This window comes from Bombus vancouverensis, unplaced genomic scaffold (assembly GCF_051014615.1).
Source record: "Bombus vancouverensis nearcticus unplaced genomic scaffold, iyBomVanc1_principal scaffold0018, whole genome shotgun sequence".
In the NCBI taxonomy this organism is placed as follows: Eukaryota; Metazoa; Arthropoda; class Insecta; order Hymenoptera; family Apidae; genus Bombus; species Bombus vancouverensis.
In genome coordinates, this window is record NW_027468910.1 from 224,441 (window position 1) to 1,377,873 (window position 1,153,433).

Sequence of the window (1,153,433 nt, forward strand, 5' to 3'; positions counted from 1 at the left end):
GGGATGACGTTATAACGTATTATGTAAAATGGGATGACGTTATAACGTATTACGTTATGTGGGACGACGTTATAACGTATTACGTTATATGGTATGACGTTATAACGTAATACATTATATGGGATGACGTTATAACGTATTACGTTATATGGGATGACGTTATAACGAAATAGGATATATGGTATGACGTTATAACGTATTACGTTATATTGTGTGAAATTATAACGTATTGCGTTATATGGTATGACGATATAACGTATTACGTTATATGGGATGACGTTATAACGTATTACGTTATATGGGAAGACGTTATAACGAAATAGGTTATATGGTATGACGTTATAACGTATTACGTTATATGGTATGAAATTATAACGTATTGCGTTATATGATATGACGTTATAACGTAAATAGGTTATATGGTATGACGTTATACCGTATTACGTTATATGGTATGACGTTATAACGTAAATAGGTTATATGGGATGACGTTATAACGTATTACGTTATATGGGATGACGTATTAACGTATTTCGTTATATGGGATGACGTTATAATGTATTATGTAAAATGGGATGACGTTATAACGTATTACGTTATAGAGGATGACGTTATAACGTATTACGTAATATGGGATGACGTTATAACGTATTACGTTATATGGGACGACGTTATAACGTATTGCGTTATAGAGGATGACGTTATAACGTATTACGTAATACGGGATGACGTTATAACGTATTACGTTATATTGTGTGAAATTATAACGTATTGCGTTATATGGGATGACGTTATAACGTATTACGTTATATGGGATGACGTTATAACGTATTACGTTATATGGGATGACGTTATAACGTATTACGTTATATGGGATGACGTTATAACGTAATAGGTTATATGGTATGACGTTATAACGTAATAGGCTATATGGTATGACGTTATACCGAATTAGGTTATATGGGATGACGTTATAACGTATTACGTTATATGGGATGACGTATTAACGTATTTCGTTATATGGGATGACGTTATAATGTATTATGTAAAATGGGATGTCGTTATAACGTATTACGTTATGTTGGACGACGTTATAACGTATTGCGTTATATGGTACGACGTTATAACGTAATACATTATATGGGATGACGTTATAACGAAATAGGATATACGGTATGACGTTATAACGTAATAGGTTATATGGTATGACGTTATACCGTGTTACGTTATATGGGATGACGTTATAACGTAATAGGCTATATGGTATGACGTTATACCGAATTAGGTTATATGGGATGACGTTATAACGTATTTCGTTATATGGGATGACGTTATAACGTATTACGTAATATGGGATATCGTTATAACGTATTACGTTATGTGGGACGACGTTATAACGAAATAGGTTATATGGTATGACGTTATAACGCAATAGGTTATATGGTATGACGTTATACCGAATTACGTTATATGGGATGACGTTATAACGTAATACGTTACATGGTATGACGTTATAACGTAAATAGGTTATATGGTATGACGTCATACCGTATTACGTTATATGGTAAGACGTTACAACGTAAATAGGTTATATGGTATGACGTTATAACGTAATAGGCTATATGGTATGACGTTATACCGAATTAGGTTGTATGGGATGACGTTATAACGTATTACGTTATATGGGATGACGTATTAACGTATTTCGTTATATGGGATGACGTTATAATGTATTATGTAAAATGGGACGTCGTTATAACGTATTACGTTATGTGGGACGACGTTATAACGTATTGCGTTATATGGTACGACGTTATAACGTAATACATTATATGGGATGACGTTATAACGAAATAGGATATACGGTATGACGTTATAACGTAATAGGTTATATGGTATGACGTTATACCGAGTTACGTTATATAGGATGACGTTATAACGTAATAGGCTATATGGTATGACGTTATACCGAATTAGGTTATATGGGATGACGTTATAACGTATTTCGTTATATGGGATGACGTTATAACGTATTACGTAATATGGGATGTCGTCATAACGTATTACGTTATGTGGGACGACGTTATAACGAAATAGGTTATATGGTATGACGTTATAACGCAATAGGTTATATGGTATGACGTTATACCGAATTACGTTATATGGGATGACGTTATAACGTAATACGTTATATGGTATGACGTTATAACGTAAATAGGTTATATGGTATGACGTCATACCGTATTACGTTAGATGGTAAGACGTTACAACGTAAATAGGTTATATGGTATGACGTTATGCCGTATTACGTAATATGGGATGACGTTATAACGTATTACGTTATGTGGGACGACGTTATAACGTATTGCGTTATATGGGATGACGTTATACCGTATTACGTTATATGGGATGACGTTATAACGTAATAAGTTATATGATATGACGATATAACGTAAATAGGTTATATGGTATGACGTTATACCGTATTACGTTATATGGGATGACGTTGTAACGTATTACGTAATATGGGTTGACGTTATAACATATTACGTTTTATGGGATGACGTTATAACGTATTACGTTATGTGGGACGACGTTATAACGTATTGCGTTATATGGGATGACGTTATAACGTATTACGTAATATGGGATGTCGTTATAACGTATTACGTTATGTGGGACGACGTTATAACGAAATAGGTTATATGGTATGACGTTATAACGCAATAGGTTATATGGTATGACGTTATACCGAATTACGTTATATGGGATGACGTTATAACGTAATACGTTATATGGTATGACGTTATAACGTAAATAGGTTATATGGTATGACGTCATACCGTATTACGTTATATGGTGAGACGTTACAACGTAAATAGGTTATATGGTATGACGTTATGCCGTATTACGTAATATGGGATGACGTTATAACGTATTACGTTATGTGGGACGACGTTATAACGTATTGCGTTATATGGGATGACGTTATACCGTATTACGTTATATGGGATGACGTTATAACGTAATAAGTTATATGATATGACGATATAACGTAAATAGGTTATATGGTATGACGTTATACCGTATTACGTTATATGGGATGACGTTATAACGTATTACGTAATATGGGTTGACGTTATAACATATTACGTTTTATGGGATGACGTTATAACGTATTACGTTATGTGGGACGACGTTATAACGTATTGCGTTATATGGGATGACGTTATAACGTATTACGTAATATGGGATGTCGTTATAACGTATTACGTTATGTGGGACGACGTTATAACGAAATAGGTTATATCGTATGACGTTATAACGCAATAGGTTATATGGTATGACGTTATACCGAATTACGTTATAAGGGATGACGTTATAACGTATTACGTTATATGGCATGAAATTATAACGTATTGCGTTATATGGTATGACGTTATAACGTATTACGTTATATGGGATGACGTTATAACGAAATAGGTTATATGGTATGACGTTATAACGTATTACGTTATATGGTGTGACGTTATAACGTAAATAGGTTATATGGTATGACGTTATACCGTATTACGTAATATGGGATGACGTTATAACGTATTACGTTTTGTGGGACGACGTTATAACGTATTGCGTTATATGGGATGACGTTATAACGTATTACGTTATATGGGATGACGATATAACGTATTACGTTATATGGGGTGACGTTATAACGTAATAGATTATATGGTATAACGTTATAACGTATTACGTTATATGGTATGCCGTAATAACGTATTACGTTATATGGTATGAAATTATAACGTATTGCGTTATATGGGACGACGTTATAACGCATTACGTTATATGGGATGACGTTATAACGTATTACGTTATATGGTATGAAATTATAACGTATCGCGTTATATGGTATGACGTTATAACGTATTACGTTATATGGGATGACGTTATAACGAAATAGGTTATATGGTATGACGTTATAACGTATTACGTTATATGGTATGAAATTATAACGTATTGCGTTATATGGGAAGACGTTATAACGTATTACGGTATGTGGAACGACGTTATAACGTATTACGTTATATGGTATGACGTTATAACGTAAATAGGTTAGATGGTATAACGTTATAACGTATTACGTTATAGAGGATGACGTTATAACGTATTACGTAATATGGGATGACGTTATAACGTATTACGTTATATGGGACGACGTTATAACGTATTGCGTTATAGAGGATGACGTTATAACGTATTACGTAATTCCGGATGACGTTATAACGTATTACGTTATATGGGACGATGTTATAACGTATCTCGTTATATGGGATGTCGTTATAACGTATTACGTTATATTAGATGACGTTATAACGTATTACGTTATATGGGATGACGTTATAACGAAATAGGTTATATGGTATGACGTTATAACGTAAATAGGTTATATGGTATGACGTTATACCTTATTACGTTATATGGGATGACGTTATAACGTAATACGTTATATGATATGACGTTATAACGTAAATAGGTTATATGGTATGACGTTATACCGTATTACGTTATATGGTATGACGTTATAACGTAAATAGGTTATATGGTATGACGTTATACCGTATTACGTTATATGGGATGACGTTATAACGTATTCCGTTATTTGGGAAGACGTTATAACGTATTACGTTATATGGGAAGACGTTATAACGAAATAGGTTATATGGTATGACGTTATAACGTATTACGTTATATGGTATGAAATTATAACGTATTGCGTTATATGGTATGACGTTATAACGTATTACGTTATATGGGATGACGTTATAACGTATTACGTTATATGGGATGACGTTATAACGTAATAGGTTATATGGTATGACGTTATAACGTAATAGGTTATATGGTATGACGTTATACCGAATTAGGTTATATGGGATGACGTTATAACGTATTACGTTATATGGGATGACGTATTAACGTATTTCGTTATATGGGATGACGTTATAACGTATTATGTAAAATGGGATGACGTTATAACGTATTACGTTATGTGGGACGACGTTATAACGTATTACGTTATATGGTATGACGTTATAACGTAATACATTATATGGGATGACGTTATAACGTATTACGTTATATGGGATGACGTTATAACGAATTAGGATATATGGTATGACGTTATAACGTATTACGTTATATTGTGTGAAATTATAACGTATTGCGTTATATGGGATGACGATATAACGTATTACGTTATATGGGATGACGTTATAACGTATTACGTTATATGGGAAGACGTTATAACGAAATAGGTTATATGGTATGACGTTATAACGTATTACGTTATATGGTATGAAATTATAACGTATTGCGTTATATGGTATGACGTTATAACGTATTACGTTATATGGGATGACGTTATAACGTATTACGTTATATGGGATGACGTATTAACGTATTTCGTTATATGGGATGACGTTATAATGTATTATGTAAAATGGGATGACGTTATAACGTATTACGTTATAGAGGATGACGTTATAACGTATTACGTAATATGGGATGACGTTATAACGTATTACGTTATATGGGACGACGTTATAACGTATTGCGTTATAGAGGATGACGTTATAACGTATTACGTAATACGGGATGACGTTATAACGTATTACGTTATATTGTGTGAAATTATAACGTATTGCGTTATATGGGATGACGTTATAACGTATTACGTTATATGGGATGACGTTATAACGTATTACGTTATATGGAATGACGTTATAACGTATTACGTTATATGGGATGACGTTATAACGTAATAGGTTATATGGTATGACGTTATAACGTAATAGGTTATATGGGATGACGTTATAACGTATTACGTTATATGGGATGACGTATTAACGTATTTCGTTATATGGGATGACGTTATAATGTATTATGTAAAATGGGATGTCGTTATAACGTATTACGTTATGTGGGACGACGTTATAACGTATTGCGTTATATGGTACGACGTTATAACGTAATACATTATATGGGATGACGTTATAACGAAATAGGATATACGGTATGACGTTATAACGTAATAGGTTATATGGTATGACGTTATACCGAGTTACGTTATATGGGATGACGTTATAACGTAATAGGCTATATGGTATGACGTTATACCGAATTAGGTTACATGGGATGACGTTATAACGTATTTCGTTATATGGGATGACGTTATAACGTATTACGTAATATGGGATGTCGTTATAACGTATTACGTTATGTGGGACGACGTTATAACGAAATAGGTTATATGGTATGACGTTATAACGAAATAGGTTATATGGTATGACGTTATAATGTAAATAGGTTATATGGTATGACGTTATACCGTATTACGTTATATGGGATGACGTTATAACGTAATACGTTATATGATATGACGTTATAACGTAAATAGGTTATATGGTATGACGTTATACCGTATTACGTTATATGGTATGACGTTATAACGTAAATAGGTTATATGGTATGACGTTATACCGTATTACGTTATATGGGATGACGTTATAACGTATTCCGTTATACGGGAAGACGTTATAACGTATTACGTTATATGGGAAGACGTTATAACGAAATAGGTTATGTGGTATGACGTTATAACGTATTACGTTATATGGTATGAAATTATAACGTATTGCGTTATATGGTATGACGTTATAACGTAATAGGTTATATGGTATGACGTTATAACGTAATAGGTTATATGGTATGACGTTATACCGAATTAGGTTATATGGGATGACGTTATAACGTATTACGTTATATGGGACGATGTTATAACGTATCGCGTTATATGGGACGACGTTATAACGTATTACGTTATATGGGATGACGTTATAACGTAATAGGTTATATGGTATGACGTTATAACGTAATAGGTTATATGGTATGACGTTATACCGAATTAGGTTATATGGGATGACGTTATAACGTATTACGTTATATGGGATGACGTATTAACGTATTTCGTTATATGGGATGACGTTATAATGTATTATGTAAAATGGGATGACGTTATAACGTATTACGTTATGTGGGACGACGTTATAACGTATTACGTTATATGGTATGACGTTATAACGTAATACATTATATGGGATGACGTTATAACGTATTACGTTATATGGGATGAAGTTATAACGAAATAGGATATATGGTATGACGTTATAACGTATTACGTTATATTGTGTGAAATTATAACGTATTGCGTTATATGGGATGACGATATAACGTATTACGTTATATGGGATGACGTTGTAACGTATTACGTTATATGGGAAGACGTTATAACGAAATAGGTTATATGGTATGACGTTATAACGTATTACGTTATATGGTATGAAATTATAACGTATTGCGTTATATGGTATGACGTTATAACGTATTACGTTATATGGGATGACGTTATAACGTATTACGTTATATGGGATGACGTATTAACGTATTTCGTTATATGGGATGACGTTATAATGTATTATGTAAAATGGGATGACGTTATAACGTATTACGTTATAGAGGATGACGTTATAACGTATTACGTAATATGGGATGACGTTATAACGTATTACGTTATATGGGACAACGTTATAACGTATTGCGTTATAGAGGATGACGTTATAACGTATTACGTAATACGGGATGACGTTATAACGTATTACGTTATATTGTGTGAAATTATAACGTATTGCGTTATATGGGATGACGTTATAACGTATTACGTTATATGGGATGACGTTATAACGTATTACGTTATATGGAATGACGTTATAACGTATTACGTTATATGGGATGACGTTATAACGTAATAGGTTATATGGTATGACGTTATAACGTAATAGGTTATATGGGATGACGTTATAACGTATTACGTTATATGGGATGACGTATTAACGTATTTCGTTATATGGGATGACGTTATAATGTATTATGTAAAATGGGATGTCGTTATAACGTATTACGTTATGTGGGACGACGTTATAACGTATTGCGTTATATGGTACGACGTTATAACGTAATACATTATATGGGATGACGTTATAACGAAATAGGATATACGGTATGACGTTATAATGTAATAGGTTATATGGTATGACGTTATACCGAGTTACGTTATATGGGATGACGTTATAACGTAATAGGCTATATGGTATGACGTTATACCGAATTAGGTTACATGGGATGACGTTATAACGTATTTCGTTATATGGGATGACGTTATAACGTATTACGTAATATGGGATGTCGTTATAACGTATTACGTTATGTGGGACGACGTTATAACGAAATAGGTTATATGGTATGACGTTATAACGAAATAGGTTATATGGTATGACGTTATAATGTAAATAGGTTATATGGTATGACGTTATACCGTATTACGTTATATGGGATGACGTTATAACGTAATACGTTATATGATATGACGTTATAACGTAAATAGGTTATATGGTATGACGTTATACCGTATTACGTTATATGGTATGACGTTATAACGTAAATAGGTTATATGGTATGACGTTATACCGTATTACGTTATATGGGATGACGTTATAACGTATTCCGTTATACGGGAAGACGTTATAACGTATTACGTTATATGGGAAGACGTTATAACGAAATAGGTTATATGGTATGACGTTATAACGTATTACGTTATATGGTATGAAATTATAACGTATTGCGTTATATGGTATGACGTTATAACGTAATAGGTATATGGTATGACGTTATAACGTAATAGGTTATATGGTATGACGTTATACCGAATTAGGTTATATGGGATGACGTTATAACGTATTACGTTATATGGGACGATGTTATAACGTATCGCGTTATATGGGACGACGTTATAACGTATTACGGTATGTGGAACGACGTTATAACGTATTACGTTATATGGTATGACGTTATAACGTAAATAGGTTAGATGGTATAACGTTATAACGTATTACGTTATAGAGGATGACGTTATAACGTATTACGTAATATGGGATGACGTTATAACGTATTACGTTATATGGGACGACGTTATAACGTATTGCGTTATAGAGGATGACGTTATAACGTATTACGTAATACGGGATGACGTTATAACGTACTACGTTATATGGGACGATGTTATAACGTATCGCGTTATATGGGATGTCGTTATAACGTATTACGTTATATGAGATGACGTTATAACGTATTACGTTATATGGGATGACGTTATAACGAAATAGGTTATATGGTATGACGTTATAACGTAAATAGGTTATATGGTATGACGTTATACCGTATTACGTTATATGGGATGACGTTATAACGTAATACGTTATATGATATGACGTTATAACGTAAATAGGTTATATGGTATGACGTTATACCGTATTACGTTATATGGTATGACGTTATAACGTAAATAGGTTATATGGTATGACGTTATACCGTATTACGTTATATGGGATGACGTTATAACGTATTCCGTTATATGGGAAGACGTTATAACGTATTACGTTATATGGGAAGACGTTATAACGAAATAGGTTATATGGTATGACGTTATAACGTATTACGTTATAGGGTATGAAATTATAACGTATTGCGTTATATGGTATGACGTTATAACGTATTACGTTATATGGGATGACGTTATAACGTATTACGTTATATGGGATGACGTTATAACGTAATAGGTTATATGGTATGACGTTATAACGTAATAGGTTATATGGTATGACGTTATACCGAATTAGGTTATATGGGATGACGTTATAACGTATTACGTTATATGGGATGACGTATTAACGTATTTCGTTATATGGGATGACGTTATAATGTATTATGTAAAATGGGATGACGTTATAACGTATTACGTTATGTGGGACGACGTTATAACGTATTACGTTATATGGTATGACGTTATAACGTAATACATTATATGGGATGACGTTATAACGTATTACGTTATATGGGATGACGTTATAACGAAATAGGATATATGGTATGACGTTATAACGTATTACGTTATATTGTGTGAAGTTATAACGTATTGCGTTATATGGGATGACGATATAACGTATTACGTTATATGGGATGACGTTATAACGTATTACGTTATATGGGATGACGTTATAACGTAATAGGTTATATGGTATGACGTTATAACGTAAATAGGTTATATGGTATGACGTTATACCGTATTACGTAATATGGGATGACGTTATAACGTATTACGTTTTGTGGGACGACGTTATAACGTATTGCGTTATATGGGATGACGTTATAACGTATTACGTTATATGGGATGACGATATAACGTATTACGTTATATGGGGTGACTTTATAACGTAATAGATTATATGGTATAACGTTATAACGTGTTACGTTATATGGTATGCCGTAATAACGTATTACGTTATATGGTATGAAATTATAACGTATTGAGTTATATGGGACGACGTTATAACGCATTACGTTATATGGGATGACGTTATAACGTATTACGTTATATGGTATGAAATTATAACGTATCGCGTTATATGGTATGACGTTATAACGTATTACGTTATATGGGATGACGTTATAACGAAATAGGTTATATGGTATGACGTTATAACGTATTACGCTATATGGTATGAAATTATAACGTATTGCGTTATATGGGAAGACGTTATAACGTATTACGGTATGTGGAACGACGTTATAACGTATTACGTTATATGGTATGACGTTATAACGTAAATAGGTTAGATGGTATAACGTTATAACGTATTACGTTATAGAGGATGACGTTATAACGTATTACGTAATATGGGATGACGTTATAACGTATTACGTTATATGGGACGACGTTATAACGTATTGCGTTATAGAGGATGACGTTATAACGTATTACGTAATTCGGAATGACGTTATAACGTATTACGTTATATGGGACGATGTTATAACGTATCTCGTTATATGGGATGTCGTTATAACGTATTACGTTATATTAGATGACGTTATAACGTATTACGTTATATGGGATGACGTTATAACGAAATAAGTTATATGGTATGACGTTATAACGTAAATAGGTTATATGGTATGACGTTATACCGTATTACGTTATATGGGATGACGTTATAACGTATTACGTTATATGGAATGACGTTATAACGTATTACGTTATATGGGATGACGTTATAACGTAATAGGTTATATGGTATGACGTTATAACGTAATAGGTTATATGGGATGACGTTATAACGTATTACGTTATATGGGATGACGTATTAACGTATTTCGTTATATGGGATGACGTTATAATGTATTATGTAAAATGGGATGTCGTTATAACGTATTATGTTATGTGGGACGACGTTATAACGTATTGCGTTATATGGTACGACGTTATAACGTAATACATTATATGGGATGACGTTATAACGAAATAGGATATACGGTATGACGTTATAATGTAATAGGTTATATGGTATGACGTTATACCGTGTTACGTTATATGGGATGACGTTATAACGTAATAGGCTATATGGTATGACGTTATACCGAATTAGGTTACATGGGATGACGTTATAACGTATTTCGTTATATGGGATGACGTTATAACGTATTACGTAATATGGGATGTCGTTATAACGTATTACGTTATGTGGGACGACGTTATAACGAAATAGGTTATATGGTATGACGTTATAACGAAATAGGTTATATGGTATGACGTTATAATGTAAATAGGTTATATGGTATGACGTTATACCGTATTACGTTATATGGGATGACGTTATAACGTAATACGTTATATGATATGACGTTATAACGTAAATAGGTTATATGGTATGACGTTATACCGTATTACGTTATATGGTATGACGTTATAACGTAAATAGGTTATATGGTATGACGTTATACCGTATTACGTTATATGGGATGACGTTATAACGTATTCCGTTATACGGGAAGACGTTATAACGTATTACGTTATATGGGAAGACGTTATAACGAAATAGGTTATATGGTATGACGTTATAACGTATTACGTTATATGGTATGAAATTATAACGTATTGCGTTATATGGTATGACGTTATAACGTAATAGGTATATGGTATGACGTTATAACGTAATAGGTTATATGGTATGACGTTATACCGAATTAGGTTATATGGGATGACGTTATAACGTATTACGTTATATGGGACGATGTTATAACGTATCGCGTTATATGGGACGACGTTATAACGTATTACGGTATGTGGAACGACGTTATAACGTATTACGTTATATGGTATGACGTTATAACGTAAATAGGTTAGATGGTATAACGTTATAACGTATTACGTTATAGAGGATGACGTTATAACGTATTACGTAATATGGGATGACGTTATAACGTATTACGTTATATGGGACGACGTTATAACGTATTGCGTTATAGAGGATGACGTTATAACGTATTACGTAATACGGGATGACGTTATAACGTACTACGTTATATGGGACGATGTTATAACGTATCGCGTTATATGGGATGTCGTTATAACGTATTACGTTATATGAGATGACGTTATAACGTATTACGTTATATGGGATGACGTTATAACGAAATAGGTTATATGGTATGACGTTATAACGTAAATAGGTTATATGGTATGACGTTATACCGTATTACGTTATATGGGATGACGTTATAACGTAATACGTTATATGATATGACGTTATAACGTAAATAGGTTATATGGTATGACGTTATACCGTATTACGTTATATGGTATGACGTTATAACGTAAATAGGTTATATGGTATGACGTTATACCGTATTACGTTATATGGGATGACGTTATAACGTATTCCGTTATAGGGGAAGACGTTATAACGTATTACGTTATATGGGAAGACGTTATAACGAAACAGGTTATATGGTATGACGTTATAACGTATTACGTTATAGGGTATGAAATTATAACGTATTGCGTTATATGGTATGACGTTATAACGTATTACGTTATATGGGATGACGTTATAACGTATTACGTTATATGGGATGACGTTATAACGTAATAGGTTATATGGTATGACGTTATAACGTAATAGGTTATATGGTATGACGTTATACCGAATTAGGTTATATGGGATGACGTTATAACGTATTACGTTATATGGGATGACGTATTAACGTATTTCGTTATATGGGATGACGTTATAACGTAATACATTATATGGGATGACGTTATAACGTATTACGTTATGTGGGATGACGTTATAACGAAATAGGATATATGGTATGACGTTATAACGTATTACGTTATATTGTGTGAAGTTATAACGTATTGCGTTATATGGGATGACGATATAACGTATTACGTTATATGGGATGACGTTATAACGTATTACGTTATATGGGATGACGTTATAACGTAATAGGTTATATGGTATGACGTTATAACGTAAATAGGTTATATGGTATGACGTTATACCGTATTACGTAATATGGGATGACGTTATAACGTATTACGTTTTGTGGGACGACGTTATAACGTATTGCGTTATATGGGATGACGTTATAACGTATTACGTTATATGGGATGACGATATAACGTATTACGTTATATGGGGTGACTTTATAACGTAATAGATTATATGGTATAACGTTATAACGTGTTACGTTATATGGTATGCCGTAATAACGTATTACGTTATATGGTATGAAATTATAACGTATTGCGTTATATGGGAAGACGTTATAACGAAATAGGTTATATGGTATGACGTTATAACGTATTACGTTATATGGTATGAAATTATAACGTATTGCGTTATATGGTATGACGTTATAACGTAATAGGTATATGGTATGACGTTATAACGTAATAGGTTATATGGTATGACGTTATACCGAATTAGGTTATATGGGATGACGTTATAACGTATTACGTTATATGGGACGATGTTATAACGTATCGCGTTATATGGGACGACGTTATAACGTATTACGGTATGTGGAACGACGTTATAACGTATTACGTTATATGGTATGACGTTATAACGTAAATAGGTTAGATGGTATAACGTTATAACGTATTACGTTATAGAGGATGACGTTATAACGTATTACGTAATATGGGATGACGTTATAACGTATTACGTTATATGGGACGACGTTATAACGTATTGCGTTATAGAGGATGACGTTATAACGTATTACGTAATACGGGATGACGTTATAACGTATTACGTTATGTGGGACGACGTTATAACGTATTACGTTATATGGTATGACGTTATAACGTAATACATTATATGGGATGACGTTATAACGTATTACGTTATATGGGATGACGTTATAACGAAATAGGATATATGGTATGACGTTATAACGTATTACGTTATATTGTGTGAAGTTATAACGTATTGCGTTATATGGGATGACGATATAATGTATTACGTTATATGGGATGACGTTATAACGTATTACGTTATATGGGATGACGTTATAACGTAATAGGTTATATGGTATGACGTTATAACGTAAATAGGTTATATGGTATGACGTTATACCGTATTACGTTATATGGGATGACGTTATAACGTAATACGTTATATGATATGACGTTATAACGTAAATAGGTTATATGGTATGACGTTATACCGTATTACGTTATATGGTATGACGTTATAACGTAAATAGGTTATATGGTATGACGTTATACCGTATTACGTTATATGGGATGACGTTATAACCTATTCCGTTATATGGGAAGACGTTATAACGTATTACGTTATATGGGAAGACGTTATAACGAAATAGGTTATATGGTATGACGTTATAACGTATTACGTTATAGGGTATGAAATTATAACGTATTGCGTTATATGGTATGACGTTATAACGTATTACGTTATATGGGATGACGTTATAACGTATTACGTTATATGGGATGACGTTATAACGTAATAGGTTATATGGTATGACGTTATAACGTAATAGGTTATATGGTATGACGTTATACCGAATTAGGTTATATGGGATGACGTTATAACGTATTACGTTATATGGGATGACGTATTAACGTATTTCGTTATATGGGATGACGTTATAATGTATTATGTAAAATGGGATGACGTTATAACGTATTACGTTATGTGGGACGACGTTATAACGTATTACGTTATATGGTATGACGTTATAACGTAATACATTATATGGGATGACGTTATAACGTATTACGTTATATGGGATGACGTTATAACGAAATAGGATATATGGTATGACGTTATAACGTATTACGTTATATTGTGTGAAGTTATAACGTATTGCGTTATATGGGATGACGATATAATGTATTACGTTATATGGGATGACGTTATAACGTATTACGTTATATGGGATGACGTTATAACGTAATAGGTTATATGGTATGACGTTATAACGTAAATAGGTTATATGGTATGACGTTATACCGTATTACGTAATATGGGATGACGTTATAACGTATTACGTTTTGTGGGACGACGTTATAACGTATTGCGTTATATGGGATGACGTTATAACGTATTACGTTATATGGGATGACGATATAACGTATTACGTTATATGGGGTGACTTTATAACGTAATAGATTATATGGTATAACGTTATAACGTGTTACGTTATATGGTATGCCGTAATAACGTATTACGTTATATGGTATGAAATTATAACGTATTGCGTTATATGGGACGACGTTATAACGCATTACGTTATATGGGATGACGTTATAACGTATTACGTTATATGGTATGAAATTATAACGTATCGCGTTATATGGTATGACGTTATAACGTATTACGTTATATGGGATGACGTTATAACGAAATAGGTTATATGGTATGACGTTATAACGTATTACGCTATATGGTATGAAATTATAACGTATTGCGTTATATGGGAAGACGTTATAACGTATTACGGTATGTGGAACGACGTTATAACGTATTACGTTATATGGTATGACGTTATAACGTAAATAGGTTAGATGGTATAACGTTATAACGTATTACGTTATAGAGGATGACGTTATAACGTATTACGTAATATGGGATGACGTTATAACGTATTACGTTATATGGGACGACGTTATAACGTATTGCGTTATAGAGGATGACGTTATAACGTATTACGTAATTCGGAATGACGTTATAACGTATTACGTTATATGGGACGATGTTATAACGTATCTCGTTATATGGGATGTCGTTATAACGTATTACGTTATATTAGATGACGTTATAACGTATTACGTTATATGGGATGACGTTATAACGAAATAAGTTATATGGTATGACGTTATAACGTAAATAGGTTATATGGTATGACGTTATACCGTATTACGTTATATGGGATGACGTTATAACGTATTACGTTATATGGAATGACGTTATAACGTATTACGTTATATGGGATGACGTTATAACGTAATAGGTTATATGGTATGACGTTATAACGTAATAGGTTATATGGGATGACGTTATAACGTATTACGTTATATGGGATGACGTATTAACGTATTTCGTTATATGGGATGACGTTATAATGTATTATGTAAAATGGGATGTCGTTATAACGTATTATGTTATGTGGGACGACGTTATAACGTATTGCGTTATATGGTACGACGTTATAACGTAATACATTATATGGGATGACGTTATAACGAAATAGGATATACGGTATGACGTTATAATGTAATAGGTTATATGGTATGACGTTATACCGAGTTACGTTATATGGGATGACGTTATAACGTAATAGGCTATATGGTATGACGTTATACCGAATTAGGTTACATGGGATGACGTTATAACGTATTTCGTTATATGGGATGACGTTATAACGTATTACGTAATATGGGATGTCGTTATAACGTATTACGTTATGTGGGACGACGTTATAACGAAATAGGTTATATGGTATGACGTTATAACGAAATAGGTTATATGGTATGACGTTATAATGTAAATAGGTTATATGGTATGACGTTATACCGTATTACGTTATATGGGATGACGTTATAACGTAATACGTTATATGATATGACGTTATAACGTAAATAGGTTATATGGTATGACGTTATACCGTATTACGTTATATGGTATGACGTTATAACGTAAATAGGTTATATGGTATGACGTTATACCGTATTACGTTATATGGGATGACGTTATAACGTATTCCGTTATACGGGAAGACGTTATAACGTATTACGTTATATGGGAAGACGTTATAACGAAATAGGTTATATGGTATGACGTTATAACGTATTACGTTATATGGTATGAAATTATAACGTATTGCGTTATATGGTATGACGTTATAACGTAATAGGTATATGGTATGACGTTATAACGTAATAGGTTATATGGTATGACGTTATACCGAATTAGGTTATATGGGATGACGTTATAACGTATTACGTTATATGGGACGATGTTATAACGTATCGCGTTATATGGGACGACGTTATAACGTATTACGGTATGTGGAACGACGTTATAACGTATTACGTTATATGGTATGACGTTATAACGTAAATAGGTTAGATGGTATAACGTTATAACGTATTACGTTATAGAGGATGACGTTATAACGTATTACGTAATATGGGATGACGTTATAACGTATTACGTTATATGGGACGACGTTATAACGTATTGCGTTATAGAGGATGACGTTATAACGTATTACGTAATACGGGATGACGTTATAACGTACTACGTTATATGGGACGATGTTATAACGTATCGCGTTATATGGGATGTCGTTATAACGTATTACGTTATATGAGATGACGTTATAACGTATTACGTTATATGGGATGACGTTATAACGAAATAGGTTATATGGTATGACGTTATAACGTAAATAGGTTATATGGTATGACGTTATACCGTATTACGTTATATGGGATGACGTTATAACGTAATACGTTATATGATATGACGTTATAACGTAAATAGGTTATATGGTATGACGTTATACCGTATTACGTTATATGGTATGACGTTATAACGTAAATAGGTTATATGGTATGACGTTATACCGTATTACGTTATATGGGATGACGTTATAACGTATTCCGTTATATGGGAAGACGTTATAACGTATTACGTTATATGGGAAGACGTTATAACGAAATAGGTTATATGGTATGACGTTATAACGTATTACGTTATAGGGTATGAAATTATAACGTATTGCGTTATATGGTATGACGTTATAACGTATTACGTTATATGGGATGACGTTATAACGTATTACGTTATATGATATGACGTTATAACGTAAATAGGTTATATGGTATGACGTTATACCGTATTACGTTATATGGTATGACGTTATAACGTAAATAGGTTATATGGTATGACGTTATACCGTATTACGTTATATGGGATGACGTTGTAACGTATTACGTTATATGGGAAGACGTTATAACGAAATAGGTTATATGGTATGACGTTATAACGTATTACGTTATGTGGGATGACGTTATAACGAAATAGGATATATGGTATGACGTTATAACGTATTACGTTATATTGTGTGAAGTTATAACGTATTGCGTTATATGGGATGACGATATAACGTATTACGTTATATGGGATGACGTTATAACGTATTACGTTATATGGGATGACGTTATAACGTAATAGGTTATATGGTATGACGTTATAACGTAAATAGGTTATATGGTATGACGTTATACCGTATTACGTAATATGGGATGACGTTATAACGTATTACGTTTTGTGGGACGACGTTATAACGTATTGCGTTATATGGGATGACGTTATAACGTATTACGTTATATGGGATGACGATATAACGTATTACGTTATATGGGGTGACTTTATAACGTAATAGATTATATGGTATAACGTTATAACGTGTTACGTTATATGGTATGCCGTAATAACGTATTACGTTATATGGTATGAAATTATAACGTATTGCGTTATATGGGACGACGTTATAACGCATTACGTTATATGGGATGACGTTATAACGTATTACGTTATATGGTATGAAATTATAACGTATCGCGTTATATGGTATGACGTTATAACGTATTACGTTATATGGGATGACGTTATAACGAAATAGGTTATATGGTATGACGTTATAACGTATTACGCTATATGGTATGAAATTATAACGTATTGCGTTATATGGGAAGACGTTATAACGTATTACGGTATGTGGAACGACGTTATAACGTATTACGTTATATGGTATGACGTTATAACGTAAATAGGTTAGATGGTATAACGTTATAACGTATTACGTTATAGAGGATGACGTTATAACGTATTACGTAATATGGGATGACGTTATAACGTATTACGTTATATGGGACGACGTTATAACGTATTGCGTTATAGAGGATGACGTTATAACGTATTACGTAATTCGGAATGACGTTATAACGTATTACGTTATATGGGACGATGTTATAACGTATCTCGTTATATGGGATGTCGTTATAACGTATTACGTTATATTAGATGACGTTATAACGTATTACGTTATATGGGATGACGTTATAACGAAATAAGTTATATGGTATGACGTTATAACGTAAATAGGTTATATGGTATGACGTTATACCGTATTACGTTATATGGGATGACGTTATAACGTAATACGTTATATGATATGACGTTATAACGTAAATAGGTTATATGGTATGACGTTATACCGTATTACGTTATATGGTATGACGTTATAACGTAAATAGGTTATATGGTATGACGTTATACCGTATTACGTTATATGGGATGACGTTGTAACGTATTACGTTATATGGGAAGACGTTATAACGAAATAGGTTATATGGTATGACGTTATAACGTATTACGTTATATGGTATGAAATTATAACGTATTGCGTTATATGGTATGACGTTATAACGTATTACGTTATATGGGATGACGTTATAACGTATTACGTTATATGGGATGACGTATTAACGTATTTCGTTATATGGGATGACGTTATAATGTATTATGTAAAATGGGATGACGTTATAACGTATTACGTTATAGAGGATGACGTTATAACGTATTACGTAATATGGGATGACGTTATAACGTATTACGTTATATGGGACGACGTTATAACGTATTGCGTTATAGAGGATGACGTTATAACGTATTACGTAATACGGGATGACGTTATAACGTATTACGTTATATTGTGTGAAATTATAACGTATTGCGTTATATGGGATGACGTTATAACGTATTACGTTATATGGGATGACGTTATAACGTATTACGTTATATGGAATGACGTTATAACGTATTACGTTATATGGGATGACGTTATAACGTAATAGGTTATATGGTATGACGTTATAACGTAATAGGTTATATGGGATGACGTTATAACGTATTACGTTATATGGGATGACGTATTAACGTATTTCGTTATATGGGATGACGTTATAATGTATTATGTAAAATGGGATGTCGTTATAACGTATTACGTTATGTGGGACGACGTTATAACGTATTGCGTTATATGGTACGACGTTATAACGTAATACATTATATGGGATGACGTTATAACGAAATAGGATATACGGTATGACGTTATAATGTAATAGGTTATATGGTATGACGTTATACCGAGTTACGTTATATGGGATGACGTTATAACGTAATAGGCTATATGGTATGACGTTATACCGAATTAGGTTACATGGGATGACGTTATAACGTATTTCGTTATATGGGATGACGTTATAACGTATTACGTAATATGGGATGTCGTTATAACGTATTACGTTATGTGGGACGACGTTATAACGAAATAGGTTATATGGTATGACGTTATAACGAAATAGGTTATATGGTATGACGTTATAATGTAAATAGGTTATATGGTATGACGTTATACCGTATTACGTTATATGGGATGACGTTATAACGTAATACGTTATATGATATGACGTTATAACGTAAATAGGTTATATGGTATGACGTTATACCGTATTACGTTATATGGTATGACGTTATAACGTAAATAGGTTATATGGTATGACGTTATACCGTATTACGTTATATGGGATGACGTTATAACGTATTCCGTTATACGGGAAGACGTTATAACGTATTACGTTATATGGGAAGACGTTATAACGAAATAGGTTATATGGTATGACGTTATAACGTATTACGTTATATGGTATGAAATTATAACGTATTGCGTTATATGGTATGACGTTATAACGTAATAGGTTATATGGTATGACGTTATAACGTAATAGGTTATATGGTATGACGTTATACCGAATTAGGTTATATGGGATGACGTTATAACGTATTACGTTATATGGGACGATGTTATAACGTATCGCGTTATATGGGACGACGTTATAACGTATTACGGTATGTGGAACGACGTTATAACGTATTACGTTATATGGTATGACGTTATAACGTAAATAGGTTAGATGGTATAACGTTATAACGTATTACGTTATAGAGGATGACGTTATAACGTATTACGTAATATGGGATGACGTTATAACGTATTACGTTATATGGGACGACGTTATAACGTATTGCGTTATAGAGGATGACGTTATAACGTATTACGTAATACGGGATGACGTTATAACGTACTACGTTATATGGGACGATGTTATAACGTATCGCGTTATATGGGATGTCGTTATAACGTATTACGTTATATGAGATGACGTTATAAAGTATTACGTTATATGGGATGACGTTATAACGAAATAGGTTATATGGTATGACGTTATAACGTAAATAGGTTATATGGTATGACGTTATACCGTATTACGTTATATGGGATGACGTTATAACGTAATACGTTATATGATATGACGTTATAACGTAAATAGGTTATATGGTATGACGTTATACCGTATTACGTTATATGGTATGACGTTATAACGTAAATAGGTTATATGGTATGACGTTATACCGTATTACGTTATATGGGATGACGTTATAACGTATTCCGTTATATGGGAAGACGTTATAACGTATTACGTTATATGGGAAGACGTTATAACGAAATAGGTTATATGGTATGACGTTATAACGTATTACGTTATAGGGTATGAAATTATAACGTATTGCGTTATATGGTATGACGTTATAACGTATTACGTTATATGGGATGACGTTATAACGTATTACGTTATATGGGATGACGTTATAACGTAATAGGTTATATGGTATGACGTTATAATGTAATAGGTTATATGGTATGACGTTATACCGAATTAGGTTATATGGGATGACGTTATAACGTATTACGTTATATGGGATGACGTATTAACGTATTTCGTTATATGGGATGACGTTATAATGTATTATGTAAAATGGGATGACGTTATAACGTATTACGTTATGTGGGACGACGTTATAACGTATTACGTTATATGGTATGACGTTATAACGTAATACATTATATGGGATGACGTTATAACGTATTACGTTATATGGGATGACGTTATAACGAAATAGGATATACTGTATGACGTTATAACGTATTACGTTATATTGTGTGAAGTTATAACGTATTGCGTTATATGGGATGACGATATAACGTATTACGTTATATGGGATGACGTTATAACGTATTACGTTATATGGGATGACGTTATAACGTAATAGGTTATATGGTATGACGTTATAACGTAAATAGGTTATATGGTATGACGTTATACCGTATTACGTAATATGGGATGACGTTATAACGTATTACGTTTTGTGGGACGACGTTATAACGTATTGCGTTATATGGGATGACGTTATAACGTATTACGTTATATGGGATGACGATATAACGTATTACGTTATATGGGGTGACTTTATAACGTAATAGATTATATGGTATAACGTTATAACGTATTACGTTATATGGTATGCCGTAATAACGTATTACGTTATATGGTATGAAGTTATAACGTATTGCGTTATATGGGACGACGTTATAACGCATTACGTTATATGGGATGACGTTATAACGTATTACGTTATATGGTATGAAATTATAACGTATCGCGCTATATGGTATGACGTTATAACGTATTACGTTATATGGGATGACGTTATAACGAAATAGGTTATATGGTATGACGTTATAACGTATTACGTTATATGGTATGAAATTAGAACGTATTGCGTTATATGGGAAGACGTTATAACGTATTACGGTATGTGGAACGACGTTATAACGTATTACGTTATATGGTATGACGTTATAACGTAAATAGGTTAGATGGTATAACGTTATAACGTATTACGTTATAGAGGATGACGTTATAACGTATTACGTAATATGGGATGACGTTATAACGTATTACGTTATATGGGACGACGTTATAACGTATTGCGTTATAGAGGATGGCGTTATAACGTATTACGTAATTCGGGATGACGTTATAACGTATTACGTTATATGGGACGATGTTATAACGTATCTCGTTATATGGGATGTCGTTATAACGTATTACGTTATATTAGATGACGTTATAACGTATTACGTTATATGGGATGACGTTATAACGAAATAGGTTATATGGTATGACGTTATAACGTAAATAGGTTATATGGTATGACGTTATACCGTATTACGTTATATGGGATGACGTTATAACGTAATACGTTATATGATATGACGTTATAACGTAAATAGGTTATATGGTATGACGTTATACCGTATTACGTTATATGGTATGACGTTATAACGTAAATAGGTTATATGGTATGACGTTATACCGTAATACGTTATATGGGATGACGTTATAACGTATTCCGTTATTTGGGAAGACGTTATAACGTATTACGTTATATGGGAAGACGTTATAACGAAATAGGTTATATGGTATGACGTTATAACGTATTACGTTATATGGTATGAAATTATAACGTATTGCGTTATATGGTATGACGTTATAACGTATTACGTTATATGGGATGACGTTATAACGTATTACGTTATATGGGATGACGTTATAACGTATTAGGTTATATGGTATGACGTTATAACGTAATAGGTTATATGGTATGACGTTATACCGAATTAGGTTATATGGGATGACGTTATAACGTATTACGTTATATGGGATGACGTATTAACGTATTTCGTTATATGGGATGACGTTATAACGTATTATGTAAAATGGGATGACGTTATAACGTATTACGTTATGTGGGACGACGTTATAACGTATTACGTTATATGGTATGACGTTATAACGTAATACATTATATGGGATGACGTTATAACGTATTACGTTATATGGGATGACGTTATAACGAAATAGGATATACGGTATGACGTTATAACGTAATAGGTTATATGGTATGACGTTATACCGAGTTACGTTATATGGGATGACGTTATAACGTAATAGGCTATATGGTATGACGTCATACCGTATTACGTTATATGGTAAGACGTTACAACGTAAATAGGTTATATGGTATGACGTTATAACGTAATAGGATATATGGTATGACGTTATACCGAATTAGGTTATATGGTATGACGTTATAACGTAATAGGTTATATGGTATGACGTTATACCGAGTTACGTTATATGGGATGACATTATAACGTAATAGGCTATATGGTATGACGTTATACCGAATTAGGTTATATGGGATGACGTTATAACGTATTTCGTTATATGGGATGACGTTATAACGTATTACGTAATATGGGATGTCGTTATAACGTATTACGTTATGTGGGACGACGTTATAACGAAATAAGTTATATGGTATGACGTTATACCGTAATACGTTATATGGGATGACGTTATAACGTATTCCGTTATTTGGGAAGACGTTATAACGTATTACGTTATATGGGAAGACGTTATAACGAAATAGGTTATATGGTATGACGTTATAACGTATTACGTTATATGGTATGAAATTATAACGTATTGCGTTATATGGTATGACGTTATAACGTATTACGTTATATGGGATGACGTTATAACGTATTACGTTATATGGGATGACGTTATAACGTATTAGGTTATATGGTATGACGTTATAACGTAATAGGTTATATGGTATGACGTTATACCGAATTAGGTTATATGGGATGACGTTATAACGTATTACGTTATATGGGATGACGTATTAACGTATTTCGTTATATGGGATGACGTTATAACGTATTATGTAAAATGGGATGACGTTATAACGTATTACGTTATGTGGGACGACGTTATAACGTATTACGTTATATGGTATGACGTTATAACGTAATACATTATATGGGATGACGTTATAACGTATTACGTTATATGGGATGACGTTATAACGAAATAGGATATACGGTATGACGTTATAACGTAATAGGTTATATGGTATGACGTTATACCGAGTTACGTTATATGGGATGACGTTATAACGTAATAGGCTATATGGTATGACGTCATACCGTATTACGTTATATGGTAAGACGTTACAACGTAAATAGGTTATATGGTATGACGTTATAACGTAATAGGATATATGGTATGACGTTATACCGAATTAGGTTATATGGTATGACGTTATAACGTAATAGGTTATATGGTATGACGTTATACCGAGTTACGTTATATGGGATGACATTATAACGTAATAGGCTATATGGTATGACGTTATACCGAATTAGGTTATATGGGATGACGTTATAACGTATTTCGTTATATGGGATGACGTTATAACGTATTACGTAATATGGGATGTCGTTATAACGTATTACGTTATGTGGGACGACGTTATAACGAAATAAGTTATATGGTATGACGTCATACCGTATTACGTTATATGGTAAGACGTTACAACGTAAATAGGATATACGGTATGACGTTATAACGTAATAGGTTATATGGTATGACGTTATACCGAGTTACGTTATATGGGATGACGTTATAACGTAATAGGCTATATGGTATGACGTTATACCGAATTAGGTTATATGGGATGACGTTATAACGTATTTCGTTATATGGGATGACGTTATAACGTATTACGTAATATGGGATGTCGTCATAACGTATTACGTTATGTGGGACGAAATAGGTTATATGGTATGACGTTATAACGCAATAGGTTATATGTATGACGTTATACCGAATTACGTTATATGGGATGACGTTATAACGTAATACGTTTTATGGTATGACGTTATAACGTAAATAGGTTATATGGTATGACGTCATACCGTATTACGTTATATGGTAAGACGTTACAACGTAAATAGGTTATATGGTATGACGTTATGCCGTATTACGTAATATGGGATGACGTTATAACGTATTACGTTATGTGGGACGACGTTATAACGTATTGCGTTATATGGGATGACGTTATACCGTATTACGTTATATGGGATGACGTTATAACGTAATAAGTTATATGATATGACGATATAACGTAAATAGGTTATATGGTATGACGTTATACCGTATTACGTTATATGGGATGACGTTGTAACGTATTACGTAATATGGGTTGACGTTATAACATATTACGTTTTATGGGATGACGTTATAACGTATTACGTTATGTGGGACGACGTTATAACGTATTGCGTTATATGGGATGACGTTATAACGTATTACGTAATATGGGATGTCGGTATAACGTATTACGTTATGTGGGACGACGTTGTAACGAAATAGGTTATATGGTATGACGTTATAACGCAATAGGTTATATGGTATGACGTTATACCGAATTACGTTATATGGGATGACGTTATAACGTAATACGTTATATGGTATGACGTTATAACGTAAATAGGTTATATGGTATGACGTCATACCGTATTACGTTATATGGTGAGACGTTACAACGTAAATAGGTTATATGGTATGACGTTATGCCGTATTACGTAATATGGGATGACGTTATAACGTATTACGTTATGTGGGACGACGTTATAACGTATTGCGTTATATGGGATGACGTTATACCGTATTACGTTATATGGGATGACGTTATAATGTAATAAGTTATATGATATGACGATATAACGTAAATAGGTTATATGGTATGACGTTATACCGTATTACGTTATATGGGATGACGTTATAACGTATTACGTAATATGGGTTGACGTTATAACATATTACGTTTTATGGGATGACGTTATAACGTATTACGTTATGTGGGACGACGTTATAACGTATTGCGTTATATGGGATGACGTTATAACGTATTACGTAATATGGGATGTCGTTATAACGTATTACGTTATGTGGGAGGACGTTATAACGAAATAGGTTATATCGTATGACGTTATAACGCAATAGGTTATATGGTATGACGTTATACCGAATTACGTTATAAGGGATGACGTTATAACGTATTACGTTATATGGCATGAAATTATAACGTATTGCATTATATGGTATGACGTTATAACGTATTACGTTATATGGGATGACGTTATAACGAAATAGGTTATATGGTATGACGTTATAACGTATTACGTTATATGGTGTGACGTTATAACGTAAATAGATTATATGGTATAACGTTATAACGTATTACGTTATATGGTATGCCGTAATAACGTATTACGTTATATGGTATGAAATTATAACGTATTGCGTTATATGGGACGACGTTATAACGCATTACGTTATATGGGATGACGTTATAACGTATTACGTTATATGGTATGAAATTATAACGTATCGCGTTATATGGTATGACGTTATAACGTATTACGTTATATGGGATGACGTTATAACGAAATAGGTTATATGGTATGACGTTATAACGTATTACGTTATATGGTATGAAATTATAACGTATTGCGTTATATGGGAAGACGTTATAACGTATTACGGTATGTGGAACGACGTTATAACGTATTACGTTATATGGTATGACGTTATAACGTAAATAGGTTAGATGGTATAACGTTATAACGTATTACGTTATAGATGATGACGTTATAACGTATTACGTAATATGGGATGACGTTATAACGTATTACGTTATATGGGACGACGTTATAACGTATTGCGTTATAGAGGATGACGTTATAACGTATTACGTAATACGGGATGACGTTATAACGTATTACGTTATATGGGACGATGTTATAACGTATCGCGTTATATGGGATGTCGTTATAACGAAATAGGTTATATGGTATGACGTTATAACGTAAATAGATTATATGGTATGACGTTATACCGTATTACGTTATATGGGATGACGTTATAACGTAATACGTTATATGATATGACGTTATAACGTATTACGTTATATGGTATGAAATTATAACGTATTGCGTTATATGGTATGACGTTATAACGTATTACGTTATATGGGATGACGTTATAACGTATTACGTGATATGGGATGACGTTATAACGTAATAGGTTATATGGTATGACGTTATACCGTATTACGTTATATGGGATGACGTTATAACGTAATACGTTATATGATATGATGTTATAACGTATTACGTTATATGGTATGAAATTATAACGTATTACGTTATATGGTATGACGTTATAACGTAAATTGGTTAGATGGTATAACGTTATAACGTATTACGTTATAGAGGATGACGTTATAACGTATTACGTTATATGAGATGACGTTATAACGTATTACGTTATATGGGATGACGTTATAACGAAATATTTTACATGGTATGACGTTATAACGTAAATAGGTTATATGGTATGACGTTATACCGTATTACGTTATATGGGATGACGTTATAACGTATTCCGTTATATGGGAAGACGTTATAACGTATTACGTTATATGGGAAGACGTTATAACGAAATAGGTTATATGGTATGACGTTATAACGTATTACGTTATATGGTATGAAATTATAACGTATTGCGTTATATGGTATGAAATTATAACGTATTACGTTATATGGGATGACGTTATAACGTATTACGTTATGTGGGACGACGTTATAACGTATTGCGTTATATGGTATGAAATTATAACGTATTGCGTTATATGGGACGACGTTATAACGCATTACGTTATATGGGATGACGTTATAACGTATTACGTTATATGGTATGAAATTATAACGTATCGCGTTATATGGTATGACGTTATAACGTATTACGCTATATGGGGTGACGTTATAACGTAATAGATTATATGGTATAACGTTATAACGTATTACGTTATATGGTATGCCGTAATAACGTATTACGTTATATGGTATGAAATTATAACGTATTGCGTTATATGGGACGACGTTATAACGCATTACGTTATATGGGATGACGTTATAACGTATTACGTTATATGGTATGAAATTATAACGTATCGCGTTATATGGTATGACGTTATAACGTATTACGTTATATGGGATGACGTTATAACGAAATAGATTATATGGTATGACGTTATAACGTATTACGTTATATGGTATGAAATTATAACGTATTGCGTTATATGGGAAGACGTTATAACGTATTACGTTATGTGGGACGACGTTATAACGTATTGCGTTATATGGTATGACGTTATAACGTAAATAGGTTATATGGTACAACGTTATAACGTATTACGTTATAGAGGATGACGTTATAACGTATTACGTAATATGGGATGACATTATAACGTATTACGTTATATGGGACGACGTTATAACGTATTGCGTTATATGGGACGACGTTATAACGCATTACGTTACATGGGATGACGTTATAACGTATTACGTTATATGGTATGAAATTATAACGTATCGCGTTATATGGTATGACGTTATAACGTATTACGCTATATGGGGTGACGTTATAACGTAATAGATTATATGGTATAACGTTATAACGTATTACGTTATATGGTATGCCGTAATAACGTATTACGTTATATGGTATGAAATTATAACGTATTGCGTTATATGGGACGACGTTATAACGTATTACGTTATATGGGATGACGTATTAACGTATTTCGTTATATGGGATGACGTTATAATGTATTATGTAAAATGGGATGACGTTATAACGTATTACGTTATGTGGGACGACGTTATAACGTATTACGTAATATGGGATGACGTTATAACGTATTACGTTTTGTGGGACGACGTTATAACGTACTGCGTTATATGGGATGACGTTATAACGTATTACGTTATATGGGATGACGATATAACGTATTACGCTATATGGGGTGACGTTATAACGTAATAGATTATATGGTATAACGTTATAACGTATTACGTTATATGGTATGCCGTAATAACGTATTACGTTATATGGTATGAAATTATAACGTATTGCGTTATATGGGACGACGTTATAACGCATTACGTTATATGGGATGACGTTATAACGTATTACGTTATATGGTATGAAATTATAACGTATCGCGTTATATGGTATGACGTTATAACGTATTACGTTATATGGGATGACGTTATAACGAAATAGATTATATGGTATGACGTTATAACGTATTACGTTATATGGTATGAAATTATAACGTATTGCGTTATATGGGAAGACGTTATAACGTATTACGTTATGTGGGACGACGTTATAACGTATTGCGTTATATGGTATGACGTTATAACGTAAATAGGTTATATGGTACAACGTTATAACGTATTACGTTATAGAGGATGACGTTATAACGTATTACGTAATATGGGATGACGTTATAACGTATTACGTTATATGGGACGACGTTATAACGTATTGCGTTATAGAGGATGACGTTATAACGTATTACGTAATACGGGATGACGTTATAACGTATTACGTTATGTGGGACGACGTTATAACGTATTGCGTTATATGGTATGACGTTATAACGTAATACATTATATGGGATGACGTTATAACGAAATAGGATATACGGTATGACGTTATAACGTAATAGGTTATATGGTATGACGTTATACCGAGTTACGTTATATGGGATGAAATTATAACGTATTGCGTTATATGGTATGACGTTATAACGTATTACGTTATATGGGATGACGTTATAACGAAAAAGGTTATATGGTATGACGTTATAACGTATTACGTTATATTGTGTGAAGTTATAACGTATTGCGTTATATGGGATGACGTTATAACGTATTACGTTATATGGGATGACGTTATAACGTATTACGTTATATGGTATGACGTTATAACGTAAATAGGTTATATGGTATGACGTTATAACGTAATAGGCTATATGGTATGACGATATATCGAATTAGGTTATATGGGATGACGTTATAACGTATTACGTTATATGGGATGACGTATTAACGTACTTCGTTATATGGGATGACGTATTAACGTATTTCGTTATATGGGATGACGTTATAATGTATTATGTAAAATGGGATGACGTTATAACGTATTACGTTATGTGGGACGACGTTATAACGTATTGCGTTATATGGTATGACGTTATAACGTAATACATTATATGGGATGACGTTATAACGAAATAGGATATACGGTATGACGTTATAACGTAATAGGTTATATGGTATGACGTTATACCGAGTTACGTTATATGGGATGAAATTATAACGTATTGCGTTATATGGTATGACGTTATAACGTGTTACGTTATATGGGATGACGTTATAACGAAATAGGTTATATGGTATGACGTTATAACGTATTACGTTACATTGTGTGAAATTATAACGTATTGCGTTATATGGGATGACGTTATAACGTATTACGTTATATGGGATGAAATTATAACGTATCGCGTTATATGGTATGACGCTATAACGTATTACGTTATATGGGATGACGTTATAACGAAATAGGTTATATGGTATGACGTTATAACGTATTACGTTATATGGTATGAAATTATAACGTATTGCGTTATATGGGAAGACGTTATAACGTATTACGGTATGTGGAACGACGTTATAACGTATTACGTTATATGGTATGACGTTATAACGTAAATAGGTTATATGGTATAACGTTATAACGTATTACGTTATAGAGGATGACGTTATAACGTATTACGTAATATGGGATGACGTTATAACGTACTACGTTATATGGGACGACGTTATAACGTATCGCGTTATAGAGGATGACGTTATAACGTATTACGTAATACGGGATGACGTTATAACGTATTACGTTATATGGGACGATGTTATAACGTATTGCGTTATATGGGATGTCGTTATAACGTATTACGTTATATGAGATGACGTTATAACGTATTACGTTATATGGGATGACGTTATAACGAAATAGGTTATATGGTATGACGTTATAACGTAAATAGGTTATATGGTATGACGTTATACCGTATTACGTTATATGGGATGACGTTATAACGTAATACGTTATATGATATGACGTTATAACGTAAATAGGTTATATGGTATGACGTTATACCGTATTACGTTATATGGTATGACGTTATAACGTAAATAGGTTATATGGTATGACGTTATACCGTATTACGTTATATGGGATGACGTTATAACGTATTCCGTTATATGGGAAGACGTTATAACGTATTACGTTATATGGGAAGACGTTATAACGAAATAGGTTATATGGTATGACGTTATAACGTATTACGTTATATGGTATGAAATTATAACGTATTGCGTTATATGGTATGACGTTATAACGTATTACGTTATATGGGATGACGTTATAACGAAATAGGTTATATGGTATGACGTTGTAACGTATTACGTTATATTGTGTGAAATTATAACATATTGCGTTATATGGGATGACGATATAACGTATTACGTTATATGGGATGACGTTATAACGTATTACGTTATATGGGATGACGTTATAACGTAATAGGTTATATGGTATGACGTTATAACGTAATAGGCTATATGGTATGACGTTATACCGAATTAGGTTATATGGGATGACGTTATAACGTATTACGTTATATGGGATGACGTATTAACGTGTTTCGTTATATGGGATGACGTTATAATGTATTATGTAAAATGGGATGACGTTATAACGTATTACGTTATGTGGGACGACGTTATAACGTATTGCGTTATATGGTATGACGTTATAACGTAATACATTATATGGGATGACGTTATAACGAAATAGGATATACGGTATGACGTTATAACGTAATAGGTTATATGGTATGACGTTATACCGAGTTACGTTATATGGGATGACGTTATAACTTATTACGTTATATGGGATGAAGTTATAACGTATTTCGTTATATGGGATGACGTTATAACGTATTACGTAATATGGGATGTCGTTATGACGTATTACGTTATGTGGGACGAGGTTATAATGAAATAGGTTATATCGTATGACGTTATAACACAATAGGTTATATGGTATGACGTTATACCGAATTACGTTATATGGGATGACGTTATAACGTATTACGTTATATGGTGTGACGTTATAACGTAAATAGGTTATATGGTATGACGTTATACCGTATTACGTAATATGGGATGACGTTATAACGCATTACGTTTTGTGGGACGACGTTATAACGTACTGCGTTATATGGGATGACGTTATAACGTATTACGTTATATGGGATGACGATATAACGTATTACGCTATATGGGGTGACGTTATAACGTAATAGATTATATGGTATAACGTTATAACGTATTACGTTATATGGTATGCCGTAATAACGTATTACGTTATATGGTATGAAATTATAACGTATTGCGTTATATGGGACGACGTTATAACGCATTACGTTATATGGGATGACGTTATAACGTATTACGTTATATGGTATGAAATTATAACGTATCGCGTTATATGGTATGACGTTATAACGTATTACGTTACATGGGATGACGTTATAACGAAATAGATTATATGGTATGACGTTATAACGTATTACGTTATATGGTATGAAATTATAACGTATTGCGTTATATGGGAAGACGTTATAACGTATTACGTTATGTGGGACGACGTTATAACGTATTGCGTTATATGGTATGACGTTATAACGTAAATAGGTTATATGGTACAACGTTATAACGTATTACGTTATAGAGGATGACGTTATAACGTATTACGTAATATGGGATGACGTTATAACGTATTACGTTATATGGGACGACGTTATAACGTATTGCGTTATAGAGGATGACGTTATAACGTATTACGTAATACGGGATGACGTTATAACGTATTACGTTATATGGGGCGATGTTATAACGTATTGCGTTATATGGGATGTCGTTATAACGTATTACGTTATATGAGATGACGTTATAACGTATTACGTTATTTGGGATGACGTTATAACGAAATAGGTTATATGGTATGACGTTATAACGTAAATAGGTTATATGGTATGACGTTATACCGTATTACGTTATATGGGATGACGTTATAACGTAATACGTTATATGATATGACGTTATAACGTAAATAGGTTATATGGTATGACGTTATACCGTATTACGTTATATGGTATGACGTTATAACGTATTACGTTATATGGTATGACGTTATAACGTAAATAGGTTATATGGTATGACGTTATAACGTATTACGTTATATGGGATGTCGTTATAACGTATTTCGTTATATGGGATGACGTTATAACGTAATAGGTTATATGGTATGACGTTATAACGTAATAGGCTATATGGGATGTCGTTATAACGTATTACGTTATATGAGATGACGTTATAACGTATTACGTTATATGGGATGACGTTATAACGAAATAGGTTATATGGTATGACGTTATAACGTAAATAGGTTATATGGTATGACGTTATAACGTATTACGTTATATTGTGTGAAATTATAACGTATTGCGTTATATGGGATGACGTTATAACGTATTACGTTATATGGGATGACGTTATAACGTAAATAGGTTATATGGTATGACGTTATACCGTATTACGTTATAGGGTATGACGTTATAACGTAAATAGGTTATATGGTATGACGTTATACCGTATTACGTTATATGGGATGACGTTATAACGTATTCCGTTATATGGGAAGACGTTATAGCGTATTACGTTATATGGGAAGACGTTATAACGAAATAGGTTTTATGGTATGACGTTATAACGTATTACGTTATATGGGATGACGTTATAACGAAAAAGGTTATATGGTATGACGTTATAACGTATTACGTTATATTGTGTGAAATTATAACGTATTGCGTTATATGGGATGACGTTATAACGTATTACGTTATATGGGATGACGTTATAACGTAAATAGGTTATATGGTATGACGTTATACCGTATTACGTTATAGGGTATGACGTTATAACGTAAATAGGTTATATGGTATGACGTTATACCGTATTACGTTATATGGGATGACGTTATAACGTATTCCGTTATATGGGAAGACGTTATAGCGTATTACGTTATATGGGAAGACGTTATAACGAAATAGGTTTTATGATATGACGTTATAACGTATTACGTTATATGGGATGACGTTATAACGAAAAAGGTTATATGGTATGACGTTATAACGGATTACGTTATATTGTGTGAAATTATAACGTATTGCGTTATATGGGATGACGTTATAACGTATTACGTTATATGGGATGACGTTATAACGTATTACGTTATATGGGATGTCGTTATAACGTATTACGTTATATGGGATGACGTTATAACGTAATAGGTTATATGGTATGACGTTATAACGTATTACGTTATATGGTATGACGTTATAACGTAAATAGGTTATATGGTATGACGTTATAACGTATTACGTTATATGGGATGTCGTTATAACGTATTACGTTATATGGGATGACGTTATAACGTAATAGGTTATATGGTATGACGTTATAACGTAATAGGCTATATGGGATGTCGTTATAACGTATTACGTTATATGAGATGACGTTATAACGTATTACGTTATATGGGATGACGTTATAACGAAATAGGTTATATGGTATGACGTTATAACGTAAATAGGTTATATGGTATGACGTTATACCGTATTTCGTTATATGGGATGACGTTATAACGTAATACGTTATATGATATGACGTTATAACGTAAATAGGTTATATGGTATGACGTTATACCGTATTACGTTATATGTTATGACGTTATAACGTAAATAGGTTATATGGTATGACGTTATACCGTATTACGTTATATGGGATGACGTTATAACGTATTCCGTTATATGGGAAGACGTTATAGCGTATTACGTTATATGGGAAGACGTTATAACGAAATAGGTTTTATGGTATGACGTTATAACGTATTACGTTATATGGGATGACGTTATAACGAAAAAGGTTATATGGTATGACGTTATAACGGATTACGTTATATTGTGTGAAATTATAACGTATTGCGTTATATGGGATGACGTTATAACGTATTACGTTATATGGGATGACGTTATAACGTATTACGTTATATGGGATGTCGTTATAACGTATTACGTTATATGGGATGACGTTATAACGTAATAGGTTATATGGTATGACGTTATAACGTAATAGGCTATATGGTATGACGATATATCGAATTAGGTTATATGGGATGACGTTATAACGTATTACGTTATATGGGATGACGTATTAACGTATTTCGTTATATGGGATGACGTTATAATGTATTATGTAAAATGGGATGACGTTATAACGTATTACGTTATGTGGGACGACGTTATAACGTATTGCGTTATATGGTATGACGTTATAACGTAATACATTATATGGGATGACGTTATAACGAAATAGGATATACGGTATGACGTTATAACGTAATAGGTTATATGGTATGACGTTATACCGAGTTACGTTATATGGGATGAAATTATAACGTATTGCGTTATATGGTATGACGTTATAACGTATTACGTTATATGGGATGACGTTATAACGAAATAGGTTATATGGTATGACGTTATAACGTATTACGTTATATTGTGTGAAATTATAACGTATTGCGTTATATGGGATGACGTTATAACGTATTACGTTATATGGGATGAAATTATAACGTATCGCGTTATATGGTATGACGCTATAACGTATTACGTTATATGGGATGACGTTATAACGAAATAGGTTATATGGTATGACGTTATAACGTATTACGTTATATGGTATGAAATTATAACGTACTGCGTTATATGGTATGACGTTATAACGTATTACGTTATATGGGATGACGTTATAACGAAATAGGTTATATGGTATGACGTTATAACGTATTACGTTATATTGTGTGAAATTATATCATATTGCGTTATATGGGATGACGATATAACGTATTACGTTATAGAGGATGACGTTATAACGTATTACGTAATATGGGATGTCGTTATAACGTATTACGTTATGTGGGACGAAGTTATAACGAAATAGGTTATATCGTATGACGTTATAACGCAATAGGTTATATGGTATGACGTTATACCGAATTACGTTATATGGGATGACGTTATAACTTATTACGCTATATGGTATGACGTTATAACGTATTACGTTATAGAGGATGACGTTATAACGTATTACGTAATACGGGATGACGTTATAACGTATTACGTTATATGGGACGATGTTATAACGTATCGCGTTATATGGGATGTCGTTATAACGTATTACGTTATATGAGATGACGTTATAACGTATTACGTTATATGGGATGACGTTATAACGAAATAGTTTATATGGTATGACGTTATAACGTAAATAGGTTATATGGTATGACGTTATACCGTATTACGTTATATGGGATGACGTTATAACGTAATACGTTATATGATATGACGTTATAACGTAAATAGGTTATATGGTATGACGTTATAACGTAAATAGGTTATATGGTATGACGTTATACCGTATTACGTTATATGGTATGACGTTATAACGTATTACGTTATATTGTGTGAAATTATAACGTATTGCGTTATATGGGATGACGTTATAACGTATTACGTTATATGGGATGACGTTATAACGTATTACGTTATATGGGATGACGTTATAACGTATTACGTTATATGGTAAGACGTTACAACGTAAATAGGTTATATGGTATGACGTTATAACGTAATAGGCTATATGGTATGACGTTATACCGAATTAGGTTATATGGGATGACGTTATAACGTACTACGTTATATGGGATGACGTATTAACGTATTTCGTTATATGGGATGACGTTATAATGTATTATGTAAAATGGGACGTCGTTAGAACGTATTACGTTATGTGGGACGACGTTATAACGTATTGCGTTATATGGTTCGACGTTATAACGTAATACATTATATGGGATGACGTTATAACGAAATAGGATATACGGTATGACGTTATAACGTAATAGGTTATATGGTATGACGTTATACCGAGTTACGTTATATAGGATGACGTTATAACGTAATAGGCTATATGGTATGACGTTATACCGAATTAGGTTATATGGGATGACGTTATAACGTATTTCGTTATATGGGATGACGTTATAACGTATTACGTTATATTGTGTGAAATTATAACATATTGCGTTATATGGGATGACGATATAACGTATTACGTTATATGGGATGACGTTATAACGTATTACGTTATATGGGATGACGTTATTACGTAATAGGTTATATGGTATGACGTTATAACGTAATAGGCTATATGGTATGACGTTATACCGAATTAGGTTATATGGGATTACGTTATAACGTATTACGTTATATGGGATTACGTATTAACGTATTTCGTTATATGGGATGACGTTATAATGTATTATGTAAAATGGGATGACGTTATAACGTATTACGTTATGTGGGACGACGTTATAACGTATTGCGTTATATGGTATGACGTTATAACGTAATACATTATATGGGATGACGTTATAACGAAATAGGATATACGGTATGACGTTATAACGTAATAGGTTATATCGCATGACGTTATACCGAGTTACGTTATATGGGATGACGTTATAACTTATTACGTTATATGGGATGAAGTTATAACGTATTTCGTTATATGGGATGACGTTATAACGTATTACGTAATATGGGATGTCGTTATAACGTATTACGTTATGTGGGACGAAGTTATAACGAAATAGGTTATATCGCATGACGTTATAAAGCAATAGGTTATATGGTATGACGTTATACCGAATTACGTTATATGGGATGACGTTATAACGTATTACGTTATATGGTGTGACGTTATAACGTAAATAGGTTATATGGTATGACGTTATACCGTATTACGTAATATGGGATGACGTTATAACGCATTACGTTTTGTGGGACGACGTTATAACGTACTGCGTTATATGGGATGACGTTATAACGTATTACGTTATATGGGATGACGATATAACGTATTACGCTATATGGGGTGACGTTATAACGTAATAGATTATATGGTATAACGTTATAACGTATTACGTTATATGGTATGCCGTAATAACGTATTACGTTATATGGTATGAAATTATAACGTATTGCGTTATATGGGACGACGTTATAACGCATTACGTTATATGGGATGACGTTATAACGTATTACGTTATATGGTATGAAATTATAACGTATCGCGTTATATGGTATGACGTTATAACGTATTACGTTATATGGGATGACGTTATAACGAAATAGATTATATGGTATGACGTTATAACGTATTACGTTATATGGTATGAAATTATAACGTATTGCGTTATATGGGAAGACGTTATAACGTATTACGTTATGTGGGACGACGTTATAACGTATTGCGTTATATGGTATGACGTTATAACGTAAATAGGTTATATGGTACAACGTTATAACGTATTACGTTATAGAGGATGACGTTATAACGTATTACGTAATATGGGATGACGTTATAACGTATTACGTTATATGGGACGACGTTATAACGTATTGCGTTATAGAGGATGACGTTATAACGTATTACGTAATACGGGATGACGTTATAACGTATTACGTTATATGGGGCGATGTTATAACGTATTGCGTTATATGGGATGTCGTTATAACGTATTACGTTATATGAGATGACGTTATAACGTATTACGTTATTTGGGATGACGTTATAACGAAATAGGTTATATGGTATGACGTTATAACGTAAATAGGTTATATGGTATGACGTTATACCGTATTACGTTATATGGGATGACGTTATAACGTAATACGTTATATGATATGACGTTATAACGTAAATAGGTTATATGGTATGACGTTATACCGTATTACGTTATATGGTATGACGTTATAACGTAAATAGGTTATATGGTATGACGTTATACCGTATTACGTTATATGGGATGACGTTATAACGTATTCCGTTATATGGGAAGACGTTATAGCGTATTACGTTATATGGGAAGACGTTATAACGAAATAGGTTATATGGTATGACGTTATAACGTATTACGTTATATGGGATGACGTTATAACGAAAAAGGTTATATGGTATGACGTTATAACGTATTACGTTATATTGTGTGAAATTATAACGTATTGCGTTATATGGGATGACGTTATAACGTATTACGTTATATGGGATGACGTTATAACGTAAATAGGTTATATGGTATGACGTTATACCGTATTACGTTATATGGTATGACGTTATAACGTAAATAGGTTATATGGTATGACGTTATACCGTATTACGTTATATGGGATGACGTTATAACGTATTCCGTTATATGGGAAGACGTTATAGCGTATTACGTTATATGGGAAGACGTTATAACGAAATAGGTTTTATGATATGACGTTATAACGTATTACGTTATATGGGATGACGTTATAACGAAAAAGGTTATATGGTATGACGTTATAACGGATTACGTTATATTGTGTGAAATTATAACGTATTGCGTTATATGGGATGACGTTATAACGTATTACGTTATATGGGATGACGTTATAACGTATTACGTTATATGGGATGTCGTTATAACGTATTACGTTATATGGGATGACGTTATAACGTAATAGGTTATATGGTATGACGTTATAACGTATTACGTTATATGGTATGACGTTATAACGTAAATAGGTTATATGGTATGACGTTATAACGTATTACGTTATATGGGATGTCGTTATAACGTATTACGTTATATGGGATGACGTTATAACGTAATAGGTTATATGGTATGACGTTATAACGTAATAGGCTATATGGGATGTCGTTATAACGTATTACGTTATATGAGATGACGTTATAACGTATTACGTTATATGGGATGACGTTATAACGAAATAGGTTATATGGTATGACGTTATAACGTAAATAGGTTATATGGTATGACGTTATACCGTATTTCGTTATATGGGATGACGTTATAACGTAATACGTTATATGATATGACGTTATAACGTAAATAGGTTATATGGTATGACGTTATACCGTATTACGTTATATGGTATGACGTTATAACGTAAATAGGTTATATGGTATGACGTTATACCGTATTACGTTATATGGGATGACGTTATAACGTATTCCGTTATATGGGAAGACGTTATAGCGTATTACGTTATATGGGAAGACGTTATAACGAAATAGGTTTTATGGTATGACGTTATAACGTATTACGTTATATGGGATGACGTTATAACGAAAAAGGTTATATGGTATGACGTTATAACGGATTACGTTATATTGTGTGAAATTATAACGTATTGCGTTATATGGGATGACGTTATAACGTATTACGTTATATGGGATGACGTTATAACGTATTACGTTATATGGGATGTCGTTATAACGTATTACGTTATATGGGATGACGTTATAACGTAATAGGTTATATGGTATGACGTTATAACGTAATAGGCTATATGGTATGACGATATATCGAATTAGGTTATATGGGATGACGTTATAACGTATTACGTTATATGGGATGACGTATTAACGTATTTCGTTATATGGGATGACGTTATAATGTATTATGTAAAATGGGATGACGTTATAACGTATTACGTTATGTGGGACGACGTTATAACGTATTGCGTTATATGGTATGACGTTATAACGTAATACATTATATGGGATGACGTTATAACGAAATAGGATATACGGTATGACGTTATAACGTAATAGGTTATATGGTATGACGTTATACCGAGTTACGTTATATGGGATGAAATTATAACGTATTGCGTTATATGGTATGACGTTATAACGTATTACGTTATATGGGATGACGTTATAACGAAATAGGTTATATGGTATGACGTTATAACGTATTACGTTATATTGTGTGAAATTATAACGTATTGCGTTATATGGGATGACGTTATAACGTATTACGTTATATGGGATGAAATTATAACGTATCGCGTTATATGGTATGACGCTATAACGTATTACGTTATATGGGATGACGTTATAACGAAATAGGTTATATGGTATGACGTTATAACGTATTACGTTATATGGTATGAAATTATAACGTACTGCGTTATATGGTATGACGTTATAACGTATTACGTTATATGGGATGACGTTATAACGAAATAGGTTATATGGTATGACGTTATAACGTATTACGTTATATTGTGTGAAATTATATCATATTGCGTTATATGGGATGACGATATAACGTATTACGTTATAGAGGATGACGTTATAACGTATTACGTAATATGGGATGTCGTTATAACGTATTACGTTATGTGGGACGAAGTTATAACGAAATAGGTTATATCGTATGACGTTATAACGCAATAGGTTATATGGTATGACGTTATACCGAATTACGTTATATGGGATGACGTTATAACTTATTACGCTATATGGTATGACGTTATAACGTATTACGTTATAGAGGATGACGTTATAACGTATTACGTAATACGGGATGACGTTATAACGTATTACGTTATATGGGACGATGTTATAACGTATCGCGTTATATGGGATGTCGTTATAACGTATTACGTTATATGAGATGACGTTATAACGTATTACGTTATATGGGATGACGTTATAACGAAATAGTTTATATGGTATGACGTTATAACGTAAATAGGTTATATGGTATGACGTTATACCGTATTACGTTATATGGGATGACGTTATAACGTAATACGTTATATGATATGACGTTATAACGTAAATAGGTTATATGGTATGACGTTATAACGTAAATAGGTTATATGGTATGACGTTATACCGTATTACGTTATATGGTATGACGTTATAACGTATTACGTTATATTGTGTGAAATTATAACGTATTGCGTTATGTGGGATGACGTTATAACGTATTACGTTATATGGGATGACGTTATAACGTATTACGTTATATGGGATGACGTTATAACGTATTACGTTATATGGTAAGACGTTACAACGTAAATAGGTTATATGGTATGACGTTATAACGTAATAGGCTATATGGTATGACGTTATACCGAATTAGGTTATATGGGATGACGTTATAACGTACTACGTTATATGGGATGACGTATTAACGTATTTCGTTATATGGGATGACGTTATAATGTATTATGTAAAATGGGACGTCGTTAGAACGTATTACGTTATGTGGGACGACGTTATAACGTATTGCGTTATATGGTTCGACGTTATAACGTAATACATTATATGGGATGACGTTATAACGAAATAGGATATACGGTATGACGTTATAACGTAATAGGTTATATGGTATGACGTTATACCGAGTTACGTTATATAGGATGACGTTATAACGTAATAGGCTATATGGTATGACGTTATACCGAATTAGGTTATATGGGATGACGTTATAACGTATTTCGTTATATGGGATGACGTTATAACGTATTACGTTATATTGTGTGAAATTATAACATATTGCGTTATATGGGATGACGATATAACGTATTACGTTATATGGGATGACGTTATAACGTATTACGTTATATGGGATGACGTTATAACGTAATAGGTTATATGGTATGACGTTATAACGTAATAGGCTATATGGTATGACGTTATACCGAATTAGGTTATATGGGATGACGTTATAACGTATTACGTTATATGGGATTACGTATTAACGTATTTCGTTATATGGGATGACGTTATAATGTATTATGTAAAATGGGATGACGTTATAACGTATTACGTTATGTGGGACGACGTTATAACGTATTGCGTTATATGGTATGACGTTATAACGTAATACATTATATGGGATGACGTTATAACGAAATAGGATATACGGTATGACGTTATAACGTAATAGGTTATATCGCATGACGTTATACCGAGTTACGTTATATGGGATGACGTTATAACTTATTACGTTATATGGGATGAAGTTATAACGTATTTCGTTATATGGGATGACGTTATAACGTATTACGTAATATGGGATGTCGTTATAACGTATTACGTTATGTGGGACGAAGTTATAACGAAATAGGTTATATCGTATGACGTTATAAAGCAATAGGTTATATGGTATGACGTTATACCGAATTACGTTATATGGGATGACGTTATAACGTATTACGTTATATGGTGTGACGTTATAACGTAAATAGGTTATATGGTATGACGTTATACCGTATTACGTAATATGGGATGACGTTATAACGTATTACGTTTTGTGGGACGATGTTATAACGTATTGCGTTATATGGGATGACGTTATAACGTATTACGTTATATGGGGTGACGATATAACGTATTACGTTATATGGGGTGACGTTATAACGTAATAGATTGTATGGTATAACGTTATAACGTATTACGTTATATGGTATGCCGTAATAACGTATTACGTTATATGGTATGAAATTATAACGTATTGCGTTATATGGGACGACGTTATAACGCATTACGTTATATGGGATGACGTTATAACGTATTACGTTATATGGTATGAAATTATAACGTATCGCGTTATATGGTATGACGTTATAACGTATTACGTTATATGGGATGACGTTATAACGAAATAGATTATATGGTATGACGTTATAACGTATTACGTTATATGGTGTGAAATTATAACGTATTGCGTTATATGGGAAGGCGTTATAACGTATTACGGTATGTGGAACGACGTTATAACGTATTACGTTATATGGTATGACGTTATAACGTAAATAGGTTATATGGTACAACGTTATAACGTATTACGTTATAGAGGATGACGTTATAACGTATTACGTAATATGGGATGACGTTATAACGTATTACGTTATATGGGACGAGGTTATAACGTATTGCGTTATAGAGGATGACGTTATAACGTATTACGTAATACGGGATGACGTTATAACGTATTACGTTATATGGGGCGATGTTATAACGTATTGCGTTATATGGGATGTCGTTATAACGTATTACGTAATATGAGATGACGTTATAACGTATTACGTTATATGGGATGACGTTATAACGAAATAGGTTATATGGTATGACGTTATAACGTAAATAGGTTAGATGGTATGACGTTATACCGTATTACGTTATATGGGATGACGTTATAACGTAATACGTTATATGATATGACGTTATAACGTAAATAGGTTATATGGTATGACGTTATACCGTATTACGTTATATGGTATGAAGTTATAACGTAAATAGGTTATATGGTATGACGTTATACCGTATTACGTTATATGGGATGACGTTATAACGTATTCCGTTATATGGGAAGACGTTATAGCGTATTACGTTATATGGGAAGACGTTATAACGAAATAGGTTTTATGGTATGACGTTATAACGTATTACGTTATATGGGATGACGTTATAACGAAAAAGGTTATATGGTATGACGTTATAACGTATTACGTTATATTGTGTGAAATTATAACGTATTGCGTTATATGGGATGACGTTATAACGTATTACGTTATATCGGATGACGTTAATACGTATTACGTTATATGGGATGTCGTTATAACGTATTACGTTATATGGGATGACGTTATAACGTAATAGGTTATATGGTATGACGTTATAACGTAATAGGCTATATGGTATGACGATATATCGAATTAGGTTATATGGGATGACGTTATAACGTATTACGTTATATGGGATGACGTATTAACGTATTTCGTTATATGGGATGACGTTATAATGTATTATGTAAAATGGGATGACGTTATAACGTAATAGGTTATATGGTATGACGTTATAACGTAATAGGCTATATGGTATGACGATATATCGAATTAGGTTATATGGGATGACGTTATAACGTATTACGTTATATGGGATGACGTATTAACGTATTTCGTTATATGGGATGACGTTATAATGTATTATGTAAAATGGGATGACGTTATAACGTATTACGTTATGTGGGACGACGTTATAACGTATTGCGTTATATGGTATGACGTTATAACGTAATACATTATATGGGATGACGTTATAACGAAATAGGATATACGGTATGACGTTATAACGTAATAGGTTATATGGTATGACGTTATACCGAGTTACGTTATATGGGATGAAATTATAACGTATTGCGTTATATGGTATGACGTTATAACGTATTACGTTATATGGGATGACGTTATAACGTATTACGTTATATGGTGTGACGTTATAACGTATTACGTTATATGGGATGACGTTATAACGAAATAGATTATATGGTATGACGTTATAACGTATTACGTTATATGGTGTGAAATTATAACGTATTGCGTTATATGGGAAGACGTTATAACGTATTACGGAATGTGGAACGACGTTATAACGTATTACGTTATATGGTATGACGTTATAACGTAAATAGGTTATATGGTACAACGTTATAACGTATTACGTTATAGAGGATGACGTTATAACGTATTACGTAATATGGGATGACGTTATAACGTATTACGTTATATGGGACGAGGTTATAACGTATTGCGTTATAGAGGATGACGTTATAACGTATTACGTAATACGGGATGACGTTATAACGTATTACGTTATATGGGGCGATGTTATAACGTATTGCGTTATATGGGATGTCGTTATAACGTATTACGTTATATGAGATGACGTTATAACGTATTACGTTATATGGGATGACGTTATAACGAAATAGGTTATATGGTATGACGTTATAACGTAAATAGGTTAGATGGTATGACGTTATACCGTATTACGTTATATGGGATGACGTTATAACGTAATACGTTATATGATATGACGTTATAACGTAAATAGGTTATATGGTATGACGTTATACCGTATTACGTTATATGGTATGACGTTATAACGTAAATAGGTTATATGGTATGACGTTATACCGTATTACGTTATATGGGATGACGTTATAACGTATTACGTTATATGGTATGACGTTATAACGTATTACGTTATATGGGATGACGTTATAACGAAATAGATTATATGGTATGACGTTATAACGTATTACGTTATATGGTGTGAAATTATAACGTATTGCGTTATATGGGAAGACGTTATAACGTATTACGGAATGTGGAACGACGTTATAACGTATTACGTTATATGGTATGACGTTATAACGTAAATAGGTTATATGGTACAACGTTATAACGTATTACGTTATAGAGGATGACGTTATAACGTATTACGTAATATGGGATGACGTTATAACGTATTACGTTATATGGGACGAGGTTATAACGTATTGCGTTATAGAGGATGACGTTATAACGTATTACGTTATATGGTATGAAATTATAACGTACTGCGTTATATGAGAAGACGTTATAACGTATTACGGTATGTGGAACGACGTTATAACGTATTACGTTATATGGTATGACGTTATAACGTAAATAGGTTATATGGTATAACGTTATAACGTATTACGTTATAGAGGATGACGTTATAACGTATTACGTAATATGGGATGACGTTATAACGTATTACGTTATATGGGAAGACGTTATAACGAAATAGGTTATATGGTATGACGTTATAACGTATTACGTTATATGGTATGAAATTATAACGTACTGCGTTATATGGTATGACGTTATAACGTATTACGTTATATGGGATGACGTTATAACGAAATAGGTTATATGGTATGACGTTATAACGTATTACGTTATATTGTGTGAAATTATATCATATTGCGTTATATGGGATGACGATATAACGTATTACGTTATATGGGATGACGTTATAACGTATTACGTTATATGGGATGACGTTATAACGTAATAGGTTATATGGTATGACGTTATAACGTAATAGGCTATATGGTATGACGTTATACCGAATTAGGTTATATGGGATGACGTTATAACGTATTACGTTATATGGGATGACGTATTAACGTATTTCGTTATATGGGATGACGTTATAATGTATTATGTAAAATGGGATGACGTTATAACGTATTACGTTATGTGGGACGACGTTATAACGTATTGCGTTATATGGTATGACGTTATAACGTAATACATTATATGGGATGACGTTATAACGAAATAGGATATACGGTATGACGTTATAACGTAATAGGTTATATGGTATGACGTTATACCGAGTTACGTTATATGGGATGACGTTATAACTTATTACGCTATATGGGATGAAGTTATAACGTATTTCGTTATATGGGATGACGTTATAACGTATTACGTAATATGGGATGTCGTTATAACGTATTACGTTATGTGGGACGAAGTTATAACGAAATAGGTTATATCGTATGACGTTATAACGCAATAGGTTATATGGTATGACGTTATACCGAATTACGTTATATGGGATGACGTTATAACTTATTACGCTATATGGTATGACGTTATAACGTATTACGTTATAGAGGATGACGTTATAACGTATTACGTAATACGGGATGACGTTATAACGTATTACGTTATATGGGACGATGTTATAACGTATCGCGTTATATGGGATGTCGTTACAACGTATTACGTTATATGAGATGACGTTATAACGTATTACGTTATATGGGATGACGTTATAACGAAATAGTTTATATGGTATGACGTTATAACGTAAATAGGTTATATGGTATGACGTTATACCGTATTACGTTATATGGGATGACGTTATAACGTAATACGTTATATGATATGACGTTATAACGTAAATAGGTTATATGGTATGACGTTATACCGTATTACGTAATATGGGATGACGTTATAACGTATTACGTTATATGAGATGACGTTATAACGTATTACGTTATATGGGATGACGTTATAACGAAATAGGTTATATGGTATGACGTTATAACGTAAATAGGTTATATGGTATGACGTTATACCGTATTACGTTATATGGGATGACGTTATAACGTAATACGTTATATGATATGACGTTATAACGTAAATAGGTTATATGGTATGACGTTATACCGTATTACGTTATATGGTATGACATTATATCGTAAATAGGTTATATGGTATGACGTTATACCGTATTACGTTATATGGGATGACGTTATAACGTATTCCGTTATATGGGAAGACGTTATAGCGTATTACGTTATATGGGAAGACGTTATAACGAAATAGGTTTTATGGTATGACGTTATAACGTATTACGTTATATGGGATGACGTTATAACGAAAAAGGTTATATGGTATGACGTTATAACGGATTACGTTATGTTGTGTGAAATTATAACGTATTGCGTTATATGGGATGACGTTATAACGTATTACGTTATATGGGATGACGTTATAACGTATTACGTTATATGGGATGTCGTTATAACGTATTACGTTATATGGGATGACGTTATAACGTAATAGGTTATATGGTATGACGTTATAACGTAATAGGCTATATGGTATGACGATATATCGAATTAGGTTATATGGGATGACGTTATAACGTATTACGTTATATGGGATGACGTATTAACGTATTTCGTTATATGGGATGACGTTATAATGTATTATGTAAAATGGGATGACGTTATAACGTATTACGTTATGTGGGACGACGTTATAACGTATTTCGTTATATGGTATGACGTTATAACGTAATACATTATATGGGATGACGTTATAACGAAATAGGATATACGGTATGACGTTATAACGTAATAGGTTATATGGTATGACGTTATACCGAGTTACGTTATATGGTATGAAATTATAACGTATTGCGTTATATGGGAAGACGTTATAACGTATTACGGTATGTGGAACGACGTTATAACGTATTCCGTTATATGGGAAGACGTTATAACGTATTACGTTATATGGGAAGACGTTATAACGAAATAGGTTATATGGTATGACGTTATAACGTATTACGTTATATGGTATGAAATTATAACGTATTGCGTTATATGGTATGACTTTATAACGTATTACGTTATATGGGATGACGTTATAACGTATTACGTTATATGGGATGACGTTATAACGTAATAGGTTATATGGTATGACGTTATAACGTAATAGGTTATATGGTATGACGTTATACCGAATAAGGTTATATGGGATGACGTTATAACGTATTACGTTATATGGGATGACGTATTAACGTATTTCGTTATATGGGTTGACGTTATAATGTATTATGTAAAATGGGATGACGTTATAACGAAATAGGTTATATGGTATGACGTTATAACGTATTACGTTATATGGTATGACGTTATAACGTAATACATTATATGGGATGACGTTATAACGAAATAGGATATACGGTATGACGTTATAACGTAATAGGTTATATGGTATGACGTTATACCGAGTTACGTTATATGGGATGACGTTATAACTTATTACGCTATATGGGATGAAGTTATAACGTATTTCGTTATATGGGATGACGTTATAACGTATTACGTAATATGGGATGTCGTTATAACGTATTACGTTATGTGGGACGAAGTTATAACGAAATAGGTTATATCGTATGACGTTATAACGCAATAGGTTATATGGTATGACGTTATACCGAATTACGTTATATGGGATGACGTTATAACTTATTACGCTATATGGTATGACGTTATAACGTATTACGTTATAGAGGATGACGTTATAACGTATTACGTAATACGGGATGACGTTATAACGTATTACGTTATATGGGACGATGTTATAACGTATCGCGTTATATGGGATGTCGTTACAACGTATTACGTTATATGAGATGACGTTATAACGTATTACGTTATATGGGATGACGTTATAACGAAATAGTTTATATGGTATGACGTTATAACGTAAATAGGTTATATGGTATGACGTTATACCGTATTACGTTATATGGGATGACGTTATAACGTAATACGTTATATGATATGACGTTATAACGTAAATAGGTTATATGGTATGACGTTATACCGTATTACGTAATATGGGATGACGTTATAACGTATTACGTTATATGTGATGACGTTATAACGTATTATGTTATATGGGATGACGTTATAACGAAATAGGTTATATGGTATGACGTTATAACGTAAATAGGTTATATGGTATGACGTTATACCGTATTACGTTATATGGGATGACGTTATAACGTAATACGTTATATGATATGACGTTATAACGTAAATAGGTTATATGGTATGACGTTATACCGTATTACGTTATATGGTATGACATTATATCGTAAATAGGTTATATGGTATGACGTTATACCGTATTACGTTATATGGGATGACGTTATAACGTATTCCGTTATATGGGAAGACGTTATAGCGTATTACGTTATATGGGAAGACGTTATAACGAAATAGGTTTTATGGTATGACGTTATAACGTATTACGTTATATGGGATGACGTTATAACGAAAAAGGTTATATGGTATGACGTTATAACGGATTACGTTATGTTGTGTGAAATTATAACGTATTGCGTTATATGGGATGACGTTATAACGTATTACGTTATATGGGATGACGTTATAACGTATTACGTTATATGGGATGTCGTTATAACGTATTACGTTATATGGGATGACGTTATAACGTAATAGGTTATATGGTATGACGTTATAACGTAATAGGCTATATGGTATGACGATATATCGAATTAGGTTATATGGTATGACGTTATAACGTAAATAGGTTAGATGGTATGACGTTATACCGTATTACGTTATATGGGATGACGTTATAACGTAATACGTTATATGATATGACGTTATAACGTAAATAGGTTATATGGTATGACGTTATACCGTATTACGTTATATGGTATGACGTTATAACGTAAATAGGTTATATGGTATGACGTTATACCGTATTACGTTATATGGGATGACGTTATAACGTATTACGTTATATGGTATGACGTTATAACGTATTACGTTATATGGGATGACGTTATAACGAAATAGATTATATGGTATGACGTTATAACGTATTACGTTATATGGTGTGAAATTATAACGTATTGCGTTATATGGGAAGACGTTATAACGTATTACGGAATGTGGAACGACGTTATAACGTATTACGTTATATGGTATGACGTTATAACGTAAATAGGTTATATGGTACAACGTTATAACGTATTACGTTATAGAGGATGACGTTATAACGTATTACGTAATATGGGATGACGTTATAACGTATTACGTTATATGGGACGAGGTTATAACGTATTGCGTTATAGAGGATGACGTTATAACGTATTACGTTATATGGTATGAAATTATAACGTACTGCGTTATATGAGAAGACGTTATAACGTATTACGTTATAGAGGATGACGTTATAACGTATTACGTAATATGGGATGACGTTATAACGTATTACGTTATATGGGAAGACGTTATAACGAAATAGGTTATATGGTATGACGTTATAACGTATTACGTTATATGGTATGAAATTATAACGTACTGCGTTATATGGTATGACGTTATAACGTATTACGTTATATGGGATGACGTTATAACGAAATAGGTTATATGGTATGACGTTATAACGTATTACGTTATATTGTGTGAAATTATATCATATTGCGTTATATGGGATGACGATATAACGTATTACGTTATATGGGATGACGTTATAACGTATTACGTTATATGGGATGACGTTATAACGTAATAGGTTATATGGTATGACGTTATAACGTAATAGGCTATATGGTATGACGTTATACCGAATTAGGTTATATGGGATGACGTTATAACGTATTACGTTATATGGGATGACGTATTAACGTATTTCGTTATATGGGATGACGTTATAATGTATTATGTAAAATGGGATGACGTTATAACGTATTACGTTATGTGGGACGACGTTATAACGTATTGCGTTATATGGTATGACGTTATAACGTAATACATTATATGGGATGACGTTATAACGAAATAGGATATACGGTATGACGTTATAACGTAATAGGTTATATGGTATGACGTTATACCGAGTTACGTTATATGGGATGACGTTATAACTTATTACGCTATATGGGATGAAGTTATAACGTATTTCGTTATATGGGATGACGTTATAACGTATTACGTAATATGGGATGTCGTTATAACGTATTACGTTATGTGGGACGAAGTTATAACGAAATAGGTTATATCGTATGACGTTATAACGCAATAGGTTATATGGTATGACGTTATACCGAATTACGTTATATGGGATGACGTTATAACTTATTACGCTATATGGTATGACGTTATAACGTATTACGTTATAGAGGATGACGTTATAACGTATTACGTAATACGGGATGACGTTATAACGTATTACGTTATATGGGACGATGTTATAACGTATCGCGTTATATGGGATGTCGTTACAACGTATTACGTTATATGAGATGACGTTATAACGTATTACGTTATATGGGATGACGTTATAACGAAATAGTTTATATGGTATGACGTTATAACGTAAATAGGTTATATGGTATGACGTTATACCGTATTACGTTATATGGGATGACGTTATAACGTAATACGTTATATGATATGACGTTATAACGTAAATAGGTTATATGGTATGACGTTATACCGTATTACGTAATATGGGATGACGTTATAACGTATTACGTTATATGAGATGACGTTATAACGTATTACGTTATATGGGATGACGTTATAACGAAATAGGTTATATGGTATGACGTTATAACGTAAATAGGTTATATGGTATGACGTTATACCGTATTACGTTATATGGGATGACGTTATAACGTAATACGTTATATGATATGACGTTATAACGTAAATAGGTTATATGGTATGACGTTATACCGTATTACGTTATATGGTATGACATTATATCGTAAATAGGTTATATGGTATGACGTTATACCGTATTACGTTATATGGGATGACGTTATAACGTATTCCGTTATATGGGAAGACGTTATAGCGTATTACGTTATATGGGAAGACGTTATAACGAAATAGGTTTTATGGTATGACGTTATAACGTATTACGTTATATGGGATGACGTTATAACGAAAAAGGTTATATGGTATGACGTTATAACGGATTACGTTATGTTGTGTGAAATTATAACGTATTGCGTTATATGGGATGACGTTATAACGTATTACGTTATATGGGATGACGTTATAACGTATTACGTTATATGGGATGTCGTTATAACGTATTACGTTATATGGGATGACGTTATAACGTAATAGGTTATATGGTATGACGTTATAACGTAATAGGCTATATGGTATGACGATATATCGAATTAGGTTATATGGGATGACGTTATAACGTATTACGTTATATGGGATGACGTATTAACGTATTTCGTTATATGGGATGACGTTATAATGTATTATGTAAAATGGGATGACGTTATAACGTATTACGTTATGTGGGACGACGTTATAACGTATTGCGTTATATGGTATGACGTTATAACGTAATACATTATATGGGATGACGTTATAACGAAATAGGATATACGGTATGACGTTATAACGTAATAGGTTATATGGTATGACGTTATACCGAGTTACGTTATATGGTATGAAATTATAACGTATTGCGTTATATGGGAAGACGTTATAACGTATTACGGTATGTGGAACGACGTTATAACGTATTACGTTATATGGTATGACGTTATAACGTAAATAGGTTATATGGTATAACGTTATAACGTATTACGTTATAGAGGATGACGTTATAACGTATTACGTAATATGGGATGACGTTATAACGTATTACGTTATATGGGACGACGTTATAACGTATCGCGTTATAGAGGATGACGTTATAACGTATTACGTAATATGGGATGTCGTTATAACGTATTACGTTATGTGGGACGAAGTTATAACGAAATAGGTTATATCGTATGACGTTATAACGCAATAGGTTATATGGTATGACGTTATACCGAATTACGTTATATGGGATGACGTTATAACTTATTACGCTATATGGTATGACGTTATAACGTATTACGTTATAGAGGATGACGTTATAACGTATTACGTAATACGGGATGACGTTATAACGTATTACGTTATATGGGACGATGTTATAACGTATCGCGTTATATGGGATGTCGTTACAACGTATTACGTTATATGAGATGACGTTATAACGTATTACGTTATATGGGATGACGTTATAACGAAATAGTTTATATGGTATGACGTTATAACGTAAATAGGTTATATGGTATGACGTTATACCGTATTACGTTATATGGGATGACGTTATAACGTAATACGTTATATGATATGACGTTATAACGTAAATAGGTTATATGGTATGACGTTATACCGTATTACGTAATATGGGATGACGTTATAACGTATTACGTTATATGTGATGACGTTATAACGTATTATGTTATATGGGATGACGTTATAACGAAATAGGTTATATGGTATGACGTTATAACGTAAATAGGTTATATGGTATGACGTTATACCGTATTACGTTATATGGGATGACGTTATAACGTAATACGTTATATGATATGACGTTATAACGTAAATAGGTTATATGGTATGACGTTATACCGTATTACGTTATATGGTATGACATTATATCGTAAATAGGTTATATGGTATGACGTTATACCGTATTACGTTATATGGGATGACGTTATAACGTATTCCGTTATATGGGAAGACGTTATAGCGTATTACGTTATATGGGAAGACGTTATAACGAAATAGGTTTTATGGTATGACGTTATAACGTATTACGTTATATGGGATGACGTTATAACGAAAAAGGTTATATGGTATGACGTTATAACGGATTACGTTATGTTGTGTGAAATTATAACGTATTGCGTTATATGGGATGACGTTATAACGTATTACGTTATATGGGATGACGTTATAACGTATTACGTTATATGGGATGTCGTTATAACGTATTACGTTATATGGGATGACGTTATAACGTAATAGGTTATATGGTATGACGTTATAACGTAATAGGCTATATGGTATGACGATATATCGAATTAGGTTATATGGTATGACGTTATAACGTAAATAGGTTAGATGGTATGACGTTATACCGTATTACGTTATATGGGATGACGTTATAACGTAATACGTTATATGATATGACGTTATAACGTAAATAGGTTATATGGTATGACGTTATACCGTATTACGTTATATGGTATGACGTTATAACGTAAATAGGTTATATGGTATGACGTTATACCGTATTACGTTATATGGGATGACGTTATAACGTATTACGTTATATGGTATGACGTTATAACGTATTACGTTATATGGGATGACGTTATAACGAAATAGATTATATGGTATGACGTTATAACGTATTACGTTATATGGTGTGAAATTATAACGTATTGCGTTATATGGGAAGACGTTATAACGTATTACGGAATGTGGAACGACGTTATAACGTATTACGTTATATGGTATGACGTTATAACGTAAATAGGTTATATGGTACAACGTTATAACGTATTACGTTATAGAGGATGACGTTATAACGTATTACGTAATATGGGATGACGTTATAACGTATTACGTTATATGGGACGAGGTTATAACGTATTGCGTTATAGAGGATGACGTTATAACGTATTACGTTATATGGTATGAAATTATAACGTACTGCGTTATATGAGAAGACGTTATAACGTATTACGTTATAGAGGATGACGTTATAACGTATTACGTAATATGGGATGACGTTATAACGTATTACGTTATATGGGAAGACGTTATAACGAAATAGGTTATATGGTATGACGTTATAACGTATTACGTTATATGGTATGAAATTATAACGTACTGCGTTATATGGTATGACGTTATAACGTATTACGTTATATGGGATGACGTTATAACGAAATAGGTTATATGGTATGACGTTATAACGTATTACGTTATATTGTGTGAAATTATATCATATTGCGTTATATGGGATGACGATATAACGTATTACGTTATATGGGATGACGTTATAACGTATTACGTTATATGGGATGACGTTATAACGTAATAGGTTATATGGTATGACGTTATAACGTAATAGGCTATATGGTATGACGTTATACCGAATTAGGTTATATGGGATGACGTTATAACGTATTACGTTATATGGGATGACGTATTAACGTATTTCGTTATATGGGATGACGTTATAACGTATTACGTTATATGAGATGACGTTATAACGTATTACGTTATATGGGATGACGTTATAACGAAATAGGTTATATGGTAAGACGTTATAACGTAAATAGGTTATATGGTATGACGTTATACCGTATTACGTTTTATGGGATGACGTTATAACGTAATACGTTATATGATATGACGTTATAACGTAAATAGGTTATATGGTATGACGTTATACCGTATTACGTTATATGGTATGACGTTATAACGTAAATAGGTTATATGGTATGACGTTATACCGTATTACGTTATATGGGATGACGTTATAACGAAATAGGTTATATGGTATGACGTTATAACGTATTACGTTATATGGTATGAAATTATAACGTATTGCGTTATATGGTATGACGTTATAACGTAAATTGGTTAGATGGTATAACGTTATAACGTATTACGTTATAGAGGATGACGTTATAACGTATTACGTTATATGAGATGACGTTATAACGTATTACGTTATATGGGATGACGTTATAACGAAATAGGTTATATGGTATGACGTTATAACGTAAATAGGTTATATGGTATGACGTTATACCGTATTACGTTATATGGGATGACGTTATAACGTATTCCGTTATATGGGAAGACGTTATAACGTATTACGTTATATGGGAAGACGTTATAACGAAATAGGTTATATGGTATGACGTTATAACGTATTACGTTATATGGTATGAAATTATAACGTATTGCGTTATATGGTATGACGTTATAACGTATTACGTTATATGGGATGACGTTATAACGTATTACGTTATATGGGATGACGTTATAACGTAATAGGTTATATGGTATGACGTTATAACGTAATAGGTTATATGGTATGACGTTATACCGAATAAGGTTATATGGGATGACGTTATAACGTATTACGTTATATGGGATGACGTATTAACGTATTTCGTTATATGGGATGACGTTATAATGTATTATGTAAAATGGGATGACGTTATAACGAAATAGGTTATATGGTATGACGTTATAACGTATTACGTTATATGGTATGAAATTATAACGTATTGCGTTATATGGTATGACGTTATAACGTATTACGTTATATGGGACGACGTTATAACGTATTACGTTATATGGTATGACGTTATAACGTAATACATTATATGGGATGACGTTATAACGAAATAGGATATACGGTATGACGTTATAACGTAATAGGTTATGTGGTATGACGTTATACCGAGTTACGTTATATGGGATGACGTTATAACTTATTACGTTATATGGGATGAAGTTATAACGTATTTCGTTATATGGGATGACGTTATAACGTATTACGTAATATGGGATGTCGTTATGACGTATTACGTTATGTGGGACGACGTTATAATGAAATAGGTTATATCGTATGACGTTATAACACAATAGGTTATATGGTATGACGTTATACCGAATTACGTTATATGGGATGACGTTATAACGTATTACGTTATATGGTGTGACGTTATAACGTAAATAGGTTATATGGTATGACGTTATACCGTATTACGTAATATGGGATGACGTTATAACGTATTACGTTTTGTGGGACGACGTTATAACGTACTGCGTTATATGGGATGACGTTATAACGTATTACGTTATATGGGATGACGATATAACGTATTACGCTATATGGGGTGACGTTATGACGTAATAGATTATATGGTATAACGTTATAACGTATTACGTTATATGGTATGCCGTAATAACGTATTACGTTATATGGTATGAAATTATAACGTATTGCGTTATATGGGTCGACGTTATAACGCATTACGTTATATGGGATGACGTTATAACGTATTACGTTATATGGTATGAAATTATAACGTATCGCGTTATATGGTATGACGTTATAACGTATTACGTTATATGGGATGACGTTATAACGAAATAGATTATATGGTATGACGTTATAACGTATTACGTTATATGGTATGAAATTATAACGTATTGCGTTATATGGGAAGACGTTATAACGTATTACGTTATGTGGGATGACGTTATAACGTATTGCGTTATATGGTATGACGTTATAACGTAAATAGGTTATATGGTACAACGTTATAACGTATTACGTTATAGAGGATGACGTTATAACGTATTACGTAATATGGGATGACGTTATAACGTATTACGTTATATGGGACGACGTTATAACGTATTGCGTTATAGAGGATGACGTTATAACGTATTACGTAATACGGGATGACGTTATAACGTATTACGTTATATGGGGCGATGTTATAACGTATTGCGTTATATGGGATGTCGTTATAACGTATTACGTTATATGAGATGACGTTATAACGTATTACGTTATTTGGGATGACGTTATAACGAAATAGGTTATATGGTATGACGTTATAACGTAAATAGGTTATATGGTATGACGTTATACCGTATTACGTTATATGGGATGACGTTATAACGTAATACGTTATATGATATGACGTTATAACGTAAATAGGTTATATGGTATGACGTTATACCGTATTACGTTATATGGTATGACGTTATAACGTAAATAGGTTACATGGTATGACGTTATACCGTATTACGTTATATGGGATGACGTTATAACGTATTCCGTTATATGGGAAGACGTTATAGCGTATTACGTTATATGGGAAGATGTTATAACGAAATAGGTTTTATGGTATGACGTTATAACGTATTACGTTATATGGGATGACGTTATAACGAAAAAGGTTATATGGTATGACGTTATAACGTATTACGTTATATTGTGTGAAATTATAACGTATTGCGTTATATGGGATGACGTTATAACGTATTACGTTATATGGGATGACGTTATAACGTATTACGTTATATGGTATGACGTTATAACGTAAATAGGTTATATGGTATGACGTTATAACGTAATAGGCTATATGGTATGACGATATATCGAATTAGGTTATATGGGATGACGTTATAACGTATTACGTTATATGGGATGACGTATTAACTTATTTCGTTATATGGGATGACGTTATAACGTAATAGGTTATATGGTATGACGTTATAACGTAATAGGCTATATGGTATGACGTTATACCGAATTAGGTTATATGGGATGACGTTATAACGTATTACGTTATATGGGATGACGTATTAACGTATTTCGTTATATGGGATGACGTTATAATGTATTATGTAAAATGGGATGACGTTATAACGTATTACGTTATGTGGGACGACGTTATAACGTATTGCGTTATATGGTATGACGTTATAACGTAATACATTATATGGGATGACGTTATAACGAAATAGGATATACGGTATGACGTTATAACGTAATAGGTTATATGGTATGACGTTATACCGAGTTACGTTATATGGGATGACGTTATAACTTATTACGCTATATGGGATGAAGTTATAACGTATTTCGTTATATGGGATGACGTTATAACGTATTACGTAATATGGGATGTCGTTATAACGTATTACGTTATGTGGGACGAAGTTATAACGAAATAGGTTATATCGTATGACGTTATAACGCAATAGGTTATATGGTATGACGTTATACCGAATTACGTTATATGGGATGACGTTATAACTTATTACGCTATATGGTATGACGTTATAACGTATTACGTTATAGAGGATGACGTTATAACGTATTACGTAATACGGGATGACGTTATAACGTATTACGTTATATGGGACGATGTTATAACGTATCGCGTTATATGGGATGTCGTTACAACGTATTACGTTATATGAGATGACGTTATAACGTATTACGTTATATGGGATGACGTTATAACGAAATAGTTTATATGGTATGACGTTATAACGTAAATAGGTTATATGGTATGACGTTATACCGTATTACGTTATATGGGATGACGTTATAACGTAATACGTTATATGATATGACGTTATAACGTAAATAGGTTATATGGTATGACGTTATACCGTATTACGTAATATGGGATGACGTTATAACGTATTACGTTATATGAGATGACGTTATAACGTATTACGTTATATGGGATGACGTTATAACGAAATAGGTTATATGGTATGACGTTATAACGTAAATAGGTTATATGGTATGACGTTATACCGTATTACGTTATATGGGATGACGTTATAACGTAATACGTTATATGATATGACGTTATAACGTAAATAGGTTATATGGTATGACGTTATACCGTATTACGTTATATGGTATGACATTATATCGTAAATAGGTTATATGGTATGACGTTATACCGTATTACGTTATATGGGATGACGTTATAACGTATTCCGTTATATGGGAAGACGTTATAGCGTATTACGTTATATGGGAAGACGTTATAACGAAATAGGTTTTATGGTATGACGTTATAACGTATTACGTTATATGGGATGACGTTATAACGAAAAAGGTTATATGGTATGACGTTATAACGGATTACGTTATGTTGTGTGAAATTATAACGTATTGCGTTATATGGGATGACGTTATAACGTATTACGTTATATGGGATGACGTTATAACGTATTACGTTATATGGGATGTCGTTATAACGTATTACGTTATATGGGATGACGTTATAACGTAATAGGTTATATGGTATGACGTTATAACGTAATAGGCTATATGGTATGACGATATATCGAATTAGGTTATATGGGATGACGTTATAACGTATTACGTTATATGGGATGACGTATTAACGTATTTCGTTATATGGGATGACGTTATAATGTATTATGTAAAATGGGATGACGTTATAACGTATTACGTTATGTGGGACGACGTTATAACGTATTGCGTTATATGGTATGACGTTATAACGTAATACATTATATGGGATGACGTTATAACGAAATAGGATATACGGTATGACGTTATAACGTAATAGGTTATATGGTATGACGTTATACCGAGTTACGTTATATGGTATGAAATTATAACGTATTGCGTTATATGGGAAGACGTTATAACGTATTACGGTATGTGGAACGACGTTATAACGTATTACGTTATATGGTATGACGTTATAACGTAAATAGGTTATATGGTATAACGTTATAACGTATTACGTTATAGAGGATGACGTTATAACGTATTACGTAATATGGGATGACGTTATAACGTATTACGTTATATGGGACGACGTTATAACGTATCGCGTTATAGAGGATGACGTTATAACGTATTACGTAATACGGGATGACGTTATAACGTATTACGTTATATGGGACGATGTTATAACGTATTGCGTTATATGGGATGTCGTTATAACGTATTACGTTATATGAGATGACGTTATAACGTATTACGTTATATGGGATGACGTTATAACGAAATAGGTTATATGGTAAGACGTTATAACGTAAATAGGTTATATGGTATGACGTTATACCGTATTACGTTTTATGGGATGACGTTATAACGTAATACGTTATATGATATGACGTTATAACGTAAATAGGTTATATGGTATGACGTTATACCGTATTACGTTATATGGTATGACGTTATAACGTAAATAGGTTATATGGTATGACGTTATACCGTATTACGTTATATGGGATGACGTTATAACGAAATAGGTTATATGGTATGACGTTATAACGTATTACGTTATATGGTATGAAATTATAACGTATTGCGTTATATGGTATGACGTTATAACGTAAATTGGTTAGATGGTATAACGTTATAACGTATTACGTTATAGAGGATGACGTTATAACGTATTACGTTATATGAGATGACGTTATAACGTATTACGTTATATGGGATGACGTTATAACGAAATAGGTTATATGGTATGACGTTATAACGTAAATAGGTTATATGGTATGACGTTATACCGTATTACGTTATATGGGATGACGTTATAACGTATTCCGTTATATGGGAAGACGTTATAACGTATTACGTTATATGGGAAGACGTTATAACGAAATAGGTTATATGGTATGACGTTATAACGTATTACGTTATATGGTATGAAATTATAACGTATTGCGTTATATGGTATGACGTTATAACGTATTACGTTATATGGGATGACGTTATAACGTATTACGTTATATGGGATGACGTTATAACGTAATAGGTTATATGGTATGACGTTATAACGTAATAGGTTATATGGTATGACGTTATACCGAATAAGGTTATATGGGATGACGTTATAACGTATTACGTTATATGGGATGACGTATTAACGTATTTCGTTATATGGGATGACGTTATAATGTATTATGTAAAATGGGATGACGTTATAACGAAATAGGTTATATGGTATGACGTTATAACGTATTACGTTATATGGTATGAAATTATAACGTATTGCGTTATATGGTATGACGTTATAACGTATTACGTTATATGGGACGACGTTATAACGTATTACGTTATATGGTATGACGTTATAACGTAATACATTATATGGGATGACGTTATAACGAAATAGGATATACGGTATGACGTTATAACGTAATAGGTTATGTGGTATGACGTTATACCGAGTTACGTTATATGGGATGACGTTATAACTTATTACGTTATATGGGATGAAGTTATAACGTATTTCGTTATATGGGATGACGTTATAACGTATTACGTAATATGGGATGTCGTTATGACGTATTACGTTATGTGGGACGACGTTATAATGAAATAGGTTATATCGTATGACGTTATAACACAATAGGTTATATGGTATGACGTTATACCGAATTACGTTATATGGGATGACGTTATAACGTATTACGTTATATGGTGTGACGTTATAACGTAAATAGGTTATATGGTATGACGTTATACCGTATTACGTAATATGGGATGACGTTATAACGTATTACGTTTTGTGGGACGACGTTATAACGTACTGCGTTATATGGGATGACGTTATAACGTATTACGTTATATGGGATGACGATATAACGTATTACGCTATATGGGGTGACGTTATGACGTAATAGATTATATGGTATAACGTTATAACGTATTACGTTATATGGTATGCCGTAATAACGTATTACGTTATATGGTATGAAATTATAACGTATTGCGTTATATGGGTCGACGTTATAACGCATTACGTTATATGGGATGACGTTATAACGTATTACGTTATATGGTATGAAATTATAACGTATCGCGTTATATGGTATGACGTTATAACGTATTACGTTATATGGGATGACGTTATAACGAAATAGATTATATGGTATGACGTTATAACGTATTACGTTATATGGTATGAAATTATAACGTATTGCGTTATATGGGAAGACGTTATAACGTATTACGTTATGTGGGACGACGTTATAACGTATTGCGTTATATGGTATGACGTTATAACGTAAATAGGTTATATGGTACAACGTTATAACGTATTACGTTATAGAGGATGACGTTATAACGTATTACGTAATATGGGATGACGTTATAACGTATTACGTTATATGGGACGACGTTATAACGTATTGCGTTATAGAGGATGACGTTATAACGTATTACGTAATACGGGATGACGTTATAACGTATTACGTTATATGGGGCGATGTTATAACGTATTGCGTTATATGGGATGTCGTTATAACGTATTACGTTATATGAGATGACGTTATAACGTATTACGTTATTTGGGATGACGTTATAACGAAATAGGTTATATGGTATGACGTTATAACGTAAATAGGTTATATGGTATGACGTTATACCGTATTACGTTATATGGGATGACGTTATAACGTAATACGTTATATGATATGACGTTATAACGTAAATAGGTTATATGGTATGACGTTATACCGTATTACGTTATATGGTATGACGTTATAACGTAAATAGGTTACATGGTATGACGTTATACCGTATTACGTTATATGGGATGACGTTATAACGTATTCCGTTATATGGGAAGACGTTATAGCGTATTACGTTATATGGGAAGATGTTATAACGAAATAGGTTTTATGGTATGACGTTATAACGTATTACGTTATATGGGATGACGTTATAACGAAAAAGGTTATATGGTATGACGTTATAACGTATTACGTTATATTGTGTGAAATTATAACGTATTGCGTTATATGGGATGACGTTATAACGTATTACGTTATATGGGATGACGTTATAACGTATTACGTTATATGGTATGACGTTATAACGTAAATAGGTTATATGGTATGACGTTATAACGTAATAGGCTATATGGTATGACGATATATCGAATTAGGTTATATGGGATGACGTTATAACGTATTACGTTATATGGGATGACGTATTAACTTATTTCGTTATATGGGATGACGTATTAACGTATTTCGTTATATGGGATGACGTTATAATGTATTATGTAAAATGGGATGACGTTATAACGTATTACGTTATGTGGGACGACGTTATAACGTATTGCGTTATATGGTATGACGTTATAACGTAATACATTATATGGGATGACGTTATAACGAAATAGGATATACGGTATGACGTTATAACGTAATAGGTTATATGGTATGACGTTATACCGAGTTACGTTATATGGGATGAAATTATAACGTATTGCGTTATATGGTATGACGTTATAACGTATTACGTTATATGGGATGACGTTATAACGAAATAGGTTATATGGTATGACGTTATAACGTATTACGTTATATTGTGTGAAATTATAACGTATTGCGTTATATGGGATGACGTTATAACGTATTACGTTATATGGGATGAAATTATAACGTATCGCGTTATATGGTATGACGCTATAACGTATTACGTTATATGGGATGACGTTATAACGAAATAGGTTATATGGTATGACGTTATAACGTAATAGGCTATATGGTATGACGTTATACCGAATTAGGTTATATGGGATGACGTTATAACGTATTACGTTATATGGGATGACGTATTAACGTGTTTCAGTATATGGGATGACGTTATAATGTATTATGTAAAATGGGATGACGTTATAACGTATTACGTTATGTGGGACGACGTTATAACGTATTGCGTTATATGGTATGACGTTATAACGTAATACATTATATGGGATGACGTTATAACGAAATAGGATATACGGTATGACGTTATAACGTAATAGGTTATATGGTATGACGTTATACCGAGTTACGTTATATGGGATGACGTTATAACTTATTACGTTATATGGGATGAAGTTATAACGTATTTCGTTATATGGGATGACGTTATAACGTATTACGTAATATGGGATGTCGTTATAACGTATTACGTTATGTGGGACGAAGTTATAACGAAATAGGTTATATCGTATGACGTTATAACGCAATAGGTTATATGGTATGACGTTATACCGAATTACGTTATATGGGATGACGTTATAACGTATTACGTTATATGGTGTGACGTTATAACGTAAATAGGTTATATGGTATGACGTTATACCGTATTACGTAATATGGGATGACGTTATAACGTATTACGTTATATGAGATGACGTTATAACGTATTACGTTATATGGGATGACGTTATAACGAAATAGGTTATATGGTATGACGTTATAACGTAAATAGGTTATATGGTATGACGTTATACCGTATTACGTTATATGGGATGACGTTATAACGTAATACGTTATATGATATGACGTTATAACGTAAATAGGTTATATGGTATGACGTTATACCGTATTACGTTATATGGTATGACGTTATATCGTAAATAGGTTATATGGTATGACGTTATACCGTATTACGTTATATGGGATGACGTTATAACGTATTCCGTTATATGGGAAGACGTTATAGCGCATTACGTTATATGGGAAGACGTTATAACGAAATAGGTTTTATGGTATGACGTTATAACGTATTACGTTATATGGGATGACGTTATAACGAAAAAGGTTATATGGTATGACGTTATAACGGATTACGTTATGTTGTGTGAAATTATAACGTATTGCGTTATATGGGATGACGTTATAACGTATTACGTTATATGGGATGACGTTATAACGTATTACGTTATATGGGATGTCGTTATAACGTATTACGTTATATGGGATGACGTTATAACGTAATAGGTTATATGGTATGACGTTATAACGTAATAGGCTATATGGTATGACGATATATCGAATTAGGTTATATGGGATGACGTTATAACGTATTACGTTATATGGGATGACGTATTAACGTATTTCGTTATATGGGATGACGTTATAATGTATTATGTAAAATGGGATGACGTTATAACGTATTACGTTATGTGGGACGACGTTATAACGTATTGCGTTATATGGTATGACGTTATAACGTAATACATTATATGGGATGACGTTATAACGAAATAGGATATACGGTATGACGTTATAACGTAATAGGTTATATGGTATGACGTTATACCGAGTTACGTTATATGGTATGAAATTATAACGTATTGCGTTATATGGGAAGACGTTATAACGTATTACGGTATGTGGAACGACGTTATAACGTATTACGTTATATGGTATGACGTTATAACGTAAATAGGTTATATGGTATAACGTTATAACGTATTACGTTATAGAGGATGACGTTATAACGTATTACGTAATATGGGATGGCGTTATAACGTATTACGTTATATGGGACGACGTTATAACGTATTGCGTTATAGAGGATGACGTTATAACGTATTACGTAATACTGGATGACGTTATAACGTATTACGTTATATGGGGCGATGTTATAACGTATTGCGTTATATGGGATGTCGTTATAACGTATTACGTTATATGAGATGACGTTATAACGTATTACGTTATATGGGATGACGTTATAACGAAATAGGTTATATGGTATGACGTTATAACGTAAATAGGTTATATGGTATGACGTTATACCGTATTACGTTATATGGGATGACGTTATAACGTAATACGTTATATGATATGACGTTATAACGTAAATAGGTTATATGGTATGACGTTATACCGTATTACGTTATATGGTATGACGTTATAACGTAAATAGGTTATATGGTATGACGTTATACCGTATTACGTTATATGGGATGACGTTATAACGTATTCCGTTATATGGGAGACGTTATAGCGTATTACGTTATATGGGAAGACGTTATAACGAAATAGGTTATATGGTATGACGTTATAACGTAAATAGGTTATATGGTATGACGTTATACCGTATTACGTTATATGGGAAGACGTTATAACGTAATACGTTATATGATATGACGTTATAACGTAAATAGGTTATATGGTATGACGTTATACCGTATTACGTTATATGGTATGACGTTATAACGTAAATAGGTTATATGGTATGACGTTATACCGTATTACGTTATATGGGATGACGTTATAACGTATTCCGTTATATGGGAAGACGTTATAGCGTATTACGTTATATGGGAAGACGTTATAACGAAATAGGTTTTATGGTATGACCTTATAACGTATTACGTTATATGGGATGTCGTTATAACGAAAAAGGTTATATGGTATGACGTTATAACGGATTACGTTATATTGTGTGAAATTATAACGTATTGCGTTATATGGGATGACGTTATAACGTATTACGTTATATGGGATGACGTTATAACGTATTACGTTATATGGGATGTCGTTATAACGTATTACGTTATATGGGATGACGTTATAACGTAATAGGTTATATGGTATGACGTTATAACGTATTACGTTATATGGTATGACGTTATAACGTAAATAGGTTATATGGTATGACGTTATAACGTATTACGTTATATGGGATGTCGTTATAACGTATTACGTTATATGGGATGACGTTATAACGTAATAGGCTATATGGTATGACGTTATAACGTAATAGGCTATATGGGATGTCGTTATAACGTATTACGTTATATGAGATGACGTTATAACGTATTACGTTATATGGGATGACGTTATAACGAAATAGGTTATATGGTATGACGTTATAACGTAAAAAGGTTATATGGTATGACGTTATACCGTATTACGTTATATGGGATGACGTTATAACGTAATACGTTATATGATATGACGTTATAACGTAAATAGGTTATATGGTATGACGTTATACCGTATTACGTTATATGGTATGACGTTATAACGTAAATAGGTTATATGGTATGACGTTATACCGTATTACGTTATATGGGATGACGTTATAACGTATTCCGTTATATGGGAAGACGTTATAGCGTATTACGTTATATGGGAAGACGTTATAAAGAAATAGGTTATATGGTATGACGTTATAACGTAAATAGGTTATATGGTATGACGTTATACCGTATTACGTTATATGGGATGACGTTATAACGTAATACGTTATATGATATGACGGTATAACGTAAATAGGTTATATGGTATGACGTTATACCGTATTACGTTATATGGTATGACGTTATAACGTAAATAGGTTATATGGTATGACGTTATACCGTATTACGTTATATGGGATGACGTTATAACGTATTCCGTTATATGGGAAGACGTTATAGCGTATTACGTTATATGGGAAGACGTTATAACGAAATAGGTTTTATGGTATGACGTTATAACGTATTAAGTTATATGGGATGACGTTATAACGAAAAAGGTTATATGGTATGACGTTATAACGGATTACGTTATATTGTGTGAAATTATAACGTATTGCGTTATATGGGATGACGTTATAACGTATTACGTTATATGGGATGACGTTATAACGTATTACGTTATATGGGATGTCGTTATAACGTATTACGTTATATGGGATGACGTTATAACGTAATAGGTTATATGGTATGACGTTATAACGTATTACGTTATATGGTATGACGTTATAACGTAAATCGGTTATATGGTATGACGTTATAACGTATTACGTTATATGGGATGTCGTTATAACGTATTACGTTATATGGGATGACGTTATAACTTAATAGGTTATATGGTATGACGTTATAACGTAATAGGCTATATGGGATTTCGTTATAACGTATTACGTTATATGAGATGACGTTATAACGTATTACGTTATATGGGATGACGTTATAACGAAATAGGTTATATGGTATGACGTTATAACGTAAATAGGTTATATGGTATGACGTTATACCGTATTACGTTATATGGGATGACGTTATAACGTAATACGTTATATGATATGACGTTATAACGTAAATAGGTTATATGGTATGACGTTATACCGTATTACGTTATATGGTATGACGTTATAACGTAAATAGGTTATATGGTATGACGTTATAACGTAATAGGTTATATGGTATGACGTTATACCGAGTTACGTTATATGGTATGAAATTATAACGTATTGCGTTATATGAGAAGACGTTATAACGTATTACGGAATGTGGAAGACGTTATAACGTATTACGTTATATGGTATGACGTTATATCGTAAATAGGTTATATGGTACAACGTTATAACGTATTACGTTATAGAGGATGACGTTATAACGTATTACGTAATATGGGATGGCGTTATAACGTATTACGTTATATGGGACGACGTTATAACGTATTGCGTTATAGAGGATGACGTTATAACGTATTACGTAATACGGGATGACGTTATAACGTATTACGTTATATGGGGCGATGTTATAACGTATTGCGTTATATGGGATGTCGTTATAACGTATTACGTAATACGGGATGACGTTATAACGTATTACGTTATATGGGGCGATGTTATAACGTATTGCGTTATATGGGATGTCGTTATAACGTATTACGTTATATGAGATGACGTTATAACGTATTACGTTATATGGGATGACGTTATAACGAAATAGGTTATATGGTATGACGTTATAACGTAATAGGCTATATGGTATGACGATATATCGAATTAGGTTATATGGGATGACGTTATAACGTATTACGTTATATGGGATGACGTATTAACGTATTTCGTTATATGGGATGACGTTATAATGTATTATGTAAAATGGGATGACGTTATAACGTATTACGTTATGTGGGACGACGTTATAACGTATTGCGTTATATGGTATGACGTTATAACGTAATACATTATATGGGATGACGTTATAACGAAATAGGATATACGGTATGACGTTATAACGTAATAGGTTATATGGTATGACGTTATACCGAGTTACGTTATATGGTATGAAATTATAACGTATTGCGTTATATGAGAAGACGTTATAACGTATTACGGAATGTTTAAGACGTTATAACGTATTACGTTATATGGTATGACGTTATATCGTAAATAGGTTATATGGTACAACGTTATAACGTATTACGTTATAGAGGATGACGTTATAACGTATTACGTAATATGGGATGGCGTTATAACGTATTACGTTATATGGGACGACGTTATAACGTATTGCGTTATAGAGGATGACGTTATAACGTATTACGTAATACGGGATGACGTTATAACGTATTACGTTATATGGGGCGATGTTATAACGTATTGCGTTATATGGGATGTCGTTATAACGTATTACGTTATATGAGATGACGTTATAACGTATTACGTTATATGGGATGACGTTATAACGAAATAGGTTATATGGTATGACGTTATAACGTAAATAGGTTATATGGTATGACGTTATACCGTATTACGTTATATGGGATGAAGTTATAACGTAATACGTTATATGATATGACGTTATAACGTAAATAGGTTATATGGTATGACGTTATACCGTATTACGTTATATGGTATGACGTTATAACGTAAATAGGTTATATGGTATGACGTTATACCGTATTACGTTATATGGGATGACGTTATAACGTATTCCGTTATATGGGAGACGTTATAGCGTATTACGTTATATGGGAAGACGTTATAACGAAATAGGTTATATGGTATGACGTTATAACGTAAATAGGTTATATGGTATGACGTTATACCGTATTACGTTATATGGGAAGACGTTATAACGTAATACGTTATATGATATGACGTTATAACGTAAATAGGTTATATGGTATGACGTTATACCGTATTACGTTATATGGTATGACGTTATAACGTAAATAGGTTATATGGTATGACCTTATACCGTATTACGTTATATGGGATGACGTTATAACGTATTACGTTATATGGGAAGACGTTATAGCGTATTACGTTATATGGGAAGACGTTATAACGAAATAGGTTTTATGGTATGACGTTATAACGTATTACGTTATACGGGATGTCGTTATAACGAAAAAGGTTATATGGTATGACGTTATAACGGATTACGTTATATTGTGTGAAATTATAACGTATTGCGTTATATGGGATGACGTTATAACGTATTACGTTATATGGGATGACGTTATAACGTATTACGTTATATGGGACGAAGTTATAACGAAATAGGTTATATCGTATGACGTTATAACGTAATAGGTTATATGGTATGACGTTATACCTAATTACGTTATATGGGATGACGTTATAACGTATTACGTTATATGGTGTGACGTTATAACGTAAATAGGTTATATGGTATGACGTTATACCGTATTACGTAATATGGGATGACGTTATAACGTATTACGTTATATGAGATGACGTTATAACGTATTACGTTATATGGGATGACGTTATAACGAAATAGGTTATATGGTATGACGTTATAACGTAAATAGGTTATATGGTATGACGTTATACCGTATTACGTTATATGGGATGACGTTATAACGTAATACGTTATATGATATGACGTTATAACGTAAATAGGTTATATGGTATGACGTTATACCGTATTACGTTATATGGTATGACGTTATATCGTAAATAGGTTATATGGTATGACGTTATACCGTATTACGTTATATGGGATGACGTTATAACGTATTCCGTTATATGGGAAGACGTTATAGCGCATTACGTTATATGGGAAGACGTTATAACGAAATAGGTTTTATGGTATGACGTTATAACGTATTACGTTATATGGGATGACGTTATAACGAAAAAGGTTATATGGTATGACGTTATAACGGATTACGTTATGTTGTGTGAAATTATAACGTATTGCGTTATATGGGATGACGTTATAACGTATTACGTTATATGGGATGACGTTATAACGTATTACGTTATATGGGATGTCGTTATAACGTATTACGTTATATGGGATGACGTTATAACGTAATAGGTTATATGGTATGACGTTATAACGTAATAGGCTATATGGTATGACGATATATCGAATTAGGTTATATGGGATGACGTTATAACGTATTACGTTATATGGGATGACGTATTAACGTATTTCGTTATATGGGATGACGTTATAATGTATTATGTAAAATGGGATGACGTTATAACGTATTACGTTATGTGGGACGACGTTATAACGTATTGCGTTATATGGTATGACGTTATAACGTAATACATTATATGGGATGACGTTATAACGAAATAGGATATACGGTATGACGTTATAACGTAATAGGTTATATGGTATGACGTTATACCGAGTTACGTTATATGGTATGAAATTATAACGTATTGCGTTATATGGGAAGACGTTATAACGTATTACGGTATGTGGAACGACGTTATAACGTATTACGTTATATGGTATGACGTTATAACGTAAATAGGTTATATGGTATAACGTTATAACGTATTACGTTATAGAGGATGACGTTATAACGTATTACGTAATATGGGATGGCGTTATAACGTATTACGTTATATGGGACGACGTTATAACGTATTGCGTTATAGAGGATGACGTTATAACGTATTACGTAATACTGGATGACGTTATAACGTATTACGTTATATGGGGCGATGTTATAACGTATTGCGTTATATGGGATGTCGTTATAACGTATTACGTTATATGAGATGACGTTATAACGTATTACGTTATATGGGATGACGTTATAACGAAATAGGTTATATGGTATGACGTTATAACGTAAATAGGTTATATGGTATGACGTTATACCGTATTACGTTATATGGGATGACGTTATAACGTAATACGTTATATGATATGACGTTATAACGTAAATAGGTTATATGGTATGACGTTATACCGTATTACGTTATATGGTATGACGTTATAACGTAAATAGGTTATATGGTATGACGTTATACCGTATTACGTTATATGGGATGACGTTATAACGTATTCCGTTATATGGGAGACGTTATAGCGTATTACGTTATATGGGAAGACGTTATAACGAAATAGGTTATATGGTATGACGTTATAACGTAAATAGGTTATATGGTATGACGTTATACCGTATTACGTTATATGGGAAGACGTTATAACGTAATACGTTATATGATATGACGTTATAACGTAAATAGGTTATATGGTATGACGTTATACCGTATTACGTTATATGGTATGACGTTATAACGTAAATAGGTTATATGGTATGACGTTATACCGTATTACGTTATATGGGATGACGTTATAACGTATTCCTTTATATGGGAAGACGTTATAGCGTATTACGTTATATGGGAAGACGTTATAACGAAATAGGTTTTATGGTATGACGTTATAACGTATTACGTTATATGGGATGTCGTTATAACGAAAAAGGTTATATGGTATGACGTTATAACGGATTACGTTATATTGTGTGAAATTATAACGTATTGCGTTATATGGGATGACGTTATAACGTATTACGTTATATGGGATGACGTTATAACGTATTACGTTATATGGGATGTCGTTATAACGTATTACGTTATATGGGATGACGTTATAACGTAATAGGTTATATGGTATGACGTTATAACGTATTACGTTATATGGTATGACGTTATAACGTAAATAGGTTATATGGTATGACGTTATAACGTATTACGTTATATGGGATGTCGTTATAACGTATTACGTTATATGGGATGACGTTATAACGTAATAGGCTATATGGTATGACGTTATAACGTAATAGGCTATATGGGATGTCGTTATAACGTATTACGTTATATGAGATGACGTTATAACGTATTACGTTATATGGGATGACGTTATAACGAAATAGGTTATATGGTATGACGTTATAACGTAAAAAGGTTATATGGTATGACGTTATACCGTATTACGTTATATGGGATGACGTTATAACGTAATACGTTATATGATATGACGTTATAACGTAAATAGGTTATATGGTATGACGTTATACCGTATTACGTTATATGGTATGACGTTATAACGTAAATAGGTTATATGGTATGACGTTATACCGTATTACGTTATATGGGATGACGTTATAACGTATTCCGTTATATGGGAAGACGTTATAGCGTATTACGTTATATGGGAAGACGTTATAAAGAAATAGGTTATATGGTATGACGTTATAACGTAAATAGGTTATATGGTATGACGTTATACCGTATTACGTTATATGGGATGACGTTATAACGTAATACGTTATATGATATGACGGTATAACGTAAATAGGTTATATGGTATGACGTTATACCGTATTACGTTATATGGTATGACGTTATAACGTAAATAGGTTATATGGTATGACGTTATACCGTATTACGTTATATGGGATGACGTTATAACGTATTCCGTTATATGGGAAGACGTTATAGCGTATTACGTTATATGGGAAGACGTTATAACGAAATAGGTTTTATGGTATGACGTTATAACGTATTAAGTTATATGGGATGACGTTATAACGAAAAAGGTTATATGGTATGACGTTATAACGGATTACGTTATATTGTGTGAAATTATAACGTATTGCGTTATATGGGATGACGTTATAACGTATTACGTTATATGGGATGACGTTATAACGTATTACGTTATATGGGATGTCGTTATAACGTATTACGTTATATGGGATGACGTTATAACGTAATAGGTTATATGGTATGACGTTATAACGTATTACGTTATATGGTATGACGTTATAACGTAAATCGGTTATATGGTATGACGTTATAACGTATTACGTTATATGGGATGTCGTTATAACGTATTACGTTATATGGGATGACGTTATAACTTAATAGGTTATATGGTATGACGTTATAACGTAATAGGCTATATGGGATTTCGTTATAACGTATTACGTTATATGAGATGACGTTATAACGTATTACGTTATATGGGATGACGTTATAACGAAATAGGTTATATGGTATGACGTTATAACGTAAATAGGTTATATGGTATGACGTTATACCGTATTACGTTATATGGGATGACGTTATAACGTAATACGTTATATGATATGACGTTATAACGTAAATAGGTTATATGGTATGACGTTATACCGTATTACGTTATATGGTATGACGTTATAACGTAAATAGGTTATATGGTATGACGTTATAACGTAATAGGTTATATGGTATGACGTTATACCGAGTTACGTTATATGGTATGAAATTATAACGTATTGCGTTATATGAGAAGACGTTATAACGTATTACGGAATGTGGAAGACGTTATAACGTATTACGTTATATGGTATGACGTTATATCGTAAATAGGTTATATGGTACAACGTTATAACGTATTACGTTATAGAGGATGACGTTATAAAGTATTACGTAATATGGGATGGCGTTATAACGTATTACGTTATATGGGACGACGTTATAACGTATTGCGTTATAGAGGATGACGTTATAACGTATTACGTAATACGGGATGACGTTATAACGTATTACGTTATATGGGGCGATGTTATAACGTATTGCGTTATATGGGATGTCGTTATAACGTATTACGTAATACGGGATGACGTTATAACGTATTACGTTATATGGGGCGATGTTATAACGTATTGCGTTATATGGGATGTCGTTATAACGTATTACGTTATATGAGATGACGTTATAACGTATTACGTTATATGGGATGACGTTATAACGAAATAGGTTATATGGTATGACGTTATAACGTAATAGGCTATATGGTATGACGATATATCGAATTAGGTTATATGGGATGACGTTATAACGTATTACGTTATATGGGATGACGTATTAACGTATTTCGTTATATGGGATGACGTTATAATGTATTATGTAAAATGGGATGACGTTATAACGTATTACGTTATGTGGGACGACGTTATAACGTATTGCGTTATATGGTATGACGTTATAACGTAATACATTATATGGGATGACGTTATAACGAAATAGGATATACGGTATGACGTTATAACGTAATAGGTTATATGGTATGACGTTATACCGAGTTACGTTATATGGTATGAAATTATAACGTATTGCGTTATATGAGAAGACGTTATAACGTATTACGGAATGTTTAAGACGTTATAACGTATTACGTTATATGGTATGACGTTATATCGTAAATAGGTTATATGGTACAACGTTATAACGTATTACGTTATAGAGGATGACGTTATAACGTATTACGTAATATGGGATGGCGTTATAACGTATTACGTTATATGGGACGACGTTATAACGTATTGCGTTATAGAGGATGACGTTATAACGTATTACGTAATACGGGATGACGTTATAACGTATTACGTTATATGGGGCGATGTTATAACGTATTGCGTTATATGGGATGTCGTTATAACGTATTACGTTATATGAGATGACGTTATAACGTATTACGTTATATGGGATGACGTTATAACGAAATAGGTTATATGGTATGACGTTATAACGTAAATAGGTTATATGGTATGACGTTATACCGTATTACGTTATATGGGATGACGTTATAACGTAATACGTTATATGATATGACGTTATAACGTAAATAGGTTATATGGTATGACGTTATACCGTATTACGTTATATGGTATGACGTTATAACGTAAATAGGTTATATGGTATGACGTTATACCGTATTACGTTATATGGGATGACGTTATAACGTATTCCGTTATATGGGAGACGTTATAGCGTATTACGTTATATGGGAAGACGTTATAACGAAATAGGTTATATGGTATGACGTTATAACGTAAATAGGTTATATGGTATGACGTTATACCGTATTACGTTATATGGGAAGACGTTATAACGTAATACGTTATATGATATGACGTTATAACGTAAATAGGTTATATGGTATGACGTTATACCGTATTACGTTATATGGTATGACGTTATAACGTAAATAGGTTATATGGTATGACGTTATACCGTATTACGTTATATGGGATGACGTTATAACGTATTACGTTATATGGGAAGACGTTATAGCGTATTACGTTATATGGGAAGACGTTATAACGAAATAGGTTTTATGGTATGACGTTATAACGTATTACGTTATATGGGATGTCGTTATAACGAAAAAGGTTATATGGTATGACGTTATAACGGATTACGTTATATTGTGTGAAATTATAACGTATTGCGTTATATGGGATGACGTTATAACGTATTACGTTATATGGGATGACGTTATAACGTATTACGTTATATGGGACGAAGTTATAACGAAATAGGTTATATCGTATGACGTTATAACGTAATAGGTTATATGGTATGACGTTATACCGAATTACGTTATATGGGATGACGTTATAACGTATTACGTTATATGGTGTGACGTTATAACGTAAATAGGTTATATGGTATGACGTTATACCGTATTACGTAATATGGGATGACGTTATAACGTATTACGTTATATGAGATGACGTTATAACGTATTACGTTATATGGGATGACGTTATAACGAAATAGGTTATATGGTATGACGTTATAACGTAAATAGGTTATATGGTATGACGTTATACCGTATTACGTTATATGGGATGACGTTATAACGTAATACGTTATATGATATGACGTTATAACGTAAATAGGTTATATGGTATGACGTTATACCGTATTACGTTATATGGTATGACGTTATATCGTAAATAGGTTATATGGTATGACGTTATACCGTATTACGTTATATGGGATGACGGTATAACGTATTCCGTTATATGGGAAGACGTTATAGCGCATTACGTTATATGGGAAGACGTTATAACGAAATAGGTTTTATGGTATGACGTTATAACGTATTACGTTATATGGGATGACGTTATAACGAAAAAGGTTATATGGTATGACGTTATAACGGATTACGTTATGTTGTGTGAAATTATAACGTATTGCGTTATATGGGATGACGTTATAACGTATTACGTTATATGGGATGACGTTATAACGTATTACGTTATATGGGATGTCGTTATAACGTATTACGTTATATGGGATGACGTTATAACGTAATAGGTTATATGGTATGACGTTATAACGTAATAGGCTATATGGTATGACGATATATCGAATTAGGTTATATGGGATGACGTTATAACGTATTACGTTATATGGGATGACGTATTAACGTATTTCGTTATATGGGATGACGTTATAATGTATTATGTAAAATGGGATGACGTTATAACGTATTACGTTATGTGGGACGACGTTATAACGTATTGCGTTATATGGTATGACGTTATAACGTAATACATTATATGGGATGAAGTTATAACGAAATAGGATATACGGTATGACGTTATAACGTAATAGGTTATATGGTATGACGTTATACCGAGTTACGTTATATGGTATGAAATTATAACGTATTGCGTTATATGGGAAGACGTTATAACGTATTACGGTATGTGGAACGACGTTATAACGTATTACGTTATATGGTATGACGTTATAACGTAAATAGGTTATATGGTATAACGTTATGACGTATTACGTTATAGAGGATGACGTTATAACGTATTACGTAATATGGGATGGCGTTATAACGTATTACGTTATATGGGACGACGTTATAACGTATTGCGTTATAGAGGATGACGTTATAACGTATTACGTAATACTGGATGACGTTATAACGTATTACGTTATATGGGGCGATGTTATAACGTATTGCGTTATATGGGATGTCGTTATAACGTATTACGTTATATGAGATGACGTTATAACGTATTACGTTATATGGGATGACGTTATAACGAAATAGGTTATATGGTATGACGTTATAACGTAAATAGGTTATATGGTATGACGTTATACCGTATTACGTTATATGGGATGACGTTATAACGTAATACGTTATATGATATGACGTTATAACGTAAATAGGTTATATGGTATGACGTTATACCGTATTACGTTATATGGTATGACGTTATAACGTAAATAGATTATATGGTATGACGTTATACCGTATTACGTTATATGGGATGACGTTATAACGTATTCCGTTATATGGGAGACGTTATAGCGTATTACGTTATATGGGAAGACGTTATAACGAAATAGGTTATATGGTATGACGTTATAACGTAAATAGGTTATATGGTATGACGTTATACCGTATTACGTTATATGGGAAGACGTTATAACGTAATACGTTATATGATATGACGTTATAACGTAAATAGGTTATATGGTATGACGTTATACCGTATTACGTTATATGGTATGACGTTATAACGTAAATAGGTTATATGGTATGACGTTATACCGTATTACGTTATATGGGATGACGTTATAACGTATTCCGTTATATGGGAAGACGTTATAGCGTATTACGTTATATGGGAAGACGTTATAACGAAATAGGTTTTATGGTATGACGTTATAACGTATTACGTTATATGGGATGTCGTTATAACGAAAAAGGTTATATGGTATGACGTTATAACGGATTACGTTATATTGTGTGAAATTATAACGTATTGCGTTATATGGGATGACGTTATAACGTATTACGTTATATGGGATGACGTTATAACGTATTACGTTATATGGGATGTCGTTATAACGTATTACGTTATATGGGATGACGTTATAACGTAATAGGTTATATGGTATGACGTTATAACGTATTACGTTATATGGTATGACGTTATAACGTAAATAGGTTATATGGTATGACGTTATAACGTATTACGTTATATGGGATGTCGTTATAACGTATTACGTTATATGGGATGACGTTATAACGTAATAGGCTATATGGTATGACGTTATAACGTAATAGGCTATATGGGATGTCGTTATAACGTATTACGTTATATGAGATGACGTTATAACGTATTACGTTATATGGGATGACGTTATAACGAAATAGGTTATATGGTATGACGTTATAACGTAAAAAGGTTATATGGTATGACGTTATACCGTATTACGTTATATGGGATGACGTTATAACGTAATACGTTATATGATATGACGTTATAACGTAAATAGGTTATATGGTATGACGTTATACCGTATTACGTTATATGGTATGACGTTATAACGTAAATAGGTTATATGGTATGACGTTATACCGTATTACGTTATATGGGATGACGTTATAACGTATTCCGTTATATGGGAAGACGTTATAGCGTATTACGTTATATGGGAAGACGTTATAAAGAAATAGGTTATATGGTATGACGTTATAACGTAAATAGGTTATATGGTATGACGTTATACCGTATTACGTTATATGGGATGACGTTATAACGTAATACGTTATATGATATGACGGTATAACGTAAATAGGTTATATGGTATGACGTTATACCGTATTACGTTATATGGTATGACGTTATAACGTAAATAGGTTATATGGTATGACGTTATACCGTATTACGTTATATGGGATGACGTTATAACGTATTCCGTTATATGGGAAGACGTTATAGCGTATTACGTTATATGGGAAGACGTTATAACGAAATAGGTTTTATGGTATGACGTTATAACGTATTAAGTTATATGGGATGACGTTATAACGAAAAAGGTTATATGGTATGACGTTATAACGGATTACGTTATATTGTGTGAAATTATAACGTATTGCGTTATATGGGATGACGTTATAACGTATTACGTTATATGGGATGACGTTATAACGTATTACGTTATATGGGATGTCGTTATAACGTATTACGTTATATGGGATGACGTTATAACGTAATAGGTTATATGGTATGACGTTATAACGTATTACGTTATATGGTATGACGTTATAACGTAAATCGGTTATATGGTATGACGTTATAACGTAAATCGGTTATATGGTATGACGTTATAACGTATTACGTTATATGGGATGTCGTTATAACGTATTACGTTATATGGGATGACGTTATAACTTAATAGGTTATATGGTATGACGTTATAACGTAAATAGGTTATATGGTATGACGTTATACCGTATTACGTTATATGGGATGACGTTATAACGTAATACGTTATATGATATGACGTTATAACGTAAATAGGTTATATGGTATGACGTTATACCGTATTACGTTATATGGTATGACGTTATAACGTAAATAGGTTATATGGTATGACGTTATAACGTAATAGGTTATATGGTATGACGTTATACCGAGTTACGTTATATGGTATGAAATTATAACGTATTGCGTTATATGAGAAGACGTTATAACGTATTACGGAATGTGGAAGACGTTATAACGTATTACGTAATACGGGATGACGTTATAACGTATTACGTTATATGGGGCGATGTTATAACGTATTGCGTTATATGGGATGTCGTTATAACGTATTACGTAATACGGGATGACGTTATAACGTATTACGTTATATGGGGCGATGTTATAACGTATTGCGTTATATGGGATGTCGTTATAACGTATTACGTTATATGAGATGACGTTATAACGTATTACGTTATATGGGATGACGTTATAACGAAATAGGTTATATGGTATGACGTTATAACGTAATAGGCTATATGGTATGACGATATATCGAATTAGGTTATATGGGATGACGTTATAACGTATTACGTTATATGGGATGACGTATTAACGTATTTCGTTATATGGGATGACGTTATAATGTATTATGTAAAATGGGATGACGTTATAACGTATTACGTTATGTGGGACGACGTTATAACGTATTGCGTTATATGGTATGACGTTATAACGTAATACATTATATGGGATGACGTTATAACGAAATAGGATATACGGTATGACGTTATAACGTAATAGGTTATATGGTATGACGTTATACCGAGTTACGTTATATGGTATGAAATTATAACGTATTGCGTTATATGAGAAGACGTTATAACGTATTACGGAATGTTTAAGACGTTATAACGTATTACGTTATATGGTATGACGTTATATCGTAAATAGGTTATATGGTACAACGCTATAACGTATTACGTTATAGAGGATGACGTTATAACGTATTACGTAATATGGGATGGCGTTATAACGTATTACGTTATATGGGACGACGTTATAACGTATTGCGTTATAGAGGATGACGTTATAACGTATTACGTAATACGGGATGACGTTATAACGTATTACGTTATATGGGGCGATGTTATAACGTATTGCGTTATATGGGATGTCGTTATAACGTATTACGTTACATGAGATGACGTTATAACGTATTACGTTATATGGGATGACGTTATAACGAAATAGGTTATATGGTATGACGTTATAACGTAAATAGGTTATATGGTATGACGTTATACCGTATTACGTTATATGGGATGACGTTATAACGTAATACGTTATATGATATGACGTTATAACGTAAATAGGTTATATGGTATGACGTTATACCGTATTACGTTATATGGTATGACGTTATAACGTAAATAGGTTATATGGTATGACGTTATACCGTATTACGTTATATGGGATGACGTTATAACGTATTCCGTTATATGGGAGACGTTATAGCGTATTACGTTATATGGGAAGACGTTATAACGAAATAGGTTATATGGTATGACGTTATAACGTAAATAGGTTATATGGTATGACGTTATACCGTATTACGTTATATGGGAAGACGTTATAACGTAATACGTTATATGATATGACGTTATAACGTAAATAGGTTATATGGTATGACGTTATACCGTATTACGTTATATGGTATGACGTTACAACGTAAATAGGTTATATGGTATGACGTTATACCGTATTACGTTATATGGGATGACGTTATAACGTATTACGTTATATGGGAAGACGTTATAGCGTATTACGTTATATGGGAAGACGTTATAACGAAATAGGTTTTATGGTATGACGTTATAACGTATTACGTTATATGGGATGTCGTTATAACGAAAAAGGTTATATGGTATGACGTTATAACGGATTACGTTATATTGTGTGAAATTATAACGTATTGCGTTATATGGGATGACGTTATAACGTATTACGTTATATGGGATGACGTTATAACGTATTACGTTATATGGGATGTCGTTATAACGTATTACGTTATATGGGATGACGTTATAACGTAATAGGTTATATGGTATGACGTTATAACGTATTACGTTATATGGTATGACGTTATAACGTAAATCGGTTATATGGTATGACGTTATAACGTATTACGTTATATGGGATGTCGTTATAACGTATTACGTTATATGGGATGACGTTATAACTTAATAGGTTACATGGTATGACGTTATAATGTGATAGGCTATATGGGATGTCGTTATAACGTATTACGTTATATGAGATGACGTTATAACGTATTACGTCATATGGGATGACGTTATAACGAAATAGGTTATATGGTATGACGTTATAACGTAAATAGGTTATATGGTATGACGTTATACCGTATTACGTTATATGGGATGACGTTATAACGTAATACGTTATATGATATGACGTCATAACGTAAATAGGTTATATGGTATGACGTTATACCGTATTACGTTATATGGTATGACGTTATAACGTAAATAGGTTATATGGTATGACGTTATAACGTAATAGGCTATATGGTATGACGATATATCGAATTAGGTTATATGGGATGACGTTATAACGTATTACGTTATATGGGATGACGTATTAACGTATTACGTTATATGGGATGACGTTATAACGTAATAGGTTATATGGTATGACGTTATAACGTATTACGTTATATGGTATGACGTTATAACGTAAATCGGTTATATGGTATGACGTTATAACGTTATACGTTATATGGGATGTCGTTATAACGTATTACGTTATATGGGATGACGTTATAACTTAATAGGTTATATGGTATGACGTTATAACGTAATAGGCTATATGGGATGTCGTTATAACGTATTACGTTATATGAGATGACGTTATAACGTATTACGTTATATGGGATGACGTTATAACGAAATAGGTTATATGGTATGACGTTATAACGTAAATAGGTTATATGGTATGACGTTATACCGTATTACGTTATATGGGATGACGTTATAACGTAATACGTTATGTGATATGACGTTATAACGTAAATAGGTTATATGGTATGACGTTATACCGTATTACGTTATATGGTATGACGTTATAACGTAAATAGGTTATATGGTATGACGTTATAACGTAATAGGCTATATGGTATGACGATATATCGAATTAGGTTATATGGGATGACGTTATAACGTATTACGTTATATGGGATGACGTATTAACGTATTTCGTTATATGGGATGACGTATTAACGTATTTCGTTATATGGGATGACGTTATAATGTATTATGTAAAATGGGATGACGCTATAACGTATTACGTTATGTGGGACGACGTTATAACGTATTGCGTTATATGGTATGACGTTATAACGTAATACATTATATGGGATGACGTTATAACGAAATAGGATATACGGTATGACGTTATAACGTAATAGGTTATATGGTATGACGTTATACCGAGTTACGTTATATGGGATGAAATTATAACGTATTGCTTTATATGGTATGACGTTATAACGTATTACGTTATATGGGATGACGTTATAACGAAATAGGTTATATGGTATGACGTTATAACGTATTACGTTATATTGTGTGAAATTATAACGTATTGCGTTATATGGGATGACGTTATAACGTATTACGTTATATGGGATGAAATTATAACGTATCGCGTTATATGGTATGACGCTATAACGTATTACGTTATATGGGATGACGTTATAACGTAATAGGCTATATGGTATGACGTTATACCGAATTAGGTTATATGGGATGACGTTATAACGTATTACGTTATATGGGATGACGTATTAACGTGTTTCGTTATATGGGATGACGTTATAATGTATTATGTAAAATGGGATGACGTTATAACGTATTACGTTATGTGGGACGACGTTATAACGTATTGCGTTATATGGGAAGACGTTATAACGCAATAGGTTATATGGTATGACGTTATACCGAATTACGTTATATGGGATGACGTTATAACGTATTACGTTATATGAGATGACGTTATAACGTATTACGTTATATGGGAAGACGTTATAACGCAATAGGTTATATGGTATGACGTTATACCGAATTACGTTATATGGGATGACGTTATAACGTATTACGTTATATGGTGTGACGTTATAACGTAAATAGGTTATATGGTATGACGTTATACCGTATTACGTAATATGGGATGACGTTATACCGTATTACGTAATATGGGATGACGTTATAACGTATTACGTTATATGAGATGACGTTATAACGTATTACGTTATATGGGAAGACGTTATAACGCAATAGGTTATATGGTATGACGTTATACCGAATTACGTTATATGGGATGACGTTATAACGTATTACGTTATATGGTGTGACGTTATAACGTAAATAGGTTATATGGTATGACGTTATACCGTATTACGTAATATGGGATGACGTTATAACGTATTACGTTATATGAGATGACGTTATAACGTATTACGTTATATGGGAAGACGTTATAACGAAATAGGTTTTATGGTATGACGTTATAACGTATTACGTTATGTGGGATGACGTTATAACGAAAAAGGTTATATGGTATGACGTTATAACGGATTACATTATGTTGTGTGAAATTATAACGTATTGTGTTATATGGGATGACGTTATAACGTATTACGTTATATGGTATGACGTTATAACGTATTACGTTTTATGGGATGTCGTTATAACGTATTACGTTATATGGGATGACGTTATAACGTAATAGGTTATATGGTATGACGTTATAACGTATTACGTTATATGGTATGACGTTATAACGTAAATAGGTTATATGGTATGACGTTATAACGTATTACGTTATATGGGATGTCGTTATAACGTATTACGTTATATGGGATGACGTTATAACTTAATAGGTTATATGGTATGACGTTATAACGTAATAGGCTATATGGGATGTCGTTATAACGTATTACGTTATATGAGATGACGTTATAACGTATTACGTTATATGGGATGACGTTATAACGAAATAGGTTATATGGTATGACGTTATAACGTAAATAGGTTATATGGGATGACGTTATAACGTAATAGGTTATATGGTATGACGTTATAACGTAATAGGCTATATGGTATGACGATATATCGAATTAGGTTATATGGGATGACGTTATAACGTATTACGTTATATGGGATGACGTTATAACGAAAAAGGTTATATGGTATGACGTTATAACGGATTACGTTATATTGTGTGAAATTATAACGTATTGCGTTATATGGGATGACGTTATAACGTATTACGTTATATGGGATGACGTTATAACGTATTACGTTATATGGGATGTCGTTATAACGTATTACGTTATATGGGATGACGTTATAACGTAATAGGTTATATGGTATGACGTTATAACGTAATAGGCTATATGGTATGACGATATATCGAATTAGGTTATATGGGATGACGTTATAACGTATTACGTTATATGGGATGATGTATTAACGTATTTCGTTATATGGGATGACGTTATTATGTATTATGTAAAATGGGATGACGTTATAACGTATTACGTTATGTGGGACGACGTTATAACGTATTGCGTTATATGGTATGACTTTATAACGTAATACATTATATGGGATGACGTTATAACGAAATAGGATATACGGTATGACGTTATAACGTAATAGGTTATATGGTATGACGGTATACCGAGTTACGTTATATGGGATGAAATTATAACGTATTGCGTTATATGGTATGACGTTATAACGTATTACGTTATATGGGATGACGTTATAACGAAATAGGTTATATGGTATGACGTTATAACGTATTACGTTATATTGTGTGAAATTATAACGTATTGCGTTATATGGGATGACGTTATAACGTATTACGTTATATGGGATGAAATTATAACGTATCGCGTTATATGGTATGACGCTATAACGTATTACGTTATATGGGATGACGTTATAACGAAATAGGTTATATGGTATGACGTTATAACGTATTACGTTATATGGTATGAAATTATAACGTACTGCGTTATCTGGGAAGACGTTATAACGTATTACGGTATGTGGAACGACGTTATAACGTATTACGTTATATGGTATGACGTTATAACGTAAATAGGTTATATGGTATAACGTTATAACGTATTACGTTATAGAGGATGACGTTATAACGTATTACGTAATATGGGATGACGTTATAACGTATTACGTTATATGGGAAGACGTTATAACGAAATAGGTTATATGGTATGACGTTATAACGTATTACGTTATATGGTATGAAATTATAACGTACTGCGTTATATGGTATGACGTTATAACGTATTACGTTATATGGGATGACGTTATAACGAAATAGGTTATATGGTATGACGTTATAACGTATTACGTTATATTGTGTGAAATTATATCATATTGCGTTATATGGGATGACGATATAACGTATTACGTTATATGGGATGACGTTATAACGTATTACGTTATATGGGATGACGTTATAACGTAATAGGTTATATGGTATGACGTTATAACGTAATAGGCTATATGGTATGACGTTATACCGAATTAGGTTATATGGGATGACGTTATAACGTATTACGTTATATGGGATGACGTATTAACGTATTTCGTTATATGGGATGACGTTATAATGTATTATGTAAAATGGGATGACGTTATAACGTATTACGTTATGTGGGACGACGTTATAACGTATTGCGTTATATGGTATGACGTTATAACGTAATACATTATATGGGATGACGTTATAACGAAATAGGATATACGGTATGACGTTATAACGTAATAGGTTATATGGTATGACGTTATACCGAGTTACGTTATATGGGATGACGTTATAACTTATTACGCTATATGGGATGAAGTTATAACGTATTTCGTTATATGGGATGACGTTATAACGTATTACGTAATATGGGATGTCGTTATAACGTATTACGTTATGTGGGACGAAGTTATAACGAAATAGGTTATATCGTATGACGTTATAACGCAATAGGTTATATGGTATGACGTTATACCGAATTACGTTATATGGGATGACGATATAACGTATTACGTTATATGGGGTGACGTTATAACGTAATAGATTATATGGTATAACGTTATAACGTATTACGTTATATGGTATGCCGTAATAACGTATTACGTTATATGGTATGAAATTATAACGTATTGCGTTATATGGGACGACGTTATAACGCATTACGTTATATGGGATGACGTTATAACGTATTACGTTATATGGTATGATATTATAACGTATCGCGTTGTATGGTATGACGTTATAACGTATTACGTTATATGGGATGACGTTATAACGAAATAGATTATATGGTATGACGTTATAACGTATTACGTTATATGGTATGAAATTATAACGTATTGCGTCATATGGGAAGACGTTATAACGTATTACGGAATGTGGAACGACGTTATAACGTATTACGTTATATGGTATGACGTTATAACGTAAATAGGTTATATGGTACAACGTTATAACGTATTACGTTATAGAGGATGACGTTATAACGTATTACGTAATATGGGATGACGTTATAACGAAATAGGTTATATGGTATGACGTTATAACGTAAATAGGTTATATGGTATGACGTTATACCGTATTACGTTATATGGGATGACGTTATAACGTAATACGTTATATGATATGACGTTATAACGTAAATAGGTTATATGGTATGACGTTATACCGTATTACGTTATATGGTATGACGTTATAACGTAAATAGGTTATATGGTATGACGTTATACCGTTTTACGTTATATGGGATGACGTTATAACGTATTCCGATATATGGGAAGACGTTATAGCGTATTACGTTATATGGGAAGACGTTATAACGTATTACGTTATGTGGGACGACGTTATAACGTATTGCGTTATATGGTATGACGTTATAACGTAATACATTATATGGGATGACGTTATAACGAAATAGGATATACGGTATGACGTTATAACGTAATAGGTTATATGGTATGACGTTATACCGAGTTACGTTATATGGGATGAAATTATAACGTATTGCGTTATATGGTATGACGTTATACCGTATTACGTTATATGGTATGACGTTATAACGTAAATAGGTTTTATGGTATGACGTTATAACGTATTACGTTATATGGGATGACGTTATAACGAAAAAGGTTATATGGTATGACGTTATAACGTATTACGTTATATTGTGTGAAATTATAACGTATTGCGTTATATGGGATGACGTTATAACGTATTACGTTATATGGGATGACGTTATAACGTATTACGTTATATGGGATGTCGTTATAACGTATTACGTTATATGGGATGACGTTACAACGTAATAGGTTATATGGTATGACGTTATAACGTAATAGGCTATATGGTATGACGATATATCGAATTAGGTTATATGGGATGACGTTATAACGTATTACGTTATATGGGATGACGTATTAACGTATTTCGTTATATGGGATGACGTTATAATGTATAATGTAAAATGGGATGACGTTATAACGTATTACGTTATGTGGGACGACGTTATAACGTATTGCGTTATATGGTATGACGTTATAACGTAATACATTATATGGGATGACGTTATAACGAAATAGGATATACGGTATGACGTTATAACGTAATAGGTTATATGGTATGACGTTATACCGAGTTACGTTATATGGGATGAAATTATAACGTATTGCGTTATATGGTATGACGTTATAACGAAATAGGTTATATGGTATGACGTTATAACGTAAATAGGTTATATGGTATGACGTTATACCGTATTACGTTATATGGGATGACGTTATAACGTAATACGTTGTATGGGATGACGTTATAACGTATTACGTTATATGGGATGACGTTATAACGAAAAAGGTTATATGGTATGACGTTATAACGTATTACGTTATATTGTGTGAAATTATAACGTATTGCGTTATATGGGATGACGTTATAACGTATTACGTTATATGGGATGACGTTATAACGTATTACGTTATATGGGATGTCGTTATAACGTATTACGTTATATGGGATGACGTTATAACTTAATAGGTTATATGGTATGACGTTATAACGTAATAGGCTATATGGGATTTCGTTATAACGTATTACGTTATATGAGATGACGTTATAACGTATTACGTTATATGGGGCGATGTTATAACGTATTGCGTTATATGGGATGTCGTTATAACGTATTACGTTATATGAGATGACGTTATAACGTATTACGTTATATGGGATGACGTTATAACGAAATAGGTTATATGGTATGACGTTATAACGTAATAGGCTATATGGTATGACGATATATCGAATTAGGTTATATGGGATGACGTTATAACGTAAATAGGTTATATGGTATGACGTTATACCGTATTACGTTATATGGGATGACGTTATAACGTAATACGTTATATGATATGACGTTATAACGTAAATAGGTTATATGGTATGACGTTATACCGTATTACGTTATATGGTATGACGTTATAACGTAAATAGGTTATATGGTATGACGTTATAACGTAATAGGTTATATGGTATGACGTTATACCGAGTTACGTTATATGGTATGAAATTATAACGTATTGCGTTATATGAGAAGACGTTATAACGTATTACGGAATGTGGAAGACGTTATAACGTATTACGTTATATGGTATGACGTTATATCGTAAATAGGTTATATGGTACAACGTTATAACGTATTACGTTATAGAGGATGACGTTATAACGTATTACGTAATATGGGATGGCGTTATAACGTATTACGTTATATGGGACGACGTTATAACGTATTGCGTTATAGAGGATGACGTTATAACGTATTACGTAATACGGGATGACGTTATAACGTATTACGTTATATGGGGCGATGTTATAACGTATTGCGTTATATGGGATGTCGTTATAACGTATTACGTAATACGGGATGACGTTATAACGTATTACGTTATATGGGGCGATGTTATAACGTATTGCGTTATATGGGATGTCGTTATAACGTATTACGTTATATGAGATGACGTTATAACGTATTACGTTATATGGGATGACGTTATAACGAAATAGGTTATATGGTATGACGTTATAACGTAATAGGCTATATGGTATGACGATATATCGAATTATGTTATATGGGATGACGTTATAACGTATTACGTTATATGGGATGACGTATTAACGTATTTCGTTATATGGGATGACGTTATAATGTATTATGTAAAATGGGATGACGTTATAACGTATTACGTTATGTGGGACGACGTTATAACGTATTGCGTTATATGGTATGACGTTATAACGTAATACATTATATGGGATGACGTTATAACGAAATAGGATATACGGTATGACGTTATAACGTAATAGGTTATATGGTATGACGTTATACCGAGTTACGTTATATGGTATGAAATTATAACGTATTGCGTTATATGAGAAGACGTTATAACGTATTACGGAATGTTTAAGACGTTATAACGTATTACGTTATATGGTATGACGTTATATCGTAAATAGGTTATATGGTACAACGTTATAACGTATTACGTTATAGAGGATGACGTTATAACGTATTACGTAATATGGGATGGCGTTATAACGTATTACGTTATATGGGACGACGTTATAACGTATTGCGTTATAGAGGATGACGTTATAACGTATTACGTAATACGGGATGACGTTATAACGTATTACGTTATATGGGGCGATGTTATAACGTATTGCGTTATATGGGATGTCGTTATAACGTATTACGTTATATGAGATGACGTTATAACGTATTACGTTATATGGGATGACGTTATAACGAAATAGGTTATATGGTATGACGTTATAACGTAAATAGGTTATATGGTATGACGTTATACCGTATTACGTTATATGGGATGACGTTATAACGTAATACGTTATATGATATGACGTTATAACGTAAATAGGTTATATGGTATGACGTTATACCGTATTACGTTATATGGTATGACGTTATAACGTAAATAGGTTATATGGTATGACGTTATACCGTATTACGTTATATGGGATGACGTTATAACGTATTCCGTTATATGGGAGACGTTATAGCGTATTACGTTATATGGGAAGACGTTATAACGAAATAGGTTATATGGTATGACGTTATAACGTAAATAGGTTATATGGTATGACGTTATACCGTATTACGTTATATGGGAAGACGTTATAACGTAATACGTTATATGATATGACGTTATAACGTAAATAGGTTATATGGTATGACGTTATACCGTATTACGTTATATGGTATGACGTTATAACGTAAATAGGTTATATGGTATGACGTTATACCGTATTACGTTATATGGGATGACGTTATAACGTATTACGTTATATGGGAAGACGTTATAGCGTATTACGTTATATGGGAAGACGTTATAACGAAATAGGTTTTATGGTATGACGTTATAACGTATTGCGTTATATGGGATGTCGTTATAACGAAAAAGGTTATATGGTATGACGTTATAACGGATTACGTTATATTGTGTGAAATTATAACGTATTGCGTTATATGGGATGACGTTATAACGTATTACGTTATATGGGATGACGTTATAACTTAATAGGTTACATGGTATGACGTTATAATGTGATAGGCTATATGGGATGTCGTTATAACGTATTACGTTATATGAGATGACGTTATAACGTATTACGTCATATGGGATGACGTTATAACGAAATAGGTTATATGGTATGACGTTATAACGTAAATAGGTTATATGGTATGACGTTATACCGTATTACGTTATATGGGATGACGTTATAACGTAATACGTTATATGATATGACGTCATAACGTAAATAGGTTATATGGTATGACGTTATACCGTATTACGTTATATGGTATGACGTTATAACGTAAATAGGTTATATGGTATGACGTTATAACGTAATAGGCTATATGGTATGACGATATATCGAATTAGGTTATATGGGATGACGTTATAACGTATTACGTTATATGGGATGACGTATTAACGTATTACGTTATATGGGATGACGTTATAACGTAATAGGTTATATGGTATGACGTTATAACGTATTACGTTATATGGTATGACGTTATAACGTAAATCGGTTATATGGTATGACGTTATAACGTATTACGTTATATGGGATGTCGTTATAACGTATTACGTTATATGGGATGACGTTATAACTTAATAGGTTATATGGTATGACGTTATAACGTAATAGGCTATATGGGATGTCGTTATAACGTATTACGTTATATGAGATGACGTTATAACGTATTACGTTATATGGGATGACGTTATAACGAAATAGGTTATATGGTATGACGTTATAACGTAAATAGGTTATATGGTATGACGTTATACCGTATTACGTTATATGGGATGACGTTATAACGTAATACGTTATGTGATATGACGTTATAACGTAAATAGGTTATATGGTATGACGTTATACCGTATTACGTTATATGGTATGACGTTATAACGTAAATAGGTTATATGGTATGACGTTATAACGTAATAGGCTATATGGTATGACGATATATCGAATTAGGTTATATGGGATGACGTTATAACGTATTACGTTATATGGGATGACGTATTAACGTATTTCGTTATATGGGATGACGTATTAACGTATTTCGTTATATGGGATGACGTTATAATGTATTATGTAAAATGGGATGACGCTATAACGTATTACGTTATGTGGGACGACGTTATAACGTATTGCGTTATATGGTATGACGTTATAACGTAATACATTATATGGGATGACGTTATAACGAAATAGGATATACGGTATGACGTTATAACGTAATAGGTTATATGGTATGACGTTATACCGAGTTACGTTATATGGGATGAAATTATAACGTATTGCGTTATATGGTATGACGTTATAACGTATTACGTTATATGGGATGACGTTATAACGAAATAGGTTATATGGTATGACGTTATAACGTATTACGTTATATTGTGTGAAATTATAACGTATTGCGTTATATGGGATGACGTTATAACGTATTACGTTATATGGGATGAAATTATAACGTATCGCGTTATATGGTATGACGCTATAACGTATTACGTTATATGGGATGACGTTATAACGAAATAGGTTATATGGTATGACGTTATAACGTATTACGTTATATGGTATGAAATTATAACGTATTGCGTTATATGGGAAGACGTTATAACGTATTACGGTATGTGGAACGACGTTATAACGTATTACGTTATATGGTATGACGCTATAACGTAAATAGGTTATATGGTATTACGTTATAACGTATTACGTTATAGAGGATGACGTTATAACGTATTACGTAATATGGGATGACGTTATAACGTACTACGTTATATGGGACGACGTTATAACGTATCGCGTTATAGAGGATGACGTTATAACGTAATAGGTTATATGGTATGACGTTATAACGTAATAGGCTATATGGTATGACGTTATACCGAATTAGGTTATATGGGATGACGTTATAACGTATTACGTTATATGGGATGACGTATTAACGTGTTTCGTTATATGGGATGACGTTATAATGTATTATGTAAAATGGGATGACGTTATAACGTATTACGTTATGTGGGACGACGTTATAACGTATTGCGTTATATGGTATGACGTTATAACGTAATACATTATATGGGATGACGTTATAACGAAATAGGATATACGGTATGACGTTATAACGTAATAGGTTATATGGTATGACTTTATACCGAGTTACGTTATATGGGATGACGTTATAACTTATTACGTTATATGGGATGAAGTTATAACGTATTTCGTTATATGGGATGACGTTATAACGTATTACGTAATATGGGATGTCGTTATAACGTATTACGTTATGTGGGACGAAGTTATAACGAAATAGGTTATATCGTATGACGTTATAACGCAATAGGTTATATGGTATGACGTTATACCGAATTACGTTATATGGGATGACGTTATAACGTATTACGTTATATGGTGTGACGTTATAACGTAAATAGGTAATATGGTATGACGTTATACCGTATTACGTAATATGGGATGACGTTATAACGTATTACGTTATATGAGATGACGTTATAACGTATTACGTTATATGGGAAGACGTTATAACGCAATAGGTTATATGGTATGACGTTATACCGAATTACGTTATATGGGATGACGTTATAACGTATTACGTTATATGGTGTGACGTTATAACGTAAATAGGTTATATGGTATGACGTTATACCGTATTACGTAATATGGGATGACGTTATAACGTATTACGTTATATGAGATGACGTTATAACGTATTACGTTATATGGGAAGACGTTATAACGAAATAGGTTTTATGGTATGACGTTATAACGTATTACGTTATGTGGGATGACGTTATAACGAAAAAGGTTATATGGTATGACGTTATAACGGATTACATTATGTTGTGTGAAATTATAACGTATTGTGTTATATGGGATGACGTTATAACGTATTACGTTATATGGTATGACGTTATAACGTATTACGTTTTATGGGATGTCGTTATAACGTATTACGTTATATGGGATGACGTTATAACGTAATAGGTTATATGGTATGACGTTATAACGTATTACGTTATATGGTATGACGTTATAACGTAAATAGGTTATATGGTATGACGTTATAACGTATTACGTTATATGGGATGTCGTTATAACGTATTACGTTATATGGGATGACGTTATAACTTAATAGGTTATATGGTATGACGTTATAACGTAATAGGCTATATGGGATGTCGTTATAACGTATTACGTTATATGAGATGACGTTATAACGTATTACGTTATATGGGATGACGTTATAACGAAATAGGTTATATGGTATGACGTTATAACGTAAATAGGTTATATGGGATGACGTTATAACGTAATAGGTTATATGGTATGACGTTATAACGTAATAGGCTATATGGTATGACGATATATCGAATTAGGTTATATGGGATGACGTTATAACGTATTACGTTATATGGGATGACGTTATAACGAAAAAGGTTATATGGTATGACGTTATAACGGATTACGTTATATTGTGTGAAATTATAACGTATTGCGTTATATGGGATGACGTTATAACGTATTACGTTATATGGGATGACGTTATAACGTATTACGTTATATGGGATGTCGTTATAACGTATTACGTTATATGGGATGACGTTATAACGTAATAGGTTATATGGTATGACGTTATAACGTAATAGGCTATATGGTATGACGATATATCGAATTAGGTTATATGGGATGACGTTATAACGTATTACGTTATATGGGATGATGTATTAACGTATTTCGTTATATGGGATGACGTTATTATGTATTATGTAAAATGGGATGACGTTATAACGTATTACGTTATGTGGGACGACGTTATAACGTATTGCGTTATATGGTATGACTTTATAACGTAATACATTATATGGGATGACGTTATAACGAAATAGGATATACGGTATGACGTTATAACGTAATAGGTTATATGGTATGACGGTATACCGAGTTACGTTATATGGGATGAAATTATAACGTATTGCGTTATATGGTATGACGTTATAACGTATTACGTTATATGGGATGACGTTATAACGAAATAGGTTATATGGTATGACGTTATAACGTATTACGTTATATTGTGTGAAATTATAACGTATTGCGTTATATGGGATGACGTTATAACGTATTACGTTATATGGGATGAAATTATAACGTATCGCGTTATATGGTATGACGCTATAACGTATTACGTTATATGGGATGACGTTATAACGAAATAGGTTATATGGTATGACGTTATAACGTATTACGTTATATGGTATGAAATTATAACGTACTGCGTTATCTGGGAAGACGTTATAACGTATTACGGTATGTGGAACGACGTTATAACGTATTACGTTATATGGTATGACGTTATAACGTAAATAGGTTATATGGTATAACGTTATAACGTATTACGTTATAGAGGATGACGTTATAACGTATTACGTAATATGGGATGACGTTATAACGTATTACGTTATATGGGAAGACGTTATAACGAAATAGGTTATATGGTATGACGTTATAACGTATTACGTTATATGGTATGAAATTATAACGTACTGCGTTATATGGTATGACGTTATAACGTATTACGTTATATGGGATGACGTTATAACGAAATAGGTTATATGGTATGACGTTATAACGTATTACGTTATATTGTGTGAAATTATATCATATTGCGTTATATGGGATGACGATATAACGTATTACGTTATATGGGATGACGTTATAACGTATTACGTTATATGGGATGACGTTATAACGTAATAGGTTATATGGTATGACGTTATAACGTAATAGGCTATATGGTATGACGTTATACCGAATTAGGTTATATGGGATGACGTTATAACGTATTACGTTATATGGGATGACGTATTAACGTATTTCGTTATATGGGATGACGTTATAATGTATTATGTAAAATGGGATGACGTTATAACGTATTACGTTATGTGGGACGACGTTATAACGTATTGCGTTATATGGTATGACGTTATAACGTAATACATTATATGGGATGACGTTATAACGAAATAGGATATACGGTATGACGTTATAACGTAATAGGTTATATGGTATGACGTTATACCGAGTTACGTTATATGGGATGACGTTATAACTTATTACGCTATATGGGATGAAGTTATAACGTATTTCGTTATATGGGATGACGTTATAACGTATTACGTAATATGGGATGTCGTTATAACGTATTACGTTATGTGGGACGAAGTTATAACGAAATAGGTTATATCGTATGACGTTATAACGCAATAGGTTATATGGTATGACGTTATACCGAATTACGTTATATGGGATGACGATATAACGTATTACGTTATATGGGGTGACGTTATAACGTAATAGATTATATGGTATAACGTTATAACGTATTACGTTATATGGTATGCCGTAATAACGTATTACGTTATATGGTATGAAATTATAACGTATTGCGTTATATGGGACGACGTTATAACGCATTACGTTATATGGGATGACGTTATAACGTATTACGTTATATGGTATGATATTATAACGTATCGCGTTATATGGTATGACGTTATAACGTATTACGTTATATGGGATGACGTTATAACGAAATAGATTATATGGTATGACGTTATAACGTATTACGTTATATGGTATGAAATTATAACGTATTGCGTCATATGGGAAGACGTTATAACGTATTACGGAATGTGGAACGACGTTATAACGTATTACGTTATATGGTATGACGTTATAACGTAAATAGGTTATATGGTACAACGTTATAACGTATTACGTTATAGAGGATGACGTTATAACGTATTACGTAATATGGGATGACGTTATAACGAAATAGGTTATATGGTATGACGTTATAACGTAAATAGGTTATATGGTATGACGTTATACCGTATTACGTTATATGGGATGACGTTATAACGTAATACGTTATATGATATGACGTTATAACGTAAATAGGTTATATGGTATGACGTTATACCGTATTACGTTATATGGTATGACGTTATAACGTAAATAGGTTATATGGTATGACGTTATACCGTTTTACGTTATATGGGATGACGTTATAACGTATTCCGATATATGGGAAGACGTTATAGCGTATTACGTTATATGGGAAGACGTTATAACGTATTACGTTATGTGGGACGACGTTATAACGTATTGCGTTATATGGTATGACGTTATAACGTAATACATTATATGGGATGACGTTATAACGAAATAGGATATACGGTATGACGTTATAACGTAATAGGTTATATGGTATGACGTTATACCGAGTTACGTTATATGGGATGAAATTATAACGTATTGCGTTATATGGTATGACGTTATACCGTATTACGTTATATGGTATGACGTTATAACGTAAATAGGTTTTATGGTATGACGTTATAACGTATTACGTTATATGGGATGACGTTATAACGAAAAAGGTTATATGGTATGACGTTATAACGTATTACGTTATATTGTGTGAAATTATAACGTATTGCGTTATATGGGATGACGTTATAACGTATTACGTTATATGGGATGACGTTATAACGTATTACGTTATATGGGATGTCGTTATAACGTATTACGTTATATGGGATGACGTTACAACGTAATAGGTTATATGGTATGACGTTATAACGTAATAGGCTATATGGTATGACGATATATCGAATTAGGTTATATGGGATGACGTTATAACGTATTACGTTATATGGGATGACGTATTAACGTATTTCGTTATATGGGATGACGTTATAATGTATAATGTAAAATGGGATGACGTTATAACGTATTACGTTATGTGGGACGACGTTATAACGTATTGCGTTATATGGTATGACGTTATAACGTAATACATTATATGGGATGACGTTATAACGAAATAGGATATACGGTATGACGTTATAACGTAATAGGTTATATGGTATGACGTTATACCGAGTTACGTTATATGGGATGAAATTATAACGTATTGCGTTATATGGTATGACGTTATAACGAAATAGGTTATATGGTATGACGTTATAACGTAAATAGGTTATATGGTATGACGTTATACCGTATTACGTTATATGGGATGACGTTATAACGTAATACGTTGTATGGGATGACGTTATAACGTATTACGTTATATGGGATGACGTTATAACGAAAAAGGTTATATGGTATGACGTTATAACGTATTACGTTATATTGTGTGAAATTATAACGTATTGCGTTATATGGGATGACGTTATAACGTATTACGTTATATGGGATGACGTTATAACGTATTACGTTATATGGGATGTCGTTATAACGTATTACGTTATATGGGATGACGTTATAACTTAATAGGTTATATGGTATGACGTTATAACGTAATAGGCTATATGGGATTTCGTTATAACGTATTACGTTATATGAGATGACGTTATAACGTATTACGTTATATGGGATGACGTTATAACGAAATAGGTTATATGGTATGACGTTATAACGTAAATAGGTTATATGGTATGACGTTATACCGTATTACGTTATATGGGATGACGTTATAACGTAATACGTTATATGATATGACGTTATAACGTAAATAGGTTATATGGTATGACGTTATACCGTATTACGTTATATGGTATGACGTTATAACGTAAATAGGTTATATGGTATGACGTTATAACGTAATAGGTTATATGGTATGACGTTATACCGAGTTACGTTATATGGTATGAAATTATAACGTATTGCGTTATATGAGAAGACGTTATAACGTATTACGGAATGTGGAAGACGTTATAACGTATTACGTTATATGGTATGACGTTATATCGTAAATAGGTTATATGGTACAACGTTATAACGTATTACGTTATAGAGGATGACGTTATAACGTATTACGTAATATGGGATGGCGTTATAACGTATTACGTTATATGGGACGACGTTATAACGTATTGCGTTATAGAGGATGACGTTATAACGTATTACGTAATACGGGATGACGTTATAACGTATTACGTTATATGGGGCGATGTTATAACGTATTGCGTTATATGGGATGTCGTTATAACGTATTACGTAATACGGGATGACGTTATAACGTATTACGTTATATGGGGCGATGTTATAACGTATTGCGTTATATGGGATGTCGTTATAACGTATTACGTTATATGAGATGACGTTATAACGTATTACGTTATATGGGATGACGTTATAACGAAATAGGTTATATGGTATGACGTTATAACGTAATAGGCTATATGGTATGACGATATATCGAATTAGGTTATATGGTATGACGTTATACCGAGTTACGTTATATGGTATGAAATTATAACGTATTGCGTTATATGAGAAGACGTTATAACGTATTACGGAATGTGGAAGACGTTATAACGTATTACGTTATATGGTATGACGTTATATCGTAAATAGGTTATATGGTACAACGTTATAACGTATTACGTTATAGAGGATGACGTTATAACGTATTACGTAATATGGGATGGCGTTATAACGTATTACGTTATATGGGACGACGTTATAACGTATTGCGTTATAGAGGATGACGTTATAACGTATTACGTAATACGGGATGACGTTATAACGTATTACGTTATATGGGGCGATGTTATAACGTATTGCGTTTTATGGGATGTCGTTATAACGTATTACGTTATATGAGATGACGTTATAACGTATTACGTTATATGGGATGACGTTATAACGAAATAGGTTATATGGTATGACGTTATAACGTAAATAGGTTATATGGTATGACGTTATACCGTATTACGTTATATGGGATGACGTTATAACGTAATACGTTATATGATATGACGTTATAACGTAAATAGGTTATATGGTATGACGTTATACCGTATTACGTTATATGGTATGACGTTATAACGTAAATAGGTTATATGGTATGACGTTATACCGTATTACGTTATATGGGATGACGTTATAACGTATTCCGTTATATGGGAGACGTTATAGCGTATTACGTTATATGGGAAGACGTTATAACGAAATAGGTTATATGGTATGACGTTATAACGTAAATAGGTTATATGGCATGACGTTATACCGTATTACGTTATATGGGAAGACGTTATAACGTAATACGTTATATGATATGACGTTATAACGTAAATAGGTTATATGGTATGACGTTATACCGTATTACGTTATATGGTATGACGTTATAACGTAAATAGGTTATATGGTATGACGTTATACCGTATTACGTTATATGGGATGACGTTATAACGTATTACGTTATATGGGAAGACGTTATAGCGTATTACGTTATATGGGAAGACGTTATAACGAAATAGGTTTTATGGTATGACGTTATAACGTATTACGTTATATGGGATGTCGTTATAACGAAAAAGGTTATATGGTATGACGTTATAACGGATTACGTTATATTGTGTGAAATTATAACGTATTGCGTTATATGGGATGACGTTATAACGTATTACGTTATATGGGATGACGTTATAACGTATTACGTTATATGGGATGTCGTTATAACGTATTACGTTATATGGGATGACGTTATAACGTAATAGGTTATATGGTATGACGTTATAACGTATTACGTTATATGGTATGACGTTATAACGTAAATAGGTTATATGGTATGACGTTATAACGTATTACGTTATATGGGATGTCGTTATAACGTATTACGTTATATGGGATGACGTTATAACGTAATAGGTTATATGGTATGACGTTATAACGTAATAGGCTATATGGGATGTCGTTATAACGTATTACGTTATATGAGATGACGTTATAACGTATTACGTTATATGGGATGACGTTATAACGAAATAGGTTATATGGTATGACGTTATAACGTAAAAAGGTTATATGGTATGACGTTATACCGTATTACGTTATATGGGATGACGTTATAACGTAATACGTTATATGATATGACGTTATAACGTAAATAGGTTATATGGTATGACGTTATACCGTATTACGTTATATGGTATGACGTTATAACGTAAATAGGTTATATGGTATGACGTTATACCGTATTACGTTATATGGGATGACGTTATAACGTATTCCGTTATATGGGAAGACGTTATAGCGTATTACGTTATATGGGAAGACGTTATAACGAAATAGGTTATATGGTATGACGTTATAACGTAAATAGGTTATATGGTATGACGTTATACCGTATTACGTTATATGGGATGACGTTATAACGTAATACGTTATATGATATGACGTTATAACGTAAATAGGTTATATGGTATGACGTTATACCGTATTACGTTATATGGCATGACGTTATAACGTAAATTGGTTATATGGTATGACGTTATACCGTATTACGTTATATGGGATGACGTTATAACGTATTCCGTTATATGGGAAGACGTTATAGCGTATTACGTTATATGGGAAGACGTTATAACGAAATAGGTTTTATGGTATGACGTTATAACGTATTACGTTATATGGGATGACGTTATAACGAAAAAGGTTATATGGTATGACGTTATAACGGATTACGTTATATTGTGTGAAATTATAACGTATTGCGTTATATGGGATGACGTTATAACGTATTACGTTATATGGGATGACGTTATAACGTATTACGTTATATGGGATGTCGTTATAACGTATTACGTTATATGGGATGACGTTATAACGTAATAGGTTATATGGTACGACGTTATAACGTATTACGTTATATGGTATGACGTTATAACGTAAATCGGTTATATGGTATGACGTTATAACGTATTACGTTATATGGGATGTCGTTATAACGTATTACGTTATATGGGATGACGTTATAACTTAATAGGTTATATGGTATGACGTTATAATGTGATAGGCTATATGGGATGTCGTTATAACGTATTACGTTATATGAGATGACGTTATAACGTATTACGTCATATGGGATGACGTTATAACGAAATAGGTTATATGGTATGACGTTATAACGTAAATAGGTTATATGGTATGACGTTATACCGTATTACGTTATATGGGATGACGTTATAACGTAATACGTTATATGATATGACGTCATAACGTAAATAGGTTATATGGTATGACGTTATACCGTATTACGTTATATGGTATGACGTTATAACGTAAATAGGTTATATGGTATGACGTTATAACGTAATAGGCTATATGGTATGACGATATATCGAATTAGGTTATATGGGATGACGTTATAACGTATTACGTTATATGGGATGACGTATTAACGTATTACGTTATATGGGATGACGTTATAACGTAATAGGTTATATGGTATGACGTTATAACGTATTACGTTATATGGTATGACGTTATAACGTAAATCGGTTATATGGTATGACGTTATAACGTATTACGTTATATGGGATGTCGTTATAACGTATTACGTTATATGGGATGACGTTATAACTTAATAGGTTATATGGTATGACGTTATAACGTAATAGGCTATATGGGATGTCGTTATAACGTATTACGTTATATGAGATGACGTTATAACGTATTACGTTATATGGGATGACGTTATAACGAAATAGGTTATATGGTATGACGTTATAACGTAAATAGGTTATATGGTATGACGTTATACCGTATTACGTTATATGGGATGACGTTATAACGTAATACGTTATGTGATATGACGTTATAACGTAAATAGGTTATATGGTATGACGTTATACCGTATTACGTTATATGGTATGACGTTATAACGTAAATAGGTTATATGGTATGACGTTATAACGTAATAGGCTATATGGTATGACGATATATCGAATTAGGTTATATGGGATGACGTTATAACGTATTACGTTATATGGGATGACGTATTAACGTATTTCGTTATATGGGATGACGTATTAACGTATTTCGTTATATGGGATGACGTTATAATGTATTATGTAAAATGGGATGACGCTATAACGTATTACGTTATGTGGGACGACGTTATAACGTATTGCGTTATATGGTATGACGTTATAACGTAATACATTATATGGGATGACGTTATAACGAAATAGGATATACGGTATGACGTTATAACGTAATAGGTTATATGGTATGACGTTATACCGAGTTACGTTATATGGGATGAAATTATAACGTATTGCGTTATATGGTATGACGTTATAACGTATTACGTTATATGGGATGACGTTATAACGAAATAGGTTATATGGTATGACGTTATAACGTATTACGTTATATTGTGTGAAATTATAACGTATTGCGTTATATGGGATGACGTTATAACGTATTACGTTATATGGGATGAAATTATAACGTATCGCGTTATATGGTATGACGCTATAACGTATTACGTTATATGGGATGACGTTATAACGAAATAGGTTATATGGTATGACGTTATAACGTATTACGTTATATGGTATGAAATTATAACGTATTGCGTTATATGGCAAGACGTTATAACGTATTACGGTATGTGGAACGACGTTATAACGTATTACGTTATATGGTATGACGCTATAACGTAAATAGGTTATATGGTAGAACATTATAACGTATTACGTTATAGAGGATGACGTTATAACGTATTACGTAATATGGGATGACGTTATAACGTACTACGTTATATGGGACGACGTTATAACGTATCGCGTTATAGAGGATGACGTTATAACGTAATAGGTTATATGGTATGACGTTATAACGTAATAGGCTATATGGTATGACGTTATACCGAATTAGGTTATATGGGATGACGTTATAACGTATTACGTTATATGGGATGACGTATTAACGTGTTTCGTTATATGGGATGACGTTATAATGTATTATGTAAAATGGGATGACGTTATAACGTATTACGTTATGTGGGACGACGTTATAACGTATTACGTTATATGGTATGACGTTATAACGTAATACATTATATGGGATGACGTTATAACGAAATAGGATATACGGTATGACGTTATAACGTAATAGGTTATATGGTATGTCTTTATACCGAGTTACGTTATATGGGATGACGTTATAACTTATTACGTTATATGGGATGAAGTTATAACGTATTTCGTTATATGGGATGACGTTATAACGTATTACGTAATATGGGATGTCGTTATAACGTATTACGTTATGTGGGACGAAGTTATAACGAAATAGGTTATATCGTATGACGTTATAACGCAATAGGTTATATGGTATGACGTTATACCGAATTACGTTATATGGGATGACGTTATAACGTATTACGTTATATGGTGTGACGTTATAACGTAAATAGGTAATATGGTATGACGTTATACCGTATTACGTAATATGGGATGACGTTATAACGTATTACGTTATATGAGATGACGTTATAACGTATTACGTTATATGGGAAGACGTTATAACGCAATAGGTTATATGGTATGACGTTATACCGAATTACGTTATATGGGATGACGTTATAACGTATTACGTTATATGGTGTGACGTTATAACGTAAATAGGTTATATGGTATGACGTTATACCGTATTACGTAATATGGGATGACGTTATAACGTATTACGTTATATGAGATGACGTTATAACGTATTACGTTATATGGGAAGACGTTATAACGAAATAGGTTTTATGGTATGACGTTATAACGTATTACGTTATATGGGATGACGTTATAACGAAAAAGGTTATATGGTATGACGTTATAACGGATTACGTTATGTTGTGTGAAATTATAACGTATTGTGTTATATGGGATGACGTTATAACGTATTACGTTATATGGTATGACGTTATAACGTATTACGTTATATGGGATGTCGTTATAACGTATTACGTTATATGGGATGACGTTATAACGTAATAGGTTATATGGTATGACGTTATAACGTAATAGGCTATATGGTATGACGATATATCGAATTAGGTTATATGGGATGACGTTATAACGTATTACGTTATATGGGATGACGTATTAACGTATTTCGTTTTATGGGATGACGTTATAATGTATTATGTAAAATGGGATGACGTTATAACGTATTACGTTATGTGGGACGACGTTATAACGTATTGCGTTATATGGTATGACGTTATAACGTAATACATTATATGGGATGACGTTATAACGAAATAGGATATACGGTATGACGTTATAACGTAATAGGTTATATGGTATGACGTTATACCGAGTTACGTTATATGGTATGAAATTATAACGTATTGCGTTATATGGGAAGACGTTATAACGTATTACGGAATGTGGAAGACGTTATAACGTGTTACGTTATATGGTATGACGTTATATCGTAAATAGGTTATATGGTACAACGTTATAACGTATTACGTTATAGAGGATGACGTTATAACGTATTACGTAATATGGGATGGCGTTATAACGTATTACGTTATATGGGACGACGTTATAACGTATTGCGTTATAGAGGATGACGTTATAACGTATTACGTAATACGGGATGACGTTATAACGTATTACGTTATATGGGGCGATGTTATAACGTATTGCGTTATATGGGATGTCGTTATAACGTATTACGTTATATGAGATGACGTTATAACGTATTACGTTATATGGGATGACGTTATAATGAAATAGGTTATATGGTATGACGTTATAACGTAAATAGGTTATATGGTATGACGTTATACCGTATTACGTTATATGGGATGACGTTATAACGTAATACGTTATATGATATGACGTTATAACGTAAATAGGTTATATGGTATGACGTTATACCGTATTACGTTATATGGTATGACGTTATAACGTAAACAGGTTATATGGTATGACGTTATACCGTATTACGTTGTATGGGATGACGTTATAACGTATTCCGTTATATGGGAAGACGTTATAGCGTATTACGTTATATGGGAAGACGTTATAACGAAATAGGTTATATGGTATGACGTTATAACGTAAATAGGTTATATGGTATGACGTTATACCGTATTACGTTATATGGGATGACGTTATAACGTAATACGTTATATGATATGACGTTATAACGTAAATAGGTTATATGGTATGACGTTATACCGTATTACGTTATATGGTATGACGTTATAACGTAAATAGGTTATATGGTATGACGTTATACCGTATTACGTTATATGGGATGACGTCATAACGTATTCCGTTATATGGGAAGACGTTATAGCGTATTACGTTATATGGGAAGACGTTATAACGAAATAGGTTTTATGGTATGACGTTATAACGTATTACGTTATATGGGATGACGTTATAACGAAAAAGGTTATATGGTATGACGTTATAACGGATTACGTTATATTGTGTGAAATTATAACGTATTGCGTTATATGGGATGACGTTATAACGTAAATAGGTTATATGGTATGACGTTATACCGTATTACGTTATATGGCATGACGTTATAACGTAAATTGGTTATATGGTATGACGTTATACCGTATTACGTTATATGGGATGACGTTATAACGTATTCCGTTATATGGGAAGACGTTATAGCGTATTACGTTATATGGGAAGACGTTATAACGAAATAGGTTTTATGGTATGACGTTATAACGTAATACATTATATGGGATGACGTTATAACGAAATAGGATATACGGTATGACGTTATAACGTAATAGGTTATATGGTATGACGTTATACCGAGTTACGTTATATGGGATGAAATTATAACGTATTGCGTTATATGGTATGACGTTATACCGTATTACGTTATATGGTATGACGTTATAACGTAAATAGGTTTTATGGTATGACGTTATAACGTATTACGTTATATGGGATGACGTTATAACGAAAAAGGTTATATGGTATGACGTTATAACGTATTACGTTATATTGTGTGAAATTATAACGTATTGCGTTATATGGGATGACGTTATAACGTATTACGTTATATGGGATGACGTTATAACGTATTACGTTATATGGGATGTCGTTATAACGTATTACGTTATATGGGATGACGTTACAACGTAATAGGTTATATGGTATGACGTTATAACGTAATAGGCTATATGGTATGACGATATATCGAATTAGGTTATATGGGATGACGTTATAACGTATTACGTTATATGGGATGACGTATTAACGTATTTCGTTATATGGGATGACGTTATAATGTATAATGTAAAATGGGATGACGTTATAACGTATTACGTTATGTGGGACGACGTTATAACGTATTGCGTTATATGGTATGACGTTATAACGTAATACATTATATGGGATGACGTTATAACGAAATAGGATATACGGTATGACGTTATAACGTAATAGGTTATATGGTATGACGTTATACCGAGTTACGTTATATGGGATGAAATTATAACGTATTGCGTTATATGGTATGACGTTATAACGAAATAGGTTATATGGTATGACGTTATAACGTAAATAGGTTATATGGTATGACGTTATACCGTATTACGTTATATGGGATGACGTTATAACGTAATACGTTGTATGGGATGACGTTATAACGTATTACGTTATATGGGATGACGTTATAACGAAAAAGGTTATATGGTATGACGTTATAACGTATTACGTTATATTGTGTGAAATTATAACGTATTGCGTTATATGGGATGACGTTATAACGTATTACGTTATATGGGATGACGTTATAACGTATTACGTTATATGGGATGTCGTTATAACGTATTACGTTATATGGGATGACGTTATAACTTAATAGGTTATATGGTATGACGTTATAACGTAATAGGCTATATGGGATTTCGTTATAACGTATTACGTTATATGAGATGACGTTATAACGTATTACGTTATATGGGATGACGTTATAACGAAATAGGTTATATGGTATGACGTTATAACGTAAATAGGTTATATGGTATGACGTTATACCGTATTACGTTATATGGGATGACGTTATAACGTAATACGTTATATGATATGACGTTATAACGTAAATAGGTTATATGGTATGACGTTATACCGTATTACGTTATATGGTATGACGTTATAACGTAAATAGGTTATATGGTATGACGTTATAACGTAATAGGTTATATGGTATGACGTTATACCGAGTTACGTTATATGGTATGAAATTATAACGTATTGCGTTATATGAGAAGACGTTATAACGTATTACGGAATGTGGAAGACGTTATAACGTATTACGTTATATGGTATGACGTTATATCGTAAATAGGTTATATGGTACAACGTTATAACGTATTACGTTATAGAGGATGACGTTATAACGTATTACGTAATATGGGATGGCGTTATAACGTATTACGTTATATGGGACGACGTTATAACGTATTGCGTTATAGAGGATGACGTTATAACGTATTACGTAATACGGGATGACGTTATAACGTATTACGTTATATGGGGCGATGTTATAACGTATTGCGTTATATGGGATGTCGTTATAACGTATTACGTAATACGGGATGACGTTATAACGTATTACGTTATATGGGGCGATGTTATAACGTATTGCGTTATATGGGATGTCGTTATAACGTATTACGTTATATGAGATGACGTTATAACGTATTACGTTATATGGGATGACGTTATAACGAAATAGGTTATATGGTATGACGTTATAACGTAATAGGCTATATGGTATGACGATATATCGAATTAGGTTATATGGTATGACGTTATACCGAGTTACGTTATATGGTATGAAATTATAACGTATTGCGTTATATGAGAAGACGTTATAACGTATTACGGAATGTGGAAGACGTTATAACGTATTACGTTATATGGTATGACGTTATATCGTAAATAGGTTATATGGTACAACGTTATAACGTATTACGTTATAGAGGATGACGTTATAACGTATTACGTAATATGGGATGGCGTTATAACGTATTACGTTATATGGGACGACGTTATAACGTATTGCGTTATAGAGGATGACGTTATAACGTATTACGTAATACGGGATGACGTTATAACGTATTACGTTATATGGGGCGATGTTATAACGTATTGCGTTTTATGGGATGTCGTTATAACGTATTACGTTATATGAGATGACGTTATAACGTATTACGTTATATGGGATGACGTTATAACGAAATAGGTTATATGGTATGACGTTATAACGTAAATAGGTTATATGGTATGACGTTATACCGTATTACGTTATATGGGATGACGTTATAACGTAATACGTTATATGATATGACGTTATAACGTAAATAGGTTATATGGTATGACGTTATACCGTATTACGTTATATGGTATGACGTTATAACGTAAATAGGTTATATGGTATGACGTTATACCGTATTACGTTATATGGGATGACGTTATAACGTATTCCGTTATATGGGAGACGTTATAGCGTATTACGTTATATGGGAAGACGTTATAACGAAATAGGTTATATGGTATGACGTTATAACGTAAATAGGTTATATGGCATGACGTTATACCGTATTACGTTATATGGGAAGACGTTATAACGTAATACGTTATATGATATGACGTTATAACGTAAATAGGTTATATGGTATGACGTTATACCGTATTACGTTATATGGTATGACGTTATAACGTAAATAGGTTATATGGTATGACGTTATACCGTATTACGTTATATGGGATGACGTTATAACGTATTACGTTATATGGGAAGACGTTATAGCGTATTACGTTATATGGGAAGACGTTATAACGAAATAGGTTTTATGGTATGACGTTATAACGTATTACGTTATATGGGATGTCGTTATAACGAAAAAGGTTATATGGTATGACGTTATAACGGATTACGTTATATTGTGTGAAATTATAACGTATTGCGTTATATGGGATGACGTTATAACGTATTACGTTATATGGGATGACGTTATAACGTATTACGTTATATGGGATGTCGTTATAACGTATTACGTTATATGGGATGACGTTATAACGTAATAGGTTATATGGTATGACGTTATAACGTATTACGTTATATGGTATGACGTTATAACGTAAATAGGTTATATGGTATGACGTTATAACGTATTACGTTATATGGGATGTCGTTATAACGTATTACGTTATATGGGATGACGTTATAACGTAATAGGTTATATGGTATGACGTTATAACGTAATAGGCTATATGGGATGTCGTTATAACGTATTACGTTATATGAGATGACGTTATAACGTATTACGTTATATGGGATGACGTTATAACGAAATAGGTTATATGGTATGACGTTATAACGTAAAAAGGTTATATGGTATGACGTTATACCGTATTACGTTATATGGGATGACGTTATAACGTAATACGTTATATGATATGACGTTATAACGTAAATAGGTTATATGGTATGACGTTATACCGTATTACGTTATATGGTATGACGTTATAACGTAAATAGGTTATATGGTATGACGTTATACCGTATTACGTTATATGGGATGACGTTATAACGTATTCCGTTATATGGGAAGACGTTATAGCGTATTACGTTATATGGGAAGACGTTATAACGAAATAGGTTATATGGTATGACGTTATAACGTAAATAGGTTATATGGTATGACGTTATACCGTATTACGTTATATGGGATGACGTTATAACGTAATACGTTATATGATATGACGTTATAACGTAAATAGGTTATATGGTATGACGTTATACCGTATTACGTTATATGGCATGACGTTATAACGTAAATTGGTTATATGGTATGACGTTATACCGTATTACGTTATATGGGATGACGTTATAACGTATTCCGTTATATGGGAAGACGTTATAGCGTATTACGTTATATGGGAAGACGTTATAACGAAATAGGTTTTATGGTATGACGTTATAACGTATTACGTTATATGGGATGACGTTATAACGAAAAAGGTTATATGGTATGACGTTATAACGGATTACGTTATATTGTGTGAAATTATAACGTATTGCGTTATATGGGATGACGTTATAACGTATTACGTTATATGGGATGACGTTATAACGTATTACGTTATATGGGATGTCGTTATAACGTATTACGTTATATGGGATGACGTTATAACGTAATAGGTTATATGGTACGACGTTATAACGTATTACGTTATATGGTATGACGTTATAACGTAAATCGGTTATATGGTATGACGTTATAACGTATTACGTTATATGGGATGTCGTTATAACGTATTACGTTATATGGGATGACGTTATAACTTAATAGGTTATATGGTATGACGTTATAATGTGATAGGCTATATGGGATGTCGTTATAACGTATTACGTTATATGAGATGACGTTATAACGTATTACGTCATATGGGATGACGTTATAACGAAATAGGTTATATGGTATGACGTTATAACGTAAATAGGTTATATGGTATGACGTTATACCGTATTACGTTATATGGGATGACGTTATAACGTAATACGTTATATGATATGACGTCATAACGTAAATAGGTTATATGGTATGACGTTATACCGTATTACGTTATATGGTATGACGTTATAACGTAAATAGGTTATATGGTATGACGTTATAACGTAATAGGCTATATGGTATGACGATATATCGAATTAGGTTATATGGGATGACGTTATAACGTATTACGTTATATGGGATGACGTATTAACGTATTACGTTATATGGGATGACGTTATAACGTAATAGGTTATATGGTATGACGTTATAACGTATTACGTTATATGGTATGACGTTATAACGTAAATCGGTTATATGGTATGACGTTATAACGTATTACGTTATATGGGATGTCGTTATAACGTATTACGTTATATGGGATGACGTTATAACTTAATAGGTTATATGGTATGACGTTATAACGTAATAGGCTATATGGGATGTCGTTATAACGTATTACGTTATATGAGATGACGTTATAACGTATTACGTTATATGGGATGACGTTATAACGAAATAGGTTATATGGTATGACGTTATAACGTAAATAGGTTATATGGTATGACGTTATACCGTATTACGTTATATGGGATGACGTTATAACGTAATACGTTATGTGATATGACGTTATAACGTAAATAGGTTATATGGTATGACGTTATACCGTATTACGTTATATGGTATGACGTTATAACGTAAATAGGTTATATGGTATGACGTTATAACGTAATAGGCTATATGGTATGACGATATATCGAATTAGGTTATATGGGATGACGTTATAACGTATTACGTTATATGGGATGACGTATTAACGTATTTCGTTATATGGGATGACGTATTAACGTATTTCGTTATATGGGATGACGTTATAATGTATTATGTAAAATGGGATGACGCTATAACGTATTACGTTATGTGGGACGACGTTATAACGTATTGCGTTATATGGTATGACGTTATAACGTAATACATTATATGGGATGACGTTATAACGAAATAGGATATACGGTATGACGTTATAACGTAATAGGTTATATGGTATGACGTTATACCGAGTTACGTTATATGGGATGAAATTATAACGTATTGCGTTATATGGTATGACGTTATAACGTATTACGTTATATGGGATGACGTTATAACGAAATAGGTTATATGGTATGACGTTATAACGTATTACGTTATATTGTGTGAAATTATAACGTATTGCGTTATATGGGATGACGTTATAACGTATTACGTTATATGGGATGAAATTATAACGTATCGCGTTATATGGTATGACGCTATAACGTATTACGTTATATGGGATGACGTTATAACGAAATAGGTTATATGGTATGACGTTATAACGTATTACGTTATATGGTATGAAATTATAACGTATTGCGTTATATGGCAAGACGTTATAACGTATTACGGTATGTGGAACGACGTTATAACGTATTACGTTATATGGTATGACGCTATAACGTAAATAGGTTATATGGTAGAACATTATAACGTATTACGTTATAGAGGATGACGTTATAACGTATTACGTAATATGGGATGACGTTATAACGTACTACGTTATATGGGACGACGTTATAACGTATCGCGTTATAGAGGATGACGTTATAACGTAATAGGTTATATGGTATGACGTTATAACGTAATAGGCTATATGGTATGACGTTATACCGAATTAGGTTATATGGGATGACGTTATAACGTATTACGTTATATGGGATGACGTATTAACGTGTTTCGTTATATGGGATGACGTTATAATGTATTATGTAAAATGGGATGACGTTATAACGTATTACGTTATGTGGGACGACGTTATAACGTATTACGTTATATGGTATGACGTTATAACGTAATACATTATATGGGATGACGTTATAACGAAATAGGATATACGGTATGACGTTATAACGTAATAGGTTATATGGTATGTCTTTATACCGAGTTACGTTATATGGGATGACGTTATAACTTATTACGTTATATGGGATGAAGTTATAACGTATTTCGTTATATGGGATGACGTTATAACGTATTACGTAATATGGGATGTCGTTATAACGTATTACGTTATGTGGGACGAAGTTATAACGAAATAGGTTATATCGTATGACGTTATAACGCAATAGGTTATATGGTATGACGTTATACCGAATTACGTTATATGGGATGACGTTATAACGTATTACGTTATATGGTGTGACGTTATAACGTAAATAGGTAATATGGTATGACGTTATACCGTATTACGTAATATGGGATGACGTTATAACGTATTACGTTATATGAGATGACGTTATAACGTATTACGTTATATGGGAAGACGTTATAACGCAATAGGTTATATGGTATGACGTTATACCGAATTACGTTATATGGGATGACGTTATAACGTATTACGTTATATGGTGTGACGTTATAACGTAAATAGGTTATATGGTATGACGTTATACCGTATTACGTAATATGGGATGACGTTATAACGTATTACGTTATATGAGATGACGTTATAACGTATTACGTTATATGGGAAGACGTTATAACGAAATAGGTTTTATGGTATGACGTTATAACGTATTACGTTATATGGGATGACGTTATAACGAAAAAGGTTATATGGTATGACGTTATAACGGATTACGTTATGTTGTGTGAAATTATAACGTATTGTGTTATATGGGATGACGTTATAACGTATTACGTTATATGGTATGACGTTATAACGTATTACGTTATATGGGATGTCGTTATAACGTATTACGTTATATGGGATGACGTTATAACGTAATAGGTTATATGGTATGACGTTATAACGTAATAGGCTATATGGTATGACGATATATCGAATTAGGTTATATGGGATGACGTTATAACGTATTACGTTATATGGGATGACGTATTAACGTATTTCGTTTTATGGGATGACGTTATAATGTATTATGTAAAATGGGATGACGTTATAACGTATTACGTTATGTGGGACGACGTTATAACGTATTGCGTTATATGGTATGACGTTATAACGTAATACATTATATGGGATGACGTTATAACGAAATAGGATATACGGTATGACGTTATAACGTAATAGGTTATATGGTATGACGTTATACCGAGTTACGTTATATGGTATGAAATTATAACGTATTGCGTTATATGGGAAGACGTTATAACGTATTACGGAATGTGGAAGACGTTATAACGTGTTACGTTATATGGTATGACGTTATATCGTAAATAGGTTATATGGTACAACGTTATAACGTATTACGTTATAGAGGATGACGTTATAACGTATTACGTAATATGGGATGGCGTTATAACGTATTACGTTATATGGGACGACGTTATAACGTATTGCGTTATAGAGGATGACGTTATAACGTATTACGTAATACGGGATGACGTTATAACGTATTACGTTATATGGGGCGATGTTATAACGTATTGCGTTATATGGGATGTCGTTATAACGTATTACGTTATATGAGATGACGTTATAACGTATTACGTTATATGGGATGACGTTATAATGAAATAGGTTATATGGTATGACGTTATAACGTAAATAGGTTATATGGTATGACGTTATACCGTATTACGTTATATGGGATGACGTTATAACGTAATACGTTATATGATATGACGTTATAACGTAAATAGGTTATATGGTATGACGTTATACCGTATTACGTTATATGGTATGACGTTATAACGTAAACAGGTTATATGGTATGACGTTATACCGTATTACGTTGTATGGGATGACGTTATAACGTATTCCGTTATATGGGAAGACGTTATAGCGTATTACGTTATATGGGAAGACGTTATAACGAAATAGGTTATATGGTATGACGTTATAACGTAAATAGGTTATATGGTATGACGTTATACCGTATTACGTTATATGGGATGACGTTATAACGTAATACGTTATATGATATGACGTTATAACGTAAATAGGTTATATGGTATGACGTTATACCGTATTACGTTATATGGTATGACGTTATAACGTAAATAGGTTATATGGTATGACGTTATACCGTATTACGTTATATGGGATGACGTCATAACGTATTCCGTTATATGGGAAGACGTTATAGCGTATTACGTTATATGGGAAGACGTTATAACGAAATAGGTTTTATGGTATGACGTTATAACGTATTACGTTATATGGGATGACGTTATAACGAAAAAGGTTATATGGTATGACGTTATAACGGATTACGTTATATTGTGTGAAATTATAACGTATTGCGTTATATGGGATGACGTTATAACGTATTACGTTATATGGGATGACGTTATAACGTATTACGTTATATGGGATGTCGTTATAACGTATTACGTTATATGGGATGACGTTATAACGTAATAGGTTATATGGTATGACGTTATAACGTATTACGTTATATGGTATGACGTTATAACGTAAATAGGTTATATGGTATGACGTCATAACGTATTACGTTATATGGGATGTCGTTATAACGTATTACGTTATATGGGATGACGTTATAACGTATTACGTTATATGGTGTGACGTTATAACGTAAATAGGTAATATGGTATGACGTTATACCGTATTACGTAATATGGGATGACGTTATAACGTATTACGTTATATGAGATGACGTTATAACGTATTACGTTATATGGGAAGACGTTATAACGCAATAGGTTATATGGTATGACGTTATACCGAATTACGTTATATGGGATGACGTTATAACGTATTACGTTATATGGTGTGACGTTATAACGTAAATAGGTTATATGGTATGACGTTATACCGTATTACGTAATATGGGATGACGTTATAACGTATTACGTTATATGAGATGACGTTATAACGTATTACGTTATATGGGAAGACGTTATAACGAAATAGGTTTTATGGTATGACGTTATAACGTATTACGTTATATGGGATGACGTTATAACGAAAAAGGTTATATGGTATGACGTTATAACGGATTACGTTATGTTGTGTGAAATTATAACGTATTGTGTTATATGGGATGACGTTATAACGTATTACGTTATATGGTATGACGTTATAACGTATTACGTTATATGGGATGTCGTTATAACGTATTACGTTATATGGGATGACGTTATAACGTAATAGGTTATATGGTATGACGTTATAACGTAATAGGCTATATGGTATGACGATATATCGAATTAGGTTATATGGGATGACGTTATAACGTATTACGTTATATGGGATGACGTATTAACGTATTTCGTTTTATGGGATGACGTTATAATGTATTATGTAAAATGGGATGACGTTATAACGTATTACGTTATGTGGGACGACGTTATAACGTATTGCGTTATATGGTATGACGTTATAACGTAATACATTATATGGGATGACGTTATAACGAAATAGGATATACGGTATGACGTTATAACGTAATAGGTTATATGGTATGACGTTATACCGAGTTACGTTATATGGTATGAAATTATAACGTATTGCGTTATATGGGAAGACGTTATAACGTATTACGGAATGTGGAAGACGTTATAACGTGTTACGTTATATGGTATGACGTTATATCGTAAATAGGTTATATGGTACAACGTTATAACGTATTACGTTATAGAGGATGACGTTATAACGTATTACGTAATATGGGATGGCGTTATAACGTATTACGTTATATGGGACGACGTTATAACGTATTGCGTTATAGAGGATGACGTTATAACGTATTACGTAATACGGGATGACGTTATAACGTATTACGTTATATGGGGCGATGTTATAACGTATTGCGTTATATGGGATGTCGTTATAACGTATTACGTTATATGAGATGACGTTATAACGTATTACGTTATATGGGATGACGTTATAATGAAATAGGTTATATGGTATGACGTTATAACGTAAATAGGTTATATGGTATGACGTTATACCGTATTACGTTATATGGGATGACGTTATAACGTAATACGTTATATGATATGACGTTATAACGTAAATAGGTTATATGGTATGACGTTATACCGTATTACGTTATATGGTATGACGTTATAACGTAAACAGGTTATATGGTATGACGTTATACCGTATTACGTTGTATGGGATGACGTTATAACGTATTCCGTTATATGGGAAGACGTTATAGCGTATTACGTTATATGGGAAGACGTTATAACGAAATAGGTTATATGGTATGACGTTATAACGTAAATAGGTTATATGGTATGACGTTATACCGTATTACGTTATATGGGATGACGTTATAACGTAATACGTTATATGATATGACGTTATAACGTAAATAGGTTATATGGTATGACGTTATACCGTATTACGTTATATGGTATGACGTTATAACGTAAATAGGTTATATGGTATGACGTCATACCGTATTACGTTATATGGGATGACGTCATAACGTATTCCGTTATATGGGAAGACGTTATAGCGTATTACGTTATATGGGAAGACGTTATAACGAAATAGGTTTTATGGTATGACGTTATAACGTATTACGTTATATGGGATGACGTTATAACGAAAAAGGTTATATGGTATGACGTTATAACGGATTACGTTATATTGTGTGAAATTATAACGTATTGCGTTATATGGGATGACGTTATAACGTATTACGTTATATGGGATGACGTTATAACGTATTACGTTATATGGGATGTCGTTATAACGTATTACGTTATATGGGATGACGTTATAACGTAATAGGTTATATGGTATGACGTTATAACGTATTACGTTATATGGTATGACGTTATAACGTAAATAGGTTACATGGTATGACGTTATAACGTATTACGTTATATGGGATGTCGTTATAACGTATTACGTTATATGGGATGACGTTATAACGTAATAGGTTATATGGTATGACGTTATAACGTAATAGGCTATATGGGATGTCGTTATAACGTATTACGTTATATGAGATGACGTTATAACGTATTACGTTATATGGGATGACGTTATAACGAAATAGGTTATATGGTATGACGTTATAACGTAAATAGGTTATATGGTATGACGTTATACCGTATTACGTTATATGGGATGACGTTATAACGTAATACGTTATATGATATGACGTTATAACGTAAATAGGTTATATGGTATGACGTTATACCGTATTACGTTATATGGTATGACGTTATAACGTAAATAGGTTATATGGTATGACGTTATACCGTATTACGTTATATGGGATGACGTTATAACGTATTCCGTTATATGGGAAGACGTTATAGCGTATTACGTTATATGGGAAGACGTTATAACGAAATAGGTTATATGGTATGACGTTATAACGTAAATAGGTTATATGGTATGACGTTATACCGTATTACGTTATATGGGATGACGTTATAACGTAATACGTTATATGATATGACGTTATAACGTAAATAGGTTATATGGTATGACGTTATACCGTATTACGTTATATGGTATGACGTTATAACGTAAATAGGTTATATGGTATGACGTTATACCGTATTACGTTATATGGGATGACGTTATAACGTATTCCGTTATATGGGAAGACGTTATAGCGTATTACGTTATATGGGAAGACGTTATAACGAAATAGGTTTTATGGTATGACGTTATAACGTATTACGTTATATGGGATGACGTTATAACGAAAAAGGTTATATGGTATGACGTTATAACGGATTACGTTATATTGTGTGAAATTATAAGGTATTGCGTTATATGGGATGACGTTATAACGTATTACGTTATATGGGATGACGTTATAACGTATTACGTTATATGGGATGTCGTTATAACGTATTACGTTATATGGGATGACGTTATAACGTAATAGGTTATATGGTATGACGTTATAACGTATTACGTTATATGGTATGACGTTATAACGTAAATAGGTTATATGGTATGACGTTATAACGTATTACGTTATATGGGATGTCGTTATAACGTATTACGTTATATGGGATGACGTTATAACTTAATAGGTTATATGGTATGACGTTATAACGTAATAGGCTATATGGGATGTCGTTATAACGTATTACGTTATATGAGATGACGTTATAACGTATTACGTTATATGGGATGACGTTATAACGAAATAGGTTATATGGTATGACGTTATAACGTAAATAGGTTATATGGGATGACGTTATAACGTAATAGGTTATATGGTATGACGTTATAACGTAATAGGCTATATGGTATGACGATATATCGAATTAGGTTATATGGGATGACGTTATAACGTATTACGTTATATGGGATGATGTATTAACGTATTTCGTTATATGGGATGACGTTATTATGTATTATGTAAAATGGGATGACGTTATAACGTATTACGTTATGTGGGACGACGTTATAACGTATTGCGTTATATGGTATGACTTTATAACGTAATACATTATATGGGATGACGTTATAACGAAATAGGATATACGGTATGACGTTATAACGTAATAGGTTATATGGTATGACGTTATACCGAGTTACGTTATATGGGATGAAATTATAACGTATTGCGTTATATGGTATGACGTTATAACGTATTACGTTATATGGGATGACGTTATAACGAAATAGGTTATATGGTATGACGTTATAACGTATTACGTTATATTGTGTGAAATTATAACGTACTGCGTTATATGGGATGACGTTATAACGTATTACGTTATATGGGATGAAATTATAACGTATCGCGTTATATGGTATGACGCTATAACGTATTACGTTATATGGGATGACGTTATAACGAAATAGGTTATATGGTATGACGTTATAACGTATTACGTTATATGGTATGAAATTATAACGTACTGCGTTACCTGGGAAGACGTTATAACGTATTACGGTATGTGGAACGACGTTATAACGTATTACGTTATATGGTATGACGTTATAACGTAAATAGGTTATATGGTATAACGTTATAACGTATTACGTTATAGAGGATGACGTTATAACGTATTACGTAATATGGGATGACGTTATAACGTATTACGTTATATGGGAAGACGTTATAACGAAATAGGTTATATGGTATGACGTTATAACGTATTACGTTATATGGTATGAAATTATAACGTACTGCGTTATATGGTATGACGTTATAACGTATTACGTTATATGGGATGACGTTATAACGAAATAGGTTATATGGTATGACGTTATAACGTATTACGTTATATTGTGTGAAATTATATCATATTGCGTTATATGGGATGACGATATAACGTATTACGTTATATGGGATGACGTTATAACGTATTACGTTATATGGGATGACGTTATAACGTAATAGGTTATATGGTATGACGTTATAACGTAATAGGCTATATGGTATGACGTTATACCGAATTAGGTTATATGGGATGACGTTATAACGTATTACGTTATATGGGATGACGTATTAACGTATTTCGTTATATGGGATGACGTTATAATGTATTATGTAAAATGGGATGACGTTATAACGTATTACGTTATGTGGGACGACGTTATAACGTATTGCGTTATATGGTATGACGATATAACGTAATACATTATATGGGATGACGTTATAACGAAATAGGATATACGGTATGACGTTATAACGTAATAGGTTATATGGTATGACGTTATACCGAGTTACGTTATATGGGATGACGTTATAACTTATTACGCTATATGGGATGAAGTTATAACGTATTTCGTTATATGGGATGACGTTATAACGTATTACGTAATATGGGATGTCGTTATAACGTATTACGTTATGTGGGACGAAGTTATAACGAAATAGGTTATATCGTATGACGTTATAACGCAATAGGTTATATGGTATGACGTTATACCGAATTACGTTATATGGGATGACGATATAACGTATTACGTTATATGGGGTGACGTTATAACGTAATAGATTATATGGTATAACGTTATAACGTATTACGTTATATGGTATGCCGTAATAACGTATTACGTTATATGGTATGAAATTATAACGTATTGCGTTATATGGGACGACGTTATAACGCATTACGTTATATGGGATGACGTTATAACGTATTACGTTATATGGTATGAAATTATAACGTATCGCGTTATATGGTATGACGTTATAACGTATTACGTTATATGGGATGACGTTATAACGAAATAGATTACATGGTATGACGTTATAACGTATTACGTTATATGGTATGAAATTATAACGTATTGCGTCATATGGGAAGACGTTATAACGTATTACGGAATGTGGAACGACGTTATAACGTATTACGTTATGTGGGACGACGTTATAACGTATTGCGTTATATGGTATGACGTTATAACGTATTACGTTATATGGTATGAAATTGTAACGTATTGCGTTATATGGGATGACGTTATAACGTAATACATTATATGGGATGACGTTATAACGAAATAGGATATACGGTATGACGTTATAACGTAATAGGTTATATGGTATGACGTTATACCGAGTTACGTTATATGGGATGAAATTATAACGTATTGCGTTATATGGTATGACGTTATACCGTATTACGTTATATGGTATGACGTTATAACGTAAATAGGTTTTATGGCATGACGTTATAACGTATTACGTTATATGGGATGACGTTATAACGAAAAAGGTTATATGGTATGACGTTATAACGTATTACGTTATATTGTGTGAAATTATAACGTATTGCGTTATATGGGATGACGTTATAACGTATTACGTTATATGGGATGACGTTATAACGTATTACGTTATATGGGATGTCGTTATAACGTATTACGTTATATGGGATGACGTTACAACGTAATAGGTTATATGGTATGACGTTATAACGTAATAGGCTATATGGTATGACGATATATCGAATTAGGTTATATGGGATGACGTTATAACGTATTACGTTATATGGGATGACGTATTAACGTATTTCGTTATATGGGATGACGTTATAATGTATAATGTAAAATGGGATGACGTTATAACGTATTACGTTATGTGGGACGACGTTATAACGTATTGCGTTATATGGTATGACGTTATAACGTAATACATTATATGGGATGACGTTATAACGAAATAGGATATACGGTATGACGTTATAACGTAATAGGTTATATGGTATGACGTTATACCGAGTTACGTTATATGGGATGAAATTATAACGTATTGCGTTATATGGTATGACGTTATAACGAAATAGGTTATATGGTATGACGTTATAACGTATTACGTTATATTGTGTGAAATTATAACGTATTGCGTTATATGGGATGACGTTATAACGTATTACGTTATATGGGATGACGTTATAACGAAATAGGTTATATGGTATGACGCTATAACGTATTACGTTATATGGGATGACGTTATAACGAAATAGGTTATATGGTATGACGTTATAACGTATTACGTTATATGGTATGAAATTATAACGTATTGCGTTATATGGGAAGACGTTATAACGTATTACGGTATGTGGAACGACGTTATAACGTATTACGTTATATGGTATGACGTTATAACGTAAATAGGTTATATGGTATGACGTTATACCGTATTACGTTATATGGGATGACGTTATAACGTATTACGTTATATGGTATGAAATTGTAACGTATTGCGTTATATGGTATGACGTTATAACGTATTACGTTATATGGGATGACGTTATAACGAAATAGGTTATATGGTATGACGTTATAACGTATTACGTTATATTGTGTGAAATTATAACATATTGCGTTATATGGGATGACGATATAACGTATTACGTTATATGGGATGACGTTATAACGTATTACGTTATATGGGATGACGTTATAACGTAATAGGTTATATGGTATGACGTTATAACGTAATAGGCTATATGGTATGACGTTATACCGAATTAGGTTATATGGGATGACGTTATAACGTATTACGTTATATGGGATGACGTATTAACGTATTTCGTTATATGGGATGACGTTATAATGTATTATGTAAAATGGGATGACGTTATAACGTATTACGTTATGTGGGACGACGTTATAACGTATTGCGTTATATGGTATGACGTTATAACGTATTACGTTATATGGTATGAAATTGTAACGTATTGCGTTATATGGTATGACGTTATAACGTATTACGTTATATGGTATGACGTTATAACGTAAATAGGTTATATGGTATGACGTTATACCGTATTACGTTATATGGGATGACGTTATAACGTATTCCGTTATATGGGAAGACGTTATAACGTATTACGTTATATGGGAAGACGTTATAACGAAATAGGTTATATGGTATGACGTTATACCGAGTTACGTTATATGGGATGACGTTATAACTTATTACGTTATATGGGATGAAGTTATAACGTATTTCGTTATATGGGATGACGTTATAACGTATTACGTAATATGGGATATCGTTATAACGTATTACGTTATGTGGGACGAAGTTATAACGAAATAGGTTATATCGTATGACGTTATAACGCAATAGGTTATATGGTATGACGTTATACCGAATTACGTTATATGGGATGACGTTATAACGTATTACGTTATATGGTGTGACGTTATAACGTAAATAGGTTATATGGTATGACGTTATACCGTATTACGTAATATGGGATGACGTTATAACGTATTACGTTTTGTGGGACGACGTTATAACGTATTGCGTTATATGGGATGACGTTATAACGTATTACGTTATATGGGATGACGATATAACGTATTACGTTATATGGGGTGACGTTATAACGTAATAGATTATATGGTATAACGTTATAACGTATTACGTTATATGGTATGCCGTAATAACGTATTACGTTATATGGTATGAAATTATAACGTATTGCGTTATATGAGACGACGTTATAACGCATTACGTTATATGGGATGACGTTATAACGTATTACGTTATATGGTATGAAATTATAACGTATCGCGTTATATGGTATGACGTTATAACGTAAATAGGTTATATGGTATGACGTTATACCGTATTACGTTATATGGGATGACGTTATAACGTATTACGTTATATGGGAAGACGTTATAGCGTATTACGTTATATGGGAAGACGTTATAACGAAATAGGTTTTATGGTATGACGTTATAACGTATTACGTTATATGGGATGTCGTTATAACGAAAAAGGTTATATGGTATGACGTTATAACGGATTACGTTATATTGTGTGAAATTATAACGTATTGCGTTATATGGGATGACGTTATAACGTATTACGTTATATGGGATGACGTTATAACGTATTACGTTATATGGGATGTCGTTATAACGTATTACGTTATATGGGATGACGTTATAACGTAATAGGTTATATGGTATGACGTTATAACGTATTACGTTATATGGTATGACGTTATAACGTAAATAGGTTATATGGTATGACGTTATAACGTATTACGTTATATGGGATGTCGTTATAACGTATTACGTTATATGGGATGACGTTATAACGTAATAGGTTATATGGTATGACGTTATAACGTAATAGGCTATATGGGATGTCGTTATAACGTATTACGTTATATGAGATGACGTTATAACGTATTACGTTATATGGGATGACGTTATAACGAAATAGGTTATATGGTATGACGTTATAACGTAAAAAGGTTATATGGTATGACGTTATACCGTATTACGTTATATGGGATGACGTTATAACGTAATACGTTATATGATATGACGTTATAACGTAAATAGGTTATATGGTATGACGTTATACCGTATTACGTTATATGGTATGACGTTATAACGTAAATAGGTTATATGGTATGACGTTATACCGTATTACGTTATATGGGATGACGTTATAACGTATTCCGTTATATGGGAAGACGTTATAGCGTATTACGTTATATGGGGAGACGTTATAACGAAATAGGTTATATGGTATGACGTTATAACGTAAATAGGTTATATGGTATGACGTTATACCGTATTACGTTATATGGGATGACGTTATAACGTAATACGTTATATGATATGACGTTATAACGTAAATAGGTTATATGGTATGACGTTATACCGTATTACGTTATATGGCATGACGTTATAACGTAAATAGGTTATATGGTATGACGTTATACCGTATTACGTTATATGGGATGACGTTATAACGTATTCCGTTATATGGGAAGACGTTATAGCGTATTACGTTATATGGGAAGACGTTATAACGAAATAGGTTTTATGGTATGACGTTATAACGTATTACGTTATATGGGATGACGTTATAACGAAAAAGGTTATATGGTATGACGTTATAACGGATTACGTTATATTGTGTGAAATTATAACGTATTGCGTTATATGGGATGACGTTATAACGTATTACGTTATATGGGATGACGTTATAACGTATTACGTTATATGGGATGTCGTTATAACGTATTACGTTATATGGGATGACGTTATAACGTAATAGGTTATATGGTATGACGTTATAACGTATTACGTTATATGGTATGACGTTATAACGTAAATCGGTTATATGGTATGACGTTATAACGTATTACGTTATATGGGATGTCGTTATAACGTATTACGTTATATGGGATGACGTTATAACTTAATAGGTTATATGGTATGACGTTATAATGTGATAGGCTATATGGGATGTCGTTATAACGTATTACGTTATATGAGATGACGTTATAACGTATTACGTCATATGGGATGACGTTATAACGAAATAGGTTATATGGTATGACGTTATAACGTAAATAGGTTATATGGTATGACGTTATACCGTATTACGTTATATGGGATGACGTTATAACGTAATACGTTATATGATATGACGTCATAACGTAAATAGGTTATATGGTATGACGTTATACCGTATTACGTTATATGGGATGTCGTTATAACGTATTACGTTATATGGTATGACGTTATAACGTAAATAGGTTATATGGTATGACGTTATAACGTAATAGGCTATATGGTATGACGATATATCGAATTAGGTTATATGGGATGACGTTATAACGTATTACGTTATATGGGATGACGTATTAACGTATTACGTTATATGGGATGACGTTATAACGTAATAGGTTATATGGTATGACGTTATAACGTATTACGTTATATGGTATGACGTTATAACGTATTACGTTATATGGGATGACGTATTAACGTATTTCGTTATATGGGATGACGTATTAACGTATTTCGTTATATGGGATGACGTTATAATGTATTATGTAAAATGGGATGACGCTATAACGTATTACGTTATGTGGGACGACGTTATAACGTATTGCGTTATATGGTATGACGTTATAACGTAATACATTATATGGGATGACGTTATAACGAAATAGGATATACGGTATGACGTTATAACGTAATAGGTTATATGGTATGACGTTATACCGAGTTACGTTATATGGGATGAAATTATAACGTATTGCGTTATATGGTATGACGTTATAACGTATTACGTTATATGGGATGACGTTATAACGAAATAGGTTATATGGTATGACGTTATAACGTATTACGTTATATTGTGTGAAATTATAACGTATTGCGTTATATGGGATGACGTTATAACGTATTACGTTATATGGGATGAAATTATAACGTATCGCGTTATATGGTATGACGCTATAACGTATTACGTTATATGGGATGACGTTATAACGAAATAGGTTATATGGTATGACGTTATAACGTATTACGTTATATGGTATGAAATTATAACGTATTGCGTTATATGGGAAGACGTTATAACGTATTACGGTATGTGGAACGACGCTATAACGTATTACGTTATATGGTATGACGCTATAACGTAAATAGGTTATATGGTAGAACGTTATAACGTATTACGTTATAGAGGATGACGTTATAACGTATTACGTAATATGGGATGACGTTATAACGTACTACGTTATATGGGACGACGTTATAACGTATCGCGTTATAGAGGATGACGTTATAACGTAATAGGTTATATGGTATGACGTTATAACGTAATAGGCTATATGGTATGACGTTATACCGAATTAGGTTATATGGGATGACGTTATAACGTATTACGTTATATGGGATGACGTATTAACGTGTTTCGTTATATGGGATGACGTTATAATGTATTATGTAAAATGGGATGACGTTATAACGTATTACGTTATGTGGGACGACGTTATAACGTATTGCGTTATATGGTATGACGTTATAACGTAATACATTATATGGGATGACGTTATAACGAAATAGGATATACGGTATGACGTTATAACGTAATAGGTTATATGGTATGTCTTTATACCGAGTTACGTTATATGGGATGACGTTATAACTTATTACGTTATATGGGATGAAGTTATAACGTATTTCGTTATATGGGATGACGTTATAACGTATTACGTAATATGGGATGTCGTTATAACGTATTACGTTATGTGGGACGAAGTTATAACGAAATAGGTTATATCGTATGACGTTATAACGCAATAGGTTATATGGTATGACGTTATACCGAATTACGTTATATGGGATGACGTTATAACGTATTACGTTATATGGTGTGACGTTATAACGTAAATAGGTAATATGGTATGACGTTATACCGTATTACGTAATATGGGATGACGTTATAACGTATTACGTTATATGAGATGACGTTATAACGTATTACGTTATATGGGAAGACGTTATAACGCAATAGGTTATATGGTATGACGTTATACCGAATTACGTTATATGGGATGACGTTATAACGTATTACGTTATATGGTGTGACGTTATAACGTAAATAGGTTATATGGTATGACGTTATACCGTATTACGTAATATGGGATGACGTTATAACGTATTACGTTATATGAGATGACGTTATAACGTATTACGTTATATGGGAAGACGTTATAACGAAATAGGTTTTATGGTATGACGTTATAACGTATTACGTTATATGGGATGACGTTATAACGAAAAAGGTTATATGGTATGACGTTATAACGGATTACGTTATGTTGTGTGAAATTATAACGTATTGTGTTATATGGGATGACGTTATAACGTATTACGTTATATGGTATGACGTTATAACGTATTACGTTATATGGGATGTCGTTATAACGTATTACGTTATATGGGATGACGTTATAACGTAATAGGTTATATGGTATGACGTTATAACGTAATAGGCTATATGGTATGACGATATATCGAATTAGGTTATATGGGATGACGTTATAACGTATTACGTTATATGGGATGACGTATTAACGTATTTCGTTTTATGGGATGACGTTATAATGTATTATGTAAAATGGGATGACGTTATAACGTATTACGTTATGTGGGACGACGTTATAACGTATTGCGTTATATGGTATGACGTTATAACGTAATACATTATATGGGATGACGTTATAACGAAATAGGATATACGGTATGACGTTATAACGTAATAGGTTATATGGTATGACGTTATACCGAGTTACGTTATATGGTATGAAATTATAACGTATTGCGTTATATGGGAAGACGTTATAACGTATTACGGAATGTGGAAGACGTTATAACGTGTTACGTTATATGGTATGACGTTATATCGTAAATAGGTTATATGGTACAACGTTATAACGTATTACGTTATAGAGGATGACGTTATAACGTATTACGTAATATGGGATGGCGTTATAACGTATTACGTTATATGGGACGACGTTATAACGTATTGCGTTATAGAGGATGACGTTATAACGTATTACGTAATACGGGATGACGTTATAACGTATTACGTTATATGGGGCGATGTTATAACGTATTGCGTTATATGGGATGTCGTTATAACGTATTACGTTATATGAGATGACGTTATAACGTATTACGTTATATGGGATGACGTTATAATGAAATAGGTTATATGGTATGACGTTATAACGTAAATAGGTTATATGGTATGACGTTATACCGTATTACGTTATATGGGATGACGTTATAACGTAATACGTTATATGATATGACGTTATAACGTAAATAGGTTATATGGTATGACGTTATACCGTATTACGTTATATGGTATGACGTTATAACGTAAACAGGTTATATGGTATGACGTTATACCGTATTACGTTGTATGGGATGACGTTATAACGTATTCCGTTATATGGGAAGACGTTATAGCGTATTACGTTATATGGGAAGACGTTATAACGAAATAGGTTATATGGTATGACGTTATAACGTAAATAGGTTATATGGTATGACGTTATACCGTATTACGTTATATGGGATGACGTTATAACGTAATACGTTATATGATATGACGTTATAACGTAAATAGGTTATATGGTATGACGTTATACCGTATTACGTTATATGGTATGACGTTATAACGTAAATAGGTTATATGGTATGACGTTATACCGTATTACGTTATATGGGATGACGTCATAACGTATTCCGTTATATGGGAAGACGTTATAGCGTATTACGTTATATGGGAAGACGTTATAACGAAATAGGTTTTATGGTATGACGTTATAACGTATTACGTTATATGGGATGACGTTATAACGAAAAAGGTTATATGGTATGACGTTATAACGGATTACGTTATATTGTGTGAAATTATAACGTATTGCGTTATATGGGATGACGTTATAACGTATTACGTTATATGGGATGACGTTATAACGTATTACGTTATATGGGATGTCGTTATAACGTATTACGTTATATGGGATGACGTTATAACGTAATAGGTTATATGGTATGACGTTATAACGTATTACGTTATATGGTATGACGTTATAACGTAAATAGGTTATATGGTATGACGTTATAACGTATTACGTTATATGGGATGTCGTTATAACGTATTACGTTATATGGGATGACGTTATAACGTAATAGGTTATATGGTATGACGTTATAACGTAATAGGCTATATGGGATGTCGTTATAACGTATTACGTTATATGAGATGACGTTATAACGTATTACGTTATATGGGATGACGTTATAACGAAATAGGTTATATGGTATGACGTTATAACGTAAATAGGTTATATGGTATGACGTTATACCGTATTACGTTATATGGGATGACGTTATAACGTAATACGTTATATGATATGACGTTATAACGTAAATAGGTTATATGGTATGACGTTATACCGTATTACGTTATATGGTATGACGTTATAACGTAAATAGGTTATATGGTATGACGTTATACCGTATTACGTTATATGGGATGACGTTATAACGTATTCCGTTATATGGGAAGACGTTATAGCGTATTACGTTATATGGGAAGACGTTATAACGAAATAGGTTATATGGTATGACGTTATAACGTAAATAGGTTATATGGTATGACGTTATACCGTATTACGTTATATGGGATGACGTTATAACGTAATACGTTATATGATATGACGTTATAACGTAAATAGGTTATATGGTATGACGTTATACCGTATTACGTTATATGGTATGACGTTATAACGTAAATAGGTTATATGGTATGACGTTATACCGTATTACGTTATATGGGATGACGTTATAACGTATTCCGTTATATGGGAAGACGTTATAGCGTATTACGTTATATGGGAGGACGTTATAACGAAATAGGTTTTATGGTATGACGTTATAACGTATTACGTTATATGGGATGACGTTATAACGAAAAAGGTTATATGGTATGACGTTATAACGGATTACGTTATATTGTGTGAAATTATAAGGTATTGCGTTATATGGGATGACGTTATAACGTATTACGTTATATGGGATGACGTTATAACGTATTACGTTATATGGGATGTCGTTATAACGTATTACGTTATATGGGATGACGTTATAACGTAATAGGTTATATGGTATGACGTTATAACGTATTACGTTATATGGTATGACGTTATAACGTAAATAGGTTATATGGTATGACGTTATAACGTATTACGTTATATGGGATGTCGTTATAACGTATTACGTTATATGGGATGACGTTATAACTTAATAGGTTATATGGTATGACGTTATAACGTAATAGGCTATATGGGATGTCGTTATAACGTATTACGTTATATGAGATGACGTTATAACGTATTACGTTATATGGGATGACGTTATAACGAAATAGGTTATATGGTATGACGTTATAACGTAAATAGGTTATATGGGATGACGTTATAACGTAATAGGTTATATGGTATGACGTTATAACGTAATAGGCTATATGGTATGACGATATATCGAATTAGGTTATATGGGATGACGTTATAACGTATTACGTTATATGGGATGACGTTATAACGAAAAAGGTTATATGGTATGACGTTATAACGGATTACGTTATATTGTGTGAAATTATAACGTATTGCGTTATATGGGATGACGTTATAACGTATTACGTTATATGGGATGACGTTATAACGTATTACGTTATATGGGATGTCGTTATAACGTATTACGTTATATGGGATGACGTTATAACGTAATAGGTTATATGGTATGACGTTATAACGTAATAGGCTATATGGTATGACGATATATCGAATTAGGTTATATGGGATGACGTTATAACGTATTACGTTATATGGGATGATGTATTAACGTATTTCGTTATATGGGATGACGTTATTATGTATTATGTAAAATGGGATGACGTTATAACGTATTACGTTATGTGGGACGACGTTATAACGTATTGCGTTATATGGTATGACTTTATAACGTAATACATTATATGGGATGACGTTATAACGAAATAGGATATACGGTATGACGTTATAACGTAATAGGTTATATGGTATGACGTTATACCGAGTTACGTTATATGGGATGAAATTATAACGTATTGCGTTATATGGTATGACGTTATAACGTATTACGTTATATGGGATGACGTTATAACGAAATAGGTTATATGGTATGACGTTATAACGTATTACGTTATATTGTGTGAAATTATAACGTATTGCGTTATATGGGATGACGTTATAACGTATTACGTTATATGGGATGAAATTATAACGTATCGCGTTATATGGTATGACGCTATAACGTATTACGTTATATGGGATGACGTTATAACGAAATAGGTTATATGGTATGACGTTATAACGTATTACGTTATATGGTATGAAATTATAACGTACTGCGTTATCTGGGAAGACGTTATAACGTATTACGGTATGTGGAACGACGTTATAACGTATTACGTTATATGGTATGACGTTATAACGTAAATAGGTTTTATGGTATAACGTTATAACGTATTACGTTATAGAGGATGACGTTATAACGTATTACGTAATATGGGATGACGTTATAACGTATTACGTTATATGGGAAGACGTTATAACGAAATAGGTTATATGGTATGACGTTATAACGTATTACGTTATATGGTATGAAATTATAACGTACTGCGTTATATGGTATGACGTTATAACGTATTACGTTATATGGGATGACGTTATAACGAAATAGGTTATATGGTATGACGTTATAACGTATTACGTTATATTGTGTGAAATTATATCATATTGCGTTATATGGGATGACGATATAACGTATTACGTTATATGGGATGACGTTATAACGTATTACGTTATATGGGATGACGTTATAACGTAATAGGTTATATGGTATGACGTTATAACGTAATAGGCTATATGGTATGACGTTATACCGAATTAGGTTATATGGGATTACGTTATAACGTATTACGTTATATGGGATGACGTATTAACGTATTTCGTTATATGGGATGACGTTATAATGTATTATGTAAAATGGGATGACGTTATAACGTATTACGTTATGTGGGACGACGTTATAACGTATTGCGTTATATGGTATGACGATATAACGTAATACATTATATGGGATGACGTTATAACGAAATAGGATATACGGTATGACGTTATAACGTAATAGGTTATATGGTATGACGTTATACCGAGTTACGTTATATGGGATGACGTTATAACTTATTACGCTATATGGGATGAAGTTATAACGTATTTCGTTATATGGGATGACGTTATAACGTATTACGTAATATGGGATGTCGTTATAACGTATTACGTTATGTGGGACGAAGTTATAACGAAATAGGTTATATCGTATGACGTTATAACGCAATAGGTTATATGGTATGACGTTATACCGAATTACGTTATATGGGATGACGATATAACGTATTACGTTATATGGGGTGACGTTATAACGTAATAGATTATATGGTATAACGTTATAACGTATTACGTTATATGGTATGCCGTAATAACGTATTACGTTATATGGTATGAAATTATAACGTATTGCGTTATATGGGACGACGTTATAACGCATTACGTTATATGGGATGACGTTATAACGTATTACGTTATATGGTATGAAATTATAACGTATCGCGTTATATGGTATGACGTTATAACGTATTACGTTATATGGGATGACGTTATAACGAAATAGATTATATGGTATGACGTTATAACGTATTACGTTATATGGTATGAAATTATAACGTATTGCGTCATATGGGAAGACGTTATAACGTATTACGGAATGTGGAACGACGTTATAACGTATTACGTTATATGGTATGACGTTATAACGTAAATAGGTTATATGGTACAACGTTATAACGTATTACGTTATAGAGGATGACGTTATAACGTATTACGTAATATGGGATGACGTTATAACGAAATAGGTTATATGGTATGACGTTATAACGTAAATAGGTTATATGGTATGACGTTATACCGTATTACGTTATATGGGATGACGTTATAACGTAATACGTTATATGATATGACGTTATAACGTAAATAGGTTATATGGTATGACGTTATACCGTATTACGTTATATGGTATGACGTTATAACGTAAATAGGTTATATGGTATGACGTTATACCGTTTTACGTTATATGGGATGACGTTATAACGTATTACGTTATGTGGGACGACGTTATAACGTATTGCGTTATATGGTATGACGTTATAACGTATTACGTTATATGGTATGAAATTGTAACGTATTGCGTTATATGGGATGACGTTATAACGTAATACATTATATGGGATGACGTTATAACGAAATAGGATATACGGTATGACGTTATAACGTAATAGGTTATATGGTATGACGTTATACCGAGTTACGTTATATGGGATGAAATTATAACGTATTGCGTTATATGGTATGACGTTATACCGTATTACGTTATATGGTATGACGTTATAACGTAAATAGGTTTTATGGTATGACGTTATAACGTATTACGTTATATGGGATGACGTTATAACGAAAAAGGTTATATGGTATGACGTTATAACGTATTACGTTATATTGTGTGAAATTATAACGTATTGCGTTATATGGGATGACGTTATAACGTATTACGTTATATGGGATGACGTTATAACGTATTACGTTATATGGGATGTCGTTATAACGTATTACGTTATATGGGATGACGTTACAACGTAATAGGTTATATGGTATGACGTTATAACGTAATAGGCTATATGGTATGACGATATATCGAATTAGGTTATATGGGATGACGTTATAACGTATTACGTTATATGGGATGACGTATTAACGTATTTCGTTATATGGGATGACGTTATAATGTATAATGTAAAATGGGATGACGTTATAACGTATTACGTTATGTGGGACGACGTTATAACGTATTGCGTTATATGGTATGACGTTATAACGTAATACATTATATGGGATGACGTTATAACGAAATAGGATATACGGTATGACGTTATAACGTAATAGGTTATATGGTATGACGTTATACCGAGTTACGTTATATGGGATGAAATTATAACGTATTGCGTTATATGGTATGACGTTATAACGAAATAGGTTATATGGTATGACGTTATAACGTATTACGTTATATTGTGTGAAATTATAACGTATTGCGTTATATGGGATGACGTTATAACGTATTACGTTATATGGGATGACGTTATAACGAAATAGGTTATATGGTATGACGCTATAACGTATTACGTTATATGGGATGACGTTATAACGACATAGGTTATATGGTATGACGTTATAACGTATTACGTTATATGGTATGAAATTATAACGTATTGCGTTATATGGGAAGACGTTATAACGTATTACGGTATGTGGAACGACGTTATAACGTATTACGTTATATGGTATGACGTTATAACGTAAATAGGTTATATGGTATGACGTTATACCGTATTACGTTATATGGGATGACGTTATAACGTAATACGTTATATGATATGACGTTATAACGTAAATAGGTTATATGGTATGACGTTATACCGTATTACGTTATATGGTATGACGTTATAACGTAAATAGGTTATATGGTATGACGTTATACCGTATTACGTTATATGGGATGACGTTATAACGTATTCCGTTATATGGGAAGACGTTATAACGTATTACGTTATATGGGAAGACGTTATAACGAAATAGGTTATATGGTATGACGTTATAACGTATTACGTTATATGGTATGAAATTGTAACGTATTGCGTTATATGGTATGACGTTATAACGTATTACGTTATATGGGATGACGTTATAACGAAATAGGTTATATGGTATGACGTTATAACGTATTACGTTATATTGTGTGAAATTATAACATATTGCGTTATATGGGATGACGATATAACGTATTACGTTATATGGGATGACGTTATAACGTATTACGTTATATGGGATGACGTTATAACGTAATAGGTTATATGGTATGACGTTATAACGTAATAGGCTATATGGTATGACGTTATACCGAATTAGGTTATATGGGATGACGTTATAACGTATTACGTTATATGGGATGACGTATTAACGTATTTCGTTATATGGGATGACGTTATAATGTATTATGTAAAATGGGATGACGTTATAACGTATTACGTTATGTGGGACGACGTTATAACGTATTGCGTTATATGGTATGACGTTATAACGTATTACGTTATATGGTATGAAATTGTAACGTATTGCGTTATATGGTATGACGTTATAACGTATTACGTTATATGGTATGACGTTATAACGTAAATAGGTTATATGGTATGACGTTATACCGTATTACGTTATATGGGATGACGTTATAACGTATTCCGTTATATGGGAAGACGTTATAACGTATTACGTTATATGGGAAGACGTTATAACGAAATAGGTTATATGGTATGACGTTATACCGAGTTACGTTATATGGGATGACGTTATAACTTATTACGTTATATGGGATGAAGTTATAACGTATTTCGTTATATGGGATGACGTTATAACGTATTACGTAATATGGGATATCGTTATAACGTATTACGTTATGTGGGACGAAGTTATAACGAAATAGGTTATATCGTATGACGTTATAACGCAATAGGTTATATGGTATGACGTTATACCGAATTACGTTATATGGGATGACGTTATAACGTATTACGTTATATGGTGTGACGTTATAACGTAAATAGGTTATATGGTATGACGTTATACCGTATTACGTAATATGGGATGACGTTATAACGTATTACGTTTTGTGGGACGACGTTATAACGTATTGCGTTATATGGGATGACGTTATAACGTATTACGTTATATGGGATGACGATATAACGTATTACGTTATATGGGGTGACGTTATAACGTAATAGATTATATGGTATAACGTTATAACGTATTACGTTATATGGTATGCCGTAATAACGTATTACGTTATATGGTATGAAATTATAACGTATTGCGTTATATGAGACGACGTTATAACGCATTACGTTATATGGGATGACGTTATAACGTATTACGTTATATGGTATGAAATTATAACGTATCGCGTTATATGGTATGACGTTATAACGTATTACGTTATATGGGATGACGTTATAACGAAATAGGTTATATGGTATGACGTTATAACGTATTACGTTATATGGTATGAAATTATAACGTATTGCGTTATATGGGAAGACGTTATAACGTATTACGGTATGTGGAACGACGTTATAACGTATTACGTTATATGGTATGACGTTATAACGTAAATAGGTTATATGGTATAACGTTATAACGTATTACGTTATAGAGGATGACGTTATAACGTATTACGTAATATGGGATGACGTTATAACGTATTACGTTATATGGGACGACGTTATAACGTATTGCGTTATAGAGGATGACGTTATAACGTATTACGTAATACGGGATGACGTTATAACGTATTACGTTATATGGGACGATGTTATAACGTATCGCGTTATATGGGATGTCGTTATAACGTATTACGTTATATGAGATGACGTTATAACGTATTACGTTATATGGGATGACGTTATAACGAAATAGTTTATATGGTATGACGTTATAACGTAAATAGGTTATATGGTATGACGTTATACCGTATTACGTTATATGGGATGACGTTATAACGTAATACGTTATATGATATGACGTTATAACGTAAATAGGTTATATGGTATGACGTTATACCGTATTACGTTATATGGTATGACGTTATAACGTAAATAGGTTATATGGTATGACGTTATACCGTATTACGTTATATGGTATGACGTTATAACGTATTACGTTATATTGTGTGAAATTATAACGTATTGCGTTATATGGGATGACGTTATAACGTATTACGTTATATGGGATGACGTTATAACGTATTACGTTATATGGTAAGACGTTACAACGTAAATAGGTTATATGGTATGACGTTATAACGTAATAGGCTATATGGTATGACGTTATACCGAATTAGGTTATATGGGATGACGTTATAACGTACTACGTTATATGGGATGACGTATTAACGTATTTCGTTATATGGGATGACGTTATAATGTATTATGTAAAATGGGACGTCGTTATAACGTATTACGTTATGTGGGACGACGTTATAACGTATTGCGTTATATGGTTCGACGTTATAACGTAATACATTATATGGGATGACGTTATAACGAAATAGGATATACGGTATGACGTTATAACGTAATAGGTTATATGGTATGACGTTATACCGAGTTACGTTATATGGGATGACGTTATAACGTAATAGGCTATATGGTATGACGTTATACCGAATTAGGTTATATGGGATGACGTTATAACGTATTTCGTTATATGGGATGACGTTATAACGTATTACGTTATATTGTGTGAAATTATAACATATTGCGTTATATGGGATGACGATATAACGTATTACGTTATATGGGATGACGTTATAACGTATTACGTTATATGGGATGACGTTATAACGTAATAGGTTATATGGTATGACGTTATAACGTAATAGGCTATATGGTATGACGTTATACCGAATTAGGTTATATGGGATGACGTTATAACGTATTACGTTATATGGGATGACGTATTAACGTATTTCGTTATATGGGATGACGTTATAATGTATTATGTAAAATGGGATGACGTTATAACGTATTACGTTATGTGGGACGACGTTATAACGTATTGCGTTATGTGGTATGACGTTATAACGTAATACATTATATGGGATGACGTTATAACGAAATAGGATATACGGTATGACGTTATAACGTAATAGGTTATATGGTATGACGTTATACCGAGTTACGTTATATGGGATGACGTTATAACTTATTACGTTATATGGGATGAAGTTATAACGTATTTCGTTATATGGGATGACGTTATAACGTATTACGTAATATGGGATGTCGTTATAACGTATTACGTTATGTGGGACGAAGTTATAACGAAATAGGTTATATCGTATGACGTTATAACGCAATAGGTTATATGGTATGACGTTATACCGAATTACGTTATATGGGATGACGTTATAACGTATTACGTTATATGGTGTGACGTTATAACGTAAATAGGTTATATGGTATGACGTTATACCGTATTACGTAATATGGTATGCCGTAATAACGTATTACGTTATATGGTATGAAATTATAACGTATTGCGTTATATGGGACGACGTTATAACGCATTACGTTATATGGGATGACGTTATAACGTATTACGTTATATGGTATGAAATTATAACGTATCGCGTTATATGGTATGACGTTATAACGTATTACGTTATATGGGATGACGTTATAACGAAATAGATTATATGGTATGACGTTATAACGTAAATAGGTTATATGGTACAACGTTATAACGTATTACGTTATAGAGGATGACGTTATAACGTATTACGTAATATGGGATGACGTTATAACGTATTACGTTATATGGGACGAGGTTATAACGTATTGCGTTATAGAGGATGACGTTATAACGTATTACGTAATACGGGATGACGTTATAACGTATTACGTTATATGGGGCGATGTTATAACGTATTGCGTTGTATGGGATGTCGTTATAACGTATTACGTTATATGAGATGACGTTATAACGTATTACGTTATATGGGATGACGTTATAACGAAATAGGTTATATGGTATGACGTTATAACGTAAATAGGTTAGATGGTATGACGTTATACCGTATTACGTTATATGGGATGACGTTATAACGTAATACGTTATATGATATGACGTTATAACGTAAATAGGTTATATGGTATGACGTTATACCGTATTACGTTATATGGTATGACGTTATAACGTAAATAGGTTATATGGTATGACGTTATACCGTATTACGTTATATGGGATGACGTTATAACGTATTCCGGTATATGGGAAGACGTTATAGCGTATTACGTTATATGGGAAGACGTTATAACGAAATAGGTTTTATGGTATGACGTTATAACGTATTACGTTATATGGGATGACGTTATAACGAAAAAGGTTATATGGTATGACGTTATAACGTATTACGTTATATTGTGTGAAATTATAACGTATTGCGTTATATGGGATGACGTTATAACGTATTACGTTATATCGGATGACGTTAATACGTATTACGTTATATGGGATGTCGTTATAACGTATTACGTTATATGGGATGACGTTATAACGTAATAGGTTATATGGTATGACGTTATAACGTAATAGGCTATATGGTATGACGATATATCGAATTAGGTTATATGGGATGACGTTATAACGTATTACGTTATATGGGATGACGTATTAACGTATTTCGTTATATGGGATGACGTTATAATGTATTATGTAAAATGGGATGACGTTATAACGTATTACGTTATGTGGGACGACGTTATAACGTATTGCGTTATATGGTATGACGTTATAACGTAATACATTATATGGGATGACGTTATAACGAAATAGGATATACGGTATGACGTTATAACGTAATAGGTTATATGGTATGACGTTATACCGAGTTACGTTATATGGGATGAAATTATAACGTATTGCGTTATATGGTATGACGTTATAACGTATTACGTTATATGGGATGACGTTATAGCGAAATAGGTTATATGGTATGACGTTATAACGTATTACGTTATATTGTGTGAAATTATAACGTATTGCGTTATATGGGATGACGTTATAACGTATTACGTTATATGGGATGAAATTATAACGTATCGCGTTATATGGTATGACGCTATAACGTATTACGTTATATGGGATGACGTTATAACGAAATAGGTTATATGGTATGACGTTATAACGTATTACGTTATATGGTATGAAATTATAACGTATTGCGTTATATGGGAAGACGTTATAACGTATTACGGTATGTGGAACGACGTTATAACGTATTACGTTATATGGTATGACGTTATAACGTAAATAGGTTATATGGTATAACGTTATAACGTATTACGTTATAGAGGATGACGTTATAACGTATTACGTAATATGGGATGACGTTATAACGTATTACGTTATATGGGACGACGTTATAACGTATCGCGTTATAGAGGATGACGTTATAACGTATTACGTAATACGGGATGACGTTATAACGTATTACGTTATATGGGACGATGTTATAACGTATTGCGTTATATGGGATGTCGTTATAACGTATTACGTTATATGAGATGACGTTATAACGTATTACGTTATATGGGATGACGTTATAACGAAATAGGTTATATGGTATGACGTTATAACGTAAATAGGTTATATGGTATGACGTTATACCGTATTACGTTATATGGGATGACGTTATAACGTAATACGTTATATGATATGACGTTATAACGTAAATAGGTTATATGGTATGACGTTATACCGTATTACGTTATATGGTATGACGTTATAACGTAAATAGGTTATATGGTATGACGTTATACCGTAATGGGCTATATGGTATGACGATATATCGAATTAGGTTATATGGGATGACGTTATAACGTATTACGTTATATGGGATGACGTATTAACGTATTTCGTTATATGGGATGACGTTATAATGCATTATGTAAAATGGGATGACGTTATAACGTAATAGGTTATATGGTATGACGTTATAACGTATTACGTTATATGGTATGAAATTATAACGTATTGCGTTATATGGGAAGACGTTATAACGTATTACGGTATGTGGAACGACGTTATAACGTATTACGTTATATGGGATGACGTTATAACGAAATAGGTTATATGGTATGACGTTATAACGTATTACGTTATATGGTATGAAATTATAACGTATTGCGTTATATGGTATGACGTTATAACGTATTACGTTATATGGGATGACGTTATAACGAAATAGGTTATATGGTATGACGTTATAACGTATTACGTTATATTGTGTGAAATTATAACGTATTGCGTTATATGGGATGACGTTATACCGTATTACGTTATATGGGATGACGTTATAACGAAATAGGTTATATGGTATGACGTTATAACGTATTACGTTATATGGTATGAAATTATAACGTATTACGTTATATGGGATGTCGTTATAACGTATTACGTTATATGGGATGACGTTATAACGTAATAGGTTATATGGTATGACGTTATAACGTAATGGGCTATATGGTATGACGATATATCGAATTAGGTTATATGGGATGACGTTATAACGTATTACGTTATATGGGATGACGTATTAACGTATTTCGTTATATGGGATGACGTTATAATGCATTATGTAAAATGGGATGACGTTATAACGTAATAGGTTATATGGTATGACGTTATAACGTAATAGGCAATATGGTATGGCGATATATCGAATTAGGTTATATGGGATGACGTTATAACGTATTACGTTATATGGGATGACGTATTAACGTATTTCGTTATATGGGATGACGTTATAATGTATTATGTAAAATGGGATGACGTTATAACGTATTACGTTCGTGGGACGACGTTATAACGTATTGCGTAATATGGTATGACGTTATAACGTAATACATTATATGGGATGACGTTATAACGAAATAGGATATACGGTATGACGTTATAACGTAATAGGTTATATGGTATGACGTTATACCGAGTTACGTTATATGGGATGAAATTATAACGTATTGCGTTATATGGTATGACGTTATAACGTATTACGTTATATGGGATGACGTTATAACGAAATAGGTTATATGGTATGACGTTATACCGTATTACGTTATATTGTGTGAAATTATAACGTATTGCGTTATATGGGATGACGTTATAACGTATTACGTTATATGGGATGAAATTATAACGTATCGCGTTATATGGTATGACGCTATAACGTATTACGTTATATGGGATGACGTTATAATGAAATAGGTTATATGGTATGACGTTATACCGTATTACGTTATATTGTGTGAAATTATAACGTATTGCGTTATATGGGATGACGTTATAACGTATTACGTTATATGGGATGAAATTATAACGTATTGCGTTATATGGTATGACGTTATAACGAAATAGGTTATATGGTATGACGTTATAACGTATTACGTTATATTGTGTGAAATTATAACGTATTGCGTTATATGGGATGACGTTATAACGTATTACGTTATATGGGATGAAATTATAACGTATCGCGTTATATGGTATGACGCTATAACGTATTACGTTATATGGGATGACGTTATAACGAAATAGGTTATATGATATGACGTTATAACGTATTACGTTATATGGTATGAAATTATAACGTATTGCGTTATATGGGAAGACGTTATAACGTATTACGGTATGTGGAACGACGTTATAACGTATTACGTTCTATGGTATGACGTTATAACGTAAATAGGTTATATGGTATGACGTTATACCGTATTACGTTATATGGGATGACGTTATAACGTAATACGTTATATGATATGACGTTATAACGTAAATAGGTTATATGGTATGACGTTATACCGTATTACGTTATATGGTATGACGTTATAACGTAAATAGGTTATATGGTATGACGTTATATGGTATGACGTTATAACGTAAATAGGTTATATGGTATGACGTTATACCGTATTACGTTATATGGGATGACGTTATAACGTATTCCGTTATATGGGAAGACGTTATAACGTATTACGTTATATGGGAAGACGTTATAACGAAATAGGTTATATGGTATGACGTTATAACGTAATAGGCTATATGGTATGACGTTATACCGAATTAGGTTATATGGGATGACGTTATAACGTACTACGTTATATGGGATGACGTATTAACGTATTTCGTTATATGGGATGACGTTATAATGTATTATGTAAAATGGGACGTCGTTATAACGTATTACGTTATGTGGGACGACGTTATAACGTATTGCGTTATATGGTTCGACGTTATAACGTAATACATTATATGGGATGACGTTATAACGAAATAGGATATACGGTATGACGTTATAACGTAATAGGTTATATGGTATGACGTTATACCGAGTTACGTTATATGGGATGACGTTATAACGTAATAGGCTATATGGTATGACGTTATACCGAATTAGGTTATATGGGATGACGTTATAACGTATTTCGTTATATGGGATGACGTTATAACGTATTACGTTATATTGTGTGAAATTATAACATATTGCGTTATATGGGATGACGATATAACGTATTACGTTATATGGGATGACGTTATGACGTATTACGTTATATGGGATGACGTTATAACGTAATAGGTTATATGGTATGACGTTATAACGTAATAGGCTATATGGTATGACGTTATACCGAATTAGGTTATATGGGATGACGTTATAACGTATTACGTTATATGGGATGACGTATTAACGTATTTCGTTATATGGGATGACGTTATAATGTATTATGTAAAATGGGATGACGTTATAACGTATTACGTTATGTGGGACGACGTTATAACGTATTGCGTTATGTGGTATGACGTTATAACGTAATACATTATATGGGATGACGTTATAACGAAATAGGATATACGGTATGACGTTATAACGTAATAGGTTATATGGTATGACGTTATACCGAGTTACGTTATATGGGATGACGTTATAACTTATTACGTTATATGGGATGAAGTTATAACGTATTTCGTTATATGGGATGACGTTATAACGTATTACGTAATATGGGATGTCGTGATAACGTATTACGTTATGTGGGACGAAGTTATAACGAAATAGGTTATATCGTATGACGTTATAACGCAATAGGTTATATGGTATGACGTTATACCGAATTACGTTATATGGGATGACGTTATAACGTATTACGTTATATGGTGTGACGTTATAACGTAAATAGGTTATATGGTATGACGTTATACCGTATTACGTAATATGGGATGACGTTATAACGTATTACGTTTTGTGGGACGATGTTATAACGTATTGCGTTATATGGGATGACGTTATAACGTATTACGTTATATGGGGTGACGATATAACGTATTACGTTATATGGGGTGACGTTATAACGTAATAGATTATATGGTATAACGTTATAACGTATTACGTTATATGGTATGCCGTAATAACGTATTACGTTATATGGTATGAAATTATAACGTATTGCGTTATATGGGACGACGTTATAACGCATTACGTTATATGGGATGACGTTATAACGTATTACGTTATATGGTATGAAATTATAACGTATCGCGTTATATGGTATGACGTTATAACGTATTACGTTATATGGGATGACGTTATAACGAAATAGATTATATGGTATGACGTTATAACGTAAATAGGTTATATGGTACAACGTTATAACGTATTACGTTATAGAGGATGACGTTATAACGTATTACGTAATATGGGATGACGTTATGACGTATTACGTTATATGGGACGAGGTTATAACGTATTGCGTTATAGAGGATGACGTTATAACGTATTACGTAATACGGGATGACGTTATAACGTATTACGTTATATGGGGCGATGTTATAACGTATTGCGTTGTATGGGATGTCGTTATAACGTATTACGTTATATGAGATGACGTTATAACGTATTACGTTATATGGGATGACGTTATAACGAAATAGGTTATATGGTATGACGTTATAACGTAAATAGGTTAGATGGTATGACGTTATACCGTATTACGTTATATGGGATGACGTTATAACGTAATACGTTATATGATATGACGTTATAACGTAAATAGGTTATATGGTATGACGTTATACCGTATTACGTTATATGGTATGACGTTATAACGTAAATAGGTTATATGGTATGACGTTATACCGTATTACGTTATATGGGATGACGTTATAACGTATTCCGGTATATGGGAAGACGTTATAGCGTATTACGTTATATGGGAAGACGTTATAACGAAATAGGTTTTATGGTATGACGTTATAACGTATTACGTTATATGGGATGACGTTATAACGAAAAAGGTTATATGGTATGACGTTATAACGTATTACGTTATATTGTGTGAAATTATAACGTATTGCGTTATATGGGATGACGTTATAACGTATTACGTTATATCGGATGACGTTAATACGTATTACGTTATATGGGATGTCGTTATAACGTATTACGTTATATGGGATGACGTTATAACGTAATAGGTTATATGGTATGACGTTATAACGTAATAGGCTATATGGTATGACGATATATCGAATTAGGTTATATGGGATGACGTTATAACGTATTACGTTATATGGGATGACGTATTAACGTATTTCGTTATATGGGATGACGTTATAATGTATTATGTAAAATGGGATGACGTTATAACGTATTACGTTATGTGGGACGACGTTATAACGTATTGCGTTATATGGTATGACGTTATAACGTAATACATTATATGGGATGACGTTATAACGAAATAGGATATACGGTATGACGTTATAACGTAATAGGTTATATGGTATGACGTTATACCGAGTTACGTTATATGGGATGAAATTATAACGTATTGCGTTATATGGTATGACGTTATAACGTATTACGTTATATGGGATGACGTTATAGCGAAATAGGTTATATGGTATGACGTTATAACGTATTACGTTATATTGTGTGAAATTATAACGTATTGCGTTATATGGGATGACGTTATAACGTATTACGTTATATGGGATGAAATTATAACGTATCGCGTTATATGGTATGACGCTATAACGTATTACGTTATATGGGATGACGTTATAACGAAATAGGTTATATGGTATGACGTTATAACGTATTACGTTATATGGTATGAAATTATAACGTATTGCGTTATATGGGAAGACGTTATAACGTATTACGGTATGTGGAACGACGTTATAACGTATTACGTTATATGGTATGACGTTATAACGTAAATAGGTTATATGGTATAACGTTATAACGTATTACGTTATAGAGGATGACGTTATAACGTATTACGTAATATGGGATGACGTTATAACGTATTACGTTATATGGGACGACGTTATAACGTATCGCGTTATAGAGGATGACGTTATAACGTATTACGTAATACGGGATGACGTTATAACGTATTACGTTATATGGGACGATGTTATAACGTATTGCGTTATATGGGATGTCGTTATAACGTATTACGTTATATGAGATGACGTTATAACGTATTACGTTATATGGGATGACGTTATAACGAAATAGGTTATATGGTATGACGTTATAACGTAAATAGGTTATATGGTATGACGTTATACCGTATTACGTTATATGGGATGACGTTATAACGTAATACGTTATATGATATGACGTTATAACGTAAATAGGTTATATGGTATGACGTTATACCGTATTACGTTATATGGTATGACGTTATAACGTAAATAGGTTATATGGTATGACGTTATACCGTATTACGTTATATGGGATGACGTTATAACGAAATAGGTTATATGGTATGACGTTATAACGTATTACGTTATATGGTATGAAATTATAACGTATTGCGTTATATGGTATGACGTTATAACGTATTACGTTATATGGGATGACGTTATAACGAAATAGGTTATATGGTATGACGTTATAACGTATTACGTTATATTGTGTGAAATTATAACGTATTGCGTTATATGGGATGACGTTATACCGTATTACGTTATATGGGATGACGTTATAACGAAATAGGTTATATGGTATGACGTTATAACGTATTACGTTATATGGTATGAAATTATAACGTATTACGTTATATGGGATGTCGTTATAACGTATTACGTTATATGGGATGACGTTATAACGTAATAGGTTATATGGTATGACGTTATAACGTAATGGGCTATATGGTATGACGATATATCGAATTAGGTTATATGGGATGACGTTATAACGTATTACGTTATATGGGATGACGTATTAACGTATTTCGTTATATGGGATGACGTTATAATGCATTATGTAAAATGGGATGACGTTATAACGTAATAGGTTATATGGTATGACGTTATAACGTAATAGGCTATATGGTATGGCGATATATCGAATTAGGTTATATGGGATGACGTTATAACGTATTACGTTATATGGGATGACGTATTAACGTATTTCGTTATATGGGATGACGTTATAATGTATTATGTAAAATGGGATGACGTTATAACGTATTACGTTCGTGGGACGACGTTATAACGTATTGCGTAATATGGTATGACGTTATAACGTAATACATTATATGGGATGACGTTATAACGAAATAGGTTATATGGTATGACGTTATACCGTATTACGTTATATTGTGTGAAATTATAACGTATTGCGTTATATGGGATGACGTTATAACGTATTACGTTATATGGGATGAAATTATAACGTATTGCGTTATATGGTATGACGTTATAACGAAATAGGTTATATGGTATGACGTTATAACGTATTACGTTATATTGTGTGAAATTATAACGTATTGCGTTATATGGGATGACGTTATAACGTATTACGTTATATGGGATGAAATTATAACGTATCGCGTTATATGGTATGACGCTATAACGTATTACGTTATATGGGATGACGTTATAACGAAATAGGTTATATGGTATGACGTTATACCGTATTACGTTATATTGTGTGAAATTATAACGTATTGCGTTATATGGGATGACGTTATAACGTATTACGTTATATGGGATGAAATTATAACGTATTGCGTTATATGGTATGACGTTATAACGAAATAGGTTATATGGTATGACGTTATAACGTATTACGTTATATTGTGTGAAATTATAACGTATTGCGTTATATGGGATGACGTTATAACGTATTACGTTATATGGGATGAAATTATAACGTATCGCGTTATATGGTATGACGCTATAACGTATTACGTTATATGGGATGACGTTATAACGAAATAGGTTATATGGTATGACGTTATAACGTATTACGTTATATGGTATGAAATTATAACGTATTGCGTTATATGGGAAGACGTTATAACGTATTACGGTATGTGGAACGACGTTATAACGTATTACGTTCTATGGTATGACGTTATAACGTAAATAGGTTATATGGTATGACGTTATACCGTATTACGTTATATGGGATGACGTTATAACGTAATACGTTATATGATATGACGTTATAACGTAAATAGGTTATATGGTATGACGTTATACCGTATTACGTTATATGGTATGACGTTATAACGTAAATAGGTTATATGGTATGACGTTATACCGTATTACGTTATATGGGATGACGTTATAACGTATTCCGTTATATGGGAAGACGTTATAACGTATTACGTTATATGGGAAGACGTTATAACGAAATAGGTTATATGGTATGACGTTATAACGTATTACGTTATATGGTATGAAATTGTAACGTATTGCGTTATATGGTATGACGTTATAACGTATTACGTTATATGGGATGACGTTATAACGAAATAGGTTATATGGTATGACGTTATAACGTATTACGTTATATTGTGTGAAATTATAACATATTGCGTTATATGGGATGACGATATAACGTATTACGTTATATGGGATGACGTTATAACGTATTACGTTATATGGGATGACGTTATAACGTAATAGGTTATATGGTATGACGTTATAACGTAATAGGCTATATGGTATGACGTTATACCGAATTAGGTTATATGGGATGACGTTATAACGTATTACGTTATATGGGATGACGTATTAACGTATTTCGTTATATGGGATGACGTTATAATGTATTATGTAAAATGGGATGACGTTATAACGTATTACGTTATGTGGGACGACGTTATAACGTATTGCGTTATATGGTATGACGTTATAACGTATTACGTTATATGGTATGAAATTGTAACGTATTGCGTTATATGGTATGACGTTATAACGTATTACGTTATATGGTATGACGTTATAACGTAAATAGGTTATATGGTATGACGTTATACCGTATTACGTTATATGGGATGACGTTATAACGTATTCCGTTATATGGGAAGACGTTATAACGTATTACGTTATATGGGAAGACGTTATAACGAAATAGGTTATATGGTATGACGTTATACCGAGTTACGTTATATGGGATGACGTTATAACTTATTACGTTATATGGGATGAAGTTATAACGTATTTCGTTATATGGGATGACGTTATAACGTATTACGTAATATGGGATGTCGTTATAACGTATTACGTTATGTGGGACGAAGTTATAACGAAATAGGTTATATCGTATGACGTTATAACGCAATAGGTTATATGGTATGACGTTATACCGAATTACGTTATATGGGATGACGTTATAACGTATTACGTTATATGGTGTGACGTTATAACGTAAATAGGTTATATGGTATGACGTTATACCGTATTACGTAATATGGGATGACGTTATAACGTATTACGTTTTGTGGGACGACGTTATAACGTATTGCGTTATATGGGATGACGTTATAACGTATTACGTTATATGGGATGACGATATAACGTATTACGTTATATGGGGTGACGTTATAACGTAATAGATTATATGGTATAACGTTATAACGTATTACGTTATATGGTATGCCGTAATAACGTATTACGTTATATGGTATGAAATTATAACGTATTGCGTTATATGAGACGACGTTATAACGCATTACGTTATATGGGATGACGTTATAACGTATTACGTTATATGGTATGAAATTATAACGTATCGCGTTATATGGTATGACGTTATAACGTATTACGTTATATGGGATGACGTTATAACGAAATAGGTTATATGGTATGACGTTATAACGTATTACGTTATATGGTATGAAATTATAACGTATTGCGTTATATGGGAAGACGTTATAACGTATTACGGTATGTGGAACGACGTTATAACGTATTACGTTATATGGTATGACGTTATAACGTAAATAGGTTATATGGTATAACGTTATAACGTATTACGTTATAGAGGATGACGTTATAACGTATTACGTAATATGGGATGACGTTATAACGTATTACGTTATATGGGACGACGTTATAACGTATTGCGTTATAGAGGATGACGTTATAACGTATTACGTAATACGGGATGACGTTATAACGTATTACGTTATATGGGACGATGTTATAACGTATCGCGTTATATGGGATGTCGTTATAACGTATTACGTTATATGAGATGACGTTATAACGTATTACGTTATATGGGATGACGTTATAATGAAATAGTTTATATGGTATGACGTTATAACGTAAATAGGTTATATGGTATGACGTTATACCGTATTACGTTATATGGGATGACGTTATAACGTAATACGTTATATGATATGACGTTATAACGTAAATAGGTTATATGGTATGACGTTATACCGTATTACGTTATATGGTAAGACGTTACAACGTAAATAGGTTATATGGTATGACGTTATAACGTAATAGGCTATATGGTATGACGTTATACCGAATTAGGTTATATGGGATGACGTTATAACGTACTACGTTATATGGGATGACGTATTAACGTATTTCGTTATATGGGATGACGTTATAATGTATTATGTAAAATGGGACGTCGTTATAACGTATTACGTTATGTGGGACGACGTTATAACGTATTGCGTTATATGGTTCGACGTTATAACGTAATACATTATATGGGATGACGTTATAACGAAATAGGATATACGGTATGACGTTATAACGTAATAGGTTATATGGTATGACGTTATACCGAGTTACGTTATATGGGATGACGTTATAACGTAATAGGCTATATGGTATGACGTTATACCGAATTAGGTTATATGGGATGACGTTATAACGTATTTCGTTATATGGGATGACGTTATAACGTATTACGTTATATTGTGTGAAATTATAACATATTGCGTTATATGGGATGACGATATAACGTATTACGTTATATGGGATGACGTTATAACGTATTACGTTATATGGGATGACGTTATAACGTAATAGGTTATATGGTATGACGTTATAACGTAATAGGCTATATGGTATGACGTTATACCGAATTAGGTTATATGGGATGACGTTATAACGTATTACGTTATATGGGATGACGTATTAACGTATTTCGTTATATGGTTCGACGTTATAACGTAATACATTATATGGGATGACGTTATAACGAAATAGGATATACGGTATGACGTTATAACGTAATAGGTTATATGGTATGACGTTATACCGTATTACGTAATATGGGATGACGTTATAACGTATTACGTTTTGTGGGACGATGTTATAACGTATTGCGTTATATGGGATGACGTTATAACGTATTACGTTATATGGGGTGACGATATAACGTATTACGTTATATGGGGTGACGTTATAACGTAATAGATTATATGGTATAACGTTATAATGTATTACGTTATATGGTATGCCGTAATAACGTATTACGTTATATGGTATGAAATTATAACGTATTGCGTTATATGGGACGACGTTATAACGCATTACGTTATATGGGATGACGTTATAACGTATTACGTTATATGGTATGAAATTATAACGTATCGCGTTATATGGTATGACGTTATAACGTATTACGTTATATGGGATGACGTTATAACGAAATAGATTATATGGTATGACGTTATAACGTAAATAGGTTATATGGTACAACGTTATAACGTATTACGTTATAGAGGATGACGTTATAACGTATTACGTAATATGGGATGACGTTATAACGTATTACGTTATATGGGACGAGGTTATAACGTATTGCGTTATAGAGGATGACGTTATAACGTATTACGTAATACGGGATGACGTTATAACGTATTACGTTATATGGGGCGATGTTATAATGTATTGCGTTGTATGGGATGTCGTTATAACGTATTACGTTATATGAGATGACGTTATAACGTATTACGTTATATGGGATGACGTTATAACGAAATAGGTTATATGGTATGACGTTATAACGTAAATAGGTTAGATGGTATGACGTTATACCGTATTACGTTATATGGGATGACGATATAACGTAATACGTTATATGATATGACGTTATAACGTAAATAGGTTATATGGTATGACGTTATACCGTATTACGTTATATGGTATGACGTTATAACGTAAATAGGTTATATGGTATGACGTTATACCGTATTACGTTATATGGGATGACGTTATAACGTATTCCGGTATATGGGAAGACGTTATAGCGTATTACGTTATATGGGAAGACGTTATAACGAAATAGGTTTTATGGTATGACGTTATAACGTATTACGTTATATGGGATGACGTTATAACGAAAAAGGTTATATGGTATGACGTTATAACGTATTACGTTATATTGTGTGAAATTATAACGTATTGCGTTATATGGGATGACGTTATAACGTATTACGTTATATCGGATGACGTTAATACGTATTACGTTATATGGGATGTCGTTATAACGTATTACGTTATATGGGATGACGTTATAGCGAAATAGGTTATATGGTATGACGTTATAACGTATTACGTTATATTGTGTGAAATTATAACGTATTGCGTTATATGGGATGACGTTATAACGTATTACGTTATATGGGATGAAATTATAACGTATCGCGTTATATGGTATGACGCTATAACGTATTACGTTATATGGGATGACGTTATAACGAAATAGGTTATATGGTATGACGTTATAACGTATTACGTTATATGGTATGAAATTATAACGTATTGCGTTATATGGGAAGACGTTATAACGTATTACGGTATGTGGAACGACGTTATAACGTATTACGTTATATGGTATGACGTTATAACGTATTACGTTATATGGGATGACGTTATAACGAAAAAGGTTATATGGTATGACGTTATAACGTATTACGTTATATTGTGTGAAATTATAACGTATCGCGTTATATGGTATGACGTTATAACGTATTGCGTTATATGGTATGACGTTATAACGTAATACATTATATGGGATGACGTTATAACGAAATAGGATATACGGTATGACGTTATAACGTAATAGGTTATATGGTATGACGTTATACCGAGTTACGTTATATGGGATGAAATTATAACGTATTGCGTTATATGGTATGACGTTATAACGTATTACGTTATATGGGATGACGTTATAGCGAAATAGGTTATATGGTATGACGTTATAACGTATTACGTTATATTGTGTGAAATTATAACGTATTGCGTTATATGGGATGACGTTATAACGTATTACGTTATATGGGATGAAATTATAACGTATCGCGTTATATGGTATGACGCTATAACGTATTACGTTATATGGGATGACGTTATAACGAAATAGGTTATATGGTATGACGTTATAACGTATTACGTTATATGGTATGAAATTATAACGTATTGCGTTATATGGGAAGACGTTATAACGTATTACGGTATGTGAAACGACGATATAACGTATTACGTTATATGGTATGACGTTATAACGTAAATAGGTTATATGGTATAACGTTATAACGTATTACGTTATAGAGGATGACGTTATAACGTATTACGTAATATGGGATGACGTTATAACGTATTACGTTATATGGGACGACGTCATAACGTATCGCGTTATAGAGGATGACGTTATAACGTATTACGTAATACGGGATGACGTTATAACGTATTACGTTATATGGGACGATGTTATAACGTATTGCGTTATATGGGATGTCGTTATAACGTATTACGTTATATGAGATGACGTTATAACGTATTACGTTATATGGGATGACGTTATAACGAAATAGGTTATATGGTATGACGTTATAACGTAAATAGGTTATATGGTATGACGTTATACCGTATTACGTTATATGGGATGACGTTATAACGTAATACGTTATATGATATGACGTTATAACGTAAATAGGTTATATGGTATGACGTTATACCGTATTACGTTATATGGTATGACGTTATAACGTAAATAGGTTATATGGTATGACGTTATACCGTATTACGTTATATGGGATGACGTTATAACGAAATAGGTTATATGGTATGACGTTATAACGTATTACGTTATATGGTATGAAATTATAACGTATTGCGTTATATGGTATGACGTTATAACGTATTACGTTATATGGGATGACGTTATAACGAAATAGGTTATATGGTATGACGTTATAACGTATTACGTTATATTGTGTGAAATTATAACGTATTGCGTTATATGGGATGACGTTATACCGTATTACGTTATATGGGATGACGTTATAACGAAATAGGTTATATGGTATGACGTTATAACGTATTACGTTATATGGTATGAAATTATAACGTATTACGTTATATGGGATGTCGTTATAACGTATTACGTTATATGGGATGACGTTATAACGTAATAGGTTATATGGTATGACGTTATAACGTAATGGGCTATATGGTATGACGATATATCGAATTAGGTTATATGGGATGACGTTATAACGTATTACGTTATATGGGATGACGTATTAACGTATTTCGTTATATGGGATGACGTTATAATGCATTATGTAAAATGGGATGACGTTATAACGTAATAGGTTATATGGTATGACGTTATAACGTAATAGGCTATATGGTATGGCGATATATCGAATTAGGTTATATGGGATGACGTTATAACGTATTACGTTATATGGGATGACGTATTAACGTATTTCGTTATATGGGATGACGTTATAATGTATTATGTAAAATGGGATGACGTTATAACGTATTACGTTCGTGGGACGACGTTATAACGTATTGCGTAATATGGTATGACGTTATAACGTAATACATTATATGGGATGACGTTATAACGAAATAGGATATACGGTATGACGTTATAACGTAATAGGTTATATGGTATGACGTTATACCGAGTTACGTTATATGGGATGAAATTATAACGTATTGCGTTATATGGTATGACGTTATAACGTATTACGTTATATGGGATGACGTTATAACGTATTCCGGTATATGGGAAGACGTTATAGCGTATTACGTTATATGGGAAGACGTTATAACGAAATAGGTTTTATGGTATGACGTTATAACGTATTACGTTATATGGGATGACGTTATAACGAAAAAGGTTATATGGTATGACGTTATAACGTATTACGTTATATTGTGTGAAATTATAACGTATTGCGTTATATGGGATGACGTTATAACGTATTACGTTATATCGGATGACGTTAATACGTATTACGTTATATGGGATGTCGTTATAACGTATTACGTTATATGGGATGACGTTATAACGTAATAGGTTATATGGTATGACGTTATAACGTAATAGGCTATATGGTATGACGATATATCGAATTAGGTTATATGGGATGACGTTATAACGTATTACGTTATATGGGATGACGTATTAACGTATTTCGTTATATGGGATGACGTTATAATGTATTATGTAAAATGGGATGACGTTATAACGTATTACGTTATGTGGGACGACGTTATAACGTATTGCGTTATATGGTATGACGTTATAACGTAATACATTATATGGGATGACGTTATAACGAAATAGGATATACGGTATGACGTTATAACGTAATAGGTTATATGGTATGACGTTATACCGAGTTACGTTATATGGGATGAAATTATAACGTATTGCGTTATATGGTATGACGTTATAACGTATTACGTTATATGGGATGACGTTATAGCGAAATAGGTTATATGGTATGACGTTATAACGTATTACGTTATATTGTGTGAAATTATAACGTATTGCGTTATATGGGATGACGTTATAACGTATTACGTTATATGGGATGAAATTATAACGTATCGCGTTATATGGTATGACGCTATAACGTATTACGTTATATGGGATGACGTTATAACGAAATAGGTTATATGGTATGACGTTATAACGTATTACGTTATATGGTATGAAATTATAACGTATTGCGTTATATGGGAAGACGTTATAACGTATTACGGTATGTGGAACGACGTTATAACGTATTACGTTATATGGTATGACGTTATAACGTAAATAGGTTATATGGTATAACGTTATAACGTATTACGTTATAGAGGATGACGTTATAACGTATTACGTAATATGGGATGACGTTATAACGTATTACGTTATATGGGACGACGTTATAACGTATTACGTAATACGGGATGACGTTATAACGTATTACGTTATATGGGACGATGTTATAACGTATTGCGTTATATGGGATGTCGTTATAACGTATTACGTTATATGAGATGACGTTATAACGTATTACGTTATATGGGATGACGTTATAACGAAATAGGTTATATGGTATGACGTTATAACGTAAATAGGTTATATGGTATGACGTTATACCGTATTACGTTATATGGGATGACGTTATAACGTAATACGTTATATGATATGACGTTATAACGTAAATAGGTTATATGGTATGACGTTATACCGTATTACGTTATATGGTATGACGTTATAACGTAAATAGGTTATATGGTATGACGTTATACCGTATTACGTTATATGGGATGACGTTATAACGAAATAGGTTATATGGTATGACGTTATAACGTATTACGTTATATGGTATGAAATTATAACGTATTGCGTTATATGGTATGACGTTATAACGTATTACGTTATATGGGATGACGTTATAACGAAATAGGTTATATGGTATGACGTTATAACGTATTACGTTATATTGTGTGAAATTATAACGTATTGCGTTATATGGGATGACGTTATACCGTATTACGTTATATGGGATGACGTTATAACGAAATAGGTTATATGGTATGACGTTATAACGTATTACGTTATATGGTATGAAATTATAACGTATTACGTTATATGGGATGTCGTTATAACGTATTACGTTATATGGGATGACGTTATAACGTAATAGGTTATATGGTATGACGTTATAACGTAATGGGCTATATGGTATGACGATATATCGAATTAGGTTATATGGGATGACGTTATAACGTATTACGTTATATGGGATGACGTATTAACGTATTTCGTTATATGGGATGACGTTATAATGCATTATGTAAAATGGGATGACGTTATAACGTAATAGGTTATATGGTATGACGTTATAACGTAATAGGCTATATGGTATGGCGATATATCGAATTAGGTTATATGGGATGACGTTATAACGTATTACGTTATATGGGATGACGTATTAACGTATTTCGTTATATGGGATGACGTTATAATGTATTATGTAAAATGGGATGACGTTATAACGTATTACGTTCGTGGGACGACGTTATAACGTATTGCGTAATATGGTATGACGTTATAACGTAATACATTATATGGGATGACGTTATAACGAAATAGGATATACGGTATGACGTTATAACGTAATAGGTTATATGGTATGACGTTATACCGAGTTACGTTATATGGGATGAAATTATAACGTATTGCGTTATATGGTATGACGTTATAACGTATTACGTTATATGGGATGACGTTATAACGAAATAGGTTATATGGTATGACGTTATACCGTATTACGTTATATTGTGTGAAATTATAACGTATTGCGTTATATGGGATGACGTTATAACGTATTACGTTATATGGGATGAAATTATAACGTATCGCGTTATATGGTATGACGCTATAACGTATTACGTTATATGGGATGACGTTATAACGAAATAGGTTATATGGTATGACGTTATAACGTATTACGTTATATGGTATGAAATTATAACGTATTGCGTTATATGGGAAGACGTTATAACGTATTACGGTATGTGGAACGACGTTATAACGTATTACGTTCTATGGTATGACGTTATAACGTAAATAGGTTATATGGTATGACGTTATACCGTATTACGTTATATGGGATGACGTTATAACGTAATACGTTATATTATATGACGTTATAACGTAAATAGGTTATATGGTATGACGTTATACTGTATTACGTTATATGGTATGACGTTATAACGTAAATAGGTTATATGGTATGACGTTATACCGTATTACGTTATATGGGATGACGTTATAACGTATTCCGTTATATGGGAAGACGTTATAACGTATTACGTTATATGGGAAGACGTTATAACGAAATAGGTTATATGGTATGACGTTATAACGTATTACGTTATATGGTATGAAATTGTAACGTATTGCGTTATATGGTATGACGTTATAACGTATTACGTTATATGGGATGACGTTATAACGAAATAGGTTATATGGTATGACGTTATAACGTATTACGTTATATTGTGTGAAATTATAACATATTGCGTTATATGGGATGACGATATAACGTATTACGTTATATGGGATGACGTTATAACGTATTACGTTATATGGGATGACGTTATAACGTAATAGGTTATATGGTATGACGTTATAACGTAATAGGCTATATGGTATGACGTTATACCGAATTAGGTTATATGGGATGACGTTATAACGTATTACGTTATATGGGATGACGTATTAACGTATTTCGTTATATGGGATGACGTTATAATGTATTATGTAAAATGGGATGACGTTATAACGTATTACGTTATGTGGGACGACGTTATAACGTATTGCGTTATATGGTATGACGTTATAACGTATTACGTTATATGGTATGAAATTGTAACGTATTGCGTTATATGGTATGACGTTATAACGTATTACGTTATATGGTATGACGTTATAACGTAAATAGGTTGTATGGTATGACGTTATACCGTATTACGTTATATGGGATGACGTTATAACATATTCCGTTATATGGGAAGACGTTATAACGTATTACGTTATATGGGAAGACGTTATAACGAAATAGGTTATATGGTATGACGTTATACCGAGTTACGTTATATGGGATGACGTTATAACTTATTACGTTATATGGGATGAAGTTATAACGTATTTCGTTATATGGGATGACGTTATAACGTATTACGTAATATGGGACGTCGTTATAACGTATTACGTTATGTGGGACGAAGTTATAACGAAATAGGTTATATCGTATGACGTTATAACGCAATAGGTTATATGGTATGACGTTATACCGAATTACGTTATATGGGATGACGTTATAACGTATTACGTTATATGGTGTGACGTTATAACGTAAATAGGTTATATGGTATGACGTTATACCGTATTACGTAATATGGGATGACGTTATAACGTATTACGTTTTGTGGGACGACGTTATAACGTATTGCGTTATATGGGATGACGTTATAACGTATTACGTTATATGGGATGACGATATAACGTATTACGTTATATGGGGTGACGTTATAACGTAATAGATTATATGGTATAACGTTATAACGTATTACGTTATATGGTATGCCGTAATAACGTATTACGTTATATGGTATGAAATTATAACGTATTGCGTTATATGAGACGACGTTATAACGCATTACGTTATATGGGATGACGTTATAACGTATTACGTTATATGGTATGAAATTATAACGTATCGCGTTATATGGTATGACGTTATAACGTATTACGTTATATGGGATGACGTTATAACGAAATAGGTTATATGGTATGACGTTATAACGTATTACGTTATATGGTATGAAATTATAACGTATTGCGTTATATGGGAAGACGTTATAACGTATTACGGTATGTGGAACGACGTTATAACGTATTACGTTATATGGTATGACGTTATAACGTAAATAGGTTATATGGTATAACGTTATAACGTATTACGTTATAGAGGATGACGTTATAACGTATTACGTAATATGGGATGACGTTATAACGTATTACGTTATATGGGACGACGTTATAACGTATTGCGTTATAGAGGATGACGTTATAACGTATTACGTAATACGGGATGACGTTATAACGTATTACGTTATATGGGACGATGTTATAACGTATCGCGTTATATGGGATGTCGTTATAACGTATTACGTTATATGAGATGACGTTATAACGTATTACGTTATATGGGATGACGTTATAACGAAATAGTTTATATGGTATGACGTTATAACGTAAATAGGTTATATGGTATGACGTTATACCGTATTACGTTATATGGGATGACGTTATAACGTAATACGTTATATGATATGACGTTATAACGTAAATAGGTTATATGGTATGACGTTATAACGTAATAGGCTATATGGTATGACGTTATACCGAATTAGGTTATATGGGATGACGTTATAACGTACTACGTTATATGGGATGACGTATTAACGTATTTCGTTATATGGGATGACGTTATAATGTATTATGTAAAATGGGACGTCGTTATAACGTATTACGTTATGTGGGACGACGTTATAACGTATTGCGTTATATGGTTCGACGTTATAACGTAATACATTATATGGGATGACGTTATAACGAAATAGGATATACGGTATGACGTTATAACGTAATAGGTTATATGGTATGACGTTATACCGAGTTACGTTATATGGGATGACGTTATAACGTAATAGGCTATATGGTATGACGTTATACCGAATTAGGTTATATGGGATGACGTTATAACGTATTTCGTTATATGGGATGACGTTATAACGAAATAGGATATACGGTATGACGTTATAACGTAATAGGTTATATGGTATGACGTTATACCGAGTTACGTTATATGGGATGACGTTATAACGTAATAGGCTATATGGTATGACGTTATACCGAATTAGGTTATATGGGATGACGTTATAACGTATTTCGTTATATGGGATGACGTTATAACGTATTACGTTATATTGTGTGAAATTATAACATATTGCGTTATATGGGATGACGATATAACGTATTACGTTATATGGGATGACGTTATAACGTATTACGTTATATGGGATGACGTTATAACGTAATAGGTTATATGGTATGACGTTATAACGTAATAGGCTATATGGTATGACGTTATACCGAATTAGGTTATATGGGATGACGTTATAACGTATTACGTTATATGGGATGACGTATTAACGTATTTCGTTATATGGGATGACGTTATAATGTATTATGTAAAATGGGATGACGTTATAACGTATTACGTTATGTGGGACGACGTTATAACGTATTGCGTTATATGGTATGACGTTATAACGTAATACATTATATGGGATGACGTTATAACGAAATAGGATATACGGTATGACGTTATAACGTAATAGGTTATATGGTATGACGTTATACCGAGTTACGTTATATGGGATGACGTTATAACTTATTACGTTATATGGGATGAAGTTATAACGTATTTCGTTATATGGGATGACGTTATAACGTATTACGTAATATGGGATGTCGTTATAACGTATTACGTTATGTGGGACGAAGTTATAACGAAATAGGTTATATCGTATGACGTTATAACGCAATAGGTTATATGGTATGACGTTATACCGAATTACGTTATATGGGATGACGTTATAACGTATTACGTTATATGGTGTGACGTTATAACGTAAATAGGTTATATGGTATGACGTTATACCGTATTACGTAATATGGGATGACGTTATAACGTATTACGTTTTGTGGGACGATGTTATAACGTATTGCGTTATATGGGATGACGTTATAACGTATTACGTTATATGGGGTGACGATATAACGTATTACGTTATATGGGGTGACGTTATAACGTAATAGATTATATGGTATAACGTTATAACGTATTACGTTATATGGTATGCCGTAATAACGTATTACGTTATATGGTATGAAATTATAACGTATTGCGTTATATGGGACGACGTTATAACGCATTACGTTATATGGGATGACGTTATAACGTATTACGTTATATGGTATGAAATTATAACGTATCGCGTTATATGGTATGACGTTATAACGTATTACGTTATATGGGATGACGTTATAACGAAATAGATTATATGGTATGACGTTATAACGTAAATAGGTTATATGGTACAACGTTATAACGTATTACGTTATAGAGGATGACGTTATAACGTATTACGTAATATGGGATGACGTTATAACGTATTACGTTATATGGGACGAGGTTATAACGTATTGCGTTATAGAGGATGACGTTATAACGTATTACGTAATACGGGATGACGTTATAACGTATTACGTTATATGGGGCGATGTTATAACGTATTGCGTTGTATGGGATGTCGTTATAACGTATTACGTTATATGAGATGACGTTATAACGTATTACGTTATATGGGATGACGTTATAACGAAATAGGTTATATGGTATGACGTTATAACGTAAATAGGTTAGATGGTATGACGTTATACCGTATTACGTTATATGGGATGACGTTATAACGTAATACGTTATATGATATGACGTTATAACGTAAATAGGTTATATGGTATGACGTTATACCGTATTACGTTATATGGTATGACGTTATAACGTAAATAGGTTATATGGTATGACGTTATACCGTATTACGTTATATGGGATGACGTTATAACGTATTCCGTTATATGGGAAGGCGTTATAGCGTATTACGTTATATGGGAAGACGTTATAACGAAATAGGTTTTATGGTATGACGTTATGACGTATTACGTTATATGGGATGACGTTATAACGAAAAAGGTTATATGGTATGACGTTATAACGAATTACGTTATATTGTGTGAAATTATAACGTATTGCGTTATATGGGATGACGTTATAACGTATTACGTTATATCGGATGACGTTAATACGTATTACGTTATATGGGATGTCGTTATAACGTATTACGTTATATGGGATGACGTTATAACGTAATAGGTTATATGGTATGACGTTATAACGTAATAGGCTATATGGTATGACGATATATCGAATTAGGTTATATGGGATGACGTTATAACGTATTACGTTATATGGGATGACGTATTAACGTATTTCGTTATATGGGATGACGTTATAATGTATTATGTAAAATGGGATGACGTTATAACGTATTACGTTATGTGGGACGACGTTATAACGTATTGCGTTATATGGTATGACGTTATAACGTAATACATTATATGGGATGACGTTATAACGAAATAGGATATACGGTATGACGTTATAACGTAATAGGTTATATGGTATGACGTTATACCGAGTTACGTTATATGGGATGAAATTATAACGTATTGCGTTATATGGTATGACGTTATAACGTATTACGTTATATGGGATGACGTTATAGCGAAATAGGTTATATGGTATGACGTTATAACGTATTACGTTATATTGTGTGAAATTATAACGTATTGCGTTATATGGGATGACGTTATAACGTATTACGTTATATGGGATGAAATTATAACGTATCGCGTTATATGGTATGACGCTATAACGTATTACGTTATATGGGATGACGTTATAACGAAATAGGTTATATGGTATGACGCTATAACGCATTACGTTATATGGTATGAAATTATAACGTATTGCGTTATATGGGAAGACGTTATAACGTATTACGGTATGTGGAACGACGTTATAACGTATTACGTTATATGGTATGACGTTATAACGTAAATAGGTTATATGGTATAACATTATAACGTATTGCGTTATATGGGATGACGTTATACCGTATTACGTTATATGGGATGACGTTATAACGAAATAGGTTATATGGTATGACGTTATAACGTATTACGTTATATGGTATGAAATTATAACGTATTACGTTATATGGGATGTCGTTATAACGTATTACGTTATATGGGATGACGTTATAACGTAATAGGTTATATGGTATGACGTTATAACGTAATAGGCTATATGGTATGGCGATATATCGAATTAGGTTATATGGGATGACGTTATAACGTATTACGTTATATGGGATGACGTATTAACGTATTTCGTTATATGGGATGACGTTATAATGTATTATGTAAAATGGGATGACGTTATAACGTATTACGTTCGTGGGACGACGTTATAACGTATTGCGTAATATGGTATGACGTTATAACGTAATTCATTATATGGGATGACGTTATAACGAAATAGGATATACGGTATGACGTTATAACGTAATAGGTTATATGGTATGACGTTATACCGAGTTACGTTATATGGGATGAAATTATAACGTATTGCGTTATATGGTATGACGTTATAACGTATTACGTTATATGGGATGACGTTATAACGAAATAGGTTATATGGTATGACGTTATAACGTATTACGTTATATTGTGTGAAATTATAACGTATTGCGTTATATGGGATGACGTTATAACGTATTACGTTATATGGGATGAAATTATAACGTATCGCGTTATATGGGAAGACGTTATAACGTATTACTGTATGTGGAACGACGTTATAACGTATTACGTTCTATGGTATGACGTTATAACGTAAATAGGTTATATGGTATGACGTTATACCGTATTACGTTATATGGGATGACGTTATAACGTAATACGTTATATGATATGACGTTATAACGTAAATAGGTTATATGGTATGACGTTATACCGTATTACGTTATATGGTATGACGTTATAACGTAAATAGGTTATATGGTATGACGTTATACCGTATTACGTTATATGGGATGACGTTATAACGTATTCCGTTATATGGGAAGACGTTATAACGTATTACGTTATATGGGAAGACGTTATAACGAAATAGGTTATATGGTATGACGTTATAACGTATTACGTTATATGGTATGAAATTGTAACGTATTGCGTTATATGGTATGACGTTATAACGTATTACGTTATATGGGATGACGTTATAACGAAATAGGTTATATGGTATGACGTTATAACGTATTACGTTATATTGTGTGAAATTATAACATATTGCGTTATATGGGATGACGATATAACGTATTACGTTATATGGGATGACGTTATAACGTATTACGTTATATGGGATGACGTTATAACGTAATAGGTTATATGGTATGACGTTATAACGTAATAGGCTATATGGTATGACGTTATACCGAATTAGGTTATATGGGATGACGTTATAACGTATTACGTTATATGGGATGACGTATTAACGTATTTCGTTATATGGGATGACGTTATAATGTATTATGTAAAATGGGATGACGTTATAACGTATTACGTTATGTGGGACGACGTTATAACGTATTGCGTTATATGGTATGACGTTATAACGTATTACGTTATATGGTATGAAATTGTAACGTATTGCGTTATATGGTATGACGTTATAACGTATTACGTTATATGGTATGACGTTATAACGTAAATAGGTTGTATGGTATGACGTTATACCGTATTACGTTATATGGGATGACGTTATAACGTATTCCGTTATATGGGAAGACGTTATAACGTATTACGTTATATGGGAAGACGTTATAACGAAATAGGTTATATGGTATGACGTTATACCGAGTTACGTTATATGGGATGACGTTATAACTTATTACGTTATATGGGATGAAGTTATAACGTATTTCGTTATATGGGATGACGTTATAACGTATTACGTAATATGGGATGTCGTTATAACGTATTACGTTATGTGGGACGAAGTTATAACGAAATAGGTTATATCGTATGACGTTATAACGCAATAGGTTATATGGTATGACGTTATACCGAATTACGTTATATGGGATGACGTTATAACGTATTACGTTATATGGTGTGACGTTATAACGTAAATAGGTTATATGGTATGACGTTATACCGTATTACGTAATATGGGATGACGTTATAACGTATTACGTTTTGTGGGACGACGTTATAACGTATTGCGTTATATGGGATGACGTTATAACGTATTACGTTATATGGGATGACGATATAACGTATTACGTTATATGGGGTGACGTTATAACGTAATAGATTATATGGTATAACGTTATAACGTATTACGTTATATGGTATGCCGTAATAACGTATTACGTTATATGGTATGAAATTATAACGTATTGCGTTATATGAGACGACGTTATAACGCATTACGTTATATGGGATGACGTTATAACGTATTACGTTATATGGTATGAAATTATAACGTATCGCGTTATATGGTATGACGTTATAACGTATTACGTTATATGGGATGACGTTATAACGAAATAGGTTATATGGTATGACGTTATAACGTATTACGTTATATGGTATGAAATTATAACGTATTGCGTTATATGGGAAGACGTTATAACGTATTACGGTATGTGGAACGACGTTATAACGTATTACGTTATATGGTATGACGTTATAACGTAAATAGGTTATATGGTATAACGTTATAACGTATTACGTTATAGAGGATGACGTTATAACGTATTACGTAATATGGGATGACGTTATAACGTATTACGTTATATGGGACGACGTTATAACGTATTGCGTTATAGAGGATGACGTTATAACGTATTACGTAATACGGGATGACGTTATAACGTATTACGTTATATGGGACGATGTTATAACGTATCGCGTTATATGGGATGTCGTTATAACGTATTACGTTATATGAGATGACGTTATAACGTATTACGTTATATGGGATGACGTTATAACGAAATAGTTTATATGGTATGACGTTATAACGTAAATAGGTTATATGGTATGACGTTATACCGTATTACGTTATATGGGATGACGTTATAACGTAATACGTTATATGATATGACGTTATAACGTAAATAGGTTATATGGTATGACGTTATACCGTATTACGTTATATGGTATGACGTTATAACGTAAATAGGTTATATGGTATGACGTTATACCGTATTACGTTATATGGTATGACGTTATAACGTATTACGTTATATTGTGTGAAATTATAACGTATTGCGTTATATGGGATGACGTTATAACGTATTACGTTATATGGGATGACGTTATAACGTATTACGTTATATGGGATGACGTTATAACGTATTACGTTACATGGTAAGACGTTACAACGTAAATAGGTTATATGGTATGACGTTATAACGTAATAGGCTATATGGTATGACGTTATACCGAATTAGGTTATATGGGATGACGTTATAACGTACTACGTTATATGGGATGACGTATTAACGTATTTCGTTATATGGGATGACGTTATAATGTATTATGTAAAATGGGACGTCGTTATAACGTATTACGTTATGTGGGACGACGTTATAACGTATTGCGTTATATGGTTCGACGTTATAACGTAATACATTGTATGGGATGACGTTATAACGAAATAGGATATACGGTATGACGTTATAACGTAATAGGTTATATGGTATGACGTTATACCGAGTTACGTTATATGGGATGACGTTATAACGTAATAGGCTATATGGTATGACGTTATACCGAATTAGGTTATATGGGATGACGTTATAACGTATTTCGTTATATGGGATGACGTTATAACGTATTACGTTATATTGTGTGAAATTATAACATATTGCGTTATATGGGATGACGATATAACGTATTACGTTATATGGGATGACGTTATAACGTATTACGTTATATGGGATGACGTTATAACGTAATAGGTTATATGGTATGACGTTATAACGTAATAGGCTATATGGTATGACGTTATACCGAATTAGGTTATATGGGATGACGTTATAACGTATTACGTTATATGGGATGACGTATTAACGTATTTCGTTATATGGGATGACGTTATAATGTATTATGTAAAATGGGATGACGTTATAACGTATTACGTTATGTGGGACGACGTTATAACGTATTGCGTTATATGGTATGACGTTATAACGTAATACATTATATGGGATGACGTTATAACGAAATAGGATATACGGTATGACGTTATAACGTAATAGGTTATATGGTATGACGTTATACCGAGTTACGTTATATGGGATGACGTTATAACTTATTACGTTATATGGGATGAAGTTATAACGTATTTCGTTATATGGGATGACGTTATAACGTATTACGTAATATGGGATGTCGTTATAACGTATTACGTTATGTGGGACGAAGTTATAACGAAATAGGTTATATCGTATGACGTTATAACGCAATAGGTTATATGGTATGACGTTATACCGAATTACGTTATATGGGATGACGTTATAACGTATTACGTTATATGGTGTGACGTTATAACGTAAATAGGTTATATGGTATGACGTTATACCGTATTACGTAATATGGGATGACGTTATAACGTATTACGTTTTGTGGGACGATGTTATAACGTATTGCGTTATATGGGATGACGTTATAACGTATTACGTTATATGGGGTGACGATATAACGTATTACGTTATATGGGGTGACGTTATAACGTAATAGATTATATGGTATAATGTTATAACGTATTACGTTATATGGTATGCCGTAATAACGTATTACGTTATATGGTATGAAATTATAACGTATTGCGTTATATGGGACGACGTTATAACGCATTACGTTATATGGGATGACGTTGTAACGTATTACGTTATATGGTATGAAATTATAACGTATCGCGTTATATGGTATGACGTTATAACGTATTACGTTATATGGGATGACGTTATAACGAAATAGATTATATGGTATGACGTTATAACGTAAATAGGTTATATGGTACAACGTTATAACGTATTACGTTATAGAGGATGACGTTATAACGTATTACGTTATATGGGATGACGTTATAACGTATTACGTTATATGGGACGAGGTTATAACGTATTGCGTTATAGAGGATGACGTTATAACGTATTACGTAATACGGGATGACGTTATAACGTATTACGTTATATGGGATGACGTTATAACGAAATAGGTTATATGGTATGACGTTATAACGTAAATAGGTTAGATGGTATGACGTTATACCGTATTACGTTATATGGGATGACGTTATAACGTAATACGTTATATGATATGACGTTATAACGTAAATAGGTTATATGGTATGACGTTATACCGTATTACGTTATATGGTATGACGTTATAACGTAAATAGGTTATATGGTATGACGTTATACCGTATTGCGTTGTATGGGATGTCGTTATAACGTATTACGTTATATGAGATGACGTTATAACGTATTACGTTATATGGGATGACGTTATAACGAAATAGGTTATATGGTATGACGTTATAACGTAAATAGGTTAGATGGTATGACGTTATACCGTATTACGTTATATGGGATGACGCTTTAACGTAATACGTTATATGATATGACGTTATAACGTAAATAGGTTATATGGTATGACGTTATACCGTATTACGTTATATGGTATGACGTTATAACGTAAATAGGTTATATGGTATGACGTTATACCGTATTACGTTATATGGGATGACGTTATAACGTATTCCGTTATATGGGAAGACGTTATAGCGTATTACGTTATATGGGAAGACGTTATAACGAAATAGGTTTTATGGTATGACGTTATAACGTATTACGTTATATGGGATGACGTTATAACGAAAAAGGTTATATGGTATGACGTTATAACGAATTACGTTATATTGTGTGAAATTATAACGTATTGCGTTATATGGGATGACGTTATAACGTATTACGTTATATCGGATGACGTTAATACGTATTACGTTATATGGGATGTCGTTATAACGTATTACGTTATATGGGATGACGTTATAACGTAATAGGTTATATGGTATGACGTTATACCGAGTTACGTTATATGGGATGACGTTATAACTTATTACGTTATATGGGATGAAGTTATAACGTATTTCGTTATATGGGATGACGTTATAACGTATTACGTAATATGGGATGTCGTTATAACGTATTACGTTATGTGGGACGAAGTTATAACGAAATAGGTTATATCGTATGACGTTATAACGCAATAGGTTATATGTTATGACGTTATACCGAATTACGTTATATGGGATGACGTTATAACGTATTAAGTTATATGGTATGAAATTATAACGTATCGCGTTATATGGTATAACGTTATAACGTATTACGTTATATGGGATGACGTTATAACGAAATAGGTTATATGGTATGACGTTATAACGTATTACGTTATATGGTATGAAATTATAACGTATTGCGTTATATGGGAAGACGTTATAACGTATTACGGTATGTGGAACGACGTTATAACGTATTACGTTATATGGTATGACGTTATAACGTAAATAGGTTATATGGTATAACGTTATAACGTATTACGTTATAGAGGATGACGTTATAACGTATTACGTAATATGGGAAGACGTTATACCGTATTACGTTATATGGGACGACGTTATAACGTATTGCGTTATAGAGGATGACGTTATAACGTATTACGTAATACGGGATGTCGTTATAACGTATTACGTTATATGGGATGACGTTATAACGAAATAGTTTATATGGTATGACGTTATAACGTAAATAGGTTATATGGTATGACGTTATACCGTATTACGTTATATGGGATGACGTTATAACGTAATACGTTATATGATATGACGTTATAACGTAAATAGGTTATATGGTATGACGTTATACCGTATTACGTTATATGGTATGACGTTATAATGTAAATAGGTTATATGGTATGACGTTATACCGTATTATGTTATATGGTATGACGTTATAACGTATTACGTTATATTGTGTGAAATTATAACGTATTGCGTTATATGGGATGACGTTATAACGCATTACGTTATATGGGATGACGTTATAACGTATTACGTTATATGGGATGACGTTATAACGTATTACGTTATATGGTAAGACGTTACAACGTAAATAGGTTATATGGTATGACGTTATAACGTAATATTCTATATGGTATGACGTTATACCGAATTAGGTTATATGGGATGACGTCATAACGTATTACGTTATATGGGATGACGTATTAACGTATTTCGTTATATGGGATGACGTTATAATGTATTATGTAAAATGGGACGTCGTTATAACGTATTACGTTATGTGGGACGACGTTATAACGTATTGCGTTATATGGTTCGACGTTATAACGTAATACATTATATGGGATGACGTTATAACGAAATAGGATATACGGTATGACGTTATAACGTAATAGGTTATATGGTATGACGTTATACCGAGTTACGTTATATGGGATGACGTTATAACGTAATAGGCTATATGGTATGACGTTATACCGAATTAGGTTATATGGGATGACGTTATAACGTATTTCGTTATATGGGATGACGTTATAACGTATTACGTAATATGGGATGTCGTTATAACGTATTACGTTATGTGGGACGACGTTATAACGAAATAGGTTATATGGTATGACGTTATAACGCAATAGGTTATATGGTATGACGTTATACCGAATTACGTTATATGGGATGACGTTATAACGTAATACGTTATATGGTATGACGTTATAACGTAAATAGGTTATATGGTATGACGTCATACCGTATTACGTTATATGGTAAGACGTTACAACGTAAATAGGTTATATGGTATGACGTTATGCCGTATTACGTAATATGGGATGACGTTATAACTTATTACGTTATATGGGATGAAGTTATAACGTATTTCGTTATATGGGATGACGTTATAACGTATTACGTAATATGGGATGTCGTTATAACGTATTACGTTATGTGGGACGAAGTTATAACGAAATAGGTTATATCGTATGACGTTATAACGCAATAGGTTATATGGTATGACGTTATACCGAATTACGTTATATGGGATGACGTTATAACGTATTACGTTATATGGTGTGACGTTATAACGTAAATAGGTTATATGGTATGACGTTATACCGTATTACGTAATATGGGATGACGTTATAACGTATTACGTTTTGTGGGACGATGTTATAACGTATTGCGTTATATGGGATGACGTTATAACGTATTACGTTATATGGGGTGACGATATAACGTATTACGTTATATGGGGTGACGTTATAACGTAATAGATTATATGGTATAACGTTATAACGTATTACGTTATATGGTATGCCGTAATAACGTATTACGTTATATGGTATGAAATTATAACGTATTGCGTTATATGGGACGACGTTATAACGCATTACGTTATATGGGATGACGTTATAACGTATTACGTTATATGGTATGAAATTATAACGTATCGCGTTATATGGTATGACGTTATAACGTATTACGTTATATGGGATGACGTTATAACGAAATAGATTATATGGTATGACGTTATAACGTAAATAGGTTATATGGTACAACGTTATAACGTATTACGTTATAGAGGATGACGTTATAACGTATTACGTAATATGGGATGACGTTATAACGTATTACGTTATATGGGACGAGGTTATAACGTATTGCGTTATAGAGGATGACGTTATAACGTATTACGTAATACGGGATGACGTTATAACGTATTACGTTATATGGGGCGATGTTATAACGAAATAGGTTATATCGTATGACGTTATAACGCAATAGGTTATATGTTATGACGTTATACCGAATTACGTTATATGGGATGACGTTATAACGTATTAAGTTATATGGTATGAAATTATAACGTATCGCGTTATATGGTATAACGTTATAACGTATTACGTTATATGGGATGACGTTATAACGAAATAGGTTATATGGTATGACGTTATAACGTATTACGTTATATGGTATGAAATTATAACGTATTGCGTTATATGGGAAGACGTTATAACGTATTACGGTATGTGGAACGACGTTATAACGTATTACGTTATATGGTATGACGTTATAACGTAAATAGGTTATATGGTATAACGTTATAACGTATTACGTTATAGAGGATGACGTTATAACGTATTACGTAATATGGGAAGACGTTATACCGTATTACGTTATATGGTATGACGTTATAACGTAAATAGGTTATATGGTATGACGTTATACCGTATTGCGTTGTATGGGATGTCGTTATAACGTATTACGTTATATGAGATGACGTTATAACGTATTACGTTATATGGGATGACGTTATAACGAAATAGGTTATATGGTATGACGTTATAACGTAAATAGGTTAGATGGTATGACGTTATACCGTATTACGTTATATGGGATGACGTTATAACGTAATACGTTATATGATATGACGTTATAACGTAAATAGGTTATATGGTATGACGTTATACCGTATTACGTTATATGGTATGACGTTATAACGTAAATAGGTTATATGGTATGACGTTATACCGTATTACGTTATATGGGATGACGTTATAACGTATTCCGTTATATGGGAAGGCGTTATAGCGTATTACGTTATATGGGAAGACGTTATAACGAAATAGGTTTTATGGTATGACGTTATGACGTATTACGTTATATGGGATGACGTTATAACGAAAAAGGTTATATGGTATGACGTTATAACGAATTACGTTATATTGTGTGAAATTATAACGTATTGCGTTATATGGGATGACGTTATAACGTATTACGTTATATCGGATGACGTTAATACGTATTACGTTATATGGGATGTCGTTATAACGTATTACGTTATATGGGATGACGTTATAACGTAATAGGTTATATGGTATGACGTTATAACGTAATAGGCTATATGGTATGACGATATATCGAATTAGGTTATATGGGATGACGTTATAACGTATTACGTTATATGGGATGACGTATTAACGTATTTCGTTATATGGGATGACGTTATAATGTATTATGTAAAATGGGATGACGTTATAACGTATTACGTTATGTGGGACGACGTTATAACGTATTGCGTTATATGGTATGACGTTATAACGTAATACATTATATGGGATGACGTTATAACGAAATAGGATATACGGTATGACGTTATAACGTAATAGGTTATATGGTATGACGTTATACCGAGTTACGTTATATGGGATGAAATTATAACGTATTGCGTTATATGGTATGACGTTATAACGTATTACGTTATATGGGATGACGTTATAGCGAAATAGGTTATATGGTATGACGTTATAACGTATTACGTTATATTGTGTGAAATTATAACGTATTGCGTTATATGGGATGACGTTATAACGTATTACGTTATATGGGATGAAATTATAACGTATCGCGTTATATGGTATGACGCTATAACGTATTACGTTATATGGGATGACGTTATAACGAAATAGGTTATATGGTATGACGCTATAACGCATTACGTTATATGGTATGAAATTATAACGTATTGCGTTATATGGGAAGACGTTATAACGTATTACGGTATGTGGAACGACGTTATAACGTATTACGTTATATGGTATGACGTTATAACGTAAATAGGTTATATGGTATAACATTATAACGTATTGCGTTATATGGGATGACGTTATACCGTATTACGTTATATGGGATGACGTTATAACGAAATAGGTTATATGGTATGACGTTATAACGTATTACGTTATATGGTATGAAATTATAACGTATTACGTTATATGGGATGTCGTTATAACGTATTACGTTATATGGGATGACGTTATAACGTAATAGGTTATATGGTATGACGTTATAACGTAATAGGCTATATGGTATGGCGATATATCGAATTAGGTTATATGGGATGACGTTATAACGTATTACGTTATATGGGATGACGTATTAACGTATTTCGTTATATGGGATGACGTTATAATGTATTATGTAAAATGGGATGACGTTATAACGTATTACGTTCGTGGGACGACGTTATAACGTATTGCGTAATATGGTATGACGTTATAACGTAATTCATTATATGGGATGACGTTATAACGAAATAGGATATACGGTATGACGTTATAACGTAATAGGTTATATGGTATGACGTTATACCGAGTTACGTTATATGGGATGAAATTATAACGTATTGCGTTATATGGTATGACGTTATAACGTATTACGTTATATGGGATGACGTTATAACGAAATAGGTTATATGGTATGACGTTATAACGTATTACGTTATATTGTGTGAAATTATAACGTATTGCGTTATATGGGATGACGTTATAACGTATTACGTTATATGGGATGAAATTATAACGTATCGCGTTATATGGGAAGACGTTATAACGTATTACTGTATGTGGAACGACGTTATAACGTATTACGTTCTATGGTATGACGTTATAACGTAAATAGGTTATATGGTATGACGTTATACCGTATTACGTTATATGGGATGACGTTATAACGTAATACGTTATATGATATGACGTTATAACGTAAATAGGTTATATGGTATGACGTTATACCGTATTACGTTATATGGTATGACGTTATAACGTAAATAGGTTATATGGTATGACGTTATACCGTATTACGTTATATGGGATGACGTTATAACGTATTCCGTTATATGGGAAGACGTTATAACGTATTACGTTATATGGGAAGACGTTATAACGAAATAGGTTATATGGTATGACGTTATAACGTATTACGTTATATGGTATGAAATTGTAACGTATTGCGTTATATGGTATGACGTTATAACGTATTACGTTATATGGGATGACGTTATAACGAAATAGGTTATATGGTATGACGTTATAACGTATTACGTTATATTGTGTGAAATTATAACATATTGCGTTATATGGGATGACGATATAACGTATTACGTTATATGGGATGACGTTATAACGTATTACGTTATATGGGATGACGTTATAACGTAATAGGTTATATGGTATGACGTTATAACGTAATAGGCTATATGGTATGACGTTATACCGAATTAGGTTATATGGGATGACGTTATAACGTATTACGTTATATGGGATGACGTATTAACGTATTTCGTTATATGGGATGACGTTATAATGTATTATGTAAAATGGGATGACGTTATAACGTATTACGTTATGTGGGACGACGTTATAACGTATTGCGTTATATGGTATGACGTTATAACGTATTACGTTATATGGTATGAAATTGTAACGTATTGCGTTATATGGTATGACGTTATAACGTATTACGTTATATGGTATGACGTTATAACGTAAATAGGTTGTATGGTATGACGTTATACCGTATTACGTTATATGGGATGACGTTATAACGTATTCCGTTATATGGGAAGACGTTATAACGTATTACGTTATATGGGAAGACGTTATAACGAAATAGGTTATATGGTATGACGTTATACCGAGTTACGTTATATGGGATGACGTTATAACTTATTACGTTATATGGGATGAAGTTATAACGTATTTCGTTATATGGGATGACGTTATAACGTATTACGTAATATGGGATGTCGTTATAACGTATTACGTTATGTGGGACGAAGTTATAACGAAATAGGTTATATCGTATGACGTTATAACGCAATAGGTTATATGGTATGACGTTATACCGAATTACGTTATATGGGATGACGTTATAACGTATTACGTTATATGGTGTGACGTTATAACGTAAATAGGTTATATGGTATGACGTTATACCGTATTACGTAATATGGGATGACGTTATAACGTATTACGTTTTGTGGGACGACGTTATAACGTATTGCGTTATATGGGATGACGTTATAACGTATTACGTTATATGGGATGACGATATAACGTATTACGTTATATGGGGTGACGTTATAACGTAATAGATTATATGGTATAACGTTATAACGTATTACGTTATATGGTATGCCGTAATAACGTATTACGTTATATGGTATGAAATTATAACGTATTGCGTTATATGAGACGACGTTATAACGCATTACGTTATATGGGATGACGTTATAACGTATTACGTTATATGGTATGAAATTATAACGTATCGCGTTATATGGTATGACGTTATAACGTATTACGTTATATGGGATGACGTTATAACGAAATAGGTTATATGGTATGACGTTATAACGTATTACGTTATATGGTATGAAATTATAACGTATTGCGTTATATGGGAAGACGTTATAACGTATTACGGTATGTGGAACGACGTTATAACGTATTACGTTATATGGTATGACGTTATAACGTAAATAGGTTATATGGTATAACGTTATAACGTATTACGTTATAGAGGATGACGTTATAACGTATTACGTAATATGGGATGACGTTATAACGTATTACGTTATATGGGACGACGTTATAACGTATTGCGTTATAGAGGATGACGTTATAACGTATTACGTAATACGGGATGACGTTATAACGTATTACGTTATATGGGACGATGTTATAACGTATCGCGTTATATGGGATGTCGTTATAACGTATTACGTTATATGAGATGACGTTATAACGTATTACGTTATATGGGATGACGTTATAACGAAATAGTTTATATGGTATGACGTTATAACGTAAATAGGTTATATGGTATGACGTTATACCGTATTACGTTATATGGGATGACGTTATAACGTAATACGTTATATGATGTGACGTTATAACGTAAATAGGTTATATGGTATGACGTTATACCGTATTACGTTATATGGTATGACGTTATAACGTAAATAGGTTATATGGTATGACGTTATACCGTATTACGTTATATGGTATGACGTTATAACGTATTACGTTATATTGTGTGAAATTATAACGTATTGCGTTATATGGGATGACGTTATAACGTATTACGTTATATGGGATGACGTTATAACGTATTACGTTATATGGGATGACGTTATAACGTATTACGTTACATGGTAAGACGTTACAACGTAAATAGGTTATATGGTATGACGTTATAACGTAATAGGCTATATGGTATGACGTTATACCGAATTAGGTTATATGGGATGACGTTATAACGTACTACGTTATATGGGATGACGTATTAACGTATTTCGTTATATGGGATGACGTTATAATGTATTATGTAAAATGGGACGTCGTTATAACGTATTACGTTATGTGGGACGACGTTATAACGTATTGCGTTATATGGTTCGACGTTATAACGTAATACATTATATGGGATGACGTTATAACGAAATAGGATATACGGTATGACGTTATAACGTAATAGGTTATATGGTATGACGTTATACCGAGTTACGTTATATGGGATGACGTTATAACGTAATAGGCTATATGGTATGACGTTATACCGAATTAGGTTATATGGGATGACGTTATAACGTATTTCGTTATATGGGATGACGTTATAACGTATTACGTTATATTGTGTGAAATTATAACATATTGCGTTATATGGGATGACGATATAACGTATTACGTTATATGGGATGACGTTATAACGTATTACGTTATATGGGATGACGTTATAACGTAATAGGTTATATGGTATGACGTTATAACGTAATAGGCTATATGGTATGACGTTATACCGAATTAGGTTATATGGGATGACGTTATAACGTATTACGTTATATGGGATGACGTATTAACGTATTTCGTTATATGGGATGACGTTATAATGTATTATGTAAAATGGGATGACGTTATAACGTATTACGTTATGTGGGACGACGTTATAACGTATTGCGTTATATGGTATGACGTTATAACGTAATACATTATATGGGATGACGTTATAACGAAATAGGATATACGGTATGACGTTATAACGTAATAGGTTATATGGTATGACGTTATACCGAGTTACGTTATATGGGATGACGTTATAACTTATTACGTTATATGGGATGAAGTTATAACGTATTTCGTTATATGGGATGACGTTATAACGTATTACGTAATATGGGATGTCGTTATAACGTATTACGTTATGTGGGACGAAGTTATAACGAAATAGGTTATATCGTATGACGTTATAACGCAATAGGTTATATGGTATGACGTTATACCGAATTACGTTATATGGGATGACGTTATAACGTATTACGTTATATGGTGTGACGTTATAACGTAAATAGGTTATATGGTATGACGTTATACCGTATTACGTAATATGGGATGACGTTATAACGTATTACGTTTTGTGGGACGATGTTATAACGTATTGCGTTATATGGGATGACGTTATAACGTATTACGTTATATGGGGTGACGATATAACGTATTACGTTATATGGGGTGACGTTATAACGTAATAGATTATATGGTATAATGTTATAACGTATTACGTTATATGGTATGCCGTAATAACGTATTACGTTATATGGTATGAAATTATAACGTATTGCGTTATATGGGACGACGTTATAACGCATTACGTTATATGGGATGACGTTGTAACGTATTACGTTATATGGTATGAAATTATAACGTATCGCGTTATATGGTATGACGTTATAACGTATTACGTTATATGGGATGACGTTATAACGAAATAGATTATATGGTATGACGTTATAACGTAAATAGGTTATATGGTACAACGTTATAACGTATTACGTTATAGAGGATGACGTTATAACGTATTACGTAATATGGGATGACGTTATAACGTATTACGTTATATGGGACGAGGTTATAACGTATTGCGTTATAGAGGATGACGTTATAACGTATTACGTAATACGGGATGACGTTATAACGTATTACGTTATATGGGATGACGTTATAACGAAATAGGTTATATGGTATGACGTTATAACGTAAATAGGTTAGATGGTATGACGTTATACCGTATTACGTTATATGGGATGACGTTATAACGTAATACGTTATATGATATGACGTTATAACGTAAATAGGTTATATGGTATGACGTTATACCGTATTACGTTATATGGTATGACGTTATAACGTAAATAGGTTATATGGTATGACGTTATACCGTGTTGCGTTGTATGGGATGTCGTTATAACGTATTACGTTATATGAGATGACGTTATAACGTATTACGTTATATGGGATGACGTTATAACGAAATAGGTTATATGGTATGACGTTATAACGTAAATAGGTTAGATGGTATGACGTTATACCGTATTACGTTATATGGGATGACGCTTTAACGTAATACGTTATATGATATGACGTTATAACGTAAATAGGTTATATGGTATGACGTTATACCGTATTACGTTATATGGTATGACGTTATAACGTAAATAGGTTATATGGTATGACGTTATACCGTATTACGTTATATGGGATGACGTTATAACGTATTCCGTTATATGGGAAGACGTTATAGCGTATTACGTTATATGGGAAGACGTTATAACGAAATAGGTTTTATGGTATGACGTTATAACGTATTACGTTATATGGGATGACGTTATAACGAAAAAGGTTATATGGTATGACGTTATAACGAATTACGTTATATTGTGTGAAATTATAACGTATTGCGTTATATGGGATGACGTTATAACGTATTACGTTATATCGGATGACGTTAATACGTATTACGTTATATGGGATGTCGTTATAACGTATTACGTTATATGGGATGACGTTATAACGTAATAGGTTATATGGTATGACGTTATACCGAGTTACGTTATATGGGATGACGTTATAACTTATTACGTTATATGGGATGAAGTTATAACGTATTTCGTTATATGGGATGACGTTATAACGTATTACGTAATATGGGATGTCGTTATAACGTATTACGTTATGTGGGACGAAGTTATAACGAAATAGGTTATATCGTATGACGTTATAACGCAATAGGTTATATGTTATGACGTTATACCGAATTACGTTATATGGGATGACGTTATAACGTATTAAGTTATATGGTATGAAATTATAACGTATCGCGTTATATGGTATAACGTTATAACGTATTACGTTATATGGGATGACGTTATAACGAAATAGGTTATATGGTATGACGTTATAACGTATTACGTTATATGGTATGAAATTATAACGTATTGCGTTATATGGGAAGACGTTATAACGTATTACGGTATGTGGAACGACGTTATAACGTATTACGTTATATGGTATGACGTTATAACGTAAATAGGTTATATGGTATAACGTTATAACGTATTACGTTATAGAGGATGACGTTATAACGTATTACGTAATATGGGAAGACGTTATACCGTATTACGTTATATGGGACGACGTTATAACGTATTGCGTTATAGAGGATGACGTTATAACGTATTACGTAATACGGGATGTCGTTATAACGTATTACGTTATATGGGATGACGTTATAACGAAATAGTTTATATGGTATGACGTTATAACGTAAATAGGTTATATGGTATGACGTTATACCGTATTACGTTATATGGGATGACGTTATAACGTAATACGTTATATGATATGACGTTATAACGTAAATAGGTTATATGGTATGACGTTATACCGTATTACGTTATATGGTATGACGTTATAATGTAAATAGGTTATATGGTATGACGTTATACCGTATTATGTTATATGGTATGACGTTATAACGTATTACGTTATATTGTGTGAAATTATAACGTATTGCGTTATATGGGATGACGTTATAACGCATTACGTTATATGGGATGACGTTATAACGTATTACGTTATATGGGATGACGTTATAACGTATTACGTTATATGGTAAGACGTTACAACGTAAATAGGTTATATGGTATGACGTTATAACGTAATATTCTATATGGTATGACGTTATACCGAATTAGGTTATATGGGATGACGTCATAACGTATTACGTTATATGGGATGACGTATTAACGTATTTCGTTATATGGGATGACGTTATAATGTATTATGTAAAATGGGACGTCGTTATAACGTATTACGTTATGTGGGACGACGTTATAACGTATTGCGTTATATGGTTCGACGTTATAACGTAATACATTATATGGGATGACGTTATAACGAAATAGGATATACGGTATGACGTTATAACGTAATAGGTTATATGGTATGACGTTATACCGAGTTACGTTATATGGGATGACGTTATAACGTAATAGGCTATATGGTATGACGTTATACCGAATTAGGTTATATGGGATGACGTTATAACGTATTTCGTTATATGGGATGACGTTATAACGTATTACGTAATATGGGATGTCGTTATAACGTATTACGTTATGTGGGACGACGTTATAACGAAATAGGTTATATGGTATGACGTTATAACGCAATAGGTTATATGGTATGACGTTATACCGAATTACGTTATATGGGATGACGTTATAACGTAATACGTTATATGGTATGACGTTATAACGTAAATAGGTTATATGGTATGACGTCATACCGTATTACGTTATATGGTAAGACGTTACAACGTAAATAGGTTATATGGTATGACGTTATGCCGTATTACGTAATATGGGATGACGTTATAACGTATTACGTTATGTGCGACGACGTTATAACGTATTGCGTTATATGGGATGACGTTATACCGTATTACGTTATATGGGATGACGTTATAACGTAACAAGTTATATGATATGACGATATAACGTAAATAGGTTATATGGTATGACGTTATACCGTATTACGTTATATGGGATGACGTTACAACGTATTACGTAATATGGGTTGACGTTATAACATATTACGTTTTATGGGATGACGTTATAACGTATTACGTTATGTGGGACGACGTTATAACGTATTGCGTTATATGGGATGACGTTATACCGTATTACGTTATATGGGATGACGTTATAACGTAATAAGTTATATGATATGACGATATAACGTAAATAGGTTATATGGTATGACGTTATACCGTATTACGTTATATGGGATGACGTTATAACGTATTACGTAATATGGGTTGACGTTATAACATATTACGTTTTATGGGATGACGTTATAAAGTATTACGTTATGTGGGACGACGTTATAACGTATTGCGTTATATGGGATGACGTTATACCGTATTACGTTATATGGGATGACGTTATAACGTAATAAGTTATATGATATGACGATATAACGTAAATAGGTTATATGGTATGACGTTATACCGTATTACGTTATATGGGATGACGTTACAACGTATTACGTAATATGGGTTGACGTTATAACATATTACGTTATATGGGCTGATGTTGTAACGTAATAGGTTATATGGTATAACGTTGTAACGTATTACGTTATATGGTGTGACGTTATACCGAATTAGGTTATATGGGATGACGTTATAACGTATTACGTTATATGGGATGACGTATTAACGTATTTCGTTATATGGGATGACGTTATAATGTATTATGTAAAATGGGATGACGTTATAACGTATTACGTTATGTGGGACGACGTTATAACGTATTATGTTATATGGTATGACGTTATAACGTAATACATTATATGGGATGACGTTATAACGAAATAGGATATATGGTATGACGTTATAACGTAATAGGTTATATGGTATGACGTTATACCGAGTTACGTTATATGGGATGACGTTATAACTTATTACGTTATATTTGATGACGTTATAACGTACTACGTAATATGGGATGACGCTATAACGTATTACGTTATATGGGATGACGTTATAACGTATTACGTTATATGGGATGACGTTATAACGTATTACGTTATATCGGATGACGATATAACGAAATAGGTTATATGGTATGACGTTATAACATAATAGCTTATATGGTATGACGTTATACCGAATTACGTTATATGGGATGACGTTATAACGTATTACGTTATATGGGATGACGTTGTAACGAAATAGGTTATATGGTATGACGTTATAACGTATTACGTTATATTGTGTGAAATTATAACATATTGCGTTATATGGGATGACGATATAACGTATTACGTTATATGGGATGACGTTATAACGTATTACGTTATATGGGATGACGTTATAACGTAATAGGTTATATGGTATGACGTTATAACGTATTACGTTATAGAGGATGACGTTATAACGTATTACGTAATATGGGATGACGTTATAACGTATTACGTTATATGGGACGCCGTTATAACGTATCGCGTTATAGAGGATGACGTTATAACGTATTACGTAATACGGGATGACGTTATAACGTATTACGTTATATGGGACGATGTTATAACGTATTGCGTTATATGGGATGTCGTTATAACGTATTACGTTATATGAGATGACGTTATAACGTATTACGTTATATGGGATGACGTTATAACGAAATAGGTTATATGGTATGACGTTATAACGTAAATAGGTTATATGGTATGACGTTATACCGTATTACGTTATATGGGATGACGTTATAACGTAATACGTTATATGATATGACGTTATAACGTAAATAGGTTATATGGTATGACGTTATACCGTATTACGTTATATGGTATGACGTTATAACGTAAATAGGTTATATGGTATGACGTTATACCGTATTACGTTATATGGGATGACGTTATAACGAAATAGGTTATATGGTATGACGTTATAACGTATTACGTTATATGGTATGAAATTATAACGTATTGCGTTATATGGTATGACGTTATAACGTATTACGTTATATGGGATGACGTTATAACTAAATAGGTTATATGGTATGACGTTATAACGTATTACGTTATATTGTGTGAAATTATAACATATTGCGTTATATGGGATGACGATATAACGTATTACGTTATATGGGATGACGTTATAACGTATTACGTTATATGGGATGACGTTATAACGTAATAGGTTATATGGTATGACGTTATAACGTAATAGGCTATATGGTATGACGTTATACCGAATTAGGTTATATGGGATGACGTTATAACGTATTACGTTATATGGGATGACGTTATAACGTAATAGGTTATATGGTATGACGTTATAACGTAATAGGCTATATGGTATGACGTTATACCGAATTAGGTTATATGGGATGACGTTATAACGTATTACGTTATATGGGATGACGTATTAACGTATTTCGTTATATGGGATGACGTTATAATGTATTATGTAAAATGGGATGACGCTATAACGTATTACGTTATGTGGGACGACGTTATAACGTATTGCGTTATATGGTGTGACGTTATAACGTAATACATTATATGGGATGACGTTATAACGAAATAGGATATACGGTATGACGTTATAACGTAATAGGTTATATGGTATGACGTTATACCGAGTTACGTTATATGGGATGACGTTATAACTTATTACGTTATATGGGATGAAGTTATAACGTATTTCGTTATATGGGATGACGTTATAACGTATTACGTAATATGGGATGTCGTTATAACGTATTACGTTATGTGGGACGAAGTTATAACGAAATAGGTTATATCGTATGACGTTATAACGCAATAGGTTATATGGTATGACGTTATACCGAATTACGTTATATGGGATGACGTTATAACGTATTACGTTATATGGTGTGACGTTATAACGTAAATAGGTTATATGGTATGACGTTATACCGTATTACGTAATATGGGATGACGTTATAACGTATTACGTTTTGTGGGACGATGTTATAACGTATTGCGTTATATGGGATGACGTTATAACGTATTACGTTATATGGGGTGACGATATAACGTATTACGTTATATGGGGTGACGTTATAACGTAATAGATTATATGGTATAATGTTATAACGTATTACGTTATATGGTATGCCGTAATAACGTATTACGTTATATGGTATGAAATTATAACGTATTGCGTTATATGGGACGACGTTATAACGCATTACGTTATATGGGATGACGTTGTAACGTATTACGTTATATGGTATGAAATTATAACGTATCGCGTTATATGGTATGACGTTATAACGTATTACGTTATATGGGATGACGTTATAACGAAATAGATTATATGGTATGACGTTATAACGTAAATAGGTTATATGGTACAACGTTATAACGTATTACGTTATAGAGGATGACGTTATAACGTATTACGTAATATGGGATGACGTTATAACGTATTACGTTATATGGGACGAGGTTATAACGTATTGCGTTATAGAGGATGACGTTATAACGTATTACGTAATACGGGATGACGTTATAACGTATTACGTTATATGGGATGACGTTATAACGAAATAGGTTATATGGTATGACGTTATAACGTAAATAGGTTAGATGGTATGACGTTATACCGTATTACGTTATATGGGATGACGTTATAACGTAATACGTTATATGATATGACGTTATAACGTAAATAGGTTATATGGTATGACGTTATACCGTATTACGTTATATGGTATGACGTTATAACGTAAATAGGTTATATGGTATGACGTTATACCGTATTGCGTTGTATGGGATGTCGTTATAACGTATTACGTTATATGAGATGACGTTATAACGTATTACGTTATATGGGATGACGTTATAACGAAATAGGTTATATGGTATGACGTTATAACGTAAATAGGTTAGATGGTATGACGTTATACCGTATTACGTTATATGGGATGACGCTTTAACGTAATACGTTATATGATATGACGTTATAACGTAAATAGGTTATATGGTATGACGTTATACCGTATTACGTTATATGGTATGACGTTATAACGTAAATAGGTTATATGGTATGACGTTATACCGTATTACGTTATATGGGATGACGTTATAACGTATTCCGTTATATGGGAAGACGTTATAGCGTATTACGTTATATGGGAAGACGTTATAACGAAATAGGTTTTATGGTATGACGTTATAACGTATTACGTTATATGGGATGACGTTATAACGAAAAAGGTTATATGGTATGACGTTATAACGAATTACGTTATATTGTGTGAAATTATAACGTATTGCGTTATATGGGATGACGTTATAACGTATTACGTTATATCGGATGACGTTAATACGTATTACGTTATATGGGATGTCGTTATAACGTATTACGTTATATGGGATGACGTTATAACGTAATAGGTTATATGGTATGACGTTATACCGAGTTACGTTATATGGGATGACGTTATAACTTATTACGTTATATGGGATGAAGTTATAACGTATTTCGTTATATGGGATGACGTTATAACGTATTACGTAATATGGGATGTCGTTATAACGTATTACGTTATGTGGGACGAAGTTATAACGAAATAGGTTATATCGTATGACGTTATAACGCAATAGGTTATATGGTATGACGTTATACCGAATTACGTTATATGGGATGACGTTATAACGTATTACGTTATATGGTGTGACGTTATAACGTAAATAGGTTATATGGTATGACGTTATACCGTATTACGTAATATGGGATGACGTTATAACGTATTACGTTTTGTGGGACGATGTTATAACGTATTGCGTTATATGGGATGACGTTATAACGTATTACGTTATATGGGGTGACGATATAACGTATTACGTTATATGGGGTGACGTTATAACGTAATAGATTATATGGTATAATGTTATAACGTATTACGTTATATGGTATGCCGTAATAACGTATTACGTTATATGGTATGAAATTATAACGTATTGCGTTATATGGGACGACGTTATAACGCATTACGTTATATGGGATGACGTTATAACGTATTACGTTATATGGTATGAAATTATAACGTATCGCGTTATATGGTATGACGTTATAACGTATTACGTTATATGGGATGACGTTATAACGAAATAGATTATATGGTATGACGTTATAACGTAAATAGGTTATATGGTACAACGTTATAACGTATTACGTTATAGAGGATGACGTTATAACGTATTACGTAATATGGGATGACGTTATAACGTATTACGTTATATGGGACGAGGTTATAACGTATTGCGTTATAGAGGATGACGTTATAACGTATTACGTAATACGGGATGACGTTATAACGTATTACGTTATATGGGATGACGTTATAACGAAATAGGTTATATGGTATGACGTTATAACGTAAATAGGTTAGATGGTATGACGTTATACCGTATTACGTTATATGGGATGACGTTATAACGTAATACGTTATATGATATGACGTTATAACGTAAATAGGTTATATGGTATGACGTTATAACGTAAATAGGTTATATGGTATGACGTTATACCGTATTGCGTTGTATGGGATGTCGTTATAACGTATTACGTTATATGAGATGACGTTATAACGTATTACGTTATATGGGATGACGTTATAACGAAATAGGTTATATGGTATGACGTTATAACGTAAATAGGTTAGATGGTATGACGTTATACCGTATTACGTTATATGGGATGACGTTATAACGTAATACGTTATATGATATGACGTTATAACGTAAATAGGTTATATGGTATGACGTTATACCGTATTACGTTATATGGTATGACGTTATAACGTAAATAGGTTATATGGTATGACGTTATACCGTATTACGTTATATGGGATGACGTTATAACGTATTCCGTTATATGGGAAGACGTTATAGCGTATTACGTTATATGGGAAGACGTTATAACGAAATAGGTTTTATGGTATGACGTTATAACGTATTACGTTATATGGGATGACGTTATAACGAAAAAGGTTATATGGTATGACGTTATAACGAATTACGTTATATTGTGTGAAATTATAACGTATTGCGTTATATGGGATGACGTTATAACGTATTACGTTATATCGGATGACGTTAATACGTATTACGTTATATGGGATGTCGTTATAACGTATTACGTTATATGGGATGACGTTATAACGTAATAGGTTATATGGTATGACGTTATAACGTAATAGGCTATATGGTATGACGATATATCGAATTAGGTTATATGGGATGACGTTATAACGTATTACGTTATATGGGATGACGTATTAACGTATTTCGTTATATGGGATGACGTTATAATGTATTATGTAAAATGGGATGACGTTATAACGTATTACGTTATGTGGGACGACGTTATAACGTATTGCGTTATATGGTATGACGTTATAACGTAATACATTATATGGGATGACGTTATAACGAAATAGGATATACGGTATGACGTTATAACGTAATAGGTTATATGGTATGACGTTATACCGAGTTACGTTATATGGGATGAAATTATAACGTATTGCGTTATATGGTATGACGTTATAACGTATTACGTTATATGGGATGACGTTATAACGAAATAGGTTATATGGTATGACGTTATAACGTATTACGTTATATTGTGTGAAATTATAACGTATTGCGTTATATGGGATGACGTTATAACGTATTACGTTATATGGGATGAAATTATAACGTATCGCGTTATATGGGAAGACGTTATAACGTATTACGGTATGTGGAACCACGTTATAACGTATTACGTTATATGGTATGACGTTATAACGTAAATAGGTTATATGGTATAACGTTATAACGTATTACGTTATAGAGGATGACGTTATAACGTATTACGTAATATGGGATGACGTTATAACGTATTACGTTATATGGGACGCCGTTATAACGTATCGCGTTATAGAGGATGACGTTATAACGTATTACGTAATACGGGATGACGTTATAACGTATTACGTTATATGGGACGATGTTATAACGTATTGCGTTATATGGGATGTCGTTATAACGTATTACGTTATATGAGATGACGTTATAACGTATTACGTTATATGGGATGACGTTATAACGAAATAGGTTATATGGTATGACGTTATAACGTAAATAGGTTATATGGTATGACGTTATACCGTATTACGTTATATGGGATGACGTTATAACGTAATACGTTATATGATATGACGTTATAACGTAAATAGGTTATATGGTATGACGTTATACCGTATTACGTTATATGGTATGACGTTATAACGTAAATAGGTTATATGGTATGACGTTATACCGTATTACGTTATATGGGATGACGTTATAACGAAATAGGTTATATGGTATGACGTTATAACGTATTACGTTATATGGTATGAAATTATAACGTATTGCGTTATATGGTATGACGTTATAACGTATTACGTTATATGGGATGACGTTATAACGAAATAGGTTATATGGTATGACGTTATAACGTATTACGTTATATTGTGTGAAATTATAACATATTGCGTTATATGGGATGACGATATAACGTATTACGTTATATGGGATGACGTTATAACGTATTACGTTATATGGGATGACGTTATAACGTAATAGGTTATATGGTATGACGTTATAACGTAATAGGCTATATGGTATGACGTTATACCGAATTAGGTTATATGGGATGACGTTATAACGTATTACGTTATATGGGATGACGTATTAACGTATTTCGTTATATGGGATGACGTTATAATGTATTATGTAAAATGGGATGACGTTATAACGTATTACGTTATGTGGGACGACGTTATAACGTATTGCGTTATATGGTATGACGTTATAACGTAATACATTATATGGGATGACGTTATAACGAAATAGGATATACGGTATGACGTTATAACGTAATAGGTTATATGGTATGACGTTATACCGAGTTACGTTATATGGGATGACGTTATAACTTATTACGTTATATGGGATGAGGTTATAACGTATTTCGTTATATGGGATGACGTTATAACGTATTACGTAATATGGGATGTCGTTATAACGTGTTACGTTATGTGGGACGAAGTTATAACGAAATAGGTTATATCGTATGACGTTATAACGCAATAGGTTATATGTTATGACGTTATACCGAATTACGTTATATGGGATGACGTTATAACGTATTAAGTTATATGGTATGAAATTATAACGTATCGCGTTATATGGTATAACGTTATAACGTATTACGTTATATGGGATGACGTTATAACGAAATAGGTTATATGGTATGACGTTATAACGTATTACGTTATATGGTATGAAATTATAACGTATTGCGTTATATGGGAAGACGTTATAACGTATTACGGTATGTGGAACGACGTTATAACGTATTACGTTATATGGTATGACGTTATAACGTAAATAGGTTATATGGTATAACGTTATAACGTATTACGTTATAGAGGATGACGTTATAACGTATTACGTAATATGGGAAGACGTTATACCGTATTACGTTATATGGGACGACGTTATAACGTATTGCGTTATAGAGGATGACGTTATAACGTATTACGTAATACGGGATGTCGTTATAACGTATTACGTTATATGGGATGACGTTATAACGAAATAGTTTATATGGTATGACGTTATAACGTAAATAGGTTATATGGTATGACGTTATACCGTATTACGTTATATGGGATGACGTTATAACGTAATACGTTATATGATATGACGTTATAACGTAAATAGGTTATATGGTATGACGTTATACCGTATTACGTTATATGGTATGACGTTATAATGTAAATAGGTTATATGGTATGACGTTATACCGTATTATGTTATATGGTATGACGTTATAACGTATTACGTTATATTGTGTGAAATTATAACGTATTGCGTTATATGGGATGACGTTATAACGCATTACGTTATATGGGATGACGTTATAACGTATTACGTTATATGGGATGACGTTATAACGTATTACGTTATATGGTAAGACGTTACAACGTAAATAGGTTATATGGTATGACGTTATAACGTAATATTCTATATGGTATGACGTTATACCGAATTAGGTTATATGGGATGACGTCATAACGTATTACGTTATATGGGATGACGTATTAACGTATTTCGTTATATGGGATGACGTTATAATGTATTATGTAAAATGGGACGTCGTTATAACGTATTACGTTATGTGGGACGACGTTATAACGTATTGCGTTATATGGTTCGACGTTATAACGTAATACATTATATGGGATGACGTTATAACGAAATAGGATATACGGTATGACGTTATAACGTAATAGGTTATATGGTATGACGTTATACCGAGTTACGTTATATGGGATGACGTTATAACGTAATAGGCTATATGGTATGACGTTATACCGAATTAGGTTATATGGGATGACGTTATAACGTATTTCGTTATATGGGATGACGTTATAACGTATTACGTAATATGGGATGTCGTTATAACGTATTACGTTATGTGGGACGACGTTATAACGAAATAGGTTATATGGTATGACGTTATAACGCAATAGGTTATATGGTATGACGTTATACCGAATTACGTTATATGGGATGACGTTATAACGTAATACGTTATATGGTATGACGTTATAACGTAAATAGGTTATATGGTATGACGTCATACCGTATTACGTTATATGGTAAGACGTTACAACGTAAATAGGTTATATGGTATGACGTTATGCCGTATTACGTAATATGGGATGACGTTATAACGTATTACGTTATGTGCGACGACGTTATAACGTATTGCGTTATATGGGATGACGTTATACCGTATTACGTTATATGGGATGACGTTATAACGTAACAAGTTATATGATATGACGATATAACGTAAATAGGTTATATGGTATGACGTTATACCGTATTACGTTATATGGGATGACGTTACAACGTATTACGTAATATGGGTTGACGTTATAACATATTACGTTTTATGGGATGACGTTATAACGTATTACGTTATGTGGGACGACGTTATAACGTATTGCGTTATATGGGATGACGTTATACCGTATTACGTTATATGGGATGACGTTATAACGTAATAAGTTATATGATATGACGATATAACGTAAATAGGTTATATGGTATGACGTTATACCGTATTACGTTATATGGGATGACGTTATAACGTATTACGTAATATGGGTTGACGTTATAACATATTACGTTTTATGGGATGACGTTATAAAGTATTACGTTATGTGGGACGACGTTATAACGTATTGCGTTATATGGGATGACGTTATACCGTATTACGTTATATGGGATGACGTTATAACGTAATAAGTTATATGATATGACGATATAACGTAAATAGGTTATATGGTATGACGTTATACCGTATTACGTTATATGGGATGACGTTACAACGTATTACGTAATATGGGTTGACGTTATAACATATTACGTTATATGGGCTGATGTTGTAACGTAATAGGTTATATGGTATAACGTTGTAACGTATTACGTTATATGGTGTGACGTTATACCGAATTAGGTTATATGGGATGACGTTATAACGTATTACGTTATATGGGATGACGTATTAACGTATTTCGTTATATGGGATGACGTTATAATGTATTATGTAAAATGGGATGACGTTATAACGTATTACGTTATGTGGGACGACGTTATAACGTATTATGTTATATGGTATGACGTTATAACGTAATACATTATATGGGATGACGTTATAACGAAATAGGATATATGGTATGACGTTATAACGTAATAGGTTATATGGTATGACGTTATACCGAGTTACGTTATATGGGATGACGTTATAACTTATTACGTTATATTTGATGACGTTATAACGTACTACGTAATATGGGATGACGCTATAACGTATTACGTTATATGGGATGACGTTATAACGTATTACGTTATATGGGATGACGTTATAACGTATTACGTTATATCGGATGACGATATAACGAAATAGGTTATATGGTATGACGTTATAACGTAATAGCTTATATGGTATGACGTTATACCGAATTACGTTATATGGGATGACGTTATAACGTATTACGTTATATGGGATGACGTTGTAACGAAATAGGTTATATGGTATGACGTTATAACGTATTACGTTATATTGTGTGAAATTATAACATATTGCGTTATATGGGATGACGATATAACGTATTACGTTATATGGGATGACGTTATAACGTATTACGTTATATGGGATGACGTTATAACGTAATAGGTTATATGGTATGACGTTATAACGTATTACGTTATAGAGGATGACGTTATAACGTATTACGTAATATGGGATGACGTTATAACGTATTACGTTATATGGGACGCCGTTATAACGTATCGCGTTATAGAGGATGACGTTATAACGTATTACGTAATACGGGATGACGTTATAACGTATTACGTTATATGGGACGATGTTATAACGTATTGCGTTATATGGGATGTCGTTATAACGTATTACGTTATATGAGATGACGTTATAACGTATTACGTTATATGGGATGACGTTATAACGAAATAGGTTATATGGTATGACGTTATAACGTAAATAGGTTATATGGTATGACGTTATACCGTATTACGTTATATGGGATGACGTTATAACGTAATACGTTATATGATATGACGTTATAACGTAAATAGGTTATATGGTATGACGTTATACCGTATTACGTTATATGGTATGACGTTATAACGTAAATAGGTTATATGGTATGACGTTATACCGTATTACGTTATATGGGATGACGTTATAACGAAATAGGTTATATGGTATGACGTTATAACGTATTACGTTATATGGTATGAAATTATAACGTATTGCGTTATATGGTATGACGTTATAACGTATTACGTTATATGGGATGACGTTATAACGAAATAGGTTATATGGTATGACGTTATAACGTATTACGTTATATTGTGTGAAATTATAACATATTGCGTTATATGGGATGACGATATAACGTATTACGTTATATGGGATGACGTTATAACGTATTACGTTATATGGGATGACGTTATAACGTAATAGGTTATATGGTATGACGTTATAACGTAATAGGCTATATGGTATGACGTTATACCGAATTAGGTTATATGGGATGACGTTATAACGTATTACGTTATATGGGATGACGTATTAACGTATTTCGTTATATGGGATGACGTTATAATGTATTATGTAAAATGGGATGACGCTATAACGTATTACGTTATGTGGGACGACGTTATAACGTATTGCGTTATATGGTGTGACGTTATAACGTAATACATTATATGGGATGACGTTATAACGAAATAGGATATACGGTATGACGTTATAACGTAATAGGTTATATGGTATGACGTTATACCGAGTTACGTTATATGGGATGACGTTATAACTTATTACGTTATATGGGATGAAGTTATAACGTATTTCGTTATATGGGATGACGTTATAACGTATTACGTAATATGGGATGTCGTTATAACGTATTACGTTATGTGGGACGAAGTTATAACGAAATAGGTTATATCGTATGACGTTATAACGCAATAGGTTATATGGTATGACGTTATACCGAATTACGTTATATGGGATGACGTTATAACGTATTACGTTATATGGTGTCACGTTATAACGTAAATAGGTTATATGGTATGACGTTATACCGTATTACGTAATATGGGATGACGTTATAACGTATTACGTTTTGTGGGACGACGTTATAACGTATTGCGTTATATGGGATGACGTTATAACGTATTACGTTATATGGGATGACGATATAACGTATTACGTTATATGGGGTGACGTTATAACGTAATAGATTATATGGTATAACGTTATAACGTATTACGTTATATGGTATGCCGTAATAACGTATTACGTTATATGGTATGAAATTATAACGTATTGCGTTATATGAGACGACGTTATAACGCATTACGTTATATGGGATGACGTTATAACGTATTAAGTTATATGGTATGAAATTATAACGTATCGCGTTATATGGTATAACGTTATAACGTATTACGTTATATGGGATGACGTTATAACGAAATAGGTTATATGGTATGACGTTATAACGTATTACGTTATATGGTATGAAATTATAACGTATTGCGTTATATGGGAAGACGTTATAACGTATTACGGTATGTGGAACGACGTTATAACGTATTACGTTATATGGTATGACGTTATAACGTAAATAGGTTATATGGTATAACGTTACAACGTATTACGTCATAGAGGATGACGTTATAACGTATTACGTAATATGGGAAGACGTTATACCGTATTACGTTATATGGGACGACGTTATAACGTATTGCGTTATAGAGGATGACGTTATAACGTATTACGTAATACGGGATGACGTTATAACGTATTACGTTATATGGGACGATGTTATAACGTATCGCGTTATATGGGATGTCGTTATAACGTATTACGTTATATGAGATGACGTTATAACGTATTACGTTATATGGGATGACGTTATAACGAAATAGTTTATATGGTATGACGTTATAACGTAAATAGGTTATATGGTATGACGTTATACCGTATTACGTTATATGGGATGACGTTATAACGCAATACGTTATATGATATGACGTTATAACGTAAATAGGTTATATGGTATGACGTTATACCGTATTACGTTATATGGTATGACGTTATAACGTAAATAGGTTATATGGTATGACGTTATACCGTATTACGTTATATGGTATGACGTTATAACGTATTACGTTATATTGTGTGAAATTATAACGTATTGCGTTATATGGGATGACGTTATAACGCATTACGTTATATGGGATGACGTTATAACGTATTACGTTATATGGGATGACGTTATAACGTAATACATTATATGGGATGACGTTATAACGAAATAGGATATACGGTATGACGTTATAACGTAATAGGTTATATGGTATGACGTTATACCGAGTTACGTTATATGGGATGACGTTATAACGTAATAGGCTATATGGTATGACGTTATACCGAATTAGGTTATATGGGATGACGTTATAACGTATTTCGTTATATGGGATGACGTTATAACGTATTACGTAATATGGGATGTCGTTATATGGTATGACGTTATAACGCAATAGGTTATATGGTATGACGTTATACCGAATTACGTTATATGGGATGACGTTATAACGTAATACGTTATATGGTATGACGTTATAACGTAAATAGGTTATATGGTATGACGTCATACCGTATTACGTTATATGGTAAGACGTTACAACGTAAATAGGTTATATGGTATGACGTTATGCCGTATTACGTAATATGGGATGACGTTATAACGTATTACGTTATGTGCGACGACGTTATAACGTATTGCGTTATATGGGATGACGTTATACCGTATTACGTTATATGGGATGACGTTATAACGTAACAAGTTATATGATATGACGATATAACGTAAATAGGTTATATGGTATGACGTTATACCGTATTACGTTATATGGGATGACGTTACAACGTATTACGTAATATGGGTTGACGTTATAACATATTACGTTTTATGGGATGACGTTATAACGTATTACGTTATGTGGGACGACGTTATAACGTATTGCGTTATATGGGATGACGTTATACCGTATTACGTTATATGGGATGACGTTATAACGTAATAAGTTATATGATATGACGATATAACGTAAATAGGTTATATGGTATGACGTTATACCGTATTACGTTATATGGGATGACGTTATAACGTATTACGTAATATGGGTTGACGTTATAACATATTACGTTTTATGGGATGACGTTATAAAGTATTACGTTATGTGGGACGACGTTATAACGTATTGCGTTATATGGGATGACGTTATACCGTATTACGTTATATGGGATGACGTTATAACGTAATAAGTTATATGATACGACGATATAACGTAAATAGGTTATATGGTATGACGTTATACCGTATTACGTTATATGGGATGACGTTACAACGTATTACGTAATATGGGTTGACGTTATAACATATTACGTTATATGGGCTGATGTTGTAACGTAATAGGTTATATGGTATAACGTTGTAACGTATTACGTTATATGGTGTGACGTTATACCGAATTAGGTTATATGGGATGACGTTATAACGTATTACGTTATATGGGATGACGTATTAACGTATTTCGTTATATGGGATGACGTTATAATGTATTATGTAAAATGGGATGACGTTATAACGTATTACGTTATGTGGGACGACGTTATAACGTATTGCGTTATATGGTATGACGTTATAACGTAATACATTATATGGGATGACGTTATAACGAAATAGGATATATGGTATGACGTTATAACGTAATAGGTTATATGGTATGACGTTATACCGAGTTACGTTATATGGGATGACGTTATAACTTATTACGTTATATTTGATGACGTTATAACGTACTACGTTATATGGGATGACGTTATAACGTATTTCGTTATATGGGATGACGTTATAACGTATTACGTAATATGGGATGTCGTTATAACGTATTACGTTATGTGGGACGACGTTATAATGAAATAGGTTATATGGTATGACGTTATAACGCAATAGGCTATATGGTATGACGTTATACCGAATCACGTAATATGGGAAGACGTTATAACGTATCACGTTATATGGTAAGACGTTACAACATGTTACGTTATATGGGCTGATGTTATAACGCAATAGGTTATATGGTATAACGTTGTAACGTATTACGTTATATGGTGTGACGTTATACCGAATTAGGTTGTATGGGATGACGTTATAACGTATTACGTAATATGGGATGACGTTATAACGTATTACGTTATATGGGACGACGTTATAACGTATTGCGTTATATGGGATGTCGTTATAACGTATTACGTTATATGAGATGACGTTATAACGTATTACGTAATATGGGATGACGTTATAACGTATTACGTTATATGGGACGACGTTATAACGTATTGCGTTATATGGGATGTCGTTATAACGTATTACGTTATATGAGATGACGTTATAACGTATTACGTTATATGGGATGACGTTATAACGAAATAGGTTATATGGTATGACGTTATAACGTAAATAGGTTATATGGTATGACGTTATACCGTGTTACGTTATATGGGATGACGTTATAACGTATTCCGTTATATGGGAAGACGTTATAACGTATTACGTTATATGGGAAGACGTTATAACGTATTACGTAAAATGGGATCGCGTTATAACGTATTACGTTATGTGGGACGACGTTATAACGTATTGCGTTATATGGTATGACGTTATAACGTATTAGGTTATATGGTATGACGTTATACGGAGTTACGTTGTTTGGGATGACGTTATAACGTATTAAATAATATGGGATGTCGTTATAACGTATTATGTTATGTGGGACGACGTTATAACGAAATAGGTTATATCGTATGACGTTATAACGCAATAGGTTATATGGTATGACGTTATACCGAATTACGTTATATGGGATGACGTGATAACGTATTTCGTTATATGGGATGACGTTATAACGTATTAGGTTATATGGTATGACGTTATAACGTATTACGTTATGTGGGACGACGCTATAACGTATTGCGTTATTGGGTATGACGTTATAACGTAATACATTATATGGGATGACGTTATAACGAAATAGGATATATGGTATGACGTTATAACGTGATAGGTTATATGGTATGACGTTATACCGAGTTACGTTATATGGGATGACGTTATAACTTATTACGTTATATGGCATGAAGTTATAACGTATTTCGTTATATGGGATGACGTTATAACGTATTACGTAATATGGGATGTCGTTATAACGTATTACGTTATGTGGGACGACGTTATAACGAAATAGGTTATATAGTATGACGTTATAACGCAATAGGTTATATGGTATGACGTTATACCGAATTACGTTATATGGAATGACGTTATAACGTATTACGTTATATGGTGTGACGTTATAACGTAAATAGGTTATATGGTATGACGTTATACCGTATTACGTAATATGGGATGACGTTATAACGTATTACGTTTTGTGGGACGACGTTATAACGTATTGCGTTATATGGGATGACGTTATAACGTATTACGTTATATGGAATGACGTTATAACGTATTACGTTATATGGTGTGACGTTATAACGTAAATAGGTTATATGGTATGACGTTATAACGTATTACGTTATATGGGGTGACGTTATAACGTAATAGATTATATGGTATAAGGTTATAACGTATTACGTTATATGGTATGCCGTAATAACGTATTACATTATATGGTATGAAATTATAACGTATTGCGTAATATGGGACGACGTTATAACGCATTACGTTTTATGGGATGACGTTTTAACGTATTACGTTATATGGAATACCGTTATAACGTATTATGTTATATGGTATGACGCTATAACGTATTACGTTATATGGGATGACGTTATAACGTAATACGTTATTTGGTATGACGTTATAACGTATTTCGTTATATGGGATGACGTAATAACGTAATACGTTATATGGAATGCCGTTATAACGTATTAGGTTATATGGTATGACGCTATAACGTATTACGTTATATGGGATAACGTTATAACGTAATACGTTATTTGGTATGACGTTATAACGTATTTCGTTATATGGGATGACGTTATAACGTAATACGTTATTTGGTATGACGTTATAACGTATTTCGTTATATGGGATGACGTAATAACGTAATACATTATGTGGTATGACGTTATAACGTAAATAGGTTATATGGTATGACGCTATACCGTATTACGTTATATGGGATGACGTTTTAACGTAATACGTTATATGGGATGACGTTATAACTTACTACGTTATATGGGATGACGTTATAACGTATTTCGTTATATGGGATGACGTTATAACGTATTACATAATATGGGATGTCGTTATAACGTATTACGTAATGTGGGACGACGTTATAATGAAATAGGTTATATGGTATGACGTTATAACGCAATAGGCTATATGGTATGACGTTATACCGAATTACGTAATATGGGATGACGTTATAACGTATCACGTTATATGGTAAGACGTTACAACTTAAATAGGTTATATGGTATGACGTTATGCCGTATTACGTAATATGGGATGACGTTATAACGTATTACGTTATGTGGGAGGACGTTATAACGTATTGCGTTATATGGGATGACGTTATACCGTATTACGTTATATGGGATGACGTTATAACGTAATAAGTTATATGATATGACGATATAACGTAAATAGGTTATATGGTATGACGTTATACCGTATTACGTTATATGGGATGACGTTATAACGTATTACGTAATATGGGTTGACGTTATAACATGTTACGTTATATGGGCTGATGTTATAACGCAATAGGTTATATGGTATAACGTTGTAACGTATTACGTTATATGGTGTGACGTTATACCGAATTAGGTTGTATGGGATGACGTTATAACGTATTACGTTATATGGGATGACGTATTAACGTATTTCGTTATATGGGATGACGTTATAATGTATTATGTAAAATGGGATGACGTTATAAAGTATTACGTTATGTGGGACGACGTTATAACGTATTGCGTTATATGGTATGACGTTATAACGTAATACATTATATGGGATGACGTTATAACGAAATAGGATATATGGTATGACGTTATAACGTAATAGGTTATATGGTATGACGTTATACCGAGTTACGTTATATGGGATGACGTTATAACTTATTACGTTATATGGGACGACGTTATAACGTATTACGTAATATGGGATGACGTTATAACGTATTACGTTATGTGGGACGACGTTGTAACGTATTGCGTTATATGGTATGACGTTATACCGAATTACGTTATATGGGATGACGTTATAACGTATTACGTTATATGGTGTGACGTTATAACGTAAATAGGTTATATGGTATGACGTTATACCGTATTACGTAATATGGGATGACGTTATAACGTATTACGTTTTGTGGGACGACGTTATAACGTATTGCGTTATATGGGATGACGTTATAACGTATTACGTTATATGGGATGACGATATAACGTATTACGTTATATGGGGTGACGTTATAACGTAATAGATTATATGGTATAACGTTATAACGTATTACGTTATATGGTATGCCGTAATAACGTATTACATTATGTGGTATGAAATTATAACGTATTGCGTAATATGGGACGACGTTATAACGCATTACGTTTTATGGGATGAGGTTTTAACGTATTACGTTATATGGAATACCGTTATAACGTATTAGGTTATATGGTATGACGCTATAACGTATTACGTTATATGGGATGACGTTATAACGTAATACGTTAATTGGTATGACGTTATAACGTATTTCGTTATATGGGATGACGTAATCACGTAATACGTTATATGGAATACCGTTATAACGTATTAGGTTATATGGTATGACGCTATAACGTATTACGTTTTATGGGATGACGTTATAACGTAATACGTTATTTGGTATGACGTTATAACGTATTTCGTTATATGGGATGACGTTATAACGTAATACGTTATTTGGTATGACGTTATAACGTATTTCGTTATATGGGATGACGTAATAACGTAATACGTTATGTGGTATGACGTTATAACGTAAATAGGTTATATGGTATGACGCTATACCGTATTACGTTATATGGGATGACGTTTTAACGTAATACGTTATATGGGATGACGTTATAACTTACTACGTTATATGGGATGACGTTATAACGTATTTCGTTATATGGGATGACGTTATAACGTATTACATAATATGGGATGTCGTTATAACGTATTACGTTATGTGGGACGACGTTATAATGAAATAGGTTATATGGTATGACGTTATAACGCAATAGGCTATATGGTATGACGTTATACCGAATTACGTAATATGGGATGACGTTATAACGTATCACGTTATATGGTAAGACGTTACAACTTAAATAGGTTATATGGTATGACGTTATGCCGTATTACGTAATATGGGATGACGTTATAACGTATTACGTTATGTGGGAGTACGTTATAACGTATTGCGTTATATGGGATGACGTTATACCGTATTACGTTATATGGGATGACGTTATAACGTAATAAGTTATATGATATGACGATATAACGTAAATAGGTTATATGGTATGACGTTATACCGTATTACGTTATATGGGATGACGTTATAACGTATTACGTAATATGGGTTGACGTTATAACATGTTACGTTATATGGGCTGATGTTATAACGCAATAGGTTATATGGTATAACGTTGTAACGTATTACGTTATATGGTGTGACGTTATACCGAATTAGGTTGTATGGGATGACGTTATAACGTATTACGTTATATGGGATGACGTATTAACGTATTTCGTTATATGGGATGACGTTATAATGTATTATGTAAAATGGGATGACGTTATAAAGTATTACGTTATGTGGGACGACGTTATAACGTATTGCGTTATATGGTATGACGTTATAACGTAATACATTATATGGGATGACGTTATAACGAAATAGGATATATGGTATGACGTTATAACGTAATAGGTTATATGGTATGACGTTATACCGAGTTACGTTATATGGGATGACGTTATAACTTATTACGTTATATGGGACGACGTTATAACGTATTACGTAATATGGGATGACGTTATAACGTATTACGTTATGTGGGACGACGTTGTAACGTATTGCGTTATATGGTATGACGTTATAACGTATTACGTTATATGGGATGACGTTATAACGAAATAGGTTATATGGCATGACGTTATAACGTATTACGTTATATGGTATGAAATTATAACGTATCGCGTTATATGGTGTGACGTTATAATGTATTACGTTATATGGGATGACGTTTTAACGAAATAGGTTATATGGTATGACGTTATAACGTATTACGTTATATGGTATGAAATTATAACGTATTGCGTTATATGGGAAGACGTTATAACGTATTACGGTATGTGGAACGACGTTATAACGTATTACGTTATATGGTACGACGTTATAACGTAAATAGGTTATATGGTATAACGTTATAACGTACTACGTTATAGAGGATGACGTTATAACGTATTACGTAATATGGGATGACGTTATAACGTATTACGTTATATGGGACGACGTTAAAACGTATTGCGTTATAGAGGATGACGTTATAACGTATTACGTAATATGGGATGACGTTATAACGTATTACGTTATACGGGATGACGGTATAACGTATTGCGTTATATGGGATGTCGTTATAACGTATTACGTTATATGAGATGACGTTATATCGTATTACGTTATATGGGATGACGTTATAACGAAATAGGTTATATGGTATGACGTTATAACGTAAATAGGTTATATGGTATAACGTTATACCGTATTACGTTATATGGGATGACGTTATAACGTAATACGTTATATGATATGACGTTATAACGTAAATAGGTTATATGGTATGACGTTATACCGTATTACGTTATATGGGATAACGTTATAACGTATTACGTAATATGGGTTGACGTTATAACATGTTACGTTATATGGGCTGATGTTATAACGCAATAGGTTATATGGTATAACGTTGTAACGTATTACGTTATATGGTGTGACGTTATACCGAATTAGGTTGTATGGGATGACGTTATAACGTATTACGTTAAATGGGATGACGTATTAGCGTATTTCGTTATATGGGATGACGTTATAATGTATTATGTAAAATGGGATGATGTTATAAAGTATTACGTTATGTGGGACGACGTTATAACGTATTGCGTTATATGGTATGACGTTATAACGTAATACATTATATGGGATGACGTTATAACGAAATAGGATATATGGTATGACGTTATAACGTAATAGGTTATATGGTATGACGTTATACCGAGTTACGTTATATGGGATGACGTTATAACTTATTACGATATATGGGACGACGTTATAACGTATTACGTAATATGGGATGACGTTATAACGTATTACGTTTTGTGGGACGACGTTATAACGTATTGCGTTATATGGGATGACGTTATAACGTATTACGTTATATGGGATGACGATATAACGTATTACGTTATATGGGGTGACGTTATAACGTAATAGATTATATGGTATAACGTTATAACGTATTACGTTATATGGTATGCCGTAATAACGTATTACATTATATGGTATGAAATTATAACGTATTGCGTAATATGGGACGACGTTATAACGCATTACGTTTTATGGGATGACGTTTTAACGTATTACGTTATATGGAATACCGTTATAACGTAATAGGTTATATGGTATGACGCTATAACGTATTACGTTATAGAGGATGACGTTATAACGTATTGCGTTATAGAGGATGACGTTATAACGAAATAGGTTATATGGTATGACGTTATAACGTAAATAGGTTATATGGTATAACGTTATAACGTATTACGTTATAGAGGATGACGTTATAACGTATTACGTAATATGGGATGACGTTATAACGTATTACGTTATATGGGATGACGTTATAACGAAATAGGTTATATGGTATGACGTTATAACGTAAATAGGTTATATGGTATGACGTTATACCGTATTACGTTATATGGGATGACGTTATAACGTAATACGTTATATGATATGACGTTACAACGTAAATAGGTTATATGGTATGACGTAATACCGTATTACGTTATATGGTATGACGTTATAACGTAAATAGGTTATATGGTATGACGTTATACCGTATTACGTTATATGGGATGACGTTATAACGAAATAGGTTATATGGTATGACGTTATAACGTAAATAGGTTATATGGTATAACGTTATAACGTATTACGTTATAGAGGATGACGTTATAAAGTATTACGTTATGTGGGACGACGTTATAACGTATTGCGTTATATGGTATGACGTTATAACGTAATACATTATATGGGATGACGTTATAACGAAATAGGATATATGGTATGACGTTATAACGTAATAGGTTATATGGTATGACGTTATACCGAGTTACGTTATATGGGATGACGTTATAACGTATTACGTTATATGGGATGACGATATAACGTATTACGTTATATGGGGTGACGTTATAACGTAATAGATTATATGGTATAACGTTATAACGTATTACGTTATATGGTATGCCGTAATAACGTATTACATTATATGGTATGAAATTATAACGTATTGCGTAATATGGGACGACGTTATAACGCATTACGTTTTATGGGATGACGTTTTAACGTATTACGTTATATGGAATACCGTTATAACGTAATAGGTTATATGGTATGACGCTATAACGTATTACGTTATAGAGGATGACGTTATAACGTATTGCGTTATAGAGGATGACGTTATAACGAAATAGGTTATATGGTATGACGTTATAACGTAAATAGGTTATATGGTATAACGTTATAACGTATTACGTTATAGAGGATGACGTTATAACGTATTACGTAATATGGGATGACGTTATAACGTATTACGTTATATGGGACGACGTTATAACGTATTGCGTTATAGAGGATGACGTTATAACGTATTACGTAATATGGGATGACGTTATAACGTATTACGTTATATGGGACGACGTTATAACGTATTGCGTTATATGGGATGTCGTTATAACGTATTACGTTATATGAGATGACGTTATAACGTATTACGTTATATGGGATGACGTTATAACGAAATAGGTTATATGGTATGACGTTATAACGTAAATAGGTTATATGGTATGACGTTATACCGTATTACGTTATATGGGATGACGTTATAACGTAATACGTTATATGATATGACGTTACAACGTAAATAGGTTATATGGTATGACGTAATACCGTATTACGTTATATGGTATGACGTTATAACGTAAATAGGTTATATGGTATGACGTTATACCGTATTACGTTATATGGGATGACGTTATAACGTATTCCGTTATATGGGAAGACGTTATAACGTATTACGTTATATGGGAAGACGTTATAACGTATTAAGTAATATGGGATGTCGTTATAACGTATTATGTTATGTGGGACGACGTTATAACGAAATAGGTTATATCGTATGACGTTATAACGCAATAGGTTATATGGTATGACGTTATACCGAATTACGTTATATGGGATGACGTGATAACGTATTTCGTTATATGGGATGACGTTATAACGTATTAGGTTATATGGTATGACGTTATAACGTATTACGTTATGTGGGACGACGCTATAACGTATTGCGTTATTGGGTATGACGTTATAACGTAATACATTATATGGGATGACGTTATAACGAAATAGGATATATGGTATGACGTTATAACGTGATAGGTTATATGGTATGACGTTATACCGAGTTACGTTATATGGGATGACGTTATAACTTATTACGTTATATGGCATGAAGTTATGACGTATTTCGTTATATGGGATGACGTTATAACGTATTACGTAATATGGGATGTCGTTATAACGTATTACGTTATGTGGGACGACGTTATAACGAAATAGGTTATATGGTATGACGTTATAACGCAATAGGTTATATGGTATGACGTTATACCGAATTACGTTATATGGGATGACGTTATAACGTATTACGTTATATGGTGTGACGTTATAACGTAAATAGGTTATATGGTATGACGTTATACCGTATTACGTAATATGGGATGACGTTATAACGTATTACGTTTTGTGGGACGACGTTATAACGTATTGCGTTATATGGGATGACGTTATAACGTATTACGTTATATGGGATGACGATATAACGTATTACGTTATATGGGGTGACGTTATAACGTAATAGATTATATGGTATAACGTTATAACGTATTACGTTATATGGTATGCCGTAATAACGTATTACGTTATATGGTATGAAATTATAACGTATTGCGTTATATGAGACGACGTTATAACGCATTACGTTATATGGGATGACGTTATAACGTATTAAGTTATATGGTATGAAATTATAACGTATCGCGTTATATGGTATAACGTTATAACGTATTACGTTATATGGGATGACGTTATAACGAAATAGGTTATATGGTATGACGTTATAACGTATTACGTTATATGGTATGAAATTATAACGTATTGCGTTATATGGGAAGACGTTATAACGTATTACGGTATGTGGAACGACGTTATAACGTATTACGTTATATGGTATGACGTTATAACGTAAATAGGTTATATGGTATAACGTTACAACGTATTACGTCATAGAGGATGACGTTATAACGTATTACGTAATATGGGAAGACGTTATACCGTATTACGTTATATGGGACGACGTTATAACGTATTGCGTTATAGAGGATGACGTTATAACGTATTACGTAATACGGGATGACGTTATAACGTATTACGTTATATGGGACGATGTTATAACGTATCGCGTTATATGGGATGTCGTTATAACGTATTACGTTATATGAGATGACGTTATAACGTATTACGTTATATGGGATGACGTTATAACGAAATAGTTTATATGGTATGACGTTATAACGTAAATAGGTTATATGGTATGACGTTATACCGTATTACGTTATATGGGATGACGTTATAACGCAATACGTTATATGATATGACGTTATAACGTAAATAGGTTATATGGTATGACGTTATACCGTATTACGTTATATGGTATGACGTTATAACGTAAATAGGTTATATGGTATGACGTTATACCGTATTACGTTATATGGTATGACGTTATAACGTATTACGTTATATTGTGTGAAATTATAACGTATTGCGTTATATGGGATGACGTTATAACGCATTACGTTATATGGGATGACGTTATAACGTATTACGTTATATGGGATGACGTTATAACGTATTACGTTATATGGTAAGACGTTACAACGTAAATAGGTTATATGGTATGACGTTATAACGTAATATTCTATATGGTATGACGTTATACCGAATTAGGTTATATGGGATGACGTCATAACGTATTACGTTATATGGGATGACGCATTAACGTATTTCGTTATATGGGATGACGTTATAATGTATTATGTAAAATGGGACGTCGTTATAACGTATTACGTTATGTGGGACGACGTTATAACGTATTGCGTTATATGGTTCGACGTTATAACGTAATACATTATATGGGATGACGTTATAACGAAATAGGATATACGGTATGACGTTATAACGTAATAGGTTATATGGTATGACGTTATACCGGGTTACGTTATATGGGATGACGTTATAACGTAATAGGCTATATGGTATGACGTTATACCGAATTAGGTTATATGGGATGACGTTATAACGTATTTCGTTATATGGAATGACGTTATAACGTATTACGTAATATGGGATGTCGTTATATGGTATGACGTTATAACGCAATAGGTTATATGGTATGACGTTATACCGAATTACGTTATATGGGATGACGTTATAACGTAATACGTTATATGGTATGACGTTATAACGTAAATAGGTTATATGGTATGACGTCATACCGTATTACGTTATATGGTAAGACGTTACAACGTAAATAGGTTATATGGTATGACGTTATGCCGTATTACGTAATATGGGATGACGTTATAACGTATTACGTTATGTGCGACGACGTTATAACGTATTGCGTTATATGGGATGACGTTATACCGTATTACGTTATATGGGATGACGTTATAACGTAACAAGTTATATGATATGACGATATAACGTAAATAGGTTATATGGTATGACGTTATACCGTATTACGTTATATGGGATGACGTTACAACGTATTACGTAATATGGGTTGACGTTATAACATATTACGTTTTATGGGATGACGTTATAACGTATTACGTTATGTGGGACGACGTTATAACGTATTGCGTTATATGGGATGACGTTATACCGTATTACGTTATATGGGATGACGTTATAACGTAATAAGTTATATGATATGACGATATAACGTAAATAGGTTATATGGTATGACGTTATACCGTATTACGTTATATGGGATGACGTTATAACGTATTACGTAATATGGGTTGACGTTATAACATATTACGTTTTATGGGATGACGTTATAAAGTATTACGTTATGTGGGACGACGTTATAACGTATTGCGTTATATGGGATGACGTTATACCGTATTACGTTATATGGGATGACGTTATAACGTAATAAGTTATATGATACGACGATATAACGTAAATAGGTTATATGGTATGACGTTATACCGTATTACGTTATATGGGATGACGTTACAACGTATTACGTAATATGGGTTGACGTTATAACATATTACGTTATATGGGCTGATGTTGTAACGTAATAGGTTATATGGTATAACGTTGTAACGTATTACGTTATATGGTGTGACGTTATACCGAATTAGGTTATATGGGATGACGTTATAACGTATTACGTTATATGGGATGACGTATTAACGTATTTCGTTATATGGGATGATGTTATAATGTATTATGTAAAATGGGATGACGTTATAACGTAATACGTTATTTGGTATGACGTTATAACGTATTTTGTTATATGGGATGACGTAATAACGTAATACGTTATGTGGTATGACGTTATAACGAAATAGGATATACGGTATGACGTTATAACGTAATAGGTTATATGGTATGACGTTATACCGAGTTACGTTATATGGGATGACGTTATAACGTAATAGGCTATATGGTATGACGTTATACCGTATTACGTTATATGGGATGACGTTACAACGTATTACGTAATATGGGTTGACGTTATAACATATTACGTTATATGGGCTGATGTTGTAACGTAATAAGTTATATGATACGACGATATAACGTAAATAGGTTATATGGTATGACGTTATACCGTATTACGTTATATGGGATGACGTTACAACGTATTACGTAATATGGGTTGACGTTATAACATATTACGTTATATGGGCTGATGTTGTAACGTAATAGGTTATATGGTATAACGTTGTAACGTATTACGTTATATGGTGTGACGTTATACCGAATTAGGTTATATGGGATGACGTTATAACGTATTACGTTATATGGGATGACGTATTAACGTATTTCGTTATATGGGATGACGTTATAATGTATTATGTAAAATGGGATGACGTTATAACGTATTACGTTATGTGGGACGACGTTATAACGTATTGCGTTATATGGTATGACGTTATAACGTAATACATTATATGGGATGACGTTATAACGAAATAGGATATATGGTATGACGTTATAACGTAATAGGTTATATGGTATGACGTTATACCGAGTTACGTTATATGGGATGACGTTATAACTTATTACGTTATATTTGATGACGTTATAACGTACTACGTAATATGGGATGACGCTATAACGTATTGCGTTATATGGGATGACGTTATAACGTATTACGTTATATGGGATGACGTTATAACGTATTACGTTATATCGGATGACGATATAACGAAATAGGTTATATGGTATGACGTTATAACGTAATAGCTTATATGGTATGACGTTATACCGAATTACGTTATATGGGATGACGTTATAACGTATTACGTTATATGGGATGACGTTGTAACGTATTTCGTTATATGGGATGACGTTATAACGTCTTACGTAATATGGGATGACGTTATAACGTATTACGGTATGTGGAACGACGTTATAACGTATTACGTTATATGGTATGACGTTATAACGTAAATAGGTTATATGGTATAACGTTATAACGTATTACGTTATAGAGGATGACGTTATAACGTATTACGTAATATGGGATGACGTTATAACGTATTACGTTATATGGGACGACGTTATAACGTATTGCGTTATAGAGGATGACGTTATAACGTATTACGTAATATGGGATGACGTTATAACGTATTACGTTATATGGGACGACGTTATAACGTATTGCGTTATATGGGATGTCGTTATAACGTATTACGTTATATGAGATGACGTTATAACGTATTACGTTCTATGGGATGACGTTATAACGAAATAGGTTATATGGTATGACGTTATAACGTAAATAGGTTATATGGTATGACGTTATACCGTATTACGTTATATGGGATGACGCTATAACGTAATACGTTATATGATATGACGTTACAACGTAAATAGGTTATATGGTATGACGTAATACCGTATTACGTTATATGGTATGACGTTATAACGTAAATAGGTTATATGGTATGACGTTATACCGTATTACGTTATATGGGATGACGTTATAACGTATTCCGTTATATGGGATGACGTTATAACGTATTACGTTATATGGGAAGACGTTATAACGTATTACGTAAAATAGGATCGCGTTATAACGTATTACGTTATGTGGGACGACGTTATAACGTATTGCGTTATATGGTATGACGTTATAACGTAATATATTATATGGGATGACGTAATAACGAAATAGGTTATATGGTATGACGTTATAACGTATTAGGTTATATGGTATGACGTTATACGGAGTTACGTTGTTTGGGATGACGTTATAACGTATTAAGTAATATGGGATGTCGTTATAACGTATTATGTTATGTGGGACGACGTAATAACGAAATAGGTTATATTGTATGACGTTATAACGCAATAGGTTATATGGTATGACGTTATACCGAATTACGTTATATGGGATGACGTGATAACGTATTTCGTTATATGGGATGACGTTATAACGTATTAGGTTATATGGTATGACGTTATAACGTATTACGTTATGTGGGACGACGCTATAACGTATTGCGTTATTGGGTATGACGTTATAACGTAATACATTATATGGGATGACGTTATAACGAAATAAGATATATGGTATGACGTTATAACGTGATAGGTTATATGGTATGACGTTATACCGAGTTACGTTATATGGGATGACGTTATAACTTATTACGTTATATGGCATGAAGTTATAACGTATTTCGTTATATGGGATGACGTTATAACGTATTACGTAATATGGGATGTCGTTATAACGTATTACGTTATATGGGAAGACGTTATAACGTATTACGGTATGTGGAACGACGTTATAACGTATTACGTTATATGGTACGACGTTATAACGTAAATAGGTTATATGGTATGACGTTATACCGTATTACGTAATATGGGATGACGTTATAACGTATTACGTTTTGTGGGACGACGTTATAACGTATTGCGTTATATGGGATGACGTTATAACGTATTACGTTATATGGGATGACGATATACCGTATTACGTTATATGGGATGACGTTATAACGTAATAAGTTATATGATATGACGATATAACGTAAATAGGTTATATGGTATGACGTTATACCGTATTACGTTATATGGGATGACGTTATAACGTATTACGTAATATGGGTTGACGTTATAACATATTACGTTTTATGGGATGACGTTATAAAGTATTACGTTATGTGGGACGACGTTATAACGTATTGCGTTATATGGGATGACGTTATACCGTATTACGTTATATGGGATGACGTTATAACGTAATAAGTTATATGATACGACGATATAACGTAAATAGGTTATATGGTATGACGTTATACCGTATTACGTTATATGGGATGACGTTACAACGTATTACGTAATATGGGTTGACGTTATAACATATTACGTTATATGGGCTGATGTTGTAACGTAATAGGTTATATGGTATAACGTTGTAACGTATTACGTTATATGGTGTGACGTTATACCGAATTAGGTTATATGGGATGACGTTATAACGTATTACGTTATATGGGATGACGTATTAACGTATTTCGTTATATGGGATGACGTTATAATGTATTATGTAAAATGGGATGACGTTATAACGTATTACGTTATGTGGGACGACGTTATAACGTATTGCGTTATATGGTATGACGTTATAACGTAATACATTATATGGGATGACGTTATAACGAAATAGGATATATGGTATGACGTTATAACGTAATAGGTTATATGGTATGACGTTATACCGAGTTACGTTATATGGGATGACGTTATAACGTAATAGGCTATATGGTATGACGTTATACCGAATTAGGTTATATGGGATGACGTTATAACGTATTTCGTTATATGGGATGACGTTATAAAGTATTACGTAATATGGGATGTCGTTATATGGTATGACGTTATAACGCAATAGGTTATATGGTATGACGTTATACCGAATTACGTTATATGGGATGACGTTATAACGTAATACGTTATATGGTATGACGTTATAACGTAAATAGGTTATATGGTATGACGTCATACCGTATTACGTTATATGGTAAGACGTTACAACGTAAATAGGTTATATGGTATGACGTTATGCCGTATTACGTAATATGGGATGACGTTATAACGTATTACGTTATGTGCGACGACGTTATAACGTATTGCGTTATATGGGATGACGTTATACCGTATTACGTTATATGGGATGACGTTATAACGTAACAAGTTATATGATATGACGATATAACGTAAATAGGTTATATGGTATGACGTTATACCGTATTACGTTATATGGGATGACGTTACAACGTATTACGTAATATGGGTTGACGTTATAACATATTACGTTTTATGGGATGACGTTATAACGTATTACGTTATGTGGGACGACGTTATAACGTATTGCGTTATATGGGATGACGTTATACCGTATTACGTTATATGGGATGACGTTATAATGTAATAAGTTATATGATATGACGATATAACGTAAATAGGTTATATGGTATGACGTTATACCGTATTACGTTATATGGGATGACGTTATAACGTATTACGTAATATGGGTTGACGTTATAACATATTACGTTTTATGGGATGACGTTATAAAGTATTACGTTATGTGGGACGACGTTATAACGTATTGCGTTATATGGGATGACGTTATACCGTATTACGTTATATGGGATGACGTTATAACGTAATAAGTTATATGATACGACGATATAACGTAAATAGGTTATATGGTATGACGTTATACCGTATTACGTTATATGGGATGACGTTACAACGTATTACGTAATATGGGTTGACGTTATAACATATTACGTTATATGGGCTGATGTTGTAACGTAATAGGTTATATGGTATAACGTTGTAACGTATTACGTTATATGGTGTGACGTTATACCGAATTAGGTTATATGGGATGACGTTATAACGTATTACGTTATATGGGATGACGTATTAACGTATTTCGTTATATGGGATGACGTTATAATGTATTATGTAAAATGGGATGACGTTATAACGTATTACGTTATGTGGGACGACGTTATAACGTATTGCGTTATATGGTATGACGTTATAACGTAATACATTATATGGGATGACGTTATAACGAAATAGGATATATGGTATGACGTTATAACGTAATAGGTTATATGGTATGACGTTATACCGAGTTACGTTATATGGGATGACGTTATAACTTATTACGTTATATTTGATGACGTTATAACGTACTACGTAATATGGGATGACGCTATAACGTATTGCGTTATATGGGATGACGTTATAACGTATTACGTTATATGGGATGACGTTATAACGTATTACGTTATATCGGATGACGATATAACGAAATAGGTTATATGGTATGACGTTATAACGTAATAGCTTATATGGTATGACGTTATACCGAATTACGTTATATGGGATGACGTTATAACGTATTACGTTATATGGGATGACGTTGTAACGTATTTCGTTATATGGGATGACGTTATAACGTCTTACGTAATATGGGATGACGTTATAACGTATTACGGTATGTGGAACGACGTTATAACGTATTACGTTATATGGTATGACGTTATAACGTAAATAGGTTATATGGTATAACGTTATAACGTATTACGTTATAGAGGATGACGTTATAACGTATTACGTAATATGGGATGACGTTATAACGTATTACGTTATATGGGACGACGTTATAACGTATTGCGTTATAGAGGATGACGTTATAACGTATTACGTAATATGGGATGACGTTATAACGTATTACGTTATATGGGACGACGTTATAACGTATTGCGTTATATGGGATGTCGTTATAACGTATTACGTTATATGAGTTGACGTTATAACGTATTACGTTCTATGGGATGACGTTATAACGAAATAGGTTATATGGTATGACGTTATAACGTAAATAGGTTATATGGTATGACGTTATACCGTATTACGTTATATGGGATGACGCTATAACGTAATACGTTATATGATATGACGTTACAACGTAAATAGGTTATATGGTATGACGTAATACCGTATTACGTTATATGGTATGACGTTATAACGTAAATAGGTTATATGGTATGACGTTATACCGTATTACGTTATATGGGATGACGTTATAACGTATTCCGTTATGTGGGAAGACGTTATAACGTATTACGTTATATGGGAAGACGTTATAACGTATTACGTAAAATAGGATCGCGTTATAACGTATTACGTTATGTGGGACGACGTTATAACGTATTGCGTTATATGGGATGACGTGATAACGTATTTCGTTATATGGGATGACGTTATAACGTATTAGGTTATATGGTATGACGTTATAACGTATTACGTTATGTGGGACGACGCTATAACGTATTGCGTTATTGGGTATGACGTTATAACGTAATACATTATATGGGATGACGTTATAACGAAATAAGATATATGGTATGACGTTATAACGTGATAGGTTATATGGTATGACGTTATACCGAGTTACGTTATATGGGATGACGTTATAACTTATTACGTTATATGGCATGAAGTTATAACGTATTTCGTTATATGGGATGACGTTATAACGTATTACGTAATATGGGATGTCGTTATAACGTATTACGTTATATGGGAAGACGTTATAACGTATTACGGTATGTGGAACGACGTTATAACGTATTACGTTATATGGTACGACGTTATAACGTAAATAGGTTATATGGTATGACGTTATACCGTATTACGTAATATGGGATGACTTTATAACGTATTACGTTTTGTGGGACTACGTTATAACGTATTGCGTTATATGGGATGACGTTATAACGTATTACGTTATATGGGATGACGATATACCGTATTACGTTATATGGGATGACGTTATAACGTAATAAGTTATATGATATGACGATATAACGTAAATAGGTTATATGGTATGACGTTATACCGTATTACGTTATATGGGATGACGTTATAACGTATTACGTAATATGGGTTGACGTTATAACATATTACGTTTTATGGGATGACGTTATAAAGTATTACGTTATGTGGGACGACGTTATAACGTATTGCGTTATATGGGATGACGTTATACCGTATTACGTTATATGGGATGACGTTATAACGTAATAAGTTATATGATACGACGATATAACGTAAATAGGTTATATGGTATGACGTTATACCGTATTACGTTATATGGGATGACGTTACAACGTATTACGTAATATGGGTTGACGTTATAACATATTACGTTATATGGGCTGATGTTGTAACGTAATAGGTTATATGGTATAACGTTGTAACGTATTACGTTATATGGTGTGACGTTATACCGAATTAGGTTATATGGGATGACGTTATAACGTATTACGTTATATGGGATGACGTATTAACGTATTTCGTTATATGGGATGACGTTATAATGTATTATGTAAAATGGGATGACGTTATAACGTATTACGTTATGTGGGACGACGTTATAACGTATTGCGTTATATGGTATGACGTTATAACGTAATACATTATATGGGATGACGTTATAACGAAATAGGATATATGGTATGACGTTATAACGAAATAGGTTATATGGTATGACGTTATAACGTAATAGCTTATATGGTATGACGTTATACCGAATTACGTTATATGGGATGACGTTATAACGTATTACGTTATATGGGATGACGTTGTAACGTATTTCGTTATATGGGATGACGTTATAACGTCTTACGTAATATGGGATGACGTTATAACGTATTACGGTATGTGGAACGACGTTATAACGTATTACGTTATTTTGTATGACGTTATAACGTAAATAGGTTATATGGTATAACGTTATAACGTATTACGTTATAGAGGATGACGTTATAACGTATTACGTAATATGGGATGACGTTATAACGTATTACGTTATATGGGACGACGTTATAACGTATTGCGTTATAGAGGATGACGTTATAACGTATTACGTAATATGGGATGACGTTATAACGTATTACGTTATATGGGACGACGTTATAACGTATTGCGTTATATGGGATGTCGTTATAACGTATTACGTTATATGAGATGACGTTGTAACGTATTACGTTCTATGGGATGACGTTATAACGAAATAGGTTATATGGTATGACGTTATAACGTAAATAGGTTATATGGTATGACGTTATACCGTATTACGTTATATGGTATGACGTTATAACGTAAATAGGTTATATGGTATGACGTTATACCGTATTACGTTATATGGGATGACGTTATAACGTATTCCGTTATATGGGAAGACGTTATAACGTATTACGTTATATGGGAAGACGTTATAACGTATTACGTAAAATAGGATCGCGTTATAACGTATTACGTTATGTGGGACGACGTTATAACGTATTGCGTTATATGGTATGACGTTATAACGTAATATATTATATGGGATGACGTAATAACGAAATAGGTTATATGGTATGACGTTATAACGTATTAGGTTATATGGTATGACGTTATACGGAGTTACGTTGTTTGGGATGACGTTATAACGTATTAAGTAATATGGGATGTCGTTATAACGTATTATGTTATGTGGGACGACGTAATAACGAAATAGGTTATATTGTATGACGTTATAACGCAATAGGTTATATGGTATGACGTTATACCGAATTACGTTATATGGGATGACGTGATAACGTATTTCGTTATATGGGATGACGTTATAACGTATTAGGTTATATGGTATGACGTTATAACGTATTACGTTATGTGGGACGACGCTATAACGTATTGCGTTATTGGGTATGACGTTATAACGTAATACATTATATGGGATGACGTTATAACGAAATAAGATATATGGTATGACGTTATAACGTGATAGGTTATATGGTATGACGTTATACCGAGTTACGTTATATGGGATGACGTTATAACTTATTACGTTATATGGCATGAAGTTATAACGTATTTCGTTATATGGGATGACGTTATAACGTATTACGTAATATGGGATGTCGTTATAACGTATTACGTTATGTGGGACGACGTTATAACGAAATAGGTTGTATGGTATGACGTTATAACGCAATAGGTTATATGGTATGACGTTATACCGAATTACCTTATATGGGATGACGTTATAACGTATTACGTTATATGGTGTGACGTTATAACGTAAATAGGTTATATGGTATGACGTTATACCGTATTACGTAATATGGGATGACGTTATAACGTATTACGTTTTGTGGGACGACGTTATAACGTATTGCGTTATATGGGATGACGTTATAACGTATTACGTTATATGGGATGACGATATAACGTATTACGTTATATGGGGTGACGTTATAACGTAATAGATTATATGGTATAACGTTATAACGTATTACGTTATATGGTATGCCGTAATGACGAATTACGTTATATGGTATGAAATTATAACGTATTGCGTAATATGGGACGACGTTATAACGCATTACGTTTTATGGGATGACGTTTTAACGTATTACGTTATATGGAATACCGTTATAACGTATTAGGTTATATGGTATGACGCTATAACGTATTACGTTATATGGGATGACGTTATAACGTAATACGTTATTTGGTATGACGTTATAACGTATTTCGTTATATGGGATGACGTAATAACGTAATACGTTATGTGGTATGACGTTATAACGTAAATAGGTTATATGGTATGACGTTATACCGTATTACGTTATATGGGATGACGTTATAACGTATTACGTTATATGGTATAACGTTATAGCGCATTACGTTATATGTTATAACGTAATAACGTAATACGTTATGTGGTATGACGTTATAACGTAAATAGGTTATATGGTATGACGTTATACCGTATTACGTTATATGGGATGACGTTATAACGTATTACGTAATATGGGTTGACGTTATAACATATTACGTTATATGGGCTGACGTTATAACGTAATAGGTTATATGGTATAACGTTATAACGTATTACGTTATATGGTGTGGCGTTATAACGTATTACGTTATATGGTATGAAATTATAACGTATTGTGTTATATGGGACGATGTTATAACGCATTACGTTATATGGGATGACGTTATAACGTATTACGTTATATGGAATACCGTTATAACGTATTAGGTTATATGGTATGACGCTATAACGTATTACGTTATATGGGATGACGTTATAACGTAATACGTTATATGGTATGACGTTATAACGTAATAGGTTATATGGTATAACGTTATAACGTATTACGTTATATGGTGTGGCGTTATAACTTATTACGTTATATGGTATGAAATTATAACGTATTGCGTTATATGGGACGACGTTATAACGCATTACGTTATATGGGATGACGTTATAACGTATTACGTTATATGGAATACCGTTATAACGTATTAGGTTATATGGTATGACGCTATAACGTATTACGTAATATGGGTTGACGTTATAACATATTACGTTATATGGGCTGACGTTATAACGTAATAGGTTATATGGTATAACGTTATAACGTATTACGTTATATCGTGTGGCGTTATAACGTATTACGTTATATGGTATGAAATTATAACGTATTGCGTTATGTGGGACGGCTATATAACGCATTACGTTATATGGGATGACGTTATAACGTATTACGTTATATGGAATACCGTTATAACGTATTAGGTTATGTGGTATGACGCTATACCGTATTACGTTATATGGGATGACGTTTTAACGTAATACGTTATATGGGATGACGTTATAACTTACTACGTTATATGGGATGACGTTATAACGTATTTCGTTATATGGGATGACGTTATAACGTATTACGTAATATGGGATGTCGTTATAACGTATTACGTTATATGAGATGACGTTGTAACGTATTACGTTCTATGGGATGACGTTATAACGAAATAGGTTATATGGTATGACGTTATAACGTAAATAGGTTATATGGTATGACGTTATACCGTATTACGTTATATGGGATGACGCTATAACGTAATACGTTATATGATATGACGTTACAACGTAAATAGGTTATATGGTATGACGTAATACCGTATTACGTTATATGGTATGACGTTATAACGTAAATAGGTTATATGGTATGACGTTATACCGTATTACGTTATATGGGATGACGTTATAACGTATTCCGTTATATGGGAAGACGTTATAACGTATTACGTTATATGGGAAGACGTTATAACGTATTACGTAAAATAGGATCGCGTTATAACGTATTACGTTATGTGGGACGACGTTATAACGTATTGCGTTATATGGTATGACGTTATAACGTAATATATTATATGGGATGACGTAATAACGAAATAGGTTATATGGTATGACGTTATAACGTATTAGGTTATATGGTATGACGTTATACGGAGTTACGTTGTTTGGGATGACGTTATAACGTATTAAGTAATATGGGATGTCGTTATAACGTATTATGTTATGTGGGACGACGTAATAACGAAATAGGTTATATTGTATGACGTTATAACGCAATAGGTTATATGGTATGACGTTATACCGAATTACGTTATATGGGATGACGTGATAACGTATTTCGTTATATGGGATGACGTTATAACGTATTAGGTTATATGGTATGACGTTATAACGTATTACGTTATGTGGGACGACGCTATAACGTATTGCGTTATTGGGTATGACGTTATAACGTAATACATTATATGGGATGACGTTATAACGAAATAAGATATATGGTATGACGTTATAACGTGATAGGTTATATGGTATGACGTTATACCGAGTTACGTTATATGGGATGACGTTATAACTTATTACGTTATATGGCATGAAGTTATAACGTATTTCGTTATATGGGATGACGTTATAACGTATTACGTAATATGGGATGTCGTTATAACGTATTACGTTATGTGGGACGACGTTATAACGAAATAGGTTGTATGGTATGACGTTATAACGCAATAGGTTATATGGTATGACGTTATACCGAATTACCTTATATGGGATGACGTTATAACGTATTACGTTATATGGTGTGACGTTATAACGTAAATAGGTTATATGGTATGACGTTATACCGTATTACGTAATATGGGATGACGTTATAACGTATTACGTTTTGTGGGACGACGTTATAACGTATTGCGTTATATGGGATGACGTTATAACGTATTACGTTATATGGGATGACGATATAACGTATTACGTTATATGGGGTGACGTTATAACGTAATAGATTATATGGTATAACGTTATAACGTATTACGTTATATGGTATGCCGTAATGACGAATTACGTTATATGGTATGAAATTATAACGTATTGCGTAATATGGGACGACGTTATAACGCATTACGTTTTATGGGATGACGTTTTAACGTATTACGTTATATGGAATACCGTTATAACGTATTAGGTTATATGGTATGACGCTATAACGTATTACGTTATATGGGATGACGTTATAACGTAATACGTTATTTGGTATGACGTTATAACGTATTTCGTTATATGGGATGACGTAATAACGTAATACGTTATGTGGTATGACGTTATAACGTAAATAGGTTATATGGTATGACGTTATACCGTATTACGTTATATGGGATGACGTTATAACGTATTACGTTATATGGTATAACGTTATAGCGCATTACGTTATATGTTATAACGTAATAACGTAATACGTTATGTGGTATGACGTTATAACGTAAATAGGTTATATGGTATGACGTTATACCGTATTACGTTATATGGGATGACGTTATAACGTATTACGTAATATGGGTTGACGTTATAACATATTACGTTATATGGGCTGACGTTATAACGTAATAGGTTATATGGTATAACGTTATAACGTATTACGTTATATGGTGTGGCGTTATAACGTATTACGTTATATGGTATGAAATTATAACGTATTGTGTTATATGGGACGATGTTATAACGCATTACGTTATATGGGATGACGTTATAACGTATTACGTTATATGGAATACCGTTATAACGTATTAGGTTATATGGTATGACGCTATAACGTATTACGTTATATGGGATGACGTTATAACGTAATACGTTATATGGTATGACGTTATAACGTAATAGGTTATATGGTATAACGTTATAACGTATTACGTTATATGGTGTGGCGTTATAACTTATTACGTTATATGGTATGAAATTATAACGTATTGCGTTATATGGGACGACGTTATAACGCATTACGTTATATGGGATGACGTTATAACGTATTACGTTATATGGAATACCGTTATAACGTATTAGGTTATATGGTATGACGCTATAACGTATTACGTAATATGGGTTGACGTTATAACATATTACGTTATATGGGCTGACGTTATAACGTAATAGGTTATATGGTATAACGTTATAACGTATTACGTTATATCGTGTGGCGTTATAACGTATTACGTTATATGGTATGAAATTATAACGTATTGCGTTATGTGGGACGGCTATATAACGCATTACGTTATATGGGATGACGTTATAACGTATTACGTTATATGGAATACCGTTATAACGTATTAGGTTATGTGGTATGACGCTATACCGTATTACGTTATATGGGATGACGTTTTAACGTAATACGTTATATGGGATGACGTTATAACTTACTACGTTATATGGGATGACGTTATAACGTATTTCGTTATATGGGATGACGTTATAACGTATTACGTAATATGGGATGTCGTTATAACGTATTACGTTATGTGGGACGACGTTATAATGAAATAGGTTATATGGTATGACGTTATAACGCAATAGGCTATATGGTATGACGTTATACCGAATCACGTAATATGGGAAGACGTTATAACGTATCACGTTATATGGTAAGACGTTACAACATGTTACGTTATATGGGCTGATGTTATAACGCAATAGGTTATATGGTATAACGTTGTAACGTATTACGTTATATGGTGTGACGTTATACCGAATTAGGTTGTATGGGATGACGTTATAACGTATTACGTTATATGGGATGACGTATTAACGTATTTCGTTATATGGGATGACGTTATAATGTATTATGTAAAATGGGATGACGTTATAAAGTATTACGTTATGTGGGACGACGTTATAACGTATTGCGTTATATGGTATGACGTTATAACGTAATACATTATATGGGATGACGTTATAACGAAATAGGATATATGGTATGACGTTATAACGTAATAGGTTATATGGTATGGCGTTATACCGAGTTACGTTATATGGGATGTCGTTATAACTTATTACGTTATATGGGACGACGTTATAACGTATTACGTAATATGGGATGACGTTATAACGTATTACGTTATGTGGGACGACGTTGTAACGTATTGCGTTATATGGTATGACGTTATAACGTATGACGTTATATGGGATGACGTTATAACGTAAATAGGTTATATGGTATGACGTTATAACGTATTACGTTATATGGGATGACGATATAACGTATTACGTAATATGGGTTGACGTTATAACATATTACGTTATATGGGCTGACGTTATAACGTAATAGGTTATATGGTATACCGTTATAACGTATTACGTTATATGGTGTGGCGTTATAACGAATTACGTTATATGGTATGAAATTATAACGTATTGCGTTATATGGGACGACGTTATAACGCATTACGTTATATGGGATGACGTTATAACGTATTACGTTATATGGAATACCGTTATAACGTATTAGGTTATATGGGATGACGTTATAACGTATTACGTTATATGGGATGACGTTATAATGTATTATGTAAAATGGGATGACGTTATAAAGTATTACGTTATGTGGGACGACGTTATAACGTATTGCGTTATATGGTATGACGTTATAACGTAATACATTATATGGGATGACGTTATAACGAAATAGGATATATGGTATGACGTTATAACGTAATAGGTTATATGGTATGACGTTATACCGAGTTACGTTATATGGGATGACGTTATAACCTATTACGTTATATTTGATGACGTTATAACGTACTACGTAATATGGGATGACGTTATAACGTATTACGTTATATGGGATGACGTTATAACGTATTACGTTATATGGGATGACGTTATAACGTATTACGTTATATCGGATGACGATATAACGAAATAGGTTATATGGTATGACGTTATAACGTAATAGCTTATATGGTATGACGTTATACCGAATTACGTTATATGGGATGACGTTATAACGTATTACGTTATATGGGATGACGTTGTAACGTATTTCGTTATATGGGATGACGTTATAACGTCTTACGTAATATGGGATGACGTTATAACGTATTACGGTATGTGGAACGACGTTATAACGTATTACGTTATATGGTATGACGTTATAACGTAAATAGGTTATATGGTATAACGTCATAACGTATTACGTTATAGAGGATGACGTTATAACGTATTACGTAATATGGGATGACGTTATAACGTATTACGTTATATGGGTCGACGTTATGACGTATTGCGTTATAGAGGATGACGTTATAACGTATTACGTAATATGGGATGACGTTATAACGTATTACGTTATATGGGACGACGTTATAACGTATTGCGTTATATGGGATGTCGTTATAACGTGTTACGTTATATGAGATGACGTTATAACGTATTACGTAATATGGGATGACGTTATAACGTATTACGTTATATGGGACGACGTTATAACGTATTGCGTTATATGGGATGTCGTTATAACGTATTACGTTATATGAGATGACGTTATAACGTATTACGTTATATGGGATGACGTTATAACGAAATAGGTTATATGGTATGACGTTATAACGTAAATAGGTTATATGGTATGACGTTATACCGTGTTACGTTATATGGGATGACGTTATAACGTATTCCGTTATATGGGAAGACGTTATAACGTATTACGTTATATGGGAAGACGTTATAACGTATTACGTAAAATGGGATCGCGTTATAACGTATTACGTTATGTGGGACGACGTTATAACGTATTGCGTTATATGGTATGACGTTATAACGTATTAGGTTATATGGTATGACGTTATACGGAGTTACGTTGTTTGGGATGACGTTATAACGTATTAAGTAATATGGGATGTCGTTATAACGTATTATGTTATGTGGGACGACGTTATAACGAAATAGGTTATATCGTATGACGTTATAACGCAATAGGTTATATGGTATGACGTTATACCGAATTACGTTATATGGGATGACGTGATAACGTATTTCGTTATATGGGATGACGTTATAACGTATTAGGTTATATGGTATGACGTTATAACGTATTACGTTATGTGGGACGACGCTATAACGTATTGCGTTATTGGGTATGACGTTATAACGTAATACATTATATGGGATGACGTTATAACGAAATAGGATATATGGTATGACGTTATAACGTGATAGGTTATATGGTATGACGTTATACCGAGTTACGTTATATGGGATGACGTTATAACTTATTACGTTATATGGCATGAAGTTATAACGTATTTCGTTATATGGGATGACGTTATAACGTATTACGTAATATGGGATGTCGTTATAACGTATTACGTTATGTGGGACGACGTTATAACGAAATAGGTTATATGGTATGACGTTATAACGCAATAGGTTATATGGTATGACGTTATACCGAATTACGTTATATGGAATGACGTTATAACGTATTACGTTATATGGTGTGACGTTATAACGTAAATAGGTTATATGGTATGACGTTATACCGTATTACGTAATATGGGATGACGTTATAACGTATTACGTTTTGTGGGACGACGTTATAACGTATTGCGTTATATGGGATGACGTTATAACGTATTACGTTATATGGAATGACGTTATAACGTATTACGTTATATGGTGTGACGTTATAACGTAAATAGGTTATATGGTATGACGTTATAACGTATTACGTTATATGGGGTGACGTTATAACGTAATAGATTATATGGTATAAGGTTATAACGTATTACGTTATATGGTATGCCGTAATAACGTATTACATTATATGGTATGAAATTATAACGTATTGCGTAATATGGGACGACGTTATAACGCATTACGTTTTATGGGATGACGTTTTAACGTATTACGTTATATGGAATACCGTTATAACGTATTAGGTTATATGGTATGACGCTATAACGTATTACGTTATATGGGATGACGTTATAACGTAATACGTTATTTGGTATGACGTTATAACGTATTTCGTTATATGGGATGACGTAATAACGTAATACGTTATATGGAATGCCGTTATAACGTATTAGGTTATATGGTATGACGCTATAACGTATTACGTTATATGGGATGACGTTATAACGTAATACGTTATTTGGTATGACGTTATAACGTATTTCGTTATATGGGATGACGTTATAACGTGATACGTTATTTGGTATGACGTTATAACGTATTTCGTTATATGGGATGACGTAATAACGTAATACATTATGTGGTATGACGTTATAACGTAAATAGGTTATATGGTATGACGTTATACCGTATTACGTTATATGGTATGACGTTATAACGTATTACGTTATATTGTGTGAAATTATAACGTATTGCGTTATATGGGATGACGTTATAACGTATTACGTAATATGGGAAGACGTTATACCGTATTACGTTATATGGGACGACGTTATAACGTATTGCGTTATAGAGGATGACGTTATAACGTATTACGTAATACGGGATGACGTTATAACGTATTACGTTATATGGGACGATGTTATAACGTATCGCGTTATATGGGATGTCGTTATAACGTATTACGTTATATGAGATGACGTTATAACGTATTACGTTATATGGGATGACGTTATAACGAAATAGTTTATATGGTATGACGTTATAACGTAAATAGGTTATATGGTATGACGTTATACCGTATTACGTTATATGGGATGACGTTATAACGCAATACGTTATATGATATGACGTTATAACGTAAATAGGTTATATGGTATGACGTTATACCGTATTACGTTATATGGTATGACGTTATAACGTAAATAGGTTATATGGTATGACGTTATAACGTAAATAGGTTATATGGTATGACGTTATACCGTATTACGTTATATGGTATGACGTTATAACGTATTACGTTATATTGTGTGAAATTATAACGTATTGCGTTATATGGGATGACGTTATAACGCATTACGTTATATGGGATGACGTTATAACGTATTACGTTATATGGGATGACGTTATAACGTATTACGTTATATGGTAAGACGTTACAACGTAAATAGGTTATATGGTATGACGTTATAACGTAATATTCTATATGGTATGACGTTATACCGAATTAGGTTATATGGGATGACGTCATAACGTATTACGTTATATGGGATGACGTATTAACGTATTTCGTTATATGGGATGACGTTATAATGTATTATGTAAAATGGGACGTCGTTATAACGTATTACGTTATGTGGGACGACGTTATAACGTATTGCGTTATATGGTTCGACGTTATAACGTAATACATTATATGGGATGACGTTATAACGAAATAGGATATACGGTATGACGTTATAACGTAATAGGTTATATGGTATGACGTTATACCGAGTTACGTTATATGGGATGACGTTATAACGTAATAGGCTATATGGTATGACGTTATACCGAATTAGGTTATATGGGATGACGTTATAACGTATTTCGTTATATGGGATGACGTTATAACGTATTACGTAATATGGGATGTCGTTATATGGTATGACGTTATAACGCAATAGGTTATATGGTATGACGTTATACCGAATTACGTTATATGGGATGACGTTATAACGTAATACGTTATATGGTATGACGTTATAACGTAAATAGGTTATATGGTATGACGTCATACCGTATTACGTTATATGGTAAGACGTTACAACGTAAATAGGTTATATGGTATGACGTTATGCCGTATTACGTAATATGGGATGACGTTATAACGTATTACGTTATGTGCGACGACGTTATAACGTATTGCGTTATATGGGATGACGTTATACCGTATTACGTTATATGGGATGACGTTATAACGTAACAAGTTATATGATATGACGATATAACGTAAATAGGTTATATGGTATGACGTTATACCGTATTACGTTATATGGGATGACGTTACAACGTATTACGTAATATGGGTTGACGTTATAACATATTACGTTTTATGGGATGACGTTATAACGTATTACGTTATGTGGGACGACGTTATAACGTATTGCGTTATATGGGATGACGTTATACCGTATTACGTTATATGGGATGACGTTATAACGTAATAAGTTATATGATATGACGATATAACGTAAATAGGTTATATGGTATGACGTTATACCGTATTACGTTATATGGGATGACGTTATAACGTATTACGTAATATGGGTTGACGTTATAACATATTACGTTTTATGGGATGACGTTATAAAGTATTACGTTATGTGGGACGACGTTATAACGTATTGCGTTATATGGGATGACGTTATACCGTATTACGTTATATGGGATGACGTTATAACGTAATAAGTTATATGATACGACGATATAACGTAAATAGGTTATATGGTATGACGTTATACCGTATTACGTTATATGGGATGACGTTACAACGTATTACGTAATATGGGTTGACGTTATAACATATTACGTTATATGGGCTGATGTTGTAACGTAATAGGTTATATGGTATAACGTTGTAACGTATCACGTTATATGGTGTGACGTTATACCGAATTAGGTTATATGGGATGACGTTATAACGTATTACGTTATATGGGATGACGTATTAACGTATTTCGTTATATGGGATGACGTTATAATGTATTATGTAAAATGGGATGACGTTATAACGTAATACGTTATTTGGTATGACGTTATAACGTATTTCGTTATATGGGATGACGTAATAACGTAATACGTTATGTGGTATGACGTTATAACGAAATAGGATATACGGTATGACGTTATAACGTAATAGGTTATATGGTATGACGTTATACCGAGTTACGTTATATGGGATGACGTTATAACGTAATAGGCTATATGGTATGACGTTATACCGAATTAGGTTATATGGGATGACGTTATAACGTATTTCGTTATATGGGATGACGTTATAACGTATTACGTAATATGGGATGTCGTTATATGGTATGACGTTATAACGCAATAGGTTATATGGTATGACGTTATACCGAATTACGTTATATGGGATGACGTTATAACGTAATACGTTATATGGTATGACGTTATAACGTAAATAGGTTATATGGTATGACGTCATACCGTATTACGTTATATGGTAAGACGTTACAACGTAAATAGGTTATATGGTATGACGTTATGCCGTATTACGTAATATGGGATGACGTTATAACGTATTACGTTATGTGCGACGACGTTATAACGTATTGCGTTATATGGGATGACGTTATACCGTATTACGTTATATGGGATGACGTTATAACGTAACAAGTTATATGATATGACGATCTAACGTAAATAGGTTATATGGTATGACGTTATACCGTATTACGTTATATGGGATGACGTTACAACGTATTACGTAATATGGGTTGACGTTATAACATATTACGTTTTATGGGATGACGTTATAACGTATTACGTTATGTGGGACGACGTTATAACGTATTGCGTTATATGGGATGACGTTATACCGTATTACGTTATATGGGATGACGTTATAATGTAATAAGTTATATGATATGACGATATAACGTAAATAGGTTATATGGTATGACGTTATACCGTATTACGTTATATGGGATGACGTTATAACGTATTACGTAATATGGGTTGACGTTATAACATATTACGTTTTATGGGATGACGTTATAAAGTATTACGTTATGTGGGACGACGTTATAACGTATTGCGTTATATGGGATGACGTTATACCGTATTACGTTATATGGGATGACGTTATAACGTAATAAGTTATATGATACGACGATATAACGTAAATAGGTTATATGGTATGACGTTATACCGTATTACGTTATATGGGATGACGTTACAACGTATTACGTAATATGGGTTGACGTTATAACATATTACGTTATATGGGCTGATGTTGTAACGTAATAGGTTATATGGTATAACGTTGTAACGTATTACGTTATATGGTGTGACGTTATACCGAATTAGGTTATATGGGATGACGTTATAACGTATTACGTTATATGGGATGACGTATTAACGTATTTCGTTATATGGGATGACGTTATAATGTATTATGTAAAATGGGATGACGTTATAACGTATTACGTTATGTGGGACGACGTTATAACGTATTGCGTTATATGGTATGACGTTATAACGTAATACATTATATGGGATGACGTTATAACGAAATAGGATATATGGTATGACGTTATAACGTAATAGGTTATATGGTATGACGTTATACCGAGTTACGTTATATGGGATGACGTTATAACTTATTACGTTATATTTGATGACGTTATAACGTACTACGTAATATGGGATGACGCTATAACGTATTGCGTTATATGGGATGACGTTATAACGTATTACGTTATATGGGATGACGTTATAACGTATTACGTTATATCGGATGACGATATAACGAAATAGGTTATATGGTATGACGTTATAACGTAATAGCTTATATGGTATGACGTTATACCGAATTACGTTATATGGGATGACGTTATAACGTATTACGTTATATGGGATGACGTTGTAACGTATTTCGTTATATGGGATGACGTTATAACGTCTTACGTAATATGGGATGACGTTATAACGTATTACGGTATGTGGAACGACGTTATAACGTATTACGTTATATGGTATGACGTTATAACGTAAATAGGTTATATGGTATAACGTTATAACGTATTACGTTATAGAGGATGACGTTATAACGTATTACGTAATATGGGATGACGTTATAACGTATTACGTTATATGGGACGACGTTATAACGTATTGCGTTATAGAGGATGACGTTATAACGTATTACGTAATATGGGATGACGTTATAACGTATTACGTTATATGGGACGACGTTATAACGTATTGCGTTATATGGGATGTCGTTATAACGTATTACGTTATATGAGATGACGTTATAACGTATTACGTTCTATGGGATGACGTTATAACGAAATAGGTTATATGGTATGACGTTATAACGTAAATAGGTTATATGGTATGACGTTATACCGTATTACGTTATATGGGATGACGCTATAACGTAATACGTTATATGATATGACGTTACAACGTAAATAGGTTATATGGTATGACGTAATACCGTATTACGTTATATGGTATGACGTTATAACGTAAATAGGTTATATGGTATGACGTTATACCGTATTACGTTATATGGGATGACGTTATAACGTATTCCGTTATATGGGAAGACGTTATAACGTATTACGTTATATGGGAAGACGTTATAACGTATTACGTAAAATAGGATCGCGTTATAACGTATTACGTTATGTGGGACGACGTTATAACGTATTGCGTTATATGGTACGACGTTATAACGTAATATATTATATGGGATGACGCAATAACGAAATAGGTTATATGGTATGACGTTATAACGTATTAGGTTATATGGTATGACGTTATACGGAGTTACGTTGTTTGGGATGACGTTATAACGTATTAAGTAATATGGGATGTCGTTATAACGTATTATGTTATGTGGGACGACGTAATAACGAAATAGGTTATATTGTATGACGTTATAACGCAATAGGTTATATGGTATGACGTTATACCGAATTACGTTATATGGGATGACGTGATAACGTATTTCGTTATATGGGATGACGTTATAACGTATTAGGTTATATGGTATGACGTTATAACGTATTACGTTATGTGGGACGACGCTATAACGTATTGCGTTATTGGGTATGACGTTATAACGTAATACATTATATGGGATGACGTTATAACGAAATAAGATATATGGTATGACGTTATAACGTGATAGGTTATATGGTATGACGTTATACCGAGTTACGTTATATGGGATGACGTTATAACTTATTACGTTATATGGCATGAAGTTATAACGTATTTCGTTATATGGGATGACGTTATAACGTATTACGTAATATGGGATGTCGTTATAACGTATTACGTTATATGGGAAGACGTTATAACGTATTACGGTATGTGGAACGACGTTATAACGTATTACGTTATATGGTACGACGTTATAACGTAAATAGGTTATATGGTATGACGTTATACCGTATTACGTAATATGGGATGACGTTATAACGTATTACGTTTTGTGGGACGACGTTATAACGTATTGCGTTATATGGGATGACGTTATAACGTATTACGTTATATGGGATGACGATATACCGTATTACGTTATATGGGATGACGTTATAACGTAATAAGTTATATGATATGACGATATAACGTAAATAGGTTATATGGTATGACGTTATACCGTATTACGTTATATGGGATGACGTTATAACGTATTACGTAATATGGGTTGACGTTATAACATATTACGTTTTATGGGATGACGTTATAAAGTATTACGTTATGTGGGACGACGTTATAACGTATTGCGTTATATGGGATGACGTTATACCGTATTACGTTATATGGGATGACGTTATAACGTAATAAGTTATATGATACGACGATATAACGTAAATAGGTTATATGGTATGACGTTATACCGTATTACGTTATATGGGATGACGTTACAACGTATTACGTAATATGGGTTGACGTTATAACATATTACGTTATATGGGCTGATGTTGTAACGTAATAGGTTATATGGTATAACGTTGTAACGTATTACGTTATATGGTGTGACGTTATACCGAATTAGGTTATATGGGATGACGTTATAACGTATTACGTTATATGGGATGACGTATTAACGTATTTCGTTATATGGGATGACGTTATAATGTATTATGTAAAATGGGATGACGTTATAACGTATTACGTTATGTGGGACGACGTTATAACGTATTGCGTTATATGGTATGACGTTATAACGTAATACATTATATGGGATGACGTTATAACGAAATAGGATATATGGTATGACGTTATAACGTAATAGGTTATATGGTATGACGTTATACCGAGTTACGTTATATGGGATGACGTTATAACTTATTACGTTATATTTGATGACGTTATAACGTACTACGTAATATGGGATGACGCTATAACGTATTGCGTTATATGGGATGACGTTATAACGTATTACGTTATATGGGATGACGTTATAACGTATTACGTTATATCGGATGACGATATAACGAAATAGGTTATATGGTATGACGTTATAACGTAATAGCTTATATGGTATGACGTTATACCGAATTACGTTATATGGGATGACGTTATAACGTATTACGTTATATGGGATGACGTTGTAACGTATTTCGTTATATGGGATGACGTTATAACGTCTTACGTAATATGGGATGACGTTATAACGTATTACGGTATGTGGAACGACGTTATAACGTATTACGTTATATGGTATGACGTTATAACGTAAATAGGTTATATGGTATAACGTTATAACGTATTACGTTATAGAGGATGACGTTATAACGTATTACGTAATATGGGATGACGTTATAACGTATTACGTTATATGGGACGACGTTATAACGTATTGCGTTATAGAGGATGACGTTATAACGTATTACGTAATATGGGATGACGTTATAACGTATTACGTTATATGGGACGACGTTATAACGTATTGCGTTATATGGGATGTCGTTATAACGTATTACGTTATATGAGATGACGTTATAACGTATTACGTTCTATGGGATGACGTTATAACGAAATAGGTTATATGGTATGACGTTATAACGTAAATAGGTTATATGGTATGACGTTATACCGTATTACGTTATATGGGATGACGCTATAACGTAATACGTTATATGATATGACGTTACAACGTAAATAGGTTATATGGTATGACGTAATACCGTATTACGTTATATGGTATGACGTTATAACGTAAATAGGTTATATGGTATGACGTTATACCGTATTACGTTATATGGGATGACGTTATAACGTATTCCGTTATATGGGAAGACGTTATAACGTATTACGTTATATGGGAAGACGTTATAACGTATTACGTAAAATAGGATCGCGTTATAACGTATTACGTTATGTGGGACGACGTTATAACGTATTGCGTTATATGGTATGACGTTATAACGTAATATATTATATGGGATGACGTAATAACGAAATAGGTTATATGGTATGACGTTATAACGTATTAGGTTATATGGTATGACGTTATACGGAGTTACGTTGTTTGGGATGACGTTATAACGTATTAAGTAATATGGGATGTCGTTATAACGTATTATGTTATGTGGGACGACGTAATAACGAAATAGGTTATATTGTATGACGTTATAACGCAATAGGTTATATGGTATGACGTTATACCGAATTACGTTATATGGGATGACGTGATAACGTATTTCGTTATATGGGATGACATTATAACGTATTAGGTTATATGGTATGACGTTATAACGTATTACGTTATGTGGGACGACGCTATAACGTATTGCGTTATTGGGTATGACGTTATAACGTAATACATTATATGGGATGACGTTATAACGAAATAAGATATATGGTATGACGTTATAACGTGATAGGTTATATGGTATGACGTTATACCGAGTTACGTTATATGGGATGACGTTATAACTTATTACGTTATATGGCATGAAGTTATAACGTATTTCGTTATATGGGATGACGTTATAACGTATTACGTAATATGGGATGTCGTTATAACGTATTACGTTATGTGGGACGACGTTATAACGAAATAGGTTGTATGGTATGACGTTATAACGCAATAGGTTATATGGTATGACGTCATACCGAATTACGTTATATGGGATGACGTTATAACGTATTACGTTATATGGTGTGACGTTATAACGTAAATAGGTTATATGGTATGACGTTATACCGTATTACGTAATATGGGATGACGTTATAACGTATTACGTTTTGTGGGACGACGTTATAACGTATTGCGTTATATGGGATGACGTTATAACGTATTACGTTATATGGGATGACGATATAACGTATTACGTTATATGGGGTGACGTTATAACGTAATAGATTATATGGTATAACGTTATAACGTATTACGTTATATGGTATGCCGTAATGACGAATTACGTTATATGGTATGAAATTATAACGTATTGCCTAATATGGGACGACGTTATAACGCATTACGTTTTATGGGATGACGTTTTAACGTATTACGTTATATGGAATACCGTTATAACTTATTAGGTTATATGGTATGACGCTATAACGTATTACGTTATATGGGATGACGTTATAACGTAATACGTTATTTGGTATGACGTTATAACGTATTTCGTTATATGGGATGACGTAATAACGTAATACGTTATGTGGTATGACGTTATAACGTAAATAGGTTATATGGTATGACGTTATACCGTATTACGTTATATGGGATGACGTTATAACGTATTACGTTATATGGTATAACGTTATAGCGCATTACGTTATATGTTATAACGTAATAACGTAATACGTTATGTGGTATGACGTTATAACGTAAATAGGTTATATGGTATGACGTTATACCGTATTACGTTATATGGGATGACGTTATAACGTATTACGTAATATGGGTTGACGTTATAACATATTACGTTATATGGGCTGACGTTATAACGTAATAGGTTATATGGTATAACGTTATAACGTATTACGTTATATGGTGTGGCGTTATAACGTATTACGTTATATGGTATGAAATTATAACGTATTGTGTTATATGGGACGATGTTATAACGCATTACGTTATATGGGATGACGTTATAACGTATTACGTTATATGGAATACCGTTATAACGTATTAGGTTATATGGTATGACGCCATAACGTATTACGTTATATGGGATGACGTTATAACGTAATACGTTATATGGTATGACGTTATAACGTAATAGGTTATATGGTATAACGTTATAACGTATTACGTTATATGGTGTGGCGTTATAACGTATTACGTTATATGGTATGAAATTATAACGTATTGCGTTATATGGGACGACGTTATAACGCATTACGTTATATGGGATGACGTTATAACGTATTACGTTATATGGAATACCGTTATAACGTATTAGGTTATATGGTATGACGCTATAACGTATTACGTAATATGGGTTGACGTTATAACATATTACGTTATATGGGCTGACGTTATAACGTAATAGGTTATATGGTATAACGTTATAACGTATTACGTTATATCGTGTGGCGTTATAACGTATTACGTTATATGGTATGAAATTATAACGTATTGCGTTATGTGGGACGGCTATATAACGCATTACGTTATATGGGATGACGTTATAACGTATTACGTTATATGGAATACCGTTATAACGTATTAGGTTATGTGGTATGACGCTATACCGTATTACGTTATATGGGATGACGTTTTAACGTAATACGTTATATGGGATGACGTTATAACTTACTACGTTATATGGGATGACGTTATAACGTATTTCGTTATATGGGATGACGTTATAACGTATTACGTAATATGGGATGTCGTTATAACGTATTACGTTATGTGGGACGACGTTATAATGAAATAGGTTATATGGTATGACGTTATAACGCAATAGGCTATATGGTATGACGTTATACCGAATCACGTAATATGGGAAGACGTTATAACGTATCACGTTATATGGTAAGACGTTACAACATGTTACGTTATATGGGCTGATGTTATAACGCAATAGGTTATATGGTATAACGTTGTAACGTATTACGTTATATGGTGTGACGTTATACCGAATTAGGTTGTATGGGATGACGTTATAACGTATTACGTTATATGGGATGACGTATTAACGTATTTCGTTATATGGGATGACGTTATAATGTATTATGTAAAATGGGATGACGTTATAAAGTATTACGTTATGTGGGACGACGTTATAACGTATTGCGTTATATGGTATGACGTTATAACGTAATACATTATATGGGATGACGTTATAACGAAATAGGATATATGGTATGACGTTATAACGTAATAGGTTATATGGTATGGCGTTATACCGAGTTACGTTATATGGGATGTCGTTATAACTTATTACGTTATATGGGACGACGTTATAACGTATTACGTAATATGGGATGACGTTATAACGTATTACGTTATGTGGGACGACGTTGTAACGTATTGCGTTATATGGTATGACGTTATAACGTATGACGTTATATGGGATGACGTTATAACGTAAATAGGTTATATGGTATGACGTTATAACGTATTACGTTATATGGGATGACGATATAACGTATTACGTAATATGGGTTGACGTTATAACATATTACGTTATATGGGCTGACGTTATAACGTAATAGGTTATATGGTATACCGTTATAACGTATTACGTTATATGGTGTGGCGTTATAACGAATTACGTTATATGGTATGAAATTATAACGTATTGCGTTATATGGTATGACGTTATAACGTAATACATTATATGGGATGACGTTATAACGAAATAGGATATATGGTATGACGTTATAACGTAATAGGTTATATGGTATGGCGTTATACCGAGTTACGTTATATGGGATGTCGTTATAACTTATTACGTTATATGGGATGACGTTATAACGTAATAAGTTATATGATACGACGATATAACGTAAATAGGTTATATGGTATGACGTTATACCGTATTTCGTTATATGGGATGACGTAATAACGTAATAAGTTATATGATATGACGATATAACGTAAATAGGTTATATGGTATGACGTTATACCGTATTACGTTATATGGGATGACGTTATAACCTATTACGTAATATGGGTTGACGTTATAACATATTACGTTTTATGGGATGACGTTATAAAGTATTACGTTATGTGGGACGACGTTATAACGTATTGCGTTATATGGGATGACGTTATACCGTATTACGTTTTATGGGATGACGTTATAAAGTATTACGTTATGTGGGACGACGTTATAGCGAATTACGTTATATGGGATGACGTTATAACGTATTACGTTATATGGGATGACGTTGTAACGTATTTCGTTATATGGGATGACGTTATAACGTCTTACGTAATATGGGATGACGTTATAACGTATTACGGTATGTGGAACGACGTTATAACGTATTACGTTATATGGTATGACGTTATAACGTAAATAGGTTATATGGTATAACGTTATAACGTATTACGTTATAGTGGATGACGTTATAACGTATTACGTAATATGGGATGACGTTATAACGTATTACGTTATATGGGACGACGTTATAACGTATTGCGTTATAGAGGATGACGTTATAACGTATTACGTAATATGGGATGACGTTATAACGTATTACGTTATATGGGACGACGTTATAACGTATTGCGTTATATGGGATGTCGTTATAACGTATTACGTTATATGAGATGACGTTATAACGTATTACGTTCTATGGGATGACGTTATAACGAAATAGGTTATATGGTATGACGTTATAACGTAAATAGGTTATATGGTATGACGTTATACCGTATTACGTTATATGGGATGACGCTATAACGTAATACGTTATATGATATGACGTTACAACGTAAATAGGTTATATGGTATGACGTAATACCGTATTACGTTATATGGTATGACGTTATAACGTAAATAGGTTATATGGTATGACGTTATACCGTATTACGTTATATGGGATGACGTTATAACGTATTCCGTTATATGGGAAGACGTTATAACGTATTACGTTATATGGGAAGACGTTATAACGTATTACGTAAAATAGGATCGCGTTATAACGTATTACGTTATGTGGGACGACGTTATAACGTATTGCGTTATATGGTATGACGTTATAACGTAATATATTATATGGGATGACGTAATAACGAAATAGGTTATATGGTATGACGTTATAACGTATTAGGTTATATGGTATGACGTTATACGGAGTTACGTTGTTTGGGATGACGTTATAACGTATTAAGTAATATGGGATGTCGTTATAACGTATTATGTTATGTGGGACGACGTAATAACGAAATAGGTTATATTGTATGACGTTATAACGCAATAGGTTATATGGTATGACGTTATACCGAATTACGTTATATGGGATGACGTGATAACGTATTTCGTTATATGGGATGACGTTATAACGTATTAGGTTATATGGTATGACGTTATAACGTATTACGTTATGTGGGACGACGCTATAACGTATTGCGTTATTGGGTATGACGTTATAACGTAATACATTATATGGGATGACGTTATAACGAAATGAGATATATGGTATGACGTTATAACGTGATAGGTTATATGGTATGACGTTATACCGAGTTACGTTATATGGGATGACGTTATAACTTATTACGTTATATGGCATGAAGTTATAACGTATTTCGTTATATGGGATGACGTTATAACGTATTACGTAATATGGGATGTCGTTATAACGTATTACGTTATGTGGGACGACGTTATAACGAAATAGGTTGTATGGTATGACGTTATAACGCAATAGGTTATATGGTATGACGTTATACCGAATTACGTTATATGGGATGACGTTATAACGTATTACGTTATATGGTGTGACGTTATAACGTAAATAGGTTATATGGTATGACGTTATACCGTATTACGTAATATGGGATGACGTTATAACGTATTACGTTTTGTGGGACGACGTTATAACGTATTGCGTTATATGGGATGACGTTATAACGTATTACGTTATATGGGATGACGATATAACGTATTACGTTATATGGGGTGACGTTATAACGTAATAGATTATATGGTATAACGTTATAACGTATTACGTTATATGGTATGCCGTAATGACGAATTACGTTATATGGTATGAAATTATAACGTATTGCGTAATATGGGACGACGTTATAACGCATTACGTTTTATGGGATGACGTTTTAACGTATTACGTTATATGGAATACCGTTATAACGTATTAGGTTATATGGTATGACGCTATAACGTATTACGTTATATGGGATGACGTTATAACGTAATACGTTATTTGGTATGACGTTATAACGTATTTCGTTATATGGGATGACGTAATAACGTAATACGTTATGTGGTATGACGTTATAACGTAAATAGGTTATATGGTATGACGTTATACCGTATTACGTTATATGGGATGACGTTATAACGTATTACGTTATATGGTATAACGTTATAGCGCATTACGTTATATGTTATAACGTAATAACGTAATACGTTATGTGGTATGACGTTATAACGTAAATAGGTTATATGGTATGACGTTATACCGTATTACGTTATATGGGATGACGTTATAACGTATTACGTAATATGGGTTGACGTTATAACATATTACGTTATATGGGCTGACGTTATAACGTAATAGGTTATATGGTATAACGTTATAACGTATTACGTTATATGGTGTGGCGTTATAACGTATTACGTTATATGGTATGAAATTATAACGTATTGTGTTATATGGGACGATGTTATAACGCATTACGTTATATGGGATGACGTTATAACGTATTACGTTATATGGAATACCGTTATAACGTATTAGGTTATATGGTATGACGCTATAACGTATTACGTTATATGGGATGACGTTATAACGTAATACGTTATATGGTATGACGTTATAACGTAATAGGTTATATGGTATAACGTTATAACGTATTACGTTATATGGAATACCGTTATAACGTATTAGGTTATATGGTATGACGCTATAACGTATTACGTTATATGGGATGACGTTATAACGCATTACGTTTTATGGGATGACGTTTTAACGTATTACGTTATATGGAATACCGTTATAACGTATTAGGTTATGTGGTATGACGCTATACCGTATTACGTTATATGGGATGACGTTTTAACGTAATACGTTATATGGGATGACGTTATAACTTACTACGTTATATGGGATGACGTTATAACGTATTTCGTTATATGGGATGACGTTATAACGTATTACGTAATATGGGATGTCGTTATAACGTATTACGTTATGTGGGACGACGTTATAATGAAATAGGTTATATGGTATGACGTTATAACGCAATAGGCTATATGGTATGACGTTATACCGAATCACGTAATATGGGAAGACGTTATAACGTATCACGTTATATGGTAAGACGTTACAACATGTTACGTTATATGGGCTGATGTTATAACGCAATAGGTTATATGGTATAACGTTGTAACGTATTACGTTATATGGTGTGACGTTATACCGAATTAGGTTGTATGGGATGACGTTATAACGTATTACGTTATATGGGATGACGTATTAACGTATTTCGTTATATGGGATGACGTTATAATGTATTATGTAAAATGGGATGACGTTATAAAGTATTACGTTATGTGGGACGACGTTATAACGTATTGCGTTATATGGTATGACGTTATAACGTAATACATTATATGGGATGACGTTATAACGAAATAGGATATATGGTATGACGTTATAACGTAATAGGTTATATGGTATGGCGTTATACCGAGTTACGTTATATGGGATGTCGTTATAACTTATTACGTTATATGGGACGACGTTATAACGTATTACGTAATATGGGATGACGTTATAACGTATTACGTTATGTGGGACGACGTTGTAACGTATTGCGTTATATGGTATGACGTTATAACGTATGACGTTATATGGGATGACGTTATAACGTAAATAGGTTATATGGTATGACGTTATAACGTATTACGTTATATGGGATGACGATATAACGTATTACGTAATATGGGTTGACGTTATAACATATTACGTTATATGGGCTGACGTTATAACGTAATAGGTTATATGGTATACCGTTATAACGTATTACGTTATATGGTGTGGCGTTATAACGAATTACGTTATATGGTATGAAATTATAACGTATTGCGTTATATGGTATGACGTTATAACGTAATACATTATATGGGATGACGTTATAACGAAATAGGATATATGGTATGACGTTATAACGTAATAGGTTATATGGTATGGCGTTATAACGTAATAGGTTATATGGTATGACGTTATACCGAGTTACGTTATATGGGATGACGTTATAACTTATTACGTTATATTTGATGACGTTATAACGTACTACGTAATATGGGATGACGCTATAACGTATTGCGTTATATGGGATGACGTTATAACGTATTACGTTATATGGGATGACGTTATAACGTATTACGTTATATCGGATGACGATATAACGAAATAGGTTATATGGTATGACGTTATAACGTAATAGCTTATATGGTATGACGTTATACCGAATTACGTTATATGGGATGACGTTATAACGTATTACGTTATATGGGATGACGTTGTAACGTATTTCGTTATATGGGATGACGTTATAACGTCTTACGTAATATGGGATGACGTTATAACGTATTACGGTATGTGGAACGACGTTATAACGTATTACGTTATATGGTATGACGTTATAACGTAAATAGGTTATATGGTATAACGTTATAACGTATTACGTTATAGAGGATGACGTTATAACGTATTTCGTAATATGGGATGACGTTATAACGTATTACGTTATATGGGACGACGTTATAACGTATTGCGTTATAGAGGATGACGTTATAACGTATTACGTAATATGGGATGACGTTATAACGTATTACGTTATATGGGACGACGTTATAACGTATTGCGTTATATGGGATGTCGTTATAACGTATTACGTTATATGAGATGACGTTATAACGTATTACGTTCTATGGGATGACGTTATAACGAAATAGGTTATATGGTATGACGTTATAACGTAAATAGGTTATATGGTATGACGTTATACCGTATTACGTTATATGGGATGACGCTATAACGTAATACGTTATATGATATGACGTTACAACGTAAATAGGTTATATGGTATGACGTAATACCGTATTACGTTATATGGTATGACGTTATAACGTAAATAGGTTATATGGTATGACGTTATACCGTATTACGTTATATGGGATGACGTTATAACGTATTCCGTTATATGGGAAGACGTTATAACGTATTACGTTATATGGGAAGACGTTATAACGTATTACGTAAAATAGGATCGCGTTATAACGTATTACGTTATGTGGGACGACGTTATAACGTATTGCGTTATATGGTATGACGTTATAACGTAATATATTATATGGGATGACGTAATAACGAAATAGGTTATATGGTATGACGTTATAACGTATTAGGTTATATGGTATGACGTTATACGGAGTTACGTTGTTTGGGATGACGTTATAACGTATTAAGTAATATGGGATGTCGTTATAACGTATTATGTTATGTGGGACGACGTAATAACGAAATAGGTTATATTGTATGACGTTATAACGCAATAGGTTATATGGTATGACGTTATACCGAATTACGTTATATGGGATGACGTGATAACGTATTTCGTTATATGGGATGACGTTATAACGTATTAGGTTATATGGTATGACGTTATAACGTATTACGTTATGTGGGACGACGCTATAACGTATTGCGTTATTGGGTATGACGTTATAACGTAATACATTATATGGGATGACGTTATAACGAAATAAGATATATGGTATGACGTTATAACGTGATAGGTTATATGGTATGACGTTATACCGAGTTACGTTATATGGGATGACGTTATAACTTATTACGTTATATGGCATGAAGTTATAACGTATTTCGTTATATGGGATGACGTTATAACGTATTACGTAATATGGGATGTCGTTATAACGTATTACGTTATATGGGAAGACGTTATAACGTATTACGGTATGTGGAACGACGTTATAACGTATTACGTTATATGGTACGACGTTATAACGTAAATAGGTTATATGGTATGACGTTATACCGTATTACGTAATATGGGATGACGTTATAACGTATTACGTTTTGTGGGACGACGTTATAACGTATTGCGTTATATGGGATGACGTTATAACGTATTACGTTATATGGGATGACGATATACCGTATTACGTTATATGGGATGACGTTATAACGTAATAAGTTATATGATATGACGATATAACGTAAATAGGTTATATGGTATGACGTTATACCGTATTACGTTATATGGGATGACGTTATAACGTATTACGTAATATGGGTTGACGTTATAACATATTACGTTTTATGGGATGACGTTATAAAGTATTACGTTATGTGGGACGACGTTATAACGTATTGCGTTATATGGGATGACGTTATACCGTATTACGTTATATGGGATGACGTTATAACGTAATAAGTTATATGATACGACGATATAACGTAAATAGGTTATATGGTATGACGTTATACCGTATTACGTTATATGGGATGACGTTACAACGTATTACGTAATATGGGTTGACGTTATAACATATTACGTTATATGGGCTGATGTTGTAACGTAATAGGTTATATGGTATAACGTTGTAACGTATTACGTTATATGGTGTGACGTTATACCGAATTAGGTTATATGGGATGACGTTATAACGTATTACGTTATATGGGATGACGTATTAACGTATTTCGTTATATGGGATGACGTTATAATGTATTATGTAAAATGGGATGACGTTATAACGTATTACGTTATGTGGGACGACGTTATAACGTATTGCGTTATATGGTATGACGTTATAACGTAATACATTATATGGGATGACGTTATAACGAAATAGGATATATGGTATGACGTTATAACGTAATAGGTTATATGGTATGACGTTATACCGAGTTACGTTATATGGGATGACGTTATAACTTATTACGTTATATTTGATGACGTTATAACGTACTACGTAATATGGGATGACGCTATAACGTATTGCGTTATATGGGATGACGTTATAACGTATTACGTTATATGGGATGACGTTATAACGTATTACGTTATATCGGATGACGATATAACGAAATAGGTTATATGGTATGACGTTATAACGTAATAGCTTATATGGTATGACGTTATACCGAATTACGTTATATGGGATGACGTTATAACGTATTACGTTATATGGGATGACGTTGTAACGTATTTCGTTATATGGGATGACGTTATAACGTCTTACGTAATATGGGATGACGTTATAACGTATTACGGTATGTGGAACGACGTTATAACGTATTACGTTATATGGTATGACGTTATAACGTAAATAGGTTATATGGTATAACGTTATAACGTATTGCGTTATAGAGGATGACGTTATAACGTATTACGTAATATGGGATGACGTTATAACGTATTACGTTATATGGGACGACGTTATAACGTATTGCGTTATATGGGATGTCGTTATAACGTATTACGTTATATGAGATGACGTTATAACGTATTACGTTCTATGGGATGACGTTATAACGAAATAGGTTATATGGTATGACGTTATAACGTAAATAGGTTATATGGTATGACGTTATACCGTATTACGTTATATGGGATGACGCTATAACGTAATACGTTATATGATATGACGTTACAACGTAAATAGGTTATATGGTATGACGTAATACCGTATTACGTTATATGGTATGACGTTATAACGTAAATAGGTTATATGGTATGACGTTATACCGTATTACGTTATATGGGATGACGTTATAACGTATTCCGTTATATGGGAAGACGTTATAACGTATTACGTTATATGGGAAGACGTTATAACGTATTACGTAAAATAGGATCGCGTTATAACGTATTACGTTATGTGGGACGACGTTATAACGTATTGCGTTATATGGTATGACGTTATAACGTAATATATTATATGGGATGACGTAATAACGAAATAGGTTATATGGTATGACGTTATAACGTATTAGGTTATATGGTATGACGTTATACGGAGTTACGTTGTTTGGGATGACGTTATAACGTATTAAGTAATATGGGATGTCGTTATAACGTATTATGTTATGTGGGACGACGTAATAACGAAATAGGTTATATTGTATGACGTTATAACGCAATAGGTTATATGGTATGACGTTATACCGAATTACGTTATATGGGATGACGTGATAACGTATTTCGTTATATGGGATGACGTTATAACGTATTAGGTTATATGGTATGACGTTATAACGTATTACGTTATGTGGGACGACGCTATAACGTATTGCGTTATTGGGTATGACGTTATAACGTAATACATTATATGGGATGACGTTATAACGAAATAAGATATATGGTATGACGTTATAACGTAAATAGGTTATATGGTATGACGTTATACCGTATTACGTTATATGGGATGACGCTATAACGTAATACGTTATATGATATGACGTTACAACGTAAATAGGTTATATGGTATGACGTAATACCGTATTACGTTATATGGTATGACGTTATAACGTAAATAGGTTATATGGTATGACGTTATACCGTATTACGTTATATGGGATGACGTTATAACGTATTCCGTTATATGGGAAGACGTTATAACGTATTACGTTATATGGGAAGACGTTATAACGTATTACGTAAAATAGGATCGCGTTATAACGTATTTCGTTATATGGGATGACGTTATAACGTATTACGTAATATGGGATGTCGTTATAACGTATTACGTTATGTGGGACAACGTTATAACGAAATAGGTTGTATGGTATGACGTTATAACGCAATAGGTTATATGGTATGACGTTATACCGAATTACGTTATATGGGATGACGTTATAACGTATTACGTTATATGGTGTGACGTTATAACGTAAATAGGTTATATGGTATGACGTTATACCGTATTACGTAATATGGGATGACGTTATAACGTATTACGTTTTGTGGGACGACGTTATAACGTATTGCGTTATATGGGATGACGTTATAACGTATTACGTTATATGGGATGACGATATAACGTATTACGTTATATGGGGTGACGTTATAACGTAATAGATTATATGGTATAACGTTATAACGTATTACGTTATATGGTATGCCGTAATGACGAATTACGTTATATGGTATGAAATTATAACGTATTGCGTAATATGGGACGACGTTATAACGCATTACGTTTTATGGGATGACGTTTTAACGTATTACGTTATATGGAATACCGTTATAACGTATTAGGTTATATGGTATGACGCTATAACGTATTACGTTATATGGGATGACGTTATAACGTAATACGTTATTTGGTATGACGTTATAACGTATTTCGTTATATGGGATGACGTAATAACGTAATACGTTATGTGGTATGACGTTATAACGTAAATAGGTTATATGGTATGACGTTATACCGTATTACGTTATATGGGATGACGTTATAACGTATTACGTTATATGGTATAACGTTATAGCGCATTACGTTATATGTTATAACGTAATAACGTAATACGTTATGTGGTATGACGTTATAACGTAAATAGGTTATATGGTATGACGTTATACCGTATTACGTTATATGGGATGACGTTATAACGTATTACGTAATATGGGTTGACGTTATAACATATTACGTTATATGGGCTGACGTTATAACGTAATAGGTTATATGGTATAACGTTATAACGTATTACGTTATATGGTGTGGCGTTATAACGTATTACGTTATATGGTATGAAATTATAACGTATTGTGTTATATGGGACGATGTTATAACGCATTACGTTATATGGGATGACGTTATAACGTATTACGTTATATGGAATACCGTTATAACGTATTAGGTTATATGGTATGACGCTATAACGTATTACGTTATATGGGATGACGTTATAACGTAATACGTTATATGGTATGACGTTATAACGTAATAGGTTATATGGTATAACGTTATAACGTATTACGTTATATGGTGTGGCGTTATAACGTATTACGTTATATGGTATGAAATTATAACGTATTGCGTTATATGGGACGACGTTATAACGCATTACGTTATATGGGATGACGTTATAACGTATTACGTTATATGGAATACCGTTATAACGTATTAGGTTATATGGTATGACGCTATAACGTATTACGTAATATGGGTTGACGTTATAACATATTACGTTATATGGGCTGACGTTATAACGTAATAGGTTATATGGTATAACGTTATAACGTATTACGTTATATCGTGTGGCGTTATAACGTATTACGTTATATGGTATGAAATTATAACGTATTGCGTTATATGGGACGACGTTATAACGCATTACGTTATATGGGATGACGTTATAACGTATTACGTTATATGGAATACCGTTATAACGTATTAGGTTATATGGTATGACGCTATAACGTATTACGTAATATGGGTTGACGTTATAACATATTACGTTATATGGGCTGACGTTATAACGTAATAGGTTATATGGTATAACGTTATAACGTATTACGTTATATCGTGTGGCGTTATAACGTATTACGTTATATGGTATGAAATTATAACGTATTGCGTAATATGGGACGACGTTATAACGCATTACGTTTTATGGGATGACGTTTTAACGTATAACGTTATATGGAATACCGTTATAACTTATTAGGTTATATGGTATGACGCTATAACGTATTACGTTATATGGGATGACGTTATAACGTAATACGTTATTTGGTATGACGTTATAACGTATTTCGTTATATGGGATGACGTAATAACGTAATACGTTATGTGGTATGACGTTATAACGTAAATAGGTTATATGGTATGACGTTATACCGTATTACGTTATATGGGATGACGTTATAACGTATTACGTTATATGGTATAACGTTATAGCGCATTACGTTATATGTTATAACGTAATAACGTAATACGTTATGTGGTATGACGTTATAACGTAAATAGGTTATATGGTATGACGTTATACCGTATTACGTTATATGGGATGACGTTATAACGTATTACGTAATATGGGTTGACGTTATAACATATTACGTTATATGGGCTGACGTTATAACGTAATAGGTTATATGGTATAACGTTATAACGTATTACGTTATATGGTGTGGCGTTATAACGTATTACGTTATATGGTATGAAATTATAACGTATTGTGTTATATGGGACGATGTTATAACGCATTACGTTATATGGGATGACGTTATAACGTATTACGTTATATGGAATACCGTTATAACGTATTAGGTTATATGGTATGACGCTATAACGCATTACGTTATATGGGATGACGTTATAACGTAATACGTTATATGGTATGACGTTATAACGTAATAGGTTATATGGTATAACGTTATAACGTATTACGTTATATGGTGTGGCGTTATAACGTATTACGTTATATGGTATGAAATTATAACGTATTGCGTTATATGGGACGACGTTATAACGCATTACGTTATATGGGATGACGTTATAACGTATTACGTTATATGGAATACCGTTATAACGTATTAGGTTATATGGTATGACGCTATAACGTATTACGTAATATGGGTTGACGTTATAACATATTACGTTATATGGGCTGACGTTATAACGTAATAGGTTATATGGTATAACGTTATAACGTATTACGTTATATCGTGTGGCGTTATAACGTATTACGTTATATGGTATGAAATTATAACGTATTGCGTTATGTGGGACGGCTATATAACGCATTACGTTATATGGGATGACGTTATAACGTATTACGTTATATGGAATACCGTTATAACGTATTAGGTTATGTGGTATGACGCTATACCGTATTACGTTATATGGGATGACGTTTTAACGTAATACGTTATATGGGATGACGTTATAACTTACTACGTTATATGGGATGACGTTATAACGTATTTCGTTATATGGGATGACGTTATAACGTATTACGTAATATGGGATGTCGTTATAACGTATTACGTTATGTGGGACGACGTTATAATGAAATAGGTTATATGGTATGACGTTATAACGCAATAGGCTATATGGTATGACGTTATACCGAATCACGTAATATGGGAAGACGTTATAACGTATCACGTTATATGGTAAGACGTTACAACATGTTACGTTATATGGGCTGATGTTATAACGCAATAGGTTATATGGTATAACGTTGTAACGTATTACGTTATATGGTGTGACGTTATACCGAATTAGGTTGTATGGGATGACGTTATAACGTATTACGTTATATGGGATGACGTATTAACGTATTTCGTTATATGGGATGACGTTATAATGTATTATGTAAAATGGGATGACGTTATAAAGTATTACGTTATGTGGGACGACGTTATAACGTATTGCGTTATATGGTATGACGTTATAACGTAATACATTATATGGGATGACGTTATAACGAAATAGGATATATGGTATGACGTTATAACGTAATAGGTTATATGGTATGGCGTTATACCGAGTTACGTTATATGGGATGTCGTTATAACTTATTACGTTATATGGGACGACGTTATAACGTATTACGTAATATGGGATGACGTTATAACGTATTACGTTATGTGGGACGACGTTGTAACGTATTGCGTTATATGGTATGACGTTATAACGTATGACGTTATATGGGATGACGTTATAACGTAAATAGGTTATATGGTATGACGTTATAACGTATTACGTTATATGGGATGACGATATAACGTATTACGTAATATGGGTTGACGTTATAACATATTACGTTATATGGGCTGACGTTATAACGTAATAGGTTATATGGTATACCGTTATAACGTATTACGTTATATGGTGTGGCGTTATAACGAATTACGTTATATGGTATGAAATTATAACGTATTGCGTTATATGGTATGACGTTATAACGTAATACATTATATGGGATGACGTTATAACGAAATAGGATATATGGTATGACGTTATAACGTAATAGGTTATATGGTATGGCGTTATACCGAGTTACGTTATATGGGATGTCGTTATAACTTATTACGTTATATGGGACGACGTTATAACGTATTACGTAATATGGGATGACGTTATAACGTATTACGTTATGTGGGACGACGTTGTAACGTATTGCGTTATATGGTATGACGTTATAACGTATGACGTTATATGGGATGACGTTATAACGTAAATAGGTTATATGGTATGACGTTATAACGTATTACGTTATATGGGATGACGTTATAACGTAATACGTTATTTGGTATGACGTTATAACGTATTGCGTTATATGGGATGACGTTATACCGTATTACGTTATATGGGATGACGTTATAACGTAATAAGTTATATGATACGACGATATAACGTAAATAGGTTATATGGTATGACGTTATACCGTATTTCGTTATATGGGATGACGTAATAACGTAATAAGTTATATGATATGACGATATAACGTAAACAGGTTATATGGTATGACGTTATACCGTATTACGTTATATGGGATGACGTTATAACGTATTACGTAATATGGGTTGACGTTATAACATATTACGTTTTATGGGATGACGTTATAAAGTATTACGTTATGTGGGACGACGTTATAACGTATTGCGTTATATGGGATGACGTTATACCGTATTACGTTTTATGGGATGACGTTATAAAGCATTACGTTATGTGGGACGACGTTATACCGAATTACGTTATATGGGATGACGTTATAACGTATTACGTTATATGGGATGACGTTGTAACGTATTTCGTTATATGGGATGACGTTATAACGTCTTACGTAATATGGGATGACGTTATAACGTATTACGGTATGTGGAACGACGTTATAACGTATTACGTTATATGGTATGACGTTATAACGTAAATAGGTTATATGGTATAACGTTATAACGTATTACGTTATAGAGGATGACGTTATAACGTATTACGTAATATGGGATGACGTTATAACGTATTACGTTATATGGGACGACGTTATAACGTATTGCGTTATAGAGGATGACGTTATAACGTATTACGTAATATGGGATGACGTTATAACGTATTACGTTATATGGGACGACGTTATAACGTATTGCGTTATATGGGATGTCGTTATAACGTATTACGTTATATGAGATGACGTTATAACGTATTACGTTCTATGGGATGACGTTATAACGAAATAGGTTATATGGTATGACGTTATAACGTAAATAGGTTATATGGTATGACGTTATACCGTATTACGTTATATGGGATGACGCTATAACGTAATACGTTATATGATATGACGTTACAACGTAAATAGGTTATATGGTATGACGTAATACCGTATTACGTTATATGGTATGACGTTATAACGTAAATAGGTTATATGGTATGACGTTATACCGTATTACGTTATATGGGATGACGTTATAACGTATTCCGTTATATGGGAAGACGTTATAACGTATTACGTTATATGGGAAGACGTTATAACGTATTACGTAAAATAGGATCGCGTTATAACGTATTACGTTATGTGGGACGACGTTATAACGTATTGCGTTATATGGTATGACGTTATAACGTAATATATTATATGGGATGACGTAATAACGAAATAGGTTATATGGTATGACGTTATAACGTATTAGGTTATATGGTATGACGTTATACGGAGTTACGTTGTGTGGGATGACGTTATAACGTATTAAGTAATATGGGATGTCGTTATAACGTATTATGTTATGTGGGACGACGTAATAACGAAATAGGTTATATTGTATGACGTTATAACGCAATAGGTTATATGGTATGACGTTATACCGAATTACGTTATATGGGATGACGTGATAACGTATTTCGTTATATGGGATGACGTTATAACGTATTAGGTTATATGGTATGACGTTATAACGTATTACGTTATGTGGGACGACGCTATAACGTATTGCGTTATTGGGTATGACGTTATAACGTAATACATTATATGGGATGACGTTATAACGAAATAAGATATATGGTATGACGTTATAACGTGATAGGTTATATGGTATGACGTTATACCGAGTTACGTTATATGGGATGACGTTATAACTTATTACGTTATATGGCATGAAGTTATAACGTATTTCGTTATATGGGATGACGTTATAACGTATTACGTAATATGGGATGTCGTTATAACGTATTACGTTATGTGGGACGACGTTATAACGAAATAGGTTGTATGGTATGACGTTATAACGCAATAGGTTATATGGTATGACGTTATACCGAATTACGTTATATGGGATGACGTTATAACGTATTACGTTATATGGTGTGACGTTATAACGTAAATAGGTTATATGGTATGACGTTATACCGTATTACGTAATATGGGATGACGTTATAACGTATTACGTTTTGTGGGACGACGTTATAACGTATTGCGTTATATGGGATGACGTTATAACGTATTACGTTATATGGGATGACGATATAACGTATTACGTTATATGGGGTGACGTTATAACGTAATAGATTATATGGTATAACGTTATAACGTATTACGTTATATGGTATGCCGTAATGACGAATTACGTTATATGGTATGAAATTATAACGTATTGCGTAATATGGGACGACGTTATAACGCATTACGTTTTATGGGATGACGTTTTAACGTATTACGTTATATGGAATACCGTTATAACGTATTAGGTTATATGGTATGACGCTATAACGTATTACGTTATATGGGATGACGTTATAACGTAATACGTTATTTGGTATGACGTTATAACGTATTTCGTTATATGGGATGACGTAATAACGTAATACGTTATGTGGTATGACGTTATAACGTAAATAGGTTATATGGTATGACGTTATACCGTATTACGTTATATGGGATGACGTTATAACGTATTACGTTATATGGTATAACGTTATAGCGCATTACGTTATATGTTATAACGTAATAACGTAATACGTTATGTGGTATGACGTTATAACGTAAATAGGTTATATGGTATGACGTTATACCGTATTACGTTATATGGGATGACGTTATAACGTATTACGTAATATGGGTTGACGTTATAACATATTACGTTATATGGGCTGACGTTATAACGTAATAGGTTATATGGTATAACGTTATAACGTATTACGTTATATGGTGTGGCGTTATAACGTATTACGTTATATGGTATGAAATTATAACGTATTGTGTTATATGGGACGATGTTATAACGCATTACGTTATATGGGATGACGTTATAACGTATTACGTTATATGGAATACCGTTATAACGTATTAGGTTATATGGTATGACGCTATAACGTATTACGTTATATGGGATGACGTTATAACGTAATACGTTATATGGTATGACGTTATAACGTAATAGGTTATATGGTATAACGTTATAACGTATTACGTTATATGGTGTGGCGTTATAACGTATTACGTTATATGGTATGAAATTATAACGTATTGCGTTATATGGGACGACGTTATAACGCATTACGTTATATGGGATGACGTTATAACGTATTACGTTATATGGAATACCGTTATAACGTATTAGGTTATATGGTATGACGCTATAACGTATTACGTAATATGGGTTGACGTTATAACATATTACGTTATATGGGCTGACGTTATAACGTAATAGGTTATATGGTATAACGTTATAACGTATTACGTTATATCGTGTGGCGTTATAACGTATTACGTTATATGGTATGAAATTATAACGTATTGCGTTATGTGGGACGGCTATATAACGCATTACGATATATGGGATGACGTTATAACGTATTACGTTATATGGAATACCGTTATAACGTATTAGGTTATGTGGTATGACGCTATACCGTATTACGTTATATGGGATGACGTTTTAACGTAATACGTTATATGGGATGACGTTATAACTTACTACGTTATATGGGATGACGTTATAACGTATTTCGTTATATGGGATGACGTTATAACGTATTACGTAATATGGGATGTCGTTATAACGTATTACGTTATGTGGGACGACGTTATAATGAAATAGGTTATATGGTATGACGTTATAACGCAATAGGCTATATGGTATGACGTTATACCGAATCACGTAATATGGGAAGACGTTATAACGTATCACGTTATATGGTAAGACGTTACAACATGTTACGTTATATGGGCTGATGTTATAACGCAATAGGTTATATGGTATAACGTTGTAACGTATTACGTTATATGGTGTGACGTTATACCGAATTAGGTTGTATGGGATGACGTTATAACGTATTACGTTATATGGGATGACGTATTAACGTATTTCGTTATATGGGATGACGTTATAATGTATTATGTAAAATGGGATGACGTTATAAAGTATTACGTTATGTGGGACGACGTTATAACGTATTGCGTTATATGGTATGACGTTATAACGTAATACATTATATGGGATGACGTTATAACGAAATAGGATATATGGTATGACGTTATAACGTAATAGGTTATATGGTATGGCGTTATACCGAGTTACGTTATATGGGATGTCGTTATAACTTATTACGTTATATGGGACGACGTTATAACGTATTACGTAATATGGGATGACGTTATAACGTATTACGTTATGTGGGACGACGTTGTAACGTATTGCGTTATATGGTATGACGTTATAACGTATGACGTTATATGGGATGACGTTATAACGTAAATAGGTTATATGGTATGACGTTATAACGTATTACGTTATATGGGATGACGATATAACGTATTACGTAATATGGGTTGACGTTATAACATATTACGTTATATGGGCTGACGTTATAACGTAATAGGTTATATGGTATACCGTTATAACGTATTACGTTATATGGTGTGGCGTTATAACGAATTACGTTATATGGTATGAAATTATAACGTATTGCGTTATATGGTATGACGTTATAACGTAATACATTATATGGGATGACGTTATAACGAAATAGGATATATGGTATGACGTTATAACGTAATAGGTTATATGGTATGGCGTTATACCGAGTTACGTTATATGGGATGTCGTTATAACTTATTACGTTATATGGGACGACGTTATAACGTATTACGTAATATGGGATGACGTTATAACGTATTACGTTATGTGGGACGACGTTGTAACGTATTGCGTTATATGGTATGACGTTATAACGTATGACGTTATATGGGATGACGTTATAACGTAAATAGGTTATATGGTATGACGTTATAACGTATTACGTTATATGGGATGACGTTATAACGTAATACGTTATTTGGTATGACGTTATAACGTATTGCGTTATATGGGATGACGTTATACCGTATTACGTTATATGGGATGACGTTATAACGTAATAAGTTATATGATACGACGATATAACGTAAATAGGTTATATGGTATGACGTTATACCGTATTTCGTTATATGGGATGACGTAATAACGTAATAAGTTATATGATATGACGATATAACGTAAATAGGTTATATGGTATGACGTTATACCGTATTACGTTATATGGGATGACGTTATAACGTATTACGTAATATGGGTTGACGTTATAACATATTACGTTTTATGGGATGACGTTATAAAGTATTACGTTATGTGGGACGACGTTATAACGTATTGCGTTATATGGGATGACGTTATACCGTATTACGTTATATGGGATGACGTTATAACGTAATAAGTTATATGATACGACGATATAACGTAAATAGGTTATATGGTATGACGTTATACCGTATTACGTTATATGGGATGACGTTACAACGTATTACGTAATATGGGTTGACGTTATAACATATTACGTTATATGGGCTGATGTTGTAACGTAATAGGTTATATGGTATAACGTTGTAACGTATTACGTTATATGGTGTGACGTTATACCGAATTAGGTTATATGGGATGACGTTATAACGTATTACGTTATATGGGATGACGTATTAACGTATTTCGTTATATGGGATGACGTTATAATGTATTATGTAAAATGGGATGACGTTATAACGTATTACGTTATGTGGGACGACGTTATAACGTATTGCGTTATATGGTATGACGTTATAACGTAATACATTATATGGGATGACGTTATAACGAAATAGGATATATGGTATGACGTTATAACGTAATAGGTTATATGGTATGACGTTATACCGAGTTACGTTATATGGGATGACGTTATAACTTATTACGTTATATTTGATGACGTTATAACGTACTACGTAATATGGGATGACGCTATAACGTATTGCGTTATATGGGATGACGTTATAACGTATTACGTTATATGGGATGACGTTATAACGTATTACGTTATATCGGATGACGATATAACGAAATAGGTTATATGGTATGACGTTATAACGTAATAGCTTATATGGTATGACGTTATACCGAATTACGTTATATGGGATGACGTTATAACGTATTACGTTATATGGGATGACGTTGTAACGTATTTCGTTATATGGGATGACGTTATAACGTCTTACGTAATATGGGATGACGTTATAACGTATTACGGTATGTGGAACGACGTTATAACGTATTACGTTATATGGTATGACGTTATAACGTAAATAGGTTATATGGTATAACGTTATAACGTATTACGTTATAGAGGATGACGTTATAACGTATTACGTAATATGGGATGACGTTATAACGTATTACGTTATATGGGACGACGTTATAACGTATTGCGTTATAGAGGATGACGTTATAACGTATTACGTAATATGGGATGACGTTATAACGTATTACGTTATATGGGACGACGTTATAACGTATTGCGTTATATGGGATGTCGTTATAACGTATTACGTTATATGAGATGACGTTATAACGTATTACGTTCTATGGGATGACGTTATAACGAAATAGGTTATATGGTATGACGTTATAACGTAAATAGGTTATATGGTATGACGTTATACCGTATTACGTTATATGGGATGACGCTATAACGTAATACGTTATATGATATGACGTTACAACGTAAATAGGTTATATGGTATGACGTAATACCGTATTACGTTATATGGTATGACGTTATAACGTAAATAGGTTATATGGTATGACGTTATACCGTATTACGTTATATGGGATGACGTTATAACGTATTCCGTTATATGGGAAGACGTTATAACGTATTACGTTATATGGGAAGACGCTATAACGTATTACGTAAAATAGGATCGCGTTATAACGTATTACGTTATGTGGGACGACGTTATAACGTATTGCGTTATATGGTATGACGTTATAACGTAATATATTATATGGGATGACGTAATAACGAAATAGGTTATATGGTATGACGTTATAACGTATTAGGTTATATGGTATGACGTTATACGGAGTTACGTTGTTTGGGATGACGTTATAACGTATTAAGTAATATGGGATGTCGTTATAACGTATTATGTTATGTGGGACGACGTAATAACGAAATAGGTTATATTGTATGACGTTATAACGCAATAGGTTATATGGTATGACGTTATACCGAATTACGTTATATGGGATGACGTGATAACGTATTTCGTTATATGGGATGACGTTATAACGTATTAGGTTATATGGTATGACGTTATAACGTATTACGTTATGTGGGACGACGCTATAACGTATTGCGTTATTGGGTATGACGTTATAACGTAATACATTATATGGGATGACGTTATAACGAAATAAGATATATGGTATGACGTTATAACGTGATAGGTTATATGGTATGACGTTATACCGAGTTACGTTATATGGGATGACGTTATAACTTATTACGTTATATGGCATGAAGTTATAACGTATTTCGTTATATGGGATGACGTTATAACGTATTACGTAATATGGGATGTCGTTATAACGTATTACGTTATGTGGGACGACGTTATAACGAAATAGGTTGTATGGTATGACGTTATAACGCAATAGGTTATATGGTATGACGTTATACCGAATTACGTTATATGGGATGACGTTATAACGTATTACGTTATATGGTGTGACGTTATAACGTAAATAGGTTATATGGTATGACGTTATACCGTATTACGTAATATGGGATGACGTTATAACGTATTACGTTTTGTGGGACGACGTTATAACGTATTGCGTTATATGGGATGACGTTATAACGTATTACGTTATATGGGATGACGATATAACGTATTACGTTATATGGGGTGACGTTATAACGTAATAGATTATATGGTATAACGTTATAACGTATTACGTTATATGGTATGCCGTAATGACGAATTACGTTATATGGTATGAAATTATAACGTATTGCGTAATATGGGACGACGTTATAACGCATTACGTTTTATGGGATGACGTTTTAACGTATTACGTTATATGGAATACCGTTATAACGTATTAGGTTATATGGTATGACGCTATAACGTATTACGTTATATGGGATGACGTTATAACGTAATACGTTATTTGGTATGACGTTATAACGTATTTCGTTATATGGGATGACGTAATAACGTAATACGTTATGTGGTATGACGTTATAACGTAAATAGGTTATATGGTATGACGTTATACCGTATTACGTTATATGGGATGACGTTATAACGTATTACGTTATATGGTATAACGTTATAGCGCATTACGTTATATGTTATAACGTAATAACGTAATACGTTATGTGGTATGACGTTATAACGTAAATAGGTTATATGGTATGACGTTATACCGTATTACGTTATATGGGATGACGTTATAACGTATTACGTAATATGGGTTGACGTTATAACATATTACGTTATATGGGCTGACGTTATAACGTAATAGGTTATATGGTATAACGTTATAACGTATTACGTTATATGGTGTGGCGTTATAACGTATTACGTTATATGGTATGAAATTATAACGTGTTGTGTTATATGGGACGATGTTATAACGCATTACGTTATATGGGATGACGTTATAACGTATTACGTTATATGGAATACCGTTATAACGTATTAGGTTATATGGTATGACGCTATAACGTATTACGTTATATGGGATGACGTTATAACGTAATACGTTATATGGTATGACGTTATAACGTAATAGGTTATATGGTATAACGTTATAACGTATTACGTTATATGGTGTGGCGTTATAACGTATTACGTTATATGGTATGAAATTATAACGTATTGCGTTATATGGGACGACGTTATAACGCATTACGTTATATGGGATGACGTTATAACGTATTACGTTATATGGAATACCGTTATAACGTATTAGGTTATATGGTATGACGCTATAACGTATTACGTAATATGGGTTGACGTTATAACATATTACGTTATATGGGCTGACGTTATAACGTAATAGGTTATATGGTATAACGTTATAACGTATTACGTTATATCGTGTGGCGTTATAACGTATTACGTTATATGGTATGAAATTATAACGTATTGCGTTATGTGGGACGGCTATATAACGCATTACGTTATATGGGATGACGTTATAACGTATTACGTTATATGGAATACCGTTATAACGTATTAGGTTATGTGGTATGACGCTATACCGTATTACGTTATATGGGATGACGTTTTAACGTAATACGTTATATGGGATGACGTTATAACTTACTACGTTATATGGGATGACGTTATAACGTATTTCGTTATATGGGATGACGTTATAACGTATTACGTAATATGGGATGTCGTTATAACGTATTACGTTATGTGGGACGACGTTATAATGAAATAGGTTATATGGTATGACGTTATAACGCAATAGGCTATATGGTATGACGTTATACCGAATCACGTAATATGGGAAGACGTTATAACGTATCACGTTATATGGTAAGACGTTACAACATGTTACGTTATATGGGCTGATGTTATAACGCAATAGGTTATATGGTATAACGTTGTAACGTATTACGTTATATGGTGTGACGTTATACCGAATTAGGTTGTATGGGATGACGTTATAACGTATTACGTTATATGGGATGACGTATTAACGTATTTCGTTATATGGGATGACGTTATAATGTATTATGTAAAATGGGATGACGTTATAAAGTATTACGTTATGTGGGACGACGTTATAACGTATTGCGTTATATGGTATGACGTTATAACGTAATACATTATATGGGATGACGTTATAACGAAATAGGATATATGGTATGACGTTATAACGTAATAGGTTATATGGTATGGCGTTATACCGAGTTACGTTATATGGGATGTCGTTATAACTTATTACGTTATATGGGACGACGTTATAACGTATTACGTAATATGGGATGACGTTATAACGTATTACGTTATGTGGGACGACGTTGTAACGTATTGCGTTATATGGTATGACGTTATAACGTATGACGTTATATGGGATGACGTTATAACGTAAATAGGTTATATGGTATGACGTTATAACGTATTACGTTATATGGGATGACGATATAACGTATTACGTAATATGGGTTGACGTTATAACATATTACGTTATATGGGCTGACGTTATAACGTAATAGGTTATATGGTATACCGTTATAACGTATTACGTTATATGGTGTGGCGTTATAACGAATTACGTTATATGGTATGAAATTATAACGTATTGCGTTATATGGGACGACGTTATAACGCATTACGTTATATGGGATGACGTTATAACGTATTACGTTATATGGAATACCGTTATAACGTATTAGGTTATATGGGATGACGTTATAACGTATTACGTTATATTGGATGACGTTATAATGTATTATGTAAAATGGGATGACGTTATAAAGTATTACGTTATGTGGGACGACGTTATAACGTATTGCGTTATATGGTATGACGTTATAACGTAATACATTATATGGGATGACGTTATAACGAAATAGGATATATGGTATGACGTTATAACGTAATAGGTTATATGGTATGACGTTATACCGAGTTACGTTATATGGGATGACGTTATAACCTATTACGTTATATTTGATGACGTTATAACGTACTACGTAATATGGGATGACGTTATAACGTATTACGTTATATGGGATGACGTTATAACGTATTACGTTATATGGGATGACGTTATAACGTATTACGTTATATCGGATGACGATATAACGAAATAGGTTATATGGTATGACGTTATAACGTAATAGCTTATATGGTATGACGTTATACCGAATTACGTTATATGGGATGACGTTATAACGTATTACGTTATATGGGATGACGTTGTAACGTATTTCGTTATATGGGATGACGTTATAACGTCTTACGTAATATGGGATGACGTTATAACGTATTACGGTATGTGGAACGACGTTATAACGTATTACGTTATATGGTATGACGTTATAACGTAAATAGGTTATATGGTATAACGTTATAACGTATTACGTTATAGAGGATGACGTTATAACGTATTACGTAATATGGGATGACGTTATAACGTATTACGTTATATGGGTCGACGTTATGACGTATTGCGTTATAGAGGATGACGTTATAACGTATTACGTAATATGGGATGACGTTATAACGTATTACGTTATATGGGACGACGTTATAACGTATTGCGTTATATGGGATGTCGTTATAACGTATTACGTTATATGAGATGACGTTATAACGTATTACGTAATATGGGATGACGTTATAACGTATTACGTTATATGGGACGACGTTATAACGTATTGCGTTATATGGGATGTCGTTATAACGTATTACGTTATATGAGATGACGTTATAACGTATTACGTTATATGGGATGACGTTATAACGAAATAGGTTATATGGTATGACGTTATAACGTAAATAGGTTATATGGTATGACGTTATACCGTGTTACGTTATATGGGATGACGTTATAACGTATTCCGTTATATGGGAAGACGTTATAACGTATTACGTTATATGGGAAGACGTTATAACGTATTACGTAAAATGGGATCGCGTTATAACGTATTACGTTATGTGGGACGACGTTATAACGTATTGCGTTATATGGTATGACGTTATAACGTATTAGGTTATATGGTATGACGTTATACGGAGTTACGTTGTTTGGGATGACGTTATAACGTATTAAGTAATATGGGATGTCGTTATAACGTATTATGTTATGTGGGACGACGTTATAACGAAATAGGTTATATCGTATGACGTTATAACGCAATAGGTTATATGGTATGACGTTATACCGAATTACGTTATATGGGATGACGTGATAACGTATTTCGTTATATGGGATGACGTTATAACGTATTAGGTTATATGGTATGACGTTATAACGTATTACGTTATGTGGGAAGACGCTATAACGTATTGCGTTATTGGGTACGACGTTATAACGTAATACATTATATGGGATGACGTTATAACGAAATAGGATATATGGTATGACGTTATAACGTGATAGGTTATATGGTATGACGTTATACCGAGTTACGTTATATGGGATGACGTTATAACTTATTACGTTATATGGCATGAAGTTATAACGTAATTCGTTATATGGGATGACGTTATAACGTATTACGTAATATGGGATGTCGTTATAACGTATTACGTTATGTGGGACGACGTTATAACGAAATAGGTTATATGGTATGACGTTATAACGCAATAGGTTATATGGTATGACGTTATACCGAATTACGTTATATGGAATGACGTTATAACGTATTACGTTATATGGTGTGACGTTATAACGTAAATAGGTTATATGGTATGACGTTATACCGTATTACGTAATATGGGATGACGTTATAACGTATTACGTTTTGTGGGACGACGTTATAACGTATTGCGTTATATGGGATGACGTTATAACGTATTACGTTATATGGAATGACGTTATAACGTATTACGTTATATGGTGTGACGTTATAACGTAAATAGGTTATATGGTATGACGTTATAACGTATTACGTTATATGGGGTGACGTTATAACGTAATAGATTATATGGTATAAGGTTATAACGTATTACGTTATATGGTATGCCGTAATAACGTATTACATTATATGGTATGAAATTATAACGTATTGCGTAATATGGGACGACGTTATAACGCATTACGTTTTATGGGATGACGTTTTAACGTATTACGTTATATGGAATACCGTTATAACGTATTAGGTTATATGGTATGACGCTATAACGTATTACGTTATATGGGATGACGTTATAACGTAATACGTTATTTGGTATGACGTTATAACGTATTTCGTTATATGGGATGACGTAATAACGTAATACGTTATATGGAATGCCGTTATAACGTATTAGGTTATATGGTATGACGCTATAACGTATTACGTTATATGGGATGACGTTATAACGTAATACGTTATTTGGTATGACGTTATAACGTATTTCGTTATATGGGATGACGTTATAACGTAATACGTTATTTGGTATGACGTTATAACGTATTTCGTTATATGGGATGACGTAATAACGTAATACATTATGTGGTATGACGTTATAACGTAAATAGGTTATATGGTATGACGCTATACCGTATTACGTTATATGGGATGACGTTTTAACGTAATACGTTATATGGGATGACGTTATAACTTACTACGTTATATGGGATGACGTTATAACGTATTTCGTTATATGGGATGACGTTATAACGTATTACATAATATGGGATGTCGTTATAACGTATTACGTTATGTGGGACGACGTTATAATGAAATAGGTTATATGGTATGACGTTATAACGCAATAGGCTATATGGTATGACGTTATACCGAATTACGTAATATGGGATGACGTTATAACGTATCACGTTATATGGTAAGACGTTACAACTTAAATAGGTTATATGGTATGACGTTATGCCGTATTACGTAATATGGGATGACGTTATAACGTATTACGTTATGTGGGAGGACGTTATAACGTATTGCGTTATATGGGATGACGTTATACCGTATTACGTTATATGGGATGACGTTATAACGTAATAAGTTATATGATATGACGATATAACGTAAATAGGTTATATGGTATGACGTTATACCGTATTACGTTATATGGGATGACGTTATAACGTATTACGTTTTGTGGGACGACGTTATAACGTATTGCGTTATATGGGATGACGTTATAACGTATTACGTTATATGGGATGACGATATAACGTATTACGTTATATGGGGTGACGTTATAACGTAATAGATTATATGGTATAACGTTATAACGTATTACGTTATATGGTATGCCGTAATAACGTATTACATTATGTGGTATGAAATTATAACGTATTGCGTAATATGGGACGACGTTATAACGCATTACGTTTTATGGGATGAGGTTTTAACGTATTACGTTATATGGAATACCGTTATAACGTATTAGGTTATATGGTATGACGCTATAACGTATTACGTTATATGGGATGACGTTATAACGTAATACGTTATTTGGTATGACGTTATAACGTATTTCGTTATATGGGATGACGTAATCACGTAATACGTTATATGGAATACCGTTATAACGTATTAGGTTATATGGTATGACGCTATAACGTATTACGTTTTATGGGATGACGTTATAACGTAATACGTTATTTGGTATGACGTTATAACGTATTTCGTTATATGGGATGACGTTATAACGTAATACGTTATTTGGTATGACGTTATAACGTATTTCGTTATATGGGATGACGTAATAACGTAATACGTTATGTGGTATGACGTTATAACGTAAATAGGTTATATGGTATGACGCTATACCGTATTACGTTATATGGGATGACGTTTTAACGTAATACGTTATATGGGATGACGTTATAACTTACTACGTTATATGGGATGACGTTATAACGTATTTCGTTATATGGGATGACGTTATAACGTATTACATAATATGGGATGTCGTTATAACGTATTACGTTATGTGGGACGACGTTATAATGAAATAGGTTATATGGTATGACGTTATAACGCAATAGGCTATATGGTATGACGTTATACCGAATTACGTAATATGGGATGACGTTATAACGTATCACGTTATATGGTAAGACGTTACAACTTAAATAGGTTATATGGTATGACGTTATGCCGTATTACGTAATATGGGATGACGTTATAACGTATTACGTTATGTGGGAGTACGTTATAACGTATTGCGTTATATGGGATGACGTTATACCGTATTACGTTATATGGGATGACGTTATAACGTAATAAGTTATATGATATGACGATATAACGTAAATAGGTTATATGGTATGACGTTATACCGTATTACGTTATATGGGATGACGTTATAACGTATTACGTAATATGGGTTGACGTTATAACATGTTACGTTATATGGGCTGATGTTATAACGCAATAGGTTATATGGTATAACGTTGTAACGTATTACGTTATATGGTGTGACGTTATACCGAATTAGGTTGTATGGGATGACGTTATAACGTATTACGTTATATGGGATGACGTATTAACGTATTTCGTTATATGGGATGACGTTATAATGTATTATGTAAAATGGGATGACGTTATAAAGTATTACGTTATGTGGGACGACGTTATAACGTATTGCGTTATATGGTATGACGTTATAACGCAATACATTATATGGGATGACGTTATAACGAAATAGGATATATGGTATGACGTTATAACGTAATAGGTTATATGGTATGACGTTATACCGAGTTACGTTATATGGGATGACGTTATAACTTATTACGTTATATGGGACGACGTTATAACGTATTACGTAATATGGGATGACGTTATAACGTATTACGTTATGTGGGACGACGTTGTAACGTATTGCGTTATATGGTATGACGTTATAACGTATTACGTTATATGGGATGACGTTATAACGTATTACGTAATATGGGTTGACGTTATAACATATTACGTTTTATGGGATGACGTTATAAAGTATTACGTTATGTGGGACGACGTTATAACGTATTGCGTTATATGGGATGACGTTATACCGTATTACGTTATATGGGATGACGTTATAACGTAATAGGTTATATGATACGACGATATAACGTAAATAGGTTATATGGTATGACGTTATACCGTATTACGTTATATGGGATGACGTTACAACGTATTACGTAATATGGGTTGACGTTATAACATATTACGTTATATGGGCTGATGTTGTAACGTAATAGGTTATATGGTATAACGTTGTAACGTATTACGTTATATGGTGTGACGTTATACCGAATTAGGTTATATGGGATGACGTTATAACGTATTACGTTATATGGGATGACGTATTAACGTATTTCGTTATATGGGATGACGTTATAATGTATTATGTAAAATGGGATGACGTTATAACGTATTACGTTATGTGGGACGACGTTATAACGTATTGCGTTATATGGTATGACGTTATAACGTAATACATTATATGGGATGACGTTATAACGAAATAGGATATATGGTATGACGTTATAACGTAATAGGTTATATGGTATGACGTTATACCGAGTTACGTTATATGGGATGACGTTATAACTTATTACGTTATATTTGATGACGTTATAACGTACTACGTAATATGGGATGACGCTATAACGTATTGCGTTATATGGGATGACGTTATAACGTATTACGTTATATGGGATGACGTTATAACGTATTACGTTATATCGGATGACGATATAACGAAATAGGTTATATGGTATGACGTTATAACGTAATAGCTTATATGGTATGACGTTATACCGAATTACGTTATATGGGATGACGTTATAACGTATTACGTTATATGGGATGACGTTGTAACGTATTTCGTTATATGGGATGACGTTATAACGTCTTACGTAATATGGGATGACGTTATAACGTATTACGGTATGTGGAACGACGTTATAACGTATTACGTTATATGGTATGACGTTATAACGTAAATAGGTTATATGGTATAACGTTATAACGTATTACGTTATAGAGGATGACGTTATAACGTATTACGTAATATGGGATGACGTTATAACGTATTACGTTATATGGGACGACGTTATAACGTATTGCGTTATAGAGGATGACGTTATAACGTATTACGTAATATGGGATGACGTTATAACGTATTACGTTATATGGGACGACGTTATAACGTATTGCGTTATATGGGATGTCGTTATAACGTATTACGTTATATGAGATGACGTTATAACGTATTACGTTCTATGGGATGACGTTATAACGAAATAGGTTATATGGTATGACGTTATAACGTAAATAGGTTATATGGTATGACGTTATACCGTATTACGTTATATGGGATGACGCTATAACGTAATACGTTATATGATATGACGTTACAACGTAAATAGGTTATATGGTATGACGTAATACCGTATTACGTTATATGGTATGACGTTATAACGTAAATAGGTTATATGGTATGACGTTATACCGTATTACGTTATATGGGATGACGTTATAACGTATTCCGTTATATGGGAAGACGTTATAACGTATTACGTTATATGGGAAGACGTTATAACGTATTACGTAAAATAGGATCGCGTTATAACGTATTACGTTATGTGGGACGACGTTATAACGTATTGCGTTATATGGTATGACGTTATAACGTAATATATTATATGGGATGACGTAATAACGAAATAGGTTATATGGTATGACGTTATAACGTATTAGGTTATATGGTATGACGTTATACGGAGTTACGTTGTTTGGGATGACGTTATAACGTATTAAGTAATATGGGATGTCGTTATAACGTATTATGTTATGTGGGACGACGTAATAACGAAATAGGTTATATTGTATGACGTTATAACGCAATAGGTTATATGGTATGACGTTATACCGAATTACGTTATATGGGATGACGTGATAACGTATATCGTTATATGGGATGACGTTATAACGTATTAGGTTATATGGTATGACGTTATAACGTATTACGTTATGTGGGACAACGCTATAACGTATTGCGTTATTGGGTATGACGTTATAACGTAATACATTATATGGGATGACGTTATAACGAAATAAGATATATGGTATGACGTTATAACGTGATAGGTTATATGGTATGACGTTATACAGAGTTACGTTATATGGGATGACGTTATAACTTATTACGTTATATGGCATGAAGTTATAACGTATTTCGTTATATGGGATGACGTTATAACGTATTACGTAATATGGGATGTCGTTATAACGTATTACGTTATGTGGGACGACGTTATAACGAAATAGGTTGTATGGTATGACGTTATAACGCAATAGGTTATATGGTATGACGTTATACCGAATTACGTTATATGGGATGACGTTATAACGTATTACGTTATATGGTGTGACGTTATAACGTAAATAGGTTATATGGTATGACGTTATACCGTATTACGTAATATGGGATGACGTTATAACGTATTACGTTTTGTGGGACGACGTTATAACGTATTGCGTTATATGGGATGACGTTATAACGTATTACGTTATATGGGATGACGATATAACGTATTACGTTATATGGGGTGACGTTATAACGTAATAGATTATATGGTATAACGTTATAACGTATTACGTTATATGGTATTGCCGTAATGACGAATTACGTTATATGGTATGAAATTATAACGTATTGCGTAATATGGGACGACGTTATAACGCATTACGTTTTATGGGATGACGTTTTAACGTATTACGTTATATGGAATACCGTTATAACGTATTAGGTTATATGGTATGACGCTATAACGTATTACGTTATATGGGATGACGTTATAACGTAATACGTTATTTGGTATGACGTTATAACGTATTTCGTTATATGGGATGACGTAATAACGTAATACGTTATGTGGTATGACGTTATAACGTAAATAGGTTATATGGTATGACGTTATACCGTATTACGTTATATGGGATGACGTTATAACGTATTACGTTATATGGTATAACGTTATAGCGCATTACGTTATATGTTATAACGTAATAACGTAATACGTTATGTGGTATGACGTTATAACGTAAATAGGTTATATGGTATGACGTTATACCGTATTACGTTATATGGGATGACGTTATAACGTATTACGTAATATGGGTTGACGTTATAACATATTACGTTATATGGGCTGACGTTATAACGTAATAGGTTATATGGTATAACGTTATAACGTATTACGTTATATGGTGTGGCGTTATAACGTATTACGTTATATGGTATGAAATTATAACGTATTGTGTTATATGGGACGATGTTATAACGCATTACGTTATATGGGATGACGTTATAACGTATTACGTTATATGGAATACCGTTATAACGTATTAGGTTATATGGTATGACGCTATAACGTATTACGTTATATGGGATGACGTTATAACGTAATACGTTATATGGTATGACGTTATAACGTAATAGGTTATATGGTATAACGTTATAACGTATTACGTTATATGGTGTGGCGTTATAACGTATTACGTTATATGGTATGAAATTATAACGTATTGCGTTATATGGGACGACGTTATAACGCATTACGTTATATGGGATGACGTTATAACGTATTACGTTATATGGAATACCGTTATAACGTATTAGGTTATATGGTATGACGCTATAACGTATTACGTAATATGGGTTGACGTTATAACATATTACGTTATATGGGCTGACGTTATAACGTAATAGGTTATATGGTATAACGTTATAACGTATTACGTTATATCGTGTGGCGTTATAACGTATTACGTTATATGGTATGAAATTATAACGTATTGCGTTATGTGGGACGGCTATATAACGCATTACGTTATATGGGATGACGTTATAACGTATTACGTTATATGGAATACCGTTATAACGTATTAGGTTATGTGGTATGACGCTATACCGTATTACGTTATATGGGATGACGTTTTAACGTAATACGTTATATGGGATGACGTTATAACTTACTACGTTATATGGGATGACGTTATAACGTATTTCGTTATATGGGATGACGTTATAACGTATTACGTAATATGGGATGTCGTTATAACTTATTACGTTATGTGGGACGACGTTATAATGAAATAGGTTATATGGTATGACGTTATAACGCAATAGGCTATATGGTATGACGTTATACCGAATCACGTAATATGGGAAGACGTTATAACGTATCACGTTATATGGTAAGACGTTACAACATGTTACGTTATATGGGCTGATGTTATAACGCAATAGGTTATATGGTATAACGTTGTAACGTATTACGTTATATGGTGTGACGTTATACCGAATTAGGTTGTATGGGATGACGTTATAACGTATTACGTTATATGGGATGACGTATTAACGTATTTCGTTATATGGGATGACGTTATAATGTATTATGTAAAATGGGATGACGTTATAAAGTATTACGTTATGTGGGTCGACGTTATAACGTATTGCGTTATATGGTATGACGTTATAACGTAATACATTATATGGGATGACGTTATAACGAAATAGGATATATGGTATGACGTTATAACGTAATAGGTTATATGGTATGGCGTTATACCGAGTTACGTTATATGGGATGTCGTTATAACTTATTACGTTATATGGGACGACGTTATAACGTATTACGTAATATGGGATGACGTTATAACGTATTACGTTATGTGGGACGACGTTGTAACGTATTGCGTTGTATGGTATGACGTTATAACGTATGACGTTATATGGGATGACGTTATAACGTAAATAGGTTATATGGTATGACGTTATAACGTATTACGTTATATGGGATGACGATATAACGTATTACGTAATATGGGTTGACGTTATAACATATTACGTTATATGGGCTGACGTTATAACGTAATAGGTTATATGGTATACCGTTATAACGTATTACGTTATATGGTGTGGCGTTATAACGAATTACGTTATATGGTATGAAATTATAACGTATTGCGTTATATGGGACGACGTTATAACGCATTACGTTATATGGGATGACGTTATAACGTATTACGTTATATGGAATACCGTTATAACGTATTAGGTTATATGGGATGACGTTATAACGTATTACGTTATATGGGATGACGTTATAATGTATTATGTAAAATGGGATGACGTTATAAAGTATTACGTTATGTGGGACGACGTTATAACGTATTGCGTTATATGGTATGACGTTATAACGTAATACATTATATGGGATGACGTTATAACGAAATAGGATATATGGTATGACGTTATAACGTAATAGGTTATATGGTATGACGTTATACCGAGTTACGTTATATGGGATGACGTTATAACCTATTACGTTATATTTGATGACGTTATAACGTACTACGTAATATGGGATGACGTTATAACGTATTACGTTATATGGGATGACGTTATAACGTATTACGTTATATGGGATGACGTTATAACGTATTACGTTATATCGGATGACGATATAACGAAATAGGTTATATGGTATGACGTTATAACGTAATAGCTTATATGGTATGACGTTATACCGAATTACGTTATATGGGATGACGTTATAACGTATTACGTTATATGGGATGACGTTGTAACGTATTTCGTTATATGGGATGACGTTATAACGTCTTACGTAATATGGGATGACGTTATAACGTATTACGGTATGTGGAACGACGTTATAACGTATTACGTTATATGGTATGACGTTATAACGTAAATAGGTTATATGGTATAACGTTATAACGTATTACGTTATAGAGGATGACGTTATAACGTATTACGTAATATGGGATGACGTTATAACGTATTACGTTATATGGGATGACGTTATAACGAAATAGGTTATATGGTATGACGTTATAACGTAAATAGGTTATATGGTATGACGTTATACCGTGTTACGTTATATGGGATGACGTTATAACGTATTCCGTTATATGGGAAGACGTTATAACGTATTACGTTATATGGGAAGACGTTATAACGTATTACGTAAAATGGGATCGCGTTATAACGTATTACGTTATGTGGGACGACGTTATAACGTATTGCGTTATATGGTATGACGTTATAACGTATTAGGTTATATGGTATGACGTTATACGGAGTTACGTTGTTTGGGTTGACGTTATAACGTATTAAGTAATATGGGATGTCGTTATAACGTATTGCGTTATATGGGATGTCGTTATAACGTATTACGTTATATGAGATGACGTTATAACGTATTACGTAATATGGGATGACGTTATAACGTATTACGTTATATGGGACGACGTTATAACGTATTGCGTTATATGGGATGTCGTTATAACGTATTACGTTATATGAGATGACGTTATAACGTATTACGTTATATGGGATGACGTTATAACGAAATAGGTTATATGGTATGACGTTATAACGTAAATAGGTTATATGGTATGACGTTATACCGTGTTACGTTATATGGGATGACGTTATAACGTATTCCGTTATATGGGAAGACGTTATAACGTATTACGTTATATGGGAAGACGTTATAACGTATTACGTAAAATGGGATCGCGTTATAACGTATTACGTTATGTGGGACGACGTTATAACGTATTGCGTTATATGGTATGACGTTATAACGTATTAGGTTATATGGTATGACGTTATACGGAGTTACGTTGTTTGGGATGACGTTATAACGTATTAAGTAATATGGGATGTCGTTATAACGTATTATGTTATGTGGGACGACGTTATAACGAAATAGGTTATATCGTATGACGTTATAACGCAATAGGTTATATGGTATGACGTTATACCGAATTACGTTATATGGGATGACGTGATAACGTATTTCGTTATATGGGATGACGTTATAACGTATTAGGTTATATGGTATGACGTTATAACGTATTACGTTATGTGGGACGACGCTATAACGTATTGCGTTATTGGGTATGACGTTATAACGTAATACATTATATGGGATGACGTTATAACGAAATAGGATATATGGTATGACGTTATAACGTGATAGGTTATATGGTATGACGTTATACCGAGTTACGTTATATGGGATGACGTTATAACTTATTACGTTATATGGCATGAAGTTATAACGTATTTCGTTATATGGGATGACGTTATAACGTATTACGTAATATGGGATGTCGTTATAACGTATTACGTTATGTGGGACGACGTTATAACGAAATAGGTTATATGGTATGACGTTATAACGCAATAGGTTATATGGTATGACGTTATACCGAATTACGTTATATGGAATGACGTTATAACGTATTACGTTATATGGTGTGACGTTATAACGTAAATAGGTTATATGGTATGACGTTATACCGTATTACGTAATATGGGATGACGTTATAACGTATTACGTTTTGTGGGACGACGTTATAACGTATTGCGTTATATGGGATGACGTTATAACGTATTACGTTATATGGAATGACGTTATAACGTATTACGTTACATGGTGTGACGTTATAACGTAAATAGGTTATATGGTATGACGTTATAACGTATTACGTTATATGGGGTGACGTTATAACGTAATAGATTATATGGTATAAGGTTATAGCGTATTACGTTATATGGTATGCCGTAATAACGTATTACATTATATGGTATGAAATTATAACGTATTGCGTAATATGGGACGACGTTATAACGCATTACGTTTTATGGGATGACGTTTTAACGTATTACGTTATATGGAATACCGTTATAACGTATTAGGTTATATGGTATGACGCTATAACGTATTACGTTATATGGGATGACGTTATAACGTAATACGTTATTTGGTATGACGTTATAACGTATTTCGTTATATGGGATGACGTAATAACGTAATACGTTATATGGAATGCCGTTATAACGTATTAGGTTATATGGTATGACGCTATAACGTATTACGTTATATGGGATGACGTTATAACGTAATACGTTATTTGGTATGACGTTATAACGTATTTCGTTATATGGGATGACGTTATAACGTAATACGTTATTTGGTATGACGTTATAACGTATTTCGTTATATGGGATGACGTAATAACGTAATACATTATGTGGTATGACGTTATAACGTAAATAGGTTATATGGTATGACGCTATACCGTATTACGTTATATGGGATGACGTTTTAACGTAATACGTTATATGGGATGACGTTATAACTTACTACGTTATATGGGATGACGTTATAACGTATTTCGTTATATGGGATGACGTTATAACGTATTACATAATATGGGATGTCGTTATAACGTATTACGTTATGTGGGACGACGTTATAATGAAATAGGTTATATGGTATGACGTTATAACGCAATAGGCTATATGGTATGACGTTATACCGAATTACGTAATATGGGATGACGTTATAACGTATCACGTTATATGGTAAGACGTTACAACTTAAATAGGTTATATGGTATGACGTTATGCCGTATTACGTAATATGGGATGACGTTATAACGTATTACGTTATGTGGGAGGACGTTGTAACGTATTGCGTTATATGGTATGACGTTATACCGAATTACGTTATATGGGATGACGTTATAACGTATTACGTTATATGGTGTGACGTTATAACGTAAATAGGTTATATGGTATGACGTTATACCGTATTACGTAATAATACGTTATAACGTATTATAACGTATTATAACGGTAATATTACGTTATAACGTATTTCGTTATATGGGATGACGTTATAACGTAATACGTTATTTGGTATGACGTTATAACGTATTTCGTTATATGGGATGACGTAATAACGTAATACGTTATGTGGTATGACGTTATAACGTAAATAGGTTATATGGTATGACGCTATACCGTATTACGTTATATGGGATGACGTTTTAACGTAATACGTTATATGGGATGACGTTATAACTTACTACGTTATATGGGATGACGTTATAACGTATTTCGTTATATGGGATGACGTTATAACGTATTACATAATATGGGATGTCGTTATAACGTATTACGTTATGTGGGACGACGTTATAATGAAATAGGTTATATGGTATGACGTTATAACGCAATAGGCTATATGGTATGACGTTATACCGAATTACGTAATATGGGATGACGTTATAACGTATCACGTTATATGGTAAGACGTTACAACTTAAATAGGTTATATGGTATGACGTTATGCCGTATTACGTAATATGGGATGACGTTATAACGTATTACGTTATGTGGGAGTACGTTATAACGTATTGCGTTATATGGGATGACGTTATACCGTATTACGTTATATGGGATGACGTTATAACGTAATAAGTTATATGATATGACGATATAACGTAAATAGGTTATATGGTATGACGTTATACCGTATTACGTTATATGGGATGACGTTATAACGTATTACGTAATATGGGTTGACGTTATAACATGTTACGTTATATGGGCTGATGTTATAACGCAATAGGTTATATGGTATAACGTTGTAACGTATTACGTTATATGGTGTGACGTTATACCGAATTAGGTTGTATGGGATGACGTTATAACGTATTACGTTATATGGGATGACGTATTAACGTATTTCGTTATATGGGATGACGTTATAATGTATTATGTAAAATGGGATGACGTTATAAAGTATTACGTTATGTGGGACGACGTTATAACGTATTGCGTTATATGGTATGACGTTATAACGTAATACATTATATGGGATGACGTTATAACGAAATAGGATATATGGTATGACGTTATAACGTAATAGGTTATATGGTATGACGTTATACCGAGTTACGTTATATGGGATGACGTTATAACTTATTACGTTATATGGGACGACGTTATAACGTATTACGTAATATGGGATGACGTTATAACGTATTACGTTATGTGGGACGACGTTGTAACGTATTGCGTTATATGGTATGACGTTATACCGAATTACGTTATATGGGATGACGTTATAACGAAATAGGTTATATGGCATGACGTTATAACGTATTACGTTATATGGTATGAAATTATAACGTATCGCGTTATATGGTATGACGTTATAATGTATTACGTTATATGGGATGACGTTTTAACGAAATAGGTTATATGGTATGACGTTATAACGTAATAGCTTATATGGTATGACGTTATACCGAATTGCGTTATATGGGATGACGTTATAACGTATTACGTTATATGGGATGACGTTGTAACGTATTTCGTTATATGGGATGACGTTATAACGTCTTACGTAATATGGGATGACGTTATAACGTATTACGGTATGTGGAACGACGTCATAACGTATTACGTTATATGGTATGACGTTATAACGTAAATAGGTTATATGGTATAACGTTATAACGTATTACGTTATAGAGGATGACGTTATAACGTATTACGTAATATGGGATGACGTTATAACGTATTACGTTATATGGGTCGACGTTATGACGTATTGCGTTATAGAGGATGACGTTATAACGTATTACGTAATATGGGATGACGTTATAACGTATTACGTTATATGGGACGACGTTATAACGTATTGCGTTATATGGGATGTCGTTATAACGTATTACGTTATATGAGATGACGTTATAACGTATTACGTAATATGGGATGACGTTATAACGTATTACGTTATATGGGACGACGTTATAACGTATTGCGTTATATGGGATGTCGTTATAACGTATTACGTTATATGAGATGACGTTATAACGTATTACGTTATATGGGATGACGTTATAACGAAATAGGTTATATGGTATGACGTTATAACGTAAATAGGTTATATGGTATGACGTTATACCGTGTTACGTTATATGGGATGACGTTATAACGTATTCCGTTATATGGGAAGACGTTATAACGTATTACGTTATATGGGAAGACGTTATAACGTATTACGTAAAATGGGATCGCGTTATAACGTATTACGTTATGTGGGACGACGTTATAACGTATTGCGTTATATGGTATGACGTTATAACGTATTAGGTTATATGGTATGACGTTATACGGAGTTACGTTGTTTGGGATGACGTTATAACGTATTAAGTAATATGGGATGTCGTTATAACGTATTATGTTATGTGGGACGACGTTATAACGAAATAGGTTATATCGTATGACGTTATAACGCAATAGGTTATATGGTATGACGTTATACCGAATTACGTTATATGGGATGACGTGATAACGTATTTCGTTATATGGGATGACGTTATAACGTATTAGGTTATATGGTATGACGTTATAACGTATTACGTTATGTGGGACGACGCTATAACGTATTGCGTTATTGGGTATGACGTTATAACGTATTACGTTATATGGTGTGACGTTATAACGTAAATAGGTTATATGGTATGACGTTATACCGTATTACGTAATATGGGATGACGTTATAACGTATTACGTTTTGTGGGACGACGTTATAACGTATTGCGTTATATGGGATGACGTTATAACGTATTACGTTATATGGAATGACGTTATAACGTATTACGTTATATGGTGTGACGTTATAACGTAAATAGGTTATATGGTATGACGTTATAACGTATTACGTTATATGGGGTGACGTTATAACGTAATAGATTATATGGTATAAGGTTATAACGTATTACGTTATATGGTATGCCGTAATAACGTATTACATTATATGGTATGAAATTATAACGTATTGCGTAATATGGGACGACGTTATAACGCATTACGTTTTATGGTATGACGTTTTAACGTATTACGTTATATGGAATACCGTTATAACGTATTAGGTTATATGGTATGACGCTATAACGTATTACGTTATATGGGATGACGTTATAACGTAATACGTTATTTGGTATGACGTTATAACGTATTTCGTTATATGGGATGACGTAATAACGTAATACGTTATATGGAATGCCGTTATAACGTATTAGGTTATATGGTATGACGCTATAACGTATTACGTTATATGGGATGACGTTATAACGTAATACGTTATTTGGTATGACGTTATAACGTATTTCGTTATATGGGATGACGTTATAACGTAATACGTTATTTGGTATGACGTTATAACGTATTTCGTTATATGGGATGACGTAATAACGTAATACATTATGTGGTATGACGTTATAACGTAAATAGGTTATATGGTATGACGCTATACCGTATTACGTTATATGGGATGACGTTTTAACGTAATACGTTATATGGGATGACGTTATAACTTACTACGTTATATGGGATGACGTTATAACGTATTTCGTTATATGGGATGACGTTATAACGTATTACATAATATGGGATGTCGTTATAACGTATTACGTTATGTGGGACGACGTTATAATGAAATAGGTTATATGGTATGACGTTATAACGCAATAGGCTATATGGTATGACGTTATACCGAATTACGTAATATGGGATGACGTTATAACGTATCACGTTATATGGTAAGACGTTACAACTTAAATAGGTTATATGGTATGACGTTATGCCGTATTACGTAATATGGGATGACGTTATAACGTATTACGTTATGTGGGAGGACGTTATAACGTATTGCGTTATATGGGATGACGTTATACCGTATTACGTTATATGGGATGACGTTATAACGTAATAAGTTATATGATATGACGATATAACGTAAATAGGTTATATGGTATGACGTTATACCGTATTACGTTATATGGGATGACGTTATAACGTATTACGTAATATGGATTGACGTTATAACATGTTACGTTATATGGGCTGATGTTATAACGCAATAGGTTATATGGTATAACGTTGTAACGTATTACGTTATATGGTGTGACGTTATACCGAATTAGGTTGTATGGGATGACGTTATAACGTATTACGTTATATGGGATGACGTATTAACGTATTTCGTTATATGGGATGACGTTATAATGTATTATGTAAAATGGGATGACGTTATAAAGTATTACGTTATGTGGGACGACGTTATAACGTATTGCGTTATATGGTATGACGTTATAACGTAATACATTATATGGGATGACGTTATAACGAAATAGGATATATGGTATGACGTTATAACGTAATAGGTTATATGGTATGACGTTATACCGAGTTACGTTATATGGGATGTCGTTATAACTTATTACGTTATATGGGACGACGTTATAACGTATTACGTAATATGGGATGACGTTATAACGTATTACGTTATGTGGGACGACGTTGTAACGTATTGCGTTATATGGTATGACGTTATACCGAATTACGTTATATGGGATGACGTTATAACGTATTACGTTATATGGTGTGACGTTATAACGTAAATAGGTTATATGGTATGACGTTATACCGTATTACGTAATATGGGATGACGTTATAACGTATTACGTTTTGTGGGACGACGTTATAACGTATTGCGTTATATGGGATGACGTTATAACGTATTACGTTATATGGGATGACGACATAACGTATTACGTTATATGGGGTGACGTTATAACGTAATAGATTATATGGTATAACGTTATAACGTATTACGTTATATGGTATGCCGTAATAACGTATTACATTATGTGGTATGAAATTATAACGTATTGCGTAATATGGGACGACGTTATAACGCATTACGTTTTATGGGATGAGGTTTTAACGTATTACGTTATATGGAATACCGTTATAACGTATTAGGTTATATGGTATGACGCTATAACGTATTACGTTATATGGGATGACGTTATAACGTAATACGTTATTTGGTATGACGTTATAACGTATTTCGTTATATGGGATGACGTAATCACGTAATACGTTATATGGAATACCGTTATAACGTATTAGGTTATATGGTATGACGCTATAACGTATTACGTTTTATGGGATGACGTTATAACGTAATACGTTATTTGGTATGACGTTATAACGTATTTCGTTATATGGGATGACGTTATAACGTAATACGTTATTTGGTATGACGTTATAACGTATTTCGTTATATGGGATGACGTAATAACGTAATACGTTATGTGGTATGACGTTATAACGTAAATAGGTTATATGGTATGACGCTATACCGTATTACGTTATATGGGATGACGTTTTAACGTAATACGTTATATGGGATGACGTTATAACTTACTACGTTATATGGGATGACGTTATAACGTATTTCGTTATATGGGATGACGTTATAACGTATTACATAATATGGGATGTCGTTATAACGTATTACGTTATGTGGGACGACGTTATAATGAAATAGGTTATATGGTATGACGTTATAACGCAATAGGCTATATGGTATGACGTTATACCGAATTACGTAATATGGGATGACGTTATAACGTATCACGTTATATGGTAATACGTTACAACTTAAATAGGTTATATGGTATGACGTTATGCCGTATTACGTAATATGGGATGACGTTATAACGTATTACGTTATGTGGGAGTACGTTATAACGTATTGCGTTATATGGGATGACGTTATACCGTATTACGTTATATGGGATGACGTTATAACGTAATAAGTTATATGATATGACGATATAACGTAAATAGGTTATATGGTATGACGTTATACCGTATTACGTTATATGGGATGACGTTATAACGTATTACGTAATATGGGTTGACGTTATAACATGTTACGTTATATGGGCTGATGTTATAACGCAATAGGTTATATGGTATAACGTTGTAACGTATTACGTTATATGGTGTGACGTTATACCGAATTAGGTTGTATGGGATGACGTTATAACGTATTACGTTATATGGGATGACGTATTAACGTATTTCGTTATATGGGATGACGTTATAATGTATTATGTAAAATGGGATGACGTTATAAAGTATTACGTTATGTGGGACGACGTTATAACGTATTGCGTTATATGGTATGACGTTATAACGTAATACATTATATGGGATGACGTTATAACGAAATAGGATATATGGTATGACGTTATAACGTAATAGGTTATATGGTATGACGTTATACCGAGTTACGTTATATGGGATGACGTTATAACTTATTACGTTATATGGGACGACGTTATAACGTATTACGTAATATGGGATGACGTTATAACGTATTACGTTATGTGGGACGACGTTGTAACGTATTGCGTTATATGGTATGACGTTATAACGTATTACGTTATATGGGATGACGTTATAACGAAATAGGTTATATGGCATGACGTTATAACGTATTACGTTATATGGTATGAAATTATAACGTATCGCGTTATATGGTATGACGTTATAATGTATTACGTTATATGGGATGACGTTTTAACGAAATAGGTTATATGGTATGACGTTATAACGTATTACGTTATATGGTATGAAATTATAACGTATTGCGTTATATGGGAAGACGTTATAACGTATTACGGTATGTGGAACGACGTTATAACGTATTACGTTATATGGTACGACGTTATAACGTAAATAGGTTATATGGTATAACGTTATAACGTATTACGTTATAGAGGATGACGTTATAACGTATTACGTAATATGGGATGACGTTATAACGTATTACGTTATATGGGACGACGTTATAACGTATTGCGTTATAGAGGATGACGTTATAACGTATTACGTAATATGGGATGACGTTATAACGTATTACGTTATACGGGACGACGGTATAACGTATTGCGTTATATGGGATGTCGTTATAACGTATTACGTTATATGAGATGACGTTATATCGTATTACGTTATATGGGATGACGTTATAACGAAATAGGTTATATGGTATGATGTTATAACGTAAATAGGTTATATGGTATAACGTTATACCGTATTACGTTATATGGGATGACGTTATAACGTAATACGTTATATGATATGACGTTATAACGTAAATAGGTTATATGGTATGACGTTATACCGTATTACGTTATATGGGATGACGTTATAACGTATTACGTAATATGGGTTGACGTTATAACATGTTACGTTATATGGGCTGATGTTATAACGCAATAGGTTATATGGTATAACGTTGTAACGTATTACGTTATATGGTGTGACGTTATACCGAATTAGGTTGTATGGGATGACGTTATAACGTATTACGTTAAATGGGATGACGTATTAGCGTATTTCGTTATATGGGATGACGTTATAATGTATTATGTAAAATGGGATGATGTTATAAAGTATTACGTTATGTGGGACGACGTTATAACGTATTGCGTTATATGGTATGACGTTATAACGTAATACATTATATGGGATGACGTTATAACGAAATAGGATATATGGTATGACGTTATAACGTAATAGGTTATATGGTATGACGTTATACCGAGTTACGTTATATGGGATGACGTTATAACTTATTACGATATATGGGACGACGTTATAACGTATTACGTAATATGGGATGACGTTATAACGTATTACGTTTTGTGGGACGACGTTATAACGTATTGCGTTATATGGGATGACGTTATAACGTATTACGTTATATGGGATGACGATATAACGTATTACGTTATATGGGGTGACGTTATAACGTAATAGATTATATGGTATAACGTTATAACGTATTACGTTATATGGTATGCCGTAATAACGTATTACATTATATGGTATGAGATTATAACGTATTGCGTTATATGGGACGACGTTATAACGCATTACGTTTTATGGGATGACGTTTTAACGTATTACGTTATATGGAATACCGTTATAACGTAATAGGTTATATGGTATGACGCTATAACGTATTACGTTATAGAGGATGACGTTATAACGTATTGCGTTATAGAGGATGACGTTATAACGAAATAGGTTATATGGTATGACGTTATAACGTAAATAGGTTATATGGTATTACGTTATAACGTATTACGTTATAGAGGATGACGTTATAACGTATTACGTAATATGGGATGACGTTATAACGTATTACGTTATATGGGACGACGTTATAACGTATTGCGTTATAGAGGATGACGTTATAACGTATTACGTAATATGGGATGACGTTATAACGTATTACGTTATATGGGACGACGTTATAACGTATTGCGTTATATGGGATGTCGTTATAACGTATTACGTTATATGAGATGACGTTATAACGTATTACGTTATATGGGATGACGTTATAACGAAATAGGTTATATGGTATGACGTTATAACGTAAATAGGTTATATGGTATGACGTTATACCGTATTACGTTATATGGGATGACGTTATAACGTAATACGTTATATGATATGACGTTACAACGTAAATAGGTTATATGGTATGACGTAATACCGTATTACGTTATATGGTATGACGTTATAACGTAAATAGGTTATATGGTATGACGTTATACCGTATTACGTTATATGGGATGACGTTATAACGTATTCCGTTATATGGGAAGACGTTATAACGTATTACGTTATATGGGAAGACGTTATAACGTATTAAGTAATATGGGATGTCGTTATAACGTATTATGTTATGTGGGACGACGTTATAACGAAATAGGTTATATCGTATGACGTTATAACGCAATAGGTTATATGGTATGACGTTATACCGAATTACGTTATATGGGATGACGTGATAACGTATTTCATTATATGGGATGACGTTATAACGTATTAGGTTATATGGTATGACGTTATAACGTATTACGTTATGTGGGACGACGCTATAACGTATTGCGTTATTGGGTATGACGTTATAACGTAATACATTATATGGGATGACGTTATAACGAAATAGGATATATGGTATGACGTTATAACGTGATAGGTTATATGGTATGACGTTATACCGAGTTACGTTATATGGGATGACGTTATAACTTATTACGTTATATGGCATGAAGTTATAACGTATTTCGTTATATGGGATGACGTTATAACGTATTACGTAATATGGGATGTCGTTATAACGTATTACGTTATGTGGGACGACGTTATAACGAAATAGGTTATATGGTATGACGTTATACCGTATTACGTAATATGGGATGACGTTATAACGTATTACGTTTTGTGGGACGACGTTATAACGTATTGCGTTATATGGGATGACGTTATAACGTATTACGTTATATGGGATGACGATATAACGTATTACGTTATATGGGGTGACGTTATAACGTAATAGATTATATGGTATAACGTTATAACGTATTACGTTATGTGGGACGACGTTATAACGAAATAGGTTATATGGTATGACGTTATAACGCAATAGGTAATATGGGACGACGTTATAACGCATTACGTTTTATGGGATGACGTTTTAACGTATTACGTTATTTGGAATACCGTTATAACGTATTAGGTTATATGGTATGACGCTATAACGTATTACGTTATATGGGATGACGTTATAACGTAATACGTCATTTGGTATGACGTTATAACGTATTTCGTTATATGGGATGACGTAATAACGTAATACGTTATGTGGCATGACGTTATAACGTAAATAGGTTATATGGTATGACGTTATACCGTATTACGTTATATGGTATGACGTTATACCGTATTACGTTATATGGGATGACGTTATAACGTATTACGTTATATGGTATAACGTTATAGCGCATTACGTTATATGTTATAACGTAATAACGTAATACGTTATGTGGTATGACGTTATAACGTAAATAGGTTATATGGTATGACGTTATACCGTATTACGTTATATGGGATGACGTTATAACGTATTTCGTTATATGGGATGACGTTATAACTTATTACGTTATATGGGACGACGTTATAACGTATTACGTAATATGGGATGACGTTATAACGTATTACGTTATGTGGGACGACGTTGTAACGTATTGCGTTATATGGTATGACGTTATAACGTATTACGTTATATGGGATGACGTTATAACGTAAATAGGTTATATGGTATGACGTTATAACGTATTACGTTATATGGGATGACGTTATAACGTATTAGGTTATATGGCATGACGCTATAACGTATTACGTTATATGGGATGACGTTATAACGTAATACGTTATATGGTATGACGTTATAACGTAATAGGTTATATGGTATAACGTTATAACGTATTACGTTATATGGTGTGGCGTTATAACGTATTACGTTATATGGTATGAAATTATAACGTATTGCGTTATATGGGACGACGTTATAACGCATTACGTTATATGGGATGACGTTATAACGTATTACGTTATATGGAATACCGTTATAACGTATTAGGTTATATGGTATGACGCTATAACGTATTACGTAATATGGGATGTCGTTATAACGTAATATATTATATGGGATGACGTTATAACGAAATAGGTTATATGGTATGACGTTATAACGTATTAGGTTATATGGTATGACGTTATACGGAGTTACGTTGTTTGGGATGACGTTATAACGTATTAAGTAATATGGGATGTCGTTATAACGTATTATGTTATGTGGGACGACGTTATAACGAAATAGGTTATATCGTATGACGTTATAACGCAATAGGTTATATGGTATGACGTTATACCGAATTACGTTATATGGGATGACGTGATAACGTATTTCGTTATATGGGATGACGTTATAACGTATTAGGTTATATGGTATGACGTTATAACGTATTACGTTATGTGGGACGACGCTATAACGTATTGCGTTATTGGGTATGACGTTATAACGTAATACATTATATGGGATGACGCTATAACGAAATAGGATATATGGTATGACGTTATAACGTGATAGGTTATATGGTATGACGTTATACCGAGTTACGTTATATGGGATGACGTTATAACTTATTACGTTATATGGCATGAAGTTATAACGTATTTCGTTATATGGGATGATGTTATAACGTATTACGTAATATGGGATGTCGTTATAACGTATTACGTTATGTGGGACGACGTTATAACGAAATAGGTTATATGGTATGGCGTTATAACGCAATAGGTTATATGGTATGACGTTATACCGAATTACGTTATATGGGATGACGTTATAACGTATTACGTTATATGGTGTGACGTTATAACGTAAATAGGTTATATGGTATGACGTTATACCGTATTACGTAATATGGGATGACGTTATAACGTATTACGTTTTGTGGGACGATGTTATAACGTATTGCGTTATATGGGATGACGTTATAACGTATTACGTTATATGGGATGACGATATAACGTATTACGTTATATGGGGTGACGTTATAACGTAATAGATTATATGGTATAACGTTATAACGTATTACGTTATATGGTATGCCGTAATGACGTATTACGTTATATGGTATGAAATTATAACGTATTGCGTAATATGGGACGACGTTATAACGCATTACGTTTTATGGGATGACGTTTTAACGTATTACGTTATATGGAATACCGTCATAACGTATTAGGTTATATGGTATGACGCTATAACGTATTACGTTATATGGGATGACGTTATAACGTAATACGTCATTTGGTATGACGTTATAACGTATTTCGTTATATGGGATGACGTAATAACGTAATACGTTATGTGGCATGACGTTATAACGTAAATAGGTTATATGGCATGACGTTATACCGTATTACGTTATATGGTATGACGTTATACCGTATTACGTTATATGGGATGACGTTATAACGTATTACGTTATATGGTATAACGTTATAGCGCATTACGTTATATGTTATAACGTAATAACGTAATACGTTATGTGGTATGACGTTATAACGTAAATAGGTTATATGGTATGACGTTATACCGTATTACGTTATATGGGATGACGTTATAACGTATTACGTAATATGGGTTGACGTTATAACATATTACGTTATATGGGCTGACGTTATAACGTAATAGGTTATATGGTATAACGTTATAACGTATTACGTTATATGGTGTGGCGTTATAACGTATTACGTTATATGGTATGAAATTATAACGTATTGCGTTATATGGGACGACGTTATAACGCATTACGTTATATGGGATGACGTTATAACGTATTACGTTATAGGGAATACCGTTATAACGTATTAGGTTATATGGCATGACGCTATAACGTATTACGTTATATGGGATGACGTTATAACGTAATACGTTATATGGTATGACGTTATAACGTAATAGGTTATATGGTATAACGTTATAACGTATTACGTTATATGGTGTGGCGTTATAACGTATTACGTTATATGGTATGAAATTATAACGTATTGCGTTATATGGGACGACGTTATAACGCATTACGTTATATGGGATGACGTTATAACGTATTACGTTATATGGAATACCGTTATAACGTATTAGGTTATATGGTATGACGCTATAACGTATTACGTAATATGGGTTGACGTTATAACATATTACGTTATATGGGCTGACGTTATAACGTAATAGGTTATATGGTATAACGATATAACGTATTACGTTATATCGTGTGGCGTTATAACGTATTACGTTATATGGTATGAAATTATAACGTATTGCGTTATGTGGGACGGCTATATAACGCATTACGTTATATGGAATACCGTTATAACGTATTAGGTTATGTGGTATGACGCTATACCGTATTACGTTATATGGGATGACGTTTTAACGTAATACGTTATATGGGATGACGTTATAACTTACTACGTTATATGGGATGACGTTATAACGTATTTCGTTATATGGGATGACGTTATAACGTATTACGTAATATGGGATGTCGTTATAACGTATTACGTTATGTGGGACGACGTTATAATGAAATAGGTTATATGGTATGACGTTATAACGCAATAGGCTATATGGTATGACGTTATACCGAATCACGTAATATGGGATGACGTTATAACGTATCACGTTATATGGTAAGACGTTACAACGTAAATAGGTTATATGGTATGACGTTATGCCGTATTACGTAATATGGGATGACGTAATAACGTATTACGTTATGTGGGAGGACGTTATAACGTATTGCGTTATATGGGATGACGTTATACCGTATTACGTTATATGGGATGACGTTATAACGTAATAAGTTATATGATATGACGATATAACGTAAATAGGTTATATGTTATGACGTTATAACGTATTACGTTATATGGGATGACGTTATAACGTATTACGTAATATGGGTTGACGTTATAACATGTTACGTTATATGGGCTGATGTTATAACGCAATAGGTTATATGGTATAACGTTGTAACGTATTACGTTATATGGTGTGACGTTATACCGAATTAGGTTGTATGGGATGACGTTATAACGTATTACGTTATATGGGATGACGTATTAACGTATTTCGTTATATGGGATGACGTTATAATGTATTATGTAAAATGGGATGACGTTATAAAGTATTACGTTATGTGGGACGACGTTATAACGTATTGCGTTATATGGTATGACGTTATAACGTAATACATTATATGGGACGACGTTATAACGAAATAGGATATATGGTATGACGTTATAACGTAATAGGTTATATGGTATGACGTTATACCGAGTTACGTTATATGGGATGACATTATAACTTATTACGTTATATGGGACGACGTTATAACGTATTACGTAATATGGGATGACGTTATAACGTATTACGTTATGTGGGACGACGTTGTAACGTATTGCGTTATATGGTTTGACGTTATAACGTATTACGTTATATGGGATGACGTTATAACGTAAATAGGTTATATGGTATGACGTTATAACGTATTACGTTATATGGGATGACGTCTTAACGTATTACGTAATATGGGTTGACGTTATAACATATTACGTTATATGGGCTGACGTTATAACGTAATAGGTTATATGGTATAACGTTATAACGTATTACGTTATATGGTGTGGCGTTATAACGTATTACGTTATTTGGTATGAAATTATAACGTATTGCGTTATATGGGACGACGTTATAACGCATTACGTTATATGGGATGACGTTATAACGTATTACGTTATATGGAATACCGTTATAACGTATTAGATTATATGGTATGACGCTATAACGTATTACGTAATATGGGTTGACGTTATAACATATTACGTTATATGGGCTGACGTTATAACGTAATAGGTTATATGGTATAACGTTATAACGTATTACGTTATATCGTGTGGCGTTATAACGTATTACGTTATATGGTATGAAATTATAACGTATTGCGTTATATGGGACGGCTATATAACGCATTACGTTATATGGGATGACGTTATAACGTATTACGTTATATGGAATACCGTTATAACGTATTAGGTTATGTGGTATGACGCTATACCGTATTACGTTATATGGGATGACGTTATAACGTAATAAGTTATATGATATGACGATATAACGTAAATAGGTTATATGGTATGACGTTATACCGTATTACGTTATATGGGATGACGTTATAACGTATTACGTAATATGGGTTGACGTTATAACATGTTACGTTATATGGGCTGATGTTATAACGCAATAGGTTATATGGTATAACGTTGTAACGTATTACGTTATATGGTGTGACGTTATACCGAATTAGGTTGTATGGGATGGCGTTATAACGTATTACGTTATATGGGATGACGTATTAACGTATTTCGTTATATGGGATGACGTTATAATGTATTATGTAAAATGGGATGACGTTATAAAGTATTACGTTATGTGGGACGACGTTATAACGTATTGCGTTATATGGTATGACGTTATAACGTAATACATTATATGGGATGACTTTATAACGAAATAGGATATATGGTATGACGTTATAACGTAATAGGTTATATGGTATGACGTTATACCGAGTTACGTTATATGGGATGACGTTATAACTTATTACGTTATACGGGACGACGTTATAACGTATTACGTAATATGGGATGACGTTATAACGTATTACGTTATGTGGGACGACGTTGTAACGTATTGCGTTATATGGTATGACGTTATAACGTATTACGTTATATGGGATGACGTTATAACGAAATAGGTTATATGGTATGACGTTATAACGTATTACGTTATATGGTATGAAATTATAACGTATCGCGTTATATGGTATGACGTTATAACGTATTACGTTATATGGGATGACGTTTTAACGGAATAGGTTATATGGTATGACGTTATAACGTATTACGTTATATGGTATGAAATTATAACGTATTGCGTTATATGGGAAGACGTTATAACGTATTACGGTATGTGGAATACCGTTATAACGTATTAGGTTATATGGTATGACGCTATAACGTATTACGTTATACGGGACGACGGTATAACGTATTGCGTTATATGGGATGACGTTATAACGTATTACGTTATATGGTGTGGCGTTATAACGTATTACGTTATTTGGTATGAAATTATAACGTATTGCGTTATATGGGACGACGTTATAACGCATTACGTTATATGGGATGACGTTATAACGTATTACGTTATATGGAATACCGTTATAACGTATTAGGTTATATGGTATGACGCTATAACGTATTACGTTATATGGGATGACGTTATAACGTAATACGTTATATGGTATGACGTTATAACGTAATAGGTTATATGGTATAACGTTATAACGTATTACGTTACATGGTGTGGCGTTATAACGTATTACGTTATATGGTATGAAATTATAACGTATTGCGTTATATGGGACGACGTTATAACGCATTACGTTATATGGGATGACGTTATAACGTATTACGTTATATGGAATACCGTTATAACGTATTAGGTTATATGGTATGACGCTATAACGTATTACGTAATATGGGTTGACGTTATAACATATTACGTTATATGGGCTGACGTTATAACGTAATAGGTTATATGGTATAACGTTATAACGTATTACGTTATATCGTGTGGCGTTATAACGTATTACGTTATATGGTATGAAATTATAACGTATTGCGTTATATGGGACGGCTATATAACGCATTACGTTATATGGGATGACGTTATAACGTATTACGTTATATGGAATACCGTTATAACGTATTAGGTTATGTGGTATGACGCTATACCGTATTACGTTATATGGGATGACGTTTTAACGTAATACGTTATATGGGATGACGTTATAACTTACTACGTTATATGGGATGACGTTATAACGTATTTCGTTATATGGGATGACGTTATAACGTATTACATAATATGGGATGTCGTTATAACGTATTACGTTATGTGGGACGACGTTATAATGAAATAGGTTATATGGTATGACGTTATAACGCAATAGGCTATATGGTATGACGTTATACCGAATTACGTAATATGGGATGACGTTATAACGTATCACGTTATATGGTAAGACGTTACAACTTAAATAGGTTATATGGTATGACGTTATGCCGTATTACGTAATATGGGATAACGTTATAACGTATTACGTTATGTGGGAGGACGTTATAACGTATTGCGTTATATGGGATGACGTTATACCGTATTACGTTATATGGGATGACGTTATAACGTAATAAGTTATATGATATGACGATATAACGTAAATAGGTTATATGGTATGACGTTATACCGTATTACGTTATATGGGATGACGTTATAACGTATTACGTAATATGGGTTGACGTTATAACATGTTACGTTATATGGGCTGATGTTATAACGCAATTGGTTATATGGTATAACGTTGTAACGTATTACGTTATATGGTGTGACGTTATACCGAATTAGGTTGTATGGGATGGCGTTATAACGTATTACGTTATATGGGATGACGTATTAACGTATTTCGTTATATGGGATGACGTTATAATGTATTATGTAAAATGGGATGACGTTATAAAGTATTACGTTATGTGGGACGACGTTATAACGTATTGCGTTATATGGTATGACGTTATAACGTAATACATTATATGGGATGACGTTATAACGAAATAGGATATATGGTATGACGTTATAACGTAATAGGTTATATGGTATGACGTTATACCGAGTTACGTTATATGGGATGACGTTATAACTTATTACGTTATACGAGACGACGTTATAACGTATTACGTAATATGGGATGACGTTATAACGTATTACGTTATGTGGGACGACGTTGTAACGTATTGCGTTATATGGTGTGACGTTATAACGTATTACGTTATATGGGATGACGTTATAACGAAATAGGTTATATGGTATGACGTTATAACGTATTACGTTATATGGTATGAAATTATAACGTATCGCGTTATATGGTATGACGTTATAACGTATTACGTTATATGGGATGACGTTTTAACGAAATAGGTTATATGGTATGACGTTATAACGTATTACGTTATATGGTATGAAATTATAACGTATTGCGTTATATGGGAAGACGTTATAACGTATTACGGTATGTGGAACGACGCTATAACGTATTACGTTATATGGTATGACGTTATAACGTAAATAGGTTATATGGTATAACGTTATAACGTATTACGTTATAGAGGATGACGTTATAACGTATTACGTAATATGGGATGACGTTATAACGTATTACGTTATATGGGACGACGTTATAACGTATTGCGTTATAGAGGATGACGTTATAACGTATTACGTAATATGGGATGACGTTATAACGTATTACGTTATACGGGACGACGGTATAACGTATTGCGTTATATGGGATGTCGTTATAACGTATTACGTTATATGAGATGACGTTATATCGTATTACGTTATATGGGATGACGTTATAACGAAATAGGTTATATGGTATGACGTTATAACGTAAATAGGTTATATGGTATAACGTTATACCGTATTACGTTATATGGGATGACGTTATAACGTAATACGTTATATGATATGACGTTATAACGTAAATAGGTTATATGGTATGACGTTATACCGTATTACGTTATATGGGATGACGTTATAACGTAATACGTTATATGATATGACGTTACAACGTAAATAGGTTATATGGTATGACGTAATACCGTATTACGTTATATGGTATGACGTTATAACGTAAATAGGTTATATGGTATGACGTTATACCGTATTACGTTATATGGGATGACGTTATAACGTATTCCGTTATATGGGAAGACGTTATAACGTATTACGTTATATGGGAAGACGTTATAACGTATTACGTAAAATGGGATCGCGTTATAACGTATTACGTTATGTGGGACGACGTTATAACGAATTGCGTTATATGGGATGACGTTATAACGTAATATATTATATGGGATGACGTTATAACGAAATAGGTTATATGGTATGACGTTATAACGTATTAGGTTATATGGTATGACGTTATACGGAGTTACGTTGTTTGGGATGACGTTATAACGTATTAAGTAATATGGGATGTCGTTATAACGTATTATGTTATGTGGGACGACGTTATAACGAAATAGGTTATATCGTATGACGTTATAACGCAATAGGTTATATGGTATGACGTTATACCGAATTACGTTATATGGGATGACGTGATAACGTATTTCGTTATATGGGATGACGTTATAACGTATTAGGTTATATGGTATGACGTTATAACGTATTACGTTATGTGGGACGACGCTATAACGTATTGCGTTATTGGGTATGTCGTTATAACGTAATACATTATATGGGATGACGTCATAACGAAATAGGATATATCGTATGACGTTATAACGTGATAGGTTATATGGTATGACGTTATACCGAGTTACGTTATATGGGATGACGTTATAACTTATTACGTTATATGGCATGAAGTTATAACGTATTTCGTTATATGGGATGACGTTATAACGTATTACGTAATATGGGATGTCGTTATAACGTATTACGTTATGTGGGACGACGTTATAACGAAATAGGTTATATGGTATGACGTTATAACGCAATAGGTTATATGGTATGACGTTATACCGAATTACGTTATATGGGATGACGTTATAACGTATTACGTTATATGGTATAACGTTATAGCGCATTACGTTATATGTTATAACGTAATAACGTAATACGTTATGTGGTATGACGTTATAACGTAAATAGGTTATATGGTATGACGTTATACCGTATTACGTTATATGGGATGACGTTATAACGTATTACGTAATATGGGTTGACGTTATAACATATTACGTTATATGGGCTGACGTTATAACGTAATAGGTTATATGGTATAACGTTATAACGTATTACGTTATATGGTGTGGCGTTATAACGTATTACGTTATATGGTATGAAATTATAACGTATTGCGTTATATGGGACGACGTTATAACGCATTACGTTATATGGGATGACGTTATAACGTATTACGTTATATGGAATACCGTTATAACGTATTAGGTTATATGGTATGACGCTATAACGTATTACGTTATATGGGATGACGTTATAACGTTATACGTTATATGGTATGACGTTATAACGTAATAGGTTATATGGTATAACGTTATAACGTATTACGTTATATGGTGTGGCGTTATAACGTATTACGTTATATGGTATGAAATTATAACGTATTGCGTTATATGGGACGACGTTATAACGCATTACGTTATATGGGATGACGTTATAACGTATTACGTTATATGGAATACCGTTATAACGTATTAGGTTATATGGTATGACGCTATAACGTATAACGTAATATGGGTTGACGTTATAACATATTACGTTATATGGGCTGACGTTATAACGTAATAGGTTATATGGTATAACGTTATAACGTATTACGTTATATCGTGTGGCGTTATAACGTATTACGTTATATGGTATGAAATTATAACGTATTGCGTTATGTGGGACGGCTATATAACGCATTACGTTATATGGGATGACGTTATAACGTATTACGTTATATGGAATACCGTTATAACGTATTAGGTTATGTGGTATGACGCTATACCGTATTACGTTATATGGGATGACGTTTTAACGTAATACGTTATATGGGATGACGTTATAACTTACTACGTTATATGGGATGACGTTATAACGTATTTCGTTATATGGGATGACGTTATAACGTATTACGTAATATGGGATGTCGTTATAACGTATTACGTTATGTGGGACGACGTTATAATGAAATAGGTTATATGGTATGACGTTATAACGCAATAGGCTATATGGTATGACGTTATACCGAATCACGTAATATGGGATGACGTTATAACGTATCACGTTATATGGCAAGACGTTACAACGTAAATAGGTTATATGGTATGACGTTATGCCGTATTACGTAATATGGGATGACGTTATAACGTATTACATTATGTGGGAGGACGTTATAACGTATTGCGTTATATGGGATGACGTTATACCGTATTACGTTATATGGGATGACGTTATAACGTAATAAGTTATATGATATGACGATATAACGTAAATAGGTTATATGTTATGACGTTATAACGTATTACGTTATATGGGATGACGTTATAACGTATTACATAATATGGGTTGACGTTATAACATGTTACGTTATATGGGCAGATGTTATAACGCAATAGGTTATATGGTATAACGTTGTAACGTATTACGTTATATGGTGTGACGTTATACCGAATTAGGTTGTATGGGATGACGTTATAACGTATTACGTTATATGGGATGACGTATTAACGTATTTCGTTATATGGGATGACGTTATAATGTATTATGTAAAATAGGATGACGTTATAAAGTATTACGTTATGTGGGACGACGTTATAACGTATTGCGTTATATGGTATGACGTTATAACGTAATACATTATATGGGATGACGTTATAACGAAATAGGATATATGGTATGACGTTATAACGTAATAGGTTATATGGTATGACGTTATACCGAGTTACGTTATATGGGATGACGTTATAACTTATTACGTTATATGGGACGACGTTATAACGTATTACGTAATATGGGATGACGTTATAACGTATTACGTTATGTGGGACGACGTTGTAACGTATTGCGTTATATGGTATGACGTTATAACGTATTACGTTATATGGGATGACGTTATAACGTAAATAGGTTATATGGTATGACGTTATAACGTATTACGTTATATGGGATGACGTTATAACGTATTACGTAATATGGGTTGACGTTATAACATATTACGTTATATGGGCTGACGTTATAACGTAATAGGTTATATGGTATAACGTTATAACGTATTACGTTATATGGTGTGGCGTTATAACGTATTACGTTATATGGTATGAAATTATAACGTATTGCGTTATATGGGACGACGTTATAACGCATTACGTTATATGGGATGACGTTATAACGTATTACGTTATATGGAATACCGTTATAACGTATTAGGTTATATGGGATGACGTTATAACGTATTACGTTATATGGGATGACGTTATAATGTATTATGTAAAATGGGATGACGTTATAAAGTATTACGTTATGTGGGACGACGTTATAACGTATTGCGTTATATGGTATGACGTTATAACGTAATACATTATATCGGATGACGTTATAACGAAATAGGATATATGGTATGACGTTATAACGTAATAGGTTATATGGTATGACGTTATACCGAGTTACGTTATATGGGATGACGTTATAACCTATTACGTTATATTTGATGACGTTATAACGTACTACATAATATGGGATGACGTTATAACGCATTACGTTATATGGGATGACTTTATAACGTCTTACGTTATATGGGATGACGTTATAACGTATTACGTTATATCGGATGACGATATAACGAAATAGGTTATATGGTATGACGTTATAACGTAATAGCTTATATGGTATGACGTTATACCGAATTACGTTATATGGGTTGACGTTATAACGTATTACGTTATATGGGATGACGTTGTAACGTATTTCGTTATATGGGATGACGTTATAACGTCTTACGTAATATGGGATGACGTTATAACGTATTACGGTATGTGGAACGACGTTATAACGTATTACGTTATATGGTATGACGTTATAACGTAAATAGGTTATATGGTATAACGTTATAACGTATTACGTTATAGAGGATGACGTTATAACGTATTACGTAATATGGGATGACGTTATAACGTATTACGTTATATGGGTCGACGTTATGACGTATTGCGTTATAGAGGATGACGTTATAACGTATTACGTAATATGGGATGACGTTATAACGTATTACGTTATATGGGACGACGTTATAACGTATTGCGTTATATGGGATGTCGTTATAACGTATTACGTTATATGAGATGACGTTATAACGTATTACGTTATATGGGATGACGTTATAACGAAATAGGTTATATGGTATGACGTTATAACGTAAATAGGTTATATGGTATGACGTTATACCGTGTTACGTTATATGGGATGACGTTATAACGTAATACGTTATATGATATGACGTTACAACGTAAATAGGTTATATGGTATGACGTAATACCGTATTACGTTATATGGTATGACGTTATAACGTAAATAGGTTATATGGTATGACGTTATACCGTTTTACGTTATATGGGATGACGTTATAACGTATTCCGTTATATGGGAAGACGTTATAACGTATTACGTTATATGGGAAGACGTTATAACGTATTACGTAAAATGGGATCGCGTTATAACGTATTACGTTATGTGGGACGACGTTATAACGTATTGCGTTATATGGTATGACGTTATAACGTATTAGGTTATATGGTATGACGTTATACGGAGTTACGTTGTTTGGGATGACGTTATAACGTATTAAGTAATATGGGATGTCGTTATAACGTATTATGTTATGTGGGACGACGTTATAACGAAATAGGTTATATCGTATGACGTTATAACGCAATAGGTTATATGGTATGACGTTATACCGAATTACGTTATATGGGATGACGTGATAACGTATTTCGTTATATGGGATGACGTTATAACGTATTAGGTTATATGGTATGACGTTATAACGTATTACGTTATGTGGGACGACGCTATAACGTATTGCGTTATTGGGTATGACGTTATAACGTAATACATTATATGGGATGACGTTATAACGAAATAGGATATATGGTATGATGTTATAACGTGATAGGTTATATGGTATGACGTTATACCGAGTTACGTTATATGGGATGACGTTATAACGTATTACGTTTTGTGGGACGACGTTATAACGTATTGCGTTATATGGGATGACGTTATAACGTTTTACGTTATATGGGATGACGATATAACGTATTACGTTATATGGAATACCGTTATAACGTATTAGGTTATATGGTATGACGCTATAACGTATTACGTTATATGGGATGACGTTATAACGTAATACGTTATTTGGTATGACGTTATAACGTATTTCGTTATATGGGATGACGTAATAACGTAATACGTTATGTGGTATGACGTTATAACGTAAATAGGTTATATGGTATGACGTTATACCGTATTACGTTATATGGGATGACGTTATAACGTATTACGTTATATGGTATAACGTTATAGCGCATTACGTTATATGTTATAACGTAATAACGTAATACGTTATGTGGTATGACGTTATAACGTAAATAGGTTATATGGTATGACGTTATACCGTATTACGTTATATGGGATGACGTTATAACATATTACGTAATATGGGTTGACGTTATAACATATTACGTTATATGGGCTGACGTTATAACGTAATAGGTTATATGGTATAACGTTATAACGTATTACGTTATAGAGGATGACGTTATAACGTATTACGTAATATGGGATGACGTTATAACGTATTACGTTATATGGGTCGACGTTATGACGTATTGCGTTATAGAGGATGACGTTATAACGTATTACGTAATATGGGATGACGTTATAACGTATTACGTTATATGGGACGACGTTATAACGTATTGCGTTATATGGGATGTCGTTATAACGTATTACGTTATATGAGATGACGTTATAACGTATTACGTTATATGGGATGACGTTATAACGAAATAGGTTATATGGTATGACGTTATAACGTAAATAGGTTATATGGTATGACGTTATACCGTGTTACGTTATATGGGATGACGTTATAACGTAATACGTTATATGATATGACGTTACAACGTAAATAGGTTATATGGTATGACGTAATACCGTATTACGTTATATGGTATGACGTTATAACGTAAATAGGTTATATGGTATGACGTTATACCGTTTTACGTTATATGGGATGACGTTATAACGTATTCCGTTATATGGGAAGACGTTATAACGTATTACGTTATATGGGAAGACGTTATAACGTATTACGTAAAATGGGATCGCGTTATAACGTATTACGTTATGTGGGACGACGTTATAACGTATTGCGTTATATGGTATGACGTTATAACGTATTAGTTTATATGGTATGACGTTATACGGAGTTACGTTGTTTGGGATGACGTTATAACGTATTAAGTAATATGGGATGTCGTTATAACGTATTATGTTATGTGGGACGACGTTATAACGAAATAGGTTATATCGTATGACGTTATAACGCAATAGGTTATATGGTATGACGTTATACCGAATTACGTTATATGGGATGACGTGATAACGTATTTCGTTATATGGGAAGACGTTATAACGTATTAGGTTATATGGTATGACGTTATAACGTATTACGTTATGTGGGACGACGCTATAACGTATTGCGTTATTGGGTATGACGTTATAACGTAATACATTATATGGGATGACGTTATAACGAAATAGGATATATGGTATGACGTTATAACGTGATATGTTATATGGTATGACGTTATACCGAGTTACGTTATATGGGATGATGTTATAACTTATTACGTTATATGGCATGAAGTTATAACGTATTTCGTTATATGGGATGACGTTATAACGTATTACGTAATATGGGATGTCGTTATAACGTATTACGTTATGTGGGACGACGTTATAACGAAATAGGTTATATGGTATGACGTTATAACGCAATAGGTTATATGGTATGACGTTATACCGAATTATGTTATATGGAATGACCTTATAACGTATTACGTTATATGGTGTGACGTTATAACATAAATAGGTTATATGGTATGACGTTATAACGTATTACGTTATATGGTATAACGTTATAGCGCATTACGTTATATGTTATAACGTAATAACGTAATACGTTATGTGGTATGACGTTATAACGTAAATAGGTTATATGGTATGACGTTATACCGTATTACGTTATATGGGATGACGTTATAACATATTACGTAATATGGGTTGACGTTATAACATATTACGTTATATGGGCTGACGTTATAACGTAATAGGTTATATGGTATAACGTTATAACGTATTACGTTATATGGTGTGGCGTTATAACGTATTACGTTATTTGGTATGAAATTATAACGTATTGCGTTATATGGGACGACGTTTTAACGCATTACGTTATATGGGATGACGTTATAACGTATTACGTTATATGGAATACCGTTATAACGTATTAGGTTATATGGTATGACGCTACAACGTATTACGTTATATGGGATGACGTTATAACGTAATACGTTATATGGTATGACGTTATAACGTAATAGGTTATATGGTATAACGTTATAACGTATTACGTTATATGGTGTGGCGTTATAACGTATTACGTTATATGGTATGAAATTATAACGTATTGCGTTATATGGGACGACGTTATAACGCATTACGTTATATGGGATGACGTTATAACGTATTACGTTATATGGAATACCGTTATAACGTATTAGGTTATGTGGTATGACGCTATACCGTATTACGTTATATGGGATGACGTTTTAACGTAATACGTTATATGGGATGACGTTATAACTTACTACGTTATATGGGATGACGTTATAACGTATTACATAATATGGGATGTCGTTATAACGTATTACGTTATGTGGGACGACGTTATAATGAAATAGGATATATGGTATGACGTTATAACGCAATAGGCTATATGGTATGACGTTGTACCGAATTACGTAATATGGGATGACGTTATAACGTATCACGTTATATGGTAAGACGTTACAACTTAAACAGGTTATATGGTATGACGTTATGCCGTATTACGTAATATGGGATGACGTTATAACGTATTACGTTATGTGGGAGGACGTTATAACGTATTGCGTTATATGGGATGACGTTATACCGTATTACGTTATATGGGATGACGTTATAACATGTTACGTTATATTGGCTGATGTTATAACGCAATAGGTTATATGGTATAACGTTGTAACGTATTACGTTATATGGTGTGACGTTATACCGAATTAGGTTGTATGGGATGACGTTATAACGTATTACGTTATATGGGATGACGTATTAACGTATTTCGTTATATGGGATGACGTTATAATGTATTATGTAAAATGGGATGACGTTATAAAGTATTACGTTATGTGGGACGACGTTATAACGTATTGCGTTATATGGTATGACGTTATAACGTAATACATTATATGGGATGACGTTATAACGAAATAGGATATATGGTATGACGTTATAACGTAATAGGTTATATGGTATGACGTTATACCGAGTTACGTTATATGGGATGACGTTATAACTTATTACGTTATATGGGACGACGTTATAACGTATTACGTAATATGGGATGACGTTATAACGTATTACGTTATGTGGGACGACGTTGTAACGTATTGCGTTATATGGTTTGACGTTATAACGTATTACGTTATATGGGATGACGTTATAACGAAATAGGTTATAGGGTATGACGTTATAACGTATTACGTTATATGGTATGAAATTATAACGTATCGCGTTATATGGTATGACGTTATAACGTATTACGTTATATGGGATGACGTTTTAACGAAATAGGTTATATGGTATGACGTTATAACGTATTACGTTATATGGTATGAAATTATAACGTATTGCGTTATATGGGAAGACGTTATAACGTATTACGGTATGTGGAACGACGTTATAACGTATTACGTTATATGGTATGACGTTATAACGTAAATAGGTTATATGGTATAACGTTATAACGTATTACGTTATAGAGGATGACGTTATAACGTATTACGTAATATGGGATGACGTTATAACGTATTACGTTATATGGGACGACGTTATAACGTATTGCGTTATAGAGGATGACGTTATAACGTATTACGTAATATGGGATGACGTTATAACGTATTACGTTATACGGGACGACGGTATAACGTATTGCGTTATATGGGATGTCGTTATAACGTATTACGTTATATGGGATGACGTTATAACGTAATACGTTATTTGGTATGACGTTATAACGTATTTCGTTATATGGGATGACGTAATAACGTAATACGTTATGTGGTATGACGTTATAACGTAAATAGGTTATATGGTATGACGTTATACCGTATTACGTTATATGGGATGACGTTATAACGTATTACGTTATATGGTATAACGTTATAGCGCATTACGTTATATGTTATAACGTAATAACGTAATACGTTATGTGGTATGACGTTATAACGTAAATAGGTTATATGGTATGACGTTATACCGTATTACGTTATATGGGATGACGTTATAACATATTACGTAATATGGGTTGACGTTATAACATATTACGTTATATGGGCTGACGTTATAACGTAATAGGTTATATGGTATAACGTTATAACGTATTACGTTATATGGTGTGGCGTTATAACGTATTACGTTATTTGGTATGAAATTATAACGTATTGCGTTATATGGGACGACGTTTTAACGCATTACGTTATATGGGATGACGTTATAACGTATTACGTTATATGGAATACCGTTATAACGTATTAGGTTATATGGTATGACGCTACAACGTATTACGTTATATGGGATGACGTTATAACGTAATACGTTATATGGTATGACGTTATAACGTAATAGGTTATATGGTATAACGTTATAACGTATTACGTTATATGGTGTGGCGTTATAACGTATTACGTTATATGGTATGAAATTATAACGTATTGCGTTATATGGGACGACGTTATAACGCATTACGTTATATGGGATGACGTTATAACGTATTACGTTATATGGAATACCGTTATAACGTATTAGGTTATGTGGTATGACGCTATACCGTATTACGTTATATGGGATGACGTTTTAACGTAATACGTTATATGGGATGACGTTATAACTTACTACGTTATATGGGATGACGTTATAACGTATTACATAATATGGGATGTCGTTATAACGTATTACGTTATGTGGGACGACGTTATAATGAAATAGGATATATGGTATGACGTTATAACGCAATAGGCTATATGGTATGACGTTGTACCGAATTACGTAATATGGGATGACGTTATAACGTATCACGTTATATGGTAAGACGTTACAACTTAAACAGGTTATATGGTATGACGTTATGCCGTATTACGTAATATGGGATGACGTTATAACGTATTACGTTATGTGGGAGGACGTTATAACGTATTGCGTTATATGGGATGACGTTATACCGTATTACGTTATATGGGATGACGTTATAACATGTTACGTTATATTGGCTGATGTTATAACGCAATAGGTTATATGGTATAACGTTGTAACGTATTACGTTATATGGTGTGACGTTATACCGAATTAGGTTGTATGGGATGACGTTATAACGTATTACGTTATATGGGATGACGTATTAACGTATTTCGTTATATGGGATGACGTTATAATGTATTATGTAAAATGGGATGACGTTATAAAGTATTACGTTATGTGGGACGACGTTATAACGTATTGCGTTATATGGTATGACGTTATAACGTAATACATTATATGGGATGACGTTATAACGAAATAGGATATATGGTATGACGTTATAACGTAATAGGTTATATGGTATGACGTTATACCGAGTTACGTTATATGGGATGACGTTATAACTTATTACGTTATATGGGACGACGTTATAACGTATTACGTAATATGGGATGACGTTATAACGTATTACGTTATGTGGGACGACGTTGTAACGTATTGCGTTATATGGTTTGACGTTATAACGTATTACGTTATATGGGATGACGTTATAACGAAATAGGTTATAGGGTATGACGTTATAACGTATTACGTTATATGGTATGAAATTATAACGTATCGCGTTATATGGTATGACGTTATAACGTATTACGTTATATGGGATGACGTTTTAACGAAATAGGTTATATGGTATGACGTTATAACGTATTACGTTATATGGTATGAAATTATAACGTATTGCGTTATATGGGAAGACGTTATAACGTATTACGGTATGTGGAACGACGTTATAACGTATTACGTTATATGGTATGACGTTATAACGTAAATAGGTTATATGGTATAACGTTATAACGTATTACGTTATAGAGGATGACGTTATAACGTATTACGTAATATGGGATGACGTTATAACGTATTACGTTATATGGGACGACGTTATAACGTATTGCGTTATAGAGGATGACGTTATAACGTATTACGTAATATGGGATGACGTTATAACGTATTACGTTATACGGGACGACGGTATAACGTATTGCGTTATATGGGATGTCGTTATAACGTATTACGTTATATGAGATGACGTTATATCGTATTACGTTATATGGGATGACGTTATAACGAAATAGGTTATATGGTATGACGTTATAACGTAAATAGGTTATATGGTATAACGTTATACCGTATTACGTTATATGGGATGACGTTATAACGTAATACGTTATATGATATGACGTTATAACGTAAATAGGTTATATGGTATGACGTTATACCGTATTACGTTATATGGAATACCGTTATAACGTATTAGGTTATATGGTATGACGCTACAACGTATTACGTTATATGGGATGACGTTATAACGTAATACGTTATATGGTATGACGTTATAACGTAATAGGTTATATGGTATAACGTTATAACGTATTACGTTATATGGGATGACGTTATAACGTATTACGTTATATGGGATGACGTATTAACGTATTTCGTTATATGGGATGACGTTATAATGTATTATGTAAAATGGGATGACGTTATAAAGTATTACGTTATGTGGGACGACGTTATAACGTATTGCGTTATATGGTATGACGTTATAACGTAATACATTATATGGGATGACGTTGTAACGAAATAGGATATATGGTATGACGTTATAACGTAATAGGTTATATGGTATGACGCTACAACGTATTACGTTATATGGGCTGATGTTATAACGCAATAGGTTATATGGTATAACGTTGTAACGTATTACGTTATATGGTGTGACGTTATACCGAATTAGGTTGTATGGGATGACGTTATAACGTATTACGTTATATGGGATGACGTATTAACGTATTTCGTTATATGGGATGACGTTATAATGTATTATGTAAAATGGGATGACGTTATAAAGTATTACGTTATGTGGGACGACGTTATAACGTATTGCGTTATATGGTATGACGTTATAACGTAATACATTATATGGGATGACGTTGTAACGAAATAGGATATATGGTATGACGTTATAACGTAATAGGTTATATGGTATGACGTTATACCGAGTTACGTTATATGGGATGACGTCATAACTTATTACGTTATATGGGACGACGTTATAACGTATTACGTAATATGGGATGACGTTATAACGTATTACGTTTTGTGGGACGTCGTTATAACGTATTGCGTTATATGGGATGACGTTATAACGTATTACGTTATATGGGATGACGATATAACGTATTACGTTATATGGGGTGACGTTATAACGTAATAGATTATATGGTATAACGCTATAACGTATTACGTTATATAGTATGCCGTAATAACGTATTACATTATATGGTATGAAATTATAACGTATTGCGTAATATGGGACGACGTTATAACGCATTACGTTTTATGGGATGACGTTTTAACGTATTACGTTATATGGAATACCGTTATAACGTATTAGGTTATATGGTATGACGCTATAACGTATTACGTTATATGGGATGACGTTATAACGTAATACGTTATTTGGTATGACGTTATAACGTATTTCGTTATATGGGATGACGTAATAACGTAATACGTTATGTGGTATGACGTTATAACGTAATAGGTTATATGGTATGACGTTATACCGAGTTACGTTATATGGGATGACGTTATAACTTATTACGTTATATGGGACGACGTTATAACGTATTACGTAATATGGGATGACGTTATAACGTATTACGTTATATGGTATGACGCTATAACGTATTACGTTATATGGGATGACGTTATAACGTAATACGTTATTTGGTATGACGTTATAACGTATTTCGTTATATGGGATGACGTAATAACGTAATACGTTATGTGGCATGACGTTATAACGTAAATAGGTTATATGGTATGACGTTATACCGTATTACGTTATATGGGATGACGTTATAACGTATTACGTTATATGGTACAACGTTATAGCGCATTACGTTATATGTTATAACGTAATAACGTAATACGTTATGTGGTATGACGTTATAACGTAAATAGGTTATATGGTATGACGTTATACCGTATTACGTTATATGGTATGACGTTATACCGAATTAGGTTATATGGGATGACGTTATAACGTATTACGTTATATGGGATGACGTATTAACGTATTTCGTTATATGGGGTGACGTTACAACGTATTACGTAAAATGGGATGGCGTTATAACGTATTATGTTATGTGGGACGACGTTATAACGAAATAGGTAATATCGTATGACGTTATAACGCAATAGGTTATATGGTATGACGTTATACCGAATTACGTTATATGGGATGACGTTATAACGTATTTCGTTATATGGGACGACGTTATAACGAATTAGGTTATATGGTATGACGTTATAACGTATAGCGTTATGTGGGACGACGCTATAAGGTATTGCGTTATATGGTATGACGTTATAACGTATTACGTTATATGGGATGACGTTATAACGAAATAGGTTATATGGTATGACGTTATAACGTATTACGTTATATTGTGTGAAATTATAACGTATTGCGTTATATGGGATGACGTTACAACGTATTACGTTATATGGGATGACGTTATAACGTAATACGATATATGGTATGACGTTATAACGTAATAGGTTATATGGTATAACGTTATAACGTATTACGTTATATGGTGTGGCGTTATAACGTATTACGTTATATGGTATGAAATTATAACGTATTGCGTTATATGGGACGACGTTATAACGCATTACGTTATATGGGATGACGTTATAACGTATTACGTTATATGGAATACCGTTATAACGTATTAGGTTATGTGGTATGACGCTATACCGTATTACGTTATATGGGATGACGTTTTAACGTAATACGTTATATGGGATGACGTTATAACTTACTACGTTATATGGGATGACGTTATAACGTATTTCGTTATATGGGATGACGTTATAACGTATTACATAATATGGGATGTCGTTATAACGTATTACGTTATGTGGGACGACGTTATAATGAAATAGGATATATGGTATGACGTTATAACGCAATAGGCTATATGGTATGACGTTATACCGAATTACGTAATATGGGATGACGTTATAACGTATCACGTTATATGGTAAGACGTTACAACTTAAATAGGTTATATGGTATGACGTTATGCCGTATTACGTAATATGGGATGACGTTATAACGTATTACGTTATGTGGGAGGACGTTATAACGTATTGCGTTATATGGGATGACGTTATACCGTATTACGTTATATGGGATGACGTTATAACGTAATAAGTTAAATGATATGACGATATAACGTAAATAGGTTATATGGTATGACGTTATACCGTATTACGTTATATGGGATGACGTTATAACGTATTACGTAATATGGGTTGACGTTATAACATGTTACGTTATATTGGCTGATGTTATAACGCAATAGGTTATATGGTATAACGTTGTAACGTATTACGTTATATGGTGTGACGTTATACCGAATTAGGTTGTATGGGATGACGTTATAACGTATTACGTTATATGGGATGACGTATTAACGTATTTCGTTATATGGGATGACGTTATAATGTATTATGTAAAATGGGATGACGTTATAAAGTATTACGTTATGTGGGACGACGTTATAACGTATTGCGTTATATGGTATGACGTTATAACGTAATACATTATATGGGATGACGTTATAACGGAATAGGATATATGGTATGACGTTATAACGTAATAGGTTATATGGTATGACGTTATACCGAGTTACGTTATATGGGATGACGTTATAACTTATTACGTTATATGGGACGACGTTATAACGTATTACGTAATATGGGATGACGTTATAACGTATTACGTTATGTGGGACGACGTTGTAACGTATTGCGTTATATGGTTTGACGTTATAACGTATTACGTTATATGGGATGACGTTATAACGAAATAGGTTATATGGTATGACGTTATAACGTATTACGTTATATGGTATGAAATTATAACGTATCGCGTTATATGGTATAACGTTATACCGTATTACGTTATATGGGATGACGTTATAACGTAATACGTTATATGACATGACGTTATAACGTAAATAGGTTATATGGTATGACGTTATACCGTATTACGTTATATGGTATGACGTTATAACGTAAATAGGTTATATGGTATGACGTTATACCGTATTACGTTATATGGGATGACGTTATAACGTATTCCGTTATATGGGAAGACGTTATAACGTATTACGTTATATGGGAAGACGTTATAACGTATTACGTTATATGGGATGACGTTATAACGTATTACGTTATATGGAACGACGTTATATCGTATTGCGTTATATGGTATGACGTTATAACGTATTACGTTATATGGGATGACGTTATAACGAAATAGGTTATATGATATGACGTTATAACGTATTACGTTATATGGTATGAAATTATAACGTATTGCGTTATAGGGGTTGACGAGATAACGTATTACGTTATACGGGATGACGTTATAACGTATTACGTTATATGGGATGACGTTATAACGTAATAGGTTATATGGTATGACGTTATAACGTAATAGGCTATATGGTATGACGTTATACCGAATTAGGTTATATGGGATGACGTTATAACGTATTACGTTATATGGCGTGACGTATTAACGTATTTCGTTATATGGGGTGACGTTACAACGTATTACGTAAAATGGGATGGCGTTATAACGTATTACGTTATGTGGGACGACGTTATAACGTATTGCGTTATATGGTATGACGTTATAACGTAATACATTATATGGGATGACGTTATAACGAAATAGGTTATATGGTATGACGTTATAACGTAATGGGTTATATGGTATGACGTTATACCGAGTTACGTTGTTTGGGATGACGTTATAACTTATTACTTTATATCGGATGACGTTATAACGTATTTCGTTATATGGGATGACGTTATAACGTATTAAGTAATATGGGATGACGTTATAACGTATTAGGTTATATGGTATGACGCTATAACGTATTACGTTATATGGGATGACGTTATAACGTAATACGTTATTTGGTATGACGTTATAACGTATTTCGTTATATGGGATGACGTAATAACGTAATACGTTATGTGGTATGACGTTATAACGTAAATAGGTTATATGGTATGACGTTATACCATATTACGTTATATGGGATGACGTTATAACGTATTACGTTATATGGTATAACGTTATAGCGCATTACGTTATATGTTATAACGTAATAACGTAATACGTTATGTGGTATGACGTTATAACGTAAATAGGTTATATGGTATGACGTTATAACGTAAATAGGTTATATGGTATAACGTTATACCGTATTACGTTATATGGGATGACGTTATAACGTAATACGTTATATGGTATGACGTTATAACGTAATAGGTTATATGGTATAACGTTATAACGTATTACGTTATATGGTGTGGCGTTATAACGTATTACGTTATATGGTATGAAATTATAACGTATTGCGTTATATGGGACGACGTTATAACGCATTACGTTATATGGGATGACGTTATAACGTATTACGTTATATGGAATACCGTTATAACGTATTAGGTTATGTGGTATGACGCTATACCGTATTACTTTATATGGGATGACGTTTTAACGTAATACGTTATATGGGATGACGTTATAACTTACTCCGTTATATGGGATGACGTTATAACGTATTTCGTTATATGGGATGACGTTATAACGTATTACATAATATGGGATGTCGTTATAACGTATTACGTTATGTGGGACGACGTTATAATGAAATAGGATATATGGTATGACGTTATAACGCAATAGGCTATATGGTATGACGTTATACCGAATTACGTAATATGGGATGACGTTATAACGTATCACGTTATATGGTAAGACGTTACAACTTAAATAGGTTATATGGTATGACGTTATGCCGTATTACGTAATATGGGATGACGTTATAACGTATTACGTTATGTGGGAGGACGTTATAACGTATTGCGTTATATGGGATGACGTTATACCGTATTACGTTATATGGGATGACGTTATAACGTAATAAGTTATATGATATGACGATATAACGTAAATAGGTTATATGGTATGACGTTATACCGTATTACGTTATATGGGATGACGTTATAACGTATTACGTAATATGGGTTGACGTTATAACATGTTACGTTATATTGGCTGATGTTATAACGCAATAGGTTATATGGTATAACGTTGTAACGTATTACGTTATATGGTGTGACGTTATACCGAATTAGGTTGTATGGGATGACGTTATAACGTATTACGTTATATGGGATGACGTATTAACGTATTTCGTTATATGGGATGACGTTATAATGTATTATGTAAAATGGGATGACGTTATAAAGTATTACGTTATGTGGGACGACGTTATAACGTATTGCGTTATATGGTATGACGTTATAACGTAATACATTATATGGGATGACGTTATAACGAAATAGGATATATGGTATGACGTTATAACGTAATAGGTTATATGGTATGACGTTATACCGAGTTACGTTATATGGGATGACGTTATAACTTATTACGTTATATGGGACGACGTTATAACGTATTACGTAATATGGGATGACGTTATAACGTATTACGTTATGTGGGACGACGTTGTAACGTATTGCGTTATATGGTTTGACGTTATAACGTATTACGTTATATGGGATGACGTTATAACGAAATAGGTTATATGGTATGACGTTATAACGTATTACGTTATATGGTATGAAATTATAACGTATCGCGTTATATGGTATGACGTTATAACGTATTACGTTATATGGGATGACGTTTTAACGAAATAGGTTATATGGTATGACGTTATAACGTATTACGTTATATGGTATGAAATTATAACGTATCGCGTTATATGGTATGACGTTATAACGTATTACGTTATATGGGATGACGTTTTAACGAAATAGGTTATATGGTATGACGTTATAACGTATTACGTTATATGGTATGAAATTATAACGTATTGCGTTATATGGGAAGACGTTATAACGTATTACGGTATGTGGAACGACGTTATAACGTATTACGTTATATGGTATGACGTTATAACGTAAATAGGTTATATGGTATAACGTTATAACGTATTACGTTATAGAGGATGACGTTATAACGTATTACGTAATATGGGATGACGTTATAACGTATTACGTTATATGGGACGACGTTATAACGTATTGCGTTATAGAGGATGACGTTATAACGTATTACGTAATATGGGATGACGTTATAACGTATTACGTTATACGGGACGACGGTATAACGTATTGCGTTATATGGGATGTCGTTATAACGTATTACGTTATATGAGATGACGTTATATCGTATTACGTTATATGGGATGACGTTATAACGAAATAGGTTATATGGTATGACGTTATAACGTAAATAGGTTATATGGTATAACGTTATACCGTATTACGTTATATGGGATGACGTTATAACGTAATACGTTATATGATATGACGTTATAACGTAAATAGGTTATATGGTATGACGTTATACCGTATTACGTTATATGGTATGACGTTATAACGTAAATAGGTTATATGGTTTGACGTTATACCGTATTACGTTATATGGGATGACGTTATAACGTATTCCGTTATATGGGAAGACGTTATAACGTATTACGTTATATGGGAAGACGTTATAACGTATTACGTTATATGGGATGACGTTATAACGTATTACGTTATATGGAACGACGTTATATCGTATTGCGTTATATGGTATGACGTTATAACGTATTACGTTATATGGGATGACGTTATAACGAAATAGGTTATATGATATGACGTTATAACGTATTACGTTATATGGTATGAAATTATAACGTATTGCGTTATAGGGGTTGACGAGATAACGTATTACGTTATACGGGATGACGTTATAACGTATTACGTTATATGGGATGACGTTATAACGTAATAGGTTATATGGTATGACGTTATAACGTAATAGGCTATATGGTATGACGTTATACCGAATTAGGTTATATGGGATGACGTTATAACGTATTACGTTATATGGCGTGACGTATTAACGTATTTCGTTATATGGGGTGACGTTACAACGTATTACGTAAAATGGGATGGCGTTATAACGTATTACGTTATGTGGGACGACGTTATAACGTATTGCGTTATATGGTATGACGTTATAACGTAATACATTATATGGGATGACGTTATAACGAAATAGGTTATATGGTATGACGTTATAACGTAATGGGTTATATGGTATGACGTTATACCGAGTTACGTTGTTTGGGATGACGTTATAACTTATTACTTTATATCGGATGACGTTATAACGTATTTCGTTATATGGGATGACGTTATAACGTATTAAGTAATATGGGATGACGTTATAACGTATTAGGTTATATGGTATGACGCTATAACGTATTACGTTATATGGGATGACGTTATAACGTAATACGTTATTTGGTATGACGTTATAACGTATTTCGTTATATGGGATGACGTAATAACGTAATACGTTATGTGGTATGACGTTATAACGTAAATAGGTTATATGGTATGACGTTATACCATATTACGTTATATGGGATGACGTTATAACGTATTACGTTATATGGTATAACGTTATAGCGCATTACGTTATATGTTATAACGTAATAACGTAATACGTTATGTGGTATGACGTTATAACGTAAATAGGTTATATGGTATGACGTTATAACGTAAATAGGTTATATGGTATAACGTTATACCGTATTACGTTATATGGGATGACGTTATAACGTAATACGTTATATGGTATGACGTTATAACGTAATAGGTTATATGGTATAACGTTATAACGTATTACGTTATATGGTGTGGCGTTATAACGTATTACGTTATATGGTATGAAATTATAACGTATTGCGTTATATGGGACGACGTTATAACGCATTACGTTATATGGGATGACGTTATAACGTATTACGTTATATGGAATACCGTTATAACGTATTAGGTTATGTGGTATGACGCTATACCGTATTACTTTATATGGGATGACGTTTTAACGTAATACGTTATATGGGATGACGTTATAACTTACTACGTTATATGGGATGACGTTATAACGTATTTCGTTATATGGGATGACGTTATAACGTATTACATAATATGGGATGTCGTTATAACGTATTACGTTATGTGGGACGACGTTATAATGAAATAGGATATATGGTATGACGTTATAACGCAATAGGCTATATGGTATGACGTTATACCGAATTACGTAATATGGGATGACGTTATAACGTATCACGTTATATGGTAAGACGTTACAACTTAAATAGGTTATATGGTATGACGTTATGCCGTATTACGTAATATGGGATGACGTTATAACGTATTACGTTATGTGGGAGGACGTTATAACGTATTGCGTTATATGGGATGACGTTATACCGTATTACGTTATATGGGATGACGTTATAACGTAATAAGTTATATGATATGACGATATAACGTAAATAGGTTATATGGTATGACGTTATACCGTATTACGTTATATGGGATGACGTTATAACGTATTACGTAATATGGGTTGACGTTATAACATGTTACGTTATATTGGCTGATGTTATAACGCAATAGGTTATATGGTATAACGTTGTAACGTATTACGTTATATGGTGTGACGTTATACCGAATTAGGTTGTATGGGATGACGTTATAACGTATTACGTTATATGGGATGACGTATTAACGTATTTCGTTATATGGGATGACGTTATAATGTATTATGTAAAATGGGATGACGTTATAAAGTATTACGTTATGTGGGACGACGTTATAACGTATTGCGTTATATGGTATGACGTTATAACGTAATACATTATATGGGATGACGTTATAACGAAATAGGATATATGGTATGACGTTATAACGTAATAGGTTATATGGTATGACGTTATACCGAGTTACGTTATATGGGATGACGTTATAACTTATTACGTTATATGGGACGACGTTATAACGTATTACGTAATATGGGATGACGTTATAACGTATTACGTTATGTGGGACGACGTTGTAACGTATTGCGTTTTATGGTTTGACGTTATAACGTATTACGTTATATGGGATGACGTTATAACGAAATAGGTTATATGGTATGACGTTATAACGTATTACGTTATATGGTATGAAATTATAACGTATCGCGTTATATGGTATGACGTTATAACGTATTACGTTATATGGGATGACGTTTTAACGAAATAGGTTATATGGTATGACGTTATAACGTATTACGTTATATGGTATGAAATTATAACGTATCGCGTTATATGGTATGACGTTATAACGTATTACGTTATATGGGATGACGTTTTAACGAAATAGGTTATATGGTATGACGTTATAACGTATTACGTTATATGGTATGAAATTATAACGTATTGCGTTATATGGGAAGACGTTATAACGTATTACGGTATGTGGAACGACGTTATAACGTATTACGTTATATGGTATGACGTTATAACGTAAATAGGTTATATGGTATAACGTTATAACGTATTACGTTATAGAGGATGACGTTATAACGTATTACGTAATATGGGATGACGTTATAACGTATTACGTTATATGGGACGACGTTATAACGTATTGCGTTATAGAGGATGACGTTATAACGTATTACGTAATATGGGATGACGTTATAACGTATTACGTTATACGGGACGACGGTATAACGTATTGCGTTATATGGGATGTCGTTATAACGTATTACGTTATATGAGATGACGTTATATCGTATTACGTTATATGGGATGACGTTATAACGAAATAGGTTATATGGTATGACGTTATAACGTAAATAGGTTATATGGTATAACGTTATACCGTATTACGTTATATGGGATGACGTTATAACGTAATACGTTATATGATATGACGTTATAACGTAAATAGGTTATATGGTATGACGTTATACCGTATTACGTTATATGGAATACCGTTATAACGTATTAGGTTATATGGTATGACGCTACAACGTATTACGTTATATGGGATGACGTTATAACGTAATACGTTATATGGTATGACGTTATAACGTAATAGGTTATATGGTATAACGTTATAACGTATTACGTTATATGGGATGACGTTATAACGTATTACGTTATATGGGATGACGTATTAACGTATTTCGTTATATGGGATGACGTTATAATGTATTATGTAAAATGGGATGACGTTATAAAGTATTACGTTATGTGGGACGACGTTATAACGTATTGCGTTATATGGTATGACGTTATAACGTAATACATTATATAGGATGACGTTGTAACGAAATAGGATATATGGTATGACGTTATAACGTAATAGGTTATATGGTATGACGCTACAACGTATTACGTTATATGGGCTGATGTTATAACGCAATAGGTTATATGGTATAACGTTGTAACGTATTACGTTATATGGTGTGACGTTATACCGAATTAGGTTGTATGGGATGACGTTATAACGTATTACGTTATATGCGATGACGTATTAACGTATTTCGTTATATGGGATGACGTTATAATGTATTATGTAAAATGGGATGACGTTATAAAGTATTACGTTATGTGGGACGACGTTATAACGTATTGCGTTATATGGTATGACGTTATAACGTAATACATTATATGGGATGACGTTGTAACGAAATAGGATATATGGTATGACGTTATAACGTAATAGGTTATATGGTATGACGTTATAACGAGTTACGTTATATGGGATGACGTCATAACTTATTACGTTATATGGGACGACGTTATAACGTATTACGTAATATGGGATGACGTTATAACGTATTACGTTTTGTGGGACGACGTTATAACGTATTGCGTTATATGGGATGACGTTATAACGTATTACGTTATATGGGATGACGTTATAACGAAATAGGTTATATGGTATGACGTTATAACGTATTACGTTATATGGTATGAAATTATAACGTATCGCGTTATATGGTATGACGTTATAACGTATTACGTTATATGGGATGACGTTTTAACGAAATAGGTTATATGGTATGACGTTATAACGTATTACGTTATATGGTATGAAATTATAACGTATTGCGTTATATGGGAAGACGTTATAACGTATTACGGTATGTGGAACGACGTTATAACGTATTACGTTATATGGTATGACGTTATAACGTAAATAGGTTATATGGTATAACGTTATAACGTATTACGTTATAGAGGATGACGTTATAACGTATTACGTAATATGGGATGACGTTATAACGTATTACGTTATATGGGACGACGTTATAACGTATTGCGTTATAGAGGATGACGTTATAACGTATTACGTAATATGGGATGACGTTATAACGTATTACGTTATACGGGACGACGGTATAACGTATTGCGTTATATGGGATGTCGTTATAACGTATTACGTTATATGAGATGACGTTATATCGTATTACGTTATATGGGATGACGTTATAACGAAATAGGTTATATGGTATGACGTTATAACGTAAATAGGTTATATGGTATAACGTTATACCGTATTACGTTATATGGGATGACGTTATAACGTAATACGTTATATGATATGACGTTATAACGTAAATAGGTTATATGGTATGACGTTATACCGTATTACGTTATATGGAATACCGTTATAACGTATTAGGTTATATGGTATGACGCTACAACGTATTACGTTATATGGGATGACGTTATAACGTAATACGTTATATGGTATGACGTTATAACGTAATAGGTTATATGGTATAACGTTATAACGTATTACGTTATATGGGATGACGTTATAACGTATTACGTTATATGGGATGACGTATTAACGTATTTCGTTATATGGGATGACGTTATAATGTATTATGTAAAATGGGATGACGTTATAAAGTATTACGTTATGTGGGACGACGTTATAACGTATTGCGTTATATGGTATGACGTTATAACGTAATACATTATATAGGATGACGTTGTAACGAAATAGGATATATGGTATGACGTTATAACGTAATAGGTTATATGGTATGACGCTACAACGTATTACGTTATATGGGCTGATGTTATAACGCAATAGGTTATATGGTATAACGTTGTAACGTATTACGTTATATGGTGTGACGTTATACCGAATTAGGTTGTATGGGATGACGTTATAACGTATTACGTTATATGGGATGACGTATTAACGTATTTCGTTATATGGGATGACGTTATAATGTATTATGTAAAATGGGATGACGTTATAAAGTATTACGTTATGTGGGACGACGTTATAACGTATTGCGTTATATGGTATGACGTTATAACGTAATACATTATATGGGATGACGTTGTAACGAAATAGGATATATGGTATGACGTTATAACGTAATAGGTTATATGGTATGACGTTATACCGAGTTACGTTATATGGGATGACGTCATAACTTATTACGTTATATGGGACGACGTTATAACGTATTACGTAATATGGGATGACGTTATAACGTATTACGTTTTGTGGGACGACGTTATAACGTATTGCGTTATATGGGATGACGTTATAACGTATTACGTTATATGGGATGACGATATAACGTATTACGTTATATGGGGTGACGTTATAACGTAATAGATTATATGGTATAACGCTATAACGTATTACGTTATATGGTATGCCGTAATAACGTATTACATTATATGGTATGAAATTATAACGTATTGCGTAATATGGGACGACGTTATAGCGCATTACGTTTTATGGGATGACGTTTTAACGTATTACGTTATATGGAATACCGTTATAACGTATTAGGTTATATGGTATGACGCTATAACGTATTACGTTATATGGGATGACGTTATAACGTAATACGTTATTTGGTATGACGTTATAACGTATTTCGTTATATGGGATGACGTAATAACGTAATACGTTATGTGGTATGACGTTATAACGTAATAGGTTATATGGTATGACGTTATACCGAGTTACGTTATATGGGATGACGTTATAACTTATTACGTTATATGGGACGACGTTATAACGTATTACGTAATATGGGATGACGTTATAACGTATTACGTTATATGGTATGACGCTATAACGTATTACGTTATATGGGATGACGTTATAACGTAATACGTTATTTGGTATGACGTTATAACGTATTTCGTTATATGGGATGACGTAATAACGTAATACGTTATGTGGCATGACGTTATAACGTAAATAGGTTATATGGTATGACGTTATACCGTATTACGTTATATGGGATGACGTTATAACGTATTACGTTATATGGTACAACGTTATAGCGCATTACGTTATATGTTATAACGTAATAACGTAATACGTTATGTGGTATGACGTTATAACGTAAATAGGTTATATGGTATGACGTTATACCGTATTACGTTATATGGTATGACGTTATACCGAATTAGGTTATATGGGATGACGTTATAACGTATTACGTTATATGGGATGACGTATTAACGTATTTCGTTATATGGGGTGACGTTACAACGTATTACGTAAAATGGGATGGCGTTATAACGTATTATGTTATGTGGGACGACGTTATAACGAAATAGGTAATATCGTATGACGTTATAACGCAATAGGTTATATGGTATGACGTTATACCGAATTACGTTATATGGGATGACGTTATAACGTATTTCGTTATATGGGACGACGTTATAACGAATTAGGTTATATGGTATGACGTTATAACGTATAGCGTTATGTGGGACGACGCTGTAAGGTATTGCGTTATATGGTATGACGTTATAACGTATTACGTTATATGGGATGACGTTATAACGAAATAGGTTATATGGTATGACGTTATAACGTATTACGTTATATTGTGTTAAATTATAACGTATTGCGTTATATGGGATGACGTTACAACGTATTACGTTATATGGGATGACGTTATAACGTAATACGTTATATGGTATGACGTTATAACGTAATAGGTTATATGGTATAACGTTATAACGTATTACGTTATATGGTGTGGCGTTATAACGTATTACGTTATATGGTATGAAATTATAACGTATTGCGTTATATGGGACGACGTTATAACGCATTACGTTATATGGGATGACGTTATAACGTATTACGTTATATGGAATACCGTTATAACGTATTAGGTTATATGGTATGACGCTATAACGTATTACGTAATATGGGTTGACGTTATAACATATTACGTTATATGGGATGACGTTATAACGTAATAGGTTATATGGTATAACGTTATAACGTATTACGTTATATCGTGTGGCGTTATAACGTATTACGTTATATGGTATGAAATTATAACGTATTGCGTTATATGGGACGGCTATATAACGCATTACGTTATATGGGATGACGTTATAACGTATTATGTTATATGGAATACCGTTATAACGTATTAGGTTATGTGGTATGACGCTATACCGTATTACGTTATATGGGATGACGTTTTAACGTAATACGTTATATGGGAAGACGTTATAACGTATTACGTTATATGGGATGACGTTATAACGTATTACGTTATATGGAACGACGTTATATCGTATTGCGTTATATGGTATGACGTTATAACGTATTACGTTATATGGGATGACGTTATAACGAAATAGGTTATATGATATGACGTTATAACGTATTACGTTATATGGTATGAAATTATAACGTATTGCGTTATAGGGGTTGACGAGATAACGTATTACGTTATACGGGATGACGTTATAACGTATTACGTTATATGGGATGACGTTATAACGTAATAGGTTATATGGTATGACGTTATAACGTAATAGGCTATATGGTATGACGTTATACCGAATTAGGTTATATGGGATGACGTTATAACGTATTACGTTATATGGCGTGACGTATTAACGTATTTCGTTATATGGGGTGACGTTACAACGTATTACGTAAAATGGGATGGCGTTATAACGTATTACGTTATGTGGGACGACGTTATAACGTATTGCGTTATATGGTATGACGTTATAACGTAATACATTATATGGGATGACGTTATAACGAAATAGGTTATATGGTATGACGTTATAACGTAATGGGTTATGTGGTATGACGTTATACCGAGTTACGTTGTTTGGGATGACGTTATAACTTATTACTTTATATCGGATGACGTTATAACGTATTTCGTTATATGGGATGACGTTATAACGTATTAAGTAATATGGGATGACGTTATAACGTATTAGGTTATATGGTATGACGCTATAACGTATTACGTTATATGGGATGACGTTATAACGTAATACGTTATTTGGTATGACGTTATAACGTATTTCGTTATATGGGATGACGTAATAACGTAATACGTTATGTGGTATGACGTTATAACGTAAATAGGTTATATGGTATGACGTTATACCATATTACGTTATATGGGATGACGTTATAACGTATTACGTTATATGGTATAACGTTATAGCGCATTACGTTATATGTTATAACGTAATAACGTAATACGTTATGTGGTATGACGTTATAACGTAAATAGGTTATATGGTATGACGTTATAACGTAAATAGGTTATATGGTATAACGTTATACCGTATTACGTTATATGGGATGACGTTATAACGTAATACGTTATATGGTATGACGTTATAACGTAATAGGTTATATGGTATAACGTTATAACGTATTACGTTATATGGTGTGGCGTTATAACGTATTACGTTATATGGTATGAAATTATAACGTATTGCGTTATATGGGACGACGTTATAACGCATTACGTTATATGGGATGACGTTATAACGTATTACGTTATATGGAATACCGTTATAACGTATTAGGTTATGTGGTATGACGCTATACCGTATTACATTATATGGGATGACGTTTTAACGTAATACGTTATATGGGATGACGTTATAACTTACTACGTTATATGGGATGACGTTATAACGTATTTCGTTATATGGGATGACGTTATAACGTATTACATAATATGGGATGTCGTTATAACGTATTACGTTATGTGGGACGACGTTATAATGAAATAGGATATATGGTATGACGTTATAACGCAATAGGCTATATGGTATGACGTTATACCGAATTACGTAATATGGGATGACGTTATAACGTATCACGTTATATGGTAAGACGTTACAACTTAAATAGGTTATATGGTATGACGTTATGCCGTATTACGTAATATGGGATGACGTTATAACGTATTACGTTATGTGGGAGGACGTTATAACGTATTGCGTTATATGGGATGACGTTATACCGTATTACGTTATATGGGATGACGTTATAACGTAATAAGTTATATGATATGACGATATAACGTAAATAGGTTATATGGTATGACGTTATACCGTATTACGTTATATGGGATGACGTTATAACGTATTACGTAATATGGGTTGACGTTATAACATGTTACGTTATATTGGCTGATGTTATAACGCAATAGGTTATATGGTATAACGTTGTAACGTATTACGTTATATGGTGTGACGTTATACCGAATTAGGTTGTATGGGATGACGTTATAACGTATTACGTTATATGGGATGACGTATTAACGTATTTCGTTATATGGGATGACGTTATAATGTATTATGTAAAATGGGATGACGTTATAAAGTATTACGTTATGTGGGACGACGTTATAACGTATTGCGTTATATGGTATGACGTTATAACGTAATACATTATATGGGATGACGTTATAACGAAATAGGATATATGGTATGACGTTATAACGTAATAGGTTATATGGTATGACGTTATACCGAGTTACGTTATATGGGATGACGTTATAACTTATTACGTTATATGGGACGACGTTATAACGTATTACGTAATATGGGATGACGTTATAACGTATTACGTTATGTGGGACGACGTTGTAACGTATTGCGTTATATGGTTTGACGTTATAACGTATTACGTTATATGGGATGACGTTATAACGAAATAGGTTATATGGTATGACGTTATAACGTATTACGTTATATGGTATGAAATTATAACGTATCGCGTTATATGGTATGACGTTATAACGTATTACGTTATATGGGATGACGTTTTAACGAAATAGGTTATATGGTATGACGTTATAACGTATTACGTTATATGGTATGAAATTATAACGTATTGCGTTATATGGGAAGACGTTATAACGTATTACGGTATGTGGAACGACGTTATAACGTATTACGTTATATGGTATGACGTTATAACGTAAATAGGTTATATGGTATAACGTTATAACGTATTACGTTATAGAGGATGACGTTATAACGTATTACGTAATATGGGATGACGTTATAACGTATTACGTTATATGGGACGACGTTATAACGTATTGCGTTATAGAGGATGACGTTATAACGTATTACGTAATATGGGATGACGTTATAACGTATCACGTTATACGGGACGACGGTATAACGTATTGCGTTATATGGGATGTCGTTATAACGTATTACGTTATATGAGATGACGTCATATCGTATTACGTTATATGGGATGACGTTATAACGAAATAGGTTATATGGTATGACGTTATAACGTAAATAGGTTATATGGTATAACGTTATACCGTATTACGTTATATGGGATGACGTTATAACGTAATACGTTATATGACATGACGTTATAACGTAAATAGGTTATATGGTATGACGTTATACCGTATTACGTTATATGGTATGACGTTATAACGTAAATAGGTTATATGGTATGACGTTATAACGTATTACGTTATATGGTATGAAATTATAACGTATTGCGTTATATGGGAAGACGTTATAACGTATTACGGTATGTGGAACGACGTTATAACGTATTACGTTATATGGTATGACGTTATAACGTAAATAGGTTATATGGTATAACGTTATAACGTATTACGTTATAGAGGATGACGTTATAACGTATTACGTAATATGGGATGACGTTATAACGTATTACGTTATATGGGACGACGTTATAACGTATTGCGTTATAGAGGATGACGTTATAACGTATTACGTAATATGGGATGACGTTATAACGTATTACGTTATACGGGACGACGGTATAACGTATTGCGTTATATGGGATGTCGTTATAACGTATTACGTTATATGAGATGACGTTATATCGTATTACGTTATATGGGATGACGTTATAACGAAATAGGTTATATGGTATGACGTTATAACGTAAATAGGTTATATGGTATAACGTTATACCGTATTACGTTATATGGGATGACGTTATAACGTAATACGTTATATGATATGACGTTATAACGTAAATAGGTTATATGGTATGACGTTATACCGTATTACGTTATATGGAATACCGTTATAACGTATTAGGTTATATGGTATGACGCTACAACGTATTACGTTATATGGGATGACGTTATAACGTAATACGTTATATGGTATGACGTTATAACGTAATAGGTTATATGGTATAACGTTATAACGTATTACGTTATATGGGATGACGTTATAACGTATTACGTTATATGGGATGACGTATTAACGTATTTCGTTATATGGGATGACGTTATAATGTATTATGTAAAATGGGATGACGTTATAAAGTATTACGTTATGTGGGACGACGTTATAACGTATTGCGTTATATGGTATGACGTTATAACGTAATACATTATATGGGATGACGTTGTAACGAAATAGGATATATGGTATGACGTTATAACGTAATAGGTTATATGGTATGACGCTACAACGTATTACGTTATATGGGCTGATGTTATAACGCAATAGGTTATATGGTATAACGTTGTAACGTATTACGTTATATGGTGTGACGTTATACCGAATTAGGTTGTATGGGATGACGTTATAACGTATTACGTTATATGGGATGACGTATTAACGTATTTCGTTATATGGGATGACGTTATAATGTATTATGTAAAATGGGATGACGTTATAAAGTATTACGTTATGTGGGACGACGTTATAACGTATTGCGTTATATGGTATGACGTTATAACGTAATACATTATATGGGATGACGTTGTAACGAAATAGGATATATGGTATGACGTTATAACGTAATAGGTTATATGGTATGACGTTATACCGAGTTACGTTATATGGGATGACGTCATAACTTATTACGTTATATGGGACGACGTTATAACGTATTACGTAATATGGGATGACGTTATAACGTATTACGTTTTGTGGGACGACGTTATAACGTATTGCGTTATATGGGATGACGTTATAACGTATTACGTTATATGGGATGACGATATAACGTATTACGTTATATGGGGTGACGTTATAACGTAATAGATTATATGGTATAACGCTATAACGTATTACGTTATATGGTATGCCGTAATAACGTATTACATTATATGGTATGAAATTATAACGTATTGCGTAATATGGGACGACGTTATAACGCATTACGTTTTATGGGATGACGTTTTAACGTATGACGTTATATGGAATACCGTTATAACGTATTAGGTTATATGGTATGACGCTATAACGTATTACGTTATATGGGATGACGTTATAACGTAATACGTTATTTGGTATGACGTTATAACGTATTTCGTTATATGGGATGACGTCTTAACGTAATACGTTATGTGGTATGACGTTATAACGTAATAGGTTATATGGTATGACGTTATACCGAGTTACGTTATATGGGATGACGTTATAACTTATTACGTTATATGGGACGACGTTATAACGTATTACGTAATATGGGATGACGTTATAACGTATTACGTTATATGGTATGACGCTATAACGTATTACGTTATATGGGATGACGTTATAACGTAATACGTTATTTGGTATGACGTTATAACGTATTTCGTTATATGGGATGACGTAATAACGTAATACGTTATGTGGCATGACGTTATAACGTAAATAGGTTATATGGTATGACGTTATACCGTATTACGTTATATGGGATGACGTCATAACGCATTACGTTATATGGTACAACGTTATAGCGCATTACGTTATATGTTATAACGTAATAACGTAATACGTTATGTGGTATGACGTTATAACGTAAATAGGTTATATGGTATGACGTTATACCGTATTACGTTATATGGTATGACGTTATACCGAATTAGGTTATATGGGATGACGTTATAACGTATTACGTTATATGGGATGACGTATTAACGTATTTCGTTATATGGGGTGACGTTACAACGTATTACGTAAAATGGGATGGCGTTATAACGTATTATGTTATGTGGGACGACGTTATAACGAAATAGGTAATATCGTATGACGTTATAACGCAATAGGTTATATGGTATGACGTTATACCGAATTACGTTATATGGGATGACGTTATAACGTATTTCGTTATATGGGACGACGTTATAACGAATTAGGTTATATGGTATGACGTTATAACGTATAGCGTTATGTGGGACGACGCTGTAAGGTATTGCGTTATATGGTATGACGTTATAACGTATTACGTTATATGGGATGACGTTATAACGAAATAGGTTATATGGTATGACGTTATAACGTATTACGTTATATTGTGTTAAATTATAACGTATTGCGTTATATGGGATGACGTTACAACGTATTACGTTATATGGGATGACGTTATAACGTAATACGTTATATGGTATGACGTTATAACGTAATAGGTTATATGGTATAACGTTATAACGTATTACGTTATATGGTGTGGCGTTATAACATATTACGTTATATGGGATGACGTTATAACGTAATAGGTTATATGGTATAACGTTATAACGTATTACGTTATATCGTGTGGCGTTATAACGTATTACGTTATATGGTATGAAATTATAACGTATTGCGTTATATGGGACGGCTATATAACGCATTACGTTATATGGGATGACGTTATAACGTATTATGTTATATGGAATACCGTTATAACGTATTAGGTTATGTGGTATGACGCTATACCGTATTACGTTATATGGGATGACGTTATAACTTACTACGTTATATGGGATGACGTTATAACGTATTTCGTTATATGGGATGACGTTATAACGTATTACGTAATATGGGATGACGTCTTAACGTAATACGTTATGTGGTATGACGTTATAACGTAATAGGTTATATGGTATGACGTTATACCGAGTTACGTTATATGGGATGACGTTATAACTTATTACGTTATATGGGACGACGTTATAACGTATTACGTAATATGGGATGACGTTATAACGTATTACGTTATATGGTATGACGCTATAACGTATTACGTTATATGGGATGACGTTATAACGTAATACGTTATTTGGTATGACGTTATAACGTATTTCGTTATATGGGATGACGTAATAACGTAATACGTTATGTGGCATGACGTTATAACGTAAATAGGTTATATGGTATGACGTTATACCGTATTACGTTATATGGGATGACGTCATAACGTATTACGTTATATGGTACAACGTTATAGCGCATTACGTTATATGTTATAACGTAATAACGTAATACGTTATGTGGTATGACGTTATAACGTAAATAGGTTATATGGTATGACGTTATACCGTATTACGTTATATGGTATGACGTTATACCGAATTAGGTTATATGGGATGACGTTATAACGTATTACGTTATATGGGATGACGTATTAACGTATTTCGTTATATGGGGTGACGTTACAACGTATTACGTAAAATGGGATGGCGTTATAACGTATTATGTTATGTGGGACGACGTTATAACGAAATAGGTAATATCGTATGACGTTATAACGCAATAGGTTATATGGTATGACGTTATACCGAATTACGTTATATGGGATGACGTTATAACGTATTTCGTTATATGGGACGACGTTATAACGAATTAGGTTATATGGTATGACGTTATAACGTATAGCGTTATGTGGGACGACGCTGTAAGGTATTGCGTTATATGGTATGACGTTATAACGTATTACGTTATATGGGATGACGTTATAACGAAATAGGTTATATGGTATGACGTTATAACGTATTACGTTATATTGTGTTAAATTATAACGTATTGCGTTATATGGGATGACGTTACAACGTATTACGTTATATGGGATGACGTTATAACGTAATACGTTATATGGTATGACGTTATAACGTAATAGGTTATATGGTATAACGTTATAACGTATTACGTTATATGGTGTGGCGTTATAACGTATTACGTTATATGGTATGAAATTATAACGTATTGCGTTATATGGGACGACGTTATAACGCATTACGTTATATGGGATGACGTTATAACGTATTACGTTATACGGAATACCGTTATAACGTATTAGGTTATATGGTATGACGCTATAACGTATTACGTAATATGGGTTGACGTTATAACATATTACGTTATATGGGATGACGTTATAACGTAATAGGTTATATGGTATAACGTTATAACGTATTACGTTATATCGTGTGGCGTTATAACGTATTACGTTATATGGTATGAAATTATAACGTATTGCGTTATATGGGACGGCTATATAACGCATTACGTTATATGGGATGACGTTATAACGTATTATGTTATATGGAATACCGTTATAACGTATTAGGTTATGTGGTATGACGCTATACCGTATTACGTTATATGGGATGACGTTTTAACGTAATACGTTATATGGGATGACGTTATAACTTACTACGTTATATGGGATGACGTTATAACGTATTTCGTTATATGGGATGACGTTATAACGTATTACGTAATATGGGATGTCGTTATAACGTATTACGTTATGTGGGACGACGTTATAATGAAATAGGTTATATGGTATGACGTTATAACGCAATAGGCTATATGGTATGACGTTATACCGAATTACGTAATATGGGATGACGTTATAACGTATCACGTTATATGGTAAGACGTTACAACTTAAATAGGTTATATGGTATGACGTTATGCCGTATTACGTAATATGGGATGACGTTATAACGTATTACGTTATGTGGGAGGACGTTATAACGTATTGCGTTATATGGGATGACGTTATACCGTATTACGTTATATGGGATGACGTTATAAAGTAATAAGTTATATGATATGACGATATAACGTAAATAGGTTATATGGTATGACGTTATACCGTATTACGTTATATGGGATGACGATATAACGTATTACGTAATATGGGTTGACGTTATAACATGTTACGTTATATGGGCTGATGTTATAACGCAATAGGTTATATGGTATAACGTTGTAACGTATTACGTTATATGGTGTGACGTTATACCGACTTAGGTTGTATGGGATGACGTTATAACGTATTACGTTATATGGGATGACGTATTAACGTATTTCGTTATATGGGATGACGTTATAATGTATTATGTAAAATGGGATGACGTTATAAAGTATTACGTTATGTGGGACGACGTTATAACGTATTGCGTTATATGGTATGACGTTATAACGTAATACATTATATGGGATGACGTTATAACGAAATAGGATATATGGTATGACGTTATAACGTAATAGGTTATATGGTATGACGTTATACCGAGTTACGTTATATGGGATGACGTTATAACTTATTACGTTATATGGGACGAAGTTATAACGTATTACGTAATATGGGATGACGTTATAACGTATTACGTTATGTGGGACGACGTTGTAACGTATTGCGTTATATGGTATGACGTTATAACGTATTACGTTATATGGGATGACGTTATAACGAAATAGGTTATATGGTATGACGTTATAACGTATTACGTTATATGGTATGAAATTATAACGTATCGCGTTATATGGTATGACGTTATAACGTATTACGTTATATGGGATGACGTTTTAACGAAATAGGTTATATGGTATGACGTTATAACGTATTACGTTATATGGTATGAAATTATAACGTATTGCGTTATATGGGAAGACGTTATAACGTATTACGTTATGTGGAACGACGTTATAACGTATTACGTTATATGGTATGACGTTATAACGTAAATAGGTTATATGGTATAACGTTATAACGTATTACGTTATAGAGGATGACGTTATAACGTATTACGTAATATGGGATGACGTTATAACGCATTACGTTATATGGGACGACGTTATAACGTATTGCGTTATAGAGGATGACGTTATAACGTATTACGTAATATGGGATGACGTTATAACGTATCACGTTATACGGGACGACGGTATAACGTATTGCGTTATATGGGATGTCGTTATAACGTATTACGTTATATGAGATGACGTCATATCGTATTACGTTATATGGGATGACGTTATAACGAAATAGGTTATATGGTATGACGTTATAACGTAAATAGGTTATATGGTATAACGTTATACCGTATTACGTTATATGGGATGACGTTATAACGTAATACGTTATATGACATGACGTTATAACGTAAATAGGTTATATGGTATGACGTTATACCGTATTACGTTATATGGTATGACGTTATAACGTAAATAGGTTATATGGTATGACGTTATACCGTATTACGTTATATGGGATGACGTTATAACGTATTCCGTTATATGGGAAGACGTTATAACGTATTACGTTATATGGGAAGACGTTATAACGTATTACGTTATATGGGATGACGTTATAACGTATTACGTTATATGGGACGACGTTATATCGTATTGCGTTATATGGTATGACGTTATAACGTATTACGTTATATGGGATGACGTTATAACGAAATAGGTTATATGATATGACGTTATAACGTATTACGTTACATGGTATGAAATTATAACGTATTGCGTTATAGGGGTTGACGAGATAACGTATTACGTTATACGGGATGACGTTATAACGTATTACGTTATATGGGATGACGTTATAACGTAATAGGTTATATGGTATGACGTTATAACGTAATAGGCTATATGGTATGACGTTATACCGAATTAGGTTATATGGGATGACGTTATAACGTATTACGTTATATGGGATGACGTACTAACGTATTTCGTTATATGGGGTGACGTTACAACGTATTACGTAAAATGGGATGGCGTTATAACGTATTACGTTATGTGGGACGACGTTATAACGTATTGCGTTATATGGTATGACGTTATAACGTAATACATTATATGGGATGACGTTATAACGAAATAGGTTATATGGTATGACGTTATAACGTAATGGGTTATATGGTATGACGTTATACCGAGTTACGTTGTTTGGGATGACGTTATAACTTATTACTTTATATCGGATGACGTTAAAACGTATTTCGTTATATGGGATGACGTTATAACGTATTAAGTAATATGGGATGACGTTATAACGTATTATGTTATGTGGGACGACGTTATAACGAAATAGGTTATATCGTATGACGTTATAACGCAATAGGTTATATGGTATGACGTTGTACCGAATTAGGTTATATGGGATGACGTTATAACGTATTACGTTATATGGGATGACGTATTAACGTATTTCGTTATATGGGATGACGTTATAATGTATTATGTAAAATGGGATGACGTTATAACGTATTACGTTATGTGGGACGACGTTATAACGTATTGCGTTATATGGTATGACGTTATAACGTAATACATTATATGGGATGACGTTATAACGAAATAGGATATATGGTATGACGTTATAACGTAATAGGTTATATGGTATGACGTTATACCGAGTTACGTTATATGGGATGACGTTATAACTTATTACGTTATATGGGATGAAGTTATAACGTATTTCGTTATATGGGATGACGTTATAACGTATTACGTAATATGGGATGTCGTTATAACGTATTACGTTATGTGGGACGACGTTATAACGAAATAGGTTATATGGTATGACGTTATAACGCAATAGGTTATATGGTATGACGTTATACCGAATTACGTTATATGGGATGACGTTATAACGTATTACGTTATATGGTGTGACGTTATAACGTAAATAGGTTATATGGTATGACGTTATACCGTATTACGTAATATGGGATGACGATATAACGTATTACGTTATATGGGGTGACGTTATAACGTAATAGATTATATGGCATAACGTTATAACGTATTACGTTATATGGTATGCCGTAATAACGTATTACGTTATATGGTATGAAATTATAACGTATTGCGTTATATGGGACGACGTTATAACGTATTGCGTTATATGGGACGACGTTATAACGTAATACGTTATATGGTATGACGTTATAAAGTATTTCGTTATATGGGATGACGTTATAACGTATTACGTTATATGAGATGACGATATAACGTATTACGTTATATGGGGTGACGTTATAACGTAATAGATTATATGGTATAACGTTATAACGTATTACGTTATATGGTATCCCGTAATAACGTATTACGTTATATGGTATGAAATTATAACGTATTGCGTTATATGGGACGCCGTTATAACGTAATACGTTATATGGTATGACGTTATAACGTATTTCGTTATATGGGATGACGTTATAACGTATTACGTAGTATGGGATGTCGTTATAACGTATTACGTTATGTGGGACGACGTTATAACGAAATAGGTTATATGGTATGACGTTATAACGCAATAGGTTATATGGTATGACGTTATACCGAATTACGCTATATGGGATGACGTTATAACGTAATACGTAATATGGTATGACGTTATAACGTAAATAGGTTATATGGTATGACGTCATACCGTATTACGTTATATGGGATGACGATATAACGTATTACGTTATATGGGGTGACGTTATAACGTAATAGATTATATGGCATAACGTTATAACGTATTACGTTATATGGTATGCCGTAATAACGTATTACGTTATATGGTATGAAATTATAACGTATTGCGTTATATGGGATGACGCTATAACGTATTGCGTTATATGGGACGACGTTATAACGTAATACGTTATATGGTATGACGTTATAACGTATTTCGTTATATGGGACGACGTTATAACGTATTTCGTTATATGGGATGACGTTATAACGTATTACGTAGTATGGGATGTCGTTATAACGTATTACGTTATGTGGGACGACGTTATAACGAAATAGGTTATATGGTATGACGTTATAACGTATTAGGTTATATGGTATGACGCTATAACCTATTACGTTATATGGGATGACGTTATAACGTAATACGTTATATGGTATGACGTTATAACGTATTTCGTTATATGGGACGACGTTATACCGTATTACGTTATATGGGATGACGTTATAATGTAATACGTTATATGATATGACGATATAACGTAAATAGGTTATATGGTATGACGTTATACCGTATTACGTTATATGGGATGACGTTATAACGTATTACGTAATATGGGTTGACGTTATAACATATTACGTTATATGGGCTGACGTTTTAACGTAATAGGTTATATGGTATAACGTTATAACGTATTACGTTATATGGTGTGGCATTATAACGTATTACGTTATATGGTATGAAGTTATAACGTATTGCGTTATATGGGACGGCGTTATAACGCATTACGTTATATGGGATGACGTTATAACGTATTACGTTATATGGAATACCGTTATAACGTATTAGGTTATGTGGTATGACGCTATAACGTATTACGTTATATGGGATGACGTTATAACGTAATACGTTATATGGGATGACGTTATAACGAAATAGGTTATATGGCATGATGTTATAACGCATTACGTTATATGGTATGAAATTATAACGCATTACGTTATATGGGATGACGTTATAGCGTATTACGTTATATGGAATACCGTTATAACGTATTAGGTTATGTGGTATGACGCTATAACGTATTACGTTATATGGGATGACGCTATAACGTAATACGTTATATGGGATGACGTTATAACGAAATAGGTTATATGGCATGATGTTATAACGCATTACGTTATATGGGATGACGTTATAACGTATTACGTTATATGGAACGACGTTATAACGTATTGCGTTATATGGTATGACGTTATAACGTACTACGTTATATGGGATGACATTATAACGAAATAGGTTATATGGTATGACGTTATAACGTATTACGTTATATGGTATGAAATGATAACGTATTGCGTTATAGGGGATGACGAGATAACGTATTACGTTATATGGGATGACGTTATAACGTATTACGTTATATGGGATGACGTTATAACGTAATAGGTTATATGGTATGGCGTTATAACGTAATAGGCTATATGGTATGACGTTATACCGAATTAGGTTATATGGGATGACGTTATAACGTATTACGTTATATGGGATGACGTATAACGTATTTCGTTATATGGGGTGACGTTACAACGTATTACGTAAAATGGGATGGCGTTATAACGTATTACGTTATGTGGGACGACGTTATAACGTATTGCGTTATATGGTATGACGTTATAACGTAATACATTATATGGGATGACGTTATAACGAAATAGGTTATATGGTATGACGTTATAACGTAATAGGTTATATGGTATGACGTTATACCGAGTTACGTTGTATGGGATGACGTTATAACTTATACTTTATATGGGATGACGTTATAACGTATTTCGTTATATGGGACGACGTTATAACGTATTAAGTAATATGGGATGTCGTTATAACGTATTATGTTATGTGGGACGACGTTATAACGAAATAGGTTATATCGTATGACGTTATAACGCAATAGGTTATATGGTATGACGTTATACCGAATTACGCTATATGGGATGACGTTATAACGTAATACGTAATATGGTATGACGTTATAACGTAAATAGGTTATATGGTATGACGTCATACCGTATTACGTTATATGGGATGACGATATAACGTATTACGTTATATGGGGTGACGTTATAACGTAATAGATTATATGGCATAACGTTATAACGTATTACGTTATATGGTATGCCGTAATAACGTATTATGTTATATGGTATGAAATTATAACGTATTGCGTTATATGGGAGGACGCTATAACGTATTGCGTTATATGGGACGACGTTATAACGTAATACGTTATATGGTATGACGTTATAACGTATTTCGTTATATGGGACGACGTTATAACGTATTACGTAATATGGGATGTCGTTATAACGCATTACGTTATATCGGATGACGTTATAACGTATTACGTTATATGGAATACCGTTATAACGTATTAGGTTATATGGTATGACGCTATAACCTATTACGTTATATGGAATACCGTTATAACGTATTAGGTTATATGGTATGACGCTATAACCTATTACGTTATATGGGATGACGTTATAACGTAATACGTTATATGGGATGACGTTATAACGAAATAGGTTATATGGCATGATGTTATAACGCATTACGTTATATGGTATGAAATTATAACGCATTACGTTATATGGGATGACGTTATAACGTATTACGTTATATGGAATACCGTTATAACGTATTAGGTTATGTGGTATGACGCTATAACGTATTACGTTATATGGGATGACGCTATAACGTAATACGTTATATGGGATGACGTTATAACGAAATAGGTTATATGGCATGATGTTATAACACATTACGTTATATGGGATGACGTTATAACGTATTACGTTATATGGGACGACGTTATAACGTATTGCGTTATATGGTATGACGTTATAACGTACTACGTTATATGGGATGACATTATAACGAAATAGGTTATATGGTATGACGTTATAACGTATTACGTTATATGGTATGAAATGATAACGTATTGCGTTATAGGGGATGACGAGATAACGTATTACGTTATATGGGATGACGTTATAACGTATTACGTTATATGGGATGACGTTATAACGTAATAGGTTATATGGTATGGCGTTATAACGTAATAGGCTATATGGTATGACGTTTTACCGAATTAGGTTATATGGGATGACGTTATAACGTATTACGTTATATGGGATGACGTATAACGTATTTCGTTATATGGGACGACGTTATAACGTATTAAGTAATATGGGATGTCGTTATAACGTATTATGTTATGTGGGACGACGTTATAACGAAATAGGTAATATCCTATGACGTTATAACGCAATAGGTTATATGGTATGACGTTATACCGAATTACGTTATATGGGATGACATTATAACGCATTTCGTTATATGGGATGACGTTATAACGAATTAGGTTATATGGTATGACGTTATAACGAATTACGTTATGTGGGACGACGCTATAAGGTATTGCGTTATATGCTATGACGTTATAACGTATTACGTTATATGGGATGACGTTATAACGAAATAGGTTATATGGTATGACGTTATAACGTATTACGTTATATTGTGTGAAGTTATAACGTATTGCGTTATATGGGATGACGTTATAACGTATTACGTTATATGGGATGACGTTATAACGTATTTCGTTATATGGGATGACGTTATAACGTATTACGTAGTATGGGATGTCGTTATAACGTATTACGTTATGTGGGACGACGTTATAACGAAATAGGTTATATGGTATGACGTTATAACGCAATAGGTTATATGGTATGACGTTATACCGAATTACGCTATATGGGATGACGTTATAACGTAATACGTAATATGGTATGACGTTATAACGTAAATAGGTTATATGGTATGACGTCATACCGTATTACGTTATATGGGATGACGATATAACGTATTACGTTATATGGGGTGACGCTATAACGTAATAGATTATATGGCATAACGTTATAACGTATTACGTTATATGGTATGCCGTAATAACGTATTACGTTATATGGTATGAAATTATAACGTATTGCGTTATATGGGAGGACGCTATAACGTATTGCGTTATATGGGACGACGTTATAACGTAATACGTTATATGGTATGACGTTATAACGTATTTCGTTATATGGGACGACGTTATAACGTATTACGTAATATGGGATGTCGTTATAACGCATTACGTTATATCGGATGACGTTATAACGTATTACGTTATATGGAATACCGTTATAACGTATTAGGTTATATGGTATGACGCTATAACCTATTACGTTATATGGGATGACGTTATAACGTAATACGTTATATGGAATACCGTTATAACGTATTAGGTTATATGGTATGACGCTATAACCTATTACGTTATATGGGATGACGTTATAACGTAATACGTTATATGGTATGACGTTATAACGTATTTCGTTATATGGGATGACGTTATGCCGTATTACGTTATATGGGATGACGTTATAATGTAATACGTTATATGGGATGACGTTATAACGTATTTCGTTATATGGGACGACGTTATAACGTATTAAGTAATATGGGATGTCGTTATAACGTATTATGTTATGTGGGACGACGTTATAACGAAATAGGTTATATCGTATGACGTTATAACGCAATAGGTTATATGGTATGACGTTATACCGAATTACGCAATATGGGATGACGTTATAACGTAATACGTAATATGGTATGACGTTATAACGTAAATAGGTTATATGGTATGACGTCATACCGTATTACGTTATATGGGATGACGATATAACGTATTACGTTATATGGGGTGACGTTATAACGTAATAGATTATATGGCATAACGTTATAACGTATTACGTTATATGGTATGCCGTAATAACGTATTACGTTATATGGTATGAAATTATAACGTATTGCGTTATATGGGAGGACTCTATAACGTATTGCGTTATATGGGACGACGTTATAACGTAATACGTTATATGGGATGACGTTATAACGTATTTCGTTATATGGGACGACGTTATAACGTATTAAGTAATATGGGATGTCGTTATAACGTATTATGTTATGTGGGACGACGTTATAACGAAATAGGTTATATCGTATGACGTTATAACGCAATAGGTTATATGGTATGACGTTATACCGAATTACGCTATATGGGATGACGTTATAACGTAATACGTAATATGGTATGACGTTATAACGTAAATAGGTTATATGGTATGACGTCATACCGTATTACGTTATATGGGATGACGATATAACGTATTACGTTATATGGGGTGACGTTATAACGTAATAGATTATATGGCATAACGTTATAACGTATTACGTTATATGGTATGCCGTAATAACGTATTACGTTATATGGTATGAAATTATAACGTATTGCGTTATATGGGAGGACGCTATAACGTATTGCGTTATATGGGACGACGTTATAACGTAATACGTTATATGGTATGACGTTATAACGTATTTCGTTATATGGGACGACGTTATAACGTATTACGTAATATGGGATGTCGTTATAACGCATTACGTTATATCGGATGACGTTATAACGTATTACGTTATATGGAATACCGTTATAACGTATTAGGTTATATGGTATGACGCTATAACCTATTACGTTATATGGGATGACGTTATAACGTAATACGTTATATGGTATGACGTTATAACGTATTTCGTTATATGGGACGACGTTATACCGTATTACGTTATATGGGATGACGTTATAATGTAATACGTTATATGATATGACGATATAACGTAAATAGGTTATATGGTATGACGTTATACCGTGTTACGTTATATGGGATGACGTTATAACGTATTACGTAATATGGGTTGACGTTATAACATATTACGTTATATGGGCTGACGTTGTAACGTAATAGGTTATATGGTATAACGTTATAACGTATTACGTTATATGGTGTGGCGTTATAACGTATTACGTTATATGGTATGAAGTTATAACGTATTGCGTTATATGGGACGGCGTTATAACGCATTACGTTATATGGGATGACGTTATAACGTATTACGTTATATGGAATACCGTTATAACGTATTAGGTTATGTGGTATGACGCTATAACGTATTACGTTATATGGGATGACGTTATAACGTAATACGTTATATGGGATGACGTTATAACGAAATAGGTTATATGGCATGATGTTATAACGCATTACGTTATATGGTATGAAATTATAACGCATTACGTTATATGGGATGACGTTATAACGTATTACGTTATATGGAATACCGTTATAACGTATTAGGTTATGTGGTATGACGCTATAACGTATTACGTTATATGGGATGACGCTATAACGTAATACGTTATATGGGATGACGTTATAACGAAATAGGTTATATGGCATGATGTTATAACACATTACGTTATATGGGATGACGTTATAACGTATTACGTTATATGGGGTGACGCTATAACGTAATAGATTATATGGCATAACGTTATAACGTATTACGTTATATGGTATGCCGTAATAACGTATTACGTTATATGGTATGAAATTATAACGTATTGCGTTATATGGGAGGACGCTATAACGTATTGCGTTATATGGGACGACGTTATAACGTAATACGTTATATGGTATGACGTTATAACGTATTTCGTTATATGGGACGACGTTATAACGTATTACGTAATATGGGATGTCGTTATAACGCATTACGTTATATCGGATGACGTTATAACGTATTACGTTATATGGAATACCGTTATAACGTATTAGGTTATATGGTATGACGCTATAACCTATTACGTTATATGGGATGACGTTATAACGTAATACGTTATATGGAATACCGTTATAACGTATTAGGTTATATGGTATGACGCTATAACCTATTACGTTATATGGGATGACGTTATAACGTAATACGTTATATGGTATGACGTTATAACGTATTTCGTTATATGGGATGACGTTATGCCGTATTACGTTATATGGGATGACGTTATAATGTAATACGTTATATGGGATGACGTTATAACGTATTTCGTTATATGGGACGACGTTATAACGTATTAAGTAATATGGGATGTCGTTATAACGTATTATGTTATGTGGGACGACGTTATAACGAAATAGGTTATATCGTATGACGTTATAACGCAATAGGTTATATGGTATGACGTTATACCGAATTACGCAATATGGGATGACGTTATAACGTAATACGTAATATGGTATGACGTTATAACGTAAATAGGTTATATGGTATGACGTCATACCGTATTACGTTATATGGGATGACGATATAACGTATTACGTTATATGGGGTGACGTTATAACGTAATAGATTATATGGCATAACGTTATAACGTATTACGTTATATGGTATGCCGTAATAACGTATTACGTTATATGGTATGAAATTATAACGTATTGCGTTATATGGGAGGACTCTATAACGTATTGCGTTATATGGGACGACGTTATAACGTAATACGTTATATGGGATGACGTTATAACGTATTTCGTTATATGGGACGACGTTATAACGTATTAAGTAATATGGGATGTCGTTATAACGTATTATGTTATGTGGGACGACGTTATAACGAAATAGGTTATATCGTATGACGTTATAACGCAATAGGTTATATGGTATGACGTTATACCGAATTACGCTATATGGGATGACGTTATAACGTAATACGTAATATGGTATGACGTTATAACGTAAATAGGTTATATGGTATGACGTCATACCGTATTACGTTATATGGGATGACGATATAACGTATTACGTTATATGGGGTGACGTTATAACGTAATAGATTATATGGCATAACGTTATAACGTATTACGTTATATGGTATGCCGTAATAACGTATTACGTTATATGGTATGAAATTATAACGTATTGCGTTATATGGGAGGACGCTATAACGTATTGCGTTATATGGGACGACGTTATAACGTAATACGTTATATGGTATGACGTTATAACGTATTTCGTTATATGGGACGACGTTATAACGTATTACGTAATATGGGATGTCGTTATAACGCATTACGTTATATCGGATGACGTTATAACGTATTACGTTATATGGAATACCGTTATAACGTATTAGGTTATATGGTATGACGCTATAACCTATTACGTTATATGGGATGACGTTATAACGTAATACGTTATATGGTATGACGTTATAACGTATTTCGTTATATGGGACGACGTTATACCGTATTACGTTATATGGGATGACGTTATAATGTAATACGTTATATGATATGACGATATAACGTAAATAGGTTATATGGTATGACGTTATACCGTGTTACGTTATATGGGATGACGTTATAACGTATTACGTAATATGGGTTGACGTTATAACATATTACGTTATATGGGCTGACGTTGTAACGTAATAGGTTATATGGTATAACGTTATAACGTATTACGTTATATGGTGTGGCGTTATAACGTATTACGTTATATGGTATGAAGTTATAACGTATTGCGTTATATGGGACGGCGTTATAACGCATTACGTTATATGGGATGACGTTATAACGTATTACGTTATATGGAATACCGTTATAACGTATTAGGTTATGTGGTATGACGCTATAACGTATTACGTTATATGGGATGACGTTATAACGTAATACGTTATATGGGATGACGTTATAACGAAATAGGTTATATGGCATGATGTTATAACGCATTACGTTATATGGTATGAAATTATAACGCATTACGTTATATGGGATGACGTTATAACGTATTACGTTATATGGAATACCGTTATAACGTATTAGGTTATGTGGTATGACGCTATAACGTATTACGTTATATGGGATGACGCTATAACGTAATACGTTATATGGGATGACGTTATAACGAAATAGGTTATATGGCATGATGTTATAACACATTACGTTATATGGGATGACGTTATAACGTATTACGTTATATGGGACGACGTTATAACGTATTGCGTTATATGGTATGACGTTATAACGTACTACGTTATATGGGATGACATTATAACGAATTAGGTTATATGGTATGACGTTATAACGTATTACGTTATATGGTATGAAATGATAACGTATTGCGTTATAGGGGATGACGAGATAACGTATTACGTTATATGGGATGACGTTATAACGTATTACGTTATATGGGATGACGTTATAACGTAATAGGTTATATGGTATGGCGTTATAACGTAATAGGCTATATGGTATGACGTTATACCGAATTAGGTTATATGGGATGACGTTATAACGTATTACGTTATATGGGATGACGTATAACGTATTTCGTTATATGGGACGACGTTATAACGTATTAAGTAATATGGGATGTCGTTATAACGTATTATGTTATGTGGGACGACGTTATAACGAAATAGGTAATATCCTATGACGTTATAACGCAATAGGTTATATGGTATGACGTTATACCGAATTACGTTATATGGGATGACATTATAACGCATTTCGTTATATGGGATGACGTTATAACGAATTAGGTTATATGGTATGACGTTATAACGTATTACGTTATGTGGGACGACGCTATAAGGTATTGCGTTATATGCTATGACGTTATAACGTATTACGTTATATGGGATGACGTTATAACGAAATAGGTTATATGGTATGACGTTATAACGTATTACGTTATATTGTGTGAAGTTATAACGTATTGCGTTATATGGGATGACGTTATAACGTATTACGTTATATGGGATGACGTTATAACGTATTTCGTTATATGGGATGACGTTATAACGTATTACGTAGTATGGGATGTCGTTATAACGTATTACGTTATGTGGGACGACGTTATAACGAAATAGGTTATATGGTATGACGTTATAACGCAATAGGTTATATGGTATGACGTTATACCGAATTACGCTATATGGGATGACGTTATAACGTAATACGTAATATGGTATGACGTTATAACGTAAATAGGTTATATGGTATGACGTCATACCGTATTACGTTATATGGGATGACGATATAACGTATTACGTTATATGGGGTGACGTTATAACGTAATAGATTATATGGCATAACGTTATAACGTGTTACGTTATATGGTATGCCGTAATAACGTATTACGTTATATGGTATGAAATTATAACGTATTGCGTTATATGGGAGGACGCTATAACGTATTGCGTTATATGGGACGACGTTATAACGTAATACGTTATATGGTATGACGTTATAACGTATTTCGTTATATGGGACGACGTTATAACGTATTACGTAATATGGGATGTCGTTATAACGCATTACGTTATATCGGATGACGTTATAACGTATTACGTTATATGGAATACCGTTATAACGTATTAGGTTATATGGTATGACGCTATAACCTATTACGTTATATGGGATGACGTTATAACGTAATACGTTATATGGAATACCGTTATAACGTATTAGGTTATATGGTATGACGCTATAACCTATTACTTTATATGGGATGACGTTATAACGTAATACGTTATATGGTATGACGTTATAACGTATTTCGTTATATGGGATGACGTTATGCCGTATTACGTTATATGGGATGACGTTATAATGTAATACGTTATATGATATGACGATATAACGTAAATAGGTTATATGGTATGACGTTATACCGTATTACGTTATATGGGATGACGTTATAACGTATTACGAAATATGGGTTGACGTTATAACATATTACGTTATATGGGCTGACGTTGTAACGTAATAGGTTATATGGTATAACGTTATAACGTATTACGTTATATGGTGTGGCGTTATAACGTATTACGTTATATGGTATGAAGTTATAACGTATTGCGTTATATGGGACGGCGTTATAACGCATTACGTTATATGGGATGACGTTATAACGTATTACGTTATATGGAATACCGTTATAACGTATTAGGTTATGTGGTATGACGCTATAACGTATTGCGTTATATGGGACGACGTTATAACGTAATACGTTATATGGTATGACGTTATAACGTATTTCGTTATATGGGACGACGTTATAACGTATTTCGTTATATGGGATGACGTTATAACGTATTACGTAGTATGGGATGTCGTTATAACGTATTACGTTATGTGGGACGACGTTATAACGAAATAGGTTATATGGTATGACGTTATAACGTATTAGGTTATATGGTATGACGCTATAACCTATTACGTTATATGGGATGACGTTATAACGTAATACGTTATATGGTATGACGTTATAACGTATTTCGTTATATGGGACGACGTTATACCGTATTACGTTATATGGGATGACGTTATAATGTAATACGTTATATGATATGACGATATAACGTAAATAGGTTATATGGTATGACGTTATACCGTATTACGTTATATGGGATGACGTTATAACGTATTACGTAATATGGGTTGACGTTATAACATATTACGTTATATGGGCTGACGTTTTAACGTAATAGGTTATATGGTATAACGTTATAACGTATTACGTTATATGGTGTGGCATTATAACGTATTACGTTATATGGTATGAAGTTATAACGTATTGCGTTATATGGGACGGCGTTATAACGCATTACGTTATATGGGATGACGTTATAACGTATTACGTTATATGGAATACCGTTATAACGTATTAGGTTATGTGGTATGACGCTATAACGTATTACGTTATATGGGATGACGTTATAACGTAATACGTTATATGGGATGACGTTATAACGAAATAGGTTATATGGCATGATGTTATAACGCATTACGTTATATGGTATGAAATTATAACGCATTACGTTATATGGGATGACGTTATAGCGTATTACGTTATATGGAATACCGTTATAACGTATTAGGTTATGTGGTATGACGCTATAACGTATTACGTTATATGGGATGACGCTATAACGTAATACGTTATATGGGATGACGTTATAACGAAATAGGTTATATGGCATGATGTTATAACGCATTACGTTATATGGGATGACGTCATAACGTATTACGTTATATGGAACGACGTTATAACGTATTGCGTTATATGGTATGACGTTATAACGTACTACGTTATATGGGATGACATTATAACGAAATAGGTTATATGGTATGACGTTATAACGTATTACGTTATATGGTATGAAATGATAACGTATTGCGTTATAGGGGATGACGAGATAACGTATTACGTTATATGGGATGACGTTATAACGTATTACGTTATATGGGATGACGTTATAACGTAATAGGTTATATGGTATGGCGTTATAACGTAATAGGCTATATGGTATGACGTTATACCGAATTAGGTTATATGGGATGACGTTATAACGTATTACGTTATATGGGATGACGTATAACGTATTTCGTTATATGGGGTGACGTTACAACGTATTACGTAAAATGGGATGGCGTTATAACGTATTACGTTATGTGGGACGACGTTATAACGTATTGCGTTATATGGTATGACGTTATAACGTAATACATTATATGGGATGACGTTATAACGAAATAGGTTATATGGTATGACGTTATAACGTAATAGGTTATATGGTATGACGTTATACCGAGTTACGTTGTATGGGATGACGTTATAACTTATACTTTATATGGGATGACGTTATAACGTATTTCGTTATATGGGACGACGTTATAACGTATTAAGTAATATGGGATGTCGTTATAACGTATTATGTTATGTGGGACGACGTTATAACGAAATAGGTTATATCGTATGACGTTATAACGCAATAGGTTATATGGTATGACGTTATACCGAATTACGCTATATGGGATGACGTTATAACGTAATACGTAATATGGTATGACGTTATAACGTTAATAGGTTATATGGTATGACGTCATACCGTATTACGTTATATGGGATGACGATATAACGTATTACGTTATATGGGGTGACGTTATAACGTAATAGATTATATGGCATAACGTTATAACGTATTACGTTATATGGTATGCCGTAATAACGTATTACGTTATATGGTATGAAATTATAACGTATTGCGTTATATGGGAGGACGCTATAACGTATTGCGTTATATGGGACGACGTTATAACGTAATACGTTATATGGTATGACGTTATAACGTATTTCGTTATATGGGACGACGTTATAACGTATTACGTAATATGGGATGTCGTTATAACGCATTACGTTATATCGGATGACGTTATAACGTATTACGTTATATGGAATACCGTTATAACGTATTAGGTTATATGGTATGACGCTATAACCTATTACGTTATATGGAATACCGTTATAACGTATTAGGTTATATGGTATGACGCTATAACCTATTACGTTATATGGGATGACGTTATAACGTAATACGTTATATGGGATGACGTTATAACGAAATAGGTTATATGGCATGATGTTATAACGCATTACGTTATATGGTATGAAATTATAACGCATTACGTTATATGGGATGACGTTATAACGTATTACGTTATATGGAATACCGTTATAACGTATTAGGTTATGTGGTATGACGCTATAACGTATTACGTTATATGGGATGACGCTATAACGTAATACGTTATATGGGATGACGTTATAACGAAATAGGTTATATGGCATGATGTTATAACACATTACGTTATATGGGATGACGTTATAACGTATTACGTTATATGGGACGACGTTATAACGTATTGCGTTATATGGTATGACGTTATAACGTACTACGTTATATGGGATGACATTATAACGAAATAGGTTATATGGTATGACGTTATAACGTATTACGTTATATGGTATGAAATGATAACGTATTGCGTTATAGGGGATGACGAGATAACGTATTACGTTATATGGGATGACGTTATAACGTATTACGTTATATGGGATGACGTTATAACGTAATAGGTTATATGGTATGGCGTTATAACGTAATAGGCTATATGGTATGACGTTATACCGAATTAGGTTATATGGGATGACGTTATAACGTATTACGTTATATGGGATGACGTATAACGTATTTCGTTATATGGGACGACGTTATAACGTATTAAGTAATATGGGATGTCGTTATAACGTATTATGTTATGTGGGACGACGCTATAACGAAATAGGTAATATCCTATGACGTTATAACGCAATAGGTTATATGGTATGACGTTATACCGAATTACGTTATATGGGATGACATTATAACGCATTTCGTTATATGGGATGACGTTATAACGAATTAGGTTATATGGTATGACGTTATAACGTATTACGTCTTGTGGGACGACGCTATAAGGTATTGCGTTATATGCTATGACGTTATAACGTATTACGTTATATGGGATGACGTTATAACGAAATAGGTTATATGGTATGACGTTATAACGTATTACGTTATATTGTGTGAAGTTATAACGTATTGCGTTATATGGGATGACGTTATAACGTATTACGTTATATGGGATGACGTTATAACGTATTTCGTTATATGGGATGACGTTATAACGTATTACGTAGTATGGGATGTCGTTATAACGTATTACGTTATGTGGGACGACGTTATAACGAAATAGGTTATATGGTATGACGTTATAACGCAATAGGTTATATGGTATGACGTTATAACGAATTACGCTATATGGGATGACGTTATAACGTAATACGTAATATGGTATGACGTTATAACGTAAATAGGTTATATGGTATGACGTCATACCGTATTACGTTATATGGGATGACGATATAACGTATTACGTTATATGGGGTGACGTTATAACGTAATAGATTATATGGCATAACGTTATAACGTATTACGTTATATGGTATGCCGTAATAACGTATTACGTTATATGGTATGAAATTATAACGTATTGCGTTATATGGGAGGACGCTATAACGTATTGCGTTATATGGGACGACGTTATAACGTAATACGTTATATGGTATGACGTTATAACGTATTTCGTTATATGGGACGACGTTATAACGTATTACGTAATATGGGATGTCGTTATAACGCATTACGTTATATCGGATGACGTTATAACGTATTACGTTATATGGAATACCGTTATAACGTATTAGGTTATATGGTATGACGCTATAACCTATTACGTTATATGGGATGACGTTATAACGTAATACGTTATATGGAATACCGTTATAACGTATTAGGTTATATGGTATGACGCTATAACCTATTACGTTATATGGGATGACGTTATAACGTAATACGTTATATGGTATGACGTTATAACGTATTTCGTTATATGGGAAGACGTTATGCCGTATTACGTTATATGGGATGACGTTATAATGTAATACGTTATATGGGATGACGTTATAACGTATTTCGTTATATGGGACGACGTTATAACGTATTAAGTAATATGGGATGTCGTTATAACGTATTATGTTATGTGGGACGACGTTATAACGAAATAGGTTATATCGTATGACGTTATAACGCAATAGGTTATATGGTATGACGTTAAACCGAATTACGCTATATGGGATGACGTTATAACGTAATACGTAATATGGTATGACGTTATAACGTAAATAGGTTATATGGTATGACGTCATACCGTATTACGTTATATGGGATGACGATATAACGTATTACGTTATATGGGGTGACGTTATAACGTAATAGATTATATGGCATAACGTTATAACGTATTACGTTATATGGTATGCCGTAATAACGTATTACGTTATATGGTATGAAATTATAACGTATTGCGTTATATGGGAGGACGCTATAACGTATTGCGTTATATGGGACGACGTTATAACGTAATACGTTATATGGGATGACGTTATAACGTATTTCGTTATATGGGACGACGTTATAACGTATTAAGTAATATGGGATGTCGTTATAACGTATTATGTTATGTGGGACGACGTTATAACGAAATAGGTTATATCGTATGACGTTATAACGCAATAGGTTATATGGTATGACGTTATACCGAATTACGCTATATGGGATGACGTTATAACGTAATACGTAATATGGTATGACGTTATAACGTAAATAGGTTATATGGTATGACGTCATACCGTATTACGTTATATGGGATGACGATATAACGTATTACGTTATATGGGGTGACGTTATAACGTAATAGATTATATGGCATAACGTTATAACGTATTACGTTATATGGTATGCCGTAATAACGTATTACGTTATATGGTATGAAATTATAACGTATTGCGTTATATGGGAGGACGCTATAACGTATTGCGTTATATGGGACGACGTTATAACGTAATACGTTATATGGTATGACGTTATAACGTATTTCGTTATATGGGACGACGTTATAACGTATTACGTAATATGGGATGTCGTTATAACGCATTACGTTATATCGGATGACGTTATAACGTATTACGTTATATGGAATACCGTTATAACGTATTAGGTTATATGGTATGACGCTATAACCTATTACGTTATATGGGATGACGTTATAACGTAATACGTTATATGGTATGACGTTATAACGTATTTCGTTATATGGGACGACGTTATACCGTATTACGTTATATGGGATGACGTTATAATGTAATACGTTATATGATATGACGATATAACGTAAATAGGTTATATGGTATGACGTTATACCGTGTTACGTTATATGGGATGACGTTATAACGTATTACGTAATATGGGTTGACGTTATAACATATTACGTTATATGGGCTGACGTTGTAACGTAATAGGTTATATGGTATAACGTTATAACGTATTACGTTATATGGTGTGGCGTTATAACGTATTACGTTATATGGTATGAAGTTATAACGTATTGCGTTATATGGGACGGCGTTATAACGCATTACGTTATATGGGATGACGTTATAACGTATTACGTTATATGGAATACCGTTATAACGTATTAGGTTATGTGGTATGACGCTATAACGTATTACGTTATATGGGATGACGTTATAACGTAATACGTTATATGGGATGACGTTATAACGAAATAGGTTATATGGCATGATGTTATAACGCATTACGTTATATGGTATGAAATTATAACGCATTACGTTATATGGGATGACGTTATAACGTATTACGTTATATGGAATACCGTTATAACGTATTAGGTTATGTGGTATGACGCTATAACGTATTACGTTATATGGGATGACGCTATAACGTAATACGTTATATGGGATGACGTTATAACGAAATAGGTTATATGGCATGATGTTATAACACATTACGTTATATGGGATGACGTTATAACGTATTACGTTATATGGGACGACGTTATAACGTATTGCGTTATATGGTATGACGTTATAACGTACTACGTTATATGGGATGACATTATAACGAAATAGGTTATATGGTATGACGTTATAACGTATTACGTTATATGGTATGAAATGATAACGTATTGCGTTATAGGGGATGACGAGATAACGTATTACGTTATATGGGATGACGTTATAACGTATTGCGTTATATGGGATGACGTTATAACGTAATAGGTTATATGGTATGGCGTTATAACGTAATAGGCTATATGGTATGACGTTATACCGAATTAGGTTATATGGGATGACGTTATAACGTATTACGTTATATGGGATGACGTATAACGTATTTCGTTATATGGGACGTCGTTATAACGTATTAAGTAATATGGGATGTCGTTATAACGTATTATGTTATGTGGGACGACGTTATAACGAAATAGGTAATATCCTATGACGTTATAACGCAATAGGTTATATGGTATGACGTTATACCGAATTACGTTATATGGGATGACATTATAACGCATTTCGTTATATGGGATGACGTTATAACGAATTAGGTTATATGGTATGACGTTATAACGTATTACGTTATGTGGGACGACGCTATAAGGTATTGCGTTATATGCTATGACGTTATAACGTATTACGTTATATGGGATGACGTTATAACGAAATAGGTTATATGGTATGACGTTATAACGTATTACGTTATATTGTGTGAAGTTATAACGTATTGCGTTATATGGGATGACGTTATAACGTATTACGTTATATGGGATGACGTTATAACGTATTTCGTTATATGGGATGACGTTATAACGTATTACGTAGTATGGGATGTCGTTATAACGTATTACGTTATGTGGGACGACGTTATAACGAAATAGGTTATATGGTATGACGTTATAACGCAATAGGTTATATGGTATGACGTTATACCGAATTACGCTATATGGGATGACGTTATAACGTAATACGTAATATGGTATGACGTTATAACGTAAATAGGTTATATGGTATGACGTCATACCGTATTACGTTATATGGGATGACGATATAACGTATTACGTTATATGGGGTGACGTTATAACGTAATAGATTATATGGCATAACGTTATAACGTATTACGTTATATGGTATGCCGTAATAACGTATTACGTTATATGGCATGAAATTATAACGTATTGCGTTATATGGGAGGACGCTATAACGTATTGCGTTATATGGGACGACGTTATAACGTAATACGTTATATGGTATGACGTTATAACGTATTTCGTTATATGGGACGACGTTATAACGTATTACGTAATATGGGATGTCGTTATAACGCATTACGTTATATCGGATGACGTTATAACGTATTACGTTATATGGAATACCGTTATAACGTATTAGGTTATATGGTATGACGCTATAACCTATTACGTTATATGGGATGACGTTATAACGTAATACGTTATATGGAATACCGTTATAACGTATTAGGTTATATGGTATGACGCTATAACCTATTACGTTATATGGGATGACGTTATAACGTAATACGTTATATGGTATGACGTTATAACGTATTTCGTTATATGGGATGACGTTATGCCGTATTACGTTATATGGGATGACGTTATAATGTAATACGTTATATGATATGACGATATAACGTAAATAGGTTATATGGTATGACGTTATACCGTATTACGTTATATGGGATGACGTTATAACGTATTACGAAATATGGGTTGACGTTATAACATATTACGTTATATGGGCTGACGTTGTAACGTAATAGGTTATATGGTATAACGTTATAACGTATTACGTTATATGGTGTGGCGTTATAACGTATTACGTTATATGGTATGAAGTTATAACGTATTGCGTTATATGGGACGGCGTTATAACGCATTACGTTATATGGTATGAAATTATAACGCATTACGTTATATGGGATGACGTTATAACGTATTACGTTATATGGAATACCGTTATAACGTATTAGGTTATGTGGTATGACGCTATAACGTATTACGTTATATGGGATGACGCTATAACGTAATACGTTATATGGGATGACGTTATATCGAAATAGGTTATATGGCATGATGTTATAACGCATTACGTTATATGGGATGACGTTATAACGTATTACGTTATATGGGACGACGTTATAACGTATTGCGTTATATGGTATGACGTTATAACGTACTACGTTATATGGGATGACATTATAACGAAATAGGTTATATGGTATGACGTTATAACGTATTACGTTATATGGTATGAAATGATAACGTATTGCGTTATAGGGGATGACGAGATAACGTATTACGTTATATGGGATGACGTTATAACGTATTACGTTATATGGGATGACGTTATAACGTAATGGGTTATATGGTATGGCGTTATAACGTAATAGGCTATATGGTATGACGTTATACCGAATTAGGTTATGTGGTATGACGCTATAACGTATTACGTTATATGGGATGACGCTATAACGTAATACGTTATATGGGATGACGTTATATCGAAATAGGTTATATGGCATGATGTTATAACGCATTACGTTATATGGGATGACGTTATAACGTATTTCGTTATATGGGGTGACGTTACAACGTATTACGTAAAATGGGATGGCGTTATAACGTATTACGTTATGTGGTATGACGCTATAACGTATTACGTTATATGGGATGACGTTATAACGTAATACGTTATATGGGATGACGTTATAACGAAATAGGTTATATGGCATGATGTTATAACGCATTACGTTATATGGTATGAAATTATGACGCATTACGTTATATGGGATGACGTTATAACGTATTACGTTATATGGAATACCGTTATAACGTATTAGGTTATGTGGTATGACGCTATAACGTATTACGTTATATGGGATGACGCTATAACGTAATACGTTATATGGGATGACGTTATATCGAAATAGGTTATATGGCATGATGTTATAACGCATTACGTTATATGGAACGACGTTATAACGTATTGCGTTATATGGTATGACGTTATAACGTACTACGTTATATGGGATGACATTATAACGAAATAGGTTATATGGTATGACGTTATAACGTATTACGTTATATGGTATGAAATGATAACGTATTGCGTTATAGGGGATGACGAGATAACGTATTACGTTATATGGGATGACGTTATAACGTATTACGTTATATGGGATGACGTTATAACGTAATAGGTTATATGGTATGGCGTTATAACGTAATAGGCTATATGGTATGACGTTATACCGAATTAGGTTATATGGGATGACGTTATAACGTATTACGTTATATGGGATGACGTATAACGTATTTCGTTATATGGGGTGACGTTACAACGTATTACGTAAAATGGGATGGCGTTATAACGTATTACGTTATGTGGGACGACGTTATAACGTATTGCGTTATATGGTATGACGTTATAACGTAATACATTATATGGGATGACGTTATAACGAAATAGGTTATATGGTATGACGTTATAACGTAATAGGTTATATGGTATGACGTTATACCGAGTTACGTTGTATGGGATGACGTTATAACTTATACTTTATATGGGATGACGTTATAACGTATTTCGTTATATGGGACGACGTTATAACGTATTAAGTAATATGGGATGTCGTTATAACGTATTATGTTATGTGGGACGACGTTATAACGAAATAGGTTATATCGTATGACGTTATAACGCAATAGGTTATATGGTATGACGTTATACCGAATTACGCTATATGGGATGACGTTATAACGTAATACGTAATATGGTATGACGTTATAACGTAAATAGGATATATGGTATGACGCTATAACCTATTACGTTATATGGAATACCGTTATAACGTATTAGGTTATATGGGGTGACGTTATAACGTAATAGATTATATGGCATAACGTTATAACGTATTACGTTATATGGTATGCCGTAATAACGTATTACGTTATATGGTATGAAATTATAACGTATTGCGTTATATGGGAGGACGCTATAACGTATTGCGTTATATGGGACGACGTTATAACGTAATACGTTATATGGTATGACGTTATAACGTATTTCGTTATATGGGACGACGTTATAACGTATTACGTAATATGGGATGTCGTTATAACGCATTACGTTATATCGGATGACGTTATAACGTATTACGTTATATGGAATACCGTTATAACGTATTAGGTTATATGGTATGACGCTATAACCTATTACGTTATATGGAATACCGTTATAACGTATTAGGTTATATGGTATGACGCTATAACCTATTACGTTATATGGGATGACGTTATAACGTAATACGTTATATGGGATGACGTTATAACGAAATAGGTTATATGGCATGATGTTATAACGCATTACGTTATATGGTATGAAATTATAACGCATTACGTTATATGGGATGACGTTATAACGTATTACGTTATATGGAATACCGTTATAACGTATTAGGTTATGTGGTATGACGCTATAACGTATTACGTTATATGGGATGACGCTATAACGTAATACGTTATATGGGATGACGTTATAACGAAATAGGTTATATGGCATGATGTTATAACACATTACGTTATATGGGATGACGTTATAACGTATTACGTTATATGGGACGACGTTATAACGTATTGCGTTATATGGTATGACGTTATAACGTACTACGTTATATGGGATGACATTATAACGAAATAGGTTATATGGTATGACGTTATAACGTATTACGTTATATGGTATGAAATGATAACGTATTGCGTTATAGGGGATGACGAGATAACGTATTACGTTATATGGGATGACGTTATAACGTATTACGTTATATGGGATGACGTTATAACGTAATAGGTTATATGGTATGGCGTTATAACGTAATAGGCTATATGGTATGACGTTATACCGAATTAGGTTATATGGTATGAGGTTATACCGAATTACGTTATATGGGATGACATTATAACGCATTTCGTTATATGGGATGACGTTATAACGAATTAGGTTATATGGTATGACGTTATAACGTATTACGTCTTGTGGGACGACGCTATAAGGTATTGCGTTATATGCTATGACGTTATAACGTATTACGTTATATGGGATGACGTTATAACGAAATAGGTTATATGGTATGACGTTATAACGTATTACGTTATATTGTGTGAAGTTATAACGTATTGCGTTATATGGGATGACGTTATAACGTATTACGTTATATGGGATGACGTTATAACGTATTTCGTTATATGGGATGACGTTATAACGTATTACGTAGTATGGGATGTCGTTATAACGTATTACGTTATGTGGGACGACGTTACAACGAAATAGGTTATATGGTATGACGTTATAACGCAATAGGTTATATGGTATGACGTTATAACGAATTACGCTATATGGGATGACGTTATAACGTAATACGTAATATGGTATGACGTTATAACGTAAATAGGTTATATGGTATGACGTCATACCGTATTACGTTATATGGGATGACGATATAACGTATTACGTTATATGGGGTGACGTTATAACGTAATAGATTATATGGCATAACGTTATAACGTATTACGTTATATGGTATGCCGTAATAACGTATTACGTTATATGGTATGAAATTATAACGTATTGCGTTATATGGGAGGACGCTATAACGTATTGCGTTATATGGGACGACGTTATAACGTAATACGTTATATGGTATGACGTTATAACGTATTTCGTTATATGGGACGACGTTATAACGTATTACGTAATATGGGATGTCGTTATAACGCATTACGTTATATCGGATGACGTTATAACGTATTACGTTATATGGAATACCGTTATAACGTATTAGGTTATATGGTATGACGCTATAACCTATTACGTTATATGGGATGACGTTATAACGTAATACGTTATATGGAATACCGTTATAACGTATTAGGTTATATGGTATGACGCTATAACCTATTACGTTATATGGGATGACGTTATAACGTAATACGTTATATGGTATGACGTTATAACGTATTTCGTTATATGGGAAGACGTTATGCCGTATTACGTTATATGGGATGACGTTATAATGTAATACGTTATATGGGATGACGTTATAACGTATTTCGTTATATGGGACGACGTTATAACGTATTAAGTAATATGGGATGTCGTTATAACGTATTATGTTATGTGGGACGACGTTATAACGTATTAAGTAATATGGGATGTCGTTATAACGTATTATGTTATGTGGGACGACGTTATAACGAAATAGGTTATATCGTATGACGTTATAACGCAATAGGTTATATGGTATGACGTTATACCGAATTACGCTATATGGGATGACGTTATAACGTAATACGTAATATGGTATGACGTTATAACGTAAATAGGTTATATGGTATGACGTCATACCGTATTACGTTATATGGGATGACGATATAACGTATTACGTTATATGGGGTGACGTTATAACGTAATAGATTATATGGCATAACGTTATAACGTATTACGTTATATGGTATGCCGTAATAACGTATTACGTTATATGGTATGAAATTATAACGTATTGCGTTATATGGGAGGACGCTATAACGTATTGCGTTATATGGGACGACGTTATAACGTAATACGTTATATGGTATGACGTTATAACGTATTTCGTTATATGGGACGACGTTATAACGTATTACGTAATATGGGATGTCGTTATAACGCATTACGTTATATCGGATGACGTTATAACGTATTACGTTATATGGAATACCGTTATAACGTATTAGGTTATATGGTATGACGCTATAACCTATTACGTTATATGGGATGACGTTATAACGTAATACGTTATATGGTATGACGTTATAACGTATTTCGTTATATGGGACGACGTTATACCGTATTACGTTATATGGGATGACGTTATAATGTAATACGTTATATGATATGACGATATAACGTAAATAGGTTATATGGTATGACGTTATACCGTGTTACGTTATATGGGATGACGTTATAACGTATTACGTAATATGGGTTGACGTTATAACATATTACGTTATATGGGCTGACGTTGTAACGTAATAGGTTATATGGTATAACGTTATAACGTATTACGTTATATGGTGTGGCGTTATAACGTATTACGTTATATGGTATGAAGTTATAACGTATTGCGTTATATGGGACGGCGTTATAACGCATTACGTTATATGGGATGACGTTATAACGTATTACGTTATATGGAATACCGTTATAACGTATTAGGTTATGTGGTATGACGCTATAACGTGTTACGTTATATGGGATGACGTTATAACGTAATACGTTATATGGGATGACGTTATAACGAAATAGGTTATATGGCATGATGTTATAACGCATTACGTTATATGGTATGAAATTATAACGCATTACGTTATATGGGATGACGTTATAACGTATTACGTTATATGGAATACCGTTATAACGTATTAGGTTATGTGGTATGACGCTATAACGTATTACGTTATATGGGATGACGCTATAACGTAATACGTTATATGGGATGACGTTATAACGAAATAGGTTATATGGCATGATGTTATAACACATTACGTTATATGGGATGACGTTATAACGTATTACGTTATATGGGACGACGTTATAACGTATTGCGTTATATGGTATGACGTTATAACGTACTACGTTATATGGGATGACATTATAACGAAATAGGTTATATGGTATGACGTTATAACGTATTACGTTATATGGTATGAAATGATAACGTATTGCGTTATAGGGGATGACGAGATAACGTATTACGTTATATGGGATGACGTTATAACGTATTGCGTTATATGGGATGACGTTATAACGTAATAGGTTATATGGTATGGCGTTATAACGTAATAGGCTATATGGTATGACGTTATACCGAATTAGGTTATATGGGATGACGTTATAACGTATTACGTTATATGGGATGACGTATAACGTATTTCGTTATATGGGACGTCGTTATAACGTATTAAGTAATATGGGATGTCGTTATAACGTATTATGTTATGTGGGACGACGTTATAACGAAATAGGTAATATCCTATGACGTTATAACGCAATAGGTTATATGGTATGACGTTATACCGAATTACGTTATATGGGATGACATTATAACGCATTTCGTTATATGGGATGACGTTATAACGAATTAGGTTATATGGTATGACGTTATAACGTATTACGTTATGTGGGACGACGCTATAAGGTATTGCGTTATATGCTATGACGTTATAACGTATTACGTTATATGGGATGACGTTATAACGAAATAGGTTATATGGTATGACGTTATAACGTATTACGTTATATTGTGTGAAGTTATAACGTATTGCGTTATATGGGATGACGTTATAACGTATTACGTTATATGGGATGACGTTATAACGTATTTCGTTATATGGGATGACGTTATAACGTATTACGTAGTATGGGATGTCGTTATAACGTATTACGTTATGTGGGACGACGTTATAACGAAATAGGTTATATGGTATGACGTTATAACGCAATAGGTTATATGGTATGACGTTATACCGAATTACGCTATATGGGATGACGTTATAACGTAATACGTAATATGGTATGACGTTATAACGTAAATAGGTTATATGGTATGACGTCATACCGTATTACGTTATATGGGATGACGATATAACGTATTACGTTATATGGGGTGACGTTATAACGTAATAGATTATATGGCATAACGTTATAACGTATTACGTTATATGGTATGCCGTAATAACGTATTACGTTATATGGCATGAAATTATAACGTATTGCGTTATATGGGAGGACGCTATAACGTATTGCGTTATATGGGACGACGTTATAACGTAATACGTTATATGGTATGACGTTATAACGTATTTCGTTATATGGGACGACGTTATAACGTATTACGTAATATGGGATGTCGTTATAACGCATTACGTTATATCGGATGACGTTATAACGTATTACGTTATATGGAATACCGTTATAACGTATTAGGTTATATGGTATGACGCTATAACCTATTACGTTATATGGGATGACGTTATAACGTAATACGTTATATGGAATACCGTTATAACGTATTAGGTTATATGGTATGACGCTATAACCTATTACGTTATATGGGATGACGTTATAACGTAATACGTTATATGGTATGACGTTATAACGTATTTCGTTATATGGGATGACGTTATGCCGTATTACGTTATATGGGATGACGTTATAATGTAATACGTTATATGATATGACGATATAACGTAAATAGGTTATATGGTATGACGTTATACCGTATTACGTTATATGGGATGACGTTATAACGTATTACGAAATATGGGTTGACGTTATAACATATTACGTTATATGGGCTGACGTTGTAACGTAATAGGTTATATGGTATAACGTTATAACGTATTACGTTATATGGTGTGGCGTTATAACGTATTACGTTATATGGTATGAAGTTATAACGTATTGCGTTATATGGGACGGCGTTATAACGCATTACGTTATATGGGATGACGTTATAACGTATTACGTTATATGGAATACCGTTATAACGTATTAGGTTATGTGGTATGACGCTATAACGTATTACGTTATATGGGATGACGTTATAACGTAATACGTTATATGGGATGACGTTATAACGAAATAGGTTATATGGCATGATGTTATAACGCATTACGTTATATGGTATGAAATTATAACGCATTACGTTATATGGGATGACGTTATAACGTATTACGTTATATGGAATACCGTTATAACGTATTAGGTTATGTGGTATGACGCTATAACGTATTACGTTATATGGGATGACGCTATAACGTAATACGTTATATGGGATGACGTTATATCGAAATAGGTTATATGGCATGATGTTATAACGCATTACGTTATATGGGATGACGTTATAACGTATTACGTTATATGGGACGACGTTATAACGTATTGCGTTATATGGTATGACGTTATAACGTACTACGTTATATGGGATGACATTATAACGAAATAGGTTATATGGTATGACGTTATAACGTATTACGTTATATGGTATGAAATGATAACGTATTGCGTTATAGGGGATGACGAGATAACGTATTACGTTATATGGGATGACGTTATAACGTATTACGTTATATGGGATGACGTTATAACGTAATGGGTTATATGGTATGGCGTTATAACGTAATAGGCTATATGGTATGACGTTATACCGAATTAGGTTATGTGGTATGACGCTATAACGTATTACGTTATATGGGATGACGCTATAACGTAATACGTTATATGGGATGACGTTATATCGAAATAGGTTATATGGCATGATGTTATAACGCATTACGTTATATGGGATGACGTTATAACGTATTTCGTTATATGGGGTGACGTTACAACGTATTACGTAAAATGGGATGGCGTTATAACGTATTACGTTATGTGGTATGACGCTATAACGTATTACGTTATATGGGATGACGTTATAACGTAATACGTTATATGGGATGACGTTATAACGAAATAGGTTATATGGCATGATGTTATAACGCATTACGTTATATGGTATGAAATTATGACGCATTACGTTATATGGGATGACGTTATAACGTATTACGTTATATGGAATACCGTTATAACGTATTAGGTTATGTGGTATGACGCTATATCGTATTACGTTATATGGGATGACGCTATAACGTAATACGTTATATGGGATGACGTTATATCGAAATAGGTTATATGGCATGATGTTATAACGCATTACGTTATATGGAACGACGTTATAACGTATTGCGTTATATGGTATGACGTTATAACGTACTACGTTATATGGGATGACATTATAACGAAATAGGTTATATGGTATGACGTTATAACGTATTACGTTATATGGTATGAAATGATAACGTATTGCGTTATAGGGGATGACGAGATAACGTATTACGTTATATGGGATGACGTTATAACGTATTACGTTATATGGGATGACGTTATAACGTAATAGGTTATATGGTATGGCGTTATAACGTAATAGGCTATATGGTATGACGTTATACCGAATTAGGTTATATGGGATGACGTTATAACGTATTACGTTATATGGGATGACGTATAACGTATTTCGTTATATGGGGTGACGTTACAACGTATTACGTAAAATGGGATGGCGTTATAACGTATTACGTTATGTGGGACGACGTTATAACGTATTGCGTTATATGGTATGACGTTATAACGTAATACATTATATGGGATGACGTTATAACGAAATAGGTTATATGGTATGACGTTATAACGTAATAGGTTATATGGTATGACGTTATACCGAGTTACGTTGTATGGGATGACGTTATAACTTATACTTTATATGGGATGACGTTATAACGTATTTCGTTATATGGGACGACGTTATAACGTATTAAGTAATATGGGATGTCGTTATAACGTATTATGTTATGTGGGACGACGTTATAACGAAATAGGTTATATCGTATGACGTTATAACGCAATAGGTTATATGGTATGACGTTATACCGAATTACGCTATATGGGATGACGTTATAACGTAATACGTAATATGGTATGACGTTATAACGTAAATAGGATATATGGTATGACGTCATACCGTATTACGTTATATGGGATGACGATATAACGTATTACGTTATATGGGGTGACGTTATAACGTAATAGATTATATGGCATAACGTTATAACGTATTACGTTATATGGTATGCCGTAATAACGTATTACGTTATATGGTATGAAATTATAACGTATTGCGTTATATGGGAGGACGCTATAACGTATTGCGTTATATGGGACGACGTTATAACGTAATACGTTATATGGTATGAAGTTATAACGTATTTCGTTATATGGGACGACGTTATAACGTATTACGTAATATGGGATGACGTTATAACGCATTACGTTATATCGGATGACGTTATAACGTATTACGTTATATGGAATACCGTTATAACGTATTAGGTTATAAGGTATGACGCTATAACCTATTACGTTATATGGGATGACGTTATAACGTAATACGTTATATGGTATGACGTTATAACGTATTTCGTTATATGGGACGACGTTATACCGTATTACGTTATATGGGATGACGTTATAATGTAATACGTTATATGATATGACGATATAACGTAAATAGGTTATATGGTATGACGTTATACCGTATTACGTTATATGGGATGACGTTATAACGTATTACGTAATATGGGTTGACGTTATAACATATTACGTTATATGGGCTGACGTTGTAACGTAATAGGTTATATGGTATAACGTTATAACGTATTACGTTATATGGTGTGGCGTTATAACGTATTACGTTATATGGTATGAAGTTATAACGTATTGCGTTATATGGGACGGCGTTATAACGCATTACGTTATATGGGATGACGTTATAACGTATTACGTTATATGGAATACCGTTATAACGTATTAGGTTATGTGGTATGACGCTATAACGTATTACGTTATATGGGATGACGTTATAACGTAATACGTTATATGGGATGACGTTATAACGAAATAGGTTATATGGCATGATGTTATAACGCATTACGTTATATGGTATGAAATTATAACGCATTGCGTTATATGGGATGACGTTATAACGTATTACGTTATATGGAATACCGTTATAACGTATTAGGTTATGTGGTATGACGCTATAACGTATTACGTTATATGGGATGACGCTTTAACGTAATACGTTATATGGGATGACGTTATAACGAAATAGGTTATATGGCATGATGTTATAACGCATTACGTTATATGGGATGATGTTATAACGTATTACGTTATATGGGACGACGTTATAACGTATTGCGTTATATGGTATGACGTTATAACGTACTACGTTATATGGGATGACATTATAACGAAATAGGTTATATGGTATGACGTTATAACGTATTACGTTATATGGTATGAAATGATAACGTATTGCGTTATAGGGGATGACGAGATAACGTATTACGTTATATGGGATGACGTTATAACGTATTACGTTATATGGGATGACGTTATAACGTAATAGGTTATATGGTATGGCGTTATAACGTAATAGGCTATATGGTATGACGTTATACCGAATCAGGTTATATGGGATGACGTTATAACGTATTACGTTATATGGGATGACGTATAACGTATTTCGTTATATGGGGTGACGTTACAACGTATTACGTAAAATGGGATGGCGTTATAACGTATTACGTTATGTGGGACGACGTTATAACGTATTGCGTTATATGGTATGACGTTATAACGTAATACATTATATGGGATGACGTTATAACGAAATAGGTTATATGGTATGACGTTATAACGTAATAGGTTATATGGTATGACGTTATACCGAGTTACGTTATATGGGATGACGTATAACGTATTTCGTTATATGGGGTGACGTTACAACGTATTACGTAAAATGGGATGACGTTATAACGTATTTCGTTATATGGGACGACGTTATAACGTATTAAGTAATATGGGATGTCGTTATAACGTATTATGTTATGTGGGACGACGTTATAACGAAATAGGTAATATCCTATGACGTTATAACGCAATAGGTTATATGGTATGACGTTATACCGAATTACGTTATATGGGATGACATTATAACGCATTTCGTTATATGGGATGACGTTATAACGAATTAGGTTATATGGTATGACGTTATAACGTATTACGTTATGTGGGACGACGCTATAAGGTATTGCGTTATATGCTATGACGTTATAACGTATTACGTTATATGGGATGACGTTATAACGAAATAGGTTATATGGTATGACGTTATAACGTATTACGTTATATTGTGTGAAGTTATAACGTATTGCGTTATATGGGATGACGTTATAACGTATTACGTTATATGGGATGACGTTATAACGTATTTCGTTATATGGGATGACGTTATAACGTATTACGTAGTATGGGATGTCGTTATAACGTATTACGTTATGTGGGACGACGTTATAACGAAATAGGTTATATGGTATGACGTTATAACGCAATAGGTTATATGGTATGACGTTATACCGAATTACGCTATATGGGATGACGTTATAACGTAATACGTAATATGGTATGACGTTATAACGTAAATAGGTTATATGGTATGACGTCATACCGTATTACGTTATATGGGATGACGATATAACGTATTACGTTATATGGGGTGACGTTATAACGTAATAGATTATATGGCATAACGTTATAACGTATTACGTTATATGGTATGCCGTAATAACGTATTACGTTATATGGTATGAAATTATAACGTATTGCGTTATATGGGAGGACGCTATAACGTATTGCGTTATATGGGACGACGTTATAACGTAATACGTTATATGGTATGACGTTATAACGTATTTCGTTATATGGGACGACGTTATAACGTATTACGTAATATGGGATGTCGTTATAACGCATTACGTTATATCGGATGACGTTATAACGTATTACGTTATATGGAATACCGTTATAACGTATTAGGTTATATGGTATGACGCTATAACCTATTACGTTATATGGGATGACGTTATAACGTAATACGTTATATGGAATACCGTTATAACGTATTAGGTTATATGGTATGACGCTATAACCTATTACGTTATATGGGATGACGTTATAACGTAATACGTTATATGGTATGACGTTATAACGTATTTCGTTATATGGGATGACGTTATGCCGTATTACGTTATATGGGATGACGTTATAATGTAATACGTTATATGATATGACGATATAACGTAAATAGGTTATATGGTATGACGTTATACCGTATTACGTTATATGGGATGACGTTATAACGTATTACGAAATATGGGTTGACGTTATAACATATTACGTTATATGGGCTGACGTTGTAACGTAATAGGTTATATGGTATAACGTTATAACGTATTACGTTATATGGTGTGGCGTTATAACGTATTACGTTATATGGTATGAAGTTATAACGTATTGCGTTATATGGGACGGCGTTATAACGCATTACGTTATATGGGATGACGTTATAACGTATTGCGTTATATGGAATACCGTTATAACGTATTAGGTTATGTGGTATGACGCTATAACGTATTACGTTATATGGGATGACGTTATAACGTAATACGTTATATGGGATGACGTTATAACGAAATAGGTTATATGGCATGATGTTATAACGCATTACGTTATATGGTATGAAATTATAACGCATTACGTTATATGGGATGACGTTATAACGTATTACGTTATATGGAATACCGTTATAACGTATTAGGTTATGTGGTATGACGCTATAACGTATTACGTTATATGGGATGACGCTATAACGTAATACGTTATATGGGATGACGTTATATCGAAATAGGTTATATGGCATGATGTTATAACGCATTACGTTATATGGGATGACGTTATAACGTATTACGTTATATGGGACGACGTTATAACGTATTGCGTTATATGGTATGACGTTATAACGTACTACGTTATATGGGATGACATTATAACGAAATAGGTTATATGGTATGACGTTATAACGTATTACGTTATATGGTATGAAATGATAACGTATTGCGTTATAGGGGATGACGAGATAACGTATTACGTTATATGGGATGACGTTATAACGTATTACGTTATATGGGATGACGTTATAACGTAATGGGTTATATGGTATGGCGTTATAACGTAATAGGCTATATGGTATGACGTTATACCGAATTAGGTTATACGGGATGACGTTATAACGTATTACGTTATATGGGATGACGCATTAACGTATTTCGTTATATGGGATGACGTTATAATGTATTATGTAAAATGGGATGACGTTATAACGTATTACGTTATGTGGGACGACGTTATAACGTATTGCGTTATATGGTATGACGTTATAACGTAATACATTATATGGGATGACGTTATAACGAAATAGGATATATGATATGACGTTATAACGTAATAGGTTATATGGTATCACGTTATACCGAGTTACGTTATATGGGATGACGTCATAACTTATTACGTTATATGGTATGACGTTATAACGTATTTCGTTATATGGGACGACGTTATACCGTATTACGTTATATGGTGTGGCGTTATAACGTATTACGTTATATGGTATGAAGTTATAACGTATTGCGTTATATGGGACGGCGTTATAACGCATTACGTTATATGGGATGACGTTATAACGTATTACGTTATATGGAATACCGTTATAACGTATTAGGTTATGTGGTATGACGCTATAACGTATTACGTTATATGGGATGACGCTATAACGTAATACGTTATATGGGATGACGTTATAACGAAATAGGTTATATGGCATGATGTTATAACGCATTACGTTATATGGGATGACGTTATAACGTATTACGTTATATGGGACGACGTTATAACGTATTGCGTTATATGGTATGACGTTATAACGTACTACGTTATATGGGATGACATTATAACGAAATAGGTTATATGGTATGACGTTATAACGTATTACGTTATATGGTATGAAATGATAACGTATTGCGTTATAGGGGATGACGAGATAACGTATTACGTTATATGGGATGACGTTATAACGTATTACGTTATATGGGATGACGTTATAACGTAATAGGTTATATGGTATGGCGTTATAACGTAATAGGCTATATGGTATGACGTTATACCGAATTAGGTTATATGGGATGACGTTATAACGTATTACGTTATATGGGATGACGTATAACGTATTTCGTTATATGGGGTGACGTTACAACGTATTACGTAAAATGGGATGGCGTTATAACGTATTACGTTATGTGGGACGACGTTATAACGTATTGCGTTATATGGTATGACGTTATAACGTAATACATTATATGGGATGACGTTATAACGAAATAGGTTATATGGTATGACGTTATAACGTAATAGGTTATATGGTATGACGTTATACCGAGTTACGTTATATGGGATGACGTATAACGTATTTCGTTATATGGGGTGACGTTACAACGTATTACGTAAAATGGGATGACGTTATAACGTATTTCGTTATATGGGACGACGTTATAACGTATTAAGTAATATGGGATGTCGTTATAACGTATTATGTTATGTGGGACGACGTTATAACGAAATAGGTAATATCGTATGACGTTATAACGCAATAGGTTATATGGTATGACGTTATACCGAATTACGTTATATGGAATGACATTATAACGCATTTCGTAATATGGGATGACGTTATAACGAATTAGGTTATATGGTATGACGTTATAACGTATTACGTTATGTGGGACGACGCTATAAGGTATTGCGTTATATGCTATGACGTTATAACGTATTACGTTATATGGGATGACGTTATAACGAAATAGGTTATATGGTATGACGTTATAACGTATTACGTTATATTGTGTGAAGTTATAACGTATTGCGTTATATGGGATGACGTTATAACGTATTACGTTATATGGGATGACGTTATAACGTATTTCGTTATATGGGATGACGTTATAACGTATTACGTAGTATGGGATGTCGTTATAACGTATTACGTTATGTGGGACGACGTTATAACGAAATAGGTTATATGGTATGACGTTATAACGCAATAGGTTATATGGTATGACGTTATACCGAATTACGCTATATGGGATGACGTTATAACGTAATACGTAATATGGTATGACGTTATAACGTAAATAGGTTATATGGTATGACGTCATACCGTATTACGTTATATGGGATGACGATATAACGTATTACGTTATATGGGGTGACGTTATAACGTAATAGATTATATGGCATAACGTTATAACGTATTACGTTATATGGTATGCCGTAATAACGTATTACGTTATATAGTATGAAATTATAACGTATTGCGTTATATGGGAGGACGCTATAACGTATTGCGTTATATGGGACGACGTTATAACGTAATACGTTATATGGTATGACGTTATAACGTATTTCGTTATATGGGACGACGTTATAACGTATTACGTAATATGGGATGTCGTTATAACGCATTACGTTATATCGGATGACGTTATAACGTATTACGTTATATGGAATACCGTTATAACGTATTAGGTTATATGGTATGACGCTATAACCTATTACGTTATATGGGATGACGTTATAACGTAATACGTTATATGGAATACCGTTATAACGTATTAGGTTATATGGTATGACGCTATAACCTATTACGTTATATGGGATGACGTTATAACGTAATACGTTATATGGTATGACGTTATAACGTATTTCGTTATATGGGATGACGTTATGCCGTATTACGTTATATGGGATGACGTTATAATGTAATACGTTATATGATATGACGATATAACGTAAATAGGTTATATGGTATGACGTTATACCGTATTACGTTATATGGGATGACGTTATAACGTATTACGAAATATGGGTTGACGTTATAACATATTACGTTATATGGGCTGACGTTGTAACGTAATAGGTTATATGGTATAACGTTATAACGTATTACGTTATATGGTGTGGCGTTATAACGTATTACGTTATATGGTATGAAGTTATAACGTATTGCGTTATATGGGACGGCGTTATAACGCATTACGTTATATGGGATGACGTTATAACGTATTACGTTATACGGAATACCGTTATAACGTATTAGGTCATGTGGTATGACGCTATAACGTATTACGTTATATGGGATGACGTTATAACGTAATACGTTATATGGGATGACGTTATAACGAAATAGGTTATATGGCATGATGTTATAACGCATTACGTTATATGGTATGAAATTATAACGCATTACGTTATATGGGATGACGTTATAACGTATTACGTTATATGGAATACCGTTATAACGTATTAGGTTATGTGGTATGACGCTATAACGTATTACGTTATATGGGATGACGCTATAACGTAATACGTTATATGGGATGACGTTATATCGAAATAGGTTATATGGCATGATGTTATAACGCATTACGTTATATGGGATGACGTTATAACGTATTACGTTATATGGGACGACGTTATAACGTATTGCGTTATATGGTATGACGTTATAACGTACTACGTTATATGGGATGACATTATAACGAAATAGGTTATATGGTATGACGTTATAACGTATTACGTTATATGGTATGAAATGATAACGTATTGCGTTATAGGGGATGACGAGATAACGTATTACGTTATATGGGATGACGTTATAACGTATTACGTTATATGGGATGACGTTATAACGTAATGGGTTATATGGTATGGCGTTATAACGTAATAGGCTATATGGTATGACGTTATACCGAATTAGGTTATACGGGATGACGTTATAACGTATTACGTTATATGGGATGACGCATTAACGTATTTCTTTATATGGGATGACGTTATAATGTATTATGTAAAATGGGATGACGTTATAACGTATTACGTTATGTGGGACGACGTTATAACGTATTGCGTTATATGGTATGACGTTATAACGTAATACATTATATGGGATGACGTTATAACGAAATAGGTTATATGGTATGACGTTATAACGTAATAGGTTATATGGTATGACGTTATACCGAGTTACGTTGTATGGGATGACGTTATAACTTATACTTTATATGGGATGACGTTATAACGTATTTCGTTATATGGGACGACGTTATAACGTATTAAGTAATATGGGATGTCGTTATAACGTATTATGTTATGTGGGACGACGTTATAACGAAATAGGTAATATCGTATGACGTTATAACGCAATAGGTTATATGGTATGACGTTATACCGAATTACGTTATATGGGATGACATTATAACGTATTTCGTTATATGGGATGACGTTATAACGAATTAGGTTATATGGTATGACGTTATAACGTATTACGTTATGTGGGACGACGCTATAAGGTATTGCGTTATATGCTATGACGTTATAACGTATTACGTTATATGGGATGACGTTATAACGAAATAGGTTATATGGTATGACGTTATAACGTATTACGTTATATTGTGTGAAGTTATAACGTATTGCGTTATATGGGATGACGTTATAACGTATTACGTTATCTGGGATGACGTTATAACGTATTTCGTTATATGGGATGACGTTATAACGTATTACGTAGTATGGGATGTCGTTATAACGTATTACGTTATGTGGGACGACGTTATAACGAAATAGGTTATATGGTATGACGTTATAACGCAATAGGTTATATGGTATGACGTTATACCGAATTACGCTATATGGGATGACGTTATAACGTAATACGTAATATGGTATGACGTTATAACGTAAATAGGTTATATGGTATGACGTCATACCGTATTACGTTATATGGGATGACGATATAACGTATTACGTTATATGGGGTGACGTTATAACGTAATAGATTATATGGCATAACGTTATAACGTATTACGTTATATGGTATGCCGTAATAACGTATTACGTTATATGGTATGAAATTATAACGTATTGCGTTATATGGGAGGACGCTATAACGTATTGCGTTATATGGGACGACGTTATAACGTAATACGTTATATGGTATGACGTTATAACGTATTTCGTTATATGGGACGACGTTATAACGTATTACGTAATATGGGATGTCGTTATAACGCATTACGTTATATCGGATGACGTTATAACGTATTACGTTATATGGAATACCGTTATAACGTATTAGGTTATATGGTATGACGCTATAACCTATTACGTTATATGGGATGACGTTATAACGTAATACGTTATATGGTATGACGTTATAACGTATTTCGTTATATGGGATGACGTTATACCGTATTACGTTATATGGGATGACGTTATAATGTAATACGTTATATGATATGACGATATAACGTAAATAGGTTATATGGTATGACGTTATACCGTATTACGTTATATGGGATGACGTTATAACGTATTACGTAATATGGGTTGACGTTATAACATATTACGTTATATGGGCTGACGTTGTAACGTAATAGGTTATATGGTATAACGTTATAACGTATTACGTTATATGGTGTGGCGTTATAACGTATTACGTTATATGGTATGAAGTTATAACGTATTGCGTTATATGGGACGGCGTTATAACGCATTACGTTATATGGGATGACGTTATAACGTATTACGTTATATGGAATACCGTTATAACGTATTAGGTTATGTGGTATGACGCTATAACGTATTACGTTATATGGGATGACGTTATAACGTAATACGTTATATGGGATGACGTTATAACGAAATAGGTTATATGGCATGATGTTATAACGCATTACGTTATATGGTATGAAATTATAACGCATTACGTTATATGGGATGACGTTATAACGTATTACGTTATATGGAATACAGTTATAACGTATTAGGTTATGTGGTATGACGCTATAACGTATTACGTTATATGGGATGACGCTATAACGTAATACGTTATATGGGATGACGTTATATCGAAATAGGTTATATGGCATGATGTTATAACGCATTACGTTATATGGGATGACGTTATAACGTATTACGTTATATGGGACGACGTTATAACGTATTGCGTTATATGGTATGACGTTATAACGTACTACGTTATATGGGATGACATTATAACGAAATAGGTTATATGGTATGACGTTATAACGTATTACGTTATATGGTATGAAATGATAACGTATTGCGTTATAGGGGATGACGAGATAACGTATTACGTTATATGGGATGACGTTATAACGTATTACTTTATATGGGATGACGTTATAACGTAATAGGTTATATGGTATGGCGTTATAACGTAATAGGCTATATGGTATGACGTTATACCGAATTAGGTTATATGGGATGACGTTATAACGTATTACGTTATATGGGATGACGTATAACGTATTTCGTTATATGGGGTGACGTTACAACGTATTACGTAAAATGGGATGGCGTTATAACGTATTACGTTATGTGGGACGACGTTATAACGTATTGCGTTATATGGTATGACGTTATAACGTAATACATTATATGGGATGACGTTATAACGAAATAGGTTATATGGTATGACGTTATAACGTAATAGGTTATATGGTATGACGTTATACCGAGTTACGTTGTATGGGATGACGTTATAACTTATACTTTATATGGGATGACGTTATAACGTATTTCGTTATATGGGACGACGTTATAACGTATTAAGTAATATGGGATGTCGTTATAACGTATTATGTTATGTGGGACGACGTTATAACGAAATAGGTAATATCGTATGACGTTATAACGCAATAGGTTATATGGTATGACGTTATACCGAATTACGTTATATGGGATGACATTATAACGCATTTCGTTATATGGGATGACGTTATAACGAATTAGGTTATATGGTATGACGTTATAACGTATTACGTTATGTGGGACGACGCTATAAGGTATTGCGTTATATGCTATGACGTTATAACGTATTACGTTATATGGGATGACGTTATAACGAAATAGGTTATATGGTATGACGTTATAATGTATTACGTTATATTGTGTGAAGTTATAACGTATTGCGTTATATGGGATGACGTTATAACGTATTATGTTATATGGGATGACGTTAAAACGTATTACGTTATATGGGATGACGTTATAACGTAATAGGTTATATGGTATGACGTTATAACGTAATAGGCTATATGGTATGACGTTATACCGAATTAGGTTATACGGGATGACGTTATAACGTATTACGTTATATGGGATGACGCATTAACGTATTTCGTTATATGGGATGACGTTATAATGTATTATGTAAAATGGGATGACGTTATAACGTATTACGTTATGTGGGACGACGTTATAACGTATTGCGTTATATGGTATGACGTTATAACGTAATACATTATATGGGATGACGTTATAACGAAATAGGATATATGGTATGACGTTATAACGTAATAGGTTATATGGTATCACGTTATACCGAGTTACGTTATATGGGATGACGTCATAACTTATTACGTTATATGGGATGAAGTTATAACGAAATAGGTTATATGGCATGATGTTATAACGCATTACGTTATATGGTATGAAATTATAACGTATTGCGTTATATGTTATGACGTTATAACGTATTACGTTACATGGGATGACGTTATAACGCATTACGTTATATGGGATGACGTTATAACGTATTACGTTATATGGAATACCGTTATAACGTATTAGGTTATGTGGTATGACGCTATAACGTATTACGTTATATGGGATGACGTTATAACGTATTACGTTATATGGGACGACGTTATAACGTATTGCGTTATATGGTATGACGTTATAACTTATTACGTTATATGGGATGACATTATAACGAAATAGGTTATATGGTATGACGTTATAACGTATTACGTTATATGGGATGACGTATTAACGTATTTCGTTATATGGGGTGACGTTACAACGTATTACGTAAAATGGGATGGCGTTATAACGTATTGTTATGTGGGACGACGTTATAACGAAATAGGTAATATCGTATGACGTTATAACGCAATAGGTTATATGGTATGACGTTATACCGAATTACGTTATATGGGATGACGTTATAACGTATTTCGTTATATGGGACGACGTTATAACGAATTAGGTTATATGGTATGACGTTATAACGTATTGCGTTATGTGGGACGACGCTATAAGGTATTGCGTTATATGGTATGACGTTATAACGTATTACGTTATATGGGATGACGTTATAACGAAATCGGTTATATGGTATGACGTTATACCGAATTAGGTTATATGGGATGACGTTATAACGTATTACGTTATATGGGATGACGTATTAACGTATTTCGTTATATGGGGTGACGTTACAACGTATTACGTAAAATGGGATGGCGTTATAACGTATTATGTTATGTGGGACGACGTTATAACGAAATAGGTAATATCGTATGACGTTATAACGCAATAGGTTATATGGTATGACGTTATACCGAATTACGTTATATGGGATGACGTTATAACGTATTTCGTTATATGGGACGACGTTATAACGAATTAGGTTATATGGTATGACGTTATAACGTATTGCGTTATGTGGGACGACGCTATAAGGTATTGCGTTATATGGTATGACGTTATAACGTATTACGTTATATGGGATGACGTTATAACGAAATAGGTTATATGGTATGACGTTATACCGAATTAGGTTATATGGGATGACGTTATAACGTATTACGTTATATGGGATGACGTATTAACGTATTTCGTTATATGGGGTGACGTTACAACGTATTACGTAAAATGGGATGGCGTTATAACGTATTATGTTATGTGGGACGACGTTATAACGAAATAGGTAATATCGTATGACGTTATAACGCAATAGGTTATATGGTATGACGTTATACCGAATTACGTTATATGGGATGACGTTATAACGTATTTCGTTATATGGGACGACGTTATAACGAATTAGGTTATATGGTATGACGTTATAACGTATTGCGTTATGTGGGACGACGCTATAAGGTATTGCGTTATATGGTATGACGTTATAACGTATTACGTTATATGGGATGACGTTATAACGAAATACGTTATATGGGATGACGTTATATCGAAATAGGTTATATGGCATGATGTTATAACGCATTACGTTATATGGGATGACGTTATAACGTATTACGTTATATGGGACGACGTTATAACGTATTGCGTTATATGGTATGACGTTATAACGTACTACGTTATATGGGATGACATTATAACGAAATAGGTTATATGGTATGACGTTATAACGTATTACGTTATATGGTATGAAATGCTAACGTATTGCGTTATAGGGGATGACGAGATAACGTATTACGTTATATGGGATGACGTTATAACGTATTACGTTATATGGGATGACGTTATAACGTAATAGGTTATATGGTATGGCGTTATATCGAAATAGGTTATATGGCATGATGTTATAACGCATTACGTTATCTGGGATGACGTTATAACGTATTACGTTATATGGAATACCGTTATAACGTATTAGGTTATGTGGTATGACGCTATAACGTATTACGTTATATGGGATGACGCTATAACGTAATACGTTATATGGGATGACGTTATATCGAAATAGGTTATATGGCATGATGTTATAACGCATTACGTTATATGGGATGACGTTATAACGTATTACGTTATATGGGACGACGTTATAACGTATTGCGTTATATGGTATGACGTTATAACGTACTACGTTATATGGGATGACATTATAACGAAATAGGTTATATGGTATGACGTTATAACGTATTACGTTATATGGTATGAAATGATAACGTATTGCGTTATAGGGGATGACGAGATAACGTATTACGTTATATGGGATGACGTTATAACGTATTACGTTATATGGGATGACGTTATAACGTAATAGGTTATATGGTATGGCGTTATAACGTAATAGGCTATATGGTATGACGTTATACCGAATTAGGTTATATGGGATGACGTTATAACGTATTACGTTATATGGGATGACGTATAACGTATTTCGTTATATGGGGTGACGTTACAACGTATTACGTAAAATGGGATGGCGTTATAACATATTACGTTATGTGGGACGACGTTATAACGTATTGCGTTATATGGTATGACGTTATAACGTAATACATTATATGGGATGACGTTATAACGAAATAGGTTATATGGTATGACGTTATAACGTAATAGGTTATATGGTATGACGTTATACCGAGTTACGTTGTATGGGATGACGTTATAACTTATACTTTATATGGGATGACGTTATAACGTATTTCGTTATATGGGACGACGTTATAACGTATTAAGTAATATGGGATGTCGTTATAACGTATTATGTTATGTGGGACGACGTTATAACGAAATAGGTAATATCGTATGACGTTATAACGCAATAGGTTATATGGTATGACGTTATACCGAATTACGTTATATGGGATGACATTATAACGTATTTCGTTATATGGGATGACGTTATAACGAATTAGGTTATATGGTATGACGTTATAACGTATTACGTTATGTGGGACGACGCTATAAGGTATTGCGTTATATGCTATGACGTTATAACGTATTACGTTATATGGGATGACGTTATAACGAAATAGGTTATATGGTATGACGTTATAACGTATTACGTTATATTGTGTGAAGTTATAACGTATTGCGTTATATGGGATGACGTTATAACGTATTACGTTATATGGGATGACGTTATAACGTATTACGTTATATGGGATGACGTTATAACGTAATAGGTTATATGGTATGACGTTATAACGTAATAGGCTATATGGTATGACGTTATACCGAATTAGGTTCTACGGGATGACGTTATAACGTATTACGTTATATGGGATGACGCATTAACGTATTTCGTTATATGGGATGACGTTATAACGTAATAGGTTATATGGTATGGCGTTATAACGTAATAGGCTATATGGTATGACGTTATACCGAATTAGGTTATATGGGATGACGTTATAACGTATTACGTTATATGGGATGACGTATAACGTATTTCGTTATATGGGGTGACGTTGCAACGTATTACGTAAAATGGGATGGCGTTATAACGTATTACGTTATGTGGGACGACGTTATAACGTATTGCGTTATATGGTATGACGTTATAACGTAATACATTATATGGGATGACGTTATAACGAAATAGGTTATATGGTATGACGTTATAACGTAATAGGTTATATGGTATGACGTTATACCGAGTTACGTTGTATGGGATGACGTTATAACTTATACTTTATATGGGATTACGTTATAACGTATTTCGTTATATGGGACGACGTTATAACGTATTAAGTAATATGGGATGTCGTTATAACGTATTATGTTATGTGGGACGACGTTATAACGAAATAGGTAATATCGTATGACGTTATAACGCAATAGGTTATATGGTATGACGTTATACCGAATTACGTTATATGGGATGACATTATAACGTATTTCGTTATATGGGATGACGTTATAACGAATTAGGTTATATGGTATGACGTTATAACGTATTACGTTATGTGGGACGACGCTATAAGGTATTGCGTTATATGCTATGACGTTATAACGTATTACGTTATATGGGATGACGTTATAACGAAATAGGTTATATGGTATGACGTTATAACGTATTACGTTATATTGTGTGAAGTTATAACGTATTGCGTTATATGGGATGACGTTATAACGTATTACGTTATATGGGATGACGTTATAACGTATTTCGTTATATGGGATGACGTTATAACGTATTACGTAGTATGGGATGTCGTTATAACGTATTACGTTATGTGGGACGACGTTATAACGAAATAGGTTATATGGTATGACGTTATAACGCAATAGGTTATATGGTATGACGTTATACCGAATTACGCTATATGGGATGACGTTATAACGTAATACGTAATATGGTATGACGTTATAACGTAAATAGGTTATATGGTATGACGTCATACCGTATTACGTTATATGGGATGACGATATAACGTATTACGTTATATGGGGTGACGTTATAACGTAATAGATTATATGGCATAACGTTATAACGTATTACGTTATATGGTATGCCGTAATAACGTATTACGTTATATGGTATGAAATTATAACGTATTGCGTTATATGGGAGGACGCTATGACGTATTGCGTTATATGGGACGACGTTATAACGTAATACGTTATATGGTATGACGTTATAACGTATTTCGTTATATGGGACGACGTTATAACGTATTACGTAATATGGGATATCGTTATAACGCATTACGTTATATCGGATGACGTTATAACGTATTACGTTATATGGAATACCGTTATAACGTATTAGGTTATATGGTATGACGCTATAACCTATTACGTTATATGGGATGACGTTATAACGTAATACGTTATATGGTATGACGTTATAACGTATTTCGTTATATGGGATGACGTTATACCGTATTACGTTATATGGGATGACGTTATAATGTAATACGTTATATGGTATGACGATATAACGTAAATAGGTTATATGGTATGACGTTATACCGTATTACGTTATATGGGATGACGTTATAACGTATTACGTAATATGGGTTGACGTTATAACATATTACGTTATATGGGCTGACGTTGTAACGTAATAGGTTATATGGTATAACGTTATAACGTATTACGTTATATGGTGTGGCGTTATAACGTATTACGTTATATGGTATGAAGTTATAACGTATTGCGTTATATGGGACGGCGTTATAACGCATTACGTTATATGGGATGACGTTATAACGTATTACGTTATATGGAATACCGTTATAACGTATTAGGTTATGTGGTATGACGCTATAACGTATTACGTTATATGGGATGACGTTATAACGTAATACGTTATATGGGATGACGTTATAACGAAATAGGTTATATGGCATGATGTTATAACGCATTACGTTATATGGTATGAAATTATAACGCATTACGTTATATGGGATGACGTTATAACGTATTACGTTATATGGAATACCGTTATAACGTATTAGGTTATGTGGTATGACGCTATAACGTATTACGTTATATGGGATGACGCTATAACGTAATACGTTATATGGGATGACGTTATATCGAAATAGGTTATATGGCATGATGTTATAACGCATTACGTTATATGGGATGACGTTATAACGTATTACGTTATATGGGACGACGTTATAACGTATTGCGTTATATGGTATGACGTTATAACGTACTACGTTATATGGGATGACATTATAACGAAATAGGTTATATGGTATGACGTTATAACGTATTACGTTATATGGTATGAAATGATAACGTATTGCGTTATAGGGGATGACGAGATAACGTATTACGTTATATGGGATGACGTTATAACGTATTACGTTATATGGGATGACGTTATAACGTAATAGGTTATATGGTATGGCGTTATATCGAAATAGGTTATATGGCATGATGTTATAACGCATTACGTTATATGGGATGACGTTATAACGTATTACGTTATATGGAATACCGTTATAACGTATTAGGTTATGTGGTATGACGCTATAACGTATTACGTCATATGGGATGACGCTATAACGTAATACGTTATATGGGATGACGTTATATCGAAATAGGTTATATGGCATGATGTTATAACGCATTACGTTATATGGGATGACGTTATAACGTATTACGTTATATGGGACGACGTTATAACGTATTGCGTTATATGGTATGACGTTATAACGTACTACGTTATATGGGATGACATTATAACGAAATAGGTTATATGGTATGACGTTATAACGTATTACGTTATATGGTATGAAATGATAACGTATTGCGTTATAGGGGATGACGAGATAACGTATTACGTTATATGGGATGACGTTATAACGTATTACGTTATATGGGATGACGTTATAACGTAATAGGTTATATGGTATGGCGTTATAACGTAATAGGCTATATGGTATGACGTTATACCGAATTAGGTTATATGGGATGACGTTATAACGTATTACGTTATATGGGATGACGTATAACGTATTTCGTTATATGGGGTGACGTTACAACGTATTACGTAAAATGGGATGGCGTTATAACATATTACGTTATGTGGGACGACGTTATAACGTATTGCGTTATATTGTATGACGTTATAACGTAATACATTATATGGGATGACGTTATAACGAAATAGGTAATATCGTATGACGTTATAACGCAATAGGTTATATGGTATGACGTTATACCGAATTACGTTATATGGGATGACATTATAACGTATTTCGTTATATGGGATGACGTTATAACGAATTAGGTTATATGGTATGACGTTATAACGTATTACGTTATATGGGATGACGTTATAACGTATTACGTTATATGGGATGACGTTATAACGTAATAGGTTATATGGTATGACGTTATAACGTAATAGGCTATATGGTATGACGTTATACCGAATTAGGTTCTACGGGATGACGTTATAACGTATTACGTTATATGGGATGACGCATTAACGTATTTCGTTATATGGGATGACGTTATAATGTATTATGTAAAATGGGATGACGTTATAACGTATTACGTTATGTGGGACGACGTTATAACGTATTGCGTTATATGGTATGACGTTATAACGTAATACATTATATGGGATGACGTTATAACGAAATAGGATATATGGTATGACGTTATAACGTAATAGGTTATATGGTATCACGTTATACCGAGTTACGTTATATGGGATGACGTCATAACTTATTACGTTATATGGGATGAAGTTATAACGAAATAGGTTGTATGGCATGATGTTATAACGCATTACGTTATATGGTATGAAATTATAACGTATTGCGTTATATGTTATGACGTTATAACGTATTACGTTACATCGGATGACGTTATAACGCATTACGTTATATGGGATGACGTTATAACGTATTACGTTATATGGAATACCGTTATAACGTATTAGGTTATGTGGTATGACGCTATAACGTATTACGTTATATGGGATGACACTATAACGTAATACGTTATATGGGATGACGTTATAACGAAATAGGTTATATGGCATGATATTATAACGCATTACGTTATATGGGATGACGTTATAACGTATTACGTTATATGGGACGACGTTATAACGTATTGCGTTATATGGTATGACGTTATAACGTACTACGTTATATGGGATGACATTATAACGAAATAGGTTATATGGTATGACGTTATAACGTATTACGTTATATGGTATGAAATGATAACGTATTGCGTTATAGGGGATGACGAGATAACGTATTACGTTATATGGGCTGACGTTATAACGTATTACGTTATATGGGATGACGTTATAACGTAATAGGTTATATGGTATGGCGTTATAACGTAATAGGCTATATGGTATGACGTTATACCGAATTAGGTTATATGGGATGACGTTATAACGTATTACGTTATATGGGATGACGTATAACGTATTTCATTATATGGGGTGACGTTGCAACGTATTACGTAAAATGGGATGGCGTTATAACGTATTACGTTATATGGGATGACGTATAACGTATTTCATTATATGGGGTGACGTTGCAACGTATTACGTAAAATGGGATGGCGTTATAACGTATTACGTTATGTGGGACGACGTTATAACGTATTGCGTTATATGGTATGACGTTATAACGTAATACATTATATGGGATGACGTTATAACGAAATAGGTTATATGGTATGACGTTATAACGTAATAGGTTATATGGTATGACGTTATACCGAGTTACGTTGTATGGGATGACGTTATAACTTATACTTTATATGGGATGACGTTATAACGTATTTCGTTATATGGGACGACGTTATAACGTATTAAGTAATATGGGATGTCGTTATAACGTATTATGTTATGTGGGACGACGTTATAACGAAATAGGTAATATCGTATGACGTTATAACGCAATAGGTTATATGGTATGACGTTATACCGAATTACGTTATATGGGATGACATTATAACGTATTTCGTTATATGGGATGACGTTATAACGAATTAGGTTATATGGTATGACGTTATAACGTATTACGTTATGTGGGACGACGCTATAAGGTATTGCGTTATATGCTATGACGTTATAACGTATTACGTTATATGGGATGACGTTATAACGAAATAGGTTATATGGTATGACGTTATAACGTATTACGTTATATTGTGTGAAGTTATAACGTATTGCGTTATATGGGATGACGTTATAACGTATTACGTTATATGGGATGACGTTATAACGTATTTCGTTATATGGGATGACGTTATAACGTAATACGTAATATGGTATGACGTTATAACGTAAATAGGTTATATGGTATGACGTCATACCGTATTACGTTATATGGGATGACGATATAACGTATTACGTTATATGGGGTGACGTTATAACGTAATAGATTATATGGCATAACGTTATAACGTATTACGTTATATGGTATGCCGTAATAACGTATTACGTTATATGGTATGAAATTATAACGTATTGCGTTATATGGGAGGACGCTATAACGTATTGCGTTATATGGGACGACGTTATAACGTAATACGTTATATGGTATGACGTTATAACGTATTTCGTTATATGGGACGACGTTATAACGTATTACGTAATATGGGATGTCGTTATAACGCATTACGTTATATCGGATGACGTTATAACGTATGACGTTATATGGAATACCGTTATAACGTATTAGGTTATATGGTATGACGCTATAACCTATTACGTTATATGGGATGACGTTATAACGTAATACGTTATATGGTATGACGTTATAACGTATTTCGTTATATGGGATGACGTTATACCGTATTACGTTATATGGGATGACGTTATAATGTAGTACGTTATATGATATGACGATATAACGTAAATAGGTTATATGGTATGACGATATACCGTATTACGTTATATGGGATGACGTTATAACGTATTACGTAATATGGGTTGACGTTATGACATATTACGTTATATGGGCTGACGTTGTAACGTAATAGGTTATATGGTATAACGTTATAACGTATTACGTTATATGGTGTGGCGTTATAACGTATTACGTTATATGGTATGAAGTTATAACGTATTGCGTTATATGGGACGGCGTTATAACGCATTACGTTATATGGGATGACGTTATAACGTATTACGTTATATGGAATACCGTTATAACGTATTAGGTTATGTGGTATGACGCTATAACGTATTACGTTATATGGGATGACGTTATAACGTAATACGTTATATGGGATGACGTTATAACGAAATAGGTTATATGGCATGATGTTATAACGCATTACGTTATATGGTATGAAATTATAACGCATTACGTTATATGGGATGACGTTATAACGTATTACGTTATATGGAATACCGTTATAACGTATTAGGTTATGTGGTATGACGCTATAACGTATTACGTTATATGGGATGACGCTATAACGTAATACGTTATATGGGATGACGTTATATCGAAATAGGTTATATGGCATGATGTTATAACGCATTACGTTATATGGTATGAAATTATAACGCATTACGTTATATGGGATGACGTTATAACGTATTACGTTATATGGAATACCGTTATAACGTATTAGGTTATGTGGTATGACGCTATAACGTATTACGTTATATGGGATGACGCTATAACGTATTACGTTATATGGGACGACGTTATAACGTATTGCGTTATATGGGATGACGTTATAACGTATTACGTTATATGGGATGACGTTATAACGTAATAGGTTATATGGTATGGCGTTATAACGTAATAGGCTATATGGTATGACGTTATACCGAATTAGGTTATATGGGATGACGTTATAACGTATTACGTTATATGGGACGACGTTATAACGTATTGCGTTATATGGGATGACGTTATAACGTATTACGTTATATGGGATGACGTTATAACGTAATAGGTTATATGGTATGGCGTTATAACGTAATAGGCTATATGGTATGACGTTATACCGAATTAGGTTATATGGGATGACGTTATAACGTATTACGTTATATGGGATGACGTATAACGTATTTCGTTATATGGGGTGACGTTACAACGTATTACGTAAAATGGGATGACGTTATAACGTATTTCGTTATATGGGACGACGTTATAACGTATTAAGTAATATGGGATGTCGTTATAACGTATTATGTTATGTGGGACGACGTTATAACGAAATAGGTAATATCGTATGACGTTATAACGCAATAGGTTATATGGTATGACGTTATACCGAATTACGTTATATGGGATGACATTATAACGTATTTCGTTATATGGGATGACGTTATAACGTATTACGTTATATGGGACGACGTTATAACGTATTGCGTTATATGGTATGACGTTATAACGTACTACGTTATATGGGATGACATTATAACGAAATAGGTTATATGGTATGACGTTATAACGTATTACGTTATATGGTATGAAATGATAACGTATTGCGTTATAGGGGATGACGAGATAACGTATTACGTTATATGGGATGACGTTATAACGTAATACGTTATATGGGATGACGTTATAACGAAATAGGTTATATGGCATGATGTTATAACGCATTACGTTATATGGTATGAAATTATAACGCATTACGTTATATGGGATGACGTTATAACGTATTACGTTATATGGAATACCGTTATAACGTATTAGGTTATGTGGTATGACGCTATAACGTATTACGTTATATGGGATGACGCTATAACGTAATACGTTATATGGGATGACGTTATATCGAAATAGGTTATATGGCATGATGTTATAACGCATTACGTTATATGGGATGACGTTATAACGTATTACGTTATATGGGACGACGTTATAACGTATTGCGTTATATGGGATGACGTTATAACGTATTACGTTATATGGGATGACGTTATAACGTAATAGGTTATATGGTATGGCGTTATAACGTAATAGGCTATATGGTATGACGTTATACCGAATTAGGTTATATGGGATGACGTTATAACGTATTACGTTATATGGGATGACGTATAACGTATTTCGTTATATGGGGTGACGTTACAACGTATTACGTAAAATGGGATGGCGTTATAACGTATTACGGTATGTGGGACGACGTTATAACGTATTGCGTTATATGGTATGACGTTATAACGTAATACATTATATGGGATGACGTTATAACGAAATAGGTTATATGGTATGACGTTATAACGTAATAGGTTATATGGTATGACGTTATACCGAGTTACGTTGTATGGGATGACGTTATAACTTATACTTTATATGGGATGACGTTATAACGTATTTCGTTATATGGGACGACGTTATAACGTATTAAGTAATATGGGATGTCGTTATAACGTATTATGTTATGTGGGACGACGTTATAACGAAATAGGTAATATCGTATGACGTTATAACGCAATAGGTTATATGGTATGACGTTATACCGAATTGCGTTATATGGGATGACATTATAACGTATTTCGTTATATGGGATGACGTTATAACGAATTAGGTTATATGGTATGACGTTATAACGTATTACGTTATGTGGGACGACGCTATAAGGTATTGCGTTATATGCTATGACGTTATAACGTATTACGTTATATGGGATGACGTTATAACGAAATAGGTTATATGGTATGACGTTATAACGTATTACGTTATATTGTGTGAAGTTATAACGTATTGCGTTATATGGGATGACGTTATAACGTATTACGTTATATGGGATGACGTTATAACGTATTACGTTATATGGGATGACGTTATAACGTAATAGGTTATATGGTATGACGTTATAACGTAATAGGCTATATGGTATGACGTTATACCGAATTAGGTTATACGGGATGACGTTATAACGTATTACGTTATATGGGATGACGCATTAACGTATTTCGTTATATGGGATGACGTTATAATGTATTATGTAAAATGGGATGACGTTATAACGTATTACGTTATGTGGGACGACGTTATAACGTATTGCGTTATATGGTATGACGTTATAACGTAATACATTATATGGGATGACGTTATAACGAAATAGGATATATGGTATGACGTTATAACGTAATAGGTTATATGGTATCACGTTATACCGAGTTACGTTATATGGGATGACGTCATAACTTATTACGTTATATGGGATGAAGTTATAACGAAATAGGTTATATGGCATGATGTTATAACGCATTACGTTATATGGTATGAAATTATAACGTATTGCGTTATATGTTATGACGTTATAACGTATTACGTTACATGGGATGACGTTATAACGCATTACGTTATATGGGATGACGTTATAACGTATTACGTTATATGGAATACCGTTATAACGTATTAGGTTATGTGGTATGACGCTATAACGTATTACGTTATATGGGATGACGTTATAACGTATTACGTTATATGGGACGACGTTATAACGTATTGCGTTATATGGTATGACGTTATAACTTATTACGTTATATGGGATGACATTATAACGAAATAGGTTATATGGTATGACGTTATAACGTATTACGTTATATGGGATGACGTATTAACGTATTTCGTTATATGGGGTGACGTTACAACGTATTACGTAAAATGGGATGGCGTTATAACGTATTATGTTATGTGGGACGACGTTATAACGAAATAGGTAATATCGTATGACGTTATAACGCAATAGGTTATATGGTATGACGTTATACCGAATTACGTTATATGGGATGACGTTATAACGTATTTCGTTATATGGGACGACGTTATAACGAATTAGGTTATATGGTATGACGTTATAACGTATTGCGTTATGTGGGACGACGCTATAAGGTATTGCGTTATATGGTATGACGTTATAACGTATTACGTTATATGGGATGACGTTATAACGAAATAGGTTATATGGTATGACGTTATACCGAATTAGGTTATATGGGATGACGTTATAACGTATTACGTTATATGGGATGACGTATTAACGTATTTCGTTATATGGGGTGACGTTACAACGTATTACGTAAAATGGGATGGCGTTATAACGTATTATGTTATGTGGGACGACGTTATAACGAAATAGGTAATATCGTATGACGTTATAACGCAATAGGTTATATGGTATGACGTTATACCGAATTACGTTATATGGGATGACGTTATAACGTATTTCGTTATATGGGACGACGTTATAACGAATTAGGTTATATGGTATGACGTTATAACGTATTGCGTTATGTGGGACGACGCTATAAGGTATTGCGTTATATGGTATGACGTTATAACGTATTACGTTATATGGGATGACGTTATAACGAAATAGGTTATATGGTATGACGTTATAACGTATTGCGTTATGTGGGACGACGCTATAAGGTATTGCGTTATATGGTATGACGTTATAACGTATTACGTTATATGGGATGACGTTATAACGAAATAGGTTATATGGTATGACGTTATAACGTATCACGTTATATTGTGTGAAATTATAACGTATTGCGTTATATGGGATGACGTTACAACGTATTACGTTATATGGGATGACGTTATAACGTATTACGTTATATGGGATGAAGTTATAACGTATTTCGTTATATGGGATGACGTTAAACGTATTACGTAATATGGGATGTCGTTATAACGTATTACGTTATGTGGGACGACGTTATAACGAAATAGGTTATATGGTATGACGTTATAACGTAATACATTATATGGGATGACGTTATAACGAAATAGGTTATATGGTATGACGTTATAACGTAATAGGTTATATGGTATGACGTTATACCGAGTTACGTTGTATGGGATGACGTTATAACTTATACTTTATATGGGATGACGTTATAACGTATTTCGTTATATGGGACGACGTTATAACGTATTAAGTAATATGGGATGTCGTTATAACGTATTATGTTATGTGGGACGACGTTATAACGAAATAGGTAATATCGTATGACGTTATAACGCAATAGGTTATATGGTATGACGTTATACCGAATTACGTTATATGGGATGACATTATAACGTATTTCGTTATATGGGATGACGTTATAACGAATTAGGTTATATGGTATGACGTTATAACGTATTACGTTATGTGGGACGACGCTATAAGGTATTGCGTTATATGCTATGACGTTATAACGTATTACGTTATATGGGATGACGTTATAACGAAATAGGTTATATGGTATGACGTTATAACGTATTACGTTATATTGTGTGAAGTTATAACGTATTGCGTTATATGGGATGACGTTATAACGTATTACGTTATATGGGATGACGTTATAACGTATTACGTTATATGGGATGACGTTATAACGCAATAGGTTATATGGTATGACGTTATAACGTAATAGGCTATATGGTATGACGTTATACCGAATTAGGTTATACGGGATGACGTTATAACGTATTACGTTATATGGGATGACGCATTAACGTATTTCGTTATATGGGATGACGTTATAATGTATTATGTAAAATGGGATGACGTTATAACGTATTACGTTATGTGGGACGACGTTATAACGTATTGCGTTATATGGTATGACGTTATAACGTAATACATTATATGGGATGACGTTATAACGAAATAGGATATATGGTATGACGTTATAACGTAATAGGTTATATGGTATCACGTCATACCGAGTTACGTTATATGGGATGACGTCATAACTTATTACGTTATATGGGATGAAGTTATAACGAAATAGGTTATATGGCATGATGTTATAACGCATTACGTTATATGGTATGAAATTATAACGTATTGCGTTATATGTTATGACGTTATAACGTATTACGTTACATGGGATGACGTTATAACGCATTACGTTATATGGGATGACGTTATAACGTATTACGTTATATGGAATACCGTTATAACGTATTAGGTTATGTGGTATGACGCTATAACGTATTACGTTATATGGGATGACGCTATAACGTAATACGTTATATGGGATGACGTTATAACGAAATAGGTTATATGGCATGATGTTATAACGCATTACGTTATATGGGATGACGTTATAACGTATTACGTTATATGGGACGACGTTATAACGTATTGCGTTATATGGTATGACGTTATAACGTACTACGTTATATGGGATGACATTATAACGAAATAGGTTATATGGTATGACGTTATAACGTATTACGTTATATGGTATGAAATGATAACGTATTACGTTATGTGGGACGACGTTATAACGTATTGCGTTATATGGTATGACGTTATAACGTAATACATTATATGGGATGACGTTATAACGAAATAGGTTATATGGTATGACGTTATAACGTAATAGGTTATATGGTATGACGTTATACCGAGTTACGTTGTATGGGATGACGTTATAACTTATACTTTATATGGGATGACGTTATAACGTATTTCGTTATATGGGACGACGTTATAACGTATTAAGTAATATGGGATGTCGTTATAACGTATTATGTTATGTGGGACGACGTTATAACGAAATAGGTAATATCGTATGACGTTATAACGCAATAGGTTATATGGTATGACGTTATACCGAATTACGTTATATGGGATGACATTATAACGTATTTCGTTATATGGGATGACGTTATAACGAATTAGGTTATATGGTATGACGTTATAACGTATTACGTTATGTGGGACGACGCTATAAGGTATTGCGTTATATGCTATGACGTTATAACGTATTACGTTATATGGGATGACGTTATAACGAAATAGGTTATATGGTATGACGTTATAACGTATTACGTTATATTGTGTGAAGTTATAACGTATTGCGTTATATGGGATGACGTTATAACGTATTACGTTATATGGGATGACGTTATAACGTATTTCGTTATATGGGATGACGTTATAACGTATTACGTAGTATGGGATGTCGTTATAACGTAATAGATTATATGGCATAACGTTATAACGTATTACGTTATATGGTATGCCGTAATAACGTATTACGTTATATGGTATGAAATTATAACGTATTGCGTTATATGGGAGGACGCTATAACGTATTGCGTTATGTGGGACGACGCTATAAGGTATTGCGTTATATGCTATGACGTTATAACGTATTACGTTATATGGGATGACGTTATAACGAAATAGGTTATATGGTATGACGTTATAACGTATTACGTTATATTGTGTGAAGTTATAACGTATTGCGTTATATGGGATGACGTTATAACGTATTACGTTATATGGGATGACGTTATAACGTATTTCGTTATATGGGATGACGTTATAACGTATTACGTAGTATGGGATGTCGTTATAACGCATTACGTTATATCGGATGACGTTATAACGTATTACGTTATATGGAATACCGTTATAACGTATTAGGTTATATGGTATGACGCTATAACCTATTACGTTATATGGGATGACGTTATAACGTAATACGTTATATGGTATGACGTTATAACGTATTTCGTTATATGGGATGACGTTATACCGTATTACGTTATATGGGATGACGTTATAATGTAATACGTTATATGATATGACGATATAACGTAAATAGGTTATATGGTATGACGTTATACCGTATTACGTTATATGGGATGACGTTATAACGTAATACGTTATATGGTATGACGTTATAACGTATTTCGTTATATGGGACGACGTTATAACGTATTACGTAATATGGGATGTCGTTATAACGCATTACGTTATATCGGATGACGTTATAACGTATTACGTTATATGGAATACCGTTATAACGTATTAGGTTATATGGTATGACGCTATAACCTATTACGTTATATGGTATGCCGTAATAACGTATTACGTTATATGGTATGAAATTATAACGTATTGCGTTATATGGGAGGACGCTATAACGTATTGCGTTATATGGGACGGCGTTATAACGCATTACGTTATATGGGATGACGTTATAACGTATTACGTTATATGGAATACCGTTATAACGTATTGCGTTATATGGTATGACGTTATAACGTACTACGTTTTATGGGATGACATTATAACGAAATAGGTTATATGGTATGACGTTATAACGTATTACGTTATATGGTATGAAATGATAACGTATTGCGTTATAGGGGATGACGAGATAACGTATTACGTTATATGGGATGACTTTATAACGTATTACGTTATATGGGATGACGTATAACGTATTTCGTTATATGGGGTGACGTTACAACGTATTACGTAAAATGGGATGGCGTTATAACGTATTACGTTATGTGGGACGACGTTATAACGAAATAGGTAATATCGTATGACGTTATAACGCAATAGGTTATATGGTATGACGTTATACCGAATTACGTTATATGGGATGACATTATAACGTATTTCGTTATATGGGATGACGTTATAACGAATTACGTAAAATGGGATGGCGTTATAACGTATTACGTTATGTGGGACGACGTTATAACGTATTGCGTTATATGGTATGACGTTATAACGTAATACATTATATGGGATGACGTTATAACGAAATAGGTTATATGGTATGACGTTATAACGTAATAGGTTATATGGTATGACGTTATACCGAGTTACGTTGTATGGGATGACGTTATAACTTATACTTTATATGGGATGACGTTATAACGTATTTCGTTATATGGGACGACGTTATAACGTATTAAGTAATATGGGATGTCGTTATAACGTATTATGTTATGTGGGACGACGTTATAACGAAATAGGTAATATCGTATGACGTTATAACGCAATAGGTTATATGGTATGACGTTATACCGAATTACGTTATATGGGATGACATTATAACGTATTTCGTTATATGGGATGACGTTATAACGAATTAGGTTATATGGTATGACGTTATAACGTATTACGTTATGTGGGACGACGCTATAAGGTATTGCGTTATATGCTATGACGTTATAACGTATTACGTTATATGGGATGACGTTATAACGAAATAGGTTATATGGTATGACGTTATAACGTATTACGTTATATTGTGTGAAGTTATAACGTATTGCGATATATGGGATGACGTTATAACGTATTACGTTATATGGAATGACGTTATAACGTATTACGTTATATGGGATGACGTTATAACGTAATAGGTTATATGGTATGACGTTATAACGTAATAGGCTATATGGTATGACGTTATACCGAATTAGGTTATACGGGATGACGTTATAACGTATTACGTTATATGGGATGACGCATTAACGTATTTCGTTATATGGGATGACGTTATAATGTATTATGTAAAATGGGATGACGTTATAACGTATTACGTTATGTGGGACGACGTTATAACGTATTGCGTTATATGGTATGACGTTATAACGTAATACATTATATGGGATGACGTTATAACGAAATAGGATATATGGTATGACGTTATAACGTAATAGGTTATATGGTATGACGTTATACCGAGTTACGTTATATGGGATGACGTTATAACGTAATAGGTTATATGGTATGACGTTATAACGTAATAGGCTATATGGTATGACGTTATACCGAGTTACGTTATATGGGATGACGTCATAACTTATTACGTTATATGGGATGAAGTTATAACGAAATAGGTTATATGGCATGATGTTATAACGCATTACGTTATATGGTATGAAATTATAACGTATTGCGTTATATGTTATGACGTTATAACGTATTACGTTACATGGGATGACGTTATAACGCATTACGTTATATGGGATGACGTTATAACGTATTACGTTATATGGAATACCGTTATAACGTATTAGGTTATGTGGTATGACGCTATAACGTATTACGTTATATGGGATGACGTTATAACGTATTACGTTATATGGGACGACGTTATAACGTATTGCGTTATATGGTATGACGTTATAACTTATTACGTTATATGGGATGACATTATAACGAAATAGGTTATATGGTATGACGTTATAACGTATTACGTTATATGGGATGACGTATTAACGTATTTCGTTATATGGGGTGACGTTACAACGTATTACGTAAAATGGGATGGCGTTATAACGTATTATGTTATGTGGGACGACGTTATAACGAAATAGGTAATATCGTATGACGTTATAACGCAATAGGTTATATGGTATGACGTTATACCGAATTACGTTATATGGGATGACGTTATAACGTATTTCGTTATATGGGACGACGTTATAACGAATTAGGTTATATGGTATGACGTTATAACGTATTGCGTTATGTGGGACGACGCTATAAGGTATTGCGTTATATGGTATGACGTTATAACGTATTACGTTATATGGGATGACGTTATAACGAAATAGGTTATATGGTATGACGTTATAACGTATCACGTTATATTGTGTGAAATTATAACGTATTGCGTTATATGGGATGACGTTACAACGTATTACGTTATATGGGATGACGTTATAACGTATTACGTTATATGGGATGACGTTATAACGTAATAGGTTATATGGTATGAGGTTATAACGTAATAGGCTATATGGTATGACGTTATACCGAATTAGGTTATACGGGATGACGTTATAACGTATTACGTTATATGGGATGACGTATTAACGTATTTCGTTATATGGGATGACGTTATAATGTATTATGTAAAATGGGATGACGTTATAACGTATTACGTTATGTGGGACGACGTTATAACGTATTGCGTTATATGGTATGACGTTATAACGTAATACATTATATGGGATGACGTTATAACGAAATAGGATATATGGTATTACGTTATAACGTAATAGGTTATATGGTATGACGTTATACCGAGTTACGTTATATGGGATGACGTTATAACTTATTACGTTATATGGGATGAAGTTATAACGTATTTCGTTATATGGGATGACGTTAAACGTATTACGTAATATGGGATGTCGTTATAACGTATTACGTTATGTGGGACGACGTTATAACGAAATAGGTTATATGGTATGACGTTATAACGCAATAGGTTATATGGTATGACGTTATACCGAATTACGTTATATGGGATGACGTTATAACGTATTACGTTATATGGTGTGACGTTATAACGTAAATAGGTTATATGGTATGACGTTATACCGTATTACGTAATATGGGATGACGTTATAACGTATTACGTTTTGTGGGACGACGTTATAACGTATTGCGTTATATGGGATGACGTTATAACGTATTACGTTATATGGGATGACGATATAACGTATTACGTTATATGGGGTGACGTTATAACGTAATAGATTATATGGTATAACGTTATAACGTATTACGTTATATGGTATGCCGTAATAGCGTATTACGTTATATGGTATGAAATTATAACGTATTGCGTTATATGGGACGACGTTATAACGCATTACGTTATATGGGATGACGTTATAACGTATTACGTTATATGGGATGAAGTTATAACGTATTTCGTTATATGGGATGACGTTAAACGTATTACGTAATATGGGATGTCGTTATAACGTATTACGTTATGTGGGACGACGTTATAACGAAATAGGTTATATGGTATGACGTTATAACGTATCACGTTATATTGTGTGAAATTATAACGTATTGCGTTATATGGGATGACGTTACAACGTATTACGTTATATGGGATGACGTTATAACGTATTACGTTATATGGGATGAAGTTATAACGTATTTCGTTATATGGGATGACGTTAAACGTATTACGTAATATGGGATGTCGTTATAACGTATTACGTTATGTGGGACGACGTTATAACGAAATAGGTTATATGGTATGACGTTATAACGTAATACATTATATGGGATGACGTTATAACGAAATAGGTTATATGGTATGACGTTATAACGTAATAGGTTATATGGTATGACGTTATACCGAGTTACGTAGTATGGGATGACGTTATAACTTATACTTTATATGGGATGACGTTATAACGTATTTCGTTATATGGAACGACGTTATAACGTATTAAGTAATATGGGATGTCGTTATAACGTATTATGTTATGTGGGACGACGTTATAACGAAATAGGTAATATCGTATGACGTTATAACGCAATAGGTTATATGGTATGACGTTATACCGAATTACGTTATATGGGATGACATTATAACGTATTTCGTTATATGGGATGACGTTATAACGAATTAGGTTATATGGTATGACGTTATAACGTATTACGTTATGTGGGACGACGCTATAAGGTATTGCGTTATATGCTATGACGTTATAACGTATTACGTTATATGGGATGACGTTATAACGAAATAGGTTATATGGTATGACGTTATAACGTATTACGTTATATTGTGTGAAGTTATAACGTATTGCGTTATATGGGATGACGTTATAACGTATTACGTTATATGGGATGACGTTATAACGTATTACGTTATATGGGATGACGTTATAACGCAATAGGTTATATGGTATGACGTTATAACGTAATAGGCTATATGGTATGACGTTATACCGAATTAGGTTATACGGGATGACGTTATAACGTATTACGTTATATGGGATGACGCATTAACGTATTTCGTTATATGGGATGACGTTATAATGTATTATGTAAAATGGGATGACGTTATAACGTATTACGTTATGTGGGACGACGTTATAACGTATTGCGTTATATGGTATGACGTTATAACGTAATACATTATATGGGATGACGTTATAACGAAATAGGATATATGGTATGACGTTATAACGTAATAGGTTATATGGTATCACGTCATACCGAGTTACGTTATATGGGATGACGTCATAACTTATTACGTTATATGGGATGAAGTTATAACGAAATAGGTTATATGGCATGATGTTATAACGCATTACGTTATATGGTATGAAATTATAACGTATTGCGTTATATGTTATGACGTTATAACGTATTACGTTACATGGGATGACGTTATAACGCATTACGTTATATGGGATGACGTTATAACGTATTACGTTATATGGAATACCGTTATAACGTATTAGGTTATGTGGTATGACGCTATAACGTATTACGTTATATGGGATGACGCTATAACGTAATACGTTATATGGGATGACGTTATAACGAAATAGGTTATATGGCATGATGTTATAACGCATTACGTTATATGGGATGACGTTATAACGTATTACGTTATATGGGACTACGTTATAACGTATTGCGTTATATGGTATGACGTTATAACGTACTACGTTATATGGGATGACATTATAACGAAATAGGTTATATGGTATGACGTTATAACGTATTACGTTATATGGTATGAAATGATAACGTATTACGTTATGTGGGACGACGTTATAACGTATTGCGTTATATGGTATGACGTTATAACGTAATACATTATATGGGATGACGTTATAACGAAATAGGTTATATGGTATGACGTTATAACGTAATAGGTTATATGGTATGACGTTATACCGAGTTACGTTGTATGGGATGACGTTATAACTTATACTTTATATGGGATGACGTTATAACGTATTTCGTTATATGGGACGACGTTATAACGTATTAAGTAATATGGGATGTCGTTATAACGTATTATGTTATGTGGGACGACGTTATAACGAAATAGGTAATATCGTATGACGTTATAACGCAATAGGTTATATGGTATGACGTTATACCGAATTACGTTATATGGGATGACATTATAACGTATTTCGTTATATGGGATGACGTTATAACGAATTAGGTTATATGGTATGACGTTATAACGTATTACGTTATGTGGGACGACGCTATAAGGTATTGCGTTATATGCTATGACGTTATAACGTATTACGTTATATGGGATGACGTTATAACGAAATAGGTTATATGGTATGACGTTATAACGTATTACGTTATATTGTGTGAAGTTATAACGTATTGCGTTATATGGGATGACGTTATAACGTATTACGTTATATGGGATGACGTTATAACGTATTTCGTTATATGGGATGACGTTATAACGTATTACGTAGTATGGGATGTCGTTATAACGTAATAGATTATATGGCATAACGTTATAACGTATTACGTTATATGGTATGCCGTAATAACGTATTACGTTATATGGTATGAAATTATAACGTATTGCGTTATATGGGAGGACGCTATAACGTATTGCGTTATGTGGGACGACGCTATAAGGTATTGCGTTATATGCTATGACGTTATAACGTATTACGTTATATGGGATGACGTTATAACGAAATAGGTTATATGGTATGACGTTATAACGTATTACGTTATATTGTGTGAAGTTATAACGTATTGCGTTATATGGGATGACGTTATAACGTATTACGTTATATGGGATGACGTTATAACGTATTTCGTTATATGTGATGACGTTATAACGTATTACGTAGTATGGGATGTCGTTATAACGCATTACGTTATATCGGATGACGTTATAACGTATTACGTTATATGGAATACCGTTATAACGTATTAGGTTATCTGGTATGACGCTATAACCTATTACGTTATATGGGATGACGTTATAACGTAATACGTTATATGGTATGACGTTATAACGTATTTCGTTATATGGGATGACGTTATACCGTATTACGTTATATGGGATGACGTTATAATGTAATACGTTATATGATATGACGATATAACGTAAATAGGTTATATGGTATGACGTTATACCGTATTACGTTATATGGGATGACGTTATAACGTAATACGTTATATGGTATGACGTTATAACGTATTTCGTTATATGGGACGACGTTATAACGTATTACGTAATATGGGATGTCGTTATAACGCATTACGTTATATCGGATGACGTTATAACGTATTACGTTATATGGAATACCGTTATAACGTATTAGGTTATATGGTATGACGCTATAACCTATTACGTTATATGGTATGCCGTAATAACGTATTACGTTATATGGTATGAAATTATAACGTATTGCGTTATATGGGAGGACGCTATAACGTATTGCGTTATATGGGACGGCGTTATAACGCATTACGTTATATGGGATGACGTTATAACGTATTACGTTATATGGAATACCGTTATAACGTATTGCGTTATATGGTATGACGTTATAACGTACTACGTTTTATGGGATGACATTATAACGAAATAGGTTATATGGTATGACGTTATAACGTATTACGTTATATGGTATGAAATGATAACGTATTGCGTTATAGGGGATGACGAGATAACGTATTACGTTATATGGGATGACTTTATAACGTATTACGTTATATGGGATGACGTATAACGTATTTCGTTATATGGGGTGACGTTACAACGTATTACGTAAAATGGGATGGCGTTATAACGTATTACGTTATGTGGGACGACGTTATAACGAAATAGGTAATATCGTATGACGTTATAACGCAATAGGTTATATGGTATGACGTTATACCGAATTACGTTATATGGGATGACATTATAACGTATTTCGTTATGTGGGATGACGTTATAACGAATTACGTAAAATGGGATGGCGTTATAACGTATTACGTTATGTGGGACGACGTTATAACGTATTGCGTTATATGGTATGACGTTATAACGTAATACATTATATGGGATGACGTTATAACGAAATAGGTTATATGGTATGACGTTATAACGTAATAGGTTATATGGTATGACGTTATACCGAGTTACGTTGTATGGGATGACGTTATAACTTATACTTTATATGGGATGACGTTATAACGTATTTCGTTATATGGGACGACGTTATAACGTATTAAGTAATATGGGATGTCGTTATAACGTATTATGTTATGTGGGACGACGTTATAACGAAATAGGTAATATCGTATGACGTTATAACGCAATAGGTTATATGGTATGACGTTATACCGAATTACGTTATATGGGATGACATTATAACGTATTTCGTTATATGGGATGACGTTATAACGAATTAGGTTATATGGTATGACGTTATAACGTATTACGTTATGTGGGACGACGCTATAAGGTATTGCGTTATATGCTATGACGTTATAACGTATTACGTTATATGGGATGACGTTATAACGAAATAGGTTATATGGTATGACGTTATAACGTATTACGTTATATTGTGTGAAGTTATAACGTATTGCGATATATGGGATGACGTTATAACGTATTACGTTATATGGAATGACGTTATAACGTATTACGTTATATGGGATGACGTTATAACGTAATAGGTTATATGGTATGACGTTATAACGTAATAGGCTATATGGTATGACGTTATACCGAATTAGGTTATACGGGATGACGTTATAACGTATTACGTTATATGGGATGACGCATTAACGTATTTCGTTATATGGGATGACGTTATAATGTATTATGTAAAATGGGATGACGTTATAACGTATTACGTTATGTGGGACGACGTTATAACGTATTGCGTTATATGGTATGACGTTATAACGTAATACATTATATGGGATGACGTTATAACGAAATAGGATATATGGTATGACGTTATAACGTAATAGGTTATATGGTATCACGTTATACCGAGTTACGTTATATGGGATGACGTCATAACTTATTACGTTATATGGGATGAAGTTATAACGAAATAGGTTATATGGCATGATGTTATAACGCATTACGTTATATGGTATGAAATTATAACGTATTGCGTTATATGTTATGACGTTATAACGTATTACGTTACATGGGATGACGTTATAACGCATTACGTTATATGGGATGACGTTATAACGTATTACGTTATATGGAATACCGTTATAACGTATTAGGTTATGTGGTATGACGCTATAACGTATTACGTTATATGGGATGACGTTATAACGTATTACGTTATATGGGACGACGTTATAACGTATTGCGTTATATGGTATGACGTTATAACTTATTACGTTATATGGGATGACATTATAACGAAATAGGTTATATGGTATGACGTTATAACGTATTACGTTATATGGGATGACGTATTAACGTATTTCGTTATATGGGGTGACGTTACAACGTATTACGTAAAGTGGGATGGCGTTATAACGTATTATGTTATGTGGGACGACGTTATAACGAAATAGGTAATATCGTATGACGTTATAACGCAATAGGTTATATGGTATGACGTTATACCGAATTACGTTATATGGGATGACGTTATAACGTATTTCGTTATATGGGACGACGTTATAACGAATTAGGTTATATGGTATGACGTTATAACGTATTGCGTTATGTGGGACGACGCTATAAGGTATTGCGTTATATGGTATGACGTTATAACGTATTACGTTATATGGGATGACGTTATAACGAAATAGGTTATATGGTATGACGTTATACCGAATTAGGTTATATGGGATGACGTTATAACGTATTACGTTATATGGGATGACGTATTAACGTATTTCGTTATATGGGGTGACGTTACAACGTATTACGTAAAATGGGATGGCGTTATAACGTATTATGTTATGTGGGGCGACGTTATAACGAAATAGGTAATATCGTATGACGTTATAACGCAATAGGTTATATGGTATGACGTTATACCGAATTACGTTATATGGGATGACGTTATAACGTATTTCGTTATATGGGACGACGTTATAACGAATTAGGTTATATGGTATGACGTTATAACGTATTGCGTTATGTGGGACGACGCTATAAGGTATTGCGTTATATGGTATGACGTTATAACGTATTACGTTATATGGGATGACGTTATAACGAAATAGGTTATATGGTATGACGTTATAACGTATCACGTTATATTGTGTGAAATTATAACGTATTGCGTTATATGGGATGACGTTACAACGTATTACGTTATATGGGATGACGTTATAACGTATTACGTTATATGGGATGACGTTATAACGTAATAGGTTATATGGTATGAGGTTATAACGTAATAGGCTATATGGTATGACGTTATACCGAATTAGGTTATACGGGATGACGTTATAACGTATTACGTTATATGGGATGACGTATTAACGTATTTCGTTATATGGGATGACGTTATAATGTATTATGTAAAATGGGATGACGTTATAACGTATTACGTTATGTGGGACGACGTTATAACGTATTGCGTTATATGGTATGACGTTATAACGTAATACATTATATGGGATGACGTTATAACGAAATAGGATATATGGTATTACGTTATAACGTAATAGGTTATATGGTATGACGTTATACCGAGTTACGTTATATGGGATGACGTTATAACTTATTACGTTATATGGGATGAAGTTATAACGTATTTCGTTATATGGGATGACGTTAAACGTATTACGTAATATGGGATGTCGTTATAACGTATTACGTTATGTGGGACGACGTTATAACGAAATAGGTTATATGGTATGACGTTATAACGCAATAGGTTATATGGTATGACGTTATACCGAATTACGTTATATGGGATGACGTTATAACGTATTACGTTATATGGTGTGACGTTATAACGTAAATAGGTTATATGGTATGACGTTATACCGTATTACGTAATATGGGATGACGTTATAACGTATTACGTTTTGTGGGACGACGTTATAACGTATTGCGTTATATGGGATGACGTTATAACGTATTACGTTATATGGGATGACGATATAACGTATTACGTTATATGGGGTGACGTTATAACGTAATAGATTATATGGTATAACGTTATAACGTATTACGTTATATGGTATGCCGTAATAGCGTATTACGTTATATGGTATGAAATTATAACGTATTGCGTTATATGGGACGACGTTATAACGCATTACGTTATATGGGATGACGTTATAACGTATTACGTTATATGGAATACCGTTATAACGTATTAGGTTATATGGTATGACGCTATAACGTATTCCGTTATATGGGATGACGTTATAACGTAATACGTTATATGGCATGACGTTATAACGTATTTCGTTATATGGGATGACGTTATACCGAATTACGTTATATGGGATGACGTTATAACGTAATACGTTATATGGTATGAAATTATAACGTATTGCGTTATATGGGACGACGTTATAACGCATTACGTTATATGGGATGACGTTATAACGTATTACGTTATATGGAATACCGTTATAACGTATTAGGTTATATGGTATGACGCTATAACGTATTCCGTTATATGGGATGACGTTATAACGTAATACGTTATATGGTATGACGTTATAACGTAATACATTATATGGGATGACGTTATAACGAAATAGGTTATATGGTATGACGTTATAACGTAATGGGTTATATGGTATGACGTTATACCGAGTTACGTTGTATGGGATGACGTTATAACTTATTACTTTATATCGGATGACGTTATAACGTATTTCGTTATATGGGATGACGTTATAACGTAATAGGTTATATGGTATGACGTTATAACGTAATAGGCTATATGGTATGACGTTATACCGAATTAGGTTATATGGGATGACGTTATAACGTATTACGTTATATGGGATGACGTATTAACGTATTTCGTTATATGGGGTGACGTTACAACGTATTACGTAAAATGGGATGGCGTTATAACGTATTACGTTATGTGGGACGACGTTATAACGTATTGCGTTATATGGTATGATGTTATAACGTAATACATTATATGGGATGACGTTATAACGAAATAGGTTATATGGTATGACGTTATAACGTAATGGGTTATATGGTATGACGTTATACCGAGTTACGTTGTATGGGATGACGTTATAACTTATTACATTATATCGGATGACGTTATAACGTATTTCGTTATATGGGATGACGTTATAACGTATTAAGTAATATGGGATGACGTTATAACGTATTATGTTATGTGGGACGACGTTATAACGAAATAGGTTATATCGTATGACGTTATAACGCAATATGTTATATGGTATGACGTTATACCGAATTACGTTATATGGGATGACGTTATAACGTAATACGTTATATGATATGACGTTATAACGTAAATAGGTTATATGGTATGACGTTATACCGTATTACGTTATATGGTATGACGTTATAACGTAAATAGGTTATATGGTATGACGTTATACCGTATTACGTTATATGGGATGACGTTATAACGTATTCCGTTATATGGGAAGACGTTATAACGTATTACGTTATATGGGAAGACGTTATAACGTATTACGTTATATGGGATGACGTTATAACGTATTACGTTATATGGGACGACGTTATAACGTATTGCGTTATATGGTATGACATTATAACGTATTACGTTATATGGGATGACGTTATAACGAAATAGGTTATATGATATGACGTTATAACTTATTACGTTATATGGTATGAAATTATAACGTATTGCGTTATAGGGGTTGACGAGATAACGTATTACGTTATACGGGATGACGTTATAACGTATTACGTTATATGGGATGACGTTATAACGTAATAGGTTATATGGTATGACGTTATAACGTAATAGGCTATATGGTATGACGTTATACCGAATTAGGTTATATGGGATGACGTTATAACGTATTACGTTATATGGGATGACGTATTAACGTATTTCGTTATATGGGTTGACGTATTAACGTATTTCGTTATATGGGATGACGTTATAATGTATTATGTAAAATGGGATGACGTTATAACGTATTACGTTATGTGGGACGACGTTATAACGTATTGCGTTATATGGTATGACGTTATAACGTAATACATTATATGGGATGACGTTATAACGAAATAGGTTATATGGTATGACGTTATAACGTAATGGGTTATATGGTATGACGTTATACCGAGTTACGTTGTTTGGGATGACGTTATAACTTATTACTTTATATCGGATGACGTTATGACGTATTTCGTTATATGGGATGACGTTATAACGTATTAAGTAATATGGGATGACGTTATAACGTATTATGTTATGTGGGACGACGTTATAACGAAATAGGTTATATCGTATGACGTTATAACGCAATAGGTTATATGGTATGACGTTATACCGAATTAGGTTATATGGGATGACGTTATAACGTATTACGTTATATGGGATGACGTATTAACGTATTTCGTTATATGGGATGACGTTATAATGTATTATGTAAAATGGGATGACATTATAACGTATTACGTTATGTGGGACGACGTTATAACGTATTGCGTTATATGGTATGACGTTATAACGTAATACATTATATGGGATGACGTTATAACGAAATAGGATATATGGTATGACGTTATAACGTAATAGGTTATATGGTATGACGTTATACCGAGTTACGTTATATGGGATGACGTTATAACTTATTACGTTATATGGGATGAAGTTATAACGTATTTCGTTATATGGGATGACGTTATAACGTATTACGTAATATGGGATGTCGTTATAACGTATTACGTTATGTGGGACGACGTTATAACGAAATAGGTTATATGGTATGACGTTATAACGCAATAGGTTATATGGTATGACGTTATACCGAATTACGTTATATGGGATGACGTTATAACGTATTACGTTATATGGTGTGACGTTATAACGTAAATAGGTTATATGGTATGACGTTATACCGTATTACGTAATATGGGATGACGATATAACGTATTACGTTATATGGGGTGACGTTATAACGTAATAGATTATATGGCATAACGTTATAACGTATTACGTTATATGGTATGCCGTAATAACGTATTACGTTATATGGTATGAAATTATAACGTATTGCGTTATATGGGACGACGTTATAACGTATTGCGTTATATGGGACGACGTTATAACGTAATACGTTATATGGTATGACGTTATAAAGTATTTCGTTATATGGGATGACGTTATAACGTATTACGTTATATGGGATGACGATATAACGTATTACGTTATATGGGGTGACGTTATAACGTAATAGATTATATGGTATAACGTTATAACGTATTACGTTATATGGTATCCCGTAATAACGTATTACGTTATATGGTATGAAATTATAACGTATTGCGTTATATGGGACGACGTTATAACGTAATACGTTATATGGTATGACGTTATAACGTATTTCGTTATTAGGGATGACGTTATAACGTATTACGTAGTATGGGATGTCGTTATAACGTACTACGTTATGTGGGACGACGTTATAACGAAATAGGTTATATGGTATGACGTTATAACGCAATAGGTTATATGGTATGACGTTATACCGAATTACGCTATATGGGATGACGTTATAACGTAATACGTAATATGGTATGACGTTATAACGTAAATAGGTTATATGGTATGACGTCATACCGTATTACGTTATATGGGATGACGATATAACGTATTACGTTATATGGGGTGACGTTATAACGTAATAGATTATATGGCATAACGTTATAACGTATTACGTTATATGGTATGCCGTAATAACGTATTACGTTATATGGTATGAAATTATAACGTATTGCGTTATATGGGAGGACGCTATAACGTATTGCGTTATATGGGACGACGTTATAACGTAATACGTTATATGGTATGACGTTATAACGTATTTCGTTATATGGGACGACGTTATAACGTATTACGTAATATGGGATGTCGTTATAACGCATTACGTTATATCGGATGACGTTATAACGTATTACGTTATATGGAATACCGTTATAACGTATTAGGTTATATGGTATGACGCTATAACCTATTACGTTATATGGGATGACGTTATAACGTAATACGTTATATGGTATGACGTTATAACGTATTTCGTTATATGGGATGACGTTATACCGTATTCCGTTATATGGGATGACGTTATAATGTAATACGTTATATGATATGACGATATAACGTAAATAGGTTATATGGTATGACGTTATACCGTATTACGTTATATGGGATGACGTTATAACGTATTACGTAATATGGGTTGACGTTATAACATATTACGTTATATGGGCTGACGTTGTAACGTAATAGGTTATATGGTATAACGTTATAACGTATTACGTTATATGGTGTGGCGTTATAACGTATTACGTTATATGGTATGAAGTTATAACGTATTGCGTTATATGGGACGGCGTTATAACGCATTACGTTATATGGGATGACGTTATAACGTATTACGTTATATGGAATACCGTTATAACGTATTAGGTTATGTGGTATGACGCTATAACGTATTACGTTATATGGGATGACGTTATGACGTAATACGTTATATGGGATGACGTTATAACGAAATAGGTTATATGGCATGATGTTATAACGCATTACGTTATATGGTATGAAATTATAACGCATTACGTTATATGGGATGACGTTATAACGTATTACGTTATATGGAATACCGTTATAACGTATTAGGTTATGTGGTATGACGCTATAACGTATTACGTTATATGGGATGACGCTATAACGTAATACGTTATATGGGATGACGTTATAACGAAATAGGATATATGGCATGATGTTATAACGCATTACGTTATATGGGATGACGTTATAACGTATTACGTTATATGGGACGACGTTATAACGTATTGCGTTATATGGTATGACGTTATAACGTACTACGTTATATGGGATGACATTATAACGAAATAGGTTATATGGTATGACGTTATAACGTATTACGTTATATGGTATGAAATGATAACGTATTGCGTTATAGGGGATGACGAGATAACGTATTACGTTATATGGGATGACGTTATAACGTATTACGTTATATGGGATGACGTTATAACGTAATAGGTTATATGGTATGGCGTTATAACGTAATAGGCTGTATGGTATGACGTTATACCGAATTAGGTTATATGGGATGACGTTATAACGTATTACGTTATATGGGATGACGTATAACGTATTTCGTTATATGGGGTGACGTTACAACGTAATACATTATATGGAATGACGTCATAACGAAATAGGTTATATGGTATGACGTTATAACGTAATAGGTTATATGGTATGACGTTATACCGAGTTACGTTGTATGGGATGACGTTATAACTTATACTTTATATGGGATGACGTTATAACGTATTTCGTTATATGGGACGACGTTATAACGTATTAAGTAATATGGGATGTCGTTATAACGTATTATGTTATGTGGGACGACGTTATAACGAAATAGGTAATATCGTATGACGTTATAACGCATAGGTTATATGGTATGACGTTATACCGAATTACGTTATATGGGATGACATTATAACGTATTTCGTTATATGGGATGACGTTATAACGAATTAGGTTATATGGTATGACGTTATAACGTATTTCGTTATGTGGGACGACGCTATAAGGTATTGCGTTATATGCTATGACGTTATAACGTATTACGTTATATGGGATGACGTTATAACGAAATAGGTTATATGGTATGACGTTATAACGTATTACGTTATATTGTGTGAAGTTATAACGTATTGCGTTATATGGGATGACGTTATAACGTATTACGTTATATGGGATGACGTTATAACGTATTTCGTTATATGGGATGACGTTATAACGTATTACGTAGTATGGGATGTCGTTATAACGTATTACGTTATGTGGGACGACGTTATAACGAAATAGGTTATATGGTATGACGTTATAACGCAATAGGTTATATGGTATGACGTTATACCGAATTACGCTATATGGGATGACGTTATAACGTAATACGTAATATGGTATGACGTTATAACGTAAATAGGTTATATGGTATGACGTCATACCGTATTACGTTATATGGGATGACGATATAACGTATTACGTTATATGGGGTGACGTTATAACGTAATAGATTATATGGCATAACGTTATAACGTATTACGTTATATGGTATGCCGTAATAACGTATTACGTTATATGGTATGAAATTATAACGTATTGCGTTATATGGGAGGACGCTATAACGTATTGCGTTATATGGGACGACGTTATAACGTAATACGTTATATGGTATGACGTTATAACGTATTTCGTTATATGGGACGACGTTATAACGTATTACGTAATATGGGATGTCGTTATAACGCATTACGTTATATCGGATGACGTTATAACGTATTACGTTATATGGAATACCGTTATAACGTATTAGGTTATATGGTATGACGCTATAACCTATTACGTTATATGGGATGACGTTATAACGTAATACGTTATATGGTATGACGTTATAACGTATTTCGTTATATGGGATGACGTTATACCGTATTACGTTATATGGGATGACGTTATAATGTAATACGTTATATGATATGACGATATAACGTAAATAGGTTATATGGTATGACGTTATACCGTATTACGTTATATGGGATGACGTTATAACGTATTACGTAATATGGGTTGACGTTATAACATATTACGTTATATGGGCTGACGTTGTAACGTAATAGGTTATATGGTATAACGTTATAACGTATTACGTTATATGGTGTGGCGTTATAACGTATTACGTTATATGGTATGAAGTTATAACGTATTACGTTATGTGGGACGACGTTATAACGTATTGCGTTATATGGTATGATGTTATAACGTAATACATTACATGGGATGACGTTATAACGAAATAGGTTATATGGTATGACGTTATAACGTAATGGGTTATATGGTATGACGTTATACCGAGTTACGTTGTATGGGATGACGTTATAACTTATTACATTATATCGGATGACGTTATAACGTATTTCGTTATATGGGATGACGTTATAACGTATTAAGTAATATGGGATGACGTTATAACGTATTATGTTATGTGGGACGACGTTATAACGAAATAGGTTATATCGTATGACGTTATAACGCAATATGTTATATGGTATGACGTTTTACCGAATTACGTTATATGGGATGACGTTATAACGTATTACGTTATATGGGATGACGTATTAACGTATTTCGTTATATGGGATGACGTTATAATGTATTATGTAAAATGGGATGACGTTATAACGTATTACGTTATGTGGGACGACGTTATAACGTATTGCGTTATATGGTATGACGTTATAACGTAATACATTATATGGGATGACGTTATAACGAAATAGGATATATGGTATGACGTTATAACGTAATAGGTTATATGGTATGACGTTATACCGAGTTACGTTGTATGGGATGACGTTATAACTTATTACGTTATATGGGATGAAGTTATAACGTATTTCGTTATATGGGATGACGCATTAACGTATTTCGTTATATGGGATGACGTTATAATGTACTATGTAAAATGGGATGACGTTATAACGTATTACGTTATGTGGGACGACGTTATAACGTATTGCGTTATATGGTATGACGTTACAACGTAATACATTATATGGGATGACGTTATAACGAAATAGGATATATGGTATGACGTTATAACGTAATAGGTTATATGGTATCACGTTATACCGAATTAGGTTATACGGGATGACGTTATAACGTATTACGTTATATGGGATGACGCATTAACGTATTTCGTTATATGGGATGACGTTATAATGTACTATGTAAAATGGGATGACGTTATAACGTATTACGTTATGTGGGACGACGTTATAACGTATTGCGTTATATGGTATGACGTTACAACGTAATACATTATATGGGATGACGTTATAACGAAATAGGATATATGGTATGACGTTATAACGTAATAGGTTATATGGTATCACGTTATACCGAGTTACGTTATATGGGATGACGTCATAACTTATTACGTTATATGGGATGAAGTTATAACGAAATAGGTTATATGGCATGATGTTATAACGCATTACGTTATATGGTATGAAATTATAACGTATTGCGTTATATGTTATGACGTTATAACGTATTACGTTACATGGGATGACGTTATAACGCATTACGTTATATGGGATGACGTTATAACGTATTACGTTATATGGAATACCGTTATAACGTATTAGGTTATGTGGTATGACGCTATAACGTATTACGTTATATGGTGTGACGTTATAACGTAAATAGGTTATATGGTATGACGTTATACCGTATTACGTAATATGGGATGACGTTATAACGTATTACGTTTTGTGGGACGACGTTATAACGTATTGCGTTATATGGGATGACGTTATAACGTATTACGTTATATGGGATGACGATATAACGTATTAAGTTATATGGGGTGACGTTATAACGTAATAGATTATATGGTATAACGTTATAACGTATTACGTTATATGGTAAGCCGTAATAGCGTATTACGTTATATGGTATGAAATTATAACGTATTGCGTTATATGGGACGACGTTATAACGCATTACGTTATATGGGATGACGTTATAACGTATTACGTTATATGGAATACCGTTATAACGTATTAGGTTATATGGTATGACGTTATAACGCAATAGGTAATATGGTATGACGTTATACCGAATTACGTTATATGGGATGACGTTATAACGTAATACGTTATATGGTATGAAATTATAACGTATTGCGTTATATGGGACGACGTTATAACGCATTACGTTATATGGGATGACGTTATAACGAAATAGGTTATATGTTATGACGTTATAACGTAATGGGTTATATGGTATGACGTTATACCGAGTTACGTTGTATGGGATGACGTTATAACTTATTACTTTATATCGGATGACGTTATAACGTATTTCGTTATATGGGATGACGTTATAACGTAATAGGTTATATGGTATGACGTTATAACGTAATAGGCTATATGGTATGACGTTATACCGAATTAGGTTATATGGGATGACGTTATAACGTATTACGTTATATGGGATGACGTATTAACGTATTTCGTTATATGGGGTGACGTTACAACGTATTACGTAAAATGGGATGGCGTTATAACATATTACGTTATGTGGGACGACGTTATAACGTATTGCGTTATATGGTATGATGTTATAACGTAATACATTATATGGGATGACGTTATAACGAAATAGGTTATATGGTATGACGTTATAACGTAATGGGTTATATGGTATGACGTTATACCGAGTTACGTTGTATGGGATGACGTTATAACTTATTACATTATATCGGATGACGTTATAACGTATTTCGTTATATGGGATGACGTTATAAAGTATTAAGTAATATGGGATGACGTTATAACGTATTACGTTATGTGGGACGACGTTATAACGTATTGCGTTATATGGTATGACGTTATAACGTAATACATTATATGGGATGACGTTATAACGAAATAGGATATATGGTATGACGTTATAACGTAATAGGTTATATGGTATGACGTTATACCGAGTTACGTTATATGGGATGACGTTATAACTTATTACGTTATATGGGATGAAGTTATAACGTATTTCGTTATATGGGATGACGTTATAACGTATTACGTAATATGGGATGTCGTTATAACGTATTACGTTATGTGGGACGACGTTATAACGAAATAGGTTATATGGTATGACGTTATAACGCAATAGGTTATATGGTATGACGTTATACCGAATTACGTTATATGGGATGACGTTATAACGTATTACGTCATATGGTGTGACGTTATAACGTAAATAGGTTATATGGTATGACGTTATACCGTATTACGTAATATGGGATGACGATATAACGTATTACGTTATATGGGGTGACGTTATAACGTAATAGATTATATGGCATAACGTTATAACGTATTACGTTATATGGTATGCCGTAATAACGTATTACGTTATATGGTATGAAATTATAACGTATTGCGTTATATGGGACGACGTTATAACGTATTGCGTTATATGGGACGACGTTATAACGTAATACGTTATATGGTATGACGTTATAAAGTATTTCGTTATATGGGATGACGTTATAACGAAATAGGTTATATGGTATGACGTTATAACGTAATGGGTTATATGGTATGACGTTATACCGAGTTACGTTGTATGGGATGACGTTATAACTTATTACTTTATATCGGATGACGTTATAACGTATTTCGTTATATGGGATGACGTTATAACGTAATAGGTTATATGGTATGACGTTATAACGTAATAGGCTATATGGTATGACGTTATACCGAATTAGGTTATATGGGATGACGTTATAACGTATTACGTTATATGGGATGACGTATTAACGTATTTCGTTATATGGGGTGACGTTACAACGTATTACGTAAAATGGGATGGCGTTATAACGTATTACGTTATGTGGGACGACGTTATAACGTATTGCGTTATATGGTATGATGTTATAACGTAATACATTATATGGGATGACGTTATAACGAAATAGGTTATATGGTATGACGTTATAACGTAATGGGTTATATGGTATGACGTTATACCGAGTTGCGTTGTATGGGATGACGTTATAACTTATTACATTATATCGGATGACGTTATAACGTATTTCGTTATATGGGATGACGTTATAACGTATTAAGTAATATGGGATGACGTTATAACGTATTATGTTATGTGGGACGACGTTATAACGAAATAGGTTATATCGTATGACGTTATAACGCAATATGTTATATGGTATGACGTTTTACCGAATTACGTTATATGGGATGACGTTATAACGTATTACGTTATATGGGATGACGTATTAACGTATTTCGTTATATGGGATGACGTTATAATGTATTATGTAAAATGGGATGACGTTATAACGTATTACGTTATGTGGGACGACGTTATAACGTATTGCGTTATATGGTATGACGTTATAACGTAATAGGTTATATGGTATGACGTTATACCGAGTTACGTTGTATGGGATGACGTTATAACTTATTACGTTATATGCGATGAAGTTATAACGTATTTCGTTATATGGGATGACGCATTAACGTATTTCGTTATATGGGATGACGTTATAATGTATTATGTAAAATGGGATGACGTTATAACGTATTACGTTATGTGGGACGACGTTATAACGTATTGCGTTATATGGTATGACGTTATAACGTAATACATTATATGGGATGACGTTATAACGAAATAGGATATATGGTATGACGTTATAACGTATTACGTTATATGGGATGACGTTATAACGTAATAGGTTATATGGTATGGCGTTATAACGTAATAGGCTATATGGTATGACGTTATACCGAATTAGGTTATACGGGATGACGTTATAACGTATTACGTTATATGGGATGACGCATTAACGTATTTCGTTATATGGGATGACGTTATAATGTATTATGTAAAATGGGATGACGTTATAACGTATTACGTTATGTGGGACGACGTTATAACGTATTGCGTTATATGGTATGACGTTATAACGTAATACATTATATGGGATGACGTTATAACGAAATAGGATATATGGTATGACGTTATAACGTAATAGGTTATATGGTATCACGTTATACCGAGTTACGTTATATGGGATGACGTCATAACTTATTACGTTATATGGGATGAAGTTATAACGAAATAGGTTATATGGCATGATGTTATAACGCATTACGTTATATGGTATGAAATTATAACGTATTGCGTTATATGTTATGACGTTATAACGTATTACGTTACATGGGATGACGTTATAACGCATTACGTTATATGGGATGACGTTATAACGTATTACGTTATATGGAATACCGTTATAACGTATTAGGTTATGTGGTATGACGCTATAACGTATTACGTTATATGGTGTGACGTTATAACGTAAATAGGTTATATGGTATGACGTTATACCGTATTACGTAATATGGGATGACGTTATAACGTATTACGTTTTGTGGGACGACGTTATAACGTATTGCGTTATATGGGATGACGTTATAACGTATTACGTTATATGGGATGACGATATAACGTATTACGTTATATGGGGTGACGTTATAACGTAATAGATTATATGGTATAACGTTATAACGTATTACGTTATATGGTAAGCCGTAATAGCGTATTACGTTATATGGTATGAAATTATAACGTATTGCGTTATATGGGACGACGTTATAACGCATTACGTTATATGGGATGACGTTATAACGTATTACGTTATATGGAATACCGTTATAACGTATTAGGTTATATGGTATGACGCTATAACGTATTCCGTTATATGGGATGACGTTATAACGTAATACGTTATATGGCATGACGTTATAACGTATTTCGTTATATGGGATGACGTTATAATGTATTACGTAATATGGGATGTCGTTATAACGTATTACGTTATGTGGGACGACGTTATAACGAAATAGGTTATATGGTATGACGTTATAACGCAATAGGTAATATGGTATGACGTTATACCGAATTACGTTATATGGGATGACGTTATAACGTAATACGTTATATGGTATGAAATTATAACGTATTGCGTTATATGGGACGACGTTATAACGCATTACGTTATATGGGATGACGTTATAACGAAATAGGTTATATGGTATGACGTTATAACGTAATGGGTTATATGGTATGACGTTATACCGAGTTACGTTGTATGGGATGACGTTATAACTTATTACTTTATATCGGATGACGTTATAACGTATTTCGTTATATGGGATGACGTTATAACGTAATAGGTTATATGGTATGACGTTATAACGTAATAGGCTATATGGTATGACGTTATACCGAATTAGGTTATATGGGATGACGTTATAACGTATTACGTTATATGGGATGACGTATTAACGTATTTCGTTATATGGGGTGACGTTACAACGTATTACGTAAAATGGGATGGCGTTATAACGTATTACGTTATGTGGGACGACGTTATAACGTATTGCGTTATATGGTATGATGTTATAACGTAATACATTATATGGGATGACGTTATAACGAAATAGGTTATATGGTATGACGTTATAACGTAATGGGTTAGATGGTATGACGTTATACCGAGTTACGTTGTATGGGATGACGTTATAACTTATTACATTATATCGGATGACGTTATAACGTATTTCGTTATATGGGATGACGTTATAAAGTATTAAGTAATATGGGATGACGTTATAACGTATTACGTTATGTGGGACGACGTTATAACGTATTGCGTTATATGGTATGACGTTATAACGTAATACATTATATGGGATGACGTTATAACGAAATAGGATATATGGTATGACGTTATAACGTAATAGGTTATATGGTATGACGTTATACCGAGTTACGTTATATGGGATGACGTTATAACTTATTACGTTATATGGGATGAAGTTATAACGTATTTCGTTATATGGGATGACGTTATAACGTATTACGTAATATGGGATGTCGTTATAACGTATTACGTTATGTGGGACGACGTTATAACGAAATAGGTTATATGGTATGACGTTATAACGCAATAGGTTATATGGTATGACGTTATACCGAATTACGTTATATGGGATGACGTTATAACGTATTACGTCATATGGTGTGACGTTATAACGTAAATAGGTTATATGGTATGACGTTATACCGTATTACGTAATATGGGATGACGATATAACGTATTACGTTATATGGGGTGACGTTATAACGTAATAGATTATATGGCATAACGTTATAACGTATTACGTTATATGGTATGCCGTAATAACGTATTACGTTATATGGTATGAAATTATAACGTATTGCGTTATATGGGACGACGTTATAACGTATTGCGTTATATGGGACGACGTTATAACGTAATACGTTATATGGTATGACGTTATAAAGTATTTCGTTATATGGGATGACGTTATAACGTATTACGTTATATGGGATGACGATATAACGTATTACGTTATATGGGGTGACGTTATAACGTAATAGATTATATGGTATAACGTTATAACGTTTTACGTTATATGGTATCCCGTAATAACGTATTACGTTATATGGTATGAAATTATAACGTATTGCGTTATATGGGACGACGTTATAACGTAATACGTTATATGGTATGACGTTATAACGTATTTCGTTATATGGGATGACGTTATAACGTATTACGTAATATGGGATGTCGTTATAACGTATTACGTTATGTGGGACGACGTTATGACGAAATAGGTTATATGGTATGACGTTATAACGCAATAGGTTATATGGTATGACGTTATACCGAATTACGCTATATGGGATGACGTTATAACGTAATACGTAATATGGTATGACGTTATAACGTAAATAGGTTATATGGTATGACGTCATACCGTATTACGTTATATGGGATGACGATATAACGTATTACGTTATATGGGGTGACGTTATAACGTAATAGATTATATGGCATAACGTTATAACGTATTACGTTATATGGTATGCCGTAATAACGTATTACGTTATATGGTATGAAATTATAACGTATTGCGTTATATGGGAGGACGCTATAACGTATTGCGTTATATGGGACGACGTTATAACGTAATACGTTATATGGTATGACGTTATAACGTATTTCGTTATATGGGACGACGTTATAACGTATTACGTAATATGGTATGACGTTATAACGTACTACGATATATGGGATGACATTATAACGAAATAGGTTATATGGTATGACGTTATAACGTATTACGTTATATGGTATGAAATGATAACGTATTGCGTTATAGGGGATGACGAGATAACGTATTACGTTATATGGGATGACGTTATAACGTATTACGTTATATGGGATGACGTTATAACGTAATAGGTTATATGGTATGGCGTTATAACGTAATAGGCTATATGGTATGACGTTATACCGAATTAGGTTATATGGGATGACGTTATAACGTATTACGTTATATGGGATGACGTATTAACGTATTTCGTTATATGGGATGACGTTATAACGTATTACGTAATATGGGATGTCGTTATAACGTATTACGTTATGTGGGACGACGTTATGACGAAATAGGTTATATGGTATGGCGTTATAACGTAATAGGCTATATGGTATGACGTTATACCGAATTAGGTTATATGGGATGACGTTATAACGTATTACGTTATATGGGATGACGTATTAACGTATTTCGTTATATGGGGTGACGTTACAACGTATTACGTAAAATGGGATGGCGTTATAACGTATTGCGTTATATGGTATGACGTTATAACGTAATACATTATATGGGATGACGTTATAACGAAATAGGATATATGGTATGACGTTATAACTTAATAGGTTATATGGTATCACGTTATACCGAGTTACGTTATATGGGATGACGTCATAACTTATAACGTTATATGGGATGAAGTTATAACGAAATAGGTTATATGGCATGATGTTATAACGCATTACGTTATATGGTATGAAATTATAACGTATTGCGTTATATGTTATGACGTTATAACGTATTACGTTACATGGGATGACGTTATAACGCATTACGTTATATGGGATGACATTATAACGTATTGCGTTATATGGTATGACGTTATAACGTAATACATTATATGGGATGACGTTATAACGAAATAGGATATATGGTATGACGTTATAACGAATTACGTTATATGGGATGACATTATAACGTATTGCGTTATATGGTATGACGTTATAACGTAATACATTATATGGGATGACGTTATAACGAAATAGGATATATGGTATGACGTTATAACGTAATAGGTTATATGGTATCACGTTATACCGAGTTACGTTATATGGGATGACGTCATAACTTATTACGTTATATGGGATGAAGTTATAACGAAATAGGTTATATGGCATGATGTTATAACGCATTACGTTATATGGTATGAAATTATAACGTATTGCGTTATATGTTATGACGTTATAACGTATTACGTTACATGGGATGACGTTATAACGCATTACGTTATGTGGGACGACGTTATAACGAAATAGGTAATATCGTATGACGTTATAACGCAATAGGTTATATGGTATGACGTTATACCGAATTACGTTATATGGGATGACATTATAACGTATTGCGTTATATGGTATGACGTTATAACGTAATACATTATATGGGATGACGTTATAACGAAATAGGATATATGGTATGACGTTATAACGTAATAGGTTATATGGTATCACGTTATACCGAGTTACGTTATATGGGATGACGTCATAACTTATTACGTTATATGGGATGAAGTTATAACGAAATAGGTTATATGGCATGATGTTATAACGCATTACGTTATATGGTATGAAATTATAACGTATTGCGTTATATGTTATGACGTTATAACGTATTACGTTACATGGGATGACGTTATAACGCATTACGTTATATGGGATGACGTTATAACGTATTACGTTATATGGAATACCGTTATAACGTATTAGGTTATGTGGTATGACGCTATAACGTATTACGTTATATGGGATGACGTTATAACATAATACGTTATATGGGATGACGTTATAACGAAATAGGTTATATGGCATGATGTTATGACGCATTACGTTATATGGTATAAAATTATAACGTATTGCGTTATAGGAGATGACGAGATAACGTATTACGTTATATGGGATGACGTTATAACGTATTACGTTATATGGGATGACGTTATACGTAATAGGTTATATGGTATGACGTTATAACGTAATAGGCTATATGGTATGACGTTATACCGAATTAGGTTATATGGGATGACGTTATACCGTATTACGTAATATGGGATGACGATATAACGTATTACGTTATATGGGTTGACGTTATAACGTAATAGATTATATGGCATAACGTTATAACGTATTACGTTATATGGTATGCTGTAATAACGTATTACGTTATATGGTATGAAATTATAACGTATTGCGTTATATGGGACGACGTTATAACGTATTGCGTTATATGGGACGACGTTATAACGTAATACGTTATATGGTATGACGTTATAAAGTATTTCGTTATATGGGATGACGTTATAACGTATTACGTTATATGGGATGACGATATAACGTATTACGTTATATGGGGTGACGTTATAACGTAATAGATTATATGGTATAACGTTATAACGTATTACGTTATATGGTATCCCGTAATAACGTATTACGTTATATGGTATGAAATTATAACGTATTGCGTTATATGGGACGACGTTATAACGTAATACGTTATATGGTATGACGTTATAACGTATTTCGTTATATGGGATGACGTTATAACGTATTACGTAATATGGGATGTCGTTATAACGTATTACGTTATGTGGGACGACGTTATAACGAAATAGGTTATATGGTATGACGTTATAACGCAATACGTTATATGGTATGACGTTATAACGTATTTCGTTATATGGGACGACGTTATAACGTATTACGTAATATGGGATGTCGTTATAACGCATTACGTTATATCGGATGACGTTATAACGTATTACGTTATATGGAATACCGTTATAACGTATTAGGTTATGTGGTATGACGCTATAACGTATTACGTTATATGGGATGACGCTATAACGTAATACGTTATATGGGATGACGTTATAACGAAATAGGTTATATGGCATGATGTTATAACGCATTACGTTATATGGGATGACGTTATAACGTATTACGTTATATGGGACGACGTTATAACGTATTGCGTTATATGGTATGACGTTATAACGTACTACGTTATATGGGATGACATTATAACGAAATAGGTTATATGGTATGACGTTATAACGTATTACGTTATATGGTATGAAATGATAACGTATTGCGTTATAGGGGATGACGAGATAACGTATTACGTTATATGGGATGACGTTATAACGTATTACGTTATATGGGATGACGTTATAACGTAATAGGTTATATGGTATGGCGTTATAACGTAATAGGCTATATGGTATGACGTTATACCGAATTAGGTTATATGGGATGACGTTATAATGTATTACGTTATATGGGATGACGTATTAACGCATTTCGTTATATGGGGTGACGTTACAACGTATTACGTAAAATGGGATGGCGTTATAACGTATTACTTTATGTGGGACGACGTTATAACGTATTGCGTTATATGGTATGACGTTATAACGTAATACATTATATGGGATGACGTTATAACGAAATAGGATATATGGTATGACGTTATAACGTAATAGGTTATATGGTATGACGTTATACCGAATTAGGTTATATGGTATGACGTTATACCGAATTACGTTATATGGGATGACGTTATAACGTATTACGTTATATGGGATGACGTTATAACGTAATAGGTTATATGGTATGGCGTTATAACGTAATAGGCTATATGGTATGACGTTATACCGAATTAGGTTATATGGTATGACGTTATACCGAATTACGTTATATGGGATGACGTTATAACGTATTACGTCATATGGTGTGACGTTATAACGTAAACAGGTTATATGGTATGACGTTATACCGTATTACGTAATATGGGATGACGATATAACGTATTACGTTATATGGGGTGACGTTATAACGTAATAGATTATATGGCATAACGTTATAACGTATTACGTTATATGGTATGCCGTAATAACGTATTACGTTATATGGTATGAAATTATAACGTATTGCGTTATATGGGACGACGTTATAACGTATTGCGTTATATGGGACGACGTTATAACGTAATACGTTATATGGTATGACGTTATAAAGTATTTCGTTATATGGGATGACGTTATAACGTATTACGTTATATGGGATGACGATATAACGTATTACGTTATATGGGGTGACGTTATAACGTAATAGATTATATGGTATAACGTTATATCGTTTTACGTTATATGGTATCCCGTAATAACGTATTACGTTATATGGTATGAAATTATAACGTATTGCGTTATATGGGACGACGTTATAACGTAATACGTTATATGGTATGACGTTATAACGTATTTCGTTATATGGGATGACGTTATAACGTATTACGTAATATGGGATGTCGTTATAACGTATTACGTTATGTGGGACGACGTTATGACGAAATAGGTTATATGGTATGACGTTATAACGCAATAGGTTATATGGTATGACGTTATACCGAATTACGCTATATGGGATGACGTTATAACGTAATACGTAATATGGTATGACGTTATAACGTAAATAGGTTATATGGTATGACGTCATACCGTATTACGTTATATGGGATGACGATATAACGTATTACGTTATATGGGGTGACGTTATAACGTAATAGATTATATGGCATAACGTTATAACGTATTACGTTATATGGTATGCCGTAATAACGTATTACGTTATATGGTATGAAATTATAACGTATTGCGTTATATGGGAGGACGCTATAACGTATTGCGTTATATGGGACGACGTTATAACGTAATACGTTATATGGTATGACGTTATAACGTATTTCGTTATATGGGACGACGTTATAACGTATTACGTAATATGGTATGACGTTATAACGTACTACGATATATGGGATGACATTATAACGAAATAGGTTATATGGTATGACGTTATAACGTATTACGTTATATGGTATGAAATGATAACGTATTGCGTTATAGGGGATGACGAGATAACGTATTACGTTATATGGGATGACGTTATACGTAATAGGTTATATGGTATGACGTTATAACGTAATAGGCTATATGGTATGACGTTATACCGAATTAGGTTATATGGGATGACGTTATACCGTATTACGTAATATGGGATGACGATATAACGTATTACGTTATATGGGTTGACGTTATAACGTAATAGATTATATGGCATAACGTTATAACGTATTACGTTATATGGTATGCTGTAATAACGTATTATGTTATATGGTATGAAATTATAACGTATTGCGTTATATGGGACGACGTTATAACGTATTGCGTTATATGGGACGACGTTATAACGTAATACGTTATATGGTATGACGTTATAAAGTATTTCGTTATATGGGATGACGTTATAACGTATTACGTTATATGGGATGACGATATAACGTATTACGTTATATGGGGTGACGTTATAACGTAATAGATTATATGGTATAACGTTATAACGTATTACGTTATATGGTATCCCGTAATAACGTATTACGTTATATGGTATGAAATTATAACGTATTGCGTTATATGGGACGACGTTATAACGTAATACGTTATATGGTATGACGTTATAACGTATTTCGTTATATGGGATGACGTTATAACGTATTACGTAATATGGGATGTCGTTATAACGTATTACGTTATGTGGGACGACGTTATAACGAAATAGGTTATATGGTATGACGTTATAACGCAATACGTTATATGGTATGACGTTATAACGTATTTCGTTATATGGGACGACGTTATAACGTATTACGTAATATGGGATGTCGTTATAACGCATTACGTTATATCGGATGACGTTATAACGTATTACGTTATATGGAATACCGTTATAACGTATTAGGTTATATGGTATGACGCTATAACCTATTACGTTATATGGGATGACGTTATAACGTAATACGTTATATGGTATGACGTTATAACGTATTTCGTTATATGGGATGACGTTATACCGTATTACGTTATATGGGATGACGTTATAATGTAATACGTTATATGATATGACGATATAACGTAAATAGGTTATATGGTATGACGTTATTCCGTATTACGTTATATGGGATGACGTTATAACGTATTACGTAATATGGGTTGACGTTATAACATATTACGTTATATGGGCTGACGTTGTAACGTAATAGGTTATATGGTATAACGTTATAACGTATTACGTTATATGGTGTGGCGTTATAACGTATTACGTTATATGGTATGAAGTTATAACGTATTGCGTTATATGGGACGGCGTTATAACGCATTACGTTATATGGGATGACGTTATAACGTATTACGTTATATGGAATACCGTTATAACGTATTAGGTTATGTGGTATGACGCTATAACGTATTACGTTATATGGGATGACGCTATAACGTAATACGTTATATGGGATGACGTTATAACGAAATAGGTTATATGGCATGATGTTATAACGCATTACGTTATATGGGATGACGTTATAACGTATTACGTTATATGGGACGACGTTATAACGTATTGCGTTATATGGTATGACGTTATAACGTACTACGTTATATGGGATGACATTATAACGAAATAGGTTATATGGTATGACGTTATAACGTATTACGTTATATGGTATGAAATGATAACGTATTGCGTTATAGGGGATGACGAGATAACGTATTACGTTATATGGGATGACGTTATAACGTATTACGTTATATGGGATGACGTTATAACGTAATAGGTTATATGGTATGGCGTTATAACGTAATAGGCTATATGGTATGACGTTATACCGAATTAGGTTATATGGGATGACGTTATAATGTATTACGTTATATGGGATGACGTATTAACGCATTTCGTTATATGGGGTGACGTTACAACGTATTACGTAAAATGGGATGGCGTTATAACGTATTACTTTATGTGGGACGACGTTATAACGTATTGCGTTATATGGTATGACGTTATAACGTAATACATTATATGGGATGACGTTATAACGAAATAGGATATATGGTATGACGTTATAACGTAATAGGTTATATGGTATGACGTTATACCGAATTAGGTTATATGGTATGACGTTATACCGAATTACGTTATATGGGATGACGTTATAACGTATTACGTTATATGGGATGACGTTATAACGTAATAGGTTATATGGTATGGCGTTATAACGTAATAGGCTATATGGTATGACGTTATACCGAATTAGGTTATATGGTATGACGTTATACCGAATTACGTTATATGGGATGACGTTATAACGTATTACGTCATATGGTGTGACGTTATAACGTAAACAGGTTATATGGTATGACGTTATACCGAATTACGCTATATGGGATGACGTTATAACGTAATACGTAATATGGTATGACGTTATAACGTAAATAGGTTATATGGTATGACGTCATACCGTATTACGTTATATGGGATGACGATATAACGTATTACGTTATATGGGGTGACGTTATAACGTAATAGATTATATGGCATAACGTTATAACGTATTACGTTATATGGTATGCCGTAATAACGTATTACGTTATATGGTATGAAATTATAACGTATTGCGTTATATGGGAGGACGCTATAACGTATTGCGTTATATGGGACGACGTTATAACGTAATACGTTATATGGTATGACGTTATAACGTATTTCGTTATATGGGACGACGTTATAACGTATTACGTAATATGGTATGACGTTATAACGTACTACGATATATGGGATGACATTATAACGAAATAGGTTATATGGTATGACGTTATAACGTATTACGTTATATGATATGAAATGATAACGTATTGCGTTATAGGGGATGACGAGATAACGTATTACGTTATATGGGATGACGTTATAACGTATTACGTTATATGGGATGACGTTATAACGTAATAGGTTATATGGTATGGCGTTATAACGTAATAGGCTATATGGTATGACGTTATACCGGATTAGGTTATATGGGATGACGTTATAACGTATTACGTTATATGGGATGACGTATTAACGTATTTCGTTATATGGGATGACGTTATAACGTATTACGTAATATGGGATGTCGTTATAACGTATTACGTTATGTGGGACGACGTTATGACGAAATAGGTTATATGGTATGGCGTTATAACGTAATAGGCTATATGGTATGACGTTATACCGAATTAGGTTATATGGGATGACGTTATAACGTATTACGTTATATGGGATGACGTATTAACGTATTTCGTTATATGGGGTGACGTTACAACGTATTACGTAAAATGGGATGGCGTTATAACGTATTACGTTATGTGGGACGACGTTATAACGAAATAGGTAATATCGTATGACGTTATAACGCAATAGGTTATATGGTATGACGTTATACCGAATTACGTTATATGGGATGACATTATAACGTATTTCGTTATATGGTATGACGTTATAACGTAATAGGCTATATGGTATGACGTTATACCGAATTAGGTTATACGGGATGACGTTATAACGTATTACGTTATATGGGATGACGCATTAACGTATTTCGTTATATGGGATGACGTTATAATGTATTATGTAAAATGGGATGACGTTATAACGTATTACGTTATGTGGGACGACGTTATAACGTATTGCGTTATATGGTATGACGTTATAACGTAATACATTATATGGGATGACGTTATAACGAAATAGGTTATATGGCATGATGTTATAACGCATTACGTTATATGGTATGAAATTATAACGTATTGCGTTATATGTTATGACGTTATAACGTATTACGTTACATGGGATGACGTTATAACGCATTACGTTATATGGGATGACGTTATAACGTATTACGTTATATGGAATACCGTTATAACGTATTAGGTTATGTGGTATGACGCTATAACGTATTACGTTATATGGGATGACGTTATAACATAATACGTTATATGGGATGACGTTATAACGAAATAGGTTATATGGCATGATGTTATGACGCATTACGTTATATGGTATAAAATTATAACGTATTGCGTTATAGGAGATGACGAGATAACGTATTACGTTATATGGGATGACGTTATAACGTATTACGTTATATGGGATGACGTTATACGTAATAGGTTATATGGTATGACGTTATAACGTAATAGGCTATATGGTATGACGTTATACCGAATTAGGTTATATGGGATGACGTTATACCGTATTACGTAATATGGGATGACGATATAACGTATTACCTTATATGGGGTGACGTTATAACGTAATAGATTATATGGCATAACGTTATAACGTATTACGTTATATGGTATGCCGTAATAACGTATTACGTTATATGGTATGAAATTATAACGTATTGCGTTATATGGGACGACGTTATAACGTATTGCGTTATATGGGACGACGTTATAACGTAATACGTTATATGGTATGACGTTATAAAGTATTTCGTTATATGGGATGACGTTATAACGTATTACGTTATATGGGATGACGATATAACGTATTACGTTATATGGGGTGACGTTATAACGTAATAGATTATATGGTATAACGTTATAACGTATTACGTTATATGGTATCCCGTAATAACGTATTACGTTATATGGTATGAAATTATAACGTATTGCGTTATATGGGACGACGTTATAACGTAATACGTTATATGGTATGACGTTATAACGTATTTCGTTATATGGGATGACGTTATAACGTATTACGTAATATGGGATGTCGTTATAACGTATTACGTTATGTGGGACGACGTTATAACGAAATAGGTTATATGGTATGACGTTATAACGCAATACGTTATATGGTATGACGTTATAACGTATTTCGTTATATGGGACGACGTTATAACGTATTACGTAATATGGGATGTCGTTATAACGCATTACGTTATATCGGATGACGTTATAACGTATTACGTTATATGGAATACCGTTATAACGTATTAGGTTATATGGTATGACGCTATAACCTATTACGTTATATGGGATGACGTTATAACGTAATACGTTATATGGTATGACGTTATAACGTATTTCGTTATATGGGATGACGTTATACCGTATTACGTTATATGGGATGACGTTATAATGTAATACGTTATATGATATGACGATATAACGTAAATAGGTTATATGGTATGACGTTATACCGTATTACGTTATATGGGATGACGTTATAACGTATTACGTAATATGGGTTGACGTTATAACATATTACGTTATATGGGCTGACGTTGTAACGTAATAGGTTATATGGTATAACGTTATAACGTATTACGTTATATGGTGTGGCGTTATAACGTATTACGTTATATGGTATGAAGTTATAACGTATTGCGTTATATGGGACGGCGTTATAACGCATTACGTTATATGGGATGACGTTATAACGTATTACGTTATATGGAATACCGTTATAACGTATTAGGTTATGTGGTATGACGCTATAACGTATTACGTTATATGGGATGACGCTATAACGTAATACGTTATATGGGATGACGTTATAACGAAATAGGTTATATGGCATGATGTTATAACGCATTACGTTATATGGGATGACGTTATAACGTATTACGTTATATGGGACGACGTTATAACGTATTGCGTTATATGGTATGACGTTATAACGTACTACGTTATATGGGATGACATTATAACGAAATAGGTTATATGGTATGACGTTATAACGTATTACGTTATATGGTATGAAATGATAACGTATTGCGTTATAGGGGATGACGAGATAACGTATTACGTTATATGGGATGACGTTATAACGTATTACGTTATATGGGATGACGTTATAACGTAATAGGTTATATGGTATGGCGTTATAACGTAATAGGCTATATGGTATGACGTTATACCGAATTAGATTATATGGGATGACGTTATAATGTATTACGTTATATGGGATGACGTATTAACGCATTTCGTTATATGGGGTGACGTTACAACGTATTACGTAAAATGGGATGGCGTTATAACGTATTACTTTATGTGGGACGACGTTATAACGTATTGCGTTATATGGTATGACGTTATAACGTAATACATTATATGGGATGACGTTATAACGAAATAGGTTATATGGTATGACGTTATAACGTAATAGGTTATATGGTATGACGTTATACCGAGTTACGTTGTATGGGATGACGTTATAACTTATACTTTATATGGGATGACGTTATAACGTATTTCGTTATATGGAACGACGTTATAACGTATTAAGTAATATGGGATGTCGTTATAACGTATTATGTTATGTGGGACGACGTTATAACGAAATAGGTAATATCGTATGACGTTATAACGCAATAGGTTATATGGTATGACGTTATACCGAATTACGTTATATGGGATGACATTATAACGTATTTCGTTATATGGGATGACGTTATAACGAATTAGGTTATATGGTATGACGTTATAACGTATTACGTTATGTGGGACGACGCTATAAGGTATTGCGTTATATGGGATGACGTTATAACGTAATAGGTTATATGGTATGACGTTATAACGTAATAGGCTATATGGTATGACGTTATACCGAATTAGGTTATACGGGATGACGTTATAACGTATTACGTTATATGGGATGACGCATTAACGTATTTCGTTATATGGGATGACGTTATAATGTATTATGTAAAATGGGATGACGTTATAACGTATTACGTTATGTGGGACGACGTTATAACGTATTGCGTTATATGGTATGACGTTATAACGTAATACATTATATGGGATGACGTTATAACGAAATAGGATATATGGTATGACGTTATAACGTAATAGGTTATATGGTATCACGTTATACCGAGTTACGTTATATGGGATGACGTCATAACTTATTACGTTATATGGGATGAAGTTATAACGAAATAGGTTATATGGCATGATGTTATAACGCATTACGTTATATGGTATGAAATTATAACGTATTGCGTTATATGTTATGACGTTATAACGTATTACGTTACATGGGATGACGTTATAACGCATTACGTTATATGGGATGACGTTATAACGTATTACGTTATATGGAATACCGTTATAACGCATTAGGTTATGTGGTATGACGCTATAACGTATTACGTTATATGGGATGACGTTATAACGTAATACGTTATATGGGATGACGTTATAACGAAATAGGTTATACGGCATGATGTTATAACGCATTACGTTATATGGGATGACGTTATAACGTATGACGTTATATGGGTCGACGTTATAACGTATTGCGTTATATGGTATGACGTTATAACTTATTACGTTATATGGGATGACATTATAACGAAATAGGTTATATGGTATGACGTTATAACGTAATACGTTATATGGTATAAAATTATAACGTATTGCGTTATAGGAGATGACGAGATAACGTATTACGTTATATGGGATGACGTTATAACGTATTACGTTATATGGGATGACGTTATACGTAATAGGTTATATGGTATGACGTTATAACGTAATAGGCTATATGGTATGACGTTATACCGAATTAGGTTATATGGGATGACGTTATAACGTATTACGTTATATGGGATTACGTATTAACGTATTTCGTTATATGGGGTGACGTTACAACGTATTACGTAAAATGGGATGGCGTTATAACGTATTATGTTATGTGGGACGACGTTATAACGAAATAGGTAATATCGTATGACGTTATAACGCAATAGGTTATATGGTATGACGTTATACCGAATTACGTTATATGGGATGACGTTATAACGTATTTCGTTATATGGGACGACGTTATAACGAATTAGGTTATATGGTATGACGTTATAACGTATTGCGTTATGTGGGACGACGCTATAAGGTATTGCGTTATATGGTATGACGTTATAACGTATTACGTTATATGGGATGACGTTATAACGAAATAGGTTATATGGTATGACGTTATAACGTATTACGTTATATTGTGTGAAATTATAACGTATTGCGTTATATGGGATGACGTTACAACGTATTACGTTATATGGGATGACGTTATAACGTATTACGTTATATGGGATGACGTTATAACGTAATAGGTTATATGGTATGACGTTATAACGTAATAGGCTATATGGTATGACGTTATACCGAATTAGGTTATACGGGATGACGTTATAACGTATTACGTTATATGGTGTGACGTTATAACGTAAATAGGTTATATGGTATGACGTTATACCGTATTACGTAATATGGGATGACGTTATAACGAATTAGGTTATATGGTATGACGTTATAACGTATTACGTTATGTGGGACGACGCTATAAGGTATTGCGTTATATGGGATGACGTTATAATGTATTATGTAAAATGGGATGACGTTATAACGTATTACGTTATGTGGGCCGACGTTATAACGTATTGCGTTATATGGTATGACGTTATAACGTAATACATTATATGGGATGACGTTATAACGAAATAGGATATATGGTATGACGTTATAACGTAATAGGTTATATGGTATGACGTTATACCGAGTTACGTTATATGGGATGACGTTATAACTTATTACGTTATATGGGATGAAGTTATAACGTATTTCGTTATATGGGATGACGTTATAACGTATTACGTAATATGGGATGTCGTTATAACGTATTACGTTATGTGGGACGACGTTATAACGAAATAGGTTATATGGTATGACGTTATAACGCAATAGGTTATATGGTAGGACGTTATACCGAATTACGTTATATGGGATGACGTTATAACGTATTACGTCATATGGTGTGACGTTATAACGTAAATAGGTTATATGGTATGACGTTATACCGTATTACGTAATATGGGATGACGTTATAACGTATTACGTTTTGTGGGACGACGTTATAACGTATTGCGTTATATGGGATGACGTTATAACGTATTACGTTATATGGGATGACGATATAACGTATTACGTTATATGGGGTGACGTTATAACGTAATAGATTATATGGTATAACGTTATAACGTATTACGTTATATGGTATGCCGTAATAACGTATTACGTTATACGGTATGAAATTATAACGTATTGCGTTATATGGGACGACGTTATAACGCATTACGTTATATGGGATGACGTTATAACTTATTACGTTATATGGAATACCGTTATAACGTATTAGGTTATATGGTATGACGCTATAACGTATTACGTTATATGGGATGACGTTATAACGTAATATGTTATATGGCATGACGTTATAACGTATTTCGTTATATGGGATGACGTTATAACGTATTACGTAATATGGGATGTCGTTATAACGTATTACGTTATGTGGGACGACGTTATAACGTAATAGGCTATATGGTATGACGTTATACCGAATTAGGTTATACGGGATGACGTTATAACGTATTACGTTATATGGTGTGACGTTATAACGTAAATAGGTTATATGGTATGACGTTATACCGTATTACGTAATATGGGATGACGTTATAACGAATTAGGTTATATGGTATGACGTTATAACATATTACGTTATATGGGATGACGTATTAACGTATTTCGTTATATGGGGTGACGTTACAACGTATTACGTAAAATGGGATGGCGTTATAACGTATTACGTTATGTGGGACGACGTTATAACGTATTGCGTTATATAGTATGACGTTATAACGTAATACATTATATGGGATGACGTTATAACGAAATAGGTTATATGGTATGACGTTATAACGTAATAGGTTATATGGTATGACGTTATACCGAGTTACGTTGTATGGGATGACGTTATAACTTATACTATATATGGGATGACGTTATAACGTATTTCGTTATATGGGATGACGTTATAACGTATTAAGTAATATGGGATGTCGTTATAACGTATTATGTTATGTGGGACGACGTTATAACGAAATAGGTAATATCGTATGACGTTATAACGCAATAGGTTATATGGTATGACGTTATACCGAATTACGTTATATGGGATGACGTTATAACGTATTTCGTTATATGGGATTACGTTATAACGAATTAGGTTATATGGTATGACGTTATAACGTATTACGTTATGTGGGACGACGCTATAAGGTATTGCGTTATATGGTATTGCGTTATAACGTATTACGTTATATGGGATGACGTTATAACGAAATAGGTTATATGGTATGACGTTATAACGTATTACGTTATATTGTGTGAAATTATAACGTATTGCGTTATATGGGATGACGTTACAACGTATTACGTTATATGGGATGACGTTATAACGTATTACGTTATATGGGATGACGTTATAACGTAATAGGTTATATGGTATGACGTTATAACGTAATAGGCTATATGGTATGACGTTATACCGAATTAGGTTATACGGGATGACGTTATAACGTATTACGTTATATGGTGTGACGTTATAACGTAAATAGGTTATATGGTATGACGTTATACCGTATTACGTAATATGGGATGACGTTATAACGAATTAGGTTATATGGTATGACGTTATAACGTATTACGTTATGTGGGACGACGCTATAAGGTATTGCGTTATATGGGATGACGTTATAATGTATTATGTAAAATGGGATGACGTTATAACGTATTACGTTATGTGGGCCGACGTTATAACGTATTGCGTTATATGGTATGACGTTATAACGTAATACATTATATGGGATGACGTTATAACGAAATAGGATATATGGTATGACGTTATAACGTAATAGGTTATATGGTATGACGTTATACCGAGTTACGTTATATGGGATGACGTTATAACTTATTACGTTATATGGGATGAAGTTATAACGTATTTCGTTATATGGGATGACGTTATAACGTATTACGTAATATGGGATGTCGTTATAACGTATTACGTTATGTGGGACGACGTTATAACGAAATAGGTTATATGGTATGACGTTATAACGCAATAGGTTATATGGTATGACGTTATACCGAATTACGTTATATGGGATGACGTTATAACGTATTACGTCATATGGTGTGACGTTATAACGTAAATAGGTTATATGGTATGACGTTATACCGTATTACGTAATATGGGATGACGTTATAACGTATTACGTTTTGTGGGACGACGTTATAACGTATTGCGTTATATGGGATGACGTTATAACGTATTACGTTATATGGGATGACGATATAACGTATTACGTTATATGGGGTGACGTTATAACGTAATAGATTATATGGTATAACGTTATAACGTATTACGTTATATGGTATGCCGTAATAACGTATTACGTTATACGGTATGAAATTATAACGTATTGCGTTATATGGGACGACGTTATAACGCATTACGTTATATGGGATGACGTTATAACTTATTACGTTATATGGAATACCGTTATAACGTATTAGGTTATATGGTATGACGCTATAACGTATTACGTTATATGGGATGACGTTATAACGTAATATGTTATATGGCATGACGTTATAACGTATTTCGTTATATGGGATGACGTTATAACGTATTACGTAATATGGGATGTCGTTATAACGTATTACGTTATGTGGGACGACGTTATAACGTAATAGGCTATATGGTATGACGTTATACCGAATTAGGTTATACGGGATGACGTTATAACGTATTACGTTATATGGTGTGACGTTATAACGTAAATAGGTTATATGGTATGACGTTATACCGTATTACGTAATATGGGATGACGTTATAACGAATTAGGTTATATGGTATGACGTTATAACATATTACGTTATATGGGATGACGTATTAACGTATTTCGTTATATGGGGTGACGTTACAACGTATTACGTAAAATGGGATGGCGTTATAACGTATTACGTTATGTGGGACGACGTTATAACGTATTGCGTTATATAGTATGACGTTATAACGTAATACATTATATGGGATGACGTTATAACGAAATAGGTTATATGGTATGACGTTATAACGTAATAGGTTATATGGTATGACGTTATACCGAGTTACGTTGTATGGGATGACGTTATAACTTATACTATATATGGGATGACGTTATAACGTATTTCGTTATATGGGATGACGTTATAACGTATTAAGTAATATGGGATGTCGTTATAACGTATTATGTTATGTGGGACGACGTTATAACGAAATAGGTAATATCGTATGACGTTATAACGCAATAGGTTATATGGTATGACGTTATACCGAATTACGTTATATGGGATGACGTTATAACGTATTTCGTTATATGGGATTACGTTATAACGAATTAGGTTATATGGTATGACGTTATAACGTATTACGTTATGTGGGACGACGCTATAAGGTATTGCGTTATATGGTATGGCGTTATAACGTATTACGTTATATGGGATGACGTTATAACGAAATAGGTTATATGGTATGACGTTATAACGTATTACGTTATATTGTGTGAAATTATAACGTATTGCGTTATATGGGATGACGTTACAACGTATTACGTTATATGGGATGACGTTATAACGTATTACGTTATATGGGATGACGTTATAACGTAATAGGTTATATGGTATGACGTTATAACGTAATAGGCTATATGGTATGACGTTATACCGAATTAGGTTATACGGGATGACGTTATAACGTATTACGTTATATGGGATGACGTATTAACGTATTTCGTTATATGGGATGACGTTATAATGTATTAGGTTATATGGTATGACGCTATAACGTATTACGTTATATGGGATGACGTTATAACGTAATATGTTATATGGCATGACGTTATATCGTCTTGCGTTATATGGTATGACGTTATAACGTATTACGTTATATGGGATGACATTATAACGAAATAGGTTATATGGTATGACGTTATAACGTATTACATTATATGGTATGAAATTATAACGTATTGCGTTATAGGGGATGACGAGATAACGTATTACGTTATATGGGATGACGTTATAACGTATTACGTTATATGGGATGACGTTATAACGTAATAGGTTATATGGTATGACGTTATAACGTAATAGGCTATATGGTATGACGTTATACCGAAATAGGTTATATGGGATGACGTTATAACATATTACGTTATATGGGATGACGTATTAACGTATTTCGTTATATGGGGTGACGTTACAAAGTATTACGTAAAATGGGATGGCGTTATAACGTATTACGTTATGTGGGACGACGTTATAACGTATTGCGTTATATGGTATGACGTTATAACGTAATACATTATATGGGATGACGTTATAACGTATTAAGTAATATGGGATGTCGTTATAAAGTATTATGTTATGTGGGACGACGTTATAACGAAATAGGTAATATCGTATGACGTTATAACGCAATAGGTTATATGGTATGACGTTATAACGAATTACGTTATATGGGATGACGTTATAACGTATTTCGTTATATGGGATGACGTTATAACGAATTAGGTTATATGGTATGACGTTATAACGTATTACGTTATGTGGGACGACGCTATAAGGTATTGCGTTATATGGTATGGCGTTATAACGTATTACGTTATATGGGATGACGTTATAACGAAATAGGTTATATGGTATGACGTTATAACGCAATAGGTTATATGGTATGACGTTATACCGAATTACGTTATATGGGACGACGCTATAAGGTATTGCGTTATATGGTATGGCGTTATAACGTATTACGTGATATGGGATGACGTTATAACGAAATAGGTTGTATGGTATGACGTTATAACGAATTACGTTATATGGGATGACGTTATAACGTATTGCGTTATATGGGATGACGTTACAACGTATTACGTTATATGGGATGACGTTATAACGTATTACGTTATATGGGATGACGTTATAACGTAATAGGTTATATGGTATGACGTTATAACGTAATAGGCTATATGGTATGACGTTATACCGAATTAGGTTATGTGGGATGACGTTATAACATATTACGTTATATGGGATGACGTATTAACGTATTTCGTTATATGGGGTGACGTTACAAAGTATTACGTAAAATGGGATGGCGTTATAAAGTATTACGTTATGTGGGACGACGTTATAACGTATTGCGTTATATGGTATGACGTTATAACGTAATACATTATATGGGATGACGTTATAACGAAATAGGTTATATGGTATGACGTTATAACGCAATAGGTTATATGGTATGACGTTATACCGAATTACGTTATATGGGACGACGCTATAAGGTATTGCGTTATATGGTATGGCGTTATAACGTATTACGTGATATGGGATGACGTTATAACGAAATAGGTTGTATGGTATGACGTTATAACGTATTACGTTATATTGTGTGAAATTATAACGTATTGCGTTATATGGGATGACGTTACAACGTATTACGTTATATGGAATGACGTTATAACGTATTACGTTATATGGGATGACGTTATAACGTAATAGGTTATATGGTATGACGTTATAACGTAATAGGCTATATGGTATGACGTTATACCGAATTAGGTTATACGGGATGACGTTATAACGTATTACGTTATATGGGATGACGTATTAACGTATTTCGTTATATGGGATGACGTTATAATGTATTATGTAAAATGGGATGACGTTATAACGTATTACGTTATGTGGGCCGACGTTATAACGTATTGCGTTATATGGTATGACGTTATAACGTAATACATTATATGGGATGACGTTATAACGAAATAGGATATATGGTATGACGTTATAACGTAATAGGTTATATGGTATGACGTTATACCGAGTTACGTTATATGGGATGACGTTATAACTTATTACGTTATATGGGATGAAGTTATAACGTATTTCGTTATATGGGATGACGTTATAACGTATTACGTAATATGGGATGTCGTTATAACGTATTACGTTATGTGGGACGACGTTACAACGAAATAGGTTATATGGTATGACGTTATAACGCAATAGGTTATATGGTATGACGTTATACCGAGTTACGTTATATGGGATGACGTTATAACTTATTACGTTATATGGGATGAAGTTATAACGTATTTCGTTATATGGGATGACGTTATAACGTATTACGTTATATGGGATGACGATATAACGTATTACGTTATATGGGGTGACGTTATAACGTAATAGATTATATGGTATACCGTTATAACGTATTAGGTTATATGGTATGCCGTAATAACGTATTACGTTATATGGTATGAAATTATAACGTATTGCGTTATATGGGACGACGCTATAACGCATTACGTTATATGGGATGACGTTATAACGTATTACGTTATATGGAATACCGTTATAACGTATTAGGTTATATGGTATGACGCTATAACGCATTACGTTATATGGGATGACGTTATAACGTATTACGTTATATGGGACGACGTTATAACGTATTGCGTTATATGGTATGACGTTATAACGTATTACGTAATATGGGATGACATTATAACGAAATAGGTTATATGGTATGGCGTTATAACGTATTACGTTATATGGTATGAAATTATAACGTATTGCGTTATAGGGGATGACGAGATAACGTATTACGTTATATGGGATGACGTTATAACGTATTACGTTATATGAGATGACGTTATAACGTAATAGGTTATATGGTATGACGTTATACCGAATTAGGTTATATGGGATGACGTTATAACATATTACGTTATATGGGATGACGTATTAACGTATTTCGTTATATGGGGTGACGTTACAAAGTATTACGTAAAATGGGATGGCGTTATAACGTATTACGTTATGTGGGACGACGTTATAACGTATTGCGTTATATGGTATGACGTTATAACGTAATACATTATATGGGATGACGTTATAACGAAATAGGTTATATGGTATGACGTTATAACGTAATAGGTTATATGGTATGACGTTATACCGAGTTACGTTGTATGGGATGACGTTATAACTTATACTATATATGGGATGACGTTATAACGTATTTCGTTATATGGGATGACGTTATAACGTATTAAGTAATATGGGATGTCGTTATAACGTATTATGTTATGTGGGACGACGTTATAACGAAATAGGTAATATCGTATGACGTTATAACGCAATAGGTTATATGGTATGACGTTATACCGAATTACGTTAAATGGGATGACGTTATAACGAATTAGCTTATATGGTATGACGTTATAACGTATTACGTTATGTGGGACGACGCTATAAGGTATTGCGTTATATGGTATGGCGTTATAACGTATTACGTTATATGGGATGACGTTATAACGAAATATGTTATATGGTATGACGTTATACCGAATTACGTTATATGGGATGACGTTATAACGTATTACGTCATATGGTGTGACGTTATAACGTAAATAGGTTATATGGTATGACGTTATACCGTATTACGTAATATGGGATGACGTTATAACGTATTACGTTTTGTGGGACGACGTTATAACGTATTGCGTTATATGGGATGACGTTATGACGTATTACGTTATATGGGATGACGATATAACGTATTACGTTATATGGGGTGACGTTATAACGTAATAGATTATATGGTATAACGTTATAACGTATTACGTTATATGGTATGCCGTAATAACGTATTACGTTATACGGTATGAAATTATAACGTATTGCGTTATATGGGACGACGTTATAACGCATTACGTTATATGGGATGACGTTATAACTTATTACGTTATATGGAATACCGTTATAACGTATTAGGTTATATGGTATGACGCTATAACGTATTACGTTATATGGGATGACGTTATAACGTAATGTGTTATATGGCATGACGTTATAACGTATTTCGTTATATGGGATGACGTTATAACGTATTACGTAATATGGGATGTCGTTATAACGTATTACGTTATGTGGGACGACGTTATAACGAAATAGGTTATATGGTATGACGTTATAACGCAATAGGTAATATGGTATGACGTTATACCGAATTACGTTATATGGGATAACGTTATAACGTAATACGTTATATGGTATGACGTTATAACGTAAATAGGTTATATGGCATGACGTCATACCGTATTACGTTATATGGGATGACGTTATAACGTATTACGTTATATGACATAACGTTATAGCGCATTACGTTATATGTTATAACGTATTAACGTAATACGTTATGTGGTATGACGTTATAACGTAAATAGGTTATATGGTATGACGTTATACCGTATTACGTTATATGGGATGACGTTATAACGTAATACGTTATATGATATGACGATATAACGTAAATAGGTTATATGGTATGACGTTATACCGTATTACGTTATATGGGATGACGTTATAACGTAATACGTTATATGATATGACGATATAACGTAAATAGGTTATATGGTATGACGTTATACCGAATTAGGTTATACGGGATGACGTTATAACGTATTACGTTATATGGGATGACGCATTAACGTATTACGTTATATGGAATACCGTTATAACGTATTAGGTTATGTGGTATGACGCTATAACGTATTACGTTATATGGGATGACGTTATAACATAATACGTTATATGGGATGACGTTATAACGAAATAGGTTATATGAAATGATGTTATAACGCATTACGTTATATGGGATGACGTTATAACGTATTACGTTATATGGGACGACGTTATAACGTATTGCGTTATATGGTATGACGTTATAACGTATTACGTTATATGGGATGACATTATAACGAAATAGGTTATATGGTATGACGTTATAACGTATTACGTTATATGGTATGAAATTATAACGTATTGCGTTATAGGGGATGACGAGATAACGTATTACGTTATATGGGATGACGTTATAACGTATTACGTTATATGGGATGACGTTATAACGTAATAGGTTATATGGTATGACGTTATAACGTAATAGGCTATATGGTATGACGTTATACCGAAATAGGTTATATGGGATGACGTTATAACATATTACGTTATATGGGATGACGTATTAACGTATTTCGTTATACGGGGTGACGTTACAACGTATTACGTAAAATGGGATGGCGTTATAACGTATTACGTTATGTGGGACGACGTTATAACGTATTGCGTTATATAGTATGACGTTATAACGTAATACATTATATGGGATGACGTTATAACGAAATAGGTTATATGGTATGACGTTATAACGTAATAGGTTATATGGTATGACGTTATACCGAGTTACGTTGTATGGGATGACGTTATAACTTATACTATATATGGGATGACGTTATAACGTATTTCGTTATATGGGATGACGTTATAACGTATTAAGTAATATGGGATGTCGTTATAACGTATTATGTTATGTGGGACGACGTTATAACGAAATAGGTAATATCGTATGACGTTATAACGCAATAGGTTATATGGTATGACGTTATACCGAATTACGTTATATGGGATGACGTTATAACGTATTTCGTTATATGGGATTACGTTATAACGAATTAGGTTATATGGTATGACGTTATAACGTATTACGTTATGTGGGACGACGCTATAAGGTATTGCGTTATATGGTATGGCGTTATAACGTATTACGTTATATGGGATGACGTTATAACGAAATAGGTTATATGGTATGACGTTATAACGTATTACGTTATATTGTGTGAAATTATAACGTATTGCGTTATATGGGATGACGTTACAACGTATTACGTTATATGGGATGACGTTATAACGTATTACGTTATATGGGATGACGTTATAACGAAATAGGTTATATGGTATGACGTTATAACGTATTACGTTATATTGTGTGAAATTATAACGTATTGCGTTATATGGGATGACGTTACAACGTATTACGTTATATGGGATGACGTTATAACGTATTAAGTAATATGGGATGTCGTTATAACGTATTATGTTATGTGGGACGACGTTATAACGAAATAGGTAATATCGTATGACGTTATAACGCAATAGGTTATATGGTATGACGTTATACCGAATTACGTTATATGGGATGACGTTATAACGTATTTCGTTATATGGGATTACGTTATAACGAATTAGGTTATATGGTATGACGTTATAACGTATTACGTTATGTGGGACGACGCTATAAGGTATTGCGTTATATGGTATGGCGTTATAACGTATTACGTTATATGGGATGACGTTATAACGTAATATGTTATATGGCATGACGTTATAACGTATTTCGTTATATGGGATGACGTTATAACGAAATAGGTTATATGGCATGATGTTATAACGCATTACGTTATATGGGATGACGTTATAACGTATTACGTTATATGGGACGACGTTATATCGTATTGCGTTATATGGTATGACGTTATAACGTATTACGTTATATGGGATGACATTATAACGAAATAGGTTATATGGTATGACGTTATAACGTATTACGTTATATGGTATGAAATTATAACGTATTGCGTTATAGGGGATGACGAGATAACGTATTACGTTATATGGGATGACGTTATAACGCATTACGTTATATGGGATGACGTTATAACGTAATAGGTTATATGGTATGACGTTATAACGTAATAGGCTATATGGTATGACGTTATACCGAAATAGGTTATATGGGATGACGTTATAACATATTACGTTATATGGGATGACGTATTAACGTATTTCGTTATATGGGGTGACGTTACAAAGTATTACGTAAAATGGGATGGCGTTATAACGTATTACGTTATGTGGGACGACGTTATAACGTATTACGTTATATGGGATGAAGTTATAACGAAATAGGTTATATGGCATGATGTTATAACGCATTACGTTATATGGTATGAAATTATAACGTATTGCGTTATATGTTATGACGTTATAACGTATTACGTTACATGGGATGACGTTATAACGCATTACGTTATATGGGATGACGTTATAACGTATTACGTTATATGGAATACCGTTATAACGTATTAGGTTATGTGGTATGACGCTATAACGTATTACGTTATATGGGATGACGTTATAACATAATACGTTATATGGGATGACGTTATAACGAAATAGGTTATATGAAATGATGTTATAACGCATTACGTTATATGGGATGACGTTATAACGTATTACGTTATATGGGACGACGTTATAACGTATTGCGTTATATGGTATGACGTTATAACGTATTACGTTATATGGGATGACATTATAACGAAATAGGTTATATGGTATGACGTTATAACGTATTACGTTATATGGTATGAAATTATAACGTATTGCGTTATAGGGGATGACGAGATAACGTATTACGTTATATGGGATGACGTTATAACGTATTACGTTATATGGGATGACGTTATAACGTAATAGGTTATATGGTATGACGTTATAACGTAATAGGCTATATGGTATGACGTTATACCGAAATAGGTTATATGGGATGACGTTATAACATATTACGTTATATGGGATGACGTATTAACGTATTTCGTTATACGGGGTGACGTTACAACGTATTACGTAAAATGGGATGGCGTTATAACGTATTACGTTATGTGGGACGACGTTATAACGTATTGCGTTATATAGTATGACGTTATAACGTAATACATTATATGGGATGACGTTATAACGAAATAGGTTATATGGTATGACGTTATAACGTAATAGGTTATATGGTATGACGTTATACCGAGTTACGTTGTATGGGATGACGTTATAACTTATACTATATATGGGATGACGTTATAACGTATTTCGTTATATGGGATGACGTTATAACGTATTAAGTAATATGGGATGTCGTTATAACGTATTATGTTATGTGGGACGACGTTATAACGAAATAGGTAATATCGTATGACGTTATAACGCAATAGGTTATATGGTATGACGTTATACCGAATTACGTTATATGGGATGACGTTATAACGTATTTCGTTATATGGGATTACGTTATAACGAATTAGGTTATATGGTATGACGTTATAACGTATTACGTTATGTGGGACGACGCTATAAGGTATTGCGTTATATGGTATGGCGTTATAACGTATTACGTTATATGGGATGACGTTATAACGAAATAGGTTATATGGTATGACGTTATAACGTATTACGTTATATTGTGTGAAATTATAACGTATTGCGTTATATGGGATGACGTTACAACGTATTACGTTATATGGGATGACGTTATAACGTATTACGTTATATGGGATGACGTTATAACGAAATAGGTTATATGGTATGACGTTATAACGTATTACGTTATATTGTGTGAAATTATAACGTATTGCGTTATATGGGATGACGTTACAACGTATTACGTTATATGGGATGACGTTATAACGTATTAAGTAATATGGGATGTCGTTATAACGTATTATGTTATGTGGGACGACGTTATAACGAAATAGGTAATATCGTATGACGTTATAACGCAATAGGTTATATGGTATGACGTTATACCGAATTACGTTATATGGGATGACGTTATAACGTATTTCGTTATATGGGATTACGTTATAACGAATTAGGTTATATGGTATGACGTTATAACGTATTACGTTATGTGGGACGACGCTATAAGGTATTGCGTTATATGGTATGGCGTTATAACGTATTACGTTATATGGGATGACGTTATAACGTAATATGTTATATGGCATGACGTTATAACGTATTTCGTTATATGGGATGACGTTATAACGAAATAGGTTATATGGCATGATGTTATAACGCATTACGTTATATGGGATGACGTTATAACGTATTACGTTATATGGGACGACGTTATATCGTATTGCGTTATATGGTATGACGTTATAACGTATTACGTTATATGGGATGACATTATAACGAAATAGGTTATATGGTATGACGTTATAACGTATTACGTTATATGGTATGAAATTATAACGTATTGCGTTATAGGGGATGACGAGATAACGTATTACGTTATATGGGATGACGTTATAACGTATTACGTTATATGGGATGACGTTATAACGTAATAGGTTATATGGTATGACGTTATAACGTAATAGGCTATATGGTATGACGTTATACCGAAATAGGTTATATGGGATGACGTTATAACATATTACGTTATATGGGATGACGTATTAACGTATTTCGTTATATGGGGTGACGTTACAAAGTATTACGTAAAATGGGATGGCGTTATAACGTATTACGTTATGTGGGACGACGTTATAACGTATTGCGTTATATGGTATGACGTTATAACGTAATACATTATATGGGATGACGTTATAACGTATTAAGTAATATGGGATGTCGTTATAACGTATTATGTTATGTGGGACGACGTTATAACGAAATAGGTAATATCGTATGACGTTATAACGCAATAGGTTATATGGTATGACGTTATAACGAATTACGTTATATGGGATGACGTTATAACGTATTTCGTTATATGGGATGACGTTATAACGAATTAGGTTATATGGTATGACGTTATAACGTATTACGTTATGTGGGACGACGCTATAAGGTATTGCGTTATATGGTATGGCGTTATAACGTATTACGTTATATGGGATGACGTTATAACGAAATAGGTTATATGGTATGACGTTATAACGTATTACGTTATATTGTGTGAAATTATAACGTATTGCGTTATATGGGATGACGTTACAACGTATTACGTTATATGGGATGACGTTATAACGTATTACGTTATATGGGATGACGTTATAACGTAATAGGTTATATGGTATGACGTTATAACGTAATAGGCTATATGGTATGACGTTATACCGAATTAGGTTATGTGGGATGACGTTATAACATATTTCGTTATATGGGGTGACGTTACAAAGTATTACGTAAAATGGGATGGCGTTATAAAGTATTACGTTATGTGGGACGACGTTATAACGTATTGCGTTATATGGTATGACGTTATAACGTAATACATTATATGGGATGACGTTATAACGAAATAGGTTATATGGTATGACGTTATAACGTAATAGGTTATATGGTATGACGTTATACCGAGTTACGTTGTATGGGATGACGTTATAACTTATACTATATATGGGATGACGTTATAACGTATTTCGTTATATGGGATGACGTTATAACGTATTAAGTAATATGGGATGTCGTTATAACGAATTAGGTTATATGGTATGACGTTATAACATATTACGTTATATGGGATGACGTATTAACGTATTTCGTTATATGGGGTGACGTTACAACGTATTACGTAAAATGGGATGGCGTTATAACGTATTACGTTATGTGGGACGACGTTATAACGTATTGCGTTATATAGTATGACGTTATAACGTAATACATTATATGGGATGACGTTATAACGAAATAGGTTATATGGTATGACGTTATAACGTAATAGGTTATATGGTATGACGTTATACCGAGTTACGTTGTATGGGATGACGTTATAACTTATACTATATATGGGATGACGTTATAACGTATTTCGTTATATGGGATGACGTTATAACGTATTAAGTAATATGGGATGTCGTTATAACGTATTATGTTATGTGGGACGACGTTATAACGAAATAGGTAATATCGTATGACGTTATAACGCAATAGGTTATATGGTATGACGTTATAACGTAATAGGTTATATGGTATGACGTTATACCGAGTTACGTTGTATGGGATGACGTTATAACTTATACTATATATGGGATGACGTTATAACGTATTTCGTTATATGGGATGACGTTATAACGTATTAAGTAATATGGGATGTCGTTATAACGAATTAGGTTATATGGTATGACGTTATAACATATTACGTTATATGGGATGACGTATTAACGTATTTCGTTATATGGGGTGACGTTACAACGTATTACGTAAAATGGGATGGCGTTATAACGTATTACGTTATGTGGGACGACGTTATAACGTATTGCGTTATATAGTATGACGTTATAACGTAATACATTATATGGGATGACGTTATAACGTAATAGGCTATATGGTATGACGTTATACCGAATTAGGTTATACGGGATGACGTTATAACGTATTACGTTATATGGTGTGACGTTATAACGTAAATAGGTTATATGGTATGACGTTATACCGTATTACGTAATATGGGATGACGTTATAACGAATTAGGTTATATGGTATGACGTTATAACATATTACGTTATATGGGATGACGTATTAACGTATTTCGTTATATGGGGTGACGTTACAACGTATTACGTAAAATGGGATGGCGTTATAACGTATTACGTTATGTGGGACGACGTTATAACGTATTGCGTTATATAGTATGACGTTATAACGTAATACATTATATGGGATGACGTTATAACGAAATAGGTTATATGGTATGACGTTATAACGTAATAGGTTATATGGTATGACGTTATACCGAGTTACGTTGTATGGGATGACGTTATAACTTATACTATATATGGGATGACGTTATAACGTATTTCGTTATATGGGATGACGTTATAACGTATTAAGTAATATGGGATGTCGTTATAACGTATTATGTTATGTGGGACGACGTTATAACGAAATAGGTAATATCGTATGACGTTATAACGCAATAGGTTATATGGTATGACGTTATACCGAATTACGTTATATGGGATGACGTTATAACGTATTTCGTTATATGGGATTACGTTATAACGAATTAGGTTATATGGTATGACGTTATAACGTATTACGTTATGTGGGACGACGCTATAAGGTATTGCGTTATATGGTATGGCGTTATAACGTATTACGTTATATGGGATGACGTTATAACGAAATAGGTTATATGGTATGACGTTATAACGTATTACGTTATATTGTGTGAAATTATAACGTATTGCGTTATATGGGATGACGTTACAACGTATTACGTTATATGGGATGACGTTATAACGTATTACGTTATATGGGATGACGTTATAACGTAATAGGTTATATGGTATGACGTTATAACGTAATAGGCTATATGGTATGACGTTATACCGAATTAGGTTATACGGGATGACGTTATAACGTATTACGTTATATGGGATGACGTATTAACGTATTTCGTTATATGGGATGACGTTATAATGTATTAGGTTATATGGTATGACGCTATAACGTATTACGTTATATGGGATGACGTTATAACGTAATATGTTATATGGCATGACGTTATATCGTCTTGCGTTATATGGTATGACGTTATAACGTATTACGTTATATGGGATGACATTATAACGAAATAGGTTATATGGTATGACGTTATAACGTATTACATTATATGGTATGAAATTATAACGTATTGCGTTATAGGGGATGACGAGATAACGTATTACGTTATATGGGATGACGTTATAACGTATTACGTTATATGGGATGACGTTATAACGTAATAGGTTATATGGTATGACGTTATAACGTAATAGGCTATATGGTATGACGTTATACCGAAATAGGTTATATGGGATGACGTTATAACATATTACGTTATATGGGATGACGTATTAACGTATTTCGTTATATGGGGTGACGTTACAAAGTATTACGTAAAATGGGATGGCGTTATAACGTATTACGTTATGTGGGACGACGTTATAACGTATTGCGTTATATGGTATGACGTTATAACGTAATACATTATATGGGATGACGTTATAACGTATTAAGTAATATGGGATGTCGTTATAAAGTATTATGTTATGTGGGACGACGTTATAACGAAATAGGTAATATCGTATGACGTTATAACGCAATAGGTTATATGGTATGACGTTATAACGAATTACGTTATATGGGATGACGTTATAACGTATTTCGTTATATGGGATGACGTTATAACGAATTAGGTTATATGGTATGACGTTATAACGTATTACGTTATGTGGGACGACGCTATAAGGTATTGCGTTATATGGTATGGCGTTATAACGTATTACGTTATATGGGATGACGTTATAACGAAATAGGTTATATGGTATGACGTTATAACGCAATAGGTTATATGGTATGACGTTATACCGAATTACGTTATATGGGACGACGCTATAAGGTATTGCGTTATATGGTATGGCGTTATAACGTATTACGTGATATGGGATGACGTTATAACGAAATAGGTTGTATGGTATGACGTTATAACGAATTACGTTATATGGGATGACGTTATAACGTATTGCGTTATATGGGATGACGTTACAACGTATTACGTTATATGGGATGACGTTATAACGTATTACGTTATATGGGATGACGTTATAACGTAATAGGTTATATGGTATGACGTTATAACGTAATAGGCTATATGGTATGACGTTATACCGAATTAGGTTATGTGGGATGACGTTATAACATATTACGTTATATGGGATGACGTATTAACGTATTTCGTTATATGGGGTGACGTTACAAAGTATTACGTAAAATGGGATGGCGTTATAAAGTATTACGTTATGTGGGACGACGTTATAACGTATTGCGTTATATGGTATGACGTTATAACGTAATACATTATATGGGATGACGTTATAACGAAATAGGTTATATGGTATGACGTTATAACGCAATAGGTTATATGGTATGACGTTATACCGAATTACGTTATATGGGACGACGCTATAAGGTATTGCGTTATATGGTATGGCGTTATAACGTATTACGTGATATGGGATGACGTTATAACGAAATAGGTTGTATGGTATGACGTTATAACGTATTACGTTATATTGTGTGAAATTATAACGTATTGCGTTATATGGGATGACGTTACAACGTATTACGTTATATGGAATGACGTTATAACGTATTACGTTATATGGGATGACGTTATAACGTAATAGGTTATATGGTATGACGTTATAACGTAATAGGCTATATGGTATGACGTTATACCGAATTAGGTTATACGGGATGACGTTATAACGTATTACGTTATATGGGATGACGTATTAACGTATTTCGTTATATGGGATGACGTTATAATGTATTATGTAAAATGGGATGACGTTATAACGTATTACGTTATGTGGGCCGACGTTATAACGTATTGCGTTATATGGTATGACGTTATAACGTAATACATTATATGGGATGACGTTATAACGAAATAGGATATATGGTATGACGTTATAACGTAATAGGTTATATGGTATGACGTTATACCGAGTTACGTTATATGGGATGACGTTATAACTTATTACGTTATATGGGATGAAGTTATAACGTATTTCGTTATATGGGATGACGTTATAACGTATTACGTAATATGGGATGTCGTTATAACGTATTACGTTATGTGGGACGACGTTACAACGAAATAGGTTATATGGTATGACGTTATAACGCAATAGGTTATATGGTATGACGTTATACCGAGTTACGTTATATGGGATGACGTTATAACTTATTACGTTATATGGGATGAAGTTATAACGTATTTCGTTATATGGGATGACGTTATAACGTATTACGTTATATGGGATGACGATATAACGTATTACGTTATATGGGGTGACGTTATAACGTAATAGATTATATGGTATACCGTTATAACGTATTAGGTTATATGGTATGCCGTAATAACGTATTACGTTATATGGTATGAAATTATAACGTATTGCGTTATATGGGACGACGCTATAACGCATTACGTTATATGGGATGACGTTATAACGTATTACGTTATATGGAATACCGTTATAACGTATTAGGTTATATGGTATGACGCTATAACGCATTACGTTATATGGGATGACGTTATAACGTATTACGTTATATGGGACGACGTTATAACGTATTGCGTTATATGGTATGACGTTATAACGTATTACGTAATATGGGATGACATTATAACGAAATAGGTTATATGGTATGGCGTTATAACGTATTACGTTATATGGTATGAAATTATAACGTATTGCGTTATAGGGGATGACGAGATAACGTATTACGTTATATGGGATGACGTTATAACGTATTACGTTATATGAGATGACGTTATAACGTAATAGGTTATATGGTATGACGTTATACCGAATTAGGTTATATGGGATGACGTTATAACATATTACGTTATATGGGATGACGTATTAACGTATTTCGTTATATGGGGTGACGTTACAAAGTATTACGTAAAATGGGATGGCGTTATAACGTATTACGTTATGTGGGACGACGTTATAACGTATTGCGTTATATGGTATGACGTTATAACGTAATACATTATATGGGATGACGTTATAACGAAATAGGTTATATGGTATGACGTTATAACGTAATAGGTTATATGGTATGACGTTATACCGAGTTACGTTGTATGGGATGACGTTATAACTTATACTATATATGGGATGACGTTATAACGTATTTCGTTATATGGGATGACGTTATAACGTATTAAGTAATATGGGATGTCGTTATAACGTATTATGTTATGTGGGACGACGTTATAACGAAATAGGTAATATCGTATGACGTTATAACGCAATAGGTTATATGGTATGACGTTATACCGAATTACGTTAAATGGGATGACGTTATAACGAATTAGCTTATATGGTATGACGTTATAACGTATTACGTTATGTGGGACGACGCTATAAGGTATTGCGTTATATGGTATGGCGTTATAACGTATTACGTTATATGGGATGACGTTATAACGAAATATGTTATATGGTATGACGTTATACCGAATTACGTTATATGGGATGACGTTATAACGTATTACGTCATATGGTGTGACGTTATAACGTAAATAGGTTATATGGTATGACGTTATACCGTATTACGTAATATGGGATGACGTTATAACGTATTACGTTTTGTGGGACGACGTTATAACGTATTGCGTTATATGGGATGACGTTATGACGTATTACGTTATATGGGATGACGATATAACGTACTACGTTATATGGGGTGACGTTATAACGTAATAGATTATATGGTATAACGTTATAACGTATTACGTTATATGGTATGCCGTAATAACGTATTACGTTATACGGTATGAAATTATAACGTATTGCGTTATATGGGACGACGTTATAACGCATTACGTTATATGGGATGACGTTATAACTTATTACGTTATATGGAATACCGTTATAACGTATTAGGTTATATGGTATGACGCTATAACGTATTACGTTATATGGGATGACGTTATAACGTAATGTGTTATATGGCATGACGTTATAACGTATTTCGTTATATGGGATGACGTTATAACGTATTACGTAATATGGGATGTCGTTATAACGTATTACGTTATGTGGGACGACGTTATAACGAAATAGGTTATATGGTATGACGTTATAACGCAATAGGTAATATGGTATGACGTTATACCGAATTACGTTATATGGGATAACGTTATAACGTAATACGTTATATGGTATGACGTTATAACGTAAATAGGTTATATGGCATGACGTCATACCGTATTACGTTATATGGGATGACGTTATAACGTATTACGTTATATGACATAACGTTATAGCGCATTACGTTATATGTTATAACGTATTAACGTAATACGTTATGTGGTATGACGTTATAACGTAAATAGGTTATATGGTATGACGTTATACCGTATTACGTTATATGGGATGACGTTATAACGTAATACGTTATATGATATGACGATATAACGTAAATAGGTTATATGGTATGACGTTATACCGTATTACGTTATATGGGATGACGTTATAACGTAATACGTTATATGATATGACGATATAACGTAAATAGGTTATATGGTATGACGTTATACCGAATTAGGTTATACGGGATGACGTTATAACGTATTACGTTATATGGGATGACGCATTAACGTATTACGTTATATGGAATACCGTTATAACGTATTAGGTTATGTGGTATGACGCTATAACGTATTACGTTATATGGGATGACGTTATAACATAATACGTTATATGGGATGACGTTATAACGAAATAGGTTATATGAAATGATGTTATAACGCATTACGTTATATGGGATGACGTTATAACGTATTACGTTATATGGGACGACGTTATAACGTATTGCGTTATATGGTATGACGTTATAACGTATTACGTTATATGGGATGACATTATAACGAAATAGGTTATATGGTATGACGTTATAACGTATTACGTTATATGGTATGAAATTATAACGTATTACGTTATATGGGATGACGTTATAACGTAATAGGTTATATGGTATGACGTTATAACGTAATAGGCTATATGGTATGACGTTATACCGAAATAGGTTATATGGGATGACGTTATAACATATTACGTTATATGGGATGACGTATTAACGTATTTCGTTATACGGGGTGACGTTACAACGTATTACGTAAAATGGGATGGCGTTATAACGTATTACGTTATGTGGGACGACGTTATAACGTATTGCGTTATATAGTATGACGTTATAACGTAATACATTATATGGGATGACGTTATAACGAAATAGGTTATATGGTATGACGTTATAACGTAATAGGTTATATGGTATGACGTTATACCGAGTTACGTTGTATGGGATGACGTTATAACTTATACTATATATGGGATGACGTTATAACGTATTTCGTTATATGGGATGACGTTATAACGTATTAAGTAATATGGGATGTCGTTATAACGTATTATGTTATGTGGGACGACGTTATAACGAAATAGGTAATATCGTATGACGTTATAACGCAATAGGTTATATGGTATGACGTTATACCGAATTACGTTATATGGGATGACGTTATAACGTATTTCGTTATATGGGATTACGTTATAACGAATTAGGTTATATGGTATGACGTTATAACGTATTACGTTATGTGGGACGACGCTATAAGGTATTGCGTTATATGGTATGGCGTTATAACGTATTACGTTATATGGGATGACGTTATAACGAAATAGGTTATATGGTATGACGTTATAACGTATTACGTTATATTGTGTGAAATTATAACGTATTGCGTTATATGGGATGACGTTACAACGTATTACGTTATATGGGATGACGTTATAACGTATTACGTTATATGGGATGACGTTATAACGAAATAGGTTATATGGTATGACGTTATAACGTATTACGTTATATTGTGTGAAATTATAACGTATTGCGTTATATGGGATGACGTTACAACGTATTACGTTATATGGGATGACGTTATAACGTATTAAGTAATATGGGATGTCGTTATAACGTATTATGTTATGTGGGACGACGTTATAACGAAATAGGTAATATCGTATGACGTTATAACGCAATAGGTTATATGGTATGACGTTATACCGAATTACGTTATATGGGATGACGTTATAACGTATTTCGTTATATGGGATTACGTTATAACGAATTAGGTTATATGGTATGACGTTATAACGTATTACGTTATGTGGGACGACGCTATAAGGTATTGCGTTATATGGTATGGCGTTATAACGTATTACGTTATATGGGATGACGTTATAACGTAATATGTTATATGGCATGACGTTATAACGTATTTCGTTATATGGGATGACGTTATAACGAAATAGGTTATATGGCATGATGTTATAACGCATTACGTTATATGGGATGACGTTATAACGTATTACGTTATATGGGACGACGTTATATCGTATTGCGTTATATGGTATGACGTTATAACGTATTACGTTATATGGGATGACATTATAACGAAATAGGTTATATGGTATGACGTTATAACGTATTACGTTATATGGTATGAAATTATAACGTATTGCGTTATAGGGGATGACGAGATAACGTATTACGTTATATGGGATGACGTTATAACGCATTACGTTATATGGGATGACGTTATAACGTAATAGGTTATATGGTATGACGTTATAACGTAATAGGCTATATGGTATGACGTTATACCGAAATAGGTTATATGGGATGACGTTATAACATATTACGTTATATGGGATGACGTATTAACGTATTTCGTTATATGGGGTGACGTTACAAAGTATTACGTAAAATGGGATGGCGTTATAACGTATTACGTTATGTGGGACGACGTTATAACGTATTACGTTATATGGGATGAAGTTATAACGAAATAGGTTATATGGCATGATGTTATAACGCATTACGTTATATGGTATGAAATTATAACGTATTGCGTTATATGTTATGACGTTATAACGTATTACGTTACATGGGATGACGTTATAACGCATTACGTTATATGGGATGACGTTATAACGTATTACGTTATATGGAATACCGTTATAACGTATTAGGTTATGTGGTATGACGCTATAACGTATTACGTTATATGGGATGACGTTATAACATAATACGTTATATGGGATGACGTTATAACGAAATAGGTTATATGAAATGATGTTATAACGCATTACGTTATATGGGATGACGTTATAACGTATTACGTTATATGGGACGACGTTATAACGTATTGCGTTATATGGTATGACGTTATAACGTATTACGTTATATGGGATGACATTATAACGAAATAGGTTATATGGTATGACGTTATAACGTATTACGTTATATGGTATGAAATTATAACGTATTGCGTTATAGGGGATGACGAGATAACGTATTACGTTATATGGGATGACGTTATAACGTATTACGTTATATGGGATGACGTTATAACGTAATAGGTTATATGGTATGACGTTATAACGTAATAGGCTATATGGTATGACGTTATACCGAAATAGGTTATATGGGATGACGTTATAACATATTACGTTATATGGGATGACGTATTAACGTATTTCGTTATACGGGGTGACGTTACAACGTATTACGTAAAATGGGATGGCGTTATAACGTATTACGTTATGTGGGACGACGTTATAACGTATTGCGTTATATAGTATGACGTTATAACGTAATACATTATATGGGATGACGTTATAACGAAATAGGTTATATGGTATGACGTTATAACGTAATAGGTTATATGGTATGACGTTATACCGAGTTACGTTGTATGGGATGACGTTATAACTTATACTATATATGGGATGACGTTATAACGTATTTCGTTATATGGGATGACGTTATAACGTATTAAGTAATATGGGATGTCGTTATAACGTATTATGTTATGTGGGACGACGTTATAACGAAATAGGTAATATCGTATGACGTTATAACGCAATAGGTTATATGGTATGACGTTATACCGAATTACGTTATATGGGATGACGTTATAACGTATTTCGTTATATGGGATTACGTTATAACGAATTAGGTTATATGGTATGACGTTATAACGTATTACGTTATGTGGGACGACGCTATAAGGTATTGCGTTATATGGTATGGCGTTATAACGTATTACGTTATATGGGATGACGTTATAACGAAATAGGTTATATGGTATGACGTTATAACGTATTACGTTATATTGTGTGAAATTATAACGTATTGCGTTATATGGGATGACGTTACAACGTATTACGTTATATGGGATGACGTTATAACGTATTACGTTATATGGGATGACGTTATAACGAAATAGGTTATATGGTATGACGTTATAACGTATTACGTTATATTGTGTGAAATTATAACGTATTGCGTTATATGGGATGACGTTACAACGTATTACGTTATATGGGATGACGTTATAACGTATTAAGTAATATGGGATGTCGTTATAACGTATTATGTTATGTGGGACGACGTTATAACGAAATAGGTAATATCGTATGACGTTATAACGCAATAGGTTATATGGTATGACGTTATACCGAATTACGTTATATGGGATGACGTTATAACGTATTTCGTTATATGGGATTACGTTATAACGAATTAGGTTATATGGTATGACGTTATAACGTATTACGTTATGTGGGACGACGCTATAAGGTATTGCGTTATATGGTATGGCGTTATAACGTATTACGTTATATGGGATGACGTTATAACGTAATATGTTATATGGCATGACGTTATAACGTATTTCGTTATATGGGATGACGTTATAACGAAATAGGTTATATGGCATGATGTTATAACGCATTACGTTATATGGGATGACGTTATAACGTATTACGTTATATGGGACGACGTTATATCGTATTGCGTTATATGGTATGACGTTATAACGTATTACGTTATATGGGATGACATTATAACGAAATAGGTTATATGGTATGACGTTATAACGTATTACGTTATATGGTATGAAATTATAACGTATTGCGTTATAGGGGATGACGAGATAACGTATTACGTTATATGGGATGACGTTATAACGTATTACGTTATATGGGATGACGTTATAACGTAATAGGTTATATGGTATGACGTTATAACGTAATAGGCTATATGGTATGACGTTATACCGAAATAGGTTATATGGGATGACGTTATAACATATTACGTTATATGGGATGACGTATTAACGTATTTCGTTATATGGGGTGACGTTACAAAGTATTACGTAAAATGGGATGGCGTTATAACGTATTACGTTATGTGGGACGACGTTATAACGTATTGCGTTATATGGTATGACGTTATAACGTAATACATTATATGGGATGACGTTATAACGTATTAAGTAATATGGGATGTCGTTATAACGTATTATGTTATGTGGGACGACGTTATAACGAAATAGGTAATATCGTATGACGTTATAACGCAATAGGTTATATGGTATGACGTTATAACGAATTACGTTATATGGGATGACGTTATAACGTATTTCGTTATATGGGATGACGTTATAACGAATTAGGTTATATGGTATGACGTTATAACGTATTACGTTATGTGGGACGACGCTATAAGGTATTGCGTTATATGGTATGGCGTTATAACGTATTACGTTATATGGGATGACGTTATAACGAAATAGGTTATATGGTATGACGTTATAACGTATTACGTTATATTGTGTGAAATTATAACGTATTGCGTTATATGGGATGACGTTACAACGTATTACGTTATATGGGATGACGTTATAACGTATTACGTTATATGGGATGACGTTATAACGTAATAGGTTATATGGTATGACGTTATAACGTAATAGGCTATATGGTATGACGTTATACCGAATTAGGTTATGTGGGATGACGTTATAACATATTTCGTTATATGGGGTGACGTTACAAAGTATTACGTAAAATGGGATGGCGTTATAAAGTATTACGTTATGTGGGACGACGTTATAACGTATTGCGTTATATGGTATGACGTTATAACGTAATACATTATATGGGATGACGTTATAACGAAATAGGTTATATGGTATGACGTTATAACGTAATAGGTTATATGGTATGACGTTATACCGAGTTACGTTGTATGGGATGACGTTATAACTTATACTATATATGGGATGACGTTATAACGTATTTCGTTATATGGGATGACGTTATAACGTATTAAGTAATATGGGATGTCGTTATAACGTATTATGTTATGTGGGACGACGTTATAACGAAATAGGTAATATCGTATGACGTTATAACGCAATAGGTTATATGGTATGACGTTATACCGAATTACGTTATATGGGATGACGTTATAACGTATTTCGTTATATGGGATGACGTTATAACGAATTAGGTTATATGGTATGACGTTATAACGTATTACGTTATGTGGGACGACGCTATAAGGTATTGCGTTATATGGTATGGCGTTATAACGTATTACGTGATATGGGATGACGTTATAACGAAATAGGTTGTATGGTATGACGTTATAACGTATTACGTTATATTGTGTGAAATTATAACGTATTGCGTTATATGGGATGACGTTACAACGTATTACGTTATATGGGATGACGTTATAACGTATTACGTTATATGGGATGACGTTATAACGTAATAGGTTATATGGTATGACGTTATAACGTAATAGGCTATATGGTATGACGTTATACCGAATTAGGTTATACGGGATGACGTTATAACGTATTACGTTATATGGGATGACGTATTAACGTATTTCGTTATATGGGATGACGTTATAATGTATTATGTAAAATGGGATGACGTTATAACGTATTACGTTATGTGGGCCGACGTTATAACGTATTGCGTTATATGGTATGACGTTATAACGTAATACATTATATGGGATGACGTTATAACGAAATAGGATATATGGTATGACATTATAACGTAATAGGTTATATGGTATGACGTTATACCGAGTTACGTTATATGGGATGACGTTATAACTTATTACGTTATATGGGATGAAGTTATAACGTATTTCGTTATATGGGATGACGTTATAACGTATTACGTAATATGGGATGTCGTTATAACGTATTACGTTATGTGGGACGACGTTACAACGAAATAGGTTATATGGTATGACGTTATAACGCAATAGGTTATATGGTATGACGTTATACCGAGTTACGTTATATGGGATGACGTTATAACTTATTACGTTATATGGGATGAAGTTATAACGTATTTCGTTATATGGGATGACGTTATAACGTATTACGTTATATGGGATGACGATATAACGTATTACGTTATATGGGGTGACGTTATAACGTAATAGATTATATGGTATACCGTTATAACGTATTACGTTATATGGTATGCCGTAATAACGTATTACGTTATATGGTATGAAATTATAACGTATTGCGTTATATGGGACGACGCTATAACGCATTACGTTATATGGGATGACGTTATAACGAAATAGGTTATATGGTATGACGTTATAACGTAATAGGTTATATGGTATGACGTTATACCGAGTTACGTTGTATGGGATGACGTTATAACTTATACTATATATGGGATGACGTTATAACGTATTTCGTTATATGGGATGACGTTATAACGTATTAAGTAATATGGGATGTCGTTATAACGTATTATGTTATGTGGGACGACGTTATAACGAAATAGGTAATATCGTATGACGTTATAACGCAATAGGTTATATGGTATGACGTTATACCGAATTACGTTATATGGGATGACGTTATAACGTATTTCGTTATATGGGATGACGTTATAACGAATTAGCTTATATGGTATGACGTTATAACGTATTACGTTATGTGGGACGACGCTATAAGGTATTGCGTTATATGGTATGGCGTTATAACGTATTACGTTATATGGGATGACGTTATAACGAAATATGTTATATGGTATGACGTCATAACGTATTACGTTATATTGTGTGAAATTATAACGTATTGCGTTATATGGGATGACGTTACAACGTATTACGTTATATGGGATGACGTTATAACGTATTACGTTATATGGGATGACGTTATAACGTAATAGGTTATATGGTATGACGTTATAACGTAATAGGCTATATGGTATGACGTTATACCGAATTAGGTTATACGGGATGACGTTATAACGTATTACGTTATATGGTGTGACGTTATAACGTAAATAGGTTATATGGTATGACGTTATACCGTATTACGTAATATGGGATGACGTTATAACGAATTAGGTTATATGGTATGACGTTATAACGTATTACGTTATGTGGGACGACGCTATAAGGTATTGCGTTATATGGGATGACGTTATAATGTATTATGTAAAATGGGATGACGTTATAACGTATTACGTTATGTGGGCCGACGTTATAACGTATTGCGTTATATGGTATGACGTTATAACGTAATACATTATATGGGATGACGTTATAACGAAATAGGATATATGGTATGACGTTATAACGTAATAGGTTATATGGTATGACGTTATACCGAGTTACGTTATATGGGATGACGTTATAACTTATTACGTTATATGGGATGAAGTTATAACGTATTTCGTTATATGGGATGACGTTATAACGTATTACGTAATATGGGATGTCGTTATAACGTATTACGTTATGTGGGACGACGTTATAACGAAATAGGTTATATGGTATGACGTTATAACGCAATAGGTTATATGGTATGACGTTATACCGAATTACGTTATATGGGATGACGTTATAACGTATTACGTCATATGGTGTGACGTTATAACGTAAATAGGTTATATGGTATGACGTTATACCGTATTACGTAATATGGGATGACGTTATAACGTATTACGTTTTGTGGGACGACGTTATAACGTATTGCGTTATATGGGATGACGTTATAACGTATTACGTTATATGGGATGACGATATAACGTATTACGTTATATGGGGTGACGTTATAACGTAATAGATTATATGGTATAACGTTATAACGTATTACGTTATATGGTATGCCGTAATAACGTATTACGTTATACGGTATGAAATTATAACGTATTGCGTTATATGGGACGACGTTATAACGCATTACGTTATATGGGATGACGTTATAACTTATTACGTTATATGGAATACCGTTATAACGTATTAGGTTATATGGTATGACGCTATAACGTATTACGTTATATGGGATGACGTTATAACGTAATATGTTATATGGCATGACGTTATAACGTATTTCGTTATATGGGATGACGTTATAACGTATTACGTAATATGGGATGTCGTTATAACGTATTACGTTATGTGGGACGACGTTACAACGAAATAGGTTATATGGTATGACGTTATAACGCAATAGGTTATATGGTATGACGTTATACCGAGTTACGTTATATGGGATGACGTTATAACTTATTACGTTATATGGGATGAAGTTATAACGTATTTCGTTATATGGGATGACGTTATAACGTATTACGTTATATGGGATGACGATATAACGTATTACGTTATATGGGGTGACGTTATAACGTAATAGATTATATGGTATACCGTTATAACGTATTACGTTATATGGTATGCCGTAATAACGTATTACGTTATATGGTATGAAATTATAACGTATTGCGTTATATGGGACGACGCTATAACGCATTACGTTATATGGGACGACGTTACAACGAAATAGGTTATATGGTATGACGTTATAACGCAATAGGTTATATGGTATGACGTTATACCGAGTTACGTTATATGGGATGACGTTATAACTTATTACGTTATATGGGATGAAGTTATAACGTATTTCGTTATATGGGATGACGTTATAACGTATTACGTTATATGGGATGACGATATAACGTATTACGTTATATGGGGTGACGTTATAACGTAATAGATTATATGGTATACCGTTATAACGTATTACGTTATATGGTATGCCGTAATAACGTATTACGTTATATGGTATGAAATTATAACGTATTGCGTTATATGGGACGACGCTATAACGCATTACGTTATATGGGATGACGTTATAACGAAATAGGTTATATGGTATGACGTTACAACGAAATAGGTTATATGGGATGACGTTATAACGTATTACGTTATATGGGATGACGTTATAACGTAATAGGTTATATGGTATGACGTTATAACGTAATAGGCTATATGGTATGACGTTATACCGAATTAGGTTATACGGGATGACGTTATAACGTATTACGTTATATGGGATGACGTATTAACGTATTTCGTTATATGGGATGACGTTATAATGTATTATGTAAAATGGGATGACGTTATAACGTATTACGTTATGTGGGCCGACGTTATAACGTATTGCGTTATATGGTATGACGTTATAACGTAATACATTATATGGGATGACGTTATAACGAAATAGGATATATGGTATGACATTATAACGTAATAGGTTATATGGTATGACGTTATACCGAGTTACGTTATATGGGATGACGTTATAACTTATTACGTTATATGGGATGAAGTTATAACGTATTTCGTTATATGGGATGACGTTATAACGTATTACGTAATATGGGATGTCGTTATAACGTATTACGTTATGTGGGACGACGTTACAACGAAATAGGTTATATGGTATGACGTTATAACGCAATAGGTTATATGGTATGACGTTATACCGAGTTACGTTATATGGGATGACGTTATAACTTATTACGTTATATGGGATGAAGTTATAACGTATTTCGTTATATGGGATGACGTTATAACGTATTACGTAATATGGGATGTCGTTATAACGTATTACGTTATGTGGGACGACGTTACAACGAAATAGGTTATATGGTATGACGTTATAACGCAATAGGTTATATGGTATGACGTTATACCGTATTACGTAATATGGGATGACGTTATAACGAATTAGGTTATATGGTATGACGTTATAACATATTACGTTATATGGGATGACGTATTAACGTATTTCGTTATATGGGGTGACGTTACAACGTATTACGTAAAATGGGATGGCGTTATAACGTATTACGTTATGTGGGACGACGTTATAACGTATTGCGTTATATAGTATGACGTTATAACGTAATACATTATATGGGATGACGTTATAACGAAATAGGTTATATGGTATGACGTTATAACGTAATAGGTTATATGGTATGACGTTATACCGAGTTACGTTGTATGGGATGACGTTATAACTTATACTATATATGGGATGACGTTATAACGTATTTCGTTATATGGGATGACGTTATAACGTATTAAGTAATATGGGATGTCGTTATAACGTATTATGTTATGTGGGACGACGTTATAACGAAATAGGTAATATCGTATGACGTTATAACGCAATAGGTTATATGGTATGACGTTATACCGAATTACGTTATATGGGATGACGTTATAACGTATTTCGTTATATGGGATTACGTTATAACGAATTAGGTTATATGGTATGACGTTATAACGTATTACGTTATGTGGGACGACGCTATAAGGTATTGCGTTATATGGTATTGCGTTATAACGTATTACGTTATATGGGATGACGTTATAACGAAATAGGTTATATGGTATGACGTTATAACGTATTACGTTATATTGTGTGAAATTATAACGTATTGCGTTATATGGGATGACGTTACAACGTATTACGTTATATGGGATGACGTTATAACGTATTACGTTATATGGGATGACGTTATAACGTAATAGGTTATATGGTATGACGTTATAACGTAATAGGCTATATGGTATGACGTTATACCGAATTAGGTTATACGGGATGACGTTATAACGTATTACGTTATATGGTGTGACGTTATAACGTAAATAGGTTATATGGTATGACGTTATACCGTATTACGTAATATGGGATGACGTTATAACGAATTAGGTTATATGGTATGACGTTATAACGTATTACGTTATGTGGGACGACGCTATAAGGTATTGCGTTATATGGGATGACGTTATAATGTATTATGTAAAATGGGATGACGTTATAACGTATTACGTTATGTGGGCCGACGTTATAACGTATTGCGTTATATGGTATGACGTTATAACGTAATACATTATATGGGATGACGTTATAACGAAATAGGATATATGGTATGACGTTATAACGTAATAGGTTATATGGTATGACGTTATACCGAGTTACGTTATATGGGATGACGTTATAACTTATTACGTTATATGGGATGAAGTTATAACGTATTTCGTTATATGGGATGACGTTATAACGTATTACGTAATATGGGATGTCGTTATAACGTATTACGTTATGTGGGACGACGTTATAACGAAATAGGTTATATGGTATGACGTTATAACGCAATAGGTTATATGGTATGACGTTATACCGAATTACGTTATATGGGATGACGTTATAACGTATTACGTCATATGGTGTGACGTTATAACGTAAATAGGTTATATGGTATGACGTTATACCGTATTACGTAATATGGGATGACGTTATAACGTATTACGTTTTGTGGGACGACGTTATAACGTATTGCGTTATATGGGATGACGTTATAACGTATTACGTTATATGGGATGACGATATAACGTATTACGTTATATGGGGTGACGTTATAACGTAATAGATTATATGGTATAACGTTATAACGTATTACGTTATATGGTATGCCGTAATAACGTATTACGTTATACGGTATGAAATTATAACGTATTGCGTTATATGGGACGACGTTATAACGCATTACGTTATATGGGATGACGTTATAACTTATTACGTTATATGGAATACCGTTATAACGTATTAGGTTATATGGTATGACGCTATAACGTATTACGTTATATGGGATGACGTTATAACGTAATATGTTATATGGCATGACGTTATAACGTATTTCGTTATATGGGATGACGTTATAACGTATTACGTAATATGGGATGTCGTTATAACGTATTACGTTATGTGGGACGACGTTATAACGTAATAGGCTATATGGTATGACGTTATACCGAATTAGGTTATACGGGATGACGTTATAACGTATTACGTTATATGGTGTGACGTTATAACGTAAATAGGTTATATGGTATGACGTTATACCGTATTACGTAATATGGGATGACGTTATAACGAATTAGGTTATATGGTATGACGTTATAACATATTACGTTATATGGGATGACGTATTAACGTATTTCGTTATATGGGGTGACGTTACAACGTATTACGTAAAATGGGATGGCGTTATAACGTATTACGTTATGTGGGACGACGTTATAACGTATTGCGTTATATAGTATGACGTTATAACGTAATACATTATATGGGATGACGTTATAACGAAATAGGTTATATGGTATGACGTTATAACGTAATAGGTTATATGGTATGACGTTATACCGAGTTACGTTGTATGGGATGACGTTATAACTTATACTATATATGGGATGACGTTATAACGTATTTCGTTATATGGGATGACGTTATAACGTATTAAGTAATATGGGATGTCGTTATAACGTATTATGTTATGTGGGACGACGTTATAACGAAATAGGTAATATCGTATGACGTTATAACGCAATAGGTTATATGGTATGACGTTATACCGAATTACGTTATATGGGATGACGTTATAACGTATTTCGTTATATGGGATTACGTTATAACGAATTAGGTTATATGGTATGACGTTATAACGTATTACGTTATGTGGGACGACGCTATAAGGTATTGCGTTATATGGTATGGCGTTATAACGTATTACGTTATATGGGATGACGTTATAACGAAATAGGTTATATGGTATGACGTTATAACGTATTACGTTATATTGTGTGAAATTATAACGTATTGCGTTATATGGGATGACGTTACAACGTATTACGTTATATGGGATGACGTTATAACGTATTACGTTATATGGGATGACGTTATAACGTAATAGGTTATATGGTATGACGTTATAACGTAATAGGCTATATGGTATGACGTTATACCGAATTAGGTTATACGGGATGACGTTATAACGTATTACGTTATATGGGATGACGTATTAACGTATTTCGTTATATGGGATGACGTTATAATGTATTAGGTTATATGGTATGACGCTATAACGTATTACGTTATATGGGATGACGTTATAACGTAATATGTTATATGGCATGACGTTATATCGTCTTGCGTTATATGGTATGACGTTATAACGTATTACGTTATATGGGATGACATTATAACGAAATAGGTTATATGGTATGACGTTATAACGTATTACATTATATGGTATGAAATTATAACGTATTGCGTTATTGGGGATGACGAGATAACGTATTACGTTATATGGGATGACGTTATAACGTATTACGTTATATGGGATGACGTTATAACGTAATAGGTTATATGGTATGACGTTATAACGTAATAGGCTATATGGTATGACGTTATACCGAAATAGGTTATATGGGATGACGTTATAACATATTACGTTATATGGGATGACGTATTAACGTATTTCGTTATATGGGGTGACGTTACAAAGTATTACGTAAAATGGGATGGCGTTATAACGTATTACGTTATGTGGGACGACGTTATAACGTATTGCGTTATATGGTATGACGTTATAACGTAATACATTATATGGGATGACGTTATAACGTATTAAGTAATATGGGATGTCGTTATAAAGTATTATGTTATGTGGGACGACGTTATAACGAAATAGGTAATATCGTATGACGTTATAACGCAATAGGTTATATGGTATGACGTTATAACGAATTACGTTATATGGGATGACGTTATAACGTATTTCGTTATATGGGATGACGTTATAACGAATTAGGTTATATGGTATGACGTTATAACGTATTACGTTATGTGGGACGACGCTATAAGGTATTGCGTTATATGGTATGGCGTTATAACGTATTACGTTATATGGGATGACGTTATAACGAAATAGGTTATATGGTATGACGTTATAACGCAATAGGTTATATGGTATGACGTTATACCGAATTACGTTATATGGGACGACGCTATAAGGTATTGCGTTATATGGTATGGCGTTATAACGTATTACGTGATATGGGATGACGTTATAACGAAATAGGTTGTATGGTATGACGTTATAACGAATTACGTTATATGGGATGACGTTATAACGTATTGCGTTATATGGGATGACGTTACAACGTATTACGTTATATGGGATGACGTTATAACGTATTACGTTATATGGGATGACGTTATAACGTAATAGGTTATATGGTATGACGTTATAACGTAATAGGCTATATGGTATGACGTTATACCGAATTAGGTTATGTGGGATGACGTTATAACATATTACGTTATATGGGATGACGTATTAACGTATTTCGTTATATGGGGTGACGTTACAAAGTATTACGTAAAATGGGATGGCGTTATAAAGTATTACGTTATGTGGGACGACGTTATAACGTATTGCGTTATATGGTATGACGTTATAACGTAATACATTATATGGGATGACGTTATAACGAAATAGGTTATATGGTATGACGTTATAACGCAATAGGTTATATGGTATGACGTTATACCGAATTACGTTATATGGGACGACGCTATAAGGTATTGCGTTATATGGTATGGCGTTATAACGTATTACGTGATATGGGATGACGTTATAACGAAATAGGTTGTATGGTATGACGTTATAACGTATTACGTTATATTGTGTGAAATTATAACGTATTGCGTTATATGGGATGACGTTACAACGTATTACGTTATATGGAATGACGTTATAACGTATTACGTTATATGGGATGACGTTATAACGTAATAGGTTATATGGTATGACGTTATAACGTAATAGGCTATATGGTATGACGTTATACCGAATTAGGTTATACGGGATGACGTTATAACGTATTACGTTATATGGGATGACGTATTAACGTATTTCGTTATATGGGATGACGTTATAATGTATTATGTAAAATGGGATGACGTTATAACGTATTACGTTATGTGGGCCGACGTTATAACGTATTGCGTTATATGGTATGACGTTATAACGTAATACATTATATGGGATGACGTTATAACGAAATAGGATATATGGTATGACGTTATAACGTAATAGGTTATATGGTATGACGTTATACCGAGTTACGTTATATGGGATGACGTTATAACTTATTACGTTATATGGGATGAAGTTATAACGTATTTCGTTATATGGGATGACGTTATAACGTATTACGTAATATGGGATGTCGTTATAACGTATTACGTTATGTGGGACGACGTTACAACGAAATAGGTTATATGGTATGACGTTATAACGCAATAGGTTATATGGTATGACGTTATACCGAGTTACGTTATATGGGATGACGTTATAACTTATTACGTTATATGGGATGAAGTTATAACGTATTTCGTTATATGGGATGACGTTATAACGTATTACGTTATATGGGATGACGATATAACGTATTACGTTATATGGGGTGACGTTATAACGTAATAGATTATATGGTATACCGTTATAACGTATTAGGTTATATGGTATGCCGTAATAACGTATTACGTTATATGGTATGAAATTATAACGTATTGCGTTATATGGGACGACGCTATAACGCATTACGTTATATGGGATGACGTTATAACGTATTACGTTATATGGAATACCGTTATAACGTATTAGGTTATATGGTATGACGCTATAACGCATTACGTTATATGGGATGACGTTATAACGTATTACGTTATATGGGACGACGTTATAACGTATTGCGTTATATGGTATGACGTTATAACGTATTACGTAATATGGGATGACATTATAACGAAATAGGTTATATGGTATGGCGTTATAACGTATTACGTTATATGGTATGAAATTATAACGTATTGCGTTATAGGGGATGACGAGATAACGTATTACGTTATATGGGATGACGTTATAACGTATTACGTTATATGAGATGACGTTATAACGTAATAGGTTATATGGTATGACGTTATACCGAATTAGGTTATATGGGATGACGTTATAACATATTACGTTATATGGGATGACGTATTAACGTATTTCGTTATATGGGGTGACGTTACAAAGTATTACGTAAAATGGGATGGCGTTATAACGTATTACGTTATGTGGGACGACGTTATAACGTATTGCGTTATATGGTATGACGTTATAACGTAATACATTATATGGGATGACGTTATAACGAAATAGGTTATATGGTATGACGTTATAACGTAATAGGTTATATGGTATGACGTTATACCGAGTTACGTTGTATGGGATGACGTTATAACTTATACTATATATGGGATGACGTTATAACGTATTTCGTTATATGGGATGACGTTATAACGTATTAAGTAATATGGGATGTCGTTATAACGTATTATGTTATGTGGGACGACGTTATAACGAAATAGGTAATATCGTATGACGTTATAACGCAATAGGTTATATGGTATGACGTTATACCGAATTACGTTAAATGGGATGACGTTATAACGAATTAGCTTATATGGTATGACGTTATAACGTATTACGTTATGTGGGACGACGCTATAAGGTATTGCGTTATATGGTATGGCGTTATAACGTATTACGTTATATGGGATGACGTTATAACGAAATATGTTATATGGTATGACGTTATACCGAATTACGTTATATGGGATGACGTTATAACGTATTACGTCATATGGTGTGACGTTATAACGTAAATAGGTTATATGGTATGACGTTATACCGTATTACGTAATATGGGATGACGTTATAACGTATTACGTTTTGTGGGACGACGTTATAACGTATTGCGTTATATGGGATGACGTTATGACGTATTACGTTATATGGGATGACGATATAACGTATTACGTTATATGGGGTGACGTTATAACGTAATAGATTATATGGTATAACGTTATAACGTATTACGTTATATGGTATGCCGTAATAACGTATTACGTTATACGGTATGAAATTATAACGTATTGCGTTATATGGGACGACGTTATAACGCATTACGTTATATGGGATGACGTTATAACTTATTACGTTATATGGAATACCGTTATAACGTATTAGGTTATATGGTATGACGCTATAACGTATTACGTTATATGGGATGACGTTATAACGTAATGTGTTATATGGCATGACGTTATAACGTATTTCGTTATATGGGATGACGTTATAACGTATTACGTAATATGGGATGTCGTTATAACGTATTACGTTATGTGGGACGACGTTATAACGAAATAGGTTATATGGTATGACGTTATAACGCAATAGGTAATATGGTATGACGTTATACCGAATTACGTTATATGGGATAACGTTATAACGTAATACGTTATATGGTATGACGTTATAACGTAAATAGGTTATATGGCATGACGTCATACCGTATTACGTTATATGGGATGACGTTATAACGTATTACGTTATATGACATAACGTTATAGCGCATTACGTTATATGTTATAACGTATTAACGTAATACGTTATGTGGTATGACGTTATAACGTAAATAGGTTATATGGTATGACGTTATACCGTATTACGTTATATGGGATGACGTTATAACGTAATACGTTATATGATATGACGATATAACGTAAATAGGTTATATGGTATGACGTTATACCGTATTACGTTATATGGGATGACGTTATAACGTAATACGTTATATGATATGACGATATAACGTAAATAGGTTATATGGTATGACGTTATACCGAATTAGGTTATACGGGATGACGTTATAACGTATTACGTTATATGGGATGACGCATTAACGTATTTGGTTATATGGGATGACGTTATAATGTATTATGTAAAATGGGATGACGTTATAACGTATTACGTTATGTGGGACGACGTTATAACGTATTGCGTTATATGGTATGACGTTATAACGTAATACATTATATGAGATGACGTTATAACGAAATAGGATATATGGTATGACGTTATAACGTAATAGGTTATATGGTATCACGTTATACCGAGTTACGTTATATGGGATGACGTTATAACTTATTACGTTATATGGGATGAAGTTATAACGAAATAGGTTATATGGCATGATGTTATAACGCATTACGTTATATGGTATGAAATTATAACGTATTGCGTTATATGTTATGACGTTATAACGTATTACGTTACATGGGATGACGTTATAACGCATTACGTTATATGGGATGACGTTATAACGTATTACGTTATATGGAATACCGTTATAACGTATTAGGTTATGTGGTATGACGCTATAACGTATTACGTTATATGGGATGACGTTATAACATAATACGTTATATGGGATGACGTTATAACGAAATAGGTTATATGAAATGATGTTATAACGCATTACGTTATATGGGATGACGTTATAACGTATTACGTTATATGGGACGACGTTATAACGTATTGCGTTATATGGTATGACGTTATAACGTATTACGTTATATGGGATGACATTATAACGAAATAGGTTATATGGTATGACGTTATAACGTATTACGTTATATGGTATGAAATTATAACGTATTGCGTTATAGGGGATGACGAGATAACGTATTACGTTATATGGGATGACGTTATAACGTATTACGTTATATGGGATGACGTTATAACGTAATAGGTTATATGGTATGACGTTATAACGTAATAGGCTATATGGTATGACGTTATACCGAAATAGGTTATATGGGATGACGTTATAACATATTACGTTATATGGGATGACGTATTAACGTATTTCGTTATACGGGGTGACGTTACAACGTATTACGTAAAATGGGATGGCGTTATAACGTATTACGTTATGTGGGACGACGTTATAACGTATTGCGTTATATAGTATGACGTTATAACGTAATACATTATATGGGATGACGTTATAACGAAATAGGTTATATGGTATGACGTTATAACGTAATAGGTTATATGGTATGACGTTATACCGAGTTACGTTGTATGGGATGACGTTATAACTTATACTATATATGGGATGACGTTATAACGTATTTCGTTATATGGGATGACGTTATAACGTATTAAGTAATATGGGATGTCGTTATAACGTATTATGTTATGTGGGACGACGTTATAACGAAATAGGTAATATCGTATGACGTTATAACGCAATAGGTTATATGGTATGACGTTATACCGAATTACGTTATATGGGATGACGTTATAACGTATTTCGTTATATGGGATTACGTTATAACGAATTAGGTTATATGGTATGACGTTATAACGTATTACGTTATGTGGGACGACGCTATAAGGTATTGCGTTATATGGTATGGCGTTATAACGTATTACGTTATATGGGATGACGTTATAACGAAATAGGTTATATGGTATGACGTTATAACGTATTACGTTATATTGTGTGAAATTATAACGTATTGCGTTATATGGGATGACGTTACAACGTATTACGTTATATGGGATGACGTTATAACGTATTACGTTATATGGGATGACGTTATAACGAAATAGGTTATATGGTATGACGTTATAACGTATTACGTTATATTGTGTGAAATTATAACGTATTGCGTTATATGGGATGACGTTACAACGTATTACGTTATATGGGATGACGTTATAACGTATTAAGTAATATGGGATGTCGTTATAACGTATTATGTTATGTGGGACGACGTTATAACGAAATAGGTAATATCGTATGACGTTATAACGCAATAGGTTATATGGTATGACGTTATACCGAATTACGTTATATGGGATGACGTTATAACGTATTTCGTTATATGGGATTACGTTATAACGAATTAGGTTATATGGTATGACGTTATAACGTATTACGTTATGTGGGACGACGCTATAAGGTATTGCGTTATATGGTATGGCGTTATAACGTATTACGTTATATGGGATGACGTTATAACGTAATATGTTATATGGCATGACGTTATAACGTATTTCGTTATATGGGATGACGTTATAACGAAATAGGTTATATGGCATGATGTTATAACGCATTACGTTATATGGGATGACGTTATAACGTATTACGTTATATGGGACGACGTTATATCGTATTGCGTTATATGGTATGACGTTATAACGTATTACGTTATATGGGATGACATTATAACGAAATAGGTTATATGGTATGACGTTATAACGTATTACGTTATATGGTATGAAATTATAACGTATTGCGTTATAGGGGATGACGAGATAACGTATTACGTTATATGGGATGACGTTATAACGCATTACGTTATATGGGATGACGTTATAACGTAATAGGTTATATGGTATGACGTTATAACGTAATAGGCTATATGGTATGACGTTATACCGAAATAGGTTATATGGGATGACGTTATAACATATTACGTTATATGGGATGACGTATTAACGTATTTCGTTATATGGGGTGACGTTACAAAGTATTACGTAAAATGGGATGGCGTTATAACGTATTACGTTATGTGGGACGACGTTATAACGTATTACGTTATATGGGATGAAGTTATAACGAAATAGGTTATATGGCATGATGTTATAACGCATTACGTTATATGGTATGAAATTATAACGTATTGCGTTATATGTTATGACGTTATAACGTATTACGTTACATGGGATGACGTTATAACGCATTACGTTATATGGGATGACGTTATAACGTATTACGTTATATGGAATACCGTTATAACGTATTAGGTTATGTGGTATGACGCTATAACGTATTACGTTATATGGGATGACGTTATAACATAATACGTTATATGGGATGACGTTATAACGAAATAGGTTATATGAAATGATGTTATAACGCATTACGTTATATGGGATGACGTTATAACGTATTACGTTATATGGGACGACGTTATAACGTATTGCGTTATATGGTATGACGTTATAACGTATTACGTTATATGGGATGACATTATAACGAAATAGGTTATATGGTATGACGTTATAACGTATTACGTTATATGGTATGAAATTATAACGTATTGCGTTATAGGGGATGACGAGATAACGTATTACGTTATATGGGATGACGTTATAACGTATTACGTTATATGGGATGACGTTATAACGTAATAGGTTATATGGTATGACGTTATAACGTAATAGGCTATATGGTATGACGTTATACCGAAATAGGTTATATGGGATGACGTTATAACATATTACGTTATATGGGATGACGTATTAACGTATTTCGTTATACGGGGTGACGTTACAACGTATTACGTAAAATGGGATGGCGTTATAACGTATTACGTTATGTGGGACGACGTTATAACGTATTGCGTTATATAGTATGACGTTATAACGTAATACATTATATGGGATGACGTTATAACGAAATAGGTTATATGGTATGACGTTATAACGTAATAGGTTATATGGTATGACGTTATACCGAGTTACGTTGTATGGGATGACGTTATAACTTATACTATATATGGGATGACGTTATAACGTATTTCGTTATATGGGATGACGTTATAACGTATTAAGTAATATGGGATGTCGTTATAACGTATTATGTTATGTGGGACGACGTTATAACGAAATAGGTAATATCGTATGACGTTATAACGCAATAGGTTATATGGTATGACGTTATACCGAATTACGTTATATGGGATGACGTTATAACGTATTTCGTTATATGGGATTACGTTATAACGAATTAGGTTATATGGTATGACGTTATAACGTATTACGTTATGTGGGACGACGCTATAAGGTATTGCGTTATATGGTATGGCGTTATAACGTATTACGTTATATGGGATGACGTTATAACGAAATAGGTTATATGGTATGACGTTATAACGTATTACGTTATATTGTGTGAAATTATAACGTATTGCGTTATATGGGATGACGTTACAACGTATTACGTTATATGGGATGACGTTATAACGTATTACGTTATATGGGATGACGTTATAACGAAATAGGTTATATGGTATGACGTTATAACGTATTACGTTATATTGTGTGAAATTATAACGTATTGCGTTATATGGGATGACGTTACAACGTATTACGTTATATGGGATGACGTTATAACGTATTAAGTAATATGGGATGTCGTTATAACGTATTATGTTATGTGGGACGACGTTATAACGAAATAGGTAATATCGTATGACGTTATAACGCAATAGGTTATATGGTATGACGTTATACCGAATTACGTTATATGGGATGACGTTATAACGTATTTCGTTATATGGGATTACGTTATAACGAATTAGGTTATATGGTATGACGTTATAACGTATTACGTTATGTGGGACGACGCTATAAGGTATTGCGTTATATGGTATGGCGTTATAACGTATTACGTTATATGGGATGACGTTATAACGTAATATGTTATATGGCATGACGTTATAACGTATTTCGTTATATGGGATGACGTTATAACGAAATAGGTTATATGGCATGATGTTATAACGCATTACGTTATATGGGATGACGTTATAACGTATTACGTTATATGGGACGACGTTATATCGTATTGCGTTATATGGTATGACGTTATAACGTATTACGTTATATGGGATGACATTATAACGAAATAGGTTATATGGTATGACGTTATAACGTATTACGTTATATGGTATGAAATTATAACGTATTGCGTTATAGGGGATGACGAGATAACGTATTACGTTATATGGGATGACGTTATAACGTATTACGTTATATGGGATGACGTTATAACGTAATAGGTTATATGGTATGACGTTATAACGTAATAGGCTATATGGTATGACGTTATACCGAAATAGGTTATATGGGATGACGTTATAACATATTACGTTATATGGGATGACGTATTAACGTATTTCGTTATATGGGGTGACGTTACAAAGTATTACGTAAAATGGGATGGCGTTATAACGTATTACGTTATGTGGGACGACGTTATAACGTATTGCGTTATATGGTATGACGTTATAACGTAATACATTATATGGGATGACGTTATAACGTATTAAGTAATATGGGATGTCGTTATAACGTATTATGTTATGTGGGACGACGTTATAACGAAATAGGTAATATCGTATGACGTTATAACGCAATAGGTTATATGGTATGACGTTATAACGAATTACGTTATATGGGATGACGTTATAACGTATTTCGTTATATGGGATGACGTTATAACGAATTAGGTTATATGGTATGACGTTATAACGTATTACGTTATGTGGGACGACGCTATAAGGTATTGCGTTATATGGTATGGCGTTATAACGTATTACGTTATATGGGATGACGTTATAACGAAATAGGTTATATGGTATGACGTTATAACGTATTACGTTATATTGTGTGAAATTATAACGTATTGCGTTATATGGGATGACGTTACAACGTATTACGTTATATGGGATGACGTTATAACGTATTACGTTATATGGGATGACGTTATAACGTAATAGGTTATATGGTATGACGTTATAACGTAATAGGCTATATGGTATGACGTTATACCGAATTAGGTTATGTGGGATGACGTTATAACATATTTCGTTATATGGGGTGACGTTACAAAGTATTACGTAAAATGGGATGGCGTTATAAAGTATTACGTTATGTGGGACGACGTTATAACGTATTGCGTTATATGGTATGACGTTATAACGTAATACATTATATGGGATGACGTTATAACGAAATAGGTTATATGGTATGACGTTATAACGTAATAGGTTATATGGTATGACGTTATACCGAGTTACGTTGTATGGGATGACGTTATAACTTATACTATATATGGGATGACGTTATAACGTATTTCGTTATATGGGATGACGTTATAACGTATTAAGTAATATGGGATGTCGTTATAACGTATTATGTTATGTGGGACGACGTTATAACGAAATAGGTAATATCGTATGACGTTATAACGCAATAGGTTATATGGTATGACGTTATACCGAATTACGTTATATGGGATGACGTTATAACGTATTTCGTTATATGGGATGACGTTATAACGAATTAGGTTATATGGTATGACGTTATAACGTATTACGTTATGTGGGACGACGCTATAAGGTATTGCGTTATATGGTATGGCGTTATAACGTATTACGTGATATGGGATGACGTTATAACGAAATAGGTTGTATGGTATGACGTTATAACGTATTACGTTATATTGTGTGAAATTATAACGTATTGCGTTATATGGGATGACGTTACAACGTATTACGTTATATGGGATGACGTTATAACGTATTACGTTATATGGGATGACGTTATAACGTAATAGGTTATATGGTATGACGTTATAACGTAATAGGCTATATGGTATGACGTTATACCGAATTAGGTTATACGGGATGACGTTATAACGTATTACGTTATATGGGATGACGTATTAACGTATTTCGTTATATGGGATGACGTTATAATGTATTATGTAAAATGGGATGACGTTATAACGTATTACGTTATGTGGGCCGACGTTATAACGTATTGCGTTATATGGTATGACGTTATAACGTAATACATTATATGGGATGACGTTATAACGAAATAGGATATATGGTATGACATTATAACGTAATAGGTTATATGGTATGACGTTATACCGAGTTACGTTATATGGGATGACGTTATAACTTATTACGTTATATGGGATGAAGTTATAACGTATTTCGTTATATGGGATGACGTTATAACGTATTACGTAATATGGGATGTCGTTATAACGTATTACGTTATGTGGGACGACGTTACAACGAAATAGGTTATATGGTATGACGTTATAACGCAATAGGTTATATGGTATGACGTTATACCGAGTTACGTTATATGGGATGACGTTATAACTTATTACGTTATATGGGATGAAGTTATAACGTATTTCGTTATATGGGATGACGTTATAACGTATTACGTTATATGGGATGACGATATAACGTATTACGTTATATGGGGTGACGTTATAACGTAATAGATTATATGGTATACCGTTATAACGTATTACGTTATATGGTATGCCGTAATAACGTATTACGTTATATGGTATGAAATTATAACGTATTGCGTTATATGGGACGACGCTATAACGCATTACGTTATATGGGATGACGTTATAACGAAATAGGTTATATGGTATGACGTTATAACGTAATAGGTTATATGGTATGACGTTATACCGAGTTACGTTGTATGGGATGACGTTATAACTTATACTATATATGGGATGACGTTATAACGTATTTCGTTATATGGGATGACGTTATAACGTATTAAGTAATATGGGATGTCGTTATAACGTATTATGTTATGTGGGACGACGTTATAACGTATTACGTCATATGGTGTGACGTTATAACGTAAATAGGTTATATGGTATGACGTTATACCGTATTACGTAATATGGGATGACGTTATAACGTATTACGTTTTGTGGGACGACGTTATAACGTATTGCGTTATATGGGATGACGTTATAACGTATTACGTTATATGGGATGACGATATAACGTATTACGTTATATGGGGTGACGTTATAACGTAATAGATTATATGGTATAACGTTATAACGTATTACGTTATATGGTATGCCGTAATAACGTATTACGTTATACGGTATGAAATTATAACGTATTGCGTTATATGGGACGACGTTATAACGCATTACGTTATATGGGATGACGTTATAACGTATTACGTTATATGGGATGACGTTATAACGTAATAGGTTATATGGTATGACGTTATAACGTAATAGGCTATATGGTATGACGTTATACCGAATTAGGTTATACGGGATGACGTTATAACGTATTACGTTATATGGTGTGACGTTATAACGTAAATAGGTTATATGGTATGACGTTATACCGTATTACGTAATATGGGATGACGTTATAACGAATTAGGTTATATGGTATGACGTTATAACGTATTACGTTATGTGGGACGACGCTATAAGGTATTGCGTTATATGGGATGACGTTATAATGTATTATGTAAAATGGGATGACGTTATAACGTATTACGTTATGTGGGCCGACGTTATAACGTATTGCGTTATATGGTATGACGTTATAACGTAATACATTATATGGGATGACGTTATAACGAAATAGGATATATGGTATGACGTTATAACGTAATAGGTTATATGGTATGACGTTATACCGAGTTACGTTATATGGGATGACGTTATAACTTATTACGTTATATGGGATGAAGTTATAACGTATTTCGTTATATGGGATGACGTTATAACGTATTACGTAATATGGGATGTCGTTATAACGTATTACGTTATGTGGGACGACGTTATAACGAAATAGGTTATATGGTATGACGTTATAACGCAATAGGTTATATGGTATGACGTTATACCGAATTACGTTATATGGGATGACGTTATAACGTATTACGTCATATGGTGTGACGTTATAACGTAAATAGGTTATATGGTATGACGTTATACCGTATTACGTAATATGGGATGACGTTATAACGTATTACGTTTTGTGGGACGACGTTATAACGTATTGCGTTATATGGGATGACGTTATAACGTATTACGTTATATGGGATGACGATATAACGTATTACGTTATATGGGGTGACGTTATAACGTAATAGATTATATGGTATAACGTTATAACGTATTACGTTATATGGTATGCCGTAATAACGTATTACGTTATACGGTATGAAATTATAACGTATTGCGTTATATGGGACGACGTTATAACGCATTACGTTATATGGGATGACGTTATAACTTATTACGTTATATGGAATACCGTTATAACGTATTAGGTTATATGGTATGACGCTATAACGTATTACGTTATATGGGATGACGTTATAACGTAATATGTTATATGGCATGACGTTATAACGTATTTCGTTATATGGGATGACGTTATAACGTATTACGTAATATGGGATGTCGTTATAACGTATTACGTTATGTGGGACGACGTTATAACGAAATAGGTTATATGGTATGACGTTATAACGCAATAGGTAATATGGTATGACGTTATACCGAATTACGTTATATGGGATAACGTTATAACGTAATACGTTATATGGTATGACGTTATAACGTAAATAGGTTATATGGCATGACGTCATACCGTATTACGTTATATGGGATGACGTTATAACGTATTACGTTATATGACATAACGTTATAGCGCATTACGTTATATGTTATAACGTATTAACGTAATACGTTATGTGGTATGACGTTATAACGTAAATAGGTTATATGGTATGACGTTATACCGTATTACGTTATATGGGATGACGTTATAACGTAATACGTTATATGATATGACGATATAACGTAAATAGGTTATATGGTATGACGTTATACCGTATTACGTTATATGGGATGACGTTATAACGTAATACGTTATATGATATGACGATATAACGTAAATAGGTTATATGGTATGACGTTATACCGTATTACGTTATATGGGATGACGTTATAACGTATTACGTTATATGGAATACCGTTATAACGTATTAGGTTATGTGGTATGACGCTATAACGTATTACGTTATATGGGATGACGTTATAAGGTAATACGTTATATGGGATGACGTTATAACGAAATAGGTTGTATGGCATGATGTTATAACGCATTACGTTATATCGGATGACGTTATAACGTATTACGTTATATGGAATACCGTTATAACGTATTAGGTTATATGGTATGACGCTATAACCTATTACGTTATATGGTATGACGTTATAACGTAATACGTTATACGGTATGACGTTATAACGTATTTCGTTATATGGGATGACGTTATACCGTATTACGTTATATGGGATGACGTTATAATGTAATACGTTATATGATATGACGATATAACGTAAATAGGTTATATCGTATGACGTTATACCGTATTACGTTATATGGGATGACGTTATAACGTATTACGTAATATGGGTTGACGTTATAACATATTACGTTATATGGGCTGACGTTATAACGTAATAGGTTATATGGTATAACGTTATAACGTATTACGTTATATGGTATGCCGTAATAGCGTATTACGTTATATGGTATGAAATTATAACGTATTGCGTTATATGGGACGACGTTATAACGCATTACGTTATATGGGATGACGTTATAACATATTACGTTATATGGAATACCGTTATAACGTATTAGGTTATATGGTATGACGCTATAACCTATTACGTTATATGGTATGACGTTATAACGTAATACGTTATATGGCATGACGTTATAACGTATTTCGTTATATGGGATGACGTTATAATGTATTACGTAATATGGGATGTCGTTATAACGTATTACGTTATATGGTATGACGTTATAACGTATTTCGTTATATGGGATGACGTTATAACGTATTACGTAATATGGGATGACGTTATAACGTATTACGTAATATGGGATGTCGTCATAACGCATTACGTTATATCGGATGACGTTATAACGTATTACGTTATATGGTATCCCGTAATAACGTATTACGTTATATGGTATGAAATTATAACGTATTGCGTTATATGGGACGGCGTTATAACGTAATACGTTATATGGTATGACGTTATAACGTATTTCGTTATATGGGATGACGTTATAACGTATTACGTAATATGGGATGACGTTATAACGTATTACGTAATATGGGATGTCGTTATAACGTATTACGTTATGTGGGACGACGTTATAACGAAATAGGTTATATGGTATGACGTTATAACGCAATAGGTTATATGGTATGACGTTATACCGAATTACGCTATATGGGATGACGTTATAACGTAATACGTTATATGGTATGACGTTATAACGTAAATAGGTTATATGGTATGCCGTAATAACGTATTACGTTATATGGTATGAAATTATAACGTATTGCGTTATATGGGACGACGCTATAACGTATTGCGTTATATGGGACGACGTTATAACGTATTGCGTTATATGGTATGACGTTATAACGTACTACGTTATATGGGATGACATTATAACGAAATAGGTTATATGGGATGACGTTATAACGTATTACGTTATATGGGATGACGTTATAACGTAATAGGTTATATGGTATGGCGTTATAACGTAATAGGCTATATGGTATGACGTTATACCGAATTAGGTTATATGGGATGACGTTATAACGTATTACGTTATATGGGATGACGTATTAACGTATTTCGTTATATGTGGTGACGTTACAACGTATTACGTAAAATGGGATGGCGTTATAACGTATTACGTTATGTGGAATACCGTTATAACGTATTAGGTTATATGGTATGACGCTATAACCTATTACGTTATATGGGATGACGTTATAACGTAATACGTTATATGGGATGACGTTATAACGAAATAGGTTATATGGCATGATGTTATAACGCATTACGTTATATGGTATGAAATTATAACGCATTACGTTATATGGGATGACGTTATAACGTATTACGTTATATGGAATACCGTTATAACGTATTAGGTTATGTGGTATGACGCTATAACGTATTACGTTATATGGGATGACGCTATAACGTAATACGTTATATGGGATGACGTTATAACGAAATAGGTTATATGGCATGATGTTATAACGCATTACGTTATATGGGATGACGTTATAACGTATTACGTTATATGGGACGACGTTATAACGTATTGCGTTATATGGTATGACGTTATAACGTACTACGTTATATGGGATGACATTATAACGAAATAGGTTATATGGGATGACGTTATAACGTATTACGTTATATGGGATGACGTTATAACGTAATAGGTTATATGGTATGGCGTTATAACGTAATAGGCTATATGGTATGACGTTATACCGAATTAGGTTATATGGGATGACGTTATAACGTATTACGTTATATGGGATGACGTATTAACGTATTTCGTTATATGTGGTGACGTTACAACGTATTACGTAAAATGGGATGGCGTTATAACGTATTACGTTATGTGGAATACCGTTATAACGTATTAGGTTACATGGTATGACGCTATAACCTATTACGTTATATGGGATGACGTTATAACGTAATACGTTATATGGTATGACGTTATAACGTATTTCGTTATATGGGATGACGTTATACCGTATTACGTTATATGGGATGACGTTATAATGTAATACGTTATATGATATGACGATATAACGTAAATAGGTTATATGGTATAACGTTATACCGTATTACGTTATGTGGGATGACGTTATAACGTATTACGTAATATGGGTTGACGTTATAACATATTACGTTATATGGGCTGACGTTGTAACGTAATAGGTTATATGGTATAACGTTATAACGTATTACGTTATATGGTGTGGCGTTATAACGTATTACGTTATATGGTATGAAGTTATAACGTATTGCGTTATATGGGACGGCGTTATAACGCATTACGTTATATGGGATGACGTTATAACGTATTACGTTATATGGAATACCGTTATAACGTATTAGGTTATGTGGTATGACGCTATAACGTATTACGTTATATGGGATGACGTTATAACGTAATACGTTATATGGGATGACGTTATAACGAAATAGGTTATATGGCATGATGTTATAACGCATTACGTTATATGGTATGAAATTATAACGCATTACGTTATATGGGATGACGTTATAACGTATTACGTTATATGGAATACCGTTATAACGTATTAGGTTATGTGGTATGACGCTATAACGTATTACGTTATATGGGATGACGCTATAACGTAATACGTTATATGGGATGACGTTATAACGAAATAGGTTATATGGCATGATGTTATAACGCATTACGTTATATGGGATGACGTTATAACGTATTTCGTTATATGGGGTGACGTTACAACGTATTACGTAAAATGGGATGGCGTTATAACGTATTACGTTATGTGGGACGACGTTATAACGTATTGCGTTATATGGTATGACGTTATAACGTAATACATTATATGGGATGACGTTATAACGAAATAGGTTATATGGTATGACGTTATAACGTAATAGGTTATATGGTATGACGTTATACCGAGTTACGTTGTATGGGATGACGTTATAACTTATACTTTATATGGGATGACGTTATAACGTATTTCGTTATATGGGACGACGTTATAACGTATTAAGTAATATGGGATGTCGTTGTAACTTATTATGTTATGTGGGACGACGTTATAACGAAATAGGTAATATCGTATGACGTTATAACGCAATAGGTTATATGGTATGACGTTATACCGAATTACGTTATATGGGATGACATTATAACGTATTTCGTTATATGGGATGACGTTATAACGAATTAGGTTATATGGTATGACGTTACAACGTATTACGTTATATTGTGTGAAGTTATAACGTATTGCGTTATATGGGATGACGTTATAACGTATTACGTTATATGGGATGACGTTATAACGTATTACGTTATATGGGATGACGTTATAACGTAATAGGTTATATGGTATGACGTTATAACGTAATAGGCTATATGGTATGACGTTATACCGAATTAGGTTATACGGGATGACGTTATAACGTACTACGTTATATGGGATGACGCATTAACGTATTTCGTTATATGGGATGACGTTATAATGTATTATGTAAAATGAGATGACGTTATAACGTATTACGTTATGTGGGACTACGTTATAACGTATTGCGTTATATGGTATGACGTTATAACGTAATACATTATATGGGATGACGTTATAACGAAATAGGATATATGGTATGACGTTATAACGTAATAGGTTATATGGTATCACGTTATACCGAGTTACGTTATATGGGATGACGTCATAACTTATTACGTTATATGGGATGAAGTTATAACGAAATAGGTTATATGGTATGGCGTTATAACGTAATAGGCTATATGGTATGACGCTATACCGAATTAGGTTATATCGGATGACGTTATAACGTAATACGTTATATGGGATGACGTTATAACGAAATAGGTTATATGGCATGATGTTATAACGCATTACGTTATATGGGATGACGTTATAACGTATTACGTTATATGGGACGACGTTATAACGTATTGCGTTATATGGTATGACGTTATAACGTACTACGTTATATGGGATGACATTATAACGAAATAGGTTATATGGGATGACGTTATAACGTATTACGTTATATGGGATGACGTTATAACGTAATAGGTTATATGGTATGGCGTTATAACGTAATAGGCTATATGGTATGACGTTATACCGAATTAGGTTATATGGGATGACGTTATAACGTATTACGTTATATGGGATGACGTATTAACGTATTTCGTTATATGTGGTGACGTTACAACGTATTACGTAAAATGGGATGGCGTTATAACGTATTACGTTATGTGGAATACCGTTATAACGTATTAGGTTATATGGTATGACGCTATAACCTATTACGTTATATGGGATGACGTTATAACGTAATACGTTATATGGTATGACGTTATAACGTATTTCGTTATATGGGATGACGTTATACCGTATTACGTTATATGGGATGACGTTATAATGTAATACGTTATATGATATGACGATATAACGTAAATAGGTTATATGGTATAACGTTATACCGTATTACGTTATGTGGGATGACGTTATAACGTATTACGTAATATGGGTTGACGTTATAACATATTACGTTATATGGGCTGACGTTGTAACGTAATAGGTTATATGGTATAACGTTATAACGCATTACGTTATATGGTGTGGCGTTATAACGTATTACGTTATATGGTATGAAGTTATAACGTATTGCGTTATATGGGACGGCGTTATAACGCATTACGTTATATGGGATGACGTTATAACGTATTACGTTATATGGAATACCGTTATAACGTATTAGGTTATGTGGTATGACGCCATAACGTATTACGTTATATGGGATGACGTTATAACGTAATACGTTATATGGGATGACGTTATAACGAAATAGGTTATATGGGATGAAGTTATAACGAAATAGGTTATATGGCATGATGTTATAACGCATTACGTTATATGGTATGAAATTATAACGTATTGCGTTATATGTTATGACGTTATAACGTATTACGTTACATGGGATGACGTTATAACGCATTACGTTATATGGGATGACGTTATAACGTATTACGTTATATGGAATACCGTTATAACGTATTAGGTTATGTGGTATGGCGCTATAACGTATTACGTTATATGGGATGACGCTATAACGTAATACGTTATATGGGATGACGTTATAACGAAATAGGTTATATGGCATGATGTTATAACGCATTACGTTATATGGGATGACGTTATAACGTATTTCGTTATATGGGGTGACGTTACAACGTATTACGTAAAATGGGATGGCGTTATAACGTATTACGTTATGTGGGACGACGTTATAACGTATTGCGATATATGGTATGACGTTATAACGTAATACATTATATGGGATGACGTTATAACGAAATAGGTTATATGGTATGACGTTATAACGTAATAGGTTATATGGTATGACGTTATACCGAGTTACGTTGTATGGGATGACGTTATAACTTATACTTTATATGGGATGACGTTATAACGTATTTCGTTATATGGGACGACGTTATAACGTATTAAGTAATATGGGATGTCGTTGTAACGTATTATGTTATGTGGGACGACGTTATAACGAAATAGGTAATATCGTATGACGTTATAACGCAATAGGTTATATGGTATGACGTTATACCGAATTACGTTATATGGGATGACATTATAACGTATTTCGTTATATGGGATGACGTTATAACGAATTAGGTTATATGGTATGACGTTATAACGTATTACGTTATGTGGGACGACGCTATAAGGTATTGCGTTATATGCTATGACGTTATAACGTATTACGTTATATGGGATGACGTTATAACGAAATAGGTTATATGGTATGACGTTACAACGTATTACGTTATATTGTGTGATGTTATAACGTATTGCGTTATATGGGATGACGTTATAACGTATTACGTTATATGGGATGACGTTATAACGTATTACGTTATATGGGATGACGTTATAACGTAATAGGTTATATGGTATGACGTTATAACGTAATAGGCTATATGGTATGACGTTATACCGAATTAGGTTATACGGGATGACGTTATAACGTATTGCGTTATATGTTATGACGTTATAACGTATTACGTTACATGGGATGACGTTATAACGCATTACGTTATATGGGATGACGTTATAACGTATTACGTTATATGGAATACCGTTATAACGTATTAGGTTATGTGGTATGGCGCTATAACGTATTACGTTATATGGGATGACGTTATAACGTAATACGTTATATGGGATGACGTTATAACGAAATAGGTTATATGGCATGATGTTATAACGCATTACGTTATATGGGATGACGTTATAACGTATTACGTTATATGGGACGACGTTATAACGTATTGCGTTATATGGTATGACGTTATAACTTATTACGTTATATGGGATGACATTATAACGAAATAGGTTATATGGTATGACGTTATAACGTATTACGTTATATGGGATGACGTTATACGTAATAGGTTATATGGTATGACGTTATAACGTAATAGGCTATATGGTATGACGTTATACCGAATTAGGTTATATGGGATGACGTTATACCGAATTACGTTATATGGGATGACGTTATAACGTATTTCGTTATATGGGACGACGTTATAACGAATTAGGTTATATGGTATGACGTTATAACGTATTGCGTTATGTGGGACGACGCTATAAGGTATTGCGTTATATGGGATGACGTTACAACGTATTACGTTATATGGGATGACGTTATAACGTATTACGTTATATGGGATGACGTTATAACGTAATAGGTTATATGGTATGACGTTATAACGTAATAGGCTATATGGTATGACGTTATACCGAATTAGGTTATACGGGATGACGTTATAACGTATTACGTTATATGGGATGACGTATTAACGTATTTCGTTATATGGGATGACGTTATAATGTATTATGTAAAATGGGATGACGTTATAACGTATTACGTTATGTCGGACGACGTTATAACGTATTGCGTTATATGGTATGACGTTATAACGTAATACATTATATGGGATGACGTTATAACGAAATAGGATATATGGTGTTACGTTATAACGTAATAGGTTATATGGTATGACGTTATACCGAGTTACGTTATATGGGATGACGTTATAACTTATTATGGGATGAAGTTATAACGTGTTTCGTTATATGGGATGACGTTAAACGTATTACGTAATATGGGATGTCGTTATAACGTATTACGTTATGTGGGACGACGTTATAACGAAATAGGTTATATGGTATGACGTTATAGCGCAATAGGTTATATGGTATGACGTTATACCGAACTACGTTATATGGGATGACGTTATAACGTATTACGTTATATGGTGTGACGTTATAACGTAAATAGGTTATATGGTATGACGTTATACCGTATTACGTAATATGGGATGACGTTATAACGTATTACGTTTTGTGGGACGACGTTATAACGTATTGCGTTATATGGGATGACGTTATAACGTATTACGTTATATGGGATGATGATATAACGTATTACGTTATATGGGGTGACGTTATAACGTAATAGATTATATGGTATAACGTTATAACGTATTACGTTATATGGTATGCCATAATAGCGTATTACGTTATATGGTATGAAATTATAACGTATTGCGTTATATGGGACGACGTTATAACGCATTACGTTATATGGGATGACGTTATAACGTATTACGTTATATGGAATACCGTTATAACGTATTAGGTTATATGGTATGACGCTATAACGTATTACGTTATATGGGATGACGTTATAACGTAATACGTTATATGGCATGACGTTATAACGTATTTCGTTATATGGGATGACGTTATAATGTATTACGTAATATGGGATGTCGTTATAACGTATTACGTTATGTGGGACGACGTTATAACGAAATAGGTTATATGGTATGACGTTATAACGCAATAGGTTATATGGTATGACGTTATACCGAATTACGCTATATGGGATGACGTTATAACGTAATACGTTATATGGTATGACGTTATAACGTAAATAGGTTATATGGTATGACGTCATACCGTATTACGTTATATGGGATGACGATATAACGTATTACGTTATATGGGGTGACGTTATAACGTAATAGATTATATGGTATAACGTTATAACGTATTACGTTATATGGTATGCCGTAATAACGTATTACGTTATATGGTATGAAATTATAACGTATTGCGTTATATGGGACGACGTTATAACGCATTACGTTATATGGGATGACGTTATAACGTATTACGTTATATGGAATACCGTTAAAACGTATTAGGTTATATGGTATGACGCTATAACGTATTACGTTATATGGGATGACGTTATAACGTAATATGTTATATGGCATGACGTTATAACGTATTTCGTTATATGGGATGACGTTATAACGTATTACGTAATATGGGATGTCGTTATAACGTATTACGTTATGTGGGACGACGTTATAACGAAATAGGTTATATGGTATGACGTTATAACGCAATAGGTAATATGGTATGACGTTATACCGAATTACGTTATATGGGATAACGTTATAACGTAATACGTTATATGGTATGACGTTATAACGTAAATAGGTTATATGGCATGACGTCATACCGTATTACGTTATATGGGATGACGTTATAACGTATTACGTTATATGACATAACGTTATAGCGCATTACGTTATATGTTATAACGTATTAACGTAATACGTTATGTGGTATGACGTTATAACGTAAATAGGTTATATGGTATGACGTTATACCGTATTACGTTATATGGGATGACGTTATAACGTAATACGTTATATGATATGACGATATAACGTAAATAGGTTATATGGTATGACGTTATACCGTATTACGTTATATGGGATGACGTTATAACGTAATACGTTATATGATATGACGATATAACGTAAATAGGTTATATGGTATGACGTTATACCGTATTACGTTATATGGAATAACGTTATAACGTATTACGTTATATGGAATACCGTTATAACGTATTAGGTTATGTGGTATGACGCTATAACGTATTACGTTATATGGGATGACGTTATAAGGTAATACGTTATATGGGATGCCGTAATAGCGTATTACGTTATATGGTATGAAATTATAACGTATTGCGTTATATGGGACGACGTTATAACGCATTACGTTATATGGGATGACGTTATAACGTATTACGTAATATGGGTTGACGTTATAACATATTACGTTATATGGGCTGACGTTATAACGTAATAGGTTATATGGTATAACGTTATAACGTATTACGTTATATGGTATGCCGTAATAGCGTATTACGTTATATGGTATGAAATTATAACGTATTGCGTTATATGGGACGACGTTATAACGCATTACGTTATATGGGATGACGTTATAACGTATTACGTTATATGGAATACCGTTATAACGTATTAGGTTATATGGTATGACGCTATAACCTATTACGTTATATGGTATGACGTTATAACGTAATACGTTATATGGCATGACGTTATAACGTATTTCGTTATATGGGATGACGTTATAATGTATTACGTAATATGGGATGTCGTTATATCGTATTACGTTATATGGTATGACGTTATAACGTATTTCGTTATATGGGATGACGTTATAACGTATTACGTAATATGGGATGACGTTATAACGTATTACGTAATATGGGATGTCGTTATAACGCATTACGTTATATCGGATGACGTTATAACGTATTACGTTATATGGTATCCCGTAATAACGTATTACGTTATATGGTATGAAATTATAACGTATTGCGTTATATGGGATGACGTTATAACGTAATACGTTATATGGTATGACGTTATAACGTATTTCGTTATATGGGATGACGTTATAACGTATTACGTAATATGGGATGACGTTATAACGTATTACGTAATATGGGATGTCGTTATAACGTATTACGTTATGTGGGACGACGTTATAACGAAATAGGTTATATGGTATGACGTTATAACGCAATAGGATTATGGTATGACGTTATACCGAATTACGCTATATGGGATGACGTTATAACGTAATACGTTATATGGTATGACGTTATAACGTAAATAGGTTATATGGTATGACGTCATTCCGTATTACGTTATATGGGATGACGATATAACGTATTAAGTTATATGGGGTGACGTTATAACGTAATAGATTATATAGCATAACGTTATAACGTATTACGTTATATGGTATGCCGTAATAACGTATTACGTTATATGGTATGAAATTATAACGTATTGCGTTATATGGGACGACGCTATAACGTATTGCGTTATATGGGACGACGTTATAACGTAATACGTTATATGGTATGACGTTATAACGTATTTCGTTATATGGGATGACGTTATAACGTATTACGTAATATGGGATGTCGTTATAACGCATTACGTTATATCGGATGACGTTATAACGTATTACGTTATATGGAATACCGTTATAACGTATTAGGTTATATGGTATGACGCTATAACCTATTACGTTATATGGTATGACGTTATAACGTAATACGTTGTATGGTATGACGTTATAACGTATTTCGTTATATGGGATGACGTTATACCGTATTAGGTTATATGGGATGACGTTATAATGTAATACGTTATATGATATGACGATATAACGTAAATAGGTTATATGGTATGACGAAATACCGTATTACGTTATATGGGATGACGTTATAACGTATTACGTAATATGGGTTGACGTTATAACATATTACGTTATATGGGCTGACGTTATAACGTAATAGGTTATATGGTATAACGTTATAACGTATTACGTTATATGGGATGACGTTATAACGTATTACGTTATATGGTATGAAATTATAACGCATTACGTTATATGGTATGAAATTATAACGCATTACGTTATATGGGATGACGTTATAACGTATTACGTTATATGGAATACCGTTATAACGTATTAGGTTATGTGGTATGACGCTATAACCTATTACGTTATATGGTATGACGTTATAACGTAATACGTTATATGGCATGACGTTATAACGTATTTCGTTATATGGGATGACGTTATAATGTATTACGTAATATGGGATGTCGTTATATCGTATTACGTTATATGGTATGACGTTATAACGTATTTCGTTATATGGGATGACGTTATAACGTATTACGTAATATGGGATGACGTTATAACGTATTACGTAATATGGGATGTCGTTATAACGCATTACGTTATATCGGATGACGTTATAACGTATTACGTTATATGGTATCCCGTAATAACGTATTACGTTATATGGTATGAAATTATAACGTATTGCGTTATATGGGATGACGTTATAACGTAATACGTTATATGGTATGACGTTATAACGTATTTCGTTATATGGGATGACGTTATAACGTATTACGTAATATGGGATGACGTTATAACGTATTACGTAATATGGGATGTCGTTATAACGTATTACGTTATGTGGGACGACGTTATAACGAAATAGGTTATATGGTATGACGTTATAACGCAATAGGATTATGGTATGACGTTATACCGAATTACGCTATATGGGATGACGTTATAACGTAATACGTTATATGGTATGACGTTATAACGTAATAGGCTATATGGTATGACGTTATACCGAATTAGGTTATACGGGATGACGTTATAACGTACTACGTTATATGGGATGACGCATTAACGTATTTCGTTATATGGGATGACGTTATAATGTATTATGTAAAATGGGATGACGTTATAACGTATTACGTTATGTGGGACTACGTTATAACGTATTGCGTTATATGGTATGACGTTATAACGTAATACATTATATGGGATGACGTTATAACGAAATAGGATATATGGTATGACGTTATAACGTAATAGGTTATATGGTATCACGTTATACCGAGTTACGTTATATGGGATGACGTCATAACTTATTACGTTATATGGGATGAAGTTATAACGAAATAGGTTATATGGCATGATGTTATAACGCATTACGTTATATGGTATGAAATTATAACGTATTGCGTTATATGTTATGACGTTATAACGTATTACGTTACATGGGATGACGTTATAACGCATTACGTTATATGGGATGACGTTATAACGTATTACGTTATATGGAATACCGTTATAACGTATTAGGTTATGTGGTATGGCGCTATAACGTATTACGTTATATGGGATGACGTTATAACGTAATACGTTATATGGGATGACGTTATAACGAAATAGGTTATATGGCATGATGTTATAACGCATTACGTTATATGGGATGACGTTATAACGTATTACGTTATATGGGACGACGTTATAACGTATTGCGTTATATGGTATGACGTTATAACTTATTACGTTATATGGGATGACATTATAACGAAATAGGTTATATGGTATGACGTTATAACGTATTACGTTATATGGGATGACGTTATACGTAATAGGTTATATGGTATGACGTTATAACGTAATAGGCTATATGGTATGACGTTATACCGAATTAGGTTATATGGGATGACGTTATACCGAATTACGTTATATGGGATGACGTTATAACGTATTTCGTTATATGGGACGACGTTATAACGAATTAGGTTATATGGTATGACGTTATAACGTATTGCGTTATGTGGGACGACGCTATAAGGTATTGCGTTATATGGGATGACGTTACAACGTATTACGTTATATGGGATGACGTTATAACGTATTACGTTATATGGGATGACGTTATAACGTAATAGGTTATATGGTATGACGTTATAACGTAATAGGCTATATGGTATGACGTTATACCGAATTAGGTTATACGGGATGACGTTATAACGTATTACGTTATATGGGATGACGTATTAACGTATTTCGTTATATGGGATGACGTTATAATGTATTATGTAAAATGGGATGACGTTATAACGTATTACGTTATGTCGGACGACGTTATAACGTATTGCGTTATATGGTATGACGTTATAACGTAATACATTATATGGGATGACGTTATAACGAAATAGGATATATGGTGTTACGTTATAACGTAATAGGTTATATGGTATGACGTTATACCGAGTTACGTTATATGGGATGACGTTATAACTTATTATGGGATGAAGTTATAACGTGTTTCGTTATATGGGATGACGTTAAACGTATTACGTAATATGGGATGTCGTTATAACGTATTACGTTATGTGGGACGACGTTATAACGAAATAGGTTATATGGTATGACGTTATAGCGCAATAGGTTATATGGTATGACGTTATACCGAATTACGTTATATGGGATGACGTTATAACGTATTACGTTATATGGTGTGACGTTATAACGTAAATAGGTTATATGGTATGACGTTATACCGTATTACGTAATATGGGATGACGTTATAACGTATTACGTTTTGTGGGACGACGTTATAACGTATTGCGTTATATGGGATGACGTTATAACGTATTACGTTATATGGGATGATGATATAACGTATTACGTTATATGGGGTGACGTTATAACGTAATAGATTATATGGTATAACGTTATAACGTATTACGTTATATGGTATGCCATAATAGCGTATTACGTTATATGGTATGAAATTATAACGTATTACGTTATGTGGGACGACGTTATAACGAAATAGGTTATATGGTATGACGTTATAACGCAATAGGTAATATGGTATGACGTTATACCGAATTACGTTATATGGGATAACGTTATAACGTAATACGTTATATGGTATGACGTTATAACGTAAATAGGTTATATGGCATGACGTCATACCGTATTACGTTATATGGGATGACGTTATAACGTAATACGTTATATGATATGACGATATAACGTAAATAGGTTATATGGTATGACGTTATACCGTATTACGTTATATGGGATGACGTTATAACGTAATACGTTATATGATATGACGATATAACGTAAATAGGTTATATGGTATGACGTTATACCGTATTACGTTATATGGAATAACGTTATAACGTATTACGTTATATGGAATACCGTTATAACGTATTAGGTTATGTGGTATGACGCTATAACGTATTACGTTATATGGGATGACGTTATAAGGTAATACGTTATATGGGATGCCGTAATAGCGTATTACGTTATATGGTATGAAATTATAACGTATTGCGTTATATGGGACGACGTTATAACGCATTACGTTATATGGGATGACGTTATAACGTATTACGTAATATGGGTTGACGTTATAACATATTACGTTATATGGGCTGACGTTATAACGTAATAGGTTATATGGTATAACGTTATAACGTATTACGTTATATGGTATGCCGTAATAGCGTATTACGTTATATGGTATGAAATTATAACGTATTGCGTTATATGGGACGACGTTATAACGCATTACGTTATATGGGATGACGTTATAACGTATTACGTTATATGGAATACCGTTATAACGTATTAGGTTATATGGTATGACGCTATAACCTATTACGTTATATGGTATGACGTTATAACGTAATACGTTATATGGCATGACGTTATAACGTATTTCGTTATATGGGATGACGTTATAATGTATTACGTAATATGGGATGTCGTTATATCGTATTACGTTATATGGTATGACGTTATAACGTATTTCGTTATATGGGATGACGTTATAACGTATTACGTAATATGGGATGACGTTATAACGTATTACGTAATATGGGATGTCGTTATAACGCATTACGTTATATCGGATGACGTTATAACGTATTACGTTATATGGTATCCCGTAATAACGTATTACGTTATATGGTATGAAATTATAACGTATTGCGTTATATGGGATGACGTTATAACGTAATACGTTATATGGTATGACGTTATAACGTATTTCGTTATATGGGATGACGTTATAACGTATTACGTAATATGGGATGACGTTATAACGTATTACGTAATATGGGATGTCGTTATAACGTATTACGTTATGTGGGACGACGTTATAACGAAATAGGTTATATGGTATGACGTTATAACGCAATAGGATTATGGTATGACGTTATACCGAATTACGCTATATGGGATGACGTTATAACGTAATACGTTATATGGTATGACGTTATAACGTAAATAGGTTATATGGTATGACGTCATTCCGTATTACGTTATATGGGATGACGATATAACGTATTAAGTTATATGGGGTGACGTTATAACGTAATAGATTATATAGCATAACGTTATAACGTATTACGTTATATGGTATGCCGTAATAACGTATTACGTTATATGGTATGAAATTATAACGTATTGCGTTATATGGGACGACGCTATAACGTATTGCGTTATATGGGACGACGTTATAACGTAATACGTTATATGGTATGACGTTATAACGTATTTCGTTATATGGGATGACGTTATAACGTATTACGTAATATGGGATGTCGTTATAACGCATTACGTTATATCGGATGACGTTATAACGTATTACGTTATATGGAATACCGTTATAACGTATTAGGTTATATGGTATGACGCTATAACCTATTACGTTATATGGTATGACGTTATAACGTAATACGTTATATGGTATGACGTTATAACGTATTTCGTTATATGGGATGACGTTATACCGTATTAGGTTATATGGGATGACGTTATAATGTAATACGTTATATGATATGACGATATAACGTAAATAGGTTATATGGTATGACGAAATACCGTATTACGTTATATGGGATGACGTTATAACGCATTACGTAATATGGGTTGACGTTATAACATATTACGTTATATGGGCTGACGTTATAACGTAATAGGTTATATGGTATAACGTTATAACGTATTACGTTATATGGGATGACGTTATAACGTATTACGTTATATGGTATGAAATTATAACGCATTACGTTATATGGTATGAAATTATAACGCATTACGTTATATGGGATGACGTTATAACGTATTACGTTATATGGAATACCGTTATAACGTATTAGGTTATGTGGTATGACGCTATAACGTATTACGTTATATGGGACGACGCTATAACGTAATACGTTATATGGGATGACGTTATAACGAAATAGGTTATATGGCATGATGTTATAACGCATTACGTTATATGGGATGACGTTATAACGTATTACGTTATATGGGACGACGTTATAACGTATTGCGTTATATGGTATGACGTTATAACGTACTACGTTATATGGGATGACATTATAACGAAATAGGTTATATGGGATGACGTTATAACGTATTACGTTATATGGGATGACGTTATAACGTAATAGGTTATATGGTATGGCGTTATAACGTAATAGGCTATATGGTATGACGTTATACCGAATTAGGTTATATGGGATGACGTTATAACGTATTACGTTATATGGGATGACGTATTAACGTATTTCGTTATATGTGGTGACGTTACAACGTATTACGTAAAATGGGATGGCGTTATAACGTATTACGTTATGTGGAATACCGTTATAACGTATTAGGTTATATGGTATGACGCTATAACCTATTACGTTATATGGGATGACGTTATAACGTAATACGTTATATGGTATGACGTTATAACGTATTTCGTTATATGGGATGACGTTATACCGTATTACGTTATATGGGATGACGTTATAATGTAATACGTTATATGATATGACGATATAACGTAAATAGGTTATATGGTATGACGTTATACCGTATTACGTTATATGGGATGACGTTATAACGTATTACGTAATATGGGTTGACGTTATAACATATTACGTTATATGGGCTGACGTTCTAACGTAATAGGTTATATGGTATAACGTTATAACGTATTACGTTATATGGTGTGGCGTTATAACGTATTACGTTATATGGTATGAAGTTATAACGTATTGCGTTATATGGGACGGCGTTATAACGCATTACGTTATATTGTGTGAAATTATAACGTATTGCGTTATATGGGATGACGTTACAACGTATTACGTTATATGGGATGACGTTATAACGTATTACGTTATATGGGATGATGTTATAACGTAATAGGTTATATGGTATGACGTTATAACGTAATAGGCTATATGGTATGACGTTATACCGAATTAGGTTATACGGGATGACGTTATAACGTATTACGTTATATGGTGTGACGTTATAACGTAAATAGGTTATATGGTATGACGTTATACCGTATTACGTAATATGGGATGACGTTATAACGAATTAGGTTATATGGTATGACGTTATAACGTATTACGTTATGTGGGACGACGCTATAAGGTATTGCGTTATATGGGTTGACGTTATAATGTATTATGTAAAATGGGATGACGTTATAACGTATTACGTTATGTGGGCCGACGTTATAACGTATTGCGTTATATGGGACGACGTTATAACGGATTACGTTATATGGGATGACGTTATAACGTATTACGTTATATGGAATACCGTTATAACGTATTAGGTTATATGGTATGACGCTATAACGTATTACGTTATATGGGATGACGTTATAACGTAATATGTTATATGGCATGACGTTATAACGTATTTCGTTATATGGGATGACGTTATAACGTATTACGTAATATGGGATGTCGTTATAACGTATTACGTTATGTGGGACGACGTTATAACGAAATAGGTTATATGGTATGACGTTATAACGCAATAGGTAATATGGTATGACGTTATACCGAATTACGTTATATGGGATAACGTTATAACGTAATACGTTATATGGTATGACGTTATAACGTAAATAGGTTATATGGCATGACGTCATACCGTATTACGTTATATGGGATGACGTTATAACGTATTACGTTATATGACATAACGTTATAGCGCATTACGTTATATGTTATAACGTATTAACGTAATACGTTATGTGGTATGACGTTATAACGTAAATAGGTTATATGGTATGACGTTATACCGTATTACGTTATATGGGATGACGTTATAACGTAATACGTTATATGATATGACGATATAACGTAAATAGGTTATATGGTATGACGTTATACCGTATTACGTTATATGGGATGACGTTATAACGTATTACGTTATATGGAATACCGTTATAACGTATTAGGTTATGTGGTATGACGCTATAACGTATTACGTTATATGGGATGACGTTATAAGGTAATACGTTATATGGGATGACGTTATAACGAAATAGGTTATATGGCATGATGTTATAACGCATTACGTTATATGGGATGACGTTATAACGTATTACGTTATATGGGACGACGTTATAACGTATTGCGTTATATGGTATGACGTTATACCGAGTTACGTTATATGGGATGACGTTATAACTTATTACGTTATATGGGATGAAGTTAATACGTATTACGTTATATGGGATGACGTTATAACGTATTACGTAATATGGGATGTCGTTATAACGTATTACGTTATGTGGGACGACGTTATAACGAAATAGGTTATATGGTATGACGTTATAACGCAATAGGTTATATGGTATGACGTTATACCGAATTACGTTATATGGGATGACGTTATAACATATTACGTTATATGGTGTGACGTTATAACGTAAATAGGTTATATGGTATGACGTTATACCGTATTACGTAGTATGGGATGACGTTATAACGTATTACGTTTTGTGGGACGACGTTATAACGTATTGCGTTATATGGGATGACGTTATAACGTATTACGTTATATGGGATGACGATATAACGTATTACGTTATATGGGGTGACGTTATAACGTAATAGATTATATGGTATAACGTTATAACGTATTACGTTATATGGGATGACGTTATAACGTAATACGTTATATGATATGACGATATAACGTAAATAGGTTATATGGTATGACGTTATACCGTATTACGTTATACGGGATGACGTTATAACGTATTACGTTATATGGAATACCGCTATAACGTATTAGGTTATGTGGTATGACGCTATAACGTATTACGTTATATGGGATGACGTTATAAGGTAATACGTTATATGGGATGACGTTATAACGAAATAGGTTATATGGCATGATGTTATAACGCATTACGTTATATGGGATGACGTTATAACGTATTACGTTATATGGGACGACGTTATAACGTATTGCGTTATATGGTATGACGTTATACCGAGTTACGTTATATGGGATGACGTTATAACTTATTACGTTATATGGGATGAAGTTATAACGTATTTCGTTATATGGGATGACGTTATAACGTATTACGTAATATGGGATGTCGTTATAACGTATTACGTTATGTGGGACGACGTTATAACGAAATAGGTTATATGGTACGACGTTATAACGCAATAGGTTATATGGTATGACGTTATACCGAATTACGTTATATGGGATGACGTTATAACATATTACGTTATATGGTGTGACGTTATAACGTAAATAGGTTATATGGTATGACGTTATACCGTATTACGTAGTATGGGATGACGTTATAACGTATTACGTTTTGTGGGACGACGTTATAACGTATTGCGTTATATGGGATGACGTTATAACGTATTACGTTATATGGGATGACGATATAACGTATTACGTTATATGGGGTGACGTTATAACGTAATAGATTATATGGTATAACGTTATAACGTATTACGTTATATGGTATGCCGTAATAACGTATTACGTTATATGGTATGAAATTATAACGTATTGCGTTATATGGGACGACGTTATAACGCATTACGTTATATGGGATGACGTTATAACGTATTACGTTATATGGAATACAGTTATAACGTATTAGGTTATATGGTATGACGCTATAACGTATTACGTTATATGGGATGACGTTATAACGTAATACGTTATATGGTATAACGTTATAGCGCATTACGTTATATGTTATAACGTATTAACGTAATACGTTATGTGGTATGACGTTATAACGTAAATAGGTTATATGGTATGACGTTATACCGTATTACGTTATATGGGATGACGTTATAACGTAATACGTTATATGATATGACGATATAACGTAAATAGGTTATATGGTATGACGTTATACCGTATTACGTTATATGGGATGACGTTATAACGTATTACGTTATATGGAATACCTTTATAACGTATTAGGTTATGTGGTATAACGCTATAGCGCATTACGTTATATGTTATAACGTATTAACGTAATACGTTATGTGGTATGACGTTATAACGTAAATAGGTTATATGGTATGACGTTATACCGTATTACGTTATATGGCATGATGTTATAACGCATTACGTTATATGGTATGAAATTATAACGTATTGCGTTATATGTTATGACGTTATAACGTATTACGTTATATGGGATGACGTTATAACGTATTACGTTATATGGGATGACGTTATAACGTAATAGATTATATGGTATGACGTTATAACGTAATAGGCTATATGGTATGACGTTATACCGAATTAGGTTATATGGGATGACGCTATAACGTATTACGTTATATGGGATGACGTGTTAACGTATTTCGTTATATGGCATGACGTTATAACGTATTACGTAAAATGGGATGACGTTATGACGTATTACGTTATGTGGGACGACGTTATAACGTATTGCGTTATATGGTATGACGTTATACCGTATTACGTTATATGGGATGACGTTATAACGTAATAAGTTATATGATAAGACTATATAACGTAAATAGGTTATATGGTATGACGTTATAACGTATTACGTTATATGGTATGAAATTATAACGTATTGCGTTATAGGGGATGACGAGATAACGTATTACGTTATATGGGATGACGTTATAACGTATTACGTTATATGGTATGAAATTATAACGTATTGCGTTATAGCGGATGACGAGATAACGTATTACGTTATATGGGATGACGTTATAACGTATTACGTTATATGGGATGACGTTATAACGTAATAGGTTATATGGTATGACGTTATAACGTAATAGGCTATATGGTATGACGTTATACCGAATTAGGTTATATGGGATGACGTTATAACGTATTACGTTATATGGGATGACGTATTAACGTATTTCGTTATATGGCGTGACGTTACAACGTATCACGTAAAATGGGATGGCGTTATAACGTATTACGTTATGTGGGACGACGTTATAACGTATTGCGTTATATGGTATGACGTTATAACGTAATACATTATATGGGATGACGTTATAACGAAATAGGTTATATGGTATGACGTTATAACGTAATAGGTTATATGGTATGACGTTATAACGAGTTACGTTGTATGGGATGACGTTATAACTTATACTTTATATGGGATGACGTTATAACGTATTTCGTTATATGGGATGACGTTATAACGTATTAAGTAATATGGGATGTCGTTATAACGTATTATGTTATGCGGGACGACGTTATAACGAAATAGGTAATATCGTATGACGTTATAACGCAAAAGGTTATATGGTATGACGTTATACCGAATTACGTTATATGGGATGACGTTATAACGTATTTCGTTATATGGGATGACGTTATAACGAATTATGTTATATGATATGACGTTATAACGTATTACGTTATGTGGGACGACGCTATAAGGTATTGCGTTATATGGTATGACGTTATAACGTATTACGTTATATGGGATGACGTTATAACGAAATATATTTTATGGTATGACGTTATAACGTATTACGTTATATGGCATGATGTTATAACGCATTACGTTATATGGTATGAAATTATAACGTATTGCGTTATATGTTATGACGTTATAACGTATTACGTTATATGGGATGACGTTATAACGTATTACGTTATATGGGATGACGTTATAACGTATTACGTTATATGACATAACGTTATAGCGCATTACGTTATATTTTATAACGTATTAACGTAATACGTTATGTGGTATGACGTTATAACGTAAATAGGTTATATGGTATGACGTTATACCGTATTACGTTATATGGGATGACGTTATAACGTAATACGTTATATGATATGACGATATAACGTAAATAGGTTATATGGTATGACGTTATACCGTATTACGTTATATGGGATGACGTTATAAGGTAATACGTTATATGGGATGACGTTATAACGAAATAGGTTATATGGCATGATGTTATAACGCATTACGTTATATGGGATGACGTTATAACGTATTACGTTATATGGGACGACGTTATAACGTATTGCGTTATATGGTATGACGTTATACCGAGTTACGTTATATGGGATGACGTTATAACTTATTACGTTATATGGGATGAAGTTATAACGTATTTCGTTATATGGGATGACGTTATAACGTATTACGTAATATGGGATGACGTTATAACGTATTACGTTATATGGGATGACGATATAACGTATTACGTTATATGGGGTGACGTTATAACGTAATAGATTATATGGTATAACGTTTTAACGTATTACGTTATATGGTATGCCGTAATAACGTATTACGTTATATGGTATGAAATTATAACGTATTGCGTTATATGGGACGACGTTATAACGCATTACGTTATATGGGATGACGTTATAACGAATTATGTTATATGATATGACGTTATAACGTATTACGTTATGTGGGACGACGCTATAAGGTATTGCGTTATATGGTATGACGTTATAACGTATTACGTTATATGGGATGACGTTATAACGAAATAGGTTTTATGGTATGACGTTATAACGTATTACGTTATATGGCATGATGTTATAACGCATTACGTTATATGGTATGAAATTATAACGTATTGCGTTATATGTTATGACGTTATAACGTATTACGTTATATGGGATGACGTTATAACGTATTACGTTATATGGTATGACGTTATAACGTATTACGTTATATGGCATGATGTTATAACGCATTACGTTATATGGTATGAAATTATAACGTATTGCGTTATATGTTATGACGTTATAACGTATTACGTTATATGGGATGACGTATTAACGTAATACGTTATGTGGTATGACGTTATAACGTAAATAGGTTATATGGTATGACGTTATACCGTATTACGTTATATGGGATGACGTTATAACGTAATACGTTATATGATATGACGATATAACGTAAATAGGTTATATGGTATGACGTTATACCGTATTACGTTATATGGGATGACGTTATAAGGTAATACGTTATATGGGATGACGTTATAACGAAATAGGTTATATGGCATGATGTTATAACGCATTACGTTATATGGGATGACGTTATAACGTATTACGTTATATGGGACGACGTTATAACGTATTGCGTTATATGGTATGACGTTATACCGAGTTACGTTATATGGGATGACGTTATAACTTATTACGTTATATGGGATGAAGTTATAACGTATTTCGTTATATGGGATGACGTTATAACGTATTACGTAATATGGGATGTCGTTATAACGTATTACGTTATGTGGGACGACGTTATAACGAAATAGGTTATATGGTATGACGTTATAACGCAATAGGTTATATGGTATGACGTTATACCGAATTACGTTATATGGGATGACGTTATAACATATTACGTTATATGGTGTGACGTTATAACGTAAATAGGTTATATGGTATGACGTTATACCGTATTACGTAGTATGGGATGACGTTATAACGTATTACGTTATATGGAATACCGCTATAACGTATTAGGTTATGTGGTATGACGTTATAACGTATTACGTAATATGGGATGTCGTTATAACGTATTACGTTATGTGGGACGACGTTATAACGAAATAGGTTATATGGTACGACGTTATAACGCAATAGGTTATATGGTATGACGTTATACCGAATTACGTTATATGGGATGACGTTATAACATATTACGTTATATGGTGTGACGTTATAACGTAAATAGGTTATATGGTATGACGTTATACCGTATTAAGTAGTATGGGATGACGTTATAACGTATTACGTTTTGTGGGACGACGTTATAACGTATTGCGTTATATGGGATGACGTTATAACGTATTACGTTATATGGGATGACGATATAACGTATTACGTTATATGGGGTGACGTTATAACGTAATAGATTATATGGTATAACGTTTTAACGTATTACGTTATATGGTATGCCGTAATAACGTATTACGTTATATGGTATGAAATTATAACGTATTGCGTTATATGGGACGACGTTATAACGCATTACGTTATATGGGATGACGTTATAACGTATTACGTTATATGGAATACCGTTATAACGTATTAGGTTATATGGTATGACGCTATAACGTATTACGTTATATGGGATGACGTTATAACGTAATACGTTATATGGTATAACGTTATAGCGCATTACGTTATATGTTATAACGTATTAACGTAATACGTTATGTGGTATGACGTTATAACGTAAATAGGTTATATGGTATGACGTTATACCGTATTACGTTATATGGTATGACGTTATAACGTAATAGGTTATATGGTATGACGTTATAACGAGTTACGTTGTATGGGATGACGTTATAACTTATACTTTATATGGGATGACGTTATAACGTATTTCGTTATATGGGATGACGTTATAACGTATTAAGTAATATGGGATGTCGTTATAACGTATTATGTTATGCGGGACGACGTTATAACGAAATAGGTAATATCGTATGACGTTATAACGCAAAAGGTTATATGGTATGACGTTATACCGAATTACGTTATATGGGATGACGTTATAACGTATTTCGTTATATGGGATGACGTTATAACGAATTATGTTATATGATATGACGTTATAACGTATTACGTTATGTGGGACGACGCTATAAGGTATTGCGTTATATGGTATGACGTTATAACGTATTACGTTATATGGGATGACGTTATAACGAAATAGGTTTTATGGTATGACGTTTTAACGTATTACGTTATATGGCATGATGTTATAACGCATTACGTTATATGGTATGAAATTATAACGTATTGCGTTATATGTTATGACGTTATAACGTATTACGTTATATGGGATGACGTTATAACGTATTACGTTATATGGGATGACGTTATAACGTATTACGTTATATGACATAACGTTATAGCGCATTACGTTATATTTTATAACGTATTAACGTAATACGTTATGTGGTATGACGTTATAACGTAAATAGGTTATATGGTATGACGTTATACCGTATTACGTTATATGGGATGACGTTATAACGTAATACGTTATATGATATGACGATATAACGTAAATAGGTTATATGGTATGACGTTATACCGTATTACGTTATATGGGATGACGTTATAAGGTAATACGTTATATGGGATGACGTTATAACGAAATAGGTTATATGGCATGATGTTATAACGCATTACGTTATATGGGATGACGTTATAACGTATTACGTTATATGGGACGACGTTATAACGTATTGCGTTATATGGTATGACGTTATACCGAGTTACGTTATATGGGATGACGTTATAACTTATTACGTTATATGGGATGAAGTTATAACGTATTTCGTTATATGGGATGACGTTATAACGTATTACGTAATATGGGATGTCGTTATAACGTATTACGTTATGTGGGACGACGTTATAACGAAATAGGTTATATGGTATGACGTTATAACGCAATAGGTTATATGGTATGACGTTATACCGAATTACGTTATATGGGATGACGTTATAACATATTACGTTATATGGTGTGACGTTATAACGTAAATAGGTTATATGGTATGACGTTATACCGTATTACGTAGTATGGGATGACGTTATAACGTATTACGTTTTGTGGGACGACGTTATAACGTATTGCGTTATATGGGATGACGTTATAACGTATTACGTTATATGGGATGACGATATAACGTATTACGTTATATGGGGTGACGTTATAACGTAATAGATTATATGGTATAACGTTATAACGTATTACGTTATATGGGATGACGTTATAACGTAATACGTTATATGATATGACGATATAACGTAAATAGGTTATATGGTATGACGTTATACCGTATTACGTTATATCGGATGACGTTATAACGTATTACGTTATATGGAATACCGCTATAACGTATTAGGTTATGTGGTATGACGCTATAACGTATCACGTTATATGGGATGACGTTATAAGGTAATACGTTATATGGGATGACGTTATAACGAAATAGGTTATATGGCATGATGTTATAACGCATTACGTTATATGGGATGACGTTATAACGTATTACGTTATATGGGACGACGTTATAACGTATTGCGTTATATGGTATGACGTTATACCGAGTTACGTTATATGGGATGACGTTATAACTTATTACGTTATATGGGATGAAGTTATAACGTATTTCGTTATATGGGATGACGTTATAACGTATTACGTAATATGGGATGTCGTTATAACGTATTACGTTATGTGGGACGACGTTATAACGAAATAGGTTATATGGTACGACGTTATAACGCAATAGGTTATATGGTATGACGTTATACCGAATTACGTTATATGGGATGACGTTATAACATATTACGTTATATGGTGTGACGTTATAACGTAAATAGGTTATATGGTATGACGTTATACCGTATTAAGTAGTATGGGATGACGTTATAACGTATTACGTTTTGTGGGACGACGTTATAACGTATTGCGTTATATGGGATGACGTTATAACGTATTACGTTATATGGGATGACGATATAACGTATTACGTTATATGGGGTGACGTTATAACGTAATAGATTATATGGTATAACGTTTTAACGTATTACGTTATATGGTATGCCGTAATAACGTATTACGTTATATGGTACGAAATTATAACGTATTGCGTTATATGGGACGACGTTATAACGCATTACGTTATATGGGATGACGTTATAACGTATTACGTTATATGGAATACCGTTATAACGTATTAGGTTATATGGTATGACGCTATAACGTATTACGTTATATGGGATGACGTTATAACGTAATACGTTATATGGTATAACGTTATAGCGCATTACGTTATATGTTATAACGTATTAACGTAATACGTTATGTGGTATGACGTTATAACGTAAATAGGTTATATGGTATGACGTCATACCGTATTACGTTATATGGGATGACGTTATAACGTAATACGTTATATGATATGACGATATAACGTAAATAGGTTATATGGTATGACGTTATACCGTATTACGTTATATGGGATGACGTTATAACGTATTACGTTATATGGAATACCTTTATAACGTATTAGGTTATGTGGTATAACGCTATAGCGCATTACGTTATATGTTATAACGTATTAACGTAATACGTTATGTGGTATGACGTTATAACGTAAATAGGTTATATGGTATGACGTTATACCGTATTACGTTATATGGCATGATGTTATAACGCATTACGTTATATGGTATGAAATTATAACGTATTGCGTTATATGTTATGACGTTATAACGTATTACGTTATATGGGATGACGTTATAACGTATTACGTTATATGGGATGACGTTATAACGTAATAGATTATATGGTATGACGTTATAACGTAATAGGCTATATGGTATGACGTTATACCGAATTAGGTTATATGGGATGACGCTATAACGTATTACGTTATATGGGATGACGTGTTAACGTATTTCGTTATATGGCATGACTTTATAACGTATTACGTAAAATGGGATGACGTTATGACGTATTACGTTATGTGGGACGACGTTATAACGTATTGCGTTATATGGTATGACGTTATACCGTATTACGTTATATGGGATGACGTTATAACGAAATAGGTTATATGGTATGACGTTATAACGTAATAGGTTATATGGTATGACGTTATAACGAGTTACGTTGTATGGGATGACGTTATAACTTATACTTTATATGGGATGACGTTATAACGTATTTCGTTATATGGGATGACGTTATAACGTATTAAGTAATATGGGATGTCGTTATAACGAAATAGGTAATATCGTATGACGTTATAACGCAAAAGGTTATATGGTATGACGTTATACCGAATTACGTTATATGGGATGACGTTATAACGTATTTCGTTATATGGGATGACGTTATAACGTATTACGTAATATGGGATGTCGTTATAACGTATTACGTTATGTGGGACGACGTTATAACGAAATAGGTTATATGGTATGACGTTATACCGAGTTACGTTATATGGGATGACGTTATAACGAATTATGTTATATGATATGACGTTATAACGTATTACGTTATGTGGGACGACGCTATAAGGTATTGCGTTATATGTTATGACGTTATAACGTATTACGTTATATGGGATGACGTTATAACGTATTACGTTATATGGGATGACGTTATAACGTATTACGTTATATGACATAACGTTATAGCGCATTACGTTATATTTTATAACGTATTAACGTAATACGTTATGTGGTATGACGTTATAACGTAAATAGGTTATATGGTATGACGTTATACCGTATTACGTTATATGGGATGACGTTATAACGTAATACGTTATATGATATGACGATATAACGTAAATAGGTTATATGGTATGACGTTATACCGTATTACGTTATATGGGATGACGTTATAACGTATTACGTTATATGGAATACCGTTATAACGTATTAGGTTATGTGGTATGACGCTATAACGTATTACGTTATATGGGATGACGTTATAAGGTAATACGTTATATGGGATGACGTTATAACGAAATAGGTTATATGGCATGATGTTATAACGCATTACGTTATATGGGATGACGTTATAACGTATTACGTTATATGGGACGACGTTATAACGTATTGCGTTATATGGTATGACGTTATACCGAGTTACGTTATATGGGATGACGTTATAACTTATTACGTTATATGGGATGAAGTTATAACGTATTTCGTTATATGGGATGACGTTATAACGTATTACGTAATATGGGATGTCGTTATAACGTATTACGTTATGTGGGACGACGTTATAACGAAATAGGTTATATGGTATGACGTTATAACGCAATAGGTTATATGGTATGACGTTATACCGAATTACGTTATATGGGATGACGTTATAACATATTACGTTATATGGTGTGACGTTATAACGTAAATAGGTTATATGGTATGACGTTATACCGTATTACGTAGTATGGGAAGACGTTATAACGTATTACGTTTTGTGGGACGACGTTATAACGTATTGCGTTATATGGGATGACGTTATAACGTATTACGTTATATGGGATGACGATATAACGTATTACGTTATATGGGGTGACGTTATAACGTAATAGATTATATGGTATAACGTTATAACGTATTACGTTATATGGGATGACGTTATAACGTAATACGTTATATGATATGACGATATAACGTAAATAGGTTATATGGTATGACGTTATACCGTATTACGTTATATCGGATGACGTTATAACGTATTACGTTATATGGAATACCGCTATAACGTATTAGGTTATGTGGTATGACGTTATAACGTATTACGTAATATGGGATGTCGTTATAACGTATTACGTTATGTGGGACGACGTTATAACGAAATAGGTTATATGGTACGACGTTATAACGCAATAGGTTATATGGTATGACGTTATACCGAATTACGTTATATGGGATGACGTTATAACATATTACGTTATATGGTGTGACGTTATAACGTAAATAGGTTATATGGTATGACGTTATACCGTATTAAGTAGTATGGGATGACGTTATAACGTATTACGTTTTGTGGGACGACGTTATAACGTATTGCGTTATATGGGATGACGTTATAACGTATTACGTTATATGGGATGACGATATAACGTATTACGTTATATGGGGTGACGTTATAACGTAATAGATTATATGGTATAACGTTTTAACGTATTACGTTATATGGTATGCCGTAATAACGTATTACGTTATATGGTATGAAATTATAACGTATTGCGTTATATGGGACGACGTTATAACGCATTACGTTATATGGGATGACGTTATAACGTATTACGTTATATGGAATACCGTTATAACGTATTAGGTTATATGGTATGACGCTATAACGTATTACGTTATATGGGATGACGTTATAACGTAATACGTTATATGGTATAACGTTATAGCGCATTACGTTATATGTTATAACGTATGAACGTAATACGTTATGTGGTATGACGTTATAACGTAAATAGGTTATATGGTATGACGTTATACCGTATTACGTTATATGGTATGACGTTATAACGTAATAGGTTATATGGTATGACGTTATAACGAGTTACGTTGTATGGGATGACGTTATAACTTATACTTTATATGGGATGACGTTATAACGTATTTCGTTATATGGGATGACGTTATAACGTATTAAGTAATATGGGATGTCGTTATAACGTATTATGTTATGCGGGACGACGTTATAACGAAATAGGTAATATCGTATGACGTTATAACGCAAAAGGTTATATGGTATGACGTTATACCGAATTACGTTATATGGGATGACGTTATAACGTATTTCGTTATATGGGATGACGTTATAACGAATTATGTTATATGATATGACGTTATAACGTATTACGTTATGTGGGACGACGCTATAAGGTATTGCGTTATATGGTATGACGTTATAACGTATTACGTTATATGGGATGACGTTATAACGAAATAGGTTTTATGGTATGACGTTATAACGTATTACGTTATATGGCATGATGTTATAACGCATTACGTTATATGGTATGAAATTATAACGTATTGCGTTATATGTTATGACGTTATAACGTATTACGTTATATGGGATGACGTTATAACGTATTACGTTATATGGGATGACGTTATAACGTATTACGTTATATGGAATACCGTTATAACGTATTAGGTTATGTGGTATGACGCTATAACGTAATACGTTATGTGGTATGACGTTATAACGTAAATAGGTTATATGGTATGACGTTATACCGTATTACGTTATATGGGATGACGTTATAACGTAATACGTTATATGATATGACGATATAACGTAAATAGGTTATATGGTATGACGTTATACCGTATTACGTTATATGGGATGACGTTATAACGTATTACGTTATATGGAATACCGTTATAACGTATTAGGTTATGTGGTATGACGCTATAACGTATTACGTTATATGGGATGACGTTATAAGGTAATACGTTATATGGGATGACGTTATAACGAAATAGGTTATATGGCATGATGTTATAACGCATTACGTTATATGGGATGACGTTATAACGTATTACGTTATATGGGACGACGTTATAACGTATTGCGTTATATGGTATGACGTTATACCGAGTTACGTTATATGGGATGACGTTATAACTTATTACGTTATATGGGATGAAGTTATAACGTATTTCGTTATATGGGATGACGTTATAACGTATTACGTAATATGGGATGTCGTTATAACGTATTACGTTATGTGGGACGACGTTATAACGAAATAGGTTATATGGTATGACGTTATAACGCAATAGGTTATATGGTATGACGTTATACCGAATTACGTTATATGGGATGACGTTATAACATATTACGTTATATGGTGTGACGTTATAACGTAAATAGGTTATATGGTATGACGTTATACCGTATTACGTAGTATGGGATGACGTTATAACGTATTACGTTTTGTGGGACGACGTTATAACGTATTGCGTTATATGGGATGACGTTATAACGTATTACGTTATATGGGATGACGATATAACGTATTACGTTATATGGGGTGACGTTATAACGTAATAGATTATATGGTATAACGTTATAACGTATTACGTTATATGGGATGACGTTATAACGTAATACGTTATATGATATGACGATATAACGTAAATAGGTTATATGGTATGACGTTATACCGTATTACGTTATATCGGATGACGTTATAACGTATTACGTTATATGGAATACCGCTATAACGTATTAGGTTATGTGGTATGACGCTATAACGTATTACGTTATATGGGATGACGTTATAAGGTAATACGTTATATGGGATGACGTTATAACGAAATAGGTTATATGGCATGATGTTATAACGCATTACGTTATATGGGATGACGTTATAACGTATTACGTTATATGGGACGACGTTATAACGTATTGCGTTATATGGTATGACGTTATACCGAGTTACGTTATATGGGATGACGTTATAACTTATTACGTTATATGGGATGAAGTTATAACGTATTTCGTTATATGGGATGACGTTATAACGTATTACGTAATATGGGATGTCGTTATAACGTATTACGTTATGTGGGACGACGTTATAACGAAATAGGTTATATGGTACGACGTTATAACGCAATAGGTTATATGGTATGACGTTATACCGAATTACGTTATATGGGATGACGTTATAACATATTACGTTATATGGTGTGACGTTATAACGTAAATAGGTTATATGGTATGACGTTATACCGTATTAAGTAGTATGGGATGACGTTATAACGTATTACGTTTTGTGGGACGACGTTATAACGTATTGCGTTATATGGGATGACGTTATAACGTATTACGTTATATGGGATGACGATATAACGTATTACGTTATATGGGGTGACGTTATAACGTAATAGATTATATGGTATAACGTTTTAACGTATTACGTTATATGGTATGCCGTAATAACGTATTACGTTATATGGTATGAAATTATAACGTATTGCGTGATATGGGACGACGTTATAACGCATTACGTTATATGGGATGACGTTATAACGTATTACGTTATATGGAATACCGTTATAACGTATTAGGTTATATGGTATGACGCTATAACGTATTACGTTATATGGGATGACGTTATAACGTAATACGTTATATGGTATAACGTTATAGCGCATTACGTTATATGTTATAACGTATTAACGTAATACGTCATGTGGTATGACGTTATAACGTAAATAGGTTATATGGTATGACGTTATACCGTATTACGTTATATGGGATGACGTTATAACGTAATACGTTATATGATATGACGATATAACGTAAATAGGTTATATGGTATGACGTTATACCGTATTACGTTATATGGGATGACGTTATAACGTATTACGTTATATGGAATACCTTTATAACGTATTAGGTTATGTGGTATAACGCTATAGCGCATTACGTTATATGTTATAACGTATTAACGTAATACGTTATGTGGTATGACGTTATAACGTAAATAGGTTATATGGTATGACGTTATACCGTATTACGTTATATGGCATGATGTTATAACGCATTACGTTATATGGTATGAAATTATAACGTATTGCGTTATATGTTATGACGTTATAACGTATTACGTTATATGGGATGACGTTATAACGTATTGCGTTATATGGGATGACGTTATAACGTAATAGATTATATGGTATGACGTTATAACGTAATAGGCTATATGGTATGACGTTATACCGAATTAGGTTATATGGGATGACGCTATAACGTATTACGTTATATGGGATGACGTGTTAACGTATTTCGTTATATGGCATGACTTTATAACGTATTACGTAAAATGGGATGACGTTATGACGTATTACGTTATGTGGGACGACGTTATAACGTATTGCGTTATATGGTATGACGTTATACCGTATTACGTTATATGGGATGACGTTATAACGAAATAGGTTATATGGTATGACGTTATAACGTAATAGGTTATATGGTATGACGTTATAACGAGTTACGTTGTATGGGATGACGTTATAACTTATACTTTATATGGGATGACGTTATAACGTATTTCGTTATATGGGATGACGTTATAACGTATTAAGTAATATGGGATGTCGTTATAACGAAATAGGTAATATCGTATGACGTTATAACGCAAAAGGTTATATGGTATGACGTTATACCGAATTACGTTATATGGGATGACGTTATAACGTATTTCGTTATATGGGATGACGTTATAACGTATTACGTAATATGGGATGTCGTTATAACGTATTACGTTATGTGGGACGACGTTATAACGAAATAGGTTATATGGTATGACGTTATACCGAGTTACGTTATATGGGATGACGTTATAACGAATTATGTTATATGATATGACGTTATAACGTATTACGTTATGTGGGACGACGCTATAAGGTATTGCGTTATATGGTATGACGTTATAACGTATTACGTTATATGGGATGACGTTATAACGAAATAGGTTTTATGGTATGACGTTATAACGTATTACGTTATATTGTGTGAAATTATAACGTATTGCGTTATATGGGATGACGTTACAACGTATTACGTTATATGGGATGACGTTATAACGTATTACGTTATATGGGATGACGTTATAACGTAATAGGTTATATGGTATGACGTTATAACGTAATAGGCTATATGGTATGACGTTATACCGAATTAGGTTATACGGGATGACGTTATAACGCAATAGGTTATATGGTATGACGTTATACCGAATTACGTTATATGGGATGACGTTATAACGTATTACGTTATATGGTGTGACGTTATAACGTAATAGATTATATGGTATAACGTTATAACGTATTACGTTATATGGGATGACGTTATAACGTATTACGTTATATGACATAACGTTATAGCGCATTACGTTATATGTTATAACGTATTAACGTAATACGTTATGTGGTATGACGTTATAACGTAAATAGGTTATATGGTATGACGTTATACCGTATTACGTTATATGGGATGACGTTAGAACGTAATACGTTATATGATATGACGATATAACGTAAATAGGTTATATGGTATGACGTTATACCGTATTACGTAGTATGGGATGACGTTATAACGTATTACGTTTTGTGGGACGACGTTATAACGTATTGCGTTATATGGGATGACGTTATAACGTATTACGTTATATGGGATGACGATATAACGTATTACGTTATATGGGGTGACGTTATAACGTAATAGATTATATGGTATAACGTTATAACGTATTACGTTATATGGGATGACGTTATAACGTATTACGTTATATGACATAACGTTATAGCGCATTACGTTATATGTTATAACGTATTAACGTAATACGTTATGTGGTATGACGTTATAACGTAAATAGGTTATATGGTATGACGTTATACCGTATTACGTTATATGGGATGACGTTAGAACGTAATACGTTATATGATATGACGATATAACGTAAATAGTTTATATGGTATGACGTTATACCGTATTACGTTATATGGGATGACGTTATAACGTATTACGTTATATGGAATACCGTTATAACGTATTAGGTTATGTGGTATAACGTTATAGCGCATTACGTTATATGTTATAACGTATTAACGTAATACGTTATGTGGTATGACGTTATAACGTAAATAGGTTATATGGTATGACGTTATACCGTATTACGTTATATGGGATGACGTATTAACGTATTTCGTTATATGGCATGACGTTATAACGTATTACGTAAAATGGGATGACGTTATGACGTATTACGTTATGTGGGACGACGTTATAACGTATTGCGTTATATGGTATGACGTTATAACGTAATACATTATATGGGATGACGTTATAACGAAGTAGGTTATATGGTATGACGTTATAACGTAATAGGTTATATGGTATGACGTTATACCGAGTTACGTTATATGGGATGACGTTATAACTTATTACGTTATATGGGATGACGTTATAACGTATTTCGTTATATGGGATGACGTTATAACGTATTACGTAATATGGGATGTCGTTATAACGTATTACGTTATGTGGGACGACGTTATAACGAAACAGGTTATATGGTATGACGTTATAACGCAATAGGTTATATGGTATGACGTTATACCGAATTACGTTATATGGGATGACGTTATAACGTATCACGATATATGGTAAGGCGTAACAACGTAAATAGGTTATATGGTATGACGTTATGCCGTATTACGTAATATGGGACGACGTTATAACGCATTACGTTATATGGGATGGCGTTATACCGAATTACGTTATATGGGATGACGTTATAACGTATTACGTTATATGGGCTGACGTTATAACGTAATAGGTTATATGGTATATCGTTATAAAGTATTACGTTATATGGTGTGACGTTATAACATAATATTTCATATGGTATGACGGTAAAACGTAATACGTTATATGGTATGACGTTATAACGTAAATAGGTTATATGGTATGACGTTACACCCTATTACGTTATATGGGATGACGTTATAACGTATTACGTTATATGGGAAGACGTTATAACGTATTACGTTATATGGGATGACGTTATAACGTATTACGCTATGTTTGATGGCGTTATACCGAATTACGTTATATGGGATGACGTTATAACGTATTGCGTCATATGGGATGACGTTATAACGTACTACGTTATATGGGATGACGTTATAACGTATTACGTTATATGGGATGACGTTATAACGTAATAGGTTATATGGTATGACGTTATAACGTAATAGGCTATATGGTATGACGTTATACCGAATTAGGTTATACGAGATGACGTTATAACGTATTACGTTATATGGGATGACGTATTAACATATTTCGTTATATGGGATGACGTTATAATGTATTATGTAAAATGGGATGACGTTATAACGTATTACGTTATGTGGGACGACGTTATAACGTATTGCGTTATATGGTATGACGTTATAACGTAATACATTATACGGGATGACGTTATAACGAAATAGGATATATGGTATGACGTTATAACGTAATAGGTTATATGGTATGACGTTATAACGTAATAGGCTATATGGTATGACGTTATACCGAATTAGGTTATATGAGATGACGTTATAACGTATTACGTTATATGGGACGACGTTATAACGTATTGCGTTATATGGGATGACGTTATACCGTATTACGTTATATGGGATGACGTTATAACGTAATAAGTTATATGATAAGACTATATAACGTAAATAGGTTATATGGTATGACGTTATACCGTATTACGTTATATGGGATGACGTTATAACGTATTACGTATTATGGGTTGACGTTATAACATATTACGTTATATGGGCTGATGTTATAACGTAATAGGTTATATGGTATAACGCTGTAACGTATTACGTTATATGGTGTGACGTTATAACGTATTACGTTATATGGTATGAAATTATAACGTATTGCGTTATATGGGACGACGTTATAACGCATTACGTTATATGGGATGGCGTTATACCGAATTACGTTATATGGGATGACGTTATAACGTATTACGTTATATGGGCTGACGTTATAACGTAATAGGTTATATGGTATATCGTTATAAAGTATTACGTTATATGGTGTGACGTTATAACATAATATTTCATATGGTATGACGGTAAAACGTAATACGTTATATGGTATGACGTTATAACGTAAATAGGTTATATGGTATGACGTTACACCCTATTACGTTATATGGGATGACGTTATAACGTATTACGTTATATGGGAAGACGTTATAACGTATTACGTTATATGGGATGACGTTATAACGTATTACGCTATATTTGATGGCGTTATACCGAATTACGTTATATGGGATGACGTTATAACGTATTGCGTTATATGGGATGACGTTATAACGTACTACGGTATATGGGATGACGTTATAACGTATTACGTTATATGGTGTGACGTTATAACGTAAATAGGTTATATGGTATGACGTTATACCGTATTACGTAATATGAGATGACGTTATAACGTATTACGTTTTGTGGGACGACGTTATAACGTATTGCGTTATATCGGATGACGTTATAACGTATTACGTTATATGGGATGACGATATAACGTATTACGTTATATGGGGTGACGTTATAACGTAATAGATTATATGGTACAACGTTATAACGTATTACGTTATATGGTATGCCGTAATAACGTATTACGTTATATGGTATGAAATTATAACGTACTGCGTTATATGGGACGACGTTATAACGTAATACGTTATATGATATGACGATATAACGTAAATAGGTTATATGGTATGACGTTATAACGTATTACGTAAAATGGGATGACGTTATGACGTATTACGTTATGTGGGACGACGTTATAACTTATCGCGTTATATGGTATGACGTTATAACGTAATACATTATATGGGATGACGTTATAACGAAATAGGTTATATGGTATGACGTTATAACGTAATAGGTTATATGGTATGACGTTATACCGAGTTACGTTATATGGGATGACGTTATAACTTATTACGTTATATGGGATGACGTTATAACGTATTTCGTTATATGGGATGACGTTATAACGTATTACGTAATATGGGATGTCGTTATAACGTATTACGTTATGTGGGACGACGTTATAACGAAATAGGTTATATGGTATGACGTTATAACGCAATAGGTTATATGGTATGACGTTATACTGAATTACGTTATATGGGATGACGTTATAACGTATCACGATATATGGTAAGGCGTAACAACGTAAATAGGTTATATGGGATGGCGTTATACCGAATTACGTTATATGGGATGACGTTATAACGTATTACGTTATATGGGCTGACGTTATAACGTAATAGGTTATATGGTATATCGTTATAAAGTATTACGTTATATGGTGTGACGTTATAACATAATATTTCATATGGTATGACGGTAAAACGTAATACGTTATATGGTATGACGTTATAACGTAAATAGGTTATATGGTATGACGTTACACCCTATTACGTTATATGGGATGACGTTATAACGTATTACGTTATATGGGAAGACGTTATAACGTATTACGTTATATGGGATGACGTTATAACGTATTACGCTATATTTGATGGCGTTATACCGAATTACGTTATATGGGATGACGTTATAACGTATTGCGTTATATGGGATGACGTTATAACGTACTACGGTATATGGGATGACGTTATAACGTATTACGTTATATGGTGTGACGTTATAACGTAAATAGGTTATATGGTATGACGTTATACCGTATTACGTAATATGAGATGACGTTATAACGTATTACGTTTTGTGGGACGACGTTATAACGTATTGCGTTATATCGGATGACGTTATAACGTATTACGTTATATGGGATGACGATATAACGTATTACGTTATATGGGGTGACGTTATAACGTAATAGATTATATGGTACAACGTTATAACGTATTACGTTATATGGTATGCCGTAATAACGTATTACGTTATATGGTATGAAATTATAACGTACTGCGTTATATGGGACGACGTTATAACGTAATACGTTATATGATATGACGATATAACGTAAATAGGTTATATGGTATGACGTTATAACGTATTACGTAAAATGGGATGACGTTATGACGTATTACGTTATGTGGGACGACGTTATAACTTATTGCGTTATATGGTATGACGTTATAACGTAATACATTATATGGGATGACGTTATAACGAAATAGGTTATATGGTATGACGTTATAACGTAATAGGTTATATGGTATGACGTTATACCGAGTTACGTTATATGGGATGACGTTATAACTTATTACGTTATATGGGATGACGTTATAACGTATTTCGTTATATGGGATGACGTTATAACGTATTACGTAATATGGGATGTCGTTATAACGTATTACGTTATGTGGGACGACGTTATAACGAAATAGGTTATATGGTATGACGTTATAACGCAATAGGTTATATGGTATGACGTTATACTGAATTACGTTATATGGGATGACGTTATAACGTATCACGATATATGGTAAGGCGTAACAACGTAAATAGGTTATATGGTATGACGTTATGCCGTATTACGTAATATGGGATGACGTTATAACGTATTACGTTATGTGGGACGACGTTATAACGTATTGCGTTATATGGGATGACGTTATACCGTATTACGTTATATGGGATGACGTTATAACGTAATAAGTTATATGATAAGACTATATAACGTAAATAGGTTATATGGTATGACGTTATACCGTATTACGTTATATGGGATGACGTTATAACGTATTACGTATTATGGGTTGACGTTATAACATATTACGTTATATGGGCTGATGTTATAACGTAATAGGTTATATGGTATAACGTTGTAACGTATTACGTTATATGGTGTGACGTTATAACGTATTACGTTATATGGTATGAAAATATAACGTATTGCGTTATATGGGACGACGTTATAACGCATTACGTTATATGGGATTGCGTTATACCGAATTACGTTATATGGTATGACGTTATAACGTAAATAGGTTATATGGTATGACGTTACACCCTATTACGTTATATGGGATGACGTTATAACGTATTACGTTATATGGGAAGACGTTATAATGCATTATGTAAAATGGGATGACGCTATAACGTATTACGTTATGTGGGACGACGTTATAACGTATTACGTTATATGGGATGACGTTATAACGTAATAGGTTATATGGTATGACGTTATAACGTAATAGGCTAGATGGTATGACGTTATGCCGAATTAGGTTATATGAGATGACGTTATAACGTATTGCGTCATATGGGATGACGTTATAACGTACTACGTTATATGGGATGACGTTATAACGTATTACGTTATATGGGATGACGTTATAACGTAATAGGTTATATGGTATGACGTTATAACGTAATAGGCTATATGGTATGACGTTATACCGAATTAGGTTATATGAGATGACGTTATAACGTATTACGTTATATGGGATGACGTATTAACATATTTCGTTATATGGGATGACGTTATAATGTATTATGTAAAATGGGATGACGCTATAACGTATTACGTTATGTGGGACGACGTTATAACGTATTGCGTTATATGGTATGACGTTATAACGTAATACATTATACGGGATGACGTTATAACGAAATAGGATATATGGTATGACGTTATAACGTAATAGGTTATATGGTATGACGTTATACCGAGTTACGTTATATGGGATGACGTTATAACTTATTACGTTATATGGTATGAAGTTATAACGTATTTCGTTATATGGGATGACGTTATAACGTATTACGTAATATGGGATGTCGTTATAACGTATTACGTTATGTGGGACGACGTTATAACGAAATAGGTTATATGGTATGACGTTATAACGCAATAGGTTATATGGTATGACGTTATACCGAGTTACGTTATATGGGATGACGTTATAACGTATTACGTTATATGGGATGACGTATTAACATATTTCGTTATATGGGATGACGTTATAATGTATTATGTAAAATGGGATGACGTTATAACTTATTGCGATATATGGTATGATGTTACAACGTAATACATTATATGGGATGACGTTATAACGAAATAGGATATATGGTATGACGTTATAACGTAATGGGTTATATGGTATGACGTTATACCGAATTACGTTATATGGGATGACGTTATAACGTATTACGTTATATGGTATAACGTTATAACGTATTACGTTATATGGTATGCCGTAATAACGTATTACGTTATATGGTATGAAATTATAACGTATTGCGTTATATGGGACGACGTTATAACGCATTACGTTATATCGGATGACGTTATAACGTATTACGTTATATGGAATACCGTTATAACGTATTAGGTTATATGGTATGACGCTATAACGTATTACGTTATATGGTGTGACGTTATAACGTAAATAGGTTATATGGTATGACGTCATACCGTATTACGTTATATGGGATGACGTTATAGCGTATTACGTTATATGGTATAACGTTATATCGCATTACGTTATATGTTATAACGTAATAACGTAATACGTTATGTGGTATGACGTTATAACGTAAATAGGTTATATGGTATGACGTTACACCGTATTACGTTATATGGGATGACGTTATAACGTAATACGTTATATGATATGACGATATAACGTAAATAGGTTATATGGTATGACGTTATACCGTATTACGTTATATGGGATGACGTTATAACGTATTACGTAATATGGGTTGACGTTATAACATATTACGTTATATGGGCTGACGTTATAACGTAATAGGTTATATGGTATAACGTTATAACGTATTACGTTATATGGAGTGGCGTTATAACGTATTACGTTATATGGTATGAAATTATAACGTATTGCGTTATATGGGACGACGTTATAACGCATTACGTTATATGGGATGACGTTATATCGCATTACGTTATATGTTATAACGTAATAACGTAATACGTTATGTGGTATGACGTTATAACGTAAATAGGTTATATGGTATGACGTTACACCGTATTACGTTCTATGGGATGACGTTATAACGTAATACGTTATATGATATGACTATATAACGTAAATAGGTTATATGGTATGACGTTACACCGTATTACGTTATATGGGATGACGTTATAACGTAATACGTTATATGATATGACGATATAACGTAAATAGGTTATAGGGTATGACGTTATACCGTATTACGTTATATGGGATGACGTTATAACGTAATACGTTATATGATATGACGATATAACGTAAATAGGTTATATGGTATGACGTTATACCGTATTACGTTATATGGGATGACGTTATAACGTATTACGTAATATGGGTTGACGTTATAACGTATTACGTTATATGGGCTGACGTTATAACGTAATAGGTTATATGGTATGACGTTATAACGTATTACGTTGTATGGTGTGGCGTTATAACGTATTACGTTATATGGTATGAAATTATAACGTATTGCGTTATATGGGACGGCGTTATAACGAAATAGGTTATATGGCATGATGTTATAACGCATTACGTTATATGGTATGAAACTATAACGTATTGCGTTATATGTTATGACGTTATAACGTATTACGTTATATGGGAATACGTTATAACGTATTACGTTATATGGAATACCGTTATAACCTATTAGGTTATGTGGTATGACGCTATAACGTATTACGTTATATGGGATGACGTTATAACGTAATACGTTATATGGGATGACGTTATAACGTATTACGTTATATGGGATGACGTTATAACGTAATAGGTTATATGGTATGACGTTATAACGTAATAGGCTATATGGTATGACGTTATACCGAATTAGGTTATATGGGATGACGCTATAACGTATTACATTATATGGGATGACGTATTAACGTATTTCGTTATATGGCATGACGTTATAACGTATTACGTAAAATGGGATGACGTATTACGTTATGTGGGACGACGTTATAACGTATTGCGTTATATGGTATGACGTTATAACGTGATACATTATATGGGATGACGTTATAACGAAATAGGTTATATGGTATGACGTTATAACGTAATAGGTTATATGGTATGACGTTATACCGAGTTACGTTATATGGGATGACGTTATAACTTATTACGTTATATGGGATGACGTTATAACGTATTTCGTTATATGGGATGACGTTATAACGTATTACGTAATATGGGATGTCGTTATAACGTATTACGTTATGTGGGACGACGCTATAACGAAATAGGTTATATGGTATGACGTTATAACGCAATTGGTTATATGGTATGACGTTATACCGAATTACGTTATATGGGATGACGTTATAACGTATCACGTTATATGGTAAGACGTTACAACGTAAATAGGTTATACGGTATGACGTTATGCCGTATTACGTAATATGGGATGACGTTATAACGTATTACGTTATGTGGGACGACGTTATACCGTATTGCGTTATATGGGATGACGTTATACCGTATTACGTTATATGAAATGACGTTATAACGTAATAAGTTATATGATATGACGATATAACGTAAATAGGTTATATGGTATGACGTTATACCGTATTACGTTATATGGGATGACGTTATAACGAATTACGTAATATGGGTTGACGTTATAACGAAATAGGTTATATGGTATGATGTTATAACTTATTACGTTATATGGTATGAAATTATAACGTATTGCGTTATATGGGATGACGTTATAACGTATTACGTTATATGGGATGACGTTATAACGTATTACTTAAAATGGGATGACGTTATAACGTATTACGTTATGTGGGACGACGTTATAACGTATTGCGTTATATGGGATGACGTTATACCGTATTGCGTTATATGGGATGACGTTATAACGTATTACGTAATATGGGTTGACGTTATAACATATTACGTTATATGGGCTGATGTTATAACGTAATAGGTTATATGGTATAACGTTGTAACGTATTACGTTATATGGTGTGACGTTATAATGTATTACGTTATATGGGATGACGTTATAACGTATTACGTTATATGGGCTGACGTTATAACGTAATAGGTTATATGGTATATCGTTATAAAGTATTACGTTATATGGTGTGACGTTATAACATAATATTTCATATGGTATGACGGTAAAACGTAATACGTTATATGGTATGACGTTATAACGTAAATAGGTTATATGGTATGACGTTACACCCTATTACGTTATATGGGATGACGTTATAACGTATTACGTTATATGGGAAGACGTTATAACGTATTACGTTATATGGGATGACGTTATAACGTATTACGCTATATTTGATGGCGTTATACCGAATTACGTTATATGGGATGACGTTATAACGTATTGCGTTATATGGGATGACGTTATAACGTACTACGGTATATGGGATGACGTTATAACGTATTACGTTATATGGTGTGACGTTATAACGTAAATAGGTTATATGGTATGACGTTATACCGTATTACGTAATATGAGATGACGTTATAACGTATTACGTTTTGTGGGACGACGTTATAACGTATTGCGTTATATCGGATGACGTTATAACGTATTACGTTATATGGGATGACGATATAACGTATTACGTTATATGGGGTGACGTTATAACGTAATAGATTATATGGTACAACGTTATAACGTATTACGTTATATGGTATGCCGTAATAACGTATTACGTTATATGGTATGAAATTATAACGTACTGCGTTATATGGGACGACGTTATAACGTAATACGTTATATGATATGACGATATAACGTAAATAGGTTATATGGTATGACGTTATAACGTATTACGTAAAATGGGATGACGTTATGACGTATTACGTTATGTGGGACGACGTTATAACTTATCGCGTTATATGGTATGACGTTATAACGTAATACATTATATGGGATGACGTTATAACGAAATAGGTTATATGGTATGACGTTATAACGTAATAGGTTATATGGTATGACGTTATACCGAGTTACGTTATATGGGATGACGTTATAACTTATTACGTTATATGGGATGACGTTATAACGTATTTCGTTATATGGGATGACGTTATAACGTATTACGTAATATGGGATGTCGTTATAACGTATTACGTTATGTGGGACGACGTTATAACGAAATAGGTTATATGGTATGACGTTATAACGCAATAGGTTATATGGTATGACGTTATACTGAATTACGTTATATGGGATGACGTTATAACGTATCACGATATATGGTAAGGCGTAACAACGTAAATAGGTTATATGGGATGGCGTTATACCGAATTACGTTATATGGGATGACGTTATAACGTATTACGTTATATGGGCTGACGTTATAACGTAATAGGTTATATGGTATATCGTTATAAAGTATTACGTTATATGGTGTGACGTTATAACATAATATTTCATATGGTATGACGGTAAAACGTAATACGTTATATGGTATGACGTTATAACGTAAATAGGTTATATGGTATGACGTTACACCCTATTACGTTATATGGGATGACGTTATAACGTATTACGTTATATGGGAAGACGTTATAACGTATTACGTTATATGGGATGACGTTATAACGTATTACGCTATATTTGATGGCGTTATACCGAATTACGTTATATGGGATGACGTTATAACGTATTGCGTTATATGGGATGACGTTATAACGTACTACGGTATATGGGATGACGTTATAACGTATTACGTTATATGGTGTGACGTTATAACGTAAATAGGTTATATGGTATGACGTTATACCGTATTACGTAATATGAGATGACGTTATAACGTATTACGTTTTGTGGGACGACGTTATAACGTATTGCGTTATATCGGATGACGTTATAACGTATTACGTTATATGGGATGACGATATAACGTATTACGTTATATGGGGTGACGTTATAACGTAATAGATTATATGGTACAACGTTATAACGTATTACGTTATATGGTATGCCGTAATAACGTATTACGTTATATGGTATGAAATTATAACGTACTGCGTTATATGGGACGACGTTATAACGTAATACGTTATATGATATGACGATATAACGTAAATAGGTTATATGGTATGACGTTATAACGTATTACGTAAAATGGGATGACGTTATGACGTATTACGTTATGTGGGACGACGTTATAACTTATTGCGTTATATGGTATGACGTTATAACGTAATACATTATATGGGATGACGTTATAACGAAATAGGTTATATGGTATGACGTTATAACGTAATAGGTTATATGGTATGACGTTATACCGAGTTACGTTATATGGGATGACGTTATAACTTATTACGTTATATGGGATGACGTTATAACGTATTTCGTTATATGGGATGACGTTATAACGTATTACGTAATATGGGATGTCGTTATAACGTATTACGTTATGTGGGACGACGTTATAACGAAATAGGTTATATGGTATGACGTTATAACGCAATAGGTTATATGGTATGACGTTATACTGAATTACGTTATATGGGATGACGTTATAACGTATCACGATATATGGTAAGGCGTAACAACGTAAATAGGTTATATGGTATGACGTTATGCCGTATTACGTAATATGGGATGACGTTATAACGTATTACGTTATGTGGGACGACGTTATAACGTATTGCGTTATATGGGATGACGTTATACCGTATTACGTTATATGGGATGACGTTATAACGTAATAAGTTATATGATAAGACTATATAACGTAAATAGGTTATATGGTATGACGTTATACCGTATTACGTTATATGGGATGACGTTATAACGTATTACGTATTATGGGTTGACGTTATAACATATTACGTTATATGGGCTGATGTTATAACGTAATAGGTTATATGGTATAACGTTGTAACGTATTACGTTATATGGTGTGACGTTATAACGTATTACGTTATATGGTATGAAAATATAACGTATTGCGTTATATGGGACGACGTTATAACGCATTACGTTATATGGGATTGCGTTATACCGAATTACGTTATATGGTATGACGTTATAACGTAAATAGGTTATATGGTATGACGTTACACCCTATTACGTTATATGGGATGACGTTATAACGTATTACGTTATATGGGAAGACGTTATAATGCATTATGTAAAATGGGATGACGCTATAACGTATTACGTTATGTGGGACGACGTTATAACGTATTACGTTATATGGGATGACGTTATAACGTAATAGGTTATATGGTATGACGTTATAACGTAATAGGCTAGACGGTATGACGTTATGCCGAATTAGGTTATATGAGATGACGTTATAACGTATTGCGTCATATGGGATGACGTTATAACGTACTACGTTATATGGGATGACGTTATAACGTATTACGTTATATGGGATGACGTTATAACGTAATAGGTTATATGGTATGACGTTATAACGTAATAGGCTATATGGTATGACGTTATACCGAATTAGGTTATATGAGATGACGTTATAACGTATTACGTTATATGGGATGACGTATTAACATATTTCGTTATATGGGATGACGTTATAATGTATTATGTAAAATGGGATGACGCTATAACGTATTACGTTATGTGGGACGACGTTATAACGTATTGCGTTATATGGTATGACGTTATAACGTAATACATTATACGGGATGACGTTATAACGAAATAGGATATATGGTATGACGTTATAACGTAATAGGTTATATGGTATGACGTTATACCGAGTTACGTTATATGGGATGACGTTATAACTTATTACGTTATATGGTATGAAGTTATAACGTATTTCGTTATATGGGATGACGTTATAACGTATTACGTAATATGGGATGTCGTTATAACGTATTACGTTATGTGGGACGACGTTATAACGAAATAGGTTATATGGTATGACGTTATAACGCAATAGGTTATATGGTATGACGTTATACCGAGTTACGTTATATGGGATGACGTTATAACGTATTACGTTATATGGGATGACGTATTAACATATTTCGTTATATGGGATGACGTTATAATGTATTATGTAAAATGGGATGACGTTATAACTTATTGCGATATATGGTATGATGTTACAACGTAATACATTATATGGGATGACGTTATAACGAAATAGGATATATGGTATGACGTTATAACGTAATGGGTTATATGGTATGACGTTATACCGAATTACGTTATATGGGATGACGTTATAACGTATTACGTTATATGGTATAACGTTATAACGTATTACGTTATATGGTATGCCGTAATAACGTATTACGTTATATGGTATGAAATTATAACGTATTGCGTTATATGGGACGACGTTATAACGCATTACGTTATATCGGATGACGTTATAACGTATTACGTTATATGGAATACCGTTATAACGTATTAATTTATATGGTATGACGCTATAACGTATTACGTTATATGGTGTGACGTTATAACGTAAATAGGTTATATGGTATGACGTCATACCGTATTACGTTATATGGGATGACGTTATAGCGTATTACGTTATATGGTATAACGTTATATCGCATTACGTTATATGTTATAACGTAATAACGTAATACGTTATGTGGTATGACGTTATAACGTAAATAGGTTATATGGTATGACGTTACACCGTATTACGTTATATGGGATGACGTTATAACGTAATACGTTATATGATATGACGATATAACGTAAATAGGTTATATGGTATGACGTTATACCGTATTACGTTATATGGGATGACGTTATAACGTATTACGTAATATGGGTTGACGTTATAACATATTACGTTATATGGGCTGACGTTATAACGTAATAGGTTATATGGTATAACGTTATAACGTATTACGTTATATGGAGTGGCGTTATAACGTATTACGTTATATGGTATGAAATTATAACGTATTGCGTTATATGGGACGACGTTATAACGCATTACGTTATATGGGATGACGTTATATCGCATTACGTTATATGTTATAACGTAATAACGTAATACGTTATGTGGTATGACGTTATAACGTAAATAGGTTATATGGTATGACGTTACACCGTATTACGTTCTATGGGATGACGTTATAACGTAATACGTTATATGATATGACTATATAACGTAAATAGGTTATATGGTATGACGTTACACCGTATTACGTTATATGGGATGACGTTATAACGTAATACGTTATATGATATGACGATATAACGTAAATAGGTTATAGGGTATGACGTTATACCGTATTACGTTATATGGGATGACGTTATAACGTAATACGTTATATGATATGACGATATAACGTAAATAGGTTATATGGTATGACGTTATACCGTATTACGTTATATGGGATGACGTTATAACGTATTACGTAATATGGGTTGACGTTATAACGTATTACGTTATATGGGCTGACGTTATAACGTAATAGGTTATATGGTATGACGTTATAACGTATTACGTTGTATGGTGTGGCGTTATAACGTATTACGTTATATGGTATGAAATTATAACGTATTGCGTTATATGGGACGGCGTTATAACGAAATAGGTTATATGGCATGATGTTATAACGCATTACGTTATATGGTATGAAACTATAACGTATTGCGTTATATGTTATGACGTTATAACGTATTACGTTATATGGGAATACGTTATAACGTATTACGTTATATGGAATACCGTTATAACCTATTAGGTTATGTGGTATGACGCTATAACGTATTACGTTATATGGGATGACGTTATAACGTAATACGTTATATGGGATGACGTTATAACGTATTACGTTATATGGGATGACGTTATAACGTAATAGGTTATATGGTATGACGTTATAACGTAATAGGCTATATGGTATGACGTTATACCGAATTAGGTTATATGGGATGACGCTATAACGTATTACATTATATGGGATGACGTATTAACGTATTTCGTTATATGGCATGACGTTATAACGTATTACGTAAAATGGGATGACGTATTACGTTATGTGGGACGACGTTATAACGTATTGCGTTATATGGTATGACGTTATAACGTGATACATTATATGGGATGACGTTATAACGAAATAGGTTATATGGTATGACGTTATAACGTAATAGGTTATATGGTATGACGTTATACCGAGTTACGTTATATGGGATGACGTTATAACTTATTACGTTATATGGGATGACGTTATAACGTATTTCGTTATATGGGATGACGTTATAACGTATTACGTAATATGGGATGTCGTTATAACGTATTACGTTATGTGGGACGACGCTATAACGAAATAGGTTATATGGTATGACGTTATAACGCAATTGGTTATATGGTATGACGTTATACCGAATTACGTTATATGGGATGACGTTATAACGTATCACGTTATATGGTAAGACGTTACAACGTAAATAGGTTATACGGTATGACGTTATGCCGTATTACGTAATATGGGATGACGTTATAACGTATTACGTTATGTGGGACGACGTTATACCGTATTGCGTTATATGGGATGACGTTATACCGTATTACGTTATATGAAATGACGTTATAACGTAATAAGTTATATGATATGACGATATAACGTAAATAGGTTATATGGTATGACGTTATACCGTATTACGTTATATGGGATGACGTTATAACGAATTACGTAATATGGGTTGACGTTATAACGAAATAGGTTATATGGTATGATGTTATAACTTATTACGTTATATGGTATGAAATTATAACGTATTGCGTTATATGGGATGACGTTATAACGTATTACGTTATATGGGATGACGTTATAACGTATTACTTAAAATGGGATGACGTTATAACGTATTACGTTATGTGGGACGACGTTATAACGTATTGCGTTATATGGGATGACGTTATACCGTATTGCGTTATATGGGATGACGTTATAACGTAATAAGTTATATGATATGACGATATAACGTAAATAGGTTATATGGTATGACGTTATACCGTATTACGTTATATGGGATGACGTTATAACGTATTACGTAATATGGGTTGACGTTATAACATATTACGTTATATGGGCTGATGTTATAACGTAATAGGTTATATGGTATAACGTTGTAACGTATTACGTTATATGGTGTGACGTTATAATGTATTACGTTATATGGGATGACGTTATAACGTAATACGTTATATGGGATGACGTTATAGCGTATTACGTTATATGGTATAACGTTATATCGCATTACGTTATATGTTATAACGTAATAACGTAATACGTTACGTGGTATGACGTTATAACGTAAATAGGTTATATGGTATGACGTTACACCGTATTACGTTATATGGGATGACGTTATAACGTAATACGTTATATGATATGACGATATAACGTAAATAGGTTATATGGTATGACGTTATACCGTATTACGTTATATGGGATGACGTTATAACGTATTACGTAATATGGGTTGACGTTATAACATATTACGTTATATGGGCTGACGTTATAACGTAATAGGTTATATGGTATAACGTTATAACGTATTACGTTATATGGAGTGGCGTTATAACGTATTACGTTATATGGTATGAAATTATAACGTATTGCGTTTTATGGGACGACGTTATAACGCATTACGTTATATGGGATGACGTTATATCGCATTACGTTATATGTTATAACGTAATAACGTAATACGTTATGTGGTATGACGTTATAACGTAAATAGGTTATATGGTATGACGTTACACCGTATTACGTTATATGGGATGACGTTATAACGTAATACGTTATATGATATGACGATATAACGTAAATAGGTTATATGGTATGACGTTACACCGTATTACGTTATATGGGATGACGTTATAACGTAATACGTTATATGATATGACGATATAACGTAAATAGGTTATAGGGTATGACGTTATAACGTATTACGTTATATGGGATGACGTTATAACGTAATACGTTATATGATATGACGATATAACGTAAATAGGTTATATGGTATGACGTTATAACGTATTACGTTATATGGGATGACGTTATAACGTATTACGTAATATGGGTTGACGTTATAACATATTACGTTATATGGTATGACGTTATAACGTAAATAGGTTATATGGTATGACGTTATACCGTATTACGTTATATGGGATGACGTTATAACGTAATACGTTATATGGAATACCGTTATAACCTATTAGGTTATGTGGTATGACGCTATAACGTATTACGTTATGTGGGACGACGTTATAACGTATTGCGTTATATGGTATGACGTTATAACGTGATACATTATATGGGATGACGTTATAACGAAATAGGTTATATGGTATGACGTTATAACGTAATAGGTTATATGGTATAACGTTGTAACGTATTACGTTATATGGTGTGACGTTATAATGTATTACGTTATATGGTATGAAATTAAAACGTATTGCGTTATATGGGACGACGTTATAACGCATTACGTTATATGGGATGACGTTATAACGTATTACGTTATATGGAATACCGTTATAACGTATTAGGTTATATGGTATGACGCTATAACGTATTACGTTATATGGGATGACGTTATAACGTAATACGTTATATGGGATGACGTTATAACCTATTACGTAATATGGGTTGACGTTATAACATATTACGTTATATGGGCTGATGTTATAACGTAATAGGTTATATGGTATGACGTTATAACGCAATTGGTTATATGGTATGACGTTATACCGAATTACGTTATATGGGATGACGTTATAACGTATCACGTTATATGGTAAGACGTTACAACGTAAATAGGTTATATGGTATGACGTTATGCCGTATTACGTAATATGGGATGACGTTATAACGTATTACGTTATGTGGGACGACGTTATAACGTATTACGTAATATGGGTTGACGTTATAACATATTACGTTATATGGGCTGATGTTATAACGTAATAGGTTATATGGTATAACGTTGTAACGTATTACGTTATATGGTGTGACGTTATAATGTATTACGTTATATGGTATGAAATTATAACGTATTGCGTTATATGGGACGACGTTATAACGCATTACGTTATATGGGATGACGTTATAACGTATTACGTTATATGGAATACCGTTATAACGTATTAGGTTATATGGTATGACGTTACACCGTATTACGTTCTATGGGATGACGTTATAACGTAATACGTTATATGATATGACTATATAACGTAAATAGGTTATATGGTATGACGTTACACCGTATTACGTTATATGGGATGACGTTATAACGTAATACGTTATATGATATGACGATATAACGTAAATAGGTTATAGGGTATGACGTTATACCGTATTACGTTATATGGGATGACGTTATAACGTAATACGTTATATGATATGACGATATAACGTAAATAGGTTATATGGTATGACGTTATACCGTATTACGTTATATGGGATGACGTTATAACGTATTACGTAATATGGGTTGACGTTATAACGTATTACGTTATATGGGCTGACGTTATAACGTAATAGGTTATCTGGTATGACGTTATAACGTATTACGTTGTATGGTGTGGCGTTATAACGTATTACGTTATATGGTATGAAATTATAACGTATTGCGTTATATGGGACGGCGTTATAACGAAATAGGTTATGTGGCATGATGTTATAACGCATTACGTCATATGGTATAAAACTATAACGTATTGCGTTATATGTTATGACGTTATAACGTATTACGTTATATGGGAATACGTTATAACGTATTACGTTATATGGAATACCGTTATAACCTATTAGGTTATGTGGTATGACGCTATAACGTATTACGTTATATGGGATGACGTTATAACGTAATACGTTATATGGGATGACGTTATAACGAAATAGGTTATATGGCATGATGTTATAACGCATTACGTTATATGGTATGAAATTATAACGTATTGCGTTATATGTTATGACGTTATAACGTATTACGTTATATGGGATGACGTTATAACGTATTACGTTATATGGGATGACGTTATAACGTAATAGGTTATATGGTATGACGTTATAACGTAATAGGCTATATGGTATGACGTTATACCGAATTAGGTTATATGGGATGACGCTATAACGTATTACATTATATGGGATGACGTATTAACGTATTTCGTTATATGGCATGACGTTATAACGTATTACGTAAAATGGGATGACGTTATAACGTATTACGTTATGTGGGACGACGTTATAACGTATTGCGTTATATGGTATGACGTTATAACGTGATACATTATATGGGATGACGTTATAACGAAATAGGTTATATGGTATGACGTTATAACGTAATAGGTTATATGGTATGACGTTATACCGAGTTACGTTATATGGGATGACGTTATAACTTATTACGTTATATGGGATGACGTTATAACGTATTTCGTTATATGGGATGACGTTATAACGTATTACGTAATATGGGATGTCGTTATAACGTATTACGTTATGTGGGACGACGCTATAACGAAATAGGTTATATGGTATGACGTTATAACGCAATTGGTTATATGGTATGACGTTATACCGAATTACGTTATATGGGATGACGTTATAACGTATCACGTTATATGGTAAGACGTTACAACGTAAATAGGTTATACGGTATGACGTTATGCCGTATTACGTAATATGGGATGACGTTTTAACGTATTACGTTATGTGGGACGACGTTATACCGTATTGCGTTATATGGGATGACGTTATACCGTATTACGTTATATGAAATGACGTTATAACGTAATAAGTTATATGATATGACGATATAACGTAAATAGGTTATATGGTATGACGTTATACCGTATTACGTTATATGGGATGACGTTATAACGAATTACGTAATATGGGTTGACGTTATAACGAAATAGGTTATATGGTATGATGTTATAACGTATTACGTTATATGGTATGAAATTATAACGTATTGCGTTATATGGGATGACGTTATAACGTATTACGTTATATGGGATGACGTTATAACGTATTACTTAAAATGGGATGACGTTATAACGTATTACGTTATGTGGGACGACGTTATAACGTATTGCGTTATATGGGATGACGTTATACCGTATTACGTTATATGGGATGACGTTATAACGTATTACGTAATATGGGTTGACGTTATAACATATTACGTTATATGGGCTGATGTTATAACGTAATAGGTTATATGGTATAACGTTGTAACGTATTACGTTATATGGTGTGACGTTATAATGTATTACGTTATATGGGATGACGTTATAACGTAATACGTTATATGGGATGACGTTATAGCGTATTACGTTATATGGTATAACGTTATATCGCATTACGTTATATGTTATAACGTAATAACGTAATAGGTTATGTGGTATGACGTTATAACGTAAATAGGTTATATGGTATGACGTTACACCGTATTACGTTATATGGGATGATGTTATAACGTAATACGTTATATGATATGACGATATAACGTAAATAGGTTATATGGTATGACGTTATACCGTATTACGTTATATGGGATGACGTTATAACGTATTACGTAATATGGGTTGACGTTATAACATATTACGTTATATGGGCTGACGTTATAACGTAATAGGTTATATGGTATAACGTTATAACGTATTACGTTATATGGAGTGGCGTTATAACGTATTACGTTATATGGTATGAAATTATAACGTATTGCGTTATATGGGACGACGTTATAACGCATTACGTTATATGGGATGACGTTATATCGCATTACGTTATATGTTATAACGTAATAACGTAATACGTTATGTGGTATGACGTTATAACGTAAATAGGTTATATGGTATGACGTTACACGGTATTACGTTATATGGGATGACGTTATAACGTAATACGTTATATGATATGACGATATAACGTAAATAGTTTATATGGTATGACGTTACACCGTATTACGTTATATGGGATGACGTTATAACGTAATACGTTATATGATATGACGATATAACGTAAATAGGTTATAGGGTATGACGTTATACCGTATTACGTTATATGGGATGACGTTATAACGTAATACGTTATATGATATGACGATATAACGTAAATAGGTTATATGGTATGACGTTATACCGTATTACGTTATATGGGATGACGTTATAACGTATTACGTAATATGGGTTGACGTTATAACATATTACGTTATATGGTATGACGTTATAACGTAAATAGGTTATATGGTATGACGTTATACCGTATTACGTTATATGGGATGACGTTATAACGTAATACGTTATATGATATGACGATATAACGTAAATAGGTCATATGGTATGACGTTATACCGTATTACGTTATATGGGATGACGTTATAACGTATTACGTAATATGGGTTGACGTTATAACATATTACGTTATATGGGCTGGCGTTATAACGTAATAGGTTATATGGTATGACGTTATAACGTATTACGTTGTATGGTGTGGCGTTATAACGTATTACGTTATATGGTATGAAATTATAACGTATTGCGTTATATGGGACGGCGTTATAACGAAATAGGTTATATGGCATGATGTTATAACGCATTACGTTATATGGTATGAAATTATAACGTATTGCGTTATATGTTATGACGTTATAACGTGATACATTATATGGGATGACGTTATAACGAAATAGGTTATATGGTATGACGTTATAACGTAATAGGTTATATGGTATAACGTTGTAACGTATTACGTTATATGGTGTGACGTTATAATGTATTACGTTATATGGTATGAAATTATAACGTATTGCGTTATATGGGACGACGTTATAACGCATTAAGTTATATGGGATGACGTTATAACGTATTACGTTATATGGAATACCGTTATAACGTATTAGGTTATATGGTATGACGCTATAACGTATTACGTTATATGGGATGACGTTATAACGTAATACGTTATATGGGATGACGTTATAACCTATTACGTAATATGGGTTGACGTTATAACATATTACGTTATATGGGCTGATGTTATAACGTAATAGGTTATATGGTATGACGTTATAACGCAATTGGTTATATGGTATGACGTTATACCGAATTACGTTATATGGGATGACGTTATAACGTATCACGTTATATGGTAAGACGTTACAACGTAAATAGGTTATATTGTATGACGTTATGCCGTATTACGTAATATGGGATGACGTTATAACGTATTACGTTATGTGGGACGACGTTATAACGTATTACATAATATGGGTTGACGTTATAACATATTACGTTATATGGGCTGATGTTATAACGTAATAGGTTATATGGTATAACGTTGTAACGTATTACGTGATATGGTGTGACGTTATAATGTATTACGTTATATGGTATGAAATTATAACGTATTGCGTTATATGGGACGACGTTATAACGCATTACGTTATATGGGATGACGTTATAACGTATTACGTTATATGGAATACCGTTATAACGTATTAGGTTATATGGTATGACGCTATAACGTATTACGTTATATGGGATGACGTTATAACGTAATACGTTATATGGGATGACGTTATAACGTATTACGTAATATGGGTTGACGTTATAACATATTACGTTATATGGGCTGATGTTATAACGTAATAGGTTATATGGTATGACGTTGTAACGTATTACGTTATATGGTGTGACGTTATAATGTATTACGTTATATGGTATGAAATTATAACGTATTGCGTTATATGGGACGACGTTATAACGCATTACGTTATATGGGGTGACGTTATAACGTATTACGTTATATGGAATACCGTTATAACGTATTAGGTTATATGGTATGACGCTATAACGTATTACGTTATATGGGATGACGTTATAACGTAATAGGTTATATGGTATGACGTTATAACGTAATAGGCTATATGGTATGACGTTATACCGAATTAGGTTATATGGGATGACGTTATAACGTATTACGTTATATGGGATGACGTATTAACGTGTTTCGTTATATGGGATGACGTTATAACGTAATAGGTTATATGGTATGACGTTATAATGTAATAGGCTATATGGTATGACGTTATACCGAATTAGGTTATATGGGACGACGTTATAACGTATTGCGTTATATGGGATGACGTTATAACGAAATAGGTTATATGGTATGACGTTATAACGAAATAGGTTATATGGTATGACGTTATAACGCAATAGGTTATATAGTGTGACGTTATACCGAATTACGTTATATGGTATGACGTTATACCGTATTACGTTATATGGGATGACGTTATAACGTATTACATTATATGGAATACCGTTATAACGAATTAGGTTATGTGGTATGACGCTATAACGTATTACGTTATATGGGATGACGTTATAACGTAATACGTTATATGGGATGACGTTATAACGAAATAGGTTATATGGCATGATGTTATAACGCATTACGTTATATGGTATGAAATTATAACGTATTGCGTTATATGTTATGACGTTATAACGTATTACGTTATATGGGATGACGTTATAACGTATTACGTTATATGGGATGACGTTATAACGTAATAGATTATATGGTATGACGTTATAACGTAATAGGCTATATGGTATGACGTTATACCGAATTAGGTTATATGGGATGACGCTATAACGTATTACGTTATATGGGATGACGTATTAACGTATTTCGTTATATGGCATGACGTTATAACGTATTACGTAAAATGGGATGACGTTATGACGTATTACGTTATGTGGGACGACGTTATAACGTATTGCGTTATATGGTATGACGTTATAACGTAATACATTATATGGGATGACGTTATAACGTAATAGATTATATGGTATGACGTTATAACGTAATAGGCTATATGGTATGACGTTATACCGAATTAGGTTATATGGGATGACGCTATAACGTATTACGTTATATGGGATGACGTTATAACGTATCTCGATATATGGTAAGGCGTAACAACGTAAATAGGTTATATGGTATGACGTTATGCCGTACTACGTAATATGGGATGACGTTATAACGTATTACGTTATGTGGGACGACGATATAACGTATTGCGTTATATGGGATGACGTTATACCGTATTACGTTATATGGGATGACGTTATAACGTAATAAGTTATATGATAAGACTATATAACGTAAATAGGTTATATGGTATGACGTTATACCGTATTACGTTATATGGGATGTCGTTATAACGTATTACGTATTATGGGTTGACGTTATAACATATTACGTTATATGGGCTGATGTTATAACGTAATAGGTTATATGGTATAACGTTGTAACGTATTACGTTATATGGTGTGTCGTTATAACGTATTACGTTATATGGTATGAAATTATAACGTATTGCGTTATATGGGACGACGTTATAACGCATTACGTTATATGGGATTGCGTTATACCGAATTACGTTATATGGTATGACGTTATAACGTAAATAGGTTATATGGTATGACGTTACACCCTATTACGTTATATGGGATGACGTTATAACGTATTACGTTATATGGGAAGACGTTATAACGTATTACGTTATATGGGATGACGTTATAACGTATTACGCTATATTTGATGGCGTTATACCGAATTACGTTATATGGGATGACGTTATAACGTATTGCGTCACATGGGATGACGTTATAACGTACTACGTTATATGGGATGACGTTATAACGTATTACGTTATATGGGATGACGTTATAACGTAATAGGTTATATGGTATGACGTTATAACGTAATAGGCTATATGGTATGACGTTATACCGAATTAGGTTATATGAGATGACGTTATAACGTATTACGTTATATGGGATGACGTATTAACATATTTCGTTATATGGGATGACGTTATAATGTATTATGTAAAATGGGATGACGTTATAACGTATTACGTTATGTGGGACGACGTTATAACGTATTGCGTTATATGGTATGACGTTATAACGTAATACATTATACGGGATGACGTTATAACGAAATAGGATATATGGTATGACGTTATAACGTAATAGGTTATATGGTATGACGTTATACCGAGTTACGTTATATGGGATGACGTTATAACTTATTACGTTATATGGGATGAAGTTATAACGTATTTCGTTATATGGGATGACGTTATAACGTATTACGTAATATGGGATGTCGTTATAACGTATTGCGTTATGTGGGACGACGTTATAACGAAATAGGTTATATGGTATGACGTTATAACGAAATAGGTTATATGGTATGACGTTATACCGAGTTACGTTATATGGGATGACGTTATAACGTATTACGTTATATGGGATGACGTATTAACATATTTCTTTATATGGGATGACGTTATAATGTATTATGTAAAATGGGATGACGTTATAACTTATTGCGATATATGGTATGATGTTATAACGTAATACATTATATGGGATGACGTTATAACGAAATAGGATATATGGTATGACGTTATAACGTAATAGGTTAAATGTTATGACGTTATACCGAGTTACGTTATATGGGATGACGTTATAACTTATTACGTTATATGGGATGAAGTTATAACGTATTTCGTTATATGGGATGACGTTATAATGTATTATGTAAAATGGGATGACGTTATAACGTATTACGTTATGTGGGACGACGTTATAACGTATTGCGTTATATGGTATGACGTTATAACGTAATACATTATATGGGATGACGTTATAACGAAATAGGATATATGGTATGACGTTATAACGTAATAGGTTATATGGTAAGACGTTATACCGAGTTACGTTATATGGGATGACGTTATAACTTATTACGTTATATGGGATGAAGTTATAACGTATTTCGTTATATGGGATGACGTTATAACGTATTACGTAATATGGGATGTCGTTATAACGTATTACGTTATGTGGGACGACGTTATAACGAAATAGGTTATATGGTATGACGTTATAACGCAATAGGTTATATGGTATGACGTTATACCGAATTACGTTATATGGGATGACGTTATAACGTATTACGTTATATGGTATAACGTTATAACGTATTACGTTATATCTTATGCCGTAATAACGTATTACGTTATATGGTATGAAATTATAACGTATTGCGTTATATGGGACGGCGTTATAACGAAATAGGTTATATGGCATGATGTTATAACGCATTACGTTATATGGTATGAAATTATAACGTATTGCGTTATATGTTATGACGTTATAACGTGATACATTATATGGGATGACGTTATAACGAAATAGGTTATATGGTATGACGTTATAACGTAATAGGTTATATGGTATAACGTTGTAACGTATTACGTTATATGGTGTGACGTTATAATGTATTACGTTATATGGTATGAAATTATAACGTATTGCGTTATATGGGACGACGTTATAACGCATTAAGTTATATGGGATGACGTTATAACGTATTACGTTATATGGAATACCGTTATAACGTATTAGGTTATATGGTATGACGCTATAACGTATTACGTTATATGGGATGACGTTATAACGTAATACGTTATATGGGATGACGTTATAACCTATTACGTAATATGGGTTGACGTTATAACATATTACGTTATATGGGCTGATGTTATAACGTAATAGGTTATATGGTATGACGTTATAACGCAATTGGTTATATGGTATGACGTTATACCGAATTACGTTATATGGGATGACGTTATAACGTATCACGTTATATGGTAAGACGTTACAACGTAAATAGGTTATATTGTATGACGTTATGCCGTATTACGTAATATGGGATGACGTTATAACGTATTACGTTATGTGGGACGACGTTATAACGTATTACATAATATGGGTTGACGTTATAACATATTACGTTATATGGGCTGATGTTATAACGTAATAGGTTATATGGTATAACGTTGTAACGTATTACGTGATATGGTGTGACGTTATAATGTATTACGTTATATGGTATGAAATTATAACGTATTGCGTTATATGGGACGACGTTATAACGCATTACGTTATATGGGATGACGTTATAACGTATTACGTTATATGGAATACCGTTATAACGTATTAGGTTATATGGTATGACGCTATAACGTATTACGTTATATGGGATGACGTTATAACGTAATACGTTATATGGGATGACGTTATAACGTATTACGTAATATGGGTTGACGTTATAACATATTACGTTATATGGGCTGATGTTATAACGTAATAGGTTATATGGTATAACGTTGTAACGTATTACGTGATATGGTGTGACGTTATAATGTATTACGTTATATGGTATGAAATTATAACGTATTGCGTTATATGGGACGACGTTATAACGCATTACGTTATATGGGATGACGTTATAACGTATTACGTTATATGGAATACCGTTATAACGTATTAGGTTATATGGTATGACGCTATAACGTATTACGTTATATGGGATGACGTTATAACGTAATACGTTATATGGGATGACGTTATAACGTATTACGTAATATGGGTTGACGTTATAACATATTACGTTATATGGGCTGATGTTATAACGTAATAGGTTATATGGTATGACGTTGTAACGTATTACGTTATATGGTGTGACGTTATAATGTATTACGTTATATGGTATGAAATTATAACGTATTGCGTTATATGGGACGACGTTATAACGCATTACGTTATATGGGGTGACGTTATAACGTATTACGTTATATGGAATACCGTTATAACGTATTAGGTTATATGGTATGACGCTATAACGTATTACGTTATATGGGATGACGTTATAACGTAATAGGTTATATGGTATGACGTTATAACGTAATAGGCTATATGGTATGACGTTATACCGAATTAGGTTATATGGGATGACGTTATAACGTATTACGTTATATGGGATGACGTATTAACGTGTTTCGTTATATGGGATGACGTTATAACGTAATAGGTTATATGGTATGACGTTATAATGTAATAGGCTATATGGTATGACGTTATACCGAATTAGGTTATATGGGACGACGTTATAACGTATTGCGTTATATGGGATGACGTTATAACGAAATAGGTTATATGGTATGACGTTATAACGAAATAGGTTATATGGTATGACGTTATAACGCAATAGGTTATATAGTGTGACGTTATACCGAATTACGTTATATGGTATGACGTTATACCGTATTACGTTATATGGGATGACGTTATAACGTATTACATTATATGGAATACCGTTATAACGAATTAGGTTATGTGGTATGACGCTATAACGTATTACGTTATATGGGATGACGTTATAACGTAATACGTTATATGGGATGACGTTATAACGAAATAGGTTATATGGCATGATGTTATAACGCATTACGTTATATGGTATGAAATTATAACGTATTGCGTTATATGTTATGACGTTATAACGTATTACGTTATATGGGATGACGTTATAACGTATTACGTTATATGGGATGACGTTATAACGTAATAGATTATATGGTATGACGTTATAACGTAATAGGCTATATGGTATGACGTTATACCGAATTAGGTTATATGGGATGACGCTATAACGTATTACGTTATATGGGATGACGTATTAACGTATTTCGTTATATGGCATGACGTTATAACGTATTACGTAAAATGGGATGACGTTATGACGTATTACGTTATGTGGGACGACGTTATAACGTATTGCGTTATATGGTATGACGTTATAACGTAATACATTATATGGGATGACGTTATAACGTAATAGATTATATGGTATGACGTTATAACGTAATAGGCTATATGGTATGACGTTATACCGAATTAGGTTATATGGGATGACGCTATAACGTATTACGTTATATGGGATGACGTTATAACGTATCTCGATATATGGTAAGGCGTAACAACGTAAATAGGTTATATGGTATGACGTTATGCCGTACTACGTAATATGGGATGACGTTATAACGTATTACGTTATGTGGGACGACGATATAACGTATTGCGTTATATGGGATGACGTTATACCGTATTACGTTATATGGGATGACGTTATAACGTAATAAGTTATATGATAAGACTATATAACGTAAATAGGTTATATGGTATGACGTTATACCGTATTACGTTATATGGGATGTCGTTATAACGTATTACGTATTATGGGTTGACGTTATAACATATTACGTTATATGGGCTGATGTTATAACGTAATAGGTTATATGGTATAACGTTGTAACGTATTACGTTATATGGTGTGTCGTTATAACGTATTACGTTATATGGTATGAAATTATAACGTATTGCGTTATATGGGACGACGTTATAACGCATTACGTTATATGGGATTGCGTTATACCGAATTACGTTATATGGTATGACGTTATAACGTAAATAGGTTATATGGTATGACGTTACACCCTATTACGTTATATGGGATGACGTTATAACGTATTACGTTATATGGGAAGACGTTATAACGTATTACGTTATATGGGATGACGTTATAACGTATTACGCTATATTTGATGGCGTTATACCGAATTACGTTATATGGGATGACGTTATAACGTATTGCGTCACATGGGATGACGTTATAACGTACTACGTTATATGGGATGACGTTATAACGTATTACGTTATATGGGATGACGTTATAACGTAATAGGTTATATGGTATGACGTTATAACGTAATAGGCTATATGGTATGACGTTATACCGAATTAGGTTATATGAGATGACGTTATAACGTATTACGTTATATGGGATGACGTATTAACATATTTCGTTATATGGGATGACGTTATAATGTATTATGTAAAATGGGATGACGTTATAACGTATTACGTTATGTGGGACGACGTTATAACGTATTGCGTTATATGGTATGACGTTATAACGTAATACATTATACGGGATGACGTTATAACGAAATAGGATATATGGTATGACGTTATAACGTAATAGGTTATATGGTATGACGTTATACCGAGTTACGTTATATGGGATGACGTTATAACTTATTACGTTATATGGGATGAAGTTATAACGTATTTCGTTATATGGGATGACGTTATAACGTATTACGTAATATGGGATGTCGTTATAACGTATTGCGTTATGTGGGACGACGTTATAACGAAATAGGTTATATGGTATGACGTTATAACGAAATAGGTTATATGGTATGACGTTATACCGAGTTACGTTATATGGGATGACGTTATAACGTATTACGTTATATGGGATGACGTATTAACATATTTCTTTATATGGGATGACGTTATAATGTATTATGTAAAATGGGATGACGTTATAACTTATTGCGATATATGGTATGATGTTATAACGTAATACATTATATGGGATGACGTTATAACGAAATAGGATATATGGTATGACGTTATAACGTAATAGGTTAAATGTTATGACGTTATACCGAGTTACGTTATATGGGATGACGTTATAACTTATTACGTTATATGGGATGAAGTTATAACGTATTTCGTTATATGGGATGACGTTATAATGTATTATGTAAAATGGGATGACGTTATAACGTATTACGTTATGTGGGACGACGTTATAACGTATTGCGTTATATGGTATGACGTTATAACGTAATACATTATATGGGATGACGTTATAACGAAATAGGATATATGGTATGACGTTATAACGTAATAGGTTATATGGTAAGACGTTATACCGAGTTACGTTATATGGGATGACGTTATAACTTATTACGTTATATGGGATGAAGTTATAACGTATTTCGTTATATGGGATGACGTTATAACGTATTACGTAATATGGGATGTCGTTATAACGTATTACGTTATGTGGGACGACGTTATAACGAAATAGGTTATATGGTATGACGTTATAACGCAATAGGTTATATGGTATGACGTTATACCGAATTACGTTATATGGGATGACGTTATAACGTATTACGTTATATGGTATAACGTTATAACGTATTACGTTATATCTTATGCCGTAATAACGTATTACGTTATATGGTATGAAATTATAACGTATTGCGTTATATGGGACGACGTTATAACGCATTACGTTATATCGGATGACGTTATACCGTATTACGTTATATGGAATACCGTTATAACGTATTAGGTTATATGGTATGACGCTATAACGTATTACGTTATATGGTGTGTCGTTATAACGTATTACGTTATATGGTATGAAATTATAACGTATTGCGTTATATGGGACGACGTTATAACGCATTACGTTATATGGTATGACGTTATAACGTATTTCGTTATATGGGATGACGTTATAACGTATTACGTAATATGGGATGTCGTTATAACGTATTACGTTATGTGGGACGACGTTATAACGAAATAGGTTATATGGTATGACGTTATAACGCAATAGGTTATATGGTATGACGTTATACCGAATTATGTTATATGGGATGACGTTATAACGTAATACGTTATATGGTATGACGTTATAACGTAAATAGGTTATATGGTATGACGTCATATCGTATTACGTTATATGGGATGACGTTATAGCGTATTACGTTATATGGTATAACGTTATATCGCATTACGTTATATGTTATAACGTAATAACGTAATACGTTATGTGGTATGACGTTATAACGTAAATAGGTTATATGGTATGACGTTATACCGTATTACGTTATATGGGATGACGTTATAACGTATTACGTAATATGGGTTGACGTTATAACATATTACGTTATATGGGCTGACGTTATAACGTAATAGGTTATATGGTATAACGTTATAACGTATTACGTTATATGGAGTGGCGTTATAACGTATTACGTTATATGGTATGAAATTATAACGTATTGCGTTATATGGGACGGCGTTATAACGAAATAGGTTATATGGCATGATGTTATAACGCATTACGATATATGGTATGAAATTATAACGTATTGCGTTATATGTTATGACGTTATAACTTATTACGTTATATGGGAATACGTTATAACGTATTACGTTATATGGAATACCGTTATAACCTATTAGGTTATGTGGTATGACGCTATAACGTATTACGTTATGTGGGACGACGTTATAACGTATTGCGTTATATGGTATGACGTTATAACGTGATACATTATATGGGATGACGTTATAACGAAATAGGTTATATGGTATGACGTTATAACGTAATAGGTTATATGGTATGACGTTATACCGAGTTACGTTATATGGGATGACGTTATAACGAATTACGTAATATGGGTTGACGTTATAACATATTACGTTATATGGGCTGATGTTATAACGTAATAGGTTATATGATATGACGATATAACGTAAATAGGTTATATGGTATGACGTTATAACGTATTACGTTATATGGGATGACGTTATAACGAATTACGTAATATGGGTTGACGTTATAACATATTACGTTATATGGGCTGATGTTATAACGTAGTAGGTCATATGGTATAACGTTGTAACGTATTACGTTATATGGTGTGACGTTATAATGTATTACGTTATATGGTATGAAATTATAACGTATTGCGTTATATGGGACGACGTTATAACGCATTACGTTATATGGGATGACGTTATAACGTATTACGTTATATGGAATACCGTTATAACGTATTAGGTTATATGATATGAGGCTATAACGTATTACGTTATATGGGATGACGTTATAACGTAATACGTTATATGAGATGACGTTATAACGAAATAGGATATATGGTATGATGTTATAACGTATTACGTTATATGGTATGAAATTATAACGTATTGCGTTATATGGGATGACGTTATAACGTATTACGTTATATGGGATGACGTTATAACGTATTACTTAAAATGTGATGACGTTATAACGTATTACGTTATGTGGGACTACGTTATAACGTATTGCGTTATATGGGATGACGTTATACCGTATTACGTTATATGGGATGACGTTATAACGTAATAAGTTATATGATATGACGATATAACGTAAATAGGTTATATGGTATGACGTTATACCGTATTACGTTATATGGGATGACGTTATAACGTATTATGTAATATGGGTTGACGTTATAACATATTACGTTATATGGGCTGATGTTATAACGTAATAGGTTATATGGTATAACGTTGTAACGTATTACGTTATATGGTGTGACGTTATAATGTATTACGTTATATGGTATGAAATTATAACGTATTGCGTTATATGGGACGACGTTATAACGCATTACGTTATATGGGATGACGTTATAACGTATTACGTTATATGGAATACCGTTATAACGTATTAGGTTATATGGTATGACGTTATAACATATTACGTTATATGGGCTGATGTTATAACGTAATAGGTTATATGGTATGACGTTATAACGCAATTGGTTATATGGTATGACGTTATACCGAATTACGTTATATGGGATGACGTTATAACGTATCACGTTATATGGTAAGACGTTACAACTTAAATAGGTTATATGGTATGACGTTATGCCGTATTACGTAATATGGGATGACGTTATAACGTATTACGTTATGTGGGACGACGTGATACCGTATTGCGTTATATGGGATGACGTTATACAGTATTACGTTATATGAAATGACGTTATAACGTAATAAGTTATATGATATGACGATATAACGTAAATAGGTTATATGGTATGACGTTATACCGTATTACGTTATATGGGATGACGTTATAACGAATTACGTAATATGGGTTGGCGTTATAACATATTACGTTATATGGGCTGATGTTATAACGTAATAGGTTATATGGTATAACGTTGTAACGTATTACGTTATATGGTGTGACGTTATAATGTATTACGTTATATGGTATGAAATTATAACGTATTGCGTTATATGGGACGACGTTATAACGCATTACGTTATATGGGATGACGTTATAACGTATTACGTTATATGGAATACCGTTATAACGTATTAGGTTATATGGTATGACGCTATAACGTATTACGTTATATGGGATGACGTTATAACGTAATACGTTATATGGGATGACGTTATAACGAAATAGGATATATGGGCTGATGTTATAACGTAATAGGTTATATGGTATGACGTTATAACGCAATTGGTTATATGGTATGACGTTATACCGAATTACGTTATATGGGATGACGTTATAACGTATCACGTTATATGGTAAGACGTTACAACTTAAATAGGTTATATGGTATGACGTTATGCCGTATTACGTAATATGGGATGACGTTATAACGTATTACGTTATGTGGGACGACGTGATACCGTATTGCGTTATATGGGATGACGTTATAACGTATTACGTTATATGGAATACCGTTATAACGTATTAGGTTATATGGTATGACGCTATAACGTATTACGTTATATGGGAAGACGTTATAACGTAATACGTTATATGGGATGACGTTATAACCTATTACGTAATATGGGTTGACGTTATAACATATTACGTTATATGGGCTGATGTTATAACGTAATAGGTTATATGGTATGACGTTATAACGCAATTGGTTATATGGTATGACGTTATACCGAATTACGTTATATGGGATGACGTTATAACGTATCACGTTATATGGTAAGACGTTACAACGTAAATAGGTTATATGGTATGACGTTATGCCGTATTACGTAATATGGGATGACGTTATAACGTATTACGTTATGTGGGACGACGTTATAACGTATTACGTAATATGGGTTGACGTTATAACATATTACGTTATATGGGCTGATGTTATAACGTAATAGGTTATATGGTATAACGTTGTAACGTATTACGTTATATGGTGTGACGTTATAATGTATTACGTTATATGGTATGAAATTATAACGTATTGCGTTATATGGGACGACGTTATAACGCATTACGTTATATGGGATGACGTTATAACGTCTTACGTTATATGGAATACCGTTATAACGTATTAGGTTATATGGTATGACGCTATAACGTATTACGTTATATGGGATGACGTTATAACGTAATACGTTATATGGGATGACGTTATAACGTATTACGTTATATGGGATGACGTTATAACGTATTACGTTATATGGAATACCGTTATAACGTATTAGGTTATATGGTATGACGCTATAACGTATTACGTTATATGGGATGACGTTATAACGTAATACGTTATATGGGATGACGTTATAACCTATTACGTAATATGGGTTGACGTTATAACATATTACGTTATATGGGATGACGTTATAACCTATTACGTAATATGGGTTGACGTTATAACATATTACGTTATATGGGCTGATGTTATAACGTAATAGGTTATATGGTATGACGTTATAACGCAATTGGTTATATGGTATGACGTTATACCGAATTACGTTATATGGGATGACGTTATAACGTATCACGTTATATGGTAAGACGTTACAACGTAAATAGGTTATATGGTATGACGTTATGCCGTATTACGTAATATGGGATGACGTTATAACGTATTACGTTATGTGGGACGACGTTATAACGTATTACGTAATATGGGTTGACGTTATAACATATTACGTTATATGGGCTGATGTTATAACGTAATAGGTTATATGGTATAACGTTGTAACGTATTACGTTATATGGTGTGACGTTATAATGTATTACGTTATATGGTATGAAATTATAATGTATTGCGTTATATGGGACGACGTTATAACGCATTACGTTATATGGGATGACGTTATAACGTATTACGTTATATGGAATACCGTTATAACGTATTAGGTTATATGGTATGACGCTATAACGTATTACGTTATATGGGATGACGTTATAACGTAATACGTTATATGGGATGACGTTATAACGTATTACGTAAAATGGGATGACGTTATGACGTATTACATTATATGGGATGACGTTAAAACGAAATAGGTTATATGGTATGACGTTATAACGTAATAGGTTATATGGTATGACGTTATACCGAGTTACGTTATGTGGGATGACGTTATAACTTATTACGTTATATGGGATGACGTTATAACGTATTTCGTTATATGGGATGACGTTATAACGTATTACGTTATATGGAATACCGTTATAACGTATTAGGTTATATGGTATGACGCTATAACGTATTACGTTATATGGGATGACGTTATAACGTAATACGTTATATGGGATGACGTTATAACGAAATAGGATATATGGGCTGATGTTATAACGTAATAGGTTATATGGTATGACGTTATAACGCAATTGGTTATATGGTATGACGTTATACCGAATTACGTTATATGGGATGACGTTATAACGTATCACGTTATATGGTAAGACGTTACAACTTAAATAGGTTATATGGTATGACGTTATGCCGTATTACGTAATATGGGATGACGTTATAACGTATTACGTTATGTGGGACGACGTGATACCGTATTGCGTTATATGGGATGACGTTATAACGTATTACGTTATATGGAATACCGTTATAACGTATTAGGTTATATGGTATGACGCTATAACGTATTACGTTATATGGGAAGACGTTATAACGTAATACGTTATATGGGATGACGTTATAACCTATTACGTAATATGGGTTGACGTTATAACATATTACGTTATATGGGCTGATGTTATAACGTAATAGGTTATATGGTATGACGTTATAACGCAATTGGTTATATGGTATGACGTTATACCGAATTACGTTATATGGGATGACGTTATAACGTATCACGTTATATGGTAAGACGTTACAACGTAAATAGGTTATATGGTATGACGTTATGCCGTATTACGTAATATGGGATGACGTTATAACGTATTACGTTATGTGGGACGACGTTATAACGTATTACGTAATATGGGTTGACGTTATAACATATTACGTTATATGGGCTGATGTTATAACGTAATAGGTTATATGGTATAACGTTGTAACGTATTACGTTATATGGTGTGACGTTATAATGTATTACGTTATATGGTATGAAATTATAACGTATTGCGTTATATGGGACGACGTTATAACGCATTACGTTATATGGGATGACGTTATAACGTCTTACGTTATATGGAATACCGTTATAACGTATTAGGTTATATGGTATGACGCTATAACGTATTACGTTATATGGGATGACGTTATAACGTAATACGTTATATGGGATGACGTTATAACGTATTACGTTATATGGGATGACGTTATAACGTATTACGTTATATGGAATACCGTTATAACGTATTAGGTTATATGGTATGACGCTATAACGTATTACGTTATATGGGATGACGTTATAACGTAATACGTTATATGGGATGACGTTATAACCTATTACGTAATATGGGTTGACGTTATAACATATTACGTTATATGGGATGACGTTATAACCTATTACGTAATATGGGTTGACGTTATAACATATTACGTTATATGGGCTGATGTTATAACGTATCACGTTATATGGTAAGACGTTACAACGTAAATAGGTTATATGGTATGACGTTATGCCGTATTACGTAATATGGGATGACGTTATAACGTATTACGTTATGTGGGACGACGTTATAACGTATTACGTAATATGGGTTGACGTTATAACATATTACGTTATATGGGCTGATGTTATAACGTAATAGGTTATATGGTATAACGTTGTAACGTATTACGTTATATGGTGTGACGTTATAATGTATTACGTTATATGGTATGAAATTATAATGTATTGCGTTATATGGGACGACGTTATAACGCATTACGTTATATGGGATGACGTTATAACGTATTACGTTATATGGAATACCGTTATAACGTATTAGGTTATATGGTATGACGCTATAACGTATTACGTTATATGGGATGACGTTATAACGTAATACGTTATATGGGATGACGTTATAACGTATTACGTTATATGGGATGACGTTATAACGTAATAGGTTATATGGTATGACGTTATAACGTAATAGGCTATATGGTATGACGTTATACCGAATTAGGTTATATGGGATGACGTAATAACGTATTACGTTATATGGGATGACGTATTAACGTGTTTCGTTATATGGGATGACGTTATAACGTATTACGTAAAATGGGATGACGTTATGACGTATTACATTATATGGGATGACGTTATAACGAAATAGGTTATATGGTATGACGTTATAACGTAATAGGTTATATGGTATGACGTTATACCGAGTTACGTTATGTGGGATGACGTTATAACTTATTACGTTATATGGGATGACGTTATAACGTATTTCGTTATATGGGATGACGTTATAACGTATTACGTAATATGGGATGTCGTTATAACGTATTACGTTATGTGGGACGACGTTATAACGAAATAGGTTATATGGTATGACGTTATAACGCAATAGGTTATATGGTATGACGTTATACCGAATTACGTTATATGGGATGACGTTATAACGTATCTCGATATATGGTAAGGCGTAACAACGTAAATAGGTTATATGGTATGACGTTATGCCGTATTACGTAATATGGGATGACGTTATAACGTATTACGTTATGTGGGACGACGTTATAACGTATTGCGTTATATGGTATGACGTTATAACGTAATACATTATATGGGATGACGTTATAACGAAATAGGATATATGGTATGACGTTATAACGTAATAGGTTATATGGTAAGACGTTATACCGAGTTACGTTATATGGGATGACGTTATAACTTATTACGTTATATGGGATGAAGTTATAACGTATTTCGTTATATGGGATGACGTTATAACGTATTACGTAATATGGGATGTCGTTATAACGTATTACGTTATGTGGGACGACGTTATAACGAAATAGGTTATATGGTATGACGTTATAACGCAATAGGTTATATGGTATGACGTTATACCGAATTACGTTATATGGGATGACGTTATAACGTATTACGTTATATGGTATAACGTTATAACGTATTACGTTATATGGTATGCCGTAATAACGTATTACGTTATATGGTATGAAATTATAACGTATTGCGTTATATGGGACGACGTTATAACGCATTGCGTTATATCGGATGACGTTATACCGTATTACGTTATATGGAATACCGTTATAACGTATTAGGTTATATGGTATGACGCTATAACGTATTACGTTATATGGTGTGTCGTTATAACGTATTACGTTATATGGTATGAAATTATAACGTATTGCGTTATATGGGACGACGTTATAACGCATTACGTTATATGGTATGACGTTATAACGTATTTCGTTATATGGGATGACGTTATAACGTATTACGTAATATGGGATGTCGTTATAACGTATTACGTTATGTGGGACGACGTTATAACGAAATAGGTTATATGGTATGACGTTATAACGCAATAGGTTATATGGTATGACGTTATACCGAATTATGTTATATGGGATGACGTTATAACGTAATACGTTATATGGTATGACGTTATAACGTAAATAGGTTATATGGTATGACGTCATATCGTATTACGTTATATGGGATGACGTTATAGCGTATTACGTTATATGGTATAACGTTATAACGTATTAGGTTATATGGTATGACGCTATAACGTATTACGTTATATGGGATGACGTTATAACGTAATACGTTATATTGGATGACGTTATAACGTATTACGTAATATGGGTTGACGTTATAACATATTACGTTATATGGGCTGATGTTATAACGTAATAGGTTATATGGTATAACGTTGTAACGTATTACGTTATATGGTGTGACGTTATAATGTATTACGTTATGTGGTATGAAATTATAACGTATTGCGTTATATGGGACGACGTTATAACGCATTACGTTATATGGGATGACGTTATAACGTATTACGTTATATGGAATACCGTTATAACGTATTAGGTTATATGGTATGACGCTATAACGTATTACGTTATATGGGATGACGTTATAACGTAATACGTTATATGGGATGACGTTATAACGTATTACGTTATATGGGATGACGTTATAACGTATTACGTTATGTGGAATACCGTTATAACGTATTAGGTTATATGGTATGACGCTATAACGTATTACGTTATATGGGATGACGTTATAACGTAATACGTTATATGGGATGACGTTATAACTTATTACGTTATATGGGATGAAGTTATAACGTATTTCGTTATATGGGATGACGTTATAACGTATTACGTAATATGGGATGTCGTTATAACGTATTACGTTATGTGGGACGACGTTATAACGAAATAGGTTATATGGTATGACGTTATAACGCAATAGGTTATATGGTATGACGTTATACCGAATTACGTTATATGGGATGACGTTATAACGTATTACGTTATATGGTATAACGTTATAACGTATTACGTTATATGGTATGCCGTAATAACGTATTACGTTATATGGTATGAAATTATAACGTATTGCGTTATATGGGACGACGTTATAACGCATTACGTTATATCGGATGACGTTATACCGTATTACGTTATATGGAATACCGTTATAACGTATTAGGTTATATGGTATGACGCTGTAACGTATTACGTTATATGGTGTGTCGTTATAACGTATTACGTTATATGGTATGAAATTATAACGTATTGCGTTATATGGGACGACGTTATAACGCATTACGTTATATGGTATGACGTTATAACGTATTTCGTTATATGGGATGACGTTATAACGTATTACGTAATATGGGATGTCGTTATAACGTATTACGTTATGTGGGACGACGTTATAACGAAATAGGTTATATGGTATGACGTTATAACGCAATAGGTTATATGGTATGACGTTATACCGAATTATGTTATATGGGATGACGTTATAACGTAATACGTTATATGGTATGACGTTATAACGTAAATAGGTTATATTGTATGACGTCATATCGTATTACGTTATATGGTATGACGTTATACCGAGTTACGTTATGTGGGATGACGTTATAACTTATTACGTTATATGGGATGACGTTATAACGTATTTCGTTATATGGGATGACGTTATAACGTATTACGTAATATGGGATGTCGTTATAACGTATTACGTTATGTTGGACGACGTTATAACGAAATAGGTTATATGGTATGACGTTATAACGCAATAGGTTATATGGTATGACGTTATACAGAATTACGTTATATGGGATGACGTTATAACGTATCTCGATATATGGTAAGGCGTAACAACGTAAATAGGTTATATGGTATGACGTTATGCCGTATTACGTAATATGGGATGACGTTATAACGTATTACGTTATGTGGGACGACGTTATAACGTATTGCGTTATATGGTATGACGTTATAACGTAATACATTATATGGGATGACGTTATAACGAAATAGGATATATGGTATGACGTTATAACGTAATAGGTTATATGGTAAGACGTTATACCGAGTTACGTTATATGGGATGACGTTATAACTTATTACGTTATATGGGATGAAGTTATAACGTATTTCGTTATATGGGATGACGTTATAACGTATTACGTAATATGGGATGTCGTTATAACGTATTACGTTATGTGGGACGACGTTATAACGAAATAGGTTATATGGTATGACGTTATAACGCAATAGGTTATATGGTATGACGTTATACCGAATTACGTTATATGGGATGACGTTATAACGTATTACGTTATATGGTATAACGTTATAACGTATTACGTTATATGGTATGCCGTAATAACGTATTACGTTATATGGTATGAAATTATAACGTATTGCGTTATATATGACGACGTTATAACGCATTACGTTATATCGGATAACGTTATACCGTATTACGTTATATGGAATACCGTTATAACGTATTAGGTTATATGGTATGACGCTATAACGTATTACGTTATATGGGATGACGTTATAACGTAATACGTTATATGGGATGACGTTATAACCTATTACGTAATATGGGTTGACGTTATAACATATTACGTAATATGGGATGTCGTTATAACGTATTACGTTATATGGGATGACGTTATAACGAAATAGGATATATGGTATGACGTTATAACGTAATAGGTTATATGGTAAGACGTTATACCGAGTTACGTTATATGGGATGACGTTATAACTTATTACGTTATATGGGATGAAGTTATAACGTATTTCGTTATATGGGACGACGTTATAACGCATTACGTTATATGGTATGACGTTATAACGTATTTCGTTATATGGGATGACGTTATAACGTATTACGTAATATGGGATGTCGTTATAACGTATTACGTTATGTGGGACGACGTTATAACGAAATAGGTTATATGGTATGACGTTATAACGCAATAGGTTATATGGTATAACGTTGTAACGTATTACGTTATATGGTGTGACGTTATAATGTATTACGTTATATGGTATGAAATTATAACGTATTGCGTTATATGGGACGACGTTATAACGCATTACGTTATATGGGATGACGTTATAACGTATTACGTTATATGGAATACCGTTATAACGTATTAGGTTATATGGTATGACGCTATAACGTATTACGTTATATGGGATGACGTTATAACGTAATACGTTATATGGGATGACGTTATAACGTATTACGTAATATGGGTTGACGTTATAACATATTACGTTATATGGGCTGATGTTATAACGTAATAGGTTATATGGTATAACGTTGTAACGTATTACGTTATATGGTGTGACGTTATAATGTATTACGTTATATGGTATGAAATTATAACGTATTGCGTTATATGGGACGACGTTATAACGCATTACGTTATATGGGATGACGTTATTACGTATTACGTTATATGGAATACCGTTATAACGTATTAGGTTATATGGTATGACGCTATAACGTATTACGTTATATGGGATGACGTTATAACGTAATACGTTATATGGGATGACGTTATAACGTAATACGTTATATGGGATGACGTTATATCGTATTACGTTATATGGAATACCGTTATAACGTATTAGGTTATATGGTATGACGCTATAACGTATTACGTTATATGGGATGACGTTATAACGTAATACGTTATATGGGATGACGTTATAACCTATTACGTAATATGGGTTGACGTTATAACATATTACGTTATATGGGATGACGTTATAACCTATTACGTAATATGGGTTGACGTTATAACATATTACGTTATATGGGCTGATGTTATAACGTAATAGGTTATATGGTATGACGTTATAACGCAATTGGTTATATGGTATGACGTTATACCGAATTACGTTATATGGGATGACGTTATAACGTATCACGTTATATGGTAAGACGTTACAACGTAAATAGGTTATATGGTATGACGTTATGCCGTATTACGTAATATGGGATGACGTTATAACGTATTACGTTATGTGGGACGACGTTATAACGTATTACGTAATATGGGTTGACGTTATAACATATTACGTTATATGGGCTGATGTTATAACGTAATAGGTTATATGGTATAACGTTGTAACGTATTACGTTATATGGTGTGACGTTATAATGTATTACGTTATATGGTATGAAATTATAACGTATTGCGTTATATGGGACGACGCTATAACGCATTACGTTATATGGGATGACGTTATAACGTATTACGTTATATGGAATACCGTTATAACGTATTAGGTTATATGGTATGACGCTATAACGTATTACGTTATATGGGATGACGTTATAACGTAATACGTTATATGGGATGACGTTATAACGTATTACGTAATATGGGTTGACGTTATAACATATTACGTTATATGGGCTGATGTTATAACGTAATAGGTTATATGGTATAACGTTGTAACGTATTACGTTATATGGTGTGACGTTATAATGTATTACGTTATATGGTATGAAATTATAACGTATTGCGTTATATGGGACGACGTTATAACGCATTACGTTATATGGGATGACGTTATAACGTATTACGTTATATGGAATACCGTTATAACGTATTAGGTTATATGGTATGACGCTATAACGTATTACGTTATATGGGATGACGTTATAACGTAATACGTTATATGGGATGACGTTATAACGTATTACGTTATATGGGTTGACGTTATAACGTAATAGGTTATATGGTATGACGTTATAACGTAATAGGCTATATGGTATGACGTTATACCGAATTAGGTTATATGGGATGACGTTATAACGTATTACGTTATATGGGATGACGTATTAACGTGTTTCGTTATATGGGATGACGTTATAACGTATTACGTAAAATGGGATGACGTTATGACGTATTACGTTATGTGGGACAACGTTCTAACGTATTGCGTTATATGGTATGACGTTATAACGTAATACATTATATGGGATGACGTTATAACGAAATAGGTTATATGGTATGACGTTATAACGTAATAGGTTATATGGTATGACGTTATACCGAGTTACGTTATGTGGGATGACGTTATAACTTATTACGTTATATGGGATGACGTTATAACGTATTTCGTTATATGGGATGACGTTATAACGTATTACGTAATATGGGATGTCGTTATAACGTATTACGTTATGTGGGACGACGTTATAACGAAATAGGTTATATGGTATGACGTTATAACGCAATAGGTTATATGGTATGACGTTATACCGAATTACGTTATATGGGATGACGTTATAACGTATCTCGATATATGGTAAGGCGTAACAACGTAAATAGGTTATATGGTATGACGTTATGCCGTATTACGTAATATGGGATGACGTTATAACGTATTACGTTATGAGGGACGACGTTATAACGTATTGCGTTATATGGTATGACGTTATAACGTAATACATTATATGGGATGACGTTATAACAAAATAGGATATATGGTATGACGTTATAACGTAATAGGTTATATGGTAAGACGTTATACCGAGTTACGTTATATGGGATGACGTTATAACGTATTACGTTATATGGGATGACGTTATAACGTAATAGGTTATATGGTATGACGTTATAACGTAATAGGCTATATGGTATGACGTTATACCGAATTAGGTTATATGGGATGACGTTATAACGTATTACGTTATATGGAATACCGTTATAACGTATTAGGTTATATGATATGACGCTATGACGTATTACGTTATATGGAGTGGCGTTATAACGTATTACGTTTTATGGTATGAAATTATAACGTATTGCGTTATATGGGACGGCGTTATAACGGATTGCGTTATATGGGACGACGTTATAACGCATTACGTTATATGGTATGACGTTATAACGTATTTCGTTATATGGGATGACGTTATAACGTATTACGTAATATGGGATGTCGTTATAACGTATTACGTTATGTGGGACGACGTTATAACGAAATAGGTTATATGGTATGACGTTATAACGCAATAGGTTATATGGTATGACGTTATACCGAATTATGTTATATGGGATGACGTTATAACGTAATACGTTATATGGTATGACGTTATAACGTAAATAGGTTATATGGTATGACGTCATATCGTATTACGTTATATGGGATGACGTTATAGCGTATTACGTTATATGGTATAACGTTATATCGCATTACGTTATATGTTATAACGTAATAACGTAATACGTTATGTGGTATGACGTTATAACGTAAATAGGTTATATGGTATGACGTTACACCGTATTACGTTATATGGGATGACGTTATAACGTAATACGTTATATGATATGACGATATAACGTAAATAGGTTATATGGTATGACGTTATACCGTATTACGTTATATGGGATGACGTTATAACGTATTACGTAATATGGGTTGACGTTATAACATATTACGTTATATGGGCTGACGTTATAACGTAATAGGTTATATGGTATAACGTTATAACGTATTACGTTATATGGAGTGGCGTTATAACGTATTACGTTTTATGGTATGAAATTATAACGTATTGCGTTATATGGGACGGCGTTATAACGCATTACGTTATATGGGATGACGTTATAACGTATTACGTAATATGGGATGACGTTATAACGTATTTCGTTATATGGGATGACGTTATAACGTATTACGTAATATGGGATGTCGTTATAACGTATTACGTTATGTGGGACGACGCTATAACGAAATAGGTTATATGGTATGACGTTATAACGCAATTGGTTATATGGTATGACGTTATACCGAATTACGTTATATGGGCTGACGTTATAACGTATCACGTTATATGGTAAGACGTTACAACGTAAATAGGTTATATGGTATGACGTTATGCAGTATTACGTAATATGGGATGACGTTATAACGTATTACGTTATGTCGGACGACGTTATACCGTATTGCGTTATATGGGATGACGTTATACCGTATTACGTTATATGAAATGACGTTATAACGTAATAAGTTATATGATATGACGATATAACGTAAATAGGTTATATGGTATGACGTTATAACGTATTACGTTATATGGGATGACGTTATAACGAATGACGTAATATGGGTTGACGTTATAACATATTACGTTATATGGGCTGATGTTATAACGTAATAGGTTATATGGTATAACGTTGTAACGTATTACGTTATATGGTGTGACGTTATAATGTATTACGTTATATGGTATGAAATTATAACGTATTGCGTTATATGGGACGACGTTATAACGCATTACGTTATATGGGATGACGTTATAACGTATTACGTTATATGGAATACCGTTATAACGTATTAGGTTATATGATATGACGCTATGACGTATTACGTTATATGGGATGACGTTATAACGTAATACGTTATATGGGATGACGTTATAACGAAATAGGATATATGGTATGATGTTATAAAGTATTACGTTATATGGTATGAAATTATAACGTATTGCGTTATATGGGATGACGTTATAACGTATTACGTTATATGGGATGACGTTATAACGTATTACTTAAAATGTGATGACGTTATAACGTATTACGTTATGTGGGACGACGTTATAACGTATTGCGTTATATGGGATGACGTTATACCGTATTACGATATATGGGATGACGTTATAACGTAATAAGTTATATGATATAACGATATAACGTAAATAGGTTATATGGTATGACGTTATACCGTATTACGTTATATGGGATGACGTTATAACGTATTACGTAATATGGGTTGACGTTATAACATATTACGTTATATGGGCTGATGTTATAACGTAATAGGTTATATGGTATAACGTTGTAACGTATTACGTTATATGGTGTGACGTTATAATGTATTACGTTATATGGTATGAAATTATAACGTATTGCGTTATATGGGACGACGTTATAACGCATTACGTTATATGGGATGACGTTATAACGTATTACGTTGTATGGAATACCGTTATAACGTATTAGGTTATATGGTATGACGCTATAACGTATTACGTTATATGGGATGACGTTATAACGTAATACGTTATATGGGATGACGTTATAACGTATTACGTAATATGGGTTGACGTTATAACATATTACGTTATATGGGCTGATGTTATAACGTAATAGGTTATATGGTATGACGTTATAACGCAATTGGTTATATGGTATGACGTTATACCGAATTACGTTATATGGGATGACGTTATAACGTATCACGTTATATGGTAAGACGTTACAACTTAAATAGGTTATATGGTATGACGTTATGCCGTATTACGTTATATGGGATGACGTATTAACGTGTTTCGTTATATGGGATGACGTTATAACGTAATAGGTTATATGGTATGACGTTATAACGCAATAGGTTATATAGTGTGACGTTATACCGAATTACGTTATATGGTATGACGTTATACCGTATTACGTTATATGGGATGACGTTATAACGTATTACGTTATATGGAATACCGTTATAACGTATTAGGTTATATGGTATGACGCTATAACGTATTACGTTATATGGGATGACGTTATAACGTAATACGTTATATGGGATGACGTTATAACGTATTACGTTATATGGGATGACGTTATAACGTCATAGGTTATATGGTATGACGTTATAACGTAATAGGCTATATGGTATGACGTTATACCGAATTAGGTTATATGGGATGACGTTATAACGTATTACGTTATATGGGATGACGTATTAACGTGTTTCGTTATATGGGATGACGTTATAACGTAATACGTTATATGGGATGACGTTATAACGAAATAGGTTATATGGCATGATGTTATAACGCATTGCGTTATATGGTATGAAATTATAACGTATTGCGTTATATGTTATGACGTTATAACTTATTACGTTATATGGGATGACGTTATAACGTATTACGTTATATGGGATGACGTTATAACGTAATAGATTATATGGTATGACGTTATAACGTAATAGGCTATATGGTATGACGTTATACCGAATTAGGTTATATGGGATGACGCTATAACGTATTACGTTATATGGGATGACGTATTAACGTATTTCGTTATATGGCATGACGTTATAACGTATTACGTAAAATGGGATGACGTTATGACGTATTACGTTATGTGGGACGACGTTATAACGTATTGCGTTATATGGTATGACGTTATAACGTAATACATTATATGGGATGACGTTATAACGAAATAGGTTACATGGTATGACGTTATAACGTAATAGGTTATATGGTATGACGTTATACCGAGTTACGTTATATGGGATGACGTTATAACGTATTACGTTATATGGTATGAAATTGTAACGTATTGCGTTATATGGTATGACGTTATAACGTAAATAGGTTATATGGTATGACGTCATACCGTATTACGTTATATGGGATGACGTTATAGCGTATTACGTTATATGGTATAACGTTATATCGCATTACGTTATATGTTATAACGTAATAACGTAATACGTTATGTGGTATGACGTTATAACGTAAATAGGTTATATGGTATGACGTTACACCGTATTACGTTATATGGGATGACGTTATAACGTAATACGTTATATGATATGACGATATAACGTAAATAGGTTATATGGTATGACGTTATACCGTATTACGTTATATGGGATGACGTTATAACGTATTACGTAATATGGGTTGACGTTATAACATATTACGTTATATGGGCTGACGTTATAACGTAATAGGTTATATGGCATAACGTTATAACGTATTACGTTATATGGAGTGGCGTTATAACGTATTACGTTATATGGTATGAAATTATAACGTATTGCGTTATATGGGACGACGTTATAACGCATTACGTTATATGGGATGACGTTATATCGCATTACGTTATATGTTATAACGTAATAACGTAATACGTTATGTGGTATGACGTTATAACGTAAATAGGTTATATGGTATGACGTTACACCGTATTACGTTATATGGGATGACGTTATAACGTAATACGTTATATGATATGACGATATAACGTAAATAGGTTATATGGTATGACGTTACACCGTATTACGTTATATGGGATGACGTTATAACGTAATACGTTATATGATATGACGATATAACGTAAATAGGTTATAGGGTATGACGTTATACCGTATTACGTTATATGGGATGACGTTATAACGTAATACGTTATATGATATGACGATATAACGTAAATAGGTTATATGGTATGACGTTATACCGTATTACGTTATATGGGATGACGTTATAACGTATTACGTAATATGGGTTGACGTTATAACATATTACGTTATATGGTATGACGTTATAACGTAAATAGGTTATATGGTATGACGTTATACCGTATTACGTTATATGGGATGACGTTATAACGAAATACGTTATATGATATGACGATATAACGTAAATAGGTTATATGGTATGACGTTATACCGTATTACGTTATATGGGATGACGTTATAACGTATTACGTAATATGGGTTGACGTTATAACATATTACGTTATATGGGCTGACGTTATAACGTATTACGTAATATGGGTTGACGTTATAACATATTACGTTATATGGGCTGATGTTATAACGTAATAGGTTATATTGTATGACGTTATACCGTATTACGTCATATGGGACGACGTTATAACGCATTACGTTATATGGGATGACGTTATAACGTATTACGTTATATGGTATACCGTTATAACGTATTAGGTTATATGGTATGACGCTATAACGTATTACGTTATATGGGATGACGTTATAACGTAATACGTTATATGGGATGACGTTATAACGTATTACGTAATATGGGTTGACGTTATAACATATTACGTTATATGGGCTGATGTTATAACGTAATAGGTTATATGGTATGACGTTATAACGCAATTGGTTATATGGTATGACGTTATACCGAATTACGTTATATGGGATGACGTTATACCGTATCACGTTATATGGTAAGACGTTACAACGTAAATAGGTTATATGGTATGACGTTATGCCGTATTACGTAATATGGGATGACGTTATAACGTATTACGTTATGTTGGACGACGTTATACCGTATTGCGTTATATGGGATGACGTTATACCGTATTACGTTATATGAAATGACGTTATAACGTAATAAGTTATATGATATGACGATATAACGTAAATAGGTTATATGGTATGACGTTATACCGTATTACGTTATATGGGATGACGTTATAACGAATTACGTAATATGGCTTGACGTTATAACATATTACGTTATATGGGCTGATGTTATAACGTAATAGGTTATATGGTATAACGTTGTAACGTATTACGTTATATGGTGTGACGTTATAATGTATTACGTTATATGGTATGAAATTATAACGTATTGCGTTATATGAGACGACGTTATAACGCATTACGTTATATGGGATGACGTTATAACGTATTACGTTATATGGAATACCGTTATAACGTATTAGGTTATATGGTATGACGCTATAACGTATTACGTTATATGGGATGACGTTATAACGTAATACGTTATATGGGATGACGTTATAACGAAATAGGTTATATGGTATGATGTTATAACGTATTACGTTATATGGTATGATATTATAACGTATTGCGTTATATGGGATGACGTTATAACGTATTACGTTATATGGGATGACGTTATAACGTAATACGTTATATGGGATGACGTTATAACGAAATAGGTTATATGGTATGATGTTATAACGTATTACGTTATATGGTATGATATTATAACGTATTGCGTTATATGAGACGACGTTATAACGTATTACGTTATGTTGGACGACGTTATACCGTATTGCGTTATATGGGATGACGTTATACCGTATTACGTTATATGAAATGACGTTATAACGTAATAAGTTATATGATATGACGATATAACGTAAATAGGTTATATGGTATGACGTTATACCGTATTACGTTATATGGGATGACGTTATAACGAATTACGTAATATGGCTTGACGTTATAACATATTACGTTATATGGGCTGATGTTATAACGTAATAGGTTATATGGTATAACGTTGTAACGTATTACGTTATATGGTGTGACGTTATAACGTATTAGGTTATATGATATGACGCTATAACGTATTACGTTATATGGGATGACGTTATAACGTAATACGTTATATGGGATGACGTTATAACGTATTACGTTATATGGGATGACGTTATAACGTAATAGGATATATGGTATGACGTTATAACGTAATAGGTTATATGGTATGACGTTATACCGAGTTACGTTATATGGGATGACGTTATAACGTATTACGTTATATGGGATGACGTTATAACGTAATAGGTTATATGGTATGACGTTATAACGTAATAGGCTATATGGTATGACGTTATACCGAATTAGGTTATATGGGATGACGTTATAACGTATTACGTTATATGGGATAACGTATTAACGTGTTTCGTTATATGGGATGACGTTATAACGTAATAGGTTATATGGTATGACGTTATACCGAATTACGTTATATGGGATGACGTTATAACGTATCACGTTATATGGTATAACGTTATAACGTATTACGTTATATGGTATGCCGTAATAACGTATTACGTTATATGGTATGAAATTATAACGTATTGCGTTATATGGGACGACGTTATAACGCATTACGTTATATCGGATGACGTTATAACGTATTACGTTATATGGAATACCGTTATAACGTATTAGGTTATATGGTATGACGCTATAACGTATTACGTTATATGGTGTGTCGTTATAACGTATTACGTTATATGGTATGAAATTATAACGTATTGCGTTATATGGGACGACGTTATAACGCATTACGTTATATGGGATGACGTTATAACGTATTACGTTATATGGGATGACGTTATAACGTAATAGGTTATATGGTATGACGTTATAACGTAATAGGCTATATGGTATGACGTTATACCGAATTAGGTTATATGGGATGACGTTATAACGTATTACGTTATATGGGATAACGTATTAACGTGTTTCGTTATATGGGATGACGTTATAACGTAATAGGTTATATGGTATGACGTTATAATGTAATAGGCTATATGGTATGACGTTATACCGAATTAGGTTATATGGGACGACGTTATAACGTATTGCGTTATATGGGATGACGTTATAACGAAATAGGTTATATGGTATGACGTTATAACGAAATAGGTTATATGGTATGACGTTATAACGCAATAGGTTATATAGTGTGACGTTATACCGAATTACGTTATATGGGATGACGTTATAACGTATCACGTTATATGGTATGACGTTACAAGGTAAATAGGTTATATGGTATGACGTTATACCGTATTACGTAATATGGGATGACGTTATAACGTATTACGTTATGCGGGACGACGTTATCACGTATTGCGTTATATGGGATGACGTTATAACGTATTACGTTATATGGGATGACGATATAACGTATTACGTTATATGGGATGACGTTATAACGTAATAGATTATATGGTATAACGTACTAACGTTATACGTTATGTGGTATGAGGTTATAACGTATTACGTTATATGGGATGACGTTATAACGCATTACGTTATATGGGATGACGTTATAACGTATTACGTTATATGGGAGGACGTTATAACGTATTACGTTATATGGGACGACGTTATAACGCATTACGTTATATGGGATGACCTTATAACGTATTACGTTATATGGGAGGACGTTATAACGTATTACGTCATATGGTGTGACGTTATAAAGTATTACGTTATATGGGATGACGTTATACCGCATTAAGTTATATGGGATGACGTTATAACGTATTACGTTATGCGGGACGACGTTATAACGTATTGCGTTATATGGGATGACGTTATACCGTATTACGTTATATGGGATGACGTTATAACGTAATAAGTTATATTATATGACGATATAACGTAAATAGGTTATATGGTATGACGTTATACCGTATTACGTTATATGGGATGACGTTATAACGTATTACGTAATATGGGTTGACGTTATAACATATTACGTTATATGGGCTGATGTTATAACGTAATAGGTTATATGGTATAACGTTGTAACGTATTACGTTATATGGTGTGACGTTATAATGTATTACGTTATATGGTATGAAATTATAACCTATTGCGTTATATGGGACGACGTTATAACGCATTACGTTATATGGGATGACGTTATAACGTATTACTTGAAATGGGATGACGTTATAACGTATTACGTTATGTGGGACGACGTTATAACGTATTGCGTTATATGGGATGACGTTATAACGAAATAGGTTATATGGTATGACGTTATAACGTAATAGGTTATATGGTATGACGTTATACCGAGTTTCGTTATACGGGATGACGTTATAACTTATTACGTTATATGGGATGACGTTATAACGTATTTCGTTATATGGGATGACGTTATAACGTATTACGTTATATGGAATACCGTTATAACGTATTAGGTTATATGGTATGACGCTATAACGTATTACGTTATATGGTGTGTCGTTATAACGTATTACGTTATATGGTATGAAATTATAACGTATTGCGTTATATGGGACGACGTTATAACGCATTACGTTATATGGTATGACGTTATAACGTATTTCGTTATATGGGATGACGTTATAACGTATTACGTAATATGGGATGTCGTTATAACGTATTACGTTATGTGGGACGACGTTATAACGAAATAGGTTATATGGTATGACGTTATAACGCAATAGGTTATATGGTATGACGTTATACCGAATTACGTTATATGGGATGACGTTATAACGTATTACGTTATATGGTATAACGTTATAACGTATTACGTTATATGGTATGCGGTAATAACGTATTACGTTATATGGTATGAAATTATAACGTATTGCGTTATATGGGACGACGTTATAACGCATTACGTTATATCGGATGACGTTATAACGTATTACGTTATATGGAATACCGTTATAACGTATTAGGTTATATGGTATGACGCTATAACGTATTACGTTACATGGTGTGTCGTTATAACGTATTACGTTATATGGTATGAAATTATAACGTATTGCGTTATATGGGACGACGTTATAACGCATTACGTTATATGGTATGACGTTATAACGTATTTCGTTATATGGGATGACGTTATAACGTATTACGTAATATGGGATGTCGTTATAACGTATTACGTTATGTGGGACGACGTTATAACGAAATAGGTTATATGGTATGACGTTATAACGCAATAGGTTATATGGTATGACGTTATACCGAATTATGTTATATGGGATGACGTTATAACGTAATACGTTATATGGTATGACGTTATAACGTAAATAGGTAATATGGTATGACGTTATAACGCATTACGTTATATGGGATGACGTTATATCGCATTACGTTATATGTTATAACGTAATAACGTAATACGTTATGTGGTATGACGTTACAACGTAATAGGTTATATGGTATGACGTTACACCGTATTACGTTATATGGGATGACGTTATAACGTAATACGTTATATGATATGACGATATGACGTAAATAGGTTATATGATATGACGTTACACCGTATTACGTTATATGGGATGACGTTATAACGTATTACGTAATATGGGTTGACGTTATAACATATTACGTTATATGGGCTGACGTTATAACGTAATAGGTTATATGGTATGACGTTATAACGTATTACGTTGTATGGTGTGGCGTTATAACGTATTACGTTATATGGTATGAAATTATAACGTATTGCGTTATATGGGACGGCGTTATAACGAAATAGGTTATATGGCATGATGTTATAACGCATTACGTTATATGGTATGAAATTATAACGTATTGCGTTATATGTTATGACGATATAACGTATTACGTTATATGGGAATACGTTATAACGTATTACGTTATATGGAATACCGTTATAACCTATTAGGTTATGTGGTATGACGCTATAACGTATTACGTTATATGGGATGACGTTATAACGTAATACGTTATATGGGATGACGTTATAACGAAATAGGTTATATGGCATGACGTTATAACGCATTACGTTATATGGTATGAAATTATAACGTATTGCGTTATATGTTATGACGTTATAACGTATTACGTTATATGGGATGACGTTATAACGTATTACGTTATATGGGATGACGTTATAACGTAATAGGTTATATGGTATGACGTTATAACGTAATAGGCTATATGGTATGACGTTATACCGAATTAGGTTATATGGGATGACGCTATAACGTATTACATTATACGGGATGACGTATTAACGTATTTCGTTATATGGCATGACGTTATAACGTATTACGTAAAATGGGATGACGTTATAACGTATTACGTTATGTGGGACGATGCTATAACGAAATAGGTTATATGGTATGACGTTATAACGCAATTGGTTATATGGTATGACGTTATACCGAATTACGTTATATGGGATGACGTTATAACGTATCACGTTATATGGTAAGACGTTACAACGTAAATAGGTTATATGGTACGACGTTATGCCGTATTACGTAATATGGGATGACGTTATAACGTATTACGTTATGTGGGACGACGTTATGCCGTATTGCGTTATATGGGATGACGTTATACTGTATTACGTTATATGAAATGACGTTATAACGTAATAAGTTATATGATATGACGATATAACGTAAATAGGTTATATGGTATGACGTTATACCGTATTACGTTATATGGGATGACGTTATAACGTATTACGTAATATGGGTTGACGTTATAACATATTACGTTATATGGGCTGATGTTATAACGTAATAGGTTATATGGTATAACGATGTAACGTATTACGTTATGTGGTGTGACGTTATAATGTATTACGTTATATGGTATGAAATTATAACGTATTGCGTTATATGGGACGACGTTATAACGCATTACGTTATATGGGATGACGTTATAACGTATTACGTTATATGGAATACCGTTATAACGTATTAGGTTATATGGTATGACGCTATAACGTATTACGTTATATGGGATGACGTTATAACGTAATACGTTATATGGGATGACGTTATAACGAAATAGGTTATATGGTATGATGTTATAACGTATTACGTTATATGGTATGAAATTATAACGTATTGCGTTATATGGGATGACGTTATAACGTATTACGTTATATGGGATGACGTTATAACGTATTACTTAAAATGGGATGACGTTATAACGTATTACGTTATGTGGGACGACGTTATAACGTATTGCGTTATATGGTATGACGTTATAACGCATTACGTTATATGGGATGACGTTATAACGTATTACGTTATATGGGATGACGTTATAACGTAATAGGTTATATGGTATGACGTTATAACGTAATAGGCTATATGGTATGACGTTATACCGAATTAGGTTATATGGGATGACGTTATAACGTATTACGTTATATGGGATAACGTATTAACGTGTTTCGTTATATGGGATGACGTTATAACGTAATAGGTTATATGGTATGACGTTATAATGTAATAGGCTATATGGTATGACGTTATACCGAATTAGGTTATATGGGACGACGTTATAACGTATTGCGTTATATGGGATGACGTTATAACGAAATAGGTTATATGGTATGACGTTATAACGAAATAGGTTATATGGTATGACGTTATAACGCAATAGGTTATATAGTGTGACGTTATACCGAATTACGTTATATGGGATGACGTTATAACGTATCACGTTATATGGTATGACGTTACAAGGTAAATAGGTTATATGGGATGACGTTATAACGCATTACGTTATATGGGATGACGTTATAACGTATTACGTTATATGGGAGGACGTTATAACGTATTGCGTTATATGGGATGACGTTATAACGCATTACGTTATATGGGATGACCTTATAACGTATTACGCTATATGGGAGGACGTTATAACGTATTACGTCATATGGTGTGACGTTATAAAGTATTACGTTATATGGGATGACGTTATACCGCATTAAGTTATATGGGATGACGTTATAACGTATTACGTTATGCGGGACGACGTTATAACGTATTGCGTTATATGGGATGACGTTATACCGTATTACGTTATATGGGATGACGTTATAACGTAATAAGTTATATTATATGACGATATAACGTAAATAGGTTATATGGTATGACGTTATACCGTATTACGTTATATGGGATGTCGTTATAACGTATTACGTAATATGGGTTGACGTTATAACATATTACGTTATATGGGCTGATGTTATAACGTAATAGGTTATATGGTATAACGTTGTAACGTATTACGTTATATGGTGTGACGTTATAATGTATTACGTTATATGGTATGAAATTATAACGTATTGCGTTATATGGGACGACGTTATAACGCATTACGTTATATGGGATGACGTTATAACGTATTACTTAAAATGGGATGACGTTATAACGTACTACGTTATGTGGGACGACGTTATAACGTATTGCGTTATATGGGATGACGTTATAACGAAATAGGTTATATGGTATGACGTTATAACGTAATAGGTTATATGGTATGACGTTATACCGAGTTTCGTTATACGGGATGACGTTATAACTTATTACGTTATATGGGATGACGTTATAACGTATTTCGTTATATGGGATGACGTTATAACGTATTACGTTATATGGAATACCGTTATAACGTATTAGGTTATATGGTATGACGCTATAACGTATTACGTTATATGGTGTGTCGTTATAACGTATTACGTTATATGGTATGAAATTATAACGTATTGCGTTATATGGGACGACGTTATAACGCATTACGTTATATGGTATGACGTTATAACGTATTTCGTTATATGGGATGACGTTATAACGTATTACGTAATATGGGATGTCGTTATAACGTATTACGTTATGTGGGACGACGTTATAACGAAATAGGTTATATGGTATGACGTTATAACGCAATAGGTTATATGGTATGACGTTATACCGAATTACGTTATATGGGATGACGTTATAACGTATTACGTTATATGGTATAACGTTATAACGTATTACGTTATATGGTATGCGGTAATAACGTATTACGTTATATGGTATGAAATTATAACGTATTGCGTTATATGGGACGACGTTATAACGCATTACGTTATATCGGATGACGTTATAACGTATTACGTTATATGGAATACCGTTATAACGTATTAGGTTATATGGTATGACGCTATAACGTATTACGTTACATGGTGTGTCGTTATAACGTATTACGTTATATGGTATGAAATTATAACGTATTGCGTTATATGGGACGACGTTATAACGCATTACGTTATATGGTATGACGTTATAACGTATTTCGTTATATGGGATGACGTTATAACGTATTACGTAATATGGGATGTCGTTATAACGTATTACGTTATGTGGGACGATGTTATAACGAAATAGGTTATATGGTATGACGTTATAACGCAATAGGTTATATGGTATGACGTTATACCGAATTATGTTATATGGGATGACGTTATAACGTAATACGTTATATGGTATGACGTTATAACGTAAATAGGTTATATGGTATGACGTTATAACGCATTACGTTATATGGGATGACGTTATATCGCATTACGTCATATGTTATAACGTAATAACGTAATACGTTATGTGGTATGACGTTATAACGTAATAGGTTATATGGTATGACGTTACACCGTATTACGTTATATGGGATGACGTTATAACGTAATACGTTATATGATATGACGATATGACGTAAATAGGTTATATGGTATGACGTTACACCGTATTACGTTATATGGGATGACGTTATAACGTATTACGTAATATGGGTTGACGTTATAACATATTACGTTATATGGGCTGACGTTATAACGTAATAGGTTATATGGTATGACGTTATAACGTATTACGTTGTATGGTGTGGCGTTATAACGTATTACGTTATATGGTATGAAATTATAACGTATTGCGTTATATGGGACGGCGTTATAACGAAATAGGTTATATGGCATGATGTTATAACGCATTACGTTATATGGTATGAAATTATAACGTATTGCGTTATATGTTATGACGATATAACGTATTACGTTATATGGTAATACGTTATAACGTATTACGTTATATGGAATACCGTTATAACCTATTAGGTTATGTGGTATGACGCTATAACGTATTACGTTATATGGGATGACGTTATAACGTAATACGTTATATGGGATGACGTTATAACGAAATAGGTTATATGGCATGATGTTATAACGCATTACGTTATATGGTATGAAATTATAACGTATTGCGTTATATGTTATGACGTTATAACGTATTACGTTATATGGGATGACGTTATAACGTATTACGTTATATGGGATGACGTTATAACGTAATAGGTTATATGGTATGACGTTATAACGTAATAGGCTATATGGTATGACGTTATACCGAATTAGGTTATATGGGATGACGCTATAACGTATTACATTATACGGGATGACGTATTAACGTATTTCGTTATATGGCATGACGTTATAACGTATTACGTAAAATGGGATGACGTTATAACGTATTACGTTATGTGGGACGATGCTATAACGAAATAGGTTATATGGTATGACGTTATAACGCAATTGGTTATATGGTATGACGTTATACCGAATTACGTTATATGGGATGACGTTATAACGTATCACGTTATATGGTAAGACGTTACAACGTAAATAGGTTATATGGTATGACGTTATGCCGTATTACGTAATATGGGATGACGTTATAACGTATTACGTTATGTGGGACGACGTTATGCCGTATTGCGTTATATGGGATGACGTTATACTGTATTACGTTATATGAAATGACGTTATAACGTAATAAGTTATATGATATGACGATATAACGTAAATAGGTTATATGGTATGACGTTATACCGTATTACGTTATATGGGATGACGTTATAACGAATTACGTAATATGGGTTGACGTTATAACATATTACGTTATATGGGCTGATGTTATAACGTAATAGGTTATATGGTATAACGTTGTAACGTATTACGTTATATGGTGTGACGTTATAATGTATTACGTTATATGGTATGAAATTATAACGTATTGCGTTATATGGGACGACGTTATAACGCCTTACGTTATATGGGATGACGTTATAACGTATTACGTTATATGGGATGACGCTATAACGTAATAGGTTATATGGTATGACGTTATAACGTAATAGGCTATATGGTATGACGTTATACCGAATTAGGTTATATGGGATGACGTTATAACGTATTACGTTATATGGGATGACGTATTAACGTATTTCGTTATATGGGATGACGTTATAATGTATTATGTAAAATGGGATGTCGTTATAACGTATTACGTTATGTGGGACGACGTTATAACGTATTGCGTTATATGGTACGACGTTATAACGTAATACATTATATGGGATGACGTTATAACGAAATAGGATATACGGTATGACGTTATAACGTAATAGGTTATATGGTATGACGTTATACCGAGTTACGTTATATGGGATGACGTTATAACGTAGTAGGCTATATGGTATGACGTTATACCGAATTAGGTTATATGGGATGACGTTATAACGTATTTCGTTATATGGGATGACGTTATAACATATTACGTTATATGGGATGACGTTATAACGAAATAGGATATACGGTATGACGATATAACGTATTACGTTATATGGGAATACGTAATAACGTATTACGTTATATGGAATACCGTTATAACCTACTAGGTTATGTGGTATGACGCTATAACGTATTACGTTATATGGGATGACGTTATAACGTAATACGTTATATGGGATGACGTTATAACGAAATAGGTTATATGGCATGATGTTATAACGCATTACGTTATATGGTATGAAATTATAACGTATTGCGTTATATGTTATGACATTATAACGTATTACGTTATATGGGATGACGTTATAACGTATTACGTTATATGGGATGACGTTATAACGTAATAGGTTATATGGTATGACGTTATAACGTAATAGGCTATATGGTATGACGTTATACCGAATTAGGTTATATGGGATGACGCTATAACGTATTACATTATACGGGATGACGTATTAACGTATTTCGTTATATGGCATGACGTTATAACGTATTACGTAAAATGGGATGACGTTATAACGTATTACGTTATGTGGGACGATGCTATAACGAAATAGGTTATATGGTATGACGTTATAACGCAATTGGTTATATGGTATGACGTTATACCGAATTACGTTATATGGGATGACGTTATAACGTATCACGTTATATGGTAAGACGTTACAACGTAAATAGGTTATATGGTATGACGTTATGCCGTATTACGTAATATGGGATGACGTTATAACGTATTACGTTATGTGGGACGACGTTATGCCGTATTGCGTTATATGGGATGACGTTATACTGTATTACGTTATATGAAATGACGTTATAACGTAATAAGTTATATGATATGACGATATAACGTAAATAGGTTATATGGTATGACGTTATACCGTATTACGTTATATGGGATGACGTTATAACGAATTACGTAATATGGGTTGACGTTATAACATATTACGTTATATGGGCTGATGTTATAACGTAATAGGTTATATGGTATAACGTTGTAACGTATTACGTTATATGGTGTGACGTTATAATGTATTACGTTATATGGTATGAAATTATAACGTATTGCGTTATATGGGACGACGTTATAACGCCTTACGTTATATGGGATGACGTTATAACGTATTACGATATATGGAATACCGTTATAACGTATTAGGTTATATGGTATGACGCTATAACGTATTACGTTATATGGGATGACGTTATAACGTAATACGTTATATGGGATGACGTTATAACGAAATAGGTTATATGGTATGATGTTATAACGTATTACGTTATATGGTATGAAATTATAACGTATTGCGTTATATGGGATGACGTTATAACGTATTACGTTATATGGGATGACGTTATAACGTATTACTTAAAATGGGATGACGTTATAACGTATTACGTTATGTGGGACGACGTTATAACGTATTGCGTTATATGGGATGACGTTATACCGTATTACGTTATATGGGATGACGTTATAACGTAATAAGTTATATGATATGACGATATAACGTAAATAGGTTATATGGTATGACGTTATACCGTATTACGTTATATGGGATGACGTTATAACGTATTACGTAATATGGGTTGACGTTATAACATATTACGTTATATGGGCTGATGTTATAACGTAATAGGTTATATGGTATAACGATGTAACGTATTACGTTATGTGGTGTGACGTTATAATGTATTACGTTATATGGTATGAAATTATAACGTATTGCGTTATATGGGACGACGTTATAACGCATTACGTTATATGGCATGACGTTATAACGTATTACGTTATATGGAATACCGTTATAACGTATTAGGTTATATGGTATGACGCTATAACGTATTACGTTATATGGGATGACGTTATAACGTAATACGTTATATGGGATGACGTTATAACGAAATGGGTTATATGGTTTGATGTTATAACGTATTACGTTATATGGTATGAAATTATAACGTATTGCGTTATATGGGATGACGTTATAACGTATTACGTTATATGGGATGACGTTATAACGTATTACTTAAAATGGGATGACGTTATAACGTATTACGTTATGTGGGACGACGTTATAACGTATTGCGTTATATGGTATGACGTTATACCGTATTACGTTATATGGGATGACGTTATAACGTAATACGTTATATGATATGACGTTATAACGTAAATAGGTTATATGGTATGACGTTATACCGTATTACGTTATATGGTATGACGTTATAACGTAAATAGGTTATATGGTATGACGTTATACCGTATTACGTTATATGGTATGACGTTATAACGTATTACGTTATATTGTGTGAAATTATAACGTATTGCGTTATATGGGATGACGTTATAACGTATTACGTTATATGGGATGACGTTATAACGTATTACGTTATATGGGATGACGCTATAACGTAATAGGTTTTATGGTATGACGTTATAACTTAATAGGCTATATGGTATGACGTTATACCGAATTAGGTTATATGGGATGACGTTATAACGTATTACGTTATATGGGATGACGTATTAACGTATTTCGTTATATGGGATGACGTTATAATGTATTATGTAAAATGGGATGTCGTTATAACGTATTACGTTATGTGGGACGACGTTATAACGTATTGCGTTATATGGTACGACGTTATAACGTAATACATTATATGGGATGACGTTATAACGAAATAGGATATACGGTATGACGTTATAACGTAATAGGTTATATGGTATGACGTTATACCGAGTTACGTTATATGGGATGACGTTATAACGTAGTAGGCTATATGGTATGACGTTATACCGAATTAGGTTATATGGGATGACGTTATAACGTATTTCGTTATATGGGATGACGTTATAACGTATTACGTAATATGGGATGTCGTTATAACGTATTACGTTATGTGGGACGACGTTATAACGAAATAGGTTATATGGTATGACGTTATAACGCAATAGGTTATATGGTATGACGTTATACCGAATTACGTTATATGGGATGACGTTATAACGTAATACGTTATATGGTATGACGTTATAACGTAAATAGGTTATATGGTATGACGTCATACCGTATTACGTTATATGGTAAGACGTTACAACGTATTACGTAATATGGGTTGACGTTATAACATATTACGTTTTATGGGATGACGTTATAACGTATTACGTTATGTGGGACGACGTTATAACGTATTGCGTTATATGGGATGACGTTATACCGTATTACGTTATATGGGATGACGTTATAACGTAATAAGTTATATGATATGACGATATAACGTAAATAGGTTATATGGTATGACGTTATACCGTATTACGTTATATGGGATGACGTTATAACGTATTACGTAATATGGGTTGACGTTATAACATATTACGTTTTATGGGATGACGTTATAAAGTATTACGTTATGTGGGACGACGCTATAACGTATTGCGTTATGTGGGATGACGTTATACCGTATTACGTTATATGGGATGACGTTATAACGTAATAAGTTATATGATATGACGATATAACGTAAATAGGTTATATGGTATGACGTTATACCGTATTACGTTATATGGGATGACGTTATAACGAATTACGTAATATGGGTTGACGTTATAACATATTACGTTATATGGGCTGATGTTATAACGTAATAGGTTATATGGTATAACGTTGTAACGTATTACGTTATATGGTGTGACGTTATAATGTATTCCGTTATATGGTATGAAATTATAACGTATTGCGTTATATGGGACGACGTTATAACGCCTTACGTTATATGGGATGACGTTATAACGTATTACGTTATATGGAATACTGTTATAACGTATTAGGTTATATGGTATGACGCTATAACGTATTACGTTATATGGGATGACGTTATAACGTAATACGTTATATGGGATGACGTTATAACGAAATAGGTTATATGGTATGATGTTATAACGTATTACGTTATATGGTATGAAATTATAACGTATTGCGTTATATGGGATGACGTTATAACGTATTACGTTATATGGGATGACGTTATAACGTATTACTTAAAATGGGATGACGTTATAACGTATTACGTTATGTGGGACGACGTTATAACGTATTGCGTTATATGGGATGACGTTATACCGTATTACGTTATATGGGATGACGTTATAACGTAATAAGTTATATGATATGACGATATAACGTAAATAGGTTATATGGTATGACGTTATACCGTATTACGTTATATGGGATGACGTTATAACGTATTACGTAATATGGGTTGACGTTATAACATATTACGTTATATGGGCTGATGTTATAACGTAATAGGTTATATGGTATAACGATGTAACGTATTACGTTATGTGGTGTGACGTTATAATGTATTACGTTATATGGTATGAAATTATAACGTATTGCGTTATATGGGACGACGTTATAACGCATTACGTTATATGGGATGACGTTATAACGTATTACGTTATATGGAATACCGTTATAACGTATTAGGTTATATGGTATGACGCTATAACGTATTACGTTATATGGGATGACGTTATAACGTAATACGTTATATGGGATGACGTTATAACGAAATAGGTTATATGGTATGATGTTATAACGTATTACGTTATATGGTATGAAATTATAACGTATTGCGTTATATGGGATGACGTTATAACGTATTACGTTATATGGGATGACGCTATAACGTAATAGGTTATATGGTATGACGTTATAACGTAATAGGCTATATGGTATGACGTTATACCGAATTAGGTTATATGGGATGACGTTATAACGTATTACGTTATATGGGATGACGTATTAACGTATTTCGTTATATGGGATGACGTTATAATGTATTATGTAAAATGGGATGTCGTTATAACGTATTACGTTATGTGGGACGACGTTATAACGTATTGCGTTATATGGTACGACGTTATAACGTAATACATTATATGGGATGACGTTATAACGAAATAGGATATACGGTATGACGTTATAACGTAATATGTTATATGGTATGACGTTATACCGAGTTACGTTATATGGGATGACGTTATAACGTAGTAGGCTATATGGTATGACGTTATACCGAATTAGGTTATATGGGATGACGTTATAACGTATTTCGTTATATGGGATGACGTTATAACGTATTACGTAATATGGGATGTCGTTATAACGTATTACGTTATGTGGGACGACGTTATAACGAAATAGGTTATATGGTATGACGTTATAACGCAATAGGTTATATGGTATGACGTTATACCGAATTACGTTATATGGGATGACGTTATAACGTAATACGTTATATGGTATGACGTTATAACGTAAATAGGTTATATGGTATGACGTCATACCGTATTACGTTATATGGTAAGACGTTACAACGTATTACGTAATATGGGTTGACGTTATAACATATTACGTTTTATGGGATGACGTTATAACGTATTACGTTATGTGGGACGACGTTATAACGTATTGCGTTATATGGGATGACGTTATACCGTATTACGTTATATGGGATGACGTTATAACGTAATAAGTTATATGATATGACGATATAACGTAAATAGGTTATATGGTATGACGTTATACCGTATTACGTTATATGGGATGACGTTATAACGTATTACGTTATATGGGATGACGTTATAACGTATTACTTAAAATGGGATGACGTTATAACGTATTACGTTATGTGGGACGACGTTATAACGTATTGCGTTATATGGGATGACGTTATACCGTATTACGTTATATGGGATGACGTTATAACGTAATAAGTTATATGATATGACGATATAACGTAAATAGGTTATATGGTATGACGTTATACCGTATTACGTTATATGGGATGACGTTATAACGTATTACGTAATATGGGTTGACGTTATAACATATTACGTTATATGGGCTGATGTTATAACGTAATAGGTTATATGGTATAACGATGTAACGTATTACGTTATGTGGTGTGACGTTATAATGTATTACGTTATATGGTATGAAATTATAACGTAGTGCGTTATATGGGACGACGTTATAACGCATTACGTTATATGGGATGACGTTATAACGTATTACGTTATATGGAATACCGTTATAACGTATTAGGTTATATGGTATGACGCTATAACGTATTACGTTATATGGGATGACGTTATAACGTAATACGTTATATGGGATGACGTTATAACGAAATAGGTTATATGGTATGATGTTATAACGTATTACGTTATATGGTATGAAATTATAACGTATTGCGTTATATGGGATGACGTTATAACGTATTACGTTATATGGGATGACGTTATAACGTATTACTTAAAATGGGATGACGTTATAACGTATTACGTTATGTGGGACGACGTTATAACGTATTGCGTTATATGGTATGACGTTATACCGTATTACGTTATATGGGATGACGTTATAACGTAATACGTTATATGATATGACGTTATAACGTAAATAGGTTATATGGTATGACGTTATACCGTATTACGTTATATGGTATGACGTTATAACGTAAATAGGTTATATGGTATGACGTTATACCGTATTACGTTATATGGTATGACGTTATAACGTATTACGTTATATTGTGTGAAATTATAACGTATTGCGTTATATGGGATGACGTTATAACGTATTACGTTATATGGGATGACGTTATAACGTATTACGTTATATGGGATGACGCTATAACGTAATAGGTTATATGGTATGACGTTATAACGTAATAGGCTATATGGTATGACGTTATACCGAATTAGGTTATATGGGATGACGTTATAACGTATTACGTTATATGGGATGACGTATTAACGTATTTCGTTATATGGGATGACGTTATAATGTATTATGTAAAATGGGATGTCGTTATAACGTATTACGTTTTGTGGGACGACGTTATAACGTATTGCGTTATATGGTACGACGTTATAACGTAATACATTATATGGGATGACGTTATAACGAAATAGGATATACGGTATGACGTTATAACGTAATATGTTATATGGTATGACGTTATACCGAGTTACGTTATATGGGATGACGTTATAACGTAGTAGGCTATATGGTATGACGTTATACCGAATTAGGTTATATGGGATGACGTTATAACGTATTTCGTTATATGGGATGACGTTATAACGTATTACGTAATATGGGATGTCGTTATAACGTATTACGTTATGTGGGACGACGTTATAACGAAATAGGTTATATGGTATGACGTTATAACGCAATAGGTTATATGGTATGACGTTATACCGAATTACGTTATATGGGATGACGTTATAACGTAATACGTTATATGGTATGACGTTATAACGTAAATAGGTTATATGGTATGACGTCATACCGTATTACGTTATATGGTAAGACGTTACAACGTATTACGTAATATGGGTTGACGTTATAACATATTACGTTTTATGGGATGACGTTATAACGTATTACGTTATGTGGGACGACGTTATAACGTATTGCGTTATATGGGATGACGTTATACCGTATTACGTTATATGGGATGACGTTATAACGTAATAAGTTATATGATATGACGATATAACGTAAATAGGTTATATGGTATGACGTTATACCGTATTACGTTATATGGGATGACGTTATAACGTATTACGTAATATGGGTTGACGTTATAACATATTACGTTTTATGGGATGACGTTATAAAGTATTACGTTATGTGGGACGACGCTATAACGCATTGCGTTATGTGGGATGACGTTATACCGTATTACGTTATATGGGATGACGTTATAACGTAATAAGTTATATGATATGACGATATAACGTAAATAGGTTATATGGTATGACGTTATACCGTATTACGTTATATGGGATGACGTTATAACGTATTACGTAATATGGGTTGACGTTATAACATATTACGTTTTATGGGATGACGTTATAAAGTATTACGTTATGTGGGACGACGTTATGACGTATTGCGTTATGTGGGATGACGTTATACCGTATTACGTTATATGGGATGACGTTATAACGTAATAAGTTATATGATATGACTATATAACGTAAATAGGTCATAGGGTATGACGTTATACCGTATTACGTTATATGGGATTACGTTACAACGTATTACGTAATATGGGTTGACGTTATAACATATTACGTTATATGGGCTGATGTTATAACGTAATAGGTTATATGGTATAACGTTGTAACGTATTACGTTATATGGTGTGACGTTGTAACGTATTTCGTTATATGGGATGACGTTATAACGTCTTACGTAATATGGGATGACGTTATAACGTATTACGGTATGTGGAACGACGTTATAACGTATTACGTTAAATGGTATGACGTTATAACGTAAATAGGTTATATGGTATAAAGTTATAACGTATTACGTTATAGAGGATGACGTTATAACATATTACGTAATAGGGGATGACGTTGTAACGTATTTCGTTATATGGGATGACGTTATAACGTCTTACGTAATATGGGATGACGTTATAACGTATTACGTTATATGGGATGACGTTATAACGAAATAGGATATATGGTATGACGTTATAACGTAATAGGTTATATGGTATGACGTTATACCGAGTTACGTTATATGGGATGACGTTATAACTTATTACGTTATAATTGATGACGTTATAACGTACTACGTAATATGGGATGACGTTATACCGTATTACGTTATATGGGATGACGTTATAACGTATTACGTTATATGGGATGACGTTATAACGTATTACGTTATATCGGATGACGATATAACGAAATAGGTTATATGGTATGACGTTATAACGTAATAGCTTATATGGTATGACGTTATACCGAATTACGTTATATGGGATGACGTTATAACGTATTACGTTATATGGGATGACGTTGTAACGTATTTCGTTATATGGGATGACGTTGTAACGTATTTCGTTATATGGGATGACGTTATAACGTCTTACGTAATATGGGATGACGTTATAACGTATTACGTTATATGGGATGACGTTATAACGAAATAGGTTATATGGTATGACGTTATAACGAAATAGGTTATATGGTATGACGTTATAACGTAATAGCTTATATGGTATGACGTTATACCGAATTACGTTATATGGGATGACGTTGTAACGTATTTCGTTATATGGGATGACGTTATAACGTATTACGTTATATGGGATGACGTTGTAACGTATTTCGTTATATGGGATGACGTTATAACGTCTTACGTAATATGGGATGACGTTATAACGTATTACGGTATGTGGAACGACGTTATAACGTATTACGTTATATGGTATGACGTTATAACGTAAATAGGTTATATGGTATAACGTTATAACGTATTACGTTATAGAGGATGACGTTATAACATATTACGTAATAGGGGATGACGTTGTAACGTATTTCGTTATATGGGATGACGTTATAACGTATTACGTTATATGGGATGACGTTATAACGAAATAGGTTATATGGTATGACGTTATAACGTAATAGCTTATATGGTATGACGTTATACCGAATTACGTTATATGGGATGACGTTGTAACGTATTTCGTTATATGGGATGACGTTATAACGTATTACGTTATATGGGATGACGTTGTAACGTATTTCGTTATATGGGATGACGTTATAACGTCTTACGTAATATGGGATGACGTTATAACGTATTACGGTATGTGGAACGACGTTATAACGTATTACGTTATATGGTATGACGTTATAACGTAAATAGGTTATATGGTATAACGTTATAACGTATTACGTTATAGAGGATGACGTTATAACATATTACGTAATAGGGGATGACGTTATAACGTATTACGTTATATGGGACGACGTTATAACGTATTGCGTTATATGGGATGTCGTTATAACGTATTACGTTATATGAGATGACGTTATAACGTATTACGTTATATGGGATGACGTTATAACGAAATAGGTTATATGGTATGACGTTATAACGTAAATAGGTTATATGGTATGACGTTATAACGTATTACGTTATATGGGATGAAGTTATAACGTAATACGTTATATGATATGACGTTACAACGTAAATAGGTTATATGGTATGACGTTATACCGTATTACGTTATATGGTATGACGTTATAACGTAAATAGGTTATATGGTATGACGTTATACCGTATTACGTTATATGGGATGACGTTATAACGTATTCCGTTATATGGGAAGACGTTATAACGTATTACGTTATATGGGAAGACGTTATAACGTAATAGGTTATATGGTATGACGTTATAACGTAATAGTCTATATGGTATGACGTTATACCGAATAAGGTTATATGGGATGACGTTATAACGAAATAGGTTATATGGTATTACGATATAACGTATTACGTTATATGGTAAGAAATTATAACGCATTGCGTTATAGGGGATGACGAGATAACGTATTACGTTACATGGGATGACGTTATAACGAATTACGTTATATGGGATGACGTTATAACGTAATAGGTTATATGGTATGACGTTATAACGTAATAGTCTATATGGTATGACGTTATACCGAATTAGGTTATATGGGATGACGTTATAACGTATTACGTTATATGGGATGACGTATTAACGTATTTCGTTATATGGGGTGACGTTACCACGTATTACGTAAAATGGGATCGCGTTATAACGTATTACGTTATGTGGGACGACGTTATAACGTATTGCGTTATATGGTATGACGTTATAACGTAATATATTATATGGGATGACGTTATAACGAAATAGGTTATATGGTATGACGTTATAACGTAATAGGTTATATGGTATGACGTTATACCGAGTTACGTTGTTTGGGATGACGTTATAACGTATTAAGTAATATGGGATGTCGTTATAACGTATTATGTTATGTGGGACGACGTTATAACGAAATAGGTTATATCGTATGACGTTATAACGCAATAGGTTATATGGTATGACGTTATACCGAATTACGTTATATGGGATGACGTGATAACGTATTTCGTTATATGGGATGACGTTATAACGTATTAGGTTATATGGTATGACGTTATAACGTATTACGTTATGTGGGACGACGCTATAACGTATTGCGTTATTGGGTATGACGTTATAACGTAATACATTATATGGGATGACGTTATAACGAAATAGGATATATGATATGACGTTACAACGTGATAGGTTATATGGTATGACGTTATACCGAGTTACGTTATATGGGATGACGTTATAACTTATTACGTTATATGGCATGAAGTTATAACGTATTTCGTTATATGGGATGACGTTATAACGTATTACGTAATATGGGATGTCGTTATAACGTATTACGTTATGTGGGACGACGTTATAACGAAATAGGTTATATGGTATGACGTTATAACGCAATAGGTTATATGGTATGACGTTATACCGAATTACGTTATATGGGATGACGTTATAACGTATTACGATATATGGTGTGACGTTATAACGTAAATAGGTTATATGGTATGACGTTATACCGTATTACGTAATATGGGATGACGTTATAACGTATTACGTTTTGTGGGACGACGTTATAACGTATTGCGTTATATGGGATGACGTTATAACGTATTACGTTATATGGGATGACGATATAACGTATTACGTTATGTGGGGTGACGTTATAACGTAATAGATTACATGGTATAACGTTATAACGTATTACGTTATATGGTATGCCGTAATAACGTATTACGTTATATGGTATGAAATTATAACGTATTGCGTAATATGGGACGACGTTATAACGCATTACGTTTTATGGGATGACGTTTTAACGTATTACGTTATATGGAATACCGTTATAACGTATTAGGTTATATGGAATGACGCTATAACGTATTACGTTATATGGGATGACGTTATAACGTAATACGTTATTTGGTATGACGTTATAACGTATTTCGTTATATGGGATGACGTTATAACGTATTACGTAATATGGGATGTCGTTATAACGTATTACGTTATGTGGGAAGACGTTATAACGAAATAGGTTATATGGTATGACGTTATAACGCAATAGGTTATATGGTATGACGTTATACCGAATCACGTTATATGGGATGACGTTATAACGTAATACGTTATATGGTATGACGTTATAAAGTAAATAGGTTATATGGTATGACGTCATACCGTATTACCTTATATGGGATGACGTTATAACGTATTACGTTATATGGTATAACGTTATAGCGCATTACGTTATATGTTATAACGTAATAACGTAATACGTTATGTGGTATGACGTTATAACGAATTACGTTATATGGGATGACGTTATAACGTAATAGGTTATATGGTATGACGTTATAACGTAATAGTCTATATGGTATGACGTTATACCGAATTAGGTTATATGGGATGACGTTATAACGTATTACGTTATATGGGATGACGTATTAACGTATTTCGTTATATGGGGTGACGTTACCACGTATTACGTAAAATGGGATCGCGTTATAACGTATTACGTTATGTGGGACGACGTTATAACGTATTGCGTTATATGGTATGACGTTATAACGTAATATATTATATGGGATGACGTTATAACGAAATAGGTTATATGGTATGACGTTATAACGTAATAGGTTATATGGTATGACGTTATACCGAGTTACGTTGTTTGGGATGACGTTATAACGTATTAAGTAATATGGGATGTCGTTATAACGTATTATGTTATGTGGGACGACGTTATAACGAAATAGGTTATATCGTATGACGTTATAACGCAATAGGTTATATGGTATGACGTTATACCGAATTACGTTATATGGGATGACGTGATAACGTATTTCGTTATATGGGATGACGTTATAACGTATTAGGTTATATGGTATGACGTTATAACGTATTACGTTATGTGGGACGACGCTATAACGTATTGCGTTATTGGGTATGACGTTATAACGTAATACATTATATGGGATGACGTTATAACGAAATAGGATATATGATATGACGTTACAACGTGATAGGTTATATGGTATGACGTTATACCGAGTTACGTTATATGGGATGACGTTATAACTTATTACGTTATATGGCATGAAGTTATAACGTATTTCGTTATATGGGATGACGTTATAACGTATTACGTAATATGGGATGTCGTTATAACGTATTACGTTATGTGGGACGACGTTATAACGAAATAGGTTATATGGTATGACGTTATAACGCAATAGGTTATATGGTATGACGTTATACCGAATTACGTTATATGGGATGACGTTATAACGTATTACGTTATATGGTGTGACGTTATAACGTAAATAGGTTATATGGTATGACGTTATACCGTATTACGTAATATGGGATGACGTTATAACGTATTACGTTTTGTGGGACGACGTTATAACGTATTGCGTTATATGGGATGACGTTATAACGTATTACGTTATATGGGATGACGATATAACGTATTACGTTATGTGGGGTGACGTTATAACGTAATAGATTACATGGTATAACGTTATAACGTATTACGTTATATGGTATGCCGTAATAACGTATTACGTTATATGGTATGAAATTATAACGTATTGCGTAATATGGGACGACGTTATAACGCATTACGTTTTATGGGATGACGTTTTAACGTATTACGTTATATGGAATACCGTTATAACGTATTAGGTTATATGGAATGACGCTATAACGTATTACGTTATATGGGATGACGTTATAACGTAATACGTTATTTGGTATGACGTTATAACGTATTTCGTTATATGGGATGACGTTATAACGTATTACGTAATATGGGATGTCGTTATAACGTATTACGTTATGTGGGAAGACGTTATAACGAAATAGGTTATATGGTATGACGTTATAACGCAATAGGTTATATGGTATGACGTTATACCGAATCACGTTATATGGGATGACGTTATAACGTAATACGTTATATGGTATGACGTTATAAAGTAAATAGGTTATATGGTATGACGTCATACCGTATTACCTTATATGGGATGACGTTATAACGTATTACGTTATATGGTATAACGTTATAGCGCATTACGTTATATGTTATAACGTAATAACGTAATACGTTATGTGGTATGACGTTATAACGTAAATAGGTTATATGGTATGACGTTATACCGTATTACGTTATATGGGATGACGTTATAACGTATTACGTTATATGGTATAACGTTATAGCGCATTACGTTATATGTTATAACGTAATAACGTAATACGTTATGTGGTATGACGTTATAACGTAAATAGGTTATATGGTATGACGTTATACCGTATTACGTTATATGGGATGACGTTATAACGTAATACGTTATATGATATGACGATATAACGTAAATAGGTTATATGGTATGACGTTATACCGTATTACGTTATATGGGATGACGTTATAACGTATTACGTAATATGGGTTGACGTTATAACATATTACGTTATATGGGCTGACGTTATAACGTAATAGGTTATATGGTATAACGTTATAACGTATTACGTTATATGGTGTGGCGTTATAACGTATTACGTTATATGGTATGAAATTATAACGTATTGCGTTATATGGGACGACGTTATAACGCATTACGTTATATGGGATGACGTTATAACGTATTACGTTATATGGAATACCGTTATAACGTATTAGGTTATATGGTATGACGCTATAACGTATTACGTTATATGGGATGACGTTATAACGTAATACGTTATATGGTATGACGTTATAACGTAATAGGTTATATGGTATAACGTTATAACGTATTACGTTATATGGTGTGACGTTATAACGTATTACGTTATATGGTATGAAATTATAACGTATTGCGTTATATGGGACGACGTTATAACGCATTACGTTATATGGGATGACGTTATAACGTATTACGTTATATGGAATACCGTTATAACGTATTAGGTTATATGGTATGACGCTATAACGTATTACGTAATATGGGTTGACGTTATAACATATTACGTTATATGGGCTGACGTTATAACGTAATAGGTTATATGGTATAACGTTATAACGTATTACGTTATATCGTGTGGCGTTATAACGTATTACGTTATATGGTATGAAATTATAACGTATTGCGTTATATGGGACGGCTATATAACGCATTACGTTATATGGGATGACGTTATAACGTATTACGTTATATGGAATATCGTTATAACGTATTAGGTTATGTGGTATGACGCTATACCGTATTACGTTATATGGGATGACGTTTTAACGTAATACGTTATATGGGATGACGTTATAACTTACTACGTTATATGGGATGACGTTATAACGTATTTGGTTATATGGGATGACGTTATAACGTATTACGTAATATGGGATGTCGTTATAACGTATTACGTTATGTGGGACGACGTTATAATGAAATAGGTTATATGGTATGACGTTATAACGCAATAGGTTATACGGTATGACGTTATACCGAATTACGTAATATGGGATGACGTTATAACGTATCACGTTATATGGTAAGACGTTACAACGTAAATAGGTTATATGGTATTACGTTATAACGTATTACGTTATATGGTAAGAAATTATAACGCATTGCGTTATAGGGGATGACGAGATAACGTATTACGTTACATGGGATGACGTTATAACGAATTACGTTATATGGGATGACGTTATAACGTAATAAGTTATATGATATGACGATATAACGTAAATGGGTTATATGGTATGACGTTATAACGTATTACGTTATATGGTATGCCGTAATAACGTATTACGTTATATGGTATGAAATTATAACGTATTGCGTTATATGGGACGACGTTATAACGCATTACGTTATATGGGATGACGTTATAACGTATTACGTTATATGGAATACCGTTATAACGTATTAGATTATATGGTATGACGCTATAACGTATTACGTTATATGGGATGACGTTATAACGTAATACGTTATATGGGATGACGTTATAACGTAATAGGTTATATGGTATAACGTTATAACGTATTACGTTATATGGTGTGACGTTATAACGTATTACGTTATATGGTATGAAATTATAACGTATTGCGTTATATGGGACGACGTTATAACGCATTACGTTATATGGGATGACGTTATAACGTATTACGTTATATGGAATACCGTTATAACGTATTAGGTTATATGGTATGACGCTATAACGTATTACGTAATATGGGTTGACGTTATAACATATTACGTTATATGGGCTGACGTTATAACGTAATAGGTTATATGGTATAACGTTATAACGTATTACGTTATATCGTGTGGCGTTATAACGTATTACGTTATATGGTATGAAATTATAACGTATTGCGTTATATGGGACGGCTATATAACGCATTACGTTATATGGGATGACGTTATAACGTATTACGTTATATGGAATATCGTTATAACGTATTAGGTTATGTGGTATGACGCTATACCGTATTACGTTATATGGGATGACGTTTTAACGTAATACGTTATATGGGATGACGTTATAACTTACTACGTTATATGGGATGACGTTATAACGTATTTGGTTATATGGGATGACGTTATAACGTATTACGTAATATGGGATGTCGTTATAACGTATTACGTTATGTGGGACGACGTTATAATGAAATAGGTTATATGGTATGACGTTATAACGCAATAGGCTATACGGTATGACGTTATACCGAATTACGTAATATGGGATGACGTTATAACGTATCACGTTATATGGTAAGACGTTACAACGTAAATAGGTTATATGGTATTACGTTATAACGTATTACGTTATATGGTAAGAAATTATAACGCATTGCGTTATAGGGGATGACGAGATAACGTATTACGTTACATGGGATGACGTTATAACGAATTACGTTATATGGGATGACGTTATAACGTAATAAGTTATATGATATGACGATATAACGTAAATGGGTTATATGGTATGACGTTATAACGTATTACGTTATATGGTATGCCGTAATAACGTATTACGTTATATGGTATGAAATTATAACGTATTGCGTTATATGGGACGACGTTATAACGCATTACGTTATATGGGATGACGTTATAACGTATTACGTTATATGGAATACCGTTATAACGTATTAGATTATATGGTATGACGCTATAACGTATTACGTTATATGGGATGACGTTATAACGTAATACGTTATATGGGATGACGTTATAACGAAATAGGTTATATGGTATGATGTTATAACGTATTACGTTATATGGTATGAAATTATAACGTATTGCGTTATATGGGATGACGTTATAACGTATTACGTTATATGGGATGACGTTATAACGTATTACTTAAAATGGGATGACGTTATAACGTATTACGTTATGTGGGTCGACGTTATAACGTATTGCGTTATATGGTATGACGTTATACCGTATTACGTTATATGGGATGACGTTATAACGTAATACGTTATATGATATGACGTTATAACGTAAATAGGTTATATGGTATGACGTTATACCGTATTACGTTATATGGTATGACGTTATAACGTAAATAGGTTATATGGTATGACGTTATACCGTATTACGTTATATGGTATGACGTTATAACGTATTACGTTATATTGTGTGAAATTATAACGTATTGCGTTATATGGGATGACGTTATAACGTATTACGTTATATGGGATGACGTTATAACGTATTACGTTATATGGGATGACGCTATAACGTAATAGGTTATATGGTATGACGTTATAACGTAATAGGCTATATGGTATGACGTTATACCGAATTAGGTTATATGGGATGACGTTATAACGTATTACGTTATATGGGATGACGTATTAACGTATTTCGTTATATGGGATGACGTTATAATGTATTATGTAAAATGGGATGTCGTTATAACGTATTACGTTATGTGGGACGACGTTATAACGTATTGCGTTATATGGTACGACGTTATAACGTAATACATTATATGGGATGACGTTATAACGAAATAGGATATACGGTATGACGTTATAACGTAATATGTTATATGGTATGACGTTATACCGAGTTACGTTATATGGGATGACGTTATAACGTAGTAGGCTATATGGTATGACGTTATACCGAATTAGGTTATATGGGATGACGTTATAACGTATTTCGTTATATGGGATGACGTTATAACGTATTACGTAATATGGGATGTCGTTATAACGTATTACGTTATGTGGGACGACGTTATAACGAAATAGGTTATATGGTATGACGTTATAACGCAATAGGTTATATGGTATGACGTTATACCGAATTACGTTATATGGGATGACGTTATAACGTAATACGTTATATGGTATGACGTTATAACGTAAATAGGTTATATGGTATGACGTCATACCGTATTACGTTATATGGTAAGACGTTACAACGTATTACGTAATATGGGTTGACGTTATAACATATTACGTTTTATGGGATGACGTTATGAGGTATTACGTTATGTGGGACGACGTTATAACGTATTGCGTTATATGGGGTGACGTTATACCGTATTACGTTATATGGGATGACGTTATAACGTAATAAGTTATATGATATGACGATATAACGTAAATAGGTTATATGGTATGACGTTATACCGTATTACGTTATATGGGATGACGTTATAACGTATTACGTTATATGGGATGACGTTATAACGTATTACTTAAAATGGGATGACGTTATAACGTATTACGTTATGTGGGACGACGTTATAACGTATTGCGTTATATGGGATGACGTTATACCGTATTACGTTATATGGGATGACGTTATAACGTAATAAGTTATATGATATGACGATATAACGTAAATAGGTTATATGGTATGACGTTATACCGTATTACGTTATATGGGATGACGTTATAACGTATTACGTAATATGGGTTGACGTTATAACATATTACGTTATATGGGCTGATGTTATAACGTAATAGGTTATATGGTATAACGATGTAACGTATTACGTTATGTGGTGTGACGTTATAATGTATTACGTTATATGGTATGAAATTATAACGTATTGCGTTATATGGGACGACGTTATAACGCATTACGTTATATGGGATGACGTTATAACGTATTACGTTATATGGAATACCGTTATAACGTATTAGGTTATATGGTATGACGCTATAACGTATTACGTTATATGGGATGACGTTATAACGTAATACGTTATATGGGATGACGTTATAACGAAATAGGTTATATGGTATGATGTTATAACGTATTACGTTATATGGTATGAAATTATAACGTATTGCGTTATATGGGATGACGTTATAACGTATTACGTTATATGGGATGACGTTATAACGTATTACTTAAAATGGGATGACGTTATAACGTATTACGTTATGTGGGACGACATTATAACGTATTGCGTTATATGGTATGACGTTATACCGTATTTCGTTATATGGGATGACGTTATAACGTATTACGTAATATGGGATGTCGTTATAACGTAAATAGGTTATATGGTATGACGTTATACCGTATTACGTAATATGGGATGACGATATAACGTATTACGTTATATGGGGTGACGTTATAACGTAATAAATTATATGGCATAACGTTATAACGTATTACGTTATATGGTATGCCGTAATAACGTATTACGTTATATGGTATGCCGTAATAACGTATTACGTTATATGGTATGCCGTAATAACGTATTACGTTATATGGTATGAAATTATAACGTATTGCGTTATATGGGACGACGTTATAACGTATTGCGTTATATGGGACGACGTTATAACGTAATACGATATATGGTATGACGTTATAAAGTATTTCGTTATATGGGATGACGTTATAACGTATTACGTTATATGGGATGACGATATAACGTATTACGTTATATGGGGTGACGTTATAACGTAATAGATTATATGGTATAACGTTATAACGTATTACGTTATATGGTATCCCGTAATAACGTATTACGTTATATGGTATGAAATTATAACGTATTGCGTTATATGGGACGACGTTATAACGTAATACGTTATATGGTATGACGTTATAACGTATTTCGTTATATGGGATGACGTTATAACGTATTACGTAATATGGGATGTCGTTATAACGTATTACGTTATGTGGGACGACGTTATAACGAAATAGGTTATATGGTATGACGTTATAACGCAATAGGTTATATGGTATGACGTTATACCGAATTACGCTATATGGGATGACGTTATAACGTAATACGTAATATGGTATGACGTTATAACGTAAATAGGTTATATGGTATGACGTCATACCGTATTACGTTATATGGGACGACGCTATAAGGTATTACGTTATATGGGGTGACGTTATAACGTAATAGATTATATGGCATAACGTTATAACGTATTACGTTATATGGTATGCCGTAATAACGTATTAGGTTATGTGGTATGACGCTATAACGTATTACGTTATATGGGATGACGCTATAACGTATTACGTAATATGGGTTGACGTTATAACATATTACGTTATATGGGCTGACGTTATAACGTAATAGATTATATGGCATAACGTTATAACGTATTACGTTATATGGTATGCCGTAATAACGTATTACGTAATATGGGATGTCGTTATAACGCATTACGTTATATCGGATGACGTTATAACGTATTACGTTATATGGAATACCGTTATAACGTAAATAGGTTATATGGTATGACGTTATACCGTATTACGTTATATGGTATGACGTTATAACGTATTTCGTTATATGGGATGACGTTATACCGTATTACGTTATATGGGATGACGTTATAATGTAATACGTTATATGATATGACGATATAACGTAAATAGGTTATATGGTATGACGTTATACCGTATTACGTTATATGGGATGACGTTATAACGTATTACGTAATATGGGTTGACGTTATAACATATTACGTTATATGGGCTGACGTTATAACGTAATAGATTATATGGCATAACGTTATAACGTATTACGTTATATGGTATGCCGTAATAACGTATTACGTAATATGGGATGTCGTTATAACGCATTACGTTATATCGGATGACGTTATAACGTATTACGTTATATGGAATACCGTTATAACGTATTAGGTTATGTGGTATGACGCTATAACGTATTACGTTATATGGGATGACGCTATAACGTAATACGTTATATGGGATGACGTTATAACGAAATAGGTTATATGGCATGATGTTATAACGCATTACGTTATATGGGATGACGTTATAACGTATTACGTTAAATGGGACGACGTTATAACGTATTGCGTTATATGGTATGACGTTATAACGTACTACGTTATATGGGATGACATTATAACGAAATAGGCTATATGGTATGACGTTATAACGTATTACGTTATATGGTATGAAATGATAACGTATTGCGTTATAGGGGATGACGAGATAACGTATTACGTTATATGGGATGACGTTATAACGTATTACGTTATATGGGATGACGTTATAACGTAATAGGTTATATGGTATGGCGTTATAACGTAATAGGCTATATGGTATGACGTTATACCGAATTAGGTTATATGGGATGACGTTATAACGTATTACGTTATATGGGATGACGTATTAACGTATTTCGTTATATGGGGTGACGTTACAACGTATTACGTAAAATGGGATGGCGTTATAACGTATTACGTTATGTGGGACGACGTTATAACGTATTGCGTTATATGGTATGACGTTATAACGTAATACAAGATATGGGATGACGTTATAACGAAATAGGTTATATGGTATGACGTTATAACGTAATAGGTTATATGGTATGACGTTATACCGAGTTACGTTGTATGGGATGACGTTATAACGTATTTCGTTATATGGGACGACGTTATAACGTATTAAGTAATATGGGATGTCGTTATAACGTATTATGTTATGTGGGACGACGTTATAACGAAATAGGTAATATCGTATGACGTTATAACGCAATAGGTTATATGGTATGACGTTATACCGAATTACGTTATATGGGATGACATTATAACGTATTTCGTTATATGGGATGACGTTATAACGAATTAGGTTATATGGTATGACGTTATAACGTATTACGTTATGTGGGACGACGCTATAAGGTATTGCGTGTTATGCTATGACGTTATAGCCTATTACGTTATATGGGATGACGTTATAACGAAATAGGATATATGGTATGACGTTATAACGTATTACGTTATATTGTGTGAAATTATAACGTATTGCGTTATATGGGATGACGTTATAACGTATTACGTTATATGGGATGACGTTATAACGTATTACGTTATATGGGATGACGTTATAACGTAATAGGTTATATGGTATGACGTTATAACGTAATAGGCTATATGGTATGACGTTATACCGAATTAGGTTATACGGGATGACGTTATAACGTATTACGTTATATGGGATGACGCATTAACGTATTTCGTTATATGGGATGACGTTATAATGTATTATGTAAAATGGGATGACGTTATAACGTACTACGTTATGTGGGACGACCTAATAACGTATTGCGTTATATGGTATGACGTTATAATGTAATACATTATATGGGATGACGTTATAACGAAATAGGATATATGGTATGACGTTATAACGTAATAGGTTATATGGTATCACGTTATACCGAGTTACGTTATATGGGATGACGTTATAACTTATTACGTTATATGGGATGAAGTTATAACGTATTTCGTTATATGGGATGACGTTATAACGTATTACGTAATATGGGATTTCGTTATAACGTATTACGTTATGTGGGACGACGTTATAACGAAATAGGTTATATGGTATGACGTTATAACGCAATAGGTTATATGGTATGACGTTATACCGAATTACGTTATATGGGATGACGTTATAACGTATTACGTTATATGGTGTGACGTTATAACGTAAATAGGTTATATGGTATGACGTTATACCGTATTACGTAATATGGGATGACGTTATAACGTATTACGTTTTGTGGGACGACGTTATAACGTATTGCGTTATATGGGATGACGTTATAACGTATTACGTTATATGGGATGACGATATAACGTATTACGTTATAAGGGGTGACGTTATAACGTAATAGATTATATGGTATAACGTTATAACGTATTACGTTATATGGTATGCCGTAATAGCGTATTACGTTATATGGTATGAAATTATAACGTATTGCGTTATATGGGACGACGTTATAACGCATTACGTTATATGGGATGACGTTATAACGTATTACGTTATATGGTATAACGTTATAGCGCATTACGTTATATGTTATAACGTATTAACGTAATACGTTATGTGGTATGACGTTATAACGTAAATAGGTTATATGGTATGACGTTATACCGTATTACGTTATATGGGATGACGTTATAACGTAATACGTTATATGATATGACGATATAACGTAAATAGGTTATATGGTATGACGTTATGCCGTATTACGTTATATGGGATGACGTTATAACGTATTACGTTATATGGGATGACGATATAACGTATTACGTTATATGGGGTGACGTTATAACGTAATAGATTATATGGTATAACGTTATAACGTATTACGTTATATGGTATCCCGTAATAACGTATTACGTTATATGGTATGAAATTATAACGTATTGCGTTATATGGGACGACGTTATAACGTAATACGTTATATGGTATGACGTTATAACGTATTTCGTTATATGGGATGACGTTATAACGTATTACGTAATATGGGATGTCGTTATAACGTATTACGTTATGTGGGACGACGTTATAACGAAATAGGTTATATGGTATGACGTTATAACGCAATAGGTTATATGGTATGACGTTATACCGAATTACGCTATATGGGATGACGTTATAACGTAATACGTTATATGGTATGACGTTATAACGTAAATAGGTTATATGGTAAGACGTCATACCGTATTACGTTATATGGGATGACGATATAACGTATTACGTTATATGGGGTGACGTTATAACGTAATAGATTATATGGCATAACGTTATAACGTATTACGTTATATGGTATGCCGTAATAACGTATTACGTTATATGGTATGAAATTATAATGTATTGCATTATATGGGACGACGCTATAACGTATTGCGTTATATGGGACGACGTTATAACGTAATACGTTATATGGTATGACGTTATAACGTATTTCGTTATATGGGATGACGTTATAACGTATTACGTAATATGGGATGTCGTTATAACGCATTACGTTATATCGGATGACGTTATAACGTATTACGTTATATGGAATACCGTTATAACGTATTAGGTTATATGGTGTGACGCTATAACCTATTACGTTATATGGGATGACGTTATAACGTAATACGTTATATGGTATGACGTTATAACGTATTTCGTTATATGGGATGACGTTATACCGTATTACGTTATATGGGATGACGTTATAATGTAATACGTTATATGATATGACTATATAACGTAAATAGGTTATATGGTATGACGTTATACCGTATTACGTTATATGGGATGACGTTATAACGTATTACGTAATATGGGTTGACGTTATAACATATTACGTTATATGGGCTGACGTTATAACGTAATGGGTTATATGGTATAACGTTACAACGTATTACGTTATATGGTGTGGCGTTATAACGTATTACGTTATATGGTATGAAATTATAACGTATTGCGTTATATTGGACGGCGTTATAACGCATTACGTTATATGGGATGACGTTATAACGTATTACGTTATATGGAGTACCGTTATAACGTATTAGGTTATGTGGTATGACGCTATAACGTATTACGTTATATGGGATGACGTTATAACGTAATACGTTATATGGGATGACGTTATAACGAAATAGGTTATATGGCATGATGTTATAACGCATTACGTTATATGGTATGAAATTATAACGCATTACGTTATATGGGATGACGTTATAACGTATTACGTTATATGGAATACCGTTATAACGTATTAGGTTATGTGGTATGAGGCTATAACGTATTACGTTATATGGGATGACGCTATAACGTAATACGTTATATGGGATGACGTTATAACGAAATAGGTTATATGGCATGACGTTATAACGTAATAGGCTATATGGTATGGCGTTATAACGTAATAGGCTATATGGTATGACGTTATACCGAATTAGGTTATAGGGGATGACGTTATAACGTATTACGTTATATGGGATGACGTTATAACGTAATAGGTTATATGGTATGGCGTTATAACGTAATAGGCTATATGGTATGACGTTATACCGAATTAGGTTATAGGGGATGACGTTATAACGTATTACGTTATATGGGATGACGTATTAACGTATTTCGTTATATGTGGTGACGTTACAACGTATTACGTAAAATGGGATGGCGTTATAACGTATTACGTTATGTGGGACGACGTTATAACGTATTGCGTTATATGGTATGACGTTATAACGTAATACATTATATGGGATGACGTTATAACGAAATAGGTTATATGGTATGACGTTATAACGTAATAGGTTATATGGTATGACGTTATACCGAGTAACGTTGTATGGGATGACGTTATAACTTATACTTTATATGCGATGACGTTATAACGTATTTCGTTATATGGGATGACGTTATAACGTATTAAGTAATATGGGATGTCGTTATAACGTATTATGTTATGTGGGACGACGTTATAACGAAATAGGTAATATCGTATGACGTTATAACGCAATAGGTTATATGGTATGACGTTATACCGAATTACGTTATATGGGATGACGTTATAACGTATTACGTTATATGGTGTGACGTTATAACGTAAATAGGTTATATGGTATGACGTTATACCGTATTACGTAATATGGGATGACGATATAACGTATTACGTTATATGGGGTGACGTATTAACGTATTTCGTTATATGGGATGACGTTATAATGTATTATGTAAAATGGGATGACGTTATAACGTATTACGTTATGTGGGACGACGTTATAACGTATTGCGTTATATGGTATGACGTTATAACGTAATACATTATATGGGATGACGTTATAACGAAATAGGATATATGGTATGACGTTATAACGCAATAGGTTATAAGGTATGACGTTATACCCAGTTACGTTATATGGGATGACGTTATAACTTATTACGTTATATGGGATGAAGTTATAACGTATTTCGTTATATGGGATGACGTTATAACGTATTACGTAATATGGGATGTCGTTATAACGTAAATAGGTTATATGGTATGACGTTATACCGTATTACGTAATATGGGATGACGATATAACGTATTACGTTATATGGGGTGACGTTATAACGTAATAAATTATATGGCATAACGTTATAACGTATTACGTTATATGGTATGCCGTAATAACGTATTACGTTATATGGTATGCCGTAATAACGTATTACGTTATATGGTATGAAATTATAACGTATTGCGTTATATGGGACGACGTTATAACGTAATACGTTATATGGTATGACGTTATAACGTATTTCGTTATATGGGATGACGTTATAACGTATTACGTAATATGGGATGTCGTTATAACGTATTACGTTATGTGGGACGACGTTATAACGAAATAGGTTATATGGTATGACGTTATAACGCAATAGGTTATATGGTATGACGTTATACCGAATTACGCTATATGGGATGACGTTATAACGTAATACGTAATATGGTATGACGTTATAACGTAAATAGGTTATATGGTATGACGTCATACCGTATTACGTTATATGGGACGACGCTATAACGTATTACGTTATATGGGGTGACGTTATAACGTAATAGATTATATGGCATAACGTTATAACGTATTACGTTATATGGTATGCCGTAATAACGTATTACGTAATATGGGATGTCGTTATAACGCATTACGTTATATCGGATGACGTTATAACGTATTACGTTATATGGAATACCGTTATAACGTATTAGCTTATATGGTATGACGCTATAACCTATTACGTTATATGGGATGACGTTACAACGTAATACGTTATATGGTATGACGTTATAACGTATTTCGTTATATGGGATGACGTTATACCGTATTACGCTATATGGGATGACGTTATAATGTAATACGTTATATGATATGACGATATAACGTAAATAGGTTATATGGTATGACGTTATACCGTATTACGTTATATGGGAGGACGTTATAACGTATTACGTAATATGGGTTGACGTTATAACATATTACGTTATATGGGCTGACGTTATAACGTAATAGGTTATATGGTATAACGTTATAACGTATTACGTTATATGGTGTGGCGTTATAACGTATTACGTTATATGGTATGAAGTTATAACGTATTGCGTTATATGGGACGGCGTTATAACGCATTACGTTTTATGGGATGACGTTATAACGTATTACGTTATATGGAATACCGTTATAACGTATTAGGTTATGTGGTATGACGCTATAACGTATTACGTTATATGGGATGACGTTATAACGTAATACGTTATATGGGATGACGTTATAACGAAATAGGTTATATGGCATGATGTTATAACGCATTACGTTATATGGTATGAAATTATAACGCATTACGTTATATGGGATGACGTTATAACGTATTACGTAATATGGAATACCGTTATAACGTATTATGTTATGTGGTATGACGCTATAACGTATTACGTTATATGGGATGACGCTATAACGTAATACGTTATATGGGATGACGTTATAACGAAATAGGTTATATGGCATGATGTTATAACGCATTACGTTATATAGGATGACATTATAACGTATTACGTTATATGGGACGACGTTATAACGTATTGCGTTATATGGTATGACGTTATAACGTACTACGTTATATGGGATGACATTATAACGAAATAGGCTATATGGTATGACGTTATAACGTATTACGTTATATGGTATGAAATGATAACGTATTGCGTTATAGGGGATGACGAGATAACGTATTACGTTATATGGGATGACGTTATAACGTATTACGTTATATGGGATGACGTTATAACGTAATAGGTTATATGGTATGGCGTTATAACGTAATAGGCTATATGGTATGACGTTATACCGAATTAGGTTATATGGGATGACGTTATAACGTATTACGTTATATGGGATGACGTATTAACGTATTTCGTTATATGGGGTGACGTTACAACGTATTACGTAAAATGGGATGGCGTTATAACGTATTACGTTATGTGGGACGACGTTATAACGTATTGCGTTATATGGTATGACGTTATAACGTAATACATTATATGGGATGACGTTATAACGAAATAGGTTATATGGTATGACGTTATAACGTAATAGGTTATATGGTATGACGTTATACCGAGTTACGTTGTATGGGATGACGTTATAACGTATTTCGTTATATGGGACGACGTTATAACGTATTAAGTAATATGGGATGTCGTTATAACGTATTATGTTATGTGGGACGACGTTATAACGAAATAGGTAATATCGTATGACGTTATAACGCAATAGGTTATATGGTATGACGTTATACCGAATTACGTTATATGGGATGACATTATAACGTATTTCGTTTTATGGGATGACGTTATAACGAATTAGGTTATATGGTATGACGTTATAACGTATTACGTTATGTGGGACGACGCTATAAGGTATTGCGTTATATGCTATGACGTTATAACCTATTACGTTATATGGGATGACGTTATAACGAAATAGGTTATATGGTATGACGTTATAACGTATTACGTTATATTGTGTGAAATTATAACGTATTGCGTTTTATGGGATGACGTTATAACGTATTACGTTATATGGGATGACGTTATAACGTATTATGTTATGTGGTATGACGCTATAACGTATTACGTTATATGGGATGACGTTATAACGTAATACGTTATATGGGATGACGTTATAACGAAATAGGTTATATGGCATGATGTTATAACGCATTACGTTATGTGGTATGAAATTATAACGCATTACGTTATATGGGATGACGTTATAACGTATTACGTTATATGGAATACCGTTATAACGTATTAGGTTATGTGGTATGAGGCTATAACGTATTACGTTATATGGGATGACGCTATAACGTAATACGTTATATGGGATGACGTTATAACGAAATAGGTTATATGGCATGACGTTATAACGTAATAGGCTATATGGTATGGCGTTATAACGTAATAGGCTATATGGTATGACGTTATACCGAATTAGGTTATAGGGGATGACGTTATAACGTATTACGTTATATGGGATGACGTTATAACGTAATAGGTTATATGGTATGGCGTTATAACGTAATAGGCTATATGGTATGACGTTATACCGAATTAGGTTATAGGGGATGACGTTATAACGTATTACGTTATATGGGATGACGTATTAACGTATTTCGTTATATGTGGTGACGTTACAACGTATTACGTAAAATGGGATGGCGTTATAACGTATTACGTTATGTGGGACGACGTTATAACGTATTGCGTTATATGGTATGACGTTATAACGTAATACATTATATGGGATGACGTTATAACGAAATAGGTTATATGGTATGACGTTATAACGTAATAGGTTATATGGTATGACGTTATACCGAGTAACGTTGTATGGGATGACGTTATAACTTATACTTTATATGCGATGACGTTATAACGTATTTCGTTATATGGGATGACGTTATAACGTATTAAGTAATATGGGATGTCGTTATAACGTATTATGTTATGTGGGACGACGTTATAACGAAATAGGTAATATCGTATGACGTTATAACGCAATAGGTTATATGGTATGACGTTATACCGAATTACGTTATATGGGATGACGTTATAACGTATTACGTTATATGGTGTGACGTTATAACGTATTTCGTTATATGGGATGACGTTATAACGTATTAAGTAATATGGGATGTCGTTATAACGTATTATGTTATGTGGGACGACGTTATAACGAAATAGGTAATATCGTATGACGTTATAACGCAATAGGTTATATGGTATGACGTTATACCGAATTACGTTATATGGGATGACGTTATAACGTATTACGTTATATGGTGTGACGTTATAACGTAAATAGGTTATATGGTATGACGTTATACCGTATTACGTAATATGGGATGACGATATAACGTATTACGTTATATGGGGTGACGTATTAACGTATTTCGTTATATGGGATGACGTTATAATGTATTATGTAAAATGGGATGACGTTATAACGTATTACGTTATGTGGGACGACGTTATAACGTATTGCGTTATATGGTATGACGTTATAACGTAATACATTATATGGGATGACGTTATAACGAAATAGGTTATATGGTATGACGTTATAACGTAATAGGTTATATGGTATGACGTTATACCGAGTTACGTTGTATGGGATGACGTTATAACGTATTTCGTTATATGGGACGACGTTATAACGTATTAAGTAATATGGGATGTCGTTATAACGTATTATGTTATGTGGGACGACGTTATAACGAAATAGGTAATATCGTATGACGTTATAACGCAATAGGTTATATGGTATGACGTTATACCGAATTACGTTATATGGGATGACATTATAACGTATTTCGTTTTATGGGGTGACGTTATAACGAATTAGGTTATATGGTATGACGTTATAACGTATTACGTTATGTGGGACGACGCTATAAGGTATTGCGTTATATGCTATGACGTTATAACCTATTACGTTATATGGGATGACGTTATAACGAAATAGGTTATATGGTATGACGTTATAACGTATTACGTTATATTGTGTGAAATTATAACGTATTGCGTTTTATGGGATGACGTTATAACGTATTACGTTATATGGGATGACGTTATAACGTATTACGTTATATGGGATGACGTTATAACGTAATAGGTTATATGGTATGACGTTATAACGTAATAGGCTATATGGTATGACGTTATACCGAATTAGGTTATACGGGATGACGTTATAACGTATTACGTTATATGGGATGACGCATTAACGTATTTCGTTATATGGGATGACGTTATAATGTATTATGTAAAATGGGATGACGTTATAACGTATTACGTTATGTGGGACGACCTAATAACGTATTGCGTTATATGGTATGACGTTATAATGTAATACATTATATGGGATTTCGTTATAACGAAATAGGATATATGGTATGACGTTATAACGTAATAGGTTATATGGTATCACGTTATACCGAGTTACGTTATATGGGATGACGTTATAACTTATTACGTTATATGGGATGAAGTTATAACGTATTTCGTTATATGGGATGACGTTATAACGTATTACGTAATATGGGATTTCGTTATAACGTATTACGTTATGTGGGACGACGTTATAACGAAATAGGTTATATGGTATGACGTTATAACGCAATAGGTTATATGGTATGACGTTATACCGAATTACGTTATATGGGATGACGTTATAACGTATTACGTTATATGGTGTGACGTTATAACGTAAATAGGTTATATGGTATGACGTTATACCGTATTACGTAATATGGGATGACGTCAAAACGTATTACGTTTTGTGGGACGACGTTATAACGTATTGCGTTATATGGGATGACGTTATAACGTATTACGTTATATGGGATGACGATATAACGAATTACGTTATAAGGGGTGACGTTATAACGTAATAGATTATATGGTATAACGTTATAACGTATTACGTTATATGGTATGCCGTAATAGCGTATTACGTTATATGGTATGAAATTATAACGTATTGCGTTATATGGGACGACGTTATAACGCATTACGTTATATGGGATGACGTTATAACGTATTACGTTATATGGAATACCGTTATAACGTATTAGGTTATATGGTATAACGCTATAACGTATTACGTTATATGGGATGACGTTATAACGTAATACGTTATATGGAATACCGTTATAACGTATTAGGTTATATGGTATAACGCTATAACGTATTACGTTATATGGGATGACGTTATAACGTAATACGTTATATGGCATGACGTTATAACGTATTTCGTTATATGGGATGACGTTATAACGTATTACGTAATATGGGATGTCGTTATAACGTATTACGTTATGTGGGACGACGTTATAACGAAATAGGTTATATGGTATGACGTTATAACGCAATAGGTAATATGGTATGACGTTATACCGAATTACGTTATATGGGATGACGTTATAACGTAATACGTTATATGGTATGACGTTATAACGTAAATAGGTTATATGGTATGACGTCATACCGTATTACGTTATATGGGATGACGTTATAACGTATTACGTTATATGGTATAACGTTATAGCGCATTACGTTATATGTTATAACGTATTAACGTAATACGTTATGTGGTATGACGTTATAACGTAAATAGGTTATATGGTATGACGTTATACCGTATTACGTTATATGGGATGACGTTATAACGTAATACGTTATATGATATGACGATATAACGTAAATAGGTTATATGGTATGACGTTATACCGTATTACGTTATATGGGATGACGTTATAACGTATTACGTTATATGGGATGACGATATAACGTATTACGTTATATGGGGTGACGTTATAACGTAATAGATTATATGGTATAACGTTATAACGTATTACGTTATATGGTATCCCGTAATAACGTATTACGTTATATGGTATGAAATTATAACGTATTGCGTTATATGGGACGACGTTATAACGTAATACGTTATATGGTATGACGTTATAACGTATTTCGTTATATGGGATGACGTTATAACGTATTACGTAATATGGGATGTCGTTATAACGTATTACGTTATGTGGGACGACGTTATAACGAAATAGGTTATATGGTATGACGTTATAACGCAATAGGTTATATGGTATGACGTTATACCGAATTACGCTATATGGGATGACGTTATAACGTAATACGTTATATGGTATGACTTTATAACGTAAATAGGTTATATGGTATGACGTCATACCGTATTACGTTATATGGGATGACGATATAACGTATTACGTTATATGGGGTGACGTTATAACGTAATAGATTATATGGCATAACGTTATAACGTATTACGTTATATGGTATGCCGTAATAACGTATTACGTTATATGGTATGAAATTATAACGTATTGCGTTATATGGGACGACGCTATAACGTATTGCGTTATATGGGACGACGTTATAACGTAATACGTTATATGGTATGACGTTATAACGAAATAGGTTATATGGCATGACGTTATAACGTAATAGGCTATATGGTATGGCGTTATAACGTAATAGGCTATATGGTATGACGTTATACCGAATTAGGTTATAGGGGATGACGTTATAACGTATTACGTTATATGGGATGACGTTATAACGTAATAGGTTATATGGTATGGCGTTATAACGTAATAGGCTATATGGTATGACGTTATACCGAATTAGGTTATAGGGGATGACGTTATAACGTATTACGTTATATGGGATGACGTATTAACGTATTTCGTTATATGTGGTGACGTTACAACGTATTACGTAAAATGGGATGGCGTTATAACGTATTACGTTATGTGGGACGACGTTATAACGTATTGCGTTATATGGTATGACGTTATAACGTAATACATTATATGGGATGACGTTATAACGAAATAGGTTATATGGTATGACGTTATAACGTAATAGGTTATATGGTATGACGTTATACCGAGTAACGTTGTATGGGATGACGTTATAACTTATACTTTATATGCGATGACGTTATAACGTATTTCGTTATATGGGATGACGTTATAACGTATTAAGTAATATGGGATGTCGTTATAACGTATTATGTTATGTGGGACGACGTTATAACGAAATAGGTAATATCGTATGACGTTATAACGCAATAGGTTATATGGTATGACGTTATACCGAATTACGTTATATGGGATGACGTTATAACGTATTACGTTATATGGTGTGACGTTATAACGTATTTCGTTATATGGGATGACGTTATAACGTATTAAGTAATATGGGATGTCGTTATAACGTATTATGTTATGTGGGACGACGTTATAACGAAATAGGTAATATCGTATGACGTTATAACGCAATAGGTTATATGGTATGACGTTATACCGAATTACGTTATATGGGATGACGTTATAACGTATTACGTTATATGGTGTGACGTTATAACGTAAATAGGTTATATGGTATGACGTTATACCGTATTACGTAATATGGGATGACGATATAACGTATTACGTTATATGGGGTGACGTATTAACGTATTTCGTTATATGGGATGACGTTATAATGTATTATGTAAAATGGGATGACGTTATAACGTATTACGTTATGTGGGACGACGTTATAACGTATTGCGTTATATGGTATGACGTTATAACGTAATACATTATATGGGATGACGTTATAACGAAATAGGTTATATGGTATGACGTTATAACGTAATAGGTTATATGGTATGACGTTATACCGAGTTACGTTGTATGGGATGACGTTATAACGTATTTCGTTATATGGGACGACGTTATAACGTATTAAGTAATATGGGATGTCGTTATAACGTATTATGTTATGTGGGACGACGTTATAACGAAATAGGTAATATCGTATGACGTTATAACGCAATAGGTTATATGGTATGACGTTATACCGAATTACGTTATATGGGATGACATTATAACGTATTTCGTTTTATGGGGTGACGTTATAACGAATTAGGTTATATGGTATGACGTTATAACGTATTACGTTATGTGGGACGACGCTATAAGGTATTGCGTTATATGCTATGACGTTATAACCTATTACGTTATATGGGATGACGTTATAACGAAATAGGTTATATGGTATGACGTTATAACGTATTACGTTATATTGTGTGAAATTATAACGTATTGCGTTTTATGGGATGACGTTATAACGTATTACGTTATATGGGATGACGTTATAACGTATTACGTTATATGGGATGACGTTATAACGTAATAGGTTATATGGTATGACGTTATAACGTAATAGGCTATATGGTATGACGTTATACCGAATTAGGTTATACGGGATGACGTTATAACGTATTACGTTATATGGGATGACGCATTAACGTATTTCGTTATATGGGATGACGTTATAATGTATTATGTAAAATGGGATGACGTTATAACGTATTACGTTATGTGGGACGACCTAATAACGTATTGCGTTATATGGTATGACGTTATAATGTAATACATTATATGGGATTTCGTTATAACGAAATAGGATATATGGTATGACGTTATAACGTAATAGGTTATATGGTATCACGTTATACCGAGTTACGTTATATGGGATGACGTTATAACTTATTACGTTATATGGGATGAAGTTATAACGTATTTCGTTATATGGGATGACGTTATAACGTATTACGTAATATGGGATTTCGTTATAACGTATTACGTTATGTGGGACGACGTTATAACGAAATAGGTTATATGGTATGACGTTATAACGCAATAGGTTATATGGTATGACGTTATACCGAATTACGTTATATGGGATGACGTTATAACGTATTACGTTATATGGTGTGACGTTATAACGTAAATAGGTTATATGGTATGACGTTATACCGTATTACGTAATATGGGATGACGTCAAAACGTATTACGTTTTGTGGGACGACGTTATAACGTATTGCGTTATATGGGATGACGTTATAACGTATTACGTTATATGGGATGACGATATAACGAATTACGTTATAAGGGGTGACGTTATAACGTAATAGATTATATGGTATAACGTTATAACGTATTACGTTATATGGTATGCCGTAATAGCGTATTACGTTATATGGTATGAAATTATAACGTATTGCGTTATATGGGACGACGTTATAACGCATTACGTTATATGGGATGACGTTATAACGTATTACGTTATATGGAATACCGTTATAACGTATTAGGTTATATGGTATAACGCTATAACGTATTACGTTATATGGGATGACGTTATAACGTAATACGTTATATGGAATACCGTTATAACGTATTAGGTTATATGGTATAACGCTATAACGTATTACGTTATATGGGATGACGTTATAACGTAATACGTTATATGGCATGACGTTATAACGTATTTCGTTATATGGGATGACGTTATAACGTATTACGTAATATGGGATGTCGTTATAACGTATTACGTTATGTGGGACGACGTTATAACGAAATAGGTTATATGGTATGACGTTATAACGCAATAGGTAATATGGTATGACGTTATACCGAATTACGTTATATGGGATGACGTTATAACGTAATACGTTATATGGTATGACGTTATAACGTAAATAGGTTATATGGTATGACGTCATACCGTATTACGTTATATGGGATGACGTTATAACGTATTACGTTATATGGTATAACGTTATAGCGCATTACGTTATATGTTATAACGTATTAACGTAATACGTTATGTGGTATGACGTTATAACGTAAATAGGTTATATGGTATGACGTTATACCGTATTACGTTATATGGGATGACGTTATAACGTAATACGTTATATGATATGACGATATAACGTAAATAGGTTATATGGTATGACGTTATACCGTATTACGTTATATGGGATGACGTTATAACGTATTACGTTATATGGGATGACGATATAACGTATTACGTTATATGGGGTGACGTTATAACGTAATAGATTATATGGTATAACGTTATAACGTATTACGTTATATGGTATCCCGTAATAACGTATTACGTTATATGGTATGAAATTATAACGTATTGCGTTATATGGGACGACGTTATAACGTAATACGTTATATGGTATGACGTTATAACGTATTTCGTTATATGGGATGACGTTATAACGTATTACGTAATATGGGATGTCGTTATAACGTATTACGTTATGTGGGACGACGTTATAACGAAATAGGTTATATGGTATGACGTTATAACGCAATAGGTTATATGGTATGACGTTATACCGAATTACGCTATATGGGATGACGTTATAACGTAATACGTTATATGGTATGACTTTATAACGTAAATAGGTTATATGGTATGACGTCATACCGTATTACGTTATATGGGATGACGATATAACGTATTACGTTATATGGGGTGACGTTATAACGTAATAGATTATATGGCATAACGTTATAACGTATTACGTTATATGGTATGCCGTAATAACGTATTACGTTATATGGTATGAAATTATAACGTATTGCGTTATATGGGACGACGCTATAACGTATTGCGTTATATGGGACGACGTTATAACGTAATACGTTATATGGTATGACGTTATAACGTATTTCGTTATATGGGATGACGTTATAACGTATTACGTAATATGGGATGTCGTTATAACGCATTACGTTATATCGGATGACGTTATAACGTATTACATTATATGGAATACCGTTATAACGTATTAGGTTATATGGTATGACGCTATAACCTATTACGTTATATGGGATGACGTTATAACGTAATACGTTATATGGTATGACGTTATAACGTATTTCGTTATATGGGATGACGTTATACCGTATTACGTTATATGGGATGACGTTATAATGTAATACGTTATATGATATGACGATATAACGTAAATAGGTTATATGGTATGACGTTATACCGTATTACGTTATATGGGATGACGTTATAACGTATTACGTAATATGGGTTGACGTTATAACATATTACGTTATATGGGCTGACGTTATAACGTAATAGGTTATATGGTATAACGTTATAACGTATTACGTTATATGGTGTGGCGTTATAACGTATTACGTTATATGGTATGAAATTATAACGTATTGCGTTATATTGGACGGCGTTATAACGCATTACGTTATATGGGATGACGTTATAACGTAATAGGTTATATGGTATGACGTTATAACGTAATAGGCTATATGGTATGACGTTATACCGAATTAGGTTATGCGGGATGACGTTATAACGTATTACGTTATATGGGATGACGCATTAACGTATTTCGTTATATGGGATGACGTTATAATGTATTATGTAAAATGGGATGACGTTATAACGTATTACGTTATGTGGGACGACCTAATAACGTATTGCGTTATATGGTATGACGTTATAATGTAATACATTATATGGGATGTCGTTATAACGAAATAGGATATATGGTATGACGCTATAACGTATTACGTTATATGGGATGACGTTATAACTTATTACGTTATATGGGATGAAGTTATAACGTATTTCGTTATATGGGATGACGTTATAACGTATTACGTAATATGGGATTTCGTTATAACGTATTGCGTTATATGGGACGACGTTATAACGCATTACGTTATATGGGATGACGTTATAACGTATTACGTTATATGGAATACCGTTATAACGTATTAGGTTATATGGTATGACGCTATAACGTATTACGTTATATGGGATGACGTTATAACGTAATACGTTATATGGCATGACGTTATAACGTATTTCGTTATATGGGATGACGTTATAACGTATTACGTAATATGGGATGTCGTTATAACGTATTACGTTATGTGGGACGACGTTATAACGAAATAGGTTATATGGTATGACGTTATAACGCAATAGGTAATATGGTATGACGTTATACCGAATTACGTTATATGAGATGACGTTATAACGTAATACGTTATATGGTATGACGTTATAACGTAAATAGGTTATATGGTATGACGTCATACCGTATTACGTTATATGGGATGACGTTATAACGTATTACGTTATATGGTATAACGTTATAGCGCATTACGTTATATGTTATAACGTATTAACGTAATACGTTATGTGGTATGACGTTATAACGTAAATAGGTTATATGGTATGACGTTATACCGTATTACGTTATATGGGATGACGTTATAACGTAATACGTTATATGATATGACGATATAACGTAAATAGGTTATATGGTATGACGTTATACCGTATTACGTTATATGGGATGACGTTATAACGTATTACGTTATATGGGATGACGATATAACGTATTACGTAATATGGGATGTCGTTATAACGTATTACGTTATGTGGGACGACGTTATAACGAAATAGGTTATATGGTATGACGTTATAACGCAATAGGTTATATGGTATGACGTTATACCGAATTACGCTATATGGGATGACGTTATAACGTAATACGTTATATGGTATGACTTTATAACGTAAATAGGTTATATGGTATGACGTCATACCGTATTACGTTATATGGGATGACGATATAACGTATTACGTTATATGGGGTGACGTTATAACGTAATAGATTATATGGCATAACGTTATAACGTATTACGTTATATGGTATGCCGTAATAACGTATTACGTTATATGGTATGAAATTATAACGTATTGCGTTATATGGGACGACGCTATAACGTATTGCGTTATATGGGACGACGTTATAACGTAATACGTTATATGGTATGACGTTATAACGTATTTCGTTATATGGGATGACGTTATAACGTATTACGTAATATGGGATGTCGTTATAACGCATTACGTTATATCGGATGACGTTATAACGTATTACGTTATATGGAATACCGTTATAACGTATTAGGTTATATGGTATGACGCTATAACCTGTTACGTTATATGGGATGACGTTATAACGTAATACGTTATATGGTATGACGTTATAACGTATTTCGTTATATGGGATGACGTTATACCGTATTACGCTATATGGGATGACGTTATAATGTAATACGTTATATGATATGACGATATAACGTAAATAGGTTATATGGTATGACGTTATACCGTATTACGTTATATGGGATGACGTTATAACGTATTACGTAATATGGGTTGACGTTATAACATATTACGTTATATGGGCTGACGTTATAACGTAATGGGTTATATGGTATAACGTTACAACGTATTACGTTATATGGTGTGGCGTTATAACGTATTACGTTATATGGTATGAAATTATAACGTATTGCGTTATATTGGACGGCGTTATAACGCATTACGTTATATGGGATGACGTTATAACGTATTACGTTATATGGAGTACCGTTATAACGTATTAGGTTATGTGGTATGACGCTATAACGTATTACGTTATATGGGATGACGTTATAACGTAATACGTTATATGGGATGACGTTATAACGAAATAGGTTATATGGCATGATGTTATAACGCATTACGTTATATGGTATGAAATTATAACGCATTACGTTATATGGGATGACGTTATAACGTATTACGTTATATGGAATACCGTTATAACGTATTAGGTTATGTGGTATGAGGCTATAACGTATTACGTTATATGGGATGACGCTATAACGTAATACGTTATATGGGATGACGTTATAACGAAATAGGTTATATGGCATGACGTTATAACGTAATAGGCTATATGGTATGGCGTTATAACGTAATAGGCTATATGGTATGACGTTATACCGAATTAGGTTATAGGGGATGACGTTATAACGTATTACGTTATATGGGATGACGTTATAACGTAATAGGTTATATGGTATGGCGTTATAACGTAATAGGCTATATGGTATGACGTTATACCGAATTAGGTTATAGGGGATGACGTTATAACGTATTACGTTATATGGGATGACGTATTAACGTATTTCGTTATATGTGGTGACGTTACAACGTATTACGTAAAATGGGATGGCGTTATAACGTATTACGTTATGTGGGACGACGTTATAACGTATTGCGTTATATGGTATGACGTTATAACGTAATACATTATATGGGATGACGTTATAACGAAATAGGTTATATGGTATGACGTTATAACGTAATAGGTTATATGGTATGACGTTATACCGAGTAACGTTGTATGGGATGACGTTATAACTTATACTTTATATGCGATGACGTTATAACGTATTTCGTTATATGGGATGACGTTATAACGTATTAAGTAATATGGGATGTCGTTATAACGTATTATGTTATGTGGGACGACGTTATAACGAAATAGGTAATATCGTATGACGTTATAACGCAATAGGTTATATGGTATGACGTTATACCGAATTACGTTATATGGGATGACGTTATAACGTATTACGTTATATGGTGTGACGTTATAACGTATTTCGTTATATGGGATGACGTTATAACGTATTAAGTAATATGGGATGTCGTTATAACGTATTATGTTATGTGGGACGACGTTATAACGAAATAGGTAATATCGTATGACGTTATAACGCAATAGGTTATATGGTATGACGTTATACCGAATTACGTTATATGGGATGACGTTATAACGTATTACGTTATATGGTGTGACGTTATAACGTAAATAGGTTATATGGTATGACGTTATACCGTATTACGTAATATGGGATGACGATATAACGTATTACGTTATATGGGGTGACGTATTAACGTATTTCGTTATATGGGATGACGTTATAATGTATTATGTAAAATGGGATGACGTTATAACGTATTACGTTATGTGGGACGACGTTATAACGTATTGCGTTATATGGTATGACGTTATAACGTAATACATTATATGGGATGACGTTATAACGAAATAGGTTATATGGTATGACGTTATAACGTAATAGGTTATATGGTATGACGTTATACCGAGTTACGTTGTATGGGATGACGTTATAACGTATTTCGTTATATGGGACGACGTTATAACGTATTAAGTAATATGGGATGTCGTTATAACGTATTATGTTATGTGGGACGACGTTATAACGAAATAGGTAATATCGTATGACGTTATAACGCAATAGGTTATATGGTATGACGTTATACCGAATTACGTTATATGGGATGACATTATAACGTATTTCGTTTTATGGGGTGACGTTATAACGAATTAGGTTATATGGTATGACGTTATAACGTATTACGTTATGTGGGACGACGCTATAAGGTATTGCGTTATATGCTATGACGTTATAACCTATTACGTTATATGGGATGACGTTATAACGAAATAGGTTATATGGTATGACGTTATAACGTATTACGTTATATTGTGTGAAATTATAACGTATTGCGTTTTATGGGATGACGTTATAACGTATTACGTTATATGGGATGACGTTATAACGTATTACGTTATATGGGATGACGTTATAACGTAATAGGTTATATGGTATGACGTTATAACGTAATAGGCTATATGGTATGACGTTATACCGAATTAGGTTATACGGGATGACGTTATAACGTATTACGTTATATGGGATGACGCATTAACGTATTTCGTTATATGGGATGACGTTATAATGTATTATGTAAAATGGGATGACGTTATAACGTATTACGTTATGTGGGACGACCTAATAACGTATTGCGTTATATGGTATGACGTTATAATGTAATACATTATATGGGATTTCGTTATAACGAAATAGGATATATGGTATGACGTTATAACGTAATAGGTTATATGGTATCACGTTATACCGAGTTACGTTATATGGGATGACGTTATAACTTATTACGTTATATGGGATGAAGTTATAACGTATTTCGTTATATGGGATGACGTTATAACGTATTACGTAATATGGGATTTCGTTATAACGTATTACGTTATGTGGGACGACGTTATAACGAAATAGGTTATATGGTATGACGTTATAACGCAATAGGTTATATGGTATGACGTTATACCGAATTACGTTATGTGGGATGACGTTATAACGTATTACGTTATATGGTGTGACGTTATAACGTAAATAGGTTATATGGTATGACGTTATACCGTATTACGTAATATGGGATGACGTCAAAACGTATTACGTTTTGTGGGACGACGTTATAACGTATTGCGTTATATGGGATGACGTTATAACGTATTACGTTATATGGGATGACGATATAACGAATTACGTTATAAGGGGTGACGTTATAACGTAATAGATTATATGGTATAACGTTATAACGTATTACGTTATATGGTATGCCGTAATAGCGTATTACGTTATATGGTATGAAATTATAACGTATTGCGTTATATGGGACGACGTTATAACGCATTACGTTATATGGGATGACGTTATAACGTATTACGTTATATGGAATACCGTTATAACGTATTAGGTTATATGGTATAACGCTATAACGTATTACGTTATATGGGATGACGTTATAACGTAATACGTTATATGGCATGACGTTATAACGTATTTCGTTATATGGGATGACGTTATAACGTATTACGTAATATGGGATGTCGTTATAACGTATTACGTTATGTGGGACGACGTTATAACGAAATAGGTTATATGGTATGACGTTATAACGCAATAGGTAATATGGTATGACGTTATACCGAATTACGTTATATGGGATGACGTTATAACGTAATACGTTATATGGTATGACGTTATAACGTAAATAGGTTATATGGTATGACGTCATACCGTATTACGTTATATGGGATGACGTTATAACGTATTACGTTATATGGTATAACGTTATAGCGCATTACGTTATATGTTATAACGTATTAACGTAATACGTTATGTGGTATGACGTTATAACGTAAATAGGTTATATGGTATGACGTTATACCGTATTACGTTATATGGGATGACGTTATAACGTAATACGTTATATGATATGACGATATAACGTAAATAGGTTATATGGTATGACGTTATACCGTATTACGTTATATGGGATGACGTTATAACGTATTACGTTATATGGGATGACGATATAACGTATTACGTTATATGGGGTGACGTTATAACGTAATAGATTATATGGTATAACGTTATAACGTATTACGTTATATGGTATCCCGTAATAACGTATTACGTTATATGGTATGAAATTATAACGTATTGCGTTATATGGGACGACGTTATAACGTAATACGTTATATGGTATGACGTTATAACGTATTTCGTTATATGGGATGACGTTATAACGTATTACGTAATATGGGATGTCGTTATAACGTATTACGTTATGTGCGACGACGTTATAACGAAATAGGTTATATGGTATGACGTTATAACGCAATAGGTTATATGGTATGACGTTATACCGAATTACGCTATATGGGATGACGTTATAACGTAATACGTTATATGGTATGACTTTATAACGTAAATAGGTTATATGGTATGACGTCATACCGTATTACGTTATATGGGATGACGATATAACGTATTACGTTATATGGGGTGACGTTATAACGTAATAGATTATATGGCATAACGTTATAACGTATTACGTTATATGGTATGCCGTAATAACGTATTACGTTATATGGTATGAAATTATAACGTATTGCGTTATATGGGACGACGCTATAACGTATTGCGTTATATGGGACGACGTTATAACGTAATACGTTATATGGTATGACGTTATAACGTATTTCGTTATATGGGATGACGTTATAACGTATTACGTAATATGGGATGTCGTTATAACGCATTACGTTATATCGGATGACGTTATAACGTATTACATTATATGGAATACCGTTATAACGTATTAGGTTATATGGTATGACGCTATAACCTATTACGTTATATGGGATGACGTTATAACGTAATACGTTATATGGTATGACGTTATAACGTATTTCGTTATATGGGATGACGTTATACCGTATTACGTTATATGGGATGACGTTATAATGTAATACGTTATATGATATGACGATATAACGTAAATAGGTTATATGGTATGACGTTATACCGTATTACGTTATATGGGATGACGTTATAACGTATTACGTAATATGGGTTGACGTTATAACATATTACGTTATATGGGCTGACGTTATAACGTAATAGGTTATATGGTATAACGTTATAACGTATTACGTTATATGGTGTGGCGTTATAACGTATTACGTTATATGGTATGAAATTATAACGTATTGCGTTATATTGGACGGCGTTATAACGCATTACGTTATATGGGATGACGTTATAACGTAATAGGTTATATGGTATGACGTTATAACGTAATAGGCTATATGGTATGACGTTATACCGAATTAGGTTATACGGGATGACGTTATAACGTATTACGTTATATGGGATGACGCATTAACGTATTTCGTTATATGGGATGACGTTATAATGTATTATGTAAAATGGGATGACGTTATAACGTATTACGTTATGTGGGACGACCTAATAACGTATTGCGTTATATGGTATGACGTTATAATGTAATACATTATATGGGATGTCGTTATAACGAAATAGGATATATGGTATGACGTTATAACGTAATAGGTTATATGGTATCACGTTATACCGAGTTACGTTATATGGGATGACGTTATAACTTATTACGTTATATGGGATGAAGTTATAACGTATTTCGTTATATGGGATGACGTTATAACGTATTACGTAATATGGGATTTCGTTATAACGTATTGCGTTATATGGGACGACGTTATAACGCATTACGTTATATGGGATGACGTTATAACGTATTACGTTATATGGAATACCGTTATAACGTATTAGGTTATATGGTATGACGCTATAACGTATTACGTTATATGGGATGACGTTATAACGTAATACGTTATATGGCATGACGTTATAACGTATTTCGTTATATGGGATGACGTTATAACGTATTACGTAATATGGGATGTCGTTATAACGTATTACGTTATGTGGGACGACGTTATAACGAAATAGGTTATATGGTATGACGTTATAACGCAATAGGTAATATGGTATGACGTTATACCGAATTACGTTATATGAGATGACGTTATAACGTAATACGTTATATGGTATGACGTTATAACGTAAATAGGTTATATGGTATGACGTCATACCGTATTACGTTATATGGGATGACGTTATAACGTATTACGTTATATGGTATAACGTTATAGCGCATTACGTTATATGTTATAACGTATTAACGTAATACGTTATGTGGTATGACGTTATAACGTAAATAGGTTATATGGTATGACGTTATACCGTATTACGTTATATGGGATGACGTTATAACGTAATACGTTATATGATATGACGATATAACGTAAATAGGTTATATGGTATGACGTTATACCGTATTACGTTATATGGGATGACGTTATAACGTATTACGTTATATGGGATGACGATATAACGTATTACGTAATATGGGATGTCGTTATAACGTATTACGTTATGTGGGACGACGTTATAACGAAATAGGTTATATGGTATGACGTTATAACGCAATAGGTTATATGGTATGACGTTATACCGAATTACGCTATATGGGATGACGTTATAACGTAATACGTTATATGGTATGACTTTATAACGTAAATAGGTTATATGGTATGACGTCATACCGTATTACGTTATATGGGATGACGATATAACGTATTACGTTATATGGGGTGACGTTATAACGTAATAGATTATATGGCATAACGTTATAACGTATTACGTTATATGGTATGCCGTAATAACGTATTACGTTATATGGTATGAAATTATAACGTATTGCGTTATATGGGACGACGCTATAACGTATTGCGTTATATGGGACGACGTTATAACGTAATACGTTATATGGTATGACGTTATAACGTATTTCGTTATATGGGATGACGTTATAACGTATTACGTAATATGGGATGTCGTTATAACGCATTACGTTATATCGGATGACGTTATAACGTATTACGTTATATGGAATACCGTTATAACGTATTAGGTTATATGGTATGACGCTATAACCTATTACGTTATATGGGATGACGTTATAACGTAATACGTTATATGGTATGACGTTATACCGTATTACGTTATATGGGATGACGTTATAACGTATTACGTAATATGGGTTGACGTTATAACATATTACGTTATATGGGCTGACGTTATAACGTAATGGGTTATATGGTATAACGTTACAACGTATTACGTTATATGGTGTGGCGTTATAACGTATTACGTTATATGGTATGAAATTATAACGTATTGCGTTATATTGGACGGCGTTATAACGCATTACGTTATATGGGATGACGTTATAACGTATTACGTTATATGGAGTACCGTTATAACGTATTAGGTTATGTGGTATGACGCTATAACGTATTACGTTATATGGGATGACGTTATAACGTAATACGTTATATGGGATGACGTTATAACGAAATAGGTTATATGGCATGATGTTATAACGCATTACGTTATATGGTATGAAATTATAACGCATTACGTTATATGGGATGACGTTATAACGTATTACGTTATATGGAATACCGTTATAACGTATTAGGTTATGTGGTATGAGGCTATAACGTATTACGTTATATGGGATGACGCTATAACGTAATACGTTATATGGGATGACGTTATAACGAAATAGGTTATATGGCATGACGTTATAACGTAATAGGCTATATGGTATGGCGTTATAACGTAATAGGCTATATGGTATGACGTTATACCGAATTAGGTTATAGGGGATGACGTTATAACGTATTACGTTATATGGGATGACGTTATAACGTAATAGGTTATATGGTATGGCGTTATAACGTAATAGGCTATATGGTATGACGTTATACCGAATTAGGTTATAGGGGATGACGTTATAACGTATTACGTTATATGGGATGACGTATTAACGTATTTCGTTATATGTGGTGACGTTACAACGTATTACGTAAAATGGGATGGCGTTATAACGTATTACGTTATGTGGGACGACGTTATAACGTATTGCGTTATATGGTATGACGTTATAACGTAATACATTATATGGGATGACGTTATAACGAAATAGGTTATATGGTATGACGTTATAACGTAATAGGTTATATGGTATGACGTTATACCGAGTAACCTTGTATGGGATGACGTTATAACTTATACTTTATATGCGATGACGTTATAACGTATTTCGTTATATGGGATGACGTTATAACGTATTAAGTAATATGGGATGTCGTTATAACGTATTATGTTATGTGGGACGACGTTATAACGAAATAGGTAATATCGTATGACGTTATAACGCAATAGGTTATATGGTATGACGTTATACCGAATTACGTTATATGGGATGACGTTATAACGTATTACGTTATATGGTGTGACGTTATAACGTAAATAGGTTATATGGTATGACGTTATACCGTATTACGTAATATGGGATGACGATATAACGTATTACGTTATATGGGGTGACGTATTAACGTATTTCGTTATATGGGATGACGTTATAATGTATTATGTAAAATGGGATGACGTTATAACGTATTACGTTATGTGGGACGACGTTATAACGTATTGCGTTATATGGTATGACGTTATAACGTAATACATTATATGGGATGACGTTATAACGAAATAGGATATATGGTATGACGTTATAACGTAATAGGTTATAAGGTATGACGTTATACCGAGTTACGTTATATGGGATGACGTTATAACTTATTACGTTATATGATATGAAGTTATAACGTATTTCGTTATATGGGATGACGTTATAACGTATTACGTAATATGGGATGTCGTTATAACGTAAATAGGTTATATGGTATGACGTTATACCGTATTACGTAATATGGGATGACGATATAACGTATTACGTTATATGGGGTGACGTTATAACGTAATAAATTATATGGCATAACGTTATAACGTATTACGTTATATGGTATGCCGTAATAACGTATTACGTTATATGGTATGCCGTAATAACGTATTACGTTATATGGTATGAAATTATAACGTATTGCGTTATATGGGACGACGTTATAACGTATTGCGTTATATGGGACGACGTTATAACGTAATACGATATATGGTATGACGTTATAAAGTATTTCGTTATATGGGATGACGTTATAACGTATTACGTTATATGGGATGACGATATAACGTATTACGTTATATGGGGTGACGTTATAACGTAATAGATTATATGGTATAACGTTATAACGTATTACGTTATATGGTATCCCGTAATAACGTATTACGTTATATGGTATGAAATTATAACGTATTGCGTTATATGGGACGACGTTATAACGTAATACGTTATATGGTATGACGTTATAACCTATTTCGTTATATGGGATGACGTTATAACGTATTACGTAATATGGGATGTCGTTATAACGTATTACGTTATGTGGGACGACGTTATAACGAAATAGGTTATATGGTATGACGTTATAACGCAATAGGTTATATGGTATGACGTTATACCGAATTACGCTATATGGGATGACGTTATAACGTAATACGTAATATGATATGACGTTATAACGTAAATAGGTTATATGGTATGACGTCATACCGTATTACGTTATATGGGACGACGCTATAACGTATTACGTTATATGGGGTGACGTTATAACGTAATAGATTATATGGCATAACGTTATAACGTATTACGTTATATGGTATGCCGTAATAATGTATTACGTAATATGGGATGTCGTTATAACGCATTACGTTATATCGGATGACGTTATAACGTATTACGTTATATGGAATACCGTTATAACGTATTAGCTTATATGGTATGACGCTATAACCTATTACGTTATATGGGATGACGTTATAACGTAATACGTTATATGGTATGACGTTATAACGTATTTCGTTATATGGGATGACGTTATACCGTATTACGCTATATGGGATGACGTTATAATGTAATACGTTATATGATATGACGATATAACGTAAATAGGTTATATGGTATGACGTTATACCGTATTACGTTATATGGGATGACTTTATAACGTATTACGTAATATGGGTTGACGTTATAACATATTACGTTATATGGGCTGACGTTATAACGTAATAGGTTATATGGTATAACGTTATAACGTATTACGTTATATGGTGTGGCGTTATAACGTATTACGTTATATGGTATGAAGTTATAACGTATTGCGTTATATGGGACGGCGTTATAACGCATTACGTTTTATGGGATGACGTTATAACGTATTACGTTATATGGAATACCGTTATAACGTATTAGCTTATATGGTATGACGCTATAACCTATTACGTTATATGGGATGACGTTATAACGTATTACGTAATATGGAATACCGTTATAACGTATTAGGTTATGTGGTATGACGCTATAACGTATTACGTTATATGGGATGACGCTACAACGTAATACGTTATATGGGATGACGTTATAACGAAATAGGTTATATGGCATGATGTTATAACGCATTACGTTATATGGGATGACATTATAACGTATTACGTTATATGGGACGACGTTATAACGTATTGCGTTATATGGTATGACGTTATAACGTACTACGTTATATGGGATGACATTATAACGAAATAGGCTATATGGTATGACGTTATAACGTATTACGTTATATGGTATGAAATGATAACGTATTGCGTTATAGGGGATGACGAGATAACGTATTACGTTATATGGGATGACGTTATAACGTATTACGTTATATGGGATGACGTTATAACGTAATAGGTTATATGGTATGGCGTTATAACGTAATAGGCTATATGGTATGACGTTATACCGAATTAGGTTATATGGGATGACGTTATAACGTATTACGTTATATGGGATGACGTATTAACGTATTTCGTTATATGGGGTGACGTTACAACGTATTACGTAAAATGGGATGGCGTTATAACGTATTACGTTATGTGGGACGACGTTATAACGTATTGCGTTATATGGTACGACGTTATAACGTAATACATTATATGGGATGACGTTATAACGAAATAGGTTATATGGTATGACGTTATAACGTAATAGGTTATATGGTATGACGTTATACCGAGTTACGTTGTATGGGATGACGTTATAACGTATTTCGTTATATGGGACGACGTTATAACGTATTAAGTAATATGGGATGTCGTTATAACGTATTATGTTATGTGGGACGACGTTATAACGAAATAGGTAATATCGTATGACGTTATAACGCAATAGGTTATATGGTATGACGTTATACCGAATTACGTTATATGGGATGACATTATAACGTATTTCGTTTTATGGGATGACGTTATAACGAATTAGGTTATATGGTATGACGTTATAACGTATTACGTTATGTGGGACGACGCTATAAGGTATTGCGTTATATGCTATGACGTTATAACCTATTACGTTATATGGGATGACGTTATAACGAAATAGGTTATATGGTATGACGTTATAACGTATTACGTTATATTGTGTGAAATTATAACGTATTGCGTTATATGGAATGACGTTATAACGTATTACGTTATATGGGATGACGTTATAACGTATTACGTTATATGGGATGACGTTATAACGTAATAGGTTATATGGTATGACGTTATAACGTAATAGGCTATATGGTATGACGTTATACCGAATTAGGTTATACGGGATGACGTTATAACGTATTACGTTATATGGGATGACGCATTAACGTATTTCGTTATATGGGATGACGTTATAATCTATTATGTAAAATGGGATGACGTTATAACGTATTACGTTATGTGGGACGACCTAATAACGTATTGCGTTATATGGTATGACGTTATAATGTAATACATTATATGGGATGTCGTTATAACGAAATAGGATATATGGTATGACGTTATAACGTAATAGGTTATATGGTATCACGTTATACCGAGTTACGTTATATGGGATGACGTTATAACTTATTACGTTATATGGGATGAAGTTATAACGTATTTCGTTATATGGGATGACGTTATAACGTATTACGTAATATGGGATTTCGTTATAACGTATTACGTTATGTGGGACGACGTTATAACGAAATAGGTTATATGGTATGACGTTATAACGCAATAGGTTATATGGTATGACGTTATACCGAATTACGCTATATGGGATGACGTTATAACGTAATACGTTATATGGTATGACTTTATAACGTAAATAGGTTATATGGTATGACGTCATACCGTATTACGTTATATGGGATGACGATATAACGTATTACGTTATATGGGGTGACGTTATAACGTAATAGATTATATGGCATAACGTTATAACGTATTACGTTATATGGTATGCCGTAATAACGTATTACGTTATATGGTATGAAATTATAACGTATTGCGTTATATGGGACGACGCTATAACGTATTGCGTTATATGGGACGACGTTATAACGTAATACGTTATATGGTATGACGTTATAACGTATTTCGTTATATGGGATGACGTTATAACGTATTACGTAATATGGGATGTCGTTATAACGCATTACGTTATATCGGATGACGTTATAACGTATTACGTTATATGGAATACCGTTATAACGTATTAGGTTATATGGTATGACGCTATAACCTATTACGTTATATGGGATGACGTTATAACGTAATACGTTATATGGTATGACGTTATAACGTATTTCGTTATATGGGATGACGTTATACCGTATTACGCTATATGGGATGACGTTATAATGTAATACGTTATATGATATGACGATATAACGTAAATAGGTTATATGGTATGACGTTATACCGTATTACGTTATATGGGATGACGTTATAACGTATTACGTAATATGGGTTGACGTTATAACATATTACGTTATATGGGCTGACGTTATAACGTAATGGGTTATATGGTATAACGTTACAACGTATTACGTTATATGGTGTGGCGTTATAACGTATTACGTTATATGGTATGAAATTATAACGTATTGCGTTATATTGGACGGCGTTATAACGCATTACGTTATATGGGATGACGTTATAACGTATTACGTTATATGGAGTACCGTTATAACGTATTAGGTTATGTGGTATGACGCTATAACGTATTACGTTATATGGGATGACGTTATAACGTAATACGTTATATGGGATGACGTTATAACGAAATAGGTTATATGGCATGATGTTATAACGCATTACGTTATATGGTATGAAATTATAACGCATTACGTTATATGGGATGACGTTATAACGTATTACGTTATATGGAATACCGTTATAACGTATTAGGTTATGTGGTATGAGGCTATAACGTATTACGTTATATGGGATGACGCTATAACGTAATACGTTATATGGGATGACGTTATAACGAAATAGGTTATATGGCATGACGTTTTAACGTAATAGGCTATATGGTATGGCGTTATAACGTAATAGGCTATATGGTATGACGTTATACCGAATTAGGTTATAGGGGATGACGTTATAACGTATTACGTTATATGGGATGACGTTATAACGTAATAGGTTATATGGTATGGCGTTATAACGTAATAGGCTATATGGTATGACGTTATACCGAATTAGGTTATAGGGGATGACGTTATAACGTATTACGTTATATGGGATGACGTATTAACGTATTTCGTTATATGTGGTGACGTTACAACGTATTACGTAAAATGGGATGGCGTTATAACGTATTACGTTATGTGGGACGACGTTATAACGTATTGCGTTATATGGTATGACGTTATAACGTAATACATTATATGGGATGACGTTATAACGAAATAGGTTATATGGTATGACGTTATAACGTAATAGGTTATATGGTATGACGTTATACCGAGTAACGTTGTATGGGATGACGTTATAACTTATACTTTATATGCGATGACGTTATAACGTATTTCGTTATATGGGATGACGTTATAACGTATTAAGTAATATGGGATGTCGTTATAACGTATTATGTTATGTGGGACGACGTTATAACGAAATAGGTAATATCGTATGACGTTATAACGCAATAGGTTATATGGTATGACGTTATACCGAATTACGTTATATGGGATGACGTTATAACGTATTACGTTATATGGTGTGTCGTTATAACGTAAATAGGTTATATGGTATGACGTTATACCGTATTACGTAATATGGGATGACGATATAACGTATTACGTTATATGGGGTGACGTATTAACGTATTTCGTTATATGGGATGACGTTATAATGTATTATGTAAAATGGGATGACGTTATAACGTATTACGTTATGTGGGACGACGTTATAACGTATTGCGTTATATGGTATGACGTTATAACGTAATACATTATATGGGATGACGTTATAACGAAATAGGATATATGGTGTGACGTTATAACGTAATAGGTTATAAGGTATGACGTTATACCGAGTTACGTTATATGGGATGACGTTATAACTTATTACGTTATATGGGATGAAGTTATAACGTATTTCGTTATATGGGATGACGTTATAACGTATTACGTAATATGGGATGTCGTTATAACGTAAATAGGTTATATGGTATGACGTTATACCGTATTACGTAATATGGGATGACGATATAACGTATTACGTTATATGGGGTGACGTTATAACGTAATAAATTATATGGCATAACGTTATAACGTATTACGTTATATGGTATGCCGTAATAACGTATTACGTTATATGGTATGCCGTAATAACGTATTACGTTATATGGTATGAAATTATAACGTATTGCGTTATATGGGACGACGTTATAACGTATTGCGTTATATGGGACGACGTTATAACGTAATACGATATATGGTATGACGTTATAAAGTATTTCGTTATATGGGATGACGTTATAACGTATTACGTTATATGGGATGACGATATAACGTATTACGTTATATGGGGTGACGTTATAACGTAATAGATTATATGGTATAACGTTATAACGTATTACGTTATATGGTATCCCGTAATAACGTATTACGTTATATGGTATGAAATTATAACGTATTGCGTTATATGGGACGACGTTATAACGTAATACGTTATATGGTATGACGTTATAACCTATTTCGTTATATGGGATGACGTTATAACGTATTACGTAATATGGGATGTCGTTATAACGTATTACGTTATGTGGGACGACGTTATAACGAAATAGGTTATATGGTATGACGTTATAACGCAATAGGTTATATGGTATGACGTTATACCGAATTACGCTATATGGGATGACGTTATAACGTAATACGTAATATGATATGACGTTATAACGTAAATAGGTTATATGGTATGACGTCATACCGTATTACGTTATATGGGACGACGCTATAACGTATTACGTTATATGGGGTGACGTTATAACGTAATAGATTATATGGCATAACGTTATAACGTATTACGTTATATGGTATGCCGTAATAATGTATTACGTAATATGGGATGTCGTTATAACGCATTACGTTATATCGGATGACGTTATAACGTATTACGTTATATGGAATACCGTTATAACGTATTAGCTTATATGGTATGACGCTATAACCTATTACGTTATATGGGATGACGTTATAACGTAATACGTTATATGGTATGACGTTATAACGTATTTCGTTATATGGGATGACGTTATACCGTATTACGCTATATGGGATGACGTTATAATGTAATACGTTATATGATATGACGATATAACGTAAATAGGTTATATGGTATGACGTCATACCGTATTACGTTATATGGGACGACGCTATAACGTATTACGTTATATGGGGTGACGTTATAACGTAATAGATTATATGGCATAACGTTATAACGTATTACGTTATATGGTATGCCGTAATAATGTATTACGTAATATGGGATGTCGTTATAACGCATTACGTTATATCGGATGACGTTATAACGTATTACGTTATATGGAATACCGTTATAACGTATTAGCTTATATGGTATGACGCTATAACCTATTACGTTATATGGGATGACGTTATAACGTAATACGTTATATGGTATGACGTTATAACGTATTACGTAATATGGGTTGACGTTATAACATATTACGTTATATGGGCTGACGTTATAACGTAATAGGTTATATGGTATAACGTTATAACGTATTACGTTATATGGTGTGGCGTTATAACGTATTACGTTATATGGTATGAAGTTATAACGTATTGCGTTATATGGGACGGCGTTATAACGCATTACGTTTTATGGGATGACGTTATAACGTATTACGTTATATGGAATACCGTTATAACGTATTAGGTTATGTGGTATGACGCTATAACGTATTACGTTATATGGGATGACGTTATAACGTAATACGTTATATGGGATGACGTTATAACGAAATAGGTTATATGGCATGATGTTATAACGCATTACGTTATATGGTATGAAATTATAACGCATTACGTTATATGGGATGACGTTATAACGTATTACGTAATATGGAATACCGTTATAACGTATTAGGTTATGTGGTATGACGCTATAACGTATTACGTTATATGGGATGACGCTATAACGTAATACGTTATATGGGATGACGTTATAACGAAATAGGTTATATGGCATGATGTTATAACGCATTACGTTATATGGGATGACATTATAACGTATTACGTTATATGGGACGACGTTATAACGTATTGCGTTATATGGTATGACGTTATAACGTACTACGTTATATGGGATGACATTATAACGAAATAGGCTATATGGTATGACGTTATAACGTATTACGTTATATGGTATGAAATGATAACGTATTGCGTTATAGGGGATGACGAGATAACGTATTACGTTATATGGGATGACGTTATAACGTATTACGTTATATGGGATGACGTTATAACGTAATAGGTTATATGGTATGGCGTTATAACGTAATAGGCTATATGGTATGACGTTATACCGAATTAGGTTATATGGGATGACGTTATAACGTATTACGTTATATGGGATGACGTATTAACGTATTTCGTTATATGGGGTGACGTTACAACGTATTACGTAAAATGGGATGGCGTTATAACGTATTACGTTATGTGGGACGACGTTATAACGTATTGCGTTATATGGTATGACGTTATAACGTAATACATTATATGGGATGACGTTATAACGAAATAGGTTATATGGTATGACGTTATAACGTAATAGGTTATATGGTATGACGTTATACCGAGTTACGTTGTATGGGATGACGTTATAACGTATTTCGTTATATGGGACGACGTTATAACGTATTAAGTAATATGGAATGTCGTTATAACGTATTATGTTATGTGGGACGACGTTATAACGAAATAGGTAATATCGTATGGCGTTATAACGCAATAGGTTATATGGTATGACGTTATACCGAATTACGTTATATGGGATGACATTATAACGTATTTCGTTTTATGGGATGACGTTATAACGAATTAGGTTATATGGTATGACGTTATAACGTATTACGTTATGTGGGACGACGCTATAAGGTAGTGCGTCATATGCTATGACGTTATAACCTATTACGTTATATGGGATGACGTTATAACGAAATAGGTTATATGGTATGACGTTATAACGTATTACGTTATATTGTGTGAAATTATAACGTATTGCGTTATATGGAATGACGTTATAACGTATTACGTTATATGGGATGACGTTATAACGTATTACGTTATATGGGATGACGTTATAACGTAATAGGTTATATGGTATGACGTTATAACGTAATAGGCTATATGGTATGACGTTATACCGAATTAGGTTATACGGGATGACGTTATAACGTATTACGTTATATGGGATGACGCATTAACGTATTTCGTTATATGGGATGACGTTATAATGTATTATGTAAAATGGGATGACGTTATAACGTATTACGTTATGTGGGACGACCTAATAACGTATTGCGTTATATGGTATGACGTTATAATGTAATACATTATATGGGATGTCGTTATAACGAAATAGGATATATGGTATGACGTTATAACGTAATAGGTTATATGGTATCACGTTATACCGAGTTACGTTATATGGGATGACGTTATAACTTATTACGTTATATGGGATGAAGTTATAACGTATTTCGTTATATGGGATGACGTTATAACGTATTACGTAATATGGGATTTCGTTATAACGTATTACGTTATGTGGGACGACGTTATAACGAAATAGGTTATATGGTATGACGTTATAACGCAATAGGTTATATGGTATGACGTTATACCGAATTACGTTATATGGGATGACGTTATAACGTATTACGTTATATGGTGTGACGTTATAACGTAAATAGGTTATATGGTATGACGTTATACCGTATTACGTAATATGGGATGACGTTATAACGTATTACGTTTTGTGGGACGACGTTATAACGTATTGCGTTATATGGGATGACGTTATAACGTATTACGTTATATGGGATGACGATATAACGAATTACGTTATAAGGGGTGACGTTATAACGTAATAGATTATATGGTATAACGTTATAACGTATTACGTTATATGGTATGCCGTAATAGCGTATTACGTTATATGGTATGAAATTATAACGTATTGCGTTATATGGGACGACGTTATAACGCATTACGTTATATGGGATGACGTTATAACGTATTACGTTATATGGAATACCGTTATAACGTATTAGGTTATATGGTATAACGCTATAACGTATTACGTTATATGGGATGACGTTATAACGTAATACGTTATATGGCATGACGTTATAACGTATTTCGTTATATGGGATGACGTTATAACGTATTACGTAATATGGGATGACGTTATAACGTAATACGTTATATGGTATGACGTTATAACGTAAATAGGTTATATGGTATGACGTCATACCGTATTACGTTATATGGGATGACGTTATAACGTATTACGTTATATGGTATAACGTTATAGCGCATTACGTTATATGTTATAACGTATTAACGTAATACGTTATGTGGTATGACGTTATAACGTAAATAGGTTATATGGTATGACGTTATACCGTATTACGTTATATGGGATGACGTTATAACGTAATACGTTATATGATATGACGATATAACGTATTACGTTATATGGGGTGACGTTATAACGTAATAGATTATATGGTATAACGTTATAACGTATTACGTTATATGATATCCCGTAATAACGTATTACGTTATATGGTATGAAATTATAACGTATTGCGTTATATGGGACGACGTTATAACGTAATACGTTATATGGTATGACGTTATAACGTATTTCGTTATATGGGATGACGTTATAACGTATTACGTAATATGGGATGTCGTTATAACGTATTACGTTATGTGGGACGACGTTATAACGAAATAGGTTATATGGTATGACGTTATAACGCAATAGGTTATATGGTATGACGTTATACCGAATTACGCTATATGGGATGACGTTATAACGTAATACGTTATATGGTATGACTTTATAACGTAAATAGGTTATATGGTATGACGTCATACCGTATTACGTTATATGGGATGACGATATAACGTATTACGTTATATGGGGTGACGTTATAACGTAATAGATTATATGGCATAACGTTATAACGTATTACGTTATATGGTATGCCGTAATAACGTATTACGTTATATGGTATGAAATTATAACGTATTGCGTTATATGGGACGACGCTATAACGTATTGCGTTATATGGGACGACGTTATAACGTAATACGTTATATGGTATGACGTTATAACGTATTTCGTTATATGGGATGACGTTATAACGTATTACGTAATATGGGATGTCGTTATAACGCATTACGTTATATCGGATGACGTTATACGTATTACATTATATGGAATACCGTTATAACGTATTAGGTTATATGGTATGACGCTATAACCTATTACGTTATATGGGATGACGTTATAACGTAATACGTTATATGGTATGACGTTATAACGTATTTCGTTATATGGGATGACGTTATACCGTATTACGTTATATTGGATGACGTTATAATGTAATACGTTATATGATATGACGATATAACGTAAATAGGTTATATGGTATGACGTTATACCGTATTACGTTATATGGGATGACGTTATAACGTATTACGTAATATGGGTTGACGTTATAACATATTACGTTATATGGGCTGACGTTATAACGTAATAGGTTATATGGTATAACGTTATAACGTATTACGTTATATGGTGTGGCGTTATAACGTATTACGTTATATGGTATGAAATTATAACGTATTGCGTTATATTGGACGGCGTTATAACGCATTACGTTATATGGGATGACGTTATAACGTAATAGGTTATATGGTATGACGTTATAACGTAATAGGCTATATGGTATGACGTTATACCGAATTAGGTTATACGGGATGTCGTTATAACGTATTACGTTATATGGGATGACGCATTAACGTATTTCGTTATATGGGATGACGTTATAATGTATTATGTAAAATGGGATGACGTTATAACGTATTACGTTATGTGGGACGACCTAATAACGTATTGCGTTATATGGTATGACGTTATACTGTAATACATTATATGGGATGTCGTTATAACGAAATAGGATATATGGTATGACGTTATAACGTAATAGGTTATATGGTATCACGTTATACCGAGTTACGTTATATGGGATGACGTTATAACTTATTACGTTATATGGGATGAAGTTATAACGTATTTCGTTATATGGGATGACGTTATAACGTATTACGTAATATGGGATTTCGTTATAACGTATTGCGTTATATGGGACGACGTTATAACGCATTACGTTATATGGGATGACGTTATAACGTATTACGTAATATGGGATTTCGTTATAACGTATTACGTTATGTGGGACGACGTTATAACGAAATAGGTTATATGGTATGACGTTATAACGCAATAGGTTATATGGTATGACGTTATACCGAATTACGTTATATGGGATGACGTTATAACGTATTACGTTATATGGTGTGACGTTATAACGTAAATAGGTTATATGGTATGACGTTATACCGTATTACGTAATATGGGATGACGTTATAACGTATTACGTTTTGTGGGACGACGTTATAACGTATTGCGTTATATGGGATGACGTTATAACGTATTACGTTATATGGGATGACGATATAACGAATTACGTTATAAGGGGTGACGTTATAACGTAATAGATTATATGGTATAACGTTATAACGTATTACGTTATATGGTATGCCGTAATAGCGTATTACGTTATATGGTATGAAATTATAACGTAATGCGTTACATGGGACGACGTTATAACGCATTACGTTATATGGTATGACGTTATAACGTATTACGTTATATGGTATGAAATGATAACGTATTGCGTTATAGGGGATGACGAGATAACGTATTACGTTATATGGGATGACGTTATAACGTATTACGTTATATGGGATGACGTTATAACGTAATAGGTTATATGGTATGGCGTTATAACGTAATAGGCTATATGGTATGACGTTATACCGAATTAGGTTATATGGGATGACGTTATAACGTATTACGTTATATGGGATGACGTATTAACGTATTTCGTTATATGGGGTGACGTTACAACGTATTACGTAAAATGGGATGGCGTTATAACGTATTACGTTATGTGGGACGACGTTATAACGTATTGCGTTATATGGTATGACGTTATAACGTAATACATTATATGGGATGACGTTATAACGAAATAGGTTATATGGTATGACGTTATAACGTAATAGGTTATATGGTATGACGTTATACCGAGTTACGTTGTATGGGATGACGTTATAACGTATTTCGTTATATGGGACGACGTTATAACGTATTAAGTAATATGGAATGTCGTTATAACGTATTATGTTATGTGGGACGACGTTATAACGAAATAGGTAATATCGTATGGCGTTATAACGCAATAGGTTATATGGTATGACGTTATACCGAATTACGTTATATGGGATGACATTATAACGTATTTCGTTTTATGGGATGACGTTATAACGAATTAGGTTATATGGTATGACGTTATAACGTATTACGTTATGTGGGACGACGCTATAAGGTAGTGCGTCATATGCTATGACGTTATAACCTATTACGTTATATGGGATGACGTTATAACGAAATAGGTTATATGGTATGACGTTATAACGTATTACGTTATATTGTGTGAAATTATAACGTATTGCGTTATATGGAATGACGTTATAACGTATTACGTTATATGGGATGACGTTATAACGTATTACGTTATATGGGATGACGTTATAACGTAATAGGTTATATGGTATGACGTTATAACGTAATAGGCTATATGGTATGACGTTATACCGAATTAGGTTATACGGGATGACGTTATAACGTATTACGTTATATGGGATGACGCATTAACGTATTTCGTTATATGGGATGACGTTATAATGTATTATGTAAAATGGGATGACGTTATAACGTATTACGTTATGTGGGACGACCTAATAACGTATTGCGTTATATGGTATGACGTTATAATGTAATACATTATATGGGATGTCGTTATAACGAAATAGGATATATGGTATGACGTTATAACGTAATAGGTTATATGGTATCACGTTATACCGAGTTACGTTATATGGGATGACGTTATAACTTATTACGTTATATGGGATGAAGTTATAACGTATTTCGTTATATGGGATGACGTTATAACGTATTACGTAATATGGGATTTCGTTATAACGTATTACGTTATGTGGGACGACGTTATAACGAAATAGGTTATATGGTATGACGTTATAACGCAATAGGTTATATGGTATGACGTTATACCGAATTACGTTATATGGGATGACGTTATAACGTATTACGTTATATGGTGTGACGTTATAACGTAAATAGGTTATATGGTATGACGTTATACCGTATTACGTAATATGGGATGACGTTATAACGTATTACGTTTTGTGGGACGACGTTATAACGTATTGCGTTATATGGGATGACGTTATAACGTATTACGTTATATGGGATGACGATATAACGAATTACGTTATAAGGGGTGACGATATAACGTAATAGATTATATGGTATAACGTTATAACGTATTACGTTATATGGTATGCCGTAATAGCGTATTACGTTATATGGTATGAAATTATAACGTATTGCGTTATATGGGACGACGTTATAACGCATTACGTTATATGGGATGACGTTATAACGTATTACGTTATATGGAATACCGTTATAACGTATTAGGTTATATGGTATAACGCTATAACGTATTACGTTATATGGGATGACGTTATAACGTAATACGTTATATGGCATGACGTTATAACGTATTTCGTTATATGGGATGACGTTATAACGTATTACGTAATATGGGATGACGTTATAACGTAATACGTTATATGGTATGACGTTATAACGTAAATAGGTTATATGGTATGACGTCATACCGTATTACGTTATATGGGATGACGTTATAACGTATTACGTTATATGGTATAACGTTATAGCGCATTACGTTATATGTTATAACGTATTAACGTAATACGTTATGTGGTATGACGTTATAACGTAAATAGGTTATATGGTATGACGTTATACCGTATTACGTTATATGGGATGACGTTATAACGTAATACGTTATATGATATGACGATATAACGTATTACGTTATATGGGGTGACGTTATAACGTAATAGATTATATGGTATAACGTTATAACGTATTACGTTATATGGTATCCCGTAATAACGTATTACGTTATATGGTATGAAATTATAACGTATTGCGTTATATGGGACGACGTTATAACGTAATACGTTATATGGTATGACGTTATAACGTATTTCGTTATATGGGATGACGTTATAACGTATTACGTAATATGGGATGTCGTTATAACGTATTACGTTATGTGGGACGACGTTATAACGAAATAGGTTATATGGTATGACGTTATAACGCAATAGGTTATATGGTATGACGTTATACCGAATTACGCTATATGGGATGACGTTATAACGTAATACGTTATATGGTATGACTTTATAACGTAAATAGGTTATATGGTATGACGTCATACCGTATTACGTTATATGGGATGACGATATAACGTATTACGTTATATGGGGTGACGTTATAACGTAATAGATTATATGGCATAACGTTATAACGTATTACGTTATATGGTATGCCGTAATAACGTATTACGTTATATGGTATGAAATTATAACGTATTGCGTTATATGGGACGACGCTATAACGTATTGCGTTATATGGGACGACGTTATAACGTAATACGTTATATGGTATGACGTTATAACGTATTTCGTTATATGGGATGACGTTATAACGTATTACGTAATATGGCAGGTCGTTATAACGCATTACGTTATATCGGATGACGTTATACGTATTACATTATATGGAATACCGTTATAACGTATTAGGTTATATGGTATGACGCTATAACCTATTACGTTATATGGGATGACGTTATAACGTAATACGTTATATGGTATGACGTTATAACGTATTTCGTTATATGGGATGACGTTATACCGTATTACGTTATATTGGATGACGTTATAATGTAATACGTTATATGATATGACGATATAACGTAAATAGGTTATATGGTATGACGTTATACCGTATTACGTTATATGGGATGACGTTATAACGTATTACGTAATATGGGTTGACGTTATAACATATTACGTTATATGGGCTGACGTTATAACGTAATAGGTTATATGGTATAACGTTATAACGTATTACGTTATATGGTGTGGCGTTATAACGTATTACGTTATATGGTATGAAATTATAACGTATTGCGTTATATTGGACGGCGTTATAACGCATTACGTTATATGGGATGACGTTATAACGTAATAGGTTATATGGTATGACGTTATAACGTAATAGGCTATATGGTATGACGTTATACCGAATTAGGTTATACGGGATGTCGTTATAACGTATTACGTTATATGGGATGACGCATTAACGTATTTCGTTATATGGGATGACGTTATAATGTATTATGTAAAATGGGATGACGTTATAACGTATTACGTTATGTGGGACGACCTAATAACGTATTGCGTTATATGGTATGACGTTATACTGTAATACATTATATGGGATGTCGTTATAACGAAATAGGATATATGGTATGACGTTATAACGTAATAGGTTATACGGTATCACGTTATACCGAGTTACGTTATATGGGATGACGTTATAACTTATTACGTTATATGGGATGAAGTTATAACGTATTTCGTTATATGGGATGACGTTATAACGTATTACGTAATATGGGATTTCGTTATAACGTATTGCGTTATATGGTATGACGTTATACCGAATTACGTTATATGGGATGACGTTATAACGTATTACGTTATATGGTGTGACGTTATAACGTAAATAGGTTATATGGTATGACGTTATACCGTATTACGTAATATGGGATGACGTTATAACGTATTACGTTTTGTGGGACGACGTTATAACGTATTGCGTTATATGGGATGACGTTATAACGTATTACGTTATATGGGATGACGATATAACGAATTACGTTATAAGGGGTGACGTTATAACGTAATAGATTATATGGTATAACGTTATAACGTATTACGTTATATGGTATGCCGTAATAGCGTATTACGTTATATGGTATGAAATTATAACGTATTGCGTTATATGGGACGACGTTATAACGCATTACGTTATATGGGATGACGTTATAACGTATTACGTTATATGGAATACCGTTATAACGTATTAGGTTATATGGTATAACGCTATAACGTATTACGTTATATGGGATGACGTTATAACGTAATACGTTATATGGCATGACGTTATAACGTATTTCGTTATATGGGATGACGTTATAACGTATTACGTAATATGGGATGACGTTATAACGTAATACGTTATATGGTATGACGTTATAACGTAAATAGGTTATATGGTATGACGTCATACCGTATTACGTTATATGGGATGACGTTATAACGTATTACGTTATATGGTATAACGTTATAGCGCATTACGTTATATGTTATAACGTATTAACGTAATACGTTATGTGGTATGACGTTATAACGTAAATAGGTTATATGGTATGACGTTATACCGTATTACGTTATATGGGATGACGTTATAACGTAATACGTTATATGATATGACGATATAACGTATTACGTTATATGGGGTGACGTTATAACGTAATAGATTATATGGTATAACGTTATAACGTATTACGTTATATGGTATCCCGTAATAACGTATTACGTTATATGGTATGAAATTATAACGTATTGCGTTATATGGGACGACGTTATAACGTAATACGTTATATGGTATGACGTTATAACGTATTTCGTTATATGGGATGACGTTATAACGTATTACGTAATATGGGATGTCGTTATAACGTATTACGTTATGTGGGACGACGTTATAACGAAATAGGTTATATGGTATGACGTTATAACGCAATAGGTTATATGGTATGACGTTATACCGAATTACGCTATATGGGATGACGTTATAACGTAATACGTTATATGGTATGACTTTATAACGTAAATAGGTTATATGGTATGACGTCATACCGTATTACGTTATATGGGATGACGATATAACGTATTACGTTATATGGGGTGACGTTATAACGTAATAGATTATATGGCATAACGTTATAACGTATTACGTTATATGGTATGCCGTAATAACGTATTACGTTATATGGTATGAAATTATAACGTATTGCGTTATATGGGACGACGCTATAACGTATTGCGTTATATGGGACGACGTTATAACGTAATACGTTATATGGTATGACGTTATAACGTATTTCGTTATATGGGATGACGTTATAACGTATTACGTAATATGGCAGGTCGTTATAACGCATTACGTTATATCGGATGACGTTATACGTATTACATTATATGGAATACCGTTATAACGTATTAGGTTATATGGTATGACGCTATAACCTATTACGTTATATGGGATGACGTTATAACGTAATACGTTATATGGTATGACGTTATAACGTATTTCGTTATATGGGATGACGTTATACCGTATTACGTTATATTGGATGACGTTATAATGTAATACGTTATATGATATGACGATATAACGTAAATAGGTTATATGGTATGACGTTATACCGTATTACGTTATATGGGATGACGTTATAACGTATTACGTAATATGGGTTGACGTTATAACATATTACGTTATATGGGCTGACGTTATAACGTAATAGGTTATATGGTATAACGTTATAACGTATTACGTTATATGGTGTGGCGTTATAACGTATTACGTTATATGGTATGAAATTATAACGTATTGCGTTATATTGGACGGCGTTATAACGCATTACGTTATATGGGATGACGTTATAACGTAATAGGTTATATGGTATGACGTTATAACGTAATAGGCTATATGGTATGACGTTATACCGAATTAGGTTATACGGGATGTCGTTATAACGTATTACGTTATATGGGATGACGCATTAACGTATTTCGTTATATGGGATGACGTTATAATGTATTATGTAAAATGGGATGACGTTATAACGTATTACGTTATGTGGGACGACCTAATAACGTATTGCGTTATATGGTATGACGTTATACTGTAATACATTATATGGGATGTCGTTATAACGAAATAGGATATATGGTATGACGTTATAACGTAATAGGTTATACGGTATCACGTTATACCGAGTTACGTTATATGGGATGACGTTATAACTTATTACGTTATATGGGATGAAGTTATAACGTATTTCGTTATATGGGATGACGTTATAACGTATTACGTAATATGGGATTTCGTTATAACGTATTGCGTTATATGGGACGACGTTATAACGCATTACGTTATATGGGATGACGTTATAACGTATTACGTAATATGGGATTTCGTTATAACGTATTACGTTATGTGGGACGACGTTATAACGAAATAGGTTATATGGTATGACGTTATAACGCAATAGGTTATATGGTATGACGTTATACCGTATTACGTAATATGGGATGACGTTATAACGTATTACGTTTTGTGGGACGACGTTATAACGTATTGCGTTATATGGGATGACGTTATAACGTATTACGTTATATGGGATGACGATATAACGAATTACGTTATAAGGGGTGACGTTATAACGTAATAGATTATATGGTATAACGTTATAACGTATTACGTTATATGGTATGCCGTAATAGCGTATTACGTTATATGGTATGAAATTATAACGTAATGCGTTACATGGGACGACGTTATAACGCATTACGTTATATGGGATGACGTTATAACGTATTACGTTATATGGAATACCGTTATAACGTATTAGGTTATATGGTATAACGCTATAACGTATTACGTTATATGGGATGACGTTATAACGTAATACGTTATATGGCATGACGTTATAACGTATTTCGTTATATGGGATGACGTTATAACGTATTACGTAATATGGGATGACGTTATAACGTAATACGTTATATGGTATGACGTTATAACGTAAATAGGTTATATGGTATGACGTCATACCGTATTACGTTATATGGGATGACGTTATAACGTATTACGTTATATGGTATAACGTTATAGCGCATTACGTTATATGTTATAACGTATTAACGTAATACGTTATGTGGTATGACGTTATAACGTAAATAGGTTATATGGTATGACGTTATACCGTATTACGTTATATGGGATGACGTTATAACGTAATACGTTATATGATATGACGATATAACGTATTACGTTATATGGGGTGACGTTATAACGTAATAGATTATATGGTATAACGTTATAACGTATTACGTTATATGGTATCCCGTAATAACGTATTACGTTATATGGTATGAAATTATAACGTATTGCGTTATATGGGACGACGTTATAACGTAATACGTTATATGGTATGACGTTATAACGTATTTCGTTATATGGGATGACGTTATAACGTATTACGTAATATGGGATGTCGTTATAACGTATTACGTTATGTGGGACGACGTTATAACGAAATAGGTTATATGGTATGACGTTATAACGCAATAGGTTATATGGTATGACGTTATACCGAATTACGCTATATGGGATGACGTTATAACGTAATACGTTATATGGTATGACTTTATAACGTAAATAGGTTATATGGTATGACGTCATACCGTATTACGTTATATGGGATGACGATATAACGTATTACGTTATATGGGGTGACGTTATAACGTAATAGATTATATGGCATAACGTTATAACGTATTACGTTATATGGTATGCCGTAATAACGTATTACGTTATATGGTATGAAATTATAACGTATTGCGTTATATGGGACGACGCTATAACGTATTGCGTTATATGGGACGACGTTATAACGTAATACGTTATATGGTATGACGTTATAACGTATTTCGTTATATGGGATGACGTTATAACGTATTACGTAATATGGCAGGTCGTTATAACGCATTACGTTATATCGGATGACGTTATACGTATTACATTATATGGAATACCGTTATAACGTATTAGGTTATATGGTATGACGCTATAACCTATTACGTTATATGGGATGACGTTATAACGTAATACGTTATATGGTATGACGTTATAACGTATTTCGTTATATGGGATGACGTTATACCGTATTACGTTATATTGGATGACGTTATAATGTAATACGTTATATGATATGACGATATAACGTAAATAGGTTATATGGTATGACGTTATACCGTATTACGTTATATGGGATGACGTTATAACGTATTACGTAATATGGGTTGACGTTATAACATATTACGTTATATGGGCTGACGTTATAACGTAATAGGTTATATGGTATAACGTTATAACGTATTACGTTATATGGTGTGGCGTTATAACGTATTACGTTATATGGTATGAAATTATAACGTATTGCGTTATATTGGACGGCGTTATAACGCATTACGTTATATGGGATGACGTTATAACGTAATAGGTTATATGGTATGACGTTATAACGTAATAGGCTATATGGTATGACGTTATACCGAATTAGGTTATACGGGATGTCGTTATAACGTATTACGTTATATGGGATGACGCATTAACGTATTTCGTTATATGGGATGACGTTATAATGTATTATGTAAAATGGGATGACGTTATAACGTATTACGTTATGTGGGACGACCTAATAACGTATTGCGTTATATGGTATGACGTTATACTGTAATACATTATATGGGATGTCGTTATAACGAAATAGGATATATGGTATGACGTTATAACGTAATAGGTTATACGGTATCACGTTATACCGAGTTACGTTATATGGGATGACGTTATAACTTATTACGTTATATGGGATGAAGTTATAACGTATTTCGTTATATGGGATGACGTTATAACGTATTACGTAATATGGGATTTCGTTATAACGTATTGCGTTATATGGTATGACGTTATACCGAATTACGTTATATGGGATGACGTTATAACGTATTACGTTATATGGTGTGACGTTATAACGTAAATAGGTTATATGGTATGACGTTATACCGTATTACGTAATATGGGATGACGTTATAACGTATTACGTTTTGTGGGACGACGTTATAACGTATTGCGTTATATGGGATGACGTTATAACGTATTACGTTATATGGGATGACGATATAACGAATTACGTTATAAGGGGTGACGTTATAACGTAATAGATTATATGGTATAACGTTATAACGTATTACGTTATATGGTATGCCGTAATAGCGTATTACGTTATATGGTATGAAATTATAACGTATTGCGTTATATGGGACGACGTTATAACGCATTACGTTATATGGGATGACGTTATAACGTATTACGTTATATGGAATACCGTTATAACGTATTAGGTTATATGGTATAACGCTATAACGTATTACGTTATATGGGATGACGTTATAACGTAATACGTTATATGGCATGACGTTATAACGTATTTCGTTATATGGGATGACGTTATAACGTATTACGTAATATGGGATGACGTTATAACGTAATACGTTATATGGTATGACGTTATAACGTAAATAGGTTATATGGTATGACGTCATACCGTATTACGTTATATGGGATGACGTTATAACGTATTACGTTATATGGTATAACGTTATAGCGCATTACGTTATATGTTATAACGTATTAACGTAATACGTTATGTGGTATGACGTTATAACGTAAATAGGTTATATGGTATGACGTTATACCGTATTACGTTATATGGGATGACGTTATAACGTAATACGTTATATGATATGACGATATAACGTATTACGTTATATGGGGTGACGTTATAACGTAATAGATTATATGGTATAACGTTATAACGTATTACGTTATATGGTATCCCGTAATAACGTATTACGTTATATGGTATGAAATTATAACGTATTGCGTTATATGGGACGACGTTATAACGTAATACGTTATATGGTATGACGTTATAACGTATTTCGTTATATGGGATGACGTTATAACGTATTACGTAATATGGGATGTCGTTATAACGTATTACGTTATGTGGGACGACGTTATAACGAAATAGGTTATATGGTATGACGTTATAACGCAATAGGTTATATGGTATGACGTTATACCGAATTACGCTATATGGGATGACGTTATAACGTAATACGTTATATGGTATGACTTTATAACGTAAATAGGTTATATGGTATGACGTCATACCGTATTACGTTATATGGGATGACGATATAACGTATTACGTTATATGGGGTGACGTTATAACGTAATAGATTATATGGCATAACGTTATAACGTATTACGTTATATGGTATGCCGTAATAACGTATTACGTTATATGGTATGAAATTATAACGTATTGCGTTATATGGGACGACGCTATAACGTATTGCGTTATATGGGACGACGTTATAACGTAATACGTTATATGGTATGACGTTATAACGTATTTCGTTATATGGGATGACGTTATAACGTATTACGTAATATGGCAGGTCGTTATAACGCATTACGTTATATCGGATGACGTTATACGTATTACATTATATGGAATACCGTTATAACGTATTAGGTTATATGGTATGACGCTATAACCTATTACGTTATATGGGATGACGTTATAACGTAATACGTTATATGGTATGACGTTATAACGTATTTCGTTATATGGGATGACGTTATACCGTATTACGTTATATTGGATGACGTTATAATGTAATACGTTATATGATATGACGATATAACGTAAATAGGTTATATGGTATGACGTTATACCGTATTACGTTATATGGGATGACGTTATAACGTATTACGTAATATGGGTTGACGTTATAACATATTACGTTATATGGGCTGACGTTATAACGTAATAGGTTATATGGTATAACGTTATAACGTATTACGTTATATGGTGTGGCGTTATAACGTATTACGTTATATGGTATGAAATTATAACGTATTGCGTTATATTGGACGGCGTTATAACGCATTACGTTATATGGGATGACGTTATAACGTAATAGGTTATATGGTATGACGTTATAACGTAATAGGCTATATGGTATGACGTTATACCGAATTAGGTTATACGGGATGTCGTTATAACGTATTACGTTATATGGGATGACGCATTAACGTATTTCGTTATATGGGATGACGTTATAATGTATTATGTAAAATGGGATGACGTTATAACGTATTACGTTATGTGGGACGACCTAATAACGTATTGCGTTATATGGTATGACGTTATACTGTAATACATTATATGGGATGTCGTTATAACGAAATAGGATATATGGTATGACGTTATAACGTAATAGGTTATACGGTATCACGTTATACCGAGTTACGTTATATGGGATGACGTTATAACTTATTACGTTATATGGGATGAAGTTATAACGTATTTCGTTATATGGGATGACGTTATAACGTATTACGTAATATGGGATTTCGTTATAACGTATTGCGTTATATGGGACGACGTTATAACGCATTACGTTATATGGGATGACGTTATAACGTATTACGTAATATGGGATTTCGTTATAACGTATTACGTTATGTGGGACGACGTTATAACGAAATAGGTTATATGGTATGACGTTATAACGCAATAGGTTATATGGTATGACGTTATACCGTATTACGTAATATGGGATGACGTTATAACGTATTACGTTTTGTGGGACGACGTTATAACGTATTGCGTTATATGGGATGACGTTATAACGTATTACGTTATATGGGATGACGATATAACGAATTACGTTATAAGGGGTGACGTTATAACGTAATAGATTATATGGTATAACGTTATAACGTATTACGTTATATGGTATGCCGTAATAGCGTATTACGTTATATGGTATGAAATTATAACGTAATGCGTTACATGGGACGACGTTATAACGCATTACGTTATATGGGATGACGTTATAACGTATTACGTTATATGGAATACCGTTATAACGTATTAGGTTATATGGTATAACGCTATAACGTATTACGTTATATGGGATGACGTTATAACGTAATACGTTATATGGCATGACGTTATAACGTATTTCGTTATATGGGATGACGTTATAACGTATTACGTAATATGGGATGACGTTATAACGTAATACGTTATATGGTATGACGTTATAACGTAAATAGGTTATATGGTATGACGTCATACCGTATTACGTTATATGGGATGACGTTATAACGTATTACGTTATATGGTATAACGTTATAGCGCATTACGTTATATGTTATAACGTATTAACGTAATACGTTATGTGGTATGACGTTATAACGTAAATAGGTTATATGGTATGACGTTATACCGTATTACGTTATATGGGATGACGTTATAACGTAATACGTTATATGATATGACGATATAACGTAAATAAGTTATATGGTATGACGTTATACCGTATTACGTTATATGGGATGACGTTATAACGTATTACGTTATATGGGATGACGATATAACGTATTACGTTATATGGGGTGACGTTATAACGTAATAGATTATATGGTATAACGTTATAACGTATTACGTTATATGGTATCCCGTAATAACGTATTACGTTATATGGTATGAAATTATAACGTATTGCGTTATATGGGACGACGTTATAACGTAATACGTTATATGGTATGACGTTATAACGTATTTCGTTATATGGGATGACGTTATAACGTATTACGTAATATGGGATGTCGTTATAACGTATTACGTTATGTGGGACGACGTTATAACGAAATAGGTTATATGGTATGACGTTATAACGCAATAGGTTATATGGTATGACGTTATACCGAATTACGCTATATGGGATGACGTTATAACGTAATACGTTATATGGTATGACTTTATAACGTAAATAGGTTATATGGTATGACGTCATACCGTATTACGTTATATGGGATGACGATATAACGTATTACGTTATATGGGGTGACGTTATATCGTAATAGATTATATGGCATAACGTTATAACGTATTACGTTATATGGTATGCCGTAATAACGTATTACGTTATATGGTATGAAATTATAACGTATTGCGTTATATGGGACGACGCTATAACGTATTGCGTTATATGGGACGACGTTATAACGTAATACGTTATATGGTATGACGTTATAACGTATTTCGTTATATGGGATGACGTTATAACGTATTACGTAATATGGGATGTCGTTATAACGCATTACGTTATATCGGATGACGTTATACGTATTACATTATATGGAATACCGTTATAACGTATTAGGTTATATGGTATGACGCTATAACCTATTACGTTATATGGGATGACGTTATAACGTAATACGTTATATGGTATGACGTTATAACGTATTTCGTTATATGGGATGACGTTATACCGTATTACGTTATATGGGATGACGTTATAATGTAATACGTTATATGATATGACGATATAACGTAAATAGGTTATATGGTATGACGTTATACCGTATTACGTTATATGGGATGACGTTATAACGTATTACGTAATATGGGTTGACGTTATAACATATTACGTTATATGGGCTGACGTTATAACGTAATAGGTTATATGGTATAACGTTATAACGTATTACGTTATATGGTGTGGCGTTATAACGTATTACGTTATATGGTATGAAATTATAACGTATTGCGTTATATTGGACGGCGTTATAACGCATTACGTTATATGGGATGACGTTATAACGTAATAGGTTATATGGTATGACGTTATAACGTAATAGGCTATATGGTATGACGTTATACCGAATTAGGTTATACGGGATGTCGTTATAACGTATTACGTTATATGGGATGACGCATTAACGTATTTCGTTATATGGGATGACGTTATAATGTATTATGTAAAATGGGATGACGTTATAACGTATTACGTTATGTGGGACGACCTAATAACGTATTGCGTTATATGGTATGACGTTATACTGTAATACATTATATGGGATGTCGTTATAACGAAATAGGATATATGGTATGACGTTATAACGTAATAGGTTATATGGTATCACGTTATACCGAGTTACGTTATATGGGATGACGTTATAACTTATTACGTTATATGGGATGAAGTTATAACGTATTTCGTTATATGGGATGACGTTATAACGTATTACGTAATATGGGATTTCGTTATAACGTATTGCGTTATATGGGACGACGTTATAACGCATTACGTTATATGGGATGACGTTATAACGTATTACGTAATATGGGATTTCGTTATAACGTATTACGTTATGTGGGACGACGTTATAACGAAATAGGTTATATGGTATGACGTTATAACGCAATAGGTTATATGGTATGACGTTATACCGAATTACGTTATATGGGATGACGTTATAACGTATTACGTTATATGGTGTGACGTTATAACGTAAATAGGTTATATGGTATGACGTTATACCGTATTACGTAATATGGGATGACGTTATAACGTATTACGTTTTGTGGGACGACGTTATAACGTATTGCGTTATATGGGATGACGTTATAACGTATTACGTTATATGGGATGACGATATAACGAATTACGTTATAAGGGGTGACGTTATAACGTAATAGATTATATGGTATAACGTTATAACGTATTACGTTATATGGTATGCCGTAATAGCGTATTACGTTATATGGTATGAAATTATAACGTATTGCGTTATATGGGACGACGTTATAACGCATTACGTTATATGGGATGACGTTATAACGTATTACGTTATATGGAATACCGTTATAACGTATTAGGTTATATGGTATAACGCTATAACGTATTACGTTATATGGGATGACGTTATAACGTAATACGTTATATGGCATGACGTTATAACGTATTTCGTTATATGGGATGACGTTATAACGTATTACGTAATATGGGATGACGTTATAACGTAATACGTTATATGGTATGACGTTATAACGTAAATAGGTTATATGGTATGACGTCATACCGTATTACGTTATATGGGATGACGTTATAACGTATTACGTTATATGGTATAACGTTATAGCGCATTACGTTATATGTTATAACGTATTAACGTAATACGTTATGTGGTATGACGTTATAACGTAAATAGGTTATATGGTATGACGTTATACCGTATTACGTTATATGGGATGACGTTATAACGTAATACGTTATATGATATGACGATATAACGTAAATAAGTTATATGGTATGACGTTATACCGTATTACGTTATATGGGATGACGTTATAACGTATTACGTTATATGGGATGACGATATAACGTATTACGTTATATGGGGTGACGTTATAACGTAATAGATTATATGGTATAACGTTATAACGTATTACGTTATATGGTATCCCGTAATAACGTATTACGTTATATGGTATGAAATTATAACGTATTGCGTTATATGGGACGACGTTATAACGTAATACGTTATATGGTATGACGTTATAACGTATTTCGTTATATGGGATGACGTTATAACGTATTACGTAATATGGGATGTCGTTATAACGTATTACGTTATGTGGGACGACGTTATAACGAAATAGGTTATATGGTATGACGTTATAACGCAATAGGTTATATGGTATGACGTTATACCGAATTACGCTATATGGGATGACGTTATAACGTAATACGTTATATGGTATGACTTTATAACGTAAATAGGTTATATGGTATGACGTCATACCGTATTACGTTATATGGGATGACGATATAACGTATTACGTTATATGGGGTGACGTTATAACGTAATAGATTATATGGCATAACGTTATAACGTATTACGTTATATGGTATGCCGTAATAACGTATTACGTTATATGGTATGAAATTATAACGTATTGCGTTATATGGGACGACGCTATAACGTATTGCGTTATATGGGACGACGTTATAACGTAATACGTTATATGGTATGACGTTATAACGTATTTCGTTATATGGGATGACGTTATAACGTATTACGTAATATGGGATGTCGTTATAACGCATTACGTTATATCGGATGACGTTATACGTATTACATTATATCGAATACCGTTATAACGTATTAGGTTATATGGTATGACGCTATAACCTATTACGTTATATGGGATGACGTTATAACGTAATACGTTATATGGTATGACGTTATAACGTATTTCGTTATATGGGATGACGTTATACCGTATTACGTTATATGGGATGACGTTATAATGTAATACGTTATATGATATGACGATATAACGTAAATAGGTTATATGGTATGACGTTATACCGTATTACGTTATATGGGATGACGTTATAACGTATTACGTAATATGGGTTGACGTTATAACATATTACGTTATATGGGCTGACGTTATAACGTAATAGGTTATATGGTATAACGTTATAACGTATTACGTTATATGGTGTGGCGTTATAACGTATTACGTTATATGGTATGAAATTATAACGTATTGCGTTATATTGGACGGCGTTATAACGCATTACGTTATATGGGATGACGTTATAACGTAATAGGTTATATGGTATGACGTTATAACGTAATAGGCTATATGGTATGACGTTATACCGAATTAGGTTATACGGGATGTCGTTATAACGTATTACGTTATATGGGATGACGCATTAACGTATTTCGTTATATGGGATGACGTTATAATGTATTATGTAAAATGGGATGACGTTATAACGTATTACGTTATGTGGGACGACCTAATAACGTATTGCGTTATATGGTATGACGTTATACTGTAATACATTATATGGGATGTCGTTATAACGAAATAGGATATATGGTATGACGTTATAACGTAATAGGTTATATGGTATCACGTTATACCGAGTTACGTTATATGGGATGACGTTATAACTTATTACGTTATATGGGATGAAGTTATAACGTATTTCGTTATATGGGATGACGTTATAACGTATTACGTAATATGGGATTTCGTTATAACGTATTGCGTTATATGGGACGACGTTATAACGCATTACGTTATATGGGATGACGTTATAACGTATTACGTAATATGGGATGTCGTTATAACGTATTACGTTATGTGGGACGACGTTATAACGAAATAGGTTATATGGTATGACGTTATAACGCAATAGGTAATATGGTATGACGTTATACCGAATTACGTTATATGAGATGACGTTATAACGTAATACGTTATATGGTATGACGTTATAACGTAAATTGGTTATATGGTATGACGTCATACCGTATTACGTTATATGGGATGACGTTATAACGTATTACGTTATATGGTATAACGTTATAGCGCATTACGTTATATGTTATAACGTATTAACGTAATACGTTATGTGGTATGACGTTATAACGTAAATAGGTTATATGGTATGACGTTATACCGTATTACGTTATATGGGATGACGTTATAACGTAATACGTTATATGGAATACCGTTATAACGTATTAGGTTATATGGTATGACGCTATAACGTATTACGTTATATGGGATGACGTTATAACGTAATACGTTATATGGCATGACGTTATAACGTATTTCGTTATATGGGATGACGTTATAACGTATTACGTAATATGGGATGTCGTTATAACGTATTACGTTATGTGGGACGACGTTATAACGAAATAGGTTATATGGTATGACGTTATAACGCAATAGGTAATATGGTATGACGTTATACCGAATTACGTTATATGAGATGACGTTATAACGTAATACGTTATATGGTATGACGTTATAACGTAAATAGGTTATATGGTATGACGTCATACCGTATTACGTTATATGGGATGACGTTATAACGTATTACGTTATATGGTATAACGTTATAGCGCATTACGTTATATGTTATAACGTATTAACGTAATACGTTATGTGGTATGACGTTATAACGTAAATAGGTTATATGGTATGACGTTATACCGTATTACGTTATATGGGATGACGTTATAACGTAATACGTTATATGGAATACCGTTATAACGTATTAGGTTATATGGTATGACGCTATAACGTATTACGTTATATGGGATGACGTTATAACGTAATACGTTATATGGCATGACGTTATAACGTATTTCGTTATATGGGATGACGTTATAACGTATTACGTAATATGGGATGTCGTTATAACGTATTACGTTATGTGGGACGACGTTATAACGAAATAGGTTATATGGTATGACGTTATAACGCAATAGGTAATATGGTATGACGTTATACCGAATTACGTTATATGAGATGACGTTATAACGTAATACGTTATATGGTATGACGTTATAACGTAAATAGGTTATATGGTATGACGTCATACCGTATTACGTTATATGGGATGACGTTATAACGTATTACGTTATATGGTATAACGTTATAGCGCATTACGTTATATGTTATAACGTATTAACGTAATACGTTATGTGGTATGACGTTATAACGTAAATAGGTTATATGGTATGACGTTATACCGTATTACGTTATATGGGATGACGTTATGACGTAATACGTTATATGATATGACGATATAACGTAAATAGGTTATATGGTATGACGTTATACCGTATTACGTTATATGGGATGACGTTATAACGTGTTACGTTATATGGGATGACGATATAACGTATTACGTTATATGGGGTGACGTTATAACGTAATAGATTATATGGTATAACGTTATAACGTATTACGTTATATGGTATCCCGTAATAACGTATTACGTTATATGGTATGAAATTATAACGTATTGCGTTATATGGGACGACGTTATAACGTAATACGTTATATGGTATGACGTTATAACGTATTTCGTTATATGGGATGACGTTATAACGTATTACGTAATATGGGATGTCGTTATAACGTATTACGTTATGTGGGACGACGTTATAACGAAATAGGTTATATGGTATGACGTTATAACGCAATAGGTTATATGGTATGACGTTATACCGAATTACGCTATATGGGATGACGTTATAACGTAATACGTTATATGGTATAACTTTATAACGTAAATAGGTTATATGGTATGACGTCATACCGTATTACGTTATATGGGATGACGATATAACGTATTACGTTATATGGGGTGACGATATAACGTAAATAGGTTATATGGTATGACGTTATACCGTATTACGTTATATGGGATGACGTTATAACGTATTACGTAATATGGGTTGACTTTATAACATATTACGTTATATGGGCTGACGTTATAACGTAATAGGTTATATGGTATAACGTTATAACGTATTACGTTATATGGTGTGGCGTTATAACGTATTACGTTATATGCTATGAAATTATAACGTATTGCGTTATATTGGACGGCGTTATAACGCATTACGTTATATGGGATGACGTTATAACGTATTACGTTATATGGAGTACCGTTATAACGTATTAGGTTATGTGGTATGACGCTATAACGTATTACGTTATATGGGATGACGTTATAACGTAATACGTTATATGGGATGACGTTATAACGAAATAGGTTATATGGCATGATGTTATAACGCATTACGTTATATGGTTTGAAATTATAACGCATTACGTTATATGGGATGACGTTATAACGTATTACGTTATATGGAATACCGTTATAACGTATTAGGTTATGTGGTATGACGCTATAACGTATTACGTTATATGGGATGACGCTATAACGTAATACGTTATATGGGATGACGTTATAACGAAATAGGTTGTATGGCATGACGTTATAACGTAATAGGTTATATGGTATGGCGTTATAACGTAGTAGGCTATATGGTATGACGTTATACCGAATTAGGTTATAGGGGATGACGTTCTAACGTATTACGTTATATGGGATGACGTTATAACGTAATAGGTTATATGGTATGGCGTTATAACGTAATAGGCTATATGGTATGACGTTATACCGAATTAGGTTATAGGGGATGACGTTATAACGTATTACGTTATATGGGATGACGTATTAACGTATTTCGTTATATGTGGTGACGTTACAACGTATTACGTAAAATGGGATGGCGTTATAACGTATTACGTTATGTGGGACGACGTTATAACGTATTACGTTATATGGGCTGACGTTATAACGTAATAGGTTATATGGTATGACGCTATAACCTATTACGTTATATGGGATGACGTTATAACGTAATACGTTATATGGTATGACGTTATAACGTATTTCGTTATATGGGATGACGTTATACCGTATTACGTTATATGGGATGACGTTATAATGTAATACGTTATATGATATGACGATATAACGTAAATAGGTTATATGGTATGACGTTATACCGTATTACGTTATATGGGATGACGTTATAACGTATTACGTAATATGGGTTGACGTTATAACATATTACGTTATATGGGCTGACGTTATAACGTAATAGGTTATATGGTATAACGTTATAACGTATTACTATATATGGTGTGGCGTTATAACGTATTACGTTATATGGTATGAAATTATAACGTATTGCGTTATATGGGACGGCGTTATAACGCATTACGTTATATGGGATGACGTTACAACGTAATAGGTTATATGGTATGACGTTATAACGTAATAGGCTATATGGTATGACGTTATACCGAATTAGGTTATACGGGATGTCGTTATAACGTATTACGTTATATGGGATGACGCATTAACGTATTTCGTTATATGGGATGACGTTATAATGTATTATGTAAAATGGGATGACGTTATAACGTATTACGTTATGTGGGACGACCTAATAACGTATTGCGTTATATGGTATGACGTTATACTGTAATACATTATATGGGATGTCGTTATAACGAAATAGGATATATGGTATGACGTTATAACGTAATAGGTTATATGGTATCACGTTATACCGAGTTACGTTATATGGGATGACGTTATAACTTATTACGTTATATGGGATGAAGTTATAACGTATTTCGTTATATGGGATGACGTTATAACGTATTACGTAATATGGGATTTCGTTATAACGTATTGCGTTATATGGGACGACGTTATAACGCATTACGTTATATGGGATGACGTTATAACGTATTACGTAATATGGGATGTCGTTATAACGTATTACGTTATGTGGGACGACGTTATAACGAAATAGGTTATATGGTATGACGTTATAACGCAATAGGTAATATGGTATGACGTTATACCGAATTACGTTATATGAGATGACGTTATAACGTAATACGTTATATGGTATGACGTTATAACGTAAATAGGTTATATGGTATGACGTCATACCGTATTACGTTATATGGGATGACGTTATAACGTATTACGTTATATGGTATAACGTTATAGCGCATTACGTTATATGTTATAACGTATTAACGTAATACGTTATGTGGTATGACGTTATAACGTAAATAGGTTATATGGTATGACGTTATACCGTATTACGTTATATGGGATGACGTTATAACGTAATACGTTATATGGAATACCGTTATAACGTATTAGGTTATATGGTATGACGCTATAACGTATTACGTTATATGGGATGACGTTATAACGTAATACGTTATATGGCATGACGTTATAACGTATTTCGTTATATGGGATGACGTTATAACGTATTACGTAATATGGGATGTCGTTATAACGTATTACGTTATGTGGGACGACGTTATAACGAAATAGGTTATATGGTATGACGTTATAACGCAATAGGTAATATGGTATGACGTTATACCGAATTACGTTATATGAGATGACGTTATAACGTATTACGTTATATGGTATGACGTTATAACGTAAATAGGTTATATGGTATGACGTCATACCGTATTACGTTATATGGGATGACGTTATAACGTATTACGTTATATGGTATAACGTTATAGCGCATTACGTTATATGTTATAACGTATTAACGTAATACGTTATGTGGTATGACGTTATAACGTAAATAGGTTATATGGTATGACGTTATACCGTATTACGTTATATGGGATGACGTTATGACGTAATACGTTATATGATATGACGATATAACGTAAATAGGTTATATGGTATGACGTTATACCGTATTACGTTATATGGGATGACGTTATAACGTGTTACGTTATATGGGATGACGATATAACGTATTACGTTATATGGGGTGACGTTATAACGTAATAGATTATATGGTATAACGTTATAACGTATTACGTTATATGGTATCCCGTAATAACGTATTACGTTATATGGTATGAAATTATAACGTATTGCGTTATATGGGACGACGTTATAACGTAATACGTTATATGGTATGACGTTATAACGTATTTCGTTATATGGGATGACGTTATAACGTATTACGTAATATGGGATGTCGTTATAACGTATTACGTTATGTGGGACGACGTTATAACGAAATAGGTTATATGGTATGACGTTATAACGCAATAGGTTATATGGTATGACGTTATACCGAATTACGCTATATGGGATGACGTTATAACGTAATACGTTATATGGTATAACTTTATAACGTAAATAGGTTATATGGTATGACGTCATACCGTATTACGTTATATGGGATGACGATATAACGTATTACGTTATATGGGGTGACGATATAACGTAAATAGGTTATATGGTATGACGTTATACCGTATTACGTTATATGGGATGACGTTATAACGTATTACGTAATATGGGTTGACTTTATAACATATTACGTTATATGGGCTGACGTTATAACGTAATAGGTTATATGGTATAACGTTATAACGTATTACGTTATATGGTGTGGCGTTATAACGTATTACGTTATATGGTATGAAATTATAACGTATTGCGTTATATTGGACGGCGTTATAACGCATTACGTTATATGGGATGACGTTATAACGTATTACGTTATATGGAGTACCGTTATAACGTATTAGGTTATGTGGTATGACGCTATAACGTATTACGTTATATGGGATGACGTTATAACGTAATACGTTATATGGGATGACGTTATAACGAAATAGGTTATATGGCATGATGTTATAACGCATTACGTTATATGGTTTGAAATTATAACGCATTACGTTATATGGGATGACGTTATAACGTATTACGTTATATGGAATACCGTTATAACGTATTAGGTTATGTGGTATGACGCTATAACGTATTACGTTATATGGGATGACGCTATAACGTAATACGTTATATGGGATGACGTTATAACGAAATAGGTTGTATGGCATGACGTTATAACGTAATAGGTTATATGGTATGGCGTTATAACGTAGTAGGCTATATGGTATGACGTTATACCGAATTAGGTTATAGGGGATGACGTTCTAACGTATTACGTTATATGGGATGACGTTATAACGTAATAGGTTATATGGTATGGCGTTATAACGTAATAGGCTATATGGTATGACGTTATACCGAATTAGGTTATAGGGGATGACGTTATAACGTATTACGTTATATGGGATGACGTATTAACGTATTTCGTTATATGTGGTGACGTTACAACGTATTACGTAAAATGGGATGGCGTTATAACGTATTACGTTATGTGGGACGACGTTATAACGTATTACGTTATATGGGCTGACGTTATAACGTAATAGGTTATATGGTATGACGCTATAACCTATTACGTTATATGGGATGACGTTATAACGTAATACGTTATATGGTATGACGTTATAACGTATTTCGTTATATGGGATGACGTTATACCGTATTACGTTATATGGGATGACGTTATAATGTAATACGTTATATGATATGACGATATAACGTAAATAGGTTATATGGTATGACGTTATACCGTATTACGTTATATGGGATGACGTTATAACGTATTACGTAATATGGGTTGACGTTATAACATATTACGTTATATGGGCTGACGTTATAACGTAATAGGTTATATGGTATAACGTTATAACGTATTACTATATATGGTGTGGCGTTATAACGTATTACGTTATATGGTATGAAATTATAACGTATTGCGTTATATGGGACGGCGTTATAACGCATTACGTTATATGGGATGACGTTACAACGTATTACGTTATATGGAGTACCGTTATAACGTATTAGGTTATGTGGTATGACGCTATAACGTATTACGTTATATGGGATGACGTTATAACGTAATACGTTATATGGGATGACGTTATAACGAAATAGGTTATATGGCATGATGTTATAACGCATTACGTTATATGGTATGAAATTATAACGCATTACGTTATATGGGACGGCGTTATAACGCATTACGTTATATGGGATGACGTTATAACGTATTACGTTATATGGAGTACCGTTATAACGTATTAGGTTATGTGGTATGACGCTATAACGTATTACGTTATATGGTATGACGTTATAACGTAATACATTATATGGGATGACGTTATAACGAAATAGGATATATGGTATGACGTTATAACGTAATAGGTTATATGGTATCACGTTATGCCGAGTTACGTTATATGGGATGACGTTATAACTTATTACGTTATATGGGATGAAGTTATAACGAAATAGGTTATATGGCATGATGTTATAACGCATTACGTTATATGGTATGAAATTATAACGTATTGCGTTATATGTTATGACGTTATAACGTATTACGTTACATGGGATGACGTTATAACGCATTACGTTATATGGGATGACGTTATAACGTATTACGTTATATGGAATACCGTTATAACGTATTAGGTTATGTGGTATGACGCTATAACGTATTACGTTATATGGGATGACGTTATAACGTAATACGTTATATGGGATGACGTTATAACGAAATAGGTTATATGGCATGATGTTATAACGCATTACGTTATATGGGATGACGTTATAACGTATTACGATATATGGGACGACGTTATAACGTATTGCGTTATATGGTACGACGTTATAACGTATTACGTTATATGGGATGACATTATAACGAAATAGGTTATATGGTATGACGTTATAACGTATTACGTTATATGGTATGAAATTATAACGTATTGCGTTATAGGGGATGACGAGATAACGTATTACGTTATATGGGATGACGTTATAACGTATTACGTTATATGGGATGACGTTATAACGTAATAGGTTATATGGTATGACGTTATAACGTAATAGGCTATATGGTATGACGTTATACCGAATTAGGTTATATGGGATGACGTTATAACGTATTACGTTATATGGGATGACGCATTAACGTATTTCGTTATATGGGGTGACGTTACAACGTATTACGTAAAATGGGATGGCGTTATAACGTATTACGTTATGTGGGACGACGTAATAACGTATTGCGTTATATGGTATGACGTTATAACCTAATACATTATATGGGATGACGTTATAACGAAATAGGTTATATGGTATGACGTTATAACGTAATAGGTTATATGGTATGACGTTATACCGAGTTACGTTGTACGGGATGACGTTATAACTTATACTTTATATGGGATGACGTTATAACGTATTTCGTTATATGGGATGACGTTATAATGAATTAGGTTATATGGTATGACGTTATAACGTATTACGTTATGTGGGACGACGCTATAAGGTATTGCGTTATATGGTATGACGTTATAACGTATTACGTTATATGGGATGACGTTATAACGAAATAGGTTATATGGTATGACGTTATAACGTATTACGTTATATTGTGTGAAATTATAACGTATTGCGTTATATGGGATGACGTTATAACGTAATAAGTTATATGGTATAACGTTATAGCGCATTACGTTATATGTTATAACGTATTAACGTAATACGTTATGTGGTATGACGTTATAACGTAAATAGGTTATATGGTATGACGTTATACCGTATTACGTTATATGGGATGACGTTATACCGAATTACGTTATATGGGATGACGTTATAACGTATCACGATATATGGTAAGGCGTAACAACGTAAGTAGGTTATATGGTCTGACGTTATGCCGTAGTACGTAATATGGAATGACGTTATAACGTATTACGTTATGTGGGACGACGTTATAACGTATTGCGTTACATGGGATGACGTTATACCGTATTACGCTATATGGGATGACGTTATAACGTAATACGTTATATGATAAGACTATATAACGTAAATAGGTTATATGGTATTACGTTATACCGTCTTACGTTATATGGGATGACGTTATAACGTATTACGTTATATGGAATACCGTTATAACGTATTAGGTTATGTGGTATGACGCTATAACGTATTACGTTATATGGGATGACGTTATAACGTAATACGTTATATGGGATGACGTTATAACGAAATAGGTTATATGGCATGATGTTATAACGCATTACGTTATATGGTATGAAATTATAACGTATTGCGTTATATGTTATGACGTTATAACGTATTACGTTATATGGGATGACGTTATAACGTATTACGTTATATGGGATGACGTTATAACGTAATAGATTATATGGTATGACGTTATAACATAATAGGCTATATGGTATGACGTTATACCGAATTAGGTTATATGGGATGACGCTATAACGTATTACGTTATTTGGGATGACGTATTAACGTATTTCGTTATATGGCATGACGTTATAACGTATTACGTAAAATGGGATGACGTTATGACGTATTACGTTATTTGGGACGACGTTATAACGTATTGCGTTATATGGTATGACGTTATAACGTAATACATTATATGGGATGACGTTATAACGAAATAGGTTATATGGTATGACGTTATAACGTAATAGGTTATATGGTATGTCGTTATACCGAGTTACGTTATATGGGATGACGTTATAACTTATTACGTTATATGGGATGACGTTATAACGTATTTCGTTATATGGGATGACGTTATAACGTATTACGTAATATGGGATGTCGTTATAACGTATTACGTTATGTGGGACGACGTTATAACGAAATAGGTTATATGGTATGACGTTATAACGCAATAGGTTATATGGTATGACGTTATACCGAATTACGTTATATGGGATGACGTTATAACGTATCACGATATATGGTAAGGCGTAACAACGTAAATAGGTTATATGGTCTGACGTTATGCCGTAGTACGTAATATGGGATGACGTTATAACGTATTACGTTATGTGGGACGACGTTATAACGTATTGCGTTACATGGGATGACGTTATACCGTATTACGTTATATGGGATGACGTTATAACGTAATAAGTTATATGATAAGACTATATAACGTAAATAGGTTATATGGTATGACGTTATACCGTATTACGTTATATGGGATGACGTTATAACGTATTACGTATTATGGGTTGACGTTATAACATATTATGTTATATGGGCTGATGTTATAACGTAATAGGTTATATGGTATAACGTTGTAACGTATTACGTTATATGGTGTGACGTTATAACGTAGTACGTTATATGGTATGAAATTATAACGTATTGCGTTATATGGGACGACGTTATAACGCATTACGTTATATGGGATGGCGTTATACCGAATTACGTTATATGGGATGACGTTATAACGTATTACGTTATATGGGCTGACGTTATGACGTAATAGGTTATATGGTATATCGTTATAAAGTATTACGTTATATGGTGTGACGTTATAACATAATATTTCATATGGTATGACGGTAAAACGTAATACGTTATATGGTATGACGTTATAACGTAAATAGGTTATATGGTATGACGTTACATCCTATTACGTTATATGGGATGACGTTATAACGTATTACGTTATATGGGAAGACGTTATAACGTATTACGTTATGTGGGACGACGTTATAACGTATTGCGTTATATGGTATGACGTTATAACGTAATACATTATACGGGATGACGTTATAACGAAATAGGATATATGGTATGACGTTATAACGTAATAGGTTATATGGTATGACGTTATACCGAGTTACGTTATATGGGATGACGTTATAACTTATTACGTTATATGGGATGAAGTTATAACGTATTTCGTTATATGGGATGACGTTATAACGTATTACGTAATATGGGATGTCGTTATAACGTATTACGTTATGTGGGACGACGTTATAACGAAATAGGTTATATGGTATGACGTTATAACGCAATAGGTTATATGGTATGACGTTATACCGAGTTACGTTATATGGGATCACGTTATAACGTATTACGTTATATGGGATGACGTATTAACATATTTCGATATATGGGATGACGTTATAATGTATTATGTAAAATGGGATGACGTTATAACGTATTGCGTTATATGGTGTGATGTTATAACGTAATACATTATATGGGATAACGTTATAACGAAATAGGATATATGGTATGACGTTATAACGTAATAGGTTATATGGTATGACGTTATACCGAGTTACGTTATATGGGATGACGTTATAACTTATTACGTTATATGGGATGAAGTTATAACGTATTTCGTTATATGGGATGACGTTATAATGTATTATGTAAAATGGGATGACGTTATAACGTATTACGTTATGTGGGACGACGTTATAACGTATTGCGTTATATGGTATGACGTTATAACGTTATACATTATATGGGATGACGTTATAACGAAATAGGTTATATGGTATGACGTTATAAGGTAATAGGTTATATGCTATGACGTTATACCGAGTTACGTTATATAGGATGACGTTATAACTTATTACGTTATATGGGATGAAGTTATAACGTATTTCGTTATGTGGGATGACGTTATAACGTATTACGTAATATGGGATGTCGTTATAACGTATTACGTTATGTGGGACGACGTTATAACGAAATAGGTTATATGGTATGACGTTATAACGCAATAGGTTATATGGTATGACGTTATACCGAATTACGTTATATGGGATGACGTTATAACGTATTACGTTATATGGTATAACGTTATAACGAATTACGTTATATGGTATGCCGTAATAACGTATTACGTTATATGGTATGAAATTAAAACGTATTGCGTTATATGGGACGACGTTATAACGCATTACGTTATATGGGATGACGTTATAACGTATTACGTTATATGGAATTCCGTTATAACGTATTAGGTTATATGGTATGACGTTATACCGTATTACGTTATATGGGATGACGTTATAACGTAATACGTTATATGATATGAAGATATAACGTAAATAGGTTATATGGTATGACGTTATACCGTATTACGTTATATGGGATGACGTTATAACGTAATACGTTATATGATATGACGATATAACGTAAATAGGTTATATGGTATGACGTTATACCGTATTACGTTATATGGGATGACGTTATAACGTATTACGTTAAATGGAATACCGTTATAACGTATTAGGTTATGTGGTATGACGCTATAACGTATTACGTTATATGGGATGACGTTATAACGTAATACGTTATATGGGATGACGTTATAACGAAATAGGTCATATGGCATGATGTTATAACGCATTACGTTATATGGGATGACGTTATAACGTATTACGTTATATGGGACGACGTTATAACGTATTGCGTTATATGGTATGACGTTATAACGTATTACGTTATATGGGATGACATTATAACGAAATAGGTTATATGGTACGACGTTATCACGTATTACGTTATATGGTATGAAATTATAACGTATTGCGTTATAGGGGATGACGAGATAACGTATTACGTTATATGGGATGACGTTATAACGTATTACGTTATATGGGATGACGTTATAACGTAATAGGTTATATGGTATGACGTTATAACGTAATAGGCTATATGGTATGACGTTATACCGAATTAGGTTATATGGGATGACGTTATAACGTATTACGTTATATGGTATGACGTTATACCGTATTACGTTATATGGGATGACGTTATAACGTATTACGTTAAATGGAATACCGTTATAACGTATTAGGTTATGTGGTATGACGCTATAACGTATTACGTTATATGGGATGACGTTATAACGTATTTCGTTATATGGTATGACGTTATAACGTAATACATTATATGGGATGACGTTATAACGAAATAGGTTATATGGTATGACGTTATAACGTAATAGATTATATGGTATGACGTTATACCGAGTTACGTTATATGGGATGACGTTATAACGTATTTCGTTATATGGGATGACGTTATAACGTATTACGTTATATGGGATGACGTTATAACGAAATAGGTTTTATGGTATGACGTTATAACGTATTACGTTATATTGTGTGAAATTATAACGTATTGCGTTATATGGGATGACGTTACAACGTATTACGTAAAATGGGATGGCGTTATAACGTATTACGTTATGTGGGACGACGTTATAACGTATTGCGTTATATGGTATGACGTTATAACGTAATACATTATATGGGATGACGTTATAACGAAATAGGTTATATGGTATGACGTTATAACGTAATAGGTTATATGGTATGACGTTATACCGAGTTACGTTATATGGGATGACGTTATAACGTATTTCGTTATATGGGATGACGTTATAACGTATTACGTTATATGGGATGACGTTATAACGAAATAGGTTTTATGGTATGACGTTATAACGTATTACGTTATATTGTGTGAAATTATAACGTATTGCGTTATATGGGATGACGTTACAACGTATTACGTTATATGGTATGACGTTATACCGTATTACGTTATATGGGATGACGTTATAACGTATTACGTTAAATGGAATACCGTTATAACGTATTAGGTTATGTGGTATGACGCTATAACGTATTACGTTATATGGGATGACGTTATAACGTATTTCGTTATATGGGATGACGTTATAACGTATTAAGTAATATGGGATGTCGTTATAACGTATTATGTTATTCGGGACGACGTTATAACGAAATAGGTAATATCGTATGACGTTATAACGCAATAGGTTATATGGTATGACGTTATACCGAATTACGTTATATGGGATGACGTTATAACGTATTTCGTTATATGGGATGACGTTATAACGTATTACGTTATATGGGATGACGTTATAACGAAATAGGTTTTATGGTATGACGTTATAACGTATTACGTTATATTGTGTGAAATTATAACGTATTGCGTTATATGGGATGACGTTACAACGTATTACGTTATATGGGATGACGTTATAACGTATTACGTTATATGGGATGACGTTATAACGTATTACGTTATATGGGATGACGTATTAACGTATTTCGTTATATGGGATGACGTTATAACGTAATACATTATATGGGATGACGTTATAACGAAATAGGTTATATGGTATGACGTTATAACGTAATAGGTAATGTGGTATGACGTTATACCGAGTTACGTTATATGGGATGACGTTATAACTTATTACGTTATATGGGATGACGTTATAACGTATTTCGTTATATGGGATGACGTTATAACGTATTACGTAATATGGGATGTCGTTATAACGTATTACGTTATGTGGGACGACGTTATAACGAAATAGGTTATATGGTATGACGTTATAACGCAATAGGTTATATGGTATGACGTTATACCGAATTACGTTATATGGGATGACGTTATAACGTATCACGATATATGGTAAGGCGTAACAACGTAAATAGGTTATATGGTCTGACGTTATGCCGTAGTACGTAATATGGGATGACGTTATAACGTATTACGTTATGTGGGACGACGTTATAACGTATTGCGTTACATGGGATGTCGTTATACCGTATTACGTTATATGGGATGACGTTATAACGTAATAAGTTATATGATAAGACTATATAACGTAAATAGGTTATATGGTATGACGTTATATCGTATTACGTTATATGGGATGACGTTATAACGTATTACGTATTATGGGTTGACGTTATAACATATTACGTTATATGGGCTGATGTTATAACGTAATAGGATATATGGTATAACGTTGTAACGTATTACGTTATATGGTGTGACGTTATAACGTATTACATTATATGGTATGAAATTATAACGTATTGCGTTATATGGGACGACGTTATAACGCATTACGTTATATGGGATGGCGTTATACCGAATTACGTTATATGGGATGACGTTATAACGTAATAGGTTATATGGTATATCGTTATAAAGTATTACGTTATATGGTGTGACGTTATAACATAATATTTCATATGGTATGACGGTAAAACGTAATACGTTATATGGGATGACGTTATAACGTAATAAGTTATATGATAAGACTATATAACGTAAATAGGTTATATGGTATGACGTTATATCGTATTACGTTATATGGGATGACGTTATAACGTATTACGTATTATGGGTTGACGTTATAACATATTACGTTATATGGGCTGATGTTATAACGTAATAGGATATATGGTATAACGTTGTAACGTATTACGTTATATGGTATGCCGTAATAACGTATTACGTTATATGGTATGAAATTAAAACGTATTGCGTTATATGGGACGACGTTATAACGCATTACGTTATATGGGATGACGTTATAACGTATTACGTTATATGGAATTCCGTTATAACGTATTAGGTTATATGGTATGACGTTATACCGTATTACGTTATATGGGATGACGTTATAACGTAATACGTTATATGATATGAAGATATAACGTAAATAGGTTATATGGTATGACGTTATACCGTATTACGTTATATGGGATGACGTTATAACGTAATACGTTATATGATATGACGATATAACGTAAATAGGTTATATGGTATGACGTTATACCGTATTACGTTATATGGGATGACGTTATAACGTATTACGTTAAATGGAATACCGTTATAACGTATTAGGTTATGTGGTATGACGCTATAACGTATTACGTTATATGGGATGACGTTATAACGTAATACGTTATATGGGATGACGTTATAACGAAATAGGTTATATGGCATGATGTTATAACGCATTACGTTATATGGGATGACGTTATAACGTATTACGTTATATGGGACGACGTTATAACGTATTGCGTTATATGGTATGACGTTATAACGTATTACGTTATATGGGATGACATTATAACGAAATAGGTTATATGGTACGACGTTATCACGTATTACGTTATATGGTATGAAATTATAACGTATTGCGTTATAGGGGATGACGAGATAACGTATTACGTTATATGGGATGACGCTATAACGTATTACGTTATATGGGATGACGTTATAACGTAATAGGTTATATGGTATGACGTTATAACGTAATAGGCTATATGGTATGACGTTATACCGAATTAGGTTATATGGGATGACGTTATAACGTATTACGTTATATGGGATGACGTATTAACGTATTTCGTTATATGGGGTGACGTTACAACGTATTACGTAAAATGGGATGGCGTTATAACGTATTACGTTATGTGGGACGACGTTATAACGTATTGCGTTATATGGTATGACGTTATAACGTAATACATTATATGGGATGACGTTATAACGAAATAGGTTATATGGTATGACGTTATAACGTAATAGGTAATGTGGTATGACGTTATACCGAGTTACGTTATATGGGATGACGTTATAACTTATTACGTTATATGGGATGACGTTATAACGTATTTCGTTATTTGGGATGACGTTATAACGTATTACGTAATATGGGATGTCGTTATAACGTATTACGTTATGTGGGACGACGTTATAACGAAATAGGTTATATGGTATGACGTTATAACGCAATAGGTTATATGGTATGACGTTATACCGAATTACGTTATATGGGATGACGTTATAACGTATCACGATATATGGTAAGGCGTAACAACGTAAATAGGTTATATGGTCTGACGTTATGCCGTAGTACGTAATATGGGATGACGTTATAACGTATTACGTTATGTGGGACGACGTTATAACGTATTGCGTTACATGGGATGTCGTTATACCGTATTACGTTATATGGGATGACGTTATAACGTAATAAGTTATATGATAAGACTATATAACGTAAATAGGTTATATGGTATGACGTTATATCGTATTACGTTATATGGGATGACGTTATAACGTATTACGTATTATGGGTTGACGTTATAACATATTACGTTATATGGGCCGATGTTATAACGTAATAGGATATATGGTATAACGTTGTAACGTATTACGTTATATGGTGTGACGTTATAACGTATTACATTATATGGTATGAAATTATAACGTATTGCGTTATATGGGACGACGTTATAACGCATTACGTTATATGGGATATCGTTATACCGAATTACGTTATATGGGATGACGTTATAACGTAATAGGTTATATGGTATATCGTTATAAAGTATTACGTTATATGGTGTGACGTTATAACATAATATTTCATATGGTATGACGGTAAAACGTAATACGTTATATGGGATGACGTTATAACGTAATAAGTTATATGATAAGACTATATAACGTAAATAGGTTATATGGTATGACGTTATATCGTATTACGTTATATGGGATGACGTTATAACGTATTACGTATTATGGGTTGACGTTATAACATATTACGTTATATGGGCTGATGTTATAACGTAATAGGATATATGGTATAACGTTGTAACGTATTACGTTATATGGTATGCCGTATTAACGTATTACGTTATATGGTATGAAATTAAAACGTATTGCGTTATATGGGACGACGTTATAACGCATTACGTTATATGGGATGACGTTATAACGTATTACGTTATATGGAATTCCGTTATAACGTATTAGGTTATATGGTATGACGTTATACCGTATTACGTTATATGGGATGACGTTATAACGTAATACGTTATATGATATGAAGATATAACGTAAATAGGTTATATGGTATGACGTTATACCGTATTACGTTATATGGGATGACGTTATAACGTAATACGTTATATGATATGACGATATAACGTAAATAGGTTATATGGTATGACGTTATACCGTATTACGTTATATGGGATGACGTTATAACGTATTACGTTAAATGGAATACCGTTATAACGTATTAGGTTATGTGGTATGACGCTATAACGTATTACGTTATATGGGATGACGTTATAACGTAATACGTTATATGGGATGACGTTATAACGAAATAGGTTATATGGCATGATGTTATAACGCATTACGTTATATGGGATGACGTTATAACGTATTACGTTATATGGGACGACGTTATAACGTATTGCGTTATATGGTATGACGTTATAACGTAATAGGCTATATGGTATGACGTTATACCGAATTAGGTTATATGGGATGACATTATAACGAAATAGGTTATATGGTACGACGTTATCACGTATTACGTTATATGGTATGAAATTATAACGTATTGCGTTATAGGGGATGACGAGATAACGTATTACGTTATATGGGTTGACGCTATAACGTATTACGTTATATGGGATGACGTTATAACGTAATAGGTTATATGGTATGACGTTATAACGTAATAGGCTATATGGTATGACGTTATACCGAATTAGGTTATATGGGATGACGTTATAACGTATTACGTTATATGGGATGACGTATTAACGTATTTCGTTATATGGGGTGACGTTACAACGTATTACGTAAAATGGGATGGCGTTATAACGTATTACGTTATGTGGGACGACGTTATAACGTATTGCGTTATATGGTATGACGTTATAACGTAATACATTATATGGGATGACGTTATAACGAAATAGGTTATATGGTATGACGTTATAACGTAATAGGTTATATGGTATGACGTTATACCGAGTTACGTTATATGGGATGATGTTATAACGTATTTCGTTATATGGGATGACGTTATAACGTATTACGTTATATGGGATGACGTTATAACGAAATAGGTTTTATGGTATGACGTTATAACGTATTACGCTATATTGTGTGAAATTATAACGTATTGCGTTATATGGGATGACGTTACAACGTATTACGTTATATGGGATGACGTTATAACGTATTACGTTATATGGGATGACGTTATAACGTATTACGTTATATGGGATGACGTATTAACGTATTTCGTTATATGGGATGACGTTATAACGTAATACATTATATGGGATGACGTTATAACGAAATAGGTTATATGGTATGACGTTATAACGTAATAGGTAATATGGTATGACGTTATACCGAGTTACGTTATATGGGATGACGTTATAACTTATTACGTTATATGGGATGACGTTATAACGTATTTCGTTATATGGGATGACGTTATAACGTATTACGTAATATGGGATGTCGTTATAACGTATTACGTTATGTGGGACGACGTTATAACGAAATAGGTTATATGGTATGACGTTATAACGCAATAGGTTATATGGTATGACGTTATACCGAATTACGTTATATGGGATGACGTTATAACGTATCACGATATATGGTAAGGCGTAACAACGTAAATAGGTTATATGGTCTGACGTTATGCCGTAGTACGTAATATGGGATGACGTTATAACGTATTACGTTATGTGGGACGACGTTATAACGTATTGCGTTACATGGGATGTCGTTATACCGTATTACGTTATATGGGATGACGTTATAACGTAATAAGTTATATGATAAGACTACATAACGTAAATAGGTTATATGGTATGACGTTATATCGTATTACGTTATATGGGATGACGTTATAACGTATTACGTATTATGGGTTGACGTTATAACATATTACGTTATATGGGCTGATGTTATAACGTAATAGGATATATGGTATAACGTTGTAACGTATTACGTTATATGGTGTGACGTTATAACGTATTACATTATATGGTATGAAATTATAACGTATTGCGTTATATGGGACGACGTTATAACGCATTACGTTATATGGGATGGCGTTATACCGAATTACGTTATATGGGATGACGTTATAACGTAATAGGTTATATGGTATATCGTTATAAAGTATTACGTTATATGGTGTGACGTTATAACATAATATTTCATATGGTATGACGGTAAAACGTAATACGTTATATGGTATGACGTTATAACGTAAATAGGTTATATGGTATGACGTTACATCCTATTACGTTATATGGGATGACGTTATAACGTACTACGTTATATGGGATGACGTATTAACATATTTCGTTATATGGGATGACGTTATAATGTATTATGTAAAATGGGATGACGTTATAACGTATTGCGTTATATGGTGTGATGTTATAACGTAATACATTATATGGGATGACGTTATAACGAAATAGGATATATGGTATGACGTTATAACGTAATAGGTTATATGGTATGACGTTATACCGAGTTACGTTATATGGGATGACGTTATAACTTATTACGATATATGGGACGAAGTTATAACGTATTTCGTTATATGGGATGACGTTATAACGTAATACGTTATATGATGTGAAGATATAACGTAAATAGGTTATATGGTATGACGTTATACCGTATTACGTTATATGGGATGACGTTATAACGTAATACGTTATATGATATGACGATATAACGTAAATAGGTTATATGGTATGACGTTATACCGTATTACATTATATGGGATGACGTTATAACGTATTACGTTAAATGGAATACCGTTATAACGTATTAGGTTATGTGGTATGACGCTATAACGTATTACGTTATATGGGATGACGTTATAACGTAATACGTTATATGGGATGACGTTATAACGAAATAGGTTATATGGCATGATGTTATAACGCATTACGTTATATGGGATGACGTTATAACGTATTACGTTATATGGGACGACGTTATAACGTATTGCGTTATATGATATGACGTTATAACGTATTACGTTATATGGGATGACATTCTAACGAAATAGGTTATATGGTATGACGTTATCACGTATTACGTTATATGGTATGAAATTATAACGTATTGCGTTATAGGGGATGACGAGATAACGTATTACGTTATAAGGGATGACGTTATAACGTATTACGTTATATGGGATGACGTTATAACGTAATAGGTTATATGGTATGACGTTATAACGTAATAGGCTATATGGTATGACGTTATACCGAATTAGGTTATATGGGATGACGTTATAACGTATTACGTTATATGGGATGACGTATTAACGTATTTCGTTATATGGGGTGACGTTACAACGTATTACGTAAAATGGGATGGCGTTATAACGTATTACGTTATGTGGGACGACGTTATAACGTATTGCGTTATATGGTATGACGTTATAACGTAATACATTATATGGGATGACGTTATAACGAAATAGGTTATATGGTATGACGTTATAACGTAATAGGTTATATGGTATGACGTTATACCGAGTTACGTTGTATGGGATGACGTTATAACTTATACTTTATATGGGATGACGTTATAACGTATTTCGTTATATGGGATGACGTTATAACGTATTAAGTAATATGGGATGTCGTTATAACGTATTATGTTATTCGGGACGACGTTATAACGAAATAGGTAATATCGTATGACGTTATAACGCAATAGGTTATATGGTATGACGTTATACCGAATTACGTTATATGGGATGACGTTATAACGTATTTCGTTATATGGGATGACGTTATAACGTATTACGTTATATGGGATGACGTTATAACGAAATAGGTTTTATGGTATGACGTTATAACGTATTACGTTATATTGTGTGAAATTATAACGTATTGCGTTATATGGGATGACGTTACAACGTATTACGTTATATGGGATGACGTTATAACGTATTACGTTATATGGGATGACGTTATAACGTATTACGTTATATGGGATGACGTATTAACGTATTTCGTTATATGGGATGACGTTATAATGTATTATGTAAAATGGGATGACGTTATAACGTATTACGTTATATGGGATGACGATATAACGTAATAGATTATATGGTATGACGTTATAACGTAATAGGCTATATGGTATGACGTTATACCGAATTAGGTTATATGGGATGACGCTATAACGTATTACGTTATTTGGGATGACGTATTAACGTATTTCGTTATATGGCATGACGTTATAACGTATTACGTAAAATGGGATGACGTTATGACGTATTACGTTATGTGGGACGACGTTATAACGTATTGCGTTATATGGTATGACGTTATAACGTAATACATTATATGGGATGACGTTATAACGAAATAGGTTATATGGTATGACGTTATAACGTAATAGGTTATATGGTATGACGTTATACCGAGTTACGTTATATGGGATGACGTTATAACTTATTACGTTATATGGGATGACGTTATAACGTATTTCGTTATATGGGATGACGTTATAACGTATTACGTAATATGGGATGTCGTTATAACGTATTACGTTATGTGGGACGACGTTATAACGAAATAGGTTATATGGTATGACGTTATAACGCAATAGGTTATATGGTATGACGTTATACCGAATTACGTTATATGGGATGACGTTATAACGTATCACGATATATGGTAAGGCGTAACAACGTAAATAGGTTATATGGTCTGACGTTATGCCGTAGTACGTAATATGGGATGACGTTATAACGTATTACGTTATGTGGGACGACGTTATAACGTATTGCGTTACATGGGATGTCGTTATACCGTATTACGTTATATGGGATGACGTTATAACGTAATAAGTTATATGATAAGACTATATAACGTAAATAGGTTATATGGTATGACGTTATACCGTATTACGTTATATGGGATGACGTTATAACGTATTACGTATTATGGGTTGACGTTATAACATATTACGTTATATGGGCTGATGTTATAACGTAATAGGTTATATGGTATAACGTTGTAACGTATTACGTTATATGGTGTGACGTTATAACGTATTACGTTATATGGTATGAAATTATAACGTATTGCGTTATATGGGACGACGTTATAACGCATTACGTTATATGGGATGGCGTTATACCGAATTACGTTATATGGGATGACGTTATAACGTATTACGTTATATGGGCTGACGTTATAACGTAATAGGTTATATGGTATATCGTTATAAAGTATTACGTTATATGGTGTGACGTTATAACATAATATTTCATATGGTATGACGGTAAAACGTAATACGTTATATGGTATGACGTTATAACGTAAATAGGTTATATGGTATGACGTTACATCCTATTACGTTATATGGGATGACGTTATAACGTATTACGTTATATGGGAAGACGTTATAACGTATTACGTTATATGGGAAGACGTTATAACGTATTACGTTATATGGGATGACGTATTAACATATTTCGTTATATGGGATGACGTTATAATGTATTATGTAAAATGGGATGACGCTATAACGTATTACGTTATGTGGGACGACGTTATAACTTATTGCGTTATATGGTATGACGTTATAACGTAATACATTATACGGGATGACGTTATAACGAAATAGGATATATGGTATGACGTTATAACGTAATAGGTTATATGGTATGACGTTATACCGAGTTACGTTATATGGGATGACGTTATAACTTATTACGTTATATGGGATGAAGTTATAACGTATTTCGTTATATGGGATGACGTTATAACGTATTACGTAATATGGGATGTCGTTATAACGTATTACGTTATGTGGGACGACGTTATAACGAAATAGGTTATATGGTATGACGTTATAACGCAATAGGTTATATGGTATGACGTTATACCGAGTTACGTTATATGGGATGACGTTATAACTTATTACGTTATATGGGATGACGTTATAACGTATTTCGTTATATGGGATGACGTTATAACGTATTACGTAATATGGGATGTCGTTATAACGTATTACGTTATGTGGGACGACGTTATAACGAAATAGGTTATATGGTATGACGTTATAACGCAATAGGTTATATGGTATGACGTTATACCGAATTACGTTATATGGGATGACGTTATAACGTATCACGATATATGGTAAGGCGTAACAACGTAAATAGGTTATATGGTCTGACGTTATGCCGTAGTACGTAATATGGGATGACGTTATAACGTATTACGTTATGTGGGACGACGTTATAACGTATTGCGTTACATGGGATGTCGTTATACCGTATTACGTTATATGGGATGACGTTATAACGTAATAAGTTATATGATAAGACTATATAACGTAAATAGGTTATATGGTATGACGTTATACCGTATTACGTTATATGGGATGACGTTATAACGTATTACGTATTATGGGTTGACGTTATAACATATTACGTTATATGGGCTGATGTTATAACGTAATAGGTTATATGGTATAACGTTGTAACGTATTACGTTATATGGTGTGACGTTATAACGTATTACGTTATATGGTATGAAATTATAACGTATTGCGTTATATGGGACGACGTTATAACGCATTACGTTATATGGGATGGCGTTATACCGAATTACGTTATATGGGATGACGTTATAACGTATTACGTTATATGGGCTGACGTTATAACGTAATAGGTTATATGGTATATCGTTATAAAGTATTACGTTATATGGTGTGACGTTATAACATAATATTTCATATGGTATGACGGTAAAACGTAATACGTTATATGGTATGACGTTATAACGTAAATAGGTTATATGGTATGACGTTACATCCTATTACGTTATATGGGATGACGTTATAACGTATTACGTTATATGGGAAGACGTTATAACGTATTACGTTATATGGGAAGACGTTATAACGTATTACGTTATATGGGATGACGTATTAACATATTTCGTTATATGGGATGACGTTATAATGTATTATGTAAAATGGGATGACGCTATAACGTATTACGTTATGTGGGACGACGTTATAACGTATTGCGTTATATGGTATGACTTTATAACGTAATACATTATACGGGATGACGTTATAACGAAATAGGATATATGGTATGACGTTATAACGTAATAGGTTATATGGTATGACGTTATACCGAGTTACGTTATATGGGATGACGTTATAACTTATTACGTTATATGGGATGAAGTTATAACGTATTTCGTTATATGGGATGACGTTATAACGTATTACGTAATATGGGATGTCGTTATAACGTATTACGTTATGTGGGACGACGTTATAACGAAATAGGTTATATGGTATGACGTTATAACGCAATAGGTTATATGGTATGACGTTATACCGAGTTACGTTATATGGGATCACGTTATAACGTATTACGTTATATGGGATGACGTATTAACATATTTCGTTATATGGGATGACGTTATAATGTATTATGTAAAATGGGATGACGCTATAACGTATTACGTTATGTGGGACGACGTTATAACGTATTGCGTTATATGGTATGACGTTATAACGTAATACATTATACGGGATGACGTTATAACGAAATAGGATATATGGTATGACGTTATAACGTAATAGGTTATATGGTATGACGTTATACCGAGTTACGTTATATGGGACGACGTTATAACGTATTGCGTTATATGGTATGACGTTATAACGTAATACATTATACGGGATGACGTTATAACGAAATAGGATATATGGTATGACGTTATAACGTAATAGGTTATATGGTATGACGTTATACCGAGTTACGTTATATGGGATGACGTTATAACTTATTACGTTATATGGGACGAAGTTATAACGTATTTCTTTATATGGGATGACGTTATAATGTATTATGTAAAATGGGATGACGTTATAACGTATTACGTTATGTGGGACGACGTTATAACGTATTGCGTTATATGGTATGACGTTATAACGTAATACATTATATGGGATGACGTTATAACGAAATAGGTTATATGGTATGACGTTATAACGTAATAGGTTATATGCTATGACGTTATACCGAGTTACGTTATATGGGATGACGTTATAACTTATTACGATATATGGGATGAAGTTATAACGTATTTCGTTATGTGGGATGACGTTATAACGTATTACGTAATATGGGATGTCGTTAAAACGTATTACGTTATGTGGGACGACGTTATAACGAAATAGGTTATATGGTATGACGTTATAACGCAATAGGTTATATGGTATGACGTTATACCGAATTACGTTATATGGGATGACGTTATAACGTATTACCTTATATGGTATAACGTTATAACGTATTACGTTATATGGTATGCCGTAATAACGTATTACGTTATATGGTATGAAATTATAACGTATTGCGTTATATGGGACGACGTTATAACGCATTACGTTATATGGGATGACGTTATAACGTATTACGTTATATGGAATTCCGTTATAACGTATTAGGTTATATGGTATGACGTTATACCGTATTACGTTATATGGGATGACGTTATAACGTAATAGGTTATATGATATGAAGATATAACGTAAATAAGTTATATGGTATGACGTTATACCGTATTACGTTATATGGGATGACGTTATAACGTAATACGTTATATGATATGACGATATAACGTAAATAGGTTATATGGTATGACGTTATACCGTATTACGTTATATGGGATGACGTTATAACGTATTACGTTAAATGGAATACCGTTGTAACGTATTAGGTTATGTGGTATGACGCTATAACGTATTACGTTATATGGGATGACGTTATAACGTAATACGTTATATGGGATGACGTTATAACGAAATAGGTTATATGGCATGATGTTATAACGCATTACGTTATATGGGATGACGTTATAACGTATTACGTTATATGGGACGACGTTATAACGTATTGCGTTATATGGTATGACGTTATAACGTATTACGTTATATGGGATGACATTATAACGAAATAGGTTATATGGTATGACGTTATAACGTATTACGTTATATGGTATGAAATTATAACGTATTGCGTTATAGGGGATGACGAGATAACGTATTACGTTATATGGGATGACGTTATAACGTATTACGTTATATGGGATGACGTTATAACGTAATAGGTTATATGGTATGACGTTATAACGTAATAGGCTATATGGTATGACGTTATACCGAATTAGGTTATATGGGATGACGTTATAACGTATTACGTTATATGGGATGACGTATTAACGTATTTCGTTATATGGGGTGACGTTACAACGTATTACGTAAAATGGGATGGCGTTATAACGTATTACGTTATGTGGGACGACGTTATAACGTATTGCGTTATATGGTATGACGTTATAACGTAATACATTATATGGGATGACGTTATAACGAAATAGGTTATATGGTATGACGTTATAACGTAATAGGTTATATGGTATGACGTTATACCGAGTTACGTTGTATGGGATGACGTTATAACTTATACTTTATATGGGATGACGTTATAACGTATTAAGTAATATGGGATGTCGTTATAACGTATTATGTTATTCGGGACGACGTTATAACGAAATAGGTAATATCGTATGACGTTATAACGCAATAGGTTATATGGTATGACGTTATACCGAATTACGTTATATGGGATGACGTTATAACGTATTTCGTTATATGGGATGACGTTATAACGTATTACGTTATATGGGACGAAGTTATAACGTATTTCGTTATATGGGATGACGTTATAATGTATTATGTAAAATGGGATGACGTTATAACGTATTACGTTATGTGGGACGACGTTATAACGTATTGCGTTATATGGTATGACGTTATAACGTAATACATTATATGGGATGACGTTATAACGAAATAGGTTATATGGTATGACGTTATAACGTAATAGGTTATATCCTATGACGTTATACCGAGTTACGTTATATGGGATGACGTTATAACTTATTACGTTATATGGGATGAAGTTATAACGTATTTCGTTATGTGGGATGACGTTATAACGTATTACGTAATATGGGATGTCGTTAAAACGTATTACGTTATGTGGGACGACGTTATAACGAAATAGGTTATATGGTATGACGTTATAACGCAATAGGTTATATGGTATGACGTTATACCGAATTACGTTATATGGGATGACGTTATAACGTATTACGTTATATGGTATAACGTTATAACGTATTACGTTATATGGTATGCCGTAATAACGTATTACGTTATATGGTATGAAATTAGAACGTATTGCGTTATATGGGACGACGTTATAACGCATTACGTTATATGGGATGACGTTATAACGTATTACGTTATATGGAATTCCGTTATAACGTATTAGGTTATATGGTATGACGTTATACCGTATTACGTTATATGGGATGACGTTATAACGTAATACGTTATATGATATGAAGATATAACGTAAATAGGTTATATGGTATGACGTTATACCGTATTACGTTATATGGGATGACGTTATAACGTAATACGTTATATGATATGACGATATAACGTAAATAGGTTATATGGTATGACGTTATACCGTATTACGTTATATGGGATGACGTTATAACGTATTACGTTAAATGGAATACCGTTATAACGTATTAGGTTATGTGGTATGACGCTATAACGTATTACGTTATATGGGATGACGTTATAACGTAATACGTTATATGGGATGACGTTATAACGAAATAGGTTATATGGCATGATGTTATAACGCATTACGTTATATGGGATGACGTTATAACGTATTACGTTATATGGGATGACGTTATAACGTATTACGTTATATGGGATGACGTATTAACGTATTTCGTTATATGGGATGACGTTATAATGTATTATGTAAAATGGGATGACGTTATAACGTATTACGTTATATGGGATGACGTTATAACGTAATAGATTATATGGTATGACGTTATAACGTAATAGGCTATATGGTATGACGTTATACCGAATTAGGTTATATGGGATGACGCTACAACGTATTACGTTATTTGGGATGACGTTATAACGTATTACGTTATATGGGATGACGTTATAACGAAATAGGTTTTATGGTATGACGTTATAACGTATTACGTTATATTGTGTGAAATTATAACGTATTGCGTTATATGGGATGACGTTACAACGTATTACGTTATATGGGATGACGTTATATCGTATTACGTTATATGGGATGACGTTATAACGTATTACGTTATATGGGATGACGTATTAACGTATTTCGTTATATGGGATGACGTTATAATGTATTATGTAAAATGGGATGACGTTATAACGTATTACGTTATATGGGATGACGTTATAACGTAATAGATTATATGGTATGACGTTATAACGTAATAGGCTATATGGTATGACGTTATACCGAATTAGGTTATATGGGATGACGCTATGACGTATTACGTTATTTGGGATGACGTATTAACGTATTTCGTTATATGGCATGACGTTATAACGTATTACGTAAAATGGGATGACGTTATGACGTATTACGTTATGTGGGACGACGTTATAACGTATTGCGTTATATGGTATGACGTTATAACGTAATACATTATATGGGATGACGTTATAACGAAATAGGTTATATGGTATGACGTTATAACGTAATAGGTTATATGGTATGACGTTATACCGAGTTACGTTATATGGGATGACGTTATAACTTATTACGTTATATGGGATGACGTTATAACGTATTTCGTTATATGGGATGACGTTATAACGTATTACGTAATATGGGATGTCGTTATAACGTATTACGTTATGTGGGACGACGTTATAACGAAATAGGTTATATGGTATGACGTTATAACGCAATAGGTTATATGGTATGACGGTATACCGAATTACGTTATATGGGATGACGTTATAACGTATCACGATATATGGTAAGGCGTAACAACGTAAATAGGTTATATGGTCTGACGTTATGCCGTAGTACGTAATATGGGATGACGTTATAACGTATTACGTTATGTGGGACGACGTTATAACGTATTGCGTTACATGGGATGTCGTTATACCGTATTACGTTATATGGGATGACGTTATAACGTAATAGGTTATATGATAAGACTATATAACGTAAATAGGTTATATGGTATGACGTTATACCGTATTACGTTATATGGGATGACGTTATAACGTATTACGTATTATGGGTTGACGTTATAACATATTACGTTATATGGGCTGATGTTATAACGTAATAGGTTATATGGTATAACGTTGTAACGTATTACGTTATATGGTGTGACGTTATAACGTATTACGTTATATGGTATGAAATTATAACGTATTGCGTTATATGGGACGACGTTATAACGCATTACGTTATATGGGATGGCGTTATACCGAATTACGTTATATGGGATGACGTTATAACGTATTACGTTATATGGGCTGACGTTATAACGTAATAGGTTATATGGTATATCGTTATAAAGTATTACGTTATATGGTGTGACGTTATAACATAATATTTCATATGGTATGACGGTAAAACGTAATACGTTATATGGTATGACGTTATAACGTAAATAGGTTATATGGTATGACGTTACATCCTATTACGTTATATGGGATGACGTTATAACGTATTGCGTTATATGGTATGACGTTATAACGTAATACATTATACGGGATGACGTTATAACGAAATAGGATATATGGTATGACGTTATAACGTAATAGGTTATATGGTATGACGTTATACCGAGTTACGTTATATGGGATGACGTTATAACTTATTACGTTATATGGGATGAAGTTATAACGTATTTCGTTATATGGGATGACGTTATAACGTATTACGTAATATGGGATGTCGTTATAACGTATTACGTTATGTGGGACGACGTTATAACGAAATAGGTTATATGGTATGACGTTATAACGCAATAGGTTATATGGTATGACGTTATACCGAGTTACGTTATATGGGATCACGTTATAACGTATTACGTTATATGGGATGACGTATTAACATATTTCGTTATATGGGATGACGTTATAATGTATTATGTAAAATGGGATGACGTTATAACGTATTGCGTTATATGGTGTGATGTTATAACGTAATATATTATATGGGATGACGTTATAACGAAATAGGATATATGGTATGACGTTATAACGTAATAGGCTATATGGTATGACGTTATACCGAATTAGGTTATATGGGATGACGTTATAACTTATTACGTTATATGGGACGAAGTTATAACGTATTTCTTTATATGGGATGACGTTATAATGTATTATGTAAAATGGGATGACGTTATAACGTATTACGTTATGTGGGACGACGTTATAACGTATTGCGTTATATGGTATGACGTTATAACGTAATACATTATATGGGATGACGTTATAACGAAATAGGTTATATGGTATGACGTTATAACGTAATAGGTTATATGCTATGACGTTATACCGAGTTACGTTATATGGGATGACGTTATAACTTATTACGTTATATGGGATGAAGTTATAACGTATTTCGTTATGTGGGATGACGTTATAACGTATTACGTAATATGGGATGTCGTTAAAACGTATTACGTTATGTGGGACGACGTTATAACGAAATAGGTTATATGGTATGACGTTATAACGCAATAGGTTATATGGTATGACGTTATACCGAATTACGTTATATGGGATGACGTTATAACGTATTACGTTATATGGTATAACGTTATAACGTATTACGTTATATGGTATGCCGTAATAACGTATTACGTTATATGGTATGAAATTATAACGTATTGCGTTATATGGGACGACGTTATAACGCATTACGTTATATGGGATGACGTTATAACGTATTACGTTATATGGAATTCCGTTATAACGTATTAGGTTATATGGTATGACGTTATACCGTATTACGTTATATGGGATGACGTTATAACGTATTACGTTAAATGGAATACCGTTATAACGTATTAGGTTATGTGGTATGACGCTATAACGTATTACGTTATATGGGATGACGTTATAACGTAATACGTTATATGGGATGACGTTATAACGAAATAGGTTATATGGCATGATGTTATAACGCATTACGTTATATGGGATGACGTTATAACGTATTACGTTATATGGGACGACGTTATAACGTATTGCGTTATATGGTATGACGTTATAACGTATTACGTTATATGGGATGACATTATAACGAAATAGGTTATATGGTATGACGTTATAACGTATTACGTTATATGGTATGAAATTATAACGTATTGCGTTATAGGGGATGACGAGATAACGTATTACGTTATATGGGATGACGTTATAACGTATTACGTTATATGGGATGACGTTATAACGTAATAGGTTATATGGTATGACGTTATAACGTAATAGGCTATATGGTATGACGTTATACCGAATTAGGTTATATGGGATGACGTTATAACGTATTACGTTATATGGGATGACGTATTAACGTATTTCGTTATATGGGGTGACGTTACAACGTATTACGTAAAATGGGATGGCGTTGTAACGTATTACGTTATGTGGGACGACGTTATAACGTATTGCGTTATATGGTATGACGTTATAACGTAATACATTATATGGGATGACGTTATAACGAAATAGGTTATATGGTATGACGTTATAACGTAATAGGTTATATGGTATGACGTTATACCGAGTTACGTTGTATGGGATGACGTTATAACTTATACTTTATATGGGATGACGTTATAACGTATTTCGTTATATGGGATGACGTTATAACGTATTAAGTAATATGGGATGTCGTTATAACGTATTATGTTATTCGGGACGACGTTATAACGAAATAGGTAATGTGGTATGACGTTATAACGCAATAGGTTATATGGTATGACGTTATACCGAATTACGTTATATGGGATGACGTTATAACGTATTTCGTTATATGGGATGACGTTATAACGTATTACGTTATATGGGACGAAGTTATAACGTATTTCGTTATATGGGATGACGTTATAATGTATTATGTAAAATGGGATGACGTTATAACGTATTACGTTATGTGGGACGACGTTATAACGTATTGCGTTATATGGTATGACGTTATAACGTAATACATTATATGGGATGACGTTATAACGAAATAGGTTATATGGTATGACGTTATAACGTAATAGGTTATATGCTATGACGTTATACCGAGTTACGTTATATGGGATGACGTTATAACTTATTACGTTATATGGGATGAAGTTATAACGTATTTCGTTATGTGGGATGACGTTATAACGTATTACGTAATATGGGATGTCGTTAAAACGTATTACGTTATGTGGGACGACGTTATAACGAAATAGGTTATATGGTATGACGTTATAACGCAATAGGTTATATGGTATGACGTTATACCGAATTACGTTATATGGGATGACGTTATAACGTATTACGTTATATGGTATAACGTTATAACGTATTACGTTATAACGTCATCCCATACGACGACGTTATAACGAAATAGGTTATATGGTATGACGTTATAACGCAATAGGTTATATGGTATGACGTTATACCGAATTACGTTATATGGGATGACGTTATAACGTATTACGTTATATGGTATAACGTTATAACGTATTACGTTATATGGTATGCCGTAATAACGTATTACGTTATATGGTATGAAATTATAACGTATTGCGTTATATGGGACGACGTTATAACGCATTACGTTATATGGGATGACGTTATAACGTATTACGTTATATGGAATTCCGTTATAACGTATTAGGTTATATGGTATGACGTTATACCGTATTACGTTATATGGGATGACGTTATAACGTAATACGTTATATGATATGAAGATATAACGTAAATAGGTTATATGGTATGACGTTATACCGTATTACGTTATATGGGATGACGTTATAACGTAATAGGTTATATGATAAGACTATATAACGTAAATAGGTTATATGGTATGACGTTATACCGTATTACGTTATATGGGATGACGTTATAACGTATTACGTATTATGGGTTGACGTTATAACATATTACGTTATATGGGCTGATGTTATAACGTAATAGGTTATATGGTATAACGTTGTAACGTATTACGTTATATGGTGTGACGTTATAACGTATTACGTTATATGGTATGAAATTATAACGTATTGCGTTATATGGGACGACGTTATAACGCATTACGTTATATGGGATGGCGTTATACCGAATTACGTTATATGGGATGACGTTATAACGTATTACGTTATATGGGCTGACGTTATAACGTAATAGGTTATATGGTATATCGTTATAAAGTATTACGTTATATGGTGTGACGTTATAACATAATATTTCATATGGTATGACGGTAAAACGTAATACGTTATATGGTATGACGTTATAACGTAAATAGGTTATATGGTATGACGTTACATCCTATTACGTTATATGGGATGACGTTATAACGTATTGCGTTATATGGTATGACGTTATAACGTAATACATTATACGGGATGACGTTATAACGAAATAGGATATATGGTATGACGTTATAACGTAATAGGTTATATGGTATGACGTTATACCGAATTACGTTATATGGGATGACGTTATAACGTATTTCGTTATATGGGATGACGTTATAACGTATTACGTAATATGGGATGTCGTTATAACGTATTACGTTATGTGGGACGACGTTATAACGAAATAGGTTATATGGTATGACGTTATAACGCAATAGGTTATATGGTATGACGTTATACCGAATTACGTTATATGGGATGACGTTATAACGTATCACGATATATGGTAAGGCGTAACAACGTAAATAGGTTATATGGTCTGACGTTATGCCGTAGTACGTAATATGGGATGACGTTATAACGTATTACGTTATGTGGGACGACGTTATAACGTATTGCGTTACATGGGATGTCGTTATACCGTATTACGTTATATGGGATGACGTTATAACGTAATAGGTTATATGATAAGACTATATAACGTAAATAGGTTATCTGGTATGACGTTATACCGTATTACGTTATATGGGATGACGTTATAACGTATTACGTATTATGGGTTGACGTTATAACATATTACGTTATATGGGCTGATGTTATAACGTAATAGGTTATATGGTATAACGTTGTAACGTATTACGTTATATGGTGTGACGTTATAACGTATTACGTTATATGGTATGAAATTATAACGTATTGCGTTATATGGGACGACGTTATAACGCATTACGTTATATGGGATGGCGTTATACCGAATTACGTTATATGGGATGACGTTATAACGTATTACGTTATATGGGCTGACGTTATAACGTAATAGGTTATATGGTATATCGTTATAAAGTATTACGTTATATGGTGTGACGTTATAACATAATATTTCATATGGTATGACGGTAAAACGTAATACGTTATATGGTATGACGTTATAACGTAAATAGGTTATATGGTATGACGTTACATCCTATTACGTTATATGGGATGACGTTATAACGTATTGCGTTATATGGTATGACGTTATAACGTAATACATTATACGGGATGACGTTATAACGAAATAGGATATATGGTATGACGTTATAACGTAATAGGTTATATGGTATGACGTTATACCGAGTTACGTTATATGGGATGACGTTATAACTTATTACGTTATATGGGATGAAGTTATAACGTATTTCGTTATATGGGATGACGTTATAACGTATTACGTAATATGGGATGTCGTTATAACGTATTACGTTATGTGGGACGACGTTATAACGAAATAGGTTATATGGTATGACGATATAACGCAATAGGTTATATGGTATGACGTTATACCGAGTTACGTTATATGGGATCACGTTATAACGTATTACGTTATATGGGATGACGTATTAACATATTTCGTTATATGGGATGACGTTATAATGTATTATGTAAAATGGGATGACGTTATAACGTATTGCGTTATATGGTGTGATGTTATAACGTAATATATTATATGGGATGACGTTATAACGAAATAGGATATATGGTATGACGTTATAACGTAATAGGCTATATGGTATGACGTTATACCGAATTAGGTTATATGGGATGACGTTATAACTTATTACGTTATATGGGACGAAGTTATAACGTATTTCTTTATATGGGGTGACGTTATAATGTATTATGTAAAATGGGATGACGTTATAACGTATTACGTTATGTGGGACGACGTTATAACGTATTGCGTTATATGGTATGACGTTATAACGTAATACATTATATGGGATGACGTTATAACGAAATAGGTTATATGGTATGACGTTATAACGTAATAGGTTATATGCTATGACGTTATACCGAGTTACGTTATATGGGATGACGTTATAACTTATTACGTTATATGGGATGAAGTTATAACGTATTTCGTTATGTGGGATGACGTTATAACGTATTACGTAATATGGGATGTCGTTAAAACGTATTACGTTATGTGGGACGACGTTATAACGAAATAGGTTATATGGTATGACGTTATAACGCAATAGGTTATATGGTATGACGTTATACCGAATTACGTTATATGGGATGACGTTATAACGTATTACGTTATATGGTATAACGTTATAACGTATTACGTTATATGGTATGCCGTAATAACGTATTACGTTATATGGTATGAAATTATAACGTATTGCGTTATATGGGACGACGTTATAACGCATTACGTTATATGGGATGACGTTATAACGTATTACGTTATATGGAATTCCGTTATAACGTATTAGGTTATATGGTATGACGTTATACCGTATTACGTTATATGGGATGACGTTATAACGTAATACGTTATATGATATGAAGATATAACGTAAATAGGTTATATGGTATGACGTTATACCGTATTACGTTATATGGGATGACGTTATAACGTAATACGTTATATGATATGACGATATAACGTAAATAGGTTATATGGTATGACGTTATACCGTATTACGTTATATGGGATGACGTTATAACGTATTACGTTAAATGGAATACCGTTATAACGTATTAGGTTATGTGGTATGACGCTATAACGTATTACGTTATATGGGATGACGTTATAACGTAATACGTTATATGGGATGACGTTATAACGAAATAGGTTATATGGCATGATGTTATAACGCATTACGTTATATGGGATGACGTTATAACGTATTACGTTATATGGGACGACGTTATAACGTATTGCGTTATATGGTATGACGTTATAACGTATTACGTTATATGGGATGACATTATAACGAAATAGGTTATATGGTATGACGTTATAACGTATTACGTTATATGGTATGAAATTATAACGTATTGCGTTATAGGGGATGACGAGATAACGTATTACGTTATATGGGATGACGTTATAACGTATTACGTTATATGGGATGACGTTATAACGTAATAGGTTATATGGTATGACGTTATAACGTAATAGGCTATATGGTATGACGTTATACCGAATTAGGTTATATGGGATGACGTTATAACGTATTACGTTATATGGGATGACGTATTAACGTATTTCGTTATATGGGGTGACGTTACAACGTATTACGTAAAATGGGATGGCGTTGTAACGTATTACGTTATGTGGGACGACGTTATAACGTATTGCGTTATATGGTATGACGTTATAACGTAATACATTATATGGGATGACGTTATAACGAAATAGGTTATATGGTATGACGTTATAACGTAATAGGTTATATGGTATGACGTTATACCGAGTTGCGTTGTATGGGATGTCGTTATAACTTATACTTTATATGGGATGACGTTATAACGTATTTCGTTATATGGGATGACGTTATAACGTATTAAGTAATATGGGATGTCGTTATAACGTATTATGTTATTCGGGACGACGTTATAACGAAATAGGTAATATGGTATGACGTTATAACGCAATAGGTTATATGGTATGACGTTATACCGAATTACGTTATATGGGATGACGTTATAACGTATTTCGTTATATGGGATGACGTTATAACGTATTACGTTATATGGGACGAAGTTATAACGTATTTCGTTATATGGGATGACGTTATAATGTATTATGTAAAATGGGATGACGTTATAACGTATTACGTTATGTGGGACGACGTTATAACGTATTGCGTTATATGGTATGACGTTATAACGTAATACATTATATGGGATGACGTTATAACGAAATAGGTTATATGGTATGACGTTATAACGTAATAGGTTATATGCTATGACGTTATACCGAGTTACGTTATATGGGATGACGTTATAACTTATTACGTTATATGGGATGAAGTTATAACGTATTTCGTTATGTGGGATGACGTTATAACGTATTACGTAATATGGGATGTCGTTAAAACGTATTACGTTATGTGGGACGACGTTATAACGAAATAGGTTATATGGTATGACGTTATAACGCAATAGGTTATATGGTATGACGTTATACCGAATTACGTTATATGGGATGACGTTATAACGTATTACGTTATATGGTATAACGTTATAACGTATTACGTTATAACGTCATCCCATACGACGACGTTATAACGAAATAGGTTATATGGCATGACGTTATAACGCAATAGGTTATATGGTATGACGTTATACCGAATTACGTTATATGGGATGACGTTATAACGTATTACGTTATATGGTATAACGTTATAACGTATTACGTTATATGGTATGCCGTAATAACGTATTACGTTATATGGTATGAAATTATAACGTATTGCGTTATATGGGACGACGTTATAACGCATTACGTTATATGGGATGACGTTATAACGTATTACGTTATATGGAATTCCGTTATAACGTATTAGGTTATATGGTATGACGTTATACCGTATTACGTTATATGGGATGACGTTATAACGTAATACGTTATATGATATGAAGATATAACGTAAATAGGTTATATGGTATGACGTTATACCGTATTACGTTATATGGGATGACGTTATAACGTAATACGTTATATGATATGACGGTATAACGTAAATAGGTTATATGGTATGACGTTATACCGTATTACGTTATATGGGATGACGTTATAACGTATTACGTTAAATGGAATACCGTTATAACGTATTAGGTTATGTGGTATGACGCTATAACGTATTACGTTATATGGGATGACGGTATAACGTAATACGTTATTTGGGATGACGTTATAACGAAATAGGTTATATGGCATGATGTTATAACGCATTACGTTATATGGGATGACGTTATAACGTATTACGTTATATGGGACGACGTTATAACGTATTGCGTTATATGGTATGACGTTATAACGTATTACGTTATATGGGATGACATTATAACGAAATAGGTTATATGGTATGACGTTATAACGTATTACGTTATATGGTATGAAATTATAACGTATTGCGTTATAGGGGATGACGAGATAACGTATTACGTTATATGGGATGACGTTATAACGTATTACGTTATATGGGATGACGTTACAACGTAATAGGTTATATGGTATGACGTTATAACGTAATAGGCTATATGGTATGACGTTATACCGAATTAGGTTATATGGGATGACGTTATAACGTATTACGTTATATGGGATGACGTATTAACGTATTTCGTTATATGGGGTGACGTTACAACGTATTACGTAAAATGGGATGGCGTTATAACGTATTACGTTATGTGGGACGACGTTATAACGTATTGCGTTATATGGTATGACGTTATAACGTAATACGTTATATGGGATGACGTTATAACGAAATAGGTTATATGGTATGACGTTATAACGTAATAGGTTATATGGTATGACGTTATACCGAGTTACGTTGTATGGGATGACGTTATAACTTATACTTTATATGGGATGACGTTATAACGTATTTCGTTATATGGGATGACGTTATAACGTATTAAGTAATATGGGATGTCGTTATAACGTATTATGTTATTCGGGACGACGTTATAACGAAATAGGTAATATCGTATGACGTTATAACGCAATAGGTTATATGGGATGACGTTATAACGTATTTCGTTATATGGGATGACGTTATAACGTATTACGTTATATGGGATGACGTTATAACGAAATAGGTTTTATGGTATGACGTTATAACGTATTACGTTATATTGTGTGAAATTATAACGTATTGCGTTATATGGGATGACGTTACAACGTATTACGTTATATGGGATGACGTTATAACGTATTACGTTATATGGGATGACGTTATAACGTATTACGTTATATGGGATGACGTTATAACGTAATAGGTTATATGGTATGACGTTATAACGTAATAGGCTATATGGTATGACGTTATACCGAATTAGGTTATATGGGATGACGTTATAACGTATTACGTTATATGGGATGACGTATTAACGTATTTCGTTATATGGGGTGACGTTACAACGTATTACGTAAAATGGGATGGCGTTGTAACGTATTACGTTATGTGGGACGACGTTATAACGTATTGCGTTATATGGTATGACGTTATAACGTAATACATTATATGGGATGACGTTATAACGAAATAGGTTATATGGTATGACGTTATAACGTAATAGGTTATATGGTATGACGTTATACCGAGTTACGTTGTATGGGATGACGTTATAACTTATACTTTATATGGGATGACGTTATAACGTATTTCGTTATATGGGATGACGTTATAACGTATTAAGTAATATGGGATGTCGTTATAACGTATTATGTTATTCGGGACGACGTTATAACGAAATAGGTAATATGGTATGACGTTATAACGCAATAGGTTATATGGTATGACGTTATACCGAATTACGTTATATGGGATGACGTTATAACGTATTTCGTTATATGGGATGACGTTATAACGTATTACGTTATATGGGACGAAGTTATAACGTATTTCGTTATATGGGATGACGTTATAATGTATTATGTAAAATGGGATGACGTTATAACGTATTACGTTATGTGGGACGACGTTATAACGTATTGCGTTATATGGTATGACGTTATAACGTAATACATTATATGGGATGACGTTATAACGAAATAGGTTATATGGTATGACGTTATAACGTAATAGGTTATATGCTATGACGTTATACCGAGTTACGTTATATGGGATGACGTTATAACTTATTACGTTATATGGGATGAAGTTATAACGTATTTCGTTATGTGGGATGACGTTATAACGTATTACGTAATATGGGATGTCGTTAAAACGTATTACGTTATGTGGGACGACGTTATAACGAAATAGGTTATATGGTATGACGTTATAACGCAATAGGTTATATGGTATGACGTTATACCGAATTACGTTATATGGGATGACGTTATAACGTATTACGTTATATGGTATAACGTTATAACGTATTACGTTATAACGTCATCCCATACGACGACGTTATAACGAAATAGGTTATATGGTATGACGTTATAACGCAATAGGTTATATGGTATGACGTTATACCGAATTACGTTATATGGGATGACGTTATAACGTATTACGTTATATGGTATAACGTTATAACGTATTACGTTATATGGTATGCCGTAATAACGTATTACGTTATATGGTATGAAATTATAACGTATTGCGTTATATGGGACGACGTTATAACGCATTACGTTATATGGGATGACGTTATAACGTATTACGTTATATGGAATTCCGTTATAACGTATTAGGTTATATGGTATGACGTTATACCGTATTACGTTATATGGGATGACGTTATAACGTAATACGTTATATGATATGAAGATATAACGTAAATAGGTTATATGGTATGACGTTATACCGTATTACGTTATATGGGATGACGTTATAACGTAATACGTTATATGATATGACGGTATAACGTAAATAGGTTATATGGTATGACGTTATACCGTATTACGTTATATGGGATGACGTTATAACGTATTACGTTAAATGGAATACCGTTATAACGTATTAGGTTATGTGGTATGACGCTATAACGTATTACGTTATATGGGATGACGGTATAACGTAATACGTTATTTGGGATGACGTTATAACGAAATAGGTTATATGGCATGATGTTATAACGCATTACGTTATATGGGATGACGTTATAACGTATTACGTTATATGGGACGACGTTATAACGTATTGCGTTATATGGTATGACGTTATAACGTATTACGTTATATGGGATGACATTATAACGAAATAGGTTATATGGTATGACGTTATAACGTATTACGTTATATGGTATGAAATTATAACGTATTGCGTTATAGGGGATGACGAGATAACGTATTACGTTATATGGGATGACGTTATAACGTATTACGTTATATGGGATGACGTTATAACGTAATAGGTTATATGGTATGACGTTATAACGTAATAGGCTATATGGTATGACGTTATACCGAATTAGGTTATATGGGATGACGTTATAACGTATTACGTTATATGGGATGACGTATTAACGTATTTCGTTATATGGGGTGACGTTACAACGTATTACGTAAAATGGGATGGCGTTATAACGTATTACGTTATGTGGGACGACGTTATAACGTATTGCGTTATATGGTATGACGTTATAACGTAATACGTTATATGGGATGACGTTATAACGAAATAGGTTATATGGTATGACGTTATAACGTAATAGGTTATATGGTATGACGTTATACCGAGTTACGTTGTATGGGATGACGTTATAACTTATACTTTATATGGGATGACGTTATAACGTATTTCGTTATATGGGATGACGTTATAACGTATTAAGTAATATGGGATGTCGTTATAACGTATTATGTTATTCGGGACGACGTTATAACGAAATAGGTAATATCGTATGACGTTATAACGCAATAGGTTATATGGGATGACGTTATAACGTATTTCGTTATATGGGATGACGTTATAACGTATTACGTTATATGGGATGACGTTATAACGAAATAGGTTTTATGGTATGACGTTATAACGTATTACGTTATATTGTGTGAAATTATAACGTATTGCGTTATATGGGATGACGTTACAACGTATTACGTTATATGGGATGACGTTATAACGTATTACGTTATATGGGATGACGTTATAACGTATTACGTTATATGGGATGACGTATTAACGTATTTCGTTATATGGGATGACGTTATAATGTATTATGTAAAATGGGATGACGTTATAACGTATTACGTTATGTGGGACGACGTTATAACGTATTGCGTTATATGGTATGACGTTATAACGTAATACATTATATGGGATGACGTTATAACGAAATAGAATATATGGTATGACGTTATAACGTAATAGGTTATATGGTATGACGTTATACCGAGTTACGTTATATGGGATGACGTTATAACTTATTACGTTATATGGGATGAAGTTATGACGTATTTCGTTATATCGGATGACGTTATAACGTATTACGTTATATGGTATGCCGTAATAACGTATTACGTTATATGGTATGAAATTATAACGTATTGCGTTATATGGGACGACGTTATAACGCATTACGTTATATGGGATGACGTTATAACGTATTACGTTATATGGAATACCGTTATAACGTATTAGGTTATATGGTATGACGTTATACCGTATTACGTTATATGGGATGACGTTATAACGTAATACGTTATATGATATGAAGATATAACGTAAATAGGTTATATGGTATGACGTTATACCGTATTACGTTATATGGGATGACGTTATAACGTAATACGTTATATGATATGACGATATAACGTAAATAGGTTATATGGTATGGCGTTATACCGTATTACGTTATATGGGATGACGTTATAACGTATTACGTTAAATGGAATACCGTTATAACGTATTAGGTTATGTGGTATGACGCTATAACGTATTACGTTATATGGGATGACGTTATAACGTAATACGTTATATGGGATGACGTTATAACGAAATAGGTTATATGGCATGATGTTATAACGCATTACGTTATATGGGATGACGTTATAACGTATTACGTTATATGGTGTGACGTTATAACGTAAATAGGTTATATGGTATGACGTTATACCGTATTACGTAATATGGGATGACGTTATAACGTATTACGTTTTGTGGGACGACGTTATAACGTATTGCGTTATATGGTATGCCGTAATAGCGTATTACGTTATGTGGTATGAAATTATAACGTATTGCGTTATATGGGACGCCGTTATAACGCATTACGTTATATGGGATGACGTTATAACGTATTACGTTATATGGAATACCGTTATAACGTATTAGGTTATATGGTATGACGCTATAACGTATTAGGTTATATGGGATGACGTTATAACGTAATACGTTATATGGCATGACGTTATACCGAATTACGTTATATGGGATAACGTTATAACGTAATACGTTATATGGTATGACGTTATAACGTAAATAGGTTATATGGCATGACGTCATACCGTATTACGTTATATGGGATGACGTTATAACGTATTACGTTATATGGGATGACGTTATAACGTAATACGTTATATGATATGACGATATAACGTAAATAGGTTATATGGTATGACGTTATACCGTATTACGTTATATGGGATGACGTTATAACGTAATACGTTATATGATATGACGATATAACGTAAATAGGTTATATGGTATGACGTTATACCGTATTACGTTATATGGGATGACGTTATAACGTATTACGTTATATGGAATACCGTTATAACGTATTAGGTTATGTGGTATGACGCTATAACGTATTACGTTATATGGGATGACGTTATAACGTAATACGTTATATGGGATGACGTTATAACGAAATAGGTTATATGGCATGATGTTATAACGCATTACGTTATATGGGATGACGTTATAACGTATTACGTTATATGGGACGACGTTATAACGTATTGCGTTATATGGTATGACGTTATAACGTATTACGTTATATGGGATGACATTATAACGAAATAGGTTATATGGTATGACGTTATAACGTATTACGTTATATGGTATGAAATTATAACGTATTGCGTTATAGGGGATGACGAGATAACGTATTACGTTATATGGGATGACGTTATAACGTATTACGTTATATGGGATGACGTTATAACGTAATAGGTTATATGGTATGACGTTATAACGTAATAGGCTATATGGTATGACGTTATACCGAATTAGGTTATATGGGATGACGTTATAACGTATTACGTTATATGGGATGACGTATTAACGTATTTCGTTATATGGGGTGACGTTACAGCGTATTACGTAAAATGGGATGGCGTTATAACGTATTACGTTATGTGGGACGACGTTATAACGTATTGCGTTATATGGTATGACGTTATAACGTAATACATTATATGGGATGACGTTATAACGAAATAGGTTATATGATATGACGATATAACGTAAATAGGTTATATGGTATTGCGTTATACCGTATTACGTTATATGGGATGACGTTATAACGTATTACGTTAAATGGAATACCGTTATAACGTATTAGGTTATGTGGTATGACGCTATAACGTATTACGTTATATGGGATGACGTTATAACGTAATACGTTATATGGGATGACGTTATAACGAAATAGGTTATATGGCATGATGTTATAACGCATTACGTTATATGGGATGACGTTATAACGTATTACGTTATATGGTGTGACGTTATAACGTAAATAGGTTATATGGTATGACGTTATACCGTATTACGTAATATGGGATGACGTTATAACGTATTACGTTTTGTGGGACGACGTTATAACGTATTGCGTTATATGGTATGCCGTAATAGCGTATTACGTTATGTGGTATGAAATTATAACGTATTGCGTTATATGGGACGCCGTTATAACGCATTACGTTATATGGGATGACGTTATAACGTATTACGTTATATGGAATACCGTTATAACGTATTAGGTTATATGGTATGACGCTATAACGTATTACGTTATATGGGATGACGTTATAACGTAATACGTTATATGGCATGACGTTATACCGAATTACGTTATATGGGATAACGTTATAACGTAATACGTTATATGGTATGACGTTATAACGTAAATAGGTTATATGGCATGACGTCATACCGTATTACGTTATATGGGATGACGTTATAACGTATTACGTTATATGGGATGACGTTATAACGTAATACGTTATATGATATGACGATATAACGTAAATAGGTTATATGGTATGACGTTATACCGTATTACGTTATATGGGATGACGTTATAACGTAATACGTTATATGATATGACGATATAACGTAAATAGGTTATATGGTATGACGTTATACCGTATTACGTTATATGGGATGACGTTATAACGTATTACGTTATATGGAATACCGTTATAACGTATTAGGTTATGTGGTATGACGCTATAACGTATTACGTTATATGGGATGACGTTATAACGTAATACGTTATATGGGATGACGTTATAACGAAATAGGTTATATGGCATGATGTTATAACGCATTACGTTATATGGGATGACGTTATAACGTATTACGTTATATGGGACGACGTTATAACGTATTGCGTTATATGGTATGACGTTATAACGTATTACGTTATATGGGATGACATTATAACGAAATAGGTTATATGGTATGACGTTATAACGTATTACGTTATATGGTATGAAATTATAACGTATTGCGTTATAGGGGATGACGAGATAACGTATTACGTTATATGGGATGACGTTATAACGTATTACGTTATATGGGATGACGCTATAACGTAATAGGTTATATGGTATGACGTTATAACGTAATAGGCTATATGGTATGACGTTATACCGAATTAGGTTATATGGGATGACGTTATAACGTATTACGTTATATGGGATGACGTATTAACGTATTTCGTTATATGGGGTGACGTTACAGCGTATTACGTAAAATGGGATGGCGTTATAACGTATTACGTTATGTGGGACGACGTTATAACGTATTGCGTTATATGGTATGACGTTATAACGTAATACATTATATGGGATGACGTTATAACGAAATAGGTTATATGGTATGACGTTATAACGTAATAGGTTATATGGTATGACGTTATACCGAGTTACGTTGTATGGGACGACGTTATAACTTATACTTTATATGGGATGACGTTATAACGTATTTCGTTATATGGGATGACGTTATAACGTATTAAGTAATATGGGATGTCGTTATAACGTATTATGTTATGTGGGACGACGTTATAACGAAATAGGTAATATCGTATGACGTTATAACGCAATAGGTTATATGGTATGACGTTATACCGAATTACGTTATATGGGATGACGATATAACGTATTTCGTTATATGGGATGACGTTATAACGAATTCGGTTATATGGTATGACGTTATAACGTATTACGTTATGTGGGACGACGCTATAAGGTATTGCGTTATATGGTATGACGTTATAACGTAATACATTATATGGGATGACGTTATAACGAAATAGGTTATATGGTATGACGTTGTAACGTAATAGGTTATATGGTATGACGTTATACCGAGTTACGTTGTATGGGATGACGTTATAACTTATACTTTATATGGGATGACGTTATAACGTATTTCGTTATATGGGATGACGTTATAACGTATTAAGTAATATGGTATGTCGTTATAACGTATTATGTTATGTGGGATGACGTTATAACGAAATAGGTTATATGGTATGACGTTATAACGTATTACGTTATATTGTGTGAAATTATAACGTATTGCGTTATATGGGATGACGTTACAACGTATTACGTTATATGGGATGACGTTATAACGTATTACGTTATATGGGATGACGTTATAACGTAATAGGTTATATGGTATGACGTTATAACGTAATAGGCTATATGGTATGACGTTATACCGAATTAGGTTATACGGGATGACGTTATAACGTATTACGTTATATGGGATGACGTATTAACGTATTTCGTTATATGGGATGACGTTATAATGTATTATGTAAAATGGGATGACGTTATAACGTATTACGTTATGTGGGACGACGTTATAACGTATTGCGTTATATGGTATGACGTTATAACGTAATACATTATATGGGATGACGTTATAACGAAATAGGATATATGGTATGACGTTATAACGTAATAGGTTATATGGTATGACGTTATACCGAGTTACGTTATATGGGATGACGTTATAACTTATTACGTTATATGGGATGAAGTTATAACGTATTTGGTTATATGGGATGACGTTATAACGTATTACGTAATATGGGATGTCGTTATAACGTATTACGTTATGTGGGACGACGTTATAACGAAATAGGTTATATGGTATGACGTTATAACGCAATAGGTTATATGGTATGACGTTATACCGAATTACGTTATATGGGATGACGTTATAACGTATTACGTTATATGGTGTGACGTAATAACGTAAATAGGTTATATGGTATGAAATTATAACGTATTGCGTTATATGGGACGACGTTATAACGCATTACGTTATATGGGATGACGTTATAACGTATTACGTTATATGGAATACCGTTATAACGTATTAGGTTATATGGTATGACGCTATAACGTATTACGTTATATGGGATGACGTTATAACGTAATAGATTATATGGTATGACGCTATAACGTATTACGTTATATGGGATGACGTTATAACGTAATACGTTATATGGCATGACGTTATAACGTATTTCGTTATATGGGATGTCGTTATAACGTATTACGTTATGTGGGACGACGTTATAACGAAATAGGTTATATGGTATGACGTTATAACGCAATAGGTAATATGGTATGACGTTATACCGAATTACGTTATATGGGATAACGTTATAACGTAATACGTTATATGGTATGACGTTATAACGTAAATAGGTTATGTGGCATGACGTCATACCGTATTACGTTATATGGGATGACGTTATAACGTATTACGTTATATGGTATAACGTTATAGCGCATTACGTTATATGTTATAACGTATTAACGTAATACGTTATGTGGTATGACGTTATAACGTAAATAGGTTATATGGTATGACATTATACCGTATTACGTTATATGGGATGACGTTATAACGTAATACGTTATATGATATGACGATATAACGTAAATAGGTTATATGGTATGACGTTATACCGTATTACGTTATATGGGATGACGTTATAACGTAATACGTTATATGATATGACGATATAACGTAAATAGGTTATATGGTATGACGTTATACCGTATTACGTTATATGGGATGACGTTATAACGTATTACGTTATATGGAATACCGTTATAACGTATTAGGTTATGTGGTATGACGCTATAACGTATTACGTTATATGGGATGACGTTATAACGTAATACGTTATATGGGATGACGTTATAACGAAATAGGTTATATGGCATGATGTTATAACGCATTACGTTATATGGGATGACGTTATAACGTATTACGTTATATGGGACGACGTTATAACGTATTGCGTTATATGGTATGACGTTATAACGTATTACGTTATATGGGATGACATTATAACGAAATATTTTATATGGTATGACGTTATAACGTATTACGTTATATGGTATGAAATTATAACGTATTGCGTTATAGGGGATGACGAGATAACGTATTACGTTATATGGGATGACGTTATAACGTATTACGTTATATGGGATGACGTTATAACGTAATAGGTTATATGGCATGACGTTATAACGTAATAGGCTATATGGTATGACGTTATACCGAATTAGGTTATATGGGATGACGTTATAACGTAATACGTTATATGGGATGACGTATTAACATATTTCGTTATATGGGATGACGTTATAATGTATTATGTAAAATGGGATGACGTTATAACGTATTGCGTTATATGGTGTGATGTTATAACGTAATATATTATATGGGATGACGTTATAACGAAATAGGATATATGGTATGACGTTATAACGTAATAGGTTATATGGTATGACGTTATACCGAGTTACGTTATATGGGATGACGTTATAACTTATTACGTTATATGGGATGAAGTTATAACGTATTTCGTTATATGGGATGACGTTATAACGTATTACGTAATATGGGATGTCGTTATAACGTATTACGTTATGTGGGACGACGTTATAACGAAATAGGTTATATGGTATGACGTTATAACGCAATAGGTTATATGGTATGACGTTATACCGAGTTACGTTATATGGGATCACGTTATAACGTATTACGTTATATGGGATGACGTATTAACATATTTCGTTATATGGGATGACGTTATAATGTATTATGTAAAATGGGATGACGTTATAACGTATTGCGTTATATGGTGTGATGTTATAACGTAATATATTATATGGGATGACGTTATAACGAAATAGGATATATGGTATGACGTTATAACGTAATAGGCTATATGGTATGACGTTATACCGAATTAGGTTATATGGGATGACGTTATAACTTATTACGTTATATGGGACGAAGTTATAACGTATTTCTTTATATGGGATGACGTTATAATGTATTATGTAAAATGGGATGACGTTATAACGTATTACGTTATGTGGGACGACGTTATAACGTATTGCGTTATATGGTATGACGTTATAACGTAATACATTATATGGGATGACGTTATAACGAAATAGGTTATATGGTATGACGTTATAACGTAATAGGTTATATGCTATGACGTTATACCGAGTTACGTTATATGGGATGACGTTATAACTTATTACGTTATATGGGATGAAGTTATAACGTATTTCGTTATGTGGGATGACGTTATAACGTATTACGTAATATGGGATGTCGTTAAAACGTATTACGTTATGTGGGACGACGTTATAACGAAATAGGTTATATGGTATGACGTTATAACGCAATAGGTTATATGGTATGACGTTATACCGAATTACGTTATATGGGATGACGTTATAACGTATTACGTTATATGGTATAACGTTATAACGTATTACGTTATATGGTATGCCGTAATAACGTATTACGTTATATGGTATGAAATTATAACGTATTGCGTTATATGGGACGACGTTATAACGCATTACGTTATATGGGATGACGTTATAACGTATTACGTTATATGGAATTCCGTTATAACGTATTAGGTTATATGGTATGACGTTATACCGTATTACGTTATATGGGATGACGTTATAACGTAATACGTTATATGATATGAAGATATAACGTAAATAGGTTATATGGTATGACGTTATACCGTATTACGTTATATGGGATGACGTTATAACGTAATACGTTATATGATATGACGATATAACGTAAATAGGTTATATGGTATGACGTTATACCGTATTACGTTATATGGGATGACGTTATAACGTATTACGTTAAATGGAATACCGTTATAACGTATTAGGTTATGTGGTATGACGCTATAACGTATTACGTTATATGGGATGACGTTATAACGTAATACGTTATATGGGATGACGTTATAACGAAATAGGTTATATGGCATGATGTTATAACGCATTACGTTATATGGGGTGACATTATAACGAAATAGGTTATATGGTATGACGTTATAACGTATTACGTTATATGGTATGAAATTATAACGTATTGCGTTATAGGGGATGACGAGATAACGTATTACGTTATATGGGATGACGTTATAACGTATTACGTTATATGGGATGACGTTATAACGTAATAGGTTATATGGTATGACGTTATAACGTAATAGGCTATATGGTATGACGTTATACCGAATTAGGTTATATGGGATGACGTTATAACGTATTACGTTATATGGGATGACGTATTAACGTATTTCGTTATATGGGGTGACGTTACAACGTATTACGTAAAATGGGATGGCGTTGTAACGTATTACGTTATGTGGGACGACGTTATAACGTATTGCGTTATATGGTATGACGTTATAACGTAATACATTATATGGGATGACGTTATAACGAAATAGGTTATATGGTATGACGTTATAACGTAATAGGTTATATGGTATGACGTTATACCGAGTTACGTTGTATGGGATGACGTTATAACTTATACTTTATATGGGATGACGTTATAACGTATTTCGTTATATGGGATGACGTTATAACGTATTAAGTAATATGGGATGTCGTTATAACGTATTATGTTATTCGGGACGACGTTATAACGAAATAGGTAATATGGTATGACGTTATAACGCAATAGGTTATATGGTATGACGTTATACCGAATTACGTTATATGGGATGACGTTATAACGTATTTCGTTATATGGGATGACGTTATAACGTATTACGTTATATGGGACGAAGTTATAACGTATTTCGTTATATGGGATGACGTTATAATGTATTATGTAAAATGGGATGACGTTATAACGTATTACGTTATGTGGGACGACGTTATAACGTATTGCGTTATATGGTATGACGTTATAACGTAATACATTATATGGTATGACGTTATAATGAAATAGGTTATATGGTATGACGTTATAACGTAATAGGTTATATGCTATGACGTTATACCGAGTTACGTTATATGGGATGACGTTATAACTTATTACGTTATATGGGATGAAGTTATAACGTATTTCGTTATGTGGGATGACGTTATAACGTATTACGTAATATGGGATGTCGTTAAAACGTATTACGTTATGTGGGACGACGTTATAACGAAATAGGTTATATGGTATGACGTTATAACGCAATAGGTTATATGGTATGACGTTATACCGAATTACGTTATATGGGATGACGTTATAACGTATTACGTTATATGGTATAACGTTATAACGTATTACGTTATATGGTATGCCGTAATAACGTATTACGTTATATGGTATGAAATTATAACGCATTGCGTTATATGGGACGACGTTATAACGCATTACGTTATATGGGATGACGTTATAACGTATTACGTTATATGGAATTCCGTTATAACGTATTAGGTTATATGGTATGACGTTATACCGTATTACGTTATATGGGATGACGTTATAACGTAATACGTTATATGATATGAAGATATAACGTAAATAGGTTATATGGTATGACGTTATACCGTATTACGTTATATGGGATGACGTTATAACGTAATACGTTATATGATATGACGGTATAACGTAAATAGGTTATATGGTATGACGTTATACCGTATTACGTTATATGGGATGACGTTATAACGTATTACGTTAAATGGAATACCGTTATAACGTATTAGGTTATGTGGTATGACGCTATAACGTATTACGTTATATGGGATGACGGTATAACGTAATACGTTATTTGGGATGACGTTATAACGAAATAGGTTATATGGCATGATGTTATAACGCATTACGTTATATGGGATGACGTTATAACGTATTACGTTATATGGGACGACGTTATAACGTATTGCGTTATATGGTATGACGTTATAACGTATTACGTTATATGGGATGACATTATAACGAAATAGGTTATATGGTATGACGTTATAACGTATTACGTTATATGGTATGAAATTATAACGTATTGCGTTGTAGGGGATGACGAGATAACGTATTACGTTATATGGGATGACGTTATAACGTATTACGTTATATGGGATGACGTTATAACGTAATAGGTTATATGGTATGACGTTATAACGTAATAGGCTATATGGTATGACGTTATACCGAATTAGGTTATATGGGATGACGTTATAACGTATTACGTTATATGGGATGACGTATTAACGTATTTCGTTATATGGGGTGACGTTACAACGTATTACGTAAAATGGGATGGCGTTATAACGTATTACGTTATGTGGGACGACGTTATAACGTATTGCGTTATATGGTATGACGTTATAACATAATACATTATATGGGATGACGTTATAACGAAATAGGTTATATGGTATGACGTTATAACGTAATAGGTTATATGGTATGACGTTATACCGAGTTACGTTGTATGGGATGACGTTATAACTTATACTTTATATGGGATGACGTTATAACGTATTTCGTTATATGGGATGACGTTATAACGTATTAAGTAATATGGGATGTCGTTATAACGTATTATGTTATTCGGGACGACGTTATAACGAAATAGGTAATATCGTATGACGTTATAACGCAATAGGTTATATGGGATGACGTTATAACGTATTTCGTTATATGGGATGACGTTATAACGTATTACGTTATATGGGATGACGTTATAACGAAATAGGTTTTATGGTATGACGTTATAACGTATTACGTTATATTGTGTGAAATTATAACGTATTGCGTTATATGGGATGACGTTACAACGTATTACGTTATATGGGATGACGTTATAACGTATTACGTTATATGGGATGACGTTATAACGTATTACGTTATATGGGATGACGTATTAACGTATTTCGTTATATGGGATGACGTTATAATGTATTATGTAAAATGGGATGACGTTATAACGTATTACGTTATGTGGGACGACGTTATAACGTATTGCGTTATATGGTATGACGTTATAACGTAATACATTATATGGGATGACGTTATAACGAAATAGAATATATGGTATGACGTTATAACGTAATAGGTTATATGGTATGACGTTATACCGAGTTACGTTATATGGGATGACGTTATAACTTATTACGTTATATGGGATGAAGTTATGACGTATTTCGTTATATCGGATGACGTTATAACGTATTACGTTATATGGTATGCCGTAATAACGTATTACGTTATATGGTATGAAATTATAACGTATTACGTTATATCGGACGACGTTATAACGCATTACGTTATATGGGATGACGTTATAACGTATTACGTTATATGGAATACCGTTATAACGTATTAGGTTATATGGTATGACGTTATACCGTATTACGTTATATGGGATGACGTTATAACGTAATACGTTATATGATATGAAGATATAACGTAAATAGGTTATATGGTATGACGTTATACCGTATTACGTTATATGGGATGACGTTATAACGTATTACGTTAAATGGAATACCGTTATAACGTATTAGGTTATGTGGTATGACGCTATAACGTATTACGTTATATGGGATGACGTTATAACGTAATACGTTATATGGGATGACGTTATAACGAAATAGGTTATATGGCATGATGTTATAACGCATTACGTTATATGGGATGACGTTATAACGTATTACGTTATATGGTGTGACGTTATAACGTAAATAGGTTATATGGTATGACGTTATACCGTATTACGTAATATGGGATGACGTTATAACGTATTACGTTTTGTGGGACGACGTTATAACGTATTGCGTTATATGGTATGCCGTAATAGCGTATTACGTTATGTGGTATGAAATTATAACGTATTGCGTTATATGGGACGCCGTTATAACGCATTACGTTATATGGGATGACGTTATAACGTATTACGTTATATGGAATACCGTTATAACGTATTAGGTTATATGGTATGACGCTATAACGTATTACGTTATATGGGATGACGTTATAACGTAATACGTTATATGGCATGACGTTATACCGAATTACGTTATATGGGATAACGTTATAACGTAATACGTTATATGGTATGACGTTATAACGTAAATAGGTTATATGGCATGACGTCATACCGTATTACGTTATATGGGATGACGTTATAACGTATTACGTTATATGGGATGACGTTATAACGTAATACGTTATATGATATGACGATATAACGTAAATAGGTTATATGGTATGACGTTATACCGTATTACGTTATATGGGATGACGTTATAACGTAATACGTTATATGATATGACGATATAACGTAAATAGGTTATATGGTATGACGTTATACCGTATTACGTTATATGGGATGACGTTATAACGTATTACGTTATATGGAATACCGTTATAACGTATTAGGTTATGTGGTATGACGCTATAACGTATTACGTTATATGGGATGACGTTATAACGTAATACGTTATATGGGATGACGTTATAACGAAATAGGTTATATGGCATGATGTTATGACGCATTACGTTATATGGGATGACGTTATAACGTATTACGTTATATGGGACGACGTTATAACGTATTGCGTTATATGGTATGACGTTATAACGTATTACGATATATGGGATGACATTATAACGAAATAGGTTATATGGTATGACGTTATAACGTATTACGTTATATGGTATGAAATTATAACGAATTGCGTTATAGGGGATGACGAGATAACGTATTACGTTATATGGGATGACGTTATAACGTATTACGTTATATGGGATGACGTTATAACGTAATAGGTTATATGGTATGACGTTATAACGTAATAGGCTATATGGTATGACGTTATACCGAATTAGGTTATATGGGATGACGTTATAACGTATTACGTTATATGGGATGACGTATTAACGTATTTCGTTATATGGGGTGACGATACAGCGTATTACGTAATATGGGATGGCGTTATAACGTATTACGTTATGTGGGACGACGTTATAACGTATTGCGTTATATGGTATGACGTTATAACGTAATACATTATATGGGATGACGTTATAACGAAATAGGTTATATGGTATGACGTTATAACGTAATAGGTTATATGGTATGACGTTATACCGAGTTACGTTGTATGGGATGACGTTATAACTTATACTTTATATGGGATGACGTTATAACGTATTTCGTTATATGGGATGACGTTATAACGTATTAAGTAATATGGGATGTCGTTATAACGTATTATGTTATGTGGGACGACGTTATAACGAAATAGGTAATATCGTATGACGTTATAACGCAATAGGTTATATGGTATGACGTTATACCGAATTACGTTATATGGGATGACGATATAACGTATTTCGTTATATGGGATGACGTTATAACGAATTCGGTTATATGGTATGACGTTATAACGTATTACGTTATGTGGGACGACGCTATAAGGTATTGCGTTATATGGTATGACGTTATAACGTAATACATTATATGGGATGACGTTATAACGAAATAGGTTATATGGTATGACGTTGTGACGTAATAGGTTATATGGTATGACGTTATACCGAGTTACGTTGTATGGGATGACGTTATAACTTATACTTTATATGGGATGACGTTATAACGTATTTCGTTATATGGGATGACGTTATAACGTATTAAGTAATATGGTATGTCGTTATAACGTATTATGTTATGTGGGATGACGTTATAACGAAATAGGTTATATGGTATGACGTTATAACGTATTACGTTATATTGTGTGAAATTATAACGTATTGCGTTATATGGGATGACGTTACAACGTATTACGTTATATGGGATGACGTTATAACGTATTACGTTATATGGGATGACGTATTAACGTATTTCGTTATATGGGATGACGTTATAATGTATTATGTAAATTGGGATGACGTTATAACGTATTACGTTATGTGGGACGACGTTATAACGTATTGCGTTATATGGTATGACGTTATAACGTAATACATTATATGGGATGAAGTTATAACGTATTTGGTTATATGGGATGACGTTATAACGTATTACGTAATATGGGATGTCGTTATAACGTATTACGTTATGTGGGACGACGTTATAACGAAATAGGTTATATGGTATGACGTTATAACGCAATAGGTTATATGGTATGACGTTATACCGAATTACGTTATATGGGATGACGTTATAACGTATTACGTTATATGGTGTGACGTAATAACGTAAATAGGTTATATGGTATGACGTTATACCGAATTACGTTATATGGGATGACGTTATAACGTATTACGGTTTGTGGGACGACGTTATAACGTATTGCGTCATATGGGATGACGTTATAACGTATTACGTTATATGGGATGACGATATAACGTATTACGTTATATGGGGTGACGTTATAACGTAATAGATTATATGGTATGACGCTATAACGTATTACGTTATATGGGATGACGTTATAACGTAATACGTTATATGGCATGACGTTATAACGTATTTCGTTATATGGGATGTCGTTATAACGTATTACGTTATGTGGGACGACGTTATAACGAAATAGGTTATATGGTATGACGTTATAACGCAATAGGTAATATGGTATGACGTTATACCGAATTACGTTATATGGGATAACGTTATAACGTAATACGTTATATGGTATGACGTTATAACGTAAATAGGTTATATGGCATGACGTCATACCGTATTACGTTATATGGGACGACGTTATAACGTATTACGTTATATGGTATGCCGTAATAACGTATTACGTTATATGGTATGAAATTATAACGTATTGCGTTATATGGGACGACGTTATAACGCATTACGTTATATGGGATGACGTTATAACGTATTACGTTATATGGAATACCGTTATAACGTATTAGGTTATATGGTATGACGCTATAACGTATTACGTTATATGGGATGACGTTATAACGTAATATGTTATATGGCATGACGTTATAACGTATTTCGTTATATGGGATGACGTTATAACGTATTACGTAATATGGGATGTCGTTATAACGTATTACGTTATGTGGGACGACGTTATAACGAAATAGGTTATATGGTATGACGTTATAACGCAATAGGTAATATGGTATGACGTTATACCGAATTACGTTATATGGGATAACGTTATAACGTAATACGTTATATGGTATGACGTTATAACGTAAATAGGTCATATGGCATGACGTCATACCGTATTACGTTATATGGGATGACGTTATAACGTATTACGTTATATGGTATAACGTTATAGCGCATTACGTTATATGTTATAACGTATTAACGTAATACGTTATGTGGTATGACGTTATAACGTAAATAGGTTATATGGTATGACGTTATACCGTATTACGTTATATGGGATGACGTTATAACGTATTACGTTATATGGAATACCGTTATAACGTATTAGGTTATGTGGTATGACGCTATAACGTATTACGTTATATGGGATGACGTTATAACGTATTACGTTATATGGAATACCGTTATAACGTATTAGGTTATGTGGTATGACGCTATAACGTATTACGTTATATGGGATGACGTTATAACGTAATACGTTATATGGGATGACGTTATAACGAAATAGGTTATATGGCATGATGTTATAACGCATTACGTTATATGGGATGACGTTATAACGTATTACGTTATATGGGACGACGTTATAACGTATTGCGTTATATGGTATGACGTTATAACGTATTACGTTATATGGGATGACATTATAACGAAATATTTTATATGGTATGACGTTATAACGTATTACGTTATATGGAATACCGTTATAACGTATTAGGTTATGTGGTATGACGCTATAACGTATTACGTTATATGGGATGACGTTATAACGAAATAGGTTATATGGCATGATGTTATACCGAATTACGTTATATGGGATGACGTTATAACGTATTACGTTATATGGGGTGACGTTATAACGTAATAGATTATATGGTATAACGTTATAACGTATTACGTTATATGGTATGCCGTAATAACGTATTACGTTATATGGTATGAAATTATAACGTATTGCGTTATATTGGACGACGTTATAACGCATTACGTTATATGGGATGACGTTATAACGTATTACGTTATATGGAATACCGTTATAACGTATTAGGTTATATGGTATGACGCTATAACGTATTACGTTATATGGGATGACGTTATAACGTAATAAGTTATATGGTATAACGTTATAGCGCATTACGTTATATGTTATAACGTATTAACGTAATACGTTATGTGGTATGACGTTATAACGTAAATAGGTTATATGGTATGACGTTATACCGTATTACGTTATATGGGATGACGTTATACCGAATTACGTTATATGGGATGACGTTATAACGTATCACGATATATGGTAAGGCGTAACAACGTAAATAGGTTATATGGTCTGACGTTATGCCGTAGTACGTAATATGGAATGACGTTATAACGTATTACGTTATGTGGGACGACGTTATAACGTATTGCGTTACATGGGATGACGTTATACCGTATTACGCTATATGGGATGACGTTATAACGTAATACGTTATATGATAAGACTATATAACGTAAATAGGTTATATGGTATTACGTTATACCGTATTACGTTATATGGGATGACGTTATAACGTATTACGTTATATGGAATACCGTTATAACGTATTAGGTTATGTGGTATGACGCTATAACGTATTACGTTATATGGGATGACGTTATAACGTAATACGTTATATGGGATGACGTTATAACGAAATAGGTTATATGGCATGATGTTATAACGCATTACGTTATATGGTATGAAATTATAACGTATTGCGTTATATGTTATGACGTTATAACGTATTACGTTATATGGGATGACGTTATAACATATTACGTTATATGGGATGACGTTATAACGTAATAGATTATATGGCATGACGTTATAACATAATAGGCTATATGGTATGACGTTATACCGAATTAGGTTATATTGGATGACGCTATAACGTATTACGTTATTTGGGATGACGTATTAACGTATTTCGTTATATGGCATGACGTTATAACGTATTACGTAAAATGGGATGACGTTATGACGTATTACGTTATGTGGGACGACGTTATAACGTATTGCGTTATATGGTATGACGTTATAACGTAATACATTATATGGGATGACGTTATAACGAAATAGGTTATATGGTATGACGTTATAACGTAATAGGTTATATGGTATGTCGTTATACCGAGTTACGTTATATGGGATGACGTTATAACTTATTACGTTATATGGGATGACGTTATAACGTATTTCGTTATGTGGGACGACGTTATAACGTATTGCGTTACATGGGATGACGTTATACCGTATTACGTTATATGGGATGACGTTATAACGTAATAAGTTATATGATAAGACTATATAACGTAAATAGGTTATATGGTATGACGTTATACCGTATTACGTTATATGGGATGACGTTATAACGTATTACGTATTATGGGTTGACGTTATAACATATTACGTTATATGGGCTGATGTTATAACGTAATAGGTTATATGGGATGACGTTATAACGTATTACGTAATATGGGATGTCGTTATAACGTATTACGTTATATGGGATGACGTTATAACGAAATAGGTTATATGGTATGACGTTATAACGTAATAGGTTATATGGGATGGCGTTATACCGAATTACGTTATATGGGACGACGTTATAACGCATTACGTTATATGGGATGACGTTATAACGTATTACGTTATATGGAATACCGTTATAACGTATTAGGTTATATGGTATGACGCTATAACGTATTACGTTATATGGGATGACGTTATAACGTAATAAGTTATATGGTATAACGTTATAGCGCATTACGTTATATGTTATAACGTATTAACGTAATACGTTATGTGGTATGACGTTATAACGTAAATAGGTTATATGGTATGACGTTATAACGTATAACGTTATATGGGATGACGTTATACCGAATTACGTTATATGGGATGACGTTATAACGTATCACGATATATGGTAAGGCGTAACAACGTAAATAGGTTATATGGTCTGACGTTATGCCGTAGTACGTAATATGGAATGACGTTATAACGTATTACGTTATGTGGGACGACGCTATAACGTATTGCGTTACATGGGATGACGTTATACCGTATTACGCTATATGGGATGACGTTATAACGTAATACGTTATATGATAAGACTATATAACGTAAATAGGTTATATGGTATTACGTTATACCGTATTACGTTATATGGGATGACGTTATAACGTATTACGTTATATGGAATACCGTTATAACGTATTAGGTTATGTGGTATGACGCTATAACGTATTACGTTATATGGGATGACGTTATAACGTAATACGTTATATGGGATGACGTTATAACGAAATAGGTTATATGGCATGATGTTATAACGCATTACGTTATATGGTATGAAATTATAACGTATTGCGTTATATGTTATGACGTTATAACGTATTACGTTATATGGGATGACGTTATAACGTATTACGTTATATGGGATGACGTTATAACGTAATAGATTATATGGTATGACGTTATAACATAATAGGCTATATGGTATGACGTTATACCGAATTAGGTTATATGGGATGACGCTATAACGTATTACGTTATTTGGGATGACGTATTAACGTATTTCGTTATATGGCATGACGTTATAACGTATTACGTAAAATGGGATGACGTTATGACGTATTACGTTATGTGGGACGACGTTATAACGTATTGCGTTATATGGTATGACGTTATAACGTAATACATTATATGGGATGACGTTATAACGAAATAGGTTATATGGTATGACGTTATAACGTAATAGGTTATATGGTATGTCGTTATACCGAGTTACGTTATATGGGATGACGTTATAACTTATTACGTTATATGGGATGACGTTATAACGTATTTCGTTATATGGGATGACGTTATAACGTATTACGTAATATGGGATGTCGTTATAACGTATTACGTTATGTGGGACGACGTTATAACGAAATAGGTTATATGGTATGACGTTATAACGCAATAGGTTATATGGTATGACGTTATACCGAATTACGTTATATGGGATGACGTTATAACGTATCACGATATATGGTAAGGCGTAACAACGTAAATAGGTTATATGGTCTGACGTTATGCCGTAGTACGTAATATGGGATGACGTTATAACGTATTACGTTATGTGGGACGACGTTATAACGTATTGCGTTACATGGGATGACGTTATACCGTATTACGTTATATGGGATGACGTTATAACGTAATAAGTTATATGATAAGACTATATAACGTAAATAGGTTATATGGTATGACGTTATACCGTATTACGTTATATGGGATGACGTTATAACGTATTACGTATTATGGGTTGACGTTATAACATATTACGTTATATGGGCTGATGTTATAACGTAATAGGTTATATGGTATAACGTTGTAACGTATTACGTTATATGGTGTGACGTTATAACGTATTACGTTATATGGTATGAAATTATAACGTATTGCGTTATATGGGACGACGTTATAACGCATTACGTTATATGGGATGGCGTTATACCGAATTACGTTATATGGGATGACGTTATAACGTATTACGTTATATGGGCTGACGTTATAACGTAATAGGTTATATGGTATATCGTTATAAAGTATTACGTTATATGGTGTGACGTTATAACATAATATTTCATATGGTATGACGGTAAAACGTAATACGTTATATGGTATGACGTTATAACGTAAATAGGTTATATGGTATGACGTTACATCCTATTACGTTATATGGGATGACGTTATAACGTATTACGTTATATGGGAAGACGTTGTAACGTATTACGTTATATGGGATGACGTTATAACGTATTACGTTATATGGGATGACGTATTAACATATTTCGTTATATGGGATGACGTTATAATGTATTATGTAAAATGGGATGACGTTATAACGTATTACGTTATGTGGGACGACGTTATAACGTATTGCGTTATATGGTATGACGTTATAACGTAATACATTATACGGGATGACGTTATAACGAAATAGGATATATGGTATGACGTTATAACGTAATAGGTTATATGGTATGACGTTATACCGAGTTACGTTATATGGGATGACGTTATAACTTATTACGTTATATGGGATGAAGTTATAACGTATTTCGTTATATGGGATGACGTTATAACGTACTACGTAATATGGGATGTCGTTATAACGTATTACGTTATGTGGGACGACGTTATAACGAAATAGGTTATATGGTATGACGTTATAACGCAATAGGTTATATGGTATGACGTTATACCGAGTTACGTTATATGGGATCACGTTATAACGTATTACGTTATATGGGATGACGTATTAACATATTTCGTTATATGGGATGACGTTATAATGTATTATGTAAAATGGGATGACGTTATAACGTATTGCGTTATATGGTGTGATGTTATAACGTAATACATTATATGGGATGACGTTATAACGAAATAGGATATATGGTATGACGTTATAACGTAATAGGTTATATGGTATGACGTTATACCGAGTTACGTTATATGGGATGACGTTATAACTTATTACGTTATATGGGATGAAGTTATAACGTATTTCGTTATATGGGATGACGTTATAATGTATTATGTAAAATGGGATGACGTTATGACGTATTACGTTATGTGGGACGACGTTATAACGTATTGCGTTATATGGTATGACGTTATAACGTAATACATTATATGGGATGACGTTATAACGAAATAGGTTATATGGTATGACGTTATAAGGTAATAGGTTATATGCTATGACGTTATACCGAGTTACGTTATATGGGATGACGTTATAACTTATTACGTTATATGGGATGAAGTTATAACGTATTTCGTTATGTGGGATGACGTTATAACGTATTACGTAATATGGGATGTCGATATAACGTATTACGTTATGTGGGACGACGTTATAACGAAATAGGTTTTATGGTATGACGTTATAACGCAATAGGTTATATGGTATGACGTTATACCGAATTACGTTATATGGGATGACGTTATAACGTATCACGATATATGGTAAGGCGTAACAACGTAAATAGGTTATATGGTCTGACGTTATGCCGTAGTACGTAATATGGGATGACGTTATAACGTATTACGTTATGTGGGACGACGTTATAACGTATTGCGTTACATGGGATGACGTTATACCGTATTACGTTATATGGGATGACGTTATAACGTAATAAGTTATATGATAAGACTATATAACGTAAATAGGTTATATGGTATGACGTTATACCGTATTACGTTATATGGGATGACGTTATAACGTATTACGTATTATGGGTTGACGTTATAACATATTACGTTATATGGGCTGATGTTATAACGTAATAGGTTATATGGTATAACGTTGTAACGTATTACGTTATATGGTGTGACGTTATAACGTATTACGTTATATGGTATGAAATTATAACGTATTGCGTTATATGGGACGACGTTATAACGCATTACGTTATATGGGATGGCGTTATACCGAATTACGTTATATGGGATGACGTTATAACGTATTACGTTATATGGGCTGACGTTATAACGTAATAGGTTATATGGTATATCGTTATAAAGTATTACGTTATATGGTGTGACGTTATAACATAATATTTCATATGGTATGACGGTAAAACGTAATACGTTATATGGTATGACGTTATAACGTAAATAGGTTATATGGTATGACGTTACATCCTATTACGTTATATGGGATGACGTTATAACGTATTACGTTATATGGGAAGACGTTGTAACGTATTACGTTATATGGGATGACGTTATAACGTATTACGTTATATGGGATGACGTATTAACATATTTCGTTATATGGGATGACGTTATAATGTATTATGTAAAATGGGATGACGTTATAACGTATTACGTTATGTGGGACGACGTTATAACGTATTGCGTTATATGGTATGACGTTATAACGTAATACATTATACGGGATGACGTTATAACGAAATAGGATATATGGTATGACGTTATAACGTAATAGGTTATATGGTATGACGTTATACCGAGTTACGTTATATGGGATGACGTTATAACTTATTACGTTATATGGGATGAAGTTATAACGTATTTCGTTATATGGGATGACGTTATAACGTACTACGTAATATGGGATGTCGTTATAACGTATTACGTTATGTGGGACGACGTTATAACGAAATAGGTTATATGGTATGACGTTATAACGCAATAGGTTATATGGTATGACGTTATACCGAGTTACGTTATATGGGATCACGTTATAACGTATTACGTTATATGGGATGACGTATTAACATATTTCGTTATATGGGATGACGTTATAATGTATTATGTAAAATGGGATGACGTTATAACGTATTGCGTTATATGGTGTGATGTTATAACGTAATACATTATATGGGATGACGTTATAACGAAATAGGATATATGGTATGACGTTATAACGTAATAGGTTATATGGTATGACGTTATACCGAGTTACGTTATATGGGATGACGTTATAACTTATTACGTTATATGGGATGAAGTTATAACGTATTTCGTTATATGGGATGACGTTATAATGTATTATGTAAAATGGGATGACGTTATAACGTATTACGTTATGTGGGACGACGTTATAACGTATTGCGTTATATGGTATGACGTTATAACGTAATACATTATATGGGATGACGTTATAACGAAATAGGTTATATGGTATGACGTTATAAGGTAATAGGTTATATGCTATGACGTTATACCGAGTTTCGTTATATGGGATGACGTTATAACTTATTACGTTATATGGGATGAAGTTATAACGTATTTCGTTATGTGGGATGACGTTATAACGTATTACGTAATATGGGATGTCGTTATAACGTATTACGTTATGTGGGACGACGTTATAACGAAATAGGTTTTATGGTATGACGTTATAACGCAATAGGTTATATGGTATGACGTTATACCGAATTACGTTATATGGGATGACGTTATAACGTATTACGTTATATGGTATAACGTTATAACGTATTACGTTATATGGTATGCCGTAATAACGTATTACGTTATATGGTATGAAATTATAACGTATTGCGTTATATGGGACGACGTTATAACGCATTACGTTATATGGGATGACGTTATAACGTATTACGTTATATGGAATTCCGTTATAACGTATTAGGTTATATGGTATGACGTTATACCGTATTACGTTATATGGGATGACGTTATAACGTAATACGTTATATGATATGAAGATATAACGTAAATAGGTTATATGGTATGACGTTATACCGTATTACGTTATATGGGATGACGTTATAACGTAATACGTTATATGATATGACGATATAACGTAAATAGGTTATATGGTATGACGTTATACCGTATTACGTTATATGGGATGACGTTATAACGTATTACGTTAAATGGAATACCGTTATAACGTATTAGGTTATGTGGTATGACGCTATAACGTATTACGTTATATGAGATGACGCTATAACGAAATAGGTTATATGGTATGACGTTATAACGTAATAGGTTATATGGTATGACGTTATACCGAGTTACGTTGTATGGGATGACGTTATAACTTATACTTTATATGGGATGACGTTATAACGTATTTCGTTATATGGGATGACGTTATAACGTATTAAGTAATATGGGATGTCGTTATAACGTATTATGTTATTCGGGACGACGTTATAACGAAATAGGTAATATCGTATGACGTTATAACGCAATAGGTTATATGGTATGACGTTATACCGAATTACGTTATATGGGATGACGTTATAACGTTTTTCGTTATATGGGATGACGTTATAACGTATTACGTTATATGGGATGACGTTATAACGAAATAGGTTTTATGGTATGACGTTATAACGTATTACGTTATATTGTGTGAAATTATAACGTATTGCGTTATATGGGATGACGTTACAACGTATTACGTTATATGGGATGACGTTATAACGTATTACGTTATATGGGATGACGTTATAACGTATTACGTTATATGGGATGACGTATTAACGTATTTCGTTATATGGGATGACGTTATAATGTATTATGTAAAATGGGATGACGTTATAACGTATTACGTTATGTGGGACGACGTTATAACGTATTGCGTTATATGGTATGACGTTATAACGTAATACATTATATGGGATGACGTTATAACGAAATAGAATATATGGTATGACGTTATAACGTAATAGGTTATATGGTATGACGTTATACCGAGTTACGTTATATGGGATGACGTTATAACTTATTACGTTATATGGGATGAAGTTATGACGTATTTCGTTATATCGGATGACGTTATAACGTATTACGTTATATGGTATGCCGTAATAACGTATTACGTTATATGGTATGAAATTATAACGTATTGCGTTATATGGGACGACGTTATAACGCATTACGTTATATGGGATGACGTTATAACGTATTACGTTATATGGAATACCGTTATAACGTATTAGGTTATATGGTATGACGTTATACCGTATTACGTTATATGGGATGACGTTATAACGTAATACGTTATATGATATGAAGATATAACGTAAATAGGTTATATGGTATGACGTTATACCGTATTACGTTATATGGGATGACGTTATAACGTAATACGTTATATGATATGACGATATAACGTAAATAGGTTATATGGTATGACGTTATACCGTATTACGTTATATGGGATGACGTTATAACGTATTACGTTAAATGGAATACCGTTATAACGTATTAGGTTATGTGGTATGACGCTATAACGTATTACGTTATATGGGATGACGTTATAACGTAATACGTTATATGGGATGACGGTATAACGAAATAGGTTATATGGCATGATGTTATAACGCATTACGTTATATGGGATGACGTTATAACGTATTACGTTATATGGTGTGACGTTATAACGTAAATAGGTTATATGGTATGACGTTATACCGTATTACGTAATATGAGATGACGTTATAACGTATTACGTTTTGTGGGACGACGTTATAACGTATTGCGTTATATGGGATGACGTTATAACGTATTACGTTATATGGGATGACGATATGACGTATTACGTTATATGTGGTGACGTTATAACGTAATAGATTATATGGTATAACGTTATAACGTATTACGTTATATGGTATGCCGTAATAGCGTATTACGTTATATGGTATGAAATTATAACGTATTGCGTTATATGGGACGCCGTTATAACGCATTACGTTATATGGGATGACGTTATAACGTATTACGTTATATGGAATACCGTTATAACGTATTAGGTTATATGGTATGACGCTATAACGTATTACGTTATATGGGATGACGTTATAACGTAATACGTTATATGGCATGACGTTATAACGTATTTCGTTATATGGGATGACGTTATAACGTATTACGTAATATGGGACGTCGTTATAACGTATTACGTTATGTGGGACGACGTTATAACGAAATAGGTTATATGGTATGACGTTATAACGCAATAGGTAATATGGTATGACGTTATACCGAATTACGTTATATGGGATAACGTTATAACGTAATACGTTATATGGTATGACGTTATAACGTAAATAGGTTATATGGCATGACGTCATACCGTATTACGTTATATGGGATGACGTTATAACGTATTACGTTATATGGTATAACGTTATAGCGCATTATGTTATATGTTATAACGTATTAACGTAATACGTTATGTGGTATGACGTTATAACGTAAATAGGTTATATGGTATGACGTTATACCGTATTACGTTATATGGGATGACGTTATAACGTATTACGTTATATGGAATACCGTTATAACGTATTAGGTTATGTGGTATGACGCTATAACGTATTACGTTATATGGGATGACGTTATAACGTAATACGTTATATGGGATGACGTTATAACGAAATAGGTTATATGGCATGATGTTATAACGCATTACGTTATATGGGATGACGTTATAACGTATTACGTTATATGGGACGACGTTATAACGTATTGCGTTATATGGTATGACGTTATAACGTATTACGTTATATGGGATGACATTATAACGAAATAGGTTATATGGTATGACGTTATAACGTATTACGTTATATGGTATGAAATTATAACGTATTGCGTTATAGGGGATGACGAGATAACGTATTACGTTATATGGGATGACGTTATAACGTATTACGTTATATGGGATGACGTTATAACGTAATAGGTTATATGGTATGACGTTATAACGTAATAGGCTATATGGTATGACGTTATACCGAATTAGGTTATATGGGATGACGATATAACGTATTACGTTATATGGGATGACGTATTAACGTATTTCGTTATATGGGGTGACGTTACAGCGTATTACGTAAAATGGGATGGCGTTATAACGTATTACGTTATGTGGGACGACGTTATAACGTATTGCGTTATATGGTATGACGTTATAACGTAATACATTATATGGGATGACGTTATAACGAAATAGGTTATATGGTATGACGTTATAACGTAATAGGTTATATGGTATGACGTTATAAGGTAATAGGTTATATGCTATGACGTTATACCGAGTTACGTTATATGGGATGACGTTATAACTTATTACGTTATATGGGATGAAGTTATAACGTATTTCGTTATGTGGGATGACGTTATAACGTATTACGTAATATGGGATGTCGTTATAACGTATTACGTTATGTGGGACGACGTTATAACGAAATAGGTTTTATGGTATGACGTTATAACGCAATAGGTTATATGGTATGACGTTATACCGAATTACGTTATATGGGATGACGTTATAACGTATTACGTTATATGGTATAACGTTATAACGTATTACGTTATATGGTATGCCGTAATAACGTATTACGTTATATGGTATGAAATTATAACGTATTGCGTTATATGGGACGACGTTATAACGCATTACGTTATATGGGATGACGTTATAACGTATTACGTTATATGGAATTCCGTTATAACGTATTAGGTTATATGGTATGACGTTATACCGTATTACGTTATATGGGATGACGTTATAACGTAATACGTTATATGATATGAAGATATAACGTAAATAGGTTATATGGTATGACGTTATACCGTATTACGTTATATGGGATGACGTTATAACGTAATACGTTATATGATATGACGATATAACGTAAATAGGTTATATGGTATGACGTTATACCGTATTACGTTATATGGGATGACGTTATAACGTATTACGTTAAATGGAATACCGTTATAACGTATTAGGTTATGTGGTATGACGCTATAACGTATTACGTTATATGAGATGACGCTATAACGAAATAGGTTATATGGTATGACGTTATAACGTAATAGGTTATATGGTATGACGTTATACCGAGTTACGTTGTATGGGATGACGTTATAACTTATACTTTATATGGGATGACGTTATAACGTATTTCGTTATATGGGATGACGTTATAACGTATTAAGTAATATGGGATGTCGTTATAACGTATTATGTTATTCGGGACGACGTTATAACGAAGTAGGTAATATCGTATGACGTTATAACGCAATAGGTTATATGGTATGACGTTATACCGAATTACGTTATATGGGATGACGTTATAACGTATTTCGTTATATGGGATAACGTTATAACGTATTACGTTATATGGGATGACGTTATAACGAAATAGGTTTTATGGTATGACGTTATAACGTATTACGTTATATTGTGTGAAATTATAACGTATTGCGTTATATGGGATGACGTTACAACGTATTACGTTATATGGGATGACGTTATAACTTATTACGTTATATGGGATGACGTTATAACGTATTACGTTATATGGGATGACGTATTAACGTATTTCGTTATATGGGATGACGTTATAATGTATTATGTAAAATGGGATGACGTTATAACGTATTACGTTATGTGGGACGACGTTATAACGTATTGCGTTATATGGTATGACGTTATAACGTAATACATTATATGGGATGACGTTATAACGAAATAGAATATATGGTATGACGTTATAACGTAATAGGTTATATGGTATGACGTTATACCGAGTTACGTTATATGGGATGACGTTATAACTTATTACGTTATATGGGATGAAGTTATGACGTATTTCGTTATATCGGATGACGTTATAACGTATTACGTTATATGGTATGCCGTAATAACGTATTACGTTATATGGTATGAAATTATAACGTATTGCGTTATATGGGACGACGTTATAACGCATTACGTTATATGGGATGACGTTATAACGTATTACGTTATGTGGAATACCGTTATAACGTATTAGGTTATATGGTATGACGTTATACCGTATTACGTTATATGGGATGACGTTATAACGTAATACGTTATATGATATGAAGATATAACGTAAATAGGTTATATGGTATGACGTTATACCGTATTACGTTATATGGGATGACGTTATAACGTAATACGTTATATGATATGACGATATAACGTAAATAGGTTATATGGTATGACGTTATACCGTATTACGTTATATGGGATGACGTTATAACGTATTACGTTAAATGGAATACCGTTATAACGTATTAGGTTATGTGGTATGACGCTATAACGTATTGCGTTATATGGGATGACGTTATAACGTAATACGTTATATGGGATGACGTTATAACGAAATAGGTTATATGGCATGATGTTATAACGCATTACGTTATATGGGATGACGTTATAACGTATTACGTTATATGGAATACCGTTATAACGTATTAGGTTATGTGGTATGACGCTATAACGTATTACGTTATATGGGATGACGTTATAACGTAATACGTTATATGGGATGACGTTATAACGAAATAGGTTATATGGCATGATGTTATAACGCATTACGTTATATGGGATGACGTTATAACGTATTACGTTATATGGGACGACGTTATAACGTATTGCGTTATATGGTATGACGTTATAACGTATTACGTTATATGGGATGACATTATAACGAAATAGGTTATATGGTATGACGTTATAACGTATTACGTTATATGGTATGAAATTATAACGTATTGCGTTATAGGGGATGACGAGATAACGTATTACGTTATATGGGATGACGTTATAACGTATTACGTTATATGGGATGACGTTATAACGTAATAGGTTATATGGTATGACGTTATAACGTAATAGGCTATATGGTATGACGTTATACCGAATTAGGTTATATGGGATGACGTTATAACGTATTACGTTATATGGGATGACGTATTAACGTATTTCGTTATATGGGGTGACGTTACAGCGTATTACGTAAAATGGGATGGCGTTATAACGTATTACGTTATGTGGGAAGACGTTATAACGTATTGCGTTATATGGTATGACGTTATAACGTAATACATTATATGGGATGACGTTATAACGAAATAGGTTATATGGTATGACGTTATAACGTAATAGGTTATATGGTATGACGTTATACCGAGTTACGTTGTATGGGATGACGTTATAACTTATACTTTATATGGGATGACGTTATAACGTATTTCGTTATATGGGATGACGTTATAACGTATTAAGTAATATGGGATGTCGTTATAACGTATTATGTTATGTGGGACGACGTTATAACGAAATAGGTAATATCGTATGACGTTATAACGCAATAGGTTATATGGTATGACGTTATACCGAATTACGTTATATGGGATGACGATATAACGTATTTCGTTATATGGGATGACGTTATAACGAATTAGGTTATATGGTATGACGTTATAACGTATTACGTTATGTGGGACGACGCTATAAGGTATTGCGTTATATGGTATGACGTTATAACGTAATACATTATATGGGATGACGTTATAACGAAATAGGTTATATGGTATGACGTTGTAACGTAATAGGTTATATGGTATGACGTTATACCGAGTTACGTTGTATGGGATGACGTTATAACTTATACTTTATATGGGATGACGTTATAACGTATTTCGTTATATGGGATGACGTTATAACGTATTAAGTAATATGGTATGTCGTTATAACGTATTATGTTATGTGGGATGACGTTATAACGAAATAGGTTATATGGTATGACGTTATAACGTATTACGTTATATTGTGTGAAATTATAACGTATTGCGTTATATGGGATGACGTTACAACGTATTACGTTATATGGGATGACGTATTAAAGTATTTCGTTATATGGGATGACGTTATAATGTATTATGCAAAATGGGATGACGTTATAACGTATTACGTTATGTGGGACGACGTTATAACGTATTGCGTTATATGGTATGACGTTATAACGTAATACATTATATGGGATGACGTTATAACGAAATAGGATATATGGTATGACGTTATAACGTAATAGGTTATATGGTATGACGTTATACCGAGTTACGTTATATGGGATGACGTTATAACTTATTACGTTATATGGGATGAAGTTATAACGTATTTGGTTATATGGGATGACGTTATAACGTATTACGTAATATGGGATGTCGTTATAACGTATTACGTTATGTGGGACGACGTTATAACGAAATAGGTTATATGGTATGACGTTATAACGCAATAGGTTATATGGTATGACGTTATACCGAATTACGTTATATGGGATGACGTTATAACGTATTACGTTATATGGTGTGACGTTATAACGTAAATAGGTTATATGGTATGACGTTATACCGTATTACGTAATATGGGATGACGTTATAACGTATTACGTTTTGTGGGACGACGTTATAACGTATTGCGTCATATGGGATGACGCTATAACGTATTACGTTATATGGGATGACGATATAACGTATTACGTTATATGGGGTGACGTTATAACGTAATAGATTATATGGTATGACGCTATAACGTATTACGTTATATGGGATGACGTTATAACGTAATACGTTATATGGCATGACGTTATAACGTATTTCGTTATATGGGATGTCGTTATAACGTAAATAGGTTATATGGCATGACGTCATACCGTATTACGTTATATGGGACGACGTTATAACGTATTACGTTATATGGTATGCCGTAATAACGTATTACGTTATATGGTATGAAATTATAACGTATTGCGTTATATGGGACGACGTTATAACGCATTACGTTATATGGGATGACGTTATAACGTATTACGTTATATGGAATACCGTTATAACGTATTAGGTTATATGGTATGACGCTATAACGTATTACGTTATATGGGATGACGTTATAACGTAATACGTTATATGGCATGACGATATAACGTATTACGTTATGTGGGACGACGTTATAACGAAATAGGTTATATGGTATGACGTTATAACGCAATAGGTAATATGGTATGACGTTATACCGAATTACGTTATATGGGATAACGTTATAACGTAATACGTTATATGGTATGACGTTATAACGTAAATAGGTTATATGGCATGACGTCATACCGTATTACGTTATATGGGACGACGTTATAACGTATTACGTTATATGGTATGCCGTAATAACGTATTACGTTATATGGTATGAAATTATAACGTATTGCGTTATATGGGACGACGTTATAACGCATTACGTTATATGGGATGACGTTATAACGTATTACGTTATATGGAATACCGTTATAACGTATTAGGTTATATGGTATGACGCTATAACGTATTACGTTATATGGGATGACGTTATAACGTAATACGTTATATGGCATGACGTTATAACGTATTTCGTTATATGGGATGACGTTATAACGTATTACGTAATATGGGATGTCGTTATAACGTATTACGTTATGTGGGACGACGTTATAACGAAATAGGTTATATGGTATGACGTTATAACGCAATAGGTAATATGGTATGACGTTATACCGAATTACGTTATATGGGATAACGTTATAACGTAATACGTTATATGGTATGACGTTATAACGTAAATAGGTTATATGGCATGACGTCATACCGTATTACGTTATATGGGATGACGTTATAACGTATTACGTTATATGGTATAACGTTATAGCGCATTACGTTATATGTTATAACGTATTAACGTAATACGTTATGTGGTATGACGTTATAACGTAAATAGGTTATATGGTATGACGTTATACCGTATTACGTTATATGGGATGACGTTATAACGTAATACGTTATATGATATGACGATATAACGTAAATAGGTTATATGGTATGACGTTATACCGTATTACGTTATATGGGATGACGTTATAACGTAATACGTTATATGATATGACGATATAACGTAAATAGGTTATATGGTATGACGTTATACCGTATTACGTTATATGGGATGACGTTATAACGTATTACGTTATATGGAATACCGTTATAACGTATTAGGTTATGTGGTATGACGCTATAACGTAATAGGTTATATGGCATGACGTTATAACGTAATAGGCTATATGGTATGACGTTATACCGAATTAGGTTATATGGGATGACGTTATAACGTAATACGTTACATGATATGACGATATAACGTAAATAGGTTATATGGTATGACGTTATACCGTATTACGTTATATGGGATGACGTTATAACGTATTACGTTATATGGAATACCGTTATAACGTATTAGGTTATGTGGTATGACGCTATAACGTATTACGTTATATGGGATGACGTTATAACGTAATACGTTATATGGCATGACGTTATAACGTAATAGGCTATATGGTATGACGTTATACCGAATTAGGTTATATGGGATGACGTTATAACGTAATACGTTACATGATATGACGATATAACGTAAATAGGTTATATGGTATGACGTTATAACGTATTACGTTATATGGTATGAAATTATAACGTATTGCGTTATAGGGGATGACGAGATAACGTATTACGTTATATGGGATGACGTTATAACGTATTACGTTATATGGGATGACGTTATAACGTAATAGGTTATATGGCATGACGTTATAACGTAATAGGCTATATGGTATGACGTTATACCGAATTAGGTTATATGGGATGACGTTATAACGTAATACGTTACATGATATGACGATATAACGTAAATAGGTTATATGGTATGACGTTATACCGTATTACGTTATATGGGATGACGTTATAACGTATTACGTTATATGGAATACCGTTATAACGTATTAGGTTATGTGGTATGACGCTATAACGTATTACGTTATATGGGATGACGTTATAACGTAATACGTTATATGGGATGACGTTATAACGAAATAGGTTATATGGCATGATGTTATAACGCATTACGTTATATGGGATGACGTTATAACGTATTACGTTATATGGGACGAAGTTATAACGTATTGCGTTATATGGTATGACGTTATAACGTATTACGTTATATGAGATGACATTATAACGAAATAGGTTATATGGTATGACGTTATAACGTATTACGTTATATGGTATGAAATTATAACGTATTGCGTTAGAGGGGATGACGAGATAACGTATTACGTTATATGGGATGACGTTATAACGTATTACGTTATATGGAATACCGTTATAACGTATTAGGTTATGTGGTATGACGCTATAACGTATTACGTTATATGGGATGACGTTATAACGTAATACGTTATATGGGATGACGTTATAACGAAATAGGTTATGTGGTATGACGCTATAACGTATTAGGTTATGTGGTATGACGCTATAACGTATTACGTTATATGGGACGAAGTTATAACGTATTGCGTTATATGGTATGACGTTATAACGTAATAGGCTATATGGTATGACGTTATACCGAATTAGGTTATACGGGATGACGTTATAACGTATTAAGTTATATGGGATGACGTATTAACGTATTTCGTTATATGGGATGACGTTATAATGTATTATGTAGAATGGGATGACGTTATAACGTATTACGTTATGTGGGACGACGTTATAACGTATTGCGTTATATGGTATGACGTTATAACGTAATACATTATATGGGATGACGTTATAACGAAATAGGATATATGGTATGACGTTATAACGTAATAGGATATATGGTATGACGTTATACCGAGTTACGTTATATGGGATGACGTTATAACGTATTACGTTATATGGAATACCGTTATAACGTATTAGGTTATGTGGTATGACGCTATAACGTATTACGTTATATGGGATGACGTTATAACGTAATACGTTATATGGCATGACGTTATAACGTAATAGGCTATATGGTATGACGTTATACCGAATTAGGTTATATGGGATGACGTTATAACGTAATACGTTACATGATATGACGATATAACGTAAATAGGTTATATGGTATGACGTTATAACGTATTACGTTATATGGTATGAAATTATAACGTATTGCGTTATAGGGGATGACGAGATAACGTATTACGTTATATGGGATGACGTTATAACGTATTACGTTATATGGGATGACGTTATAACGTAATAGGTTATATGGCATGACGTTATAACGTAATAGGCTATATGGTATGACGTTATACCGAATTAGGTTATATGGGATGACGTTATAACGTAATACGTTACATGATATGACGATATAACGTAAATAGGTTATATGGTATGACGTTATACCGTATTACGTTATATGGGATGACGTTATAACGTATTACGTTATATGGAATACCGTTATAACGTATTAGGTTATGTGGTATGACGCTATAACGTATTACGTTATATGGGATGACGTTATAACGTAATACGTTATATGGGATGACGTTATAACGAAATAGGTTATATGGCATGATGTTATAACGCATTACGTTATATGGGATGACGTTATAACGTATTACGTTATATGGGACGAAGTTATAACGTATTGCGTTATATGGTATGACGTTATAACGTATTACGTTATATGAGATGACATTATAACGAAATAGGTTATATGGTATGACGTTATAACGTATTACGTTATATGGTATGAAATTATAACGTATTGCGTTAGAGGGGATGACGAGATAACGTATTACGTTATATGGGATGACGTTATAACGTATTACGTTATATGGGATGACGTTATAACGTAATAGGTTATATGGTATGACGTTATAACGTAATAGGCTATATGGTATGACGTTATACCGAATTAGGTTATACGGGATGACGTTATAACGTATTAAGTTATATGGGATGACGTATTAACGTATTTCGTTATATGGGATGACGTTATAATGTATTATGTAGAATGGGATGACGTTATAACGTATTACGTTATGTGGGACGACGTTATAACGTATTGCGTTATATGGTATGACGTTATAACGTAATACATTATATGGGATGACGTTATAACGAAATAGGATATATGGTATGACGTTATAACGTAATAGGATATATGGTATGACGTTATACCGAGTTACGTTATATGGGATGACGTTATAACTTATTACGTTATATGGGATGAGGTTATGACGTATTTCGTTATATGGGATGACGTTATAACGTATTACGTAATATGGGATGTCGTTATTACGTATTACGTTATGTGGGACGACGTTCTAACGAAATAGGTTATATGGTATGACGTTATAACGCAATAGGTTATATGGTATGACGTTATACCGAATTACGTTATATGGGATGACGTTATAACGTATTACGTTATATGGTGTGACGTTATAACGTAAATAGGTTATATGGTATGACGTTATACCGTATTACGTAATATGGGATGACGTTATAACGTATTACGTTTTGTGGGACGACGTTATAACGTATTGCGTTATATGGGATGACGTTATAACGTATTACGTTATATGGGATGACGATATAACGTATTACGTTATATGGGGTGACGTTATAACGTAATAGATTATATGGTATAACGTTATAACGTATTACGTTATATGGTATGAAATTATAACGTATTGCGTTATATGGGACGACGTTATAACGCATTACGTTATATGGTATGACGTTATACCGAGTTACGTTATATGGGATGATGTTATAACTTATTACGTTATATGGGATGAAGTTATAACGTATTTGGTTATATGGGATGACGTTATAACGTATTACGTAATATGGGATGTCGTTATAACGTATTACGTTATGTGGGACGACGTTATAACGAAATAGGTTATATGGTATGACGTTATAACGCAATAGGTTATATGGTATGACGTTATACCGAATTACGTTATATGGGATGACGTTATAACGTATTACGTTATATGGTGTGACGTTATAACGTAAATAGGTTATATGGTATGACGTTATACCGTATTACGTAATATGGGATGACGTTATAACGTATTACGTTTTGTGGGACGACGTTATAACGTATTGCGTTATATGGGATGACGTTATAACGTATTACGTTATATGGGATGACGATATAACGTATTACGTTATATGGGGTGACGTTATAACGTAATAGATTATATGGTATAACGTTATAACGTATTACGTTATATGGTATGCCGTAATAACGTATTACGTTATATGGTATGAAATTATAACGTATTGCGTTATATGGGACGACGTTATAACGCATTACGTTATATGGGATGACGTTATAACGTATTACGTTATATGGAATACCGTTATAACGTATTAGGTTATATGGTATGACGCTATAACGTATTACGTTATATGGGATGACGTTATAACGTAATACGTTATATGGCATGACGTTATAACGTATTTCGTTATATGGGATGACGTTATAACGTATTACGTAATATGGGATGTCGTTATAACGTATTACGTTATGTGGGACGACGTTATAACGAAATAGGTTATATGGTATGACGTTATAACGCAATAGGTAATATGGTATGACGTTATACCGAATTACGTTATATGGGATAACGTTATAACGTAATACGTTATATGGTATGACGTTATAACGTAAATAGGTTATATGGCATAACGTCATACCGTATTACGTTATATGGGATGACGTTATAACGTATTACGTTATATGGTATAACGTTATAGCGCATTACGTTATATGTTATAACGTATTAACGTAATACGTTATGTGGTATGACGTTATAACGTAAATAGGTTATATGGTATGACGTTATACCGTATTACGTTATATGGGATGACGATATAACGTAATACGTTATATGATATGACGATATAACGTAAATAGGTTATATGGTATGACGTTATACCGTATTACGTTATATGGGATGACGTTATAACGTAATACGTTATATGATATGACGATATAACGTAAATAGGTTATATGGTATGACGTTATACCGTATTACGTTATATGGGATGACGTTATAACGTATTACGTTATATGGAATACCGTTATAACGTATTAGGTTATGTGGTATGACGCTATAACGTATTACGTTATATGGGATGACGTTATAACGTAATACGTTATATGGGATGACGTTATAACGAAATAGGTTATATGGCATGATGTTATAACGCATTACGTTATATGGGATGACGTTATAACGTATTACGTTATATGGGACGACGTTATAACGTATTGCGTTATATGGTATGACGTTATAACGTATTACGTTATATGGGATGACATTATAACGAAATAGGTTATATGGTATGACGTTATAACGTATTACGTTATATGGTATGAAATTATAACGTATTGCGTTATAGGGGATGACGAGATAACGTATTACGTTATATGGGATGACGTTATAACGTATTACGTTATATGGGATGACGTTATAACGTAATAGGTTATATGGCATGACGTTATAACGTAATATGCTATATGGTATGACGTTATACCGAATTAGGTTATATGGGATGACGTTATAACGTAATACGTTATATGATATGACGATATAACGTAAATAGGTTATATGGTATGACGTTATACCGTATTACGTTATATGGGATGACGTTATAACGTATTACGTTATATGGAATACCGTTATAACGTATTAGGTTATGTGGTATGACGCTATAACGTATTACGTTATATGGGATGACGTTATAACGTAATACGTTATATGGGATGACGTTATAACAAAATAGGTTATATGGCATGATGTTATACCGAATTACGTTATATGGGATGACGTTATAACGTATTACGTTATATGGGGTGACGTTATAACGTAATAGATTATATGGTATAACGTTATAACGTATTACGTTATATGGTATGCCGTAATAACGTATTACGTTATATGGTATGAAATTATAACGTATTGCGTTATATGGGACGACGTTATAACGCATTACGTTATATGGGATGACGTTATAACGTATTACGTTATATGGAATACCGTTATAACGTATTAGGTTATATGGTATGACGCTATAACGTATTACGTTATATGGGATGACGTTATAACGTAATAAGTTATATGGTATAACGTTATAGCGCATTACGTTATATGTTATAACGTATTAACGTAATACGTTATGTGGTATGACGTTATAACGTAAATAGGTTATATGGTATGACGTTATACCGTATTACGTTATATGGGATGACGTTATACCGAATTACGTTATATGGGATGACGTTATAACGTATCACGATATATGGTAAGGCGTAACAACGTAAATAGGTTATATGGTCTGACGTTATGCCGTAGTACGTAATATGGAAAGACGTTATAACGTATTACGTTATGTGGGACGACGTTATAACGTATTGCGTTACATGGGATGACGTTATACCGTATTACGCTATATGGGATGACGTTATAACGTAATACGTTATATGATAAGACTATATAACGTAAATAGGTTATATGGTAATACGTTATACCGTATTACGTTATATGGGATGACGTTATAACGTATTACGTTATATGGAATACCGTTATAACGTATTAGGTTATGTGGTATGACGCTATAACGTATTACGTTATATGGGATGACGTTATAACGTAATACGTTATATGGGATGACGTTATAACGAAATAGGTTATATGGCATGATGTTATAACGCATTACGTTATATGGTATGAAATTATAACGTATTGCGTTATATGTTATGACGTTATAACGTATTATGTTATATGGGATGACGTTATAACGTATTACGTTATATGGGATGACGTTATAACGTAATAGATTATATGGTATGACGTTATAACATAATAGGCTATATGGTATGACGTTATACCGAATTAGGTTATATGGGATGACGCTATAACGTATTACGTTATTTGGGATGACGTATTAACGTATTTCGTTATATGGCATGACGTTATAACGTATTACGTAAAATGGGATGACGTTATGACGTATTACGTTATGTGGGACGACGTTATAACGTATTGCGTTATATGGTATGACGTTATAACGTAATACATTATATGGGATGACGTTATAACGAAATAGGTTATATGGTATGACGTTATAACGTAATAGGTTATATGGTATGTCGTTATACCGAGTTACGTTATATGGGATGACGTTATAACTTATTACGTTATATGGGATGACGTTATAACGTATTTCGTTATATGGGATGACGTTATAACGTATTACGTAATATGGGATGTCGTTATAACGTATTACGTTATGTGGGACGACGTTATAACGAAATAGGTTATATGGTATGACGTTATAACGCAATAGGTTATATGGTATGACGTTATACCGAATTACGTTATATGGGATGACGTTATAACGTATCACGATATATGGTAAGGCGTAACAACGTAAATAGGTTATATGGTCTGACGTTATGCCGTAGTACGTAATATGGGATGACGTTATAACGTATTACGTTATGTGGGACGACGTTATAACGTATTGCGTTACATGGGATGACGTTATAACGTATTTCGTTATATGGGATGACGTTATAACGTATTACGTAATATGGGATGTCGTTATAACGTATTACGTTATGTGGGACGACGTTATAACGAAATAGGTTATATGGTATGACGTTATAACGCAATAGGTTATATGGTATGACGTTATACCGAATTACGTTATATGGGATGACGTTATAACGTATCACGATATATGGTAAGGCGTAACAACGTAAATAGGTTATATGGTCTGACGTTATGCCGTAGTACGTTATATGGGATGACGTTATAACGTAATAAGTTATATGATAAGACTATATAACGTAAATAGGTTATATGGTATGACGTTATACCGTATTACGTTATATGGGATGACGTTATAACGTAATACGTATTATTGGTTGACGTTATAACATATTACGTTATATGGGCTGATGTTATAACGTAATAGGTTATATGGTATAACGTTGTAACGTATTACGTTATATGGTGTGACGTTATAACGTATTACGTTATATGGTATGAAATTATAACGTATTGCGTTATATGGGACGACGTTATAACGCATTACGTTATATGGGATGGCGTTATACCGAATTACGTTATATGGGATGACGTTATAACGTATTACGTTATATGGGCTGACGTTATAACGGAATAGGTTATATGGTATATCGTTATAAAGTATTACGTTATATGGTGTGACGTTATAACATAATATTTCATATGGTATGACGGTAAAACGTAATACGTTATATGGTATGACGTTATAACGTAAATAGGTTATATGGTATGACGTTACATCCTATTACGTTATATGGGATGACGTTATAACGTATTACGTTATATGGGAAGACGTTATAACGTATTACGTTATATGGGATGACGTTATAACGTATTACGTTATATGGGATGACGTATTAACATATTTCGTTATATGGGATGACGTTATAATGTATTATGTAAAATGGGATGACGTTATAACGTATTGCGTTATATGGGACGACGTTATAACGCATTACGTTATATGGGATGGCGTTATACCGAATTACGTTATATGGGATGACGTTATAACGTATTACGTTATATGGGCTGACGTTATAACGTAATAGGTTATATGGTATATCGTTATAAAGTATTACGTTATATGGTGTGACGTTATAACATAATATTTCATATGGTATGACGGTAAAACGTAATAGGTTATATGGTATGACGTTATAACGTAAATAGGTTATATGGTATGACGTTACATCCTATTACGTTATATGGGATGACGTTATAACGTATTACGTTATATGGGAAGACGTTATAACGTATTACGTTATATGGGATGACGTTATAACGTATTACGTTATATGGGATGACGTATTAACATATTTCGTTATATGGGATGACGTTATAATGTATTATGTAAAATGGGATGACGTTATAACGTATTACGTTATGTGGGACGACGTTATAACGTATTGCGTTATATGGTATGACGTTATAACGTAATACATTATACGGGATGACGTTATAACGAAATAGGATATATGGTATGACGTTATAACGTAATAGGTTATATGGTATGACGTTATACCGAGTTACGTTATATGGGATGACGTTATAACTTATTACGTTATATGGGATGAAGTTATAACGTATTTCGTTATATGGGATGACGTTATAACGTATTACGTAATATGGGATGTCGTTATAACGTATTACGTTATGTGGGACGACGTTATAACGAAATAGGTTATATGGTATGACGTTATAACGCAATAGGTTATATGGTATGACGTTATACCGAGTTACGTTATATGGGATCACGTTATAACGTATTACGTTATATGGGATGACGTATTAACATATTTCGTTATATGGGATGACGTTATAATGTATTATGTAAAATGGGATGACGTTATAACGTATTGCGTTATATGGTGTGATGTTATAACGTAATACATTATATGGGATGACGTTATAACGAAATAGGATATATGGTATGACGTTATAACGTAATAGGTTATATGGTATGACGTTATACCGAGTTACGTCATATGGGATGACGTTATAACTTATTACGTTATATGGGATGAAGTTATAACGTATTTCGTGATATGGGATGACGTTATAATGTATTATGTAAAATGGGATGACGTTATAACGTATTACGTTATGTGGGACGACGTTATAACGTATTGCGTTATATGGTATGACGTTATAACGTAATACATTATATGGGATGACGTTATAACGAAATAGGTTATATGGTATGACGTTATAGCGCATTACGTTATATGTTATAACGTATTAACGTAATACGTTATATGATATGACGATATAACGTAAATAGGTTATATGGTATGACGTTATACCGTATTACGTTATATGGGATGACGTTATAACGTAATACGTTATATGATATGACGATATAACGTAAATAGGTTATATGGTATGACGTTATACCGTATTACGTTATATGGGATGACGTTATAACGTATTACGTTATATGGAATACCGTTATAACGTATTAGGTTATGTGGTATGACGCTATAACGTATTACGTTATATGGGATGACGTTATAACGTAATACGTTATATGGGATGACGTTATAACGAAATAGGTTATATGGCATGATGTTATAACGCATTACGTTATATGAGATGACGTTATAACGTATTACGTTATATGGGACGACGTTATAACGTATTGCGTTATATGGTATGACGTTATAACGTATTACGTTATATGGGATGACATTATAACGAAATAGGTTATATGGTATGACGTTATAACGTATTACGTTATATGGTATGAAATTATAACGTATTGCGTTATAGGGGATGACGAGATAACGTATTACGTTATATGGGATGACGTTATAACGTATTACGTTATATGGGATGACGTTATAACGTAATAGGTTATATGGCATGACGTTATAACGTAATATGCTATATGGTATGACGTTATACCGAATTAGGTTATATGGGATGACGTTATAACGTAATACGTTATATGATATGACGATATAACGTAAATAGGTTATATGGTATGACGTTATACCGTATTACGTTATATGGGATGACGTTATAACGTATTACGTTATATGCAATACCGTTATAACGTATTAGGTTATGTGGTATGACGCTATAACGTATTACGTTATATGGGATGACGTTATAACGTAATACGTTATATGGGATGACGTTATAACAAAATAGGTTATATGGCATGATGTTATACCGAATTACGTTATATGGGATGACGTTATAACGTATTACGTTATATGGGGTGACGTTATAACGTAATAGATTATATGGTATAACGTTATAACGTATTACGTTATATGGTATGCCGTAATAACGTATTACGTTATATGGTATGAAATTATAACGTATTGCGTTATATGGGACGACGTTATAACGCATTACGTTATATGGGATGACGATATAACGTATTACGTTATATGGAATACCGTTATAACGTATTAGGTTATATGGTATGACGCTATAACGTATTACGTTATATGGGATGACGTTATAACGTAATAAGTTATATGGTATAACGTTATAGCGCATTACGTTATATGTTATAACGTATTAACGTAATACGTTATGTGGTATGACGTTATAACGTAAATAGGTTATATGGTATGACGTTATACCGTATTACGTTATATGGGATGACGTTATACCGAATTACGTTATATGGGATGACGTTATAACGTATCACGATATATGGTAAGGCGTAACAACGTAAATAGGTTATATGGTCTGACGTTATGCCGTAGTACGTAATATGGAAAGACGTTATAACGTATTACGTTATGTGGGACGACGTTATAACGTATTGCGTTACATGGGATGACGTTATACCGTATTACGCTATATGGGATGACGTTATAACGTAATACGTTATATGATAAGACTATATAACGTAAATAGGTTATATGGTAATACGTTATACCGTATTACGTTATATGGGATGACGTTATAACGTATTACGTTATATGGAATACCGTTATAACGTATTAGGTTATGTGGTATGACGCTATAACGTATTACGTTATATGGGATGACGTTATAACGTAATACGTTATATGGGATGACGTTATAACAAAATAGGTTATATGGCATGATGTTATACCGAATTACGTTATATGGGATGACGTTATAACGTATTACGTTATATGGGGTGACGTTATAACGTAATAGATTATATGGTATAACGTTATAACGTATTACGTTATATGGTATGCCGTAATAACGTATTACGTTATATGGTATGAAATTATAACGTATTGCGTTATATGGGACGACGTTATAACGCATTACGTTATATGGGATGACGATATAACGTATTACGTTATATGGAATACCGTTATAACGTATTAGGTTATGTGGTATGACGCTATAACGTATTACGTTATATGGTATATCGTTATAAAGTATTACGTTATATGGTGTGACGTTATAACATAATATTTCATATGGTATGAAGGTAAAACGTAATACGTTATATGGTATGACGTTATAACGTAAATAGGTTATATGGTATGACGTTACATCCTATTACGTTATATGGGATGACGTTATAACGTATTACGTTATATGGGAAGACGTTATAACGTATTACGTTATATGGGATGACGTTATAACGTATTACGTTATATGGGATGACGTATTAACATATTTCGTTATATGGGATGACGTTATAATGTATTATGTAAAATGGGATGACGTTATAACGTATTGCGTTATATGGGACGACGTTATAACGCATTACGTTATATGGGATGGCGTTATACCGAATTACGTTATATGGGATGACGTTATAACGTATTACGTTATATGGGCTGACGTTATAACGTAATAGGTTATATGGTATATCGTTATAAAGTATTACGTTATATGGTGTGACGTTATAACATAATATTTCATATGGTATGACGGTAAAACGTAATAGGTTATATGGTATGACGTTATAACGTAAATAGGTTATATGGTATGACGTTACATCCTATTACGTTATATGGGATGACGTTATAACGTATTACGTTATATGGGAAGACGTTATAACGTATTACGTTATATGGGATGACGTTATAACGTATTACGTTATATGGGATGACGTATTAACATATTTCGTTATATGGGATGACGTTATAATGTATTATGTAAAATGGGATGACGTTATAACGTATTACGTTATGTGGGACGACGTTATAACGTATTGCGTTATATGGTATGACGTTATAACGTAATACATTATACGGGATGACGTTATAACGAAATAGGATATATGGTATGACGTTATAACGTAATAGGTTATATGGTATGACGTTATACCGAGTTACGTTATATGGGATGACGTTATAACTTATTACGTTATATGGGATGAAGTTATAACGTATTTCGTTATATGGGATGACGTTATAACGTATTACGTAATATGGGATGTCGTTATAACGTATTACGTTATGTGGGACGACGTTATAACGAAATAGGTTATATGGTATGACGTTATAACGCAATAGGTTATATGGTATGACGTTATACCGAGTTACGTTATATGGGATCACGTTATAACGTATTACGTTATATGGGATGACGTATTAACATATTTCGTTATATGGGATGACGTTATAATGTATTATGTAAAATGGGATGACGTTATAACGTATTGCGTTATATGGTGTGATGTTATAACGTAATACATTATATGGGATGACGTTATAACGAAATAGGATATATGGTATGACGTTATAACGTAATAGGTTATATGGTATGACGTTATACCGAGTTACGTCATATGGGATGACGTTATAACTTATTACGTTATATGGGATGAAGTTATAACGTATTTCGTTATATGGGATGACGTTATAATGTATTATGTAAAATGGGATGACGTTATAACGTATTACGTTATGTGGGACGACGTTATAACGTATTGCGTTATATGGTATGACGTTATAACGTAATACATTATATGGGATGACGTTATAACGAAATAGGTTATATGGTATGACGTTATAGCGCATTACGTTATATGTTATAACGTATTAACGTAATACGTTATGTGGCATGACGTTATAACGTAAATAGGTTATATGGTATGACGTTATACCGTATTACGTTATATGGGATGACGTTATACCGAATTACGTTATATGGGATGAAGTTATAACGTATCACGATATATGGTAAGGCGTAACAACGTAAATAGGTTATATGGTCTGACGTTATGCCGTAGTACGTAATATGGAATGACGTTATAACGTATTACGTTATGTGGGACGACGTTATAACGTATTGCGTTACATGGGATGACGTTATACCGTATTACGCTATATGGGATGACGTTATAACGTAATACGTTATATGATAAGACTATATAACGTAAATAGGTTATATGGTAATACGTTATACCGTATTACGTTATATGGGATGACGTTATAACGTATTACGTTATATGGAATACCGTTATAACGTATTAGGTTATGTGGTATGACGCTATAACGTATTACGTTATATGGGATGACGTTATAACGTAATACGTTATATGGGATGACGTTATAACGAAATAGGTTATATGGCATGATGTTATAACGCATTACGTTATATGGTATGAAATTATAACGTATTGCGTTATATGTTATGACGTTATAACGTATTACGTTATATGGGATGACGTTATAACGTATTACGTTATATGGGATGACGTTATAACGTAATAGATTATATGGTATGACGTTATAACATAATAGGCTATATGGTATGACGTTATACCGAATTAGGTTATATGGGATGACGCTATAACGTATTACGTTATTTGGGATGACGTATTAACGTATTTCGTTATATGGCATGACGTTATAACGTATTACGTAAAATGGGATGACGTTATGACGTATTACGTTATGTGGGACGACGTTATAACGTATTGCGTTATATGGTATGACGTTATAACGTAATACATTATATGGGATGACGTTATAACGAAATAGGTTATATGGTATGACGTTATAACGTAATAGGTTATATGGTATGTCGTTATACCGAGTTACGTTATATGGGATGACGTTATAACTTATTACGTTATATGGGATGACGTTATAACGTATTTCGTTATATGGGATGACGTTATAACGTATTACGTAATATGAGATGTCGTTATAACGTATTACGTTATGTGGGACGACGTTATAACGAAATAGGTTATATGGTATGACGTTATAACGCAATAGGTTATATGGTATGACGTTATACCGAATTACGTTATATGGGATGACGTTATAACGTATCACGATATATGGTAAGGCGTAACAACGTAAATAGGTTATATGGTCTGACGTTATGCCGTAGTACGTAATATGGGATGACGTTATAACGTATTACGTTATGTGGGACGACGTTATAACGTATTGCGTTACATGGGATGACGTTATACCGTATTACGTTATATGGGATGACGTTATAACGTAATAAGTTATATGATAAGACTATATAACGTAAATAGGTTATATGGTATGACGTTATACCGTATTACGTTATATGGGATGACGTTATAACGTATTACGTATTATGGGTTGACGTTATAACATATTACGTTATATGGGCTGATGTTATAACGTAATAGGTTATATGGTATAACGTTGTAACGTATTACGTTATATGGTGTGACGTTATAACGTATTACGTTATATGGTATGAAATTATAACGTATTGCGTTATATGGGACGACGTTATAACGCATTACGTTATATGGGATGGCGTTATACCGAATTACGTTATATGGGATGACGTTATAACGTATTACGTTATATGGGCTGACGTTATAACGGAATAGGTTATATGGTATATCGTTATAAAGTATTACGTTATATGGTGTGACGTTATAACATAATATTTCATATGGTATGACGGTAAAACGTAATACGTTATATGGTATGACGTTATAACGTAAATAGGTTATATGGTATGACGTTACATCCTATTACGTTATATGGGATGACGTTATAACGTATTACGTTATATGGGAAGACGTTATAACGTATTACGTTATATGGGATGACGTTATAACGTATTACGTTATATGGGATGACGTATTAACATATTTCGTTATATGGGATGACGTTATAATGTATTATGTAAAATGGGATGACGTTATAACGTATTGCGTTATATGGGACGACGTTATAACGCATTACGTTATATGGGATGGCGTTAAACCGAATTACGTTATATGGGATGACGTTATAACGTATTACGTTATATGGGCTGACGTTATAACGGAATAGGTTATATGGTATATCGTTATAAAGTATTACGTTATATGGTGTGACGTTATAACATAATATTTCATATGGTATGACGGTAAAACGTAATACGTTATATGGTATGACGTTATAACGTAAATAGGTTATATGGTATGACGTTACATCCTATTACGTTATATGGGATGACGTTATAACGTATTACGTTATATGGGAAGACGTTATAACGTATTACGTTATATGGGATGACGTTATAACGTATTACGTTATATGGGATGACGTATTAACATATTTCGTTATATGGGATGACGTTATAATGTATTATGTAAAATGGGATGACGTTATAACGTATTACGTTATGTGGGACGACGTTATAACGTATTGCGTTATATGGTATGACGTTATAACGTAATACATTATACGGGATGACGTTATAACGAAATAGGATATATGGTATGACGTTATAACGTAATAGGTTATATGGTATGACGTTATACCGAGTTACGTTATATGGGATGACGTTATAACTTATTACGTTATATGGGATGAAGTTATAACGTATTTCGTTATATGGGATGACGTTATAACGTATTACGTAATATGGGATGTCGTTATAACGTATTACGTTATGTGGGACGACGTTATAACGAAATAGGTTATATGGTATGACGTTATAACGCAATAGGTTATATGGTATGACGTTATACCGAGTTACGTTATATGGGATCACGTTATAACGTATTACGTTATATGGGATGACGTATTAACATATTTCGTTATATGGGATGACGTTATAATGTATTATGTAAAATGGGATGACGTTATAACGTATTGCGTTATATGGTGTGATGTTATAACGTAATACATTATATGGGATGACGTTATAACGAAATAGGATATATGGTATGACGTTATAACGTAATAGGTTATATGGTATGACGTTATACCGAGTTACGTTATATGGGATGACGTTATAACTTATTACGTTATATGGGATGAAGTTATAACGTATTTCGTTATACGGGATGACGTTATAATGTATTATGTAAAATGGGATGACGTTATAACGTATTACGTTATGTGGGACGACGTTATAACGTATTGCGTTATATGGTATGACGTTATAACGTAATACATTATATGGGATGACGTTATAACGAAATAGGTTATATGGTATGACGTTATAAGGTAATAGGTTATATGCTATGACGTTATACCGAGTTACGTTATATGGGATGACGTTATAACTTATTACGTTATATGGGATGAAGTTATAACGTATCTCGTTATGTGGGATGACGTTATAACGTATTACGTAATATGGGATGTCGTTATAACGTATTACGTTATGTGGGACGACGTTATAACGAAATAGGTTATATGGTATGACGTTATAACGCAATAGGTTATATGGTATGACGTTATACCGAATTACGTTATATGGGATGACGTTATAACGTATTACGTTATATGGTATAACGTTATAACGTATTACGTTATATGGTATGCCGTAATAACGTATTACGTTATATGGTATGAAATTATAACGTATTGCGTTATATGGGACGACGTTATAACGCATTACGTTATATGGGATGACGTTATAACGTATTACGTTATATGGAATTCCGTTATAACGTATTAGGTTATATGGTATGACGTTATACCGTATTACGTTATATGGGATGACGTTATAACGTAATACGTTATATGATATGAAGATATAACGTAAATAGGTTATATGGTATGACGTTATACCGTATTACGTTATATGGGATGACGTTATAACGTAATACGTTACATGATATGACGATATAACGTAAATAGGTTATATGGTATGACGTTATACCGTATTACGTTATATGGGATGACGTTATAACGTATTACGTTAAATGGAATACCGTTATAACGTATTAGGTTATGTGGTATGACGCTATAACGTATTACGTTATATGGGATGACGTTATAACGTTATACGTTATATGGGATGACGTTATAACGAAATAGGTTATATGGCATGATGTTATAACGCATTACGTTATATGGGATGACGTTATAACGTATTACGTTATATGGGACGACGTTATAACGTATTGCGTTATATGGTATGACGTTATAACGTATTACGTTATATGGGATGACATTATAACGAAATAGGTTATATGGTACGACGTTATCACGTATTACGTTATATGGTATGAAATTACAACGTATTGCGTTATAGGGGATGACGAGATAACGTATTACGTTATATGGGATGACGTTATAACGTATTACGTTATATGGGATGACGTTATAACGTAATAGGTTATATGGTATGACGTTATAACGTAATAGGCTATATGGTATGACGTTATACCGAATTAGGTTATATGGGATGACGTTATAACGTATTACGTTATATGGGATGACGTATTAACGTATTTCGTTATATGGGGTGACGTTACAACGTATTACGTAAAATGGGATGGCGTTATAACGTATTACGTTATGTGGGACGACGTTATAACGTATTGCGTTATATGGTATGACGTTATAACGTAATACATTATATGGGATGACGTTATAACGAAATAGGTTATATGGTAAGACGTTATAACGTAATAGGTTATATGGTATGACGTTATACCGAGTTACGTTGTATGAGATGACGTTATAACTTATACTTTATATGGGATGACGTTATAACGTATTTCGTTATATGGGATGACGTTATAACGTATTAAGTGATATGGGATGTCGTTATAACGTATTATGTTATTCGGGACGACGTTATAACGAAATAGGTAATATCGTATGACGTTATAACGCAATAGGTTATATGGTATGACGTTATACCGAATTACGTTATATGGGATGACGTTATAACGTATTTCGTTATATGGGATGACGTTATAACGTATTACGTTATATGGGATGACGTTATAACGAAATAGGTTTTATGGTATGACGTTATAACGTATTACGTTATATTGTGTGAAATTATAACGTATTGCGTTATATGGGATGACGTTACAACGTATTACGTTATATGGGATGACGTTATAACGTATTACGTTATATGGGATGACGTTATAACGTATTACGTTATATGGGATGACGTATTAACGTATTTCGTTATATGGGATGACGTTATAATGTATTATGTAAAATGGGATGACGTTATAACGTATTACGTTATATGGGATGACGTTATAACGTAATAGATTATATGGTATGACGTTATAACGTAATAGGCTATATGGTATGACGTTATACCGAATTAGGTTATATGGGATGACGCTATAACGTATTACGTTATTTGGGATGACGTATTAACGTATTTCGTTATATGGCATGACGTTATAACGTATTACGTAAAATGGGATGACGTTATGACGTATTACGTTATGTGGGACGACGTTATAACGTATTGCGTTATATGGTATGACGTTATAACGTAATACATTATATGGGATGACGTTATAACGAAATAGGTTATATGGTATGACGTTATAACGTAATAGGTAATATGGTATGACGTTATACCGAATTAGGTTATATGGGATGACGCTATAACGTATTACGTTATTTGGGATGACGTATTAACGTATTTCGTTATATGGCATGACGTTATAACGTATTACGTAAAATGGGATGACGTTATGACGTATTACGTTATGTGGGACGACGTTATAACGTATTTCGTTATATGGGATGACGTTATAACGTATTACGTAATATGGGATGTCGTTATAACGTATTACGTTATGTGGGACGACGTTATAACGAAATAGGTTATATGGTATGACGTTATAACGCAATAGGTTATATGGTATGACGTTATAACGCAATAGGTTATATGGTATGACGTTATACCGAATTACGTTATATGGGATGACGTTATAACGTATCACGATATATGGTAAGGCGTAACAACGTAAATAGGTTATATGGTCTGACGTTATGCCGTATTACGTTATATGGTATGAAATTATAACGTATTGCGTTATATGGGACGACGCTATAACGCATTACGTTATATGGGATGGCGTTATACCGAATTACGTTATATGGGATGACGTTATAACATATTACGTTATATGGGCTGACGTTATAACGTAATAGGTTATATGGTATATCGTTATAAAGTATTACGTTATATGGTGTGACGTTATAACATAATATTTCATATGGTATGACGGTAAAACGTAATACGTTATATGGTATGACGTTATAACGTAAATACGTTATATGGTATGACGTTACATCCTATTACGTTATATGGGATGACGTTATAACGTATTACGTTATATGGGAAGACGTTATAACGTATTACGTTATATGGGATGACGTTATAACGTATTACGTTATATGGGATGACGTATTAACATATTTCGTTATATGGGATGACGTTATAATGTATTATGTAAAATGGGATGACGTTATAACGTATTACGTTATGTGGGACGACGTTATAACGTATTGCGTTATATGGTATGACGTTATAACGTAATACATTATACGGGATGACGTTATAACGAAATAGGATATATGGTATGACGTTATAACGTAATAGGTTATATGGTATGACGTTATACCGAGTTACGTTATATGGGATGACGTTATAACTTATTACGTTATATGGGATGAAGTTATAACGTATTTCGTTATATGGGATGACGTTATAACGTATTACGTAATATGGGATGTCGTTATAACGTATTACGTTATGTGGGACGACGTTATAACGAAATAGGTTATATGGTATGACGTTATAACGCAATAGGTTATATGGTATGACGTTATAACGAGTTACGTTATATGGGATCACGTTATAACGTATTACGTTATATGGGATGACGTATTAACATATTTCGTTATATGGGATGACGTTATAATGTATTATGTAAAATGGGATGACGTTATAACGTATTGCGTTATATGGTGTGATGTTATAACGTAATACATTATATGGGATGACGTTATAACGTATTACGTTATATGGGAAGACGTTATAACGTATTACGTTATATGGGATGACGTTATAACGTATTACGTTATATGGGATGACGTATTAACATATTTCGTTATATGGGATGACGTTATAATGTATTATGTAAAATGGGATGACGTTATAACGTATTACGATATGTGGGACGACGTTATAACGTATTGCGTTATATGGTATGACGTTATAACGTAATACATTATACGGGATGACGTTATAACGAAATAGGATATATGGTATGACGTTATAACGTAATAGGTTATATGGTATGACGTTATACCGAGTTACGTTATATGGGATGACGTTATAACTTATTACGTTATATGGGATGAAGTTATAACGTATTTCGTTATATGGGATGACGTTATAACGTATTACGTAATATGGTATGACGTTATAACGTATTACGTTATATGGGATGACGTTATAACGTATTACGTTATATGGGATGACGTATTAACGTATTTCGTTATATGGGATGACGTTATAATGTATTATGTAAAATGGGATGACGTTATAACGTATTACGTTATATGGGATGACGTTATAACGTAATAGATTATATGGTATGACGTTATAACGTAATAGGCTATATGGTATGACGTTATACCGAATTAGGTTATATGGGATGACGCTATAACGTATTACGTTATTTGGGATGACGTATTAACGTATTTCGTTATATGGCATGACGTTATAACGTATTACGTAAAATGGGATGACGTTATGACGTATTACGTTATGTGGGACGACGTTATAACGTATTGCGTTATATGGTATGACGTTATAACGTAATACATTATATGGGATGACGTTATAACGAAATAGGTTATATGGTATGACGTTATAACGTAATAGGTAATATGGTATGACGTTATACCGAATTAGGTTATATGGGATGACGCTATAACGTATTACGTTATTTGGGATGACGTATTAACGTATTTCGTTATATGGCATGACGTTATAACGTATTACGTAAAATGGGATGACGTTATGACGTATTACGTTATGTGGGACGACGTTATAACGTATTTCGTTATATGGGATGACGTTATAACGTATTACGTAATATGGGATGTCGTTATAACGTATTACGTTATGTGGGATGACGTATTAACATATTTCGTTATATGGGATGACGTTATAATGTATTATGTAAAATGGGATGACGTCATAACGTATTACGTTATGTGGGACGACGTTATAACGTATTGCGTTATATGGTATGACGTTATAACGTAATACATTATACGGGATGACGTTATAACGAAATAGGATATATGGTATGACGTTATAACGTAATAGGTTATATGGTATGACGTTATACCGAGTTACGTTATATGGGATGACGTTATAAGTTATTACGTTATATGGGATGAAGTTATAACGTATTTCGTTATATGGGATGACGTTATAACGTATTACGTAATATGGTATGACGTTATAACGTATTACGTTATATGGGATGACATTATAACGAAATAGGTTATATGGTACGACGTTATCACGTATTACGTTATATGGTATGAAATTACAACGTATTGCGTTATAGGGGATGACGAGATAACGTATTACGTTATATGGGATGACGTTATAACGTATTACGTTATATGGGATGACGTATTAACATATTTCGTTATATGGGATGACGTTATAATGTATTATGTAAAATGGGATGACGTTATAACGTATTGCGTTATATGGTGTGATGTTATAGCGTAATACATTATATGGGATGACGTTATAACGTATTACGTTATATGGGAAGACGTTATAACGTATTACGTTATATGGGATGACGTTATAACGTATTACGTTATATGGGATGACGTATTAACATATTTCGTTATATGGGATGACGTTATAATGTATTATGTAAAATGGGATGACGTTATAACGTATTACGTTATGTGGGACGACGTTATAACGTATTGCGTTATATGGTATGACGTTATAACGTAATACATTATACGGGATGACGTTATAACGAAATAGGATATATGGTATGACGTTATAACGTAATAGGTTATATGGTATGACGTTATACCGAGTTACGTTATATGGGATGACGTTATAACTTATTACGTTATATGGGATGAAGTTATAACGTATTTCGTTATATGGGATGACGTTATAACGTATTACGTAATATGGTATGACGTTATAACGTATTACGTTATATGGGATGACATTATAACGAAATAGGTTATATGGTACGACGTTATCACGTATTACGTTATATGGTATGAAATTACAACGTATTGCGTTATAGGGGATGACGAGATAACGTATTACGTTATATGGGATGACGTTATAACGTATTACGTTATATGGGATGACGTTATAACGTAATAGGTTATATGGTATGACGTTATAACGTAATAGGCTATATGGTATGACGTTATACCGAATTAGGTTATATGGGATGACGTTATAACGTATTACGTTATATGGGATGACGTATTAACGTATTTCGTTATATGGGGTGACGTTACAACGTATTACGTAAAATGGGATGGCGTTATAACGTATTACGTTATGTGGGACGACGTTATAACGTATTGCGTTATATGGTATGACGTTATAACGTAATACATTATATGGGATGACGTTATAACGAAATAGGTTATATGGTATGACGTTATAACGTAATAGGTTATATGGTATGACGTTATAACGAGTTACGTTGTATGAGATGACGTTATAACTTATACTTTATATGGGATGACGTTATAACGTATTTCGTTATATGGGATGACGTTATAACGTATTAAGTAATATGGGATGTCGTTATAACGTATTATGTTATTCGGGACGACGTTATAACGAAATAGGTAATATCGTATGACGTTATAACGCAATAGGTTATATGGTATGACGTTATACCGAATTACGTTATATGGGATGACGTTATAACGTATTTTGTTATATGGGATGACGTTATAACGTATTACGTTATATGGGATGACGTTATAACGAAATAGGTTTTATGGTATGACGTTATAACGTATTACGTTATATTGTGTGAAATTATAACGTATTGCGTTATATGGGATGACGTTACAACGTATTACGTTATATGGGATGACGTTATAACGTATTACGTTATATGGGATGACGTTATAACGTATTACGTTATATGGGATGACGTATTAACGTATTTCGTTATATGGGATGACGTTATAATGTATTATGTAAAATGGGATGACGTTATAACGTATTACGTTATATGGGATGACGTTATAACGTAATAGATTATATGGTATGACGTTATAACGTAATAGGCTATATGGTATGACGTTATACCGAATTAGGTTATATGGGATGACGCTATAACGTATTACGTTATTTGGGATGACGTATTAACGTATTTCGTTATATGGCATGACGTTATAACGTATTACGTAAAATGGGATGACGTTATGACGTATTACGTTATGTGGGACGACGTTATAACGTATTGCGTTATATGGTATGACGTTATAACGTAATACATTATATGGGATGACGTTATAACGAAATAGGTTATATGGTATGACGTTATAACGCAATAGGTTATATGGTATGACGTTATACCGAATTACGTTATATGGGATGACGTTATAACGTATCACGATATATGGTAAGGCGTAACAACGTAAATAGGTTATATGGTCTGACGTTATGCCGTATTACGTTATATGGTATGAAATTATAACGTATTGCGTTATATGGGACGACGCTATAACGCATTACGTTATATGGGATGGCGTTATACCGAATTACGTTATATGGGATGACGTTATAACATATTACGTTATATGGGCTGACGTTATAACGTAATAGGTTATATGGTATATCGTTATAAAGTATTACGTTATATGGTGTGACGTTATAACATAATATTTCATATGGTATGACGGTAAAACGTAATACGTTATATGGTATGACGTTATAACGTAAATACGTTATATGGTATGACGTTACATCCTATTACGTTATATGGGATGACGTTATAACGTATTACGTTATATGGGAAGACGTTATAACGTATTACGTTATATGGGATGACGTTATAACGTATTACGTTATATGGGATGACGTATTAACATATTTCGTTATATGGGATGACGTTATAATGTATTATGTAAAATGGGATGACGTTATAACGTATTGCGTTATGTGGGACGACGTTATAACGTATTGCGTTATATGGTATGACGTTATAACGTAATACATTATACGGGATGACGTTATAACGAAATAGGATATATGGTATGACGTTATAACGTAATAGGTTATATGGTATGACGTTATACCGAGTTACGTTATATGGGATGACGTTATAACTTATTACGTTATATGGGATGAAGTTATAACGTATTTCGTTATATGGGATGACGTTATAACGTATTACGTAATATGGGATGTCGTTATAACGTATTACGTTATGTGGGACGACGTTATAACGAAATAGGTTATATGGTATGACGTTATAACGCAATAGGTTATATGGTATGACGTTATAACGAGTTACGTTATATGGGATCACGTTATAACGTATTACGTTATATGGGATGACGTATTAACATATTTCGTTATATGGGATGACGTTATAATGAATTATGTAAAATGGGATGACGATATAACGTATTGCGTTATATGGTGTGATGTTATAACGTAATACATTATATGGGATGACGTTATAACGAAATAGGATATATGGTATGACGTTATAACGTAATAGGTTATATGGTATGACGTTATACCGAGTTACGTTATATGGGATGACGTTATAACTTATTACGATATATGGGACGAAGTTATAACGTATTTCGTTATATGGGATGACGTTATAATGTATTATGTAAAATGGGATGACGTTATAACGTATTACGTTATGTGGTATGACGTTATAACGTAATACATTATATGGGATGGCGTTATAACGAAATAGGTTATATGGTATGACGTTATAACGTAATAGGTTATATGCTATGACGTTATACCGAGTTACGTTATATGGGATGACGATATAACGTATTACGTTATATGGGGTGACGTTATAACGTAATAGATTATATGGTATAACGTTATAACGTATTACGTTATATGGTATGAAATTATAACGTATTGCGTTATATGGGACGACGTTATAACGCATTACGTTATATGGTATGACGTTATACCGAGTTACGTTATATGGGATGATGTTATAACTTATTACGTTATATGGGATGAAGTTATAACGTATTTGGTTATATGGGATGACGTTATAACGTATTACGTAATATGGGATGTCGTTATAACGTATTACGTTATGTGGGACGACGTTATAACGAAATAGGTTATATGGTATGACGTTATAACGCAATAGGTTATATGGTATGACGTTATACCGAATTACGTTATATGGGATGACGTTATAACGTATTACGTTATATGGTGTGACGTTATAACGTAAATGGGTTATATGGTATGACGTTATACCGTATTACGTAATATGGGATGACGTTATAACGTATAACGTTTTGTGGGACGACGTTATAACGTATTGCGTTATATGGGATGACGTTATAACGTATTACGTTATATGGGATGACGATATAACGTATTACGTTATATGGGGTGACGTTATAACGTAATAGATTATATGGTATAACGTTATAACGTATTACGTTATATGGTATGCCGTAATAACGTATTACGTTATATGGTATGAAATTATAACGTATTGCGTTATATGGGACGACGTTATAACGCATTACGTTATATGGGATGACGTTATAACGTATTACGTTATATGGAATACCGTTATAACGTATTAGGTTATATGGTATGACGCTATAACGTATTACGTTATATGGGATGACGTTATAACGTAATACGTTATATGGCATGACGTTATAACGCATTTCGTTATATGGGATGACGTTATAACGTATTACGTAATATGGGATGTCGTTATAACGTATTACGTTATGTGGGACGACGTTATAACGAAATAGGTTATATGGTATGACGTTATAACGCAATAGGTAATATGGTATGACGTTATACCGAATTACGTTATATGGGATAACGTTATAACGTAATACGTTATATGGTATGACGTTATAACGTAAATAGGTTATATGGCATAACGTCATACCGTATTACGTTATATGGGATGACGTTATAACGTATTACGTTATATGGTATAACGTTATAGCGCATTACGTTATATGTTATAACGTATTAACGTAATACGTTATGTGGTATGACGTTATAACGTAAATAGGTTATATGGTATGACGTTATACCGTATTACGTTATATGGGATGACGTTATAACGTAATACGTTATATGATATGACGATATAACGTAAATAGGTTATATGGTATGACGTTATACCGTATTACGTTATATGGGATGACGTTATAACGTAATACGTTATATGATATGACGATATAACGTAAATAGGTTATATGGTATGACGTTATACCGTATTACGTTATATGGGATGACGTTATAACGTATTACGTTATATGGAATACCGTTATAACGTATTAGGTTATGTGGTATGACGCTATAACGTATTACGTTATATGGGATGACGTTATAACGTAATACGTTATATGGGATGACGTTATAACGAAATAGGTTATATGGCATGATGTTATAACGCATTACGTTATATGGGATGACGTTATAACGTATTACGTTATATGGGACGACGTTATAACTTATTGCGTTATGTGGTATGACGCTATAACGTATTACGTTATATGGGATGACGTTATAACGTAATACGTTATATGGGATGACGTTATAACAAAATAGGTTATATGGCATGATGTTATACCGAATTACGTTATATGGGATGACGTTATAACGTATAACGTTATATGGGGTGACGTTATAACGTAATAGATTATATGGTATAACGTTATAACGTATTACGTTATATGGTATGCCGTAATAACGTATTACGTTATATGGTATGAAATTATAACGTATTGCGTTATATGGGACGACGTTATAACGCATTACGTTATATGGGATGACGTTATAACGTGTTACGTTATATGGAATACCGTTATAACGTATTAGGTTATATGGTATGACGCTATAACGTATTACGTTATATGGGATGACGTTATAACGTAATAAGTTATATGGTATAACGTTATAGCGCATTACGTTATATGTTATAACGTATTAACGTACTACGTTATGTGGTATGACGTTATAACGTAAATAGGTTATATGGTATGACGTTATACCGTATTACGTTATATGGGATGACGTTATACCGAATTACGTTATATGGGATGACGTTATAACGTATCACGATATATGGTAAGGCGTAACAACGTAAATAGGTTATATGGTCTGACGTTATGCCGTAGTACGTAATATGGAATGACGTTATAACGTATTACGTTATGTGGGACGACGTTATAACGTATTGCGTTACATGGGATGACGTTATACCGTATTACGCTATATGGGATGACGTTATAACGTAATACGTTATATGATAAGACTATATAACGTAAATAGGTTATATGGTATTACGTTATACCGTATTACGTTATATGGGATGACGTTATAACGTATTACGTTATATGGAATACCGTTATAACGTATTAGGTTATGTGGTATGACGCTATAACGTATTACGTTATATGGGATGACGTTATAACGTAATACGTTATATGGGATGACGTTATAACGAAATAGGTTATATGGCATGATGTTATAACGCATTACGTTATATGGTATGAAATTATAACGTATTGCGTTATATGTTATGACGTTATAACGTATTACGTTATATGGGATGACGTTATAACGTATTACGTTATATGGGATGACGTTATAACGTAATAGATTATATGGTATGACGTTATAACATAATAGGCTATATGGTGTGACGTTATACCGAATTAGGTTATATGGGATGACGCTATAACGTATTACGTTATTTGGGATGACGTATTAACGTATTTCGTTATATGGCATGACGTTATAACGTATTACGTAAAATGGGATGACGTTATGACGTATTACGTTATGTGGGACGACGTTATAACGTATTGCGTTATATGGTATGACGTTATAACGTAATACATTATATGGGATGACGTTATAACGAAATAGGTTATATGGTATGACGTTATAACGTAATAGGTTATATGGTATGTCGTTATACCGAGTTACGTTATATGGGATGACGTTATAACTTATTACGTTATATGGGATGACGTTATAACGTATTTCGTTATATGGGATGACGTAATAACGTATTACGTAATATGGGATGTCGTTATAACGTATTACGTTATGTGGGACGACGTTATAACGAAATAGGTTATATGGTATGACGTTATAACGCAATAGGTTATATGGTATGACGTTATACCGAATTACGTTATATGGGATGACGTTATAACGTATCACGATATATGGTAAGGCGTAACAACGTAAATAGGTTATATGGTCTGACGTTATGCCGTAGTACGTAATATGGGATGACGTTATAACGTATTACGTTATGTGGGACGACGTTATAACGTATTGCGTTACATGGGATGACGTTATACCGTATTACGTTATATGGGATGACGTTATAACGTAATAAGTTATATGATAAGACTATATAACGTAAATAGGTTATATGGTATGACGTTATACCGTATTACGTTATATGGTATGACGTTATACCGAATTAGGTTATATGGGATGACGCTATAACGTATTACGTTATTTGGGATGACGTATTAACGTATTTCGTTATATGGCATGACGTTATAACGTATTACGTAAAATGGGATGACGTTATGACGTATTACGTTATGTGGGACGACGTTATAACGTATTGCGTTATATGGTATGACGTTATAACGTAATACATTATATGGGATGACGTTATAACGAAATAGGTTATATGGTATGACGTTATAACGTAATAGGTTATATGGTATGTCGTTATACCGAGTTACGTTATATGGGATGACGTTATAACTTATTACGTTATATGGGATGACGTTATAACGTATTTCGTTATATGGGATGACGTTATAACGTATTACGTAATATGGGATGTCGTTATAACGTATTACGTTATGTGGGACGACGTTATAACGAAATAGGTTATATGGTATGACGTTATAACGCAACAGGTTATATGGTATGACGTTATACCGAATTACGTTATATGGGATGACGTTATAACGTATCACGATATATGGTAAGGCGTAACAACGTAAATAGGTTATATGGTCTGACGTTATGCCGTAGTACGTAATATGGGATGACGTTATAACGTATTACGTTATGTGGGACGACGTTATAACGTAATAGGTTATATGGTATATCGTTATAAAGTATTACGTTATATGGTGTGACGTTATAACATAATATTTCATATGGTATGACGGTAAAACGTAATACGTTATATGGTATGACGTTATAACGTAAATAGGTTATATGGTATGACGTTACATCCTATTACGTTATATGGGATGACGTTATAACGTATTACGTTATATGGGAAGACGTTATAACGTATTACGTATTATGGGTTGACGTTATAACATATTACGTTATATGGGCTGATGTTATAACGTAATAGGTTATATGGTATAACGTTGTAACGTATTACGTTATATGGTGTGACGTTATAACGTATTACGTTATATGGTATGAAATTATAACGTATTGCGTTATATGGGACGACGTTATAACGCATTACGTTATATGGGATGGCTTTATACCGAATTACTTTATATGGGATGACGTTATAACGTATTACGTTATATGGGCTGACGTTATAACGTAATAGGTTATATGGTATATCGTTATAAAGTATTACGTTATATGGTGTGACGTTATAACATAATATTTCATATGGTATGACGGTAAAACGTAATACGTTATATGGTATGACGTTATAACGTAAATAGGTTATATGGTATGACGTTACATCCTATTACGTTATATGGGATGACGTTATAACGTATTACGTTATATGGGAAGACGTTATAACGTATTACGTTATATGGGATGACGTTATAACGTATTACGTTATATGGGATGACGTATTAACATATTTCGTTATATGGGATGACGTTATAATGTATTATGTAAAATGGGATGACGTTATAACGTATTACGTTATGTGGGACGACGTTATAACGTATTGCGTTATATGGTATGACGTTATAACGTAATACATTATACGGGATGAAGTTATAACGAAATAGGATATATGGTATGACGTTATAACGTAATAGGTTATAGGGTATGACGTTATACCGAGTTACGTTATATGGGATGACGTTATAACTTATTACGTTATATGGGATGAAGTTATAACGTATTTCGTTATATGGGATAACGTTATAACGTATTACGTAATATGGGATGTCGTTATAACGTATTACGTTATGTGGGACGACGTTATAACGAAATAGGTTATATGGTATGACGTTATAACGCAATAGGTTATATGGTATGACGTTATACCGAGTTACGTTATATGGGATCACGTTATAACGTATTACGTTATATGGGATGACGTATTAACATATTTCGTTATATGGGATGACGTTATAATGTATTATGTAAAATGGGATGACGTTATAACGTATTGCGTTATATGGTGTGATGTTATAACGTAATACATTATATGGGATGACGTTATAACGAAATAGGATATATGGTATGACGTTATAACGTAATAGGTTATATGGCATGACGTTATACCGAGTTACGTTATATGGGATGACGTTATAACTTATTACGTTATATGGGATGAAGTTATAACGTATTTCGTTATATGGGATGACGTTATAATGTATTATGTAAAATGGGATGACGTTATAACGTATTACGTTATGTGGGACGACGTTATAACGTATTGCGTTATATGGTATGACGTTATAACGTAATACATTATATGGGATGACGTTATAACGAAATAGGTTATATGGTATGACGTTATAACGTAATAGGTTATATGGTATGACGTTATACCGAGTTACGTTATATGAGATGACGTTATAACTTATTACGTTATATGGGATGAAGTTATAACGTATTACGTTATGTGGGACGACGTTATAACGTATTGCGTTACATGGGATGACGTTATACCGTATTACGTTATATGGGATGACGTTATAACGTAATAAGTTATATGATAAGACTATATAACGTAAATAGGTTATATGGTATGACGTTATACCGTATTACGTTATATGGGATGACGTTATAACGTATTACGTATTATGGGTTGACGTTATAACATATTACGTTATATGGGCTGATGTTATAACGTAATAGGTTATATGGTATAACGTTGTAACGTATTACGTTATATGGTGTGACGTTATAACGTATTACGTTATATGGTATGAAATTATAACGTATTGCGTTATATGGGACGACGTTATAACGCATTACGTTATATGGGATGGCGTTATACCGAATTACGTTATATGGGACGACGTTATAACGCATTACGTTATATGGGATGACGTTATAACGTATTACGTTATATGGAATACCGTTATAACGTATTAGGTTATATGGTATGACGCTATAACGTATTACGTTATATGGGATGACGTTATAACGTAATAAGTTATATGGTATAACGTTATAGCGCATTACGTTATATGTTATAACGTATTAACGTAATACGTTATGTGGTATGACGTTATAACGTAAATAGGTTATATGGTATGACGTTATACCGTATTACGTTATATGGGATGACGTTATACCGAATTACGTTATATGGGATGACGTTATAACGTATCACGATATATGGTAAGGCGTAACAACGTAAATAGGTTATATGGTCTGACGTTATGCCGTAGTACGTAATATGGAATGACGTTATAACGTATTACGTTATGTGGGACGACGTTATAACGTATTGCGTTACATGGGATGACGTTATACCGTATTACGCTATATGGGATGACGTTATAACGTAATACGTTATATGATAAGACTATATAACGTAAATAGGTTATATGGTATTACGTTATACCGTATTACGTTATATGGGATGACGTTATAACGTATTACGTTATATGGAATACCGTTATAACGTATTAGGTTATGTGGTATGACGCTATAACGTATTACGTTATATGGGATGACGTTATAACGTAATACGTTATATGGGATGACGTTATAACGAAATAGGTTATATGGCATGATGTTATAACGCATTACGTTATATGGTATGAAATTATAACGTATTGCGTTATATGTTATGACGTTATAACGTATTACGTTATATGGGATGACGTTATAACGTATTACGTTATATGGTATGACGTTATACCGAATTAGGTTATATGGGATGACGCTATAACGTATTACGTTATTTGGGATGACGTATTAACGTATTTCGTTATATGGCATGACGTTATAATGTATTACGTAAAATGGGATGACGTTATGACGTATTACGTTATGTGGGACGACGTTATAACGTAATGCGTTATATGGTATGACGTTATAACGTAATACATTATATGGGATGACGTTATAACGAAATAGGTTATATGGTATGACGTTATAACGTAATAGGTTATATGGTATGTCGTTATACCGAGTTACGTTATATGGGATGACGTTATAACTTATTACGTTATATGGGTTGACGTTATAACGTATTTCGTTATATGGGATGACGATATAACGTATTACGTAATATGGGATGTCGTTATAACGTATTACGTTATGTGGGACGACGTTATAACGAAATAGGTTATATGGTATGACGTTATAACGCAATAGGTTATATGGTATGACGTTATACCGAATTACGTTATATGGGATGACGTTATAACGTATCACGATATATGGTAAGGCGTAACAACGTAAATAGGTTATATGGTCTGACGTTATGCCGTAGTACGTAATATGGGATGACGTTATAACGTATTACGTTATGTGGGACGACGTTATAACGTATTGCGTTACATGGGATGACGTTATACCGTATTACGTTATATGGGATGACGTTATAACGTAATAAGTTATATGATAAGACTATATAACGTAAATAGGTTATATGGTATGACGTTATACCGTATTACGTTATATGGTATGACGTTATACCGAATTAGGTTATATGGGATGACGCTATAACGTATTACGTTATTTGGGATGACGTATTAACGTATTTCGTTATATGGCATGACGTTATAACGTATTACGTTATATGGTATGCCGTAATAACGTATTACGTTATATGGTATGAAATTATAACGTATTGCGTTATATGGGACGACGTTATAACGCATTACGTTATATGGGATGACGTTATAACGTATTACGTTATATGGAATTCCGTTATAACGTATTAGGTTATATGGTATGACGTTATACCGTATTACGTTATATGGGATGACGTTATAACGTAATACGTTATATGATATGAAGATATAACGTAAATAGGTTATATGGTATGACGTTATACCGTATTACGTTATATGGGATGACGTTATAACTTAATAGGTTATATGATAAGACTATATAACGTAAATAGGTTATATGGTATGACGTTATACCGTATTACGTTATATGGGATGACGTTATAACGTATTACGTATTATGGGTTGACGTTATAACATATTACGTTATATGGGCTGATGTTATAACGTAATAGGTTATATGGTATAACGTTGTAACGTATTACGTTATATGGTGTGACGTTATAACGTATTACGTTATATGGTATGAAATTATAACGTATTGCGTTATATGGGACGACGTTATAACGCATTACGTTATATGGGATGGCGTTATACCGAATTACGTTATATGGGATGACGTTATAACGTATTACGTTATATGGGCTGACGTTATAACGTAATAGGTTATATGGTATATCGTTATAAAGTATTACGTTATATGGTGTGACGTTATAACATAATATTTCATATGGTATGACGGTAAAACGTAATACGTTATATGGTATGACGTTATAACGTAAATAGGTTATATGGTATGACGTTACGTCCTATTACGTTATATGGGATGACGTTATAACGTATTGCGTTATATGGTATGACGTTATAACGTAATACATTATACGGGATGACGTTATAACGAAATAGGATATATGGTATGACGTTATAACGTAATAGGTTATATGGTATGACGTTATACCGAATTACGTTATATGGGATGACGTTATAACGTATTTCGTTATATGGGATGACGTTATAACGTATTACGTAATATGGGATGTCGTTATAACGTATTACGTTATGTGGGACGACGTTATAACGAAATAGGTTATATGGTATGACGTTATAACGCAATAGGTTATATGGTATGACGTTATACCGAATTACGTTATATGGGATGACGTTATAACGTATCACGATATATGGTAAGGCGTAACAACGTAAATAGGTTATATGGTCTGACGTTATGCCGTAGTACGTAATATGGGATGACGTTATAACGTATTACGTTATGTGGGACGACGTTATAACGTATTGCGTTACATGGGATGACGTTATACCGTATTACGTTATATGGGATGACGTTATAACGTAATAAGTTATATGATAAGACTATATAACGTAAATAGGTTATATGGTATGACGTTATACCGTATTACGTTATATGGGATGACGTTATAACGTATTACGTATTATGGGTTGACGTTATAACATATTACGTTATATGGGCTGATGTTATAACGTAATAGGTTATATGGTATAACGTTGTAACGTATTACGTTATATGGTGTGACGTTATAACGTATTACGTTATATGGTATGAAATTATAACGTATTGCGTTATATGGGAAGACGTTATAACGCATTACGTTATATGGGATGGCGTTATACCGAATTACGTTATATGGGATGACGTTATAACGTATTACGTTATATGGGCTGACGTTATAACGTAATAGGTTATATGGTATATCGTTATAAAGTATTACGTTATATGGTGTGACGTTATAACATAATATTTCATATGGTATGACGGTAAAACGTAATACGTTATATGGTATGACGTTATAACGTAAATAGGTTATATGGTATGACGTTACATCACTATTACGTTATATGGGATGACGTTATAACGTATTACGTTATATGGGAAGACGTTATAACGTATTACGTTATATGGGATGACGTTATAACGTATTACGTTATATGGGATGACGTATTAACATATTTCGTTATATGGGATGACGTTATAATGTATTATGTAAAATGGGATGACGTTATAACGTATTACGTTATGTGGGACGACGTTATAACGTATTGCGTTATATGGTATGACGTTATAACGTAATACATTATACGGGATGACGTTATAACGAAATAGGATATATGGTATGACGTTATAACGTAATAGGTTATATGGTATGACGTTATACCGAGTTACGTTATATGGGATGACGTTATAACTTATTACGTTATATGGGATGAAGTTATAACGTATTTCGTTATATGGGATGACGTTATAACGTATTACGTAATATGGGATGTCGTTATAACGTATTACGTTATGTGGGACGACGTTATAACGAAATAGGTTATATGGTATGACGTTATAACGCAATAGGTTATATGGTATGACGTTATACCGAGTTACGTTATATGGGATCACGTTATAACGTATTACGTTATATGGGATGACGTATTAACATATTTCGTTATATGGGATGACGTTATAATGTATTATGTAAAATGGGATGACGTTATAACGTATTGCGTTATATGGTGTGATGTTATAACGTAATACATTATATGGGATGACGTTATAACGAAATAGGATATATGGTATGACGTTATAACGTAATAGGTTATATGGTATGACGTTATACCGAGTTACGTTATGTGGGATGACGTTATAACGTATTACGTTATATGGAATTCCGTTATAACGTATTAGGTTATATGGTATGACGTTATACCGTATTACGTTATATGGGATGACGTTATAACGTAATACGTTATATGATATGAAGATATAACGTAAATAGGTTATATGGTATGACGTTATACCGTATTACGTTATATGGGATGACGTTATAACGTAATACGTTATATGATATGACGATATAACGTAAATAGGTTATATGGTATGACGTTATACCGTATTACGTTATATGGGATGACGTTATAACGTATTACGTTAAATGGAATACCGTTATAACGTATTAGGTTATGAGGTATGACGCTATAACGTATTACGTTATATGGGATGACGTTATAACGTAATACGTTATATGGGATGACGTTATAACGAAATAGGTTATATGGCATGATGTTATAACGCATTACGTTATATGGGATGACGTTATAACGTATTACGTTATATGGGACGACGTTATAACGTATTGCGTTATATGGTATGACGTTATAACGTATTACGTTGTATGGGATGACATTATAACGAAATAGGTTATATGGTACGACGTTATCACGTATTACGTTATATGGTATGAAATTACAACGTATTGCGTTATAGGGGATGACGAGATAACGTATTACGTTATATGGGATGACGTTATAACGTATTACGTTATATGGGATGACGTTATAACGTAATAGGTTATATGGTATGACGTTATAACGTAATAGGCTATATGGTATAACGTTATACCGAATTAGGTTATATGGGATGACGTTATAACGTATTACGTTATATGGGATGACGTATTAACGTATTTCGTTATATGGGGTGACGTTACAACGTATTACGTAAAATGGGATGGCGTTATAACGTATTACGTTATGTGGGACGACGTTATAACGTATTGCGTTATATGGTATGACGTTATAACGTAATACATTATATGGGATGACGTTATAACGAAATAGGTTATATGGTATGACGTTATAACGTAATAGGTTATATGGTATGACGTTATACCGAGTTACGTTGTATGAGATGACGTTATAACTTATACTTTATATGGGATGACGTTATAACGTATTTCGTTATATGGGATGACGTTATAACGTATTAAGTAATATGGGATGTCGTTATAACGTATTATGTTATTCGGGACGACGTTATAACGAAATAGGTAATATCGTATGACGTTATAACGCAATAGGTTATATGGTATGACGTTATACCGAATTACGTTATATGGGATGACGTTATAACGTATTTCGTTATATGGGATGACGTTATAACGTATTACGTTATATGGGATGACGTTATAACGAAATAGGTTTTATGGTATGACGTTATAACGTATTACGTTATATTGTGTGAAATTATAACGTATTGCGTTATATGGGATGACGTTACAACGTATTACGTTATATGGGATGACGTTATAACGTATTACGTTATATGGGATGACGTTATAACGTATTACGTTATATGGGATGACGTATTAACGTATTTCGTTATATGGGATGACGTTATAATGTATTATGTAAAATGGGATGACGTTATAACGTATTACGTTATATGGGATGACGTTATAACGTAATAGATTATATGGTATGACGTTATAACGTAATAGGCTATATGGTATGACGTTATACCGAATTAGGTTATATGGGATGACGCTATAACGTATTACGTTATTTGGGATGACGTATTAACGTATTTCGTTACATGGCATGACGTTATAACGTATTACGTAAAATGGGATGACGTTATGACGTATTACGTTATGTGGGACGACGTTATAACGTATTGCGTTATATGGTATGACGTTATAACGTAATACATTATATGGGATGACGTTATAACGAAATAGGTTATATGGTATGACGTTATAACGTAATAGGTAATATGGTATGACGTTATACCGAGTTACGTTATATGGGATGACGTTATAACTTATTACGTTATATGGGATGACGTTATAACGTATTTCGTTATATGGGATGACGTTATAACGTATTACGTAAAATGGGATGACGTTATGACGTACTACGTTATGTGGGACGACGTTATAACGTATTGCATTATATGGTATGACGTTATAACGTAATACATTATATGGGATGACGTTATAACGAAATAGGTTATATGGTATGACGTTATAACGTAATAGGTAATATGGTATGACGTTATACCGAGTTACGTTATATGGGATATCGTTATAACTTATTACGTTATATGGGATGACGTTATAACGTATTTCGTTATATGGTCTGACGTTATGCCGTAGTACGTAATATGGGATGACGTTATAACGTATTACGTTATGTGGGACGACGTTATAACGTATTGCGTTACATGGGATGTCGTTATACCGTATTACGTTATATGGGATGACGTTATAACGAAATAGGTTATATGGTATGACGTTATAACGCAATAGGTTATATGGTATGACGTTATACCGAATTACGTTATATGGGATGACGTTATAACGTATCACGATATATGGTAAGGCGTAACAACGTAAATAGGTTATATGGTCTGACGTTATGCCGTATTACGTTATATGGTATGAAATTATAACGTATTGCGTTATATGGGACGACGCTATAACGCATTACGTTATATGGGATGGCGTTATACCGAATTACGTTATATGGGATGACGTTATAACGTATTACGTTATATCGGCTGACGTTATAACGTAATAGGTTATATGGTATATCGTTATAAAGTATTACGTTATATGGTGTGACGTTATAACATAATATTTCATATGGTATGACGGTAAAACGTAATACGTTATATGGTATGACGTTATAACGTAAATACGTTATATGGTATGACGTTACATCCTATTACGTTATATGGGATGACGTTATAACGTATTACGTTATATGGGAAGACGTTATAACGTATTACGTTATATGGGATGACGTTATAACGTATTACGTTATATGGGATGACGTATTAACATATTTCGTTATATGGGATGACGTTATAATGTATTATGTAAAATGGGATGACGTTATAACGTATTACGTTATGTGGGACGACGTTATAACGTATTGCGTTATATGGTATGACGTTATAACGTAATACATTATACGGGATGACGTTATAACGAAATAGCATATATGGTATGACGTTATAACGTAATAGGTTATATGGTATGACGTTATACCGAGTTACGTTATATGGGATGACGTTATAACTTATTACGTTATATGGGATGAAGTTATAACGTATTTCGTTATATGGGATGACGTTATAACGTATTACGTAATATGGGATGTCGTTATAACGTATTACGTTATGTGGGACGACGTTATAACGAAATAGGTTATATGGTATGACGTTATAACGCAATAGGTTATATGGTATGACGTTATAACGAGTTACGTTATATGGGATCACGTTATAACGTATTACGTTATATGGGATGACGTATTAACATATTTCGTTATATGGGATGACGTTATAATGTATTATGTAAAATGGGATGACGTTATAACGTATTGCGTTATATGGTGTGATGTTATAACGTAATACATTATATGGGATGACGTTATAACGAAATAGGATATATGGTATGACGTTATAACGTAATAGGTTATATGGTATGACGTTATACCGAGTTACGTTATATGGGATGACGTTATAACTTATTACGATATATGGGACGAAGTTATAACGTATTTCGTTATATGGGATGACGTTATAATGTATTATGTAAAATGGGATAACGTTATAACGTATTACGTTATGTGGTATGACGTTATAACGTAATACATTATATGGGATGACGTTATAACGAAATAGGTTATATGGTATGACGTTATAACGTAATAGGTTATATGCTATGACGTTATACCGAGTTACGTTATATGGGATGACGTTATAACTTATTACGTTATATGGGATGAAGTTATAACGTATTTCGTTATGTGGGATGACGTTATAACTTATTACGATATATGGGACGAAGTTATAACGTATTTCGTTATATGGGATGACGTTATAATGTATTATGTAAAATGGGATGACGTTATAACGTATTACGTTATGTGGTATGACGTTATAACGTATTACGTTATATGGAATTCCGTTATAACGTATTAGGTTATATGGTATGACGTTATACCGTATTACGTTATATGGGATGACGTTATAACGTAATACGTTATATGATATGAAGATATAACGTAAATAGGTTATATGGTATGACGTTATACCGTATTACGTTATATGGGATGACGTTATAACGTAATACGTTATATGATATGACGATATAACGTAAATAGGTTATATGGTATGACGTTATACCGTATTACGTTATATGGGATGACGTTATAACGTATTACGTTAAATGGAATACCGTTATAACGTATTAGGTTATGTGGTATGACGCTATAACGTATTACGTTATATGGGATGACGTTATAACGTAATACGTTATATGGGATGACGTTATAACGAAATAGGTTATATGGCATGATGTTATAACGCATTACGTTATATGGGATGACGTTATAACGTATTACGTTATACGGGACGACGTTATAACGTATTGCGTTATATGGTATGACGTTATAACGTATTACGTTATATGGGATGACATTATAACGAAATAGGTTATATGGTATGACGTTATAACGTATTACGTTATATGGTATGAAATTATAACGTATTGCGTGATAGGGGATGACGAGATAACGTATTACGTTATATGGGATGACGTTATAACGTAATAGGTTATATGGTATGACGTTATAACGTAATAGGCTATATGATATGACGTTATACCGAATTAGGTTATATGGGATGACGTTATAACTTATTACGTTATATGGGATGAAGTTATAACGTATTTCGTTATATGGGATGACGTTATAACGTATTACGTAATATGGGATGTCGTTATAACGTATTACGTTTTGTGGGACGACGTTATAACGAAATAGGTTATATGGTATGACGTTATAACGCAATAGGTTATATGGTATGACGTTATACCGAGTTACGTTATATGGGATCACGTTATAACGTATTACGTTATATGGGATGACGTATTAATATATTTCGTTATATGGGATGACGTTATAATGTATTATGTAAAATGGGATGACGTTATAACGTATTGCGTTATATGGTGTGATGTTATAACGTAATACATTATATGGGATGACGTTATAACGAAATAGGATATATGGTATGACGTTATAACGTAATAGGTTATATGGTATGACGTTATACCGAGTTACGTTATATGGGATGACGTTATAACTTATTACGTTATATGGGACGAAGTTATAACGTATTTCGTTATATGGGATGACGTTATAATGTACTATGTAAAATGGGATGACGTTATAACGTATTACGTTATGTGGGACGACGTTATAACGTATTGCGTTATATGGTATGACGTTATAACGTAATACATTATGTGGGATGACGTTATAACGAAATAGGTTATATGGTATGACGTTATAACGTAATAGGTTATATGCTATGACGTTATACCGAGTTACGTTATATGGGATGACGTTATAACTTATTACGTTATATGGGATGAAGTTATAACGTATACCGAATTAGGTTATATGGGATGACGTATTAACGTATTTCGTTATATGGGGTGACGTTACAACGTGTTACGTAAAATGGGATGGCGTTATAACGTATTACGTTATGTGGGACGACGTTATAACGTATTGCGTTATATGGTATGACGTTATAACGTAATACATTATATGGAATGACGTTATAACGAAATAGGTTATATGGTATGACGTTATAACGTAATAGGTTATATGGTATGACGTTATACCGAGTTACGTTGTATGGGATGACGTTATAACTTATACTTTATATGGGATGACGTTATAACGTATTTCGTTATATGGGATGACGTTATAACGTATTAAGTAATATGGGATGTCGTTATAACGTATTATGTTATTCGGGACGACGTTATAACGAAATAGGTAATATCGTATGACGTTATAACGCAATAGGTTATATGGTATGACGTTATACCGAATTACGTTATATGGGATGACGTTATAACGTATCTCGTTATATGGGATGACGTTATAACGTATTACGTTATATGGGATGACGTTATAACGAAATAGGTTTTATGGTATGACGTTATAACGTATTACGTTATATTGTGTGAAATTATAACGTATTGCGTTATATGGGATGACGTTACAACGTATTACGTTATATGGGATGACGTTATAACGTATTACGTTATATGGGATGACGTTATAACGTATTACGTTATATGGGATGACGTATTAACGTATTTCGTTATATGGGATGACGTTATAATGTATTATGTAAAATGGGATGACGTTATAACGTATTACGTTATGTGGGACGACGTTATAACGTATTGCGTTATATGGTATGACGTTATAACGTAATACATTATATGGGATGACGTTATAACGAAACAGAATATATGGTATGACGTTATAACGTAATAGGTTATATGGTATGACGTTATACCGAGTTACGTTATATGGGATGACGTTATAACTTATTACGTTATATGGGATGAAGTTATGACGTATTTCGTTATATGGGATGACGTTATAACGTATTACGTAATATGGGATGTCGTTATAACGTATTACGTTATGTGGGACGACGTTATAACGAAATAGGTTATATGGTATGACGTTATAACGCAATAGGTAATATGGTATGACGTTATACCGAATTACGTTATATGGGATGACGTTATAACGTATTACGTTATGTGGTGTGACGTTATAACGTAAATAGGTTATATGGTATGACGTTATAGCGCATTACGTTATATGTTATAACGTAATAACGTAATACGTTATGTGGTATGACGTTATAACGTAAATAGGTTATATGGTATGACGTTATACCGTATTACGTTATATGGGATGACGTTATAACGTAATACGTTATATGATATGACGATATAACGTAAATAGGTTATATGGTATGACGTTATACCGTATTACGTTATATGGGATGACGTTATAACGTAATACGTTATATGATATGACGATATAACGTAAATAGGTTATATGGTATGACGTTATACCGTATTACGTTATATTTGATGACGTTATAACGTATTACGTTATATGGAATACCGTTATAACGTATTAGGTTATGTGGTATAACGTTATAGCGCATTACGTTATATGTTATAACGTATTAACGTAATACGTTATGTGGTATGACGTTATAACGTAAATAGGTTATATGGCATGACGTTATACCGTATTACGTTATATGGCATGATGTTATAACGCATTACGTTATATGGTATGAAATTATAACGTATTGCGTTATATGTTATGACGTTATAACGTATTACGTTATATGGGATGACGTTATAACGTAATAGATTATATGGTATGACGTTATAACGTAATAGGCTATATGGTATGACGTTATACCGAATTAGGTTATATGGGATGACGCTATAACGTATTACGTGATATGGGATGACGTATTAACGTATTTCGTTATATGGCATGACGTTATAACGTATTACGTAAAATGGGATGACGTTATGACGTATTACGTTATGTGGGACGACGTTATAACGTATTGCGTTATATGGTATGACGTTATAACGTAATACATTATATGGGATGACGTTATAACGAAATAGGTTATATGGTATGGCGTTATAACGTAATAGGTTATATGGTATGACGTTATACCGAGTTACGTTATATGGGATGACGTTATAACTTATTACGTTATATGGGATGACGTTATAACGTATTTCGTTATATGGTATGACGTTATAACGTAATACATTATATGGGATGACGTTATAACGAAATAGGTTATATCGTATGACGTTATAACGCAATAGGTTATATGGTATGACGTTATACCGAATTACGTTATATGGGATGACGTTATAACGTATTACGCTATATTTGATGGCGTTATACCGAATTACGTTATATGGGATGACGTTATAACGTATTGCGTCATATGGGATGACGTTATAACGTACTACGTTATATGGGATGACGTTATAACGTATTACGTTATATGGGATGACGTTATAACGTAATAGGTTATATGGTATGACGTTATAACGTAATAGGCTATATCTTATGGCGTTATACCGAATTAGGTTATACGAGATGACGTTATAACGTATTACGTTATATGGGATGACGTATTAACATATTTCGTTATATGGGATGACGTTATAATGTATTATGTAAAATGGGATGACGTTATAACGTAATAGATTATATGGTATGACGTTATAACGTAATAGGCTATATGGTATGACGTTATACCGAATTAGGTTATATGGGATGACGCTATAACGTATTACGTTGTTTGGGATGACGTATTAACGTATTTCGTTATATGGCATGACGTTATAACGTATTACGTAGAATGGGATGACGTTATGACGTATTACGTTATGTGGGACGACGTTATAACGTATTGCGTTATATGGTATGACGTTATAACGTAATACATTATATGGGATGACGTTATAACGAAATAGGTTATATGGTATGACGTTATAACGTAATAGGTTATATGGTACGACGTTATACCGAGTTACGTTATATGGGATGACGTTATAACTTATTACGTTATATGGGACGAAGTTATAACGTATTTCGTTATATGGGATGACGTTATAATGTATTATGTAAAATGGGATGACGTTATAACGTATTACGTTATGTGGGACGACGTTATAACGTATTGCGTTATATGGTATGACGTTATAACGTAATACATTATGTGGGATGACGTTATAACGAAATAGGTTATATGGTATGACGTTATAACGTAATAGGTTATATGCTATGACGTTATACCGAGTTACGTTATATGGGATGACGTTATAACTTATTACGTTATATGGGATGAAGTTATAACGTATTTCGTTATGTGGGATGACGAGATAACGTATTACGTTATATGGGATGACGTTATAACGTATTACGTTATATGGGATGACGTTATAACGTAATAGGTTATATGGTATGACGTTATAACGTAATAGGCTATATGGTATGACGTTATACCGAATTAGGTTATATGGGATGACGTTATAACGTATTACGTTATATGGGATGACGTATTAACGTATTTCGTTATATGGGGTGACGTTACAACGTATTACGTAAAATGGGATGGCGTTATAACGTATTACGTTATGTGGGACGACGTTATAACGTATTGCGTTATATGGTATGACGTTATAACGTAATACATTATATGGGATGACGTTATAACGAAATAGGTTATATGGTATGACGTTATAACGTAATAGGTTATATGGTATGACGTTATACCGAGTTACGTTGTATGGGATGACGTTATAACTTATACTTTATATGGGATGACGTTATAACGTATTTCGTTATATGGGATGACGTTATAACGTATTAAGTAATATGGGATGTCGTTATAACGTATTATGTTATTCGGGACGACGTTATAACGAAATAGGTAATATCGTATGACGTTATAACGCAATAGGTTATATGGTATGACGTTATACCGAATTACGTTATATGGGATGTCGTTATAACGTATTATGTTATTCGGGACGACGTTATAACGAAATAGGTAATATCGTATGACGTTATAACGCAATAGGTTATATGGTATGACGTTATACCGAGTTACGTTATATGGTATGACGTTATACCGAGTTACGTTATATGGGATGACGTTATAACTTATTTCGTTATATGGGATGACGTTATAACGTATTACGTTATATGGGATGACGTTATAACGAAATAGGTTTTATGGTATGACGTAATAACGTATTACGTTATATTGTGTGAAATTATAACGTATTGCGTTATATGGGATGACGTTACAACGTATTACGTTATATGGGATGACGTTATAACGTATTACGTTATATGGGATGACGTTATAACGTATTACGTTATATGGGATGACGTATTAACGTATTTCGTTATATGGGATGACGTTATAATGTATTATGTAAAATGGGATGACGTTATAACGTATTACGTTATGTGGGACGACGTTATAACGTATTGCGTTATATGGTATGACGTTATAACGTAATACATTATATGGGATGACGTTATAACGAAACAGAATATATGGTATGACGTTATAACGTAATAGGTTATATGGTATGACGTTATACCGAGTTACGTTATATGGGATGACGTTATAACTTATTACGTTATATGGGATGAAGTTATGACGTATTTCGTTATATGGGATGACGTTATAACGTATTACGTTATATGATATGCCGTAATAACGTATTACGTTATATGGTATGAAATTATAACGTATTGCGTTATATGGGACGACGTTATAACGCATTACGTTATATGGTATGACGTTATACCGTATTACGTTATATGGGATGACGTTATAACGTAATACGTTATATGATATGAAGATATAACGTAAATAGGTTATATGGTATGACGTTATACCGTATTACGTTATATGGGATGACGTTATAACGTAATACGTTATATGATATGACGATATAACGTAAATAGGTTATATGGTATGACGTTATACCGTATTACGTTATATGGGATGACGTTATAACGTATTACGTTAAATGGAATACCGTTATAACGTATTAGGTTATGTGATATGACGCTATAACGTATTACGTTATATGGGATGACGTTATAACGTAATACGTTATATGGGATGACGTTATAACGAAATAGGTTATATGGCATGATGTTATAACGCATTACGTTATATGGGATGACGTTATAACGTATTACGTTATATGGGACGACGTTATAACGTATTGCGTTATATGGTATGACGTTATAACGTATTACGTTATATGGGATGACATTATAACGAAATAGGTTATATGGTATGACGTTATAACGTATTACGTTATATGGTATGAAATTATAACGTATTGCGTTATAGGGGATGACGAGATAACGTATTACGTTATATGGGATGACGTTATAACGTATTACGTTATATGGGATGACGTTATAACGTAATAGGTTATATGGTATGACGTTATACCGAGTTACGTTATATGGGATGACGTTATAACTTATTACGTTATATGGGATGAAGTTATGACGTATTTCGTTATATGGGATGACGTTATAACGTATTACGTAATATGGGATGTCGTTATAACGTATTACGTTATGTGGGACGACGTTATAACGAAATAGGTTATACGGTATGACGTTATAACGCAATAGGTAATATGGTATGACGTTATACCGAATTACGTTATATGGGATGACGTTATAACGTATTACGTTATATGATATGACGATATAACGTAAATAGGTTATATGGTATGACGTTATAACGCAATAGGTAATATGGTATGACGTTATACCGTATTACGTTATATGGGATGACGTTATAACGTAATACGTTATATGATATGACGATATAACGTAAATAGGTTATATGGTATGACGTTATACCGTATTACGTTATATGGGATGACGTTATAACGTATTACGTTAAATGGAATACCGTTATAACGTATTAGGTTATGTGGTATGACGCTATAACGTATTACGTTATATGGGATGACGTTATAACGTAATACGTTATATGGGATGACGTTATAACGAAATAGGTTATATGGCATGATGTTATAACGCATTACGTTATATGGGATGACGTTATAACGTATTACGTTATATGGGACGACGTTATAACGTATTGCGTTATATGGTATGACGTTATAACGTATTACGTTATATGGGATGACATTATAACGAAATAGGTTATATGGTATGACGTTATAACGTATTACGTTATATGGTATGAAATTATAACGTATTGCGTTATAGGGGATGACGAGATAACGTATTACGTTATATGGGATGACGTTATAACGTATTACGTTATATGGGATGACGTTATAACGTAATAGGTTATATGGTATGACGTTATACCGAGTTACGTTATATGGGATGACGTTATAACTTATTACGTTATATGGGATGAAGTTATGACGTATTTCGTTATATGGGATGACGTTATAACGTATTACGTAATATGGGATGTCGTTATAACGTATTACGTTATGTGGGACGACGTTATAACGAAATAGGTTATATGGTATGACGTTATAACGCAATAGGTAATATGGTATGACGTTATACCGAATTACGTTATATGGGATGACGTTATAACGTATTACGTTATATGGTGTGACGTTATAACGTAAATAGGTTATATGGTATGACGTTATACCGTATTACGTAATATGGGATGACGTTATAACGTATTACGTTTTGTGGGACGACGTTATAACGTATTGCGTTATATGGGATGACGTTATAACGTATTACGTTATATGGGATGACGATATAACGTATTACGTTATATGGGGTGACGTTATAACGTAATAGATTATATGGTATAACGTTATAACGTATTACGTTATATGGTATGCCGTAATAACGTATTACGTTATATGGTATGAAATTATAACGTATTGCGTTATATGGGACGACGTTATAACGCATTACGTTATATGGGATGACGTTATAACGTATTACGTTATATGGAATACCGTTATAACGTATTAGGTTATATGGTATGACGCTATAACGTATTACGTTATATGGGATGACGTTATAACGTAATACGTTATATGGTATAACGTTATAGCGCATTACGTTATATGTTATAACGTAATAACGTAATACGTTATGTGGTATGACGTTATAACGTAAATAGGTTATATGGTATGACGTTGTACCGTATTACGTTATATGGGATGACGTTATAACGTAATACGTTATATGATATGACGATATAACGTAAATAGGTTATATGGTATGACGTTATACCGTATTACGTTATATGGGATGACGTTATAACGTAATACGTTATGTGGTATGATGTTATAACGTATTACTTTATATGGCATGACGTTGTAACGTATTACGTTATATGGTATGACGTTATATCGTATTACGTTATATGGGACGACGTTATAACGCATTACGTTATATGGGATGACGTTATATCGTAATTGGTTATATGGTATGACGTTATACCGAATTACGTTATATGGCATGACGGTATAACGTGTTACGTTATATGGGATGACGTTCTAACGTATTTCGTTATATGGGATGACGTTATAACGTATATCGTAATATGGGATGACGTTATAACCTATTACGTTATGTGGGACGACGTTATAACGTATTGCGTTATATGGTATGACGTTATAACGTATTACGTTATATGGGATGACGTTATAACGTAATAGGTTGTATGGTATGACGTTATACCGTATTACGTTATATGGGATGAAGTCATAACGTATTACGATATATGGGATGACGTTATAACGTATTACGTTATAACGTATTACGTTATATGGGATGACGTATTAACGTATTTCGTTATATGGGAGGACGTTGTAAAGTATTACGTTATATGGTATGACGTTATAACGTATTACGTTATATGGGAAGACGTTATAACGTATTACGTAATATGGTATGACGTTATAACGTATTGCGTTATATGGGATGACGTTATAACGTATTACGTAATATGGGATGACGTTATAACGTATTGCGTTATGTGGGACGACGTTATAACGTATTGCGTTATATGGGATGACGTTATAACGTATTAAGTTATATGGGACGACGTTATAACGTATTGCGTTATATGGGATGACGTTATAACGTATTACGTATTATGGGATGACGCTATAACGTATTACGTTATGTGGGACGGCGTTATAACGTATTGCGTTATATGGTATGACGTTATAACGTATTACGTTATATGGGATGACGTTATAACGTATTGCGTTATATGGTATAACGTTATAACGCATTACGTTATATGTTATAACGTAATAACGTAATACGTTATGTGGTATGATGTTATAACGTATTACTTTATATGGCATGACGTTATAACGTATTACGTTATATGGTATGACGTTATATCGTATTACGTTATATGGGATGACGTTATAACGAAATAGGTTATATGGTATGACGTTATAACGTAATAGGTTATATGGCATGACGTTATAACGTATTACGTTATATGGGATGACGTTACAACGTATTGCGTTATATGGTATAACGTTATAACGCATTACGTTATATGTTATAACGTAATAACGTAATACGTTATGTGGTATGATGTTATAACGTATTACTTTATATGGCATGACGTTATAACGTATTACGTTATATGGTATGACGTTATATCGTATTACGTTATATGGGATGACGTTATAACGAAATAGGTTATATGGTATGACGTTATAACGTAATAGGTTATATGGCATGACGTTATAACGTATTACGTTATATGGGATGACGTTACAACGTATTGCGTTATATGGTATAACGTTATAACGCATTACGTTATATGTTATAACGTAATAACGTAATACGTTCTGTGGTATGATGTTATAACGTATTACTTTATATGGCATGACGTTATAACGTATTACGTTATATGGTATGACGTTATATCGTATTACGTTATATGGGACGACGTTATAACGCATTACGTTATATGGGATGACGTTATATCGTAATTGGTTATATGGTATGACGTTATACCGAATTACGTTATATGGCATGACGGTATAACGTGTTACGTTATATGCGATGACGTTCTAACGTATTTCGTTATATGGGATGACGTTATAACGTATATCGTAATATGGGATGACGTTATAACGTATTACGTTATATGGGATGACGTTACAACGTATTGCGTTATATGGTATAACGTTATAACGCATTACGTTATATGTTATAACGTAATAACGTAATACGTTATGTGGTATGATGTTATAACGTATTACTTTATATGGCATGACGTTATAACGTATTACGTTATATGGTATGACGTTATATCGTATTACGTTATATGGGATGACGTTATAACGAAATAGGTTATATGGTATGACGTTATAACGTAATAGGTTATATGGCATGACGTTATAACGTATTACGTTATATGGGAGGACGTTATAAAGTATTACGATATATGGGACGACGTTATAACGCATTACGTTATATGGGATGACGTTATATCGTAATTGGTTATATGGTATGACGTTATACCGAATTACGTTATATGGCATGACGGTATAACGTGTTACGTTATATGGGATGACGTTCTAACGTATTTCGTTATATGGGATGACGTTATAACGTATATCGTAATATGGGATGACGTTATAACCTATTACGATATATGGGATGACGTTATAACGTATTACGTTATATGGGATGACGTTATAACGTATTACGTTATATGGGATGACGTATTAACGTATTTCGTTATATGGGAGGACGTTGTAAAGTATTACGTTATATGGTGTGACGTTATAACGTATTACGTTATATGGGAGGACGTTATAACGTAATACGTTATATGGAATACCGTTATAACGTATTAGGTTTTATGGTATGACGTTATAACGTATTACGTTATATGTGATGACGTTATAACGTATTACGTAGTATGGGATGACGTTATAACGTAATAGGTTATATGGTATGACGTTATAACGTAATAGGTTATGCGGTATGACGTTATACCGAATTACGTTATATGGGATGACGTTATAACGTATTACGTAATATGGGATGACGTTATAACGTATTGCGTTATATGGTATGACGTTATAACGTATACCTTATATGGGATGACGTTATACCGAATTACGTTAGATGAGATGACGTTATAACGTATTACGTTATATGGGATGATGTTATAACGTATTTCGTTATATGGAGGACGTTGTAAAGTATTACGTTATATGGTATGACGTTATAACGTATTACGTTATATTTGAGGACGTTACAACGTAATACGTTATATGGAATACCGTTATAACGTATTAGGTTTTATGGTATGACGTTATAACGTATTACGTTATATGTGATGACGTTATAACGTATTACGTAGTATGGGATGACGTTATAACGTAATAGGTTATATGGTATGACGTTACAACGTAATAGGTTATGCGGTATGACGTTATACCGAATTACGTTATATGGGATGACGTTATAACGTATTACGTTATATGGGATCACGTTATAACGTATTTCGCTATATGGGATGACGTTATAACGTATTACCTTATATGGGATGACGTTATAACGAAATAGGTTATATGGAATGACGTTATAACGTATTACCATATAACGTAATACGTTATAACGTCATACCATATAACGCAATACGTTATAACGTCATCCCATATAACGTAATAGGTTATAACGTCATACCATATAACGCAATACGTTATAACGTCATCCCATATAACGTAATAGGTTATAACGTCATACCATATAACCTATTTCGTTATAACGTCATCCCATATAACGTAATACGTTATAACGTCATCCCATATAACGCAATACGTAATAACGTCGTCCCACATAACGTAATACGTTATAACGACATCCCATATAACGTAATACGTTATAACGTCAAACCACATAACGTAATACGTTATAATATCATGCCATATAACCTATTAAGTTATAACGTCATACCATATAACCTATTTACGTTATAACGTCATCCCATATAACGTAATACGTTATAACGTCATCCCATATAACGTAATACGTTATAACGACATCCCATATAACGCAATACGTTATAACGTCGTCCCACATAACGTAATACGTTATAACGTTATCCCATATTACGTAATACGTTATAACGTCATGCCATATAAGGAAATACGTTATAACGTCATCCCATATTACGCAATACTTTATAACGTCATCCCATACAACGTAATTCGGTATAACGTCTTCCCATATAACGTAATACGTTATAACGTCATACCATATAACCAAATACGTTATAACGTCATCCCATATTACGTAATACGTTATAACGTCATCCCATACAACGTAATTCGGTATAACGTCATCCCATATAACGTAATTCGGTATAACGTCATACCATATAACCTATTACGTTATAACGTCATACCATATAACCTATTACGTTATAACGTCATCCCATATAACGTAATACGTTATAACGTCATACCATATAACCTATTTACGTTATAATGTCATACCATATAACGTATTACGTTATAACGTCATACCATATAACCTATTATGTTATAACGTCATACCATAAAACGTAAAACGTTATAACGTTATACCATATAACCTATTACGTTATAACGTCATCCCATATTACGTAATACGTTATAACGTCATCCCATATTACGTAATACTTTATAACGTCATCCCATATAAGGAAATACGTTATAACGTCATCCCATATAGCGTAATTCGGTATAACGTCATACCATATAACCTATTACGTTATAACGTCATACCATATAACCTATTACGTTATAACGTCATCCCATATAACGTAATACGTTATAACATCAACCCATACAACGTAATACGTTATAACGTCATCCCATATAACGTAATACGGTATAACCTCATACCATTTAACCTACTTACGTTAGAACGTCATACCATATAACGTATTACGTTATAACGTCATACCATATAACCTATTACGTTATAACGTCATCCCATATTACGTAATACGTTATAACTTCATCCCATATAACGAAATACGTTATAACGTCATCCCATATAACGTGATACGTTATAACGTCATCCCATATAACGTAATTCGGTATAACGTCATACCATATAACCTATTAAGTTATAACGTCATACCATATAACCTATAACGTTATAACGTCATCCCATATAACGTAATACGTTATAACGTCATCCTATATAACGTATTAAGTTATATCGTCATCCCATATAACCTATTACGTTATAACGTCATCCCATATAACGCAATACGTTATAACGTCATCCCATATAACGAAATACGTTATAACGTCATCCCATATAACGTAATACGTTATAACGTCATCCCATATAACGTAATTCGGTATAACGTCATACCGTATAACCTATTAAGTTATAACGTCATACCATATAACCTATTACGTTATAACGTCATCCCATATAACGTAATACGGTATAACGTCATACCATATAACCTATTTACGTTATAACGTCATCCCATGTAACGTAATACGTTATAACGTCATCCCATATAACGTAATACGTTATAACGTCATCCCATAAAACGCAATACGTTATAACGTCGTCCCACATAACGTAATACGTTATAACGTCATCCCATATTACGTAATACGTTATAACGTCATGCCATATAAGGAAATACGTTATAACGTCATCCCATATTACGCAATACGTTATAACGTCATCCCATACAACGTAATTCGGTATAACGTCATCCCATATAACGTAATACGTTATAACGTCATACCATATAACTAAATACGTTATAACGTCATCCCATATTACGTAATACGTTATAACGTCATCTCATACAACGTAATTCGGTATAACCTCATACCATATAACCTACTTACGTTAGAACGTCATACCATATAACGTATTACGTTATAACGTCATACCATATAACCTATTACGTTATAACGTCATCCCATATTACGTAATACGTTATAACGTCATCCCATATAACGAAATACGTTATAACGTCATCCCATATAACGTAATACGTTATAACGTCATCCCATATAACGTAATTCGGTATAACGTCATACCATATAACCTACTTACGTTAGAACGTCATACCATATAACGTATTACGTTATAACGACATACCATATAACCTATTACGTTATAACGTCATCCCATATTACGTAATACGTTATAACGTCATCCCATATAACGAAATACGTTATAACGTCATCCCATATAACGTGATACGTTATAACGTCATCCCATATAACGTAATTCGGTATAACGTCATACCATATAACGTAATAAGTTATAACGTCATCCCATATAACGTAACTCGGTATAACGTCATAGCATATAACCTATTACGTTATAACGTCATACCATATAACCTATTTCGTTATAACGTCATCCCATATAATGTATTACGTTATAACGTCATACCATATAACGCAATACGTTATAGCGTCGTCCCACATAACGTAATACGTTATAACGTCATCCCATTTTACATAATACATTATAACGTCATCCCATATAACGAAATACGTTATAACTTCATCCCATATAACGTAATAAGTTATAACGTCATCCCATATAACGTAACTCGGTATAACGTCATACCATATAACCTATTACGTTATAACGTCATACCATATATCCTATTTCGTTATAACGTCATCCCATATAATGTATTACGTTATAACATCATACCATATAACGCAATACGTTATAACGTCATCCCATTTTACATAATACATTATAACGTCATCCCATATAACGAAATATGTTAATACGTCATCCCATATGACGTAATACGTTATAACGTCATCCCATATAACGTAACTCGGTATAACGTCATACCATATAACCTATTGCGTTATAACGTCATACCATATAACCTATTTCGTTATAACGTCGTCCCACATAACGTAATACGTTATAACGACATCCCATATTACGTAATACGTTATAACGTCATCCCATATAACGAAATACGTTATAACTTCATCCCATATAACGTAATAAGTTATAACGTCATCCCATATAACGTAACACGGTATAACGTCATACCATGTAACCTATTACGTTATAACGTCATACCATATATCCTATTTCGTTATAACGTCTTCCCGTATAATGTATTACGTTATAACGTCATACCACATAACGCAATACGTTATAACGTCGTCCCACATAACGTAATACGTTATAACGTCATCCCATATGACGCAATACGTTATAACGTCATCCCATATAACGTAATTCGGTATAACTCCATCAAATATAGCGTAATACGTTATAACGTCATCCCATATAACGTAATACGTTATAACGTCTTCCCATATAACGTAATACGTTATAACGTCATCCCATATAACGTAATAGGGTGTAACGTCATACCATATAACCTATTTACGTTATAACGTCATACCATATAACGTATTACGTTTTACCGTCATACCATATGAAATATTATGTTATAACGTCACACCATATAACGTAATACTTTATAACGATATACCATATAACCTATTACGTTATAACGTCAGCCCATATAACGTAATACGTTATAACGTCATCCCATATAACGTAATTCGGTATAACGCCATCCCATATAACGTAATGCGTTATAACGTCGTCCCATATAACGCAATACGTTATAATTTCATACCATATAACGTAATACGTTATAACGTCACACCATATAACGTAATACGTTACAACGTTATACCATATAACCTATTACGTTATAACATCAGCCCATATAACGTAATATGTTATAACGTCAACCCATAATACGTAATACGTTATAACGTCATCCCATATAACGTAATACGGTATAACGTCATACCATATAACCTATTTACGTTATATAGTCTTATCATATAACTTATTACGTTATAACGTACTCCCATATAACGTAATACGGTATAACGTCATCCCATATAACGCAATACGTTATAACGTCGTCCCATATAACGTAATACGTTATAACGTCATCTCATATAACCTAATTCGGTATAACGTCATACCATATAGCCTATTACGTTATAACGTCATACCATATAACCTATTACGTTATAACGTCATACCATATATACTATTTCGTTATAACGTCATCCCGTATAATGTATTGCGTTATAACGTCATACCATATAACGCAATACGTTATAACGTCGTCCCACATAACGTAATACGTTATAACGTCATCCCATTTTACATAATACATTATAACGTCATCCCATATAACGAAATATGTTAATACGTCATCCCATATAACGTAATACGTTATAACGTCATCCCATATAACGTAATACGTTATAACGTCTTCCCATATAACGTAATACGTTATAACGTCATCCCATATAACGTAATAGGATGTAACGTCATACCATATAACCTATTTACGTTATAACGTCATACCATATAACCTATTACGTTTTACCGTCATAGCATATGAAATATTATGTTACAACGTCACACCATATAACGTAATACTTTATAACGATATACCATATAACCTATTACGTTATAACGTCAGCCCATATAACGTAATACGTTATAACGTCATCCCATATAACGTAATTTGGTATAACGCCATCCCATATAACGTAATGCGTTATAACGTCGTCCCATATAACGCAATACGTTATAACGTCATCCCATTTTACATAATACATTATAACGTCATCCCATATAACGAAATATGTTAATACGTCATCCCATGTAACGTAATACGTTATAACGTCATCCCATATAACGTAATACGTTATAACGTCTTCCCATATAACGTAATACGTTATAACGTCATCCCATATAACGTAATAGGATGTAACGTCATACCATATAACCTATTTACGTTATAACGTCATACCATATAACGTATTACGTTTTACCGTCATACCATATGAAATATTATGTTATAACGTCACACCATATAACGTAATACTTTATAACGATATACCATATAACCTATTCCGTTATAACGTCAGCCCATATAACGTAATACATTATAACGTCATCCCATATAACGTAATTCGGTATAACGCCATCCCATATAACGTAATACGTTATAACGTCATCCCATATAACGTAGTACGTTATAACGTCATCCCATATGACGCAATACGTTATAACGTCATCCCATATAACGTAATTCGGTATAACGCCATCAAATATAGCGTAATACGTTATAACGTCATCCCATATAACGTAATTCGGTATAACGTCATACCATATAACCTATTGCGTTATAACGTCATACGATATAACCTATTTCGTTATAACGTCATCCCATATAATGTATTACGTTATAACGTCATACCATATAACGAAATACGTTATAACGTCATCCCATATAACCTATTTCGTTATAACGTCATCCCATATAATGTATTACGTTATAACGTCATACCATATAACGCAATACGTTATAACGTCGTCCCACATAACGTAACTCGGTATAACGTCATACCATATAACCTATTACGTTATAACGTCATACCATATAACCTATTTCGTTATAACGTCATCCCATATAATGTATTACGTTATAACGTCATACCATATAACGCAATACGTTATAACGTCGTCCCACATAACGTAATACGTCATAACGTCATCCCATTTTACGTAATACGTTATAACGTCATGCCATATAACGAAATACGTTAATACGTCATCCCATATAACGTAATACGTTATAGCGTCATCCCATATAACCTAATTCGGTATAACGTCATACCATATAGCCTATTACGTTATAACGTCATACCATATAATCTATTACGTTATAACGTCATCCCATATAACGTAATACGTTATAACGTCATAACATATAACGCAATACGTTATAATTTCATACCATATAACGTAATGCGTTATAACATCATGCCATATAACGTAATACGGTATAACGTCATACCATATAACCTATTTACGTTATAACGTCATACCACATAACGTATTACGTTAATACGTTATAACATATAACGTAATGCGCTATAACGTTATACCACATAACCTAATACGTCATAACGGTATTCCATATAACGTAATACGTTATAACGTCATCAAATATAACGTAATACGGTATAACGTCATACCATATAACGTAATACGTTACAACGTCATGCCATATAAAGTAATACGTTATAACATCATACCACATAACGTATTACGTTATTACGTTATAACATATAACGTAATGCGTTATAACGTTATACCATATAACGCAATACGTTGTAACGTCATCCCATATAACGTAATACGTTATAACGTCATGCCATATAACCTATTACGTTATAACGTCATACCATATAACCTATTTCGTTATAACGTCATCCCATATAACGTAATACGATATAACGTCATACCATATAACGTAATACGTTATAACGTCATGCCATATAAAGTAATACGTTATAACATCATACCACATAACGTATTACGTTATTACGTTATAACACATAACGTAATGCGTTATAACGTTATACCATATAACGCAATACGTTGTAACGTCATCCCATATAACGTAATACGTTATAACGTCATACCATATAACGCAATACGTTATAACGCCGTCCCACATAACGTAATACGTTATAGCGTCATCCCATAATACGTAATACGTTATAACGTCATCCCATATAACGCAATACGTTATAACGTCGTCCCATATTACGTAATACGTTATAACGTCATACCATATAACCTATTTACGTTATAACGTCATACCATATAACGTATTACGTTATAACGTCATCCCATATAACGCAATACGTTAATACGTCACCCCATATAACGTAATAAGTTATAACGTCATCCCATATAACGTATTTCGGTATAACGTCATACCATATAACGTATTACGTTATAACGTCATCCCATATAACGCAATACGTTATAACGTCGTCCCATATAACGTAATACGTTATAACGTCATCCCATACAACGTAATTCGGTATAACGTCATACCATATAACCTATTTACGTTATAACGTCATACCATATAACGTATTACGTTATAACGTCATCCCATATAACGCAATACGTTAATACGTCACCCCATATAACGTAATAAGTTATAACGTCATCCCATATAACGTATTTCGGTATAACGTCATACCATATAACCTATTACGTTATAACGTCATACCATATAACCTATTACGTTATAACGTCATCCCATATAACGTAATAGATTATAACGTCATGCCACATAACGTAATACGTTATAACATCATGCCAAATGACGTAATACGGTATAACGTCATACCATATAACCTATTTACGTTATAACGTCATACCATATAACGTATTACGTTATAACGTCATCCCATATAACGAAATACGTTATAACGTCGTCCCACATAACGTAATACGTTATAACGTCATCCCATATTACGTAATACGTTATAACGTCATCCCATATAACGAAATACGTTATAACGTCATCCCATATAACGTAATACGTTATAACGTCATCCCACATAACGTAATTCGGAGTAACGTCATACCACATAACCTATTAAGTTATAACGTCATACCATATATCCTGTTACGTTAATACGTCATCCCATATAACGTAATAGATTATCACGTCATGCCATATAACGTGATACGTTATAGCGTCATACCATATAACGCAATACGTTATAACGCCGTCCCACATAACGTAATACGTTATAGCGTCATCCCATATTACGTAATACGTTATAACGTCATCCCATATAAGGACATACGTTATAACGTCATCCGATATTACGTAATACGTTATAACGTCATACCATATAACCTATTACGTTATAACGTCATACCATATAACGTAATACGTTATAACGTTATACCATATAACCTATTAAGTTATAACGTCATCCCATATAACGTAATACGTTATAACGTCATCCCATATAACGTAATACGTTATAACGTCATCCCATATAACGCAATACGTTATAACGTCGTCCCACATAACGTAATACGTTATAACGTCATCCCATATTACGTAATACGTTATAACGTCATCCCATATAACGCAATACGTTATAACGTCGTCCCACATAACGTAATACGTTATAACGTCATCCCATATTACGTAATACGTTATAACGTCATCCCATATAACGCAATACGTTATACCGTCGTCCCATATAACGTAATACGTTATAACGTCATCCCATACAACGTAATTCGGTATAACGTCATACCATATAACGTAATACGTTATAACGTCATCCCATATAACGCAATTCGTTATAACGTCGTCCCACATAACGTAATACGTTATAACGTCATCCGATATTACGTAATACGTTATAACGTCATCCCATATTACGTAATACGTTATAACGTCATCCCATATAACGCAATACGTTATAACGTCATACCATATAACCTATTACGTTATAACGTCATATCATATAACGTAATACGTTTTAACGTTATACCATATAACCGATTAAGTTATAACGTCGTCCCATATAACGTAATACGTTATAACGTCATCCCATACAACGTAATTCGGTATAACGTCATACCATATAACGTAATACGTTATAACGTCATCCAATATAACGCAATTCGTTATAACGTCGTCCCACATAACGTAATACGTTATAACGTCATCCGATATTACGTAATACGTTATAACGTCATCCCATATAACGTAATACGTTATAACGTCATCCCATATAACGTAATACGTTATAACGTCATCCCATATAACGTAATTCGGAGTAACGTCATACCATATAACCTATTACGTTATAACGTCATACCATATAACCTGTTACGTTATAACGTCATCCCATATAACGTAATAGATTATAACGTCATGCCATATAACGTGATACGTTATAACGTCATACCATATTACGTAATACGTTATAACGTCATCTCATACAATGAAATACGTTATAACGTCATACCACATAACGTAATACGTTATAACGTCATGCCATATAAAGTAATACGTTATAACATCATACCACATAACGTATTACGTTATTACGTTATAACATATAACGTAATGCGTTATAACGTTGTACCATATAACGCAATACGTTGTAACGTCATCCCATATAACGTAATACGTTATAACGTCATACCATATAACGCAATACGTTATAACGCCGTCCCACATAACGTAATACGTTATAGCGTCATCCCATACTACGTAATACGTTATAACGTCATCCCATATAAGGAAATACGTTACAACGTCATCCGTTATTACGTAATACGTTATAACGTCATACCATATAACCTATTACGTTATAACGTCGTCCCATATAACGTAATACGTTATAACGTCATCCCATACAACGTAATTCGGTATAACGTCATACCATATAACCGATTTACGTTATAACGTCATACCATATAACGTAATTCGGTATTTCGTCATACCGTATAACCTGTTACGTTATAACGTCATACCATATAACCTATTTCGTTATAACGTCAACCCATATAACGTAATACGTTATAACCTCATCCCATACAACGCAATTCGTTATAACGTTGTCCCACATAACGTAATACGTTATAACGTCATACCATATAACGCAATACGTTATAACGCCGTCCCACATAACGTAATACGTTATAGCGTCATCCCATATTACGTAATACGTTATAACGTCATCCCACATAACGTAATACGTTATAACGTCATCCCATATAACGCAATACGTTATGACGTTATACCATATAACCTATTGAGTTATAACGTCATCCCATATAACGTAATACGTTATAACGTCATCCGATATAACGCAATTCGTTATAACGTCGTCCCACATAACGTAATACGTTATAACGTCATCCGATATTACGTAATACGTTATAACGTCATCCCATACAACGTAATACGTTATAACTTCATCCCATATAACGCAATACGTTATAACGTCGTCCCACATAACGTAATACGTTATAACGTCGTCCCACATAACGTAATACGTTATAACGTCATCCCATATTACGTAATACGTCATAACGTCATCCCATATAAGGAAATACGTTATAACGTCATCCCATATTACGTAATACGTTATAACGTCATGCCAAATAACGTAATACGGTATAACGTCATACCATATAACCTATTTACGTTATAACGTCATACCATATAACGTATTACGCTATAACGTCATCCCATATAACGTAATACGTTATAACGTCATACCATATGACCTATTTCGTTACAACGTCATTCCATATAACGTAATACGTTATAACGGCATCCCATATAACGCAATACGTTATAACGTCGTCCCACATAACGTAATACGTTATAACGTCATCCCATATTACGTAATACGTTATAACGTCATGCCAAATAACGTAATACGGTATAACGTCATACCATATAACCTATTTACGTTATAACGTCATACCATATAACGTATTACGCTATAACGTCATCCCATATAACGTAATACGTTATAACGTCATACCATATGACCTATTTCGTTACAACGTCATTCCATATAACGTAATACGTTATAACGGCATCCCATATAACGTAATACGTTATAACGTCACACCATATAACGTAATACGTTATAACGTTATACCACATAACGTAATACGTTATAACATCATGCCAAATAACGTAATACGTTATAGCGTCATCCCATATAACGAAATACGTTAATACGTCACCCCATATAACGTAATAAGTTATAACGTCATCAAATATAACGTATTTCGGTATAACGTCATACCATATAACCTATTACGTTATAACGTCATACCATATAACCTATTACGTTATAACGTCATCCCATATAACGTAATAGATTATAACGTCATGCCATATAACGTGATACGTTATAACGTCATCCCATATTACGTAATACGTTATAACGTCATTCCATATAACGCAATACGTTATAACGTCGTCCCACAAAACGTAATACGTTATAACGTCATCCCATATTACGTAATACGTTATAACGTCCTCCCATATAACGCAACACGTTATAACGTTATACCATATAACCTATTGAGTTATAACGTCATCCCATATAACGTAATACGTTATAACGTCATCCCATATTACGTAATACGTTATAACGTCATCCCATATAAGGAAATACGTTACAACGTCATCCCATATTACGTAATGCGTTATAACGTCATCCCATACAACGTAATACGTTATAACGTCATCCCATATAACGCAATACGTTATAACATCATACCACATAACGTATTACGTTATTACGTTATAACATATAACGTAATGCGTTATAACGTTATACCATATAACGCAATACGTTGTAACGTCATCCCATATAACGTAATACGTTATAACGTCATACCATATAACGCAATACGTTATAACGTTATACCATATAACCTATTGAGTTATAACGTCATCTCATATAACGTAATACGTTATAACGTCATTCCATATAACGTAATACGTTATAACGTCATCCCATATAACGCAATACGTTATAACGTTGTCCCACATAACGTAATACGTTATAACGTCATCCCATATTACGTAATTCGTTATAACGTCATCCCATATTACGTAATACGTTATAACGTCATCCCATATAACGAAATACGTTAATACGTCATCCGATATAACGTAATTCGTTATAACGTCATGCCAAATAACGTAATACGGTATAACGTAATACCATATAACCTATTTACGTTATAACGTCATACCATATAACCTATTTCGTTACAACGTCATCCCATATAACGTAATACGTTATAACGTCATACCATATAACGTAATACGTTATAACGTCATACCATATGACCTATTTCGTTACAACGTCATTCCATATAACGTAATACGTTATAACGGCATCCCATATAACGTAATACGTTATAACGTCACACCATATAACGTAATACGTTATAACCTTAAACCACATAACGTAATACGTTATAACATCATGCAAAATAACGTAATACGGTATAACGTCATACCATATAACCTATTTACGTTATGACGTCATGCCATATAACGTATTACGTTATAACGTTATCCCATATAACGTAATACGATATAACGTCATACCATACAACCTATTTACGTTATAACGTCATACCATATAACGTATTACGTTATAACGTCATCCCATATAACGAAATACGTTAATACGTCACCCCATATAACGTAATAAGTTATAACGTCATCCCATATAACGTATTTCGGTATAACGTCATACCATATAACCTATTACGTTATAACGTCATACCATATAACCTATTACGTTATTACGTCATCCCATATAACGTAATAGATTATAACGTCATGCCATATAACGTGATACGTTATAACGTCATCCCATATTACGTAATACGTTATAACGTCATTCCATATAACGCAATACGTTATAACGTCGTCCCACATAACGTAATACGTTATAACGTCATCCCATATTACGTAATACGTTATAACGTCATCCCATATAACGAAATACGTTATAACGTCATCCCATAAAACGTAATACGTTATAACGTCATCCCATATAACGTAATTCGGAGTAACGTCATACCATATAACGCAATACGTTATAACGTCGTCCCACATAACGTAATACGTTATAACGTCATCCCATATTACGTAATACGTTATAACGTCCTCCCATATAACGCAATACGTTATAACGTTATACCATATAACCTATTGAGTTATAACGTCATCCCATATAACGTAATACGTTATAACGTCATTCCATTTAACGTAATACGTTATAACGTCATCCCATATAACGCAATACGTTATAACCTCGTCCCACATAACGTAATACGTTATAACGGCATCCCATATTACGTAATACGTTACAACGTCATCCCATATTACGTAATACGTTATAACGTCATCCCATATAACGAAATACGTTAATACGTCATCCCATATAACGTAATTCGTTATAACGTCATGCCAAATAACGTAATACGGTATAATCTAATACCATATAACCTATTTACGTTATAACGTCATACCGTATAACCTATTTCGTTACAACGTCATCCCATATAACGTAATACGTTATAATGTCATACCATATAACGCAATACGCTATAACGTCGTCCCACATAACGTAGTACGTTATAACGTCATCCCATATTACGTAATACGTTATAACGTCATGCCAAATAACGTAATACGGTATAACGTCATACCATATAACCTATTTACGTTATAACGTCATACCATATAACGTATTACGCTATAACGTCATCCCATATAACGTAATACGTTATAACGTCATACCATATGACCTATTTCGTTACAACGTCATTCCACATAACGTAATACGTTATAACGTCATCCCATATAACGTAATACGTTATAACGTCACACCATATAGCGTAATACGTTATAACGTCATACCACATAACGTAATGCGTTATAACATCATGCCCAATAACGTAATACGGCATAACGTAATACCATATAACCTATTTACCTTATAACGTCATACCATATAACCTATTTCGTTACAACGTCATCCCATATTACGCAATACGTTATAACGTCATCCCATATTACGTAATACGTTATAACGTCATCCCATATAACGAAATACGTTAATACGTCATCCCATATAACGTAATTCGTTATAACGTCATGCCAAATAACGTAATACGGTATAACGTAATACCATATAACCTATTTACGTTATAACGTCATACCATATAACCTATTTCGTTACAACGTCATCCCATATTACGTAATACGTTATAACGGCATCCCATATAACGTAATACGTTATAACGTCACACAATATAACGTAATACGTTACAACGTCATACCACATAACGTAATACGTTATAACGTCATGCCAAATAACGTAATACGGTATAACTTCATACCATATAACCTATTTACGTTATAACGTCATACCATATAACGTATTACGTTATAACGTCGTCCCATATAACGTAATACGTTATAACGTCATCCCATACAACGTAATTCGGTATAACGTCATACCATATAACGTAATACGTTATAACGTCATCCCATATAACGCAATTCGTTATAACGTCGTCCCACATAACGTAATAAGTTATAACGTCATCCGATATTACATAATACGTTATAACGTCATCCCATATAACGTAATACGTTATAACGTCATCCCATATAACGTAATACGTTATAACGTCATCCCATATAACGTAATTCGGAGTAACGTCATACCATATAACCTATTACGTTATAACGTCATACCATATAACCTGTTACGTTATAACGTCATCCCATATAACGTAATAGATTATAACGTCATGCCATATAACGTGATACGTTATAACGTCATACCATATTACGTAATACGTTATAACGTCATCCCATACAATGAAATACGTTATAACGTCATACCACATAACGTAATACGTTATAGCGTCATGCCATATAAAGTAATACGTTATAACATCATACCACATAACGTATTACGTTATTACGTTATAACATATAACGTAATGCGTTATAACGTTGTACCATATAACGCAATACGTTATAACGTCATCCCATATAACGTAATACGTTATAACGTCATACCATATAACGCAATACGTTATAACGCCGTCCCACATAACGTTATACGTTATAGCGTCATCCCATATTACGTAATACGTTATAACGTCATCCCATATAAGGAAATACGTTATAACGTCATCCGATATTACGTAATACGTTATAACGTCATACCATATAACCTATTACGTTATAACGTCATACCATATAACGTAATACGTTTTAACGTTATACCATATAACCGATTAAGTTATAACGTCATCCCATATAACGCAATACGTTATAACGTTATACCATATAACCTATTGAGTTATAACGTCATCCCATATAACGTAATACGTTATAACGTCATTCCATTTAACGTAATACGTTATAACGTCATCCCATATAACGCAATACGTTATAACCTCGTCCCACATAACGTAATACGTTATAACGGCATCCCATATTACGTAATACGTTATAACGTCATCCCATATTACGTAATACGTTATAACGTCATCCCATATAACGAAATACGTTAATACGTCATCCCATATAACGTAATTCGTTATAACGTCATGCCAAATAACGTAATACGGTATAACCTAATACCATATAACCTATTTACGTTATAACGTCATACCGTATAACCTATTTCGTTACAACGTCATCCCATATAACGTAATACGTTATAATGTCATACCATATAACGCAATACGCTATAACGTCGTCCCACATAACGTAGTACGTTATAACGTCATCCCATATTACGTAATACGTTATAACGTCATGCCAAATAACGTAATACGGTATAACGTCATACCATATAACCTATTTACGTTATAACGTCATACCATATAACGTATTACGCTATAACGTCATCCCATATAACGTAATACGTTATAACGTCATCCCATATAACGTAGTACGTTATAACGTCATCCCATATGACGCAATACGTTATAACGTCATCCCATATAACGTAATTCGGTATAACGCCATCAAATATAGCGTAATACGTTATAACGTCATCCCATATAACGTAATTCGGTATAACGTCATACCATATAACCTATTGCGTTATAACGTCATACGATATAACCTATTTCGTTATAACGTCATCCCATATAATGTATTACGTTATAACGTCATACCATATAACGAAATACGTTATAACGTCATCCCATATAACCTATTTCGTTATAACGTCATCCCATATAATGTATTACGTTATAACGTCATACCATATAACGCAATACGTTATAACGTCGTCCCACATAACGTAACTCGGTATAACGTCATACCATATAACCTATTACGTTATAACGTCATACCATATAACCTATTTCGTTATAACGTCATCCCATATAATGTATTACGTTATAACGTCATACCATATAACGCAATACGTTATAACGTCGTCCCACATAACGTAATACGTCATAACGTCATCCCATTTTACGTAATACGTTATAACGTCATGCCATATAACGAAATACGTTAATACGTCATCCCATATAACGTAATACGTTATAGCGTCATCCCATATAACCTAATTCGGTATAACGTCATACCATATAGCCTATTACGTTATAACGTCATACCATATAATCTATTACGTTATAACGTCATCCCATATAACGTAATACGTTATAACGTCATAACATATAACGCAATACGTTATAATTTCATACCATATAACGTAATGCGTTATAACATCATGCCATATAACGTAATACGGTATAACGTCATACCATATAACCTATTTACGTTATAACGTCATACCACATAACGTATTACGTTAATACGTTATAACATATAACGTAATGCGCTATAACGTTATACCACATAACCTAATACGTCATAACGGTATTCCATATAACGTAATACGTTATAACGTCATCAAATATAACGTAATACGGTATAACGTCATACCATATAACGTAATACGTTACAACGTCATGCCATATAAAGTAATACGTTATAACATCATACCACATAACGTATTACGTTATTACGTTATAACATATAACGTAATGCGTTATAACGTTATACCATATAACGCAATACGTTGTAACGTCATCCCATATAACGTAATACGTTATAACGTCATGCCATATAACCTATTACGTTATAACGTCATACCATATAACCTATTTCGTTATAACGTCATCCCATATAACGTAATACGATATAACGTCATACCATATAACGTAATACGTTATAACGTCATGCCATATAAAGTAATACGTTATAACATCATACCACATAACGTATTACGTTATTACGTTATAACACATAACGTAATGCGTTATAACGTTATACCATATAACGCAATACGTTGTAACGTCATCCCATATAACGTAATACGTTATAACGTCATACCATATAACGCAATACGTTATAACGCCGTCCCACATAACGTAATACGTTATAGCGTCATCCCATAATACGTAATACGTTATAACGTCATCCCATATAACGCAATACGTTATAACGTCGTCCCATATTACGTAATACGTTATAACGTCATACCATATAACCTATTTACGTTATAACGTCATACCATATAACGTATTACGTTATAACGTCATCCCATATAACGCAATACGTTAATACGTCACCCCATATAACGTAATAAGTTATAACGTCATCCCATATAACGTATTTCGGTATAACGTCATACCATATAACGTATTACGTTATAACGTCATCCCATATAACGCAATACGTTATAACGTCGTCCCATATAACGTAATACGTTATAACGTCATCCCATACAACGTAATTCGGTATAACGTCATACCATATAACCTATTTACGTTATAACGTCATACCATATAACGTATTACGTTATAACGTCATCCCATATAACGCAATACGTTAATACGTCACCCCATATAACGTAATAAGTTATAACGTCATCCCATATAACGTATTTCGGTATAACGTCATACCATATAACCTATTACGTTATAACGTCATACCATATAACCTATTACGTTATAACGTCATCCCATATAACGTAATAGATTATAACGTCATGCCACATAACGTAATACGTTATAACATCATGCCAAATGACGTAATACGGTATAACGTCATACCATATAACCTATTTACGTTATAACGTCATACCATATAACGTATTACGTTATAACGTCATCCCATATAACGAAATACGTTATAACGTCGTCCCACATAACGTAATACGTTATAACGTCATCCCATATTACGTAATACGTTATAACGTCATCCCATATAACGAAATACGTTATAACGTCATCCCATATAACGTAATACGTTATAACGTCATCCCACATAACGTAATTCGGAGTAACGTCATACCACATAACCTATTAAGTTATAACGTCATACCATATATCCTGTTACGTTAATACGTCATCCCATATAACGTAATAGATTATCACGTCATGCCATATAAAGTGATACGTTATAACGTCATACCATATTACGTAATACGTTATAACGTCATCCCATACAATGAAATACGTTATAACGTCATACCACATAACGTAATACGTTATAACGTCATACCACATAACGTAATGCGTTATAACGTTATACCATATAACGCAATACGTTGTAACGTCATCCCATATAACGTAATACGTTATAGCGTCATACCATATAACGCAATACGTTATAACGCCGTCCCACATAACGTAATACGTTATAGCGTCATCCCATATTACGTAATACGTTATAACGTCATCCCATATAAGGACATACGTTATAACGTCATCCGATATTACGTAATACGTTATAACGTCATACCATATAACCTATTACGTTATAACGTCATACCATATAACGTAATACGTTATAACGTTATACCATATAACCTATTAAGTTATAACGTCATCCCATATAACGTAATACGTTATAACGTCATCCCATATAACGTAATACGTTATAACGTCATCCCATATAACGCAATACGTTATAACGTCGTCCCACATAACGTAATACGTTATAACGTCATCCCATATTACGTAATACGTTATAACGTCATCCCATATAACGCAATACGTTATAACGTCGTCCCACATAACGTAATACGTTATAACGTCATCCCATATTACGTAATACGTTATAACGTCATCCCATATAACGCAATACGTTATACCGTCGTCCCATATAACGTAATACGTTATAACGTCATCCCATACAACGTAATTCGGTATAACGTCATACCATATAACGTAATACGTTATAACGTCATCCCATATAACGCAATTCGTTATAACGTCGTCCCACATAACGTAATACGTTATAACGTCATCCGATATTACGTAATACGTTATAACGTCATCCCATATTACGTAATACGTTATAACGTCATCCCATATAACGCAATACGTTATAACGTCATACCATATAACCTATTACGTTATAACGTCATATCATATAACGTAATACGTTTTAACGTTATACCATATAACCGATTAAGTTATAACGTCGTCCCATATAACGTAATACGTTATAACGTCATCCCATACAACGTAATTCGGTATAACGTCATACCATATAACGTAATACGTTATAACGTCATCCAATATAACGCAATTCGTTATAACGTCGTCCCACATAACGTAATACGTTATAACGTCATCCGATATTACGTAATACGTTATAACGTCATCCCATATAACGTAATACGTTATAACGTCATCCCATATAACGTAATACGTTATAACGTCATCCCATATAACGTAATTCGGAGTAACGTCATACCATATAACCTATTACGTTATAACGTCATACCATATAACCTGTTACGTTATAACGTCATCCCATATAACGTAATAGATTATAACGTCATGCCATATAACGTGATACGTTATAACGTCATACCATATTACGTAATACGTTATAACGTCATCTCATACAATGAAATACGTTATAACGTCATACCACATAACGTAATACGTTATAACGTCATGCCATATAAAGTAATACGTTATAACATCATACCACATAACGTATTACGTTATTACGTTATAACATATAACGTAATGCGTTATAACGTTGTACCATATAACGCAATACGTTGTAACGTCATCCCATATAACGTAATACGTTATAACGTCATACCATATAACGCAATACGTTATAACGCCGTCCCACATAACGTAATACGTTATAGCGTCATCCCATACTACGTAATACGTTATAACGTCATCCCATATAAGGAAATACGTTACAACGTCATCCGTTATTACGTAATACGTTATAACGTCATACCATATAACCTATTACGTTATAACGTCGTCCCATATAACGTAATACGTTATAACGTCATCCCATACAACGTAATTCGGTATAACGTCATACCATATAACCGATTTACGTTATAACGTCATACCATATAACGTAATTCGGTATTTCGTCATACCGTATAACCTGTTACGTTATAACGTCATACCATATAACCTATTTCGTTATAACGTCAACCCATATAACGTAATACGTTATAACCTCATCCCATACAACGCAATTCGTTATAACGTTGTCCCACATAACGTAATACGTTATAACGTCATACCATATAACGCAATACGTTATAACGCCGTCCCACATAACGTAATACGTTATAGCGTCATCCCATATTACGTAATACGTTATAACGTCATCCCACATAACGTAATACGTTATAACGTCATCCCATATAACGCAATACGTTATGACGTTATACCATATAACCTATTGAGTTATAACGTCATCCCATATAACGTAATACGTTATAACGTCATCCGATATAACGCAATTCGTTATAACGTCGTCCCACATAACGTAATACGTTATAACGTCATCCGATATTACGTAATACGTTATAACGTCATCCCATACAACGTAATACGTTATAACTTCATCCCATATAACGCAATACGTTATAACGTCGTCCCACATAACGTAATACGTTATAACGTCGTCCCACATAACGTAATACGTTATAACGTCATCCCATATTACGTAATACGTCATAACGTCATCCCATATAAGGAAATACGTTATAACGTCATCCCATATTACGTAATACGTTATAACGTCATGCCAAATAACGTAATACGGTATAACGTCATACCATATAACCTATTTACGTTATAACGTCATACCATATAACGTATTACGCTATAACGTCATCCCATATAACGTAATACGTTATAACGTCATACCATATGACCTATTTCGTTACAACGTCATTCCATATAACGTAATACGTTATAACGGCATCCCATATAACGCAATACGTTATAACGTCGTCCCACATAACGTAATACGTTATAACGTCATCCCATATTACGTAATACGTTATAACGTCATGCCAAATAACGTAATACGGTATAACGTCATACCATATAACCTATTTACGTTATAACGTCATACCATATAACGTATTACGCTATAACGTCATCCCATATAACGTAATACGTTATAACGTCATACCATATGACCTATTTCGTTACAACGTCATTCCATATAACGTAATACGTTATAACGGCATCCCATATAACGTAATACGTTATAACGTCACACCATATAACGTAATACGTTATAACGTTATACCACATAACGTAATACGTTATAACATCATGCCAAATAACGTAATACGTTATAGCGTCATCCCATATAACGAAATACGTTAATACGTCACCCCATATAACGTAATAAGTTATAACGTCATCAAATATAACGTATTTCGGTATAACGTCATACCATATAACCTATTACGTTATAACGTCATACCATATAACCTATTACGTTATAACGTCATCCCATATAACGTAATAGATTATAACGTCATGCCATATAACGTGATACGTTATAACGTCATCCCATATTACGTAATACGTTATAACGTCATTCCATATAACGCAATACGTTATAACGTCGTCCCACAAAACGTAATACGTTATAACGTCATCCCATATTACGTAATACGTTATAACGTCCTCCCATATAACGCAACACGTTATAACGTTATACCATATAACCTATTGAGTTATAACGTCATCCCATATAACGTAATACGTTATAACGTCATCCCATATTACGTAATACGTTATAACGTCATCCCATATAAGGAAATACGTTACAACGTCATCCCATATTACGTAATGCGTTATAACGTCATCCCATACAACGTAATACGTTATAACGTCATCCCATATAACGCAATACGTTATAACATCATACCACATAACGTATTACGTTATTACGTTATAACATATAACGTAATGCGTTATAACGTTATACCATATAACGCAATACGTTGTAACGTCATCCCATATAACGTAATACGTTATAACGTCATACCATATAACGCAATACGTTATAACGTTATACCATATAACCTATTGAGTTATAACGTCATCTCATATAACGTAATACGTTATAACGTCATTCCATATAACGTAATACGTTATAACGTCATCCCATATAACGCAATACGTTATAACGTTGTCCCACATAACGTAATACGTTATAACGTCATCCCATATTACGTAATTCGTTATAACGTCATCCCATATTACGTAATACGTTATAACGTCATCCCATATAACGAAATACGTTAATACGTCATCCGATATAACGTAATTCGTTATAACGTCATGCCAAATAACGTAATACGGTATAACGTAATACCATATAACCTATTTACGTTATAACGTCATACCATATAACCTATTTCGTTACAACGTCATCCCATATAACGTAATACGTTATAACGTCATACCATATAACGTAATACGTTATAACGTCATACCATATGACCTATTTCGTTACAACGTCATTCCATATAACGTAATACGTTATAACGGCATCCCATATAACGTAATACGTTATAACGTCACACCATATAACGTAATACGTTATAACCTTAAACCACATAACGTAATACGTTATAACATCATGCAAAATAACGTAATACGGTATAACGTCATACCATATAACCTATTTACGTTATGACGTCATGCCATATAACGTATTACGTTATAACGTTATCCCATATAACGTAATACGATATAACGTCATACCATACAACCTATTTACGTTATAACGTCATACCATATAACGTATTACGTTATAACGTCATCCCATATAACGAAATACGTTAATACGTCACCCCATATAACGTAATAAGTTATAACGTCATCCCATATAACGTATTTCGGTATAACGTCATACCATATAACCTATTACGTTATAACGTCATACCATATAACCTATTACGTTATTACGTCATCCCATATAACGTAATAGATTATAACGTCATGCCATATAACGTGATACGTTATAACGTCATCCCATATTACGTAATACGTTATAACGTCATTCCATATAACGCAATACGTTATAACGTCGTCCCACATAACGTAATACGTTATAACGTCATCCCATATTACGTAATACGTTATAACGTCATCCCATATAACGAAATACGTTATAACGTCATCCCATAAAACGTAATACGTTATAACGTCATCCCATATAACGTAATTCGGAGTAACGTCATACCATATAACGCAATACGTTATAACGTCGTCCCACATAACGTAATACGTTATAACGTCATCCCATATTACGTAATACGTTATAACGTCCTCCCATATAACGCAATACGTTATAACGTTATACCATATAACCTATTGAGTTATAACGTCATCCCATATAACGTAATACGTTATAACGTCATTCCATTTAACGTAATACGTTATAACGTCATCCCATATAACGCAATACGTTATAACCTCGTCCCACATAACGTAATACGTTATAACGGCATCCCATATTACGTAATACGTTACAACGTCATCCCATATTACGTAATACGTTATAACGTCATCCCATATAACGAAATACGTTAATACGTCATCCCATATAACGTAATTCGTTATAACGTCATGCCAAATAACGTAATACGGTATAATCTAATACCATATAACCTATTTACGTTATAACGTCATACCGTATAACCTATTTCGTTACAACGTCATCCCATATAACGTAATACGTTATAATGTCATACCATATAACGCAATACGCTATAACGTCGTCCCACATAACGTAGTACGTTATAACGTCATCCCATATTACGTAATACGTTATAACGTCATGCCAAATAACGTAATACGGTATAACGTCATACCATATAACCTATTTACGTTATAACGTCATACCATATAACGTATTACGCTATAACGTCATCCCATATAACGTAATACGTTATAACGTCATACCATATGACCTATTTCGTTACAACGTCATTCCACATAACGTAATACGTTATAACGTCATCCCATATAACGTAATACGTTATAACGTCACACCATATAGCGTAATACGTTATAACGTCATACCACATAACGTAATGCGTTATAACATCATGCCCAATAACGTAATACGGCATAACGTAATACCATATAACCTATTTACCTTATAACGTCATACCATATAACCTATTTCGTTACAACGTCATCCCATATTACGCAATACGTTATAACGTCATCCCATATTACGTAATACGTTATAACGTCATCCCATATAACGAAATACGTTAATACGTCATCCCATATAACGTAATTCGTTATAACGTCATGCCAAATAACGTAATACGGTATAACGTAATACCATATAACCTATTTACGTTATAACGTCATACCATATAACCTATTTCGTTACAACGTCATCCCATATTACGTAATACGTTATAACGGCATCCCATATAACGTAATACGTTATAACGTCACACAATATAACGTAATACGTTACAACGTCATACCACATAACGTAATACGTTATAACGTCATGCCAAATAACGTAATACGGTATAACTTCATACCATATAACCTATTTACGTTATAACGTCATACCATATAACGTATTACGTTATAACGTCGTCCCATATAACGTAATACGTTATAACGTCATCCCATACAACGTAATTCGGTATAACGTCATACCATATAACGTAATACGTTATAACGTCATCCCATATAACGCAATTCGTTATAACGTCGTCCCACATAACGTAATAAGTTATAACGTCATCCGATATTACATAATACGTTATAACGTCATCCCATATAACGTAATACGTTATAACGTCATCCCATATAACGTAATACGTTATAACGTCATCCCATATAACGTAATTCGGAGTAACGTCATACCATATAACCTATTACGTTATAACGTCATACCATATAACCTGTTACGTTATAACGTCATCCCATATAACGTAATAGATTATAACGTCATGCCATATAACGTGATACGTTATAACGTCATACCATATTACGTAATACGTTATAACGTCATCCCATACAATGAAATACGTTATAACGTCATACCACATAACGTAATACGTTATAGCGTCATGCCATATAAAGTAATACGTTATAACATCATACCACATAACGTATTACGTTATTACGTTATAACATATAACGTAATGCGTTATAACGTTGTACCATATAACGCAATACGTTATAACGTCATCCCATATAACGTAATACGTTATAACGTCATACCATATAACGCAATACGTTATAACGCCGTCCCACATAACGTTATACGTTATAGCGTCATCCCATATTACGTAATACGTTATAACGTCATCCCATATAAGGAAATACGTTATAACGTCATCCGATATTACGTAATACGTTATAACGTCATACCATATAACCTATTACGTTATAACGTCATACCATATAACGTAATACGTTTTAACGTTATACCATATAACCGATTAAGTTATAACGTCATCCCATATAACGCAATACGTTATAACGTTATACCATATAACCTATTGAGTTATAACGTCATCCCATATAACGTAATACGTTATAACGTCATTCCATTTAACGTAATACGTTATAACGTCATCCCATATAACGCAATACGTTATAACCTCGTCCCACATAACGTAATACGTTATAACGGCATCCCATATTACGTAATACGTTATAACGTCATCCCATATTACGTAATACGTTATAACGTCATCCCATATAACGAAATACGTTAATACGTCATCCCATATAACGTAATTCGTTATAACGTCATGCCAAATAACGTAATACGGTATAACCTAATACCATATAACCTATTTACGTTATAACGTCATACCGTATAACCTATTTCGTTACAACGTCATCCCATATAACGTAATACGTTATAATGTCATACCATATAACGCAATACGCTATAACGTCGTCCCACATAACGTAGTACGTTATAACGTCATCCCATATTACGTAATACGTTATAACGTCATGCCAAATAACGTAATACGGTATAACGTCATACCATATAACCTATTTACGTTATAACGTCATACCATATAACGTATTACGCTATAACGTCATCCCATATAACGTAATACGTTATAACGTCATACCATATGACCTATTTCGTTACAACGTCATTCCACATAACGTAATACGTTATAACGTCATCCCATAAAACGTAATACGTTATAACGTCACACCATATAGCGTAATACGTTATAACGTCATACCACATAACGTAATGCGTTATAACATCATGCCCAATAACGTAATACGGCATAACGTAATACCATATAACCTATTTACCTTATAACGTCATACCATATAACCTATTTCGTTACAACGTCATCCCATATTACGCAATACGTTATAACGTCATCCCATATTACGTAATACGTTATAACGTCATCCCATATAACGAAATACGTTAATACGTCATCCCATATAACGTAATTCGTTATAACGTCATGCCAAATAACGTAATACGGTATAACGTAATACCATATAACCTATTTACGTTATAACGTCATACCATATAACCTATTTCGTTACAACGTCATCCCATATTACGTAATACGTTATAACGGCATCCCATATAACGTAATACGTTATAACGTCACACAATATAACGTAATACGTTATAACGTCATACCACATAACGTAATACGTTATAACGTCATGCCAAATAACGTAATACGGTATAACTTCATACCATATAACCTATTTACGTTATAACGTCATACCATATAACGTATTACGTTATAACGTCGTCCCATATAACGTAATACGTTATAACGTCATCCCATACAACGTAATTCGGTATAACGTCATACCATATAACGTAATACGTTATAACGTCATCCCATATAACGCAATTCGTTATAACGTCGTCCCACATAACGTAATAAGTTATAACGTCATCCGATATTACATAATACGTTATAACGTCATCCCATATAACGTAATACGTTATAACGTCATCCCATATAACGTAATACGTTATAACGTCATCCCATATAACGTAATTCGGAGTAACGTCATACCATATAACCTATTACGTTATAACGTCATACCATATAACCTGTTACGTTATAACGTCATCCCATATAACGTAATAGATTATAACGTCATGCCATATAACGTGATACGTTATAACGTCATACCATATTACGTAATACGTTATAACGTCATCCCATACAATGAAATACGTTATAACGTCATACCACATAACGTAATACGTTATAGCGTCATGCCATATAAAGTAATACGTTATAACATCATACCACATAACGTATTACGTTATTACGTTATAACATATAACGTAATGCGTTATAACGTTGTACCATATAACGCAATACGTTATAACGTCATCCCATATAACGTAATACGTTATAACGTCATACCATATAACGCAATACGTTATAACGCCGTCCCACATAACGTTATACGTTATAGCGTCATCCCATATTACGTAATACGTTATAACGTCATCCCATATAAGGAAATACGTTATAACGTCATCCGATATTACGTAATACGTTATAACGTCATACCATATAACCTATTACGTTATAACGTCATACCATATAACGTAATATGTTTTAACGTTATACCATATAACCGATTAAGTTATAACGTCATCCCATATAACGCAATACGTTGTAACGTCATCCCATATAACGTAATACGTTATAACGTCATCCCATATAACGTAATACGTTATAACGTCATCCCATATAACGCAATACGTTATAACGTCGTCCCACATAACGTAATACGTTATAACGTCTTCCCATATTACGTAATACGTTATAACGTCAACCCATATAACGAAATACGTTATAACGTCGTCCCATATAACGTAATACGCTATAACGTCATCCCATACAAGGTAATTCGGTATAACGTCATACCATATAACCTATTTACGTTATATCGTCACACCATATAACGTAATTCGGTATTTCGTCATACCGTATAACCTATTACGTTATAACGTCATACCATATAACCTATTTCGTTATAACGTCATCCCATATAACGTAATACGTTATAACGTCATCCCATATAACGCAATTCGTTATAACGTCGTCCCACATAACGTAATACGTTATAACTTCATCCGATATTACGTAATACGTTATAACGTCATCCCATACAACGTAATACGTTATAACTTCATCCCATATAACGCAATACGTTATAACGTCGTCCCACATAACGTAATACGTTATAACGTCATCCCATATTACGTAATACGTTATAACGTTATCCCATATAACGCAATACGTTATAACGTCGTCCCACATAACGTAATACGTTATAACGTCATCCCATATTACGTAATACGTTATAACGTCATCCCATATAAGGAAATACGTTATAACGTCATCCCATATTACGTAATACGTTATAACGTCATGCCATATAACTTAATACGGTATAACGTCATACCATATAACCTATTTCGTTATAACGTCATCCCATATAACGCAATACGTTATAACGTCGTCCCACATAACGTAATACGTTATAACGTCATCCCATATTACGTAATACGTTATAACGTTATCCCATATAACGCAATACGTTATAACGTCGTCCCACATAACGTAATACGTTATAACGTCATCCCATATTACGTAATACGTTATAACGTCATCCCATATAAGGAAATACGTTATAACGTCCTCCCATATAACGCAATACGTTATAACGTTATACCATATAACCTATTAAGTTATAACGTCATCCCATATAATGTATTACGTTATAACGTCATACCATATAACGCAATACGTTATAACGTCGTCCCACATAACGTAATACGTTATAACGCCATCCCATTTTACGTAATACGTTGTAACGTCACCCCATATAACGAAATACGTTAATACGTCATCCCATATAACGTAATACGTTATAACGTCATCCCATATAACCTAATTCGGTATAACGTCATACCATATAGCCTATTACGTTATAACGTCATACCATATAACCTATTACGTTATAACGTCATCCCATATAACGTAATACGTTATAACGTCATCCCATATAACGTAATACGTTATCTCGTCATCCCCTATAACGCAATACGTTGTAATTTCATACCATATAACGTAATACGTGATAACGTCGTACCATATAACCTATTTCGTTATAATGTCATCCCATATAACGTAATACGTTATAACGTCATACCATATTACGTAATACGTTATAACGTCATCCCATATAACGAAATACGTTATAACTTCATCCCATATAACGTAATAAGTTATAACGTCATCCCATATAACGTAACTCGGTATAACGTCATACCATATAACCTATTACGTTATAACGTCATACCATATATCCTATTTCGTTATAACGTCATCCCGTATAATGTATTACGTTATAACGTCATACCATATAACGCAATACGTTATAACGTCGTCCCACATAACGTAATACGTTATAACGTCATCCCATTTTACATAATACATTATAACGTCATCCCATATAACGAAATATGTTAATACGTCATCCCATATAACGTAATACGTTATAACGTCATCCCATATAACGTAATACGTTATAACGTCTTCCCATATAACGTAATACGTTATAACGTCATCCCATATAATGTATTACGTTATAACATCACACCATATAACGCAATACGTTATAACGTCATCCCATTTTACATAATACATTATAACGTCATCCCATATAACGAAATATGTTAATACGTCATCCCATATAACGTAATACGTTATAACGTCATCCCATATAACGTAATACGTTATCTCGTCATCCCCTATAACGCAATACGTTGTAATTTCATACCATATAACGTAATACGTGATAACGTCGTACCATATAACCTATTTCGTTATAATGTCATCCCATATAACGTAATACGTTATAACGTCATACCATATTACGTAATACGTTATAACGTCATCCCATATAACGAAATACGTTATAACTTCATCCCATATAACGTAATAACTTATAACGTCATCCCATATAACGTAACTCGGTATAACGTCATACCATATAACCTATTACGTTATAACGTCATACCATATATCCTATTTCGTTATAACGTCATCCCGTATAATGTATTACGTTATAACGTCATACCATATAACGCAATACGTTATAACGTCGTCCCACATAACGTAATACGTTATAACGTCATCCCATTTTACATAATACATTATAACGTCATCCCATATAACGAAATATGTTAATACGTCATCCCACATAACGTAATACGTTATAACGACATCCCATATTACGTAATACGTTATAACGTCATCCCATATAACGAAATACGTTATAACGTCGTCCCACATAACGTAATACGTCATAACGTCATCCCATTTTACGTAATACGTTATAACGTCATGCCATATAACGAAATACGTTAATACGTCATCCCAAATAACGTAATACGTTATAGCGTCATCCCATATAACCTAATTCGGTATAACGTCATACCATATTACCTATTACGTTATAACGTCATACCATATAACCTATTTCGTTACAACGTCATCCCATATAATGTATTACGTTATAACGTCATACCATATAACGCAATACGTTATAACGTCGTCCCACATAACGTAATACGTCATAACGTCATCCCATTTTACGTAATACGTTATAACGTCATGCCATATAACGAAATACGTTAATACGTCATCCCAAATAACGTAATACGTTATAGCGTCATCCCATATAACCTAATTCGGTATAACGTCATACCATATAGCCTATTACGTTATAACGTCATACCATATAATCTATTACGTTATAACGTCATCCCATATAACGTAATACGTTATAACGTCATCCCATTTTACATAATACATTATAACGTCATCCCATATAACGAAATACGTTAATACGTCATCCCATATAACGTAATACGTTATAACGTCATCCCATATAACGTAATACGTTATAACGTCATCCCATATAACGTAATACGTTGTAACGTCATCCCATATAACGCAATACGTTATAATTTCACACAATATAACGTAATACGTTATAACGTCATACCATAAAACCTATTTCGTTATAACGTCATCCCATATAACGTAATACGTTATAACGTCATCCCATATAACAAAATACGTTATAACGTCATCCCATATAACGTAATTCGGTATAACGTCATACCATATAACCTATTGCGTTATAACGTCATACGATATTACCTATTTCGTTATAACGTCGTCCCGAATAACATAATACGTTATAACGACATCCCATATTACTTAATACGTTATAACGTCATCCCATATAACGAAATACGTTATAACGTCATCCCATATAAAGTATAAGTTATAACGTCATCTCATACAACGTAACTCGTTATAACGTCATACCATATAACCTATTACGTTATAACGTCATACCATATAACCTATTTCGTTATAACGTCATCCCATATAATGTATTACGTTATAACGTCATACCATATAACGCAATACGTTATAACGTCGTCCCACATAACGTAATACGTTATAACGCCATCCCATTTTACGTAATACGTTGTAACGTCACCCCATATAACGAAATACGTTAATACGTCATCCCATATAACGTAATACGTTATAACGTCATCCCATATAACCTAATTCGGTATAACGTCATACCATATAGCCTATTACGTTATAACGTCATACCATATAACCTATTACGTTATAACGTCATCCCATATAACGTAATACGTTATAACGTCATCCCATATAACGTAATACGTTATCTCGTCATCCCCTATAACGCAATACGTTGTAATTTCATACCATATAACGTAATACGTGATAACGTCGTACCATATAACCTATTTCGTTATAATGTCATCCCATATAACGTAATACGTTATAACGTCATACCATATTACGTAATACGTTATAACGTCATCCCATATAACGAAATACGTTATAACTTCATCCCATATAACGTAATAAGTTATAACGTCATCCCATATAACGTAACTCGGTATAACGTCATACCATATAACCTATTACGTTATAACGTCATACCATATATCCTATTTCGTTATAACGTCATCCCGTATAATGTATTACGTTATAACGTCATACCATATAACGCAATACGTTATAACGTCGTCCCACATATCGTAATACGTTATAACGTCATCCCATTTTACATAATACATTATAACGTCATCCCATATAACGAAATATGTTAATACGTCATCCCATATAACGTAATACGTTATAACGTCATCCCATATAACGTAATACGTTATAACGTCTTCCCATATAACGTAATACGTTATAACGTCATCCCATATAATGTATTACGTTATAACATCACACCATATAACGCAATACGTTATAACGTCATCCCATTTTACATAATACATTATAACGTCATCCCATATAACGAAATATGTTAATACGTCATCCCATATAACGTAATACGTTATAACGTGATCCCATATAACGTAACTCGTTATAACGTCATACCATATAACCTATTGCGTTATAACGTCATACCATATAACCTATTTCGTTATAACGTCGTCCCACATAACGTAATACGTTATAACGACATCCCATATTACGTAATACGTTATAACGTCATCCCATATAACGAAATACGTTATAACTTCATCCCATATAACGTAATAAGTTATAACGTCATCCCATATAACGTAACTCGGTATAACGTCATACCATATAACCTATTACGTTATAACGTCATACCATATATCCTATTTCGTTATAACGTCATCCCGTATAATGTATTACGTTATAACGTCATACCATATAACGCAATACGTTATAACGTCGTCCCACATAACGTAATACGTTATAACGTCATCCCATTTTACATAATACATTATAACGTCATCCCATATAACGAAATATGTTAATACGTCATCCCATATAACGTAATACGTTATAACGTCATCCCATATAACGTAATACGTTATAACGTCTTCCCATATAACGTAATACGTTATAACGTCATCCCATATAACGTAATAGGATGTAACGTCATACCATATAACGTATTTACGTTATAACGTCATACCATATAACGTATTACGTTTTACCGTCATACCATATGAAATATTATGTTATAACGTCACACCATATAACGTAATACTTTATAACGATATACCATATAACCTATTACGTTATAACGTCAGCCCATATAACGTAATATGTTATAACGTCATCCCATATAACGTAATTCGGTATAACGCCATCCCATATAACGTAATGCGTTATAGCGTCGTCCCATATAACGCAATACGTTATAATTTCATACCATATAACGTAATACGGCATAACGTCAGACCATATAACCTATTTACGTTGTTACGCCTTACCATATATCGTGATACGTTATAACGTCATCCCATATAACGTAATTCGGTATAACGTCATACCATATAACCTATTGCGTTATAACGTCATACCATATAACCTATTGCGTTATAACGTCATACCATATAACCTATTTCGTTATAACGTCGTCCCACATAACGTAATACGTTATAACGACATCCCATATTACGTAATACGTTATAACGTCATCCCATATAACGAAATACGTTATAACGTCGTCCCACATAACGTAATACGTCATAACGTCATCCCATTTTACGTAATACGTTATAACGTCATGCCATATAACGAAATACGTTAATACGTCATCCCAAATAACGTAATACGTTATAGCGTCATCCCATATAACCTAATTCGGTATAACGTCATACCATATTACCTATTACGTTATAACGTCATACCATATAACCTATTTCGTTATAACGTCATCCCATATAATGTATTACGTTATAACGTCATACCATATAACGCAATACGTTATAACGTCGTCCCACATAACGTAATACGTCATAACGTCATCCCATTTTACGTAATACGTTATAACGTCATGCCATATAACGAAATACGTTAATACGTCATCCCAAATAACGTAATACGTTATAGCGTCATCCCATATAACCTAATTCGGTATAACGTCATACCATATAGCCTATTACGTTATAACGTCATACCATATAATCTATTACGTTATAACGTCATCCCATATAACGTAATACGTTATAACGTCATCCCATTTTACATAATACATTATAACGTCATCCCATATAACGAAATACGTTAATACGTCATCCCATATAACGTAATACGTTATAACGTCATCCCATATAACGTAATACGTTATAACGTCATCCCATATAACGTAATACGTTGTAACGTCATCCCATATAACGCAATACGTTATAATTTCACACAATATAACGTAATACGTTATAACGTCATACCATAAAACCTATTTCGTTATAACGTCATCCCATATAACGTAATACGTTATAACGTCATCCCATATAACGAAATACGTTATAACGTCATCCCATATAACGTAATTCGGTATAACGTCATACCATATAACCTATTGCGTTATAACGTCATACGATATTACCTATTTCGTTATAACGTCGTCCCGAATAACATAATACGTTATAACGACATCCCATATCACTTAATACGTTATAACGTCATCCCATATAACGAAATACGTTATAACGTCATCCCATATAAAGTATAAGTTATAACGTCATCTCATACAACGTAACTCGGTATAACGTCATACCATATAACCTATTACGTTATAACGTCTTACCATATAACCTATTTCGTTATAACGTCATCCCATATAATGTATTACGTTATAACGTCATACCATATAACGCAATACGTTATAACGTCGTCCCACATAACGTAATACGTTATAACGCCATCCCATTTTACGTAATACGTTGTAACGTCACCCCATATAACGAAATACGTTAATACGTCATCCCATATAACGTAATACGTTATAACGTCATCCCATATAACCTAATTCGGTATAACGTCATACCATATAGCCTATTACGTTATAACGTCATACCATATAACCTATTACGTTATAACGTCATCCCATATAACGTAATACGTTATAACGTCATCCCATATAACGTAATACGTTATCTCGTCATCCCCTATAACGCAATACGTTGTAATTTCATACCATATAACGTAATACGTGATAACGTCGTACCATATAACCTATTTCGTTATAATGTCATCCCATATAACGTAATACGTTATAACGTCATACCATATAACGCAATACGTTATAACGTCGTCCCATATAACGTAATACGTTATAACGTCATCCCATATAACGTAATGCGTTATAACATCATGCCATATAACCTATTTCGTTATAACGTCATCCCATATAACGTATAACGTTATAACGTCATCCCATATAACGTAATACGTTATAGCGTCATACCACATAACCTAATACGTTATAACGGTATTCCATTTAACGTAATACGTTATAACGTCATCCCATATAACGTAATACGGTATAACGTCATACCATATAACCTATTTACGTTATATCGTCATATCATGTAACGTATTACGTTATAACGTCATCCCATATAACGTAATACGGTATAACGTCATACCATATAACCTATTTACGTTATATCTTCATATCATATAACGTATTACGTTATAACGTCATCCCATATAACGTAATACGGTATAACGTCATACCATATAACCTAATACGTTATAACGGAATTCCATATAACGTAATACGTTATAACGTCATCCCATATAACGTAATGCGTTATAACGTCGTCCCATATAACGCAATACGTTATAATTTCATACCATATAACGTAATACGTTATTACGGCATACCATATAACGTAGTACGTTATAACGTTATACCATATAACGTAATACGTTATAACGTCATCCCATATAACGTAATTCGGTATAACGTCATACCATATAACCTATTGCGTTATAACGTCATACCATATAACCTATTTCGTTATAACGTCGTCCCACATAACGTAATACGTTATAACGACATCCCATATTACGTAATACGTTATAACGTCATCCCACATAACGAGATACGTTATAACTTCATCCCATATAACGTAATAAGTTATAACGTCATCCCATATAACGTAACTCGGTATAACGTCATAGCATATAACCTATTACGTTATAACGTCATACCATATAACCTATTTCGTTATAACGTCATCCCATATAATGTATTACGTTATAACGTCATACCATATAACGCAATACGTTATAGCGTCGTCCCACATAACGTAATACGTTATAACGTCATCCCATTTTACATAATACATTATAACGTCATCCCGTATAACGAAATACGTTATAACTTCATCCCATATAACGTAATAAGTTATAACGTCATCCCATATAACGTAACTCGGTATAACGTCATACCATATAACCTATTACGTTATAACGTCATACCATATATCCTATTTCGTTATAACGTCATCCCATATAATGTATTACGTTATAACATCACACCATATAACGCAATACGTTATAACGTCATCCCATTTTACATAATACATTATAACGTCATCCCATATAACGAAATATGTTAATACGTCATCCCATATAACGTAATACGTTATAACGTGATCCCATATAACGTAACTCGGTATAACGTCATACCATATAACCTATTGCGTTATAACGTCATACCATATAACCTATTTCGTTATAACGTCGTCCCACATAACGTAATACGTTATAACGACATCCCATATTACGTAATACGTTATAACGTCATCCCATATAACGAAATACGTTATAACTTCATCCCATATAACGTAATAAGTTATAACGTCATCCCATATAACGTAACACGGTATAACGTCATACCATGTAACCTATTACGTTATAACGTCATACCATATATCCTATTTCGTTATAACGTCTTCCCGTATAATGTATTACGTTATAACGTCATACCACATAACGCAATACGTTATAACGTCGTCCCACATAACGTAATACGTTATAACGTCATCCCATATGACGCAATACGTTATAACGTCATCCCATATAACGTAATTCGGTATAACTCCATCAAATATAGCGTAATACGTTATAACGTCATCCCATATAACGTAATACGTTATAACGTCTTCCCATATAACGTAATACGTTATAACGTCATCCCATATAACGTAATAGGGTGTAACGTCATACCATATAACCTATTTACGTTATAACGTCATACCATATAACGTATTACGTTTTACCGTCATACCATTTGAAATATTATGTTATAACGTCACACCATATAACGTAATACTTTATAACGATATACCATATAACCTATTACGTTATAACGTCAGCCCATATAACGTAATACGTTATAACGTCATCCCATATAACGTAATTCGGTATAACGCCATCCCATATAACGTAATGCGTTATAACGTCGTCCCATATAACGCAATACGTTATAATTTCATACCATATAACGTAATACGTTATAACGTCACACCATATAACGTAATACGTTACAACGTTATACCATATAACCTATTACGTTATAACATCAGCCCATATAACGTAATATGTTATAACGTCAACCCATAATACGTAATACGTTATAACGTCATCCCATATAACGTAATACGGTATAACGTGATACCATATAACCTATTTACGTTATATAGTCTTATCATATAACTTATTACGTTATAACGTACTCCCATATAACGTAATACGGTATAACGTCATCCCATATAACGCAATACGTTATAACGTCGTCCCATATAACGTAATACGTTATAACGTCATCTCATATAACCTAATTCGGTATAACGTCATACCATATAGCCTATTACGTTATAACGTCATACCATATAACCTATTACGTTATAACGTCATACCATATATACTATTTCGTTATAACGTCATCCCGTATAATGTATTGCGTTATAACGTCATACCATATAACGCAATACGTTATAACGTCGTCCCACATAACGTAATACGTTATAACGTCATCCCATTTTACATAATACATTATAACGTCATCCCATATAACGAAATATGTTAATACGTCATCCCATATAACGTAATACGTTATAACGTCATCCCATATAACGTAATACGTTATAACGTCTTCCCATATAACGTAATACGTTATAACGTCATCCCATATAACGTAATAGGATGTAACGTCATACCATATAACCTATTTACGTTATAACGTCATACCATATAACCTATTACGTTTTACCGTCATAGCATATGAAATATTATGTTACAACGTCACACCATATAACGTAATACTTTATAACGATATACCATATAACCTATTACGTTATAACGTCAGCCCATATAACGTAATACGTTATAACGTCATCCCATATAACGTAATTTGGTATAACGCCATCCCATATAACGTAATGCGTTATAACGTCGTCCCATATAACGCAATACGTTATAACGTCATCCCATTTTACATAATACATTATAACGTCATCCCATATAACGAAATATGTTAATACGTCATCCCATGTAACGTAATACGTTATAACGTCATCCCATATAACGTAATACGTTATAACGTCTTCCCATATAACGTAATACGTTATAACGTCATCCCATATAACGTAATAGGATGTAACGTCATACCATATAACCTATTTACGTTATAACGTCATACCATATAACGTATTACGTTTTACCGTCATACCATATGAAATATTATGTTATAACGTCACACCATATAACGTAATACTTTATAACGATATACCATATAACCTATTCCGTTATAACGTCAGCCCATATAACGTAATACATTATAACGTCATCCCATATAACGTAATTCGGTATAACGCCATCCCATATAACGTAATACGTTATAACGTCATCCCATATAACGTAGTACGTTATAACGTCATCCCATATGACGCAATACGTTATAACGTCATCCCATATAACGTAATTCGGTATAACGCCATCAAATATAGCGTAATACGTTATAACGTCATCCCATATAACGTAATTCGGTATAACGTCATACCATATAACCTATTGCGTTATAACGTCATACGATATAACCTATTTCGTTATAACGTCATCCCATATAATGTATTACGTTATAACGTCATACCATATAACGAAATACGTTATAACGTCTTCCCATATAACCTATTTCGTTATAACGTCATCCCATATAATGTATTACGTTATAACGTCATACCATATAACGCAATACGTTATAACGTCGTCCCACATAACGTAACTCGGTATAACGTCATACCATATAACCTATTACGTTATAACGTCATACCATATAACCTATTTCGTTATAACGTCATCCCATATAATGTATTACGTTATAACGTCATACCATATAACGCAATACGTTATAACGTCGTCCCACATAACGTAATACGTCATAACGTCATCCCATTTTACGTAATACGTTATAACGTCATGCCATATAACGAAATACGTTAATACGTCATCCCATATAACGTAATACGTTATAGCGTCATCCCATATAACCTAATTCGGTATAACGTCATACCATATAGCCTATTACGTTATAACGTCATACCATATAATCTATTACGTTATAACGTCATCCCATATAACGTAATACGTTATAACGTCATAACATATAACGCAATACGTTATAATTTCATACCATATAACGTAATGCGTTATAACATCATGCCATATAACGTAATACGGTATAACGTCATACCATATAACCTATTTACGTTATAACGTCATACCACATAACGTATTACGTTAATACGTTATAACATATAACGTAATGCGCTATAACGTTATACCACATAACCTAATACGTCATAACGGTATTCCATATAACGTAATACGTTATAACGTCATCAAATATAACGTAATACGGTATAACGTCATACCATATAACGTAATACGTTACAACGTCATGCCATATAAAGTAATACGTTATAACATCATACCACATAACGTATTACGTTATTACGTTATAACATATAACGTAATGCGTTATAACGTTATACCATATAACGCAATACGTTGTAACGTCATCCCATATAACGTAATACGTTATAACGTCATGCCATATAACCTATTACGTTATAACGTCATACCATATAACCTATTTCGTTATAACGTCATCCCATATAACGTAATACGATATAACGTCATACCATATAACGTAATACGTTATAACGTCATGCCATATAAAGTAATACGTTATAACATCATACCACATAACGTATTACGTTATTACGTTATAACACATAACGTAATGCGTTATAACGTTATACCATATAACGCAATACGTTGTAACGTCATCCCATATAACGTAATACGTTATAACGTCATACCATATAACGCAATACGTTATAACGCCGTCCCACATAACGTAATACGTTATAGCGTCATCCCATAATACGTAATACGTTATAACGTCATCCCATATAACGCAATACGTTATAACGTCGTCCCATATTACGTAATACGTTATAACGTCATCCCATATAACGAAATACGTTATAACGGCATCCCATATACGTAATACGTTATAACGTCATGCCATATAACGTAATACGGTATAACGTCATACCATATAACGCAATACGTTATAACGTCGTCCCACATAACGTAATAGGTTATAACGTCATCCCATATTACGTAATACGTTATAACGTCATCCCATATAACGTATTACGTTATAACGTCATCCCATATAACGTAATAAGTTATAACGTCATCCCATATAACGTATTTCGGTATAACGTCATACCATATAACCTATTACGTTATAACGTCATACCATATAACCTATTACGTTATAACGTCATCCCATATAACGTAATTGATTATAACGTCATGCCATATAACGTGATACGTTATAACGTCATCCCATATTACGTAATACGTTATAACGTCATTCCATATAACGCAATACGTTAGAACGTCGTCCCACATAACGTAATACGTTATAACGGCATCCCATATAACGTAATACGTTATAACGTCACACCATATAACGTAATACGTTATAACGTTATACCACATAACGTAATACGTTATAACATCATACCATATAACCTACTTACGTTAGAACGTCATACCATATAACCTATTATGTTATAACGTCATCCCATATAACGTAATAGATTATAACGTCATGCCATATAACGTGATACGTTATAACGTCATACCATATTACGTAATACGTTATAACGTCATCCCATACAATGAAATACGTTATAACGTCATACCACATAACGTAATACGTTATAACGTCATGCCATATAAAGTAATACGTTATAACATCATACCACATAACGTATTACGTTATTACGTTATAACATATAACGTAATGCGTTATAACGTTGTACCATATAACGCAATACGTTGTAACGTCATCCCATATAACGTAATACGTTATAACGTCATACCATATAACGCAATACGTTATAACGCCGTCCCACATAACGTAATACGTTATAGCGTCATCCCATATTACGTAATACGTTATAACGTCATCCCATATAAGGAAATACGTTATAACGTCATCCGATATTACGTAATACGTTATAACGTCATACCATATAACCTATTACGTTATAACGTCATACCATATAACGTAATACGTTTTAACGTTATACCATATAACCGATTAAGTTATAACGTCATCCCATATAACGTAATACGTTATAACGTCATCCCATATAACGTAATACGTTATAACGTCATCCCATATAACGCAATACGTTATAACGTCGTCCCACATAACGTAATACGTTATAACGTCATCCCATATTACGTAATACGTTATAACGTCATCCCATATAACGCAATACGTTATAACGTCATCCCATATAACGTAATACGTTATAACGTCATCCCATACAACGTAATTCGGTATAACGTCACACCATATAACCTATTTACGTTATATCGTCATACCATATAACGTAATTCGGTATTTCGTCATACCGTATAACCTATTACGTTATAACGTCATACCATACAACCTATTTCGTTATAACGTCATCCCATATAACGTAATACGTTATAACGTCATCCCATATAACGCAATTCGTTATAACGTCGTCCCACATAACGTAATATGTTATAACGTCATCCGATATTACGTAATACGTTATAACGTCATACCATACAACGTAATACGTTATAACTTCATCCCATATAACGCAATACGTTATAACGTCGTCCCACGTAACGTAATACGTTATAACGTCGTCCCACATAACGTAATACGTTATGACGTCATCCCATATTACGTAATACGTCATAACGTCATCCCATATAAGGAAATACGTTATAACGTCATACCATATAACGCAATACGTTATAACGTCGTCCCACATAACGTAGTACGTTATAACGTCATCCCATATTACGTAATACGTTATAACGTCATCCCATATAACGAAATACGTTATAACGGCATCCCATATAACGTAATACGTTATAACGTCACACCATATAACGTAATACGTTATAACGTCATACCACATAACGTAATACGTTATGACATCATGCCAAATAACGTAATACGGTATAACGTCATACCATATAACCTATTTACGTTATAACGTCATACCATATAACGTATTACGTTATAACGTCATCCCATATAACGTAATAAGTTATAACGTCATCCCATATAACGTATTTCGGTATAACGTCATACCATATAACCTATTACGTTATAACGTCATACCATATAACCTATTACGTTATAACGTCATCCCATATAACGTAATAGATTATAACGTCATGCCATATAACGTGATACGTTATAACGTCATCCCATATTACGTAATACGTTATAACGTCATTCCATATAACGCAATACGTTATAACGTCGTCCCACATAACGTAATACGTTATAACGTCATCCCATATTACGTAATACGTTATAACGTCATCCCATATAACGAAATACGTTATAACGTCATCTCATATAACGTAATACGTTATAACGTCATCCCACATAACGTAATTCGGAGTAACGTCATACCATATAACCTATTACGTTATAACGTCATACCATATAACCTGTTACGTTAATACGTCATCCCATATAACGTAATAGATTATAACGTCATGCCATATAACGTGATACGTTATAACGTCATCCCATATAACGTATTACGTTATAACGTCATCCCATATAACGAAATACGTTAATACGTCACCCCATATAACGTAATAAGTTATAACGTAATCCCATATAACGTATTTCGGTATAACGTCATACCATATAACCTATTACGTTATAACGTCATACCATATAACCTATTATGTTATAACGTCATCCCATATAACGTAATAGATTATAACGTCATGCCATATAACGAAATACGTTATAACGTCTTACCACGTAACGTAATACGTTATAACGTCATGCCATATAAAGTAATACGTTATAACATCATACCACATAACGTATTACGTTATTACGTTATAACATATAACGTAATGCGTTATAACGTTATACCATATAACGCAATACGTTGTAACGTCATCCCATATAACGTAATACGTTATAACGTCATACCATATAACGCAATACGTTATAACGCCGTCCCACATAACGTAATACGTTATAGCGTCATCCCATATAACGCAATACGTTATAACGTCGTCCCATATAACGTAATACGTTATAACGTCATCCCATACAACGTAATTCGGTATAACGACATACCATATAACCTAATACGTTATAACGTCATCCCATATAACGCAATTCGTTATAACGTCGTCCCACATAACGTAATACGTTATAACGTCATCCGATATTACGTAATACGTTATAACGTCATCCCATATTACGTAATACGTTATAACGTCATCCCATATAACGCAATACGTTATAACGTCGTCCCATATAACGCAATACGTTATAACGTCATCCCATACAACGTAATTCGGTATAACGTCATACCATATAACCTATTTACGTTATATCGTCATACCATATAACGCAATACGTTATAACGTCGTCTCGCATAGCGTAATACGTTATAACGTCATCCCATATTACGTAATACGATATAACGTCATCCCACATAACGAAATACGTTAATACGTCATCCCATATAACGTAATTCGTTATAACGTCATGCCAAATAACGTAATACGGTATAACGTAATACCATATAACCTATTTACGTTATAACGTCATACCATATAACCTATTTCGTTACAACGTCATCCCATATAACGTAATACGTTATAACGTCATCCCATATAACGCAATACGTTATAACGTCGTCCCACATAACGTAATACGTTATAACGTCATCCCATATTACGTAATACGTTATAACGTCATCCCATATAACGCAATACGTTATAACGTCGTCCCACATAACGTAATACGTTATAACGTCATCCCATATTACGTAATACGTTATAACGTTATCCCATATAACGCAATACGTTATAACGTCGTCCCATATAACGTAATACGTTATAACGTCATCCCATACAACGTAATTCGGTATAACGTCATACCATATAACGTAATACGTTATCACGTCATCCCATATAACGCAATTCGTTATAACGTCGTCCCACATAACGTAATACGTTATAACGTCATCCGATATTACGTAATACGTTATAACGTCATCCCATATTACGTAATACGTTATAACGCCATCCCATATAACGCAATACGTTATAACGTCGTCCCATACAACGTAATACGTTATAACGTCATCCCATACAACGTAATTCGGTATAACGTCATACCATATAACCTATTTACGTTATATCGTCATACCATATAACGTAATTCGGTATTTCGTCATACCGTATAACCTATTACGTTATAACGTCATACCATATAACCTATTTACTTATAACGTCATCCCATATAACGTAATACGTTATAACGTCATCCCATATAACCCAATTCGTTATAACGTCGTCCCACATAACGTAATACGCTATAACGTCATCCGATATTACGTAATACGTTATAACGTCATCCCATACAACGTAATACGTTATAACTTCGTCAAAATATAACGCAATACGTTATAACGTCGTCCCACATAACGTAATACGTTATAACGTCGTCCCACATAACGTAATACGTTATAACGTCACACCATATAACGTAATACGTTATGACGTTATACCACATAACGTAATACGTTATAACATCATACCATATAACCTACTTACGTTAGAACGTCATCCCATATAACGTAATACGTTATAACGTCATCCCATATAACGCAATACGTTATAACGTCGTCCCACATAACGTAATACGTTATAACGTCATCCCATATTACGTAATACGTTATAACGTCATCCCATATAACGCAATACGTTATAACGTCGTCCCACATAACGTAATACGTTATAACGTCATCCCATATTACGTAATACGTTATAACGTCATCCCATATAACGCTATACGTTATAACGTCGTTCCATATAACGTAATACGTTATAACGTTATCCCATACAACGTAATTCGGTATAACGTCATACCATATAACGTAATACGTTATAACGTCATCCCATATAACGCAATTCGTTATAACGTCGTCCCACATAACGTAATACGTTATAACGTCATCCGATATTACGTAATACGTTATAGCGTCATCCCATATTACGTAATACGTTATAACGTCATTCCATATAACGCAATACGTTATAACGTCATCCCATATTACGTAATACGTTATAACGTCGTCCCACATAACGTAATACGATATGACGTCATCCCATATTACGTAATACGTCATAACGTCATCCCATATAAGGAAATACGTTATAACGTCATACCATATAACGCAATACGTTATAACGTCGTCCCACATAACGTAGTACGTTATAACGTCATCCCATTTTACGTAATACGTTATAACGTCATCCCATATAACGAAATACGTTATAACGGCATCCCATATACGTAATACGTTATAACGTCACACCATATAACGTAATACGTTATAACGTCATACCACATAACGTAATACGTTATGACATCATGCCAAATAACGTAATACGGTATAACGTCATACCATATAACCTATTTACGTTATAACGTCATACCATATAACGTATTACGTTATAACGTCATCCCATATAACGTAATAAGTTATAACGTCATCCCATATAACGTATTTCGGTATAACGTCATACCATATAACCTATTACGTTATAACGTCATACCATATAACCTATTACGTTATAACGTCATCCCATATAACGTAATTGATTATAACGTCATGCCATATAACGTGATACGTTATAACGTCATCCCATATTACGTAATACGTTATAACGTCATTCCATATAACGCAATACGTTATAACGTCGTCCCACATAACGTAATACGTTATAACGGCATCCCATATAACGTAATACGTTATAACGTCACACCATATAACGTAATACGTTATAACGTTATACCACATAACGTAATACGTTATAACATCATACCATATAACCTACTTACGTTAGAACGTCATACCATATAACCTATTATGTTATAACGTCATCCCATATAACGTAATAGATTATAACGTCATGCCATATAACGTGATACGTTATAACGTCATACCATATTACGTAATACGTTATAACGTCATCCCATACAATGAAATACGTTATAACGTCATACCACATAACGTAATACGTTATAACGTCATGCCATATAAAGTAATACGTTATAACATCATACCACATAACGTATTACGTTATTACGTTATAACATATAACGTAATGCGTTATAACGTTGTACCATATAACGCAATACGTTGTAACGTCATCCCATATAACGTAATACGTTATAACGTCATACCATATAACGCAATACGTTATAACGCCGTCCCACATAACGTAATACGTTATAGCGTCATCCCATATTACGTAATACGTTATAACGTCATCCCATATAAGGAAATACGTTATAACGTCATCCGATATTACGTAATACGTTATAACGTCATACCATATAACCTATTACGTTATAACGTCATACCATATAACGTAATACGTTTTAACGTTATACCATATAACCGATTAAGTTATAACGTCATCCCATATAACGTAATACGTTATAACGTCATCCCATATAACGTAATACGTTATAACGTCATCCCATATAACGCAATACGTTATAACGTCGTCCCACATAACGTAATACGTTATAACGTCATCCCATATTACGTAATACGTTATAACGTCATCCCATATAACGCAATACGTTATAACGTCATCCCATATAACGTAATACGTTATAACGTCATCCCATACAACGTAATTCGGTATAACGTCAGACCATATAACCTATTTACGTTATATCGTCATACCATATAACGTAATTCGGTATTTCGTCATACCGTATAACCTATTACGTTATAACGTCATACCATACAACCTATTTCGTTATAACGTCATCCCATATAACGTAATACGTTATAACGTCATCCCATATAACGCAATTCGTTATAACGTCGTCCCACATAACGTAATATGTTATAACGTCATCCGATATTACGTAATACGTTATAACGTCATACCATACAACGTAATACGTTATAACTTCATCCCATATAACGCAATACGTTATAACGTCGTCCCACGTAACGTAATACGTTATAACGTCGTCCCGCATAACGTAATACGTTATGACGTCATCCCATATTACGTAATACGTCATAACGTCATCCCATATAAGGAAATACGTTATAACGTCATACCATATAACGCAATACGTTATAACGTCGTCCCACATAACGTAGTACGTTATAACGTCATCCCATATTACGTAATACGTTATAACGTCATCCCATATAACGAAATACGTTATAACGGCATCCCATATAACGTAATACGTTATAACGTCACACCATATAACGTAATACGTTATAACGTCATACCACATAACGTAATACGTTATGACATCATGCCAAATAACGTAATACGTTATAACGTCATCCCATATAACGAAATACGTTAATACGTCACCCCATATAACGTAATAAGTTATAACGTAATCCCATATAACGTATTTCGGTATAACGTCATACCATATAACCTATTACGTTATAACGTCATACCATATAACCTATTATGTTATAACGTCATCCCATATAACGTAATAGATTATAACGTCATGCCATATAACGAAATACGTTATAACGTCTTACCACGTAACGTAATACGTTATAACGTCATGCCATATAAAGTAATACGTTATAACATCATACCACATAACGTATTACGTTATTACGTTATAACATATAACGTAATGCGTTATAACGTTATACCATATAACGCAATACGTTGTAACGTCATCCCATATAACGTAATACGTTATAACGTCATACCATATAACGCAATACGTTATAACGCCGTCCCACATAACGTAATACGTTATAGCGTCATCCCATATAACGCAATACGTTATAACGTCGTCCCATATAACGTAATACGTTATAACGTCATCCCATACAACGTAATTCGGTATAACGACATACCATATAACCTAATACGTTATAACGTCATCCCATATAACGCAATTCGTTATAACGTCGTCCCACATAACGTAATACGTTATAACGTCATCCGATATTACGTAATACGTTATAACGTCATCCCATATTACGTAATACGTTATAACGTCATCCCATATAACGCAATACGTTATAACGTCGTCCCATATAACGCAATACGTTATAACGTCATCCCATACAACGTAATTCGGTATAACGTCATACCATATAACCTATTTACGTTATATCGTCATACCATATAACGCAATACGTTATAACGTCGTCTCGCATAGCGTAATACGTTATAACGTCATCCCATATTACGTAATACGATATAACGTCATCCCACATAACGAAATACGTTAATACGTCATCCCATATAACGTAATTCGTTATAACGTCATGCCAAATAACGTAATACGGTATAACGTAATACCATATAACCTATTTACGTTATAACGTCATACCATATAACCTATTTCGTTACAACGTCATCCCATATAACGTAATACGTTATAACGTCATCCCATATAACGCAATACGTTATAACGTCGTCCCACATAACGTAATACGTTATAACGTCATCCCATATTACGTAATACGTTATAACGTCATCCCATATAACGCAATACGTTATAACGTCGTCCCACATAACGTAATACGTTATAACGTCATCCCATATTACGTAATACGTTATAACGTTATCCCATATAACGCAATACGTTATAACGTCGTCCCATATAACGTAATACGTTATAACGTCATCCCATACAACGTAATTCGGTATAACGTCATACCATATAACGTAATACGTTATCACGTCATCCCATATAACGCAATTCGTTATAACGTCGTCCCACATAACGTAATACGTTATAACGTCATCCGATATTACGTAATACGTTATAACGTCATCCCATATTACGTAATACGTTATAACGCCATCCCATATAACGCAATACGTTATAACGTCGTCCCATACAACGTAATACGTTATAACGTCATCCCATACAACGTAATTCGGTATAACGTCATACCATATAACCTATTTACGTTATATCGTCATACCATATAACGTAATTCGGTATTTCGTCATACCGTATAACCTATTACGTTATAACGTCATACCATATAACCTATTTACTTATAACGTCATCCCATATAACGTAATACGTTATAACGTCATCCCATATAACCCAATTCGTTATAACGTCGTCCCACATAACGTAATACGCTATAACGTCATCCGATATTACGTAATACGTTATAACGTCATCCCATACAACGTAATACGTTATAACTTCGTCAAAATATAACGCAATACGTTATAACGTCGTCCCACATAACGTAATACGTTATAACGTCGTCCCACATAACGTAATACGTTATAACGTCACACCATATAACGTAATACGTTATGACGTTATACCACATAACGTAATACGTTATAACATCATACCATATAACCTACTTACGTTAGAACGTCATCCCATATAACGTAATACGTTATAACGTCATCCCATATAACGCAATACGTTATAACGTCGTCCCACATAACGTAATACGTTATAACGTCATCCCATATTACGTAATACGTTATAACGTCATCCCATATAACGCAATACGTTATAACGTCGTCCCACATAACGTAATACGTTATAACGTCATCCCATATTACGTAATACGTTATAACGTCATCCCATATAACGCTATACGTTATAACGTCGTTCCATATAACGTAATACGTTATAACGTTATCCCATACAACGTAATTCGGTATAACGTCATACCATATAACGTAATACGTTATAACGTCATCCCATATAACGCAATTCGTTATAACGTCGTCCCACATAACGTAATACGTTATAACGTCATCCGATATTACGTAATACGTTATAGCGTCATCCCATATTACGTAATACGTTATAACGTCATTCCATATAACGCAATACGTTATAACGTCATCCCATATTACGTAATACGTTATAACGTCGTCCCACATAACGTAATACGATATGACGTCATCCCATATTACGTAATACGTCATAACGTCATCCCATATAAGGAAATACGTTATAACGTCATACCATATAACGCAATACGTTATAACGTCGTCCCACATAACGTAGTACGTTATAACGTCATCCCATTTTACGTAATACGTTATAACGTCATCCCATATAACGAAATACGTTATAACGGCATCCCATATACGTAATACGTTATAACGTCACACCATATAACGTAATACGTTATAACGTCATACCACATAACGTAATACGTTATGACATCATGCCAAATAACGTAATACGGTATAACGTCATACCATATAACCTATTTACGTTATAACGTCATACCATATAACGTATTACGTTATAACGTCATCCCATATAACGTAATAAGTTATAACGTCATCCCATATAACGTATTTCGGTATAACGTCATACCATATAACCTATTACGTTATAACGTCATACCATATAACCTATTACGTTATAACGTCATCCCATATAACGTAATTGATTATAACGTCATGCCATATAACGTGATACGTTATAACGTCATCCCATATTACGTAATACGTTATAACGTCATTCCATATAACGCAATACGTTATAACGTCGTCCCACATAACGTAATACGTTATAACGGCATCCCATATAACGTAATACGTTATAACGTCACACCATATAACGTAATACGTTATAACGTTATACCACATAACGTAATACGTTATAACATCATACCATATAACCTACTTACGTTAGAACGTCATACCATATAACCTATTATGTTATAACGTCATCCCATATAACGTAATAGATTATAACGTCATGCCATATAACGTGATACGTTATAACGTCATACCATATTACGTAATACGTTATAACGTCATCCCATACAATGAAATACGTTATAACGTCATACCACATAACGTAATACGTTATAACGTCATGCCATATAAAGTAATACGTTATAACATCATACCACATAACGTATTACGTTATTACGTTATAACATATAACGTAATGCGTTATAACGTTGTACCATATAACGCAATACGTTGTAACGTCATCCCATATAACGTAATACGTTATAACGTCATACCATATAACGCAATACGTTATAACGCCGTCCCACATAACGTAATACGTTATAGCGTCATCCCATATTACGTAATACGTTATAACGTCATCCCATATAAGGAAATACGTTATAACGTCATCCGATATTACGTAATACGTTATAACGTCATACCATATAACCTATTACGTTATAACGTCATACCATATAACGTAATACGTTTTAACGTTATACCATATAACCGATTAAGTTATAACGTCATCCCATATAACGTAATACGTTATAACGTCATCCCATATAACGTAATACGTTATAACGTCATCCCATATAACGCAATACGTTATAACGTCGTCCCACATAACGTAATACGTTATAACGTCATCCCATATTACGTAATACGTTATAACGTCATCCCATATAACGCAATACGTTATAACGTCATCCCATATAACGTAATACGTTATAACGTCATCCCATACAACGTAATTCGGTATAACGTCAGACCATATAACCTATTTACGTTATATCGTCATACCATATAACGTAATTCGGTATTTCGTCATACCGTATAACCTATTACGTTATAACGTCATACCATACAACCTATTTCGTTATAACGTCATCCCATATAACGTAATACGTTATAACGTCATCCCATATAACGCAATTCGTTATAACGTCGTCCCACATAACGTAATATGTTATAACGTCATCCGATATTACGTAATACGTTATAACGTCATACCATACAACGTAATACGTTATAACTTCATCCCATATAACGCAATACGTTATAACGTCGTCCCACGTAACGTAATACGTTATAACGTCGTCCCGCATAACGTAATACGTTATGACGTCATCCCATATTACGTAATACGTCATAACGTCATCCCATATAAGGAAATACGTTATAACGTCATACCATATAACGCAATACGTTATAACGTCGTCCCACATAACGTAGTACGTTATAACGTCATCCCATATTACGTAATACGTTATAACGTCATCCCATATAACGAAATACGTTATAACGGCATCCCATATAACGTAATACGTTATAACGTCACACCATATAACGTAATACGTTATAACGTCATACCACATAACGTAATACGTTATGACATCATGCCAAATAACGTAATACGGTATAACGTCATACCATATAACCTATTTACGTTATAACGTCATACCATATAACGTATTACGTTATAACGTCATCCCATATAACGTAATAAGTTATAACGTCATCCCATATAACGTATTTCGGTATAACGTCATACCATATAACCTATTACGTTATAACGTCATACCATATAACCTATTACGTTATAACGTCATCCCATATAACGTAATAGATTATAACGTCATGCCATATAACGTGATACGTTATAACGTCATCCCATATTACGTAATACGTTATAACGTCATTCCATATAACGCAATACGTTATAACGTCGTCCCACATAACGTAATACGTTATAACGTCATCCCATATTACGTAATACGTTATAACGTCATCCCATATAACGAAATACGTTATAACGTCATCTCATATAACGTAATACGTTATAACGTCATCCCACATAACGTAATTCGGAGTAACGTCATACCATATAACCTATTACGTTATAACGTCATACCATATAACCTGTTACGTTAATACGTCATCCCATATAACGTAATAGATTATAACGTCATGCCATATAACGTGATACGTTATAACGTCATCCCATATAACGTATTACGTTATAACGTCATCCCATATAACGAAATACGTTAATACGTCACCCCATATAACGTAATAAGTTATAACGTAATCCCATATAACGTATTTCGGTATAACGTCATACCATATAACCTATTACGTTATAACGTCATACCATATAACCTATTATGTTATAACGTCATCCCATATAACGTAATAGATTATAACGTCATGCCATATAACGAAATACGTTATAACGTCTTACCACGTAACGTAATACGTTATAACGTCATGCCATATAAAGTAATACGTTATAACATCATACCACATAACGTATTACGTTATTACGTTATAACATATAACGTAATGCGTTATAACGTTATACCATATAACGCAATACGTTGTAACGTCATCCCATATAACGTAATACGTTATAACGTCATACCATATAACGCAATACGTTATAACGCCGTCCCACATAACGTAATACGTTATAGCGTCATCCCATATAACGCAATACGTTATAACGTCGTCCCATATAACGTAATACGTTATAACGTCATCCCATACAACGTAATTCGGTATAACGACATACCATATAACCTAATACGTTATAACGTCATCCCATATAACGCAATTCGTTATAACGTCGTCCCACATAACGTAATACGTTATAACGTCATCCGATATTACGTAATACGTTATAACGTCATCCCATATTACGTAATACGTTATAACGTCATCCCATATAACGCAATACGTTATAACGTCGTCCCATATAACGCAATACGTTATAACGTCATCCCATACAACGTAATTCGGTATAACGTCATACCATATAACCTATTTACGTTATATCGTCATACCATATAACGCAATACGATATAACGTCGTCTCGCATAGCGTAATACGTTATAACGTCATCCCATATTACGTAATACGATATAACGTCATCCCACATAACGAAATACGTTAATACGTCATCCCATATAACGTAATTCGTTATAACGTCATGCCAAATAACGTAATACGGTATAACGTAATACCATATAACCTATTTACGTTATAACGTCATACCATATAACCTATTTCGTTACAACGTCATCCCATATAACGTAATACGTTATAACGTCATACCATATGACCTATTTCGTTACAACGTCATTCCATATATCGTAATACGTTATAACGGCATCCCATATAACGTAATACGTTATAACGTCACACCATATAACGTAATACGTTATAACGTTATACCACATAACGTAATACGTTATAACATCATACCATATAACCTACTTACGTTAGAACGTCATACCATATAACGTATTACGCTATAACGTCATCCCATATAACGTAATACGTTATAACGTCATCCCATATAACGCAATACGTTATAACGTCATACCATATGACCTATTTACGTTATAACGTCATACCATATAACGTATTACCTTATAACGTCATCCCATATAAGGAAATACGTTAATACGTCACCCCATATAACGTAATAAGTTATAACGTCATCCCATATAACGTATTTCGGTATAACGTCATACCATATAACCTATTACGTTATAACGTCATACCATATAACCTATTATGTTATAACGTCATCCCATATAACGTAATAGATTATAACGTCATGCCATATAACGTGATACGTTATAACGTCATCCCATATAACGTATTACGTTATAACGTCATCCCATATAACGAAATACGTTAATACGTCACCCCATATAACGTAATAAGTTATAACGTCATCCCATATAACGTATTTCGGTATAACGTCATACCATATAACCTATTACGTTATAACGTCATACCATATAACCTATTATGTTATAACGTCATCCCATATAACGTAATAGATTATAACGTCATGCCATATAACGTGATACGTTATAACGTCATCCCATATTACGTAATACGTTATAACGTCATACCATATGACCTATTTACGTTATAAACGCATACCATATAACGTATTACGTTATAACGTCATCCCATATAACGAAATACGTTAATACGTCATCCCATATAACGTAATTCGTTATAACGTCATGCCAAATAACGTAATACGGTATAACGTAATACCATATAACCTATTTACGTTATAACGTCATACCATATAACATATTTCGTTACAACGTCATCCCATATAACGTAATACGTTATAACGTCATCCCATATAACGTAATAGATTATAACTTCATGCCATATAACGTGATACGTTATAACGTCATCCCATATTACGTAATACGTTGTAACGTCATTCCATATAACGCAATACGTTATAACGTCGTCCCACATAACGTAATACGTTATAACGTCATCCCATATTACGTAATACGTTATAACGTCATCCCATATAACGAAATACGTTATAACGTCATACCACATAACGTAATACGTTATAACGTCATGCCATATAAAGTAATACGTTATAACATCATACCACATAACGTATTACGTTATTACGTTATAACATATAACGTAATGCGTTATAACGTTGTACCATATAACGCAATACGTTGTAACGTCATCCCATATAACGTAATACGTTATAACGTCATACCATATAACGCAATACGTTATAACGCCGTCCCACATAACGTAATACGTTATAGCGTCATCCCATATTACGTAATACGTTATAACGTCATCCCATATAAGGAAATACGTTATAACGTCATCCGATATTACGTAATACGTTATAACGTCATACCATATAACCTATTACGTTATATCGTCATACCATATAACGTAATTCGGTATTTCGTAATACCGTATAACCTATTACGTTATAACGTCATACCATACAACCTATTTCGTTATAACGTCATCCCATATAACGTAATACGTTATAACGTCATCCCATATAACGCAATTCGTCATAACGTCGTCCCACATAAGGTAATACGTTATAACGTCATCCGATATTACGTAATACGTTATAACGTCATCCCATACAACGTAATACGTTATAACTTCATCCCATATAACGCAATACGTTATGACGTCGTCCCACATAACGTAATACGTTATAACGTCATCCCATATTACGTAATACGTTATAACGTTATCCCATATAACGCAATACGTTATAACGTCGTCCCACATAACGTAATACGTTATAACGTCATCCCATATTACGTAATACGTTATAACGTCATCCCATATAAGGAAATACGTTATAACGTCATCCCATATTACGTAATACGTTATAACGTCATGCCATATAACCTAATACGGTATAACGTCATACCATATAACGCAATACGTTATAACGTCGTCTCACATAGCGTAATAAGTTATAACGTCATCCCATATTACGTAATACGTTATAACGTCATCCCACATAACGAAATACGTTAATACGTCATCCCATATAACGTAATTCGTTATAACGTCATGCCAAATAACGTAATACGGTATAACGTAATGCCATATAACCTATTTACGTTATAACGTCATACCATATAACCTATTTCGTTACAACGTCATCCCATATAACGTAATACGTTATAACGTCATACCATATGACCTATTTCGTTACAACGTCATTCCATATAACGTAATACGTTATAACGGCTTCCCATATAACGTAATACGTTATAACGTCACACCATATAACGTAATACGTTATAACGTTATACCACATAACGTAATACGTTATAACATCATACCATATAACCTACTTACGTTAGAACGTCATACCATATAACCTATTATGTTATAACGTCATCCCATATAACGTAATAGATTATAACGTCATGCCATATAACGTGATACGTTATAACGTCATCCCATATTACGTAATACGTTATAACGTCATACCATATAACCTATTTCGTTACAACGTCATCCCATATAACGTAATACGTTATAACGTCATACCATATGACCTATTTCGTTACAACGTCATTCCATATAACGTAATACGTTATAACGGCTTCCCATATAACGTAATACGTTATAACGTCACACCATATAACGTAATACGTTATAACGTCACACCATATAACGTAATACGTTATAACGTTATACCACATAACGTAATACGTTATAACATCATACCATATAACCTACTTACGTTAGAACGTCATACCATATAACCTATTATGTTATAACGTCATCCCATATAACGTAATAGATTATAACGTCATGCCAAATAACGTAATACGGTATAACGTAATGCCATATAACCTATTTACGTTATAACGTCATACCATATAACCTATTTCGTTACAACGTCATCCCATATAACTTAATACGTTATAACGTCATACCATATGACCTATTTCGTTACAACGTCATTCCATATAACGTAATACGTTATAACGGCTTCCCATATAACGTAATACGTTATAACGTCACACCATATAACGTAATACGTTATAACGTCACACCATATAACGTAATACGTTATAACGTTATACCACATAACGTAATACGTTATAACGTCATCCCATACAATGAAATACGTTATAACGTCATACCACATAACGTAATACGTTATAACGTCATGCCATATAAAGTAATACGTTATAACATCATACCACATAACGTATTACGTTATTACGTTATAACATATAACGTAATGCGTTATAACGTTGTACCATATAACGCAATACGTTGTAACGTCATCCCATATAACGTAATACGTTATAACGTCATACCATATAACGCAATACGTTATAACGCCGTCCCACATAACGTAATACGTTATAGCGTCATCCCATATTACGTAATACGTTATAACGTCATCCCATATAAGGAAATACGTTATAACGTCATCCGATATTACGTAATACGTTATAACGTCATACCATATAACCTATTACGTTATAACGTCATACCATATAACGTAATACGTTTTAACGTTATACCATATAACCGATTAAGTTATAACGTCATCCCATATAACGTAATACGTTATAACGTCATCCCATATAACGTAATACGTTATAACGTCATCCCATATAACGCAATACGTTATAACGTCGTCCCACATAACGTAATACGTTATAACGTCATCCCATATTACGTAATACGTTATAACGTCATCCCATATAACGCAATACGTTATAACGTCATCCCATATAACGTAATACGTTATAACGTCATCCCATACAACGTAATTCGGTATAACGTCAGACCATATAACCTATTTACGTTATATCGTCATACCATATAACGTAATTCGGTATTTCGTCATACCGTATAACCTATTACGTTATAACGTCATACCATATGACCTATTTCGTTACAACGTCATTCCATATAACGTAATACGTTATAACGGCATCCCATATAACGTAATACGTTATAACGTCACACCATATAACGTAATACGTTATAACGTTATACCACATAACGTAATACGTTATAACATCATACCATATAACCTACTTACGTTAGAACGTCATACCATATAACGTATTACGCTATAACGTCATCCCATATAACGTAATACGTTATAACGTCATCCCATATAACGCAATACGTTATAACGTCATACCATATGACCTATTTACGTTATAACGTCATACCATATAACGTATTACGTTATAACGTCATCCCATATAACGAAATACGTTAATACGTCACCCCATATAACGTAATAAGTTATAACGTCATCCCATATAACGTATTTCGGTATAACGTCATACCATATAACCTATTACGTTATAACGTCATACCATATAACCTATTATGTTATAACGTCATCCCATATAACGTAATAGATTATAACGTCATGCCATATAACGTGATACGTTATAACGTCATCCCATATTACGTAATACGTTATAACGTCATACCATATGACCTATTTACGTTATAACGTCATACCATATAACGTATTACGTTATAACGTCATCCCATATAACGAAATACGTTAATACGTCACCCCATATAACGTAATAAGTTATAACGTCATCCCATATAACGTATTTCGGTATAACGTCATACCATATAACCTATTACGTTATAACGTCATACCATATAACCTATTATGTTATAACGTCATCCCATATAACGTAATAGATTATAACGTCATGCCATATAACGTGATACGTTATAACGTCATCCCATATTACGTAATACGTTATAACGTCATACCATATGACCTATTTACGTTATAACGTCATACCATATAACGTATTACGTTATAACGTCATCCCATATAACGTAATATGTTATAACGTCATCCCATATAACGGAATTCGTTATAACGTCGTCCCACATAACGTAATACGTTATAACGTCATCCGATATTACGTAATACGTTATAACGTTATCCCATATAACGTAATTCGGTATAACGTCATACCATATAACCTATTTACGTTATATCGTCATACCATATAACGTAATTCGGTATTTCGTCATACCGTATAACCTATTACGTTATAACGTCATATCATATAACCTATTACGTTATAACGTCGTCCCACATAACGTAATACGTTATAACGTCATCCCATATAACGTAATACGTTATAAGGTCATCCCATATAACGCAATACGTTATAACGTCGTCCCACATAACGTAATACGTTATAACGTCATCCCATATTACGTAATACGTTATAACGTCATCCCATATAACGCAATACGTTATAACGTCGTCCCATATAACGTAATACGTTATAACGTCATACCATATAACCTATTTACGTTATAACGTCATACCATATAACGTATTACGTTATAACGTCATCCCATATAACGCAATACGTTAATACGTCACCCCATATAACGTAATAAGTTATAACGTCATCCCATATAACGTATTTCGGTATAACGTCATACCATATAACGTATTACGTTATAACGTCATCCCATATAACGCAATACGTTATAACGTCGTCCCATATAACGTAATACGTTATAACGTCATCCCATACAACGTAATTCGGTATAACGTCATACCATATAACCTATTTACGTTATAACGTCATACCATATAACGTATTACGTTATAACGTCATCCCATATAACGCAATACGTTAATACGTCACCCCATATAACGTAATAAGTTATAACGTCATCCCATATAACGTATTTCGGTATAACGTCATACCATATAACCTATTACGTTATAACGTCATACCATATAACCTATTACGTTATAACGTCATCCCATATAACGTAATAGATTATAACGTCATGCCACATAACGTAATACGTTATAACATCATGCCAAATGACGTAATACGGTATAACGTCATACCATATAACCTATTTACGTTATAACGTCATACCATATAACGTATTACGTTATAACGTCATCCCATATAACGAAATACGTTATAACGTCGTCCCACATAACGTAATACGTTATAACGTCATCCCATATTACGTAATACGTTATAACGTCATCCCATATAACGAAATACGTTATAACGTCATCCCATATAACGTAATACGTTATAACGTCATCCCACATAACGTAATTCGGAGTAACGTCATACCACATAACCTATTAAGTTATAACGTCATACCATATATCCTGTTACGTTAATACGTCATCCCATATAACGTAATAGATTATCACGTCATGCCATATAACGTGATACGTTATAACGTCATACCATATTACGTAATACGTTATAACGTCATCCCATACAATGAAATACGTTATAACGTCATACCACATAACGTAATACGTTATAACGTCATACCACATAACGTAATGCGTTATAACGTTATACCATATAACGCAATACGTTGTAACGTCATCCCATATAACGTAATACGTTATAGCGTCATACCATATAACGCAATACGTTATAACGCCGTCCCACATAACGTAATACGTTATAGCGTCATCCCATATTACGTAATACGTTATAACGTCATCCCATATAAGGAAATACGTTATAACGTCATCCGATATTACGTAATACGTTATAACGTCATACCATATAACCTATTACGTTATAACGTCATACCATATAACGTAATACGTTATAACGTTATACCATATAACCTATTAAGTTATAACGTCATCCCATATAACGTAATACGTTATAACGTCATCCCATATAACGTAATACGTTATAACGTCATCCCATATAACGCAATACGTTATAACGTCGTCCCACATAACGTAATACGTTATAACGTCATCCCATATTACGTAATACGTTATAACGTCATCCCATATAACGCAATACGTTATAACGTCGTCCCACATAACGTAATACGTTATAACGTCATCCCATATTACGTAATACGTTATAACGTCATCCCATATAACGCAATACGTTATACCGTCGTCCCATATAACGTAATACGTTATAACGTCATCCCATACAACGTAATTCGGTATAACGTCATACCATATAACGTAATACGTTATAACGTCATCCCATATAACGCAATTCGTTATAACGTCGTCCCACATAACGTAATACGTTATAACGTCATCCGATATTACGTAATACGTTATAACGTCATCCCATATTACGTAATACGTTATAACGTCATCCCATATAACGCAATACGTTATAACGTCATACCATATAACCTATTACGTTATAACGTCATATCATATAACGTAATACGTTTTAACGTTATACCATATAACCGATTAAGTTATAACGTCGTCCCATATAACGTAATACGTTATAACGTCATCCCATACAACGTAATTCGGTATAACGTCATACCATATAACGTAATACGTTATAACGTCATCCAATATAACGCAATTCGTTATAACGTCGTCCCACATAACGTAATACGTTATAACGTCATCCGATATTACGTAATACGTTATAACGTCATCCCATATAACGTAATACGTTATAACGTCATCCCATATAACGTAATACGTTATAACGTCATCCCATATAACCTATTACGTTATAACGTCATACCATATAACCTGTTACGTTATAACGTCATCCCATATAACGTAATAGATTATAACGTCATGCCATATAACGTGATACGTTATAACGTCATACCATATTACGTAATACGTTATAACGTCATCTCATACAATGAAATACGTTATAACGTCATACCACATAACGTAATACGTTATAACGTCATGCCATATAAAGTAATACGTTATAACATCATACCACATAACGTATTACGTTATTACGTTATAACATATAACGTAATGCGTTATAACGTTGTACCATATAACGCAATACGTTGTAACGTCATCCCATATAACGTAATACGTTATAACGTCATACCATATAACGCAATACGTTATAACGCCGTCCCACATAACGTAATACGTTATAGCGTCATCCCATACTACGTAATACGTTATAACGTCATCCCATATAAGGAAATACGTTACAACGTCATCCGTTATTACGTAATACGTTATAACGTCATACCATATAACCTATTACGTTATAACGTCGTCCCATATAACGTAATACGTTATAACGTCATCCCATACAACGTAATTCGGTATAACGTCATACCATATAACCGATTTACGTTATAACGTCATACCATATAACGTAATTCGGTATTTCGTCATACCGTATAACCTGTTACGTTATAACGTCATACCATATAACCTATTTCGTTATAACGTCAACCCATATAACGTAATACGTTATAACCTCATCCCATACAACGCAATTCGTTATAACGTTGTCCCACATAACGTAATACGTTATAACGTCATACCATATAACGCAATACGTTATAACGCCGTCCCACATAACGTAATACGTTATAGCGTCATCCCATATTACGTAATACGTTATAACGTCATCCCACATAACGTAATACGTTATAACGTCATCCCATATAACGCAATACGTTATGACGTTATACCATATAACCTATTGAGTTATAACGTCATCCCATATAACGTAATACGTTATAACGTCATCCGATATAACGCAATTCGTTATAACGTCGTCCCACATAACGTAATACGTTATAACGTCATCCGATATTACGTAATACGTTATAACGTCATCCCATACAACGTAATACGTTATAACTTCATCCCATATAACGCAATACGTTATAACGTCGTCCCACATAACGTAATACGTTATAACGTCGTCCCACATAACGTAATACGTTATAACGTCATCCCATATTACGTAATACGTCATAACGTCATCCCATATAAGGAAATACGTTATAACGTCATCCCATATTACGTAATACGTTATAGCGTCATGCCATATAACGTAATACGGTATAACGTCATACCATATAACGCAATACGTTATAACGTCGTCTCGCATAGCGTAATACGTTATAACGTCATCCCATATTACGTAATACGTTATAACGTCATCCCATATAACGAAATACGTTAATACGTTATCCCATATAACGTAATTCGTTATAACGTTATGCCAAATGACGTAATACGGTATAACGTAATACCATATAACCTATTTACGTTATAACGTCATACCATATAACCTATTTCGTTACAACGTCATCCCATATGACGTAATACGTTATAACGTCATACCATATAACGCAATACGCTATAACGTCGTCCCACATAACGTAGTACGTTATAACGTCATCCCAAATTACGTAATACGTTATAACGTCATGCCAAATAACGTAATACGGTATAACGTCATACCATATAACCTATTTACGTTATAACGTCATACCATATAACGTATTACGCTATAACGTCATCCCATATAACGTAATACGTTATAACGTCATACCATATGACCTATTTCGTTACAACGTCATTCCATATAACGTAATACGTTATAACGGCATCCCATATAACGTAATACGTTATAACGTCACACCATATAACGTAATACGTTATAACGTTATACCACATAACGTAATACGTTATAACATCATGCCAAATAACGTAATACGTTATAGCGTCATCCCATATAACGAAATACGTTAATACGTCACCCCATATAACGTAATAAGTTATAACGTCATCAAATATAACGTATTTCGGTATAACGTCATACCATATAACCTATTACGTTATAACGTCATACCATATAACCTATTACGTTATAACGTCATCCCATATAACGTAATAGATTATAACGTCATGCCATATAACGTGATACGTTATAACGTCATCCCATATTACGTAATACGTTATAACGTCATTCCATATAACGCAATACGTTATAACGTCGTCCCACAAAACGTAATACGTTATAACGTCATCCCATATTACGTAATACGTTATAACGTCCTCCCATATAACGCAACACGTTATAACGTTATACCATATAACCTATTGAGTTATAACGTCATCCCATATAACGTAATACGTTATAACGTCATCCCATATTACGTAATACGTTATAACGTCATCCCATATAAGGAAATACGTTACAACGTCATCCCATATTACGTAATGCGTTATAACGTCATCCCATACAACGTAATACGTTATAACGTCATCCCATATAACGCAATACGTTATAACGTCGTCCCACATAACGTAATACGTTATAACGTCATCCCATATAACGTAATTCGGAGTAACGTCATACCATATAACCTATTACGTTATAACGTCATACCATATAAATTGTTACGTTATAACGTCATCCCTTATAACGTAATAGATTATAACGTCATGCCATATAACGTGATACGTTATAACGTCATACCATATTACGTAATACGTAATAACGTCATCCCATAAAATGAAATACGTTATAACGTCATACCACATAACGTAATACGTTATAACGTCATGCCATATAAAGTAATACGTTATAACATCATACCACATAACGTATTACGTTATTACGTTATAACATATAACGTAATGCGTTATAACGTTATACCATATAACGCAATACGTTGTAACGTCATCCCATATAACGTAATACGTTATAACGTCATACCATATAACGCAATACGTTATAACGTTATACCATATAACCTATTGAGTTATAACGTCATCTCATATAACGTAATACGTTATAACGTCATTCCATATAACGTAATACGTTATAACGTCATCCCATATAACGCAATACGTTATAACGTTGTCCCACATAACGTAATACGTTATAACGTCATCCCATATTACGTAATTCGTTATAACGTCATCCCATATTACGTAATACGTTATAACGTCATCCCATATAACGAAATACGTTAATACGTCATCCGATATAACGTAATTCGTTATAACGTCATGCCAAATAACGTAATACGGTATAACGTAATACCATATAACCTATTTACGTTATAACGTCATACCATATAACCTATTTCGTTACAACGTCATCCCATATAACGTAATACGTTATAACGTCATACCATATAACGTAATACGTTATAACGTCATACCATATGACCTATTTCGTTACAACGTCATTCCATATAACGTAATACGTTATAACGGCATCCCATATAACGTAATACGTTATAACGTCACACCATATAACGTAATACGTTATAACCTTAAACCACATAACGTAATACGTTATAACATCATGCAAAATAACGTAATACGGTATAACGTCATACCATATAACCTATTTACGTTATGACGTCATACCATATAACGTATTACGTTATAACGTTATCCCATATAACGTAATACGATATAACGTCATACCATATGACCTATTTACGTTATAACGTCATACCATATAACGTATTTCGGTATAACGTCATACCATATAACCTATTACGTTATAACGTCATACCATATAACCTATTACGTTATTACGTCATCCCATATAACGTAATAGATTATAACGTCATGCCATATAACGTGATACGTTATAACGTCATCCCATATAACGAAATACGTTAATACGTCACCCCATATAACGTAATAAGTTATAACGTCATCCCATATAACGTATTTCGGTATAACGTCATACCATATAACCTATTACGTTATAACGTCATACCATATAACCTATTACGTTATTACGTCATCCCATATAACGTAATAGATTATAACGTCATGCCATATAACGTGATACGTTATAACGTCATCCCATATTACGTAATACGTTATAACGTCATTCCATATAACGCAATACGTTATAACGTCGTCCCACATAACGTAATACGTTATAACGTCATCCCATATTACGTAATACGTTATAACGTCATCCCATATAACGAAATACGTTATAACGTCATCCCATAAAACGTAATACGTTATAACGTCATCCCATATAACGTAATTCGGAGTAACGTCATACCATATAACGCAATACGTTATAACGTCGTCCCACATAACGTAATACGTTATAACGTCATCCCATATTACGTAATACGTTATAACGTCCTCCCATATAACGCAATACGTTATAACGTTATACCATATAACCTATTGAGTTATAACGTCATCCCATATAACGTAATACGTTATAACGTCATTCCATTTAACGTAATACGTTATAACGTCATCCCATATAACGCAATACGTTATAACCTCGTCCCACATAACGTAATACGTTATAACGGCATCCCATATTACGTAATACGTTACAACGTCATCCCATATTACGTAATACGTTATAACGTCATCCCATATAACGAAATACGTTAATACGTCATCCCATATAACGTAATTCGTTATAACGTCATGCCAAATAACGTAATACGGTATAATCTAATACCATATAACCTATTTACGTTATAACGTCATACCGTATAACCTATTTCGTTACAACGTCATCCCATATAACGTAATACGTTATAATGTCATACCATATAAGGCAATACGCTATAACGTCGTCCCACATAACGTAGTACGTTATAACGTCATCCCATATTACGTAATACGTTATAACGTCATGCCAAATAACGTAATACGGTATAACGTCATACCATATAACCTATTTACGTTATAACGTCATACCATATAACGTATTACGCTATAACGTCATCCCATATAACGTAATACGTTATAACGTCATACCATATGACCTATTTCGTTACAACGTCATTCCACATAACGTAATACGTTATAACGTCATCCCATATAACGTAATACGTTATAACGTCACACCATATAGCGTAATACGTTATAACGTCATACCACATAACGTAATGCGTTATAACATCATGCCCAATAACGTAATACGGCATAACGTAATACCATATAACCTATTTACCTTATAACGTCATACCATATAACCTATTTCGTTACAACGTCATCCCATATTACGCAATACGTTATAACGTCATCCCATATTACGTAATACGTTATAACGTCATCCCATATAACGAAATACGTTAATACGTCATCCCATATAACGTAATTCGTTATAACGTCATGCCAAATAACGTAATACGGTATAACGTAATACCATATAACCTATTTACGTTATAACGTCATACCATATAACCTATTTCGTTACAACGTCATCCCATATTACGTAATACGTTATAACGGCATCCCATATAACGTAATACGTTATAACGTCACACAATATAACGTAATACGTTATAACGTCATACCACATAACGTAATACGTTATAACGTCATGCCAAATAACGTAATACGGTATAACTTCATACCATATAACCTATTTACGTTATAACGTCATACCATATAACGTATTACGTTATAACGTCGTCCCATATAACGTAATACGTTATAACGTCATCCCATACAACGTAATTCGGTATAACGTCATACCATATAACGTAATACGTTATAACGTCATCCCATATAACGCAATTCGTTATAACGTCGTCCCACATAACGTAATAAGTTATAACGTCATCCGATATTACATAATACGTTATAACGTCATCCCATATAACGTAATACGTTATAACGTCATCCCATATAACGTAATACGTTATAACGTCATCCCATATAACGTAATTCGGAGTAACGTCATACCATATAACCTATTACGTTATAACGTCATACCATATAACCTGTTACGTTATAACGTCATCCCATATAACGTAATAGATTATAACGTCATGCCATATAACGTGATACGTTATAACGTCATACCATATTACGTAATACGTTATAACGTCATCCCATACAATGAAATACGTTATAACGTCATACCACATAACGTAATACGTTATAGCGTCATGCCATATAAAGTAATACGTTATAACATCATACCACATAACGTATTACGTTATTACGTTATAACATATAACGTAATGCGTTATAACGTTGTACCATATAACGCAATACGTTATAACGTCATCCCATATAACGTAATACGTTATAACGTCATACCATATAACGCAATACGTTATAACGCCGTCCCACATAACGTTATACGTTATAGCGTCATCCCATATTACGTAATACGTTATAACGTCATCCCATATAAGGAAATACGTTATAACGTCATCCGATATTACGTAATACGTTATAACGTCATACCATATAACCTATTACGTTATAACGTCATACCATATAACGTAATACGTTTTAACGTTATACCATATAACCGATTAAGTTATAACGTCATCCCATATAACGCAATACGTTATAACGTTATACCATATAACCTATTGAGTTATAACGTCATCCCATATAACGTAATACGTTATAACGTCATTCCATTTAACGTAATACGTTATAACGTCATCCCATATAACGCAATACGTTATAACCTCGTCCCACATAACGTAATACGTTATAACGGCATCCCATATTACGTAATACGTTATAACGTCATCCCATATTACGTAATACGTTATAACGTCATCCCATATAACGAAATACGTTAATACGTCATCCCATATAACGTAATTCGTTATAACGTCATGCCAAATAACGTAATACGGTATAACCTAATACCATATAACCTATTTACGTTATAACGTCATACCGTATAACCTATTTCGTTACAACGTCATCCCATATAACGTAATACGTTATAACGGCATCCCATATAACGTAATACGTTATAACGTCACACAATATAACGTAATACGTTATAACGTCATACCACATAACGTAATACGTTATAACGTCATGCCAAATAACGTAATACGGTATAACTTCATACCATATAACCTATTTACGTTATAACGTCATACCATATAACGTATTACGTTATAACGTCGTCCCATATAACGTAATACGTTATAACGTCATCCCATACAACGTAATTCGGTATAACGTCATACCATATAACGTAATACGTTATAACGTCATCCCATATAACGCAATTCGTTATAACGTCGTCCCACATAACGTAATAAGTTATAACGTCATCCGATATTACATAATACGTTATAACGTCATCCCATATAACGTAATACGTTATAACGTCATCCCATATAACGTAATACGTTATAACGTCATCCCATATAACGTAATTCGGAGTAACGTCATACCATATAACCTATTACGTTATAACGTCATACCATATAACCTGTTACGTTATAACGTCATCCCATATAACGTAATAGATTATAACGTCATGCCATATAACGTGATACGTTATAACGTCATACCATATTACGTAATACGTTATAACGTCATCCCATACAATGAAATACGTTATAACGTCATACCACATAACGTAATACGTTATAGCGTCATGCCATATAAAGTAATACGTTATAACATCATACCACATAACGTATTACGTTATTACGTTATAACATATAACGTAATGCGTTATAACGTTGTACCATATAACGCAATACGTTATAACGTCATCCCATATAACGTAATACGTTATAACGTCATACCATATAACGCAATACGTTATAACGCCGTCCCACATAACGTTATACGTTATAGCGTCATCCCATATTACGTAATACGTTATAACGTCATCCCATATAAGGAAATACGTTATAACGTCATCCGATATTACGTAATACGTTATAACGTCATACCATATAACCTATTACGTTATAACGTCATACCATATAACGTAATATGTTTTAACGTTATACCATATAACCGATTAAGTTATAACGTCATCCCATATAACGCAATACGTTGTAACGTCATCCCATATAACGTAATACGTTATAACGTCATCCCATATAACGTAATACGTTATAACGTCATCCCATATAACGCAATACGTTATAACGTCGTCCCACATAACGTAATACGTTATAACGTCTTCCCATATTACGTAATACGTTATAACGTCAACCCATATAACGAAATACGTTATAACGTCGTCCCATATAACGTAATACGCTATAACGTCATCCCATACAAGGTAATTCGGTATAACGTCATACCATATAACCTATTTACGTTATATCGTCACACCATATAACGTAATTCGGTATTTCGTCATACCGTATAACCTATTACGTTATAACGTCATACCATATAACCTATTTCGTTATAACGTCATCCCATATAACGTAATACGTTATAACGTCATCCCATATAACGCAATTCGTTATAACGTCGTCCCACATAACGTAATACGTTATAACTTCATCCGATATTACGTAATACGTTATAACGTCATCCCATACAACGTAATACGTTATAACTTCATCCCATATAACGCAATACGTTATAACGTCGTCCCACATAACGTAATACGTTATAACGTCATCCCATATTACGTAATACGTTATAACGTTATCCCATATAACGCAATACGTTATAACGTCGTCCCACATAACGTAATACGTTATAACGTCATCCCATATTACGTAATACGTTATAACGTCATCCCATATAAGGAAATACGTTATAACGTCATCCCATATTACGTAATACGTTATAACATCATGCCATATAACTTAATACGGTATAACGTCATACCATATAACCAATTTCGTTATAACGTCATCCCATATAACGCAATACGTTATAACGTCGTCCCACATAACGTAATACGTTATAACGTCATCCCATATTACGTAATACGTTATAACGTCCTCCCATATAACGCAATACGTTATAACGTTATACCATATAACCTATTAAGTTATAACGTCATCCCATATAACGTAATACGTTATAACGTCATCCCATATAACGTAATACGTTATAACGTCATCCCATATAACGCAATACGTTATAACGTCGTCCCACATAAAGTAATACGTTATAACGTCATCCCATATTACGTAATACGTTATAACCTCATCCCATATAACGCAATACGTTATAACGTCGTCCCATATAACGTAATACGTTATAACGTCATCCCATACAACGTAATTCGGTATAACGTCATACCATATAAACTATTTACGTTATATCGTCATACCATATAACGTAATTCGGTATTTCGTCATACCGTATAACCTATTACGTTATAACGTCATACCATATAACCTATTTCGTTATAACGTCATCCCATATAACGTAATACGTTATAACGTCATCCCATATAACGCAATTCGTTATAACGTCGTCCCACATAACGTAATACGTTATAACGTCATCCCATATTACGTAATACGTTATAACGTTATCCCATATAACGCAATACGTTATAACGTCATCCCACATAACGTAATACGTTATAACGTCATCCCATATTACGTAATACGTTATAACGTCATCCCATATAACGAAATACGTTAATACGTCATCCCATATAACGTAATACGTTATAACGTCATCCCATATTACGTAATACGTTATAACGTCATCCCATATAACGAAATACGTTAATACGTCATCCCATATAACGTAATTCGTTATAACGTCATGCCAAATAACGTAATACGGTATAACGTAATACCATATAACCTATTTACGTTATAACGTCATACCATATAACCTATTTCGTTACAACGTCATCCCATATAACGTAATACGTTATAACGTCATACCATATAACGCAATACGCTATAACGTCGTCCCACATAACGTAGTACGTTATAACGTCATCCCATATTACGTAATACGTTATAACGTCATGCCAAATAACGTAATACGGTATAACGCCATACCATATAACCTATTTACGTTATAACGTCATACCATATAACGTATTACGCTATAACGTCATCCCATATAACGTAATACGTTATAACTTCATCCCATATAACGCAATACGTTATAACGTCGTCCCACATAACGTAATACGTTATAACGTCATCCCATATTACGTAATACGTTATAACGTTATCCCATATAACGCAATACGTTATAACGTCGTCCCACATAACGTAATACGTTATAACGTCATCCCATATTACGTAATACGTTATAACGTCATACCATATAACGCAATACGCTATAACGTCGTCCCACATAACGTAGTACGTTATAACGTCATCCCATATTACGTAATACGTTATAACGTCATGCCAAATAACGTAATACGGTATAACGCCATACCATATAACCTATTTACGTTATAACGTCATACCATATAACGTATTACGCTATAACGTCATCCCATATAACGAAATACGTTTATACGTCACCCCATATAACGTAATAAGTTATAACGTCATCCCATATAACGCAATACGATATAACGTCGTACCACATAACGTAATTCGTTATAACGTCATCCCATATTACGTAATACGTTATAACGTCCTCCCATATAACGCAATACGTTATAACGTTATACCATATAACCTATTAAGTTATAACGTCATCCCATATAACGTAATACGTTATAACGTCATCCAATATTACGTAATACGTTATAACGTCATCCCATATAACGCAATACGTTATAACGTCGTCCCATATAACGTAATACGTTATAACGTCATCCCATACAACGTAATTCGGTATAACGTCATACCATATAACGTAATACGTTATAACGTCATCCCATATAACGCAATTCGTTATAACGTCGTCCCACATAACGTAATACGTTATAACGTCATCCGATATTACGTAATACGTTATAACGTCATCCCATATTACGTAATACGTTATAACGTCATCCCATATAACGCAATACGTTATAACGTCATACCATATAACCTATTACGTTATAACGTCATACCATATAACGTAATACGTTCTAACGTTATACCATATAACCGATTAAGTTATAACGTCGTCCCATATAACGTAATGCGTTATAACGTCATCCCATACAACGTAATTCGGTATAACGTCATACCATATAACGTAATACGTTATAACGTCATCCCATATAACGCAATTCGTTATAACGTCGTCCCACATAACGTAATACGTTATAACGTCATCCGATATTACGTAATACGTTATAACGTCATCCCATATAACGTAATACGTTATAACGTCATCCCATATAACGTAATACGTTATAACGTCATCCCATATTACGTAATACGTTATAACGTCCTCCCATATAACGCAATACGTTATAACGTTATACTATATAACCTATTAAGTTATAACGTCATCCCATATAACGTAATACGTTATAACGTCATCCCATATAACGTAATACGTTATAACGTCATCCCATATAACGCAATACGTTATAACGTCGTCCCACATAACGTAATACGTTATAACGTCATCCCATATTACGTAATACGTTATAACCTCATCCCATATAACGCAATACGTTATAACGTCGTCCCATATAACGTAATACGTTATAACGTCATCCCATACAACGTAATTCGGTATAACGTCATACCATATAAACTATTTACGTTATATCGTCATACCATATAACGTAATTCGGTATTTCGTCATACCGTATAACCTATTACGTTATAACGTCATACCATATAACCTATTTCGTTATAACGTCATCCCATATAACGTAACACGTTATAACGTCATCCCATATAACGCAATTCGTTATAACGTCGTCCCACATAACGTAATACGTTATAACGTCATCCGATATTACGTAATACGTTATAACTTCATCCCATATAACGCAATACGTTATAACGTCGTCCCACATAACGTAATACGTTATAACGTCATCCCATATTACGTAATACGTTATAACGTTATCCCATATAACGCAATACGTTATAACGTCGTCCCACATAACGTAATACGTTATAACGTCATCCCATATTACGTAATTCGTTATAACGTCATGCCAAATAACGTAATGCGGTATAACGTAAGACCATATAACCTATTAAGTTATAACGTCATCCCATATAACGTAATACGTTATAACGTCATCCCATATAACGTAATACGTTATAACGTCATCCCATATAACGCAATACGTTATAACGTCGTCCCACATAACGTAATACGTTATAACGTCATCCCATATTACGTAATACGTTATAACCTCATCCCATATAACGCAATACGTTATAACGTCGTCCCATATAACGTAATACGTTATAACGTCATCCCATATAACGAAATACGTTAATACGTCATCCCATATAACGTAATTCGTTATAACGTCATGCCAAATAACGTAATGCGGTATAACGTAAGACCATATAACCTATTTACGTTATAACGTCATACCATATAACCTATTTCGTTACAACGTCATCCCATATAACGTAATACGTTATAACGTCATACCATATAACGCAATACGTTATAACGTCGTCCCACATAACGTAGTACGTTATAACGTCATCCCATATTACGTAATACGTTATAACGTCATCCCATATAACGAAATACGTTATAACGGCATCCCATATAACGTAATAAGTTATAACGTCACACCATATAACGTAATACGTTATAACGTCATACCACATAACGTAATACGTTATAACATCATGCCAAATAACGTAATACGGTATAACGTCATACCATATAACCTATTTACGTTATAACGTCATACCATATAACGTATTACGTTATAACGTCATCCCATATAACGAAATACGTTAATACGTCACCCCATATAACGTAATAAGTTATAACGTCATCCCATATAACGCAATACGATATAACGTCGTACCACATAACGTAATACGTTATAACGTCATCCGATATTACGTAATACGTTATAACGTCATCCCATATTACGTAATACGTTATAACGTCATCCCATACAACGTAATTCGGTATAACGTCATACCATATAACGTAATACGTTATAACGTCATCCCATATAACGCAATTCGTTATAACGTCGTCCCACATAACGTAATACGTTATAACGTCATCCGATATTACGTAATACGTTATAACGTCATCCCATATTACGTAATACGTTATAACGTCATCCCATATAACGCAATACGTTATAACGTCATACGATATAACCTATTACGTTATAACGTCATACCATATAACGTAATACGTTTTAACGTTATACCATATAACCGATTAAGTTATAACGTCGTCCCATATAACGTAATACGTTATAACGTCATCCCATACAACGTAATTCGGTATAACGTCATACCATATAACGTAATACGTTATAACGTCATCCCATATAACGCAATTCGTTATAACGTCGTGCCACATAACGTAATACGTTATAACGTCATCCGATATTACGTAATACGTTATAACGTCATCCCATATAACGTAATACGTTATAACGTCATCCCATATAACGTAATACGTTATAACGTCATCCCATATAACGTAATTCGGAGTAACGTCATACCATATAACCTATTACGTTATAACGTCATACCATATAACCTGTTACGTTATAACGTCATCCCATATAACGTAATAGATTATAACGTCATGCCATATAACGTGATACGTTATAACGTCATACCATATTACGTAATACGTTATAACGTCATGCCATATAAAGTAATACGTTATAACATCATACCACATAACGTATTACGTTATTACGTTATAACATATAACGTAATGCGTTATAACGTTGTACCATATAACGCAATACGTTGTAACGTCATCCCATATAACGTAATACGTTATAACGTCATACCATATAACGCAATACGTTATAACGCCGTCCCACATAACGTAATACGTTATAGCGTCATCCCATATTACGTAACACGTTATAACGTCATCCCATATAAGGAAATACGTTATAACGTCATCCGATATTACGTAATACGTTATAACGTCATACCATATAACCTATTACGTTATAACGTCATACCATATAACGTAATACGTTTTAACGTTATACCATATAACCGATTAAGTTATAACGTCATCCCATATAACGTAATACATTATAACGTCATCCCATATAACGTAATACGTTATAACGTCATCCCATATAACGCAATACGATATAACGTCGTCCCACATAACGCAATTCGTTATAACGTCATCCCATATTACGTAATACGTTATAACGTCCTCCCATATAACGCAATACGTTATAACGTCGTCCCACATAACGTAATACGTTATAACGTCATCCCATATTACGTAATACGTTATAACGTCATCCCATATAACGCAATACGTTATAACGTCGTCCCATATAACGTAATACGTTATAACGTCATCCCATATAAGGAAATACGTTATAACGTCATCCCATATTACGTAATACGTTATAACGTCATGCCGTATAACTTAATACGGTATAACGTCATACCATATAACCTATTTCGTTATAACGTCATCCCATATAACGCAATACGTTATAACGTCGTCCCACATCACGTAATACGTTATAACGTCATCCCATATTACGTAATACGTTATAACGTCCTCCCATATAACGCAATACGTTATAACGTCGTCCCACATAACGTAATACGTTATAACGTCATCCCATATTACGTAATACGTTATAACGTTATCCCATATAACGCAATACGTTATAACGTCGTCCCACATAACGTAATACGTTATAACGTCATCCCATATTACGTAATACGTTATAACGTCATCCCATATAACGAAATACGTTAATACGTCATCCCATATAACGTAATTCGTTATAACGTCATGCCAAATAACGTAATACGGTATAACGTAATACCATATAACCTATTTACGTTATAACGTCATACCATATAACCTATTTCGTTACAACGTCATCCCATATAACGTAATACGTTATAACGTCATACCATATAACGCAATACGCTATAACGTCGTCCCACATAACGTAGTACGTTATAACGTCATCCCATATTACGTAATACGTTATAACGTCATGCCAAATAACGTAATACGGTATAACGCCATACCATATAACCTATTTACGTTATAACGTCATACCATATAACGTATTACGCTATAACGTCATCCCATATAACGTAATGCGTTATAACGTCATACCATATGACCTATTTCGTTACAACGTCATTCCATATAACGTAATACGTTATAACGGCATCCCATATAACGTAATACGTTATAACGTCACACCATATAACGTAATTCGTTATAACGTCATACCACATAACGTAATACGTTATAACATCATGCCAAATAACGTAATACGGTATAACGTAATACCATATAACCTATTTACGTTATAACGTCATACCATATAACCTATTTCGTTACAACGTAATCCCATATAACGTAATACGTTATAACGTCATACCATATAACGCAATACGTTATAACGTCGTCCCACATAACGTAGTACGTTATAACGTCATCCCATATTACGTAATACGTTATAACGTCATCCCATATAACGAAATACGTTATAACGGCATCCCATATAACGTAATAAGTTATAACGTCACAAAATATAACGTAATACGTTATAACGTCATACCACATAACGTAATACGTTATAACATCATGCCAAATAACGTAATACGTTATAACGTCATACCATATAACAGATTTACGTTATAACGTCATACCATATAACGTATTACGTTATAACGTCATCCCATATAACGAAATACGTTTATACGTCACCCCATATAACGTAATAAGTTATAACGTCATCCCATATAACGCAATACGATATAACGTCGTACCACATAACGTAATTCGTTATAACGTCATCCCATATTACGTAATACGTTATAACGTCCTCCCATATAACGCAATACGTTATAACGTTATACCATATAACCTATTAAGTTATAACGTCATCCCATATAACGTAATACGTTATAACGTCATCCAATATTACGTAATACGTTATAACGTCATCCCATATAACGCAATACGTTATAACGTCGTCCCATATAACGTAATACGTTATAACGTCATCCCATACAACGTAATTCGGTATAACGTCATACCATATAACGTAATACGTTATAACGTCATCCCATATAACGCAATTCGTTATAACGTCGTCCCACATAACGTAATACGTTATAACGTCATCCGATATTACGTAATACGTTATAACGTCATCCCATATTACGTAATACGTTATAACGTCATCCCATATAACGCAATACGTTATAACGTCATACCATATAACCTATTACGTTATAACGTCATACCATATAACGTAATACGTTCTAACGTTATACCATATAACCGATTAAGTTATAACGTCGTCCCATATAACGTAATGCGTTATAACGTCATCCCATACAACGTAATTCGGTATAACGTCATACCATATAACGTAATACGTTATAACGTCATCCCATATAACGCAATTCGTTATAACGTCGTCCCACATAACGTAATACGTTATAACGTCATCCGATATTACGTAATACGTTATAACGTCATCCCATATAACGTAATACGTTATAACGTCATCCCATATAACGTAATACGTTATAACGTCATCCCATATTACGTAATACGTTATAACGTCCTCCCATATAACGCAATACGTTATAACGTTATACTATATAACCTATTAAGTTATAACGTCATCCCATATAACGTAATACGTTATAACGTCATCCCATATAACGTAATACGTTATAACGTCATCCCATATAACGCAATACGTTATAACGTCGTCCCACATAACGTAATACGTTATAACGTCATCCCATATTACGTAATACGTTATAACCTCATCCCATATAACGCAATACGTTATAACGTCGTCCCATATAACGTAATACGTTATAACGTCATCCCATACAACGTAATTCGGTATAACGTCATACCATATAAACTATTTACGTTATATCGTCATACCATATAACGTAATTCGGTATTTCGTCATACCGTATAACCTATTACGTTATAACGTCATACCATATAACCTATTTCGTTATAACGTCATCCCATATAACGTAACACGTTATAACGTCATCCCATATAACGCAATTCGTTATAACGTCGTCCCACATAACGTAATACGTTATAACGTCATCCGATATTACGTAATACGTTATAACTTCATCCCATATAACGCAATACGTTATAACGTCGTCCCACATAACGTAATACGTTATAACGTCATCCCATATTACGTAATACGTTATAACGTTATCCCATATAACGCAATACGTTATAACGTCGTCCCACATAACGTAATACGTTATAACGTCATCCCATATTACGTAATACGTTATAACGTCATCCCATATAACGAAATACGTTAATACGTCATCCCATATAACGTAATACGTTATAACGTCATCCCATATTACGTAATACGTTATAACGTCCTCCCATATAACGCAATACGTTATAACGTTATACCATATAACCTATTAAGTTATAACGTCATCCCATATAACGTAATACGTTATAACGTCATCCCATATAACGTAATACGTTATAACGTCATCCCATATAACGCAATACGTTATAACGTCGTCCCACATAACGTAATACGTTATAACGTCATCCCATATTACGTAATACGTTATAACCTCATCCCATATAACGCAATACGTTATAACGTCGTCCCATATAACGTAATACGTTATAACGTCATCCCATATAACGAAATACGTTAATACGTCATCCCATATAACGTAATTCGTTATAACGTCATGCCAAATAACGTAATGCGGTATAACGTAAGACCATATAACCTATTTACGTTATAACGTCATACCATATAACCTATTTCGTTACAACGTCATCCCATATAACGTAATACGTTATAACGTCATACCATATAACGCAATACGTTATAACGTCGTCCCACATAACGTAGTACGTTATAACGTCATCCCATATTACGTAATACGTTATAACGTCATCCCATATAACGAAATACGTTATAACGGCATCCCATATAACGTAATAAGTTATAACGTCACACCATATAACGTAATACGTTATAACGTCATACCACATAACGTAATACGTTATAACATCATGCCAAATAACGTAATACGGTATAACGTCATACCATATAACCTATTTACGTTATAACGTCATACCATATAACGTATTACGTTATAACGTCATCCCATATAACGAAATACGTTAATACGTCACCCCATATAACGTAATAAGTTATAACGTCATCCCATATAACGAAATACGATATAACGTCGTCCCACATAACGTAATACGTTATAACGTCATCCGATATTACGTAATACGTTATAACGTCATCCCATATTACGTAATACGTTATAACGTCATCCCATACAACGTAATTCGGTATAACGTCATACCATATAACGTAATACGTTATAACGTCATCCCATATAACGCAATTCGTTATAACGTCGTCCCACATAACGTAATACGTTATAACGTCATCCCATATTACGTAATACGTTATAACGTCCTCCCATATAACGCAATACGTTATAACGTTATACCATATAACCTATTAAGTTATAACGTCATCCCATATAACGTAATACGTTATAACGTCATCCCATATAACGTAATACGTTATAACGTCATCCCATATAACGCAATACGTTATAACGTCGTCCCACATAACGTAATACGTTATAACGTCATCCCATATTACGTAATACGTTATAACCTCATCCCATATAACGCAATACGTTATAACGTCGTCCCATATAACGTAATACGTTATAACGTCATCCCATATAACGAAATACGTTAATACGTCATCCCATATAACGTAATTCGTTATAACGTCATGCCAAATAACGTAATGCGGTATAACGTAAGACCATATAACCTATTTACGTTATAACGTCATACCATATAACCTATTTCGTTACAACGTCATCCCATATAACGTAATACGTTATAACGTCATACCATATAACGCAATACGTTATAACGTCGTCCCACATAACGTAGTACGTTATAACGTCATCCCATATTACGTAATACGTTATAACGTCATCCCATATAACGAAATACGTTATAACGGCATCCCATATAACGTAATAAGTTATAACGTCACACCATATAACGTAATACGTTATAACGTCATACCACATAACGTAATACGTTATAACATCATGCCAAATAACGTAATACGGTATAACGTCATACCATATAACCTATTTACGTTATAACGTCATACCATATAACGTATTACGTTATAACGTCATCCCATATAACGAAATACGTTAATACGTCACCCCATATAACGTAATAAGTTATAACGTCATCCCATATAACGCAATACGATATAACGTCGTACCACATAACGTAATACGTTATAACGTCATCCGATATTACGTAATACGTTATAACGTCATCCCATATTACGTAATACGTTATAACGTCATCCCATACAACGTAATTCGGTATAACGTCATACCATATAACGTAATACGTTATAACGTCATCCCATATAACGCAATTCGTTATAACGTCGTCCCACATAACGTAATACGTTATAACGTCATCCGATATTACGTAATACGTTATAACGTCATCCCATATTACGTAATACGTTATAACGTCATCCCATATAACGCAATACGTTATAACGTCATACGATATAACCTATTACGTTATAACGTCATACCATATAACGTAATACGTTTTAACGTTATACCATATAACCGATTAAGTTATAAGGTCGTCCCATATAACGTAATACGTTATAACGTCATCCCATACAACGTAATTCGGTATAACGTCATACCATATAACGTAATACGTTATAACGTCATCCCATATAACGCAATTCGTTATAACGTCGTGCCACATAACGTAATACGTTATAACGTCATCCGATATTACGTAATACGTTATAACGTCATCCCATATAACGTAATACGTTATAACGTCATCCCATATAACGTAATACGTTATAACGTCATCCCATATAACGTAATTCGGAGTAACGTCATACCATATAACCTATTACGTTATAACGTCATACCATATAACCTGTTACGTTATAACGTCATCCCATATAACGTAATAGATTATAACGTCATGCCATATAACGTGATACGTTATAACGTCATACCATATTACGTAATACGTTATAACGTCATGCCATATAAAGTAATACGTTATAACATCATACCACATAACGTATTACGTTATTACGTTATAACATATAACGTAATGCGTTATAACGTTGTACCATATAACGCAATACGTTGTAACGTCATCCCATATAACGTAATACGTTATAACGTCATACCATATAACGCAATACGTTATAACGCCGTCCCACATAACGTAATACGTTATAGCGTCATCCCATATTACGTAACACGTTATAACGTCATCCCATATAAGGAAATACGTTATAACGTCATCCGATATTACGTAATACGTTATAACGTCATACCATATAACCTATTACGTTATAACGTCATACCATATAACGTAATACGTTTTAACGTTATACCATATAACCGATTAAGTTATAACGTCATCCCATATAACGTAATACATTATAACGTCATCCCATATAACGTAATACGTTATAACGTCATCCCATATAACGCAATACGATATAACGTCGTCCCACATAACGCAATTCGTTATAACGTCATCCCATATTACGTAATACGTTATAACGTCCTCCCATATAACGCAATACGTTATAACGTCGTCCCACATAACGTAATACGTTATAACGTCATCCCATATAAGGAAATACGTTATAACGTCATCCCATATTACGTAATACGTTATAACGTCATGCCGTATAACTTAATACGGTATAACGTCATACCATATAACCTATTTCGTTATAACGTCATCCCATATAACGCAATACGTTATAACGTCGTCCCACATCACGTAATACGTTATAACGTCATCCCATATTACGTAATACGTTATAACGTCCTCCCATATAACGCAATACGTTATAACGTTATACCATATAACCTATTAAGTTATAACGTCATCCCATATAACGTAATACGTTATAACGTCATCCCATATAACGTAATACGTTATAACTTCATCCCATATAACGCAATACGTTATAACGTCGTCCCACATAACGTAATACGTTATAACGTCATCCCATATTACGTAATACGTTATAACGTCCTCCCATATAACGCAATACGTTATAACGTTATACCATATAACCTATTAAGTTATAACGTCATCCCATATAATGTAATACGTTATAACGTCATCCCATATAACGTAATACGTTATAACGTCATCCCATATAACGCAATACGTTATAACGTCGTCCCACATAACGTAATACGTTATAACGTCATCCCATATTACGTAATACGTTATAACGTCATCCCATATAACGCAATACGTTATAACGTCGTCCCATATAACGTAATACGTTATAACGTCATCCCATACAACGTAATTCGGTATAACGTCATACCATATAACCTATTTACGTTATATCGTCATACAATATAACGTAATTCGGTATTACGTCATACCGTATAACCTATTACGTTATAACGTCATACCATATAACCTATTTCGTTATAACGTCATCCCATATAACGTAATACGTTATAACGTCATCCCATATAACGCAATTCGTTATAACGTCGTCCCACATAACGTAATACGTTATAACGTCATCCGATATTACGTAATACGTTATAACGTCATCCCATACAACGTAATACGTTATAACTTCATCCCATATAACGCAATACGTTATAACGTCGTCCCACATAACGTAATACGTTATAACGTCATCCCATATTACGTAATACGTTATAACGTTATCCCATATAACGCAATACGTTATAACGTCGTCCCACATAACGTAATACGTTATAACGTCATCCCATATTACGTAATACGTTATAACGTCATCCCATATAACGAAATACGTTAATACGTCATCCCATATAACGTAATTCGTTATAACGTCATGCCAAATAACGTAATACGGTATAACGTAATACCATGTAACCTATTTACGTTATAACGTGATACCATATAACGCAATACGCTATAACGTCGTCCCACATAACGTAGTACGTTATAACGTCATCCCATATTACGTAATACGTTATAACGTCATGCCAAATAACGTAATACGGTATATCGTCATACCATATAACCTATTTACGTTATAACGTCATACCATATAACGTATTACGCTATAACGTCATCCCATATAACGTAATACGTTATGACGTCATACCATATGACCTATTTCGTTACAACGTCATTCCATATAACGTAATACGTTATAACGGCATCCCATATAACGTAATACGTTATAACGTCACACCATATAACGTAATACGTTATAACGTCATACCACATAACGTAATACGTTATAACATCATGCCAAATAACGTAATATGGTATAACGTAATACCATATAACCTATTTACGTTATAACGTCATACCATATAACCTATTTCGTTACAACGTCATCCCATATAACGTAATACGTTATAACGTCATACCATATAACGCAATACGTTATAACGTTGTCCCACATAACGTAGTACGTTATAACGTCATCCCATATTACGTAATACGTTATAACGTCATCCCATATAACGAAATACGTTATAACGGCATCCCATATAACGTAATAAGTTATAACGTCACACCATATAACGTAATACGTTATAACGTCATACCACATAACGTAATACGTTATAACATCATGCCAAATAACGTAATACGGTATAACGTAATACCATATAACCTATTTACGTTATAACGTGATACCATATAACGCAATACGCTATAACGTCGTCCCACATAACGTAGTACGTTATAACGTCATCCCATATTACGTAATACGTTATAACGTCATGCCAAATAACGTAATACGGTATAACGTCATACCATATAACCTATTTACGTTATAACGTCATACCATATAACGTATTACGCTATAACGTCATCCCATATAACGTAATACGTTATAACGTCATACCATATAACCTCTTACGTTATAACGTCATACCATATAACCTATTACGTTATAACGTCATCCCATATAACGTAATAGATTATAACGTCATGCCATATAACGTGATACGTTATAACGTCATCCCATATTACGTAATACGTTATAACGTCATTCCATATAACGCAATACGTTATAACGTCGTCCCACATAACGTAATACGTTATAACGTCATCCCATATTACGTAATACGTTATAACGTCATACCATATAACGTATTACGCTATAACGTCATCCCATATAACGTAATACGTTATAACGTCATACCATATAACCTCTTACGTTATAACGTCATACCATATAACCTATTACGTTATAACGTCATCCCATATAACGCAATACGTTATAACGTTATACCATATAACCTATTAAGTTATAACGTCATCCCATATAACGTAATACGTTATAACGTCATCCAATATAACGTAATACGTTATAACGTCATCCCATATAACGCAATTCGTTATAACGTCGTCCCACATAACGTAATACGTTATAACGTCATCCGATATTACGTAATACGTTATAACGTCATCCCATACAACGTAATACGTTATAACTTCATCCCATATAACGCAATACGTTATAACGTCATACCATATAACCTATTTCGTTATAACGTCATCCCATATAACGTAATACGTTATAACGTCATCCCATATAACGCAATTCGTTATAACGTCGTCCCACATAACGTAATACGTTATAACGTCATCCGATATTACGTAATACGTTATAACGTCATCCCATACAACGTAATTCGGTATAACGTCATCCCATATAACGCAATACGTTATAACGTCGTCCCACATAACGTAATACGTTATAACGTCATCCCATATTACGTAATACGTTATAACGTCATCCCATATAACGCAATACGTTATAACGTCTTCCCATATAACGTAATACGTTATAACGTCATCCCATACAACGTAATTCGGTATAACGTCATACCATATAACCTATTTACGTTATATCGTCATACCATATAACGTAATTCGGTATTTCGTCATACCGTATAACCTATTACGTTATAACGTCATACCATATAACCTATTTCGTTATAACGTCATCCCATATAACGTAATACGTTATAACGTCATCCCATATAACGCAATTCGTTATAACGTCGTCCCACATAACGTAATACGTTATAACGTCATCCGATATTACGTAATACGTTATAACGTCATCCCATACAACGTAATACGTTATAACTTCATCCCACATAACGCAATACGTTATAACGTCGTCCCACATAACGTAATACGTTATAACGTCATCCCATATTACGTAATACGTTATAACGTTATCCCATATAACGCAATACGTTATAACGTCGTCCCACATAACGTAATACGTTATAACGTCATCCCATATTACGTAATACGTTATAACGTCGTCCCATATAACGAAATACGTTAATACGTCATCCCATATAACGTAATTCGTTATAACGTCATGCCATATAACGTAATACGTTATAACGTCACACCATATAACGTAATACGTTATAACGTCATACCACATAACGTAATACGTTATAACATCATGCCAAATAACGTAATACGGTATAACGTAATACCATATAACCTATTTACGTTATAACGTCATACCATATAACCTATTTCGTTACAACGTAATCCCATATAACGTAATACGTTATAACGTCATACCATATAACGCAATACGTTATAACGTCGTCCCACATAACGTAGTACGTTATAACGTCATCCCATATTACGTAATACGTTATAACGTCATCCCATATAACGAAATACGTTATAACGGCATCCCATATAACGTAATAAGTTATAACGTCACAAAATATAACGTAATACGTTATAACGTCATACCACATAACGTAATACGTTATAACATCATGCCAAATAACGTAATACGTTATAACGTCATACCATATAACAGATTTACGTTATAACGTCATCCCATATAACGCAATACGATATAACGTCGTACCACATAACGTAATTCGTTATAACGTCATCCCATATTACGTAATACGTTATAACGTCCTCCCATATAACGCAATACGTTATAACGTTATACCATATAACCTATTAAGTTATAACGTCATCCCATATAACGTAATACGTTATAACGTCCTCCAATATTACGTAATACGTTATAACGTCATCCCATATAACGCAATACGTTATAACGTCGTCCCATATAACGTAATACGTTATAACGTCATCCCATACAACGTAATTCGGTATAACGTCATACCATATAACGTAATACGTTATAACGTCATCCCATATAACGCAATTCGTTATAACGTCGTCCCACATAACGTAATACGTTATAACGTCATCCGATATTACGTAATACGTTATAACGTCATCCCATATTACGTAATACGTTATAACGTCATCCCATATAACGCAATACGTTATAACGTCATACCATATAACCTATTACGTTATAACGTCATACCATATAACGTAATACGTTTTAACGTTATACCATATAACCGATTAAGTTATAACGTCGTCCCATATAACGTAATACGTTATAACGTCATCCCATACAACGTAATTCGGTATAACGTCATACCATATAACGTAATACGTTATAACGTCATCCCATATAACGCAATTCGTTATAACGTCGTCCCACATAACGTAATACGTTATAACGTCATCCGATATTACGTAATACGTTATAACGTCATCCCATATAACGTAATACGTTATAACGTCATCCCATATAACGTAATAGATTATAACGTCATGCCATATAACGTGATACGTTATAACGTCTTACCATATTACGTAATACGTTATAACGTCATCCCATACAATGAAATACGTTATAACGTCATACCATATAACGTAATACGTTATAACGTCATCCCATATAACGCAATACGTTATAACGTCATCCCATATAAGGAAATACGTTACAACGTCATCCGTTATTACGTAATACGTTATAACGTCATCCCATACAACGTAATTCGGTATAACGTCATACCATATAACGTAATACGTTATAACGTCATCCCATATAACGCAATTCGTTATAACGTCGTCCCACATAACGTAATACGTTATAACGTCATCCGATATTACGTAATACGTTATAACGTCATCCCACATTACGTAATACGTTATAACGTCATCCCATATAACGCAATACGTTATAACGTCATACCATATAACCTATTACGTTATAACGTCATACCATATAACGTAATACGTTTTAACGTTATACCATATAACCGATTAAGTTATAACGTCGTCCCATATAACGTAATACGTTATAACGTCATCCCATACAACGTAATTCGGTATAACGTCATACCATATAACGTAATACGTTATAACGTCATCCCATATAACGCAATTCGTTATAACGTCGTCCCACATAACGTAATACGTTATAACGTCATCCGATATTACGTAATACGTTATAACGTCATCCCATATAACGTAATACGTTATAACGTCATCCCATATAACGTAATAGATTATAACGTCATGCCATATAACGTGATACGTTATAACGTCTTACCATATTACGTAATACGTTATAACGTCATCCCATACAATGAAATACGTTATAACGTCATACCATATAACGTAATACGTTATAACGTCATCCCATATAACGCAATACGTTATAACGTCATCCCATATAAGGAAATACATTACAACGTCATCCGTTATTACGTAATACGTTATAACGTCATACCATATAACCTATTACGTTATAACGTCGTCCCATATAACGTAATACGTTATAACGTCATCCCATACAACGTAATTCGGTATAACGTCATACCATATAACCGATTTACGTTATAACGTCATACCATATAACGTAATTCGGTATTTCGTCATACCGTATAACCTGTTACGTTATAACGTCATACCATATAACCTATTTCGTTATAACGTCAACCCATATAACGTAATACGTTATAACGTCATCCCATACAACGCAATTCGTTATAACGTCGTCCCACATAACGTAATACGTTATAACGTCATACCATATAACCTGTTACGTTATAACGTCATCCCATATAACATAATAGATTATAACGTCATGCCATATAACGTGATACGTTATAACGTCATCCCATATTACGCAATACGTTATAACGTCATCCCATATAACGCAATACGTTATAACGTCGTCCCATATAACGTAATACGTTATAGCGTCATCCCATACAAAGTAATTCGGTATAATGTCATACCATATAACGCAATACGTTATAACGTCGTCCCACATAACGTAATACGTTATAACGTCATCCCATACTACGCAATTCGTTATAACGTCGTCCCACATAACGTAATACGTTATAACGTCATCCGATATTACGTAATGCATTATAACGTCATCCCATACAACGTAATACGTTATAACGTCATCCCATATAACGCAATACGTTATAACGTCGTCCCACATAACGTAATACGTTATAACGTCATCCCATATTACGCAATACGTTATAACGTCATCCCATATAACGCAATACGTTATAACGTCGTCCCATATAAAGTAATAATTTATAACGTCATCCCATACAAAGTAATTCGGTATAATGTCATACCATATAACCTATTTACGTTATAACGTCATACCATATAACGTAATTCGGTATTTCGTCATACCGTATAACCTATTACGTTATAACGTCATACCATATAACCTATTTCGTTATAACGTCATCCCATATAACGTAATACGTTATAACGTCATCCCATATAACGCAATTCGTTATAACGTCGTCCCACATAACGTAATACGTTATAACGTCATCCGATATTACGTAATGCATTATAACGTCATCCCATACAACGTAATACGTTATAACGTCATCCCATATAACGCAATACGTTATAACGTCGTCCCACATAACGTAATACGTTATAACGTCATCCCATATTACGTAATACGTTATAACGTCATCCCATATAACGCAATACGTTATAACGTCGTCCCACATAACGTAATACGTTATAACGTCATCCCATATTACGTAATACGTTATAACGTCATCCCATATAAGGAAATACGTTACAACGTCATCCCATATTACGTAATACGTTATAACGTCATGCCATATAACGTAATTCGGAGTAACGTAATACCATATAACCTATTTACGTTATAACGTCAAACCATATAACCTATTTCGTTACAACGTCATCCCATATAACGTAATACGTTATAACGTCATACCATATAACGTAATACGGTATAACGTCATCCCATATAACGTAATTCGGAGTAACGTAATACCATATAACCTATTCACGTTATAACGTCATACCATATAACCTATTTCGTTACAACGTCATCCCATATAACGTAATACGTTATAACGTCATACCATATAACGCAATACGGTATAACGTCATACCATATAACCTATTTACGTTATAACGTCATACCATATAACGTATTACGTTATAACGTCATCCCATATAACGTAATACGTTATAACGTCATACCATATGACCTATTTCGTTACAACGTCATTCCATATAACGTAATACGTTATAACGGCATCCCATATAACGTAATACGTTATAACGTCACACCATATAACGTAATACGTTATAACCTTATACCACATAACGTAATACGTTATAACATCATGCCAAATAACGTAATACGGTATAACGTCATACCATATAACCTATTTACGTTATAACGTCATACCATATAACGTATTACGTTATAACGTCATCCCATATAACGTAATACGTTATAACGTCATACCATATGACCTATTTACGTTATAACGTCATACCATATAACGTATTAAGTTATAACGTCATCCCATATAACGAAATACGTTAATACGTCACCCCATATAACGTAATAAGTTATAACGTCATCAAATATAACGTATTTCGGTATAACGTCATGCCATATAACCTATTACGTTATAACGTCATACCATATAACCTATTACGTTATAACGTCATCCCACATAACGTAATACGTTATAACGTCATCCCATATTACGTAATACGTTATAACGTCATCCCATATTACGTAATACGTAATAACGTCATCCCATACAATGAAATACGTTATAACGTCATACCACATAACGTAATACGTTATAACGTCATGCCATATAAAGTAATACGTTATAACATCATACCACATAACGTATTACGTTATTACGTTATAACATATAACGTAATGCGTTATAACGCAATACGTTGTAACGTCATCCCATATAACGTAATACGTTATAACGTCATACCATATAACGCAATACGTTATAACGCCGTCCCACATAACGTAATACGTTATAGCGTCATCCCATACTACGCAATACGTTATAACGTCATCCCATATAAGGAAATACGTTACAACGTCATCCGTTATTACGTAGTACGTTATAACGTCATACCATATAACCTATTACGTTATAACGTCGTCCCATATAACGTAATATGTTATAACGTCATACCATATAACGTAATACGTTATAACGTCATCCCATATAACGCAATACGTTATAACGTCGTCCCGCATAACGTAATACGTTATAACGTCATCCCATATTACGTAATACGTTATAACGTCATCCCATATAACGCAATACGTTATAACGTCGTCCCACATAACGTAATACGTTATAACGTCATCCCATATTACGTAATACGTTATAACGTCATTCCATATAAGGAAATACGTTACAACGTCATCCCATATTACGTAATACGTTATAACGTCATGCCATATAACGTAATTCGGAGTAACGTAATACCATATAACCTATTTACGTTATAACGTCAAACCATATAACCTATTTCGTTACAACGTCATCCCATATAACGTAATACGTTATAACGTCATACCATATAACGTAATACGGTATAACGTCATCCCATATAACGTAAGTCGGAGTAACGTAATACCATATAACCTATTCACGTTATAACGTCATACCATATAACATATTTCGTTACAACGTCATCCCATATAACGTAATACGTTATAACGTCATACCATATAACGCAATACGGTATAACGTCATACCATATAACCTATTTACGTTATAACGTCTTACCATATAACCTATTTCGTTATAACGTCATCCCATATAACGTAATACGTTATAACGTCATCCCATATAACGCAATTCGTTATAACGTCGTCCCACATAACGTAATACGTTATAACGTCATCCGATATTACGTAATGCATTATAACGTCATCCCATATAACGTAATACGGTATACCGTCATCCCATATAACGTAATTCGGAGTAACGTAATACCATATAACCTATTCACGTTATAACGTCATACCATATAACCTATTTCGTTACAACGTCATCCCATATAACGTAATATGTTATAACGTCATACCATATAACGCAATACGGTATAACGTCATACCATATAACCTATTTACGTTATAACGTCATACCATATAACCTATTTCGTTACAACGTCATCCCATATAACGTAATACGTTATAACGTCATACCATATAACGTAATACGGTATAACGTCATTCCATATAACGTAATTAGGAGTAACGTAATACCATATAACCTATTCACGTTATAACGTCATACCATATAACCTATTTCGTTACAACGTCATCCCATATAACGTAATACGTTATAACGTCATACCATATAACGCAATACGGTATAACGTCATACCATATGACCTATTTACGTTATAACGTCATACCATATAACGTATTAAGTTATAACGTCATCCCATATAACGTAATACGTTATAACCTTATACCACATAACGTAATACGTTATAACATCATGCCAAATAACGTAATACGGTATAACGTCATACCATATAACCTATTTACGTTATAACGTCATACCATATAACGTATTACGTTATAACGTCATCCCATATAACGTAATACGTTATAACGTCATACCATATGACCTATTTACGTTATAACGTCATACCATATAACGTATTAAGTTATAACGTCATCCCATATAACGAAATACGTTAATACGTCACCCCATATAACGTAATAAGTTATAACGTCATCCGATATTACGTAATGCATTATAACGTCATCCCATACAACGTAATACGTTATAACGTCATCCCACATAACGCAATACGTTATAACGTCGTCCCACATAACGTAATACGTTATAACGTCATCCCATATTACGCAATACGTTATAACGTCATCCCATATAACGCAATACGTTATAACGTCGTCCCATATAACGTAATACGTTATGACGTCATCCCATACAAAGTAATTCGGTATAACGTCATACCATATAACCTATTTACGTTATAACGTCATAGCATATAACGTAATTCGGTATTTCGTCATACCGTATAACCTATTACGTTATAACGTCATACCATATAACCTATTTCGTTATAACGTCATCCCATATAACGTAATACGTTATAACGTCATCCCATATAACGCAATTCGTTATAACGTCGTCCCACATAACGTAATACGTTATAACGTCATCCGATATTACGTAATGCATTATAACGTCATCCCATACAACGTAATACGTTATAACGTCATCCCATATTACGTAATACGTTATAACGTCATCCCATATAACGCAATACGTTATAACGTCGTCCCACATAACGTAATACGTTATAACGTCATCCCATATTACGTAATACGTTATAACGTCATCCCATATAACGCAATACGTTATAACGTCGTCCCACATAACGTAATACGTTATAACGTCATCCCATATTACGTAATACGTTATAACGTCATCCCATATAAGGAAATACGTTACAACGTCATCCCATATTACGTAATACGTTATAACGTCATGCCATATAACGTAATTCGGAGTAACGTAATACCATATAACCTATTTACGTTATAACGTCAAACCATATAACCTATTTCGTTACAACGTCATCTCATATAACGTAATACGTTATAACGTCATACCATATAACGTAATACGGTATAACGTCATCCCATATAACGTAATTCGGAGTAACGTAATACCATATAACCTATTCACGTTATAACGTCATACCATATAACATATTTCGTTACAACGTCATCCCATATAACGTAATACGTTATAACGTCATACCATATAACGCAATACGGTATAACGTCATACCATATAACCTATTTACGTTATAACGTCATACCATATAACCTATTTCGTTATAACGTCATCCCATATAACGTAATACGTTATAACGTCATCCCATATAACGCAATTCGTTATAACGTCGTCCCACATAACGTAATACGTTATAACGTCATCCGATATTACGTAATGCATTATAACGTCATCCCATATAACGTAATACGGTATAACGTCATCCCATATAACGTAATTCGGAGTAACGTAATACCATATAACCTATTCACGTTATAACGTCATACCATATAACCTATTTCGTTACAACGTCATCCCATATAACGTAATATGTTATAACGTCATACCATATAACGCAATACGGTATAACGTCATACCATATAACCTATTTACGTTATAACGTCATACCATATAACCTATTTCGTTACAACGTCATCCCATATAACGTAATACGTTATAACGTCATACCATATAACGTAATACGGTATAACGTCATTCCATATAACGTAATTAGGAGTAACGTAATACCATATAACCTATTCACGTGATAACGTCATACCATATAACCTATTTCGTTACAACGTCATCCCATATAACGTAATACGTTATAACGTCATACCATATAACGCAATACGGTATAACGTCATACCATATAACCTATTTACGTTATAACGTCATACCATATAACGTATTACGTTATAACGTCATCCCATATAACGTAATACGTTATAACGTCATACCATATGACCTATTTCGTTACAACGTCATTCCATATAACGTAATACGTTATAACGGCATCCCATATAACGTAATACGTTATAACGTCACACCATATAACGTAATACGTTATAACCTTATACCACATAACGTAATACGTTATAACATCATGCCAAATAACGTAATACGGTATAACGTCATACCATATAACCTATTTACGTTATAACGTCATACCATATAACGTATTACGTTATAACGTCATCCCATATAACGTAATACGTTATAACGTCATACCATATGACCTATTTACGTTATAACGTCATACCATATAACGTATTAAGTTATAACGTCATCCCATATAACGAAATACGTTAATACGTCACCCCATATAACGTAATAAGTTATAACGTCATCAAATATAACGTATTTCGGTATAACGTCATACCATATAACCTATTACGTTATAACGTCATACCATATAACCTATTACGTTATAACGTCATCCCATATAACGTAATAGATTATAACGTCATGCCATATAACGTGATACGTTATAACGTCATCCCATATTACGTAATACGTTATAACGTCATTCCATATAACGCAATACGTTATAACGTCGTCCCACATAACGTAATACGTTATAACGTCATCCCATATTACGTAATACGTTATAACGTCATCCCATATAACGAAATACGTTATAACGTCATCCCATATAACGTAATACGTTATAACGTCATCCCATATAACGTAATTCGGAGTAACGTCATACCATATAACGCAATACGTTATAACGTCGTCCCACATAACGTAATACGTTATAACGTCATCCCATATTACGTAATACGTTATAACGTCCTCCCATATAACGCAACACGTTATAACGTTATACCATATAACATATTGAGTTATAACGTCATCCCATATAACGTAATACGTTATAACGTCATTCCATATAACGTAATACGTTATAACGTCATCCCATATAACGCAATACGTTATAACGTCGTCCCACATAACGTAATACGCTATAACGTCATCCCATATTACGCAATACGTTATAACGTCATCCCATATAACGCAATACGTTATAACGTCGTCCCATATAACGTAATACGTTATAAAGTCATCCCATACAACGTAATTCGGTATAATGTCATACCATATAACCTATTTACGTTATAACGTCATACCATATAACGTAATTCGGTATTTCGTCATACCGTATAACCTATTACGTTATAACGTCATACCATATAACCTATTTCGTTATAACGTCATCCCATATAACGTAATACGTTATAACGTCATCCCATACAACGTAATACGTTATAACGTCATCCCATATAACGCAATACGTTATAACGTCGTCCCACATAACGTAATACGTTATAACGTCATCCCATATTACGTAATACGTTATAACGTCATCCCATATAACGCAATACGTTATAACGTCGTCCCACATAACGTAATACGTTATAACGTCATCCCATATAACGTAATTCGGAGTAACGTCATAGCATATAACCTATTACGTTATAACGTCATACCATATAACCTATTACGTTATAACGTCATACCATATAACCTGTTACGTTATAACGTCATCCCATATAACGTAATAGATTATAACGTCATGCCATATAAAGTAATACGTTATAACATCATACCACATAACGTATTACGTTATTACGTTATAACATATAACGTAATGCGTTATAACGTTATACCATATAACGCAATACGTTGTAACGTCATCCCATATAACGTAATACGTTATAACGTCATACCATACAACGCAATACGTTATAACGCCGTCCCACATAACGTAATACGTTATAGCGTCATCCCATACTACGTAATACGTTATAACGTCATCCCATATAAGGAAATACGTTACAACGTCATCCGTTATTACGTAATACGTTATAACGTCATACCATATAACCTATTACGTTATAACGTCGTCCCATATAACGTAATACGTTATAACGTCATCCCATACAACGTAATTCGGTATAACGTCATACCATATAACCGATTTACGTTATAACGTCATACCATATAACGTAATTCGGTATTTCGTCATACCGTATAACCTGTTACGTTATAACGTCATACCATATAACCTATTTCGTTATAACGTCAACCCATATAACGTAATACGTTATAACGTCATCCCATACAACGCAATTCGTTATAACGTCGTCCCACATAACGTAATACGTTATAACGTCATACCATATAACCTGTTACGTTATAACGTCATCCCATATAACATAATAGATTATAACGTCATGCCATATAACGTGATACGTTATAACGTCATACCATATTACGTAATACGTTATAACGTCATCCCATACAATGAAATACGTTATAACGTCATACCACACAACGTAATACGTTATAACGTCATGCCATATAAAGTAATACGTTATAACATCATACCACATAACGTATTACGTTATTACGTTATAACATATAACGTAATGCGTTATAACGTTATACCATATAACGCAATACGTTGTAACGTCATCCCATATAACGTAATACGTTATAACGTCATACCATATAACGCAATACGTTATAACGCCGTCCCACATAACGTAATACGTTATAGCGTCATCCCATATTACGTAATACGTTATAACGTCATCCCACATAACGTAATACGTTATAACGTCATCCCATATAACACAATACGCTATAACGTTATACCATATAACCTATTGAGTTATAACGTCATCCCATATAACGTAATACGTTATAACGTCATTCCATATAACGTAATACGTTATAACGTCATCCCATATAACGCAATACGTTATAACGTCGTCCCACATAACGTAATACGTTATAACGTCATCCCATATTACGCAATACGTTATAACGTCATCCCATATAACGCAATACGTTATAACGTCGTCCCATATAACGTAATACGTTATAACGTCATCCCATACAACGTAATTCGGTATAATGTCATACCATATAACCTATTTACGTTATAACGTCATACCATATAACGTAATTCGGTATTTCGTCATACCGTATAACCTATTACGTTATAACGTCATACCATATAACCTATTTCGTTATAACGTCATCCCATATAACGTAATACGTTATAACGTCATCCCATATAACGCAATTCGTTATAACGTCGTCCCACATAACGTAATACGTTATAACGTCATCCGATATTACGTAATGCATTATAACGTCATCCCATACAACGTAATACGTTATAACGTCATCCCATATAACGCAATACGTTATAACGTCGTCCCACATAACGTAATACGTTATAACGTCATCCCATATTACGTAATACGTTATAACGTCATCCCATATAACGCAATACGTTATAACGTCGTCCCACATAACGTAATACGTTATAACGTCATCCCATATTACGTAATACGTTATAACGTCATCCCATATAAGGAAATACGTTACAACGTCATCCCATATTACGTAATACGTTATAATGTCATGCCATATAACGTAATTCGGAGTAACGTAATACCATATAACCTATTTACGTTATAACGTCATACCATATAACCTATTTCGTTACAACGTCATCCCATATAACGTAATACGTTATAACGTCATACCATATAACCTGTTACGTTATAACGTCATCCCATATAACATAATAGATTATAACGTCATGCCATATAACGTGATACGTTATAACGTCATACCATATTACGTAATACGTTATAACGTCATCCCATACAATGAAATACGTTATAACGTCATACCACACAACGTAATACGTTATAACGTCATGCCATATAAAGTAATACGTTATAACATCATACCACATAACGTATTACGTTATTACGTTATAACATATAACGTAATGCGTTATAACGTTATACCATATAACGCAATACGTTGTAACGTCATCCCATATAACGTAATACGTTATAACGTCATCCCATACAACGTAATTCGGTATAATGTCATACCATATAACCTATTTACGTTATAACGTCATACCATATAACGTAATTCGGTATTTCGTCATACCGTATAACCTATTACGTTATAACGTCATACCATATAACCTATTTCGTTATAACGTCATCCCATATAACGTAATACGCTATAACGTCATCCCATATAACGCAATACGTTATAACGCCGTCCCACATAACGTAATACGTTATAGCGTCATCCCATATTACGTAATACGTTATAACGTCATCCCACATAACGTAATACGTTATAACGTCATCCCATATAACGCAATACGTTATAACGTTATACCATATAACCTATTGAGTTATAACGTCATCCCATATAACGTAATACGTTATAACGTCATTCCATATAACGTAATACGTTATAACGTCATCCCATATAACGCAATACGTTATAACGTCGTCCCACATAACGTAATACGTTATAACGTCATCCCATATTACGCAATACGTTATAACGTCATCCCATATAACGCAATACGTTATAACGTCGTCCCATATAACGTATTACGTTATAACGTCATCCCATATAACAAAATACGTTAATACGTCACCCCATATAACGTAATAAGTTATAACGTCATCTCATATAACGTATTTCGGTATAACGTCATACCGTATAACCTATTACGTTATAACGTCATACCATATAACCTATTTCGTTATAACGTCATCCCATATAACGTAATACGTTATAACGTCATCCCATATAACGCAATTCGTTATAACGTCGTCCCACATAACGTAATACGTTATAACGTCATCCGATATTACGTAATGCATTATAACGTCATCCCATACAACGTAATACGTTATAACGTCATCCCATATAACGCAATACGTTATAACGTCGTCCCACATAACGTAATACGCTATAACGTCATCCCATATTACGTAATACGTTATAACGTCATCCCATATAACGCAATACGTTATAACGTCGTCCCACATAACGTAATACGTTATAACGTCATCCCATATTACGTAATACGTTATAACGTCATCCCATATAAGGAAATACGTTACAACGTCATCCCATATTACGTAATACGTTATAACGTCATCCCATATAACGTAATTCGGAGTAACGTAATACCATATAACCTATTTACGTTATAACGTCATACCATATAACCTATTTCGTTACAACGTCATCCCATATAACGTAATACGTTATAACGTCATACCATATAACGCAATACGGTATAACGTCATACCATATAACCTATTTACGTTATAACGTCATACCATATAACGTATTACGTTATAACGTCATCCCATATAACGTAATACGTTATAACGTCATACCATATGACCTATTTACGTTATAACGTCATACCATATAACGTATTACGTTATAACGTCATCCCATATAACGAAATACGTTAATACGTCACCACATATAACGTAATAAGTTATAACGTCATCTCATATAACCTATTACGTTATAACGTCGTCCCATATAACGTAATACGTTATAACGTCATCCCACACAACGTAATTCGGTATTTCGTCATACCGTATAACCTGTTACGTTATAACGTCATACCATATAACCTATTTCGTTATAACGTCAACCCATATGACGTAATACGTTATAACGTCATCCCATACAACGCAATCCGTTATAACGTCGTCCCACATAACGTAATACGTTATAACGTCATACCATATAACCTGTTACGTTATAACGTCATCCCATATAACATAATAGATTATAACGTCATGCCATATAACGTGATACGTTATAACGTCATACCATATTACGTAATACGTTATAACGTCATCCCATACAATGAAATACGTTATAGCGTCATACCACACAACGTAATACGTTATAACGTCATGCCATATAAAGTAATACGTTATAACATCATACCACATAACGTATTACGTTATTACGTTATAACATATAACGTAATGCGTTATAACGTTATACCATATAACGCAATACGTTGTAACGTCATCCCATATAACGTAATACGTTATAACGTCATACCATATAACGCAATACGTCATAACGCCGTCCCACATAACGTAATACGTTATAGCGTCATCCCATATTACGTAATACGTTATAACGTCATCCCACATAACGTAATACGTTATAACGTCATCCCATATAACGCAATACGTTATAACGTTATACCATATAACCTATTGAGTTATAACGTCATCCCATATAACGTAATACGTTATAACGTCATTCCATATAACGTAATACGTTATAACGTCATCCCATATAACGCAATACGTTATAACGTCGTCCCACATAACGTAATACGTTATAACGTCATCCCATATTATGCAATACGTTATAACGTCATCCCATATAACGCAATACGTTATAACGTCGTCCCATATAACGTAATACGTTATAACGTCGTCCCACATAACGTAATACGTTATAACGTCATCCCATATTACGTAATACGTTATAACGTCATCCCATATAACGCAATACGTTATAACGTCGTCCCACATAACGTAATACGTTATAACGTCATCCCATATTACGTAATACGTTATAACGTCATCCCATATAAGGAAATACGTTACAACGTCATCCCATATTACGTAATACGTTATAACGTCATGCCATATAACGTAATTCGGAGTAACGTAATACCATATAACCTATTTACGTTATAACGTCATACCATATAACCTATTTCGTTACAACGTCATCCCATATAACGTAATACGTTATAACGTCATAGCATATAACGTAATACGGTATAACGTCATCCCATATAACGTAATTCGGAGTAACGTAATACCATATAACCTATTTACGTTATAACGTCATACCATATAACCTATTTCGTTACAACGTCATCCCATATAACGTAATACGTTATAACGTCATACCATATAACGCAATACGGTATAACGTCATACCATATAACCTATTTACGTTATAACGTCATACCATATAACGTATTACGTTATAACGTCATCCCATATAACGTAATACGTTTTAACGTCATACCATATGACCTATTTACGTTATAACGTCATACCATATAACGTATTACGTTATAACGTCATCCCATATAACAAAATACGTTAATACGTCACCCCATATAACGTAATAAGTTATAACGTCATCTCATATATCGTATTTCGGTATAACGTCATACCGTATAACCTATTACGTTATAACGTCATACCATATAACCTATTACGTTATAACGTCATCCCATATAACAAAATACGTTAATACGTCACCCCATATAACGTAATAAGTTATAACGTCATCTCATATAACGTAATTCGGTATTTCGTCATACCGTATAACCTATTACGTTATAACGGCATACCATATAACCTATTTCGTTATAACGTCATCCCATATAACGTAATACGTTATAACGTCATCCCATATAACGCAATTCGTTATAACGTCGTCCCACATAACGTAATACGTTATAACGTCATCCGATATTACGTAATGCGTTATAACGTCATCCCATACAACGTAATACGTTATAACGTCATCCCATATAACGCAATACGTTATAACGTCGTCCCACATAACGTAATACGTTATAACGTCATCCCATATTGCGTAATACGTTATAACGTCATCCCATATAACGCAATACGTTATAACGTCGTCCCACATAACGTAATACGTTATAACGTCATCCCATATAACGTAATTCGGAGTAACGTCATACCATATAACCTATTACGTTATAACGTCATACCATATAACCTGTTACGTTATAACGTCATCCCATATAACGTAATAGATTATAACGTCATGCCATATAACGTGATACGTTATAACGTCATACCATATTACGTAATACGTTATAACGTCATCCCATACAATGAAATACGTTATAACGTCATACCACATAACGTAATACGTTATAACGTCATGCCATATAAAGTAATACGTTATAACATCATACCACATAACGTACTACGTTATTACGTTATAACATATAACGTAATGCGTTATAACGTTATACCATATAACGCAATACGTTGTAACGTCATCCAATATAACGTAATACGTTATAACGTCATACCATATAACGCAATACGTTATAACGCCGTCCCACATAACGTAATACGTTATAGCGTCATCCCATACTACGTAATACGTTATAACGTCATCCCATATAAGGAAATACGTTACAACGTCATCCGTTATTACGTAATACGTTATAACGTCATACCATATAACCTATTACGTTATAACGTCGTCCCATATAACGTAATACGTTATAACGTCATCCCATACAACGTAATTCGGTATAACGTCATACCATATAACCGATTTACGTTATAACGTCATACCATATAACGTAATTCGGTATTTCGTCATACCGTATAACCTGTTACGTTATAACGTCATACCATATAACCTATTTCGTTATAACGTCAACCCATATAACGTAATACGTTATAACGTCATCCCATACAACGCAATTCGTTATAACGTCGTCCCACATAACGTAATACGTTATAACGTCATACCATATAACCTGTTACGTTATAACGTCATCCCATATAACATAATAGATTATAACGTCATGCCATATAACGTGATACGTTATAACGTCATACCATATTACGTAATACGTTATAACGTCATCCCATACAATGAAATACGTTATAACGTCATACCACACAACGTAATACGTTATAACGTCATGCCATATAAAGTAATACGTTATAACATCATACCACATAACGTATTACGTTATTACGTTATAACATATAACGTAATGCGTTATAACGTTATACCATATAACGCAATACGTTGTAACGTCATCCCATATAACGTAATACGTTATAACGTCATACCATATAACGCAATACGTCATAACGCCGTCCCACATAACGTAATACGTTATAGCGTCATCCCATATTACGTAATACGTTATAACGTCATCCCACATAACGTAATACGTTATAACGTCATCCCATATAACGCAATACGTTATAACGTTATACCATATAACCTATTGAGTTATAACGTCATCCCATATAACGTAATACGTTATAACGTCATTCCATATAACGTAATACGTTATAACGTCATCCCATATAACGCAATACGTTATAACGTCGTCCCACATAACGTAATACGTTATAACGTCATCCCATATTACGCAATACGTTATAACGTCATCCCATATAACGCAATACGTTATAACGTCGTCCCATATAACGTAATACGTTATAACGTCATCCCATACAACGTAATTCGGTATAATGTCATACCATATAACCTATTTACGTTATAACGTCATACCATATAACGTAATTCGGTATTTCGTCATACCGTATAACCTATTACGTTATAACGTCATACCATATAACCTATTACGTTATAACGTCATCCCATATAACGTAATACGTTATAACGTCATCCCATATAACGCAATTCGTTATAACGTCGTCCCACATAACGTAATACGTTATAACGTCATCCGATATTACGTAATGCATTATAACGTCATCCCATACAACGTAATACGTTATAACGTCATCCCATATAACGCAATACGTTATAACGTCGTCCCACATAACGTAATACGTTATAACGTCATCCCATATTACGTAATACGTTATAACGTCATCCCATATAACGCAATACGTTATAACGTCGTCCCACATAACGTAATACGTTATAACGTCATCCCATATTACGTAATACGTAATAACGTCATCCCATATAAGGAAATACGTTACAACGTCATCCCATATTACGTAATACGTTATAACGTCATGCCATATAACGTAATTCGGAGTAACGTAATACCATATAACCTATTTACGTTATAACGTCATACCATATAACCTATTTCGTTACAACGTCATCCCATATAACGTAATACGTTATAACGTCATACCATATAACGTAATACGGTATAACGTCATCCCATATAACGTAATTCGGAGTAACGTAATACCATATAACCTATTTACGTTATAACGTCATACCATATAACCTATTTCGTTACAACGTCATCCCATATAACGTAATACGTTATAACGTCATACCATATAACGCAATACGGTATAACGTCATACCATATAACCTATTTACGTTATAACGTCATACCATATAACGTATTACGTTATAACGTCATCCCATATAACGTAATACGTTTTAACGTCATACCATATGACCTATTTACGTTATAACGTCATACCATATAACGTATTACGTTATAACGTCATCCCATATAACAAAATACGTTAATACGTCACCCCATATAACGTAATAAGTTATAACGTCATCTCATATAACGTATTTCGGTATAACGTCATACCATATAACCTATTACGTTATAACGTCATACCATATAACCTATTACGTTATAACGTCATCCCATATAACGTAATAGATTATAACGTCATGCCATATAACGTGATACGTTATAACGTCATCCCATATTACGTACTACGTTATAACGTCATCCCATATAACGCAATACGTTATGACGTCGTCCCACATAACGTAATACGTTATAACGTCATCCCATACAACGTAATTCGGTATAATGTCATACCATATAACCTATTTACGTTATAACGTCATACCATATAACGTAATTCGGTATTTCGTCATACCGTATAACGTGTTACGTTATAACGTCATACCATATAACCTATTTCGTTATAACGTCAACCCATATAACGTAATACGTTATAACGTCATCCCATACAACGCAATTCGTTATAACGTCATCCCATATAACGTAATACGTTATAACGTCATACCATATAACGCAATACGTCATAACGCCGTCCCACATAACGTAATACGTTATAGCGTCATCCCATATTACGTAATACGTTATAACGTCATCCCACATAACGTAATACGTTATAACGTCATCCCATATAACGCAATACGTTATAACGTTATACCATATAACCTAATGAGTTATAACGTCATCCCATATAACGTAATACGTTATAACGTCATTCCATATAACGTAATACGTTATAACGTCATCCCATATAACGCAATACGTTATAACGTCGTCCCACATAACGTAATACGTTATAACGTCATCCCATATTACGCAATACGTTATAACGTCATCCCATATAACGCAATACGTTATAACGTCGTCCCATATAACGTAATACGTTATAACGTCATCCCATACAACGTAATTCGGTATAATGTCATACCATATAACCTATTTACGTTATAACGTCATACCATATAACGTAATTCGGTATTTCGTCATACCGTATAACCTATTACGTTATAACGTCATACCATATAACCTATTTCGTTATAACGTCATCCCATATAACGTAATACGTTATAACGTCATCCCATATAACGCAATTCGTTATAACGTCGTCCCACATAACGTAATACGTTATAACGTCATCCGATATTACGTAATGCATTATAACGTCATCCCATACAACGTAATACGTTATAACGTCATCCCATATAACGCAATACGTTATAACGTCGTCCCACATAACGTAATACGTTATAACGTCATCCCATATTACGTAATACGTTATAACGTCATCCCATATAACGCAATACGTTATAACGCCGTCCCACATAACGTAATACGTTATAACGTCATCCCATATTACGTAATACGTTATAACGTCATCCCATATAAGGAAATACGTTACAACGTCATCCCATATTACGTAATACGTTATAACGTCATGCCATATAACGTAATTCGGAGTAACGTAATACCATATAACCTATTTACGTTATAACGTCATACCATATAACCTATTTCGTTACAACGTCATCCCATATAACGTAATACGTTATAACGTCATACCATATAACGTAATACGGGATAACGTCATCTCATATAACGTAATTCGGAGTAACGTAATACCATATAACCTATTTACGTTATAACGTCATACCATATAACCTATTTCGTTACAACGTCATCCCATATAACGTAATACGTTATAACGTCATACCATATAACGCAATACGGTATAACGTCATACCATATAACCTATTTACGTTATAACGTCATACCATATAACGTATTACGTTATAACGTCATCCCATATAACGTAATTCGTTTTAACGTCATACCATATGACCTATTTACGTTATAACGTCATACCATATAACGTATTACGTTATAACGTCATCCCATATAACAAAATACGTTAATACGTCACCCCATATAACGTAATAAGTTATAACGTCATCTCATATAACGTATTTCGGTATAACGTAATACCATATAACCTATTACGTTATAACGTCATACCATATAACCTATTACGTTATAACGTCATCCCATATAACGTAATAGATTATAACGTCATGCCATATAACGTGATACGTTATAACGTCATCCCATATTACGTACTACGTTATAACGTCATCCCATATAACGCAATACGTTATAACGTCGTCCCATATAACGTAATACGTTATAACGTCATCCCATACAACGTAATTCGGTATAATGTCATACCATATAACCTATTTCCGTTATAACGTCATACCATATAACGTAATTCGGTATTTCGTCATACCGTATAACCTATTACGTTATAACGGCATACCATATAACCTATTTCGTTATAACGTCATCCCATATAACGTAATACGTTATAACGTCATCCCATATAACGCAATTCGTTATAACGTCGTCCCACATAACGTAATACGTTATAACGTCATCCGATATTACGTAATGCGTTATAACGTCATCCCATACAACGTAATACGTTATAACGTCATCCCATATAACGCAATACGTTATAACGTCGTCCCACATAACGTAATACGTTATAACGTCATCCCATATTGCGTAATACGTTATAACGTCATCCCATATAACGCAATACGTTATAACGTCGTCCCACATAACGTAATACGTTATAACGTCATCCCATATGACGTAATTCGGAGTAACGTCATACCATATAACCTATTACGTTATAACGTCATACCATATAACCTGTTACGTTATAACGTCATCCCATATAACGTAATAGATTATAACGTCATGCCATATAACGTGATACGTTATAACGTCATACCATATTACGTAATACGTTATAACGTCATCCCATACAATGAAATACGTTATAACGTCATACCACATGACGTAATACGTTATAACGTCATGCCATATAAAGTAATACGTTATAACATCATACCACATAACGTACTACGTTATTACGTTATAACATATAACGTAATGCGTTATAACGTTATACCATATAACGCAATACGTTGTAACGTCATCCAATATAACGTAATACATTATAACGTCATACCATATAACGCAATACGTTATAACGCCGTCCCACATAACGTAATACGTTATAGCGTCATCCCATACTACGTAATACGTTATAACGTCATCCCATATAAGGAAATACGTTACAACGTCATCCGTTATTACGTAATACGTTATAACGTCATACCATATAACCTATTACGTTATAACGTCGTCCCATATAACGTAATACGTTATAACGTCATCCCATACAACGTAATTCGGTATAACGTCATACCATATAACCGATTTACGTTATAACGTCATACCATATAACGTAATTCGGTATTTCGTCATACCGTATAACCTGTTACGTTATAACGTCATACCATATAACCTATTTCGTTATAACGTCAACCCATATAACGTAATACGTTATAACGTCATCCCATACAACGCAATTCGTTATAACGTCGTCCCACATAACGTAATACGTTATAACGTCATACCATATAACCTGTTACGTTATAACGTCATCCCATATAACATAATAGATTATAACGTCATGCCATATAACGTGATACGTTATAACGTCATACCATATTACGTAATACGTTATAACGTCATCCCATACAATGAAATACGTTATAACGTCATACCACACAACGTAATACGTTATAACGTCATGCCATATAAAGTAATACGTTATAACATCATACCACATAACGTATTACGTTATTACGTTATAACATATAACGTAATGCGTTATAACGTTATACCATATAACGCAATACGTTGTAACGTCATCCCATATAACGTAATACGTTATAACGTCATACCATATAACGCAATACGTCATAACGCCGTTCCACATAACGTAATACGTTATAGCGTCATCCCATATTACGTAATACGTTATAACGTCATCCCACATAACGTAATACGTTATAACGTCATCCCATATAACGCAATACGTTATAACGTTATGCCATATAACCTATTGAGTTATAACGTCATCCCATATAACGTAATACGTTATAACGTCATTCCATATAACGTAATACGTTATAACGTCATCCCATATAACGCAATACGTTATAACGTCGTCCCACATAACGTAATACGTTATAACGTCATCCCATATTACGCAATACGTTATAACGTCATCCCATATAACGCAATACGTTATAACGTCGTCCCATATAACGTAATACGTTATAACGTCATCCCATACAACGTAATTCGGTATAATGTCATACCATATAACCTATTTACGTTATAACGTCATACCATATAACGTAATTCGGTATTTCGTCATACCGTATAACCTATTACGTTATAACGTCATACCATATAACCTATATCGTTATAACGTCATCCCATATAACGTAATACGTTATAACGTCATCCCATATAACGCAATTCGTTATAACGTCGTCCCACATAACGTAATACGTTATAACGTCATCCGATATTACGTAATGCATTATAACGTCATCCCATACAACGTAATACGTTATAACGTCATCCCATATAACGCAATACGTTATAACGTCGTCCCACATAACGTAATACGTTATAACGTCATCCCATATTACGTAATACGTTATAACGTCATCCCATATAACGCAATACGTTATAACGTCGTCCCACATAACGTAATACGTTATAACGTCATCCCATATTACGTAATACGTTATAACGTCATCCCATATAAGGAAATACGTTACAACGTCATCCCATATTACGTAATACGTTATAACGTCATGCCATATAACGTAATTCGGAGTAACGTAATACCATATAACCTATTTACGTTATAACGTCATACCATATAACCTATTTCGTTACAACGTCATCCCATATAACGTAATACGTTATAACGTCATACCATATAACGTAATACGGTATAACGTCATCCCATATAACGTAATTCGGAGTAACGTAATACCATATAACCTATTTACGTTATAACGTCATACCATATAACCTATTTCGTTACAACGTCATCCCATATAACGTAATACGTTATAACGTCATACCATATAACGCAATACGGTATAACGTCATACCATATAACCTATTTACGTTATAACGTCATACCATATAACGTATTACGTTATAACGTCATCCCATATAACCTGTTACGTTATAACGTCATCCCATATAACGTAACAGATTATAACGTCATGCCATATAACGTGATACGTTATAACGTCATACCATATTACGTAATACGTTATAACGTCATACCATATTACGTAATACGTTATAACGTCATCCCATACAATGAAATACGTTATAACGTCATACCACATAACGTAATACGTTATAACGTCATGCCATATAAAGTAATACGTTATAACATCATACCACATAACGTATTACGTTATTACGTTATAACATATAACGTAATGCGTTATAACGTTATACCATATAACGCAATACGTTGTAACGTCATCCCATATAACGTAATACGTTATAACGTCATACCATATAACGCAATACGTTATAACGCCGTCGAACATAACGTAATACGTTATAGCGTCATCCCATATTACGTAATACGTTATAACGTCCTCCCATATAACGCAACACGTTATAACGTTATACCATATAACCTATTGAGTTATAACGTCATCCCATATAACGTAATACGTTATAACGTCATTCCATATAACGAAATACGTTATAACGTCATCCCATATAACGTAATACGTTATAACGTCATCCCATATAACGTAATTCGGAGTAACGTCATACCATATAACCTATTACGTTATAACGTCATACCATATAACCTGTTACGTTATAACGTCATCCCATATAACGTAATAGATTATAACGTCATGCCATATAACGTGATACGTTATAACGTCATACCATATTACGTAATACGTTATAACGTCATCCCATACAATGAAATACGTTATAACGTCATACCACATAACGTAATACGTTATAACGTCATGCCATATAAAGTAATACGTTATAACATCATACCACATAACGTATTACGTTATTACGTTATAACATATAACGTAATGCGTTATAACGTTATACCATATAAGGAAATACGTTACAACGGAATTCGTTATTACGTAATACGTTATAACGTCATACCATATAACCTATTACGTTATAACGTCGTCCCATATAACGTAATACGTTATAACGTCATCCCATACAACGTAATTCGGTATAATGTCATACCATATAACCTATTTACGTTATAACGTCATACCATATAACGTAATTCGGTATTTCGTCATACCGTATAACCTGTTACGTTATAACGTCATACCATATAACCTATTTCGTTATAACGTCAACCCACATAACGTAATACGTTATAACGTCATCCCATACAACGCAATTCGTTATAACGTCGTCCCAGATAACGTAATACGTTATAACGTCATACCATATAACCTGTTACGTTATAACGTCATCCCATATAACGTAATAGATTATAACGTCATGCCATATAACGTGATACGTTATAACGTCATACCATATTACGTAATACGTTATAACGTCATCCCATAGAATGAAATACGTTATAACGTCATACCACACAACGTAATACGTTATAACGTCATGCCATATAAAGTAATACGTTATAACATCATACCACATAACGTATTACGTTATTACGTTATAACATATAACGTAATGCGTTATAACGTTATACCATGTAACGCAATACGTTGTAACGTCATCCCATATAACGTAATACGTTATAACGTCATACCATATAACGCAAGACGTTATAACGCCGTCCCACATAACGTAATACGTTATAGCGTCATCCCATATTACGTAATACGTTATAACGTCATCCCATATAAGGAAATACTATATAACGTCATCCGATATTACGTAATACGTTATAACGTCATACCATATAACCTATTACGTTATAACGTCATACCATATAACGTAATACGTTATAACGTTATACCATATAACCTATTAAGTTATAACGTCATCCCATATAACGTAATACGTTATAACGTCATCCCATATAACGTAATACGTTATAACGTCATCCCATATAACGCAATACGTTATAACGTCGTCCCACATAACGTAATACGTTATAGCGTCATCCCATATTACGCAATACGTTATAACGTCCTCTCATATAACGCAATACGTTATAACGTTATACCATATAACCTATTGAGTTATAACGTCATCCCATATAACGTAATACGTTATAACGTCATTCCATATAACGTAATACGTTATAACGTCATCCCATATAACGCAATACGTTATAACGTCGTCCCACATAACGTAATACGTTATAACGTCATCCCATATTACGTAATACGTTATAACGTCATCCCATATAACGCAATACGTTATAACGTCATCCCATATAACGTAATACGTTATAACGTCATCCCATACAACGTAATTCGGTATAACGTCATACCATATAACCTATTTACGTTATAACGTCATACCATATAACGTAATTCGGTATAATGTCATACCATATAACCTATTTACGTTATAACGTCATACCATATAACGAAATTCGGTATTTCGTCATACCGTATAACCTATTACGTTATAACGTCATACCATATAACCTATTTCGTTATAACGTCATCCCATGTAACGCAATACGTTATAACGTCATCCCATATAACGCAATACGTTATAACGTCGTCCCACATAACGTAATACGTTATAACGTCATCCCATATTACGTAATACGTTATAACGTCATCCCATATAACGCAATTCTTTATAACGTCGTCCCACATAACGTAATACGTTATAACGTCATCCGATATTACGTAATACGTTATAACGTCATCCCATACAACGTAATACGTTATAACGTCATCCCATATAACGCAATACGTTAATACGTCCTCCCATATAACGTAATTCGTTATAACGTCATGCCAAATAACGTAATACGGTATAACGTAATACCATATAACCTATTTACGTTATAACGTCATCCCATATAACGAAATACGTTAATACGACACCCCATATAACGTAATAAGTTATAACGTCATCCCATATAACGTATTTCGGTATAACGTCATACCATATAACCTATTACGTTATAACGTCATACCATATAACCTATTACGTTATAACGTCATCCCATATAACGTAATAGATTATAACGTCATGCCATATAACGTGATACGTTATAACGTCATTCCATATTACGTAATACGTTATAACGTCATTCCATATAACGCAATACGTTATAACGTCGTCCCACATAACGTAATACGTTATAACGTCATCCCATATTACGTAATACGTTATAACGTCATACCATATAACGCAATACGTTATAACGCCGTCCCACATAACGTAATACGTTATAGCGTCATCCCATATAACGTAATTCGGAGTAACGTCATACTATATAACCTATTACGTTATAACGTCATACCATATAACCTGTTACGTTATAACGTCATCCCATATAACGTAATAGATTATAACGTCATGCCATATAACGTGATACGTTATAACGTCATACCATATTACGTAATACGTTATAACGTCATCCCATACAATGAAATACGTTATAACGTCATACCACATAACGTAATACGTTATAACGTCATGCCATATAAAGTAATACGTTATAACATCATACCACATAACGTATTACGTTATTACGTTATAACATATAACGTAATGCGTTATAACGTTATACCATATAACGCAATACGTTGTAACGTCATCCCATATAACGTAATACGTTAGAACGTCATCCCATATAACGCAATACGTTATAACGTCATCCCATATAACGTAATAAGTTATAACGTCATCCCATACAACGTAATTCGGTATAATGTCATACCATATAACCTATTTACGTTATAACGTCATACCATATAACGTAATTCGGTATTTCGTCATACCGTATAACCTATTACGTTATAACGTCATACCATATAACCTATTTCGTTATAACGTCATCCCATATAACGTAATACGTTATAACGTCATCCCATATAACGCAATTCGTTATAACGTCGTCCCACATAACGTAATACGTTATAACGTCATCCGATATTACGTAATACGTTATAACGTCATCCCATACAACGTAATACGTTATAACGTCATCCCATTTAACGCAATACGTTATAACGTCGTCCCACATAACGTAATACGTTATAACGTCATCCCATATTACGTAATACGTTATAACGTCATACCATATAACGCAATACGTTATAACGTTATACCATATAACCTATTGAGTTATAACGTCATCCCATATAACGTAATACGTTATAACGTCATCCCATACAACGCAATACGTTATAACGTCATCCCATATAACCTATTTCGCTATAACGTCATCCCATATAACGTAATACGTTATAACGTCATCCCATATAACGCAATACGTTATAACGTCGTCCCATATAACGTAATACGTTATAACGTCATACCATATAACGTAATACGGTATAACGTCATACCATATAACGCAATACGTTATAACGTCGTCCCATATAACGTAATACGTTATAACGTCATACCATATAACGTAATACGGTATAACGTCATACCATATAACGCAATACGTTATAACGTCGTCCCATATAACGTAATACCTTATAACGTCATACCATATAACGCAATACGTTATAACGTCGTCCCATATAACGTAATACGTTATAACGTTATACCATAAAACGTAATACGTTATAACGTCATCCCATATAACGTAATACGTTATAACGTCTTCCCATATAACGTAATACGTTATAACGTCTTCCCATATAACGTAATTCGGAGTAACGTCATACCATATAACCTATTTACGTTATAACGTCATACCATACAACGTATTACGTTATACCGTCATACCATACAAAATATTATGTTAAAACGTCATACCATATAACGTAATACGGTATAACGTCATACCATATATCCTATTTACGTTATAACGTCATACCATGTAACGTATTACGTTATAACGTCATCCCATATAACGTAATACGGTATAACGTCATACCATATAACCTATTACGTTATAACGTCATACCGTATAACCTGTTACGTTATAACGTCATCCCATATAACGTAATAGATTATAACGTCATGCGGTATAACGTAATACGTTATAACGTCATCCCATATGACGTAATACGTTATAGCGTCATCCTATATAACGTAATACGTTATAACGTCATCCCATATAACGCAATACGTTATAATTTCATACCATATAACGTAATACGTTATAACGTACTCCCATATAACGTAATACGTTATAACGTCATACCACATAACGTAATACGTTATAACGTCTTCCCATATTACGTAATACGTTATAACGTCATCCCATATAACGAAGTACGTTAATACGTCATCCCATATAACGTAATACGTTATAACGTCATCCCGTATAACGTAATACGTTATAACGTCATCCTATATAACGTAATACGATTATAAAGTCGTGCCACATAACGTAATACGGTATAACGGCATACCATATAACCTATTACGTTATAACGTCATCCCATATAACGTAATAGTTATAACGTCATACCATATAACGCAATACGTTATAATTTCATACCATATAACGTAATACGTTATAACGTCCTCCCATATAACGTAATACGTTATAACGTCATACCACATAACGTAATACGTTATAACGTCTTCCCATATTACGTAATACGTTATAACGTCATCCCATATAACGAAGTACGTTAATACGTCATCCCATATAACGTAATACGTTATAACGTCATCCCATATAACGTAATACGTTATAACGTCATCCTATATAACGTAATACGATTATAACGTCATGCCATATAACGTAATTCGGTATAACGTCATACCATATAACCTATTACGTTATGACGTCATCCCATATAACGTAATACGTTATAGCGTCATCACATATAACGTAATACGTTATAACGTCATGCCATATAAAGTAATACGTTATAACATCATACCACATAACGTATTACGTTATTACGTTATAACATATAACGTAATGCGTTATAACGTTATACCATATAACGCAATACGTTGTAACGTCATCCCATATAACGTAATACGTTAGAACGTCATCCCATATAACGCAATACGTTATAACGTCATCCCATATAACGTAATAAGTTATAACGTCATGCCATATAAAGTAATACGTTATAACATCATACCACATAACGTATTACGTTATTACGTTATAACATATAACGTAATGCGTTATAACGTTATACCATATAACGCAATACGTTGTAACGTCATCCCATATAACGTAATACGTTAGAACGTCATCCCATATAACGCAATACGTTATAACGTCATCCCATATAACGTAATAAGTTATAACGTCATCCCATACAACGTAATTCGGTATAATGTCATACCATATAACCTATTTACGTTATAACGTCATACCATATAACGTAATTCGGTATTTCGTCATACCGTATAACCTATTACGTTATAACGTCATACCATATAACCTATTTCGTTATAACGTCATCCCATATAACGTAATACGTTATAACGTCATCCCATATAACGCAATTCGTTATAACGTCGTCCCACATAACGTAATACGTTATAACGTCATCCGATATTACGTAATACGTTATAACGTCATCCCATACAACGTAATACGTTATAACGTCATCCCATTTAACGCAATACGTTATAACGTCGTCCCACATAACGTAATACGTTATAACGTCATCCCATATTACGTAATACGTTATAACGTCATACCATATAACGCAATACGTTATAACGTTATACCATATAACCTATTGAGTTATAACGTCATCCCATATAACGTAATACGTTATAACGTCATCCCATACAACGCAATACGTTATAACGTCATCCCATATAACCTATTTCGCTATAACGTCATCCCATATAACGAAATACGTTAATACGACACCCCATATAACGTAATAAGTTATAACGTCGTCCCACATAACGTAATACGTTATAACGTCATCCCATATTACGTAATACGTTATAACGTCATACCATATAACGCAATACGTTATAACGTTATACCATATAACCTATTGAGTTATAACGTCATCCCATATAACGTAATACGTTATAACGTCATCCCATATAACGCAATACGTTATAACGTCGTCCCATATAACGTAATACGTTATAACGTCATACCATATAACGTAATACGGTATAACGTCATACCATATAACGCAATACGTTATAACGTCGTCCCATATAACGTAATACCTTATAACGTCATCCCATATAACGTAATGCGTTATAACGTCGTCCCATATAACGTAATACGTTATAACGTCCTCCCATATAACGTAATACGTTATAACGTCCTCCCATATAACGTAATACGTTATAACATCATACCATATAACGTAATACGTTATAACGTCATGCCATATAACGTAATACGGTATAACGTAATACCATATAACCTATTTACGTTATAACGTCATCCCATATAACGAAATACGTTAATACGACACCCCATATAACGTAATAAGTTATAACGTCGTCCCATATAACGTAATACGTTATAGCGTCATCCCATATTACGTAATACGTTTTAACGTTATACCATAAAACGTAATACGTTATAACGTCATCCCATATAACGTAATACGTTATAACATCTTCCCATATAACGTAATACGTTATAACGTCTTCCCATATAACGTAATTCGGAGTAACGTCATACCATATAACCTATTTACGTTATAACGTCATACCATACAACGTATTACGTTATACCGTCATACCATACAAAATATTATGTTAAAACGTCATACCATATAACGTAATACGGTATAACGTCATACCATATATCCTATTTACGTTATAACGTCATACCATGTAACGTATTACGTTATAACGTCATCCCATATAACGTAATACGGTATAACGTCATACCATATAACCTATTACGTTATAACGTCATACCGTATAACCTGTTACGTTATAACGTCATCCCATATAACGTAATAGATTATAACGTCATGCGGTATAACGTAATACGTTATAACGTCATCCCATATGACGTAATACGTTATAGCGTCATCCTATATAACGTAATACGTTATAACGTCATCCCATATAACGCAATACGTTATAATTTCATACCATATAACGTAATACGTTATAACGTACTCCCATATAACGTAATACGTTATAACGTCATACCACATAACGTAATACGTTATAACGTCTTCCCATATTACGTAATACGTTATAACGTCATCCCATATAACGAAGTACGTTAATACGTCATCCCATATAACGTAATACGTTATAACGTCATCCCATATAACGTAATACGTTATAACGTCATCCTATATAACGTAATACGATTATAAAGTCGTGCCACATAACGTAATACGGTATAACGGCATACCATATAACCTATTACGTTATAACGTCATCCCATATAACGTAATAGTTATAACGTCATACCATATAACGCAATACGTTATAATTTCATACCATATAACGTAATACGTTATAACGTCCTCCCATATAACGTAATACGTTATAACGTCATACCACATAACGTAATACGTTATAACGTCTTCCCATATTACGTAATACGTTATAACGTCATCCCATATAACGAAGTACGTTAATACGTCATCCCATATAACGTAATACGTTATAACGTCATCCCATATAACGTAATACGTTATAGCGTCATCCTATATAACGTAATACGTTATAACGTCATCCCATATAACGCAATACGTTATAATTTCATACCATATAACGTAATACGTTATAACGTACTCCCATATAACGTAATACGTTATAACGTCATACCACATAACGTAATACGTTATAACGTCTTCCCATATTACGTAATACGTTATAACGTCATCCCATATAACGAAGTACGTTAATACGTCATCCCATATAACGTAATACGTTATAACGTCATCCCATATAACGCAATTCGTTATAACGTCGTCCCACATAACGTAATACGTTATAACGTCATCCGATATTACGTAATACGTTATAACGTCATCCCATACAACGTAATACGTTATAACGTCATCCCATTTAACGCAATACGTTATAACGTCGTCCCACATAACGCAATACGTTATAACGTCATCCCATATTACGTAATACGTTATAACGTCATACCATATAACGCAATACGTTATAACGTTATACCATATAACCTATTGAGTTATAACGTCATCCCATATAACGTAATACGTTATAACGTCATCCCATACAACGCAATACGTTATAACGTCATCCCATATAACCTATTTCGCTATAACGTCATCCCATATAACGAAATACGTTAATACGACACCCCATATAACGTAATAAGTTATAACGTCGTCCCACATAACGTAATACGTTATAACGTCATCCCATATTACGTAATACGTTATAACGTCATACCATATAACGCAATACGTTATAACGTTATACCATATAACCTATTGAGTTATAACGTCATCCCATATAACGTAATACGTTATAACGTCATCCCATATAACGCAATACGTTATAACGTCGTCCCATATAACGTAATACGTTATAACGTCATACCATATAACGTAATACGGTATAACGTCATACCATATAACGCAATACGTTATAACGTCGTCCCATATAACGTAATACCTTATAACGTCATCCCATATAACGTAATGCGTTATAACGTCGTCCCATATAACGTAATACGTTATAACGTCCTCCCATATAACGTAATACGTTATAACGTCCTCCCATATAACGTAATACGTTATAACATCATACCATATAACGTAATACGTTATAACGTCATGCCATATAACGTAATACGGTATAACGTAATACCATATAACCTATTTACGTTATAACGTCATCCCATATAACGAAATACGTTAATACGACACCCCATATAACGTAATAAGTTATAACGTCGTCCCATATAACGTAATACGTTATAGCGTCATCCCATATTACGTAATACGTTTTAACGTTATACCATAAAACGTAATACGTTATAACGTCATCCCATATAACGTAATACGTTATAACATCTTCCCATATAACGTAATACGTTATAACGTCTTCCCATATAACGTAATTCGGAGTAACGTCATACCATATAACCTATTTACGTTATAACGTCATACCATACAACGTATTACGTTATACCGTCATACCATACAAAATATTATGTTAAAACGTCATACCATATAACGTAATACGGTATAACGTCATACCATATATCCTATTTACGTTATAACGTCATACCATGTAACGTATTACGTTATAACGTCATCCCATATAACGTAATACGGTATAACGTCATACCATATAACCTATTACGTTATAACGTCATACCGTATAACCTGTTACGTTATAACGTCATCCCATATAACGTAATAGATTATAACGTCATGCGGTATAACGTAATACGTTATAACGTCATCCCATATGACGTAATACGTTATAGCGTCATCCTATATAACGTAATACGTTATAACGTCATCCCATATAACGCAATACGTTATAATTTCATACCATATAACGTAATACGTTATAACGTACTCCCATATAACGTAATACGTTATAACGTCATACCACATAACGTAATACGTTATAACGTCTTCCCATATTACGTAATACGTTATAACGTCATCCCATATAACGAAGTACGTTAATACGTCATCCCATATAACGTAATACGTTATAACGTCATCCCATATAACGTAATACGTTATAACGTCATCCTATATAACGTAATACGATTATAAAGTCGTGCCACATAACGTAATACGGTATAACGGCATACCATATAACCTATTACGTTATAACGTCATCCCATATAACGTAATAGTTATAACGTCATACCATATAACGCAATACGTTATAATTTCATACCATATAACGTAATACGTTATAACGTCCTCCCATATAACGTAATACGTTATAACGTCATACCACATAACGTAATACGTTATAACGTCTTCCCATATTACGTAATACGTTATAACGTCATCCCATATAACGAAGTACGTTAATACGTCATCCCATATAACGTAATACGTTATAACGTCATCCCATATAACGTAATACGTTATAACGTCATCCTATATAACGTAATACGATTATAACGTCATGCCATATAACGTAATTCGGTATAACGTCATACCATATAACCTATTACGTTATGACGTCATCCCATATAACGTAATACGTTATAGCGTCATCACATATAACGTAATACGGTACAACGTCATACCATAAAACCTAATACGTTATAACGGTATTCCATATAACATAATACGTTATAACGACCTCCCATATAACGCAATACGTTATAATTTCATACCATATAACGTAATACGTTATAACGTACTCCCATATAACGTAATACGTTATAACGTCATACCACATAACGTAATACGTTATAACGTCTTCCCATATTACGTAATACGTTATAACGTCATCCCATATAACGAAGTACGTTAATACGTCATCCCATATAACGAAATACGTTAATACGACACCCCATATAACGTAATAAGTTATAACGTCATCCCATATAACGTATTTCGGTATAACGTCATACCATATAACCTATTACGTTATAACGTCATACCATATAACCTATTACGTTATAACGTCATCCCATATAACGTAATACGTTATAACGTCATCCCATATACCGTAATACGGTATAACGTCATACCATATAACGCAATACGTTATAACGTCGTCTCACATAACGTAATACGTTATAACGTCATCCCATATTACGTAATACGTTATAACGTCATGCCAAATAACGTAATACGGTATAACGTAATACCATATAACCTATTTACGTTATAACGTCATACCATATAATCTATTTCGTTACAACGTCATCCCATATAACGTAATACGTTATAACGTCATACCATATAACGCAATACGTTATAACGTTATACCATAAAACGTAATACGTTATAACGTCATCCCATATAACGTAATATGTTATAACGTCTTCCCATATAACGTAATACGTTATAACGTCATCCCATATAACGTAATACGGTATAACGTCACACCATATTTCGTAACACGTAATAACGTCATCCCGTATAAGGAAATACGTTATAACGTCATCCCATATTACGTAATACGTTATAACGTCATGCCATATACCGTAATACGGTATAACGTCATACCATATAACGCAATACGTTATAACGTCGTCTCACATAACGTAATACGTTATAACGTCATCCCATATTACGTAATACGTTATAACGTCATCCCATATAACGAAATACGTTAATACGTCATCCCATATAACGTAATTCGTTATAACGTCATGCCAAATAACGTAATACGGTATAACGTAATACCATATAACCTATTTACGTCATAACGTCATACCATATAATCTATTTCGTTACAACGTCATCCCATATAACGTAATACGTTATAACGTCATACCATATAACGCAATACGTTATAACGTCGCCCCATATAACGAAATACGTTATAACATCATCCCATATAACGTAATACGTTATAACGTCATACCATAAAACGCAATACGTTATATCGTCGTCCCACATAACGTAATACGTAATAACGTCTTCCCATATTACGTAATACGTTATAACGTCATACCATATAACGCATACGTTATAACGCCGTCCCACATAACGTAATACGTTATAGCGTCATCCCATATAACGTAATTCGGAGTAACGTCACACTATATAACCTATTACGTTATAACGTCATACCATATAACCTGTTACGTTATAACGTCATCCCATATAACGTAATAGATTATAACGTCATGCCATATAACGTGATACGTTATAACGTCATACCATATTACGTAATACGTTATAACGTCATCCCATACAATGAAATACGTTATAACGTCATACCACATAACGTAATACGTTATAACGTCATGCCATATAAAGTAATACGTTATAACATCATACCACATAACGTATTACGTTATTACGTTATAACATATAACGTAATGCGTTATAACGTTATACCATATAACGCAATACGTTGTAACGTCATCCCATATAACGTAATACGTTATAACGTCATACCATATAACGCAATACGTTATAACGCCGTCCCACATAACGTAATACGTTATAGCGTCATCCCATATTACGTAATACGTTTTAACGTTATACCATAAAACGTAATACGATATAACGTCATCCCATATAACGTAATACGTTATAACGTCTTCCCATATAACGTAATACGTTATAACGTCTTCCCATATAACGTAATTCGGAGTAACGTCATACCATATAACCTATTTACGTTATAACGTCATACCATACAACGTATTACGTTATACCGTCATACCATACAAAATATTATGTTAAAACGTCATACCATATAACGTAATACGTTATAACGTCATACCATATAACCTATTACGTTATAACGTCAGCCCATATAACGTAATATGTTATAACGTCACCCCATATTGCGTAATACGTTATAACATCATCCCATATAACGTAATACGGTATAACGTCATACCATATATCCTATTTACGTTATAACGTCATACCATGTAACGTATTACGTTATAACGTCATCCCATATAACGTAATACGGTATAACGTCATACCATATAACCTATTTACGTCATAACGTCATACAATATAAGGTATTACGTTATACCGTCATACCATACAAAATATTATGTTATAACGTCATCCCATATAACGAAATACGTTATAAAGTTATACCATATAACCTATTACGTTATAACGTCAGCCCATACAACGTAATATGTTATAACGTCACCCCATATTACGTAATACGTTATAACATAATCCCATATAACGTAATACGTTATAACGTCACACCATATAACGTAATACGTTATAACGTCATACCACATAACGTAATACGTTATAACATCATGCCAAATAACGTAATACGGTATAACGTCATACCATATAACCTATTTACGTTATAACGTCATACCATATAACGTATTACGTTATAACGTCATACCATATAACCTATTTACGTTATAACGTCATACCATATAACGTATTACGTTATACCGTCATGCCATACAAAATATTATGTTATAACGTCATACCATATAACGTAATAAGTTGTAACGTTATACCATATAACCTATTACGTTATAACGTCAGCCCATACAACGTAATATGTTATAACGTCACCCCATATTACGTAATACGTTATAACATCATCCCATATAACGTAATACGGTATAACGTCATACCATATACCCTATTTACGATATAACGTTATACCATGTAACGTATTACGTTATAACGTCATCCCATATAACGTAATACGGTATAACGTCATACCATATAACCTATTTACGTCATAACGTCATACCATATAACGTATTACGTTATAACGTCATCCCATATAACGTAATACGTTATAGCGTCATACCATATAACGTAATACGTTATAACGTTCTCCCATATAACGTAATAAGCTATAACGTCTTCCCATATTACTTAATACGTTATAACGACATCCCACATAACGTAATACGGTATAACGTCGTCCCATGTAACGTAATACGTTATAACGTCCTCCCATATAACGTAATACGTTATAACGTCATACCATATAACGTAATACGTTATAACGTTCTCCCATATAACGTAATACGCTATAACGTCTTCCCATATTACTTAATACGTTATAACGTCATCCCATATAACGTAATACGTTATAGCGTCATACCATATAACGTAATACGTTATAACGGTATTCCATATAACGCAATACGTTATAACGTCATCCCATATAACGTAATGCGTTATAACGTCGTCCCATATAACGTAATACGTTATAACGTCCTCCCATATAACGTAATACGTTATAACATCATACCATATAACGTAATACGTTATAACGTTCTCCCATATAACGCAATACGTTATAATTTCATACCATATAACGTAATACGTTATAACGTCATACCATATAACCTATTTCGTTATAACGTCATCCCACATAACGTAATACGTTATAACGTCCTCCCATATAACGTGATACGTTATAACGTCATACCATATTACGTAATACGTTATAACGTCATCCCATATAACGTAATACGGTATAACGTCATACCATATAACCCATTTACGTTATAACGTCATTCCATATAACGTATTACGTTATACCGTCATACCATACAAAATATTATGTTATAATTTCATACCATATAACGTAATACGTTATAACGTCATACCATATAACCTATTACGTTATAACGTCATCCCATATAACGTAATAGATTATAACGTCATGCCATATAACGTGATACGTTATAACGTCATACCATATAACGTAATACGTTATAACGTTCTCCCATATAACGTAATAAGCTATAACGTCTTCCCATATTACTTAATACGTTATAACGACATCCCACATAACGTAATACGGTATAACGTCGTCCCATGTAACGTAATACGTTATAACGTCCTCCCATATAACGTAATACGTTATAACGTCATACCATATAACGTAATACGTTATAACGTTCTCCCATATAACGTAATACGCTATAACGTCTTCCCATATTACTTAATACGTTATAACGTCATCCCATATAACGTAATACGTTATAGCGTCATACCATATAACGTAATACGTTATAACGGTATTCCATATAATGCAATACGTTATAACGTCATCCCATATAACGTAATGCGTTATAACGTCGTCCCATATAACGTAATACGTTATAACGTCCTCCCATATAACGTAATACGTTATAACGTCCTCCCATATAACGTAATACGTTATAACATCATACCATATAACGTAATACGTTATAACGTTCTCCCATATAACGCAATACGTTATAATTTCATACCATATAACGTAATACGTTATAACGTCATACCATATAACCTATTTCGTTATAACGTCATCCCACATAACGTAATACGTTATAACGTCCTCCCATATAACGTAATACGTTATAACGTCATACCGCACAACGTAATACGTTATAACGTCTTCCCATATTACGTAATACGTTATAACGTCATCCCATATAACGAAGTACGTTAATACGTCATCCCATATAACGTAATACGTTATAACGTCATCCCATATAACGTAATACGTTAGAACGTCATCCCATATAACGTAATACGGTATAACGTCATACCATATAACCTATTTACGTTATAACGTCATTCCATATAACGTATTACGTTATACCGTCATACCATACAAAATATTATGTTATAATTTCATACCATATAACGTAATACGTTATAACGTCATACCATATAACCTATTTCGTTATAACGTCATCCCACATAACGTAATACGTTATAACGTCCTCCCATATAACGTGATACGTTATAGCGTCATCCCATATAACGTATTTCGGTATAACGCCATACCATATAACCTATTACGTTATAACGTCATACCATATAACCTATTACGTTATAACGTCATCCCATATAACGTAATAGATTATAACGTCATGCCATATAACGTGATACGTTATAACGTCATTCCATATTACGTAATACGTTATAACGTCATCCCATATAACGTAATGCGTTATAACGTCGTCCCATATAACGTAATACGTTATAACGTCCTCCCATATAACGTGATACGTTATAACGTCATACCATATTACGTAATACGTTATAACGTCATCCCATATAACGTAATACGGTATAACGTCATACCATATAACCTAGTTACGTTATAACGTCATACCATATAACGCAATACGTTATAACGTCGTCCCACATAACGTAATACGGTATAACGTCATACCATATGACCTATTTACGTTATAACGTCATACCATATAACGTATTACGTTATAACGTCATCCCATATAACGAAATACGTTATAACGTCATCCCATATAACGTAATACGTTATAACGTCATCCCATATAACGTAATTCGGAGTAACGTCATACCATATAACCTATTACGTTATAACGTCATACCGTATAACCTGTTACGTTATAACGTCATCCCATATTACGTAATACGTTATAACGTCATCCCATACAATGACATACGTTATAACGTCATCCCATATAACGTAATACGTTATAACGTCATCCCATATAACGTAATTCGGTATAAAGTCAAACCATATAACCTATTACGTTATACCCTCATACCATATAACCTATTACGTTATAACGTCATACCATATAACCTATTACGTTATAACGTCATCCCATATAACGTAATAGATTATAACGTCATGCGGTATAACGTAATACGTTATAACGTCATCCCATATGACGTAATACGTTATAGCGTCATCCTATATAACGTAATACGTTATAACGTCATCCCATATAACGCAATACGTTATAATTTCATACCATATAACGTAATACGTTATAACGTCCTCCCATATAACGTAATACGTTATAACGTCATACCGCACAACGTAATACGTTATAACGTCTTCCCATATTACGTAATACGTTATAACGTCATCCCATATAACGAAGTACGTTAATACGTCATCCCATATAACGTAATACGTTATAACGTCATCCCATATAACGTAATACGTTATAACGTCATCCTATATAACGTAATACGATTATAAAGTCGTGCCACATAACGTAATACGGTATAACGGCATACCATATAACCTATTACGTTATAACGTCATCCCATATAACGTAATAGTTATAACGTCATACCATATAACGCAATACGTTACAACGTCGTCCCACATAACGTAATACGTTATAACATTATCCCATATTACGTATTACGTTATAACGTCATGCCATATAACGTAATTCGGTATAACGTCATACCATATAACCTATTACGTTATGACGTCATCCCATATAACGTAATACGTTATAACGTCATCACATATAACGTAATACGGTATAACGTCATACCATAAAACCTAATACGTTATAACGGTATTCCATATAACATAATACGTTATAACGACCTCCCATATAACGTAATACGTTATAACGTCATCCCATACAACGTAATACGGTATAACGTCATACCATATAACCTATTTACGTTATAACGTCACCCCATATTACGTAATACGTTATAACATCATCCCATATAACGTAATACGTTATAACGTCATACCATATAACGCAATACGTTATAACGTCGTCCCATATAACGAAATACGTTAATACGACACCCCATATAACGTAATAAGTTATAACGTCATCCCATATAACGTATTTCGGTATAACGTCATACCATATAACCTATTACGTTATAACGTCATACCATATAACCTATTACGTTATAACGTCATAACATATAACGTAATACGTTATAACGTCATCCCATATAACTTAATACGTTATAACGTTATACCATAAAACGTAATACGTTATAACGTCATCCCATATAACGTAATATGTTATAACGTCTTCCCATATAACGTAATACGTTATAACGTCATCCCATATAACGTAATACGGTATAACGTCACACCATATTACGTAATACGTAATAACGTCATCCCGTATAAGGAAATACGTTATAACGTCATCCCATATTACGTAATACGTTATAACGTCATGCCATATACCGTAATACGGTATAACGTCATACCATATAACGCAATACGTTATAACGTCGTCTCACATAACGTAATACGTTATAACGTCATACCATATTACGTAATACGTTATAACGTCATCCCATATAACGAAATACGTTAATACGTCATCCCATATAACGTAATTCGTTATAACGTCATGCCAAATAACGTAATACGGTATAACGTAATACCATATAACCTATTTACGTTATAACGTCATACCATATAACCTATTTCGTTACAACGTCATCCCATATAACGTAATACGTTATAACGTCATACCATATAACGCAATACGTTATAACGTCGCCCCATATAACGAAATACGTTATAACATCATCCCATATAACGTAATACGTTATAACGTCATACCATAAAACGCAATACGTTATATCGTCGTCCCACATAACGTAATACGTTATAACGTCTTCCCATATTACGTAATACGTTATAACGTCATCCCATATAACGAAGTACGTTAATACGTCATCCCATATAACGTAATACGTTATAAAGTCATCCCATATAACGTAATACGTTATAACGTCATCCTATATAACGTAATACGATTATAAAGTCGTGCCACATAACGTAATACGGTATAACGGCATACCATATAACCTATTACGTTATAACGTCATCCCATATATCGTAATAGTTATAACGTCATACCATATAACGCAATACGTTATAACGTCGTCTCACATAACGTAATACGTTATAACGTCATCCCATATTACGTAATACGTTATAACGTCATCCCATATAACGAATTACGTTAATACGTCAACCCATATAACGTAATTCGTTATAACGTCATGCCTAATAACGTAATACGGTATAACGTAATACCATATAACCTATTTACGTTATAACGTCATCCCATATAACGTAATACGTTATAACGTCATACCATATGACCTATTAACGTTATAACGTCATACCATATAACGTATTACGTTATAACGTCATCCCATATAACGAAATACGTTAATACGACACCCCATACAACGTAAAAAGTTATAACGTCATGCCATATAACCTATTTCGTTATAACGTCATCCCATATAACGTAATACGTTATAACGTCGTCCCACATAACGTAATACGTTATAACGTAATCCCATATTACGTAATACGTTATAACGTCATCCCATATAACGTAATTCGGTATGACGTAATACCATATAACCTATTACGTTATAACGTCATACCATATAACCTATTTCGTTATAACGGCATCCCATATAACGTAATACGTTATAACATCATCCCATATAACGCAATACGTTATAATTTCATACCATATAACGTAATACGTTATAACGTCATACCATATAACCTATTTCGTTATAACGTCATCCCACGTAACGTAATACGTTATAACGTCATACCATATAACGCAATACGTTATAACGTCGTCCCACATAACGTAATACGTTATAACGTCATCCCATATTACGTAATACGTTATAACGTCATCCCATACAACGTAATACGGTATGACGTCATACCATATAACCTATTTACGTTATAACGTCATACCATATAACGCAATACGTTATAACGTCGTCCCACATAACGTAATACGGTATAACGTCATACCATATGACCTATTTACGTTATAACGTCATACCATATAACGTATTACGTTATAACGTCATCCCATATAACGAAATACGTTATAACGTCATCCCATATAACGTAATACGTTATAACGTCATCCCATATAACGTAATACGGAGTAACGTCATACCATATAACCTATTACGTTATAACGTCATACCGTATAACCTGTTACGTTATAACGTCATCCCATATTACGTAATACGTTATAACGTCATCCCATACAATGAAATACGTTATAACGTCATCCCATATAACGTAATACGTTATAACGTCATCCCATATAACGTAATTCGGTATAAAGTCAAACCATATAACCTATTACGTTATACCCTCATACCATATAACCTATTACGTTATAACGTCAACCCATATAACCTATTACGTTATAACGTCATCCCATATAACGTAATAGATTATAACGTCATGCGATATAACGTAATACGTTATAACGTCATCCCATATGACGTAATACGTTATAACGTCATCCTATATAACGTAATACGTTATAACGTCATCCCATATAACGCAATACGTTATAATTTCATACCATATAACGTAATAGGTTATAACGTCCTCCCATATATCGTAATACGTTATAACGTCATACCACATAACGTAATACGTTATAACGTCTTCCCATATTACGTAATACGTTATAACGTCATCCCATATAACGAAGTACGTTAATACGTGATCCCATATAACGTAATACGTTATAACGTCATCCCATATAACGTAATACGTTATAACGTCATCCTGTATAACGTAATACGATTATAAAGTCGTGCCACATAACGTAATACGGTATAACGGCATACCACATAACCTATTACGTTATAACGTCATCCCATATTACGTAATACGTTATAACGTCATCCCATACAATGACATACGTTATAACGTCATCCCATATAACGTAATACGTTATAACGTCATCCCATATAACGTAATTCGGTATAAAGTCAAACCATATAACCTATTACGTTATACCCTCATACCATATAACCTATTACGTTATAACGTCATACCATATAACCTATTACGTTATAACGTCATCCCATATAACGTAATAGATTATAACGTCATGCGGTATAACGTAATACGTTATAACGTCATCCCATATGACGTAATACGTTATAGCGTCATCCTATATAACGTAATACGTTATAACGTCATCCCATATAACGCAATACGTTATAATTTCATACCATATAACGTAATACGTTATAACGTCCTCCCATATAACGTAATACGTTATAACGTCATACCGCACAACGTAATACGTTAATACGTCATCCCATATAACGTAATACGTTATAACGTCATCCTATATAACGTAATACGATTATAAAGTCGTGCCACATAACGTAATACGGTATAACGGCATACCATATAACCTATTACGTTATAACGTCATCCCATATATCGTAATAGTTATAACGTCATACCATATAACGCAATACGTTATAACGTCGTCTCACATAACGTAATACGTTATAACGTCATCCCATATTACGTAATACGTTATAACGTCATCCCATATAACGAATTACGTTAATACGTCAACCCATATAACGTAATTCGTTATAACGTCATGCCAAATAACGTAATACGGTATAACGTAATACCATATAACCTATTTACGTTATAACGTCATCCCATATAACGTAATACGTTATAACGTCATACCATATGACCTATTAACGTTATAACGTCATACCATATAACGTATTACGTTATAACGTCATCCCATATAACGAAATACGTTAATACGACACCCCATACAACGTAAAAAGTTATAACGTCATGCCATATAACCTATTTCGTTATAACGTCATCCCATATAACGTAATACGTTATAACGTCGTCCCACATAACGTAATACGTTATAACGTAATCCCATATTACGTAATACGTTATAACGTCATCCCATATAACGTAATTCGGTATGACGTAATACCATATAACCTATTACGTTATAACGTCATACCATATAACCTATTTCGTTATAACGGCATCCCATATAACGTAATACGTTATAACATCATCCCATATAACGCAATACGTTATAATTTCATACCATATAACGTAATACGTTATAACGTCATACCATATAACCTATTTCGTTATAACGTCATCCCACGTAACGTAATACGTTATAACGTCATACCGTATAACGCAATACGTTATAACGTCGTCCCACATAACGTAATACGTTATAACGTCATCCCATATTACGTAATACGTTATAACGTCATCCCATATAACGTAATACGGTATGACGTCATACCATATAACCTATTTACGTTATAACGTCATACCATATAACGCAATACGTTATAACGTCGTCCCACATAACGTAATACGGTATAACGTCATACCATATGACCTATTTACGTTATAACGTCATACCATATAACGTATTACGTTATAACGTCATCCCATATAACGAAATACGTTATAACGTCATCCCATATAACGTAATACGTTATAACGTCATCCCATATAACGTAATACGGAGTAACGTCATACCATATAACCTATTACGTTATAACGTCATACCGTATAACCTGTTACGTTATAACGTCATCCCATATTACGTAATACGTTATAACGTCATCCCATACAATGAAATACGTTATAACGTCATCCCATATAACGTAATACGTTATAACGTCATCCCATATAACGTAATTCGGTATAAAGTCAAACCATATAACCTATTACGTTATACCCTCATACCATATAACCTATTACGTTATAACGTCATACCATATAACCTATTACGTTATAACGTCATCCCATATAACGTAATAGATTATAACGTCATGCGATATAACGTAATACGTTATAACGTCATCCCATATGACGTAATACGTTATAACGTCATCCTATATAACGTAATACGTTATAACGTCATCCCATATAACGCAATACGTTATAATTTCATACCATATAACGTAATAGGTTATAACGTCCTCCCATATATCGTAATACGTTATAACGTCATACCACATAACGTAATACGTTATAACGTCTTCCCATATTACGTAATACGTTATAACGTCATCCCATATAACGAAGTACGTTAATACGTGATCCCATATAACGTAATACGTTATAACGTCATCCCATATAACGTAATACGTTATAACGTCATCCTGTATAACGTAATACGATTATAAAGTCGTGCCACATAACGTAATACGGTATAACGGCATACCATATAACCTATTACGTTATAACGTCATCCCATATTACGTAATACGTTATAACGTCATCCCATACAATGACATACGTTATAACGTCATCCCATATAACGTAATACGTTATAACGTCATCCCATATAACGTAATTCGGTATAAAGTCAAACCATATAACCTATTACGTTATACCCTCATACCATATAACCTATTACGTTATAACGTCATACCATATAACCTATTACGTTATAACGTCATCCCATATAACGTAATAGATTATAACGTCATGCGGTATAACGTAATACGTTATAACGTCATCCCATATGACGTAATACGTTATAGCGTCATCCTATATAACGTAATACGTTATAACGTCATCCCATATAACGCAATACGTTATAATTTCATACCATATAACGTAATACGTTATAACGTCCTCCCATATAACGTAATACGTTATAACGTCATACCGCACAACGTAATACGTTATAACGTCTTCCCATATTACGTAATACGTTATAACGTCATCCCATATAACGAAGTACGTTAATACGTCATCCCATATAACGTAATACGTTATAACGTCATCCTATATAACGTAATACGATTATAAAGTCGTGCCACATAACGTAATACGGTATAACGGCATACCATATAACCTATTACGTTATAACGTCATCCCATATATCGTAATAGTTATAACGTCATACCATATAACGCAATACGTTATAACGTCGTCTCACATAACGTAATACGTTATAACGTCATCCCATATTACGTAATACGTTATAACGTCATCCCATATAACGAATTACGTTAATACGTCAACCCATATAACGTAATTCGTTATAACGTCATGCCAAATAACGTAATACGGTATAACGTAATACCATATAACCTATTTACGTTATAACGTCATCCCATATAACGTAATACGTTATAACGTCATACCATATGACCTATTAACGTTATAACGTCATACCATATAACGTATTACGTTATAACGTCATCCCATATAACGAAATACGTTAATACGACACCCCATACAACGTAAAAAGTTATAACGTCATGCCATATAACCTATTTCGTTATAACGTCATCCCATATAACGTAATACGTTATAACGTCGTCCCACATAACGTAATACGTTATAACGTAATCCCATATTACGTAATACGTTATAACGTCATCCCATATAACGTAATTCGGTATGACGTAATACCATATAACCTATTACGTTATAACGTCATACCATATAACCTATTTCGTTATAACGGCATCCCATATAACGTAATACGTTATAACATCATCCCATATAACGCAATACGTTATAATTTCATACCATATAACGTAATACGTTATAACGTCATACCATATAACCTATTTCGTTATAACGTCATCCCACGTAACGTAATACGTTATAACGTCATACCATATAACGAAGTACGTTAATACGTGATCCCATATAACGTAATACGTTATAACGTCATCCCATATAACGTAATACGTTATAACGTCATCCTGTATAACGTAATAGATTATAACGTCATGCGTTATAACGTAATACGTTATAACGTCATCCCATATGACGTAATACGTTATAACGTCATCCTATATAACGTAATACGTTATAACGTCATCCCATATAACGCAATACGTTATAATTTCATACCATATAACGTAATAGGTTATAACGTCCTCCCATATATCGTAATACGTTATAACGTCATACCACATAACGTAATACGTTATAACGTCTTCCCATATTACGTAATACGTTATAACGTCATCCCATATAACGAAGTACGTTAATACGTGATCCCATATAACGTAATACGTTATAACGTCATCCCATATAACGTAATACGTTATAACGTCATCCTGTATAACGTAATACGATTATAAAGTCGTGCCACATAACGTAATACGGTATAACGGCATACCATATAACCTATTACGTTATAACGTCATCCCATATTACGTAATACGTTATAACGTCATCCCATACAATGACATACGTTATAACGTCATCCCATATAACGTAATACGTTATAACGTCATCCCATATAACGTAATTCGGTATAAAGTCAAACCATATAACCTATTACGTTATACCCTCATACCATATAACCTATTACGTTATAACGTCATACCATATAACCTATTACGTTATAACGTCATCCCATATAACGTAATAGATTATAACGTCATGCGGTATAACGTAATACGTTATAACGTCATCCCATATGACGTAATACGTTATAGCGTCATCCTATATAACGTAATACGTTATAACGTCATCCCATATAACGTAATACGGTATAACGTCACACCATATTACGTAATACGTAATAACGTCATCCCGTATAAGGAAATACGTTATAACGTCATCCCATATTACGTAATACGTTATAACGTCATGCCATATACCGTAATACGGTATAACGTCATACCATATAACGCAATACGTTATAACGTCGTCTCACATAACGTAATACGTTATAACGTCATCCCATATTACGGAATACGTTATAACGTCATCCCATATAACGAAATACGTTAATACGTCATCCCATATAACGTAATACGTTATAACGTCATCCTATATAACGTAATACGATTATAAAGTCGTGCCACATAACGTAATACGGTATAACGGCATACCATATAACCTATTACGTTATAACGTCATCCCATATAACGTAATAGTTATAACGTCATACCATATAACGCAATACGTTATAACGTCGTCCCACATAACGTAATACGTTATAACATTATCCCATATTACGTAATACGTTATAACGTCATGCCATATAACGTAATTCGGTATAACGTCATACCATATAACCTATTACGTTATGACGTCATCCCATATAACGTAATACGTTATAACGTCATCACATATAACGTAATACGGAATAACGTCATACCATAAAACCTAATACGTTATAACGGTATTCCATATAACATAATACGTTATAACGACCTCCCATATAACGTAATACGTTATAACGTTATACCATAAAACGTAATACGTTATAACGTCATCCCATATAACGTAATAAGTTATAACGTCTTTCCATATAACGTAATACGTTATAACGTCATCCCATATAACGTAATACTGTATAACGTCATACCATATTACGTAATACGTAATAACGTCATCCCGTATAAGGAAATACGTTATAACGTCATCCCATATTACGTAATACGTTATAACGTCATGCCATATACCGTAATACGGTATAACGTCATACCATATAACGCAATACGTTATAACGTCGTCTCACATAACGTAATACGTTATAACGTCATCCCATATTACGTAATACGTTATAACGTCATCCCATATAACGAAATACGTTAATACGTCATCCCATATAACGTAATTCGTTATAACGTCATGCCAAATAACGTAATACGGTATAACGTAATACCATATAACCTATTTACGTTATAACGTCATACCATATAACCTATTTCGTTACAACGTCATCCCATATAACGTAATACGTTATAACGTCATACCATATAACGCAATACGTTATAACGTCGCCCCATATAACGAAATACGTTATAACATCATCCCATATAACGTAATACGTTATAACGTCATACCATATAACGCAATACGTTATATCGTCGTCCCACATAACGTAATACGTTATAACGTCTTCCCATATTACGTAATACGTTATAACGTCATCCCATATAACGAAGTACGTTAATACGTCATCCCATATAACGTATTACGTTATAACGTCATCCCATATAACGAAATACGTTATAACGTCATCCCATATAACGTAATACGTTATAACGTCATCCCATATAACGTAATTCGGAGTAACGTCATACCATATAACCTATTACGTTATAACGTCATACCGTATAACCTGTTACGTTATAACGTCATCCCATATTACGTAATACGTTATAACGTCATCCCATACAATGAAATACGTTATAACGTCATCCCATATAACGTAATACGTTATAACGTCATACCATATAACGTATTACGTTATAACGTCATCCCATATAACGAAATACGTTATAACGTCATCCCATATAACGTAATACGTTATAACGTCATCCCATATAACGTAATTCGGAGTAACGTCATACCATATAACCTATTACGTTATAACGTCATACCGTATAACCTGTTTCGTTATAACGTCATCCCATATTACGTAATACGTTATAACGTCATCCCATACAATGAAATACGTTATAACGTCATCCCATATAACGTAATACGTTATAACGTCATCCCATATAACGTAATTCGGTATAAAGTCAAACCATATAACCTATTACGTTATACCCTCATACCATATAACCTATTACGTTATAACGTCATACCATATAACCTATTACGTTATAACGTCATCCCATATAACGTAATAGATTATAACGTCATGCGATATAACGTAATACGTTATAACGTCATCCCATATGACGTAATACGTTATAACGTCATCCTATATAACGTAATACGTTATTACGTCATCCCATATAACGCAATACGTTATAATTTCATACCATATAACGTAATACGTTATAACGTCCTCCCATATAACGTAATACGTTATAACGTCATACCACATAACGTAATACGTTATAACGTCTTCCCATATTACGTAATACGTTATAACGTCATCCCATATAACGAAGTACGTTAATACGTCATCCCATATAACGTAATACGTTATAACGTCATCCCATATAATGTAATACGTTATAACGTAATACCATATAACCTATTTACGTTATAACGTCATACCATATAACCTATTTCGTTACAACGTCATCCCATATAACGTAATACGTTATAACGTCATACCATATAACGCAATACGTTATAACGTCGCCCCATATAACGAAATACGTTATAACATCATCCCATATAACGTAATACGTTATAACGTCATACCATATAACGCAATACGTTATATCGTCGTCCCACATAACGTAATACGTTATAACGTCTTCCCATATTACGTAATACGTTATAACGTCATCCCATATAACGAAGTACGTTAATACGTCATCCCATATAACGTAATACGTTATAACGTCATCCCATATAACGTAATTCGTTATAACGTCATGCCAAATAACGTAATACGGTATAACGTAATACGGTATAACGTAATACCATATAACCTATTTACGTTATAACGTCATACCATATAACCTATTTCGTTACAACGTCATCCCATATAACGTAATACGTTATAACGTCATACCATATAACGCAATACGTTATAACGTCGTCCCACATAACGTAGTACGTTATAACGCCATCCCATATTACGTAATACGTTATAACGTCATCCCATATAACGGAATACGTTATAACGGCATCCCATATAACGTAATACGTTATAACGTCACACCATATAACGTAATACGTTATAACGTCATACCACATAACGTAGTACGTTATATCATCATGCCAAATAACTTAATACGGTATAACGTCATACCATATAACCTATTTACGTTATAACGTCATACCATATAACGTATTACGTTATAAAGTCATCCCATATAACGTAATACGTTATAACGTCATACCATATGACCTATTAACGTTATAACGTCATCCCATATAACGTAATACGTTATAACGTCAAACCATATAACCTATTACGTTATACCCTCATACCATATAACCTATTACGTTATAACGTCATACCATATAACCTATTACGTTATAACGTCATCCCATATAACGTAATAGATTATAACGTCATGCGATATAACGTAATACGTTATAACGTCATCCCATATGACGTAATACGTTATAACGTCATCCTATATAACGTAATACGTTATAACGTCATCCCATATAACGCAATACGTTATAATTTCATACCATATAACGTAATACGTTATAACGTCCTCCCATATATCGTAATACGTTATAACGTCATACCACATAACGTAATACGTTATAACGTCTTCCCATATTACGTAATACGTTATAACGTCATCCCATATAACGAAGTACGTTAATACGTGATCCCATATAACGTAATACGTTATAACGTCATCCCATATAACGTAATACGTTATAACGTCATCCTATATAACGTAATACGATTATAAAGTCGTGCCACATAACGTAATACGGTATAACGGCATACCATATAACCTATTACGTTATAACGTCATCCCATATAACGTAATAGTTATAACGTCATACCATATAACGCAATACGTTATAACGTCGTCCCACATAACGTAATACGTTATAACATTATCCCATATTACGTAATACGTTATAACGTCATGCCATATAACGTAATTCGGTATAACGTCATACCATATAACCTATTACGTTATGACGTCATCCCATATAACGTAATACGTTATAACGTCATCACATATAACGTAATACGGTATAACGTCATACCATAAAACCTAATACGTTATAACGGTATTCCATATAACGTAATACGGTATAACGTCACACCATATTACGTAATACGTAATAACGTCATCCCGTATAAGGAAATACGTTATAACGTCATCCCATATTACGTAATACGTTATAACGTCATGCCATATACCGTAATACGGTATAACGTCATACCATATAACGCAATACGTGATAACGTCGTCTCACATAACGTAATACGTTATAACGTCATCCCATATTACGTAATACGTTATAACGTCATCCCATATGACGAAATACGTTAATACGTCATCCCATATAACGTAATTCGTTATAACGTCATGCCAAATAACGTAATACGGTATAACGTAATACCATAATACCTATTTACGTTATAACGTCATACCATATAACCTATTTCGTTACAACGTCATCCCATATAACGTAATACGTTATAACGTCATACCATATAACGCAATACGTTATAATGTCGCCCCATATAACGAAATACGTTATAACATCATCCCATATAACGTAATACGTTATAACGTCATACCATATAACGCAATACGTTATATCGTCGTCCCACATAACGTAATACGTTATAACGTCTTCCCATATTACGTAATACGTTATAACGTCATCCCATATAACGAAGTACGTTAATACGTCATCCCATATAACGTAATACGTTATAACGTCATCCCATATAACGTAATACGTTATAACGTCATCCTATATAACGTAATACGATTATAAAGTCGTGCCACATAACGTAATACGGTATAACGGCATACCATATAACCTATTACGTTATAACGTCATCCCATATAACGTAATAGTTATAACGTCATACCATATAACGCAATACGTTATAACGTCGTCCCACATAACGTAATACGTTATAACATTATCCCATATTACGTAATACGTTATAACGTCATGCCATATAACGTAATTCGGTATAACGTCATACCATATAACCTATTACGTTATGACGTCATCCCATATAACGTAATACGTTATAACGTCATCACATATAACGTAATACGGTATAACGTCATACCATAAAACCTAATACGTTATAACGGTATTCCATATAACGTAATACGGTATAACGTCACACCATATTACGTAATACGTAATAACGTCATCCCGTATAAGGAAATACGTTATAACGTCATCCCATATTACGTAATACGTTATAACGTCATGCCATATACCGTAATACGGTATAACGTCATACCATATAACGCAATACGTTATAACGTCGTCTCACATAACGTAATACGTTATAACGTCATCCCATATTACGTAATACGTTATAACGTCATCCCATATAACGAAATACGTTAATACGTCATCCCATATAACGTAATTCGTTATAACGTCATGCCAAATAACGTAATACGGTATAACGTAATACCATATAACCTATTTACGTTATAACGTCATACCATATAACCTATTTCGTTACAACGTCATCCCATATAACGTAATACGTTATAACGTCATACCATATAACGCAATACGTTATAATGTCGCCCCATATAACGAAATACGTTATAACATCATCCCATATAACGTAATACGTTATAACGTCATACCATATAACGCAATACGTTATATCGTCGTCCCACATAACGTAATACGTTATAACGTCTTCCCATATTACGTAATACGTTATAACGTCATCCCATATAACGAAGTACGTTAATACGTCATCCCATATAACGTAATACGTTATAACGTCATCCCATATAACGTAATACGTTATAACGTCATCCTATATAACGTAATACGATTATAAAGTCGTGCCACATAACGTAATACGGTATAACGGCATACCATATAACCTATTACGTTATAACGTCATCCCATATAACGTAATAGTTATAACGTCATACCATATAACGCAATACGTTATAACGTCGTCCCACATAACGTAATACGTTATAACATTATCCCATATTACGTAATACGTTATAACGTCATCCCATATAACGCAATACGTTATAACGTCGTCTCACATAACGTAGTACGTTATAACGTCATCCCATATTACGTAATACGTTATAACGTCATCCCATATAACGGAATACGTTATAACGGCATCCCATATAACGTAATACGTTATAACGTCACACCACATAACGTAGTACGTTATATCATCATGCCAAATAACGTAATACGGTATAACGTCATACCATATAATCTATTTACGTTATAACGTCATACCATATAACGTATTACGTTATAACGTCATACCATATAACGTATTACGTTATAACGTCATCCCATATAACGAAATACGTTAATACGACACCCCATACAAAGTAAAAAGTTATAACGTCGTGCCATATAACGTATTTCGGTATAACGTCATACCATACAACCTATTACGTTATAACGTCATACCATATAACCTATTACGTTATAACGTCATCCCATATAACGTAATAGATTATAACGTCATGCCATATAACGTGATACGTTATAACGTCATCCCATATTACGTAATACGTTATAACGTCATTCCATATAACGCAATACGTTATAACGTCGTCCCACATAACGTAATACGTTATAACGTCATCCCATATTACGTAATACGTTATAACGTCATCCCATATAACGAAGTATGTTATAACGTCATCCCATATAACGTAATACGTTATAACGTCATTCCATATAACGTAATTCGGAGTAACGTCATACTATGTAACCTATTACGTTATAACGTCATACCATATAACCTGCTACGTTATAACGTCATCCCATATAACGTATTTCGGTATAACGTCATACCATATAACCTATTACGTTATAACGTCATACCATATAACCTATTACGTTATAACGTTATCCCATATAACGTAATAGATTATAACGTCATGCCATATAACGTGACACGTTATAACGTCATACCATATTACGTAACACGTTATAACGTCATCCCATACAATGAAAAACGTTATAACGTCATACCACATAACGTAATACGTTATAACGTCATGCCATATAAAGTAATACGTTATAACATCATACCACATAACGTATTACGTTATTATGTTATAACATATAACGTAATGCGTTATAACGTTATACCATATAACGCAATACGTTGTAACGTCATCCCATATAACGTAATGCGTTATATCGTCATACCATATAACGCAATACGTTATAACGCCGTCCCACATAACGTAATACGTTATAGCGTCATCCCATATTACGTAATACGTTATAACGTCATCCCATATAAGGAAATACGTTATAACGTCATCCGATATTACGTAATACGTTATAACGTCATACCATATAACCTATTACGTTATAACGTCATACCATATACCGTAATACGTTATAACGTTATACCATATAACCTATTAAGTTATAACGTCATCCCATATAACGTAATACGTTATAACGTCATCCCATATAATGTAATACGTTATAACGTCATCCCATATAACGCAATACGTTATAACGTCGTTCCACATAACGTAATACGTTATAACGTCATCCCATATTACGTAATACGTTATAACGTCCTCCCATATAACGCAATACGTTATAACGTCGACCCATATAACGTAATACGTTATGACGTCATCCCATGCAACGTAATTCGGTATAACGTCATACCATATAACGTAATACGGTATAACGTAATACCATATAACCTATTTACGTTATAACGTCATACCATATAACCTATTTCGTTACAACGTCATCCCATATAACGTAATACGTTATAACGTCATCCCATATGACGTAATACGTTATAGCGTCATCCTATATAACGTAATACGTTATAACGTCATCCCATATAACGTAATACGGTATAACGTCACACCATATTACGTAATACGTAATAACGTCATCCCGTATAAGGAAATACGTTATAACGTCATCCCATATTACGTAATACGTTATAACGTCATGCCATATACCGTAATACGGTATAACGTCATACCATATAACGCAATACGTTATAACGTCGTCTCACATAACGTAATACGTTATAACGTCATCCCATATTACGGAATACGTTATAACGTCATCCCATATAACGAAATACGTTAATACGTCATCCCATATAACGTAATACGTTATAACGTCATCCTATATAACGTAATACGATTATAAAGTCGTGCCACATAACGTAATACGGTATAACGGCATACCATATAACCTATTACGTTATAACGTCATCCCATATAACGTAATAGTTATAACGTCATACCATATAACGCAATACGTTATAACGTCGTCCCACATAACGTAATACGTTATAACATTATCCCATATTACGTAATACGTTATAACGTCATGCCATATAACGTAATTCGGTATAACGTCATACCATATAACCTATTACGTTATGACGTCATCCCATATAACGTAATACGTTATAACGTCATCACATATAACGTAATACGGAATAACGTCATACCATAAAACCTAATACGTTATAACGGTATTCCATATAACATAATACGTTATAACGACCTCCCATATAACGTAATACGTTATAACGTTATACCATAAAACGTAATACGTTATAACGTCATCCCATATAACGTAATAAGTTATAACGTCTTTCCATATAACGTAATACGTTATAACGTCATCCCATATAACGTAATACTGTATAACGTCATACCATATTACGTAATACGTAATAACGTCATCCCGTATAAGGAAATACGTTATAACGTCATCCCATATTACGTAATACGTTATAACGTCATGCCATATACCGTAATACGGTATAACGTCATACCATATAACGCAATACGTTATAACGTCGTCTCACATAACGTAATACGTTATAACGTCATCCCATATTACGTAATACGTTATAACGTCATCCCATATAACGAAATACGTTAATACGTCATCCCATATAACGTAATTCGTTATAACGTCATGCCAAATAACGTAATACGGTATAACGTAATACCATATAACCTATTTACGTTATAACGTCATACCATATAACCTATTTCGTTACAACGTCATCCCATATAACGTAATACGTTATAACGTCATACCATATAACGCAATACGTTATAACGTCGCCCCATATAACGAAATACGTTATAACATCATCCCATATAACGTAATACGTTATAACGTCATACCATATAACGCAATACGTTATATCGTCGTCCCACATAACGTAATACGTTATAACGTCTTCCCATATTACGTAATACGTTATAACGTCATCCCATATAACGAAGTACGTTAATACGTCATCCCATATAACGTATTACGTTATAACGTCATCCCATATAACGAAATACGTTATAACGTCATCCCATATAACGTAATACGTTATAACGTCATCCCATATAACGTAATTCGGAGTAACGTCATACCATATAACCTATTACGTTATAACGTCATACCGTATAACCTGTTACGTTATAACGTCATCCCATATTACGTAATACGTTATAACGTCATCCCATACAATGAAATACGTTATAACGTCATCCCATATAACGTAATACGTTATAACGTCATACCATATAACGTATTACGTTATAACGTCATCCCATATAACGAAATACGTTATAACGTCATCCCATATAACGTAATACGTTATAACGTCATCCCATATAACGTAATTCGGAGTAACGTCATACCATATAACCTATTACGTTATAACGTCATACCGTATAACCTGTTTCGTTATAACGTCATCCCATATTACGTAATACGTTATAACGTCATCCCATACAATGAAATACGTTATAACGTCATCCCATATAACGTAATACGTTATAACGTCATCCCATATAACGTAATTCGGTATAAAGTCAAACCATATAACCTATTACGTTATACCCTCATACCATATAACCTATTACGTTATAACGTCATACCATATAACCTATTACGTTATAACGTCATCCCATATAACGTAATAGATTATAACGTCATGCGATATAACGTAATACGTTATAACGTCATCCCATATGACGTAATACGTTATAACGTCATCCTATATAACGTAATACGTTATTACGTCATCCCATATAACGCAATACGTTATAATTTCATACCATATAACGTAATACGTTATAACGTCCTCCCATATAACGTAATACGTTATAACGTCATACCACATAACGTAATACGTTATAACGTCTTCCCATATTACGTAATACGTTATAACGTCATCCCATATAACGAAGTACGTTAATACGTCATCCCATATAACGTAATACGTTATAACGTCATCCCATATAATGTAATACGTTATAACGTAATACCATATAACCTATTTACGTTATAACGTCATACCATATAACCTATTTCGTTACAACGTCATCCCATATAACGTAATACGTTATAACGTCATACCATATAACGCAATACGTTATAACGTCGCCCCATATAACGAAATACGTTATAACATCATCCCATATAACGTAATACGTTATAACGTCATACCATATAACGCAATACGTTATATCGTCGTCCCACATAACGTAATACGTTATAACGTCTTCCCATATTACGTAATACGTTATAACGTCATCCCATATAACGAAGTACGTTAATACGTCATCCCATATAACGTAATACGTTATAACGTCATCCCATATAACGTAATTCGTTATAACGTCATGCCAAATAACGTAATACGGTATAACGTAATACGGTATAACGTAATACCATATAACCTATTTACGTTATAACGTCATACCATATAACCTATTTCGTTACAACGTCATCCCATATAACGTAATACGTTATAACGTCATACCATATAACGCAATACGTTATAACGTCGTCCCACATAACGTAGTACGTTATAACGCCATCCCATATTACGTAATACGTTATAACGTCATCCCATATAACGGAATACGTTATAACGGCATCCCATATAACGTAATACGTTATAACGTCACACCATATAACGTAATACGTTATAACGTCATACCACATAACGTAGTACGTTATATCATCATGCCAAATAACTTAATACGGTATAACGTCATACCATATAACCTATTTACGTTATAACGTCATACCATATAACGTATTACGTTATAAAGTCATCCCATATAACGTAATACGTTATAACGTCATACCATATGACCTATTAACGTTATAACGTCATCCCATATAACGTAATACGTTATAACGTCAAACCATATAACCTATTACGTTATACCCTCATACCATATAACCTATTACGTTATAACGTCATACCATATAACCTATTACGTTATAACGTCATCCCATATAACGTAATAGATTATAACGTCATGCGATATAACGTAATACGTTATAACGTCATCCCATATGACGTAATACGTTATAACGTCATCCTATATAACGTAATACGTTATAACGTCATCCCATATAACGCAATACGTTATAATTTCATACCATATAACGTAATACGTTATAACGTCCTCCCATATATCGTAATACGTTATAACGTCATACCACATAACGTAATACGTTATAACGTCTTCCCATATTACGTAATACGTTATAACGTCATCCCATATAACGAAGTACGTTAATACGTGATCCCATATAACGTAATACGTTATAACGTCATCCCATATAACGTAATACGTTATAACGTCATCCTATATAACGTAATACGATTATAAAGTCGTGCCACATAACGTAATACGGTATAACGGCATACCATATAACCTATTACGTTATAACGTCATCCCATATAACGTAATAGTTATAACGTCATACCATATAACGCAATACGTTATAACGTCGTCCCACATAACGTAATACGTTATAACATTATCCCATATTACGTAATACGTTATAACGTCATGCCATATAACGTAATTCGGTATAACGTCATACCATATAACCTATTACGTTATGACGTCATCCCATATAACGTAATACGTTATAACGTCATCACATATAACGTAATACGGTATAACGTCATACCATAAAACCTAATACGTTATAACGGTATTCCATATAACGTAATACGGTATAACGTCACACCATATTACGTAATACGTAATAACGTCATCCCGTATAAGGAAATACGTTATAACGTCATCCCATATTACGTAATACGTTATAACGTCATGCCATATACCGTAATACGGTATAACGTCATACCATATAACGCAATACGTGATAACGTCGTCTCACATAACGTAATACGTTATAACGTCATCCCATATTACGTAATACGTTATAACGTCATCCCATATGACGAAATACGTTAATACGTCATCCCATATAACGTAATTCGTTATAACGTCATGCCAAATAACGTAATACGGTATAACGTAATACCATAATACCTATTTACGTTATAACGTCATACCATATAACCTATTTCGTTACAACGTCATCCCATATAACGTAATACGTTATAACGTCATACCATATAACGCAATACGTTATAATGTCGCCCCATATAACGAAATACGTTATAACATCATCCCATATAACGTAATACGTTATAACGTCATACCATATAACGCAATACGTTATATCGTCGTCCCACATAACGTAATACGTTATAACGTCTTCCCATATTACGTAATACGTTATAACGTCATCCCATATAACGAAGTACGTTAATACGTCATCCCATATAACGTAATACGTTATAACGTCATCCCATATAACGTAATACGTTATAACGTCATCCTATATAACGTAATACGATTATAAAGTCGTGCCACATAACGTAATACGGTATAACGGCATACCATATAACCTATTACGTTATAACGTCATCCCATATAACGTAATAGTTATAACGTCATACCATATAACGCAATACGTTATAACGTCGTCCCACATAACGTAATACGTTATAACATTATCCCATATTACGTAATACGTTATAACGTCATGCCATATAACGTAATTCGGTATAACGTCATACCATATAACCTATTACGTTATGACGTCATCCCATATAACGTAATACGTTATAACGTCATCACATATAACGTAATACGGTATAACGTCATACCATAAAACCTAATACGTTATAACGGTATTCCATATAACGTAATACGGTATAACGTCACACCATATTACGTAATACGTAATAACGTCATCCCGTATAAGGAAATACGTTATAACGTCATCCCATATTACGTAATACGTTATAACGTCATGCCATATACCGTAATACGGTATAACGTCATACCATATAACGCAATACGTTATAACGTCGTCTCACATAACGTAATACGTTATAACGTCATCCCATATTACGTAATACGTTATAACGTCATCCCATATAACGAAATACGTTAATACGTCATCCCATATAACGTAATTCGTTATAACGTCATGCCAAATAACGTAATACGGTATAACGTAATACCATATAACCTATTTACGTTATAACGTCATACCATATAACCTATTTCGTTACAACGTCATCCCATATAACGTAATACGTTATAACGTCATACCATATAACGCAATACGTTATAATGTCGCCCCATATAACGAAATACGTTATAACATCATCCCATATAACGTAATACGTTATAACGTCATACCATATAACGCAATACGTTATATCGTCGTCCCACATAACGTAATACGTTATAACGTCTTCCCATATTACGTAATACGTTATAACGTCATCCCATATAACGAAGTACGTTAATACGTCATCCCATATAACGTAATACGTTATAACGTCATCCCATATAACGTAATACGTTATAACGTCATCCTATATAACGTAATACGATTATAAAGTCGTGCCACATAACGTAATACGGTATAACGGCATACCATATAACCTATTACGTTATAACGTCATCCCATATAACGTAATAGTTATAACGTCATACCATATAACGCAATACGTTATAACGTCGTCCCACATAACGTAATACGTTATAACATTATCCCATATTACGTAATACGTTATAACGTCATCCCATATAACGCAATACGTTATAACGTCGTCTCACATAACGTAGTACGTTATAACGTCATCCCATATTACGTAATACGTTATAACGTCATCCCATATAACGGAATACGTTATAACGGCATCCCATATAACGTAATACGTTATAACGTCACACCACATAACGTAGTACGTTATATCATCATGCCAAATAACGTAATACGGTATAACGTCATACCATATAATCTATTTACGTTATAACGTCATACCATATAACGTATTACGTTATAACGTCATACCATATAACGTATTACGTTATAACGTCATCCCATATAACGAAATACGTTAATACGACACCCCATACAAAGTAAAAAGTTATAACGTCGTGCCATATAACGTATTTCGGTATAACGTCATACCATACAACCTATTACGTTATAACGTCATACCATATAACCTATTACGTTATAACGTCATCCCATATAACGTAATAGATTATAACGTCATGCCATATAACGTGATACGTTATAACGTCATCCCATATTACGTAATACGTTATAACGTCATTCCATATAACGCAATACGTTATAACGTCGTCCCACATAACGTAATACGTTATAACGTCATCCCATATTACGTAATACGTTATAACGTCATCCCATATAACGAAGTATGTTATAACGTCATCCCATATAACGTAATACGTTATAACGTCATTCCATATAACGTAATTCGGAGTAACGTCATACTATGTAACCTATTACGTTATAACGTCATACCATATAACCTGCTACGTTATAACGTCATCCCATATAACGTATTTCGGTATAACGTCATACCATATAACCTATTACGTTATAACGTCATACCATATAACCTATTACGTTATAACGTTATCCCATATAACGTAATAGATTATAACGTCATGCCATATAACGTGACACGTTATAACGTCATACCATATTACGTAACACGTTATAACGTCATCCCATACAATGAAAAACGTTATAACGTCATACCACATAACGTAATACGTTATAACGTCATGCCATATAAAGTAATACGTTATAACATCATACCACATAACGTATTACGTTATTATGTTATAACATATAACGTAATGCGTTATAACGTTATACCATATAACGCAATACGTTGTAACGTCATCCCATATAACGTAATGCGTTATATCGTCATACCATATAACGCAATACGTTATAACGCCGTCCCACATAACGTAATACGTTATAGCGTCATCCCATATTACGTAATACGTTATAACGTCATCCCATATAAGGAAATACGTTATAACGTCATCCGATATTACGTAATACGTTATAACGTCATACCATATAACCTATTACGTTATAACGTCATACCATATACCGTAATACGTTATAACGTTATACCATATAACCTATTAAGTTATAACGTCATCCCATATAACGTAATACGTTATAACGTCATCCCATATAATGTAATACGTTATAACGTCATCCCATATAACGCAATACGTTATAACGTCGTTCCACATAACGTAATACGTTATAACGTCATCCCATATTACGTAATACGTTATAACGTCCTCCCATATAACGCAATACGTTATAACGTCGACCCATATAACGTAATACGTTATGACGTCATCCCATGCAACGTAATTCGGTATAACGTCATACCATATAACCTATCTTCGTTATAACGTCATACCATATAACGTAATTCGGTATTTCGTCATACCGTATAACCTATTACGTTATAACGTCATACCATATAACCTATTTCGTTATAACGTCATCCCATATAACGTAATACGTTATAACGTCATCCCATATAACGCAATTCGTTATAACGTCGTCCCACATAACGTAATACGTTATAACGTCATCCGATATTACGTAATACGTTATAACGTCACCCATACAACGTCATACGTTATAACGTCATCCCATATAATGCAATACGTTATAACGCCGTCCCACATAACGTAATACGTTATAACGTCATCCCATATTACGTAATACGTTATAACGTCGTCCCATATAACGCAATACGTTATAACGTCGTCCCACATAACGTAATACGTTATAACGTCATCCCATATTACGTAATACGTTATAACGTCATCCCATATAACGAAATACGTTATAATGTCATACCATATGACCTATTTACGTTATAACGTCATACCATATAACGTATCACGTTATAACGTCATCCCATATAACGAAATACGTTAATACGTCACCCCATATAACGTAATACGTTATAACGTCATACCACATAACGTAGTACGTTATATCATCATGCCAAATAACGTAATACGGTATAACGTCATACCACATAACGTAATACGTTATAACGTCATACCACATAACGTAATACGTTATAACGTCATGCCATATAAAGTAATACGTTATAACATCATACCACATAACGTATTACGTTATTACGTTATAACATATAACGTAATGCGTTATAACGTTATACCATATAACGCAATACGTTGTAACGTCATCCCACGTAACGTAATACGTTATAACGTCATACCATATAACGCAATACGTTATAACGTCGTCCCACATAACGTAATACGTTATAACGTCATCCCATATTACGTAATACGTTATAACGTCATCCCATACAACGTAATACGGTATGACGTCATACCATATAACCTATTTAAGTTATAACGTCATACCATATAACGCAATACGTTATAACGTCGTCCCACATAACGTACTACGGTATAACGTCATACCATATGACCTATTTACGTTATAACGTCATACCATATAACGTATTACGTTATAACGTCATCCCATATAACGAAATACGTTATAACGTCATCCCATATAACGTAATTCGGAGTAGCGTCATACCATATAACCTATTACATTATAACGTCATACCGTATAACCTGTTACGTTATAACGTCATCCCATATAACGTAATAGATTATAACGTCATGCCATATAACGTGATACGTTATAACGTCATACCATATTACGTAATACGTTATAACGTCATCCCATACAATGAAATACGTTATAACGTCATCCCATATAACGTAATACGTTATAACGTCATCCCATATAACGTAATTCGGTATAAAGTCATCCCGTATAACGAAATACGTTATAACGTCATGCCATATAACGTAATACGTTATAACGTCATCCCATATAAGGCAATACGTTATAATTTCATACCATATAACGTAATACGTTATAACGTCATCCCATATAACGTAATTCGGTATAAAGTCATCCCATATAACGAAATACGTTATAACGTCATGCCATATAACGTAATACGTTATAACGTCATCCCATATAAGGCAATACGTTATAATTTCATACCATATAACGTAATACGTTATAACGTCATACCATATAACCTATTACGTTATACCCTCATACCATAAAACCTATTACGTTATAACGTCATACCATATAACCTATTACGTTATAACGTCATACCGTATAACCTGCTACGTTATAACGTCATCCCATATAACGTAATAGATTATAACGTCATGCGATATAACGTAATACGTTATAACGTCATCCCATATGACGTAATACGTTATAACGTCATCCTATATAACGTAATACGTTATAACGTCATCCCATATAAGGCAATACGTTATAATTTCATACCATATAACGTAATACGTTATAACGTCATACCATATAACCTATTTCGGTATAACGTCATACCATATAACCTATTACGTTATAACGTCATACCATATAACCTATTTCGTTATAACGTCATCCCATATAACGTAATACGTTATAACGTCATCCCATATAACGAAATACGTTATAACGTCATGCCATATAACGTAATACGTTATAACGTCATCCCATATAACGTAATTCGGTATAACGTCAAACCATATAACCTATTACGTTATAACGTCATACCATATAACCTATTACGTTATAACGTCATCCCATATAACGTAATACGTTATAACGTCATCCCATATAACATAATACGTTATAACGTCATCCCACATAACGCAATACGTTACAATTTCATAGCATATAACGTAATACGTTATAACGTCATACCATATAACCTATTTCGTTATAACGTCATCCCACATAACGTAATATGTTATAACGTCATACCATATAACGCAATACGTAATAACGTCGTCCAACATAACGCAATACGTTATAACGTCGTCCCACATAACGTAATACGTTATAACATTATCCCATATTACGTAATACGTTATAACGTCATGCCATATAACGTAATTCGGTATAACGTCATACCATATAACCTATTACGTTATGACGTCATCCCATATAACGTAATACGTTATAACGTCATCACATAAAACGTAATACGGTATAACGTCATACCATAAAACCTAATACGTTATAACGGTATTCCATATAACGTAATACGTTATAACGTCATCCTATATAACGTAATACGATTATAAAGTCGTGCCACATAACGTAATACGGTATAACGGCATACCATATAACCTATTACGTTATAACGTCATCCCATATAACGTAATAGTTATAACGTCATACCATATAACGCAATACGTTATAACGTCGTCCCACATAACGTAATACGTTATAACATTATCCCATATTACGTAATACGTTATAACGTCATCCCATATAACGTAATAGATTATAACGTCATGCGATATAACGTAATACGTTATAACGTCATCCCATATGACGTAATACGTTATAACGTCATCCTATATAACGTAATACGTTATAACGTCATCCCATATAACGCAATACGTTATAATTTCATACCATATAACGTAATACGTTATAACGTCCTCCCATATATCGTAATACGTTATAACGTCATACCACATAACGTAATACGTTATAACGTCTTCCCATATTACGTAATACGTTATAACGTCATCCCATATAACGAAGTACGTTAATACGTGATCCCATATAACGTAATACGTTATAACTTCATCCCATATAACGTAATACGTTATAACGTCATCCTATATAACGTAATACGATTATAAAGTCGTGCCACATAACGTAATACGTTATAACGGCATACCATATAACCTATTACGTTATAACGTCATCCCATATAACGTAATAGTTATAACGTCATACCATATAACGCAATACGTTATAACGTCGTCCCACATAACGTAATACGTTATAACATTATCCCATATTACGTAATACGTTATAACGTCATGCCATATAACGTAATTCGGTATAACGTCATACCATATAACCTATTACGTTATGACGTCATCCCATATAACGTAATACGTTATAACGTCATCACATATAACGTAATACGGTATAACGTCATACCATAAAACCTAATACGTTATAACGGTATTCCATATAACGTAATACGGTATAACGTCACACCATATTACGTAATACGTAATAACGTCATCCCGTATAAGGAAATACGTTATAACGTCATCCCATATTACGTAATACGTTATAACGTCATGCCATATACCGTAATACGGTATAACGTCATACCATATAACGCAATACGTTATAACGTCGTCTCACATAACGTAATACGTTATAACGTCATCCCATATTACGTAATACGTTATAACGTCATCCCATATAAGGTAATACGTTATAACGTCGTCCCACATAACGTAATACGTTATAACGTCATCCCATATTACGTAATACGTTATAACGTCATACCACATAACGTAGTACGTTATATCATCATGCCAAATAACGTAATACGGTATAACGTCATACCATATAATCTATTTACGTTATAACGTCATACCATATAACGTATTACGTTATAACGTCATACCATATAACGTATTACGTTATAACGTCATCCCATATAACGAAATACGTTAATACGACACCCCATACAAAGTAAAAAGTTATAACGTCGTGCCATATAACGTATTTCGGTATAACGTCATACCATACAACCTATTACGTTATAACGTCATACCATATAACCTATTACGTTATAACGTCATCCCATATAACGTAATAGATTATAACGTCATGCCATATAACGTGATACGTTATAACGTCATCCCATATTACGTAATACGTTATAACGTCATTCCATATAACGCAATACGTTATAACGTCGTCCCACATAACGTAATACGTTATAACGTCATCCCATATAACGTAATACGTTATAACGTCATTCCATATAACGTAATTCGGAGTAACGTCATACTATATAACCTATTACGTTATAACGTCATACCATATAACCTGCTACGTTAAAACGTCATCCCATATAACGTATTTCGGTATAACGTCATACCATATAACCTATTACGTTATAACGTCATACCATATAACCTATTACGTTATAACGTTATCCCATATAACGTAATAGATTATAACGTCATGCCATATAACGTGACACGTTATAACGTCATACCATATTACGTAACACGTTATAACGTCATCCCATACAATGAAAAACGTTATAACGTCATACCACATAACGTAATACGTTATAACGTCATGCCATATAAAGTAATACGTTATAACATCATACCACATAACGTATTACGTTATTACGTTATAACATATAACGTAATGCGTTATAACGTTATACCATATAACGCAATACGTTGTAACGTCATCCCATATAACGTAATGCGTTATATCGTCATACCATATAACGCAATACGTTATAACGCCGTCCCACATAACGTAATACGTTATAGCGTCATCCCATATTACGTAATACGTTATAACGTCATCCCATATAAGGAAATACGTTATAACGTCATCCGATATTACGTAATACGTTATAACGTCATACCATATAACCTATTACGTTATAACGTCATACCATATACCGTAATACGTTATAACGTTATACCATATAACCTATTAAGTTATAACGTCATCCCATATAACGTAATACGTTATAACGTCATCCCATATAATGTAATACGTTATAACGTCATCCCATATAACGCAATACGTTATAACGTCGTTCCACATAACGTAATACGTTATAACGTCATCCCATATTACGTAATACGTTATAACGTCCTCCCATATAACGCAATACGTTATAACGTCGACCCATATAACGTAATACGTTATGACGTCATCCCATACAACGTAATTCGGTATAACGTCATACCATATAACCTATCTTCGTTATAACGTCATACCATATAACGTAATTCGGTATTTCGTCATACCGTATAACCTATTACGTTATAACGTCATACCATATAACCTATTTCGTTATAACGTCATCCCATATAACGTAATACGTTATAACGTCATCCCATATAACGCAATTCGTTATAACGTCGTCCCACATAACGTAATACGTTATAACGTCATCCGATATTACGTAATACGTTATAACGTCACCCATACAACGTCATACGTTATAACGTCATCCCATATAATGCAATACGTTATAACGCCGTCCCACATAACGTAATACGTTATAACGTCATCCCATATTACGTAATACGTTATAACGTCGTCCCATATAACGCAATACGTTATAACGTCGTCCCACATAACGTAATACGTTATAACGTCATCCCATATTACGTAATACGTTATAACGTCATCCCATATAACGAAATACGTTATAATGTCATACCATATGACCTATTTACGTTATAACGTCATACCATATAACGTATCACGTTATAACGTCATCCCATATAACGAAATACGTTAATACGTCACCCCATATAACGTAATACGTTATAACGTCATACCACATAACGTAGTACGTTATATCATCATGCCAAATAACGTAATATGGTATAACGTCATACCACATAACGTAATACGTTATAACGTCATACCACATAACGTAATACGTTATAACGTCATGCCATATAAAGTAATACGTTATAACATCATACCACATAACGTATTACGTTATTACGTTATAACATATAACGTAATGCGTTATAACGTTATACCATATAACGCAATACATTGTAACGACATCCCACGTAACGTAATACGTTATAACGTCATACCATACAACGCAATACGTTATAACGTCGTCCCACATAACGTAATACGTTATAACGTCATCCCATATTACGTAATACGTTATAACGTCATCCCATACAACGTAATACGGTATGACGTCATGCCATATAAAGTAATACGTTATAACATCATACCACATAACGTATTACGTTATTACGTTATAACATATAACGTAATGCGTTATAACGTTATACCATATAACGCAATACGTTGTAACGTCATCCCACGTAACGTAATACGTTATAACGTCATACCATATAACGCAATACGTTATAACGTCGTCCCACATAACGTAATACGTTATAACGTCATCCCATATTACGTAATACGTTATAACGTCATCCCATACAACGTAATACGGTATGACGTCATACCATATAACCTATTTAAGTTATAACGTCATACCATATAACGCAATACGTTATAACGTCGTCCCACATAACGTACTACGGTATAACGTCATACCATATGACCTATTTACGTTATAACGTCATACCATATAACGTATTACGTTATAACGTCATCCCATATAACGAAATACGTTATAACGTCATCCCATATAACGTAATTCGGAGTAGCGTCATACCATATAACCTATTACATTATAACGTCATACCGTATAACCTGTTACGTTATAACGTCATCCCATATAACGTAATAGATTATAACGTCATGCCATATAACGTGATACGTTATAACGTCATACCATATTACGTAATACGTTATAACGTCATCCCATACAATGAAATACGTTATAACGTCATCCCATATAACGTAATACGTTATAACGTCATCCCATATAACGTAATTCGGTATAAAGTCATCCCATATAACGAAATACGTTATAACGTCATGCCATATAACGTAATACGTTATAACGTCATCCCATATAAGGCAATACGTTATAATTTCATACCATATAACGTAATACGTTATAACGTCATCCCATATAACGTAATTCGGTATAAAGTCATCCCATATAACGAAATACGTTATAACGTCATGCCATATAACGTAATACGTTATAACGTCATCCCATATAAGGCAATACGTTATAATTTCATACCATATAACGTAATACGTTATAACGTCATACCATATAACCTATTACGTTATACCCTCATACCATATAACCTATTACGTTATAACGTCATACCATATAACCTATTACGTTATAACGTCATACCGTATAACCTGTTACGTTATAACGTCATCCCATATAACGTAATAGATTATAACGTCATGCGATATAACGTAATACGTTATAACGTCATCCCATATGACGTAATATGTTATAACGTCATCCTATATAACGTAATACGTTATAACGTCATCCCATATAAGGCAATACGTTATAATTTCATACCATATAACGTAATACGTTATAACGTCATACCATATAACCTATTTCGGTATAACGTCATACCATATAACCTATTACGTTATAACGTCATACCATATAACCTATTTCGTTATAACGTCATCCCATATAACGTAATACGTTATAACGTCATCCCATATAACGAAATACGTTATAACGTCATGCCATATAACGTAATACGTTATAACGTCATCCCATATAACGTAATTCGGTATAACGTCAAACCATATAACCTATTACGTTATAACGTCATACCATATAACCTATTACGTTATAACGTCATCCCATATAACGTAATACGTTATAACGTCATCCCATATAACATAATACGTTATAACGTCATCCCACATAACGCAATACGTTATAATTTCATAGCATATAACGTAATACGTTATAACGTCATACCATATAACCTATTTCGTTATAACGTCATCCCACATAACGTAATATGTTATAACGTCATACCATATAACGCAATACGTAATAACGTCGTCCCACATAACGTAATACGTTATAACGTCATCCCATATTACGTAATACGTTATAACGTCATCCCATATAACGTAATACGTTATAACGTCATACCATATAACGCAATACGTTATAACGTCGTCCCACATAACGTAATACGTTATAACATTATCCCATATTACGTAATACGTTATAACGTCATGACATATAACGTAATTCGGTATAACGTCATACCATATAACCTATTACGTTATAACGTCATACCATATAACCTATTACGTTATAACGTCATCCCATACTACGTAATACGGTATGACGTCATACCATATAACCTATTTAAGTTATAACGTCATACCATATAACGCAATACGTTATAACGTCGTCCCACATAACGTACTACGGTATAACGTCATACCATATGACCTATTTACGTTATAACGTCATACCATATAACGTATTACGTTATAACGTCATCCCATATAACGAAATACGTTATAACGTCATCCCATATAACGTAATTCGGAGTAGCGTCATACCATATAACCTATTACGTTATAACGTCATACCGTATAACGTGTTACGTTATAACGTCATCCCATATAACGTAATACGTTATAACGTCATCCCATATAACGAAATACGTTATAACGTCATGCCATATAACGTAATACGTTATAACGTCATCCCATATAACGTAATTCGGTATAACGTCAAACCATATAACCTATTACGTTATAACGTCATACCATATAACCTATTACGTTATAACGTCATCCCATATAACGTAATACGTTATAACGTCATCCCATATAACATAATACGTTATAACGTCATCCCACATAACGCAATACGTTATAACGTCGTCCCACATAACGTAATACGTTATAACATTATCCCATATTACGTAATACGTTCTAACGTCATGCCATATAACGTAATTCGGTATAACGTCATACCATATAACCTATTACGTTATGACGTCATCCCATATAACGTAATACGTTATAACGTCATCACATATAACGTAATACGGTATAACGTCATACCATAAAACCTAATACGTTATAACGGTATTCCATATAACATAATACGTTATAACGACCTCCCACATAACGTAATACGTTATAACATTATCCCATATTACGTAATACGTTATAACGTCATGCCATATAACGTAATTCGGTATAACGTCATACCATATAACCTATTACGTTATAACGTCATACCATATAACCTATTACGTTATAACGTCATCCCATACTACGTAATACGTTATAACGTCACCACATATAAAGTAATACGGTATAACGTCATACCATAGAACCTAATACGTTATAACGGTATTCCATATAACGTATTACGTTATAACGTCCTCCCATATAACGTAGTACGTTATAATGTCATACCATATAACGCAATACTTTACAACGTCCTCCCATATAACGTATTACGTTATAACGTCCTCCCATATAACGTAATACGTTATAATGTCATACCATATAACGTAATACTTTACAACGTCCTCCCATATAACGAAATACGTTATAACATCATCCCATATAACGTAATACGTTATAACGTCATACCATATAACGCAATACGTTATAACGTCGTCCCACATAACGTAATACGTTATAACATTATCCCATATTACGTAATACGTTCTAACGTCATGCCATATAACGTAATTCGGTATAACGTCATACCATATAACCTATTACGTTATGACGTCATCCCATATAACGTAATACGTTATAACGTCATCACATATAACGTAATACGGTATAACGTCATACCATAAAACCTAATACGTTATAACGGTATTCCATATAACATAATACGTTATAACGACCTCCCATATAACGTAATACGTTATAACGTCATCCCATACAACGTAATACGTTATAACATTATCCCATATTACGTAATACGTTCTAACGTCATGCCATATAACGTATTTCGGTATAACGTCATACCATATAACCTATTACGTTATAACGTCATGCCATATAACCTATTACGTTATAACGTCATCCCATATAACGTAATAGATTATAACGTCATGCCATATAACGTGATACGTTATAACGTCATCCCATATTACGTAATACGTTATAACGTCATTCCATATAACGCAATACGTTATAACGTCGTCCCACATAACGTAATACGTTATAACGTCATCCCATATAACGTAATAGATTATAACGTCATGCCATATAACGAAGTACGTTATAACGTCACACCATATAACGTAATACGTTATAACGTCATACCACATAACGTAGTACGTTATATCATCATGCCGAATAACGTAATACGGTATAACGGCATCCCATATAACGTAATACGTTATAACGTCACACCATATAACGTAATACGTTATAACGTCATACCACATAACGTAATACGTTAGAACGTCATACCATATGACCTATTTACGTTATAACGTCATACCATATAACGTATTACGTTATAACGTCATCCCATATAACAAAATACGTTAATACGTCACCCCATATAACGTAATAAGTTATAACGTCATCCCATATAACGTATTTCGGTATAACGTCATACCATATAACCTATTACGTTATAACGTCATACCATATAACCTATTACGTTATAACGTCATCCCATATATCGTAATAGATTATAACGTCATGCCATATAACGTGATACGTTATAACGTCATACCATATAACGCAATACGTTATAACGTCGTCCCACATAACGTAATAGGTTATAACGTCATCCCATATTACGATATACGTCATAACGTCATCCCATATAACGTAACACGTTATACCGTTATGCCATATAACGTAATTCGGTATAACGTCATACCATATAACCAATTACGTTATAACGTCATCCCATATAACGTAATGCGTTATAACGTCGTCCCATATAACGTAATACGTTATAACGTCCTCCCATATAACGTAATACGATATAACGTCATGCCATATAACCTATTACGTTATTACGTCATACCATATAACCTATTTCGTGATAACGTCATCCCATATAACGTAATACGATATAACGTCATACCACATAACGTAATACGTTATAACGTCATACCACATAACGTAATACGATATAACGTCATGCCATATAAAGTAATACGTTATAACATCATACCACATAACGTATTACGTTATAACGTTATAACATATAAGGTAATGCGTTATAACGTTATACCATATAACGCAATACGTTGTAACGTCATCCCATATAACGTAATACGTTATAACGTCGTGCCACATAACGTAATACGGTATAACGGCATACCATATAACCTATTACGTTATAACGTCATCCCATATAACGTAATAGTTATAACGTCATACCATATAACGCAATACGTTATAACGTCGTCCCACATAACGTAATATGTTATAACATTATCCCATATTACGTATTATGTTATAACGTGATGCCATATAACGTAATTCGGTATAACGTCATACCATATAACCTATTACGTTATAACGTCATACCATATAACCTATTTCGTTGTAACGTCATCCCACGTAACGTAATACGTTATAACGTCATACCATATAACGCAATACGTTATAACGTCGTCCCACATAACGTAATACGTTATAACGTCATCCCATATTACGTAATACGTTATAACGTCATCCCATACAACGTAATACGGTATGACGTCATACCATATAACCTATTTAAGTTATAACGTCATACCATATAACGCAATACGTTATAACGTCGTCCCACATAACGTACTACGGTATAACGTCATACCATATGACCTATTTACGTTATAACGTCATACCATATAACGTATTACGTTATAACGTCATCCCATATAACGAAATACGTTATAACGTCATCCCATATAACGTAATTCGGAGTAGCGTCATACCATATAACCTATTACGTTATAACGTCATACCGTATAACGTGTTACGTTATAACGTCATCCCATATAACGTAATAGATTATAACGTCATGCCATATAACGTGATACGTTATAACGTCATACCATATTACGTAATACGTTATAACGTCATCCCATACAATGAAATACGTTATAACGTCATCCCATATAACGTAATACGTTATAACGTCATCCCATATAACGTAATTCGGTATAAAGTCAAACCATATAACCTATTACGTTATACCCTCATACCATATAACCTATTATGTTATAACGTCATACCATATAACCTATTACGTTATAACGTCATACCGTATAACCTGTTACGTTATAACGTCATCCCATATAACGTAATAGATTATAACGTCATGCGATATAACGTAATACGTTATAACGTCATCCCATATGACGTAATACGTTATAACGTCATCCTATATAACGTAATACGTTATAACGTCATCCCATATAAGTCAATACGTTATAATTTCATACCATATAACGTAATACGTTATAACGTCATACCATATAACCTATTTCGGTATAACGTCATACCATATAACCTATTACGTTATAACGTCATACCATATAACCTATTTCGTTATAACGTCATCCCATATAACGTAATACGTTATAACGTCATCCCATATAACGAAATACGTTATAACGTCATGCCATATAACGTAATACGTTATAACGTCATCCCATATAACGTAATTCGGTATAACGTCAAACCATATAACCTATTACGTTATAACGTCATACCATATAACCTATTACGTTATAACATCATCCCATATAACGTAATACGTTATAACGTCATCCCATATAACATAATACGTTATAACGTCATCCCACATAAAGCAATACGTTATAATTTCATACCATATAACGTAATACGTTATAACGTCATACCATATAACCTATTTCGTTATAACGTCATCCCACATAACGTAATATGTTATAACGTCATACCATATAACGCAATACGTAATAACGTCGTCCCACATAACGTAATACGTTATAACGTCATCCCATATTACGTAATACGTTATAACGTCATCCCATATAACGTAATACGTTATAACGTCATACCATATAACGCAATACGTTATAACGTCGTCCCACATAACGTAATACGTTATAACATTATCCCATATTACGTAATACGTTATAACGTCATGCCATATAACGTAATTCGGTATAACGTCATACCATATAACCTATTACGTTATGACGTCATCCCATATAACGTAATATGTTATAACGTCATACCATATAACGTATTACGTTATAACGTCATCCCATATAAGGTAATACGTTATAACGTCATCCCATTTAGCGAAATACGTTATAGCGTCATCCCATATAACGTAATAGGTTATAACGTCATCCCATATAACGTAATTCGTTATAACGTCATACCGTATAACCTATTACGTTATAACGTCATACCATATAACCTATTACGTTATAACGTCATCCCATACTACGTAATACGTTATAACGTCACCACATATAAAGTAATACGGTATAACGTCATACCATAGAACCTAATACGTTATAACGGTATTCCATATAACGTATTACGTTATAACGTCCTCCCATATAACGTAATAGATTATAACGTCATGCCATATAACGTGATACGTTATAACGTCATCCCATATTACGTAATACGTTATAACGTCATTCCATATAACGCAATACGTTATAACGTCGTCCCACATAACGTAATACGTTATAACGTCATCCCATATAACGTAATAGATTATAACGTCATGCCATATAACGAAGTACGTTATAACGTCACACCATATAACGTAATACGTTATAACGTCATACCACATAACGTAGTACGTTATATCATCATGCCGAATAACGTAATACGGTATAACGGCATCCCATATAACGTAATACGTTATAACGTCACACCATATGACGTAATACGTTATAATGTCATACCACATAACGTAATACGTTAGAACGTCATACCATATGACCTATTTACGTTATAACGTCATACCATATAACGTATTACGTTATAACGTCATCCCATATAACAAAATACGTTAGTACGTCACCCCATATAACGTAATAAGTTATAACGTCATCCCATATAACGTATTTCGGTATAACGTCATACCATATAACCTATTACGTTATAACGTCATACCATATAACCTATTACGTTATAACGTCATCCCATATATCGTAATAGATTATAACGTCATGCCATATAACGTGATACGTTATAACGTCATACCATATAACGCAATACGTTATAACGTCGTCCCACATAACGTAATAGGTTATAACGTCATCCCATATTACGATATACGTCATAACGTCATCCCATATAACGTAATACGTTATAACGTCATCCCATATAACGAAATACGTTAATACGTCACCCCATATAACGTAATACGTTATAACGTCATACCACATAACGTAGTACGTTATATCATCATGCCAAATAACGTAATATGGTATAACGTCATACCACATAACGTAATACGTTATAACGTCATACCACATAACGTAATACGTTATAACGTCATGCCATATAAAGTAATACGTTATAACATCATACCACATAACGTATTACGTTATTACGTTATAACATATAACGTAATGCGTTATAACGTTATACCATATAACGCAATACATTGTAACGTCATCCCACGTAACGTAATACGTTATAACGTCATACCATATAACGCAATACGTTATAACGTCGTCCCACATAACGTAATACGTTATAACGTCATCCCATATTACGTAATACGTTATAACGTCATCCCATACAACGTAATACGGTATGACGTCATGCCATATAAAGTAATACGTTATAACATCATACCACATAACGTATTACGTTATTACGTTATAACATATAACGTAATGCGTTATAACGTTATACCATATAACGCAATACGTTGTAACGTCATCCCACGTAACGTAATACGTTATAACGTCATACCATATAACGCAATACGTTATAACGTCGTCCCACATAACGTAATACGTTATAACGTCATCCCATATTACGTAATACGTTATAACGTCATCCCATACAACGTAATACGGTATGACGTCATACCATATAACCTATTTAAGTTATAACGTCATACCATATAACGCAATACGTTATAACGTCGTCCCACATAACGTACTACGGTATAACGTCATACCATATGACCTATTTACGTTATAACGTCATACCATATAACGTATTACGTTATAACGTCATCCCATATAACGAAATACGTTATAACGTCATCCCATATAACGTAATACGTTATAACGTCATCCCATATAACGAAATACGTTATAACGTCATGCCATATAACGTAATACGTTATAACGTCATCCCATATAACGTAATTCGGTATAACGTCAAACCATATAACCTATTACGTTATAACGTCATACCATATAACCTATTACGTTATAACGTCATCCCATATAACGTAATACGTTATAACGTCATCCCATATAACATAATACGTTATAACGTCATCCCACATAACGCAATACGTTATAATTTCATAGCATATAACGTAATACGTTATAACGTCATACCATATAACCTATTTCGTTATAACGTCATCCCACATAACGTAATATGTTATAACGTCATACCATATAACGCAATACGTAATAACGTCGTCCCACATAACGTAATACGTTATAACATTATCCCATATTACGTAATACGTTATAACGTCATGACATATAACGTAATTCGGTATAACGTCATACCATATAAATTATTACGTTATAACGTCATACCATATAACGTAATATGTTATAACGTCATACCATATAACGTATTACGTTATAACGTCATCCCATATAAGGTAATACGTTATAACGTCATCCCATTTAGCGAAATACGTTATAGCGTCATCCCATATAACGTAATAGGTTATAACGTCATCCCATACAACGTAATACGGTATGACGTCATGCCATATAAAGTAATACGTTATAACATCATACCACATAACGTATTACGTTATTACGTTATAACATATAACGTAATGCGTTATAACGTTATACCATATAACGCAATACGTTGTAACGTCATCCCACGTAACGTAATACGTTATAACGTCATACCATATAACGCAATACGTTATAACGTCGTCCCACATAACGTAATACGTTATAACGTCATCCCATATTACGTAATACGTTATAACGTCATCCCATACAACGTAATACGGTATGACGTCATACCATATAACCTATTTAAGTTATAACGTCATACCATATAACGCAATACGTTATAACGTCGTCCCACATAACGTACTACGGTATAACGTCATACCATATGACCTATTTACGTTATAACGTCATACCATATAACGTATTACGTTATAACGTCATCCCATATAACGAAATACGTTATAACGTCATCCCATATAACGTAATACGTTATAACGTCATCCCATATAACGAAATACGTTATAACGTCATGCCATATAACGTAATACGTTATAACGTCATCCCATATAACGTAATTCGGTATAACGTCAAACCATATAACCTATTACGTTATAACGTCATACCATATAACCTATTACGTTATAACGTCATCCCATATAACGTAATACGTTATAACGTCATCCCATATAACATAATACGTTATAACGTCATCCCACATAACGCAATGCGTTATAATTTCATACCATATAACGTAATACGTTATAACGTCATACCATATAACCTATTACGTTATACCCTCATACCATATAACCTATTACGTTATAACGTCATACCATATAACCTATTACGTTATAACGTCATACCGTATAACCTGTTACGTTATAACGTCATCCCATATAACGTAATAGATTATAACGTCATGCGATATAACGTAATACGTTATAACGTCATCCCATATGACGTAATACGTTATAACGTCATCCTATATAACGTAATACGTTATAACGTCATCCCATAAAGGGCAATACGTTATAATTTCATACCATATAACGTAATACGTTATAACGTCATACCATATAACCTATTTCGGTATAACGTCATACCATATAACCTATTACGTTATAACGTCATACCATATAACCTATTTCGTTATAACGTCATCCCATATAACGTAATACGTTATAACGTCATCCCATATAACGAAATACGTTATAACGTCATGCCATATAACGTAATACGTTATAACGTCATCCCATATAACGTAATTCGGTATAACGTCAAACCATATAACCTATTACGTTATAACGTCATACCATATAACCTATTACGTTATAACGTCATCCCATATAACGTAATACGTTATAACGTCATCCCATATAACATAATACGTTATAACGTCATCCCACATAACGCAATACGTTATAATTTCATAGCATATAACGTAATACGTTATAACGTCATACCATATAACCTATTTCGTTATAACGTCATCCCACATAACGTAATATGTTATAACGTCATACCATATAACGCAATACGTAATAACGTCGTCCCACATAACGTAATACGTTATAACGTCATCCCATATTACGTAATACGTTATAACGTCATCCCATATAACGTAATACGTTATAACGTCATACCATATAACGCAATACGTTATAACGTCGTCCCACATAACGTAATACGTTATAACATTATCCCATATTACGTAATACGTTATAACGTCATGACATATAACGTAATTCGGTATAACGTCATACCATATAAATTATTACGTTATAACGTCATACCATATAACGTAATATGTTATAACGTCATACCATATAACGTATTACGTTATAACGTCATCCCATATAAGGTAATACGTTATAACGTCATCCCATTTAGCGAAATACGTTATAGCGTCATCCCATATAACGTAATAGGTTATAACGTCATCCCATATAACGTAACTCGTTATAACGTCATACCGTATAACCTATTACGTTATAACGTCATACCATATAACCTATTACGTTATAACGTCATCCCATACTACGTAATACGTTATAACGTCACCACATATAAAGTAATACGGTATAACGTCATACCATAGAACCTAATACGTTATAACGGTATTCCATATAACGTATTACGTTATAACGTCCTCCCATATAACGTAATAGATTATAACGTCATGCCATATAACGTGATACGTTATAACGTCATCCCATATTACGTAATACGTTATAACGTCATTCCATATAACGCAATACGTTATAACGTCGTCCCACATAACGTAATACGTTATAACGTCATCCCATATAACGTAATAGATTATAACGTCATGCCATATAACGAAGTACGTTATAACGTCACACCATATAACGTAATACGTTATAACGTCATACCACATAACGTAGTACGTTATATCATCATGCCGAATAACGTAATACGGTATAACGGCATCCCATATAACGTAATACGTTATAACGTCACACCATATGACGTAATACGTTATAATGTCATACCACATAACGTAATACGTTAGAACGTCATACCATATGACCTATTTACGTTATAACGTCATACCATATAACGTATTACGTTATAACGTCATCCCATATAACAAAATACGTTAGTACGTCACCCCATATAACGTAATAAGTTATAACGTCATCCCATATAACGTATTTCGGTATAACGTCATACCATATAACCTATTACGTTATAACGTCATACCATATAACCTATTACGTTATAACGTCATCCCATATATCGTAATAGATTATAACGTCATGCCATATAACGTGATACGTTATAACGTCATACCATATAACGCAATACGTTATAACGTCGTCCCACATAACGTAATAGGTTATAACGTCATCCCATATTACGATATACGTCATAACGTCATCCCATATAACGTAATACGTTATAACGTCATCCCATATAACGAAATACGTTAATACGTCACCCCATATAACGTATTTCGGTATAACGTCATACCATATAACCTATTACGTTATAACGTCATACCATATAACCTATTACGTTATAACGTCATCCCATATATCGTAATAGATTATAACGTCATGCCATATAACGTGATACGTTATAACGTCATACCATATAACGCAATACGTTATAACGTCGTCCCACATAACGTAATAGGTTATAACGTCATCCCATATTACGATATACGTCATAACGTCATCCCATATAACGTAACACGTTATACCGTTATGCCATATAACGTAATTCGGTATAACGTCATACCATATAACCAATTACGTTATAACGTCATCCCATATAACGTAATGCGTTATAACGTCGTCCCATATAACGTAATACGTTATAACGTCCTCCCATATAACGTAATACGATATAACGTCATGCCATATAACCTATTACGTTATTACGTCATACCATATAACCTATTTCGTGATAACGTCATCCCATATAACGTAATACGATATAACGTCATACCACATAACGTAATACGTTATAACGTCATACCACATAACGTAATACGATATAACGTCATGCCATATAAAGTAATACGTTATAACATCATACCACATAACGTATTACGTTATAACGTTATAACATATAAGGTAATGCGTTATAACGTTATACCATATAACGCAATACGTTGTAACGTCATCCCATATAACGTAATACGTTATAACGTCGTGCCACATAACGTAATACGGTATAACGGCATACCATATAACCTATTACGTTATAACGTCATCCCATATAACGTAATAGTTATAACGTCATACCATATAACGCAATACGTTATAACGTCGTCCCACATAACGTAATATGTTATAACATTATCCCATATTACGTATTATGTTATAACGTGATGCCATATAACGTAATTCGGTATAACGTCATACCATATAACCTATTACGTTATAACGTCATACCATATAACCTATTTCGTTGTAACGTCATCCCACGTAACGTAATACGTTATAACGTCATACCATATAACGCAATACGTTATAACGTCGTCCCACATAACGTAATACGTTATAACGTCATCCCATATTACGTAATACGTTATAACGTCATCCCATACAACGTAATACGGTATGACGTCATACCATATAACCTATTTAAGTTATAACGTCATACCATATAACGCAATACGTTATAACGTCGTCCCACATAACGTACTACGGTATAACGTCATACCATATGACCTATTTACGTTATAACGTCATACCATATAACGTATTACGTTATAACGTCATCCCATATAACGAAATACGTTATAACGTCATCCCATATAACGTAATTCGGAGTAGCGTCATACCATATAACCTATTACGTTATAACGTCATACCGTATAACGTGTTACGTTATAACGTCATCCCATATAACGTAATAGATTATAACGTCATGCCATATAACGTGATACGTTATAACGTCATACCATATTACGTAATACGTTATAACGTCATCCCATACAATGAAATACGTTATAACGTCATCCCATATAACGTAATACGTTATAACGTCATCCCATATAACGTAATTCGGTATAAAGTCAAACCATATAACCTATTACGTTATACCCTCATACCATATAACCTATTATGTTATAACGTCATACCATATAACCTATTACGTTATAACGTCATACCGTATAACCTGTTACGTTATAACGTCATCCCATATAACGTAATAGATTATAACGTCATGCGATATAACGTAATACGTTATAACGTCATCCCATATGACGTAATACGTTATAACGTCATCCTATATAACGTAATACGTTATAACGTCATCCCATATAAGTCAATACGTTATAATTTCATACCATATAACGTAATACGTTATAACGTCATACCATATAACCTATTTCGGTATAACGTCATACCATATAACCTATTACGTTATAACGTCATACCATATAACCTATTTCGTTATAACGTCATCCCATATAACGTAATACGTTATAACGTCATCCCATATAACGAAATACGTTATAACGTCATGCCATATAACGTAATACGTTATAACGTCATCCCATATAACGTAATTCGGTATAACGTCAAACCATATAACCTATTACGTTATAACGTCATACCATATAACCTATTACGTTATAACATCATCCCATATAACGTAATACGTTATAACGTCATCCCATATAACATAATACGTTATAACGTCATCCCACATAACGCAATACGTTATAATTTCATACCATATAACGTAATACGTTATAACGTCATACCATATAACCTATTTCGTTATAACGTCATCCCACATAACGTAATATGTTATAACGTCATACCATATAACGCAATACGTAATAACGTCGTCCCACATAACGTAATACGTTATAACGTCATCCCATATTACGTAATACGTTATAACGTCATCCCATATAACGTAATACGTTATAACGTCATACCATATAACGCAATACGTTATAACGTCGTCCCACATAACGTAATACGTTATAACATTATCCCATATTACGTAATACGTTATAACGTCATGCCATATAACGTAATTCGGTATAACGTCATACCATATAACCTATTACGTTATGACGTCATCCCATATAACGTAATATGTTATAACGTCATACCATATAACGTATTACGTTATAACGTCATCCCATATAAGGTAATACGTTATAACGTCATCCCATTTAGCGAAATACGTTATAGCGTCATCCCATATAACGTAATAGGTTATAACGTCATCCCATATAACGTAATTCGTTATAACGTCATACCGTATAACCTATTACGTTATAACGTCATACCATATAACCTATTACGTTATAACGTCATCCCATACTACGTAATACGTTATAACGTCACCACATATAAAGTAATACGGTATAACGTCATACCATAGAACCTAATACGTTATAACGGTATTCCATATAACGTATTACGTTATAACGTCCTCCCATATAACGTAATAGATTATAACGTCATGCCATATAACGTGATACGTTATAACGTCATCCCATATTACGTAATACGTTATAACGTCATTCCATATAACGCAATACGTTATAACGTCGTCCCACATAACGTAATACGTTATAACGTCATCCCATATAACGTAATAGATTATAACGTCATGCCATATAACGAAGTACGTTATAACGTCACACCATATAACGTAATACGTTATAACGTCATACCACATAACGTAGTACGTTATATCATCATGCCGAATAACGTAATACGGTATAACGGCATCCCATATAACGTAATACGTTATAACGTCACACCATATGACGTAATACGTTATAATGTCATACCACATAACGTAATACGTTAGAACGTCATACCATATGACCTATTTACGTTATAACGTCATACCATATAACGTATTACGTTATAACGTCATCCCATATAACAAAATACGTTAGTACGTCACCCCATATAACGTAATAAGTTATAACGTCATCCCATATAACGTATTTCGGTATAACGTCATACCATATAACCTATTACGTTATAACGTCATACCATATAACCTATTACGTTATAACGTCATCCCATATATCGTAATAGATTATAACGTCATGCCATATAACGTGATACGTTATAACGTCATACCATATAACGCAATACGTTATAACGTCGTCCCACATAACGTAATAGGTTATAACGTCATCCCATATTACGATATACGTCATAACGTCATCCCATATAACGTAATACGTTATAACGTCATCCCATATAACGAAATACGTTAATACGTCACCCCATATAACGTAATACGTTATAACGTCATACCACATAACGTAGTACGTTATATCATCATGCCAAATAACGTAATATGGTATAACGTCATACCACATAACGTAATACGTTATAACGTCATACCACATAACGTAATACGTTATAACGTCATGCCATATAAAGTAATACGTTATAACATCATACCACATAACGTATTACGTTATTACGTTATAACATATAACGTAATGCGTTATAACGTTATACCATATAACGCAATACATTGTAACGTCATCCCACGTAACGTAATACGTTATAACGTCATACCATATAACGCAATACGTTATAACGTCGTCCCACATAACGTAATACGTTATAACGTCATCCCATATTACGTAATACGTTATAACGTCATCCCATACAACGTAATACGGTATGACGTCATGCCATATAAAGTAATACGTTATAACATCATACCACATAACGTATTACGTTATTACGTTATAACATATAACGTAATGCGTTATAACGTTATACCATATAACGCAATACGTTGTAACGTCATCCCACGTAACGTAATACGTTATAACGTCATACCATATAACGCAATACGTTATAACGTCGTCCCACATAACGTAATACGTTATAACGTCATCCCATATTACGTAATACGTTATAACGTCATCCCATACAACGTAATACGGTATGACGTCATACCATATAACCTATTTAAGTTATAACGTCATACCATATAACGCAATACGTTATAACGTCGTCCCACATAACGTACTACGGTATAACGTCATACCATATGACCTATTTACGTTATAACGTCATACCATATAACGTATTACGTTATAACGTCATCCCATATAACGAAATACGTTATAACGTCATCCCATATAACGTAATTCGGAGTAGCGTCATACCATATAACCTATTACATTATAACGTCATACCGTATAACCTGTTACGTTATAACGTCATCCCATATAACGTAATAGATTATAACGTCATGCCATATAACGTGATACGTTATAACGTCATACCATATTACGTAATACGTTATAACGTCATCCCATACAATGAAATACGTTATAACGTCATCCCATATAACGTAATACGTTATAACGTCATCCCATATAACGTAATTCGGTATAAAGTCATCCCATATAACGAAATACGTTATAACGTCATGCCATATAACGTAATACGTTATAACGTCATCCCATATAAGGCAATACGTTATAATTTCATACCATATAACGTAATACGTTATAACGTCATCCCATATAACGTAATTCGGTACAAAGTCATCCCATATAACGAAATACGTTATAACGTCATGCCATATAACGTAATACGTTATAACGTCATCCCATATAAGGCAATGCGTTATAATTTCATACCATATAACGTAATACGTTATAACGTCATACCATATAACCTATTACGTTATACCCTCATACCATATAACCTATTACGTTATAACGTCATACCATATAACCTATTACGTTATAACGTCATACCGTATAACCTGTTACGTTATAACGTCATCCCATATAACGTAATAGATTATAACGTCATGCGATATAACGTAATACGTTATAACGTCATCCCATATGACGTAATACGTTATAACGTCATCCTATATAACGTAATACGTTATAACGTCATCCCATATAAGGCAATACGTTATAATTTCATACCATATAACGTAATACGTTATAACGTCATACCATATAACCTATTTCGGTATAACGTCATACCATATAACCTATTACGTTATAACGTCATACCATATAACCTATTTCGTTATAACGTCATCCCATATAACGTAATACGTTATAACGTCATCCCATATAACGAAATACGTTATAACGTCATGCCATATAACGTAATACGTTATAACGTCATCCCATATAACGTAATTCGGTATAACGTCAAACCATATAACCTATTACGTTATAACGTCATACCATATAACCTATTACGTTATAACGTCATCCCATATAACGTAATACGTTATAACGTCATCCCATATAACATAATACGTTATAACGTCATCCCACATAACGCAATACGTTATAATTTCATAGCATATAACGTAATACGTTATAACGTCATACCATATAACCTATTTCGTTATAACGTCATCCCACATAACGTAATATGTTATAACGTCATACCATATAACGCAATACGTAATAACGTCGTCCCACATAACGTAATACGTTATAACGTCATCCCATATTACGTAATACGTTATAACGTCATCCCATATAACGTAATACGTTATAACGTCATACCATATAACGCAATACGTTATAACGTCGTCCCACATAACGTAATACGTTATAACATTATCCCATATTACGTAATACGTTATAACGTCATGACATATAACGTAATTCGGTATAACGTCATACCATATAAATTATTACGTTATAACGTCATACCATATAACGTAATATGTTATAACGTCATACCATATAACGTATTACGTTATAACGTCATCCCATATAAGGTAATACGTTATAACGTCATCCCATTTAGCGAAATACGTTATAGCGTCATCCCATATAACGTAATAGGTTATAACGTCATCCCATATAACGTAATTCGTTATAACGTCATACCGTATAACCTATTACGTTATAACGTCATACCATATAACCTATTACGTTATAACGTCATCCCATACTACGTAATACGTTATAACGTCACCACATATAAAGTAATACGGTATAACGTCATACCATAGAACCTAATACGTTATAACGGTATTCCATATAACGTATTACGTTATAACGTCCTCCCATATAACGTAATAGATTATAACGTCATGCCATATAACGTGATACGTTATAACGTCATCCCATATTACGTAATACGTTATAACGTCATTCCATATAACGCAATACGTTATAACGTCGTCCCACATAACGTAATACGTTATAACGTCATCCCATATAACGTAATAGATTATAACGTCATGCCATATAACGAAGTACGTTATAACGTCACACCATATAACGTAATACGTTATAACGTCATACCACATAACGTAGTACGTTATATCATCATGCCGAATAACGTAATACGGTATAACGGCATCCCATATAACGTAATACGTTATAACGTCACACCATATGACGTAATACGTTATAATGTCATACCACATAACGTAATACGTTAGAACGTCATACCATATGACCTATTTACGTTATAACGTCATACCATATAACGTATTACGTTATAACGTCATCCCATATAACAAAATACGTTAGTACGTCACCCCATATAACGTAATAAGTTATAACGTCATCCCATATAACGTATTTCGGTATAACGTCATACCATATAACCTATTACGTTATAACGTCATACCATATAACCTATTACGTTATAACGTCATCCCATATATCGTAATAGATTATAACGTCATGCCATATAACGTGATACGTTATAACGTCATACCATATAACGCAATACGTTATAACGTCGTCCCACATAACGTAATAGGTTATAACGTCATCCCATATTACGATATACGTCATAACGTCATCCCATATAACGTAATACGTTATAACGTCATCCCATATAACGAAATACGTTAATACGTCACCCCATATAACGTAATACGTTATAACGTCATACCACATAACGTAGTACGTTATATCATCATGCCAAATAACGTAATATGGTATAACGTCATACCACATAACGTAATACGTTATAACGTCATACCACATAACGTAATACGTTATAACGTCATGCCATATAAAGTAATACGTTATAACATCATACCACATAACGTATTACGTTATTACGTTATAACATATAACGTAATGCGTTATAACGTTATACCATATAACGCAATACATTGTAACGTCATCCCACGTAACGTAATACGTTATAACGTCATACCATATAACGCAATACGTTATAACGTCGTCCCACATAACGTAATACGTTATAACGTCATCCCATATTACGTAATACGTTATAACGTCATCCCATACAACGTAATACGGTATGACGTCATGCCATATAAAGTAATACGTTATAACATCATACCACATAACGTATTACGTTATTACGTTATAACATATAACGTAATGCGTTATAACGTTATACCATATAACGCAATACGTTGTAACGTCATCCCACGTAACGTAATACGTTATAACGTCATACCATATAACGCAATACGTTATAACGTCGTCCCACATAACGTAATACGTTATAACGTCATCCCATATTACGTAATACGTTATAACGTCATCCCATACAACGTAATACGGTATGACGTCATACCATATAACCTATTTAAGTTATAACGTCATACCATATAACGCAATACGTTATAACGTCGTCCCACATAACGTACTACGGTATAACGTCATACCATATGACCTATTTACGTTATAACGTCATACCATATAACGTATTACGTTATAACGTCATCCCATATAACGAAATACGTTATAACGTCATCCCATATAACGTAATTCGGAGTAGCGTCATACCATATAACCTATTACATTATAACGTCATACCGTATAACCTGTTACGTTATAACGTCATCCCATATAACGTAATAGATTATAACGTCATGCCATATAACGTGATACGTTATAACGTCATACCATATTACGTAATACGTTATAACGTCATCCCATACAATGAAATACGTTATAACGTCATCCCATATAACGTAATACGTTATAACGTCATCCCATATAACGTAATTCGGTATAAAGTCATCCCATATAACGAAATACATTATAACGTCATGCCATATAACGTAATACGTTATAACGTCATCCCATATAAGGCAATACGTTATAATTTCATACCATATAACGTAATACGTTATAACGTCATCCCATATAACGTAATTCGGTATAAAGTCATCCCATATAACGAAATACGTTATAACGTCATGCCATATAACGTAATACGTTATAACGTCATCCCATATAAGGCAATGCGTTATAATTTCATACCATATAACGTAATTCGGTATAACGTCAAACCATATAACCTATTACGTTATAACGTCATACCATATAACCTATTACGTTATAACGTCATCCCATATAACGTAATACGTTATAACGTCATCCCATATGACGTAATACGTAATAACGTCGTCCCACATAACGTAATACGTTATAACGTCATCCCATATTACGTAATACGTTATAACGTCATCCCATATAACCTATTACGTTATAACGTCATACCGTATAACCTGTTACGTTATAACGTCATCCCATATAACGTAATAGATTATAACGTCATGCGATATAACGTAATACGTTATAACGTCATCCCATATGACGTAATACGTTATAACGTCATCCTATATAACGTAATACGTTATAACGTCATCCCATATAAGGCAATACGTTATAATTTCATACCATATAACGTAATACGTTATAACGTCATACCATATAACCTATTTCGGTATAACGTCATACCATATAACCTATTACGTTATAACGTCATACCATATAACCTATTTCGTTATAACGTCATCCCATATAACGTAATACGTTATAACGTCATCCCATATAACGAAATACGTTATAACGTCATGCCATATAACGTAATACGTTATAACGTCATCCCATATAACGTAATTCGGTATAACGTCAAACCATATAACCTATTACGTTATAACGTCATACCATATAACCTATTACGTTATAACGTCATCCCATATAACGTAATACGTTATAACGTCATCCCATATAACATAATACGTTATAACGTCATCCCACATAACGCAATACGTTATAATTTCATAGCATATAACGTAATACGTTATAACGTCATACCATATAACCGATTTCGTTATAACGTCATCCCACATAACGTAATATGTTATAACGTCATACCATATAACGCAATACGTAATAACGTCGTCCCACATAACGTAATACGTTATAACGTCATCCCATATTACGTAATACGTTATAACGTCATCCCATATAACGTAATACGTTATAACGTCATACCATATAACGCAATACGTTATAACGTCGTCCCACATAACGTAATACGTTATAACATTATCCCATATTACGTAATACGTTATAACGTCATGACATATAACGTAATTCGGTATAACGTCATACCATATAACCTATTACGTTATAACGTCATACCATATAACCTATTACGTTATAACGTCATCCCATACTACGTAATACGTTATAACGTCACCACATATAAAGTAATACGGTATAACGTCATACCATAGAACCTAATACGTTATAACGGTATTCCATATAACGTATTACGTTATAACGTCCTCCCATATAACGTAGTACGTTATAATGTCATACCATATAACGCAATACTTTACAACGTCCTCCCATATAACGTATTACGTTATAACGTCCTCCCATATAACGTAATACGTTATAATGTCATACCATATAACGTAATACTTTACAACGTCCTCCCATATAACGAAATACGTTATAACATCATCCCATATAACGTAATACGTTATAACGTCATACCATATAACGCAATACGTTATAACGTCGTCCCACATAACGTAATACGTTATAACATTATCCCATATTACGTAATACGTTCTAACGTCATGCCATATAACGTAATTGGTATAACGTCATACCATATAACCTATTACGTTATGACGTCATCCCATATAACGTAATACGTTATAACGTCATCACATATAACGTAATACGGTATAACGTCATACCATAAAACCTAATACGTTATAACGGTATTCCATATAACATAATACGTTATAACGACCTCCCATATAACGTAATACGTTATAACGTCATCCCATACAACGTAATACGGTATAACGTCATACCATATAACCTATTTACGTTATAACGTCATACCATATAACGTATTACGTTATAACGTCATCCCATATAACGAAATACGTTAATACGACACCCCATACAACGTAAAAAGTTATAACGTCATGCCATATAACGTATTTCGGTATAACGTCATACCATATAACCTATTACGTTATAACGTCATACCATATAACCTATTACGTTATAACGTCATCCCATATAACTTAATAGATTATAACGTCATGCCATATAACGTGATACGTTATAACGTCATCCCATATTACGTAATACGTTATAACGTCATTCCATATAACGCAATACGTTATAACGTCGTCCCACATAACGTAATACGTTATAACGTCATCCCATATAACGTAATAGATTATAACGTCATGCCATATAACGAAGTACGTTATAACGTCACACCATATAACGTAATACGTTATAACGTCATACCACATAACGTAGTACGTTATATCATCATGCCGAATAACGTAATACGGTATAACGGCATCCCATATAACGTAATACGTTATAACGTCACACCATATAACGTAATACGTTATAACGTCATACCACATAACGTAATACGTTAGAACGTCATACCATATGACCTATTTACGTTATAACGTCATACCATATAACGTATTACGTTATAACGTCATCCCATATAACAAAATACGTTAATACGTCACCCCATATAACGTAATAAGTTACAACGTCATCCCATATAACGTATTTCGGTATACCGTCATACCATATAACCTATTACGTTATAACGTCATACCATATAACCTATTACGTTATAACGTCATCCCATATATCGTAATAGATTATAACGTCATGCCATATAACGTGATACGTTATAACGTCATACCATATAACGCAATACGTTATAACGTCGTCCCACATAACGTAATAGGTTATAACGTCATCCCATATTACGATATACGTCATAACGTCATCCCATATAACGTAACACGTTATACCGTTATGCCATATAACGTAATTCGGTATAACGTCATACCATATAACCAATTACGTTATAACGTCATCCCATATAACGTAATGCGTTATAACGTCGTCCCATATAACGTAATACGTTATAACGTCCTCCCATATAACGTAATACGATATAACGTCATGCCATATAACCTATTACGTTATTACGTCATACCATATAACCTATTTCGTGATAACGTCATCCCATATAACGTAATACGATATAACGTCATACCACATAACGTAATACGTTATAACGTCATACCACATAACGTAATACGATATAACGTCATGCCATATAAAGTAATACGTTATAACATCATACCACATAACGTATTACGTTATAACGTTATAACATATAAGGTAATGCGTTATAACGTTATACCATATAACGCAATACGTTGTAACGTCATCCCATATAACGTAATACGTTATAACGTCGTGCCACATAACGTAATACGGTATAACGGCATACCATATAACCTATTACGTTATAACGTCATCCCATATAACGTAATAGTTATAACGTCATACCATATAACGCAATACGTTATAACGTCGTCCCACATAACGTAATATGTTATAACATTATCCCATATTACGTATTATGTTATAACGTGATGCCATATAACGTAATTCGGTATAACGTCATACCATATAACCTATTACGTTATAACGTCATACCATATAACCTATTTCGTTGTAACGTCATCCCACGTAACGTAATACGTTATAACGTCATACCATATAACGCAATACGTTATAACGTCGTCCCACATAACGTAATACGTTATAACGTCATCCCATATTACGTAATACGTTATAACGTCATCCCATACAACGTAATACGGTATGACGTCATACCATATAACCTATTTAAGTTATAACGTCATACCATATAACGCAATACGTTATAACGTCGTCCCACATAACGTACTACGGTATAACGTCATACCATATGACCTATTTACGTTATAACGTCATACCATATAACGTATTACGTTATAACGTCATCCCATATAACGAAATACGTTATAACGTCATCCCATATAACGTAATTCGGAGTAGCGTCATACCATATAACCTATTACGTTATAACGTCATACCGTATAACGTGTTACGTTATAACGTCATCCCATATAACGTAATAGATTATAACGTCATGCCATATAACGTGATACGTTATAATGTCATACCATATTACGTAATACGTTATAACGTCATCCCATACAATGAAATACGTTATAACGTCATCCCATATAACGTAATACGTTATAACGTCATCCCATATAACGTAATTCGGTATAAAGTCAAACCATATAACCTATTACGTTATACCCTCATACCATATAACCTATTACGTTATAACGTCATACCATATAACCTATTACGTTATAACGTCATACCGTATAACCTGTTACGTTATAACGTCATCCCATATAACGTAATAGATTATAACGTCATGCGATATAACGTAATACGTTATAACGTCATCCCATATGACGTAATACGTTATAACGTCATCCTATATAACGTAATACGTTATAACGTCATCCCATATAAGTCAATACGTTATAATTTCATACCATATAACGTAATACGTTATAACGTCATACCATATAACCTATTTCGGTATAACGTCATACCATATAACCTATTACGTTATAACGTCATACCATATAACCTATTTCGTTATAACGTCATCCCATATAACGTAATACGTTATAACGTCATTCCATATAACGAAATACGTTATAACGTCATGCCATATAACGTAATACGTTATAACGTCATCCCATATAACGTAATTCGGTATAACGTCAAACCATATAACCTATTACGTTATAACGTCAAACCATATAACCTATTACGTTATAACATCATCCCATATAACGTAATACGTTATAACGTCATCCCATATAACATAATACGTTATAACGTCATCCCACATAACGCAATACGTTATAATTTCATACCATATAACGTAATACGTTATAACGTCATACCATATAACCTATTTCGTTATAACGTCATCCCACATAACGTAATATGTTATAACGTCATACCATATAACGCAATACGTAATAACGTCGTCCCACATAACGTAATACGTTATAACGTCATCCCATATTACGTAATACGTTATAACGTCATCCCATATAACGTAATACGTTATAACGTCATACCATATAACGCAATACGTTATAACGTCGTCCCACATAACGTAATACGTTATAACATTATCCCATATTACGTAATACGTTATAACGTCATGCCATATAACGTAATTCGGTATAACGTCATACCATATAACCTATTACGTTATGACGTCATCCCATATAACGTAATATGTTATAACGTCATACCATATAACGTATTACGTTATAACGTCATCCCATATAAGGTAATACGTTATAACGTCATCCCATTTAGCGAAATACGTTATAACGTCATCCCATATAACGTAATAGGTTATAACGTCATCCCATATAACGTAATTCGTTATAACGTCATACCGTATAACCTATTACGTTATAACGTCATACCATATAACCTATTACGTTATAACGTCATCCCATACTACGTAATACGTTATAACGTCACCACATATAAAGTAATACGGTATAACGTCATACCATAGAACCTAATACGTTATAACGGTATTCCATATAACGTATTACGTTATAACGTCCTCCCATATAACGTAATAGATTATAACGTCATGCCATATAACGTGATACGTTATAACGTCATCCCATATTACGTAATACGTTATAACGTCATTCCATATAACGCAATACGTTATAACGTCGTCCCACATAACGTAATACGTTATAACGTCATCCCATATAACGTAATAGATTATAACGTCATGCCATATAACGAAGTACGTTATAACGTCACACCATATAACGTAATACGTTATAACGTCATACCACATAACGTAGTACGTTATATCATCATGCCGAATAACGTAATACGGTATAACGGCATCCCATATAACGTAATACGTTATAACGTCACACCATATGACGTAATACGTTATAATGTCATACCACATAACGTAATACGTTAGAACGTCATACCATATGACCTATTTACGTTATAACGTCATACCATATAACGTATTACGTTATAACGTCATCCCATATAACAAAATACGTTAGTACGTCACCCCATATAACGTAATAAGTTATAACGTCATCCCATATAACGTATTTCGGTATAACGTCATACCATATAACCTATTACGTTATAACGTCATACCATATAACCTATTACGTTATAACGTCATCCCATATATCGTAATAGATTATAACGTCATGCCATATAACGTGATACGTTATAACGTCATACCATATAACGCAATACGTTATAACGTCGTCCCACATAACGTAATAGGTTATAACGTCATCCCATATTACGATATACGTCATAACGTCATCCCATATAACGTAACACGTTATACCGTTATGCCATATAACGTAATTCGGTATAACGTCATACCATATAACCAATTACGTTATAACGTCATCCCATATAACGTAATGCGTTATAACGTCGTCCCATATAACGTAATACGTTATAACGTCCTACCATATAACGTAATTCGGAGTAGCGTCATACCATATAACCTATTACGTTATAACGTCATACTGTATAACGTGTTACGTTATAACGTCATCCCATATAACGTAATAGATTATAACGTCATGCCATATAACGTGATACGTTATAATGTCATACCATATTACGTAATACGTTATAACGTCATCCCATACAATGAAATACGTTATAACGTCATCCCATATAACGTAATACGTTATAACGTCATCCCATATAACGTAATTCGGTATAAAGTCAAACCATATAACCTATTACGTTATACCCTCATACCATATAACCTATTACGTTATAACGTCATACCATATAACCTATTACGTTATAACGTCATACCGTATAACCTGTTACGTTATAACGTCATCCCATATAACGTAATAGATTATAACGTCATGCGATATAACGTAATACGTTATAACGTCATCCCATATGACGTAATACGTTATAACGTCATCCTATATAACGTAATACGTTATAACGTCATCCCATATAAGTCAATACGTTATAATTTCATACCATATAACGTAATACGTTATAACGTCATACCATATAACCTATTTCGGTATAACGTCATACCATATAACCTATTACGTTATAACGTCATACCATATAACCTATTTCGTTATAACGTCATCCCATATAACGTAATACGTTATAACGTCATCCCATATAACGAAATACGTTATAACGTCATGCCATATAACGTAATACGTTATAACGTCATCCCATATAACGTAATTCGGTATAACGTCAAACCATATAACCTATTACGTTATAACGTCATACCATATAACCTATTACGTTATAACATCATCCCATATAACGTAATACGTTATAACGTCATCCCATATAACATAATACGTTATAACGTCATCCCACATAACGCAATACGTTATAATTTCATACCATATAACGTAATACGTTATAACGTCATACCATATAACCTATTTCGTTATAACGTCATCCCACATAACGTAATATGTTATAACGTCATACCATATAACGCAATACGTAATAACGTCGTCCCACATAACGTAATACGTTATAACGTCATCCCATATTACGTAATACGTTATAACGTCATCCCATATAACGTAATACGTTATAACGTCATACCATATAACGCAATACGTTATAACGTCGTCCCACATAACGTAATACGTTATAACATTATCCCATATTACGTAATACGTTATAACGTCATGCCATATAACGTAATTCGGTATAACGTCATACCATATAACCTATTACGTTATGACGTCATCCCATATAACGTAATATGTTATAACGTCATACCATATAACGTATTACGTTATAACGTCATCCCATATAAGGTAATACGTTATAACGTCATCCCATTTAGCGAAATACGTTATAACGTCATCCCATATAACGTAATAGGTTATAACGTCATCCCATATAACGTAATTCGTTATAACGTCATACCGTATAACCTATTACGTTATAACGTCATACCATATAACCTATTACGTTATAACGTCATCCCATACTACGTAATACGTTATAACGTCACCACATATAAAGTAATACGGTATAACGTCATACCATAGAACCTAATACGTTATAACGGTATTCCATATAACGTATTACGTTATAACGTCCTCCCATATAACGTAATAGATTATAACGTCATGCCATATAACGTGATACGTTATAACGTCATCCCATATTACGTAATACGTTATAACGTCATTCCATATAACGCAATACGTTATAACGTCGTCCCACATAACGTAATACGTTATAACGTCATCCCATATAACGTAATAGATTATAACGTCATGCCATATAACGATGTATGTTATAACGTCACACCATATAACGTAATACGTTATAACGTCATACCACATAACGTAGTACGTTATATCATCATGCCGAATAACGTAATACGGTATAACGGCATCCCATATAACGTAATACGTTATAACGTCACACCATATGACGTAATACGTTATAATGTCATACCACATAACGTAATACGTTAGAACGTCATACCATATGACCTATTTACGTTATAACGTCATACCATATAACGTATTACGTTATAACGTCATCCCATATAACAAAATACGTTAGTACGTCACCCCATATAACGTAATAAGTTATAACGTCATCCCATATAACGTATTTCGGTATAACGTCATACCATATAACCTATTACGTTATAACGTCATACCATATAACCTATTACGTTATAACGTCATCCCATATATCGTAATAGATTATAACGTCATGCCATATAACGTGATACGTTATAACGTCATACCATATAACGCAATACGTTATAACGTCGTCCCACATAACGTAATAGGTTATAACGTCATCCCATATTACGATATACGTCATAACGTCATCCCATATAACGTAACACGTTATACCGTTATGCCATATAACGTAATTCGGTATAACGTCATACCATATAACCAATTACGTTATAACGTCATCCCATATAACGTAATGCGTTATAACGTCGTCCCATATAACGTAATACGTTATAACGTCCTACCATATAACGTAATACGTTATAACGTCATGCCATATAACCTATTACGTTATTACGTCATACCATATAACCTATTTCGTGATAACGTCATCCCATATAACGTAATACGATATAACGTCATACCACATAACGTAATACGTTATAACGTCATACCACATAACGTAATAAGATATAACGTCATGCCATATAAAGTAATACGTTATAACATCATACCACATAACGTATTACGTTATAACGTTATAACATATAACGTAATGCGTTATAACGTTATACCATATAACGCAATACGTTGTAACGTCATCCCATATAACGTAATACGTTATAACGTCGTGCCACATAACGTAATACGGTATAACGGCATACCATATAACCTATTACGTTATAACGTCATCCCATATAACGTAATAGTTACAACGTCATACCATATAACGCAATACGTTATAACGTCGTCCCACATAACGTAATACGTTATAACATTATCCCATATTACGTAATACGTTATAACGTCATGCCATATAACGTAATTCGGTATAACGTCATACCATATAACCTATTACGTTATGACGTCATCCCATATAACGTAATATGTTATAACGTCATACCATATAACGTATTACGTTATAACGTCATCCCATATAAGGTAATACGTTATAACGTCATCCCATTTAGCGAAATACGTTATAACGTCATCCCATATAACGTAATAGGTTATAACGTCATCCCATGTAACGTAATTCGTTATAACGTCATACCGTATAACCTATTACGTTATAACGTCATACCATATAACCTATTACGTTATAACGTCATCCCATACTACGTAATACGTTATAACGTCACCACATATAAAGTAATACGGTATAACGTCATACCATAGAACCTAATACGTTATAACGGTATTCCATATAACGTATTACGTTATAACGTCCTCCCATATAACGTAGTACGTTATAATGTCATACCATATAACGCAATACTTTACAACGTCCTCCCATATAACGTATTACGTTATAACGTCCTCCCATATAACGTAATACGTTATAATGTCATACCATATAACGTAATACTTTACAACGTCCTCCCATATAACGAAATACGTTATAACATCATCCCATATAACGTAATACGTTATAACGTCATACCATATAACGCAATACGTTATAACGTCGTCCCACATAACGTAATACGTTATAACATTATCCCATATTACGTAATACGTTCTAACGTCATGCCATATAACGTAATTCGGTATAACGTCATACCATATAACCTATTACGTTATGACGTCATCCCATATAACGTAATACGTTATAACGTCATCACATATAACGTAATACGGTATAACGTCATACCATAAAACCTAATACGTTATAACGGTATTCCATATAACATAATACGTTATAACGACCTCCCATATAACGTAATACGTTATAACGTCATCCCATACAACGTAATACGGTATAACGTCATACCATATAACCTATTTACGTTATAACGTCATACCATATAACGTAATACGTTATAACGTCATCCCATATAACGTAATATGTTATAACGTCATACCATATAACGTATTACATTATAACGTCATCCCATATAACGTAATACGTTATAACGTCATCCCATATAACGTAATTCGGTATAACGTCAAACCATATAACCTATTACGTTATAACGTCATACCATATAACCTATTACGTTATAACGTCATCCCATATAACGTAATACGTTATAACGTCATCCCATATAACATAATACGTTATAACGTCATCCCACATAACGCAATACGTTACAATTTCATAGCATATAACGTAATACGTTATAACGTCATACCATATAACCTATTTCGTTATAACGTCATCCCACATAACGTAATATGTTATAACGTCATACCATATAACGCAATACGTAATAACGTCGTCCAACATAACGCAATACGTTATAACGTCGTCCCACATAACGTAATACGTTATAACATTATCCCATATTACGTAATACGTTATAACGTCATGCCATATAACGTAATTCGGTATAACGTCATACCATATAACCTATTACGTTATGACGTCATCCCATATAACGTAATACGTTATAACGTCATCACATAAAACGTAATACGGTATAACGTCATACCATAAAACCTAATACGTTATAACGGTATTCCATATAACGTAATACGTTATAACGTCATCCTATATAACGTAATACGATTATAAAGTCGTGCCACATAACGTAATACGGTATAACGGCATACCATATAACCTATTACGTTATAACGTCATCCCATATAACGTAATAGTTATAACGTCATACCATATAACGCAATACGTTATAACGTCGTCCCACATAACGTAATACGTTATAACATTATCCCATATTACGTAATACGTTATAACGTCATCCCATATAACGTAATAGATTATAACGTCATGCGATATAACGTAATACGTTATAACGTCATCCCATATGACGTAATACGTTATAACGTCATCCTATATAACGTAATACGTTATAACGTCATCCCATATAACGCAATACGTTATAATTTCATACCATATAACGTAATACGTTATAACGTCCTCCCATATATCGTAATACGTTATAACGTCATACCACATAACGTAATACGTTATAACGTCTTCCCATATTACGTAATACGTTATAACGTCATCCCATATAACGAAGTACGTTAATACGTGATCCCATATAACGTAATACGTTATAACTTCATCCCATATAACGTAATACGTTATAACGTCATCCTATATAACGTAATACGATTATAAAGTCGTGCCACATAACGTAATACGGTATAACGGCATACCATATAACCTATTACGTTATAACGTCATCCCATATAACGTAATAGTTATAACGTCATACCATATAACGCAATACGTTATAACGTCGTCCCACATAACGTAATACGTTATAACATTATCCCATATTACGTAATACGTTATAACGTCATGCCATATAACGTAATTCGGTATAACGTCATACCATATAACCTATTACGTTATGACGTCATCCCATATAACGTAATACGTTATAACGTCATCACATATAACGTAATACGGTATAACGTCATACCATAAAACCTAATACGTTATAACGGTATTCCATATAACGTAATACGGTATAACGTCACACCATATTACGTAATACGTAATAACGTCATCCCGTATAAGGAAATACGTTATAACGTCATCCCATATTACGTAATACGTTATAACGTCATGCCATATACCGTAATACGGTATAACGTCATACCATATAACGCAATACGTTATAACGTCGTCTCACATAACGTAATACGTTATAACGTCATCCCATATTACGTAATACGTTATAACGTCATCCCATATAAGGTAATACGTTATAACGTCGTCCCACATAACGTAATACGTTATAACGTCATCCCATATTACGTAATACGTTATAACGTCATACCACATAACGTAGTACGTTATATCATCATGCCAAATAACGTAATACGGTATAACGTCATACCATATAATCTATTTACGTTATAACGTCATACCATATAACGTATTACGTTATAACGTCATACCATATAACGTATTACGTTATAACGTCATCCCATATAACGAAATACGTTAATACGACACCCCATACAAAGTAAAAAGTTATAACGTCGTGCCATATAACGTATTTCGGTATAACGTCATACCATACAACCTATTACGTTATAACGTCATACCATATAACCTATTACGTTATAACGTCATCCCATATAACGTAATAGATTATAACGTCATGCCATATAACGTGATACGTTATAACGTCATCCCATATTACGTAATACGTTATAACGTCATTCCATATAACGCAATACGTTATAACGTCGTCCCACATAACGTAATACGTTATAACGTCATCCCATATAACGTAATACGTTATAACGTCATTCCATATAACGTAATTCGGAGTAACGTCATACTATATAACCTATTACGTTATAACGTCATACCATATAACCTGCTACGTTATAACGTCATCCCATATAACGTATTTCGGTATAACGTCATACCATATAACCTATTACGTTATAACGTCATACCATATAACCTATTACGTTATAACGTTATCCCATATAACGTAATAGATTATAACGTCATGCCATATAACGTGACACGTTATAACGTCATACCATATTACGTAACACGTTATAACGTCATCCCATACAATGAAAAACGTTATAACGTCATACCACATAACGTAATACGTTATAACGTCATGCCATATAAAGTAATACGTTATAACATCATACCACATAACGTATTACGTTATTACGTTATAACATATAACGTAATGCGTTATAACGTTATACCATATAACGCAATACGTTGTAACGTCATCCCATATAACGTAATGCGTTATATCGTCATACCATATAACGCAATACGTTATAACGCCGTCCCACATAACGTAATACGTTATAGCGTCATCCCATATTACGTAATACGTTATAACGTCATCCCATATAAGGAAATACGTTATAACGTCATCCGATATTACGTAATACGTTATAACGTCATACCATATAACCTATTACGTTATAACGTCATACCATATACCGTAATACGTTATAACGTTATACCATATAACCTATTAAGTTATAACGTCATCCCATATAACGTAATACGTTATAACGTCATCCCATATAATGTAATACGTTATAACGTCATCCCATATAACGCAATACGTTATAACGTCGTTCCACATAACGTAATACGTTATAACGTCATCCCATATTACGTAATACGTTATAACGTCCTCCCATATAACGCAATACGTTATAACGTCGACCCATATAACGTAATACGTTATGACGTCATCCCATACAACGTAATTCGGTATAACGTCATACCATATAACCTATCTTCGTTATAACGTCATACCATATAACGTAATTCGGTATTTCGTCATACCGTATAACCTATTACGTTATAACGTCATACCATATAACCTATTTCGTTATAACGTCATCCCATATAACGTAATACGTTATAACGTCATCCCATATAACGCAATTCGTTATAACGTCGTCCCACATAACGTAATACGTTATAACGTCATCCGATATTACGTAATACGTTATAACGTCACCCATACAACGTCATACGTTATAACGTCATCCCATATAATGCAATACGTTATAACGCCGTCCCACATAACGTAATACGTTATAACGTCATCCCATATTACGTAATACGTTATAACGTCGTCCCATATAACGCAATACGTTATAACGTCGTCCCACATAACGTAATACGTTATAACGTCATCCCATATTACGTAATACGTTATAACGTCATCCCATATAACGAAATACGTTATAATGTCATACCATATGACCTATTTACGTTATAACGTCATACCATATAACGTATCACGTTATAACGTCATCCCATATAACGAAATACGTTAATACGTCACCCCATATAACGTAATACGTTATAACGTCATACCACATAACGTAGTACGTTATATCATCATGCCAAATAACGTAATATGGTATAACGTCATACCACATAACGTAATACGTTATAACGTCATACCACATAACGTAATACGTTATAACGTCATGCCATATAAAGTAATACGTTATAACATCATACCACATAACGTATTACGTTATTACGTTATAACATATAACGTAATGCGTTATAACGTTATACCATATAACGCAATACATTGTAACGTCATCCCACGTAACGTAATACGTTATAACGTCATACCATATAACGCAATACGTTATAACGTCGTCCCACATAACGTAATACGTTATAACGTCATCCCATATTACGTAATACGTTATAACGTCATCCCATACAACGTAATACGGTATGACGTCATGCCATATAAAGTAATACGTTATAACATCATACCACATAACGTATTACGTTATTACGTTATAACATATAACGTAATGCGTTATAACGTTATACCATATAACGCAATACGTTGTAACGTCATCCCACGTAACGTAATACGTTATAACGTCATACCATATAACGCAATACGTTATAACGTCGTCCCACATAACGTAATACGTTATAACGTCATCCCATATTACGTAATACGTTATAACGTCATCCCATACAACGTAATACGGTATGACGTCATACCATATAACCTATTTAAGTTATAACGTCATACCATATAACGCAATACGTTATAACGTCGTCCCACATAACGTACTACGGTATAACGTCATACCATATGACCTATTTACGTTATAACGTCATACCATATAACGTATTACGTTATAACGTCATCCCATATAACGAAATACGTTATAACGTCATCCCATATAACGTAATTCGGAGTAGCGTCATACCATATAACCTATTACATTATAACGTCATACCGTATAACCTGTTACGTTATAACGTCATCCCATATAACGTAATAGATTATAACGTCATGCCATATAACGTGATACGTTATAACGTCATACCATATTACGTAATACGTTATAACGTCATCCCATACAATGAAATACGTTATAACGTCATCCCATATAACGTAATACGTTATAACGTCATCCCATATAACGTAATTCGGTATAAAGTCATCCCATATAACGAAATACGTTATAACGTCATGCCATATAACGTAATACGTTATAACGTCATCCCATATAAGGCAATACGTTATAATTTCATACCATATAACGTAATACGTTATAACGTCATCCCATATAACGTAATTCGGTATAAAGTCATCCCATATAACGAAATACGTTATAACGTCATGCCATATAACGTAATACGTTATAACGTCATCCCATATAAGGCAATACGTTATAATTTCATACCATATAACGTAATACGTTATAACGTCATACCATATAACCTATTACGTTATACCCTCATACCATATAACCTATTACGTTATAACGTCATACCATATAACCTATTACGTTATAACGTCATACCGTATAACCTGTTACGTTATAACGTCATCCCATATAACGTAATAGATTATAACGTCATGCGATATAACGTAATACGTTATAACGTCATCCCATATGACGTAATATGTTATAACGTCATCCTATATAACGTAATACGTTATAACGTCATCCCATATAAGGCAATACGTTATAATTTCATACCATATAACGTAATACGTTATAACGTCATACCATATAACCTATTTCGGTATAACGTCATACCATATAACCTATTACGTTATAACGTCATACCATATAACCTATTTCGTTATAACGTCATCCCATATAACGTAATACGTTATAACGTCATCCCATATAACGAAATACGTTATAACGTCATGCCATATAACGTAATACGTTATAACGTCATCCCATATAACGTAATTCGGTATAACGTCAAACCATATAACCTATTACGTTATAACGTCATACCATATAACCTATTACGTTATAACGTCATCCCATATAACGTAATACGTTATAACGTCATCCCATATAACATAATACGTTATAACGTCATCCCACATAACGCAATACGTTATAATTTCATAGCATATAACGTAATACGTTATAACGTCATACCATATAACCTATTTCGTTATAACGTCATCCCACATAACGTAATATGTTATAACGTCATACCATATAACGCAATACGTAATAACGTCGTCCCACATAACGTAATACGTTATAACGTCATCCCATATTACGTAATACGTTATAACGTCATCCCATATAACGTAATACGTTATAACGTCATACCATATAACGCAATACGTTATAACGTCGTCCCACATAACGTAATACGTTATAACATTATCCCATATTACGTAATACGTTATAACGTCATGACATATAACGTAATTCGGTATAACGTCATACCATATAACCTATTACGTTATAACGTCATACCATATAACCTATTACGTTATAACGTCATCCCATACTACGTAATACGTTATAACGTCACCACATATAAAGTAATACGGTATAACGTCATACCATAGAACCTAATACGTTATAACGGTATTCCATATAACGTATTACGTTATAACGTCCTCCCATATAACGTAGTACGTTATAATGTCATACCATATAACGCAATACTTTACAACGTCCTCCCATATAACGTATTACGTTATAACGTCCTCCCATATAACGTAATACGTTATAATGTCATACCATATAACGTAATACTTTACAACGTCCTCCCATACAACGAAATACGTTATAACATCATCCCATATAACGTAATACGTTATAACGTCATACCATATAACGCAATACGTTATAACGTCGTCCCACATAACGTAATACGTTATAACATTATCCCATATTACGTAATACGTTCTAACGTCATGCCATATAACGTAATTGGTATAACGTCATTCCATATAACCTATTACGTTATGACGTCATCCCATATAACGTAATACGTTATAACGTCATCACATATAACGTAATACGGTATAACGTCATACCATAAAACCTAATACGTTATAACGGTATTCCATATAACATAATACGTTATAACGACCTCCCATATAACGTAATACGTTATAACGTCATCCCATACAACGTAATACGGTATAACGTCATACCATATAACCTATTTACGTTATAACGTCATACCATATAACGTATTACGTTATAACGTCATCCCATATAACGAAATACGTTAATACGACACCCCATACAACGTAAAAAGTTATAACGTCATGCCATATAACGTATTTCGGTATAACGTCATACCATATAACCTATTACGTTATAACGTCATACCATATAACCTATTACGTTATAACGTCATCCCATATAACTTAATAGATTATAACGTCATGCCATATAACGTGATACGTTATAACGTCATCCCATATTACGTAATACGTTATAACGTCATTCCATATAACGCAATACGTTATAACGTCGTCCCACATAACGTAATACGTTATAACGTCATCCCATATAACGTAATAGATTATAACGTCATGCCATATAACGAAGTACGTTATAACGTCACACCATATAACGTAATACGTTATAACGTCATACCACATAACGTAGTACGTTATATCATCATGCCGAATAACGTAATACGGTATAACGGCATCCCATATAACGTAATACGTTATAACGTCACACCATATAACGTAATACGTTATAACGTCATACCACATAACGTAATACGTTAGAACGTCATACCATATGACCTATTTACGTTATAACGTCATACCATATAACGTATTACGTTATAACGTCATCCCATATAACAAAATACGTTAATACGTCACCCCATATAACGTAATAAGTTATAACGTCATCCCATATAACGTATTTCGGTATAACGTCATACCATATAACCTATTACGTTATAACGTCATACCATATAACCTATTACGTTATAACGTCATCCCATATATCGTAATAGATTATAACGTCATGCCATATAACGTGATACGTTATAACGTCATACCATATAACGCAATACGTTATAACGTCGTCCCACATAACGTAATAGGTTATAACGTCATCCCATATTACGATATACGTCATAACGTCATCCCATATAACGTAACACGTTATACCGTTATGCCATATAACGTAATTCGGTATAACGTCATACCATATAACCAATTACGTTATAACGTCATCCCATATAACGTAATGCGTTATAACGTCGTCCCATATAACGTAATACGTTATAACGTCCTCCCATATAACGTAATACGATATAACGTCATGCCATATAACCTATTACGTTATTACGTCATACCATATAACCTATTTCCTGATAACGTCATCCCATATAACGTAATACGATATAACGTCATACCACATAACGTAATACGTTATAACGTCATACCACATAACGTAATACGATATAACGTCATGCCATATAAAGTAATACGTTATAACATCATACCACATAACGTATTACGTTATAACGTTATAACATATAACGTAATGCGTTATAACGTTATACCATATAACGCAATACGTTGTAACGTCATCCCATATAACGTAATACGTTATAACGTCGTGCCACATAACGTAATACGGTATAACGGCATACCATATAACCTATTACGTTATAACGTCATCCCATATAACGTAATAGTTATAACGTCATACCATATAACGCAATACGTTATAACGTCGTCCCACATAACGTAATATGTTATAACATTATCCCATATTACGTATTACGTTATAACGTGATGCCATATAACGTAATTCGGTATAACGTCATACCATATAACCTATTACGTTATAACGTCATACCATATAACCTATTTCGTTATAACGTCATCCCACGTAACGTAATACGTTATAACGTCATACCATATAACGCAATACGTTATAACGTCGTCCCACATAACGTAATACGTTATAACGTCATCCCATATTACGTAATACGTTATAACGTCATCCCATACAACGTAATACGGTATGACGTCATACCATATAACCTATTTAAGTTATAACGTCATACCATATAACGCAATACGTTATAACGTCGTCCCACATAACGTACTACGGTATAACGTCATACCATATGACCTATTTACGTTATAACGTCATACCATATAACGTATTACGTTATAACGTCATCCCATATAACGAAATACGTTATAACGTCATCCCATATAACGTAATTCGGAGTAGCGTCATACCATATAACCTATTACGTTATAACGTCATACCGTATAACGTGTTACGTTATAACGTCATCCCATATAACGTAATACGTTATAACGTCATCCCATATAACGAAATACGTTATAACGTCATGCCATATAACGTAATACGTTATAACGTCATCCCATATAACGTAATTCGGTATAACGTCAAACCATATAACCTATTACGTTATAACGTCATACCATATAACCTATTACGTTATAACGTCATCCCATATAACGTAATACGTTATAACGTCATCCCATATAACATAATACGTTATAACGTCATCCCACATAACGCAATACGTTATAACGTCGTCCCACATAACGTAATACGTTATAACATTATCCCATATTACGTAATACGTTCTAACGTCATGCCATATAACGTAATTCGGTATAACGTCATACCATATAACCTATTACGTTATGACGTCATCCCATATAACGTAATACGTTATAACGTCATCACATATAACGTAATACGGTATAACGTCATACCATAAAACCTAATACGTTATAACGGTATTCCATATAACATAATACGTTATAACGACCTCCCACATAACGTAATACGTTATAACATTATCCCATATTACGTAATACGTTATAACGTCATGCCATATAACGTAATTCGGTATAACGTCATACCATATAACCTATTACGTTATAACGTCATACCATATAACCTATTACGTTATAACGTCATCCCATACTACGTAATACGTTATAACGTCACCACATATAAAGTAATACGGTATAACGTCATACCATAGAACCTAATACGTTATAACGGTATTCCATATAACGTATTACGTTATAACGTCCTCCCATATAACGTAGTACGTTATAATGTCATACCATATAACGCAATACTTTACAACGTCCTCCCATATAACGTATTACGTTATAACGTCCTCCCATATAACGTAATACGTTATAATGTCATACCATATAACGTAATACTTTACAACGTCCTCCCATATAACGAAATACGTTATAACATCATCCCATATAACGTAATACGTTATAACGTCATACCATATAACGCAATACGTTATAACGTCGTCCCACATAACGTAATACGTTATAACATTATCCCATATTACGTAATACGTTCTAAAGTCATGCCATATAACGTAATTCGGTATAACGTCATACCATATAACCTATTACGTTATGACGTCATCCCATATAACGTAATACGTTATAACGTCATCACATATAACGTAATACGGTATAACGTCATACCATAAAACCTAATACGTTATAACGGTATTCCATATAACATAATACGTTATAACGACCTCCCATATAACGTAATACGTTATAACGTCATCCCATACAACGTAATACGGTATAACGTCATACCATATAACCTATTTACGTTATAACGTCATACCATATAACGTATTACGTTATAACGTCATCCCATATAACGAAATACGTTAATACGACACCCCATACAACGTAAAAAGTTATAACGTCATGCCATATAACGTATTTCGGTATAACGTCATACCATATAACCTATTACGTTATAACGTCATACCATATAACCTATTACGTTATAACGTCATCCCATATAACGTAATAGATTATAACGTCATGCCATATAACGTGATACGTTATAACGTCATCCCATATTACGTAATACGTTATAACGTCATTCCATATAACGCAATACGTTATAACGTCGTCCCACATAACGTAATACGTTATAACGTCATCCCATATAACGTAATAGATTATAACGTCATGCCATATAACGAAGTACGTTATAACGTCACACCATATAACGTAATACGTTATAACGTCATACCACATAACGTAGTACGTTATATCATCATGCCGAATAACGTAATACGGTATAACGGCATCCCATATAACGTAATACGTTATAACGTCACACCATATAACGTAATACGTTATAACGTCATACCACATAACGTAATACGTTAGAACGTCATACCATATGACCTATTTACGTTATAACGTCATACCATATAACGTATTACGTTATAACGTCATCCCATATAACAAAATACGTTAATACGTCACCCCATATAACGTAATAAGTTATGACGTCATCCCATATAACGTATTTCGGTATAACGTCATACCATATAACCTATTACGTTATAACGTCATACCATATAACCTATTACGTTATAACGTCATCCCATATATCGTAATAGATTATAACGTCATGCCATATAACGTGATACGTTATAACGTCATACCATATAACGCAATACGTTATAACGTCGTCCCACATAACGTAATAGGTTATAACGTCATCCCATATTACGATATACGTCATAACGTCATCCCATATAACGTAACACGTTATACCGTTATGCCATATAACGTAATTCGGTATAACGTCATACCATATAACCAATTACGTTATAACGTCATCCCATATAACGTAATGCGTTATAACGTCGTCCCATATAACGTAATACGTTATAACGTCCTCCCATATAACGTAATACGATATAACGTCATGCCATATAACCTATTACGTTATTACGTCATACCATATAACCTATTTCGTGATAACGTCATCCCATATAACGTAATACGATATAACGTCATACCACATAACGTAATACGTTATAACGTCATACCACATAACGTAATACGATATAACGTCATGCCATATAAAGTAATACGTTATAACATCATACCACATAACGTATTACGTTATAACGTTATAACATATAAGGTAATGCGTTATAACGTTATACCATATAACGCAATACGTTGTAACGTCATCCCATATAACGTAATACGTTATAACGTCGTGCCACATAACGTAATACGGTATAACGGCATACCATATAACCTATTACGTTATAACGTCATCCCATATAACGTAATAGTTATAACGTCATACCATATAACGCAATACGTTATAACGTCGTCCCACATAACGTAATATGTTATAACATTATCCCATATTACGTATTATGTTATAACGTGATGCCATATAACGTAATTCGGTATAACGTCATACCATATAACCTATTACGTTATAACGTCATACCATATAACCTATTTCGTTGTAACGTCATCCCACGTAACGTAATACGTTATAACGTCATACCATATAACGCAATACGTTATAACGTCGTCCCACATAACGTAATACGTTATAACGTCATCCCATATTACGTAATACGTTATAACGTCATCCCATACAACGTAATACGGTATGACGTCATACCATATAACCTATTTAAGTTATAACGTCATACCATATAACGCAATACGTTATAACGTCGTCCCACATAACGTACTACGGTATAACGTCATACCATATGACCTATTTACGTTATAACGTCATACCATATAACGTATTACGTTATAACGTCATCCCATATAACGAAATACGTTATAACGTCATCCCATATAACGTAATTCGGAGTAGCGTCATACCATATAACCTATTACGTTATAACGTCATACCGTATAACGTGTTACGTTATAACGTCATCCCATATAACGTAATAGATTATAACGTCATGCCATATAACGTGATACGTTATAACGTCATACCATATTACGTAATACGTTATAACGTCATCCCATACAATGAAATACGTTATAACGTCATCCCATATAACGTAATACGTTATAACGTCATCCCATATAACGTAATTCGGTATAAAGTCAAACCATATAACCTATTACGTTATACCCTCATACCATATAACCTATTATGTTATAACGTCATACCATATAACCTATTACGTTATAACGTCATACCGTATAACCTGTTACGTTATAACGTCATCCCATATAACGTAATAGATTATAACGTCATGCGATATAACGTAATACGTTATAACGTCATCCCATATGACGTAATACGTTATAACGTCATCCTATATAACGTAATACGTTATAACGTCATCCCATATAAGTCAATACGTTATAATTTCATACCATATAACGTAATACGTTATAACGTCATACCATATAACCTATTTCGGTATAACGTCATACCATATAACCTATTTCGTTATAACGTCATACCATATAACCTATTTCGTTATAACGTCATCCCATATAACGTAATACGTTATAACGTCATCCCATATAACGAAATACGTTATAACGTCATGCCATATAACGTAATACGTTATAACGTCATCCCATATAACGTAATTCGGTATAACGTCAAACCATATAACCTATTACGTTATAACGTCATACCATATAACCTATTACGTTATAACATCATCCCATATAACGTAATACGTTATAACGTCATCCCATATAACATAATACGTTATAACGTCATCCCACATAACGCAATACGTTATAATTTCATACCATATAACGTAATACGTTATAACGTCATACCATATAACCTATTTCGTTATAACGTCATCCCACATAACGTAATATGTTATAACGTCATACCATATAACGCAATACGTAATAACGTCGTCCCACATAACGTAATACGTTATAACGTCATCCCATATTACGTAATACGTTATAACGTCATCCCATATAACGTAATACGTTATAACGTCATACCATATAACGCAATACGTTATAACGTCGTCCCACATAACGTAATACGTTATAACATTATCCCATATTACGTAATACGTTATAACGTCATGCCATATAACGTAATTCGGTATAACGTCATACCATATAACCTATTACGTTATGACGTCATCCCATATAACGTAATATGTTATAACGTCATACCATATAACGTATTACGTTATAACGTCATCCCATATAAGGTAATACGTTATAACGTCATCCCATTTAGCGAAATACGTTATAGCGTCATCCCATATAACGTAATAGGTTATAACGTCATCCCATATAACGTAATTCGTTATAACGTCATACCGTATAACCTATTACGTTATAACGTCATACCATATAACCTATTACGTTATAACGTCATCCCATACTACGTAATACGTTATAACGTCACCACATATAAAGTAATACGGTATAACGTCATACCATAGAACCTAATACGTTATAACGGTATTCCATATAACGTATTACGTTATAACGTCCTCCCATATAACGTAATAGATTATAACGTCATGCCATATAACGTGATACGTTATAACGTCATCCCATATTACGTAATACGTTATAACGTCATTCCATATAACGCAATACGTTATAACGTCGTCCCACATAACGTAATACGTTATAACGTCATCCCATATAACGTAATAGATTATAACGTCATGCCATATAACGAAGTACGTTATAACGTCACACCATATAACGTAATACGTTATAACGTCATACCACATAACGTAGTACGTTATATCATCATGCCGAATAACGTAATACGGTATAACGGCATCCCATATAACGTAATACGTTATAACGTCACACCATATGACGTAATACGTTATAATGTCATACCACATAACGTAATACGTTAGAACGTCATACCATATGACCTATTTACGTTATAACGTCATACCATATAACGTATTACGTTATAACGTCATCCCATATAACAAAATACGTTAGTACGTCACCCCATATAACGTAATAAGTTATAACGTCATCCCATATAACGTATTTCGGTATAACGTCATACCATATAACCTATTACGTTATAACGTCATACCATATAACCTATTACGTTATAACGTCATCCCATATATCGTAATAGATTATAACGTCATGCCATATAACGTGATACGTTATAACGTCATACCATATAACGCAATACGTTATAACGTCGTCCCACATAACGTAATAGGTTATAACGTCATCCCATATTACGATATACGTCATAACGTCATCCCATATAACGTAATACGTTATAACGTCATCCCATATAACGAAATACGTTAATACGTCACCCCATATAACGTAATACGTTATAACGTCATACCACATAACGTAGTACGTTATATCATCATGCCAAATAACGTAATATGGTATAACGTCATACCACATAACGTAATACGTTATAACGTCATACCACATAACGTAATACGTTATAACGTCATGCCATATAAAGTAATACGTTATAACATCATACCACATAACGTATTACGTTATTACGTTATAACATATAACGTAATGCGTTATAACGTTATACCATATAACGCAATACATTGTAACGTCATCCCACGTAACGTAATACGTTATAACGTCATACCATATAACGCAATACGTTATAACGTCGTCCCACATAACGTAATACGTTATAACGTCATCCCATATTACGTAATACGTTATAACGTCATCCCATACAACGTAATACGGTATGACGTCATGCCATATAAAGTAATACGTTATAACATCATACCACATAACGTATTACGTTATTACGTTATAACATATAACGTAATGCGTTATAACGTTATACCATATAACGCAATACGTTGTAACGTCATCCCACGTAACGTAATACGTTATAACGTCATACCATATAACGCAATACGTTATAACGTCGTCCCACATAACGTAATACGTTATAACGTCATCCCATATTACGTAATACGTTATAACGTCATCCCATACAACGTAATACGGTATGACGTCATACCATATAACCTATTTAAGTTATAACGTCATACCATATAACGCAATACGTTATAACGTCGTCCCACATAACGTACTACGGTATAACGTCATACCATATGACCTATTTACGTTATAACGTCATACCATATAACGTATTACGTTATAACGTCATCCCATATAACGAAATACGTTATAACGTCATCCCATATAACGTAATTCGGAGTAGCGTCATACCATATAACCTATTACATTATAACGTCATACCGTATAACCTGTTACGTTATAACGTCATCCCATATAACGTAATAGATTATAACGTCATGCCATATAACGTGATACGTTATAACGTCATACCATATTACGTAATACGTTATAACGTCATCCCATACAATGAAATACGTTATAACGTCATCCCATATAACGTAATACGTTATAACGTCATCCCATATAACGTAATTCGGTATAAAGTCATCCCATATAACGAAATACGTTATAACGTCATGCCATATAACGTAATACGTTATAACGTCATCCCATATAAGGCAATACGTTATAATTTCATACCATATAACGTAATACGTTATAACGTCATCCCATATAACGTAATTCGGTATAAAGTCATCCCATATAACGAAATACGTTATAACGTCATGCCATATAACGTAATACGTTATAACGTCATCCCATATAAGGCAATGCGTTATAATTTCATACCATATAACGTAATACGTTATAACGTCATACCATATAACCTATTACGTTATACCCTCATACCATATAACCTATTACGTTATAACGTCATACCATATAACCTATTACGTTATAACGTCATACCGTATAACCTGTTACGTTATAACGTCATCCCATATAACGTAATAGATTATAACGTCATGCGATATAACGTAATACGTTATAACGTCATCCCATATGACGTAATACGTTATAACGTCATCCTATATAACGTAATACGTTATAACGTCATCCCATATAAGGCAATACGTTATAATTTCATACCATATAACGTAATACGTTATAACGTCATACCATATAACCTATTTCGGTATAACGTCATACCATATAACCTATTACGTTATAACGTCATACCATATAACCTATTTCGTTATAACGTCATCCCATATAACGTAATACGTTATAACGTCATCCCATATAACGAAATACGTTATAACGTCATGCCATATAACGTAATACGTTATAACGTCATCCCATATAACGTAATTCGGTATAACGTCAAACCATATAACCTATTACGTTATAACGTCATACCATATAACCTATTACGTTATAACGTCATCCCATATAACGTAATACGTTATAACGTCATCCCATATAACATAATACGTTATAACGTCATCCCACATAACGCAATACGTTATAATTTCATAGCATATAACGTAATACGTTATAACGTCATACCATATAACCTATTTCGTTATAACGTCATCCCACATAACGTAATATGTTATAACGTCATACCATATAACGCAATACGTAATAACGTCGTCCCACATAACGTAATACGTTATAACGTCATCCCATATTACGTAATACGTTATAACGTCATCCCATATAACGTAATACGTTATAACGTCATACCATATAACGCAATACGTTATAACGTCGTCCCACATAACGTAATACGTTATAACATTATCCCATATTACGTAATACGTTATAACGTCATGACATATAACGTAATTCGGTATAACGTCATACCATATAACCTATTACGTTATAACGTCATACCATATAACGTAATATGTTATAACGTCATACCATATAACGTATTACGTTATAACGTCATCCCATATAAGGTAATACGTTATAACGTCATCCCATTTAGCGAAATACGTTATAGCGTCATCCCATATAACGTAATAGGTTATAACGTCATCCCATATAACGTAATTCGTTATAACGTCATACCGTATAACCTATTACGTTATAACGTCATACCATATAACCTATTACGTTATAACGTCATCCCATACTACGTAATACGTTATAACGTCACCACATATAAAGTAATACGGTATAACGTCATACCATAGAACCTAATACGTTATAACGGTATTCCATATAACGTATTACGTTATAACGTCCTCCCATATAACGTAATAGATTATAACGTCATGCCATATAACGTGATACGTTATAACGTCATCCCATATTACGTAATACGTTATAACGTCATTCCATATAACGCAATACGTTATAACGTCGTCCCACATAACGTAATACGTTATAACGTCATCCCATATAACGTAATAGATTATAACGTCATGCCATATAACGAAGTACGTTATAACGTCACACCATATAACGTAATACGTTATAACGTCATACCACATAACGTAGTACGTTATATCATCATGCCGAATAACGTAATACGGTATAACGGCATCCCATATAACGTAATACGTTATAACGTCACACCATATGACGTAATACGTTATAATGTCATACCACATAACGTAATACGTTAGAACGTCATACCATATGACCTATTTACGTTATAACGTCATACCATATAACGTATTACGTTATAACGTCATCCCATATAACAAAATACGTTAGTACGTCACCCCATATAACGTAATAAGTTATAACGTCATCCCATATAACGTATTTCGGTATAACGTCATACCATATAACCTATTACGTTATAACGTCATACCATATAACCTATTACGTTATAACGTCATCCCATATATCGTAATAGATTATAACGTCATGCCATATAACGTGATACGTTATAACGTCATACCATATAACGCAATACGTTATAACGTCGTCCCACATAACGTAATAGGTTATAACGTCATCCCATATTACGATATACGTCATAACGTCATCCCATATAACGTAATACGTTATAACGTCATCCCATATAACGAAATACGTTAATACGTCACCCCATATAACGTAATACGTTATAACGTCATACCACATAACGTAGTACGTTATATCATCATGCCAAATAACGTAATATGGTATAACGTCATACCACATAACGTAATACGTTATAACGTCATACCACATAACGTAATACGTTATAACGTCATGCCATATAAAGTAATACGTTATAACATCATACCACATAACGTATTACGTTATTACGTTATAACATATAACGTAATGCGTTATAACGTTATACCATATAACGCAATACATTGTAACGTCATCCCACGTAACGTAATACGTTATAACGTCATACCATGTAACGCAATACGTTATAACGTCGTCCCACATAACGTAATACGTTATAACGTCATCCCATATTACGTAATACGTTATAACGTCATCCCATACAACGTAATACGGTATGACGTCATGCCATATAAAGTAATACGTTATAACATCATACCACATAACGTATTACGTTATTACGTTATAACATATAACGTAATGCGTTATAACGTTATACCATATAACGCAATACGTTGTAACGTCATCCCACGTAACGTAATACGTTATAACGTCATACCATATAACGCAATACGTTATAACGTCGTCCCACATAACGTAATACGTTATAACGTCATCCCATATTACGTAATACGTTATAACGTCATCCCATACAACGTAATACGGTATGACGTCATACCATATAACCTATTTAAGTTATAACGTCATACCATATAACGCAATACGTTATAACGTCGTCCCACATAACGTACTACGGTATAACGTCATACCATATGACCTATTTACGTTATAACGTCATACCATATAACGTATTACGTTATAACGTCATCCCATATAACGAAATACGTTATAACGTCATCCCATATAACGTAATTCGGAGTAGCGTCATACCATATAACCTATTACATTATAACGTCATACCGTATAACCTGTTACGTTATAACGTCATCCCATATAACGTAATAGATTATAACGTCATGCCATATAACGTGATACGTTATAACGTCATACCATATTACGTAATACGTTATAACGTCATCCCATACAATGAAATACGTTATAACGTCATCCCATATAACGTAATACGTTATAACGTCATCCCATATAACGTAATTCGGTATAAAGTCATCCCATATAACGAAATACGTTATAACGTCATGCCATATAACGTAATACGTTATAACGTCATCCCATATAAGGCAATACGTTATAATTTCATACCATATAACGTAATACGTTATAACGTCATCCCATATAACGTAATTCGGTATAAAGTCATCCCATATAACGAAATACGTTATAACGTCATGCCATATAACGTAATACGTTATAACGTCATCCCATATAAGGCAATGCGTTATAATTTCATACCATATAACGTAATACGTTATAACGTCATACCATATAACCTATTACGTTATACCCTCATACCATATAACCTATTACGTTATAACGTCATACCATATAACCTATTACGTTATAACGTCATACCGTATAACCTGTTACGTTATAACGTCATCCCATATAACGTAATAGATTATAACGTCATGCGATATAACGTAATACGTTATAACGTCATCCCATATGACGTAATACGTTATAACGTCATCCTATATAACGTAATACGTTATAACGTCATCCCATATAAGGCAATACGTTATAATTTCATACCATATAACGTAATACGTTATAACGTCATACCATATAACCTATTTCGGTATAACGTCATACCATATAACCTATTACGTTATAACGTCATACCATATAACCTATTTCGTTATAACGTCATCCCATATAACGTAATACGTTATAACGTCATCCCATATAACGAAATACGTTATAACGTCATGCCATATAACGTAATACGTTATAACGTCATCCCATATAACGTAATTCGGTATAACGTCAAACCATATAACCTATTACGTTATAACGTCATACCATATAACCTATTACGTTATAACGTCATCCCATATAACGTAATACGTTATAACGTCATCCCATATAACATAATACGTTATAACGTCATCCCACATAACGCAATACGTTATAATTTCATAGCATATAACGTAATACGTTATAACGTCATACCATATAACCTATTTCGTTATAACGTCATCCCACATAACGTAATATGTTATAACGTCATACCATATAACGCAATACGTAATAACGTCGTCCCACATAACGTAATACGTTATAACGTCATCCCATATTACGTAATACGTTATAACGTCATCCCATATAACGTAATACGTTATAACGTCATACCATATAACGCAATACGTTATAACGTCGTCCCACATAACGTAATACGTTATAACATTATCCCATATTACGTAATACGTTATAACGTCATGACATATAACGTAATTCGGTATAACGTCATACCATATAACCTATTACGTTATAACGTCATACCATATAACCTATTACGTTATAACGTCATCCCATACTACGTAATACGTTATAACGTCACCACATATAAAGTAATACGGTATAACGTCATACCATAGAACCTAATACGTTATAACGGTATTCCATATAACGTATTACGTTATAACGTCCTCCCATATAACGTAGTACGTTATAATGTCATACCATATAACGCAATACTTTACAACGTCCTCCCATATAACGTATTACGTTATAACGTCCTCCCATATAACGTAATACGTTATAATGTCATACCATATAACGTAATACTTTACAACGTCCTCCCATATAACGAAATACGTTATAACATCATCCCATATAACGTAATACGTTATAACGTCATACCATATAACGCAATACGTTATAACGTCGTCCCACATAACGTAATACGTTATAACATTATCCCATATTACGTAATACGTTCTAACGTCATGCCATATAACGTAATTGGTATAACGTCATACCATATAACCTATTACGTTATGACGTCATCCCATATAACGTAATACGTTATAACGTCATCACATATAACGTAATACGGTATAACGTCATACCATAAAACCTAATACGTTATAACGGTATTCCATATAACATAATACGTTATAACGACCTCCCATATAACGTAATACGTTATAACGTCATCCCATACAACGTAATACGGTATAACGTCATACCATATAACCTATTTACGTTATAACGTCATACCATATAACGTATTACGTTATAACGTCATCCCATATAACGAAATACGTTAATACGACACCCCATACAACGTAAAAAGTTATAACGTCATGCCATATAACGTATTTCGGTATAACGTCATACCATATAACCTATTACGTTATAACGTCATACCATATAACCTATTACGTTATAACGTCATCCCATATAACTTAATAGATTATAACGTCATGCCATATAACGTGATACGTTATAACGTCATCCCATATTACGTAATACGTTATAACGTCATTCCATATAACGCAATACGTTATAACGTCGTCCCACATAACGTAATACGTTATAACGTCATCCCATATAACGTAATAGATTATAACGTCATGCCATATAACGAAGTACGTTATAACGTCACACCATATAACGTAATACGTTATAACGTCATACCACATAACGTAGTACGTTATATCATCATGCCGAATAACGTAATACGGTATAACGGCATCCCATATAACGTAATACGTTATAACGTCACACCATATAACGTAATACGTTATAACGTCATACCACATAACGTAATACGTTAGAACGTCATACCATATGACCTATTTACGTTATAACGTCATACCATATAACGTATTACGTTATAACGTCATCCCATATAACAAAATACGTTAATACGTCACCCCATATAACGTAATAAGTTATAACGTCATCCCATATAACGTATTTCGGTATAACGTCATACCATATAACCTATTACGTTATAACGTCATACCATATAACCTATTACGTTATAACGTCATCCCATATATCGTAATAGATTATAACGTCATGCCATATAACGTGATACGTTATAACGTCATACCATATAACGCAATACGTTATAACGTCGTCCCACATAACGTAATAGGTTATAACGTCATCCCATATTACGATATACGTCATAACGTCATCCCATATAACGTAATACGATATAACGTCATGCCATATAACCTATTACGTTATTACGTCATACCATATAACCTATTTCGGTATAACGTCATACCATATAACCAATTACGTTATAACGTCATCCCATATAACGTAATGCGTTATAACGTCGTCCCATATAACGTAATACGTTATAACGTCCTCCCATATAACGTAATACGATATAACTTCATGCCATATAACCTATTACGTTATTACGTCATACCATATAACCTATTTCGTGATAACGTCATCCCATATAACGTAATACGATATAACGTCATACCACATAACGTAATACGTTATAACGTCATACCACATAACGTAATACGATATAACGTCATGCCATATAAAGTAATACGTTATAACATCATACCACATAACGTATTACGTTATAACGTTATAACATATAAGGTAATGCGTTATAACGTTATACCATATAACGCAATACGTTGTAACGTCATCCCATATAACGTAATACGTTATAACGTCGTGCCACATAACGTAATACGGTATAACGGCATACCATATAACCTATTACGTTATAACGTCATCCCATATAACGTAATAGTTATAACGTCATACCATATAACGCAATACGTTATAACGTCGTCCCACATAACGTAATATGTTATAACATTATCCCATATTACGTATTATGTTATAACGTGATGCCATATAACGTAATTCGGTATAACGTCATACCATATAACCTATTACGTTATAACGTCATACCATATAACCTATTTCGTTGTAACGTCATCCCACGTAACGTAATACGTTATAACGTCATCCCATATTACGTAATACGTTATAACGTCATCCCATACAACGTAATACGGTATGACGTCATACCATATAACCTATTTAAGTTATAACGTCATACCATATAACGCAATACGTTATAACGTCGTCCCACATAACGTACTACGGTATAACGTCATACCATATGACCTATTTACGTTATAACATCATACCATATAACGTATTACGTTATAACGTCATCCCATATAACGAAATACGTTATAACGTCATCCCATATAACGTAATTCGGAGTAGCGTCATACCATATAACCTATTACGTTATAACGTCATACCGTATAACGTGTTACGTTATAACGTCATCCCATATAACGTAATAGATTATAACGTCATGCCATATAACGTGATACGTTATAATGTCATACCATATTACGTAATACGTTATAACGTCATCCCATACAATGAAATACGTTATAACGTCATCCCATATAACGTAATACGTTATAACGTCATCCCATATAACGTAATTCGGTATAAAGTCAAACCATATAACCTATTACGTTATACCCTCATACCATATAACCTATTACGTTATAACGTCATACCATATAACCTATTACGTTATAACGTCATACCGTATAACCTGTTACGTTATAACGTCATCCCATATAACGTAATAGATTATAACGTCATGCGATATAACGTAATACGTTATAACGTCATCCCATATGACGTAATACGTTATAACGTCATCCTATATAACGTAATACGTTATAACGTCATCCCATATAAGTCAATACGTTATAATTTCATACCATATAACGTAATACGTTATAACGTCATACCATATAACCTATTTCGGTATAACGTCATACCATATAACCTATTACGTTATAACGTCATACCATATAACCTATTTCGTTATAACGTCATCCCATATAACGTAATACGTTATAACGTCATCCCATATAACGAAATACGTTATAACGTCATGCCATATAACGTAATACGTTATAACGTCATCCCATATAACGTAATTCGGTATAACGTCAAACCATATAACCTATTACGTTATAACGTCATACCATATAACCTATTACGTTATAACATCATCCCATATAACGTAATACGTTATAACGTCATCCCATATAACATAATACGTTATAACGTCATCCCACATAACGTAATATGTTATAACGTCATACCATATAACGCAATACGTAATAACGTCGTCCCACATAACGTAATACGTTATAACGTCATCCCATATTACGTAATACGTTATAACGTCATCCCATATAACGTAATACGTTATAACGTCATACCATATAACGCAATACGTTATAACGTCGTCCCACATAACGTAATACGTTATAACATTATCCCATATTACGTAATACGTTATAACGTCATGCCATATAACGTAATTCGGTATAACGTCATACCATATAACCTATTACGTTATGACGTCATCCCATATAACGTAATATGTTATAACGTCATACCATATAACGTATTACGTTATAACGTCATCCCATATAAGGTAATACGTTATAACGTCATCCCATTTAGCGAAATACGTTATAACGTCATCCCATATAACGTAATAGGTTATAACGTCATCCCATATAACGTAATTCGTTATAACGTCATACCGTATAACCTATTACGTTATAACGTCATACCATATAACCTATTACGTTATAACGTCATCCCATACTACGTAATACGTTATAACGTCACCACATATAAAGTAATACGGTATAACGTCATACCATAGAACCTAATACGTTATAACGGTATTCCATATAACGTATTACGTTATAACGTCCTCCCATATAACGTAATAGATTATAACGTCATGCCATATAACGTGATACGTTATAACGTCATCCCATATTACGTAATACGTTATAACGTCATTCCATATAACGCAATACGTTATAACGTCGTCCCACATAACGTAATACGTTATAACGTCATCCCATATAACGTAATAGATTATAACGTCATGCCATATAACGAAGTACGTTATAACGTCACACCATATAACGTAATACGTTATAACGTCATACCACATAACGTAGTACGTTATATCATCATGCCGAATAACGTAATACGGTATAACGGCATCCCATATAACGTAATACGTTATAACGTCACACCATATGACGTAATACGTTATAATGTCATACCACATAACGTAATACGTTAGAACGTCATACCATATGACCTATTTACGTTATAACGTCATACCATATAACGTATTACGTTATAACGTCATCCCATATAACAAAATACGTTAGTACGTCACCCCATATAACGTAATAAGTTATAACGTCATCCCATATAACGTATTTCGGTATAACGTCATACCATATAACCTATTACGTTATAACGTCATACCATATAACCTATTACGTTATAACGTCATCCCATATATCGTAATAGATTATAACGTCATGCCATATAACGTGATACGTTATAACGTCATACCATATAACGCAATACGTTATAACGTCGTCCCACATAACGTAATAGGTTATAACGTCATCCCATATTACGATATACGTCATAACGTCATCCCATATAACGTAACACGTTATACCGTTATGCCATATAACGTAATTCGGTATAACGTCATACCATATAACCAATTACGTTATAACGTCATCCCATATAACGTAATGCGTTATAACGTCGTCCCATATAACGTAATACGTTATAACGTCCTACCATATAACGTAATTCGGAGTAGCGTCATACCATATAACCTATTACGTTATAACGTCATACTGTATAACGTGTTACGTTATAACGTCATCCCATATAACGTAATAGATTATAACGTCATGCCATATAACGTGATACGTTATAATGTCATACCATATTACGTAATACGTTATAACGTCATCCCATACAATGAAATACGTTATAACGTCATCCCATATAACGTAATACGTTATAACGTCATCCCATATAACGTAATTCGGTATAAAGTCAAACCATATAACCTATTACGTTATACCCTCATACCATATAACCTATTACGTTATAACGTCATACCATATAACCTATTACGTTATAACGTCATACCGTATAACCTGTTACGTTATAACGTCATCCCATATAACGTAATAGATTATAACGTCATGCGATATAACGTAATACGTTATAACGTCATCCCATATGACGTAATACGTTATAACGTCATCCTATATAACGTAATACGTTATAACGTCATCCCATATAAGTCAATACGTTATAATTTCATACCATATAACGTAATACGTTATAACGTCATACCATATAACCTATTTCGGTATAACGTCATACCATATAACCTATTACGTTATAACGTCATACCATATAACCTATTTCGTTATAACGTCATCCCATATAACGTAATACGTTATAACGTCATCCCATATAACGAAATACGTTATAACGTCATGCCATATAACGTAATACGTTATAACGTCATCCCATATAACGTAATTCGGTATAACGTCAAACCATATAACCTATTACGTTATAACGTCATACCATATAACCTATTACGTTATAACATCATCCCATATAACGTAATACGTTATAACGTCATCCCATATAACATAATACGTTATAACGTCATCCCATATAACATAATACGTTATAACGTCATCCCACATAACGCAATACGTTACAATTTCATACCATATAACGTAATACGTTATAACGTCATACCATATAACCTATTTCGTTATAACGTCATCCCACATAACGTAATATGTTATAACGTCATACCATATAACGCAATACGTAATAACGTCGTCCCACATAACGTAATACGTTATAACGTCATCCCATATTACGTAATACGTTATAACGTCATCCCATATAACGTAATACGTTATAACGTCATACCATATAACGCAATACGTTATAACGTCGTCCCACATAACGTAATACGTTATAACATTATCCCATATTACGTAATACGTTATAACGTCATGCCATATAACGTAATTCGGTATAACGTCATACCATATAACCTATTACGTTATGACGTCATCCCATATAACGTAATATGTTATAACGTCATACCATATAACGTATTACGTTATAACGTCATCCCATATAAGGTAATACGTTATAACGTCATCCCATTTAGCGAAATACGTTATAACGTCATCCCATATAACGTAATAGGTTATAACGTCATCCCATATAACGTAATTCGTTATAACGTCATACCGTATAACCTATTACGTTATAACGTCATACCATATAACCTATTACGTTATAACGTCATCCCATACTACGTAATACGTTATAACGTCACCACATATAAAGTAATACGGTATAACGTCATACCATAGAACCTAATACGTTATAACGGTATTCCATATAACGTATTACGTTATAACGTCCTCCCATATAACGTAATAGATTATAACGTCATGCCATATAACGTGATACGTTATAACGTCATCCCATATTACGTAATACGTTATAACGTCATTCCATATAACGCAATACGTTATAACGTCGTCCCACATAACGTAATACGTTATAACGTCATCCCATATAACGTAATAGATTATAACGTCATGCCATATAACGAAGTACGTTATAACGTCACACCATATAACGTAATACGTTATAACGTCATACCACATAACGTAGTACGTTATATCATCATGCCGAATAACGTAATACGGTATAACGGCATCCCATATAACGTAATACGTTATAACGTCACACCATATGACGTAATACGTTATAATGTCATACCACATAACGTAATACGTTAGAACGTCATACCATATGACCTATTTACGTTATAACGTCATACCATATAACGTATTACGTTATAACGTCATCCCATATAACAAAATACGTTAGTACGTCACCCCATATAACGTAATAAGTTATAACGTCATCCCATATAACGTATTTCGGTATAACGTCATACCATATAACCTATTACGTTATAACGTCATACCATATAACCTATTACGTTATAACGTCATCCCATATATCGTAATAGATTATAACGTCATGCCATATAACGTGATACGTTATAACGTCATACCATATAACGCAATACGTTATAACGTCGTCCCACATAACGTAATAGGTTATAACGTCATCCCATATTACGATATACGTCATAACGTCATCCCATATAACGTAACACGTTATACCGTTATGCCATATAACGTAATTCGGTATAACGTCATACCATATAACCAATTACGTTATAACGTCATCCCATATAACGTAATGCGTTATAACGTCGTCCCATATAACGTAATACGTTATAACGTCCTACCATATAACGTAATACGTTATAACGTCATGCCATATAACCTATTACGTTATTACGTCATACCATATAACCTATTTCGTGATAACGTCATCCCATATAACGTAATACGATATAACGTCATACCACATAACGTAATACGTTATAACGTCATACCACATAACGTAATAAGATATAACGTCATGCCATATAAAGTAATACGTTATAACATCATACCACATAACGTATTACGTTATAACGTTATAACATATAACGTAATGCGTTATAACGTTATACCATATAACGCAATACGTTGTAACGTCATCCCATATAACGTAATACGTTATAACGTCGTGCCACATAACGTAATACGGTATAACGGCATACCATATAACCTATTACGTTATAACGTCATCCCATATAACGTAATAGTTACAACGTCATACCATATAACGCAATACGTTATAACGTCGTCCCACATAACGTAATATGTTATAACATTATCCCATATTACGTATTACGTTATAACGTGATGCCATATAACGTAATTCGGTATAACGTCATACCATATAACCTATTACGTTATAACGTCATACCATATAACCTATTTCGTTATAACGTCATCCCACGTAACGTAATACGTTATAACGTCATACCATATAACGCAATACGTTATAACGTCGTCCCACATAACGTAATACGTTATAACGTCATCCCATATTACGTAATACGTTATAACGTCATCCCATACAACGTAATACGGTATGACGTCATACCATATAACCTATTTAAGTTATAACGTCATACCATATAACGCAATACGTTATAACGTCGTCCCACATAACGTACTACGGTATAACGTCATACCATATGACCTATTTACGTTATAACGTCATACCATATAACGTATTACGTTATAACGTCATCCCATATAACGAAATACGTTATAACGTCATCCCATATAACGTAATTCGGAGTAGCGTCATACCATATAACCTATTACGTTATAACGTCATACCGTATAACCTGTTACGTTATAACGTCATCCCATATGACGTAATACGTTATAACGTCATCCTATATAACGTAATACGTTATAACGTCATCCCATATAAGTCAATACGTTATAATTTCATACCATATAACGTAATACGTTATAACGTCATACCATATAACCTATTTCGGTATAACGTCATACCATATAACCTATTACGTTATAACGTCATACCATATAACCTATTTCGTTATAACGTCATCCCATATAACGTAATACGTTATAACGTCATCCCATATAACGAAATACGTTATAACGTCATGCCATATAACGTAATACGTTATAACGTCATCCCATATAACGAAATTCGGTATAACGTCAAACCATATAACCTATTACGTTATAACGTCATACCATATAACCTATTACGTTATAACGTCATCCCATATAACGTAATACGTTATAACGTCATCCCATATAACATAATACGTTATAACGTCATCCCACATAACGCAATACGTTATAATTTCATACCATATAACGTAATACGTTATAACGTCATACCATATAACCTATTTCGTTATAACGTCATCCCACATAACGTAATATGTTATAACGTCATACGATATAACGCAATACGTAATAACGTCGTCCCACATAACGTAATACGTTATAACGTCATCCCATATTACGTAATACGTTATAACGTCATCCCATATAACGTAATACGTTATAACGTCATACCATATAACGCAATACGTTATAACGTCGTCCCACATAACGTAATACGTTATAACATTATCCCATATTACGTAATACGTTATAACGTCATGCCATATAACGTAATTCGGTATAACGTCATACCATATAACCTATTACGTTATGACGTCATCCCATATAACGTAATATGTTATAACGTCATACCATATAACGTATTACGTTATAACGTCATCCCATATAAGGTAATACGTTATAACGTCATCCCATTTAGCGAAATACGTTATAACGTCATCCCATATAACGTAATAGGTTATAACGTCATCCCATGTAACGTAATTCGTTATAACGTCATACCGTATAACCTATTACGTTATAACGTCATACCATATAACCTATTACGTTATAACGTCATCCCATACTACGTAATACGTTATAACGTCACCACATATAAAGTAATACGGTATAACGTCATACCATAGAACCTAATACGTTATAACGGTATTCCATATAACGTATTACGTTATAACGTCCTCCCATATAACGTAGTACGTTATAATGTCATACCATATAACGCAATACTTTACAACGTCCTCCCATATAACGTATTACGTTATAACGTCCTCCCATATAACGTAATACGTTATAATGTCATACCATATAACGTAATACTTTACAACGTCCTCCCATATAACGAAATACGTTATAACATCATCCCATATAACGTAATACGTTATAACGTCATACCATATAACGCAATACGTTATAACGTCGTCCCACATAACGTAATACGTTATAACATTATCCCATATTACGTAATACGTTCTAACGTCATGCCATATAACGTAATTCGGTATAACGTCATACCATATAACCTATTACGTTATGACGTCATCCCATATAACGTAATACGTTATAACGTCATCACATATAACGTAATACGGTATAACGTCATACCATAAAACCTAATACGTTATAACGGTATTCCATATAACATAATACGTTATAACGACCTCCCATATAACGTAATACGTTATAACGTCATCCCATACAACGTAATACGGTATAACGTCATACCATATAACCTATTTACGTTATAACGTCATACCATATAACGTAATACGTTATAACGTCATCCCATATAACGTAATATGTTATAACGTCATACCATATAACGTATTACATTATAACGTCATCCCATATAACGTAATACGTTATAACGTCATCCCATATAACTTAATACGTTATAACGTTATACCATAAAACGTAATACGTTATAACGTCTTCCCATATAACGTAATACGTTATAACGTCTTCCCATATAACGTAATACGTTATAACGTCATCCCATATAACGTAATACGGTATAGCGTCATACCATATTACGTAATACGTTATAACGTCATCCCATATAACGTAATTCGTTATAACGTCATGCCAAATAACGTAATACGGTATAACGCAATACCACATAACGTAGTACGTTATAGCATCATGCCAAATAACGTAATACGGTATAACGTCATACCATATAACCTATTTACGTTATAACGTCATACCATATAACGTATTACGTTATAACGTCATCCCATATAACGTAATACGTTATAACGTCATACCATATGACCTATTTACGTTATAACGTCATACCTTATAACGTATTACGTTATAACGTCATCCCATATAACGAAATACGTTAATACGTCACCCCATACAACGTAATAAGTTATAACGTCATCCCATATAACGTATTTCGGTATAACGTCATACCATATAACCTATTACGTTATAACGTCATACCATATAACCTATTACGTTATAACGTCATCCCATATAACGTAATAGATTATAACGTCATGCCATATAACGTGATACGTTATAACGTCATACCATATAACGCAATACGTTATAACGTCGTCCCACATAACGTAATAGGTTATAACGTCATCCCATATTACGATATACGTCATAACGTCATCCCATATAACGTAACACGTTATACCGTTATGCCATATAACGTAATTCGGTATAACGTCATACCATATAACCAATTACGTTATAACGTCATCCCATATAACGTAATGCGTTATAACGTCGTCCCATATAACGTAATACGTTATAACGTCCTCCCATATAACGTAATACGATATAACGTCATGCCATATAACCTATTACGTTATTACGTCATACCATATAACCTATTTCGTGATAACGTCATCCCATATAACGTAATACGATATAACGTCATACCACATAACGTAATACGTTATAACGTCATACCACATAACGTAATACGATATAACGTCATGCCATATAAAGTAATACGTTATAACATCATACCACATAACGTATTACGTTATAACGTTATAACATATAAGGTAATGCGTTATAACGTTATACCATATAACGCAATACGTTGTAACGTCATCCCATATAACGTAATACGTTATAACGTCGTGCCACATAACGTAATACGGTATAACGGCATACCATATAACCTATTACGTTATAACGTCATCCCATATAACGTAATAGTTATAACGTCATACCATATAACGCAATACGTTATAACGTCGTCCCACATAACGTAATATGTTATAACATTATCCCATATTACGTATTATGTTATAACGTGATGCCATATAACGTAATTCGGTATAACGTCATACCATATAACCTATTACGTTATAACGTCATACCATATAACCTATTTCGTTGTAACGTCATCCCACGTAACGTAATACGTTATAACGTCATACCATATAACGCAATACGTTATAACGTCGTCCCACATAACGTAATACGTTATAACGTCATCCCATATTACGTAATACGTTATAACGTCATCCCATACAACGTAATACGGTATGACGTCATACCATATAACCTATTTAAGTTATAACGTCATACCATATAACGCAATACGTTATAACGTCGTCCCACATAACGTACTACGGTATAACGTCATACCATATGACCTATTTACGTTATAACATCATACCATATAACGTATTACGTTATAACGTCATCCCATATAACGAAATACGTTATAACGTCATCCCATATAACGTAATTCGGAGTAGCGTCATACCATATAACCTATTACGTTATAACGTCATACCGTATAACGTGTTACGTTATAACGTCATCCCATATAACGTAATAGATTATAACGTCATGCCATATAACGTGATACGTTATAATGTCATACCATATTACGTAATACGTTATAACGTCATCCCATACAATGAAATACGTTATAACGTCATCCCATATAACGTAATACGTTATAACGTCATCCCATATAACGTAATTCGGTATAAAGTCAAACCATATAACCTATTACGTTATACCCTCATACCATATAACCTATTACGTTATAACGTCATACCATATAACCTATTACGTTATAACGTCATACCGTATAACCTGTTACGTTATAACGTCATCCCATATAACGTAATAGATTATAACGTCATGCGATATAACGTAATACGTTATAACGTCATCCCATATGACGTAATACGTTATAACGTCATCCTATATAACGTAATACGTTATAACGTCATCCCATATAAGTCAATACGTTATAATTTCATACCATATAACGTAATACGTTATAACGTCATACCATATAACCTATTTCGGTATAACGTCATACCATATAACCTATTACGTTATAACGTCATACCATATAACCTATTTCGTTATAACGTCATCCCATATAACGTAATACGTTATAACGTCATCCCATATAACGAAATACGTTATAACGTCATGCCATATAACGTAATACGTTATAACGTCATCCCATATAACGTAATTCGGTATAACGTCAAACCATATAACCTATTACGTTATAACGTCATACCATATAACCTATTACGTTATAACATCATCCCATATAACGTAATACGTTATAACGTCATCCCATATAACATAATACGTTATAACGTCATCCCACATAACGCAATACGTTATAACGTCATCCCACATAACGCAATACGTTATAATTTCATACCATATAACGTAATACGTTATAACGTCATACCATATAACCTATTTCGTTATAACGTCATCCCACATAACGTAATATGTTATAACGTCATACCATATAACGCAATACGTAATAACGTCGTCCCACATAACGTAATACGTTATAACGTCATCCCATATTACGTAATACGTTATAACGTCATCCCATATAACGTAATACGTTATAACGTCATACCATATAACGCAATACGTTATAACGTCGTCCCACATAACGTAATACGTTATAACATTATCCCATATTACGTAATACGTTATAACGTCATGCCATATAACGTAATTCGGTATAACGTCATACCATATAACCTATTACGTTATGACGTCATCCCATATAACGTAATATGTTATAACGTCATACCATATAACGTATTACGTTATAACGTCATCCCATATAAGGTAATACGTTATAACGTCATCCCATTTAGCGAAATACGTTATAACGTCATCCCATATAACGTAATAGGTTATAACGTCATCCCATATAACGTAATTCGTTATAACGTCATACCGTATAACCTATTACGTTATAACGTCATACCATATAACCTATTACGTTATAACGTCATCCCATACTACGTAATACGTTATAACGTCACCACATATAAAGTAATACGGTATAACGTCATACCATAGAACCTAATACGTTATAACGGTATTCCATATAACGTATTACGTTATAACGTCCTCCCATATAACGTAATAGATTATAACGTCATGCCATATAACGTGATACGTTATAACGTCATCCCATATTACGTAATACGTTATAACGTCATTCCATATAACGCAATACGTTATAACGTCGTCCCACATAACGTAATACGTTATAACGTCATCCCATATAACGTAATAGATTATAACGTCATGCCATATAACGAAGTACGTTATAACGTCACACCATATAACGTAATACGTTATAACGTCATACCACATAACGTAGTACGTTATATCATCATGCCGAATAACGTAATACGGTATAACGGCATCCCATATAACGTAATACGTTATAACGTCACACCATATGACGTAATACGTTATAATGTCATACCACATAACGTAATACGTTAGAACGTCATACCATATGACCTATTTACGTTATAACGTCATACCATATAACGTATTACGTTATAACGTCATCCCATATAACAAAATACGTTAGTACGTCACCCCATATAACGTAATAAGTTATAACGTCATCCCATATAACGTATTTCGGTATAACGTCATACCATATAACCTATTACGTTATAACGTCATACCATATAACCTATTACGTTATAACGTCATCCCATATATCGTAATAGATTATAACGTCATGCCATATAACGTGATACGTTATAACGTCATACCATATAACGCAATACGTTATAACGTCGTCCCACATAACGTAATAGGTTATAACGTCATCCCATATTACGATATACGTCATAACGTCATCCCATATAACGTAACACGTTATACCGTTATGCCATATAACGTAATTCGGTATAACGTCATACCATATAACCAATTACGTTATAACGTCATCCCATATAACGTAATGCGTTATAACGTCGTCCCATATAACGTAATACGTTATAACGTCCTACCATATAACGTAATTCGGAGTAGCGTCATACCATATAACCTATTACGTTATAACGTCATACTGTATAACGTGTTACGTTATAACGTCATCCCATATAACGTAATAGATTATAACGTCATGCCATATAACGTGATACGTTATAATGTCATACCATATTACGTAATACGTTATAACGTCATCCCATACAATGAAATACGTTATAACGTCATCCCATATAACGTAATACGTTATAACGTCATCCCATATAACGTAATTCGGTATAAAGTCAAACCATATAACCTATTACGTTATACCCTCATACCATATAACCTATTACGTTATAACGTCATACCATATAACCTATTACGTTATAACGTCATACCGTATAACCTGTTACGTTATAACGTCATCCCATATAACGTAATAGATTATAACGTCATGCGATATAACGTAATACGTTATAACGTCATCCCATATGACGTAATACGTTATAACGTCATCCTATATAACGTAATACGTTATAACGTCATCCCATATAAGTCAATACGTTATAATTTCATACCATATAACGTAATACGTTATAACGTCATACCATATAACCTATTTCGGTATAACGTCATACCATATAACCTATTACGTTATAACGTCATACCATATAACCTATTTCGTTATAACGTCATCCCATATAACGTAATACGTTATAACGTCATCCCATATAACGAAATACGTTATAACGTCATGCCATATAACGTAATACGTTATAACGTCATCCCATATAACGTAATTCGGTATAACGTCAAACCATATAACCTATTACGTTATAACGTCATACCATATAACCTATTACGTTATAACATCATCCCATATAACGTAATACGTTATAACGTCATCCCATATAACATAATACGTTATAACGTCATCCCACATAACGCAATACGTTATAATTTCATACCATATAACGTAATACGTTATAACGTCATACCATATAACCTATTTCGTTATAACGTCATCCCACATAACGTAATATGTTATAACGTCATACCATATAACGCAATACGTAATAACGTCGTCCCACATAACGTAATACGTTATAACGTCATCCCATATTACGTAATACGTTATAACGTCATCCCATATAACGTAATACGTTATAACGTCATACCATATAACGCAATACGTTATAACGTCGTCCCACATAACGTAATACGTTATAACATTATCCCATATTACGTAATACGTTATAACGTCATGCCATATAACGTAATTCGGTATAACGTCATACCATATAACCTATTACGTTATGACGTCATCCCATATAACGTAATATGTTATAACGTCATACCATATAACGTATTACGTTATAACGTCATCCCATATAAGGTAATACGTTATAACGTCATCCCATTTAGCGAAATACGTTATAACGTCATCCCATATAACGTAATAGGTTATAACGTCATCCCATATAACGTAATTCGTTATAACGTCATACCGTATAACCTATTACGTTATAACGTCATACCATATAACCTATTACGTTATAACGTCATCCCATACTACGTAATACGTTATAACGTCACCACATATAAAGTAATACGGTATAACGTCATACCATAGAACCTAATACGTTATAACGGTATTCCATATAACGTATTACGTTATAACGTCCTCCCATATAACGTAATAGATTATAACGTCATGCCATATAACGTGATACGTTATAACGTCATCCCATATTACGTAATACGTTATAACGTCATTCCATATAACGCAATACGTTATAACGTCGTCCCACATAACGTAATACGTTATAACGTCATCCCATATAACGTAATAGATTATAACGTCATGCCATATAACGAAGTACGTTATAACGTCACACCATATAACGTAATACGTTATAACGTCATACCACATAACGTAGTACGTTATATCATCATGCCGAATAACGTAATACGGTATAACGGCATCCCATATAACGTAATACGTTATAACGTCACACCATATGACGTAATACGTTATAATGTCATACCACATAACGTAATACGTTAGAACGTCATACCATATGACCTATTTACGTTATAACGTCATACCATATAACGTATTACGTTATAACGTCATCCCATATAACAAAATACGTTAGTACGTCACCCCATATAACGTAATAAGTTATAACGTCATCCCATATAACGTATTTCGGTATAACGTCATACCATATAACCTATTACGTTATAACGTCATACCATATAACCTATTACGTTATAACGTCATCCCATATATCGTAATAGATTATAACGTCATGCCATATAACGTGATACGTTATAACGTCATACCATATAACGCAATACGTTATAACGTCGTCCCACATAACGTAATAGGTTATAACGTCATCCCATATTACGATATACGTCATAACGTCATCCCATATAACGTAACACGTTATACCGTTATGCCATATAACGTAATTCGGTATAACGTCATACCATATAACCAATTACGTTATAACGTCATCCCATATAACGTAATGCGTTATAACGTCGTCCCATATAACGTAATACGTTATAACGTCCTACCATATAACGTAATACGTTATAACGTCATGCCATATAACCTATTACGTTATTACGTCATACCATATAACCTATTTCGTGATAACGTCATCCCATATAACGTAATACGATATAACGTCATACCACATAACGTAATACGTTATAACGTCATACCACATAACGTAATAAGATATAACGTCATGCCATATAAAGTAATACGTTATAACATCATACCACATAACGTATTACGTTATAACGTTATAACATATAACGTAATGCGTTATAACGTTATACCATATAACGCAATACGTTGTAACGTCATCCCATATAACGTAATACGTTATAACGTCGTGCCACATAACGTAATACGGTATAACGGCATACCATATAACCTATTACGTTATAACGTCATCCCATATAACGTAATAGTTACAACGTCATACCATATAACGCAATACGTTATAACGTCGTCCCACATAACGTAATATGTTATAACATTATCCCATATTACGTATTACGTTATAACGTGATGCCATATAACGTAATTCGGTATAACGTCATACCATATAACCTATTACGTTATAACGTCATACCATATAACCTATTTCGTTATAACGTCATCCCACGTAACGTAATACGTTATAACGTCATACCATATAACGCAATACGTTATAACGTCGTCCCACATAACGTAATACGTTATAACGTCATCCCATATTACGTAATACGTTATAACGTCATCCCATACAACGTAATACGGTATGACGTCATACCATATAACCTATTTAAGTTATAACGTCATACCATATAACGCAATACGTTATAACGTCGTCCCACATAACGTACTACGGTATAACGTCATACCATATGACCTATTTACGTTATAACGTCATACCATATAACGAAATACGTTATAACGTCATCCCATATAACGTAATTCGGAGTAGCGTCATACCATATAACCTATTACGTTATAACGTCATACCGTATAACCTGTTACGTTATAACGTCATCCCATATGACGTAATACGTTATAACGTCATCCTATATAACGTAATACGTTATAACGTCATCCCATATAAGTCAATACGTTATAATTTCATACCATATAACGTAATACGTTATAACGTCATACCATATAACCTATTTCGGTATAACGTCATACCATATAACCTATTACGTTATAACGTCATACCATATAACCTATTTCGTTATAACGTCATCCCATATAACGTAATACGTTATAACGTCATCCCATATAACGAAATACGTTATAACGTCATGCCATATAACGTAATACGTTATAACGTCATCCCATATAACGAAATTCGGTATAACGTCAAACCATATAACCTATTACGTTATAACGTCATACCATATAACCTATTACGTTATAACGTCATCCCATATAACGTAATACGTTATAACGTCATCCCATATAACATAATACGTTATAACGTCATCCCACATAACGCAATACGTTATAATTTCATACCATATAACGTAATACGTTATAACGTCATACCATATAACCTATTTCGTTATAACGTCATCCCACATAACGTAATATGTTATAACGTCATACGATATAACGCAATACGTAATAACGTCGTCCCACATAACGTAATACGTTATAACGTCATCCCATATTACGTAATACGTTATAACGTCATCCCATATAACGTAATACGTTATAACGTCATACCATATAACGCAATACGTTATAACGTCGTCCCACATAACGTAATACGTTATAACATTATCCCATATTACGTAATACGTTATAACGTCATGCCATATAACGTAATTCGGTATAACGTCATACCATATAACCTATTACGTTATGACGTCATCCCATATAACGTAATATGTTATAACGTCATACCATATAACGTATTACGTTATAACGTCATCCCATATAAGGTAATACGTTATAACGTCATCCCATTTAGCGAAATACGTTATAACGTCATCCCATATAACGTAATAGGTTATAACGTCATCCCATGTAACGTAATTCGTTATAACGTCATACCGTATAACCTATTACGTTATAACGTCATACCATATAACCTATTACGTTATAACGTCATCCCATACTACGTAATACGTTATAACGTCACCACATATAAAGTAATACGGTATAACGTCATACCATAGAACCTAATACGTTATAACGGTATTCCATATAACGTATTACGTTATAACGTCCTCCCATATAACGTAGTACGTTATAATGTCATACCATATAACGCAATACTTTACAACGTCCTCCCATATAACGTATTACGTTATAACGTCCTCCCATATAACGTAATACGTTATAATGTCATACCATATAACGTAATACTTTACAACGTCCTCCCATATAACGAAATACGTTATAACATCATCCCATATAACGTAATACGTTATAACGTCATACCATATAACGCAATACGTTATAACGTCGTCCCACATAACGTAATACGTTATAACATTATCCCATATTACGTAATACGTTCTAACGTCATGCCATATAACGTAATTCGGTATAACGTCATACCATATAACCTATTACGTTATGACGTCATCCCATATAACGTAATACGTTATAACGTCATCACATATAACGTAATACGGTATAACGTCATACCATAAAACCTAATACGTTATAACGGTATTCCATATAACATAATACGTTATAACGACCTCCCATATAACGTAATACGTTATAACGTCATCCCATACAACGTAATACGGTATAACGTCATACCATATAACCTATTTACGTTATAACGTCATACCATATAACGTAATACGTTATAACGTCATCCCATATAACGTAATATGTTATAACGTCATACCATATAACGTATTACATTATAACGTCATCCCATATAACGTAATACGTTATAACGTCATCCCATATAACTTAATACGTTATAACGTTATACCATAAAACGTAATACGTTATAACGTCTTCCCATATAACGTAATACGTTATAACGTCTTCCCATATAACGTAATACGTTATAACGTCATCCCATATAACGTAATACGGTATAGCGTCATACCATATTACGTAATACGTTATAACGTCATCCCATATAACGTAATTCGTTATAACGTCATGCCAAATAACGTAATACGGTATAACGCAATACCACATAACGTAGTACGTTATAGCATCATGCCAAATAACGTAATACGGTATAACGTCATACCATATAACCTATTTACGTTATATCGTCATACCATATAACGTATTACGTTATAACGTCATCCCATATAACGTAATACGTTATAACGTCATACCATATGACCTATTTACGTTATAACGTCATACCTTATAACGTATTACGTTATAACGTCATCCCATATAACGAAATACGTTAATACGTCACCCCATACAACGTAATAAGTTATAACGTCATCCCATATAACGTATTTCGGTATAACGTCATACCATATAACCTATTACGTTATAACGTCATACCATATAACCTATTACGTTATAACGTCATCCCATATAACGTAATAGATTATAACGTCATGCCATATAACGTGAAACGTTATAACGTCATCAAATATTACGTAACACGTTATAACGCCATTCCATATAACGCAATACGTTATAACGTCGTCCCACATAACGTAATACGTTATAACGTCATCCCATATTACGTAATACGTTATAACGTCATCCCATATAACGAAATTCGTTATAACGTCATCCCATATAACGTAATACGTTATAACGTCATCCCACATAACGTAATTCGGAGTAACGTCATACTATATAACCTATTACGTTATAACGTCATACCATATAACCTGTTACGCTATAACGTCATCCCATATAACGTAATAGATTATAACGTCATGCCATATAACGTGATACGTTATAACGTCATACCATATTACGTAATACGTTATAACGTCATCCCATACAATGAAATACGTTATAACGTCATACCACATAACGTAATACGTTATAACGTCATGCCATATAAAGTAATACGTTATAACATCATACCACATAACGTATTACGTTATTACGTTATAACATATAACGTAATGCGTTATAACGTTATACCATATAACGCAATACGTTGTAACGTCATCCCATATAACGTAATGCGTTATATCGTCATACCATATAACGCAATACGTTATAACGCCGTCCCACATAACGTAATACGTTATAGCGCCATCCCATATTACGTAATACGTTATAACGTCATCCCATATAAGGAAATACGTTATAACGTCATCCGATATTACGTAATACGTTACAACGTCATACCATATAACCTGTTACGGTATAACGTCATACCATATTACGTAATACGTTATAACGTCATCCCATATAAGGAAATACGTTATAACGTCATCCCATATTACGTAATACGTTATAACGTCATCCCATACAACGTAATTCGGTATAACGTCATACCATATAACCTATTTTCGTTATAACGTCATACCATATAACGTAATTCGGTATTTCGTCATACCGTATAACCTATTACGTTATAACGTCATACAATATAACCTATTTCGTTATAACGTCATCCCATATAACGTAATACGTTATAACGTCATCCCATATAACGCAATTCGTTATAACGTCGTCCCACATAACGTAATACGTTATAACGTCATCCGATATTACGTAATACGTTATAACGTCATCCCATACAACGTCGTACGTTATAACGTCATCCCATATAATGCAATACGTTATAACGCCGTCCCACATAACGTAATACGTTATAACGTCATCCCATATTACGTAATACGTTATAACGTCATCCCATATAACGCAGTACGTTATAACGTCGTCCCACAGAACGTAATACGTTATAACGTCATCCCATATTACGTAATACGTTATAACGTCATCCCATATAAGGAAATACGTTATAACGTCATCCCATATTACGTAATGCGTTATAACGTCGTCCCATATTACGTAATACGTTAAAACGTCATACCATATAACGCATTACGTTATAACGTCATACCGTATAACGTATTACGTTATAACGTCATACCATATAACCTATTACGTTATAACGTCATACCATATAACGTAATACGTTATAACGTTGTACCATATAACCTATTACGTTATAACGTCACCCATATTACGTAATACGTTATAACGTCATACCGTATAACCTATTACGTTATAACGTCATCCTATATAACGTAATACGTTATAACGTCATCCCACATAACGTAATACGTTATAACGTCATACCATATAACGTATTACGTTATAACGTCATACCGTATAACCTATTATGTTATAACTTCATACCATATAACGTAATACGTTATGACGTTATACCATATAACCTATTGCGTTATAACGTCATCCCATATAACCTATTGCGTTATAACGTCATCCCATATAACGTAATACGTTATAACGTCATCCCATATAACGTAATACGTTATAACGTCATACCGTATAACGTATTACGTTATAACGTCATACCATATAACGTAATACGTTATGACGTTATACCATATGACCTATTACGTTATGACGTCATCCCATATAACCTATTGCGTTATAACGTCATCCCATATAACGTAATACGTTATAACGTCATCCCATATAACGCAATACGTTATAACGTCGCCCCACATAACGTAATAAGTTATAACGTCATACCATATAACGTAATACGTTATAACGTCATCCCATATTACGTAATGCGTTACAACGTCATCCCATATAACCTATTACGTTATAACGTCATCCCATATTACGTAATACGTTATAACGTCATCCCATATTACGTAATACGTTATAACGTCATCCCATACAGCGAAATACGTTATAACGTTATCCCATATAACGTAATACGTTATAACGTCATCCCATATAACGTTATGCGTTATAATGTCGTCCCATATTACGTAATACGTTATAACGTTATACCATATAACTTAATACGTTATGACGTTATACCATATAACCTATTACGTTATAACGTCATCCCATATAACGTAATACGTTATAACGTCATCCCATATAACGTAATACGTTATAACGTCATCCCATATAACGTAATACGTTATAACGTCATACCATATAACCTAATACGTTATAACGGTATTCCATATAACGTAATACGTTATAACGTCATCCCATATAACGTAATGCGTTATAACGTCATGCCATATAACCTATTACGTTATAACGTCATACCATATAACGTAATACGTTATAACGTTATACCAAATAACCTATTACGTTATAACGTCATCCCATATTACGTAATACGTTATAACGTCATCCCATATTACGTAATACGTTATAACGTCATCCCATACAGCGAAATACGTTATAACGTCATCCCATATAACGCAATCCGTTATAACGTCATGCCATATAACCTATTACGTTATAACGTCATCCCATATTACGTAACACGTTATAACGTCATCCCATATAACGAAATACGTTATAACGTCGTCCCACATAACGTAATACGTTATAACGTCATCCCATATAACGTAATGCGTTATAACGTCATCCCATATAACGTAATACGGTATAACGTCATACCATATAACCTATTTACGTTATAACGTCATACCATATGACGTATTACGTTATAACGTCATACCATATAACCTATTACATTATAACGTCATACCATATAACGTAATACGTTATAACGTTATACCATATAACCTATTACGTTATAACGTCATCCCATATTACGTAATACGTTAGAGCGTCATCCCATATAATGTAATACGTTATAACGTCATACCATATAACCTGATACGTTACAACGCTATTCCATACAACGTAATACGTTATAACGTCATCCCATATGACGTAATGCGTTATAACGTCGTCCCATATTACGTAATACGTTATATCGTCATACCACATAACGTATTACGTTATAACGTCATACCGTATAAGCTATTACGTTATAACGTCATACCATATAACGTAATACGTTATGACGTTATACCATATAACCTATTACGTTATAACGTCATCCCATATAACGTAATACGTTATAACGTCATCCCATATAACGTAATACGTTATAACGTCATCCCATATAACGTAATACGTTATAACGTCATCCCATATAACGTAATACGTTATAACGTCATAGCATGTAACCCAATACGTTATAACGGTATTCCATATAACGTAATACGTTATAACGTCATCCCATATAACGTAATACGTTATAACGTCATACCATATAACGTATTACGTTATAACGTCATACCGTATAACGTATTACGTTATAACGTCATCCCGTATAACGTAATACGTTATAACGTCATCCCATATAACGCAATACGTTATAACGTCGTCCCACATAACGTAATACGTTATTACGTCGTACCATATAACGCAATACGTTATAACTTCGTCCCACATAACGTAATACGTTATAACGTCATACCATACAACGTAATACGTTATAACGTCATCCCATATTACGTAATGCGTTATAACGTCATCCCATATAACGTAATACGTTATAACGTCGTCCCACATAACGTAATACGTTATAACGTCATCCCATATAACGTAATGCGTTATAACGTCATCCCATATAACGTAATACGGTATAACGTCATACCATATAACCTATTTACGTTATAACGTCATACCATATGACGTATTACGTTATAACGTCATACCATATAACCTATTACATTATAACGTCATACCATATAACGTAATACGTTATAACGTTATACCATATAACCTATTACGTTATAACGTCATCCCATATTACGTAATACGTTATAGCGTCATCCCATATAATGTAATACGTTATAACGTCATACCATATAACCTGATACGTTACAACGGTATTCCATACAACGTAATACGTTATAACGTCATCCCATATGACGTAATGCGTTATAACGTCATCCCATATAACGTAATACGTTATAACGTCATCCCATATAACGTAATACGTTATAACGTCATAGCATGTAACCCAATACGTTATAACGGTATTCCATATAACGTAATACGTTATAACGTCATCCCATATAACGTAATACGTTATAACGTCATACCATATAACGTATTACGTTATAACGTCATACCGTATAACGTATTACGTTATAACGTCATCCCGTATAACGTAATACGTTATAACGTCATCCCATATAACGCAATACGTTATAACGTCGTCCCACATAACGTAATACGTTATTGCGTCGTACCATATAACGCAATACGTTATAACTTCGTCCCATATTACGTAATACGTTATATCGTCATACCACATAACGTATTACGTTATAACGTCATACCGTATAAGCTATTACGTTATAACGTCATACCATATAACGTAATACGTTATGACGTTATACCATATAACCTATTACGTTATAACGTCATCCCATATAACGTAATACGTTATAACGTCATCCCATATAACGTAATACGTTATAACGTCATCCCATATAACGTAATACGTTATAACGTCATCCCATATAACGTAATACGTTATAACGTCATAGCATGTAACCCAATACGTTATAACGGTATTCCATATAACGTAATACGTTATAACGTCATCCCATATAACGTAATACGTTATAACGTCATACCATATAACGTATTACGTTATAACGTCATACCGTATAACGTATTACGTTATAACGTCATCCCGTATAACGTAATACGTTATAACGTCATCCCATATAACGCAATACGTTATAACGTCGTCCCACATAACGTAATACGTTATTACGTCGTACCATATAACGCAATACGTTATAACTTCGTCCCACATAACGTAATACGTTATAACGTCATACCATACAACGTAATACGTTATAACGTCATCCCATATTACGTAATGCGTTATAACGTCATCCCATATAACGTAATACGGTACAACGTCATACCATATAACCTATTTACGTTATAACGTCATACCATATAACGTATTACGTTATAACGTCATACCGTATAACCTATTACGTTATAAAGTCATATCATATAACGTAATACGTTATGACGTTATACCATATAACCTATTACGTTATAACGTCACCCCATATAACGTAATACGTTATAACGTCATCCCATATAACGTAATACGTTATGACGTTATACCATATAACCTATTACGTTATAACGTCATCCCATATAACGTAATACGTTATAACGTCATCCCATATAACGTAATACGTTATAACGTCATACCGTATGACGTATTACGTTATAACGTCATACCATATAACGTAATACGTTATGACGTTATACCATATGACCTATTACGTTATAACGTCATCCCATATAACCTATTACGTTATAACGTCATCCCATATAACGTAATACGTTATAACGTCATCCCATATAACGCAATACGTTATAACGTCGCCCCACATAACGTAATACGTTATAACGTCATACCATATAACGTAATACGTTATAACGTCATCCCATATTACGTAATGCGTTACAACGTCATCCCATATAACCTATTACGTTATAACGTCATCCCATATTACGTAATACGTTATAACGTCATCCCATATTACGTAATACGTTATAACGTCATCCCATACAGCGAAATACGTTATAACGTCATCCCATATAACGTAATACGTTATAACGTCATCCCATATAACGTTATGCGTTATAATGTCGTCCCATATTACGTAATACGTTATAACGTTATACCATATAACTTAATACGTTATGACGTTATACCATATAACCTATTACGTTATAACGTCATCCCATATAACGTAATACGTTATAACGTCATCCCATATAACGTAATACGTTATAACGTCATCCCATATAACGTAATACGTTATAACGTCATACCATATAACCTAATACGTTATAACGGTATTCCATATAACGTAATACGTTATAACGTCATCCCATATAACGTAATGCGTTATAACGTCATGCCATATAACCTATTACGTTATAACGTCATACCATATAACGTAATACGTTATAACGTTATACCAAATAACCTATTACGTTATAACGTCATCCCATATTACGTAATACGTTATAACGTCATCCCATATTACGTAATACGTTATAACGTCATCCCATACAGCGAAATACGTTATAACGTCATCCCATATAACGTAATACGGTATAACGTCATACCATATAACCTATTTACGTTATAACGTCATACCATATGACGTATTACGTTATAACGTCATACCATATAACCTATTACATTATAACGTCATACCATATAACGTAATACGTTTTAACGTTATACCATATAACCTATTACGTTATAACGTCATCCCATATTACGTAATACGTTATAGCGTCATCCCATATAATGTAATACGTTATAACGTCATACCATATAACGCAATACGTTATAACGTCGCCCCACATAACGTAATACGTTATAACGTCATACCATATAACGTAATACGTTATAACGTCATCCCATATTACGTAATGCGTTACAACGTCATCCCATATAACCTATTACGTTATAACGTCATCCCATATTACGTAATACGTTATAACGTCATCCCATATTACGTAATACGTTATAACGTCATCCCATACAGCGAAATACGTTATAACGTCATCCCATATAACGTAATACGTTATAACGTCATCCCATATAACGTTATGCGTTATAATGTCGTCCCATATTACGTAATACGTTATAACGTTATACCATATAACTTAATACGTTATGACGTTATGCCATATAACCTATTACGTTATAACGTCATCCCATATAACGTAATACGTTATAACGTCATCCCATATAACGTAATACGTTATAACGTCATCCCATATAACGTAATACGTTATAACGTCATACCATATAACCTAATACGTTATAACGGTATTCCATATAACGTAATACGTTATAACGTCATCCCATATAACGTAATGCGTTATAACGTCGTCCCATATGACGTATTACGTTATAACGTCATACCATATAACCTATTACGTTATAACGTCATACCATATAACGTAATACGTTATAACGTTATACCAAATAACCTATTACGTTATAACGTCATCCCATATAACGTTATGCGTTATAATGTCGTCCCATATTACGTAATACGTTATAACGTTATACCATATAACTTAATACGTTATGACGTTATACCATATAACCTATTACGTTATAACGTCATCCCATATTACGTAACACGTTATAACGTCATCCCATATAACGAAATACGTTATAACGTCGTCCCACATAACGTAATACGTTATAACGTCATCCCATATAACGTAATGCGTTATAACGTCATCCCATATAACGTAATACGGTATAACGTCATACCATATAACCTATTTACGTTATAACGTCATACCATATGACGTATTACGTTATAACGTCATACCATATAACCTATTACATTATAACGTCATACCATATAACGTAATACGTTATAACGTTATACCATATAACCTATTACGTTATAACGTCATCCCATATTACGTAATACGTTATAGCGTCATCCCATATAATGTAATACGTTATAACGTCATACCATATAACCTGATACGTTACAACGGTATTCCATACAACGTAATACGTTATAACGTCATCCCATATGACGTAATGCGTTATAACGTCGTCCCATATTACGTAATACGTTATATCGTCATACCACATAACGTATTACGTTATAACGTCATACCGTATAAGCTATTACGTTATAACGTCATACCATATAACGTAATACGTTATGACGTTATACCATATAACCTATTACGTTATAACGTCATCCCATATAACGTAATACGTTATAACGTCATCCCATATAACGTAATACGTTATAACGTCATCCCATATAACGTAATACGTTATAACGTCATCCCATATAACGTAATACGTTATAACGTCATAGCATGTAACCCAATACGTTATAACGGTATTCCATATAACGTAATACGTTATAACGTCATCCCATATAACGTAATACGTTATAACGTCATACCATATAACGTATTACGTTATAACGTCATACCGTATAACGTATTACGTTATAACGTCATCCCGTATAACGTAATACGTTATAACGTCATCCCATATAACGCAATACGTTATAACGTCGTCCCACATAACGTAATACGTTATTACGTCGTACCATATAACGCAATACGTTATAACTTCGTCCCACATAACGTAATACGTTATAACGTCGTACCATACAACGTAATACGTTATAACGTCATCCCATATTACGTAATGCGTTATAACGTCATCCCATATAACGTAATACGGTACAACGTCATACCATATAACCTATTTACGTTATAACGTCATACCATATAACGTATTACGTTATAACGTCATACCGTATAACCTATTACGTTATAAAGTCATATCATATAACGTAATACGTTATGACGTTATACCATATAACCTATTACGTTATAACGTCACCCCATATAACGTAATACGTTATAACGTCATCCCATATAACGTAATACGTTATGACGTTATACCATATAACCTATTACGTTATAACGTCATCCCATATAACGTAATACGTTATAACGTCATCCCATATAACGTAATACGTTATAACGTCATACCGTATGACGTATTACGTTATAACGTCATACCATATAACGTAATACGTTATGACGTTATACCATATGACCTATTACGTTATAACGTCATCCCATATAACCTATTACGTTATAACGTCATCCCATATAACGTAATACGTTATAACGTCATCCCATATAACGCAATACGTTATAACGTCGCCCCACATAACGTAATACGTTATAACGTCATACCATATAACGTAATACGTTATAACGTCATCCCATATTACGTAATGCGTTACAACGTCATCCCATATAACCTATTACGTTATAACGTCATCCCATATTACGTAATACGTTATAACGTCATCCCATATTACGTAATACGTTATAACGTCATCCCATACAGCGAAATACGTTATAACGTCATCCCATATAACCTATTACGTTATAACGTCATACCATATAACGTAATACGTTATAACGTTATACCAAATAACCTATTACGTTATAACGTCATCCCATATTACGTAATACGTTATAACGTCATCCCATATTACGTAATACGTTATAACGTCATCCCATACAGCGAAATACGTTATAACGTCATCCCATATAACGAAATACGTTATAACGTCGTCCCACATAACGTAATACGTTATAACGTCATCCCATATAACGTAATGCGTTATAACGTCATCCCATATAACGTAATACGGTATAACGTCATACCATATAACCTATTTACGTTATAACGTCATACCATATGACGTATTACGTTATAACGTCATACCATATAACCTATTACATTATAACGTCATACCATATAACGTAATACGTTTTAACGTTATACCATATAACCTATTACGTTATAACGTCATCCCATATTACGTAATACGTTATAGCGTCATCCCATATAATGTAATACGTTATAACGTCATACCATATAACCTGATACGTTATAACGGTATTCCATACAACGTAATACGTTATAACGTCATCCCATATGACGTAATGCGTTATAACGTCGTCCCATATTACGTAATACGTTATATCGTCATACCACATAACGTATTACGTTATAACGTCATACCGTATAAGCTATTACGTTATAACGTCATACCATATAACGTAATACGTTATGACGTTATACCATATAACCTATTACGTTATAACGTCATCCCATATAACGTAATACGTTATAACGTCATCCCATATAACGTAATACGTTATAACGTCATCCCATATAACGTAATACGTTATAACGTCATCCCATATAACGTAATACGTTATAACGTCATAGCATGTAACCCAATACGTTATAACGGTATTCCATATAACGTAATACGTTATAACGTCATCCCATATAACGTAATACGTTATAACGTCATACCATATAACGTAATACGTTATAACGTCATACCATATAACGTATTACGTTATAACGTCATACCGTATAACGTATTACGTTATAACGTCATACCATATAACGCAAAACGTTATAACGTCGTCCCACATAACGTAATACGTTATAACGTCATCCCATATTACGTAATACGTTATAACGTCATCCCATATAACGAAATACGTTATAACGTCGTCCCACATAACGTAATACGTTATAACGTCATCCCATATAACGTAATGCGTTATAACGTTATACCATATAACCTATTACGTTATAACATCATACCATACAACGTAATACGTTATAACGTCATCCCATATTACGTAATGCGTTATAACGTCATCCCATATAACGTAATACGGTACAACGTCATACCATATAACCTATTTACGTTATAACGTCATACCATATAACGTATTACGTTATAACGTCATACCGTATAACCTATTACGTTATAAAGTCATATCATATAACGTAATACGTTATGACGTTATACCATATAACCTATTACGTTATAACGTCATCCCATATAACGTAATACGTTATAACGTCATACCATATAACCTGATACGTTACAACGGTATTCCATACAACGTAATACGTTATAACGTCATCCCATATGACGTAATGCGTTATAACGTCGTCCCATATTACGTAATACGTTATATCGTCATACCACATAACGTATTACGTTATAACGTCATACCGTATAAGCTATTACGTTATAACGTCATACCATATAACGTAATACGTTATGACGTTATACCATATAACCTATTACGTTATAACGTCATCCCATATAACGTAATACGTTATAACGTCATCCCATATAACGTAATACGTTATAACGTCATCCCATATAACGTAATACGTTATAACGTCATCCCATATAACGTAATACGTTATAACGTCATAGCATGTAACCCAATACGTTATAACGGTATTCCATATAACGTAATACGTTATAACGTCATCCCATATAACGTAATACGTTATAACGTCATACCATATAACGTATTACGTTATAACGTCATACCGTATAACGTATTACGTTATAACGTCATCCCGTATAACGTAATACGTTATAACGTCATCCCATATAACGCAATACGTTATAACGTCGTCCCACATAACGTAATACGTTATTACGTCGTACCATATAACGCAATACGTTATAACTTCGTCCCACATAACGTAATACGTTATAACGTCGTACCATACAACGTAATACGTTATAACGTCATCCCATATTACGTAATGCGTTATAACGTCATCCCATATAACGTAATACGGTACAACGTCATACCATATAACCTATTTACGTTATAACGTCATACCATATAACGTATTACGTTATAACGTCATACCGTATAACCTATTACGTTATAAAGTCATATCATATAACGTAATACGTTATGACGTTATACCATATAACCTATTACGTTATAACGTCACCCCATATAACGTAATACGTTATAACGTCATCCCATATAACGTAATACGTTATGACGTTATACCATATAACCTATTACGTTATAACGTCATCCCATATAACGTAATACGTTATAACGTCATCCCATATAACGTAATACGTTATAACGTCATACCGTATGACGTATTACGTTATAACGTCATACCATATAACGTAATACGTTATGACGTTATACCATATGACCTATTACGTTATAACGTCATCCCATATAACCTATTACGTTATAACGTCATCCCATATAACGTAATACGTTATAACGTCATCCCATATAACGCAATACGTTATAACGTCGCCCCACATAACGTAATACGTTATAACGTCATACCATATAACGTAATACGTTATAACGTCATCCCATATTACGTAATGCGTTACAACGTTATCCCATATAACCTATTACGTTATAACGTCATCCCATATTACGTAATACGTTATAACGTCATCCCATATTACGTAATACGTTATAACGTCATCCCATACAGCGAAATACGTTATAACGTCATCCCATATAACCTATTACGTTATAACGTCATACCATATAACGTAATACGTTATAACGTTATACCAAATAACCTATTACGTTATAACGTCATCCCATATTACGTAATACGTTATAACGTCATCCCATATTACGTAATACGTTATAACGTCATCCCATACAGCGAAATACGTTATAACGTCATCCCATATAACGAAATACGTTATAACGTCGTCCCACATAACGTAATACGTTATAACGTCATCCCATATAACGTAATGCGTTATAACGTCATCCCATATAACGTAATACGGTATAACGTCATACCATATAACCTATTTACGTTATAACGTCATACCATATGACGTATTACGTTATAACGTCATACCATATAACCTATTACATTATAACGTCATACCATATAACGTAATACGTTTTAACGTTATACCATATAACCTATTACGTTATAACGTCATCCCATATTACGTAATACGTTATAGCGTCATCCCATATAATGTAATACGTTATAACGTCATACCATATAACCTGATACGTTATAACGGTATTCCATACAACGTAATACGTTATAACGTCATCCCATATGACGTAATGCGTTATAACGTCGTCCCATATTACGTAATACGTTATATCGTCATACCACATAACGTATTACGTTATAACGTCATACCGTATAAGCTATTACGTTATAACGTCATACCATATAACGTAATACGTTATGACGTTATACCATATAACCTATTACGTTATAACGTCATCCCATATAACGTAATACGTTATAACGTCATCCCATATAACGTAATACGTTATAACGTCATCCCATATAACGTAATACGTTATAACGTCATCCCATATAACGTAATACGTTATAACGTCATAGCATGTAACCCAATACGTTATAACGGTATTCCATATAACGTAATACGTTATAACGTCATCCCATATAACGTAATACGTTATAACGTCATACCATATAAGGTAATACGTTATAACGTCATACCATATAACGTATTACGTTATAACGTCATACCGTATAACGTATTACGTTATAACGTCATCCCGTATAACGTAATACGTTATAACGTCATCCCATATAACGTAATGCGTTATAACGTCGTCCCATATTACGTAATACGTTATATCGTCATACCACATAACGTATTACGTTATAACGTCATACCGTATAAGCTATTACGTTATAACGTCATACCATATAACGTAATACGTTATGACGTTATACCATATAACCTATTACGTTATAACATCATACCATACAACGTAATACGTTATAACGTCATCCCATATTACGTAATGCGTTATAACGTCATCCCATATAACGTAATACGGTACAACGTCATACCATATAACCTATTTACGTTATAACGTCATACCATATAACGTATTACGTTATAACGTCATACCGTATAACCTATTACGTTATAAAGTCATATCATATAACGTAATACGTTATGACGTTATACCATATAACCTATTACGTTATAACGTCATCCCATATAACGTAATACGTTATAACGTCATCCCATATAACGTAATACGTTATAACGTCATCCCATATAACGTAATACGGTATAACGTCATACCATATAACCTATTTACGTTATAACGTCATACCATATGACGTATTACCTTATAACGTCATACCATATAACCTATTACATTCTAACGTCATACCATATAACGTAATACGTTATAACGTTATACCATATAACCTATTACGTTATAACGTCATCCCATATTACGTAATACGTTATAGCGTCATCCCATACAGCGAAATACGTTATAACGTCGTCCCACATAACGTAATGCGTTATAACGTCATCCCATATAACGTAATACGGTATAACGTCATACCATATAACCTATTTACGTTATAACGTCATACCATATGACGTATTACGTTATAACGTCATACCATATAACCTATTACATTATAACGTCATACCATATAACGTAATACGTTATAACGTTATACCATATAACCTATTACGTTATAACGTCATCCCATATTACGTAATACGTTATAGCGTCATCCCATATAATGTAATACGTTATAACGTCATACCATATAACCTGATACGTTATAACGGTATACCATACAACGTAATACGTTATAACGTCATCCCATATGACGTAATGCGTTATAACGTCATCCCATATAACGTAATACGTTATAACGTCATCCCATATAACGTAATACGTTATAACGTCATCTTATAACGTAATACGTTATAACGTCATCCCATATAACGTAATACGTTATAACGTCATAGCATGTAACCCAATACGTTATAACGGTATTCCATATAACGTAATACGTTATAACGTCATCCCATATAACGTAATACGTTATAACGTCATACCATATAACGTATTACGTTATAACGTCATACCGTATAACGTATTACGTTATAACGTCATCCCGTATAACGTAATACGTTATAACGTCATCCCATATAACGCAATACGTTATAACGTCGTCCCACATAACGTAATACGTTATTACGTCGTACCATATAACGCAATACGTTATAACGTCGTCCCACATAACGTAATACGTTATAAAGTCATACCATACAACGTAATACGTTATAACGTCATCCCATATTACGTAATGCGTTATAACGTCATCCCATATAACGTAATACGGTACAACGTCATACCATATAACCTATTTACGTTATAACGTCATACCATATAACGTATTACGTTATAACGTCATACCGTATAACGTATTACGTTATAACGTCATACCGTATAACCTATTACGTTATAAAGTCATATCATATAACGTAATACGTTATGACGTTATACCATATAACCTATTACGTTATAACGTCATCCCATATTACGTAATACGTTATAGCGTCATCCCATATAACGTAATACGTTATGACGTTATACCATATAACCTATTACGTTATAACGTCATCCCATATAACGTAATACGTTATAACGTCATCCCATATAACGTAATACGTTATAACGTCATACCGTATGACGTATTACGTTATAACGTCATACCATATAACGTAATACGTTATGACGTTATACCATATGACCTATTACGTTATAACGTCATCCCATATAACCTATTACGTTATAACGTCATCCCATATAACGTAATACGTTATAACGTCATCCCATATAACGCAATACGTTATAACGTCGCCCCACATAACGTAATACGTTATAACGTCATACCATATAACGTAATACGTTATAACGTCATCCCATATTACGTAATGCGTTACAACGTCATCCCATATAACCTATTACGTTATAACGTCATCCCATATTACGTAATACGTTATAACGTCATCCCATATTACGTAATACGTTATAACGTCATCCCATACAGCGAAATACGTTATAACGTCATCCCATATAACGTAATACGTTATAACGTCATCCCATATAACGTTATGCGTTATAATGTCGTCCCATATTACGTAATACGTTATAACGTTATACCATATAACTTAATACGTTATGACGTTATACCATATAACCTATTACGTTATAACGTCATCCCATATAACGTAATACGTTATAACGTCATCCCATATAACGTAATACGTTATAACGTCATCCCATATAACGTAATACGTTATAACGTCATACCATATAACCTAATACGTTATAACGGTATTCCATATAACGTAATACGTTATAACGTCATCCCATATAACGTAATGCGTTATAACGTCATGCCATATAACCTATTACGTTATAACGTCATACCATATAACGTAATACGTTATAACGTTATACCAAATAACCTATTACGTTATAACGTCATCCCATATTACGTAATACGTTATAACGTCATCCCATATTACGTAATACGTTATAACGTCATCCCATACAGCGAAATACGTTATAACGTCATCCCATATAACGAAATACGTTATAACGTCGTCCCACAAAACGTAATACGTTATAACGTCATCCCATATAACGTAATGCGTTATAACGTCATCCCATATAACGTAATACGGTATAACGTCATACCATATAACCTATTTACGTTATAACGTCATAGCATATGACGTATTACGTTATAACGTCATACCATATAACCTATTACATTATAACGTCATACCATATAACGTAATACGTTATAACGTTATACCATATAACCTATTACGTTATAACGTCATCCCATATTACGTAATACGTTATAGCGTCATCCCATATAATGTAATACGTTATAACGTCATACCATATAACCTGATACGTTATAACGGTATTCCATGCAACGTAATACGTTATAACGTCATCCCATATGACGTAATGCGTTATAACGTCGTCCCATATTACGTAATACGTTATATCGTCATACCACATAACGTATTACGTTATAACGTCATACCGTATAAGCTATTACGTTATAACGTCATACCATATAACGTAATACGTTATGACGTTATACCATATAACCTATTACGTTATAACGTCATCCCATATAACGTAATACGTTATAACGTCATCCCATATAACGTAATACGTTATAACGTCATCTTATAACGTAATACGTTATAACGTCATCCCATATAACGTAATACGTTATAACGTCATAGCATGTAACCCAATACGTTATAACGGTATTCCATATAACGTAATACGTTATAACGTCATCCCATATAACGTAATACGTTATAACGTCATACCATATTACGTAATGCGTTATAACGTCATCCCATATAACGTAATACGGTACAACGTCATACCATATAACCTATTTACGTTATAACGTCATACCATATAACGTATTACGTTATAACGTCATACCGTATAACCTATTACGTTATAAAGTCATATCATATAACGTAATACGTTATAACGTCATCCCATATAACGTAATACGTTATAACGTCATCCCATATAACGTAATACGTTATAACGTCATACCATATAACCTAATACGTTATAACGGTATTCCATATAACGTAATACGTTATAACGTCGTCCCATATTACGTAATACGTTATAACGTTACACCATATAACGTATTACGTTATAACGTCTTACCGTATAACGTATTACGTTATAACGTCATACCGTATAACGTATTATGTTATAACGCCATATCATATAACGTAATACGTTATGACGTTATACCATATAACCTATTACGTTATAACGTCATCCCATATAACGTAATACGTTATAACGTCATCCCATATAACCTATTACGTTATAACGTCATCCCATATAACGTAATACGTTATAACGTCATCCCATATAACGTAATACGTTATAACGTCATCCCATATAACGTAATACGTTATAACGTCATACCATATAACCTAATACGTTATAACGGTATTCCATATAACGTAATACGTTATAACGTCATCCCATATAACGTAATGCGTTATAACGTCATGCCATATAACCTATTACGTTATAACGTCATACCATATAACCTGATACGTTATAACGGTATTCCATACAACGTAATACGTTATAACGTCATCCCATATGACATAACGCGTTATAACGTCGTCCCATATTACGTAATACGTTATATCGTCATACCACATAACGTATTACGTTATAACGTCATACCGTATAAGCTATTACGTTATAACGTCATACCACATAACGTAATACGTTATGACGTTATACCATATAACCTATTACGTTATAATGTCATCCCATATAACGTAATACGTTATAACGTCATCCCATATAACGTAATACGTTATAACGTCATCCAATATAACGTAATACGTTATAACGTCATCCCATATAACGTAATACGTTATAACGTCATATCATGTAACCTAATACGTTATAACGGTATTCCATATAACGTAATACGTTATAACGTCATCCCCTATAACGTAATACGTTATAACGTCATACCATATAACGTATTACGTTATAACGTCATACCGTATAACGTAATACGTTATAACGTCATACCATACAACGTAGTACGTTATAACGTCATCCCATATTACGTAATGCGTTATAACGTCATCCCATATAACGTAATACGGTACAACGTCATACCATATAACCTATTTACGTTATAACGTCATACCATATTACGTATTACGTTATAACGTCATACCGTATAACCTATTACGTTATAAAGTCATATCATATAACGTAATACGTTATAACGTCATCCCGTATAACGTAATACGTTATAACGTCATCCCATATAACGCAATACGTTATAACGTCGTCCCACATAACGTAATACGTTATTACGTCGTACCATATAACGCAATACGTTATAACGTCGTCCCACATAACGTAATACGTTATAACGTCATACCATACAACGTAGTACGTTATAACGTCATCCCATATTACGTAATGCGTTATAACGTCATCCCATATAACGTAATACGGTACAACGTCATACCATATAACCTATTTACGTTATAACGTCATACCATATAACGTATTACGTTATAACGTCATACCGTATAACGTAATACGTTATAACGTCATCCCATATAACGTAATACGTTATAACGTCATCCCATATAACGTAATACGTTATAACGTCATACCATGTAACCTAATACGTTATATCGTCATCCCATATAACGTAATACGTTATAACGTCATCCCATATAACGTAATACGTTATAACGTCATACCATGTAACCTAATACGTTATAACGGTATTTCATATAACGTAATACGTTATAACGTCATACCGTATAACCTATTACGTTATAAAGTCATATCATATAACGTAATACGTTATGACGTTATACCATATAACCTATTACGTTATAACGTCATCCCATATTACGTAATACGTTATAACGTCATCCCATATAATGTAATACGTTATAACGTCATACCATATAACCTGATACGTTATAACGGTATTCCATACAACGTAATACGTTATAACGTCATCCCATATGACGTAATGCGTTATAACGTCGTCCCATATTACGTAATACGTTATAACGTCATAGCATGTAACCTAATACGTTATAACGTCATCCCATATTACGTAATGCGTTATAACGTCATCCCATATAACGTAATACGGTACAACGTCATACCATATAACCTATTTACGTTATAACGTCATACCATATAACGTATTACGTTATAACGTCATACCGTATAACCTATTACGTTATAAAGTCATATCATATAACGTAATACGTTATGACGTTATACCATATAACCTATTACGTTATAACGTCATCCCATATAACGTAACACGTTATAACGTCATCCCATATAACGTAATACGTTATAACGTCATACCATATAACCTGATACGTTATAACGGTATTCCATACAACGTAATACGTTATAACGTCATCCCATATGACGTAATGCGTTATAACGTCGTCCCATATTACGTAATACGTTATAACGTCATAGCATGTAACCTAATACGTTATAACGGTATTCCATATAACGTAATACGTTATAACGTCATCCCATATAACGTAATACGTTATAAAGTCATACCATATAACGTATTACGTTATAACGTCATGCCGTATAACGTATTACGTTATAACGTCATCCCGTATAACGTAATACGTTATAACGTCATCCCATATAACGCAATACGTTATAACGTCGTCCCACATAACGTAATACGTTATTACGTCGTACCATATAACGCAATACGTTATAACGTCGTCCCACATAACGTAATACGTTATAACGTCATTACATACAACGTAATACGTTATAACGTCATCCCATATTACGTAATGCGTTATAACGTCATCCCATATAACGTTATACGGTACAACGTCATACCATATAACCTATTTACGTTATAACGTCATACCATATAACGTATTACGTTATAATGTCATACCGTATAACCTATTACGTTTTAAAGTCATATCATATAACGTAATACGTTATGACGTTATACCATATAACCTATTACGTTATAACGTCATCCCATATAACGTAATACGTTATAACGTCATCCCATATAACGTAATACGTTATAACGACATCCCATATAACGTAATACGTTATAACGTCATCCCATATAACGTAATACGTTATAACGTCATCCCATATAACGTAATACGTTATAACGTCATACCATGTAACCTAATACGTTATAACGGTATTTCATATAACGAAATACGTTATAACGTCATCCCATATAACGTAATACGATATAACGTCATCCCATATTACGTAATACGTTATAACGTCATCCCATATAATGTAATACGTTATAACGTCATACCACATAACCTGATACGTTATAACGGTATTCCATACAACGTAATACGTTATAACGTCGTCCCACATAACGTAATACGTTATAACGTCATACCATACAACGTAATACGTTATAACGTCATACCATACAACATAATACGTTATACCGTCATCCCATATAACGTAATACGTTATAACGTCATACCATACAACGTAATACGTTATAACGTCATACCATACAACATAATACGTTATACCGTCATCCCATATAACGTAATACGTTATAACGTCATCCCATATAACGTAATACGTTATAACGTCATCCCATATAACGTAATACGTTATAACGTCATACCATATAACCTAATACGTTATAACGGTATTCCATATAACGTAATACGTTATAACGTCGTCCCATATGACGTATTACGTTATAACGTCATACCATATAACCTATTACATTATAACGTCATACCATATAACGTAATACGTTATAACGTTATACCATATAACCTATTACGTTATAACGTCATCCCATATTACGTAATACGTTATAACGTCAACCCATATAATGTAATACGTTATAACGTCATACCACATAACCTGATACGTTATAACGGTATTCCATACAACGTAATACGTTATAACGTCATCCCATATGACGTAATGCGTTATAACATCGTCCCATATTACGTAATACGTTATAACGTCATAGCATGTAACCTAATACGTTATAACTGTATTCCATATAACGTAATACGTTATAACGTCATCCCATATAACGTAATACGTTATAACGTCACACCATATAACGTATTACGTTATAACGTCATACCGTATAACGTATTGCGTTATAACGTCATCCCGTATAACGTAATACGTTATAACGTCATCCCATATAACGCAATACGTTATAACGTCGTCCCACATAACGTAATACGTTATTGCGTCGTACCATATAACGCAATACGTTATAACGTCGTCCCACATAACGTAATACGTTATAACGTCATACCATACAACGTAATACGTTATAACGTCATCCCATATGACGTAATGCGTTATAACGTCGTCCCATATTACGTAATACGTTATATCGTCATACCACATAACGTATTACGTTATAACGTCATACCGTATAAGCTATTACGTTATAACGTCATACCATGTAACCTAATACGTTATAACGGTATTTCATATAACGAAATACGTTATAACGTCATCCCATATAACGTAATACGATATAACGTCATCCCATATTACGTAATACGTTATAATGTCATCCCATATAATGTAATACGTTATAACGTCATACCACATAACCTGATACGTTATAACGGTATTCCATACAACGTAATACGTTATAACGTCATCCCATATGACGTAATGCGTTATAACGTCGTCCCATATTACGTAATACGTTATATCGTCATACCACATAACGTATTACGTTATAACGTCATACCGTATAAGCTATTACGTTATAACGTCATACCGTATAAGCTATTACGTTATAACGTCATACCATATAACGTAATACGTTATGACGTTATACCATATAACCTATTACGTTATAACGTCATCCCATATAACGTAATACGTTATAACATCATCCCATATAACGTAATACGTTATAACGTCATCCCATATAACGTAATACGTTATAACGTCATCCCATATAACGTAATACGTTATAACGTCATCCCATATAACGTAATACGTTATAACGTCATCCCATATAACGTAATACGTTATAACGTCATCCCATATAACGTAATACGTTATAACGTCATCCCATATAACGTAATACGTTATAACGTCATCCCATATAACGTAATACGTTATAACGTCATCCCATATAACGTAATACGTTATAACGTCATAGCATGTAACCTAATACGTTATAACGGTATTTCATATAACGTAATACGTTATAACGTCGTCCCACATAACGTAATACGTTATTACGTCGTACCATATAACGCAATACGTTATAACGTCGTCCCACATAACGTAATACGTTATAACGTCATACCATACAACGTAATACGTTATAACGTCATACCATACAACATAATACGTTATACCGTCATCCCATATAACGTAATACGTTATAACGTCATCCCATATAACGTAATACGTTATAACGTCATCCCATATAACGTAATACGTTATAACGTCATACCATATAACCTAATACGTTATAACGGTATTCCATATAACGTAATACGTTATAACGTCGTCCCATATGACGTATTACGTTATAACGTCATACCATATAACCTATTACATTATAACGTCATACCATATAACGTAATACGTTATAACGTTATACCATATAACCTATTACGTTATAACGTCATCCCATATTACGTAATACGTTATAACGTCATCCCATATAATGTAATACGTTATAACGTCATACCACATAACCTGATATGTTATAACGGTATTCCATACAACGTAATACGTTATAACGTCATCCCATATGACGTAATGCGTTATAACATCGTCCCATATTACGTAATACGTTATATCGTCATACCACATAACGTATTACGTTATAACGTCATACCGTATAAGCTATTACGTTATAACGTCATACCATATAACGTAATACGTTATGATGTTATACCATATAACCTATTACGTTATAACGTCATCCCATATAACGTAATACGTTATAACGTCATCCCATATAACGTAATACGTTATAACGTCATCCCATATAACGTAATACGTTATAACGTCATCCCATATAACGTAATACGTTATAACGTCATAGCATGTAACCTAATACGTTATAACGGTATTCCATATAACGTAATACGTTATAACGTCATCCCATATAACGTAATACGTTATAACGTCATACCATATAACGTATTACGTTATAACGTCATACCGTATAACGTATTGCGTTATAACGTCATCCCGTATAACGTAATACGTTATAACGTCATCCCATATAACGCAATACGTTATAACGTCGTCCCACATAACGTAATACGTTATAACGTCATCCCATATAACGTAATACGTTATAACGTCATACCATGTAACCTAATACGTTATAACGGTATTCCATATAACGTAATACGTTATAACGTCATACCATATAACGTATTACGTTATAACGTCATACCGTATAACGTAATACGTTATAACGTCATCCCATATAACGTAATACGTTATAACGTCATCCCATATAACGTAATACGTTATAACGTCATACCATGTAACCTAATACGTTATATCGTCATCCCATATAACGTAATACGTTATAACGTCATCCCATATAACGTAATACGTTATAACGTCATACCATGTAACCTAATACGTTATAACGGTATTTCATATAACGTAATACGTTATAACGTCATACCGTATAACCTATTACGTTATAAAGTCATATCATATAACGTAATACGTTATGACGTTATACCATATAACCTATTACGTTATAACGTCATCCCATATTACGTAATACGTTATAACGTCATCCCATATAATGTAATACGTTATAACGTCATACCATATAACCTGATACGTTATAACGGTATTCCATACAACGTAATACGTTATAACGTCATCCCATATGACGTAATGCGTTATAACGTCGTCCCATATTACGTAATACGTTATAACGTCATAGCATGTAACCTAATACGTTATAACGTCATCCCATATTACGTAATGCGTTATAACGTCATCCCATATAACGTAATACGGTACAACGTCATACCATATAACCTATTTACGTTATAACGTCATACCATATAACGTATTACGTTATAACGTCATACCGTATAACCTATTACGTTATAAAGTCATATCATATAACGTAATACGTTATGACGTTATACCATATAACCTATTACGTTATAACGTCATCCCATATAACGTAACACGTTATAACGTCATCCCATATAACGTAATACGTTATAACGTCATACCATATAACCTGATACGTTATAACGGTATTCCATACAACGTAATACGTTATAACGTCATCCCATATGACGTAATGCGTTATAACGTCGTCCCATATTACGTAATACGTTATAACGTCATAGCATGTAACCTAATACGTTATAACGGTATTCCATATAACGTAATACGTTATAACGTCATCCCATATAACGTAATACGTTATAAAGTCATACCATATAACGTATTACGTTATAACGTCATGCCGTATAACGTATTACGTTATAACGTCATCCCGTATAACGTAATACGTTATAACGTCATCCCATATAACGCAATACGTTATAACGTCGTCCCACATAACGTAATACGTTATTACGTCGTACCATATAACGCAATACGTTATAACGTCGTCCCACATAACGTAATACGTTATAACGTCATTACATACAACGTAATACGTTATAACGTCATCCCATATTACGTAATGCGTTATAACGTCATCCCATATAACGTTATACGGTACAACGTCATACCATATAACCTATTTACGTTATAACGTCATACCATATAACGTATTACGTTATAATGTCATACCGTATAACCTATTACGTTATAAAGTCATATCATATAACGTAATACGTTATGACGTTATACCATATAACCTATTACGTTATAACGTCATCCCATATAACGTAATACGTTATAACGTCATCCCATATAACGTAATACGTTATAACGACATCCCATATAACGTAATACGTTATAACGTCATCCCATATAACGTAATACGTTATAACGTCATCCCATATAACGTAATACGTTATAACGTCATACCATGTAACCTAATACGTTATAACGGTATTTCATATAACGAAATACGTTATAACGTCATCCCATATAACGTAATACGATATAACGTCATCCCATATTACGTAATACGTTATAACGTCATCCCATATAATGTAATACGTTATAACGTCATACCACATAACCTGATACGTTATAACGGTATTCCATACAACGTAATACGTTATAACGTCATCCCATATGACGTAATGCGTTATAACGTCGTCCCATATTACGTAATACGTTATATCGTCATACCACATAACGTATTACGTTATAACGTCATACCGTATAAGCTATTACGTTATAACGTCATACCGTATAAGCTATTACGTCATAACGTCATACCATATAACGTAATACGTTATAACGTCATCCCATATAACGTAATACGTTATAACGTCATCCCATATAACGTAATACGTTATAACGTCATCCCATATAACGTAATACGTTATGACGTCATAGCATGTAACCTAATACGTTATAACGGTATTTCATATAACGTAATACGTTATAACGTCGTCCCACATAACGTAATACGTTATTACGTCGTACCATATAACGCAATACGTTATAACGTCGTCCCACATAACGTAATACGTTATAACGTCATACCATACAACGTAATACGTTATAACGTCATACCATACAACATAATACGTTATACCGTCATCCCATATAACGTAATACGTTATAACGTCATCCCATATAACGTAATACGTTATAACGTCATCCCATATAACGTAATACGTTATAACGTCATACCATATAACCTAATACGTTATAACGGTATTCCATATAACGTAATACGTTATAACGTCGTCCCATATGACGTATTACGTTATAACGTCATACCATATAACCTATTACATTATAACGTCATACCATATAACGTAATACGTTATAACGTTATACCATATAACCTATTACGTTATAACGTCATCCCATATTACGTAATACGTTATAACGTCATCCCATATAATGTAATACGTTATAACGTCATACCACATAACCTGATACGTTATAACGGTATTCCATACAACGTAATACGTTATAACGTCATCCCATATGACGTAATGCGTTATAACATCGTCCCATATTACGTAATACGTTATAACGTCATAGCATGTAACCTAATACGTTATAACTGTATTCCATATAACGTAATACGTTATAACGTCATCCCATATAACGTAATACGTTATAACGTCACACCATATAACGTATTACGTTATAACGTCATACCGTATAACGTATTGCGTTATAACGTCATCCCGTATAACGTAATACGTTATAACGTCATCCCATATAACGCAATACGTTATAACGTCGTCCCACATAACGTAATACGTTATTGCGTCGTACCATATAACGCAATACGTTATAACGTCGTCCCACATAACGTAATACGTTATAACGTCATACCATACAACGTAATACGTTATAACGTCATACCATACAACATAATACGTTATAACGTCATCCCATATAACGTAATACGTTAGAACGTCATCCCATATAACGTAATACGTTATAACGTCATCCCATATAACGTAATACGTTATAACGTCATACCATATAACCTAATACGTTATAACGGTATTCCATATAACGTAATACGTTATAACGTCGTCCCATATAACGTAATACGTTATAACGTCATACCATATAACCTAATACGTTATAACGGTATTCCATATAACGTAATACGTTATAACGTCGTCCCATATTACGTAATACGTTATAACGTTACACCATATAACGTATTACGTTATAACGTCTTACCGTATAACGTATTACTTTATAACGTCATACCATATAACCTATTACATTATAACGTCATACCATATAACGTAATACGTTATAACGTTATACCATAGAACCGATTACGTTATAACGTCATCCCATATTACGTAATACGTTATAACGTCATCCCATATAATGTAATACGATATAACGTCATCCCATATTACGTAATACGTTATAACGTCATCCCATATAATGTAATACGTTATAACGTCATACCACATAACCTGATACGTTATAACGGTATTCCATACAACGTAATACGTTATAACGTCATCCCATATGACGTAATGCGTTATAACGTCGTCCCATATTACGTAATACGTTATATCGTCATACCACATAACGTATTACGTTATAACGTCATACCGTATAAGCTATTACGTTATAACGTCATACCATGTAACCTAATACGTTATAACGGTATTTCATATAACGAAATACGTTATAACGTCATCCCATATAACGTAATACGATATAACGTCATCCCATATTACGTAATACGTTATAACGTCATCCCATATAATGTAATACGTTATAACGTCATACCACATAACCTGATACGTTATAACGGTATTCCATACAACGTAATACGTTATAACGTCATCCCATATGACGTAATGCGTTATAACGTCGTCCCATATTACGTAATACGTTATATCGTCATACCACATAACGTATTACGTTATAACGTCATATCGTATAAGCTATTACGTTATAACGTCATACCGTATAAGCTATTACGTTATAACGTCATACCATATAACGTAATACGTTATGACGTTATACCATATAACCTATTACGTAATAACGTCATCCCATATAACGTAATACGTTATAACATCATCCCATATAACGTAATACGTTATAACGTCATCCCATATAACGTAATACGTTATAACGTCATCCCATATAACGTAATACGTTATAACGTCATCCCATATAACGTAATACGTTATAACGTCATCCCATATAACGTAATACGTTATAACGTCATCCCATATAACGTAATACGTTATAACGTCATCCCATATAACGTAATACGTTATAACGTCATCCCATATAACGTAATACGTTATAACGTCATCCCATATAACGTAATACGTTATAACGTCATAGCATGTAACCTAATACGTTATAACGGTATTTCATATAACGTAATACGTTATAACGTCGTCCCACATAACGTAATACGTTATTACGTCGTACCATATAACGCAATACGTTATAACGTCGTCCCACATAACGTAATACGTTATAACGTCATACCATACAACGTAATACGTTATAACGTCATACCATACAACATAATACGTTATAACGTCATCCCATATAACGTAATACGTTATAACGTCATCCCATATAACGTAATACGTTATAACGTCATCCCATATAACGTCATACGTTATAACGTCATACCATATAACCTAATACGTTATAACGGTATTCCATATAACGTAATACGTTATAACGTCGTCCCATATGACGTATTACGTTATAACGTCATACCATATAACCTATTACATTATAACGTCATACCATATAACGTAATACGTTATAACGTTATACCATATAACCTATTACGTTATAACGTCATCCCATATTACGTAATACGTTATAACGTCATCCCATATAATGTAATACGTTATAACGTCATACCACATAACCTGATACGTTATAACGGTATTCCATACAACGTAATACGTTATAACGTCATCCCATATGACGTAATGCGTTATAACATCGTCCCATATTACGTAATACGTTATATCGTCATACCACATAACGTATTACGTTATAACGTCATACCGTATAAGCTATTACGTTATAACGTCATACCATATAACGTAATACGTTATGATGTTATACCATATAACCTATTACGTTATAACGTCATCCCATATAACGTAATACGTTATAACGTCATCCCATATAACGTAATACGTTATAACGTCATCCCATATAACGTAATACGTTATAACGTCATCCCATATAACGTAATACGTTATAACGTCATAGCATGTAACCTAATACGTTATAACGGTATTCCATATAACGTAATACGTTATAACGTCATCCCATATAACGTAATACGTTATAACGTCATACCATATAACGTATTACGTTATAACGTCATACCGTATAACGTATTGCGTTATAACGTCATCCCGTATAACGTAATACGTTATAACGTCATCCCATATAACGCAATACGTTATAACGTCGTCCCACATAACGTAATACGTTATTACGTCGTACCATATAACGCAATACGTTATAACGTCGTCCCACATAACGTAATACGTTATAACGTCATACCATACAACGTAATACGTTATAACGTCATACCATACAACATAATACGTTATAACGTCAACCCATATAACGTAATACGTTATAACGTCATCCCATATAACGTAATACGTTATAACGTCATCCCATATAACGTAATACGTTATAACGTCATACCATATAACCTAATACGTTATAACGGTATTCCATATAACGTAATACGTTATAACGTCGTCCCATATAACGCAATACGTTATAACGTCATACCAGATAACCTGATACGTTATAACGGTATTCCATACAACGTAATACGTTATAACGTCATCCCATATGACGTAATGCGTTATAACGTCGTCCCATATTACGTAATACGTTATATCGTCATACCAGATAACGTATTACATTATAACGTCATACCATATAACGTAATACGTTATAACGTTATACCATATAACCTATTACGTTATAACGTCATCCCATATTACGTAATACGTTATAACGTCATCCCATATAATGTAATACGTTATAACGTCATACCACATAACCTGATACGTTATAACGGTATTCCATACAACGTAATACGTTATAACGTCATCCCATATGACGTAATGCGTTATAACATCGTCCCATATTACGTAATACGTTATATCGTCATACCACATAACGTATTACGTTATAACGTCATACCGTATAAGCTATTACGTTATAACGTCATACCATATAACGTAATACGTTATGACGTTATACCATATAACCTATTACGTTATAACGTCATCCCATATAACGTAATACGTTATAACGTCATCCCATATAACGTAATACGTTATAACGTCATCCCATATAACGTAATACGTTATAACGTCATCCCATATAACGTAATACGTTATAACGTCATAGCATGTAACCTAATACGTTATAACGGTATTCCATATAACGTAATACGTTATAACGTCATCCCATATAACGTAATACGTTATAACGTCATACCATATAACGTATTACGTTATAACGTCATACCGTATAACGTATTGCGTTATAACGTCATCCCGTATAACGTAATACGTTATAACGTCATCCCATATAACGCAATACGTTATAACGTCGTCCCACATAACGTAATACGTTATTACGTCGTACCATATAACGCAATACGTTATAACGTCGTCCCACATAACGTAATACGTTATAACGTCATACCATACAACGTAATACGTTATAACGTCATACCATACAACATAATACGTTATAACGTCATCCCATATAACGTAATACGTTAGAACGTCATCCCATATAACGTAATACGTTATAACGTCATCCCATATAACGTAATACGTTATAACGTCATACCATATAACCTAATACGTTATAACGGTATTCCATATAACGTAATACGTTATAACGTCGTCCCATATTACGTAATACGTTATAACGTTACACCATATAACGTATTACGGTATAACGTCTTACCGTATAACGTATTACGTTATAACGTCATACCGTATAACGTATTACGTTATAACGTCATATCATATAACGTAATACGTTATGACGTTATACCATATAACCTATTACGTTATAACGTCATCCCATATAACGTAATACGTTATAACGTCATCCCATATAACGTAATACGTTATAACGTCATCCCATATAACGTAATACGTTATAACGTCATACCATATAACCTAATACGTTATAACGGTATTCCATATAACGTAATACGTTATAACGTCGTCCCATATTACGTAATACGTTATAACGTTACACCATATAACGTATTACGTTATAACGTCTTACCGTATAACGTATTACGTTATAACGTCATACCATATAACCTATTACATTATAACGTCATACCATATAACGTAATACGTTATAACGTTATACCATAGAACCGATTACGTTATAACGTCATCCCATATTACGTAATACGTTATAACGTCATCCCATATAATGTAATACGTTATAACGTCATACCATATAACCTGATACGTTATAACGGTATTCCATACAACATAATACGTTATAACGTCATCCCATATGACGTAATGCGTTATAACGTCGTCACATATTACGTAATACGTTATATCGTCATACCACATAACGTATTACGTTATAACGTCATACCGTATAAGCTATTACGTTATAACGTCATACCATATAACGTAATACGTTATGACGTTATACCATATAACCTATTACGTTATAACGTCATCCCATATAACGTAATACGTTATAACGTCATCCCATATAACGTAATACGTTATAACGTCATCCCATATAACGTAATACGTTATAACGTCATCCCATATAACGTAATACGTTATAACGTCATAGCATGTAACCTAATACGTTATAACGGTATTCCATATAACGTAATACGTTATAACGTCATCCCATATAACGTAATACGTTATAACGTCATCCCATATAACGTAATACGTTATAACGTCATACCATGTAACCTAATACGTTATAACGGTATTTCATATAACGTAATACGTTATAACGTCATCCCATATAACGTAATACGTTATAACGTCATACCATATAACGTATTACGTTATACCGTCATACCGTATAACGTATTACGTTATAACGTCATCCCGTATAACGTAATACGATATAACGTCATCCCGTATAACGTAATACGTTATAACGTCATCCCATATAACGCAATACGTTATAACGTCGTCCCACATAACGTAATACGTTATTACGTCGTACCATATAACGCAATACGTTATAACGTCGTCCCACATAACGTAATACATTATAACGTCATACCATACAACGTAATACGTTATAACGTCATCCCATATTACGTAATGCGTTATAACGTCATCCCATATAACGTAATACGGTACAACGTCATACCATATAACCTATTTACGTTATAACGTCATACCATATAACGTATTACGTTATAACGTCATACCGTATAACCTATTACGTTATAAAGTCATATCATATAACGTAATACGTTATGACGTTATACCATATAACCTATTACGTTATAACGTCATCCCATATAACGTAATACGTTATAACGTCATCCCATATAACGTAATACGTTATAACGTCATCCCATATAACGTAATACGTTATAACGTCATACCATATAACCTAATACGTTATAACGGTATTCCATATAACGTAATACGTTATAACGTCGTCCCATATAACGCAATACGTTATAACGTCATACCACATAACCTGATACGTTATAACGGTATTCCATACAACGTAATACGTTATAACGTCATCCCATATGACTTAATGCGTTATAACGTCGTCCCATATTACGTAATACGTTATATCGTCATACCACATAACGTATTACGTTATAACGTCATACCGTATAAGCTATTACGTTATAACGTCATACCATATAACGTAATACGTTATGACGTTATACCATATAACCTATTACGTTATAACGTCATCCCATATAACGTAATACGTTATAACGTCATCCCATATAACGTAATACGTTATAACGTCATCCCATATAACGTAATACGTTATAACGTCATCCCATATAACGTAATACGTTATAACGTCATAGCATGTAACCTAATACGTTATAACGGTATTCCATATAACGTAATACGTTATAACGTCATCCCATATAACGTAATACGTTATAACGTCATACCATATAACGTATTACGTTATAACGTCATACCGTATAACGTATTACGTTATAACGTCATCCCGTATAACGTAATACGTTATAACGTCATCCCATATAACGCAATACGTTATAACGTCGTCCCACATAACGTAATACGTTATTACGTCGTACCATATAACGCAATACGTTATAACGTCGTCCCACATAACGTAATACGTTATAACGTCATACCATACAACGTAATACGTTATAACGTCATACCATACAACATAATACGTTATAACGTCATCCCATATTACGTAATGCGTTATTACGTCATCCCATATAGCGTAATACGGTACAACGTCATACCATATAACCTATTTACGTTATAACGTCATACCATATAACGTATTACGTTATAACGTCATACCGTATAACCTATTACGTTATAAAGTCATATCATATAACGTAATACGTTATGACGTTATACCATATAACCTATTACGTTATAACGTCATCCCATATAACGTAATACGTTATAACGTCATCCCATATAACGTAATACGATATAACGTCATCCCATATTACGTAATACGTTATAACGTCATCCCATATAATGTAATACGTTATAACGTCATACCACATAACCTGATACGTTATAACGGTATTCCATACAACGTAATACGTTATAACGTCATCCCATATGACGTAATGCGTTATGACGTCGTCCCATATTACGTAATACGTTATATCGTCATACCACATAACGTATTACGTTATAACGTCATACCGTATAAGCTATTACGTTATAACGTCATACCGTATAAGCTATTACGTTATAACGTCATACCATATAACGTAATACGTTATGACGTTATACCATATAACCTATTACGTAATAACGTCATCCCATATAACGTAATACGTTATAACATCATCCCATATAACGTAATACGTTATAACGTCATCCCATATAACGTAATACGTTATAACGTCATCCCATATAACGTAATACGTTATAACGTCATCCCATATAACGTAATACGTTATAACGTCATCCCATATAACGTAATACGTTATAACGTCATCCCATATAACGTAATACGTTATAACGTCATCCCATATAACGTAATACGTTATAACGTCATCCCATATAACGTAATACGTTATAACGTCATCCCATATAACGTAATACGTTATAACGTCATAGCATGTAACCTAATACGTTATAACGGTATTTCATATAACGTAATACGTTATAACGTCGTCCCACATAACGTAATACGTTATTACGTCGTACCATATAACGCAATACGTTATAACGTCGTCCCACATAACGTAATACGTTATAACGTCATACCATACAACGTAATACGTTATAACGTCATACCATACAACATAATACGTTATACCGTCATCCCATATAACGTAATACGTTATAACGTCATCCCATATAACGTAATACGTTATAACGTCATCCCATATAACGTCATACGTTATAACGTCATACCATATAACCTAATACGTTATAACGGTATTCCATATAACGTAATACGTTATAACGTCGTCCCATATGACGTATTACGTTATAACGTCATACCATATAACCTATTACATTATAACGTCATACCATATAACGTAATACGTTATAACGTTATACCATATAACCTATTACGTTATAACGTCATCCCATATTACGTAATACGTTATAACGTCATCCCATATAATGTAATACGTTATAACGTCATACCACATAACCTGATACGTTATAACGGTATTCCATACAACGTAATACGTTATAACGTCATCCCATATGACGTAATGCGTTATAACATCGTCCCATATTACGTAATACGTTATATCGTCATACCACATAACGTATTACGTTATAACGTCATACCGTATAAGCTATTACGTTATAACGTCATACCATATAACGTAATACGTTATGATGTTATACCATATAACCTATTACGTTATAACGTCATCCCATATAACGTAATACGTTATAACGTCATCCCATATAACGTAATACGTTATAACGTCATCCCATATAACGTAATACGTTATAACGTCATCCCATATAACGTAATACGTTATAACGTCATAGCATGTAACCTAATACGTTATAACGGTATTCCATATAACGTAATACGTTATAACGTCATCCCATATAACGTAATACGTTATAACGTCATACCATATAACGTATTACGTTATAACGTCATACCGTATAACGTATTGCGTTATAACGTCATCCCGTATAACGTAATACGTTATAACGTCATCCCATATAACGCAATACGTTATAACGTCGTCCCACATAACGTAATACGTTATTACGTCGTACCATATAACGCAATACGTAATAACGTCGTCCCACATAACGTAATACGTTATAACGTCATACCATACAACGTAATACGTTATAACGTCATACCATACAACATAATACGTTATAACGTCAACCCATATAACGTAATACGTTAGAACGTCATCCCATATAACGTAATACGTTATAACGTCATCCCATATAACGTAATACGTTATAACGTCATACCATATAACCTAATACGTTATAACGGTATTCAATATAACGTAATACGTTATAACGTCGTCCCATATAACGTAATACGTTATAACGTCATACCATATAACCTAATACGTTATAACGGTATTCCATATAACGTAATACGTTATAACGTCGTCCCATATTACGTAATACGTTATAACGTTACACCATATAACGTATTACGTTATAACGTCTTACCGTATAACGTATTACGTTATAACGTCATACCATATAACCTATTACATTATAACGTCATACCATATAACGTAATACGTTATAACGTTATACCATAGAACCGATTACGTTATAACGTCATCCCATATTACGTAATACGTTATAACGTCATCCCATATAATGTAATACGTTATAACGTCATACCATATAACCTGATACGTTAAAACGGTATTCCATACAACATAATACGTTATAACGTCATCCCATATGACGTAATGCGTTATAACGTCGTCACATATTACGTAATACGTTATATCGTCATACCACATAACGTATTACGTTATAACGTCATACCGTATAAGCTATTACGTTATAACGTCATACCATATAACGTAATACGTTATGACGTTATACCATATAACCTATTACGTTATAACGTCATCCCATATAACGTAATACGTTATAACGTCATCCCATATAACGTAATACGTTATAACGTCATCCCATATAACGTAATACGTTATAACGTCATCCCATATAACGTAATACGTTATAACGTCATAGCATGTAACCTAATACGTTATAACGGTATTCCATATAACGTAATACGTTATAACGTCATCCCATATAACGTAATACGTTATAACGTCATCCCATATAACGTAATACGTTATAACGTCATACCATGTAACCTAATACGTTATAACGGTATTTCATATAACGTAATACGTTATAACGTCATCCCATATAACGTAATACGTTATAACGTCATACCATATAACGTATTACGTTATACCTTCATACCGTATAACGTATTACGTTATAACGTCATCCCGTATAACGTAATACGATATAACGTCATCCCGTATAACGTAATACGTTATAACGTCATCCCATATAACGCAATACGTTATAACGTCGTCCCACATAACGTAATACGTTATTACGTCGTACCATATAACGCAATACGTTATAACGTCGTCCCACATAACGTAATACATTATAACGTCATACCATACAACGTAATACGTTATAACGTCATCCCATATTACGTAATGCGTTATAACGTCATCCCATATAACGTAATACGGTACAACGTCATATCATATAACCTATTTACGTTATAACGTCATACCATATAACGTATTACGTTATAACGTCATACCGTATAACCTATTACGTTATAAAGTCATATCATATAACGTAATACGTTATGACGTTATACCATATAACCTATTACGTTATAACGTCATCCCATATAACGTAATACGTTATAACGTCATCCCATATAACGTAATACGTTATAACGTCATCCCATATAACGTAATACGTTATAACGTCATACCATATAACCTAATACGTTATAACGGTATTCTCTATAACGTAATACGTTATAACGTCGTCCCATATAACGCAATACGTTATAACGTCATACCAGATAACCTGATACGTTATAACGGTATTCCATACAACGTAATACGTTATAACGTCATCCCATATGACGTAATGCGTTATAACGTCGTCCCATATTACGTAATACGTTATATCGTCATACCAGATAACGTATTACATTATAACGTCATACCATATAACGTAATACGTTATAACGTTATACCATATAACCTATTACGTTATAACGTCATCCCATATTACGTAATACGTTATAACGTCATCCCATATAATGTAATACGTTATAACGTCATACCACATAACCTGATACGTTATAACGGTATTCCATACAACGTAATACGTTATAACGTCATCCCATATGACGTAATGCGTTATAACATCGTCCCATATTACGTAATACGTTATATCGTCATACCACATAACGTATTACGTTATAACGTCATACCGTATAAGCTATTACGTTATAACGTCATACCATATAACGTAATACGTTATGACGTTATACCATATAACCTATTACGTTATAACGTCATCCCATATAACGTAATACGTTATAACGTCATCCCATATAACGTAATACGTTATAACGTCATCCCATATAACGTAATACGTTATAACGTCATCCCATATAACGTAATACGTTATAACGTCATCCCATATAACGTAATACGTTATAACGTCATAGCATGTAACCTAATACGTTATAACGGTATTCCATATAACGTAATACGTTATAACGTTATCCCATATAACGTAATACGTTATAACGTCATACCATATAACGTATTACGTTATAACGTCATACCGTATAACGTATTGCGTTATAACGTCATCCCGTATAACGTAATACGTTATAACGTCATCCCATATAGCGCAATACGTTATAACGTCGTCCCACATAACGTAATACGTTATTACGTCGTACCATATAACGCAATACGTTATAACGTCGTCCCACATAACGTAATACGTTATAACGTCATACCATACAACGTAATACGTTATAACGTCATACCATACAACATAATACGTTATAACGTCATCCCATATAACGTAATACGTTAGAACGTCATCCCATATAACGTAATACGTTATAACGTCATCCCATATAACGTAATACGTTATAACGTCATACCATATAACCTAATACGTTATAACGGTATTCCATATAACGTAATACGTTATAACGTCGTCCCATATTACGTAATACGTTATAACGTTACACCATATAACGTATTACGGTATAACGTCTTACCGTATAACGTATTACGTTATAACGTCATACCGTATAACGTATTACGTTATAACGTCATATCATATAACGTAATACGTTATGACGTTATACCATATAACCTATTACGTTATAACGTCATCCCATATAACGTAATACGTTATAACGTCATCCCATATAACGTAATACGTTATAACGTCATCCCATATAACGTAATACGTTATAACGTCATACCATATAACCTAATACGTTATAACGGTATTCCATATAACGTAATACGTTATAACGTCGTCCCATATTACGTAATACGTTATAACGTTACACCATATAACGTATTACGTTATAACGTCTTACCGTATAACGTATTACGTTATAACGTCATACCATATAACCTATTACATTATAACGTCATACCATATAACGTAATACGTTATAACGTTATACCATAGAACCGATTACGTTATAACGTCATCCCATATTACGTAATACGTTATAACGTCATCCCATATAATGTAATACGTTATAACGTCATACCATATAACCTGATACGTTATAACGGTATTCCATACAACATAATACGTTATAACGTCATCCCATATGACGTAATGCGTTATAACGTCGTCACATATTACGTAATACGTTATATCGTCATACCACATAACGTATTACGTTATAACGTCATACCGTATAAGCTATTACGTTATAACGTCATACCATATAACGTAATACGTTATGACGTTATACCATATAACCTATTACGTTATAACGTCATCCCATATAACGTAATACGTTATAACGTCATCCCATATAACGTAATACGTTATAACGTCATCCCATATAACGTAATACGTTATAACGTCATCCCATATAACGTAATACGTTATAACGTCATAGCATGTAACCTAATACGTTATAACGGTATTCCATATAACGTAATACGTTATAACGTCATCCCATATAACGTAATACGTTATAACGTCATCCCATATAACGTAATACGTTATAACGTCATACCATGTAACCTAATACGTTATAACGGTATTTCATATAACGTAATACGTTATAACGTCATCCCATATAACGTAATACGTTATAACGTCATACCATATAACGTATTACGTTATACCGTCATACCGTATAACGTATTACGTTATAACGTCATCCCGTATAACGTAATACGATATAACGTCATCCCGTATAACGTAATACGTTATAACGTCATCCCATATAACGCAATACGTTATAACGTCGTCCCACATAACGTAATACGTTATTACGTCGTACCATATAACGCAATACGTTATAACGTCGTCCCACATAACGTAATACATTATAACGTCATACCATACAACGTAATACGTTATAACGTCATCCCATATTACGTAATGCGTTATAACGTCATCCCATATAACGTAATACGGTACAACGTCATACCATATAACCTATTTACGTTATAACGTCATACCATATAACGTATTACGTTATAACGTCATACCGTATAACCTATTACGTTATAAAGTCATATCATATAACGTAATACGTTATGACGTTATACCATATAACCTATTACGTTATAACGTCATCCCATATAACGTAATACGTTATAACGTCATCCCATATAACGTAATACGTTATAACGTCATCCCATATAACGTAATACGTTATAACGTCATACCATATAACCTAATACGTTATAACGGTATTCCATATAACGTAATACGTTATAACGTCGTCCCATATAACGCAATACGTTATAACGTCATACCACATAACCTGATACGTTATAACGGTATTCCATACAACGTAATACGTTATAACGTCATCCCATATGACGTAATGCGTTATAACGTCGTCCCATATTACGTAATACGTTATATCGTCATACCACATAACGTATTACGTTATAACGTCATACCGTATAAGCTATTACGTTATAACGTCATACCATATAACGTAATACGTTATGACGTTATACCATATAACCTATTACGTTATAACGTCATCCCATATAACGTAATACGTTATAACGTCATCCCATATAACGTAATACGTTATAACGTCATCCCATATAACGTAATACGTTATAACGTCATCCCATATAACGTAATACGTTATAACGTCATAGCATGTAACCTAATACGTTATAACGGTATTCCATATAACGTAATACGTTATAACGTCATCCCATATAACGTAATACGTTATAACGTCATACCATATAACGTATTACGTTATAACGTCATACCGTATAACGTATTACGTTATAACGTCATCCCGTATAACGTAATACGTTATAACGTCATCCCATATAACGCAATACGTTATAACGTCGTCCCACATAACGTAATACGTTATTACGTCGTACCATATAACGCAATACGTTATAACGTCGTCCCACATAACGTAATACGTTATAACGTCATACCATACAACGTAATACGTTATAACGTCATACCATACAACATAATACGTTATAACGTCATCCCATATTACGTAATGCGTTATTACGTCATCCCATATAGCGTAATACGGTACAACGTCATACCATATAACCTATTTACGTTATAACGTCATACAATATAACGTATTACGTTATAACGTCATACCGTATAACCTATTACGTTATAAAGTCATATCATATAACGTAATACGTTACGACGTTATACCATATAACCTATTACGTTATAACGTCATCCCATATAACGTAATACGTTATAACGTCATCCCATATAACGTAATACGTTATAACGTCATCCCATATAACGTAATACGTTATAACGTCATACCATATAACCTAATACGTTATAACGGTATTCCATATAACGTAATACGTTATAACGTCGTCCCATATTACGTAATACGTTATAACGTTACACCATATAACGTATTACGTTATAACGTCTTACCGTATAACGTATTACGTTATAACGTCATACCGTATAACGTATTACGTTATAACGTCATATCATATAACGTAATACGTTATGACGTTATACCATATAACCTATTACGTTATAACGTCATCCCATATAACGTAATACGTTATAACGTCATCCCATATAACGTAATCCGTTATAACGTCATCCCATATAACGTAATACGTTATAACGTCATACCATATAACCTAATACGTTATAACGGTATTCCATATAACGTAATACGTTATAACGTCGTCCCATATTACGTAATACGTTATAACGTTACACCATATAACGTATTACGTTATAACGTCTTACCGTATAACGTATTACGTTATAACGTCATACCGTATAACGTATTACGTTATAACGTCATATCATATAACGTAATACGTTATGACGTTATACCATATAACCTATTACGTTATAACGTCATCCCATATTACGTAATACGTTATAACGTCATCCCATATAATGTAATACGTTATAACGTCATACCATATAAGCTGATACGGTATAACGGTATTCCATACAACGTAATACGTTATAACGTCATCCCATATGACGTAATGCGTTATAACGTCGTCCCATATTACGTAATACGTTATATCGTCATACCACATAACGTATTACGTTATAACGTCATACCGTATAAGCTATTACGTTATAACGTCATACCATATAACGTAATACGTTATGACGTTAAACCATATAACCTATTACGTTATAACGTCATCCCATATAACGTAATACGTTATAACGTCATCCCATATAACGTAATACGATATAATTTCATACCATATAACGTAATACGTTATAACGTCATACCATATAACCTATTTCGTTATAACGTCATCCCACATAACGTAATATGTTATAACGTCATACCATATAACGCAATACGTAATAACGTCGTCCCACATAACGTAATACGTTATAACGTCATCCCATATTACGTAATACGTTATAACGTCATCCCATACAACGTAATACGGTATATCGTCATACCATATAACCTATTTACGTTATAACGTCATACCATATTACGTAATACGTTATAACGTCATCCCATATAACGTAATATGTTATAACGTCATACCATATAACGTATTACGTTATAACGTCATCCCATATAACGTAATACGTTATAACGTCATCCCATATAACGTAATACGTTATAACGTCATCCCATATAACGTAATACGTTATAACGTCATCCCATATAACGTAATACGTTATAACGTCATAGCATGTAACCTAATACGTTACAACGGTATTCCATATAACGTAATACGTTATAACGTCATCCCATATAACGTAATACGTTATAACGTCATCCCATATAACGTAATACGTTATAACGTCATCCCATATAACGTAATACGTTATAACGTCATAGCATGTAACCTAATACGTTATAACGGTATTCCATATTACGTAATACGTTATAACATCATCCCATATTACGTAATACGTTATAACGTCATCCCATACAGCGAAATACGTTATAACGTCATCCCATACAACGTAATACGGTATAACGTCATACCATATAACCTATTTACGTTATAACGTCATACCATATTACGTAATACGTTATAACGTCATCCCATATAACGTAATATGTTATAACGTCATACCATATAACGTATTACGTTATAACGTCATCCCATATAACGTAATACGTTATAACGTCATCCCATATAACGTAATACGTTATAACGTCATCCCATATAACGTAATACGTTATAACGTCATCCCATATAACGTAATGCGTTATAACGCCATGCCATATAACCTATTACGTTATAACGTCATACCATATAACGTAATACGTTATAACGTTATACCAAGTAACCTATTACGTTATAACGTCATGCCATATAACCTATTACGTTATAACGTCATACCATATAACGTAATACGTTATAACGTCATACCATATAACGCAAAACGTTATAACGTCGTCCCACATAACGTAATACGTTATAACGTCATCCCATATTACGTAATACGTTATAACGTCATCCCATATAACGAAATACGTTATAACGTCGTCCCACATAACGTAATACGTTATAACGTCATCCCATATAACGTAATGCGTTATAACGTCATCCCATATAACGTAATACGGTATAACGTCATACCATATAACCTATTTACGTTATAACGTCATACCATATGACGTATTACGTTATAACGTCATACCATATAACCTATTACATTATAACGTCATACCATATAACGTAATACGTTATAACGTTATACCATATAACCTATTACGTTATAACGTCATCCCATATTACGTAATACGTTATAACGTCATCCCATATAATGTAATACGTTATAACGTCATACCATATAACCTGATACGTTATAACGGTATTCCATACAACGTAATACGTTATAACGTCATCCCATATGACGTAATGCGTTATAACGTCGTCCCGTATTACGTAATACGTTATATCGTCATACCATATAACCTATTTACGTTATAACGTCATACCATATTACGTAATACGTTATAACGTCATCCCATATAACGTAATATGTTATAACGTCATACCATATAACGTATTACGTTATAACGTCATCCCATATAACGTAATACGTTATAACGTCATCCCATATAACGTAATACGTTATAACGTCATCCCATATAACGTAATACGTTATAACGTCATCCCATATAACGTAATACGTTATAACGTCATAGCATGTAACCTAATACGTTATAACGGTATTCCATATAACGTAATACGTTATAACGTCATCCCATATAACGTAATGCGTTATAACGTCATGCCATATAACCTATTACGTTATAACGTCATACCATATAACGTAATACGTTATAACGTTATACCAAATAACCTATTACGTTATAACGTCATGCCATATAACCTATTACGTTATAACGTCATACCATATAACGTAATACGTTATAACGTCATACCATATAACGCAAAACGTTATAACGTCGTCCCACATAACGTAATACGTTATAACGTCATCCCATATTACGTAATACGTTATAACGTCATCCCATATAACGAAATACGTTATAACGTCGTCCCACATAACGTAATACGTTATAACGTCATCCCATATAACGTAATGCGTTATAACGTCATCCCATATAACGTAATACGGTATAACGTCATGCCATATAACCTATTTACGTTATAACGTCATACCATATGACGTATTACGTTATAACGTCATACCATATAACCTATTACATTATAACGTCATACCATATAACGTAATACGTTATAACGTTATACCATATAACCTATTACGTTATAACGTCATCCCATATTACGTAATACGTTATAACGTCATCCCATATAATGTAATACGTTATAACGTCATACCATATAACCTGATACGTTATAACGGTATTCCATACAACGTAATACGTTATAACGTCATCCCATATGACGTAATGCGTTATAACGTCATCCCATATAACGCAATACGTTATAACGTCGTCCCACATAACGTAATACGTTATTACGTCGTACCATATAACGCAATACGTTATAACGTCGTCCCACATAACGTAATACGTTATAACGTCATACCATACAACGTAATACGTTATAACGTCATACCATATAACCTAATACGTTATAACGGTATTCCATATAACGTAATACGTTATAACGTCATCCCATATAACGTAATGCGTTATAACGTCATGCCATATATCCTATTACGTTATAACGTCATACCATATAACGTAATACGTTATAACGTTATACCAAATAACCTATTACGTTATAACGTCATCCCATATTACGTAATACGTTATAACGTCATCCCATATTACGTAATACGTTATAACGTCATCCCATACAGCGAAATACGTTATAACGTCATCCCATATAACGTAATCCGTTATAACGTCATGCCATATAACCTATTACGTTATAACGTCATACCATATAACGTAATACGTTATAACGTCATACCATATAACGCAAAACGTTATAACGTCGTCCCACATAACGTAATACGTTATAACGTCATCCCATATTACGTAATACGTTATAACGTCATCCCATATAACGAAATACGTTATAACGTCGTCCCACATAACGTAATACGTTATAACGTCATACCATATAACGTAATGCGTTATGACGTCATCCCATATAACGTAATACGGTATAACGTCATACCATATAACCTATTTACGTTATAACGTCATACCATATGACGTATTACCTTATAACGTCATACCATGTAACCTATTACATTATAACGTCATACCATATAACGTAATACGTTATAACGTTATACCATGTAACCTATTACGTTATAACGTCATCCAATATTACGTAATACGTTATAACGTCATCCCATATAATGTAATACGTTATAACGTCATACCACATAACCTGATACGTTATAACGGTATTCCATACAACGTAATACGTTATAACGTCATCCCATATGACGTAATGCGTTATAACGTCGTCCCATATTACGTAATACGTTATATCGTCATACCACATAACGTATTACGTTATAACGTCATACCATATAACGTATTACGTTATAACGTCATACCGTATAACCTGTTACGTTATAACGTCATCCCATATAACGTAATAGATTATAACGTCATGCCATATAACGTGATACGTTATAACGTCATACCGTATAACCTGTTACGTTATAACGTCATACCATATAACGTAATAGGTTATATCGTCATGCGATATAACGTAATACGTTATAACGTCATCCCATATGACGTAATACGTTATAACGTCATCCTATATAACGTAATACGTTATAACGTCATCCCATATAAGGCAATACGTTATAATTTCATACCATATAACGTAATACGTTATAACGTCATACCATATAACCTATTTCGTTACAACGTCATCCCATATAACGTAATACGTTATAACGTCATCCCATATAACGAAATACGTTATAACGTCATGCCATATAACGTAATACGTTATAACGTCATCCCATATAACGTAATTCGGTATAACGTCAAACCATATAACCTATTACGTTATAACGTCATACCATATAACCTATTACGTTATAACGTCATCCCATATAACGCAATACGTTATAACGTCGTCCCACATAACGTAATACGTTATTTCGTCGTACCATATAACGCAATACGTTATAATTTCATACCATATAACGTAATACGTTATAACGTCATCACATATTACGTAATACGTTATAACGTCATCCCATACAACGTAATACGGTATAACGTCATACCATATAACCTATTTACGTTATAACGTCATACCATATAACGTATTACGTTATAACGTCATCCCATATAACGTAATACGTTATAACGTCATCCCATATAACGTAATACGTTATAACGTCATCCCATATAACGTAATACGTTATAACGTCATCCCATATAACGTAATACGTTATAACGTCATAGCATGTAACCTAATACGTTATAACGGTATTCCATATAACGTAATACGTTATAACGTCATCCCATATAACGTAATACGTTATAACGTCATCCCATATAACGTAATACGTTATAACGTCATCCCATATAACGTAATACGTTATAACGTCATAGCATGTAACCTAATACGTTATAACGGTATTCCATATTACGTAATACGTTATAACGTCATCCCATATTACGTAATACGTTATAACGTCATCCCATACAGCGAAATACGTTATAACGTCATCCCATACAACGTAATACGGTATAACGTCATACCATATAACCTATTTACGTTATAACGTCATACCATATTACGTAATACGTTATAACGTCATCCCATATAACGTAATATGTTATAACGTCATACCATATAACGTATTACGTTATAACGTCATCCCATATAACGTAATACGTTATAACGTCATCCCATATAACGTAATACGTTATAACGTCATCCCATATAACGTAATACGTTATAACGTCATCCCATATAACGTAATACGTTATAACGTCATAGCATGTAACCTAATACGTTATAACGGTATTCCATATAACGTAATACGTTATAACGTCATCCCATATAACGTAATGCGTTATAACGTCATGCCATATAACCTATTACGTTATAACGTCATACCATATAACGTAATACGTTATAACGTTATACCAAATAACCTATTACGTTATAACGTCATGCCATATAACCTATTACGTTATAACGTCATACCATATAACGTAATACGTTATAACGTCATACCATATAACGCAAAACGTTATAACGTCGTCCCACATAACGTAATACGTTATAACGTCATCCCATATTACGTAATACGTTATAACGTCATCCCATATAACGAAATACGTTATAACGTCGTCCCACATAACGTAATACGTTATAACGTCATCCCATATAACGTAATGCGTTATAACGTCATCCCATATAACGTAATACGGTATAACGTCATACCATATAACCTATTTACGTTATAACGTCATACCATATGACGTATTACGTTATAACGTCATACCATATAACCTATTACATTATAACGTCATACCATATAACGTAATACGTTATAACGTTATACCATATAACCTATTACGTAATAACGTCATCCCATATTACGTAATACGTTATAACGTCATCCCATATAATGTAATACGTTATAACGTCATACCATATAACCTGATACGTTATAACGGTATTCCATACAACGTAATACGTTATAACGTCATCCCATATAACGTAATACGTTATAACGTCATAGCATGTAACCTAATACGTTATAACGGTATTCCATATAACGTAATACGTTATAACGTCATCCCATATAACGTAATGCGTTATAACGTCATGCCATATAACCTATTACGTTATAACGTCATACCATATAACGTAATACGTTATAACGTTATACCAAATAACCTATTACGTTATAACGTCATGCCATATAACCTATTACGTTATAACGTCATACCATATAACGTAATACGTTATAACGTCATACCATATAACGCAAAACGTTATAACGTCGTCCCACATAACGTAATACGTTATAACGTCATCCCATATTACGTAATACGTTATAACGTCATCCCATATAACGAAATACGTTATAACGTCGTCCCACATAACGTAATACGTTATAACGTCATCCCATATAACGTAATGCGTTATAACGTCATCCCATATAACGTAATACGGTATAACGTCATACCATATAACCTATTTACGTTATAACGTCATACCATATGACGTATTACGTTATAACGTCATACCATATAACCTATTACATTATAACGTCATACCATATAACGTAATACGTTATAACGTTATACCATATAACCTATTACGTTATAACGTCATCCCATATTACGTAATACGTTATAACGTCATCCCATATAATGTAATACGTTATAACGTCATACCATATAACCTGATACGTTATAACGGTATTCCATACAACGTAATACGTTATAACGTCATCCCATATGACGTAATGCGTTATAACGTCATCCCATATAACGCAATACGTTATAACGTCGTCCCACATAACGTAATACGTTATTACGTCGTACCATATAACGCAATACGTTATAACGTCGTCCCACATAACGTAATACGTTATAACGTCATACCATACAACGTAATACGTTATAACGTCATACCATATAACCTAATACGTTATAACGGTATTCCATATAACGTAATACGTTATAACGTCATCCCATATAACGTAATGTGTTATAACGTCATGCCATATATCCTATTACGTTATAACGTCATACCATATAACGTAATACGTTATAACGTTATACCAATTAACCTATTACGTTATAACGTCATCCCATATTACGTAATACGTTATAACGTCATCCCATATTACGTAATACGTTATAACGTCATCCCATACAGCGAAATACGTTATAACGTCATCCCATATAACGTAATCCGTTATAACGTCATGCCATATAACCTATTACGTTATAACGTCATACCATATAACGTAATACGTTATAACGTCATACCATATAACGCAAAACGTTATAACGTCGTCCCACATAACGTAATACGTTATAACGTCATCCCATATTACGTAATACGTTATAACGTCATTCCAGATAACGAAATACGTTATAACGTCGTCCCACATAACGTAATACGTTATAACGTCATACCATATAACGTAATGCGTTATAACGTCATCCCATATAACGTAATACGGTATAACGTCATACCATATAACCTATTTACGTTATAACGTCATACCATATGACGTATTACGTTATAACGTCATACCATGTAACCTATTACATTATAACGTCATACCATATAACGTAATACGTTATAACGTTATACCACGTAACCTATTACGTTATAACGTCATCCCATATTACGTAATACGTTATAACGTCATCCCATATAATGTAATACGTTATAACGTCATACCACATAACCTGATACGTTATAACGGTATTCCATACAACTTAATACGTTATAACGTCATCCCATATGACGTAATGCGTTATAACGTCGTCCCATATTACGTAATACGTTATATCGTCATACCACATAACGTATTACGTTATAACGTCATACCATATAACGTATTACGTTATAACGTCATACCGTATAACCTGTTACGTTATAACGTCATCCCATATAACGTAATAGATTATAACGTCATGCCATATAACGTGATACGTTATAACGTCATACCGTATAACCTGTTACGTTATAACGTCATCCCATATAACGTAATAGGTTATAACGTCATGCGATATAACGTAATACGTTATAACGTCATCCCATATGACGTAATACGTTATAACGTCATCCTATATAACGTAATACGTTATAACGTCATCCCATATAAGGCAATACGTTATAATTTCATACCATATAACGTAATACGTTATAACGTCATACCATATAACCTATTTCGTTACAACGTCATCCCATATAACGTAATACGTTATAACGTCATCCCATATAACGAAATACGTTATAACGTCATGCCATATAACGTAATACGTTATAACGTCATCCCATATAACGTAATTCGGTATAACGTCAAACCATATAACCTATTACGTTATAACGTCATACCATATAACCTATTACGTTATAACGTCATCCCATATAACGCAATACGTTATAACGTCGTCCCACATAACGTAATACGTTATTTCGTCGTACCATATAACGCAATACGTTATAATTTCATACCATATAACGTAATACGTTATAACGTCATACCATATAACCTATTTCGTTATAACGTCATCCCACATAACGTAATATGTTATAACGTCATACCATATAACGCAATACGTAATAACGTCGTCCCACATAACGTAATACGTTATAACGTCATCCCATATTACGTAATACGTTATAACGTCATTCCATACAACGTAATACGGTATAACGTCATACCATATAACCTATTTACGTTATAACGTCCTACCACATAACGTAATATGTTATAACGTCATACCATATAACGCAATACGTAATAACGTCGTCCCACATAACGTAATACGTTATAACGTCATCCCATATTACGTAATACGTTATAACGTCATCCCATACAACGTAATACGGTATAACGTCATACCATATAACCTATTTACGTTATAACGTCATACCATATTACGTAATACGTTATAACGTCATCCCATATAACGTAATATGTTATAACGTCATACCATATAACGTATTACGTTATAACGTCATCCCATATAACGTAATACGTTATAACGTCATCCCATATAACGTAATACGTTATAACGTCATCCCATATAACGTAATACGTTATAACGTCATCCCATATAACGTAATACTTTATAACGTCATAGCATGTAACCTAATACGTTATAACGGTATTCCATATAACGTAATACGTTATAACGTCATCCCATATAACGTAATACGTTATAACGTCATCCCATATAACGTAATACGTTATAACGTCATCCCATATAACGTAATACGTTATAACGTCATAGCATGTAACCTAATACGTTATAACGGTATTCCATATTACGTAATACGTTATAACGTCATCCCATATTACGTAATACGTTATAACGTCATCCCATACAGCGAAATACGTTATAACGTCATCCCATACAACGTAATACGGTATAACGTCATACCATATAACCTATTTACGTTATAACGTCATACCATATTACGTAATACGTTATAACGTCATCCCATATAACGTAATATGTTATAACGTCATACCATATAACGTATTACGTTATAACGTCATCCCATATAACGTAATACGTTATAACGTCATCCCATATAACGTAATACGTTATAACGTCATCCCATATAACGTAATACGTTATAACGTCATAGCATGTAACCTAATACGTTATAACGGTATTCCATATAACGTAATACGTTATAACGTCATCCCATATAACGTAATGCGTTATAACGTCATGAAATATAACCTATTACGTTATAACGTCATACCATATAACGTAATACGTTATAACGTTATACCAAATAACCTATTACGTTATAACGTCATGCCATATAACCTATTACGTTATAACGTCATACCATATTACGTAATACGTTATAACGTCATCCCATATAACGTAATATGTTATAACGTCATACCATATAACGTATTACGTTATAACGTCATCCCATATAACGTAATACGTTATAACGTCATCCCATATAACGTAATACGTTATAACGTCATCCCATATAACGTAATACGTTATAACGTCATCCCACATAACGTAATACGTTATAACGTCATCCCATATAACGTAATGCGTTATAACGTCATCCCATATAACGTAATACGGTATAACGTCATACCATATAACCTATTTACGTTATAACGTCATACCATATGACGTATTACGTTATAACGTCATACCATATAACCTATTACATTATAACGTCATACCATATAACGTAATACGTTATAACGTTATACCATATAACCTATTACGTTATAACGTCATCCCATATTACGTAATACGTTATAACGTCATCCCATATAATGTAATACGTTATAACGTCATACCATATAACCTGATACGTTATAACGGTATTCCATACAACGTAATACGTTATAACGTCATCCCATATGACGTAATGCGTTATAACGTCGTCGCATATTACGTAATACGTTATATCGTCATGCCACATAACGTATTACGTTATAACGTCATACCGTATAAGCTATTACGTTATAACGTCATACCATATAACGTAATACGTTATGACGTTATACCATATAACCTATTACGTTATAACGTCATCCCATATAACGTAATACGTTATAACGTCATCCCATATAACGTAATACGTTATAACGTCATCCCATATAACGTAATACGTTATAACGTCATAGCATGTAACCTAATACGTTATAACGGTATTCCATATAACGTAATACGTTATAACGTCATCCCATATAACGCAATACGTTATAACGTCGTCCCGCATAACATAATACGTTATTACGTCGTACCATATAACGCAATACGTTATAACGTCGTCCCACATAACGTAATACGTCATAACGTCATACCATACAACGTAATACGTTATAACGTCATACCATATAACCTAATACGTTATAACGGTATTCCATATAACGTAATACGTTATAACGTCATCCCATACAACGTAATGCGTTATAACGTCGTCCCATATTACGTAATACGTTATATCGTCATACCACATAACGTATTACGTTATAACGTCATACCGTATAAGCTATTACGTTATAACGTCATACCATATAACGTAATACGTTATGACGTTATACCATATAACCTGTTACGTTATAACGTCATCCCATATAACGCAATACGTTATAACGTCGTCCCACATAACGTAATACGTTATTATGTCGTACCATATAACGCAATACGTTATAACGTCGTCCCACATAACGTAATACGTTATAACGTCATACCATACAACGTAATACGTTATAACGTCATACCATATAACCTATTACGTTATAACGTCATACCGTATATCCTGTTACGTTATAACGTCATCCCGTATAACGTAATAGATTATAACGTCATGCCATATAACGTGATACGTTATAACGTCATACCATATTACGTAATACGTTATAACGTCATCCCATACAATGAAATACGTTATAACGTCATCCCATATAACGTAATACGTTATAACGTCATCCCATATAACGTAATTCGGTATAAAGTCAAACCATATAACCTATTACGTTATACCCTCATACCATATAACCTATTACGTTATAACGTCATACCATATAACCTATTACGTTATAACGTCATACCGTATAACCTGTTACGTTATAACGTCATCCCATATAACGTAATAGATTATAACGTCATGCGATATAACGTAATACGTTATAACGTCATCCCATATGACGTAATACGTTATAACGTCATCCTATATAACGTAATACGTTATAACGTCATCCCATATAAGGCAATACGTTATAATTTCATACCATATAACGTAATACGTTATAACGTCATACCATATAACCTATTTCGGTATAACGTCATACCATATAACCTATTACGTTATAACGTCATACCATATAACGCAAAACGCTATAACGTCGTCCCACATAAAGTAATACGTTATAACGTCATCCCATATTACGTAATACGTTATAACGTCATCCCATATAACGAAATACGTTATAACGTCGTCCCACATAACGTAATACGTTATAACGTCATACCATATAACGTAATGCGTTATAACGTCATCCCATATAACGTAATACGGTATAACGTCATACCATATAACCTATTTACGTTATAACGTCATACCATATGACGTATTACGTTATAACGTCATACCATATAACCTATTACATTATAACGTCATACCATATAACGTAATACGTTATAACGTTATACCATGTAACCTATTACGTTATAACGTCATCCCATATTACGTAATACGTTATAACGTCATCCCATATAATGTAATACGTTATAACGTCATACCACATAACCTGATACGTTATAACGGTATTCCATACAACGTAATACGTTATAACGTCATCCCATATGACGTAATGCGTTATAACGTCGTCCCATATTACGTAATACGTTATATCGTCATACCACATAACGTATTACGTTATAACGTCATACCGTATAAGCTATTACGTTATAACGTCATACCATATAACGTAATACGTTATGACGTTATACCATATAACCTATTACGTTATAACGTCATCCCATATAACGCAATACGTTATAACGTCGTCCCACATAACGTAATACGTTATTACGTCGTACCATATAACGCAATACGTTATAACGTCGTCCCACATAACGTAATACGTTATAACGTCATACCATACAACGTAATACGTTATAACGTCATACCATATAACCTATTACGTTATAACGTCATACCGTATAACCTGTTACGTTATAACGTCATCCCATATAACGTAATAGATTATAACGTCATCCCATATAACGAAATACGTTATAACGTCATCCCATATAACGTAATTCGGTATAAAGTCAAACCATATAACCTATTACGTTATACCCTCATACCATATAACCTATTACGTTATAACGTCATACCATATAACCTATTACGTTATAACGTCATACCGTATAACCTGTTACGTTATAACGTCATCCCATATAACGTAATAGATTATAACGTCATGCGATATAACGTAATACGTTATAACGTCATCCCATATGACGTAATACGTTATAACGTCATCCTATATAACGTAATACGTTATAACGTCATCCCATATAAGGCAATACGTTATAATTTCATACCATATAACGTAATACGTTATAACGTCATACCATATAACCTATTTCGGTATAACGTCATACCATATAACCTATTACGTTATAACGTCATACCATATAACCTATTTCGTTACAACGTCATCCCATATAACGTAATACGTTATAACGTCATCCCATATAACGAAATACGTTATAACGTCATGCCATATAACGTAATACGTTATAACGTCATCCCATATAACGTAATTCGGTATAACGTCAAACCATATAACCTATTACGTTATAACGTCATACCATATAACCTATTACGTTATGACGTCATCCCATATAACGTAATACGTTATAACGTCATCCCATATAACATAATACGTTATAACGTCATCCCACATAACGCAATACGTTATAATTTCATACCATATAACGTAATACGTTATAACGTCATACCATATAACCTATTTCGTTATAACGTCATCCCACATAACGTAATATGTTATAACGTCATACCATATTACGTAATACGTTATAACGTCATCCCATACAATGAAATACGTTATAACGTCATCCCATATAACGTAATACGTTATAACGTCATCCCATATAACGTAATTCGGTATAAAGTCAAACCATATAACCTATTACGTTATACCCTCATACCATATAACCTATTACGTTATAACGTCATACCATATAACCTATTACGTTATAACGTCATACCGTATAACCTGTTACGTTATAACGTCATCCCATATAACGTAATAGATTATAACGTCATGCGATATAACGTAATACGTTATAACGTCATCCCATATGACGTAATACGTTATAACGTCATCCTATATAACGTAATACGTTATAACGTCATCCCATATAAGGCAATACGTTATAATTTCATACCATATAACGTAATACGTTATAACGTCATACCATATAACCTATTTCGGTATAACGTCATACCATATAACCTATTACGTTATAACGTCATACCATATAACGCAAAACGCTATAACGTCGTCCCACATAAAGTAATACGTTATAACGTCATCCCATATTACGTAATACGTTATAACGTCATCCCATATAACGAAATACGTTATAACGTCGTCCCACATAACGTAATACGTTATAACGTCATACCATATAACGTAATGCGTTATAACGTCATCCCATATAACGTAATACGGTATAACGTCATACCATATAACCTATTTACGTTATAACGTCATACCATATGACGTATTACGTTATAACGTCATACCATATAACCTATTACATTATAACGTCATACCATATAACGTAATACGTTATAACGTTATACCATGTAACCTATTACGTTATAACGTCATCCCATATTACGTAATACGTTATAACGTCATCCCATATAATGTAATACGTTATAACGTCATACCACATAACCTGATACGTTATAACGGTATTCCATACAACGTAATACGTTATAACGTCATCCCATATGACGTAATGCGTTATAACGTCGTCCCATATTACGTAATACGTTATATCGTCATACCACATAACGTATTACGTTATAACGTCATACCGTATAAGCTATTACGTTATAACGTCATACCATATAACGTAATACGTTATGACGTTATACCATATAACCTATTACGTTATAACGTCATCCCATATAACGCAATACGTTATAACGTCGTCCCACATAACGTAATACGTTATTACGTCGTACCATATAACGCAATACGTTATAACGTCGTCCCACATAACGTAATACGTTATAACGTCATACCATACAACGTAATACGTTATAACGTCATACCATATAACCTATTACGTTATAACGTCATACCGTATAACCTGTTACGTTATAACGTCATCCCATATAACGTAATAGATTATAACGTCATCCCATATAACGAAATACGTTATAACGTCATCCCATATAACGTAATTCGGTATAAAGTCAAACCATATAACCTATTACGTTATACCCTCATACCATATAACCTATTACGTTATAACGTCATACCATATAACCTATTACGTTATAACGTCATACCGTATAACCTGTTACGTTATAACGTCATCCCATATAACGTAATAGATTATAACGTCATGCGATATAACGTAATACGTTATAACGTCATCCCATATGACGTAATACGTTATAACGTCATCCTATATAACGTAATACGTTATAACGTCATCCCATATAAGGCAATACGTTATAATTTCATACCATATAACGTAATACGTTATAACGTCATACCATATAACCTATTTCGGTATAACGTCATACCATATAACCTATTACGTTATAACGTCATACCATATAACCTATTTCGTTACAACGTCATCCCATATAACGTAATACGTTATAACGTCATCCCATATAACGAAATACGTTATAACGTCATGCCATATAACGTAATACGTTATAACGTCATCCCATATAACGTAATTCGGTATAACGTCAAACCATATAACCTATTACGTTATAACGTCATACCATATAACCTATTACGTTATGACGTCATCCCATATAACGTAATACGTTATAACGTCATCCCATATAACATAATACGTTATAACGTCATCCCACATAACGCAATACGTTATAATTTCATACCATATAACGTAATACGTTATAACGTCATACCATATAACCTATTTCGTTATAACGTCATCCCACATAACGTAATATGTTATAACGTCATACCATATTACGTAATACGTTATAACGTCATTCCATACAACGTAATACGGTATAACGTCATACCATATAACCTATTTACGTTATAACGTCCTACCACATAACGTAATATGTTATAACGTCATACCATATAACGCAATACGTAATAACGTCGTCCCACATAACGTAATACGTTATAACGTCATCCCATATTACGTAATACGTTATAACGTCATCCCATACAACGTAATACGGTATAACGTCATACCATATAACCTATTTACGTTATAACGTCATACCATATTACGTAATACGTTATAACGTCATCCCATATAACGTAATATGTTATAACGTCATACCATATAACGTATTACGTTATAACGTCATCCCATATAACGTAATACGTTATAACGTCATCCCATATAACGTAATACGTTATAACGTCATCCCATATAACGTAATACGTTATAACGTCATCCCATATAACGTAATACGTTATAACGTCATAGCATGTAACCTAATACGTTATAACGGTATTCCATATAACGTAATACGTTATAACGTCATCCCATATAACGTAATACGTTATAACGTCATCCCATATAACGTAATACGTTATAACGTCATCCCATATAACGTAATACGTTATAACGTCATAGCATGTAACCTAATACGTTATAACGGTATTCCATATTACGTAATACGTTATAACGTCATCCCATATTACGTAATACGTTATAACGTCATCCCATACAGCGAAATACGTTATAACGTCATCCCATACAACGTAATACGGTATAACGTCATACCATATAACCTATTTACGTTATAACGTCATACCATATTACGTAATACGTTATAACGTCATCCCATATAACGTAATATGTTATAACGTCATACCATATAACGTATTACGTTATAACGTCATCCCATATAACGTAATACGTTATAACGTCATCCCATATAACGTAATACGTTATAACGTCATCCCATATAACGTAATACGTTATAACGTCATCCCATATAACGTAATACGTTATAACGTCATAGCATGTAACCTAATACGTTATAACGGTATTCCATATAACGTAATACGTTATAACGTCATCCCATATAACGTAATGCGTTATAACGTCATGCCATATAACCTATTACGTTATAACGTCATACCATATAACGTAATACGTTATAACGTTATACCAAATAACCTATTACGTTATAACGTCATGCCATATAACCTATTACGTTATAACGTCATAGCATATAACGTAATACGTTATAACGTCATACCATATAACGCAAAACGTTATAACGTCGTCCCACATAACGTAATACGTTATAACGTCATCCCATATTACGTAATACGTTATAACGTCATCCCATATAACGAAATACGTTATAACGTCGTCCCACATAACGTAATACGTTATAACGTCATCCCATATAACGTAATGCGTTATAACGTCATCCCATATAACGTAATACGGTATAACGTCATACCATATAACCTATTTACGTTATAACGTCATACCATATGACGTATTACGTTATAACGTCATACCATATAACCTATTACATTATAACGTCATACCATATAACGTAATACGTTATAACGTTATACCATATAACCTATTACGTTATAACGTCATCCCATATTACGTAATACGTTATAACGTCATCCCATATAATGTAATACGTTATAACGTCATACCATATAACCTGATACGTTATAACGGTATTCCATACAACGTAATACGTTATAACGTCATCCCATATGACGTAATGCGTTATAACGTCGTCCCATATTACGTAATACGTTATATCGTCATGCCACATAACGTATTACGTTATAACGTCATACCGTATAAGCTATTACGTTATAACGTCATACCATATAACGTAATACGTTATGACGTTATACCATATAACCTATTACGTTATAACGTCATCCCATATAACGTAATACGTTATAACGTCATCCCATATAACGTAATACGTTATAACGTCATAGCATGTAACCTAATACGTTATAACGGTATTCCATATAACGTAATACGTTATAACGTCATCCCATATAACGCAATACGTTATAACGTCGTCCCGCATAACATAATACGTTATTACGTCGTACCATATAACGCAATACGTTATAACGTCGTCCCACATAACGTAATACGTCATAACGTCATACCATACAACGTAATACGTTATAACGTCATACCATATAACCTAATACGTTATAACGGTATTCCATATAACGTAATACGTTATAACGTCATCCCATATAACGTAATGCGTTATAACGTGTTCCCATATTACGTAATACGTTATATCGTCATACCACATAACGTATTACGTTATAACGTCATACCGTATAAGCTATTACGTTATAACGTCATACCATATAACGTAATACGTTATGACTTTATACCATATAACCTATTACGTTATAACGTCATCCCATATAACGCAATACGTTATAACGTCGTCCCACATAACGTAATACGTTATTATGTCGTACCATATAACGCAATACGTTATAACGTCGTCCCACATAACGTAATACGTTATAACGTCATACCATACAACGTAATACGTTATAACGTCATACCATATAACCTATTACGTTATAACGTCATACCGTATAACCTATTACGTTATAACGTCATCCCATATAACGCAATACGTTATAACGTCGTCCCACATAACGTAATACGTTATTTCGTCGTACCATATAACGCAATACGTTATAATTTCATACCATATAACGTAATACGTTATAACGTCATACCATATAACCTATTTCGTTATAACGTCATCCCACATAACGTAATATGTTATAACGTCATACCATATAACGCAATACGTAATAACGTCGTCCCACATAACGTAATACGTTATAACGTCATCCCATATTACGTAATACGTTATAACGTCATTCCATACAACGTAATACGGTATAACGTCATACCATATAACCTATTTACGTTATAACGTCCTACCACATAACGTAATATGTTATAACGTCATACCATATAACGCAATACGTAATAACGTCGTCCCACATAACGTAATACGTTATAACGTCATCCCATATTGCGTAATACGTTATAACGTCATCCCATACAACGTAATACGGTATAACGTCATACCATATAACCTATTTACGTTATAACGTCATACCATATTACGTAATACGTTATAACGTCATCCCATATAACGTAATATGTTATAACGTCATACCATATAACGTATTACGTTATAACGTCATCCCATATAACGTAATACGTTATAACGTCATCCCATATAACGTAATACGTTATAACGTCATCCCATATAACGTAATACGTTATAACGTCATCCCATATAACGTAATACGTTATAACGTCATAGCATGTAACCTAATACGTTATAACGGTATTCCATATAACGTAATACGTTATAACGTCATCCCATATAACGTAATACGTTATAACGTCATCCCATATAACGTAATACGTTATAACGTCATCCCATATAACGTAATACGTTATAACGTCATAGCATGTAACCTAATACGTTATAACGGTATTCCATATTACGTAATACGTTATAACGTCATCCCATATTACGTAATACGTTATAACGTCATCCCATACAGCGAAATACGTTATAACGTCATCCCATACAACGTAATACGGTATAACGTCATACCATATAACCTATTTACGTTATAACGTCATACCATATTACGTAATACGTTATAACGTCATCCCATATAACGTAATATGTTATAACGTCATACCATATAACGTATTACGTTATAACGTCATCCCATATAACGTAATACGTTATAACGTCATCCCATATAACGTAATACGTTATAACGTCTTCCCATATAACGTAATACGTTATAACGTCATCCCATATAACGTAATACGTTATAACGTCATAGCATGTAACCTAATACGTTATAACGGTATTCCATATAACGTAATACGTTATAACGTCATCCCATATAACGTAATGCGTTATAACGTCATGCCATATAACCTATTACGTTATAACGTCATACCATATAACGTAATACGTTATAACGTTATACCAAATAACCTATTACGTTATAACGTCATGCCATATAACCTATTACGTTATAACGTCATACCATATAACGTAATACGTTATAACGTCATACCATATAACGCAAAACGTTATAACGTCGTCCCACATAACGTAATACGTTATAACGTCATCCCATATTACGTAATACGTTATAACGTCATCCCATATAACGAAATACGTTATAACGTCGTCCCACATAACGTAATACGTTATAACGTCATCCCATATAACGTAATGCGTTATAACGTCATCCCATATAACGTAATACGGTATAACGTCATACCATATAACCTATTTACGTTATAACGTCATACCATATGACGTATTACGTTATAACGTCATACCATATAACCTATTACATTATAACGTCATACCATATAACGTAATACGTTATAACGTTATACCATATAACCTATTACGTTATAACGTCATCCCATATTACGTAATACGTTATAACGTCATCCCATATAATGTAATACGTTATAACGTCATACCATATAACCTGATACGTTATAACGGTATTCCATACAACGTAATACGTTATAACGTCATCCCATATGACGTAATGCGTTATAACGTCGTCCCATATAACGTAATACGTTATAACGTCATCCCATATAACGTAATACGTTATAACGTCATAGCATGTAACCTAATACGTTATAACGGTATTCCATATAACGTAATACGTTATAACGTCATCCCATATAACGCAATACGTTATAACGTCGTCCTACATAACGTAATACGTCATAACGTCATACCATACAACGTAATACGTTATAACGTCATACCATATAACCTAATACGTTATAACGGTATTCCATATAACGTAATACGTTATAACGTCATCCCATATAACGTAATGCGTTATAACGTCGTCCCATATTACGTAATACGTTATATCGTCATACCACATAACGTATTACGTTATAACGTCATACCGTATAAGCTATTACGTTATAACGTCATACCATATAACGTAATACGTTATGACGTTATACCATATAACCTATTACGTTATAACGTCATCCCATATAACGCAATACGTTATAACGTCGTCCCACATAACGTAATACGTTATTATGTCGTACCATATAACGCAATACGTTATAACGTCGTCCCACATAACGTAATACGTTATAACGTCATACCATACAACGTAATACGTTATAACGTCATACCATATAACCTATTACGTTATAACGTCATACCGTATATCCTGTTACGTTATAACGTCATCCCATATAACGTAATAGATTATAACGTCATGCCATATAACGTGATACGTTATAACGTCATACCATATTACGTAATACGTTATAACGTCATCCCATACAATGAAATACGTTATAACGTCATCCCATATAACGTAATACGTTATAACGTCATCCCATATAACGTAATTCGGTATAAAGTCAAACCATATAACCTATTACGTTATACCCTCATACCATATAACCTATTACGTTATAACGTCATACCATATAACCTATTACGTTATAACGTCATACCGTATAACCTGTTACGTTATAACGTCATCCCATATAACGTAATAGATTATAACGTCATGCGATATAACGTAATACGTTATAACGTCATCCCATATGACGTAATACGTTATAACGTCATCCTATATAACGTAATACGTTATAACGTCATCCCATATAAGGCAATACGTTATAATTTCATACCATATAACGTAATACGTTATAACGTCATACCATATAACCTATTTCGGTATAACGTCATACCATATAACCTATTACGTTATAACGTCATACCATATAACGCAAAACGTTATAACGTCGTCCCACATAACGTAATACGTTATAACGTCATCCCATATTACGTAATACGTTATAACGTCATCCCATATAACGAAATACGTTATAACGTCGTCCCACATAACGTAATACGTTATAACGTCATACCATATAACGTAATGCGTTATAACGTCATCCCATATAACGTAATACGGTATAACGTCATACCATATAACCTATTTACGTTATAACGTCATACCATATGACGTATTACGTTATAACGTCATACCATATAACCTATTACATTATAACGTCATACCATATAACGTAATACGTTATAACGTTATACCATGTAACCTATTACGTTATAACGTCATCCCATATTACGTAATACGTTATAACGTCATCCCATATAATGTAATACGTTATAACGTCATACCACATAACCTGATACGTTATAACGGTATTCCATACAACGTAATACGTTATAACGTCATCCCATATGACGTAATGCGTTATAACGTCGTCCCATATTACGTAATACGTTATATCGTCATACCACATAACGTATTACGTTATAACGTCATACCGTATAAGCTATTACGTTATAACGTCATACCATATAACGTAATACGTTATGACGTTATACCATATAACCTATTACGTTATAACGTCATCCCATATAACGCAATACGTTATAACGTCGTCCCACATAACGTAATACGTTATTACGTCGTACCATATAACGCAATACGTTATAACGTCGTCCCACATAACGTAATACGTTATAACGTCATCCCATATAACGTAATTCGGAGTAACGTCATACCATATAACCTATTACGTTATAACGTCATACCGTATAACCTGTTACGTTATAACGTCATCCCATATAACGTAATAGATTATAACGTCATGCCATATAACGTGATACGTTATAACGTCATACCATATTACGTAATACGTTCTAACGTCATCCCATACAATGAAATACGTTATAACGTCATCCCATATAACGTAATACGTTATAACGTCATCCCATATAACGTAATTCGGTATAAAGTCAAACCATATAACCTATTACGTTATACCCTCATACCATATAACCTATTACGTTATAACGTCATACCATATAACCTATTACGTTATAACGTCATACCGTATAACCTGTTACGTTATAACGTCATCCCATATAACGTAATAGATTATAACGTCATGCGATATAACGTAATACGTTATAACGTCATCCCATATGACGTAATACGTTATAACGTCATCCTATATAACGTAATACGTTATAACGTCATCCCATATAAGGCAATACGTTATAATTTCATACCATATAACGTAATACGTTATAACGTCATACCATATAACCTATTTCGGTATAACGTCATACCATATAACCTATTACGTTATAACGTCATACCATATAACCTATTTCGTTACAACGTCATCCCATATAACGTAATACGTTATAACGTCATCCCATATAACGAAATACGTTATAACGTCATGCCATATAACGTAATACGTTATAACGTCATCCCATATAACGAAATACGTTATAACGTCATGCCATATAACGTAATACGTTATAACGTCATCCCATATAACGTAATTCGGTATAACGTCAAACCATAGAACCTATTACGTTATAACGTCATACCATATAACCTATTACGTTATGACGTCATCCCATATAACGTAATACGTTATAACGTCATCCCATATAACATAATACGTTATAACGTCATCCCACATAACGCAATACGTTATAATTTCATACCATATAACGTAATACGTTATAACGTCATACCATATAACCTATTTCGTTATAACGTCATCCCACATAACGTAATATGTTATAACGTCATACCATATTACGTAATACGTTATAACGTCATTCCATACAACGTAATACGGTATAACGTCATACCATATAACCTATTTACGTTATAACGTCCTACCACATAACGTAATATGTTATAACGTCATACCATATAACGCAATACGTAATAACGTCGTCCCACATAACGTAATACGTTATAACGTCATCCCATATTACGTAATACGTTATAACGTCATCCCATACAACGTAATACGGTATAACGTCATACCATATAACCTATTTACGTTATAACGTCATACCATATTACGTAATACGTTATAACGTCATCCCATATAACGTAATATGTTATAACGTCATACCATATAACGTATTACGTTATAACGTCATCCCATATAACGTAATACGTTATAACGTCATCCCATATAACGTAATACGTTATAACGTCATCCCATATAACGTAATACGTTATAACGTCATCCCATATAACGTAATACGTTATAACGTCATAGCATGTAACCTAATACGTTATAACGGTATTCCATATAACGTAATACGTTATAACGTCATCCCATATAACGTAATACGTTATAACGTCATCCCATATAACGTAATACGTTATAACGTCATCCCATATAACGTAATACGTTATAACGTCATAGCATGTAACCTAATACGTTATAACGGTATTCCATATTACGTAATACGTTATAACGTCATCCCATATTACGTAATACGTTATAACGTCATCCCATACAGCGAAATACGTTATAACGTCATCCCATACAACGTAATACGGTATAACGTCATACCATATAACCTATTTACGTTATAACGTCATACCATATTACGTAATACGTTATAACGTCATCCCATATAACGTAATATGTTATAACGTCATACCATATAACGTATTACGTTATAACGTCATCCCATATAACGTAATACGTTATAACGTCATCCCATATAACGTAATACGTTATAACGTCATCCCATATAACGTAATACGTTATAACGTCATCCCATATAACGTAATACGTTATAACGTCATAGCATGTAACCTAATACGTTATAACGGTATTCCATATAACGTAATACGTTATAACGTCATCCCATATAACGTAATGCGTTATAACGTCATGCCATATAACCTATTACGTTATAACGTCATACCATATAACGTAATACGTTATAACGTCATACCATATAACCTATTTCGGTATAACGTCATACCATATAACCTATTACGTTATAACGTCATACCATATAACCTATTTCGTTACAACGTCATCCCATATAACGTAATACGTTATAACGTCATCCCATGTAACGAAATACGTTATAACGTCATGCCATATAACGTAATACGTTATAACGTCATCCCATATAACGTAATTCGGTATAACGTCAAACCATATAACCTATTACGTTATAACGTCATACCATATAACCTATTACGTTATGACGTCATCCCATATAACGTAATACGTTATAACGTCATCCCATATAACATAATACGTTATAACGTCATCCCACATAACGCAATACGTTATAATTTCATACCATATAACGTAATACGTTATAACGTCATACCATATAACCTATTTCGTTATAACGTCATCCCACATAACGTAATATGTTATAACGTCATACCATATTACGTAATACGTTATAACGTCATTCCATACAACGTAATACGGTATAACGTCATACCATATAACCTATTTACGTTATAACGTCCTACCACATAACGTAATATGTTATAACGTCATACCATATAACGCAATACGTAATAACGTCGTCCCACATAACGTAATACGTTATAACGTCATCCCATATTACGTAATACGTTATAACGTCATCCCATACAACGTAATACGGTATAACGTCATACCATATAACCTATTTACGTTATAACGTCATACCATATTACGTAATACGTTATAACGTCATCCCATATAACGTAATATGTTATAACGTCATACCATATAACGTATTACGTTATAACGTCATCCCATATAACGTAATACGTTATAACGTCATCCCATATAACGTAATACGTTATAACGTCATCCCATATAACGTAATACGTTATAACGTCATCCCATATAACGTAATACGTTATAACGTCATAGCATGTAACCTAATACGTTATAACGGTATTCCATATAACGTAATACGTTATAACGTCATCCCATATAACGTAATACGTTATAACGTCATCCCATATAACGTAATACGTTATAACGTCATCCCATATAACGTAATACGTTATAACGTCATAGCATGTAACCTAATACGTTATAACGGTATTCCATATTACGTAATACGTTATAACGTCATCCCATATTACGTAATACGTTATAACGTCATCCCATACAGCGAAATACGTTATAACGTCATCCCATACAACGTAATACGGTATAACGTCATACCATATAACCTATTTACGTTATAACGTCATACCATATTACGTAATACGTTATAACGTCATCCCATATAACGTAATATGTTATAACGTCATACCATATAACGTATTACGTTATAACGTCATCCCATATAACGTAATACGTTATAACGTCATCCCATATAACGTAATACGTTATAACGTCATCCCATATAACGTAATACGTTATAACGTCATCCCATATAACGTAATACGTTATAACGTTATACCAAATAACCTATTACGTTATAACGTCATGCCATATAACCTATTACGTTATAACGTCATACCATATAACGTAATACGTTATAACGTCATACCATATAACGCAAAACGTTATAACGTCGTCCCACATAACGTAATACGTTATAACGTCATCCCATATTACGTAATACGTTATAACGTCATCCCATATAACGAAATACGTTATAACGTCGTCCCACATAACGTAATACGTTATAACGTCATCCCATATAACGTAATGCGTTATAACGTCATCCCATATAACGTAATACGGTATAACGTCATACCATATAACCTATTTACGTTATAACGTCATACCATATGACGTATTACGTTATAACGTCATACCATATAACCTATTACATTAAAACGTCATACCATATAACGTAATACGTTATAACGTTATACCATATAACCTATTACGTTATAACGTCATCCCATATTACGTAATACGTTATAACGTCATCCCATATAATGTAATACGTTATAACGTCATACCATATAACCTGATACGTTATAACGGTATTCCATACAACGTAATACGTTATAACGTCATCCCATATGACGTAATGCGTTATAACGTCGTCCCATATTACGTAATACGTTATATCGTCATGCCACATAACGTATTACGTTATAACGTCATACCGTATAAGCTATTACGTTATAACGTCATACCATATAACGTAATACGTTATGACGTTATACCATATAACCTATTACGTTATAACGTCATCCCATATAACGTAATACGTTATAACGTCATCCCATATAACGTAATACGTTATAACGTCATAGCATGTAACCTAATACGTTATAACGGTATTCCATATAACGTAATACGTTATAACGTCATCCCATATAACGCAATACGTTATAACGTCGTCCCGCATAACATAATACGTTATTACGTCGTACCATATAACGCAATACGTTATAACGTCGTCCCACATAACGTAATACGTCATAACGTCATACCATACAACGTAATACGTTATAACGTCATACCATATAACCTAATACGTTATAACGGTATTCCATATAACGTAATACGTTATAACGTCATCCCATATAACGTAATGCGTTATAACGTGTTCCCATATTACGTAATACGTTATATCGTCATACCACATAACGTATTACGTTATAACGTCATACCGTATAAGCTATTACGTTATAACGTCATACCATATAACGTAATACGTTATGACTTTATACCATATAACCTATTACGTTATAACGTCATCCCATATAACGCAATACGTTATAACGTCGTCCCACATAACGTAATACGTTATTATGTCGTACCATATAACGCAATACGTTATAACGTCGTCCCACATAACGTAATACGTTATAACGTCATACCATACAACGTAATACGTTATAACGTCATACCATATAACCTATTACGTTATAACGTCATACCGTATAACCTATTACGTTATAACGTCATCCCATATAACGCAATACGTTATAACGTCGTCCCACATAACGTAATACGTTATTTCGTCGTACCATATAACGCAATACGTTATAATTTCATACCATATAACGTAATACGTTATAACGTCATACCATATAACCTATTTCGTTATAACGTCATCCCACATAACGTAATATGTTATAACGTCATACCATATAACGCAATACGTAATAACGTCGTCCCACATAACGTAATACGTTATAACGTCATCCCATATTACGTAATACGTTATAACGTCGTCCCACATAACGTAATACGTTATTATGTCGTACCATATAACGCAATACGTTATAACGTCGTCCCACATAACGTAATACGTTATAACGTCATACCATACAACGTAATACGTTATAACGTCATACCATATAACCTATTACGTTATAACGTCATACCGTATAACCTATTACGTTATAACGTCATCCCATATAACGCAATACGTTATAACGTCGTCCCACATAACGTAATACGTTATTTCGTCGTACCATATAACGCAATACGTTATAATTTCATACCATATAACGTAATACGTTATAACGTCATACCATATAACCTATTTCGTTATAACGTCATCCCACATAACGTAATATGTTATAACGTCATACCATATAACGCAATACGTAATAACGTCGTCCCACATAACGTAATACGTTATAACGTCATCCCATATTACGTAATACGTTATAACGTCATTCCATACAACGTAATACGGTATAACGTCATACCATATAACCTATTTACGTTATAACGTCCTACCACATAACGTAATATGTTATAACGTCATACCATATAACGCAATACGTAATAACGTCGTCCCACATAACGTAATACGTTATAACGTCATCCCATATTACGTAATACGTTATAACGTCATCCCATACAACGTAATACGGTATAGCGTCATACCATATAACCTATTTACGTTATAACGTCATACCATATTACGTAATACGTTATAACGTCATCCCATATAACGTAATATGTTATAACGTCATACCATATAACGTATTACGTTATAACGTCATCCCATATAACGTAATACGTTATAACGTCATCCCATATAACGTAATACGTTATAACGTCATCCCATATAACGTAATACGTTATAACGTCATCCCATATAACGTAATACGTTATAACGTCATAGCATGTAACCTAATACGTTATAACGGTATTCCATATAACGTAATACGTTATAACGTCATCCCATATAACGTAATACGTTATAACGTCATCCCATATAACGTAATACGTTATAACGTCATCCCATATAACGTAATACGTTATAACGTCATAGCATGTAACCTAATACGTTATAACGGTATTCCATATTACGTAATACGTTATAACGTCATCCCATATTACGTAATACGTTATAACGTCATCCCATACAGCGAAATACGTTATAACGTCATCCCATACAACGTAATACGGTATAACGTCATACCATATAACCTATTTACGTTATAACGTCATACCATATTACGTAATACGTTATAACGTCATCCCATATAACGTAATATGTTATAACGTCATACCATATAACGTATTACGTTATAACGTCATCCCATATAACGTAATACGTTATAACGTCATCCCATATAACGTAATACGTTATAACGTCATCCCATATAACGTAATACGTTATAACGTCATCCCATATAACGTAATACGTTATAACGTCATAGCATGTAACCTAATACGTTATAACGGTATTCCATATAACGTAATACGTTATAACGTCATCCCATATAACGTAATGCGTTATAACGTCATGCCATATAACCTATTACGTTATAACGTCATACCATATAACGTAATACGTTATAACGTTATACCAAATAACCTATTACGTTATAACGTCATGCCATATAACCTATTACGTTATAACGTCATACCATATAACGTAATACGTTATAACGTCATACCATATAACGCAAAACGTTATAACGTCGTCCCACATAACGTAATACGTTATAACGTCATCCCATATTACGTAATACGTTATAACGTCATCCCATATAACGAAATACGTTATAACGTCGTCCCACATAACGTAATACGTTATAACGTCATCCCATATAACGTAATGCGTTATAACGTCATCCCATATAACGTAATACGGTATAACGTCATACCATATAACCTATTTACGTTATAACGTCATACCATATGACGTATTACGTTATAACGTCATACCATATAACCTATTACATTATAACGTCATACCATATAACGTAATACGTTATAACGTCATACCATATAACCTGATACGTTATAACGGTATTCCATACAACGTAATACGTTATAACGTCATCCCATATGACGTAATGCGTTATAACGTCGTCCCATATTACGTAATACGTTATATCGTCATGCCACATAACGTATTACGTTATAACGTCATACCATATAAGCTATTACGTTATAACGTCATACCATATAACGTAATACGTTATGACGTTATACCATATAACCTATTACGTTATAACGTCATCCCATATAACGTAATACGTTATAACGTCATCCCATATAACGTAATACGTTATAACGTCATCCCATATAACGTAATACGTTATAACGTCATAGCATGTAACCTAATACGTTATAACGGTATTCCATATAACGTAATACGTTATAACGTCATCCCATATAACGCAATACGTTATAACGTCGTCCCGCATAACATAATACGTTATTACGTCGTACCATGTAACGCAATACGTTATAACGTCGTCCTACATAACGTAATACGTCATAACGTCATACCATACAACGTAATACGTTATAACGTCATACCATATAACCTAATACGTTATAACGGTATTCCATATAACGTAATACGTTATAACGTCATCCCATATAACGTAATGCGTTATAACGTCGTCCCATATTACGTAATACGTTATATCGTCATACCACATAACGTATTACGTTATAACGTCATACCGTATAAGCTATTACGTTATAACGTCATACCATATAACGTAATACGTTATGACGTTATACCATATAACCTATTACGTTATAACGTCATCCCATATAACGCAATACGTTATAACGTCGTCCCACATAACGTAATACGTTATTATGTCGTACCATATAACGCAATACGTTATAACGTCGTCCCACATAACGTAATACGTTATAACGTCATACCATACAACGTAATACGTTATAACGTCATACCATATAACCTATTACGTTATAACGTCATACCGTATATCCTGTTACGTTATAACGTCATCCCATATAACGTAATAGATTATAACGTCATGCCATATAACGTGATACGTTATAACGTCATACCATATTACGTAATACGTTATAACGTCATCCCATACAAAGAAATACGTTATAACGTCATCCCATATAACGTAATACGTTATAACGTCATCCCATATAACGTAATTCGGTATAAAGTCAAACCATATATCCTATTACGTTATACCCTCATACCATATAACCTATTACGTTATAACGTCATACCATATAACCTATTACGTTATAACGTCATACCGTATAACCTGTTACGTTATAACGTCATCCCATATAACGTAATAGATTATAACGTCATGCGATATAACGTAATACGTTATAACGTCATCCCATATGACGTAATACGTTATAACGTCATCCTATATAACGTAATACGTTATAACGTCATCCCATATAAGGCAATACGTTATAATTTCATACCATATAACGTAATACGTTATAACGTCATACCATATAACCTATTTCGGTATAACGTCATACCATATAACCTATTACGTTATAACGTCATACCATATAACGCAAAACGTTATAACGTCGTCCCACATAACGTAATACGTTATAACGTCATCCCATATTACGTAATACGTTATAACGTCATCCCATATAACGAAATACGTTATAACGTCGTCCCACATAACGTAATACGTTATAACGTCATACCATATAACGTAATGCGTTATAACGTCATCCCATATAACGTAATACGGTATAACGTCATACCATATAACCTATTTACGTTATAACGTCATACCATATGACGTATTACGTTATAACGTCATACCATATAACCTATTACATTATAACGTCATACCATATAACGTAATACGTTATAACGTTATACCATGTAACCTATTACGTTATAACGTCATCCCATATTACGTAATACGTTATAACGTCATCCCATATAATGTAATACGTTATAACGTCATACCACATAACCTGATACGTTATAACGGTATTCCATACAACGTAATACGTTATAACGTCATCCCATATGACGTAATGCGTTATAACGTCGTCCCATATTACGTAATACGTTATATCGTCATACCACATAACGTATTACGTTATAACGTCATACCGTATAAGCTATTACGTTATAACGTCATACCATATAACGTAATACGTTATGACGTTATACCATATAACCTATTACGTTATAACGTCATCCCATATAACGCAATACGTTATAACGTCGTCCCACATAACGTAATACGTTATTACGTCGTACCATATAACGCAATACGTTATAACGTCGTCCCACATAACGTAATACGTTATAACGTCATCCCATATAACGTAATTCGGAGTAACGTCATACCATATAACCTATTACGTTATAACGTCATACCGTATAACCTGTTACGTTATAACGTCATCCCATATAACGTAATAGATTATAACGTCATGCCATATAACGTGATACGTTATAACGTCATACCATATTACGTAATACGTTCTAACGTCATCCCATACAATGAAATACGTTATAACGTCATCCCATATAACGTAATACGTTATAACGTCATCCCATATAACGTAATTCGGTATAAAGTCAAACCATATAACCTATTACGTTATACCCTCATACCATATAACCTATTACATTATAACGTCATACCATATAACCTATTACGTTATAACGTCATACCGTATAACCTGTTACGTTATAACGTCATCCCATATAACGTAATAGATTATAACGTCATGCGATATAACGTAATACGTTATAACGTCATCCCATATGACGTAATACGTTATAACATCATCCTATATAACGTAATACGTTATAACGTCATCCCATATAAGGCAATACGTTATAATTTCATACCATATAACGTAATACGTTATAACGTCATACCATATAACCTATTTCGGTATAACGTCATACCATATAACCTATTACGTTATAACGTCATACCATATAACCTATTTCGTTACAACGTCATCCCATATAACGTAATACGTTATAACGTCATCCCATATAACGAAATACGTTATAACGTCATGCCATATAACGTAATACGTTATAACGTCATCCCATATAACGTAATTCGGTATAACGTCAAACCATATAACCTATTACGTTATAACGTCATACCATATAACCTATTACGTTATGACGTCATCCCATATAACGTAATACGTTATAACGTCATCCCATATAACATAATACGTTATAACGTCATCCCACATAACGCAATACGTTATAATTTCATACCATATAACGTAATACGTTATAACGTCATACCATATAACCTATTTCGTTATAACGTCATCCCACATAACGTAATATGTTATAACGTCATACCATATTACGTAATACGTTATAACGTCATTCCATACAACGTAATACGGTATAACGTCATACCATATAACCTATTTACGTTATAACGTCCTACCACATAACGTAATATGTTATAACGTCATACCATATAACGCAATACGTAATAACGTCGTCCCACATAACGTAATACGTTATAACGTCATCCCATATTACGTAATACGTTATAACGTCATCCCATACAACGTAATACGGTATAACGTCATACCATATAACCTATTTACGTTATAACGTCATACCATATTACGTAATACGTTATAACGTCATCCCATATAACGTAATATGTTATAACGTCATACCATATAACGTATTACGTTATAACGTCATCCCATATAACGTAATACGTTATAACGTCATCCCATATAACGTAATACGTTATAACGTCATCCCATATAACGTAATACGTTATAACGTCATCCCATATAACGTAATACGTTATAACGTCATAGCATGTAACCTAATACGTTATAACGGTATTCCATATAACGTAATACGTTATAACGTCATCCCATATAACGTAATACGTTATAACGTCATCCCATATAACGTAATACGTTATAACGTCATCCCATATAACGTAATACGTTATAACGTCATAGCATGTAACCTAATACGTTATAACGGTATTCCATATTACGTAATACGTTATAACGTCATCCCATATTACGTAATACGTTATAACGTCATCCCATACAGCGAAATACGTTATAACGTCATCCCATACAACGTAATACGGTATAACGTCATACCATATAACCTATTTACGTTATAACGTCATACCATATTACGTAATACGTTATAACGTCATCCCATATAACGTAATATGTTATAACGTCATACCATATAACGTATTACGTTATAACGTCATCCCATATAACGTAATACGTTATAACGTCATCCCATATAACGTAATACGTTATAACGTCATCCCATATAACGTAATACGTTATAACGTCATCCCATATAACGTAATACGTTATAACGTCATAGCATGTAACCTAATACGTTATAACGGTATTCCATATAACGTAATACGTTATAACGTCATCCCATATAACGTAATGCGTTATAACGTCATGCCATATAACCTATTACGTTATAACGTCATACCATATAACGTAATACGTTATAACGTTATACCAAATAACCTATTACGTTATAACGTCACGCCATATAACCTATTACGTTATAACGTCATACCATATAACGTAATACGTTATAACGTCATACCATATAACGCAAAACGTTATAACGTCGTCCCACATAACGTAATACGTTATAACGTCATCCCATATTACGTAATACGTTATAACGTCATCCCATATAACGAAATACGTTATAACGTCGTCCCACATAACGTAATACGTTATAACGTCATCCCATATAACGTAATGCGTTATAACGTCATCCCATATAACGTAATACGGTATAACGTCATACCATATAACCTATTTACGTTATAACGTCATACCATATGACGTATTACGTTATAACGTCATACCATATAACCTATTACATTATAACGTCATACCATATAACGTAATACGTTATAACGTTATACCATATAACCTATTACGTTATAACGTCATCCCATATTACGTAATACGTTATAACGTCATCCCATATAATGTAATACGTTATAACGTCATACCATATAACCTGATACGTTATAACGGTATTCCATACAACGTAATACGTTATAACGTCATCCCATATGACGTAATGCGTTATAACGTCGTCCCATATTACGTAATACGTTATATCGTCATGCCACATAACGTATTACGTTATAACGTCATACCGTATAAGCTATTACGTTATAACGTCATTCCATATAACGTAATACGTTATGACGTTATACCATATAACCTATTACGTTATAACGTCATCCCATATAACGTAATACGTTATAACGTCATCCCATATAACGTAATACGTTATAACGTCATCCCATATAACGTAATACGTTATAACGTCATAGCATGTAACCTAATACGTTATAACGTCATACCATATAACGCAAAACGTTATAACGTCGTCCCACATAACGTAATACGTTATAACGTCATCCCATATTACGTAATACGTTATAACGTCATCCCATATAACGAAATACGTTATAACGTCGTCCCACATAACGTAATACGTTATAACGTCATCCCATATAACGTAATGCGTTATAACGTCATCCCATATAACGTAATACGGTATAACGTCATACCATATAACCTATTTACGTTATAACGTCATACCATATGACGTATTACGTTATAACGTCATACCATATAACCTATTACATTATAACGTCATACCATATAACGTAATACGTTATAACGTCATACCATATAACCTGATACGTTATAACGGTATTCCATACAACGTAATACGTTATAACGTCATCCCATATGACGTAATGCGTTATAACGTCGTCCCATATTACGTAATACGTTATATCGTCATGCCACATAACGTATTACGTTATAACGTCATACCATATAAGCTATTACGTTATAACGTCATACCATATAACGTAATACGTTATGACGTTATACCATATAACCTATTACGTTATAACGTCATCCCATATAACGTAATACGTTATAACGTCATCCCATATAACGTAATACGTTATAACGTCATCCCATATAACGTAATACGTTATAACGTCATAGCATGTAACCTAATACGTTATAACGGTATTCCATATAACGTAATACGTTATAACGTCATCCCATATAACGCAATACGTTATAACGTCGTCCCGCATAACATAATACGTTATTACGTCGTACCATGTAACGCAATACGTTATAACGTCGTCCTACATAACGTAATACGTCATAACGTCATACCATACAACGTAATACGTTATAACGTCATACCATATAACCTAATACGTTATAACGGTATTCCATATAACGTAATACGTTATAACGTCATCCCATATAACGTAATGCGTTATAACGTCGTCCCATATTACGTAATACGTTATATCGTCATACCACATAACGTATTACGTTATAACGTCATACCGTATAAGCTATTACGTTATAACGTCATACCATATAACGTAATACGTTATGACGTTATACCATATAACCTATTACGTTATAACGTCATCCCATATAACGCAATACGTTATAACGTCGTCCCACATAACGTAATACGTTATTATGTCGTACCATATAACGCAATACGTTATAACGTCGTCCCACATAACGTAATACGTTATAACGTCATACCATACAACGTAATACGTTATAACGTCATACCATATAACCTATTACGTTATAACGTCATACCGTATATCCTGTTACGTTATAACGTCATCCCATATAACGTAATAGATTATAACGTCATGCCATATAACGTGATACGTTATAACGTCATACCATATTACGTAATACGTTATAACGTCATCCCATACAATGAAATACGTTATAACGTCATCCCATATAACGTAATACGTTATAACGTCATCCCATATAACGTAATTCGGTATAAAGTCAAACCATATAACCTATTACGTTATACCCTCATACCATATAACCTATTACGTTATAACGTCATACCATATAACCTATTACGTTATAACGTCATACCGTATAACCTGTTACGTTATAACGTCATCCCATATAACGTAATAGATTATAACGTCATGCGATATAACGTAATACGTTATAACGTCATCCCATATGACGTAATACGTTATAACGTCATCCTATATAACGTAATACGTTATAACGTCATCCCATATAAGGCAATACGTTATAATTTCATACCATATAACGTAATACGTTATAACGTCATACCATATAACCTATTTCGGTATAACGTCATACCATATAACCTATTACGTTATAACGTCATACCATATAACGCAAAACGTTATAACGTCGTCCCACATAACGTAATACGTTATAACGTCATCCCATATTACGTAATACGTTATAACGTCATCCCATATAACGAAATACGTTATAACGTCGTCCCACATAACGTAATACGTTATAACGTCATACCATATAACGTAATGCGTTATAACGTCATCCCATATAACGTAATACGGTATAACGTCATACCATATAACCTATTTACGTTATAACGTCATACCATATGACGTATTACGTTATAACGTCATACCATATAACCTATTACATTATAACGTCATACCATATAACGTAATACGTTATAACGTTATACCATGTAACCTATTACGTTATAACGTCATCCCATATTACGTAATACGTTATAACGTCATCCCATATAATGTAATACGTTATAACGTCATACCACATAACCTGATACGTTATAACGGTATTCCATACAACGTAATACGTTATAACGTCATCCCATATGACGTAATGCGTTATAACGTCGTCCCATATTACGTAATACGTTATATCGTCATACCACATAACGTATTACGTTATAACGTCATACCGTATAAGCTATTACGTTATAACGTCATACCATATAACGTAATACGTTATGACGTTATACCATATAACCTATTACGTTATAACGTCATCCCATATAACGCAATACGTTATAACGTCGTCCCACATAACGTAATACGTTATTACGTCGTACCATATAACGCAATACGTTATAACGTCGTCCCACATAACGTAATACGTTATAACGTCATCCCATATAACGTAATTCGGAGTAACGTCATACCATATAACCTATTACGTTATAACGTCATACCGTATAACCTGTTACGTTATAACGTCATCCCATATAACGTAATAGATTATAACGTCATGCCATATAACGTGATACGTTATAACGTCATACCATATTACGTAATACGTTCTAACGTCATCCCATACAATGAAATACGTTATAACGTCATCCCATATAACGTAATACGTTATAACGTCATCCCATATAACGTAATTCGGTATAAAGTCAAACCATATAACCTATTACGTTATACCCTCATACCATATAACCTATTACATTATAACGTCATACCATATAACCTATTACGTTATAACGTCATACCGTATAACCTGTTACGTTATAACGTCATCCCATATAACGTAATAGATTATAACGTCATGCGATATAACGTAATACGTTATAACGTCATCCCATATGACGTAATACGTTATAACATCATCCTATATAACGTAATACGTTATAACGTCATCCCATATAAGGCAATACGTTATAATTTCATACCATATAACGTAATACGTTATAACGTCATACCATATAACCTATTTCGGTATAACGTCATACCATATAACCTATTACGTTATAACGTCATACCATATAACCTATTTCGTTACAACGTCATCCCATATAACGTAATACGTTATAACGTCATCCCATATAACGAAATACGTTATAACGTCATGCCATATAACGTAATACGTTATAACGTCATCCCATATAACGTAATTCGGTATAACGTCAAACCATATAACCTATTACGTTATAACGTCATACCATATAACCTATTACGTTATGACGTCATCCCATATAACGTAATACGTTATAACGTCATCCCATATAACATAATACGTTATAACGTCATCCCACATAACGCAATACGTTATAATTTCATACCATATAACGTAATACGTTATAACGTCATACCATATAACCTATTTCGTTATAACGTCATCCCACATAACGTAATATGTTATAACGTCATACCATATTACGTAATACGTTATAACGTCATTCCATACAACGTAATACGGTATAACGTCATACCATATAACCTATTTACGTTATAACGTCCTACCACATAACGTAATATGTTATAACGTCATACCATATAACGCAATACGTAATAACGTCGTCCCACATAACGTAATACGTTATAACGTCATCCCATATTACGTAATACGTTATAACGTCATCCCATACAACGTAATACGGTATAACGTCATACCATATAACCTATTTACGTTATAACGTCATACCATATTACGTAATACGTTATAACGTCATCCCATATAACGTAATATGTTATAACGTCATACCATATAACGTATTACGTTATAACGTCATCCCATATAACGTAATACGTTATAACGTCATCCCATATAACGTAATACGTTATAACGTCATCCCATATAACGTAATACGTTATAACGTCATCCCATATAACGTAATACGTTATAACGTCATAGCATGTAACCTAATACGTTATAACGGTATTCCATATAACGTAATACGTTATAACGTCATCCCATATAACGTAATACGTTATAACGTCATCCCATATAACGTAATACGTTATAACGTCATCCCATATAACGTAATACGTTATAACGTCATAGCATGTAACCTAATACGTTATAACGGTATTCCATATTACGTAATACGTTATAACGTCATCCCATATTACGTAATACGTTATAACGTCATCCCATACAGCGAAATACGTTATAACGTCATCCCATACAACGTAATACGGTATAACGTCATACCATATAACCTATTTACGTTATAACGTCATACCATATTACGTAATACGTTATAACGTCATCCCATATAACGTAATATGTTATAACGTCATACCATATAACGTATTACGTTATAACGTCATCCCATATAACGTAATACGTTATAACGTCATCCCATATAACGTAATACGTTATAACGTCATCCCATATAACGTAATACGTTATAACGTCATCCCATATAACGTAATACGTTATAACGTCATAGCATGTAACCTAATACGTTATAACGGTATTCCATATAACGTAATACGTTATAACGTCATCCCATATAACGTAATGCGTTATAACGTCATGCCATATAACCTATTACGTTATAACGTCATACCATATAACGTAATACGTTATAACGTTATACCAAATAACCTATTACGTTATAACGTCACGCCATATAACCTATTACGTTATAACGTCATACCATATAACGTAATACGTTATAACGTCATACCATATAACGCAAAACGTTATAACGTCGTCCCACATAACGTAATACGTTATAACGTCATCCCATATTACGTAATACGTTATAACGTCATCCCATATAACGAAATACGTTATAACGTCGTCCCACATAACGTAATACGTTATAACGTCATCCCATATAACGTAATGCGTTATAACGTCATCCCATATAACGTAATACGGTATAACGTCATACCATATAACCTATTTACGTTATAACGTCATACCATATGACGTATTACGTTATAACGTCATACCATATAACCTATTACATTATAACGTCATACCATATAACGTAATACGTTATAACGTTATACCATATAACCTATTACGTTATAACGTCATCCCATATTACGTAATACGTTATAACGTCATCCCATATAATGTAATACGTTATAACGTCATACCATATAACCTGATACGTTATAACGGTATTCCATACAACGTAATACGTTATAACGTCATCCCATATGACGTAATGCGTTATAACGTCGTCCCATATTACGTAATACGTTATATCGTCATGCCACATAACGTATTACGTTATAACGTCATACCGTATAAGCTATTACGTTATAACGTCATACCATATAACGTAATACGTTATGACGTTATACCATATAACCTATTACGTTATAACGTCATCCCATATAACGTAATACGTTATAACGTCATCCCATATAACGTAATACGTTATAACGTCATCCCATATAACGTAATACGTTATAACGTCATAGCATGTAACCTAATACGTTATAACGGTATTCCATATAACGTAATACGTTATAACGTCATCCCATATAACGCAATACGTTATAACGTCGTCCCGCATAACGTAATACGTTATTACGTCGTACCATATAACGCAATACGTTATAACGTCGTCCCACATAACGTAATACGTCATAACGTCATACCATACAACGTAATACGTTATAACGTCATACCATATAACCTAATACGTTATAACGGTATTCCATATAACGTAATACGTTATAACGTCATACCATATAACCTAATACGTTATAACGGTATTCCATATAACGTAATACGTTATAACGTCATCCCATATAACGTAATGCGTTATAACGTCATGCCATATAACCTATTACGTTATAACGTCATACCATATAACGTAATACGTTATAACGTTATACCAAATAACCTATTACGTTATAACGTCACGCCATATAACCTATTACGTTATAACGTCATACCATATAACGTAATACGTTATAACGTCATACCATATAACGCAAAACGTTATAACGTCGTCCCACATAACGTAATACGTTATAACGTCATCCCATATTACGTAATACGTTATAACGTCATCCCATATAACGAAATACGTTATAACGTCGTCCCACATAACGTAATACGTTATAACGTCATCCCATATAACGTAATGCGTTATAACGTCATCCCATATAACGTAATACGGTATAACGTCATACCATATAACCTATTTACGTTATAACGTCATACCATATGACGTATTACGTTATAACGTCATACCATATAACCTATTACATTATAACGTCATACCATATAACGTAATACGTTATAACGTTATACCATATAACCTATTACGTTATAACGTCATCCCATATTACGTAATACGTTATAACGTCATCCCATATAATGTAATACGTTATAACGTCATACCATATAACCTGATACGTTATAACGGTATTCCATACAACGTAATACGTTATAACGTCATCCCATATGACGTAATGCGTTATAACGTCGTCCCATATTACGTAATACGTTATATCGTCATGCCACATAACGTATTACGTTATAACGTCATACCGTATAAGCTATTACGTTATAACGTCATACCATATAACGTAATACGTTATGACGTTATACCATATAACCTATTACGTTATAACGTCATCCCATATAACGTAATACGTTATAACGTCATCCCATATAACGTAATACGTTATAACGTCATCCCATATAACGTAATACGTTATAACGTCATAGCATGTAACCTAATACGTTATAACGGTATTCCATATAACGTAATACGTTATAACGTCATCCCATATAACGCAATACGTTATAACGTCGTCCCGCATAACGTAATACGTTATTACGTCGTACCATATAACGCAATACGTTATAACGTCGTCCCACATAACGTAATACGTCATAACGTCATACCATACAACGTAATACGTTATAACGTCATACCATATAACCTAATACGTTATAACGGTATTCCATATAACGTAATACGTTATAACGTCATCCCATATAACGTAATGCGTTATAACGTGTTCCCATATTACGTAATACGTTATATCGTCATACCACATAACGTATTACGTTATAACGTCATACCGTATAAGCTATTACGTTATAACGTCATACCATATAACGTAATACGTTATGACTTTATACCATATAACCTATTACGTTATAACGTCATCCCATATAACGCAATACGTTATAACGTCGTCCCACATAACGTAATACGTTATTATGTCGTACCATATAACGCAATACGTTATAACGTCGTCCCACATAACGTAATACGTTATAACGTCATACCATACAACGTAATACGTTATAACGTCATACCATATAACCTATTACGTTATAACGTCATACCGTATAACCTATTACGTTATAACGTCATCCCATATAACGCAATACGTTATAACGTCGTCCCACATAACGTAATACGTTATTTCGTCGTACCATATAACGCAATACGTTATAATTTCATACCATATGACGTAATACGTTATAACGTCATACCATATAACCTATTTCGTTATAACGTCATCCCACATAACGTAATATGTTATAACGTCATACCATATAACGCAATACGTAATAACGTCGTCCCACATAACGTAATACGTTATAACGTCATCCCATATTACGTAATACGTTATAACGTCATTCCATACAACGTAATACGGTATAACGTCATACCATATAACCTATTTACGTTATAACGTCCTACCACATAACGTAATATGTTATAACGTCATACCATATAACGCAATACGTAATAACGTCGTCCCACATAACGTAATACGTTATAACGTCATCCCATATTACGTAATACGTTATAACGTCATCCCATACAACGTAATACGGTATAACGTCATACCATATAACCTATTTACGTTATAACGTCATACCATATTACGTAATACGTTATAACGTCATCCCATATAACGTAATATGTTATAACGTCATACCATATAACGTATTACGTTATAACGTCATCCCATATAACGTAATACGTTATAACGTCATCCCATATAAGGTAATACGTTATAACGTCATCCCATATAACGTAATACGTTATAACGTCATCCCATATAACGTAATACGTTATAACGTCATAGCATGTAACCTAATACGTTATAACGGTATTCCATATAACGTAATACGTTATAACGTCATCCCATATAACGTAATACGTTATAACGTCATCCCATATAACGTAATACGTTATAACGTCATCCCATATAACGTAATACGTTATAACGTCATAGCATGTAACCTAATACGTTATAACGGTATTCCATATTACGTAATACGTTATATCGTCATCCCATATTACGTAATACGTTATAACGTCATCCCATACAGCGAAATACGTTATAACGTCATCCCATACAACGTAATACGGTATAACGTCATACCATATAACCTATTTACGTTATAACGTCATACCATATTACGTAATACGTTATAACGTCATCCCATATAACGTAATATGTTATAACGTCATACCATATAACGTATTACGTTATAACGTCATCCCATATAACGTAATACGTTATAACGTCATCCCATATAACGTAATACGTTATAACGTCATCCCATATAACGTAATACGTTATAACGTCATCCCATATAACGTAATACGTTATAACGTCATAGCATGTAACCTAATACGTTATAACGGTATTCCATATAACGTAATACGTTATAACGTCATCCCATATAACGTAATGCGTTATAACGTCATGCCATATAACCTATTACGTTATAACGTCATACCATATAACGTAATACGTTATAACGTTATACCAAATAACCTATTACGTTATAACGTCATGCCATATAACCTATTACGTTATAACGTCATACCATATAACGTAATACGTTATAACGTCATACCATATAACGCAAAACGTTATAACGTCGTCCCACATAACGTAATACGTTATAACGTCATCCCATATTACGTAATACGTTATAACGTCATCCCATATAACGAAATACGTTATAACGTCGTCCCACATAACGTAATACGTTATAACGTCATCGCATATAACGTAATGCGTTATAACGTCATCCCATATAACGTAATACGGTATAACGTCATACCATATAACCTATTTACGTTATAACGTCATACCATATGACGTATTACGTTATAACGTCATACCATATAATCTATTACATTATAACGTCATACCATATAACGTAATACGTTATAACGTTATACCATATAACCTATTACGTTATAACGTCATCCCATATTACGTAATACGTTATAACGTCATCCCATATAATGTAATACGTTATAACGTCATACCATATAACCTGATACGTTATAACGGTATTCCATACAACGTAATACGTTATAACGTCATCCCATATGACGTAATGCGTTATAACGTCGTCCCATATTACGTAATACGTTATATCGTCATGCCACATAACGTATTACGTTATAACGTCATACCGTATAAGCTATTACGTTATAACGTCATACCATATAACGTAATACGTTATGACGTTATACCATATAACCTATTACGTTATAACGTCATCCCATATAACGTAATACGTTATAACGTCATCCCATATAACGTAATACGTTATAACGTCATCCCATATAACGTAATACGTTATAACGTCATAGCATGTAACCTAATACGTTATAACGGTATTCCATATAACGTAATACGTTATAACGTCATCCCATATAACGCAATACGTTATAACGTCGTCCCGCATAACATAATACGTTATTACGTCGTACCATGTAACGCAATACGTTATAACGTCGTCCCACATAACGTAATACGTTATTATGTCGTACCATATAACGCAATACGTTATAACGTCGTCCCACATAACGTAATACGTTATAACGTCATACCATACAACGTAATACGTTATAACGTCATACCATATAACCTATTACGTTATAACGTCATACCGTATATCCTGTTACGTTATAACGTCATCCCATATAACGTAATAGATTATAACGTCATGCCATATAACGTGATACGTTATAACGTCATACCATATTACGTAATACGTTATAACGTCATCCCATACAATGAAATACGTTATAACTTCATCCCATATAACGTAATACGTTATAACGTCATCCCATATAACGTAATTCGGTATAAAGTCAAACCATATAACCTATTACGTTATACCCTCATACCATATAACCTATTACGTTATAACGTCATACCATATAGCCTATTACGTTATAACGTCATACCGTATAACCTGTTACGTTATAACGTCATCCCATATAACGTAATAGATTATAACGTCATGCGATATAACGTAATACGTTATAACGTCATCCCATATGACGTAATACGTTATAACGTCATCCTATATAACGTAATACGTTATAACGTCATCCCATATAAGGCAATACGTTATAATTTCATACCATATAACGTAATACGTTATAACGTCATACCATATAACGTAATACGTTATAACGTTATACCATGTAACCTATTACGTTATAACGTCATCCCATATTACGTAATACGTTATAACGTCATCCCATATTACGTAATACGTTATAACGTCATCCCATATAACGAAATACGTTATAACGTCGTCCCACATAACGTAATACGTTATAACGTCATACCATATAACGTAATGCGTTATAACGTCATCCCATATAACGTAATACGGTATAACGTCATACCATATAACCTATTTACGTTATAACGTCATACCATATGACGTATTACGTTATAACGTCATACCATATGACGTATTACGTTATAACGTCATACCATATAACCTATTACATTATAACGTCATACCATATAACGTAATACGTTATAACGTTATACCATGTAACCTATTACGTTATAACGTCATCCCATATTACGTAATACGTTATAACGTCATCCCATATAATGTAATACGTTATAACGTCATACCACATAACCTGATACGTTATAACGGTATTCCATACAACGTAATACGTTATAACGTCATCCCATATGACGTAATGCGTTATAACGTCGTCCCATATTACGTAATACGTTATATCGTCATACCACATAACGTATTACGTTATAACGTCATACCGTATAAGCTATTACGTTATAACGTCATACCATATAACGTAATACGTTATGACGTTATACCATATAACCTATTACGTTATAACGTCATCCCATATAACGCAATACGTTATAACGTCGTCCCACATAACGTAATACGTTATTACGTCGTGCCATATAACGCAATACGTTATAACGTCGTCCCACATAACGTAATACGTTATAACGTCATACCATACAACGTAATACGTTATAACGTCATACCATATAACCTATTACGTTATAACGTCATACCGTATAACCTGTTACGTTATAACGTCATCCCATATAACGTAATAGATTATAACGTCATGCGATATAACGTAATACGTTATAACGTCATACCATATAACGTATTACGTTATAACGTCATCCCATATAACGAAATACGTTATAACGTCATCCCATATAACGTAATTCGGAGTAACGTCATACCATATAACCTATTACGTTATAACGTCATACCGTATAACCTGTTACGTTATAACGTCATCCCATATAACGTAATAGATTATAACGTCATGCCATATAACGTGATACGTTATAACGTCATACCATATTACGTAATACGTTCTAACGTCATCCCATACAATGAAATACGTTATAACGTCATCCCATATAACGTAATACGTTATAACGTCATCCCATATAACGTAATACGTTATAACGTCATCCCATATAACGTAATACGTTATAACGTCATAGCATGTAACCTAATACGTTATAACGGTATTCCATATAACGTAATACGTTATAACGTCATCCCATATAACGTAATACGTTATAACGTCATCCCATATAACGTAATACGTTATAACGTCATCCCATATAACGTAATACGTTATAACGTCATAGCATGTAACCTAATACGTTATAACGGTATTCCATATTACGTAATACGTTATAACGTCATCCCATATTACGTAATACGTTATAACGTCATCCCATACAGCGAAATACGTTATAACGTCATCCCATACAACGTAATACGGTATAACGTCATACCATATAACCTATTTACGTTATAACGTCATACCATATTACGTAATACGTTATGACGTCATCCCATATAACGTAATATGTTATAACGTCATCCCATATTACGTAATACGTTATAACGTCATCCCATACAGCGAAATACGTTATAACGTCATCCCATACAACGTAATACGGTATAACGTCATACCATATAACCTATTTACGTTATAACGTCATACCATATTACGTAATACGTTATAACGTCATCCCATATAACGTAATATGTTATAACGTCATACCATATAACGTATTACGTTATAACGTCATCCCATATAACGTAATACGTTATAACGTCATCCCATATAACGTAATACGTTATAACGTCATCCCATATAACGTAATACGTTATAACGTCATCCCATATAACGTAATACGTTATAACGTCATAGCATGTAACCTAATACGTTATAACGGTATTCCATATAACGTAATACGTTATAACGTCATCCCATATAACGTAATGCGTTATAACGTCATGCCATATAACCTATTACGTTATAACGTCATACCATATAACGTAATACGTTATAACGTTATAACAAATAACCTATTACGTTATAACGTCATGCCATATTACGTAATACGTTATAACGTCATCCCATATAACGTAATATGTTATAACGTCATACCATATAACGTATTACGTTATAACGTCATCCCATATAACGTAATACGTTATAACGTCATCCCATATAACGTAATACGTTATAACGTCGTCCCACATAACGTAATACGTTATAACGTCATCCCATATTACGTAATACGTTATAACGTCATCCCATATAACGAAATACGTTATAACGTCGTCCCACATAACGTAATACGTTATAACGTCATCCCATATAACGTAATGCGTTATAACGTCATCCCATATAACGTAATACGGTATAACGTCATACCATATAACCTATTTACGTTATAACGTCATACCATATGACGTATTACGTTATAACGTCATACCATATAATCTATTACATTATAACGTCATACCATATAACGTAATACGTTATAACGTTATACCATATAACCTATTACGTTATAACGTCATCCCATATTACGTAATACGTTATAACGTCATCCCATATAATGTAATACGTTATAACGTCATACCATATAACCTGATACGTTATAACGGTATTCCATACAACGTAATACGTTATAACGTCATCCCATATGACGTAATGCGTTATAACGTCGTCCCATATTACGTAATACGTTATATCGTCATGCCACATAACGTATTACGTTATAACGTCATACCGTATAAGCTATTACGTTATAACGTCATACCATATAACGTAATACGTTATGACGTTATACCATATAACCTATTACGTTATAACGTCATCCCATATAACGTAATACGTTATAACGTCATCCCATATAACGTAATACGTTATAACGTCATCCCATATAACGTAATACGTTATAACGTCATAGCATGTAACCTAATACGTTATAACGGTATTCCATATAACGTAATACGTTATAACGTCATCCCATATAACGCAATACGTTATAACGTCGTCCCGCATAACATAATACGTTATTACGTCGTACCATGTAACGCAATACGTTATAACGTCATCCCATATTACGTAATACGTTATAACGTCATCCCATATAACGCAATACGTTATAACGTCGTCCCACATAACGTAATACGTTATAACGTCATACCATATAACCTATTACGTTATAACGTCATACCGTATATCCTGTTACGTTATAACGTCATCCCATATAACGTAATAGATTATAACGTCATGCCATATAACGTGATACGTTATAACGTCATACCATATTACGTAATACGTTATAACGTCATCCCATACAATGAAATACGTTATAACGTCATCCCATATAACGTAATACGTTATAACGTCATCCCATATAACGTAATTCGGTATAAAGTCAAACCATATAACCTATTACGTTATACCCTCATACCATATAACCTATTACGTTATAACGTCATACCATATAACCTATTACGTTATAACGTCAGACCGTATAACCTGTTACGTTATAACGTCATCCCATATAACGTAATAGATTATAACGTCATGCGATATAACGTAATACGTTATAACGTCATCCCATATGACGTAATACGTTATAACGTCATCCTATATAACGTAATACGTTATAACGTCATCCCATATAAGGCAATACGTTATAATTTCATACCATATAACGTAATACGTTATAACGTCATACCATATAACCTATTTCGGTATAACGTCATACCATATAACCTATTACGTTATAACGTCATACCATATAACGCAAAACGTTATAACGTCGTCCCACATAACGTAATACGTTATAACGTCATCCCATATTACGTAATACGTTATAACGTCATCCCATATAACGAAATACGTTATAACGTCGTCCCACATAACGTAATACGTTATAACGTCATACCATATAACGTAATGCGTTATAACGTCATCCCATATAACGTAATACGGTATAACGTCATACCATATAACCTATTTACGTTATAACGTCATACCATATGACGTATTACGTTATAACGTCATACCATATAACCTATTACATTATAACGTCATACCATATAACGTAATACGTTATAACGTTATACCATGTAACCTATTACGTTATAACGTCATCCCATATTACGTAATACGTTATAACGTCATCCCATATAATGTAATACGTTATAACGTCATACCACATAACCTGATACGTTATAACGGTATTCCATACAACGTAATACGTTATAACGTCATCCCATATGACGTAATGCGTTATAACGTCGTCCCATATTACGTAATACGTTATATCGTCATACCACATAACGTATTACGTTATAACGTCATACCGTATAAGCTATTACGTTATAACGTCATACCATATAACGTAATACGTTATGACGTTATACCATATAACCTATTACGTTATAACGTCATCCCATATAACGCAATACGTTATAACGTCGTCCCACATAACGTAATACGTTATTACGTCGTACCATATAACGCAATACGTTATAACGTCGTCCCACATAACGTAATACGTTATAACGTCATACCATACAACGTAATACGTTATAACGTCATACCATATAACCTATTACGTTATAACGTCATACCGTATAACCTGTTACGTTATAACGTCATCCCATATAACGTAATAGATTATAACGTCATGCGATATAACGTAATACGTTATAACGTCATACCATATAACGTATTACGTTATAACGTCATCCCATATAACGAAATACGTTATAACGTCATCCCATATAACGTAATTCGGAGTAACGTCATACCATATAACCTATTACGTTATAACGTCATACCGTATAACCTGTTACGTTATAACGTCATCCCATATAACGTAATAGATTATAACGTCATGCCATATAACGTGATACGTTATAACGTCATACCATATTACGTAATACGTTCTAACGTCATCCCATACAATGAAATACGTTATAACGTCATCCCATATAACGTAATACGTTATAACGTCATCCCATATAACGTAATACGTTATAACGTCATCCCATATAACGTAATACGTTATAACTTCATAGCATGTAACCTAATACGTTATAACGGTATTCCATATAACGTAATACGTTATAACGTCATCCCATATAACGTAATACGTTATAACGTCATCCCATATAACGTAATACGTTATAACGTCATCCCATATAACGTAATACGTTATAACGTCATAGCATGTAACCTAATACGTTATAACGGTATTCCATATTACGTAATACGTTATAACGTCATCCCATATTACGTAATACGTTATAACGTCATCCCATACAGCGAAATACGTTATAACGTCATCCCATACAACGTAATACGGTATAACGTCATACCATATAACCTATTTACGTTATAACGTCATACCATATTACGTAATACGTTATAACGTCATCCCATATAACGTAATATGTTATAACGTCATACCATATAACGTATTACGTTATAACGTCATCCCATATAACGTAATACGTTATAACGTCATCCCATATAACGTAATACGTTATAACGTCATCCCATATAACGTAATACGTTATAACGTCATCCCATATAACGTAATACGTTATAACGTCATAGCATGTAACCTAATACGTTATAACGGTATTCCATATAACGTAATACGTTATAACGTCATCCCATATAACGTAATGCGTTATAACGTCATGCCATATAACCTATTACGTTATAACGTCATACCATATAACGTAATACGTTATAACGTTATACCAAATAACCTATTACGTTATAACGTCATGCCATATAACCTATTACGTTATAACGTCATACCATATAACGTAATACGTTATAACGTCATACCATATAACGCAAAACGTTATAACGTCGTCCCACATAACGTAATACGTTATAACGTCATCCCATATTACGTAATACGTTATAACGTCATCCCATATAACGAAATACGTTATAACGTCGTCCCACATAACGTAATACGTTATAACGTCATCCCATATAACGTAATGCGTTATAACGTCATCCCATATAACGTAATACGGTATAACGTCATACCATATAACCTATTTACGTTATAACGTCATACCATATGACGTATTACGTTATAACGTCATACCATATAACCTATTACATTATAACGTCATACCATATAACGTAATACGTTATAACGTTATACCATATAACCTATTACGTTATAACGTCATCCCATATTACGTAATACGTTATAACGTCATCCCATATAATGTAATACGTTATAACGTCATACCATATAACCTGATACGTTATAACGGTATTCCATACAACGTAATACGTTATAACGTCATCCCATATGACGTAATGCGTTATAACGTCGTCCCATATTACGTAATACGTTATATCGTCATGCCACATAACGTATTACGTTATAACGTCATACCGTATAAGCTATTACGTTATAACGTCATACCATATAACGTAATACGTTATGACGTTATACCATATAACCTATTACGTTATAACGTCATCCCATATAACGTAATACGTTATAACGTCATCCCATATAACGTAATACGTTATAACGTCATCCCATATAACGTAATACGTTATAACGTCATAGCATGTAACCTAATACGTTATAACGGTATTCCATATAACGTAATACGTTATAACGTCATCCCATATAACGCAATACGTTATAACGTCGTCCCGCATAACATAATACGTTATTACGTCGTACCATGTAACGCAATACGTTATAACGTCGTCCTACATAACGTAATACGTCATAACGTCATACCATACAACGTAATACGTTATAACGTCATACCATATAACCTAATACGTTATAACGGTATTCCATATAACGTAATACGTTATAACGTCATCCCATATAACGTAATGCGTTATAACGTCGTCCCATATTACGTAATACGTTATATCGTCATACCACATAACGTATTACGTTATAACGTCATACCGTATAAGCTATTACGTTATAACGTCATACCATATAACGTAATACGTTATGACGTTATACCATATAACCTATTACGTTATAACGTCATCCCATATAACGCAATACGTTATAACGTCGTCCCACATAACGTAATACGTTATTATGTCGTACCATATAACGCAATACGTTATAACGTCGTCCCAGATAACGTAATACGTTATAACGTCATACCATACAACGTAATACGTTATAACGTCATACCATATAACCTATTACGTTATAACGTCATACCGTATATCCTGTTACGTTATAACGTCATCCCATATAACGTAATAGATTATAACGTCATGCCATATAACGTGATACGTTATAACGTCATACCATATTACGTAATACGTTATAACGTCATCCCATACAATGAAATACGTTATAACGTCATCCCATATAACGTAATACGTTATAACGTCATCCCATATCACGTAATTCGGTATAAAGTCAAACCATATAACCTATTACGTTATACCCTCATACCATATAACCTATTACGTTATAACGTCATACCATATAACCTATTACGTTATAACGTCATACCGTATAACCTGTTACGTTATAACGTCATCCCATATAACGTAATAGATTATAACGTCATGCGATATAACGTAATACGTTATAACGTCATCCCATATGACGTAATACGTTATAACGTCATCCTATATAACGTAATACGTTATAACGTCATCCCATATAAGGCAATACGTTATAATTTCATACCATATAACGTAATACGTTATAACGTCATACCATATAACCTATTTCGGTATAACGCCATACCATATAACCTATTACGTTATAACGTCATACCATATAGCGCAAAACGTTATAACGTCGTCCCACATAACGTAATACGTTATAACGTCATCCCATATTACGTAATACGTTATAACGTCATCCCATATAACGAAATACGTTATAACGTCGTCCCACATAACGTAATACGTTATAACGTCATACCATATAACGTAATGCGTTATAACGTCATCCCATATAACGTAATACGGTATAACGTCATACCATATAACCTATTTACGTTATAACGTCATACCATATGACGTATTACGTTATAACGTCATACCATATAACCTATTACATTATAACGTCATACCATATAACGTAATACGTTATAACGTTATACCATGTAACCTATTACGTTATAACGTCATCCCATATTACGTAATACGTTATAACGTCATCCCATATAATGTAATACGTTATAACGTCATACCACATAACCTGATACGTTATAACGGTATTCCATACAACGTAATACGTTATAACGTCATCCCATATGACGTAATGCGTTATAACGTCGTCCCATATTACGTAATACGTTATATCGTCATACCACATAACGTATTACGTTATAACGTCATACCGTATAAGCTATTACGTTATAACGTCATACCATATAACGTAATACGTTATGACGTTATACCATATAACCTATTACGTTATAACGTCATCCCATATAACGCAATACGTTATAACGTCGTCCCACATAACGTAATACGTTATTACGTCGTACCATATAACGCAATACGTTATAACGTCGTCCCACATAACGTAATACGTTATAACGTCATACCATACAACGTAATACGTTATAACGTCATACCATATAACCTATTACGTTATAACGTCATACCGTATAACCTGTTACGTTATAACGTCATCCCATATAACGTAATAGATTATAACGTCATGCGATATAACGTAATACGTTATAACGTCATACCATATAACGTATTACGTTATAACGTCATCCCATATAACGAAATACGTTATAACGTCATCCCATATAACGTAATTCGGAGTAACGTCATACCATATAACCTATTACGTTATAACGTCATACCGTATAACCTGTTACGTTATAACGTCATCCCATATAACGTAATAGATTATAACGTCATGCCATATAACGTGATACGTTATAACGTCATACCATATTACGTAATACGTTCTAACGTCATCCCATACAATGAAATACATTATAACGTCATCCCATATAACGTAATACGTTATAACGTCATCCCATATAACGTAATACGTTATAACGTCATCCCATATAACGTAATACGTTATAACGTCATAGCATGTAACCTAATACGTTATAACGGTATTCCATATAACGTAATACGTTATAACGTCATCCCATATAACGTAATACGTTATAACGTCATCCCATATAACGTAATACGTTATAACGTCATCCCATATAACGTAATACGTTATAACGTCATAGCATGTAACCTAATACGTTATAACGGTATTCCATATTACGTAATACGTTATAACGTCATCCCATATTACGTAATACGTTATAACGTCATCCCATACAGCGAAATACGTTATAACGTCATCCCATACAACGTAATACGGTATAACGTCATACCATATAACCTATTTACGTTATAACGTCATACCATATTACGTAATACGTTATAACGTCATCCCATATAACGTAATATGTTATAACGTCATACCATATAACGTATTACGTTATAACGTCATCCCATATAACGTAATACGTTATAACGTCATCCCATATAACGTAATACGTTATAACGTCATCCCATATAACGTAATACGTTATAACGTCATCCCATATAACGTAATACGTTATAACGTCATAGCATGTAACCTAATACGTTATAACGGTATTCCATATAACGTAATACGTTATAACGTCATCCCATATAACGTAATGCGTTATAACGTCATGCCATATAACCTATTACGTTATAACGTCATACCATATAACGTAATACGTTATAACGTTATACCAAATAACCTATTACGTTATAACGTCATGCCATATAACCTATTACGTTATAACGTCATACCATATAACGTAATACGTTATAACGTCATACCATATAACGCAAAACGTTATAACGTCGTCCCACATAACGTAATACGTTATAACGTCATCCCATATTACGTAATACGTTATAACGTCATCCCATATAACGAAATACGTTATAACGTCGTCCCACATAACGTAATACGTTATAACGTCATCCCATATAACGTAATGCGTTATAACGTCATCCCATGTAACGTAATACGGTATAACGTCATACCATATAACCTATTTACGTTATAACGTCATACCATATGACGTATTACGTTATAACGTCATACCATATAACCTATTACATTATAACGTCATACCATATAACGTAATACGTTATAACGTTATACCATATAACCTATTACGTTATAACGTCATCCCATATTACGTAATACGTTATAACGTCATCCCATATAATGTAATACGTTATAACGTCATACCATATAACCTGATACGTTATAACGGTATTCCATACAACGTAATACGTTATAACGTCATCCCATATGACGTAATGCGTTATAACGTCGTCCCATATTACGTAATACGTTATATCGTCATGCCACATAACGTATTACGTTATAACGTCATACCGTATAAGCTATTACGTTATAACGTCATACCATATAACGTAATACGTTATGACGTTATACCATATAACCTATTACGTTATAACGTCATCCCATATAACGTAATACGTTATAACGTCATCCCATATAACGTAATACGTTATAACGTCATCCCATATAACGTAATACGTTATAACGTCATAGCATGTAACCTAATACGTTATAACGGTATTCCATATAACGTAATACGTTATAACGTCATCCCATATAACGCAATACATTATAACGTCGTCCCGCATAACATAATACGTTATTACGTCGTACCATGTAACGCAATACGTTATAACGTCGTCCTACATAACGTAATACGTCATAACGTCATACCATACAACGTAATACGTTATAACGTCATACCATATAACCTAATACGTTATAACGGTATTCCATATAACGTAATACGTTATAACGTCATCCCATATAACGTAATGCGTTATAACGTCGTCCCATATTACGTAATACGTTATATCGTCATACCACATAACGTATTACGTTATAACGTCATACCGTATAAGCTATTACGTTATAACGTCATACCATATAACGTAATACGTTATGACGTTATACCATATAACCTATTACGTTATAACGTCATCCCATATAACGCAATACGTTATAACGTCGTCCCACATAACGTAATACGTTATTATGTCGTACCATATAACGCAATACGTTATAACGTCGTCCCACATAACGTAATACGTTATAACGTCATACCATACAACGTAATACGTTATAACGTCATACCATATAACCTATTACGTTATAACGTCATACCGTATATCCTGTTACGTTATAACGTCATCCCATATAACGTAATAGATTATAACGTCATGCCATATAACGTGATACGTTATAACGTCATACCATATTACGTAATACGTTATAACGTCATCCCATACAATGAAATACGTTATAACGTCATCCCATATAACGTAATACGTTATAACGTCATCCCATATAACGTAATTCGGTATAAAGTCAAACCATATAACCTATTACGTTATACCCTCATACCATATAACCTATTACGTTATAACGTCATACCATATAACCTATTACGTTATAACGTCATACCGTATAACCTGTTACGTTATAACGTCATCCCATATAACGTAATAGATTATAACGTCATGCGATATAACGTAATACGTTATAACGTCATCCCATATGACGTAATACGTTATAACGTCATCCTATATAACGTAATACGTTATAACGTCATCCCATATAAGGCAATACGTTATAATTTCATACCATATAACGTAATACGTTATAACGTCATACCATATAACCTATTTCGGTATAACGTCATACCATATAACCTATTACGTTATAACGTCATACCATATAACGCAAAACGTTATAACGTCGTCCCACATAACGTAATACGTTATAACGTCATCCCATATTACGTAATACGTTATAACGTCATCCCATATAACGAAATACGTTATAACGTCGTCCCACATAACGTAATACGTTATAACGTCATACCATATAACGTAATGCGTTATAACGTCATCCCATATAATGTAATACGGTATAACGTCATACCATATAACCTATTTACGTTATAACGTCATACCATATGACGTATTACGTTATACCGTCATACCATATAACCTATTACATTATAACGTCATACCATATAACGTAATACGTTATAACGTTATACCATGTAACCTATTACGTTATAACGTCATCCCATATTACGTAATACGTTATAACGTCATCCCATATAATGTAATACGTTATAACGTCATACCACATAACCTGATACGTTATAACGGTATTCCATACAACGTAATACGTTATAACGTCATCCCATATGACGTAATGCGTTATAACGTCGTCCCATATTACGTAATACGTTATATCGTCATACCACATAACGTATTACGTTATAACGTCATACCGTATAAGCTATTACGTTATAACGTCATACCATATAACGTAATACGTTATGACGTTATACCATATAACCTATTACGTTATAACGTCATCCCATATAACGCAATACGTTATAACGTCGTCCCACATAACGTAATACGTTATTACGTCGTACCATATAACGCAATACGTTATAACGTCGTCCCACATAACGTAATACGTTATAACGTCATACCATACAACGTAATACGTTATAACGTCATACCATATAACCTATTACGTTATAACGTCATACCGTATAACCTGTTACGTTATAACGTCATCCTATATAACGTAATAGATTATAACGTCATGCGATATAACGTAATACGTTATAACGTCATACCATATAACGTATTACGTTATAACGTCATCCCATATAACGAAATACGTTATAACGTCATCCCATATAACGTAATTCGGAGTAACGTCATACCATATAACCTATTACGTTATAACGTCATACCGTATAACCTGTTACGTTATAACGTCATCCCATATAACGTAATAGATTATAACGTCATGCCATATAACGTGATACGTTATAACGTCATACCATATTACGTAATACGTTCTAACGTCATCCCATACAATGAAATACGTTATAACGTCATCCCATATAACGTAATACGTTATAACGTCATCCCATATAACGTAATTCGGTATAAAGTCAAACCATATAACCTATTGCGTTATACCCTCATACCATATAACCTATTACGTTATAACGTCATACCATATAACCTATTACGTTATAACGTCATACCGTATAACCTGTTACGTTATAACGTCATCCCATATAACGTAATAGATTATAACGTCATGCGATATAACGTAATACGTTATAACGTCATCCCATATGACGTAATACGTTATAACGTCATCCTATATAACGTAATACGTTATAACGTCATCCCATATAAGGCAATACGTTATAATTTCATACCATATAACGTAATACGTTATAACGTCATACCATATAACCTATTTCGGTATAACGTCATACCATATAACCTATTACGTTATAACGTCATACCATATAACCTATTTCGTTACAACGTCATCCCATATAACGTAATACGTTATAACGTCATCCCATATAACGAAATACGTTATAACGTCATGCCATATAACGTAATACGTTATAACGTCATCCCATATAACGTAATTCGGTATAACGTCAAACCATATAACCTATTACGTTATAACGTCATACCATATAACCTATTACGTTATGACGTCATCCCATATAACGTAATACGTTATAACGTCATCCCATATAACATAATACGTTATAACGTCATCCCACATAACGCAATACGTTATAATTTCATACCATATAACGTAATACGTTATAACGTCTTACCATATAACCTATTTCGTTATAACGTCATCCCACATAACGTAATATGTTATAACGTCATACCATATAACGCAATACGTAATAATGTCGTCCCACATAACGTAATACGTTATACCGTCATCCCATATTACGTAATACGTTATAACGTCATTCCATACAACGTAATACGGTATAACGTCATACCATATAACCTATTTACGTTATAACGTCCTACCACATAACGTAATATGTTATAACGTCATACCATATAACGCAATACGTAATAACGTCGTCCCACATAACGTAATACGTTATAACGTCATCCCATATTACGTAATACGTTATAACGTCATCCCATACAACGTAATACGGTATAACGTCATACCATATAACCTATTTACGTTATAACGTCATACCATATTACGTAATACGTTATAACGTCATCCCATATAACGTAATATATTATAACGTCATACCATATAACGTATTACGTTATAACGTCATCCCATATAACGTAATACGTTATAACGTCATCCCATATAACGTAATACGTTATAACGTCATCCCATATAACGTAATACGTTATAACGTCATCCCATATAACGTAATACGTTATAACGTCATAGCATGTAACCTAATACGTTATGACGGTATTCCATATAACGTAATACGTTATAACGTCATCCCATATAACGTAATACGTTATAACGTCATCCCATATAACGTAATAGGTTATAACGTCATCCCATATAACGTAATACGTTATAACGTCATAGCATGTAACCTAATACATTATAACGGTATTCCATATTACGTAATACGTTATAACGTCATCCCATATTACGTAATACGTTATAACGTCATCCCATACAGCGAAATACGTTATAACGTCATCCCATACAACGTAATACGGTATAACGTCATACCATATAACCTATTTACGTTATAACGTCATACCATATTACGTAATACGTTATAACGTCATCCCATATAACGTAATATGTTATAACGTCATACCATATAACGTATTACGTTATAACGTCATCCCATATAACGTAATACGTTATAACGTCATCCCATATAACGTAATACGTTATAACGTCATCCCATATAACGTAATACGTTATAACGTCATCCCATATAACGTAATACGTTATAACGTCATAGCATGTAACCTAATACGTTATAACGGTATTCCATATAACGTAATACGTTATAACGTCATCCCATATAACGTAATGCGTTATAACGTCATGCCATATAACCTATTACGTTATAACGTCATACCATATAACGTAATACGTTATAACGTTATACCAAATAACCTATTACGTTATAACGTCATGCCATATAACCTATTACGTTATAACGTCATACCATATAACGTAATACGTTATAACGTCATACCATATAACGCAAAACGTTATAACGTCGTCCCACATAACGTAATACGTTATAACGTCATCCCATATTACGTAATACGTTATAACGTCATCCCATATAACGAAATACGTTATAACGTCGTCCCACATAACGTAATACGTTATAACGTCATACCATATAACCTATTACATTATAACGTCATACCATATAACGTAATACGTTATAACGTTATACCATATAACCTATTACGTTATAACGTCATCCCATATTACGTAATACGTTATAACGTCATCCCATATAATGTAATACGTTATAACGTCATACCATATAACCTGATACGTTATAACGGTATTCCATACAACGTAATACGTTATAACGTCATCCCATATGACGTAATGCGTTATAACGTCGTCCCATATTACGTAATACGTTATATCGTCATACCACATAACGTATTACGTTATAACGTCATACCGTATAAGCTATTACGTTATAACGTCATACCATATAACGTAATACGTTATGACGTTATACCATATAACCTATTACGTTATAACGTCATCCCATATAACGTAATACGTTATAACGTCATCCCATATAACGTAATACGTTATAACGTCATCCCATATAACGTAATACGTTATAACGTCATAGCATGTAACCTAATACGTTATAACGGTATTCCATATAACGTAATACGTTATAACGTCATCCCATATAACGCAATACGTTATAACGTCGTCCCACATAACGTAATACGTTATTACGTCGTACCATATAACGCAATACGTTATAACGTCGTCCCACATAACGTAATACGTTATAACGTCATACCATACAACGTAATACGTTATAACGTCATACCATATAACCTAATACGTTATAACGGTATTCCATATAACGTAATACGTTATAACGTCATCCCATATAACGTAATGCGTTATAACGTCAAGCCATATATCCTATTACGTTATAACGTCATACCATATAACGTAATACGTTATAACGTTATACCAAATAACCTATTACGTTATAACGTCATCCCATAATACGTAATACGTTATAACGTCATCCCATATTACGTAATACGTTATAACGTCATCCCATACAGCGAAATACGTTATAACGTCATCCCATATAACGTAATCCGTTATAACGTCATGCCATATAACCTATTACGTTATAACGTCATACCATATAACGTAATACGTTATAACGTCATACCATATAACGCAAAACGTTATAACGTCGTCCCACATAACGTAATACGTTATAACGTCATCCCATATTACGTAATGCGTTATAACGTCATCCCATATAACGTAATACGGTATAACGTCATACCATATAACCTATTTACGTTATAACGTCATACCATATGACGTATTACGTTATAACGTCATACCATATAACCTATTACATTATAACGTCATACCATATAACGTAATACGTTATAACGTTATACCATGTAACCTATTACGTTATAACGTCATCCCATATTACGTAATACGTTATAACGTCATCCCATATAATGTAATACGTTATAACGTCATACCACATAACCTGATACGTTATAACGGTATTCCATACAACGTAATACGTTATAACGTCATCCCATATGACGTAATGCGTTATAACGTCGTCCCATATTACGTAATACGTTATATCGTCATACCACATAACGTATTACGTTATAACGTCATACCGTATAAGCTATTACGTTATAACGTCATACCATATAACGTAATACGTTATGACGTTATACCATATAACCTATTACGTTATAACGTCATCCCATATAACGCAATACGTTATAACGTCGTCCCACATAACGTAATACGTTATTACGTCGTACCATATAACGCAATACGTTATAACGTCGTCCCACATAACGTAATACGTTATAACGTCATACCATACAACGTAATACGTTATAACGTCATACCATATAACCTATTACGTTATAACGTCATACCGTATAACCTGTTACGTTATAACGTCATCCCATATAACGTAATAGATTATAACGTCATGCCATATAACGTGATACGTTATAACGTCATACCATATTACGTAATACGTTATAACGTCATCCCATACAATGAAATACGTTATAACGTCATCCCATATAACGTAATACGTTATAACGTCATCCCATATAACGTAATTCGGTATAAAGTCAAACCATATAACCTATTTACGTTATACCCTCATACCATATAACCTATTACGTTATAACGTCATACCATATAACCTATTACGTTATAACGTCATACCGTATAACCTGTTACGTTATAACGTCATCCCATATAACGTAATAGATTATAACGTCATGCCATATAACGTGATACGTTATAACGTCATACCATATTACGTAATACGTTATAACGTCATCCCATACAATGAAATACGTTATAACGTCATCCCATATAACGTAATACGTTATAACGTCATCCCATATAACGTAATTCGGTATAAAGTCAAACCATATAACCTATTTACGTTATACCCTCATACCATATAACCTATTACGTTATAACGTCATACCATATAACCTATTACGTTATAACGTCATACCGTATAACCTGTTACGTTATAACGTCATCCCATATAACGTAATAGATTATAACGTCATGCGATATAACGTAATACGTTATAACGTCATCCCATATGACGTAATACGTTATAACGTCATCCTATATAACGTAATACGTTATAACGTCATCCCATATAAGGCAATACGTTATAATTTCATACCATATAACGTAATACGTTATAACGTCATACCATATAACCTATTACGTTATAACGTCATACCATATAACGTAATACGTTATAACGTCATCCCATATAACCTATTACGTTATAACGTCATCCCATATAACGTAATACGTTATAACGTCATCCTATATAACGTAATACGTTATAACGTCATCCCACATAACGCAATACGTTATAATTTCATACCATATAACGTAATACGTTATAACGTCATCCCATATAACGTAATTCGTTATAACGTCATACCGTATAACCTGTTACGTTATAACGTCATCCCATATAACGTAATAGATTATAACGTCATGCGATATAACGTAATACGTTATAACGTCATCCCATATGACGTAATACGTTATAACGTCATCCTATATAACGTAATACGTTATAACGTCATCCCACATAACGCAATACGTTATAATTTCATACCATAAAACGTAATACGTTATAACGTCATCCCATATAACGTAATTCGTTATAACGTCAAACCATATAACCTATTACGTTATAACGTCATACCATATAACCTATTACGTTATAACGTCATCCCATATAACGTAATACGTTATAACGTCATCCCATATAACATAATACGTTATAACGTCATCCCACATAACGCAATACGTTATAATTTCATACCATATAACGTAATACGTTATAACGTCATACCATATAACCTATTTCGTTATAACGTCATCCCACATAACGTAATATGTTATAACGTCATACCATATAACGCAATACGTAATAACGTCGTCCCACATAACGTAATACGTTATAACGTCATCCCATATTACGTAATACGTTATAACGTCATTCCATACAACGTAATACGGTATAACGTCATACCATATAACCTATTTACGTTATAACGTCATACCACATAACGTAATATGTTATAACGTCATACCATATAACGCAATACGTAATAACGTCGTCCCACATAACGTAATACGTTATAACGTCATCCCATATTACGTAATACGTTATAACGTCATCCCATACAACGTAATACGGTATAACGTCATACCATATAACCTATTTACGTTATAACGTCATACCGTATAACCTGTTACGTTATAACGTCATCCCATATAACGTAATAGATTATAACGTCATGCCATATAACGTGATACGTTATAACGTCATACCATATTACGTAATACGTTATAACGTCATCCCATACAATGAAATACGTTATAACGTCATCCCATATAACGTAATACGTTATAACGTCATACCATATAACCTATTTACGTTATAACGTCATACCATATGACGTATTACGTTATAACGTCATACCATATAACCTATTACATTATAACGTCATACCATATAACGTAATACGTTATAACGTTATACCATGTAACCTATTACGTTATAACGTCATCCCATATTACGTAATACGTTATAACGTCATCCCATATAATGTAATACGTTATAACGTCATACCACATAACCTGATACGTTATAACGGTATTCCATACAACGTAATACGTTATAACGTCATCCCATATGACGTAATGCGTTATAACGTCGTCCCATATTACGTAATACGTTATATCGTCATACCACATAACGTATTACGTTATAACGTCATACCGTATAAGCTATTACGTTATAACGTCATACCATATAACGTAATACGTTATGACGTTATACCATATAACCTATTACGTTATAACGTCATCCCATATAACGCAATACGTTATAACGTCGTCCCACATAACGTAATACGTTATTACGTCGTACCATATAACGCAATACGTTATAACGTCGTCCCACATAACGTAATACGTTATAACGTCATACCATACAACGTAATACGTTATAACGTCATACCATATAACCTATTACGTTATAACGTCATACCGTATAACCTGTTACGTTATAACGTCATCCCATATAACGTAATAGATTATAACGTCATGCCATATAACGTGATACGTTATAACGTCATACCATATTACGTAATACGTTATAACGTCATCCCATACAATGAAATACGTTATAACGTCATCCCATATAACGTAATACGTTATAACGTCATCCCATATAACGTAATTCGGTATAAAGTCAAACCATATAACCTATTACGTTATACCCTCATACCATATAACCTATTACGTTATAACGTCATACCATATAACCTATTACGTTATAACGTCATACCGTATAACCTGTTACGTTATAACGTCATCCCATATAACGTAATAGATTATAACGTCATGCGATATAACGTAATACGTTATAACGTCATCCCATATGACGTAATACGTTATAACGTCATCCTATATAACGTAATACGTTATAGCGTCATCCCATATAAGGCAATACGTTATAATTTCATACCATATAACGTAATACGTTATAACGTCATACCATATAACCTATTTCGGTATAACGTCATACCATATAACCTATTACGTTATAACGTCATACCATATAACCTATTTCGTTATAACGTCATCCCATATAACGTAATACGTTATAACGTCATCCCATATAACGAAATACGTTATAACGTCATGCCATATAACGTAATACGTTATAACGTCATCCCATATAACGTAATTCGGTATAACGTCAAACCATATAACCTATTACGTTATAACGTCATACCATATAACCTATTACGTTATAACGTCATACCGTATAACCTGTTACGTTATAACGTCATCCCATATAACGTAATAGATTATAACGTCATGCCATATAACGTGATACGTTATAACGTCATACCATATTACGTAATACGTTATAACGTCATCCCATACAATGAAATACGTTATAACGTCATCCCATATAACGTAATACGTTATAACGTCATCCCATATAACATAATACGTTATAACGTCATCCCACATAACGCAATACGTTATAATTTCATACCATATAACGTAATACGTTATAACGTCATACCATATAACCTATTTCGTTATAACGTCATCCCACATAACGTAATATGTTATAACGTCGTACCATATAACGCAATACGTAATAACGTCGTCCCACATAACGTAATACGTTATAACGTCATCCCATATTACGTAATACGTTATAACGTCATTCCATACAACGTAATACGGTATAACGTCATACCATATAACCTATTTACGTTATAACGTCATACCACATAACGTAATATGTTATAACGTCATACCATATAACGCAATACGTAATAACGTCGTCCCACATAACGTAATACGTTATAACGTCATCCCATATTACGTAATACGTTATAACGTCATCCCATACAACGTAATACGGTATAACGTCATACCATATAACCTATTTACGTTATAACGTCATACCATATTACGTAATACGTTATAACGTCATCCCATATAACGTAATATGTTATAACGTCATACCATATAACGTATTACGTTATAACGTCATCCCATATAACGTAATACGTTATAACGTCATCCCATATAACGTAATACGTTATAACGTCATCCCATATAACGTAATACGTTATAACGTCATCCCATATAACGTAATACGTTATAACGTCATAGCATGTAACCTAATACGTCATAACGGTATTCCATATAACGTAATACGTTATGACGTCATCCCATATAACGTAATACGTTATAACGTCATCCCATATAACGTAATACGTTATAACGTCATCCCATATAACGTAATACGTTATAACGTCATAGCATGTAACCTAATACGTTATAACGGTATTCCATATTACGTAATACGTTATAACGTCATCCCATATTACGTAATACGTTATAACGTCATCCCATATAACGTAATATGTTATAACGTCATACCATATAACGTATTACGTTATAACGTCAACCCATATAACGTAATACGTTATAACGTCATCCCATATAACGTAATACGTTATAACGTCATCCCATATAACGTAATACGTTATAACGTCATCCCATATATCCTATTACGTTATAACGTCATACCATATAACGTAATACGTTATAACGTTATACCAAATAACCTATTACGTTATAACGTCATCCCATATTACGTAATACGTTATAACGTCATCCCATATTACGTAATACGTTATAACGTCATCCCATACAGCGAAATACGTTATAACGTCATCCCATATAACGTAATCCGTTATAACGTCATGCCATATAACCTATTACGTTATAACGTCATACCATATAACGTAATACGTTATAACGTCATCCCATACAACGTAATACGGTATAACGTCATACCATATAACCTATTTACGTTATAACGTCATACCATATTACGTAATACGTTATAACGTCATCCCATATAACGTAATATGTTATAACGTCATACCATATAACGTATTACGTTATAACGTCATCCCATATAACGTAATACGTTATAACGTCATCCCATATAACGTAATCCGTTATAACGTCATAGCATGTAACCTAATACGTTATAACGGTATTCCATATAACGTAATACGTTATAACGTCATCCCATATAACGTAATGCGTTATAACGTCATGCCATATAACCTATTACGTTATAACGTCATACCATATAACGTAATACTTTATAACGTTATACCAAATAACCTATTACGTTATAACGTCATGCCATATAACCTATTACGTTATAACGTCATACCATATAACGTAATACGTTATAACGTCATACCATATAACGCAAAACGTTATAACGTCGTCCCACATAACGTAATACGTTATAACGTCATCCCATATTACGTAATACGTTATAACGTCATACCATATAACCTATTACGTTATAACGTCATACCGTATAACCTGTTACGTTATAACGTCATCCCATATAACGTAATAGATTATAACGTCATGCCATATAACGTGATACGTTATAACGTCATACCATATTACGTAATACGTTATAACGTCATCCCATACAATGAAATACGTTATAACGTCATCCCATATAACGTAATACGTTATAACGTCATCCCATATAACGTAATTCGGTATAAAGTCAAACCATATAACCTATTACGTTATACCCTCATACCATATAACCTATTACGTTATAACGTCATACCACATAACGTATTACGTTATAACGTCATACCGTATAAGCTATTACGTTATAACGTCATACCATATAACGTAATACGTTATGACGTTATACCATATAACCTATTACGTTATAACGTCATCCCATATAACGCAATACGTTATAACGTCGTCCCACATAACGTAATACGTTATTACGTCGTACCATATAACGCAATACGTTATAACGTCGTCCCACATAACGTAATACGTTATAACGTCATACCATACAACGTAATACGTTATAACGTCATACCATATAACCTATTACGTTATAACGTCATACCGTATAACCTGTTACGTTATAACGTCATCCCATATAACGTAATAGATTATAACGTCATGCCATATAACGTGATACGTTATAACGTCATACCATATTACGTAATACGTTATAACGTCATCCCATACAATGAAATACGTTATAACGTCATCCCATATAACGTAATACGTTATAACGTCATCCCATATAACGTAATTCGGTATAAAGTCAAACCATATAACCTATTACGTTATACCCTCATACCATATAACCTATTACGTTATAACGTCATACCATATAACCTATTACGTTATAACGTCATACCGTATAACCTGTTACGTTATAACGTCATCCCATATAACGTAATAGATTATAACGTCATGCGATATAACGTAATACGTTATAACGTCATCCCATATGACGTAATACGTTATAACGTCATCCTATATAGCGTAATACGTTATAGCGTCATCCCATATAAGGCAATACGTTATAATTTCATACCATATAACGTAATACGTTATAACGTCATACCATATAACCTATTTCGGTATAACGTCATACCATATAACCTATTACGTTATAACGTCATACCATATAACCTATTTCGTTATAACGTCATCCCATATAACGTAATACGTTATAACGTCATCCCATATAACGAAATACGTTATAACGTCATGCCATATAACGTAATACGTTATAACGTCATCCCATATAACGTAATTCGGTATAACGTCAAACCATATAACCTATTACGTTATAACGTCATACCATATAACCTATTACGTTATAACGTCATACCGTATAACCTGTTACGTTATAACGTCATCCCATATAACGTAATAGATTATAACGTCATGCCATATAACGTGATACGTTATAACGTCATACCATATTACGTAATACGTTATAACGTCATCCCATACAATGAAATACGTTATAACGTCATCCCATATAACGTAATACGTTATAACGTCATCCCATATAACGTAATTCGGTATAAAGTCAAACCATATAACCTATTACGTTATACCCTCATACCATATAACCTATTACGTTATAACGTCATACCACATAACGTATTACGTTATAACGTCATACCGTATAAGCTATTACGTTATAACGTCATACCATATAACGTAATACGTTATGACGTTATACCATATAACCTATTACGTTATAACGTCATCCCATATAACGCAATACGTTATAACGTCGTCCCACATAACGTAATACGTTATTACGTCGTACCATATAACGCAATACGTTATAACGTCGTCCCACATAACGTAATACGTTATAACGTCATACCATACAACGTAATACGTTATAACGTCATACCATATAACCTATTACGTTATAACGTCATACCGTATAACCTGTTACGTTATAACGTCATCCCATATAACGTAATAGATTATAACGTCATGCCATATAACGTGATACGTTATAACGTCATACCATATTACGTAATACGTTATAACGTCATCCCATACAATGAAATACGTTATAACGTCATCCCATATAACGTAATACGTTATAACGTCATCCCATATAACGTAATTCGGTATAAAGTCAAACCATATAACCTATTACGTTATACCCTCATACCATATAACCTATTACGTTATAACGTCATACCATATAACCTATTACGTTATAACGTCATACCGTATAACCTGTTACGTTATAACGTCATCCCATATAACGTAATAGATTATAACGTCATGCGATATAACGTAATACGTTATAACGTCATCCCATATGACGTAATACGTTATAACGTCATCCTATATAGCGTAATACGTTATAGCGTCATCCCATATAAGGCAATACGTTATAATTTCATACCATATAACGTAATACGTTATAACGTCATACCATATAACCTATTTCGGTATAACGTCATACCATATAACCTATTACGTTATAACGTCATACCATATAACCTATTTCGTTATAACGTCATCCCATATAACGTAATACGTTATAACGTCATCCCATATAACGAAATACGTTATAACGTCATGCCATATAACGTAATACGTTATAACGTCATCCCATATAACGTAATTCGGTATAACGTCAAACCATATAACCTATTACGTTATAACGTCATACCATATAACCTATTACGTTATAACGTCATACCGTATAACCTGTTACGTTATAACGTCATCCCATATAACGTAATAGATTATAACGTCATGCCATATAACGTGATACGTTATAACGTCATACCATATTACGTAATACGTTATAACGTCATCCCATACAATGAAATACGTTATAACGTCATCCCATATAACGTAATACGTTATAACGTCATCCCATATAACATAATACGTTATAACGTCATCCCACATAACGCAATACGTTATAATTTCATACCATATAACGTAATACGTTATAACGTCATACCATATAACCTATTTCGTTATAACGTCATCCCACATAACGTAATATGTTATAACGTCGTACCATATAACGCAATACGTAATAACGTCGTCCCACATAACGTAATACGTTATAACGTCATCCCATATTACGTAGTACGTTATAACGTCATTCCATACAACGTAATACGGTATAACGTCATACCATATAACCTATTTACGTTATAACGTCATACCACATAACGTAATATGTTATAACGTCATACCATATAACGCAATACGTAATAACGTCGTCCCACATAACGTAATACGTTATAACGTCATCCCATATTACGTAATACGTTATAACGTCATCCCATACAACGTAATACGGTATAACGTCATACCATATAACCTATTTACGTTATAACGTCATACCATATTACGTAATACGTTATAACGTCATCCCATATAACGTAATATGTTATAACGTCATACCATATAACGTATTACGTTATAACGTCATCCCATATAACGTAATACGTTATAACGTCATCCCATATAACGTAATACGTTATAACGTCATCCCATATAACGTAATACGTTATAACGTCATCCCATATAACGTAATACGTTATAACGTCATAGCATGTAACCTAATACGTTATAACGGTATTCCATATAACGTAATACGTTATGACGTCATCCCATATAACGTAATACGTTATAACGTCATCCCATATAACGTAATACGTTATAACGTCATCCCATATAACGTAATACGTTATAACGTCATAGCATGTAACCTAATACGTTATAACGGTATTCCATATTACGTAATACGTTATAACGTCATCCCATATTACGTAATACGTTATAACGTCATCCCATATAACGTAATATGTTATAACGTCATACCATATAACGTATTACGTTATAACGTCAACCCATATAACGTAATACGTTATAACGTCATCCCATATAACGTAATACGTTATAACGTCATCCCATATAACGTAATACGTTATAACGTCATCCCATATATCCTATTACGTTATAACGTCATACCATATAACGTAATACGTTATAACGTTATACCAAATAACCTATTACGTTATAACGTCATCCCATATTACGTAATACGTTATAACGTCATCCCATATTACGTAATACGTTATAACGTCATCCCATACAGCGAAATACGTTATAACGTCATCCCATATAACGTAATCCGTTATAACGTCATGCCATATAACCTATTACGTTATAACGTCATACCATATAACGTAATACGTTATAACGTCATCCCATACAACGTAATACGGTATAACGTCATACCATATAACCTATTTACGTTATAACGTCATACCATATTACGTAATACGTTATAACGTCATCCCATATAACGTAATATGTTATAACGTCATACCATATAACGTATTACGTTATAACGTCATCCCATATAACGTAATACGTTATAACGTCATCCCATATAACGTAATACGTTATAACGTCATAGCATGTAACCTAATACGTTATAACGGTATTCCATATAACGTAATACGTTATAACGTCATCCCATATAACGTAATGCGTTATAACGTCATGCCATATAACCTATTACGTTATAACGTCATACCATATAACGTAATACTTTATAACGTTGTACCAAATAACCTATTACGTTATAACGTCATGCCATATAACCTATTACGTTATAACGTCATACCATATAACGTAATACGTTATAACGTCATACCATATAACGCAAAACGTTATAACGTCGTCCCACATAACGTAATACGTTATAACGTCATCCCATATTACGTAATACGTTATAACGTCATCCCATATAACGAAATACGTTATAACGTCGTCCCACATAACGTAATACGTTATAACGTCATCCCATATAACGTAATGCGTTATAACGTCATCCCATATAACGTAATAAGGTATAACGTCATACCATATAACCTATTTACGTTATAACGTCATACCATATGACGTATTACGTTATAACGTCATACCATATAACCTATTACATTATAACGTCATACCATATAACGTAATACGTTATAACGTTATACCATATAACCTATTACGTTATAACGTCATCCCATATTACGTAATACGTTATAACGTCATCCCATATAATGTAATACGTTATAACGTCATACCATATAACCTGATACGTTATAACGGTATTCCATACAACTTAATACGTTATAACGTCATCCCATATGACGTAATGCGTTATAACGTCGTCCCATATTACGTAATACGTTATATCGTCATACCACATAACGTATTACGTTATAACGTCATACCGTATAAGCTATTACGTTATAACGTCATACCATATAACGTAATACGTTATGACGTTATACCATATAACCTATTACGTTATAACGTCATCCCATATAACGTAATACGTTATAACGTCATCCCATATAACGTAATACGTTATAACGTCATCCCATATAACGTAATACGTTATAACGTCATAGCATGTAACCTAATACGTTATAACGGTATTCCATATAACGTAATACGTTATAACGTCATCCCATATAACGCAATACGTTATAACGTCGTCCCACATAACGTAATACGTTATTACGTCGTACCATATAACGCAATACGTTATAACGTCGTCCCACATAACGTAATACGTTATAACGTCATACCATACAACGTAATACGTTATAACGTCATACCATATAACCTAATACGTTATAACGGTATTCCATATAACGTAATACGTTATAACGTCATCCCATATAACGTAATGCGTTATAACGTCATCCCATATAACGAAATACGTTATAACGTCGTCCCACATAACGTAATACGTTATAACGTCATCCCATATTACGTAATACGTTATAACGTCATCCCATACAGCGAAATACGTTATAACGTCATCCCATATAACGTAATCCGTTATAACGTCATGCCATATAACCTATTACGTTATAACGTCATACCATATAACGTAATACGTTATAACGTCATACCATATAACGCAAAACGTTATAACGTCGTCCCACATAACGTAATACGTTATAACGTCATCCCATATTACATAATACGTTATAACGTCATCCCATATAACGAAATACGTTATAACGTCGCCCACATAACGTAATACGTTATAACGTCATACCATATAACGTAATGCGTTATAACGTCATCCCATATAACGTAATACGGTATAACGTCATACCATATAACCTATTTACGTTATAACGTCATACCATATGACGTATTACGTTATAACGTCATACCATATAACCTATTACATTATAACGTCATACCATATAACGTAATACGTTATAACGTTATGCCATGTAACCTATTACGTTATAACGTCATCCCATATTACGTAATACGTTATAACGTCATCCCGTATAATGTAATACGTTATAACGTCATACCACATAACCTGATACGTTATAACGGTATTCCATACAACGTAATACGTTATAACGTCATCCCATATGACGTAATGCGTTATAACGTCGTCCCATATTACGTAATACGTTATATCGTCATACCATACAACGTAATACGTTATAACGACATACCATATAACCTATTACGTTATAACGTCATACCGTATAACCTGTTACGTTATAACGTCATCCCATATAACGTAATAGATTATAACGTCGTCCCACATAACGTAATACGTTATTACGTCGTACCATATAACGCAATACGTTATAACGTCGTCCCACATAAGGTAATACGTTATAACGTCATACCATACAACGTAATACGTTATAACGTCATACCATCTAACCTATTACGTTATAACGTCATACCGTATAACCTGTTACGTTATAACGTCATCCCATATAACGTAATAGATTATAACGTCATGCCATATAACCTATTACGTTATAACGTCATACCGTATAACCTGTTACGTTATAACGTCATCCCATATAACGTAATAGATTATAACGTCATGCCATATAACGTGATACGTTATAACGTCATACCATATTACGTAATACGTTATAACGTCATCCCATACAATGAAATACGTTATAACGTCATCCCATATAACGTAATACGTTATAACGTCATACCATACAACGTAATACGTTATAACGTCATCCCATATAACGTAATTCGGTATAAAGTCAAACCATATAACCTATTACGTTATACCCTCATACCATATAACCTATTACGTTATAACGTCATACCATATAACCTATTACGTTATAACGTCATACCGTATAACCTGTTACGTTATAACGTCATCCCATATGACGTAATACGTTATAACGTCATCCTATATAACGTAATACGTTATAACGTCATCCCATATAAGGCAATACGTTATAATTTCATACCATATAACGTAATACGTTATAACGTCATACCATATAACCTATTTCGGTATAACGTCATACCATATAACCTATTACGTTATAACGTCATACCATACAACCTATTTCGTTATAACGTCATCCAATATAACGTAATACGTTATAACGTCATCCCATATAACGAAATACGTTATAACGTCATGCCATATAACGTAATACGTTATAACGTCATCCCATATAACGTAATTCGGTATAACGTCAAACCATATAACCTATTACGTTATAACGTCATACCATATAACCTATTACGTTATAACGTCATCCCATATAACGTAATACGTTATAACGTCATCCCATATAACATAATACGTTATAACGTCATCCCACATAACGCAATACGTTATAATTTCATACCATATAACGTAATACGTTATAACGTCATACCATATAACCTATTTCGTTATAACGTCATCCCACATAACGTAATATGTTATAACGTCATACCATATAACGCAATACGTAATAACGTCGTCCCACATAACGTAATACGTTATAACGTCATCCCATATTACGTAATACGTTATAACGTCATTCCATACAACGTAATACGGTATAACGTCATACCATATAACCTATTTACGTTATAACGTCATACCACATAACGTAATATGTTATAACGTCATACCATATAACGCAATACGTAATAACGTCGTCCCACATAACGTAATACGTTATAACGTCATCCCATATTACGTAATACGTTATAACGTCATCCCATACAACGTAATACGGTATAACGTCATACCATATAACCTATTTACGTTATAACGTCATCCCATATAACGTAATACGTTATAACGTCATCCCATATAACGTAATACGTTATAACGTCATCCCATATAACGTAATACGTTATAACGTCATAGCATGTAACCTAATACGTTATAACGGTATTCCATATAACGTAATACGTTATAACGTCATCCCATATAACGTAATACGTTATAACGTCATCCCATATAACGTAATACGTTATAACGTCATCCCATACAACGTAATACGGTATAACGTCATACCATATAACCTATTTACGTTATAACGTCATACCATACTACGTAATACGTTATAACGTGATCCCATATAACGTAATATGTTATAACGTCATACCATATAACGTATTACGTTATAACGTCATCCCATATAACGTAATACGTTATAACGTCATCCCATATAACGTAATACGTTATAACGTCATCCCATATAACGTAATACGTTATAACGTCATCCCATATAACGTAATACGTTATAACGTCATAGCATGTAACCTAATACGTTATAACGGTATTCCATATAACGTAATACGTTATAACGTCATCCCATATAACGTAATGCGTTATACCGTCATGCCATATAACCTATTACGTTATAACGTCATACCATATAACGTAATACGTTATAACGTTATACCAAATAACCTATTACGTTATAACGTCATGCCATATAACCTATTACGTTATAACGTCATACCATATAACGCAAAACGTTATAACGTCGTCCCACATAACGTAATACGTTATAACGTCATCCCATATTACGTAATACGTTATAACGTCATCCCATATAACGAAATACGTTATAACGTCGTCCCACATAACGTAATACGTTATAACGTCATCCCATATAACGTAATGCGTTATAACGTCATCCCATATAACGTAATACGGTATAACGTCATACCATATAACCTATTTACGTTATAACGTCATACCATATGACGTATTACGTTATAACGTCATACCATATAACCTATTACATTATAACGTCATACCATATAACGTAATACGTTATAACGTTATACCATATAACCTATTACGTTATAACGTCATCCCATATTACGTAATACGTTATAACGTCATCCCATATAATGTAATACGTTATAACGTCATACCATATAACCTGATACGTTATAACGGTATTCCATACAACGTAATACGTTATAACGTCGTACCATATAACGCAATACGTTATAACGTCGTCCCACATAACGTAATACGTCATAACGTCATACCATACAACGTAATACGTTATAACGTCATACCATATAACCTAATACGTTATAACGGTATTCCATATAACGTAATACGTTATAACGTCATCCCATATAACGTAATGCGTTATAACGTCGTCCCATATTACGTAATACGTTATATCGTCATACCACATAACGTATTACGTTATAACGTCATACCGTATAAGCTATTACGTTATAACGTCATACCATATAACGTAATACGTTATGACGTTATACCATATAACCTATTACGTTATAACGTCATCCCATATAACGCAATACGTTATAACGTCGTCCCACATAACGTAATACGTTATTATGTCGTACCATATAACGCAATACGTTATAACGTCGTCCCACATAACGTAATACGTTATAACGTCATACCATACAACGTAATACGTTATAACGTCATACCATATAACCTATTACGTTATAACGTCATACCGTATATCCTGTTACGTTATAACGTCATCCCATATAACGTAATAGATTATAACGTCATGCCATATAACGTGATACGTTATAACGTCATACCATATTACGTAACACGTTATAACGTCATCCCATACAATGAAATACGTTATAACGTCATCCCATATAACGTAATACGTTATAACGTCATCCCGTATAACGTAATTCGGTATAAAGTCAAACCATATAACCTATTACGTTATACCCTCATACCATGTAACCTATTACGTTATAACGTCATACCATATAACCTATTACGTTATAACGTCATACCGTATAACCTGTTACGTTATAACGTCATCCCATATAACGTAATAGATTCTAACGTCATGCGATATAACGTAATACGTTATAACGTCATCCCATATGACGTAATACGTTATAACGTCATCCTATATAACGTAATACGTTATAACGTCATCCCATATAAGGCAATACGTTATAATTTCATACCATATAACGTAATACGTTATAACGTCATACCATATAACCTATTTCGGTATAACGTCATACCATATAACCTATTACGCTATAACGTCATACCATATAACGCAAAACGTTATAACGTCGTCCCACATAACGTAATACGTTATAACGTCATCCCATATTACGTAATACGTTATAACGTCATCCCATATAACGAAATACGTTATAACGTCGTCCCACATAACGTAATACGTTATAACGTCATACCAAATAACGTAATGCGTTATAACGTCATCCCATATAACGTAATACGGTATAACGTCATACCATATAACCTATTTACGTTATAACGTCATACCATATGACGTATTACGTTATAACGTCATACCATATAACCTATTACATTATAACGTCATACCATATAACGTAATACGTTATAACGTTATACCATGTAACCTATTACGTTATAACGTCATCCCATATTACGTAATACGTTATAACGTCATCCCATATAATGTAATACGTTATAACGTCATACCACATAACCTGATACGTTATAACGGTATTCCATACAACGTAATACGTTATAACGTCATCCCATATGACGTAATGCGTTATAACGTCGTCCCATATTACGTAATACGTTATATCGTCATACCACATAACGTATTACGTTATAACGTCATACCGTATAAGCTATTACGTTATAACGTCATACCATATAACGTAATACGTTATGACGTTATACCATATAACCTATTACGTTATAACGTCATCCCATATAACGCAATACGTTATAACGTCGTCCCACATAACGTAATACGTTATTACGTCGTACCATATAACGCAATACGTTATAACGTCGTCCCACATAACGTAATACGTTATAACGTCATACCATACAACGTAATACGTTATAACGTCATACCATATAACCTATTACGTTATAACGTCATACCGTATAACCTGTTACGTTATAACGTCATCCCATATAACGTAATAGATTATAACGTCATGCGATATAACGTAATACGTTATAACGTCATACCATATAACGTATTACGTTATAACGTCATCCCATATAACGAAATACGTTATAACGTCATCCCATATAACGTAATTCGGAGTAACGTCATACCATATAACCTATTACGTTATAACGTCATACCGTATAACCTGTTACGTTATAACGTCATCCCATATAACGTAATAGATTATAACGTCATGCCATATAACGTGATACGTTATAACGTCATACCATATTACGTAATACGTTCTAACGTCATCCCATACAATGAAATACGTTATAACGTCATCCCATATAACGTAATACGTTATAACGTCATCCCATATAACGTAATTCGGTATAAAGTCAAACCATATAACCTATTACGTTATACCCTCATACCATATAACCTATTACGTTATAACGTCATACCATATAACCTATTACGTTATAACGTCATACCGTATAACCTGTTACGTTATAACGTCATCCCATATAACGTAATAGATTATAACGTCATGCGATATAACGTAATACGTTATAACGTCATCCCATATGACGTAATACGTTATAACGTCATCCTATATAACGTAATACGTTATAACGTCATCCCATATAAGGCAATACGTTATAATTTCATACCATATAACGTAATACGTTATAACGTCATACCATATAACCTATTTCGGTATAACGTCATACCATATAACCTATTACGTTATAACGTCATACCATATAACCTATTTCGTTACAACGTCGTCCCATATAACGTAATACGTTATAACGTCATCCCATATAACGCAATACGTTATAACGTCCTGCCATATAACGTAATACGTTATAACGTCATCCCATATAACGTAATTCGGTATAACGTCAAACCATATAACCTATTACGTTATAACGTCATACCATATAACCTATTACGTTATGACGTCATCCCATACAACGTAATACGTTATAACGTCATACCATATAACGTAATACGTTATAACGTTATGCCATGTAACCTATTACGTTATAACGTCATCCCATATTACGTAATACGTTATAACGTCATCCCGTATAATGTAATACGTTATAACGTCATACCACATAACCTGATACGTTATAACGGTATTCCATACAACGTAATACGTTATAACGTCATCCCATATGACGTAATGCGTTATAACGTCGTCCCATATTACGTAATACGTTATATCGTCATACCATACAACGTAATACGTTATAACGACATACCATATAACCTATTACGTTATAACGTCATACCGTATAACCTGTTACGTTATAACGTCATCCCATATAACGTAATAGATTATAACGTCGTCCCACATAACGTAATACGTTATTACGTCGTACCATATAACGCAATACGTTATAACGTCGTCCCACATAAGGTAATACGTTATAACGTCATACCATACAACGTAATACGTTATAACGTCATACCATCTAACCTATTACGTTATAACGTCATACCGTATAACCTGTTACGTTATAACGTCATCCCATATAACGTAATAGATTATAACGTCATGCCATATAACCTATTACGTTATAACGTCATACCGTATAACCTGTTACGTTATAACGTCATCCCATATAACGTAATAGATTATAACGTCATGCCATATAACGTGATACGTTATAACGTCATACCATATTACGTAATACGTTATAACGTCATCCCATACAATGAAATACGTTATAACGTCATCCCATATAACGTAATACGTTATAACGTCATACCATACAACGTAATACGTTATAACGTCATCCCATATAACGTAATTCGGTATAAAGTCAAACCATATAACCTATTACGTTATACCCTCATACCATATAACCTATTACGTTATAACGTCATACCATATAACCTATTACGTTATAACGTCATACCGTATAACCTGTTACGTTATAACGTCATCCCATATGACGTAATACGTTATAACGTCATCCTATATAACGTAATACGTTATAACGTCATCCCATATAAGGCAATACGTTATAATTTCATACCATATAACGTAATACGTTATAACGTCATACCATATAACCTATTTCGGTATAACGTCATACCATATAACCTATTACGTTATAACGTCATACCATACAACCTATTTCGTTATAACGTCATCCAATATAACGTAATACGTTATAACGTCATCCCATATAACGAAATACGTTATAACGTCATGCCATATAACGTAATACGTTATAACGTCATCCCATATAACGTAATTCGGTATAACGTCAAACCATATAACCTATTACGTTATAACGTCATACCATATAACCTATTACGTTATAACGTCATCCCATATAACGTAATACGTTATAACGTCATCCCATATAACATAATACGTTATAACGTCATCCCACATAACGCAATACGTTATAATTTCATACCATATAACGTAATACGTTATAACGTCATACCATATAACCTATTTCGTTATAACGTCATCCCACATAACGTAATATGTTATAACGTCATACCATATAACGCAATACGTAATAACGTCGTCCCACATAACGTAATACGTTATAACGTCATCCCATATTACGTAATACGTTATAACGTCATTCCATACAACGTAATACGGTATAACGTCATACCATATAACCTATTTACGTTATAACGTCATACCACATAACGTAATATGTTATAACGTCATACCATATAACGCAATACGTAATAACGTCGTCCCACATAACGTAATACGTTATAACGTCATCCCATATTACGTAATACGTTATAACGTCATCCCATACAACGTAATACGGTATAACGTCATACCATATAACCTATTTACGTTATAACGTCATCCCATATAACGTAATACGTTATAACGTCATCCCATATAACGTAATACGTTATAACGTCATCCCATATAACGTAATACGTTATAACGTCATAGCATGTAACCTAATACGTTATAACGGTATTCCATATAACGTAATACGTTATAACGTCATCCCATATAACGTAATACGTTATAACGTCATCCCATATAACGTAATACGTTATAACGTCATCCCATACAACGTAATACGGTATAACGTCATACCATATAACCTATTTACGTTATAACGTCATACCATACTACGTAATACGTTATAACGTGATCCCATATAACGTAATATGTTATAACGTCATACCATATAACGTATTACGTTATAACGTCATCCCATATAACGTAATACGTTATAACGTCATCCCATATAACGTAATACGTTATAACGTCATCCCATATAACGTAATACGTTATAACGTCATCCCATATAACGTAATACGTTATAACGTCATAGCATGTAACCTAATACGTTATAACGGTATTCCATATAACGTAATACGTTATAACGTCATCCCATATAACGTAATGCGTTATACCGTCATGCCATATAACCTATTACGTTATAACGTCATACCATATAACGTAATACGTTATAACGTTATACCAAATAACCTATTACGTTATAACGTCATGCCATATAACCTATTACGTTATAACGTCATACCATATAACGCAAAACGTTATAACGTCGTCCCACATAACGTAATACGTTATAACGTCATCCCATATTACGTAATACGTTATAACGTCATCCCATATAACGAAATACGTTATAACGTCGTCCCACATAACGTAATACGTTATAACGTCATCCCATATAACGTAATGCGTTATAACGTCATCCCATATAACGTAATACGGTATAACGTCATACCATATAACCTATTTACGTTATAACGTCATACCATATGACGTATTACGTTATAACGTCATACCATATAACCTATTACATTATAACGTCATACCATATAACGTAATACGTTATAACGTTATACCATATAACCTATTACGTTATAACGTCATCCCATATTACGTAATACGTTATAACGTCATCCCATATAATGTAATACGTTATAACGTCATACCATATAACCTGATACGTTATAACGGTATTCCATACAACGTAATACGTTATAACGTCGTACCATATAACGCAATACGTTATAACGTCGTCCCACATAACGTAATACGTCATAACGTCATACCATACAACGTAATACGTTATAACGTCATACCATATAACCTAATACGTTATAACGGTATTCCATATAACGTAATACGTTATAACGTCATCCCATATAACGTAATGCGTTATAACGTCGTCCCATATTACGTAATACGTTATATCGTCATACCACATAACGTATTACGTTATAACGTCATACCGTATAAGCTATTACGTTATAACGTCATACCATATAACGTAATACGTTATGACGTTATACCATATAACCTATTACGTTATAACGTCATCCCATATAACGCAATACGTTATAACGTCGTCCCACATAACGTAATACGTTATTATGTCGTACCATATAACGCAATACGTTATAACGTCGTCCCACATAACGTAATACGTTATAACGTCATACCATACAACGTAATACGTTATAACGTCATACCATATAACCTATTACGTTATAACGTCATACCGTATATCCTGTTACGTTATAACGTCATCCCATATAACGTAATAGATTATAACGTCATGCCATATAACGTGATACGTTATAACGTCATACCATATTACGTAACACGTTATAACGTCATCCCATACAATGAAATACGTTATAACGTCATCCCATATAACGTAATACGTTATAACGTCATCCCGTATAACGTAATTCGGTATAAAGTCAAACCATATAACCTATTACGTTATACCCTCATACCATGTAACCTATTACGTTATAACGTCATACCATATAACCTATTACGTTATAACGTCATACCGTATAACCTGTTACGTTATAACGTCATCCCATATAACGTAATAGATTCTAACGTCATGCGATATAACGTAATACGTTATAACGTCATCCCATATGACGTAATACGTTATAACGTCATCCTATATAACGTAATACGTTATAACGTCATCCCATATAAGGCAATACGTTATAATTTCATACCATATAACGTAATACGTTATAACGTCATACCATATAACCTATTTCGGTATAACGTCATACCATATAACCTATTACGCTATAACGTCATACCATATAACGCAAAACGTTATAACGTCGTCCCACATAACGTAATACGTTATAACGTCATCCCATATTACGTAATACGTTATAACGTCATCCCATATAACGAAATACGTTATAACGTCGTCCCACATAACGTAATACGTTATAACGTCATACCAAATAACGTAATGCGTTATAACGTCATCCCATATAACGTAATACGGTATAACGTCATACCATATAACCTATTTACGTTATAACGTCATACCATATGACGTATTACGTTATAACGTCATACCATATAACCTATTACATTATAACGTCATACCATATAACGTAATACGTTATAACGTTATACCATGTAACCTATTACGTTATAACGTCATCCCATATTACGTAATACGTTATAACGTCATCCCATATAATGTAATACGTTATAACGTCATACCACATAACCTGATACGTTATAACGGTATTCCATACAACGTAATACGTTATAACGTCATCCCATATGACGTAATGCGTTATAACGTCGTCCCATATTACGTAATACGTTATATCGTCATACCACATAACGTATTACGTTATAACGTCATACCGTATAAGCTATTACGTTATAACGTCATACCATATAACGTAATACGTTATGACGTTATACCATATAACCTATTACGTTATAACGTCATCCCATATAACGCAATACGTTATAACGTCGTCCCACATAACGTAATACGTTATTACGTCGTACCATATAACGCAATACGTTATAACGTCGTCCCACATAACGTAATACGTTATAACGTCATACCATACAACGTAATACGTTATAACGTCATACCATATAACCTATTACGTTATAACGTCATACCGTATAACCTGTTACGTTATAACGTCATCCCATATAACGTAATAGATTATAACGTCATGCGATATAACGTAATACGTTATAACGTCATACCATATAACGTATTACGTTATAACGTCATCCCATATAACGAAATACGTTATAACGTCATCCCATATAACGTAATTCGGAGTAACGTCATACCATATAACCTATTACGTTATAACGTCATACCGTATAACCTGTTACGTTATAACGTCATCCCATATAACGTAATAGATTATAACGTCATGCCATATAACGTGATACGTTATAACGTCATACCATATTACGTAATACGTTCTAACGTCATCCCATACAATGAAATACGTTATAACGTCATCCCATATAACGTAATACGTTATAACGTCATCCCATATAACGTAATTCGGTATAAAGTCAAACCATATAACCTATTACGTTATACCCTCATACCATATAACCTATTACGTTATAACGTCATACCATATAACCTATTACGTTATAACGTCATACCGTATAACCTGTTACGTTATAACGTCATCCCATATAACGTAATAGATTATAACGTCATGCGATATAACGTAATACGTTATAACGTCATCCCATATGACGTAATACGTTACAACGTCATCCTATATAACGTAATACGTTATAACGTCATCCCATATAAGGCAATACGTTATAATTTCATACCATATAACGTAATACGTTATAACGTCATACCATATAACCTATTTCGGTATAACGTCATACCATATAACCTATTACGTTATAACGTCATACCATATAACCTATTTCGTTACAACGTCGTCCCATATAACGTAATACGTTATAACGTCATCCCATATAACGCAATACGTTATAACGTCCTGCCATATAACGTAATACGTTATAACGTCATCCCATATAACGTAATTCGGTATAACGTCAAACCATATAACCTATTACGTTATAACGTCATACCATATAACCTATTACGTTATGACGTCATCCCATACAACGTAATACGTTATAACGTCATCCCATATAACATAATACGTTATAACGTCATCCCACATAACGCAATACGTTATAATTTCATACCATATAACGTAATACGTTATAACGTCATACCATATAACCTATTTCGTTATAACGTCATCCCACATAACGTAATATGTTATAACGTCATACCATATAACGCAATACGTAATAACGTCGTCCCACATAACGTAATACGTTATAACGTCATCCCATATTACGTAATACGTTATAACGTCATTCCATACAACGTAATACGGTATAACGTCATACCATATAACGTAATACGTTATAACATCATAGCATGTAACCTAATACGTTATAACGGTATTCCATATAACGTAATACGTTATAACGTCATCCCATATAACGTAATACGTTATAACGTCATCCCACATAACGTAATATGTTATAACGTCATACCATATAACGCAATACGTAATAACGTCGTCCCACATAACGTAATACGTTATAACGTCATCCCATATTACGTAATACGTTATAACGTCATCCCATACAACGTAATACGGTATAACGTCATACCATATAACCTATTTACGTTATAACGTCATACCATATTACGTAATACGTTATAACGTCATCCCATATAACGTAATATGTTATAACGTCATACCATATAACGTATTACGTTATAACGTCATCCCATATAACGTAATACGTTATAACGTCATCCCATATAACGTAATACGTTATAACGTCATCCCATATAACGTAATACGTTATAACGTCATCCCATATAACGTAATACGTTATAACATCATAGCATGTAACCTAATACGTTATAACGGTATTCCATATAACGTAATACGTTATAACGTCATCCCATATAACGTAATATGTTATAACGTCATCCCATATAACGTAATAGGTTATAACGTCATCCCATATAACGTAATACGTTATAACGTCATAGCATGTAACCTAATACGTTATAACGGTATTCCATATTACGTAATACGTTATAACGTCATCCCATATTACGTAATACGTTATAACGTCATCCCATACAGCGAAATACGTTATAACGTCATCCCATACAACGTAATACGGTATAACGTCATACCATATAACCTATTTACGTTATAACGTCATACCATATTACGTAATACGTTATAACGTCATCCCATATAACGTAATATGTTATAACGTCATACCATATAACGTATTACGTTATAACGTCATCCCATATAACGTAATACGTTATAACGTCATCCCATATAACGTAATACGTTATAACGTCATCCCATATAACGTAATACGTTATAACGTCATCCCATATAACGTAATACGTTATAACGTCATAGCATGTAACCTAATACGTTATAACGGTATTCCATATAACGTAATACGTTATAACGTCATCCCATATAACGTAATGCGTTATAACGTCATGCCATATAACCTATTACGTTATAACGTCATACCATATAACGTAATACGTTATAACGTTATACCAAATAACCTATTACGTTATAACGTCATGCCATATAACCTATTACGTTATAACGTCATACCATATAACGTAATACGTTATAACGTCATACCATATAACGCAAAACGTTATAACGTCGTCCCACATAACGTAATACGTTATAACGTCATCCCATATTACGTAATACGTTATAACGTTATACCATATAACCTATTACGTTATAACGTCATCCCATATTACGTAATACGTTATAACGTCATCCCATATAATGTAATACGTTATAACGTCATACCATATAACCTGATACGTTATAACGGTATTCCATACAACGTAATACGTTATAACGTCATCCCATATGACGTAATGCGTTATAACGTCGTCCCATATTACGTAATACGTTATATCGTCATACCACATAACGTATTACGTTATAACGTCATACCGTATAAGCTATTACGTTATAACGTCATACCATATAACGTAATACGTTATGACGTTATACCATATAACCTATTACGTTATAACGTCATCCCATATAACGTAATACGTTATAACGTCATCCCATATAACGTAATACGTTATAACGTCATCCCATATAACGTAATAAGTTATAACGTCATAGCATGTAACCTAATACGTTATAACGGTATTCCATATAACGTAATACGTTATAACGTCATCCCATATAACGCAATACGTTATAACGTCGTCCCACATAACGTAATACGTTATTACGTCATACCATACAACGTAATACGTTATAACGTCATACCATATAACCTAATACGTTATAACGGTATTCCATATAACGTAATACGTTATAACGTCATCCCATATAACGTAATGCGTTATAACGTCATGCCATATATCCTATTACGTTATAACGTCATACCATATAACGTAATACGTTATAACGTTATACCAAATAACCTATTACGTTATAACGTCATCCCATATTACGTAATACGTTATAACGTCATACCATATAACGTAATACGTTATAACGTCATACCATATAACGCAAAACGTTATAACGTCGTCCCACATAACGTAATACGTTA